Genomic DNA, 1,121,250 nt, shown 5'->3' on the forward strand with positions numbered 1-1,121,250 from the left:
CCCCATGATGTTGCCTTCAGCTTCTCCCCAACACATGAGGCAACAAAGTCATCCTTAGGTGGACCAGTGTAAAAGTGGTGTTTTCCCCCTTTAAGCAGTAGTTCTACTGTATGGTAGGTGCAATCTTAGATGGTTCACCAACCATTCTGTCAGTAGTGCTTTCAGGTGACCTATATGGGTTGAGATCAGCCCAGCACCTGTTGACCATTTGAAATTACGGCAGTGATACTCTTCCTGTGTGGTCGTCAGGACTATTCTGCTGTGGGCAGCAGAAGGGTTTGGATCTTTCAAACTGGGTTCTCCCATGGTATGTGCAAGGTCTCTGAACCAATCCCTGACCAGTGATGACAGTGGGAAGGGCTGTACTGTGAAGCAGGAGAGAAAGCGCAATGGTTCTCACTCTGCTGCTCTATGGTCCAGCCTCTGCTCAACTATGCCTATCAGCCGTTTTTCAAACAGCTTTTGAATGTGTTTATTATTCTTTTAAAAGAACACTAAACCCATATTCAAAAGCAGTCTGGACAAGAGTTGATAGGTGCAGCTGAGTTGTGCTGTGAAGTGTCATAGAGGAAGACAATCACACAAATACCAGATTTGTTAGCTGATGTTTTGGCTATCAGCTGTTTGAGCTGTTCCAGTTTTCCAAACCCAGGAACCCCTGGTGAGTAAAGACACTACTCTTTCCTTTCTTTGCTACCTCTCCCAGCCTAGATAATTGATCCCCCAGTTGGAAGAAGTGGCAGATGAAAGGGGGACAAATCCTGGCAAATGGCTGAACCTGCAGATCTAGCCATCTGCCCAAACCATTGCCAATCATAGCAGTGCTGTGAGTGGCAGACTGTTTTCCCACCAGGTGGTTAAGTTGTGAAGGTGGGGAGGTGGGAGGAAGGACACCGTCCTCCAGCTACAAACCAGAACAGAGACAATGGGGCATGGCAATGGGAACAGATGCCCATGTAGCTTTCTGTTGGCTCACAGATAGGGAGACAGCACTGTAAAGGACCCATAGGGAAGAGCCCCATGACTGGCGAGGAGTGGGAATTGCCATCCAGAAACAGAAACCCCTGGTTTCCCTTTTCTCCTGTGGGAGACAGTTGTCTCCTGTTGGACACCAGCAAGAGAAGGAACTGATTGACATGAAGAAGCAAAAGAGCCTTGGAGAACACCTCCTTCTCCAAGATGTAGACGTCTTTGTTAAAAATACAGCATCTCATAACAAAGTGCCTTTTCCTTAGCAAATCTCTACCCATCCCCTTTTCTTTTTTCCCTGGATTTTTATCCATGGCCAGAACAGCCATGGTTTTGTGGATACAGCCATTCTTAAAATAAAAGGCCTCTGTGATGTAACTGATGTGGAGAATTGTGCATGTGCTTTGTACTTTTCTGTCTTAATGTCTTCACAGTACTGGAAGGAAGAGGTTAAGATGCAATAAATGCTTCTTTGGTTGAGATCAAGTGTGAGGATGGGATGGGATGGGAATACCAGATTTCAGGGATTCACCACTGATACATTTCTTTCTCTAATCCAAGAGTTGGCCATTTTCTGAACTCCTTTAGTCTCCCAGAGGCCATCCAAATGTCTCAATTCACAGATTATGGTTATACAGTTTTCTCTGTGATAGTTTTCTTTTTTTGGCACTTGTTTGCAGCAATTTTTTAGCTGTAGGACTGCACTCAGTCTCTTCCTGTTCAAATAGGGCCCAGTGCAGATTACTGAAATTTGCAAGAGAATTTGGAGGAAAGCGTTCAGCCTGAAATCACAGATATACCTCCGCAGTCTCCCCCTTCTTCCTAAAGCCTTCTTTTTCCATGCCTGGCACTATCATGTCTTGCAAATGGCTTACACAAGGAAAGCTGCTGTTTTTTTTTAATTGTCCTCTGTTGTAATAATCTTACTTATATATTTACAGCAGTTCTTTTATTATTCCACCAGGACAGCCTTCTCAAATGCTCCAGACACATCGAACTAAGGTTCCTATGATTTCCATTCAGTTCATGCTCACTTTAAATTATGAAATTGTAAAGGTGGTGCAGAGTACTTCTCAAACACTCTGTTATTTGTAAATAAACTTATTAGAAATACCTTGTTCTGCTTCCCACACTTCTCCAAGCAATCATTGTGTCCAAGAGTGCAAGATTCTTCTGGGTTTGGTGCAGTCTTGAGGGAGGCCATGACAGGCTTACAGTACAAATATTTTATCTTTTCATCTGTCTCTCTAATCTGAATCAAAAGATATGTATGGTTGGTGATGTCATTAAGTTACTGGAGTGGGTGGGGCCAAAATTGGGGGCACACTTTGGAGGGGCAGAAAGAGGTAGCTTTTCCAAGGCTTAAGAGATCCTTTATATCTCTTCAGTAATGGCTATTAGAACCAGTCTGGTGTAGTGGTTAAGGCTCCAGGCTAGAAAACAGGAAACCATGAATTCTAGTCCCGTCTTAGGCATGAAGCCAGCTGGGTGACCTTGGGCCAGTCACCTTCTCTCAGCCCTAGGAAGGAGGCAATGGCAAACCACTTCTGGAAAAACCCGCCAAGAAAACTGCAAGGACCTGTCCAGGCAGCCTCTGAGGATTTGACACGATTGAACGGATTAAAAAAAAATAAAAAATAAAAATAATGTCTATAAATCACTATTTGGGAAATTACCATAGTCTTCCCCTGGCTTTTTAAATTCCTTGTGTTTCTGTGTATCATTGTACTTTTTTCCCTTTATTTTTAATGTTTTTACTTGTGAGCCACCCAGAGTTGTCGGGAATTGGGCAACATACAATTTTAATGAATGAATTAATAGTAATTCTATCCATAAGCAATGACATGCTCAAAGTGCTGTTGGGGCACTACCAGGGTGAAAAAACTTGGGCTATTCAGTCAGAAGAAATGAAGACTGTTTAGGTACATAAAGGGAAGCTACTGGTCTTTTTCTAGGGTTATCGGAGCTGGGCTGCAAAAATCCAGATGGCCCCTCCATGTATAGCAGCAAAGAATTACATTTTCATGTATCTGCTGCTTTCTACTAGTTGCTGGAATGACTTCAGCCCAGATCGGATATCTGTTAGTGATTTCATTGTTTCTAACATGGAGAACCAAACATGGCAGTATCTGGATAGGCAGGTGCTGCAGAAGGCTTATTTTTTTTAAAGAAAGCTTTCACAGACTGGAGTGGCAGATCATATGCTTCTGTGGGATATTGAAGCATAAATCATAGAGCTGTAGAGTTGAAAGGTATCACAAGGATCATCCAGTCCAACCCTCTGCTGTGTGCAGGAACACCAATTAGACAAGTGTTTCTCAACTTCAGCAGCTTTAAGATGTGTGGACTTCAACTCCCAGAATTCCCCAGCCAGCATGCTGGCTGGGGAATTCTGGGAGTTGAAGTCCACACATCTTAAAGCTGCTGAGGTAAAGAACTGAAGAGTTGAAGAGAACTGAAGAGTTAAGAATTGAAGAGTTGAAGTCCACACATCTTAAAGTTGCTGAGGTTAAGAAACACTGAATTAGACTTTAGCGACTGTCCAGCCTGTTTTAAAAAAACCTCCAGAGATGGAGAACCCACAGCCTTCATAGGTAGACTGTTCCACTGTGGTACCATCAAGAAGTTTTTCCTTATACTTACACAACATCTAAGTAATATATACTTGTTATTTCTGGTCCTGGTTTCTGTGGCCTTGAAAAAGACCAGTAGCTTCCCCTTATGTACCTAAACAGTCTTCATTTCTTCTGACTGAATAGCCCAAGTTTTTTCACCCTGCCATATAAAACTGAACCCAATGGCAACCCCTAATTGTGATCAAAAGCACACCCTCAATTATTTCTTAGTGGAGAACATGTAGGCATGGTGAATTCTGTCTTGGGATCCTAGTGCTCAGAAAGGAAGCCCTTAAGTCCTGCAAGAACTGAGGGCATTGTTGTGCAACCCATCTGGAAGACTGCCCTACAGTTCTTACAAGTCTGGTGGCCACCCTGGCTTCTTCAGACCCTTGCTTGATGCCTTTGATCTAACTCTGAACTAGAAAAGAATCCATGTCTTTCCAGAGACTTGATATGTCCAGGAATGCTGCTGCTGATGTCCTGGGCAGAATGTCCCCAGCTCCAAAATGCAGAATCAGCACCTCCCCGCCTACACATGTCATAGGCAACTGCATCTGGTGGCTCAGGAGGGCTAAATTTAGCAGCAATTTAATCTCAGTCTTGCAGTGTCAATCTGGGTAGCTCTACCCTCTCCTGCCCTCCCTCCTTGTATGACTTCTATTGCGTTCAGCACATCAAGAAATGCAAGGCAAAAAGAAAGCCACCTTCTTCTGGGATGGCTTATCTAGGTGGGTTCTGGAAGAAACTCAAGAAGCAACAGATGTCTGCACTACCAATTTTTGAAGCTTCCAAACTCAAGCCAAACTCAGTTGATCTCTCCCACTGCCCCCACTCACCTGCAGTCTCTCCTCTTCTGTCCTTGGGGAGAAAGGCTGCAGGGAGCATAGCATATCTGCCTGCTTAGCTCACAGAAGAATGCAGATGTTCAGCAGGCAGCAGCTTTGAATCAAAGAAGATGGTAGGAAAGCCTCAGAACGTTATGTGCTGCTAATGAGTGGAGTGTGCTATATCATGGCTTGTTTAGAAATAAAAAACTATTTGGATTCATTCATCACAAACTATAAACCATTTAATATCTGTTGAAGAGAAGTTCAGGAGTCATTATATTTCATAACTTTAATTTTCTTTCTTTTCTTGCCCCTCTTCTTTTCTCTTTCTTTTCTATCTTTTTTTTGGATTTGTCTTTTACTTTATGTAAAATCCTCAAGAAATATAAATAATAATAAAAATGAACTATAAACCATGATGTACAAACTGTTGGATTCACAGGTTGTGTGAAAATCAAATAAAACATTGGGGTGGAATTCACACAATGTACGGAGGGGCTGCATTTGCATAATATGCTTGGTCTGCTTTAACCTTGAATGATTTGTCCCTTAGTATGTAGGGCAAAGCCAGCCCATTTTGCTAGTTTAATGTATTGTATAAACTCAGAAAGTTGGTTAATTCTATAGCCAGGTTAAGCCTGGCATATAAATGTGACCACTGTGGTTAAGGGCAGAATGTTTGAAGCTGGGTACAACCGAGTTACATGAATAGGTATACACAATGGAGAGACGTGTTCACACACTATGCTAAGAAAAAATCAGGCCACCGCTCTTTGGCTGCATTCTCATGACATGCCTAATTATAGTGCAGCTTGTATAATACATGAATCTGGCCATAGTTTGACAGGTTATAAGATGCAGCTTTTATGGCATGAAGTCCTGGATGGTTTGGTGAAGCAAAGAACAAGATGTTGTCCACTCCAATTCAACTGATGGGCAGTTGAGTGCTACAGCATCCTGTGGTCCCAGCTAAATCCTCCAATATGCTGGGACCATACCCCACACCTCAGCATTTTCCACCTCTATCTAATGGTAGAGCTGACCCTGGGAATGACTGTCACACCCATAGTGGAGATCTGGGATTGTCAAATATGAAGTAGGGCATGGAGGACTTAGCCCTCTCATGTTTCCTTCCTCCTATTATCTGATACAAGCATTCTGCTGCTGCTTATGGAGTATCTATTTAGCTGTCATGGCAATTGATCAGCATCTCCTCCTCCTGCATAAATCAGCCTAATTCATTCTAGCAAACAAGCCTGAACTGGATCAGGTCTAAGCTGGCTCCATCTACCAACATGCTTCTTCTAACCATTATAATAAAGCCAGCAAGATCTGAACTTGCTGGCAAGAAGTGGGTTTGGGGCCATGCAGGTGGGAAAAAAAAATACCAATACTTCGCTGCTGCTTCAGCTCAGCCTTTTCTGAATAGGCTGACTATATTTCATTGAGACAAAAATGGGACATTGGGATGGCAAAATGGGACGGGGCTAAACTTATGTAATATTCCGTATTCATGAAAAAGACGATAAAAAACGTTATCGACAGTAAGCTGGGAAGGTGCAGGAGGGGGAGGTGCGGCAATGGTTGGGTCTGGAGAGGCTGGTGCAGGGCTGGCCTTGGGCGGAGAGGTTGCAGGAGGGCTGCCAGCTGGGACGGAGGAGAGGAAGGAGGCGGCAGGAGGCTGGAGAAGTGCAGGAGGGCTGAGGGTGGCGGCGAGTTGGGACGGGAGGACAGGAACAGAGGAGTCTAGTGACCGGTTGTCCCCGACAACCTGTTCCTCTCTGGTGCGCCCTTTTATTTTATTTTCTTCCCGCTGTTTTGGCCTGAAAGCCAATCGGCTTCTTTTCTGCTGGGCGCCCTTTTTCGACCAGCTTCCACTGCACTGATTGGCGGTGGCGACTCTTCCTCCTGCTCACCGTCAATCAGCTGTTCCTGCGGTTCCTGCTGTAGGTTTCCTGCCAGATTGAGAACTACTGCCAAGTCAGCCTCCTTTTCAATTTAAATTTCAGTTTTTTCCCTCTTTTCCCAATAACAGCTCCAACATTTTTAAAAAATGGGACAAAAAGGACATTTATATTAAAATGACGGGACAGTCAGGAAATGTTAAAAAATGGGACTGTCCCATTCAAAACGGGATGTATGGTCAGCCTATTTCTGAACCTACCTTTACTTGCTCAGATCTATCTACTGTATCATCTCTATCGATCTCTATCTCTCTATCTCTCTATCTATGATCTATCGTCATCATCTATCATCCATCCATCACCCACTTCTCTCTCTCACACACTCCTAAAAAAAAATCTCCTCTAAACAAATTCACATTCTTCCCTTGCAAGGAGACCAATCTTTAACTCTGGATCTGCCAAGGGAATTCAGATTACTGTATTCTGGCACAAAAGCCTCCTGAATATTGGATCCCACCCATTGTAATAACCTTTATGAATGACATGCAACTAGTGGAAACCTTCTGGCCACAGGCAGCCTGTGCTAACTCAAGAGCCTCCTCTAGTGCTTGCTTGCTGAAAGTCTCCAGAGCAGCCTTCCTCAACCTTTTGACCCTGGAGGAACCCTTGAAATATTTTTCAGGCCTTGGGGAACCCCTGCACACTCAGGCTCAAATATAGGCCAGAAGTTACAAAATTAGTATTTGTGTTTCATGGGTAGGCCTGTATATATGCATTAACAGTGTTCTTAAACAAAATATAAAGAATGAAACTTACCTCTTTAATGTGAAGTTGCCCAAATTTGAAATAATTTTTAAAATAAATCATGATCTCCCAGGGAACTCCTAGTGACCCCTCACAGAACCCTAGGGTTCTGTGGAACCCTGGTTGAGAAACCCTGCTCCAGAGTTTGGATTACTTCTGGCAGAATTTTAACAGGTCCAAATACCTGTAGTAATAGTGATACTACCACTAATAAACAAACAAACACAAACAGCAAGGATTCAGACATGTTTCAAACATCAACAAATGCAGCTTTTGTAAAGAAAAAGATGAAACTGTGGGTCATGAATGCCACAAAATTGCTCAAACTGACTACGTATAAACAATGTCAGGACAAAAATTGTAATTTCTGAGTTACTTGAATGTGTTGCAATCACAAAATTGAAAAAGTAATTCTCACTACTGGCCATTTGTTGCTGCAATCTAGTCCTCTTTCTTTTTTTTCCTTCTCTTCCCACCATATCAGCATAGCTCAGAAACAGTTAATAACATAATCAAAATAAACATAGTTGTAATTCGAAGCAGGAAGGTGGTTTCAAAACAACAATAATCCAATTATTAGTTCTTTCGGAAAGCCTTTGAATTCCTTTGCTAGAAAGGAAGCCAGGGACGGGGTGGGGAACGGCTGCGTTGGGAGGCTGTCAGTCAGCCTAAAAAAAACCCTGTTTGGGTGTTAGATGACGAAATGCTGCTTGGGGGAGTCAAGGATCCCCTCAGCCATGTTTTCTTAGCTTAACTCTTGGCTTAGGTGCCTAGGTTATTCAAAATACTACAAACTCCAAAGCAAGACAGGAAAAACTATCAACAGACAGACCTAACTCTGCCCCTCTGGTCATGAAGTCCTATTAAAATCAGAAAGTTAATTTTTGCAGAAAGTTGTAGGCTGGGCAAACTTGTGGAATTTGCTTTACAGGACAACAGATAAATATGGACCAAGGAGGCAAGAGGATCTCAGGCAGTTAACATTTATTCCCCAGGCTCCACTTTTCCTTCTTCAGCTGTGGCTGCCTGCCCCCAAATCAGGGCCCTCAAAACTTTCCCAGATGCCCAGCTGATTCCCAGGCAAGCCAAAACTTGCCTCTGACGTAGTCTGAGCAGGCAGACAGCCCTCCCTTCTCCCTTCTCCATATTCTCACCACACCCTGCCAACTCCTTGCGGGATCTTTTCCCTTGTTTCAGGACTCCTATCCAAGAGCAGCTGTTGGAGCCACTAGTCAGAGCTTGTGCGGCTCCCCCCAGCCCTGATCCTGAAGCCCCCCCCCCAAGTCCTTGCAGGCTGCCCTCCAAGACTGAGAAGCGGTGCATGAATCTGCAGCACCGGGCAGAGGCAAGCAGGCAGTTGTGAGCCATGCGTACCAACCAGATCATGAAATACACGCTCTTTACCTCCTGCTACCTCTTCTGGGTGAGTCAAAGGGGTGAATACTTGGCAATGCTGGAATTTGCTTTGGCTTTGACAGGGAAAGCCAATGGTTTCCAGGAAGGCTGCCTACCAGGGGTGGTATCACAAATGCCCCACAACCCATCATCTTCTCTCTTAAGTCGTGGGAATGCTGGGTCAGGCAGGCTCTTCTTCCTTAGCAAATCCGCTAGTGGTGAGGGGAGGGCTTTGGGGAAAGCCAGTTGTTGGATGCACCTCTGTGTTTCCTCTTTCAAGGTAGCCAGTGGACTCATGGTGGCTGTTGGAACTTACGCCAGGCTCTCAAAGGAAGCAGGTGAGTGGCCCAATCCTGTACAGAATCTGCTGGGATGCAGTCCCCATTGGCAAGGAAAGGAGAGATCTGGGCTCATCTTCATGGCCACGTCAACATGCTGTCCTACAGTCTTTGGCATAAATTGCACTGCCCCCACGGTTCAGCTCCATTCTGTCCCAGGAATGAGGCTGGCAAGTGGTGCTGACCTTACAAGTTTAAGAGGAACAGATGTAATGGTCTGTGAGAGTGTCCCTGAGAAGCAGGAGGAGGAGACCAGTCTAGGCGATGGTCAGATAAGAGGCAGCTGAGCCCACAGAAGGAATGGGGGCCTGGCAAACATCTAAGAAGGGACCCTCCCTAGTTTCTTGGTCTGTAAAGGCGATGGGGGAGAGATGCACTTTCAGACTTGCAAGGTTCTGTTAATGTAACCTTACAATAAAGGTAGAGTTAGTACTCATGGCTGGTGATTCTTGTCTGGTCTACCTCTAAGAGCTGACATAATTTAGGGGAAGTAATGAATGGTTTCTTCTGGCTTTGCTTCCTCTTGTACCAAATTTCATCTGTTGGTGAGAAAACCAACTATCAATTAATCTCCTTAATTGGTGTGGGGGTGGCGGCAAGTGTAGGTGGGTGCTTTGAACCATGGGTTGAGCAAGCTATCCAACTGGAGAATAGTCCGGCCACAGGTTGCAGTTCACAACAGAGTGCATGGCTCCCACTTCATCCTGCCCTCCTTCTCCACACCAGTAAGCTATTTTTGGATATGGGTTTAGCACCTTTTCAAATGAGTGCTAGGCCCATGTCAAAAAGTAGCCTGAGAGAAGATGTGGAGAAGAGTATTGGGGGACTCCCTCCCCCTTCATCCTGTGCCTGTTCTTCACAACTGTGCCTTCTCATCAAACTAACAGATGCCATGAGGGCTATGGGGCAGCTATAACAGCCCAATTCTCTTTCCCTGTTTAAATCAAACTTCTGTGTTTCACATGACCAGCACTCTCTCAGAAGAGGAAAAGAATGCTAAACCCAGGTTTAATAAACAGGCACAGCACTCTTTCAAAAGAGGATTGAACCAGGATAGAGAAGGGATTCATGTAAGACCTGACAAGTGTAATGCCAGTCCGGCATTACAAACCAGAGGCCTCTAGAGAAGTTAAGTGTCCCATCTTTCCGGCAGGCCAACCCAGAAGGGTCACAGGATATGCCCAGGACAGTAATGACAGATTTAGTTCTCACAGCAAACTAAAATAGTCAATAGGAGCTGGGCAGATGCCAGCCCCTGCCCACATCATCAAGCAAATGAAAACAATTGTGTCCACAGCAAAAATTATGTTAGAAGAAGAGGGAAAACAGTACTTTAAAGCTGGAGCAGCTACAGATGACTTTAAGCTGCCTCCCTGGTGGGCTAGTGATAAGGCAAAAGCAATTTTACGCTTTTGGACATGTCATTTAAAAACAGTCTGTGAGGCATGATCATGCGGCACTCAGAGAGACATGAGGATGAGCCCTTTGTCTGAGTGACTGAACGGCTTTCCATAGGAGAAAAGCTCAGCAGAATCTCTGGATGAGCAATAATTCTTTATATTGTAGGAGAGTTGAATAAATCCTAATCTTAGAGGCAGCTAGATTTATCCCCCCCTCCCTCTGAATATCTGGCTTTGAGAAATACAGAAAATGTAAATTTCAGATTCCATATTTTTAATTATGCAGATTTGAAGACCGGAAGCCTTTTCTTTGCATTTTTTCTTTTTAGCTGTTAACTTAACCTGAGGATGATTAACAGGGACTCAGCTGTGGAAACTGTTTGAAAATGAAAAGACAGCACAGTCTAAGCCCAGATAAAATGCTTTCCCTGGTGTATTATTTAGGAATTAATCTGAAAAGTATTGTAAATCTAACATCAAATTATCTTTGGCAGATAACCTTGACAGCAAATGATAGGAGCTATCAAGGAGCTCCGCTGTGATCTAGCAGGTCATGTTCAATAGCTTTGCAAAATGCTTTCCTTGGGCTTAGCAAGCTTAGTTCTTAACAAGGTTTATCTGGAACAAATGCTAAGAAGTCTGGAAAAGGCCAATGACAAAGATGGGAGACCAGGTTTCAAAATGGGGTAAGAACAGAAGGGAGATCAGCCTGAGAACCAGAGAACCAAGCCATCAACAAAGTCATATCTACAAACTGGAACTTCTGCTTTTATTGTCACTTCTTCCCTTGGTGCCACTCTCCAATGACTATGCTTCTCATCCTCTGCCTGGGTGATGTTGTCCTACTACCCAGGTCATTCATGGAACTTCCTAACTAGAGTCTCATCTTCTCCCAGGTGCTGTGGACTCCTTACTGGCTGATCCTTCTATAATCCTCTTGGCAGTGGGCACCCTGATTTTCTGCATCACCTTTGTGGGTTGCCTAGGAGCCTTACGGGACCTCACACTGATGCTAAAAATGGTACAGTAAAGAGGATCTCCCCTCTCCCCTCTATCAGTCAGCCTTGGTGGGCAATGAGGAATTCTTCTCCATCCTTTTGATGGTAATAGATCCTCTCCCAATGGGCACTGCTTTCCTATCATGCTCGTGAGCATCCTTTTGGTGCATCTGGCCAGCCCAGTTATAAACAGACAAAGCGTGCTAAGCTAGAACTACAAGAAGTTCCCCAAGGGATTGGCACATATTGAAAGAGGGATGGATGGCTCAATTCTCCATTAGTTTTGATTCAGGAACAGGAATCCCAGGCATCTCCTGGGAACAGGAGTGTGCTTGTTTGTCTATGTTGAAGCATATACTGTATGCATAGCCACATTGAGATGGATGGGTTTTAAGTGTATTAGGTAATATTTATTGAATGTTTTACTTGCTGAACTGTTTTGCCTAGTGTCATATTTCAGATTCTATTTGTAACTTGTTATTTGGGCCTTTTGGCCATAAATAAAATTGATTGACTGACTGACTGACTGACTGACTGACTGACTGACTGATTGATTGATTGACAGATGGGGGTCTTTTGTGGGTGTGTAAATGTGCATTCTGCAGCTGCTGACTTTTTTTTTTTTTGCTTTCTAGTTTGCCTGGATCTTGCTCGTCATTTTCATTCTGCAAGTTGTGGCTGCAGTTCTAGGCTTCCTCTTCTCTGGCATGGTAAAAACAACTTGACCCGCCAATTTGACCATCCATGGTCAAAGTGGGCAAGAGATTCCAGAGGCAATCCTCCAGGCTTTTCTTGGGGTTTCAAGTGGCCCTGGAAGGGTTCTCCTTGCTGGCCCAAGATTTGTTACTCTGAGCACTTCCCAAGATTAAAAACTTCACCTTGTTTCCCCCAGGTGATGGAAAAAGCCACGTTTTTGATGGGCCAGGCCATCTCCCGCTATCGTGACAACCTCGATTTGCAGAACCTCATTGACTATATCCAGAAGAAGGTAACAGGTTCTGAATTTGCCCTGGTTTCCAACTTCATGCAGAATGTATGTATTCTGCCCTCTATAGCTGTATGGAGGTACTGTAAAGAATCACTGATGTTCTTTTACACTTTGTAGAGCAAGAACAGAGCCAATTATTTGATCTGCAAAACTGGCATTGTGGCATACTAATTTGGAATTATTTAAAAAAAATCCAGACCCTGTTGTGACTAGACATTGCCCTCTGTCTTCTGTGTGACTCTTTTTCCCTAGTCCAGATGTGTGATTTCTTAAAATGTGAAATTAAATTGCAGCACCTGCCTGGTCAGTATGGCCTGACAAAAATAGCACTGAAGCTTTAAATGGGCTATGATCCCTTTAACTAAAGGCCTGCTCCTTGTCCACTCCTATTATTGATTCATGCTGAGCACAACACCATTAGGATTTCTTTAAAGTGCAATTAAGAGACCCTTCAAGATGGTAGTAACCTTGCTGCTGGCTGAAAAGGGTACCCTAAAAGCGCAGAACCAACAACAAGATGTTATTAATTCATTTTGTAAGGGATCTTTTTTGGAATGGGGTATTTGTGAATCACGTTTCTTGTAGGATCTTGGCCATGGTGGTAGGCATTACCAGATAATACTGTGCTATATCAAATTGCCATGTGGAACACCATTATAATTTTGCTTCCAGCTTGTTATGGAAGAGCTGTGTCACTACTAAACATGGATGCTAAATATGTGTATAACGGGAAACAAATGCTCTCTAAGATAAATTGGGGTACGTTTTGGTTCCCCTAGAGCAGATACCCCATAGACAGAAGGCAGAGCAAGCATTCCCTTTGCCCTCTATTCAGCTTGGCCCGTAGGCTTCTGAAGGAGGCTGTCCTTGAGTTAGGAATGGGAGATCTCTCTGTGATTTCATGCACAATTAATTAGTTTCCTTGGCATCTTGAATCTGTTTCCCTCTCCTTCCCAGTTCAAGTGCTGTGGGGTTCACTCATACAAGGACTGGTCCCAGAATATCTATTTTGCCTGTCGAGACTCCAATCCCAGCCTGGAGCGTTGCGCAGTGCCCTTCTCTTGCTGTCTGCAGGACAAAGAGGTAAGACATAAGGGAACCTGGAAAGTGAAATTCAAAAAAGATCAGTTCTGAGATAAGTGGGAGGATGTACTTTAAGTCACCATGGCAATAAGACTGAGGATACAGTGTAAAATTCCAAGTATTTATTAGGCCATTTATTTCTATAAAGGTAGATACCGCTATTCAGATGCCAAACAGGGATCCTGGGAGAGTTTATTAAGAAGTAAACATTTTAACAAATCAGAGTCTAGAACGCCAACCTATTAAAAGTCATAGTAGATTACAAGAATTAACTTTAAACAAAGGTTTGCAAAATTAATATGTGGCTTTTATTATTTACTTCAAAAAGAGAGCCCCCCCAGTTTTACAAAGCACCATTACAATAATTTGCTTTTATTCACCAGTCTACAATTTGAGGAAGCCTTACAGGCAGATAGAAACTTTATTCGACTCTCTCAAACCTCTAGCCCAGTGTTTTTCAACCTTGGCCACTTTAAGATGTGTGGACTTCAACTCCCAGAATTCCCCAGCCAGCCTTGCTGGCTGGGGAATTCTGGGAGTTAAGTCTACACATCTCAAAATTGCTAAGATTGAGAAACACTGCTCTAGCAGCTTAGCTAAAACTTACACTCCAGTTTTTCGCTGCTGATGCTGATGCTGCTAATGCAAATGTGTATGGATAATTTTTTCATACAGTTTTGCAAAATTGGGGGATGATAAGCACGGATGAGTTGTCCTTACCCTCTCCTAATGCTATGAAGCTGTTTTGTTCTTTGTAGCTAGTAGCTAGGACAGCTTAATGGAACCACCATATGAAGCAATTGTAGGAGAAGAGCCATGTTAGTCTATAGTGGCAAAAAAGCACTTTTTCTGGTAGTTTATTCAAAGATTCTGGAGTCAGAACTTCTGCATGTTGTTGGAAGCCAGGGCAAATTCAGAACCTTTTACCTACTTCTGGATGTAGTCAATGAAGTGTTGCAAATCAAGGTGGTCACAATAGTGGAAGATGGCCTGCAGCTTGTGAAAGCTTATGCCTTTGAATAAAATGTGTTACTCAGAAAAGATGCTAGTAGACCCCTGGTTTTTTTTTCTGCCCCCATGTGAAGGGGTATTTTACTTTTCAGTACCGGGTGCTGAAGGGCAAACAGAGAACAGCCAGTATCTCTAATAGTCCACCACTATTAGAGACTGAATGCTGGTTTAGATGGATGGGTCCTCATTTGCTTGAACCTGCACCCAAGCTTCCTTAATGTTCTCAACTTATTCTAGGTTTTGCTAAACACAATGTGTGGCTATGGGACACAGAATCTCAACGGTTGGCAAGCAGAGAACTTGGTGCACACAGAAGGCTGCCTTAAGAAGATTGCCCACTGGGGACGGAGCAACCTCTTGTTGGTGGCTGGGCTGGCATTTGGACTGCTGGTCTTGGAAGTAAGGCACTAGGGCGGGAGGAGATCATGCCAGCCTGGGATGAGACTAGGAGGATCTGGAGAGTTAAATTAGCTCAGAAGAACCCTCAAACTCATAGGTGTCCGGAGGTAGCTGCAGTGATGATGTGTTCATAGTGACATCACAGTGCAACCCCCACCCTTTTGTACTTGTGTCTCAGTGTCAAATCTAAGTGCATACAGGAAGTCCTCGTTTAATGACCATTTGTTTAGTGATGGTTCAGATTTATGAGAGTGCTGAAAAAACCAACTTACAACCGGTGCTCACACATAAAACACTTAAAATGGGCTATGATCCCTTTAATTAAAGGTCTGCTCCTTGTCCAATCCTTTTATTGATTCATGTTGAGCACAACACCATTAGAATTTCTTTGTTCCCACAGTCACATGATCTTGATTTGGGCACTTGGCAACTGGTTCATATTTATGACCATCGCAGCATCCTGTGGTCACATGATCGCCATTTTTTACCTTCCTGGCCGGCTTCTGGCAAGCAAAAACAACAGGGAACCACATGATTCGCTTAATGACTGCTGCAGAAAAGATCATAAAACCGGGTTGGATTTGCTTAATGACCATTTCGTTTAGCAACCAAAATTCCAGTCTCAATTGTGGTTGTTAAGCGAGGACTATCTGTATGTCACTTGTCTTCCTTGGCCTCCTCCCTGTGGAAGCCTACACTCAAACTAGAGGAACTCCAAAACGTGCCACCTCTATCAACAGTTAGTAAAGAAAAAAGCCCTCACAGCCCCTTCTCAGGTTATATTGCTGAATTTTCTCTGTTTCCTTCCAGCTTGTTGTCTTTGTTCTGGCAGTGATGCTCATTTACCAGATTGATTTCATCCTCCAGAAGCACAGAAGCACCAAAAGGAGGAGGAGGAGGAAGAGTTGCCCCGAGAAGTGAGAAAGAAGGCAGCAAGTGATGGAAGTTGGAACAATGGCTGCGAATCAGCTTTCCTGAACCTAATGGCCTTTGGTCAGGGCCGCAACTGGGGGGGGGGCAAGCGGGGCATGTGCCCTGGGCGCAGCACTGGGGGAGGCGCCAAAATGGGCGTGGAATCCATGTTTGCCCCGGGTGACACAGACCCTAGTTGCGGCCCTGCCTTTGGGTGCATTGACGCTGAAACTCCCAGAATTCCCATGTTGCCTGGGAATTCTGGGATTTACAGTCCTAATATACCTGGAGGCCCTCAGATTGGGAAATTCTGCTATAAATATGCAGTTTTCATGCAGTAACTCAATGCAGGAGCAGAGCTTTTTCTCATCCCCTACCTACAATGTGAGTTTGAAATATTTGTCGCTGTTATATCATGGCTGCATGTGGGTTGAAGCAACAAGCGACCTGGGAGTGTATTTCTGCCCATTAGTCCTGGGGGTTCAGTTCGCGTGACTGACTCCGAAGGAAACCACGCTCTGGGTGCTCTCAGAGTGGGCACATGGATACACATTGTCTTCCAACATCCCACAAATAGAGACTGTGAGGAAGATGCTGTGAAAAGGGGTTGGTGTCAGCCCTACTTGGTAGACCAGACTAAGAAACCAATGCCAGATAAGTCAGGACTACTTTTACTGTAACAGCTATAATAACGGAATCTTGCAGGTCTGAATGTGCTTCCCCCTCCCTCCCTTTATCTTCATGTGAACTAGGGGGGGGCTTGTCTCAGACGCTTTCTCAAGTTACTTTCTTGGCCCAGCCACAAGGCCCGCTTATTTGACTGTTGCCTTGGTAACAGCTCTTCCTCCTGCCCTTCAAGGCCATTCCCTTGGCCCTCTGCAGGTGGAGAAGAGAGAGAAAACACCCCTTGCCCCATAAAAAAAAAAAGACTGAGCCCAACACTGCAATTCTTCATGAAACACAATAAAAACATTCAAAAGCAATGGTGATAAATGGTGATCCATTTATGACGGGTGAGACGTCACTTCTTGTCCTCATCATTTTCACCAGCTCTTCCACCAGTTTCAGGGTGAGTTGCCAGCTAGTTTATGAAGACTAGCAAATGATGAAGTCCACAGGGATACAGTTACGAATTCTCTGGCAGGGGATCTATACTGGAGTTCCTTCGCACAGCAGTGGGGAGAGTATCTGGACAAGAGACCTCATGCCATCCACAACCAATTTCTGGGCATTTCACCCCTGATCCCCCTCCCTTTCCAAAGGAAAACTCTGTGTTGGAAGAGAAGGAAAGAATTAGCTACTTAATGGGGGGAAAGATTTTTTTTTAAAAAATAAAATAAAATATAAGTAGGGGGCTGAATTTTAGGGCCCTCTTGTGTGTGGGGAGCCAGTTTGGTCTAGTGGTTAAGGCACCAGGCTAGAAATTGGGAGACTGTGAGTTCATGTCCCGCCTTAGGCATGAAGTCAGCTGGGTGACCCTGGGCCAGTCACTCTATCTCAGCCCTAGGAAGCAGGCAATGGCAAACCACTGCCCAAAAACCTTGCCAAGGAAACTGCAGTGGCTTGTCCAGGCAGTTGCCAGGAGTCAACACTGACTCGAAGGCAGGAGTCCTGGACCAATGCCCAGGGGCAAGCCCTAGCTGTGCCGTTATCTGCTGCTCCTGCAGCATAAACAGTCGCACGCTTGCATCAGCCATGCAGAATAAGGGTATCTGATCCATTTTAGCTGCAGAGGCTTTCCCAGGTGAGCATCAGAGCATCACCCGATGGCGTCTCAAGGTGCACCCTGGGACTCTCACTTGGTCGCAAACCACAGTTGTTATGGCAATCTGCTCCCAGAAGAACTGATCACTCCCTCTCTGGGCCTTCTTGGCAGCTTGGTTTGGGCTTTTCTGAAGCAAGTGAAGTTTTGCCCACATTGATTGTCGGGGTCTGGAGAAAGAAGTTTGCTTCTTGAGAAGGAAGAAAGCAGCCAGTTGCCAACCCAGCAGAACTCAGCATGAGCCACCTGCCGGATCCCCTCCAAGACCTTCTCCTGGGGAAGTGGGGTTCTTTCCCATGCCGCTGGCCCCCCAACCTCCTCAGAATCTTCCTGAGTTCAGCCCCAGGTAACTAAGTTTTTAATGGGGGTAGGAAAAGGCAGGAAAACTGGGACTGACAGGAACTGGAGTGCAGGCTGGAGACAGGAGATGCTGTGAATGTCACCACCAGCACTTTAGAGATAATGAAGTAAATTTAATCTGACTGAGCACACTGTAACATTTTAAACACTAAGAATGTAAAATGCGAATCAGTTGTACATTTTAGCTGATTCACCCAATCTGCACATATTTGCAGAAGACTGCATGCATTATCTCTGAATCATGAAGCCTGTTTTCTTTTTGTTGTTTTTAAGTGGGATATATGCCTGTCAGGGCATCAGGAGAAGCATTTTGCTCTGTTGTGTGGGTGTGTAAGAGAAAGTAGGCAGTTGCAAGTATTGTACTTATAAGTACCTGCATTTTTTTATAGTTTTAATCATCTGCCCAATTCAGGAGACATATTTATTCAATGGAATGGTTTAAACTGAATTATATCAGTTATCCCCTGGGCACTGCCACCCCTTAATATCACAAAATAAGCCATGTAGATCAAGCAGCAATGACTGTCCTCATTTTTGCAACATAGGAGGAGAGATCAGCGAAGGAAAAGGGAAATCATCTTGGCTAAAGTGAGCAGGGTTGTTTATGGCAGAGATGAGATTGATTGACAAGGTGGATTTTACATTTGACCCCATACTGGTAACTTGGGGACACCCTGGGCTTCAGCTCTCCCAGCTTGCATATTGCTTAGGTGACTGGGAATTGAAACCAGAGCACATTTGGAGTGGCAGGTTGGAAAAGATTGCAACTGCCCTAGGTTCCAGCATTCCACTCTGGTTTCTTCAACCCACCCATGTGTGCTCCAATTGTACCTACAGCAAACTGATTGTACAGGTAGTCCTCGCTTAACAACCATTTGTTTAGTGACAGTTCATACTTATGATGGTGCTGAAAAAAACAATGTACGACTGGTCCTCACACTTACAACTGTCACAGTGTCCCCGCGGTCACATGATTGAGATTTGGGCACTTGGCAACCGGTTTGCATTTATGACCGCTTCGCTTAGCAACCACAATTCCGGTCCCAATTGTGGCCATTAAGCGAGGACTACCTGTACTGTCTTAATCCAGCAACATTAATTCACCCCTTTGGTTGCCTCTCTTCCTCAGCCTGTAGCACCCTCCTGCCCCCTCTCTTCCCAATTCCTATTCTTCCTCTCCACCATTTTAATTCAGATTTCCTGCTTTATCTTCCTGGGTCTTTCTTGAGATCTTCCTGGGTGCCCCTCTGTCCTTCGTAGTTAGAACAGAAGCCCCTTGTTACCATTAAGGATCACAATGTTTGGTTCCTTACTCTCATTTCCTTTCTCTTCCACGCTTTTCAAGCCTCTGTTACTTAGCATTCTTCTCTCTAGTGTTCCAAGCTATCCAGGAACACGATCTTGCTACAACCTTACAGCAGCCTGGATTAAGCTAAATTTATTATCCAATATTGCCGATGTGGCAATTGATGCAGAGGGGAGGGGACTGCAGGCTGGGGCACCAATGAACACTTGGCACGAGAAAATACTTTTTAAAAGATCAACAAAAATAAGGCACAAAAGAAGCACGTTGAGCTTCTAATAGCCTTAATGCACCTACTTGTCTGAACAATAAAGTCCAACCCCTTCAAAAACAGGCTGAAAATTTCACTCTGTCTAATGATGAAGTTGAGATCCAGTTTGATATAGTGGTTAAAGGCATCAGGCTAGAAACCGGAAGACTGTGAGTTCTAAGCCTGCCTTAGCCATGAAGCTGGGTGACTTTTGACCAGTCACTCCCTCTCCGCCTGAAAAAGCTGCCAAGAAAACTGCATGTACTTGTCTGGGAAATCACTAGGCGTCAAGACTGACTCAGCTTACACACCAAAGACAATATCGCTACATTACCACTATCCCTACTACACCCTGTATCCTTGGAAGCCTACCAAATACAAATGCCACTTCCACAGTCTGCCCCTTTGTTTAATCAACTTTATGTTTAATCTTCATTTAAGGCTTCCCTGCATTCTAATTGTTATTTTAATATATAACTTTATTAAAAATTTAAGGCAGAAGATAAAAACTTACAAGAACTAATATTTAGAATAAAGAGAGAACACGAAAGAAAGGAATAAGAAAAGAACAACAACAAAGTTCAGAAAACAAAGAAAAGGAAAAATTATAAATGACATCCGATTTTCTTTTATAGCAGTTATAAGTATTATAAGTAGTTATAAGTATTATAATGTAACCTGCTGTATTCTAATTGTCAAAACATGTGGCAGCAGCTAACCCATCTGGTTAGTTTTCAAAAAGCTAAACAGCTTTGGACCTGATTAGTACTTGGACAGGAGGCCACTAGGAGATCCAGGATCATGGACTACATTGCAGGCATTGGCAAATTATTCTTTATTGTTGCCTACAAGAAATCGCCAGGAGTCAAGTTTGATTCAAGGGATACTTTATGTTCATGGAGAAACATAATGTGGTTCCAAGAAAACCACAGATATTGTCTATAAAGTCACCAGGACTTAAGCTTGACTAAGGGGATTCTTTAGCCTTACCTTTTATATCCGAATATATCTTCCCCATCCTTCCCATTATGTCCAAAACTGTTCCTGTTTCTAGGGACTGTATAAAATGTTAATCCCAGCCCATTCATGTTTCCCAGCTCCATTATCCACCTACTCTCCCTTGAACCTGAATTGCTATGTTCTCTGAAAGATTTAAAATGTTAATGAATTAATTTGCATAACTGCTCCAGCCAACTGGCACTAGAACTTGACAATAATGTATTGAGATGATGATTCAGTGAGCAGCTGGCTTCCATGAATATAGCATGCAAAATTCCAAGTGCATAGGCCAAGATCTGAATATGGAAGCTTCCAGCTTGATAAAGGAAGGAGATTAATGGCCCCCAAAATTTGCCTTGGTTTATCCAAGCAGTTAAACTCAAAAAATTACAGAAGTAGCTGTAAAAAATGAGAATGCTACTGGGTGATTAATGTTGCAGAAATGACTGTACCTGAAAAAAAATCCAGGTTAAATCATTACCATTTTCAAGATTAGATAGTAGGGGATGAGAAAGACCTTCTGTTTGAGAAACTGGATCGCCAGTGCTAATCAGATGGGCAAGGTGGAGAAATAATCTGATGGAGTACAACTCAACTTCTTTTTCATCCCTCACGTGATATCAGTGTTGGAGTGTTAAATAAATTGCACAACCAGTTAAATAGTCCTTGTGAAAAGTTCTTCCTGTTTTCAATGTATACTTTTATCATGTAACCAAATAAAGCACCCCGTCAGAGGAATAGGTACAGCTTGGAACAAGCATCTTTTCAAAAGCATTTGTGAGGATGATACACCAGGTGAGCTGAGATCACCAAGCTCCTGAAAAAAAACCTGTTCTTCCCTGCTCAGGAGTCTTTTCTTACAGTACTAGGAATCCTTAGTAAAGGTAAAGGTTTCCCTTGACGTAAAGTCCAGTCGTGTCCGACTCTAGGGGGCGGTGCTCATCTCCGTTTCAAAGCCTTGGAGCCGGCGTTGTCCATAGGACACTTCTGGGTCATGTGGCCAGCATGACTCACGGAACGCCGTTACCTTCCCGCCGAAGCGGTACCAATTAATCTACTCACATTTGCATGTTTTCGAACTGCTTGGTGTGCAGAAGCTGGGACGAGCAACGGGAGCTCACCCCGCCGCGCGGTTTCGAACCGCCAACCTTCCGATCGACAGCTCAGCGGTTTAACCCGCAGCGCCACCGCGTCCCTAGGAATCCTTAGTGTTGATATAATATCCTGGTAGAATAGTGGTATTTATTTATTTAATCACATTTATATGGCTGCCCATAGGGACGCGGTGGCGCTGCGGGTTAAACCGCTGAGCTGTTGATCGGAAGGTCGGCGGTTCGAAACTGCGCAGCGGGGTGAGCTCCCGTTGTTAATCCCAGCTCCTGCCCACCTAGCAGTTCGAAAACATGCAAATGTGAGTAGATCAATAGGTACCGCTTCGGCGGGAAGGTAACGGCGTTCCGAGTCGTCATGCTGGCCACATGACCCGGAAGTGTCTATGACAACGCCGGCTCCAAGGCTTAGAAACGGAGATGAGCACCGCCCCCTAGAGTCGGACTCAACTGGACTTTACGTCAAGGGAAACCTTTACCTTTTATATGGCTGCCCATCTCACAGACAAGTGACTCTGGGTGGCGTACAGCAAAGCTAAAATCAATATATACGAACAAATATTAATATTGTTATTATTAAAAGCTTTAAAATTATGAAAGGCACAAAACTAAAAAAACCACACACACACACACATATATAGGGCAAAGAGCAGGTGTTAATCTCAATATTTACTGGAGCTCAATGCTGGAGTCGTCTCAATATTTCGCCAGTCCCCTGGGGTCCCAGGCCTGATGACACAACCAGGTCTTGAGGAACTTCCAGAAAGTTAAAAGGGATGAGGCCAGCCTAACTTCTGGGGGAAGAATGTTCCATAAAGCAGGGGCCACAGCAGAAAAGACCCATCACCTGGGACCCGCCAAGTGAAGCCCCCTAGCCCACAGCATGCCGTCTCTGCTGGATCTGGTGGGATGGGCAGATTTAATCAGGGAGAGGTCAAATATGCCTTCCAGACACCCCCCCCCCCAACTTACAGTCTTAGGAGACTAATGAAATGTATTGTCCTTACTCTTGCGGGACAGATTATTTTGAGGGCGCTGATTAGCTGATGAACAGCCGTTGGCATTATTTCCCACCCTCCCTGCTAAAATGCAGACATTTTCCTCAGAAATCTACCTATGACTGGGCTAGTCATATGAAAACATCTCCCTGAAAACAGTAGCAAAGAGCATGATAAAATTATGTGCTGTTTACAGCTCTCTGGCAGCTGAGGCAGGAGAAGCTAGGTGTTTTACAGTGCCTAAAGGATCACAAAGCACTGTTTAAGTCACGGATTGGGGATGGGAGAGCACCAGCATTTTGCGATCAAGAGTGAACAATGGGATTGCCAGGGGCATTCAAGAGATGATGTCCAATGCTAGTCAGCAAAGGACCCAACTCTTCCATTGCAGATATGGCAGCAGAAAGGGAAGCCTTGATGGAGATGGCATATCCAGAAGTGCAAGTCTTCTGCCAGAAGCATGGCTTGATGTTTGAGGTAAGCTGGAAGTAGCAGCTGCGGAGAACACATGCAGCTCAGGGTTGAAATGTAGGGATCTTGGTGTTCACTGGGCCTTTTTTCCCCCTGGCAAACATTTCATCACCAAACTAGGTAACATCTTTTCAAGCTTAAACACCAGCCAACCCTTGTGATCGGCACTGATGTTGCTTAGTTTGGTAATGAAACTCAAGCCGTCAACTTGGGGGGTGGCTTGCTATTAGTTGGGTTCCTGAAAGTCTCCAGAACTGGTTTTTGGTGCATTTGTGAAAATTTCCTCTTTGGTAGATAATAACTACGATGATAGTGAAAAAGATGAATCTCTCATGTTCAGACGTAGTGCTACGCCACCAAACGCAAGGGGCAAACAATAAAGAAAGGTCCCCTCGCCTTTTGAGTCCCCAGAGATTCTGTTGGGTCAGGCTAGGTCTGTTCTGATTTATCCCAGAGCAACAATGTGTATGTTTATGGACACAGCACAACAGTCAAATCAGTCAGAACGAAAGAATTAATCCGAACTATGCTTGAAAATGTCGTGGTTAATTTCACTTATATACTATTCTTCCTCTTACAAGATCTAACACATTTGTAGTTGTACCTGCCACGAAGAGACCTACTGTAATCGACACTTCACGGTACATTTTCCTTCTCTGAACAGAGAGTTGGAAGAAACAAAGAAACCTTGCAAACGTGACAGACTCAGAGTTCTGCCACCCGACCCTTTAACTGTGTAATAGTCATTTACCTGCTTTAAGGAAAATGGGGACAAATGTTTCCAGATGATGTTGTCTGCCAGCCAATTCCCATGACCCCTCCCCAAATCTACTCTAGGTAATTGATTTAAGATGGGGCACCTCTGATCACATGGGCACTGGCCATACACCTTCTCAACCCTTCTTGGAAGAAATCAAACGCTGCCAGACACTTTCAGTGGGTTCCAGTTTCATTGTAAGTACTATTTTTATTTCATTCTGTCTAGGGACAACACCTGGATCAGCAATAACACTGCTGCTATTTTACTGCTTGATGATGTTGTAGGCATGGAGGAAAGATGGTACAGGAATCTTTACCAATGAATAAATAAATAAATGGAGGCACTGGTGCTGGGACAGGAAAATGATTTTTTTTTTCTTTTGTGGTATTTTTCCTGCTTTTTAAACTGTAAACCTCCCAGAGTCATTAGCAGTCAGGTGGCCTCTAAACTGTACAAATAAATAAATGCACAAAAACGTGTGTGGATTATTTTGTTGGTGAACAACCTAGAGAAAGGACAGTGTCTCTGTTTCACCAATGGACCTGAGCAAGAATGTTTAAGAAGTGTATAAATTGCCATCTTCTTTTTACTGGAATGAAATCAAGCAAATTTTTCACCACGGTTATATTTGCGATATGTTGTGGACACCCTCACAAAATGCCTGCCTCGTGGGGTCTTGTAATGGTATAAAAGGAAAGGAGGGGAGAAAGGCTTTCAGACTTGCAAGGTTCTGTTAATGTAACCTTACAATAAAGATAATAAAGTTAGTACTCAGGGCTGTGTTTTTTGTCTGGACTACCTCAGAGGGCCAACATCAATCTTGCAAGACTAAAAATATTTTTTCCCTCCTTTCCTTTTACTCTCCAGAAACTAGGGAGGGTCCCTTCTGAAATGCCTCCTACATCCCCTCTCCTTCTGTGGGCTAAGATACCTTTACATGCTGGTTGTCCAGCCTGTGGTTCTTCCTCCTGCCTCCCAAGGTAATTCCCACATACCATTACAGACCTTGTCTGTTCATAAACAGATGACTCATTGTGAAGATAGACAGTACAATATACTTACTGATGTTTCTATTGTTTGCTATGGAAATTTTAATATGTTTTTTTAAAGATCATCTTCTTGGCCACTTCTTCTAGATGATGTTTGTTAGGTAGCAATTGGCATAAATTCTCATTCCACCTAATATATTTATTTATTTATCTATCATATTTTTATTACTGCCCATCTCCCCCACTCGGGGGACCCTGGGGGGTTCACAATAAAACTGGGCGGTTCACAATAAAACTTAATTTAGTGGCTGTATGACCAAAAAAAAGGAAGTAAGTGCTTGTTTTTATTATTCTGTAAGGCACAAATGCCCAAGATTTTTGTGATTGTTGTTGAAACATAACCCATTTGAACTGTTTTAACTGAATGCTCCAAATGGATTGTTTTGTCTTCTCTGTAATGCCTTTTGGCCCAAGTAACAAAGCCTTAGTAGCATGGTCCTTTCTGTGAGGATTCAGTTGAGATTCATAGCTTCTGGGTGGTTCTGGAGCGGGAAGAAGGGAGGAATGATGCAAAAGGAATTACAAGCATGAAAATCCAGTAGTCCAGAAGGCATTTCTTGTGCAAGTTCCCAATGGAGACCAGAAAGCTCCTTGGTCCAACTTGGATTTTCAGGTAATCCCAGCTTATATCTTCAGAAGAATTACTGAGAAAACCTTTTTGCTCCAGGCACTGCTTGGAAACGATTATGGCCGCTGCCCCACTCCTCTGACCATTGGGGAACTGGAATTTGAGGTCCTTAGAACGCAACTTCTGGAAGAGCCCAAGACCTTGCAGCTTCTGGCCCAATGGTACCTGAAGGATGAGAATGCCATCCCTCCTGTGTATGTTCTGCAGCAATCATCTCAGGCAAACCCAGATGGCCTGGAGGAAAACTTGCTCTTGGTCCTCCGTAAGGCAGCCTGCCAAGCAGAAAAGCGTGGGCTCATCAGCAAGGAGCAATTGCAGAATTACCACAAATCAGGTATGTTTCCCAGATGAGAGGTCTCTCCATGGCATGCCTTGCTGGGATCTTGGTGTACTATTTGAACCAAACAGATGGTTCTCTACATAAATCTAGATTTTATATCCCTGTGTTAAGATCCTATCTTTCAGTCCATGATGGTGTTGAATCTAAACAAGCTGTGCCATCTATAAGGAGAACAACTGTTCCCATTCATTTACAGAATTCACTGCAATAAGACAAAGCAGTGACCACTGGCTTATTTGGCTTTCAGAGAGAAGGAGGAAGAGGCCTTGTAATGATTACTAGCCAGGATGTCTACTTGCAACTTCCATGTTCAGCAGCAATCTACATCCCACCTACAGAGGCATAGTTCCCTGGGCCATCTGCTTGAAAGAAGATGCTCATCTAGATGAGCCCAACTTAGTCTGAATCAGCAGGTTTCTTCTTATTCTAAAGTGGCCCAGTGTCCACTTTGTGGGATAACCTTTCCTGTTGTGGGGTCCTTCAGAAATGTTTGATTTCAAATATCATTAGGTTGGGGAAAGGTGTTCTACAGACAGATATATAAGAAAAAGTAACCAAAGAAGAGGGCTATGGATCTCTTAAGTCACAGTGGCATTTCCCTGTTAGAATTCAGTTTTCTAGCTAGGAAGGAGAATTGCATTTCACTTATCTAGGCAGTGGCAACACCAGGCATGGATCTACAGCCCCACATCTGAAGATTCCCTAATATCAGTCCACATCTGCCTTTTTCCTCTTTTATTTTATTTTGTTATGCAGTAGATGTCCTTCCTGTTACCTCACCTCCTTCTCCTTCCTCTCTTAGAGGCCCTTTGGAGAAAATAAGAGCACTTCTACACTGCCACTGTTCCTACTTCCCTATCATTCAGGAGTGTGAAATCATCCTGCCATTATTTTCACCACTGTTGCTTTCAAAACAGAAGCAACATGCAAAGATCATTTTGAGCCAACAGGAAAGCACAGAAAATGTCATTTAGTCAGTGTCCCACTCTGAGCTATGGTTACCTCAGAGTAACAACATTCCCCTTGCTTCCTTCCTCCTCGCATGCAGAAAGGAGAAAAAATAAATAAATTGATAGGATCTCCAAAGTCCTAATTTTGAGGCATGTAGGGGAAAGCTTCTTGACTGCAAAGCCATCATCCTTCTATGAAGCCATTATTCTTGCTTTGTTAAACACCCACTTAAAGCTGCAAAAGTAGAACCATTTTGTGGAAGACATTTTGAAATCCAGGGCTTTCACACCTCTCAGTGTCTCATTCTTGAGCCTAAATTATGTATTAATACCCCCTCTCTCCTAATCAAACCGCTGCAACTGTCAAGAACGGGATGATGAACCTCCCTGATGGATTGCTGCCATTAGAGCAATGGAATGGTGGTAGCAAGGCAAGGAGAAGCCAGCTGCCATCACCACCAAAGTATACTCAGAGTGTGGGTGATCTTCACTCACATACAGCAGCCCCTCCTTCAGCCTTTCCCTGAAACTTCCCATTGGCAAGGTGGGTATGCTCTGCCCATTGCCCTGGCCATTAGATAGGCCCAGCATTGGACTTCATACATTTTACTTGCAGCACCAGCAATTTCATCTGCAGCCTTGGAGTTTGCACATTGCTTGTATGACTACCTGGAGGTGGTGCATGGATCTGTACTTGGAATGATGTGATTGCTGGCAGAGGGTAGACCATGTTGGTAGGAGTCAGAAGATTAGGGTAAGGGTCAAGTGAGATGGGAGTTTCAAACAGAAGAGGAACCTACCAAGCAGCAGCTAAACAAGCTTCAATGTGGTTCCAGATGACCCATTGCAAAGCTGGCAAAATACCAGCTCACCCCTCTAAATGAGGTGATGTTGTAAGATTGGACAGAGCTGATGTTGAAGTAGCGTGAAGTTGTTGTGTGGAGATGCCTTAAGATTCTAGGCTCAACTACACAGAGAAAGAGAGAGAGGGAGAGAGAGAAGGAAAAAAGAGCATCAGAAGGAAGAAATGTAGAGGCAAGAAACTGGAACTGGGCTCCCCAGTGGGCATCCTGTCCAGGGCTTCCTCAGTCCTAGTAGCTGCTTTGGCTCCACATTTGACCTGCATGACTCCCCTTCCAAATTCCCTATTCATCTCCTCTCAATCTTTTATAGAGATACATCAGGAAATTGAGGCTGGCCTCTTCAGATCAGGTGAATGTGATGGCCAAGGTACCACTGTATTCTTCACAGAAGTGGACATGCCCACATCAGATAGAGTGGACTCACTGTTGGGCGCAGATGAAGTTGGTGGTAAGCTGCACCCTGAAGAACCACAACAGTTAGCAGATCTGAAGGCAAACATTGTAAGCAAGTATCATGAGCTGATCAAAGTTCACAGGGTTCCACATAAGGTGGAACCCAGCACTGTCCGGCAGAAGCCCCGGCCCAAGTATTTGAAGGATCTCTGTGACCAGTTTATTGCTGCCACCAACCATCATGTGCTCAGGAGCCTGAGATTCCAAGAAAGCAATCTTGGGAAGCCACCTGAGCTGATTCAAGAGCTCACTCATCACATGGTCCTTGGTCAAGAACACAGCCAGGCTTTCTGCTGGCATCAGGACCTGCTGGATCACATTTGTCAGCATATTAAACAGAACCACCATCAAACCCACTCCCCACTTGTCATCTGTGGGCCATCAGGATGTGGCAAAACAGCCCTGTTGTGCCATCTGAGTGAGGCCATTCGAGCCACCCTGGGTCAGGAAACAGTGGTGATACTTCGTTTGCTGGGAATCTCACAGGCCAGTTCTACATTAAATAGCCTTCTCCACAGCCTCTGCCTACAAGTTTGCTTAGCCATGGGCTTCCCTTATACCAAGGCAGTTGGCAATCCAGTTCTGCTCTTCCACAGTCTGCTCTACTTAGCTTCTTGCCAGGGCACACGGCCACTTGTCCTGCTCCTTGATTCTGTGGAGCAGGTACGCATACCTAGAAATGCTCACAGAGCTTTCTGGTTGCCAAAAATCTGTCCTCCAAAGATGCACCTGATTCTTACTGTGCTGCAGAAGGAAAGTGAAGTTCTGCAGAAGATCGTGGTGGCTCCAGAGGATTGTCTTGAGATGGAGCCTCTTTCTCAAGAACAAGTGGGGGTGATTCTCTCCAAGACTTTGTTATCCACAGGGCGTACGCTAAAGCCCACCCAGCAGGAGCTGTTCCTGCAAAGCTTTGCAAAAGGTGGGCATGCTCTGCCACTTGCCCTGGCCATCAGACAGGCGCAGCATTGGACTTCATACATTCTACTTGCAGCACCAGCAATTTTGTCTACAGCCTTGGAGTCTGCGCATTGCTTGTGCGATCACCTAGAGGTGGTGCATGGATCTGTCTTAGTAGCACATGTACTTGGCTATCTTACCTGTGCCCGGTGAGTACAAATGTGTGTGTCTGCTGTTGGCAGAAGTTAAAATAGCAGGATACAATTGCTAATAAAGGGGAGTGTAACCGGTAGCTTGGTGAAACTGTCCAAGTTCTGTCGAGGGAGAAGAGAATTCCAGATACATTCTCAGGGGTGGAATGTGGTAGCTTTTAGCATTTCTTTAGTCATGAAATGGCCAAGATGTGTACATGTATGTCCTATTTGTCACTGTCCTATTTTCTTGCCAATAGTTTTCAACCTACCTTGTGTTTCATACTTCCATTAAATCCCAAGAGAAGACATATTGAGGACATTCCTCTCTACAGTCCCTGCTAAACAGCTCCTAGAATTAAGATACTAATCAAGAATTTCCCCCAGAGAACCTGAGACCAATTGTTCATCCAATTTTTCTCCACTTTAGTGGAGAACTTTGAAAGGTCACTTATGTTCACCTTCAGTTACATTTAGGATATATATTAGCTTCCTGGCAGTAAAGACTTTCAAGCAATATCAGACAAGAAGAAAACTAGAAAACAATTTTCTTCTAGCAAGCCTTTGTTCATTACCCAATCAGTCATTTGGTGTTTTATGGTGAGATCCCTCAAAGCAGGTAGTCATTATGAAGAAGGGCACTAAGAGGGAATTATTTTTAGCAGTCTGGCCATTCCCCTCCCCAATTACCTGCTAAGGAAAGAGAAGAATAACAGATGTCTGCCTGCCTGTTTCTCCCTCTCCCCTTTCCACAGATACGGGCTCTCAGAAGCAGAGCAAAAAGATATTTTGTCCCTTGATAATGAGGTTCTCACTGAGATTTATTGGCTCCATCCTCCTCCAAGCAAAGTGGTCCTCCGCTTTCCACCCCTGCGATGGGCTCAGTTATACCAGGACTTGGCCCAGTGGCTGGAGGAGCGGTGGGCAGATGGCTTTGTGCTGATGGCTTTTGCTCACAGGTCAGTTGTCGGTTGTTCCCTCCAAGGCTGCTGAGATGATAAAAAAGCCGGTGCTGGCTTTGACCAGTCTTCTTCCATGCAGGGAGTTGGCTGCGGCTGTGGAACAGCGCTACTTGTCCTTGCCAGAGGAAAGGATCAAGCATCACCTGCTCCTGGCAGATTTCTTCAGGGGGACGTGGAGCTGGGGCATGAAGAAACCCATCCAGCTGCCATCCTCCAACAAGCCTGTGAGCTTTGATAGGAAGGTGAACTTCTGGAAACTGAGGAAGAGAAGGATGAAATGGATAGAGAGATGGATGGTTGGGAGAGCCAAGACAGCAGTACTTCCTGGGAGATTCCCAGAGAAGAAGGAAGAGAAGCCCAGTAAAGGTTATAGAAATCAACATGAACCTTAGCTCTGTCTTTCTAGAAAATGGCTTGGTTTCATTGAGTCTGGTAGAAACTTTACGACTGGACCTTCTTTCCCCATTTTAATAGCCATCAGTTTGGGAGTTGTAATGCCAACAAAGATTGTAGAGAGGGATGAAATCAGATTGGGAAAGGCTGACAGTAGAGGAGATATTATAAAACAGAATCACTGAGTCATACATTTTACTCACAATTAAGCTCAAAAGGGCTCAGTGGGCCTTATTCCCAGATGTGGATAGACATGCAACCTACAAATAATGTGAGATAAATCAAGACAGGATCTATACAGAACAGAGGTGGAGAACATCTGAGGGAGGAGGGCTGCATTTGATTTCTTTTTAAGATGAATGAGGGCAGCACTGGGTGATTCAAAGCTCTGGACCCCATACAGTATATTGCACGTAAGTGGAGCTGAGTTTTTCTATGGTTTTCCTCTGGGTTTTAGGCTTGGGAAGGTGGTTCTTTACATTTTTAAATATCTGAATGTTATTTTAGGGGCCACGCTACATTTTTTATGTGTTTCCTACCTTTTACAGGGTGCTATCCATTGTCTGCAAATGTGCTTTTAAAATTTGGCAGTATAAGGGAGCTCCAAGCCACCCCAAAATAAAGAGTTTGGAGCTGGAGGTTGGAACCCTAATATAGGGCAACATAAACTCACCAAGTAGCTGGAAGAAAGTAATAAAAATGTCCTTTGCATTATGTATACCAATAACTGATGGTTGGAAAGTGTGCCTTGATTTGACTTATAGTAAATAAGAAATTATATGGATTTTAGAAAAGTAAAAGTCAAATGTTGATTCCTTTGACCTAGGTGACTCCTCAGCCTCTTTGGTTCTCCAGCACACTTGCAAACCAGAGGAAGTTGAGCGAACTGCCCTTCCATTTACTGCAGGCAGGTCTGTTTGAGGAGCTGCAGAGAGATGTTTTGGGTAAGAGATACGATTCGGTAATTCTACACTCAGCAAAGTTACCTACACATTGTATGAATGCCTGTTGCCTGGGTAGGCCCATCAAGGAGTAAATAGCAACACAACAAAAGAAGGGGTGGTAGTTGGTAAATCCATTTCCTGTTGGAAAAAAAAACACCTTTATCTATTTCCCATTACAGGTAGTCCTCACTTAACAATCATTTGTTTAGTGATGGTTTGGACTTATGATGGTGCTGAAAAAAACCAACTTATGACCAGTCCTCACACTTGCAACCATCACAGTGTCTCCCCACAGTCACGTGATCATGATTTGGGTGCTTGGCAACTGGTTCGCATTTATGACCATCACAGCATCCCGTGGTCACGTGATTGCCATTTTTGACCTTCCCGGCCAGCTTCTGGCAAGCAAAATCAATGGGGAACCACATGGTTCACTTAACGACTGTGGTGATTCGCTTAACAACTGCTGCAAAAAAGATCATAAAATTGGTCAGATTCACTTAATGACCGCTTTCCTTAGCAAACCTAAATTCTGGTCCCAAATGGGGTAGTTAAGCAAGGACTACCTGTATGTTTCTTCAGAGGCACCATATGTGCAATACAAAATGCAGTATATACCAAGAATATATTATGATGTCCCTACAGAAGTGTCAATTTAGTCTGAAATGTGTTCAACTATAGAAAATATTGCTTTTTAACAATAAGTGGATTATTTTCCCCTTGCTTTTGTTTGTTTTCCATTGCAACAACTTAGGATCTTCACTCCTGACCATGCTAGACAAGGTTTCTGGGAGTTGTTTACTTGTGTCTAGGCCATACCCCTGATTTACATACTTCCTCCTATAGGAAGGAAGTCTTCCTTGTTCTGGTTGCTTTTGTGATGTTCTCATGTGTTGGAAGTCCTGGCAAATCCAGCATGCCTCATTAGCGTATGGATGGTTGCACTAGGATGCAAACTCTCCATGCTATTGAGGAACCTGTTTGTTGCCACCCACTTCCTCTCTCTCTCTCTTCACTGGGAGCGAAGCACACAGCTGTGTGCTGCTCCATCTCTGGGTGCCATGCGGTGGGCCTGGAATTCCCATTTCTTCCATGCAGCTCTTGGCAGCTGTAGGGCTGAGAGTTTAGGGTGAATTAAGTTTAGAAAGAACAAGATACAAGGAACATCATTTTTCCACTGAAGATGAATGTAACCGAACCAACAATAAAGTCAGTAAGAATCTTTTTACTCACCTTAAACCTACTCTGTCTAAGCATGTGATTCTTTATGCTTGGGAGAGCTGAGTGTGTAAGATCAATAATCTGTGTTTCTCTGAAGTGCTCATTAAAGCCATTTTGATAACATTCTTTCTCTGTGCACAGCTCCTCTGCTGTGTTAAACTCTGCTCCATTGGGTTGTCCTAGCAGGCCACTAATGGCTTCATCATTGTCTGCATGTGCTCCCTACTTTCTTCTTTTCCCATCAGGGAACATGAACTGGATCATCTGCAGAGCTACTTCCACTGGCATAGAGAGCTTGATTGCTGACTTTGCCATGTGCCTTGCCCATATCAACTGTCCAGAGCTGCGTCTCCTGCAAGAGACTCTCCTGCTCCTGCAGCCTATTGTGGATAGCACACAGATCCATGGAGGTAGATAATCACTGCCAGCCTTGAAGTTTAGGAATGGCTCCCAAACACCTTGTCTAGTCCATGTCATCAAGGCTGCCAATGTACAGTCAGTTTATTTAAGCAGATGTGGGAAGCCTTTGTGTTGAAATTAATAGGTGCAAAGTTCCTCATGCCAGATCAATGAGCCACCATTGACCTGGTGGAGGAAAGGATCCACTGTGGCCTTCCACAGTTCTGTCCACATCTACCATTCCAGCCCACTTCAGCTGAATCTTTGTTCTTGGACCAGTGCCACCAGCATATTTTGAATCCCACTGTTGGAGTGGGCTTGGCTTTCACTAAAATCTGAATCTCTTTCTTAGCTAACACAAACAGAAGATGGTTCTACTTCTCCTGCCTTTCTCCCTCTGCAGAAGCAAGCATGATCTACATGGAGATGTTGGCACGGCTGTTTTTCCTCAGGCCATCCTACCCAGAGATCATTGGGAACGTGTGCAAGCAGTGTGAGAGCTGGTTTGGTGCTTGGCCCCATCCGGTCCTCATTCCTCGCTCTGGATTCTTCTATCCACCTGGAGGACCTCTGTACAAAACACTACCTGGATTCCCTAAAGGTAGAATATTCTGTTTGCCCAACAGGTTATAATGATTATTCCTCCCTCCCCTTTATCATTGAAAAAAGCACTGTGTAGCAACATCTTTGCATGTGGGCCATGTGGATGCCAGCTTAAATCCTCCAGATGCCTTGGTTAGAGTGGGGAGGCTTTTGAATACTGAAGTCCCATGAAGCTCACTGGATGATCTTGGATCAGTCCACTTTCAACTCAGTCTAAGAACTGTTACGGGGACAGCATGTGGAAAAAGCATGTTGTTGTAGGAGGGAGGATTTTATCACAGTGCAGGGAATTATGGGCTAAAGTGTGAGAGGTATTAGGACCCAGGGTGCCAGATTAAATCCCAGGTAGGCTGTTCACTACCTGTAAGTCACAGAAGGGACCAGACATTCCACTTGGATCATACTATCTGCCAAGATAATTCCTCAAATCCCCCTTTTTTCCCCATGCAGGAACTTCAGCGCTAGAATTCAGCCTTGACCACAAGTTGCTTCTGGCTGGTTCTCTGGATGGCTCTATGATTGTATGGGACATGGAAGATTTTACCGTGCGACATGTCCTAACAGGACACTCTGGTGAGGCTCCAAAAGACCATTTTTACAGCCAGCCTCCATCAGGGGCTCCAGTTGATCCCAGTTATGATGACACAGAAATCAGACCAGGGTAATTTATGTAAACCAACAATAAACACCTTGGAGATAACCTCAGTGGCTGGGTTCAGATAACACATTAGCCTAGGCTAAAGTGGTTAGATTGTGATTCAGCATGTTCTGGGACTCTCGTCTTATTAGCATGTGGTGTGCACCAGATCATCAAAAGGTTTCTTTGTATGGGCACAGCATGTTACATGAATACAGGAATTGCTTTAGAATTAAGCAAGTTGCATGAATTCAGTGTGTCAGATGGGTACACGCTGTTAGCTGCAGGGCAGAGTGCATTCAGCTGGCAAGACTTAGCAACTCCCTAAGGCTATCCATTGAAGAAGAGAAGAGTAAGGTTTCTGTCTTGGGCATTTGCCCAGGCTCTCACTGAATGGAAAACTGCTCTAAGTTTTTCCTCTGAGGTTCTGTAACTCACCCTTGAGAGTCTGGTGTTTGGTTTTCAAGACCCATCAGAACATTTATTTATATGAATGATTAATTCCAAGTCTGATATCCATGAGTAAATCACGCTGATGCAGATAAATAAAACTCTGTTGTCCATTGCCTTCTTCCCATCTGCTGCACAGTACCTTGGAATAGGTAATATTGCTACATATTGCTACAGTCCCATCCTTTCTTCTATCTACCTAAGCCAAAGGTTGGCAGCTTTGGGGATATGGGGGTCTGTGGGGAGGAGGGGGTCAAAAAAGTCAAGATGGCAATCACAACCACATGACTGAAGCCACAACCACATGACTGAACCATTTGGACTTTTTGACCCACCCCGTGGACACCCGTTGGGGGAAATGGATATTCTGCTGGGAGGAGATACATGAATAAACAGAGGCAGAGCCAAAAGTGCTGGTGAAGGTAAGAGTGGACAATTTTTGAGGCTTCTCCTTCACTCTTTTTTCATTTGTCAGTTTGACATCTTCCAGCCACTCTCTGTCCCTATGTAGGAGGATGCCAAGAAAGGGACAAATCCCTCTTGGCTGATGTCTGAATTGTCCATTTGCAGATAGTTTTCTGAAATTGAGCCAAGGGCCTCATGAGGTTGTTCAAGGGTTGCAGGTTGTTCACCTTGATCTGCTCCACCAGAACTACAACCAGATGTGTGAGCATGCTGGGTGACATCCTCTTTTGAGGATCTTTCTCACCCCATCCTTTCTGTCTTGCAGCTGAAGTGAAATGTGTGAAACTATTTGGAAAGGGGACCCGTGTTGCCTCGGTGGCCATGGATCGCACACTGCGCTTGTGGTGTCTGAATTCTGTCAGGGAAGAATTCTCTATCCACAATGTTCACACTAGAATGCTGAGGTGTTTCCAGCTTCACATTGATGAAAAGAACCAGATGATATACTGGGCATCAGGTTTGGAGGTATGGGACCCACCATGCATGTGGATGGGGAGATAGCTAAGCAATGCTGGGGTCCAAAACTTAGGCAGGGGTCTTCAAAGCAGTGGGCATGGAAGAAATGGGATATATATATTGTGAGGGTTCATCTGATCTTGTTGGATACTCTGGGCAAGCTGGAAGAGGAAATACTCTTTGGAGTATTAGGGCCATGAAAGGAAGCCAAATTCAGGAGCAAAGTTCTGGTTGAGACCCCAGAAAGTCACTGAAAGAGAGGAGAAGATTCTCAGAAAGAAGTCCACAATCTCTGCACTGGTATTAACAAGCCTTCAAGAGTATTATCTGGATAATGGAGGGAGTAGGGAAAGAGTGGCACTCCTGATGGAAACAGACACATCACCCATCACTCTTAACCACTGATCACTATGTTTCTGAATGATGAGAGTTGGAGTCTAAGATCTGGAAAAGCATGGGATCTTTAACTTTGCTGTGTGACCAAACTTGAATTTGGGAGCCAACAATACACGTCTATGCATCCACCTCTGCAGTTAAAGACAGAGATTAATCTTCTGCCAGATTACTAGTTAAATTAGCACGTTTCCTGGGACTGCTGCTCAGACTTCCTGGTTGATGTATCTCCTTAAGTTTAGAGAGAATAAAGCAAAGAAGAGCTCTTAGCTCCTTATTCATAGGAAAAATTTTGTGCTTTATAGAGAAGAGAGGCAAAAAAGGAGGGAGAGCGTGAATGGATTTTTCCTCTTGCTCCCAGGTCAGCGCTTGGCATCTGGAGACAGCTGTGCCCATTTTCCAGATCTCTGCTGAATCCCCAGACCAGTGGCTCTGTGGAACTGTGTTTGCACCAAGGCTGGTGGTTGTGACGGTATCCAAGAGGGGTGTCTTCTGCTTGTGGGACAGCATCAGTGGACAGCTCCATTCCAAGCAGGAACTGATAGGGCTGGGAGAAGAGACACCAACATGCAGTGTATTGCTCCACACCCTGGGCAGGATGGTGGCTGGTTTCAGCGAGGGCTCTCTCTTGATGGTGCTTGTTCTTCTGCCACGTCAGGTGGCCTTGTTGGGGAGAGGGATCATGGGTCGTCCAGGGGAGGTCTTTGGATGCAGGAACAGTGGGCTGCCACAGTGTTTTGGTTTTCTTGCAGATGCCTTGGGGATAACTTATCTCAGGGCTGATGATGCCTTTGGTGTTAGGGACCCTACAGGGTTTTATTTTGTTTTGCAGGACCAAGGGCTACAGTGGGTAGAGTAATGATGCAAAGCAGGTGAAGCTATGTGCCACGTAGCCACTTATTACAAATGCTGCTATGCTGCTTCAATTAGGCAACTCTAAGTAGCTTGCAGCATAACTTAGAATACATATAATGTACTAAAATAAAATTTAAAATTATCAAAATTATTAAATATCTCATTAACAACAACAACAATTAATACTATTGAGATAAATTCAACATCATTGTTATAATAACATCATCCTTACTCCACAGCACAGTGTTTCTCAACCTGTTTCTCATGCTGGCTGGGGAATTCTCGGAGTTGAAGTCCACCCAACTTAAACTTGCCAAGGTTGAGAAACACTGCCATAACATAACACCAAGCTGCTGGATTCTTCTCAACTCAAATACATCTCGAAGTGCAATGAGATAATTTTTTCTCATTTCCACGCCCCGCCAGCTCTGAGGGATATCTGGGGAGATTCTTTGACTGTTTCTAAGATCATACTAAGCCCATTTCAGGCCATTTACTGCAATAGATGTATTTCCAGTCCCAGTAGTAGAAAACTGTGCCACCGTTTTCTGGCAGTTATGGTCAGAGAGAATGCTGTTATTTTATGGAACTGTTTTTTGCAGTGGGTGGGGCCAGATGTCCATCTGGAGGTGATGTGAGGGGCATTACTCTTTATTGCTTGGGGATGTAATGGCTAAGCAAAGTCTGACATGCTGTTTTCATTTGTTTGTCTTGTGGGGAAAAAAACCAGCCACTTACCTTGCTTTTGCTTGGTGGTTTGCCATTGAAAAAGTAGCATGATTTATAGTGGCTTTGGGAGCTGCAGAAAAAAGAGTTACCAGGCATCAGGTTTTTCATCCATGTTCTACATGGATTAGATACAACTCCTCAGGTTTGTTAGCAACAGTTTCCAGGCCCTCCTTGATGATCCTGAGACTGGATATAGGCCTCACGGAGCATCTTATTTCCACAGTCATAACTCTTCCATGGGCTCAGAAAGTACTTAGACTTTCTCCCTCCCTATCCTTACATCCAAGACAGAGACTAAAAATGTCCAGGCTGGGAGTGGGATTCTATTCAAACCATCTCCCTCTCTTGACAGATCTCCTCTGATGGACACAGCCTGCTGGAAAAGCTCCCAGAAGGGATCTGCTTTGTAGTGCTTTCAGAAGACGAATCTCTCCTGGCAACAGGTTTGAGTGAAGTTCTTGCTCTCTCACCTTACACTGTTTAATAATGTCATTTAATAGCTGCATCATATCAGCAAAGTAGCTGGCAGAGGCTAGTGCTGATCTTTAATCTCTGTAAGCCTAGAAGATTGGCTTTAATCACATGACACTTGGCAAAAACTAGCAACCTTTTTGGCCAATGGGCACATTTGGAATTTTCACGACATGTTGTTGTAATTAATATTTAAATCTGTCTGCCACCAAATCAAACAGATCCCTTACAGCTTACAACAAGATAAAATGCAATGTTGGGACGTTCTTACAAAATGATTGCTGTAATGTATTTTATGCTGCAATCATAAAATATCCATTCACCAGAAGGTTCCCTCCATGGTCTCTAACCATCCACACCCAGATGCCTTTCATATTCTAATTAGCTTTGTCTCTGTTTTTTTAGCCCCTTAGCACCTAAAGTGTGGGTCTTTGTTGGGACTGGAAGCATTCTGATAAATCAAGATGATGCTAGATTGTGGTACTTCACCAGCTTCCCATTTAATTTTGTAAATAACAAAAAGAAAAAGAAAAAAAAGTTAGTAGGGGCAACTAGGGAGGGGATTTGGCATAGCCCTTTTATAGTCCACTTCCAAGGCATAGCTTGTCTGCCCACAAAGTCCCCTCTTAAATCCAAGAAAACCGAAATGATGATTGCTGATATCTGGTATCTATTTAAATTGTCTTGGCAGGAATGTGTGTCTAGGTGGATGCATATGCCATGGTTCAGGAGGGTTATTTGCCAGTGCAAGGAGCTTTTTGCACACAAGAGTACCAGAGCAGAACCTGGCATCTGAGTTCTTACTCAGAATAAGACCTCCATCCTCCTCTTGGTTGAGTTAAGGGATTGGAATGACAAAAAAATTTTGAGACATAGTCTGAGGTAAATTCCAAAAAAACTTACTCAGAGAGACATACATAGAGGTCAGCCCAGAAGTCCAAAGCCAAATCAATCCAAATCCTATGCAAGTTTCCAGTCAGGGTCCAGGAAGCAAAGCTCCTGGATTCAATCTCCTGGATTCGATCAAGGCCCATCGCACAACCTCACAAGCAATCAACACTGTTTCCAACAGTAAACTATTCCCAAGAAAAGTAATAGAAGGGAGTAGCTCGCCTGCCCTTCCTCAGCTGGTATTCACCTGTTTGCAAAGCCATCCATGCTAGCAGTTTCCTCTGCCTTAATTCAACTGGTCCTCATAAATCCTGAGAAGGCTGCAGAGTCATCCAGCACTTTGGACTACTGACAAGTAGACCTTCATGCCCAAAGTCCTTTCCCTTGCAAGAGGTGTTTAATCATCACTCTGCTTTGTGATGCTGTCCCTGCTTGTAGCCAAAGCTGTGGTGTTTGGGTGGGTTGGGCAAGTGCACTGAATCTCAACTGGAATCCTCCATGATGCTCACAGACTAAGGCCGGCTGATTGTGATCATGCAGTGCTAGAACCTGGCTTAGCTGGTGCAGTGAGTCTGTCCTTCTCTTCCGAAGAATCTTCCTCAAGTGAGGCCAGGACATTTTCATTGCATGAGCATCCATGTTTGGGGGGTGGGTGGGAATGATTACACATATGAGGTGACATAATCATGCAAATGCCATGACCTACATACTTGCATGCATCAGAGGCTGTGATGCAGGTATGGAACTGTGTCATTTTCATGACGACACCATCATGCCTGCATCATCATCTTAACATCATTGCATTTATTACAGATGCTGCTATCTCATTTGTGCATTATTGCAGGTTTTGGGCATTGTGTAAGAGTTTTCCTGGGCAATGTGACTGGATTCCACCAACTCCTGGCCTCAGATTTGCTGCATTCTGCTGAGGTTTGTGCAGCTGCTATTTCAGCAGACAACACCACCATCATCACAAGCTCCCAGGATGAATGCATACGGGTAAGAGGCCACAAATGGCATCGGGTAATGTTGATAACCAGGTATGTTTCACACGTGACTGAGGCAAGTGCATCCTATAATGTGGAGTCAACAAGTCAAGTTGGTGACTGTGCTATTGAAGCTACATGTGTCACACACATGATGCATGTAAAAGGGGAGAGGCTTCAATCATACAGTCACAGCTGCATGTGGGGGTTAGCTTAGATGACAACTAATGCTACAGTTTTCATGGCTCAAACTATGTTACTATGTTAAACTATGTTAATACTTGTCAGCAGTTAGAGATGGGGGAAGTTTTAGGGGCTACAAAGAAAGCTGGCTTGGGAGTTGCTTGTTCTAGAGCAGTGTTTCTCACACTTGGCACTTTAAGACATGTGGACTCAACTCCCAGAATTCCCCAGCCAGCTTGGAGTTGGCGTCCACATGTCTTAAAGTTGCCCAGTTTGAGAAACGCTGCTCTAGACGACAGGTTGCCTATCACCATTCCAGAAGTATTTTTCTTTTAACTGGGAAGAAAGAAATGCATAGGATTGTTTTGTACAAAGTACAGCTATGAAGTTTTACTACCCTTGGGTTGAAGAATCAGAGCACTTTTCTAGCATCTGAGACCCAAATTTTTATCTCTAGTTCCTGGCTCCTAATCTTGTTTTGCTGGTTGAGCCCCACCATGCTGTGAAATTGTCTCCTTCCTTAGTATACTTCTTCTTCTACTACTATCTAGGTGTGGTGTCTAGCCAAACAGGGTTTGCTGACAGATGTTTTGAGTGATACAGGGATGCCTTCTACACACCTGGCTCTCTGGGATGTCACACTGGTGTCAGCCTCTTGCCACACACCTTATCTCAGAGTCTGGGATCTCAGCTGCGATCGCAAGCATAAACTACTCCCACCATGTATGGCAAGCAAGAACTGCATTGGGCTTTCCCACGATGCCAAATATATCTATTTTCCCCAAGCCCTTTACAGCTCTAATGTTGTCATTTGGGATACAGAGGCAGGTAAGTGATACACCAGCAGAAAAGCTTAGCAGAGAAACTTTGGGCCAAATGCTTCAGAACAGAAGATGGCAAACTTTGGGGGCATGTGGGCACATTTGGAGGTTGGAGGGCATGTTGGGGGCACTCTTACAAAATGGCTGTAATAGAGAGTCTCACCCAGGGCTGCAACTGGGTGGGGGGGCAAGCGGGGCATGTGCCCCGGGCTCTGCACTGGGGCGGTGTCAAAATGAGTGCTGGGGGGGCGCCAAAATGGGAGTGGAATCCATGTTTGCCCCGGGTGGCACAGACCCTAGTTGTGGGCCTGGTCTCACCCACTCACAAAGTGACTTACCAGGAGGTAGATTGATTAGATTATATCTCCCAGGACTGTGTCTCTCTCTTTCCACCATTGCCAATATTATTGCTTAATTGATGGGACCTGGAGTACATCCACCTACCAGACCGAACCAGATGGGCAGAGACAACCGTAGATAGCCCGGTAACTGTAGATATGGTCCCTCTAATAGCCAGACCCCACTATCTTTCACAGATAGTAGCCCACCAGTTTTATTTTCTGAGAATGCTATGCAGCCTATGCAAGACTCAGAAGCATTACTGGACGTAAAACTGATAGGGGACTCTGCAACTTTTCTTTACAAGATGCCAGTGTTCAATCCATCCATCCATCCATCCCTTTCTTTAAAATTAAGGAACACCATAGGATTTGGGGGGTGGAGTGCAGCCTGGCATTCAAACAAAGGTGTGGTGGGGAGAGAATAAGAAAAGGAGGAAGGGGACATAACTGTTCCTGCTTCTGTCCCCACTGTAGCTTAAATATATTATATTATATTATATTATATTATATTATATTATATTATATTATATTATATTATATTATATTATTTGTGCAATTTATCAACTCCCTCAATCCTCATGGATTTTGTGGCGTTTATGGATTTTAAAATATCAGTAAGAATAAAACTACATTTGAAAACTTCAGTAGCAGAAATATAACAACTAATATCCTGATATTGAACAATAAGAAAAGTATGCACACATATCTATAGATACACATATGTGCTTCTCTCTCTCTTCCTCCATATTCCTGTGGAATAGTTTTGAAGCACGGGGTGTTTCCTCTCTCTGTGATTCTTTTCATGAGGACCTAAGGATTTTGCTGGGTTGGGCCACAAGGGCAAACTAATCCACCATTTTGACCAGGGACTAATAGCTGCCAATCTGGGCAACAGTACTGCCTGCCTTGTGTTTCCCAGCAAATGGTACTGAGATAATGTCTTGTCTCCAATGTAGAGACAGAAATGGCCACCAGGATTACTCAGCCATGATAGTCTTCTCCTTCATGACTTCATTAGCTCCCTTTTAAAGCCATCCAAACTGGCAGCCATTCCAAAGTGAATTTTGTAGCTTAATCGTGTGTGGGTGAAGGGATACTTCCTGCCACCATTCCCCCCTCCATCCTGCCACCATTCATCCTGAAGGAATGAATGAATGAATGAACAAACTCCATTCCCCCCTCCCCCGCTCCATCCTGAATGTCTGCTCACCTGGCTTGCTTTGTACCTGGGAGACAATGGAGCATACTTGGTTGTTGGTTACTGCTGGACGATGCAGAGGTTGGGCATCAACTCTAATGACCCAGTAACAGGAAGAATGGACAGTGCCTGCTGACATTCATCTCCCACCAGGGAAGGAGTATGATAAATTGGATGTATCGGCTCCAGTCCAATGCCTGGAAGTGGCTGAGCAGAGGAATCTTCTCTTTGTTGGACTGGCTTCTGGAACAGTGCTGGTGTTTCCCTTGGATTCCAGGCAAGATGTTGGCTGCATCCCCCCTGCGGAGAACCAAAAACCTGTCTGCAACTTGGCACTCACTCAGAATGAAGATCAGCTGGCAGCTGCCTGTGATGATCTTGTGCAGGTACTGGATCTGCATCAGGAAGAAACAGGCCTCTTGATTGACCGACCGGCTTATACCTTTTACACACAGATCCCTGGTGCAACAATTTCTACTGTGGCTCTTCTGTCTGGATACCGGGTGCTCTATGGAATGACCAATGGGGAGCTTTTTATGTACTACTGCTTGGAGGCCCATGTGTTCCCACTAGAAGCCCATGGCAACTGCATCACCTGCCTGAAGACCAGCCATGGAGAGAAATGGCTGCTGAGTGGTTCAGCAGATTCACTGCAATGTCTCTGGGATGTGCAGCTCTGCTCCTGGGAACACCAGATGTTTTTCCAGAAGGTAGGATTTTTGCTATTGCACAAAGTTTATATGTCAAGTTAAAATGTAGAATTGGTATTAGAGTAGAGATGGAAGTTGAGCCTGGGGGAATAGAGGAGCATTAACAATGGAAGTCTTTTCAGAACAGCTGCCATGATGGCGAACTCAAAGATTTCCTCAAATCTCAATCTCAGGATGTGAAGTCTCAGTAAGTGGGAGCACTTAGCTGATCTTGAAAAAGTAAATAGGATCAGAACTAGTTAGTACTTGCATGGGAGAGCACCAGGAAATGCCAGAACTAGGAATATGAAAAAACACTCCAGAAGAAGGAAATGGTCTCATCTCATCTCATTGTGCCAAGAAAACAAGAAAACATATCCATGTTGTCACAAAAAACTTAGTGAGATTGAGGGAGAGTTTACTACTATATAAATCTGAGTGTCTGCCCTCTTTATTTGGATATATCCACTTGTCCACTATTCATTACTTTCATTCTAGAGATAACTAAATTCCAGAGAAAAGGCAGGTTAACTATGGCTAGAGTTTGTTTTTGTGGTCCTTGGAGATGGCATTCCCGGAGTGGAAGGACCTGGACAGAGTCCACTTTACAGGCAGATACTACTGGGAGTAGGTGGTCCCACAGATATCCAGCTCCTGCGCAATGACGGGTTTTAGATATTACTTGAATTGTAAGCTAGTCCCAATTTGGCTGCATAGAAGGGAAATTCTAGAAAAATATAATTTCCTTCTCTATGCAATCACTCCAACAGTGGCTTTTATGTCTATCCCCAGAGACCCACCTCAGCAAGAGTATCTGTCTCCTTTACTGAGGGCAGTCCCACTGATCTGTGTCTTGCCTGTTTGTTTTCCTGTTTAAATTACTTTTCCAAAACATTGTTTGTTTGTTCCTTCCCAGCAAGATTCCTTTTCACATGGCATTTTCTGCGCATGCTTTTCAAAGGATGACCACTACCTGTTCACCAGCTCTTTGGATCAGTGTGTTACAGTGTGGGATGTCTCACGGGGTGAGCAGTTTGATATGTTTAGGAACCTGCAACTTGGGGCACGATTACCTTATATGGTAGCAATCTCAAGGGAAAGCTGGCAATAAAGTTGAGGAAACAGGCAAACATGTTTCCTTCAAATGTGTGGTGGGATGTAGGGGCAGGTGTGGGGGGAGGAGGGGTAAAGAAAATCAAGATAGTAGCTTCAACTGTGTGATCGAAGCTGCTGTCCCGACTCCTCCTGCTGACACCCTGTGGGATGGAACAGGTTGAATGTAACTTGAGTTCCTTGTTGTGACATCGGCATGTTCCCACTTTCTGCAGGGGCCCTCTTAGCGGTTCAATTTGTGCATGCAAAAATCACCAGGATGGTGTCAACAGCTGACGGCTTTGCTGCTACGACACAACTTGGCTACCTCATGCGGGAGAGATTCCGCTGCCCCCAGGCCATCAGCCCTCGCCCTGGTCTGCTCAGCAGTGTTAAAGCAACGCATAGAGTGAAATCTCGGCCAAAAGAGAGACAGGATCCAGAAGAGACTCAGGGCAATCCGGGAAGCAGCCAGAGCTGTACCAACAAGCTCTCACAAATTTGTAGGATTGTGTAAAGCACTGAGAGATGCCCAGTGACAAAGAGTGGCTGGGGTATCTAGGTGGTCACCAACAAGCGAGCCACACTCAGTTGTTTCCCACATTTCCTTAGAGTATTTCCTTATTTCTGATTCTGGAGCTCTGGGAAAGGATGGCTATCTAATGTAGGAGACAGCAACCTTTTGGGGGTTGAGGGCTGCACAACATTTGTGGGGAGCTTTCATAATGCAAAGTAAGTAGGCTATTCCTTATTATTTTTCCTGCTGGGATTTGGAAGTATTGTATGAGTTTAATGGAAGAATAAAGAAATTCCAACAGTGGAGGAATGGGCTGTGAAAATGTCAGAATTTGCAGAAATGGCAAAACTGACCTGTTTGGTCAGAGAAAAAAAGAACAAAAACTTTTTTGAAAGACTGGAAACCTTATACGGACTTTTTGCTAAAAAAAAGAAAGAGATGACATGATAATTTATAGATTTCAAGACTAAGAAAGATGTGGATTAAAAGAGGGGCTGAAGGGACTTGTATAACATCTAAAAGGGAGGAGGGGCAATAAGATTGTAATTATCTGTTGAAAAGTCATTTACATATTTCTTAACGTTAGCTTTTCATTTCTTGCACTTTTTCGTTTTGTTTCTTTTCTTCTATTTGCCTTTTATTCTGTGTAAAAAAAATCTTAATATAAATAAATAAATAAGAAAGTATGAGTTTATAGGGTTTTGTTTTTATTTAGCGAGCCTATTTGAAGTTTTCACTAAAAATATTTTGTATTCCTTACCTCAAAACAGCAGGAAACGGTTCTACTGATTTTCATCAGTGGTAGGAGGCTGCCCCGGGTGCTGCAGGAAACATTGGGGTTTGTTGGTTCTTTGTGCCTCAGACTGCCTACCCCCATCCAGGTTGGGTATTCATGACCAGCTCTGACCATTCCTTTCTTAAGGCAGGTGGCTGGATGTTTTGGATTGAAGACTCATCAGGATTGTATGTTTTCACATTTATTTCATAATTACTGGATTTTTTTTTAATGAACGATGTCTTCTAACTAAGGGAAATGGTGGACTTCAAGAGAAGTTTACACATGACAATGTCGCAGAACAGGAAATGGGTTGAACTATCTGCCACCATTTATGTTACATACTTTGTTGTTTATTCATTCAGCCGCTTCCAACTCTTTGTGACTTCATGGACCAGCCCACGCCAGAGCTTCCTGTCAGTTGTCAACACCCCCAGCTCCCCCAGGGATGAGTCCGTCACCTCTAGAATATCATCCATCCACCTTGCCCTTGGTTGGCCCCTCTTCCTTTTGCCTTCCACTCTCCCTAGCATCAGCATCTTCTCCAGGGTGTCCTGTCTTCTCATTATGTGGCCAAAGTATTTCAGTGTTGCCTTTAATATCATTCCCTCCAGTGAGCAGTCTGGCTTTATTTCCTGGAGGATGGACTGGTTTGATCTTCTTGCAGTCCAAGGCACTCTCAGAATTTTCCTCCAACACCACAGTTCCAAAGCATCTATCTTCCTTCTCTCAGCCTTCCTTATGGTCCAGCTCTTGCAGCCATATGTTACTACGGGGAACACAATTGCTTTAACTATGTTACACATATGTATTTGTAAATAAACCAAATATTACAGAATGAGTGTGTATTCCTTGCTCTTTTTGCAAAGGAACATAGACGTACTAGAATTCCTGTCTCAGATGTTTGCTCAGTTGTAAAACTGTATTATGTAGAATGTGGTTGCTCACATTACACAAGCACTTATCACTCTGTGTACAAAAAAACATAATTGTTTTGTCATTAATAATCGATTCCCAATTTCAGGATGGAAATACTGGTTCCAGTCAAATTTATGTCAAATTACTGTATTCAGTTATGTATGCATGGGAGATGTAAAACTGGCTTATCCAGTAAAAAACACTAAAATATCCTGTCCAAACCTTGATGTACCTTCCAATTTGTTCCTGTATCTGTTCCCAACGTTAGGTCAATCCTTGCAATCTAACACTCTTGGGTGGAGGTGGGAGATGCTGTGTGGGATGATGCTGGACAATCTACAGATATCTCTTCTAGACTGCATACCATATTACAAAGCTACATCCTACAACTCACAACCCCTAAAGAATTTATGCTTTAATAATATGCTTATTCTTTAAAAATGGATATGAATGCATAAATGTAAAGCAGATCCTATTTCTGCTCTTGGAACACAACCACAACCATCTAATACAGTGTTTTTCTATCCCAGCAACTTTAGGATGTGTGGATTTCAACTCGCAGAATTCCCAGCCAGCATTCCCAAACTTGGTTGCCTTCAGGATCAGCATTGAAATCACTTGTATATTTACTGAATTCAGCTTCATAATTCTCACATACACATATATGAGTATGCTGCTGACTAAACTAGACTGTACACAAACTTATAAAAGAGAGAATGCATTGTTGTGAGATAGGAAATCCATTCAGGCATAAGCCCCTTTTGTATTTTCTTTTCTTTTCTTCTAACTTTTCCAAGGCACAATACACATGGGAGCTTCTATGAGGCATCAAGGTACCAGTAGTTTTCCAAAACACAATGTCTGTGTATAATAATATAGCATGGGAGCTCATGACACTCACTTTGTAACAGACAAAGTAGGAAGTGGGTGATTTTTTTTTGTCGTTCACAACAGCACCAGTTTTAGACACCAGCTGCTGTGCTAGTTTAGTGCTTCCTTTTTTTCTTATGTTTGACATAAAAAGGTAAAGGTTTCCCTTGACGTAAAGTCCAGTCGAATCCGACTCTAGGGGGCGGTGCTCATCTCCGTTTCTAAGCCTTGGAGCCGGCGTTGTCATAGACACTTCCGGGTCATGTGGCCAGCATGACGACTCGGAACGCCGTTACCTTCCCGCCGAAGCGGTACCTATTGATCTACTCACATTTGCATGTTTTCGAACTGCTAGGTGAGCAGGAGCTGGGACGAGCAACGGGAGCTCACCCCGCCGCGCGGTTTCGAACCGCCGACCTTCCGATCGACAGCTCAGCGGTTTAACCCGCAGCGCCACCGCGTCCCACTATGTTTGACATAAGTTTAATAAAAATAATAATTTTAATTCATTAAGGTTAACTGGGAGGCACCCTGCTCTCCAGAATTTTTGCCTTATCTCTAGTAAATTTCTGTTTCATCTTAGTCAATTTCACAAATCCTTAGTTTCAAAATCTTGGCAGAAAACTCAGTGGCTGGGGTTTCCCCACTTTGCTAAGTAGCACAAACTGTCCCCTGCAACATCTCACAAACACAGGGATAAAACAACTTGAAATAAATTGTATTTATTTACTTATTTAAAAGATTTATAAGGCTGCCCATCTTGTGATACACAACTCTGGGTAGCTAACAGCAATAATAAAAAACACAATAATAAAACAATCCAACAAACAAACAAGAAAAAGCCAGTGCCCAATCACCAACATCTGTCCAACTATACAGTCCCCCAGGTTCCAACTTTGCTATCCCAGTGCCTGGGTGAAAAGCCAGCTCTTAATGGCTTTCTGGAAAGCTAAGAGGGTGTGGGCCTGCGGGATCTCAAGGGGGCAGGGGATGCTACAGAAAAGGCTCACTTCCTAGGTCCCACTAGATGGCAAAGTTTGAGGGGAGGGACCTGGAGTGTGCCCACTCTATCCAACATAGTGGGATGGGTCAATATCCTCAGGGAGAGGCAGTCCCACAGATAACCTGGCCCTCTGCCATATAGGGCTTTAAAGGTGATAACCAGCACCTTGAATTGCACCCGGAAAGAAACTGGAAGCTGGCGCAGCTCATGCAACAATGGCGTAGCATGGGTGAACCAAGAGGCGCCCAATACCGCACAAGCTGCTGTATTCTGGACCAGCTGTAATTTCCAGGCAGTCCTCGAGGGCAGCCCCAAATACAACACATTGCAACAGTCCAACTGGGAAGTGATCAAGGCGGGAGTGACTATGAGCAAAGCCTCCCGGTCCAAGAATGGATGCAATTGGCGCACAAGACGTATCTGTGCAATTTAGCAGTACAGTATGTGCAAGCTGTAAATTCCCCAAAGACCCCTAGTAAGTATAAAACAACTCATCATTATGGGAAAATAGTAAGACTGCATAGCAATCCAGATTCAAAGGCCAAAATGTGTTAAACGGTGTGCACAGGCTCATATGCACCATCTGTCAGGAACACCTTAAAGCAACTGCATCTTTTCCTTGACCTCTGCACAATTCTGTATTTCAGATGTTCCCACCAGGTGCTACATGCACAACTAGATCTGCCCTTCAAATCCACTGCACAGCCCTAGAAAGCAGCACCAGGAAGACAGCTTTGAGCATGTTCTAGGAGGAAGACTCGTCCCCCTGTAGAGGTCCACACCACAGCTCCAGATCAGAAGGAAATCTTAAGACTGCAGCTTAGTTATTTTCTATTTCTACCATGGCTGATATATTTTGCTTCCTAAGAAATGGGACATGTTATGTGGTATTTCTGTGTATGCACGTATGAATATTAAACAGCTTTACAAGGGTCATAAACGATTTAAGGAGAATTTTATTGTAAACCGCCCAGAGTCCCCCTTTTTGGGGGAGATGGGCAGTAATAGAAATGTGAAAAATAAACAAACAAACAAATAAATAAATAAATAAAGCAAGCAAGCAAGCAAGCAAGCTTTGGTCTTTGAGAGAGAGAAAATTAATTTTTTCCTCATATTTTATATCCTCCTCATGGACAATTCTAGTGCAGTGTAGGATTACAGTATTGGACAAGCACCTGGTAGATCCAGATTACAGTCCGCTTTCAGCAATAGAAACTCCCTAAGTGATGTTGGGAAAATCTCTGGATCTAAACACAGGTTAGGGATAGATTGTCATGGTGAAAATCTATGTGGTCACTGTCATGAGTAAGGATGGCGAGCAGGGGGCTCCCATCCAGACTGTCAAGCGCATGCGTAGCACTGATGAATTGTTCAGCCATTCAGAGACACAGATCGGGACCGCCTTAACCCTTGGGGGTTATATGGCTGGGTTTTCCCCACGCTTCTTCAGTTTGTTAGGATTCCTGTTAAGTACTAGCAATAAATATTAGAGACCAGTTCATTGTCTCAGTGTGTTTCCTGGTTGTTAGGACAGTCACTAGGAGCTGAAAACAACTTGATGGCACATAATCAATTAGTCAAGAGATTTTCAGCAGTCACAATCTTTCTGCTGAACCTACCTCACAGGGTTGCACTGTGGGGAAAATTTAAGGCTGCTTAAATTTCTCTCTAGCTGTTCTGAGAGTAAAGTAGTGACTGAATGGCCCAGAGACACAAGGAGACTGCATAGTACAAAGGATAGCTCTCACTCACTGGACCACACAGTTCAACCCAGAGGTGAGGCAGGATCCAGCACTTTCCTCAAAATAACAGAAGCAGCATCATGCCATGGTAAAACAAGTGCCATCCCTTTTGTACATTAAGTGCAAGGCCACAATACACTTACACATGGGGCAGAGCTTGCGGTGCAAAGCTGCTTTTAGTCATGTGACCTCCACACCCTCCCTTGAACCACTCCCACCCACCTATCAACCGTTGGCTGCTTTCAATCCACTCATGCAAAACAGTCATTCAAAGCCTGGAGCAAGTTTGGACCGGTAAACTTGCGTCCTCCCCCCTAATCTCACTTTGCCTCTCCCACACTTAGTTCCCACCAGATGGTTTTGACTAGCAAGAATAGAGGGAAACCATGCTGGGGGAATCCACCATTCCCTTGTTTTCCTTGCAAACAGTCAACAGCGGCACCGCCATTGGATGGCATCGTGCCTGTGGCAGGATAGGGATCGGCAATGGGGCAGGCAATTTTAGGCAGTGACCATTTTCTGCGGTTCCAGAATGGGTGGATAGCAGTTTAAATGACCCAGGGCGACTGATGCCAATTCTGCAATGTTAACTCTTTGCGCACTGAACTGAGGCTGAGTCCGAGGGCCTTATGTCCCAGCTTTATGCAGCTGATATACCGAGCAACTGAGATCCGTGGTCCAGGAGGTCCACTCCCCCGCTCCTCTGGGTGTGTCACTATAGCCCTTCTTCCACTTCTCTTTCTTAATCTTAACTCTTTCCAGTTTTCCCTTTCTCCTTCTCTGCACTACGTTTCCCAGGATCCAGTTCTCTGCATATCACGCTATCTTTGCCTGGTTGTTGGCTGTGATATTCTTGCTTTGGCGACTCATTTAAGGTCTATGGTGTGATAAAATATGTTGGTCGCTTGAGAAAAGCCAGTAACAGTCAATGGTCACAATCGATAGGTAATTCGCAGTTTCCGACATTATTTCCCCCCTCCTCCTCCTCCTCCTCCTCCTCCTCCTCCTCCCCCCAAAAATACCTTTCTTCAAAATAAGGACTATGAACCATTAGAGCTTATAGCAAACTACCAGCACTTCTTCTTAAGCCACCCATCTCTCTCCATTCTCTATGGTCTTCCTCTTATTCTCGACCCCTCTTTCCGTTGAGGTGTTTCCCTTTCCTTTCCGGCCGCCTCCTTGATCCGCGTCCCGAAGGTTCCGGGCGCTTCCTCCTAGAGTCTGGGGGACGTGCGCACTGACGCAAGGCGCAGGCTGCTTCGGGCGCGCCGCTGCGGCTGACGGGAGGGGGCGGAGGAGTCGCCGCCGTCGCCGCTGGCGCCGCCGCCGCGGGAGCCCCAACATGGCGGCGGGGGGAGGAGGCGGCCGGGGGAGCAGCAGCGGGGCTAAGATGGGGGGCAGGACGGGGGGGACCGGAGGAGGAGGAGGAGGAGGCGCGGTGGCGGCGCCCGCTCCCGAAAAGCTTCCAGTCCACGTAAGTCCGGAGGGGGCGGGGGAGAGAAAGGGGGCGCCTCCCCATGGATTGACCTTTAATCTCAGCCTCACCTGCCCAGATCTTGGGGTTCCCTTCCCTCTGCTCTTTTCCCGGTGCTGGTGGGATGGGCTGCTTGCAAACCTTGAGCCCCGTTGCATAAAGATAGAGGACCTTCTGTCTCGCCAGCCTCGACCCCACTTCTTTTTGCATTGTCAATGTTAAAGGCAAGATGCATTGAAACCCCGCTGCTTCCTTCCATCTCCTTCCTTTTTCTTTCTTTTAAGGAGTATTATCCTTACTTTGTGAGCTGTCAAGTAAAAAAAAAAAGTTTAAAAAAGAGTGGGCTGGCACCTTTAATTTAAAATGGCTAAGTGCCACGTGTTTTGATGGTTTTTATTTCATTTTTAATAGACGACTGTATTGGAAGGGGCAATGGGCTACCATAGTTTGAACGGGGTTGGGGTTTTGTTTTGTGCTGATGTGAACAATGTGTTATTTGTCACTGTAAACCCATACTGGAGGCTCCGTGGTGAAAAAGCTGATTTTGCACAGAATCCAAACCAAACAATAAATAAAGCGTCAGAACTGCAACTGAGTGCTCATATAAAAATGCAGATTGCAAAATTGGAGCTGCAGGAGCAAAAAATAGACTGGAAATTGTCAAATAATCTGGGTTACTTCAAAACATCCCTTGTGCAGTAAATCTCATGTGCAGATGCAGATTAATTCCTAAGAAGTATAGTTTATTATTACAATCTCATTCTGGATATATGGCACCAAAAAAAGAGAGACAAAGGTAGAATGGCAATGGCCATTTTAACATTTTGCTCCAGTGCTTTGTGGTAAATGAAGTTACCATCTAAAATAGTTCAAATTTTGGGAGTAGCAAGGCTGAATGTTGTATTCTGCCCTCCCTTTTTTTGCTACCTAAACCCAGACTGATTTGTGAGATGTGGTGAATTGCTGTGCATCCATTCTCCTTTCCAATACTTAGCTTGCCCCATCAATTCTGTTGACGTTGATGCTGTATCTTGGTGTGTCATGGAATGGGGGTACAAGAGACAAGCTCTTCACCCCCTTCCCTTTTTTCACACCATGCAGATAGAACCACATCAGCTTACATTATTTGTGAGAAGACACTTCTGGCATTTGTTATCTTTTAAAACAATTCGCTTCTTCACAATTCTGTTGGGGAAAAATGGGTGAGATTCCCCTCCCATCTCCATAGCAGTGCTAGACAGCTTGGTGCTGTTCAGATGTCTGAGACTTCAACTGCTGCCAGCTACATTTAAATTTGCTTATTGTTGTAACCATAGGTTATGACACAGGCATAATTCATAAAGCATAATTCATACAGCAAAAATACCCTACTTGATTAAATGTAAACACAATTGTTTCAATCATTGGTATCTGTCTAAAGTTACAACACTAATATAATTAAAGACAGTGCAAGTCTACCTTAAAATTACAATCTAGCCAGAAGTCTAGAAGGTTGAATAGATATGTATTTCTTTTTTAATTGTAAAAGGCAGCAGAATAAATACATCCATTTGAAAGTTAACATAATGGAATACTTCCAGTAAGGGAAAAAAGTATATATTCCACTTCAGGGCCTGTGCAATTATCAATAATCTAGTACAATATTTTTCTCATAATTACATCATAAAAGGGGCAAGGTAAGACATAATATTTGACGTACTCCGCCTGTCCCTGGCCACAATAGCAAAATGTTGTACCGCAGTGATTGTGGAATCTGCCTTTCAGATACTTCGCAGGTACTGTTTGAAAATGTAAACTGGTGAGTACCTTCCTTAATGTACACTGGAGGTACTGAACAATTGCTGTGAAAAGAATCAGCAATAGTGAGTGTCAAGGGATTGGGATAGTATCTCATGCATCTGGAGAGCACCAAATTGTATGTCTGCATTCCCAAGAGTCCTCTTTGAGCCAGTTTTGAGTTCAAGATATTTGTGGTGGGCCCATCTTCTCTGGGTGTGACTTTAGACTATGTACATGGGCACCTGTACATTTATAAATTGGCTTCCACTAGTCTCCTGTCTCTTATAAAACAAAAGTATTTGGCGGCAGAGTTGGCTCTCTTTGTGATAATAGATATTCCTTATTAGCTGGCTTTCCTGAAAAAGAGAACCTGGTGCATCTTTTCTGTGCTGGAGTCCTCAGTTTTCATTTGTGAAAATAGGTACAGTCTAAGTACTGTAGGGCTGACAGACAGTGGTTGGGGACACAGGCAGAGCAGCAGGCCATCTTGAGACATAAGAATAGTTGGAACTATATGTATTGATTGATAACCAGGGAGAATAATCTTTTGGCAGGGCCCATAAGACAAGCCAATTCCATGTGGCAGTGCATTTGGTGACCCACGCCCACTTTGTTGAGTAAAGGAAGAATTGTTCATGATGTGGTCTCTCATCCACAGAGTCCGGTGCTACAAAAAAATTGCTGTGAAAAGAAAATCAAGCAGTGTTTTTTCCAGCATACCCTGTCAGTAGCTAAATATAATCCCTCTGTCCTTTAGGACTGGCAAGGAAAATCTGGATCCTTTCAGGAATGCAAAATGGAGATTTTTCAGGCTCTGAGTTTTGGATGTGTCTAGGGCCTGAAAATTGGTGGCATCATTTTGACTTCTGCACACCCCTCAGCCTGGTTTAGGACCAGTCTGGAAAGAAAAATTACCCCCTCTTAATTACTTTTTTTCCCTTGTTGGGTATCTTTCAATATCTCTTGTGATTTCCTGCAGGTAGAAGATGCCCTCTCTTACCTGGATCAAGTGAAGATCCGTTTTGGTAGTGACCCTGCCACATATAATGGTTTCTTGGAAATCATGAAAGAGTTTAAAAGCCAGAGGTAACGTGAACCAAGGAGAATCCATCCCCTGCTTCCCTCCTTTGATTGATTTGACTAAGCACGGAACCCTAACTAAGCCTTGGGGAGATTTCAGGAAAGAGAGGGAGCAAACCATCTCTCCTACATCCATTCTCCTTTGCTTGATTTAAGCACCTACTTGTTCTTAATGTCTTGTCTTGGGTCCAGCATTGACACTCCAGGAGTCATCAGACGTGTTTCTCAGCTGTTCCATGAACACCCTGACCTCATCATTGGCTTCAACGCATTCTTGCCCTTGGGATACCGCATAGAGATTCCAAAGAATGGGAAGCTGAATGTTCAGTCACCTCTCGCTGGCCAGGTATGAAGGGCTTTATTTTGTTTTAATTATCCCTTCCTGGTATCAGCAGCTGGCATTCTAAGGCAGCTGGATCCTCTCTTGCTTAGCTCTCACAGTATTGTTTTTGTTCCTTGGACCCCTGTGGCCCTGCTACTTTGATTCAGCCTTTCCCTGGGACCACAAGAGCACCCACGGAATGAAGTCTCTCCTCTTCCCAGCAGAGCTACTCCATTGCTTAGGTCCAGGAGTCTTTGTAGGGGAGCACACCAGCAGTCCAGCTCTCCTGAGAAGTAGCATGAGAGAGCCAATAGGAAGAGCAGGCATTGGTGGTCCAAGTATGATAGTTGCTCTTTCTTTTGGGCGGTGAGGACAGTATTGGTGGCACCATGCTAAAGGATCAGTCATGTATTGCCATCCAGAGTGGGTCTATAGGTACTGGAATGGGCAGAGCATCTGTTTTGCACGCCCAGGTTGGGAGAGTTTCTATTTAAAGGGAACTTGGGAGGTGGGCCAGAGATAACCTTTCTCTTCTTGAGTTGCTGGAAAGCTCTAAAAATAACACAATTACTCACCCTAATACCAAATTAATTGTGGCCAACCTGGTGACCTTCCTAGGATTTCATCTTCCATCATCCAAAGTTGCCATGGTCACTGAAGTCCAAAATTATTGCTGAAAAGAAGGTTTCTTGCTTAGTGAATCCCAGCAATTCAAGCACTTGGTACATACCAACGACCTGTTATGGGGTTGGATCCAACTCCTATTATGAGTTGGATGCTGACAAAACAACATTTTGTCTGTGTGTTGAGGGACAGGCATACTTGTAGGCCTTGTGTCTACATTTACCAAGGGAATGACTCCTAGAATTGATTCTGATTTAATTAATTCCTCACACAGTGACTTGCATTTCCCCAGATATCCCTGGAGTCAGTTCAGAATCCTCTTTCTGGCAGCAGTCTAATGCTGCATTACTGTCAGGAGAATGCCCACAACCATGGCGACTGTCCAGAGGATTTCCGCCAGCAGCAACAGCCCTGCAAGGATGATAAGGTTCAGATGCCCCTGGAATCAGATTCTGTGGAGTTCAACAATGCCATAAGTTATGTGAATAAAATCAAGACCCGATTCCTTGATCACCCTGAAATCTATCGCTCCTTCTTGGAGATCCTTCACACATATCAGGTAAAGGAGGAATGGGTGCCCTGCTTGTCCAGGAAGCAGTAGTGGATAGTGGGCGGAGTCTGTGTATGCACAGATGCAGTCTTCCCCCAGTTTCTCTATTCTCAAACATACAAGCTGGGTTCTTATTGCACACTAGACCAGAGAAAAATGGGGTAGAGTACTTTGGTGGGAACCTAGCCATTGTCCTAAGCATATTGTAGAAACTGTTATACTGGGCACACATAATGGGAACACAGGAACTATGTTTTGTTAACCTGGGATTAGGACTGAGTGGGTTGGGTAAGCCCAGACAAGAGATGCTACCCTAGATTGATGCTGGTTTTGCTGCAAATGGGCCCAAGCAGCATAACTCTCATGACAGAGAGACAGTTTGATATAGTAGTTAATGTGCTGGGGAAAAACTAGGAGATGGTGAGTTCTAGTCCTCCCTAAGGCATGAAAGCTTCTGGGTGACCTTAAGCCAGTCATTCTCTCTCACAGGCCAACCTACCTCACAGGATCGTTGTTGGGGGGAAATAGGAGGAGTATTGTGTGTGCTGCTTTGAGACACAAAATAAAAGTGGTATATAAATCTAATAAATAAAAACGTTTTCTTAACTTGCAGAAGGAGCAGCTAAGCACAAAAGGCCGCCCCTTTCGAGGCATGTCGGAAGAGGAGGTCTTCACTGAAGTGGCAAATCTTTTCAGGGGCCAGGAAGATCTTCTATCCGAGTTTGGACAGTTCCTTCCCGAGGCAAAGAGGTCTTTGGTATGTCTTTGCTATAGCTCCTGTGTGGCCATTTTGAGGAGGCTGGTTACCAAATGTGGAGGCTAAGTGGGAGGGGTGTAAAGAAGAGCAGCTTTCTTGGTTGGGAAGAAAAGTCTGGCTTGTTTCCTGTACTGGCTGGGGGACAGCATTCATCTGGATAGCAGAGGGGTGCAGCCTCAAACCCCTGGGTGACTCAGATGGCCACCAGCTGCCCCACAGAGAAAATGCCTTTGGTTTGGCAGCTATTCCAAGAAAAAGAGCAGTCCCTTCCCTGAGTGGTGGCGAGCAATTCATGGCAGCCCTGTCCCCAATTCTGGCTTGAGATGTCCTCCAACAGCTTGCTAGAGGGAACCATCTTCCTCTCTGCCTATTTATGTATTATTATTTACTGTATTGATTTATACAGCTTCCCATCTGGCAAACATAACTCTGGGCAGCTAACAGACTTTAAAAACAATACAAGCCAAGCGATAACCAAAGACCAGTAACCAACATCCTCCTCTTTTGGTTTTAGTTCACAGGGAATGGGCCGTGTGATGCCAGCAGTATCCCCAAAATGGAGCACGAGAAACATCTAGAAAACAGTAAGAAACGGTCCAGGTCCCTGTTGCTCCGTCCTGGGCCCAGCCCGGCCAAGGTATCTGAACTGAAGGCAGAGCTAGGGGAAAGGGCGAGAGTGATTCTGAGGGCTCTGTGGTTTAGGTGGCCAATCTAGCTGTAAACAGTTTGGCTGACTGGTCCTGCCCTTGAGAAGAAGGGGAGGTATTTGCATAAAAAAATGGCTGAACTCATGACACATTCCACAGATTCAGCTGTGCTGGCCTCTTAGGCTAAAATCATCCAGCTGGAACACTGTTTAAAGATGGGCAGGTTTTTTTGTCGCAGAAGGTTTTGTGACAGGAAGTGGTTTGAAATAGGAGGAGGAGGAAGCCTCTAGTCCCCCAAATCTTTCACCCCAATAAATCTGTCCTACATTATACTTATTGTAGGATATTATCACTGTGATAGTACTGTTTATGGAGAAACCCTGTTGCATCATAAACAGTACTATCACAGTTATAATACCTTTTATTACAGACAGTAGGTTCTATATCATTTGATAAAATGTACTTTTCAGCTACATTTCTGAGATTAACAGAAAAATAATCTTATAGTAGGAAAGGCAATTACGAACTGGAAAACATGTGTCTAAATCCATGTTTCTTGACCTCAGCAACCTTAAGATGCACAGACTTCAACTCCCAGCATGCTGGGTAGGGAATTCTGGGAGTTGGAAGTCCACATATGTTAAAGTTGCAGAGGTTGAGAAATATTGATCTAAATCCATTTTTACCAGTACTATTTTTACACAGGGGTCACTGGGAGGAATAGCAGCGGCCCGTGAAGGACAGTTTTACCGTTTTGTTTTTTAGGGCATGCAAATGTTAATGTAGGCTACTGATTATTTTGTTTGGGATCTTAACGTCATGAAAAGTCAAAGAGTTAAGATCTGCTTCTAAGTCTATATAAAATGCTCCCAACAGAAAAAGATGAAACTGCGTGGGACCAAGGATCTCTCCGTTGCAACAGTGGGCAAATACGGCACTCTGCAGGAGTTTTCGTTCTTTGACAAGGTCTGTTGTCTGGCATGGAGGCACCAGTGGAAGCAGAGCTGTGGCTCGTAACAAGGACTTACCCTGGGCAGGCAAAAGAACCCCGGGTTGCTGGTGATGGGAAAGGCCCCAGAGCTCATAAGCAAACTGCACTGACTTTGGTTAAAGCAGTTTCTCAGGCTGCGCTGCCAAACGATGGCCTGGCTGAGTTAGGCAGCTCAGCTCCTGCAAGGACTCGAGGTGTTTCAGTGGGTCAGGCGTCTGTTGGCACCTGGCACACTGGAGGTGCCACTTTCCTCTCTGGATGTTTTGGTAGGTACGTCGAGTCCTCAAGAGCCAGGAAGTCTATGAGAACTTCCTCCGCTGCATTGCTCTCTTCAACCAAGAACTGGTCTCTGGCTCTGAGCTGCTCCAGCTGATCACACCCTTTTTGGGGTAAGAGAGTGTTTGTTTTGGCCTGAAATGAATATAGGTACGACCGTTCATTTAATGACAGTCCAAAGTTACGACGGCCTTCGAATGGGTCCTTTAAGGCCTGTAAAGCACTTCCAAGTGTTGCAAAATGTCGCACACCCTCCCGCAGCCACATGATCACATTTCAGGCCCTTGGTGTCTGGCTCACATTTACAACCAGTTGCAGCGTCCCACGTCACCTGATCGTATTTTGCGGCTTTTTTGCGATTTTTCAGCAAAAAAGTGCCCATTGGGGAAGCTGGATTTGCTTAATGGCTGCTGTGATTCACTTAACGACCTGTGATTTGCTTAATGACTGTCGCAAAAATGGGTCTAGTCACGTGGTGACTCGACTTAAGACCATAATGATTTACGATGGAAATTCCGGTCCCAATTGTGGTCGTAAGCCGAGGAGTACCTGTATGTTAAGTTTTGAACTTTAGGCCCAGAGCTCCTTTAGGTTGTTGAGACTCTAGTCTCACAAATTATCTTTTTTTGAAGGCGTGGAGTGTTTTGATCAAATTAAAAATATGCATGGGATGATATTCTCACACTGAGAATAGTTGCAATGAAGTCATTGAAATAAATAGTTATGGGGGTCAGTGGATCCCATGGTTTTTAAAATAATAAAGCAGTATATTGTGCCAACGTCAGCTGTATAATTACAATTGTTAAGTCCCTTTAAGAATGCAATCGTTCTACAGATTTTGCAGCCAAAGCACAGGCTACTCAGACAACCTAGGCACAGTGCCACAGTTGTGGAAAATGGTCACATGAAATATATCACGGCTGCAAGTTTCTGTTATTTCAACTGTTCCGGAAGGCATGGTCAGTCTAAGACCGTAACATCCCTCAACTCTGTTTTTCCATTACCCCTGGAAAACCCCAAGATTGCACAGCTGCAATTTGACAACCTGTCACATGTTTTCAGTGGCATTTTTTTTTTACATTTTAAGGAAGAGATAAAATCATTATGGAGAGAAACATTTCAGCCTTGCCCCTTTGCCCCCTCCAGTGATATTACAGTCCTTGAAGCATTCAAGGAAAAATTGATGATGATGATGATGATGATGACGATGGTGATGTAATAGTAGTAGTAGTAGTAAATGTAGCTCCTGGAGGCAGATGGTTGTCTGCCCTTGCCCTAGAGCAGCGTTTCTCAACCTCAGCAACTTTCAGATGTGTGGACTTCAACTCCCAGAATTCCCCAGCCAGCCATGAGAAACACTGCCCTAGAGAAATGGCATCTGCTCTTTATCTTCTTCTAGTGGTGATTAGTGCTGAAAGGCAGACTGCTACTTCTCAGTGTGCTTTTCCTCAAAGGGGCTCTTTTACCTCTGTACCTGTCAGTTTCTAGTATATGTTTGCGTGTATGTTTGTTTGTTTGTTTGAAGGAAATTCCCTGAACTCTTTGCTCAGTTCAAGTCATTCCTGGGCGTGAAGGAGCTCTCTTTTGCCTCCCCAATGAGCGACCGCTCTGGGGATGGGATGTGCCGGGAAATTGACTACGCTTCCTGCAAGCGCATCGGCTCCAGCTACAGAGCCCTCCCCAAGACTTACCAGCAGCCCAAGTGCAGCGGCAGGACAGCTGTTTGCAAGGAGGTAGGTGGTGCTTGCAGTCCCTTGTAGAGAGGAGAGGTGAGTAGAAGGCAAGGGGGGCTCATCCAGCGCTGGAGAATACGGCCCTGTAGGAAGACACTCAGAAGATCCTGCTGGTTTAGTGTGTGTTTTAAATTCTGCAGGTGCTAAATGACACCTGGGTCTCCTTTCCGTCCTGGTCTGAAGACTCAACCTTTGTCAGCTCAAAGAAAACTCCCTACGAGGAGCAGCTACATCGGTGTGAAGATGAGCGCTTCGAGGTACGTCTCCTTCACATGACAATTGTTAACTCAAGTGTGTCCTTTCAGTCAGCAACTGAACACCGGGTTTCCCCTCAAGAAGTCCCATGTCTGATCCCTCAGGAAGTCCCATGTCCGATCCCTCAGGAAGTCCCATGTCCGATCCCTCAGGAAGTCCCATGTCCGATCCCTCAGGAAGTCCCATGTCTGATCCCTCAGGAAGTCCCATGTCCGATCCCTCAAGAGGTCCCATGTCTGATCCCTCAGGAAGTCCCATGTCCGATCCCTCAAGAGGTCCCATGTCCAATCCCTCAGGAAGTCCCATGTCCGATCCCTCAAGAGGTCCCATGTCTGATCCCTCAGGAAGTCCCATGTCTGATCACCAGTGTCTACAGGTAGAAAAAGAAAAGGCCTCTCTGCCTGGGATTTTGGCATGCTGCTGCCAGTGGGAGCTGCTGCTGGCTGGGTTCATACTAAGCCATAGTTCTATTAATGGTAGTTTGTGGAATAGTCGGGTAGGCTCACTCTTTGCAGCAAGTCATAAACCAGAATTTAAAATCCACAATGGCCGGGTTCACACTTCATGCTCATTCAAGACAAAACACGTTTTGATTTAGTATGATATGTGAATTGTGCTATTTTTTTTTTTGTCTGAAAGTTAGGAATGGATGGAAGACTGATTAATGGAGGTCTTGCATCTTTGGGCAGCTCTTTTCTGAGCCAGAGGAGACGTGTTTGGTAAACGTCCTCTTCTGGGTTTTCCTGAGCACGCTCTGTGGGAGGTAGCTGTGTTTGAGAGTTTATAGGGTTGCGGTGTCCTACTTCACTGCATGAAACAGTGGCATTTCCCAGAACAGTTTTCAGAGTGAGTTGGGACACATTGCATCAGTGAGTTGATTAACACAATAGTGTAATAAAAAGCTTTTGTCCTCGTTCAGGCAACAGACCTCGCCTACTTTGTGCAGGAGTCTGTAGTTATAGTTCCTTTGTTCCAGTCTTCAGTTAAGTGACACAGTGTTTTGGAAAGTTAAAACTTCATTAATTTTTCCTAGTGTTATTTCTGATGTCATATTCACGCCTCCCCATTTTTTTGCATAATTATTCTTCTTTATAGAGGAATTCTGACAAGTGGTAAGATAGTCACATTGGAAGATGATGATGTATATGTAAGATACTATTGATGTCACATGGAAACTATGGTCCTTTGGCCATCCCTCACAAAACACTATCATGATTACTGCGATCCTTTACACCCAAATCCCATACAAAGATTGATTAAAAGCCATTAAGAATATTTTCTGTGGTTATGCACTACTAAGCATGGTTAGCCATCAATCTGTTACTTTGTGCTTATGCCAACTTCTTCATGTCTAACGTAGTTCTACATTTTCTCAGCTCTGGTTTCTAAAATTTCTTTTCTATTAGAAATACATTGATGATTTTTTGATTGTTTGGACTTGACTTCAATAACTTTATTTTCAACGTTGACCTGATCAGTCCATGCAACAGATTTACTTTTTGGAACTCTAAAATGGATATATAAGTATCATCTTGTACTGTAAACTGACTGGCTATAACACAAAGTTGCATGGTCCTTGTTCCCACCTGGGGTACACTTCAAATTGTACTATCATCAGGCAGACTTCACAAAGACTCAAAAGGATTTGTCCCGGGCATTTCTCAAATTATAGTATCTACTTAGTAAAGTGAATACATCCACAAAGTTAGTTACTCAGGAGGATACTACCACAGCACTGCCCCCCAAAGGAAGCTACTTATCATATACAGTTTCCAACTAAAACCAGTTGCATCATTAATTATCTGTAGTCTATTTGAGGCATAACAAACCTTGGATTACAAGTATATCAAATAAAATAGTTATTGACTAGCAAGAGCAGTCATGATACAGAGACCCATTCTCTGGGATCAAAGCTCTGCAGTGGTCCAAGATGCTAGTTCTGGACCCAGATCCATTCCGACAATGCTATTACAGAACCTCCATTTAATCTGCAGTGTTGAGAATTACCTGCTCATCTTCCACTGTGAAATATGCTATTCACATTTTAGGAATGTTTTAACTTCTGATACACTGACCTTGGCATGGACCTACTTGAACAATGGAACTTAACAAATCTTGTTCTGTCACCCACAGCTTGAATAGGAACAAGGGTTTTTTTGTAAATAATTCGATGTGTGTTAATTGGGCTCATCAGTACAAAATCTCGTATTATCGCCCAACACCTTTTTTTGATAACAGCCATTGTTAATAATGGTCCTTTCTCGATTTCATTTCCCTCTGACTTCCTGTTTATAATTTCTTCTTCTCTCTGAGTTATAGATAAATATGTTATTAATTTAAGATGATGCTTCATGCATCGAATGAACTAGATTGCAGTCTAGAAAAGTTTATGTGTCAATGTATTAGATTTTAGCATGGACACCTAGCTCATGGGTGCCCAGATGTTGCTAAACTATATCAGTTCATGGCCATGTTTGGTTGGGACTGCCAGAAATTGTGGTACAACAACTCTTTTGGAATGGGGCAGCTATAACAAATCTAATAAATAATTGTAGTAATAACTGGTGGGCTGGTTTGGCGATTTGGGAGTGAATAGCTTAATTGTCTGCTGTGACTGTCTCATGTGGTATGTGGGCTGGATTGTCTAGTTTCCTGCAAAGATTCTTCATGATAGAGGAGACCACTCCTGGTAGTTCTTGCGTCTTTAGTGTTTCATGGCTTACTTTTTGCAGCTGGATGTTGTCTTAGAGACCAACTTGGCCACCATCCGTGTCTTAGAAAGTGTACAGAAAAAACTGACCCGTATGTCGCAGGAGGACCAAGAGAAGTTCCGGTTGGATGACTGCCTTGGTGGCACATCAGAAGTGATCCAACGCCGGGCCATCTACCGCATCTATGGTGACAAAGCACCTGAGATAATTGAGAGCCTCAAGAAGAACCCTATCACTGCCCTTCCTGTTATCCTGAAGAGGTGACTGCTGCTCAGTCCCATAAAACCTATTCAATCTTCCCCTAGCCTGACTGCAACACCCAGAATTCCCAACCAGCATATTTTGTGGCATGGCTGGCTGAGGATTTTGGGAGCTGTGATTCCAAAACATCTAAAAGGTTCTAGCCTGGGAAGAACATCCTTTTGCCCTCCATGAAGATTATATTCTGAATATTTGCCATAATATATCAGTGTGTGTTATACTTCCTATATGTAATAAAATGTCCCTCTCTGATTGCTTGGCCTGGAAATGGCATTTCCTTGGAGCCTTTTATTTATGCTTGGTTTCCAAGTTCAGTGGTATCCCCTCCGTTTCAGGCTGAAGGCCAAAGAAGAAGAGTGGCGAGAGGCCCAGCAGGGCTTCAACAAGATCTGGCGGGAGCAGTACGAGAAGGCCTACCTGAAGTCTCTTGACCATCAGGCTGCCAATTTCAAGCAGAACGACACGAAAGCATTGCGCTCCAAGAGCCTGCTGAATGAGATTGAGAGTGTCTATGATGAGGTAAGCGTTGGGGCTCCACTTGGGTATGGGACAGACAGGGAGCCCTGGTCACCTCACCGCTCTCTCATGTGTGTATTTCCAGCACCAGGAGCAACACTCTGAGGGAAGGGGGGCCACTAACGAGCCACATCTCATCTTCGTCTACGAAGACAAACAGATCCTGGATGATGCGGCTGCCTTAATCAGCTACTACGTGAAACGGCAGCCCACTATCCAAAAGGAGGACCAGGCTACTATTCGGCAGATTGTCCATCACTTCATCCCTGACCTGTTTTTCTCCCAGCTGCCTGAGCACCCAGTTCCTGAAGAGTTACCGAGCGAGGAGAAGGGGAGCCCAAAGGCTCACCCGGTGGAGACGCGTGATCTGCGGAAAAGGCACGTGCCTGGCTCACAGACTACCCCCGTGGAGGATAAGGGATCAACCCTGGTGGAAGCCCATGAGCTGAGAAAGAGGAACCCCCCTGGCCCACCCGCAAGCCCTATGGAGGAAAAGCTATCTGCCCTGGAGGGCCATGAACTGCGCAAAAGAAACCCCCCCGCCCCTCCTGCCAGCCCTGCGAAGGACAAAGGGAGTCTGGAAAGCATCGTGCCTTCCGCTCGGTCCCACCGCACCCTGGACAACGTTTATACTCTTTTCTTTGCCAATAACAACTGGTACTTCTTCCTTCGCCTTCATCAGACTCTTTGCTCACGGCTCCTCAAGATTTACCGTCAGGCGCAGAAGCAGCTGCTGGAATATCGGACAGAGAAAGAGAGAGAGAAGCTCTTGTGCGAAGGCAGGAAGGAGCGGGCCAATGACCCCGCCATGGAGCTGAGGCTGAAGCAACCGAGTGAGTTGGCTTTGGTAGCATCTTGAGATGGTTTGGGTGGAGGGAAGAGGGGAGAACTGTGTACATTGGTTGCATAAACTCCCAAAGGATGCATGTGTGAATTAGACAGTATTAAGGTTCTCAGTTGTTTTGAAATAGAAGGTTGAGGGGTTGTAAGGCTGGCAACTTCCTCAGAACACTGTCTGGAAGCAAATTGCATCTGAGAACCTTCATTTGTAGGGAAAACGATACTGTCCTTATCAGCAGAGGAGCACATCCTACATGGATTCTTCCTCCTGTTTGCTGCGTAGACAGAATCATGCAAAACCGACTAAACTAATCCCCTCTGATGGGCAGAGGCTCCCCTGAAATTTTAGCCTTTCTGCAACTTGTTTCTTCAGAGCCTCCTCTCCATTTTCCTGGTGTAATTAGTGAATTGCTTTGGGTAGAACTGCATATATTTTTTTCTGCCTTACAATTAGGGCATATCTGAGTTACCTTGGTGGTTTTCCAGGCATTTCCAGATTTGAAATCTCTGAGGCCCAAAGGCAGCAACTATTCTCCCCTCGTCTTTCCCTAATTTATGCACAGCAACTTAATTCCAAACTCCAGATTTTTGGAAGTTTTATAAAGGAATAAGTAGAAATGTAAATTTTATTTATTTATAAATAATAATTAATTAATAAAACAAGTTTTATTTTATAAAGAAATAAGTAGAAATAGAAACTTTAAATGGAATTTAGTTCTTTGCATGCCTGGGTCAGATAAAAAGATAGGGAGTCTTTTCAGGAAGAGAAGCTAAGTCGTGGCACTCCTTTCCTTGAAAGTTTGCATGGTTTTTACCTGCAAGGCTTCCTGTTTCACCTGGCCTCTGAGTTCGATTACCTTATTTCTGGTTTTGCTTTAGTAATGTTGATGGATTGATTCTCTGTATTGTATTTATTGTAGAGAAGTTTTTATTTTGCAAATTTCTATTTAGCAGATTTCAGATGCAGTGGGCAAAATTGCCATCTGGACATCATCCCTTAGGATGTCCGTGGCATCCAAAGTAGTCTGGATGAGGCACTTAAAAAAAGATTTTAAAGAATTTTAAATAAACTTCGCAGAAATTTATGTCATTTGTGTACTTGGTGATTTAATGGGCATTTGGAAAGAATTGACACCCCCTCTCATCTCAATTGGGGTTTCACTATGTTTTATATTTCCTGTACATATTTTTAAATGTTATGACCTTGAAGTCCCCTGTTGGAGAAAAATGCTTCTGTGTTATTATTTGAAATCAGAGGAAAACATTAACAAACTACAACATTGTTGGAATGGAAGAGTTTGTTTTTCTAAAGCAGGGTGTCCTGATTACCAGGAAACACACTGAGACGAGGACTTGGTCTCTAATATTTATTAGTAGTACTTAACAAGAATCCTAACAAACTGAGGAAGCGTGGGAAAACCCAGCCATATAAACCCCAAAGGTTAAGGCGGTCCCGATCTGTGTCTCTTTGAATGGCTGAACAGTTCCTCAGTGCTACGCATGCGCTTGACAGTCTGGGTGGGAGCCCCCTGCTCGCCATCCTTACTCATGACACAGGGGTAGGCAATCCGATGACCTCCAATGTGTTGGATGTCAGCACTGTTATAGGATATTGTAGTTGTATTCCAGAATATCTGGAATGCACCAGAATGTCCATCCCTGCTCCAGGTATCCATGCCATTCTTCAACGCACCTCCAGTACATCTTTTGGCCAGTAGAGGCCACTACCTTGTTGTAATGGCTCTCTAATCAAGTTGTCTTCCAGTGGAGGAGAGCAGCTTGCCATGAGCCTTTGAGCAATTCCCCTTTGTGGTGACCATAGTTCATTCACTTATAGAATGTGGCATATCAAATCCTTGTGGTAGGCTGTCATTGAAACATTTGGTGTCCTCTTATATGGATTAAGTTACTCAAGTCTCTGGTGCACAGATAGGCATGGAAGCTGGTTTGGCATCTACCTGAGCACCCCACAGCTTCCGTCAGAGATGCCTGAGCGGTTGTCTTTTTCCATGGGGTGTCTGATTCATGTTCTCCCCCAGGTGAAGTGGAGCTGGAGGAATATTACCCAGCCTTCCTGGACTTGGTGAGGAATTTGCTGGATGGCAACATTGACCCCACCCAATATGAGGACACCTTGAGAGAGATGTTTACCATTCATGCCTATATCGGCTTTACCATGGACAAGCTTGTACAAAACATTGTCCGGCAGGTAACTGCAGCCTTGTCCAGGGAGTGGGGCAGTTGTATAGGAGACTGCTTTGGAACCTGCTTTGGGGCTGTCACAGTTTGGCCCCTACTGAGCCTCCTATGGAGAAATAACATCCCAAGCAGTCCCCTTGTTTGTGGTGCTCTCTGTTAGTTGTGTATAAGGCTGTGCCTGTTCTGAGGAATTCAAGATTTCCAGATAGGATTCCAGAACTTCACCCATGAGGAAAAAACTGGAAGTGCTTTTATATTCTGTGTTGCCATGTGCAGTTGAGGCCATCCAGAAATGCTGTTTCATTTGGCATTACAGGTAGTCCTCGAGTTACTACGGCAATTTGGGACCAGGATTGTTGTTACTAAGCAATGCAGTCGTAAAGTGCTATGTCACATGACCACATCACTTAGCAATGGCAATCCAGGCAGTCCCATTTGTCGTCAGAACCCAAAGACCCGCAGGTCGTTAAGTGGGAAGTGGAGGGAGTCCCAGGTAAGGAGCGTGGGGTTGCCATACGGAGGTGGGGGAGGCCCAATGCAGCCTAGTGCAGGCAGTGCATGAGTTGGGGATGGGGTGCTCAGTGTGGTTGAGTGGTGCAAGCTCAGAAAGGCTGGGGAAGGAAGGTGCGGGTGTGTGCAAGTGCAGGAAGGCCACAGAAAGAGGGAACTGGTGTGTGTGTGTGTGCGTGCAAGTGCAGGGAGGCTGGGGAAGGAGAGAGTTGGCGGGTGTGTGCGTGTGTGTGAGCACGGGGGCCAGGGAAGGACAGTGCCGGTGGGTGCATGTGAGCAAGCGAAGGGGAGAAGAAAGGTGTGGTTACCCAAGCGACTTGCAACCTTCGCTGCCAGCTTCCCCATTGACTTTGCTTGTGGGAAGCCGGTAGTGAAGGTCGCAGATGGTGATCACGTGACTGCAGGACACTGCAGCCAGTCGTAAGTGCAAGCTGGTGGCCAAGCAGCTGAATTTTGTTCACATGACCATGGGGGTGCTGTAATGGCCGGAACTTCGAGAACCGGTAGTACGTCTCCTCATTCGGCACCGTCATAACTTCAAACAGTCATTGAACTAATGGTCATAACTCGAGGACTACCTCTATGATGGACTGAGTCGAGCAGCAGGTTGGGTTAATGTGTCTCTGGTTAGACTGTCCTGCATAAAGTTGTTGGTGCTGGAACTTTTTGTTGCCTTTGTGTGATAGATAGATAGATAGATAGATAGATAGATAGATAGATAGATAGATAGATAGATGATAGATGATAGATAGATGATTGATAGATGATAGATGATAGATAGATGATAGATAGATAGATGTAATGTTGGTATTCTCTGTTTCTCTCTCTCCTCCTCCTGCTTGTTCTGGGCAACAGCTGCATCACCTGGTGAGTGATGATGTCTGTCTGAAAGTTGTGGAGCTGTATCTAAGTGAGCGAAAGCATGGCGCAGCTGGGGGCAACCTATCCTCACAGTGTGTGCGAGCTGCAAAGGAGACCAGCTACCAGTGGAAGGCCGAACGTTGTATGGCAGATGAGAACTGCTTCAAGGTACAGAGCCCTCTTCCCAGAACAAGCAAGCTTCCACATCTTACCTTTCTTCGGCTGAGGATATTCAGATATCTTGGACTTCAGTTGCGGACTAGCATGATCAAAACTGAAATCCAGGACATCTGAAGGATACCAAGTTGTGGAAGGTTGGTTCCAGCACCGGCAGTACCTTTTCTCCCCTGCTGAACTTTTGAAGATAACTTATTCTATCATCCCACATAACTAGAAACCTGTATGGGAATTAGCACTTTGGGGGCGTCTATCCTTCGTATCTCTGGATGCCAACAGCATTCTGGAGAACAGCTTCTCTTGGATCTGCATGTGTGAATGGCTGCCTCTTTTTCACAGGTAATGTTCCTTCAAAGGAAGGACCAAGTGATCATGACCATTGAACTGTTGGACACAGAAGAGACTCAAACTGAAGACCCTATGGAAGTCCAGGTGATTCTCAATCTCACCTCAAAGATGGACTTGGCCTCACGTTCCTTAGAGCGGTGTTTCTCAACCTTGGCAACTTCAAGATGGGTGGACTTCAACTCCCAGAATTCCCCAGCCAGCCAAGTTGGCTGGGGAATTCTGGGAGTTGAAGTCCACCCATCTTAAAGCGGTCGAAGTTGGGAAACACTGCCTTAGAGAATGCTTGGAGCAAAGCATTCCCAGGAGTGCAGAAAGGGATGTGTTTGCTTCAGACTTCCTGTATTGGAGAAGAATGTGACTGACTCTCTTATCTGTCTCCTCCAGCATTTGACTAATTATGTGGAACAGTATGTGGGAGTGGAGGGGACCCCGAGCAGTCAGAACGAAGGCTTCCTCTTAAAACCGGTTTTTCTGCAGAGGTGAGTTGCTGTTTTCCCATTGCTTTTCATCCTCTGTCATCTCTGCTATTAGTTATATGTGCTGATTAGGAATATGAAAAAGGATCCTTGGTGGAATGAAGAAGCGAAAGATGCTGTAAGTGAGAAAAGAAGTACCTAAGTGAATGATTGCTACAAAACCTTAGGATGAGTGAAATTTAAGGCACAGATAGTCCTCACTTAACAACCTCAGTTGAGACCGGCAACTCTATCGCTAAGTGACGTCATAAAGTGAAACACGTTGAAACACATGTTGGTTTAGATTAGTGTTTCTCAAACTTGGCCACTCTAAGATGTGTGGACTTCAACTCCCAGAATTCCCCAGCCAGCATGGCTGGGTGGGGAATTCTGGGAGTTGAAGTCCACACATCTTAAAGTTGCCAAGTTTGAGAAACACTGGTTTAGAGAAAGTATTATAAAGCGAATCCGCTTGAAAGTTTGATTAATAGAACTCAGATGAAGCTATGATCACATTGAATGTCACACTACTACAGGATTACAGACACCTCTAAAGAATTCACACACTTTCTCTCTGTAGTGGGTAATCTGTACTCCGATGGCAGGAGTGAATGTATGTCGAAAGAATTAGGAACAGCTGTGTATAAGGGCATGCGTCTGCCCACTTTGTTATAGGGCAGTGAGAGTTGGGGATGTCAAAAGAAACATAGACTTCAGTGGGAATGGGATTCTGAAAAGATGTAGGGTCAAGAAGATGTAGGGTCAAGAATGAAGAGGTATAGTGAATTATTTAGCTGTATTTCCTTTTCTAATCTCATGCCTTTAATTTCCTTGGTATCTTTTCTGATCTTTCGCATAACATTGCATAAAGCCGAGGAAATTAATAGAATGGTGGGTCTGGGTGAACGCGGTTTCAGACCGTAACAGGTTTTTCTCCTTTACTCCTTAAATGCACTGCTTGCATTTGGCTGAAGCTGGTCAGAATCCCCCCTGTACTCCTGCTTCAGAGAGCTTCAGGGAAGGCTGATTGGGCACTACTCTTCCCCCCCCCCGCCTCCCTTCCCCGAAGTAACCCAGGCTGACGCGTGTCCTCTTTTCTCGTTTCAGGAATCTTGACAAGTTCCGGCGATGGCAGTGCCAGCAGATCCAGGCCATGCGTGACAAAGCGAAAAGTTCCTGGAAGCAGCTGATAGGCGTGGAGAGTGCCTGCAACGTGGACTGCAAGTTCAAGTTGAACACACACAAGATGCTCTTCATCATGAACGCTGAGGATTACATGTACCGCCGGGGAGCGCTGTCTCGAGCCAAACAGGTGCACCTTTTAGAATGACCCCTTTGGGCAGCAGCCTGCTGGATAGACTCAGCTCTCGGATAACCCACCATCCTTCTCCCCATCTCTCTTGTAGGCGGCACCCCGAGTCTTGCTGCGGCATCACCAGCGCTTTGAAGAGTGGCACCAGCGCTGGCTTGCACGGCACGTCAACCGAGAAGCAGCTGAGGTGGTCCAGGACTGGCTGATGGGTGACGAGGATGAGGACCTGGTGCCCTGCAAGACGACTTGTGAGACTGTCAGTATACACGGGGTGCCTGTCAACCGCTATCGTGTGCAGTACAGCCGCCAGCCCTCCTCGCCCTGACTTCCAGTCTGTCCACCCCACCTACCCCCCCACCCCAAATTCCAGTGGCCCTCATGGACTTCTGGGAAGGCAACATATGTATCACTGGTATTTATCCAACCAGCTTTTTTTCATTTGGGGTCTTGTTCGGGGCTAAGATAGTGTTCTTCCCCACCCCACCCCACCCCACCCCCTGCAGCATGGATGTGCTTGTGCGGGAGAGGATGGACCCCACAGAATGGAGGCAGCGTGGGTTGCTGCCATTTAAACGGGGGCTTTTCAGCTCAGGCCAGGAGGAAGGTTGAACTGCAGGAGGGAGGTGGTCAGGGGGCTGGAAGAGACAGGCCGCTGCTCTTTGAGAAGTTCTAAAGGTGTTGCATATTGGGGATGGGGTCTCCAAGGATCTACAACAATGACTTACTTGTATCATTGAGCAGCAAACAAAATGTCAAGTGTGGAAACCTCAACTTTCTCATTTTCCCCCTTTATTCTAATTCTATGGGTGGCACGTCTGAGTTGCCAATATACCTGGGCACCTTCTGTTGGCAGTTCTTACTTGGGGAAGTTATCCAAGTGGGTGCTCCACTGTGGGCAACTGGGGCTCTTGTCCCTTTGAAAATGGGAGAACTCAAGATTTCTTCAAGAACCATCAGCCCATTTTTTTTCCTGCAAAGAAGGAAGAGGTTTGGATTTGCATTCTCTCTCTACCCATCTCTAAAACCTTTTCTGATCAAGTGCAAAATTTGGCCTGGGTAAAATTCAAGGTGTCTTCCCTCCCACACAGGCTTTAGTGTGTTCACTTAACAATGCCATCTTCATTCTTCGTGTGTGTGCCCCTTCGGGCAGCAAGATTTGCAGGTCCCGCCTCTGGATAAGAGGTGCGTGTCCAGAGGGGCTGGATCGTTCAGTGGGAAAGACCTGGCGTAGGTTTTGGGTTCTTGTGCTGAAGCAGCAGCAGCAGCTTTGGGCCTCCCTCCCTCCCTGCTTCCAAAAAGGCCTTGGCATCTCGGGGTTCCTTCTACTTGCAAAATAGGCGGTTGTATCTCCCCCCTTCTCTTATTCCCGGTGCTGCCGAGGAACGGGGATGCAGTTCGCCTTGTGCAGTATACAGAAGTCCCATCTCTACCGCCTTTGCCTCCAGCAGCTTCTCCTCCCAGATTCCAGTTGTATCTTCGTCTGCTGTACCTGAGCAGAGAGGTGACTGCCTGTGCCAAATTCTGTTAAGGAACTATTACTAAATGGTAGCTTGTGGCTTGATGTGTGTTCGATTGGGGGGCATCATGAAGTTTGAGAATTTTATCCCCTTCTAGGCCACCCTCCTTCCTCCCCTCTTTTTCCTCAAACTTTTTTCAAGGCCATCTTTACACATCCTTTTATACATCAATTAATTTATAACCTGAGTGGACAAAGCAAGACTCTATCCTTTGTATCCTTCTCATCGCTCAGTGTGGTGTTAGCAAGGGCTACATGAAACCAACAGAGACCTGTCAATAGCCGGAAGAGAAGACAAGAACGTTCTTCGGTTTTTCTGAAGGATCTCTTGCTTTTTTAAAAATTGGTTTTGGCTTGTATTTGCTTTGCAATTCTTTAAATGTAGTTTTTAAAAAAATATTTATTTGCACATCAAGTAAAATAAAATATTAATTTTAAAATGCAAAGATCCCCTCGTCTCTTGATTCCTAGGTGCAATAGTTGGCAAAGCACAGGAAAAGCTGGAAGTACTGTATGTGTTTGTGGCTTGGATATAACCTGTTGGATATTCAGGGAGAGGCAGCTATTCATGAAGTGACGAGACTCACAAATCTGGGACTTCGATGGGACTGTCTCAGTGAGATCACTTACTTCCTTGGGCCAGGAGATACTTGAGTTGTGGTGCTCAAGCACCAGTTTGAATCCATTTCAGTATTTATTTCTGGGATCAGGGACCCTGATGTCCAGAGAAGTGTAATCTCTCTCTGCAGAAAAGCACATTCAGGGGAGTTCTTTGACATCCAGAATTGCTTCAATGGGCTAGGTGAGGAAGAGGAAACTGCACTTCGATCCAGACAAGGTGGACGCGCTCTTGGTAGATGGGAAATGGGACAGGAAAAGGGAGGTTCAGCCTGTTTTGGACAGAACTGTTCTCTACCTGAAAGATCAGGTTTACAGTCTGGGAGTACTTCACTATCCTTGCTTCTCATGAGATTTGCAGGTAATTGGCAGTGGCAAGATGTGCCTTTGCACAATTGCACTTAGGGTGCCAACCATTTCCATTCCTGGACTAATCAGATTGGGGTTGATTATCCATGCCTTGGTTACCTCCTTTTTGACTATGGCCATGTGTTCTGAGCAGAGTTACTCTTGGAAAGTATCTGGAGATTGCAGGTGGTTCAACATGTGGCAGCTGGGTCGCTAACTGATACAGCTACGCAAATCATATGAGACCAGCTCTAAAAGATCTGCACTTGTTGGCAGTGGCTTGTCAGGCACAATATAAAGTTTAGCACTTGGATATTTTTTTTTTTTTGCCATTCAGTCATGTCCGATCCTTGGCAACTGCCTGGACTAGTCCCTGCAGTTTTCTTGGCAAGATTTCAGAAGAGGTTTGCCATTGCCTTCTTCCTAGGGCTGAGAGAGAGTGACTGGCCCAAAGTCACCCAGCCGGCTTTCGTGCCTAAGGCAGGACTAGAACTCCCCGTCTCCCGGTTTCTAGTCCATTGCCTTAACCACTAGACCAACCTGGCTCTCAGTGCTTGGAATAAACAGGCCCTAACCTGATTATTTAAAGGCCTGTTTCTCCTGCTCCAAATCTATCTAGTTTTAAGGATCTGCAGATGAGGCTCTTTTGAAGATGCCCCATTTTCAGAGACCAACCTAATGTCCCTTGAGAGGGCTTTCTTCAGTGCTCTCAAGCTATGGAATGTACTCTCTTGAGAGTTGTGCTTAGCCCGCTCCCCCCCACCCCCGTTTCTCCTGGGCTTACAAACCTGCTGATTTCTCTCTCTCATCAGGATTTTGTTAGAAACATTTACTTCCCTGTTAATTTTAACCTGTATTTTTAATTTTTTACATTCTGTTTTTGCTTTTACTTTTTTATTAGTTGTTTTGAGCTCTTGCTAGAGCAAGAAGATGGGGGTATAAATCAAATAACAGAAGGTTCTTTTAGAGGTGAAATGGTGCAGTTTCTAAATGAGAGTCTGATGAACTAGGTCCAGGTTTAAAAAATTACATTGCTAAGCAGACATAATACTAATTGGGGTGTTTATTGTCTGTTTTTCTGGTCAGGTGGGCACATTTCTAAGAAAGGATTGGGTGGCAATCTTGCCCTATTTTTATTTTCTAAGACCTCATGCGGTACCCTGAGTCATTTGCAGATGTCAAGGCGCTTCTAGATTTTGGCATTTTGCTTTACAATACCATAGCATCCCATTTGTTACATGTTTATGTACATAAATAAGCCAGATTTGCAATTATGATTCTGAGATTGAAGCAAAAGAAAGCAGTGCCATCTGATGGGACTCCGGAAGTAGCTTTCTCTGTCACAATGGCTGCCCTCTGGAACAGCTTCCTTCAAGCGTTCCTTAAAACCTGGCTTTTCCCAAGGCCTTGCACCAGGGTGGGTGGCAGGCCTCTCATGGGAATATGTATGTTCAGTTATACGTTTTATTGCTCTGTCCGAATGCCATTGTTCTTTCTTCTTTCTTCTTTCCATACTGTTTTTAGGGTTTATGCCACTAGAGTCACTATGAGTCAGGTGGTCTTATAAATTAAATAAATAAAACGAATCACGTTTCTCCGTATGTGACCAGGCTCAAATTACATTTTGAACACATTACAGTCTATGAAGAGGCAGCTTCCTTGAGGGGTCTATAGTGCTGGGAAGTCCAGAAGGGAAGAAAAAAGAGGACAACCAGCAGCAAGGTGGACGGGCACAGCAATGATGGGTACGCCATTGGAAGGCTTGCAAGGCCTGGTTGGGGACAGATTATCCTGGAGAAAAATCTGTCTATGTGGTTGCTGAGTCAACACAATCCGTCAAATCATGTATTTGAAAGCCAGTCCTGATCACATCTGCAGAGCTTTCACTTCCCTTCACGTCTCGCTTTCAAATAAGAAATATTCACCTCCCTTTGGTTATTGTATCAGCAGCAGTTGTGCAACAACTGAAGATATTTCAAATTACTTAATTTTTAAGAAGGAACATGAGAGTTTTTTGACCTACTTCATTCCACAATGGAACATCCTGATAGATTCAAGAGGATGGCGAGAATGATTTTGTTAGGGAACGAGTTGCAGAGTTTGCTGTAGCAGCTGGAAAATTGAGTGCTTAGTTTTCTGTGTCGTCTTGCAGTTGATTCTAAGTGGGATCAATGGTTTTATGGTTTGAAAACCAGTTTCTATTTTAATATAGCTAAGTAAAAATTCTAGCGATAATGTTATAAATGCTGTGTATTTGTGTACATGTATATATAGTGGTTTGCCATTGCCTTCCCCAGTGGTCACCTGGGTGCTCATTTTACCGACCTTGGAAGGATGGAAGTCTGAGTCGACCTGAGCCGGCTACCCGAGAATCCGGCTTCCACTGGGATCGAACTCGGGTCGTGGGGAGAGTTTTGGTTGCAGTACTGCCGCCCACCACCCTGCACCACACGAGGCTCTTGGTCTGCCAAGAAAACGTTGCGAAGTCATGACTCGGTGCTTGCACAGGGGACCTTTCACATCGCATATATAGCGGTGGTCTTTAACTAAAAGCAAGTAACATTTTAGTAGGAAGAAAACTGCACAAATCAGTATTAAAAGCTGTGGAGTCCTTGGCGCTCTCTGAGCTTGGCTGTTTGCTTGCAGACATTTCATTACTCAACTGGGTAACATCATCAGTGCTGGTGAGTGTGGGGTTGGCTCCCTGTTTAGGGGTTGCTGAGTGCCTTTGTACTCATCTGAATATTTGTATTCAGTCGAGAATATTTGTATTCAGACGAGTACAAGTGCACTGCAGCAATCCAGAACACCAGAGAAAGGAAACAGACCACATGTACAACATCTTCCAACAAAATAGATACCCACGCAACTTTATCAAAAAGTGCCCAACCACTCAACCCACCACAGCACAACCAACACAAGCTACGAAAAGGATAACACTGTCATACATCAAAAACATCTCAGAAACAACCAACAGACTGTTACAATCACATGGCATCGCCATAGCACACAAACCAGCTAACCCCCCCCCAAAAAAACAAGTAAACCAAAAGACCCAGCAGCCCAAGAAGAGAAAACGAGTTATTTACAAAATACAGCACAAAGACTGTAACAGCCACTACGTAGGACAGACAGGCAGAAGACTAGCAGAGCACATCCACGAACACCAACTAGCAGTCAGAAGACACAATGAAAACTCCTTAATCTTACAACACACGGACAGATTCAACTGTAGTTTCAACTGGGAAACAGAGAGCATCCTAGACCAGGCTAAATCCAAAAACGCTAGGGAATTCCCGGAAGCTTGGCATTCAGACAAATCAGCCATCAATAGACTGCGTTATGAAGGAGTTCCTGAGAAAAGACAGAGAATGAAAAGAAATCAGGTTTTGGGACACAAAAGGAATAAACATCAAGATCTTTAAAAGCAAAAAGAAGGATTATAACGTTGGCTTATTTGATCAAGGTTAACACACACACACACACACACACACACTTGTAGTTTTAATGACACACACACACACACACACACACTTTCCTAGTAGTTTTAATGGGTTGTTCTTGACCAGGACGGAATGATGGGGCTTTAAAGATTTGTTTTTAGATAAGATAGGGGAAGACCAGATATTTTTGTTGTATGTTTAGAGAAAGTGATAAGCTATGGTGTTAAAATTGAAGGAAAGTGTTAAACTTGTGAAGGAGTTTCTGAGAGGAGATGAAGAGAAAATGATTAGAAATTAATTTGTAGGACATTATTTGAAGGGATTAAAGATTTTCAATATGTTGTTTCTTAATGGATTTTTTCTTGATTAAGTTTGAATGATGGGGTATGAGATAAGACATGGGAAGAAAAGTTTTTTTGTTGTATTTTTAGAGAAAATGATAAGTTACTGTGTAAAGGAAAGGAAAGGATTATGAAATCAATTTACTTGTTTAAGATATATAGTTATTTCTGGTAACTCTTAACAACTTTTGCTGATTAAGATAGAATGATGGGGCTTTATTATTTGCTAATAAAAATGAGATATGGAATGAAGAGATTTTGGGGTGAAAGGTTAGAGAAGGTGATAAATTACTGAAATTGTATTTGTCTTGATGAAGGGGGAAGCAATTTCGTTATATATCTTTTTTCTTTATATTTCCCCTTCCCCCTTTTTACTCTGCACTTTTTACTTTTACTTTTACTTTTATACTTTTCTTAGTCTGTGTTCGTTTTTTTATCTTTGTATTTTAAAACTTCAATAAAAAATATTATTTAAAAAAAGGCACGGAGAGGTATACTGAATAATGTTGATGTAAGCTAGTTTTGCTCCCTTTCATTCTCCTCTCAGGCCTTTAATTTCTTTGGGTTAGTATTTTGTATTCCTCTTCTGTGTTCTGCATAACTCTGCTTAACTCAAAAGAGAGTAGCGTAGTTGGCATGTATGTAGTTTTCTGTAGCTCCTGAGTGCTGTGGTGCCCCTAGCTAGTGCTATTGACTACCCAAATTAAATGGCAAAAATCTCATGAGCAAATCTTACGACCTGAATGAAGTTTCATAAAATGTTGGCCATTTTAATGCAGCGGTATATTCATTATTTCTTTCTTTGGGGCACCTGTCACATCTGCAATGGTGCCTACCGCCCGGCAGTACACTGGGCCTTGTCCGCAAGAATCCCACAAGCAGAAAGTTCTATGCTCATGTCATGCTCCTCCCTCTTGGCCATGTTCTTTTAGCTGTGCTATTTGCAGAGAGATGGAGCTGAGACAGGCCCTATCTAAACACAGGAATATCCTGTGTTGCCCTCTTCCTTCTCCTTTGTCCCACCATGATGTTATTTCCTGACAGTTATCAGAAGCACAGGATGCTGCAGTGGCCATAAGAATGTTTTAATACGTCAAAGCCGTCTTAAGTGATCTTGATTCAACAGTGGGGGCGTTGTGGGAGGCAAAAGATCAGGTTGGTGGAAAACCTAATTTCGAAGGCTGAGAAGCCCATTCCCTTTTAAGTAAAGGCTCAGTTTGGAAAATTGAAAGCTATACTGGTCCTCTGTATTTATGCTGAGTTTCCACAGACCTGAAGGGCTTCCCTGAACTGCCAGTCAGGTCAGGTGGCTACTTTGTGCTTTTGTGGCTAAATGCATTAGATGCAATGGCGTGCGTGCGTGCGTGCGTGCGTGCGTGCGTGCGTGCTTGCTTGCTTGCTTGCTTGCTTGCTTGCTTGCTTGCTTGCTTCCTTCCTTCCTTCCTTCCTTCCTTCCTTCCTTCCTTCCTTCCTTCCTTCCTTCCTTAAAAAAGAATAAAAGCTGCCCATCTCACGAAAAGTGACTCTCGGCGGCATATAACAATCAGATAAAATGGCAAATATAAAAACAAATAAAAGTATAAAAACCATATTAATAAATATCATAAATAACAAATATACAAACCATAGGTGAAGGGGGAATAAAAATGGCCCCTTCAACAATGGAGCCATGTATGCAAATCTCCAGTTCCCTGGGAGCTCCAGGCCTGGTGACATAACCCAGTCTTGACTGCCTTTCAGAAGATCAAGGGGTGGAGCTAATCTGATATTGGGGGGAAGAATGTTCCACAAGGCGGGTACCACAGCAGAGGGCCCGACACCTGGGACCCACCAAATGCAGGTCCCTGGCTGATGGTACCCTCAGCATGCCTTCTCTGCGAAATCTAATGGAGCAGGCTGATATAACCGGGGAGAGGCAGTCCCTCAGATAGCCGAGTCCCATGCCATGAAGGGCTTTAAAAATTAAAACCAGCACTTTGAATTGGACCCAGAAGCATACTGGCAATCAACGCAGCTCACAGAGTAAAGGTGTAACATGCGTTATTCTTGGAGTACACATAACTGCCCACGTCGCTGCATTCTGTACCAGCTGAAGCTTCCAGATACTCTTCAAGGATGGCCCCATGTACAGTGCATTACAGTAGTCCAGTCTGGAAGTAACTAGGACATGAGTGACTGTAAGCAAAGCCTGCCGATCCAGGAACTGGCACACAAGACAAAGCTGTGCAAAGGCCCTCCTGGCCATGACTGCCATTTGCTCTTCGAGCAGGAGTTGTGAGTCTAGGAGGACCTCCAGATTGCACACTGGCTCTGTCTGGGGTAGTGCAACCCCATCCAGGACCAAAGATGGCATAGCCGTGGAACCAGTGGGCCCCAAAAACCACAGCCACTCAGTCTTGCCAGGGTTCAGCTGAAGCTTGTTGTTCCCCATCCAGACCCTCACAGCCTTCAGACATCAGGATAAGCCATTATGGAGTGGTCCATTGAGGCTTTCCAGGCTGATCCTGGTTTGGGACTTCCCCCCCCCCTCTCTTTAACTTCTATCAGGGTCAGGATTGCGTCAATGAGACATGCACTTCCTCCCAGGCATGGCTTGCTGTAAAAAAACTGGGTGGGGGAGGCAAGCCTCTCTCAGAAGAGGCGGATAGGGAGAGTGTGGTGTTTTCTGAAGTTAAGAGGCTGTCGAGGCAAGAAACAGAAAGTTGCCTGGCTCCCTCGCAGCACAGTGAACCTCTCTAGCTGACGATGCACAGAATGTCACTGGGCGCTACCAGGACAAGGGGCTATTTCTTGATACTACTGCTTGTGTGCTGCTGGAAGGGGTCGGCTGCAGTATCTGCTGATTATGATGGTAAGCAGTCCAACTTCCCTAACCCCACCTGGCTTGCAAGAGGCTGAAGGGCAGGACAGGGCTTTGGAGCAGGACCACCTGGCCTGAGGAGGCTGGGGCAGCAGGGGAGGATTTGATGCTGTTTCAGGGTTTAAAAAGTTTTTTTGAATGGAACTTTGAAAAATTCCATCAAGGTTCCATCTAAAGTTCTGTTAAAAGGTGTGCTTTGTTGTGCCACAGAGTAAGCTCTCTTTAAAATGTCTTACGTGAAACAGGGATGGCTGCACTAATTGAGTCTTTGAAGGACCAGGCATTTTTTTCCCTTAAGAAACTACATGGTTTATAGCAGGACCTGTTGAAGTCCAGAACCCTGCAGTTCCATGAGAACTTGACAGGGTTGCATGAGATGCTAAGGGCAAAAAAAAAAAAGTCACTCAAAGCCAATTTTCTATCGCTAAAGCTTTGCCTCCTCGGGATTTTTTTAAAGGATTTTTTTTTTAAACTAACAGATTCTGTGGCCTGAAAAGGTTTGGAAACCTTGATTTATAGCATAGGTGGAGAGCCTTGCAGATTCTGCAGTTCAGGAACATCTAGCAAGGCACAAGTTTCCTACCCGTTTGACAGTGAGGCAGATAGTTCCTGATTTGCAGCCACCAAAGCCCCCCAGGATCGTGATGGTATTTTTTTTTTTAATATCACCCTGAAAAAATGAGTGTGCTAAGACACCGTAAATTTATAAAATGTGAAACAGGGCCAGTATTTTGCTTGCTGTGTGGGTGTCATCACATTTTTGGATGTTCCTCCCACATCCTGTGGAGGCTGGAAAAAAAAGTAACAAGTGCATTCCTTAGAGCAGTGTTTCTCAACCTTAGCAACTTTAGGATGTGTAGACTTCAACTCCCAGAATTCCCCAGCCACCCATGGGAATTCTGGGAGTTGGTCTACATATCTAAAAGTTGCCAAGGTTGAGAAACACTGCCTTAGAGAGAAAAGAAATTATCAGAATTATGCAATGAAGAGCTAACACAATCGAAAGAGATGTTTACAAGAGGGAAGATTTGCTTTGGCTGAGTTATTTGCAAGCTTATATTGACGGCGTGAGCTTCTTCCCTAGCTCTGAAACACGAAGCACAGCTGGTTAATAAAATATACACAGCTGGTTGAACAGCCATTTCCAGTGCGCATTTATGAATCCAGTGGGTGAGATCTTGGGTAGAAACCATCAAGACACCATTGTTAGCCCTGTGGTGTTCAACGTTATGAATTCTGCAAATTACATGAAGCTGGGAAGGGGAGTGAATACTGTAGAAAAACAATCAAAGGGTGAATAATCTGCAGTCAAAATCAGCAGGATGAAAACAGATACATACGGGAAGTCTTCAGAACAAGAAGGAATAGACATACCATAAGATGGGGAAACAATACCTAGTTTCGGAAGGGCTTGTATGAAAAGAATTAAGACCCCTTAAATTGACCAAAAGCTGAATGTGAGCTAGCAGTGTGATGTGATTCTCTAAAAAAATGCAAGGCTGAGTAACTGCACTTGGAATAATTTGCAGTTACGGATTCCACATTTTAAGGACAGTCTGGAATATGACTGGCAGGACAATCAGGATGGGGAGGAATTCCTATGGAAAATAATGTTTTAAAAAGCTGTATATTTTTAGTCTGAAAAACAAATTAAAGCAATATAATAACCATCTTCAAACGTTTGAAGGGCTGCCAAAGAAGCAGATGTCAACTGAATAGTATGAGAAACATCCTAGCGGTATAAATAAGTGGACAGTAGCAGTTAGAGTGCTTCATACTGGTGGAAGCAGTTAGGCCGAAACTGGATCGCTCTCAAGAATGCTGTCATTGCAAGATCCTTCCAATTCCAACATTTCCTGATTGGAAGGGGAGGAGAGAACCAGTCTGGTGTAGTGGTTAAGGCACCAGGCTAGAACCCAGGAGACTGCCAACTCAGTGACCTTCTCTCTCAGCCCTAGGAGGAAGGCAATGGCAAACCAATTCTGAAAAACTTGCCAAGAAAATTGTGGTCCAGGCAGTCGTCAGGAGTCAAGACTGACTTGAAGGCTCACCCACACACCCAAAAAGGAGGGAGGAGAGGGAAGGTACCCCTGTAAGGGACTTGCTTTTTAAAAATAGATGTAAGCAGAAAAGGCTGGAGGTGGAGTAGGGACTCATAGCACTCACTGACTAGATTCCTTCTATTGTTAGACTATAGTTTCAATGGAACCGATGACAATCAGCCCATGGGCCAGAATGGTCTGTGCCCTCGTGCCATCCCAGCGCAGAGAGTAATTGAGAACAACAGTACTTTCCTGAGAATCTCAAAAGCTTCACATGTTCCACTTGGCAGCCCACTCACCGTGGTCCTCCTCCCATCTTTCTACACTCTTATCTTCCTCATTGGACTACCTGCCAATGCTCTGGCCCTCTGGGTGCTCACCACACGGGTGGAGAAACTGCCCTCCACCATTTTCCTGATCAATTTAGCAACCGCAGATCTCTTGTTATGCCTACTGCTCCCTCTGAAGATCTCTTACTACTTCTTGGGCAACCACTGGCCCTTTGGAGAGGCTATGTGCCGCTTTACCACTACAGCCTTCTACGGCAACATGTACTGTTCCATTCTCTTGCTCACCTGCATCAGCGTGGACCGCTATGTCGCTGTGGCCCACCCCTTCTTTGCCCGTTCCTTCCGCAGCTCGGCCTTTGCCATGGGCACCTGTGCTGCAGTCTGGGTAGTGGCTGCCCTCTTCACACTGCCTCTGACTCTTTTCCGCCAGTCCTTCCCACTCTACAGGACCAAGCAGACCATATGCCACGACGTCCTGCCGTGGGAAGAGGAAGTTAAGTACTACTACTATTACTTCATCATCCTCATAGCCTGTGGCTTCCTGACTCCTCTCCTCATCATGGTGCTCAGCTCTGGAGTTACACTCTGGGTCTTGTTGGGCAGCAGGGAAAAGTACGCTTTGGCTGCCAAGCTGACAGCCCTCATGCTTATCTCAGTCATGACCTTCTATAGCCCAAGTCATATCCTGCTGCTCCTCCATTACTCCCACTCCTGCCTCCGGCATGATGGGACGGTCTACGTGGTCTACATAGTCAGCCTGGCCTTGAGCACCTGCAACAGCTGTGTCGACCCCTTCATTTACTATTACGTCTCGGAAGAATTCAGGTCAAATGTGAAGAGGAGACTCTTTGGCCACTGGACGGATTCTGCTGTGTCTGTGAAGACCTTAAAGGAGACCCTGCCCTCAAAGAACTCCCACCGCTCCCAGTCTCTGGAGTGAGGGAGAGATGATTGTCTTCACTGCACTGTACTTGCAATTGAGCGGCAAGGAAAGGAAAGCAGAAAAGGTGCTGGCTGGGGCTTTACGTGGTCTTACCAAGAATTTGTGTGAAGGAACAGCCAATGGTCAGCTCGTTCTTGGAGTTCTTGAGGCAACATAGTTGGATAAAACCTGCCCAACCTCAGCTCTGTTCCAACTTCCAAGAAGCCTAATGATGTTCCTCATTAATTATGAAGTCTTGCGCAGCACATAGTTCTTTCCCTTTATTCCCTTTAACTGTAGGGATTTGGGAAAGTCCAAGCACATCTGTAATGCAGGTCAGAATGGACTGAAAGACACCTTCCAAAAATAAGTTGGTTGCTAATTTGGTCTCCATTAATCTCATGCTTTCCGTCCCTGGACCCACTTCAGACCCCCACTCACAAATTATCATCTCAGGAAGAAACCAAAAGGAGTCACAATTGTTTTAAAAATCCATTTTTAATAAAATATTTTCTCAATATCTAAATCAAACTTCTTCTCCCACCCCACCCAACCCCTGGATACTCCAATTCACTAAAGGACTGTGCTGAACCATAAAAGCAAACTGTACCCCGCAACGCCTACGCAGGTGGGGAACAGGCTGTTCTACTGAGCACTCGGAATAAACAAACAGCCGTCTGCCTGGATGTGCAGTGGGCAAGAACAGATAAGCCCAGTGAGCAGAAATAAAAACATGTCAAGAAAATTGGGGTCACTATGTCAACTTGGTTCCATTCAGTGATAACTTGGGATGAATAAAACTTTTGTTTTATAATAAATATTGAGTACAGCAGATATTCTGCATATGGTTCATCAAGGCTGGCACATCTGCATTGCAGAAGAATCGGAGTTGGAAGTTGGAAGTCTCAAGCTGCAATACCCTTAGAAAATATTCCCTGACCTCCATCAAATTTATAAATAGCTTATTTTGCCATCACTCAAAGATGACTTAAAACAGGAAGGGAAACTGTAGCCCCAGATGTTCCCAAACGACATATCCTAGAATTTCTCAGCACTAGCCATGTTAGCTGGGAGTGCAGAGTTTGTAATTTAGCAACCTCTGGAAAGCTACATGTTTTCCATCCATGGTTTAGAAGAAGTTTAGAGGGGAGAGAAGGTAGAACTGGACCCGCTCCAGCGCTCTGGAAAATATGAGGTGGATGCATGCATTTCCTCGCATGCAGAGGAGGAAGGATAACCTGGAGGGGGGAGATAAGGTGGGACTGGAAAGCCAACTCTTATCCCACCAACACCAGCCCTTGAACAGAGGAAACGTCTTCTGCCTACAGTGCTGGTGGCAGGCAGCCCAAGCCCTTCTTCCACCCTCCAGGCTAAAGGCAACAAAGGGGGAGGGGGTGACAGATGGGGTGCAGTGATAGGATGCGCAAAACAAATGACCTGGAGCTCTTGTCCTTTGGCTGCGATGGAGTTGCCTGGGTCAGAGAGATCAACAGTGACATCCTTTCTCCACTCGCAGCCAGGACAGAGTTGGCTGGAAGGCAAGAATCAGTTTGGATGATGCTCAGCTGGGGATGTGCAACCTCGGAGGAGAGTCCAGATTCCAGCTTGCCCTACGTAGCTTGTGCGATACAAGTGGGAGAGCGCAAGGAGGCTGCTGTGAGAGCCTTGGGAAGGGCAGGACAAAGTTCTATCTTCCTTTGGCAGCAAGGCACAGGACAATAAAAGGGCCTGGATTCCTTGTAGAGTTGGCTCTGTTAGACTGAAAGGGAAGAGCTTTCTGCAGAAAAATAGGAAACATGAGAGGAGGGAAAAGAGAAATGTCTGTGAGATGGAGGACGGAGCAGAGAACTGCCAAGGCTCATATCCCCAGGCCACACTGCACCCCCCTCACCATTCACTTCCCAGGGGTCGCAGCAGCTTCCTGGAGCCTGCTGTTATCTTGTGTCCCTGTGCCACTTGCTGTCGTCAGTTCAAAAGCATCACCTTCAGAAGTGTAGGGGTCTGCCTCATATTCATAGGAGTAGTAGGAGAAGTCCATCTGAAGGGTGGGACCTTCACCTGTGAGATCCATAAAAAGGAGGGAGAAAAATGAATAAAGTTGGTAAGTTCAGGGTAGAGGCAGTTTCTACTTAGTCAGCCCTCAGTTCCTTTGCAGCATTAAGAGACACCGCTAAGCCACAGGAAACTAAAGACAGAGAGGATCTTCTCACTTGCCCTCACTCACAGCACAATCATTCCTTGACCACAGAGATTTTCTTCCACCATGCAGTGGCAGCCTCCAGGTGTGTAAAATCTGTTCTACTTTGCCACCCCTGACACGGAGGCAGTCTGGTGACCAATTGTGGGAATGATGAGAGAAGTGCCTATTGTGGGTTTCAGAATGATGCAAACATGGCCCCTCCTATCTGCTCCCCAGACAGCTTCTTTTATCACCGTCCTGTTACTGGTTCCCTAAAGACTGGATACAACGGCAGGTATAGTGTTAAGAAAAATACTTGGCATATAATCTTGCCAGGACTTGAAGTAGCGTCACAGCCTTTATGCTTCCAAAACATAACATGGAGGAACCCACAGGTTGGCAGTTGGTGTCAATATAGAAAGAGAAACCCTGTATAATATAGGATCGATATAGAAAGAGAAATCCTAAATTAAAGGATTTTCTTGAGCTTTCCCCCAGGAATCACTGTCAATGATTTCTTCTGTTCATGATTCATAGAATCATAGAAACATAGGGTTCAAAGGGTCCTTGGAGGTCTCCTAGTCCAACCCTCTGCCCAAGGCAAGAATCCTCATACCATCTTGGACAAATGGTTGTCTAATGTTTTCTTGAAAACCTCCAGCAATGGAGCACCCACAACTCCGGGAGGCAAGCTGTTCCTTTTCTTACGTTTCTTCCAAATTGTTGGAAGAACCATCTTACTTTTCTTCCAACGTGTGTTAAGATCTTTTGCGTACATCTTCCTCTTTGGAGTTGAGGTCTCCAAAGACGGGAAGATGTACGCAGAAGATCTTTCCCCCCAGACCAGTTAACTGGTCTATCCACCACTCTTGAGCCAGCAAAAGACTATATACCTGCTGTGCCCACTGCCAAGCGATATGTTGCCACTGTTCCGGCTTGCGGTCAGAGGCGGTGTCCAGATTTTAGAGGTGCTGGGCATGATATGCAAAGCCACTGGGTGAATCTGCCGTTTCTTCTGACCTCTCCCTTTCTGAACCTCTCCAGCTGGCACAAAACCATCCACCCAACTCATCACTGTTGTGACTGGGAGAAGCTTTTGCGGGTGGCTGCTGCCCTCTGTTTAGCTATCTATCAAAACGTAGCACCTCCTCACAAGACATCTGATATGGAGGTGGGATGCACAGAAAAGCAAGAGAAACCCTTCCACTATTGGGCAGCAACTCCATTCTATCAAACAGCTGTCTGGCAGATGTTTGGGAGATTGGGAGCTGCCTGCTAAAGCAGGAGAACCTAGATCAGGGACAAGGCAGAGATGAAGAAACAAGAGGTTGCCAGGATATCTTTCTCCTGTATTAGTCCTGGTGTTGGATGTATCTGATTCCTGCAACAGTGCCAGGATTGACAGATGTTTTTTCTGCTAGCTTGTGATGTGCTGAATGGGGGGGGGGGCAACAAAGCTACAGGACTCAGCCAATCATTTTGCCCATCATACAGTATGCTGTAAACTCATCAACAATATAACACCATTCAGCTTTGACTTGGACCTGATGCAACAGAGTCAGGAGAGGGAGCAGCAATGGGGGCAGCAAATTTCATGCCAGTACAGTTTCCTGCAGATTCAAGGGTGGGCAGATAGACTTTTAACTCAATTTTGAAGTAAGGCCCAGAGAAAGGATAATCTGAAACAGCCCCTCCCCCTGGGAAGTACTTGCGAACCATATAAAATCGGGATGGGATGGGACAATTGCAAAAAAGTCAGGGATAAAGCCCCATGGCACAGAGTCATACTTGGAACCGGTCCTCACCTGTTGGTGTCTGTTGCCCCCTGTCAGGAAACTTGAGGCTGTGGAAGTACTTTTCTCTCTCTTCTGGAGAGTTCTTAGCTGCAGAAAAGAAGCAGTAAGATGGCTACAGAAATGCCTCCAGGGAGCTCCTCCAGGACCACTGTTTCTTCCACATTCTTGCCCATGTTTCTGAAGCCAGGCATGACTTACCCACCACACATTGTGCCATGAGGACCTGCTCAATCTGGGTGCTGTTTCTGCAGGCAGCCACCTCCATCTGACAGTGGTTCTGATAGATAAGACCATCTGAGCCACACACCAGCTCCCCATCATAGCCACAGTCACGTGAACACATGCACTGCTCAAAATAGCCATCCTCTAAGCAACCAAAGATGTTGTTGCAAGGCCCGGTGTGAATAAAACCTGCAGAGATAGCCAGGGGTGGTTAGAGTTGTGCTGAGGGATTGCAAAACTCTCAGCAGCTCATTGTTTCCTGTTAAAAGGGAGAAAAAGTAGCAGGCATCAGGAGCTTCCTACCCAAAGCTGCTTCACATCCTTGGGGATAGATTCCCAGACTGGCGTGGGAGGAAGCCACCCAACTCATCATGTGATGCAGAGAGGAACGAAAGAAAGAAGGCATGCGTGGAGAAGGAAAATGAATGATGTGGCAGACTTCATCTTTCTCATTAGTTTCAGGACTCACCAACCCAGTGGCTGGCCACACTCTCCACCTCATTGCACATGGGACCATCGCAGAGCTCACGGGCCAGAGGACTGGATTCACTGACATTGTAGAAACGGGTGGCTTCAAACACTGCAGAGCAGGAGGAAGGGCAGGCTGTCAGGGGCTGCCTGGCTGCCCGGGTTCAAGGGATGGCTGTGGGGGCACATACACACCTGGCTCGTAGTAGTCATACACCTTGATGGGCAAGGGAGCCGTCTTCCCCACAATGTATTCCCGGAAGGCCATAAACTTGACACAGGTCATACACTGGCTTGGAATCTGCAGATGCGATTTAACTCTGTGAGGTCTTGAGTCAAGAGGGTTGGGGAGCTTCCCCTCACCCCAACAGCAGCACCACTAAAGGACAGCTACAGAAGGGACCATTCATCCCAGGAACGTTTCTAATTCAGAAAGGGGGCTGCAGAAAAAAGGTCAAGTGCCAGGAGGTACTTTAGATTTTGTCAGCAAATGGGGTCAGGGATAAGCCATGGTTTGAGTGTTTATCATGATGTGGGCAAACTGTTCTTTAAGTTATTAATAAGCAAAGGGTCACCAGGGATTGAATCTGGTGTACCCTGGATGCCCAGTTCAGCAATTCCAGCCCTCCTTGGCTCTTGGTTTCTCATGCTGAAGCCAAGGGAAGGGACAGCAGAAGAATGGATCAAGAATCATGGCATCTCAGCTCTACCAAAAAGTACTATATCAGCCTTTCCTCCTTTCATTCATGGGTGAGGGAGAGATCCTTTAGTTCAATGCTTGCTTCAGATGAGCAGGATGGGATCAACTAAAGCACTTTTGTGAGGATTATGATAAATTGTGGTCTTACCTCATCAAAATAGAAAAGAACTTTCCTGCCATCCACCTCATATCTCTTCAGACCAATTTGTTTGTTTGTGAGTAGCTGGAAAGGAAGGACAGGACTTGGCTTAGCATTTTCATTCCCGATACTCATCTGAATCTCCCTTCTCTCTCTAAAGCATATGGAACCACAGGGGTGCCTGCAAGTGGGTCAGGAAAGTAAAAATGGTGGCTACAAGCATGGTATCAAAGCCCTGCCCTGCACCTTAAAATGGCTTCAACTGCATGGTCATGGCTGCTATTTTGAAGTTTTCTTTTTACCCCTTCCCTGCAGAGGTCCCTGATAGACACGCTCTCTTTGAGATAGACTTCACATCCTGCTATCTTCATTGGAGGTCACATTTCCTCAGGAATAATTTATTGGAAGCCATGTAATAGAAAGTAGGAAGTGGGGGCCAAGCACAATGTAGACCAGGACACATTGCTGTCTTCAAAATACCCTTTTTTGTTCTCTTTCCCTCTTCTCTTACTATCTCTCCCACCCCCAGGTAGCCTCTCCAGAAGGGACAGAGAGCTTTTAGCAAAGGTAGGAAATGGTCCCTTGAATGGAAGGTTGAAATTTGGTTGAAGGCTGCATCAAATTAATCTAAAAACCACATATTGTAAATCCCAAGAATTACAGGTGTTTTGCCCTGGCTAAATTATCTACCTTATTTGACTAAAGTAAACCATGCAGTAGGATATTGCTTTGAAGAATTTAAAACCGTAATTTTCCAATTATGTTTTTATTTTCTGTCCCATTAAAACGTAACAGTTTATGAAGTCCTCCAGTACTACACCACACAGCACTAGAACCTCAGGTTGTGCACCCCTGATATAGTTCCTCTGAAGGGAATGGGCCCCTCTGTCCTACTTCATCTGCCTCCCCATCTTGAGTTTACCACCATCCTTTCCTCCTTTGCTTTTGTACCTTATAAGCGGAACCCAAATCCTTCATGTAGAAAAATGGCATACAGAAGGCACTCAAGTCTAACTGAATCTACTTTTTGAACACCATACATACAGAACATACAACATACAGAACCCTAAAAGGGCATGACAACGTGGAACATCTACAGGCTGTAAAAGACGAAAATGGAAGATCGGTGGATGGGCCGAGAAGACTTACCTTTTCCAGGCTCTCAATGTCAGCTCGAAAACCTGAGAACAAAGGTACCTCCAGGACTGCCATGTTGGAGGAGCCAGAGTGAAGCCACCTTCTCAGGACAATAAACCAGAGGGGGGGGGAGAGAGAACAAATTAATGCATTACTGAATCAAGTCCTTCCAACTATTTGGAAGGTTGGGGGGGCACGGGTATCTCTGGGGAGGTGCTGGACCAGAGAACAAATGCTGTGACAGCAAAGATCTGCTAGATGGTATTATTTAATTGATGAGACCAGGAGGGAGCCAACTCTGCCAGAACGTACCAGGTGGGCAGAAACCATGGGAGACTGGCTGTCCCGCAAATAAGCAGCCCTATGCCCTGCAAGGTTTTAAAGGTGGCCACCAGCACCTTGAATTGCACTCAGAAACCAAGTGGTAACCAGTACAACTCGCAGAGCAGGGTGTTATGTTGGCATGGCACAGATTGCCATGACTACTCTTGCTGCTGTGTTCTGGGCCTACTGTAGCTTCTGAATGGTTTTCAAGACAGCTTCTGTAGGGTACATTGCAACAGTCCATCCACAAGGTGACAAGTCATGAGTGAATGCAGAAAGGAAAGAGTGCAACTGGTGCACAAGATGACCTGTGTGAAGGCTTTTGTGGACCCAGCTGCCACCTGCTTTTCAAGCAGGAGCTGTAAGTCCAGGAGAACCCCCAGATTGGGCACTAGACCCAAATGGGACAATGCATGATGCAAGATCTCCAGGATGAAGGGTCTCAAATACCCACAGCCAGAACTGAGGGATGAGGCCAAAAGAACCTTCTTCCCAGGTTCCTCAAAACTATTAGCAGCATTAATGGAAAAAGAGGATGGATGGTCCAGTTGACAAACATTTATACTCTTCAAAGAACAAAGGAAGCCAGCAAACATGAAGTTGATCCTCACTGGAGAGGCATCATTGAACAACAGTACCCCTGCTCTTGGGATCAGCTTAGAAAGGATGGGAGAGGTAACTTACCTTCCCTACTCCTTTCCTTGATGAAGCTTTTCTGGAGTCTATCTTCAAAGCCAACCAATTCAGACAATATGCTGGAGCAGGCCAGATCTGCTAACTGTATTCATGCTACATGCTAAGTTGGTTAGTTTACCCTTGAGTTGGTTGGTTGAGTTCTGGCCTGATGTACTGTCCAAGCCCAACCCATATGATTAGTTTATGGTTTTATGTATTGTGCAAACCCAGAAAATGGCTTAATTTACTAGCCAAGTAAAGTATGTTCTGTGAACATAGTTATTCTCTCTAGGGATTGTACCAGGGACATATAGAAACCAGGACAATAATATCCTCTTTCTGATCACCTCGGGTTTCAGCCTCTAAGGCAGCTTGAACTAAAGAAATGACTAGATGAGATTGGTGGCAGTAGGTGGTGGTGGTGGTGAGGAAAGCCAGCTGGAACCTTTCTCCTCATTTGACTTCTTTGGCTTTAAAGCGAACTGTAACAACTGTTCTGTTCCCTTGTGAGGCTAAGGCTTGGGGCCACTAGTAGAGGCTACATATAGGACTACTGATTTGGTGAGCCTCACCTCATGCACACCTCCACCATCACTTTATATTCCTGATGGTCCTGATCAGAGGCAGGATCATCATCATCACCCAGGACTCGGTCCCGACGTGGGGCCTCTGAATGATTTTCCTCTGCAGAGACAAGCTTAGGTAGGCGAGGGGCTCGTCGGTGCCTCTTCAGCTTGGGCTCTTGTAGATTCACCAGGAGCTGGAAAGCTGGCTTAGCCACGGGATCAGGGATATTGTAGGAGACATCAATCTGCCCAATATAAGAAGTAAGCACTGTGTCTGCATCTCCCATGAAAAGCAGAGTGAAAAAAGAATGTGCTGCTCACAAATGGGGCAAGCATCCAAGGTTTCTCACCTGCAGGAGGCAGCAGCCTTCCCCCTTGGCGCTCACAAATAACCCTGTGGGAATGGAGGGGATCTGTAGAGAAAACGGGGGTTAATTTGAATGTAAACAAGCATAAGCAGGGGATTCTGGGAATGAAGCAAAAAGGGTGAGGTCCTTTTACCATTGCAGTCTGCAGGAGCTTTTTGTTGGCTTTGTTTAACTCAAAGGTCTCTTGGTAGTCCAAGTTGGTAGAGGCCAGTGAAATGGTGAGGTTGACCCCGCCAATATAGGACAGGATAGCATATTCAGCCAGAGCTTGGAGGGCCACACAAGTATCCTGCCGTTCAGAAGAATGGGAGAAAGAAAAAAAGTTAAGGAGCAATCTCAAATCAATGCCACATGCAGCTGCTTTGCACTTTACTCTCTCCACCACTCCATCCTCCTGTCTGCTACAGAGGGGCAGGTGCCTATTTGGACTACAGTCCCTAGAGCAGTGCTCCTCAACCTTGGCAACTTTAAGACGTCTGGACTTCAATTCCCAGAATTCTCCAGCCAGCATGCTGGGTGGAGAATTCTGGGAGTTGAAGTCCAGGCTTCTTAAAGTTGCCAAGATGGAGGAGCACTGCCGTAGAGACACACACACCAGAAAATCATTCCCCAATGTTTTGCTCAGAAATTAAACAATGTCCTTGAAACAATAAGGAGCCTGGAATTGGTCCTTCTTTTTCAAAGGTATCACAAAATGAGTTACCCCTCTGAATGTGTTGGCCATCATGAAGGCTAACAGTCTCCTTATTGCCTAGGTTTATGTCAGGGTAGGCAATATTTTTCAGCTAGGAGGCATATTTGGCATTTTGAAAGCAGGCATGGGTGTTCTCATAAAATGGCTGCTATTTGGACAGATGGTTTATTCACCAAAGAGCTGCCAGTGGATACACATCCTATCACAAATCATTTATCAAAAGACAAGCTGGTGAGATTGTTCCATATTATACCTTAATAAATCGTCCAGAGTCATTTATTAAGATGGGTGGTAGAGAAATGCGATAGATAGATAGATAGATAGATAGATAGATAGATAGATAGATAAAACCACGTGCCCCCCTGCCCCCCAGCCAATGTTCTTGACCATCCCAGCTTATATTTGGTTTTTTTTTTTGGGCAAGTAGAAACACTTTCCAAACAAAGCACCGACTACAGCTGCCTATGATATTTATTTTCTACTTTTTGTCAGGCTCATATTGGGCCCAGAAATGTTCCTGCAAATAAAAATAATGCTAAAGGCAACACTTTACTTTCCATCATGCCAGTTTTCTACTTATGTAGAAAATAATTAAGTCATGTTGAGATAGGTGCCTGGTAGATGCCACAGATGAAGACTGTATGCACTGGTATTTATGGCTTAAGACAGAATACATTTGTTAGTCCTTAAAGTATCACAATACTCTTCACTGTTATGAGCTACAAAAGAAATAATACAGTGAAGCTCCTCTACAGAAAGCTGGCCACATCTACAGAAGAGATACTACCTTATAGTCCTTCTCAAAAAAAAAAAAAACACAGAGCAGGGAGATCTACATAGAGTTCTCCTCATCAAATACAATTTAAAATTTATGCCTGATCTTTTTAAAGATATAAAGGTAAAGGTTTCCCTTGACATTAAGTCCAGTCGTGTCCGACTCTAGGGGGCGGTGCTCATCTCCGTTTCAAAGCCGAAGAGCTGGCATTTGTCTGTGGACAGTTCTGTGATCATGTGGCCGGCATGACTACACGGAACGCCGTCAGCTGCCCGCCGAAGCGGTACCTATTAATCTACTCACATTTGCATGTTTTCGAAGTGCTAGGCTGGCAGGAGCTGGGACTAGCAACGGGAGCTCACCCCATCACGCGGATTCGAACTGCCGACCTTCCGATCAGCAAGCTCAGCAGCTCAGCGGTTTAACCCGCAGCGCCACCACGTCCCTTTTTTAAAGATATAGCAGAACAGAATTTCAAATGAAAAAGTAAAACAATAGCCTGAGTCTAAATTACACAACCTGGTGTTGTCCATATAGCTTGGACACTTAGTATTTTGAAAAGAGAGGGTTAATGTAATCAGGACTCTGAGTGTTTTAGGATTCAGTAAAATGAATAAGCATTCTGGGCTGCTAGCAATATCTCTGGAGAGATGATGGGAGGCAGTGCATCTCATAATCCCTATGTAGAGAAACACAAATAACATAAAATGCCAAGAAGTCTTCTCTAGCCTCTAAGGAAATGAAAGTAAGGTAGGTAATGAACCCTGGAATTTCTGATTTCTTCTTGGCTCACTAAAGCACTTCCATTTTCTGGTTAGAGGCAGAACTACCTGCCCTAGTGAAGACTCACCTGGGTGGATGAGAAACCACCTAGTGCATTCCTCTGCTGAGATAGCCACTTGACTACAGGCAGTGCAGATGCAACATCCCCCAGCACAGTATACGTCAGCAGGGCATAGGCTGTCATTTCAACTTCAGCAGATACGACTGAAAGAGAGAGGGGTGGCAGAATGGGGCATTTGATAGCTCAATAGAGGAAGGTCCTGCTGGCATTCCCAACTTCTGCCAGACAAAACAGCTCTCCTTTCAGATCCTCCTCTTCTGACTCAGCCACAGTCTCCTCTTAAGTTTCCCATATTGGTTTTCAATCCTGCAGCACAGCGGTAATGTAGATGGGCTCCCCCTTCTCAACAAGTAGGTCAGTCACCATCTTTGAGTTCAGTTATGGTAGGTTCCTCAGGATTCCTATAACTCTCTAGATGAACTGTTGTTTTCCCTTCTCACTCCTGTTTGCAGTTCCAAAGTTAAGCTTACTATAATGAAGAATTACCTGATTGGGAGAGGCCATCACTGAATCCCATGAATGTGTCTTCACCAGTAGCAAGAGTTCCCATTAAATTCCAGTGTGTGAAGCCATCTGAAAGAGAAAAGGAGGTACATGGCAGCAGATGCTTAAGCCAAACCGGGTTTCCTTTAAGAAGCCTATAATGGACATCTGGAAGTGGTGAGATGTTTGCAGGGAGAGGGAGAGGGAGAGGGAGAGGGAGAGGGAACAAGATAGGTAACACATGCAGAGCATTTCTTCTGGAATTCTTTCTAACCATTTTACCAAGTGGCCACGGGATTTTGCAATTTCTTCTATGTAAAGAAGTAATCTGTTGAGTCTCTCTCTCTCTCTGCCTGGTCATCCTTCATTTGCATCTGTGTGTGTGCGTGTGCATGCCCTGGAAGTACAGGGCAGGCTGCATACACTTTGCTCAGGGCTTCATATCCCAGACAGAAGAGGGAGAGGAATGGAGCAGTCACGAATATTCCAACCCACTACTCAACTGCTTCTCCCATTGGAATGCACTGGGGGAGTTTTCCAGGATTTTTTCTTCTTCTCCACAGCACCTGCCTGGATCCAGTCCACTTACTGACTTTATTTTTCTTATGCCTCCTTCTCCCTCCACACCAAATTTGGTCCCAGTGTGTTCTGCTTTGCATGGACAGGCAGGATCCTGACTGGCTTTACATCATCTCTTTCCAGTGAGCTAGGAATTCCCACTAATGGGAAAGCATCTCATCCCCCTCAGCTGCACAAAGCTCCAGCATTAGAAGCAGAAAGGTGGCTTCAGGTTATTTCTGCAGTGCTGCACTTGGTTGATTGATCAATTATGTGCCATCAAGTCATTTTTGACTCCTAGCAACCACATAGATAGGTTCTCCATGAGTTTTTTTCTGCATGAGCTGCTGTTGAGCTGGATGTAAATTGGCCCAACTGCCCAATGATGCCAATGGTATGGAATCACAGGGCTCTGTGCCAATCCAAATGCATCAACAAAGTCCCAAGTGGAAGTACCCCAAGACAGAGGTTAGAGCTGGGGCATCTTTACCTTGAGTAATGGCTATGCCATTCATCTTCCGAAGAGCTGCTGCTGCTGAAGGGCTGCGCAGGAGCGTGAGGGCATAGGTAGTCAGCACAATAGTGTACGGGTCTTCTGCTGAGTACATGTTGGATTCCAAGAAGTGCTGTGCTTTGGTAACAGCCCCTTTTTCTTCCTAAGCCAGTAGACAGGAAGAAGGAGAGTAACAGCTGCAGGTTCAACTTGCTACAGCAGCCACCTCAACCAAAGCTTTGAACGATCAGCACGAAATTTGTGTCCTCCTCCTTCAGAGAAGACACAATGGAGTTGCTATGTTGGTCTGAGAGCCTGGCCAGAAAACAGGCACCCCCCCCCCCAGAAAACTGGGGATGGGGGAGCCCAAGGTGGGAGATACAAAAGTGTGTATGGAGGTATGAAAGAAGGGAATTCCTTACACTGGAGGACCCAGAAGCACCCCAAAGACAACAGAAGGACTTTATTAATTTTCCCCAGTGACTTCATCCTCTAAGAACATGGCTTTGATCTATCCTGGAAATGCATTAATTAAGCTCAAGGCAGTTCTACTCTGCTACAGTTTTCATTCCCTAACTTGACAGATGTTCTAAATTGCCTGTAACCATCATCAAACTCATCCCAGCCAGACAAGCAGAGCATCTGTGCTTCCTCCAGTTGAACAAGAGGAGACTGCAGAATTCGGCATCCAGTTGGTGCCAAACCTACCTGCTCATCCGTGTCATTACTTCATCTTCTGCCTGTTCTATGATTTTTGAACAACTTGAGTGGTTGCTGCAAAAGGGAGCTATCAAGCTGCAACTATACTAAGTTTAAAAGACAGGCAAAAAGGAAGTGTGCTGTTTCAGTGGCTGAAAGTGTGGTGTTGCAGGGCTGGGGAGAAGAGGGATGAAGCAATAGTTCCAGTGGGAAACTGCCCACACCCCCCCAACACCAGCAGACACACTGCAAAATGTTCTTTGTAGCAATTCTATTTGCATCACAGCAGAGCCAAACAGGGAAATAAAACCTGTGATTATGCAAGCACAGAGCAGAAACCCTGCATTGGTGAAGCTCTCGGCTTCTTCTGGCTTCCTCCTGTTTTGAAATAGACCTGCTGTTTCACCTGGCTGGCAGAGAGGACACAGTCCATAGAAAGTCTCTAAAGGAAGAGGGCTAAAAGGATAGGAATAACCATCCCCTTTCTCCAGGAACAGAGAAACACTACATGGTCCAAAGGGACAACCCAAGTGGAATCTTGGGCCATTTCCTCACAAAGGTTTTATAGAGTTGGGCAGTGTTAGACTTCAGGGTTTAGTGACTGTAGGCTAGACAACAGATTTCCTGACGTTTTGCTAGCAACTGTGGCTGGCATCTTCAGATTGGAATCAATCAGGAACCAACACCACCAAAACGACCAATCAGGATTGGGCACAAACAAAGAACCAATCAGAGACCTGTCCTCACCAACCTGCACCAATCAGAAACCAGTTTGGCTAAAGACCAATCAGAAGTCAGGACACCTGACTATAAAGGCAGGAGCCCAGTCAGTCCCTGATCAGTTGCCTGTGGTCTGCATAGCAGGCCACCTACCTCTGAAGATGTCAGCCACAGTTGCCAGCAAAATGCCAGGAAATCTGTTGCCTAAACCATGGTCACTTAACTCTGAAGCCCAACAGATACCAGCCATGAAAGCCTACACCAGTAGATTTAGAGTGTCATCTGCTATTGTTATGGCAGTACAAAGCCTGACTTTATTATGGATATACTTGCAAAAGCAATGCTTGGCAATGCTATAAGTTACTATGAGGACATGGCTTTGGAAAGTAGAACACTTCATGCCCCGTTCTTATTGCCAGAAAGGGCTGGATGGGGCAGGAGCAGACATTTCCTTTGTCCAGTGGGTCCATTTGGATTTTTGAGACCATGTTACAGCCATTTGAACTGAACAGCTGCCATCAGGGCCATAGATGTGTGTCCATTCACAAAACAGCCACCACAGTAGATGTGGGCAGTCAGAAAGCATCCATTTCCCATGGAGGCCAACTGATAAGGTTGATCCCCACCATCAACCCTATCCCTCAGAATGCCACTTCCCCAGCTAACCTTTTTTTTTTTTTTCTCGGTAGGGGTCACCCTTTCAAACAAAGCATCGGACTGCACCCCCATCTCTACCTCCCACCCCACCATTTTTATTTATAAAAAATGCCTAGGCGACTTCTGATAGTCTTAGAGGCTTCCCTGAAAATAAAGATTTCCTGAACACTAAAGACTGGCTTTTTGTTTTGCAGGAAGTCAACCTCTTTTTCAAACAGTCTGTAGATTTTTTAAAAGATACTGGATCCTCCAGTCTATGAGCTCAGCCACCTGTTTGTTAGATCCAGGCCGCTCTTGGATGGTTAAGGCCGCCTGGGAGGTGATCTGCGGCTGGACCCAGGTGGTGATGTCTGCTTCTCTGTGGGAGGCAGTTGTCCCCTTAGCCTTGAAGGAGGCTGTGGTGCACCCGCTCCTTAAGAGGCCATCACTGGATCCAACCTTCCTGGACAATTTTTGTCCAGTCTCCAACCTCCATTTTCTGGGAAAGGAGGTGGAGAGAGTGGTTGGGTTTCAGCTCCAGAGGACCCTGGAGGAAGTAGATTATCTAAATCCATTTTGGTCAGATTTTAGGCTGGGGTTCAGTATGGAGACATCATTGGTCACGTCTGTCAATGACCTGTAGTGAAGCCAGGATACAGGCAGTGCATCCATCCTGGTGTTCCTTAATCTTTCAGCGGTGTTTGATACCGTTGACCATGGTATTTTTCTGGACTGACTGTGGGGGTTAGGAGTGGGGGCACTGTGTTGCAGTGCTTTGCCTTCTTTCTCAATGGTCATTTCTAGTTGGTGTTGACAAGGGGTGAGAGGTCGTGCCCCCGAGCCCTCACCTGGGGACTGCCACAGGGCTCAACTCTCCCCACTTTTGTTTGATGTCTACACAAAGCCTCTGGGTGAGGTCAACCATTGGTTTGGGGTCAGATATTATCAGTATGCTATCATCAGTATGCTGCACTGGTTGCCAGTTGGCTTTCAGGTGCAATTCAAGGTGCTGGTTATCACCTATAAAGCCCTGCATGGCAGAGGGCCTGGTTATTTGAGAGACCACCTGTCTCCACATTTTTCTACCTGTCCAGTCAGGTCAGCTTGGACGGGCATGTTCCAGCTCCCATCTATTAAGACTTAAGGCACCTAAGTGATGGTTTCTATCCTGTGGAATGATATCCCTCTGGAAATTCGTACAGCTCCCACCCTTTTGACTTTCTGCAAATTGCTTAAGACCTGGTCGAGCCTCTTTGATTGGTTATTGGCTGTTTGGCTTTTGGTTTCCAGTCAGCTGTCATACACATACATATATACATTCTCCCTTTTAATCATCCTGAGTCGCTACAGAGTGGTCTTGAAACTGAAAAAGTAAAATAATAAAATAAAATAAAGCAAAACAAAACAAAACAAAATAAACAAAACAAAACAAAGCAAAACTTTAATAAATTAAAATCAGGTGGAACAGGGAACCTGTCAGAGGCCAAGGGAGATGTCTAGGCAAACTGATGGGCAAAGCACCATGGAATGTTTATGCTGTCTTTGAACTTCATAATCTGTATTGCCTCACAAGTTTGGATGTTTAGTGGTAACATTACCTCTCTGTTCTCAGCATCACAAAAGTGGGAACCTTATGTAAGGCCACATTCCAGGCTTTCCTAACTCAGCCTGTGAAGAAACACGCATTTTCTTCTGACAATAAATAGCTAGCACTCATATAGCATAAAGCTGAGAATAAGCCTAAATGTAAATTGCCACCATAGTTAAATAGTGTATGGTAAACTTGAGAGAGGCTCTTCCATGGCCACCGTGCCAAGTTTCTGGGCAAAATGGGGAACATCTTGGACACATTTATCCTTTACCTCAGAGGTCACCCCCGTTTCCAGCAGAGCTGCCACCACGTATGCTGTCACAGAAATCTTCCCATGAATTCCACCCTGGAATAAAACACAGATAAAAGGATTAGACTAAGAAACTGTCTTAAGAATGAAAAATTTGCACCTAAACCCAATCCCCTCTTTTCACATTTTCAACATTCCTCAAGAGATTCTAAACAAAAAAAAAAATGCATGAAGAAATCAGTGGAACAAAGTTGAACACTTTGCCTCTTTGGATGGGAAATGTTTATCTTTGAAGGATGGAATCTTTACACAATGAGTATCAACTATCGTTTTCCTAGTTGGGGATAAATTATTTAATATATGGACCAAAGATTGAAGAGAAATACCATAACTTTCATCCTGAAACACTCTATTGCTGAGAACTAGAACAATAAATGGAACATATCCCTAGCCAAGATAGTAAGTGTGCATTCTTGGTTTAGCAACAGCAGCAAAAGTGTGCATTTTTTCAACCAAAATAGGTGAAACATGTAGATTTCTTTTTTATCAGTTTCCTCCTGACGGTAAAAAAATATTTTAAAGTTTTGTTTAGATATCTTCACAGTTTGAACATTAAACATGGTGGCTTGCAGAAAGCCAGCTTTACAGAGAAGACTCATCCAATTTGTTCCAGTTAGCCACATAAACTTATTTTTCAATACTGTAGGCTGATCCTTCAAACTGTAAGAGCCTGGACCAGTGTTTTTCAAATTTGGCAAACCATTGCCTTTGGTACCTGGATGTCCTTATTGAGTATCCTGCCCATGGCTGGAAATGAGCCATCCTCCTTCTGGTGCCGGATGATCCAATCCTTGGCAGCTAGAAGCTCCTTGGGGTCAATGAAAATGAATTCCCGGGATTGAGCAAAAGATTTGAGCACAAAGGCAGTTAGCCTGGAAACACAAAGGTCATAAAGTGTCTGAGGATGATTGCCACCATGCTGGCGACTCATTACTATGTGAGGTCAGTCTACCCAGCCACTGGCTTCATACCCCCAAACCTGAGGAACATTTTCATTCTGCCTCATAAGTGTCCTCCCCACTGCTGTCTTTCCAATGCTCAGTTTTCAGTATGAGTTGACCAGGACTGCTCCAGCTGACTAATGAGAGTGTTATATAATGGACCTTCAGACTGTTCTTCCCCCATCAACTGTGTCCTTGGTTCGCTGCATTTGTTTTTGCACCAAAAAACCCCAAACAAACCATGGTGAATGGTGATTTCAGAAGGGAGGGGGAGAACTACTCAATTTCAAAGAAGCACAATGAAATGAAGTGCCATGACTTGAGTGTGAAAGGAGCAGCGGAGCCAGGAGGCAAGCTTTCCTGCCAGCGATAAACCACCCACTTTGTGGTCCTAGAGTTTGTGCAATAGAACTGTTGTCTTGGTATCTTCTTCTGCACTTCAACTAAGCCATAAATGTTTTGGCTTAGCTGCAGAAGTCCAATATCAGTATTAATTGTGGGTCAGGACAAATGCCATATGTGCAGATACCCTGAATATTTGAAGGGACAATGTAATGTTATCTTCTCACGCATTGATTGGCAACATACCACATGCTCCCCAAGGAATCCCTTTCCCCAAAGGCACTGTAGGAACCATCTTGCCTCTTGTAGGTCAGTTGGCGCTGGTATCCTGGAAAGAACCCATAAGGTAGTACAAAGAACTTGAATATATAGGTCAAAGTTCATTTTCTGAACTGAAACTTTTTGCATGCTGGGGCCAGACGCAATTGCTTTCTGAATCTCTCCCTAGAAAATATCCCTGGGGCCTTTCAAGGGTCAGTACCTTGTACTAGGTAATCAGTGGCTTCACTCTCTACCTCCGGGCTAAGTTGTTTGGTCTTCTGAAGATACTTGAGAACAAAGATGTTGGGAGCAAAATGGATCATGTTCTGCTCTCCACAACCAAAGGGCAGTTGCAGGAGGTTATCCAGATTGTTCAGTGTTGGTCCCATCACATCTCCTGGTACCAAAAGAAGAACATGGTATCAGCCAGAAAAACTTGCCCTCTAAGATGGTCAGATCTGATTCTCCCAGGTGGGAGTGAGCAGACAACAGAGCACAGACCACAAGCGAACCATCAGTCTAGGGCACTTTTTCTCAAACTTGGCAACTTGAAGATGCTTGGACTTCAATTCCCAGAATCCCCCAGCCAGCATGGGAATTGAAGTCCATGCACCTTCAAGTTGCCAGGGTTGAAAAACACTGGTCTAAGGTCTTTTTTACATGGGTACATTGGAAGGAATTGCCCAACCCACACTTGGAGAGGGCCCAATGCAAACTATGGCTCAGTATTTGAAAGAATTAAATGAATCCATGCTTTTCATTCAAGGCAGTAAAACCAAGGTCATCATGTATCCTTAGGTGCTATTTCAATATTTTGGGTGATCTCACGCTTTCCAGTTTTCCAGGCCACCAAGTTCAATTGCCAAACACCACCAACAAAAATGGAATGAAAAAGTATCATTAACATAGGATGCCGAGAGAAAAAGGTATATTGGGGGCAGTTCTCAAATTAGTATTTTGTGAACATTTGTATCTAGGGATATTTGTATTCTAAATGTGCTTAATATATAATAGCTGAAACTTTGGTTTGTTTGTTTTTCTGGCTTAGTGTGTTGCATGAATCCTTCCCACTTAGCCAAGGAAAGGCCATCTGTACCAGTTACTAAATTTGAAAAGCAAAGGTACTAGAATTTGGGGACCTTTTGTAATAGGGGAAAAAAAATCAGTTGTGTCAAAATCTGCAAAGGCATTTTATCTGAATCCTTCATGTTTATCTGAAAGAAAAATAATTGCACTCAAGCAGTGCTTTTTGGAATCTGAGGGTCACAATTAATACTTTGGAGCAGGGCACAGGGAGGGTGGATGCAGAGTGAAACAGGAAGCTATTTTTAAAAATTATTAAACTTATTACAGGGCTTAGAATACTGTTCTGTGATCAGGAATTCTGCTGTCAGTACTCAGCATTCCTGGTTCCATGTGGTTGTGCAAACCATGAAAAAAAGATTTTCAAAGACTTCATATAGCTTTGAGGCCTCAATGTACCCACTCCTATACAGAATTTAATGTTTGTAGCTATTGGTTTCCCATTTAAATGCAAATCACAAAATGGGATTACACTGCCACAATAATGGTACCTACTTATGTTTAATTCTATATTATATATGAGAAATCCAGTCAATCTTGATGGAGATGCCCAAGAACCTACTGATTACTAAAATTATTGCAATGAAAGAATGTTAGTCTGATCCAACCAAGCTCCTAAGAGTCTTAAGCAAAATTAATACTGAAATAATTGAACATCAGATCTTAACAGACAACATTTTTTAAGTGTGTGCTTTTGCTTTTAAATTTAGGAAACATTGAGGTACCTTCAGGATCCCAACTTAAAAAGAAAAATCAGTCACAGATCTGATGCCAACTCAGATCTTACCCTCTGATCTAGATTCTTCTCCCTGAAATAGTTAAATGGGCAAGCCATCTGAGACTAAAGTAGTTTCCTAAAAAACTGAGATGCTAAGAAAAAACCTTTTAGACCAAAATCTTATTAACACATGCAAACAGCATCCTATGGCATGTAACCAAGTATTGCTTGCCAAAGAATCAAAGAGCCCATGCCCTGAAGGGAAGATTCTCTTCCAATGGTCAATGTAATCTTAGATTATTTTGATAAAGAGATTAGATATATTTACGCACATTAGTCATTCTAGCCAAACAGAGTCTCTGTGTCCAAGACAATGTATTTATTAAGTATCAGCTGCTCCTGCTGATTCCTCCTCACCTAGTTAGGGTGAGTAGTAGCAAACAGTCTTCTGCATTGGTATGTATTGTGGAATGAATCACAAATTCTTTCTTATGCTGCAATTATTAAAGAAAACTAACAATGAAGTATCCCAAGCCAGAGACAATGTACCTCTGAATTTAGTTCTAGAGAAATTAAAAGAAATGTAATTTGTGCTCTGCTTGAGAGATACCCATTGAGGCATTCAATAAGTCCTTCTTTGGTCCAATACAGATAGGTTCCTGTGATGCTGATACAGTATGAACTCCTACCATGAGTCTGTCACAATACAGGTAGACCTCACTTAACCATTTGTTTAGTGATGGTTCGGACTTACAACAGTGTTGGAAAAAAACACTGTTTTCACACTTATGACTGTTGCAGCATCCCCACGGTCACATGATCACAATTTGGGTGCTTGGCGACCGGTTCGCATTTATGACCGTCACAGCATCCTGTGGTCACGTGATTGCCATTTTCAACCTTCCTGGTTGGCAAGCAAAATCAATGGGGAACTGCATGATTCACTTAATGACCATGTGGTTCACTTAACATCCAGGTGATTCACTTAACAACTGCTGCAAAAAATATTATAAAATTCAGTCGGATTTGCTTAGCAACTGAAATTCTGGTCCCAATTGTGGTTGTTAAGCGAGGACTACCTGTACTGCACTCTATCCAGCTGACTTTAGCAACTCTGTTCCCAGTACTCATACCAATAATAGAGGCAGTAGCCCTCTCTGAGCCTGGAATCACATTGTGAGGAACGCCCAGTGTGAATGCTTCATTGTGATTCTCATCTGTCTCCTCTTTCCTCCAGATTTTGAATTCGCCTGCAGAACCCCAACCTGTGGAGAAGCCGATATACTTCACCTCTGGCTGCTTGGAGGTGGCCCAAGTCACAATGATGGACTTGTTGAGAGCGAAGGGGCCGTGGCCCACCTGCACAGGGGAAAATAACGCACCAAAATCCAGGCAGGAGATGCATATTATCATGAGCTGCTTGAGGAGGACTATTGAATGCATTAAGCAATTAATAAAAGGGAAATGGGAAGAAAACAAAGTCCCCCACCTGGATGACTCCATGGGCCCAGCTGATCCAAAAACTTCGGAATTCGTCCCACGAAAGGATGCCAGTAGTCTCTGTGCTGGCCACTGGCTCACCCATCTTGCTAGTAGAGATCCAAGTTTTGGAGTTCTGGTGCCCACCAATGACAATTTCAGTCATCTCCGCCATGTCATGGGGGGCAGAGGACAAAGCGATGTGGGCGTTATTGTGGGCCTTGATGGCAACATCAAAGCGCATCATGTGGGCAGGTTTCTGCACATACTGGTACTCATATTTATTAGGAGTGGAAATGTGAATTTTCTCTAGTCAAAAATAAACCAAAAACACTGTCAGTGTTCAGTCTCATTCACAGCAATGCACCTCCAAAGACACATCTTCCTGGGCCTCTTTTAAACAAATTTCCCCTTACGTGAAATAGTTTTAGCAACAATAAAGCCACAGCCAAATAGTTCAAATTCCATATGCTCAAGCCAAGATTGCTTGGGGTACTCATCCTTTAACTCATCTTTCCAAAAGCCACTCTCACCCCTCAGCAGGAGGGCAAAGATGTTTTGGTTGGAGATTAATTGTAATGAAACTTTTTAAAATGACGTTTTCCCGGAAAATACAGAAGATACAGGGGTCATCCCAACAAAGCAGCCACATTTTTTAGAATAGCATTTGCCAAGGAGCATTGGCTTCTCATGTTATGGCCCATGGAGTACACGCAACCCCAAATATTTTCGTGGTGGCCTTATGAGTTGTGCTGTCCTGATAGCCGAGCTTTAATCAGCTTCAAGAATGATGCTGGAGGGAACTGATGTGTCCTTATAGTTTTAATGTGGAGCAGTTTAAGGACAGCAACTGATTCATTTCCCTGGCTGTGTTTCCCCTCCCACCCAGCATCACGTGCAAGGGGGAAAACCAACCACTAATCACCATCTTTAGCATGTGGGGGGCAGGCTTGGGCAACTGTGAATAGGTACTTGGGACAGAGGCTTTAGCCAACTTCCATGCTGCCCAAGTGACAGCTTGCCAGTGTGAAAGCCATCCATGCCAGTGACCTGTTACTCACACTATTTCTGAACATGAGTGTAGCGCCCTTCTGGAAGAGCATAAATGTGTTCCAAAATAGCCCAGTGGAGGGGTACTAGGTCTACTTCCCCCCATGACCCTCCTCTGCTCCACTCATCTGTCAGCTAAATTATTTTTGGACATTGATTTGGCATTTTTGAAGGAGGCTTGGCTGTGTTTATAAACAGGCCAAGGTCACCTGCTGATGGGGTTGTGAAGAACATTAAGGGATCTCTTGGCCCATACTTCTCGCTTGGGGTAAAAGGACCAGCAGTACCTAGCTGGCAGAACCTGGCTCTTTTCCCAGTTTAACCCCCTTGGCTGCCACTCTCTCCACAGGTCTAGTGGTCTGTCATAAGACCACTAAACACCTGTACACAAAAAAGAAGTCTACTGAATGTTCAGAAGAGTGCTACCCCCATGACCACAAGGGCTGCATAACATACAAATGGTGCTTTGCAAAGTACTGATTAGGCATTACCTAAGCAGATGCCCATGTGGCATCAGATGTCTCATTTCTCCATCATCCCAAGCCCAAATGGCCCAAAAGGGTAATACTCAGTGACTGGAAGAGAGGGCATGCCCACAGCAACCTCCAACGGTCACCAGGAGCTGGGCAAAGCCAGTGCCTGACCACATCATTGCCAAACTTGTTAGTGAGGCATTGTAGATCATTCATACAGCAAGGCTTTTCTTGAGATAAGAGGGATAACGCAACTCTTTAGCTTGAACAGCTGAAGGCAAACAAAAAGGCTGCTTCTACAATGGGACAGGGGGGAGAAGAAGAAGGTAATGTTGTCAGGATAGGACCTTTAAATTCAGCTAGCTGTGCTTGATGATGAGCCCAGAGAGGGAAACTGCTGCTGAAATTTTGCTGAAATGCAGCTGCTGAAACTGCTGCTGAAATTCTCTTACCGTTAGGGCAGAAGAAGACACTGTAGGTATATTCCCTGGTCAGTCCCTCTGGCTGCAAAAGAATGGAAATCCCCACAACAGTCAGGGGGAGAATTTTTTTCAGAGATACCCAATCCCAAATCCATTGCCTTTATCATTAACAAAAAGTATCCCAAGAAAAACTCTTCAAATTAGTTTACTGAACACCCAACACAAAACAAAGCAAAGCAAAAATACGAACTTAGTATACCTAAGTAAAGATTCTAAGAAATCAGTCAATGTTACAGAAATGAAGGATGATTAAAGTTTGACCAAAAGCTTCATGTCTTCATGCCTAAAGAAAAGCACCGATAGCTACATATGAACCTGCCTGGAAACAGAATTCTGCAATTAGACAACCTTTGGAAATTGTTCCCCTCTCTCCAGGAGTACCAGCCTACCTCAGAAAGTAGAAATATTAGTAGAAGAATTTTTTTAAAAAGATGACTTGCCAGGCAGGCCCATGTGGGCATCAGAGGGTCTTGATTCTTAAATCCCAAATCCTACACCCTACTATCCATCTACTCAAAAAATGTGGCATCTCTTCTAGCTTCTGCATCTTGAAGCTAACGATGGTCATTTCTCCCTCTTCCCAGCTGCAACTCTCTCTCTGAGAAGGCAGTGACCTTGCTATTTGCTTACCTCAATAATGACACTCCTCCGTACATAGTCAACACCCACAGGAGTCCTCTTGTCCAGGTGGGCATCCTCAGAATGTCTGCCATTCTTCATGAGCTGAATGTTGTCTTGGCAGCAGCTGCTTCCAGCATAAGCAAAGGCTTTTGCTAAAGATGACACAAAGAAATGTAAGTTCTCGATGCCTTGGTCTCCAATGGGAACCCAGCAGAATTCAACGTGGCCACGGACATTTTTCTTGACACCTGGCACACCCTCTTCCTTCTTAATTTCATTTCTAGATTATTTTAATTCAAAATAAATACATCGGAAGCTGCAATGCCAGCTTCCAACGTGGCAGTCATTGCCAAAACATCTCTAGGTGGCACATGGACCCATAGCTTTTCTTATTGGGCAGGTAGCTACAATGCAATATGGTGATATGTTCATCTTTCAAAAAATAATGGCAAAGGGACACTGAGATGGTAGAAAACATTCTGAAGGAGCTTTGCAGGTAGTTTCCTGCATGGCAGCCATTTGTGAGGGCACCTAAAATAGTCCTCAAAATGCCAGATGTGCCCATTGGCTAACACAGGTTGTGGAATCTTGCACAAGAGGTTTCAATCTCCCACAGTATAAGCTCAGCTTAAAAAGCATTATAAATTTATTATGTTCAAGAGGAGTGTTACATTCTCTCCCTTTAGCAGATTGTGGATAAGACGCTATTCATTTTTATGAAAAATGTCTAGAGTTTTCTCTAAGCAGACATGCAAAATGCACTCAGTGGAAACAACCACATGTAAACATCCTCCAATTCTTTCAAAAGAATACCAAGGTAAGGTTGTGTCACCATTCAGATAAGCTACCTGTAATGTTGTTCTGTCCCAGTTCGCTGAAAGAGAGCACAATAGATGTGGGCTTGGCTTTGCCGGGGGCTACGCATTTTTTCCTAGTCAGGTGATGCTTCCCAGGATGTCCCACAAACTTGATGCCTTTGGCGACTGAGATCTTCACATGAACCTGTATGATTACAGTCAAAAGCGTCATTCTAAAGAATGTTGGACTAGCAATAGCAGAAGATCACACAAGCTTAGCACAAACTAAGGTTATCTTCTTAGTGCCTTAAAATGTATAGAAGAGGTCAGTGATGGCAAAGATCTAATTAATATCCCTGGTAATATTTTTTTTTGGCGCTGCGGGTTAAACCGCTGAGCTGTCGATCGGAAGGTCGGCGGTTCGAAACCGCGCGGCGGGGTGAGCTCCCGTTGTTAATCCCAGCTCCTGCACACCAAGCAGTTCGAAAACATGCAAATGTGAGTAGATTAATTGGTACCGCTTCGGCGGGAAGGTAACGGCGTTCCGTGAGTCATGCTGGCCACATGACCCGGAAGTGTCCTATGGACAACGCCGGCTCCGAGGCTTAGAAACGGAGATGAGCACCACCCCCTAGAGTCGGACTCGACTGGACTTTACGTCAAGGGAAACCTTTACCTTTACTAAATAAAATGTAAGTACTGTGTTGCTTTTAAGGTTGCCTTAATACTGGTGTATTGTACTATTACAATATGCTATTTGAAATCTCTTTCCTTTTTTTTTTTCCGGATTTGCTGCTATTTTACATGTGAGCCATCTAATGGTTACCAGGTTCTTCACTCACTGGATATTATCTGTATTCAGACTCTGACCCAAGCCACACTTCTTATTAGGACATAATTTAATTAGGGGGCAGGGGTTGCTTTGGTTTAGGATACTATGTGAACCAGTCACTGTTGTTTCTAAATCATGGATTTCTAGCTTTTTGCAGGGATTCCCCAATTCCATTTTGTAATTCCAAGAGCACCCACCACTGAACAGCATAATTGTGAGCATTTTGCTCTTAGGCACTGACCCAGAAAAAGACTTTTTCAGAATATGCCAAAAGGTTTTGTTGTTATCTTTTCAGCATCAAGATTTCCACAAAATTATTTCAGGAAGTTTTTAGTCTATTAAAGGCAGTTCAGGCAGTCCTCATTTAGTGACTGCCTTGTTTAGCAAATGACCACAGTTACAATGGTGTTGAAAAGTAATGTAGCAACCAACCCTCACCTTTATGACCTTTGCAGTTCTGTAAAGCAAAGGAAAGCTGAAGTAAGATCGTAAGCCCAGTCACGGTTTCACTTAGCAACCGCTTCACTTAACGGCCAAGTTGCCAGTCCCAATTGTGGTCAGTAAACAAGGATTGCCTGTATAAACTTTTAATTTTCCATAATTAACTTATTGAATTATTGCAATTTATCTGCTTCCTTTGGTATTAATTAATATTCTGTTAAGTGAATTATCTTCTATACTGAAGACTGTGGCAAGCACATTGCATTAAATCAGCTGAGGCTAACAACTGCTTTTGGGTTGTCCACCATACCTTGGCTTTCAGGATCTGTCAATGGGCAATGAGAGGCCTTTCAATGATGTGATGTCACCAGGAGGAGCAGGACCAAACATTTTCAGACTGCTTTTTATTTTATTTGTGGGTTATAAAAATGAGATGAATAGGGTTTTTTTAAATTTATTTTCTATCCCACCTTTATAATTTTTATAAATAACTCAAGGCAGGGAACATACTCCTTCCTCCTCCTATTTTCCCCACAACAACAACCCTGTGAGGTGGGTTGGGCTGAGAGAGAGGGACTGGCCCAAGGTCACCAGCCGGTTTTCATGCCTAAGGCGGGACTAGAACTCTCCGACTCCTGGTTTCTAGCCCGTTGCCTGAACCACTAGACCAAACTGGCTTTGCCACCCAGAGGCTTACTACTCCCACCTTTAAAACAACTCCAAAATTCAAAACCAAGAGAAAATTGTGTGGCTTAAAATTGGCTATTTTATCATTGAATTTCAATACTGCAATCTCAGGGTATTTTCAGATGGGGTGATGGGGATTGCTTACAGCCCATTGGCTATAGGTTACTTGCTTCTGAAATAAATAAAGCAAACACTAGACAGCTCCACATTTTGCGTACTGTGGCCTTTGCTGCTGGGTCAGTCACTGTCACCTGCTTTTCTCACAAAAGCCTCATTCCCCAGACAAGAAACACCGAATCAACAAGAGTACCCTTCTGGACCAGGTTTGGGGATTGGGAGCAGAGGGCACTCCTTTGCAGTGCTTCTCCTCCTTCCAATCAGTGCTGGTCACAGGGGAAGAGGTCTAACCCCAGGTCCCTCTTCTGTAGGGTGCCTCAGGGGTTGAGTCTCCCGCTGTTCCTCTTTAGCATCTACATCAAACCACTGGGCATGATTATTTGGCAGGATGGGCGCAGTGCCATCAGTATCCTGATGATACCCAGTTATACATCTCCACCCCATCTGGGCAGGTGATGCCACTCAGGTGCTGACACCAGCTGGAGGCTGTGAGGCTCTGGATGGTGAGGAACCAGCTCCAACTCAACCCTAGCAAGATGGAGCGGCTTTGAATTTTTTTCACTCTTGATGGGGTAGCATTCTCCTGGGCAGAGCTCGTGCATAATTTGGGGGTCCCTCCTGGACTCATGGCTCCTGCTGAAGAAGCAGGAGCCATGAGTGGGGGGAACCTTGGCCATTCAGACACATTCCTGGGCCAAGAGGCATTGCTCACAGTCACTCAGGGCTTGGTCATTTTCTGGTTGGTTGGTTGGTTGGTTGGTTGATTTACTATCCCACCTTTATTATTTTTATAAATAACTCAAGGCGGCAAACATACCAACTACTCCTTCCTCCTCCTAGTTTCCCCACAACAACAACCCTGTGAGGTGAGTTGGGCTGAGAGAGAGGGACTGGCCCAAGGTCACCCAGCCAGCTTTCATGCCTAAGGTGGGACTAGAACTCACAGCGTCCTGGTTTCTAGCCCATTGCCTGAACCACTAGACCAAACTGGCTCTACTATTATTGCTATGCACCCTACATGGGGATGCCCTTGAAGACCATGAGGAAATTGCCACTGGTCCAGAACGCCCCTTGGTTTGCCCGTATTGCACCACTGCTATGTGAGCTGCACTGGCTTCATTTCCTTTCAGGTGCAATTCAAGGTGCTGGCATGGAGCCAGGTTATCTGTGGGGCAGCCTCTCTTGAGGATATCTGCCCATTCTACCAGGTTTGATATAGTGGCTGTGCTCCAGGTCCCTTCTCTTAAACATTGTCATCTAGCAGGACCTAGGAAGTAGCAGCCCCTGCCCTGTGGAACACCCTTCCAAGTTCTGGCAGACCCCTACCCTTCTAGCCTTCCAGAAGCCCTTAAAAAGCTGGCTTCCCCCACAATCACTGGGATAAGGTGAGGCTGGAGCCCAGTGACTGTGATGTTTATGCGCTGGGGAGTGTTGTTTTAAGGCATTGGGAGTTGTTTTTGGGGTGCTGGTTTTTATTGTTTTTTTTACATTTTGATCACTGTTGGTGTGATCCATCCAGAGTTTTAGCATATAAGACGGGCAGCCCTGTAAGTCTTTTAAATCAATCAATCTCACCTCCAAACACATGGGTAAGTAATTGTGGACAGTCAGAGGAATCTTTGCCTGTTCCCCACGGATTATGTGGTATGGAAGGGTGAACTCAATGAAGAATGGCTTGAAGGTCCTGAGTTCAGTCTGTCTCGCCAAGCCTAGCCCTCTCTCAGAGAGTCCAACAGCCTCCATCACCCATGTGGTGATGGAATCTGGAACTTCAACACGCAGCTGGGCTTCCCCTGAAACATCACTTTAAACACATGGGAAAGGGAGGACAAAAGAAGAGTCATTGGGAACCAGTGCAGCATCCGAGGCAGAGAAAGATATACCAAAGGCTTTAAAAAGTAATGCATCAAGTATTATGAACACAAGAAGCAGCAATAAACATAGCACCTTTTCCTGCTCCTTCACAGCATGCTCCTATTGAAAGGTTGGATGGTGATAGTAAGCTCTGTGTAAATCTGGAAATTAAGCCAAATGTGCCCAAGCCCTCAGTTTAACCTTCCTGTCTATGCATCTCAAATGGGTTCAGCACAGGGGGTTATCCACACACGCAGCTTCCTGTGTTCCATGAAACAGTGAGGGAATCTGCAAGGCATGGGCAGCTTGCTGCCACATAGTCCCTTCTCTCCTTTAGCCACATTGCCACCACAAGGCTCCACTGGAAGGGTCATGGAGGGGCTACTGCACATGGGCCAGCCTGCATGTTCCTTGCAGAGACAATTGCACTGTGCAGGATATTCTCCGCAAATTCCCCATATCTGTGCATTATCCTGTACTTTGGCAGCAGCCACTCAGCCATCTATGGGAGACTTTTTGACCCTTGCACTCTTACTTTGCTCTGTTGGCCTCACCCTCCTCCCCTGTTCTGTTACTGTTCTGTCCCAAGTCCAATCCCCAAGTGGTAGCCAAGGGCCATGAAAAGCAATCCTTTCTCCTCCCTTCAAAGACAGCAATGGGAGATACAAAAATGCCCACCCAGATCCTTCTTCAGGGTTGCCTGGATGCCATGCTTTTTCCTCTTTACAACAAGCAGGCTATACCTCACATAATGCAAAGGAGAATTCCAGCACATGCAATGGTTTCCTCGTCTGGTAAGGCTCAGTGACTGCTCCAGTCAACCAATGAGTCTCTATAGTTGAACATGGTCTTGAATCAGGTTTTCTTAGCCCTTGTCCATCCATAAATACTACATCACACTCTTGCCACCATAGTTTATGAACCATGCTTTCAGGCTTCATACAATGTGTGAACCCAAACAATTGTATCTTAGCTAACAAATTGTGGCTTATCTTCCACTCTGACCCTGGCATTAACTCTTTCCATAGCATCAGAAAAAAATGAGACCCTATTAACTAGATTAAATCTGGGGTCTTGGGTATGCAAAGGTGCTCTTCTAACAAGTTAATGTCTTTCTCTATAGTAATCGATTTCCAAATCTGAAAAGTGTTTAAGAGCAGGGCAAGTGCTGAATGAAAAGCCAGCATCCATGCAGCACCAGATACTTATTTGCAAAATGACAACAGCAGTATGATTGCCAGCAGTCCTGCAAAGACAAAGGAATTTTAAAAGATAGAAGATTGAAAAAAAAAGATGCAGTGTTTGTTTCGAAGTGAAAAAATCTGCATTCGGGTATTTCCTTTTCAGTACTAACCAAATCAAGATGCTTCCAGATCATTTTTGTAAAAGGAAGTCTCTTTGCTGGCTTAAGGGAACATCAGAACATTCCCCATTTAACATTTAGGTAACGAAATGGAGGTTAAGTGTTTGTCATTGTATCTGCTATGCTGTTCCTTGTCTTGCCATGCCTTGTGTGTAAGTCAATAAATGTAAAAAAAAAGAAGCTTAAATTACAATAAAATGACCTCTATTAATCAAATTGGAGAGCCAGTTTGGTGTAGTGATTAAGGCACCAGGCTGGAAACCGGGAGACCAGGAGTTCCAGCCCTGCCTTAGGCGTGAAGCCTGCTGGGTGACCTTGGGCCAGTCACTTTCTCTCAGCCCTAGGAAGGAGGCAATGGCAAACCACTTCTGAAAAACCTTACCAAGAAAACTGCAGGGACTTATCCAGGCAGTCTCCGAGAATCAGAAACAACTGAATGGATAAAAAAATAATAATCAAATAATAACAAAAAGAAGACAGAGAGGAAGAACTTTGGCTGTAGTTTCCCACAAGGATGAATTGACTAAGGCAGATTCTTGTCAGGCAAAAGGAGCTTCCAATTGTGCTCTGAGCCATTTAATGAGACAACTGGACATAGGCACCATTTTCTCCACTGGGATTCTGACCAGCAGTGAGAATTTTTACACACCGGCGGGCCCTTGCTCTCTGCCAGAGCAGGTGCCTGAGCATAAACACACAGGGACCACTATCTGGCTCCTCTGACAAGGCCCAAGACTTTCTAAGAGATGATCTCTGATATCTGTAGAAGCCTTTTGTTTCCTCTCCCACCAAGGGCAGCTCATCATTCTGGAGAGAAAGTGCCCCACAGCCAATTCTCATTTGGAAGGATTTCCAGTTTTTCTATTGAAGCCAAAAGGGGAAAAAAACATTATTTCCTCCTCTATTCAAAATCAGAGGAATCCCCACATTCAGTAGGAAGCTTCACATGATAACATGTCTTAAGAACAACTAAATACTGTCCAATAGAAGAGAATATCTGTAGCTCAGGGTTGAACTGTGGAGTCCTTGGTGCTCTCTGAGCTTGGTTGTTTGCTTGCAGACGTTTCGCTGCCTGACTAGGCAATATCTTCAGTGCTAGAAGGGAGTGGGGTTTGCTCTCTGATATATACAGTAGCATGCCCTGATAGTAGCATGCCCTGACAGAGACTAAACAAGGAGAGAACAACACGTCCACCAACACTGTCAGAGAACAAGCAGTCAAGAAATAAGCCACAGGCTAGCATTTGGTAGAGCAGCCATGAAGGCCTTGGAAGAGATATTCAGATGCCATGAAGTATCTATACCTACAAAGATCAGAATAATGCAAGCAATGGCATTCCCTGTGACATTCTATGGAGGCAAAAGTTGGACTTTGAAGAAGCAGGATACAAAGAGTATTGACATTTTGAACTTTGGTGTTGGAAAAGACTTTTGAGAATACTGTAGACAGCCAAGAAAACAACAAATGGATCCTAGAACAAATCAAAGCAGAGTTCTCACTCGAGGCACAAATGATCAGGCTCAAATTATCTTACTTCAGACACATTACATGAAGACCTAGCTCTCTGGAGACAGCTCTAATGCTGGGAAAGATGGAAGGGAAAAAGAAGAGGACAGCTAGCAGCAAGATGGATGGACTCTGTTACAGTGGCAGTGGGTACACCTTTGGAAGATCTGAAGAACCAAGTTAGGGACAGATAGTCATGGAGAAAATCTATCTATATGGTCACTAAGAGTCAACACTAAGTTGATGGCACATAATCAAATCAATTAATAGCTGTTGACAGTCTAAACCTCTACTGATCTCTTCAACCTCTTTCAAAGCAGACCAAATTAGCAGCCGTGACTCCATCTTGCAAAAGTGAATTCCACAGCTCATAAAAACACTCTCTTTCACAAAGTTTTTGTTTGTTAATTATATTAATCATATTGATTTTAACTTCTGGTTCAATTTTTGGTCTTGATTTTGATTGCATTGATTTTATTGCTATGTTTTATAGACTGCATTTTTTAAATTGTTGTAATCAATTTGACTGTTTACATAAATGGAAAAGCAGAGTATAAAGTCAAAGCAAATTTTAAAAACTGTGTTGCATGACAGCCATATATTTACTCTGAGTCTCCTACTTGTCAGCTTCATTGGATGGTTTCACTAGATTTTAATGAGAAAAGGGTAAAGTACCATCTAAGTGCCACAATATCAATAGTTTCATTCTAAATTCCTTTTCAGTGATCCACAATACTGTATAGAATTGGCCATTTTCACAGCATCTTCACATTGGTTTCATGGTTTCAACAAGCTATTCATCACCACCCATGTTTTTCAGGTTACCAGCCATTCAGAAGTTATCTGTATATTTGTAGAATTACATTTTTTTTCTTCCTCTTCAACAAGAATCACTTTACACTTGCTTATAAAGAGGCAACTTTATATTTTTAACCCCTATTCCCCAGCTTGGAGAAGGACATTTTCCTATTTTTTTCTGATTTAACAAATCTCAGTAATTCCAGGTTCCTCAGAGGGAAAAGTAAGCTTGTGCCTCGTTCACAAGGCAGAATAGGCTCCACATTGAGGAGAAATTACCTGACATTGAAGCACTGCCAGAGCCAAGTCTCTGGGAAGAATGTTCTTCTCTTCTTGTCTGCTCTGTGGAAGGCAAGAGAATTGTGCATGCTGAGAGAACTAAGCAATATTCCCTTTCAGAAGCAGAAACTCCATGAAACCCTACTTCATGCCCCACTATGACAAGAAGTCATAACCAATACATAACCAATACAGTCATACAGCTTTGGCACTTGATCAGTTGCAGGGCCTGCCAATCAATTTACAGACCCATGCAACATGCTGCTGGTGCTGGTATTTAGATCTTTCAACAGCCTGGAGCTAGATCATCCCAAAGAATCCCTCCTCATACATGCATCTGCCTAGGAACGCTGGTCAATCTGCAAAGCCCTTTTTGAAGTATTCCTTCCAACCCAGTTGGCCAAGTGGCCATACAGAAGAGGACCTTATCAGTTATGAGGCCCAACATAGAATTGTCCTTCCCAGGGAAACCTACCTGCTGCCCATATGAATGTCTTTCTGGCACCAGGTTAAAACATTCCTTTTCTACCAGGCATCTGTGGTTTTGAATCCTAGTGCTATTTACTCTTTTTATTTTACTGCATTTATCATTGTTTTCAATAATGTAGAGACTTTGCCTAGAGGACTCTGCCAAACAAAACATGATTTATTAGAGTAAATTGAGGTGCCCCTTTGAGGGAGGCCAGCTGAGGGCAACCCTGACCTAATCGGCACCTCGCTCCTTGCTTCTCATGCCAGTCTCATGCTTCCACAACCAGCTGGCAGGAAGCAAGAAACAAACGCCCCCAGATCTCCCATGGAACACAAAGCCGGGTGATGAAACATTTCCATTCCCAGTCAAAGGGGCCAAAACACAGTTGCTTTATCAGCCACCACACATGCATTGATTCCATCGTGAGTGCCATCGGGCATCTTCTTATCAACCCTTACTGCCTGCTGAGCAAAAGAGCAGGTGTCTGCCACCATGCCCAGAACAACAATGCCACTTGGGTTACGTCGTTGGGATCGTAGCTGCCTGCCACTTCCCACTGGCAAGCCTCTTTGGCTCATCCAAGTAGCGGATAGGCCAAGCGGGTTCCTAACTCCTTATTCCAGGGAGCCAAGCAAGGCCACCTCCAGCACAACAGCCCGAGTTGGAAGGCGGCACAACAGGCTTTAAGACAAACAGATGTTTCCAACAAAGAGAACTTTTGGTCTACCTGGGCTGGGCCTTGGAAGGCGCAGAAGCCACCAGCATCCCGGTGTGAGGCTGGAAGGCAGGCACAACCTCCTCAGTGTACAGGCTGCCCTGCTGTCTATGGTTTAAGCTGACGAGATCAGTCATCACAACTAAACCGGTTTCCTAGGCAACAGGAAACAACAACAACAACAACAAAAAGGCCATGTCTGTTAAAAACTAATTCAGCCTGTCCCATTAAAGAGAAATGCCTCCCCCCCCAAATATCCATGGAAGGGAAGTTCACTGAAACACAGGGAAATTGTGTCAATCTGGCCAGCGCAAATGGCCGTTACCAGGCAAATATTTAGACATCGCAGGGATTTCCCCACCCTTCGTGGCTCCTCTCTTCCCCAGAGAGACCAGGTGCTTTCAGGAAAACTGGCTTCATAGTTTTCAGATTGCCTAAGTGGAATTTCCAGGCAATGGCAAGCAAAAATAAAATAAAGTGGACTGTGTGAGAGTCACCTCCACTCTCAGGAGACAAGTGGGAACATTTTCTTCTTCTGGAGCTACTGCAGACCTTCCTCAGCGGAGGCCGCAATCCTTGAACTGGATTGCAGATGGCATTCCAGGCTGATTTATCCTCAATTGCCAATTTAAAGATGCTGTCCCCCACCCTATCAATAACATATAATTCATGATGTAGTAATTTCCTAAAGATTAGACAAGTCTTGTTTTCATTGGGATTTTTTTCTAATTCTGTGTCTGGCAAGAAATCCCCAAACCACCCTGAGATATGATCCTGTTTTGGTTAGGAGGAGATGTCCTTCTCTAAGACTATCATATCAGGTCTGCAAAAATCCAGATAACCGCCAGATGGCAGCAGAGAGACACACCATCTAACACACTGCTTCTATCTAGATATTCTGATATTTGCAGTTCAAATATCATCCTGATATTTGCAGTTCAGATATTGCAGTTTTACCTCAGCTAATATTTTTGCCCTCTTTGAATTCACTTCCTCTGGACACTTCCTTGTGTAACAGCTGATTATTAAAAAGAAGAGAATAGAAAAACTCATCCTTACTGGTGAATCAATTTTCTCCTTCCTCCCAAAGCAGACAAGCCTGTCTTCTTTAGAAGGAATGTTCCTATGGCCCACTCAGAGGCCACCACAGTTTATTTTTGATGGTAAATTCCCCCTTTTCCCCCTCTTGTTTAAAATGATCTGACTTGTTTGCTAATAAGCTTTTCTTTTCCCCTGATCAAAATGAAATCATTTCACGCTGGGAACAGAAGAGGCTGTGTCCCTTCTGCCAAGCACGTAGGAACCAATAACATTTTCACCTATGCTATCTCAGTTGACAGCCCTTGCTGGGGAAAGAGGCCTGTTTTGAGAAGGCAGAGAACAGCATTTTACTCTGGGTGCCAAGGACTCCTTTCTCAAAAGAATCTGGGCACAAGATGTACTTAGAAACTAACCTATCACGCCACCTCCTTCCTCACTAAAGGAAAGCCTTTCCAACAGCCGCAGCAACAGCAACCAATTTAAAGTCCTCAGGGCAGGAAAAAAAGCTTCTCCATAATAAGGATATAAAGATGAGAGAGCCAGAAGGATTTTCAGAATCTATTTGGGTTCAAGTGCTGGAAGGACACAGCCTGCAGAACGGGTTCTAAGCATGAAAAGAACTGGCACTCCAGATGACAGGATGGTTGCCAGCTTCTGGGGACCCTTTCCTGCCCCTCAAAAAACAGCTGATGTACCAGGCAATATCCTCCAAAAATGGTTTCCAAACCTCTCTCAGAGGTTTGCAATGTCCTCATATGAAATCTGCTCTGGGTTCTACCGTGTCTGTACTATTCTCTCTAACTCCACTGTACTTCCTGCTACAGTTTGGAGGATCTAGAACTTCAGGAACTTTCTATCACCAAAGTTACTATATGCAGACCTGGCCCAACTGGCCCCAAACCTGCCCAAATTGCAACATAATCCAGTTACTTTAGAGTTGCAAGATTGAGTGAGTAGCAAGATGCTATTTCTATACTAGAATTCTTTAGCACTTTCAAAGAATTATTTTTCCATGATTATGAATTGAAATAGAATTCCTTATAGCACTATGACATCCAGTGATGTGCCCAAGAGCCTTATATAAAGTTTGCTCACAGTAACATTGACTAAGAAGTAGTGCTTACCTCTTGATCTAGACCAGGGTTCCGTGGCACCCTAGGGTTCTGCGAGAGGTCACTAGGGGTTCCCTGGGAGATCATGATTTATTTAAAAAAATATTTCAAATTTGGGCAACTTCACATTAAAGAGGCAAGTTTCATTCTTTATTTCTAGTTTAGGAACACTGTTAATGCATATAGACAGGCCTATCCATGAAATGAATATAATACTTTTGTAACTTCTGGCCTGTATTTGAGCCTGAATGTGCAGGGGTTCCCCGAGGCCTGAAAAATATTTCAAGGGTTCCTCCAGGGTCAAAAGGTTGAGAAAGGCTGATCTAGACTTTCTAGAGGAGTTAGAGGAGTTAACTCCTCTAGAAGTTAACTCCTGAGTTAACTGAGGAGTTAGTGCTGAATTTCCTGCTAATTTCCCTTAGAATAGTCTCTCTAAAACCACCCAGTATTAATTTCTGCTCAAGAGTAGGTGGGTGAGAAACAGCTTTAATTAGGTGTTTGATTCTTTTTATTTGCTAAATAACATTCATTATTGAAAACAGAAAAAAGAATGGGAGGAAACCAGGAATGAAAGCTCCCTTTTCTTGGAAAGAGAAAGTAATGCTGGAGCAATTTAAGATAAACTATTAAGGGGGTTGTTAATCACAAATCATACAGCTAAGATCAACAGATAAACAATAGGCACCCAAACAGTAAATATTTAACTAAAGTGATATAAGTTCTAAAATTGACATTTTGCAAATGTGTTGCTCCAGATTAATACAGACTGAGTGTGAAGAAACAGAAGATATAAAACATTCATTACGGTGCAAAAAGAGGATACGCAACCTATTATTGTTATGTAATGATACCTGGATCGCCCATAAAATGTCACTGAACAAAGAATGGCAGCTCCAGAGAAAGGGATTTGTGTGGAAGTAATCTGAGTTCCTATGGTAAAAAAAGCAACCCAAGATTAAATTTGCTCCATGCAGTGTGGTGAGATGGATTTTATCTGTTACCTGCCAAGTTGTTCTGTTTGACTATGTTCTCATTCTGCTGGCAATTTTACAACAACCTCAAAAGACATCATGCAGATGCCGCATTTATGCAAGAAGGGCAGACCTCACCGTAAATGCACAGCGGGCATCTTTGGCAATGTCCCAGTGCCAGGGGAAGATGGAGGAACGACGACGACGCTTGTGTACCATTGAGCCTGGCCACCAAAAGTGCCCATCTTCCTTCAGAGTTCCAGTAGCATCAGACACATCATAATCTGCAAGCTCCTGGAAGATCTGCACAAGGACGTAACATAACATTTGTTCATGGGTGTGTCACGGACAAACAACTGCCTTGCTGGATTACTCAGAGGCTCTGCTTTTCAGAATTGATCGACAAACTCCAATTCTGATGTGTGAGGAATAATGGCTCGGTCTTCAAATTGAAATGTAGGGTCCTCCAATGTATCTAACTAATAAGAGTTTTAAGATGGATAATAGCAAGTGTTTCTTCACACCACACACAGTTAACTTACACATTTCACTGGCATAAAATGCAGCAACAGTCGTAACTTTATAGCAATGAATATTGTTTTGTAAGGATTAACAGTGGGAAAAGGTGTCTGTCTGTGTTCTGTTTATAGATTTCTGAAAGGCACTGGCTGCTTGCATGAGAAGAAAATATTACTTTACCTTGGTCTGATCTATTAAAGGAATGGGCAATTTGAAGCCCTTTTCTGCACCCCTAGAGCCCCTTCTGACCCCAGTTTGAAACCTGAAATGGCATTGTTTCCTGCCATTTTACACTTATAAAAAGTGAAAAAACCCAAATGCCCCTAAAATACATAGAAAAAAAATCTCACCCCTGCCCAGGTGGAATGACATGACCATGCCTACTGTGGCCCGGTTCCTCCAAAAAATTAAAGTGTGGCTCCAGGCTACCCTAAGTTTGCCCACCCCTACATTTAAGCTACGTTTATGTTCTTTCTAAAATGTCATCACTTCCCTCTTTGACAGTTGTTTGATAGCACCAAAGCGTCCCCCTCTCCTACATGGATGCTGCTCACCTGGGCAGATGTCAGCTGGAACCCAGGCTTGAAGAGGTGAATGCTTTTGTCCACTGTAGCCAAACACACACAACTCCCCTTTGCAGCTTGCACTTTTACAGATACGGAGTCACCTGGCCTGGTCTCATTTGCTGAAAATGCCACTGAAACCTGGCATTGAACATTAGGAAGAGGAGGAGGAGAAGAAAGGGAAGAACCGCCATCACCCAGGATCCTTTGCCAAACAACCCAGGTATACGACTAGTCATTCTATACTGGATACCTGATTCTCAAAGAAAGGCTTGACGGCAAACTGCAGATTATCTGCAACACCTTCTCCACTCTCCCGCACATAATATGCCAGAAGACGGCCCAATGGAGCCATGTTTGGCGTGACTGCGAAACAGATGGAGGTCATGCAGGTGTTCAGTTCTGGAGCAGCAGAGCTGGTCGGGTCTAAACAACGAATAGTGTGGAAAATCCATACATGTTAATAAAGCCAGGGCTTTTCAGGAGGGGGTTTAGCTGTTTGTCCATCTCCACCCGAAGGAGCCACTGAGCTGGCCACCCCAGCCAGAAAGCCACTCCTTTCTGACCCTGCCCAAAACACACGGCCATGCCTGGGAAATTAGTGATGTAGATGTTCTTGCCAGAAGATGCAGTGGTGGTTCTTTTCCTCCCTTGCTGAGTCCTGTTTCCAGGCAGCAGTCCTGAAAGAACAATGTTCCCCCGTGATACAACTTCGTAGTGGAGTGTGAAATTACACGGGCAAGTGGACTTCACAGCAATGCATGCCTCCTCTCCCACCTGGAAAGAGAAATGGGGCAACTGCAGCCACATAAAGGTTTGCTAATACCACTTCCCCTTCCTCCCCAAGTGACTTTTCTGCAGGGAAAGCTGTGCCGCTTGGGATGATTGGTGTTGTAGTCTGACACATCTGGAGGACACCGGATTTGGGGAAGGTAGGCTTTGATTAAGATGATGGCATGGAACAAAGACTGAACTCCAGCATGACTGCTGGGGGAAATGACTTTCAAAACAAAAGACCACATCTTCTTCAGGTCTCTTGAAACCTGGCATATCTTCCAAATCCACCCCATACTCAGGGCAAAGCAAAACAGAGCACAGCTCAGGATGCGAAGATACAGAGCCGTCTCATTGTAAGAAAAGGCAGCCAAAGAATTCTGGCTGTTGAGTGTTTCCCTGGAGCAAGATCAATTCCAAAAGCCAGCCAATGTGGAACACCCAGCCAAAGCAGGCATGTTGGCTGCAGCCCAGCTTCCCCAGCAGGGATATTAGTCATTCCAAGTGTACTAGGCTGAGAACATCAGGCAAGGGTTCCGACTCAGAGCAACCCATCAGATGCATCTCGAAAACTCTGAAAACAAGATGCAGACCACTGCCTTGCATCTTACCAGAAAAGACCTGTCTGGCATCTGAAGCTGGATGTGGCACTTGCTAGGTGAATACCAGCTGCTGATCGATAGGTAGTTGGGTAGGTACTGATCTCCAACAGGCTTCCCATCAAGGGCTGTGACTTTGGTCTTGAGAAAGGGAGGAAAGTGGAAAGTCATCGTCGAATGCAGATGCTGAACTCCCAACTCATCTTGCAGATTTTGACCAGGCCTACCTATCTTCCCCCAGATTTGACCCTGCACTGTGGTTAAGAGTATAGGATGCAACCTCACGCAGATCAGGGCTATTTGGAGACTGACATCCAGTGAGAGGAACAGAAATGTTCATTTAATTCCCCAGTCTCCTCCTCTCTGCATCCTATGTCAATGTCATTTTTTTCTCCAATATTTTCTGTCCATTGAAGTTAATGGTTAGATAAGTGGGAATCTATGGAGAGATTCAAAATAATGAAATACTTCTTTGGTTTAAGTCTTAACTAATTCTTTTTTCTGTCTGGAATGAAAAGTATTGATCCATGTGATCATTTTGAGCATTTGTCCCCATTTCGCACCCACGGCAGAAAAGGGCTTATTCTAGCCTGATATTGCTTCATTTGGCAGAAGGTGGTTCCCTGGGATCTCAGCTGGAAAACGCACTGTCTCATCATTTACCACATTCTCCATTTATCTGAAGATGCCAGAAACTGAACTGGGGATACCCTGAATGCTGAGCAGGTACCCTCCTCTCACTGTGCCCTGCCCCATATTCTGTGGGTTCCTTCCCATTCCCATCAAGTATCTCCCAGAAATCACAAATCCACAAGCAAATTAAAAGGCCCCAATTAATGTTCTTAAACAAAATTGCTCCCTTGTTCTCAGTCCATGGGCCCCTCTGACAAAGTGTGCCTTTGATGAGATTAATGGCAATTCCAGCCCACTAATCCTATCAAGGGCTTTCACCCACCTCCAGCCAGACGTACTGGACAGCAGGGGGGATGAAGGGGATTTCAAATTCCACCAGACCGCCTCTGGACACTAACTCGCTTGTGTAAATGTTGTCCTTTGGAGTGAGTTCCGCTTTTACCCGGACAGTCACTCCATCAGCTGGACTCCCATCAGGGTAAGTGACTTCAACCTGAAGAATCAGGAGACAAATTAACATAAGGTATGGAAGGGTTCTCCTCAGGGTAGAGATGGGCAGAACCCCTGTTGTCCTTCCCCCTCCACACAGCATCAGTACTAGCAGGAAAACAAACCATAACACAGGATGGGCTGCTGCTAAGAAGGCAGGCGTGGGGGAAACAACTGGCTTGGGCATGTGGAAGAGGTGCAAAGCCATTGCAGTCCCCAGCAACGCTGGATCTCTCATCAGGACATTCGCAAAGCCAGGAGAAGTGGCCAAAGGGCTAGTACATTTCAGTCCAGGTTGCTCTGTGTTAAGCCCTGAGGGCTAAGCAATTTTCAGCCTGCTGCTTTAAGTCCGCTTGATGGGGGGGGATTGCAATCCCCCTTCCCCAAGAGCAAGCAAATCAAGAGGCATCCACCTTCATCCCACCCCCCAAGGACAATTCCTTACAACTCCAAAAATGAAATGTGGCGCTCTAGATTATCTTGAAAACTCAGGGGATTGGGTCAGGAGTGGGGGAGTCAGGGTAGAGCACTTGTGCACAATGAGAGGTGGGGGCTGCCAGGCAAGTCCTGTGGAGCTGGTAATTTGCTTTTCCCCAGTGGCAACATCAACCTCAGGGAAGGCCTGCATTTGGTTTCCCGAAAGGCAGTATTCCCATAACAAAAAAGAAGAGGAGGAAGCTGTGCTAATGAGGTGTCCAGTCCCTCTGGCAGCCCCTCTTCCAACTGGCCATGGAAGAGCCTGGATGGGAGGGGATGGTCCTGAGGCAGCCAACTGGAGCCCATCAACCCTCCAGTCTCTGAAGACTCCTCTTCCACATGATTTACGAAGTCTGAATAGAAGATCTTCTACTGGCATAGGATGGAAAACAACTAGTTTCATGCTGGAAAACCTTGGCCCAATTTCAGTCTGCTTCATTAGTGGGCTGCTGACAAATAGAGGCTCCAGTGTGAGGACACATCCTCAGCAAATGGATAGTGGGGCACCTCTGTGGTGTGGTAGCCAGGAAGGTTCCCTTGAGAAACCTTCCTGAGGGTAAAAGGATGCTACAATGCTGAGAAGGGTAGAAGGAAAGAGAGGAGGAGGGTGACCAGCAACAAGGGAGATGGATGTACCACTGGGAGACTGAAGGGACAATTGGGGCACAAATAATCCCCTGTCCATCTGCGTTCAGTAAAGGTCAACACCGGCTTGATGGAGCATAGTCAATCATAATCAGGAAAGGGGAATGCGCCCGGAGAGAGCAACAATTTATGTCATCTTAACATCCGAATATTCCATACTCTCAGCTAAAACCAGGGGGTTATTATGTCTCCAAACCAGGATTGCCTGTCCTCTTAACCAAAAGTCTACTCTATGAAGTCACAACTGCCCCAGTGCAATTTCCTACTCACCTTCCCTTTATATGGCAAACCGGATTTGAACTGCTTCCGAGTATCTCTGGAATATTTTATGTCAACAAGCTGCTTCTGGACAGGGGTAGAGTCATCAAAGGTGACCTGCCTGCTCCCATCGGTGCTAGTTACTGTGGCCCAAATGTTCACAGTACCTCTGAAATGCTCGGGGACGTCTGCAGGCATCATGTCTTTTACACATATGTCAAAATCCGCAGAACCTTCAATCTGCCAGAAACATCATGAAAGAAAGGTGGACAATTAAAGAGGCTCTTCGTGCCTGTGGTAGTGGCAAGGGGAATATAACTACTGTGAGTAGAAGGGACATCACTTGCCCCAAATGTCATCAGCCAAAATCAGGAAAGCCAAGGTCTTCAGTCCTCCTGCTTACTTTGGGGGACACTGAAAATGCTGCTAGGAGGCAAGAACAAATCCACACAGGATCTGGACATTTGGCTCACTTGTTCTATTCATTATCTCCAGGTAACTTATACTACATCCCAGCTGTGTACTGTGTAATGCTGGCAACAACAACAGTTTTTTTCCCTTTAAATAAGCAGGTTGACACATAAACTACCAGACGAGTTATGAATGACGGATGCTAGGAAGGGAGAAAATCAAGAGAGCACTTGTGAGCCCACAATTGAAGCTCCATCCCATTTTAAAATGGTGCATCTGCCATCCTGACTTTTTGACCCCCTTCCTGTGGCCATCCCTGGATGCCAGGTGGTGTGGAGAACCAGAAGTAGAATGGTGTTGAATAGACCGGTAGTTCTGTTATTAGAAACACATTTCTGAACTGAATATGTGCTGTTCTGTGCTCCTAACACTGCATATTTTCAGACCTTAGATACAATTGAGTATGAAGCTCCAGTTGATGGAAACTGAAGATTCAAAAATTTACATCTATGCCTATCCCTGCTCTAGACAGACTCTAGACCAGCAGTTCCCAACCTTTTTGGCACCAGGGACTGGCTTCGTGGAAGACAATTTTTCCATGGACCAGGGTGGGTGGGGGGGATGGTTTCAGGATGATTCAAGCACTTCCTCTTTTTCCCGACCTTTTATCCTTTTTTCTTCGCGCCGTTTGGAGATAGCAGCCAATGGGCATGCTTTCTCCCACAGGAGGCAGAGCTCAGGCGGTAATTTGCTCACTCGCCCACTGCTCACCTCCTGCTGTGCGGCCTGGTTCCTAACAAGCCACAGACCGGTACCGGTCTGCGGTCCGGGGGTTGGGGACCCCTGCTGTAGACCATCTATTCCTGGCATGTTACAGTCTAGGATATTGGGGACTGTATCAGATTGGAATGGGAAGTTCCCCTTAGAAGCATTCTTCTGTGCTAGAAGAGGGTGATCCATAGCTACAGAACCACATGTGACTTTGCAGCCCTTTTTCACATGTGGTTCTTCCTTGGAGCCCTCTCTGAAATTTAACACTGCAAATGCCAAAAACCAGAAGTACCATTTCCTGCCCTTTGCAGGAAAAATGGCTGTTTATATTCTAAAGTAAGCTTAACACAGTTTAAAATACATATGAACCCACTAAAAAAGAAAAGAAAAGGGGGAAAACAGTGAACCCAAGACTAATCCATGGATGTGGCCTGGCTTCACCCATTTTATATGCTCACGCCATCCACTGGAGTTGTAATTCCCCTTAAAACTGTTAAATATTATTCCCCAGTGACCAAAGCATACCCCACCCTTGTCCTTTATTCCCCCTTACTCACTTCAGTGGTTTTAAGGACAGGAGGTCCTGATTCATGTCTGTAGTACCCCACTCCATTTACTGTCATGTTGACAGCCAGCCTCCCTGTCACTGGCTTCCCAAACGTGTACCTGGAACAGGAGAAGCTCAACAATTAATTTTTTAGCTGTTGCTCTTTTATTTCCAAGTTTAACTTGCATGCATGTGAAGCTTTCTAATACCCAGCCAGACAGTTCAAGCCATTGAGTTTAGCAGATTCCTCTGACTTGCTATATTCCTTCAGAAGGTCTCCAGACTTGTTGCCAAGATACATTTTCATTAAAGATGCCCAGGAAGAAAAAGCTGGCACTCTGTATTCAGAGCAAAGCTCCCCAACCCTCCTTGCAGAAAATAAAGGAAGCCACAACTAGGAGGCATGTGCCCAGTTAGCTTAGCAGTTGAGCTTTTAGAGCAACAAACTAGGCAGTACTGTGAGAAGACCACAGAAATCAAGGATCAAAGGAAGCCCATCCAATATTGAGAAAGACACCAAGAAAAAATCCCAAAGATGAGGTTATCTTCCCCAGTTCCCACAGCCTGTTGCTTACGTCCAAAAGAGAAACAAGAATGTGTCAGAAAAGGGCTGTTGCTATTAGTTATTTCTGTCATTACTTGTATCTGTCATTTGCTTCAGCACAGCCCACATGGCCCTCAAGAGTTTACTTCTGAGGGAAAATGGCCCCTGAAGATTATCTATCCCAAGTTCAGTGACACAATTATGATCAATGATCACCCATTCCACCAATCTTTTTCAAGATATACAGTTCAGGAGAATCACAGGGATGTCCACAGAAACAGGAGGAAGCCACCCAAGTGGGCAGCAGGAACCAGGCACTGTTGCTCTTACCTGGCGTGGACTGTTCCCTTTTCACAAACCCCAAGGTCCTGGATGTAGTGTGGTGGATCGATACGCAGCTCAAACCTGGGTAAAACTAAAAGGAGGAGAAAAAGTGAGGGAGAACGATTCTGGAATCTGATTGTGATCTATAGATCAGAAGTGGGACGAGTGAGGCCCTCAGGAAGTCTTCACGTAGAGGTAAGAATGCAGTTGAACTGAGATATGGAATCCATGGCCTGAAAAGAGGGTGGAGAGATCTATAATAGCTCTATAATATACAGGTAATCCTCACTTAACTACCAGAATTGAGACCAGAATTTCGGTTGCTAAGCAAAGCAGTCATTAAGTGAATCCAATCCAATTTTATTACCTTTTCTGCAGGGGGCGTTAAGTGAATCACTGCAAGTGTTAAGCAGACCATGTGGTTGTTAAGCAAATCACACAGTCCCCCATTGATTTTGCTTGCCAGAAGCTGGTCGGGAAGGTTGAAAATGGTGATCACCTGACCACGGGACACTGCAGTTGCCAAGTGCCAAAATTGTGATCACGTGACTGTTGGGATGCTGTAACAGTTGTAAGTGTGAGGACCAGTCACAAGTCAGCTTTTCTGGCACCACTGTAAGTCCAAACCATCACTAAACGAATGGTTGTTAAGCAAGGACTACCTGTAAAGAGATCTATAATAGACCTGCTGGAAACCTCACCTAAAAAGAGGAAAAAACTAGTCAGTATCTGTATAGCAAATGTAATATATCTCTAGTGTTCAACTACAGTATCTGTTTGGGTAATCCTATTAAAAGGTTAATTTGATACCATCCCACAGCATAGCTGAAGAAAAAAAACTTTCCAAGATGATTCATTTAAAAAGAAATTCCACAGAAGGTAACAGTTCACTGAAGGAATCACTTTGTGCTCTATACACAAGTCCAGCTCTTCCATTCCTGTTTTAACATTTAGGTATTTTGCTGTTAAAGTCACATTTCACAACCAAAAGAAAGAATAGAGTGTAACATTACAATGATTCAGCTAAAGGGCAAGAAGCCTTTTTTGTGACTGCTGGTTGGGTCACTTTTTCTCAGCAGCTAATTACAATGCCTCCCCACCTGAAAAAAAAAAGGGGGTGGATCAGGGCTCACTTTTTCAGTTGACATAACCATTTTATTTCTTATTTTGGTGGGAGAAGAAACAGAAAACATCATATAATTAGGAGGCTTATTGCTGCCAAATATCAGCAGATAATTTCAAATGGTATCCTGGTTTACTTTTTAAAGTTACATTTAATACAACATTTTTTTTTAAGAGAGGCTGCAATGGTGGTGTGCTGGCTGGGGAATTCTGGGAGCTGAAGTCCACACATCTTAAAGTTGCCAAGTTTGAAAAACACTGCACTAGACCAAGGGCTTTCAAACTTTTTCAGGAACCTGAAAAAGATCAGTTAAAAATTAAGTTTAAACATTCAATTAAACATTTAGTTAAAGAAAACTTTCCCAGAACTCCTGATCAAGAGGCAAAGCTCTAATGATGGAAAATTGGCTGTGTTTAAGTGAATTTTTTTTGCCCAAAAATCCCCCCATCAAGTTCGTGGAATTCACCAAACATAATCTGAAAAAATCTTGGACTAAATAACTGGTCACTCATAAAAAAGGAGCCTTCATTCAGTAATAAACACTGTAGGAGGAGAGTCACATGAATCTACATTGGTCAAAAAATCAGGAGGAGTCTGGTAGCCACTCCAGGCAACAGAGGAAGTGAGCTGTAATTCATGAAAGCTTCTGCCTTTTAATAAAATGTGTTACTCTGAAAAGGGGCTTCCACACTCCTCCTGATTTTTAACTTCAGTAAGGAGATGAAGTGTTCCAGAGAGCCTTTCCAGCCTGCTGGAATAAATACTGTGCTGCTGCTAAGTTAGCACTCATCACATTTGGGCAAGGCTAGGACACTCCATGGGATTCCCTAGAAAACACCACAGATAGCATATTTACATGTAGATGTGACTGAAAGGCCTGGCTGCCTTCCTCCCTTCCCCTTCCCCTTCCTCCCTGTTTATATGCTGTTTCAGTTCAGCAGAGCAACTTCAAAAGGTGTGCACATGCTCTTTTACAATAAAAGAGTCCCCCTTTTGGGGGGAGATGGGCAGTGATAGAAAATAAATAAATAAATAAATAAATAAATGGATGGATGGTTTAAAATTCTCAAATCGTATACAAAATAATAACAAAAATTACTAAAAAAAAGAAATAAGGCCACTGAGACAGAACACTCAAGCACATGTTAAGGTTCTAAGTGGTCCTAAATCCCCTGTGAGGCCTTTCTTAAAAGCCAGGTTTGAATGGTTCTCCTATTGTCTGGGGGCTATTCAGATTTCAGATTTTGAATGGGTCAGCAATAGAGAGGGCTTGATTTCCTGGGTCCTGTGGATGACAGCCCTTAAAGGAAGGGATCTGGAGTGAGCCTATGTGGCTTGATATTACTGGATCAAGTAATATCTAATATCTAAGTAATATCTATCCCTGGGAATACATGGTCTTCTAGATATCCATGCCTAAGCCACTTTCCTTCTACTGAATGCTCAAGTTGAAGAGACAAGGTACATTTATCTTTCCCTTATAATGATGTTAGCTAATTTTCCCTCTTTATATTTCTGCCTTTTCCCTCTTTCACTTAAGAAATTAATGATTTTTTAAATAATGTAATGATTTACTTCCTTCAAATCAATAGGATTTTTTTCCTAATTGATAATTTGATACTTTAAGTATTTCCCATTTGTGTTTATCTGTCTTCCTTATTTATTAATTTATCAATTCCAAGTAAGGATGGTACATTTATTAATGAACTCACAGTGCAATTTCCAAATTTTTGTATTCATCCATTTATTAGGTACTGCAGTGATCTTTTTGGAAGAATGAGAAGTTGAACTTATAATAGAGAAAAGTGAAAGAAAATTTTAAATAACTAAGTAGAAACTTAAAAGAAAGCAAACTAGAAAGATGATCACAAAAAATACATCACTGAGAAGTTAAAATTAGTTTCAGAAATGGTTCTTTGAATGAAATAAGGTTGGAAAAGATATGGGAAAAATACAGAGGAAACTGGATATTATATTCTTAATTTGGAAATGATATATCAATAATTGAATGGAATTTAATAACTAGGTATTGAGACAGGTTTACATAACTAATGATCAAAAGCAATCAGATATTATTCATGGTTTATCCAAACAAGTAAATGTATTTGAAAATCTGGTAGAACTTCCTGAGGAGCTTAGTTTTAGCACATTTCCAAGTAAGACTTTTGTTTTCCAAAACAAGTCTTTCTAACATGAAAGTTTATAAAGTCCAGTCAATATTAATAAGTAAGATGATGGTCAATTGAACATTGCCATCCCAGGTCAGGGTGGTGACAGTATAGAAGCCTTGAATCTGTGCTTCTTATAAGAAGTTATAAGGGACTAGATGGGGAGAAACAAATTCAGATTAAACCTAGCAAGACAGAGATGCTGTTTGTCCATAAATATCTAGGCTATCCAGCCCAGGATAAAGATTTGGAGTAGCCATTTGACTTTTTTTGTATAATGTTTTGATGGCTTTAATTGTTCCTTATTTGTACATCATGCTGAGTCTCAATATGAATGAATATAACGTAGATGTAAATACTATTAACAGCCATAATAAGAATAATAACTTGAGCACCACCAACTCAACAAACTTATGAAGTATGTCTTTTTTAGAAACTGTTTACCTAGGGGCATCCATGGAGGGAGCTTCAATTGTGTGGATCCAGCTGCCATCTTGATATTTTTGACCTACTCCACTGACACTCCTCTGGATTCATTCAAACATGATTATGACATCTCAAAAATAGTATGTTTTCAAAAAAAAAAAGCTCTAGAGTGAGCTATTCACTCACCATATTTTTGAACTTCAAATGATTTGTTGTACGCATGCTCTTGCATTTCTACAAATATAAGCCATTCTCCAAACACAGGTTGATCAGACAAAGGGAAACTCATGTTGAGGATGCCTGCCAGAGAAAAGAAAGATCAGAGGAGATTAGCTAAACTGGTGGACCAACTTCCTTAGGGATCATAACCAGAAAACGGAAGAGCCAAAGGATTCATCCTTATTTCTTTAATCAATTTGCATCTCACCCTTTCTCTTTGAAGCTCTGGGCAGTGGGATGCTCAGTTGTGACAGTCTAAAACTCACCACAACAAATTGGCTTGAGGTTTTTCCATTCTACCATCCGAGACCCTCGAGGATCCTAGAAAAAGAGATGTATTTCTTATATTGGTCTTAGTTACTGATATCTAAATATTTTTCTTACTACAACATTTGAAAATGCAAAAACAAAACCAAAAGAAATGAGGGGAAGCTTTGTAGGTTCATACATCGCAATAAGCCACAATGTGGTTTCACTGATTTTTGGTTAAATAGATCCAGCCACTGTTATTTATAAGTCATGGCGTAGCATGTATGAACCGAGACAGTAGCTTTTTCAATGAACCATAGTTAAGCAAACCTTGGCACGCAGTGTAACATGTAAACCAGGTTTATATTTACTTGACTCTAATCTCTTATTACATATAAAGAAAAACTCATCACATGGGTGCCCATAGGCACGTTTCTTTCTTTAGCAGAATGAGATACGGCCTAGTCCAAGCAATGAAATATTCCTTGGAAATGATCGTGAAGGTAATGTGTTGAGAACAAAGTCAGTTACCTACTCGAAGGACAAAAAGAAATGAGTTAACCACCTTACAGATTGCTTCAGAAGGATTGCCACGTTTGCTATTGCAGATGGCTTTGAGGGTGGCAACAGAGGGCCTATGAATTCTCTCATTCACCAAGACGGAAGCATTTACAGGCAATCAGGAACCTCCTCCAAGCTTAGATAAGCTTATCTTCTACAAAGAAAACCTTGTGCCAAATGCTATAGAAAGTGGTTTATTTATTTATTTATATGGCTGCCCATCTCAAATACATGATTCTGGATGGCTAACGGTGTTAAAAATGGGTAAAAAACATATCCATATACAAATACAAAAAATAAAACACACAGAAGCTGGGAGAATCCACAAAGACATCAATTAACACAACTAGGAAACAGGCTCTGTCACGTGCCCAGGGCCCAGGCTTGAGATCTGTCAGTTATCAGAATATAAAGTATTTAAGAATTTCTGAAAACTGAAACATTTTTTAATTATTAATCCTTATCGATTGTGTTGTTGTTATCAAACTAGTTTCTTCAGCATTTCCTAATATGTAAATCTATCCTAAGTTTGGAAATCAAAATTGGTTTGCTTGAATTCATCTTAACCTACAGCAGTGTTTCTTAAAGTGTGGTCCGAGGACCCCGGGGGTCCCCCAAGACCCTCTCAGAGGTCCACAAAATCCAAATTATTTGCCAGATATTGAATGTATTTGCAAAAATTTAAACCAATGTCACCCTTTGCATTATTATTTTTATTTGTTAAAAAAATATAGGTTTTTTTCATGGAAAATATTTTATTTATGTTAATATCTAATTGGTTTAATATTGTTATTTTTACATGATTCAATATATAAATACTCTATGGATGTGTCAATTTTAATTTTTAATACAGTAAATATCAGTAAATATAACCCATACAAACAACAGCTCTTTTGGGGTCCTCCATAATTGTTAAAAGTGGGGAGGGGTCCTGAGAGCTAAAGGTTAAGAAACCCTGCTCTATAGGAATATTCAGTCTCTCCCAGACAGATCACGCTTTCCATCTACATTAAACCACATAATCTTAGCAAAAAACACCAGCTAGTTCGGCCATTGTATTCATTAACTTTTTAATGGGAAAAATATTCCTCAAGGAAAACCTTTACAGAACTTCAGAAGCATTACTGCATGATGGGGGAAAATCAGGGTATCCACTGAGGTCAAAAAAGTCAAGATGGCATATGTGCCATCAAAACCTCATTCCTGCTTTATGAAATGCACTAAAAATGGGGTGCTTCTGCTCCCTTGATTTAATCAATCCCTCTCTGTAGACACCTCTGGAGAGAAGACTCCCATGGTTTGACCATCGGGTCCTGCCAGATACTCACCAGCACGTAAGCTTCAATCTGAAAGAAAACAAAGAAGGGATGAAATAACTTCATTCCAGTAGGCACTGTGGCACTAAACCCAAGCTTATTTATTTATTTTGTTTTTTTAAAACCACCCAACAGCCAAAGCTCCCTGGGCAGTTCATACTAAAACACAACCCAAAAATACAATTTGATTAATTGCAAATCAATAAAAGCATATAGTGCAAAATGCAAAATAAAAACACCACATAAACCAGGCAGCTGCAAGTTGGTAATTCAAAATCTGAAATAACATGCATTAAAATACAATTAAAACCCAGATAAAAAGGCTGGGAAAATAAAGAAGTCTTCATCTGGCATGGATATGAAGCTAGTGTCTGGCACCAGTTGAGCCTTTCTGGGGAGGGAATTCCATAAATGGGGTGCCCCCACAGAAAAACCTCTCCCCTTTGTAGAGGCCCACCTCACCTCCTTTTCTTTCATTCTCCAAATTTAGAAAAATAACTTTGTTATGGGGAGGCACCAAAATGTCTTCCCTAAACAAATTGCTTTATTTTATCTGGCCTACAGGCAGTCCTCACTTAACAACCACAATTGGGACTGGCAACTCCATCACTAAGCAACCCAGTCATTAAGCGAGACATCACATGACTGTGACGTACTTACATTATCACTTCAGCTGCGGTTGTTAAGCAAATCACTGCAGGTCGTTAAGTAAGACATCATGTGACCACAACTTGCAATTTTACTGTTGGCTTGTCCATTGACTCTGCTTGTTGGAAACCAGTTGTGAAGCGTGCAAATGGTGATCACGTAACCATGGGATGCTGCAACTGTTGTAAATACCCGCCACTTGCAAAGCGCCCAAATGTTGATCACATGACTGCAGGGACACTGCGACAATCATAAATGCAAGGACTGGCCATAAAGTTACTTTTTCAGCACTGTCGTAACTTTGAATGGTTGCTAAACAGGGCAGTCGTTAAATGAGGTCTACCTGTATTCTTCTCTACTCTGAGAGCAGTGTCTCAAGTCTTTACCAAAGACCAGTTTTTCCCACTGACTGTTCCTTTTGAACTTAAATGAATCTAGCCCAGTGTTTCTCAACCTGCTAAGATATGTGAACTTCAACTCCTAGAATTCCCTAGCCAACCCAGAATTCTCCAGCCAGAATTTGCATAAAATGCAGATCCTTTAGTCTCAAGGTTAGGGAAACCCTTACCTTCTCACTGATTGGTCTCAAGTCTGGGTTAACAGTAAACAGGTTGATCAGCACTAAAAAAGAAAAGGAAAACATAATCAGGGAGAATCAAAAGGGCTCCAGCACAAAACATCATTGATTCCACCAATGCTCCCCTACAGGTCTCACCTTTCTGCTTCGGTCTGTACACTGGCTTGTCTGTCTGAATGAAGACTGAAGCTCCTTTGCTGTCAATGGTCACAGTGGTATAGTTGTGGAAGATGTAGCCCTCCTCGGCCAAGTGATGGTTGCCCCACACTTTCACCTGAGCCTGGCCACGAAGTCCTGAGGGAACCTAGGAGACAAATCCAGGGTAGAACTTGGATTTATGGATATTAGTTGCAGAACAAATCAAATCATAGGGTCTAAAAATGTTACACTGGATCTTTTCCCTGGCCTTTTTAACAGTTCAGATCAGTGCTTCTGATGTGGCTGGGGAATTCTGGGAGTTGAAGTCCACACATCTTAAAGTTACCAAGGTTGAGAAACACTGGTTTGGATCAACATTGATGGCAGACTCAAGGAGGACCAGGCAAGGTGCTTTCCGAGCCAATCCAAACCTTTTCCTTCTTAATTTCTCCACCGCTGCTTTTCCAAACATTCACTCTACCATATTCTTTTCATGTTCTTTCTATTTTCTTATCAGGCAACACATTTTGTCTTCTTCCCTTTTTCCTCATTTCTCCAAGAGGGTTTCAAAGAAGACTCACGTTCTTAAAAGGAAGAGAGGGAGAAGGTGCTAGTCACCACATAAAGAGAAGAAAAAAGAACACAGAGAGATAAATGCTGAATTTGGGGATCTTCTGGGCTCTCTATCTGTGGATACAACTCTATGGCATCATTTGTTTAGATCAGGGATAGAGAACACTTGGTTCCTCAAGAGTGATCTGTTGGTGGGTCAGTACTGGGAGAAGAGCCTACAGCAAGCAGTGAAAGAGTGACCAGAGCCCAAAGTGGACAGGACCACCCATTCTCTTCTTCTAACATCTTTCTCAGGGAAAGGGATAGTTCTTGCCACAGGTCTAACTTGATTGCTTGCAAAGGATCTTTTAAATTAACCTAAAGGCCACCTATAGCTACAGAGCTATAGGTAACTCATCTCTAGTTTGTTACTAGTTCTCAAACTATATCATAAATAAACACATGGCTTGTAAAGCTTCAGAGCAGCTTTCTCTATCCTGTTACCCTTCAACAATTTTGACTGGAGCTCCCATGAGCCTAGGAATAAGAAACATGAAAGGTATACTCCCAAGCACCTGAAAACCAATGGCTCAGGGAAGATTTTGTTGAAGACTGCAGAAATGGTTGAATTAACGGAATTATAAGAAAGAGTAATGAGCTTTTTCCATCAGCATCACATGAGTAAACGGACCACATTCTTGCAAGGAATATACACTTTATATGGGCGGATACAAATTTGTTCTTGTAAAAATGTTTAATTATACAGCAGAGAGAACAGTTAACACACACACCCATTATATTGCACATGCTCTTTCTTTCCAAATGCTAGCCTAGATAATTTTTATAAATGTCAACACAATTCTAAGGATGTAATCTATGACAGGCAGTTAAGATCTGTCAACAGCTATAAGGTACAAGTTCAGATTCCCTACCAAAGTGGCTTGCCAGCCTAACCTATTCTGCAAGATTCTGGTGAGATTCTGACTCCACCAAGCAAGGCCAAGTCTTAAATGCAGTATATAAATATGAGCCAGTGCAGGAACAGGGTTGCTAACATGTTCAGAGCCTGGCATCCAGCTCAGATTTGGCTTCTGCAGGACCCAGAAGTGGACTGCCTATTTAAGCAAAACAGAGCAGCTTAGTCCAAGTATCAGAAGCAGATCAACAGTCATTTTCAAGCTGTTCCAGCAACCACAAGCTCTGCTACAACTGCACACAGCAGCCATATTTCACTGCAGAGGCCAGGGTGAGACTGGACCAGAACGGAGATAGTCAACGATAGGTCCACCATCTGACCTCCTGGCAACGGCTGAAGGAGTTGGTATGTGCTGCTTTAAAGGAACTCACATTCAAGGATGCTGCCAAGAAATTTGTGGTCTTAGTTGCAGCCACACTGAAGAAATGCTGCAGTCACTGTTGCCAAGGTTCCAGAAAGGCTTCAGACCGAGCTCAGAGTAAACCCCATTCCCAGAGCAGCAAAAATTAATGGAGCTGGCACACACTTCACTTGTGCAAGCAGTATTAGAAGAGGGCTAAGATGAAGCACAAAAGCCTGGAACTGCAAGGCCAGAGGGTGCAGCAGGAGCGACATAGGAACAATCCCGCCACATTCCAAAAGATCTCCTGCAAAACTGACCGCTTAATTGGCATGGGAAGATGGCTTTTCAGGTGCAGTCCTGGCATATAATTTTGTCTGCTGCACCCTAAAGGCGAAAAGCAGCTGTTCAATTCCACAAGCTTCTATCAAGTGGTAAGAACCTGATAGTGCCAACCAAGTCATACAGACTCACCTTAAGCTTGATTGTTCCTTTGCCTGCCAGAGAAAGGAAAAGAGGTTAAGGATCATTATTTTTTTCTCCCACTGAAATCCCACAAAGCTACATATTTTCACTATTTTCCTATTTTAGTACGAACGGAGAGCAAACCTAGCACAGATACTCAGCAAAAATATAGATGTGTTTGTTCTGGCTATAATCTCCAGTTCAGCTGCAAGATGCCAGAGAGAAAGTCAACAAGCCTTGGCAAAAACCAAGGTCCACGGTTACCCTTGGCATGAGCATCACCCTTCAACTGAGCATCCCCCGCAGCAGAAGGGGCAGGGACTCAGCCACATGTACAAAACACCATTAGCTGCTAGAGAAAGGGTTCATGGTGATATTCCTGGGTTTGGCTCCCATCAGCAGGAATGTCAAACCCGAGCGGCCCATGCTGCAGCTTCAAACTTGGCTGTAAATGCTGGATTTGCAATAGCTGGAGCAGAAAGGGATATGCAAGCACCTTTTCTGGGACAAAACAAAAGTCAAAAGCAGCTGTCTGCAGCAAAGATGAGAACAGAAAACAGCTGCTATCAACAAAGCTTTTTGGAAGAACGAGCCACAATTAAAAGCTTCTTCAGTTCTCATGCAGTTGTGAAAAATTCTGCTGGCATATAACACTTAGATAATGGAATTACTTATAAAGTACATGATTCACTTTGGAATGGCACATTTCAGGGCTTTTTTTTTTTAATAATTGACATACAGGAAGCCAAGGAAAGATGCTCTATGGCTTTGCGGTTTTAATCTCAGAACGCTGGGCTGCATAAAAGTAGTAGATCTATTTGTGTTCTCTGCTTTTGGAGTTACTGTATTACTCTATTAAATGTTAGGGTCACAAACGTATTTAAACTTTAATGGCATCTTCTTTCCTAGAACTGGAAGACTGATTTTGGGACCACAAGCATCCTTTGTTGTTTATTTGTTTAGTCGCTTCCGACTCTTCGTGACTTCATGGACCAGCCCACGCCAGAGCCTCCTGTCAGTCGTCAACACCCCCAGCTCCCCCAGGGACAAGTCTGTCACCTCTAGAATATCATCCATCCATCTTGCCCTTGGTCGGCCCCTCTTCCTTTTGCCCTCCACTCTCCCTAGCATCGGCATCTTCTCCAGGCTGTCCTGTCTTCTCATTATGTGGCCAAAGTATTTCAGTTTTGCCTTTAATCTCATTCCCTCAAGCGAGCAGTCTGGCTTTATTTCCTGGAGGATGGACTGGTTGGATCTTCTGGCAGTCCAAGGCACTCTCAGAATTTTCCTCCAACACCACAGTTCAAAAGCATCGATCTTCCTTCTCTCAGCCTTCCTTATGGTCCAGCTCTCGCAGCCATATGTTACTGCGGGGAACACCATTGCTTTAACTATGTGGACCTTTGTTGTCAGTGTGATGTCTCTGCTCTTAACTATTTTATCGAGATTTGTCATTGCTCTTCTCCCAAGGATTAAGCGTCTTCTGATTTCCTGACTGCAGTCAGCATCTGCAGTAATCTTTGCACCTAGGAATACAAAGTCTTTCACTGCTTCTACATTTTCTCCCTCTATTTGCCAGTTATCAATCAAGCTGGTTGCCATAATCTTGGTTTTTTTGAGGTTTAGCTGCAAACCAGCTTTTGCACTTTCTTCTTTCACCTTCATCATAAGGTTCCTCAGTTCCTCTTCACTTTCAGCCATCAACAAGCATCCTTACAGAAAATAAATTACAGCACATTCTTTGAAAAATGAATTAAGCGAGGGAGGTCTTTTCAGAAGCAGTGTTTAATATTTTAGGCTGTAATCCAGTGCCCATTCTTCTGAAAGTAAGTCATGTTACAAACGGTAGGACTTATTTCTGAATAAATAAGCACAAGATTTTTGCTTTTTTTTCCCCAAAATAATTTACCCATTTTCCTCAAGGGTCAATTTAATTTTTTATCGCAGAAATGTACCCTTGACAACCACAGTTATGTGGTAAAGTCACCATAACTTATTTATTAATTGACATTGCTAATATTTGACTGGCTGAGAGTTGCCACCTAACTCTAAACTTGAATCTAAAATCCTACAAGCAGGAAAACGTATGCTTAAAAATAGGTGATACATATTTGTATCACTAAATGAAATGCTGGGCTTGTATTATTGGTGTTTTGTAACTATGTGCTGCTGTTGTTGTTGTTGTTATGGTGATGGACCTGCCATAAAAAGCAGAAGCATTCAGGCAAAGGATGAATTGGGGTATGAGCACACCTAATTGGGTATCCAGATACCCAGTAAAGTATTCCACAAAACTGCAGTTCTATGCCCTTGGAAAATCCAGCTACTTTTCCTTGATAAATCAAAACAGTTTTCCTCCACTGTCATTCAGTTATGCATACATAAATGACAGCCTACCTAAAACTGGTCCATGGGCATGTGCCACCATCTCTCCTTTGACTACGAGTTGGATCTGGACCGTTGTCTCCCTGACAGGATTAAAAATAGTCACACTGATAGACTCTTCCACGCCGGATCGGAAAACTGAAGGCACTGCAATCAAATAGCCCCTGAAAAAGGGAAGAACCAAAAGTAAGTCATCACTATGAAAAGAACGATATTCACAAGGTGTATTTCATTAAAAAAAAAAAAGCTCTTCCCGTCTGTAGGGATATACAGAGGAAAGAGATGGAAGGAAAAAAAAACCAGAAAAGAGATTTCAAGGCAAGGAGAAGTTGTACTCATTTTGGAAGCTATTGCAGAGGCTTCTGGATTATCCCACACAAGTGATCTAGAACATGAAAGACCGGCAACAACGAGGTGGCAATAACCCTCCATTATCCCAAGGATTTTGTAATGCAGATGGGAAGCGGTGTAAAACTTTCTCCTTTGTTATCAGGATAAAGGCAACAAACGATAACTCTTTGGGTGAGATGGGTGGTGACTAAATTTGAAAAATAAATAGATAGATAAATAATACCTGAATCAATGCTCCCCAAAATTGACATGACTGATTGCTTTTCTTCATCATATCTCTCCCCCTCCCTCCCTCTCAAACACACAGACACACACACAGACACAGACACAGACACACACACACACACACACACGGTCCAGGATGTACAAAAGATTTGTAAAATAACTTCCTAAAGACTACTAGCTGATAGATAGGGGCCTTGAAACATATTCTGTGAGGGAGGCTGGAATCTGAGAACAAGTACAAGGATGAAGAAAACCTGAATAGATTTCAAGAACTACTTCATCCAGGGATCTTATTTTTTTTCCCTGAGTAAAAATAATTTCTGCATTTATGGGAAGAATCTTAAAGGTCTCCTGTTGCTATTTAAGTTATCCTGGTGGATCTCCTGGGCATGGTCATACTTAGCAAGCTTTGGCCTATTGTTATAAGGGAATAGTTTCATCTTTCTGGCACAGGGCCATAAGCATTCTCTATCTTCTGTTACAAGGCTAAGATAGTGTGTATTAACCACACTCCTTAGAGCCTCACAAAAGGCTGAACAATATTCTCAGGTTCTTACAGAATTATTTATGCCCTCCTCATGACATCATGATATCCATCAGCTTCCCTCTCCCAACTCTACCGCAGCCAGCATTCCAAAGGCCCTTCATAGAAGACAGCTCTTCACGTCACACACTTTAAAACATATTTTAACCAGTTGTTTCGTTCTGGCCCAGCCCTTGGGTCTCTCTAACTGGAGATTAATAGGCACCCCAGGGGTTGAGGGTCATGCTATTTTATAGCTCCCAACCCTGTCTTTTTGCAAATTCCAAGCCTTGTGTTTCTTCCTCAGCAGGATGCATTGCCATGGAGATCCCATTACAACTCTGCAAAAGTTCAGATCTCCCGGGTGTGCATCATGTGGATTGCGTTGGGCACGCTAAGAACCGGAGAGGGTAGGATATGGCTGTAGCGTGCCTTCCTCAAATACCAGGCATATATATTGTGTGTGTGTGTGTGTACATATATATATATTCTCTAATTGTAAATCTTTGGCCACGTTTTCTGTATCACTCCGTGAGAGGGGGTGGGATGGAGAGAGAAATAGAAAATAGGTCTAGGGAAACAGCTGCAAATGGCCACATCCACTGTGGGTGCTGTTCCATATGCAGAACACATGTAGAGACACAGTTTAAAATTCTTCCAATATGCTGTCATTGTTCTGCTCCTAAAAGTCACTGCACTTATAAAGTCACCGCTAACATTTCCATAAGTTGAACAATTCTGATATTTTTTGTTAGGGCTTCGAAAGAGCCACATCAAGATCGCCCATTGCAGGCACAAACGCTAGGACAGCATCGGACGTGCTAACCATTTTGACAGATCCTAAAAGGAAATGTACTGCCTTTGGAATTTGCATACGCTAAAGCATTTAGTCACTGAGAAGGAATTGCCAAGGCATCTTGAGAACCTAACTGTGCATCGTACCAGCTTGATGCACATTTACTACACCACGAAACAAAGCAAAGTTTATCAACCTTGCTTTTGAAACTGGCTTGAGAGGTAGGCAATACCTACCAATGCCCCAGCTTGTGAAAAATAGATCTGTTGCGAGGGGGGTGTAAAGAGTGTCTCAGAATTTAAAGCTCACATACTCATCTTAGAATATAAATACAGTTTAGCTATATTTCTAGGCTTAAGCATAGTCAGACCATTTTGAACCAAGGCAGCCTGAAGAACCCAAGTGCTAGGAGAAACTTTTTAAACTTTATACAATTTACCCGCAAAGAGTGATGCGAAAATCCTTCCCTCTCCCACTCCACTTGCTTGCCTTCTGGGAAAATTGAAGCGATGCTCCCCATCAGATGGCAAGGGCAGAATCAGGCCAGGAAACTTTTCTAACTTCAGTCACTGAATTAAATCCCAGCTGGAATGTTTGGTCCCAAGTAGTAGTAAGAAAAAACATCAAACCTATCCCCGATTCTAACACTGGGAACAAATTACCCACTTATTAAACTGATAAACTGTACTGCTAAGAAAGCGAAGACAAGGTTTTGGGTAAAAGCAAACAGTGTGCATCCCTCTATGGACCACAGCTCATCTCTCACACGCCCGGGTGGCGGAGGGGCGGCGGGGGGGGGGGGGTGTCAAACCATCTGCTCGCTAAAATGTGTGTGTGTGTACGTGCGTGTATTGCAAAAATATAATCCTCCTCCTCGGATGCCACGTCCTTTGCAGCCCAGAGATTCCCACGAAGGAAGGCGGCCAAGGAGCCCACTGCGTATGCCCACGACCACCCCGCTGAGCAGAGTCCTTTTCAGGAATACTCTTCCCTGCGCGGGATGCTCGGGCTGAAGGGAGAGCAGGCGGAGAGGGAGCGAGGCGGAAGGCGCTGCCGAGCGGGGCCGTTGCTCCGTGAGCTTTGTTCAGGAATGGCATCCCGAGGGGTGCGCGTAGCTACTCACTGCCTGGGCGGGCTCGGGGCGCCGATCTCGCAGAAGCTGCACAAGGGCAGGAGCAGAAGAATCCTGCAGACGCCGCCGCCGGGCATGGCGCGCTGGGTCCGGGCGCCCTTTGTTCCCGCGGGACGGCCGGGGCAGGAGACGGAGCGGGAAGGGTGCCTAGCGCGGTAGCCAGCAGCCGCCCCGTCCGAGCAGCGCCGGGCTTTTTCCGCGCAGGAGCAGCCGCGCGAGCTCCCAGCGACTGGCTCAGCCCGGCCCAGCAGCTCCGCCGGTGCCTGGCTTCTTCCGCAGCCCCGCCTCGATCCGGGGGCCCTGCCGGACTCCTCCCCCGCCCGCCCCGTGCCCCTCGGCTTTCCTTCGCTCGGGGGCGGAGCGGGGAGGGCGGAGGCGGCCGAGGATCGCCGCCCCGGACCCCGGCCGGCGTTTGCTGTGGGCTGCGACGGAGCCGGGTTGGATGAGGCACAGGGCAGGAGGGAGGGCGCTGGCTCAGTGGTGCTCGAGGGAGGAAAGTTTGCTCCGAGGGGCTCAGTGGCATCTTCTTTCCCCCGGCGCCTGCCTTGGCTGCAGTTTCTGAAAGCGCCGAGCTCCGCTATCTACACCACACCACACTATGGGAATCCACCACTTCTCCTTTCTTGCGGAGATTTTTCGACTTTGCAATTGAGGCTACCTTCCTGGTGGTCTCCCCTCCACATACTAAGCCAATCAGATCCTGGTTTGCAAAGCAATCTCCCTTTCAGTCGCTGCAGGCTTCGCACAAGTTCCTGGCGGCCAAGTCTTCTGGGCCTCCAGTCATGGATCAGCTGTCCCAGCCGTGTCCACAGGGTATGGTCAAAAAAGTCAAGATGGCTACCGCGAGAATGTTTTTTTTTAATGGGGGAGCTTTTTAGGAAGTGGTTATCTCCTTTCATCTGCTTCGTCTCCCAAGCTGGGGATCAGCTGTCAGGAATGGGAGGAGTGACAGGAGGATGGGAGGTCGTCACTCACGGGGTCTCTAATCTGGTGGAGTCCCCCCGCTTCAGCCCCTCCTCCCACTGGACAGCCCCCCAGAATCTCATCAACAACCCCCTCCCCAAAGCAGCTGACAGACATCCTTTTTAAAAAAAAAAACAGTACTGTACAGTTGACAGCCAGGGTACAGGGCAATGGGAGTGTTCCCACATCACTGCTGCCCCCTCCCTGGGTCTGTCACATGTTAAGTCAGACCTTTAAAGACGGGTTTAGTGGTTCTGCAAAAGAGCAGTAAACCTGCCTTTAAAGTATGCTGCCCAACAGCAGAGAAGCTGGGGGACAGGCTAGGCAGCATGGTGGGACTCTGTCTCCTGTTGGGCTGCACATTCCCCCGACACCAATTATTTTTAAAGATGGGTGTATTGTTCTCCAGAAAGCAGCGTAAACAATTAGGTGACAGGTGGGGGTGGGGGCAAAAGCAGCCTGAACAATCTTAACAGGAATGGGTGAAGGTAGTGGAGTTGGCTTGATTGATTGATTGACTGATTGGATTTTTATAGGTGCCCATCTCAACAAGTGACTCTGGGCGGAGTACAGTCATAAAAACATAAAACAATTAAATGGCTTTCTCTCTCCCACTCTACCAGGCAGCTCTCCTCTTGCCACCAGCGGTTGGCTGTTGCTCAGGCTGATCCAGGTCTTCGAGCCTGCAGCGTGCATGGGGAGACCCCAGTCTGAAAGATCCAGGCTCTCCCTTTGCCCAAAGCAGAAGGCCCTGGAGGATACTGCCCAAGATCTAGAGGGGAGGGGAGGTGGTTCCACCCAGCCTAAAATGACCAGTAGGTGTCCAGCTGATTTCACCCCATATGGGTCACCCCTGACTAGCCCTGGGCTAACCATTAAGCAAAATAAGCAGGAGCATAGGGCACCAAGGGAAGGGGGGCACCGTGGAGTTTTTTCTCTAGCTATCCTGCCCTTCACTCTTCCATTGCCACACTCAACTTCAGTTTTCAGCACTTATTGAGTCTTAATGTCTTATCAGTTAAGCAATAGAAGGGCTGAGGAGCACCACGGTTGGGCTGTGCTTAGGGCAGCCTTTCTCAGCCTTTTGTCCCTGGAGGAACCCTTGAAATATTTTCCAGGCCTCAGGGAACCCCTGCACACTCAGGCTCAAATATAGGCCAGAATTACAAAATTATTATATTTGATTCGTGGGTAGACCTGTCTATATGCATTAACAGTGTTCTTAAACTGAAAATAAAGAATGAAACTTACCTCTTTAATGTGAAGTTGCCAGAATTTGAAATAATTTTTTAAATAAATTGTGATCTCCCAGGGAACCCCTAGTGACTTCTCGCGGAACCCTAGGGTGCCACGGAACCCTGCTTGAGAAACCCTGGCTTAGGGCATCAGTTGGCCTTCAGCCGGCCCTGCCACTGACAGACAGTGAACTGTGTCAGATTGTATCTACGGTAAAGATGCTGCAGGGGGAAACAGCACCTTAAATCCCAAAGATCTAAGGATGCCTTAAAAACACCTCAGGTGTAGGTTGGAGGGTCATTTGAAGGTAACACCATGAGGGCACAGCAGGAAAAAAACATTATTCATGGCATAGTTAGGTGCAAGTGGGGAAAGGATTCAACTTTTCTACACCACCTTTCCTCAATTTGGAGACGTGGAGATGAGTTGGACTGCAGCTCTCATCATCCAAGACTATGGCTGTGTCACAAGATCAATAGCTGTGTGAGCCAGATGTGATGGAGGGTTGTAGAGAAAGACTTAGGGATGAGTTGCTCATTCATTTCTACTCATCTCTGTGCTGGACAGATGTGTGCTGGCCAACAGGGAAGCAAGGGGAGCATCCCACATGGCAAGAACCTCAGGATGAGAATAGATTCCCCTATGAACGACCGTTATTGGCCTCACTAAGGTGCAGAACCTCCTGTTGGTAATTCAGGACAGCCGAAGATCTCCTGTCCATGGGAACATTCCTGGTGCGCAGCATAGAGTTCTAGGTGCTCCCGTCAGCCAGCTGGCCAGCTTAGAGACCCAGCTGTGGTGATCAAAGGGGGACACCGAAGAATGAGTAATTAGCAACAGCAGGGATGCACAGTCCGTGGAGTTGGGTGCACAGGAGGTGGTTGTGAGCAAGGGAGAAGAGTGAATGAGCAGTGTCACCTGATAAACTGCAAGTGTGTCTGCTTCATTTTCTCTCCACAGGGGTAGGGAAGTGGACAATATATAATCCCTTCCTCCGCAGGAGTCTGTAATGTGATAGTTTGTTCTCCTCCACTGAGATTGTACAAAGCAGAAATGAACACAACCTGAAAACCGTTCCCGAAATGGAGTGCCTGGCCCGCATTTGGAGAGGCTGTGATGGTTTCTAGGTATCAAATCCGGGCAGCTAACCATTCTTCCACAAACTTGGGATAAGATCTGAGCTTCAGTAGTTTGCATTATTGTGTGCATAGGTTTCCCTTGACATTAAGTCCAGTCGTGTCCAACTCTAGGGGGCGGTGCTTATCTCTGTTTCAAAGCCAAAGAGCCGGCGTTTGTCCGTAGACACTTCCGTGGTCATGTGGCTGGCATCACTACACGGAACGCTGTTACCTGCCCGCCGAAGCGGTACCTATTAATCTACTCACATTTGCATGTTTTCGAACCGCTAGGTTGGCAGGAGCTGGGACTAGCAACAGGAGCTCACCCTGTCACGTGGATTCGAACCGCCAACCTTCTGATCGGCAAGCTCAGCAGCTCAGCGGTTTAACCCGCAGTGCCACCGGCTGTATGTAAAATAATAATAATCCCGCCTATCATCGTGGAAGACATATAGAAGCATGTATGTATGTACGTTATTTCTAGGTGCAAAGATTACTGCAGATGCTGACTGCAGTCAGGAAATCAGAAGACGCTTAATCCTTGGAAGAGCAATGGCAAATCTCAATAAAATAGTCAAGAGCAGAGACATCACACTGACAACAAAGGTCCGCATCGTTAAAGCAATGTTGTTCCCCGTAGTAACATATGGCTGCGAGAGCTGGACCATAAGGAAGGCTGAGAGAAAGAAGATCGATGCTTTTGAACTGTGGTGTTGGAGGAAAATTCTGAGAGTGCCTTGGACTGCAAGAAGATCAAACCAGTCCATCCTCCAGGAAATAAAGCCAGACTGCTCACTTGAGGGAATGGTATTAAAGGCAAAACTGAAATACTTTGGCCACATAATGAGAAGACAGGACACCCTGGAGAAGATGCCGATGCTAGGGAGAGTGGAAGGCAAAAGGAAGAGGGGCCGACCAAGGGCAAGGTGGATGGATGATATTCTAGAGGTGACGGACCCGTCCCTGGGGGAGCTGGGGGTGTTGACGACCGACAGGAAGCTCTGGCGTGGGCTGGTCCATGAAGTCATGAAGAGTCGGAAGTGACTAAATGAATAAACAACAACATGTATGTATGTATGTATGGCCATCTTTCCAAAACTAGCAGAAGACTGCAGCATCCCCCTACCCATGTCTATTTTCTAAGGATGTCTGTAGGGTATCAGAGACATTCTTATAAATACTTTTTTAAAATGCTAGAAACTGGAGTTTTCTTCTGCAGCATGCCAGGCTTCTATTTAACTTCTTTTATTAAAAGAAGATAGATAGATAGATAGATAGATAGATAGATAGATAGATAGATAGATAGATAGATAGATAGATAGATAGCAGAAAGTCTGGGCATGATGGGTGTCACACTGCATACCCCTAACCTTAATCACAAAAACTAGCCAAAAAAGAAAGAATTTTAGCAGAAGCACACACACAGGACAAAGACTTTCCAACAGAAAACAAAGTTGGACAATCTACTGCTGAGCAAAAGGAAGCACAGCATCAGAGTGAATCCTGTTTCCGCTGCACAATTTGGAAGTCTTGATGCCTTTGCCCTCCAGGGTCAATCAGGTGCATTTTATCCAAATCATGAAAGAAACTTACTCACATGCAAAGCAAGAGGAAATTCCTGCTGTTCTTCCCCTCCTTTTACCATTTTTTGGTGCCTAATTAAAAGAGAGGGCGCTATCATCCTCTAGAGCTATTTTTCAACACCTTCAATGATTGCCAAGTTCTCGCCGGCGTGCTCTCTCAGCCAAAGTTTTTGCTGCTCTGAAGAGTACACTCCTTTGCTCCTCTAACTTGAATTAGGTAGGAAAAAGACAGCAAAAGCCTGCACTGAACAGCCCATTAACGGTGATAAGTAGCACTTATGGAACCGCAAGAAAGGTATGTGCTCTGTATGCCAGCACCTTTTCTCAGCCTGGCCCCCTCTAGTTATCTGGGAGATCACTGAACCATAACTTGTAGAAGGCCACAAGGTTCATCGAATCCAGTGTTTTTCAAACCAAACATGCTGGCTTGGAATTCTGGGAGTTGAAGTCCACACATCTTAAACTTGCCAGTTGAAAAACACTGATCTAATCCAACCCTCTGGAACATACAGGAAAATCATTGGAACCATCCAAGATGGACTATCCATCTTCTCAGAAAGCTCCAGAGATGAAGAACCCACAAACTTCATAGGTAAACTGTTCCATTGTTGTACAGATCTTATTGTTTCTCCTTATATTTAAATAAGATCTAGGCAGCTGAAACTTCTTATAGCAGCTACCCAGATTAAGTGGTTATTTGTAGTCTGAGTTGCTGTGGCCATGGAAAAGGGTCCATGGCCATCTTCCCTGTTGCTCCCCCTTGCGTACCTCCACAGGGCTATCATGTCTCCACCCCACATCTGGACGTTGCCTAGTTGGGGAATGGTGCTACTGTACATGCCCTTCTAATATGGTATGAAAGGAGGAATTTCTTGGGGAAGGAAAAATACTGAATGAGGACCATGAGCCACAAGCAATCATGGATCACCGCAGCAGCAATACAGGTAAATATGTTCTCAACCCTGCCCAACTCCTAGTGTTCATGTCATTTTCTTGACAATAATATGGAAGCATTTTGCTTCTGCCTTCTTCCAGATTTTTTAAAATTTTGTTTTCCAGTCTAGCCTGCAGCACCAGAATTTGCTGGTGGCCTCCCTCCAAGGACGAATTGGGCCCAGTTGGCTTCTGAGCCCCAGGTTGTAGCAACAATGGCAACTCTCTTCCAAATTGTTCTCCTGGGAGTGAGCTTACAGTGCTGAGACACCATTGATGCATAAATTGCCAGGCATGTACATTCATGTGACAATCTAAAACAGAAAATACTGTCTCAGCAACATCAACCAATGCTGGAAGCAGAGCTGTTCAAGGACTTGGTAGCTTACTCAGTGTCAGCGGGAATTAACCCCCAGCTCACATCAGTGATCACTGCGAGCCACCTCCTCCTCCTCCTCCTCCTCCTCTCCCCTTCTCCTTCCTGCTTATAAAGAAATTAGGGAAAAGAGTAGACATACCATATCTGGGCTGCAAAACCCCAGATGAACACTAGATGGCAGCAAAGATACAGAAACTTTTTCTGCCTCAACTGAGTGGTTTGTCTTTAGCTGCAGAGAATTATAGTTATAACCCTGCCCTAGTCTAAGTTGAAGCTACCCACCAGTCATCTCTTTTATCAGCATTTGCAAATGGACAGGACCTAAAAATCAGGAGGGGGACAGTCTTAGCTTTGGACTAGCCTCTAGGAAGGGTATTTGCAGATTTACCAGGCTGAAGAAAAAGAAAGGTGCCTAGATTCAAAAGCAATTGAGAAATCAGAAGTCAAAAAGAAAGAATGGGGGGAAACTAAAATCAAATCCACTAAGAATATGTGGGATGCAGGAATTACAGACAATTCCCCAAAGATAGGGAAGGCAGAATAGCTCAAGGCATAGTTGTGTGCAAAACTGGCATGACAGTAGTCCTTCCTCTGTAAACTGGGAAGACCGTGCTTTGGATTACCCTGCTAATTAAAAATGCTGCAAGTTTCAGAGTTCTAACGGTTAAATTTTCATCCAGCAAAATGGGTGCTCTAGGCAGACCGAAAGGCATTTCTTTGCACTGGAATATGAGTTGACAAGGATCTATGCAAGGAAGCCTTAAATTAATGCACTCAGAATTCCAACTACAGTTGTTGGAGTCAGCAGTCCCCACCACACCTTTAAGCTGCTCCTATTCTGTGCTGATGCTGACTGAACTCTAACGTGGCTTAAGAAAATTCTGCTCGGATTGGGAGGCTTCAACAATGGCACACCAGGTGTTCAGACAGCCAGCTGCTGTGGCATCCAATTGGACAATTCCCCAGTTGTTGAGTCCCTCCAGTTTTCCATGCCAGGAAAACAATAGCCAAATGCTTCTATGTGCCAGTCTTACAGGATTTCCCTTCTATCATGAATGCAGGTGGGAGAGGCAGAATGCTATCGTACAAAAAAGCATGATCACTGCTGCACTCCATGTGTGTCTCCTTCCAACCACCATGTCCGTTATACCAGAGGCTCCCCAGCACATCCCATTTGCCATCATAGAACTCTGCTGTCAAGGACCTCCTGTCTCTTCTGGTGTCTTCTCCATCACAAACTAACATGGGCTAATTAACCTGCTTTCCACCTGGATGTGTGCATAAGTGTACACCTGTGTACACCTGTATGCTAGCATGTCTGTGTATTGCAATTACGTATCATAATAGCATTGTTATGTGCAGAGATGCTGCTGATATCCCCAAGATTTCTATCTGGCCTTCTATAAAATTTCTAGCCTGAGCTATGTCTGCTTTGGTTTTTCTTGGTATACCAAGAGTGCCATTGTTATTCCACCCACTTTTCCCAAGGAAGGGTTCCATTAGGAATGTAGAAAAATATCCAGAAGCCCCATCCTTTGGGTAGTCCTTTCCTTGTATGATGAGCATGATGGCCCATCATATGGATGATAGCTAAACTCCCTTAGAAAGTGCTGTGATATGAACACCTGTCCCAGCTGTGTCTTTTCCTCTCCTCAAAGAAATGATAGACAATCAGGAGGTAAGGAGCCACCAGGTTAAAGCCTCTCCACCTCCTCTGCAAGACATCAAATGCACTTACTTCACCCACCCAGCATCAACAGATTCTAAGGGACTGTCACCAGCAGCTTCATCCCAATCATGGTTCTGGAGCTGAATCCCTGCTGTCATCCCTAGCTTAGTTGTAAGTGCCTCTTCAAGATAGTCTCCAAGGTGAAATGTATGAAGGTCACCTAACCCCATCCTGAGCACCCACAGCCATAGAAGATGGGCCACCATGCTCTTCTGAGTCACCGCCATCACTTCTGCCGGTCGGTACATGGGAATGCAGGTTGGAAGGAAGAAGAAACCATTGCTTCTAATCCCACCTGAGGCACCAAAGCCAGCTGACTAACTTTGGGCCAGTCACTCTTTCTCAACCCTAGGAAGAAGGTTCTGTCAAGCTACTTCTGCAAATGTTGCCAAGAAAATTGCAGGGACTTGTTCCTGTAGTCACCAGGAGTCAGGGTTGGCTTGATGGACCACAACAACAGGAATGAAAATGGAAGACGCACTAAAGAAACAATTGATAGAGAAGGAGAAGAAGACCCATTCCTGACTAGTGCAGCAAGGGAATGGCGCTTTTCCATGAAAGTAGTCCTGGGAGCAGTTGCCTGGTCACAGCGACAACTGGTTAGAGTGACAGTTGTAGTACTCGTGCTCCAGATATAATAAAAATAGTAAAATCAGTAAAAAAAATGTCCACGTGAAACCCCTTATGGGCAAAAACAATGGAAAACCATGTGCCTCACGGGCTGTATGTTAAAGATTGTTTCAGATCTCCCAATCCACTAATCACTGCAATGTGGTCCTCCTTGGAAAGCCATTTAAAGGAGTCCTTTCACTGGACCTCTTCTGGGGGATTCTAGGCAAGGACACCTCTAAGGGCTTTTTAGCATCCTTGTCCCTTCTGTTCCTCAAGGTCAGGCTATTTGTCTCAGAGCTGATATCTGGGTTAGTTGCTTCATTACAAGAGAGAGGTTTGGCCCTGGGCTGGCTTCCCAGGTCTGTTATCATTGGTCTAATGTCACTTTCATTTTTAAAAATGGCTTGGATGTAAATAGTAGAAAAACAACCCAGAAACATTATAATTTTAAAAAGCATTAGAAGAATGGCCAGACAATTAAACTTGAATAACAGTTCTGCACCTGCCTCTTCCTCTTGCCCTTTCTAAGTCTGCCCTTTCTAAGACTACTTAGGACCTTTGACAGTAAAGAAATTGGCTGAGAGGATATGCATGTTCTAAATGTTTTTCAGATCTTTCAGAACCCCATTGCCACTCAAACTAGCAGGGCAAGCTACTGTATCTAAACAGGGAGCAAACCCCACACTCACTTGCACTGATGATGTTACCTACTTGGGTAATGAAACGTCTGCAAGCAAACAACGAAGATCACAGAGCACCAGGCATTCCAAATTATCCAAAATGGATAATATTCTCTGGCCTGATTGATCCAATCTGATTTAGTATATCGTATTTGTTGCTTAATAAAAAGAGGTCATCCCAATTTACATTAATAGGCTCTTTCAACTCTAAGAAGTCTTCCATCTTCTATTGTTTGATGACTTTCCATGGGCAGTGAAGTCTGGATTTGTCTTTAATTGCTTCTTCTTTCCCATTCTCAGAAAAGGAACTGGGCAGCCACTGCAGATTCTACAAATGAGAACAACAACTCCCCACACATCTCCCAAACCCAAGTATAGTCAATCAAATTCAAAGAGCAGTTAAGAGCATTAAAGTGATTTGATTACAGAGCACAATGTCAAGCAAAATCAGGTCTAAGGCAACCTCATTGCCCTTTTGGAAAACAGGAAACCTCAAGGCAGCCTCAGCCAAGAATGTCAACACTAAATATAATTCTAAGTTAAAGCACATTAAAAATGGGAGAGCTTAAACCGTGAGGTTGTGGCTGCTATCGTTTTTTTTTTTGGCATACCCACATCCCCCCATGGACAAGCCTGGCTCTGCCACCTCAAATTCTGCTTCAAATTAGTAACATAATCTGATCTGATAGAATAATAGATGTATAAGGATAATATATGTATCAGGATGAAAGACAGGGATAGATTTAGACTAAAATGTGGCTTATCTGCTCAGTCCTTGACTCACTCAACCTTGAGCTATAACAAGTCCTTGATCATAATTTCTAAGACATCTGAGCACAAGTCCTTCTCTATACGGGGCAGGCTTGATTAGAAGACCATTTTCCAATGCTAATTATTTAACCAACATTTTAGGTCCAACACCTACAAGAAGGGTCTTCCCACGTACCAGATTCAATGCTTTGCCTTCCATCTTATTAGAAGGAAAATTTCATCGTAGATCTATGCAAAAGCATTGTCTAGCAGGGGAAATAGAGACTGATTCACACATGATCCTTCAGCCTGGCTGATCTAATAACAATCCCCCAACAATGGTTTAAAAGAGGACAACAGTTTCCTCTCTTTAGCTGATAGTAGATCTTCTTTGATCTACAGAAGGGTAGCCAAGTTTTGTTCTAGCTCCATAGCTAATCTTACTTCCATATTGTAGCTACGTTGTGAATGTCTTTAGAGAGATATCTGACGGTACTTAAACTTAGTTCTCTCTTCTATTTTTCTGTAAGTTTAATTATTTTTAGTCTTTGTAGACAAAGATTGAAATTCAGGCAGAGAAGGAGCCAAGGGTTTTTTTTGTGTGTGTATTTTTTTCCATTGCTATATATATTTTATATTTTCCTTGCACTAGCTCTGGGGTTGATGTCAAAGAAAAGTCTGAAGAGATCTAGGGCTTAGCATGTCCTTGCCATATAACACGTTTCTATACATCATATCAGCATTTCTCAACCTTGGCAACTTTAAGATGTGTGGACTTCAACTCCCAGAATTCCCCAGCTGGCAAGTTGGCTAGGGAATTCTGGCAGTTGAAGTCTACACATCTTAACGTTGTTAAGGTTGAGAAACCCTGCATTATACTGACAGAATAGCACTGGCAGAAAGATATTTTGGTATATCCCATGGTTGTGCCAGGATAACTAACTTCTGCCATGACAGTGTGACTTAGTTTCCAAATTTATCCATGTTGATTTTTCTCAGTTCCCCATTCTTGTTTTCCTCATTTTTGTGATAACACTGTTTGTCAAACTTGAGCATTTTCAAAAAGTTCAGCATCAACTTGCATATATTTTGATGCCCTGTTTTCAAACATAGGCATCTGCAACTTTGCTTGGTCCATACTATTTTTGCAATTAATTTTCCTTACTGCCCTTAGTACGTTGTTTGTATGGGTATATGAGTTTTTGTAGTCTTTCCTCAGATCCACTATGTTGTTATTGCCAGTAAATGACATGGCAAAAGTCAAAGAATTGAGAATGCACAATAACCAAATTTCAGTTCATGTATTGGTTAAAGATATGAAATTACTGTACATAAGTTTCAGGGGCATTCACAGAGGAAGGGTGCAAAAAGTCAAGATAATGGCTGCAATCATACTATTTTTTCGCACAGCGCTCATAAAAACGGGGTGGGGCCTTGTTTGCATGGTCATAGTTAACATCTTGACCTTTCTGACCTCCCCCTTCAGAAGCCCCTGATAAATCTGCATTTAAAAGCAAATTAAACCATTTCTTTTCCCAACTCTAATCCTATCCACACTCATCCAGCCTATATTGATTATAGGCGTGCCTCATAAGAATGGAAGGAAGGGAAAGATACTGGAAATGTCTCAATTTTTTGTACCAAAGAAGAAACTCACCCCTCTCCCAAATGGCAGTGGGCCAAATTCAGAAAGATCCACAGAATGTCCCCCCACTCCCCATGCAAAGGCCTGGATTCAATTTGTATGCTTTATTGGCTAATCGCTAAACCTTGTATGTGGTAGAAAGAGATGCAAGCTGCAGGGCTGATTTGCATTCTGCTTTAGTGAGGCAATCGCTCATGAGCAGCCTTCACGGACCCTGCCATTCTGAAGAGCATGACGCAAGCTGGGTTGCCTCTTTCTGCATTGAGTTCATATTTTCACAGATTCCATAAAATAAACTTTGAAAGAAAAAGGGAAAAACAAACAGATGGGCCTGTGGGGATCCCCTCCCTTTCTGAGATAATATTAGTTATTACTGGACTTGTATATGTTTAAAAGGCATTATGTTATCCCTAACAGCTCTGGGTTCTGGACTTATGGGGTGATCTCACAGGCATTGCCTGATGTTTGGTGTGTAACTTTACCCACCCAGCAATAAAAAAAGAAAGGGAAGCATATGGCTCTCATATAGAATCACAAACTACACCCCACTAAATTAGAACACCCAGAGAGAACCTGAAATATGAAAGGAAATGGCTTTCTGTTCCACCCATATTCCCTGGATGCTTGCAGCAAGCACCCCACCCTTTGCTCACGCTAAAGATTTGCTGTGGGGACCCTTCCCAGAATGCAACAGGTTTCTTGAGCATTGCAAAAGAAGTCTGCCTTGGTGGTCTTACTCTTGGCCCAGGATCTTCGCTTTCTTCCATCAAGGTCCATCAAGAAAGAAACTAACCACATCCTGTCACAGGTACAAGGACCCAAATTCAGTTGTGATACCCATTTCTAACTTTTTCTATGTGCATCTATCTAGTTAGTCAGCTAGAATATCTCTGCAATATCCTTGGGAGGGTTGTGCATTATTACTAAGGACAAGTCCAGATTGAGGGCATTTGTCCATATCGCCAGCAGTCAAGCCCAACTTGATGGTTTGCCTATGTACACATTTCTCTCTCTGGAATTTAACTTGTAATGTCTGAAGTTTTACCTTATTTCTACTCAATCCGCTAGGTTTTGGCTCCTGCCTTCCAGATACCCTTTTTCTCTTCCTTGTGAGCAGAAAATCAGGGGTGGTCTTTAGTTCATCCCTGCCAATATCCCAATGCAGGTAAGGCCACTTTGGGCAGATCCACACTTCCTGCTTGGCCAGTACAGTACCAGCCACTCACCACTCCCTGAGTGGTGACATCATCCTCTTCCCCCTTCCAATCCATTGCAAATGCGCCCTATCCCCACATTTACCCCTTGAGTTCAAAACTGTTGTTTCCAACCTGAGCCATCGTAAATCTTCAGAATGGATGGCCCAATCATGCCTGGCATGCCCCCTCTCTTCCAGCATCTGCTGGACAGTTTTCTTCCCTGCTGGCTGGCAGTTGCTATTTTTTAAATGATCTTCATCCAACGATGGCCTATTAGGTCAAAGAATTTTCCTCCATTCAACTTTTAAATCTCCCTTTCAATTTCTGCCCAGGCTGAGTGAAACATGGTTTCCTACCAGCTGTCCACAGCACTGTAAACTGTTGCCTGCTCTTTAAATTACAGCTGGGAATATTGCTATTGTGTTTCTATGAAGCTGAATTATCCCTTCTTCCTTGCTACACAGTCTCCCTACAGAGGAACTACTAGGAGCAAAAATGCTACCTGTTCCCCACTGCTTTGGTTATTGGAGCATCAAAGGAATAATGGAACCATAAGGGGAAAAAGGAAACAGAAAAGGCCTGTCTCCCATGTGTGTAACCACCCAGAGTCCCCCTTTTCAGGGGGAGATAGGTGATGATACAAATTGGAATAATAAATAAAAATAAATAAAATACATCTAAAAAGGGGTGGGGCTTCCAACATTCCATAGTGGCCACCATCTTAACTGTTTTCACACTGCCCCCAGACACACCTGTTGAACCCTGCTGGCAGACCTTCTGCCCCCCAAAACTCTTTTTCTTTCCTACTTTAGTGCTAACCCTATTGATGGTTTCTAACCTGGTTTCCAAAGAGTTTGTTGCCTCCAGATTTTGCTTTTCTGTTACTTGTACTTTAACTGTTCTTTAAAATTCATTAAAAGTACTTCTATGTTCCTACATAAACAGGATGGGTTCCCCTCTCCCTGCCCCAGGAACAGAATATGCATAATAAGATGCGCACAAAGATAATAAAATAATCTTTGTCCCTGAAGCAAAATGCTTGTTTAAAAAATCACCCTTGCTAAATGACCCAGCACACAAAATGGGGCAATAAAATTCAGCTCTGCAATGCCATCCACTTAAAAGTTTTCAAAAGGGGAGGCTGATTAAACTGTTTTAGCAAAATCACAGAGTTTCTGGCACCTTAAAAACAAATATACTGCATTTGTTACTGCTATAATACACATGCAAGTTTCTTAAGGCATCACAATGACCTCTTTCATACTTTGGAGTGGTGATCTCAATGTATTCTACAGCTCATCCTAGCTACATCTGAGTCAACCTTGCTCGGAGCAGCTACCTGGGATCCCCCCTTCCCATCTGGATGTTTGTGTTTTTAATACCTGTCTGCTTCTCCTGCAGTACTCCAGGACCTGCAATCCTTTTCCTGTGAGTCTTCAAACCAGAAAAGCTGCCTGTTGCTCTCTGGGCCCAGAGAAGCCAAAAACACAACAGAATACACTTAACAGGGCAGGACAGCTCAGCTGCTGAGGCAGGGTACAGTATCAATTTTTCCATGGCCTTTCACAGGGGATGATATTTGTCCCCTATGGAAATTGCAGCTGGAAAAATTGTATCTTAAAGAGGCAAAGGAGGTGTTTTTCAGGATTAAGGTGTTTAACTGAGTCCCTCCTTCTTGTATAAAATTGCAAGCACTTGTCCCTGAATATTGCAAACTCTCTTTTATGGGGGAAAAGAAGGGAAAAAATGTAAATCAGGCAATGGAGAACATTATCTGGGAATCCCACCTTGTTTGTGGAAAAAGAACAAACATAAAAAATGTCAGAAGGGTGAGTAATATAAAAACCTGTTAAATAATAAAATATGCGCATGTGTGTGGGTTTTAATATCCATCCTGTCGATGGTATATGTAACTGTGAGATGTGAATCTAATCTTTTACAGGCCTCCTGGTCTTCTGTGCTAAACAACCAGGTTAGTATGCAGCGTAAGATAGCTGTACATGCAATAAAATGCCACCTCCAAAACAGAAGAGACAGGAACAGATGAATCCTATGAACCCACCAGAGTATACGGCATTCCTGAAAATAACTGCACTGAAAGTACGCTGTCTGCCAATTTGTTTCCAAGAGAAATACAGAATGCTTTTGCCCTTAAAACCATTTGCTGCTTGGGTCCAAGTTATTTGAGAGAACAGCTTCTTCTATATGATAACATCCCTCTTCCACAACTAACTGAAATAATTTGAGGATGTTATTTTCCTGTTAGTTACCATCAATTTGCCGAGCTCTCCTCTGTCCCTGAAATGTCCTCATTGAGGAGCTGGACCTGTTTCTCAACTTTTTGAAAAGACTGAAAGCACTCCTTTTAACTGTTGATGATTAATTACAGCAGCTTTGGTTTTAACTTTGGTTTTATATTTTTATTGTAAACCACCAAAGGACTTCAGTATTCCATGGTACAAGAAATTTCAAACTTGCTTGAAGTTCTACACAAATAAATGGCCTTTTAATCAAGGGCCAGAAAAACATTCAAGTGGCCACCATGAGAGCCTTTCCAAGGAAAGTTTTCCAAATATGAGATGGTTCCAGTGAAAAAGCTTGTCACTGTTTCAGATTCTGAGGAAGGCAGAATCCAGAACAGGCTCCAACAATGAATAAAATGTTATCTTGTGTTGGTAGATTCCACAACTTTCTTACGCATTGAATGAAATATGTCTTTGTGCCTGACTTTGCTGACAACAGACATCAGACTCCCTGATCAGACAAAACCACACTTCTTCTGCTTAATGAAATAGAAATAATTTATTTGAAAGGGTGGGAGAGGCAGAACTCATTGTCTTTCCCTTGCCCCCAAGAATTCTGACTATGCTGATTTCTCATCTCTTTCTTCTCCTCTACATATCTGCACTCACTGTTGTCAATGTTGTCTCCTTTTTAATGTGGCTAAGAGTTTTTTTTAAGGATAATTAATTTCTAATTCTGTAGGTAGATCATCCAGGGGAACATGGACTTCCATGATGGATCCTGACCAATTTCCCCCAGTCAAAACATGGCTATCCATTTCTGAGAAAGGCTGCCCTCCAGGACATCCACAATCAAATGCATACTTGAGTCTTTTTTAATTTAAAAAAACCCCTCCCTTTGCCTTTTGGCTTTCTAGTGAAAATGAACATCAGAGGGTGGGAAATGGTCCACCTATCCACCAGAAGGTGTGAATTTAATGCAGAGGATGGGAGCTTTTGGCCCTCTCTCTGATTTCCAAAGCCCTCTACAAGTAGGCAATTCAAACCGCAGAGAACACAAGGCAGTGGCCCTTTCCCCACTCATACTCAGTTACAAGACAAACATGCCCTAATGTGATTGATTAAGTATGTGCCATCAAGGTTGTTGACTCTTAGCAACCACATAGATAGATTTTTTCCATGACAAACTGTCCCTAACCTGGTCTTTCATGTCTTCCAATGATAACATGCTCTGACATTTGGGGGGAAGGGGGGATGTCCCCATAAGGTTACCTTCACCTCATCCCCAGTTTATGAGTGAAATAGACTTAACCCATCCTTAGCTGTATTGATGTTAAAAGAGTCTTTATGTAGTCTCTTGAATTCCAATGTCATCCAAGGGCATGTTCAGTTTTGTCACCCATTCCCTTAAAGCTAGATGAATGCAATGACTTGAAAACAAGGCAGGAGATAGATCAGCTACAGGATAGCAAATGTCACATCATTATAATGTTCTGCCAACTCAAGGACAGGGAGAGCACTTCAACTGGGAGGTGGGGAAAGACAGAGAAAGAGGGAGAGAGAGGGAGAGGGAGAGAGAAATGAGTGACATCAGAAAGACAGAGGAAAAAGGTATCGGATTAAATAGAGTGAATTGGTTGCCGTATCTACTTTTAGAACATTTCTTACTTGAGTCCACAAATCTTTGCCAGTATGTTCCCCACATCCACGTTAGTCTATAATGACTATAGCCCTTAACTCAGTAAAACAAATAAATATTTGTTCATTCAATTTAACTGTATGTATACATAGAGAAATAGTGAACATCTTTCTCTCAATATGATATCAAGAGACTCTTTTTTACTCACCCCTACCCCACAAGCATTTTAGGAATAATTTTCATTCCTTTAGAACTTTCACTGTTTTATGTTGCTTCTGGGGTTATATGATTTTTTTGTGCTATATTGTTGCTATTCTTTTTGTTGGTTTATTATTTCTAGTTTTAAAGGCATGTATACTTTTGCAAAATGTTTTTTACTTTATATATTTTATTTTTACGATGCTCAGTTACTATTATATTTTTATATTTTACAAAGTATTTATAAAAAATAAACCAGAGACCTAGGAACTTGTAAATTACCATAGCTAGCTCTAGGTCTCCTGCAATTTTCTTCCTTATTTCTTTCATTTTTAATCTACTTGTTATTTTACTTTTATTTTAATGAGTAATTATGAAGTATTCTTTCGTGCACCAATAGGATTCAGTGCCTTGCTGTTCTCCCTAGTGTTTTCTCTCTTTTTTAGCTTTCTCTTTTATTTTTCAATTTTCTTTGCACTCATAATCTTCATATGAAGAGGCTGAATTGGCCTTTTTTTTGTTTAGTGGTTTCTTGATGACACAGAAGAAAAGTGGGCTCAAAAGAACATTTTATTGTGTCAATATGTGGATTTCCCTCTTTTGATCTTGCAATTATTTTCTCGGTTAGCCCTTTTCTGCACATCGGCTGCTGGTACAGCCGAAAAGCATGAATTGTCAGAGAAGTGCCTTGGGTTAGGCTACTGGTTTTGCAGCGATCTGGCCTTATTCTCACACCTGGCTCCACGTTCAGATGGTTCTCGCCTGCTTTTCGTCCACTAGTTCCTAAGAGCAGTTGGCACTGCTGAAATGAAACAAGGAACTTGGATCCACGGTAATTCCTGCAACATTAAACGTGCTGGTCTTTAAGGCAGTATGAAATGTTTTGTGTTTGCAGATCAAGAATGTATGTGCAATGCTTGTAAAAAAGATGGGGAGCTTCAGTTGAATGGCTGTGGCCACCATCATGAATTATACCACTCCTGTCCCCCTGGATGCCTCTGGGCCTGGCCCTTGTGGGTGATCACATATTTTCTCCACAGGAGCTAGATTTTTATGCCTTCGAGTCAGTGTTGATTCTTGGCAATTGCCTGGACATGTCCTGCAATTTTCTTGGCAAGGTTTTTTGGAAGTGGTTTGCAATTGCCTTCTTCCTAGGGCTGAGAGAGAGTGACTGGCCCAAGGTCACCCAGCAGGCTTCATCCCTAAGGCGGGATGAGAACTCACGGTCTCCCGGTTTCTAGCCTGGTGCTTTCACCACTACACCAAACTGGCTCTAGATACACCAAACAGGAGCTAGATACAAGTCTCATAAATATATGGAGGCTCTTTCACAGGATCTCACAACCAGCAGGGAAAATGCACTCTTCCAGAAAATGTTCTTGCTTTAAAATCAAAAGCGGCAAGGCAGTGGAATAGTTACTCTATTCAGGATGTTGGTTTTGAGCAGCCAAAGCTGATTAATTCAGCTAGTTGGGCTACAAAGGAATGGAAACACTTAATTAGCAGCTAGTAAATGCAGCTGTGGAAGGTGGAGCTGGGGGCTGGAAGGCTGACCTGGGACCTTGAAGGAAATTGGGTAGAATGTGCCTCATCACACCGAATTTGTACAGTTTGCAGACTTCACAGATCTGACAGTTGCCAAATTCCCCTGAGCCTGGGGGTGGGTTAAATCTTACAAATATCCTAATGAGACAAGGCTGCTATAGAACTGCACCATTTTCTCTCCTTTTGACCAGAGCTGTGCTAAGTTACTTGTATCCAGTTTAACACAGATTTCTTGCAGAAGATCAATTATTGTCACATGCACAAAAAGTCTCTGCCATCTTGGAAACAATTTTTTAAAAAGCAAATAGTCTAGCTGGAAAAGGCTTATGCTTCTTCTGCACTTAAAGGAGATTGTTTAAGAAACCTTCCCACACCCCAAGAATTTATTATATAAGTATAGACCAGTGTTTCTCAACCGTGGCAACTTGAAGGCGTGCGGACTTCAACTCCCAGAATCCCCCAGCCAGCCATGCTAGCTGGGGAATTCTGGGAGTTGAAGTCCACACATCTTCAAGTTGCCACGGTTGAGAAACACTGGTATAGACCAATCTCCAATATAAGATTTCTGACCAAAGAGACAATAGAGCTGGTGGTCTTACAATTCCAAATATTTCTGGAGGAGATTAATTGATGGGACCTAATTCAGCTGAACTTTCAACCACAGTGATGACAGAGAAATGATCTCCACCAGGTACTAGGTTAAAGAAATGCAGCCTATCAATTGCTCTGGACTTCTTGTTGGTTTCTTCACTAGAAGTCATGATATTTCAGCTGCCCGGCAGGGTTGGATCTGGAGAGCTTTGTTCTGCAATTGTTCTGCTCCTTCCTGTTGGGTCACATTGAGAAGATCGGAGGCAGGTGGGACTACTGTTCTGTACCTCAGCTAGGTGCTGAAGAAGCACTTCTACCCTTCTTTTCTTTTTAATTGTTAATTGTCTAATGTATTTATCTATTTCAAAATATTAAAAGAATAAAGTACACAACTACATAAAAGAAGAAAAGAAGGAAAGACATAGTGGCTGGAAAACAAAAAATGTAAATAAATGGAGAATCTACCACTGTCATTAAATTTAGAATTAATTATTTCATTGATTAAATAATTGAATAAATAAACCTAAAATCACTGTATCGTCTTGAGAAATAATGGTAAATCGCTACAAAACTCTACATAGTAATAATCATATTGATGTCACCATAGTTTATCATTATCTAAAATAAATGCATATGATCTTATCAAAATAAAAGAAATACTAAAAGCAATCAGTAACAACAATATTAAGTTCTAAATTCTTTTAAATTGTTTTCCTTTGAAAGTTGTAAGCTGGAGTCATTTGGGAGTCAGGCAGCCTTCTAAATTTAATTTATTTAAATAAATTAGCAAATACTGCATCTGATTAAAATGGTGAGATGGAATTTTGTGTAATTACTCCATTGATGGCACTGGAATCTAAATTGCTGAATGACTCATTCAGCAGTTTCATATACAAGTTAAATACCCTGATAGCACAAATGCCATGGATTTGAGATTAACTGTCCTCATCACCATCTTCTAGAACAGTGTTTCTCAACCTCAGCAACCTGAAATGTGTGAACTTCAACTCCCCAGCATGCTAACTGGGGGATTCTGGGAGTTGAAGTCCACACATTTTCAAGGTGATATGGTTGAGAAACACTGTTCTAGAAGGAACCAATTAACCATGATCAAGAAGGAACCACCCTTGATCTAGAAGGAGCAAACTAACCATGATCAAGAATGGTTCAATCCATGTCCAGCTCAAAAAGGTTCTCCAGAAGGGCTTTATGGTTAATGGTATTAAAAGCCATTGAGAGGACCAGAAGAATCCTTTTTGATTCTTCGACTGAATCCCTATTTTCTTGATCTTTCAGCTGTCCAGAATTCTTCTGTTTTATCTGGATTTATTTTCAATTTGCTAAATTAGCATTGGTAGAAATCTTGCCTCATCTGGGGAAAGATTTATTCATTTTATGGCAACAGATAATACATTTGTTAATCCTTCCCTGCTTGACTATGATCTCAGTGAAGATCTTGTTTCCTTTAATTAAGTTTCTTTGTTGTTGTTCCCATTGATCCCAATGGGAGTTCAAACACACATATGTAATTGCAGTGAATGGGAAGTAGTAGAATTGACTTGGGAAACTGAAGCCCTTAATCAGACTTTGTAGCTGACCCTTCCCCAACCACAGAACAATTTAAAAAGTAACCCCAAATTTATTTTAGGTCTCTGAAATACCTGGGAAGAGCCAAACCCCAAGTCTCAGATGAGAATGAAACAATATTAGGAAATGACTTTAAGAAAAACAAAATTAGACAGCAACATAAATGCAACATGTTCACATATACTGTATGCTATTGTTTGTTTCTAGCATAGTGAGAGATCCATACCCACCCTAAAGGGTTGAAAAAAGGTGAAAGGTCCCCTGTGTAAGGTAATCATACAAACCATAATGATTTGCATAGTATTTCTCAGTGCTGTGCTAGCCCATTACTTTAAAAACAGTATTGTTTGGACTGTTCACTTCTAAAGGTTCCATATCTAAGATTAATAAACCTGGTCAAACATGACTCGGTGCTTGCACAGGGGACCTTTCACCTTTTTCACAGATGAGGCAATATTTCTACCAATACTCGTTCTCTTTAATTAGATTGTTTTTGTTCCCTTTGACAAAGGAATGTTAATTAATAAAGCAAATTAGACAACGGTCTGACCTTACCCAATCACTTTTTTAAGGGGATGAACTTTATCTACAGATTCTTATATTGAGGTTAATTAGAAGAGTTCCTGTAAAATCAAGTAGAAACTTCTACTTTCATCTATACAGTACTGAAACGCTTATTGTGTTTGTCTGTTTGTCTGTTTGTACCCTCAAGTTAGCCCAAATGGTGCATTATACCGCAACAATTTTTGAACCAAGGTACCTAAAATCTGCTAACTTAAAGAATGCATAAAAAATCCGGGACCCATTACTCCTGTAGAATTGAAATTTCCACAATGTTCACACCAGTTTTATTCACAAAGTTGTGGCTGTTGCAGCATCTCGCAGTCACGTGATTGTGATTTCTGATGCTCCCTACCAGCTTCCCACAAGCAAAGTCAACGGGGAAGCCGGCAGGAAGTCAGAAGTCGCTCCCGCACCCACTGCCTTTTTGCCTGCCCATGGTCATTCTGTTTCTCTGTTTAGGTAAGTAAATATTGACTTATTATTGAAGTTCATTTGCCATACAATCGTTTACACAATTATTTTTCTATTTATGATATATATTCTTCTTAGATGATCACAGGACCATTCAGCATTGGGGTAAAAAAAAATATGGTCAGCCTAAACTTTAATGTTCATTCTGGTCACATCAGACTGCACAACCTTTCTCTCAAAGGATGACCCAACAGATCACAGAGTTGTCTAGTTGCTCCCTAAAAAATCAGGCTCTGCAAAAGCAGGAATCTGTTAGTAAGATGCCTTGAGCATTAATTTTGAAAAGGAAATGCTGAAACAGTAAGCCAAGCATAATTCTGCAATAGTTTTACAACTCCTCTATTCTGCATTTTAAGTATCTGATTAACAAGAAGAGGTGGGTGGTGAGGGGGAGAATATATTTACATGTGGCGGAATAAACAACCTGAAAATTATTTATGTGAATGGAGCAGAAATGCTCACATAATGACTAGAAATGCCTTTAATTGGTTCACTGCACTAACGCTCACCAGGGCCATTCGATCTTTTGCCGCTGAGCTGGCCCATTAATGGGCTGACGCAAGTTTCCAGCTCTCTAAAAAAGTGGCATTTACTCTTAGGAAGGAAGGAGGGCGAGATAATCCAATAAGCTCCCGTTAGCTTAAAAATGCAGAAATGGGGGTTAGGGTGATGGGCAACCATTTCTGGGGCTTTAGCTGAGAAAAAGTCCACAGACATGCAATAAAGGATGTGTTCTTAGTACTATTACTTGGCAATAGGACAGCAGAAGGACAGAAAGCAGCAGCCCCAATCCAGTTTTCATGAGGCTGGGGATGCTACGTACTCCCATCATGTCCAGTTGGGTGGACAATAACTCTAAATGTGTGTGTGTGTGTGTGTGTCAATTTTTAGAGTCAATTTTTGACTCCTGGCAACTGCCTGAACTAGTTCCTGCAGTTTTCTTGGCAAGATTTCAGAAGCGGGTTGCCATTGCCTCCTTCCCAGGGCTGAGAGAGAGTGACTGGCCCAAGGCCATCCAGCTGGTTTTCAGCATTAGAACTCACGGTGTCCCGGTTTCTAGCCTGATGCCTTCACCACTACACCAACCTGGCTCTCAGTAACTCTAAGACCATAGGGTATAAACTAATGAACATCCAAGATCGCCAGTGACCAGCTGTTCCATTCTGATACAATGGGTGGAACATTTACAGAGAGAAATCCAAACTCAAAATAAGGGGGAATTCCCTGACTGTGAGAGCTATTAAGCAGTGAAACAGCTGGCCTCCTGGAGTCATGGGTGTTCTACCATTGGAAGTTTGTCCAGAATGGTATGAGGATTCCTGCACTGGGCAGGGGGTTGGACTAGAACAGGGTTCCTCAACCTTGGCAACTCTAAGCTGCGCAGACTTCAACTCCCAGAATTCTGGGGGTTGAAGTCTGCGCAGCTTGGAGTTGCCAAGGTTGAGGAACCCTGGACTGGAAGACCTCCACGTTCCCTACAATTCTATGATCTGACTTTTTTGACATTCCCCACCCCCTGCAGACACTGTTGCTTCTGGATTGCGTGTTGGTGAGCATGATTAGCAATTTGAGTTTTTCAAACAAATCTATTCAAGACTGAGTTAGTCTGTGGTTAGATTCTCCAAACAAGCAGCTTATGGTTGGCTTTGGGATTTAGTTCATATTAGATCACTCTACTTCTTGCTGTTCAAGGCAGATTACAGAATAAAAGCAAAATGTTATAATACGCAATAAAATAAGACATCAAGCTACACATTCTATTCCAAAGCCCTTTGGAACAGAATGATTTCCAGCGCTTTGCAGAATGCAAGGAAGATGGGGACTCTCTTCCCTTCCCTCCTGCAGGAATCCTTGGTGCTTCAGAAAGCAAGTTTCATTTGTGAGAGTTTATTTATTCTTTATTTATTTATTAAATTTATATCACCGCCCATCCCCCCCAATGGGGGACTCTGGGCGGTTTACAATAAAATAACACTAAAAACATAACCATCTAAAAATTACCATTAAAATATACATAAAAACAACTGTCCCTTGACTGCCCCTTTCTGGCAGGCCAAAGGAACTGCGTAAGGCAAATGGAAAAGTGAGTTTTTCTGCCCTGCAGACTTAAACTGCTTGTCTCCCCTCTGTAACCCTGTTGAAAATGAAACTGGCTCTTTCCAAATTTTAGCCCTTCCTCCACATTGATCATGGATTTGTCCAGACCCCTGACTGGTAGATTCCCCTTGTTACCTCTGGAGCGGTAAAAACAAAAAAGAAACCACCACCCTTTTAGCACTTTTTCCTGTCATTTGTCTTAGAAAGGGAACATGGCAGAACTCTTTGTCAATTTCACTGGTTTCGAAATGAAAAATCCAGGTTGATGTCCTTGCTGGACTGGCAGTATTCATAATCCTTTCAGGATACAGAATACGGCCTCCGCACATCAAAGCATTTACCAAATCCAGAGCAGTTAGTTGTGGTCATTTTTTGTGGCAGGTTTAGTGTGACAAGAACTTCTCTAGCACCCCACAAATCTCCCTATCAGTCAGGCCAGAAATATGCTCCACTCGTCCACAAGAAACTACAGGGCGGATACAGGTGGTCCTTGCTTAACAACCATTCGTTTAGTGACAGTTTGAACTTACAATGGTGCTGAAAAAACGACTTTATGAACGGTGCTCACACTTATGACCATAGCAGCATCCCCACAATAACGGGGATCATGATTTGGGCACTTGGCAACCAGTTCACATTTATGACCATCACAGCATCCCATGGCCACGTAATCACCATTTTTGACCTTCCCAGCTGGCTTCCGGCAAGCAAAATCAATGGGGAACCATGTGATTCACTTAATGATCACACGGTTCACTAAACACCCAGTGATTCACTTAATGACCATCGCAAAAAAGGTCGTAAAATTAGGTTGGATTTCCTTAATGACCGCTTCACTTAGCAAATGAAATTCTTGTCCCAGTTGTGGTTGTTAAGTGAGGACTACCTGTAGAAGGCTTGTAATATGTTGAATGTTCTCTCACAGGATTTTTCAGCGAAGACATAGCAGAGGCATCTGCAGGGAGGGTCAAAAAGTCAGGACGGAAATCATAACTGCACAATCAAAGCTCCGCTGTTTTCTTATGTGCAATGCAAGTAAAAAAGGGGCAAGACATCAATTACATTCTTTTGATCCTCCTATATCTCCTTTTCCCAAACCCTGCCTTTTTGGTGACCAGGCATCCCTACAGCACCTCTCCCTACCAAAAACGGAAGGAAGGAAGGAAGGAAGGAAGGAAGGAAGGAAGGGGCTAGAAATGGGCAATGGGCTAGAAACCAGGAGACTGAGAGTTCTAGTCCCGCCTTAGGCATGAAAGCCGGCTGGGTGACCTTGGGCCAGTCCCTCTCTCTCAGCCCAACTCACCTCACAGGGTTGTTGTTGTGGGGAAAATAGGAGGAAGGAGTATTAGGTATGTTCGCCGCCTTGAGTTACTTATGAAAAATAATAAAGGCAGGATAGATAGAAAATAAATAAATAAAATTTGGAAACCACCAGAAAGCACTTCAGATTTAGCAGTTTCAAAACCATTCAGACGCAGTATCAAGGAATGAATGAATGAATGAATGAATGAATGTGAGAAAATGACATTCCCGGCACCGCCTCCATGCATGACACTCCCCACCTGCTTGGACTGATTGGCACACCCACTGTAGCCTACATCCCCCCACCAAATGTCACGTGCAGCTTTGCCACCAAAACACCGACTATCTCTGCTCTATTTCATGGATCACATTCATAAGGAGTAGAAATGGTCTTTGCTTTGGAATACAACATGCCCCTTCCCTGTTATCTTTTCAGATAGCAGTCAAGATTACGTTTTCCAGCAGACTTTTGGGGTGGAGGGGGAAGTATTATAGAAGCCACTGCAGCCAGGAAGCATTATTCTATTTAGTTTGGAGGCCACGTGATCTCCTTTACTTTTTTGAATGTGTTGCAACCTTTTAATACGTGATGCTATCTGTTTCCTGTTTTACAGTGAGCCACCTAGAATCGTAGGTGATGGCATAGAAGTATATGTAAATAAACATTATGGCTTAATGTGGAGGCCTGATTCACCCCACATGCTTAGTGAATGAATGAATCTCCCCAGTACCTTAAGCCACCCAGGGGCATCCGCAGGATGTTGCTGTTTTCAGCAGAATGACAAAAGCAGCGTTGCAGTATTACATGCAAGGTCTGTCCCATGGGGGGGGGGGGGGTGCAACAGCAAAAGGCAAGTAGAAAAGAGGTGAATCTTATGCCACAACACTGTGACACTGTCTTTTTAACGCCCCCACCCCCAGATACTATTGAAAGATCCACATAATGAAGATAAAGCCTCTTTCAATTCAAATGATTTCATAGACATTTCCAGGTAATGTTCCTTGCAATGGTCAAGTGGTCTGCACCTCCCTACTTCCCTGGAGTATGAGGAGGTGCATCACAGAGTTGCAAGATTCTGTTATTCTAACCAATCTCAGTAAAAGTAGTTTTAGCCTCTTTGTAGTTGATTTCATGGTCTGGTTAGCAGGGCTAACAGACCTCTTCTAACTGTGATTGATACACTTGCTGTTGCCACTTTAGTGCCAGTTAAAGTTTAGAGACAAGCTCCTTCTGAGTCTCAGGCATAAGAACGAGGAAGGTTGTTCTTTGGGGGCTATTTGATGGCTTATTGGAGCACGAGGCTGGTCATGGGGGCTCTATTTGATGCCCTTCCCGGGTACCTTTCTCATGTGATTATTGCATGGACACATCACAGCAACTGTTTAAATCCAAGGATCCCATGGCATTGCCTCCCTCTTGTTCCTAGCTCATTTGTGAAGCTGGTTTAAGGCATCCTTAGCTACACTGATATTAAAACAGTGTTTTTCCTCTTATTCCCACAGTCCACAAGCAGTCTCAGGGAGTAAAACATCTGTTTGGCTTTGCCACCCATTACTAGGAAGGAAAGCAGGTGACTGGCAATAGAGGCAGAAGAGGAATCAGTAGATAGGACCTCAACTTTCATGTCCATATAGTTCTCTGTCAGCTCAAGGAACTGGGCATAGAGCTTCATTTCAGCCATGGGAAAAGGCCCCAAGTCTGAGGGTACATCCCTGTATCTCCCTAACATCACCTTGAAGATGTCTTGCTGAACCATCCTTGAAGGATGAGTTCTCACGATGGAGCCTTTCTCTCATCCCCACCCTCTAGCTGAGGCCACCTAATACCCTGTGTATCTGGTTCAGCATTAAAGTGATGTTTTCCAACTTCTCCAAAAGCAAGCCTTGCCATATGCATGATGTGTGGTGCTTTGGTGGTGACTGTGGGGATGATGAGGCTTGGCTGCTGAAGGTTCACCACATCCCTTCCAGTTGCTGGTGACTTTCTTCCATGGGCATTCTGGTCTGGGCAGCAGGACTGATTAGGCACCAGGCATCTGACCATTGAGCCAAGCAGTATGTAGTTGCTTTATTTATGAGTCTAGGGGTCTCATGCAAGACCACTAGACAGGTGTAAAAAATAAATTTGTCCCAATAGGTAACTCGTAAAGGGGATCATGTAACAACACCCCCACTGACACTCTCAGGGAGAGCAAACCCCACTCCCTTCTAGCACTGAAGGTGTTGCCCAGTTGGGCAACAAAACGCCTGCAAGTAAACAACCAAGCTCAGAGAGCACCAAGGACTCCACAATCTGAAAATTATCCACAAAGTGAGTGAGAGCTTTCAACAAAGCAGGAAGCCCTCCGCCCACTTTGCAGATCAGGTTCCAACAGATGGCTATACCTGTCATTCTGGCCGTTTGTTGAAATTCACCTCCTCCCCCAGCCACGGCTTGCTTCACAGTATCCAAAGGATGTTTTTCCCATGACTAGGAGATCGTCAACCACTGCCCCTGAACTTGCTCTGTCAGAAGAACAGCATTCTCCAGCCACATTACAAAGGCAGGGATAGAGACCAGCTATCAGATTATGCTGACATGTTTTTGTGCTGCCTCACGGAAGGAAAGCCCCCTTAAATTGGATGTCTGGCTGTGCCCTTATTCAGCAAACAGACTCTTCAGGAGTATTAACAGAGCTGATGCCCAGCAGGTGACATATGCTGGTCCTTAGGAAAAAGTTTCTCCACCCACCCAAGTGATCTCTGATGCAGCTTCCCATATCCCAGATCACCAAAAGGATTAGATGGTCATTTGGCAAGAAGAGATCAACTTTGTCTTTCTGAAACTCTTTCTTTCTGAAGACAACATTTCCATTTTGGGGGGTACAATCAATGGGAGGTAGGAATGAAGTTAAAATCAGCAACGTTTGTGAGGTTAAAATATGTAACTCCTGCCAGAGAATGACAAGAGGTACTTTTCCATAGGTTTACGCTTGTAGCACCGAGAAAATCAAGACACTCTTTTCCCCAAAACATCTGGCCCTGATTTTTCTTCTGCTGCCTCCTTGAAAGAGAGGCAGCTGTTCCTTGACTTTACTGCATTCCAGACCTGAACTCCACCTTGCAGCAGGAAGTTTGAACAGATAATGACATGTAGGTTTAAAATATCAAAAGATTTCCTTTGCTTTTCCTTGGGCAGACTGACAAGTCGTCATCTCTCCCTCCAGAAGCTGGGACAAGTTGGGGTGTGGAATTACTTCTTCGAAAAAGTGTAATTTAAGGGAAGCGGAAGACGAGAAAGTTCCTTTGGTCCTGTGCAGGCAGGTGGCAAAGCACCCTGCAATCACAAAAGTAGGCAAAAATCAGAGCTATACAGAGCAAGCAGGATTATCTAAACCAAATAATGCGGACTTGGCAAATCACAGCTCTTAGTTATTGGGTATGTGTGTGTTTAACAAAGATTTTTATGCCACCTGATTTACAGCTCATCTTTGACTAATTTCTGCTCTAATTTTTCAAAGTTCTGGAAGCCAAAAGAAGTTAGATTTCACAAGGGGGATCTACCACAAAAAGGTTGCAGTGCTTCACCTCAGGATCCTAGCAGGTTGTGAATGACTTCAAAGTGTAGCAAGAAGTTTTCTACTCCATTTGCACAACATGCTAAACTAGGCTAAATTAAAGATGGGCAGCTGGTGACCGCTGGGGAAGGAAATGGCAAACCACCCCGCTCTATAGTCTGCCAAGAAAACGTCGTGAAAGCAGCGTCCCCCCAAAGGGTCAGACATGACTCGGTGCTTGCACAGGGGACCTTTCACCTTTCACTTTCAAAGAATATTTTAGTCTAACGTTTTTAGCTGTTTTTATGTTTTCCCTAATTTTGTACATCACCAAGAATCCACTGGAGTTGGGTGGCCAATAAATATAAACAAACGAACACACAATACGGTGCTGATAGCAACTAGGTGCCATATAAGCAAAGCCAGAATGATCCACGGATTGATTTTTCCCCAACCTCCTTCTATCCATTCAGGAGAAGTGGAGAGACAACCAGGAGTGGATCCTGGAAGGAGAGATACTTGCCTTATACAACTTGCAAACCAAATTGAACAGGGACTGTTGTGCTTGACTTTGAAGTTCTTCAGTGTGGACCTGAGAAAAATAAACAAAACAGAGGGAGAAATTTTCACCATGGCAGTAGCCGAGTGAGTCTGGTTGCTCTGCAAGCAGATTTCACAGAGACTGGAATACCAGCACTGTGCAAAATATTTACAGGATTGTTTAAGAGCTGAGTTCAAATGCTCAAAGCGGCCATTCGTAACACGGCCCAAGCTCAAAGGGGTCCTATTTTTGAGCACAAGAGGCGTTTTCAGCCTCACAGCACTTCAGAAATGATCAAAGCAGCATCAGAACGGTTCCAAAACTGTCGCATCAACCTTTTTCGAGCTTGACACACTTTGAACTTGGGGTTTAGAGTGGAGGTTTAGAGCTTTGAATGTTATTCACTTAGTGCAGCAAAGAAAAAAAGAAATGGATCCTTTCTGTTTTAATATTAATCTAGTATTTTCACCTATGTAACCCAAATAACAAGCAAGGAATGCAGAATGCTTTCTGACGCTACAACTAAACACAGTTGACCCTGAGGTAAAAAAATGAGTAAGAAGATAGGAGGCTAAATCTGCTAAGCAAGGGTCACTGGGAATCAGGGCCCTCTTATCACAACCAGCTGAATGTTCAGGCAGGAGCAAACAGAAGACCCAGCTCCCCAGCTCAAAGGGGCAGATTAAAGAAACAGAAAAACCAAACAACAGCCTCAAAGTTTGGATCCAGGTAGGGGGTTATACAGGTAGTCCTCACTTAACGACCACAATTAGGACTGGAATTTCAGTTGCTAAGCAAAGTGGTCATTAAGTGAATCTGGCCCAATTTTACGACCTTTTAATGGCGGTCATTAAGAAAATCAACATGGGCATTAAGTGAACCACGTGGTTGTTAAGTGAATCATGTGGTCCCCATTGATTTTGCTTGCCAGAAGCCAGCTGGGAAGGTTGAAAATGGTGATCACGTGATCATGGGACACTGATGTTCATAAATGTGAACTGGTTGCCAAGCACCCAAATTGTGATCACATGACCATGGGGACACTGTGACAGTCGTAAGTTTGAGGACCAGTCGTAAGTCAGTTTTTCCAGCACCATTATAAGTCCAAACCATCACTAAACAAATGGTTGTTAAGGGAGGACTACCTGTACAATGTACTTAGGTAAAGGTAAAGGTTTCCCTTGACGTAAAGTCCAGTCGTGTCCGACTCTAGGGGGCGGTGCTCATCTCCGTTTCAAAGCCTTGGAGCCGGCGTTGTCCATAGGACACTTCCGGGTCATGTGGCCAGCATGACTCACGGAACGCCGTTACCTTCCCGCCGAAGCGGTACCAATTAATCTACTCACATTTGCATGTTTTCGAACTGCTTGGTGTGCAGGAGCTGGGACGAGCAACGGGAGCTCACCCCGCCGCACGGTTTCGAACCGCCGACCTTCCGATCGGCAGCTCAGCGGTTTAACCCGCAGCGCCACCGTGTCCCTACAATGTACTTAATTATGCATTATTGATCAGTACATTTTCTTTCTGTTTCTATATAATGTTCACTGACCTAAGCTCAGGGCTCCCAGTTTGCTTCAGCTGGAGCCCAGTGATCACTGCTGCATCTCAATAAAAAAATATCAAACTCGGACCTCTACTGCTCTGGTTCTCTTTTTAGTGGAGTAGCTTTTTCCCCACAACAGAAGCCTTTTGCACATCATTCTTTAATAGACCCCACCCCCTGCTAGTCTGATGCACATGGAGAAAGAAACTTAGTATTTTTGGAACTAAGTAGAAAGTAGTTCCTACATTCCCAAATTCCTGTAAGTGGCCCCAGAAAGCAGAAGCCCCAGAAAGCACACTGGTGCAGGTCCAAGTTCCTGATCTATACCAGTATATTGGCAACAAAAGAACCAGGGCTGGAGGGGCAGACCAGAACATTCCCCAGTCCCCTTTTTGGGTCCTCTGAAGTCCTCCAAGACAGAATGACTGTTCAGCAGTAAATCATGGAAACACAGCAGTATAATTTTCTGCTTAAAACAAAAGCTCCCCATTCCCTCTAACAATTCAGCTCTTGCTCCCTCATCTTGGCCATGGCCTTGCTGTCTTCCATGGTTGGGTGGGGAAAACACCAAACAAAAACAGACCCCCTCCCCAGTTAACAAAGCACTGCCTGGCCTGATTATAGGAATGTGCTCCTCCCTGGTTTAAGAGCATCATGACTGGATTCCCCAGATGGTCCCCCATCTAAGCACTAAGCAGGTCCAACCCTGCTTAGCTTTCTAGGCCAGCCAAACTTTAATTTCTTCCAGAACAGCAAGAGGAAACTGCTGACGCTGAATCAGCACTTGAGGGTGGGGAGGGAGGGAATTAGTTCTCTAACCTTTGAGCCCAGTGTTACCTACCCACTTGTGTTTATCTGTTGCTGGTGGGGATGAAGGGGAATTTGTACTGGAGAATATACATTTGGCCTTTTACATTAAGGGCAAGAGTTCTGCAGGAGCAAACCAAGGGTCATCTAGCTCAATGGTATTTCATGCACTGGCACACGGAGCCCCCCAGTCTCTTTCTGTGCCCTTCTGAGTCCCAGATATGGGATTCATTTCCCCCATTTTTCAGGAACAAAAAAAATATCCAAAATGCCTGAAATTTGCCCATCCTTGCTTTCCATTATGGCTAACCAGGTTTCTCTGGGAGCCTGCAAGCAGAGTCAGATAGCAAACACGATTTCCTATTATTTTCTCCCTGGTATTTTTCTGTAGCATATTGTCCCTAAAAATGAACATTCTCTATAGGCATCATTCATTACAAGTTCTGAATTAAGAGAAGGCAGAGGGCACAACATCACACAACACAGATTAATTAAACTTTAAACAGACAAAAGGATATTAGTTTTGTTATGTACTTTTAACTGCATGGAATATCAAAATTCCTTAAAAGAATTAGACATGTTTTGACATTAAGTCCAGTCGTGTCCGACTCTAGGGGGCGGTGCTCATCTCCGTTTCAAAGCCGAAGAGCCGGCGTTTGTCCGTAGACACTTCCATGGTCATGTGGCCAGCATGACTGAACGGAATGCCGTTACCTGCCCACTGAAGCGGTACCTATTGATCTACTCACATTTGCATGTTTTCGAACTGCTAGGCTGGCAGGAGCTGGGACTAGCAACGAGAGCTCACCCCGCCACGCGGATTTGAACCGCCGACCTTCCGATCGGCAGCTCAGCGGTTTAACCCGCAGCGCCACCGCGCCCCACGTTTTAGACATGTTTTAGACATGTTTAATTTATGCAGAAAAACGAGGAGCCATTATTTGTCAAAACTTGAAATTCTAACAATAATTGAGGGGAGGGGGAAGAGCGAGAGATGGTGTAGAGATGCAATCCTATGTCACTTTGGCAGCAATCCTACAGCCTTTGGAGTCCTTGGTGCACCAAGGACTTTGCCTCGACTGGTACCTACGGCCTTTATTTATTTATTTAAAATATTTCTACATCATCATCCCCCCTGCCTCCTTCACAGAATATGGCAGGGAGCCTAAGGGAGCCATCAACCTCTCAACTGCTGTCTTCCTGGTCCCCTCCAACATTTCTACCATCATTTCTTCCTACTTCAGACAATCTATTATGGAAAGGAATTCAGTACAGTTGCACAGTGACTTTTGATCAAGGCCACCGTTAAGTCCTCTGTCTGGAGGGGACTGTTCCATCCAAAACTGTTTGCTCCCATTTTTACTTGCCAAGCGTTGGAAGAGGATGTAGATCTCTCCACGTACATCGAGGTTCAACTGCAACTTCTTTACAAAGCTTGATAATCTGTGGTTTGTAGAAGACTAATACAGGAAGATGTGAGGGGGGGGGACATTACCTCCTGCCCATATTAACACTTACCCCATTGATGAGAATCCATGGCACGTACTCATGAGCGGGCTTCAGAGCCCTGGTGAGTTCAGCATTCTCATGCATTAGCTTGTTACCCAGGTCTCCATTCACACATGCAGTGATATTAGCTAGCGAGATGTCAGGAGCATACAGCTTCAGGCACTGCAAGAGCAGAGGGGGCAATCCTTATGACTTTATCATAGGAACGAGCATTCTTACTGAACCCATTTCTGTGATCCCCAGAGCCTCCACTCACAACCGCTAAAAACTGAAGGCGGACTTGACTGCCCTCGTAAGTCCTTCTGTCAGAACTCGGTGGATTACTTTGGGCTCTCTCAGACCCATCCAGCTTAGAGAAATGGGGGGGTGGGGGTGGAATTAGAGCGGAAGTGTTTTGTGATCTCCTGGAAGAAAGGCAGGATAAAAATCTAACAAATACATTATGTATTATTGGCACATTTCTGCAACGTAGAGTTTATCTTTCAATCCACTGGGCACTTATGGCAGCTAACACCCTACAGGTAGTCCTTGGTTAATGACCACTCGTTCAGCGACTGTTTGAACTTATGATGGTGCTGAACGAGTAGACCTTATGGCTGGTTCTCAAAGTTCCAGCCATCGCGGCATCCCACTGTCACATAATCATGATTTGCGACATTCCCTGCCAGCTTCCCACAGGCAAAGTCAATGGGGAAGCCGGCAGGAAGTCAGACGCTGTGGTCACATGAGGTACTCACTTAACAACCCACAGTGATTCACTTAACAATGGTAACCAGGGACTGCAGGAACTTCCATCACTAAGTGGCACAATCATGAAACATCATGTTTTATGACCACATCGCTTAGCGATGGAAATTCCGGTCCCAATTACCGTTGTTAAGCAAGGACTACCCTGTAAATGAAAATGAAAATGATTATTAGTAGGACTCGAACACCCAGACAAAAGGAAAAGCTTTCTTGAAAGTGGAGTTGGGGATGTAATATAGCTTCCATAACCTGGGAGCTTCGATTGCACCATTGTAGCTGCCATCTTAATTTTTTTGACCATACTGCAGAAAGTAAGGAAGATGATCTTGACAGAAATAAGCAAGGCAATTTGTGTATTTCCTAGGATAAAGGAGATGAAACATTCTTTAAGTCCTGAGAAATGAGATGATACTTGGAAGAGGCTCAGGCAGGCACCTTCCTGATTCTCTGGAGTATAAGAAGGTGGAGGTGGGGTCAGGGAAGCACAACGCAGTGAGATTTGCAAGATTACATTATTATAGACAAGCTCATTAAAAATAGTTCTGGTCTTCCGGTGGAATTGATTTTCTGGCCTGGTCTCCCTAGTGGGGCTCACACATACACTGTGGACACCTTGCTTGCTGGGTGGGGGGGAGTTCAGCTTTTTCAGTTGTATTCAGCTCTTACTTATTTTTATTTCTTTAATTCGATTTATTCTTTATTTATTCTCTTTACAGAATCCAGCACGCACGGCTTCGGTGCTTTTAAACAGGTGATGGGCCTCCTCATGGTTAAAACAAATACCCTGGCAAGTTACAGTCCCCTTGCCAAGTTAAAAAAAAAAAAAAGAGTGCTCAGCCTTAGTTCTACAGTCCCTCCCTCAAGTGTCTCCCCATTATCATTCATCAGATCAGGATTGCAGGAAGAACAGTAACATACCAGTGGCAAGCTGTGGACGACATCTACACTCAGCTCCATGCAGAAGATGAGCAGAAAATCCAGGCCCGGATGCAGGTGGATGAGACAAGTCTGGGAAAGGCAAAACACAAGTGTTAGGGCAGAGTCGTCCATAAGGTATGGTCAAAAGGTCAAGCTGACAGCTGCAACGCACATACAAATTTATGCCTGTCCGTGCAAGAGGCAAAGAAAAGGGGTAGAGCTTCCATTGCACTACCATGGTTGCCATCTTGACCTTTTTGACCACACCTTCAAATACCCCTGCAGTAGGGGCTCAAGACACAGAGAAAGTAGTGCAGATGTGGGAGAGGGATGAGAATGGAGAAAAACCATGCAGAGGAGAATGCCTGTGCCACAGGTTTAGGCTGTTCTAAATCTTATTGTCAAAATTTTAACTAATGTGAATGGATGGAACCAGCATTTAATCAAGCCAACAATTCTGAAGAGGTAGGCACAAGAATCTTCCTTTCTTTCACTTTTTTTGCAGTGTACTTTTTATTTCCTTCCTCTAGTGCCGTGTTTCTCAACCTTGACAATTTTAAGATGTGTGGACTTCAACTCCCAGAATTATGGTGGTTAGGGAATTCTGGGAGTTGGAAGTCCACACATCTGAAAGTTGTCAAGGTGGAGAAACACTGCTTGAGCAAACCAAGTGTAGTCTTAGGGCAAAAATATAGGCCCTTTCCTACATGGTGGGAGTTTTTATAGGTAGAGGTTTAAGATGCAAAACGGGCGCTGAAGCCTGGCAGATACTTAAGGCATCCATTTCACCCTGAAACCTTCTTCTCAAATGACCCTTCTCCTCCCCTACTGTGGGAAGGAGGCCCTTGACACGCCATACACAGCTTCACAGGGCTTGGAGCTAACAAAAGTTGCAAGTTTCTGTTCTAAAGCATGCTGCTGTGTAGCTACAGGAAACTGTTTCCAAGTTGTGACCCACGCAAGGATGATCTGCTTCAAGAGGACATTCCCATACACACCCCCTTCTCATTCTTTCAGTATCCCAGAAGCACAGACCTCTAGCATGTTCCCCATGCATTCCTCTTCACCATGCTGGCATGTAAAGTGCCATTTTGTGGGCTCTTGAGTCTCCTGCAAGATGATAAATGGAGTTGATGAGAAAGCTGGACAAAGAAATCCTCTCCATAACCTTCAGTCACTCTGCTGGGTCCAGGAATATGCTCCTACCTCTGTATTCCCATAGGGGACCAAAGTGACATTCATGATGCTATGCAGCAACAGCCAAGTGGGAAAGAGCACCTCCACCAGAAACTCACGGCAGCCAGGACAGAGGGATTCATAGTAGAGGCTCACAGAGACAGGGTTGGCCTGTGGGGAGCTGGGGATCAACTTGGCACAATGCTTCTCCGCCTGCAAGAAAGCAAAGTCTGCATCAAGACGGAGTCATCATTGTTCGACTATGGTATCTGATATGCCAGCAAGTCAAAAAGCCAGTTGTCTTCCTTGGATAGGGAGGAAGGAAACCCTGCTGTTTCCTTGTGATACATGTTCTACTGGCTCATTTGGAAGAACTCCGAATGGTTGGAGGAAAAAAATCAGCAGCTGGACAACTCAGTCATACTACAGAAAAACTCCCTGCGGTGGCATCCATCAATAATAGTGTTACCTATGGGAAAAACAAATGGTCCATCTGCTTATCCTCTGCAGCCATGGGAATCCAAGAGATGACCTAGCTTTCAAAATGCAAGCAGGTTTGTAAGGGAGAAGGGAATCCAAGCACTTGGGGGGGATCTCTTCACTAGAAGAGTAGGCAAGCTATTTGCTGAGAGCTGCAATTAAGCTGTGGATCTGTCATCATCCCCCTGGAGGTCAGATGGGCCCAAATACTACTGGCCTTCTTTGCAAAGCCTTAAAGATGTGGCTGTGCCACTGGGCATGGGGATCTGGAGGTGCAGCAGAGCCCATACAGTGATTATGCTGAGTGTACTGGATTTTTTTTATACCCTGGCTGTAGATTTTGTTAATTTAATTGTATTGATTTTATACATCTTTTTAAAATATGGTTTGATTGTCACTTTCTAATCGCTTTCAGAAATTGCCTATTAACTATCTTAAAGCTATCAGAGGCCTTCAGAACGACAAGTTTGAAAAGTCATTGGGTGAGTTTTATCTTCAACTCCGAACAAAAGAAAAATTAATTCTAATCTTAAGAACTTAAGGAATTTAAAATAAACAGAAAAAAGCTAAATAAGATTTTGATCTGAGAAAGTTATAAATGGGGTAAGGGTCCAGATAAATTTGGAATATTGATTTTTACTATAAGATTTTGGAATTAACTATAAAAATTAAATAGCTTATTGTGGGAAACAGATTTATTTTGGCTATCCTGGCTACTGTAAGCCATAACAAAGATAAATTATTTTATGATTTTAGAAATTGGACACCAGAGGGGATGAAAGATTCTAAGCAGAAAAAAAAAACAAGCCTGTTCTTGATGTCAGTTAATACTGGGACTTACAAATGACACAAAACATTATAATATCAGAAACATTAAAAAGATGTTTGAAGAATGGAGCCAGAAATTAGTAACTACAATATTAACACGGTCAGCAATGTTGTCTGCTTCTATGGATAGACTATGTCCAAAAGATGTTAAAAAAGGAATGACAGATGTGGAACAAATTTTATCTGACAAAACAAAATAAGTACCAAAAGTGGAACTTCAAATGACAGGCAAAGAGAATTTGGAAAAGTACACTTTACTGGATATACAAAAGAAACTGGCTAAAGTTTTAAAAATTAACAAATGATAAACCAAGAGAATGATCTGAAAAATGTTTTCTTATTGGATCTACAAAAGAGGCTTGTTAAAGCCTTAAAGAAATCTATACAGAATTGAAGAGAAATCAAATCCTATGACAATATTTGATTGAATTAAAGATTAAGACTGTTAAAAGTAAAAGGAATATAAAGATGGTTTATCTGATCAAGGTTAAAATAAAACTTCTTTTTCTGCAAACTTCTGGCAACCCTTTATGGACTTTTTGCTGACACCAGGATTGAAAAGTTGATGTTTTATGGAATTGCTTATAGATAAGGGCTGGGATATGGGATGAAGAGATATCTGCTTGCAATCTTATAGGGGGTAAAGAGTTACTAAACTTGTTTATACTTGTGACAAAGGTTGGATGTCATTTCTTTATATATTTCCTTTTCTTTATTATATTCTTTTTCTTTTCTTTTTCTTTTTTCCTGCCCTTTTTATTTTTTCTATTCTCTTTTCTTTCTCTAAGTTTAGTTTGTATTAGTTTTTACTACTGCAACCAAAATTCTTAATAAAATACAGTTTGATTATTTTTTGTAGTTTTTAAATTGTTGTAAGCTGCCCAGGGTCATGCAGCTGAGATGGGCGGCTACATAAATCGGACTAATAAACAAACGAACAAAGGTTCTGAGACATTTCTTAAGATATGAATTGATGGACAGTGGAATTGTCCTGAAAGTGGTTGGATGTCCTATGCTGTAGAAATGCTATATCTCAGGAGTCCAGCATAGGATGTTTCAGCAAGGGGCTGAACATGGGGATCTTCCAGATTCCTTCCACCTCTAAATTTTTCTATTTTTCACTGACTTCCTAAAGGGAACTAAAAAAAGAGAGAGAGGGAAATAAGTTTTCCAAGCCTTTAAAGCAGGGTTTCTCAACCAGGGTTCTGTGGCACCCCAGGGTTCCATGAGAGGTCACTATGAGTTCCCTGGGAGATCATGATTTATTTAAAAAATTATTTCAAATTTGGGCAACTTCACATTAAAGAGGCAAGTTTCATTCTTTAGTTTTAGTTCAGGAACACTGTTGATGCATATAGACAGGCCTACACATGAAACGAATATAGTAATTTTCTAACTTCTGGCCTCTATTTGAGCCTGAATGTGCAGGGGTTTCCCGAGGCCTGGAAAATATTTCAAGGGTTCCTCCAGGGTCAAAAGGTTGAGAAAGGCTGCCTTAAAGACTGATGAATTTATGATGTCGTCATGCAGCTGATGAAGCAGAACCTGGTCTACAGAAGTTTATGCTGCCCTAAATAGGCTGACTTTAAAACGGCTCAAGATTCTTTCCCCACTACTGGGTAAAAATGCTACCCACCCATCCTTTCATCTCCCTACAATAATACCGTATAAAATTTGTTGCCCTCACTGCCAATCTTGCCTCTATTGCAACGCTGCCAAAAGGGATTGTGATTGGTGAGTATGCCACTTGTTTTAGGCGACTGGATTTCTTCTGTCTTTTGTGGTTCTTCCCTTTCAGCCTGTCACCAATCAGCACGGAGCACGTCCATCACTGAGGCCATTGCAGCACCAATGGGGAAGGTCTGACTTCAGGATCCTGTCTTGTCTTCTGAGCTGGTGTCTCTGCTCCTCTGCTCACACCCTTTTGGGTCATCCCTCCCCCCCAAAATGTAAAACCATGTGAAATTAAGAAACAAGCAGGAAGATATCCAGGCAGAAAGAACCCTCCCAAAGGAGGGAGGCAGATTGTGCTTGGCTGTGCTACCAGCCAGGGCCTGTAGCAGGAGAACTGAAGCTGAATAGCAACAGGAGAACCACCTCACTCCCTTCAGAGGGAAGGGGAGAAGTGATTGAAACTGACAAATGCAGGGACGCTGGCAAACCTGCTGGCAAAAAAATCATTGAGGTCTGCTTTCCTCTTTGCAGGGTATGGTCAAAAAAGTCAAGATAGTGACTGATGAAAGCACCACCCATTTTAAATGGGTGTTGCACAAAAAAGGCAGGCGGAGCTTCAATCCCATCTTGACTTTTTTGACCATACCCTGCGGATACCTTCGCCTTGCCTTTAACTCGGAAGCCTGGAGAGAAGCTGGAGACAAAAAACCAAGGAAGTATGTAGGCGTGTGTGTTAGTGTGTGCTGACAGACATTAAAGGAACTCAGGAAACAGTGCTGATGATAAAGCCAGAACCCACCAATTCTTCTGAAACTTCCTCAAAAGTTGCTTGAGCACCCACTTCCCTTCATCGTTGCACCTACTGCAGCCCCCTATACCTGCCCAAAATATTTGGGGGGCTCTTGACTGAGAAATGGCTGCATCTCAGGAACGGGCAATCTACAGTATCTGCAATCTACCCTTCCAATTCTTTCTCCGGCACTTGCAATGGTTTGTCAGTGATTTCCGTTTCCATCCATGGTTGTAGATTTGGCCTGGTGATGTGACTGGGGTGATGCCAAAAAATTCTGGCCATTTGGGGAACTTGTTGGCTGGGGCTTTAATGGTGCAAACAACATCTCGCACAAGCTAACACATCCACTGTGCAGTGCTGGGGATGGGGGATAAAAAATGTGAAAACTCATACTGCTCCAAATCAGTGGCTTTGATAATGAGGATTGATGGCATAATCTGAGGATGCACTTCCTGGGACCCCAGAAAGGCCAGATGCATCCCACAGGCTACTTCCCTGTTTTAAGCCTTGGAAAGTTTCTTTCAAGAAAAATCCCTTTCCCAACCAGTATGAACTATTACACACACAGCCCAAAATCAGTGTTTCTCAACCGTAGCAACTTGAAGATGTGTGGACTTCAACTCCCAGAATTTCCCAGCCAGCCATGCTTCCTTTACAAAGGAAGGTGGCAATAAAAATAAAAAAGCTCAAGCAGCTCTGATTCACACCCCTCCCCAAGAATCATGCCGGCTTCCTCTTCTTGCATGAGAGAAGTGAAAGCGTGGGGTTCTTCCAGCTGATTCATTTTCCCCCACAGTGGGGCTTTCCATCTGAACTTTTCTCCTCAGAGAATGTCCTGGCTCAAGGGAGGCTGCTCAAAGTCCCTTTTATGCCAGCTGAGCTGCAAAGGTTTTGTTTGCAAGAGGGCTTTTGAACGGGGAGCACAGACTCCCAACCTTCCAACTACAGTAGAAAATATGTTGACAGTAGAGCAGCCTTTCGCAACCTTTCAACCCTGGAGGAACCCTTGAAATATTTTCCAGGCCCCGGGGAACCCCTGCACACTCAGGCTCAAATAGAGGCCAGAAGTTACAAAATTATTATATTCGTTTCATGTGTAGGCCTGTCTATATGCATTAACAGTGTTCTTAATCTAAAAATAAAGGATGAAACTTACCTCTTTAATGTGAAGTTGCCTGAATTTGAAATAATTTTTTAAATAAATTGTGATCTCCCAGGGAACCCCGAGTGACCTCTTGCAGAACCTTGGGGTTCTAAGGAACCCTGGTTGAGAAACCCTGCAGTAGAGGAACAGATAGGGAGAGGGACCCCCATAGACTGTTAACATCCTTAGGCCCAGAATTGGTAAGCATCCTAGCTCAGTTTTAAAACAAAATTTTAAATTTTTTATTGTAAACCTCCCAGAGTCCCCCTTTGGGGGAGATGGGCGGTAGCAAAATTTGAATAATAAATAAATAAATTCCTTTCAATGATTACTTGAAAAGCTATTCCATTACAAAAAAAATGCCATTAGTTCGAATTTAAAAATAAATTTGGAGGAAGGGGGAAGATCCTTGTGTGCTTAGCCAAATTGTGCTCAGCCATAGTTTGTTCAGCCATTAGTTGAGTCTGTGCGGAACACTTAAACCCTAAATCTTGATTTACAAACCAAATGGAAGGATGTGCACAGCACAAGAAGCCATCATTTGTACCTGCCCTTTTTTAACTGCAGATGTCCATTGGGGGGGGCACTTTGTGGCATGATCACAGGCATAGATAGTATACCTGGAAAATATTAAAATAAAGATGTGGTTTGTTTATGGAATAGCTGTAGAACTTATTTTAATGTGCATTAAGACCGCATCTATGTTTGACAATTGGTAGAATGCCATTACTGTTCCCTATTCAAAGAAAAAGGTAGCAAAAATAAATGCCAAATGGTAGCAGGATTATTTTGTTAAGAATTCCTATGAAAATGCTTTACAGAATTTTGACTGAAAGCTTATGAGAAATGAAAATTTGGGAAGTGCAGCAAATTTGTACCATGCAGGGGTTGTGCAGGTCAGTTTTTCACTCTTCAGCAAGTCACTGAGAAATTTATATGAGAAAGAAAACTTATTATATGGTTGTTGATTTAGAGAAAAGGTACGATAACGTGAATAAGCTTGAATTAAATCACTTCTGAAATCTTGCCAAAAAATTTGCAGGGACTACCTTGAAAGCACAGACACACATGGAATGTTCTGCATGGCAAATATGGAGCTGAAGGTTGGTTGCTGAATGCAATAACAGCAGTTTATGACGGAAGTAAAGTGTATGTATTAGTATATGGACATGGTGGAAGGAAGGATAATTTTTAAGGATGGAATTGAATGGAGCAGTAAACAATTGATGTACGTCAGATTTAGCAGTATTTTCTTCCCTTTTTTTAAATGCCTTTGACTTACTATTGCTCACTCCTTTCCTGCACTTTGCATCAGAATATAATTTCAATCACAGGCAGTCAACAGGGCCACACATCTGGAGGATAAGTTCTTGACAGCTATCTTACCCCAATTGTAGGAGTTGGCCATAATTTTTTTTAAAAAATTCTTCCTGTCAGACAAGGTAAAATCTTTGACTAAGTTTCTTAAGCCCTTGCTGGAGTAAGTATCACTCATTATCCAAAGAGAAGGGCAGATCCACAGTTGAACAATAAGCTGCAAGTCATTCTTTTCTTCTTGCTGCTCCTCCATTAATATCAGGGAACCTGAATTTCTAATTTTGGCCAGCTAAGCACTGGAGACAGCCAGTTTGGTGTAGTGGTTAAGGAATCAGGCTATAAACCAGGAGACCGTGAGTTCTGGTCCCTCCTTAGCCACGAAGCCAGCTGGGCGACTTTGGGCCAGTCACTCTCTCTCAGCACTGGGAAGGAGGCAATGGCAAACCACTTCGGAAAAACCTTGCCAGGAAAACTGCAGGGACTTGTCCAGGCAGGCTCCAAGAATTGGACACGACTGAAAATCGGGGAGGGAGGGGAGGGAGTAGGCAAAAATTCCTGAAACCTGTGCATGAGGAAAATGGAGTGGAAACTGGAGTGCAGACCAGGAAATAAAAGGCAGTATACAGTACATATTGAAGAAGGCCTCCCAGAATCCAACCTGAGTAGCCTGGAAGCCAGCATCCTCTCTAAGCTTCTTTCATTCCCTTTTAAAGCCACTGACCACCATCACACACTAGTCAAATATATACCAAGTGAGGTTTATTCATAGGCCTAGTAACACAAAAATCAGTCCTGGATCATGGCCTTATCCTCCCTTTTTCAGGGGTCTGGACTTCAGACCTCTCATTGTGAAAGTCCCATCACTTCTTCCATCTGATCCACCTCTGCAGGAAACTCGAGAGCGAAGGAAAAACACAGTAACTGCCTGGTGATTCTTCACGGAAGGCGTGAGTAGTTCTCTGGAAACACTGAGGCAAAGGAGTCCTTTGCTTAGACTTGCAGCATGCATGCATGCATGCATTTATGACATTTCCAAAGATAAAAAGATTATAAGCACACCTTGCAAACAGACCAACCTTTAGGGTACCTGGGTCTCCCTGCAACTTTTCTCCTGGAACATAAAACGTCCCACGTCTTCCGTGGGGAACCTTCTCTGCCTTCTTGACCGTTTGAGCTGCTTGTCTTCTTTCCGTTCTTTCTCAACCTTGGCCACTTTCAGATGTGTGGACTTCAACTCCCAGAATTCCGCAGCCAGCTTTGCTCTGAGCTTACGTTTAGAATGGACTTTGAATTGACTTGTACTATCTGACCATGTAGAGAGCCGGCGCGGCGAAACGGTTAAGGTGCTGGCCTAGGCGGGGGAGATCTGGGTTCTAGTCCTCCCTTGGACACCCAAATGCCAGCTGGGTGACCTGGGGCCACGCGCTTCCTCTCACCCCCAAAATCAGCGTCAAGCCGGCTGAAAAACAAAGCCCTAACCCGGTGCCTCTCAACCTTGGCAACTTTTAAGACTTAATTCTGGGAGTTGCAGTCCACGCGTCTTCAAGTTGCTAAGGCTGAGCAACACTGCCCTAACCCTCATCCTGTTGAGAGCTTTCGCTTGCGGTGAACTAAGCGTACGAAGTGCAAAAACAAGCGGGCCCTGCAACGAAGCGGCACAGGAGCCAAGAGGAACAAACTCTCAGTGCGAGGCGGAGTCAAGCTCTCCGGACCAAGCGGCAGGGCATCCCATACATTCCGTCTCTTCCGAGATCGTGCAGGGCCGTGAGGCCGGGAGAGAAAAAGCAACGCTCAGCCAAGCAGGCTGCGCCACGGACTTCTGCAACATGAGGTTGCAAAGCACCCAGTTTAGACGGCCCCATGCCTCCTGAAATGGGTTGTTGGCATGTAGCCCAGCCGCCCTCTCGCTTACCTGGCAAGCTTGGGCGATCTCTCTGGAGGTGCACCAAAGTGGCGGCGGGTACCCGCACGTCGGGCTGCTGCCTTCCCCACAGCTCGCCCAGAGGCTGCCCGCGACGAGCAGTAGAAGGAAAGCACCCATGGCGAAGCGCTGCCAAAGCTTGGGCGCCAAGCGCGGCTCGGCGGGCCTTTAAACTTCCTCCGCCCCCCGCCCGCCCGTTCTTGGTGACTCAGCTGGCCTTGGCCGGCGCCTGGGCGGATACGGCTCCTGCGCGCCTTTCCTACTCGGTTTGAATTCTTCCTGGTTTCTTGCAAGGTTGGGAGTTGGTGCTGCACGGACTTCAGGCGCATGATAGCATTTGAGCAACACGGAAAAAATGCAGATATGACCAGCAATTGATTACAGACAAGCAACACGTTGCAGATTAGCAAAGGCGCTGAAATAGCGCCAATATCTGTTTCTTTTAATCTCCAGAGTAGGTCTGGTGAGATGACCGTTGCTCCTTTCCCTACATTAAATCCGCGTGGGCAAAATCCAATTCTGGACTACCAAGAGACTGGATGTTAAGGGAAGAGAGCTGGTATGTCTCCTGCTTCCTAGTCGGCACCAAAAGCTGGAGGATGACTTGAGTTTTGTTTTGTAACCCCAGTTGAGTATATCAAAAGTCTTGAATAAGTGTATTTTTGGAAGCTTCTTTTGTCTTTTCTAGTAAACGGGATTTCCAGATTTTAAAAACGAAAAGCTGTATTTTTGGTAATGAGTAGGAGACTTCCTTTCATTTCTCTCTGGCCCCATCCTTCTGCAGATTTAAAAATGCGCCTTGTTCATGCATCCAACGCAGTCTTTCATTTTCTGGGCCTTTAGAACAGCCATTTGTAATGCTCACGGGGCTCCCGGCCAGGGTTTAGCCTTGCTGCTTCCAAATCCAGGGCAGTTGTCTTTGGACTCCGAATGTGGGTTTGAGGAAGGAGCTGGAGTATAGAGCAATCATGTAAGGGGGCATCTTGCATGCCTGCAGACTGAATTCTCTTGAGTGATTTAGTAAACATAATTTGGTTTAATTCATTTAGCGAACAATCCTCTGATTGTTGCTGGAGCCAAAACAACACTGGCAACAAGGAGGCTGAAGGACTGAGTTTTTGGCAGGGGCTAAACTGCATTTTCAAGTGTGTGTGCATGTGTCTATATCTATCTATTATCTTTCAATCAATCAATCATCTGTCTCAAACATCTCTATATCTATCGATAGTTGGAAGGTTTCAAACAAACACACCCCCCTTCTATATTTTTCCTTGGCAAACTGCCATTTTCTCCCCCCAGAACTCTGTCTTCCTGCAATATTGCCTTCCCCTTGAGCAAGGTAAAAGGTTAAAAGTCACAAAATAGACTGGGTTCCAAAAGGGGATGCCAGAGATTAAAATGTACAGTAAAAGGAAGCCCAACTATTTAAACAAAGGATTCCCTTCCTATTTAACCAGAAATCCTGGAAAACAAAAGACCACTCATTCACAGAATTTAGCAGAGCCCATTCAGGTGAACAGCCAAACAGATCTCCGTAATCCAATCACAAAAGATTCCTTCCAAGGTGAACAGTCCAGGCTAGTAGACAAAGCCACAGCCCCGCAGGGAACCTGGACTGTCAGAACAGGAAACACCAACAGCAGGGGGGCCTGGCCACAGGGCGCCTCCTCTCTGAACTCTGGCAAACTGCACTTTTCTCCAATTCCTGGGGGGACACCTTGGCATAGCAACAGCCGAGCTCTCCTATATAAAGAGCTTGTGGGGGAAATACCAGTGTGGCCACCTTCCAACCAGCATACTCGGTACATGCTCTTGGACAATAAACCTATAACCTCTGTTCCAGCAATTGCCTATGCCTCTTCATTCCTGGCTTGGAAACGGACCCTGGTAAGATTTCCTTCCAACACTATTATCTATCATCTATCTATCATCTATCTCTATCTACTTATCTGTCTATCATCTCCCTGAAGAGAAAGGTCTGCACACCCCCTCACTGCTTAGCTTAAAGGTCCTGTTCTGACTGCAGTGTGCAGGTATTATATATAACATGTCTACTTTTCCTGAATTTGCAATTCAAAACTTGTTTTCTACTGCTGGAGCATGTTAGGAAGGATGGGTAGAAAAGCTAGAAAATATAGGGTAGAAAAGATGGAGAAGACAAATCTACAAAGAAACAAATCATGTTTCTTCCTTTTGCAGAAGAGAAGGGGCATTATGTCATCAACTTTGCCCAGTCCAGAAGACAGCCTTGATGCCAACCAAGCAACAACAGCTCTGATCAATATTTCCAGTGGTTTTAGGACATTGAGTTTGAGCAACACGTGTTTTCTCAGCAGAGCAAGGAGAACATGAATGCATTTTGTTTCTGGTGGTTTAGTACCATTTGGCGTCCTCGTGCAAGTTTTCCAACACAGAGCAGGAAGTAAGGAGAAAGATCATTCAAGGTTGCCTATTTGCCAAATTAAGAAGGCACCTTTTCAGGAATGTGCTTTAGTCACAATCCAAGATGTTGCAAGAACAGATGTGGCAGATATGCAAGCTCAGGTGAGGAACCAATGGATCGCTGTGCAAGTTCCTCAACAATTTGCACTCCATCTTTTCCTCATGTCAGTGCCAGGGATGCTTCCCATTAGCATTATCATTTTCAGAGAGTAGGCCATTCCTCTAGGTTTAGACCATATGAACACCCCAAATCATCAAGCCCAAGCAGCCCCAGAAGGATTGTGACTGGTTTTGATAACACTTACTTATCTTATTTATCAAATTTTGTCACTGCCCATCTCCCCCAAAGGAGGGATGCTTTCGTAGTATTTTCTATGCAATGTTTAGCCATGCCAGAAGGCCACGGGGTCATGTGGTATAATTGATATGGGAGCAACTCTAACTATTAATGACTCAACAAACATGACACTGTGCTTCACAAGTCAGCATGAGTATGGATAAGACAAAGATAGTTGTGTTTCAACTCCTTCCCAAGTTGTGTTGTGTTCCCCCCACTCCTGTGTCTCCGGAGCTCCTGGATTGTCCCAATTTCCTCTGCCTACAATAACTGATGATCAACTGACATTGTAACCATTTACTGATCTCACAGCAAGGGTTGTACATTCTTGTTGGATGAGCATCTGTATGATCCAGTGGATTTTCAGAGAGACTGCAGCTTTTTTGGTAGGTGGTTTGGCTGTTGCACGTTTAGAGTATCACAAATGTCTGGCTGGTATTCACAGTTCTTCTCTCCATCCCTTTGTCCTACTCTGGAGCAGTACCATTTGAGGTGTCCTGGACCTGCCACCCTATTCCCTGGCTCCCTCTTCATGCCAGGGCTGGTGCTTGTGTTTAGAGACTTCTGGTCATTCCTCCCACCCCAAAGGACCTGTACTTTGCCTCTGCAATTTCCCTACATTCTCCTGGGCAGGGTCCTCTTTGTGCTCACCATCTCCTGCTGTGAAACTAGGCTGAAGCTGCCATAACCTAAAGATTAAGCAGAGAGGACAGAAAGTCAGGAATCTTGTCTAAAAGATCCCTTCAGGGAGGTAGATAATGATGGAGTTTTAAAAGGTTAATAAAAGAACTCCAAGCAGCTAACAGCAATCTTGCAGAGTAGAAATGGCCAAAAAAAAAGGAACTTGCACATTAAGCTTAATTATGCTCAGAAATAAATTCAGTCTTAACACTGTAGTTAGATGAAGAAAAAAATAGAAATAGCTTACTTTTATTCAGTAGATCTGGATACAGGTATGTTCATAGTAGAAAGTATTTAACCATCACTGGTTCTTGGTAGCAGAGGATGGTTGGGGGAGGGCTGCATTCCTGCAACACCTCCTGCTTGCATGTCTGCCCACGAGGTAATGGGGACTGTTAATCCCCAAGCCCAAGAAGAACGAGGAAGTGGAAATCAGGTGAGCCATGTGACATCCCACAGGCACAGTAGAGATGCGTTTGCTAGAGAGACTCCCTTATGCTTATGAGACAATGCTGAGTTGACCCCTGATAATTCCAACAGGTAAGAAGGAAGCAAGTTGATAAGGAAACAAAGGAAAAATGTCACCTGAACCAGACAAAGGAAGTTGGGCCTGAGCACATGGAAACACCCTCCCCAATCCCATCAACAGCTATCAGACTTGTAAATTAACAAGGCCAGAGTAGCTGCCTGTCTTGTGAATCAACAAAGCAAGGACGTTTTGGGATAAAGGGGGTCCCAAAGCCCGCCCACCCCTTGAGCCGTCTTTGGATCCAGACTTGGCAGCTTCTGTCCCTCTAGCTAGTGCCTGGCAGACTAGTTGAGAAGGACATGGGTAAGTGTGGATGAGTGTGTGTGAGCTTGTGAGAAAGAGCAAATGTACCTTGCAACCAGTAAAGTTTTGCTGTTACTTTAAATTCACTGGGTCTCTGTATATTCCAAAGAACCTGTTGTGCCTCAGTGTTCAGTTGGAAGTGATTTGTGTGTGTGTCCCTAATTATATCCCAGCTGTTGACCAGGGCTATGTGTCTTAATAACCAAAGTGGTTGTTATTAATTACTTTTATTTATTTATAATTATGTGCCATCAAGTTGGTGTCAGCTGTTAATGACCACATAGATAGATTTTCTCCATGAATTATACATTATAATAAATCCAATGAATCTAAGAACATAAACTGATGCTGCATCGTCAAACATGTGAATGTGAACAGTTTTCCCAGTTTGCTAAGTACACTGATTACTCCATTCTGCCTGAGGTTAATGGGGAAGTTGAGAAATTCATGCGCATGTTCAAGAAAACTGCTGATAGCCAAAGCTACCAGATCCAGCATTCAGCAAAAGTTCTATAGGTTTCTGTGCAACTAAACAGCTACAGCCCATATATCTCTACTGAAATTGCCCCAGCTACCATTTTCTTTAGTCAAATTTTGCGAATGAAAATTCCTCATGTTGAAGGGTAGTGGTGGTGGTGGTGATGCCCTGACCTGTTGTCTCAATCTGATGCACAACATGCAGCTGCCGAAAACATAAGGCAGTGCAGACTGAGCGTGGCATATCACAGTGCCAAACCTCAACATTGGGGATGATGTAAAAAAAATAGTAAAGAAAACACATGTTATCGTAGCATGTTATCAACCCCATACAACACTGCCCTGTATAAGATCACCAGCATCAAAGACACCAGTCACAGCAAAATGGGACAACCATTTTCTCTCCAAATGGAACAATTCCTTGGATTTTTACCTAGAAAGGCACATCCATGCATCCCATCAGTTACTTGTGGATACCTAGAGATCTCCCACACATGGAAGAAACAGAAGACATTCCTATGAGTGTGTTTCACTACACCTCCTTAAAGCCAGGTTCACCACAATTCTACTTGTACCTAAGGCCAGATCCTACCATGTGACCAGTATACCTACTACTGAGGTTGAAAGTGCAAATCCAGAAATTACTGCAATTCCAGGACTATGTATTGTCGCTTTATTCCTGCAACATTTACTGTTTATTGTTAATGGTATATGATGTTTGATAGTTAATAGTTCTTGTCTGTGGAAAACAAAGGAGGGATGTTAGGTTCTGGACTCTCAGGATCTAGATCAGGTTTTAATTCTTGCCAGTTCCAAGGCGGTTGTGTTTGGACTCCAGAAGGACAAGCTACAGCCTCTTGCAGAGTGTCTTAATAAACATGGTAGGGTTTATTATTGGCATTGGCTAACCAAACCTCTGATCATTGCTGAAGTGAAAATACCACACCAACCCTGAAATCTGGAACTGAATATAGACTCTGAATCACTCAACCACCCACAGATTTTTTTTAAAAAAAGGCACACTGCTCCCAACCATTCTGTCATGAAGTTGGACATTTGACAATAAGAAAAATGTGAACTTCAACATATAACCAGAACAATGGCAATGTATTTTTAAAAATTAATTCCACATTAAGTTCACCCATAAGTTGTTACCTACCCCAAACTTAGTGTAATATGGAAACTAGCTTAGCAAAGGAAAAAATATATATTCTAGCTGTGTAAGGTAAGGTAAGAAAGGGAGGTTTCCTCGTGGATTCCATACTGTTTTCATGGAAACATACCCACCTAAGCGATTTGCCACTGATTTCTTCCCAGTCTAGTCTACAGTGGTTCAACTATGGCAGCCTTTCACAACCTTTTGACCCTGGAGGAGCCCTTGAAAATTTTTTCAGGCCTCAGGGAACCCCTGCACATTCAGGCTCAAATGTAGGCCGCAAGTTACAAAATTACGATATTTGTTTCACGGGTAGGCCTGTATATAGGCATTAACCGTGTTCTTAAACTAAAAGAATGAAACTTACCTCTTTAATGTGAAGATGCCCGGATTTGAAATAATTTTTAAAATAAATTGTGATCTCCCAGGGAACCCCTAGTGACCTCTCGTGGAACCCCAGGGTGCCATAGAACCCTGGTTGAGAAACCCTGAACTAGGGTATAAAGAACCCATGCATAGAGAAGGGAGCAGATGGACCAGATTATTCCCCTCTTCCTCCTTTAGCCTGCATTGCACTGTTGCGTGTTCCCAGGATCTCCCACTCTCACTTTTTTTTATGATTCCAAGATGGCACCACTGACAAAATATCAAAATTCAGCAATCCGAGAGGAGTTGACAGAAGCACCGTGCGAAAGAGTCGTTTTACAGTACATCTGAGCTAGGCTTGATGCCCCAGTTTTATTGGTTTAAAATGAATGGCAAAGCTATTCCCTAATCCCCTCCAGTGAAGCACCACCTCTTTCAAACCCCCTCCCCAACCCAGTGTAGCCCCAGCTAGAGATGCACTAGGGCAGATCTGAAAGGTATAAGGTTAAGCAGGGATGTATTAAAGGCACAGCAACAGAGAGCGTCTGTAGGGCCCGCTTCCTCTTGATCTTGCTGCTTCTGCCAAGCCAAGCCATGCCACTTTGGGGGTTTATCTGGTGGAGAGACGGCTGTTCTATTGGAGAAGCCTGGGCTGGGCCTCAGGAAGAAATGCCAGCATTACCTGTCACCATATGAGCATCATCAGGATCCATGCAGTCCTTCTTAGGCAAGGCTTCTCCAAGGCTGTGCTTCAAAGCAAAAGAGATCAACGTCCTCTTCCACTTTCCATTTTGGAGTAAAATGCCTTCCAGACAGACTGACATTCAGAAAACTGGGACCTAGGACTACAGAATCATAGTGTTGGAAATGAACATTAAGGTGAGCCAGACCGGTGCTGGCTGGGGAGTTCTGGGAGTTGAAGTCCACACATCTTAAAGTTGCCGAGGTTAAGAAACACTGATCTAGGGGGTGTTTTGGGGCCCACAGAAATCTGGCGTTTGGACTGCCTAACACCAGCATGATTGTCACCAAATAGCAGAAGCAGGATGAAACAGAGGCCTAGCAAGAACACTGCAAAAACTGCAACCACAGCTACACAGGGAATGGCCGAAAAGATATGAAAATAAGAAGTAAATCAGTAGCTAAACTTACGACTGTGTGGTAGTGAGAGGAATTATTTTGAAGGGAGGGCTCCAGAAGCAAATAATTAGAGCCAAAGAGTGCTATGAGGTCAGTGGCCAAAGAACAGGACAAAAGGGCAAATTCCCCAAATGGCAGGTTTCGGGGCAAAGCCAAATTGCTACCTACGCATGAACTGTCTCTCCCCTCCCCGCAGCCCTGTTCAGGGTACATTGATGGAAGTTAAGAAACTCAGAGCATAACCACCTCTACAGGAAGGTTTCACAACTCACCAGAGCTGAGATCAGGAGCCTCAAGCTTGTAACCTACATGTACCCTTCCAAGTAATTTTCTGCAGATGGTAGGATGTTGCCCAGCAAGGCTGGCCGAGCACCACAGAGATGCCCAGTTTGGGCCACAGAAGCATTCCAGGAAGAGGAACAGCTTGGAAATAGCAGCCTAGCAGCTTGCTTCAGGCCAACCTAACAGGGCTCCTGGCAATAACAGAGACTGATTGGCTGACCCATGCCACCACCCTCCAGGAACCTGTGTCTCTGGAGGCCAGTGGCGGGCACTGTTTCTCAGGTGGCACTGGGATCTTCAGGCAGTGAGAGTGGGGAGCCAAGGCAAAGCAAGACTTGGCCAGGAAAAAGGGGCCAGGAAGCCAGGGCTGCGCAAGCAAAGGGGGAACAAGATGGCCAAGGGAGGAGGGGTCTGGGTGCCTGGCAAGAGGGGCCCCTCTGCCAGCCTAGGAGGTGGGAGAACTTTCTGTTAGGCAGATGGACTGTGCCAGGCATGGAAAAAGAAAAAGAAGATCAGGGTTCAGGTAGGTCTTGGTATATAAGATGGGCTTCTTAAATTATATCATCCTATAAATTGTCTTGACAAAATAATACATACCAACCCAGAAAGAAAGCCAAATACTGATGTTGCGGTTAATGAAAAAACTGCCAGATAAGTGGTCGAAATGAAGCATTTAACCACCCAGGGTCGCTTCGTGCAGTGATGAAATTTGAAATTTAAACGAACAAAGGAATAAAATTATGTTTAGTAACATCATGTGATACACTTCCTCATTTTTAACTTTTGTATCAATGTATGAAGACACCAGTGTTGCAGTCCTCAGGGGTTGGCAGTTGTTACGCTTTTGAGATCCCTGACTTATATGCAGAGAAATCATTTTTCATTTCTCCTTTTCTACAAAAAACACCAGGCCACCCACTTCCTCCTCAGGAAGAAAAGTTTCTTAAAAGTTATTACTGCTCAGTCTTGGTCTTGGTTCAGAGGCCATGAAGCCCAGCCCTAAAGCCCCCCACAAATTAAAAAAAGAAAGAAGTTGAATTATTTTTTCCATTTTAAGAATCAAACAGGGCAGAGAGAAAAAGAGAAGTGCACACAATTTTGCATTAACACATTTCATTTTATTTTTATTTTTAATGCTGAAGTACCGTACAAAACTTTTAATTTTCTCTTTATCTTACAGTAACAAATTCTGACGCAAATACTGGAGCTTACAATGATTTAATAAACATTTGTTTCCTTTTTTAAAGTGAAGGAGCCTGGAAAGTATGGCTGGAATGATGTGAGGAAGGGGAATAAGAGAGGCGTTTGGTATTATTGCATATATCTAGAATAAGAACGCAAAAGAACATTTTTGCTGCTGGAATCCATTCACTTGAGCTTGCTCTGTTCTGCATGGGAGGATCATGCAGATCCAGGGGGGTGGGATGTGGCCATGAATGAGCCCTCCTCCTCGCTAAATGAGAAGAACAACGAGAATTTAAAAAATGACTCCCTCCTTTGCTGGAGGCCAGCAATGGTGTCAGAAAGGGGTTTTGTTAGGAAGACAAAGGATAGAGTGCTTATTGATGCAAGCTCAGACCAGAGAGCATTGCATGTGCACACATGAGACAGAAATCACAAGGGGTGTGTGTGTGTGTGTGTGAGTGAGTGAGTGAGTGATATGGGTTGTACTGATCAAATGGCTTTAGACCAGCTCCTGGAAATGGAAGCAGCCAGCACTACAGAAAGCAGGCCAGGATATTACAGGTGGAGGAAGCCTACTAGGGAGAAACACTGGCAGCTCCCTCCCTCCCCTTCCTTTTGGGCATAAATGAGTTTATGGCTTTATGCCAGCATGCATGCAGTTGAGCCACCTATCTCCAGGTTCATCCAGAAATATGGACAGGGACAGCCCTGAGCAGCAGGACTGGCTGGGATGCTGAAGTGGAGCCCTATCAGAAGGATGCTACACCTTGTCTCACCTTGCACCCAGCCACTAAGGATCTCCAGCCGAGGATCTCCAACATCCCTTGCTAGCCTCAGCATCGGCCTTCAAAGAATCCAAGAGGCAGGGTCTGCATCCTGGTTAAATAGAACCATGGGGGGAGGCTGAAGTGCGAGGGCATTTGAACTTGCTGGATTCCCCCCACTGCCCATTCGGCAGCAGGTAAAGTGCTTGGAAAGCAAGGCAGATTGAAGCAGGGGGGATATAGAGGGACATCACACAGAGCTTCCAAAGACCACTATAATGGAGTTTTCTTCTCTGCTCTCCATTTTTGCATATTTAAGAACAGAAGCAGCTGCATAGGAAGCTAAAACTGATTATTGTCACATCATCGTGTGCTGGGGAAGGAAGGGAAAGCCAACACTGGGGAGAGAGTCACTCCAAAGCAGACTGAGCTGTGACATGTGGATGCCAACACAGATGCAAGGCCAGAGGAGCTCTCAACCATCTCATCCCGTCCTTCTCAGGCAAATCCAGGAGGGAGAAAAAGGAGAAAGGGAATAATGGCCTCTCCCTGAGTTCTTAGGGATTGCCAGCCTGTCAAAGCACCTTTTTTCAAGAACAGCTTCCTGCTGAGATCGTGCCCAGGGGTGTAAGTTAAGATCCCTAGCACCAAAACAAGCCACTAGGAGAATGTGAAGAAAGGATCTAAAGAGCTTCTTCAAAATGCACCAGCAAATGTAAAAAAATGTTGGCCAGTGTATTTCCACCTTGGCAACTTTAAGATGCATGGACTTCAACTCCCAGAATTCCCCAGCCAGCATACCGGCTGAGGAATTCTGGGAGTTGAAGTCCACATGTCTTAAAGTTGTCAAGATTGAGAAACACTGGCCTAAAGGAAGGAGGGCAGGCAGGAAAACGAACTGGAAGATGAGAGCCACTGACAGAAAGCAATGGGCATAGTTAAGGGTGAACACAGGAAGGAAATCTGAAGGGCTTTTGATCCCACAGGGCAGTCAAGGAAAGGCAGGCCATTGATCAGATTCTGGAAGTGAATCTGTTGATTCTCTGGTGAGAAATGGGAAGTGGTAGGGAAGGGAATGCAAGCACTCATCTAGGCGGAGGCTGGGAGAGGACAGGATGTGCCAGCGTGACATTGAGCGAGTCATTGTGCTGCACGAGGGAGGTGTGCTTGTAGTGCAAAACCAACTCCTTCAGCGAAGCGTAGAGGTTGTAAGGTTCTGCAAAGCCGTAGCCTGTCGCCGTCTTGTAAATCACACAGTGTTTGGTGTCTCCATCCACCCTACAAGAACAAGAAACGATCATTACACGTTGCTCAAGAAAGAAAAAGAATGACATAAAGGCACTGAGTGACAACTGGGGGGGTGGCGGGGCAAAAGAGAGAAGATGGATATTATCCAAGATGCAGTATTTCCAGCAGTAATATTGAAAATGTCTTGGCAATACAGGTAGTCCTCAATTAATAACCATAACCGGGACCGGGAACTCTGTCGCTAAGTGACGGGGGCGTAAAGCGAAAAATCATGTGACCATACCAACTTACGATGGCAGTTCCAGTCATTAAGGAATCATGCACGATTATTAAGTGCAACGTCACATGACCGCGACTTGCAACTTCCTGCTGGCTTCCCCATTGACTCTACTTGTTGGAAGCTGGCAAGGAAGGTTGCAGACGGCAGTCATGTGATCCCAGGAGGCTGCAATTGTTGTAATTGCATGCTGGCTGCCAAGTGCCTGAATTGCAATCATCTGACCACGGGGACACCGCGATGGCCATAACTTCAAGGACTGGCCATAAGTCTCCTTGTTCACCCCTGTTGTAATTTCGAACGGTCACTGAATGAGTGGTTGTTAAGTGAGGACTACTTGTATTTGTTAAATATTAAAGTAAACAAAAAAGACAAATACAGCATCTAAAGAAAAAGCAGGTCATAACTGCCATTTTTGAAGAGGCATTTTGGACTGGATGCTAAGGAACAGGTAGTGCCTCTTCTAAGGTGCCTTCTAACTGGTGCTTTTTACTGTTCTTTTTATGGTTTTTATACGCATGTTTCGTTTTTATCCTTGTTTATTGTTGGAATTATTTGATTAAGATGGGTGGCCATACAGTTTTGTAAGAGGAATAAGTAAATAAATACATTAAAGATGGTGCATTCCACTGGCAATTTCTGAAAGTTGTTGCCCTGAAAAATAATGAATACTTTTAGGTGTTACAAGGAAGAGCATTTTGGAAGAGGCATCCCTTCCTGTGTGAGATAGGACACCTTTTAGAGAATATTGGCTACATCATATCAGAAAATGAAGGAAGGCTGCATCTGAGTTTCACCACAAAATAGGCACATACTAATTCAAGTCAGCTGATCAATCAATTCAGCCAACTAAAACTAAGGAAGTTTGGTTTCTAAATGAATGAAAAAATCCTTAAGACAACTCACACCACGGAGCAGGCGTAGCACCCTCGCTGGCTGCTCTCCCGAATAAGAAAGGTCCCATCGCGCTTGCCCGCCAGCATTTCTTCTGCCTGGGTGCGGTTGATCTTGTCTACGTACCATGTCCGCTCATCGTGGTGGGGCAACTCTTCTTCGTCCTCCATCATGGAGTATTGGCTGCAAGGCAGAACTAATGATGAGAACATGATAGGGAAGCCTGGCCAGTTTCCATGAAAGCAGCTCTGGGGAAGAGGACTGCCCTTCCAATTCTGCCCCTCCTCATGCCATCGCCAACAGAGAATGCCACAGCCTTCTTGCCAGAGTCCTGAACACATTGGCATAATCTTGCACCTTGATTTGTATCAAGATACCTCCTATTGCCCCCAAAACACTAGGATTTTTTTCTTCCTAGCATTTTCTTGCAGGTGCAGGGTCTGCTTTTCAGGTCAACCCAACGTTGATCTGTTGGTGGCAACAGGAATTGACTGACCGGCTTGTCGCCCAAGCCTGATGTCGTGGGCTGAGAGCACGCGACTGGCCCAAGGTCATCCAGTTGGCTTTCATGCCTAAGGTGAGGCTAGAACTCTCGGTCTCCTGGTTTTCTAGCCTGGAACCTTAACCACTAGACCAAACTGGCTCTCCCCCAAAACACCAGTTGCTACCACCTATACTCTACTTCCTAAATGATGAGATATTACTAGAGAACATCCTGCCCTCTAACAAAGTAGCAATCTCCTTCCCTAAGAGCACAACAGACATGGTGGACTTCCAAGGGCACATAAAACAGAAAGGAGATCTAGAGCACAGGCATCAATCCCAAGATCTTATGTTGAGCCCTTTGCAATTTATTGTAGGGTTGCTCAAAACCTTGGAAAGCTGGTATTACTCTAACGTGGTGGGACAATGTGACAGGCCATGGCTGATTGTAGAGTCCATGCCCTATTTGATCCTTTTATTTATTATTAATTTGTGACAATATTTTATACTCCCACATTCCAAAGAACTCATGGTGATGTCAGTAATAACCAAAACCGGAAAGAAAGAAAAAGCAATACCTAAATAATGAATTCATTAAAACCAACACATCATTTAACTATTCATTTTCACATTAAGATGTTAGGTGGTCTGACAGCTAGATCATAAATAAAGGCTCTTTTGAACAGCTTTGTTTTAATGGCTTTTCTGAAGGTTGCAGGCAATGGTGCCATTCAGATCTTCTGGTGGAAGCCTACTTCTAAATGCAGGTGCCAGCACAGCAAAACAGAAGTTTCTTGTTCCACCCATACCCCAAATCTCTCACAGGAGAGGAACCAGCAGCTTTCCAAAGGGTAAATCCTACTTCAAAGAGTAGGATCCACGATCTAGTTGAAGGAGACTGTCTTGCAGATATCCAGGGGCTAAGCCAGATTGTTGGGAAACTCCTCAAGTATCTGTGTGAATTCAAGGCCCCTGAGAAGGGCCAATCTAATGGTTTTCACTGCCCAACAGGTGTTTGAGGCAGAAATGAGCTTCAGAGGAGGCACACCAAAAGGTTAACAGCGACCTCCTCTACCAGATCACCAAGCAACTCCAACCCCCATCCCAAGGCATGGAAATTGAAATCCCCCAGCAGTAGCAGCCAGGAAGATTCCAACCCAAACCCAGCAATGAGGTCTTGTGGAAGGGATCCTGCCATGCAGCATGCAAGACGGTACCCAAGCAACAGTACAAGCTTGTCCCTGCAGTACAATGCAAATAGGCGCTCACAGCCCAGCTCCTTGAGCACAGCACCCTTGGTCACCATTAGACTGTCCCTCAAGAGGACTGCCACTCCTCTCCCCATTCCTTGGTGTTGCGGTTGATGCTGGACCCAAAACCTGAGATGGCAGAACACAAAGAGGGCATCCCTACTATCTGCACCCAGCTAGGTCTTGGTAAATGTTCCTTTTACCTGGGGATGTCAGGATTTGAACTGCTGCAAACAAAATAAGCCCTCTGTTATTAAACTGGGTTGGGTTTCAATCTGGAACTTTCTGAATGCAAAACAGTTCCCTGTCCACAGGCTTTGAGATGATGAGCCCTCTCGAAGTGGAATAAGAATGAAGCCACTTACTCCTCAGTTTCACTCTTGATGCCAAGCCATTCATTGATCTTCTTCTGGCGAGTCCCCTTCTGGGTCAACCATCTGGAGGTGCAAAAAAAGGAAAGAAAACTGCTCACTCTTAAACACCATTTAAGGGACACAGACAAAGCTGTTCTTCCAGGCTGCAGCCAAACCTAGTAAATTAGAATGAAAATGTTGACCACATCAAGAAGGCATTAGTGCGTAATTATAAAAAGGTAATTATTTGTATTATCCAAGTGGATTGGAAAAATTCTAACTGTTAAAAGAACTGTTTTTAATTATTACTTTTGTTGTAATCTTAGCTGTCACTAGATCATGTTAATCTGATGTTCTGTAAGCTAACCTGGAAAACAACCTTTTATGGACAGGCCATGCATCCTTCAAATAAATGAAGCACACATTGGTCAGTTTTCATCAGCACCTTTCTCGAGCTTTTAACTATTACACACAGCAGTAATCAAGTTGAAAGCCTCACAAGTCTAGGCTTGCTTAACACTGAATTATGACAGCACTTGCATTTTACAGAGAGGCCACTGGGGGGCAGGATTATGCTATCAGAACGGCAGCTGGAAATTACGGAAGTCCAACCCATTTGGAAAGCCACAGGTTGCGGAAGGCAGATTTTAAAACACACGCATGCTTGTATTTCTAGGATGGGCATGAAGAGCACATACACTAGGTACTGGTCACGGAGTTTGCGCAGCTGCAACAAGTCAGGTTTAAGACTGTTCATGCGCTTGTCGATCTCCCGGTTCTCAGAGGCCTGCTGCTTGAGGTCCTGCTCCAGCTTCATCTTGCTGTCGTGAATTTCGGTAATGCGAGACTTCAGCTTTTCTGAATTCATCAGGATCCTGGGAAAAAACATAGGGACAGGCTGTTGAGACAAGCAAGAAAGGCTCAGAAGTTGCCTTAACAGCTCTGCTAGGGTGGGAATGCAGGAAAAAGGAGAAACTCCCCCACAAGGTGAGATACAATCACATTGCCTTCTTGACAACAGGACAGAAGTGGTTTGTCACTGCCTTTTTCTGGATTATTTTTATTTTCCAGTCTAACCTACAATCCTGGGTTTCCTGGTGCTTTCCCATCCAAATACCAGGTCTAATCTTGCTGAGATGTTTCCAAAACAGCCACATTCGGTTAGCTGCTGTAAGAGGACTGAAGAAGCAGGATAGAAATTTAGCAAAGCAGCAGACAAGTGAATGTGGGTGGCGCTGAAACCTGTAAGGTGCAGATGACCTTATTGACCACTGCCTAGCCCACAGGTGCAAGACTTGAGACTTGTGGGTCACCTGGGCCCCACATTAAAAGCATTTGGAAAGGCCACAGAGCACCAAGAATTGCCAGCAAATTCTAAGTTTTAATTTGACAGCTGCGGAAAATCAAACACACAGGGATTAACCATATTAGCTGTACTTTGTTCATTTTAATTAACTGGATTTTTGTCTGGACCCCACCCACTTCTTTGTTTGTGGAGTTCAGCCCATTGGGCTAGGAAAAAAAAAGATGAGCGTGCCTATCTAGCCCTATTTTGAAAGGGTCTCACCGCTGCAACTCCTTCTCGTTCCCTTCCCGCCGGAAGCGCTCCACGTAGTCCCGGCTGCATTTCTCCTGTGTCTGGCACTGCTCTTCAAAGATCTTGATGGTTTCATTGAAGGCCTCGATGGCCGTCCGTTTCATTTGCAATTCCTGGGCAGGAAGGAGAAGAACAGTGATGAAGTTGAGAGGAAGCACTGTGTTTGCACTGGAGAGGGAACAGGCGGACCCACAATAAATAGGCAACCGGAGTGCGCTCGGGCAGGCTTTAGGTACCTGCGAGGTGCGTGTGTATTCTTCGTAGAGGAGGTCGTACTCGCGGCTCTTGTCCTGGTACTGCTGGTGATAGACTTTCAGCTGCTCCCCAACAGCCTCCACGCTGTCCTCCTTCACCACCTGGTCCTGCCAAAACAGAACAAGGATGAAGGGAATGACCATTACCATCCCTGGAAATGACATGGGAGAAGTTCATCAGGGAGCTTCCTGCCCCAGAGCAAGATGCTCCAAAATACCTTGCCAAGTTTCTCTTTAAAGAAAGAAGGCCCCCTTAAGGCAGCTAGCTTAATTGCTCTGGGAAAAGCACCGCTGGCAACTTGCTGTAATTTCACCTTCCTGGGTTTTAAGATTCTTGGCTCCTCTTTAGTTTGGGGAAAGCCACTTTTCCCTTCTTTGTTCCAGCAGTGAATTGCTCGCATATTCCTCCCTTTCTCATGTTCTTTTCAGAAAATTAATGAGGCCGGCAGACCAGTTATTCAACGGGGAATTAGCGTCTGATCACCCAAGACAGCCTTTTCAAATCTGCTGCCCTCCAAATTTAGGAATAATGGAAACAGTGGCACATCATACCTCCAGGTTGCCAGGGTAGCGAGCATCTAAGACTGCCACGGTTAATTGCTACTGAGTGCCACTCCCTGATATATTAATCTAAATCCATTTTTTACATTTAACAGCTCTAGCAGATCTGGGAGCTAGCTCAGCATTCTCTTTCCAAAGGGAGAAGGCAGTGGGGGCAGTAAAGAAACAGCACAGGGAAGGACACAAACCTAGGAAACATCTCTTCTCCCTCCATATTGCTTCTTCTGCACAATTAACATACGAAGACAGACTGCTGCTAGATATGGAGGCTTTGTTTAGCTACCTCAACTTGTGATCAGAGATAAATTGCCCTTCTCCCCTATGAATCTGCCTAACCTTTGGATCGTAAATCCAGCCCAGAGTCCCATTTGAACCACAGGCCACCTGTGTGCTCCAATGGGGCACACACCAAGCAGAAGATGAAGATACAGGTAGTCCTCGACTTACAACCACAATTGGGACTGGAACCTCCACTGCTAAGTGAGGCAGTTGTAAAGTGAGTTGTGCCCGATTTTACGACCCTTTTTGTGGTGGCCATTAAGCAAATCACTGCAGTCATTAAGCAAATCACCACAGTCAATAAGCAAATCCAGTTTCCCCCATTGACTTTGCTTGTCGGAAGCTGGCTGGAAAAGTTGCAAATGGTGATCGCGTGACCCTGGGAAGCTGCAACTGTTGTAAGTGTGAGGATCGGTCACAAGTCACTTTTCCCAGTGACGTCGTAACTTCAAACAGTAACTAAACAAATGGTCGTAAGTCAAGGACTACCTGTAGTTATCGTCCCCTTCAGTCCTTGAAATCCAGAGTCAGACTGCCTCTTAAGGAAGATGTTTCATGTAGCAACCCAACCCTGATCAGCATCTCTACCCACTTCAGGTCAGTCAAGTCCCTTCCACTCAGGAAGTGCTGAGGTCATCCAGCATCCCATTTCTGATGGAGGCCGGCTCCGTTGGTGCACAATGGGTGACGGCCACATCTCACCTGCTGGTACTTGGAGATTGGGTACAGCAACCGAGTGTCCAGCTTGGCATTGTACTGGGCCAGGGACTCATGCCGGTAGTGGTTGATGAGCTCCACCACAGAGCCGAAGGTCAGTGGCTCTGAGAAGCCATATTTGCCCTCCCGGTGGAAAATTTTGATCAATTTGTTGTTTCCCCCTTTCCTGTAAAGAGAGAAAGGATGTGACACTCAGCCCATCGAAGCCTGGAAGCCACACTCCACCCCACAGCCCCTTCTCCCCCAGCATGCATCCTGGCCCTCGTCCCCTTTCAAGCAGCTCTCCATCAATGTTAAACTGGGGCTCACCGGAGGGTCAGTGTATATTCACCCTGGATCTTGCTAGAAGCGTCCCTCACCAGGAAGGTACCATCAGGAGTGTCTCGGAGTTTTTCATTCACTTCCTCCCTGAAAAAGTGGCGGGAAGATTTGGATCATTTCAATACCGTCTCCACACACGCAAACATATACGGACATGGTGGCAACGTTGTCGAGAGGGGTGCCTGTAAGCTCCAGGCCTCTTCTAGAAAGCTGACCTCTCAACCAGAGTTATTTGCTTAACATGGGTGGCCATATACATTGGTTAAATGTTTGTCTGTTTATACAATTTAAAGGCCACCCAACTCCAAATGATTCTGCATGACTCACACTTTAAAAAGCAAGAAACAAGCCAACAACCAACCAACCAGCCCTTTTGTACCCTCTCTACCCTGTCAGTGTGCTCAATTTTTTCCCCTGATACCCTATCTGTGAGAAGGGAAGGGAAGGAGATGGGTGCAGGGGACTAGCCATGGGCCAAGAGAAATGGAGAGTGACATGGCCCTCTTTTGAAGGTGCCAAGAATTGTGGGAAAGGCCCACATAGGGTTGGGAGAGAGGGAAGGAAAGTTCAAATTCCCTCCCTACACAGGGGAGGAAAATGGAGGTATTGTGTCTCAGGAGGAATACAAAGAATAAGCCTCAAAAGAAATTGTGTGTGTGTGTGTGTTTGCATGCACACATGCAGGGAAGCCACCATTTAGTTGCTGCTTGATGCCCCACCTCCCTAACTTTCTCCTCTAAAAGAGCCACACACACCCTCTGATTTTATTTTATCCTCACAACAACCCCACAAGGTAGGCTGGGTGGAGAGATGGTGTGGAGGGTGGAGAGACAGCTCAAGGTCCCTCAACAAGCTTTGTAGTACATTGAGAACTTGACCCAGGTTTTGCAATACTGTTCTTCAAATGCTTTCGAGGGATGAGATCCTCTCTACCCAATTCTTCTACAGCCCCAAAGAAATGGCAGGCAAGACAGAGAACCAGGCACCTTAGTTGCCAGGGAGGGCCTGACTTTCGAGATCCACAAGGAGGCATTACCTTCTGCAAGGCTCCAAATCTACCCCTTTAAACAGTTTCCTTTAAAAAAAAAAACCTGGAGGTGCCCCTTTGGTAGAAGAGAGACTGGCAAACTCATTTACAATTGAATTAACTACTGAACTGTTTATCAAAAGAGCAACAAAAGTCCTAACAAACTCCCAGAGGGTCCCACTCTGAGCCATCTGTTCCTTCCACCCAGACCCCAGGCTGGATTCGAGCTCCCTTGGGTCCCCTTTACCTGGAGATGTCTCCCCAGTACCACTCTGCATCCTGCAGGGTCGTGCCGTTCCCGTTGGCCAGGGAGGCTGCTGCAGGCTTCGGTTTGGGTGGCTTCGGAGGCAGAGCTGGAAAAGAGAGGGCCTGGTTGGCTGAAAGGGAGCCGCTGTTCAACCCTGCCCCGGAGGACCACCATGCTCTATTTGAAAAGGAGCATGGGGACCCAACGGTATCTGAGCAGTGAAGTCCCCCCACTATTCCCCATGCCCATCGCAAAAGAGAAAGCTCTCTCTGGTATATGCAGGGGGGCCAACCTCCTTGAAGGGGATTGATGAACTAGGGGCCTGGGCAGTCATCTTTTCGCCCCCCACTTCTAGCCTTCCTCAACCTGCTGCTCTCCAGATGTGTTGACCTTCATCTTCCTAGCCAGCAGGGCTGTTCAGTACACCTGGAGGAATGGCTGGGGAAGGCTGCTGCTCTGTTCCAACTACCTCCTCCTTGGACAAGCACCCCTGCTCACCATTCCTTCTCCTGCATTATACTCAAGGACTCAAGGGTTCCCTACCTGGAGGGGGAAGGTCTGGCTCAGTGTCCTTGGTCTGCAGAAGGGTCTCCAGGAAGAGAGTGGGAAAATCAGGTATTGTCTCAGAGCTGCGGGAGGAACAGGGCAAATGTTATGCATCAGGATAGCAGCTTAGTGCCTCAGCCACTGAAAGGAATTCGGGGCACGAGCTCCTCCCCCTGGGAAAATCATTTCTGAACACAAAGGCTATTCCTGTTCATGCCAGAAGCTGCCATCTGTCTGCTCCACCCCTACCCCATGCAAACCCCTTTCTGTCTGGTTGTTGGATCCAAACTCACAGATGCAACACGGCAGCCTCCTTTCTCGTAGAATTGGAAGGGACCACAAGGATCATCTAGTTCCACCCTTGGCAATGTGCCCAAAGCCAATTAAACCATGCCCAGGAGCAGGGCTGCCCAGCCTCTTCTTAAAAGCTTCCAGTGAGGGAGAACCCACAACCTCCCTCGGGAGTCTGTTCCACTGTTGTAGGGATCTTGCTTGCTTCCTTCTAATCTCAAAAACCTCCCACATCCCATCCTCTCTCTGGCTCCGTTTTAAACAAGGATTGGCCACATCTGGCCCGACAACATTCCAGATGTATTTTCAAACCCCCTGCTGAACTTTCAAGAGTGCTTATAAAGAGAAGCATCCCTCCCCCGAGGTGGTGGGGGATTGGGGACTGCCCACCTGGCAGCTGGAGGCGGCTGAAGAAGCAGGACCCCAAAGATCTCACTCAGGGTCCGAGGTGACAATCCATTGCTTTCGGCTTGTTCGGTGGCCTTGGAAAAGTGCCGCAGCAGGAACTGGAAGGTGAGGAGGTGCGGCAGAGGCATGGCCGGGGGCTCCAGCACTGAAAGCAGCTGCTTTTGGCAAAGCTCTGGTTGGGCAACATCTACGGAGGAGCAGGGGTCAGTTTCCAAAAGGAGAACACAGGGAAGCTTGAGAATCTGTGAATCTCTGCACCAAAATGCTGGGCATACTGAAACATGCCTACGGCTGCTAGGAAGACTCAGGAAACTGGCACTCCTTACATACCTAGAACCCCACCAAGCGTTCAAATTAAATCCTGGGAGAAGAAGCCATGGAGGGAGTCCAGAAGGTAACAGGGCAAATTACTGTAGCGTGTTTGAGAAAACAGAGGCTGAAGCAAAGGCAGAGAATCAGGATATGACGTTGGTCCTGCTGACTGACCAGCTCTTTGGCTTCTCCTGTCTCTGAGATGTTTCTATTATGTAACTTTGAGAACTGGTGCCTGGGTTGCTTGCTTTCTTCTTCCCTTCTCATCCATTTTTCTTTTATGCTGTGTCTTTTACACTGTAAGCCTGCATGCCGGGACGAATATCTTTCTTACTGATTTTACATAAGCTGTCCTAGGAGCCTTTTCTGAGACAATGCTGGGCAAAAACGATTTAAGTAAGCGTTTATTTTTTTAAAAGGATCCCTTCTACCAATCCCACGCTTCCTGATCTTTGTCCCAGCTTGCAGCTATTTGTGCCTCTCTCCTCCCAAACTTCCACCCTGAAGCTCCCCTTTCCCTAAAAAGCTCTTCTCACCTTGGAGCACTTGTAGGATTTCACCCTGCACGCAAGGAGGCACCACCGGGGTTGGCAGATCTTGCAGATATCCCTTGAGAGCCTCGCCAAGGGAATGCACATCCAAGACCTCCAAATCACCAGTCACAGCCCAGTCTGCAGGGACAGAAACAGTGAGGGAGAAAAGGAATTTGAGCCAGGAAGTGACTCAAAGCTGACCCTGGTTCATTCTGACCCAGATCCCTCTCCCAGCTTGCAGCACGGACTCTCCAGATTACTTTGACGACAGGAAATGCAGGCAGGACTCTAGCAAGTGCTCTGCCATCACTTTCTGGCACCTTGACTGTAGAGGTCTTAAATATGGCATGTTGGACTACCCTGGCTCATCACTTCATCCAGTCTTGCCAACAGCAGACACTGCTCAGAGACATTTTTTATGACTTTCTTAGGCTTTTTGACTTTCAAATGTCCTTAAAGTTCTTTTTAATACAAGCTCTTCCCAGGTTACACAAACTAACTTGCCTGAGCTCAAGTCAATGGAAGGAATTCAAAAAGTGGCAGCTGACAATTCACAGATGGACCAACATGGCTACTGGTGGTTTTGGCATCCACAAACGTGGCAGCCAATCTAGGCAAAAGTTGACTTACACAAGGGATCCAGGAACAAAGCACCATCAAGCATCAGCTAGTTTAAAAAATGAACCAAAGGTTAGAAAATAAAAATGGGGGTGGGAATGTGTCCCAACAGCCTAGGACCATCATTTCCTGACAAAGGTAAGCTAAGATGACGAGGAACTTTGTAGGGATTGTAGGGATGGTGACAGAAAGCAAGCTTATCTATTTTTCTTCTGGTTAGTGGTTGTTTGGTGACTGATTATCCCTACCATGACAGCCATGTTGTGGTTGCAACCCACTCCACCATAATATGCTCCCCCAATTCTAAATGTGTCCATTGACCTAAACATTGGAGAGTCCCCTAGTTTATTTTCTCTTCCTTTGCATACAGAAAATCCAACCCATGAATTTCTAAGTAGAGTAAGATCTTAAACAAGAGTGGCTTTCTGCCAGTCAAAATAGTCCATTTAGGGTGAGGGGGCCAATCTGGCAATGTCCTGAGATCTTCCGTCTGCCAAACATATGCCACACCAACCAACAGAAAAATATCCAGAACACTCTGCAGACGGGTGGCATAACCATCCAGCCTCTCTCTGCTTTTGAATTTGGAGAGTGAGAGTTAAACTAAATGGGCTCACAAGGTCACAGGATGCCTTCCAGCCTTCTGGACCAAAAGAAGCGCCCTGGCCCTCTCTACCTGCGCACCCCTTTGCTTCTCCTCTCCCTGCCTGGGACAGCTGCTGAGAAGCTCTGAACGCAGATGCCGTGGCTGCTGCTGCAGCCTCTAATCTCTTCCATCTGATCAGCCTCGCTTGCTCCCCGCAGAACTGGTTCTTACCGGTTCTCAGTGCTTGCCTTAGTTCGGAGCCAGATGTTCTGTAGAGCATCTTGCTGTCCAACCCTGTGAAAGCAACACACAGCAGATTGGATTAGCTCCACAAAGGAGATTTTTTTCTTCCTGGGGGCAGGGAGCTAGGGACGCTGCACTTTGGGGCCTGAGAAATAGAAATTAAGGAGTAGGGCAAGCATTTAGGGAAAATAACATTTTTTTTCCTGTTTGCCCACCCGTGCATCTTCATATTTATGTTTCATTATCCCATCTTTCCTTCAAGCGCTCAAGGCACCGATTCCATTCCCACCCCAACAACCCTGTAAGAGTAGGCAGAAAGGGAGTGATTGAGCCAAAGTCACCCAATGAGCTTCCACAGCTCAAGGCAGTTTTGAATCTGGTCTCCCCAATCCTCCAATCAATATTTTATTATTCAAATTTTGTTACCACCCATCTCCCCCAAAAGAGGGACTCTGGGCAGTTATTCATGGAGGTCTATCTACTTTGGCCACGGAAAGGAAACCTTGGTAGCGCCAGCATCCCAGAGGATAAGCCCTTCCAAAGAGGGAGGGAAGATGGCTTTTCCATGCACCCTCCCTCTTAAGAGAATTAACAACAGGAAGTGCCCTGCCAACGTATTCCTCTGTTCAACTCCACTCCCGCCTGCCGATCCTGCCTGTGCACCCAACACGCTAGCTGTTAACCAGGGTTTTGAGAAGATGGGCTATGTCATCCCTTTGTTTACTGATTTTGGCTGCAAGCCCCTTTTGAACAAGCAGCCCCATGGTCCAGCGCACAGTTTTTCAACCTTGGCCGCTTTAAGATGTGTGGACCAACTCCCGGAATTCCCCAGCCAGCCATGCTGGCTGGGGAATTCTGTGAATTGAAGTCCACACATCTTGAAGTGGCCAAGGTTGAAAACACTGGTCTAGCGGGTCTCCAAGCCACCAGCTCTAGAGTATGATTCCCCCCACCGAGCCTTTGCTACCTAGAAAACAAGGACTAATACACAAGTTTGATATTTTTTTAAAAAATGGCTACAATAGGGCTATTTATACTCCATTTGATATTACCAAGCCATTCATCTGTTTGCTTGCTTTTACTTGTTATATTTATATCTTGCCTTTTTGTTCAGGAATTCAAGCAGGCATACATAGTGGTCTGCTCCCCCCTCCATTTTTTCCCCTACAACAACCCTGTGAGGTAAGTTGGACTGAGAGAGTGGCCTAAAGTTACCTCATGAGCTTCTGTGGTTGAAGGTGGGCAAAAATCTAGATCTCCCTGATGCCAGTCCAACCCCTTAACCAAGAGGTCACACCGATTCCTTACTCTCCATTGTGTAACACAGACCCCATATGAAGCACTATCCCCAGGTGGTCTTCCATCCAGACTGTCTTAACTTCAGTCAAGAAGCTTCAGGAGGACCCCTCAATGCCATTCTCCTATACCAGCATCTCCTATCTAGCTTGCAACCTCTGCCTCTGGACAAAATCTGAAGACTCCTCATGCCACCTGACTCTCTCCTTGGCTCACCTTTCTTCTCAATTGCATCCACCAGCCTACACAGCAGAGGTGGGGCAACTTCCGGTGGGGCAAACTGCTCGGAAAGTTCTGGAAGTGTCACCCCTGGAACATGGGGAGAGAGACAGATCAGCAAAAGGCCTGAGATATTTGGGGAAAGAGAAAAGTGGATCTCAAAATGGAAGAACTTAGCAGCACAACCCTTTTCCCCCCACGGCACAGAGAAGGGAACGGGGGCCCTATAATACACAAAGCAGTTGCTCTGCACTCAAAGTTAGGGAGCAATAACAGGAGGCCACAGTTCTTGCCAATTAAGTTTCTAGATGGGTTGCCTTGATTGGCTTACACAAAATTCCTAAAGCCAAAATTTTGATAAAAAAGAAGAAGCTACTACATTACTGACTTTGAGGGTTAGAGTCGTTCTGGAGTCAGGCAGCACCAAAATCCAGTTAAACAAACTTAATAACACTTTCAACAACAACATGAAACTCTCTCCCACAGATTTTTTTTTTTTTAGTTTCTCCTTGGTTTTAAGTAAGCAATGTATTCATGAGAATCATTTTTGGGGATGATCTGTACCTGATTAGAAATTGTATTTGACAACTGCATACATATTAAAGTACAGCTTCGGTACATTTTGACTATCTCACCAGTTGTACCGCGCAAATTATGTTAGCAACATCAAATATTTTTAAAAGAGAAAAGTGGATATGTTTGTTTATAATGGTTGTTTATACTTGTTTTTAACTGTTGGTTTTATTGTACGCCGCCCAGAGTCGTGTTTGTGAGATGGGCGGCTATATAAATTTGATAGATAAACAAATAAATAATAAAAGTGTCCATTGATGACCTATTATTATTAATACAGCTACTGCAGCATCACAATGAAGAGAATGAACTATAAACCAAAAACACCAACAACCCAAAACCTGTTTGGGGGCCCAATGGCTGAGTTCATACAACATATGACATTGGGTTAAAATGGGGTGGTAGTTGATTCAGCATGATATGTGACATCCACTGATTGTCTTAATGTGCTGTGTGACAAGACCATCATGATAAGCAAAACAGATAACCTGGGGGAGTTATGTGACCCCAAACAACTGTGGGATGCTGCTACCCCAAATTTAGGGTACAAGTGCATTGTGTAGGTTCCCTTGACGTAAAGTCCAGTCGTGTCCAACTCTAGGGGGCGGTGCTCATCTCCGTTTCTAAGCCGTTAGAGCCAGCGTTGTCCGTAGACCCGTCCGTGGTCATGTGGCCGGCATGACGACACGGAACGCCGTTACCTTCCCGCCGAAGCGGTACCCATTGATCTACTCATATTTGCATGTTTTCGAACTGCTAGGTGGGCAGGAGCTGGGACTAGCAACGGGAGCTCACCCCGTCACGCAGATTCGAACCGCCGACCTTCCGATCGGCAAGCTCAGCAGTGCAGCGGTTTAACCCGCAGCGCCACCGCGTCCCGTGCATTGTGTAAACCTAGCCAATTTGTGGCTATGGGGTTAGGATCTTTCTGACTGCAGTTTGGGGTAATAACACTAGCATATTTTGAATGATTGTTGCAAGAAATATCAAGTGGCATAGCTGAAGGGTTCTAAGGATTCAAAAGGGGTATATACATTTTTAATGTGCTCAAGTTAAAAAAAAAAGGCTGGATGATTAAGATGACAAGGTGGCACCCAGCTTTCCCAGATGGAAACACCAGATGCTGCAGGCCAAGTTTTTTAAATAGCTGTAATCTCCGAGTACCACAAAAGTGGCAGGAAGCTCCCACAATGATTTGCCAATTCTCCTGATTTTATTTAAATAAGGCCTGGTCTTCCCAGACTCTACTGGGCACCTGGTAGTCAGCTGGATTCCCTTGTAAAACAGCTGCCATTTCCTTCTGGTCAGGAGCGCACTCTGCAGCCGCTGCGGGCTGTACTTTGCACCCTGCAGGAAAAGAGGTTTTAAACCCATTCCTACCTCTTTCAATCTGTCAGTCATCCTGCTCCAAAAATGCCAGAAACACTCCTGGATTGCTTCCTTGCAAGCTGGCCCTAGGCCAGCGCTGGCCCCCAAGCCCCATAGCTACAAATCCTCTGGCTCAGCCAGAGAATGTCAGGTCAGCACATTCCTGCTTGTGAAACAGTGTGTGCATGCACGTTTATCCGTGGCTGTACGTGTGTGTGTGTGTGTGTGTGTGTGTGTAAAGAACAGAAAAAAATGCATACACCAAGCTGCCCACTTCCCCCTCCAGCATTGGGCCCCCCTCCTTCAATGAAAATTAGCTGATAAAAAGGACACAGGAAGGAAACCTGATTTTGGTGGTTTGTAAAGAATTCTGTTCTCAGGTACCTTGATAAGATTTTTTTTTTTAAAAGAGAAGTTGGGAGAAAAGTGGGCCAAGAGAAATTTTGCTTCTGTTGCTGCTATTGTTATTGTTATTATTCATTTCTTTTTCTCCAGCAAGCACTCAAACCATTTCCCACCCGCCATTGCCCAAAGATGGATGTAAAAAGTTTTTCAAATTATTTTTAATCTCCCAAATGTGGGGATTCCAAACCACATTTGGGAGGTTACAACCACAAACTCAAAAATCTCTCATCTGCCCTGCTAAGGAGAAGCAGCAAAACTTCTTCCTGGAAATAGACCCCTTAATTGCCAGCACTGCACCAAGATTATTGTATTTTCTCGCAATCTGCCCAGCCTTTTGGGGGCCAGCCAAGAAGTTACAAAAGTCATCATTACAGGGCACGGATGGGGTTCAGAGGGTGCTCAGCCTGTAATTGACCAAGGATTATATTAATAGTAGGTCAGAAGGCACGCAAATTAAAAAAGGAAAGCTGAGTCATTCATTCATTCTGAAAAGCAGCAAGCGCCACGAAGGTTTTACAGTATCAGGAAGGTGTCATCATCTGCTAAAGATGTGGATTTTCAGGTAATGGGAGAGGAGGAAAACATTTACTGACAGAGAAAATCTGACAGCTGTTTAACAAAAACTTCTCTTTAGTTAGGATTTAGACCAGCCTTCTCTAACCAGACATCCTCAATTCTGTCAGGGACCGTACTTTTTAGCAACATGGTCAAAAAAGTCAAGATGGCGGCTGAAATGGTGCAATCAGAGCTCTGCTTGCTTTTTATGTGCATTGCAGCCTCCATCTTCACTTTTTGGCCACACCCCAGCTTAGCCAGCTGGGTAATCCAGCCCTCACCTTTTTGGAAAGTGCCAAATTGGGCTGGCTATATCGGTCAACTGAGGTGCGTACGTCCATGCTTCTGGCATTATTTATAAGCATTTTTACAAAAATAAATCCATTCTTCTTTTTAACATTTGCAGCTCCCAGTTGGAGCACCTGGTCAGTCCATTAAAAAAACACATAAATAGGTTTTACAATTTAACACTACGACAACACATCCAGCAGGACTTCCTCTTCTGCACTGGTTAAAAGCTGGGAAGCCTAATGAGAAAAATTGACTCCCTTGGCCAGCTTATGGCTTCTTTTCAGAAATGCCTCTCTGAATGTTGATGTGTTGTTGCTGCACATGACCCCAGGGCCCATGATCTGAGGCCAAACTGCTTCCTGGCTTTGAGTCAAGCCAAGGCACCCACACATCATCTCCCTGCAGGTGCCCCCTATTATGGGCAGGGCATCTCAAGCGTCAGGGCTGTTCCTGCTAAGGAGACCAAGAACAGCTGGGCCTACCTACTCTCCCTGTGGAGGCAGATGGCAACAGGAACCAAGAAACTGGTTGGTGCAGAGCAATGAACGATGGTGCGTTCTTGCTGCTGATAACCTTCCCTGGACTGGACATATCTGGAACAGCATTTTCTAAAAGCCTGACCCAAAGCCGCACCGATTCTCTTTCTCCCTCCCTCTTGCAAGCCCTTGGTCTCACTTCGCACCCTGACGGCACTCACCTTGTTCCTCTGGAGTGTGGGCTGCCCCTGTTCCAGGAGTGGCGGGCAGGGGCCTGGTGACCCTGGGACGATGGGATGGCAGGGAGATTTTCACTGGCCCCACATACTCCACATAGGTGCCTGGGAAATCACCCTTTTGTTTGGTGCGCTCGTTGACCCCCAGAATCCAGCCAATCTGGTTTGGCATCTGCTCATCTCCATCCTTAAAGCCCAGTGCCTGCAAGGCCCCCTTGCTCACCACCAAGGTGTCCCCGGGTAACAGATCGATGTCCTCGTTGCGTTCCTTGCGGTACGGGTAGAGGGCCCGATACTGGAAGCCCTCGGTGCTCCCCATGGTCCCCTGGAAAAGGCCAAGCCAATGAACCAGCAAGGGAAAAAGCGAGAGAGAGGGGTGGGATAGGGTGGCTGTCCCACTACCCTCTCAAGAGCTCTGCATGAAGGTGAAACAACCGCTCTCCTGGGTCCACGGGCATGAACAGCTGGGGCCTAAGTACAGCCCCGTTCCCGTAACTTGAAGCCACGATTCAACCAGATGATGAAGCAAAGGGAGAACGTGACAAGCATAATCCAGCACTTGCAGGTGGGCTGGGGAGGAGAGGAAGGCGGCTGCTCAGGATCTCAAAGGTCTTGCGCAGGACGTTGTGGTGTGCAGGACTCTGGAAAAGGAGGAGGAAGAGAGACTGTCACTCAGGCAGGTTCAACAACATGCTTCCTTAACAATAACACTAATGCTTATATCTGACTTTACGAGGTATTCCAAGCAGCTTGCAGAAACAGAGCTCAGCACTACAGCAAAACCAAGAGAGAGAAATACCAAGAACAGGGCAAACAGCAGGAAAAAAACACAATCAAGACAGCAGAAAGGAAGCAATGGGGGGAGGGGTTGTCCCAATAAAACACAGATCTAGAAGTTCCTAAAAATACAGTTGTGCAAAACTGGAGGGGCAGAGGGGTCCAAGTACAGCTGCCTGATGAACCAGAAACTGCTCTCCAGGTAAATTAAACAGCCAGGAAAACCTCCAGAGAAAGACCTCAATGGGAAACACTGTTCTTAGGTAAGCATGAGATACTTTGATCCCAAACCACTGGTCTCAGAGCAAGCAGCCCCCGTTGTTAGGCCAGGAGGGGAGCAGCCCTTCATTTCACAAAGCACATTAACAAGAGTCCAGAACACTGGGAGTGAAAGCAGCCAGATGTGCATGATCGTCGTTGGAGAGCTGAGATTTTGTTCCCAGTTGAATCCCTGAAAACAGGGATAAGATTCCTCAGTTACAACATGGAGCAGCCCCAATTCCCAGGCCGTAGGTTATGAACAAGCCAAGTTTTAACTCCCTTCTCCCTCTTAAGCTTGATATCTCAGTTTTCCTGCTTCCAATTCTCAGTATTTTTGCAGGCCAGAAAACATGTGACAATGGATTTATTTAGGGCATAAGAAATGGTTGGAGAGGCTTGGAGCAAGCCACAGCGAAGGGCATTAGAAGTTCACACTGTACTGGGAACAGAAGCCTGGAATTCATCTCTCTTTCACTATCTCCCCCTTTCAGCCTCTCTCGCACGCTCTCTCTCTCTCTCACACACACACACACACATGCACATTTGCAAAATTTGAACCAAGTCCAGTGAGGAGATTGAAGAAGGCCACAGGAGGAACTTCTGCCCTATTGTGCCTCTAAAATCTCTATCCCAGGAAACACTATCTCCCATCAGCCCTTCCCCCAAACCAACCCATACAATTTCTGGTACTGCGTATGTTAAGCAGGCTGATTAGCGTGTGTGTGTGTGTCTTGTTAACTCCTGTCCAAATACAACAATCTGATACTCTCCCTAGAAAAGTGCTCTATGGGTAGAGAATGGGCTGAAAATGAAATTGAATTAGATCAGAAAACAGCAATGGCAATAGTCAGGCTGATTAAATTAAACTTCCAGCTCTTGTGTCAGTGTATCTGTGAGACTCTCTTACATAAAAGGGCAGACAGTGTTGCTTCCTTGTGGGCTTTTGAGCTTCTCAGGGACTGTTCTATTTGGCCACTGTCTAAAGTCTCAGTGTTATCTAACATAGTGGAGTAGATTTGTACTTGGATGGGAGACCACTAGGAAATCCCAGGGTTGTATGCTAGTATAGGAAGTAAAACAAAAAATTACAGAGAAAACAGTGGCAAATGAATGCCATACTGCTACCAAGAAAACAACACGGAAATGTTCCTGTAGTCACCAAAAGTCAATCTTGATTTGAGGGAGGCTTTACTTTTTCACTCTGTCTAGACCAGGCTCCTGAGACAAAGAGGCCTTTTAATCGGATTTGGCGAGACCCTTCCCATGTTCTTAATATATGTTGCTTTAAATTGATTGGCTTTGGTTAATAAGAGGGGCCTCCCACCAAAAATGTAGCACTTGGTGATTTAATTGATTACACTCAATATATTTCCTTTCTTTCCTAATTCAACCTTCACCCACCGGAGTATCTCCCATACTGACTTCAATCCCCAGCATTCCTGAGAATTCTGCAAGTCAAGGTTAAATACCAAACATCTGGACAGTTCACACCTTTGGTTTCACAGAATTTAACATAAAACCATGGGCACTCTCAAGAGCAGTGATTCTCAACCTCAGCAACTTTAAGATGCGTGGACTTCAATTCCCAGAATTCTCCAGCCAGCAAGGCTGGCTGAGGAATTCTGGGAGTTGAAGTCCACGCATCTTAAAGTTGCTGAGGTTGTGAAACACTGCTCAAGAGGCTCTTAAAATGATAGAAAGTCCTTCCAAAGACATCCATTAACTTTCCCAGGTCACCCACTTGGAAGGAGCAACTGTATGAGTGTGAGAATCCTACTCAGGAGCTATTTTAACCTTGCTTTCAGGGTCCATTTTATACTGTAGTCTAGAACACCAAAGGCAGATTCTCTGGATGTGCCTCCTCTCTGTCATCAACCTTCCTGAAAATGGTGCCTGGTTACTTACCGCTCCTTTCCTGTCTGCTGAGCTGAGAGAGCCAACCAGCAACATCTGGGCCCTCACATTTTCTTCGCTACCTTCTCCATCTCTATTTAACAACATTAATGGGTTGAGAGTGCACTCTAAGATACACAAGCCAGCAACCATACAAATACCAGGAGGGTAACTACAGTTGGCAGAACAGAAAAGGTAGGCTTATTTTGCAGGAAAGAGAGAAAAAAGCAAGCCCACCTTTTACAAGCTTGCAAGCTTTGTTCTCATTTCCCTCTCAAAAGATCCCAGTTGCTCATATCCATTGCTCATTCATCTCTGGATGATCATTCCCATCCTCGTGATTCTGGATACGAATCCACGATCCTTGGACAACTTGCACCCTCTTGAACTAAGCCCCTTCTCCACTTATCCCTTTGAAATAGTTTATTTTCACCATCTCAGTCAGGAAGGGCTGTTTCTGTAGATCTCACAAGTCTCCAGGGGCCTTTTTTAAATTTTAATATCCCCAAATCAAAGAGTCTGAAGGCACCTTTTCAGATGAACACATTTGATTAAAAGGCATAGGTTTTTGTGAGCTGTAGGTCACTTCATCAGATTCACCTTTCAGTTTATGCCTTTTAATCAAGCCTGCTAGCCCGAAAAGATGCTACAGATTCCTTCTGATTTTTTGATACCACAGATGAACATGGCTCCTCTCCTACAATATCTTCGAATATCCAAGAACTTCTATGGCTTTTACAGTATCCTCCTCTGACCCCTCCACAGCTCACGAAGTGGGCCTCACTCGCCTCAGCATATTTAATAATTGTACTTTAATTAAGTCCATATGGGATGCATCTGAAATTGGCTCTTTGTTCACAGTTCCTCATTTAGTGCAGAATAATCACCAAAACCTGACATCCCTCACTCCCTAAAATAAATTTGGGGCCACTCCAAATCTTATGCTCCCATCAGATTGTCTAACTTGCAGAAGGGCAACCTAGGGCCCTCCAGATTCTGTTTCTCCAACGCCCACACGCTCTTGCTTTGGCCATGTTGGCAGGGACTGAAGAATGGTGAAGCCCAACGCAGCTCACAGCACCAGGTTTCCTGATCTAGCATCCCGGCTGCTTCATCTGCTCACCATCCTCTCCAACAACGTCCTAAGGGTCCCTTATTTTAACTTCCCAGGGATGGAATAGATAACCTTTAGGGCCACCCTAACTTGGGAGAGAAGAGAGTGGCATTTCTCCCTCAAGACCTGGCTATGTCATCTGGCCTGGGGGTCTCAGGGGACCGGTGAAATCTTGAGGCGGCTCCCTTGCTGATCTAATCTCTTGTGTGTTTTATGCTTTTTTAAAAAAAATACTTTTTAATTTGACTGCTTTTGACATGTTTATTGCTTTTTTATTTTTGGCAGTACGCCGCCCAGAGTCACTTCTTGTGAGACAGGCAGCCATATAAATTTGATAAATAAATAAATAAAAATCTAGGCTCCTCCTGAAACAGTAGATGAGGAACACGGTTCAGGCGCCCATCTTCGTGGGATGCAAAAGGGAGAGAGACAACTGAAGCTTGTGGTGGTGGGGGGGGAGCCTGCTTGAGCAAGCGACATTTTGGCTGCGCCAGATGCAGCCTGGAATGTGGGCAGCTGCTGCAGTTCAGAATGAGTCTGTTTGGGGACCAACTTTATGACAGATGTGGCAGCCCGCCCCGGATTTCTGCTGAAGAAAGCACCAGGTGCGGTGCGAGACACAAAAGGGGTACAGTCTCTTGCCCTAGAGGGCTTAATTTTACCAGAGTCGGATGAAAGTTGGATGGGTACAGGCTGGAACAGGGGTGGGGAACAGGAAAAGTGGCCCTAGGAGCTTCGGGGAAGGATCCTGAGGAAAATGAAGCTGCCTGAGGAGAGCTTTGATGGCAGGTGAGCTCATGACAACACAGGGCGCAGGAAGAGGCAGAAGCAGCAGGAAGAGGAGGAGCCCTAACCAGGAATAAAGAGGAATAAACATTTAAAACTGAGGACTAGATTCTTGATGTGGACGCTACATGAACACTAGACAGGGGAGCCCCACTGCAGCTCCAGAGGGGTGGAAGAAAAAGGTTAGACAGACTTTAAAATTCAGGTTGAAATGGTAAATGCAATAGGACAGCCTTTCTCAACCTTTTGGCCCTGGAGGAACCCTTGAAATATTTTCCAGGCCTCAGGGAACCCCTGCACATTCAGGCTCAAATAGAGGCCAGAAGTTACAAAATTATTATATTCGTTTCGTGTGTAGGCCTATCTATATACATTAACAGTGTTCCTAAACTAAAAAGAAAGAACGAAACGTATCTCTTTAATGTGCAGTTGCCCGAATTTGAAATAATTTTTTAAATAAATTGTGATCTCCCAGGGAACCCCAAGTGACCCCTGGCTGAGAAACCCTGCAATAGGATAACCTTCCTGACCCTGGTATCTCTCATGCAAATGCTGACAACTGCAATCCCAGCACATGCGAAGAGCATGGACTTTAAGGAGGCTGGTCCAAAAGAGGTGGCAAACCAATTCAGGGGCAAAGGTTGTGACAGTGAACACCAGCACAGCAGAAAGAGCAGAAATCAACTTGGAAAAAGCCATGCAGCGCGACACCGCCATTTCTATAAGGCAAGCCGCCTGCTAGGCCCCAAAACATTTGGCAGCCAGGAGCACCCAAAATATTTGGCTTGTGCCTGCAAAGCCTGGAATATTTGTCTATCCCTTTTTCTTGAACCACGGAAGACCATCAAAAAGGAAACTCAAAAGACAAAGTGCAGCAGGCCTTTGGAGTGCCTCTTTCAAATCCCAGAGAGAATGATCTTGGGAAAAGAAGTTCTGATTTAAAAAAAACAACAACCTCACTATTCACTGTGGTGGGATACAACAACCCGCTTCCTCTTTTTTTCACTTTGAAATCAAGGGAGGGTGAAGGCAGCTGCTCCCGCCCCAGCAGCGTTGGGTTCAAGGACTAGATTCAAACCGTAGATCATCAGGCCCTACTTAGCTGTTTCCTCCTCTGCCCACCACAAGCCACAGCACTCTGGAGGGGGATGCAATGCAAGGTCCTTCTCAACTTCACTTCAACTGACAGATTTCCCTCCCCCGCAAGCGATTTTCTTCTGCAAAATTCTTCAAAAATTATTTTATTGTATCTTCTGGTCTGGAGAGGGCATTACAGTACCAGCGCAAAGCTCAAGTAGATTAGGAGGGACAGGAATGCACAAGTCCCCCCTCCTTTTTTTCCACATATGGGGAGCGGGAAGGAAGTAGCACAGAAAAAAATAATATAAGCAGAAATTCTCCCCCCACCCCTTACCGCACAGTCCCCCTTCCTAGCTCCTATTTCCCAAAGGTAGACCTTATTTTAATTTTGTTTCCAAAGCGTGGGGAGAGACTTGATCCCCCCGTGCATACACACAAAGGAGTCGACGGCTGCAATACAGAGAATAGCCCCTTCTTTTTTCGAACCCCCCCACCCCACCCCCGGCAACGACTAGGAATGGTGGATTTGCATGGCACAAATTTCGCGCACACCCCCGGGAAGGATTTCGCAATGCACGGATGATCTGGAAAAGGTTGGTCGCCTCGTCTCCGTCCAGAAAGAGGGGAGCCTATGTGGAATGACCAAGTTAACTCCCCAACCCCGCACCCCTAAACTTGCCTTTTGCCCACGAAGCGCTCCCGTTCTTCGGTCTCCCCCCTCCAGCCAGCTTCAGGCGCTGGGATCGCAGCAGCAACCCAGGGAAAGAGGGAAAACCGGGAAGGGCCGAGAGTAGACGAACAAAACCGAGAAAAACCGAAGTCTCTCCTTCGGGGAAAAAAAACGACCCGAACGCTGTTGTCGGAAAGAAACGAGCCTCTGCCCGAGCGCGCCCGAAAAGAGTCGAAAACACCAAGCACCAAGGAGGATTCGTCCTTTTGTCTGCAAAAGTTGGATTGTACGCTTCCTTTCCCCGCAGTAAATAAATAAATAACACTTGCAGAGATACCAGGTCTTGCTATCTTCTACTGGGGGCGGAGCAGGGAGTGTAAATCTATCTAGATTTGTTCTTTTAATTAATCATCTGGCGAGCATTTCCTGCCTTAGCAAGAACGGTTTAACTGGGGTGCTCCCAGGCAAGGCTTTTTATTATGCAATCGTGGGAATAAGGTTTTCCTTAGCCAGGACTTCGCTGGGCACATCGCTGGGGTTTGAAGCAGCTGACACTTTCACATGTTTTACTCGCCCCTGAGCGATGCTGCTCAGAGAAAAGCTCATATTCTACCGGAAATCAAAGAGTGCCTTGATTCTTAGCAATTTTTTCTACCTCTACAGTGAAAGCTAAACAGTAGTCCGTAATATAGGGCCGAAGCGTAGGTTCCAGAAAAATTTGAAACATCCGAGTCAAAAGTGCTCGCGTTCACCGAAACAGACACGAATATTAGCGACAGGACACGGAAATGGCCGAAACCTCAACTATGGAGACGCGGAACTGGTCGGCTGCTTGCTTTTACGTCATTCTAAAGTCAGTAAAATGCTCTGATGGCGCGGGTGGGTGTCAGGGTAGAGAGAATACACTAACTTCCGGAAGCGGCTTTTAATCTTTGCTTATCCATGATCTGCTAAATGTCAGCAAGCGTTCCTTAATACTGATGCATAATAAACCAGGACTACCGCGATCTCGGTAGTGAAAATCTGGTCGACCGCCAGATGGCAGCAAAGAGAGGCCTTTTGTAGCTCTGCCCAAATAAATTTTAGACTAGAATGTTTATTGTTTTACACTTTATTGTTTTACACTTCTTCAACTGAGATGACTTAAAAAAGTGTTTTTCAAACTTGGCAACTTTTAAGATGTGTGGACTTCAACTCCCAGAATTCCCCAGCCAACATGCTGACTTAAATGTTTTTATTAGAAGACGAGGATGGGTATTTCAACTAACGAACGTTTGAAACATGCAAGGTTGACTGGATATACTTTGTGCTCCATAGGCAGGAGAGATGAGGGTCCTCCACACGAGCCAGTTTCCAGTACCTTTGGAGTAATTGCACTAAGAGTGGCTCTGTGACACATGCCAAATGTTTTTGCCTCAGCCCTGAGTCATAAAAGGATTAGTTCCCTCCGGGTTAAACTGGAAAATTGAGCAAGTAAAGCTGAATTTTTGTGGTTATCTTCAGGGCTGTTGAACTTACATTTCGATGCTGTATATTAAAAATAGATACGTTCATGTAGTATTCTTGGCAACAGCGTGGAAGTGTTTGACGTCACTGCCGTCTGAGATGGTTTTTCAACTTCCTGAGGTAGCCTACAGCCCTGCGAGATTTCCAGCAGGGATCCCTTCTTCGTATTAACCATGGCTGCACCTGCCTATTGTCCAAGCTCAGCCAAGGTTAGCATTTGCTTTAAAAAGCCTGTATGTCCTTTCTGAGCCAGTTCAAGCTCATTTCCTCAACTGAAGCCCAAGGAATCTGCAGGACTTCTTGTACGGTCTGCTAAGTTCATAAGTCACTTTTGCTGGTCACACCATGGTTAAGTTTAAGATCCATAAGTGCTTCTGCCTTTTCTATGGTGCATCTTATATTATAGAACCAACTCTTGAGATTGGGACAAATATCCTCCTTATCTCCAATCTGCCTAGAGCCTTTATGATGTCTAAATTAACAAGCAAGCAAGAGAAAAAGAAAAGATCAATAAACCACTGTTCCATATGGAAGCTTGCTGGTTGCTCCTCTGCTCAACATGCCTCACAGGGTTGTTGCGGGGAAAACTGGAGGGGTCTGCTACATATGCCACCTTGTACTCCTGGAGCTAAAGTGGGATTGTGATCCCCCAAGTATGTAAAGGCAGCAGCAGGCTCATATTTCACAAGCCAGATTTTCATTTAGGATTAAAATGTAGTGTAATTTTCAAGCCAAGGAATACAGATTGCTCCTTTAAAAACAAAAAAACATTCAGATAGATAGGTTTTATGTGCAGCATGTCTCACTTTGGGGAATTTTATTGTTACTTAGTTCTGCTCTTTTAATACTTCATTTCAAACCTGTTGCTTGTGAAGGGATAGTAAGTAGATTAAGTTACACACACTGAAACCGATAAGGAAATTTGTCATGATGACTCACTTGTCCCATTCATTTCAGGTTTGATTAACTTAATCTGGATGTTATTCAGGGATTCTTGAAATAACTTGCACATATATCATTCTAAAGTCTTACCATGTGCTCTTTATTTTGGAGTTCTTCAGATGCCAATCTTAAGTAATGGTCTGCTTGCACCATCCATTGTGCAGTTGAAGTCCCAGAGTGGAAATATTACAGAGATGCAGTGATGAATAAAAAGTATGGAAACTTCTGTCAAAACTTCTCTACTTCCCCACCCCTCCCAATGAGTAGCTTCCTTGGCCAACCGCAGGGCAGAAATATTACTATTTCCAGGGCTGTGACACACAGCCCCAAATATGCCTAAACCAGCCTTTCTCAACCTTTTGACCCTAGGGGAACCCTTGAAGTATTTTTCAGGCCTTGGGGAACCCCTGCATATTCAGGCTCAAAGATAGGCCAGAAGTTACAAAATTATTATATTCGTCTCACGTGTAGGCCTGCATTAACAGTGTTCTTAAACTAAAAATAAAGAATGAAACTTAACCTCTATAATGTGAAATTGCCCGAATTTGAAATAATTTTTAAAATAAATTGTGATCTTCTAGGGAACCCCTAGTGACCTCTCATGGGACCCTAGGGTTCCACGGACCCCTGGTTGAGAAACCCTGACCTAAACTCTTCTTCCCCAACTCAGTGCCTTCCAGATGTGTTGGCACCTGAAATTCCTGGGCCAGCAGGTTGGATAGGAATTCTGGGAACTGTAGTTCCAGTCCCTCTGAAGCGCATCAGAAGGCTGGTCTAATACATAGGGTTCCTTTCACAATTCAGTCTTTACCCTGGCAGATAGGAAGAAAGAAACGGGTACATCTCTCTGGGATCTTAGGTACTTTACGGTTTGTCTTCCCCTAGCACAGCTGTTTTATCATCCTGATGTTTTTAGCTTTATTAACTTGAAGTCTTTAACGCTCTTGTAAGCAGCCCTGAGTCACTTGGCAAGTGGCAGACCTAGAAATCTATCACTTAAATAAATAAATGGAGCAATTGATACAACCAGGAATATATAGACTCTTCTCCATTCGTTTTATATTTCCAGTTTTAGTCAGGTTTCTCCTGGGAATCATGATACCATTTTGTGTAATGTAATTGTGAAAGGTGTAGGGTTTTAAAAATTTTTAGATGAAATCTGTTTCCAGGAATACCTGTTTTTTTGGATGGAGCTTGGTGAGCTTCAAGGGAAAAACAAAGGACACCAGAAGAGACCAAAATCTACTCCCCTTCCCCAGTGTAAACTTCCTCAGTGTTTTACAGGTCGGGAGAGAAGGCTGAGGAAACCAAGTCCATTTAGAAAAACAAAGTGCAGAAGGCCCACAGAAAGCAAATTTTGGGAAATTAAATTTTCCCAACTTTCCTGCAACCCCACTAGCTTCTGCAAGAAACACAGTTTATGGTTGATCTTGAGAAGCTAAGCAGGGTTGGCCCAGGTTAACCCCTGGATGATAGACCATTGGGAAGTCCCTAGTTGGACACTCAACTGAAAGTTAAAAAAAATCCCCCAAGGAAAAAAATGACAATCCACACCTGTATTGTTGCCAAGAAAACTACATGGACATGTTTGTAAAGCCAGCAGAAATTGAGTGTGACTCAAAGAAATCTTCATGCTTTGCCCTCCCTGTAGATCATGAGGAGCCACTAAGCATTCCTGGGCTAGGCACCAATGAATGTATACCTCTGGGCATAGCATCCCCAGCACAAGACTGAATTCTCCCTCTGCTGCCCAGCAAAAGGACCAATCAAATCCAGCAACTTATTCCCATGGCCTGCAGCAAAGTATTTTCAAAGAAATAAAACGGACCAACCAGCACTGTGGCTTGGCTGGAAGGGAGAGAATGAATTGGTGCCACTTCGTATCTCATTAGCCCTGAAGGGAAGTACTTTCAACCAAAGTAGGGGAAGAAGAACACCTGAGAACCGATGGTGATGGAGCAGCAGCTGCCCACCTTGGCTGAGTACGGAGTATGCTGCCCATTCTTTGCACCATCAGGAGGCAAGGCATTTTAAGCAGGAACTCTGTGGGGCCAACTCCTTTTGGCACTGGTGTAGTTGAGAGGTTACCCAGTGGTGGAATTGAGAATTCACTGTTTTCTATTTTCCAAGTATGATGAGATTCTTGTGAAACTGACTTAGGAAAAAGGATTTGGAGGTTTTTTTCCCCATCTCTCTGGGAAAGCATTTATCATGTGCAGATGACAGTTTTCTGTGGTTTTTTGCATTATAAGCAATCAAGCCTAGTTTCTCCCTTCTGTGAAAAAGAAGCCAGTTTTCCTTGGCATGCTGAAGTGTGACCCAAATAAGAGCCTAAAAACGAACAAAAAAGCAGGGGGAAAAAAAGAGCTTTCCCCAATAACGTGAATGAAACAAAACGTAACGTGTGTACTGCTGCCAGCAGTGATAAATGCACTTCGGGTAAAAGGGTTATTGAGAGGGCCACAAACTGGACATTAGAAGACACCAGAACATTACAAAGCAACAGCAGTTCAACCACCGTGACTTTATCACACATTGATCTTGGGGCTTATGATTTTGTAAAAGGATAAGGAAGCAAGAAGAACATTTGAGAAAAAGAACATTATCTGGGGGCATCATGTTAGAGCAGTGTTTCTCAACCTTGACAACTTTAAGACATGTGGACTTCAATTCCCATGCTGGCTGGGGAATTCTGGGAATTGAAGTCCACACATCTTAGAGTTGCCAAGGTTGAGAAACATTATATTAGAGGGAAAGATGGAACAGATTATTCAGTTTAAGTATTCAATGAACCTTAGAAAGAGAGAATGCAGAGCTGGCTATATGCTTTCAGAAACATCTTGCTTCTGAACTGCACCCAACTGCCCCAAACTACATTTATCTGCAGGGACCACCCTTCCATCCAGATTAAACTTTAAAATTAATGTTGGATAGCTGTCTCTGAAAAAATAGGACAGCTTGTTCTAACATGGCACTTTCTGGATGTGTTGGGACCTCAGCTTCCCAGATACTGTCAGGAACTCGGGGAGATGCATCTTGGAGAAGGGTAAAGTAGGACACGGAATGGAAAACTAGGGTTGGCTTATGGAACCTTTGGACCATCTAAGCTGAAACTGCCCATGCTGGCAAAGTCTCATAATGAGAGAAAGGTCCTTTACCGGAAATGCTACTAAGAACTGAATTTGAACGTGTATGCATTCAGCTGTGATCTCCCAAGAATGAGTGCATCATCTGTTCTTTTTTGGAAGGTGTGTTGACATGTCTGACTAATATTCAAAGTCAGGGACTCCTTCAAAACTTTTTTGATGACATCCGCCCCCCCCCCCCGAAGTTTCCATTTGCTGCAGGGAAGGTCTAAAGAGGGAGAGGTAGGTCTCCAAATCTCATAACCCCCTTTTCGGTTTTGCAGTGGATCTAGAAATGGTGCAGCATGAGGAACCCCACCTTATTCTTCCACAGTAACTATGATACAGCAAAATGGGAATCCCCACAACAATCCCAAGAAAGAAAATCTCAGGGTTGTAGATAGAAAGAATAACACAATAGAATTGAAGACTTCTTTGTTCTGAATTTCTCCAGTGAAAGGTTCTGGATATAAACTGAATAGGACCACACTGACTTTTTTTTTACCCCATTGGCTTTTCTCCTCAATTTTTGATCAAACATTGGCAAAACAAGAGCTGGCATTAGGTTAGGGTATCAACAGCATACATAGGCACTGCAATGTTTACAGATTTAATAGGGTTGGGATTCGTAGTTTTCCTACCATTGCTACAATTCCTCCTTTTATCAGTTTCAATGCAAGAGAAGGGACTCCCTAGATGAACAAATTCCGCCCCTAGATGCTTACATAGGGCAGCAAAGATATTTCATATCCTTTGCTATTTATTGCCTTTTCTCACAGTTGGCAGTAGCCAAGGGGCCAGTGGGAAAGATTATGAATTTGGGGGTATCCTCACTCCAGGAGATACCCAGTGCACAGATGGGAAAGTTTAATGCTTGGGCTTAGGGCACCAAATGGAACTTCAGTGCCAAATCTGGTAGCCCCAAATCTGACTGAAATGGAAACTTCTTTCTAATTAGTAGAAAAGCAGCATTTCCTTAATCTCCAGCCTGAATGACCACCAACCTGTGAGGAGAAACAGAGGGTGCTTCCCAGGGAGGAGGAGGAAGAAGTGGTAAATAGCTAGAAAAGACCCCACCAGCAGAATAAAGATGGAATCCCAAAGTTCTCAGTCCTTGGCATTGGCTTACTTTCTTTCAAGGTCCCCCTTTTGGTCTGCCAGGGACAAAGTGGTTTTCACAGGTCTTCCAGTCATTTCTCCAAATTCTCCTGTAATTGCCATCTTGGGGAGGGGGAGGGGGCGTTTGCTGCCTTCTCCCCATGGGTTGTCCTGTGTGTGACTCCAAGAGTGGGTGAAGACTCCCTCTGTTCCCAGTTTCCCCAGTGCTGGGAGGAGACACTCTTGTATTCAACAGCCATTGTCCCATCATCTTGTTCAGTGTAGACCCGGGCCTCCAGCTGGACAGGATATGATCCCTGGCATTCCCATGCTGCTGTGATTCCTGCTGGCTCATCACCTTGCACTGCAATGTGGGGCACGAGGGGCAGCTGGGGATCAGGGGTAGATGGGCAGCAAGACCTGTTCTCCACCCAGGAAGCTGCATGAGATCCATGCCGCCAGCCTACAGGTTTACTCTCTGCTTGGCCCTCACCACTGGAGGTAAGTTCTGGCTCATCAAAGCTCACCTCCTGAACTGCTTCCTGCTTCTTGAAAGAGTCCCGACGCTCGGACAAGTTCAGCCGCCGCATAACCACCACTTCGTGGTCTCGATCATGACGTTCCTCAGACCAGTCCCGGAGTCGAGAAATACCAGCATCTCCCAAGGTGACCATGTTGCTATCCCTGGCACCTTCACTTCCCAAGATGGGCATCTCCAGCATGAGCTTTCGGCTGCCAACCACCTTTTCAGCAAGGCAGGTAGGGATTTTCTCTGTTGACTGGACTCGTTTGAGAAGTGGGGAACGGGAGCTGTCTGCACTGCGAGGCCGGGATGCTTGACGGACAATTGTAGGTGGAGACAAGGTCTTGCCTTGGAATGTCTGGACATTTTTTGTAAACAATGGAAGTGGTGAAGGGGACCTTTGGGGAGATGGAGGCTGGGGGACAGAGGAAGGAGTGCAGGCCAAGGGGGAGGGTGGGATGCTGCTGGTTGACTTGCGGCGCCCAACCTTGTAGCGATGACTGTTGATCTTTGGTACCAAGCCGTGTAGGGAACTTGGTCGGATCTGTCCTGCTGGAGAAGTGGGGGTGCTGGAGGATGGGGAGGGACTCTGGGGTGAGACAGAATCTGACAAAAATAGGAGCAATTAGGTGGAACATGGCCAGACTCTCCACTGCATATATCAGTAGGTGGCAGAATTGACTTCCTTTTTAATAAAACTACAAACATACAAAATGTGTATTTAAAACTGTTAGTTTAGAATTAGTCTAGTCTAAGAAGTCTTTAAGCTTGATGCATTAATACATGGCTGGGGACATCATTTCCAAATCAATGTGGTATTAACCCTCAAGCTTAAAATTTCAGTAAACCAAAAACATCTTGATTAAAAAGATCCTCAAAGTAGTTACAGTATCATCCTACATGGCTTAAGGCCTGGATACCTTCAAGTCCATTTATTCTGAAATGAATCCATCTGTTCAATTGGATCAGAGAGAGAAAGCCTGTTGAGGGTCCCATCACTGAGGCAATCTCATCTACAGGACCCTCTGATTGGGCCTTCTCAGTGGTGGCACCCTTTACCTTTGCTCTGTTTTGTGTTGTTCCTCTCACATGCTTTTTGTATTTACATTGTTTTGAATGCATGATTGCTTTTCTTAAAGCCAATCTGTAGCAGAGTGGCATAGAATTTATTATGGTTATTGTTGTTGTTGTTATTATTATTTCACAACTGGGTGGAAAAGGTCTGTATGTTTATGAACCCTCTTTTGATAAATCAAAAGAGTATAATTCTCTCCTCAAGCAGCTGGGTTTTGCTTGTTAAGATTTCTCTACTTTGATAATGAAAGATAAATATGGTGATAATAGAGATTAGATCACCCTTTTGGCCAAAATGAACAGGTAACCTGAAGAGTCCATCTTTTCTTTTCAGTAATTAATTCACAGTTACAGCAGGAAACACTAATGAAGTCTGAAGCCTTACTCTTCAAGGGATAATCATTCAACGGAAGAGCAGGATGTGCTGATAGAACCTGGGCAACTATGGTGTAGTAGATTGATAAATGTAAATGGTCAATTTTTCAATAGCTGTTCCTTCTAAAAAGCTTCCCGTCAGTAGCTTGGAGACAAGTATGATTCTTTTTCATGGAAGGATACTCTGCTCAGTTTGGGTGGTAATGAAAATAAACCTGGTGGTCTGTTTAATGGAACTTACTATTTTAGTAAAAAGGAATGCCTAACATTATTCACTCACAACAGACATAGCTGATGAAGAAGTCTAGGTGGAAAAAGGACTTGGCAAGAGATTCACAAGCTCCTACCTGGCACGAAGTCCGGGGCAGGGCTGCGGCAAGAAGCAGTGGGTCCAGGGGATGGGCTGTGTGTTGGGGATCCAGGAAGGCTCTCGCTGGATGAGAGAGAATGATGGAGCCCAGAGGAAAAGCTGCGGCTGGTGTGCAGGACGGATGTTTGCTTTGAGATCTTCTTGAACAGGGATTTCCTTCTAGGAAGGGGGAGAGGGGAATGGCACTTGCTAAGCATTCCAACATCTGAAGAAGTAGGCCGAGACTTACCAGAATGAAGGCTGATTTGCGGTTGATTAATCAACTTTATCTTGATGTAGACTTTAAATAACTGCAGCTTAGCCTCAACAAATAAAAGCAGCTGGGTTTTGCCTGTTAAGGTTTCTCTACTTCAATAATGAAAGATAAATATGAAGCAAGACCACTGAATCAAGAACACGAGGGGAGGAAGAATTTCTTGTGGTGACGGGATGCATTTTTCTTCTATTTTTAAAAGAGGTGAGCTCTAAGGGGTGTGGCTGAGTCACTGCAGCGGACTCAGCACAGAATAGAGTCTCACGAGATTTTACATATTTGTTTTCAGTATTTTCAGGAGAAAAGCTGAAAATCACTCTGCAAAAATCAGCATTTTGCTGCCAAGGTTCAAGATAAATTTAGAAGGCCTTAAGGTGCTCCTAGAAGAAGTGGGACAAGGATGCTACAGGTAGCCTGTAGTTTGCCCATCCTTGTTAGAACAAGTAAAGGCCGAACAAGAGGTGGGCCAACCCAGAAACCACAAGGCATGAAAGACCTTCCTTATTTGATTAAGATGGCCCACAACATTCATTCAAAGCACCAGGCCCCACCTAACTGCAAGCTAGTCTTAATTACCTTCCTCAGATGAAACCAATTCTATTAACTTCCTTGCTTGGTCCCTGACACCCACCTGTCCTGACTGTCCCGTTTGCGACTCTTCTTACACCGACGGGCCATCCGTGTCTTGGAACTATTCTTGCGGGCAGGGCCAACTCTGATGCTAGTGTTCTCTAGGGCGGTTGTCCTCAGCGATACCTTGTTTCCACTCTGCAAGAGGTTGACAATGGAGAGCAGTCAGACTCCCAGAAAGGCAACATTTGAAAGGCTACCTCCCCACCACCCACATAAGTGCTGGAGACACTTGTGGATGTAGCATGGTCACATTACTGGACTAAGAATAAGCGTGCTTGGAAATTATTTCTGGAGCCCATTTAGTTTTGAGTTTTTCATAAATGTATTTTGAAAGGCATTCCATCAGCTGATATCTCAGTTCTTCAACATTTGTACTTCCTGTAACAGTATTCTCAAAGGCATTATTTGTCAACTTGATGGTTCTCCTGTTGCATTTATTAGCTGGCTTATAACTGCTTATTTATTGCAATATTGACTTGTGGTGTATTTCCAAATGTAGTTGTGGAAGGTACATACCTTCAGCAACAGCTCTACGACATCCATGTGAACCAACCCCAGGACTGACTCCCCATTCACATGAGTGATGAGATCTCCCGCTCGGAGTCCTGCATCATGAGCTGGGCTTCCATCCTCTACACTCTACAATAGAAATGAACAGATAGGTCATCACCCATTACTTTTGTGAATATCCACTTATGAATGTTTGAAAATATTTGCTTAATACAGGAAGGTGCAGAATTAGTATACAAGTAGCTTTCTCTTCCACAGATTTCTCCAGTCATCCCCTCTACAATTCACTTGCTCCTAATCCAGCAGAAAAGATGAGTACCCAGTAAAAACCATGTTTCAAAATTTAGTCATGCAATTTCCAACTTGGAAAAAAAGTGAATCTTGGATTCTGCCTCTGTGTACAACCTGTGCAGTTTCCACTTACTGCTTTTATTTCTTTGATTGTTCTTGTTAGTTTTGTTATTCTTTGATAAACTACTTTAGAAATTTCACTGAATGGGGAGATTTGAATTTTTTAAAAATTTAAGTCTGTTACGGGTGAGGTTATAGCTCAGTAGTAAAAGCTCTGCTTTAGATGCATGTTGTATTAAAGCCAGGTTCATAAGCACACTCAGACTTGTAGAATCTCCTTAGCTTTTACTAGAAACTTGAGTTGTACCACCAATCATCCCTGGTACAAAATACAGATCCAAGTGCAGACATTTTATACTTATTCTTCAGGGTCCTCAAAGAGAACTAACTGAGGTTCAGCAAGATTAGAAGTACCCTGGGATTGAATCTATATTGCCCTGGAAATTTGTAAGTAATTTCTCGCTGCTTTTGTATTGGGATCAAGCTGGCATCTTCCTCCTTCAACCTGTTCTTCACACCCACTTGGTGTTATGCATGCCCACATTTTAGGAAAGACTGAGCCACATTAGGAGTTAAGTAGCTGTGCCTTTTCTCTGTTATCAGTTATCCATACAATTACCTGGCTAGGAATTTATGACCTGTTAGAAAACCCTCCAAAATTCCTTCAAAAAACAACAAACAAAATCCCATTCCTGATTTTCCTCCAAAGTGTTCTTTTTCAGCAAAGTGATTTATGGAGGAAAAGATGCTTAGTTGTTATTATTAGGAGCATATAATCCTTGCCCATCTATTGCAAATCATCTGACAATCCCAATTACCTCTTTGCTTGCTGCTGAATTAAAGGATTTCGGTCCCAAAGGTAGGAAATGACCTTTTCTATCTGAATCCCTATTATCGGTTACAGTGGAGCTCCAAACTGGAAGTTGAATTATTTGGTCTACAAGCCCCCCTTTAATTCTGTGGCTCTTAACAAATCACATAAAGCTAGGTTCTTTTGATATTAATAAACCAGAATGGCTGGGTTCATGCATTACTCTAAGCCAAAGAGCTATATTTGCCCACCATTCTAAGCCACAAGCACAACACTTTATGGCTTATCTTATGGCTGATTTCTCCCATATTATTAACCCATGATTTCTGCAACTTTGATGATTAAGCAAATCTTAGGGACCTGGTCCATATATAAAGCTAAGCTAGAGTGGGTGGGTTTGCATATCATACTAAGTCTCAATGACCACACTGCGTCTTAGTGTCATCTGTAAACCATGCCTATGATTTTAAACAGCCCTGAACTAGGTGAATAGATAGTCCTGCCTGGCTTTCCTATGTTCCAAAATTCATCCTCCACCACCTTCAATCAGCCTTCCTGCCTGCCTATTTTCTCTGCTCCTTTCTGCCTCTCCGTGTGGTCTTGGCTCACCCAAACCATGTGGTGCACAGCGTAAACATCACTGTCGCCCATGTAGACACGGATGGCCCTCAGTGTGAAGCCATACTTCTTCCCTGAGCTGTGGATGACGATGGGAGGTCGCAGACTGGTGCCCCCAAGCATGGAGTCCCGACTTGGGGAGGAATCACGAGATGAAGGATTGGAAGAGAGGGAGCGGGGTGAGATGGGGCTCCTGAGAACAGCCCCATTAAAGTCATCTGTAAAAAAAAACCAAGACGAAGAGGGAGACAATGAGAATAGTGTGATAACTGAATTACTACAAATCTCCAGTGAAAAAGAATCTAAGGACGCAAATAATGGAAAACTTTCTCTGTTTCTCTTTTTCTTTCTCACGGCACTTCTATATCACCAATATTTCCAAAATGTCAAAAAAAAAAAGTCTGAAAGCAATCCATTATTGTCTTCACTTTGGCCAACTTCAAAATGCAAAGAACACAGAAAGTCCTAGGAGCCAAACAGTTGCCACCAGCTTTTCTTTCAGCTGACCCACAGAAGAAAACAGTGCATGCTCTGTCTCCTAAGATCCCACCAGCTGTAATCCACTCAGCCCCACCCCACAGAAAAAGAAATACAATAAATTGTTAGCATCCCTCCCCATCCATGTGTTCTTTCTAGTGGTATACCAAAAAAAATTCTGACAATTTTTAATAATAGGAAGCTATGCACAAGGCTCTCCAGCCACTCTTTCACCATTCCTTGGCTGCATCTGCAAGCCCCCATTGGGTGTTAAGGTGCAATTACAGCATGGTGGCAATTCTGCCACCAGGTGCTGTCCCTAGTCACTGTCATCATCATTGCAAGTTGGCTCAATTGGGACAAGGGCGGATAAATTCTAAGCAGTTCCCCGAAACAAAATGGGCTCAGCTCTCCAAAACAAATAATATTGTGTGATTCATTAGGTCTAGAGCCAATCACTATACAAAGCACTTGTATAGAGGTACCATCTCTGTGGCTGGAGAGCTGCATTAAATGAGGCGTGAACAAATGTTAAGCCTAAGGGCTGCACTTTGAACAACAAAAAAAGATGTTTTGGCCTTTGGGGATCACTGACAACACTGGCTGGGCAGAGCAAAAGATTTTTAGCCTGTGGGGGAGGCTGGAGTTTAATTTGGGAAGAAGGGTGAAAATTGTCCACATGGTTATCAAAAGTTGGCAATTTAATCTGGGGGTCTTTAGGGAGGCAGAGTAGGAGGTTGAAGGCTGCATGCTTTCTGTGGGTTTCTTTTTCATCATTAGATGAATCTACATGTTCAAAGCAGGTTCATATATTCTTTTGCTTAGGGGAGAATTTACAGCAGACTAGCAGAAGACCTGTTTCCTCTCTAGGGTCAATCTTCATTTAAAGGCTGAGAAAGAGAAGGAAAAACTAAACATAAACACTAAGTCCTATTCCATTTTACCTAGGACTACGTTTACTGAGCGTAGCGGCTTTTCCTTTAAGCAGATGTATCCAGCACAGTACTATAAATCCGCAGTTCAAGATTATATAAACCCACCACTGAGGGATCTTAGCTTTTCAACTGCCTTTGGCTAGAAACTTCTCTGCTCCCTTCCCCGACTTGTCTTATATTGGGGAGGGGGCAAAAGGTTCCCTCCCCAGCAGTCCTGTTCCCACAACACGTTCAACTGGGACGAGTGAGTGGAAAAGTTAACGTATTTTGGAAACACCTAAAGAAGTCCATTAATGCACTCGACTAACCCCAGCGAATTAGATGTAGCCCAAACAGACTTGGACTTAAGTTTTGCCTAAGGTTAAATCAATAACACCTGTTAGCCATTCTGGGGAAACCCCCAAAGCTGGTCAATGGCTCCATTTTGGCTGCCCTGCTCCAAGAAAAAGAAGAGAGCTGGAGAAAAGCATGCATTGCAGAACTCCTTCCCAAGGCCTGGCATCACAGAACACACCTGCCAAGCACTGATTGGTTGCTGAAGGTAAGCCACACCCACTGCCAGTGGGGAAGGGCCTGGTAATGTAATTAAGCCTTGCCAGCTTGTGCATGGCAGAAGGGTTCATAAAATATCTGGAATTGCAATGGTGTGTTTGGTCCCGTTGGTCTGCTTCTGCACTTGTGCTGGGAACACACCAGGAATTAGCTATCCTGAGGGCTGCTTCATCCCACTGACCTGAGTTGATGATAAGTGACAGTGCAGAAACTGAAGCTGACTTTGGCACTCTGCTACTGGAAGACACTGGCTGCTTCCCTGGAGCATCCTTGTGGGGCCCCCCTCGATAACTGCTCTCGCGGTCCAAACCTCGTGAGGTAGAGCTCTTAGTACCTGTGCTGTTGCTCCTGAGACGGACACGGTTCAAGCTGGCCAAGTCAGCTAGAAGGGAAGAGAAGGCATCCTATAACTCTGGGATAGGGCACTTGTTTGGATTCAGAAGATCCCAAGTTCCATCCCCCTCATTTCCATGTAGTGTTATAGTTCCATGTAGTGTTATAAACCCTGGAGAGCCACTATCAGTCACCGTAGATCAGCATTTCTCAATCTTGGCAACTTTAAGATGTGTGGACTACAACTCCCAGAATTCCCCAGCCAGTATGGGTTGAAGTCCACACATTTTGAAGTTCCCAAGGTTGAGAAACACTGCTGTAGACAATTGCAAGTTTGATGGACCAAAGATCAGAGTTAGTATCTGGGTTAACATAACATGCTAAATCCTAAACCCAGATTAACCCAACACAATTCCTGTATTCACATAACATATGTCCTCAGACTAATAATAATATGTGCATAATGGCCTGATTCTCCCAAAATGCCAGTCTAGTATACAATGGAGTTGGGTTGTTTGTGATTCAGCATGTTGTCATCCCATCAGGGCATCATGTTAAGCCATCAGGATGGCAGGGCTGCAGTTTATTTGTTTGGGTATAGAATGTTATGTGAAAATGGAAATTATGTTTGGTTAATCCAGATTAGTATGTTGAGTGAACCCTGTCAGTATAAGTCAGAATCCTGCATTTTCCCACATTTATCCTGGCCCTCTTCTTCCTCTCTTATCTCCATTGTATCTGACCTTCGGGGCACCAAAAAGTCCTCTCAGTCTTGCCACCTACTTGTTGATTAAATAAATTCAGGAACTAAATTCAGGAACCAAATAGAAACCCCATGTTCAGAAGCAGTCTATCCACACATACAAGTTGTGGAAGATAAATGACAGGCCTGCTTGTGATGTTATTGGCTGCCATCGAATGCAGGAGGATGGGCTAAACTTGGCAAATGTAGGCTTAACCCAGGATGCCGCCCAGAGACCTCTTGCACTCACCCGCCAGTGCTGAGCCCTTGCTGGGTGCTCTGGGTGTGGCCACCTCAGGATCCCCAACAATAAACACTGGGCGCTCCTTTTTGGCAGCCCCCCGGCAGGGACTCTCATCTTCGGAGGAGAAGGCAAACCTGGGCATGGCCTCAAGGCTACAGGTGCTGCTCAGGATGGCAGGGCTGCGGCTGAATTCTTGACGGAAGGAGTGGACGGTGGAGCCACAGGAAGTCCAGGCACGAAGCCTGTAGGAGAGACAGCTGTTATCTGCAAGGAGGACAATGCAGGACCTTTCCTGGCAAAGCAAACAATTCAGCTACAGGGACAGTCCACTACTTTCTTTTCCAGTTCAGAGCCTGGTGGAGTTTAGGAACAAGGCAAATTCCAAGTCCTTTTTTAATCTCACAGAAGGGATTAACCAATGCATAACACTATTCAGTGTGAAATGGCATAAATTGGAAATGAATAGGAGATAGGAATGAATAAAGAACAGTGAGTTTCCCATCTCATTACAGGCATTCATTAATTCAACAATGCCAGGGTGATTTTTGCAGTCACAAATTGCTACTGGGGGAATGCTCGTTGTACTCATGTATAAACATTTGAAATTTAGTCTTGTTGTCTTTCTATTCCATAACTCTTTCACACCTTTTTTCAATCATTCTCCTCCTCCAAATTTAGGAATCTTTCTACCTGCCACATAAGATGAGTAAGACTTGTTTTTAATTACACGGGCCAGAGGCATTTGCAGTTTGGGGGGGGGGTTGAAAAACTGGAGGTGGTGGCTTCAACTGCATGATTGCAGCCATCATCTTGACTTTTTTGTTGTTCCCCTCCCGCCCCCCAGCAGACATTAGTCCCCTGGAAATTAACTGTTAGTTAATTTATTGTAGTTCTGTTCCAACGCTCTTCTATACAGGTAGTCCTCACTTAATGACCATTCATTTAGTGATGGTTCAGACTTACAACAGTGCTGAAAAAACTGACACAACCAATGCTCACACTCCCTGTGGTCATGTGATCACGATTTGGGTGCTTGGTAATCGGTTCACATTTATGACTGTCACAGCATCCCGTGGCCACATGATCACCGTTTTCGACCTTCCCAGCCAGCTTCTGCCAAGCAAAATCAATGGGGAACCACGTGACTCGCTTAATGACCATGTGGTTCATTTAATGACCACAGTGATTCACTTAACGGCTGTTGCAAAGAAGGTCGTGAAATCAGATCGGATTCGCTTAATGACCACTTCGCTTAGCAACTGAAATTCCGGTCTCAGTTGTGGTCATTAAGCAAGGACTACCCGTATTAGGATCTCAGAGAAGTTTATCTATTAGTCCCTCTCCTATCCGAGATATCAACTCATTCAAAATAATTCTGTGAACTTCAAAGCTGAGTAAAGCCTTGGATATGTCTCTTCCCAGTCCTGCAATCTAGCTACTACAGCGCACAGAATACTTAGCAGCCTACAAACACTGCAAGATGAACCATGACCAGGGTGACAAGGTCTGAACACACTTCCCCCTTTGCCTCTTCCAGTGCCAAAACCAACCCTTTGGGAAGCTAAAGGAAGCAAAGGAACTCAGGAGGTTCCCCAAGATGTCCAACCTCTTTACGCCACCCCATTTTTGAAAAGGCCAGCCACGCCCCGTCCTGCTCACCTGGTCTCAGTCTTAGTTAGCCGGCTCTTCTCCTCATCTCCCGAGCTGTGACCTCCCCGCTCTGCCCTGTCTTCACCATGGCCCTGCTCAGATGATGTGCAGTTGAGGGCGGAGGGGGTGGCCAGATATTCACAGCTGCTGTAAACCTGGGAGATGGGGCACAGAAGAGGGGGGGGAAATCAGCTGGATGGAGGGCATGTTTATTCTTAGATGCACAGCCAGCAAGAATAGTTTTGCAGCAAACCAGGATATCAACCCAAGCTTCCTCCTCCTCTGTGCAGTAGAAGCGCCCCCCTGTTCACCAGCAGCGTAGCCGGAAATTCTCTCGCAAACGTCCCCTGAAGAAGCAGCCCCTTCCCAACCTTGCTGAAACGATGGGAACAGGAAGAAAACTGGCGAATCTCCACACACAAGTCCTCGTCGTTGGTCTTCTCATCATCGGAGCCCAAGTGCCGGTAGCGCTCTGAGCGAGCTGGGAGGAAAGACAAGGTTGGGGAAAAGGAATTCAGACCTCTGCCAAAGCTGCCCTGTTTAGGAGCTGCTGTGGCTGTACGACGGCCTTCTTCAACTCCGTAGTCAGTAAATCAGTGTTTCTCAACCTTGGCCACTTGAAAATGTGTGGACTGACTTCAACTCCCAGAATTCCCCAGCCAGCATGGTTGAGTTGAAGTCAGTCCACACATCTTCAAGTGGCCAAGGTTGAGAAACAATGTTTTAGATGCATTGGGGTTCTAATACCCAGAATCCCCTAGCCAGCCGGCCAGCCAGCCAACCTCCAGTTACACTAATTGGAAAATATGGGAATGTCAATCTAGAGAGCGCCAACTTGCAGAAGACTGCTGCAAGCAAGTCCAATCTGCAGTCCCTGTCCCCATCTTTCAGGGTGCTTTTGGGGGGACCCACTGAGATCCTCTGCTCCCAAGATTCAGGGCTGCCACTCTGCCGTCCAACCAGTACAGCCCTCTCCATCCTTTCCCTCGTCATCCGGGATGCCTTACTGTCAAAGTAACTGGTGTCATCTTCGGCCTCCAGCTGGGGGATGAACTCAGCTTTCTGCCGCAACAGCCCATTCCAATCCAGGTGGCGGAAGAAGGCATGGTGCTTCACCTCGTGAGCGCCTCCTAGAGGTTGAGATGGGAAAGGAAAGGTCCTGGCACTGAGAGCTGGCCACTGGGGCTGGGGAGCCGCCACATCTCTACCTGCATCCCCCCGCCCCCCGGTAGCTTCAAGGACTGATGGTGCTGAGATACCTGTGCCCAGCCGCTCCAGAGGGCAGTGACGCAGGAGCTGCGTGATCAAATCTTGGGCGTCAGTAGGAAGAGCTTCATCCCCTTCAGGCCAAATGATTTCATCTGAAATGAAGTAAAACCAAAGCAGTTTTGGAGGGGGCCCTTTGCTGCCATTTTGCCCCCACCCCAAAACTCTTCAAAAACTTTGAGGGAACAAGGAGATGGGAGAGCAGTATCAGAGAAATTCAAGGAGGAAGAAGACAAGCATCTCAAAAGTTGTATCATGTGGCCTGAGTGGAACCTCCATGTATCGAGGCAGAAAGATCAATATCACAAAAGGGAAACTCCCATTTGGACAACCTTTCCTTCCTTGATGTTTCCCTTCTCAAAATTTAGTCTGTCTCCAGGGGGGGGGGGCACTCTCTTTTTTGGTAGATGTAATGTTGGAAGAGCATCAGCATGTATGTACTTTAACTCACAGGCACATAAAGTTCCCCTCTCAATGCTTAGTCTACCATAAAATATGAGTATCCCTAGCAAAGGCTGTCTTAGGAATAAGGAAACACAGAGTAAACTTCATTCTTACTTTTCCTTGAGATCAACCATGCTAGCCAGGAATTCAGGAGATCCCAAATCCTGTATAAATCTCCTTAAGATTCACCTCTGACAATGTCAGACACGAGATTTTACTTTTTAGGGTGTTAAAGGAATCGTTCTGGATTTTAACATGACATGGTGATATACAACCAGCCCAGAGGAACAGCAGCAGGCATACAGGTGGATCAAGGGAAGAGTCTAAAAACCTTTTCCTCCTTAATGGACCTCCTTTGCTTATAACATTTTTCAAGGGTCCTTATAAGCCACATAAGTCCACTGACAACTTTGGGTACTCCAGCAGTTGGTGGTGGCAGCTACGCTCTACCTGGAAATCTGATTTGCTGTTGGAGCACCAGTAGTGAGACAGCAGGATACCCATGTTGCAAGCCCTCCACATAGCAAATAAAAGAACATCAAGTTGATCTGCATTTTGCTCACTGTGATGTAATATAACACAAATATGTGTTAATTTCTCAATCAAATCTAATCTAATGACATCAGATCAAACTGTCTCTGCTATTAGAGTTGGCATGCAGAGTCATTTCCAGCCAAGATGCAGCTGGAGCCCAACAGTGATCTCTGCTCTTGCTGGGATCTACTTCAGCCCTTTGAGGTAGACTAGATTTGAACACCAGAGTCATGAACACTAAAACTACTTTTATGATAGGGTTACAATAACACAGTTTTGCAACTCTGAACGTGCCTCCCTCCCTGCCTTTATCCTAAAGAGAACTAGGGAGGGTCTAGTCTGAGACATTTTCTCAAATTACGATGCTGCTTTGGACTCAGATTTCTCTTACTTGATTGTTGCCTTGGCTGCAGCTCTTCCTCCTGTTCCTCCAGGTTATTCTCACAGCCCATTACCTCTTCTCAAACAAGAAAACAGCAGACTATGGGCCCTTCCTCCCTTTCAGCTAACCACAGCACAAAAATGCCTTGATGTCTTTTTTCCACCATGTCCCCTGTGCTGCTGCCTTCACATTGTCTCCAGCCCATGAAGGAGACAGGCTTTAGTTATCCTTAGCTGTACCACTCTTAAGGCAGATTTTCCCCTTTAAGCTGACAGCATCCAGTGACAGTTTTAAGTGTGAAAAATCTGTGCTGCCCATTCCATCAGGAGCAGTTTGGCACATAAAACCCATCTCAAATTAGGGGTGGGGTGGGGACTCTTTTCTTCCTTTTGCAAACTGGCAGGGTCTTCCTTCTGTGTGATTCTGCAGTTTTGACTATGGGAGGGGTGCAGAAGGGGCAGCAACACAAGTTTGCACTTCTGTGGAAGCATCTGCTGCTTGTGAAAGACTGGCACAGGGATGCTATTTGCATAGTTGCGTAAGAGCACTAGAGTTCTGCCTTCCTGCGCTCTTGGTATGTTTGGGGAAATACTGTGAGAGAAAGACAACCCCTTTGTCACCCTGTTCACTTCCCAGGGTTTCAACTTTATCAATGGAAATGGTGGAGAAGCTCACAGTTATCAGCCCCTCCCCTATTTCCTCATCGTTACTGTGATTGGTGGAAATCTTCCCTCTGGCTGGTGATGCTCAGAGTCACTTTTGCTTAATGTATTCTGAAGACACGCAACCAGGGCATTGCTATTCAGCAGTGTGTCAGGACAGGTGCCAGAGAGCCAGAAGGGGGATCAGCAAAGCGGCAGATTTAACGCTGGCATAAGTTTCTTTCCATTCAAGGACAGGCGGGCAGCGCTTCAACCCAGCCCTGAGGAAAGGGCTGAGGGCAACACCCACTCTGCCATCTCCAGGAACACATCACAGCCTGAGCGAAGGTCACTTTTGTGGCCAGTTCACTGAGTTTATCTAGCAGATTTCTCAAAGGTTCTTTTGTTCAGACACCGCTCTCTGCCAGGCAACTGGGAATGGCACTGGCTTGACTTCTGCAATAAATGGGGCCCTTATTGCTTCTGGATTGAGCCAAAGCTCAGAATTTCTCTGGCCCTGTAATTCTCCTCCCTTCATTAAGGGAAAGCAAACTTACCACTGATCACCTGCCCAAAGAGTTCCTCTGGGGTGTCACCAAAGAATGGGACGCAGCCTACCAGGAACTCGTAGAGAATGATGCCCATGGCCCACCAGTCCACTGGCTTGCCATAGCCTTGGATCAGGATTACTTCTGGAGCAATATACTCAGGCGTACCACAGACCTGCAAAGAGACAGAAAACAGCATTCCACCTGTTTCTGTGAACTAGGAGGTCTCTCCTTAGGAATGGATGGGGGTCACTGTCTCCCCTTTAAATCCAGAAAGGGCAGAATCAAGAGCATGAGGACTCCTCCAGATGGCAGTAGTGGCTCCTGAGGTGGGGGGGGGGGCTTTCCTTTGTACATAGCAAAACAATCTAGATTTCATTAGAAGATGTCATGCTCTTTGCCATAAACACCACACCTGCTTATCTACAAACTCTCGTGTGTCCTTCTCAATGTGGCCCTCATAGAGGTTTGTGGTCATGTTCATCAAGCCAATCTTGGACAGGCCAAAGTCGGTCAGCTTGATGTGGCCCATGGATGTGATGAGCAAGCTGCCAAGAAAAAGAAAGGGAGGGGGCTTGAACCATGAAAGGAACCAGCCAGATAGCCCAAAACCTGTAACCTATTTAGCCAATTTGGACACTAGCCTCTAATTCTGACAGTTCAATACAATGTAAGTCTACTTAGTTGTTTGTCATCAAGAGGTGCTCAGGCTCAGGCAACCCATACAGCCAGATCAGCACTCCAGACTATGGCAGACAAACTTGTTGGAAGAAACAAGTAACTAACAAAAATTGTTGGAGTAAATGCATCCCCCCGCCCCACCACCTCCCTGCATCTCACAATCTAACTCATACCCCACCCTCACTTGTCTGGTTTGAGATCCCGGTGAACAATGCCGTAGTTGTGGAGGTACTCAAGGGCCAGGACTGTCTCAGCGAAATACATCCGGGCCATGTCCACAGGCAGAGGACCCATGTTCTTCAGCAGAGTGGCACAGTCCCCACCTAGAGGAGACAGAATGTCAGAGAGTCCACTTCATGTAAAACACCAGGGATGAGCTACCACATCCGACAAGCCCAGCTTTGATTATTTGACATCTTTTTCAACTTGCCAAGCTGACTGACTATCTTTTAGGTATCAAGTAAATGTATTGTATGTGGTTTTGCCTTTTATCTTGTTTTTTCATCTCTTCACCAAACTGCATGTTTTAATGGCATTGCTATTTATTGTCCAGATAGCGATCACTTAATATTCTTAAATAGATTTCAGTGCTTTTTTAAAGATCTTAAAATGGAAAACATTTCACAAGATACTTTTTAAAAGTGTATCTTGCAGAAATCAAAGAGAAAGTCTTTCACCCTCCTCCCCCGACTTAGAAAAACCAAAAGCACTTCCCATCATGCCAATTAAACATATTTGGCAACACCTCATTCTTTTATTTATTTTATTTAGGTTTCCAGAAGGAGGTCTTAAAAAGTCTCTGGCAGAGATTTCTTTGGCAGAGATCACTAGGAAAACTTTAAGATCAAGAAGGAGATTTTAGGCAAACTGATGAGGGTTTGGGGAAGGGGGACAAAAAAAGTCAAGCACATCAAAATCCCATTCCACAACCATGAGAAGATCCAGCGCAAAGTCTATCACGCCAATGATGCTTTTGAGACTTTGGCAGGCATCATACAACGTATTTTGCAGACTTCCTTTGGCAGCTGTTTGGCAGGGATAGAAATGTTGCTTTTCAAAGTTCACCAGTCTCTGGATTCCAAACACTGTAGCATTTTAGGAATTTAGCGCATGCAATATGAAACCGCAGAACTGTGGAATGCTCACTGCTCTTCTGAAAATGGATGTTAAATTCAAGTCAAAGCCAGATTTTGACAGGCTGAAATTCTTTCTCTTTGGGGCAAAGAACCCTGGAAACTGCCTGGTACAAGTCAAACCACTGATATATCTAGCCCACGATTGCCTCCATCAGCAAACCATCAACAGAAAAAAAAAACCTTCCAGCTTTTGCCACCCATGATCCCTTGACTAGAGATGCTGCCTCAGACAGACATGGAGTCTTTTCCATGCATAGCAGCTGTTCGTTCAATGACCTGGAGTCCTTCATTGCCAGGTTTCTGGCACATCTCCACCCACCCCCACCAGACATGTCCTTCCTGCAGCCTCACCTTCCACATACTCCATGACCATGCAGAGGTGGCATCTGGTTTCGAAGGAGCAGAACATGCTGACCACAAAAGGGTTCTCAGCAAAAGTCAGGATATCGCGCTCCACAAAGACCTGTTGGATCTGGTTCCGCAGCACTAGGTTCTGCTTGTTAATCTTTTTGATGGCAAACCGTTGGCGGGTCTCCTTGTGCCGTACCAGATACACAGCCCTAAAGGAACACGAGAGCTATTGGGGAGCTGGGGAGGAATGGAACACCTGATATTTTCCCCCCATTGTTTAATCCTCTTGGCAACTCATTGATGTAGATGAGGCTGATAGACAGTGATTGTCCTAGTTCATCAGATCCATAATGAGGCCTCTGCATTAATTTGGGTACATCTTTTTTGCACTAGATACCGTTGCAGCCAAACCTGTAAAGGGGAAAGTCACCTAATCCTCTCACTAGTACGATCCTTTGCCATCTTTTTTGCACAAACAGTGCCTTTCTAACAGTTTTGGTCTTGCAACGAAAGGGGAAGACGACAACTCGCTGAGCCCCCTCACCCGTAAGCACCATTGCTGATCAACTTGATAGTTTCAAAATCACTTTCACAAGGCTTCCTCCGAGAAATGGGGGCAGAGGACTGGTTCTGCAAGAGAGAGGGAAAGAGGAGGGGAATACATGTTACTTGCAGTCCGTGGAAAGAATGGCATCTATTGACTTGTTAACAAGATTTGTTGTTTGCTTTTCTGAAATAAGTCACATACAAGATACTAGAAGCCATAGGGAAAAAACTCATCTAGCATGATACAGTGGAAGGACAAAAGAGTTAACTGGGAGACTAAAAAAATATCAAAGAGAAGGCAGCTCAAAAACTTATCTCATAGGGGGGATTAGAACCAGTCCGGGGACCAAATCCAGCTCCCCACCAGCCCTAGGAGGCAGAATAATCTGAGAGACGATCTTACTATTAATAATATTTCAATGAATGATTATTGAAAGATTTTAAATGATGGTGAAGAATATTTTAGAAATGGCTGTCGGGCTTCACCTGGCAAGCTGGACTGGATACTGATAAACAGGCATTCAAGGATACCTGAATGATAAGTACACTTATTGTAGAAAAGCGAATGGAGCATTATGAAAGCATTCCAGTGATTACTGCATATCGAACATAAGCCTATTTATACTGAAATCGAAGTTCAAACTCCTGTGCCTCTTTTTCCCCACCCGCATGATGTAATGGACTAGAAGTCACTTTCTCAGGTGGAGTGATTGTTTCCATATCTCTTGTTTTGGTAACAGACTGCTCTGGTATCAGGCCTCTTGTTTTGGTAACAGACATGTGAGATGTGAGTCCTTAATGTTAACTAAACAGTTTTTTTTTCATGAGTAAATTAACAGTAAATGGAATAAAATATCAACCTTGAATACATCTGGCCCTTCAAGTGTTTCAGTCCAGAGGAGTGCTTCTCAACCGTGGCAACTTTTCAGCTCCCAGGGAATTCTGGGAGTTGATGTCTATATATCTTAAAGCGGCCAAGGTTGAGAAACACAGCTCTAGAGGAATGCCTTGCAACGGGTTAGAAAGGGAAGGAGAACATAGTTTTACCTCAGGAAGGTCATCTTGCTGCTCTGATCCTGCAGGGGAAGGGCAGTCAACTTGATCAAACTGAACAATTTCTGAGGAAGGAAGAGAAGCACAACTGAAATCAATGACAAATAAGCGAGTTGATCTGTTTCCCATCTGCATTCCCCGATTAGTGGTCTTCCTTATCCTGGCCGCAAAAATCTTGCCTTCTCTGATTGGCAGAGGCCTTTCCATTATCTGTGATTTAGATCAAGTAAAACTAGACATGCTGCCTGCAACAGAGCCCAAGTGATGCATGCAAAGCAGATATTTTATCACTGGGCTATTTATTTAATCCAATGTTTATATACTGCTCTGTTCCAAAAAATAACTCCAAGTGATTTACATATACTGTAAATACAGTATAGCCCTGTTCAAACTAGGAAACCTTTTTTCCTCACCCTCCAGAGGGTCTTTGGCAAGTCCCAGCTGACTGATGATGTAACGTGGAATGTCTGTTTTGATTCCTTGTCCCACCTTTGCGTGACCTTCAGCGGCCTCCAGGAGGTGATAGAACTCCTCAGGGTCAAACTCCTGCAAGTGGGAGAGGAGAGAAGAGGTGGAGGAAATATAAAAAGTGAGCTTCTGAGATTCGCCAGCTAAATCTTCATAATGATAAGGTTTAGCAATTCTGTTAAAAATAAATGAAATTAAACAAAAGTCTTCCTCAACCACAAACCGAAGGCTATGGAGACGACCAGGCCTAAAGAAAAATCTTGACAGCTCTCCTTTTCTGCCTGGACTTCTCACATTTAGGGACTGTAACAATTCAGGATGACTCCTTTTCATAAAGCCCAATTTACTCTGAAATCTAGTCTGTAACAATGTCATGCACTCTGAGAAGACCAAATAATTTTTTTCTCTCACACTCAGTTCTGGGATGCAGAGTCAAGGAGGAACAATGTCACGGCACAGGAAGCAACAGCTTCCTTGGCTCAGGAATCAGAAGACAAAAGCTTATCTATAAATACCAAAGATTAAAGTTTCTCTGTCCCTGGTGCATAAGCCCTGCCCAGAACTATCACTCATCTCAAATTCTGAGCTATCTAGGAAACTCAAGCTATCATCTCCTGGTGCCATCACAAGAAATGGAGGTATTTTCAGCTCCAAGAAAGCTTCCATTCCCATATTTCAGCCTATATGTTTGTAATTATGCACTGGCCCCAATGAATTCTCACCAAGGATCCATCTTGCACACATTGTCTTCCAAACATTCCCAGCAGCAACAAGCATCCAAAAGTAGGCATGAAGGCTTCATTAGCTAATTATTGTTAATAGCCAGTGATAGCCCCTCCAACTCAGTGTGTATGTTTAATCCTTTTTACTATGAAAGTAAAATAAAACAAAACTAAGAAAAGCCTAGGCTGGATCAAGCTAAGAAGATGATGCATCTAAATTCAGCCCTCTGTTTTTAAGAACGATTGATTCAGGAAGGATAAGGGGTGCCCAAAATTTAAATTTTAGAAAAATGGCTGAAACCACACATGGTTTTGGGGATCTCATGGAGGATTGCTGAGATTTTGCAATATTTTTTGTAATACTAGTATCCTGTGAGATTTGGTAACCTTGCAATTTTTGTTTTATGTTTTAATTTTAGCTGAATTTCAGAGGACTCCAGAAACTGTTTTAGGGTGCAAGGGACATGCTGGCAACAGAGGAGGGTTGTGTCCCCAAACCCGGGAATAGATCTATCAAGTCACCATGAAGTCTATGTGGCTCTTCCAGCTTCACAGTAGTGAATCATGGTTGAAGCAAGACAAGGAGAGGAAGGTTGTTGCCTTTCTGACCTGCTTGTAACCTTCTAGGGCAGTGTTTCTCAACCTCAGCAACTTTAAGATGTATGGACTTCAACTCCCAGAATTCCCCACCCAGCCATGCTAGCTGGGGAATTCTGGGAGTCGAAGTCCACACATCTTAAAGTCACCGAGGTTGAGAAACACTGTTCTAGGGGGATCTGGTTGGCCATTGTAGAATGATGGATTACACAGATCTCTGATCGGATCCAAAAGGACCAAGACAAAGTTTCAATTTACATTCACCCTCTGCCTTACCATTTGGCTTACATGTAGCCACATCTACTGTTACACAGAGAGCTCCTTGGGGGCTTCAGAGGAAAAGTTATCTCTCAAGATTGTTCTTGCTGCAGATGATGATGGCAATCCTGTAACCCTTTGTCCCTTTCCAGCCAGCTTAGTCTGGGCATAGCAGGCAAGTCAGCCCCATCCTTACCAAGCACTCCAGCAGCCGAGCTGGCCGGGAAATGATGATCAGTAATTTGCGGACCAGCTGTTCAATGAAGTGCAGCTCCTCACTCTCAGAGCGCTCCTGAGCCTGGCAGAGAGTGTGATGAAGAACTCATGAGCATTACTGAGAAAGGCTCACTAGAGAAGTCTGGGTGGGTAGGGAAACAAAACAGATACTCACGTCTCTTAGCATTTTCTCCAGCTTCTCCTGCAGTTCAATGAAATAGCGGGAGGTAATGAGAGCCCCTTGGGACTTGTTGAGACAGTCACGGGCCAGTTCAATGATCTGGTGGTGGATGAATCCCAGAACACCATCAGCCAAAGGCAGAATGCTGCTGGGTGAGAAAGTGGCAATGGTCTCTGCCAGGCGCTCTTCCATCTGGGCAGTGGCCTTTGAAGGAAGGGAAAGGGGGAGAAAAGCAGTCGGTGACCATGGGATCCAGAAGCTTCAGCTGGGATCCACACTCAATTTTCAGTGTTAAGATGACTCGGTCTCAGTAGAACGAAAAGGCTCATGATTATAAAATCTCTGCTCTATCTTTAGTTTCTCCTGCATTCTTCCAACATTCGTGTAAGCTACTTGTAGGAATAAACATGAACTGCAAGAGAAGGGAATGAAGCTCCAAGCTGTTCCTCCTGAAATTTGTTGCCAGTGGCACCAAGACAGCAAAATGTCTTTCCTCATTCACCTCTCTCTCACTAAAACATGCTTTGTTTCTTATGGTTCTTAAATTTCTACAAAAAGGTAAAACTCCAACACAGGAAAAGAGATGAAAGCCACAGAAGCAAAGCACTATGATTATTGTACCCAGTGCTTTTTAAATATGATTTATTCCCCTTCATTGTCATAGGATGTGGAGCCAAAGACAGTGTTGGATCTAGAGTTTAGCTACGTTTACAGATTATACTAAGCTAATCTTATGAGTCTATGAATTATTAATTCTAAGAGATAAAAGATAATTCCCTTGCTCAATTCTTAATAGCTTCTTACCTTTGGGAATCTTTCCTTGTATACATGATTCATCATTACAACCTCATTGTCAAAGGTCCCACTTGTCCGCCCAGGGCTGTGAGAAGAAAAAGAGGCAACTGCTGAGGACATGTGCTAGGAACTCAAGCAAGCCAGGAACCAGGAAGTGGAAGGGAGCTTTGACAATGCTCAAGATTTCACCTTTCCCAAATTTTTCTTGCTCTAACCATGGTTCTCATCCCTCCAGAATGTGTCAGGGCTGCAGACTGACAATAAACCAGCTAATAAGTGTGGAGTCCTTGGTGCTCTCTGAGCTTTGTTGTTTGCTTGCAGACATTTCATTACCTAGCTAGGTTAACATCATCAGTGTTAGTGAGTGTGGGGTTTTCTCCCTGGTTATATGAAGTAGCTTGCCCTGCCAGTGTTGGTGGACAATAAAATCGTCTCAAAGAGACAATAAAAAAGCTAAGAAAGAAACAAAAAAGACCAGAACACATCCTCTCCAGCAGCCAACACCTAGATAAGCAGGGATTAACACCAGAAAACAATCAATCAGAAAACAATACCCTAATCAAGGAGCTACCAAGGAGAAAACCACACCCCCACCAACACTGGCAAGGCAAGCTGCTGTATATAAACAGGGAGCAAACCCCAGACTCATTCACACTGATGAAGTTACCTAGTTGGGTAATGAAACACCTACAAGCAAACAACCAAACTCAGAGAGCACCAAGGACTCCACAGTTCAACCTGAGCTACAGATATTCTCTTCTATTAGCTAATAAGTGGAAGAACTTTTATGTAATGAGTCATCTGCCACTCAGGGCTTAAACTATTCTTAACCCATTGAAACCAGGAGGAAGAGCAAACAGTGTTACCTGATTTGCTTCCTCCCTCCCTAAATTGTATTCCAATGGCTCAGCATTGGACTCTGGCCAAGCCGTGACTAAAATCATACAAAAAGGGACCCAAGGATGATTCTTCCAAATAGATGTGACTTATGGTTGTTCAAACAGCAGAGTTGCTGTTAATTAGAGAAGACAGTTCTGGATTATAAGAAGCACAAGGCAGCTACTGGCGCATTTGTTCTGCATGACAAACGTTCCTGGTTCAATCTCTGGTAAAATGAGGCAGGCAAGGTGAGAACCAGCAGTTCCCAGGCCACAGACGCCCATCATATAAATATAAAGCTACCACTCAGCTTCAAGGCTACCAAGCACTATGCCATTACATAAGAATTCTATCAGCTGCTGGGTATCAAATGGAAGCTGTATCTATATTGAAATCCAGGTTCAAATGCTTGCATCTCCTCTTTTTTGGACAAGAACAACAGTTTCCACCTGTCTCCTGTTTTGAGAGGAAGACAGGAAGAGCCTCAAGTTTAAACACTGGAGACTATGTCTTCTACATCTTTGCACTGAGAGCCAGTTTGGTCTAGTGGCTAAGGTTCTGGGCTAGAAACCAGGAGTCTGTGAGTTCTAGTCCCGCCTTAGGCCTGAAAGCCGGCTGGGTGACCTTGGGCCAGTCACTCCCTCTCAACCCAACTCTGTGCAATGTAGACTAGCCTCCTCGTGGTGCACCCCGGGCAACGTGACTTGTCATGGCTAAATAGTCCACACATCTGGCTGCTGGACCTCACAGGGATTTCCCAGCAAGAAAAAAAGCAGCATGAATATCGAACTGCTATACCATACGATTAAAAAAAAAATCTTTGTACTAGCAGTGGGCAATCCACTACGGGTAAGGCTTTATTCTTGTCTAAGACATTCATCTAGCCCAGCTGTGCCTGAGAGTTTTCAGCCAAGTCAAACGGAGGAGTCAAGTTATGCCATGAATTGCCAGATCTGTGACTTATTAATCAGTCTAGGTGAGGAAGTCCCACAATGTCTCCAATTTAAAAAATTCTTAGGCAGCAAGTGATGAAGAAGGGATTGTTCTCTTTCTGATACACTGGGGCAGGAGAGAAAAAAGTGCCCTCCAGGGTAGGTCCCAAAATGTACCCCCCCTTTTTAAAAAAAATTCAGAGTTGGGGGATTAAGATGCAAAATGGGTGAAGAACATTTTAGATGTTTGGTAAGAATGGATATGTACTCCTGCATAAATTCCTTCATGTGCAAACCACTTAATAAAACTTGCCCTACTTTCACCGGATGCATCAGGTTTTGCCATCTAAAGAAGAGACACCCATCCAAAGCCAACAATACCTCAAGCTGCGGGACCGAGGACGAAAATATGGTGAGTGGCGCCCATCTTCTCCTGGAACGCTCTCAGTGCTCCGGAAGTGCTTTGAAAGGAAGTGCAGTTCATCAGGCGTAGGTTGGTAGGGCAGTTGGTGGAGACGCTCCTGAGAGGAGGAAGATGATGACTGGACAAGAGAAAGAGAAAAAGATGGTAGCCCGCCATGAGAAGGAAAGTGAGTAACCCTTGTTCTGACATACCATCATGGAATATTCTAAGATCTGCTGAGGAACCAGTTGCCCCAGAATAAACTGACAGCTAGACAGACTGAGTGGGGCTGTTGAATTTAAGAAATAAAGTGGAAAAAGCCACTTTCCCAGTTTAGCTCTTCCTATGTTATGTTAACTCTGGGCAACTATAAAATTCACACACTTCCAAGTCTTGGTTTCTACAGGGCCTCTTTATCTCGACCACCAGCACTTCTAGAAGCAACTCCTACAACTCTCCCAATATCCTCTTAGCCTGACTGTGTTTTTTAAAAAAGCCATTGAGAGGTTGAGTTTCAAGACTGAGCCCCTATTAAATTTCCCAACAGTGACCAATGGCTGTTCTTCATCTCCCAAGCTGCAGAACCAGGTTTTCCTTGATGTTACCTGTTGAGCCATATTTGATGCTGATAAGTCAATACATTTCTATTGCCCACCTTTCCATCAAAGTAAATACTTGAGACAGCTTGTGAAACCAGAGATGAGAACAATCCAAGAGCATCCTTGTCTATAAAAAAATTATACCAAACTAAACTAGTTAATTCCCACCGTAGGAAAGTAGGTGTGAAATGAATATTTCCCGGAGGAACCAGATGGAAAACAGCTTCTCGTTAGGTGCCATTCACCCCATCTCCAAAGAAGGGTCCATCTTAATGGACTTCATGTAGCTTACCCTTTCCCAGTCTGGTGCTTTCTAAAAGAGCCGTGACTATAATTCTTAGAATTCCTAGGCATCTAGGCATCAGACCAAGAGATGCCAATCTGGCTCACTTTGGCACAGAATCTGCCTATAACAAGACACCGGATTTGCTCCACACTATTTACCGAAACAGTAGAGCTGGGGGTGTTAGTCCCATAGCCGGATGAGGGCAATGAAGCCAGTGACCACCTTCGGCCATCAGCCCTGCAAAAACAGAGGTAAATATCAAGGCTCAAAGATGGACAAACCCTTGGAGGACTGAGGACTACTGTACAAATTCAATAAATGCACTGTCAAGGTGATGGAAACAGTGGGGAAAGACTAAAATGATTGCTAGAATAAGCTACAATACTGGGAGAGGGAGGGGAGGGAAGGGAAAACACCTTTCTCCCTATAGAGCAGCAAGGCCCCACTCTTTCCCCATATCTCCTCTCCTTGAAATGCTGACAAAATGCATCTTATATTCCAGACCAAGCAGTGATTCTTTGGGTGACTTTTCCAAAACCCAACTCTTTGTGTGTGTGTATTTCTAACTACAGGCTCTCCTCTTCTCCCCAAACTGCTAAACTAGCAATGCTGGGGTAAGAGGAATCATCTTCCATCTCCCCACTTCCCCTACAGCTCCCCATTTTGCCTTCTTGGTAGCTTCTGTAAAGATTTATAAAAACAAGACAACAGGTCTTCCATCACATTTCATGCTGCTTGGCCCTACATACCAGGCAGACCTCTCCGAGGGAACTGAAGATGGTTGCTAGGATGGCTGGAACAATTTTCCAACTCCCATCCCATAATGTTGAGACTGCCTCTCTGGTTCTTTGATTGGCAGGGCTACAGAATTATGAGGATTCTCCCCTTCAACCAAGCCTAAACACTGGCCTCCTTTTCGGGGTTTCAGTCAGAAATGTCCAGTTCTGAAGGGCAAGTCCTTTATTTGATAATCACAAAATGTCTGTTCTCTACAGAACTGCCAACAGTAGAATAGTAGCAACATATTCTAAGCAGGAGGACCGAAATTACAGATTTATTTTGCTCAGCAATTAGGGAAGCCAATGAAGTTTCATTTTCCTTTTTAATTTACTTCTGGCCCAGCAGCCAAAGCTTTGTGGTCTGCCACTTCCAAGCATGAAAATTGTTTTTCTCTTAACTTGGGGCAATGGATCATATTTAAATATAAACACCATCTTTTCTTCCAAAAAATCAAGGCAGGCGCTGTTAATAGAGAGCCAGTCTGTCTGGTTTTCCTGTGGGTCATGACTCAGTGTGAAGTCTTTGCCCCACAAAAAAAGCAGTGGTCATTTTTTATTTTTCATTATCAAGTGTATTTACAAGGCCACTCTACAACAAAGTACTTAGTAGAGTTCCTGACAGAATAGAACAACCCAATAGATTTAAGACTCCTACATGATTCCTTCCCATTGCTAAAGTTACCTGTCAGTTCGAGGAACATGGCTTTTCCCAAGGCATCATTGGTCAAACAGGAGAAGTAGAAAAGCAAAAGGAAACAGGGAAAGAGAAAGGGGGGTGGGGGATGGATGATAAAGAATTAGGAACCACAGGAAAATGCCTTCCCCCAGGCCTGGGGGTATTCTTCAAACCTTCCCAAACTGAAGTTAGAAATAGTTATACAGCATGTACTTTACTTAATTTGATTTTTAAAAAATCTCAAAATTTCTTGTCAAGCAAAAGAATGAAAGAAGTAAGAAAGGAGGCTGAAAAAGAGCAGAATAGTGCTGCTATCTGTGTAGGAGTCAACCAAGATAACTCCTACACAAAGAAATGCACTCTGCATATGATCAGAGATATTTTCATTGTGATATGTGTGATCCAAACCCTGTCATTAGAAATAAGTCTTTTCCTCCCAACACTTACAAGGTGGTGATGCTTGGCAAAGCTGAAGACCTGCGGTTGACAAACCAAAAAGGGCTGCCAGTTTGTCCTCTCTGGGCTTCTTTACTCATTTTGTTATTACGTTTTGCTTTGATTAAAAAAAAATCTTTATGACCTGGGAACCACCTTCGAAACACACTTTTTCTTAAAATACATGATATGGCTTGAAGGAACAAAAACTTGCTGACACCTAGCAAGGCTGGTTCTAAATCTGGAGAGGAGATCCCCCTGCACAAATAGCTGCTTTGAGTTCCACCATGGAAAAAGAAAGGAGAGATATAAAATTCCACCTCTAGGCAAAAATGGATGATGACCAAAGCTTTTATGTAATAATAACATAAAAACCAGAAGTGGGTAAGTAAATGACTCATTTTTCCCAACTGAGAGGATGTAACACCTTATTTATTCTGCTTTCTCCCCACTGCCAAACCTTGCAGTGGAACCTTCTTTCAGCCCAGATCCACTTCCATCCATCCTTCTCTCCATCTGGTCCCAAGCAGCCTTTGTGGTCTCTTACAGCAGATTCCCTTGATTTCTTCTGCCTTGCTAAGGTCAGCCACAGGTGTGACCACCTAAGAAGCTGTACCTCTTACCTGCGAGCAAATGGAAAGCTGGCAGAGGCACCAGTGGAGAAGTTGCGAGGACTATCAACTGGACTGCTACTGGCTGCAGAGAGACAGGAGGGGGTTGGATAGGGGCAGGACAGAAGGAAAAAAACAACATGGACTTTCATTAAAGATTCAAAGAGCACAGAAGAAACCAAGAGGCCTTGAACACCACCCAAAAGCTTGAACTTGGGTAGGAATGGGTAGAAGTAGCCTGGGTAGAAATGGGTGCTTCAAGATCTATCCATCTAATACCTCTACTCTAGGAATTGCACTGCCTGCTGGTCAGCTTCTGTGAGCAATTCAAGGTGCCGATTACCACTGTAAAGTCCTACATGGCTCAGGGCCTGATTATCTCCAAGACTGCATACTCCAGTGTGAATCTGCCATCCAGGCAGATCTTGGAGAGAGGTCAGATGAAGTTCCCATCCCTATGAGAGTTCCATCTACAGGGAGCCTGTAGCAGGGCCTCCTCACTGGTGGCATCCCTCTTGTGGAACAGCTTGCCCTGATATAGAAGGACACTTTTTTATGGACACTCCCTAATGAGTGCCCATAAAAAAGTAAAAACACGGCTCCAAGAAAGACCATATGGGGGATGTTAGTGTTGGTATCTACCCATGCTGCTCAGTGCCATTATAATGCATACTTTTGAATATTCTTTTGTTATTTTCAGTCTTCTGAGGTTATTGTGCTATATATTCCACTATGAACCATTGGGAGTTGAATGGCATAGAACTGCTAGTAAGTAAATGAATAGATAAATATTCTCTTTTTTTAAAAGTGGTCAGTCTCTGATTCTATCTGATTCTATCACGCACATTTACTTTCTCTCTCAGCAAAATGCCCATTCTTCAAGTCATCTCAACAAGGGAGAGAATGAAGCAGAGGAGTCAAGGAACTCATGGAAAATCCATTCAAAATGACGCAAGAGAATCCTTCACTAGGACTCTCTTCCCACAACTTAGAATGCTCTGCTAAGATATTCTTCACAACTTCAGAGGCATACGTCCAGCCCGCCACTTTCCATGTCTTGTTAAAGATGTCCTTCCTCACTTACTCCAACACAAAAGCTTTTGTGACTTGGTATATCCTTACCTGTTGGCACGGAGAGGGGGGACAAAGGACGAGAAAGGGTAGGTGAAGGAGTCCCAACCACTAGGCTCTTCCTGTTGCTGCTTCGACAGCTGCAAAAGCAGAGAAACAGATGAGATTATGCCAAGGACAAGTTTTCATGGGCAGCAAACATCACCCAGAACTCTGGGCACCTGGGGTGGGGGGAAATCCAGAATGTTATGGATTTCAATGATACATTCATAACTCCCAAGGCTAATGGAAAATGGAACGAAAGTCTAAAGCAGTGTTTCTCAACCTTGGCAACTTTAAGATGCATGGACTTCAACTGCCAGAATTCTCCAGCCAGCATGCTAACTGGAGAATTCTGGGAGTTGAAGTCCTCGCATCTTAAAGTTGCCAAGGTTGAGAAACACTGATCTGAAGGCTGTGGTCATCAGTTTATGTATTTCATCTGTTTGTCCAAGCAAACTGATGAAATACATAAATGCAACAGCTGCTTTTTCGGTCAGTTCAGTAAAAATTAAGAGATAAGTTCCTGGCACCAGTGTGGAAGCAAGTCTCTGTTCAATTCGTTGAAAGAAAACTAAATGGGAAGTCTGCAGATGCAGGCCATTGCTTGGAACCAGAGGCAAATAGAACAAAGGGCACTGTACCAAGGACTCACTGGCCCAGATCATCAAACACGGGAAGCCTTAAACTTCAATCAACAAAGACAATTGCCGTATTCTTATAATATGCTATACCCAACCACACTGTGGCTTAAGATGATAGCGTGATTCTCACAATAAGCTACAGTGACATTTAGATTCCCACAACATATTGAACCACATCCTACCTAACCCAACTTTAGCTTAGCTTCGCGCAGTAGACAAATCCTACCACAAAAACTGCCACGTGGCCTGCTCTGGTTTTTCAACACAGGCAGCCTGAAAGTGGTAGCATCTCCTTTGCTTAAAAGATGATTTCAAAAATACTTTCTTTGTAAGCTATCCTTTGGAGGGGGGATCAATACCTGCCACTTCCTATTTAGGTGCTTATCTTTTCTGGCCTTAGCAGCTCTCTTGTTGTCTTGGATTCATATCCCCCATAACCAGTCTCTCTCTATAAATGGACAGGCCTTCTGAGACCTCAACAGATAGGCCAGAGTTTCTTAACCTCAGCAACGTTAAGATGTGTGGACTTCACGCTGGCTGGGGACCTCTGGGAGTTGAAGTCCACACATCTTAACATTGCTGAGGTTGAGAAACACTGGGAAAGCACACACTAACAGCCACAATTCTCAAATGTGTCCTCCTGGAACATGTACACGCACATGCACTTCCAGGACTTAAATGTCAGCTAAAGCTATTCCCCCAGGAATGCAGTGGAAAGTCACAGTCAGAAGCATCAGCCACTGAACTTGAGAGAGGAAGTGATTCATTGCTGCCCCAAGCACAATTCACAATGACCTGGGATCCCTTTTCATGGCTGCTTGGCAAGATCAGGGAAGGAGGAAGGTAGGAGCGCCCAGCCAGGGGGAAACAGATAACAGGACAGGTCAGAGCAGATCTGCTGACCTGGATCACAAGCTGGGCCTTTGCTGGCCATTAGGAGAGAGGCAAGAGAGGCTGTCACAGCTGGGCAAGCAACTTATCACCCCTCCGGCAGCAAATGCAATGGCCAGAAGGAAAAAAGGAAACCGAGGCATCATGGGGGAGTAAAAAAAAAGTTAAGATGGTGCGATCAAACCATGTGCAAGTAAAAACGGGGAGGTCTTTAACTGTGCAGTTGCAGCCGCCATCTTGACTTTTTTTTACCCCAAGGACACACCTGAAAGCAGGACGCAACGTCTTGGATCCCTTCTTGTAAGATTGGGAGCTCCTAGCAGAGGGAACCAATACTGTTTTGAATCGTTAAGGCCAAGGACAGGATTTCAACTTCTGAAGCTAGCATAGCAAAATTTCAGGTGGCAATCTCAGGCTCGTAGATGTGAGAACAAGCCCACAGAATGCAATGGGGCAGGTTTCCGAGAACACTTGTTTAAGGTCTATGTTCCCATTAGTTGCAGCCTTCCTCCAGAGATGGGAAGGCTTTCTTTCAACAATGAAAATAGGGAAAAAGGAAGACTCTCTTAAAGGAGGGGCCCAAATGCAGCCCTTCTAGCCCAGGGAAATGTGAAATGGGTGATTATGTCTCATTTTTATGTCTCATTTTCCCACTGTAGCACAACAGCTGATGCATCATGATCATAGCGTCTCACTCCCTAGTCACCTCATGACTGGACTTTTGCAATGTGCTCTACATGGGACTGCCCCTGAAGAGCACTAGGAAGCTGCAGTTGATCCAGAATGCAGTGGCGTGGGCAATTTTGGGTGTTTCTCATTCTGCATGCCCGTGAAATGCGCTGTGCTGGCTTCCAGTAGGTTTCCAGGTGCAATTTGAGGTGCTGGTTGTCATCTATAAAGCCATCCATGGCATAGGGCCAGGCTACTTGTGGGACTGCCTTTCTCCTATTGTTTCTGCCTACCCCACCAGATCTAGTAGAGAGGGCACATTCTGGGTCCCTTCTATTAAACAATGTCATCTTCTTGGATGTCAGAGTTGGTAACAGTGTCCCCCCAGACATTCGGATCGCCCCAACCCTGCTAGCCTTTTGCAGAACACTGGAGATCTGGCTGTTTCCCCAGGCATTTGGGTCAGGGGGTAGATGAGCTCTGCTACTACTGCTAGTGAATGAGGTCAACAGGGGAGCAGGGGTTATGTTTGGTGGGTTTGTCTGCTTAAATCTTGTAAATTGCCCAGAGTCACCTGCAGGCAGCTATCTACATCAAACAAACAAACAAACAAACAAACGTCTTTGAATTAATTAATTAAAAATTGCAATTAAGAATTATTAATAATAAAATGTGTAATAATAAAAAGTAAAGAGATAAGGAGGGTTATAGGTCCCACGGGTGATGGGTGCACGCAGAGGTTAAGTTATAAAGTTACACGTATTATGTTTTGGCTGTTTGATTGAATTATTTTATGTTTTTGTTATTATTGGTTGTGTGTTTTGTCATTTGTATTTTAAATAATAAAATTATTTTAAAAAATTGCAATGGGAACCACGAGCCAACTCTAACAAACAGCAGTCCAGTCTGTCATGGTCCAGTGTGGTTTTGCAGCATCAGTCTTTTAGTTCCACACTGCTCAAGTTCTGTCCTTGCCCCAGTGTCTAAACTGGGAAGCTTTGGTTAGCCTCCCAAATAGAATCTGGAGCTGACTTCAGATCATGATTTGGAGGAAACCTCCAAATTTGTAGTAATCAGGTTCCTGGAAAGGAACCATAAACCAGAAGGAAAACAGTGGTTGAGCCTGGAAAGGAACCATAAACCAGAAGGAAAATAGTGGTTGAGAATGCACATGGAAGGGGAATCCCAAACATGTTCCTCAGCCAAATCCAGATAACAGTGACATAGCCTAGAAAAGGAAGAAGTAATAGTTGCATTTTTCAAAATGTACCTAGACTTCAACAAAGCATTTGATAGTCGCCCATATTCAACAGGGAGAAATGCAAAGGCTACACATTTGGGCAGGAACAGTCAAGGCAAGAGTATAGGATGGGAGAGACCATACTAGATAATGGTACATCCAAAAACGTCTGGGTGTCTTGGTGGATCACAAACAAAACTTAAGTATGATGCAGCTGCAAAAAAAAAAAAAGCAAATTTGCCATAGTGTCAAAACCTGCATCAGATCAAATCAAATCAATCAGTCAAGATCAAATCATTATTCCTCTATCTTCTGCTTGTCAAACCACACCTAAAATATTGCATCAGTTCTAGGCACCACATTTTAGGAAGAATACTGATCAACTGGAAAGTGTCCAGAGGATAGCAACCCAGATAATTTGGGGTCTGGAAAGAAACTTATGAAGAAGGGTTGGAGGTGTGGGATAGGTTTAGCGTGCAGGAGAGAAGACTACAGAAAAACATGATAGCTATCTTCAAGTGTCTGGAACAGTGTTTCTCAACCTTGGCCACTTGAAGATGTATGGATTTCAACTCCCAGAATTCCGGGAGTTGAAGTCCACACATCTTCAAGTGGCCAAGATTGAGAAGCACTGGTCTGGAAGGTTATCATGGGGCAGAGTTGTTCAGTGTTGTTCCAGAAGATGGGACAAGAAACAATGCATTTAGATTAACAAGGAAATAGATTTTGGTAAGAGTTCAGAAATGGAACTGGCTGCCTTGAGAGGCAGTGTACACTCTTTTGCTGGCAATATTTACACAAAGGGTAGATGGCCATCTGTCTCAGTTACTGCAGAAGTAGATTCCTGCGCTGGGCATGGGGTTGGAATAGACTATCTCCATGATCACTTCCAAACTTTACAATTTCTACACCTATGAAAAAATTTCTCCCTGTGGTTGTCTTGCTTTCCAAGCTAAAATATAATGCTACATGTTTTGTTGGGACACATGTAGATGGGATACCTGGGACAAATGTAGATGTTACCTATTGATCTCCAAAATAATTTTTTTTTAATGTTGCCCCAATCTCACAAAACACCCACATTTGAGAAAACCTCTATGTATTCAGATTAGCTCTTGTGACAGTTTAGCTCAGTGTTTCTCAACCTTGGCAACTTTAAGATGTGTGGACCTCAACTCCCAGAATTCCCCAGCAGCATGGCTGGCTGGGGAATTCTGAGAGTTGAAGTCCACACATCTTAAAGTTGCCGAGGTTGAGAAACACTGAGCTAAGTCTTTGGAAGAACTTTAAGTCCGGTAAGGGTTGATTGACAGGAGAAATTGATAAGAGAAAAAAACATGGGGAGCAATCATATTAATAGTTATAATTCATTTAATTGCACAGGGGGCAATCACATCACTGTCAGTTAATCGAATGACTCTTAAATGATGTCTAATTTGTTTCTGGCCTGCCGTGGCCCATTTCTTTAGCCCAGGACCAACGTTTTTGCAGTGCTGCCCCAAGTATGTCATTTAGCCACATTTAGGCCTTTAGCACACACATACCCGCCCCTTCATGCCTGCTCATGCCTGCTCATCAGTCTGTGAGCTTGTGAAATTAGTTTGCAATTTTTGATTCACGATTACCATAAAAGAGAAGATAGATTTCCAGGGCCAGAAGCAGGTAAGAGCTAGTCACAAGAGGAAAATGTCTCCCTATCCGACTAAATGGGGGATAATGGGAGTTGTAACTGAAAATACAGACTTGCTAGAATATGACCCGGGGCTTAAAAGCTCTGGATTTAATTCTCATCATTTTCCATTTTAAAAGCACCAGCCAGCCTGGTTGGTACAAGCATCTTTCTGCTTGAATGTGTCAGAGCTGTTGCTAATCAGACCAGATCATACTGGTCTACACACACTGAGGCAGCTTCCGGCCTCCCTGCACTCTGCGCTGCATCTCCAATCCCTATACCAATTTGCTAGCAGTGGCCTTTTTCTGCACATAGCCCTTTCATGAAATGTTACCAGCCTATGGCCTCCCAGGCAACTCGGCTCAGTTCTAGAAAACGGAAGAGTTCCCTTAGAGAGCCTTCACCCTGCTGTGACCACAAGATTAAAAAAAGAAAAATTCCAGCTCTCTTGGGGGTGAGATTAAATACGGAGGTCAATAAACAGCAGCATTCCACACACTGCAAAACAATTTTAGGGAGTAAAAGGCCATCAGTCCGTGTCACATGCTGACCTGGACTCACTAGCAGTGGCCTTTTTCAGCACGTATTCCAGAGCAGAGCACTCACCAAACTCTGGAGGAACCACTCAACAACCCTGGATGCTTCCAAAGCAAACAGGAAATAGGAGGAAGGAACATCAGGTATGTTCACCGCCTTGAGTTATTTATAAAAATAATAAAGGCGGGATAAAAATTAAATAAATAAATAAGTAGCATTGCAAAATTAACAGTGGGCACTGGAAAGTGCCCACATTCAAACTCTGCCCCTGTGAAATGAGAGACTTCTAAGCCAGTTACGTAACAGCAACCAGCAGATCTCGGAAAGAGAAGATTACAAATATGAAGATTGTAGATAAGAAGATTACAGATGATGCTGCAGGTGGGAAGAAGGTTCTCAGATACCGGGGTGAGGCTAAGAGGGAGCAGAACTGAGATTATTTTGTAAAAGGTTACTTAGCTGCCTCCCCTCCCTAGAACTGAAGTTTTCTGCCCAAAACACATTTCGATAACAGGAAGTGGTGACTTTTCCTCTTGCACGTTGCAACCTCCTTAATCACAAAGACATAATTCCAAGCATGTTGGTTATAAAAGATGCAACAGGCAAAAAGGGATTCAGCCAATCCCTCTTCCATGGAGTTGTGGGGGGCAGCACAAGAAAAGAATGCTATTCCATTGAAAAGGGTATGAACAAAGGGGGTGCAGAAATAAAATGTGGATTGCTGAAGCAGCGAGATAAAGGTACAAACAGACTTCGTGACTGTTTTAGGGCCTGAGATGGAAAGGTGTAGAAAAGGTGTAGAAAAGGTGTAGATTCACTGCCAACAAGCAGCACAATTCACTGCCGCACAATGCAGGGGCACCATGGATAGCTCTGAAAGGGAAGGTTGAATCACAGAACTTCCATATCCCTGAGTCTCAGTAACTAGGATGCTACTGTAGGAGACAACTGCTTCCTTTTTGTCTGTCTTTTGGGTTCCTAAAAGGCAGCAGAGAGTGCACTGAGAAGAACAGAACCTTTTAAAGCTTGAATCCTTTCAGGTCTTAAAGTTCTTCCAAAGACTTAGACCAGTATTTCTCGACCTAGATGTGTGGACTTCAACTCCCAAGATGCTGGCTGGGGAATTCTGGGAGTCGAAGTCCACACAGCTTAAAGTGGCCAAGGTTGAGAAACACCGACTTAGATAATGGTATTAACAGCAAATTTGGTCCTGAAAGCTAAGAATGAACCAGGTTCAGAGGAACTATAGTACTAAAATGAATGCTCAGAGTAGGCCTGGCTATAATGCTTCTCTTGGAGGCACCCAGGAAGGACCTGGCAGGTTGACTATTGGAAATAGTCATGTCTTGCACACCTGCCCCACCTCACTACTTGGATGTATTTACTTATTTAATAAACTTACATAGTTGTCCCTCTTCAGAAGCACAACTCTGGGCTGCTCACAACAGCAATAAAGCAAAAACCTGGCACCTCACCTGTCCTTCTCTGATGTTTCCAACAAAACCATCCCCAGGCTCTCATCTCACTCTGCAATGCCTGGGAAGAGCCAGCTCTCTATGGCCTTCCAGAAGGTTAGAAGGGTGGGGGCCTGCTGAATCCTGGAGGGAAAGGTACTCCACAGGGCAGGGGCTGCGATGCAAGAGGCAGGCTTCCTAGGTCCTGCTAGATGGCAACATTTAAGAGAAAAAATCTGGAACGCACCCACAATGTCCAACCTGGTGCGACAGGCAGATAAGCGCAGGGAGAGGCAGTTCCACAGATTATCTGGCCCCGTGCCATGTCGGGCTTTAAAGGTGATAACCGGCACCTTGAATTGCACCCAGAAAGAGGCTGGGAGTCAATGCAGTTCGCATAGCAGTGGCGTAATATGGGCAAACCAAGAGATGCCCAGCACTGCATGCAATGCCTCATTCTGGACCAGCTACAACTTCCAGGTGGTCTTCAAGGGCAGCCCCATGTAGAGCATGTTGTAGTAGTCCAACCAGAAAGTGACCAAGGCATGGGTGACCATGAACAAGGCCTCCTGGTCCAGGAATGAGTGCAACTGGCGTGCAAGATGGATCTGTGCAAAGGTCCCCCCAGCCACGGCTGCCACCTGCTCCTTGAGCAGAAGCTGCAAGTCCAGGAAAACCCCCAAATTGTGCATTAGCTCTGCCTAGGATAGTGCTTGACCATCACAAGTCAGAGATAACACATCCCTAAACCCAGGGGAGCTAACAACCCAAAGCCACTCTGTCTTGCTAGGGTTGATTCGGAGCTGGTTCCTCCCCATCCAGATCCTCACAGCCTCCAGGCACCGGGTCAGCACCAACAGCATCATCTGCTAGGTCAAGGTTGGAGATAAGCACCCCTCTGTTGGTGAACGACCTCACCCAGCAGTTTCATGTAGATGTTAAAGAGCAGCAGCAAGAGATCGGAGCCCTGGGGCACCCCACACTGCAGAGGCCTAGGGCTAGACCTCTCCCCCGCCACCCCACAACAAAATAGACTGGAATGGGCCATGGAGGAAGGAGAACCACTGCAAGACAGTGCCTCCCACTCACTGAAGCCAGTCCAGAAGGATACCACGGTGGACGGCATAGAAAGCTGCTAAGAGATCCTGGAGGGGCAGGACCCTCAAGGTTCAGACAGGACTGGGAACAAGACAGATTGGCAGATTTTCATCCTAAATCTCTCGCGTCTTTCAGCACCTGATATCCAAATGAGATCAACTGACCTCAAATGGCCCAGGCTGGGACCAGCCATTCACACTGAGGCTCGCCTGCATCACAGCGGCTGAATATGGTGTGCAGATCATGTCCTAATCTGGACATACCCAGCAGCTGCAACAAAAGATGCGGGGCGGGGGAGAGGAGAAAGAGAAGTTCCTACCCTGGCCGGTTCTCCGGCGAAAGAGAAAAGTAGCGCGGGCGCAAGAAGGGCGACCTGGAAACTCTCAAAAGAGCGGCGCGGATCGAGAGACCCCGCAGCCCTCACAAAACTACCGAGGCTCAGCCGGGTCGCAAGCAGCTCCCAACTCCCGAAAACAAACTCCCCGCTCCGCACGACGTCCCGTCCTCCAAAGCCCGGCTACTTCCCTCCCTGAGCCAGCCCCGCTCGATGCGTAATTGCGCACGGAAAGCAAAAGCTTTACTGGAGGGGGACCAATGCCATTGTTGCGCGCGCTTCCCTCCTTCCCTTCATCTCCCTACCTCTCGGCGCGCCGGAAGAGGGTGCCCGCCAGAGTTTCCCAGCAGCTCAGATCGGACATCGCCGCCCGGCCAGCTCCCTCCCAGTCAACGGGGAACGACCGGCCAGCTGCCCACCGGTCTCTCTTCGCCGCCGCCTCCTCCAAGGTCCGCCCGTCTCCCAGCCGAAGGGACTCTGCAGCGCCCCCTTTCGACCTTTGCAAAGCCGAACCTCCACCCTTTCCTCCGTGTGCCCCGTCTGTCCCCGCGGAGGGGAGAATGAGCAGCGGCGCCTTCCAAAACGGCCAGTTGGAAAGAAGGGTCAACTTGGACTTGCATCCATGGAAAGGCTTAAAAGCACGGGCCTCCTTGGGGGAAACAGATCTGGCCACTGCATGGTTTCCTTTTGGTATGAGAGAGTTTCCTTCTCATTCATGAGAGCTAGAAACTTGTAGCTTGCATTGTCCATTTAATGATGTCTTATTAGATCATGCCTTTATTTGCCCTTAACCCAGGAACTCGCCCCGCCCCCCTTTTTATGTCAGCATAATCTTGGAATGTGAATGGCCTGAAATCCTGTGGCATGCTTCACAGCTAAACTAGGTTTTAAATTCAAGGATCCCTGGGCACTGGAACATACAAAGTGCCCTGTCTGATCAGGCTTGGGCCTCTAATCCAGCCTTTGGGGTCACCTAAAGGCCAACCAGATGCAACTGCCCTCTCCCACTGTTGCTCCCTAGCAGCTGGTATTCAAAGAATGCTGCTTTGCAGCTATCAAAACTACTTGCCATACAGATCACCCTGCTGGATTAATTTGTCTAGTCCCCTTTCAAAATCATCTAACTCAGTGTTTCTCAACCTCCACAACTTTAAGCCAGGTGGACTTCAACTCCCAGAATTCCCCCAGCCAGATCACCGATCTTGCAGAAGTAGACATGGTTAAGAAAGTGGTGGTGGTGGTACCAGGGTTATCTATCAGGTATTTTTTTACAGCTGGCTGAAAATATTTGGGAAATGCCCTTGGTTCTAAATTCCATACCAAACTTACTATCTTGCAACACACAGGCTATTGACACAGACATGGACTGATTTATGGAATAGGAAAGAATAACAACATGCTCTTCCTTACAATGTTGCTGTAACATAGATCCATTAGATGTACTAGTCCAACATCCTTCTTATTGCACTGGCTAGTCAGAGGCCTTTAAAAAGCCCAGAAGCCCTCCTTCATTATTTGTCACAGACATACTCTGAACTAGGATATTCCAGTCATTCATCCTTGCTAACAATCACAAATAGGTATCTCCTTTCTTGTTTATTGATCCAATTCCTTTTGAAGCTATTTAAGCCAATGCCAGGATCCCATCATGTACCTGTAATTGTAAATTGTCTGCAGTTACATTGTGTCTGACCTCTTTCCACTGTCAATCCAATTCAAGAGTAAAATTGACTAATAAAAACACTGAAGAAAAATGCAATCCAAATAATGGACAATAAACTTGGTTATTCTCCTTGCAAAGAAACTACATCAGGGTGAACAGAGGACAAACCCATCGTCATACAGTTTTGTCAAGATGGGAAAGCTTGAGAGAGAAATCGGGGGCCTTGAAAAGAGAACATATAAGTTGACAATGTACTTCAATGTGCCAGTGGCATCTGCCGAAATTTAAGAGACTAATGTCCTCCAGGAACTCACACCGCAGAATTGGGAAATGAGATTTCAGCCTGGAGTTCCAATGGATCCTCTCAGAATCCAGGCCAGCTCCCTTTCCCAAATATTCTGTCGGCCTCTCTGTGTGCAGCAGCCACCAAATAGGCAAACTCTGTCAGCTTGGGGGTCAGCAGACAAGGGCAGCACACACAGTGGCAGCGGGCCAAAGAGATAGCAAACAGCCAGCCAGCAGTGAGCGAAGGCTGTCTCTCCACAGCACCGGCTGGCTGGCTGGGCTGGGGGTGACAGTGCGCACACACTGAGATCCTCCATGCAGGAAACCATGTGTCATCCAGTGGACTTCCTCTTACTCTGTCTCCTGCTCATGGCAATGGTGTTGCCTTCAGAACACCAGCACTACACCAACATGAGGCTGCAGCCCAGGTGGTTGCTATTCTCTTTTTAGCTGCTACATAGCAGACCAGATCCGTTTGAGAAAAACAATGCACTTACAAACTGGTGTTGCATCCTCACTTTAGTAAAATCTCAGCCTTCATTTCCTGGCCAAGGCTGATGAAATCTCATTAGCAGTCCCACGAGTGTTGTTAGCAAGCTCCTTCCACCTGGATTTCTTTCTTTAGCTCAGGATTTCTCAACCCTGGCAACTTTGAGATGTGTGGACTTCAACTCCCAGAATTCCCCAAGCTGGTTGGGGAATTCTGAGAGTTGAAGTCCACACATCCTAAAGTTGCTAAGGCTGAGAAACCCTGCCTTGGCTACTAGCTGCTGGATTTGGTAGCCAAGAACAAGCTGATTTTTTTAAAAAAATGTTTAAAAATGTCAACATGCCACACTAAGATAAGCCAAAGAAGAAACAAAAGAAAGTGGGAATCCATAATCTCCTGAACTACTAATATAAATCATTGGTTTTCCTTTGCATAACTGGTCCTCCTTTTCAAATTTAATGGCAAAGAGGTGATCTGGGCATGACTTGAACCTTAAGTCAGTTTCTTTCCTGTTCATTTCCTACCATTGTCATTCCATGCTCCCCATGCCTTAAGTCTCAATTTTTGTGACGATCACAAACATGGTTTAGTTTTCCTTCTTTTTGGGCATGGGAATGAAAGTTGACAGACTACACATTATGCTAAGCCAGTGTTTCTCAACCTTGGCCACTTTAAGATGGGTGGACTTCAACACTCAGTCATGTATTGTGTAGACCACTGTTTCTCAACCTTGGCTACTTTCAGATGTGTTGGACTTCAACTCCCAGAATTCCCCAGCCAGCAAAGCTGGCTGGGGGATTCTGGGAGTTGAAGTCCACACATCTGAAAGTAGCCAAGGTTGAGAAACACTGTGCTAAGCCATGGTTTTCTTACTGAACTACAAATGACTAAGTTCACTGAACATGCCAAGGGGCAGGCAATCTTCTGGGGGCCAATGACTCCTCTTAATACTTTATTTGAATGTGAGGACTATAAAGGCTGAGTAATGAAGCCAAGTAGATAGGATAGAAACTTCCACACAGGGATGGGGCCAATTTTCTAGAGGTTTTTTTTCCCTCTGGAGGGGTCAGGATTTTTTTCATTGCTGTTTTAAGTATGTTAAACCAACTGCAGGGTTACAGTGCAATTTTTATATATTTTCCAACCTGAAAATGGCTGGGAAACCATGCTGCTGTTTTTTGGCAACTGTAGTCAACAGAGTACAAATAAGGAGTTAGAAAAGAGGGTCTGAGGCATTTGTAAACCACAACAGCTGGGTTCACACAATGCATTAAGCCAAAAGCAAATAAACCAAATTATGACTTGGGAGGATGATATGTGAGCCCAGTTGGAATGTACTGCATTTGCTGTCATTTCCTTCTTGTGGTTTGAATTTGGATACAATGTGATTTGGCTTTCTTTGAAAAGTTTGGCACCACCAGTATTTCAAGGAAGACAAACATACACAAGTGGGAACTGTCTGCTCTGATTTCCTGATTAAAAACAGCAAGATAGTTGTCTCGGGCCTTTTGATGTCTTGAGAGCAGCCTGTGTGCCAGCAGTCAACCATGCCTCTTCTTACAAAAAGATTTAGCAATCAATCTTCTCTCCGGAAGTGCTGCATATTAGGGTTATACAGTGCTCCAGATTCAATTTCAAAAAGGCACTTTGGAGCACAAGCATAATGCCTGTCTGGGATTGTAAAGCAGCCATTTCTTTTCCTGGCAGCACATGGCAGTTCCAGAGGACAGTCAAGCAATTCTAGGAAAAGATGCAGCTGCTTTAAAGAGTTACAGACAGAGGCTGAATTTGCACTCCACACACTCCCAAGTACCTTTTCAGAATTATTTCTGAAGCACTGCACAGTCCTACGGGATGAGGCACAGCAGGGCGGCCTGTTTGCATTGCCACAAGAAACTGTTTCTTGTGAAATATTTGGCTACTGCCTAATAGCCTTAGCTGGGAGGTTGGGAAGAGGTAAAGATTCCTCTCCTGCTAGTCTTTGCACTGACTTCACAGTTTGGTAAGATGATTTACAGGAGTATCAACATAATTCTCTCTTCTTCGCAGCTATACTGAAAAAAATCTCAGGCTTCTGCAAAGCACACACTATTTTCCATCTCTGAGAAATAACAGGCAAGATGGGCTCATTCACCTAAGAGACGCTCAGAGAAACTTTGTTGCTTATCTGGATGTACACACTACTAGGATGTGGCACCACACTGCAGCTGATCTTAGGGCCTCCCATTTCATGGCATTTTATTGGCACTCTTTAAAATAACTTAGCTCTTTGTGGAGCTGGCCAAAGGGTAGAGGCAATGGAAAGCTTTGATGTTCCATCACTTTCCACTTAATATTAAAAAAATAGAAAGTTTGCTAAGAGGAAAAAGAGGCACTACTGGATTAGATCAAGGTGGATACAGTCCATCTAACACCCTGTTTCCTGCGGTGGACAGCCAAGGCTTTCATGATACCCTGAAGCAGGGCACCAATAATGCACGGATGCCCTACAGTTTGTCTCCAGCTTCAGATATTCAGAGACGATGCGCCTCTCCACAAAGAGGACAAAACAAGGAGGAACAGAACAACCAGATCAGATTCTACAGACCTCTGTAGCACAGCATTCAGTTCCCTAGTAGGTACTTCCAAGCAGGCAACAAGTAGGTTTAGAGGGCTTCTTGTCATCCACTGGTATTGGGAGTGGACTGCCTCTGAACATGCAGGTTACTCTGAGCCCCTTAGCCTAAACCAGGGTTTCTCAACCAGGGTTCCGTGGCACCCTAGGGTTCCACGAGAGGTCACTAGGGGTTCCCTGGGAGATCACAATTTATTTAAAAGATTATTTCAAATTCAGGCAACTTCACATTACAGAGGTAAGTTTCATTCTTTATTTTGAGTTTAAGAACACTGTTAATGCATATATACAGGCCTACCCATGAAACGAATACCATAATTTTGGAACTTCTGGCTTATATCTGACCCTGAACATGCAGGGGTTCCCCAAGGCCTGGAAAATATTTCAAGGGTTCCTCCAGGGTCAAAAGGTCGAGAAAGGCTGGCCTAGAATGTGTCTATGGACTTCTCCTCACAGGAATATTGCAGGCTGCCTTATAACAAGTAAGGTCCATGGTCCACTGAAATATAGTGCTATTGTCACCACTGTTCAGGATTTCAGGCAAGCAATTTTCCCATCCCTGGAAATGCTGGGACCAAAAACTCAAAAGCTGTGTTCAACTCAGTGGTTGACAATCCTGCCTTTACAAATTGTTTAATGGTTTGGTCTGGTGGTCAAAGCATCGGGCTAGAAACTGGGAGGCTGTGTGTTCTAGTCCCACCTTAGGCACAAAGCCAGCTGGGTGACCATGAGCCAGTCACTCTCTCTCAGCCCTAGGAAGCAGGCAATGGTAAATCACTTCTGAAATCTTGCCAAGAAAATGGCAGGGACTTGTCCAGGCAGTCACCAGGAGTCAATACAGACTCGAAGGCACCAAAAAAAAAAAAGGTATGTTACAGCAACTCATTCCAAAATTATTTCTGCAATTGCTGGCAAACAACAGTACAAATGAGATCTGTTGCATTCCTGTTGAACATGTGAACATCCCATAGATTCCACACCTGCAATCTTCCATGCTTATGGCCTCCTTACGGGAAACAGGATGCTGGAATAAAAATTGCTTTGATCCATGGGGATCTTCTTACGTTGATACAATGAAGCCATCTTCTCAGTGAGTTCCTCATTAGAGGTAAGGTGGGTAACTGATCAGAGAGAAGGCATTTTCAGCACTGCCACCTTCCTCCCCCTTTTTTCTCCAGCTAGAAGACTTCCTAATTTTCCTAGGCATTCCCTCTGACATCACCACCACCACCACTTACTTTTTAGAAATGCAAATATTCTCCTTCATCCCTTCTCTACAGACGTTGGACTGCCACAATAAAACATAAAGAAAAGCATAAAATAACAGTAAACATTCCAATATTATAGGCATGCTTTTTATTCTTTTAATGCATTACAGTATATACTGGATTCTGAATGGCTACTTTGTATTTATTGTGTGTTCTGGATTTTTACTACTCCTTTTACGTGTTTATGGACAGTGTCTCATTAAAATAAAGGTAAAAAAAATTACCTAGCATTAACACCTAGTGACCACATAGGCATATAGCTTTATGGCTTCCTTAGCAACAACAGAGCTGTGGTCTGTGATTTTCTTCTTTCAGAACATCTTTTCAATTTCCTAATCTAGCCAACAGCTCTGGGATTTCCTTGTGATCTCTCATCCAATTACTAATCAGGCTAGATCATGTTTAGTTTTGCTGAAATCAGCGAAGATTAAATAGGTCCTGCTACCTTCTGCGGCATAACATTATAAGGCACTGTCTGAAATTAAGTTATGGAGGATCTTTTATAAGCAAATCCATGATGATGTCAGAAGTGCTAGTCAATTGGCGCAGCTAGTCAGCTGTTTGATACATGGAAGGAGGGTGTAAACTGTGGTTTCCAGCAATTACACTAAAACACTGCCTATGTAAGAGATGTTTGCACTCTGCATAGTGATGAGCAAGAGCTATGTTACATTTAATGGCATCTAGAAAAAATGATCAAGAAAAGACTTTGCAACCTGCACCCTCCAGAAGTATTATACATAATTTCTATTAATGCCTAGATAGCATACTGCCTGAATATTATAGAAAAGGTAGTCAAACACATATGGGAATTGGGGTTGACATAGTCAAACACAGCCACGTAGAGGCAGGCAGATCTGAAAAGATGGATCTCTTTCTGTTTGTATGTGTTGCTGCTTGTCATCTGTTTTCTGCCCTCATATTCATGCAAATATTTTGTTTTCATTTCATCCCATTCTAGCAAGGTGCCCGTGTGACAGCCTTCCTAAACCTGAACTTCTAGGGTACAGGATCTAACATTTGATGGAAACATGCTATTATGAAAAACCACTAGCTCATGCTGGCTGGGGAATTCTGGGGGTTGAAGTCCATGCATCTTAAAATTGTCAAGGCTGAGAAACACTGCACTAGGTGATTCCTGCCTACTGTTGATTCAGTCTCTGCTTTCTTTCTGAATACATGGAAGCATATCCCATTGGACAATTCCTACCAGAGTCCACAAATTACCCACCCGGTATTTTTCTATTTGCTCAATTCAAGGAGTGGAAATTTGGGGGAACTTTTATCAGAGACTAGTTCCCTTGCTGCAGAATGGTAGAGCTCCCCCTGCAATTACCTTTCTGCTATAGATGAGAGGGCACTTTCCATAGCCACCAACATCGCCCAGTTTGACACCATCACGTTCGTGTCCCCAATGCTGTGCTCATGGACCCAGCCTGTGTTGCTTCCATGACCCTGACTCATCCCATTCCTCATATCAAAATTCTGTGTTCGTGTAATTCTGCATCAGCTGAATTCCACAACCAGTATAAAATACTTTTTGAAGAACCACTTGCATGAGCAAACAGAGGGGGAGGTAAGCAGAAGTTGCCCTCCCAAATTAATTGATAATTCCCCAATTCCTAGCTTTCATTTTTCAAAAGCAAACAATAAATCATAATCCCTTATAAGTTATAAGATAGGAGGGAAATGACAGGTACTCTTTCGTCCAATTAATTGGTGAGAAAACCATCTGCTCCCATCTTTCAGTGTCGTTTCGTCAATGAATAAAGTCACAGCAATGATTGACAAGCCTGTTATTTAGAGCTTCCAAATGCATTTAAGCCTTTTTTTCCCCCACTTTTCCCCCAGATTGCTATGCCATAGAAAGTAATCCCAAAATCTAGGATTTTAGTGAACCTATAATTGTATTCTGCTATATCTAACTAAAATGTAATGTCACAGGAAAAAAAAAAAACAGATTTCCACCCTCCTGTTGGCAAACATTTCATTATTCCCCAGTGCATGCCTCCATCATTATTCATAATATTACAGAGATCATGGATTATGTTAACTTGACCAAATAACCCACAATTTTTACGACCAATGTGTTGAGAGAAAACAAAAGAAAGTTTACCCTCCCAACCTTATATTCCAATCTCGCTTGCCTTACAACCTAGACCAGGGTTTCTCAACCTGGGCCACTTGATTGCTGGCTGGGGAATTCTAGGAGTTGCAGTCCACACATCTTAAAATGGCCCTGGTTGAGAAACCCTGACCTAGACCATTGAAAGGAAAGAGACGCAGATTTCTGCATATGGAAAGGACAATAAAATTTAGCTAGCATTTTTTTTTAGTTCAGTAAACTAAGAGCATTTGGGGAGACTGTTTGCCTCTCTGGAAATCTAATGTGGGGTAGTGTATTTTAGCTGTACACACCTGCCTATGCTTAACCTATATATTTCTAAATATATGCAAATATTACAAAATGCTCTGCTGCCTTCTTCCCAAAGAAAACCAACTCTGCACTCAGAAAAATAAGACAGGCTTAAATACTCTTGTCAGAGCACAACAGATGGGCTGCCCACAGCAGATTCAGAAGAACCCCCTGCTTTTTTTTAATAGAAAACTTCCAATAGCAGAAAATAGATCTAGCTCTGGGTTAAACTGTTGGGTTCTTCATATTCTCTGAGCTTGGTTGTTTTCCTGCAGATGTTTCATTCCTGGGCTAGGTAATGTCTGCAGAGAACACCAAAAGCACAATAGTTCACTTTCTTTTTAATTCAGTCTGTCAAACAGAAACCTCATTTCCTGCTACTCATCATACAAAACATAACCCTATTGCTTAATTAGAGTGAGATGGGGAAGATCTATTTCTTAGGCAGGAAATAAGGAACAAATCCAATCTAGAATACATTTTCGGTTCATAAGGAAAGATGAAAACAGCTGAATGCACAGAATCAGGCCAGGACATAATTCACACAACAAGCCTAGTCCAATTGCTCATTAAACAATGCTTTTCCTTCCCCTCCCACTGTTGTTGCCTGTTCACCTTTTCCTGCTGTTTCTGGTGCTTGCCAACAGCCCCCCTCCCCAAACGTCAGAGATAATGCTACGCAGCAATGTTATTCATTAATCTTTTTAGCAATGCATCCAGAGGAGAACTTGGCCATGAACGGGAGAAGGGCAGCAGAACCTGCCTCTCTGGCTTGCCAGATGTAAAGGCAGATGGCGTTGGAGGCAATGGTGGGTTGGTTCCACCATTTACACCTTTGAATGGAAGTCCCCTCTCAGCATCCAAAGGGACAGAAGACAGTGCCCCTCCCCACCTCCACAAGTACGCTCTTTCTTACCTCCAGGGATGCAGGGTCAAAGGACTACAGGGACTGCAGGGGCTGAGAAGGGTCGGGCTCTGGCTACCAGGTGACAAACTGCAAAGGAAGAGAGGCAACCAAAGGAAGGGTGGGTGAATAATGTGAAGAGGTGTCCCTCTGACAGGGACGGGACCCTTTCAGTCCCCCAAATTCCTTCTCAAGCTCTAAGCATCAAGGCCTACCCCAAACACGTTGCTATTGAGCATAGAGCAAGGTGGTGCCCTCTCCCACTTCCATAGGTCAATTCAAGTGTCTGTTCCATCGTCCTTCAATGCTGAAGTCCTGAGAGCCTTTCCACCACTTTTGAAGACAACTTGTGTGTTGGGAGCACAGGGAAGAGGACCTAGCAGATCAACTTCCCCTTCCAGGGACTGCTGTCACCACTCAGAATCTGTACTTGCCTCATTTCTCCTATGGGTAAGACCAGCTCAAAAGCCAGAAAAGGACGGGGGAAGAGAAGGCTCAGAGCTAAAGCTGATCATCGTCATCCAGCACTGGAATGCCTCCTGATTCCCACTTCCCACAACACTCCCTAGTTATGCCACAGAGAAGAAATCAGAAAACAGATTCCATGAAGCCATTTGAGTCTGGAGTAATGGACAGCAAAGAAAGCTGAGTGGGCTAATGTTTGCCTGGAGTAAATGAGAGAGTTAGCCAAAGGCCTTCTATCAAACAGAGACTGATAGCAGGCACTTTGAACATGATTCTACAATCAAATCTCAGTTCTACCTTAGGGCAAAGCCTACAATTTAGTGGTGGAATATAAGCTCATAACTCCTCATCTTCAAATAGGCAAGAAGAGGCCTTTCTCTGACCTGCTCAGACTCCAGAGAATTGTTCCTGCCAGTCAGAATATACAGTCCTTGATTAGAGGTAGATACAGTTTGAGTGGCTGATTTCACTAGTCATACTTAACCCTAATCTGGGTTAACAAGGCAGTATTGCTGTTTTTAGAGAACATGCTATGGGCCAAATAAGTAAATTATAATACAGCTTAACATGATGTCCTGGTTTGCATAACATGCCAAGACAAATGCTGGGTTCCACAACATGCCAAACCACAAATTACCCACACCTGATGTAGTCTAGGCTAGTGCTATGCAAATTCAGCCATATATTCTTTTGCAGTGAACTGCCTTGAAAGATGCTAGTACATTCCCAACTCGTACGGAAATTGGATTACCCTTTGCCAAGCTTGAGAATTTGAACCCAAAACTCCATTCTCAGTTTTATTTATCTAACCTGGAATGGTGCTGGTATCTGTAAGCATGTGTAGGGTTCCTTCACTCCTCTTATTAAATTCCATCACAGAAAAACTTGAGGCTAAACATACCTAATCCCTTAATCCTATGGAAGTTAAAGGGATTGGGTAAATTTAACCTAAAGAAGAAAAGGCTAAGGGGAGACATGAAATACTTGAAGGGCTGTCAAGGGAAGAAGATGTCCATAGCTCCTGAGGGCAGGATAAGAACCTATGGTGGAAGCTTTACAGAAGTACAGTGGATCCAAACTTGAAATAAGTAGGAATGAGGCTATTAGGGCAGTGGAACAGCCTGCCTCCTGGAGTCGTAGGGGCTCCATCACTGGAGGTTTTCAAGTGACGGTTGGACAGCCATTTGTCTGGGGTGGTGTGAGGATTCCTGCCCTGGGTGGGGGTTGGACTAGAAGATCTCTAAGGTCCCTTTCAGCTCTATGATTCTAAGACCAGAGCTGTGTGATTCTGAAACTATGGAAATCCAAGGAGTGCCTTTGCTTGGCATCTGTTTTACAGAATTAAAGACAGGGGACTGTTTTATTTTTCTTCTTTAAATTTGTATTGTTTTTACTCTGTAAAAAATGTCCTTAATAAAAATTAATACTGTACACAACAGCAAGAAGCCAATGGTTCTTTGCTATCAACTAACCTGGAGTAAAACTTGTGTGGGAGGCATCACAACAGAAGGAGTCCCAAGGGGACATGGGGAGATGGGCTTCACAGGTGTCGGTGGTCTAGGCTGCTGAGAAAATCCAGATGCCTGACACACAGCTACCCTTGCTGGTTAAACTAGGAAAGCCTAACCAAGTCCTCACCTCACAGGGTTCAATATTTCCCTCCCCCTTCCTCCTCCATTTCCTCTTTCAGCTCCACAGCTGGGCAGCTGGACATTTCAGTAGGTAGAGGAGCAAGTGGAAATCCAACAGGTGAGGCTTTCCTTTCTACTCCAGGATGGAGATGTGAGGGAGAGGAGTCTGGCAGGTCTGCAGCTGCTTAATTTCTACTGTCATGCAGCTAAAACTATTGTATGCCCCCCCCCAAGAAACAGGGTGGGTGAGTAGGGGGCCATGGGAAGAACTGAGGCTGGCTGCATCTCAGTTTTAACCCGCTGCTGCTGCGGAGGAAGCGAAGATGGAAACGATGGAGAAGGTGAACCTCTTCTTCCCTTCTCTTTAGGAACAACCCGCCCCCTTCCTTCCAACCTGGTTCCCTGGCAACCGAAACATGCGTCACTGGAGACCCCTGGATCGAAGGAGGGAGAGCGAGGGGAAGAAAGGAATCCCTAGAAGAAAGGGGGAGCGGGGGACACCCCCAGCCCAGCGCAGCTTCGTCTGCCTGCACCTGTTCCGGGCACTCCACCGAGGGCGCCTCGACCCCTCCGGCCCCCTCAAAACGAGCGCTGCCGTCGCTTCAGACCCCGCTCCCTCCCCTCATGGCGACCGGCAACCGACCCCCTCCAGCTTGGCCGTCCCTCCTCACTTACTCCACCAAGGTCAGCGACGGAATCTTCAGTTTGGCCCGGCGCGCCTGCATGTTGCTGCCGCCCCGACGGTGCGGGGCGCCCCTCTCGCCTCTCCGCCCGCCAGCCCAGTCCGACCGCGAGTGAGACGGAGCCAGCCGCAGGAAAGGAGGCGAGGCTGCTCGCCGGCTTCCCCCATGCCCGCCCACCTGCCGCTCCTCCTCCCCCGCGGCCCCCGGAGGGGAAGGGGGGACGGCGGAGACCGGCGCGCGCGCACACGCACCCGTACCCACACCCACACCCACACCCTCGCCCGCAGCGGCCCGCGAGAGGCGAGTCTGCCGCCGGGGTCGCTGTCCGAGCAGCCCCCTGCCACAGCCCCCCCCCCGACTTTAAAAGGGGGTTAAACAGATTCACGGGGGGAAAGGTCACCAGCATACGCTCCCATATTCCTTCTAGTAGCCAACTGCCACGCTGGTGGTCACTTCTAGCTGACCAGAACGCCGACCATTTCTGGGAGAAGGCTAAGAGGGCAGTGAGCCTGTATCTCCTTCTGCACCAGCGCGGCTCTGTCGTTCGTGCTTTTCCAGGGTTCAAAACAGACTAAGGTCCTGTAGAGTGCAAATCTCGGCTGCCTTGAACACTTTTTAGGTAGGAAAGTAGGCTATACCTCAAATAAATGATGATGATAACCAGCAGTGGGGCTTAAAGCCATTTAATCAAATCAGATCAATCTTTATTACATCAGAGACCAGCATGTCATGCCATTTAGAAATGCCCCAAAATATAATTTTTAAAAAGCACTTCCTGCATAGGTACAGAATCCTGTTCCATTTCACACACACATTTTCTGATCCCGAGGATGGTTTCCAGACAAGTCAGGTTGGTTGGTTTACTGAAGTCACTACGAAAGGAAATAAAGAAATATGCACAGAGATACTTCATAAGCTATGTCCTTTTCTCCAGATTATGGATGTGCCTACAGGCTGGGAATTAATGTTCAAGAAAGCACTCTGTACATGCATAGAGGAACTCTTCTCTTGGGTATGCATCTAGAACAAGATGTCCAGGAAACATATTCAGTGGTTTCGACACCTAAGACTGAAATGGTTGATTGGTCGGTATTTTATGAGATCACACGGTCATCCATGCCTCCCACCCCACAGTGGTGTGTCAAAAGCCAGTTTACAAAGGAAATAGCAGTTCTGCATAATAAAAGAACAGGGGGGTGGGAAGTCAAGACTCTGATTTAATAAGAATGCAATGCTCAGCATGACTGGTATTCAGTCCAATAACCTTCAGAGTACGAAATGCATTTAAACAAAGAATGACAATTCTTAGTACATTATTTACAAAATACAAAACATTCTAACAATAGATAGAAGGAAAACTAGGATGCTATTAAATTGTTTGTGAAATCAACCCACCGTTGCCTTCATCTTTCTATGGACTTGACCAATTTTCCTACTAAAAGTAAACTGGGCAGACAACAGACCCAACTGCTTCAGAAAACGATTATAATCCACAGCCACCAAATGTGGTGCAAACTATTCATTAACGAAAAGGACAACCTCTGTCAGTGGTGGGGGGCCATGTTAGCAAAAGGACCTTCAGTTTTTAGAGGTCATCCGTGTCTAGTATCAGATCCTGCAATGAGCCAGAGGTGAGACTGGTTGCCTTCATGGCCTCTTTATGGGCTACCCAGAAGCATTTGACTAGCCAGTGTCAGAATGAACATTGCTGAATGAATTTTTGCCCTGGCCCAATCAAGCAGGATTTCTCCTCTATTCTTATAATGCAGCCAGTGGAGAAAAAATACAGGTAGTCCTCAGTTAACAATGGTAATTGGGATCAGAATTCCCGTTGCTAAGCGACGCAGTCATAAAGCGTGATGTCATGTGACCACACCACTTAGCAACAGCACTTCCAGTTGCTGTCATCAAGCAAATCCTGTGCCGTCGTTAAGCGCAACACCACGTGGTCGCCATTTGTGACCCTGCCAGCTTTTCCACTGACTTTGCTTGTCAGAAGCCAGCAGTGAAGGTTGCAAATGGTGATCATGTGCCCACAGGATGCTGTAATGTCCTAATTGAGAGCTGGTCGCTAAGTGCTCGGATTGCGATCATGTGACTGCAGGGATGCTGCGACATCTGGAACTTTGAGGACTGGTTGTCAGTACCACTCGTTCAGTGCCATCGTAACTTTGAACAGTCGCTGAACAAATGGCCAGTAAGGGAGAACCACCTGTAGTAGCAGGATAACAGGGGTGTCCACATAGGGAGGGGTTGAAAAAGTCAAGAGGGCAGCCACAGCCATGCAATCACCTCTTTTTTACATGGTTTTGCCCTTGTGGCTGTGGCCAGCATCGGGCCTTTTTACCCCTCTGCAGCAGAAGATCCCAATGCGGCTTATATGAGAGATTCAGCCACCAACATGGAAAATGGATGAAGCCTCCAAAGGGGAGGATGGAAAGGAGGCCTGTGAAGGAAAAGATGGGCTGGTAGCCCTTTACTCACATCTTCCCTCGGCGTGGCAGGCTCAGCTCCTTCTGGATGAAGAAAGAGAAAGAAAAGAGAATTCCCATGTGTCCATTGCTTCCTGTTTTCTTGTCTTTGCTCAGCCCCCCCAAATCTTAGCCCCTGCTCTTTTAGCTCCCTGCAGGCCTGAGTGGATGAATGGGAAAAGTGGTGGTGTTCTCTTCACTCAACAAATGAGCGTTATCTGAAGGGCTGGAACATCTGCACCTTCCCTCTCTGGAACCCTCAGTCCAGATTCTGGAGCAAGGCTCTTAGTACTTGTTAGGAAAGGAAAAAACACTCTGCTTATGTTCCAGGGCATTCCGTCTGTGTAATCTTTGTTCAGATCCTCACTCAACCATCATACCTACTGGGTGACTTTGAGCCATTCTCTCGCATTCAACCCAGCCTACCTCACTGAGTTATTGTTGGATAAAATGAGAGATGGCATGTACACTACTCTTCCAGTGGAACATAAATGTAACAACAAAAGGAAATAACGTCTTACTATAGAAGGAATAAATTTACTACCAAGCTGGCTAGTACAGGAAAATGCAGAGGCTGGACAGATGCATCCAGTAAACCCTAGACCTGACTTAACATGATTTACACAACATGCTAAACCACTGCATCTCAACCTTGGCAACTTTAAGCTGTGTGGACTTCAACTCCCAGAATTACCCAGCCAGCCATGCTGGCTAGGGAATTCTGGGAGTTGAAGTCCACACAGCTTAAAGTTGCCAAGGTTGAGAAACACTGTGCTAAACAATGTCTGGATTCCCAAAGGCACTGAAATCTCAACTATGCAATTCCAATTTAGCCTAATATAGCAAGTTGTGAAAATCCAGACCAGCAGGGGGAACCTCCATTGTGCATCTGTAGTAGGTGATGGCTAGCATGCCAAGGTACCCTTTTCCATGAGAAGTGAGTTAAGTGGGTCCTTCCCAAGAGTCCTAAACTGTAGGAGAGGGAAGTACTACCTTTTTTTGGGGGGTGGGGGGACACCAAGGGATGCATCAAGTCTAGCTTTGCCCACTGAATGCTATGCTGTATTTATTTATTTATTTATTTATTCGTTCATTCATTCAATTTCTAAAGCTGCCCTTCTCAGCAAGTGACTCAGAGCAGCTTACAACAATAAAAACTATAAAACCATTAAAACAATTTCAATTAAAACAATTAAATTATAGGATAAATATACATGGCCATCAACTAAGCAGTGCATGGATGTTAATATAAGCCAGGGGACCATTCACACATTCGGGGCCCCAGACCCGAGCACATAACCAGGTCTTCACAGCCTTATGAAAGGCCAACAGGGTGGGGGACATCCTAATTTCTGGAGGGAGGATGTTCCAGAGGGCAGGCGCTACAGAGGAGAAGGCACACCTTCTAGTCCCCGCCAATGGACATTCCTTGGCTGATGGGACCTGCAGCATACCCAACCTACTAGATCAAATTGGACGGGCAGAAACAACTGGGAGAGGTAGGTAAAGGTAAAGGTTTCCCTTGACGTAAAGTCCAGTCGAGTCCGACTCTAGGGGGCGGTGCTCATCTCCGTTTCAAAGCCTTGGAGCCGGCGTTGTCCATAGGACGCTTCCGGGTCATGTGGCCAGCATGACTCACGGAACGCCGTTACCTTCCCGCCGAAGCGGTACCAATTAATCTACTCACATTTGCATGTTTTCGAACTGCTTGGTGTGCAGGAGCTGGGACGAGCAACGGGAGCTCACCCCGCCGCGCGGTTTCGAACCGCCGACCTTCCGATCGACAGCTCAGCAGTTGGGCAGGGCCAAGACAAAATCTAAATGTAATTTCATTTCAATGTATTCTTCCCTACTTTCCCTCTTCTTTCATATTAAAATTGCAGCCAAATTACACAGGAAGCCATGTTAAAAGATTTGGGGGACAACTAGGTGTGAACTCTTAACTCTCAATTAGCAAAGATAAGGACTAAAGCAGAAACTGTGCAAGTTAAGTGCTAACCAGCCTTTACAATCCCTCCCCCACTCTCTGGCTGTATTCACACAACAAATATCACCTGATTATTGAATCAGCCCTTTTTCTGGGCTCACACAATACACTGGATGGTAAATTAAGCAATAGGCTGGGTTTGCACAACTGCCAAGCCACGAAGAAGCTCGCCAAGATAACTAATCAAGGTTTGGAAGCCGTGTCACTTCACTTGACCTGAAAACGTATGTTGTGCTAGAACAGCCTTTGATCAATGATTCTGAGTCCCAAAGACAATTTTCTGCCTCCCACACATCTAGCATGCCTGGAGCCGCAAGAAATGCTATCCAGGGAAGAACATAATTCATCCACTCTCAGGAAGGGTTCTCTTCACAGGAAAGGAGGACTACCTTTCAGAAATTTGTAATAGAATTCACTGAACCTGGAAACAGGAATGGGCATTTCCAAAATATGGTAGGGCAAGAACAGACAGACATTCTTTTCACATCTGCTAAATGGGTAGAAAACTTCCCCCTTAAGCAAAAGATAGTCAGAAAGAGAATCAAATTAATCAGGAAGGTCCTGTCTTAACACATTCACTGATAAATGGTGGCTAAAATACACATACCAGTTTCCAATGTTCCAGTACCCCTTTTCCTTGCAATAAACCTAAGAAATGAGACTGTGAAAATCTAACTTTCTTGTTTGCGAGTTGGTGTTAGGGTTTTGACAGACACTTCAAAAAGTCCTTCTTTTAAAGCCTCCACGTACTGTCAGGGTGAAATAAACATTCATTTCTAATTCCTAAACACCAAAGAAATAACTGGGAATTTGCAGCAGATCTGAAAAGACCAGGTTGGGGAAGATTAGATTAATCCTTTATCACAAACCAAACTGGAAGCTATTTGATGTAAGGGTGGAATATAAATGTTTTGAAACTGAACAGCATTTGATGACACTGAAAACATCTGCAACAATAAATGAATCAGTCCAAGGTATCACAGGACTGTGCATTGCTTTTGTTAAAATGGGCTAATATTACAATCCCTTTGGAACATGATTCCTCCCTGTGTTTCCTTCTCCTCTTAAATATATTGTCAGCATTACTGCTGTAGGTGCTATAGAGAAAAGGGGAAATGGTTGCATCCTCCAACAAAATCATGGGATCCTTGTCAAAAACAAAGCCCAACTTCAAAGGAAGTTGTAAATGGGAAGAAGAAATATAAAGAAAATGTTGGCTCGGTTCACGTACTGTGGTAAGCCAAATGTGGTATGTTTGGTTTAAGGCCATTTTGAGCCCAAGAGACAGACCTGGCCTTTGGGCTTCACACTGGGGACTGTGTTCCAAAAAGTAGTAGGTGAAACCAGGATAAGAGTGAAATAGTATTGGTTTGGCTTTGGCTTTGTATTTAATTAAAATTAAACACAGTTAATATGAATACCTTCCAGCCACATATCTAATAATTTTCCCTTCACATTAACATTTCCACTTTGGTTAAGACTTCTGGAAGTCCCTTTATGGGCTGTGTGTAGCTCCAGCGCCCCAGGTTGGCTTAGGGTGTTGTGTGAAGCCAACCACCATGTGAGGCATGAACCTACCCATTGTTATTACAAAGGGCATTCACTCAGAAAAGTGCACATGCCTCTGTGGTGTCTCACGTACACCTTATATATCCAATGCTTAAATACTCGACTTTCATGGAAGAACTCTTAAAGCTACCCTTTCGCTGCTCATTTTTTTCTCCAAAGCATCCCCTTCCAATGCTTTCTTGCTTTCATCCATTCTGGAATGGCAAGAAACTGCAGGAAGCGTTTGCCATGGCAACCAGTGATGTCACACTCCGCTTGCCGTTAGCTGTGGAACTCTTGCACAGCCTGACTTAAGAAAGAGGTGGGCGTATCCCAAGCAAGCCTCATCTCAGATTCCCCGCAGGGCCTGTCTACTCCAGAATGGCCTGCAGTTCCAAACCGAGAAGTAGATGGTGCAATTTTGGGAATAACCAACTATTGTACCTCGGCCTTCTTGCACCATCTCTGTTCAAGGCTACTCACTGTGATTTCTAACAGGAGCCTCCCTATTCAGTGCCAGTTGAGAGGATTTAGGGTCAAACGGGGACAGCAGTTCCTTTCTGCTGTCTGGGGGCTTCTGAGAGGCAGCAAGTTGGCTGTTGTGCAGAAGAGCAGGTTCCTGGATTGGAAGAATCTGCCTTCAGAGAAAGCAGGGCTCTTGTAATGACTTTGAGGGGGCCTATCAACATCTATTAGACATGAAAACCAGCCTCTGAATATCAGTTCCTCTGGGAGAAACAACAGGGTATCTCCCTGCTTGGTCTGTGCATCTGCGCAACCAGTGTGGGAAGCAAGATGCTCAATTAGAGGGAGATTTCAGGTTAAGCACAGAGAAAGAAGAAAGACTATAACTGGGGCAAATCTTTTCCTAGTTTTGGTAACTCTTAAATGCCCCACTTGACTGAGGACATCTTCCCCTCCAACCTCCACCCAGGTTTGAAAAAAAAGGGGGCAAAGGACCCTGGTCTTCTCCCACGCTGCTCTCAGGCCCACGTTCCTGCCTTGCAGCTGGGAGACACAACCAGCCTCCCGACAGGCCAAATGTCACTGAAGCCCCCAGAGCTTTGATCTCTGTGGCACCGGCCCCCCAAGCCCCTATCTCAGGACTCTCGGCCCCGCAGCAGAGCCTGCGAAGGGCCAAGAGAAATTTCTGTTGCTCCTCCATGAGTTAAATCAGGCAGGAGGGTGCAGAGGCGAACTGCCTGCATTGTGCTCCTAGGAGCTGCCAAGACCAATAACAGCAGGACTCTGCCCTTAAGGTAACTCAGGGGAAGCTGCCTGCTTAACCCTTGCGGAGCACTTTCTCGGAGACCAGAGTGTCAGAACTGCCTTGCTCAGTGACGAGAGCAAAGGTCCCAGTCTTCCCCAGAGCAAGCAGGAAGGAGATGATTTGCTGCTAGTTCCTTTGGGGAGAAGATACAAAGTGCTGCTTATTCCCTTTACCCTGAGTAAGCACAGCGCATTTAACAAGGACAGTTAAAGTTCCACTAGCGGCAGTGCTACAACACACCAAGTTTAGTTCGGTTTAAGCTAGGTTAGCAGGTTTAACCTCAACCTAGAAGAGTATAGCTCACTTATTAGGCTGTTATGAAATGTACAGTATTCTGTTAACCCAGAACAATGAGTTACAGGTAACCTTTGCTAAACAACAATGGTGTGGGCTTACAACGGTGCTGAAAAACTGACTTGTGACCGGTCCTCACACTTACGACAGCCACAGCATCCCTGCAGTCACATGATCACAATTTGGGTGATTGGCAATTGGTTCATATTTCTGACCTTCATAGCGTCCCGTGGTCATGTGATCTCCATTTTTGACCTTCCCAGTCGGCTTCTGGCAAGCAAAATCAATGGGGAACCATGTGATTTGTTTAACAACCAAGTGGTTTGCTTAACAACCACCACAAAAAGGTTGTAAAATTGGGGTTGGATTTGCTTAATAACCACTTCACTTAGCAACTGAAATTCTGGTCCCAATTGTGGTTGTTAAGCGAGGACTACCTGTAATTCAGTAACCAGGATAATGTGTTGTGTGAATGCTGCTTTAAAGCCCTGATTTGGGTCACCTAACAGAACACGGTCTATGTAATCCCTCCCTTTGTTCACTGAAATCATCAAGGAAGATTTGCTTATATACACTTGCAAAAAAAGAACTGAACCTTTTTTGTAGCTGCCCTTGATATCTGGAAGGCTCTCTCTGTTGAACTGAGGAGACCGACCTCTTTGCTGATTTCTAAAAGGGCTTTAGAAATGCACCGACTAGGTTCACACAACATGTTTAAGTGGATCATCATGCAAACACAAAACCCAGTCAACCCTGGATCAGAAGCAGGTTAGAGCAGTGTTTCTCAGCCTTGGCAACTTTAAGATGTGTGGACTTCAACTCCCAGAATTCCCCAGCCAGCCTCGGCTGGGGAATTCTGGGAGTTGAAGTTCATACATCTTAAAGTTGCCAGGGTTTAGAAACACTGGGTTATAGTTTTAGGCTAAACTACTCAGGTCTGACCAAGAATTCACCTTTTTTGACTTCAGACAGAAGTGTCTGGAGCGATTTCACAAAACTTGAGTTTCTCTAGGCATTCCCTCTAGGTTATTTCCAGTCTTCCTGTGGCTGCACAAGGAGGGTACCAGGGACAGACATGGGGTGAGGGATGGAGAAAGACAGCTGCTCTCAGGGAAGCATTGCATTTTACTGATCCTCTGCCACTCCATCGTGGGATAGATTATATGATATGGACCACCCAGCTACCTTTTGGAACAGCCTATTGATTGCTGATGGTTTTGATTTTAATTGAAAACTTTTATTCATTCATCAGTGGCTTGAAAACATAACTAACTAACAAACTAATAACTAAATGGGGACAAACGCCTTCCTCTTCTGTGGTGCTGGAACCCAGCATTAGTTACGCAGACATACAAGGAGACTCTAAGCAGGAACATAGCAAATAGCTATCAGGGTCATCTTCATTTATTTATTACATGCCCAGTTTACATGGCTTCCTCCCTCTTTCATCTTTCAAGCTGCCTTCTACCAGATCAAAAGAACCTGTCCACTTAGCATAAACTTGTTTATTCAGGATTGGACAGCTTGCAGCCCTGGCTTAAATTCAAAAGTGCTCTGCTGATGATCAGTTCAGACTTCTGGGGAGAGTGATCTGTAATTTCTTTAGCGGCTTACTGGTGGGGAGCGCAAGAGAGAGAGGACAAGAGAAAGAGAAGAGGGTGGGTGGGCGGGAGAAAGAAGACAAGGGGGAAGAAAGAAAATGTGAGAATCTCACCCACGTTCATCACTAACTTCACCCAACACTATAGAGTCTTTAACAGATAAATCATAATCTACTACATGGTATTTGGGCTGAATATATCTAGGTGGGCACTTTTTTTTTTAATCCATTCAATCATGTCCAATTCTCAAAAACTGGACTAGTCCCTGCAGTTTTCATGGCAAGGTTTTTCAGAAGTGGTTTGCCATTCCTCCTTCCTAGGGCTGAGAGAGTCACCCAGGTGACTTTGTGCCTAAACCGGGACTAGAACTCCCAGTGTCCCAGTTTCTAGTCCGGTGCCTTAACCACTACACCAGACTGGCTGAGATGGGCACTAGATGGCAGCAAAGAGTTGTAATTATCTGCATCTCTCTTGTGTAGATATGGTTGGCAGGATCTCTGCTGTCCAGATACAGTAGCCGTAAATAAACACCCCTTTCCAAGGAGTGAGGCCTTTGAAGGAAAAAAAAAAGTTCCCAACCTGGTATACTCTGGCAGCAGCAGATTCCTATCACTTCAGGAGAAAGAAGTTTTTGAACTTGGGCATTCAGCTACAATCTGTCTCTCAGCTTTGTCACAAACCTGCAAAATAGGTTAGCCAACCTTCCCCAAACTGGTGCTTTCCAGATATACAGACAACAGCTTCTAGAAATCGCAGCCAGCTATCTGTCCAGCATGTGAACAAAGCACATCTGAAAGTTTTTATTGGGATTTGAAGCCAAGATTCTTCAGTCATTGTCAAACATTTTAGTCATGCTCAGTATACAAGCCCACTGGTCCTGTGAATCTCCCAACTATCTATTCTTTTTTCAATTAAGCAGGAGTAGCTATCCCACTACTCAGGCAGCGGATCTGAATATACATGAACTATGTCTACACCAGTGTTTCCTGGTTAGGGAATTCTGGGAGTTGAAGTCCACACGTCTTAAGTTGTCAAGGTTGAGAAACACTGGTCTACACATAACATGACAGCGTATCCATTCGTGGCTTAGTCCAATGTGGTGGAGGGCAATTTTCCAAGGGTTACCTGGCTTGATAATGGTACTTGTGAAAAAAGATTTTGGAATAATAGTTGATTGCAAACTGAATAGGAGCCTGTAGTGTGATATGACTGCAAAGAAGACAAAGGCAGTTTGGGGTTGCAAAATTCCATATCACCAGAGGTTATTGTTCCTGTCTATTCTGCTCTGGTCAGATCCCATCTTGAGTACTGTAACTATATCCAGTTCTGGACACTAGGACATTTTAAGAAGGATTTTGAAAAAGTGGAACAGATTCAGAGAAAGGCAACAAAGAGCAGAAATAAGCCATAGGAAGAAAGATTGATGGAGCTTTAGCCTTGAGAAGCTACATCTGAGAAGGGATATGATGGCACTACTCAAGTATCTGAAAGGATGTGTCACAGAAGGTGCTGGGGAATTCTGGGAATTGAAGTCCACACATCTAAAACTTGCCAGGTTTGAGAAATTCCAGCAGAATGTTAGGAAAAACTTCCTAACAGTAATAGCACCTTGACAATGGGACTCATAATCTGAGGAACTGGTGAGCTCTCCTCTGTTGGACGTGTCCAGGTGAAGGCTGGATAGTCTGGAATGCTTAAGATGAATTCCTGCGCTGAGCAGGTTGAACTTGATGAACTACATGGCCAACTCTGTTATTCAGTTACCACTTATTCAAATCATGCATTGCTGTATATATGAAATGCAGAACAGGGACATCGACAGAACTGACACAGAACGTTTTCTCATGCTGAGCAGCCCATCCAAGCTGAGGTATGAAGGAAACAGATGGAAGCTGCACCCTCCCTTTCTGCCCCTCCCTCCAGATTTTTCACTTCTGTGCAACTGCTCAACTGCAAAATGATGAAGGTGGACCTGGCTTATGGTGAACATTTTTACCATAAAATGTATTTGCAAAGTTATTTGCATTTAAAATTATTGCTGTATATGCAGTTTCAGCCCCCCAGGCTGCATTTTTTTTTTGCTTTAAATGGACAAACAGCAAATGTTTGAAAAGGATGTACTCCCGGTGAATATCTATATAGCAAATACCTTGATGACTTAGGACACATAGTCTCGAAACAGTGGATTTCAGAGCAATATTGGAGTTGGCTCAGCCACCCGCCCACCTTAAGAGTAGTGGCCAAATCTCCTCTCTTTAGCTGCTGCCCCATAAACACTGGATTGCACCAAATTCTCAAAGCCACGAAGAGACCAGGAATTTGCTTCCCGTTCCTTCAGAATCCCAGCATCCTTCCCTTCCTGGGGCGGAACTGGCCACAACATTCCCTGCCTTTAAAACTTCGCCAACTTCAAGGGGTGTCGCTCATAATGGCGCAGCCCTGATGGGGAGCCCCAAAGAAAGCAGAGACAGCAGAAAGCCATCAATGCACTGGAAGCGCTTAGGTACAGCTGGACGCACCCGATCCCGCCGCCCACCCCAGAAGCCAAGCAAGGATCAGGCGGAAAGAAAGGGAGAGCGGCTTGTTTCACTGCAGCTCTCCAGTGCCCCCTGCCGCCAGCCGCTGGGAACGTCCAGCCTGCACGAACCGCACACCCCGCCTTTGCCATCTTTGAGCCACCGTTGCTCTCCCAGCTCGCTCCCGGCGAAAAGATGCACACGCGAGCGGGCACACTCGCCCACCCGCCCAGTGCCTTCCTTGCACACTCCTCGCCCCACCTCCTGCGGCTCCCATCCAACTCTCCCCTCCCTCAAGCCCACCCTGGGAAGCGCAGCAGGTCGGTTTGCAGAAAGGAGCCAAGGCGGCGACTGGCGCGCTCGGAGGCTGCTGGTCTTCATCTGGGAACCGAGGGGCGTCCTTCCCTCCCCGGCGTGTCTGCAAAGGGCTCCGGGTTGCTCGGCTTCTGCCACCTCGGTACCGGCCCGCGCCGGATCTCCACACCCGCCCTTCTCACCTGCAGCCCTCGGCGCCTCAAGATGCTGGATTCGTCCATGCTGCCTCCTCTTCCTGCTCCTCCTCCTCCTCTCCTCCTCCTCCATGCCGCTCCGAGCTCGCCCGCAGGGTGGAAAGCGGTCCCAGCCCTCGGAGGGGAGGCCGAGCCGGACGGGAGACGGAAATCCCCTGGCCTGCATTGGCTGGCGGGGAATCAGCTGATCTTCCCCGCGTCGAGCAAATGAGACTCGGAGCTCCCGGACTCTTAGTCGATCCCCGCAATTGCTAAGGGGGAGAGGCAGAGGCGCGCGCAAGACTGAGAGCGGGCATTTCCGAGGATCACAAGAGAGGCTGCCGGCAATATTTCAGATCGGGGCGATTCCTTTATGCCTCGCACTTTCGCGCATACATTCTTATGCTGAGAGGGGGGGATTTCTCCAAATAAGAGCGAGTGAGGTGGGGTCCCGTGGCTTGGCAATCTCGGGAACCTCTCGGCTGAAAAGTCCGTCCTGCCTCCTGCCTCTTTTGCAAGACGGAGGCGAGAATAATGCTTGCCTACCTGGCAGAGCTGGTGTAAAGATTAAGCGGTCCACGAAGCGCCCTTTGCATTTAAAGTACACGGGATAAAGCTGCCGCCTCCTCCTCCTTTTACTGGTGTAAGATTTACTGGGATGAATGGAGATCCGCAAAGTGTGCAGCAGAAATGTGTTTATATCGTGGGCTGAAAGGGCCAACCCAAGGCATTTTGTGGTCTGAGTTTAAAGTATGAAAGAGTGCCCTCTCTGCTCCATTTCACCAAAGTTAATCGGATTTCAGTTGACTGTTTCTTCAACACCTCCAGGGGAAAACATTTTCTACCACATCCAAGCAACAGCTGGGTTTACAGGGTGCGGCAGAGCATCTCTAGAATAGCGAGTAAGCATCTTTTTGCAACTGGAAAGATTGCCTTACTCGACAATAGAGCCAGGCCTGAGTCCTGAACATTCACTGTGCACAATACAGATGCCAACCATTAGTATTAAAGTCTTCCTGTTTTGCATTGTAACCTATTCTTCCTTCTATCCCCCCACCCCTTTTATTTATCCGTCCATTCGTGTCTGATCTTGGAGGCTGCCTGGACAATCCCTGGCAAGGTTTTTCAGAAGTGGTTTGCCATTGCCTCCTTCCCAGGGCTGAGAGAGAGTGACTGGCCTGCAGCCACACGGCTGACTTTATGCCTAAGGTGGGACTAGAACTCACGGGCGCCCAGTTTCTAGCCTGGTGCCTTAACCACTACACCAAACTGGCTCTCTTTATTTCCTTACTTTGTCATGTTCACTGTTTCAATGTGTAGTATACATCGTAACATTTCACATGCCATGGCGCTGACGCGCGTTTCTGTTTGGGAGGGAGCTGCTGTGAAACCTTGTACCAAGCTCTGTGTTCATTACAATGGATGTATTTGGGTTATGTTATCTGTTCAAGGACTTTTCCTGCAGACCATCAGAAACCGTTACGAGCACCTGGGATTGTGAACTTGGGAAGATTCTATGGGGGGAGGGATCTCATTTACACCAAGGGTTTTTAGTTTGCATTTGGCGCGCTTTTATCATTCTCAGCTTTCTCTGTGATCCTGTATACTATTCTTTAATAAATCAGATATCTTTGAATTCCTGCTCATGAGTCTGATAGTGTTTTAGAATAGGCAACCATTACATACTTGTACAGTAAATGGTGAATCAGAAACTTTATATTTTATATTTTAAATATAAAATTTTTATATTTTATTTTCCATTTTGAAAGAGAGACAGAAAGAGTTTGGCCTAGTGATTAAAGAAGTTGCATTAGGAGCAAGTAAACCTGAGTTTTAGTCCTGCTTTAGGCACAAAAGCCAGTGGAGTGTTTTGGAGCTACAGGTAGTCGTCACTTAACCATTCATTTAGTGATGGTTTGGACTTATGATGGTACTGAAAAACCAATTTATGACTGGTCCACTTAGGACCGTCACAGCATCCCCGCAGTCATGTGATCATAATTTGGGCACTTGGCAACCAGTTCACATTTATGACTGTTGTGTTGGCAGAGTGCTAGAAAGCCTTTGGCCCAGGAGAGATAAGAAAAGCCACACACCAGGCATTTCCATAAAAATAATTTTTATTTACAGAAAGCAAACATATTTAAAAGCTTCTGCATTCTTACAGGCTCTCAGTGAGAGCTGCTTAACTCTACATACCTACACAGAAGGGAAACTGAAACTAAATCAAGTCCAGGCAAGTTCTTCTCCCTTAGGCAATGCAACCATTAACACGTGAAAAGGGGATAATTAAATTCAACCTCTTCACCAGGCCAAAATGATTAGTTACCATAGTAACCTTAATCTGCAGTAGCAAACATATTAACACTCCCCTTTTTATACTACAGAATAAGATGCAAACCAATTTTCTTTGACAACTCTGTATGTCTTTCGATTCACATTATTTTAACATTATCTCCCCTTTGGTTTAACAGAAAGCTACCATCCTTCTTCCTGTGTATTTCCAAACCTAGGTTATTTGTTATAGTTCCAAGGCTTTTTAATGTGAAATGGTTTTTCATGCAGGCTTCAAAATCAAGCCTTTGTTTTTCTGTTGATGTGAACAGCAGCAAATCATCAACATAAATGCACAGATACATACAGCCTTGTTTGTCTTTCTTCCTATATACACATGGATCTGCTTTTCCTTTTTCAAAACCAAAATTCTGCAGTTTTTCATCTAATTTTTGGTTCCAGGATCTAGCTGCTTGTTTTAACCCATAGATTGACTTCTGCAGTTCACAGACTAGATTCTCCCCTTTTTCATAGCCAGGGGGTTGCTGCATGTATAATTTGTGGTCTAAATCATCATAGAGAAATGCAGTTTGAATGTCATAGTGGTGAACTGACATTCCTTTGAGTGCAGCAATTTTTAACAGTAATCTAATTGATTCACCTTTAATAACTGGTGCAAAAGTCTTGTCAAAGTCTAAATCTTTCCTTTGAGTGAACCCTTTTGCAACTAACCTTGCTTTATATTTTTGGATTTTGCCATCAGCATCCCTTTTCAGTTTGAAAACCCACCTACAACCTAGACAGGGTTCGTTGGGAGGTAGATTTACCAGTTTCCATGTTTTATTTTCTTTCAAGAATGCTAACTCCTGTTGCATGGCAGAATGCCAATTTTGTGCAATCTCAGGTGGTAAAGCAGTCACTTGTTCTAAAGACTCAGGTTCTGTGAATATGTGAAAAGCCTTTACTGTTTCAGCCTGAAAATGTGATGGAGGAACACCTTTATTACTTCTCTGTATTGTGAGGTAATACAGGGCTTAAATTTTGACTTCTATCACTTTCCTGAGAAGCATCTGTCTCATCAGACAGATCTTCAGTTTGCTTTTCTGGTTTAATGTCCTCATCAGGCAAAAGATCACCATCAGCAAGTCCTTGCTGTTCTCTTGTGGTGGTCAGATCAACTGGAGAGCTAGAATTTAATCTCCCCCAGTTTTGTTCCACAAAAGAAGCGCTTTTGCTAATTATTAATTTCTCTCCCATTATGAACCTGTAGCTCCTCTGGCTTTGTTCATAGCCAACAAAAATGGCTTTCTTTGTTGTGGGGCCTCCTTTCCTTCTCTGTTGTTTTGGAATATGAACCCAAGCAGTGCTACCAAACACTCTAAGATGGTTTACCTTTGGTTTCACACCATAAAACAAATGGAATGGAGTGTCCTGAATCACAGAGTTATACAATCTGTTTTGTACATAACAGGCAGTAGATATTGATTCTGCCCAATACTTAAAAGATAAATGTGAATCTTTAAGCATGCATTCCATTGCATTTTGCAAGGTTCTGCCCTTTCTTTCAGCAACACCATTTTGCTGAGGGGTGTAAGGGTTAGAAAGAATTTGTTCCATCCCCTTTTCCACTAGGAACCTTCTGAATTTGTGAGAAAGATACTCTCCTCCTCTATCACACTGGAGTGCAGATACAGGCCTAGGGAATTTTCCATTTGCTCATGTCACAAAACTTTTAAATTTCCCAAATGCCTCATCTTTATGTTTTAAGATGTAGATAAATGTGTATCTTGAGAAATCATCAATGATGGTCATTGCATACCTTGCTTGTCCAAGACTTGGAGCAAAAGGACCAATAATGTCAGAGTGTACAATTTCCAAAGGTCTAGTTGTAACTCTGTCACTGTGCTTACTCACAGGAGCTTTTAGTGTTTTGCATTCTTTGCAAACTACACAATCTAAGTATTTGTCACAGGGTTTTATCTTTAGGTCAGCACACAGCTGTGGCATTTGTGCTATATACTTGAAATTAGCATGACCAAATCTCCTGTGCATCAGGTGTACACATTGGTCATGATATGGCATGTTGCCAACTGCAGCCTTGCAGCTTGGCTTCCTTGCATTTTGCACCATGTACAAGGAGTCTTTTAATATACCAGTAGCACACAATTTCCCATTTTTACGTATCTCACAACCATTTTTCTTAAATGTTATGATATACCCTGTTGCAGCCAATTGTGCCACAGATAAAAGGTTTGACTGTAAATTTGGCACATACAACACACCTTTTACAGTTTCTCCTAAGCAGGATAAATACAAGTCACCTTGTCCCATAATTTTGGTCACAGACCCATCAGCCAAAGATACACTTTGTCTTTCAGTTTTAGACAGTGACACAAAAGAGCTTTTACAATTACATAAATTACAACTGGCCCCAGAATCTAACACCCATACATCAGAATTACCCTTCTCAGCAACCTGTGCAATTTGGCTTGTCTGAAGAGCCTTCTTCTGTGTTGCCCCATGTGTTCTTCTTCTCTGTCTTTCTACTCTTGGGTCTCAAGACACAGTCTTTCTGCAAATGTCCAGCTGAACCACAAGTGAAGCATCGCTGGCTGGCTAGCGCTGTGGCCTCAGCTTCTTTTCCCTTCTTTTCCCTTGTTTTCTGGTACTGCAGCTTTCCAGAAGAGATGGGGGGGGGGATCTTTCCTCGCTCTTCTCCCATTCAGCGAGTAAGTGCTGTGTAACATACGATGTTATACTCCATTGATGCTGTCTATTGACATAATAGAATTAAAAAAAAAATATTAAACAGCCAACTGGCTTTTGCACTTTACCTTCAGTGAGAGATTCCTCAAGTCTTCCTCGCTTGCAGCCGTTGAAGTGGTATCATCAGCATTTCTGAGGTTGCTGATGTGTCTCCTGGCAGTTTTAGGTTCAATTTCTTCTAGTCCAGCCTTTTTCATGATATGTCCTGCATTTGTTAAATAAGTAAGTGGGTAGTATACAAACTTGCTACACTCCTTTCCAAGTTTAAAATTTTTAATTGCTCTGTATTCCATGGTAGGAGGAGAGCGATATTAGTCTCCAGTGGCAAAAAATCAGGGGGGGTCTGGCAACACCTTTCCTGACTAATACATTTTGTTAAAAGGCATCAGTTTTCATGAGCTGCAATTCACTTGATCAGTTGCATTGAGTGGTTAGCCCAGTGTTTCTCAACCTTGGCAACTTCAAGCTGTGTGGACCAACTCCCAGCATAGCTGGCTGGGGGATTCTGGGAGTTGAAGTCCACACAGCTGGAAGTTGCCAAGGTTGAGAAACACTAGGCTAGACTGTAGCTGATGCTTCCTGCTCGTCATGCACATTCTTTGGTAAACTGATGAGATGGCCCAGACACCCATGTTTGTTGTGGTCTACGCAGTCAAGAGACTTTGTAGAATCAGTAAGGCAAAAACAGAGATTTTCTGAGAACTTCTTTGCCTTTTCTGTTACTGACTGGATGTTGACAATGTGATCTCAGGTGCCCCGACTCTTCTGAATCCAGCTTGTAAGTCTAGCAGTCCTCATTCCATATACTGCATTTTTAAAGTCTGGATTGCACTCTTGAGCATTTTCTTATTAATTGTGAAATAAGCACATTTGGTAGTTTGAGCATTCTTTAGTACTGCTTTTCTCGGATACTGAAATATCAACTGATCCTTTCCGTCCCTTGGCCACTGCTGGGTTTTCAATACCTGCCAACAGACTGTAAATGGCACTTCATCTGCACTCCTTGTAAGAACACCTGCAACTTTGTTCTTAACTATATTTCCTAGGCCCCATTTAACTTCAGTTTCCAGGATGTCCATCTCTAATTCCAGGGGTGTCCACAGAGCATGGTTAAAAAAGTCAAGATGTATGATGCATGTAAAAAACAGGTGGAGCTTCAGTTGCACCACTGTTGCTGCCATCTTGACCATTTTTAACCATACCTGGGGACACCTTGTCTAGTTCAGTGATCAAACCTTCATATGTATTATCAACTGAGATCTTTTGTGCTGTTCCATTCATTCCAATTATCTGTTCCTTGTATCTCCAGTAGCTCTTTTCTTTGACTTGTTTGCCTTTTATATGCTCATCTCTCCATAAAGTTTCCCTTGATTTCTCTATTTTTCCTAAATAAATCTCTTGTCCTTCCTATTCAGCTCTTGGCCTCAATTGCTTTGCCTCGCTTATGTAGATGTAACTCTCTGAATCTTCTTGTTCTCTGGAGTTCAGTGTTCGACTGGGCAAATTGTCCTCTGTCTCGGATGCCTTTTCTTTCTATCGTGTTGCAGATATTTTCAATGTGTCAACAGCTGTTCTGCCTTCTTTTGCTTTTTTGCATTTCAGGATCTTTCAGTTTCCTCCATTTGGACGATGTCATGAATTTCACCCCGGGGTTCTTCAGGCATTTTATTTATCAAATCCAGTCCATTAAATCTATTTTTAATCTTCACCATATTTTTTATTTTTCTTTAGTTTAACTTGTAATTTTGCCAAAGACAGATCATGATCTGAGCTGGAATCAGCACAAGTCTTGTTTTTGCTGACAAAAGAGAACTTTTCCATCTCTGCTCACAGAGTATGTAGCCAGTTCGGTTTCGTTCCTGTCCAGCTGATGATGTCTGTCTATATCTTTTAGGTTGTTGGAAGAAGGTACTTGCCTTAAGTTTGAATTTTCTTGTCAGAAATCTAACAATGGGTCTCCAGATTTGCTTCATACTCTGAAGTCAAATTTCCCAGTTATACCAGATGCTTTTATTTACAGCTTGGAATGTGGATCTCGTCTTTCCTCACCCTGTTGAGCCGGAGTGGGGGTGCCTTTGCTGGGCCCTGTTTCCTGGCACCATTTGCTCTGTTCATGTTTGTTTCAGTGCCTGGCAATGTCACTAAGGCTGCTGTGTGACTCACCCATCTGGGTGTGTGGTTGTGCACAGCTTGTCTGGGGATGAAACAGCTGATCATCACTGAGAGGCTTTGTTTCTGCTGTGCACCTGCAGAGATCAAAGAATCTTTCGAGCACCCTCGGGCTTGACACCATCCCAAAGCACAGGTCTCTCTGCCCATCTCAACCTGCAGCTCCAGTCTTGCTGGAACATTGCCCCTTCCTTCATGGTTGAGAGGCTGGTCTCAGTTGTGTCAACTAGGAAGCTGCCTGGCACTAGATCAGTATTGTTTATCTCTGGGTTGGAGAAAGAAAGAGACAGAAGTGTGACAGTCCTGTTCCTTGAGACTCTTTGAACATTTTAAATCGTACTTTTGATTGGATTTTTTCTTTTTGGTAAATGTATTTCTAATTGTGTTTTTTAAAATAAATCTCTAAACCAGTGTTTCTCAACCTTGGCAACTTTAAGATATGGGGACTTCACCTCCCAGAATTTCCCCACCCATTTCCCCATGCTGGCTGAGGAACTCTGGGACTTGAAGTCCCCATATCTTAAAGTTGCCAAGGTTGAGAAACACTGCTGTAAACATACATCAGTATACAAATATTGTATTTAAGAACAGCTCACATAATTTGCCACAGACATAAATAATAAATTATATCTTCTATTAGCAACATTTGCATGTAATAAGAGCAAAAGATGGAAGGCTCCAAAGTAATTTGTCTTACATACAATTTTTAAAATTAATTACCATAAGTGAAAAGCAACAGGGAAAACAAAACAAACAAAAAAGGGGAGAGGAATAGAATATATACATATAATTACATACATACATAGCAGTGTCATCGTTAACTCATCTATGCTATTATTGATCTTTTAAAAAAATTAATATTACTACTGATGTTGCATAAGCTTTACACTGAGGTGGGCTGAAGTGAGAATTTAAAAAATGAAGTTTAATATAATATTAAAATAAATTATTAAAAAAGGAAAAAGAGAAAGGGAAAAAAAGCTCCCATTTTATTCTTTCTTCTTCTTTCTTTTTTTTTCCTTGACCACTAAGTGCTACTTAAGTATTTTTATACTCAGCTTTAAACTTCTATGATTATTACTCATTTCTATTTAGATTGTTTTAATTATTTTTAAACAGTTTCCCTTTTTCTTTAAAAACCATATTCTATGTGTCTTAACTTGCCTTGCTGGGTGATATATTAGATATAAGGGAGCCATTCCTGCTTGAATTTGGTTAGACTTCTGTTACAAATACTTCCATTGCCCCATATTCGCCAGTTTCGGCCTTCCAATCTTGTATCGCCAGAAAGGTTTCTCTTTTCCAATGCTGTGCCAGATTGATTCTTGCCATTCTCAGAGTTTATGTATGACTGTAATAGCCCACAACTGTGTTTAAACTGGATGACTGGCAAATGTAATTTAATCTAGTAATTCAATTCAATTCACACTTACACTTTGGTAAGCATAGAGTAATATTTGATTATGTGCCATCAAATGATGACAACTCTTAGTGACCACATAGATAGATTTTCTCCGTGGTGATCTATCCCTAACATGGCCCTTCAAGTCTTCCAATGGTTCCCCCATCGCCAGTGTAACTGAGTCCATCCACCTTGCTGCTGGTTGTCCTCTTCTTCTCTTTACTTCCACCTTCCCCAGCATTAGAGCCTATTCCAGAGAGCAAGGTCTTCGCATAATGTATCCGAAGTAGGATAATTTGAGCCTGGTCATCCGTGCCTCTTATCAGACCTCTGGGAATGAGATATACTCTAAAACCTCTAACTTCATATATACTAACAGGGTTTGAACTGTCTGCAACTATTCAGGGAAAAGATCTTGGGGGTCATAGTGAATAACCTGATGAAGTTGTCGACACAATGTGCAGCAGCTGCAAAAAAGGCATATTCCATGCTCGGGATAATTAGGGGTATGTCTGTTTGTGTGTGCACGTGTGTGCCTTCCAGTCAGTGTCAGCTCCCGGCGACTGCCTGGACAAGTCCCTGCAGTTTTCTTGGCAAGATTTCGGAAGTGGTTTGCCATTGCCTCCTTCCTAGGGCTGAGAGAGAGCGACTGGCCCATGGTCACCCAACTGGCTTCATGACTAAGACAGGACTAGAACTCATGGTCTCCTGGTTTCCAGCCTGATGCCTTAACCACTACACTTGGGAACAATAATAAACATACAAACTTATGGGATGTCTACATCTGGAATACTGTATACAGTTATAGTTTTTCCATTTGAAAAAAGGATATAATAGAGCTGGGAATGGGCAAAAGAGGGCAGTTGACATTATCAGGGGGAGCAAATGCCTTCTAAAACATTTGGGACTATTTCATTGAAAAAATATTAGCTGAAGGGTCTATATAATCATGCATGGCATGGAGGAAATGGACTGGGAGAGATTTTTCTTCTCTCAGAACACTAGGAATAGGGATCATCCTGTTGAAGGATGAATGAAGTTGATTGGAAGGAGACCGAAAACAGACAACGGAAAGAACTCCTTTTCACAGTCCAGAACTAAACTCCAGTATTCATTACAAGAGGCAGTGACAGATGGCTGCTAACCTAGATGATTTTAAAAGACGATTGGGTAAATTCATGAAGGACTGCCCTATCAAGGGCTATTTGTTTTGAGGTGTGAATGCTGCTTCTGGGTTGGGGGCAGCAAGCCTCCCAAAACCATTGGCAAGGGGCAACAGTGAGAGAGGGGGACATGTCTCCATCTCTTGCCCTCAAGCATCCCAGAGGTAACTGGTTGGCCAATCCAGGAAACAAAATGATAGACCAATGTTTCTGAACCTTACCAACTTTAAGTTATGTGGAGGGAATTCTGGGAGTTGAAGTCCACATATCTTAAAGTTGCCAAAATTGTGAAACATTGTGCTGGACTAAGATGTGCCATTTGCTGGCCTAGTCTTCTCCTGTTCCAGTTGGCCAGTATACCCTCCCCAAAAAGAATACAAATGAATAAAACTGTTTGTTCCCTGAGCTTTAATTGGGACAGGAAAGTGTGGGTAAAAACTGACTCACCAAACTTAAGCTACCCACCACAATTCTGACCCAGTAAAGCTAGTTCTTTTTCTTCAGAAACTAACTTATTCAAGGATGTGGCTTTCTCCCCAGCACAAGGCGGGGCTCCCCCCCGTTCTTGAAAATGCTAGTATAGAATGAGAAGATGTATCTTGTTTTTTATCAGAGGAAGACATTGATTATTACAGGAATCTTCCTTCTGCTTCCATAAAAGATGATATAGAGAACACGTAATTTATTATGTCCCAATTCTTCACAGAGTACACTCTGTTTTATCCACCAGACAGTTCAAGAATATCCTGATATAAAAGCAGGGTTGGGGAAGAGAAGGTTATAAAATATGAGTACAGTTGAATACGTACAACATGTTTAAATCATGACAATTAGATTATTAATCTTGTCCTTTCACAAAATGGTTGTTGTTAACATCATTGCAGGCATGTAATGATTGCCTGTCCTGATATACTCAGACTCACAAGCAGGGACTTAATGATATCTGATTTATTAAAAGAATAGTATGCAAATACAGAGAAAGCTGAGAATGAGCAAAAGCGCACCAAATACAAACTAAAAACCCTCGGCTCAAACGTAACCCCTCCCCTCACCCGGCCATAGCAACCACCCCCTCCCAGGTGCTGTTAGCCGTTGTTCACACATCCTGGGAAAGCAACCTTGAACACATGAGATAACCCAAGCACATTCCAACCCAGCAGCCAACAGATAACAACTCCCCAAAGAGGAATCCTCCTCCCTCCCGAGATCAAACACGTATCAGGGAAATGACATGCGAAACGTTACGATCTACCAGGAACATTGGAACAGTGAACATGACAATGCATCTGCTAAAACGGGTTGTAATTCAAAGCCTGCACGCAAATCTGACTCCAGAGGAGTGGTTTGCTAATCTCTTGCAATATTAAATTTGTTAGCTTTTAAGATGCCATAAAAATCCTTAGTTTTGAAAATATCCATGGACCATAGATATGCAGGCTAAGTTGAGGTTTATGAATTATATGTTTACTATGCAAAACCTTGCAGCTCAGAGGTTTTTTTTTTTAATCCGTTCAATCATGTTCAATTCTCAGAGACTGCCTGGACAAGTCCCTGCAGTTTTCTTGGCAAGGTTTTTCAGAAGTGGTCTGCCATTGCCTCCTTCTTGGGGCTGAGAGAGAGTGACTGGCCCAAGGTTGCCCAGCTTGCCTTGTGCCCAAGGCAGGTCTAGAACTCCCAGTCTCCTGGTTTCTAGCCTGATGCCTTATCCACTGCACCAAACTGGCTCTCCAGAGGTGTTATTAATTATTATTTATTACATCATATTTATAAAGCCACCCATCTCACAGAGAGTGACTCTGGGCAGCGTACAACACTCAGTTAAAAAGAAAACCAATAAATATCTGTAAAACAATAATCATTACAAATGATAAAACTTCTAAGAGTCAACCCGGAGAGAATGAGGGTTGCCCTGGATCTCACACATGTAGGCTTGTTCCCGTGAGAAAGAGGAAGCAGATCCACTCCTGCAAATCAGCTCGTACGCACAAACTTGCCATCCTACATAAAAGGTATGCACATGTGTGTGTGTCCTGCTGAGTCAATATGTCCTGTGGTAAGCAGGTGGAAAGAAAGTGAAAGAGAAAAAAAGAATAACGTGCACACTTTTCTTGAAAGTGCTCCGAGTAGAGAGGCCATCGAGTTTGAGCAGTCAGGGAGCCCCTCCGTAGTGCAGAGAACTTCTTTGTCAGATCAAGTATAGCTGCCTGCTGTCAGGAGAAAGGGGCAGACTGTCTGCAAGGGATGATAGACCATGCGATAACCAGCATGCGTAGCAGGAGAAAGGCAGCCCTCACTCAAGCTTCAAGAAGCCTGAAGATCGTACAACTAGATGTGGTGGTGGTGGTGATGATGTGGTTGGCTGCACCAGGGCTCTCAAGGGGTAAGTTTATCTTGGTTGAGGGAAGGCCAGGAAGTGATAAAGCCAGCCATGCTTTAAAATCAAAAACTACTATTTATTTTCTATTCCGCCTTTATCATTTTTTATAAATAACTCAAGGCAACGAACATACCTAATACTCCTTCCTCCTCCTATTTTCCCCACAACAACAACCCTGTGAGGTGGGTTGGGCTGAGAGAGAGGGACTGGCCCAAGGTCACCCAGCCGGCTTTCATGCCTAAGGCAGGACTAGAACTCTCAGGCTCCTGGTTTCTAGCCTGTTGCCTTACCCACTAGACCAAACTATCTCCCTATGCTGACACGAAAACCATAGCTTCCTTCCATGCCTTCAGATATCTTTCCTTCTCTTAATCTGCAATCTGCTGTGAAATAGAAATAGAGGAGAACTGAATTAAATATAAATAACTGAATTCTTAAAATAAACTTAGAATAACTCTCTCATCTGCAAGGGAGTTTCCTTAAAAAGATGAAGGGGGAGAGGGGAAATAAGGAGAATGCAAAACTCCTCGATTTAAGTCTTACCATCTTGTTTCTTTGTTGTTTTTCTGCATATTTATGTGGCCACCCATCTTAATCAAATAAATATGAGCAGCAACAAGGCATACACCCAAAAACATAGCTGTAAAAATGGCAGAAAAAAAGTAAAAGAAGTAAAAGAACTATGAAAGATTCCAAGTCAAAAAAAATAAGCTCCTCAACCAATATGGAGAAAAACATGCAGATCCAGCATTGCTAACAATCTGGCCTCAAAGAAGAGCCAGGTTTTCAGAGCCAACAGGGTTGAAGCCATCCAAATGCTTTCATGTCCTTTTCCTTAAATTTCTAGTTTCCTCATTAGTGCTAGAAAGTGACCAGTTTAAAATCTGAGGTGGGAGAAGGCGGTTTTAGATAGGAAACTTTGGAGAACTGCTGCAAAGAATTGGGTCACCACTAGATGGCAGCAAAGAGAATTTTCTGCAACTCATGGCTACCAACTAGTGGTCACCCGGATTTTCACAGTCAAGCAGCTCTTGGCAGCTCTAAACTTGTCAAGTAGCTGTTTGAGTTGGGCAATGTTTTTCCTACTTGTCCATCAGCTAATCTTGGCTGATCTTGAAAAGCTAAGGTTGGACTTGGTTAGTATTTGGCTGGAGGCCATAAGAAATCCTCAGATTGTAGGCTTGACTGAAAAGTTGGAAAAACATCCTGTCAAACCACTTTGGTAGAGTTGCCAAGAGAACTTCATGAGTGCGTCCACGTAGTCAACAGGAGTCAAGCTTGCCACCACTCCTTCCAATTATTTAGAAACCATATTTCTTCTAAACCTGCATTTGCTTCTGGCTGGTAGAGTTCAAAAGAACCCTTAGTGAGTCAAACACCTTTTCTACCTTTCCTAAGACCCCATGTGCATAGCTGCAGTAAACTCCCTCTGTTTTTGGGGACCTTTAATCATCTTGTCTGATGATTCATCATCCGAAGGTCTTGAAACTCAAACTTTGTAACAGTTCAGTAGACTTTCCATTAATTTAGTGAAAGATTATAATCTGATGTTACAATTTCTGCTTGCCGTAGATATTATCTTTATCTTTAGCTCTCTTTAGGACTTTTGTATGTGTATAGATGATTTCTATGATGCATCTTAATGTACTTTTAGTTTGTATTTTCATGGATTTTGTTTGACAATTGGCCAATGTGAGTTGTATTCTATTGGAAAAGCAGGATAGGTGTGGCCCTAAATAAATAACACTTTACTTTGCTTCCTAATTTCAAGGTTTCCAGGAATGTCATTCTCTGTCCTGTGTTGCAGACTCTGGCAATTGTGCTCCCCAACATTTGCTTTGTTACAAGTCCTGCTGTGAAGCATTACCCCATTGTCCTTTGAACTGCACCTGGGAGGCTGCATGTCAGGAAGATGTCAACTACACCCTCAACCTTAGGTGAATGCTGGCCCAAGCATGTCGATACCTCTGCTATGTTTTGCAATTTCTTCCTCTGAATTTTGTTGAGGAAGCATGGGGGCTTCAATTTTAATTCTCCTGGGGGGTAGTTCCCCCCACCCACCCCGTCCCCATATCTCCTCTTCCACGGGTTTTTCCTGGTTCAGCCATCAATGTTAAGTTATCATTTGAACACCTATAGCTAACAGAACAAACCACAGTGGATGAGTTCACAAAACACTGTAGGTCACAAGCTCTGCTTCATAAACCACAATAGCTAGGTCCACGCTATACACTAAATCAAAATCAAACAAATTGCTTAATGGCTTAGCATGTTATCAGACACCCCATTTCCCCTGAAAACTTCCTAACCTAGTGGCCATTGCTACAGATAATGGCAGTAAATTCCCTAGTTTAATTATCTGTTATGTAAGAAAATTGCTTTTATTAGTCCTCATTCCAGGTTTTACCTGCTGATCTAGGATTCTTGGGGGGTGAGGGGATATATTTCTCTATCCATATTTTATACCTCTCTTCTCTCATCACCTTTTGCCTTTTGATGCTAAAGAGTCACAAATACTTTTAAGGCAACGGTATGTAGGGTGCATTGCAGTCATCAACCTGCATCTGATTAATGCTGGTTAACTACAGCCAGAACTTCAACTTTCATCAAAAGGAGCAGCTGGCTTGCACAGGCTGAAATAGTACAGAGGCCTCAGTTGCATTAAATAACCAGGACTAAACTGGAGGCCATATTGATGGTCACCAGTGATTTCATACAGAATCTTAAAACTCCCATATCTTTATAACTAGCCTTTTCCAAGAGCTCATCACAGCAATATGATCCTCTGGATACCCACCCTGAAAGAAATTGAATTGCTGAGACCTGAAGGTAGAGTTTTTCAGTAGCAGCCCCTTCCCTGCTCTGATGTTTCAGAAGATGACAAAAACAGTCCTCTTTAGGAGAACATTCAAACTCACTGGATGGCAGCCATGGGTTTATTTGTAGCTTTTAATAGTCTTGTTTATTATTTGTGGATTCTATGAATGGATTTTGTGTTTTTATTCATATTTTCTCTCATTTGTTGTAAACTGCCTAGGACTGGAAGAGGAGGCTGCATATACATTTTGGCCAATAGGTAAACAAGCAAGCATGATGCAGAAAGAAATTCTGACTGGGAAACTTTTTCTGCCACAATATAAGAGATTTCATTGCCAGATTGCTACTTTTCTCAGGTTGCTCTCAAAGCACTCTTTTTCTTGCTTTAGTGGCTAATCAGAATTCCTCTTCCCCTTTCTCAGGTATGGGGATCAAATTGAAGAGAAGAAAAATAAATTTGAGGCTGGAAAGGCCACCCACTTTACTTTTGACACGGAGGAGGACGTCTATGTTCTAAGCAATGTTACTATCTGGGTAGAAAGCATGCCTAGGAATGGCCTTCCTTGGGTCTCAGAGAATCTTACGCTGCTGATCAAGGAAGCCAGTAAGTTAAAAGATGCCAAAACGTGCACCTCCTACAGCACAAAGTATCTCCTACTCTCCTAATGCTCTTGATTCTGCTTTTGGCCACATTTGGGACAAACAGAAAGGGCAGATGAAGGCAATGCCTGGGTACATGTTGCTACGTCAAGAGACCTCGACCTATTGGGGCAAGTTTGGAATTTGGAATTTTGGAAATTCCACCTGGAGTTTTGAGGGGTGGTTGTGGGCATGTTGAGAAAAGAACTGCTGTGGCAAAGGGCTTGTGCACTCCTAAAACAGTTGCAAACCACACAACTCCAGCTTACCAGAAGACAAACCATTGACATGGCTCCCTATTTACCTTTCAGCTTACCATGGCCTTTTTTCTGGGCCGGGGGTAGCACAATTCCAAAGAAAGCATTGAGGTTCCCTTTCCCCTCCTTTCCTTTTCTAGGAAAGTCTAGGAGTTGAAAATGGTAGGATTCTGCTTCTTTGTTTTGGAGCCTGCCAATTTCCTGCATAATTATTTGTTAACTGAAAGAACCTGAACCAAACTGAAAAATAAAAAAAATCAGGTGAGGGAGGAAAGATGTGAGGAATTAAAAGTAATGTAGGGACACTAGGGTTGGGACCTCAGGCTTCAATGGTAGAAATCAAGAGCCAGCCCATCTATTCTAAGTGCTGTAGTTTCTCCCAGAAGCAAACCTGTGATTTTAAATTGGTTAGGAAGATGAGATTTTTTTGCCAAGAAGGCCTGAGCTAGCTATTTTCCCCTCTTTACCCACTTGCCACTCTTGGCCATCTGTTCTCTCCCTTATTTTTAATGAGAAAATTGGGCCATTGTGCCCTTTTATAATCAAAGGCACATACATTCATTGACAAAGCCTCCCCACTTTTACTCCTCATCAAGTTAGGGCAGACATCATGTTTTTGCCTCTCACAGTGCCTGTATCTACTGTAAAAACAGATGAGAAAAGATGGGAAGATGAAGGAAGGTGAGATAAATATTTTTAGGGAGAAGGTTTGGACTATCATCTTTGATCATTTTGCCAGGATCATTAGGGGACACCTAATGATTTATTTTTATTTGCTGACTAGATTTATATCCTACCTTTCATTCAGGAGCTCAGAGCAGGGTACATAGTGTTTCTCATTTTCCTTCCCAGCAGCCATCCTATGAGGTAGGTGGGGCTAAGAGAGAGTGGCTGGCCCAGAGGCATCCGGTGAGTTCTGTGGTTGAGGGTGGACTTGGACATTGATTTCCTGGCGCCAGTCCCACACCATAACCACTATAGCACACTGGATCTCTACAGCTACAGAATTACGTTTTTTTTCTCCAAAAACTTGAAACTGCCTTCTTTTGAGTCCTGCCCATTAGATGGCAGCAAAAAGATACAGAAATCTGTAACCCTTTGCTACCATCTAGTGGTCTGCAGATTATTGCACCCTATATCGATCGATGGATTCATGGATGGATGGATGGATGGATGGATGGATGGATGGATGGATTGAGTGCCATCAAGTTGTTTTCGACTCCTAGCGACCACATAGATAGATCTTCTCCATGACGATCTATCCCTAACTTGGTCTTTCAAGTTTCCCAATGGTGCACTCATCGCCGCTGTAACTGAGTCTGTTCATCTTGCCGCAGGTTGTCCTTCTCTTTCCTTCTACCTTTCCCTACATCTGGTGGCCCTTAGCTTTTCTCAGAGTGTACAAACAGGAATTGCTGTTAAATATAAAGGTAACAGCAGATATGCAATAATAGCTGAAACTAAGTTATTCTTCAAGCAATTGTAGGATTTAATACTGAATGCCTTCTACAAACTGGCAATGTTTGCATGACATCCTAAGCCAGGTTACCTATCGAATGACCTGGATCTGAAGGGTGAAGCTTCAGAAAAGGGGTACCTAATCTGGCTCCTGGGAAGTATCTTGGGAGATAATTTGATCCTCAAGTCAATAGATATTGCCCATCCTTCCTAACATTCTGGGTTAGAAAGAGTTTGGGGTTTCAATTGTTGGAGTTCTGAGGAAATCAGCATGCAACATTACCATATGGATGGTTTGCTCTAGGATGCAAACTCTCTGTGTGCGAGGAAGCTGTTTGTTGCTGCTCCCACATTCTTCTCTCACTTCTTTCTTCCTCCTTCCACCGTCTGAGGAGGCAGCATGCTTTTGCTGCTCTCCCTCCATCTTGGCCACATGTTTGGACCTTGAATAAGGATTTCTCCCCCTTATCTGCATGCAGCTCTTGGCAGCAATGAGGGCTGAGAGTTCATTAAGTTTAGGGAAAGAACAGAAGAAACAAGGAGCATCATTTTTCTACCGAAGATGGATGTAACTGAACCAGATAAAATCAGTAAGACTCTTTTTACTTACTTTTGAACCTACTTTGTCTAAGTGTGTAATTCTTTATGCTTGGGTGAGCTAAGTGTGTAAGATCTATATTTGTCTAACATGCTCATTAAAGCTATTTTAGATAATATTCTTTTTCTGTGCGTGGCTTCTCTGCTGTGTTAAGCTCTGCTCCATGCAGTGGTCCTAGCTGTCCACTAATGGCTTCATCGATGATGGGGAAGATGGGAAATCCAGAGGCAAAAGCCATCCAGCAAGAGTGACATTTGTTGCAGGAAGGCAGCACGAACAGTGAAGGAATGGGCAAGAAGCAATAGCAAAAGATGGTTAGACCACAGCATGTCTTGTTTTTTATCACAGGTAGAGAAGATCATGGGTAGTATGAATTCCAGTCTACCAACATGCACAACATTTTTGAATGCCAAGCTCAGACAGGGCACCAGTGCAATCTTAGCACATCAGTGGGATCAGAAGCTGGCTGATTTTCTCAGGATGATATTCATAAGTGGTATTCCTAAGCTCTCAGTGAAAAAGAAGGTGAAAAGGGCAGCTAAACTTAAAGGGACCATAAGAGATTGGGGGTGGGGGGGAGAAAACTAATGTACAGAAATGAGTGAAGGGGCATATCATCTTGCATTTGTAGTAGTCTTACACATCTGTTTCTGACTTAGCAGTCTCAGCTGTTGTCTTTTCATTCCAGTAAAATTTAATCCGCCATCGGCCAAGTCCATCAACGTTTCTAGATCGAAAGGTATCCTGACCTTAACGTGGCCTAGATCCAACACTTGTCACTCTTCATTCAGTATAAAAGAATTCAGGATGAGACAGTTCAAGGATGTAAAGTGGACCCTGGTGAGTTGCTGTAAACACTGGAAGCAATGGCAAAGTTTGGTGGCTTCCTCCAAGCCTTAGGGTTCTCTACCAAGGCAGGTAGATTTGCTGGGTAACAATCCTAGAATTCACTGTCCATCTTTGGTTTAAACCACCTCCTCTCAACCTGGTGCCCTTGGGATGCATTGGTAGATTCTTCCACTTGAAGGGTTTGGGAGATTATGGATGGTGAAGTCCTACATCTCTAGAAGCTTCAGATTGGGGAAGGTAAAGTCGGTTGGTTTAACCATTGAGAAGAATGAATAAAAGTGCACAGCAGTTAAACAAGGATCACTAGGGCTTTGTTGAGATCAGGGGATTGCATTTATTGAAGCAATGATCACATGAATCACTGCTTCTCTCTGCCTCAAAGGGACTATTGTTTAAAACTCACAACAGAGGAAATGAGAAAAAAAGGAGGCAAAGGAAGAATATATGTTTAATTTAATCATCTAGGCAGTTATGCAGCTTACATATATGTCTGTTGAGGTTGCTATCTATTCGTGTTTTAAAACTCTCAGCAGAAAAGATTGTCGGAGAATGAAGTTCTGCAGCAGATCATAGGGTTTTTTTTCCCATAGAAGTTTGCAGCATTTCCATACACACACCCCTCTCCAGTGTACCCTCTCCTTGTTGCCCTCAAACAGCTGTGTGAAATGTTACCCCCATGTAAAGGCTTAGGAGCAGGAAAGTGCCTGCATGAAACATCGCCCCACGGCCAGCTGCCCTCCAGCTGTCGCAAATTAAATCCCTCGAACGTCACCCCGCTCTGGGACTTCCGCTGAGATGAGATAATTCCTCCAAATATAACGGGATCAGGAGATTATGGAGAGGAAAATACTCGGTGAATAAGGATAGGAATGTTTAAAGAATGATGGTCTCAGTGCAGTTTGCAATGAAGCTACGTTTAGTGCCTTCTGGATGCAGCACGATCGCAGATCGTGCTGTTCCTAGCATCTGCAGACATTGTCACCCATATGTATGCGTGCTATTTATTAATCAATTAATTTACTCATCCCATTTGTACGGCCACCCATTGCACGAAGTGGCTCTGGGCGGCAAACAAAGTTTTAAAAAATTACAATAATACAAAACTTAATTTACCCTGTACTGCAATCAAGATCCAGTTTTCTGATACCACAAGCTGCGTATGCAGACATTCTAGGCCCAAAAATAGGCAAGTCCAGTAAGGTTGGGAAAAGTTCCTATCTGGGAAAACACTTCAGGAAGCAAGAGGGGGATTTCCATTGTCCTGTCCTGTATTGTTCTCTGCCCCCTTTAATCTTAACACCCCTTGCTGTTTTTGACTACATTTTTTGCGACTCTCTTTTTCTTTATACACTCATTATACAACAACTTTCTTTCATTCCAAATTTTTGCAGCCATCGTGTGTATGTGTGTGTGTTTTCTCACAGCATTATCCACTTCCTTGTGCCACCTGGTGTTCTTTTTCATGCTTCCCACTAGGATATCTCTTTGCACTCCTCCTTTTTTGCACAGGATTCAGATGATACCTTGTTGTAGTTCGATAGAAAGGACATTAGAGAGGGTTATCTGGGGGTGGGGGGAAAGGCAAATGACAAACTATGCTCAGCGATGTCGCAATATAAACTCAGCTCCAATCGTACTTGCATCATGATGTTGCTTTCCAGTACGTAAAGGGCGGAGCTTACATCATCATATCACAATGCATATTTTGTTATTTAGTTTCCACTGGATGCCTCTAGAGCAGTGCTTCTCAACCTGAGCAAGTTGAAGATGTGTGGACTTCAACTCCCAGAATTCCCCCAGCAGCATACTGGCTGGGGGAATTCTGGGAGCTGAAGTCCACACATCTTCAACTTGCCGAGGTTGAGAAGCACTGCTCTAGAAGGAAAGATGCCCCCAGGGCTGGCTCTAGACATTTTGGTGCCCTAGGCAAAGTCATATTCTGGTGCCCCCCATGCTTTGGCTCATCTTCCAATTCTGTTAGGAATCTCAAGAAGGCGCCCTCTTGCTTCTTTTTGAGCTTTAAACTTACAATTTTCAGCCCCGGACATTTTTTTTTCTTTTTACAGGCATTTTCACCCTATCTACACAGTAAGTAATTTTAATTACATCAGTACCCATTGCTGTCATCTGGCAACAATTTTGCAAAATTACATTTAGCCCTCAAGCAGGCACACTGGCTCACAGAGTGTGCCGTTTTCACTTTTTTATTGTGTTCTTCAGAAGTCTTTTCGATTTTGGCATCCCGTAAAATTTGGTGCCCCTAGGCTGGTGCCTACTCAGCCTTAGCTTAGAGCCAGCTCTGGGTGCCCCCACCCGCTCCTGCTCTGGCCTCGCCCACTCCTTGTTTTAGCTCCACCCACCGTGCAATGCCCAACAAATTATTGAGGGAATGCAGACCTCAGAAGAAACAAAACGCCCACCCCAATTTAAAGGCAAGTCCCTTTGGCTTCCATTGAACTAACAGTCATGTTTAGGGCTGCAACATCTCCCATGGGGAGAGGAAGGATACTTTGGTTTTTAGCCATGTTTTTATGGATTGTTGTGAGCTGCCTAGAGTCATTATATGAGATAGGTGGCCATGTAAGTCCTGCAAATAAATAAATAAATAAATAAATAAATAAATAAATAAATAAATAAATAAATAAATAAATAAATTTCTCGCCCTGCTCACGCACAAGTTAGATGATGAGTACGAACAAGGAAAGCCTGGCATGGGAAACACAAGTAGGTCTATTTATTAGCCTTAAAAACAACTCATGTTTTCCATTCTGTGTATCTGAGAAGAACACATTTCTTGCCTTGGTGGGGCAGTCACCAGGCCTTCTCCTCATTCTGAATGTTACCTGGGTTGCTTTCAGGAAAACTGTAGCTCTGGAAAGGACGATGGCGCCAGGGGGATATTAATAGGTAAGTTGATTCCGTTTCTAATTCCGACGTTTAATTTTTAAGAATCATGTTCTTTTGACAGTACCTCTGACTACCAAAGATGTTCGGGTTGTTTCTGAACTTTTACTGTTTTAAAATGAGTGGAATTTGCCATGAAAGAATGGGATGGCAGATACCAGCTCTAATGGCTTATTGCAAAAATTAAGCTCATGCTTTACTTGAAGGCTTTCTGGAGGACCTAGTTGGCCATTGTGGCAGACAGGATGTTAGACTAGTAGGACCTAAATGATCATCTCGTCCAGGAAATCACCAAATAGCAAGTGGGCCACTGCATTTTGTACCAGATACAGTTTCTTGGTAGTCTTCAAAGGCAGTCCCATGTAGACACAATTCAGTAGTCTGTCCTAGAGGAAATGAACTATGAGTTACTTCTGCTCCAGGAAGCACCACAACTGGCACAACAGCTGAAAATGTGCCAAGTCTTCCCTAGCTGCAGGCTGCACTTACTTACCAAACAGTAGCCATGAGTCCAGAACTTCCAAGTCACAAATCTGCCCCTTCCAGGGAAGTGCTACTTAAATGTGCAGAACCCATTGCTGGTCCCTGTCCTGCCGCTATTATCTTTCTTCCCAATCACTCCCAGTCACCTGACTTCATTCCAAAGCGACAAAGGCCTATACATGTTGAGGCCACTGCTGGATGCTGTCCACTTAAATCATCCACTGATGACTTAAACTTGCCTCATCCAAGGGCTGGGGATGAACTGAAGTCAACATTATAGAGACACGGAGAAAGAAGATGTTGCCAAGGTGTGTGTGAATCCTGGAATACAACAGCTAAACTGAATGACATCTCTGAATCAAATGCATGTGATAGATTGGGTTGGCTGCCACCTTCATGCTTGATTGGCTAAATTCTGGGTAGTTTACAATGGAGGACGCAGGACACAACAAAACGAAGTGGTTCTGTAGATAACCCGGCACAACAGCTGGCAAGGAGCTACGATCTTGGTCTCTGGAGACGATCGAAGACTGATCCAGATATCCTTGCCTTTGTCTAGCTACCTGTCACCTGGAAAAAAATATTCCTTATGAAGTGCAGGTTCGGTATCGAACTGCTCACTGGAGCAGTTACTGGAGCAGCTGGAGCGAAATCCTCTTTGTTCCTGCTGGTGAGATTTATGTTTGTGTGTCTCTGAGTGCTGTTTCCCCTTCTGAGGCTGTGGAAGGAAGAAGACGCAAGGCTCAAATAAAGTGGCTTGGGGAGAGATTAGGAAAGTTTCCAGAGTCTAATAGATGCATTTTGCTTCTTCCAGAAATCCTCATAAGTCCCACAGTAGATTATACTGTGGGACCCCTAGGAGAGGAGGGCCAGAGGAATATGACTCTGCAATGGGAGGTAATGGGATGCTCCATTCAGCCTTTGGATTTGTGATCCAAATGAGGGGCACCTGCTTGGAATCCATCGTTGAAACATCCTCTGAGCAAGACTGCTAATCCAATCTGCACTGGGTTGCCCGCATTTAAAATATTTAAAACATTAAAAATATTATTTCTTAAGCACTGGGAAGACAAGAAAAACATGCAGTGCAAATGTCTGAGCTCCAATCTTCAGATACGAAAGTTGTATGTTTGGGGCTGATCGGCACATTCGGTGTGTTGAGAGGTTGTTGTTGTTGTTGGAGGGCAGATTTACACATTTGCAAATGAGCTCCTGGACTTCAGTCACCCGTTATTTTAATTTGCTAAGGATGTCTATAGGGCCGATGTAGAGCCCAGGATGTTCTTGTAAATAAAGCCAGAGCCTGTGGGTTTATTTTACAATGTGACAACCTTTCTTGATTCAAGAAGCTAAAAAAGGAAAGGAGAAGTGGGTCACAAGGCCTGATGCCAAGGTCTCTGCAGATCTTTTAGGCTGTCAGGCACACATCACCCACCCTAGATGGGATTGTGCCACCCAATGGTCTGAAACCATAGAATGCCCAAGAGATATCGCCCCAGACAAGAATGTCTCTTAGACTATCTTTGGCCTCTGCTTCTACATTTAGATAGAAAGGGAAGCATTAGCTCGTGGCTTGGAAAATGCTTTCTAGTCCCCTCTTTTGTATTTTTGCAGAGACCCCCTGTGGAGCAAGGGGAGGTGAGCTATGTTCTGACTTTTGTCATGCTGGCCTGCAAGGAGTGCTTAATGAACTTTGAAAAATTCAGCGTTCCTGTCCATGGCAAAACTTCATACCAAATTGCCCTTTCTGCAGCCGAATATAACATTTTGCTGGAGGCGTTTAACAAGGTGGGACGTTCTCCACCTTATTCCATTCTGCTCCCACCAGAACGAAATGCAGGTTGGTGTACAAAGCAATCATCTTCTAGTACTCTCATATTGTATGGGAATCCCCTTCCAACACTGATCTCTCCTTTATATTTGACATGGTATAAGTTGGGTGACATGACCAACGTAGCCAGTCCCAAGATAATTTCTCTGGAGCATCTCTCCACCAGGTGGCTCTCTGATTGCCCTTGAAGTGAACAGTGGCACCAACCTCCACAGGAAGGATGGACCTATTTGAACAGTCTGCTGTAAGCATCTGTTTCATTGTAAACAGCCCAGAGTCCCTTTTTTTGGGAGATGGGTAGTGATAAATTTGACAGACAGACAGACAGACAGATCGATCTGATGGATCCAATAAATTTCCAGAGAGCTCTTGGAGAAATTCCCAAGACCCTGGTGAACCAAGGTTTTAGTTACCAGTTGGGTGACCGCAACTTGGATGGACTTGCTCCTGAATGCCCTCCCTCTGTTTACCAATCCTAGTTTATTGAGGAGCTTGAGGAAATAAAATGGCAGGAGAGAGACCCTGAATGAAACTGTCAGAAGACAAAAAGTGAATCTGACCAATCATGGGCAAGAGCTCAGGTTTGAGCATATACCATGGCAATAACAGTAGCATGTTGAAAATATATATCCACTTTTATTGCATTGGCACATTGTTGCCCCATGGCCCTTCATTTGTGAGGTTTCAGAAAAAGCAGGTCCCGCATCTGCCAGGGATGCTGCACTTGCAAGGCTCATTCATTGACCAGGGCTGGTCTAGATCCATGTTTCTCAGCCTTGGCAACTTTAAGATGTGTGGACTTCAACTCCCAGAACTCCCCAGCCAGCACTGGCCTGGCTAACCTTAATGTTCATGATTCTGTAGTCCTAGGTCCCAGTTTTCTGAACGTCAGTCTGTCTGGAAGGCATTTTACTCCGAAATGGAAAGTGGAAGAGGACGTTGATCTCTTTTGCTTTGAAGCACAGCCTCTTGGAGAAGCCTTGCCTAAGAAGGACTGCATGGATCCTGATGATGCTCATATGGTGACAGGTAATGCTGGCATTTATTCCTGAGGCCCAGCCCAGGCTTCTCCAATAGAACAGCCGTCTCTCCACCAGATAAACCCTCAAAGTGGCATGGCTTGGCTTGGCAGAAGCAGCAAGATCAAGAGAAAGCGGGCCCTACAGACGCTCTCTGTTGCTGTGCCTTTAATACATCCCTGCTTAACCTTATACCTTTCAGATCTGCCCTAGTGCATCTCTAGCTGGGGCTACACTGGGTTGGGGAGGGGGTTTGAAAGAAGTGGTGCTTCACTGGAGGGGATTAGGGAATAGCTTTGCTATTCATTTTAAACCAATAAAACTGGGGCATCAAGCCTAGCTCAGATGTACTTTAAAAAGACTCTTTCGCACGGTGCTTCTGTCAACTCCTCTCGGATTGCTGAATTTTGATATTTTGTCAGTGGTGCCATCTTGGAATCATAAAAAAAAGTGAGAGTGGGAGATCCTGGGAACACACAACAGTGCAATGCAGGCTAAAGGAGGAAGAGGGGAGTAATTTGGTCCACCTGCTCCCTTCTCTATGGGTTCTTTATATCACAGTTGGATGGACTTTAGAATTCAGGATCCTCTGAAGAAGCTGTGAAGGGACTTCAGGACAGCTTTGGTGAAGCACTTGTTTAGACAATATAGTCTTGATTTGTGGAGACTTCTGGAATGAAGATGTAGGGGTAGTCATTGGCTTAAAAAAGGAATCAGACAAATTGATGGAATGGGAAAATGGATACTATTAGCAAGAGCAAATTGAAATGGTCATTTATGGAGTCAGCCTAGTTTGATACCAGATGCTGAAGGGAAAACAATCTGGGAAGTTTATTGACAGGACCTCCTGGAAGCATCCGGCTAACTACTGTTGGAAACACAATGCTGTATAAGAGAAAGCTTTGATCTGATCCAGCAGGTCTCTCCTAAGGTTATGACCATAAAATCTGTGATTTTTGCTCCTAAATTCCAGGGATAATGGAGCCCAACAGATGTTACCGCTTTGCAGTGCACACATATACAGGGAAGTGGAAAACTTCTGGACTTATGTACCTTTTCCATAGAAATGGTGAGTATGTCACTCTGACTTTCCACCTCTGCTGGTCCCGTCACTCAGACATGTCAATAGCCAAAAATGATTACTTCATAGCTGGACAGAGTAACAAAATGTTTACCTGCCTCATTCACAGAATTTTGTAGCCTGGTTGATGTTGTCTTTCAATGATAAGCTTCTTGAGCTTCTTCGTTATTTCTTCTATCTTTGTATTTATCAGAAGAAACTCAGGTAGATAAGGGCAGAATAGTTGCACTTTTTAATAGATAACCTTAACAATTCTGCCTCAAGCACCTTGAAGTTCTTAGACTCCACTCAACTTGCAATTTATTATGGCACAATCATGTTCTGCCAAAGCCAGTCTTCCCCTTGGCCCCACAACACTGTCCTCATCTCATCCCCAACCCATGAGTGAAACCACTTCATCATTATTAAATAAACTACTTAATGTAGTATATTTTCTCTTAAGCTGACACTATCACCACAGCTTCCAGATGTTTAAAACCTGTAACACTTTGTCACCCATTAGAGGCAGTCCTTGAGTTGGTAGAATAATATGCCAGAATAATTTGTGTTACTTTGACAGCTGAGTCTAAGCTGCCTCAATAATAAGATTGCAACTTACAGCTTTACTGTGGGACAATTTAAGGACAGCTATTACTAGATTCCCCTGGCTTTGTTTTCCCTCCCACCTGATGTCACTAACTAGTTGGGGGGGAAAAAAACAGGACTAACAGCTCTGTTTAAAGTGGGGCAGGATAGTCAGGGGCAGGTGCCTGGGATGGAGGCTTGCTTTATTTATTTATTTGTTCATTCATTCACTCATTCATTTTCTATCCCGCCTTTATTATTTTTATAAATATAGTAACTCATGGTGGCGAACATACCTAATACTCCTTCCTCCTCCTATTTTCCCCACAACAACATCCCTGTGAGGTGAGTTGGGCTGACAGAGAGTGACTGGCCCAAGGTCACCCAGCTGGCTTTAGCCAGCTTTCAAGTTGCTGGAGCAACAGATCATAGGTATGGAGATGCTCTGCAACAGTAACCTGTCACCTGGACAATTTCTGAACATGGGTCTGTTGGTCCTCTGGAAGACCAGTAGACCATGTCTGAAAACAGCACAGGTGACAGATCAGTGGGGTGGAGGGAAGAGAGCAGGGTAATGCAGGAGGACATTTTCATGGTGCATTGAAAAGTTCCATCAAGCTTCATCCCAGCCTATCTTTCACCCCACTGACACAACAGCTGGACTATTTTGGGAGAGAGGTTTATCACTCTTCTAGGCTGGTCTTCTACAGAGATTTAGGAAACACCTAGTAGGTTTAGGTTTAGGAAAGACCTAGGCTCTTCTAGAGAGGTTTACCAGTCTTCCCTTCACTTCAGCTAATAGGGGGGACTCTTGTTAGTTCCACCCCAGCCCCCAAATATTCCAAATCAATAAGGGTTGCAAGGGAATGGCAGGGCCAGCAGCAAGTGGCCATAGCTGGCAGCATCCAGAACTATCCCGTGGAGTATGTAAAATGATATTAGAGTAAGCTAACTGGCACTGCCTCCATCCCCAAGTAATAAACAGTGGAAGGCTCAGCTATACCAACAGACCCCCCACCCAAGCAGAAGCAGCAGGAAACTTTTAATGCATTAATTTGGGGCAGAACCAGCAATTCATGTTTTTCCCAGTTTAACTTGCCAACTACCCCTTTTTTAACAGTTGTGTTGGTCTTTTGAAAGATCACTGAACACCTGTTTAATAACAGGTCTAGTGGACTAGAAAGTTAGATTCTGAAGAGGCAGGATAGAAAGAGTATTGACACTTTTGAAATTTGGTGTTGAAGAAGACTCTTGAGAATACCATATATATTCAGGAAAACAAACAAATGGATCATAGAACAAATCAATGCAGAGTTCTCACTTGAGGTACAAATGACCAGGCTCAAATTATCATACTTTGGACACATTATGCAAAGATCTAGCTCTCTGGAGAAGGTGCTAATGCTGAGAAAGGTGGAAAGAAAGAGAAGATGACAACCAGCAGAAAGGTGGATGGACTCAGTTACAGTGGTGATTGGTGCACTATTAGAAGACCTGAAGGACCAGATTAGGGACAGTCATCATGGAGAAAATCTATCTATGTGGTCACTAAGAGTTGATACTGACTTCATGGTCCATAATCAATCAGTGGACTAAACTAATATGCCACTATATATAAGGAACCCATGTAATGCCTGAATGGTGCTTTATTGAGCGCAGGTAGGCCCTTATACAATAGGTGCCTTTGCAAAACCCGTATGTCCAATTTCACCTGCTGCTGAAGCCAAAATGGCAAGGGAGGGCAATGTCTAGTGACCAGGCATTCCTGCAGCAGCCTCAACCAGCCAATAGAAGCTCAGCAGAGGTCAGACCTAACCATGTCATCACCAAGATAATGAATGAAGTATTGTAGATCATTCATACACTAAGTCTTGTATTTATGGAAGACAGAAAATGCTGCTTTAAAACTGAAACAACCAAATGCAAATAGGCTGCTTCCATGGAATCCTGGGGATGAGACAAAGGCTACATCATGTGCCTCTAAAAACAGTTAATGGAGCATCTCAGAGCTGTGGTTAGCAGGTCATGAGAAAAGCCCATTATCTTGAAAGTGAAGTCAGGTAACCTGTTGTAGGGGTTATCAAAGATGACTAAGTAGAGTAATGCATGAATATCTTAATAACTATTTCACTGTCTTCTTTGTATGTATCTAACAAAGAACATACTGTCTCTGTGGCAATAGAAATCTATATTTTTTCTTGTGTAGCACCCAATATAGAAACTATAAATAAATGTTTAATAAATTGACTATAATATTGGCTGTAATATCTCATGGAAGGGAAGGGAAGGCAGTAAGGAGGATTTTTCAGGAAAGAAGGAAGAACAATAGCTTCCGAGAGAGCCAATGAACAGTATTTCAGCATTCCAGGAATAAATAAAGATACCTAAACTAGTGGTTTTCAAACTGGATTCTGCAGAAGTCTAGAGAACTTGATAGGCAAACACAAAAACACACACACAAAGTTCACTTGAACTCAGCCAATTTTCTATCACCAGAGCATCAACCAGGGGCTCTGTGATTTTTTTTTTTAACTAATGGTTTCTACAACCTGAGAACATTTTGAAACCCTGATCTAAACTACCCATCTCTGGTTCCTGGTCAGCAACTGACTGCAACTCACCCTTAGCTCCAAATTTAGCTTCTCAAGGAAGTGATGGGAGAACCTGGCCACCATCCCGAAGATGGAAGTAAGTTACATTTGAATGTCAATAGCATTTATTGTCCTCAAGAGTCAATAATCTGATAACTGTCCTCTCTTGTCTGCAGCTTCTCTTGAAGAACCCACCCATATTAATGTGACTAATCAAACAGTCAATTCTGCTGTCATCCAGTGGAAGCCTCCCAGAGCCCTCTCTGATTGCCCAGGTGTACTGAAGAAATATGTCATATGTTGTCAAGAGGAGCTATATGGTACCATAAAATGTGAGTGTGGGATTCTGACCTGTGTCTTGGCTTCATACAATTTGGAAGAGAAAGACAGTATCCTGGCAAGGTTCCCACTGGAACTTGGGCCAAGGACTTGGTTGGTGCTGTGGAAAATGCCAACCAAAGGACTCTAATCAGAGTAATCATTCTTGTTCAGATTACAAAGCCAGCGTGTCAGAAACTTGGTATACAGTCCAAGACTTACGGCCCAACACTGTCTATCTTGTTGGTATCTGGGCCTCTACAGCAAACAGCAAAGTCAACTGCAAAGCCGTTTATCGATTTCTAACCAGAGCTCCAGGTATAACTTCCCTTCCCTCTGAAGTCTCCTTCAGGAGTGCCAACAGTAGCAATAGCTCCTCATTGTTTTTCTTCCTCTCTAGATCCCGGGCAGCTAACTCTGGCGCTTAGCTTTTTATCTATGGGGATTTTTGGAGGAATCCTCGCTGCTGCCACCATCTTCCACCTTGGCAAAAAGAGGTAACTATGATCAAGCCATGTGCAATAGCTATTTGAAGGGCAGTGGAGAAGTGTCTGCTTTAAGACATAGGAAGCTTAGTCTATAGACTGGCCAAATAATGATGATGAAGGGAGAGAATCCAACAGAATGTATTGTGACATTGATAATACCCTTTGCATAGTATTCCAGCTCATGTGCTACAAGGAAGGGAGCCCAGGTTCAATCAACTCTATTTTCCTTGATGTCCAGGAATATTACTTGTAAACTGAGTTAGGTGACATTGGCTCCATGAACTCACTGGTGTAAGGCAGATTTTATGCTGAAATTACCTAAAGAATTGCTGTTATGAAACAAATACTGTAAAATTAACTCCTAAGCAGCTGCTGTAAGCAACTGTTATCTCCCAGGACAGTTGATTCCAAAGTCGTCAGCTAATTAATCATCCACTATATGGCTTCAGTGAGTTGATGCAGTAAAGCAGCTGAGAACATGAGCTGGGGAATTGTCACTTGTAATCCCAGCCCTGATAGAAATTCTAGCAAAGGCACTGTCTTGCAGCACCGATAGCATTCCACACCTGTAGTACGGGGATAATGCTATTGGCCTATCTTACAGGGAGATCAGATGTACTGAAGTTGAATGACCTAGTTTGCACATAATGCCAAGACGTAACAATTGTTTGAACATGATGGTTTAGCATATGAGTGAATCAGGCTACTATATTCCTACATAGTGTAGATCTATAGGTCCTGGCTGTCAGTCCTGGCTTGACATGATTTGCAAGTGCAAAACATTTTCAAGACTGTAGGTGTGCAAAAGAGCCTTTCCTCCCACATCCATATCCTGAGCCTTTCCTGTCCTTCCAAGAACAAAGCAACTCCCCTTTCCCACTTCTGCTTCCTAAACCATTGTTCTGACATCTGTTCCAGAATCAAGAAAGCCCTGTGCCCAGCATTGCCAGACCCTGCTAATACAGAAGCCGTGAAGATCCTCACCACAGCAGAAACAGGCCAGGTGAGGCTTCCAGTGAAGATCTTCTAAATCATATTATTTTGACTTCTTTATTTATTGAATGAAGGTCACGACATGTTTTTTCAGTAGGAGATAGTAGTAGCAGGTGGTCTTGGATCACTGGAGACCTCCATGTTTGAGAGCGAGAAGCTAACAAAAAGGTGCTCCTGCAGCTGAGAGGAGAGATAAGTATGGGAGAGGGACACTTCTTTGAAGATACCAGAAGCACAACCATCAAATGGTTGATGTTACAGCACTTTCGGTCTGCAAGATGAATCTTGCTTTGGGGATCTTTTGTCCTGCAGGAGTATCTCTCTGGCCTAGACTTGTACTCTGCTTTTATACGTAGACCAAGCAAGTGGCTGAAGTTCACAAAAATAATCTTCATGTGTTCTACCTTCTACCATATATTTTTCTTCCAATTGGCTGAGTATGCAAAACACACTGAACCACAAACTAGCCAACCACACTTTAGCCTAAGGTGCTTATGTATGCACTGTATGGTTCAGAATGTCATGCAAACCCAGAAAATTGGGTCAATTTAGCAATCCATGGTTTAGTTAACCATAAGGTAAGTGTCTCATGCAATCATACCATTATGTCATTCTTTTTCCCTATGACCTCGATAAACAGAGCTTTCATGGATGTTAAAGGCGTATTGTTCCTCTTTATTTTAGTGGGATTTTGTTTTTGTTTTGTTTTATTTATTCTGGAGAGGAAGGCTGTGACTTCTGTTTCAACTGACCTCTGATGATATTCCTTGAGACTCTTCAAATATCTACCACCCCCCCCAAAGTTTTCAGCCATTAACAGACAGTTTCCAGGATGCCCAGCTATTTCTTGGCACCAGCCACTTATTGTGGTATGCAGATGTGCTTAGGCACCACTTCTTCTTCTGCCACTGTTCCTGCCCTCCTGCATAGTTTCAGGGCGATTGGCTATTATTAAATTGCCAGCAAAGAAACTGACATCATTGATTTTTGGCAACTATGCCACCAATTTTGGCAGTGTGGTCCGATGGGACTGGTGGCTGCAAAAAAGTTGTTTGGAACCCAGGTACCCACTCCTGGACTAGATATAGACCCTTAGGACAAGGTTGCTTCATATATACTTTTAACATGACTTTAGATGTTTAATTTCCCTTGAAAGTGAGAGAACTGCAGAGTTTGATGACTTTTGCAGTAGCTCTTTCTGAACTGTCCTACAAAGACTGGATGGCAACATTTTTTCCTTGAAAAAAGAAAAATGACACATCTTATATGGTTTCTTCACACACTTGGTATCATGCCCTCTCCTCATTCTCACCTCGCCTGGTGCAGCTCTTCTCCCAATTAACTTAGAAAGACTTGATTTAAACCCTGCTAGCATATCCAGGGCACAGGATCAGATGGCCAAAATAGATCAGAGTTCCTAGACAGCCATTGCCAATCAGAATACACAATACTGGATAAGATGGACAAATAATCTAATCTGGTAAAAATACAGTATCTTAAGATCTGACCATTGCTCTTTTTTTGCCTTTCCATTCAATTGTGTCTGATTCTCTGAGACTGCCTGGACAAGTCCCTGAAGTTTTCTTGGCAAGTTTTTTTCAGAAGTGGTTTACCATTGCCTCCTTCCTGAGGCTGAGAGAGAATGACTGGCCCAAGGTCACCCAGTTGGCTTTGTGCCTAGGGTCAAACTAGAACTCATGGTCTCCCAGTTTCTAGCCTGATGCCTTAACCACCACACCAAACTGGCTCTCTACCACTCATCTTAAATCAACTTAATAGAGAACTATGCAACCTGGGTTTCTACATAAGGTTAAATTATTTGTTTATTTTTGGCACATTCATTTGTGTAAACACATCTAATGTAGTTTGTAAAGCATTATTTGTCTTACCCCAATGTGTAGACCCTGCCAATTTTCATTGGTTCTATAAACTATAATTTAACAAACAATAGCTTAGGTTGAATCCAACCCCAGATAGACATGCACTGAGGCTAGTATCATACTGAATATTCTTAATGTTTTTCAAATCCAGGTAAAGTTGGGTTTTATGGAACCAGTGGAATCCAACAGCCCCATGGAACCTCTGGTTGTAGAACCTTCATCTGACAAAGAGGAGCCAGTTGCTGATAGAACAGTGGACTTGTTGAGATTTGTCAAGGGAATAGAAGAGGAACATTCTCCCAAAGAGGACCAGGTGGGCTCTGATGAAATTCTACTTTCTGAATATAAGGGGAAAAGATTTCTGAGCCCTGTGGAAGAATCTGAAGACTTTGTAGGTATCTCCCATGAAGAAAGTACTGGTGATGGTTCCCACCTCTTCCTGAACAATACTGAAGCTGGAGACCAAAATGGCATGCGTATGTCACAAGTTCCACTCTCCTTCAGACTTTTTGACAAACTGGTGGTGATTAAGAATGTAGATGAAGGCTTTCACTTTCCATGTAGTGATGGTGCTTCAACCTAGAACAGGACTGCTTTTGAACCTCTAGAAAATGTCTTGCTGACAGCAAACCGAAAAAAGGAAATGACAGATAGAGAGCTTCTACAACCACTCTCTGAGGAAAGACATTGTAACTCAGTGGCACAGCATACCTTTGCAAGAAGATAATATTCAGGTTGATTTCCTTGAAGCAGTGCTGCAGAAAGTTTTCTTTACCTGAGATCTTGGATGGTTATTGCTAGTTGGTGAGCTGGCAACAGTAGACCGCCTGGATCATGTGGTAGAGATAGCTTCTATTGACAGAGCTCATTGGACTCAATATCTAACATTAGATTCTTTTTCTAGCATTCTGGGCAGCAAGGCTGGGAAAAACTCCATCTGACAAGAGTGCACAACGAGTCCCCCTCCCTCCAATGATGCAGCCTGTGGAGTTCATTTTAAAGTTGCCACTGAATTGTAAATTTTATATGATAAAAATGGAGTAACCCATTAATTGTATTAAATGAATCAAATTTCAGTTTGATTCAACCTAATTTAAGTTTGTTTTCATCTGGTCCTAGTCCTGTCTTTTTCCCACCTAATTTCTGAAATGCAATCCTCCACAAGTGGCTTGAAAGTTGAGTGCAGCCATCAGCCTTAAAAAAATCACACATTCCTGGCTTCCTAAACCCTGCAGAGCTACTTCTGTAGGAACCTCTGGTGAAGGAACATCATGAACCCTTAACCTACAGGAGATCCCTACCTTCTATTGATCTTTACTTGTCTCTCTCCCAAGCTCTGCAATGAATGCAAAGTCTCATTTCCCCATTTAAATGCAAGGATTACAGCATTGCCATATATACCCATTCATTTTCTCCCTCACCAACAGAGCTTTCAAATCTTCAATGCAAGGTACTATTCTTGGTCAAATAGTTTTTAAGTAGCTGAATTTGAGCTAAAGTGGATATAACAGCAATACCTTTCTTAGGTCAACTCATGGACACGAAGTAGGCAAGTTTGTTAGATCTCCCAAACTCTTCATCAGCAAAGAAGTAAATGAAGGGAAAATTGATAGTTAAGGTTTAAGCTATAAAATTTGCTTTTAATTACAGTCTTTTGAATGCTGGAGTGGGCTGCAGACATAACTAAGGTAGGCCAAGAAGACCCTCTATGTGAGTTAGGAGGAGACTGCCTTGTGATGCAGGAGGAGATTTTGGTACTTCTGGTGCTCCTTCTTGTCCACTTCTTTAATGGCTACAGCACTGCCACCCACTGTCATGAGTACTGATGGTGAGCAGGAGGGGGCCCCCATCCAGGGGGGAAAATGCATGCGTAGTACTGAGGAATTAAGCAGCCATTCAAAGAGACACAGATCAGACCCGCCTTAACTTTTGGGGTTTATCTGTCTGGGTTTTTCCCACGCTTCTTCAGTTTGTTAGGATTTTCTGTCTTATGTAGCAGCAATAAACACTAGAGACCTATTCCTCGTCTCAGCGTGATTCCTGACTGTTAGGACACTCACCTTCTAAATGACTGGTGGTCCTACAGGCATCACCTTGGGAAAGCAGATTCTGCGGCCACCTCACAATGCATCATCATGAATCCTCTTAAAATAATGCCTATAGAAGGCTGGCTCAAAAGATAAGCAACATGGTTTAGAAGTTGGGGTGATGGGCTTTATTGAAGAGGATACATGATAAAATCGATGCCTTGCCATGGAACTCTCTCTAACCCAGCCCATCTTACAGTGTTTTTGTGAGAATCAAGTGGGGAATGGCCTATTATATATGCTGCCTTAAATTCTTACAAAGAAAGTGGGCTATAAAGTGGCTGCTAAGAAGCCATTTCAGAAAGAATAGTCCCAATCCACTGCTCTTTCTGGTCTGCTGCCCAAAATTACTACTTCAGTCAGCTTAATGACAGAGTTAGCCTTTCTATTACACATTTAATTTAGCCTTGAAGCTAATTTTGGGGTACGGTTAGGATTCTCCCAACAGCAATCAATGGTTGTTTCCCTCAGTTTTGGAAGTACAAAATCCAGCTTTATTCAGATAAAGTCTTCTTCTTTAGACAAAGCATACTAGTACCTTGGTGGGTGAAAAGCAGAACAAATTAGACACTTTGATATTTACAGTTTTTGAGATTGTTTTGAAGTATATTTTTAGGAGCTACAAAAGGCAAACAGTATTAAAAACAAGAACAACATGCACATATATCATTGGCGGTTATGTTTTCTCATTATAAAAGTATATGACAGAGATTATCAGGCTCATCAGCAGAATTTAAGGATAAATTTTCTTATTGCAAAATGTCTTTCTACCAGGTCCATGAGTCACTGATACTCTTCTGTTAATTATTTTTTTAATGGACGTCAATGCTGGAGCACATTTCTAGCGTGTTGTCAATTTTTTAAATTTTTTTTGCACTGTTGCCTTATTTATTTTTTAAAACTGGAGATCAGTTTAGATAGGATGCTATGAAGAATGAGAAGGAGGAGAAGAAACCAATTGGATAATTTTGTGTAGAGGATACAAGGGTTGTATCTTCAGAAAAATGCAGTCTTTGGGTGGTATAGAATTATCTTCTTCCAGGATAGGCCTCTCCTTCTTATACAGCTGAATTCAACCATTTCATTGCCTACTTTTTTTTCTTTGTGACTTTTTCCATTCTCAAGAGTTTTGTAGAATTTAAAAAGCTCACATGCTGCACTCAGAATCTTTCTTGGTCCTAATAAAGGTGTTTTATCCTCAGAATTATTTTATCGTCTTCTTTATGTTACCTCTAGAACAATTCAATGCACCCTCTTATTGTTAGCCTTCTGGTGGCCACTGAAGATAGAACAGTTCTTGAGGTCCTTTGGCAAGTGAATGGTGGTCACTGTGCCCATTCCATAATGGCAGATTTGTTTTATCTTAATTTAGATTTTTGACTACATTTTATGCTTTGGTGTAAAAACACAATGTCAATCAAAAACAACAGCTAGGTTGTACCCATTATACTAAATTGTATAACTCTATTGAATAAACAACAATTGTCTTTGCAAAAAGAATTAAGTCATAAATCAGTTTTTCTCCATGGGATGTCCCTTGAATGGGTTCAGCTCCCAAAATTCTTTACTTAGAATACCTGTTGTTTGCAGCGTTTTGGGAATTCTGAAAATGGTAATCCCAAAGCATCTAGTTGAAGTTCATTTGGGGACTTGAAGAAGATAAAACTAGACGCTCACAACAGTTCTAAGCTAAAGACAAACAAACCACAGTTTGGTGTAGTAGAGTCTGTAAACTCAGCCAATGACATCCTTACTTTGAACAGCTGTTTGTAGAATTCTGTATACAGTAGCTTCAAGCTTATTTCTCATCTGTCAGTTGAGTTTAAAACAAACAAATCCCCCCTCCCACTACATTACATATTATGTTTCACTGAAGCTGATTTAAGAATCGTAATGATTCTGAGAAATTGTACAGGGAAGAAGTAAACAAGCATTTAACAGATGTAAACATCAAGAAAACTTGGAGAGAGCATAGTCTGTAATTAACTGAGAGGTGACCAGGTGACCAATAAAACATAATTTGGGCAAAAGTTTATCCCCTTGTTCTCTCTCTCTCTCTCTCTCTCTCACACACACACACCAACCATGCTGGACTTTTACAGTTAGGCAATGGAATGTCCATCTTGATTAAAATATGGGTGCTTTTACAATATTAATGACAAGCTGCATTATGACACCAAACTTAATCTGTTGCTGATGAAATGAAGAGCTGATTGCAATGATAAACACTTTCCAAAGTGGGGTCACAAGTCTTCTTGTTGATTTAGCAAAAAAAAAATCAGAGCAGATCCTGGGCCTTACTGTAAGCCTAGTTACAGGACAGTGATAGCTACCATCAGGCCTCCTTCTAACCCAGCACAGCTTGGGACCTGCATCACTGGCTCCATCTCCTCTCCACTCCCACACAAGGCCTTTGTTTGTCTGAATCATGAGTTGTGGTGTTGTTTATTTTATTCTTAGGGGCCTGGCAGTCCTAAGCGCTTATCCTGGAAAGGAAACGCAACTGAAGAGTGATTCATGGGCCTGTCTAAGAGAGCCCTCTTGTGACCACTTGACTCTCCACTCACCAGAGGGGGTAACCTACTGTGAGAAACTTTACCAAGTTGGGGTGAGCTCTCTTTTCTGTGATGTCATAATTCATAAAGCTGTATTCCATTCTGGAATACAGAAAACAAAGGAATGTTTTATTGAATCAGGCAGCAGATGAAAGATCCAAATATTGGATGGGTAGTTCCTCATTGCCCTCTAAACCACCCACATTTCTGGAAGGACTTGAAGGATATTCTTCTTCTACACATCCCCTTTTTGAAGAGATATGTATAGCTTTTACTTACCTAAACAAAAATCCTAAAGTTATAGGTTTTCTAGATCCATGCCTCCTTGCCAAAATTAGAGATTTTTGACTCCCAGTTCTCTCTTTTCTCCTGTGCACTTTGCTAATCTTCTACTGGTTGCTACCTAACTGCAGGTTGCACAATGCCCTTCTTACCACAAATCCCAGCTCCTCTGGCCACTCAATCCTTCCTGAGGGCTTCCCATTTCAAGTTGGGCTTTGACCAGCAGCCTGAGGGTAGCACAGTATTCTCCCCTTACTGTACGGACTATCCTCCTAGATGGGGCACCTACCAGCGAGAACCCATTCAGCCTCCCAAATGCGCTGGTGTACTGAACCAAGACATGGACAATTCCTGGGACACTCGCTCAGAAACATGCCTTGCATATCCATCCTGGCCTTTGGAGTCAAGATCTGCTATTTGTCCACCTGCCTCCTGCTTCCAAATGCACGCAGATCCCCGCCACAGCATCCTCACTTCTATCACTCGAGAAAGCTATTCTTATCCTTCTAGCATACCGCACATCACCCTCAACCGTGTAGACAAGTGGGATGACAGTGTTCCCAGTGGGGACAAAGAGAAGGAACCCCTGCCAGGTTCCCTTTACCAGCAATCCTACCCAGCCTACAAAGGGATGCTACCTGCAGTCAAGGCTCCAAGCCAACACCTGGGTGTGTTTGCCAAACCTATAGCAAGTTCAAACCTTCTAACCTACCTCTCACTAAGGCAGCATATGTCCACGAAGACCTATCCCAATGGTGACTTTTGCCTAGAACCGCACCTGGACAGTCTTTGGGCATTCCTTTTAATTTCCCAAATACTCTGAGAGTCTCTAAGTCTGTGCAGTGGGCCTAGACTGAACCTTTTGACCAGGGCTAACAGCCAAGTGCCACTGATCATATGCAGAGTGCCTTCATGTTTTCATGGAAGGTAAACTGAGCAGGCCAAGTTCAGATTCAGGGCTGGAGCATCTCTCTGGCATGCAGGTGATCTCAGATTCATTTGTTAGCTTCTGCAATTAAAATATTCTCAGCCATGTTTGGAAGAGCATTGTACTGCTGCTGCCAAGCAAAATAAATAATACTGAGCTAGATGGAGCAGTGATGTGTGAAAGCAGTGGTGGAGTTCAATCTCTGTGAAGGTTGGCAGAGGCTTCCCTCTTCTAGACAGCTTGGGAAGCTATTGCTGGTTGGTTGGTTGGTTGGTTGTATGAATCAAGACAATGTGTGTCCTGGTTCACCTAGCATATGGTAGGTGGCTCAGCAGCATTTGAAGAATGCTTCCCTTGCCAAAGTGTCATTCATATCACACATACACACTCATTTATACATAGATCTGTTGCCTATATCTTTCTGATCTGGCAAAGGGGGAGTGGAATAAGAGCCTGGTTTAGATAGCCATCCTGACTGATCTACCATGATGGATTTTCTGGTCTTCCTTGACAGGAGGCAGTTCTGCCCTGAGAGGTGATGGCCATAACTATTTCAACACCTTTTACCAATCAGAGTTTACAGGGGAATGGACGCCTCCAGTCAAGGGCTGCAGTGAGGTAAGTGTGTACAAGGTCATTTGGCTTCTGACCTGTATTTCCTTGCTACCAATTTGGGCTTGGCTAAGTAAGAGGATGTGCAAAGTATTCATTCTCACATGAGAAGCAGGAGGGGAATGCAGCCGGAGTAGACAAACCAAGTAGAGAACACAGGTGTGGAGCCAACAAAACAGAGGAGGCAAAGGTGGTCTCACCATGTAGTATAGGGAAGAGGAATTAGCGTTAACAGATCCTGGGAAATATACATGAGCCAGCTGGGCCTGTGCAAAGGTGGTAGCTTCCATTAAAACAGAATGGAATGAGATTGCATTTTTAATATGAAAAAGTTAGCCAAGAAATTTTTCACCTGAGCCCTGATAGAAAATCAGCAAGAGCTGACAATGTTCTGGATTAACCATCATTATTATTATTATTATTATTATTATTATTATTATTATTAATTCAATTTATATCACCGCCCATCTGTCCCAATGGGAGCATCATCTCTGTTTTTACAGGCATAGCATCTTGTGAGACTTGGCCATCTTTAATTTATACAACCATTCCTAAACAAAGGAGGTAGAAATGTTTTTGATCTCCCAACTGGAGATATAATACAACTAGATCAGTGTTTCTCAACCTTGGCAACTCTAAGACATGTGGACTTCATGGCTGGCTGGGGAATTCTGGGAGTTGAAGTCCACACATCTTAAAGTTGCCAAGGTTGAGAAAAAACACTGAACTAGATCTTTACAGAACCTGATAGTACCCAGAATCAATCTAAGAAAGATGCAGAAAATGCCCACCCCTCAATGATAGATGAGAAAGGACTGCCACAGCTCCCATATGAGGAAAGATGGGGTAGAAAATGTGGATGGGGCAAGGTTTTCTCCCTTTCTCACAATATTAGACCATGGGCAGCAAGGAGTATTTGATTACACAGCATAAATTAAAGTACGGGATTTATTGTGGTCAGCCACTACCATGATTTTAAGAAGGAACTAGATATATTTATAAAAAAACAAGACTATCAGTGATTCCTGCTCTTGGCAGTTGCACGTGACCTTGGCTGAGTGTGCATGCTAATTCAGAACAGGAACCTTGTTTGTCCAAGAGACAACTATTTGGCAGTTGAGGAGATGCATTGAAAGGACAAATTTAATATTTCAGCTTTCCTGGCATGTAGCAGGAAAAAGCCCAGGAATTTCTCCCAGGAAAGAATGGGTCAGTAGCTACTTTAGCAGCCGCAGAATAATGACAGTCCCGCCACTCCAAAATCTTTTTGCTGGCAGTCAAGCACATCAGTTTAATCCATTGGCAATATGTATCCGAAAATTTCTGCAGCTGGCATACAAAACCAAGATGCTGCTATTCATAGGTAGACCACCTCTACATATGCAGGCGCTAGTCAGCTATTACGGCTGATAGCTATTGACAGATCCAAAAGTAAGAAAAACCCTGAGATTGACCATCTAATTGAACATTCCTCTTCTAAGAGTGACTAACTGAACATTTCTGGTGAAGCATGGAAGCAATAATCCAGCGTTAATTAGAGGCAGACTGCTTCTGAAATGGGAAATGCCACAGTTATTATAGCCATTGGAGGATTCATTCATTCATTCATTCATTCAATTGTGCCCACCATTTTAAAAGCACCTGCTGCTAATGGCAGCACAACACAAGAAGGAAAGGTGTCACTTCCAACATCGGGTCACCTCGTGTATTTTCCTATTGCAGAATGTGGTATCTATAGTCTTTGGTGACCCCCAGTACTTTCAGGCAGTGAGTGAGCAGCAGCATGCATATACTGTCCAGAAACCTGAAGGCCCACGGTAAGCAATGTACTGCTTGCTTCAGAAAGAGATAACTGGGTTGAATAAGGCTGTAGTTTCTTGTGGGTCATGTTAATATAATGCTTCTCAAACCTCCTAGAGTTACAAGCTCCTTCCACATTAAGCAATCTGCTGAGGAATGTACCTGAATGTCCTTTGGTTATCCTCATGTTTTTGTTTTAATTGCTTAATATTTTTATAGTCTACCTTTCTAATACTAGGCTTCCAAGATGCCATGCAACAAAGTTGGTCAATGTGTCACTCATGGGCATCATGACCCTTGCAATGCTACTACCTGTCCTCTCTGATTTTAAAAAAGTTCATTTTAAAAATTAGAAACTAAAATTATCTTTGACTCGAGCTTGACTACTAGGGACTTACATGGAGGTAATGAAACAGGTTTCTTAAACAATATGGAAGTGGTTTACCATTGCCTTTTTCTGCTGGGTGTGGGTGTGGATGTATGGTGTATCCTATTTTAGCTTATAGCCTTTGGCTTCCCAGATAGTCCCCAGTGAAATTACAAACCAGGGCTAACCCAGCTTAGCCTCCTAGCTTAGCCAAGGTCAGCTAGGTGCTGCCATCTAGTTGTAATTAAATCATGGTTATCACATCAGCAGCAGCATCGTCAGCATCATCTCTGTTTTCACAGGCATAGCATCTTGTGACACTTGGCCATCTTTAATTTATACAATTAAAAGATTTTGCTGCTGTTGTTGACTAAGATTATACCAGCCTTCCTCAATCCTCAGATGCATTGGGACTGAAGTATCCAAAATTCCCAGCCAGGAAAGTTAACTGGAACTGTTGTTCTTAATATGTGAAAACTTTTCTGTTTTATATTGAAACAAGGTTAAGGATTTAAGACTGGTTTTCCAAAAAGTTGCTTTTTGGGAATAATGTACTATATAGTATTTGGAGAATGCTATTGAAGTTACAGTTGAACAGCCCAATCAAAGAACTCCCAAGGAGAGAACAACACCCCTACTAACACAAGCAGGGCAAGCCACAGTATATAAACTGAGAGCGAGGCCCACTCCCTCTTTGCACTGAAGATGTTGCCTAGTCTGGCAATGAAACGTCTGCAAGAAAACAGCAAGGCTCAGAGAGCACCAAGGACTTCACAGTTCAACCCTGAGCTACAAATATTTGCTTCGATCAGTTGAATTTATTTGTACTGTATGTGAACATTTTGTAATTATACTAGCTTGGGAGAAGAAGAGATTCATCCCCTATTCCAGTGTTTCTCAACCCTGGCAACTTTAAGATGTGTGGACTTCAACTCCCTGAATTCCTCAGCCAACATCTTATAGTTGCTAAGGTTTAAGTGCTTAATAGCTATTTGTGACACTCCAACTTTGGATGAAGTTTGCCCATCTTGAGATTTGATGACTGCACTGGTTCTTATGATGATTTCCACTTTTGTGCACCATCTTGAATCTTTTTTGATTTGGAAGCCCTATAAATCTAATAAAGTATTAAGTCCATTATTAAGTCCATTATTCTTAATCACTAGTAATTCAAGTTTTTTCCCACAGCTATGACCCAGAGATTGCCTCAGCGATGGTGCACCATTCAAACATTCAGCCTGGGGACGGACAGCACAGGTTTTCTACTATCATGTCTGAATCATACTTATGGAAGCAACCGGGTATGGTGAAAGGGAGGGAACCAAGATTGCAATAGCTCAGGGAGGGTTTCCAGCTCTATTAAATATGCAATTTGGCTAACCCTACACAATGTGTATGTTAGAGATCTGAATTCAGCAGAAGCCCCTGTGAGAGGATAACTGAAATAATTCTGAGTAGCAGAAAGTACCACTACACACACACACACACAGGTCTGTGGGTGGATGGGTGGGAAGGTGGACATATGATAGATGATAGATGATTGATAGATGATAGATGATAGATGATAGATCCATCTTGGGTGCAGAGTATGGTCTTAGCCCAGCTGTTAATGAATACTAAAAGGACATTTGTAATATTTCAAGGAAAAGGTACATTAGTCCTAATTTAAATCATACATAAGTCAAGACATTCCCTGCATCTGATGAAGTGAGTGGCAGTTCATGAAAGCTTATGCCTTTTAGTAAAGCCTTTAAGTTGAAAAAGGTGCTACCAGATTCCTATGGATTCCTTATGAAATGCATGAGGATAGAAACATTTTACTTCTATATAAACTACATCTTGAAAAGAAGGAAGTACAAGGGAAAGAGGAAGGCAGGAAGTTCTCTTTCCTTCTTAAACCCAGAGAGTCATTTCACTAAGAGGAGACCAGGGACAGTGTGAGAAGAACTTTCCCCAAATTTCTCTCTCGCCATTTGTGCCAGTCATCAAAATAAGCTCATAAGGTCAACAGTGACATCTCCAACAGTCTGTTTTTTCAATGTGTAAAAAATGGCCTTAAGGGCAAAAGAGAGAAATTCCCTCTCTCCATGCTCAGAGATATTATTCTTAATTCAAATGTTCTAGAAGAGGATAGGAACTTCTAGCCCACAGTTTGAATCCACACTGGGAGGCCTCCTCCTCTTCCTTTGAACTGTTGAGGTCTTGATGAATCCCACCCCACCACAGGTTTGGATCTACCTGAAGGCAAGCTCTTAGAGGAGGGTGCTTCTGTATGAAGAAAGGTGCTGCCCCCTAAAAGACACAAAGCTTTCTGCTCCACTGCCCATCACTTGCATGGTTCTCTGTACATGGAGAAATGGATTGCTGGAGCCATGATTTCCCTGGTCAGTTTTCCTGTTTCCTGCTTCGTTTGTGGTACCTTTTTTTCCCCCCTTACCTGGGCACTCAGAGGAAATGGGCGAGAGATGGTTGTGAAGGAAATATGGCACTTTCCCTCCCTCTGTGTGTCTTACGGAATTCTATCTTCTGAGTTTTGTGGCTGGCAAGTATCTTATGGCGTAGAAGAGAGCCCAAAAAACAAGAGAAAGTTAATGTCCTGGGGCCATGGTCAACTTAACATGCTGGCAGTGCAATGCTGAACTAATAACTAATGAAAAAAAGCTTCTAGCCAGACTCCAGCCCAACACTGCTGGAATACCTGTCTGTGTATCTGGATCTACTACATTCTTCATCTGCATAAAGGCGTGTGCATGAACGGGGCCAGGGGAGTCTGCAGAGGGGTCAAAATGTCAAGATGGCAGCCGCAACTAGGTAATCAAAACCCTGCATGTAAAAAAGGGTGACATTTCAGTTGCACATTGTGTCTGCCATCTTGACTTTTTGACCCCCTCTCTATGGACACTCCTGAATGGGGCATGGGATGAGTGCATCTGAACGATGTATGTAGAAGTGGGGAGATGGGAAGTGATAACGTTTGGATCCTGGCCCTGCTCACCATTTACAGACTTTACTCCTGTTCTCAGGCACTGAAAACCCCCAGCATTGAACCGTAGTTCTGATTAACTATCCTTCTCCATCTGTTCTCTGCCCTTGTGGTTTTTCCAGGCCCTCCATCCAATTCTGGCCTCAAAAAGAATGAGTCATCTATTCTCCTAGGAGATCAAGGTGAGAGGAGAAAATGCATCAGTATGACCAACAGTCAGTTTTGCTACAAACAGGTATGAACTGTCCATGCATATCCAACCCTTCTTTCCATTGCTCAGAACGAACCTTCTGGCTCCTGGCCATTTCTTACCCTCAGCTGCTGTCAAGGAAAAAAGATGTATAACAGTTAAGAGCCTAAGAAAAGTCATGCTGGGTCAGACTTAAAAGCCCATCTAATCAGTAAATCATGTAGCAATGAATTTCACATCTTCACTACTGTATGTGCAGTGTTAAGAAATCCTTTTATGTGTCCTAAATCTCTCACCATTCAGCTTCACTGGATAATCCTGGGTTTAAAAACAAGTTAAGAAAAATATTGTTCCCTCTTCATTTTCTCTGCACTGTGAATAATGCAGAAATATCTTCTGTTCCTCATCTGACATTTTTCTGAAGTGAAAAAAAGCCAAAGATTTGATATCACAGATGCCCCTTTCCGTACCTTTTCCATTTTTACAAAGTTATTTCTGAGATGCAATGATCAAAACATTATACAAGATTTCAGACATAGATAATTTTGAGTTTCCTTCCCTAAAGCCATTTAATACATTTTCATCAACATGTAAGAATGATCCATACTGCTATCCTTCTACTGGTCCCTAAGATTTTATCCCTTGATAAAATCAGGCCATCTATTTCTGGAATGCCTGATGGGTGGGATAACAGCTGGACAGAGGCATCAGGCCAGACACAATGAGAAACAGGATACTGAATTAGATGACTCTTTGGCTAGTTCCTGTATGGCTCCAATATGATAGAATTGAAAACCTTGGAGACTTTCTGGTCCAATCTCCTGCCTGGAATATCCCAGACACATCACTGTCCAACCTATGCTTGAAAATTTCAGTGATGGAGGAACCACAACTCTGGGAGGCAGGCTGCTTAATAGCTCTCATCCTTAGAAAATTCCTCCTTATTTCAAGTTTGGATCTCTCTCTGTGAAGCTTCTACCCACTGGTTCTTGTCCTAAACCACTGCATATTCTCCGCTCCACAACAGAAATTCAGTGGAGCAAAGAACCATTTCTGCAAGGGAAAAAAAAGTGGAACTGTGATGTGGCCAGAATTATAAAGTAATCCTTCATTATATCCTAATAACAGAAACATTTTCCAGTCTTACCCACCCGTGCCCTGCTGGCTCAAGAAACATCCTGTATTTACCACAATATATATGAGCTTTGAGGAGGAGAAGTAGTATGAGTTATGACAATTACAGAAAGATCTTGAGGACATGAAATAATGTGTTGCTTCAGAATTAGGTATCATGGGACCTCAATGGGGTCTGGAGAATTGCCCTGTCCTAGAAAAGCAATGGGTTCAAGGAAGGACACTGACTTAAAAGCCAAGAGGGATTTCCTCATGGAGGATTCTAGCAAGAAAAGTTGAGGGGCTTCAAAAGAACAGGTGGAGGTTCAGCAAGCGTATGGGTTTTGCAAGAACCTGATGCCTCCTCCAAAGTGTGTAGCTCATAACAGAGCACTTGTGTGGGATGAAGAAAGTCCCAGTTCAAATCAGGTAGCATTTCAAGTGGCCAATGATGGGCTGGTGGTTGCTCTCTTTCAGAGCCCCTACAGAGCAGCTGCCAGTTGTGAGAAAGAAAGAGAGAGACATAAAGAAGCAGAAAGAGAGAGAGAGGGGGATGATAGAGAGATGATAGATGATAGATAGAAAGAGATAGATAAAGTATAAAGCAGATTCACGTCTTTTCTCTACACAGCCAAATGCTAAGGCTAAGGACCTTGTGGGCCAGCCACGGATTCGGCGACTAACAAAGCTCTGCTTGGGAGATACACACTTGTTGCCATCTTTCGATACTATCCAACATTTTGACTATCAGCCACCTCCTGAAATGCACAAATTGGATTCCAAAAACAAAACTTCGACTGATAGCAGCATTTGCTTCAATTATCAAGGTACAGTCCTATATTTTACAGGTGGGGTCATGTGCTAAGTCTTACAGGGGTTTCGTTCACATATACAGTACAAAGGAATCCTCAGCAAAGAAACTTGTTTCCACCCTTCCCTTTGAAAAAAATGAGCTGACACCACATTTAGTCCCACCCAGTTATGAGATGATAAAGTTGTAAAGTATCTCCTATATCCTAATGTCCACTTTTTCCAGTGCTCTTCTGTCCAACATCAGGAGCCCTGCCAAAAGAACATTTGTTGGATGGGATAAAACAATAATATTCATCCTCATCTCTTACAAAAGATGCCACTGGAGATGTCATATTGAAATAAAAAGATGATCCTACAAGAAATAGATGTTTTGGGGGGGAAAGGGGAAAAAATGAACAGGAAAATATATGCCCCTAATGTTTTCATTATGAAAAGGTAAAGGTGATATTTATCATGAAATCATGATAACAGCCTAGGTATCCTTATGTATGGGGGACGCGGTGGCGCTGCGGGTTAAACCACTGAGCTGCTGAGCTTGCTGATCGGAAGGTCGGCGGTTCGAATCTGCGTGACGGGGTGAGCTCCCGTTGCTAGTCCCAGCTCCTGCCAACCTAGCAGTTCGGAAACACGCAAATGTGAGTCGATTACTAGGTACCGCTTCGGCGGGCAGGTAACGGCATTCCGTTTAGTCATGCCAGCCACATGACCACGGAGGAAGTGTCTACAGACAAACGCCGGCTCTTCGGCTTTGAAACGGAGATGAGCACCGCCCCCCTAGAGTCCGACACGACTGGACTTAATGTCAAGGGAAACCTTTACCTTTACCTATCCTTATGTATAGTGGTGGTTTGGAATTATTGTAGGAGAAGAGCTTGTAGGATTCCCCCAATCAAGGGAAAATAGCGAGTGGCTGTGTTCACATAGTGCACTTAATCAGGTCAGCTACAAACCTACTGACTGCATTCATGCAACATGTTAAGTTCAGCTATTTTTAACCTATATTTTTAATGGTTTCATGTATTCCTTAGTTGATCGGGTAATGAACTGTAGCTCGGTTAATGTGTGAAAACTGCCAGTTTGTTCTTAGAGGAGATCATTTTCACCCTTTTTTTTTTGTTGCCATTCTAGATGTATCTTTGCCTAATCCTCATTTAATCTTTTTGTGGGAGGGAGAGCAATGTTTGTTTCTTAAACATTATGGTTTTTTTTTTCATTCAGATCTTGGAGTGCCCATCATCACCAGCACAACTACACAGGATATGCTTCTTCCTCACCAAGCGAAGAAGTATCAGCTGACAGAGGAAGAACTACAAAAGGTTGGGAGGGATCTTTATTTTGGGTGCCTTACAGAAGCACACGGTAACTGTCCCACAGGCTTTAGCGCTGTCAGCTGGGCCATTTAAGATCAAAAAGTGTCCCTTCTCATTGATGGTGTATTTCCCCCTGAGTATTCCTGGTGAAAAAGATAAAGTCTCCTTCAAGTCACACACTATGTTTGATGATTTCACATGCACGTCTGTGTAGTCCTTTTGGCAACAATACCAAAAGGTGTCTTGTTGTTTTGTTGTTTTACTTCCTAGTCTAACGCACTGCTCTGGAATCCCTCTAAGACCCCTGTCCAAATACTAACCAGGTTGGATGATGCCTAGCTTTTTGAGATCAACCAGAGATGATGGGGCATTATCCCTAGTTAGGTGAAGACAAATGGTTCCTTCTACACAGGATAGCAGATCTCCGGAAGACCGTCTTAAGTAGCATCCTTTTCCCCTCTCCATCTTTTCAACTTGTATTTCAGTCTCCAAATTCAAAACTAGCAAACCGCTATTTCTCTGCCTTCTCTTGCTAGCTCTGTTGGATATTTCAGACAGGAGCTCACTTCTAAGTGAAATTCCTAGTGAAGAAATATTAATTGGCTGTTAACCTAGGCCCAAGCTACCCAAAGGATGATCTCCTTTCCTATTAGCCAATCTGGTGGGGAGGTTATTTTAATTTCCCTCTCCTCAGGTGATCTGTTGGACCCTCTATCCTGTTTTATGCTACCTGTATGTCTTCTCAGTTCAGGCAGCCGTTTTACTTGCTAGGTTCTGGATTCAGATGTGCTTTGCTTTACAGTCCAGCCCATTGACACTAACTCTGCTGTGGAGCCAGAAATGGAGACTGAGCTGTAAAACATTGGGATCTGATCTTGTGAAGCTGAGGAGTCTTCCCTGGAGCTGAGCCTGCCCTCTGAAACCCACATGGCCCCAACTCTGTTGAGCTGCAAAAACTTTGTTTTTCCAGTCAGCCCTAGGATAGGGTGCAGTGAATTATCTACTAGGTAGTTTATTTTGATGGCTTAATCTTTTTTTGAGTTGGTTATCCTCCTCAGTGAGTGGTAATGTTATCTTTACTACTTTTATTATTGTTTTAACCCCAATATGTAAACTGCCTAGAGTTTCTGTCATGGGTACGGATGGTGAGCAGGAGGGGGCCCCTATCCCAGGGGGAAAACGCATGCGTAGTTTAGAGACTTTGAGCTGTCAAAGAAACCCAGAACAGATCCGACTTGACTTTTGGGGGTTTATCTGTCTGGGTTTTCCCATGCTTCTTCAGTTTGGTAGGATTTTCTGTCTACAATAGCAGTAAATAAAACACTAGAGACTTCTTCCTCGTCTCAGCGTGGTTGTTGCTTAGTCAGGAGAGTTTCCTTGGTGATTGAGGCAGTACAGTATATGGACAAGTAAATAAATAAATACGTTTGCACCTGTCTTTATCATCCTTGCATTGTTCATAATTATTGCACTAATTTTTCACAGGATCTTACGATTTCTAAATCGTCATGGCCATCCTAAGTGCTGCAAATATCACAAGAAGGGCTGGGTTCAAATAAAGGGTGATAAAAACACTTAGCACATTGTGAAAGATTTATTCTTTGACCCTTTTTCTGCCTTTCCAGATTAAATATTCCCATCTGATCCACCCATGGAAGGGGCAACGTTGGTTCAGCACTGAACAAAAGGATGCCTACGCGGAAAAGTACAGTGGGCCAATCACACTTGCAACTGCAGACTTCCAAGGGAGCAGTGTTCCCCTGGGCACTATGGTCAAGTATCAACCCAGGAAGAAGTTGGCTGTTTGAAAAATGTCTCTTTAACTGAGATGTTTGAATGAATAAATCAGATGCCTGTTGGCTTGCTGCTGAAAAATATCTACATGGTGTAGAGGCCATCAAGGTCTTCCCTTCTTCAGTCCCATCGATCTTCACAAACTTGGCTTCATGGCAGAATTAGTTTCACAGGTTGGAGATGTCCTAATGTATGTGTCCCTGTCCCACCTTTAGGTCATATCTAGCTCCCTCCCTCCTTTCTGAAGGCAAATTATTTTATTTATTTTATTAAACAAATTTATATGGCCACCCAACTCACAGATGGTGACTTCGGGCCAGGGCCGCAACTAGGGTCTGTGTCACCCGGGACAAACATGGATTCCGCGCCCATTTTGGCACCCCCCCCCAATGCTGCGCCTGGGGCACATGCCCCACTTGCCCCCCCCCCCCCCCCGTTGCAGCCCTGCTCCAGGCGGCTTACAAAATTAAAATCCATAAAAACAACCCAGACCTCATGGCGGCAGCAAACACCTTCAAATTAACCATTTGATTGGCTCTGAAGTGACCTGGGGACCCCAGGCCCGTTGACAAAACCACGTCTTCAGGACGTCTTCCAGCACAGAGCTAGACCACAGCAGAAACTTCTGAAGTCTGAAGAAAACATTGCTGGCATAATTACTCAAGGCCTTTTATATCTATATTAAAAAAAAGTTGCAATCTCCCCAGAATTTCTGACAGTTGGCAATTCTGCGCCATCACTAAAGCTCCTTCCTAGATATTGTTCCTCACTGTCCTGATCCTGTAGAGCCACATGAATGTCCCTCTTAGCCACAAAACTGGGGGCCGAGTAGAATTTTGTAACTGCCTTATATGTCATGAGCACTGATGGCGAGCAGGAGGGGGCCCCTATCCAGGGGGGGAAACGCATGCGTAGTACTGAGGAATTAAGCAGCCATTCAAAGAGACACATCAGACCCGCCTTAACTTTTGGGGTTTATCTGTCTGGGTTTTTCCCACGCTTCTTCAGTTTGTTAGGATTTTCTGTCTAATGTAGCAGTAATAAACACTAGAGACCTACTCCTCTTCTCAGCGTGGTTCCTGGCTGTTAGGACGTTATATCAGCAATCAGAACAATCACGTGATCTTTTCTCCTGACATTTTCACCTTAATATTAATACCACATCACATACTACACAAAGTAGTTCACACATTGTCATACAATTTCTCACCTTTGCTTTAAATTTGTTTTTTTTTTAATTCTACAGGACAATGTAATTCCAGAGGTTACATGCTTTGTATTATTTTGTGTCATAGTTGAGTAACTGCAGTCTGCTTTTTTGTCATAGATACTCTTGATTGTTAGACAATGCTGCCATAAAAGTACAAGCTGTCAACTTTAAAAAAAATCACCTCTAAAATCAGTCTAAGAACAAACAATTACACTAAGCCAAAGACTGGAGGTAAAAGAGCAGCAATCAAATCACAAACCATGGGGAATAGAAACTCTCTGTGGTGTCACAGATACGGGGTTCAAATTAAAACAGGTTTCTTTACAATACTTACAATAGGCAGTACTTACATTATTACATTTTTTTAGTCTGGTGGCCATACAAATGCTGTAAATAAATATATACAGACAGACAGATATATACTTTGCAGAGTTGGCAGTATATGAATCTTGCAAATGGATAAATAAATGCACTAATATATATATATATATATATATATATATATATATATATATACGTAAACACATATGAATATACATGAACACACTATGTGTATAGGTAGGCATATGCTTCCATGTTCAATTAATATTTATATTCTGCTTTACTTTTCCAAACATGACCACTAATTAAACGCTCAAAACAACTAATATAAAATTAGGTAAATTGTACATGTGTGTGTACATCTGTGTCTATGTTGATGTGTGTATATATAATTAGCAGCATTTCATATACAGTATAATGCCAGTTTTTAACAAAATTACAACAAAATAGAATTAACCCTGGAAATAATTATTAATTGGCAACCAACAGTCATCCGAAACGTGAGCGTTTGCCCATTCAAAACCATTCATCTCATCCAAAAACCTAATTAAAAAGATGCTCCCACTATCACGAAGAGTTAAATGCAAATATGCAAGTGTCAGAAATACGCAGCAGGGAAATGACTGGCTTGAACTTCCCCGCCTCCATCCTGGGTTTAGTGCTTTCTCAGTGCATAGGCTGAAAGGCATCTCTGCACGCTGTACTTTGCAGACACTCCCTTAAAGAAGGAGTGGGGGAGCGAGAGAGGGAGGTGTCTCTGCTGGTGACGCTCCTCGCCTGTTGCTGTCAGTTGTACGGTTAAGGCAAGGCTATGCACCTCATAAGTCAACAGGAAAGAGAACCAGCCAGTCAGTCCCCTTGTGTGATGGCAGGCAGTGGCTGTAGGCAAAGCCCAGGTCTTCCCTCTCCAAGCCCCAGACTTTTCGACTGAGGCCAGGAGCATCTCCACACCCTTGGATTCTGCACCTCACCTGCAAGTCTGAAGGCCTGGTCTGACACAGACCCAGTTCTGCTGTGGAGCACAGCTCAGGGCTAGGCACCGAAGCATAGTTGCACCCAAAAGACACCCTTTGAACATCGTGTTCCTGCTTTCAGAAGCGGGCTCCAACCTGTCCCGCTCTCCAGCGGCTACATTGGAGGACCCTGCAGCACAAACATGCAGCACTTCAGCAGGATACGCACTTTTATGCTGGAGCTGGATGCAGGCCGGGGTCCTGGAGTCGTGTACCGGGGAGGAGAGCTGCTCTCCGGGCGGGTGGTGTTGGATGTGGCCAAAGCACTAAAAGTGAGCGCCCTGGCAGTGTGTGCTCGGGGTTTGGCTGCTACCCACTGGCTGGAGAGCAAGAATATTGGCATGAACACGGTCTACAGTGATTACACCGCCTACGAGACCTACCTGCGAAGACGGCAGCACCTGATTAGAGGTGAGGGTCCTTTTTTCCTACCTTCCTCCAGATGTTTCCTTTCCAGCTTGCCTGGGCAAGATAGAAATACGGGTTGGTCTCTGCAGCTTCGGGAATTTGTTTGTCTCTGAGGAGTGGAACGAGGACCTGAAACGTGTTGCAAAGCATCCGTTATCTAAGCAGATGACTGTTCTGCTAACTAAAACAGAACTTAATCATTAACGGCAATTTAGCCATTTCCCCCCTGTTAAATCCCTGCCCCGCCCCAAAGAAACAAGCCTAGATTTTAACAGAAAAATTGTGTCAAACATTGTTACAGTATTTTCAAAACTGGGAAGGTTTCCGTTCTCAGCACTGTGGCCAAGAAACTGGGTGAGGCCAGAGGGCCCCGCAAATGTCCAACTTGCCAGTCCTTTTGTTTATGGCTATGCATGTTAAGCACTTTGCAAGGGAAAACAAAACGTTACTTCATAACTGGTGCATTTCAGGAAATGAATTCATTTGTGAAATGTCAACTAAACACAGATACCACGTTTCCAGGATACTGTATGCGCTTGAAAAGAGCTGGTGTTTAGATGTCTGAAATGTTCTTGTGATTTGGCTAGGGTTAGCAAATGCAGATCTTGTCAGTTTTCAGTGTGATTTATGGCCCTGCGTGGGTTGTTTTGATCGTGTTGCATTGACATTGTTGTTTTTCTTAACTGCTCCGGGTTTTTGTTGGAAAAGTAGAATGTAGAAAAGGAAGGGAGGGAGGGAGGGAGGGAGGAATGCTTTTTGGCCAAAGCTGTGCAGAGGCAAGAATTCCAATGGGAGAATTAATTATTTCTTGCCTTGAGACCAACCGGCTGCTACACTGGAGTGGAGGCAGTTCTTTGTATTTAATGAGGCCCACAAACAAGCAAAGAATTTGTAGACAGCTGGGTTCTCTAATGTGCTAGAAGTGGAATAGGCTTTGCAACACCCATATGCATGCTGGAGAGTGCCTTGGCACAACTGATTTATCCTTTGTTGCTGATCTGTACTTGAAGGATGTGGTGTTCTTTGCGCCAGAAGTGGTCAAAATAGCTACAGACTTCTATATTCTATGCTTTAAAGGTGGTTAAGCATCAAAGGGATCACCATTCTTACATTTCATTTAAAATATTTGTATCTTTGTGTCCCACCTATCCACTGAGGCAACTGGTGAAAACGTAAAACAGTTCTGCAAGATTATTCACCCAACAGCTATAAGATCCAAGGAAAGTGGAAGGAAAAATAAGAGAAATGCAAGGGAAAGGGAGGTGAAAAAGCATTATTTTGTTTTAAAATGCGGCAAATCTTTAACTTTTCCAGTGTATATCTGTTAAATCCTGATGAGAAAGGATTCTGCCTGCATTTCTATGAGAAATTCAAAGAAAAATGTGGAATGATGGAAAAGATGAGGCAGGTCGTTCCAGAGTTTTGGGGTCTCTGAGGGAAAAGATTCTGCCCTTTTTGGCACAGATCCAAGCTCTAGGCAGTGACACTATTAAGCAGCAGAAAATGGTAACTGAACCTCCATGTTCAGAGGGAGTAGGCTACATGGCACTTGTTGTTCTGGGGTAACTATGGAGCAGACTTTCTTTAGAGGCTTTTGGTAAGCCTCTGGCTGGCTGAAACACTTAGATGAATTCTCCTTTGCTGGGTTTCTCCATTAGATTCTTGTCATGGTAGACAACTGGAACTTCCATGTTCAGAAGGGTCTAAGATGAAATACTTGTCACTAGGATAATAACAGCCAAAAATGGCAATTGCCTTTCATTTTCTGTTTGTAGATTTCCTGAAGACATCTTGTGAGTCAATACTGCAAATATCTTCCTGGTCTAGATGGATCTTGATCTGGACTCAGCATGGTTCTTCTTTTCTTCTTATGTTCTTCTTATGGCACTCAAGAGCAAAAGGACCATCATACTCTTAATAAGCAGGGGAAATTATACAAGGATTGATTGCCCCAGTTTTTGTACATGAAGTATGACAGATAAAATACTAGATGAATGCAAGTTCTCTTTTGATGGACAAAGGACACACCTTACCTTTTTATGATCAGCATACAATGTGGCTTACAAAAATATGAACCATCATAGAAACAAATCACCAATCATGGTAAACTACTGGTATATATTTATGTTTATATTTATTATTCATAAGGTTGTATCACGAAGTACAACATAACTGAGTCTTAAAACAAAAGTAAGGAGACCATAAAACAATGTACATTCAAATCAACCAAATTTAAATCATATTTTACAAGAAAGGTGGAAGAAAGAAAACAAATCTTCACTTTAGCATTTAAACACTATTATCTAAAGATCCAAGGAGTGTTCCAAAGACGTCACATCATAGAAAAGGTCCTGTCTTTAGTTTGCCATCCAAATTACATACAAAATTGGGGACAATTAGAGAAGGAACCCTAATGGCAGTAGAGTGGACAAGCAAGTACTTTTGAAGCTACCGTATTAAATAATCCCACAATTTTGGAAGAGAATTTTAGGAATCTTTAGGAAGAGCAGAAAGTCAGAGAGAGAACAGTTTCTAGTTCAGCACTCCTCCATAGTCTTTGCAGGATCCCCTGGTGCATTTCTCATTTTCCTTAGTTACCATTTCCAGAAATCTTCCTGGGACCCTGGGATACCAAATCTGGAGCTGTTTGCACAAGGATGTGTAAACATCAAAAGCTTTTTTGAGATTTGACTAGGAGCAATTAACTAGCTTTGTAAATATCACCCCTCCTTAGACAACTCAGATCTTGCCTCAGTTTATGAGTCAGTGAGGCAGGAGCACCCAGGAGCTTATGATAGGCAACCTTCTCTTGCATCAAAACAACTGATTGATCCACCTACTTTATATATTGGCAATGCAGCTCAGGCAGAAACGTACCTATTCTAGTTCTGCTGCCTAAGATCCTTTCACTGGAGGTCATGTTGGGAGAATGGGGCCTGAATTTTACGTACAAAGCTATGGCTCAGTCACTATATATGGCTTCTTATGTCTTCCTAATTCAGCCAAGTGGTCCATCTAATCCACTAATGCAGGAGCAAGCAACCTTTTTGGGCCAAGGGCTCATTTGTTGTTGTTTATTCATTTAGTCGCTTCCGACTCTTCGTGACTTCATGGACCAGCCCACGCCAGAGCTTCCTGTCAGTCGTCAACACCCCCAGCTCCCCCAGGGACGAGTCCGTCACCTCTAGAATATCATCCATCCATCTTGCCCTTGGTCGGCCCCTCTTCCTTTTGCCTTCCACTCTCCCTAGCATCAGCATCTTCTCCAGGGTGTCCTGTCTTCTCATTATGTGGCCAAAGTATTTCAGTTTTGCCTTTAATATCATTCCCTCAAGTGAGCAGTCTGGCTTTATTTCCTGGAGGATGGACTGGTTGGATCTTCTTGCAGTCCAAGGCACTCTCAGAATTTTCCTCCAACACCACAGTTCAAAAGCATCGATCTTCCTTCGCTCAGCCTTCCTTATGGTCCAGCTCTCGCAGCCATATGTTACTACAGGGAACACCATTGCTTTAACTATGCGGGCCTTTGTTGTCAGTGTGATGTCTCTGCTCTTAACTATTTTATCGAGATTTGTCATTGCTCTTCTCCCAAGGATTAAGCGTCTTCTGATTTCCTGACTGCAGTCAGCATCTGCAGTAATCTTTGCACCTAGGAATACAAAGTCTTTCACTGCTTCTACATTTTCTCCCTCTATTTGCCAGTTATCGATCAAGCTGGTTGCCATAATCTTGGTTTTTTTGAGGTTTAGCTGCAAGCCAGCTTTTGCACTTTCTTCTTTCACCTTCATCATAAGGCTCCTCAGTTCCTCTTTGCTTTCAGCCATCAAAGTGGTATCATCTGCATATCTGAGATTGTTAATGTTTCTTCCAGCGATTTTAACTCCAGCCTTGGATTCCTCAAGCCCAGCTTGTCGCATGATGTGTTCTGCATACAAGTTGAATAGGTAGGGTGAGAGTATACAGCCCTGCCATACTCCTTTCCCAATCTTAAACCAGTCCGTTGTTCCGTGGTCTGTTCTTACTGTTGCTACTTGGCCGTTATACAGATTCTTCAGGAGGCATACAAGATGACTTGGTATCCCCATACCACTAAGAACTTGCCACAATTTGTTATGGTCCACACAGTCAAAGGCTTTAGAATAGTCAATAAAACAGAAATAGATGTTTTTCTGAAACTCCCTGGCTTTTTCCATTATCAAGGGCTCATTTAGAATATTGAAAACATTCCTAAGATGGCTGCTGTGGGAGATTAGCCTATTCACAAAATGGCTGCTAACGACTCACAAAACCTCCATTTGCATTGAAGCTAACTAATCCTAATGTGCCCAGTTTTGTACAAGCAGGAATTTCATGGAATCCAAGGCTATTTCTGAAAAAAATACATGATGGTAAAGACTAGTGATTTGCTTGGCAGCATACCAGCTTCCTATTAATTTGTTTTTTAGTTTAAAAAGTCTTTTTAAAATGTCAGGTGAGGCAGAGAGTTGGGCAGGTACCAAGGGATCCAGCAGAGAAGGGTCTTTCCGTGAAGGATGCAGATTCTGATTTCCAGTTAGTAGACTGGAAATTAGTTTCTAGTTAGTTTGCTGGTCTGCTAGTGATTCCAGAACATCATGTTAAGGATTATTGGTGCTTCAAAGGGCTACCCTTTGATGGCCTCTGGTTTTGCATCATTGTCACCATTGTCACCATCATCACCATCATCATATCCAGAGGAGTTTTGAAGGGCCTGAAAGATTGCCCTCTTTTATTTTCCACTATTTTAGTTGATCTTAATGAAAGGCCAGGATATTCTTTTTAGCATTTCTTACTGTTATCGGTAATAACAAACAGGTGAAGATCTGCTTGTGGCTTAGCAAAAAGCAAACCACTTAAAAAATTCAACTGGAATCCCGCATGATTTGTTCCCTGCCAGGAGTTGATTTATCATCAGTCCCTATTCCCAAAGAATTGTGTTGTTCCCATTAACTAATGTGCAGCAGGAGTTAATTTCTATCCCAACATAAACTGGCTGGAAATTTAGCTTTAATCCAATACATTTAGAGGGAATCAGGGTAAATTAGAGGATACTCCTTTCAAATATTAAATTCCAGAGTGGTAGCCATCACTGTTTTCTTCAGCCAACAAGTGGGGAACAAATGCAACTTTGCAGTTTTGTTGTGGCAAAGGTTTTCTGATTAAACAGCCTTGGACTGGTTAACTGTTCTTAACCTTTAAAGTACCATAAGGAAGTACGTTTGATTATGTGTTTAAGTGTGGGAGGAAAGGTAGGTATTATACCACATACTGACAGGGGTGCTTGTTCTCTAGAATTTGTGTTCACCTTGGATACTTTTGAGAATTTTTTTATAGGAATGTCCTCAGTTGGACCTCTTGCATTGCGAGACTTCATTTATAATATATGAAATGATTGGCTGGATGATCTGTCAACTTTGCACCTTGGTTGAAGAAGAGTGCAATGTATGAAAGCCCATGAACATAAGAAACTACAGCATCATTAATCCATTCCCAGTACTGTGTTGCTTACTTATGACTATTTATTTCTGGGCAATTAAATATAATCCAACAAAAAATAACTGCATGCAAAAATGCCCTTGTCATTCCCCATGGTCCCCGTATGATGGCAGTGTATGCCAAAAGTTGAAATAAGTTTCTCTTTCTCTGGCATCACCATGTCTTAGGAGCAAACTGGGACTGTTTTTATGCTCATCAAGTGACTGCTTTGCTAGAACGCTTGAAATTTTTCTTGGTATTCAGGAACCTCCATGTCCTAAAACTGTTTACTTCTGAATACCAGATGCCCAAGACGACAAGACCTTTTGCTTGTGATCCTCCACAGGCAATCTGTGAACCCCTCTTAGACACAGGAGATAAGCAGGCGGAAAAGTCTAGTGTTCTTACCACTCTTCTCTGTATTACAGTTCTCCACAGTGATTTTAAGTTACAGGTTTCTCCTTGGCCCAGGTGAGCCTGCCAAGAAGAATTTGAAGGAGAAGGAGAGATTGTACCATTTTGCATTTGAGCCTTTATTGGGGAGAACTGTATAGGAGCAGTAGTGCCAGCTTTCCAAAAGATAAATGATGTGGGAATACTCATTTCCCTGGAATCTACAGCTGTGTGGGTGAAAAGGCAGCCTCTTGCCCCAGATTCAGAGCTAAGTTTATTATTGTACCTTGCAAGAAAGCAAGATTTCCTTTCTAGAGTCAGGCAGCTGTTCTATTTTTTCAAGTCCTTTGATTTTCTGAGCCAGTGCTGGAAAACTCATGGCTGCACCTGGGAGCTTGGAAGGAAGGCTGCAAATCAGTGATGGGAAAAGGTGTATTCAGCCCTTTCTACAGGAGTCAGAGTCCATTCTTTCAAGTCCAACTAAGATCCTTACCAGAGAATGATAAAAGTGGTATTCGCCAGGAACTAGACTAAGTAGTTTATGGAACGGGAAAGCATGATAGAGGAGACTGGAGGAGAGGGGAGTTTCCAAAGTAATTCTTCTGGCAAGAGGATGAGGTATCCATAAAGGTATGTGTATTGTTCAGCCTCAGGGCAAGATAGTGCAACAGTAAGTTGTCACTATCAGCTGACTCAAATAGAAATTCTAGTCAGATCTTACAAATAGCCGAGAGCAATTTGACTTGGAGAATGTCCACCTTAACTATAGAAAAACAGGACAGTGTATTTAAGGGGAATATGAGCAGAAAGACCCAAAGCCAGGAGCACAGTGGCGTTTAGGTGAATACCACCTTCCCTCCAGATCCTAGGATAGAAGCACTGCAGGGTGGGAGAAGGCGGAAGGTCATAATAATAAACAACCTTATTGTTTTCTGTCATAGAGTTATTTCAATTCTCCTTGGGTTTCCTAAATCACAGGGCATTTTTAAAAAATTCTACCAGGCTAACTTTGCCCAGTGGAGGAAAGTTTATCTCTCTGGAGATTTCTTCTCCCCCGCCCCCCTTTTGCAAACTCTGCAAATTTGAGGGGTCAAACAGGCAGCCAAGCACCCCCGCCAGCCAACTTTCGAAGACGGAGCGCAAGCTTGTTGACTTGTTTTGCAAAGGTTTCTCTTGCCCCGCCTTTCCCCTCTGATTGGCCGCCTGGCTGCCGGGGGTGCGGCTGGGGGCGCAGAGCGGCGCTCCGGAGGCGCTGAAGCATTTAAAGGGGCCGTGCGCCGAGAAGAGCCAAAGCGTGAGTGGTGCGCCGCTTGATCGGGCGGCGAGCTTTCCTTCCGACCGAGCTTCTTCCTCCCAGCCATGCTCTTCGACCGGCTGAAGCGCTTCGCCATCCTGCTGGACTGTCCGGAGCTGGCCTCGCCCCCGGTCTTCAGCTCGGGCGAGAGCGTGACGGGTCGCGTGGTGCTGGAGCTGTCCGGCGAGGCGCGCTTGGGCTCCCTCCACATCCACGCTCAGGGCTGCGCCAAGGTCCACTGGACCGAATCCCGCAGCGCCGGCTCCAGCACCGCCTATACGCAGAGCTACAGCGACCAGGTGGAGTTCCTCAACCACCGGGAGACCCTCCTCGCCCCGCCAGGTAGAGCGCTTGGGGAGAAGGACGGAGCGCCACGCGCCCGAGCGGCTCTGGCCGGCGGGCGTCCCGGACTCGGGGGTCCCCTGAGCGGGGCCGGAATGCTTGTTGTGCCCCTTCGGGGGCCGGCGGAGAGTTCGGCCCCTCTCCGGACACCGGTCCGAATCCAGGCCCTCCCCGCTTCTTCAGCTCTCACGGAAGCGGCGGGGCTGCGCTTCACGCCGACCAGATTCAGGCTGCTTGCAGGAAAGGAACCAGGCAGGGCACCAGCCTCGATCTTGCTGGGTCGCGGCGGTGACGGCTCCGTCTTTCGGAAGCTCTAACTTAATCTGACGGGGAGGCGAATTTGTCTGAGGGAACTGGATTTTTTTCGGGGCTGGTTCCTCAGACCTTTGTCAGCTGCCCTCTGCAGAGTTCCGCCAGCGGGGCCGGTTGCCCTGAGCTCCGTGCCAGAGGGGAGTGGATGCAACTGGCAAATTTGGATCAGCCGGTTCTCTTCTCGGAAGCCGTCTATTATACACGCCATATATTATACACTGTGGGGACAGGGGAAGAGAAATCCTTCAGTGCCTGAGCCATTTTGCACTGCTCTCTTGAGTTGCGACTTGCTTCTGAAATCTGTAGTCTTATTAGGCAAATGCAAGAGTTTCCAAAATGGGTCCTGTAAGCAAGTAGGAACTCAGTGTAGCATCAACCTGTCCATTGACAGGTATATTAAGATACTTCCCTTGGGTGTATGATGCCCTTGTCATCAGGAGAAGTATAGGTTTATTCTGAAAAAATGTATAAACAGCCCTGTTCTGCTGTAATCTCTTTGATGACTTGCGGTCTTTTTTAAAAAAACACCTTTGTGGTTAATGTAGAAATGTAAGAGAAATCTTTGGTTGCATATCTTCAGTTTGCAATCTCTAGGGTGTGAATATGTGTTTCATTTCACTTAAGTTCTGTTGATTTGCTACGGCACAAAAGCTTGGTGGAACTTTGTCTGAAAGAAATTGAAAAGGGCTTTTGTTCTTCCTTCTGTTCCCTAACAGACAATGGAGATGTCACGGTCCTTCAGGCAGGAAGGCATGAATTTCCCTTCACTTTCCAGCTCCCAGGGTAAGTCCTTGTCTTTTCCAAAAAGAGTGGGGTTCGATTCGTAATTATGGCTATTTTAGGCTCTTTCTAGCTGGAGGGGTTAGCACCAGCCTTGTTCTTAGTCTTAATATCTCTTTTTCCCAAAACAGGACCTTGGCCACCTCCTTTGAAGGAAAGCATGGCAGTGTCCGCTACTGGGTGAAGGCCAAGTTACACCGGCCTTGGTCTTCAGTCAAAAGAGCCAAGAAGGAGTTCACAGTGATTGAACCCATCGATATCAACACACCAGCGTTACTGGTAAGCTGAGATAGGAAATGTATGTCAAAGGGAAGACAATAATTCCATATCATCCCCCGAAAGGAATTGCCAATCTGGATCATATTTGCAATTTACAATTGTTAAAAGATGATTTGTAGGAGGTAGTTGGATTCCTGGTGACTGTATGGACACATCCATGTAGTTTTGTCATGCATAAAGCAATGGTTTGTGGCTGCCTTCTTCCAAGATACTGTTAAAGTTTCCTGTCTTGCTGCAGCCATAGAATTCCTTGGAGAGTCTCAATCAGGCCTTACCTAGTTTCACAGCCCAGTCAAGATCAGTCTTAGCCTCCCCTTAAAAATTACAGCTGCTTAATGACCTTGGACTGTTTGTTGCCAGCTGTTCTAGTGTCCAAAGTACTAGGTTATAATTGTGTGTGCTGTATTACTTACATCAAAAAAATGTAGTATTGAATTCAGTAGCTTTAAATTCATGCTACTTAATTTAGATTACCTGTTATCTGCCTCTCATGATTCTCTGTAATATCCCGGTGAGATGTTGAGTACAAACATTGACAAGAACTTCATGGCTGAAGAGGATTGAAGTTAGGTCTTTCAAGATTGCTGTCATATGATAGCGACTCTTATTGCCATGCTTTTATTCAATATCATAATCCTGCTTTCCCTAACCTATCTGTCCGGAATGTGCAGCCCTAACACATTTGTTGGGTATTGGAGAGTTATAGTCTGATCTCTGGGCTGCATATTTGACTACCATGGTTTGTAGCACCTAGATAACCCAGTGATAAGCTTGTCTAATTCACACTGAAGAACAAGCAGACTCTAATCATTTGCCACACAATGGTTCATCTATTTCTATGTCTCTGAGGATCCAGAAACAGGGAAATTATCCGGCACTCAAAGAAAACCTTTTTCTAAACAAACTATTTCCTCAAGTCCTTTGTGAGAAGGAATTCACTGTTGTCTGGCAACCTTTCTCCAAGTTCATCCTCTTCCTCATTGAAATGTTTTTTGATTCAGGAAAAGAAAGGCAGCTCCAGGTTCTTCTCTTCCTTCTGCTGATGTGTTTCTTTCCTCTTTGCCTCTTCCGACAGGCTCCTCAGGCTGGTGCCAAAGAGAAGCTGGCGCGAGCATGGTACTGTAACCGTGGCCAGGTTTCGGTCTCAGCCAAAATTGATCGGAAAGGCTACACACCAGGTGATCTTCTAGGCAATTGTTTAGGAGGTGGTTGCAATATGGGATAGCTCCTCTTTTCACATCACCCCAGACGTCCCAAGCATGCAGAATCTTGGTGAATGACTCGTTTTTGTACAGTTGCAATCAGCCACATGCCAAAGTGCTGGCATAGCATTAGCCAGAATATTTTAGAAGTTCCCTCATGAAGAATTGGGCCATCAAATTTCTTGGGGGGAAGGCAGTGACGTTGCCATCAAGCTTATGCATGCCCCTTGCAAAAAATTAGAGACCAGCAAGGTTAGAGAAAGAGACTAAAAGAGCAGACAAGTAACGGGTTCAGTATCACATTGCCTCTAATCCCATACTCTCTTCCATTCCCTTGCAGGTGAGGTCATCCCCATATTTGCAGAAATTGACAACTGCACCACCCGTACTGTGGTACCAAAGGCTGCCATCATCCAGACACAGACATTCATTGCCCGAGGCACTAAAAAACAGAAGAAATTGGTGGTGGCAAGCATCGTGGGAGACTCCATTGCAGCAGGAAAGAGAGAGGTGTGGCATGGCCGTGCTCTAAAGATCCCACCAGTTGGGCCCTCCATCCTGCAGTGTCGCATCATCCATGTAGAATATGCACTGAAGGTGAGCTCAGAGGGGCATCCGTGTAAACATAAGAGAGTTTAGAGACTCAGGACTGTCTGGGATTAACTCTCTGCACCCCAGAAAATCTCATTTTTATTTGCTGTTTCATTTATCCCTCCTCTTCTCAAAACAGCTCAGGGTATCTTATAAATGAACTATTTCAAAACATCCATTTTAATCTAGTACTTAAACAGCAGCAAAAGTTGATAATAATTCACCAGAATCAGTGAGAATAACAAAAACAGAATGGTTGGAATCAGTCTGGTAAAATGTTCTTTTACAGAGATTTCCTAAACATGCCTTGAAACCAGGAGCCCACGAGTTCTAACCCTGCCTTAGGTGCAAAGCCAGCTGGGTCAGCCTTTGGGCCAGCCTTTCTCTCTCAGCCAAGGAGGAAGGCAAGGAAGGCCACTTCAAAAAATGTGGCCAAGAAAACTGCATGGACTTGTCCATGCAGTCGCCAGAAGTCAGGACTGACTTGAAGGCCCATAACCAAATATGAGATTTCTCCTATATTCTAGACTCCTTTTAGGGTGATGAAAAGAGCTTCCTTGGGGAGAATGTTCCAACCTTTGCCAGCCCCACTATCAGATGCCCTCTACTGTATGCAAAGATGCTTATGTGTGCACTGTTCTGCACTTTGGAAAGATAGAGGCTAAACATCTTCATTCAGTCGCATAGGATTTGGCTTCTACCCCCTTGTTCTTTCTCATTGCCTTTCTTTGCCCCAGTTGCAATTTGTCTGAATCCTACTTTAAGGTATGGTGCCCAGAACTGGAAACAATACTCAAGATGTTGAATGTCTTAATGTACACAAAGCATGCAAATGAAGTGCAATCTTAAGCTTTTGTGATACAGAACAAAGAGCTCTTCAGAAGCCTGAACTGCTTATTCAGTGCAGCCTGGATAAGCTGGATGAGATAGGGAAGCTTTTCTTTTCTTTTTCCCAAAAGCTAATTGTCGGTTTTTATATTGGCAGGTCTGCATTGACATCCCAGGGACTTCCAAGCTGCTCCTGGAGTTGCCACTAGTGATAGGCACAATCCCCCTGCATCCATTTGGCAGCCGCACTTCAAGCATCAGCAGCCAGTACAGCATCAATATGGATTGGCTACAAATGGGGATCTCTGAACAGCCTGAGGGTAAGCAGCTTAAGACTGAAGTGAAGAGTGAAACAAACCGGGAAATCTAGTGATTGAAACCAGGCAAAGAAAGTGCTCCTCTTGCAGGTGGTCCTGAATTTGCAACACCTCTTCTAAGAAGGCCTGCCTCAAGTGCAGTTCCAAGAATTGTGCTTTTGTAATCAGTTATGGGAATTGAAACAGCCTTCTTTGGAATGGTGTTACTGGAGTGCGTTTTGCTTACTTTTGCTTGTTCTGAAAGATTGAAGTTTGTAATGGCTTATAGGGGGAAAGGGAAATTAAAGGCAGGTGGAAGAATTTCTGGGGTGCGTGGCTGCAACATGCAATTATGACATGGAAGCTTTCCCAGCATAGCAAGTCGCAACCCTTTGTAGTCCTGAGATCTGACCAGGTACCATCTTTCTTGGGATGGCGAAAAGCAATAAAATTTCATTTACATGAATCCACTCAAGTGGGAGTTAAGGTTCTTAGTTTGGGTTCACATACTCTGCTAAGCTATAATGTGATTTGCTCAGCTTATGGTTTAGTGTATTGTGTGAAACCATCCAATTCTGATTTGTTCAGTATACCACTGCTGGCCGTCTTGCATTAGATTATAAAACTCTGTCCTTAGATAGTATTTGGGGTAATTTATGAAACACAAATGAGGTCCTGCTTGCAGGATCATCTAGACCTGAGCCTTGAAGTCATGTAAGGGGCACTCAGCTAATCAACTTTGTTTCTCCTTAGCTCCTCCAGAGTACTCTTCTATAGTGTCTGGTGAAGAAACCATTGAGAATTTGTCCCCTCCTTCTCAGGATGAGTCTCCTACTTTACTTGAAGGACGTTTCTTTGCCTACATCCAAGAATTCCGTTTCCGGCCACCTCCTCTCTACTCAGAGGTGAGCGTGGGAGAGTGCTGCACAGCTTATTGTTTTTCTGGGGAAGATCTCTTTCAGCTACTCTGTCAGCCTCTATCAGGGTATTGCTAGTAAAACAATAGTTTTATCAAACCAAGTTTCCTGGGGGGAGCTGTTCCTAACTTTTCCTCCTGTCTTGCCCTCCTTGAAATCTAGGTGGACCCCAACCCCCCATCTGACAACAGCATCCGTCCACGCTGCATGACTTGCTGAAGGAAGCACTACCTGACTTGAGATCAAGGGAAATCCTTTACAAGAGAGATTATGACGGTGGAAGCAGAATGATGGGGGTGAAGAATAGGCTTTTGCCCCAGACGAATGTGGATGCCCACTCTTAGTTGGTGCTCTACACAGAATGCCTTCACTGGACTCTCTCCGTAACAGACAGAGCTTGTCCAGGCTAGATCAGCGTTGGTGATGAAGAAAGAGAAGAGAGCTCTTCCTCAGCTCATGAGTGGTGACTGTCTAGGAACAACACAAGAGCATTTGAACTCTAGACCAATCTCTGTGCTTTCCTTGGGTACATTTAACCATGTTCTCCCTAGACCTACAGGGTGGGTTTTTACCCTGTAGACAGAAGCTGCAGAACCCATTCAGCCTGCCAATCTGAGGAGACATTCCTGCTCCATTGCCTAGGACTCCATATAAGTCTTCGAGACGGAAGTTAGCTAAAAGAGTTCCTGCCTTATGACTCAGTGTCATTATTAGCACTTCTGATGTTTTTGGATTGCCCAGTTTGGTTTCACTTTTAAGACAAGCAGATACTCATGGGAATGATCAAGGGCTGAGTGGGCAAGAATCCCCAGTCTAAAAGTTATAGATAGTTGTGTAAGAGGCAGAAGGAATATACATCTTTTTCTCCCTTACATCAGGGAGTGACTTGTTTTTGTTTATTGCAACATACAGTAATTGTAATTGTACCAGATGGGAATGGGATTGAGGTGGTTGCAATAGGTGGTTAATTTGCAATTTCAATTACGTTGGGTCTAAATTCTCCAGACTAAAATTTTGAGATAGAGGACAGAATTTAGAAAAATATGTCTTTTAGAAAGTTGTATGAATTCAACAGAAATGCAGAATCGAAATAGATTGTATGAGAAGTTTTTGGGAGTGTGATTTTCCCCATTTCAAAATGGGTCTTAATTAGACTGCCAAGTGGAGGGGGAGGGAGTGAATCACCCCTCTCTCAAATGCATTCCATATGCTTCTAAGCATGTAAACATCCTGCTTCTGCCCCATGTAGGGCTAGTGGCCTTGTTTTTGTACCTCTTTTCTGTTATCCTCTGGTTTGATACAGACATAAACCTATTTCTAGGTTCGCATTTTATAAACTGGTTGCCTTTAACTGTTTGAAAACAATGTGTGTTTCTCAGAATTCCTAGTTTTGTACAAGTGTTGCAATTAAATTAATCAAACTTTTTAATTTCCTTTTTCGTTCAAATTTAATGGCTGGAATTTTCCTTTTTTACCCATTTCATTCATTCAGTCCACTTACCTTTTACCCATGCCAAAGTGGAATGCCAGAATTTTCTAGGATGCGCTTCAGATACCTAATTGAATCTAACAAATGGGACTCCTATGTCTGATTCAGGGGATCAGCAATCTGTGGCTCATGCCCCCCTCTCCCCCAAGCACCACCGAGATTGCAAAGCCAAAATGCTACCATAAAAATGGACAATGTTGTGAGGTACTGTTGCTCTTCAGAAATAAGGGTGGGGATGGGAACAGAGAGCAACTTTCTCACCTAACTGGAAGCTTGAGAATTGAGCTCCCTTAAGTCCCACAGCCTTCAGCTGGGTCTCAGCTGTGACTAAGCACTTGCTATTTAGGGAAGGGTTATGCAGACGTAAATTACAATTTGCCATCTTTAGCTTTCCAAGCACTAAGGCCTCAGTGTCACTGTTTAGTTACTACCATCCCTCACCCTGCCTTACATTTGAGGTAGGAATATCGTGTATTCAGCAGGTCACCTGGTCAGACATCCAGACATCTGGAGCAGTGCCTGCCTCCAAATGGGAACATACATAAAAAGGACAGTGGCCCTGGAACAGGATGTCTTGCCTCTATAATCACTTACATTGTCCCACTGGTTTCCAGCCTTAGTCTGCTGCTGCACTCTTTCACCTTTCATGCGCTGCTGCGGTTTAGAAAATGGGACATTCCATGTTTTCATCAGACACTTCCACTCATGGCTGTCAAAGCCCCCCCAGATGTATGAGGCTCAAACCATATGGCTGGTTGGGAAATATGCATTCTCCCTTTTCTACATTTTTACCTTAAACTTTACAATTACAGTCATTTCACCCCTTAAAACTCTTGAAATCTCCCCAAATGAGCAATAGCCCTTCCTATTTATCAAGCTGTGCAAAGCCTAGTGTGGCCCTTGAGCCAACAGTTCTTATCACCCCACCCCCCTCAAAATCATGAGCTGTTAGACGGAGTGGCACGGTATGTTGAGCATAGGCTTCTGTGTGCTTCTGAATTGCCATTTCAAGGATTAGGACTCTATTAATGTTTGAGGGAATGTGTTTCTATCCCAAAGAATAAAAAACAATGTAACTCTGAGGTAATCTGCTCTGCAGAGTTATGGGTGGAAAACTACTAGGGAAATTGTATCTGCAGGTCTGAAAGCAAAGACCCCATTTGGGGATGTGACGTCCACTTAATCCAGCTTTGGCCCACTGGGCAGATAACTTCCTTGGCTTTGTTCCCTATCTTGTTTGCTATTTTTGTCATCACAAGGCAAGGTGGGGCCTAGCCAAGGAATATATCTGGGATTTCAGGGAAATGGTAGATTAGCAGGAAGAAATGAAACACAGGTAGAGAGGAAAGACAATATTGAGTCAATATTTCCTTTATTGATTGTAACCTAGGTAAGACAAAATTCTAGCCAGTTTCTAAGATTCCATGTCCTCAAATATGAACAACCCTCCAACTAAGCAAACATCCAGGACAGATAGAAAGAAGTCTTCCTTCTTGCAATATATAACTAACCCTGGGGTTTAGTTTAAGCCACACTGAGCATCAGTTTGAAATCAGTTAAAATTTGCTACTACCGCCAACCTGAATGGCTTTAAAAGGCAACAGACAAGTTTCATGAAGAAAATTAATTCAGTGGTTATTAATCTTGATGACTCTGTAGTAATATCAGAGGCAATATATTTTAAATACCAACTGTTGGGGCACAAGATTGGAAGGCTTCTACTGCACTTCACAGGGGCATCTGCTTGGCCTCTGTGGGAACAGAATGCTAGAAGAGATGGGCTTTTGTTAGATGCAGCAAGACAGTTCTTATGGTGAGTGCACTAAGCTTTGTGTTCAGATGGGAACGTACATTTAAGAGTTCAACGGAAGAAACAACTTTTACAAAAAAGGTGTCACTGATGTTATTTCCATAATAATTGAAACAGACATCAGGGTGCACAAGCACCTAAGTGACTTAAGACCATGTTTACTTTGCCCACTCATTTGTACATTTAACCCAATCTGACTGGCTCAACAGGGAATGGAAAGTAATTGTCTCTCAGGATTATATTAGCACAGTAAATCTTGCTTTGCTAATCCATTACTATGTAGGGATGGTCATACCTTTCTGATGTCTTATCATCTTTGATTAGTTCATATTTTATTTCCTTCTCTGAATATGAATGGGATCTTCTGCTGTACTGGGCAGTCCCACTAGTGGTCTTCAGGCAGCCCAGGTTGTACTTTTTGCACCTGATTTAGACAGTGTTCCTAAGGCTTGCTGATGTTTCTTTACTAAATGTGTTCAGCTTGTAATACCTCAACTATTTCAGCTGCTCCTGGCAGGGCAGATACAATTTAGGAATTTAAGGTTACCACAATTTTTCCAAAGTCTCCATGGCTTGCAACCTTAAGCCTAGTTTGCTTACTAGCTTTATATTCATGTAACTGTAGATACCAGATCTCCCTATCTATTGAGGGGACTAGAATTCAGAGACTTTTTCAGTTGTAACCCTCTCCCTCTGGAACAGCTTGCCCTCACAAGCCTAGGTGGGTCCCTATTTTGATGATGTTTCAGAAGATGACAAAAACAGTCCTTTTTAAGAGAACATTTGGATTCATTTTATACTTGCTATGGCTTTATTTACAGTTGTAATAGTTTTGATTAATTATTGGTTTTACAAATGGATTTTATTATTTTATTAATCTCATGTGTTGTAAGCCTCCTAGAATTGGGAGAATAGAGGGCGTATATATTTTGGCAAATAAATAAAAAAACTTGAGAGAGGGAAGCCAATACTCCATTTAGAAATATTTGAAGAGCAGCTGTTATTAATGTGGGTGTAGGCTTTGCATGCAGAAGTCCTAAGTTCAACACCTAACATTTTCAGATAAATGATCCAGATAGTTGGCTCAAGGAAGTTGGCTTGCGCCTATGGCCTTGGGGGAGCTACTGCCAGTTAAGGGATGTGTTACTGGACTAGCTACTTTAAAAGTAAATCATTTTCATTATCATATGTTCCCTTGGAGAACCTACTGCTCAGGGTCCAAACATGTGCTTTGCATATACAAGATCTCAGCTTAAGATACAAAGCTGCTGGGAAATAATTCACTTTGGCTAAGACCTTGGAAAGTTGCTGCAGAAAAGCCCTGAGCATCTCAGGTAGACCAGTACTGGAAATACACTATAAAAAAGAGTTCCTAGTTAGTAGCCTGTTATTGTCCAGGGAACTCAGATTACCTAAGTGACTTCTGGCTTTTTGGCTAGAGAGCAGTGTTTGTGGTCAGCTACCTCTAAGTAAACTTTGTCAACTCTAGGAAAAGGGAGGTGTTTGCATTTTGTAAGAGGCTTCCAGAAACATACGATAAGGCTATAGCCAAATGGGAGTCATGCTATGACCCTCTGTGCTTTTGGACACATTAACAGCCTTTGACCTGGATAGAGAGGTAACAATTTGGGGCAAGGTTCACTGATGCAGGAGCCAGGGATTCAGTCAAAAATAGTGCCTCTGAACATGTGTAAGATATAGTCAAAACTTACTCAATCTGGGAGTAAGGGTGAAGAGTTCAGGTAGATATGAAACCCAGTACATCTTATGCTCCTCTGACCTTTCCATTTTCACTTCATCCATCACAATTTCAGATTCTTTTCTTTAAGCATTTCCAATTGAAATGCTTTTCTTTAAGCCTGAACTGCTGAATTATATTATTATTATATCCAGATTATTCAGGACCCGACTAGAGACAGTGGCCTCACCGCAGACCTAGTTTTCTTGTCGGAGCAGTGGCAAGATGATCTGAGGGGAGAATTACATCTTTCCCCTTTGTCATGGTCAGATCATGCTCTGGTGGCCTTGAGATTCTCTCGTGCCGCCCCCCTCCGCAGGGAGGCAGGACCCATGCGATTGGTCTGCCCCCGGTGACTGATGGACCCGGCTGGGTTTCAGAGGGAGCTGGGGGTTATACCCGAGTCTCTCCTGCACAGTCCAGCGGAGGCCCTGGCTGCTGCCGGGAATAGGGAGGTGGCCAGAGCCTTGGACAGGATCGTGCCTGTGTGGCCTCTCTTGCCCACCCAAACCTGGCACTCCCCGTGATTTACGGAGGAGCTGAGGGTTTTGAAGAGGGTTAAGAGACGCCTAGAGTGCCGCTGGAGGAAGACAGAAACTGAACCCAACCGAACACAAGCTAGAGCCGCAATTAAGGCCTACCTTGTGGCGGTAAGAGCAGCTAAGTGCCAGTACTTCTCCACTCTTATTGCATCCGCAGAATGCCGCCCGGTGGCCCTGTTTAAGATTACCCAATCCCTTTTAGGGAAAGGGGAGTCAGAAATCCATCTACAGGGTTGTGCGGAGGAATTTTTGGGGCACCTGCAGGATAAAATTGCTCGGATCCAGACCGAGTTGGACTCTAAGCGTGAGACAGAGTTGGAAGAGATACCCAGGGAACGTGCTTACCAGGTTATCTGGGAACAGTTCGATCCTGTTGAACCCAAGGAAGTGGACAGGATCCTTTGGATTGTAAATGCTACCACATGCCACTTAGACCCATGGCCCTCCTGGCTGGTGAAAGCAGCGTGGGAGGTGACACGTGGCTGGGTCCAGGCGATGGTAAACACATCCTTGAGAGAGGGGGTGTTTCCAACAGCCTTTAAGGAAGCGCTGGTGCGCCCCCTCCTCAAGAAACCATCGCTGGACCCTGCTATACTGGACAATTTTCGCCCAGTCTCCCACCTCCCCTTTTTGGGGAAGATGGTTGAGAAAGTAGTGGCTTTGCAGCTCCAGAGGATTCTGGATGAAACGGATTATCTAGATCCCTTTCAGTCAGGTTTCAGGCCCGGTTATGGGATGGAAACGGCATTGGTCGCACTTAGGGATGACCTCTGGTGGGAGCGAGATGGAGGCAGTGCATCCATCCTTGCTCTTCTTGACCTCTCAGCGGCTTTCGATACCATCGACCATGATATCCTTCTGGACCGACTTAGGGAGTTGGGGGTGGGCGGCGTGGTTCTGCGCTGGTTCACTTCCTTCCTCTAGGGTCGTTCACAGTCGGTGTTGATAGGGAGCAAGAGATCCGGCCCGTGGCCCCTCCTTTGTGGGATGCTGCAGGGTTCGGTACTCTCCGCTCCTTTTTAACATCTACATGAAACCACTGGGCGAAATCATCCGTCACTACGGGGTGAGGTATCATCAATATGCAGATGATACCCAATTATACATCTTCATCCTGGGTGAAGTAAGTGATGCTGTGGCCACCCTTTCCAAGTGCCTGGGGGCTGTGGGGCCTGGATGGGGGACAACAGGTTGCAGCTGAACCAGGGGAAGACGGAGTGGCTGTGGATTAATGGCTCCTCGGTTTCTGGGAAATTGTCATCTTTAGTTCTGGATGGGGTTGCACTGCCCCAGACAGACCCGGTGCATAACTTGGGGGTCCTCCTGGACTCACAGCTCCTGCTCGAAGAGCAGCTGGCAGCCATGGCTAGGAGGGCCTTTGTGCAACTTCATGTTGTGTGCCAGTTACACCCCTTCCTGGAGCAAGAGGCCCTTCGAACGGTCACTCATGCCCTGGTTATCTCCCATATAGACTACTGCAATGCGCTCTACATGGGGCTACCCTTGAAGAGTATCCGGAAGCTACAGCTGGTGCAAAATGCAGCCGCGCGCACGTCACCCCTTTGCTCCATGAGCTGCATTGCCAATATGCCAATATGCTTCTGGGTCCAATTCAAGGTATTGGTTATCACCTTTAAAGCCCTACATGGCATGGGTCCAGGTTACCTAAGGGACCGTCTCATCCCCATCACATCAACCCATCCCACCTGGTCGTGCAGAGAGGGCATGCTACGGACCCCGTCTGCAAGAGAATTCCATCTGGCGGGATCCAGGAGGCGGGCCTTCTCTGCAACAGCCTCTGCCCTTTGGAATATCCTTCCCCCGGAAGTGAGATTGGCTCCCTCCCTCCTGGACTTTAGGAAACAGCTGAAGACCTGGTTCTGTAATTATGCCTGGGGCAGGAGAGAGAGTAGCCATTCCTGGGGATGGTTAGTTTCTTAGAAGGACCCAGCTCTGCCTGCAAATCATAAAGAACTTCCAGCCATCGAGGTTTTTATTATATTTATTGTATTATGTATTATAGTGTTTTACAGTTTTATATTTTTATTTATGTTTTATTGTAAACCGCCCAGAGTCCCTTTTGGGAGATGGGCGGTGATAAATTCGATAGATAGATAGATAGATAGATAGATAGATAGATAGATAGATAGATAGATAGATAGATAAATGGTTTTCTAAAGCATTGGCCCAGCATGTCAAGATCTTCTCTCCTAGAGGTGCCACCAAGAGCTGCTTCTACAAAGGCAGAATCACAAAAAGGCAAGATGGCAGATAGCCACACAGGTTTAAATGTAACAAGATCGTTTTTATGGGGGCTAATAATATTGCATTGATTTAATTAATTTAATTGAAATCCAAAAGAAATAAACTGTTTTCTCCAATTCCATCTGACTCTTGGACCCTGAGTAGCAAAAACAAAAATACTGAAAAGCCAAATGTGACTCCTGATTTGGAAAAAAAAAATCATAAACATCTGCTCTCTCTCACCAACTGCTCATCCAGTGCTGTTGGAAGACCCTGAATGAGTGGAATTCTCCCTTTTCCTTGACCACAAGATTTCTCACAGTCTTTGAAACGAAGGGATCCAGGTTCATCCACAGTTGGAAGTCACATGTTCTGGCACCTATTCTCCAGGGAAAGACTAAGATAGTAACAAACAACCCATCCTTCCAGAAGAGGCAGGCTCTTCAGGAGAAATGACAGCTACAGTGGAAAAAGATAGTTGTTTTCAAACTGGTTGTGCAGAGACAACGGACAGCATCACTGTTGGACCATAATCAGCTTCATTTATCCTGGGCATATTTCCCTTTGTTTTTCAACTATTTTCTTTGAAGGGCCTGCTTATAGAGAAAACGTCACCAAAAAATGTTATTCAGTGTTATTCAGGTCAAACTACTAACCCGTGTAACACAGCAGAGATTTTCCCAGTCCCTGACTTTGTATTATTGCAAAGCCCTTTAAAAAGTACCAGTGGTCCAGGTGATCCCCAAATGGTTTATAATCTGTAACACTACACGCAGATGCAACACAAGAAAGAGGGGAATTTTGCGGAAAAGACCCTGTGCTTATTTCACTCAATTACATGTAAGAGCAGAACAGGAAGACATACGATTTTTACATGATAATTCAGCAGTCAAAACAGAAAACTTGCTTCTGGGCTATACAGTAATGATTTTCTCTATTAGTATCTCCTCTGGACATAAAACTCTGTGCAGTTCAACCTTTTGAGTAACTTGTAATGAATATAGTCATTATGGCTTGAGAAAAAGGAGTTATGGATGGGTATCAGCCATAATCACTAAATAGGGTCTACACCAACTGTGGCACTATATATCTCTAATTTGGGGGACAAAAGAACAAATGGATGGCCATGACATTCACTTTTACAACCTGCCTGTGAACTCTGCTAAGTTAATCATTGTTGGAAACAGAATTGTGAGCTTGGAGAAACAGTCTGATCCACCAAGACAGTTCCTGCAGTAAAAGGTGCTACTTCTTCTCTCTTGCTAACTCGACAGGATAAGATTTCATATTAGATGGGAAGATAGGACAAGGTCATAATAAGATGCGGTGTTCCAAGATTTCTCTCATATCACGTATTAAGAGCCAGCTGTAGCATTGCTACTAGCTGTTCAACAAAGCCAGAAATCCTCATCCCAGGCCAAAGGACTTTATAGTTCAGGTGGACTAACAGGCCATCACAGCAGCACTCACATGATGGGTAGAAAATAAGAGACTAAGTGGGAAATTTAAAAGCCCATAACCAAATCATTTCATCCTTCCTTAAACCTTCTAAAACCAGTAAAGTGGCCAAAGTGCTTTGTAAAATGAGCACTGTGTAAATGGCAAACATTTTAGCACCCCTCATAATTTCAACCACAACATGCTCCGCGGACTGTGGCTGTGTAGACTGCATGAATAGTTCCTGAAGGAAAAAATTATTTCATGAGATACAGTAAAGGCATCCCTACTCCATGATGCTGTCACAAGAACTGAGTTGGCTGCAAGTTAGCCCATACTTGCAAACACTTTACAAATGAAAAGGTATGCTTTTGTCATAACCAAAAGCCCGTCTTCTTATTATCACATTCCCAAAGCCTGCTGTATGTGGTGTACTGTTAATTAATAATAGTCTATCCTTGGATAATATAAAAGTCATAAGCAAGTTTGTTTCTTCAAACTAAAGGGTAAAAAAGGTAGTTGTCATGCAATATGTTACAGAGGACCTTTAGGTAGAAAGGTATAAAATGGCCTTTTAGTTTTATACCTAAAACTGCCAAGAGCATGGTGCCATGGTATTCATATGCATGTACTTCCCTGCATGTGCACCCTAGAAATGCAACTATCCTCCAAACAAGAAGTCTATTTTCTGAAAAGCTGGAGGAGATCCCTAGAGTACTATATGACATTTCAAAGAATCTGCACTAACATAGTCTTTACAAGCCATTTAGGAGTGGAAATAACATGGACAACACAAGAGACAGTGTGCAGCTATGAAGCACAAAGATTGGGAGATAGGGAAATGTACTCTGTGAATTGTATGACAAGGCCTTCCTAAAGAGGATCCAACTGGATTCTCTAGGAAGACCCTTGGCACACTGCATTCACCCACTGCTTAAACTGCCTTTTCAAAAATCAGCGTCTTGATAGTACTATCAAACTCAACAAAAAAGGAAATTTTCACCATCTCAGCATCACCCACCCAGCTTCCAGCCACCAGCAAAAGGCAATCATGTGGCTGGACAGCACAATGACATCACCTCCAATCCCCATTCAACACTGCTGTCATTTTCAGTGAGAGCTACAGCAACTGTAACTCAGTCTGTGCTTATTCAGTATCGCAGGCCCAAATGAACAGGGTTCTGGCAGAAACATGTAGGGATTGGATTACATCAACAACAGGGCCCATTAGATATATTTATAGTTCCTGGGTCCTGACAAGAGAAGAATACTTTTGAACCCACCTGTTTAAAAATAAACTGTAAACACAACTCCCTGTCTCTGTTTCTTCTTTTTTGGTTGTTGTTAATTCTGTAATGTCACTTCCACTGTACTAAAACACTGGGGAAAGCTTTGGCAGACTTTGGAAAATTGATTTTTTTTTTGAAGGACAGAGCACACAAGGACTCGTGGTTGTATTGGCTATAGTTATTGGTGGATATCAGTTTCGTTTGCAAAACTGCAGGTTTCAGAGGAACAGGAGGAATGCCACATTTAGCAGAACTTCAGTCCATTGCTCTGAAAGTCTTACAAAGTGTATCTCTGCCCTAAGTGGCTTACAGTCAAAGGTGGGAAGAACACATACATTTGGTGGGATTTGCAGATGGCTATCCTAGGGCTACCAGATCTGGGTAGAGGTTGCCTGGATTTTTTTCAGCACAGATCTGGTAGCCCTAGGATATACCTTCCAACCATCATAATTCAGCACATAAATATATATCCTTTTTCAGGAAAGGCAACATTATGCAAAATACAGAAAAGGAGCCAAAGAAAACAAATGCAGGAGACAAGAGAGAAAGAAAAGGAAATATAGCTCGGGCAGAGATACGTTTATACCAACACAATTCACTTCATCCTTGCAAATCATCTTTGTTTCCATCATGTCCATACACCACTTCATATGTTGCCTTTTGTTCTTTAAACTGCCTACCTCTTTCTTTTTGAGGACCTTATCAACTCCATCCCAACACAACTTTCTTTGATATTTCCCTTTTACTCAATGCATTCACTCTTTCTTCATATATGTGTTTTGCAATTCACTTCTCATGCATTCTATTATCTCATCCCTCTCAACCATGACATGAACATGCCTAGTAACTGCCATTTAATGCCATGTCTTGATGATGTTACTTTCATCACATCCACAGTTGAGGCAGCTTAAAGCGGTCTTAACTGTTCTAGATTTAAAGTAATGTTCTCCTGGCACAATTTTTGCCATGGGTAAGATCTAGCACACTTCATTCAAAATGTGATTGCTGATACAGTCAGGAATGGAATCTGTCCAGCTTCAATTGTCTATATAATGGAATGTTTCTCCCAGATCACATTCATTCAGAATGTTGCACAATTTTCCCTTAAAACATGTATCTGGTTCTTCTGTTATTACTGTTCACTGGAGTATAACAAACTACTATCAACCCTCAGATTCTTACTTTCACATGCACCCACAACACATACTTGCTGATACACATTTGAGCCCTTTCATTCATAATTAAATCTACAGCTTCCCTTCTCTGCATGTATTCATCAACTTATATCAACAAATCAGACTACCTTCATTCAGATTTATTACATCCATCCCATCTTGTGGTTTCACACACCATTCACTCACTCACTCTACCATTTACAGCTTTTACATTCCAAGTCTGCAGTCTTCCATATGACCATAACGGGGAAACCGCCATCATAAGGAAACAGTTTTGCAGAAAGGCCTAGGATATAGATAGAAAATAGAATTGGGGAGATTAAGGGTCTGATCCCAACTACATGCCTTAAGACAGGGTGATGTGCTATGTATGGGCCCTGTCTGGGAACAGAATGTACCAGGTTGTGGAGGGGAAGACTGAACTGAGCAAGCCTATATGCTTGCTGTAGCTGTCTTGTTGATTTTCTGCTGCCCCACTGATTCCTAAAGGGTACATCTGGAGGCCCTCCAATTTTCCTGCCTGCAATAAACAAGAAGCCTGGCCAGACAGAGCAACCCAACTGGTAAACACGTAGCCAGTCGTCCTTGGGCTTGGCTTGGTTGTGTACTGTTTTTACATTAAGGTGTACAGTGTGGGAGAACTTGCCTTCATCCTAAAATGTGAAAGGCACAGTAGGCAGACTAGACAGCAGTTAAAAATAGTCTCTGTAAGAATTACTTCAGATCAAAGTTCTGCATGTCCTGTAATGAAAAAAAGTTTCATTCACTACCCTGTGTCTTTCTTGCACTTTTAGCTTTCTCTTTGATTTCTTTCTATTTCTTTTCTTTTTCTTACTGTATATTAGATGGTATTCGTTTTTATCCTTTTTAGATGTTTTAAATTCCTTTTTAGATTTTTTTAAAAAATAGAATTATATACAGCTAGATATAAAAAGAAAACGAGGAAACAGGTGGCAGGAAAAAGCTCTCTCCCATGCCCACAGCTCTGCAAAAACACTGCCAGTCAAAAGAGTCAGGACTGGGTTGGATAGATAATTAATCTGCCCTGGCGTACGACAGATGCTTATGTTTCCCAAACATTTCTTTAAAAAGTTGATGAGCTACAAAGATGGCCTGCACAGCCCTAGCAGCATTAGTAAAGGCAATTATAAAATGGCAAATGGCAGGAACTACCTTAGAAAAAGCTACCTCTTCTCTCTCAAGCCCCCCTCCCCAAATATGCATGGAGCCAAATACTTCAAGGAAGGGAACTCCATGCCCCCTGCCCTGAGAGGCACGTGCATAACCTACACTGAGTACACAGAGAGTAGCCAGGCATGCATTTGTGTTTGGAACAGTCCCTTCCTTTACATCTAACATTCAGAAGGGAACTGCCACTCCATTAGCAGGTTACCACTCTCTCTCGTGTCCAATAGCCGGCTTAATTGTAACCAGAATGACCATTACAAGTTTTATCAAGAATATATCCCCAAAATAAAACTATAGACAACAGACCACTTCTAAATAAAATCAGCAGGGTTGCTTTGAACACTATTCTCTCTCCTTGCCAGCTTTTTCCAAAGGTCCTGCTTTCTCCTCAACTGCACTGCCACCTGACTAAATAAATCACACCTGTTTTTGTAACCCTTGCATCCCACCTTCCTCAGCTGGGCAATCACAGTTATTTTCCTCAGGAAGGAGAAAGGCTCCTGTCACTTCCGGTTACCCAGGTCCCTTTTCTGGGAACGAGATGAGCAAATCAGTGTGCAACATGCGAAGCACATCCCTTGTGGCAAACAATGCTCGAGTGTTGTAAGTTGGGGGGATTCCTATGAGTTGCTTATTATAGGTCCATCATATTTATGTTTTGTTATTAGATCCCTCTGACTGAGGGTGCTTTCTTCTGCCCTTCCAGCACACCACAAGTGAACTTGGCCTGCCCGCCATTCTCCTTGGCAGCTCCATATTTTAAGTCAACCTACCTTTCCCAGTTGCTTACATTTTTGGCAGACTGTAGGAGAAAGGAGGCCTACCCTGGCAAAAGCCTGTAATGGCAATTGTGGGGAGCCCTAGTTGTACCAAAAGTCAGGCTCCAGCACCCCACCAGCAAAGCAGAAAGCAGACCCATGGTTCTCTCACGCAGCCGTGTTCTGGATTCAGCTGCTACTGTAACCTATATCTTTGAGGGAACTTAACTGGGAAGCAATGTATCTTGTCAAATATGAAAGAATGCAGTTTGAAGGCATTACATGCAGCGTATGTTCAGTTAGTGAGAAATTTAAAAGTTTGCACTGGGTGGCAAAAACATGACAGTATATAAGCAGAGAAGCAAACAGAAAATAAGGTGGGGTTGTGATGGCAACATGGAATGTCCGTATGCATAAGAAACATGCCACTGAATTCCAGATGTATTCCATATTGCAAAAGCACTGAGGCCTTTGCCAGCGGTCCTTCAAGTTCTGTCTTTGTGAAACAATGCCATCCGTTCTACAGAAGCTGCTGCTCTTTGGTACTCTGCCCAAGGGGCGAAACACCAAGCTGGAGAGGGTGCATAGGTGAAAAACAGGTAAAACAAAATCTACCCTTGACCATATCTCCCTTAACCATTTTCTTGCACATTATTAAAAAGTTGGTAGGAAAAAAAGCTGGAAACCTACTAAAGTAAAAAAACTGGCTGGACCAGAGCAGGTTGGGACCACCTATTCTAGGACTGCTTTTTCCAACAACAGTGAGTCAAAAGCTCAGTGAAATGCCCACAAGCAGGCAAGAAAGTAGCAGTCATATCTTTGAGTACTAAGAAATGTCCAGCCTCCAAACAAGCAGGTTCTGGTAACTCATGTTAAGCAGCTTTCCTCTGCCTCCCACCCATCAGAGATGTTAGGACTGCAATGCCCATGATGCTGTGCCATACTATGTGGCTAGGGGATTTGGGAGCTACCGTGCTAACACCTTGGGCAGCTGTCAGGAAAGGGAAGGCATAACGATGTCATCAGGAACAACTGTTAAGCTCTTGTCCTCTTCTAGAAATATTTCAGAGCACAAGCTCAGAGGATAGTAGTCAACAAGGTATCAAGTGGCAAGATTTTTAAGCCTCTTACTTTAACGGAGCCATCGGGTTAAGTAATTAGTGAACATTCAGACATTGGAATACAGTTTCTAGGAAAAGAATTAACAGACTAATTAAAAACAACAGATGAAACGGCTCAGACAGATATAAGCAAAAATCTCTAACGTTTAACTTTCAAAATATAGTACAAATATTTAAGTGGTGGTTAGTGGTTGGGGAAAAAAATGGCCCACAACCAAAATTTCTGCTGGCACATGAGGCATTCTGACCTCAGCCCCTGCCCCCAACCCACCCACTCCATCCTCAGATTTAAGCAGTTTGTGCTGAGCAATCTATACTGTTGCAGGGCCTGACTGCTCACTCTGGAATTAAAACCACTTAGCACCTTTATTCCTCTAGTGTGAATATTCACTCATCCTGTATTGGTAGAGTTCGACTTTACTAATGATAAAAAATTAATGCTCAGTGGCATAGGTGTGGTATGGATGGGTGGAAAATATGGGGAGGAAGAATAGTCAGAGAAAGATCTTTCTCCAACTTGATCTAAAGGATGATTGTGGCAGAGAGATTTAGAAGTCTGTGGCTCAGCTCACAGTATTTTATTTTGTAGACCACATCACTGACCCCCACCCCAAGTCCTGCTGTGTTGCCTCGTTGTGGCAGGAAGGTGCTCGTCAGAGGGACAAGTGTATGCCAAGAATATATATTCCCAGCAGGGTCACCCAAGGCATGAAGGTAATCCCAGCTCTCCAGCTAAAGCAAGCAGGCACCTATACTGGGCAGCAGCAATATAGGAAGATGCTGGAGGCGGGTCACTTCAGTAATAATGGCAAAGGCATCAATTCATACTGCATGGGAGAAGGCAGTGGTAAACCACTCCTGTATTTTTACCAAGAAAACCATATGGATAGAAAATATAAAACGGTTGACAATATAGCGCTGGATGATGGGCCCCTCAGGTCGGATGGCACTCAACATGCTACTGAGGAAGAGCTGAAGATCTTTTGGAATACTAATGCTTATGACGTGGCAAGATTAAAGTCTTTGGGACATCTAGTTGCTGATGTTACCATACAGGAAAAGAAAATCTGGAGCTGCAAAGGCAGAATTACAGTGGGAACATGGAACATAAGAAGCATCAGCATGGGAAAACTCAGCACAGTGAAAGATGAAATGAAACAACTACAAACTGACATCTTAGACATCAGCAAATTGAGATGGATTGGGATTGGACACTTTCAGTCCGAAGATCACACTGTTTATTACTCAGGACTTGAAACTGAAAGAAGGAACATTGCTTTTATAACTAGGAAGGGTATAGCAAAAACAGTATCGGCTACAATGCAATCAATGACCGAATAACATTGATTAGACTTCATGGACAACCCTTTAATATGACGATCATTCAAGTGTATGTTCCAAGCACTGATGCAGAGGAGGAGGTGGATGAGTTTTATGACCAAGTTCAATTTGCAATTGACAGAAGATGCAAGCAAGATGTGCTGCTTGTGATTGGAGACTGTCAAAGTTGGAAACATTAAAGAGGAATGTGTAGTTGGATTGTATGGCTTAGGAAACTGAAACGAAGCAGGAGACTGACTTATCTATTTCTGCCACTCAAATGAATTTTTCATAGCTAACACTGTCTTCAAACAACCAAAACAATACCTCTATACATAGACATCAGCAGATGGAGTATACAGAAATCAAATTGACTATTATTGTTAAAAGGAGGTGGAGGAGCTCAATTGTAGCATCAAAGACATGGCCAGGTGCCGACTGTGGAACAGATCACAAGCCGCTCACGTGCAAGTTCCAGGTTAAGCTAAAGAAGAAAGCCAACCAGTTTCCACAATATGATCTTGAGCCCACCACCTTCAAGAACGTCAGAAATCACATTGAAGGCCTGAACCTCATTGACAGAGAACCAGAAAAACTGTGGAATGAACTTAAAGAAGTATTAAGGATGAATGTGAAGAGATGCCAAAGATGAAGAAACAGAAGAAAGCAAACCGGATGTCAGAACAAACTGAAAGTTGCCAAGAAGAGAAGAGAAGCCAAAGCCAAGAAAGACAAAAATCTCAGGAAGGAACTTCAAGAGTTTCAGAAAGCCGCTCTGAGCCAGTTGCTGAGAAAGGTGGCTATAGAAATCGAATACATAAAATAAAATAATAAATAAAAAGAGTTTCAGAAAGCTGTTATAAGACAAGAAGCAGTATTACATCATCTGTAAAGACAAAGAAGATGGAAACAGACATGGAAAAACAAGGAAAGTCTGTCTAAAGATCTCTGAACTCAGAAGGAGCTTCCAACCTTGAACTGATATGCTAAAGGATGCCAATGGACAGAGAGTAACTGATTCAAAGGAGATCAAACAAAAATGGAAGAAGTATACTGAAATACTGTACAGCATAGATGTCAACATCCAATATACTTTAGAAGATATTTCCTAATTACAAGAACCTCTAGTCCTAAAAGATGAAGTTAGATCAGCACTCTAGTCATTACCAAGTCGGAAGGCTACAGGAACAGATGGAACACTCACAGAAACATAGCAAGCAACAGAAGAAGAATCAGTACAGGTTCTAAGATATGCCAGCAGATCTGGAGAACGACACAGTGGCCAACAGACTGGAAGAGGATCTACATTCTAATACCAAAAAATGAAGATTTAACAGAGTGTGCAAACTATCACTATATCCTTAATTTCACATGCTAGCAAAATAACTGGGATCAACCAACACAGATTAGAGCCCTACATGGAAAAAGAGATGCCAGATGTTCAAGCCAGATGTTTTAGAAAAAGCCGAGGAACATGAGACATCATTGTTGATGCACACTGGATAATTGAAACAGCCAAACAACATCAAAAGAAGTTGCTATGTGACTATAGAAGTGTCACTTCTATCATTTCATCTCCTGAAGCTAGGAGAAAGGCCTTCTATTGTGGTGATCATGTCAAGGTGTAGAAAATGCTCAGAAAAAGAGGAACCCCAGAACATCTTAGTGTCCTCATAAACCTATATACAGGTCAGGAAGCCACAGTATGGACAGAACCTGGTGAAACAGACTGGCTGCAGGTTGGCAAAGGAGTGAGACAAGGCTGTATACTTTCTCCTTATTTATTCAACTTATATACCGAATATATATCGAGGGAAGCTGGATTGGAAGAAGATGAGTGGTTTTAAAACTGGAGGAAGAAACATCAATAACCTGCACTATGCTGATGACACTACTTCTAACAGCTGAATATGCAAAGGATCTGCAAAGTCTAGTAATAAAAGTCAAGGAGCATAGTGAAAAAAATGGGACTAAAATTAAATATATGGAAGACCAAACTAATGACAACAGTCACAACAATATCAGAGTGGTAGATAGCTTCTGATTTTTAGGATCAACCATCAACAGTAAAAGAACAAGCAGTCAAGAAATATGCTGCAGACAAGCATTTGGTAGAACATCCATGAAGACCTTGGAAAAGATATTCAGATGCCATGATGTGTCTATACCTATGAAGATCAGATTCATGCAACAATGGTATTTCCCATGACATTCTATGGAAGTGAAAGTTGGACTCTGAAGAAGCAGGATAGGAAGAGTATTGACACTTTTGGAGAATACGCCTGAGAATATTGTGGACAGCCAAGAAAACAGACAAATCAACCCATTATGCAAAAACTTAGCTCTCTAGGGAAGGCTGTAATGATGGGAAAGGTGGAAGGAAGGAGAAGAAGAGGACAACCAGTGGCAAGATGGATGGACTCAGTTACAGTGCCAATGAGTTGGAAGACCTGAAAGACCACGTTAGGGACAGATTGTCATGGAGAAAACCTATGTGGTCACAAGAGTCAACACTGACTTGATGGCACATCTTCATCATCAATCAATACATCACTCGTGCTATCCAAAGCCATGCAGAAAATACCTTTTTTTTTTGGCTCAATAGGTCTGCAATTGAGAAAAGAGGTATGAGGAATTCATAGTCATAGGCTTTATGCAGCAGTGCTGTAATTTATTATATTTATGTTTGTTGTGCATTACTGGTATCAAACATTTGGCAATGTGACTTATAACCAGCTATTTCTGGCATATTTTGAACGCAAAGGCAGCATACACAAAAACTCAGTGTCATGATTGATGTAGGTCTACTAAAATGTGCATTAATGCATTACAGCATAAGCAAACCACAACAGACATACACAGTCTGAGACATGGCAATGCCTTCAAAGCAGCAAAAAAAGAAGGCAATCTGCAGCCTCCAATATGTCCTCTAACCCAGAAAGGCTGTTTATCTTTCCTGCAGAACTATCACCCAGTAACCAAAGAAGACTTGGCATTCACTAACCAAACAAACAACCCAGGCATTTATGAGCAAGGATGACCTGCTAGACTCAGTCTATCCTAAAATAATCCATCTTTGAACAACTGGGACTCTGATCTCCTCTGTCCAAATTTCCTGGCCTTCTGAACTTTAAAAAGGCTGACAAGCTTACTTCTATTGCTTCTGCTTCCTGTCTCCAGAGTCATTTCAAATCTTCAGGTATTCTCCCACCTGAAACTCTCTGGGAAGATTGTGTGAGATTAAGATGTTTTCTTTAGTGCTGAATCAGAGGGATTTTCCAAACCCAGCAGATTCTTAGGCTGTAGTACAGGGAATGCTTTGGATACAAAGCTGCATTCTTGATGCCTTTGCTCTCTAGATGGGTAAGTTTAAACAGTTTAGTCACCAGATGAATGAATTACTGTTAGTTGATTAATCACAGCATCAAGGGAACATAGATGTGTAGGGACAAATGTTAAGGGCATAGGTCTACTTCGTGTGTTATTGTAAAAGAGATGAAAATATACAAAATAAAAGCAGCAGGAGGAAGATACTGGAAGTGGGGCATGGTGCAAAATGACTGCCAATGCTGAAGCCATACACTCTGTATGGTCAAAGTTTTAAGAAAGAATAGAGGACGAATTCAAACTTAGTTGAAACGTATTTCCAGCAATAATGCTGTGATTGCTGTAATAGTTAGGGCCAGTCGCCCATATTTCAGAAGGTAAAGTGATCAGACTAAAAGAAAGAAGATCACCCAAGACGCTTAGTTTAAAGCAGGTGGATGTCTGAACTCTGAAACACAAAGCCGCTATTTTGAAAATGTTTTCCTGCTCATACACTCATTTTACAGAGACCCCTCAATGTAAAATGCCCACAAACAAATCCCAGGCAAAACACTATACCAAAAACAAAGTTGTAATATGCAGACTAACCTCCACACCAAAGGTAAACATAATGGACACACACAGCATAGGCAGAATAGATCTCTCCCCCCACATTCTCTCTAGCACCCAAGCCTTTCCCTTTCAAGCCAAAAGCTTATCTTTTTCTTTTGAGGCTGGAAGAATGCTTCAAAATTAAGCACCATTTGAATAAAGAAATAAAATTGGCATTGGAGAGTGGCATTTTGGTTTTGCATGCTACTTTGCAATTAAACCACAAAACCAGAAATAAAACAGAAAGGGCAGGGAGTCTGGCAGGTGCCAGGTTTTGTCACCACAGAGGTGCCCAGTCACTAGGATTCAAATCCCAAAATTAAGAACTACTTGGGCGTCATGCAGGTTACAAACGACACTTCAGATTATTGAGACAAATTAACATGAATTTAGAATCATCTCCAACCTTAGGAAAAACACACAGGGTCTTTTGCAGGAAAAGAGCAACATAAAAAGAAACAGAACATTTGTTATATCAGTGAAGTTAATTCTGGTTGGTGCACTATATAAAAAAGATAAAGGAAACCAAAATGATGGCATTAAACTTAGGGACTGGAGAAAGATCATTTGCCAAGATTAAAATCTTGTCTTCTTCCAGTGATAGAATCCTACTCACGAATTAGGCATTTTCCAAGTTAACCTCCACAGAACTTTATGTAGCAGAAAAGTCTTATCCACAAATTTGTGTATTGGTCCTGATTTTGAATTCTGGAATTCTTTTAATGGACTAACATGGCATACATCGTTTTATTCGCTGCCAGATTCCCTTTCAGTCTTTATTTTTAAATATTCTTGAGTTTTTGGAAATGCTTTGCTGATCCTTAGTGAACAGTAGCCCAAGCTAACTAAAAGTTGCTTGATCCCCACCAGCTGGGAAATTCAAAACCCACCTACTGAAAAATTCAGGAACATGCTTAATCGGGTACATTAGTATGCTGGATCAATATTGTACAGGATAATAAACATTTCCTCCATATCCCAAAGTTACACAAGCACAAACCGTCCTCCCCTTATTAAAAAGGACTACAAGACTAGCCCAAAGGCAAAGATTTTCTGCTTTGATTGAAAATCTTTTCATCCTACTTGAATCACGGCAAATGCTTCCTTTTCTGTCTTTGACTGAGTCAATGCAACACTTAACAACACACTCCTTCTGATGCTATTTGCTTAAAATAAACAAAAGTATCCCAGTAATCTCTTTGAAGTTAATTTCTTAACGGGGAAACCCCTTTTTATCCACTGCATATGACCGTTCCTGGTGTTGGAAGGAAATCTTACCAAGGGTCCGTTCTGAGCCGGGAAGGAAGAAACGCAGGCAGTTGCTTGAACAGAAGTGGTTGCTTTATTGTCCAAGAGTGCAAAAATACAGAGAAATCAGGCGGTTGGAGGTGGCCATGCTCGTATTCCCACCCCCCCCCAGCCCCTTATATAGGGATGCAGGTCTTTGGTTAAGAAAAAGAGTGCAAAAAGGCAATGTATGTCTAGGCAGATTGTGCTTAATCAGCTTCCCGGCAGGGCACCAAGAATTCTGAGAGTGTAATTGATCCAAGGCCCAAGGCATTCCTGGGGTCGCACCTCCTATGTCTTGCGGTTTTCTTATTCTTTGGCCGATTAGGCTCTCTGTGGGGCTGTGGCTTTTGCCTGTCAAGTTTAAATTACTGTTATTCTGAGGGGACGCTCCTTTTCCTTTACTTAGGCTAAGGTGCTGCCTCTCTGCCTTTGTTCTCTTAGTTTCTTGACCTTACGGGGAACTTGATTAGGTTATCGGGCGGTTCTGATCGGCTTATGCTCTCATTATTCTATGATCCATTTGCTTCCCTTCTATTTTAATCTTAGTCTTTTGCCCTGGGGTTTCCAGCTTCTCACCCAATTTTGGGGAAGTGTTTTTGGTGGGAAGCGTCTATGGGGAGAAGACGCGGTTTGCAAAATGGCGGTTTGCAAGAGAAGGGGGGGTTTGCTTGAATCCTTCCAACACTGGAAAAGGGGGGGCCTTTTTAGAAACTGTCAAAACAACAGATCAAAACAAAGCCCATGAAAGTAACAACCAATTGCATTATTTATACCAAGGAATTCAACTCTATAGAAACATACATTTTTTCCTGTAAAATGTTCCACTTTCTCCACAATTTGGAGCCTGAGGATTGTTAATTTAATAAATTCTGAGCTCTCCTTCTCAGGGTTCTGTTCTTCTCCCACAACAATATTAAAATTGCTTAGCTTTTTAATAGCTTAGTGAGTTGGGCAAATTCAGCCCCTCTAGCTAATTTATGATTCAATATATCGTGTGAAAGGGTTAATTCAGTAACCAAGTTAAGCATGAATACTCTGATAGTGAAATATTAGAAGGGGGAAAAGGCAAAACACTCTTGTTTATTTAGTATAAATGTTAATGTCATATCTGAGTGAGCAGCGCTATCAAAATTCAGAGACAAGTAGAAGTGTGTTCTTCCCGGAACTGCTTTTGCCCTGAAGCATCTCAGCTGCTCTCTCTCCTGAAAATGTTTTTGAACCCTTTGCCCCATTCTTTCTTCCCCAAAACCCAGATTCTTGGCTTCCTTTTGGGATTTTCCTTTCATTTTTCCCTCTTTCGGTATTCTTGAAATGTTACTTGTCATGCAGTCTTCTATGTCACTAGGTAACACCCATCCCTCAGACATGTGAGATGTCAGTCAACCACCCAAAAGGTTAACAGAGAGAGCCAGTTTTCATCAAAAGGTCTATGTGGCTTCTGGAAGGACAGGTCCTCCGTCTGGCTGGCAGGACTACAAAAGTAACTTTTGTTTCAAGGGTTTCCTATGCAGTGTGAATCCCATTCAGCCCCTGAGGCCAGTCTACCTGCAATCTCCCCTTTCCCCCAGTTGTCTCTGTATTGCTTTCTGGAAAACAAATGCCTGAATGTTTTCCTCATCTATTTCCCCATGTAACTGAAAACCATCCAAAGGACACTAACTACCATCCTGAGTAGCTGGCTCCAGGCTAGTTACCACTTCTTGTTTATTGACTATTTCCTCTGTGAATGGAATTTTTTTTTAATGCTCACAATCTTACACAATCATTTAAAAAACAAAAGGAGTGAGCAAGAGGAAGGATACCTGTGGGATTGAAAAGCAGAAGGTCTTTAGATCAACAAAAAGTGCAAATGGAAGCAACAGAATCAGTGAGAGCAGATCCAGGAACTGGCCTGGTCCAAGAATTTTGCTATCTTATTCTCTGCTCCTGGGGAGAAGTGTTTTTCTCTGAACAATGGAAGGAAAACACCTTCTTGTTAAGCCACTCTGTTTATATTGATATTCTAGATAACGTTAGCCAGACGCTTCAAGGGTAAAATGACTCAATCCCAACCTCATCATCCTGATTCACGAACCAGTAAACTGGACTAGGGATTCAAAACAGATAAATGATCAACTTTCTTTTTCCTATAGAGTCCCCTAATGGATTTTGAAAAGGGGGGAAGTAATCAATCATCAGAGTGGGGAGAACAAACTCTTTGTACTCTATGCATACGGTCCCGTCAGAGATTATACTTCTTTTTTTAAGGTTCCTCTGATTTCAGTGCACACATTAACTTTTCCCCACTGGAGGGCTAATTGTGTTATCACCAGCTGCTCAGAATACTGCAGTATGCTCTGCATGGGACTGCCGTGGAAGAGGTGCCCATGGCCCACCAGCCTGACCAGAGTGCTTCAGAGGGAGCATGCTATTCTAGTGCTGCAGGTCCTGAACAGGTTGCCAGCAGGCTTCTTGGTGCACATGTTAAAGTGCTGGTGCTAACCTCTAAAGCGCTACATGGCTTGGCACTGAGTTATGTGCAGATTGCATTCTCCCATTGGAATAGGCCTGGTTGGTTCAATCTATTGGGAGAAGCTATTAACAGTGCCCAACTTTACGGGGGTGAGGGGGATTAAGGCTCAACAGTGCTACTTTTCAGTGGCTGCGCTGGTTCTTTGGAATGGCCTCCCAGCAGACAACCAGTTGGCTTCTACTACTACTTCCTTCCGGGAGCTGCTCAAAATAGATCTGTTCTGGAGGACATGTGGGCCTTGATTCCGTCTTGGTTTGGTCGGATTTATTTTAAGTTTTCTTTAGTTTCTGGAGCTTTATTTATATATATTTTTATTTACTGTATGTTTCTTATCTATAAACTGCCGAGAGTCTTAGGGATTCAGTGGCCTGTAATAATAATATCCAACTTTATAATTATCATACAAATTATCATTTGTATCATTATCATACAAATACACTTTATCCTACAAAGTGGCTTATAACAAATGGAACTGATCAGCAATTAGAAAGTCATCCAAATGAAAAATAGCTTGGATTTTAGACATAGGTAGAGGGGGGGAAAGCTGCATCCAGAAAATAATGCTCCCATATGTGGATCAAAGAAGTTAAAGATGGCTGCCAGTAGCTAAATTCTAGCCATCAGAGCAAAATGGAAGCAGTCTGCTAGGTCTTTTGCCCTGGATGTTACAGAATTTTAACTCCAAGCAGCCGCAGCTGTCATGGCCAATGGTGAAAGATGCTGGGAATTGCAGTTCTGAAACATCTGGAGTCCTATAAGTTGCCAACTTCTTCATGAAGATGATAGTTTGATTTCCCTGTCCACATGGATTCAGAGAAATATGAATCAGGAAAACAGATCTTTTTAAAAGGCATGGTATACACGTGACAGACTGCATACTATATTAGACACAAAAAAGGGAAAAACTGAGCTCAGCAAGCAATAAAGATCATAAGTCACTGATAAGAAATTTGACAGAAGGCAATAACTATTGGTTAGTGCATCAGCCTCTAACACTAGACAGATTGTCCTGTTAATATGTATAGAGCAAATAAATACAGAGATGGGGAATTATGGATTTAGAGCAATGTCAAGTAAAAGAGAAAGGAAGTAAAAGCAAGAATATTTACTTTATTTCAGAATAAATAGAATCCAAAGGACTTTGTTCCTGGATGACTCACTTGCGTCCCATGATACGATGTTTCAGTTTTGCATAATAAAATAAATAAATAAGTATGCTGAAAGTCACAGCAGGCACCTACCATCTGGAGATGAGTTTCAGCCTTTGACCATGATGTGATATTTTCCTCTAAAGGCAGATGATGGAGAAAGGCAATGATGCACAAACTGATAATGGATGAAAAGGTTATTAAAGACCATGGAAAATGACATCCCAAATAAGATTTGCAATAGCCCTAATGGGTAAGAGTAGAACTAGATAGCAAGGACTGGGTTGTATGCCACTTAATTTCTGGAAAACTTTTAATCAAGGCTGTAGAATATGTCCAATTACTTTGTATCTGGCATTATGCTTTGCATACTTTAGAATGTTAATTCCAGTTAACTCAGGGTATAAGACAACTTTCTCCAACAGCAGGAAAAACTGTGTCCATCATGCCCTACTTAGGGGCTTCCTGTTGAAGAATATGTCCAATGTTAGATACAGGGTAATAAATTAGCTTGCTTGCAAAGAATTTGTGCAGAAGTGGAGGGCATCAGTTAAGCAAACTGAAAGTCTACATAGCACTGCTCTCCAACAAAACAAGATTGCATTTCTCAAAATGACTAAGCTTGGCTGGATATCCCCAAAGTAATGCCTGCAGCTCTCATTTCTTTCCCCTATGATGATGATATAAAATCACCATTTGGATACTTGTGAAAGCTGTAATGTGTATTCTGTCCACCCTTTGCATATTTTGTGTATTCTGTCCACCCTTCTTTTCAAACTGTTTGGGCATATTTTCCATCTCTCTCCACAGTGAGGCATTTACAGATTTGGGAGGGAAACATATCTGTTTTCTTCTTTTTGTTGAAGCTGCCCCTAGAAGCTGCCCCAAAAAGAACTCTGAAATTATTCCATTGGTGGCGTCGCTTCAACAATCTCTCAGTTGTCGTAATCTGAAAGTATCTTGAAAGGAGGGAGACAGAAGCTCCCCAAGGGGAAAAAGTGGAAGCACAGATTCTATACACCCCCTCTTTCTGTCTCTCAAATAGATACTCAGATAAATCTTTAAAAGGGCTCATTTCTGAAACTCTGATTCAGGTAGTTTAATAAACAGTGTATAAACAAGGAGATGTATTTGGGGTATAAACAAGACACATGCTACATTCCTCTTGCCTAGAAAAACAAGGGAAGTTGATCTAAAAATGTTACACTACAATGACCTTTCCCAGATCTTAGCCCAAGCAACATCACAACATCCCATCTAATTAGAGTGTTACTACCAGTTACGATATCTTGAGAGCTCAAAAACATACACAGACACACCCCCAGGGCAAAGCTGTGGCTGTTTATGAGAAATATTACACAGTAATTTGATGATAAAAATCTTTCAAACTGCTACGAAATGTTTGTTACCTGAAGGAAAACCTCTCTTTTTCTGTTGCTCAAAAAAACAAATGTCAAAAACTCCACACCATCTGACGTGAAACAATGTATGGTGTGTTGACAGAAGCAACAGAGACAAGATCCCACGGTCAAGTCGCAGCCCACAGAGGGACCAGACGGGGGCAAACATCTTGGAAGACACAGAGAAATCCCATGGCTGATGAGGACTGGGCTGAAGCAATCCTCATTACTAGATCAGCATAAACAAAATATTTGGCTGCCTTCAAACGTCTCTTTAAAATCCATGCATTCACCCAAACTGATTTTATGGGTCTGTGACCTTTAAACGGTAGAGTTAAAGCAGTTAAAGAGCCTTTTCCTCAACCAAGAAAAGCATTCTCAAACTCAACAAGCTAAACTTGCTCCAAGACCACTTTTATTTTTAATAAATCCATTAAAAAATGAACAGGGATAAAGTTCTGCAAAAAAAAAAAAGTATTCACCTTCTTTTAGATTTGATGTGAAGTTTTGCACATTTTTGCCCTCAAATGCTATCAGGGCTTCATGTGACTCCTACTAATATGTAAAGGGAATCTGGAAGGACATGTAACCCTCAAATGTGGTGCTTGTTTCATTTATTTGATAAGCAGAGTGATCCAAGATGCCACGTACCAAAGGAATCCACCCAAGGACCCAGAAATTGGTTACAGCACCTTCAGCTGTAATAACTGTAACTAACTCATTCCTGTAATTGGTATCAGTTTCTCTCACCATTGTGTTGAATTGAGCCATTCTTCATGGTAAACTGCTTTAATTCAGTCCAGTTCATCTTCAGTTCTGGAGGACTGCTCATTTCAAATCCTACCATATAATAAAGTCTGGATATTGACTTGGCAATTCCAGAATACTGAATTTGTTCTCCTTCATAGAATCGAAGAGTTGAAAGGGACCACAAGGATCATTTAGTCCTACCGTCTGCAACAGCCTTTCTCAACCTTTTGACCCTGGAGGTCCCCTTGAAATATGTTCCAGGCCTCAGGGAACATTCAGGCTCAAATATAGGCCAGAAGTTACAAAATTATTATATTCGTTTCCTCGGTAGGCCTGTATATATGCATTCACAATGTTCTTAAACTAAAAATAAAGAATGAAACTTACCTCTGTAATGTGAAGTTGCCTGAATTTGAAGTAATTTTTTAAATAAATCATGATCTCCCAGGGAACCCCTAGTGACCTCTCGTGGAACCCTAGGGTGCTACGGAACCCTGGTTGAGAAACCCTGCTGTGCAATATACAGGAAAACCATTTAATTGTTAGTTCCTTATGCAAACTTACAAAAGATTTTCAGTAGAGAATGGCCAGTCAAGAGGTCATCAAGCTCTTCAAATGCATTGCAGAAATGACAATTAGGCTGGGACATACCTGTTGGAATGCACAGCTTGACACATGGGTATATGCCTTGGGTTCATTCCACAGCTGTTACCAGATTCATCCTGTTTGGTATCTTTACAAAATGTAAAAGAGAGCTTTGTGTATTTCTTCCTCATGGCCTTCCTTGTAGTAGTTAAATATTTTTTTGACAAGGACATACTGCATCTCACATTGCTGGCTCATGCTTAATCTGTGGTCTACCAAGACATCCTGATTCTTCTCATGAGTACTACTAGTAAGCCAGGTACTGCCCATCTTGTATCTGTACATCTGTTTTTTTCCTGCTTATGTGCAGAACCTTACATTTCTCATCAGTGAACAAAATTTTGTTGTATAGGGCCTAATGCTCAAGTCTATCAAGAGGAAACAAAAAGACCAGAAGACAGCCTCTCCAGCAGCCTATACCCAGATAAGCAGGGATTCACACCAGACAAACAATCAAGCAGAAAAAATACCCCAGTCAAGGAACTACCATGGAGACAAACAATCTCCTAGTCAAGGGACTACCAAGGAGAAACCACACTCCCACCAACACTAGCAGTGCAAGCTACTATATATAAACAGGGAGCAAATCCCACACTCATCAGCACTGATGATGTTACCTAGTCAGGTAATGAAACGTCTGCAAGCAAACAACCAAGCTCAGAGAGCACCAAGGACTCCACAGTCCAACCCTGAGCTACATATATTCTTTTCTATTTCATCCCTTCTATTCCCTCATCTAAATAATGTATGAAGTTGTTGAAAAGTAGTAGGCCCAGGACTGAACCTTGAGGTACCACACTGCATATTTCCCTCCATGTGTGTATAGACCCATTAAGGACCATGCGTTGGGTTCAGTTGTTCAGCCAACTGTGAATCCATCTGGTAGTGGGATATCCATCCCACATTGTTCCAGTTTATCAAGGAGACTGTGGTCTACTTTATCAAATGCCTTACTGATTTTGAAGCTGATGAAAGAGCATTTTTTTGCAGAATTTCTTGTTTCAGAAACAAGAGGTTCTCGCTCACATATGTTAGTTCATTTTATTTGCTTACAAGGTATGTATAACTGTTCTATTTCATTGTATAGTCATCTCTCCAGTAGTCTGCAGCCTCACTGGCTTCCCATAATATGTAATGTAATATGCAGATAATAACCTACATAATACATATCCATCCTTCTGTTCCATGCCAGGGTAGGCAACATTATGCAAAGTACAGAAAGGAAATAAATAATAAACCAACAAATTTAAGGCACACATAAGGGCATACGCTGAAATCGCAATTAAATGGACCCCTGTTTAGCAGATGCAAGAGACCAAATTAATGTCCTAACATCCCCAACCTGAAAAGTCTTTCACCCAAACTAGTCTAGACAATGCAGTTCAATTTATATTACTTTTACGTCACTCATAGTAGTGTACGTCACTTATGGTAAGATCATTATGCAAATTGCTATGAATGATGTCATTTACATCATTTGTGTAGTGCAAATGACATAATTTGTGATTTAACAAACATTAGTGAACACCCCCTAACCTCAAGTGGGCAGTTAGATCAGTTCTACTATATAGCTAAACCTAATTTCTATTAACATCGTTCACCATACCTCTCCAAATCTTTCTCTTTGCAAACCATTCTTGCTTCCACCACATCTGCACACTAGTTCATATATTGCCTTTTGCTCTTTGTTGCTTCTTTCTTTTTGAAGATTTCATCAACTCCAACTACAGCTTTCTCAGTCATTTCCCTTCCTCTCAATCCATTCGTATCAACAGTGTCTGTAAGGGACAAGAGAATGTGAATGAAGACATATGCCTAGTGATGTCATAATGCAAATGATGTCACTTATATGCTTCATGACATGCATTGTTGTTATTCTGTTTTCCATGTCACACACACACATTGATCTTTTAAGACATTAATTTTCAGATCTATACTGCCAGGTTCTCAGCCATGATATGAAATTACGTGACATACAAAGATACAAGTCCCCAACCAACACACCCCTAGTATCACCACAAGCATTCCATATATATTTATCCATAAATATATTAAGCAACCAAGGGGACAAAAGACTCCCTTGTCTCACTCCCTACTCAGCGTTGAATATTCACCAGGCATTCTATTATTACTCATGCTGTATTCCCATCATATACTTTCACTTTCAGCAACCAATCTTCAATTTCACTTTCAATCTTATCTTCTATCTCTGTTTTTGCCAAGATCCACTCTTGACACTACCAAGAAATGGTTTGTTCCTCATTCAGAGCTTCTCATCACCCTTGTATCTTTCACTAATTATCTCAATCTTTCATAATAAATCAATGATGCTTTTAGTTTCAAGTATATGTATGAATAGACTTATCCATATATTTGAAACAAACAGAACTTTTTCTAAACAGATACTTATCAAGCATCAATCTCTCATTCTTGGGTCTCTGAATGGCCCAATCACCTTTTCTGTACAGTACTCTCATCCATTCAAGTCACATAACAGATCACATTCATTCAGAATGTTGTGCAATCCCCCCCACTTCGTATCTGGTTCTACCATTATCACTTTTCACTGGACCTTAACATGCATCTTCCACCAACCTATGAATTCCTATTTTTGTATGTACTCACAACCGTTACACATTATGACATACATTTAAGCCCTTTCATTGATAATTAAACCTGCATCTTCATTTCCTTGTATGTATTCAGTTCCAGTTCACAAGATCAAGCCACATTCACTCAAACCTCCTTTCTTAGCTTCACAGGCATACAACTTTCCTACCTACCTACGCGTTTTACTGCTGGATTCTGCCTTTGGGACTTAATGCCATGACAATAACCAGACCATGGGAATTTTCTTGGAGAAAATGCATACCATTCCATTTCTAAAATGAGGGAAGGTCTTTGCATTTTCTGGAATAATCTGTTGAATTGTCTGTTATGCCTATTGTCCATTGATCCTAGGCAAAGTGATTAAGTGTCTAAGAGGAGGACTAAGTATAGATCTGTCAGCCATAATCCCCAAGGTGTCTTCAGGAAGCCATTAAGGTGGCTCAGCCATCAGAGAAATATATTTTGCATAAATTTGGAAGTGAAAATACCAAATGCTAATCCTGTTCCCTGAAAAACCCTTTCTTCAGTTTGTTGTTTTTTAGCTTTCGTCAGGGCAGCTAACATATAAACCCAGAGTATTTTTGTTTGGTTTTTTCACATCCGTTATCTAACCACTGAAGCCAAACTTTACACATAACAGCCTTCAGTATGTTTTTCACCAACATTTTAAGAGACAAAACTACAGGATCAACTGTTTATATGAATTCACAAGTATTTACACATTGGCTCCTCCTTTGAGCTTATCTGCAGAAATAAGGGCATGTTTGCTGATCCACACACATTCTCCTCTGTTGATTTGGCCTAGTCTGTTTTCAGAAGTTTGCACTTTCAACATATTTTGTTCATTCAGTTAAAAGCTAACAGAACATCAGCATCCTGATTCTAGTACACAAAAAGTAGATTTCAGTAAGTGGAAACTAACACAGCCAGGTGGTTTGACAGAGCTTAATTGCTAGGAGGAGCTTTTGAGCTGATGCTTAGCTTCTCCTGCCAGCTGTTGCATCTTTCAGAATGAGCATTTCTGTAAAACCTTTTAACAGCAAGGGAGCTCTGTCTTTAACTATCCAATGTATTAATTTTTGGCATGAGTTATTATTGGGACAGAAAGAACTATTTGGGAAAATTTTTAAAGTATAAATTTTAGAGCATATACAAATGCTTCTCGTATACTAAGAAATGCATTTAATATTTTCTTGATATTAATTTGGATCACATTTTACAGCAGATGAATAGCACATTAAAATAGTTTTGGACCAATGACCACAACTGAAATGTTGAGAATATATTGTGGATGGCCACATAAAATAGCAATCACAGGAGATGAATTTGGGTGTTTCAAAACGCTTATCATCACAAAATATTCATTAGAAGACAGTTCCCTCCCAATTATTCTAGCCCCCAGGATGTTCCCTCCTCCTCACTGCATCTTACTTTTTCTAAGCTGCACATAACAGAGTTAAATTTAACCAAGAAAAATACTTTTGTATGTAAAATAATAATAATAATAATAATAACAATAATAATAATTAAAAAATTGGGTCCTAATTTAGTGCTAATACATAGGGAAAGAATCTTGGAATTATAATTGATTACAAGTTGCATATGATTCAGCCACGTTATGTGAGTGCAAAATGGGCAAAAGCAATTCAAGGAAATATCAACAGCGACACTCTATTCTGCATTGGTTAGATCCAACCTCAAGTATTGTGTCCAATTCTCAGCCTGAGACTTTAAGAAGAATTCAGACAAAGAAGTTCAGAGAAGGGCAACAGGGGTGATCATTATGTAACCAGAAATTAATGAAAAAATAAACAGACTCATGAAAAAAAATAGAGACTCTTTAGCTTTGAGAAAAAATGACTGCTCGGGAGTAGGATATGAAAGTATCAAAGAAGAGAAGGTCAAGACCTATCCTTTGTTATTCCATAGTGCAGGAAACAGAATAATAGTCGAGTTACAGGAAGGCAAATTCTAGTTGAACATTTAAAAAAATTATAACAGCAGTTCAGCAGTGGAACCAATCTGGGGTAGGTTTTTGATCTCTCCTTCTATTGGATGTGCTCAAAATCTGGATAGGCATCTGCCAGGCAGGTTTTATTAGATTTCTGTTTTAAATAAAGGGTTAGAGTCAATATTCCATTTATAATTTAGGATTCTTTGAGGTAATGGCAAGGTCTTATCTCTGTTTGTAAGCTTGAATAACAGAGATAGCAAAGTATTGGTTTTAGGCCAAGGGTCACATTTAGCCTTTCAACGTGAAGGGCCGTATGTCATGTACCAGGACAAAGAATATATATTAATACAATTCACACTGAACACTTTCAGGATCTGCAAATGGCCCTTGGGTCCCAGACTGACCTGTACCTGTTCTTTGCAGGAATCCTGCCCCAACTGCCCCCAGTAGCTTTTGCTCTACATAGTTTTGGGGGGAGATGGGCGGTGATAGAAATTTGAATAATAAATAAATATTTGCAGAGAAAACTGACGTCTCTTTGATGGAACATTATGACTAAGTGTCATGTTCCCCATTTCAATGTTCTGTTAACATCGTAACGTTTCACATGTCAAACCGTTTTCCGTGTATACCCGCCTTGCTCATGGCTGGGTTTTTCCATTCCTGTGCTCTGTTTTGTTTTGGAACTTTGGAATGTATGTTTGGGTTTGCACTCCTGTTCAAGGTTACTTTCCCAGGCGCGTGTAACGGTTCCTAGCACCTGGGAGGGGGTGCGTGCTGACGGGTGCTTGGGGCGGGACTGGATTGAAGGCAAGGCTTTTAAGTTTGTATTTGGCGCGCTTTTGCTCATTCTCAGCTTTCTCTGTATTTGCATACTATTCCTTTAATAAATCAGTTATCTTTAAGCCCGAGCTTGTGAGACTGAGTATTTGGGATTAGGCAACCATTACATAAAGCTGAGAATCGTTTATATCATTTCCGCTAGCCCCATCCAAAGTTTGGGTAAAGAGGAGCGCTAGCGATGATCGAACCTCCGCTTCGCGAGAGTGAAGGGAGCGAAGAAGAGCTGGACTCGACGAAGACTCTGATAGCTCCAACTTCGAGAGCGCAACGGGCAGCACGTCGGGAGAGGCGAGATGTCCAATTGGATGATCTATTGTTAGCAGTGCAGGGTGCCACAGGGGGTGTACTCCAGCCCCAACCCGAGGTGGAAGCAGCACTGGGGAGGGGATCTCCACAGCCATCCTGGGAACCCGAAATCCTCTTATCGCCGAGGGTGGTGGTAACCAATAGACCCTTAGAAGAGCCGGTCATCCCTGCCCGCATGAAAGCAATAGAGGACAAAATGGATATGATAGTAACCCTCCTAAAGGATGTCACCAGAGGCCCAGGGTCCCTACAGGAAGACTGGGAAGAGGACCCCTCTCAGCTGGTTTTCCCAAGACGGAGTTCCCTGTCATTCAGGGGAAGAAGTAAGACTCGAGCTCCCCGGCAGTTGGGAGGAAGGGAGTCAAGGGCGTCCAGAGATCGGCCACCACTGGCGGCTTGATGCACGTTGTTGTTTGCAGAGCCACCACAGCCGGTGGAGCCGGTAAGGACCTTCCCACCCTTTGGGGTGAAGTTTGATGGGGACCCTACCATGCTCTCCTTCTTCATTACAAATGCTAGACATTATATGGAGGATTGGGGTCGAAGTTTTCGCTCTGAACAAGGCAAGATTAATTTTATTGCCAACAAGCTGAAGGGGAGGGCAGCTGATTGGTACGTACAGCTGTGCCAAGCTGAGGCCACGGAGTTAGAGGACTTTGATGAGTTTCTGTGGGCGCTAAAACAGCACTTTGAAGACCCATTGGCCCAAGAGAGAGCGAAGAACTCCCTGAGAAAACTTTACCAAGGAACCCTCTCTGTCGCAGACTACGCTTTGGAATTTAAAGCCCTGGCGGGGAAGGTGGAGGACTGGTCCCAGTCGACTTTGGTAGAGATGTTCAAGCAAGGACTGGAGACGGAAATCTTCCATTGGGCTTTGTGTAGGGACGATCCTAACGTTATACGGCTGGATTCAGTTGGCAGGCAGTGCGGAAAGCGCTCTACAAATGTATGCCCATAGCAAGGAACTGAGACAAACCCGAGCCGCTAAGGGGGCTCGTGCTGCTGAATATTCGAGTCGCCCTAAACCAAAAACCTGGGAGGAAGAAAGGGAACGACGATTTGCGAAAGGGCAGTGCTTAAGATGCGGGAAAGATGGGCATCGTGCTACTTCGTGCCCAAGACGCTGACCAGAGGAACGGCCCGGGAAAGCGCCGGGAAAATCGCCATCCCTGCCGCGCAAGAGGAAGGCTGCCTGTGCCGAACCCGACCCTCCAGAACTCCCATTCGGGGAAGAGGAAGAGGAATTACAATTTGACCAGCCGGCGGGAAACGCCTTCCACCTGCCCTGAAGGGCGCCGTTGGGCAGGTGGAAGAAACTGGGCACGACCACGATTCGGTGAGTGGGAACTTCCCTACAATGACTGTCAAAGTAAAATTGGGCTCTAGAACCAAAACTGTCGAAGTCTGGGCCATGCTGGACTCAGGTTGTTCTCGTTCGCTGATGCATCCTGATGTCGTAGCTGCCCTAGAACTGCCCACGTTCCCTTTGCCACGGCCCATGATCTTCACGCAATTGGATGGGACCATGGCGGGAGGGAAAGCAGTCACTCACTCTACAGGACTGGTGGCTTTACAGATGGGCACCCATTGGGAGAAATTGCCTTTTGCCATAGCTCCAGTGGGGGGCCCTTTGGTGATTTTGGGAATGCCTTGGTTTGTGCAACAAAACCCTTTCATCAATTGGCTGCATAGAACTGTAACGTTTGCTGATGGATTTTATAAAGTACCTGAAAAGGACTTGTTAGAGGACATGGAGGGAGGACGGGTGGCTAACACTACAGTACAAACCCTTCCGCCGCTAGAAGGGCTGCCTAGCCAATACCAGGATCTGGCTGATGTGTTTGGGGAGAAGGAAGCAGATCGCTTGCCACCTCACTGGAAAACAGACTGTGCCATTGAATTTTTACCTAATGTAAAGTTACCTCACCCAAAAATCTATCCCATGTCTCCCAAAGAGCTAACTACGCTGAGGGAATTCATTGACAAAAACCTGGCTAGGGGTTTCATTGAGCCTGCAAACTCCCCGGTGGGGGCCCCTGTTCTCTTTAGACCAAAAAAGGATGGCTCATTGAGGCTCTGTACCGATTTCCGCGGGCTCAATGCAGTCTCAATATTAAATAAATATCCTTTGCCCCTTATCAAAGATATGTTATCACATCTGGCCAGAGGCAAAATCTTCTCAAAATTGGATCTGAGAGAAGCCTATTTTCGCATTCGCATAAGGGAAGGGGATGAGTGGAAAACAGCGTTTAACTGTCCTCTTGGGGCTTTCCAATACAAAGTCCTGCCCTTTGGTTTATCGGGGGCACCTGGGGTTTTTATGCAACTTATCAATGAGGTCTTGCACGACCACCTGTTTAAGGGAGTACTGGTGTATTTGGATGATGTATTGATTTATACTGAAACCATGTCAGAACATATTCACTTGGTGCGTCAAGTGCTTACTAAATTGAGAAAAGCTGAGTTGTATGCTAAACTGTCCAAGTGTGCCTTCCATCAATCACAAATCGATTATCTAGGATATAGAATTTCCGCTAAGGGCATTGAAATGGACCCTGCCAAGGTTGAAACGACTGTGGCATGGGAGCCTCCACGTACCAGGAGGCAATTACAAAGTTTCCTTGGATTCGCCAATTTCTACAGGGCATTTGCCTAAAATTTTGCAGAAATCGCCCTCCCCCTTACTGAACTGTTAAAAACTAAAGCGCAGGGGGATACGCGACGCTCTAAAAACCCAGGAGCGCTCCTTAAATGGACTCCAACTTGCCAACAGGCATTCGAGGCGCTCAAACAAATCTTCACTACCGAACCCATTTTGCAGCATCCAGACCCCACCAAGCCTTTCGTAGTACAGGTGGATGCCTCCAATTTCTCCGTCGGGGCACTACTGCTCCAGTCAGACCAGTCTGACACCTCAAAACCCTGTGCTTACCTCTCTCGCAAGTTCACCGAAACAGAGAGACGGTGGCATGTTTGGGAAAAGGAGGCTTTTGCTGTAAAAACCGCTTTAGAAACTTGGCGCCACTAATTAGAAGGGGCTTCAAACCCTTTTGAAGTCTGGACTGACCATAAGAACCTGGAAGCATTAAGCACCAGTCGAAAACTCAGCCCCAAACAACTTCGCTGGGCTGAATTTTTCAGTCGTTTTGATTTTACCCTCAAATTCATACCAGGCAAGAAAAACTTTTTAGCTGATGCGCTGTCACGCAGACCCCAAGATGCTGGCCCAGGGCCAACGGTGCAGGGTACTGTGTGGACGGAAAAGCAACTGAGTCTGGCAGCGGTCACACGCAGCCAAGCGCGAGCGCAACAAACTCAACCTCAAGCCGCTCCGCCTCCCTCCCGGTCACCGCGCTTGCCAATTCCATCAGACTTGCAACAACAGTTGCTATTCCACCTTAAAAATGATACTTGGTTGCAAGCCAACCTACACACTGTAACTTTCACTGACAATTTTGCCTGGCGCAATGATTGTCTCTATGTGCCTGATGCTTTGCGGAAAACGATCCTCCAGCGTTGCCACGACGACAAGTTGGCTGGACATTTTGGATATCTTAAAACACTTCACCTAGTTCGGCGTCAATTCTGGTGGCCAACTTTGCTAAAGGACCTTAAGGCATATGTCACTGCATGCCCTGTCTGCGCGGCTACAAAGCGCAAGACAGGCAAGCCTCAAGGTCTCCTCCAACCGGTTGCCACCCCGTCCTTCCCATGGCAGGACATATCCATGGACTTTATTGTCGACCTACCGCCCAGTCAACGAAAAACTGTCATTGGGTGGTAAAAGATTTTTTTTCTAAACAAGCGCATTTCATCCCATGCGCCTCTATCCCCACCGCGCAACAGCTGGCACGCCTCTTCCTCGTTCACGTGTACCGCCTTCACGGAATCCCCGCCCGTTTGGTGAGTGACAGAGGCACACAATTTACGTCACAGTTTTGGCGGGCATTTTAAAACTGCTTGGCACCAAACAAGCCCTATCCACCGCTTGGCATCCAGAAACGGATGGATCTACTGAAGCAGTTAATTCTACTCTTGAGTAATACCTTCGAGCTTTTGTCAATTACCAACAGGACAACTGGGTGGACTTGCTCCCATTTGCTGAAGTCGCTTATAACAACGCCATGCATCAAAGCACTGGTCAAGTTCCCTTTAAAGCTGTCTTCGGGCGGGAGTTCGTCCCGATCCCTGAACTCCCGCACCCGCAGCCGCTCCCAGCCTCTCTCACTGACTGGGCTGACACTCTCAAAGACTCGTGGCTAAACATTCAACAAGCTCTGAACCATGCCCAAACCACCTACAAACGCCATGCCGATGCTAAACGCTCCCGCAAACCTACTTTTGCTGTGGGGGATAAAGTCTACTTATCCACAAAATTCATCAAATCACCACAACCCTCCAAGAAACTTGGCCCTAAATTTGTGGGTCCTTTTCCCATTGTTGCACAAATTAACCCGGTTACTTTTAAACTAGATTTACCCCATAACCTCAAGCGTTTACATCCTGTTTTCCATTGCAGCTTGCTCAAGCCCTATCTACAGTCGGACCATCCCCATCTGGCTCCACCACCTCCGATCATGATTGATGACCAACAGCACTTCGAGGTCACTGAAATCCTTGACTCCCGCCGCCAGCGTTCCACTTTGCAGTACCTCGTTTGCTGGAAGCATTTCCCTCATCCTGAATGGGTTTCTGCCCCCGATGTTCGCTCACCCCGCCTGGTTGCTCGTTTTCACTCTACCTACCCCGACAAACCGGCTCCTTAGCACTGTTCTGGGGGGGGCGATATGTCATGTTCCCCATTTCAATGTTCTGTTAACATCGTAACGTTTCACATGTCAAACCGTTTTCCGTGTATACCCGCCTTGCTCATGGCTGGGTTTTTCCATTCCTGTGCTCTGTTTTGTTTTGGAACTTTGGAATGTATGTTTGGGTTTGCACTCCTGTTCAAGGTTACTTTCCCAGGCGCGTGTAACGGTTCCTAGCACCTGGGAGGGGGTGCGTGCTGACGGGTGCTTGGGGCGGGACTGGATTGAAGGCAAGGCTTTTAAGTTTGTATTTGGCGCGCTTTTGCTCATTCTCAGCTTTCTCTGTATTTGCATACTATTCCTTTAATAAATCAGTTATCTTTAAGCCCGAGCTTGTGAGACTGAGTATTTGGGATTAGGCAACCATTACACTAAGTAGTTCAGGTTGGTTCCAGCTTATTCCCTCAGTCCAAAAAAGATGGTATCAGAACTGCCACTAATTATGGCAACTTCTGCCTAGTCTCTCTCAGGAGCCACCATGTTGGTTCTGGAGCGCTTTCACATCTATAATGAATAAGATGGTCCATAGCATACTGGTAGAACACTTGTTTTCTCTGCAGATTGTCCTTGGTGCAATCCTGGGAAATAGTTTCTTGTTAAAAAGATCTCATATACACCAGGAAAGGAACCTCCATCTCTGTCTGTGGGCCTGAAAACCAGACATAGTGGACAATATTTATCTGACTTTGAAGCAGTCTCATATGTTCAGAAATATCAGCTGTCACACTCAGGAAACTGTGCTGTGCACCTTTTGGATTAGTGCCCTTAAAAATATTGGTGAACACTTTGTTTGCTTGGTCACCACCTATCTCCACCCTGCCTTGGGCTTAGCTACAGTATTAGTGATCACATTTCCCTGCTCATTATTGTCCCTGGGCATTTACTATGGAGTATATATTTTGTGAATGCTGCTGAGACACAGATTATCTGAGAGTGCTATTCTCAAATTGCATATGTGTTAGCTACCCAGTAACAGCACATTAATACCTTTTATTAGAACCAACTAAAAGGTCACAGAGAAGTAAGCAGACGTTGAGGTGTTCAAGGAACGTTACTTAGGTTGGATGTTAAATAACAGGAAGAATTAAGAGAGAAACGTGGATGTTAAAAATATTTAATGCTGGATTCACAGAAATCACTTCTTTCCAAACCAAGTTTGCAAAATATAATTGTTGAATTCATATAATATGCAATACCCAAACAAACGTAACGGCTTTGTTCACAAATATTCTAAAACACTGGCTGGGTTTCCTCTAACATACTGATGTGAACCCAGCCAATGGCTTTTCCCTTATGCTCAACTTTTTCTCGCTTTCCTCAGCTTCTTCCTGCACTATCTGAAAGGATTTCTTTTTTTAGAATTTTATTAAGCTTCAAGCAAAGATAAAAGCTACAGAAAAACAAAAAACTACGAAGAAAAAAAAGGCAAAAACTAAAAAGGTGTGGAAACAAGAATTTTTTTTTTAAATTACCAAAATAGGTGACTTCCGACTTTTAACAGCAATGATATACAACAATTTTCCGTAATCAATCCCTTACTCTATATTAAACCAAAATCACATTATTTCTATAAATCATTCCACTGGCACATTATAAAGATCACTACATACAGTTGCTCCCTCCCCTTATATTAAAATAATGTGTGTATACACAAACATAACCTTCTGATCAACTCCCCCCCATGATAACATTTATTTAATTATTTCCTTCCTACTACTATTCTGTACATTCCTGTCTACTATAATAAAGATCAAACTAAAAAACATATAAATTGTCTGCCATTATACTTGATAATACAGCCTCATGTGGCGCAGAGTGGTGAGCAGCAGTACTGCAACCGAAAACTCTCCTCGCGACCCGAGTTCGATTCCAGAAGAAGCTGGATTCTCGGGTAGCCGGCTCAGGTTGACTCAGCCTGCCATCCTTCCAAGGTCAGCAAAATGAGTACCCAGCTTGCTGGGGAAGGTGACGACTGGGGAAGGCAATGGCAAACCACCCCGCTATAGTCTGCAAGAAAATATCACGAAAGCAGCATCCCCCCAAAGGGTCAGACATGACTTGGTGCTTGCACAGGGGACCTTTCACCTTTCACCATTTTTTTCATATTTGATAATACAACAATTTTAATAATCTTAATCATATTAAACCCAAAACCAGACATTTATTATTTTTTTTATTATACCTTAATCTTAATCCAAATTGTTAAAGATAAATGAAGTCAGCCAAACCCTAAAAGCAATCCAAATAAATATTCTTAAATCCTTATCCCATTTCAAAATAGACCAGAGCATTTACATATTCCCACAATTCACAAAGCTTTTTTCTTAAAAAATCGAACAGCCCAACTGCCCCCCTCAAAAACTCCTCTTCGGGAGACTTCCCATACATAATGACCCCTTCTTTTCCATGACTTTCCATTAGAAGATTAGTTTCACTTATGGCTTGCAACTTGACTATATTAACGATATGTAATTTTATAATGCATTTTATAGATTTATTGTTTTACTGAGCATTCTGTTGTAAACCACCCAGAGTCCCTCCAGTGAGCGGAGATGGGCGGTGACAAATTTGATAAATAAATAAAATAAATAAATCCAATCTTCATCCAGCATTTCAACAGAAGTCAAAGAGACATTTCTGTAGCTGTTAAATTCCTCAATTTCATCCATGACATCTCCAACCAGATGACACATTTTCCACAATGTCCTGAATGCCTTGCATAAAAACTTGGTAGGAATCAGAAATAATCTGTTTAAAATTTTGGTGGAAGTCAGAAAAAGTGTTTAAAATCCATGTCTCAAGCAGTAGATTATGGTGCCCCCTAGGAGCTTAACTAGCGAAAGTCAAAGATATGAAACAATTTTGGAATGTGTTTACACAAGCGAAAGTGAGATATGCAGACAGTTCCCCAGGGAATGTAGAAGCAGAAAACTGAAAGTTCAAAACAGCCAATTCAACATGTAAGAAAATGCTAATATCTTCAAATTTAGTACAAAAATAATAACAGGGAAACAATTATTTACTCTCAATCCTCCTTAATATTTGGATGGAAAACAAACTAAAACTTAAAAAGAACTTCTTTAAAAAAGTTAATCCCAAAAATAACGATAAGCACCAAGAGAACCCGCTTCTCCTTGCTGTAGAAAGTCTCTCTTAGGGTACATGTACTTAAAAGAAATATAAATTGGGTGATTTAGAAATGGAGTGGCCGGTCTTAGTGTCCCTTTAAGGCTATAGCGTGGCTGGAAAATGGTGACGTCCCAGCCTCCTGGCTGCTCTTACCAGTCGAGTGCAAACACTGTTTTCAATCTTCTGGCTGCAAGCAGCTTCCGGCGGGGACATGGCAGACTGAACAGCTGTGCCCACAGGCTTAGTGGCCAGAACTGACAATGTGGCAGTTTTTTCGGGCCCAGGCAGGTTTTTCCTGAAGCCCAGGAGTGTTTTTCCAGAAAAAGGAAAACACCTGAAATCACCCTATCTGTCCTCCATTTAATGCCTATCCCACCTTTGACACAGTGGCGCTGCGGGTTAAACTGCTGAGCTTGCCGATCGGAAGGTTGGCGGTTCAAATCTGCGTGACGGGGTGAGCTCCTGTTGCTAGTCCCAGCTCCTGCCAACCTAGCAGTTTGAAAACATGCCAATGTGAGTAGATTAATAGGTACCGCTTCGGGGGGAAGGTAACAGCGTTCCGAGTAGTCATGCCGGCCACATGACCACGGAAGTGTCTACGGACAAACGCCGGTTCTTCGGCTTTGAAACGGAGATGAGCACCGCCCCCTAGAGTCGGACATGACTGGACTTCATGTCAAAGGAAACCTTTATTTTTACTATCCCACCTTCATTATTTTTTTTATAAATAACTCAAGGCGGTGAACATACCTACTGTAATACTTCTTTCTCCCCCTATTTTCCCCACAACAACAATCCTGTGAGGTGAGTTGGGCTGAGACGGAGTGACTGGCCCAAGGTCACCAGCCAGCTTTCATGCCTCAGGCGGGACAAGAACTCTTGGTCTCCTGCTTTCTGGCCTGTTGCCTTAATCACTAGACCATTAAAACTAACTCTAAGCTAACTAGCAGCTGGCTTTGCACAATAAACTAATGCAGTCAGTTCAGTATGTCATATGAACACAGCCACTAACTTTCCCTCTAATTTATTATTTTTGCTGGTCTTACTAAAAAGGATTATTTAACGTTTATTCCTGAATTCTCCCACCCCACTGGGAATTCAGTGTTTTTCAACCAATGGCATGCATACTAGTGACATGCAAAAGCTGGGAATCTTGTTGTGATACTCAAACATGGGAAATAAGGACAATTCTTAAAATTCTTCTACCAATTGTGTTTTCTGATCCAAATGACAAGGTACTCTGTTCTTTCAGGTAAGGGAGGAGCCACTAGATTAGCCCCCTGCTGCCCATCTATCTAGCCCACATTGCTCATGCTGCCACCCTGCCATCCATCTCCTTCTGGACTTCTCTGTGTGCTGTTCCCAGAACTGGGGATGGTAAACAAGGTCTTCCTTAGTGAGCCAGAAACAGTCCTCATCCATGCAAGGTCAATCAGCGAAGCTCTGGGGCAGTGCCCAGTGGATGAGAAAAGAGGAGGAGATTGATGGCATCCAGAGTTAGCTCACTTTTCCAATCTAATGGTTCCTCTTCATATATTAGACACTAGCCAAATTCCATTTCAAGCCTGCTCAGAAAGAAACCAGTAAAATTCTGTGGAACATGCACATGTTTACATGCCTGACGCCCTCTGCGTTTTCATCTTTCTCATTAAAAGTAGTCCTGTGCAAGATCCTGTGCTTTGGTTCACTTCAGAAACAAGCTTTGGACTACAAATGTGAAGAGAGGCTTAATGAACTGAAGAGGCAACAAGTCAATGAGGCACTTCATGGTGTGTCGCTTCAATCCAGCTCTTCCAATACCCAATAAAATTATGCACATGGGTTGCATAAATGCAGAATTTCCCCCCCCCCCCACGTTTCCCAAAGCCTCTTTCAGCTATCACAACTGACAGTCAAAGTAAGCTAAATTTTATTTATTTATTTATTTATTTAATACATCGCCCATCTCACTATAAAAGTGACTCTGGGTGGCTTACAAATAAAAATTATAAAACCATTATAAAACTAGAAAGTACAAAAAATAGAAGATAAAAGAGGGAAACTAAAAGGCAGAGAGAGCATCTTAAACCACCCGGCACCCCCAGGGCTGCCTATCACTCTTGGACCCCCAAGCTAGTTGGCAGAGCCAAGTCTTGACGCTCTTCCTGAAGGCCAGAAGAGTGGGGGCCACCTCACCTCGGGGGCAAGATGTTCCACAGGGCAGGGGCAACGGCAGAAAAGGCTCTCCTCCTCGACCCTGCCAGTCGGAATTCTTTAGCCAAGGGGGTCCGCAGCATGACGCTTTTTAAATTTTTCTATTAGTAATAGGAGGGCCACTTTGCTTAATTATGCAGCTCTGTCAGGGTCCTTGCTTGAGCCTTTGTTGAGCTGCACAGCCCTAATTACAGGAAAGGGTGAATACAGTAACAGATACCTATAAACATGCAAATCCTCTTCTTGAAAAAGTGGGCTTTTTGCTTCTATTGTGGTGGGACGCATGGACATCCATGATTTATTTTTCTTATTATTTGATTTATTTTTCTTATTGAAGTTTTAAACATACTGTATATATTTTTATTATTGCTATTTTAACATCTGTATACCACCTAGTGCCCATGAGAATTGAGATGATAGATAAGTAGGCATAAACAAATAAAGCAACTGGAGCAGAAGGTTGGAAACTGGTGCCCTAATGGATTAAGAGGGTGCCTGGCGGATTTGTGTGTGTGTGTGTCTGTGTGTATTCCTGTTATTCCCCTCACCACACATATATGAACCTTATTTGAATTACAAATGCTGGGAACTTTGTAGAATTTGTAGAGTAAAGGTTGCTTCTGTTCATTTCCTATTTGCCTCTCCATGTTCTGCTCTCGGGGTATATTGATGGCTAATCCATCTTCAAAACCAGTTCCTTTTATCTAGTTGATTGAGGGACTTGAAAAGATAGACATATGCAAAACTGGTTTCAGCTGAGTGCATCTCTCTGATCAAAGGGTTTGGCCAGATTTCCCAAGGTGGAGAAGCAAAGGCTGCAGCATGAAATACACATGCAGATACGAACATATACCCATGAGCCCCCCAGTGGGTGGCTGTATAGATAAACTGGTCGCATCTAGCTGCTATTTAGGCTTTCATGTGATGAAATCGTAAGTGCCCAAAGGACTTTTGTGAAGCTTTCAAAGGAGCAGTATGTGTTGCAAAATGCATCACATCCACAACTCTGGACAGGGAAAAGGAATGAGAAGCCTATATTTTTGGAACCACTAATGAACTTAATGTAGGAGCTACTTCTTTTAGGTTGGCAGGCATGCATTCCAGATAAGAATTTAAGCTTATTAGATACTACTTTAGAGTAGGTTTCTCAACCGGGGTTCTGTGAGAGGACACTAGACGTTCCCTGGGAGATCATGATTTACTTTAAAAAAGCAGAGACAAAAACCGAACAAACCCCCCCCCAACCTCCAACACTGGGTTGGCCCGCTGGAGCTTGTGCGTACCCCAGGTGGGGGCAGGGATTGTGCACACGCATGCAAGTGGGGAGGTGAGCAAAGCGCAAGCCGAGGAGTGAGGAGTGAGCCAAGAGGAGGGAGGAGCAGCAGGTGGTGGGAGAGGGAGAATGGCCACTGGGCTCTCCTTGCCAGCACACGCAAGGAGCCACCCACAAAGGCAGGGGCAAGGAAAAAGTGGTGGTGGTGGTGAAGCCTTTGGCATCAGGTGCTGAGATTTCAGGAGAGGTTGAGGGGTCCAAATATTAAGGGGAGGGGTGTTGGAGGTTGCAAGGCGTCAGCTCCCCTCTAATTTTGCAAAGGGGAGAGGAAGTGGAAAGGGGAGGGTGAGAAAGGAGAAGCTGGATTTGGGGAATGAGGTGCTGGTAGTGCAGGGAGAAGGGAGGAGGCCGGCCGACCAGACTCTGTGCCAGCGTCATCTGTGTCCCTGCAATGCATTTTGCAGTTATCATTCATGACAGTTTGGTATATCGTTCAAAAAACTGTACATGCCCTTAAAAGTAGTCCAGAATAGCCCCCAAAAATGCAACTTGCAAATGCCAGTTTCCCACAACTGATTTCCAAAAGTAGCCCAGTTGGGCACGAAAACCACCCAACTGGTAATATAGGACTCTGTTTATTTGGTTCAATCCATTCTTACTTTTTAACGTGAGATAGGGGAGACCATTGATAACAGGTGAATGCTATATTGCAGGAAGGGAGGAATATATTGAAGGAAGGGGAGGGAGATGTGCATTTTTCAAGAAATTAATGGACGCGTCCAACCTAGTCTGTGACATTCGTCTCTCCCTCCCGCGTCTTTTCCCTGCGGTTTCCCTGTCGTTATATTATCCTGCTATTTTAAATAAACTTCATACATATTTTTTAAGTCATGTCTGAGGATCCATTGTGGCGATTTTTGAAGAGGAGGTGTGAGAGAGGAGGATTCTAGAATGGGCAATACCAATAAGTTTAATGATGATAATGATAATGAAGAATTTAAATTGTCTCAGGCAAGTTATTTAGTAGCTGAACAAGTCTCTGCAAGGCACTGGAGAAAATGGTTTGACTTCAAATGACAAGGTTCTTGGATTTAAAAGAAAACTGAATGTTTGGAAAAATCATGTTGCAAAAGGAAATATTGAAATGTTTCCACTGCTGCTTGGGCTTGAGAGTGAGGAAGGATACCAGAAAGTTTCAATCTACTTGAAAACCACCTGGGAGTACTGCAGAACAAAACTGACCAGTGTTTCCCTCCCTTTCAACACAAATGTGTGACTGGGTGAGGGGTCCTTTCTCTGCATCTTCTGCTCAGCCGGAGAACTTCACTTTGAAGGAAGAGGAAGAACTTTGTGAGTTGCAGTCGGATTGTACACTCAAGATGAGATTCACTGATCTACCCACGGACAAGTTTGGGATTTCTGTGAAAGAAGAGTATCCTGCCATTCATAGGAAGGCACTGAACATTTTGCTGCAGTTTTCAGCTTCCTACATGTGTGAGCAAGCTTTGTCTTATTTAACAAGCATCAAAAGCAAAGACAGAACTTACCTTATTTCAATTGAAGATGAAATCTGTGTGTGCTTATCTCAAGTTTGCCCCAGGACTGAGCATTTGTGCAGCAAAAAAAAAAACAAAACCCCACAGGTTTTGCATTAAAGAAGTAAGTTTTTAGTTTAAGATCACTGTTAATGCATATATACAGGCCTATACATGAAACAAATATAATAATTTTGTAACTTCTGGCCTATATTTGAGCCTCAATGTGCAGGGATTCCCCGAAGCCTGAAAAATATTTCAAGGGTTCCTCAAGGGTCAAAAAGTTAAGAAAGGCTGCTTTAGAGAGTCATTCTTGTAGGCCATTTTCTAGAGTCATATAATGTAAAACCATTAAAGAGAGGGGGAGGGAAGGAGGGAAGGATTTATTTAATATTATTATTCTCATTGCAGTTTATTTGAAATCACTGGGAGAAAGTTATAAATTGAATATTCACAGGAAAGGGCTATATATTTCTAAATAGCTACAAAGAAGTTCAAATTTTTAGTCCCCCATCCCAACCTCCCAAAAATGGGGGACAGCTGACTACTTTTTCCAACAAGGTTGAAATGGTCAGCCCAGCTCCAATGGAGAAATATGATCCTGTGTATAACCCGGTGCCAAGCCATAAAGATCTTTATAGGTTAAAACCAGCCACTTAAATTGCACTCAGAAGCTAATAGGAAGTCAATGCAGGCCCGCAAATTGGTGTAACATGTGCCCAATGGTCAGCACAATGAGCACCTGAGTAACTGCATTTTGCACCAATTGAAGCTTCTGGGTAGTCTTTAAAGGCAGCCCCATGTGAAACATTTTACCGTAGTCTAAACAAGTGGTGATAACGGTATGGGACATGGTTGTTAGGTCCTTCCGCCTCAAGTAAGTTCATAATTGGTGCACAGCCAAAGTTTGAGAAATCCTACCTGGCAGTGGCTTCTACTTGCTGATCCAACAGGAGCTGTGAGTCCAGGAGGATCCCCAAGTTGTAGACCTGTCTGTCAGAGACAGTGCAACCCTGTCCAGAGATAACACAAGGAGTACAAACATTAGCTATGTCTTATTAAGGTTCAGTCTTAGCCTGTTCTCTCTCATCCAGAACCTAACAGCATCCAGGCAGCAGGACAAGACTTTGACAGCATCTCTAGCACAGCCCAGGATTGTAAGATATAACTGGATATTATCCACATACTGATGATTCCAGGCCCTGAACTGCCAACTGACCTCCCCCAGAGCCTTCATGTAGATGCTAAATAACAGGCAGGAGAGAACTGACCCTTGGGGCACTTTGCAAGAGAGCAGCTACTGTGCCAATCTCTCATCCCCAATCACCACCAGGTGGACATGGCTGCTGGAGAAGGAGCAGAAGCACTGTAAAGCAATGCCTCCCATCCCCAACCCTGCAGCCGTTCTAGAAGGATACCATGGTCCATGGTATTGAAGGACGATGAGGCCTAAGAGGACTATGACAGGTGTTCCACCCCCATCCAAGTACTGACATGGAGCGACCAATGCTATCTCTATCTCATGCCCAGGCCTGAACCCTGACTAATATGAGTCCGGATAAACAAGCACATCTGAGCTTCTTGAAATGCATTTGATTGGCCAGTTTGAAGAAAAATGCCAGTTGAGAAGGCTTTTAGCCAGGCAATTTGTTTGCATTCTTCCTTAATTAGGCTTCCTGAGGCAAAATTCTGAGGCAGCTACAACACCTATGATTTTAGTATCTGATAAGAGTACCAGCTAGTACCTGACAAGAGTAGGCAGCAGCGGCAGATTTGTGGAAAGAATCTTGTATCATTCAGTGTGCTTGGACAATTTTGTCATTTGTGGTCAAAAATGCTACTGTAAAACACGGAGGAAGCCTTTACAGGTAGTCCTTGCTTAACAACCACAATTGGGACCGGAATTTCAGTTGCTAAGCAAAGCGATTATTGAGCAAATTGTTGGCAGATTGCTAGGAAAGCCTTTGGCCCAGGAGAGATCAGAAAAGTCACACACCAGGCATTTCTATAAAAATAATTTTATTTACAGAAAACAAACATATTTAAAGGCTGTTTGCTGAGAGGAGAGATTTCTCTCAGCTGCATATTCTCTGCAAGCCTACACAGAAGAGAAACTGAAACGAAAACAAGTCCAGGCAAGTTCTCCTCCCTTAGGCAATGCAACCATTAACACGTGAAAAGGGGACAATTAAATTCAACTAAATGATTAGTTACCATAGTAACCTTAATCTGTAGTAGAAAACATATTAACACAAATCTGGCCCAATTTTAAGACCTTTTTTGTGGTGGTCGTTAAGCAAATCACTGTGGGTGTTAAGTAAACCATGTGGTCATTAAGCAAATCATGCAGTTCCCCATTGATTTTGCTTGCCAGAAGCCAGCTGGGAAGGTTGAAAATTTATTTATTTATGTATTTATTTATTTTTCAAATTTAATTACTGCCCATCTCCCCCAAAAGAGGGACTCTGGGCGGTTTACGATAAAATCAAATTACAGTCATAAATGTTAAAATCTCATAAAAATCAAACACATTACAATTATAAAATGCAATAAATAAATATAAAATCCAAGAGGCTATAAAATTCCAAGCTGGTAGGAGGGACTCTAGGGTGTGAGCCACTCCCAAGAATGGTTACCCACTTTCCCACCCCAGGCGAGACAGCGGAACCAAGTCTTCAGTGCCTTCTGGAAGGGGCCTGCCTCACCTCCAGGGGCAAGATGTTCCAAAGGGTGGAGGCCACTGCAGAGAAGGTCCATTTCCTGGACCCCGCCAGATGAAATTCTCTTACAGACGGGGTCCGTAACATGCCCTCTCTGGATGATCGGGTGGGGCAGGCCAATGTGATGGGGATGAGATGGTCCCTCAGGTAACCTGGCCCCATGCCACGTAGGGCTTTAAAGGTGATAACCAACACCTTGAATTGGACCCGGAAGCAAACTGGCACCCAGTGCAGCTCGCGCAGCAAAGGTGTTATATGTGCCGACCTAGGAGCACCAAAAATGGCACACGCAGCTGCATTCTGGACCAGCTGAAGTTTCTGGATACTCTTCAAGGGTAGCCCCATGTAGAGCGCATTGCAGTAGCCTATATGGGAGATGACCAGGGCATGAGTGACTGTTTGGAGGGCTTCTCATTTCAGGAACAGGCATAACTGATGCACAACCTGAAGTTGAGCAAAGGCCTTCCTGGCCACAATTGCCACCTGCTCTTCAAGCAGGAGTTGTGAGTCCAGGAGAACCCCAGATTATGCACTGAGTCTGTCTGGGGCAGTGCAACCCCATCCAGAACTAAAGATGACAATTTCCTGGAAGCTGAGGAGCCATCAATCCACAGCCACTCCATCTTACCAGGGTTCAGTTGAAGCCTGTTGTTCCCCATCCATACCCCCGCACTCCCAGGCACCAAGAAAGGGCAGCCACAGCATCACTTACCTTACCCTGGATGGAGATGTATAATTGGGTATCATCAGCATACTGATGATATCTCATCCCGTGGTGACGGATGATCTCACCCAGTGGTTTCATGTAGATGTTAAATAGAGGAGAGAGAACCGAACCCTGTGGCAACCCACAATAGAGGGGTCAAGGGTCAGATCTCTTACTCTCTATCACCACCGATTGGGATCGGCCCTGGAGGAAGGAGATGAACCAGCGCAGAACTACGCCGCCCACCACCAACTCTCTGAGCCGTCCCAAAAGGATACCATGGTCGATGGTATCGAAAGCCGCTGAGAGGTCAAGGAGAGCAAGGATGGATACGCTGCCTCCATCCCGCTCCCACCAGAGATCATCCATAAGTGCGACCAATGCAGTTTCTGTCCCATTTCCTGGCCTGAAACCTGACTGGAAGGGGTCCAGATAATCCATTTCATCCAGAATCCTCTGGAGTTGCAACGCCACCATCTTCTCTACCACCTTTCCCAAAAAGGGGAGGTGGGAGACTGGATGAAAATTGTCCAGCACAGTTGGGTCCAGCAATGGCTTTTTGAGGAGGGGGTGCACCAGTGCCCCCTTAAAGGCAGCCGGGAACACCTGGAACCCAGCTGGGCACATTTCCAAAAGGGCTACCCCCCCTTCTGGGCCCAGCCAGGTCTCGGTGATACATGCCAGGTCTGCCCCCTCCTCTGCGATCAGGTCGCATATGAGGGGGTCGTTGTTAACTGACCTGGCGTTAAGGAGCAGCAGCCGGAGACCAGGACCCTCAAGGATCTGCTGTCCAGGGCCTGGGTCTGAGCCCGGAGGGCCGGAACACACCACCGGTAACAAACACAGGGGGCATCTTCCCCGAAGATGGCCCACCCTCCAGTTCCCATCATAACATCCCCTACCCATCACCACCTCAATGATACACCCTGCCCTATAGCCCCCAGAATTTTCAGGCCCAGTTGCCTCCACTCCCAGACCTCGGGAAACCCTGGATGGAAATAAGAGTCTCCTCCTCCACTCACACATCTCCAAAACTCAATCAACCACCAGGCAGTGGCCGGCCCACAGCACACCAGCTCACACTCTCAGCGCTGCAGGAGCCTAGCCAATGCTCCCCACACTCTCCCTGTGCCCCCCCCCAGCCTCTTTCACTGGTCGATGGGGAGGCACCCATCCATTCCTACCCCGTCTCTCACACAGGGGGTAAGCACTCTCACACACAACCACACAACTCTGGACTCCCCCCCCCCCGAGTCTCTCACACTCGGAGGGGAGTACCGCACACACACTGGAGGGACCCTGCCGTCTCTGGGCAGGTTGGGGGATGACCCACACCCACACTCTGGTCTACTTCCCACATGTCACCGCTGGGGCCTACACCCCAATGCCCATCATGCTTGTTAAACCACCTCGGGCGCTGGAAACCGCTGACCAAGCCCCCATCAATCCATGTTCACCGTCTAAGGGGCTTCGGTAAAGGGCCTGGGACCGTAAAGGCTCACCGCCTCCACACCAAGATCTTTGTCCAGGGAGGCTCTGGCACTGGGGTGTAATGTCCAAGAAACTCATCGCCCCCTGTCGATGAGTTTCTTGTATGTTAGACCAAAATGGCAATCAGGTTACCATGGGATGCTGCACTGGTCATAAGTGTGAGAACCAGTCATAAGTCATTTCCCCCCCAACACGGTTGTAAGTCTGAACCATCACTAAACAAATAGTTGTTAAGTGCGGACCACCTGTACCATGCAAGGAAGCTTTAATATTTTCTTAATGCAGTTAGTTTTTCATATGAGAAGGATTTTGAACTGTGGTTGATCTTCCTTTTTTGCCATGAGACTTGGTGAATCCATTTTTTGAAATGATCCCAGTGGGGGCAACGCCCTTCCCACTTTGTTCCTTCTGCAAGTGTAGCAAAGTTAAGAGCCTCCCAATATTTGTCTCTTCCTTGCTTCTGGTACTGAGCTCTGCTGCCTCTATAAATAGAAGTTATCATTAGCTATCCCAACTGTGGCAGCAAATTCTATGACTATGACTATGATACAGATGTGATTCTGTTCATATTAAACCTCACAATGTGACTTGCAAATAGAGGACAGAAAAGCTACTCCTCACCCCTTTCAGTGCATGCATATCACACATACACATCTTTTCAACTTTTGGCCTAGTTTAACAGCTTCTTGTTTTTCCTTTGAAATGGTTTTCCACCAGGGAGCACTTGCAGACAACAGAAAGCTAAAGCAATGAGAGTGTTGTCTCCCAATCAAGGGAAGTTATAAATCAAACTTGATCAAGACTGCTCCTTTAAGAGGGCCAGAAGGATCTTAACTGTGAAGATGAAACTAAATTTTGAAGAGGAAAGCAGAAACTGTTTTGTGCATATGCAAAGACAAAGCAAAGATTTCTCTAAAATCTGGTCTGTTCTATCTAGAGGCAAGCCTTAAATCCTATTTACTTCAGTTCCAGCTTATATTGTGACATTTTAAAATGCATATATATTTTTGTACTTGTATACATGCTGTCCAGTGGTGGTTAGTGTCCACTGAAATTGATGGGACAGAGGTCACCAAAAGGATCATCATAAGCATGTCCAACTAAATCCAAGGGGAGCAGAAATGAGAGGACAGTGCCCCACTTACCTATATAGTTCAGTCACACCTTAGGTGCTTAGTGGCCTCCTGTCCATAATTGTTTAATTTCAGCAATCTGCAACTTCAGCTATCTTTAAAACAGCCCCTCTAAATCTAGAAGGCATGCCCCAATTGTTTTCCCTCTAATTAACATTGTAATTAAAGTTCATTGCTCTTGGCTTATCCCTTTGCCAAGTATCTCCTTCCTCAATTACTCAATGGTTTATCTACGTAACTTGTCACAGGGTACTGAGGATAGTAGAGCCTAAGATAAATCCCATATTCTTTGCAATTTTGCTCATTAAAGTGGCTCCTTATGAGTTTTTCAGAGGCAGCTCTAGGGTATAAAATACTAGATTGAATGGACCTTTGGTCTGATCTAGCCAAGGACCTCTTGATATCTTGATATCTCTTGTTTCCCAGAGATATAGGAAACAAAGGGACCTATACAATTTCTTTTGTATATGAGTCTACCAGCTGGGACCAGTTTTGGTCTTGTTTACTTAATTAAACTTCTCAGCACCATCAACATCTTCCTTGTTTTATTTACAATCCCACAGAAGGCATTGCTGTTTATTCCTGGCTTCTGTAGGTCAGTTAAAATCCTGCAGAACTTGGGTTATGTCATTGCAACCTGATGTTAGCTGCCCTTAGCCAAGGTATGGGGTGGGAAGTTTTTGGATCATCACATGACTAAACATACCAGAAGCCTCTCTTATTTTCATGTGTCTGCTTTCATTCCAAGAATGGAATTAATTATAGCATCTGATATTTCTGTTAGCTAGGAGGCTGGAACCGTGGAGAGTTCCAGATTAACAAATTTGTAAAGGAAAGAGTAGGTTCTGTTCTATCTTGGGAAATGTTCTGAATGTTCAGCAGATTTGTACATCAGCTACTGTATGTCACTCACATGCACCAAGGCCTTGAGTGACTCACAGCGATAGTTCATGCTGCTCTGAAAGAGAAGGAAATCAGATAGGTCATCATTATCCTCATGTATAGGATAATTGGTTTATCATATCAAGAGTTTGCCATTTGATACTAAGTACATAGGGTCGCCATGAGTTGTAAACGACTCGACGGCAACTAACAAGAACTGAGCTCACAGCAAAAAGAATTGTGGTTGTAGGGAGAAATTATAGACCTAACAGTGCCTTTGAAGACTCCCCCCACTATGTGTATCCAAGGAAGTGATCATCAAACTCCTTATCTCCAAAAAAGTTTGAGTCCCAAAGCGTAGGTTCCATTCCTATCATTTCACCAGGCAGTTGATCAATCTCAGGGCTCTCAATTTCCTTCCACTTGCTTGTTAAAACACAACAAGAATTGCACAGGCTTGGAAATATAAGAAAGGTCTGAACATTGCAGCACCTTCTCTTTGCTTTTTTGCAAAGCCCTCCTTCCCAAACCCTCTTATCTCCATGACCTTTTTCACCTATTCTTTCTTCTCTTAACCAAAGTTTAGTTTTTTTAACAGCAGCTAGTTGGATGAGCAGAAAACTGCTTCATTCATGAGTTTGTTGGATTCATTTATCTGATGACATGCATTCTAGTCTGGAAACGTGTGTTACAATGCAGTATATTGTTTTGTCTTAGGGCAGGCTGCCTCAATTTTTCCCTTCTTGTGACTCTCTTGATTTTCTGTGACATTAGAAGAGCTTTTCATGGAGCAAATCTGTAAGGAACCAGCAAGGCATCCTCTTGGCTTGAAACTCAGAAATTTCCAACCAAGAGGACATTCTGCTTTTTAAAAAGTTATGTTGTGTAGAAACTCAACTATCCTCTGAAATCAATGCTCTGAAAAGCAGACTCTGGGTCATTATCTTCCCTAATCCTGGCTTTGATGATGGGTAAGGTTTTCTATTTGTCTGGCAGAGAAAAGATCTGTCTCTGGGAAAGAGTGACCTATAATGAAAATATTAAAGGTAAGAATTGCTTGGTAGTTGATATTTGACATCCCTAACAGTGCCATCCTCTGGAAAATTCCAAAATAGGACAAATATCTAGGTGTGCTTCCCAGTATCACAGGTGAACTGCCTTCAAATACGGAAATTCTATAGTATTCCCATATTTAAAGCAAATGTTTTGTCCAGTTTTATTTAAAGCATGGAATCAGGTGGATTAAAATGTAAATCAAGTTTTATAAGCTAATGGCTATTTGCCACATCTTGTAATAGTGAAGACAGAAGTTTTTATCGAAGCTCAACCAGCCAGTGTTGTCACAAAATTACTGCGGTTTTTCAAAGTTTTATTGTGAAAATATGGCTGAATTTCAGCTGTGCAATTTTCAGGCAAGGAAAAAAAAAATTCCCACTCTTGAACCTCCAAATCATGAAAACTGTCCCCAGATTTTCACCCTGATAATATCCTGCTGCAGTCTGATTGCCAATTTAGAATGTTTTTTTGTCTTTATATTTTTTTCTTGTATTATTATAAAAAACACGTTTATTATTATTATAAAACACAATTGTATTATTTGGGCACAGTGGTTTTTATACAGTGTAGACTGGAGATAATTAACTTAAACCTTTAAAGATAAAGAAAAAAGAAGTTTATATCAAGGTTAACTATGAATTCTAAAATGTTAATGGTGATAAGCATAAGGTTGTTTAAATTTTACATCTAAAGCCAAATGTGGCATTAATAAACAATTACAAAATACATTAAATTGTTTGTTACATAATAAAGTTTTCTATCTTAAGCTTAATAATTAATAGTCTCCACTATATTATTGTTTGTGTATATTAAAAAAACAAAACAAGCAACAAATTGAGAAAAGCTTTTTGGTTTCTAACTTTCCCCTTTTTGTGCCTCTACAAATTTGCAGTGCTTATAAGCATTTAGGCCCCCTTAGAAACCATACTGTAAGTGTTTATATTTGCCATGCTGTGTAATATATTGTATATATGGCAGTTATTCTTGCTTGAATTTGGTTAAACTTTTGTTCTGAATATATGACATTAATTTTGCCATTGCTACATATTCTCCAAATTTAAGTTCCCAATCAGATACTGTTGGAATTGTATCTTTCTTTCCAATGTTGGGCAGTTTATTTTCCCTCACTGCTGTGAGCATGTATCTCAATAAATTATATTTCTTCTTGATATATCTAGGATTATACCTAGTAAAAAAAATTGTGATTTCGTTTCAAATTTAATTTCCGAAATTTTCGGCACTGAAGTATGTATATCTTTCCAGTACTTCTGAGTTTTTTTACATGTCCATCACATGTGGTTAAATGTTCCTTCTGTTTCATGGCATTTCCAACATTTATTACTGTATGATTTATCTATCTTGGAGATTATTGATGGAGTTGTGTACCATCTGTAAAACATTTTGTACCAATTTTCTTTTAGATTGTAGCTTGAAGTAAATGTTATAGATTTGGTCCATAATTCTTCCCATTGTTGTGTTGTGACTGTTTCTTTAAAAATCTGCATCCATTTTATCATGGATTTAGAAAGGTTAACCTGCTCCTGTGGCAGATTTTTTAACTCTAGAGAAGTATTTCTTTATCAATTAGTTTAATTCAGTTACTGAAGTAACTCTAGGCAGCTTACATGTCCTAACAGTCAGAAATCACGCTGAGACGAGGAGTAGGTCTCTAGTGTTTATTACTGCTACATTAGACAGAAAATCCTAACAAACTGAAGAAGCATGGGAAAACCCAGACAGATAAACCCCAAAAGTTAAGGCGGGTCTGATCTATGTCTCTTTGAATGGCTGCTTAATTCCTCAGTACTACGCATGCGTTTTCCCCCCTGGATAGAGGCCCCCTCCTGCTCACCATCAGTACTCATGACATCACATGTTGGTTGCCCTGCCTTGCTTGTTACCTCTCAAAAATGCATTAACAGTGGAAATAGAAAAGAGGTGAGCTCTCTTCAGTCTGCATGTATGTGAATTAACAAATGTAATTGACATTCCTGCAAAGAATGCAAAAGCAGGCAGGTGGATTCTGCAGCTACATTTTTATTCTCCACTTCAAAACTTCCTTAACCTGATGTCTTCCAAATGTTTTGGGAAAGCAGCTCCCAGAATTCCCAACCAGTAAGAAGGCCATGCTCTTATACCTGAGGAGGAAGTTGGTGGTGATGACTGTTTCTACAGGGCAAGAACAAAGTCTTGTTGAGAATGACTGTGTGTTTATATGATAACATATTCAGGAAACTATTTCAAAACAACTTGTTTTTTTATCTGCTGTGGCTCTATAAATATTGTAGCACTGTTTTTAATGTAGTTATGTCTTCATGTGATCAATTAACTGTATTTCTCTTAATATTTAACTGTGTGTATGTGTACTGTATATATACACACATATAGATGGAGCCCCTTGTTGGATGAGTTTTTGCCTGTTTTTGTAGAGATCCCATCTTGTTTTGTTTTGTATTTTATGGTTCATTATATTTTGAGCTGCGTTTAGAGTTGGATGGCACCTAAATTGAATTTGTTTCTTTGTGTGTGTGTGTGTGTGTGTGTGTATCAATTGTCTTTGTCCCATTAGTACTTTTGATCATGGACTTTTTAAAATTTTTATTATTTAAAAGAATATATTTATATTTATATAAATTCATGTTTATATTTAAATAAATTTATATTTAAAAGAATGCAAAAAAGAATACTAATCAACTGAGAAATAAGGTACAAATAGTGAAATATAGGTGACTATGGGTAGATTACAAATATTCATATTTTGTAATATGAATTCTCTGTGTAAAAAAAAAAACAAATTTTGAATGTGGGAGGATTCCATGTATAAAATTGTAATCCCAAATGGTTTCCAGTTAGAATTAAATTCTTTGTTGTTGTTGTTTATTCGTTTAGTCGCTTCCGACTCTTCGTGACTTCATGGACCAGCCCACGCCAGAGCTTCCTGTCGGTCGTCAACACCCCCAGCTCCCCCAGGGACGAGTCCGTCACCTCTAGAATATCATCCATCCACCTTGCCCTTGGTCGGCCCCTCTTCCTTTTGCCTTCCACTCTCCCTAGCATCAGCATCTTCTCCAGGGTGTCCTGTCTTCTCATTATGTGGCCAAAGTGTTTCAGTTAGAATTAAATTCTACATCAGATTTATTTTTTAAATATGAAGTAATTCAGGACATTGAGGCATATCCCACAATTTAGTTAGCCATTCTTCTGAGGAAAGGATGAGAGATCTTTCACAGAAATCAGTAAAAAAAAAAGGCATATAAAAACCTTGCAGTCATTAACATATACAAAGCCCCTGTACCGTTTCAAGAACACTTCAGTTTAAGTCCCAGCTGTCATCCTTGACTGATGAACACTTGTAAGTTTATAGCGCTTTTATCACTATGGTCAAAGCAGCAGTGATGACTATCTTGAGCTGCTACTGTTCTGTGCAATGTATGGCAGGGAAACCCCCAAACCCAAAAAGTAGTACACAAGGTTTCAGGTTTATCAGCACCCCACCAGCTAAATGGTCTGTGGATGTGGGTGTGTTGGGGAAAGGGGGTGGGATTTCTTTTAGTCCTGATGGAAAAATCCAGAACCTGCAGTTAACAACTCAGATGAGATTTTTTTGATTTTTTTTATCCCGCCTTTATTATTTTTATAAATAACTCAAGGCAGCGAACATACCTAATAATCCTTCCTCCTCCTCTTTTCCTCACAACACCAACCCTGTGAGGTGAGTTGGGCTGAGAGCGCGCGACTGGCCCAAGGTCACCCAGCCAGCTTTCATGCCTAAGGTGGGGCTGGAACTCTTGGTCTTCTGGATTCTAGCCTGGTGCCTTCACCACTAGACCAAACTGGCTGTTTAGTTAAAAGGTATAAGGAGAGAAAATATTTAGGTTTTTTTATTGGTAATTGCATTTATATTCTTCCTTTTCTCAAGAGACACTGTGACTACTCTCATTCTATCCCCAAAACAACAACCCTGGGAAGTAGGTTGGGGTAAGAGTGAGTGACTGGTCCAAAGTCATCCAGTGAACCCCATAGCCAAGTGGGGATTTAAATCTGGGTCTTCCTGGTCCAAATCTAATACTTTAGCCCCTGCACCACAATGGCTATATTACTAGGATTTAACAACTACATCTCTTTTTGTTAGTACAAAAAGACAAAGATGATTCAGAATTATCTCAGAAATTTTGTCCTTGTCCCAAATGTCATATTTCACTGTATCATATTGTAATAAAATGTTTAGATCCAGAGCCACAGTGAAACCTGGCCCTGAACACAATCTGGTTTCTACAGTCTCAAGTCTACAGTTTTTAGTCTCAAGCATTAGCTCACTCTTTGGACTTCTCCCAGCAATTTCCCAGAGCTGTTTAAAAGTAAACATACCCCGATACTGTGGAGGAAGTATTAGATTTTTGGGCCCAGGCTGCTGGTCTTATCTCTGTCGCCGTCTTTACTTTTTCACTTCGGGTGGCTATTATGGGAAACAAGGGGGGGAAAAGTTACAAAGGGAGCAGAATTTGGCTGTTCTTTTCAACATCAGACAGCATGTAGGCCAGGCTGAGGAGAGAGTCATGTTTTAGGCTTCTTAACACAGTTTTGTGACCAAAGGTATGTCAAGATACCAAATGAAAAAGCTCAAGGTAACACGATTTTTGAATCGTGAATTGGAGATTTGGAGTAGAGGATAGAAATACGTAATACATTTATGACAATGCTTCATGTGAGCAGATAGAAAAGAATACTAGGAATATTCCTTTTATTTATGTATTTTTATTTAATTTCTATCCTGCCTTTATTCCTTTATAAATAGCTCAAAGAGGTGAACATACCTAATAACTAATAACCTCATAATAACAGAAAAGAATACTTGGAATGTTCCTTTTATCTGGAGATCCTCTACAGGCAATGCAGGCGCTGCATCGTGAATTGGTCTATTGGTCTATTTTGATCTACAGTAGTTTTTTCAAATCTCAAGCAGAGATCCTGGCACCTGAGATTTCTTTATTAGAGCAGCTGAAGATTGAGTATGGGATCTTCTGCATACAAAGCATGTATTTTACCACTGAATTGTGGGTTCAGTATAGGGTTGGATTAGGAATGAGCACCTGCTTTCTTTTTCTTGTTTTAGAAAACTTTATTAAAGCATTTTCAAAATATACATTAAAAACTAAAAAGACTGAAACAACCCTACAAAGAAAAAGAAACAGAACTAAAAAGGTGTGAAAAAACACAAAGCCAACTACTACAAAGTGACTTCCGACTTTCTATAACAAAGAAATATATTGATTTATGTATATCAATATCAATCTCTTATTCCAATTCATATTTTTATTTATTTATTTATTTTCTATCCCGCCTTTATTATTTTTATAAATAACTCAAGGCGGCGAACATATATAATACTCCTTCCTCCTATTTTCCCCACAACAACCCTGTGAGGCGGGTTGGGCTGAGAGGGAGGGACTGGCCCAAGGTCACCCAGCCGGCTTTCATGCCTAAGGTGGGACTAGAACTCACAGCCTCCTGGTTTCTAGCCCATTGTCTTAACCATAGACGAAACATTTCTATAAGCATTTAAATTCTCATTATTACATTCCCTTCTAAAACAAAATTACCTTCCCAATTAAAAACATATAAAACCCTTCAAACATAATTTGGAACCTAATATAGTAACAAACACTACCCTTCTTCACTATAATTTGCTCCTGTCTGTCAACTAAACTAACATTAACCAAAAATATAAAAATTATACAATCAGCATAAACATTTATCTAAACCCTTAAAAAAACATCCTGATAACCACATTTAAACAATAACCTAGGCATTTACCAAAAATGTAAGAATTTTCAAAGCAGCATAACCATTTATCCAAACCTTTAAGAAACCATCCTGATAAACACATTTAGACAATTATCCCACTTCAAAGTAAACCAAGGCATTTACATATCTCAGTATTATGTACAGAGCTTTCTTCTTGTCAATTTCAAATTCTACAACCTGCTTTAAAAAGCCCAAATATTTGTCCCAAATCTTCCAGCCTCTAGAGTTTAATTATCTTTCTTGATCATGGTGTGGTGGCAACACTGTCTTATCTTCAACTTTCAACAACTCAGTTTCCTTTGACTTCCTTTAAACATAAGTCACCAATTCTCATCTTTTTCTTTGGGGAAATCACTTTACTCTTAAGGTAGTTTTCAGCCTTATCAGTTTCTCTCAATTCTTGTGACAATTTGGAGTTCAGAAATTCTGAGAAATGCTCCAAGACTTGAATAACAGCATTGTAGAGATCCTTAAATATCAAATTAATTTCCTCCATATTTCTTAACAGTAAGATAGATTATGGCGCCCTCTAGTGCCTCAGGAAGGTAAAGTCATTAACACTGTAATTGAACACTCTCCAGCCTTTTTATCGCAGGTGTGGCCAATCAGGAAAATAAAAAGTAATGATAAACAGCATTCCCATGGGAAAGTGAAAGCAAATAGATCAGAACTCCAATCCACAGATTCAACGAAGAAGAGTTTTATATTCCTCAAAAATCACTTCAATAAAAAAAAGCAATAAAAACAAAAATCTTTAAATCTCAGTTTAACAAATTTAACAAACTAACCGCTGAGCTGCCGATCGGAAGGTCGGCGGTTCGAAACCGCGCGGCGGGGTGAGCTCCCGTTGCTCGTCCCAGCTCCTGCTCACCTAGCAGTTCGAAAACATGCAAATGTGAGTAGATCAATAGGTACCGCTTCGGCGGGAAGGTAACGGCGTTCCGAGTCGTCATGCTGGCCACATGACCCGGAAGTGTCTATGACAACGCCGGCTCTAAGGCTTAGAAACGGAGATGAGCACCGCCCCCTAGAGTCGGACACGACTGGACTTTACGTCAAGGGAAACCTTTACCTTTTTATATATAAAAAGCCAAATTACCAAGTTAATAATTTTCAGAAATAATGAGATTCTGCATTTCTTTGATGTAGAAAACCTCTCTTTGGTAAAATTCAAACAAACAAAAAACTTAGTGCTGTAGAAATGGGGTAGGCAGCTTTAAGTTCATTATGGCTTCAGAGCTGCTTGGGAAGAAGATGACAGCCCTGCCTCCCAGCTGATCACTTACCAGTCGATCATGAAACACCATTTTGCTGTCTTCTGGCTGTGACCAGCCATCTGAAGAACACATGGGTTGATTCCTGGGAATCTCCTTAATCCGAAGAACACTTCTGGGCTCCAAGGAAGCCTGCCTGAGCCCAAGAAAAAAAGCCACTCTGACAGGTCAGTCCGCAGACAGCAGAAAAAACTAGCTCAAGCCGCCATTGTCCCCACCCAAAGTCCAGGAATGAGCACCTGCTTTCCATGCAGAAAAAACTCTGGTCTCTATTGATTCGTTTGAACGAGAAGAACTAGTGATCTGACATAATGTGCAACAACATTCTGATAGCAAGGACTATTCATTTTGTTTCATTCTGTGCAGCGATTGCACTTACATGCATTGTAAATGGTTTTAAACAAATTAATTGAGATAGCAAGTTCAGTTCAGAGGATATTAAATAATGAGAATGTGGAGCCTCAACAATCTAAAATAGGTACCTCTGGAGTACGGAATAAATCCATTATATTGCTTATTCTTATTTAGTAAATCTGAACAAATGGAGAAATCCTACACATCTAAAAATAGCCCATAGAAATGACTAAAGTTTCTGGATGGTTAACTCAATCATGGTAGTTTTAGGCAAGTAAGCCTGTATAAACTTGCATTTCATTCAAACAGTTGTTTTAAAGAGGGAAAAGCATATTTTGGTTTTGGATGATGTGCATGAGTTTCTAGGGAAGCTGGACTGGAAAGTAAAACAAAAAACAAAAAACAAAAAAGCAGAATTCTGTAACCCTGCCAAAAAAATTTCATGGATGCAATCACCAGAAGTCAAGCTCAACTTGAAGGCATCTTTGTCTTTTTATGAACGGAGGCATTCAATATTTTGCCATATAAAAGCATGAAAAAGAAAAGGAAATGCCTTCCATTTTGTCAAAATCATTCCAAGAGCACAGCATAAAATCATCCACAAGGTCACAAAGAATCCCAGAACAACCCTAATTTCAGTGTTAATGGCTCCACCATAAGAAAAGCACTGAATAATAATGGGTTTCATAAAAAAATAAATGGAACGCTATGTGCCTAATTGCATGCAGGGCTTAAATACTACTCCAGTCAAAACTGACTGGACCTCAGCAAAACTGGCTGGACCTTTGACAGAGTTGCTCATATTCTCCATAATTGTTGTTGGATGGATTGATGATTATTAAATGAACTCGTCCAAACTGTGCTAATAGCTCCTTTTCAGCCTGGAAAGAAAAATCAAGTGAAGAGCCACAAATTTCAGTCCTGGGCTCTGTGCTATTTAACATTTTTATCAGTGACTTGGATGAGGGAGATGAGAGACTCTTATCAAGTCTGCAGATGACTTAAAGCTGGGAGAGATAGCTAATACTTGATAGAAGGTTCAAAAAACTAAAACTAGAAAAACTAGGTATATAAGGTTGTAGCTGCCAAGATTTCACTGAAATATAATAAAAACTTCCTAAGATCTGTACAACAGTAGAATAGCCTACATATGTAAGTTGTGGGTTTTCCTTCTCTGGAGGTTTTTAAGAAGAGGTAGACAGCCGTCTCTCATGGATGGTTTAAATCAGGGGTGTCCAACCTTTTGGCTTCCCTGGGCCACACTGAGTGAAGAGGAATTGTCTTGGGCCACACATAAATATATATAATATAGTTAATGTATATAAGTAATAAAACTTCATTTATTTTTTTATATTTTTTATTATAAAAAGTTTTAAAAGTGGGCAACATAAAACTAGGTGGGATATTTGACTTTGTTTTTGTGAAACTAATGCATCAATGTCTGGTTCGATGAAAGTGGTTGCAATTCTCAGTGAGTTCTCAAGGTGCTCATCAGAAATTTTAATTCTAATTTTACTCTTCGTGTGCTTCATCCTTGAAAATAGTTGCTCACAAATGTACATGCTGCCAGAAAGCTATGTCATGAATAAGGCGTGATTGTGAAGCGAGGGATATTTTTCTCTGGGAAGATCGGTCTTATAAAAGTCCAGTAGAAAGACATGATGAAATTTTTCTTTGAGTTGAATGTCTGATTGCAACTCTATGCATTCCATTTGAAAATTCAGAGGTAATGTAGTTATGTCAACTAAAAATGGAGTCGAAAATATACCAAAATATTGATGATTTTTCCGGAAATCTTGAAACCTGTTCTCAAATTCCTGTATCAAACCAAAAAGCAAGGCTGCATATTTCTTGCAGTTCTCAGGACTGTGTTTAGCCAATGTATTAAAATGTATAAAATTATTTTCCATAACTTGAGCTTGCCATACTTTAAGTTTCATTTCAAACACTGTTATGGCTTGAAACATTGGAGTGATAAGTTGGTTTTTACCTTGAAGATGCATGTTTAACTCATTTAAATGAGCCGTCACATCCACCAAAAATGCTAAATCTGTGAGCCATTTTTCATCTTCAAGTTCTGGCACAAATTTTCTTTTTGATTCCATAAACGACTTGATTTCATTTTGCAAATCATAAAATCTTTTCAGCATTTTACCCTGACCTAAAACCAAGATTATGGCAACCAGCTTGATTGATAACTGGCAAATAGAGGGAGAAAACGTAGAGGCAGTGAAAGACTTTGTATTTCTAGGTGCGAAGATTACTGCAGATGCTGACTGCAGTCAGGAAATCAGAAGACGCTTAATCCTTGGGAGAAGAACAATGACAAATCTCGATAAAATAGTTAAGAACAGAGACATCACACTGACAACAAAGGTCCGCATAGTTAAAGCACTGGTATTCCCCGTAGTAACATATGGCTGCGAGAGCTGGGCCATAAGGAAGGCTGAGAGAAGGAAGATTGATGCTTTGGAACTGTGGTGTTGGAGGAAAATTCTGAGAGTGCCTTGGACTGCAAGAAGATCAAACCAGTCCATCCTCCAGGAAATAAAGCCAGACTGCTCACTTGAGGGAACGATATTAAAGGCAAAACTGAAATACTTTGGCCACATAATGAGAAGATAGGACACCCTGGAGAAGATGCCGATGCTAGGGAGAGTGTAAGGCAAGAGGAAGAGGGGCCGACCAAGGGCAAGGTGGATGGATGATATTCTAGAGGTGACGGACTTGTCCCTGGGGGAGCTGGGGGTGTTGACGACCGACAGGAAGCTCTGGTGTGAGCTGGTCCATGAAGTCACGAAGAGTCGGAAGCGACTGAACGAATGAACAAAAACCCCAACTTAGCCACCGTACTTCGAAAAGTAAAAGATGTCCCCATAATCAGCATCCATACTTTTAAGGAACTCCTGGAATTAGCAATGATTCAATCCTTTGGCCCTTATGAAATTCACTGCTTTGATGACAATTTGCATGACATTATCCATTTTTAAAGCTTTCGCCCATAAATTTTCTTGATGTAGAATGCAATGATACTTCATCAAACATGAGTTGCTGGTGGCACTTGCATCGTCTTCTATCAATTTTGTAAGTCCCTCACTTTTACCAACCATTGCCAGGGCGCCATCAGTAGATATACCAGACATGTTGACAATGGTTAAAGAAAATCACTTTAATGTCATTTTTACTGCTTTGTACAAATCAAGAGATTTAGTTGTGTCTTTTAATGGCACCAAAGAAGCCATTTCTTCAGTGACATTATATTCGTTATCAACACCTCTAATAAAAATGGCAAGTTGAGCTGTATCTGTAGCATCAGTACTTTCATCCATCACCAAAGCGTAAAATTTGAAATTAGCAGCTTTACTCTTCAAACCTCTTTCAATAGATTTTCCTGTTTCTTCAATTCGCCTTGCTATAGTCTGGTGAGACAAACTGATTTTAGAAAAATTGCTTTTTTTATCAGGACAGATTATATCTGCCATGCTTTCTATACATTGCTTAATAAACTCACCATCGGTAAATGGTTTTGAATTTTTTGCAGTTAGATTTGCTACCAAATAACTAGCTTTTACAATAGAGTCTTTTTGAGTTGTGACTTTTTAAAAAAAACATTGTTGAAATGAAAGACTTTTTTTCCCATTCCGCTAATTTATCTTTACGACAAATTCTTTGATACGCGTCAAATTTGGCACCATGTTTTTCTGTATAATGCCGTTTCAAATTGTAGTCTTTGAAAACTCACACAATTTTCCCTACAAATTAAGCATAGTGCCTTAGTATTTGTCTCGACAAAAAAGTACTCATCTGTCCATTTTTCATTGAATACTCTTCCTTCATCCGCGATTTTTCTTTTTTTCTTTTCTTTTTTGGGTTCTGTTTTCTGTTGAAACGACGTTGAAGCCATGCTGGAATAAATTGGGGCAGCCCTGGAAAGGAGGGCCGATACCTTTCTAGCCAAAAGGGATTGGCCCTAAATTCCTTCTTCCACCCTCCCCAGAGACCTCCAGCGCCACGTCTCCCAAACCCCTGCTTTGGGAGGAGAGGGCTGGGCAGGCAGCCCCCCACCCTGGCTTCCCACTGCAGAGATTTATAGGCTAAGCCTTGCCAGCCCCGCCAGGAAAAGGAAGCAGCCCACCTTGTGCTTCTTGCCCGTTGCTGCAAACGCCTGATGGCACACTCGACCCAGCGGCAATCCAAGGCTGGCCAATTGGCAACTCGCTTCTCCACCTTGTGCTCCCACCGCCCTTCCCGGGCCTCCTCTTTCTTCAACATCCAAATCTGCCCTCTACCACACATGCCCTATGCCGCACCTTCTCTTGGCTGCTGTCACCTGCCGGGCCGATCACAAGGTATGAGTTGCAAAAAAAATCGCGAAATAATGCTTTCGGGTTGTATTACTAGCTCTTCAGGGTGACGGGTTGGACACCCCTGATTTAAGTCATCTTTTGCGTATCTCTGCAGATGCCAGAGTGGAGAACAGCTGCATCAGCCTGATGCAGCAAAAAAGACTTATGGCATCCGTGGGGATGCTATGATGACCGCAGCTTCAAGGATCAGCCATAAGTCTCCTCGTTCAGCACCACTGTAACTTCGAACGGTCGCTGAACAAATGGTCATTAACTGAGGACTGCCTGTATATATAGTAATACTTTTTTAAAGTACCTGTTTCCTGTATACATGGATAAGCCCACCTGTGCATAAGCAGACCCTCAAATTTTTAACCAAAATACCATGAAAAATGTGGGTCAGCTTATCCATAGGTGTCACATTTTTCATGGTATTCTGATTAAAAATTTAAGGGTCAGCTTATCTGCAGATAGATTTATCCACGAGTATATACAGTATTTGAGTCTCAATCATTGTTCCATATTTTAGCTTTTATATTAGGATGTGCTGTGCATTTTCTTTGCAGTATTCCTCCAGAACTCCTGTTCTCAGAGGAAGATAGCACATTGGAGAGTCTATTCTAAAAGTATGTCATTATTTGGTTGAAATATCAAACCCAGGATTTTAGGTCACATGAACATAAGGGTGTATTTAAGTGCAATTATAACAAAGTATGCTTACAAATTTCCCCATGCCTCAACATTCATTTTTTTATTAAATGTACAAAGAATAGTTAGCCTAGGTTTGTAGCTGAAATGGATCACTTAACAATTTAGTCAGGATTTTTCCTCCTAGATGTTAGTATATGGGGGCTTCTGTCAAGATTTTTAGTCTACTTTGCTCATGGTCAGATGTTTCATTATCCCCCCATCCCTTTTCCTGCTTCAAGTCGAAGCAGATATGCAACAACTGCCTCCTCCTGAAGCATGGCTTGGGTTAGTTTAATGGCTGTCTCCCCAGGAAACAGTATGAGGAATGGGAGTGGGTAGGAGGGGACTGGTAGCAAAATGTAGTGGAACCAAGCTGGGGTGACCAAAAGAGCTAGTGGCATAATGATGAATTGTCCTAACTCTCTTGGCTATGTGTTTTGCTGATGAGTCACTCTGTCTTTCACCTATACATGTGTGGTTTTGAGTATGGAAAACAGAAGCATAAATCAGTGTAGGGTAAGGGTATTAGTATAATGGGGAGTGGGATAAATTTGGAGTTTCCAGTGTTATTGCAAATAACTGAGGAAACTCTGGGAATTCCCAAGAGACAAATGCTAGCATTTTAAACAGAGAACAGTCCCCAGGAATCTAGCTGATGTGAAACATGCTGTGAAAACATAAAATATAAAAAGGCATCTCTTTTACCTGTTGGTTTTGCTTTTAACCAAACTTTTTGCCAGTGACCAGGAAAAAGAGACTTGTATCTTTGCCTACATCCCTTAACTGAAAGTCAGGATGTGATTGTTATTGTTCCCCTCTAGATTGCTCCCAAGGGGACCAGAAGCACAATTCCGACCTCCCTGCTCAGGAAAAGAAACTTTTTTTTTACCATCCACCATTTCATGCCTTTCCCCATCCAGACACAAATGTTTTCTTATCTCTTTTGCTATGACAGGCTGCAGTTTAGCCTTTGAGGATTTGCAGACCTTTGTAATAAACTTGTCAGCATGAAGATGGGCTGGGCTGTATTTACATAGCTTGGGCAGGAGTCCCAGCCATAAGCCAAGTCCCCAACGAAAAGTCTGGTGTTGCTCCAGTGATAAGACAGGGACCATCAATTGGTGACCCTATCAGTGAGCTCAGAAAAGCTTTCAGCATGTTCACCTGCATTCTTCTCCTTTGCAAAATGTACAGCTTCCTCTCTATACCAAGGGGGGAAAGCATGTTATACAAAGGTCATTGTATGTCATAGGGAACACCACATGCAAATCAGGTCTTAGCTCAATTCCCACAAGCTTCAAATGAAGAAAACTCCAACTTGAGATTTGAATCACAGCATGCAAGATGGGCCAAAAGTAATAGGCAATTATTTATATTTTAATAGAATAAGGCATTCTTGTCTAACACAAAGGAATAATGTATCCTTCTCTGACCCACAGTCATCATTACAGACATTGACCATGCTGGCTGAGATGCAAGGTCATCAGGTTAGGCACAGCTGGAGTAAGACTCATATGAGGAAACCTCATTATCTTTAGCAACAGAAGGATAGGCTATCCCCAAGTAGTATTTTCCTCTGCTTCTGTTGCATTTCCTTTTACCCCAATAACCACAGCCATGTTGAAAATTTGGGTGGAAAATGCAGCATTTGAAATTCAGCATCACTTGTAACTCACAACTTCTAAAAATCAAAGGGCCTTCTACAGGATTTGGAGACAGTTCCTGTGATTATCATTGACTGAACCAATTAGCCCTGAAAAGAATGACTGCTCCCTTGAGGTGATTATCAGCAAGCAGAAACTGACATAGTTTGGCCATGTGATGCAAAAGGATAATGGATTAGAAAAAACAGATGTGTTTGGCAAGGTTGAGCGAAATAGAAGGGAGGATAATGGATAAACAAATCACATTTGTTGTACGCAGCCCAGAGTCACTTTCTTGTGAGATGGGCAGCTCTACAAATATGATCAATCAATCAATAAAAATAAATACAGTAAACAGGTAGGATGAAGATCACTGAAACATTCTTGGCAAGGTTGTGGATTATGCTGATGAGAGATAAAGATGCCAGTCACTAGGTCTATTTGATAGCACCTAAAACGGATCATTGTGCAAAAACATCTTATACAGAAATATTGTTTTTCCACATTATGTGGCTTCCTGGTGAAAAATTATAAGCAAGAACACAATGGCTGAATGAGAATTACTTCACACTAAGCCACAGTTTGCTGAACTATGATTTGCTGAATAAAGCAAAATTACGGAGTTCACCTTCAGCAAAGGATCGTTACCTTGTCGTGGTGCTGGAGCTTGAGCACCTCAATGATGCCATGAGCTAAACCGTGAAGGGCCACCCAAGACGGGAAGGTCATGACAGAGAGGTCAGACTAAATGCGATCCCTGGGGAAGGTAATGGCAACCCACCTCAGTATTCTTGCCGTGAAAACTAAATGGATCAGTACAACCAGAGATATGTCGGTATACCATCGGAAGATGAGACCCCCAGGTCGGAAGATGGTCAAAATGCTACTGGGGAGGAACAGAGGATGAGCTCAACTAGCCCCAGACGTGATGACGCAGCTAGCTCAAAGCCGAAAGGACGGCTAGCGGCCGACGGTGCTGGTGGTGAACGGCGAATCCGATGTTCTAAGGATCAACACACCATCGGAACCTGGAATGTAAGATCTATGAGCCAGGGCAAATTGGATGTGGTTATTGGTGAGATGTCAAGATTAAAGATAGACATTTTGGGCGTCAGTGAACTGAAATGGACTGGAATGGGCCACTTCACATCAAATGACCACCAGATCTACTACTGCGGACAAGAGGACCACAGAAGAAATGGAGTAGCCTTCATAATTAATAGTAAAGTGGCTAAAGCAGTGCTTGGATACAACCCAAAAAACGACAGAATGATCTCAATTCGAATTCAGGGCAAGCCATCTAACATCACAGTGATCCAAATATACGCCCCAACCACAAATGCTGAAGAAGCTGAAGTAGAGCAGTTCTATGAGGATCTGCAGCACCTACTGGACAACACGCCTAAAAGAGATGTTATTTTCATCACAGGAGACTGGAATGCTAAGGTGGGCAGTCAAATGACACCTCGAATTACAGGTAAGTATGGCCTGGGAGAACAAAACGAAGCAGGACACAGGCTGATAGAATTTTGCCAAGACAATTCACTCTGCATAACAAACACTCTCTTCCAACAACCTAAGAGACGGCTTTATACATGGACTTCACCAGATGGACAACACCGAAATCAGATTGATTACATCCTTTGCAGCCAAAGGTGGCGGACATCTGTACAGTCGGTAAAAACAAGGCCTGGAGCTGACTGTAGTTCAGATCACGAACTTCTTCTTGCACAATTTAGGATCAGACTAAAGAGATTAGGGAAGACCCACAGATCAGCTAGATATGAGCTCACTAATATTCCTAAGGAATATGCAGTGGAGGTGAAGAATAGATTTAAGGGACTGGACTTAGTAGATAGGGTCCCAGAAGAACTCTGGACAGAAGTTGGCAGCATTGTTCAGGAGGCGGCAACAAAATACATCCCAAAGAAAGAGAAAACCAAGAAGGCAAAATGGCTGTCTGCTGAGACACTAGAAGTAGCCCAAGAAAGAAGGAAAGCAAAAGGCAACAGTGATAGGGGGAGATATGCCCAATTAAATGCAAAATTCCAGAGGTTAGCCAGAAGAGATAAGGAATTATTTTTAAACAAGCAATGCGCGGAAGTGGAAGAAGACAATAGAATAGGAAGGACAAGAGACCTCTTCCAGAAAATTAGAAACATTGGAGGTAAATTCCAGGCCAAAATGGGTATGATCAAAAACAAAGATGGCAAGGACCTAACAGAAGAAGAAGAGATCAAGAAAAGGTGGCAAGAATATACAGAAAACCTGTATAGGAAGGATAACAATATCGGGGATAGCTTTGACAGTGTGGTCGGTGAGCTAGAGCCAGACATCCTGAAGAGTGAGGTTGAGTGGGCCTTAAGAAGCATTGCTAATAACAAGGCAACAGGAGACGACGGCATCCCAGCTGAACTGTTCAAAATCTTGCAAGATGATGCTGTCAAGGTAATGCATGCTATATGCCAGCAAATTTGGAAAACACAAGAATGGCCATCAGACTGGAAAAAATCAACTTATATCCCCATACCAAAAAAGGGAAACACTAAAGAATGTTCAAACTATCGAACAGTGGCACTCATTTCACATGCCAGTAAGGTAATGCTCAAGATCCTGCAAGGTAGACTTCAGCAGTTCATGGAGCGAGAATTGCCAGATGTACAAGCTGGGTTTAGAAAAGGCAGAGGAACTAGAGACCAAATTGCCAATATCCGCTGGATAATGGAAAAAGCCAGGGAGTTTCAGAAAAACATCTATTTCTGTTTTATTGACTATTCTAAAGCCTTTGACTGTGTGGACCATAACAAATTGTGGCAAGTTCTTAGTGGTATGGGGATACCAAGTCATCTTGTATGCCTCCTGAAGAATCTGTATAACGACCAAGTAGCAACAGTAAGAACAGACCACGGAACAACGGACTGGTTTAAGATTGGGAAAGGAGTACGGCAGGGCTGTATACTCTCACCCTACCTATTCAACTTGTATGCAGAACACATCATGCGACAAGCTGGCCTTGAGGAATCCAAGGCTGGAGTTAAAATCGCTGGAAGAAACATTAACAATCTCAGATATGCAGATGATACCACTTTGATGGCTGAAAGTGAAGAGGAACTGAGGAGCCTTATGATGAAGGTGAAAGAAGAAAGTGCAAAAGCTGGTTTGCAGCTAAACCTCAAAAAAACCAAGATTATGGCAACCAGCTTGATTGATAACTGGCACATAGAGGGAGAAAATGTAGAAGCAGTGAAAGACTTTGTATTCCTAGGCGCAAAGATTACTGCAGATGCTGACTGCAGTCAGGAAATCAGAAGACGCTTAATCCTTGGAAGAAGAGCAATGACAAATCTCGATAAAATAGTTAAGAGCAGAGACATCACACTGACAACAAAGGCCCGCATAGTTAAAGCAATGGTGTTCCCTGTAGTAACATATGGCTGTGAGAGCTGGACCATAAGGAAGGCTGAGCGAAGGAAGATCGATGCTTTTGAACTGTGGTGTTGGAGGAAAATTCTGAGAGTGCCTTGGACTGCAAGAAGATCCAACCAGTCCATCCTCCAGGAAATAAAGCCAGACTGCTCACTTGAGGGAATGATATTAAAGGCAAAACTGAAATACTTTGGCCACATAATGAGAAGACAGGACACCCTGGAGAAGATGCTGATGCTAGGGAGAGTGGAAGGCAAAAGGAAGAGGGGCCGACCAAGGGCAAGATGGATGGATGATATTCTAGAGGTGACGGACTCATCCCTGGGGGAGCTGGGGGTGTTGACGACCGACAGGAAGCTCTGGCGTGGGCTGGTCCATGAAGTCACGAAGAGTCGGAAGCGACTGAACGAATAAACAACAACAACAACAACGGAGTTCACATACTATGCTAAACTTTATTATAGCTTGTATAAACTCAGCCAATGTTTGCGAACCAGGCAAATTTGTGAAAATGGAATAATACTTGAGTATAATATAAGACGCGGTGGCGCTGCGGGTTAAACCACTGAGCTGCTGAGCTTGCCGATCGGAAGGTCAGTGGTTCGAATCCGCGTGACGGGGTGAGCTCCCTTTGCTAGTCCCAGCTCTTGCCAACCTAGCAGTTCGAAAACATGCAAATGTGAGTAGATTAATAGGTACCGCTTCGGCAGGCAGGTAATGGCATTCTGTTTAGTCATGCCGGCCACATGACCACGGAAGTGTCTACGGACAAATGCTGGCTCTTCGGCTTTGAAATGAGCACTGCCCCCTAGAGTCAGACACGACTGGACTTAATGTCAAGGGGAACCTTTAGCTTTACCTATAATATAAGAGCTTTCAGGTCTAAGGAAAGGTCTCAAATGGAACTCAGATAACAGAAGTGTTCTTAATAAGTTGTTGATGTAGAGATAAGAATGGTTTGATTTATCTAACCAAAGTATAATTGAGCACAATATTAAGAGTATAGTGACATAATCCAAGAATATTGTTTGCTGAACCCTTGTCCAGTCTTGAACCTAAGCAGAAATGGATTGAAATATCAACTACAAGGGGGAATTGTTCCATTTGATCTTAGCACTCAGAAGCAATGAAGGGACTCTGATCTTCTCCAAGATAGTCTGAAAATTACGTAAGGGAAGAAGAGACATCAAAGTTGTTGAATATACAAATAATGGTATACACATTGATGGTGTATGTCCTTGTACTGATTGTCAATCCTTAATGAAAGCAACATTTCAATATGCTTAGGAACAGGGAAAAAAAACTTTGTTAAAGCAAAACAATCTTCAAAAGAGACTTCCTGGTATACTTAGAACTATTCATGATAGTTCAGATAATTAGGTATTTATTTGTTTAAATTTTGATGTTGCCTGACTTCTTCATGATTCTGGGTGGCTTACAAATTAAAAAGAAAAAATTACATATAAAAAGAACATGGCCAACCAGAACAAACACCCAATCTTAAATTAAACAAAACTAAACTAAGTAGAAGGGGCTACACCAGGGTTTCTCAACCAGGGTTCTGCAGAACCCTAGGGTTCCACAAAAGGTCACTAGAGATTCCTTGGGAGATCACAGTTTAAAAAATTATTTCAAATTTGGGCAACTTCACATTAAAGTGGTAAGTTTCGTTCTTTATTTTTAGTTTAGGAACACTGTGAATGCATATATACAGGCCTACACACGAAACGAATGTAATAATTTTGTAACTTCCAGCCTATATCTGAGCCTGAATGTGCAGGAGTTCCCTGAGGCCTGGAAAATATTTCAAGGGTTCCTCTAGGGTCAAAACACTGAGAAAGGCTGAGCTACACAATATACTTAACACAATGCTTGGGAGAACGAGCAGATTTTGAGTAATTTACAGAACATGATCATGGTGGGAGCCACATGAATCTCTAGGGCGGTATCATTCCAGAGTGCAGGCACTGTGCCTCTTGGGCCCTGCAAGAATACATCGTTTAATAGATAGGACCCAGAGGGCACCCATCCTGCATGATCACACTGGACCAGCGGAGATAAGTGCAGATAAGTGGTCCCTTAGGTATGGAGGCAGTATGCTAGTTACTGGCTTTTGGAGGGAGGGCACCTTCACGGCCTCATTAGACGCTCCAAAAGCCATCTGGCTGTTCACTGTGGGAAGCAGTATAAGGGAACAGACATGGCTTTGGTCTGATTAGGTATGGCTTTCCTTTGGTTTCTTTTCTCCCATACTGAACATGTATGAAGACAGGAGACATCCATGACCTGGATATTTTGAATAGTATGGCTCTACATGTCAAAATGCACCAAAGAACCTCTTAAGAGCACTAAATATTCCATGTGTAACAATATTCTGAAGGGACCTTCCCCAATCTGATTCCATGATCAAGAAGTCATCTAGTTTTGTCTGAGGAAAGCTCTGGCTTCCTTCCTTCCTTCCTTTATTCCAATTTCTATCACTGCCCATCTCCCCCTGAAAAGGGGGACTCTGGGCGGTTTACAAGGAAGCGGTTTATGCAGAGCAACAAATCAAGCTGTAACTGTAAACACCAGAAATCATAGCTTCTATATGCAAAACACACACTCAACCACTGAGCTGATTTCTGCTTTATTATAAGGTCACTTTTGTAAATAACTTGAGACACTGAAGCGACAAAAATATTAAAATAACAGGAAAGAAAACAAATAAGCAGATATCACCTCCCCATCTTTTCCCAGCGACAGTTGTAGCTGCAGCAATTCAAAAAGGCAAGACAACCCTCTGGCCAAGGGAATTTCTGTCCACTCTTGGCTCAGCATATTGCTGAAACTGGTCTAGGCTGGTGCAGACAAGCTGCTGCGCGGTCCCAGATATGCAAAGCCATCTCCCAAAGTACAGCCAAACTCTCAGAATGAGCAAACAAAACCGCTTGTTTCTTCCCCCAGCTGGATTTTTAAAAAAATGCAAGACTGGCTATTTTACCCCTTCCTTTCCTCTCTCTTCCAAAGTTCGTCACCAATACAGTTCTGTGTATCAAGGAATATGTTTGACCTTCTCATCCCTAGAAGGACAGGGTTGATTTTTTAAAAAATTATGTTTGGCACTTTTGAAGTCTTGGCTGTAGCTGGTTTTAAAAGGCAGCACACACTCGTACTCCAGCAGCCTCACCTCCCTAGGCACCCTTTAATATCCTTCAAAGTGGCAGCTAAACTCCGAACAAGCTCCTGCCAGAAATTTCTGGTTCCCACTGTGCAAGCTTCCCAGCAAGACTTAAGAAGGCAGTGGAATCTGCTCAACTATTTTGATTATGTCTCCAATCTAGCATTACCTGCCTGGTTCAATTCTACATGCCTTTACACAGGAGTCCCACAAATCAGTGAGATTGCTTCCAGGGAAAAATTCATGGGACTGTGGCCACATTTTTTTTTTAAAGTGATGCTCTGGAACTGGAGAGTGTCCCTTGGTTCACGCAGCTGTTTTTTTCTGGTTTATTACCTCTATTATCTTAAACATCATTTGAAGTGCATTTGCTTTCATTATATTCATTTACTTTTTCTTTTTTTTCCTTTTGGCAATAGCAACCTGTCTCTCAGTAAGACGTACTGTTACATTTCACTTGTAGTACTTTTCAAAATGCCATTTTTCCTTCTGGTTGTAGATGGCAATATAAACAATTAGTTCTTCCTTCTTTTGATCCTGACAGCAGCCATGAAAGATAGGGTAGGCAAAAGAGGGAAAGCCTGGCTGAATTCACATACCATGCCAAGCATGATTTGTTTAACATTCACAATTCACATACCAAGCTAGGCCAAGCAGAGCAAAGTCTGGCATCAGAGCTTCAGCGGTCTTCATTTTGCAGCCCTTGGTGTCCCCTCAGATCACATTTGCTGAAAACTGGGCCTACATTCCCATCACTTTCAGATTAGAAATGTATGAAAGCTGTACACCTAGAAAAAGGACTCTCACATTTAAGAAGTAGAACCCCTCCACTAAACTCCCCCAGTTCAAGTCCACTCACATTCATGATCTGGCTCCATCCGCTTTGTGATCCTTAGTCCCTCAAAAATTTGGCCATTTGACACCAAAATGTTATCCACACCTAAACTAAATCGTAGTTTGCAAATCACAATAGCTGGATTAAGGCAATAACCCAAATCTGAACAAACCACACTATGGCTTAGCAGAATGTTTGAACCCAATCACTGACTCCTCGCCAGCCCGAAAGTTTCATGGCTGAATGGCTAGTCCTAGGCCCAGAACATTTTAAATATACATTCTGAGTCCAAATAGCTAAATCACAAATTGGAAGACTAGTACAAATCATTAAAAATCTCTTATGAACTGTAAGCTTAATCACTTCTTTGAACTGAAACTATCATCAAGCCTCATGCTGCTTCTTCTGAATATTCCCTATATATGACTTCCTCTTTAAAAAAACGAGCAAAACAATAAAAAGCAAAACCCCATCTTGACAGAAACTTGGGCTTTTTAAAGGGCACAGAGAATTATCCACAAATTCAGAGTTATCTAATTTCATGTTCATTAATATTTTCTCATTCCCAACTTTGCTTGCTTTCTTTATCCAGTTTAGTCTTGAAAGGGCCGTGAAGTGAGATAATGCAGGCTATGTCCTAATTTTGTTCCCAAGATAGTAGCAATCGATCAGTCAAACTAGTTTCCTAATGTCCAAGCTGCATTCTGGTTTGCCCAAAAAAGGGAAAAGAGAGAGACAAGTGAATGACTAGCTGCTCCTGGCAGTGATCTTGTTATGTAAGAGACAGGAACACAGGACAGCCCTGGGATTCTTGAAAGAGTAGAGTAAAACCTCTGTTTTAGAAGTTTCTGCAAGAAGCAGAGGACACTAATACAAAGACCCAACTTACCTGATAAAGTAGATCTGGTAAGTACTAAGTACTGAGTCCCCCATCCTTAAGTTTTCAGCATGTGCATATTTTGTCTCCAATGATCTCGTGTATTGACTTCTAAGGACTATTTAATCTCTCAATGTACAGTAGGCATTCTATTAGAACAGATATAGTTCAGTAGTAGCAACAGTGTCAATTTTTTAGTCAATGCATATGCTGCTTCCCATCACAGAAACAAATATATTCTCATAGGTCAGCCTATAAACAGTATCAATTAAAATACCATTGTGCTTGCTTCATGACAATGTAAATATTTAATTCTTGGTTGTTCTAGCCCAGCAAAGCATAGTGCACTGTACTAATAGTCTCTGAGTAACAGCTGTTTCTAAAGACACTCCAGAAGCAGCAACAGCAAACTGCTTTTGTATCATTGCCACAAAAAGCACATACAAATCCATGGAATTGTCTTGATTCAAGCAACAATTTATTTTGACTATTTTTCTTGGGTTTTGATTATAAAACTGTTCGTTGACTCCAAGGCTGTTTTATGGCATTTTCCCATTCTTATTTGCATGTACAATGTACAATTGCTAGAGTACAATTTGCCGTGTTTTAATCTATTCTTTTCAAAGAAAAAAACAAGGTTGTTTGCATCTCTAGCAATTCTATCAAAGGAGGACTGAGCGATATGCAGGCATTTTCTGTCCTTCATATGCATGTAGGGGAGAGGCTTTAAGCCAGTGGTGAGGTATCTATTAGGTCTGAGGAAAAAAGTCAAGTTCAGTTTCCTCTGTTTACCAGAAAGCCTTGTAAGCTGGTGCTAGGCCATACTAAGTCAGCTAGCCCAATGATATCATTAAGAGACAACTTCACGTCTTTAGTTACTTATATGTGCATGAGAATCAAGAGACATGCAAACTCAGTGTGATATTTAGAACTGTGTGTGACTGCATGAGCAACTAAACTGTGAAAAACTGAAGGGCACGTGTACACGTTCACATCTTTAAAAGGAAAGGGTCTTCCTTCTCCCAAGAAGGCAGAATATACATAGTGTATTCACCAAGACAACAGGTATCAGATTTATGGACTTCCACTGTTAGAAAGAAAAGGCTGGAGTGTATAAATCGTCAAGAAGAGATTCAAGAACCAAGCATTATACTACACAGCCAGGACTTTGGAACAGAGTCTCTTCTCACTGAAGAAGTACACCCTAGATGAAAAAAAATCTTAAATAGGATGCTAAGAACTGATCAAAATGTCTGCCCCAGAGTTGCATTGACATGCTTTATCACCATAAACAGGTTTTTTGCCCTTTTGCTTCAACCTTTGAGTTTTATGAGACTGATACTACTGTACACTTGGGATGTGCACTTATTACATGGCAAGGAAATTATAAAATAAATGCAGCACAAAAAACAACTCTAGAAGTGCCAAAAAAAGCGCCTTGTTCTCCATGGTAAAATCTGTTTGGCTGGGATGAATAAAGCACCTACCATACCATAATAAAGCACAAGGTTTGTGATGAAAAGAACAACTAGTTGCTGCTCATTGCTCTTTCCGCACTCCAATTTTCCAAGTTTATTGCTTTATGGAGGAAGCATTTTTTTTTACAACCACAGACTTGCTCATTCTTTAAAAATAATACCTAAATAAGTATTGCTACATTCTTATCATAGGAAAAAACTGGTGGCATGTCTTTCTACTGCCCTCAGCTGGTACTTTAGGAGCATTTTCATTGCTTTCTGCTCATTTTGTTCACAAAACACAGAACAGAATTAGCCATCTGGTTGACTACTGTGAGACACAGAATGCTAGTTTAAGTAGGGTTTTGGCCTGGTCCAGCAGAGTTCTTACGATTTATACTTTTGGATCTTTTTTTTGCAACAACTTTTGGTCCTTCGTATGCTTACTGCTGGGAGCTGGGCAGCATTTAATAGATATTGTTGTTATCTGTTCTGTGCTAACCATATGGGTACCTAGCATTGTTGACTGTAAGGAGAGCCACTTCTCCTTCCTTATTGCCATGAAGTAGGCTTAGACAGGAACACTACTCCATACTCAGTAAGGTTCACATTTCATCTTCCTCCACCGGCTTCTTCATCCCCCAAAGCTGCTTGGCAGACGAAGGTTCGTCTGGGATGGCTGTACAGAAAGATGCCACTCAGAAGCCATCATGTTCAGAGCCCAAGTCACCCCGTGTTACCTGAGGTCAACCTGGCTTCAATGGAGTTACCAGTACAACTGGTGGGAAACTTAAATGCCCAATGGAGTTTGGATAGATCTATCACGCGTTTGGGGTAAGCCATTTTAATATGCAAACATATCTATACGCATATGTACAACTATGTTAGATACAGATTTATTGGTGGAGAAATCTCCAAATTTGTTTCAGCGGCAGCTTTCCCTACTCATTCCTTCACCTTTTCTTCCACAAATATTTTTTTATCCCCCCCTTCATAGTTTTTTTCCTTCTTTAATACATATTTTTCCCTTTTTCATTCCTGTCAGAATCAGGAATTCTCTCCCTCTTTTATACATCTGTCCTTTTCTTCTTCCTTAATATTTATTGCATCCCTTTTAACATTTTCTTCCTTCCAAACATTTTTTTCTGGTGCACTCATTCTTCCTCCCCTTTCTGAATCTTCCTGCAATGCAGATATATTCACAAACTCATTCCTTCCATCTTTTATTTTTCCATTTCCCACAAGATGTAATTTCCCTCTTCTTCCTTCATTTCCTTTTTTTATGCTGGAAACACATTTACAGAGCTGCTTCACCTTCCCATCATTTTTTCCTAAAGGAGAAATTAGTCTTTTGCACTATTTATTTTATTTTTATCCCGCCTTTATTATTTTTATAAATAACTCAAGGCGGCAAACATACCAACTACTCCTTCCTCCTCCTATTTTCCCCACAACAACCCTGTGAGGTGAGTTGGGCTGAGAGAGAGGGACTGGCCCAAGGTCTCCCAGCCGGCTTTCATGCCTAAGGCGGAACTAGAACTCACAGAGACCTTGTTTCTAGTACATTGCCTTAACCACTACACCAAACTGGCTCTTTTTCTTTCTTTGTATAAAGTGTATTGACCACCTTAATCCCAAATGTACAACCATGTAGTCTAAAGCAGCGGTCCCCAACCTTTCTGGCACCAGGGACTGGTTTCGTGGAAGACAATTTGTCCACAGAGCAGGGGGGTGGGGCGGGCGATGGTTTCAGGATGATTCAAGCACATTACATTTATTGTGCACTTTATTTCTATTATTATTACATTGTAATACATAATGAAATAATTATACAACTCACCATAATGCAGAATCAGAGGGAGCCCTGAGCTTATTTTCCTGCAACTAGACAATCCCATCTGGGGGTGATGGGAGACAGTGACAACCGAAGGGTGTTGCTTATGTCCAGTCTACTGCGTAATCTCGTTTTGGTTGCTGTCACTGCAGAAAACCCTGCTTCACAAAGATAGGATGTTGGAAATGGAAGCAGGCTTTTCAGTGCTTTTGTGGCAATCTCAGGACATTCCGCCTTGACTTTAAGCCAGAACGTATGGAGATTTGAAGTTGTCTCAAACATACTTTTAAGGCCACTGTCATTTGAAATCTCAAGCAGTTGATCCTCTTCTAGCACGGATAAAGTTGATTCACTTGGCTTATTCACAAATGGGTCACAGATGCATTCCTTCCCAGTTCGGGGGTCTTTTCTGATTGGGAAGTAATGCTCAAACTCTTTTGAAAGCTGAGATTAGGTGATCGTGCACCAGCTGGGAGAAAGAAGGCCCTGGCTCAGTCTCCTTCAAAATCTCTGCTAATGTTTGAAACATGTCAGAAATCCCAATGTTCACTCATCGCCCCCATAATTCCAGTTTGGCTTTGAATGCAGCCACTTTATCTGCCATCTTGAACACAGTTGTTGTTCTCCCCTGAAGTGACAGATTGAGTTCATTGAGCAGGTTGAATATGTCACACAAGTAAGCAAGTTTTGCCGCCCATTCTGTGTCATTGAAATGTGCTGCCAGTGGTGACTTTTTCTAAAAGAAATCTCTGGAGCGGCTCTCATAACTCAAAAACTCTGGCCAGTGATCTACCTTTAGAAAGCCATCTCACTTCTGTGTATAAGAGAAGACGTGTGTGCTCTGCGTCCATCTCCTCACAGAGCTGCGTGAACAGGCGTGAGTTAAGGGCATGTACTTTAATGTGGTTGATAATTTTAATCACATCCTGCAAAATGTTAAGTTCAGGTGATATTTTTTGGCTAGCCAGCATTTCTCTATGGATGACACAGTGCATAGACTCACATTCAGAAGCGACCTCCTTGACCCGAATAGTGAAACCAGAAAGCCGTCCAGTCATGGCAGCCGTTCCGTCCGTGCGTATACCGACACAAAATGACCAGTTCAGTTTTCCTGATACGTAATCATTCAAAGCTTCAGCAAAGGATCGTTACCTTGTCATGGTGCTGGAGCTTGAGCACCTCAGTGATGCCATGAGCTAAACCATGAAGGGCCACCCAAGACGGGAAGGTCATGACAGAGAGGTCAGACTAAATGCGATCCCTGGGGAAGGTAATGGCAACCCACCCCAGTATTCTTGCCGTGAAAACTAAATGGACCAGTACAACCAGAGATATGTCGGTATACCATCGGAAGATGAGACCCCCAGGTCGGAAGATGGTCAAAATGCTACTGGGGAGGAACAGAGGATGAGTTCAACTAGCCCCAGACGTGATGACGCAGCTAGCTCAAAGCCAAAAGGACGGCTAGCGGCCAACGGTGCTGGTGGTGAACGGCGAATCCGATGTTCTAAGGATCAACACACCATTGGAACCTGGAACGTAAGATCTATGAGCCAGGGCAAATTGGATGGGGTTATTGGTGAGATGTCAAGATTAAAGATAGACATTTTGGGCATCAGTGAACTGAAATGGACTGGAATGGGCCACTTCACATCAAATGACCACCAGATCTACTACTGTGGACAAGAGGACCACAGAAGAAATGGAGTAGCCTTCATAATTAATAGTCAAGTGGCTAAAGCAGTGCTTGGATACAATCCAAAAAACGATAGAATGATCTCAATTCGAATTCAGGGCAAGCCATCTAACATCACAGTGATCCAAATATACGCCCCAACCACAGATGCTGAAGAAGCTGAAGTAGAGCAGTTATGAGGATCTGCAGCACCTACTGGACAACACACCTAAAAGAGATGTTATTTTCATCACAGGAGACTGGAATGCTATGGTGGGCAGTCAAATGACACCTGGAATTACAGGTAAGCATGGCCTGGGAGAACAAAACGAAGCAGGACATAGGCTGATAGAATTTTGCCAAGACAACTCACTCTGCATAACAAACACTCTCTTCCAACAACCTAAGAGACGGCTTTATACATGGACTTCCCCAGATGGACAACACCGAAATCAGATTGACTACATCCTTTGCAGCCAAAGGTGGCGGACATCTGTACAGTCGGTAAAAACAAGGCCTGGAGCTGACTGTAGTTCAGATCACGAACTTCTTATTGCACAATTGAGGATCAGACTAAAGAGATTAGGGAAGACCCACAGGTCAGCTAGATATGAGATCACTAATATTCCTAAGGAATATGCAGTGGAGGTGAAGAATAGATTTAAGGGACTGGACTTAGTAGATAGAGTCCCGGAAGTGTCGCGTCGCGCGACCAGTCCTTCGCCCTTCGGTCTATGGGATTCCCTGGGGGGGAATGAGCCAACGATTCCCTCGCAAGGGTGAGGTCGAAAAAACAACGGTAGGTACAGGATTCTTTTGTGGTGAGAGACGCTACATCTCAGGAGGATGCTGGTGCTGCCTCTCGCGTGCCACGCCCCCACCTCCTTTTATTCAGCAGTTCTATCAGGGCGGGGGAGTGAGTACAAAGAGAATAGGGAAATACAAGTCATGCCCTTATAAGGGAATATACAGCATTCTGAGGCTACGTGAGAGACGTGCAATCTAGCTGTGCAGTAATGGAGTCAGGTTCGTCACATTTCTACCTTTTTTATTTAATTTTGTCCTCCCCCCAGAGGGTCTGAGTCGGGGAGCCAGGGACTCTTCAGTCCAAGGAGACCCATCCCAGCTTCCTCTTCCGGGGGGTAGTGTGACTGGGGGTCCTTGTCCATTTCCGATTCACTATCAGAGGACCATCCCAAGAGTGGTGTTTTCTCCATACCTACAGCAGTGACCAGGTGTTGAACAGCAATCTTTGTCTCGGATACCTCTGAGTCCAATGTATGAAGTCTCTGCTTTAAGAAGCGGAGAACGCGACCCAGCACACAGGGGCCTATGGTGCATACGAGAATCAGTAAAAGGAGGGGCCCCAACAGAGTGGACAGCAGTGTGGTTAGCCACGGAGAAATGCTAAACATATTTTGATACCATGACATGGATTGTTGGCGCTCCGATTCCCTTGTTTTTAAACGGGAATCTAGCTCTTTCATAGAGTCCAATACTACTCCTGAGTTGTCGGCATAAAAACAGCAGTCTTCCTTTAGAGCAACACACAGTCCCCCTTGTTTGAGGAACAGAAGGTCGAGACCCCTACGATTTTGCAAAACCACTTCGGATAGAGAGGTAAGGGAATCTTGTAGCGCCACAATAGATTGTTCGATGGCGCGAAGGTCAGTGTCAATGATAACGCTAAGGTGACGCAGGTTCTGATCATTGACAACAAGGGCTGACAAACCGGTGGCGGCTCCGGCCGCACCTAAGCCCAGTAGGACTGATAAAGTTACAGCAGTCACTACTTCGCGCTTAGCCTTGAGGGGGTAATGAGGGGGCTCTAGGATGGAGATAAGTTCGTCAGGGGAATAGATGGAGATTTTGGGGAGTAGGAGCACCTGAATACAAAAGGCGTTAGTTCGTAACAAGGTATCGCCATATACACATGCGGTGAGGCCAGAAGAACATGCCCAAACAGAGTTGTTCCCAGGGATGAAATATTGCCCTGTCAATCGGGCAGAAATATTACCAGAGGCAGTGTAGAGTACACCGTAGCCACCATGGCCGGTGTAACCGTTGATGTTCAAGCGATTTTTTGGAAGATAGAGGGCACAGTGATCATGAGAAGAATTAAGGCAATATTGAGTATAGTTAGCAGGAACACGGCCAAGGCAGCAGCCCTGCCCTATTATAGAGGTGATAGTCAGCGTGGTGTTTTGCCAGCGGCAGGAGGAGGCTGAGGTAGAATTTCGGATAGGGTCAGGAGAACCGACTGCTTCATAGAATGGTGGAGAGGAAGACAAGCAAAGCCAACATCGAGATGTGTTAGAAGCGGTGTGAACGAGGGAAAAGGAGGAGTTAAGAAGGGAGACAAGGGGGTTTATTTGTTTGTTGAGGGGTTTAAGAAAGGTGGAGTGAATGTCGTCGGCATTGGGCCCAACAGGTGGGGACTGAGGGAGAGTGACCTGTCGTTGAATGTAGAATATGTTGCCGTAATGAAACCCGGGCCATGTGCCATACATACGACCTCCCCATTTTACACCTGAGTCCCAGGCATTCCCCTGAGCTTTCCCTGCAGCAGTGAATTGTACAATAACCGGATTACATCTATTCCAACCCCCCTGTCCTGCCGCACCCTTTCTGGTCGCGGTGCACCTAATGTCCTCTCTCAACCGAGTGAGAGTGATGTAATCAGTCTTATATGGAGGGGTCCAGTCGATGTGGCCGGTGGAAACGCAGGACCAAGACTTGCAAAAATAATCTGCTAAGCCTCCGCAGTCGTGCACGTGATCAGGGCGGGTGTCATGTCCTGGGCACACGTACAGGGGATACCTTTTAACGATGGAGTGGCTGGGCTCTGGGGTGCCGTCCAGCCTCCTGTAGGCTGTCACTCCTAGAAGCATTTCTGCAAAGTCAAAATACAGGTTAGGGAAACAAGATGCAATTGGGCTATAACAGGAGGAGGTATTCAGGACCTGACCCAAGGCATCGCGGATTGTCCAGGTGATACTGTAAGGGCGATGCGATTCCTGGGCGTCGGATGCCAGCAGGCGTCGTCCCTGCCAACGGGCGGGCTCAGGAAGGGAGAGTTGAAACAAGGTGAGCGTAAGGCGAGATGAGGTGGCGAACCCCTTAATTAACTTTGTTATTTCACAGTGGTATTGTCCTAGATCGGTCAACTGTACGTTGGTGACAGCAAGGGTAGTTTGGCGGAAGTGATAAGTGATGGAGTAGGAATCGCCATCTTGGAGAAGGGTGTTGTTGCGGAACCAGCGCCAGAAGGTGCCTTTTCTTTTGATGGGAGAGCGTTGAAGACATTCCATGGCGTTGGATGCTGAGCTGCGGCCAATGGTGGCAGGGTAGCGTAAACGATGGGTTCGAATGAGAGAGGTTGTTTTAGGGTTCGTTGTGAGGGGAGCAGAGATGGAAGAGAGATAACAGAGAAGGAGGATCAAGGAGGTGCTTGTCAGGAGGCTGCCCATGATATGGCCGGATACAGCGAGCAGGAACCCAGAGCACTCGATCAGGAAGTTGCACAGCAGCGTAGCCTTTTCCCCAGGTGACGAGTTGCGCAGGGCCTTTCCACTCAGGGCTGGGCAGTTGCCTAAAATAAACAAGGGGACGGGAAGAGGGAACTACTGGCTTAGAGAAGTGTCGAGATGCGGCCGTAGCAGAGGGGGTACCGGTAAGATTAAGGAAATTTAAGGTAAACAAGGTGAGATTAAGGAGATTTTGTAACATCGGGAGGTTCGGGGGGCCTAAGGCCTTTTTCCCCGTTTGCCGATCAAGGGCATTCTTTAGAGTCTGGTTAGCCCTTTCCACAATAGCCTGACCTTGGCTGTTGAATGGTATACCGAATCTGTGGGTAATGGACCACTTACGGCAAAACTCAGCAAAGGGAGTGCTGACGTAAGCAGGGCCATTGTCAGTTTTCAAAGTTTTGGGACATCCCGATGTGACGAAAGTGCGAATACAATGATTGATTACGTTTTTCGTGGCTTCTCCTCTTTGCAAAGTTGCCAGGATGAATCCCGAATAAGTATCCACAGATACATGGATGTACTTCCAAGGTGCAAAGGAGGGATAATGAGTGACATCCATCTGCCATGTGTCACAAGCTTGGACACCCCTGGGATTAACACCCTCAGGGATGCACTTTGCCTGCAAACTGCAGGTTGGACATTGTTGAAGAATGGCGGTAGCTTCTTGATATGTAATGCCAAATTGGCGCACCAAGGCCTTTCTATTTTGGTGGAAATAAGCATGGCTGTCCCCTGCTAAAAGCTGCGGAGGAAGAGGGGAAGAGGCCATAATTTTGCAAGCCTCATCTGCCATGTGGTTGCCTTCGGACAGGAAACCGGGTAGCTGTTGGTGGCTTCTAATATGCGCTACAAACAAAGGGGATGTTCTGTCCTTCAGGAAAGTTTGAAGCTGCAAAAAAAGCGTCATGAGAGAGGGGGGGGTAACAGGGGAAATATATGCATCAAACATGGCCACAGCCATTTGAGTGACATACATACTATCTAATATAACATTCAAAGGCTGTTCTGGGAAAAGAGACAAGGCTAACAGAAAAGCGGCTAACTCAGCCTGTTGGGCGGATGCTTGTGGGGCTGTTAGGCGTTTTTGCCATTTGCGATTATTTTGCCATATGCAAGCCCCTATGGTTTTGGAGCCGTCTGTAAAAACAGTGAGGGCTTCCTTGAGTGGCTGCTGAACGAACGGCGAGGTTAGTGTGAAGGGTACTGTTCGCAACAGTTGCAATCGAGGATCAGGGGGAAGATGGCATGACACCTGGCCACACCAGTCCTCCAAGGCATCCTGCAATGCAGTGGAGTTTTGTAGGAGGGGTTCCCATTGAGTAACCTTAAGGGGAATGTACAGGGTGGAAACATCCAGTCCCATTAGGGCTCTAATCCTCTTCCGGCCTTTCTCAACAAGAGAGGCCATTTGTGCTGCTCTGGTGATGATGGATGTCTTAGGTGTGTGTGGCAAGTGTAGCCATTCTAAAATATGTAGATGTTTTTTATCAGACGTTTGGACAATGATGGCAGTCAGTAATTGATGTGTTGAAAGAATGGCAAGAGAGGGTGGTTTGTCAGTGAGCGCACGGTCCACCCATTGGGTCGTAAGGGCGGCATTAACCTGTTGTAGGGCATGCAATTGTTGTTCTGTAAGGTACACCTTGTCAGCTGGATTTGTCAAACCCACTAACGCTTGGAATAAAGGTGATAACATGGGTGTAGTTAAAGCGAGGTATGCGCGGGCCCAGTTAATGACCCCCAGACATTGTTGTAATTGGACCAAAGTGGTCGGCTGGGGAAGCGTGAGCATAGGTAGAAGTGGGGCAGCCGTGGAGGCTAAAACTTTGTGGCCTAGATATTGCATTGGGTAACGAGACTGGACCTTTTCTGGTGCAACGTGTAACCCTGCCGTTGCTAGGGTGGCTAAAAGAGTAGGAAAAGTTTTTTGAACTGTCCCTTTCGGGCCCTCAGCAGCGACTAAAATGTCATCCATATAATGATACACAAGAAAATGCGGAAATTGGGATCTATAGGGTTGCAATGCTTTATCAACAAAAAATTGGCACATTGTGGGTGAGTTCAACATGCCTTGTGGGAGGACCTTCCACTGGTACCGAGCAGTAGGCTTTGAATTGTTGAGCTCCGGTACCGTAAATGCAAAAATAATTCTGTCCTTTTGTGCCAAAGGTATGGAAAAAAAACAATCCTTGAGGTCTATTACAATGAGGTCGTGCCCTTCCGGAATCAAGTTGGGGTTGGGAAGTCCACACTGCAGAGGTCCCATGGGCTGAAGGATGGTGTTGATAGCCCTAAGATCCTGTAGGAGGCACCATTTGCCAGACTTCTTTTTGATGACAAATACCGGAGTATTGTATGGGCTGGTGGAGGTTTCGATATGGCCTTCAATTAACTGCTGCTGGACCAGGATATGTAAGGCGTCCAGTTTCTCTTTGGTGAGTGGCCATTGATCAACCCATACCGGCACAGAGGTTTTGAGAGAGAGAGAGAGAGACCCTAAAGGGTCCTGCAAAGCCATTAGGGAAGTTGAATAAAAGCGTGGAACTGTGAAAGCAAGTCACGGCCCCATAGGTTGCAGTGCAAAGGCAGGATATAAGGCTTTAGATAAGCTGTGATATTAGAATGAGCAGTCGCAGCAGAAAGCCAATGAGAGCTGACCTTAGCGGCCTGTGCTCCGCCTACTCCTTGCACTGAGGAGGCTTCGGCGAGAGGCCAGGAGGAGGGCCATTCAGCGGAACGAATGACAGAGACGTCGGCGCCGGTGTCAATCAAGCCTTCGAAAGAGCGACCATTTAGCGTGACAAGGAGGGTGGGTTTAGAGGTTTGGACTGGTTGCTGCAAGGCAAACAATGATGGCGTATCAGGAGAAGGGAGAAGTATGAGCGTGGCGACAACTGTTCCTTTATCTAAGGAAAAGCACCTATCTCCCACTCCTGCCAGAGCAATTCGTGTCAGATCTGACGAGTCATACAAGTAGGGAGCAGCAACCATTCCCTCAAGCGTGAGCGAGGAGTTGGGAATGAGCAAAGCAGGGGTAAGAGGAGGAAGGGGTTTATTCAGCGTGACAACGAGAGGAAGGGAAAGGACAGCCCCCGGATCGTCATACAAAAGATCCTCTGCCAACTCCACAGGGAAGCTGGTGATGGGTAATTCAGCCTTTGGGGCGGGGTTAGCTGACAACCCCCGATCTAGTTTCCCGAAGGCTGGTGAAGGGAGGAGTTGTTGCGACATTGCGAGGCCCAATGGTAGCCTTTGCAGCACCTGGGACAAGGAGTTTTAGGTTTGGAAGGGGGGGGCGGCCCCCTTTGAGTGGAAGGGGGCACACCACCTCCCCCGGGTGCACGGCATTGATTCTTAAAGTGGCCCGGCTTCCCACAATTGAAGCAATTTCCATGACGAGTGACTGCGAGGGCTTCCGGGGAATGGAGCTGAGGGGAGGGGTTAGTAGAAGGCAGCGAGGTGGTAATGGCGGCAGCGAGAGCGCTCACTTTGTGAGAGGTGGTACCAACGATTCTGCAAAGTTGCAGGAAGTCTGCAAGTTTTACACCCGGTTGATTGACTGCGGGTTGCAGAATGGTCTGGCAGTCATGATTAGCGTTAGAGAAAGCAAGTTTCATTAGCAGCTCTTGTTTAGCCGTGGCATTATCAATTTGTCGGTCTAAAGCAATCTGAAGGCGACTTATGAAGGAAGCGTATGGTTCATTTGGTTCTTGCATAATTTTCAGAAACGTTTGGGTGGATTGAGAGTCGGAATCATCCACTCTTTTAAGAGCATTCATGGCGCACATGTGAATGATAGCAAAACTACGACGGGGGGAGTTCTGTTGCTGGACTAAGGTTGCGAATTGTCCCTTTCCTAATAATTGATCTGCGGTCACCCCTGCGGGAAGACCTCTTCTAATTTCTACTTCCACCCCTTTGTCGTATTCAGATTGCCACACAACGTATTGCGCCGGGGTCATAAGCATAGAAAAAAGCATTTTCCAATCATACAATAACATAACAGTGTTAGCAGTAACTAAAGAGTCTAAAACTCCCCTAGTAAAAGGAGAGTGCAAGCCGTAGGTGGTTACAGCATCTTTGATTTGTTTCAAAACCTTAAGTTCAATATTGTTATACAAATTTCCTCCCGCCGCCCCTAGGCCGATGGTCATGGGAAAGGCAGAGGGACTCTCCATTTCCAATGAGAGGGGGGAGGAGAGGAGTTCAGTGATGGCGCCTCCGAGGGGGTGGTGTTGAGGGGAGTCGGGCGTTGGAGCTGAAGGGGGAGAAGGAACGGCTGGGTATGGAGGGGGTGGTGGTGAGACAGCATCGAGATGGGCGGCAAGAGGGGGTGGGAGTTTTGGGTCGGGAGGAGAAGGGCAAGTCTCCGGGGAAGACGGGGGAGGGTAAAGAGTGTTGATGGCCGCCATGACAGCCTTCCAGGCAGTCAGAATAGGCACGGGTGCTCGTGGGGTATCATGAAAATATTTTCCTATCCTTTCCCAAGTGGATGCTTTGAGCGACCCCTCTGAAGGATAGACAGGGCAGTGTCTCTCCATGTACAGTAGGAGTTGAGTCACCGATTTTTTTGAAATGGGAAAGATGGTCGTACCGTTAGCCTTTTGACAAGAGTTAGCCTTCTTCACTAAATCATAAAGTTCGTCCCTATGAACTGACGAAACTTTGGAGAGTGGGGAGCCCATTACTTACGATTGCAGAGCCTTTTCCAGGTGCGTAGTAACGAGAGTGAAGGCAGTGCACCTCTAGACAGAGATCACACCGTGAGACCGAAGGGATCCCGGACGAGCCCCCAGTTGTCGCGTCGCGCGACCAGTCCTTCGCCCTTCGGTCTATGGGATTCCCTGGGGGGGAATGAGCCAACGATTCCCTCGCAAGGGTGAGGTCGAAAAAACAACGGTAGGTACAGGATTCTTTTGTGGTGAGAGACGCTACATCTCAGGAGGATGCTGGTGCTGCCTCTCGCGTGCCACGCCCCCACCTCCTTTTATTCAGCAGTTCTATCAGGGCGGGGGAGTGAGTACAAAGAGAATAGGGAAATACAAGTCATGCCCTTATAAGGGAATATACAGCATTCTGAGGCTACGTGAGAGACGTGCAATCTAGCTGTGCAGTAATGGAGTCAGGTTCGTCACACGGAAGAACTCTGGACAGAAGTTTGCAACATTGTTCAGGAGGCGGCAACAAAATACATCCCAAAGAAAGAGAAAACCAAGAAGGCAAAATGGCTGTCTGCTGAGACACTAGAAGTAAGAACAGACCACGGAACAACGGACTGGTTTAAGATTGGGAAAGGAGTACGGCAGGGCTGTATACTCTCACCCTACCTGTTCAACTTGTACGCAGAACACATCATGCGACATGCTGGGCTTGAGGAATCCAAGGCTGGAGTTAAAATCGCTGGAAGAAACATTAACAATCTCAGATATGCAGATGATACCACTTTGATGGCTGAAAGCGAAGAGGAACTGAGGAGCCTTATGATGAAGGTGAAAGAAGAAAGTGCAAAAGCTGGCTTGCAGCTAAATCTCAAAACAACCAAGATTATGGCAACCAGCTTGATTGATAACTGGCAAATAGAGGGAGAAAATGTAGAAGCAGTCAAAGACTTTGTATTTCTAGGTGCGAAGATTACTGCAGATGCTGACTGCAGTCAGGAAATCAGAAGACGCTTAATCCTTGGGAGAAGAGCAATGACAAATCTCGATAAAATAGTTAAGAGCAGAGACATCACACTGACAACAAAGGTCCGCATAGTTAAAGCAATGGTGTTCCCTGTAGTAACATATGGCTGTGAGAGCTGGACCATAAGGAAGGCTGAGAGAAGGAAGATAGATGCTTTGGAGTTGTGGTGTTGGAGGAAAATTCTGAGAGTGCCTTGGACTGCAAGAAGATCAAACCAGTCCATCCTCCAGGAAATAAAGCCAGACTGCTCACTTGAGGGAATGATATTAAAGACAAAACTGAAATACTTTGGCCACATAACGAGAAGACAGGACACCCTGGAGAAGATGCTGATGCTAGGGAGAGTGGAGGGCAAAAGGAAGAGGGGCCGACCAAGGGCAAGGTGGATGGATGATATTCTAGAGGTGATGGACCCGTTCCTGGGGGAGCTGGGGGTGTTGACGACCGACAGGAAGCTCTGGCGTGGGCTGGTCCATGAAGTCACGAAGAGTCAGAAGCGACTAAACGAATAAACTACAACAAATCATTCAAAGACTTGAATAGTTCTGCAGCTGTGGTGTTGGTTGGCAACAAAAGTGCATGTAACATATCCTCATGTACATCCTCCTGAAAAATATATCGCACAAAAACAAGCATTGTTGCCTTGTTGTCAACATCGGTAGACTCGTCAACCTGGATTGCATACCATGGTGACTCATTAATCCTCTCTAACCATTGTGCCTCAATATCCTCTGCTATTTGATCAATTCATCTAGTTATGGTGCTAGACGAAAGAGGAACACGTGCCACCTTTTGAACTGCAGCCTCTCCTAAAAGTTCAGAGCAAATGTCTTTAGCAGCAGGCAGGATCAACTGTTCACCAATAGTAAAAGGCTTCTTAGCTTCAGCAATGCGGTTAGCCACTAAGAATGATGCTCTCAGTGCAGACACATTTGATGAAGTGATGGCCTTCAATAATTGCTTCTATTGTTCATGTTCACGTTTTTTTCTTTCGAAAAACTCCAAAGGCTTGTCTTTTAATGCAGGGTGCTTGGTGTCCATGTGGCAAAGTTATTAATACCGTGTGATACAAGTTCAGTGGTTAGTTGCTGGTTGGCACATGGCAGGCTTGGCACGAAACTCAGGATGGTGGTAAGCAGGCTAATGGCTTGGCAAGGTTGCGCTGGCGAAGGCAAGGCTTGGTAGATTTTGCACTGGATCCAAGCAAGGCTTGGCAAGATTCACTCTGGCAAAAACAAGACTTGGCAGGATTCGCGCTGGGTACAACAAGGCTTGGCAAGATTCACTTGGGCAACCACAAGACTTGGCAAGATTCGCACTGGGTACAACAAGGCTTGACACAGAGTACTTGTGTGCTTGCCAGCAGGGTTAAAGAGCAGAGTCCTTTCCAGAAAGCCAGCAAAGTCAAAGCAGACCCAGCCACAGAATTCCTTGGATTCACAAGGCACACGTCAGGCACTAGGAATGGCAGGGAAACCAGCAGGTTCAGGCAGGGAGCTCCAGCCTGGTAACCCTTGGAGTCTTCGGCAGCAGCACGGCAGCAATGGAGGCAGCGGTGGAGAGTGGAGGAGGCGTAGGAAGGTAGGACTTGGTGGAGGATGGGTCAGCAGGGCAGGGCTTGAAGCGGCTGAGGGCAGCGAAGGCGCAGGAAGGCAGGCTTGTCTGGTGGTCCAGCTGTGCAAGGCTTGGAAGGTCTTCCCAGTTCTGGATCCCAAGAGGCGAGGTCTGGAAGCTGAGCCTGAAGAACGGTTGTCCCCGACAACACCTTCCTCTTTTTCCCAACCGTTTATTCTTTTTTCTTCGCGCCGTTTGGAGATAGCAGCCCATGGGCTTGCTTTCTTTTTGGGCTCTTTCTGTCAAGCTGGGCTCTGTTGCAACTTTTCTGCCCTTGCTGCAGAGCTCAGCACTTTCAGACTCTAATGCTGCCGCTGACAGGAGGCGAAGCTCAGGCGGTAATGCCCTGATGGGGAGTGGCTGTAAATACAGATGAAGCTTCGCTCACCTCCTGCTGCGCGGCCGGGTTCCTAACAGGCCACAGACCGGTACCGGTCCGCAGCCTGGGGGTTGGGGACCCCTGGTCTAAAGCACGTAATACTCTTATTATCCCTTCCCTCTTCCTATTTTCATTTACTTTGTATGCAGGGAATTTTGTCTTCCTCCTTAATTTGCTCTTCACCTTCCTTTTTGTCCCATTGACCATAGCTTGCTTTTTCTGTACTTTTCCCTTTTTATTTCAGTTATGCATACACACACACCACACATAAGAGAGCCACTTTGGTGTTAGGCACTGGCTAGGGAAACTGGGAGACCGTGCGTTCCAGTCCCGCCTTAGGCATAAAGGCACCTTGGGCCGGTCACCCCGTCTCAGCCCTGAGGAGGAGGTAATGGGAAACCGCTTCTGAAAAATGTGGCCGAGAAAACGGCAAGGACTTGTCCCAGCAGACACCAGGAGTCAAGACTGACTCGAAGGTACAAAAATACACTCAGCCTTTTTCTTTTTATAACTACCTTCGTTCCTTTCCCAACCACATAACGCAACTTACCTCCGCTCCCTTCTGAAAATACCCCTTCTCCCGCACCTTCCTCAGTCTCAACAACAGCAAATCTCCCGCCAACGGCTCGCGCGCTGCTTCCTGGGACTTGTAGTTCTCCCTCTCCCGACTCGCCTCCAGATGACGCCATCGGACGACAGAGGCCAACCCGGAAGTGTTGCTATGGCGGTGGTGCCTCCCTTCAGTGACCTAGTCTCCGTGTTGGAAACCTACCGGGGCAGAGACCGAGTGGTGAGAGGAGGATGGAGGAGCGGGTGCTCAGCTCGGCGCGGGTGGGGCGGGAGAGGATTTGACTGAACAGGGTGCTGGGTCCCTTCTGTTCGTTCGGACTCCCCTCGGAGTGCCCAGGGACTTATGCAGAGCAAACCAGAGGATGCCTTAGCCATGGGAAGCAAAAGGAGCGCGGTTGCCCCAGGGATGTTCCCAAATCCATAACAGGGTACTACGCTTAATTTTGCCCTCCCCGCATGTGGGACTTCAGTTCTCAGCATCCACCGCCGGTGTGGCCATGGGATTTGTAATCCAACACAACTAGGAAGCGCAGGTTGGAACTAATCAAAACTCCACCGAACAGTAGAGCTGAGTTTGGGCATCTACCAGCTCCTCTGTGTTCCCTTACCCCATCCATCCTTCCTCAAGCTGGTGCTCTCCCTGTGTGTTGAATTGTAAATCCCATAATCTTCGACCAGCAGGGCCATATGGATTATGGGCCACCGGATCTGATGGACACCAGATAGAGAAAGGCTGAATTGTGACTCCAGGATCTTGAAGAACTGGAAAGCCTACACGTTGTTTTATAATTTTGGTTGCTCCGAGAGAGAGAGAGATACTCAGAAGGAAGAAGGGAGGACAGCATGTTTCAGATGACAGTCTTAGTGGTTGCTGCAGTGTATGCTTATCTCTAAAGAAAAGATCCAATTTTAAAAAATAAAGAAAGCTATAAATAATATATGTTTCTCATGACATGACATTTAAAATTTGTATGTGCAGGTAAAATGGACATTCAGAAAAAATGTAGCACACAAAACAAGTATAAAGCATGCAATTTGAGAATAAATTAAAAGGCACTAACAACTAATTACATATCTAGCAATTTTATTTTTTATTTACTAAGGTTTATACAGTATGCTGCCTAGTCTTCCAATTCTAATTTATATAGATACCTAAGAGATCCCTCCCCACTACTGATGGTAATTTTGAGGCTATAAGGATATCATATTGGAGAGCCCCCCAAAGGATCTTTCCCAGAGCCCCTCAAATCTAGCATAATCCCCTGTTCTCCAAGTTATAATTAAATCCTCCACATACATAAAATAATAGATTTTACTTTTACCGTATCATTACCGAATTTTTACTAAAATTTAGTATGCTAAAAACTGAAATACACTTGGGGTATTTTTTTCTATTATTTATGACACTTAAATAAAACAATGAATTTAAAAAAAAATAAATTGGAGTGGGGAGGGAAAAGCTAGCTTATCTTTGAAATGTATCAGCCTTCTCAGTTTAAAGACATTTGTGAAGTATTTGCCAATAGTAAAAGGATATGAAAAAATGCAGGCTACAGTTCATCTTCTGACTTCGTCTTGCTCTCCAAACTTATCAGAACTTTGATTTTGTGGGGCTACATGACTTTTTAAGAAAAATATAATTCGCAAATGGTACTAATGTTTTTATACAATAAATCTTCCCATAAGATGCGCACCATCTCTTATGGCTGCCAGCTGGCTGGAGGGATTTTGGTGACCAGAAGACAACCTGGGGAGGCATCGCTTGGCCAAAGCCTTCTGGCTGTCTCAGCACAACTGAGCCACTGCCGAACAGTTCTACGCCTTTTTGATGACCTAGCCATGCTTTCCTATAGCTGCCAGTATGGACTGGGGAACAAGGTAAAAACATCCCAGAAAGTGGACACTGTTCCACAAAGTTGAAAGCTTTGAATGTTAATGGCTATCTGCAAAAAAGTCAAATCTTACCCTAGGCCAGGGTCTCCTAGTGCAGGCAAGATACTAGAATAAAAATACAAGCAACAAATAAGCAAAAACCATGCCTGGATCTACATCTATGAATGGCTAAAAAGGTTTAAAGAAATGTGCCTCTGAATATATCGTTGAAGAACTGAAAACAAAAATCTAGCAGATGTAACTTTCCCTATCACAGTACTTGAACCTGTGTTTGTTGTAGCATTTTCTGCCTGATGTGCAGATGTTCAAAATATCAGACCCATCCAGAGTACATATAGGTCTTATAAAATATGCAAATTTAAGTTTTGAAGCTTGTAGTTTGTGAACTGTTGTCTTCCTAAAATAGAGCTGTGTTGTCTAGATGAAATCACATATCCACTCAGGACAAAGGATGCTCATTACGGGCCTTCCCCACTGACTCTCCTGTTGCCTGCAGCTGTTGTTATCCATCCACCATTTCATGGAAGTACAGGGATATGTGAGACCTGCAAAGCATTTCCATTGCAAGGACCTTGCTACAAGCTGAAAGGAACAGTGGAGAACAGCATAACTTAATCCAAGTGAATCCAACCACCTCTCAATTTAGTAACACATCTAGCAGTCTTCTATTTCATATTCTAGGCTGTAGAGTTTCCTGTGTTCATGATTTAGGCTTTGTATGAAATACTGAATGAAATAGGCTACTTGAGATGATTAAAAACCTTGGGGGTGAAGGGAAAATTTTTCGGGTAGAAAAAAGGTGCAGTTTGAAGTCAATGCTCTACTTAAATGTTCAGACAATGTTATCAAAAACAGAACTTCATTTAATCCCCTATGATCTGGTGGACAACAGGCAATTTCTATCTTGAAGAAGCAGGAATTTTCTGACAGGAATAAAAACAGCCCTATTTTTAGCCCAACACACTGAGCACCAATAAACCAAGAGGATAGTTACCTCTAAGGCAACAGGATTACTTATTTACATGAAAGGGGAAGGAGAATGAGAGCACTGATTAGTAATAATACTTCGACTTTGCATGAGGGATTAGTATGGGGAACAAACTTTGTCCCGGGGCCACAGCCAGCATTTGCCTGCAACAAAATGGGAAGCTGGCTCTTAATTAGCCTATTTATTTCCTCTGACTGGCAGCTGCAGTGGCCTCTTCTGCTACCTGGCATTTTAATTGACAATGTCAAAGACTGGAGATCTTCTGCACATAAAGCGTTTCATAACCATGTTTATAGGCCATTCTCAAAGTACAGTCCTTTTGCCCAGAAGCTCCATCTTACAATATTTTGCATTTATTGTAATACCTAACACTGATCAAATCTCAGGTCTGATACGGCTCCTTCGGGATGCTCGTGTACCACTGATCTCTCATTTAAATGCCAAAGGGCAATGGATGAGTCTTCAGATCAGAGGAAGATGAAAGGAGAGGATGGAGCTGAGAAATCAACACTTAAAAGCTTGCCTGATATCCTGTTGCAGGAGGAGGATGGGGCAGTGCGCTGGCTTTCCATCTTCAGCAATGTAGCTGACCAGCTTTATTACCCCTGTGAGCATATGGCCTGGGCTGCTGATGCTGAAATTATTCATGCCCACTCAAATAGGTGGTGGACACTCAGTACAACTCTATGGGGCTTTTCTCTGCTGCTGGGAACTGCACGGTAAGGAGCAAAGGGGGAGGGAGGGAGGGAGAAGGGAAAGACAGCCTGGATTCTAGATCTAGAAGTACTTGGATTAATTGGGACTCAGTTTAGCCTTTCCCCAAGTTTGATTCTGACTGAGAAAGTTTCTTAAGGCATTCCTCTTTCCACATAATTGCTGTATCAAGAATGTTCTCTATTATCACAGGATTCAAGCAATATTAGGGAGAGGGAACTCTTCTTGCTCAAGAAATGTGGACTGCGGCTAAAATTTTGTCTTTACGTCCCCGTTCCAGATCTCTCAGAATTTTATTACTCTTAAGAAGAAAGCAGCATACAGAATCCAGGTATGACTCCTTGCATTACAAGCATTTGTTCTCCCCAGCTAACAGGGATAAGCACTATTTGGCATGTGGGCACACATCTGAGCATTTTCCAGAAATGTTGAAGTTAATCCAGAAGGCTAAGGCAAATTGTTGCCTTGTTCTTTGCCAATTTCCTTTTCTTTTGTACTGGCTCCCCAAAACTTAATAAATAAAGTAAACCATATTTTGGGATTACATAGGTGTCCTTTTATAATAGCAAATCAATAGTCCAGTTAGGCCATATTTATTATGCTGTTTGGGACAAAAGTAGAATTTTAGCTCCTGGGGGTTCCAGTAGGAAGCACTATCCCCACATGAGGATGTCTTCTTGACCGCGTCAGCTGTCGCCAAGAGTAAAAACAGTGGCCTAATTTCAGGACAAAAATAAACAATTAAATTTCTTCCTCCAATGTTGATAGCAATAAATAAGCTCAGTAAACATATTTTCTCCTCCATGTCTTGTTTGCCTCAGCAGGGACTTCTTTCAGAAAGCAAAGGCTGAAATGCACATGGAAGCCTTGACCATCATCAGAAACCTGGCTGACCTGGCCAATGCCATCCATTGGTTGCCCTCAGGAGTTCTGTGGGCTGGAAAATTTTCTCCATGGTTTGTGGGCCTCATGGGAAGCATTTCTTCCTTCATTGGGATCTATCTACACTATGAAAGGGGCAGGTGTGCAACGGTTTGAACAGCAACTTCACAGCATCATATGGGGAAAAGGGCTACCACAGAAATTCATAAATTGTTATATAATCTCTCTTGAAATGGGCAGAGTAACTCCTATTATGGTGGAGGCTGGATCAGTTTTAGGTGCTTCTATTTAAAAAATGGTGCTGTTTTTATATAAATCATAGGCACTTTCTTGGAGGATCCATTTGTGAGAGTTTACAGAGTTTAGTTGACCTGCTTCACTCTGTAATTCCTCAAGGAGCAGGTAGCTGCCGTGCCTAGTTAAATAATTTGGCTACCTTTTTTTTATGTGAAAAAGAATAGTCTGGCTGTGTGTACAGCATTCTAATGTGAAACAATCAGAGTTGATAATAAAAGATACAATTCTACAATTTTCCTTAGCTGATTGGCTCTGATGATATAGCCTTGAACAGTTGTCTTTTCACTTAATGTTTATTTGGAGAATGAAATCCTATTTACTCACAGCTACATTAAGCTTCAGAGACCCATTTTGGTGTAGCGGTTAAGGCATCAGACTAGAAACCAGGAGACTGTGAGTTCTAGTCCCACCTTAAGGCACGAAGCCAGCTGGGTGACCTTGGGCCAGTCACTCTTTCTCAGCCCTAGGAAGGAGGCAATGGCAAACCAGTTCTGAAAAACCTTGCCAAGAAAACTGCAGGGACTAGTCCAGGCAGTTGCCAGAAGTCAACACTGACTCGAAGGCACCAAACCAACCAACCAACCCACATTCAGCTTCAGAGAAATCTCAGGACATTAAAGATAGCAGCAGCAGCAGCTGCCCAATTCACAATACAGCCGAAGCACTGCCACTGCTGGACACAATTATGTTTCCACGCCAAAGAACATCCTTCATGCTTCACTCCTTTTGTGCCAGTTTCTTTTGCTTTCACCCACATCCCTGAATGTCAGGGCCAACACATTTTATCCCCAATATGTGAGAGATTAGCTTGCTTGCCATTAGGAAGTCCTGAAACTCTCAGATAAGAGCTCTACAGGACAGATTCAGCAAAGACCTATTTATCTCCAATAGAAGAGAATATCTGTAGCTTGGTTGTTTGCTTGCAGACATTTCATTACCTGGCAAGGTAACATCATCAGTGCTAATGTGGTGGAGTTTGCTCCCTGTTTATGTACAGTAGCTTGTCCTGCCAGTGTTGGTGGGGGTGTGGCCAAACAACCAAGCTCAGAGAGCACCAAGAATTCCACCTATGTATCTATCAGAATTATAATTCATTAAGTATCTGAAGTTGAATGTGATAATGAAGGAGACCATAGTTTGTTTTCTTTTGGCAACAACCACAAGTAATCATGTCAAATGTAATTGATAATTTCAAACAAAAATAACACTTCAAAAGTTGGACATACGTTAAGGTTCATTTTATGATTTATGATTTTATGGATTAATTGACTCAAACAGGTTCAGGTTTCGGTTGCATCTGAGATTCCAGAGTTATCCTACAGTAGAGGAACAGTTGCAATCATTGATTTAAAAATAGCCATCATTTGGTGTGCCAGGATCCCATTTGGTCATTACAGTAGTGCACAAATTTGACAAAAAATATTAAAACACTGAAAACCATCAACTTTACAAATAAAATTAAAAAGGAGAGTTACAAAGAATGACTGCTATGTAATAACTACTAAGGGGGGGTCTATTTACAAAGTTGCTAGGATTTTGTCTAAAGAGATAGCTGCTGCGACTCCAACTTAAAATCTGTTGAAGAAGCTTCAGGCTGACATAGTCACACAGAGAAGTAAAGCACAAAATGAGCTTTTTAGACGTAAGCCACTAGAGGCAGAGGACTTCTCAATAAAGTTATAGCCACTTCTTACTACAGAGAAACTTTTTTGTTCATCAATAAGACAGAAGGGAAATAAAAATAAAAATGCCATCCATATTCTAAAGTGCTTGGGTTGTTCTTGTACCATCCATATATACCATCCCCAAGAAACTATAAGAATGTTACTATGAAAGCTTGCCTTGGAACCCAAAGAAAGCCAGAGTAATGTTCTAGTCCAAGGAGCAACATAAGCAAAGCCAAGATTGTAACATGAAGCCCCAAAATGATATCCTCAATTTGAACCATTTTTCAGGGAAAATCTTGTAGCTCTGCCCTCAGATTATGCAGTTGGGCCAAGGCAGAGCTTTCTGACACCCGTTTGAGCAAAGAAGCAGGCCTTCTTGGTGCTGATCAGAAAAAAATAACATCTTCTTTGTTAGCGTCATCCAGGGCGGGTGAAAGGGCATGAGTGCTGTTGGGTTTTATGGGACCAACAGAGGTAGATGGTGCTTCAGGATGGCTGCTCTCAGCAGCACTAGCCAGTTCTGTTGGAAAAGAAAAGAAAAGAAAAGAAAAGAAAAGGTTGTTATGCAGCATAGTAATAGATTGGCTACCCCAGATAAGCTTGTCAGTGTATTTTACCTGGCAGAAAGGCAACATTCTGGCTATGCAGAAAGACAGGGCTTATAGAATGTCTGTTTCGAGACTGAGATTCTTCCTTGGTAACCATCTTGGAAGCTGGGAGCGGCCTCACATCACCCAATACTAGAAACAAAAATGAAAGACAAAAATTCAGCTGGTCTGTGAGAGCAGAGGAGCCATTGGACATTAAACCATAGATCAATCAACTAAATAAGGCTTCTTCATCAGTGATAACTAATTCTAATAAATACATGTTGAGAGAGATCCATAAAATGTGTTAAGGCAGAGTCTGATTAGTTTGGTTTGGGGTACTGGGTCATGATCTGAACCAGCCACTATTATTTGTATATCATACTTTTGATTATTGTATTGGGAGCTCTATAACTAACATTCAATGAACTGGTCAAGGTAAACCATGGTTTATTGCAGAGAGAGACAACAGTTTTGCAGCCATGGACTGAATTGTTTTAAACAAGTTTTTCAACTTTCAGCAGTCTTAAGGAACATGGTAGCATAGTATCTAATTTGTGTGAAAGAACTCTGGTCCCTTCCCCATTTTTTCTGGTATTGAATGGGTTTCATAAAATTGGCATATTGTGCCTCAATGCATCTGTTCTTCTGGGTTTTTTTTATTACAATCATACTGCCATTATCCTGCTGTTTGCCCTCAAATGCAATCCCCACAGGCTTCTGGGCAGCAACAAAAATGGGACTGGGGGATGTGCAAGGCCTGTTCCCCCCTGCTTTAATATAACATGAATCCTGCAATTCTATTACTTAAATAAAGTGAGTTTGTATGTGTGAGACCAAGATTGAGATCTGTTATTTTTCCACATTTCCCAGTCACCTCAGAATCACCCATGAAATTGGCACAAAAGCACACATGCAAAAGGGGAACATATTTTTGCCCCAAAGAACTGTATCTACATGTAACATATAATACATTTTGCACTTCTCAGAATAACAAAGACAGAAACATTTTAATGAGGTAGTAAACTAGACTTTCCTCATCTGACAACTCCCAGACAGGATGGAACTGCCAATTCTCAGAATTCTCCTCCCTGCATATCCATTAGAATACTGGGAATTGAAGTTCAAACACAGTGTTTCTCAACCGTGGCAAGTTCTCTCTTGGGGGGAGATGGGTGGTGAAGGAAGGAAGGACGGAAGGACGGAAGGACGGAAGGAAGGAAAGGAAGGAAGGAAGGAAGGAAGGAAGGAAGGAAGGAAGGAAGGAAGGAAGGAAGGACTTCAACTCCCAGAATTCCCTAGCCAGCCTTTTTTTTAAGGAGTTGAAGTCCCCCCATCTTAAACTTGCCAGGATTGAGAAACACTGTGCTAGCACATCAGGAGGATAAATGGCTGAGGAAGGCCGTAGCAGATATTGAGGAAATTCCACAAAATCGAACACTGCTATTCAGGACTTCCATCTAGACCTCAGTACCATCAGTAGTTCCTGTCAAGGCTCCTAGCATGTCCCTATCCAAGAGCTCTCTGCAACTCTGCAACTTACCTGAACTGTCAATCCTGTGGGAGGCCACCTTGACAGCCTTTCCACCTTTCTCCTTGCTGCCCTTGGTCAAAATGGCCAGCTTAGTGGGGATTTGCTGCTGCACAGCTGCCTGTTTCTGGATCTGGTTGGTGGCACTCAGCAAGTGGATGGGCACCTCGTTCTTGAGAGCCAGAATGGGGCGGCCTCCCTCCAGTGCAGCACTATCCTTTCGGACCAATTCTCCTCGCTCCAGGTAGTCCATCCCAGAGACACTGGCTCGTCCAGATGACTTTGTAAGCAGCACAGTTCCTTCCATACCTTCTCCATTAAAGCTGGCAGAGTGGCTCAGGGCAAGTGCCTGGGAAAAGAGGAAGATATTGGCCATTCACCTCTAGAGGAAACAGACTTTTAAGATCATGTTCTTGAAGGTATGGTGGGAAGGTATGGGAGTGGCAGCAGACTACCAATGCTCAGGCTTACTTTTCAAAACCCCTAGTCTACACCAGTACCCAATAACAGCAAAATACAGCATGTACATCAGGTTTTCCAACAGATTCTGTAATTATTAAGTTATTACTAGAGGCAATAAACGGAGCTTCCTTATGTCTTTCCAATAGGCTGTCCGGCACTCACTTGGCCTGTCTCAGGAGAGAAGACACCCGAGACTACATGCTGCTGCTTCAGCTTGCGCAACTGTTCCAGACGTTCACGCTCCTTCTCCACTGCTCGCTGGGATTCCCGCAGCCTCTCCAAGTCATGCTGGTAGGCCTCTCGTTGCTGTTCCAGCTCCTCCCGTTCTTGGTTCAGACGGTCCATCAGCTGCCGTGCCTCCTCCTCTCGCTCCTGTAACTGGTTCTTGTCTGTCTCCATCTGGCGCCGCTGGCGGTCACACTCTCGTTCCCAGCGCTGCTGCTCAGTCTTCAGCTGGCTCTGCAATTTCTGCACGTTGGCCAGTTCTTCCCGCTGCTTCTCGAAATTGCGCTGTCTCTCCTGCTCCAGCAGCAAATTCCCTCGCGTGGATTGCAGCCGGAACTGCTTCTGCAACTCAATGTAGCTGTCCTGCTGGGCTGTCACTGCCTGGGAAGGGGGAAGATGAAGCACCACTGAGCTTTCTCCTTCAAAAAGCTGGGAGAAGGGAAGAACCCCCAGGTTGGGGGCCAAGGGTTGCAGTTCTGTGGAAATGCTCCAAGGAAGATGGCCTCAACTGTGTTCCCTTATTTGCAACACGCACAGTCCTCTAGCAGAAAATTTAGCCCCTCCCAGTTATTTATTTATCATAATTCTCCCTCCCAAACAATCCTCCCAAAGTGACTTACAAGTAACAAACATTTGTAAGTAAATATATAATTACTATTCTTATTCAAAACAAAAGGGCAGCTCATGATAATAGCCCTAGGGAGGAGGCAGAGGAATGAAGAGCTGAGGAGTAAACCAAGAACTTCTTAAGCCTCTCCCTTGCCTTTCAGAGTTGTGGAGAAAAACTTTTAAACACGATCATGTCACACAACACACTAAGTAGATTTGAAGAGTTTCTAATGAAACCTGGACTGGGAAAGGCATCTTCTCCCCTCCTCTAAGACTTCTCCGCTCAGGCCACTACCCATCTTGTCATTTTGCTAGTCCTTCATAAATCATAAAAGCCAAATAAATTGAGGAAGGGGTTGGGAAAGGACAGAGGTGGCGCTTTACCTGGAGACTATGCAGCAACTGCAACAGTGTCTGTATCCTTTGAACAAGCTGAGGGAAAACACAAAAGGGAGGCGTTACCTAACATCAGTCTTCATGAACCCTGCCATTTAGGCACCCAAATGTCAGGATCCAAAAACTCATTTCTACCATACCAGGATGGCATAAATAAGCCCAGTTAGGTTTTATTTCTTCCACCAGAATACCAGTCTCTCTTCGCTTACCCCCGTCCCCTCTTCTCAAAATCCTCTTTGGGCAGAATGTAAGTGCTCTGCAAATGTAACTATGCTGTCAAATCGATGGCCAAAAACAAATGCATAGCACCCTTTGTTGAGTACATGCTTTTTAAAATCTACATCAGAAACACACACACCCCAGATCCTACAACTCCTCCAGAAATTGCAAATGAATTGTAATTTCCAATGTATCAGAAAGGAATGTTTATTAAATAGATGGAAAGTGATCCTATTAACTGTATTTAATTTAATAAACTGTATTTAATAGTAGCTGCCCAGAGTCTTTTGGAGTGGGCAGCCTGATGCTGATGATGCAACTAAATTAAATCAAATTCAGTTTTTGGCCTGGCTTTGCCCACTTTCTGGGATAAGGCAGCTGGCATAGCATTGAAAGGCCTAAGGCAGCCCTCAGACTGAAAAAGCAGCTGCTCTCCTGCTTTCCACCATCATGGAGAAAATAACGGGCCAATACCTGTGATTCAGTCCTCAGCAGTGGCTGCAAGCTGTTATGATGCTCCGTTCTTGTGTTATTGACCTGAAGAGAAGCAAAAGAACACAGGGGCTGGGTTCACATGATAACCAGACTAAGCTAAAATAGGGTTGACTAGTCTGTGGTTCAGCCCACTGTGGGAACCCAGGCATTGTCTTAGCATGCTGTGGGAACAGGACCATTGCATTAAGCCATTTTATTTATTTATTTATTTATAAATATAAATATAATTTTAATTGTTCAAGCACATTATGTGTCCACATAATGTGCCTGAATTGGGTTTGGATTCAGTGCATTGTGCAAACTCAGCCAAATACTTAAGACCAAAAAGTTTACAAAGGAGGGCTTATATCATTCCCCACTAGCAGCCTCTACAGTCCCTTCACATATATCAGTTTTCTTCCAAAGACCCTAGATGTCTATGGGTCTTCCCACCATATTTGCTCTTTCATAATTCTGTAAAATAGCAAATACTGTAAGATACTGACTGTCCAAAGTCATCGTAATGAGTTTCACAGTTGATTGGGGATATGAATGAAGCCTATGAATGAACACTAGGGATGTATGTCCCCTGGAGGGTTAAGAAACAACACAGTATGTCCTTCTGGAGGCCACAGATGGTCATATAACACCAGAAAGGGCATGGCCAAAATGTCAGTTTTCTTCTTTTTTTGTAAATGCAAGTTGGTAGCCATCACAGAAGCTAAGTTAAGTTTAGGCATGTCTGCTGAAATCTCACCATATATAATTTTTATTAAAGCTTTTAAAGAAGAAGATAAAAACTAACACAAAGTAATATAAAGTAAGACAATATAATATAAAGAAAGACAGAAAAAGGAAAAAGAAAGAAATTAAAGAAAAGCACAACCAACACAAGTTATGAGAGGGATTAACACTACCATACATTAAAAACATCTCAGAAACAACCAACAGACTGTTACAAGCACACGGCATCGCCGTAGCACACAAAGCCTCCAAAATATCTTAAGCAAACCAAAAGACCCAGTAGCCCAAGAAGAAAAAACAGGAGTAGTCATCTACAACATACAGTGTAAGGACTGCAACAGCCACTGTGTAGGACAGGCAGACAGAAGACCTGAACACCAACTAGAAGTCAGAAGACACGATGAAAACTCCTTTATCTCACAACACATGGACAGACTCAACCATAGTTTCAAGTGGGAAACTGAGAGCATCCTAGACCAAGCTAAATCCAAAAATGCCAGGGAATTCCTGGAAGCTTGGCATTCAGACAAGTCAGCCATCAATAGACACACAGAGATAAACCACATTTACACAACACTGAAAAGAGGGAATAAAAAAGTTAAGAAGGAAACAAAAACACCAGAACACATCCTCTCCAGAACCCAACATCCAGTTAAGCAGGGATTAACACCAGACAAACGATCAAGCAGAAAACAATCCCCTAATCAAGGAACTACCAAGGAGAAAACCACACCCCCACCGGCAGGAAAAGCTACTGCATATAAACAGGGAGCCAACCCCGCACTTACTAGCACTGATGATGTTACCTAGTCAGGTAATGAAACGTCTGCAAGCAAACAACCAAACTCAGAGAGCACCAATAAGGATAAAAGTCTGCAATGTGCACAAGAGTTATATAAATGTATTCATTTTATCCCAACATATACATGTTTCAGATTTTCAACTGCTGAAGGGGAGGAAGGAAAAGCCTGATGTTTTTCAAATTGAGCCAAAACCTGCCTGGGAAAAAGAAGACCACAGCCATCACCGTTCCCAGCACTGTCCCAGGAAGGTTAGGAAATAACTACAGAGATTCGTGGGAGAGCAAATTCCACCTACCAAGCACAGCCCTTCCTCTCCAGCAGAAGGGAGCTCTTGGAGCAGCTGCTCTGAGTGGGCCAGGAGGCCTCGCTGATCTGGCACCCACTGCTCTACACCACAGGCTTTCTTCTTGAAGCTACCAGCTGAAAAATAAAAGGCAACCATTGGCATACAGGGCAGATCATCCAAACTCCCTTGGAAACAGCTGTCACTACCCCTAACTTACAGGTGTGTTTGGACTGCAACTCTCAACATTCCCAACTGGTCCACTTCAAAACTCTCTTCTTTTGTCTCTGTTTTTAATCTATCTGCCCTCAGTTACTTACATAAATCAAAGACCCATAGAAATTAAACTCCCCGCTATTTGAAAAAAAACACCATAGAAGAGGCCATTGTAAGACTGCACTGAAAGGGAAGTCTAGCAGCCATTGCCCAAGATTATTCTCCTAAGAACAGAGAGAGAGAGAGAATATGCAACGACTTTGCTGAGAGCAGGATCAAAACACATGGGCACACTTTGAAAAACAATCTGCTGAACCTGAGGGGTTCATTTCCCCCTAGGATGGAACTCCTGCAGCGACTGAAACTGTACAAACTGGGCTAACCCAGGAGGCAGGATTTAAAACATTTCTGTACAATGGCATCCTGTCTGCAGTAGGGGGAGTAATCATGGGTCACCCATCCCTGTATTAGGTGTCATGCTCCTTCCTCTGTTCCAGCTTACTTTTGGACAGACCTGTCATGGCGCTGTCATATCCCCCAAAAGTCTCAGCTCGCCTCAACAGCCCAGACCCACTGGAATCTTCAGGACGAGAGCTTGCACTGCCCAGCTGGGAGAGGATCAGGTTCTGAAGGCTCTCCACTAGAAGACAGCAGCCAGTTTCAGCAGGCAGGCAGGAAGGTGAATAGGGAAAGAGGAGAAGAGGATATTTGTGTTAACAACAGGTGAATTATGCTCTCCACTGTAAATGCTGAAGGTCCTACCATATAATGTCTTTCCTGTTCTTTTGTCTCCAGTGCACCCACCTTCTATCACTGCTTGCTTGAGGATGGACTCTCCCTGCAGGTTCTCCGGGGAATCCACTCTGTTGATTAACCGGAAGCGGGAGCCAGCAGCCAGGTCCTCAAAACCATTCATATCTGCCATCTTCTGGTAGATCTGCTGCTTCTCATTTAGACTTTGCACAATCAGATCATCTTTCATGTTCAGACGCTCTAGATGATGGAGGACGGGAAGGGGAAGCGGGGAGGGAAGAGACAGCTGAATGTCACCGTACTTGGAGGGCTGCTACTGCATCAAGAGCAAGCCGGCAACCCATTCTTGAGGCATTGCTTGCAAAATGACAAAAAGAAAGGCTAGTGCTTTTACAGATCAGTTCATGACTGAAAGGGGTCTGATAGTAACTTCCCTTATCCTCCTTTTCCTCTAAGAGACTGCATATTTTACCAGGAAAGGAAGAACAAGTCCCCAAAATTAGGCAAGTCCATCCTGATGCGTAGCCCTTATAATCCACAGTTTTGCAAGACAAAACTGCCTTTACCTTGAAATTCCTTCAGCTTTGCAATTCTCACTTCAGCCTGCTTTTTCTCCTCTTCTGGATCAGCAAGGACACTATCTTCTTCATCAGGACAACTGCAAAGAAATATAAACCATTCAAGTCCTGGTCAAAAAGGATCCTAATGTCACAGCGAGCTGAAAGAAGATTCATTTCATAAACCCAGTTTTACACCACTCTTCTCACTTAAGTTGGGAAAATAAAATTGGGGTGAGCAAAGAAACACGGATTAATCCAAACAGGACTGTACAAGCAGTCCTTGCTTACCGACCATTGGTTCAGTGACTGTTCAAGGTTACAACGGTGCTGAAAAAGAGACCTATGACCCGTCCTCAAAGTTCTGGCCATCACAGTGTCCCCAAAGTCATGTGATCTCAATTCAGGCACTTGGCAACCAGACCGCACGCACGACGGTCGCAGTCATCCCACAGCCACTTGCAACCTTCCCTGCCAGCTTCCCGCAAGCAAAGTCAACAGGGAAGCCGGCAGGGAGGGTTGCCAAGTCGCGCTGTAAAGTTGCTTGCGCTCTCCCCTGCCTGGCAGCAGCCACCCCCGGCCTTGCGCTGTGCCTCACAGGCCATCACTTTAGTGATGGAAATTCCGGTCCCAATTACCACTGTTAATCAAGGACTACCTGTATTTCCTTAAGGTAAAGATAAAGGTTTCCCTTGACGTAAAGTCCAGTCGTGTCCGACTCTAGGGGGCGGTGCTCATCTCCGTTTCAAAGCCGAAGAGCCGGCGTTTGTCCATAGACACTTCCGTGGTCATGTGGCCAGCATGACTACACGGAACGCTGTTACCTTCCCGCCGAAGCGGTACCTATGGATCTACTCACATTTGCATGTTTTCGAACTGCTAGGCTGGCAGGAGCTGGGACTAGCAACGGGAGCTCACTCCGCCACGCGGTTTTGAGCCGCCGACCTTCCGATCGGCAGCTCAGCCGTATTTCCTTACGATGACAAAATAACAGGCTTGGAGAGAGTCATTTGGTCTGACCCCAGCTCAATACAGGAGGGAAACAGAACAGAGTATTTTATATACTCACCTCTCTACTGCCCTGCGGATTTGTGTCATCCAGAAATTCCTGTCCTCCTTGGAGTTGGTGTGAATCTCATACATCTCTGGTCCTTTCATGGAAGCACTGATTAAGAACATGGCTCGCTCCTCGTTGGCCACTTCTCGGACTATCAGCTTTTGCAAGGAAATCACTGGTGGCTTTGAATCCTGTGAACCAAGACACATCACCATCACCATCCCCATCCCCATCATCCTCAGTCCATCTATGGCAATCCTAAAAAGCAACAGCCATAATATTTCTTCCTTATGTAACACTTCATACTTGTAAATCAGATCCATCTGGAAGGAGCAGAAGATACTAGGAAAAGTGCCAAAGGCATCATCAGTTTCAAAGATACACACACAAACAGATATTGGGAAAAACCCAGTGTGCTAATTTGGCTCCTTTGGGGAAATACAGAACATATAAATGCAATATTGATTTAACAGATGGGGGGAGGGGGATAGCTGTTAATTTCAAATGTATAGCACATTTGTCAATTAACATCATTTGTGTAATTACATAACTGATACTAGTAAATAAATAAAAAATATACTAAATAGATAAATAGAACTGCAGCATAATGGAGACTGGAGGCATCATAATTTTTATAATTTTAATTATAACCGCCCAGAGTCCCTTCTTTGGGGGGAGATGGGCGGTAATAGAAATTTGGATGATAAATACATAAAAATAAATAAATAATAAGAACTCAGTGATGGTAAGCAAATTCAACTGCCACTTTTAAAAAAGCATTATTAAAATATTCATTTAGACTGATAATAAAGAGCGTGCCATTTCACCGATCAACTCTCAAACTCTTGAACTTTTTTGTAGTAATGGGCCTACATAAAATATCTAACAGAAATTTACAAAAGCAGAAGCCAGTAGTTAGGGGACTGAGACTACAAATCATTGATTTCCTAGAATTTTCTTTGCAGAGACAGAATCAAACTAACATTTTTCACCGCAGCTCAGATTTATCTGTTATTACAGAAACCACAGGGAGTCTCAAGTTTTCTACAATACCCTGCCTATCCTTCACAGAGATAAATACATACCATAGATGCAAACATGTATTTCTGGTCTTTCTCTTGCAGCAGCAAAAGCACATCTGTCAGCAGAACCGCCAGAATATCTGCCAAAGTTATTGGACAAAGGAAAGAATTATTTTCCTTTCAACTTCCAAGTGGAACAAGCAAGGATTTTTTTATTCTAACGGCTAGCAGGGCACTAATTCAGGACCACTTGCTGCTGAATTTCTTCTTCTGGGGGATTAGTCAGAATAGATTCCAGTGCTAATGCATTTACTCACACACCACCACATATCCTTTCTAGTGTACAGTTTTATACTCTGATTATGGATGCTCCAGATATTTTGTTATCCCAAAATACCAAACCAGATGTCCATTTTCAGAGGACTCCCATCGCCTACAGCCTGAGCACTAACTTTTTCTATATAAGAATATCTGTCCACCTAACTTCGTGTCAACTTTTCTGAGCAAATATTTATTTCACTATTTGCCGCTCCAACCGTCCACTGAAAACTATACCTAGGATCAGTTGAATGCAAAGGATATGCTCTATCACCAAGTTATAAAAAGGAAAAAAATGTAACAAGAAAACTGAATCTTTTATACTAACAGAGAACTCATTTTCAGAGTCCCTTCTCTTACGATGCCAAAGCATCATTACTCAGATACAGGATTAACCAGTCAGGTACAGATGGACTCAGATTTGCAGAAAACCAAGCAAAGAGAAAAGCATCCCTGGAGGAGGGAAGGACAAGTAGCTCAATGAGAATTTTAAACAAAGATTCAGCTTCACATGATGAGTCACATCAGAGCAGAAGGCCAATAAGAAGAATATGGGCAAGAAGTTCCTTGCTTAAGATCAGAAAGTTACTAGCTTGTCAAGTTTAATGCTCCGAAGAGCAGAAAATGCACCTATATCATGAGGTTAACATGACACAGCTTTGAAGTGTGAAACAGCTGGAAGTCAGTTACTGACACAAATGAAGCAAATGTTTTGCCTTCCCCTTGGGGGCCTGAGACACTGACTCAATAACTCATCATCTCTATCCACACCTCCCTCTGAACTGGGCAGGCTCTTTGGGGACAGAAGCTGATTACTAAATGCTATTTTGCAAACGTTTAATTGGGCACCCCGAGCATGAGACAAATCTCTTTCCTCCAAAGAAGTCACCGAGACACTCCTGTATACCCAACCAATGAGCAGTGCAGCAAACACCGGTAAAGGAGAACAGGCAACCCACAGAACTCACCTTTCAGGCGCCCAGAAGCAGCTTTCCAGTACAGCATCCCATCCAGTAGGATGCGCCGCTGAAGCATATCCTCCTTCCGGAAAATAAGGCCATTCTTAAACTTCCCAGAGGACTTGAGTTCCATCTTGGTCACAATTTCCCGGAGGCGCTGCCCTTTCTCATACTCATTCACCTTGGTGTCAACAGCTGTGATGGCATCCTTGATGAGTGACAATGCCTTGGTCAGGTCTTCATACTCCTTTGTGCTGGCTGCAAAAATGAAGTGAAACAGCATGTTTAGGAAAGGAAATATAGATTAGTCCATGTAGCAAAAACAATGACACCAGCATTTTGTAGCACCTTAAAAATTGCTGAATTGATTGCAGGAGAAAACATTTAGGGACCAGAGATAAAAAACCATCAAATAAAGTCATTACAAGTCTGTCAACTGTGACCCTTCACTGACCCTTTTAAGTTACTAGCAGCATAGGTTTTAGATTATGCATATGTACATGTACGTACATATATACACACACTACATTAATATACAACACAGTGCAATCAGGAGCAAAGCAAAATCTGAAAGTCCAGCAAAATGAACACTAAAAGGTTTTCAATTCTGGATGAAAAATATTCAGCAAAGGGGCATGACAGATTCTCAAAGTAGGGGAGCACTGCCAAACAATTAAGAGGAATCGCACCATGGCCAATCCAGATGCCCAGGCAAGCTTCTATAGCAGTAAAGACTCCTTGATGTGACCTTGTTTCTGGTGACTATATGGCCAGATCCATGTAGTTTTCCTGGCTGCAAGACTAAGGTGCTTTCCCATTACTTTTTTCTGATCTAATAAGAGTTGTTGAGAGTCTGGTGACATACAAGTAAGTTAGTTTATTTGTTTATTTATTAATCACTATGTTTGGCCCTGCTTAAGGGTTTGTTTGTTTGTTTGTTGGAGATTAGCCACTCAAAAGATGCTTTTGTTCTACCAAAAGAAAAAAAAATCGCTTCACCTAATAAATGGATATGCAGCTTGGCCAATGGGAAGAGTCTGTGGGAGTTATAGTCTAAAGCAGCGTTTCTCAACCTTGGCAACTCTAAGATGTGTGGACTTTAACTCCCCGAATTCCCCAGCCAGCATGGGGGATTCTGGGGGATTCTGGGAGCTTAAGTCCACACATGTTAAAGTTGCCAAGGGTGAGAAACAATGATCTAAAGCATCTGGGAAGGAATATTGTCCAGACTCCAGGAATCAGAAAATACTGAAGAGAAAAGTCAAATTCTGCATCGGTGCACCAGTTGTGCCCTGTTCCCTGTGTGGCCTGGGGTGAACTGTGCTCATTCTGGCTGCTTCTGATAAAGGACAGAAGCAGCCAGAAGTGGCTGAGTGGGTGCCCCCAATAAGCAAAGTTCTTCACCTTCTGTGTTCTGAATGATGCGCTCCACCAGGACAGGATACTTCATGATGCGCTGGGTGACTAAAAGGTTGCACTCCTGGATACCAAGCCGTCTCACAATGGAAGCATTGCTGATTTTCTGAAAGGCATCACATGCACCAAATATACTTACTAATAGCACTGGGGTGACACACCACCCCTTTTGTCTCTTCAAAAGGTAGAAGAAATGAAGGGAAGTTACCTGTCCTCTCTTATTCTCCTCTGGTATGTGAAAACATGCACTCAAGTTTTAACTTTTCTTAGACTTGTCCCCTTCCTATCACCAACTTTGTTTTAGTTGCCACAACATGCAAAAAGGATTCTATCTCACCAGTAAATGAGTCTGCAGAGTTTTCTGTGCAAGTAATTACAAAGATACATGATTATTCTTTCCATTTGTTCCAAGTTCTATCCTCTTGGTTCCCAGAGAAAGTCCTGCTGCATCCCATCTCAAAAGCCTATCTAGCCCAGCACTCTGACTGGTGTGTGCAGCAACAAGCTCAGTGAAGCACTGAGAAAATGAGCACAGGAATCAACGCTTTCCTGAACTACACTTTTGTCGGCACATGTAACAGTAAAGACTCCCTTGAGTCCAGGCTGATCCCTAATGTTGCCCCCACGTACTTTTCTTGGTCACAATACAGAAGGGGGTTATCATTAATCTATCATTCGGCCAGTTTTTAAAAAAATTTCCAGTTGGACATTTTGCCACAAGAAATATCAGTGGCACATGACATTGGGTCTTCCTTTATGTAGGAAGGAACAATGAACTGTCTAAAGGCCTCTCTTCCTCCACCTCTGCTCATTTTGCCTAACATTTTTGAAAGTCCCCAGAATTACCAAGAACAGAGTTAAGGATTCCTTGTGCTACTGATAGATCAGATTTCAGCAGAACCAAAAGCAGCCCGGTATTACAGAATGAGATCAGTTCCCATCTGTGATCATCTCTGTATTTTACCTTAATCAAGTTTTGGAACTTCTTGCTTTGCTGCATCAGCTCTTTATAGTAGCTCACAGCATCGCTGTGGCTGCCACAGAAAACGCCGTATTTCTCCTTCAATTTATCTCCTGTTTTTCCTGAAAACTAAGCAAGGAAAACACACTCAGGCACAGCTACCATTTGGGAGAAAAACAAGCTGCACGCAGCACACTCTGGCTTATCTGGAGAAGAGATGTCACAGTTTTTGTGCATATCACGGATCTCAACCAAAAAGGGGGAAAAAAATGAGAACGGGGTTAGGGTTTTTGTAATTTCTGAACTGGTGCATGACACATCCCTGAAGGGGAGAAGGCAGGTGAGGGTGTAAACAGAGTAATGAAACAGCCATTCCTCACCGCAGGGAGGCTATATCTTAAGAGACGCAGAGATAGTGCATCTAACACAGGCTTATCTCCACTGACAGGAATCAACAGCAGAAAATAGCCTTTTCCCAGACTCGCCACTTGGAATACATTTAACTGCAGTTGCTGAGGCCGATTCTGAGAAACTGTGACATGCACAGCTAGTGGCTCTAACATTCACCTAGGAGCTGTAGTTTTTTTGCTCAGAAATATCATGACAGCCCACTGGCCTATTTTCCAGGTGAAAAACTGCTGTAAAAAGGCAAAAATTCTCCTCTGAGCCAAGGAAGTGTTTCACATCGCAGGATGGACCCCTGCCTGCCCCACCCCATTCCATATGCAAAAGCTACATAAACACTCACCTGCTGCACCAGGACATCCCCAATGTTCTGGATGATGTAGTTGTGCTCACTACCTTCTTCTAGACCCTCCTTCCGGCGCTCCTTCAGCTGGAAGAGGAAGGCTCTGTGGAGCTCCAGTAATTCATCCACACATGGGAAAAGACGGTGGATGTCAGAATTGCTGTACTGTAGCTCCTCTCGCATGGCCTGCGAGTAGACCTTCAACATGATCTTCAGTGTCCTGACGTGGTGCATCTCTGTCCTCATCAACTCTGCAGGGATAAGGCGGCGACATCAAGCCTCTCAGACTGGCCAGAGATAGACTCTGATTTTCCAAACCCAGAAAGCTATCCACTCAACTCAGATTTCTTTACCATCTCATTGAGTACACAAAAAAGGAAAGCACGTAAGACCCAAAATCAGTGGCGTATGTCCAATTTCAAAAGAAGCACTGCCCTCAAGCCAAGATTTGCACACACATGAATGAAGACAGCAGCAGCACTTAGAGAAAGCAAAGGAAATACTGTAAATTAAGTCTCACGGAGAAAAGGCAGAACAGCTTACCATATATGACATCTTGCCTTTTAATAACATCCCGGTCCTGCTTCTTCACATATGACTGCTCTACTGCCAGACTCCAAGACTGAGCCGCAAACTCCCGAGCATCTGTCTCCAGTTCATTCCGCAAGGAGGCGAACTGGACATCTGGAAGGGGAAGAGTCACAGTTCAGATGAGAATGTATATACAGGTATGCAGGGAAGCATTCAAGATGCCATTATCAGGACAACAACGGTAGATCAGTATTATTATTGCCCCAGGGGAAATCTAAAGGACTGCATTATAATTCTTAATTTCTGAAGGGCCAAATGCTTATAAATGCTTTATGAAATGTATACTGCACAATGCAATACCCAGGACATATTATGAATAAATGGTAATTATAGCTCTGATAGATGCAGGTAGTGAGAGATGAAGAGAAGATGCAGAAAATGCCATATTAGGCAAGAACTAAAAGGAACCTCTGAGGTCAGAGAAAACAACCTTGTTGCTGTAAAAACTTTCAACTGAAGTCACCCTAACTACTAAAAAACCTTCACACAGTGCAAAACACATGACTGAATTTATCACCTCACACTGGAGGTAGGGCAGTCATAAGCTTACGAAAGAGCTCTATCAAAGGGAAGAGAAAGAAAACTGTATCAAAGGCTAGGGATCTGTGATAGTTAGTTGGAGCATCTGACTTCAGAGATGGTCTATCTGCAAGATTCTAGCAGGCAAAAAGCAAGGTTGCTCTGCTGTCTTCCAGTTCCTGTCTGGGTGCTTTGCAGAGACATCTGAATGGCCACCATAGGACACAAAAATGCTGAGTTAGATGGACACACTTTGGTATGATTCAGTAGCCATCATGCTCTTCACTCTAAGAACTCTTGGACAAGAAAGATAGTGAAGGAATAGAATAGACAGTGGACTTAACAGAATGACCCTGGCAAGCTGGATTCAAATTCTAGTGTGGTTTTGCAGATCTGAGTACATCAACTTCTTGCAGTTTCTTTTCTCTGCTACAAGTGTGGAAAATGAAAGGTTCTGACCCAGAAACAGGCCATTCCAAGGATTCCAAAAGAGTCCCCCTTTTTGGGGGGAGATGGGTAGTGATAGAAATTTGAATAAATAAATAAAAATTCTAACTCTGAAACAGGCCTATTCTGAGGTCAGATCACTTCTGGAACAACTAGAACAGCCCAGTCTGTTGCACAAACTTATTCCTTGTCAATTCTGACAGCAAACTGCTCTGAGAGACGTGCTAAAGAACAGCTCAGCCCAGCCAAGCTGGCTGAGGGGGTTCTGCCACCTTGCTTCTCCTCCCACAACGGCCAGTGGAAACAGCTGCTGATATTTGAGCCAAATAATCACTCTTTGCCAATGCAGCTATATGTGCCTGGATATGTGTTTGCATTTTCTGTGTTTCTGCTGCTCACCCTTTTTCTCTCTTCATTTCCCAGCTCCATGTCATTAAATTAGTAAATAGGGACATTCTATTCAAAAGAAATGCCTCTCCAACTTTTCAAAGCATCTGCTTCCTCTCTACACAAGCTAAACAGGTTTATCTTAAATTAATCTTTAGGTGTGTTTACTTCTCTCAGCAGAGAAGCCCCTTACCTTCCACAAAAACTGATTCCGTGGTTGATGGTGCCAGGGAGACAACATCTTCAGAGGCTGTTTTGAATTTCATGAAGCCAGAATCCCCTTCATCCATCTCTCCCCCAGTGAGTCTGAATAGTCAAAGGAAAACATGGAACCAGATCAGCTCTTGCCCCAGGACTGAGTCACTGCAAATCATATAGCCAGAAACTGGCCAGAAGCTATTTTCTCATTAGGATGTTTCTTATTCTGATGAGTGCAGACAAACACAACAGGCTGGGCCAAATACCTTCCAGTGAACAACTTAAGAAGAGCAGCAGTCCTGAAGTATACTTGTGCTTGCTTTGGAAAGGCATCTTGAGATTGTTGAGGAAGAACAGTCAGGGATACTGTCAATGTAGAGTGCTATAGTGGCATGAGAAAAAGGTGGCAGCACTCAGAGATATCAAGGAATGAACTGAAAAAGTCAAAACTCCATGGAATGGCCATACTTAGGAAGCAGAAGCTGCCAATAAATGTCTGATAAACACAGAAGAGGTAGAAAAGGGGCAGCAAAGCCATGGATGATCTTCTATCACTGATGGCTAAAATAGTTTCCTTCCTCATGCAGAAAATCTTATGCAGTTGAAGCTCTCCACATTTATAGGGTTAAAAACCCATAGGACATAAGGATTTACAAAACAATAGTGCAGAACTTCTATGGGAAAATGAATCCATTCAAAACACACATAACAAACTTGAGATGTGTTTACACTAAGAACTGATTTTATGGATACTGTTTGCCGGTAAGTTTAGGATTCCCTATTGATTTCCAACCCAACAGGTTGCTATTCTGAACAAGCAGCTACCCTATAAGGTTGATTATTTGATAATCCAAATTTCTTTCACTGAATGCCACAATGATTGGGAACCATTATTTATTATTTCTTGACTGGCTATAGCAAAACTCTGTAAACTGAAACAGCATTTTCCCTTCAGCAAACTGAACAAAGTACATATGCCCAATTGCAGAAATGAAAAAAAAACTGTATTACTGCCCCAGATGCCATGGGAATAGATGCCCATTCATTCATGGATTTGCATATATGCTGCAAAATTACAACATGAAATTGCACCACAGTATAATCTAATTCTCCCCCACTCCATAAACCCAGAGCTTCCATTAAAATCACAGCAAACACATCAAGCCTGAGTTTGAGTTTGGACAGAAATGTAGTTGGAGTCCATCAGTGAGACCCATGCTTTGTTTTCTCCAGAAGAAAAAGAGAGGGGGGGAAAAAAAAAGCAAAAGTGGAGCACTGTTAAGGATCAGCAGTTACTTCTTCCCAGGCAGGATAATCCCTGATTCCAGACAGAGTTCCTTAAGCAGCCATTTGTATCCAGCAAAGTGCCTACTCACCCAAGCTTACCAACAGCCCCAGCAGAGGTGGTGCTTAGCTGAGACGGCAAACTTCCCCTCTGGGCAATTGTCATGCCGAGGTTCTGGGGCAAGCCAGGGGTGTTGCCATCTGGGCCCAGGAGGGCCCTGCAGGAGTGCTCCTTGAGAGAGGTGGCTACAGAAGAAAAGACAGAGTTGGTACTCAGGAATCGGGGAGCAAATTGTAGGTTGCCTCCTTGCATTCCTCGGCTCTCTGAGTGAGGGTGGAGAACTGACAGGATCTTGGAGGTCAGACGCTCATTTTCCAGAAAGACCGTCTCATTCCACTTGTTGGAAAATGAGCCACAGAAGAGCAGTTCTGAGCGAGTTGAGAGGACTGACTCGCTGCTGTCACTGCTCTTGGAGTTAGTATTTCCCATGTTTGCAAAGTGGCTGCCCACAGCAGAATTGCCTGAGCATGCTCCACCTTTATACCACCCTGTGCTCCTTCTAGAAATGTCTAGAGATGTAAAAGCTGTCACTCCACAATGCTGTATTGGCTAAGAAGCAGCAGGTCAGAAAGGGAGAAAATCAGTCCCTACTGTGTCCTCAATCTAATGTGGAAATTGCAAAGTATCTTTTGTAGCAAAAAGAGAGAAAGCACACCAATCAGAATTTATAGAACTTAATTATTCTCACTTTTCAACAGAAGGGAGAAAACGACTTGTGTTGAGGCAAGAATTATCTGAGAGAGAAAAAGTGGCAGAAGAAAGCTCACAGCTGTTGCATCCCACCTACATGCTGATGGCTAAAGTGCCACAATTTATAACACTATGCACTTGGGGTCACTTGCAAAACCAAGACAGAAGCTGACAGACTGGAAAATGGGGAACACATTAATCAGACCTAATTACCAAGGCATACATTCTCCAAGCAGATTAGTTTTAGAGAATAGTTTTTAAAAAGCAATGTAAACATTATTTATTAGTAACAATTTAATTGTATGGGTTGATTCTTAACATTGATTAATATTCCCACCACTTTACATCAAAAAAGGGTGCTGTCACAAAAGTTCCACCCTCTTTTTTAACTGTATATAAGAACACAGTCACCAAAGCTTGTAGAACCAAGGCAGACATTTGGCCTTCCACAGAAGCAGGTGCTCCCTGCCAAGATGTTGTTGCTGCTGTTGTTGCAAAACCAAGGCAGAAGCAGACAGGCTGGAAGATGAGGACAGATCCATCGGCTTCCAGGAATTATGTGGTGGCAGGGAAACTTCCTCATCTGACCATCCTCCTATCTACCCACACTGAGGCCTACCGATGCAAACATGCCTTGAAGACCTACAAGGCACTCACCAAAATGTCAACAGAAATATTCCATGACAAGTTTGGCATGTAAAAACCAGTTGATGCCTTTCTCCTGCCTGCTCTGCAAAGCCACACATTGGAACACATTTATATCCCACCCTTCTACAAAAAAAAAATAGACAAGGGAACAAAAACATCCCACAACTAGCACTAACAAAGCTTATCAAAATTATGTTGCCTGTTTGTTTGTTTGTTTAAATTTACCCACTGCCCATCTCCCCCCAAAGTGGGCACTCTGGGCAGTTTACAACAAAGATACAAACGTTAAAATACTCGAATATAAATACAAATATGACATGAACATAAATACAATATAAAATCCAGATGACGGTAGCAGTTGGAATATCATTCACGTGTATCTAACATGTATCTATCAAGATAATAAAAACAGGACAGGGGATTTGCACTGTAGGAAGCTTTACCATTCCCACACCTGCCTTCTCTCCTCCAAACTCTTCTCTCCTCCAGTCCCTTGGTCATCTTCCTCTTAGGTAGACTAAACTCCTGATTTCAAAATCTACCACGGAAAAACATTAGAGGACAAAGAATTTGAACATCAGGAAGAATTGCCAGAGAAGATGAAACATTCCTAGAATTCTCCCAGCAAGTGTTGCAGAAGGCATAAAAGATTATATAAAAAGGTATGAAAGATTTGGAACTCCATCGTTTCCTCAAAACAAACCAGCGCATACTACAAAGGTTCACTCGTTTTCTTCTTTTGGCATCACTTTGGGGGGGGGTGTGTGGAGAAGAATGGAAAGACATTTGACTGCCTCTCTGCATCTTGCATCAGCCCAAGAAGCCAGATTCAGGTAATGCAGCTTGGTATTTCAAGCTACCTAAGCCATATGGGGTTGGGGAAAATGGAACACGTACACACACACACACACACACACGCTTCAGTTGCTTTGTGAGAAGCCAAATTCAGCCTCTGCCTAATGAAACCTCTATAGGTTAGGCAGGTGAGGTGCTTGGCAGGTGAGGTGCTCTATGCTGCTACTAATGAAACCTCTATACTGTTTAGGAAAGGGAGGTGCTTGGATTATTGCAGAACATAATTCCTAGCTTCAGTTTTCCCATTCAGTTTTCCCATTGCTCCAGGAAGGGCATTAGGAGAGGCTGGAATCATCTGCATACAAATGCCCATAAACATTCTCACTCTTGCAACCTGCCCTTATGCAGCTGATCTCCCTTCAATCCCACCCTTCCTCATCTTGAAGTACAGTACCCACTTCTAGCTCATTGGACTGAGCTGGGAGCTGCTTTGCAGATCAAATTTATGTCTCAGAGATGGAATCACAACAAACATGCTAATTCAAATATAAATAATTTCTAAAAAGCATGTTGCTTTACTTCAAGCCTTCCAAGGAGCAGAGACATTTTCCTTTTCCCCAACTCCCCAGCTCTTCACTTCTCTCACTCTTTGAATGCCCTGAAAATGGACTGGTGAATACGAGAAATTGTACTCTAAGTTCAATTAGCACAGTCTGCACACTGCTGTGAACTACTATTGATCACTGTTCCCCTCTTCCCACAGAATAGATCACTGTGATATTCAACCACAGGGCTGAAGGAAACATCCCCCCACCCTTTCCTTCCCCCCTTGCTTCTCTTTTTAGACTTCCAAAGCTCAACAAGACTGAGACTGGGGGCTGTAAAAGATCACTCCTTGTTTTGTCTCAGCAGGAGAAACAAATGAAGTATCAGACACCCACCCCAAAATCGTATCTGACCTGTAAAATAAAGAAGTTTCTTCTGGTAGCAGACACAACCCTCAATTATCCCTCCTCCATTATCTCCAGAACACTATTTCTGAACAAGCCTATTTTTTTTAATCTGTGCAAGTATGGCAACCCCTCTCATAGCAATTCAGTTGCCAAAAGCTCTCAGGCTGGACACTAACTCTCTCGGGTCAAAGACAATAATTAGGTCATGCCCTTGTGGGTTCATATAGGACAGCAGCTCAGAAGAATTAGTTTGTACCCTTAACTAAAAAATGTATTATATTTTAGACAAGTATTATTAGTCCAAAATCAAAAGCACAACCATGCTAACAGTTATGCAGGGAAGAAAGACCACAAGAGATTCTAGGCAGAAAATAAGAAAATTATCAAAATCATCAGAGAGTAAGAAGGGAAGACATTTCTATATTATTATTATTTAAAATGAAACATCACAAATAGTTAGAAGAATACATACACAGAGAAATAATAACAGTATGTACTATAGCATAACTGGAAAATACCTAAAGTACTTTTACTAAAATATTACACAAATGGCAATGACAGAGAAAACTTTAGCAATGCTTCCAGAGACTGTAGAAGATCTGGGTGCAGCAAGACTGCATCTCTCCATGACTTCTTGCTGGATGGAGGCACAGATCTGGCTACTCCCAATATTTATTTATTTTTATTTATTATTCAAATTTTGTTACTGCCCATCTCCCCCAAGAGAGAGAAGATGTAGCAATTATTGTCTGTGAAACCAAGTGCTGCCCCATGGGTAGCTGAGTAGAAATCCCTGTATATTACATTGGGCTTTACAGACAGGATGGGATTGCTGCTGGTAATGGAGAAAACGATCACCAGTCCTAAGCACCCCACTATTCAGCAATGGCCTCCCTGAGCTCCTGGATATCACTAAAGATCTGGTCAAGGTAGAGACGCCCAAGCTTTTATTGCTGGGAGCCTTTAACATCCATTCCCTGGGGGCAATCCAGATTGGCTCAAGAGTTTATGGCCTCCATGGGCCTATCCCTCTCCTGTAGATCTCAGCCCCTGCAAAAACAAGCTGTCACACACTCAATCTGCTATTTACTTTGGAGCAGATGTGACATAACTAGGTAATGGAGAAAACGATCACCAGTCCTTTGCTGTGGTCAGAGCACTTCTGGGTTTGCATGTACATCGTCAGCATGCTGAACCTCTGCAAGGATGATGGACTAATTAAGAACATCTACCACAGAGGCCTGGTGGACCACTTGGGATTTCCTAGGGCATGTGGAGAGTTCCCCAATAATCTTGTGGGAGTTCCACTATGCACCTCACTGACTTCTGGAACTTGGATGCTGCTAGGGCACTGGATGACATTGCTCCCAAGCAGTGTCTTGTTCTCTGCAGATCCTTTACCAAGTTACCAAGGAGCATCAGGAATTGTAGTAAATGAAGAGATGCCTAGACCACCAAAAATGAGGAGTGCAGCCATGCTTACTTCTCCTCTCTTATCTGCAGACTCATGTCCAGGAACTCTGTTAAAGGTTATCTTTTGCAGAAAAGAGTGAAATTGCTCCTGACATGTTTGTGAGAGGTTTTCTTGCATCTAAAACTGCTCACATTTGCTCAGAGCTGACCTCCACTTGGGCAGAGTCAGAGGCGATCCTTTCAAATTTGGGGAAATTGAGGAAGTGGACAGAGCCCTCTATGCAAGGAATTTTGTCACCTGCAAGATAGGCTCATGTCCTGCCACATAATACCAGTCACTGCGCAGGTTACCAATTTTTTTCTGGGTCTAATTCAAAGTGCTTGTTATCACCCTGAAATCCCGATCTGACCTGGCTCCCAAATACCTACAGGGCCATCTCTCCCATCAAGATCCAGCCTACCCTGTACGTTCTTCTAAGGAGGAGTTACTGAGAATCCCCACCCTACACACAGTCAAGAGAGTGTAGGCCCAACAACATGCTTTCTGGGGAGCTGCCCCTACGCTCTGGAAAACCTTGCTTCCCAGGATATGGAGCATCCCAGACCTCCTTGCCTTTCGCAGATCACGTAAAACCTGGCTGTTCTGCTGAACATTTAATGGTGTGCAGGCTGCTTTTTAGATAGAAAGTTGTTGTCTGCTGTCTTTACTGTATGTGTTCCTTGATTCTGTAAACTGAATTGCTGATTCATTCAATAATTGAGTCCTATGGAAAGGGGTGATATATAAAACTATGCAATAAACAAAATCAGAAAGTTCTTAAATAGATAATGGTGGTGGTAATAATAATAATAATAATAATAATAAATAAAATTAATGTGCTGCCTGATTCCCAGTAACTCTCAAAGGCTGCTCAAAGATGGTACTACATCCTGGCAGCAAAAACTAGTTTCAGTAGGATGCATATATTTAAAATTAATACAGAAATAAAATCTAAGACAAAGAAAATAATCTGTCCAATTTGCCCCACTTACTCATGGGATGTTTCTTTGCTTTTCTCTTAGCTTCTTTTGTCGGTTGAATTTTGGACAATATTTAAGATAATGGCCCAAATATATAATACACTCTGTCCACAGGCACAATTTAATAAAAGCAGACCATCCAAATATATTTTTCAGTTTCACAGCTACAGAATAACCAATCAATGAAAAACCAGCTTATTGATTCTCTCATTGCTCTGTGGTGGTTGTTCCCCTCCCACCCTGTTGTTTTTTTTAACTTTCACAGCACTATGAAGTGAAGCTGAATAAAAATTTTAAGATACACAAGGACAGAAGACTGGCTCAAGAACATTCTAGACTATTCACCAAACAGGACAGAGTAACTGCTCTACTCTTTATGGCAGCTTTCTGCAAACTGTACCATGCAATGCTCAAACTGCATCAGATTTAATAATGTATTTTTCAGAGACACAGTACAAAGCCTTCTGTATTCAAAGCCAGAACAAGAAAAATTATATTTTATACAAACCTGGACAGGCACTCTGGAGTAAACTAGGGAGGGAGCCTGGGGGCCGGAGTTGCAAATCCCTTTGCTATAACAGAAAGAGAAAAGAGAGAAAGAATCACACATACTTCAGCTCCATGCCAAAACTGGTATTAGTTTCCACAGAGCAACAGCTCAGAAGCAAGCCCCAATTCCCTGAATTCAAAGCTTTCAGCTCCCTGATCAGAACTCAAAACACACTGATATAGTAGGACAGCCTTATTACCTAAGACCCAACCATACTCTTAACTGAGGATCACTGAGGATTGAATGGCAGCTTCAAATACCCACAGGAACTTTGGCGTTTATATCTCAGATCCTCAACTATCCAATGGAAGCTATTACTGTAGAGAGCAAGGAAGATGACTTGGATGGAAATATGCAAGAACTGTCAAAGAGGCTGAAATATTTGTTTAAGTGCAGAGCAACATCTGGAAGAGGCCTCCCTGATTTACTGGTACAGGTAGACTTCACTCAATGACTGCCCTGTTCAGCAACCATTCAAAGTTACAACAGTGCTGAAAATGTAACTTTATGACCAGTCCTTGCACTTATGACTATCGCAGCATCCTCGTGGTCATGTGATCGAAATTTGGGCACTTCACAACCAGTTTATGACTGTCACAGCGTTCTGCAGTCATGTAATTGCCATTTGCGCGCTTCACAGCCAGCTTCTGACAAGTTGAGTCAATGGAGAAGCCGGCAGTAAAATCGCAAGTTGCAGTCATACAATGTCTTGCTTAACAACTGTGTAGCTTAGCAACGGAGTTGCTGGTCCCAGTTGTGATTGTCAAGCAAGAACTTCCTGTTTAAGAATAGGGAGGAAGTATAGTACATATATCAGACTTGCAAGATTCTGTTTATCTTAATAAATAAAAGTAGTTCTACTCTTTCTGTGGAGTTGATTTCCTGATCTGGTCTACCTAGTGGAGCTGACAATTATAAAAAAAATACCAGTCTTTAAGTAAATGTTTGGTGTTTGTTCGTTGTAATTGTTTTATCTTCATTAATTGTTTGTTTTATCTTCATTACAAATAAAAGCGCTACATTTCTGGAATTTGTGTTCTTCACAGGTGCATTTAAAATCCATCAATTCCTTCTGGGGTCTTGCACACCATGACAGCTTCCACTAAGTTCCACTAGTAAAACAATTATGTATAATTATGAAGTTGCTACAGTAATCTGATGCCATAAACACTAGCCCACCATCAACCCCAGCTAGCAGGATCAATGTTCAGGGACAGAATTATCTGGAGGGCCACAAGTTCCTCAATCCTGCTTCAAGGTTTAAATGGCTGTTTACAGCAACATATTAACAGGAACAACCAACAGTCTCACTCCCTCCAGTTTTAACTAAATGGAAAAGAAATATTCTCTAGTACAGGGCAATTTTAAAAGATTTAAATAAATATTCTAGTTTTGTTTTGTGTATCAATCGGTCAACCAATAATATTCTCCAACATTTTCTTCAGGGAGTATTGGCAGTACATATTTGGGAAGGAGCACTAATAATTTGGTAGCAAGTGATGGAAAAGGAACCTCTCTGCTTGAGCCACTTAAAAGATATTACTAGTCAATTGATCATATCAAAGCATAGGCATCAGGCACAGTAAAATACAATAAAACGAAATAAAGTAAGATACAATAAAATGAGAAGACATAGGCTACGGTGAGATAAAGTAAATAAAATATAGTAAGATAAGATAAAGTAAGGATAAAAAGTAAGATAAAATAGTATAAGATAAAATAGAGTGCAGAGATGTATAGTAAGATGAATATTAAACTCAAAGACAGTCTACCAGTACTGGGCAAGACAAACTATTAGCCTATTTTGATCCTGTTAATTAAAGCTTCTTTTAGAAAGATTCAGGAAGTACTCATAAAATCAACTCATTTCCATTAATTCTATCTCCACCCCACTATTAATGGAATATAATTATTGTCTGTCTTTACCTAAAATAAACCAACTGGCTCATTTCTTCAAGACACCTACTGCTATTTACAGACATTTCAACTCCAACAACTGTAGGACAAATAATGCCGTACTCTAGCTTTGAAGATAAACAATTATGTCTTTTCATACAAACTGTTCTAGCCCAGAACAGCTGTATCAGAACCTTTTTGTATCAGAACCATAAAAAGCAGCCCTCACATTATGAAACACTTTGATGTGCATGACAGATCTGGGCTGCTTGTTTAAATTTTATCTGTATTGTAACCCACCTTGAGCTATAAGAAATTAAGAGGGCTGCAGAAATGATTAAATAAATAAATTAAAAAGTTTGTGCACATAACATTGTGTGGCCTACCTTGGATCTGCTGCTGCTGCATTCAGGCAGAAGATTCTTGCAGTTTTTGTGAACATTTACTGCACAATCTGATAAGGAAAGAAAGAGAAAATTGAGATCATTTCTCATATATGCACACTGGCACTCATGTGTGGTTACCCTCAGGTTAGCAGTATCTTTGAAAGACTACAGAACGACAGTCCTGCATAAACTACACCAACATGGCACACGCAAACCAATATGGTTCTAAAAAGATCACCATGGACTACCCTTCTGAATACGCATGTTGCGTTTGTTAGCAACTCCTCAGACATCTTTTCCCACAATCATGTTTCAGCTGTCGGGTAACCATGCAATCCCAAGGGAAGATGCAGCTGCTTTAGGGAGCTGCAGAGAGGTGTCACATGAACACCCTGTGTGCCCCAAATGATCTTTTTGCCTTTGCACAGCCCTATTCAGGAATAACTTGTTAGAAAAGCTGACCTCCCTTTAACCAATTAGCCCAAACCCTCCTTCAACAGCAAGGATACTACACTGTAGAGGTGTTCCACAGGATTCTTTTAACACACATACACATTCTTATCTATCAAAGCCCTCTTCTAAGCACATGAAACTGTCCTAGACTGAATTCAAACCATTGGTCCTTTCAGCTATAAATGTATTCAAACTAGTTGCAACTCTCCAAAATCTAGGACAAGTAAGTGTGATCCTTTTCACTGGAGGCAGATGGGAGGTAATAAAGTTTGATGAATAAATAAATATCAGAGCCTAAAACTAGGATCTTCTCCATGCAAAGTTGGTGCTTTACCCCTAAGCTGCACATAGTAACAAAGCACATTAAAAGAAAGACAGTGGGCCTAGCTACCCAGAACAGCATCTGTTTTAGAAGCAGAAGGTGCCAAGTTCAGTCTCCAGGCAGATTAAGGAAAAGACTGCTTACCTTGGCAGCTGCCACTCAGTGTAATGCAGGGGTCAGCAATAGGGAGGGTACAGGCATCAGTGCACTTGCACCCCTCCCTCAGCACCCACTGAGGTACTCAAACCACCTCTTTTTAATTCTCTACAAGCAGCTGGAATTACCACAAAGCAAAGTTCTATCCCCTGAAAATTTTGTAGGCTGTTAAGAGTATGATGTAAAGTGGGCTCTCCTCTCCTAGTTTTCATGTTGATCAAGGATCAGCAGGGAGGAACAGCAGCAGAGCTGGAAGGTGCTAAGGCTGAAAAGGGCCCCCTTGAATTGGTGTATGCATTGTCTGAACAATATCACACCCCGATACTAACCCTGCTGTCTGCTGTAACTGGCAACAGATACCCAGTCTCCTGAGCAGCTAGAGGCCTTTTCCAGACCACAGACTGAGAAGTTTCTAACTAAACCTCAGCACCTTAAATGAGCATAACCTCTGTGTTCAAGACAGATCCGTACGGAAAGAGAATGATCCAGGTATACGGCTTGTTAGTAACCACTGCCTTTAACACGGTCAAAGTTGGGTTTTGCTTTGCTAGTTTCTGCTCAGAGCTGCCAAACACTGGCTGAATACCGCCCTCTCCTGCAATAGACGTCAAATTCAGAGGCTACAGTTTCCAAGGCAAACTGAACTAGATTACATAATTCACACAAGATATAGCCCAACAAATGGAGACCTTTCACACTCCAACAACCGCACACCATGTCCTTGCAACGAACAGGCTGAACTGGCCAAGAAGTTAACAACCTAAGACTCAGCTCTGAGTTAGCAGAAATGTTTGCTTATGTTGCTGCAGCAGCACAAGGAAGCAAACTTTTCTGCTAACTCAGAGCCTCCCCAATTCTGGAGCCATATTTGAACAAATGGAAAGCATAAAGGACCTGCTGAAAAACCGTATCATGCAGGATTGGCTGTGGTCACCATTTCTGTGGCAGCACAAGAAAAAAAGAAAAGCTGCTTTTTGTGACTTCTGCTTGGAGGAAAGTTTTCCTTGCCACAGAATACATTAAGCAAAGAGACATTTACAAACATGGGCACAATGTAAATGACAACACCTGGTTATAGCCATGAAAACTCTTCATGTCCTCCCCCCATGAAATACCAGTATGTAAAGCTGCTACTCCACCCCTTATTTCAATAACGATTGCAATTAGTAGGTGACATCCCAAATCCTGCAGGAGGGACAGAGGTTTTATTTGCCTGGAACAGCCTCTGTGACACCACCTTTCTTACTTCCTTCAAATCTCTTCACAAAAGTAGCCATTTTGCTTTGTCTTCTCCTTGGCTGAAATCCAGCTTTATCATATACCACTTACCCACGGCATAGTCTTCCCTGCCATCTGCCCTTTGTTAAATTATTGACTTTAAGCCCTTTGAGATATGTATCTGACCTTTCTCTTCTACTGTGGACAGCGCTGAGCACACTGACGATGTCCCGTAAAGAGCTGTAGCAGCGACAGAAAGACCCAATGGCAGCTGAACCACAAGGTCTCAAGGGCTGCCAGGCACCTAAATCTTCAAATGTCTCCCAGAGTAAAAGTTCTTGTACTTTTCTTTCCAATACCTTCACCTTCAACTCCCACTTCTTCTGACCCAAACAGCCACTAGAATGACTTGAAAGAAGTACAGAATGAGACACAGGAACAAAAATAACTAGAATGATCTCACCCTGAAAGGTATTTGAAGTATCTAGGAAGTGGAAATGCTGAAAAGCAGAAACCAACCAGTCTTGCCTCAAACCTCTGTTTTGTCTGTTTTCTGAATTAGTTTCAAATGCAAATTTGCACAGCAGCCACTGGGATTCTGAAACCAGCCTTCCACTGAAGTCCCAACATCTGAGGTAATTTCACAGATCCTGAAGAGCTGAAGGCAGAGTAGATATCAGTGTTTCTCAACCTTGGCAACTTTAAGACGTGTGGACTTCAACTTCCAGAATTCCCCACCCAGGGTATTCTGAGAGTTGAAGTCCACACGTCTTAAAGTTGCCAAGGTTGAGAAACACTGGTCTATATCATACATGTCCAAACTGCTAGGAAAAAAAAAAAGACAAACATGCCTGAAACTGGTCCAGGTTTATTCTAGTACATGGGAAAAGCACCTGAAAGCCCATTACTAGACTCTACCACTTCAGACATGGTGTACTGGACTGAATACGCTCATGTTGGAAACGTTTCCCTGTAAGAAAACCAACTCAAGACAAAAAAACAGACCACTGGGACCAGCATATTACTCCAAATATATTTCAGGATATCTCCCTTTATCAACAGAAACTGGAAAAAAACGATATTAGATTTCTAAAGGGACACATGTTTACATCTCTTAAAAAGAACCCCATAACTATACAACATTTTAAAAACACTTATCGTACTACATCCAACCAAACTTCCTTAACCAAGGATTAAGGAAATAAGCACATACACATTTGTTGTTTGTTTAGCATTATGTTCAAATTAGGATACTTGGTTTGTTCTTCTCTTAATATACCAGAATTATAAGTGAGGATTTGTTTTTGGCTCATGATTCTGGCTTAGTAGAAGAAACCAAGAGTCCCAGTTCAGAAGCAATGCTTTTTTTAAAAAAAAGGACAGAAAATTCTTGTTTTCTTTGGCCACTCCTGCTAGCAGAAAAAAGCCAAAAGTGAACCAGCAACAAGCACTAGCCTACTTCCTCAAACTTCTTATCTTTATGTACAAGCTGGACCTGTACACTAACACAAAATATGCTGTATTAGAAATGTTACAACATTGCAACATATCACAATCTCTGTCTTACATGTTAAAGGTTAAAAATATTAAATTCAACTTCTGGTGGTACATGATACATTTGTGCAGTTTTCTTGGCAAGAGTACAAAAATGATTTGATATTTATTTATCAAATTTATTCCCAGCCCATCTTACTCAGAGAGCAACTCTGGGCGGTATTGTCTTCCTCTGGGATGTTTTTTTCATGTTTCTAATCTAATCTAATCTAATGTCCAGTATTCTCTGGTATTCTCCTATCTAAGTACTGACCCTGCATAGCATCCGAGCCCAGATACATGTGGGCCAGATACTGCTGAGATTTAAATATTAAATACATTTAATTAAGAACAAGCAAACAAGACAATTCTTCCCTTAATTCTAAAGCTTTATAAAGCACCTCAGGAGTACAGCACTTCATTTCTGGCACATCCAGGATTGAAATATACCACTTTAAATACTTGAAAAATACAATCATAACCTTTCCTTAATTATTTTTCCTCAAGGCAAAACTTGCACAGTTCTCTCAGTCTCTCTTCCTAAGACTTAAGTTTCCAGTTCCCTGATTTTCCTCATTGCCCTTCTCTCTCTTTTTGTTTCATTAAATCTTTCTTAAAAGGTGCTACCCTGAACAGTACTGGAAGTAGGATCTGAGCAATATGGAAGGAATGATCCATGTCTATCATCTATCTTTAAGCAAATAAAGTTGTGAAGTCAGGATTTGTTGGGCTGTAAAAGCAAGCTTCTGTTTATTATTTTAATTCTACAGAACATGGGATTCTGAAATTTGGGGGTGAAGAAACCAGAAAGAAAACACATATGCATTCTCTCCCATCCCTTACCTAGAAATTGAGGAATCCCAAAGTTACACCTGCATGACAAACATTAAAATCTGCCTGCACTTGGAAAATATACAGGTGCAAGGTTGACATTTCTGAATGTGTGCGGTGCAGATGCCAGTACATTTTTCTCCCTCTGGCATGACCATCTTTTATTTGTGCATTTAATGTACTAGAGTATTGTTTTTCTCTTTTTAATCCTTGTAAGCCACCCAGAATCGTTGACAAGTGGGCCTAGAAATTTAGATTACAGACAGTCCTCTACTTACGAACAGGTTACGTACCAAGAAGTTGTTCGTAAGTCCATTCTGTTCACAGGTCCAACCAAGTAAAAAAACAATATGCAACTGTGCTGCCAAGCATATATATGAGATGCACCGTAAATGAACCCTTTCCTGCCTTCTGGGACCTTCTAGGTTGGAGTTGCAGACAGGTTTGTTCATATCAGCAAAAGTTCATAACTCAAAAGTTCATAAGTAAAGAACTGTCCGTATAAATTATAAATAGATCCAGTTCTCAAAGTTCAACCTGGCTACTAGGTGCACTCCATTAACTATTTTTTTCTTCAGCTGCCAGTCATTTCATCTCTAAACACAACTTACTTTCTAGAGAGAAGACAACGCAGGACAAAAATTCTTTAAGAAGCTTTCAGTTTGAGAAACACCAGGCACCAGAGACATCAAACAGACTTTTAGGAATCTCTTTCCTATTCCACCTGGCATACACTAATCCTGTTTTTTTAAGTGGGAGGAAAGTGAGGTAAGAAATGGATTCTTCTAATTGGACTACTTCATGCTTGCATAGCCTTTCTAACTCAACCTTCTTAAAGAGCAGCCTTGGGCTCATTACACAAGCATGGGTTTCTCAGAGAGCTTTTCTACATAGGCTTTCCCTGGTATCTATCTAATTCCTGCTGTACAAACAATGGGAGGGCATGTTTATAAAGTGAGATTAACAGGCACGAAAACTTCTCTGCCTGAAAGGCAAGCTGGAAAAGACAGGGTGTGCCAGGGCAAATGGCTCCACTTCCAGGTGAACCAAAAGTCAAAGCCCAAAGGCTGGTCTAGTTGTGGCACAGCTTCCTACGCAACATTTGTGGCTGAATGAGTCAGTCACAAGCAACTGGATTTGAATGTTCTGACCCAGTGCACAACTCCTCATCTACTCCTACGGGAAGCCTGAGAGCAGAGGAGGAAAATTCAATTATTTGTTCATTACATTTATATCTGAAAGCTCCAAGCAGCTTACACTAGGATCTCTTTTCACTCTAATGCCACAACAGCAAACCTATGACATATGATGGTTGAAAGAGTGGCCCAAAGTCACCAAGAGTTTCAACAGCTGAAGATGGATGTGAACCCAGATCTCCCCAGTCCTAACCCAGTACTGTGACCACCATACCACATTCACTTGGAAGATGAGCTTGCTTCGGGGCACCCCTCCGTAGCAAACTCTAAACCTATCTTACCACATACTGCCCAGTGACAATTTTCAAAATATCTCCCTTCACACCAATTCAACATTCCTGTTTTAACACCTTGATTATTATTGCCTTCACAGGAAAAGTTTCCCAGACTTCTTACAAAACCCATCTTTAAGATGCCCAGTATGACTCATCTTGCAAAATAAATCCACAACAAATTACAGCTCCACAAGAAAAATGTATACCTGCTTACTCACCTGATTTGTCTAAATCAAATCTGATGGCCTAATGCTAAAATAGCACGCACACTCTCTCTAGTTGGAATTGATTCGTGTTCAAGGCAACCAGCCAACTGATTAATTACACGCTAATAATCATTTCACTGTTTCTCTTTTGCTGGGACTTTTCAGCAATTTGACCTTTGTACTAAGCACCTTAGCTAGGTTAGGACCTTACCTAATTAAGGATACAGTACTACAGTTTAATTCCAGAAGCTGACGGGCAACAAATATAATGGAAGCCCACAGCCGTCAACAGTGATCCTGATTCAAGGAATGCCTTATCATAATAAAAACTGAAGGAAGGAAAAATTAGAGACAGCCATAATCAAGAGAGAGCATACTGTGTAACACAGCTCAGGATCCGAAGACAGAGTGCAATCACCACCATAATTTAAACCTTGTGCAAGAAGACCATAGTTCAAATGACAATGTACTCAGCATGGGATTCTCTCTCCCCCCCCGCCCTCTCTCTGGAAGAAGATAGCAAGGTGCAAAAAAGAACATTGTCCACTAGAAAATTCAAGAGATGCAATTTGGCATGGAAGCTACAGACAACTATTAAAGATGCAGTCTCCCTTTATTGACTCCTGAAGCCTTTTCATCCGCATTTAGAACTCACACATAGAAATTTTAATGATGGAAAACAAGAGAAAGGTACAACATCCACAAAATAGGACCACTTTATGAAAAACCAAATGCTTTCCACAACATACTTGCGTACATTACTAAGATGCTGCTGCCTAGAACTGAAAATAGCTTGCCTTTTCACCCAAGATGAAATTGGGGAAACCAGGAAACAGCAACCCCAAACAAGAGGGGAGGGAAACATTTGCTGTACAATGGAATTGCTAGGATCAATTCCATGTTTTCCTACAGCTTGTGAGAATATCATGCCTGTCTGAATGATGCAGCTACACAACTCTTTTCCCCCAGCAGTACAGGAGAAGCATTCATTCTTCACCCAGGCATGCTCTCTAGTATTGGTAAAAGGCAGTTCATATGCTCTAAACACTGCCCCTGCTAACGAGATACTATTTTGCAGAACTATAATTCAGATACACTGAGCAGTTACCAACTACTGCACAACGCAATTCCAGTGGAAGAAATGCCTTAATAATTAACCTAGTCCGTGGTGCCAAAACCTGCAGAAAATCTTCATGAAACCAGCATATAGAGGCAGAAGTCTTCTTTCATTTCACTCTCTCTTCTTTCTCACTTTCACAAACATTTACTATGCATCTAAGTTTAGGAATTGTAAACTATCGCTACTGATGACTTCACATTTCTCTCTCTCTCTCTCCTGTTCTCCACAGGCTGTTTTCCTGCAGGTTTTGGACTATTCCACACCCAATATCATGCAAGCTCCAAAGGTCTATCCCCATAAAAGGAGCAATCAAGATAATCCTAGCTAGTACTCCATGAAACTGACAACCAGACAAGCCAATCACACAATAAATGAAGGTGTTCTTACCAGAGAGCTCCTGCTATGAGAGACATTGTACCTGCATGTCTGCTGGATCATAGTCCAGAAAATCCCACAGATCTTTTATTTTAACAATCCACACATTTCTGTTTAATACTGGCCTTGACTTTGCTGAATGAGTTCTTTTTTGGAAGTAAGGATAGGGATACATTTCTGTAATTTGTGCAGGCAGACTGCTGAAAATCTGGCTGATCTCAAAAGAGCTGAATGGAGTTTGAGCTTCCACACCATTGCTATAGAGCAGTATTTCTCAACCTTGGTGACTTTAAGATGTGTGGTCTTCAATCCCCAGAATTCCCCAGCCAGCATGGCTGGCTGGGGAATTCTGGGAGTTGAAGTCCACACATCTTAAAGTCACCAAGGTTGAGAAACACTGCTATAGAGGGTAAGAGGGCAGACCGAAAGGGAGGGTTGTTGTTAGTTGCCATCGAGTCGTTTATAACTCATGGTGACCCTATGTATGACTTCTGTTGTGAGAGAAGTAGATTGGGGGATAAAAGGGAAAACATGGCAGCAATATTTATTTACTTTTAATGTAATATATTTCTTATCTTTTATCCCCGTCTAATTCAAACCTGAATTAAAATAACAGGGTTGTTTTTCCCACAGTAATTGCAGCAGCTCCTGCTAATTGGCATAGCTGAGTCTTCATATACTGCCATGCCCTCTCCCCTGACTTGTACATCAGTTGATCTCAAGGTTTACAAACGATATGCGAGTCCCATCTGTTCTTATGGCAGAGGGCTCAGGAAATTGCTCTGTGATGTTTGCTGTATATGTTTAAGTTCCAAGAGCTTCCACTCTTTCCCCTTAAATGGAGGGAAATGAGTAGGGAAAAGGGAGAGGCTAGGCAAACAAAAAGTTAGTATCTTTTCTGCACTTCTGCCAGGTGGGACTCAAACTTAGAACTTGCAGCAGAAAAGCCTTTCCCTCCCTTAATAGAACCCAAAAGAACTACAAGCAGGCCATCTGTTCAGGGGTTTATAAGGGTTTGGAGTGCTTCTTCCTTCTTTCCCCCTCTACATGGTCTTCCAAATATTATGATTAGCATAAAAAAAAACCAGAAAGCCTGTTTTCAAGGTTGGCAGATGATTGGCAGATATCCTGGGGTATTCAGGTGTCACTGAGACTATCAAAACCATGCAAAAAGTATGAACCCAATTGCCACTAGCTTCGTATATGCATAGAATATAATAGGACAGCTTCAAAGTGAAGGTCTCGGGCAGAAGATCTATGAATGTTCAGGCCATAGATGTTTCTGCACCTTTTGAAGATTTTCTCAGTGGGTTATTTCTGTCTCCTCCCAGGCTGAGAATTTATGCAATCTGTTCAACTTTGCACTGCTCTAACAGCCACATATCCACTCACACCCACCATTCTATTTAACAGCAGGACAGAATTGCTGGTTTATCTACTAATGTCTACTAATAACAACACAACTTTTCTTTTTCAGTTCTTTATAATTGTGACCATTTTAATACTGCCCTTCTGCCAAAACCATCATGGCAATGTATGAGCAATCAAAATTGAACACTTATAAAAATTATAATAAAACATTTAAAAAGCCACTAAAGCCAATGTAAGAGGTCGTTAAAAATGGTAGTCAACAAATCCTTGAAAGGGAGAGCATTTAATCTTGGCCCAAAACAGCTACCTTTCTCTAAAATCCCACATCTATAGTGATTTCTTTTCCATAGCATCCAGCCATCTATTAGAATGAAGAAGCATTTTAACAGACTTTTAAGAATTAGCTCATGCTGTGATCTTTTCATTGACAGTAATAATAAGGGGGAAAATGTTCTGCTAATGCTCTTGGATTTTCTTTTAAGAGGCTGATACAACAACCTGTAATTTTCATCTATTATAAAACACTACTGCCCAATCCTTTTTGTTGTTTAACTGGAGATGCAGGGTGACTGAATGTGACTGTTCTCTTAAATACATGAATCTTCCCTATGCTGAATCAGACTGTTGGTCCATCAGTCCCACTGTGCATTCTGACTACATTAGCTCTCCGGGAAGATTTTTATTTTTATTCAATTTACATTGCCGCCCATCTCAAACTAGTGACTCTGGGTGGCTAACAATAAAAACAGTCATGATATAAAACAGTGAAAATACAGCCGAGTGATCTAAAAGCCATGGTGTTAACATAACCATGAAACAGGGCCCTTCCCATAAAGATAAAGTGCCATCTGCGTTATTTGGTTATAGAAGCCAGAGAGTGAATTTAACAGCCTTAAATTGTTAGCATGGGATCAGTATCTTGCCAGTAACCCTCAGAGCCATCACAAATCATATTTGTATGTATCTCTCTCTCTGTGTGTGTATAAATCATTTCATTTAAATTTTTTTACCCCAAAATCTTTTAAGGTAAATGCTGGTGTCATATCTTGGATATTCTGAATGAAAAAGAAGTACCCCATCACTTAACAATGGCTGCCTGTAAGGAATATATAAAGGCACTTTATATCAGATCAGACTGCTGATCCATTGGACCCATTTCTCTCTAATGCTGCAACAGGAAGGGATTCTCCTGAATTCTTTATTAATTCTAATACCTGAGATTCTTTAAAGTGGAGATGCCAGTCTACCTGTAGAAACTACATGCAGTCTACCTGCAGAAAATACAACCTCTTGGTGTAGTCTATCCTTCATAGCTCAAGAAATTGTTTTCAAAAAGGAGGTCCAGCAACCATTGCTGGCCATGCAGAAATTCTTCTGTATGACAACCTGCTTATCAATCTACCACACCATGTATGCACGCAACAACTCCATTATTTTCATAAAGAAAAAACGGAAAGCAACGCGAGTTCTCGTGGTATTAGATCCACGAAGATTAGAAACTTGAAAGGAAAGCGAAAATCATATACATGGCCAGATACGCAGAAGCGTCAGGTCCCCAAGGTCTCGGGGAGAAACCTCCCTCCACCCGGACAAATGGTTGGGATCAGTGTGGCTAATACTGACCTCTGACGTCATCAAATGACGCCTCGCGCTTCTCTCTGGACCAGCCTACCCTGCAAGACTGTTGTTCTCAGCGACAGATGTGCAAGTCTTTCTCCTGTCCCCAAAGAGGCCCACCCCGACCTCGCCTCCTCACTGAGACTCTTCCTCTTTGGCCCCGCCCCATCAGCCAAGCATATCGCGAGACCTGCTAAAGCCCACGGGATTCCAATTCTCAGCTCAAGCGTAGCGCCCTCAAACCCCGGCCTTCGAGGGGCAAGTGAGGGCAAGGAGGGAGTACTGGAAAGGGAGAACAAGGACAGTCTTAGGGACGTCCCAGGCGGGGTGGGAACGCGAATACCCGCGATGTAGTTACCTGCTGGCTCCGCCTCAGCATAAACATTCTCGCGAGATCTCAAGCGAGGCTTCCTAAAACGATCTGAGCCTTTTTAAACTCCCCGCCTTCTGGCTTAATTCCCAGCCTACCCCCTCAGGCGAACCTCACAGCAAGCTTTACAGCTTCAAGGCCTCGCGAGATATTGATTCTCTCCCTGTCTCGCCTAAAAGCTAGTTGCCCTGGTAACCGCGTCTGCCTGGTCTTGTGGTTTTTCCCTATTGAGGCTGAAATTGTAATACCAAATATAATTTATCATTAAATGACTAAACATTTATTGTCACAATAGGATTTTAATGTTCCACCTGACATTAGTGTCTTAAGTTGGGTACTTTTAGGAGCAAAGGATCATTACCTTGTGCTGGAGCTTGAGCACCTCAATGATGCCATGAGCTAAACCGTGAAGGGCCACCCAAGACGGGAAGGTCATGACAGAGAGGTCAGACTAAATGCGATCCCTGGGGAAGGTAATGGCAACCCACCCCAGTATTCTTGCCGTGAAAACTAAATGGATCAGTACAACCAGAGATATGTCGGTATACCATCGGAAGATGAGACCCCCAGGTCGGAAGATGGTCAAAATGCTACTGGGGAGAAACAGAGGATGAGTTCAACTAGCCCCAGACGTGATGACGCAGCTAGCTCAAAGCCAAAAGGACGGCTAGCGGCCAACGGTGCTGGTGGTGAACGGCGAATCCGATGTTCTAAGGATCAACACACCATTGGAACCTGGAACATAAGATCTATGAGCCAGGGCAAATTGGATGGGGTTATTGGTGAGATGTCAAGATTAAAGATAGACATTTTGGGCATCAGTGACCTGAATTGGACTGGAATGGGCCACTTCACATCAAATGACCACCAGATCTACTACTGTGGACAAGAGGACCACAGAAGAAATGGAGTAGCCTTCATAATTAATAGTCAAGTGGCTAAAGCAGTACTTGGATACAATCCAAAAAGCGATAGAATGATCTCAATTGGAATTCAGGGCAAGCCATCTAACATCACAGTGATCCAAATATACGCCCCAACCACAGATGCTGAAGAAGCTGAAGTAGAGCAGTTCTATGAGGATCTGCAGCACCTACTGGACAACACGCCTAAAAGAGATGTTATTTTCATCATGGGAGACTGGAATGCTAAGGTGGGCAGTCAAATGACACCTGGAATTACAGGTAAGCATGGCCTGGGAGAACAAAACCAAGCAGGACATAGGCTGATTAGAATTTTGCCAAGACAACTCACTCTGCATAACAAACACTCTCTTCCAACAACCTAAGAGACGGCTTTATACATGGACTTCACCAGATGGACAACACTGAAATCAGATTAACTACATCCTTTGCAGCCAAAGGTGGCGGACATCTATACAGTCGGTAAAAACAAGACCTGGAGCTGACTGTAGTTCCGATCACGAACTTCTTATTGCACAATTGAGGATCAGACTAAAGAGATTAGGGAAGACCCACAGATCAGCTAGATATGAGCTCACTAATATTCCTAAGGAATATGCAGTGGAGGTGAAGAATTGATTTAAGGGACTGGACTTAGTAGATAGGGTCCCAGAAGAACTCTGGACAGAAGTTCGCAACATTGTTCAGGAGGCGGCAACAAAATACATCCCAAAGAAAGAGAAAACCAAGAAGGCAAAGTGGCTGTCTGCTGAGACACTAGAAGTAGCCCAAGAAAGAAGGAAAGCAAAAGGCAACAGTGATAGGGGGAGATATGCCCAATTAAATGCAAAATTCCAGAGGTTAGCCAGAAGAGATAAGGAATTATTTTTAAACAAGCAATGCGCGGAAGTGGAAGAAGACAATAGAATAGGAAGGACAAGAGACCTCTTCCAGAAAATTAGAAACATCAGAGGTAAATTCCAGGCAAAAATGGGTATGATCAAAAACAAAGATGGCAAGGACCTAACAGAAGAAGAAGAGATCAAGAAAAGGTGGCAAGAATATACAGAAGACCTGTATAGGAAGGATAACAATATCGGGGATAGCTTTGACGGTGTGGTCAGTGAGCTAGAGCCAGACATCCTGAAGAATGAGGTTGAATGGGCCTTAAGAAGCATTGCTAATAACAAGGCAGCAGGAGACGACGGCATCCCAGCTGAACTGTTCAAAACCTTGCAAGATGATGCTGTCAAGGTAATCCATGCTATATGCCAGCAAATTTGAAAAACAAGAATGGCCATCAGACTGGAAAAAATCAACTTATATCCCCATACCAAAAAAGGGAAACACTAAAGAATGTTCAAACTATCAAACAGTGGCACTCATTTCACATGCCAGTAAGGTAATGCTCAAGATCTTGCAAGGTAGACTTCAGCAGTTCATGGAGCGAGAATTGCCAGATGTACAAGCTGGGTTTAGAAAAGCAGAGGAACCAGGGACCAAATTGCCAATATCTGCTGGATAATGGAAAAAGCCAGGGAGTTTCAGAAAAACATCTATTTCTGTTTTATTGACTATTCTAAAGCCTTTGACTGTGTGGACCATAACAAATTGTGGCAAGTTCTTAGTGGTATGGGGATACCAAGTCATCTTGTATGCCTCCTGAAGAATCTGTATAACGACCAAGTAGCAACAGTAAGAACAGACCACGGAACAAGGGACTGGTTTAAGATTGGGAAAGGAGTACGGCAGGGCTGTATACTCTCACCCTACCTATTCAACTTGTACGCAGAACACATCATGCGACATGCTGGGCTTGAGGAATCCAAGGCTGGAGTTAAAATCGCTGGAAGAAACATTAACAATCTCAGATATGCAGATGATACCACTTTGATGGCTGAAAGCGAAGAGGAACTGAGGAGCCTTATGATGAAGGTGAAAGAAGAAAGTGCAAAAGCTGGCTTGCAGCTAAACCTCAAAAAAACCAAGATTATGGCAACCAGCTTGATTGATAACTGGCAAATAGAGGGAGAAAATGTAGAAGCAGTGAAAGACTTTGTATTTCTAGGTGCGAAGATTACTGCAGATGCCGACTGCAATCAGGAAATCAGAAGACGCTTAATCCTTGGGAGAAGAGCAATGACAAATCTCGATAAAATAGTTAAGAGCAGAGACATCACACTGACAACAAAGGTCCGCATAGTTAAAGCAATGGTGTTCCCCGTAGTAACATATGGCTCCGAGAGCTGGACCATAAGGAAGGCTGAGAGAAGGAAGATCGATGCTTTGGAGCTGTGGTGTTGGAGGAAACTTCTGAGAGTGCCTTGGACTGCAAGAAGATCAAACCAGTCCATCCTCCAGGAAATAAAGCCAGACTGCTCACTTGAGGGAACGATATTAAAGGCAAAACTGAAGTACTTTGGCCACATAATGAGAAGACAGGACACCCTGGAGAAGATGCTGATGCTAGGGAGAGTGGAGGGCAAAAGGAAGAGGGGCCGACTAAGGGCAAGGTGGATGGATGATATTCTAGAGGTGACGGACTCGTCCCTGGGGGAGCTGGGGGTGTTGACGACCGACAGGAAGCTCTGGCGTGGGCTGGTCCATGAAGTCACGAAGAGTCGGAAGCGACTGAATGAATATACAACAACAACTTTTAGGAGAGAAAAGCTATTTTATTCTTTTATTTATTTTTATTTCTATTTATAGTATTTTTATTGTATTTTATTATTCTGAGGGTTTTAATCATTTGTTGTAAACCGCCCAGAGGCCTCCAACGGGAGGAGATGGGCGGGGATAAATTAGATAAATAAATAAATAAATAAATAAATTTTGCGGTGGGGTTTTATCTGTAGTGAAGACATAACGAAATAAATGTACATATGGCTTAATTTCCCCTTTTATATTTTTTGCTCTCCAGTTGATATCACATCAGATTTTCAGGGAGCACAGCATGACATACAACTGGCCCAAGAGGGCAGGCAAAGGGCTTAATGGCTCTATGGGGTCTGACAGCCAAGGCCTGAAAGGAAGAAACTTGAAGTAATATAAGGAGTAGTACTTTAAAAAGTAAAACAAGTAATGTGTAAATAAACAGGAGACAGAGACTAGTTGCTAATAGGGGAAGCCAGTAATTAGCCCCTCCTTATTCTCTCAAAATCCCTTCATATCTTAAAATTAGATTAGTAGGACTGTTATCTGCAAATTGGTTGTTACTTTACTGCCCCTTGTTTAAATTATAAAGATCAAATTGTGTTTTTTGTACTGCATGTCCAACTGACCTCATTATTTACTTACCTTGCCTAACTGAAGATGACAGTATGCTTGTCTAATAATAGGAACACAATTTCCATCAAAATTTGATAATCTTTAAGATGACTCTTCGTTGTTTCTGTTGCTTCATGTAATTGGGGCAATTATACCATTGTTGTAACTATTGTAATTCACTAAGAGAATTGAAATGGAGTATTCTAATCACCTATGTGGTATACTGCCTCACGGTTACCATATTAATGTTTTATTATTTTTATTAATCATGGGTAATGATATTGCAAAGTCTGATTTTCATGCAGACAGTATTTTTCAAGATCGGATTTGCATTCAATTTCGCATGTAATTATTATCTTTTAATTCTCTTGCATGCATGCTTTGGTAATTATTTGTAGTCTAAACAAAAAACAGCAAAATTAAAAGGAAATATATTATTGTAGCTGACTAGCATATTATTTAAAATAAATTCAGAAAGTTTTACTAGTTGTTACTGTTTTGCCTGCAGGGTAGAAAAATTGTATTTAAACAATCAGTGATTACAGGATGAGTATCAGATCAGCCATTCTGGAAGTGTTCAGTGATATGGATAGAAAAGGCATTTAGCACAGTATACCAAAACTGAGTCAATAGGCTAAAATTTAGTGGGTACCGTACAAGTTTTCCTACAGGTGAACAAAGTATATGCATGCACATAAGCAAAAACTGCATACTAAAAGCAGTTTCAGTACAGAGCAATCTTGGCAGAATAGAAGGTGGCCACCCTAAGTACAGAGATGGGATGGCACCTGAGGCAGTGGAGTGGAGGAGGAAGAAAGCAGAACCCATACATTCTGTTAGTAGGGGATGTAAAACCAAGCTAGCCAGGAGATAGGCAAAGATGGATGACCCTCACATTGTGACCCAGGAGTTAGCTACTCACTCAAGCATTGTAGCCCTGTTTTGTTCAGCAGGATTTTGCCACAGAGAGAGCAACAGGTGCCATTAGAGAAGACGCCTAGTGCTAGTTCATGCCCATGCAATGCCTGTGTTCGTTCCTTTGCCTCCAGAGCTTCCTTCTCCCGATCTTTATTCTTACCCTAAAAGAATAGAAAATGCCATAATGTCAAGATCTTGTACAACAATCTACCATCAGAAGTCCATTCACATATTCCTTTTTCAGTTTGGTTCTTGAAAAGCTATTTTACTTGTTTTAGAATATTTGTATTTTTCCCTTTGATCTCTCTAGGGTGTCAGCAGAGAGAAGATTTTCCTGTGACTTTTACTTGCTTGTTCTAATGCAAATTAGGGATTGAATCTGAGACATTCTGTAAGTAAAATGTGTGCTCTACCATTGAGGCATAATTCCTGTTAATTCTTCTTTCTCATGACACCTTGTTTATAAACCTCTGATATAAAACCGTATGTTTGATTCAGTCAAGTGATTTATACGCAACCCTCTCACCTTCTCCTTTTGCCATGAGCCAGTGACACGGTTGCGCAGATTGCTCAGCCGGCGTTTCACCTTAGTGCCCTTCTCAGTTTTGTCATTCCTTGGACTCTCTTCACTCCTGTTGTAGGTAAGTAGGGAAGGAAGGGAAGGGAAGGGAAGGGAAGGAAGGAGTTTAAGTAGAGGAAATTTATTTTAGCTGATTTAATTTCCATGCCCTCAGTTCAAACAGCTTCCAAAACTGTTAACAGAATATAAATACACTATATTTCAACCAATAGAAATGACAGGCAGATAAAAGCAAATTAGTAAATAAGAGAGAGCTAAATCCACCCAGTCTAAAATTAAAACATCTAAAAAAGGCCTTGGAAAATAAGGTCTTTACTTGGTGCCAAAACCATAATGTGGGCAACCGGCAGAGCTCCATTGGAATGGTTTTCTAAAGGTAAGATGTCACAAATAAAAGGACTCCGAGGTTAATTGAATACAATTTGTATGTATGTATGTATGTATGTATGTATTTTATTAGATTTGGCACCATCTGACTCCAGAGCAACTCTGGTGGCTCACAGTCCTATATATACTGTGTGGGTGTGGATGTGTGTAAAACAAAACCATGCAAAAGAAGAGCCAGACTAGAAAAGAATGAAAAGAACAGGATGGCAAATCTGGCAGACTACACAGAACATAAACTACCCATTGGGGGAGCTCCAGCTACCTTAGCCCAAGGCCTGGGAGGACAGTCTTTAAGGCCCTCTGGAGCACAACCAGAGTGGGAGCCTTAGGCTAGAGGGCAGGTGGTGCAGCAAAGAAGGTGCACTTCCTGGGTTCTGATGGATGACACTGCTTAATCAAAAGAACCCAGAGCACACCAACCCTGTCAGCTTGTATCAGCCAAGCAGATAGCACTAGAGATAGGGGGTCCCTCAGATACCAGGCCCCATGCCATGTAGAGCTTTATAGGTGATAACCTGTAATGGGCAGAAGGAATAACCTTGAGGAACAGGAGGAAGAGCTGCAACCAAGACAATGGTCAGATAAAAGAAATCTGAATCTGAGCAGAAATGTAAATAAAAGTAGTATTAGCTTGCGTGTCTTTGGTTTTCAAGTTTCGTCTACCTTGGAGGGCTGACATAACCAGCACCTTGAATCACACCTGGGAGATAAGTGGCAACCAGTGCAGCTGTTGGTGCAGAAGTGTCACATGGGCATGCCAAGGCATACTTGTAACTGCACATTCTGTTGCATTCTGGACAAGTCAAGCCATGAGGGGACTAGGCATGAGTGACATGCAGTACATCATCAACTTCCAGAAGCTGTGACGGAAACTTTGGCTAGCGTCACATTTATCAGTCACATCCTGACCACAGCATTATGAGAAGCACAGTATAGTTTTCTCTAAATAACTAGCCGCAGTATCTCCAGGAAAGCTTTAGCATGTTTATTAAGAGTTTATTAAAACTCCCCCCCTTTTGGGAGAGATGGGCGGTAATAGAAATTTGAAAAACAAACAAACAAATAAAGAGGTCCCACTAGGAGTAGGCAATTCCTTTACCTAGAGATTTAATTCAGCTGGATGCTGGATTAGGATGCTTACTAAGAAACCGTAATCTTTTTTTTTCTTCCTTTTAATTGGTTTTATTGTAATGTCTTTGCTTTGATTGTTGTGAGCCGCCCAGAGTCGTTGGGAGTCAGGCGGCATACAAGTTTAATAATTAATAGATAAATCCTGTGAGCAGAGTTGGGCTGAGAGAAAAACCGACCCAAAGTCACCCAGCCAGCTTTCATGCCTGTGGAAGAACTAGAACAGTCTCCTGGTTTCTAGTTCAGCACTTCAACCACTAAACTAAACTGGCTCCAAAGCTCCTTAACCATCACACCAAAGAAACGCAAAGGTACAGAACTGATCCCATATCTCCATGAGCACTGTCATCGTATGTTCAGTACTACTCCTCATTCCTGTTGTATCATAGCAGAGTTGGAAACAAAAATCTAATATTATGTACATAAATACAGAGGTCACTTACTCATTAGACAGGAATTCAAACCAGGTCAGGTTTTGCTGGGCTTCACTTTTACCTTCAGGTGTGCACAGCACCTGCTTAGCACTGGCAAGGAGACACAGTAAGAAGAAAGGCATTAAAGGCAGCCCCAAAAGTTAAGGACAATATAAACTACACGATGCAGCAAACTGCTGATCTAAATAGTAAGGATATCCAATAGCATAGGAACCACTACCACTTTTCTACTACTGTATTACTTAATGCCATGATACAATGACACTTGGGTGATATGAATACTTCTAAATCATTTTTAAAAGGAAGAACAGGTAAAATGCTATAGTGTATTGCCTTGCATCTGTAAACTTTTAAATACCAGTCCTCCAGCCTAAGGTTTGGAAATAAGAAGGATACATAGCCAAATATGGTGTTGCTAAAAAGATCTTTCCAGAATAGCCTATTTTTGCTGAACCCTCTCTATTAAGATTTCTTGAATGTTTTTCCAGCAGAATACCATCACCTACAGGAACCACTGGACAAACCAGGCAATAGTTATCTAGAGAAAGGGATAATAGATGCCACTTTGGCATGACGATGGCCAACACGTACCCATGATACTGTGCCAGCTCCTTCAGCACCTCCTGAACCATTAGCCTGTTAGAAAATATAATTAAATCAGATACGCTTGTAAGAGGAATTCCCTGCCTCTCTGCTAAAGGGTTAATTCAAGCAGGAATTAATGCTACTAAAGTATTCCCACTTCCCAGATGGCATCTTCCTCCAAGTGCTCCAAAATTTGAACGAACAGCCAAGAATATTTTTTCATTTATTTTTTAGATTTCTACCCAAAATGCTTTGCTCCCAAAGCAATACATGTAAAAATACTCGGGATTCATCTGAGTAGAAAATGTTTCTTAAATTATCAGTTAAATACAATATCCCTGAACTGGATAAATGCTAGAACAATGAGCAGGATTTCTATAGATCACAGACAGAAGAGATTTAGGTTCTCAAGGGCAAGAAGGATGCTGTTTCTATCCAGGCACTTACACTTGTTCTGGGGCTACATGGTCCTTTTGAATCATGTCCAACACAGGTGGCACAATCCCTAAAATGCAATTTTAAAAAGATTGGGATATGAAAGAAAACCATATTAACATTCTTCAGTTCTCTAGATGAGTTCCCACATAGTTTGAAACCAGGAGTTCTTAAGCATTATTTTTTGAATAAACCATAATATTCTGGTTCATGCATAACATTAAACTATAATGTGTGGGTTCAGATATCACACTAAGCTAAAGCCAAACCCCACTACAACTTCATATTATGGTTAACTAGTCTCCTTAACTAGTCTCCAAGGGAAGCTGGAAACAAAAAAAAATGGCACATTCGCCCCATTGCCAAAGACAAAAGACTTCTTCTCTTGGTTGCAGTCCCCTCAATTGTAGAATAAAACTATTTTTTGAACAAGTTAGAAATGAAATGTAGGTGACTGCTATCATACCTATTTGTAGGGATATTTATGTTCTGAGTTTATTCTTTAAAATACATTATTTCTAATATTTTTGTGTGATGATAGCAGTGAGATATGAACTCTTACCAGTGGACAGACATTAAATTATACTTAATATCTCAGCAACTTATTTACTGTCCTTTTTTAGAAAATAGAACAACTTTGAATTTAAAACTTGTTCTTACTTTGTAGCTAAAGAGTTCACGTAGCTAAGAGTTCAGCTAAAGATGAACAAGAGTTCATCTTGTACAAAGCATGCAAAGTATTCAATGTTTAATTTGTTTCTTCCCTCCAATTATTTCTGGTGGCTTAATCATTTCTAGAAGTTCACTGTGCCTCAGATTGACAGCTCCAGGTCAAGAGATGTCCCTATACTGAGAGGTATTTCATCAAGAGCCATGTTCCCATCATATGTCTGCATCTGATAGAATCTATCTTTTCCAGAAAACTTGTGAACTAGCAATTGAATAGGGCTACCAACCCACTGAGATTGGAAGTGAGACCTCCAGGTTTTGGGATATATGTTGAGAGGGGACGCTGCCACAGGAACATGGGACAGAAGTGGACCTCAGCTGCTTCCCACTGTTGTCAATATCCTAAAAAAGAGATAGCAACCCATTAGCACTGCTCCCTTTGGCCTTGAACATATTTCCATTAAGAGCATAGTAACAGTACTGCTGAACCTGTTTCGCCCATCACCCTGTTCCCACCATGGAACTAACTGTCCAAATGGGAAGCCCACAAGCAGAACATACAATCTTCTTGTTCATGTTCCCCTGCAACTGGTTTTGGAAGCCTACTGTCTCTTATATGGGAATGGATATCTCTCTGTCATGCCTGGTAGACACTGACTAATAACCATCCAAGTTGCTACTTATTAACCATTACCATAATCAATATAGTCAGAAAAGCAGCCATATCTCACCATACTCCAAGAAATGCATCATTGCCAGCTCCACAAAAGCACTCTGGAATATCAAAAGCCTGTCTCCCCCTCCCATTTAAGTTTGTACTTCACAGAAGTTCAGTTTTATCATCCTAGGCAAAAATATTATTCGGTCCACTTCCTCAACTTTATTTACTTAACTAAACACAAAATGAAAAACAGCATACAGCCATAAAGTGTAAATAGTTGTTTATGTCTTTCTGGATTGATTGATTGATTGATTGTATTTTTATACTGCCCATCAAAGCGACTCTGGGCAGTTTACAAAAGATTGGAGCTGGTTTATCTGAAAGAGCATCTCTTCCCATGTATACTAGGTAGTGCAGTGCTTTAGATTCAGTTCTGAAAAAATGCCTTAGAGCGCACAGATGTGCAAGCATAATACTTAATTAGGACTCACTAAAGCATTTATGTCCTGGAAAGAGACATGACTGCTTCTAGAAGTCACTGAAGTTCTTGCACACTCTGAAGTATTTTTTGGAATTGAACATGAAGCATTGCACTGTACAACTGTAAGATATGCCCGAAGTCATTTTCTAAGGCCATGCTTGGTCATCTCCAACAAATGAGTAAGAGATTAGAGAAGCTTTTTCAGTAGTTTCATAGAATGAACTCCCACAAAAAGCTAGCTTGATACCTTCATTGTTCTAGTTCTTTCAGTTTTTTAAAAAATATAAATTATTCTTTTCTGATTTTGGTTTTATGCTGTGGCAGTTTTAATTTGCTTTAGATTTTATCAAATGTCTATATTTTATTATTTAATCTTTATTTGTGAACTAGCCAAAACATTGGCTATAGGGTGCTAGAGAATTATACTAATTAAATTAAGATATTGATTGACTGATACATTGAATATGTGCCATCAAGTCAGTTAAGATTCTTAGCAACCACATAGATAGATTTGCTCTGTCTCCAGCCTGGTCTTCCAACAGTGTACTCATTGCTGCTGTAATTTAGTCCATCAACCTTGCTCTTGGTCATCCTGTTCTTCTCTTTCCTTCCATCTACCTAGCATTATAGACTTCTCCAGAGAGTTGGATCTTCACACAATGTGGCCAAAGTTGGGTAATTTGAGCCTAGTTATTTGTGCCTTGAGTGAGAACTCTGGACTGATTTGTTCAATGATCCATTTGTTTGTTTTCTTGGCTATCCATGATATTCTCAGTAGTCTTCTCCAACATGAAAGTTCCAAAGCATCAATACTTTTTCTATCCTCCTTTTTCAAAGTCCAACTTTTGCAGGGAAATCACAGGGAAAATCACTGCCCACACAGTTCTAATCTTTGTAGATGTACAGTAGACCCATCCCAGCATCTGAATATCTTGTCCAAGGCCACCATTGCTGCTCTATCAAGTGCTAGCCTGCACTTATATCTTGACTGCTAGTTCCTTACTACTGATACTTGATCCTAAAAGGCAGAAGCTATCCACCACTTCAGTTTCTTCATTATCAGTTCTAAGGCTGGTTGCTGTACCTGATGTCATTGGTTCATCTTCTTTCACTATGCTCCTTGATTTTCATTACTAGAGCTTTGAGATCATTTGCATTTTAGCTCTCAGGATAGTGTCATCAGCATAATGCAGGTGATTGATGTTTCTTCCTCCAATTTTAAAACTGCACTCATCTTCTTCCTATCCAGCTTCCCTCAATGAATATTTAGTATATACAGTAGGTTGAATAAATAAAGGAAGAGTATACAGCCTTGTCTCAGTCCTTTGCCAAACTAGAGCCAGTCTGTTTCACCATAGTACCTCTGGATGTGGCTTCCTGACCTGTGTATAGATTTTGCATGAGGAGAATGAGAAGTTCTGGGATTCCCGTTTTGCTAAGCACATTCCACAGCTTGACATGATCAACACAAAGGCCTTTCTATAATCAGTGAAGCATATTTTGATTTCTCTTTTGATTTCTTTTTTGTATTCTTTGATTTTTCTCAATTATCCAGGTGCATCAACAATAAAGTCTCAACCTTTCCTAAATCCAGCTTGGACATGTGCAATCTCCATTTCCATGTAGGGTTCTAATCTGCACTGGATGATCCTAAGCATTATTTTGCTAGCAAGTAAAATTGTATGATAGTTTGCACACTCTGTTAAGTCTCCTTTCTTTGGTATTGATATGTAGACTGACTGCTTCCAATCTCTTGGCCATTGTGTCATTCTCCAAATTTGCTGGCATAGTTTAGTTAGAACCTTTACAGATTCATCTTCTATTTCTTGCCATATTTCTGCAGCTATTCCACAATTCCTGTAGCCTTCCAACTTGGTAATGACTAGAGTGCTGATCTAACTTCATCATCTAATACTAGAGGTTCTTGTAAGTAGGAATATTTTCTAAGATATCTTGAACATTGACATCTCTACTGTACAGAATTTCAGTATACTTCTTCCACTTTGTTTTATCTTCTTGGAATTAGTTACTATCTGTCCATTGGTGTCCTTTAGCATACCAATTTGAGGTTGGAACCTCCTTCTGAGTTCAGAGATCTTTGGAAGACTTTCCTTGTTTTTCAGTGTCCATTTCCATCTTCAGTATTTTACAGATGTTATAATACTGTTTTTTGTGTCTTCTAACAGCTGTCTTAAGATTTTTTGTCAAGATTCTTCCTGAGATCTTTGTCTTTCTTGGCTCTGGCTTCAGTTCTCTTCTTAGCAATTTTCATCATCTGTTCTAACAACCAGTTTGGTTCTTCTTTTGTTTGGTCTTCTCATAGCAACTTCCTTAACTTAATTCCGCAATCCCTCTGTTCTCTATCAATGAGTTTCAGGACTTCAAAGTGATTTGTGATGGGTCAAGATACAGTCAAGATCATATTGTGGAAACTGGCTGGCTTTCTTCTTTCACTTTAGCTTAACTTGGAAGTTGAACACGAGTAGTTCAGGATCTGTTCCACAGTCAGCCCCTGGCCCCATCTTTGCTTAAGATGATGTAATGCTAACATATTTATTAATCCCAGGGACACTCTGCTCATTTTATCCTTTTAGCACAGGAGTAGGCAGCCCCCATTTTGCAGCTACTAGAACACCCCTCAGATTTAGCAGCAAACCATCAATTTTTGGCAGCATGATTTCCAGTTTGTTGCCTAAAAAGATGAAAAATAGGTTGTTAAACCTCTGCAAAGTTTAACACACCTATTTTACATTTAAACCACCCAACCCTTTCTCCCAAAGTGTCTTCTGGGCTGCCAGATTGCCCCAGTTACCTCCATCTGCAGCCTTTGAAGACCAGCTGATCTTGCACCCATTTATTGATTCTATGCTTAAGGTTGCAAGTATTCACTTGATGTATTTTTATAGCATCCAGGGGATTCTGAAGGAGGAGATGGCAGTGTTACTGGTACATGCTTTGGTTGTCTTACAAATAATTATTGTATTTGAGGGGGATGCATTTATTTATTTACAACCTAAATTATTGTAATTGTGATGGAATGTCACCCTGAAGAGGGGGGTGATGTAATGGAGCTCGGAGCTGAGGGGGGAGAAAGAGCATTCCAGGCTGATAAACATTCTCACAGCTTGCACAGCTTGGAGAATGGGGGGTTGGGGGGAGGAAGAAAGTCAGACTAGCACCACCCTAGATTTCCCAAGAGTATTTTTCCCTTTAGCTCAGTTAAGAGCTTTAGTCTGGCAAGATTCTGTATATGGTAGAAAACAATAAAGGAACTAGAGTTGCAGTCTGGCTCAGCATGGTTTTCTTCGCCAATTACCTTGACAATAATAGCCTCCTGGCAGGGATTCCCGATTCATCTCTTCATCTCCTGATCTTAGTCCAGAATAGTGCCCTTCTGGTAACCAATGCAGCTCAAAGAGCAGAGGTATAACTTGTGTCCTTCTAGGGGCATAACTGCCCATGATGCTGCATTTTGCACCAGCTGAAGCTTCCAGATACTCTTCAAGGGCAGCCCCATGTACACTGTGTTACAATAATCCATTCGGGATGTGACCAGGGCATGAGTAACTGTGAGCAGAGCCTCACAATCCAGGAACAGGCTAAACTGGCACACAATACAAAGTTGTACAAAGACCCTCCTGGCCACAACTGCTACCTGCTCCTTAAGCAGGAGTTGTGAGTCCAGAAGCACCTCCAATTGTGCACTGGCTGTTTGGGGCAGTGCCACCCCATCCAGTACCAAAGATGGTTAAAGTCCCAGATTCAGATGGCAAAGCCATTCAGTCTTGCCAGGATTCAGTTGAAACCTGTTTTTCCCCATCCAGGCCCCCCACAGCCTCCAGGCACTAGACAGGACATCCTGTCTTTGGCTTTGGTTTCCAGGTTCCAGGCCTTGAGGGATCTGATCCCATAACTCTGAAATCAGCTGTTTGTTGCTGTGAAAATTTGATGACTTTTAAAAGAAGTTTGCATACCTTTTTACTTAAGAGAGGGTTGATTGTTCCACCCTACCTATATGTAGCTGGTGCTTCCAGATTAACAACTGTTTTAAATTATATACACTCAGTACTATTTCAGGGCATTGTTTTAAATGTATCACTGTTGGTTGGTTGCTTTCATGTTAAAATTAGGTTACTGGGGTCTGATTGGATTGATTTATAATATTGTGTTGTTGGGGTTTTTTATTTGTTCTGTTTTGTTTAGTACCACCCTGCAACTTTATGATGCTGGGAAAAAAATGAGGTCCCCAATCAAAAATAAATTGGTGCTCTCTGTTTCACATAACAGATTAGGTTGGTTCATTGATGTATCTAGCCCTGTATTGTCTTCTCCACTGACAGTACTTTTACTTATCAGTCAGGCAAAGGCCCTTTGTTACTTGCTAACTAATCCTTATCTGGAGATGCAGAAGATTAAACCTGGGACTTTCTGCACTAAGCTTTAGTATCTTCCTTTAAAGTTTATGTTCCCAGTTCTGAGTTCCTCATATACATAAATATACTGTGGTAGGGCCTCAGGCCATAGTGTGTAACTAGTTGCTTGTTTTTAGAGGACATGGAGGCACTTGCAGCAGTTGACTAAAGCAACAGCTGGTCTGGCCATGCTCTCATCACCATGTTAGGTGGATGCCACATCCAGTCCATTCCACAGGACAGCAAACCAAACAGCCAAGACTCACCACATTCCCAGGCTTTTCCACAAGGTCCAGGTTTTGGCGCAAAGGCTCAGCCTCCACTTTGATCACATTGCCACCACTCCAGGTTTCTAGCCCTGCCCAGGACAGAGGTGGGGAGAAATTAGGAAGGCTCTTCTCCTTTTCTTCCTCCCTTTCTGTGTCACTCCCTAGCTCTGATGCATCCAGGCTGAACCTGATGGGGAATAAAATTGGATCACAGCAGAAGAAACATTTCAAGGATGCAACAGTCTTAACTCTACCAGATATAAAACACTTTTAAGGGTTTTTGGGGGGGTACTGTTGCTTTAAAATGCAATCCAACAATGCTACAGCAGAGGGTTAAACTTATTCAAAAACTAGAAAATGCAAATATCATATATGAGGTTGTGGTTGGCAATCTTAAACCTCTGGTGTGTAAATCATGGCAGGGGAAAAAGACTGAACCCAGAATTTCATGGTTTAACCACGAATGTAAATATGAAAGAAAGGAACTGACTAGATTAGTCAGACAAATTAAGAAGGATAAATCATTTGACAGGGTAGAGGCAGTGAGGGATAAATGCTGAAAATATCAAGCACTGATAGGGAGGAGTAAAGAAGATTACTATAAAAACCAGTGGCAAGAATTAAGACTGGCATGTTTACAAAAAAATGCAGAACTATGTATTTATTTATTTGTCATATTTTTATCACCACCCATCTTCCCCACAAGCAGGGACCCTGGGTGGTTCACAATAAAAAATTAAGTATTCCAGGAACCCCATTTAAAGCAAGCGGGGGAAATAGATTCTATGTTGATGTGTTTTGATTAAGTGCAATTTATTTTTTAATGCTTTATTTCTTAGATTATTATAATTAATATTATTATTGTAATAATATCCTGAACAACTTTGAAAATTCATTAATTACAAAAAGGAAAGAGAAGAAACATTTTAGTCCTCAAGGATACTGTCTGAGAATCCTGGTGGGTGGGAAAGTTAAGCTAAGCAGGTATATTGTCCTAACAGTCAGAAATCACGCTGAGACGAGGAGTAGGTCTCTAGTGTTTATTAATGCTACATTAGACAGAAAATCCTAACAAACTGAAGAAGCGTGGGAAAAACCCAGACAGATAAAGCCCGAAAGTTAGGGCGGGCCTGATCTGTGTCTCTTTGAATGGCTGCTTAATTCCTCAGTACTACGCATGCGTTTTCCCCCCTGGATAGAGGCCCCCTCCTGCTCACCATCAGTACTCATGACATATATTATGGATTAAGCTAATGTTTAGTTTATTATATTTTTGTTTACATAACATTTCAATCTTGACATTTAATGTATCTGCTTCACCCAGTATGGCTTCACACACCTATTAATGTATTCATCCTTAGCTGCTCCCTCCTGTTTGCAAATAAAGCTCTTAAAGTTTGAAGCAAAATTATTGCACGCACACTTCGTATGTAACTATAAGCTTCTTCTTTTGCATTGCTTAAGTTGAGTAAAGATGCAAAGTTCCCTGCCTGCACTATTTTGCACTGCCTTTATAGCACATTCACATGAGTAATTAGGGGGCTGTTGGGACACCAAATGAGAATTAATGTTTTTAGCATGTTCTTCTTGCAAGTAGTGTAAGAGCATGTTATTTATATTTTTTTCTTAAAGAGCATCTTTTGTGAGTTGATGGAGGAGTTCAAGAGAAAGGGAGTCCCAAAACAGAAGCTGCTCTTAAAAACTGGTCTCAGCGTTAATGGGAGAAAACAACTAGATAAGGCAATGTTTCTCAACCTTGAGGCAGCATTTCTCAACCTTGGCCACTTTAAGATGTGTGGACTTCAACTCCCAGAATTCCCCAGCCAGCTGGGAGTTGAAGTCCACACATCTTAAAGTGGCCAAGGTTGAGAAACACTGAGATAGGGTAACGAAACAGTGTGTTGCTTCTGCTAGCCTGGATGCACAGATGTGATCTCTGCTGATGCTTTGTGAGATTAGTGGGGAGGAACAACTCCAAAACTTGATTAGCAAATTTTTCCTGTTTTCTATACTTGGCAAAAGTCTGCATAGCCACAGGAGAAGTCCAGTGCCTGTTCAGTTATGACAGAAAGCTTTGCCAAGATCCCAAGAGGAGATAATTCCCCAGGCACCTTATAAGGAGGAGAGAGTTAAAAATAGCCCCCCTTCTGGCAGTGCTGTAAAATCAATATTGCTTGTTCAGAGTTGGCAGTGATATAGGGAGACATCTACCTCATGAGATCTGTACAGCTGCGTCCTTAAAAAGGAATGCCCAGCATTAGTTGCACACCCCATCCAACAAATATTATTCTCATTCATCACCTGACAGCTTTTCCTCTTTATAGCAGTGACAGCAATTCTGAATTTTAAGATGGCCCCTTTTCCTTTTGAAAGCCATATTCCAAATATCTGTCCCTTGAGTTAGTTCTCAGCCTTGGCCCTTTTAAGACGTGTGGACTTCAGCTCCCAGCATTCCCCAGCCAGCATGGGGTGCTGGCTGGGGAATTCTGGGAGCTGAAGTCCACACATCTTAAATTGGCTAAGGTTGAGAAACACCAGGATAGGTGAATCAAAGGGAAGTCTTTCAAAATATGAGTTCTCAGGTTAAAGGGAGAACTGTCTGCAAATTCTGCAAGTTTATTAATATAAACTCTGCAAACCCACTAGGTTCATTTCCTCACTAACAACTTATAGCGTAGTATCATCCAGCCGTTGTGGAAGTGATATAAAGCCTGTCCACATTACTGTTATTTTGGCACAGCAATAGTTGGATAACTTTAGAAGATGCTGTAAATCCCTCAGGCAGAAATTAACTTGGATTATAATTGCAGAACACATTTGTATCCTTTGTTACATTTATTCTTTTTATTTTTTAGATTTTTTTATCCCACCTTTATTATTGTTTTGTAAATAACTCAAGGTGGCAAACATACCTAATACCTCCTCCTATTTATATGCTAGGATTAAATCAACACAAGGAACGGAGTGACTGGCACAATATCACCCAATGCGCTACATGACTAAGGGAGTTTTAAACCCAGGTCTCCATGGTTCTTATATCCGATACCAGTAACGGACAGTTATTCTCTCCAAACCATCAGAGAACTAGATTCAGTTCTCTGCTCAGTGATGAAGTATGAGTGATGTAAGAACATGTCATTCAAGCAATGTAACACATATCACACTTGGCATAATCCAGCATCTCCCAGCATGAACATGATCATGAATGGTACATTTGGAAAGCACCAAGCTGCAGAAGCCTGCCACCCATTAAAATGGGTCTTGTGATGACTTAAGAACAAAAAGACTATGGGTGCCACAAGATCTTTTTGGGGATTTGTTGTAATAGATATAAAGTGAGACTCAGGTACTGGGAAACTGAAAGAGAATAGTTGGTGTGTATGGGTTTTTAATTAATTAATTAATTAATTAATTAGTTTCTATCCCACCTTTATTATTTTTATAAATAACAAGGTGGGGATCATACCTAATACTCCTTCCTCCTCCTATTTTCACCACAACACCACCCCTGTGAGGTGGGTTGGGCTGAGAGAGAGGGGCTGGGCCAAGGTCACCCAGCCAGCTTTCATGCCTAAGGCGGGACTAGAACTCTCAGGCTCTGGTTTCTAGCCTGTTGCCTTAACCACTAGACCAAACTGGCTGTCTCTATGTGTTCTCTTCTCTGTTTTCTGTATGTGTTAGAGAAACACAAAGGGGTGATGTTTATATGTCTAAATGCTCATTACTGTGTGCATGTGATCAAGTGCCAATGGAGTTGTATAGAGTCTTTTGAAATAATCATAAGAATAAGATAATTTCAGAAAATGTCTTGCTTTATCATTCTATGCCCTCAAAAACAGTATTTGGAATATGAAAGGCCTTATTCCAGTCTGAAAAAGAGGTTGGAAATATGACTGGCAGGGGTACATATATATATATATATATATATATGTGTGTGTGTGTGTGTTTTATTGAAAGTATTTTTCTTTAATCCATGGATCCCACATTGGCTACTTGACACTCTATTTTGCCTGAGAAGTAGCAGCATCTTAGTAGCAGCTCAGAAGAAAAATAAACACAGCTTCCCACACTCCAGAAAATCTTGCACAATAGGGCAAAGCTGAGACATCAGTATGAAAACCTTCTAAACATATGTAAAACATATTCCTCATACCTGAATAATTGCCCAAATTGCAGACAAGCTAGTATTTGCGGCTGTTACCTCTTCAAAGTATTTCATACACATTCTTAATGGTTGCTTAAGTTAGGTAACTGTAATCTCATTATTGCATATGAAAAAGCAGAGAGAAGTCCAAAGAAGAGACAAAATCTGAATGGGGGGATGTTTAGCTTTACTCGGGTTCCTCCAACATCGATCTTTTCAACCTTCCCATTCCCAAGACAGACTTACCTACGCTGGGCATCTGTTGGAGACTGAGGAGTTTCCCAGCTATGCCGCCGTGAGGTAGACATAGACCTGACCAAGACTGGAAAGGCTTCCTCACCATGCAGTAGCTGTTCCTGCTCTCCTTCAACAGAGCATCCCTGGTTCCCAGAACTGCACGAACAAGCACAGACCTCATCCAGATAGTGATGTGCCATCTCAAAACTGGGAGCTGCATCCGGACTCCGAATACAGGTGAGTGTCTCCTCACAGCCCCTGGAGTTCTTTGCTGATGAGCAAAAACCAGGCGTTTCTTGTGATGTCCAGTCAAGTTGCAATGCTATGTGACTCCCCGTCTCTGTAGGTCCAGCAAATTCCAGATCCTTATAATACTCTGATCCCTGGAGAGCAGGGTCTATGGAGAGGAGATCTTCTGTGCTGCTGTTGACAGTACATGGATGTGTGTCCTGTTCTGGAGAAGAGGCATCTTCCTGCCAAGGGAGGGAGGGAGGGCATAAACAAACGAACAAATATTATGCCAAGGGAGGTAAGCATGGATAGAGACACACACACACACAGAGTTTAGTGTAGCTATTAAGCTGTTGGGCTAGAAACGGGAAGGTGTGAGTTCTAGTCCTCCTTTAGGCATGAAAGCCGGCTGGGTGGCTTTGGGCCAGTCACTCACTCTCGGCTCAGCCCTACTTGCTGGCTGTGGTTGTGGGGAAAATGGGAGGTAGGAGCACTACCTTGAATTGTACAAAATAAAAGTGGGATATAAATATAATAATAATAAATAAGCAACCGTTGTATTAAACAGAGGAGGCAATTCTTTCTTCTGAGGGCATTTTTTTCTATTATGCAACATCATAGGAAGCCTATCTGAATACAATTTAGTGCACCACAGATTGAATTTGGACATCACGCTAACCCATAAAGTGACCTGTGTATATTTGGCTTAGTATATGGTAAGAAACCAGACACTATGGTTTGATTCATAGATCGTGGTTTATAGTCCAGCATGGGTGAATCCAGCTATTTGTGGCTTAATCAACAAATCATGGTTAGCAAACCATGGCTTAGAGCAATATGCTGCATGCAGCCAGAAAGCCGAAGATAAGATTTAAAACAAACAAAAATGGTAAATGTGGCTTTTTCTTGTTTGGACTTGGAGGATTTCAGATGGTACTCTTGCCTCACTTGTGAAAATGTTTCCAAATGGAGCTTCTCCAGACCCATTTAGGAAGGTATTTGGATAGACTGAAAACTGGGTAATTGGGATAAAATTACATAAGATACAAAAGAGTGCAAGGATGGTTATGCACACCAGTCAGTTTCCTTAAAGAAAGCACACATACACAAACCTCTGACAAGTTCTTAGTCTGTATCTTTTAAATCACAGCCCTGCTATCTGGGATTAATGCTTGAATCTTCTGCATACTAAAAAAAAAAACCCTCTCTGGGTTAACATCTTTTTAAACTGCCTTTTGTTGTGTCTTATCCACAGTCCATTTGCCTTCTCAGTATTAGCTAGTCTGATTCTCCAGGTCAGCACATCTAGAGCAGAGAAAGATCTTTTCACACTATTGCGTCCAACTCCCTGTCTTACTAGAGATGCCGGGGAATTAGTTAGTGACTTTCTGCACACCGGATTCATACTCTGCCACTGAATTCTGGAGCTTTTCTCAGGACAACGTGCACAGCAGCCAGAGACATTTTCAAATCAAGAGGTTCACAAACAAAATTTCCAGTGCTGAAAATGCTCCAGCATTTTCCGGCATGCTTCAGATGCACATAAGAGCAGGTGCTCCACAAAACTGTTCCACCCCATGGGAAATCACTCACAGATCAGGAAGGAGAAAATTCATGGCTCATGGAAGTTGACTGAAGTTCTGACTGAGGTGGGAACTTCAGGGCTTTTTGGGATTACCATCTTGAGGGGGATGTTCCTCTAATGCAATGTAGTTGCATAGAAAAATGGTTCCCCAAACAAATACATACCAGTAGAAGGATCCAAAGCTTGAATCGCTTTCCTAAGCACCTGGTTTTATCTGGGCAGGGAGTAGTGCAGACCTAGGTTACTCTCTTCCTCCAAGCACAAAATTCGGTTTTCCTCTCAGTTAGCAGGCAGCAGTTGTAGCAGATCCAGTTCAGAGTTACTCACCCTCTCCTCTGTCATGCTGCCAAAGAAGACCTCATCCTCGGCAATCAAGGACGGAGACAAAGTGTTTGGGCTGTTATACCCTGAGGTGGGGTCAGTGCGACTGCTGGGGAAACCTCGTGTGGTTTGCTTGCCCTCTGACCCTGAGTGAAAGGAGCAGAAAGAGCCAGTTACAAGGCAGAAAGGTGCTGAGCTGGAGGAGGAAGCAGCCACGTACGTCTCCACCAGCTGAAGGATACAGAACAGCCACAACAGCGTAGGACAGTGTTTCTCAACCTTGGCCACTTTAAGCTGTGTGGACTTCAACTCCCAGAATTCCCTAGCCAGCATGGCTGGCTGGGGAATTCTGGGAGTTGAAGTCCACACAGCTTAAAGTGGCCAAGGTTGAGAAATACTGACTTAGATAATGGTATTAACAGCAATTTTGGTCCTGAAAGCTAAGAATGAACCAGGTTCAGAGGAACTATAGTACTAAAATGAATGCTCAGAGTAGGCCTGGCTATAATGCTTCTCTTGGAGGCACCCAGGAAGGACCTGGCAGGTTGACTATTGGAAATAGTCATGTCTTGCACACCTACCCCTGGTGTAGGAGAAGCACAACGTTTGCCTTTACTCTTCCTACAGGATCCATCTGATTCCACATTTCATTGTAGGTCTTTTGCTTAGCATGCTGTACTAAAATCTAGATTCTGTTTCTGAAGTGCCAATTCATTCTTTAGAAGTGTAGTTGAAACGTAGCTGCTAAATTTTCTTTTTGAATTAACTCCCTTACCACAGCAAATCTTATTCCAAGACTGCTGTGTTGCTTTGTCACAGTGTACTTTGGGAACAGTGTACAGATAACCTGATCATCATTACTGATCCTATTGATGGAACACGGCACCCCCTTCCAAAGAAGTTTTTAATGTCCAGCATTCATTCTGGTGAAAATCTTGAATGTATGCTAAAAATAGTTATATTAGTCTTTATGTTATATATTTAATTCTTTAGAAGTTCTACCCCATGTATTTTCTGCTTTTTTAAAATTAACCTGCAAGGCAACTTAATTTGAAAGAGTCACTTTTAATCTTTAGGTCAGGGTTTCTTAACCATGGTTCTGTGAGAGGTCACTAGGGGTTCCCTGGGAGATCACAATTTATTTAAAAAATTATTTCAAATTCAGGCAACTTCACACTAGAGAGGTAAGTTTTGTTCTTTATTTTTAGTTTAGTGGTTAAGGTGCTGGGCTAGAAACCAGGAGACTGAGAGTTCTAGTCCCACCTTAGGCATGAAAGCCGGCTGGGTGACCTTGGGCCAGTCGCTCCGTCTCAGCCCAACTCACCTCACAGGGTTGCTGTTGTGGGGAAAAGAGGAGGAGGAGGGAGTAGTTGGTATGTTCGTCGCCTTGAATTATTTATAAAAATAATAAAGGTGGGATAGAAAATTAAATAAATAAATAAATAAATAAAATAATGCATATATACAGGCCTACCCATGAAACGAATATAATAATTTTGTAAATTCTGGCCTATATCGGAGCCTGAATGTGCGGGGGTTCCCCGAGGCCTGAAAAATATTTCAAGGGTTCCTCCAGGGTCAAAAGGATGAGAAAGGCTGCTTTAAGTCTTGCAAAGCTTCACTGTTCTGCCAGTGCATTTCCTTGTAACAGCTGCTGTCTAAAATACAGCGGACAGTTTTCTTGCCTCGTTCAAAACTTTGCACAGGCCTCCTTCCTTCCTCTTAAATCTGGAGAAATGAGTGAACACCCCACCCCCACACACATTGTAGAAGTCAGGCGGGAACAGCTTAAATTAGATTCAGATCTGGGCTGCTGCTACTCAGGGTTTCCTCACTTCCTTGTAAAAGACAAAACCAGCTAACCGTTTCTTGTCATCACTACTCATGTTTGAGGTGCCACTCCAGCCTGGGAACACAGCCAGTAGTGTTGTTGCCCAGAGTGTCCAAGGCCCACCCAGACTTCTCCACATTTATCCTCAAACCTGACCTCCTTCCCTCAAACAATCCAGCCTCAACACACGATAAATCAGCCCCCGAAAACTCTGGAACATGCTGTGCACAGAAGAGGTGGCTCTGTGAGGGGAGAGGCAGAGTGCCGAGGCTGTAGGGAGACCATTTTAGGCAATATGCAGGCCTCTAGCAATGGGAATGCCAACCCCTTTCTCCCACCATGCTCCCCTTCGTCTGTCTGGTCTTACTTGAGAGTGTTAAGTGATTTCCAGGTGGTACCATGGAGAGAGACAAACTGCAAAAACACTGAATGAGGAGACAGGAGAGGCCAGGCATCCTCAGGCGTTATTTAATGTGATGAGAAGACAGGAGAGTGCGCTCAAAGACAGGAAAGTAGAATGGAGACTTTTGTCATGCTCTGAAGATAGCAGAGCTATTGTGTACTTGTAGAAAACAATGCAGTTGTCTAATAAGGTTTTTTTTTAAGTGAAGAAGGTATTTTAAAAAAATTACCCTAGTCAGATGCTTTCCCAAGGCAATTGACGTGTTGATGGCTGTTTAATCCAAGATTCATCCCTGACAAATTAGGTTATCTCATACATGTTTAGTGTATTCTGGGATCTCCGTGTGGTAGTCTTAGATATTTGTTTAGATACCTGCAAAAGCTCACAGATTCACTGATGCAAGTGGGACAAGTTATATGTTTTGGTTTTCTCTAAATATATGTTACATTCATTCAACACACTTCACCTGGTTGAACTGACCCATTTTCTGGCTATGCGGAATTCATTGACCCTAACCAAATGGCCGCATTTACACAACACATTAAGCTGCCAAAGAGCCTGGACCTCAAGTTTGCCATGCAGATTGTTTTCAGTCTGCCAGAGCAGACTAGGGTCAAAGAATCCATATTCAAAGCCTCCCTCAGTCATAAATCGCACTGGAAAACTTAGGAGAGCCACTTTTTTTTCAACTGAGCAAGATTACAAGGAAAAAAAGAATAGGAAAAAATGCACAGTGTCTTGAAAGTTAGAAGTGTTCCCATACCATGCTAAACTACATCTGGAACTAATCATAGATATCTTAACCTTCACTCCAGCAATGACACAGCAAACTAAGTCTAGCTGACAGCCATTTTGACTAGTATCAAAGCCATCTTTACAACAACAGGACAACACTTTAAAAGTTTTATTCATTGTGATTGGGGTGGAAACCCAATGTATCCCCATTTCAGTGGGTGGGGAGGGGTGGAAGTAAGAAGAGCAGGGTGTGTGTGACTAGAGTGACCTATTATGTGGATATCCTAGCCTTCCATCTCTATGTCCAGAGAATGAGAGACTTAACCTCAGAGCAACTCTGTCATCTGGGTTTGAATGACCCCAGTCAGAATTGACCACTCAGCTTCTAAAACCCTGAAGGGTAACTTTCTTCAACAGAGAATGTGTATCATGGGAAATCAGGCAGGAATACTATCCCTTGACCCACAGTAGATCATGCTCAATAATACAAGACCCAGTCGGTGGCTTCTTTGCTCATTGATCTATGTACAGTTTGACATAGGAAAAACACTATCCTAAAGATTCCAAATGATTCTCTATCTCAAGAGAATACTGTTTGATCTAAGAGACATTAAACATATTCTGCAGCTGCCTATCATACATCCTGGTAGGAACCATAAAAGGTTATGGCTGTTGTACTAAGCAAAATGACAGCCTTGTGCATAGCTCTCATGCATGGAGAAGAAGCTCCAATGGTGGTGGGGGGGGGAGCAATTAGAAAGTGGGGCCAGATGTGTAAAGAATTATTTCCTATGTTTGGGACCCACATACAGTAGCTGAAAGATTCAAATGTCAGCGATACACAAGGCATGCCTGTTCTCAGAGAAAAATACAGGAAAAAAAAACAAGTGAACGAAAACATGGGTATATACCTGAAGGAGGAATTACTCCCTCCCAGCCACCCAAAAGAGCAGCTGTTCCTCTTTGGAAAGTTCAACTGGCACTCCCAAATTTTGGTTCTGTCATTAACATACTTATGATCTGTTTATTAGCCGGGCTCTGTTGGAAGTCCACAATCCCCTTCCATGATGAAAGTGTGAATCAACTCAGAACAGAGCTTCCCCCTTTATACCTACAGATACATGCACACACATGCACATACAGAGGCAAAAGTCGGGACAGCCATGGTTGAACCACATATACAGCAAGTGTAAATCACTTGGGAGGAAGAGCACAGCAAAATATTTACACTCAGCCCACTTTCCCCTCATGGCAACCGCCTCTCGGTGGCTGTGGGATCCATATGCAGCTCGGCCTGTTCTGCCTCGATGTCCCTTGGTGACAGCTGCCCCCAAACATGGGCCCTTGCCACATTACCTCGCTTGAAGGACCATCTCTTCATCCACCGCCTAGAGAAGGATGGCCAAGAATGGTTGAGGAGAGAGTCGGCCATGGGGGAGCTGGTCTCCGTCTGGACTGCCCGGGAAAAGTGGAGGACAGACAAAAGCAACTCCTCTGGAGCTCCGACCCAGCGGGAGTGGAGGAGGCAGCAAGCAAGGGCTTTGTCAAAGTCATCAGCAGAGAGAAGGAAGCGGGAGCCAGGGAGAGAATGAGCCAGACCTGCTCCAGCACAGGACCAATTGACAGCAGCAACAGCTGCCTGCTTTCTGTCCAAGCCAAGCAGTACATTTGACGAGGGGGACTGACATACAAGTGATATCTGCTTTATTTGCAGGTTGTTGTTGCTGCTGCTGCTGCTGCTGCTGCTGTATTTAAAAGATAACCATTTTACTAAATCATGCATCTTCAGATATTTTGGAATACATCAGACGTAAGAAGCGGTAATCTTTTGTGAGCCAGTACTTAACTACAGTTCTGTTCACATGACATTCGGTATCATAAGCCAGACCACCACATTTTAGGCCGGGGCATCATTCAAATCCAGTCCCGGTAGTTAATTTATGGTTTAGGGTGTCACATGGACAAAAAGAGGAGAGCTTCATGGTTAATCGCAGATAGTGTGTTAAAATGAATCCCTGGGAGACTTTTCTAGGTATGCATATGCGAGTGTCATTCCGTGTTGACTTTGTCTTTCAAAGTAGAATTTCTAAAACAATACCTGAATGATGACAATGTGAACTTCGTGAGAAAGAGATGTAAATCAGTCATAGAGTACCTGATTTCCAAGTTAAAAACCTCAGGGTCAGTCCCTGCCATTTCCAGACACACACACACACACACACACACACACACGCAAAAGGAAAATGTTTTTGAAATTAGAATCAGGGGACTAATTAATGTAAACTAACAGGGGTTGGTTGAAGAAGTGAAAGTGACCAGTACCTTGGGGAAAAGTTATGTGATATTTGAATTTGTGACATCTAGAGGAGTCAGAACTGGGAAGACTCCGACCTACCTACGGGATTTCAGAAGAGCAGATTTTGATGATCTCAGAGAGAAGGTCGGTTGGATCCAATGGCTTCAGATGCTTAAGGAGAAGTGTCCAGGTAGGATAGGAAATTCTACAGAGTGAAGAAGGTCGGTTGGATCCAATGGCTTCAGATGCTTAAGGAGAAGTGTCCAGGTAGGATAGGAAATTCTACAGAGTGAAGAAGGTCGGTTGGATCCAATGGCTTCAGATGCTTAAGGAGAAGTGTCCAGGTAGGATAGGAAATTCTACAGAGTGAAGAAGGTCGGTTGGATCCAATGGCTTCAGATGCTTAAGGAGAAGTGTCCAGGTAGGATAGTAAATTCTACAGAGTGAAGAAGGTCGGTTGGATCCAATAGCTTCAGATGCTTAAGGAGAAGTGTCCAGGTAGGATAGGAAATTCTACAGAGTGAAGAAGGTCGGTTGGATCCAATGGCTTCAGATGCTTAAGGAGAAGTGTCCAGGTAGGATAGGAAATTCTACAGAGTGAAGAAGGTCGGTTGGATCCAATGGCTTCAGATGCTTAAGGAGAAGTGTCCAGGTAGGATAGGAAATTCTACAGGGTGAAGAAGGTCGGTTGGATCCAATGGCTTCAGATGCTTAAGGAGAAGTGTCCAGGTAGGATAGGAAATTCTACAGAGTGAAGAAGGTCGGTTGGATCCAATGGCTTCAGATGCTTAAGGAGAAGTGTCCAGGTAGGATAGGAAATTCTACAGAGTGAAATATTGAGGGCTTGATTGTAAACAATTCCCACAAGTGGGGAAAATGGGAGAAATTTAAGGAGGCTGCCATGGATACACACCGCTAAAATGCTGAAGAAGAAAAAAGACATGTACAGGAAAAAGAACATAGCCAAATAAAAATACACAATAGTCTCTAGAAACTGTAGCAAATATAAAAGGAAAACCAAAAAGGGTGTAGGTCCATTGTGAGGAGAAGGTGGTGAATGTGTAAAGAATGACAGTGAGAAGACAGAAATTAACTCTTATTTTGCACCTGTCTTCTCTCAGAAGGGAAAAGGAACTCTAGCTGCTGATGATTACGCCACGGGGGCAGGGGAGGAGGGATCTGCCTCTCAGAGTAAATTAGGGTAAGAGATAGTTTAGCTAAGTTAAACAAATTCACAATCTGGGACCAGGTGGATTACATCGCAGGGTACTAAAAGAAATAGCAGAGGTGATTGCAGAACCATTCTTGATAATCTTTGAGAACTGGAGGACTGTGAGATCTCAGATAACTGGAGAGGGGGAGGGCAAATGTCTTCCCCATTTTCAGAAAGGGGAAGGAGGAGGACTTGGGAAACTACAGACCTGTCAGCCTGACGTTTATACTGGGCAAAGTCTTCAAACGGACAATCAAACACGTTTATGAGCACTTGAATAAGCAGGCTATGATTAACAGGAGCTAGATGGGTTTGTCAGAAAGACATCATGCTAGACTGACCTCATCTTCTGTAATAGAGTTACTAGTTTAGTTGATCAGGAAAATGCCAGTGATGAATGTTTGTTGAAAATGTTCTCTTGGTGAAGGAACTTTTTATCATCTTTGGTGGACTTGTGAGAAGGCCAAAAAAAGATTGGGATCAAATATGTGTAAATTTTCAAAAGATCCTTAAAGTGGACTTCCAGAAAAAAATCAGAACTGTTTCTCTTGGGATTGATGGAGAAGCAGCTCGAGAAACAACATGGGACTTTGCTCTTATAAACAATTAGAGCAGCGAGACTTTTATATGCACAAAGCTGGAAAGAACCACAAATCCCTACAGTGGAGGAATGGATGATTAAACTGATGGAACTGGCCCAAATGGCCAAGTTAACAGCATTGATAAGAGAAAATACCGTGTCTGGATTTATTTCTACTTGGCACCCACTTTTAGACTATTTGCTTGTGTCAGAAAAAAATGAAGTTTTGATTTTAGGTTTGTATGATTAAATGGTCTGATTTTACAGAAATAATGTTACTAAGGTTTAACTAATGGTAAGAGATTATATTTGTAAATGCATTCATATCTGTATTGGAGAACGTCGGAAGTCACTTTCTGTTTCTGTTTTTGGTCTGTTTTGCACTTTTATAGTTTTTCTTTTTTCTTTAGTCTTGTACTCTCTATTTTCTATATTTCTATATTCTATTTTCTTCTATTTTCTATATAGAGATAACTCTAGCGGATCCTGCATTGAACAAGGGGGTTGAGTAGAAGATCTCAAAGATATTTTAACTATACTCTGAAAATTAATAAAGTTCTTTTTTTTTTAAAAAAAAAAAAGGAAAATGCCAGCAACATTGTGTACCTGGGCCTCAGAAAAGCTTTGACAAATTGCCTCATAATATTCCCCTTTATAGAAATGGTACAGTAAGGGCAAGATGCTACTGTTGTTAGACTCACAGTTGGCTGAACGACTGCACCCAAAGAGTGTTCATTAAATGGCTCTGTGTGAGCTTAGGGGAAAGTACTGTACTGTATTAAATGGAGTGCCACAGACTTCTGTTCTGGCCCCTGCGCTGTTCAACATTTTTATCAGTCATTTCAAAGAGGGGTTTAGGGGACACTTTCAAATTTGAAGGGGCACAAAGTGTGGCTAATACTGTATGTGAAGGAGGATTTAAAAATATCTAGAGGTTTGAGCAGCGGACAAAAATGAATAGGATCGAATTTAGCACGGAGAAACGTAAAGTTCTGCATGTAGGTAGGAAAAAATTAAAGGCACAAGTAAAGGGGGGGGGGGCGGCGGAGACCTGTTTTAGCAGTAGTGAAAGGGATTAGGTGCCTTGTCAATCCAAAGTTAAACATGAGCAACTGTTAAAAAGACAGATGATTAGGATGCATTAACAGGAGCATAAGACCAAATCATAGGAAGTACTTTTTCCATTCTACTCTGTCTTGATCTGGAGTACTGTGTCCAGTTCCAGGGACCACAGTTCAAAAAAGACAGTGACAAACTCAAACAAATTCAGAACACAGCTACCAAGACGATGAAGGGCCTGGAAGTCAAGCCTTGTGAGGAACAGTTAAAGGATCTGGGTACGTTTAGCCTACAGAAAAGTGGACTGATATATCACTCTTCAAATATCTGAGCGGATGACGTCCAGAAGAGCAGGGGTGGTCAAAAGTCAAGAAGGCAGCCACAACCATGCAACTGTGTTCAATCACACCATCGCAGCCACCATCTTGACTTTTTCAACCACTTTAGAGTAGTCATTGTCATTTTGATTGTATAAGCAATGGAAGGGGTTGCCACATGAAGTGATGAGCTCTCCTTCCTTAGAGGTCTCCAAACAGAGGCTGCATGGTCATCTGTCAGAGATAACTCTAGCGGATCCTGCATTGAACATGGGGGTTGAGTTGATCTCTAAGATGCTTCTAACTCTATGATTCTATGAACAGTCGAGACGTAACAAGGCACCGAAAGAGACCATCTGCAGCAGTGTTTCTCAACTTTAAGATGTATGGACTTCAACTCCCAGAATTCCCCAGCCACCATTGGCTGCCTGGGGAATTCTGGGAGTTGAAGTCCACACATCTTAAAGTTTCCAAGGTTGAGAAACACTGGTCTATAGCTTCTATTCCTTCAGTTCAACTTTCCATTCAGGCAACAAAAGGTGCTTTTCCTATTTTGTAAGGCAAGAGGTATCAATACCTAACGCCAGACCTTTTCATTTTATGCTGGTCTGGGACTGTAATAAAGACTGATTTGATTTGATTTGAACTTAACATTTGGCCAGGAAGGCAGAGTCAAAGATTTTGCTGCTGAAGAAACTGACCAGTGCTTCCTCACAACCTTCCAATGCTATCACATCAATAATTCTGGGGCATAGAGAAGCTGTTACCTAAATCTGCGACTAAATCATGGTACCGTACTTTAATTAATTTGATTTTGGCACAATTCAACTCTGAACGACTCTGAACAGCTCACAATATAGAATATGGTCTCTCCAGTTTGCAAACTGGCATTTTCAGTTGACTTGTTCCTGGAGAAGCGGCTAATGCTCTAATGGACCAAGCCATAGGAATTCCCTCCCTCTTCCCTTTTAGTTCTGTTTGATTTTGGATCTCTCCTGCCACCCAATGGACAGTCTCTCTCTCTCTCTCAACTTACCCCACACATCCATACACAAATGCCATATTTGAAAAACACACTTGTTGTAATGCTTGTCACTGGGGTTTCTCTTGAAGGAACCAGATCTCCAAACTCTGTCTTCAGTTTTCAGCTCTCACTAAATTTCTCTAATCCTTTTTCTTGTATGAGGAGGCTGTGTTAGTCTACAGTGGCAAAAGAATCAGGAGTCTGGTAGCACCTTTTTTGACTAATACTTTAAAAAAAATCAACATTGATGCCTTCTAATGTCTTTTAAAATTCATCACGTCTTTTAATAAAATGTGTTAGTTGAAAAGATGCTACAAACTTCTCCATTTTCCACAAGAAAAATACCCAGATAGGATTGTGCTCAAATTGCTTGTTAAAATAACAGGAAAGCATGTTGTGGGATATTAGCAGGTTTATAGTATGCATTTATTTCTTAGATTTGTATTGTGCCTTTCCTCCAGGAGTTCAAAGTGGTGTTCATCCTCCAGTTTCTCTTTACAACAACAAATTTGTGAAGTAGCTTGAGCTGAGAAAGAGCGCGACATGTCCAAAGCCTTCCAGCAGATGGGGCGGATTTGAATCTGGGCCTCTCTGGTCCTAGTCCAACACCTTAATCGCTATACCACATTGGCCAACTTAACAGGTCTTTGCTGCAACAGACCAAGTTAATTAACTTCCATAGGAGAGCAATTAAGTAATTTTGAGCAGAGACTCTTTTTATGTTCTGGCTGTTATGTAACCATTGCAACCTCAAATGCAATGTTTTTGGTTAGCAGCTTGCATTACAACTATCACACACACAAAGCAAAGAACAAGCAAGACGAATGGCCTCAGGATCTCCTCTTCCTGGAAGTATACCGGTGAAACAGCTCTTTACCAGCCAGGATATATAATTAGTGTAATTTAAATTTTTAAAATGCAGATATGGTGCCAGTTCATTAAAAATGTAACCAGAACTGCCAGTAATATAATACCTTCATTAGAATTTAGTGCAGTGAAGCAAAGCAGCTTTCGAATTTCCAGAATTATTTAAGCAGAAGAAAAAAAAAACACCTGAAGGTTGCAATTGCAGAAAAGCCCTAGATTCAAGTTAAGTGTTGAGAATGGTCATTGCTTTTATGTTTTGCACCAGCCACAAAATACCTCCATCTCGTCTATGACCCAAAACATGTTTTTCTCTCCCAGTTCCCCTTTTCTTTTGCTTAATTTTCATTTAAGAACAGTTCTGGACTTCAGTGTTTGTTTTCCAACATGTGAGTTACGGAAAATAGTTAAAAGCCACATTTGTGTAGCACTTACCCAGAATATCTGCCCCGTGGCCTCTCCTCCCTGGAAGTGTCCCTGCACCACTTATTTCTCCTCAGGCACTCAAAATAAACTTAATAGCAAAAGACAGTTCACACACTCACTGCAGAACAGCAGCTGTAAACAAAACACTTCCTTTTTTTCTTGAGCAACATCTGCCCTCTTACCTTCCTCTCAAGGTTGTTTAATTCACTTCTCACAAGTCATCTTTTGCACTCATTTTGTTGCTGGACCCCATGATGTGTGTGGACACTTGCCATCAGTGTAAATGCATCGTTGCCATCTTTGTCTTATGCAATACTACTCCAAGGGCAATGAAAGAGCTTAACTACAAAGGAGCTGGTATGACACTGAAATGAAAAGCACGGTGTTTTATTTGTCTAACTCCACACTCCCCAGATCAGATTTCAAAAGTGAAACAATTGCCAAGGGATCCCCTTTAGCTAAGCAAACTGAAGCAGCCACAGGTCCAGCTCCAGCCAAGAAAACCACAAAGATGTTGGGAAGCCAAAGACTCCACTTGTGGTAACACCCCCTCCAAAAAAGAAAAGAAAAAGAAAATCCAAAAACAAACCAAAAACAAATCTAGCCAGCTACAACTTTGCCTACACCATCTTCAGAGAAACACCAAGGCAGGGGAGTGGGTGGGTGGGGGAAAAGGCTCAGAATCCTGGGCAGGTTTCAAATGACTGATCCTGAGCACGTATCCAGATGAAGAGGAGGTTCTGTGAGAATGGCTTCATGGTTCAGGCCCTTTGCATCCCCAGCTACATGCTTCCACACGCTTTTTCTACTCCTAAATAATGAACGCAAGTGAACAAAAAGAACAAAAGCAGTCATCTGTTAGATATACCCTTGGATAATTTATTCAGAATTTATTTTGAATATAAACAGTTAATTGTTTAATATTTTACACACAGCAAATTTTCACTTTATATTCAAAGATACTCTCTGTACATATCACTGCTTGGCTCTTATATGAAAGCACTGAAAAAATAAATCAAGTGAGTATATTCTCTATTTTTTTTTTCAAAACCATGGCACGTTGATCCTTTATTTTAAAACAAGAGGCTTTTTTAATATAAAAACCCAACAATCAAAAACTGTGTTCTGTGATCACATACACACATAAACTGGGAAGAAGTTGACTGGCTCCTAAGGCAACACTTTTGCTATGCCTCCGACGAGAGCAGAAATCCTCTTGGGACGGCCACATCTGCTCGTTCTCTTTCCTCAAAGACACAACACACCGGCAGGCTCGGGTTCTCAGAAACAGGGATGCTAGTTCAAACTTCTCCATGTAAGTACATCCAGTTGGGTGGCATAAAATTTTCTAGAAATGCTTGTTTTAAGATTTTAAGACAACTCATCAGTTTTAATTTCCCATCCCCCCAATCAATAAAGCAATTATATTGGTGAGATGATTACTCTCAAATGTCAGGTGAACGTTGCTTTGCTTCCAAAAATCTAGAAGCACTTCAGGATGAAATAGGGAAGGGAAAAAGAGAAAATCCCTGGAGACCACCCTTGTTCTTTCATGCCAAACATAACTAATTGGGGAAACGGATGAACTAAAATAAGAAGAGCTACACCTTCTCTGCTAGCCTGCAAGGCTTGGGTGAAAAACACTGACAAGTTCAAGAGTTTAAGTTTTAATCTAGATTGAAACCCAAACCCCTAAAATCTGCTTTTTCATAATGATAATACGATCCTTGTTTTTTTCATAAAAATTCACATTATATGGGGGGGGAAATTAAAAGCTTATGTAAAACGCAGGAAAACTGAGATAAAGCTTCTGGTGAGGTCCTATTTCAGCAGATGAACGGATTCATCTTGCACTGAAGAGCACTTGAAATGTGAAGTTGGAACTTGAGATATAAATGATTAAAACAGAACCCACGTACTTAGGGGGACAGACTGGGGGAAGGCATGGGCAGGCGACAAAAAGGTTAAAGTGCACTGGAGGCTGGGGAGACATTATCAGAAAACTGAACTCAGAAGCTACTTCTGATCTCCAGAACCGAGAAAGAAGTACTTACCAACACATAATCTATACTGATGGGGACTGAAATACATAATCAACGCTGGTGGAGGGTACAAAAACAAAGGTGGCAATGCCACACATGTAGAAAGATTACATTGCTGTTTCTAACTGGTAAACTTTAAAGATATGCCATCCCTCTCTGCTTCCCTTTTCAGAATTCATCTTCTAACAGTCTTTGGGCCTAAGGGATTTTAGAAGTGGACAAGATAAATTTTCACTGGGCTACAGTACAGGCCCTCAAAGCCCCGTATCCTCCAGAAGTAATTGTTGAACATCAGTTGTTTGGGGACCAACAAGCCTGCCCTTCCTTGGGGGTTACCAACTTGGGCACTGGTTGGCCACTGTTGGAACAACAAGACGCTGGACTGGATAAACCTCCAGACAGTTCTTCCACAGAAGCTTGACTGCAGATGGGAGGGTGCCTGCATTGCTTCTGTTCAATCTACTGAAAGGTGTGCAAGAAACCTCAGTGAACTGTGGATGGACAGTGTGCCCCTGGACATTTACTCTCTGGCCCCATCTTATGCTGTGCTTACTAAGCAGAAATGGCAGGAGAAAGCCAAGGGGAAAAATACAACCATTGACTCAAAAGACTGTGCATGGAGGCTCCAGAGCCCAACTTACACGATAACTTTGCTCCATGTAAGCAGAAAGAGCTGGTTTTTATTCTTTTTTCTCCCTTAGTTAGAACACTTTCTAGCTGAGAGATTAAGTAGCTCTTCTCTGGTCTAAGCACATACTAAAAAGACCTCCACAAATTGGGAAGGAGAAGAGTCACAGAGACCAATAAAATGTAGGCAGTCTCCATGGAACTTTCTGAGCTCAGAGACCTCCGTCAGAGCTGCTAAGGCTTAAGATTTCACCACTGGTGACCAACTGTTTCAGAATTTGCATAACGGTGGGTTTGTACAATCTATTGAAAAATTAATATGCACACGCCACTCTATTATTTGAATATTAAAGTACAGGTTTGTGCACTATACCTCCTAGCACTTAACTTGCCAGAATCAGCTTAAGGCCCCTTAAAGACCAAACAAGCGAGTTCCACCTCTTTTCCCCTTGAAAGGGCAAAAGCTAAACCAAAACAAAAAAACAAAACAGGTCAAGGAAGGTGTCAATAATTTATACGGTGGTTCACTGTCTATGATTTAAATATGTCACAACAAACATATACACTTAATGCTAACCAGACAGAGCTCTAGACTCATGAGGCAGGTCGGTAAGAAGGAGGGGAGAGAATTTGGCTTGCTTTGCCTTGTTTAGTCTTGTAATGTCTCACAAAATCCTAAACAGAATATTGGCTACCACTTTGGCTACCTCGTTTTACTGAATGGCAAAGGAGATCCAATCCCCCGAGAGTTCTTCAGTATAAAAATAATGTATTCAAAATTCATTCATGTCAGAGGAATTAGGGCCAGGCAGGAAGGACAGTGACACTCTCTCGCCTCTGTGGTTAGATAAAACTATTATGTACAATAGGACTTACCCATTTTCACATATATCTCCATACACTCACATACACATTCAGGGCACACATACTAGTTAATCCATTAAGAAGAAAAGCAGCAGCTGTTGGTCAAATCAAAGGAAAAAGACAGACCATATTCCACACATCCTGAAGATCCTTCAGCCTTCAAAAAATGCTAAAATCACAAAAGAGCCTCCCCAAAGAGGCTGGCAGAAGAGAAGAGCTTCAGGTTCTGCTTGGGAACGATCCAGTCTGAGGCTCCCTTCCCTGCAGTAGTAAAGAGAACCCCCAGTTCCTCTGCTCAGAACAAGGGCAGGTGGAAGTTCTTCTTTCAAATGTCGTTGTGTGAAATCACTTCCCACCTCAAAATCAGAGTTGCATGGGGAGATCAGCAGCCACAGAACTGTCCATTTGTTTCACAGATAAAGTCCACTGACAGCAAGTGAATTGTTGCACCAAAAAAGAAGAAGAGAACAGAAACACACAGGACACCCTCCCCTATCTCAAATGGTCATTATATTTTGATGATTAAAAATCTGAATAGAAAGTGAGTCTGTGTGTCTCAAATGCTGTGTCAGCAATACTGCAAGTCCTGAGATTTGTATAATGTGGAAAAGCCAAAGGAACTATGAGGATGGGCTTGAGTGAGGCATGGAGAGGATACGGCCATTCTTCTTGCCCCCATTCATGTGAGTGTAAGGGATGTGCTCCTCATAGTTCCCTTTGAACCCTAGAGAGGGCCCGTTGTCCCGCCCTAGGATCTCATCCCGCTGCGAGTAAGAGGCTGGGTCCAGGGGGATGCTCTCCATGTTTTCAAAGTCCAGCTCATACTCTTCTGTCTCTGGGGGCTTATTCTCCTCACTGTAGAAAAAGGAGACTTCTCGGAAAGTCAGGTGAAGATCATCCTTCAGCATTTCGATGATCTCGATGAAGGAGGGGCGCATCTTGGGATTGTACTGCCAACACATCTGCATGAGGTTGTGGCTGGAATTGCAAACAAACTAGTCAGCCTTTGTCCAGCTGGGTAGCAAACAAAAAGAAGGCTCTTGCTTCCAGCCCAAATTAAAAGATAAAGGCTTCATCCCTTGAGCAGAGGTCTCTCTCTCTCTCTCTCTCTCTCTCTCTCTTGAACTGTCATGTTGCAAGGGAGGAATTTACACACTTGCTCACTTGCTCTACTGAAACCACCAAGAAACCTGATGCAAACTCCTTCCCACATTGGAATGGAAAAATAACCCTAGAGCCCATTAAGAGCAGATGCTTTGTTGTTGGCCAGCCTGTCAGCCTTGCGAGGTAGACCAGACAGGAAACATGGCCAAATGAGCTAATTCTACTTTATTGTAAGGTTACATTAACAGACTCTTGCAAGTCTGAAAGTACATTTCTCCCCCCGTCCCCTTAACATCTGAAGAAACTAGGGAGGGTCTCTTCTGAACCATTTGCCCCACTCACATTCCCGCTGCGGGCTAAGTTGCCTTTTATCTGACTGTTCCCTTGGCTGCGTCTCCTCGCCCTGCCTCCCAAGGTCTTTCCCACATACCACAACACAGCCCCTGAATCTATCTGCAGCTACACACTAGACTTGCATTCCCTTAAGACAGGCTGAATACTGTCCATCTGCCCTAGCCCATATACTTATGCAAAAACAGACTTTGACTCCTGATACTTACAGTCTCTCTGCACAGTTTTCTGGCCATTCGAGGCAACCCCCATCCATGACAAACTTGAGGACCTGCTCATTGGAGAGTCCTTGGTAAGGCTGCTCTGCTAAACTGCTGATCTCCCAAAGGACAACGCCAAAAGACCTGCAGAGAATAGGAAGGAAGGAATGCCAGATACTGAACAGATTCTTCCTGCCACCCACAGAACACTTGAAAGGAGTGCAAGCAGCTGAACCAAACAAGAAGAATGTAGCCCTATTGTGCCAAGTTGGTCCCAGGCAAGAATCAATGGATATTTCCTCTTTTCTACTCTAGTTAAATTCAAGCGTCTAGCCAAAAGAGAGAGGATAACAACAGGATTAGGACTGGCTGACTGACTTGAAGCAACAGGTATCTGCTTACCACACATCTGAATAGGCTGTGAAGACACCATCCTTCAATGACTCTGGAGCCATCCAGCGCACGGGCAGCAGACCCTTTCCTCCTTTGCGATAGTAGTCTGTCTCGTAGATATCTCTGGTCATGCCAAAGTCTGAAGAAAAGGAATATTGCAATAGGATATTAATTTGGAAATTAATATCTACTTAATATCAGCTACAGCCTCAAGCAGTAACATGGGAAAGAGGCTGAATTCCCATCAATCATTTTCACAGTTCTTAGCTGTTAGCTGCAAGTTGCCCTGGAAGCTGTTTATTAATTCACTGATTCAGTGATCCTACCTAATCCAATCAAAAGCCAACAAAAAGCCATCTGTTGTTTCTATAAGAGCCTGTGCATTCTGGAAGGTGACCCATACCTCCTATTTTGACTGTGAAATCTTCAGCCACCATACAGTTTCGTGCTGCCAAATCTCTGTGGACAAATTTCTTCGCATTCAAATAAGCCATGCCATCAGCGATCTCAGCAGCCATCTGAATCATCTCTTGGAGAGTTGGAGGTGGGCGGCCAGGGTTATTCTGAGAACCAAGCCAAAGCTGTTATTAGCCACTGAGATACAACCCAATCTCCTTTTCATCATTCCCATCCCCTCTCTTCCATACACAAATACCGTCATGCCAAGCTCTTACCTCTGCATCTGGCCGCAAAGACCTCAGATAGCTTTTCAGGTCTCCATGCGCCATCAGCTCCATAACTACTAGTGTTGGTTGCCCTTTTGATACTACTCCTAAGAGACGAACCTAATGAAAGAAGTGGGAGAAGAAAGAGAAGCCAGTTTTAAGACACAGTAAAAAACAAATTCAATCCCCTCCCAGTAATTCCAACAGTAATTTAGAAGTACAATCACAGGCTAGAAAACCATCTCTGGACGCAACAGTAGTGGAAACTTGCATCCTGCCTCTGAGCTTTCCTTTTGGGAGAAAGCTGTTGAGAAGGTGGTTGGGCTTCAACTTTAGAGGGCGCTGGATGAAGTGGACCCTTTTCAGTCAGGGTTCAGACTTGGTTATAGTATTGAAATAGCACTGATTGCACCTATAAGGATCTCTGAAAGGACCAAGATGGTAGTAGTGCATCCATCCTGGCCCTCCTTAATTTCTCAGCAACTTTCAGTACCATCAATCATACTGCAATATCCTTCCAGACTGACTCAGGAGTTAGGAGTGGAAGGCAAGATGCTGCAAGTTCTCCTCCTTCCTCTGGGGCCAGCTGCAATGGGGTTGGTAGGGGAAGACTAGTCTAACCATCTCTGCTTTGTGGGGTTCCTTGGGGTTTTACTGTATCCCCACTCCTATTTAACATTTATATGAGGTTGCCGGCAAGGTCACCCAATGGCATGATGTCATGATCGCCGTTGCGATGTTTGCGACATCGCAACGGCTCGCATGACAATACAGGGATATGGGTCCTGAGCTGATAAGGCAAGGGCAATAGAAAAACACAAAAAGAAGTAAGGGGTTTAAGGAAACTATGTAACGACCGAGTCCGGCAGCCCAGGAAGCAACAATAAAAGGAAACTGACATGAAATTGAATTAACAACCGAACAGGCGAGGTTCGGAAGGGCGCGCCCGGGCTTTCGAGGAATTAGAAGCCTGATCGCCTGGCAATGGATCATCACCGCACAGGAAGGCGATCGAGGCGATGCCCGGGGCGCAGGGGGCTGGACGACCTCTCACCTGGCAAGGATGAACTGTTGGGACTCGTGGGGCGCACCTGGGGTAAGGTGGGGCGGAGCGCTGACCGGCGTGGGCTATTTAAATCCCGTTCCGGTGCGCTCCCCTCACTCTCAGCTTTCTAAGGGCATGCATTCTATTCCCAAATAAAACCAGAACCTAAGTCTACTCTAGCGTCTGTGTTTTTATTGGGTCTCAGGCAGAGCCTGACATAAAGCTGAGAGTCCTTTAAAACAAACCTCGCCGGTCTCCACCGGAAAAAAAATTTTCCGCGGGAGAGAACACCGGCGATGACGGAACCGGGGACGGCCATGGAGTCGGCGCTTCAGACCGGAGGCGCGAAAGACGCAACGCACGTGGGAGAGACGACCAGACAGCTTCTGGAGTCGGCGCGCCCGAGAGGGGACACAGGCTCCCTCCCTGCCCACACCGCACCCCAGTTCCAAACCTGGAGCTCCAGCCCGGAGTGGAGAGCCCCGATGGAAGAGGAAATCGGGAGCCAACAACTCTTCACTTGGGACGGTGTAACGGGACCCCGGCCGGGGGCATCCTACACCACCTGGAGACTCCACTACCCCCAAACACCCGAGAGGGAAGTCACAGGACTGCCGATCAGGCAGCAACCAGCAGCACCGAGGATGGACGACCCTGTCGCACCCGACAGGTTCAGAGCCCTGGAGTCCAAGGTACAAGCCCTGGAACACATGCTCCAGTCCATGGCATTGGTGATGAGCGAGCTCACAAAGACTGCTACTGCACAGGGGGCAGGGGGGATCGTGGCACCCCACCCACCCTATCGACAACCCCGAGAGGAAGGGGCCAAGCACGGGACTCTTTCTCAGGGCCCCGTGGTCCCATCCCGGTGGGGGTCATCCCTAGCCACCCACAGGTGGGGGTCTCGCAACTTGGGGGGTTCGCCAAGGACTTCCCCGTGAAATTTGACGGAGACCCCACGAACCTATCGTTCTTTGTGACAAACGCCACGAACTACATGATGCAATATGGACATTGCTTTGCAACGGAAGGGGCCAAAATCTTGGCGGTGGCCACAAAACTCAAGGGCAGGGCTGCGGACTGGTACATCCAGATGTCAGAGTCCGGAGCCCCAGCCCTGGCTACCTTCCATACCTTCCTAGCCGCTCTAAAGCGGTACTTCGAAGACCCCCTGGCAAAGGGCCAAGAATACCCTTAAAGGACTTCGCCAAGGACAAAAGGCGGTGGCAGACTACGCCCTTGAATTTAAGGTCCTAGCGGGGAAAATCCCGGAATGGTCCGAGGCCACCTTGATCAACATGGATGGCCTCAACCGTGAGGTGTTGCAATGGGCACTATACAGAGATGATCCAGACTCCCTGCACGAGTGGATCTGTCTTGCCGGGAAGGCTGAGCACGCCCAGCGCACCTTCATGCTAGCGACCGAGAAAGACAGACCCCTTCCCAGCGGGAAAGGGCCAGTCCCACAGTCGGGCTCAACATGGGACGCGGAGCGACAACGTCAGTTTGCCCACGGGCAAAGTGTCAGGTGTGGGAAGACGGGCCACCGGGCAGCTGAATGCCTCAAGGCCAGAACGACAGATCGCCCGCCCAGACCAACGCAGAAGGCGCCACACAAGCCACCCAACCCTCCCAGACGGCTGACAGGAGCGCTAGTGACCCCAGACGAGGAAGAGGACGCCTACCTCGCAGGGGACGTGTTGGACGCCCAGGAGCAGCGGGCGGGAAACGCCTTCCACCTGCCCTAAGCAGCACCGCTGGGCAGGTGGTGAAGAATGGGCGCGACACCCCCAGGGTGAGTGGGGATTGTCCCATCCTGGCAGGGGAAATCGAACTGACCTACGGCCCCAAAGCCATCGCGATCGGAGCTTTGGTGGACTCCGGGTGCTCCAGAAACCTGATCCACCCGGACATTGCCGCCACATTAAACCTACCCTGCTTCCCCCTCCCAAAGCCGCTGATCTTTCAGCAACTCGATGGCTCCACGGCGGGGGAGGGACCGGCCACCCAGGGTACAAGGAAGGTCACCCTGAAAATGGGCACCCACAAGGAGACCATAGACTTTGTGGTCACCCCGGTAGGCAAGCCCATAGTGGTGTTGGGGATCCCCTGGCTGACCCGCCACAACCCCTACATTAATTGGAGGACCCGTTCGATAACATTCGAGGACGGGTTCTACCAGGCACCAGCAAGGGAGAAATCCTCCACTTTGACTGTGGGGAGGGCTGAGATCGTCGACCACCAAGCCCACGCTCCCCCCCCCGGAAGAACTGCCAGAGCAATACTCGGACTTCGCCGATGTCTTCGGGGAGGAGGAGACGGACCAATTACCCCATCGCAAGACGGACTGTGCAATTGAACTGCTCCCGAATGTCCCACTACCCAAGCCCAAGATTTACCCCATGACTCAGAGGGAAATGGCGGCGCTGTGAGACTTTTTAGACAAAAACCTCGCTAGGGGCTTCATCAAACCGGCAAACTCACCGGTTGGAGCGCCCGTCCTATTCCGGGAGAAGAAGGACGGCACCCTAAGACTATGCACAGATTACCGCGGGTCAAATTCCACCTCCCTGTCAAACAAATACCCCCTCCCCCTCGTAAAAGATATGCTGGCACACTTGTCAAAGGGAAGGGTGTTTTCCAAACTCGACCTCCGCGAGGCGTACTACCAAATTCACATCAGGGAGGGGGACGAGTGGAAAACAGCGTTTAACTGTCCCTTGGGCTCCTTCCAGTACAAGGTACTGCCTTTCGGTCTTGCAGGGGCCCCGGGGATCTTCATGCAACTAATCAATGAGGTGCTGCATGAACATCTGTTCAAAGGAGTCTTAGTTTACCTAGACGATGTCCTAATCTACTCTAAGGCTCAGAGGGAACACGAGAGATTAGTGAGACAAGTTCTCACTAAGTGTCATGAGTAAGGATGGCGAGCAGGGGGCTCCCATCCAGACTGTCAAGCGCATGCGTAGTACTGATGAATTGTTCAGCCATTCAAAGAGACACAGATTGGGACCGCCTTAACCCTTGGGGGTTATATGTCTGGGTTTTCCCACGCTTCTTCAGTTTGTTAGGATTCCTGTTAAGTACTAGCAATAAATATTAGAGACCAGTTCCATGTCTCAGTGTGTTTCCTGGTTGTTAGGACATCAATCCTAACAAACTCCTACTCCTATTGAAAGAGGGAGGAACAAGTAATTAAGGAGATACGTTTAGAAATGTCTTCAGAAAACCAAGAAATGCGGCTCGCCATCCTTACTCATGACACTAAGCTCCCGAAAGCCAAACTCTACGCTAAGCTCTCCAAGTGCGAATTTCACAAGTCGCGCTTGGATTACTTAGGGTACAGAATCTCAGACAAGGGCATAGAAATGGACCCTGCAAAGGTTCAGGCTGTTTTGAGCTGGGAGCACCCACGCACCCAGCGCCAGCTTCAAAGTTTCCTTGGGTTCGCAAATTTCTATAGGTCCTTCGCAAAAGGGTTCGCTGAAATTGCCCTGCCCTTGACCGATTTATTGAAGACCAAAGGCGTCGGGGAGACGCGCAGGACACCCTATTATACAACTGCATCCCGGGCCAAAACATTTATGCTATCAAGGTTATTTTACAGCATCTGGAGGCTGAGGGGACTTGGATGGGAAGAAACAAGCTCAAAATAAACCCTAGCAAGACCAAGTGACTGTGGGTTGGGGACCACCCAGATCTGGGGATCTACCATCTCTGCACAGACAGACTTGATGTGCAATTTGGAGGTCTTCCTAGATACCTCTCTTGCTTCAGGAGCAGGCAGCAGCCATGGCTGAGAGAGCCTTTGTACCATCTTTTATGCCAATTATGCCTGTCCCTATACTGGGAGGCCCTATACATTGTCACTCATGCTTTGGTCACTTCTCTTTTGGATTACTGCAATTAGCTCTACATGGGGTTGCCCTTGAAGATCACTGAGAAGTTATACCTAGTCTAGAATGTAGTGGCATGAGTAGTTATGGGTGTGCCTAAAGATTTCCAGGTAACACCCCTACTTAGCGAGCTGCACTAGATACCAGTGGGCTTCTAGGTACAAGTCAAGGCACTGGTTATTATCTGAAAAGACTTTCATGGCACAGGTTATTTGTGGTACTGCCTATTTCCATTATTATTCCTACTTGTGCCACATGGTCTGACAGGGTAGGCACACACTTTGTTTCCTATATTAAACAATGTCATCTAAAGGGACCCAGGAAGCATGTCTTCTCTGTCATGATGCCTGCTCTATGAAACAGCATATCCCCAGAAATTCAGATGGCCCTGAATGGCCACTGATGGCCTTTTGCAAGGTGCTAAAGATCTGGTTCTTTACCTGGGTGCTGGGCTGGGCTGTTGAGTAAGCCCATCTTGGTGCGGTGGTTGTATCTTTTTTTTTAGTCACCCCAGGCATGATATGCTGTTTTTAAATTATCTTTATTATTTTTAATTGATTGTTAGCTGCCCAGAGTCATGTGGGTGGGAAGAAGAAGGAGAAGGAGAAATAAGAATGTTCCAAGAGGAAGAAAATCTTAGAATGTTTTTCAAATCAAAGAGGGCTTTTGTTATTTTCTAAGGGAAAAAAAAACCATAGGTCTCTTCTAAGTTAGTATTGCTGTGGTTCTCCAAAATTCCAAGCACTCAGGAGCCTTTCTCTTCCTTGCTATGATTTTAAATAATTTAACCAGGAACCTTCTCAACACAAAGCATATATGTCATCCTAGAACTACAGCAGCTCCAGAATTCAGAGAAATTTCTTATTCTAACCAAAACCTCATTGTACTACCTATGTCCTCATAGTTCATAGTGAAAAAAAGGAAAAAAATTGACTTGGCAAGTTATGATAAAGATGCAGAGATGTCTTCTCAACGCAAGCTGAATAGAAAGACCTCTCTCCTTCCAACCACAAACACATGTGCCACCAAGTAGCAGCCAGCAGCCTTCCCCTCTTACCACATGGTGGCAGCTGAAACCTTTCATCACCGAAGCCTCATTGAGGAACTCGATACGCTCCCGCAGGCTGGCAGACTCGTTCACCGTCTTTACTGCTACTCGGGTCTCTGCCTCGCCTTTCACAACGTCTCTGGCAATTCCCTCATACACCATGCCGAAGGAGCCTTGTCCCAACTCCTGCAGGAGTGCAATTTTCTCACGTGGGACCTCCCATTCATCAGGGATATAAACTGCAAATTATGGAGAGAGGGAGAAGTAGAGAAAGAATCAATACACAAGCAGGCTGATCTCAAACCCAGAGAAGAAGGTAGATCGGAATCCCACAGGTCAATCCCCCAAACCTATTCCGAATAAGTTTTCCCTCAAGACAAGAATTTACCATGTTAATTTATAATTATTTTTTCTCACATTGCTGTGTCCTGCAGAAAGTCGAACAATGGGAAACAGAACTGTTATCCTCCTGTAAAAGTGTCTTCATTACAACTAAGACTTCCAGGCAGGCAAATTTTATAGAAACCGAATGCTACCTATTTTCCTTCCTCCCCTATCAAGAGAGACCAAATCCTGCCTTACTTTCTCTTTCAGGACGAAGAAAAGGGAAAGAGAATTTTGTGTTCCCTTTACTCAGCAACCTTTATTTGACATTCATGTTACCTTATACTCAGACAACTGTATGTGCCTCCTGGTGAGATTTCCTTCTGCAATGTGTTTACAAACCCTCAGATCTTGAGTACATATCAGGAAACCCACCCCTTTCTCCTTTCACTATGAAGACTTCATTCTTTCTCAGTCTACTCTCTGCACTGCTTTTCTTGCTTCTTGACCTCCCCCCCTTTTCTATCTTTGCTTCCTTCTCTGACCTTCTAATCATTCATTCACAAGGCAGAATCACAGCTGGAAATGACTGGTAGGCTATCAAGTCCAATCCCCTTCACATGGACTATTACCAAGCCAAGAATCCCCCATCCTGTACTTGAGTATTGGATTTCTGTTTTCTAGGTAAAAAACGTTGCATTTGTCCCACTTAATTTTTATTGTTATTTTCAGTCCGTTTCTTCAACCTATCCACCCTTTGAAATCTGTTGCTGTCTTTTGGTGTAAAAGCTATCCCAAAAGTTTTATTCCATACAGGTAGTCCTCGACTTACGACAACAATTGGGACTGGAATTTCCATCACTAAGCGATACAGTCATAAAGCACAACTGCATTGCCTAGTGACAACAATCCCTGCAGTCCTGGTTTCCGTCGTTAGGTGAGGCAACTTCCTGCCAGCTTCCCACAACCAAAGTCAGTGGGGAAGCAGCATGGGTTGGAAAAGGTGCGCAGGAGTGTGTGAGAGGTGCTGCATGCGTCAGGAAGGGTGCACGGGGATGCGCAAGTGGCTGGCATGGTGCAAGCGCAGAAGGGCTGGGGAGGGAGTGCGGGTGGGGGAAGACTTACCCCAGCAACTTGTGACCTTCCCTGATGGCTTTCCCATTAACTTTCTGAGGATGCTGGCAGGGAAGGTTGCAAACGGCGACCTCGTGACCACAGGGTGCTTGGCAACTGATGGTAAGTGTGAATGGGTTGCCCAGCACCCAGATTGTGATCACATGACTGTGGGGCGCTGCAATGGCCATAACTTCAGGGATTAGTCCTAAGTCCCTTTGTTCGGGTCTGTCGTAATTTCGAATGGTCGCTAAACAAATGGTCCTAAGTTGAGGGCTACCTGTATGCAAATTTGATAAGAAGTTTCTCCAGCTCTTCATCCAAATCATTAATGAAATGTTGGAAACTACCAGCCTTAGGACCAAACCTGTGGCGTTCCACCTGACACCTCACTTCCTATTCTTTAAAGTAAGTGGCAAAGAACAACAAATGCGGTCACAAATTTGTTTTGTGACAAAGAGGCTTTGGTCCACCCCCTCCTCAAGAAGCCATCACTTGTCATCACCATAATGGACAACCTTCGTCCAGTATCTCACCTCCCTTTCTTGGGGAAGGTGGTTGTGTAACAGCTTCAGAGGGCCTTGGAGGAAGCGGATTATCTGGATCCTTTTCAGCCGGGATTCAGACCCAGGTATGGGACGGTAACGGCATCGGTCACGCTTTTGGATGAGCTCTGGTGTGGGTGGGGTGGGGGCCGTGCTTCCATCCTTGCCCTATTTAACCTCTTGGTGGCTTTTGATACCATCAACTATGGCACCCTTCTGAATCGGCTCAGAGGACTGGGGTGGGTGGCCCAGTGTTGTGCTGGTTCGCCTCCTTCCTCAGGGCCGATTCCAGTCTGTGTTGGTTGGGGAGGAGAGGTCCCATCCTCAGCCCCTACTGTGTAGGGTGCCACAGGACTCGGTGCTTTCTCATCTCCTTTTTAACATCTACGTGAGGCCGCTGGGTGAGCTCACCTGTCACCATGGGGTGAGGTATCATCAGTATGCTAATGATACCCAGTTATGTATCTCTACCCCTGGCGAATTAAGCAATGTCTTGAATGTCTTGTCCCAGTGCCTGGAGGCTGTGAGATCTGGATGGGGAACAACAGGCTTCAGTTGAACCCTGGCAAGACTGAGTGGCTGTGGTTTTTGGGCCCACTGATTCCAGGATATGCCATCTTTGGTGCTGGATGGGGTGGTACTACCCCAGACAGACCGGGTGTGCAATCTGGGGGTCCTTCTAGACTCACAACTCCTGCTTGAAGAGCAGGTGGCAGTGGCTAGGAGTGCCTTTGCACAGCTTTGTCTTGTGCGGCAGTTGTGCCCGTTCCTGGACCAGCAGGCCCTGCTTACAGTCACTCATGCCCTAGTTACCTCCAGACTGGATTACTGTAATGTGCTCTACATGGGGCTGCCCTTGAAGAGCATCCAGAAGCTTCAGCTGGTACTGAATGAAGCGGCACAGGCAGTTATGTGCACTCCTAGAAAAGTGCATGTTACACCTCTGTTCTGTGAGCTGCACTGGTTGCGAGTTTGCTTCTGGGTCCAAGGTGCTGGTTTTAACCTTTAAAGCCCTTCATGGCATGGGACTGGACTATCTGAGGGACCACCTCTCCCCGGTTACATCAGCCTGCCCCATCAGATCTTGCAGAGAAGGCATGCTGAGGGTACCATCAGCTAGGGATGTACATCAGGCCTTCTCCGCTGTGGCGCCTGCCTTGTGGAACATTCTCCCCTGCCCCCCAATATCCGATTAGCTCCATCCCTTTTGACCTTCCAGAAGTCCCTCAAGACCTGGCTATGTCATCAGGCCTGGGGCTCCCAGGGAACCAGACATGCTTAGATGGCTCCATTGCTGAGTTAGCTATCCTTATTCTCTCTTGCCTCAGGTGTGTGCATTTTTAAAAAAAATCATATTTATCTTTTAATATTGGTTTTTATACTGATAGTTTATGTATGTGTTGCTTTTACTGGATTGTTGTAAGCCGCCCAGAGTCGCTTCTTTGCGAGATGGGCAGCCATACGAGATAGATAGATAGATAGATAGATAGATAGATAGATAGATAGATAGATAGATAGATAGATAATATTAGGCCCCCGTTTATGGGGAACAACAATTTTTTAAAAATGCTGAGACACTTGGTCACAACCTCTGAAAAAAATGAAAGCCAACAGTAGAAAGCAAGCTGCCTCTCACCATCACTGGCACTGAGATACTCTGGATTGGAAGATGCATAGAGTGGTCCTGTTGGTCCTTCTGTTTGCCTGAAAAGAGGAGGGAAGGGAAGAACAAGCACCATTTGTCATGAAACTGTTGCTATTGGCAAAGAAGCCATTCAAAGTAATATAGAAATTAGAAAAAAAAACAGTAATAGTTATATTTAAGACAGAAGGTTGCCATGCCAGTCATAAGAAAAATTCCAAAATCCATAGGCTAATAACCTTTTCAGTCCAAACAAAATTTGATGGTTTGGGATCATAGACCTGGGATAGCAGCCCAACACTGGAAGGGAAGTAGAGTTTTCTACATAGTACAGAAGAAGGTATAAACCATATGTTCAAAAAACAAGAAAGAAAACATACCAGCAAGTCTATTACTGATGAGAGGGAAAATGCTATTCACACTTTTTTTTTTTGGTACGAGTCACATAAAATGAACTCGTTTTTCCCCAACTTCTGTATATTTTCCTGTGGGCAGTAACTAAGTAAAAGTTAAATTTAACTAAGCCAGTTACGGGTAGTTAATTTATTGTATCTCAATGCATTATTAAAGGGCAATATTCTGAAAGATAGGTGAGACACACTTACCTTTTCTTGACAAAGATATAAGCTCCTCCAATAACCACAATTAAAAAGACAGCAAAAATGATTGGAACAATGATGCCTACAAGATTGGTGGGGGCATTCACTAGAGTCAAAGAAAGGAGAGAAAAAAAGTATGCAGTACAATGTAAGACAGGATCTTGGACCCTCCTCCTATTCCACGTTTCTTAATATCCAGTAGAACTGTTCCTGAAGATTAGCTTGATATCAGAGCTAATCTTTCATGGTGTCCATGCTCTCTTACAGGATAGGTGTCATGATCACCGTTGCGATGCTTGTGACAGCGCAACGACTCACATGACAATGCAGGGAAATGGGTGCCGGGAGATTAAGGGAAAAGGCAACTGGTTAACAAAAGAGAGCAACCGGTGCTGGCAACAAAGTAACGACTCTAGAGGGAGATGCGGGAAGGAAGAGATACAATGTTGCAAAGAAGGTAATTGACAACACCCGACCACGAGGCACGCCCGAGCTGTCAAAAAGAATCACGAAACTAATCGCCCGGCAATGACCCATCACCGGCCGGGGAAACCGATCAAGAAACCACCCGAGGCACAGGAGGGGGCTCCACAACCCCTCACCCACCGGCAACGGGTCAACCGGGGCTCGGGGCACACCCGGAATAAGGAGGGGTGGAGTGCTGACCGGCGCGGGCTATTTCCGGCGCGCTCCACTCACTCTCAGCTTTTCCTAAGGCATGCATTCTATACTCGATTAAAGCCAGATCCTAAAGCCTACATTAGCGTCTGCGTTTTATTGGGTAGCAGGCAGAGCCTGACAATAGGAGATTTGATAGGAGAGCCAGTTTAGTCTAGTGGTTAAGGCAGCAGGCTAGACACTGTTGAGTTCTAGTCCCACCTTAGGCATGAAAGCCGGCTGGGTGACTTTGGGCCAGTCACTGTCTCTCAGCCCAACCCACCTCACAGGGTTGTTGTTGTGGGGAAAATAGGAGGAGGAAGGAGTATTAGGTATGTTTGCCACCTTGAGTAATTTATAAAAAAATAATAAAGGTGGGATGGAAAATAAAATAAATAAATAAATAAATAAGAGATGAGACCACCCAAAGCATTGGAGGTGGGGATGAGACCCCAACAACTTTTTCATGCTCCTGCTATCTCCCCTACCCCACAAGTAATTAGAAACTCATAGTGCCAAGGAACATTTATCTTACAATAATCAGAAATGTAAAAGTAGATGGGCTCTGTCCATGACCCATTTCCTGATAATGAAGTAGCTCGGATGCGCACACTGTAGTTGCCAGGTTGCAGCCCTCGCAGCTTGCAGCCCTGGTCACTGGAGAACTGTCGACGAGAGACACAGTAACGTTGCTCCTAAAGGGTAGATGAGAGATAATTGGGTGTTCTGTTGCTCAGGAGAGATGCCACGTCAACTAAGTAAGAGCTACATGTGTGAAATGTGTTCTGTGCACCCCAAGAAAGAAACTGTGGACGGTCATGTAATCCAGGATGGATAAGTACTGATGTGCAGTACAACCCACCCCAGAACAGAGTTCTAATTTCTCAGGGCTGGGGTCTGGTACAGTCAGAACTAAGAGTGGAGTGTGCATGTTCTCTCTCTCTCTCTCTCTCTCTCTCTCTCTCTCTCTCACACACACACTCTCACTCGCTCAAAGAGAGCTGTTTCACTAGGAAAAGACTATTAGACTCCCATCGCTCTTTTTCCTGAGATGTTATATAAAAGCATGAAAAGAAAAAGCAGGCAGCACCTCAGGGAAAAAGTGTAAAGGACTGAAGGTTCACCTCTGTGTCTCCAAGGCGTCCATAGTTCACTTCATAGAGGATGATCAGCCCATTTGGCTCCTTCGGCGCCTGCCACTTTAAATGGACTGTACTTTTGTCTATTAACACCTGAGTCACAGGGCCAACAATATCATCAGCTTTTCCTAATAGGCAAAGAGCAGAGGAAAAAAAGCCAATCAGTGCAAATTAGCAAGTCTGCTTCATGCTTTGACTTGAGAATGTGCTGGCTAGGTAGGACCCAGCTGGAAAATGCTTTCTCACCTTCTGGCATGGTCCGGGCACTGACATAGGCTGCAACACTGCATACTGTTGAGGCTTCACGGTTACAGGCTTGGATCTCAATACGGTACCCGGTGAAGTGTCGCAAGTTGGATATGACTACCGACTCCTTGAAAACCATCGTCTGAAAAGGCTTCGGCTCCTCTGGGATCTCTGGGGCAGTCGTGGAAGCATTCAGCAAGCCCAGGGTGGTTGGAGACACCATGGTGCTGTTAGCAAGTCTCCCGAGATCCCGCCGCCTTCTTGATCCTTCTGCAGGCCTACAGAATGTACCACATGTGAAGAGTTAAGGGAAGGAACAGTTTGATGATACAGGGCAGGACTTTTGTGCAGAGGATCCCAGGTTTAAATCCCTCTATCTCCAGTTAAAAAGCTAACTTAGCTGAGAGAGGCCTTTCTCTCTCTGAGTCTTTGGAGAGCCACTACCAACAGGAGTAGATGGGAGATAGTGACCTGGACAATGGGGTGGTTCAGTTCAGTAGAAGACAGCTAAATGGTGGAGGCAGGCTCAGTGACTGAATGCATCTTTTACCAAAATAACACACTTGCATCTTGGAATCACAAGACTGGGAAAGCCCCCTTTTGCCAGAGCAGCTGAATCTTGTCTTCACATAAATTAGTTTCATGATACTTCTGTGTGTTCTTGGAGCAGCAACAGAGAGTGGGGATGGAAGGGTGGAAGGAAATACTGTATGACTTCAGGCAACTTCTCTGGCTATTATTTTTTACAAAAAGTTACATTCAATTCTCTACATCAGGGTTTCTCAACCAGGGTTCCGCAAGAGGTCACTAAGGGCTCCCTGAGAGATCACTTTATTTAAAAAATTATTTCAAATTCAGGCAACTTCACATTAAAGAGGCAAGTTTCGTTCTTTCTTTTTAGTTTAGGAACACTGTTGATGCATATAGACAGGCCTACCCATGAAACGAATATACTAATTTCGTAACTTCTGGCCTCTATCTGAGCCTGAATGCGCAGAGGTTCCCCGAGGCCTGAAAAACATTTCAAGGGTTCCTCCAGGGTCAAAAAGTTGAGAAAGGCTGCTCTACATACATATTAGAAATAGTTAGAAATAGTAGCTAAAGGAACCAAAAGCATAAGAAAACATATAGCTACTGTAAATCTAGTTTCTATTAACATCATTCACTATCTCTCGCCATACTATTCTGTCCTTGGAAATTATCCTTGCTTCTACCATGGTCATACATACGCGGCCTTTTATTCTTTACACTTCTCAGTTCTGTGTTTCAGAGGACCTTATCAATTCTGCCTAACCATGGCTTTCTCAGGGTTTCTTTTCTTTCCCACTCATTAACTCTTTCTTTATATATTTGTTTTGCAATTTAATGCCCATTCATGACCAAACCAGCTCAAGGTACTTCAGTGGTCTTGGCCCCTCACTTTTGTACTCAATCCACATTCATTCAGCGCTCATTCCTTCCCGGCCCTACCTCCTTGTTTCACCATGCACACTCCTTAAAGATTCCCATTCCTACTACACTGAAGTTGTTTTGATGTTTTTCTGATAAAACTCTCACTTCCATATAACAAATAAACGGAAAGCCATTCTCTTAGACACAGCTATTTTTGCTTCCTTCAACATTCATTTTTCACAATAGACCATATATTATCCATTACTTTTCTACCAGTATTCGCACGTCTTCACAGTTTTTTATCCAATTCCCCATCTTTTACCAAGCAGTACCAAGGCATACAAATTGATCTGTTTGCTCCAGTTTGGGGCCATTTATGTATAATGTGCAATCATCTGATGCACATTCCCTGCCAAACACAACTACCTTGATCTTTGATGCAGAGCTTTTCAGATCCGTGCTCCTCACCGTGTCATACAATCTGTCTAATATTCACTGTAAAGCATTTGAGCTAAGCCAACTACACAGCATCACCTGCATACGAAGTACACTTACGTATATGCCACTACCATCACCACATGCATTCCTTATACCATCATTCCTTATTATATTAAAGAGCCCTCATCTTATTCCCTGCTTAAAGTTGAACCGTGCATTAAGCATTCTATTTGTTCCCATGCATGCTGTATTTCCAACATACGTTACTCTTACCCTTCAGCAACCAACCTTCATATTGCACAAAATATTTCATAATTCAACCCTATGTATTTTATCATACACTTCTCTAAAGCAACAAACATACAGTACATTTCTTTATTGTGTGTTAAACATTTGTGCATTTCTGAATGATCTACAAGGAGCAAAACTCTGGGCTATACTCCTCCTGCCTGGCATAAAGCAACGTGTTGTTCATCACCTTTCATTCCCGCTCTCAAATGCCTTTCCATACAACAGACTAACCTCCCTTGCAGTTATCGTAGTCACTCTTGCTACCTTCTCATTTGTAGGGGAGCAGTATCAACTTTCTTCCAACTGACATAAACGGAGCTTTCACATACGCATTAAACAAATGAATAGCCACTGCATAAGCAAATCAAATTAAGATTTTAACATTTTTCAATTACCACTACAGTATATACTCACAGATAAGCCAAGAATTTAAGACGCCAAAAGGCACCCCAAAAAATTGGGTTCAGCTTATCCATGGATGGGCTTATCTGCAAGTATATACGGTAATACTTTTTTAAAGCACCTGTATTTCCCATATATAGTCATGTATAAGCCCATCTGTGGATAAGCAGACCCTCACATTTTTAACTCTTAACTCTTCTAGAAATCCCTTCAACACCCTATTTAATTCTCATCTGTCTCTATCATTAAATCCAAAAATCATCGTTTCACTTTTCTTCTTTTAGCAAAAAGTCGATAAAAGGTTTCCAGTCTTTAGAAAAAGTACTTGTTGTTTCCCCCCTGACCAAACAGGTCAGTTTTGCCATTTCCACTAGTTCTGACATTTTTACGATCCATTCCTCCACTGTGAGAATTTCAGTACTCTTCCATCTTTGTGCATATAATAATCATGCTGCCATTACCATACAGAAAACTAATCTTCCACGAGTCTTTTCTAATTCAGTATCCTTAAGTCCCAATAAACAAAAGGCCTGAGTTTTGGGGGGTTTCCCCCCCCAGTATTAATCTTTAAAATTCTTTATATTGTTGTATGTATTTGTATCCAAAATTTCTTGGCTTTTTCACAAGTCCACCAGGCATGGTAAAATGTCCCTTCATGTTTTTCACATTTCCAACACGACTTGAGGTACCTTTATACATTTTTGATAATTCCTCTGGTGTTATGTACCAGCGATAGGTCATTTTATAAAAATTTTCTCTTATAACACAACGGCCATTCAGGTTGTTCCATGTTTTTCACGCATGTCAGTACAATGCAGAGCTCTTCACTGGCTCCCTAACTGCGCCAGAGCCCAGAGCTTTCCAATTACAAACTCCCCAATATCTGTCTGCCCTTGTTTCTTCCTACAATCCTGTTCATTTTTTATGACCCCTTGAGCAGAGTCTTTTTTCATGTCCTTGTTCCAGGCTGCAGCCTCCAGGTTCCAGACCTTCAAGGACTTGGCTCGACAATTCAAGAATCTACTCCTTTCCTCCCTTTGTCTATGTGGAAATCTGACAGCCTTTAGAAAGGAGTTATAAACCTTTTACTTAATTAGTGGGTTAGTGAAGGGTCTGGTTGTTCCGTTCTCATTTAGTTGATACTTCCAGGCAAACACCTATTTTAAATTATTACAGATGTATATACATTCAGTACTATCTCAGAACACTGCTTTAAATATATTGTTGGGTTGATAATATTTGTTTACTAGGCTCTGAGCTAACTTCATTGGATTGATTTGTAATTATGGTGGAAGTTTTTTGATACCATCCCTTGGTAAATGTGTAATAACAACAATAACAACAACAACTGAACCTTATCCATAAAAGTGAGCTATCCAGAAGTAAATGAGTCCTCTTTCTAAAACTATTCCACCAAAATCTGACACTAAATATTCCGTGATACAATGAATTTCTAGTTCTAGTCCCGCCTTAGGCATGACAGCTGGCTGGGTAACCTTGGGCCAGTCATTCTCTCTTAACCCAACTCACCTCACAGGGTTGCTGATGTGGGGGAAATAGGAGGAGGAAGGAGTATTAAGTATGCTGGCCGCCTTGAGTTATTTATATAAAAAAAATAAAAAAAATAAATGCGGGATAATAAATAAATAAATAAATAAAATTTTAAAGCGATTGCTGCCCTAAAATAACTATTTCATTTCTGTTGCATTTAAATTTAGATCTGTGTTGTCCTTTAAGGCAGAAAAATAAATGAGAAATGTCCTTGTTAGTTCAGTGGGTTTTGACACCAGCTGGTGCTCCTATGAACTGTAGATTTATTCCACAGCTTTTGGTTAATAGATTATTGTTGGGCTTCATCTTCTCCTTTATGCCATTTAACAAGAGTTGTGGGGATCCTGAAATATTGTGGGTGTGGTGATGAATCAGACATTGGCTAATAGGTCCAGGATTAATCTGGACGTGTCAAATGTACTTTTGGTCTGTGGGAGAGCTAATTTGGGTCTGATGTTACATACCTGTTCTACAGAGGGCTGCACAATCCAAGAGAACCATTCGAAGTGAATATTTGTAGCTCAGGGTTGAAGTGTGGAGTCCTTGGTGCTCTCTGAGCCTTGTTGTTTTCTTGCAAACATTTCATTGCCAGACTAGGCAACATCAGTGCACTGAAGGTGTTGCCTAGACTGGCAATGAAACGTCTGCAAGAAAACAACAAGGCTCAGAGAGCACCAAGGACTCCAAGAGGAGTCTCCTAGCAGTCTGGAAGTATTCCTTGAACTAACCTGGCATAGTTCCTTGCAGGCCCAGTTGGAAGCTATGGCCATCACTCTGTTTTGGCTTGTGTGGCTTCTATACATTTTCTTGAATCATTCCAAGTTGATCACTATTACTCATGCCTACTTGCATTTTGATTGGATGACTTCAGCGTGCTCTATGTGAGCATCCCTCTGAAAGTTATTCAGAGATTCTAATTTATACAGTAGGCAATCATCTGTACTTGCTTTCTGTTCATTTCCAGGTGCAAATCAGAAAACTGCTGTCAGCCCTTTGAGGTAGACAAAATCAGGAAACAAACTCCACAGGAAGGCTAGAACTATACTTTATTGAGATAGGCCACAGTAACAGAATCTTGCCAGCCTGAATATGCTTTACCTCGCCTCCCTCTGATATCCCAGTGAATCAGGGAGTAGACTGCCTGAGTCCTTTCCAGATATTACCTTGTTTCCCAGGACTTCAGGAATGTTTCAGCCCTCTTTGCTTATATAATGGTTCTTGCCTATTTCTCTCCCTGCCTCCCTAGAACTGATTAGCTAAAAAGACCAGTCTTTTCCAACCTGGTGCCTTCCAGATACATTGAGACTACAACAAACGCTACCTAAGAATTCTGAAAACTGCAGCCCAAATACAACTGGGGGGAGGCATAACATCAGAGAAGACTGTACTACATTAGGGCTTATCTGAAGGACTACATCCTTTTCATTTGAATCTGCTTACCCCTTGTGTTTATGGTCTTGCTCTGAAATTGATCCTCTTCTAGAGATATTGTTTGCTTCCTGATTGACTCCTGCACTTTGGAATTCCGGGAAAAGCTTGTTTATTTCAATTTGGCTCTAATTTGCCCAGAACTGTTAAACCTATTGTGACATGACTATGATATTTTGAAGTGATACAATCTTTTGCTGTTTAAATGGTTTTATGCATTTCATTTCTGCTATATTGACTGTGGTTGTTTATAAATATGCGGTTTTACAATACATTAAAAAAAACATTTTGCAAGGAAGATTCATGGAACAAAAAGTAGAATTGTTATTGTTCTCCTGTTCCGCTTTCCAAATGGTGTTTTATAATTGACATTTCAGACTTGTATCCATTTATTCTTTTCCATAGATATTGGGTAGTTTGTTCAGTGCTAACAAAGGGCGCTATGCACAGTAACTCTCTGGACAAAGAGCAAGCATATCTCCCTGATGTTGTGGGTGATGTTCTCAATTCTGCAGAAGTGATGCAATGATAAATACAGCAACAACATTCCTACATTTGATTCCTGTGTCTATCTTTGTAGCATGGTTTGCTGTTGCTATTGACCTTAGCTGCTTCAAGTTCAGGCCACTCTGGATCCTCCAGCGTGGTATATGCCATCAATTGTGCAACGTTCCACTACACTTTACATCAGATAACCTGGTTGATCTCTATGCAAAACAATAAATGGCCATGCTCAATTCCATTTCAATTCTTCATTGCACTAGTCTCTGATGAGAAAAGGGCAATCCTTACAAAACTACAACAACTATCCAGTTTAAAAATAACAGATTTAGATTTACCACTGTTTCTCATGGATAAAACGAAGACCAGATTTTGGTATCATATTACATTAATTAATTTGCTATTTAATGCCGGAATATCTGCCACACCCAATTACTGCTATGCTTATGGTCATCACTCAACTTCTTTCACTATTCCTTCCTGCCACCTTCTCAATGACAGTTGTCATGTTTGTAATATTTCATTCTCAGAACTTTCCTTTATACATTTGAAGTGGACTGTGATCCATGAACAGTTATATTAAATTTCTTAATCCTTAAGGTGCCACAAAGCTCAAATTCCTTAAAACAATACATACCATGCAATCTTTCCCCCCACCTCAATACACATACAGATCATTTCCACCTGCATATCAGTTCTATAAAAATAGGGTGTAGTGATCCCTTTGAGGTTTGTTAATACAGTAAAAAGCGGGGTGGGGGTGGGACTCTAGTCCTGTTTAAGAGAAAATAATTTCTACATCTGCTACAAGAAGCAGACTGAGGTACTGCGTACTTGCCAGAAGTGGTTAGTTCAGATTTTAATTTGCTGAAAAACACAAAAATGTAACTCAATTGAAAGTAGGTATTTGTAAAAGGTCCACTCAGTAAGATTTCACATTTAGTCTCAAGCATAAAAACAGTTCTTGCTTTTTCTGGAAAGAAGAGGCTCTACGCTCTGGTTCCATTTTCATCCAATTTACTTATTAACCATGTAGAAGCAGTTATCTTGAGTACATGTATTGTCCTGAGCTGTGGCCTCATGATAGGCCAGAGTTCACAGATATACTATACTAGAGAGCAAGCATTCATAAACATCTGTAATATAAGAGCTAATGATATTAAAAATAAGATCTATTTTGTTGGCATAGCTAACAAAGAATGTTTCAAGAAGCAAATGAGATGGGCGGCTATATAAATTAAATTAAATTAAATTAAATTAAATTAAATTAAATTAAATTAAATTAAATTAAATTAAATTAAATTAAATTAAATTAAATTAAATTAAAAGATAGATAGATAGATAGATAGATAGATAGATAGATAGATAGATAGATAGATAGATTCCTCAAACTAGAAGATGTCCTGATCTAAGTTATCTGCCCCTAGTCATTGTCCATTGCTCAGCTTTAATTCTAACCTTTGCTGGACCACCAACAAACTGAAAAGCCAATGAAATATCCCAGTCTCAGGAAAAGGAAAGAACTACTTTCCTGTAGACTTTTCAGAGGAAATTAGGTTAATGAAAGTTTTTACTATTGCACCTAGACTGATCATTGTCTCAGCCTGTTATTCCTCCTTATTTGAGGTCTTTACCACTGTATATTCATCAAACAAAGGCTATCTTCTTTCAAGGTGGTCAAATACGCAGAAATCCATTTTTCCCTTAAATTCAGCTACTGTCCAAGAAATCTCAACAAGCAAGTAATGCCAGAACTCCCATAAACTTCATTATCTTTTGTAAGAGTCACTAAGGCTCCAGCTTAGTCGAATCATTACCCTTTGAGATTCCTCATTTAGCTTGCTAGAATGCTTGGACCAAAATTCCCCTCTCTTATAAAAGACCAGCAGCTATGTCAGACAAAGCCTCACAGACAGCTGGAACAGCATGGCCAAAGGTGCACCCAATTATCCGAGACACATTAGGATGGTAAAAAAATATCCTTGTACAAGGAACCAATGACACTATTGTGCTAATATCAGAAGCTCTAAAACATAAAACGGCCTCGTGTGGTGCAGAGTGGTAGGTGGCAGTACTGCAACTGAAAACTCTCCCCATGACCTGAGTTCGATCCCAACGGAAGCTGGATTCTTGGGTAGCCGGCTCAGGTTGACTCAGCCTCCCATCCTTCCAAGGTTGGTAAAAGGAGTACCCAGCTTTCTGGGGAAGGTGATGACTGGGGAAGGCAAACCACCCCGCTCTATAGTCTGCCAAGAAAACGTCACAAAAGTGGCGTCCCCCCAAAGGGTCAGACATGACTCGGTGCTTGCACAGGGGACCTTTCACCTTTCATTTTTTTTATCAGAAGCTCACTAAGTTTCCAGGGCATTCTAGCCAGGATAGGGCATAACAACTGTTTATTATGGCATTACCTGCTGATGTGGGAGGATGAAAAAAACACTTAAAAAGTAGCACCTGCATTACCCCCATGAGGCAGCACACATATAAGGCATTCTGTAGGATTTTACCACAAAAGTAAAGAATAATTTCAGAAACTGCTGTTTGCCTGGCCAAGAAAGGAAAATACTTACACAAAACCAGTTACAGTAAGTTGAGTATTTGTAAAGCCTCTCAATGAATTAGTTGCTTTTTCCAACAGAAGTAGCTTTATTATTGTTCAGTACTATAAACTAAGTACTCTGATAGTTATACCTCCATCTGTCTCCTGCTAGAGAGCAGAGAAAGGAAGTCTGAATGTCCTCACTTAAGCCAGAAGAAAGGCAGCTGCACTCAGGAGCTTACCTCTGAACGAATACTTCATTGTGGAGGTAATTCTCAAAAGTCTTCCGGAAGGCAGATTCCTCCAACTCCTTCTGGATCTGAGAGTCTGTTTTTGGACAGGAACAACACTCCTCACTCGGTTTTTCACCCACAGTTTCATTGGGCTTGGGTTGGTCTATTGACGGGGGAGACCATGTCCGAGAGGGTAGCTTCAAGCCTGCAGGACAGATGGACAGTAAAGCTCCTATGTCTCATGATCCTAAAATATTTATTTATTTATTTATATTTATCTAATTTATCCCCGCCCATCTCCTCCCGTCGGAGGCCTCTGGGCGGTTTAGAACAAATGATTAAAACCATCAGAATAATAAAATACTATAAAAATACTATAAATAGAAATAAAAATAAAGAATAAAAATCCAAGCGATGAAAGATCTAAAACAGTCCAAGTGTGGGAGGAGTGGTCTATAACAACCATCCCCATGTAACTCTATTCCCCTCTCCACCCCAAGCGAGGCGGCAGAACCAGGTCTTCAGACTCCTCCGAAAGGCCAGGAGCGATGGGGCCAATCTCACCTCCGGGGGCAGCATGTTCCACAGAGCAGGAGCTACTGCAGAGAAGGCCCGCTTCCTGGACCCCGCCAGATGAAATTCTTTTACAGACGGGGTCCATAGCATGCCCTCTCTGCACGATCGGGTGGGACGGGTTGATGTAATGGGGAAGAGGCGGTCCCTCAGGTAACCTGGTCCCATGCCATGTAGGGCTTTAAAGGTAATAACCAACACCTTGAATTGGACCCGGATGCAAACTGGCACCCAATGCAGCTCGCGCAGCAGTGGTGTTACATGTGCCCTTTTGGGGGCACCAAAAACAGCTCACGCAGCTGCATTCTAGACCAGCTGAAGCTTCTGGATACTTTTCAAGGGTAGCCCCACACAGAGCGCATTGAAATAGTCTATCTGAGAGATAACAAGGGCATGAGTGACTGTTCAAAGGGCCTCCAGGTCCAGGAAGGGGCGTAACTGGTGTACGGCACGTAGCTGCACAAAGGTGCTCCTGGCCACGGCTGCCACCTGCTCTTCGAGCAGGAGCCGTGAGTCCAGGAGGACCCCCAAGTTACGTACCGGGTCTGTCTGGGGCAGTGCAACCCCATCCAGAACCAGAGATGTTAATGTCCCGGATACAGAAGAATCATTAACCCACAGCCACTTGGTCTTATCAGGGTTCAGTTGAAGCCTGTTGTTCCCCATCCAGGCCCCCACAGCCCCCAGACACTCAGAGAGGGTGGTCACGGCATCACTTATTTCACCCAGGATGAAGATATACAATTGAGTATCATCAGCATACTGATGATACCTCATCCCATGGTGACGGATGATCTCACCCAGCGGTTTCATGTAGATGTTAAAAACGCCGGTCGCTGCGTCAGGTGGGAGACACTTTATATTAATAGCTTTTTAGCGTCTGATCGCCCACCCACCCCCACCCCGCTCTGGTCCCCCTGCACCCACCTTGGACGGACTGGGGGGTGTAGAACCCCCGGAGTGGAATGGATGGGAGCGGTAGCAGTGGACCGGGCAGTGAGGTGTGGCGAGCTCGGTTGGGCCCTAACAAAAGGGCGGGCCCCAAAGGACTGCGCCGGTGGTGCGGCGGCAGACCAAGCCGGCACTGTGATGGGCAGGGCAGCAGCGGACCGGGCCGGCGGCGCAGCAGCGGACCGGGCAGCGTGGCAGCGGACCGGGCCGGCAGCGCAGCAGAAGACTGGGCTGGCACTGAAATACTGCAACACTGCAGCGGCGGACCGGGCCGGCAGTGCAGTGGCAGACTGGGTCAGCGACACAGTGGCGGACCGGGCTGGCAGCGAACTGGGCCAACGGTGCAGTAGTGGACTCTGGGCTGCACCGGAGAAGAAGTGACCGGTTGTTGGCCTTGAGGTAAAAGATTAATGGTCAATAAGGGGACTACAGCCTTAAAGAAGATACCATGCTTCTGAATGAGTGGTGCTGATTCCTACTGGAAAGAAGCTTCAATTCAAGCAAGGTTCTCTCTAATTGAATGTTGCTATCCTGTCTGGGACAAGATGTTTGGCTGTTTTGGCAAATTCTGTTATCTACTCCTTTGCTACACTCCTTTCAAATAGTGCATATGCTAAATTGAGCTTGTTAAATTATCATATATGGCCTGTATGGTTTGTTGATTAAGCCATAATTGCTGGAGTAACAAAACACATGGCTTACTAACTACAATGTAGTTACTACAATGGTTACATTAATTTAATACACTAAACCAAACCAACTGTCCTAACAGTCAGAAATCATGCTGAGACGAGGAGAAGGTCTCTAGTGTTTATTACTGCTACATAAAACAGAATCCTAACAAATTGAAGAAGTGTGGGAAAAACCCAGACATATAAACCCCAAAAGCTACAGCGGGCCTGATCTGTGTCTCTTTGAATGGCTGCTTAATTCCTCAGTACTACGCATGCGTTTTCCACCCTGGATCGAGGCCCCCTCCTGCTCGCCATCAGTACTCATGACACCAACTACCTTATGGCTTAGCACAATGTGTGAACCCAGCTATTGTTTTCAGAAGTTCCTGAAGACATCTAGTATTCAGACATATCGTACTTCTTCCTTGTGATTTCACAAAGCCATCATCTATCTCAGACCTGGGTTTTCCATATACAACTATGTCCATGAACACACAATCAACTATCAATAGCCACTTTGGCTGTGCAGCACTGTGGATTTAAAGGTAACAAGATGCTTGGGGGTTGAATGTAGTACCTGACTGCAACTTCTTAAAGCAGCCACTCCTCTTCCCAGGATCGTGTGGGTGCCCTCAAAAATTGTTGTATAATCCCAGAAAAAGATATGCTTGGTTTAAGGAATTGCGGATAGGTTGTTTGTTTCTGCATGCTCAGTGACGCTTTTCTTCCTTCAAATCCAAAGCATTACACAGCCTGTTACCCAGCCTATTGACCATGCTGGCTGGGAGATTATGGGAACACTGATCCAGCACATACAGAAGACACCAGTTGTTATAATAAGACATTTTAGCTAATTGCAGTAAGTTAGCGTAGGGTTGCTCAAATCACCTCCTTCCAGATTAATTAAGGAAGCAGTTAGCCAGAGTTAGTTTATCTATTATATTTTTACCCCACTGCAACCCAACAAGCTCTTGGTGCTTATAGATACAATTAACCAAAAATACAAGCATGACTAACATGCTTGACCCCACAAAACATATAATACCAACGAAGAGGTGTTATAACCTAAATGCCTTTTGGTACAGCTCAGTCGTCAACATCTCCTGAAAGGTGGCCAAGCGAGATCTAATCTCAAGCAGGAGGCCATCCCAAAGGGCTGGCACCACCAAAAAGGAAGAGTTTTTCCAAGCATCACCTTCCTGACTTCTCGAAAATGGGGAACAATCTGCTGCTATTCCTGGCACAATCATAAGGTTGGACAGACTTCTGTAGGAAGATGTGGCCTTGTAGGTAGCCTAGTGCTAAGCCATAATGACGTTTATACGTTAACACCAATACTTCAAATCGTACCTGGAGGTTCACAAGCAACCAACGCAGGGACACAATACAGGTGTCACATGCTCCCAGTGATAACTGCTGGTGAACATCTGGGCTGTTGCATTCTCTACCAACTAAAATTTCTGGAGGTTTTTTAAAGACAGCCCCACATGGAGCACAGAATTGCATAGGACTGAACAAGCAAACCAACCAACTTGCTGTGAAATTCTCAAAAATTTAAGGAGGAAAGTAGGGGGACACAGCTAGCCTGTCTTACCCTTCAGACAGTAATCTAGTTCATAGAGTTCACTGTCTTCACTTTGCTGTTCCCAGGATACCATATAATGTGTAATATTCCCATTGGGATCAGAAGGTGGTTTCCACTTCAGAATGATCTGTGATGAAGAGTTGGAAACCGAAATTGGATCCTGGGGGACAGTTGGCACTGGAGAGAAGAAAGAAAATAACCATCACAAAAATAGGAAGAGGGTGAACAAAAACCTTATCAAGTCAAGCAACGTGAGCCTGCTTAGCCTAACCTCATTTCTAAAAAGTAAGAAAGCAGCTATATGCCCCCATTAATGCTGAAGGCATAACAGTTAGGACATAACCATTCTCTGGGGCTTGTATTAAGTAATTAATATTCTGAGGCAGAACATTCCTGAAGTTGAAGGTTCCACTATGCCTAATAGCTACTAACAGGCCTATCCTTTTCATGAAATTCCCATTATATAGACATCATCCAAAGTAATTATTCTATTTTATTCCGGGCTGGTTTGACTGCACTTGGAATACTATGTCCACTTCTGGATAATTAACTTTAAATGGTACATAGAGAAGCTGGAGCAGATTCAGAGGAGAACTAACCAAGATGATAAGGGGCCTGGAAACTAAGTCCTATGAGAAGCAGTTAAAGATGTTGGGTATGTTTGGCTTGCAAGAGAAAACTTAGGGGAGATATGATAATGGTCTATAAATATCTAAAAGGCTGTCACATGCAATAGTGGACCTATTTTGCTGAAACTGAAAGTAGGGCAAGGGCCAATGGAATTGAATTAAAAAGGAAGGAGATTCGGTTAAATATTATGAGGAATTTCCTGGTGGTTAATGCAGGTGGACTCTCCCTCGCTAAAAAGATTTTCAAATGGGAGCTGGGGCCACCTAAAGGGATGGTTTACTGGATACCTGCTATAAAAGGGGTCACACTAGATGACCACAAGTTTTTTCCAACCAATGCTAATTCTAAGTTAGTGACTTTATCCTGCAGCAATATGTTAGAATAATTATAGCTGTAGTGAATAATTCTTTAGCTAGGGAATCAATTATAACAGTCCCCCCTCAAGAATTTTTTCAACTGGCAGTTCCTGAACACTGCAAGACGGCAGTACTGCTCACCAGAAGCATTAGTCTGAATGTATATGATCTCGCTCTTCGCCCCATAGATCTTCTGCTCATCTGAATGGGTAACCAGTGTCTTCACAAAAATGGCATACTGAGTCCAGGCTTTCAGGTTCCGCATCAGAAACCCAGGATGGAATGGTGTCCTGCCATCAGTCGGCCGGGGAGGAGGTTCAATATCCACCACCGTCCAGCTGTTGGAGCCACAAACATCCTGGCCATCAAATTCCGTCACGTTCCGGAAGGGACTGGCCCAAAAAGTAAGGGAAAGGACACCAGCTGCTATTCCAGAAAAGCAATACATACACATAGGCACAAATGTGCTATTCATTTTAAAGGGGGGCCATGGATACAATGAAGCCATTTACAAGTCCAGAGTTATGGAAATGAGAAAGAACCTTTCTCTCCAACTGGACTGGCCAATGATAGTGAGTGCTAGGTGGTGTAGAGAGTTATGCCGGTCTAATATGGTCAAATATCCCAATGAACAAGGAATGCCAATTTTTGTGTAGTACAATGGTAAAGCCACAGCACTCGGGGGCAAATGCATCAACACTGTGAAGGTATTCCCACTAGCAAACTGCTATCACTGCAAGCCTCCCTGGGTTAGGAACACAAGCAGAGGCCATAATGTTTTCTGCCTACTGAACATAACTGATGTTTTGATAGAGCTGCTGTTATTTATTTCTGTTTCAATTTTCTTTTAATGTGAAGCATTTTTAACAGTAACTACAGTAATTTAAAAATGGTTAATGTCAATAGTTAAAATGTGTTCAGAGTAACTACAAAGCTAATTTCATCTTTTCCCCACAGTCAATCAATTTATTTTATGATTAATATAGGATCAAATCTATTGATTATCGCTTCATTTTTGTAGGTCTAATATTTACAAAACCTCTCAGCTGCAGGTTATTTGGTTCTTGTCCAACTATGAAGACTACTGCTTCCTTCTACCCTCGGTCTACATGAACGTTAAACGAAAGAACTAAGCCTGTCAGCTGGAGGCAACTCTGGTACTTTCTAGCCCTCTGTCTGTATGACCATTAGCCTTTCTCAGCCCTACTCTTCTGGGGCTGCACGATCTAGGCTTTGGTAGCCAGGAACTTGGCTTTTACAGGGATTGTTTACTCACGCTTCCTTATAGAACAGCATGAAGCCCAAAAGGTCGCGGAAGTCCAGTGGCCAGTATGGCTCCCATTTCAGTACAATTTTGTCACTGGATGTTTTTATTAAAGAAAACTTCAGCACTTCATTCTCACCTGCAGAGGATGACATCGCATTTGCATTACCAAGCATTCATGCATACAAAAAACAATGGTACAACCATACCAAGTTGAGCATTTCATATGTATCCATACTCTGCAAGATCCACAGAAGTGATGTTAGTCCAACAGGAAAGCAATGGTAAATCGGAAGAGAGAGTCAAGAGCATGAACCTTCCCCCCATGGGCTAGTGCCAAATGAAACTGAAGTACCATGGAAATGCCAGGACTCTACATGAAGGCAGAAACCAAAGTAGGTGTTAATGAAGAAGTCATGATGGGAAATAGTTATCTAGAATCAGAGGAAAATTAAAAAATGTTGGAGTTCCAGAAATAATGGACTGATTTTCTAATCTGAAAGTGGAGGGAAGCAGAGAGAGAGAAAGAAGGGGAAGTTATGGTATGGTATTTATTACCCCCACCAATCCTCCCATGAATTAATACAATGCAGGCAGCTGTGGCCATAGAAAACAGGCCCCTCTGATCTGCAGAGAGTGGGTAGAGAGCCTCTCGCACACATATGTGCTATTGCTAAGGGAGGCTGTGGGGACAAGTTGTCCTGTGCTCTGCCAGCCTGGCAGAAATTCATAAAAGAGGGCTGGATTTGCTTTGCAACTGACTCTGAAAATATATAGTATACATAAACAGGATGTTACCAATTTGGAAGCTAGATCTTTGAGTGCAGAAACATTCCCAGAAGGAAACAAAGCCAAAACACAACAAATGTATGGTTCTGGACCAATGCCCACTTTCCTCTCCTCTTTGCTTTGAGATTAAAAAAAAAAAGCAACAACCACACAAGTGAACAGTTGGGCAGTTACTGATCCCAAAGCAGAGTGAGAGTTGCAGGATGATTCCTAATGTTGCTGAGAGAAAAAGGTCTTGCCTCTGCCTGACCCCACAGTCTTAATGCAAAGTAATAATTTCCTAATTACCAGCAAAAACTAGAGGCTGTGAAGTAATAATCAATAAACATTACTTAAGATGAACAACTCCACAAAACAGAGCATCTATGTGCATCCTAACCTACTAAGATAATGTTCAGCCCCCACTCATCCAGAATTAAGAAAACAAACATTGTATCTATTTATATTTATCCATGTCCCTTGGACAGCAGCAACTCATCCTTACAAGAAGCCTGGTCGCCATTGGTCTTGAGAGCAATATCATTCTTCTCCTGGCGCCCTTTTGTTCCGGAGATCTCTTCCAACTTATGGATTTCTGATAGACACAACTTGGGGTTGTAATGGAAGAACAGCTTCCCCCGGGCAATAGTGAGATTGTGCTTGCTCCAGTCCCAAAGCTGGCGGAGATTCTGGTTGTCCAGGGCATAGAACGAATAATTCCTGGGTGAAGAAGAGAAGGAGATGAAGAAAACAAATGCAGAAGAAAGAAAGGGGGGACTGTCAAGTGGCCTCCCCTGCAATCAGCTCTCATTTCTAATCCCCCCCCCAAAAGTAAGTTAAACCCTCTTGAGAGCAGGGACCAAAGACCAAAAGATCAAAACCTACCCCTTTTCCTACTTCCTCGGTCTTAACAGCAGACTGACTTGCTTGTGACATGTTACAATGATACAGAAGTGGGGAAAGATACCATTATTCTCAATAGTATTTTCAGGGGTTCAAGATACCCCTGAAGAACTGAACTCACCCTGCTTCCAAAGTCTGTCCTCTGATCAGGTGGAGCTTGCGGAAAAAAGAGAGAGAGACCAGGGCATAGGAGCGACTGATTTTCAAGTAACCTGAGATTTCTTCAATCAAACCAAGGTTGGCTTCCAATTCAGCAGCAATGTTAGCTAAAGGAGAGTGAAATATCAGCCATTCAAGCCACAAAATTATGAACGAAGAGCAGCTTCTTATCCATATTGGGTCCTAACCCATGTGAAGAAGTACCCAAAGTCACTATTACAATCACTAAAAAATGATCCCATCAGCAACAAGTTCCTTCCATGGTCCCAAAACAGAGACACCTGATATGTCCAAAGGCAGCCCTCTATACCAAGTATTGCTCCTTTGTCCTTTACTAGTGTGTTTGCTTATCTTATTAGGCCTGGGTTGGACTACCCATTACCTATGACAGGAGTGCAGAACTTCCACTGGCTCAAGGGCCGACCAAGCTTTTGAGAGCTGCCTTCTGAAAGCAAGTAGGATCGGCACCAGTTTAGGGGGGAGGTGCGTTGGAAATGTTAAGGGGTGAAATAGATTCCTTAAGTTTTTGCAAGATTTAAATCTGCCAGTTTTCTTAACTTCCCCCCAAAAAAGAAATGTCGGCAGGCCACATTTGGTCCTTAGGCCACACTTTTACACCCCTGATCTTTTTAGATTTGCACTATTGAAATACATGGGCAAAATTGTGTGACTTCCTGGTAGACCAAAATTTTAGCATTTCCTTCAGTAAGCCTAATATTTTGAGATACTCCATCATCCCTCTTCCAAATTTTAAAAAAAAATGGGTGCAAATGTCAGTCCTCATTCTGGCAACATGATGCATTGCTGCCATGCATCAGAGGTGGTATGGTGGATAGGGTATGGTCACTGGACAAAAAAAATGTTCACACCTTCTCTAGATGGCCCAAAGTAAAGGACATGGACACTCACTTCCTCCACGAATGCTGATAATCAAGCTTCCGTTCACAATGGTGCAGCCTCGGAGCCCCTGTGCAGCAGTAACTGAATCAATTACCTTTTCTTCACCCAAGTCACAAACTTTTGGACAAAGCCCTGCACAGGGTGTGCAGAGCAAGCTGGAAAAGAAATACCGAGGGGATCATTCAGGCTGTTAAATGCTTAATATAATGGATAATGGTGCAATAAAACACCAACTTCTCCAATCTAGGAAATGATTCTAGAGTTCATAGTCACTATTATGAGAACCCCACAATCTGTACAACAGGTGATACCTTAATATTTAGCTAATCTCTTCAGGACAGTCTTTTTCCAGCCTCAACAGGATGAAGGAGTTGACAATGCAGCTACCACCCAGTTCCCATGGCCATGTTGGATTGAGATCTTCCTGGTTTCTTAATAATTCAAATTTCAAGCATGACTTTAGCACAGGATTCAATCATCTGACAGAACTTTTTAAAAAATCTGTCATGGTGGAACTGGCAGGCAGGCAGGCAGATAGGTGTAAGTGGTATGTTGCCAGTATAATGCTACCCTACTAGGAAGAATCTATGTTCAGAAAAGCAAAGAAAACTGCTTCCAGGCTTAAAACTCTGTATTAGTTCCAAGCCCCTGAAATGAAATGAACTGAAAAATATTACAATTAATAATAATATTCAGAAAAATATTTGATTCACTTCCATATGACTCTGGGCAGCTTAAAACTAAGAACCAGAATAGAAATAAAATAGAAACAAGTTATCCTGTGATAAACAACTGAATTGCCAATTATCTATTCTTTACTGAGAATGCTCCAAACTGTCCATTTCCTCTCCCCTGTGGACACGTTGCTCTTCTTTACTATTTTCCCTCTTTACAACATAAGAAGAACTAATAAGGAATCAGAAAACCCAGTTGTCTCATTACAAAATTTATGATGAGTTCAAAGAAGGCAAGTTCCAAGTAATGAAAACCAAGAAATGTTTTCCATGCGTTTGGAAGACAGCACAAATATGTGTGCATATACATTTATCATCTCATCCAACTTTATAACTAAACTGCAGAAGTACTAAATTGCTTTTAAATAATATATGCATACATTGATTAAGCATATTTCCACTCAGTATTTTCTAATTTAATATGACAAGCATTGTCTGAAGACTGTACCTGAGTTATACTTAGACAGTAACTTTATTCATGATTAAGCTCTACTTGTGACTTTAATGTTATGGGGAGAAAAAGAACATAGGTGCCTCATGAGATTTCTGCTCTTACTGAGAGCTAAGACAGTACCACAAATCTGAAAGATTTCCAATATTTTGGACTGCATGTTTCTTTGTTGTTGATTGGCACAAAATGCTATTCCTTATTTCTTGTTTATTTCTAATTTCTTTGCTACTAATCCTGATATACCTTTCAAAACTCAACTATCTCTACCCCAACCAATAAGAAGAGAAGATAGAAAGGAAGAACTCACTTGGTGGAGTTCAAGGTGTAACCTGAAGGGCAATCAGAGATGCATGCGCCATTGTGGATAACATAGCATTCAGACTCACGGGCCATCTTGCATTTATTGTGCAGCTCCTGACAGAAGTCAAAAGTCACACACCGCCAGCCTTTGAAGCGATAGTAATTAGGTGGACATGTCTCTACACACTTGCCATCCAAGAAGAAATTCCGGCACGCCACACACTTCTCTGGATTGTTGGGCCCAATGCAGTTGCCAAGGCACTCTGTGTGGCAGCACTTGCCAGTTGGGGTACAGCCCTGAGACTTGCATGTGGCAGGACACACTGGAAAAGAGAAATGAGGAGAGATAATTACTAGTCACGTTTAGGAGGAGATGCCCCTTACCTCAAGGAAAACTACTTTTATTGCTTCATCAACATATAAATGCATGCTAGAGTTCCCCATTGATATTCTAGAGGTGACGGGCTCGTCCCTGGGGGAGCTGGGGGTGTTGACGACCGACAGGAAGCTCTGGCGTGGGCTGGTCCATGAAGTCACGAAGAGTCGGAAGCGACTGAACGAATAAACAACAGAGTTCCCCATAAATCAGTACTCTATGACTATTTACTAGAATGTTAATGACCACTCCTGTGCCCCCAATCCTGCAGGTTGATTTCTATTACTTCTGCTTATCTTTGCCCCTTTCCTAAACAGTAGAGTGCATTTCCAACCAATGCAGTGGGCTGCATCACTTATCAATTTTGTTTTTTAAGAAAGCTTAGGAATCCTAGCTGAAGCCAAGAGGCATTCTTAAAACAATAATGATACAAAAGGCTGGTTCTTTACAGCAAGGTAGCTTCCTATTTTTAAAACTATAAAAAAGTCAAGTGGAGCATGATACATGACAAGAAGCAAGGTAGGTGCCCTTGGGCACATTGATGCCACAGGTACCATGTGGTAGATCCCAAGATCCCAAGTCTAAATATCTAGTTTTATTTTTGTTAAAGTTTTGCAGTGTAGCATCTCATCTTCACAAGACCAACTTCCATACATTTACATGTATCATTCAGCCCAAAAACAAAATGAACTTTTAATTTTTGACCCCAAACTATTTATCCATTCTTAACTTATAATAGCCTATATTTTGTTTCACCAAAGAATTTACCTTCATATTTCCCATAAACTCTAAGACTAAACTCTCCCTCTTTGTGATACTTGTGATACTTTTATTCTGAGACCAGCAAAACCCTTATGTATCTCCCAAGACAATAATATCGATTTTGGAATATGCATCTTAATATCTAGACTGGCAAAAAAATAATTATGTTTACTCAACTTTAGTCCTTTCAGCACAGGAAAGCTGGTGATGCAGGGATGGGGGGATGACAATGTACATAGTTTGATGTACCTTTAGCTATTTCTTGAAGAAATAGTATGCCTCCCTTCTATTTACCCATTTTTTATAATCAATACACTACCAAGCAGGTCATAGTTAAAAAGCAAGCGTAAACGTAGACTTCAGAGGAAGGTCAGAATCGCTTCACAGAAAAACTGGACCCTGCCTATTTGCTAAATGGCTATGCAGTACCCTCCCCACCATGCTAGAAAGAAATCACATGCTATCCTAATGCCATTCACCACTTCAGCTGCTCTATGCCAGTTCAAAGTCAAAAGGCTCTACTGCACAGCAAGCAAGTGCTGCCAGTCAAATTACTAACAATCCCTAGCCAGTAGCAATTACTATGGGCAAGGCTGGGGTAAGGTATATAGACAATACCAGTAACTGAAACAGCAAGGTAACACCTAGTTCTGAAATGTTCATACTTGAGCAGATTGACAATCAGGAAGAAAGCTTTTTCTAAAGTTGGTGGGGGCTAACCACTAGAAAATATCAAAACTACCCCTTCCACCTTATAGTTGCTGCTCTCCAGAATTGAAGCAGCAGCATACAGTATGCTCAGGGCCACAAGAAAGACCTGTTTCAGAGCAAAAGCTACTAGGTATCTTAAGCCACTAGGCAGATTTTGATCAAAATTATGTATCTCAAAGCCACAGGCTTCTTGATCCACAGCCTCAGATGGCTTAAAAATAGATCTTTTGAAACCATGATGGGGCTTTTTAAGAGACAGCAAAGCTTTTGAGAACTGGAAGGGTGTTCCCACCTCTTCTTCCATGATATTGCCAATTATAATGGCAGAAGCAAATTAACATATGTATATCCTGTCAAAATGTTTGTGTTTTAGCACCTTCTGTTATCTTTTGCATTAGTTTTCACTTTATTCCTGATAAGGTCATATAGCCTGAAATACACAGTGTATGTGGTACTTCAAACCACTAGTAGAGTTAGCTAATGAAAAGTGGAACAGTTTTCATTCCAATATTCTGTTCCTACAGTCTCAAGAAAGACTGCAAAAAGTCAGAGCAGATATGACTGCAAAATGATTCAGACTGGAAAGTGACAGTAGTCTATAAACAACAAGAGCTTAATTGATTTATTTTCCATGCCTGTGAGAGTAACAGGCAATTTCCTTGTACAACCTTATTATGTTTGTTGCAACGGTTGGTTCTGGAAGTAGAAGGGAGTGAGAGAGAAACTACATATAAGAATATTTCCAGAGAAGGCAAAACACCATCTCGGAGGTTTCAAGAAGCACAGCAATAGCATTCTTCTCTGGATATTCAAATAGAACTACGACGCTCAATTGGTTAGAAGGTGCTAACAGATACCCATATTCAGCAAAGGCACCCCATACATTTCCAAAATCTAGGCTGATGCTCCATACTTAGAAAGGCAGAACTTCCATATACAGAAGCAGTCTATCCCTGATTATTCACGGAGCCAGAAAGGAGATAGCTGTTTCCTGCATGCTTTGCTTGTGGGCTTCTCAGAGGATTATGGCTGACTTTTAGTAAAAAAACACAAGTTAACTGAACGTATCTGATCCAGCAGAACCACCTTCATGTTCTTTACTCAGGAGCAAAGACTCAAAACAAAAACTAAACAGCAACAACCATTTTTCAACAGGAATTGCTTTGTTTTAAAATGGCCTTTCCTCAGCTCTGTACCCTCAAGATGTATTGTGCCCTTCCCAGAACTTCCAGCCAGCACAATTCCATTTTAGCCCTCTTGGCTGGGAATTACAATCCCAGCAAATCCAAAGAAGGCCTGGCTGGGGAAAAAATTATTTAAAGTAATATTGATTCTTGGGAAGTAGGCAGTATATAACATTTTGAATGAATGGATGAATAAATAAATAAATAGACAGACAGACAGTAAGAGTTTGTGTCAATACCTGGGAAAGCATACTGAATATTTTTTAGCCACCCCTTTGTGCCCCACCGAACAAAATAATTCAGTTTTAATTTTAGCTCAGCTGCTGAGCTTGCCGATCGGAAGGTCAGCAGTTTGAATCCACGTGACGGGGTGAGCTCCCGTTGCTAGTCCCAGCTCCTGCCAGCCTAGCAGTTCGAAAACATGCAAACGTGAGTAGATTAATAGGTACCGCTTCGGCGGGCAGCTAACGGCGTTCCGTTCAGTCATGCCAGCCACATGACCACGGAAGTGTCTACGGACAAACGCCAGCTCTTCGGCTTTGAAACGGAGATGAGCACCACCCCCTAGAATCGGACACGACTGGACTTAATGTCAAGGGAAACCTTTACCTTTACTAGAGATGGCTTTAAAATGGAAGATGCAGAGATTGCACAGTGCAGCAGAAGTAGTCAAACTTCTCTGGTGAAGATTTAAGATGGCAAGACAGCAGCTACCCAACGTCCCACAAGTATGTAAAGACATTTACAGCAGAGCCTTGGAAATCAAGTCTTAAAACAGATATGCCACAAAACCAAGAAGACTTAAACACTAGAAAGCCTTCTGTTTTACTTGTGCAACATGGAACATTTAATGCAGCATGGTTTGCTATCTCCTCCACCTTATGTGAAGAACAGAGGAATGGCAGTGCTAGACAAGCCCAAATTTCTTGGTATTCTAGAACAGGAACAATGCAGACGTATTCATGGAATTATAAAGAGGTACAGTGCATCTGAAGGCTGTTCACAGAAACAATATAGTTCCAGTGGCCAGAACTGTAACTATTCATCGTTAGCTTTGATGTCCATTTTACAAAGAGATCCCATCCCCAAGTAAGAACAGTTCTTCTGCAGTCTGCCTGGGAAATCAGAACAGAGTAAGACTGGAATAGCCAGCTGAACAGGATTTCTATGCCTTTCAGTTAATGTGGAGATGTCTTCCAGCTATACTAAAAAATATCTGAATGATACTTGGAGAATACTCTATGGAAGCAAAAGTTGGAGTTTAAAGAAGCAGGATAGGAACAGCATTGATGCTTTTGAACTTTGGTACCGGAGAAGACTCCTGAGAAATTTGTGGACAGCCAAGAAAACAATGGATCCTAGAACAAATCAAAGCAGAGTTCTCACTTGCACAAATGACCAGGCTCAAATTATCCTACTTCAGACACATTATGCAAAGACCTTGCTCTCTGGAGAAGGCTCTAATGCTGGGAAGGGTGGAAGGAAAGAGAAGAAGAGGACGACCAGCAGCAAGATAACTGGACTCAGTTACAGTGGCAATGGGTGCACCACTAGAAGATCTGAAAGACCAGGTTAGGGACTGATAGTCACAGAGAAAATCTATCTATGTGGTCACTAAGAGTCAACAACAACTTGAGGCACATAATCACTTGGAGAACACAGAACTGCCAAAAAGTTCACAAATAATCAGTATATGAAAGCAACTCCAAGTATTTGACAATACTACCATATTTGGATGTGGGGAGAAGATGGGCTCATTTTCTTAGAAGACAGTATGATATATTCCATCAGACCCACACTGTAAGTCAGTGGGTAAAGTGTGGCTTGGGGAAACTTACTCCAAGGTTCAAAATTCCAGATACCTAGAACCAATGTCCTTTGCAAATATGCTGTGCAATCCTACTTCAGAGTCTGGATTTGCACAGCCACAAATCTCTCCTATGTTGAAGTGCACAGAAATCACAAAGATGACCAGAGCTCTATCAGCAAAACAGCTAAGTATTCCTCCATCCACAACAGACTGCTATACGACCTATATGTCATGTCTTCCACATATGTTTGGAAAGATCATGCCTCCTATATCGAATGAAGGAGAACTGAAGCTTTAACGATAAATCTAGGGTTGCTCACGTGGCCACATCTTCCTCAAATGAGAGATAAATATGGGTCAGATAGATAAAGTTTAAATAGGCATATGAAGGGTTCCTAAATTGCAAAGTATTCCTACACTTCAGAACTTTATACTGCACGTTTTCCCTGGTTCCTCCCCATACTACTACAGAACATCTGACTGGAATGAAGATGAAGTAAGAGAGCTCAGAAGCAGTGTCTGATACAGTGCAAAGTGTTACAGTAAGAACAATAACTTTAGAAAATACCTGTGAGCACATAGGAGCATTTAGCCAAGATAATTCAGCCCCCGACTCTTTTACTTTCAGCAGTATTAGTTTTTGGTAACTCATAAACTGGGATTATTTTGGCCACACTGGTGGAATTTTATTTATTTAACTATTCAAGCTTTAGGCCACTTGGTCAAAAGGGGCCCTGCTCAGGAAAAAAAAAGTCCTTGTACAATTTTTTAACAATCAAATCAATCAATTTAAGGCTATTCCACCTGGAATACCATTATTTCAGGTAAGGAAAGAGACAATGACAAAGGCAGAGAAGCAGATAAACCACGACCAGCCGAGGCTAGTTGACAAGGGAGCAACCAGAGTATCTGGACTGCGAACAAGAAGAGAACATTTTAAAGCTCCAGATCCTTAGAAATCCAGGTCAGGAAATGCTTCTGACAAAGAACCGCCCTCACCCTTAGCCAATACATTGGCTGCTTGGGGTAGGAAGCCATTCAACACATTTTTCTATCTTTGCACAAAGCAAACAGATACTTAACTCCTTCCACACAAAAGAGAAGGGAAAAGCAGGCCTCTCCACAAGCTTTCCACTAATACAATACTAAAAAAGAGATTCCTACTTTAAAATCTGAATGCGTGTGTGTATGTGGGGAGGGTGAGAAATGTTAGTTAAAGCCACGTTGCATTGTGACAATAATACATAAGGTCTGACAGGGGTGGTAAAGCTTAATGGCAAAAAAAATGATCGCTTGAAAGTTTTCAATTTGTTTGGAACAGCTTGCTTTGGCCAAGATCCACAGGTAGAATGAAGAATCTGTACATACTGTTCTAATCAAGCATTGCTGTGGCAGGAACACCCAGATGACTGTATCTCTATAAGGGGGAAATTCCCCTTGTCTTTTTCTCTTGCTTTATTGTATATGGAAACAATGCCTGGACCATCCATTCCCTGCCCCCATATTTCAAAGTTACAGCTGCTGTGAAAACTGCTTCCTATATTATCCAAGTTGTGGATAGAATTTCTTGGCCTTAAATGCAACTGCTGCATGTGACAAGTCTTCTCACCACCAGCATCACCCTAAAGGTTTTAACCCCATTCCAGCTCAGTCACCAAGAGCGCCTTCCAAGTACAATCCCAGGTTCTGCATTTTAAGGATGCTCAGTCAATACAACTAGTACTGGAGAGCCTCAGAGACAAGAGACTCTTCTACAGCTGCTTTTCTTAAGCCAGTGGGATAGTGCTTTATGCACTTTAATGAATTCCTAGCTTTGAATTGGACATGTGTTGGACATTTAAAAAGCGGGGTTCCCAGTCAAGTGTTTTAAGATTTATCACGCTGAGAAACAAAGGTATTCTTAGCCTCCACTCAATTATTCATTTATAAAGACAAAAATCAAGATAGCTTGTTTGTTTGCTTGTTTTTGTTTAAGAGGCAAAACAGATTAGCAGACAAGAGACATTTGCCTGGGATTCCAGGAAAGCAAGTAACCCAACACAAAAACATGTGTGGAGAGGAAGAAACAGGATTGGTGTAATAGCTCCCAGCAAAGCATTCAGCTTAAGGAGAGAACTAATGCAGCTGCTTGTGTAACACTGATTGAAATATGGGTGGGGCAGTTCCATATTATGCCAAACCTCTGACATACTGAATCCTGCTATTGGAAAGTAGGTTTAAGAACTGCACTTATGTCTTCCGTAGAAGTTATTGATGACTCTTAGACCTCTTTTTGAGCAACGTGACTCCCAAATTCTGTTTTTTGTGCTCAATACTTGATGCCCCTACCACAACTAGAAGATTTTCATATTTTCACGAAGGCCAAGACACATTTCCTGAATTCATGAATTCTTCTGAAAAAATTGTTGCAGAAGATGGATCAGGGATCCTTTCTAAATCTAATATATATACCAGCGTTCCAATTCAATAAGCTGGCAGGGAAGCTGAGCATATTTCCACAGGAGAGCTCTCAGTACCAGTCCCACAGGCCATAAAATTGGAGTAACTGTGAATAAAAGAAATTTCTTTCAATATTAAATATCCTTCCCAAACAAGGAAGATTTATTTGTTATTACATACACAAGAGAGCAGCCTGTGATATCTTAAAAGACTGACCAATGTGTTGTATCAATTAATCTGTTGGACTGGCAGTGGAGACACAAGATTCAAGTCCACAACTATGGAATTTCAATGGATAGCTTTGATAACAATCTCCCTCAGCCCAACCTATCTCACATGATTGTCATGGTGGGGAAAAATGGGAGGAGGGAGCACCTTGACATACTGAACAAAGGTTGGGATATAAATCTAATCTAATCTAATCTAATCTAATCTAATCATCTAATATAAATAAATATTATTGCAACAGAAAGTTATAGAATCAGAGTCCCCATTTCTCACAGACACAAAGTATTTACTCAGTTTGAAATTCACACACACACAAAAATGTAGTGCATGAAATTTATTTATTTATTTATTGTTTTTAATATAAATAACTCAAGGCGGCGAACATACCTAATACTCCTTCCTCGTCCTATTTTCCCCACAACAACCCTGTGAGGTGAGTTGGGCTGAGAGAGCGCGACTGGCCCAAGGTCATCCAGCTGGCTTTCATGCCTAAGGTGGGACTAGAACTCAGAGACTCCTGGTTTCAATCATAGTAAATCTGCCCCTCTTCAAAATGTGCCATAGGGTTTCTCTTGGTTATTAAAGACTGTTTTGGGGTTTATATGTTGCCATATTATTGGAAGGATGTGATCTCACTGCTCTACGGCACAAAATTATTGTACCACCATCACCCTGAACTTCAGGACTAAGGGGCTTTAATTTTCTGTTTTAAAAACACCTTTTAAAAAAACAGGTGAATTGTCCTCAATATTTCTTAAGTGGGAACAACACTGGAGTGAATTGCCACATGTTTACTGTACACAGTGCTCTGAAGACATGAAATAGACCAAGATCTGGATTAGGTTGCACGTAGAGCAGGAAGATGCAATTCCTCTTGCATGCCAGTTTACAAAACTGCTGTTTGAGTTTGCTGTGTAACAATTTTCTGAGGGTAGCTATATTGTTTAATCTAAATTAAACTACCTAACATTTCCTTGCTCCAGCTTCAGACTGTTAAAAGTGGCAGATTCTGGGGTTTCAACATCAAAGGGAAACTTTACTTATCCACTTCTTTGGTCCTTTTTATTGGCTCCAATAAAAATATTACCATACTGTGGTTATAACATTAATTTTCCTGTTCTGAAATGTTTGCAGCAACAGCAGGTGGCCAGAGGAAATGCATGCTTTGCCATGTTTGCCTCCAACAGACATAGCCTGGAGACAAGCAGCCCTCATTCCTATCCTGGCTAGCAAATGACACCATCACAATGTTTTTAAAGGTTAATTGCTGCCTTGGAATATCAAAAAATATTTGGCTCTGGGTCAGAAAAAGCAGCATTTATATCCATTTATGTGTCCTGAAAAAATAGCACCAACTCAACAAACACAACTCTTTCCCACCACCCCATAAACCATTTGCTCTAGTATATTACTGTAACTTCTCCCACACCGCATCCCTACCTTGTTTCAACAATGCAAAATATTATCCACAAGTCTACACATATACATAGACCCGCATGGACTCATACAAAAAACCCCACAAGGCAGTGATGTGGGACTATAAGAAACATTCCAAGTTTCTCAAGCAAGTATTATTATTGCCCATTACCAGATAATAATAATGAGCAAACCTTTGAATTCTCCAGCACTATTTGTCAGGCTGAATGTGTGAGATATGATGCTGTAACCACAAAGTTTACTTTAGTCAGTTCTAAGATTAACACAAAGTCTCTCCTCATAATAGTTTGTAGGAGAATGACAAATACACATATACAAAAAGTTCAAAGACAAAAGCTTTTTGTTGTCATCAGCATTTTTACATAGAACAAAAGTGTAAGAAGTAACTCTAAAAGTAACTCTCCATAAATCCCAGAGATTTCACTGCATAAGAAATATCTTCAAACAAAACACTGATGTAGAGAAGAAAAAATGTGATTTACAAAATACAGTGGGAGTTTCTTTTATGAATCCCTCATTTGTTAGAAAGACAGAAGAGCACGTGAAAAGTTCAACTTTGACTATTACAGGAGTATCTGACTGGAGAGTTTTTTTGGCCTCCTCCTCTTCTCCCTACCTCAAAGCTCCAGTCCCATCATACCAAAAGGCATTTCTAGAGGATGGCTTTCCCCAATGGCTACAGCACTTGTGCTTGTAACCCAGAAAAAAACAACAGTCATGCTGGATGCCATTCTGACCACCACTGGTCTGAAAAGTATTAGCAGGACAGAAAAGAGAGAGAAAACCAGAATTTCTGATGACAGCTGATAGTTTCACTTTTGAGTTTTTGGCCACAGCTGTTTCATCCCCACCTTGTTACAAATCACTAAAAAGAAAAAAGAAAAAAAGAAAAAGAAAATCACTCCCTGTTCCTGCAAAATCTTTTGCATCCTGGATATCCCCACTTCAGGTTATGTAAATTTATATCTAGGTCTCTCTTACAGAAAAGCACAAAATACTATGAAGCTGAAAACTAGTAGCTGAATAAAAATACAACTCCCCCTCTCCACCACCACTTCCTCCTACTCTAAGCGCATTCCTGCTGTATCTTTTTCTTAGTAGAAATTTGTCAAGATACGTACAGAATTTATTTTTGCACACATTTCTGCTTTCAAAATCTTGAATGGGCTTTCAAAACAAAATCAACAGAGAACACTGTGTTTGTGTATGTGGGTTAGGTCTGGAATTACTGGGAGCTGTAAGGAGTAAGAAGCAACCTAAAATGTCAGGGAAGTTTGATAAACTGCCCAGAGTCACTTCATGTGAGATGGGCGGAGGCGAACTTTGAAATATAAAGAAATAAAGAAATTTCAGAGAAATTTCAAATAAGTATCACAAGAAACCACCATATACAATTGAGGCACTCTAGATGGGGGAAAGTGAGTTTGAAGGAAACCTAGATGGTTGCTATGAAGGATGGCAGTTGTGCTGTTGGAACCACAACATGCTTCAGCTAGGCCAAAATTGGATCTACACTGACATTATGAAAACAAACAAACCTAGGCACTTATGAAGGAGCATGGCAAAATGGTGAGAAGGAAAAGAGGGGTATTATGTGATTCAGGGATTCAGCTGTAAAACTAGAGAACCATCCAGTAAAACACATGTTTCTTAAGGAAAAAACAAAGAATGGGACCCAGATTCATTAACCACAGCTTTCTATCACATTTGAAAGTTCACCTAAAGATCACAACTGATTAAAAGGACTTTGAAACCAGCGTAATGCAGAACTAGCTCAAACAAGCAGATCTCTGGGTTTGTTATGGTCAAGTTCACACGCATTCACCATTCCTTAATGAAGCTGCATCCTCCCTCTGCCCAGTTCCAGCTTTCCTGCCTACATGCTTACTTCAAAACTTTCTGCACATTTTCCAAAATGCTCTACACAGACTTTAGAACAACAAAAACACCCCTCAGTAACCCTTTTTATTCTCAGCTGGTATTTTTTATTTATAAATGTTAAGGACATAACACCATGACCCTTTTGAATTGTGTGTAAAAAACATTTCATGTTTACTCAGGAAACAACAAGTTCAACGCAGCAGGTGCCTCTTTCCCAGAGTTGACCACTTACAAGGAAAATAAACACCACCCGTCCTGTCTGAGAGCAGAGCTATGATCTTCAACTTCAATTGAAAGAGTTATGCTGCTTACAATTCTCAAAGTGCTATTGCTTACATAGACAAAATGGCACCACCTATTCACAAGCAGTCTTGGGAATTGCTAGCACCCCCGTGCCCCCCCAAAAAACCTTGAGGAAAAGAATGTAAAAAAAAGGACCTCAAAAACATGCTTCAGAAAACTAGGTAAACTTTTGGTCAACTGGCTGTTGGCAGGAAATCCAAAAAAGTGGGAAAGCAAATGAAATCGTGTGTTATGAAGAAAGCCACAGCTGAATCAAGAGCCACCACCTGATGCACTGTAAAAGTTTTTGGGAGGTACCCCCTACTTATTCTCAATTGTTTTCAATCCAGCATCCCTACTGGATTGGACTGAGGTTTTTTTAACAACATCAAGGTCCTGTTTCCAGTGTGTCCTATCATACTGAAGTGGAAAAATATTTCTGCCAATGATTCCACCTCCAGAGTCCTGCATTGTAGCATTCTGAGTAGAGGAATACAATTCACTAAATCTGCTTTCTTTAAAGTTCAGGTCATTATGCCACACTTCCTGCCGCTATTCTTTCCTTCAGTTTCTCTGGTCAGTTCTTATGACTGTGTGGAACAGCAATATAACCCCCATTGCTAGATCAAATTTTTCCCTGGTAACTACTGAAGATGTCAACATTAAAAGAAAAGCATCATAGTAATGAACTACACTTCCAAACTTGATTTCCCAGTATTCTGATCTTCACTTAGAATCTTCCTTGAGGAAACAAGCAGGCAATCACCAACCACAAGAAAGAGACTCAAGAATATAGAACACAAAAATGATTAAAATAGGAAGAGACAGCCTGCTGTCTTAATTAGCCCAGTGTTGCATCTGCACTTCTTGCAAATTCTTGGCCTTTCCCCACTGCTGAGTTGCCATGCTTTCCACCTATCCTTGAGTCAGCAAAAAAATGCACTATACCAGCATAACATTTTCTATCTCCATAGCCAATCTGAATTCTGACTGTATTGCCTTCCATTCACTGGGCTTACTTGATTTCCCTCCAAAGCGACACCAGTACAGGACAATTTACGGACAACTTAAACCTGACTCATTCATGGGCTGGGGACAAGCCAAAGACAGTATCATGGGAACATGTAGAAAAAAATATGTTGCAGGGGCACATTTGTACCATGGTTAGGTGCAAATGAAAAAATGTCATTCTATCCTATACAAGATACTATGTGTTCCAATTACTGTACACAGCTGTTTTTCCATCATGCCTGCTCTCCTGACTCCTAAACTGTGGGAGTGCTAAAATTGCTAAGTTTAAGAGACAACTAGATCCAGCCATTGCAGGGTGATTGGAAAAGGGAGAAACTGAATAATGAAAGATTGTGAAACGGCAAATGCTAACACACACTACTTACTGCCCCCAAAGAACAGATATTTTCTGATAGGCACTAAATACAGTAGCACATGGTGGCTTCTTTGCATTCGTGGAGCAGCCTATTGTATTCAGCCATCTACTGCCTGGCTGCTGCTGTATTTGTTGCAGTTGAGTCATCTTTTCGTCTCTCCCCCTGCCCCATGCTATTTTGATCTCAACCCTTTTATTCCATTTACCACTGGAGTGTCCTCAGCATCTTGGTAAAGGGAAAACAACTCTACTTCCATGGAAACAACAGTTAAGAGATTCAGTTGTGGGAGCTTTCCCATCCTCCTTTCTCCATGTAGTCATCCTGGAAGTTACACAAAGCGCTTTGCATCATTGTGCAGTAAGTTGTTATCTCCCTAAAAGCAGGCAACACATACAAAATTGTCAAGAGGTGGTGGAATTCGAAGATACTTAAGCAGCATCTTACAAGGAAGGCATTTCTCTCATGAAAGACACCACAACTGTGTGGGCAAGAGAGTAGGCAGATTAACCATACTGGTCTCCTGGTTTAAGGTCAGAGGGGAAACATAGTGCCACATCTTATGCCAGACCTGGGAGATAATACAGGAGGGACTATATGGAAGTCTAGTTGTTCTTTTTTTAATCTGAATGTATTCTTTTAAATCACAATTACTTATTGAGGGTTTGTATGCTGCTCAGAATCAGCAGTTTTTAATAGTGTACAAGCCCTGCAAACAATCAAACAAAATATTACTTTTCTTTCTCCCTCATCATTCAGCCAGTGATGTTTTAAAGTTCACACAACAGCAAAAGTATCTGCTAGTTCTTGGACCAATTGACAGTTGGAAAGATACTGGCTCCGGAAGATCTAAGCAGGTGTGGGGAACTCATGGCTTTCCGGATGTTGCTCAACTGCAACTCCCAGCAGCTTCAGCAAAGCAGTGTCAATTGCAAAGAATATTGTAATTATCCTTTAGCAGTTTCTAAGGGCTATGAATGATAAGCTTGTTACCCCAATTCACATGCTGAGTTTGGGGAAAAAGAGAAATCTAGGCAGTCTTTCTTGGCTTACTGAAAACAAGTCAAAGACTGTGGTGTTATTTAAACTGCCCAGGTTTATTTTCCTCATCCCTTACCTTCAGCTGAAATTTTAATAGACATGGCTCTAAAATGCATCACATTTTTACTTCCCCACACTTTTTCTTCAAATCTATTTGCCTGATGCCAGTTGTGACCATAGAATAAATTTGGTTAATATTGACCAGAAAATAAAATTTCATGGGATATTTCAATTGCTATCAGAAAATTTCCTCTACCACACTTCTTCTCTATGGCAATGAGGAAGAAAGACAATCCAGAGTCAGGTAACAATCCCAAATATATGCCAAACATGTTTATGCAACATGATTTCTCAGAGCTTAAAATAACTTCTAAACAAAGCAGCAGCTAGCAATCATTCAAATATAATTACTTGGACCAAAGTCCTTTGGTACTGGCTGATCCAGGAATTTCCCAAATCCACTATTATTCAGTCTGCTGTCTAGAGTTCCATACTAGCTTGTAGAGAGATGGTGCTGATCTATATCCTATGAGCTGCTTAAAAGTTCTACAAGGGGCAGACTCACATGGAGAGTGGGGGTGGAACAAGGGGGCTGGGGGATCAGGCAAGATCATCCCAAGGTGATGGGCAGAGGGAAATATAGTGAGAACCCAAAGGCGGGCTGCTCTCAGGAACACTACTGCTTGAAAGTGGATTTGCAAGCACTTAGAAAGAAACAAGGTAATTACCAGAAGCCAGCATGGGTTTGTTAAAACTAGGTCATGCCAGACTAATCTTAATGCTTTTTTTTTACATAGTGATTAGATTAGTACACCAAGGGAGTGCTGTGGATGTAGTGTACCTAGAGTTTAATATGGCATTTGATAAAGTTAATCATAGACTCCTCGATAATGGAACCTTGTGGGATGGATGGTCCTGCTACCAGATGGATTTGCAGTTGATTGAACCCAACATGTGGTCCTTAATACAACTATGTCTACATGAAGAGAGGTATGCAGGGCCTCAGAGTTTGGTCCTGGGCCCAACGCTCTTCAATATGTTTATAAATGATTTAGTTGTTGATATCTCTACCATATAGAATTTCAGTACACTCCTTCCACCTTTGTTTGATCTTCTTTGTATCGGTATCCACTGGCATCCTTTATTCAAGGTTGGCATCTCCTTCTAAGTTCAGAGATCCGTTGGAAGACTTGCCTTGTTTTTCTGTGTCTGTTTCCTTCTTCAGTATCTTCACAGATGTCTCTGGTGATGTCCACGTATATAGGCATTGTTTTAGTTGCTTGAAGAATGTGATAGCAATGAAGAAATCAATGGATCTGCAGAAACGGAGAAGTCATTCTTCTGCTTTGTTCTGGTTTCCTAATCCATTTAGTCCAACTATACTTTCTTTCTTACAATTTCCAACTTTAGCATTCCAACCATAAGCAGCATATCTTGCTTGTATGTTCCGTCAATTTCAAATGGAATTTGACCATAAAACTCATGAATTGTTTATTCTATATCACTGGCTGTAGCAAAAACTTGGATAATATTATATTAAACGGCTGTCTGCAAAGTCTAATTGATATTATTCAGTCATTGACTGTATTGTATTCAAATACTACCTTTATTACATCCTTCCTGACTATGAAAGCAATGCCATTCCTTATTTTTCATGTCCAGAGTAGTAAACAGTATATTCTTCTCACTGAAAGTGTCCAATTCCAGTCCATTTTAATTTGCTGATGCCTCAGATGTCCATATGTAGTTGATTCATTTCATCTTTCACCATATTAAGGTTTTCCATGTTCATGCTTCTTGCATTCCATGTTCCTACTGTAATTCTGCCTTTGCAGTTTCAGATTTTCTTTTCCTGCACGGTAACATCAGCAATGAGACGTCCTAAAGGCCTTAAACTAGCTACATCATAAAAATTATTTGAAAACATGAATGGTATAGAAGTCGGCAAAGTTTGTAAATATCAAAGTGTGCACATCCAGACACTAGAAACATCATCATATTTCCAGTTTGTCCTGAAATACACAGAAGAGTAAGGAGAAAATTCTGAACACAGAAATATTTCAGGTCAAGCAATCAATGCCAACAAGAAGACACTCTGATGCAAGTGCCAACACCCGCTGCAATCCTCTAGTAGCAGCAAAATTCTAGTCCAGGTCTCTACTGTGCACTGGAGAGCAACATAGGATGCTATAATTTTTCCATGGATTGAGAAAGACAGAAAAAGAAGATAGTCTGAAGCTTAAAAAAATGGAGAGAAGAAACAGCAAAAGTGAATATCATGCACTAAACCACAGCAGAATCAATTTTAGGAACCACAGCTTTTAAACCAAGCTATACCACAGTGTGTTAAATTGCCCTTATTCTAACTGAGGTTTCTTTACCGTCCTTCACGACTACGGAGCTAGGAAAGAGAGCTAACAGTTGCCTACGTCATTCTGATGTTGAGAAAACAAAATATTAGAAATTGTAAAGATCAAACATCTTTTTTTTTTAAATGAGTGTAATTTCAGTTTTATTCCTAATGTACCCAGCTCCCCTTTGGTATGCAGCACCCTTTCTGTTTTTTACCCCACTTCTGTTCTTATCAACCTAATAAATAATTTGCAAACGTACTGCAAACTCTATAGATTCATACAAGGTGGGAGAAAATGTGCATGTCTGTTTTCTCTTGTCTCTTCTCTTTCTATTGTCTTGCTAAATGTAAACGATGTTATTCCCTCAAGGCAATTGCACAAAGGGAGCACACACACCTTGCAGTACACAACAAAAAGGGATTGCAAAAACATGTTACTGAGGAAGAGCTGGTGAAGAACTGAATAAAAATGTTAAATTGACAAGATTTAAAAAAAAAAAAACAGTGGAGGAAAGCCCAGTAGTTTTCTTCTCACACATGTTCATCACCAAGCCAACAGGAGAAGAGGTTGATGTTAATGGAGCCTCTTCACAAGAATTCAATCTTGTATCAGGCAAAAGGAAAAAACATCTGCCTAATCTTCTGTCACGACCTAATTAAGTAATGTTTGAAGCTTGGCTTCTTTAGAGTTCACGTGCTAAAAATAAAGGCAAGAAAAAGCCAGCACCCTGGAACTGATATTCAAAACAAACTGACCCACAGTAGCCAAGATGGCCTTTGAACCTACTTGGCATCACTGTCCTCAACACATCTGACAGCCAAAGAAAATCCAAAACTAGGGTGTAACATTTATTTCTCAAGTGAAGAATATGAGAATCAGCTGGTGGAGAATAGGATGACAGGATCTATAGATATGATACCCAATCTCACCATGTCAGACATGAAACTGAGAACAAAAAGAATCATATGGCTACTTGGCAGCATCTCCCCTGTAATCGGTTTTATAGGCAGTGGTTCCTTGCGCCCACCTGCTATTCATCTCCCAGTAAACATTTCTTACAATCAGCCAAGAAATCAGGATGGGCTGAAGGATAAACTCCAACTTAGCAACTAGCACTACAAAGAAGTCAGAGGGCATCCTTAGAATTGAAAGAGGTTAAGGTAGTGAACTGAGCTTTGCTAAGGCTATCCACAAACCTCTTTGAACAGTTCACAGAATCACTTATTCAACTCATAAGACAGTTCACTGTGGTGCACAAAGCCTGCAGATATGGCATCCCTGACAAATCGCCTTCAGGCAAATTGCTTAAAAGTGTTCAGTGAAGTAGAGGATACCAGTGAAGTAGAGGATCACAAAGCAGGCTGTTACATTGTTCAATGGTCATACTGTCAATAAGGTCTTCATAATGTTATGTCAAAATTCCCTTTCTTCTAGTTGGAAGGCCACTGATTCAAAACCTACCATATGAAGTAACAAAAATAAATTTGCTCCATCATTTAAGCTATCACATCATTTCTTAATAGATTCTTCTCCAGGACCCTGCAGCTACCTTGACCTTTCCTCACTGAACTTTATTTCCAGAGCCTGATTTCTTATACCCTGAAATATGTTTAGCAACTCCCTCCATGCACATTCCAGTTCACTGATAGCCTTCTTAAACTGTGGTGACCAGATGTGGACACATTACAGTAGGTGAACTTGTCTTAAAACCAGGCTTCACATTTGCTATTAAGGTCCTTTCTATCAGCACATTCCTGATAGATGCAAACTGAACTGTTTGCAAAAGACAGGAAAGTGTTACAGTATTTTTTAAAATATAATTTAATTCATCATGACTGAAAGTGTTTTACCGAATGAATTAATGAATTAACCTGTATGCTATGATTCATTGTGAATTTTAGCTGACAATTCTCACTGGGCAATTCAAAACTTCTATTTATTATACAACCATTAGATTGTAAATTCATTGGAGAAGATATTAGACTTCTTATCCTTTGAAAAGCACCATGCAGTACTGTCTATAAATGCCTCTGTGTAACACTCATTTTCCAGTTGCTCCTTTTTCCTTCTTAACTTTCTAATTAATGACTATGTCCTCTCCTTATTTATGTATTTATTCATATCCCACCTTTACTATTTTTATAAATAACTCAAGGCGGCGAACATACTTAATACTCCTTCCTCCTCCTATTTTCCCCACAACAACATCCCTGTGAGGTGAGTTGGGCTGAGAGAGAGGGACTGGCCCAATATTCTATAAGGCATCATCGTATAGCCTTGGTGCTCGATAAGTGCTAAGCAGCAAAAGTTTCTACTAAGAGCAAGGAAAAAGATATAATGAATTGTAGGAACAAATTAGTAATTTAGCAACAGATAAACTTCTGGAGATGGCAGCAAATCAATAATGTTCCCATACACAAGATACCTAGAAAGTAATCTCTCCATCTATATCTGGTCAGGATATTTATAACCTATGTTAGAAAGACATATCTTGAATCTTAGAGAGGATTTCCAATTGATAAGCGGGTAATGCCTAAATCAATTCAGAGGACTTCAAGAAAGGCTTTTTTCATAAAGAAACAGGAAAATTCTTACCACTTCAGAGTAACAATTACAGGAAGATAAATAAATAAAATCCCAGTAAGTACATAAACAAAGACAGGTGTAGCAGTAACAGTTTAAAAGTTCCTTAAAATTAAAAGGAGGTATTAAAAATGAACAGGTTTGAGCAACTTTAGAACTATAAAGCGACCAATATAATGTGTAGGAGATTTGAATGGTACTTTGTTCTGAGCCCCTTTCCAATTAAAAAATGTAGCACTTTAAATTACTCTTCCATACTGCTTTGAAACCTCTCAAGATATACTGTAATCAAATGGTATAGTAATTAAGATGTTAGATTAGGACTAGGAAGCCCCAGGTTGAAGTCCACCCTTAGTTAGGGAAGATCATTGACTGATTTAAGGCCTCTTCATTAGCCTAATACAATTGTTGTTCTGGGAAAAACTGGAGATAAGAATATTATATGTACCAATTTGGGTTCTTAAAGGAAAGGTAGAATATAACCCTATAACATTATATAATAATATAACATAATGTGGACACTCTATGCTTAGCAGTATCTTGATGCTCAATAAGCATATTGTTATTTCATTTTCTCAGCAAAGCTTCCCCACTTTTCAGGTGTAGGATGCATAACTGACAATTCAAGCTTCTATTAAAAGAGGTAATTCAGAATTAAACCCCTAGTTGTGCTGAACAGGAAGCAATAAAATGGCTTGAATACTTAAAACAAATGTTTGTTTAAAACACACACAGTTCTTAAAGAGATTCAGCAGAATTTTGCCAGTCTGCACTGGACACTAACATAATAATTACATTTTAAGACTGAATTTTGCCACAGGTCGAAGCTGAAAAACACCCAGGAAGACAACACAGAGCACAGTGTAATAATTTAGCAATAATATCTTCTTGATTGCTCAACAAACTAAGGACAGCAAAGCAGAATAAACCAGGCACAATTTTAAAAAAAAGTAAATTCCTTGGATAAAGAAAAAATCTCATTTTGGGAGAGGAAACAAGCAACGGTAGAATAGATGAACTTGTCTTGGCTGTATGAGCTAAAGGAGTAAAACAAGGATTTGCCAAAGTCTCACTCAGTTTCTATGCAACACATGGCTGCTTTAAGTGGTTTGATTATTAAAGGGCAAAATAATCTGCAACTCCCTGCCAGGAACTTTCCCAAACCTTTCATTATATCTCAAAAAGAGATGCCAATTCTTTAGACATAGTAGTTCCCCAAACTAAGCCATTTATTCCATACAGGTGCCTTTGCTCCAGGACTGTGTATGCTTAATTGCTATGGAGAACCCTTAAAACACTGTTTCAAAACACAAAATTAAAAGGCTTTCTTTTATTTATGGATTAATATTAAGGACTAAGGTGAGCTGCATATTGACCATTTACTGCAGTCTTCCTCAATCTGATACCTTCCAGATTCTTTAGAACTACAACTCTCTTAGCCAGCAAAGCTTGATATGAATTTTGACACTTAGAGTCCCAATAACTAGAGGGCACCAGGTTGGGGAAGACTTGCATACTATGATCAACAATTACATATTCCTACCATTCACTCTTACACGTCTCTGACACAAAATGTGAGTCTTGCTTTGTATACTGCATTAAATGAACAACCTGCTTAGACAGTATCCATGGAAAATACTAACAATTTACAAAGAAAGTGACTTTTCTTATGCAATACAGTGCAATTGCAAAACCACAGCAAGTGAAAAACTTTGTAATCATGGGTGTTAGAACAGTTAAAATATCAACAGTTCTTTCACTGCGTTTAATTTAGCTTTTTTGAGAGCGACAATTCCATATGTTCCTCATATGGTTCTGTAAAAAGTGCAATTTCTATCCTTTATGAAAGTGAGATGGGGAAATCTCCTAATTATATTCTTCCAGTTTGCATAAACTCTTCCTCAACTCATTCTGAAAAATCCATTAAGCAAACTTTGCTCTTAAAAAGCTGCATTCATACTTTGGATCTGACTGAGTTTAGAGAGAATTCCAGAAAAACATCTGGTGTGTTCTGCTTGAACTGGACTTGGGGAGTACATGTTGGAATAGGTCCTGCTGCCAAAAGAATCAATTGCTCATAGCAAGGAAGCAGCAGAAAGCCACAAGAACCAGAAGCCAAAGATACTTCAGCATCCCGCTCAAGGATTTTATTAATGCAGCTGAACAACTGACCTAAGGCCAAGCAGTCAAGGAACATTTTTTCTAAAATTGGAGGCATTTTAGAACTTCCTGGCAATCTTAGTGCTTCAGCTGAGAAGATCCACGTCGCAAGCAAAGATGCATCAAGGAATGGTAAGCATTAACAATTACTTTTATTAATCTCCACCAATAATCCACCTCACACCTTATAACTAATAAAAAATCCCTCTGGATCTACTAAATGCTAACCATACTTCTCTTCCATGATATCTGAAGGATTATTTGGCTACATGCAAATGCTCAGGAGTCTAATCCAAGAACAGCTCCTTCAGTAAGAAGGCCTCAGTGGCAGAATCCATGTTTTGCCTGCACAGAGTCTTGAGTTCAATACCCAATATTTCCAGTTAAGGCAAGCTGATTGCAGGTAATGAAAAAGGCCTATCTGTGCCTGAAATCTTGAGAAGTGCTAGTACCAGTAGTTTAACATTAAAGACACAGAGAGAGCTTACCTTGAAATCAAAAGGACTGGTTCTTGGCAGTTAGTATAAGATAGAAAGCAAAGTGATTTATGAGTGGATTTTACAGGCAGAAATGCCATCTCAGACTGATCCTACCTTGATTTAAAAAAAAACTGCTTGTTATGTGGCTAAGGGGGTTGACTTGTCTGTAATGCATGGAACAATCCAGAGTCTCTCCTTGAGTATTATAGCTGTGTATAAGACAAGAACTGTTCCAGTTCATTTGCTTAAAATAACACTTCTCCCACTGAGAGCTGCCTACTCCCCCAACCAACCAATGGGGTTGGCTACAATTGCATGAATTATATTTATAACTTACATTCCAAGCCTTGGTATTGGAGGAAACTTTTAGGGCTCAGTTCAGGCTCTTAAATCAAACTTGTCTCATTTGTTCTGGCTATATGTTAAGGAACTGGGTGCCAAATAACTTCAGAACTCCCACTTCACAGGTTTAAGAAGGAAAACCCATAGTTTTTTCTCATAGCTGACAATTACAGAGCCTCACATTATGGCTGAGTAATTCCAGCATGACCACATAACCAAAATTCCACAAGAATTACAGAATAACAGGCTGTAATACAAGCAAGAGCAATTTAAAGTGATAAAATATATATTCTGGTAACTAGAAAAGTATGTGATGGGCACTATTCTGCAGAGGCTGCAAAGAAAACCAGAATAAAGAATGCCCCAAATGTCTCCTACAGCAGAGAGTCACACATCATTCTTATTATTAATATCTCTCTATTGTTATTTTGTACCACTGTGCCAGATACAGTACAAAATACAGAATGAGGGGGGAAAGCAGCCGAAAGGCCTTACATATACGACTTCTTTCTGAGAGATTACTTGGCTTCAGAGCCCAGTTTTTCAGGAGCTGATGCTATAGCTCATGTGATGGAGGTAAATCATTAATTAAATGGAAAAAAATGGTCCTTCAAATTGATTAATTAAATGGAAAAAGTAGTCCTTCAAGCCTTGGGTGGTTACCCCAGACAAGAACCAAGTGCTCTGCCATAAATAAAAAAAAGTATTTTGCACTTGAAGGCTGCATACAATTCGGCATGATACATTTACTAACCCCGTTACAGAATCTTCCCCTCCAGTGGGAATATACTCGTCACATAGATATCGCTTGCCAAATATATTCCTCTCCAATATTTTCAAAGAAGTTCATAATAAGTATGTTAAAAAATCAGCAGACAATATTACAAGTAGTGACAACGCATCACAGTTCAACAGACAATCCAAATAAAGATACAACACACAAACAAGAATTCCTCTTCTACAAAAAGGATGGTGAGCAATAATCTGATCCAAAAAGGATCACACCAATTTGAACTTCGAAAATTAGGCACATGGACACAAAAATGATTGATCAACCTTGATACTGTCTGGTGGAAGAAGGGTGCTCATGCAGAAAGATACACTGTACCTCTAGATCCTGTAAGGTAAAGGTTTCCCTTGACGTAAAGTCCAGTCGTGTCCGACTCTAGGGGGCGGTGCTCATCTCCGTTTCTAAGCCTTAGAGCCGGCGTTGTCCATAGGACACTTCCGGGTCATGTGGCCAGCATGACGACTCGGAACGCCGTTACCTTCCCACTGAAGCGGTACCTATGGATCTACTCACATTTGCATGTTTTCGAACTGCTAGGTGAGCAGGAGCTGGGGCTAGCAACGGGAGCTCACCCCGCCGCGCGGTTTCAAACCGCCGACCTTCCGATCGGCAGCTCAGCGGTTTAACCCGCAGCGCCACCGCGTCCCTGTGATCCTGACTGGATGGCAATTTATTAAAGGCCAATCTCTCAAGATCTGCTCAGGAGTTCATGACTACCGTAACTACCCTGTCCTGTCACAATTGGCTTCTGCCCCATTCATCAAGCAGGGCACATCTTCTCCAGAGGTGAAGAAGCTAGAAGTGAATCCTTTGTCATGGACAGATCACCATTTTAGTCACAGTATGTCTAACGGCTGTATCCTACCCTTGTGCAGGGGGTGATTTTGAGGTTCTACTTACCACAGAATTTGCTGGTGAATCTGTTCCCTGCAGCACCAAATGTTTTGGCGGAGGCCTTGGTGGCAGATTTAAATCTCTAGCTCTCCCAAACACCAGACCATTTGGCTCCTAAGCAAATTCTGCCTTCCCACCAAGCCTGTAAATCATCTTTGTTTACTAAGGAGCTTTGGACTACTATATGAAGCAGGCACAGAGCAAAAGTGGTGGAAATTCAGAAGTAACTATGACCAAGCACAGCTTTACATCCTGGCACTGGAAGTGAAAGAAGAGCTTTTTCTCCTCTGTCATTGCATCTGCAGAAAATCACCAGAGGAAGCTGTTCTGGGTGGTTTGGATGCTGGCAGAGCCTGTAAGAACTGTAGAGATCCTTCTTGAGTCCTTGGGGGGGGGGGGTGAACTGTGAAGGTTCTGTGAAATATTTTGCAGATAAAGTCAGTCTTATCAACAGTCACACTGAAGACATTAATTATGATGACAATAGGGAGGTAGCCAGTGTACTTGCCTGTCCTATTTTATGGTCAATTTGTTTCACTTAAGTATTTGGAAAAGATGCTTGGACAAGCTTGGGCTGCTACCTGGTAATTGGACCAAACTCAGTCTTGGGTAATACAGGGTAGGAGGGATCCATTGAGGGAAGTGGTATATTCTCTTATTAACACCTCCTCTCAGGGGTGATGCCACCTTCATTAAAGGCAGCAGCACAGTACCTCTACTGAAAAAATGTTTAGATGTTGCTCTATTTGTCAGCTATAGAGCAAGTGGTCACTAAGCAACTCTAGGTACTCCTAAATGAAACTGATTATCTAGAGCTCTTTCAATCTGGTTTTAGGCCAGGGTATGGCATGGAGATAATTTTGGTCGCCCTGATGGTCAGTATGTTGAAGACGTATGTGTTTACTCATGTTCCTCAACCCTGTGGCCTTTGTTACCACTTATCACAGGTATTGTCTAAATTGCCTAAAGGAATTGAGAATCAGAGGCATGGCTCTGTTGTGATTCCACTCCTACCATGAAGGGAGGTAGGTGCAAATTGTAACTTTGGCTACTCCTCCCTGCAGCCCATCAGTTGCAAGATTCCCCAGGGTTCTATTCACTTATTCGTACTCTTCAATATTTATATGAAGCCACTGGGAACAATCATCAGGGAATATGGAGCTGGGTGGCATTTTTATGCAGATAAGACCAAGATCTCCTTTTTCTTTTCATCATCCTCTAGCGTGCCAGTCTTCATAATAAGGCTCCTGCTTAGACTGTATAGCGGTCTGGTGAGAGGCAATAAACCAAAGCAATATTCATACAAGTTCTAAAGCATTTAATATACTAACTACCAGACCTTTGTGAAGAGTTCTGATCTGCCCTCTGCAAGTCACGCTTTGGTTATCTCTCAAAGAGATTGCTGTAATGCACTTTATGTGGGGATACTTTTGAAGGAAACCCTGCCTGCCTGCCTGCCTGCCTGCCTGCCTTCTTCCGCAGAACCAGAATCCAAGAACACCTGGAGGTTTCCACAATAATAATAATAATAATAATAAAATAAAACAGGATGTAGTGGCCAGGTTTCTGTCAGATGTTTCTTAGTTGGAACATGTGATACCAGTTCTGACTTACCTGTACTGGCTTTCTATTATTTTCCAAATCAACTGCTAGTTTTGACTTATAATCCTCTTATACAGCTTTGATCCTGACTCCCTATCGGAATGGCTTTCCCAATGTTTCAAGAGCTAGGAGTTCCATTCAGCAACTAAGATCTGCTTCCGGTGCTTCACAGAAAGGAGGCCCAGTTAAGCATAATGAGAGCCATTTTTATAAACTGTTGTTCCTTTTTTGATTGGCACTTTATATTTATGAGTTTGGTAAACACGTGGTTTTATTGTTATTCATTGTATTGCTTCTATGTTATGTTTTATTAACTGTTTATTGATCACTGTATTGTATACTACTTTGGGCTGGCTTGCTGGGAGTGTGCAGAAAGAAATATGACAATTAAAAAAAGATTAAAAGTAATGCTTAGAGCTGAGGCTGAAAATAGACTGGTACAGTAACTAATTAGTTTTAGAATGGATAGAATATGCCTCAAGAAAAACTGCCATTAACAACCATATTCTTTCTGGTATCCTTAAGCTGCCTTTCAGGCCAGTCACAGCAAAGTATATTAAAATAGTATAACCGCAATGGAACACCACTTTTCACTGATATATTGTTCACTTGTCTCCCTATGCTGCCATGGAAGAAAGCAGAAGCGTTAAAATGATTCATCTATGTGCCATCCAAGGAATGAACGAACAGAAGAAGCTGACCTTATTCTGATGTCCGTTATGAACATCATAACTTGTACTTCTGCCATCTCTGCAAAACAGACTGAAAACTTCACAGAGGGGAAAATTTTGTCTGTTTTCTCCAAACCTGAGAAATACTATATATGTTAGAATTACAGCCAGAATTCTTTGCTTCTAAGGAATATTAACATTAGGGCATGTATAAAATTCTTGTTGGGAACTCCTTAAAGCAGCTGCATCTTTTTTCAGGATCACACAGCTGTCCTCTGCAACTGCAGCACAATTTCAGGAAGAGGTGTGTTTGGCTTAAGGAGCTTCAAGTGGGTGCTACATGCATATCCACATGTACTCTGAAGCACTGGTTTCCTTTGAATCCAATGTACTGCATGGATTCTAATTAACATCAGGTTCTCTTTATTCTAATGTGATTAATTGCTCTGAAATGTTGAAGAGTCAGTTGTACATTGACTGATTATGTGACATCAAGCCATTTTCGACTGTTAGTGACCAGATAGATATTCTCCATGACGATCTGTCCCTAGCCTGGTGTTTCGGGTCTTCCAATGTGCACTCATTGCCACTGTACCTGAGTCCATCTACCTTGCTTCTAGTCATCCTCTTCTCTTTCCTTCCACCTTTCCCAGCTGGGTCTTCGCATAATGGAGTAGTTGCTCTTGGGGATGGCTGAAACCTTAGAGTATTCCCCACATATGTACGAACTGAATTAGATCTTTTATCGCCATCAGGATTTTATTTTTATCTTTTATATTTGTATTTATATTTTATATACTATTTATGGTTATTGTTCTTAATTTGTTAGCTTATTGTAAGCCACCCAGAGTCCCTCTTCTGGGGGGAAATGGGTGGTGGCAAAATTCGAAAAATAAATAAATAAATATGTCCGAAGTAGGATAATTTGAGCCTGACCATTTGTGCTTCAAGTGAGAACTCTGGGTTGATTTGTCTGATTTGTTTGTTTGCTTGTTTGTTTGGCCGTCTGTGGTATTCTCAGGAGTCTTCTCCAGCACAGTAATGGTGGGTGGAAATGACCTTGGGAGACAGGAGGAAGAGCCGCAGCCTGGACAATGGTCTGATAAATGAAATCTGAGTCCGAATGAGGGGTGGGGGTGGAAGATGTATCTCAGAAGGGACCCTCCCTAGCTTTTGGGTGAGTAAAAGTAAGGAAGGGGAGAGGTACTTCCAGACTTGCAAGATTCAGCTACTGTAACCTTACAATAAAGGTAGTGTTAGTACTCATGGCTGATATTTCTTGTGTAGACTACCTTGAAGGACTGACAAACACCAAAGTTCAAAAGCATCAACACTCTTCCTATCCTGCTTCTTCAAAGCCAACTTTCACTTCCATAGAATGTCACAGGGAATATCATGGCTTGATTTATTTTGATCTTTTAAAATAAATAATACAGGAAACAATGGGCAGCCTTGCCAAAAAAAAAGTGACTTGTATCTACAGTTATCCTCGCATCATGACAGGCTCAGGGGTACTATGTCATGAGTACAGTGAGTTCTCAAGCTATGACAGCAGTTGGCACTGGATTTTCCATCGCTAAGTGATGCAGTCATAAAGCGCAATGTCACGTGACCGCATCACTTAGCGACAGCAATCCCTATTGCTGTCGTTAAGCGAGGATCATGGGTCATTAAGCAAGCACCTCCTCGCAACTTCCTGCCAGCTTCCAACAACCAAAGTCAGTGGGGAAGCTGTCAGGAAGTTGCAAGTCCCAGGCGCCTCACAAGCAGGCTGGCAGGCAGATAAGTGGCTGCTGCCAGGTGGGAGAGGGAGCAAGGTGGTGTGCAGGTGGCCAGGGAGGCACGACACAACCACAGCGGGGCCTGGGGTGGCTGCTGCTGGATGGAGGAGGGTGCCCAAGTGGTCAGGAGGATGTGAGAGTGGCCGGGGAGGTGTGGTGCGAGTGCAGCAAGGCTTGGGGAGGGTGCGCAAGTGGCTGCGGAGGCATGGGGTGAGAGCAGTGAGGCTCACAGATGGTGCATGAGGGTATGCAGGTGGTGGGGAGGCACAGCACAAGGGTGTGCAAGCAGCTAGGGAGGCACAGTGCGAGAGCAGGGCAGGGAGGCTCAGGGAGGGTGCACGAGGGTGTGCAGGTGGCTGGAAGGTGTGGCACAAGTGTAGAAGGGCTGAGGGAGGGTGCATGGGTGGGGAAGATTTACCCAAGCAACTTGCAACCTTCCCTGCTGGCTTCCCATTGACTTTGCTTGTGAGAAGCCAGCAGGGAAGGTCGCATATCACGATGACGTGACTGCTGGATGCTGCAACCATTGTAAGTGTGAGTCAATAGTCAGGTGCCCAGATCATGATCATGTGACCTTAGAGGTGCTGGGACAGCCATAACTTCAAACACTTGCTGAACAAGTGGTAGTTAACTGAGGTCTACCTGTAGCTGAATAAGAGACCACAAGACTCTCCCAGAATAGATGTGGGTTTTGGAAAGGATGTTAGTGCAATCTGGCAGGATAGCAGGACTGAAAAAAGGGATCAAAATACAGGCTTGTCATGCCAGTATATATACAATCACCAGAAGCTGACAAAACACTTCCAATTTATTTTCTTTCAGTTTTTTTGAGGTGGGGACAGATTCCCCCCCCCTCACGAAATTGAGGGTGAAGTGTAACGCACTCACATACTAGCCAATACTTAAATATTGACTAGTTGAGATATATCTGCTCATCTATTGGTCAGGAAAAGCATTCTCTAATTAGCTGCTGGTTCTCAGCAAACACTGCATTCTCACAGCATAGTACTTCCTGTAGCATCTTAATAATAAAATACTGACAACAGCCTACTCAAGCACTACTTCATTTCAATTCTGAACAGCTGGTATCTGGAAGTGTTCTGAGAGGGAACAAAAAAGAAGTCAGACACTTAAATGCTGAGGTGGGAAACACCTTTAGGGGGGCCTTTCTACAGTGATTTATAGAAACAATAGTTTTAGGTTTTACTCCAAGGGAGGAAAAAGGCATTAAAATGCACTCTGTGTGTATACATATACACACACACAGTCACGATACATACATACATACATACAGAGAAAGAGTGTGTGTAAAATTGATCAATTTTGTGCTGCTCCATTCTTTTCCAGTTTTGTTAGATTTTCTTATGTTCACCTCTCCTCAAGCAAGCTTTCTTCTGTTTAACTGATCTGGAACACCCCTCCACTCTATTAAATACCAACCACCAGAAGAATTCAAAATAGTTTTTAAGATGATCAGCTTCCTCTTTCATATACAGACTGGTAAACCGCTCTCTTACATTCTACAATATTTTTATAAAATCAAGTATTTTTAAAGTTTCAAATGAAACATTAACTTCCATAATGCTAATTCTTTCATTGTCTTCATTTCTCTTTATCATAAACAAAGTTACTATGGATGAATTCAAATATTAATGCTAAGCCAAGATCTGGGATTACAGTACATGCATGAGCCAAATGGAATTCAAGTTCACGTTTCCACATTCCCCATTTTCCAGCATCCATAACCAGCAAAATTATAAACTGCTCATAGAATAGTTGACCTACATGCAAGAATAACATTCACCCAAGGATGTATTCTGACATTCTCCAAGGCTATGTTTTCTATTATGCAAAGTCATAATTTGAAATCCACTTTTAGAGTAATTTTCAAACTGCAGCTTGCTGAATTGTTATGATAAACTGCAATTTGACAAATCAGAAATGCTGTATTGTATTCAGTAAAGAAGTCTTTCCAAAGATGTCATTCTTCAGATAAAGACTACATATCTTCAGAATTCTCATCCAGCAGTAGAATAGGATTGCCATGATTAGTAATGTGTCGGAGATGGTAGTGGCTTTTCAGCAGAAATGGGGAGCTTTTTAGCTCAAAAATATATCCAAATGTAGTAACATGAGTGCACAGAGACATGAGCTACCTCCCACTTCTCTATACAAAGAGGTGAATATAGAAGTACTGGTCCTGGAAAAAGGAACTGAGTCTTCCTCATCATCAAATCAATGTTTTCTTGAGAATTCCCCTCTTAGAAAGTACTTCTAGTAGAGTCAGCTTCCCACTCTCCTATTTTGATTATTCAAACAAATGTATGCTGAAGATAAGATTGGAGAAGTTCAATCACAACAAAGCGTACCACTTTCTAATCTGCAAGTCATATATGCAATAAGCAAAAGTCCATTTCCACCTAACTTTCATGGTGAAAATAAACATGCTTTTTCCTCCTCTGATACCAGTAACAGGACATATGTTTGTATGCTTCAAAAGGATTAATAAATACCACATCCTTGAGAATGGGTCAAATAATCTAGTGCTATCTTTAGGACTAGTTTCTCATATTGTGAGTGGACGAGGCTGGGTGGGAGAAGGAAGTAGTATATGCAATAAACTTGGCCTATGATTACAGAAATTCCCAGGACATTTAAAAAAGAACAAGAAGTCACTGGAAACAGTTGCTAAGTAATATTTCTACCTAAGTAAACAATGCAAAGCACTGTTTCCCACACATACACCTCTTTGAACTTTGTCATTTTCTAAAAGACAAGTCAGTAGAAATAGCAGGAATTTTTCCAGAATTATAAACCTACCAAAGAAGGTTTTTCAAGAGTTATGAACCCACCAAAGGCCCATCTAAGGTTATACAGGCTAGAAGCTCTTCTTGTGCTAGAAGGCTAAAAGCTTTTCAACAAACCTAGACTTCAAATATCAATTCTTATTCTTAATTCTATTCTTATTCACTCTATTCTTCCAGGGTTTTTGTAGATCATTTCTTCTTCCTGTTCCATGAATTCAGCATATGGCTGTCATTACACCAGAGAAATTGAAAAAAAATATATAGGATAGTACCTCAAAAACATAGGGTAAGCAAATAAGGCTGAATGTCCATTCTTTTAGAACAGAAATTGTTTTCTCCAGTGGAAAGATAGATATATGCAGGGCTAAAACTGGGAAAGGATACGGTGGTAAGTGTCATGAGTAAGGATGGTGAGCAGGGGGCTCCTTTCCAGACTGTTAAGCGCATGTGTAGCACTGAGGAATTGGTGAGCCATTCCAAGAGGCACAGATTGGGACCGCCTTAACCTGCGGGGTTTATATGGCTGGGTTTTTCCCACGCTTGTTCAGTTTGTTAGGATTACTGTTATGTATTAGCAATAAACATTAGAGAACAGTTCCCTGTCTCAGAGTGTTTCCTGGGAGTCAGGACAGTAAGGCAACAAAAATGAAAAATACAAATTTGGGAAAAAACACTTTCCTTGGTAAAATTCAGTATCAAAGCAAGCAACAGAACTTTGTTTTCTCTACTGAATTAGACAAAGGAGACTTGAATGGAGTGTGGTGAATGATGCACAGGGTCTTTGGGGTATTAGAAGCAGAGTGCTTGGACATTCTATAAAAACATATCATCAGATGCAACTGTACCCTGAAAAAAAAAATTACTTAGCATGTCACATACTAAGCTTCAGGCACATAGGTGCATACTGAGACAGAAGAGGAAACAAGTAAGATAGCTTTTCCAATAGGCCTCTGCCACATGTCCAGAGGTCAACCTGTCAGAAGGGAACCACAACTACAACCACAACATCCGGCCAATCATTTTGAACAAAAATAGTTCTGTTTTGAAATACTGTGGGACAATACACTGTCTGCAGCAAATGCCTTTAAAAGTTGGCAAATATACACAGAAAAGGTTCAGCAAGTCATGATGGTTTGTCAGGTTTTGTCAGGTTAAAGTTTTTCTAAGTTGTTTATCCACATGTACTACTACTCAAAATGTTTTGGCCTTGTAAAATTAATGGAAAAATGGAAAGCAGAACCTAGAAGAACGCTTGAGAATATAAATAAACTCAAGAATGAGTTTAGCACATCAGTCAAATCCAGTCTTCATTTCTTCTCTTCTAGCAAGCCCAAACACTGACAAGCAATTTCAAATAGGCATGATAAAGTTTTCAAGACAACCAACAAACACAAAGATGCAACCAATTAGTATGGTAAGCAGTTTCCACACTAAAAAAAATGCAAACAAGGAATCTGGTTTGCTTAAGAAATTCAAATACACCAAAGTTTTAAAAAATCATCTAGCTATAAATTAAGGTGCCTCTGGAGTCAACACTGACTCAAGGCGCGCGCACACATACGCATATGCAGTTGTGAAGGGCAGGTATTCAACCAAAGCAATCCATTCACATGCGCATGGGAGGAACTGTCCTAAGAGCCTGCAAAAGAGGAAGTTCCAGTTTTATTTTGCACTTAGGAATATTAAAAAAGCCTTATGCCCAGTCATAATATTTGTTCATCTACCCAAGCATTTAATGTATTTAATTTATTACAACTCTCCAGCATCTCAGATGAAGGTGTTTTCCAGGGTTTGCTAGTTGATCCTTCTAGCTAAATACAGAAAACTATAGAATTAAGAGTATTTATCCAGTATTGTCAATGCAGGATACAATTATTTCTTCTTCAAAGCCAAGTGAAGAACATCCATATGCTATAGGATGGGAGGGGTTCAGAGATTTTCAGACCATTAGCATGCAACCTACAGCATTCCAGATATTGTTGGAACTATAACTTGCACCAGCCTCCAGCCAGCATGGCCCATGATAAGGGAGCTGCAGATCAGCAATATCTGGTAACAGCCACTTTGTTAAACTAGAATTGTGGCAAAGACAGGTGGATGGGGGGACCAATAAGAGAGCAACAGTTATTAGGCCACACATTTTACAAAACAAAGTTGTTTTCAGGACAAGGAAAAGAAATGGCATATAGCAGCAGCCTGTATTTTGTGATTCAGAAACTTACCTCTCTGGCAATGGTCATGACTCCAACAACGCTCAATGAAATCTCCATTGACCACAGTTTGAGGGCAGTTGCTTTTCCCTTGCATTATTCCTGGGCATACATCTCCACACTCTTTCTTATCATCTTTGTTAGCAACAATATAATTATCTTCCACAGAGTCCAAAATCCGAGACCAGTCAATGGTTGACAAAAAGCAGAGCTCATCATTCTTCTCAATCCGCACAGCCCCTCGTGTGATGTTCATCAGGTTATAAAGGCCAATTTCTTTCAAGTGAACCATCTCAAAGATGACCAAAGCATAGTTGAAAAAGAGATGAGTCCCACGGATCACAGTAAGGTTGGGAAAAAGCTTCTTGAGGCTCTCCATACCGTAGACCCGGAATAGCAAGACGTATTCGGTTACCATTGTCAGCATAGGGAAGCTGAGATCTCGAAAGTCCTCAGCCTTAGTTCTGAACAAAAGCAAGATCTGCAAATGTCCCTCAATCACAGTGCAGTTCTCAAGCATGCTGAAAAGTGTCATGTTATTCCGGATGTCTATACTCGGACAAACTAGAAGAGAGAAAACCAAAATATTATTTTCAAATTGACATACATTCCACTGATTTGCTTGCTTCAAATGTTATAGTCATCTTCACACCTATCACACCTATTTATTTAAAGGTTTCTTTGTAAGACGAAGTACTTCAAACACAGTTTTTCTTGTCAAATCAGGTAATAACACTAAGATGATGATAAATTCACTACACCCTGTTAACTCTGTGACAGCCAACAGAGCAAACAAGTAATACAACAGCCAACATCTCAGGGATTTACTGCCTGTTTCAATACAGTAACGTGCCAATGCCCAATAAATAAAACCACCTAACTATAATCATGCAAAGATACATAATTCTTGATTTGTTTTCTTCATTTTCAGAAGATGTACTATATGCCATATACTGTTAAAAAAAAAAATGAACATATTTGGCTTCATTCTCATTGCAGAAGCAAACCTGTGACAGGCTGTACTTTCAAATTTTAAAATGGTGACTACACATGAGGGAAAGTTCCCCTATGGGAGTGGGGGTCCCTACACAACCTTCTGAGGAAGACACCCTAGCACCATTTCCCAGTTTACCACATCCTCAGTTTCAAACCATTTGGGTGCTCTCCTTTATAACAAATCCAAGGTACAGGATCCAGATCACACTGATCCAGGATAGTGACTGTTTCAAATTTAAATGACATGAAATTTCTATCTATGCTTGCTAACTTGGGTTTCTTCCTTAGAACCTGTATGAACATGGCCATAGAGTACTAACTTTTCAAAAGAGGAGGATATACTGGAACCCTTTTCCTGACAAAAATAACTCAAACCGGTATATTTTGGTGCAATTCTGAGTCTTTATCAATTTCCAAATATAAAAAACCACATTCAAATTTACAAAGGCATTTCATCTCCAACCTCTTTACAAAGCACCAGCAACTTAATTCAATAAATTAACACACATGTTTCTGCTTCTCCTCAAATGCCTCAGACAATGTGGAATGAAAGACCATAGTGCATCAGTTTGTTCTAACGTACTGCCCAAATAATGGAAGCTTCTTATCTATGCACTGAAATGGCCCACTACATCCAGCTCATTTGCACTAACATGAAACATTTATTACCTTACATATTTTAAAAGGCAATGTTATTAATATTTATTACTGGATGTGTATGTGGCAATCTGAAATTTTTAAAAAATCCATTTTCCCTGGTTTGAAAAAACAGATACAAACATTATACCAAGGTATAATTTGATTTGTTTGCTTTGGGCTTAGCGTATAGTGTAGCTCTAACATTGTGGTTTACAAACCATTCCTATGGCTTAGTTTCTTGTAGGGAACTGGCCAATTGTAGTTTTCAATAAACCATGTTTAAGTAAATTCTGATATAGCCCTATACATGAACTCAGCCAATATATTAGACCAGAAGTATAATTTTAAGGCACTTGAAGCCTATGAAATAATTTGCACACACAATACAGCCTACAAAGAAACCCCCCAAACCTGACTATTAGCATATGACATACAATATCTAGCTATTGGGAATCATGGGCCTTTAGAGAAAGGCCATAAGCCTAGGTGTACTTGTAACCTGTTCATGCTTCACAGGGCTGTCCAGATGGGAAGTTTTCAAAGTCTCATAAAATAGGTAAGAAACAGTTCTTATTATCCATTTGTGGTACTATTCTAAGTATTGCTAGTTGTAAATTTAAGATTGAACAGATACCTGAAGACTTTTTTTTTAAAAAAAAGCCTACTTTTCAATCTAGACAGAGCACTTTATTACCTCCTTGTTTTAACTTCTACAAACACAGGATGCATTTGAGATTTATCTCTATAGCCTTATCCATTTTTCAAAGCTTTATAATGTACTTTTAAAAATCAGATTTGTAGGGATCTACTTTTTAGGTTTACATATTTTGGTGCTTCCAAATGAACATTTCACAAATTCCATTTTTAAGAACACAAGCATCACACATATTCCATATATATGCATGCATACACACACAGCAACACCATAATAAGCAACTCCAGGATACCTGGTATCTACACAAAAGCTACAGATAGTTTTCTGAGATCAGAGAGTCTCCACCTCTGTATATTCATTCAAAGTAACAGCCTTCCCCAACCTGGCACTCTCTAGATACATAGCAAAACAACTACTGTGGTCCCTAGCCTTAGCAAGGATAACTGGAAAAAACAGGGATTATAGGAATCCTGCTGGCAAAAGCCACCAAAGAATCACTTGTACCAGCAGAACATACTGGTACAACCAGGGAACATTTAGATTTCCAGCATACTTCATTTGCTGCCTTTTAGACAGTGTTTCTGTCTGAACAGAGAAGACTGACTACCATACAGGTCTTGATTTCAAATAATATTCTACACAAACAGATCAGATTTGGGAAATGCAATTTGAAAAGCAGCATGTAAATAATTAAAATACTGTTTATGGTTAGGGTAAAGGTTATTCAATGATTTACAGAGAAATGGCATAATTAATAACTCATTGGTGTTAGAAAAATTGGGAGAATCTACATGTACAAGAGATTTTAATAGTGTTTAACTTTTTGTGGCATTATTTCAATAAAGTAATGAATTTGTTGCTTTAATATATATTCCTTTATCGCTTGGGTTTTTTTTCACTGTGGTAATAAAATAAATAAATAAAAAAGAAAAGGGCCAGGTTTTACATGTTCTCTCAGTATCTGAGTCCAAAGGACAAATCATGGAATGCAAAAACAATCTGACTGCTTTGAGCTTCTCCCTTCCTCTTCACTTACCGGGGCAGGGAGTGGAAATCACCAGTTATGTGGCTGTCCCCCATTCTTGTGATAATTAAGATGCCAAACATCAGCCCAAAGTACAAAGGTTTTGGGAAGCTCTTGTCTTTCTTAGAAATGCGTGAGTTTTTGGTAACGATCAGGGTGAACAACTAATTCCCCCACTTGTTAAGATGCCAAATAACCCTAACAAAAATATTGTCATATTTTATGGTGTGTGGCTTACTTCACTCACTTGCAGACACCCATGGAAACTTCTGGCCCAATGCACTGTGTTTGCTTTTCTATGTGGCACATTATAATTCAATTTAGGCATGTTCATCTGTAGGAGATAGTGGCATTTTTAATCAGACACTCAAATTATGATGTCTTCCAGGCCTATGGCAAATACGGCAAGTATACTTGTTTAATCTCATGCAGAGCTTTTTTTATTTCTTAAGATCTAAGAGAGAACTCCAACTCTCTGCTTCTACAATATTTCTGTCTAGAGGGTGATAGAAGAATGTGGTTATCTGTGCTGTAAAAGCCAGCTCAATTAGTGACATTTTGGCACACACACACATCCTTTATTTGCCTCCTCATAAGCATGATGCATTTATAAACTATGATTTTACAACTCTGGGCTTACTCAGACCATTATGTTCACTGTCAAAATAATCACCACTATTACAATTACTTGGGATGTGTATGTATTCATTGTAGAAGTATATAGGTCAAACCATAATTTTGCGGTGTTGCTTGAGGTTATAATCTTTCAGTAAGAAAACCACAGACTTTTGTAGTGTACGATTCATGAAGCAGCAAGATCCTACGCTAAGCAAACAGCACAGTTCAGGTTTGATGTGAATTTTATTTCATCACATACAATCGAACCTTTAAAGGTAAACAGATGGGAGGGATTAGTATTTCCACAACATCCATTTTAACTACTAACAGAGCAATGTCCATAATTGTTCTTCTGTAAATTAATGTCTTAGTTAACAACCCTGTATGCAGCTAAAATATAACTAGCACTATGACCCATCCAAATGAACTCAAAGAGCCTCAAGGCATTAAGAATGCAGTTTGAGCTCACTTTTTCACGTGTGTGTATCTGTAACATGTCAGCAAATCAAAGGCAGCCATGCAACAATCGTTCAGTCACTGGTGCTATCCATTCTACCTCTGAAGGAACAAAGTGCCCTGCAGCCATTTGACTGAAATGGGAGGAGGTGGTAGGGCATTTCTTAAGCAGCAAAAGGAGGATCTGTCACTTTAGGAAACACAGAACACTGCAGTTGCTTGCCTAAGAGCAAGCAGGAGCAACAGAACATCCATTCCAGTGACTGAAAAAGAGAACTTTCTTAATTAGTTTCAAAGCTAGAATTACATGTACACTGAAAGAATGTCAAATTACATCTGTAACACTCTGGATCTCGTTTTAACACATATCTATTTTGGCACTGATACAAAACTCATAGCAGGGACTAGCAAAACATAGAATATTAAGACTCAGACCACATGCTCTTTTAGTTAGGAGTGAACCTACTTAACAGAACACACTATTGATAAAATGCACATAAGACCAATGTGCATAAACTCTGCCTCCCACACCAACCTAGTGCTACAGAAGTTACTAGAAGGGGAACTAGAGGCAACCAACAACCTAACAGCCATAAAGGCCATTTATAGTTAGCCCTGACAAATGCCATCACTGGGGCCAATGCCAGCCGGATACAACAGGCTGAGCTACCGTCCTACGAGCCCTTTTCACAAGTAGAAAATAACAGAAGCCATATAAGAAAACACTTTCCTCGCAGAAATTGGCTCATAAGCTCAATCACTGCAAAACATTTAGCAAACTTGTTTTTTCAGTGCTGAGTCTGCAACTTGGGCCAGATTTAAACCTCGTTCCACCACAGGAGCCCTACTGGAACAACTTGGAATGTACAACCTTCTTGTCAATACTCTTAAGTATGTGGTTCTGAAGACTGCAAAGCTAGCTTCATAGATGCCTTCTAGTGTAATTGAATTACAAATGCCACTGAGTAATCATTTAAGACCCATTAATTAAAAAAAATATTAACCTGGCAGTGTTACTGTGAAATCTGGAACAATATGGTTGCTCAACAGGATTCTTCTGGCATTATAGCTAAGTTGTCTCATAAATCATCAGTGGAATTTTTTACTCTGTTTTAAAGCAACACAGCATACTTCTGGTGCCTTAAAAGGCAATACAGAAAGGGTCTCTGGACAATTAACTATCTCTGCTTAAACTTTTTTGAAGACCAGCATAAACAAGACAAATAGTAATTATGTTATGGATTTCTTCTACTGCAAATGATTAAGATAAAAACAGTAAGATCCCTGGCTGATCAAAACAAAACTGGATTTAAATAATATAACATTTTAATTCTTAACGTGGTCAAATTCTAAAGCCACCAAACAACTCTGAGTGGCTTACAGGAGATCAAAAATAGTAAAAGAATAAAAAATACAAAACACCAGTAGCAAGCAATTGCACTGGAGAAGAAATAACCTCCTTACCACCACAGTTACAATACAGTTAACAGGATCACATTCCATCATCAATCCAAGCCTGTGAGAAAGAGCCCTCCTCTCATTAAAGAGCCTTCAATGCCCTTTAAAAGATCAGCATTTTATTGCCTTTTGGCCAATTAGATGCCTCTGAAATCCACAAGTAGCCACTGCAGCTGCCATTCGGAGGTATCATGGCACTGGACATTTAATATAATGAAACACTTACCCGTTTTTCCAAAGCCCGTTTTAAAGAAAACCACAAGGAAAATATTTTAATAAACATATAAAATTACTTGTCAGCTTCATCCATACTGCTCACTAAAGTTCCTAAAAGCAAGACTAGATATTTCCCCCTAAATAATTTATTTATAAAATAGGAAAGTCAACATAGAGTTGCTAATAGGCAATGGAGACATGTAGTTTTCTTGTCTAATATCCTTTGGGGGGAGCACCTAAGATTTATGGTTCTCTCTAAACAGAGGCTGGGACAACCAAGATTGTAGCTGATCACTTTCACTAGTTCAGAATATTCACAAGGACTGAATGTATGGATTATACTAAGGATTACACTGGAGATAAAAGAAAGGAAAAAATTCCCTGATGAACCACTGTAAGTGATACAACCTACATAAATTCAGAAAAGACAGATGCATTAAAGCTTTGCATAATATGACTTGGGGAAATTAAATATGTCATTCAGCAAGTGAGCAGTCCACTTGGCATGACAAGAAAAGAGGGCATCCAAACATGTGATACATTGTAAGCTTGGCTGCCCTCATCTTCCAGAAAGCTTTTCTTATAAGCAAGAAGATGGTAAAGAATTAGGACTTCAGAACAGCCAAACTTTCAGCTGCAGGAATTGTTACTAATCAGGGAGAGACTTTGTTAGCATATATTCTATTAGCCAGGAGTGTGTGTTCTTCAAGGATTTGTTCATCAGGACATATCTGCTCGGCTTTCAAGGTTAATAAGTAAGTTTAATGTTTTATTTTCCCTTTTAAATTTGTTAAGGCAACTAGTAGAAGGCCATAAACAAGTTTCACACTGGATTAGGAAGCATGAAAGAAAAAAAATCATGATTTCCAAGTAAGTGATGACTGCTAACCAAGAAATAAGAACAGACAATTCTATCAAAAAAAAATTTTTTTTAAAAAAAGAACAGACAATTCTGACATTTCAACTTGAGGTTATGCCTTGATGTAAAGTGTGGCAGGCTACTATCCTTCTCATTCTTCTTTCTTTGAGTCTCTCCATACACATACCCCAAAAGTCATGAGCTGCTTGGTCCTCTTTCGGGTATCAGGTCCAACTCAGCACAACTCATTTTATGTGCTTACAGAAGCACAACTGAAAGCTAAATTAGATAGAAAAGAGTGTTTGAGTAAATGCTATATGACAAGCTTACCTTTACCAAAGCACCCTGTTCTATTAAATAAAGTGCTCCTGAGTCTACAGTATCTTATATATTCATACTAGAATCCTGAAAACGTGACTCTAAATGCCCTCACCTGATGGGATATGGCAGATCTAAATAGATCATGGTTTTTGTCTTTATAATGTTTTAACTTTAATTTACATAACTTTCTACCTATCACTGTGATACCTTTTTAGATTCCGTTGTAATTGTTATTTTTTTTTGACATACATAGACTTTGCTTTGTATAGTCCCCTTATACATCTTAGAAATGCATACATGATCAGTAAATGATAGACAGTACTCAACAAGTGGATCAATGGTCTATAAAGCCTTTACACTGCATATACAGCTACAAAATTAAATTAGTCCCATAATAAAGAAACTAAAAAATAGACTGTGGGACTTTTTCCAACCCTTCCAGGAAAATCTAAAGTCTCAAAGAGGAACAACTATTTCCTTGCAAAGTTACCCCTATCTTCTTCACAAGAGATCCTCTAATTTGAAAGAGGCTTCCTCACATTCTCTTCATTGCCTGTGACTAACACTAATGCTAATGTGAATACTATTAGTATTTTAAGCTAATTTTTTTTAAAGGAAATGAAGATATTTCTAGAATTTCACTTGGCAACACAGATCATTTTACTGTCTCTGATCAATCCCAACACTTGCTTGTTTAAAAAAACACAAGAAAATCAGCAAATAAAGTTATTTGGATTGGGTGCTTTATATCAAAACCATTCTATGCACCTGCTGTTCTGCAGAGTTCAAAATGAGGTTAACTTACACCTCCCATCTGAAAAAAATGATGCATGAAAGTCACTGTATCTGTAAAGTATGCACTGCTTGTGAAATTAATTATTGAATTTATACCTAATCTATTTGTGTAAATTTTTTGAAGTAGGCATACAGACCAATTGCATACATCTTCCAGATTTACAAAAGCATAAAAGAGCAAAAATTTAATACAAAAATTGAAGGAATCAATGGCCATCAAGCCTGGCTTTCTGTCCTGCAAGGAACAAGATATCCACAACACAAAATCCCAACCATTCCAAAATGCCAACCCAATTCAAATAGCAGGTATAACAATGTGTTTGCAAAGCAGCTCCAGTTGACTTGTCTAATGCAAAGCTCAGCTCAGTTTCTAAAGCTTGGTAAAACCCATATAATTACTTTATATGCTTCTCTCTGTATTCTGTTTTTGTACAGAAATGTTGAACTGTTAGAACTAATTCAAGCAGAATCAGCAACGCAACATCTCTGCAGCAAAGACAACACCACTTATCAGAATGCCAGTCTTGGGTCTGAAACTAACCCAGTTCAAAACCTGCCAATACAACCCAACTATAGAAGCAATAGCCTTTGTAAAGTCCCAGAAATGCATGAAATGAAACCAGGAAGGGTGGAGGGGCAGGATTTATTATATAAGCTAATTTGATAGTATACACTTCAGCTATCAAAGAGTAAAGTCAAAATAGCACTTTGCTGGGGCAATTCTGGAATGCAAGAGTATGTTTACAGTAAATACTCCGGGTAAGAAATGACTCACATGAAGGTTTTTGTTTGGGGAACACTGGAGAACACAAGAGAAGACCTCAGGCCACGAACAGAAGAAAGGAGTTAATATGGAGAACATAAAGTTGCAGTATGTCCCAAAGGGTAACTTTTATTTGTATTTAAAATATTCTGGGAGAAAGGTATCTATATAACAACATCCTTCAATTAATTCAAGTAAAATCAGGGCAAGTTCACTGGCGATCCAAAATGCAGACACAACCTAAATCAACAAGTATTAAGTATTTAAGAAAGCAAGTTGTCTGCCTGATCTTTTTTACTTTCTTTCTGTAATATCAATCACCTTCTTACTAAACTACACTAAAGCTGCAGACAACTACACTAGCCATTAAAACCTTTGGGGAAGCATATTGCCTGACTGTTTTCATTTTTCTCCATTAATGTGTTTCAAAGTCAAAATAGTTAAACCCCTAATGTAATTGGATGAAGGCTGAGCTTAATTTCAAGCCTAGATCCATCAAAACTTTTCTCCATATACAAGGTTTCCAAAGTCTTTTTTAAAAGTAAGAAAACATTTTACTGAATCATACCTATGTTTCTGTTTAAAGAATCACATTTATAGTATTATTGTAGAAATTGGGGGAATGTATGGCTGTTGACTAGTTTTGGCTTTGGGGTTTAGAAAGAAACTGTTAATATTTGCTTGTGAAAAAACACCAAACTCCTACACAGAACAGATAAATCTGAATTAGTTAATAAACTGCCATCACAAGCTACAGTACTACTACTATTATTTTGTTTGGGTTTCCTTCATATACTTTATTTTGCTTAAATGTAGATAGTTATACTTGCCAATACCTACCCACAAACATTTTTTTGTTTATTTAAGGTTAATACTTACTACATTAAAAAGAGGTTACTTTGTACTAGCTAGCAATTGCTGTAAAATATATTTTTGTTTTTGTGTATGTGTTCAGAGAGAGATTGACAAAGAGAACCCTCAAGATGGAACTGCGCATTTTCTTGGCACAGCTCAAAAACCCAGAATGCCAACCAGCCCTTTGCATAAAAGAATGCTAACATAACCCCCCTGGCAAAGTGTCATTTTGACTCCCTATTTTATATATAGCCAGCTCTGAATATATAGACAGGGATTGTACAATTATACCTCTGCATGTTCCCAATGCCACATTTGAGAGAAACTGTTTTAGAACCTGATGCAGAAGGCAAATTAAAAACATTGGGAAGGAGAAACTAGGACCCATTTCAAAATATTTGTGGCAAAACATTAAAAGTGGTAGAATCCAAAAAGTCTAGTTAAGCATAGAAATTATTGTAGTTAACCTTAAGTGAAATGTTTCAACAACCAATGCAAAATTTAATCTGGATACACACACACACACACACAGATTTTGATTTAATATTTTGCTTACATTGGGGACAAAGTAGTTCCCTCGCTGAAATACTCCAAAGTGCCAAAAGAACTACAGCCATATCATATTCAAATGCCTGTTGGACCTTGAACTTTCCCCCCATAACTCTCAAAGATTTTTCTTTAAAAAACCTTTTATCTTGAAATAGTAGGCCTCTCCACATAAAAGGCCATGTTTTTTTTTTACCCAATGCAATTCACAGCATGTGAAAATTTTCTAAGTTAAATTCATAGAAGAAATGGCCTAAGTCCCATCTGACATTGCCAAATACATTTCTCATATTAATTGGCTCATTCATCTATGAGCCTCTATGAGCCTAAACACAACACAAATAGGCAAACCAAGAAAGCCAGAAAAGGGATACACCTTTTACCGGTAGAAAAATAAAAGTACTACAACAATGGTTTCAATTTACAGTAGTTGATACTATAAGCCCTTCTAATTGATTCAGTTCTTAAAAGATTCTTATAACTTGCATATCTAAATCAACACTTCTTTGGGTGTTAAGATGTTGGCCTAAAATATAGATTAGACACTGAAAAGATTATCGTTAGAAGGCCATAAGCAAAAGTGGGAAAATGAGATACTCTGCCCAGAACATTGTATTCACCACAAATTATGGATACAACAGACTATTACAACAAAGAACCAAATAAACAGTATTATGAGTACTAGATTAAACAGGCACTTTTCTTCATTTGGGGGGCACAATTTGCTGCCACACTCTGACAGGTATAAATAAATCTGTCTTTTCCTTCCTCAGAATAGAAAACTTACCATCCTTCTAAAAGACAGGAAAGCTAATTGAGACAGAAAGAAAGAGAGGTTACAGTCACTTAAAAGAACAAGCTCTCAATGGAAAATAATTTGGGGGTCATGTGAGAGGAAACTGCCCCTTTCTGATGAAATTTACTTTTAACAAGTATTTCATGGAAAGACTGAATGTAGAGAAATGTGACCAAAGGATTGGCAAATTTTCTATTAAAATAGGAAAGAAAAGTAGGGATGAAACCAAATTCAAACTATAGTATTTTTTAAAATGTTACTTACATATGGAATGACAGCTGTTTAAAAAAAAATCTGGAGATGATCTTTGAAGTAATCATTTCAATACAAATAAAAATCTACTCATACTTCTTCATTCTGCATTTCTGAATTTCTTGGGTAGAAATATGATTTAACTAAAGTCAAAGAGTTTCCTTTCCATAGCTTTATGGAAATGGCTTTGTAATCCAGTTCAATGCTATTTACTTTTACTAATATGAAAAACATCCTCATATTTACTCACCAGATCCTTGAAATATCTATTGGGAGAATGGGTGGGAAATGAAGAGTCAATAAAATTGCAAAAAGCTTTTATACTATTCACAGGCACAGCACATGTACACACATCACAGCAAACACGGCTATTAAAATAAATTGAATTAATAATTCCACTACTGCAATATGCAGAGAACATTAACTCCTAACCCAGTAACTCCACAGAAATGCAATTTTCTATTTCTGAGCCACCTATATGTCCAATCTGCAAAATGGGGACCTGAGTTTTTGTTTAATATATATCTGTGCATACACACAAACACAATGTAACTAGATATACGGTAGATGTATTTTATATTCTTGCTTCTTTCTCCCTGATGACCAAAGGCAAAGAACATAGGAGAAGAAAAGCAAGATGTGATTACGCTGCTGCTATAATCTAATTTAACTCTGGGTTATGCTCACCAGTGGACAATCAATGATGTTCTTCAGGAGTGGCAAAGCCAAAGAGATGCATGCCTCAACCTGTGGGCCAATTTTACCCAGAAAATGCAAGATCCTCAGTATAGGGAATGCTGCATTACCATAAAATGTCATAAATACTAATGTCACCAAGTCACTATTAATATTAAAAATAGCATAAAGAGGTAATTAACATCCCTGAATGAGAAATCTATTGCCAACCCCAAATGAACTGCTCTGGACTTTAACATAGGGTTTTTAAATTATTATTCCATGTAGGCCAGGATAGGGACGCGGTGGCGCTGCGGGTTAAACCGCTGAGCTGCCGATCGGAAGGTCGGCGGTTCGAAACCGCACGGCGGGGTGAGCTCCCGTTGCTAGTCCCAGCTCCTGCTCACCTAGCAGTTCGAAAACATGCAAATGTGAGTAGATCAATAGGTACCGCTTCGGTGGGAAGGTAACGGCGTTCCGTGTCGTCATGCTGGCCACATGACCCGGAAGTGTCTACGGACAACGCCGACTCTAAGGCTTAGAAACGGAGATGAGCACCACCCCCTAGAGTCAGACACGACTGGACTTTACATCAAGGGAAACCTTTACCTTTACTAGGCCAGGATATTAATTTCTTGAAAAAGCAGCTGGTGCTTGAACTAGACACCACTGGAAGGCCCAAATATGAACACCTAAGAAAAATACCTATGAGTACAAATGTCATTAAATAAAATTAATATTAATAGTGCTATGTGAAATACACAATAGTATACATCATATAGCATATACAATTGGCAAAAATATTCAGAATAAAATTTTACATGCAATTTTATTTATTTGGTCTAACTGAGGATTTATTCTTCTCCTTCTGAATTATCCTTTATATGTTTAAGACCAATGTTTACAATGGTTAATGCTTAATGGTTAGCACCAACAGTCTATGGGGGATAAGCAGAATATAAACATTTTAAAATAAATAAGTATACTTACACATCCAGGGTGTTAAACACTTTTAAAGTTTTGCTTATAGTATTTTAGCGTGGTAAAAGATACACAGGCCAAAAGTAATTCTTCTACTGCAATCAGTCACAATTTATATTATGTTTTTCTTTGATGGTGACAATATATATTTTTTCTATCTTGAAAAAGCTTGGAGAGGATACACACTGAATAATTCTTATTAAAAGATGCTGAAATGTAAAATTTAAGTGTAAATAAATATTAGATATTTTTATTAAGCCAGTATCAGGTTAACAGACTTCTTGAGTTGCTTTAAAACTTCTACAAACAGCATGGAATAGAAGTGCCATAAAGTACAATAAATTAGTTGTCAAACTGTCAGAAGATTTTTGCCACCATCAAAACTCACAAGCTGAGAATATGATATCCATATTACTATCTTATTCTACTTTTCAGGAAGCAAAAAAGAGACTCACACAGGTCTCATCCAGCCACTTTGGCAAGTACTATTAGTAATGTTAAATTGCCAATACAATTATTAATAATGATCAAAATAATAACAATGTAAGACACTCAGAAGCCTCAGAGCAGATAGTTGTGGGAAAAAAATGGACTAGAAAACCCAGCATTAAATGGTCTCCATTCAATAGGTTTCTTCCCCCTCCCCGCCGCCCTTTGTAACTGTTTGTGCCATTGCACTGAAAAAACATTGCATTGGAAAACTTTCAAAGCACACTCCCATGAAGGAAATTGTCTACTATACGCACACACGTGCCTAACGCCTATAGTTTTACTTAAATCCGACTGTGAGAAAGACTCAGAGGGATCCCTCAGGCACCTCTCCTTGCACCGACAAACAAGTTATTTACCAAGAGACATACCTCTGGCAGCCCTAGGTAAGCGCTTCCAATAACCTCGCCCCAAGTAAGTGATACGAAGGCTGCATTACAGCAACACAACCAGCATGACACATAGGCATAACATCGTCTCCGCTCTACCGCCCTTTCTGCCGTTAATACTATTCAAAATAAGGCTTCAAAAATGCCGCCCCGAATCACCATGACCCCTTCTTCCTTGGCACTCACCCTTGGCCAGACTCCAGGTGCCCATCCCAGCCAGAGCCACGGCCAAGGCCAAAGTCAGGGCCGGCCCCGACCACCACCGCCCGGGACGCATGGCGCGGCGGCGGCTGTGGGCTGAGCTGTCAGGAGCAGTCGAGGCTCCGGGGCCGGCTCTGCGTCAGGATCTGCAGGGTCGCCGTTTGTGCTGCTGCCGTTTGGCGGGGCCTTCTCATACCCGCCAACGAGGGCAAGAAGGAGCCCGCCTCCTACCCGCGCCAGCCACCGACTGACAGGAGCGCCGTGCGGCTTTGGCTGGGTCGGTCGGTCGGCGGTGAACAAAACACCCCCGCCGCGCCTCCTCCCGCCGCCAGGCGCGCCCAGCCGCGCGCGGCCTTTCCTCCGCCTTTCTTCCCTCACGGGTCGCAGTGAATAAAAACAGCGAAGCCGCCCGCTATAGCCAAGGCCACCCCCGCTAAACAAGCAGCAGCCGCCGCGGCGGAGCGGAGGGCGGAGAAGCAAAGAGCAACGAGGCGTGGCGAAGGGCCGGGCCTGATGGGTCCCGGTCCACCTCCTCCTCCCCCTCTCTACTAGAGCCGGGCAGCGCTGGAGACGGAAGGGAAAAAGCGGCTCCCGGAGCCCGGACGGGAAGGCAGGCGACGGCGACAGTCGCGGGCAGGGAGAACAGCCGCGCGCTCCTCGAGGGGCTTCAGCCCCGGGCGGTCTAACGAGGGAGCGGGGTTCATATATATATATATATATGTATGCATGTATGCAATGCGTCTTTCTCCTTTTTCTCTTTTGGCTGGACGGGGGGTGGTGGGCAGTCACGGATCATTAACTGACGTAAGGACTAATTGACACAGGCAGCGCTGCGCCGCCTCCTCTTTTTATGGGGGTAGGGGGCGGTTTGGAGGAACTCGAGGGGTTGTTTATTAACTGGTTAATCACCTCATCGATGAATAAATGCGGGCTCTTCCGTTCTGAGACGAGCCACTGATTGCTGAGGGGGAGGCTGAGCCGAGGGGCCAGCGCCCATGGAACAGGAATGGAGCATTAATATGTACCTTATTGCTGATGGGAAATGAACGACTAATTAAATAGGTATTCCTGTGAATTGCTGCCCTGACGAATAGCAGGGGCTAATGTTGAATAGTAATTCGTTATTAGCATAAGGAGAATAACAAATGTAATCATAGAGAGGCAGGTTAATTAGAGATGTTTTTAGAGACCAGTGAACACATTGATCGAAGAGTAATTAATGAGCAGGAGTAGGGGTTAAATTGATAATTACAGATAGTGAGTATCAAAGGGTGTTAAAACATATATTAATGGGACTGGGAGGATGGCCAAAAGGGTGGTTAAACCAGAACAGATTAAAACAAATATTAGAGATTATTAATTAAAAGGGGAAGTGGAAGATTATTTCTAGTAAGAATAGCATGATTAATATGAACTAATTTGCAAGGGAAAGTTATATCTCTGAATTCCAAGAATATAATGGAAGATGCTATCAATTTCTTTGGGGATGTTCATGTTACTAATTATACACCCCGTTAGGAAGGAAAGCTAGAATAGGGGATTTTTTTCTTTAGCTTTATGTTTTGTCTGTATTTGAAACTAGCCCCTACAGGACCACCACAACCTCTCCATTAATTTAATGCTACATTTTATAAACTCAAATGGAGTGGAAATAATAGGAAGTTCCTCCCCAAACATGTTGCCAACTTGTCTCTTCAAACTCTCCTGACGCTTATCTTTTGCATTCCTAGTTGAGATTAAATTCCCACTATGTTGCTGAAGTGCTATTTTATTTTGTTCACTTTGCCGTAATAATCAGTTTGTTGAGGAATTTTCCTCATGGCTCTTGACTCTGTTAAAGCAAGACATCCTAGTACTGTTGTTTGGAGATGTCAGGACCCCAATATTTCCTCTAATTTTAGTAAGGATATTCACCAAACTTTGACTTAAAGTTGTTAGAAATTCTCCCACACACTTTCCCATAGTGACATTTTCAACTTGAACTAAGGATTTATAGCTGAAATTTCATGATTTATTCAAAGAAACCCAGTCTTACCATTTTGCTGTAAGTATTTCTGCTTACAGCATGCCCCTCCAACTCATCGACCATTTTGACCGTATCGATCCACTTCTCTCTATGTTCATTTTATATTATAGCATTGGCTCTTCTTTCCTCTCAATTGGCTTCATCCGAAGTTGAATCTCCTGAGGGGTTGACAGGGGCTTTTAATTTTGCCATTTGAGCTGCACTTGATCTTTTGATTCCAGCCTTTGAAAAGTCAGCCTGAAAAAAACCAATTCTCATCCATGGCTGACACCAAACTTATAGAACTTTTGAATTCATGTTCATAAACTAGAACAGAGAAATAGAAAGCACTTATCTGCTGACAATAGTGATTCCTTTCGTAAAGCTCTTACTACATATTTTGCAGTACTAGAACAAGCCAAAATTTCATTTCTGTTCAAGCCAAGTCCCTTAGACATCTTGTTTGCTATGTCTTGGCCTCTTCTCTTTGCTACAGACTGCTATTTAAAGTTCCTCTTCACTTAATACAACGATTTCAGAAGAAATGAAACATGCCAGGCTTCCATCCCTATGCAAGACTTATTTGTGGTTTCTTTTACCCAAGGTTTTTCTAGTTTTTTTGTTTTTTCCAGTTACTGAAGAAATGGTAACCCAAATAATTTCAGGAGTTATTTGGATCTTTTTCCTTCTTTTCCCTGCATATCTCTTTTCCCTCCTCTTCTGGCATTCTTAACTAGACTAATTAATTGTTCTCTTATGACAGATATTTTTCTAGATTCTCTGAAACACCTATCTTCACCCTCTTTTAAAATGTCCCTCGTGTGATGTTTCTATTTGTTCTAATTCTTGTCTAGTATCTTCTGTTTTATTTTTGTCCTAGATTATTGGATGAATTGTCCTTTCTCAGTTCTTGCCTACCTGTCAGCAAAGAATCTCACTGACCCATTTTAAGCAGGGTTTTGTGCAGGTCATACTACTGTGTTGGCACTGGCTCAGGTTGTCAAATAATTAGTGGTGACTATGAAAATAAAAACAGTACTTAAAAATATTGACTAAATTGAAAGCAAATTTAATTTTTTTAAGAAACAGAAAAACAAATAAATAACAGGCAATCATGAAAGTAGTCTAGTCCTAGAGTCTTGGTTATCCACTTACTTGTTAAGTATCTGGTGGACAAGCACATTCTCACTTGTTTTCCAAAAGTGGACAGCTGCACTTCTCTTTGGAGAGACTTGGATAATTAGGAAGATGTTACTAAGAAGGTCTTATTGCTGACCTCCACACTGTGATGGGACTATGAGCATGGCCTCCCCAGCCGTCTCAGTGCACACACTGGATAGTATTCAGGAAGGCCTTCTGTTAAATATTTGGGTCTTAAGCCTCTTAGGGCTTTATAGACTAATATCAACATCTTAAATTGGGCCTGGTAGCTCACAGGCAACTAGTGTAATACTCTCAGAATTAGTGTTAAAAACACAATAGGGGTGTTAAACTCCAGTAGTCTTAGTGAACCTATTTTAGGTTTTTAAAAACTATCCAAAAGTGTTTTAAAAAGGGCTGAATATTTCAACTACCATACCCTTTAGTCAAGATGTCTCCTGCAATCCTTGAAGGTCAGTTTTTTTTTTAAAGGGGGGAGAGAATATCCACCTTCCAGCCAGAAAATGTTGAATACTTCTGTACTGATCTATAAGCCAAGATTTGCAAACTACAGTGGCAACAGTGGCAATATTCACTTGACACACTAAACCAAAAACAAATCAGCTGCATTATGGTTTAAAGCAATTTGCGAAACTAACTATTGACAGGCAGCAGCTATCCAAAATTTCAGATGGGAACCGTTTCTTGCCCTATCCAGAGATACTGGGAATTAAATTTTGCACCTTTTAAATACAAACAATTTATACAAAGAATTGTCCTCAATTAATACCAAACCAACCAAACAAAATGTATACTCTGATCCTGAAAGGGGCACTGTATGTGTACAAACAGGCTTCTACAGAGCGGTACTTTTTTCTGCTCCACCATCAGAAATAACTCTGACTTGATTCAAGGAGTTCTTTTAAAAACAACTTTGAAAAGCAATTGATTGGGAACAACGTGAGCGGATAAGTCTAAGTAAGTCCTGCCCGTACTGTCCACAAAATTTCTTTTTCTTTTTGGTGACTTCGAGTCAGTGCTGACTCCTGGCGACTGCCTGGACTAGTCCCTGCAGTTTTCTTGGCAAGGTTTTTCAGAAGTGGTTTGACATTGCTTCCTTCCTAGGGCTGAGAGAGAGTGACTGGCCCAGGGTCACTCAGTTGGCTTTGTGCCTAAGGTGGGACTAGAACTCATGGTCTCTCGGTTTCTAGACTGATGCCTTAATCAGTACACCAAACTGGATTTCAACGTCTCATTAGCTAGATTTTAACTTCATGAAAAGGTTTCATGCATGTAGCCACGTACACTTCATAGGTCATATTTAAACTGTAGTGGTAACATATAAATCTTTTCTTTGTTAGTATCAACTTCTTCTGCATAAGAAGAATTCTACTTCATTCACCACATTGGCTCTCAGCCCTTGGTTATTTACAGTACCTCCTCCATGAATCCAGTATGTAGCCTTGACTCCCTGCATGAATCATCCCCAATTTTCAGATCTAACCCTGGTCTAGAAAAAACATCTATAAAAGAAGCAATTTTCCTTCATGTTTTATTTGATTAATGCTATCACATCCTTTCAGTGGGTTATTCAGCACCTGCAGAAGGGCTATAGTAAATTTGTTTGTATTTGTTCATCCTCTTATTTTAACTTCAGTGGAATCCTCATGAGAAGATAATTTCTACATTGTTTAGTGTCAAGCTAGATAGAAAATTTGTATAGAAGAGAATATCTGTAGCTCAGGGTCGAACTGTGGAGTCCTTGGTGCTCTCTGAGCTTGGTTGTTTGCTCGCAGACGTTTCATTACCCAGCTAGCACTGATGATGTTACCTAGTCAGGTAATGAATCATCTGCAAGCAAACAACCAAGCTCAGAGAGCACCAAGGACTCCACAATTTGTTTAGAATGGAGTCTTTCCTACCCACCAATAAAGGATAATCAGGAGAAGGTGTTAAATTCTTAAGGCAAATGTATTTATAGGTGAGGAAAGCAAAATACTATTTATATTCTCTATTATTAATAGTTGACAGACAACCTATTTGAAGATACCTCATGTAAAACACCCTGCTGATACTTCCACCTTTTTCATTTTTATTTACATGTAGATGCAGAGCAGCTGGAGCCCACAGCTTTGTAATCCATTAGCATTTCAAGAAGAGATTTGGGGATGACAGGAGGGGAAAGTCAATAGAGGATTGAAAGTGACTTTTGGAATGTGCCAGTTTCCAGCATATAACCACCATTTTTAAGGAGAACATCAGGAATCACTTTGAAGTCCTGAACCTCACTGATAGGGAACCAGGGGAACTATGGAATTAAATGAACGACGTTGTTAAGGATGAATGTGAAAACAGACTGCCAAACATCAAAAAATGTAAGAAAGCAAACTGGTTGTTGGAACAAATTATGGAAATTGTTAAGAAAAGCCAAAGCCAAGAAAGACAACAATCTCAGGAAGGAACCCAACAAAGAATTTCAGAGAATTGTTAGAAGAGACAAGAAGCAATATTACAAAGTTATCTGTGGAAATATGGAAAAACAAGGAAAATCTTCCAAAAGATTTCCAAACTCAGGAGATTCCAACTTCAAAGTGGTATGCTGAAGGATGCCACTAGACAAATATTGCATAGAATATTTGAGAGATTCAGTGGAGAGCCAGTTTGGTGCAGTGGTTTAAGGCATCAGGCTAGAAACTGGAAGAGCATTAAGACCTGGCTCTGTCAACTAGCACAGGGATCCAATAGTGGTATGCAGCCCTGGGGATGGTTAGTGGTTTGAGGACACTCCATCTTTTTAACTTTGTATCTTTTTTGTATGGATTTTTTAATGGTGGTCTTACTTATGGCACAGTGAGATGCGCAGCATATAAATTTGATCAATCAACTCCCAAGATTTAGCTGATTCATGTGGCAATGAAGAACATAAGAAAGAACAGCTAAAACTATCACCATGGCCTTTAGTGACCTAGGCAGGAAGACCCTGGAGAATCAGGTGGCATTCTCATCCACCTTTCCAGTCACTGGAACAAGAAATAATACTGCAAATTGCTGACTGACTGTATAAATGGTATCAGTGGGAGATAGTTGGTTTCTGGAGTTATGGTCTGAGTTATCTGGATGCTGGACTACTGGCATGAAATCAGTTGCACTTCACAAAAAGTAGTAAATTGTGTTTGGCTGAAATATGACAAGCTTTAATAAACTGAATCCTTCAAACTGAATCCTAAAGTCTGATATAAAGACCTCAAAGGCTTGTGCATTTTAGAGGAAAGCAAGAATGGTGCTGTATTGTGACCTAATAAAGTACTTATTGAAAAATCAGAAAGATCATTGGCAGAGCTTATAACTTTTATTTGACTATACAGTAATGCTCAGAGTATGGAAAATAAAATGAATTTAAGCGCTTAGTGTACAAAGGCAAAATAATTTAATAAATGTAGCAGAAGCCAGCAATTGAAGTATACAAGTTGTTCATAATAAAAAGAATGAGAAAAAGAGGTGCTTAGTGTTGCCTGTCCAATCAAGGAGAACATGTGAATGAACTTTCTGTGAGTAAATGGCAGAGCTTTCGAAGTATGATAGGGAATTTTCTTTATGCTTATATCTGTTGGGAGACGAACTCTGCCTAACATACTCCATTGAGGAAATCCATAATTTGTTCTGATAATTTTCTTTCAGAGGGTGAAAAAAAGCAGAAAAAGATCAATTATCCTTGATTTTTTCGTATTCCATATGGAAGACTTAGTCAAAATAGCAAAAACATAATGGATTTTAAGGGAAACTAAAGCTGAATATAGTGGAATGTGCACCTTGGACTTAAAGTTTTAATAAACTCAGAGCAGTGATTGTAGGATTCCAAGATAGGAGACCTGTCCCATGATTCCAGAGCTGGTACATATAATATTCCAGTTAGATTCTGAATGAATCTTAGAAAAAGAGCAGCTCAATAATATAGACCAGTGTTTCTCAACCTTAGCAACTTTAAGCTGTGTGGACTCTAACTCCCAGAATTCCCCAGCTAGCCATGCTGGCTGGGGAATTCTGGGAGTTGGTCCACACAGCTTAAAGTTGCTAAGGTTGAGAAACACTGATGCAGACAATTACCCAAAGAAGTGGTGGGCTTCCCTTCACTGACTCTGTTCAAGGAAAGGCTAGAAAGCCATCTGTCAGGGACGCTTCAATTTTGATTCTTGTATGGGACAGGGTAGTTGGATTCAATGGCCAAAATGGCCCTTTTCATAGAATCAAAGACTTGGACAGGGTCATTTAGGCAATCAAGCCCCCCCCCTTAGTACAGGAAACCAAATTAAAGTATTCCCAACAAATCACTATTTAATCTCTGTCTGAACGTATCCAGTGAAAGAGGGCCTATTATTTCTTTATGTAATTAGTTACACTGAACAGCTTTTATTTACACTCCTGACTCTACGACAAAGAATATCCTTTAGATGGGTTAAATTTTTGCTTCTTAGAGTATGATTTGAGGCTAGCTTTATTAGTGAGCTGCCAGCCACCCCAATCCCCTAGAAACCGTAGCACATGAGAAAGGACATCTCCTTGTCACTTAGGGTCCAGGAATCAGCCTAAGTACCAAAGTAGCGCAGCACCCGAGTTTCCACCATAGGATTTCCTGCCTGCTTTTCTAAAACAGCCTGTGATATTCATCAAGCTGACCACCACCCTGGGACTTGACATTGTGAGGCGTTCCCACTGTGACTGAGCACAAAACAACTATTGCACAAATTGTTTTCAAGATAACACACTATCCAATTGTTTGGAGTAAGGAACAATTGAATTTATACATGAAATGGATTCATTTCTTTGCCAGTAAGCCCCATGAGGTGAGATGTAATGGGCAGTCTTGGCAACAAAGGAGGAAGAAGGCAATTCCCATGCCAGGCGCACCCTCATCTAATAGTACCTAAATTTTTCCCTTGGTTAGGGTGATTTCATTTTTTTAGTAGAACAACTATATTGTACAAGCAACAACATGCTTTTGAGATTTCCCTCTTTTCTTTTTCTTCTGATTTATTGCCATTTTCCCAATCAACTAAGGTTTTGTTTCTTACTGAATGCCTGACTTCACCCACAGTCACATTTAATCAGGAATCTCATATATGGAAAACTTTAACTGCTCTTTAGGTTTGCTGCAGGGTTCAAGAGTCAATAAGCACCACTTTTACAACCATGGGGCAAAATCACATTAAATTTGGAGAGACCAGTGGGATTCCTTGAAATAATCTCATTCAAGATGATACACGATGCATAAACTTTACAAAGACTTTTAAGATTTTCTTACAGGATTGGGGCAAAGATACTTCCCGAAAGATGCAGTAGCACTGATGTTGCCATTTTGGTATCATATCTGACATCCTCCTCCCAAATCCAACTTCCTAAGCCAGAGGATATCCTTGTCTGTCACCAGTTCTATAACCGAAAGCTTGGGAACATGCTTCCCTGCTCCGCAAGACACCTGGCAAGAACTGAGCCTGGAAACACGTACATGTCTGCATCATCTTCCATCTTTGCCCTTCCTAGCTACTGATGGGAAGCAGCAGGAAGGATGGAGATCCTGTCCTATTATACAAGGAAAATCTTTCCAAAATCTTTTTTAGTTACAACAGGAAATATCAGATCCTCTATTGTGGCAGTAATAGCAAGTATGGAAATGGCAGAACCAGGTTGCCAAAGCAAACATCATCCTGGAGAATCACCACACAGCAGCACAGCATGGCCGCATGTAGGTTTGATGATGAATCCCTGATAGGTTATGGTGCAGGTCCTTTCCTGCAGGCCCTAGAGAATTACCAGCCAGAGACACACAGACTTCATTTATTTATTTAACTTCATTGGCACCCAACCCCAGTGGACTAGGTGGACCAAGATTTGATCTGACATGAGACAGGTTCTTTTATCTTAGCAAAGACCAAAAATTATATTCTGATCCAGCAGCTTGACATTTCCACGATTCTGCCGTACGTTCATGACACTAGGAAAGTACCAATGCTCTCTTCTCGGCTCAGCCTTCACCTCAGAGAGCCTCTTGCAGGCAACTTGCATGAGAGTGAATCAGTTACAATTAATAGTGTGCAAGTTGTGACATGGAAGTTGACAATACAACAAACGTATAGGCCATTCCTGTTAACTGCCAGCCATAAGCAGCTTAATGAGTCGATTCCAAGTCAGCACTTTTTAACTGGGGAGGTAGGGGGTAGGAATTGGGGGAAGAGGCTCAGTATTGTAGCACAGTAGCTTCTGCAAGCAGAAAAGGCAGTGACACTCCTCTCCCTGAAGGGATTGCACTTTTTTGTGCCCATCCCTTCTGCTGTGTAAATGCCAGGTTAAAATGCTGAGGCCTAATTGGGGGAGTGCTGTTTCCTACAGATTATTAACCACACTGCTGGTGCTGTTCTTTCAGGATTGCTGTTAATGAGAAAGTGCCCATAACACACCTCCACCCACCCACTTCCTTATTCTCTCTGCCATGGCTTTGGAATGTGGAGGGGAATAACGTCCATAGCCCAGCCGGCAACGAATTCATACACAAGCTCACACCTATGTTTGCATGAGGCCCAATCTACTGTCTAATGGCGAATCTACATTCTTCCCTTACAATCTGTTTTGGAACATATCAAATGAAAAAGGGGTATGCCATCCTCAGCCTTATACAGCTGCAACCCCCACATTTGTGCTGGCCAGAAAACACATGGAAGGAACATACGACAGTCCGCAGGGAAGCCTAGCTTCCATGAAGCAGCATTGACTCCCCACCCATCCAACCTCAGTAGGTCAAGTCACATCCCATTTTCACGGGATTTCAAATCGCCTACTGTGCTCCCCACCAGCAGCAGGGAGAGTCTTTGTTGGCTTATAGATCAGGAATGGCAAACTTTTGGTAACAAGGGGATTTGTTACTATTTTGCCCCCACAGTGGATCACCAAATTCTTTGGGGGATTATTTTCTTCTAAATAGGTATATTAAGTCCCAAAGCACCACTTTTATTGTTCTTTTCCCTTTTGTTTTTGTTGTTTCAAATAAAATACTGGGCCGTCTCTTGGGGGTTTGGACCACAAAAAGAGGAACTTCCTGGGCTGTTGCATATGGCCCATAGGTTGCTTAATACTGCTATAAGGATGCAGAAGGAGCTTTCCTATTCAGTTTTTCAAGCAGGAGGAGAATGTTTCCCAAAATGAAGGTGGTTTGGGTTAGATTCCATGAACCTGTTGGAATGGAACTTTCTCTCGATGAGCATTTTCACCAAGTTACAGAAGCATGGCAAGGTTTCGTGGATTAAATGAAGAGGACAAGATAAGCTAAGGTGCCAGGCTGCTGCTGACACCAGCCCAGAAATCATCTTAGTTTTGGGAAGATTCTAATGAACAGGATCATGCTGATGAAAATGAAGCAGACAATGATCAACATTAGCCAAAGGAGCCAGTTGACAGATTTCTTGGCATGCTGCTCCAGGCGGTCAGACTCAGCCTTCAGCTTCTCAAAGTTCTGGTCAGCCAGCTTGAGCGACTGGGTCAAGGTCTGAAACAAACAATCAAGTGTCAATGCTTTGGAAAGCAGCAAAATGCAGGCAGCTGCAGGAGAAGGCACAGAATGTTGCTTCATTCCACCTTACATCCTTGGACAAACTCACACATGAGGAATCAACAACAACAAAAAGCTTTTCCAGGAAAGGGGGCAACCCATAGTGCTGAGTGCCATGCCAACAAGTGCCCTTCCACTGTGCTGTTCCTCCGCCCGCAGCACTCTGACAAGGACATGCACTTTCTCAGAATCAGTCACAATTACAAAATAGCTTTTCACAGTGCACAGTTGTGGGGCGGGGATCTGGCCTTACCTGGTTATCTTGCTTAATCACATTCTGTGCTACAAGAGTGTTGCTCTTGAGATTGCGTGCCAGCTGCAACATCTCTTCCGCTAGCTTCTCCTGGATGCTGTGATGATGCTGCAGGACTGCATCCAGCTCGGCAGCTGACTGCTTCTCATCAGGAAGTGGAGTCCTGTGGGGAGAGAGATCTCCTCATTGGTACATGTTAGAAAGATGACCTATATACCATTGGCTTTTGGTGCCAATTGCATACATTCAGATGTTTCATAAAAGGCCCAGAACACAATCTTCTTAGAAGGTACTAAATGCCCACGTTAGGTCAAGAGAAAAGCTACACCATGTGGCAGTGTCTGGGTGGGGCTGTTCAATGAAGCTGCATTCCTATTTGCATGCTGAAGCGGGATACTCCAGTATTTCATCTAATGGATTGTCTATAATCTCTACATCTACAGAGTGGCAGGGGGGTCTACAGAGAAGCATTGATCTCTATATTCCACCACGCAAGATGTAAACCTGGATGTGAAGCAAGCAGACAATCACATACCCAACCGCAGACAGAGTCCATCCCAAGCTGGAGATGGAAAAATAGGTATGGATTTTTGAGGAACAGGACTTTCTGAACTTTTCCATCTCCCAACAGAAATAAGACAAAACTGTGCCTGGCTTTCTCATGAAATCATGGAACTAAGCTGCTGTACATAGACAGGGCAAAATTATTGTCAGTTTTACCCTCCTTTTTCCCTTACCAATCGCCATTTTCATGAAACTTCCAAGTTATTTATATAGTTTGAATTCTGGACTGAACAAAATGATTGCCACTCTTAAGCTCCTTCTCCCTCCCCAATCCCCTGCCCTTGAAACTTCCAAATACTCACATGCGTTTCCTTAAATTTTTATCTTCCAAATCTGTGGAGGAAAGAACAGAATTTGTATCTGTATCTGTATCTATCTGTAAGCAATGAACAAATGCGCCTGTCCTGGAAATCAGCTTATCTAGCAAACCTTAAAGATATAAATCAAAATGCAAAGATACAACAGAAACTACACCACACTTTTAAGCATAAGGGGGAGGCCAGCAGTAAGGGAGGGAAAGGCAAGCTAGCACAGACTCAGGGGTGAGAAGGGGCACATTTCTTAAAATGTCATTTTCCAGTATTTGCTGATGGGCCATGAATATGGCAGCAGCAGGTATATTGGGCTTCCTGGTTACGGGCAGGAATTTTCAAGACAAGGAGATGGCAATTGGGCATAGTGATCAGTCTGGGAATTCCCAGTGCTACAGCCCCAGATGGGAAATCAGTGGGATATCTATTGAAGAGTAGGATATAAATAATAATTACAATACATAATGCTGGAGAGTTAAATATTTTGTCCTGCAACCTCCAGAGTCCTTGCATATATGGAATGACCACTAAACACTTACCATTGATATAGGAATGGTCCTGGGTAGGCAGAAAGAGAGGAGAAATAAAAAGAGTTAAGTAATAGATGGCTGGAGAAAGGTCTTTGTGATCTTGAATCTCTTGACCTCTGCCAAATAATGTCAGGTCCTCTAGGCCCATAAAAGAGAGAGCAACATACCACTTTACCCCATAGATAAAGAGCTGGCTCCCTTCACCTAGACTGAGAAACCAAGTTCCTTCAGTTAACTTATTTGACCTACAAGTAACAGACACAACCGTAAAAGCAAACAGGGAAAAAGAAAAAGAAGGCAGAGAGAGTTGGGATGAAGGAAGCAGTACTATAGGGGCTTGGACAAATTGAATGCCTAGAGGCAAAAATTAAGAGGGATTGTTTTACAAAACGTGATTGGTGTTGGCCAAGAAGACATACTGTACCAAGCAGCTCATTCCTCATCTCGCCCATAAAGCGGGCCTTGGTCTGTAGATGCACGGTTTTCGTTGCTGGGGTCCGCTCCCTGGCAGTGGTAGGAGTCCTCCCCGGAGCCAGAAACTGATTTGCCAGTGCCTTCTCAGAGGATGATGACTGGGGAAAAAGCGAGTGAAAGGTACCTAAGAAACCTAATGATTGACCCTCTTCCAACGGAGAGTCATCATAGCAGAGGATCTTGAAAAAGGTTAAAAAAAGAAAAAAGAGGACCTTACCAATTTCTCTGCTTCTAGCAAGCCCTTTAAGAAATCCACCTTACGAGAATATTCATTCAGTACTTCAGGAGCTGGTTTGCTGAAACAGAACAACAAACTCAAGGTAAGAACCATGGAGAAAAATGCTCCTCATTCATCTCACTCTCTTCTCCCATCCTCATGAAGTGGAGAAAGCCACCAAGATTAGCTGGGAGAGTCTAGTATGGTTCAACTGAGCAGCAACTTTAGCATTAAAAAAAAAAAGACAGCGCATAAAGCTGGTATTCTATATATTTATGGGTTCCAACTCCATCTCCTTACGCAGCATGGCCAGTGGGCAGGGATGATGGGAATTTAAGCTGTACATTTCCCATCTATAACACAGTGATTCAGAGTTTTCTTTAGGGGCAATGGAAGAATTGCTACCAATTCCTCTTCTGTACTGTCACTTTCTGGCTCATTTCCTGTACCAGGTTCATTTCCAAGAATCTTTTGCAGTGTATGGCACATGGAAACTAGAAGCAAGAAGTGAAATCTGATTACTACGTATGTGCTTGCCAAAATAACCCGATTAAAATGGAATTGATTACGACACTCTGCTGAATATTCCCTGCAAATACAGAATCTTAAGAGGCCTAACAGGTTGGCATTAAACTCTGAACAAAAACCTCTCAAATTCCAGTTTATGTCACTACTATCTATCTATGCTATCTCACCTTCTTAGAACTACAAATTGGATTGGATCTGCTTTGATCAGTGCCCAAAGCGGACCCTTGAAGATCCCAGAAAAAGTCACTCACCTGGAGTGTTTCTTCAATGTGAGTAACATCTCCTCCAGAGCAGCTACATACTAAGATGAAAACAAAAGGGCACGTTTTGAGTAACTGTAGCACTAATCAGCCAAATGTGGCCTTCTGAGATCTAGCATCCAGTAATACATTAAAGGATGAAGCTCAAAGGTAGCCTTGGCTGTGTTGCTGTAGCATTACCTCAGATGGTTGTTTACAGTGAGGACAGAACAAAATGCAGCCTTAAGGGGGCAACAAACCAACGGACTGAAAGGACCCTTCTTAGGTGAGAAGCTTGGGGAGGCTCAATCTCTTGCTCCTAAAGGACTGAGGAAAAGCCAACCCTAACCAGTTTTCCAGAGCTTGATATGCCGGAAGTTGGCAGACAGATAAGGGGAAAAAAGATCAATGAAGCATATATTTCCAACTGTAACAGCAACCCCACCTTTTCCTCCAGCCTTCCACCCTCCCCCTTAGCAGAGAACAGGAATCCACATGTCTCCCCAAAAAGAAAGAGAAATAAAAAAGTCTTGGGCATCAAGCCAAATGCCACACTGGAGCCAATGATGCTGCTCTGGGAAGTGGAGAGAAAAAGATAATGCCTGTAAAACAGAGGTGAGCTGTTCATAGCTAGATCCCTATTTGGAAGCCTCTTTGCAAAACTGGACATCCGCTTCCTTCCAAGGAGCATATCAGAACAAAGAAGCATCCCTTTGCCAGTTCTGGCAGAGCCAGTGTGCTGCTCTCTGGCACTGGTAAATCATGATGCTGAGCCTCCAGGAAAGAGAAGAGAATCCCTTCATATTGGAACTAGGCCTATTTTAAGGCTTCATTGAGAGGCTAATGGTATATAATAGACTTGTGCAATCTTTTCAGTCTGGGGACCGTACCCCAATCTCCAAACAGTTCAGAGGGCTGCAGGAGGTCTTCTGATAACACTCACGTTTTGAGTGTTCTATGGATAGAAATAGGTGTTTCTTGCCTCACAGAAGCCTTGCCACCAAATTCCAGTGGTGGGATCTCAGTGCGCTTTAGGGACTGCACCATAGATTGCCCAGCCCTGGTGATATGAATCAAAGCCGCAGAAGCCATCTTAACTGAGCTCCAAACTGCACTGACAAGAGAAACAGCAGCGCCATTCATAGTAGCTACTTCCTGATGAATCAGACCAAGGTTGTCCATGAACTCTAGCCTTCTTTTTCTAGCTATAAGATAGCTACTTCCCTTTAATTTCAGTTTGTGAAATTCAGAAGGTGCCTCTGAACAGAACATTCTGTCAGTGCTAACAGTAATCAATAAGAATTATCTGCTAAGAATCTACAATTTACATCACCTTTGTTTTAAAAGCCATCTGAGCTCCTGGCTACATTCTGCAAGTTAGAAAAACTAAGGCTGCAATGCCAACCTACTGTATATACCAACCCCCAATGCATTCAGCAGAACTCATTTCTGAGTAAACATACATGGGATTTCTAGAGATGCAGTTGTGTTAGCATGCCACAGTAAAAAACAACAACAACTAGGTCTTGTGTCACCTTAGATATAAATGTATTGACTAACAAATCTATTAGATACACTATTTCATCAGATGTAGTCAGACGAAGTTTACTGTATTATGGTTCATAAAAGCTTACACCATAATGCATGTGTTTATTTTTAAAGTGCTGTAAGACTCTCAGTTCAAGAATATCAATCTGCAGAAGAGAGGGAAAGGTTTTTTTTTAAATGTAGCTATTTAGAAACTACATCCCAAAGCAGGCATGATTCAAAATTATTCCCAGTGTACTAAGCATAGTTTGCTAATAACCCAAATGCCTCAGTCCTACATTTCACATCAATTCCCTTCTCTGCCTGCATGTGTAGTGATGCAATAGTAAAACTGGATTCTCTTTTTGTCTCAGAACATGATGGTACTATGTTTTCACTGCTACCATCTGATCTGGCTCTCAGTTAACCAATGACCTCATAATCATGTTTAGTTTCTCAGCGGGCTGCACAACAGGCAGTTATCTTGACCAATACATCTCTAAATCATGACTCCTCAGTCTGTGTCAATGACATGTGAACTAAGTTAACAGGCAGTGAAATACACAAGTACATCATGTGCTTTAGGACTCCCCCCCCCCTTTCATGCTATGTTCTGAAATAATAAAAATGGATATCTGAAAGGATCTGGGATTAAATTATTGACTAAATAATAGAATATGATGGCTCCGAATGCTCAAGAACCAAAGTAAAACTGAACCAAAAAAAGTTTCAATACTTATTAAGGGAACTTCTTCCTTTACTTTTAGGGAAACAAGTGATAGTCTGCTGATCACTCCTTTCCAGCCAGTCAGTATTAAAATTAGGCATTGACAACTTGATGCCTGTATTGGGTTGTTTTCCTCTTTCTTTTTTTCAGCCTGTCTTTAGATTGTGGGGCAGAATTGTATGTTTTTCATCAATCTTACATAAGCCATGCTCAGAGCCTTTTCCAGCTAAGAAGTGTTAAAAGACTTTCAAAAATGATAGCAATACATCAGCACTTTTACACCTACATTTTCCAAGATGGATTTAATTAAGAGAAAGTATCTTGGCAGTAGAAGTTTCACAGCAAGGATCTGAATGGGGGTTGCGACATTCAAGGCCAAGATCTGCACCACCCTGACTCTCTGTGGACTCCATGACGTGGCAACCTGATATTGGAAAAGGCATTTCCTCCCACCTCTTTCACCACAGGATAACAGAACAGAACAGTTACCAGCTGTATGTTGGACCAAGGGAGACACCCGGTGGAGACTGGCAGCCTAACCATCATATACTTTGCAGAATCTACATCACTTGATAGATACTAACTCATTAACCTTCTCAGATCAGAAAGCAAAGGAGAGAAACACTACCAAAGGAAGCTAATTCTTATAATGAAAATAAACTGCCTAGTTATTCTACTGAATCTTCTGGGAAAATTAATTGCCCAGCCTGCCCTTTACTGAGCATTAACATGTTACCTTAAACACTATGTTTCTTGAAAGGATACACAAATCTTCTGTAATTTGCTATCCTTTCTTTTTTCTTTGGGGAAGATTCCTGTTGTACTAAAGAGATCTGAGGACTCAAATAAAACAGAACACCAAACAGAACAGCAGCAGCAGCACAAGTACAGCATGCTAGTATTAAGGGGGCAGCAGCCTTTCAGAACATTGGCAACATAATACGTGCAGCCCTGTTGTGTCATGTACATAAACACTCATTATATGATACCCATTATTTTTAATTATTTGTTAAATGCCCATCGTACTTCCCACTGAACCATGTGCACCTACAATGGCTTGTCATGATAAATGTCTTAAATATTGACCTGATTCACATAACGTACTGTGCTTCCTTGGCTCAGCATTTTGTGTGAATCAAGTTCATCCAATAAACTATAGTTACACCAGAGCTTAGCATACATGCACAGGCTTCTGTCTGCACTTATAATCCTCCACAGACCTTTACCTGGCTCTGTTTCTTTCAGATGAAACTGGGTTCATATAGTCATCAAGAGCAGTGGTGTCCTCGTGACATATGTATGCATGAGGACACCACTGCTTTTTATGACTATATGAATACTTAAAAATCCCCAATTGAGGTTTTTGCCAGCATAACAACATAGATAAATCTGGGGGGAAAAAACTACCTCTAAATCACCAGTCTTATGGCTGTTAAAAATACAAATCCTTGTATTTTAACCCCATTAATATACAGTCCACACAGACAGAATCATTACCTCATATTGTAAGGCAGAATAGTTCTGGCAAAGGATTACTTACAATTTCTAAGCTGCCCAGAACTTGGTTTAAGATGGGTGGCTATACATATGCTTTAAATAAACTCTATAACATGGCTTTCACTGACCTACTTCACACACTGTATTAAGCCAAAACAGCATTTGTTTGATCTTAGGGTGCTATGCAAACAAGCCACTGGGGTTTGTAAATCATGATTTATGGTATGATATATTATGTGAACCAGATCAAATTGTAGTTTATTCAATAAGCTGAGCTAAGCAAACAATGCATTACAGCAATATGCAAGTGCAGCTGCTGATACAGCAGGTTGGGCTAAAACTAAGTAGTTTCCATCATAACAGCAGACAGCAGCACCTAGTTAAGCTAAGCTGATTTTAAAAAGCTAAGCAAGATCAGACCTAGTAAAAATTTGGATGGGAGGCTAGGATATTCCACAGCTGCAAATTAGACTGGGAAGTTTAAAAAAAAAAAAAAGGAAGAAGGCGGTGGCAAACTGCTTCCATATTATTGCCAGACCTTAACATGGGGTGTCCACATAGTCACTAGGAGTCACGCTTGACTTGACTTTAGGTTCCAAAAGCCCAGCCAGAGACTACTGAACGTTGCAAAATGCAAGCGTTCTGCCAGAAAAGAATATAAAGGCACAGAACGATCACTTGCTTAACAAGTAATCCATTTATTTACTTAATAGGACAGGTCGCGATTCTGCTAACAGTGCAGGCAGGTCACTCAGAGCTACCACACAGAGAGAAAAGTACACCCCCTCTCAAATTTCTGCCTGCAATTATGAAAAAACGCGCCGCATGTGCCTCCCATTCCTACAGGAGACCTCTGGGACCTCCCACGCGCCCTTCCGGACCTTCTCCAACCGCCAGTCGTCCGGATTTCGCTTATCGGCCGCCATCGCCTCACAACGGCTCAACAGTCGGACCAGCTTCAGTTCTGCACGGGGTACCAACATCGACCCCGGCCCAGCCTCCATAGTCACCGTCTTCATCGCTCTCGCCTGTCCCGGATTGAGAGAGCGACCGCCGCTCCACTATTTCCTGTTGAACCCAGTAGACCTTCTGGCCTCCTCTATGGTCCTGGATGACTGTAGCGGAAGGGGGGTCTGTTGCGCGCGCAACTTTGCCTTCCTTCTTCCGGCGCGGTCTTCGCTGTAGATCTCTCGAAGGTGGGTTCTTTCGTTGGGGATGGAGGCTTGTGGCTGATCGGTGTCCATCCGTCCTCGGGGACCAGACCAGGGGGCCTGGAAATGGCAGGTGGGCTGGGGGAAGGAGGGCTGTCGAGGCCTGAGCTGGCTGGGACAAAAGACGTGCCATAAGGGCGCCTTCGCAATGGCTGTCCGGGTCCTTACAATAAACGTCTAGGCCGGCGTTTCTCAACTTTGGCAGCTTTCAGTTGATGGACTACAACCCAAAATTCCCTAGCCAGCACGTGGCAATCTACATAAGAATAGCTGTATTGGATCAGATCAGTGTTTCTTAACCTTGGCAACGCTAAGATGTGTGGATTTCAACTCCCAGAATTCCCCAGCCAGGGCCATCTGGTCCAGCATTTTGCTCCTATGTTGACCTGCCAGATGTCTGTAGGGATCCTACAAGCAGGGCATGAATGCAAAGCATCCTCTCATTTCTGTTTCCCAATAACTGGCATTGAGGGGTATGTTTCTTGGTCTTGGGTGCTTTTTAATAATTGGCTTTGTTTCCCACACTGCCTTGAGTTTGTGGAAAGGTAGCTAACTGCCCAGTGCAGTTTTTCATCAGTGGCTATTAATTAATGCTTTGTTTAATATTGATTCCAGGAAAAAAGTTTTCTGTTCTCTCAAGTCAAGCATTATTTTGTAATTCTCAGCGTATTAAATTATGAGGTTAGAAGTTAAATTTGTCCTTTTTTACAGAACAGCTTTATTGGGGTGTTGTGCTGTAGAAATAGAATTGTGGCTCTTTCCAAAAACTTGTTGGAAAACTAATAAATGGGAGAACATAAATCCATCAGTATAAATGTATCAGTCCATCAGTATAAACAATAGTTAGGAAGAAGGAATGTGCGAGGCTTTGGCGGCAAAAAAGGTCCTTCAGAGAACATGAGACCGTGAACGTAGCATGTCTCTGCAACTAAGGAGCTGCAGTCATACTTTTTCTTGCGATTGTACTGCTGCCCTCCTCTGCTGTAGCGTGATCCCAGAAAAAGACATGTTGGTTTATGGAGCTGCAGACAGTTTGCACTCCAGAGCACCTTCTTGCCTTCAAGTCTGAAATGCTGCCCAGCCCTATTAGGAAGCTGAATTGGGAGCAAAGAGGGACAGGCTGAAATTTCAGTCGCAGAGCCCAGGAGATGCTACTGGATCAGTCATTTGGCATGAGCGGAAGACCACACTGACTCTCATCTCTTTGCAGGAACGGTGGAACAAAAGAGTACACAACTAATCTTAATTGCTACCTGTTCTTTCTTTCCTAGCCTAGCCATGGTGATCCGATACCCAATGGCCGTTGGCCTGAACAAAGGCCACAAAGTGACCAAGAATGTGTCAAAACCACGCCACTGTCGGCGTCGTGGGGTAAGTTTGGACTTTGGAACAGGTGGGAGAAGAGTTGTCAAGCAGCAGACTCTACAAGCCCAATGTGTTCCTGATTGTAAATCGCCTTAGAATAATTGGAACAGTTCTTTGTGCTTGTCCTTATTTGAAGGTTGCCTTGAACATGTGAAAAACTGGCCAACGGGATTGTAATAGGAAAGGGCTATGGCTCTGCACTTAGGTGTCATAGTCAGTCCTCAACATCTCCAGCAAAAAGGGGCCTCAGCAACGGACGTAGGAAGGGTGGTTTCACTTGTTCAAGAACTGAACTGTTGGCAATCAGAGGAGACAGCACTGGACGAAATGGACAGTCTGATCTGTTTCCAGGCAATTTCCAAATGAAGATGGGAGTAGTTCTTCTAAAAGGAGGTATGGATTTCAGGGTCACAAATTCAAATACTGTGAAAGAAGTGCCCTTTTAAAATCAGTACAGGTAGTCCTTGCTTAGCAACCACTCATTCAGCAACTGTTCAAAGTTATGACGGCACTGAACAAAGGGGACTTACGACTGGTCCTTGAAGTTGTGGCCATTGCAGCATCCCCACAGTCAGGTTATCACGATTCGGGCGCTTGGCAACTGGTTCACATGACGGTTACAGCGTCCCGCAGTCATATGATCACCATTTGCAACCTTCCCTGCTGGCTTCCCACAAGCAAAGTCAGTGGGGAAGCTGGCAGGGAAGATTGCAAGTCGCTCTAATGACTTGCTCCCACTCCTGCTGCTTTTTCTCCCAAGGAGCCCGCAGGTGCATGCCTGCACTCATGCCCCATGGCAGCGCCCATCTGCACACCTTGTGGCAGCATCCAGCCCTCTGCCTGTGCACTGCAGCACTCACCCGCCCACTGGCCTGCTTGCAAGCTGCCTAAGAAAAGGCTTGTTGTGACCGGGACTTGCGACTTCCTGGCAGCTTCCCCATTGACTTTGCTTGTTGAAAGCTGGCAGGAAGTTGCAAGTCCCAGTCATGTGAGATCCTCGCTTAATGACCTGCGATCCTCACTTAACAGCAGTGGGGACTGCCAGGATTGCAGTCATGTGATGTCATGCTTTATGAGCTGATTGGTTAGTGATGGAACTTCTGGTCCCAGTTACAGTCGTTAAGCGAGGGCTACCTGCACTCTTGTTTAAGGAGGCTAGAAGAGCGAGCCAGCAAAGAAACGGCTTTTCTTGTATTAAGCAGTGGGAGATTACCTGAATGAGATGCTTGTTCAGTGGATCAGACTAGGGTTCTCCAACCTTTTTCATCCAGTGGGCATGAAATGCACTAGGCGTTGGTGACCCACCGGGTGTGGAATCCGAAACAGCAGTTTCATGGAGTGATGGGCTGCTGGGGCTAAAAACCAAGGGAGTTGTTCAAGAAGCTGAATACAAGACAGTCATGGGGAATGAGCTCTAAAATCCAAAACCCACTCCTTGACCTTCCCCAAGAGATAACTTTTCCATGAACTTGAATACAGAGCAAAGAAGAGACTTCATGCCCCAAAACGTAAAACAAGTGTTCTGCCTGAAGAGAGACTCGTGTCACAGAAAGGCAGTGCGGTGCTGCTAAGAGGCGCGTGCCTTGTCTGAGAAGCTGAATACAAGGCAGAGGTGGAGCAGGACCCTGAGAACACAGATCTCTCTCTTTAAACTCACAATTCTGGCATGAAGGATCACCCTACAACTTCTCATTCCACACACCCCATACGTTCAGTCTTTCTGTCCTGCAGGATCAGCTCCTTAATACACACTTCCGCTCACCTGACACACTCACCTTTCCCTGTTTTGTCATCAGTCATCGTGCAGCGCTGGCCGCCAAGCAGCTGCTGCTTGAAGAAAAGGTGTGGGATGCCTCCATTTGCATGCAGCCACAGGCATTCAAGGGGATCAAGATGGCAAGGGGTGAAAAACAAGTCCTTACCTTCAGTTCCTCCCAACTCTCTTTATTAAGAATATCCATTCTTAATAAGATCATAGTTACCAGCTGGGCACTGTGCTGGGCAGTCACGTGATCCCTATAGGGACCTCATTACCTAGTGCAGAGCGATGCTCGTAAATCCCTCGGGATTTGTTCCTCCAGTCTTCTGATCGCAGCATGTAAGGTGGTGACAGTTTGGAGCAGTCTGTGTCGCAATGCATCTGGATGGAGAGAGCCTGCCCTTGTAGGACAGCAGGCCTTTGACTTACCTCCTCAGTTCTTACGTTCTCACTGTTGTAGATCATAAGCTCCTGGAGAGCAGGGACTTCTCTGTGTTGCCTAAGGTGGTCTTCCTGCTCTGACGCTGCCTTGGAATTCTGAGAGTTGTACGGCAGAGTGGCACCACCTTAGGGAAGGCTTTAAGCACCTGCCTCCCTGTTTGCGTACACTAAATGTAGAAGGCCCCTAAGCAGGGACTTTTCTTTCTAATAACTGCTGCCTCCTTACGATGGAAATTTGTTGCATTATTGTTTTTTCCTCCCCCTCCCTGCAGCGGCTGACCAAACACACCAAATTTGTTCGGGACATGATCCGAGAAGTGTGCGGTTTTGCGCCATATGAGAGACGAGCAATGGAGCTGCTCAAAGTCTCCAAGGACAAGAGAGCTCTGAAGTTCATAAAGAAAAGGGTGAGTGCTACAGCAGGGCAGACGGTGGGTCACTGCGGGTCTGTAAAGTGTATTATAGAGAGGGAGGGTTTTGTTACATAGGGCACTGCGTTCCTGCCCTCCTCCTCCCATTGCCCCAGTGAGTAGACCACCTGGAAGGAGAGGTCACATCACGCAGCACAGCCAGATCAGTGGTAGCTCCAGTGCGTCCTTTGCATCCTAAAAATCCACATAGGTCCGGGTGAGGGGGGGGCCCATTTGCCCCCTTTGTACCCAAGATTAGCCTGGCAAGTCTCACCAGTGCTCTGAACTGAAGCAGTGTCGAGCCTGGTTAGCCTTGGATGGCAGACCTCTAGGAAACTGCCAGGGCTATTGGAAAAAGAATCCCAGAACTAGACGACGCCAAACCCTGTTTGTATTGCTGCCGAGCAAACTGTATGGATATGTCCGTCTAGTCATGGGGAGTTGAGCTTGATTCAAGAGCCTCTTTCCTTGATTCAAAAATAACTAAGAACTGACAGCTGTTGTAAAGGTGGCTGGGAAGCAGTCGAAAACAGCCTGGATAATTACGTTGTCTGGCATTGGATAACTCTGTAAGTGACCCTCCTGTGTTTCAAGCAATCATGCCTTGCATCTCTAAGGCCTGGCCTCTTCTTTTTCCAGAATTTTATGCTCCTCCTGGAAGGTTTAGGGATAGGTGTCTGGGTCCGTGACATAACGGCCCAGAGTGATTTGCCAGGACATTTTTTTCTTCTAACCATATTCTCCACACAGCTTCCATCACACAAGTCCATCCTCTGAAATACTTTCTGCCAAGTTTCTGGCTCTAGATGCCAACCATGTTTTGGTTCTCATCCTCACAGGTAGGGACTCACATTCGTGCCAAGAGGAAGCGTGAAGAACTCAGCAACGTCCTGGCAGCCATGAGGAAAGCAGCAGCCAAGAAGGACTGAATTCTGCATCCTTGCTCCCAATAAAGCTCATTTCAGAAGCCCAGAGTGCTGGATGTTTTTTGGCTAAGGGGGTTATGAGTTCAGATTGAAAAGCTCACCTTGGGGTTTAGGTGATAATCACCTCCCTGAAATTTACAGGGTGATAGAAGGGCTGTTTGCACAACATGAAACCATGCTTTACAGATCAGCAAACTATGACATGTACCATGTGTTAAATGGATAAATATATGTAGGCATAGCGAAGTTTTGTTTGTTTGGGCTTTAGTATGTCATATGAGTGCAAAAGCATATGAGCTTTTTACTTGCTCTGTAATTTAGCATATTGCGCAAAAACTCACTGGTGGGCGACATGTTGAGATTGGAGCAAATGGGAACTTTTAATTCCTAATTCAGGTGAAATTATCTTCCAGATGGGCAGCCTTACCAGGTTGCATGTTGTGTGTGTGTGAAGGGGGTGTCTTGCTTATGATTGGTAGACTCTGTTTTTGTGCCGTGGAGAATAATCAAATTTGTTACATTCAGATACCTGTGTGCGTGAAACCAGCTTTCCCCAACGTTCTCCCTGATCGTTGGTTGTATTGTCCAGAGGTGATCTAAATATTTAATAAATATTATTCCACTTTTAGTTTATAGAATGCTAGTAGAAAGTACCAGGAGACAACTGAATCTGGATTTTATAAGTTCTAATAAAATACATTTGAGAAGGACAAGTACACTTCCTCACAGATCTTTTGCCTGAAGTCTTGTAGCCCCGTTATCACTGGAAACATTTTAATTGGTTCATAATTCAAATTGGTTTGAGTAGAATATATTTCAGAGGGACTAAAGGAGTAGGAAACCAAGCCATAATTATGAGCAGCAGTCAAATCCACCCTCTGTTGAGCCAACGCATCTTGCTTCCAGAGTGGAGTGAGGGGGAAGGTGAGATGGACCCCCAGCAGCAGTTCACCTTCCTGGAGAATCAAACTTGGGGAAAACTATGTCAAAGATTTCCTTATAATGTTCAACAAAATGTACTTCAAGTCCTTCTGTGATGAATTCAGCAAGGTCACAGTAATCCTTTTTGTTTTCTGACGGAAGAATGATACAGGAGACGCCAGCTCTCTTGGCCTAGGAATAAAGGGAAAATATTCAGTGCATGCTGAGGACCAAGCTCTTCTGATCTCCCCGTGCTTCCCAGTCAGGTCCTGGGCTGCAGCTCTTCATCCTATTTCTCAGGGTTGATGGATCAGATGATAAAATAGCTTCTTAAGGAGAAGGCTCTGGCTATGAAAGTTGCCTGGAAACAGCAAAGGCTTCTTTATTGTAATCTGCAATTCTTTAATTTGTCTTGATAGCACAACTGTCATACTTAAACAAATGGAATTGTACACAACTGTTCATGATAAAAGGGGATTGCCTGGGGGAAAGAAAAAGTACAAGCTTGCAGCCACCTTCAGATGGACCAGAGATGGTAAAGAATTTATTGTTTCCTAGCCTCTGTATGCCCCAGTCTCCAGTGCTCTATCCTGCTCTGTGGCCTTTGTAGGGCATGATGCTCATAAAAACTAAGCATTTTTACAAACTAAAATCCAAGGGCTTCCACTCAGTCCCTATAAATCAACTTTGAAAAGTATATTCAAGAACTCTTAAGCAACACACCAACTGGTATTAAATGATTCTGAGTTAATCTTTTAAAGTGAACGGCAAACACCCTTGCTGGATCAGATAAGGACTATGACAGCCCTGCCCGCCAGCAGATACCAAGGGACCCAGCAGAAATCCAGTACCCCCTAAGCAAGGATTGAAATAGCCTTGCTCAGATCCAAATCTCTGGCAAGAGAAGACAACCTTCTCTTTGTGCAGTTTTATCATTTGTTCCTTCCCCATTTTATGGGTTTACTGTTGCTTGAAAATCTGAATGCCATATAACCCACTTGGATAAAGTGCAGAAATGGATAAGCTTTGGATGAAGTTTAAAACAGGGAAGTCATCAGTTTTCTTGAACCAATTGCTAGCAGCTAAGAGAGAGCATGCTGTTTTCACTTACGGCAATGGTCTTCTCCTTGATTCCTCCCACAGGGAGAATCTTCCCAGTCAACGACACTTCCCCTGTCATGGCTACATTCTGCCTCACGGGCTGGTCCAGTGCCAAAGACAATAAGGCAGTTACAATTGTGCAGCCAGCGCTGGGCCCGTCTTTTGGGGTAGCACCCTATGGATGGAAAAAAAAACAGACAACTTGTTTATTGGCTGAAGACAACAATCAACTTTCTAACAGACACACAGATCCCAAAAGCAAACCACAAGGGCACACAGTTGCCCCATGAAAATGGGGAGCCAGTCTCTAGCCATAAAGGTTGCAGGGGGCCAAACCATCAAAAGAGCTGGATGTGAACTTTTTTATTTGTTAGGGTAGGGCACTCATTCCCAATCAGCACAGCATTACCTGGGGTTCTGGAAATTAAAGTCTAACACACAGGAGGGTACCAAGGAAGGCTTTGCTGAGGGGCACTTGGAAAGCTAAATTGGTTTATCTTTCATTTCATTGCAGCTGCTTTTGGCGTGGTTTTATACCTAAGCAAAGGCAGCACAAACACCAGGAACTTCCTCTCTCAACCGGTGTAAAGATTCTAACCTTTATAAACTTTCTTTCTCACCCTAAACCTAAGTGATTATCTTAATAGACTAATGAACCAATTCAGTTAAAAGATCTACAGACAGCATGCATTACAGAAACCCAATCAAATAAAGCAAATGACAAAGAATGGCTTGTCTGAAAGCTTCTGTTCTAACTTCAACGTCTGTTTAGCAAACTTCTGTGCTATGCTTAGACCCTTCAGTCTATCCTCCCCGGCTCTCCACTTTTACACCATAAATCCCGATTCACTAATTTTTCTTTCTCAGTTGTAAGGCCATCCTGAGTTGTTCCTCCAACTTTGCTAACTTGCCCTCTCTGCTATTTATATCCTATTGTTCTTTCTATGTGTACTTTTCCTCAACCTGAATGTGTTTTTAACCTGATTATCAGATTATATTGTGTTCAAAAGTGAACTATTAATTTGGAACACAAAGGTTTTTATCTTCTAGATTAATATTTATTAACAACATGTTTTTAAAGGTCTTTTGACAGAAATGCAGATGCACGTTTTTTTTAGTCATATTCACAAAGAACTGATCCACAGACCAAATTAGAAACTGCCACAAGCGACTGCTTCATTTCCCTTGCAACAGCACACCACCACTTTTTATTATTTTATTTATTACCCAATTTTCTATTCTGCTTTCCATAGGGATCTCAAGACTAGTTCTCTCAAAGGTATTTGCTCTTCATTGGGGGGGAGGGGGCCCAATCTGGCAGGAATAGATTTGATTAAAGACAGTGAATAAAACAACTGTCACATTTGTTCAGAATACACTTACGCATTGCGTGATCAAATCAAAACTTGAAGGGAGAGCAGCAAAGTTTCTTAACACTACTAAGTATTTTTTGAACAGAAATCTGAAATCCAAAGAGTTCTGTAGAGGAAATGCCATCATGCTCCGGTGCTTTATCTATAACACTGACACTCCTTCCCCTTTTCGCAGAGCCCGCTTGAAAGCACAAGAAACTTCAAATGAAACCCCTGAGACCTCTACTGGTAGGCAGCTGATTAACAGCTATGCAAAGGATCATGGGGGAAATGGGAGGGCTTATGTAGATTTCAAACCAATAGCTGTCAGAACAATCAGATAGGCAGTCAAGAAATCCATAAGGCAGAAGAATTTCAAAAGTTTGGTATTAAATTTTATAAGAGAGGGCTACTTCCTCAGATAATGAAAATGGGAATATTCACGGAATATATCTGATAAGATTACAAACAATATCTACTGTAAGACCATATGGAATGCTCTGCAGCATGAATTTGCTCTCAGTTACGAGAAGGTTGCTTGGAAAAGGTGGGGCTTTGCCCTGGCCAAACTTGATTTATCGCTTCTCGGCCTTTTGGCTAAGATCAAGTGTAGTATCTGTTCTTATCAGTTTAATATCTGATATGTTCTCTATTTGAGAACTAAATATTAAATGGATTTTTAGAAACAGGAGATGGAATAAGGGCTTGCTCTGTCCACTCCAAGCATCAGCCTGGTATTGCAGTACCTCCAGGAATGGTGTACCTCCCTTTGGGGGGGAAATATTGTTGTTCAAAAATCAGAAAGAATATGTGTGGTTTTGTATGTACTGGAAATGGCTTGTATGCAGTTGTTTACTACAAGTATTGTGATGTACTATATGAAACCATCCTGTGTTTAGTTCTCAGCAGTTCCTAATATACCACATAAAAAGGATTTATAGAATGTGAACTGCAAAAATGTGCTGTTGTTGTCTTGATAGGACTCTAAACCTCAACGTTTTCCAGGCATATTCTTTCAAAAGCCTCCTTCTCCCCAGTCCTCAATATAGCTTGGGCATCACAGCAACAGCAAATTTGGAAAACACAAGAATGGCCATCAGATTGGAAAAAAATCAACTTATATCCCCATACCAAAAAAGGGGAACACTAAAGAATGTTCAAACTATCGAACAGTGGCACTCATTTCACATGCCAGTAAGGTAATGCTCAAGATCCTGCAAGGGAGACTTCAGCAATTCATGGAGCGAGAATTGCCAGATGTACAAGCTGGGTTTAGAAAAGACAGAGGAACCAGGGACCAAATTGCCAATATCCGCTGGATAATGGAAAAAGCCAGGGAGTTTCAGAAAAACATCTATTTCTGTTTTATTGACTATTCTAAAGCCTTTGACTGTGTGGACCAGAACAAATTGTGGCAAGTTCTTAGTGGTATGGGGATACCAAGTCATCTTGTCTGCCTCCTGAAGAATCTGTATAACGACCAAGTAGCAACAGTAAGAACAGACCACGGAACAACGGACTGGTTTAAGATTGGGAAAGGAGTACGGCAGGGCTGTATCCTCTCACCCTACCTATTCAACTTGTACGCAGAACACATCATGCGACATGCTGGACTTGAGGAATCCAAGGCTGGAGTTAAAATTGCTGGAAGAAACATTAACAATCTCAGATATGCAGATGATACCACTTTGATGGCTGAAAGCGAAGAGGAACTGAGGAGCCTTATGATGAAGGTGAAAGAAGAAAGTGCAAAAGCTGGCTTGCAGCTAAACCTCAAAAAAACCAAGATTATGGCAACCAGCTTGATCGATAACTGGCAAATAGAGGGAGAAAATGTAGAGGCAGTGAAAGACTGTATTTCTAGGTGCGAAGATTACTGCAGATGCTGACTGCAGTCAGGAAATCAGAAGATGCTTAATCCTTGGGAGAAGAGCAATGACCAATCTTGATAAAACAGTTAAGAGCAGAGACATCACACTGACAACAAAGGTCCACATAGTTAAAGCAATGGTGTTCCCTGTAGTAACATATGGCTGCGAGAGCTGGACCATAAGGAAGGCTGAGAGAAGGAAGACAGATACTTTGGAGCTGTGGTGCTGGAGGCAAATTCTGAGAGTGCCTTGGACTGCAAGAAGATCAAACCAGTCCATCCTCCAGGAAATAAAGCCAGACTGCTCACTTGAGGGGATGATATTAAAGGCAAAACTGAAATACTTTGGCCACATAATGAGAAGACAGGACACCCTGGAGAAGATACTGATGCTAGGGAGAGTGGAGGGCAAAAGGAAGAGGGGCCGACCAAGGGCAAGGTGGATGGATGATATTCTAGAGGTGACGGACCCGTCCCTGGGGGAGCTGGGGGTGTTGACGACCGACAGGAAGCTCTGGCGTGGGCTGGTCCATGAAGTCACAAAGAGTTGGAAGCGACTGAACAAATAAACAGCAACAACATCACAGGAACAGCCTGCAGAAGAACTGAGACTTCACTGGGTTATGCAATTTTTTAAAATCTTTTCAATCATGTCAGATTCTTGGAGACTGCCTGGACCAGTCCTTGCAGTTTTCTTGGCAGATTTTTCAGAACTGGTTTGCCATTGCCTCCTTCCTAGGGCTAAGAGAGAGTGACTGGTTCTAGGTCACCCAGCTGGCTTTGTGCCTAAGGAAGGACTAGAACTCACAGTCTCCCAGTGTAAAGATGGTGTAAAAGCTCTTGGAGTCACCCCAAATATGATCAGCGAATATCTTGCAAACTCTTTTGTGTCCTCTACAGATATTCTCAAGGCAGATCTCTCTCCTAGCAAAGTTTTAAGCGCAGTACTTCACCTGGGAGGATTTCTGTCGTCCAAATGTAACATACGCCTTGCCAGGAGCTGTGAAAAATCTATCCCTTCATAAGGTATAGGGGCAAACTGATGGTTTGGAGCAAGTCTAGTTCCCTGTGTTCCAACACGATACTAAGAAAGTGGCAATAACAATTTCTCAAGTTCCAAACAGGGAAGGAAGTTCAGTGGAAACTGTTTTTAGGATCTGACTGCACATACGCAGAATGTATTAACTTAATCACAACTTTCCATCCAGAACCAAATGCTAGGACCTGAAGGAAAATTCAAGCTCCTTGCCTGTTTTAAGAGAAACTTATTGCTATGAAACTTCAGAATCTATTCAGGTGACAGAGGTGTAGCCCAAGATCGCAAGAGAAAATCTAGAAATTCATTTGGCCTTGTTTCTTTTGCAATACAGGAGCAACTGTGATGCAGGGGTGATGGTGTTGGAATGGCAAGGGGGAGACTTCCAAGGAGTCACCCAAGAATGAGGAAAAGTTGCAAAGCCTGGTAGATCCACCCAGGAACATAAAGTCCTTAATATGAAATCCTCTGAACGTTTGTAAATAGGAAAATACCTCTGTGTATGTATATAATTTCACAAGTATGACCAATTAAAACAAACTCATTCTTTGAGTGCTTATATGAAGCCAAAACAGCTCTTATGAAATGAGGGGGCATTAGCATAGTTAAAGGAGAGCCAGTCTGGTTTCAGGCTGAGAACCTGAAGAAAATGAATTCTAGTCCTATGGCCAAGAAAACTGCAGGGACTTATCCAGATAGTCACCGGGAGTCAAAACTGACTTAAAGGCACAAAAAAAAGTGTGTGTGGGGGGGGTGTTTCTAGAAGTGTATAATCCTTAAGGGAAAAAATCTACCTGCTCTGTGTGGGGGACAGGGGGAACAAACAACTTGCTCAGTGTCAACAAACACTGATTGTTGTGCAGCTGGGAATGGAGTTGAGCACTATCAGGGTCAACCATAAATTCCATTTCACTATGAAATGCATGTTATGCTAAGTACAGAACAGAAAGACTGTGGTGTGCTGAGTACCTCTGGCACATGTACGTGGATGTGGGAGGTCATCAAGAAGTCATTGGTGGGTGCCTTCTCCATCAGAAAAGCCCGGGCGAATGTGTAGGCAATTTTGGCACTCTCCTTCATCACATCTCCCAGCTGACCTGTCATTTCAAGAGTCCCATCTTTGTTTTCCTTGTTTTTGGGACGCCGGAGAGAGGTCTCAATGAACAAGGTTGAGCCACCTTAGGAGAAAAGCCAACAAAAGTGTGAAATTCATTCTGGACCTCAGCTCCACCACTTAGTAAGAAGGCTGTTCTTGGGTATAATCCAATTCACCAGCTTTATCTTCTGTCTTGTAACCAAAGCAAATGAAAACTTGATTTATAATGTGCCCCCACCAAGGCATGGTACAACCAGTCAAAATTTAAAAATTGGAAGGAAGCAACTGAAGGGTAAGGGGAAAGCGGGGTGACCATCTGCAAGGAAGTTCTTCAGACAGGCCCCAATGCAGCCTTATTCTAGCTTCATGACTTAGGAGACAGGTCATGGGATAAATTCACTGTATTAAAGCGCCATGAATCTATACACTCCAGAATCCCATCTCCCACCAGAGGGACATGAGAGACTAAATATCTACTAAGGTACCACTCTGTTTTCCATAAACCTGAGCTTCCTCAAAAGATATCCCAACTAGGGCTGTCCATAGTTTGTGTGCATAATTATACACTGTTTTATTTCTTTCTCCTCTTGTCTGCCCTCCAGCATATCAATTTCGCTGGATGATCCGGAGTGCTAGCACTGTGAAAAGAACACACCTCCTCCTTTCTCCATTCTCTTGCTTCATATAGGTCTATCACACCTTATCCTAGCCTGGCTGCCCTTCCTAGTCAGCACTGTCCATCTTAAAATCATAAAGAGAACCAATCACTATGCAATCATTCAATAAAGACATCATGTGGCCCTGCTGAGATTTGAACCACCCCATGGCTGCCTCACCCATTGCCGTCCAGGCGAGGCCCATCACCACACCAGGAGGGGTCACATCATACATCCGATCAACCGTGAAGATAGGCTTCCCAACAAAATCCTGGAGGTTTTCGGGTGTTACGTCAACTTTCTCCATTTCTCCGCTGACAATCTTGTATGCAGATTTCCGAAGTACCTGAGCACGCGTGGGGGAAGGAGGGGGGATTAAGCCTGTGAAGACACGCACATGTAGCCTCAGTGCCTCTCCCTCAGAGGATATGATGGTCCCACCTTCTCTATTTGTTTCTGGAGGTTCCTCACACCGCTTTCCCTGCAGTACTGCTTAATGAGGACTGTCAGCACATCGTGCATAATGCTGGCCTTGCTTTCATCCAATCCACAGAGTACACGAGCTTGAGGAACCAAATACCTCTGTCAGGAAAGAAGAAGAAAGACCCAAGATACTAAATCCAAGCTTCAGAGGCAGGGCAGGGAGGGCATTTGGGGTCAGGAAGAGGCTGACAGTCCTCCTTCTCTGTGTGCAGGTTTCCACCCTTGCGTATAAATATCTCCATCCTTCACCTAATGATGTTTGGGTGTCCTCCCAGGCCTTGGGTCAGGGTGCCTGGGTCCCTTGTCAGACACATTTAGGAGCATGGGTGCTACTAGCACCTGTTCTCATGTTTTATTCCCTTTCTTATTTCTCTGTTATTATATTGTATTTTCTATTTTGCTGGGTTCTATTGTACACTGCCCAGAGTCAGTTTGGAGTCAGGGGTTACCTAAATTAAATTAAGTAATGCTAAATGGGATAATAGAGCCAGTTTGGCATAGGGGTTAAAGCACCGGGCTAGAAACTGGGAGGCCGTGAGTTCTAGTCCCACCTTGGGCTCAAAGCCAGCTGGTGGCCTTGGGCCAGTCACTCTGTCTCAGCCCCAGGAAGGAGGCAATGGCAAACCACTTCCGAAAAACCTTGCCAAGAAAACTGCGGGGACTCGTCCAGGCAGTCTCCGAGAATCAGACATGATTGAATGGAATAAAAAAAAATGGGATAAACAATAACCTTTAAAATTTTTCCGTTCTGAATGTCAAAAGGTTTTATGGTCACTTAGACATTCTGATGTAGTAAAAAGAACTTCTGAAACACCAACATCTCTTGTTGAGACACCCTCTCATCCTTTCTGGGTTGTTCTCAATGCTTGAAAGGGTGGGAACAGATTTTTTCCCCTCTCAAGGTTAAAAATTGTGCAGAGGAGCAATTCTGACCCAGCTCCCCTGACCATTCTCTGTATCTAATCTCCTCCTCTTCCTGTTCCTCCAATCTTTTAGAAAATCCCAGGTTGGGATCTGGAGAACCTGGCTGAGAGACTGGCTGAACGAAACTGATCTGAGAATTACTCATTACTGCCAAAGTCCAGTAATGAGTGTTCAAAATAAACAGTTTTCAGCACTAACTCCCACTGCTCATTTAGAGAATCGAAACCTCATTTCTGCCCAGTACTGTTGGGTTCTTGGTGTTCTCTGAGCCTGCTTCTCTTCCTGCAGACATTTTATGACCAGGCTAGGTAACATCATCAGTGCACAGGGAAGTGAAGTCAGCTGGCTGTTTATGAATATGGTGACTCATCCTACTAGCCTTGATTGTGGTATTGTTTCTTCCTTGACTGTTTCTGCTTATCTGGCTGTTAGTGAATAGGCATAAACCAATAAACCGTTCAAAACAAAAGGAAGCAACCCTAAAGGAAGGAGGCAAACAGCCCTAAACACATCCTTCCTCATCACGCACTATTAACCAACAGCCAGATAAGCAGGAACCAGCACTAGAGAAACAGGAATAATCAAGGAAGAAACATCTGCAGGAAGGGAAGCAGGCTCAGAGAATACCAAGGACCCAACAGGTCAACTCTGAGCAACATATATTCTCCACTATTGCATCTGGCAAGCCTCTGCCAGGTTCCCACTGCCTTGGTAGAAGCCAGGGCACTGGCAAGTTTAAACTCACCCATGCCAAATTTAAACTGAACAGAAAGAGGTGCAGCAGATAAAAATTAGTCTAAAACCAAGTTGGTTATTACCTCTGCTATTGCCAATTTCTCTTGGGCGACATATCCAGAAACATTGATCATCTCCATCCTGTCCCGCAGGGGCTCCGGGATCGTTTCTGTCACATTGGCTGTGCAAATGAAAAGCACCTGGGTGGGGGTGAAAGAAGAGAAGGGGAAGCCATTAGACGTGTGCCTGGGGGAGGACACTTCCAGTTCAGGCCAAAGGTCTGCCTGGCCCAGGGTTTTAGGCAAGACGGCTCTGCACATGAGAATTGGAAGATGACTCTTATTGACTTATTTGTTCATGGAATTTCACTACTGCCTTCTCATCTTATTACTCTCCAAGTAATATACCTAAAAATTATAAAAACTAAAGCAAGGAGTTAGGTACATAAAATCAACATAGACAGGTCCTTCCTGAAACTTTTAAATCCAAAACAATCTTGCAAATAATTTTTGAAAACCTAGAAAGCACCTTCTAGGACAGGGGTCCCCAACCCCCGGGCCACGGACCGGTACCAGTCCGGGCCACACAGCAGGAGGTGAGCGTTGGGTGAGCGAGCAAATTTACAGCCTGAGCATTTACAGACGCTCCCCATCACTCGCATTACCACCTGAGCTCCGCCTCCTGTCAGAGAAAACAAGCCCATTGGCTGCTATCTCCAAATGGTGCGAAGAAAAAAGAATAAAAGGTCGAGAAAAAGAGGAAGCGCTTGAATCATCCCGAAACCATCCCCCCACCCCAGTCCGTGGAAAAATTATCTTCCACGAAACTGGTCCCTGGTGCCAAAAAGGTTGGGAACCGCTGTTCTAGGAGAACAAAACTAGTCTCCATTAATTGCTGAAAAGAAAACAAGCTGGACCCCGAGCAAGATTCTAGGCCCCGAAAAGCCTGCTCCAACTGGCTGGGAAGGATCATTGCTGTTCCTGGCCTGAAGCTTTTAAATGGAGAAGCCAGGCAAACCGCAGCCCCTGCTGCTGAGCTTGGGCCCAGCATTAAGTCTCTTTCCCAGTTCTTTGGTGGAACTACAGTGGCTGGGAAATCCAGTGGGAAAGCCATACCTTGGAGAGATCCACGGGCACATCCAGGTAGTGGTCCAGGAAGTTGGCATTCTGCTCTGGGTCCAGCAGCTCAAGGAGGGCTGAAGAAGGGTCCCCTTGATAGCCTCGCCCTATTTTATCCACCTGCATCACAGAAGCCACAGTCCACTGCAGTCACCCACCAGAATAAACAAAATGACAAAGGGAGCCCCCTAATTGCAGGGCTGCATTTTAAAACTCCCCGAGAGGAAGCTCATCCACCCTCACCTCATCAATCAGGATCAAAGGGTTTTCTGTCTTTGTCTTTTTCAGGCACTGAATGATTTTCCCTGGCATGGCTCCCACATACGTCCGCCTGTGTGGCAAGAGACCAGAACTGCGGTCAAATGACCAAAACAGGCACGCAGACTGAGTACAAGAAATACTTAATTGTTTTTAACAGTGCCCTCTTGACAGTCCCTGGGAAAGTATTAGATCCCCAACTGTGAAATATACTGGTAGGACAGAACATACGGCAACAGCTAGACTTTACTTCTTGGAAACATTTGGCATCATTTTGAGAAAGACCAAAGGTTCTGATCTTTGTTTGCTTGGAAAAAGATTGTTAAGAACTATATGGACAGTCAAAAGTCTCAATTTACACTATCAGATACATGTAAGATCATATATGTATATATTGCATATTATAATATGGATAATTCCAATGATTTGCAAGTAAGGATTTTCTCTAGAAATTAAAGAAAATCAGCTACACTGCTTGAAATGAAGTTCCTGAAAATTAGTTGTGATTAGGGACGAGGTCTTGTTCAACTTTTCGTTGTAAACTGCCCAGAGTCCCCCTTTTTGGGGGAGAAGGGCAGTGATAGAAATTCGAAAAATAAATAAATAAATTCAGTAACTTATGCAAAGCTTTCTCCATCTCAATCAGAGAATCAATTTTTCCTTGCTAAGCCATTCAGATTGCTATGAGTATTTATCTGTTCGCTCCCGGCCTTCCGGAAGGGTTTGAAGACCTGGTTCTGCCGCCTCGCCTGGGATGGGAAGGGCAATAGCTGTTCCTGGGGGTGGCTAGCGCCATAGAGTCCTCCCTACCGAATGTAATCTTTGCCACTTGGGTTGGTTAGTTAGTTAGTTAGTTAGTTAGTTAGTTAATTTATATTAGGTCGGTTGTCTGCCTTGTAATTTATGCGCTGGTGGTTTTTAATGGTTAATTTTATTGTAAAACGCCCAGAGTCCCCCTGTTTGGGGGAGACGGGTGGTGATAGAAATTCGATAGACAGACAGACAGACAGACAGATAGATAGATAAGATAGATAAATGTCCTTGTACAGAACAGAGACACCATGTGGAGTCCTTGGTGCTCTCTGAGTTTGGTTGTTTGCTTGCAGACGTTCCATTGCCCAGCTAGGCAACATCTTCGGTGCTAGAAGGGAGTGGGGTTGGCTCCCTGTTGATATCCAGTAGCTCGCCCTGACAGTGTTGGTGGGGGTGTTGTTCTCTCCTTGGCAGTTCCTTGATGAGGCTGTTGCTTGCTGCTTGATTGTCTGCAAGCAAACCACCAAGCTCAGAGAGCACCAAGGACTCCACAGTTCAACCCTGAGCTGCAGATAATCTCTCCCATAGAGACACCATTCCAGCTGGAGAGAGGAGGAGCTACACCAGTAGGAGAGCCCACAGGGTATAGTCAAAGAAGTCAACGGAGCATCCATGACTGTGATCAGAGCTCTGCCTGTTTTTTATGTGCACTGTAGAGCCTCAATCGCTACATCACAAATGCCCCCTTGGCTTCTTTGCCCATGCCCTGCAGACACCCTGCACGCCAGGAAGCTGAGCTTCTACGACCAGGAAGAGATGGAACTGCTGGTCACTCTCTCCCCCGGCATTACAGCTATAGTTCTTCGGACAAGTCCTGCAAAGGAAAACCAAGACGCACACACCTGTGCCCCTTGATCTCTGCCACATCGGTCATCCCACCAACGCTGAAGCGGAAGTATTCCCTGTTCAGGGCACGAGCGATAGATCGGGCAATGCTGGTCTTCCCAACCCCGGGGGGGCCATAGAAGCAAAGGATCTTTCCTTGCGTAGATCTCCGCAGTTGGCTGACGGCAATGAATTCCTGGGCCAGAACAGCAAAAGCGTACCATGACTTTGTGACTTGGGCACCCAAACAAATCATTTAGACAAATAAATGAATAAACAAACAAACAAACAAACTAGAAGCCGATTCTAACAGAGCTTCTCATTGATTTCCTTCCTGATATCTCTGCACACCTATTCTCATCATTACAATACTTGTAATTTGAAAAACACGCTGGAAAAAAGCAGCGTATTAAGTCATTCAAAAATGGAGTGGAGGGGAGAGAAACATTTCTTCCAGTTTAGTTTATTTTGACTGTTATGATGCAATTTTTTTTAATCGTACTATCACTGTCACATTCCCTTTTCCTGTGTGGTATATCTCACCTATAACATTATTAAAAAAAAATTAAAAACAAAGTGAGGGAAGCTAGAGTGCAAGAAGTGAAGACAAGGCCTGGGGTGGTCCTTGCCTGGAATAGCCTGAGGATTCCTGCCTTGGACAGAGGGGTGGACTAGAAGACCTCACAGTTCCTTTTAATTCTGTGATTTTATGCCTGGGGTGCAAGGAATGGAAATTTCAAACTCCTACCCACCAAAGGCTCATTTGTCAGGAGCTGTTACTGACAGATTCACACAACAACTAGGCTAAGCTACAATGGGACTGGATAGTGGTTCAGCATATTTTGGGAACCCAGCCATTACCTTACCGTATTGTCTGAACCAGGCTCTTACAATATGCCGAACTATGGCTTAGCTGTTTGGACACAGAATGTTTTGTGAACACAGCAACTGTGGCTTTCTTAATGCAAGTTTAGGGTTTCTACCTACTTTATGAGTATCTTATACATAAAGGGTAAAGGTTTCCCTTGACATTAAGTCCAGTCATGTCTGACTCTAGGGGGCGGTGCTCATCTCCGTTTCAAAGCCGAAGAGCCGGCATTTGTCCATAGACACTTCCGTGGTCATGTGGCCGGCATGACTGAACGGAACGCCGTTACCTGCCCGCCAAAGCGGTACCTATTAATCTACTCACATTGGCATGTTTTCGAACTGCTAGGTTGGCAGGAGGTGAGTATCTTATACTTCCTCAAAAATGTATCAAATACAATTTTATTTATTTATTTTGATTCTGCTTTCTGTTAAAAGAAATACCTAATTTCCCAAGCTTGTTTTAGACCCACCCGAGCCAAGCAGAAAACCGTTTACAGAACGAGAGAGCTTAGAGGCCCTCATCCAAACCTATGTGTGGCTACCACTTTGATGCACAAAAATGATTATGCACAAAGTGTGCACTTTGTCCCAGGGGCTGCTGCCTTATTTACTTTATTTACAAGATCAAACTCTCACCGTCTTTGACCAGGATAGGAAATTTGTCCTTGATGTCATCTGCCCTCCCAGATACTTTTCAGCTGGGGAACTAAGGAATCTAATTTGGGACTTTTCTGGGGCAAATCAGGTGTTCCAGCTATGAGCTACAGCTCTCTAGGATCACTGACCACCTCAGGTCATTTGCAACCTAAACTGCTTCCCTAAGAAATACTGCTTGGGAGCAATATACAAACCAGTAGGACAGATCCAAAGCCATTACCAGCACTCTTTTTTTCACATCCTCCATGCCATAGTGATCCTCCTCCAAGACTGCTTGGGCTCTGGCCAGTTCCAGATTCTCCTCACTGCATTTGCCCCATGGGATAGACGTCAGCCAGTCCAAGTAGTTGCGGGTAACACTTGCAGGAACCAAAAAAGCATCCGCATCAAAAGAAGAAAAACTTGCCCAAGACTTATGCTTTCTTCATAGCATCCCTCAACTCCCATTAAAATTATGCTTACTTATACAGATAGTCCTCACTTAATGACCACAATTGGGGCTGGAATTTCATTTGCTAAACAAAGCAGCCATTAAACAAATCTGACCCAATTTTACAACCTTTTTTGCAGCAGCTATTAAGCAAATCACACCGGGCATTAAGCGAACCATGTGGTTCCCCATCGATTTTGCTTGCCAGAAGCCAGCTGGGAAGGTCGAAAATGGCGATCACATGACCAGGGGATGCTGCAATGGTCATAAATGCAAACCAGTTGCCAAGTGCCCAAATAGTGATCATGTGACCATGGGGAAATACAGTGACGGTCATAAGTGTGAGGACTGGTCACAAGTTGGTTTTCTCAGCACTGTCATAAGTCCGAACCATCACTAAATGAATGATCATTAAGTGAGGACGTCCTGTATGGAACTAAATTTAATATGGATTCTTCCCCAATACCATTTTTCCTCCCATTCTTCTGTGGCTTAGATTCATCTCAAAGATTTTAAGTCCTCAAGGCAGGAACCATCTCTTTGGAGAATACCCACAGAAGTGACCGGGCCTTCTCAGCAGTGGCACCAAGAGTATGGAAGCCTGGATCTGCCAGATCCCCTTTTTATTTGCCTTAAGACAGTAAAGATTAATTAAAATGGCACTCCATTTACAATATATTTTCTAAACTGAAGACATTTTCAGTTTTATACTGCTGTTTAACTGCTGCAAATATATTCTTACATAATAATACCACATTCTTATATAATGTTATATTTAACTCTACTTTCTGGCAGTTGGGCTGTGATTTTTTTAAGAAAAAAGCTCTGTGCGCATTGTGGGGATATGTAAATACTCTGGTTTATTTTGAAGTGGGATAAGGGTTTAAGAATATTTATCTGGATTGCTTTTACGGTTTGGCTGATTTCATCTATCTTTAATGATTTGGATTAAGATGATTAAGGCATAATAAAAAAATAATAAATGTCTATTTGGATGGTTTTTGGTTTAATATGATTAAGATGATTAAAACTGTTGTATTATCAAATACAATGGCAGACAATTTATACGTTTTTTAGTTTGATCTTTATTATAGTAGACAGAAATGTATAGAATAGTAGTAGGAAGGAAATAATTAAATAAATGTTATCATTGGGGGGGGAGTTGATTAGGAGGTTTATATTTTTTCTTTTCTTTTAATATAAGGGAAAGGAGTAACTGTATTTAGTGATTTTTACAATGTGCCAATGGAATGATTTATAGAAATACTGTGATTTTGGTTTAATATAGAGTAAGGGATCGATTATGGAAATTTTTGTATATCCTTGCTGTTAAAAGTCGGAAGTCACCTCTTTTTGTAACTTTGAAAATTTTTTCTCTTCTGTTCCTACACTTTCTTAGCTTTTTCTCTTTTTTCTTTGTAGTTTTTATCTCTGCTTGAAACTTAATAAAGTTCTTATTAAGAAAATTTTAAAAAACCCTCTACTTTCTATTTTATTTTTTTTCCAGTTGTCATTCTTCATTTTAAGCAAAACTGGAATGTAAAGGCTGACAATTTACAAGCATCTATTCTCTAAAGCACCACCTACAAAATGAACACCATCACCCAACTTGAAGGGCTTTCTTTCTGTAGACAACTGTTATCGATTAGGGAGGCCTCATACGGATACTTAAAAGTTTGGGGAGAGTCCCAGAGCACCAGTTACGTTATCACAAAAGAGAAGTTCGACTCCTTCTGTTACACTTGAAATGGCTCATTCTGGGACTGGATCACCCAGGATGCAGCGCTTATGCACCTCTAGGGATACAAGGGACGCTGGACCTATTTACCTTGGTGGGCGGGGTTTGAAGGTGGTGATCTTCTGTGCTTAAGAGATAAGCACAAGTATAACTGTAACTATACACAAGTACAACTCCTCACAGCGCCCCATCATACGGTGCCTACATTCCAAAGCATACAGCACTCTATGCACTGTATACGCTGCCTGCGTTGTCACTACAACACAACAGGATTAGCAGAAAGTCCACACTGATGTCGACCACACCTCTTGCCTTACCCCTGGGAAGGGGCAAGGACACCACACCCAAAAGCAAAAATCTCCGCTTACTTGAATTCCGAGGAATGATTATCTAAAAGGCCCAGCTTATTCAGCTCCTCGTCAATCACATCCATGACGTGTTTTGGAACCACCAGCTCCTTCAGGCGTTCTCTGAACTTCTCCCCAATCGCATCCTTGTCTTCCTTTTCCAGGCCCAGCTCTTTTTTGATGATCTTGAGCTGCTCTTGCAGGAGGTATTTGCGATGAGTTTGCTTGATCTTTTCCTCTACCTGGAAACGGATCAGCATGAAAGCTGTTGGTCGTAGCTTTAGCCCTTCTCCAGGGCCAGCGTCTCTGCGTCATCAGCACAGTCTCAAAGCCGTCATCAATTCTCAACCTGTGCCACTCCCCCCAAACGGTGAGAGAGCTGGGAAAGGGCAACTAAAATATTCAGGAATGGGACCAACTCGCATAGAGAGACATTTTTTTCTCATTTTCTCGCAGGATTATAAAATAGTCTTTATCTACCAAGGAAAAGAAAATCATAGAATTTGTGACAAATCTGTAAGAAAATGTGATTACATATGTGCCACTGGCTTAATCTGAAACCAGGCATAAGATTTGCAGTCCAGTCCAGCTGGTTAACTGAAGAAAATAATTTGCATTGCGGAGAGAGGACTGAGATTGTGGCCAAGGGGAAAAGAGATTTTAGCTTTTGTCTCTCCTCTGGGAATTGCTGACCCCACGCACCAGGAAGGGATACTTCTGAGTATGTAAAAATTTTACTTGCAAGTGAAAATCCTGAGACTACAGTGGCAACAGCCAGATTTTTAACTATGGTTATAAAAACAAGGTTTTTAGTAACAAATCAGTGAGTTGGGATTTTAAGTCTATCGTGTAATATTTATCAAATATTTTATCTGTTCAACTGCTTTATCTAATGTGAGGTCTGGATTATATTTGTAACTTGTTTTCGGGCCTTTTGGCTGTAAAATAACATTTGATTTGATTTGACCCCATGCCTAACATCTACAACTGGAGGAAAGCCCATGGAAAATGTTCTCTCATTGTGAGTCTCAGAAGAGTGCAACTTCTCTTCCCTGGAATTCACATACCGCTTGTCATGAATAAGTCATTTCTGGATATAAATGAAGAGGTCATTTTTAGATATGCTCAGGAACAGGAAGAAGGACACCCCAGTTTGACTCAACGACAGCCAATAAATATGTCTCTATATATTGACCATATGAGTAAAGGGCAGACATCCATTTTGCTGATAGGTATACATCTGGTACTAGGCTAATCCAGAGGCAAATTCCTACAGGGATTCAGAAGAACTCATGTTCTTCTAATCCCAATGTTAAAGAGCCACTGTAATATAGGCTGAGGAGGTCCAGGTTCAAGTCCCCTTTTAACAGAATTGTTTGGGTGCCTTTGGACCAGTCATTCTCTTCCAGCTCAACATACCTCACAGGGCTGTTGTGGAGATAAAAAGAGAGGCTATCATGTATGCTGCCATGAGTTCTCTCTCTCAAAAAAAGGGGGAAATAAACACAAGAAATGAATACATTCCCATTTTTGAACATTTTCATTTTGATGCCTACTGCAGTGCCATCTCAAAATCTTATAAAACTTATCAAAGAGCAGATAAGCTAATATAAATTCAATCTTCTCAACTCAACTGATACTATATTCCTCTACAGTCCGTAAGAACGGCTAGCCTTTTGCTGTTCATAAAGTCTTGCTGTTACTATATATCCTATAATTCAGTCTTTGCTACTGAAATCCTTTAGGACAGTGTTTCTCAACCTTGGCAACTTCAAGCTGTGTGGACTTCAACTCCCAGAATTCCCCAGCCAGGGGAAGGAGCAAGTTGCACCTATTTTTAAGCAAGCAAAACAAATTCATCCTTGTCCCAAACTTCCCTTGTTGAATGCTCCCCAATTTCCATCTCACTACAGGAAAGACAGCAAGTTCTTGAAGAAGACAAGGGGAACCTCCATTTTCCCTTGTAGGCCTTACCTCGCGCCCGAGTCGCTGCTGAAGCTTGCTTAGTTCATACTCTTTCTTAAGGAGAGACAGTGCTTTGTAGAGGCGTTTTGGAATCTAGAGAAAAGGAAGCACAAAACATGTTCACATTTGGGCCCACCAGTGTGCTCTGGGCAGCTGTCCCACTAAGGCCTGTCACTGTTTAAGGGATGGTCAGTTACTCCCAGGCAGTTCATCAATCTCAGACTGTTGTGGCATTGCAGTATCTTTTCCCTTACATTTGTTTCTTCTAGGACGTCCTGAAGCTCATGCGATTCAGCTCCCGTCAAAGCTGCACCCATGTCACTCAAATAGATTGGGTTGTCAACCACCCTTTGCCCTGCCTGCATCATCTGAAGCACAGATTCTCTGCAAGAACCCAATTAAAACATATGTCAGAGCAAGGATGCATCCAGCAAAACAACATTACAATGCCTTCCCGTACATATTCTGAAAGGACCCTATGCAACAGATCAGAACCCTCTCACAATCAACCTTCCTTGTTTATCTCCACATTCCTCTGAAACCACACTTAGTATGTCTGGATTTCATTCGGTGGTTGAACAAAACGCACATATCTCCCCTCTCACTGTTTTCAAAGTACAGAATAGACATTTCTTGGGATGAAAACCACACTGTCACCATTTAAAGAGCCCTGTATACATTATTATTAGCCTGTAGGCAATGGCTATTTATAAGCAAGGGGTAAAATGCCTCCACATGGGGAAATAGAGAAGGTTTTCCAGTTAGATGAGGCAGGGTTCTACTTCAACTCAAATTGCTGATAAATCCCACATTGGGCATGCAGGACATGGTACTGTGGTTCCTAATTTGTGCTTTGCTAGGCTATTTATATTTTGCCATATTCACAAACCCACATAATCCCAAACTACTAAGAACAAACATGCCTATCATCCACCATCCACCAAGCTACACAGGAAAAACGATGGCTTTATAAACTGAGCTTTATCCTACTAAGCTTAGTGTGGGGAAAGAAGTGAGGGACACAACAGAAGTCCACACATCTGCTTGGGGTTAGGGATGGGAGAAAGCATACCTGTAAAGTGGATTCAAGGCAATGATGTCCCGGATTGTCTTAACGATTTCTGCCGTCAGAGCCTGCAAACAAATGGTACAACCAGATGAATAGTCGAAGGACTTGAAGGGAATCTCCATGCATAAACCTGTATTTGCATGTCTCGCAGGGCTCCGTAGGTCAGCTGGTGTCTCTCCGTTCAGAGAGAATCGTGCGTGGCCTGCTTGGCTAAGACAGGATTAATACATGCAGAGGAGCATCCTTGCATTCCCAGGTACAGGTTCAGGTGGCTTCCTTCCAGAAACTAGTTCTGCTAGGTCCCCTCACTCACTTTGACCTCTTCAGTGACCTGGAAATCTTCATGGACCACATTGTCCACTTCCACCATGAGCACCTCGCCTGGAGAGGCCTGGAGAGGTTCCAGCACCACCTCAGCACTCTGGTGCTTTGTCTCTGGTCGCTCATCCACCTCCTGTTTCAAATGCTTCTGCTTCTGGCGGGGTTTCTTCTTGGTCTCTGCCTCCTCCAATTCCACTTCCAACCGTTTGTTGATGCGAATTCTGAAGCCCAAAAGAAGGAAAATGCTGATGCAAATGGCTTTGGTAAGAATAGGGAACCCACTGAAAAATATTCTCCCTTCTCTTCTAGGTTCAGTACAAAGTGCGGTGCTTCTCTTCAAGATATTAACATAGTTTAAGGATTAGGTATGTACTAAACCTTCTACAGATGCCCTCACCCATCCAAAGACAGATTCAAGTGACCGTTCAAAAAAAAGAACGCTTGCCCCCACCAGAAGAGATACAACGATCTTCTTCATCGATACAACATCATTACAATTCTCTACTGTCCTGTGGCACTATTCTAGAGCTCCATCCACCAGCTGTAGTAACTACACATAAACCAACAAGAAAGAAGATCCAAGAATTGTGGAGTGTATTTACCTCCGGTGTCCCATGACAATCATCCGTAATCTGTCACCCAGATCCTGCATTTCATGGATTTGGACAAAAGTCCCCAGCTGATAGATTTCATTTAGGTTTTCCACCACATCTGATTCATTGCTGACAAGAAAATCAAAGTAAATTGCTCAGAGACATTTGTGAAGAAAGAAGAGAAACTAAATTTCAGAATCAACAGTCTGTTTTTATTTTGGAGCAAAAGAATTTGATGACAAACTTTTCTTTAACGTCTTATGTTGACACATAAAACTTTAAAACCACAGAAAACAATTCCCAGTTTTAGACAGCATTCTCCAGTTCACCAGTGAAGCTTTGAAAAATAATTGCATAATTACAGGAAATGGAAACTCTGAAAATCGTCATCTTATTGTGATATCTAAAGGTGACATCCATAATCACCACATAGCCATAGGACAAGGATCTTACTGTCCTGCTACAAAATAATCCCAGCCAGGATGACAACGGTATTCTGTATCAAACAATGTATTTTGATAATCCTAAATATTCACTGCCTAATAAGAAGGGGAGTCAAGAAGCTTCCATATATCGGTACAACTACCCACTAGATAAATATGCCACTGGAAAAAAAAGTTGACAGAAGCAGTAAAGACAGAATATTCAGTCGAGCCAGCGAATCACACAGAACATATCCGTAGACACCGATGTACTCCTTAATCCGATGACTGACTTATTGAAGTCTCTTGTAAAAAGCATGAAGATCCATGTTTTTATAATTAGCTAATGGTGCTGGGAGGGGTTGAGAGTAGAACCTTATATAAGAAGTTAGACAAATTCAAAATCATAAACGTTTTATTTGTAGTTGGCCATGTCCCCAATACTGAGTACTAACACTTTTGAATGTTGGTGTTGGAGAAGACTTCTGAGAACACTGTGAACAGCCAAGGAAACAAACAAATGGATCATCGAACAAATCAACCCAGAGTTCTTCCTTGGCACAAAAATGAACAGGCTCAAATTATTCTTCTTTGGACATATTATGCTGGGAAAGGTGGAAGGAAAGAGGAGAAAAGGATGACCAGCAGCAAGCTGGATGGACCCAGTTACAGTGGTGATGAGTGCACCGTTGGGAGAGCTGAAGGAGCAGGTTAGGGACAGATCATCATATGGTTGCTAATGTCGACAATGACTTGATGGCACATAATCAATCAAGTCCCCAATGGATACCCCCCCATGACAGCTATTTTGTGGTCATACAATTTCACAAGTGCTCATTGCCTCCAAACTTAGGGATACTAGAACTGCATTATTTTATATTATATTGCATAACTTGGCATTCATGTTTGCAAAACTTGAGATCTTTGAATTCCAGTATCTAAACAACGGCAGAAGCTATTATTTTAAAACAAAATAATTTACATTTATTGTGTTTTAATACACAAATATTACATTACAGAAATATTTCTGTAATGGAACAAGTTGTCTTTTTATTTCTAAAATGAAACATAGAACATGTCCTTTTAAATTGGGCTTCAGAGCACGATAAACTGATCTTCAGAGTAAACATGAAAGCTGGCTGGGTGACCTTGGGCCAGTCACAGGGTTGTTGTTGTGGGGAAAATAGGAGGAGGAAGGAATATTAGGTATGTTTGCCACCTTGAGTTATTTATAAAAATAATAAAGGCAGGATAAAAATTAAATAAACAAACAAACAAACATGATGCAAGCATTACGTTAAAAAATTACAACTTACCTGTCATCCTTCTTGAGAAATACACCTGCATATGGCTGGGCAAGACTTACTTTTCTCCTCAACAGATCAATCAGTTTTTTGTTTTTTACCTATGAATTAAGATAGACTTATAAGACACTCATTAACAGAAGACATGCCTTGATGCTGAGCTCCAACAATATTTTATGGTAACGGGAAACACCAGCCTTCAACAAAACCCTTCAAAAATGAATAATAAATTATATTTCTCCATATTGTTATGCCCAACCTGGGACTCAGGATATACAACACGCCCTTTCTTTCCTTTCCGTGGGTCTGTTCCAAACTGGGATCTGTCCATTAATCAGGAATACCAATCTGGGTTTCAAATATTTGGCAATTTTACATGTTTTAAAAAGTATTAGAAAAGTGGTGGTTGTCATGTTCATCGTTTCAATGTTCTGTATACATCGTAACGCATCGCATGTCACTTTTCTAACCCATGTTTGCGGGTTGGAAATTTCCAGCCGTGCCAGGCTGTAATCTTCTTACTGCAACTGTGGAATGTATGTTTGGGTTAGTGACTCTGTTCAAGGTTACTTTCTCAGGCCGATGTGAGTAACAGTTGCTAACACCTGGGAGCGGGTGGTTGCTAGGAGGGAGGAAGGGCGGGACTGGTTTGAAAGCAAGGGTTTTTAGTTTGTATTTCGCGCGTTTTTGCTCATTCTCAGCTTTCTTTGTATTTGCATACTATTCTTTCAATAAATCAGTTTTCATAAAGAAACCCCTTGTGAGACTGAGTATGTCAGAATAGGCAATCATTACATAAAGCTGAGAATCGTAATTCAATTTTCCGCTAGCCCCATCCAAGTCTTTGGCGAAGGGGAGCGCTAGCGATGTCAGAACCCAGGCTGCAAGAGAGCGAAGGGGGCAAAGAACCAGACACCACAAGGGCGCTTGTGGTCCCGAGCTCCCGAGCTCAGAGGGCGGCCCGCCCGCCGGGATAAGCGGGGTACCCAGACGGAAGACCGGGGTTTACCGTCTGAGGTGAGCGGCGCTACAGGGGATGACTATCGAACCGGGGAGGAAGGAGACTCCGAGGTCGAATCGCCGCAAGCGTCCTGGGAACCGGAGATCCCGTTGTCGCCTACGGTGGTGGTGACCATGGGGCCGTTGGAAGAACCTGTTACCCCCGCACGCATAAAAGCACTAAAGGAAAAAATCGAATCTCTAGTTGCCCTACTAAAAGAAAACCCCGGAGGGTCGGGGTCCCTGCGAGAGGGTCCGGAGGAAATTCCAACCCGACAGCCCAAGCCGGTGGTGAGGTCCCCATCGCCCCGGGGAAGAAGTAGGACTCGGGTTTTCCGGCAATTGAAGGGAAAAGAGCCGGGAGTGACCAGGGAAGGGTCGCAGGCGGTGGGCAGGCGTGCGTTGGCATTCGCGGAACCACTTGAGCCGAAAGAGTCGACAAGAACCCCTCCGCCTTTCATGGTAAAGTTTGATGGCGATCCCACAAAGTTGTCCTTCTTTATTACCAATGCCAGGAACTATATGGAGGACTGGGGGCGAAGCTTTCGCTCAGAACATGGCAAAATTAATGCCATCGCCAACGAACTAAAGGGGAGGGCCGCGGATTGGTATGTACAGTTATGCCAAGCCGAAGCCACGGAATTAGAAGAATTTGAGGAGTTCCTGTGGGCGTTAAAACAACACTTCGAAGACCCCTTAGCCCAGGAACGAGCAAAACGGGCGCTGAGGAAACTTGCCCAGGGATCTCTCTCCATCGCGGATTACGCCTTGGAGTTTAAAGCCCTGGCTGGAAAGGTGGAGGATTGGTCCCAGTCAACTCTAGTAGAAATGTTCAAACAGGGACTGGAGACAGAGGTCCTCCGATGGGCTTTGGGATGTGACTGTCATGAGTAAGGATGGAGAGCAGGGGGCTCCCACCCAGACTGTCAAGCGCATGCGTAGCACTGAGGAACTGTTCAGCCATTCAAAGAGACACAGATCGGGACCGCCTTAACCTTTGGGGTTTATATGGCGGGGTTTTCCCACGCTTCCTCAGTTTGTTAGGATTCTTGTTAAGTACTACTAATAAATATTAGAGACCAAGTCATTGTCTCAGTGTATTTCCTGGTAATCAGGACAGTGACGATCCGAAAATGTTGTATGGGTGGATTCAGCTGGCAGGCAGTGCTGAAAACGCCCTAGAGACTTTTACGCATAACAAGGAACTGAAGCAAGGGAAGTCAAGTAAAAATGTCCGTGCCCCGGGATTCCCAAGCCGCCCCAAACCGAAAAGTTGGGAGGAAGAGAGAGAACGGCGTTTTGCGAAAGGGCAGTGCCTGAGATGCGGGAAGGAAGGACATCGCGCAGCCGCGTGCCCAAGAAAGAGATCCGAGGAGCGGCCAGGAAAGTCGTCCGGCAAGTCTCCGTCAGTACCGAGAAAGGTGAGGGCTGCCCATGTGGAGGTCGATCCTGACGACAGCCAATTCGGGGGAGAGGAGGAGGAACTGGATTTCGAACAGCCGGCGGGAAAAGGCAACCACCTGCTCTGAAGGGCGCCGTAGGGCAGGTGGAAGGAGATGGGCGCGACCATGATTCGGTGAGTGGGAATTTTCCTACCCTGACGGTCAAGGTGAAATTGGGATCCAGTACCCGAACTGTGGAGGTGTGGGCTATGCTTGACTCAGGCTGCTCGCGTTCATTAATGCACCCCGATCTCGTAGCCGCCTTAGACCTCCCTAGGTTCCCTTTGAAGCGGCCAATGATCTTTACGCAATTGGACGGGACTATGGCTGGGGGGAAACCGGTCACCCACTCCACAGGACTGGTGGCACTACAAATGGGTAGTCATTGGGAGAAATTACCCTTTGTCGTAGCGCCAGTGGGGGGCCCATTGGTCATTTTGGGGATGCCCTGGTTTGTCAAGCAAAATCCTCTTATCAACTGGCTGCATAGGACTGTGACATTTGCTGATGGATTTTATAAAGTGCCAGAAAAGGATTTACTGGGAGACAATGAGGGTGGACGGGCAGCCACAACGACTGTACAAACGCTTGAACCGCTAGAAGGGCTGCCGGAGCAATACCAAGACTTCGCAGATGTGTTTGGAGAAAAGGAGGCGGATCGCTTGCCGCCTCACCGAAAGACGGACTGCGCTATTGAATTTCTGCCCAATGTAAAATTGCCTAACCCAAAAATCTATGCTATGTCCCTGAAAGAGTTGGCCACATTGAGGGAGTTCATTGACAAGAACCTGGCCAGGGGTTTTATTGAGCCAGCTAACTCTCCGGTGGGGGCACCTGTCCTTTTTAGACCGAAAAAAGATGGTTCTTTGAGGCTATGTACAGATTTCCGCGGGCTCAATGCAGTTTCAATTTTAAACAAATATCCTTTGCCCCTCATCAAAGATATGTTATCACATCTGGCCAGAGGTAAAATTTTCTCAAAACTAGACTTAAGGGAAGCCTATTTTCGTATTCGCATAAGGGAAGGGGATGAGTGGAAAACAGCGTTTAACTGTCCTCTGGGGGCTTTCCAATACAAGGTGTTACCTTTTGGTTTATCGGGGGCTCCTGGGGTCTTTATGTAGCTCATCAATGAGGTCTTGCATGACCACCTGTTCAAAGGGGTGTTGGTATATTTGGATGATGTATTGATTTATACTGAAACAATGACAGAACACATTCACTTGGTGCGTCAAGTGCTCGCTAAACTGAGAAAGGCTGAGTTGTATGCTAAACTGTCAAAATGTGCTTTTCATCAGTCGGAAATTGATTATCTGGGCTACAGGATTTCAGAAGGGGGCATTGAAATGGACCCTGCAAAAATCGAAGCCATTGTCGCATGGGAACCCCCCCGCACGTGACGCCAATTACAAAGTTTCCTTGGCTTCGCCAATTTCTATCGGGCATTTGCCCAAAATTTCGCAGAAATTGCCCTCCCCCTCACTGACCTACTAAAAACTAAAGCTCAGGGGGATACGCGGCGTTCAAAAAATCCAGGTGCGCTACTTAAGTGGACCCCAGCCTGCCAACAGGCGTTTGACGTGCTCAAACAGCTATTTACAACTGAACCCATCCTAAAGCATCCCGACCCGACTAAACCGTTTGTGGTGCAGGTCGATGCCTCTGACTTCTCTATCGGAGCCCTTCTGCTCCAAGCCGACCACTCGGGCAGTTTGAAACCCTGTGCATATTTATCTCGCAAGTTCACGGAAACAGAGAGAAGGTGGCATGTTTGGGAAAAAGAGGCGTTTGCTGTAAAAGCAGCATTGGAAACCTGGAGGCACTTATTAGAGGGGGCTTCTCATCCTTTTGAAGTTTGGACGGACCATAAAAACCTTGAGGCATTAAGCACTAGTCGAAAACTCAGCCCTAAACAACTTAGATGGGCTGAATTTTTTAGCCACTTTGATTTCTCTCTTAAATTCATTCCGGGGAGGCAAAACTTTCTGGCAGATGCTTTATCCCGCAGACCCCAAGATGCTGGCCCTGTGCCAATCGTTCAGGGTACTGTGTGGACTGAAAAGCAATTGGGCTTTGCGGCGGTGACGCGCAGTCAGACGCGCACCCAACCAGCCCAACGGCCAGCCACTCCTCCTCCTCCCAGTCCAGGATGTTTGCCAATTCCGTCAGATTTGCAACAGCAGTTTCTTCTCCACCTGAAATCTGATACTTGGTTGCAGGCAAACTTAAACACTGTTACTTTTGATGGGGATTTTGCCTGGAAAAATGATCGTCTTTATGTGCCTGAGGCTTTACGAAAGACGATCCTGGTGCGCTGTCATGATGATAAACTGGCTGGCCATTTCGGGTACCTTAAGACCCTCCATCTCATCAGACGTCAGTTTTGGTGGCCAGCTCTCCTGAGGGATATTAAAGCTTATGTAGCTGCTTGTCCTATTTGTGCGGCGACTAAGTGCAAGGCTGGAAAACCCCAAGGCTTTCTGCAGCCTGTGGCTAACCCTTCCTATCCTTGGCAAGAAATCTCCATGGACTTTATAGTTGACCTGCCCCCCAGTCAACGTAAAACGGTGATTTGGGTAGTCAAAGACTTCTCCAAACAAGCGCATTTCATCCCCTGCGCTTCCATTCCCACTGCGCAACAGCTGGCCCGCCTATTTCTCGTACACGTGTACTGCCTTCACAGGAGCCCCTCCCGTTTGGTGAGTGACAGGGGCTCACAATTTACGTCACGATTTTGGCGGGCATTTATGAAACTGGTTGGAACCAAACAAGCCCTCTCTACGGCGTGGCATCCTGAGACAGATGGATCTACTGAGGCTGTTAATTCCACATTGGAACAATATCTACGTGCGTTTGTTAATTATCAACAAGACAACTGGGTGGATCTTCTTCCCTTTGCTGAAGTTGCTTATAACAATGCCGTACATCAAAGCACCGGCCAAGTTCCTTTTAAAACTGTGTTCGGCCGTGATTTCGTCCCGATACCGGAACTCCTGCACCCGCAATCTCTGCCTTCATCTCTAACCAATTGGGCACAGACTCTGACAGACTCTTGGCAAAAAATCCAACAAGCACTGCAACATGCCCAATCCTCTTATAAAAAACATGCAGATGCAAAGCGCTCCCCGCAACCTACATTTAAAGTGGGGGATAAAGTCTACCTTTCCACAAAGTTCATCAAATCACCACAACCGTCCAAGAAACTTGGTCCTAAATTTGTGGGTCCTTTTCCTATTGTTGCACAAATAAACCCTGTGACCTTTAAATTGGATCTGCCACATAATCTTAAACATTTGCATCCTGTTTTTCATTGCAGCTTACTCAAGCCGTTTCTCCTGTCCGACCGAAGGCATCCCCAACCATCGCCTCCCCCACCGATCATGATTGATAGCCAACAGCACTTTGAGGTCAAGGAGGTACTTGATTCTCGTTGCCAGCGATCTACCTTACAATATCTCATTCGTTGGAAACATTTTCCACATCCTGAGTGGGTTGCTATGCACGATGTCCGCTCTCCGGACCTCGTTGCTAGATTTCATGCTGCCTATCCGGCCAAGCCGGCTCCTTAGCATTTTTGGGGGGGGGGGGGCAATATGTCATGTTCATCGTTTCAATGTTCTGTATACATTGTAACGCTTCGCATGTCACTTTTCTAACCCGTGTTTGCGGGTTGGAAATTTCCAGCCGTGCCAGGCTGTAATCTTCTTACTGCAACTGTGGAATGTATGTTTGGGTTAGTGACTCTGTTCAAGGTTACTTTCTCAGGCCGGTGTGAGTAACAGTTGCTAACACCTGGGAGCGGGTGGTTGCTAGGAGGGAGGAAGGGCGGGACTGGTTTGAAAGCAAGGGTTTTTAGTTTGTATTTCGCGCGCTTTTGCTCATTCTCAGCTTTCTTTGTATTTGCATACTATTCTTTCAATAAATCAGTTTTCATAAAGAAACCCCTTGTGAGACTGAGTATGTCAGAATAGGCAATCATTACAGCGGTGGAGAAAAGATCTCAGTGAATATTAACCACACTGTAATTTCCAGTTCAAAGTCTGTAGACTTCTAATGACCATGTTAAGAACAACTGAGCACTGAAAGGCCATTGCTTTCTTGCAGTGTTTGCAGAATTCCAGAAAACTTTAGTAAACTACTGGTCTGATACAGAAAATGTATAATTCTTGAATCACCAGCTTTCCAGGGAGTTGGGCTACAGTCCTAAATGTGCTCAAAGACTTAGCCATAGTGAATGCACTGAGATTTAATTCTAAGTAAACATACAAAGGGTTCTATTAACCATGCAAGAACTTTTAGAAGCATCCAAAAATTAGAATACCAGTTCACCAAATTTTGCTTGTGTGAAAATCAAATAAATGATAACCACAGGATGATTTTATAGGATATCTTGCAAGTTCTCTCTTCTTTTTGACTTTTCTCACCACTGTACACAAGACATTAGATAATGTATCTATAATAATCCAAGGAAATAGAAGAACTTCTCAGCCGGCTAAGAATGAAGCTTCGGCTAACATATCTCTTTCTCATGTTTTTTCTATGAAAGATAACTTTGAGATGACTGCACATTAAGGAAAACTCAGGGCCTTTCAAGGAAATCTGGAAAACTGTCTAAAAACAGACATTTACCAAGTTGTTGGTAAGGCCAAGGAAAAGCCACCAATGCTGGTGATAAATTCTAGTTTTTAAAATGAATGGCATCACTCAAATAAGATGATGAAATATTATGATATATGCTAAAATCTGAAGCAAATGGCTAGCTTGTGAGTCATATCCTTCAGCCCAGAAATGACTAGAAATCATGAAAGTGTATTTTGATTCTAACATTAAAAGCCTATGTATACTGCAAGTAGAATCTACAGTATTTTCAAATCTAAGTAAGCCTACTGTTGCTCTACAATTGAAAAACATACAGTAGAGATAAACAAACATACTGAATAGAATTCCTTGAATGTGGGATAGCCCCCTTTCTAACAGAACATTTTCACATCTTACTGTTAGTCAAAGCATTCCTGATGAGAGAAAGCTAAGAACAGTTGCCAACTGTGGTATAACCCTGAAAAAACTTGAAAACAGAGATCTGAAGCATTGCCAAGGCCACAGATGTAGCTAGATTTGCAAAGAAAGAAAACAAAACCAAGATTTACAACCTGGTTCAAGGACTGAACTGCCAAAAGAAATTTAGTACTGCTACATAACTGTAATTTCTGAAGTATCTCAAGCTAAGAAATGGCTAAATTGACTGAGAGGAAATTAGATCCTACTTAGATTTTTCCATGTACAAAGCCCTACAACAAATTTAAAATGCAGCACAGTCAAACATATGGAATACTCAAAACGGTGCAATGTAGACCAGCCTCCTCGTGGTGCACCCTGGCAACATGACTTATCATGGCTAAATAGTCTACACATCTGGCTGCGGGACCTCACAAGGCTTTCCCAGCAAGGAAAAGCAGCATGAACACTGAACTGCTATGCCATATGATTTAAAAAAAAGAAAGCTCGAAACAAATTATCCTAAAAATTCCACCAAAACAAATCCATCAAAACATAATCCATCGAAATTATGGAATGGCTTTCAAAATCTTTCAGCATCAAGAAACTGAGTCAGAAATCTGACAGAACAGAATCTAGAAGTAAGGCTCATGCTTTCAAACAGAATGAAATCTTTTTAAAAAGAAGGAATTAGCAACTCACTCAATGAAAACTGAATATATAGTACTACCAATTTACAAGGAACTGAATGGACAACACAGTGGGAAGAGTTCTGATTTGAATAATGTACCATCATTCAAAAATTAGTTCTCCTGCTTAAAAATTACCTTTATATGAGCGTGCCTTTTCCGAACCAAATATCAGGTCAATCTAGCTCAGAATCTGAAGAATTAAAAATTTCACACCTCCTGTGACATTTTAGGTAGTCCTAGTGAAAGATATTGCTCAACCAAGAATTTTTATCTTTTCCCTCACATGGATTGACATGGCTACCCTTGTTTTTCATTTTACATCTGTCAGAATTCCTTTAAAACTGCAGTAGAAATAAAGCTTGCCCAACAACAGTACATACATTGAGAATGGCATCTGGGTCTTTCATATTGTAATACCTGTGGACTCTAGGTAATCTTTTTGTGACCCTTAGAACTCCCTCTGACCATGATTACTGGTCAGAGTAAACCTATAGCAGTTTTCTGCCACCTTGAGTGGGAAGCATAAAAAAAAAAAACAGCCTAAGATGTACAATAGGCATACTGCAGTTTTTAAGAAACCTCCCAAACCTACCCCACCCATTTTGTAACCCTCAGCCACTAAAATCTTGTCCACTTCTAATGTAAAACCTGTGCTAGATTACTGAGTTATAAACTGTTCTGTACTTAAATTACTGTTTCATGCTAAACCAGGCCATTAACTAAAACAAGCTGAAATGGACTGGCCATGGCAGCAGCTTCTCCAAACTCTACAATGAATCTTTGCTCCTAGAGAATGAATTAGGAATATTCATATTCAAACCTTGTGGTTTACTAGAAAGCAACGAATCCTCACAAGAGAACCTCCTTTCTCACCACCACCACCTATTATGCCTTTGAGTCAGTGTCAATTCCTGGCAACTGCCTGGACAACTCCCTTCAGTTTTCTTGGCAAGGTTTTTCAGAAGTGGTTTGCCAGTGCCTCCTTCCTAGGGCTGAGAGAGAGAGACTGGCTGAAGGTCACCCAGCCAGCTTCGTGCCTATGGCAGGACTAGAACTCTCAGTCTCCCTGTTTCTAGCCTGATGATTTTAAATCACTACACCAAACTGGGTCTCTTCCCACTACTAGATCCTTCTATAATTTCAGATATGTAAAGCTAAATCTGAAATCTCTATATACAGAACCGTTGCTTCACCATCATTACTATTACCTTCGTGATTATTTCAACAGATAAGCCATCTAATTACCAAAGCAACTCAAGGCAACAAAACTCATTGCTAAGCTATGACTCTCATTTTAACTTGCCTTATCGTGAGTCTGATCACCCGTCCATTTAGCTCCGCTGGAAGACAGGAGCCCGTTAGAGGGTCCTTCCCAGACTGTTTTATCTGGAGATACCAGAGAGTGAACTGGGATCTTTGTACAAAGCAAAGCAGAGCCTCACCGCCCGTCTCCCCGCAAGCAATGCGGCTCTCCCAGGGGAAAACGATTTCTTCCCCTTCGCCCCATTTCCCTTTATTATCTGCAAATATTGACGTGTATCACCTCGATTATTTTGATGAAGCGCGGGAAGACAGGGTTCCTGGAGACAGGAATAAGGGGCACGTGGGGGACGTGCTCAGGGACCATGAGCGGGGCCAGTGCTGTCACTATCGTTGACCCGCCAGAGTCTGAGCCCGAGCCCTCGCCAGAGCCAGGAAGGCTTCCGTCGCCCTCAGAGCCCTCCAGGTTGTCTTCGCCGTTGCTGCTGCTACTGCTATAACCGCTGGAAGAGCCTCCGAGCAAGAGAAAGAGCCGCGGCTTCTCTGGTTGCGGGACTCCTGAAGGCGCCCATGCCACCCAAGGTCCCGCCACAGAAGAAGAAGGGGAAGGGAAAGGCCGCCTCAGCCCCGGCGAAGAGTAAACGCGACCCCGACATCGCCAAGTCCGGCCGGAGAGTCGCCAAAGCAGCAGCGAGCGCGCCGCCGAAGCCGCCATCCTGCTGCCGCGCACCGATGACGCCATCATCATGAGACCGTTCTGTCTCCAGCACCACAAGGGTTTCTTTTGCACATGGCATGACAGGAGATGGGCGGAAATAGTAGTCTTTGAAGACTTCCTCTTCCGATAAAGGATTGGCGGGGGGAAGACGTAGGACGTTTTCCTCCATTCATTTTTAAACCTGGTTTTTAAGTGCTTAAGTTTATATGTTGTAAATATTTATCTGTGTATGGTATTACTATTTATTTTCCTTCGTAAATTAGCTGCTAAAAGTACATATTTTTATTAATGACACAAAGACTGACTTAATAACTAACATAATGTTTAGTGTGTTACTAGCGAACAGTCATAAATATGTAACTTTTGGCAAATTATATTTCAAAATATCCAGATATGTACTTAAATCGTTATTATAATAATGGTAAGCTTCCTGATTTTTCCTCCTTTCTCAGAGGTTAAAGGTAGCAGTTGATTTTTAGAGGCAATTAATGGGAAAAATGAAGATTATCTATGATTGACAGTAGCCTTACTCATCATTTCCCAGCTAGGAGGTAGCACCTTGTTGATTTTTTACTTTCAAATCTGCTCCAAACCAAGGAGAAGCAAAGGCAGAGAAAACACAGACCATCTTGTAGAGAAAGGACTTGTTGTTTATTCGTTTAGTCGCTTCCGACTCTTCGTGACTTCATGGACCAGCCCACGCCAGAGCTTCCTGTCGGTCGTCAACACCCCCAGCTCCCCCAGGGACGAGTCCGTCACCTCTAGAATATCATCCATCCACCTTGCCCTTGGTCGGCCCCTCTTCCTTTTGCCTTCCACTCTCCCCAGCATCAGCACCTTCTTCAGGGTGTCCTGTTTTCTCATTATGTGGCCAAAGTATTTCAGTTTGGCCTTTAATATCATTCCCTCAAGCGAGCAGTCTGGCTTTATTTCCTGGAGGATGGACTGGTTTGATCTTCTTGCAGTCCAAGGCACTCAGAATTTTCCTCCCACACCACAGTTCAAAAGCATTGATCTTCCTTCGCTCAGTCTTCCTTATGGTCCAGCTCTCGCAGCTATATGTTACTACAGGGAACACCATTGCTTTAACTATGCGGACCTTTGTTGTCAGTGTGATGTCTCTGCTCTTAACTATTTTACCGAGATTTGTCATTGCTCTTCTCCCAAGGATTAAGCGTCTTCTGATTTCCTGACTGCAGTCAGCATCTGCAGAGAGAAAGGACTAACACACACAAAAAAAGCTAGTAGGAAAATAGCAAACTTCCATGCCCCAAAAGAACATTCATAGGCATGAGGGGAAAAGATAAGGGATGATCACTGGACATCTAGCAGACAATTTGGGGTGGAGGGAAGGAAAGGAACTGGCTCAGGAAAATGGACCTTGAAGATCCTTTACCCAAAATAAGCAATTGCTCAGCTTCCACCACCAGTGGTGGTCAGCAAACTTCTGTGCTTTGGGGTGTGGTGGCTGCCACTGCTCTGGACAAAGCATGATAATCATGAGCTACAAGACCAATCTTGCTTTGCTGTCCCTGCCAAGCTGCCATCTCACCTCACTTACGAGTGATGAACAATAACCTCTGCTTGCTCTTAACAGCTGAAGCAACAGGTTATAAGAGGTAGCCCATCAGCACTGTAACATTCCTGGTGCCTGTTGTCCTGGAAGTGGAATGTTGTCATCGGTCAATAAGGCTGGGAGCATTTACCCACTGTGCCCAAGTATCGTCAGTTTGGATTTTGCCTTAATGTGCATGAACCTAGCCAAACCTGGCCTAGCCCTCACCATGAGTAAGCAGACCGTTGCTCAGGATACTGGCCCCCATCTGTGCCAAAGAACCACAAAGTGCCCCCTTTATAAGAGTCACAATACACATCTTCTTTCATAATGCTGTATCCTAGGATAAGGGTTTAAAATACGCAGTCCAACGGCTGCATGTTGTCTTCCAAGTCATTTTCTGCAGCCCACAATATTTGGTAAGCATAGCGTCGATGTATGGACTGGCCACGAGAAGCGTTCCAGAAAGAGCCAGCCTGGCAACTTGACTCAGCCCAACCCAACAGGTCTCCTGGCAACAGTTAGCTTCCCTGTCAGCATCTTGTGCCAAATAGCACTACTCTCAAGAAATCCCCTCCCGCTCTTGTGCCTCATGGCAGGCAGTGTTTCTAAAGAAGCCCCAGGCTACCAGGATGGGCGCAGCAAGGAGGAAAGGCTTGGCCAGAGATGATGGGGTGGGAGGCTGGGACGGGGGCTGTCCAGGAGAGGAAAGGAGGAGGGCAAAGAGAGCTGGGTCTGGCCACTGCACTTCAAAGGCAACAACAATTGAGCAAACAAACAAGCAAACCAAAACTCTCTGCTAGGACAGGGAAAGAAGGACATTGCCATGCAAGGAAAAAGGGGAAGCAACCAGGAACAGATCAAAGGAAAGAAGTTCTTCCTGCACAGCAAAGAAACAAAACAAGAGCTGAACTTGGGCAGCTCAGAGGCGGATGGATTCGCTAGATGTCCTGGATCTGATCTTGACAAAACACTTCGTATCAACCCGTAATAAAACCAAATGCTGTTCTCCTGATTAATGAAAAATGCTGCCAGCTAAGTTGCCAAAGCAAAAAATTGTGTATTGATGGTGAACCATGACACATTCCACTGTCTTTGACTCATTAGAGATTTTTGAATCCTTGTGTGAACAGGCATCAGCGTGGTGGCCCAGGAGGGACTGAACTGGTCCCGATGCCACACTGTGAAGATCAGTGTCTCAGTCATCCAAGTCCCAAGGTGTCATGTTACCCATTTCAGTGTTCTGTTAACATTGTAACGTTTCACATGTCATCTTCTGTTCCGTGTTACTTCGCCCATGCAGGCTTTTTCCATTCCTCCGCCCTCCGTTGTTTTGAAGGTTTGGAATGTATGTTTGGGTTTGCGCTCCTGCTCAAGGTTACTTTCCCAGGCGTGTCTAACGCTTCCTAGCACCTGGGAGGGGGGTAGGCACTGACAAGGGATGGGGGCGGAACTTGCTCACAGGCAATGCTTTTAAGTTTGTATTTGGCGCGCTTTTGCTCATTCTCAGCTTTCTCTGTATTTGCATACTATTCCTTTAATAAATCAGTTATCTTTAAGCCCGAGCTTGTGAGACTGAGTATTTGGGATTAGGCAACCATTACACAAGGTTCATGTAAGAGGCAACAGGACCGTATCTTCAGTGGCTTTCAAAGGATATGAGACAACTGGGAGAGCAGAGGTCTAGGTCTATCAAAAGCAACGAAACGGACACATTTGAAGGCTGTGTGCCTGGATGCTGTGAGCACCTACAGGAGAGAGGTTGCCTTGCTTATTTGTCTCTGAACATAACTGGCCAATGTAAAAAACAGATGCTGAGCTGGATGCATCTTTGGTTGGCTCCAACACAGCCATTGCATTCTGAACAATTAACCAATAAGGAAACAAAAGCAAGTAAGTATTACCATTATGATACTATAGTACAGGTAGTCCTTGTTTAGTGACCACAATTGGGACCAGTGACTTGGTCATTAAGCAAAACAGTTGCTAAGTGAAACCACAACTGTGCTTATGATCTTACTTCAGCTTTGCTTTACAGACCTGCAAAGATATAAATGCAAGGATTGGTCACGAAGTTATGTTTTCATCATCACTGTTAACTGCAAAGAGTTGCTAACCGAGGCAGTCGCTAAACAGGCTGCACATAACATTTTTCAAAACATAGGCTGTACATAATTCTTCACTTTAATGATCTTCATAAATAAACATTTTTCCATACCAATAAAGCATCACATATATATTCTTATTTGGCTGCATTTCTTTTTCTTTCAAGTGCTAAAAAAAATGTTCAAAAATTAGCACAATCAGTAAAATAGTAGCACAAGACTTAAATAAGTTGGTCTTTATGGCACAGCACGACATGTTCAAAGTTTATTTTCTTGGCAAGGAAATGTGGAGTTGACTTGGTGCAGGATGCTACCAGCTGTGGTTAAGAGGCAGGAGAGGTGAGGTCACTCCCTCTTCCATTAGTGCCAAACCATCTTTGTGAGAGCACAGTCACTATTATAAAAAGTGTCCTTATTTTCTGGTGACGTAAACAGGGAAAATGGAGATGCTTAGAGTTTGTGGAAGGGCTGTGGTTGGCTCTTGCTTCTCAAAGCATTTCACAGTTGTGAGATTTTACAGGTCCGATCCACGTAGCACTCCCCTCCTCCAAATCACATTGATGTCTCACTGCTGAGGTGCTTGTGGGTGTCGTTCTCCTGGTAAATTAGATGATAGGGTTTTTCATTCTCCTCGAGGACCGTGTTGCTGAGCTCAGCATCCTGCATCTCCAACTCATGGCGAGACAAGTGCTCTACAACACCAGCGCCCAGGGAATCCCCCAGCACATTGATGGTGGTTCTGAGACGGTCTCTGAAAGCAGGAGAGAATAAGCAGTGATTGTCAAGCCAAGAATTGCCTCGAAGAGTGCTGCTGTTTTCAGTGCCAACAGAAATGTTCAATCTCACACGGACGTTCCTTGCAAAGGACAGTTCTGCTAAGTTAGAGCAGTCGATGGATCTAGTCTGCCCTCCTGTTTCCTACAATGGTCCTCTACTTAAAGTCCCTGAAAGAGCTGGTCTTTAGCTACCATGCTTAATATATAACTGGGACTCTTCACTTTCAATGAACTTCGTTGCCCTTTGAATTAGCACCCACCCCCTAACTTCTGTCTCTCTTTCTTTCAATCTCTTTTTAAAATAAGCACCCAAAGCTGCTACAGCTGGTCCTCTTTTAGCGACTGCCTAAAGACTGCTGAAGTAAGATCGTAAGCAGAGTCGCAGTTTCACTTACCAACTGCTTCACTTACAACCAAGTTGCTGGTCTCAACTATGCTTGCTAAACGAGGACTACCTGTACTCAATACCACCAATATGGAATGGGAGCAGCTCCCCAGGGTTTCTCACTGCCCTATCTGAAGATGCCAGAGACTGGATATCTTCTACAGGCAGGACAGGTGCTCCATCACCCAATGTGGGCGTTTTCCTTTCTCAATGACAGTTGGGCAGGAGAAATTCTGCCATCTCCATTAAGGTAACATGGAGGTGGGGGGGGGGGGGAGAAAAGAAGTCTATTTACAATGGGCAGCACCTGTTTAAAGTGGATGTAAGCACAAGCACCATCCTCAGTCCCAACCATTTCTCCCTCAGAGGGACTTACAGGAACCAGTCCACAGCCATGATCAAAGTGATGTCCTCCGTTGGCAATCCCACAGACGTCAACACGATTACCATGGTCACTAGGCCCGCCTGCGGGATGCCAGCAGCTCCGATACTGGCTGCCGTGGCAGTAATGCTGTGGTGAAGAGGGCACTGGTTAGATTGGAGGAGCATCAGTAAGGTGGTGCCTCCCTACTGGACACCTTCAAATAAAATCAAAATCTGGCCTCACAATGTTCATAGCCTTCTCCAAATTAGTGTTCTCCAGATGGTTCTGGACTAGTAGAAGTATACTTTATTGATTAGTCAATTCACCATATCAAAGCACAGACATCAGCCACAATAAAATACAGTAAAATGAAATAAATTAAGATACATTAAAATGAGATAAAATAGGCTATGGTGAGATAGGTAAAGGTAAAATATAGTAAGGTAAGATAAAGTAAGGATAAAAAGTAAGGTAAAATAGTGTAAGATAAAATACAGTGCAGAGATGTTAATAAAATGAATATTAAACTCGAACACAGTGTGTGTTTAGGTGAATTCACCACCTTTGCATGCAACCACAATGTGTTCTATAAAATGCAACCTTGCAACCTTGACTATAAACTTAACAGTTCTAGTGACTACATATATATTTGTGCCGTGAAAGAAATAAGATAATCCTTCGTTGGAGTCCCAATTTTTGGTTCTGTCAAGTAGTGTCTGCAAGTACTGAGCCCTTGCTGAGGCACATAATTGACAATTAAATGGGACATACGCAATGTCTTCTATTTCTGATGGTTCTGGACTATGACTCTCGCATGGCCAAAGGACTGTGGAAATTAAAGGCCAAAGAATTGTGGGAGTTGTAGTCCAGAATATCTAGAGGGTATCAGGCTGGAGAAGTCTGCATTAAACACTGCAGGGTGCAAGCTGGAAAATAATTCTGCAGAATGATTTAACTTGGCGCTGCTGGTTTTGCCCAAGGATGGGGCAACAAACCGAAAAGATCCTTGACTCCTGACACAAGATGCTGCAAGCTTTAAAAATTGTATTTGAAGAGATCTAAGGAAGTAAAACAAATGCAGAAGGATGCTATCCACACATCCTAAACCTTTTGAGGCAAATATGCGCTGAATGCCACAGCACGCCCAGCAAAGCAAACTAGCATGGGTAGTCTATCACCAACATGCACGTGTACCCACCTAATTGTAATGATCTGACCAAAGTCAAGCTCGTAGTTGTTGACCTGTGCAATGAAGATGGCTGCCAGAGCTTCATAAAGTGCAGTGCCATCCATGTTGATAGTTGCTCCCACTGGCAGAACAAACCTGGTAACTCGTTTATCCACTCTGTTGTTTTCTTCCAGGCAACGGAACGTGACAGGGAGTGTGGCTGAGCTGGAAGCAAAATGTCTCATAACTTGCGAACCGGGCCAAGGGTGACCAAAAATGGCTCCTTCCAGCCTAATTCAGACACAACGCTTAAAATTGATGAAACAGTTCACGATGAAGCCTTTGGTTTGGTATCTAAACATCTGCTCCTACATGGACTTGCCTGTTTTTTCAGCTCTCTGCGACTCTGTTCAAGTGAATGCAAGCTGGGCTTTTTTGGTGCTGGCACCCAACACTCAACTGGTGCCCACTAGGGCCCTTCCCCCTTGCAGCTAACTATGGCACAAACAGTTGCTGGCAGCCTCTTTTTTCAGCCTTGCCCCCATGACACTGCCTTCAATTCACCCCTAGCCCAGGAATGAAACAGGCATGACCTGTACTGGTGTTCAACTAGTTTTTCCCTGTTCTTCTGACAGTGTCCAAGAGTGGCTTCAAGATATTTAAGATCAGTTCTGCCCGTCCAATCCGGTCCAGCAGGATGAGCATGCTCCAGGTCCCGTCAGCCAAGGAATGTTGGCTGGCAGAGACCAGGAAGCGAGCCTTTTCTGCTGTGGTACCTGCCCTCTGGAAAATCCTCCCTCCTGATATTAGGATGGCCCCGACCCTGTTGGCTTTCCAGAAGGCCTTGAAGACCTGACTTTGTGCCCGGGCCTGGGGCCCCGAGTGTGGGAAGGGCCCTGCTTCACAGTTATGTTAACACCATGGCTTTTAAGATTGCTCAGCCAACATCCTTAACTTCTGCTCCTCCCCATTTTGTTAAGAGCAGCTAGTTCCAACTGTGAACAACAAAGGGCCTGGCAACTAATCTGATCCACAACACATACATTGCTTTAAGTGATTTAAGAACCCTGAAGTGCTGCCTTGGTTCAGGAGCTGCATCTTCCAACAGTGAGTTCCAAACAGGCTTGGAAATCTCTCTCTCTCTCTCTCACACACACACACACACACAGAGTCCTGTGACTGGTACCCAGATGGTTTGCCTGCCTGTCATATTCCTTTGCAAAAGACGGTCACCTGGAAGAAGTTCCCAAGGCTGTAACGAGAGCCTGCAGGAGGCCAGCCACGAAGATCCAGGGGTTTTTGCGTGTGACAATGAAGTAGATGAGTGGAAGGACACAGAGGCCATGGATCAGGAGCCCCACAATAACTGTAAGTGTGTACAGGCCCAATTGGCCTCCCATCACTGCCATGTCCTCCATCTCCAAAATCTTGCCAGCGATCAGAAAGAGGATCCCAATAGGGGCATACCTGTTATGAAACATGCCAGAATAGTGCTCAACTCCCAAAATCAGCTCTGAGCCAAAATGGAAAACAGACAGTGCTTTGCACTTGCAGGGAAGATTGTTGAGAGTTTACTAGCTTTGTTTGCTGAAGGAACCCCAAATTCAAACCCCAGAATCCCCCACTGAAACAAGACCTAATGGAACAGAGCTAAGGAGGACTAATGGCTGCCTCCAGAGATCAAGAGGTCCACTACCAGTCACAGCCAATTGTAATCTCCTGGGTGACCAGCAAATGCTGATTCAGCTAAGGCAATTTCAATGCTGAATCAGGGTTCCTGCCAGGAAAAGTTTCAGACTTGCTTAATTGCAAGGTTGTCACACAATCTTATTTGGGCATCAAGCAATTCTGGTAAAACAGATAACTTTACAGTAATCAGCATACTTTAAAAAAAATAACTAGCTATCAGTCATTATCAGCCAGCCTTCCCAATCTGGTGCCTTCCAGTTGTATTGATTCTACAGTTCCCATAAGGCTTGGTCAACTAGCCTAATGGCTAGACATCTTGGGAGTTGTAATTTCAAGACATCTGGAAGACACTAGGTTGGGGAAGGTCCTTCATTATCTATGAAGAATTCAGTCGTTCCTATGCATCATACTGAGGCTCATCTACTCTAGTAGTGCCTTCCAGATACATTAGTGGGAAGCCCCTAAGTAAGGCATGAAGGTAATAGCTCTCCTTTTTTTCCTTCAGCAAATTGTATTCTGAGAAAGGCTATCTTCCAGCATGGAGGCTTTATTTACCAACTGCCAGTTGCTACTCTATGAAAACATCTGCTACATCAAAACTATCTGGTCCAGTGTTTTGTTTCCACAGTGGCCAAACAGATGACAACCTTCTCCTTGCTCCTACCCTCCCAGCAAATGCTATTCAGAGACATAGTACCATTGGATTTGGAAGCTCCACTTACTTAGAGCTAATAGCTTTTGATCAACCCGCCCAACAATTAAGCAAGCCCTGTGTACCAAATAAAAATTTGAAGTAACTTTAGAATCTGCCTAGAGCAGTGTTTCTCAAACTTGGCAGCTTGAAGATATGTGGACTTCAACTCCCAGAATTCCCCAGCCAGCATGGCTGGCTGGGGAATTCTGGGAGCTGAAGTCCATGCCACTTCAAGCTGCCAAGGTTGAGAAACTCTGGCCTACAGAAATCTGGTTATTGGTAGGATTAAAAGTGCAATAAATACATTACATGTAGCACACTTGGAAAAGATTAGTGACCTAACCTGATCCTGTTCCTGCCTAGGTTCAACCACATCTTTCCAGAATTAGCACAGAGTAGCTCCACTGCCTGCCCCCTGCTCAGCCTAGGAAGGACCCTGTCCTCACCATATGATAACTGCCACCATCCGCAAGATGGCTTCATTGAGGCAGTCGAAAAATTCCCGCAGAGCTTGTCCCTTTTGCTTCATGTTGCCGATCACCAGGCCAAAGCAGATGGAGAAGACAACTAGGCCAAGGGCATTCACCCCGTTGACTGAGCCTGGGCCGGGGATGACCTCCTCAAAGTTTAGCACTTCCGGGAGGCTCCCCAGAGCGTGAGTGACATTATGCCAGACTCCCAAAGCATTTTCAAGTGGCAGGAGAGGCAAACTGGCAATGGAGGCACTGTAGTTGAACCCACTGCTGTTGGTATCCTGATTGGGGTGCTGTGGCAACATGGTGGCAGGAGAAGTGTTGCTTGCAACCGTTCTGTTGACAACCCGGACACTGTACTGAGTCTTATACTGGAAGGGAAGCAGAAGGAAGGATCAGCTCTGGCTCTTCTGAAGAGAAACAACATCCAAATGGGCGACTCTCACAAACTCTGCAGATGAGAAAGGTCTCAAGTGGTATACAGATCAGTTAGCAAATCACCCGAACAGAACAGGGAATGCTTGAGCTACAACTTCCATCACTTTCACCACTGACTATCTGGGCTGGGAGTTGTAGTGCAGCCATTTCTGAAGGGTCACATGTTTCCTGCCCCTTCAGCTGAATGGTTTAGGAGGGGAAGTAATCTGAACTGCTAAGACGAAAAAGTTAATACACTCATAGTGTGTTATGCTGTCCAAGCACCACAGAGGCACGTAGTATGTGTTCCTAGGTAAGTGTAATGGCATGTGGGAAAGACCTTGGGAGAGATGCTGCCTAGGGAATGATCGGATAAGAGAGGACATCGTCCAAAGTTGCATAATGGGCAGAGAAAAAGACTCAGAAGGGACCCTCCCTAATTCCTCAGGCTGTAAAAAGTGATGGTGGGAGATTCGTACTTTCAGACTTGCAAGATTCTGTTAATGTAGCCTTACAATAAAGTAGTATTAGCTCATATGGCCGTGTTTCCCGTCTGGTCTGCCTGGGAAGGCTGACAGTGAGTCTGCACTGGATCACAACTTTAATTGGTAAAAAAAAAAGCAGGAGATGGAAGTAAACTAATGTGATACCAGAGTTAAAGAATTTTCTTCCAACCTTGCACCCTCCCATCACCTCAACAACCATCAAGATGATGGTTGAGGAAGGCTGACTTAGATATCAGCCTTGGCCTGACCCAGACTGAAGTCTCCATTCAGCCATGTTGCTTGGTAGATGACACTGAGCCAGTTGCTGACTGGGTTCACATGCTGGGTCAGCCCATGATTTGTTTCACCTGGTTTATTGATCAAACAACAGTTGGTTGGGTTTGCACAAAAGCCTAAGCCATAAACTGGTTTAGAAAACATGAAAACTGAGTTCCCACTGCACATTAAGCTAAAACAAAACCACCAGATTTATGTTTATGCATATGAATGCATGTTTGCTTAGTCCATTAGGCATATCAGGCAACAATAATTCTACCTTCCTTTTGTAGGGTTATGAAGAAACATGTAACTGACCAGCTCCTTGGTGGAAAGGTAGAATATCCATGCAATACATCAGCGAAAATAAATGACTTCCAGAATTGGAAAATGTATAGTAAAACCTATGGAATTCCCTATGTGGGGCAGAGAAGGAATACCTCTGCCTGAGGACAGTTACAGATGAAATACCAAGTGGGGACAGGAGTGAATCAGGCCAGAATAAGAGGGAAAAAATTATTTTTCCTTTGCAACTAGGGGAGCCCCAATCTTTTCAGATTTTAGGGAAGCCATTAAGACAAAACTGTTCCAAAAAGTCTTTGGAGATTGTTTATATGAGAGACAGTTTTGGTGATATGTTAAGATGTTGATTAATATTGTTACTGTGTTTGGTTTCAACTTCAGTTACAAAAGTGGAGTATTACTCAGAGCTGGTCACAAATAAATGGCCAAGCGAGAAAACTCCCAAGTTTTGGGAGCTGAATTAGGACCTTCAACTCTTCTTACCTGTCTAAAGCAGGCTTCTACAAGATTGGGGGGAAACATATTCCTACGAGAGATAAAAGCACAAGGAAATTAATCTCCCTTCGGCATCAGCTTGAGGATTTTAGGCTGCTGGGTTGAGACTAATCACACATACAAACACCCCAGAACTGGAAGTGGCAAACCTCTCCTGGCTGATTTAGTCATTCACTAACAGGGATCATAGAGACAAGTTGGACAAATCTAGCAAAAGAAAGCACCGCTCATTTCTTGCTGGAGGACGTTAGCTGACAAAGCACTAGAAAATTACTTCCAGGGTCACCTTGCTATTTCCCTGGCACTGCAACATTAACCAATGAGTGACAGCTTCCCCTTCCAACCATTTTATACCTTCCATAACCCGCCCAGCATCCGAAGACCCTGCCCTGACTTAAAATTGCTCTTTTTCTCACCGGATGAGGTCCATGAAAGCATCAGTTGCATGGACCTGCTCAACCTTGCCCTCCTGTTGGAGGCCTTTCTTGCTCCCTTTCCCTGGGTGGATGATGAGGACCATAAAGATTCCAATGAAGACCGCGATGATGGTTGTCATCATATAGTAAATCACAGCACGCACTCCCATCTTGCCAGAGGCACTGCTGTCCAAGGATGCCATGCCTGAGAAGGGAGGAAAGGTCATAATTCAGCAATGGAAGATCACAGGAGAGTTATCCCCAACTTAGCCACCTCCAGAATTTGCCTCGGAAATTGGATGATTAATCACATGGACTCCTTGATCCGACCCAGCAGGGCTGCATTTTTATACGTATGAAGTCCTAAAATGTTCTGTTCTGTAGAAAGATGGAAACCAGAGAAGGTACCTTAGCTAGGTTTGTATCCTGAACACACCCAAAGAAAAGAAAATGATGGTTCCTAACCCAAAAAAGATAAAATTACAACCACTGTAGAAAGAGAGAACATATCTAGGTTTTCTTGAAAGACTTGGATCAGAATAGTAGTACTATTACTATGACTATTACTATTAGTAGTAAAATAGTAGTAGAATAGTAGTTCAACAGTCAATGAGTACTGCCCTTCTAGAAGCACACAAGGTGCCCCTGGGAAGCATCCATCCCTGTGGCTTCTCCTTGAAATCAAGCAACTGCATTTAGGTAGTGTGCCTCTGAAAAAGGTGGGTTTTTTAAACCCTGCTCTAGCACCAGACTGTTAGAAGCTGGACACAACTTTGCTGATCTGACCTTATGACAATGACTCTCAGGTGACCTGCTCATTCACCTGTGATAAGGCTAGAGACAATTAGTGGAAGAACCAACATCTGCAGCATCCGCATCAACAGCTCTCCAGGAAAGGAGAAGTATTTGATCTGGCGATAGGTCATCCGATATGGCCGCAGGGCGAGGGCCAGAGTAATCCCTGTGAGACATGAGGCCAAGAAGGAAAAATGTTAGAGGGCTGTTCTTACATCAGTTGTTTTCAATTTAGTTACCTGCACTGATATCCCATCTTTCCTCCAGGTGTTCAGTCTGTGGACCCAGTCTGGTCCCCTGGGCCTAGAGACCCAGCTTGTGGTGGGTTGCCTTAGAGGCTGCCTTCCCAAGCAAGGTTGCTTTCCCACTGCCATCATCTATCTAGAGTTGTATTTACAGACATTTGAGATGGAGGCCCCACCAGCATCATTCTATGGCCATCCCAACCTTCTTCTTGGGGGAAGATGCAGAGCAGCCAAATTTGGGCAGAACTATACTTTCCCCCACCTGGTTGGTTTAGCTGTGTGATCAAAGCCCCACCCCTCTTTTTACATCTATGGCCACCTTGACTTTTTTGACCACCACCACCCTTCCCTGTATATACACTTCTAAATGGAAGGTATGGAGAATATAAAGCTACTTGTTTTGACCTACCCAGACTGATAGCTATATCATCATAATGGCCGCAAAACCCAACAGTGAAATACCAGATCTCGGCATGGACTGAACCTTGTTAGAAAGCCTTTGACTGGACTGGTCAATCCACTCCACAGAAAACCATGTATAGAGAGGGCCACTGTAACCATAGAATCATAGCATTGGGAGGGATCTGGGAGGTCTTCTAGCCAATCCCCCTGTCCAGGACAGGACTGGAAGAATCTTGACCAAAGCAATGCAAGATTTAGTAGTTAATAAAATATATTAACTTTTCTCCAGTTCCTCACAAAGGCTGCAAAGTAGCATCACAATGAAAGTTGCTTCTATGTAAAGCAAGCCATGCACTAAACCCTGGTTTATAAAACTGTGGGACTCTACAAAATCCCACTGACCCACTCCAAGCCAAACTATACAGGTAATTATTCTGCCAGTGCCTTTTTTTCAGATAGATCAAAAATTGCTCTGACTCATTAAAATGGGGAAGTTTTCAGTTGAAAACGTTCGCTCATATCCTCTTCTCAATCGTATTTAATCCTGTCTCCAAGTCTCCTACATTGTGCCTCAGAGAACATATTTGCTTGAAACCTGGATTGTATTATTTCCACAGCAGAAAAAAAACCCTTCCTGGTATCTGATGGATTTAACTTGCTTTACTAAATTATTGCCAAAAAGCCACTTCAACATTCTTAGCCTCTTAACAAATTCCACAGTTGTCTTTTTTTTAATGGTAATTTATTGGGAATCACTCTTCTGTACAGAAAGAGGTAATAAATAAAACCCTTCATTTATTTTCTCCTCCCATGCCAGTGGGAGCAGAAGCTTAAATAATCACTGTATCATCTGCATGTAACAGTAGTAAAATATGCTCATTGGCAAGCGAAGATCAGAACAGAAAAAAAAGCTTTTTATCACCCCATCAGTAAATAAATGGAACAGAAGGTCGGCAAATATATTTCCCTGTTCATCCCCTTTGGATGCAGGAATTGGTCGTGACAAATATGAAACATAACTCAGTCGTATTATGATGGGTCCTTTTATGGACTCTCCAAATGTGTAGGAGAAGCGTCTCTATCATGAAAAGTCCCAGTTTTCCCCCAAATATATTTTCAGAGGTTGTGTCAAAAGCTGACTTCAGATTAATAAAAGCAGCGTATAGCATGTCCCTGTATTCAGCAATTTGTTTAACCATATGTGCTGAATAAATCAGAAGTGGCTGGATTTGCACCATTAATTAAACCCAATATATGACCCAGGCCATGACTTCGTGATTCCAGCAGTCTTATTTGCAAGCAATCCATAACACACCTGTAAACTGGGTTTTCCCACCCCTTTGGAGAAATGCTTTCACTTCCCAAATATGCCATGTTCGGAAGTCCCTCAAGACCTGCTTATGTCACTAGGCTTGGGGGTCCCTGGGAACCGGTAACATTCTAAGAAGGCTCCACTATCGTGGCTAATATATTCACTCTCTCCATGCCTTGTGGTTTGTATATTTTAATTTTCAGTATTTTAATTTTTAATAATGATTGTTTTATATTTTTATAATGATTGTTTCATATGTTTGTTGTTTTATTTAATTGTTGTTCACTGCCCAGAGTCATTTTCTGTGAGGTGGGCAGCCATACAGATTTGATAACTAACTAAATAAAAATAAATAAAATGGGACTGCAAATTCCCAGGGTATCTGGAAAGCATGAAATTTGGAATGCCTGAACTACATTCTTGTCCGCATTTCACTGTTCAACTGATTCCACTTCCTCTCCTTCTCCAACCCTACTGTACATGACAAACTGCGTTTAATAAAAGTGGAGAAAGGCTATGAAGTGTAACTGTAACAACAGTCTTTAAATTACATTTATTTATTCAAGAAGAAAGAAAGAAAGAAAATCTGTTCACTTCCAGCTGCTTTTGCTTTAAGATCTTTTCTTCTTTTTTTTTCTTTTAAACTGGAAATCTGAAAGAGCAGAATTGTTGGCCTGCTTTCAATCAACATTCCATCCATGTCAAACTGAACTGACTCATGACTATTTAATTTACTTAATCTCCTGGGGTTCTTTCCTTTCTTTTTTTTATTTGGAAAACAGATGGCTTTTCCCCAACGTGCGCTGTTAATCAACTTCCAAACCTCCCCAGGATTGTGTTGCTACATGTCAAGACTGTGACAGATCTAATTTTCACAGGAAAGAAGGAAGTTGGACCGCCTAAGGGTTAATCCCCAGTTCTGCTCCTCCTAGTGCCTCAGCTGCAATACAACTGGCTACAACTCAATGCAAGCTGGAAACAAACCCAGCGCACAACCATCTTGCGGCCAGATCCTATTATAGGAGACAATCACTCATCTAAACTGTCAGATGCCAGCCCAGCAAACCACCACGTCTACAAGGCAAGGATCTGTCCAGCTATTGGGAAAATGGTGAGAACAACTCTAGTGGAGTGCTTACCTTTTAATGAATTCTCATTAACATCCCAATTACAGGAGACAATCACTCATGTAAGCTGTCAGATGCCAGCCCAGCAAAGGAAGGGACCAGAGATGGTGAAAATGGTAACAACAGCTCCAGAGAAGAGCTTCCCTTTGAATGAACGTTCATTAGCAGGACAACCACATTTTTCAAGAGCAAGAGATGGTAAATCTTTTAATTTCAGCCCTCAAACCAGCAAAGCATGCCAACGACTCAGCCCAGAACATATCAAATAGCAACAAAAAATAAAGGTGCCCCAGATCATGCCAAAAATGCACTTAGCATTGAGCACAACCAGCTACTCCTACTTCCAGATTAATAAGGAGGTGGCTCCGAGCCACAGAATGTAATGCCACTGGACATTTGACCCTCCAAGCTATTCTCTACAGCAGAATTCTGGGAGTTGAAGTCCACACATCTTCAAATTGCCAAGGTTGAGAAACACTGCTCTACAGAGCCCGATCAGCATCTCAGCAACTCAAGGAATGTCCCCTCTGTTTTGCCATATTCCACTGAATGGAAGGTCCCTTGAGAAAGAAACTCTGCCCAAAGACTCCTGCTCAGGTTTCTATGCCACAAGCAACCTTTTCTCTTCTGAGATTTCGAAAAAGAACTCTGAAGAATGTGATGGAAAATGACAAAGGTGTTTTCCATGAGGGTCAAATGGCTTTTGATTAGTTACAAATGTTTCACCAGAAGCAGAGAAATAACTACAGCTAGTCTTTGCTTAACAACCACATTTGGGACTGGAATTTTGGTTGCTAAGCAAAGCGGTCATTAAGCAAATCCAACCTGATTTTACAACCTTATTTTGTGGTGGTTGTTAAGCGAATCACTGTGGGTGTTAAGCGAACCATGTGCTTTGCTGGTTTGGGGGCTGAAATTAAGTGAATCACGAGGTTCCCCATTGATTTTGCTTGCCAGAAGCCGGCCGGAAAGGTCGAAAATGACGATCGCATGACCGCAGGATGCTGTGTCAGTCATAAATGTGAACCGGTTGCCAAGCGCCCAAATCGTGATCACATGATTGTGGTGATGCTGCGACAGTCTTAAGTGTGAGTTCCGGTCATAAGTCAGTTTTTTCAGCACCACTTAAGTCCAAACCACCACTAAACAAATGTTTGTTAAGCAAGGGCTACCTAGATTGAGTGGATCAGGGGGTTGTGATGGGACCTGGACCCAAAACTGAGAGGGAGAAGGAACAAAAGTCAGAAAAGATGGGCTCTCACAGGAGAGGGTCCAGCTGGCAATAAAAAAACTTCCTGTTCCTCCTAACTAGTACCAACACACTCTAACAGAATCCCCTCTGTTTTAAGCAGCTGCTAATCTTTCCCCGGTCTTTCGCTACACTAGGAAATGCACCAGTTCAGAAAGGATGGCTAACTTTGCAATATCCAGCGTAGTGCATTCGCTGCTTTTTAACTGTTTTTTCTAAAACAGTGTTCAAAGTGGCTCACCAACAAAAAAACCAAATCAATGAAGACATATTGAAAGCAGGATGTTCGCCTTTCCCAATTAAAGGTGGGATGAGTTACACTTTCACCTGGACCTCTACGCAGGCACAGAGGTGCACAGCTCAATGACTGCAAGATCCTGCCATGCCCTGCCTGGCCCTCCCATGCCTTGAGCTCCCAAAGGCCCTTCCTCTCCATACCCAGCAGGACTGCCAAGACAGTGAGTAACACAAAAGCGTTCCTCTGGAAGAAGCCCTTGACGCTCTCACGGGTGATGTTGTACATTTCTTTCCTGGCACGGGCTGCCCGCTTCTCCAGGGCATGGCGGAAGCGGTGCACCCGGCTCCCCGAGCCAAGCTGCTTAGATGTCTCCTCATTCAGGAAGAGGCTGTTGATGTGGGTCTGATGCTCGCCCATAATGGGGCTCAGCATCCAGAGGGTCAGGTGCCCCAAGAAGCTGTACGGGGAAAAGCAGAAAGAGGAGTAAGATGCTGGGAATTGTGGCTCTTTCCTCACACAGAAGCCAAAATCCTTAGTGCCAAGTATTGTCCCGCTTACTCTTGGCAAAAAGCTGTCAACAAATTAAAAAACACACATGGACTTCCATGTGCACGCACATGCACACATACACATATATGAATAAAATATGGAATCGTAGAGTAGGAAGGGGTTGGTCAGGCCATCAAGCACAAGCCCCTGCTCAATGTAGATTCCCAAACTGAAGCATCCTCAGGAGATGTCATCCACCCTCTGCTCAAACACATGCAGTGAAGGGATGCTCACCACCTTTTCAAACTGCAAGGAATGTTTTCCTAACTTTCAACCAGAATCTGCTCTTCTGCAACTTCAGAGCATCACTCTGTGCCCTGCAGAACAATAAAGGACAGGTCTTGGTTTTCTTCTGGTATTTGAAAAATGCTACCTTTTCTCCATTCAGTGGTCTTGTCCCAAAGCTAACCAAACCCAGTTTCCTCACTCTCTCTTCATCACACTTCTATCCAAAGTCTCATATCCAGTTTTGCCCTTCTCTGAACCCATTCCAGTTGCCCTGAATTCTTCAAATATGATGCCCAGATGCAGCTCACGAGGTGAATTTAGTTCACCCAGCCCACTGTGATTGCTTCCCATTGGCAATAGTTTTCTTTTTCTAGCTCATGAATCTGAGAATATTTCAGCCAGGAAATATACTACTGCCTCAGTAGTGACCACACATTCCCCACTGCCCTCCAGGGGTCTGCAGCCAAGAGGTTGTATGTTTGGACAAAAGGACACCTATGGGACTTCTCACCAGGAGTACTGATCCTGGCTGGACTAAAGGCTCTCCTTGAGTGCAGGAAGTTTGAACATGACCATGACCAAGGGCACCACTGACCAGCAAGGGGTTAGCCTGTATGACTTCCCACACCCTAGACATATTGTTTCATCACACAGAAGGATTGTAGGAATCCTCTTGAATAAGGCATCTTGGTCGTTTCATGTCAATGCATCTGCCTTCTCTCTTGGTCCACATGACCTCAATACTATGTACTCTGACTTCCCCAAGTGCCCCAAAGACCCTTCCCATTACTGTTTAACTGGAGTTGCTAGGATTCATCTGCAAAAAAAAGCAGAGCAACGGGCCTCTTCCAATTTAGCAAGGATCTGGAATATTCTCAAACCGCAATTATTGCCCATCTTCCCCCCCAGGTGGTACCAAACACCTCTTGGCAACAACTGAGCATCAAAAGGCAGGCAAGGACTGGAATGCCAACCATCTGGCTTTTTTCCACTGCTGGCTACTCCCTGCCAAGCCCTTGAGCATCTGGCTAATTATCCAAGGAGCTCCCCACCTCTGCCTGAAACACCAAAGAACAATAATCAGGACACCATGGGAGATGTCAGTGAGAGGCACCCCATGTTTTGGAGGTTACTACACCAGAGAAAAGAGACCTTCAGGATCTAGATACAATCCTCTCCTGCCTAAAGTCCCAGGTGACCCCTAGACTCCTCACTGTTTTCCAGCTGTTGCCACGTGCACACACACTGCTCTCATCCCCATGTTGCTGTCTGAGCTTGATGGCTTCATCCCAAGCCATCAACAACGCATTGGCTACCAACCAACCAACCAACCAACAAAAAGGGCTCTGATTGGTCACCACCTGCTTTCTTTTCAAACTATTGCATACTGGTTAGGTTCCAGACCACACTGAGCAATAGTATATTCAACCTTGATTTAATGAATAAATCAAATTACTTGGATTTATACAACAGGCTAAACTTTCAAGCATGGTTTATAAGTACAGTGACCATGCATCCTTTATTATAAAGGACAGTCCTTTATTTCAGAAAGCTGTCCTTTAGATTTATTTATTTTTCAAAAACTCACGTTAGTCCTTTATTTTGTGGTCATTTAACTCTTACCGTACAAATGGTACCATTCATGTGAAAAATATTGAAACTGAATTGTCTTTTTAAAATAAATTTACATATATTGTACATATATTGTTTGATTGTAGGTATTTTTATTAGAATATCTTTTTATAAAGATTTTCTTGGTTCTGCTCTTCAATTTTCCTTTATAAAGCAAAATTATAAACAATTACAATTTTTTATCCTTATGAACCTCTTTCAGATTTGCCCCTTTTTCAGGCTTGTCCTTTATTTTTTCCAAGAAAACATGGTCAGCATCTTTATAAACCACCACAAAGGGGTCACCCAATATACCAAGGCGGCATAAGCAACCAAGTCACATAATAGCTTAAATGCCTCATGTATGTACAAAGTCAACTTATACTTTTGCCTGTTTTCTCTATCTACATTTTTGTTTATATCATTAGCAACTATATGTCCTGTGCAATCCTAATAGATCCTGAAAAACACAGTTTAAAAAAAATCAGTAGTCAAATTCATAAAAGACACACAAATCTAAGAGGCTTGAGCAAGACGGGATGTTTCGAATCCTCTCTTAAATTATAACAAGGGGACCTGCCTCAATTCTAACAGCAATTTGTTCCATAAAATAGACCACAACAAGGAAAAAGCAGAATTGCTGTTGGTAAAGCACACCAAAGGCAGAAAAGATGCTTGGTTAATAACCCAAGGGTTTATGGCAGACCGCTGCCTTCCTTTCTGCACCACTGAGGCTGCAGCTTCCAACATTTCCTAGCCAGCACAGCCTGAGAATTTTGTGGCAGTGCACACAGTGTGTGGTGCCTGTCTGAGGAAGGGCACTCTATTGCAGTTAGGCCCAAGGAACATGTAAGGGAGGGGAAAAAAGCACATCCTTCTGTATGGTCCTGTCTCTACAGTCCTTCCCATTCTCCTGCTGACATCTTTGTCAAACTATGGATTACTATAGACCTATCCCCTTATACTCACTAAGGACTCTCTGCAGCAGCTACCTTTATTCAAATACCCCATCTGTAAACAAATACAGGCAGTTCAAATCCCCTCTCTCCAAATGAAACTTTGTTACTTTTGATTCCTTTTCTCTGACTCCCAGCATTATTGTTTTATCCAAGTTCAGAAAGGTGGGTCCCCCAAAGAAAAGTTAATGACTCATCTCTTGGTCAACACCCCCTTTTGTAAAGTAGGAGCCAATGGCCCATTTTACAGAAGGGGAGAAAGAGGCACAGGGACAGGAAAAGAGCAGAGAAGTGGAGGGCACTCAAGGATCCCCCCAAAAGGCCAGCTTCAGCTAGCAGGGAGAGATGTCAACAGCCTGGGTATTAAAACAGCAGCCTGGAAACAGTTACATTTGCCAACAGGCAAAACAGCTCCATTCCCCAGGATCACCCCCGTCCCCGCCCTGGAAAAGTAAAAAAGAAATCCACCTCCAGAAATGGGTGAATTCATTCTCCCCCAGGGAGATCAGCAAACCCCCTTGCGAGCCACCAGAGCTTTCCCTTCCAGCTCCAGCTCCCCTTCCCACCTGGAGCAGCACGAGAAGCTGGCTGGCTTCCCCCTGTGAGCCAATCTCTCTGTGCTGGCAGTCAGTCGTCCACCGTGTTCTCTCTTCCCTGTCTGGAAATCTTCTGGCAAAAGAGAAAAAAAAATGAAGTCAGAGTATTCTGTTTGAAGGTGCAAAGGAGGAGAAGGAGGTGGAAAAGGAGGAGGAGACTTTAGAGCCGTGTTTCTCAACCTTGGCAACTTTAAGATGGGTGGACTTCAACCCCCAGAATTCCCTAGCTTTGCTGGCTAGGGAATTCTGGGAGTTGAAGTCCACCCATCTTAAAGTTGCCAAGGTTGAGAAACACTGCTTTAGTCATCTGGGATTCCAATCACCCGCTCTCTTTCCGAAGGCTGCTTATCAACCCTAGCACTGTATTAAGCGAGTGCAGCAGGAGGGGGAAGGCACATCACTGCGCAATGTTCATTGATTCAGACCGAAAAGGCGATCCATGTATCAGAAGAGCTCCAGGATCAGACCAAAGGCGTAGTTCACCCAGCATCTGGGGGCCAACCCATGCCTACTGGTCTCCAGGATCTAGTAATCAATGGTAGACAGACCCTGTCCAGGCAGGACCCAATAGGAATTATAGCTAGTATCTACTGATGATGCTTTTCTCTTAAGAATTCATATGGAGAAGAGGGGCTCGTTTGAATCAGACCCTTGGTAAAGATACTTGGACCCCACCCTCGGTTTCCAAAGCAGCCAGGCAACTGCCTCTAAAAGCAAGCAAGGTACACACACAGTATCTCCCACCCCACCACCTGGTTTTTAGAGATACACTGTATCTGTATAAGGAGGCTCCATTTAAAAGAACATAAAGAAAAATGCCACACCGTCTTGACATTTTCCTTCCAACAAACAGGCAAATAGCCCAGGGAAACTCACAAGCAGGGAGGAGCCGTTGCTGGTTGGCTGTCCCCAGCATTAAGTGAATGCAGATAGACTGATCGTGTATATGGAAGTTCTATTTAACTCTCAGGGCATCTTGAGAGTCCCATCCCCCCCGTTTTCTTCAGACCCAAATGCCAAAGACTTTTAACAATTCCCTCCTGTCACTCCCTGCTGCCACAATGCTGATTCAAGCCTCACTCCTTGTACCAAGTACACTTCCACCCGCCAATTTCTGTCCCCATGGAAATGGGAAACCTTTCAGTGTGATGATACAGGAGCTGAAGAGGACCAGATGCTACCACCCACCCACCACACATCCCCTACGCCACCATCGTTCCAGTGCGCTGCAGACAGCATGGCGCTCAGAGAACAGGAAAGAACAAAACCCAAAGCAAACAAAAGAGATTGCCTCCCTAAACTCCTGGAGACTGGATAATAGGACAAAGCAATCACAAGAACTCAGCTTGATTAAAACCTCCATTTAAACCAGCAACCTCTTTTCGACTTGGGCCAACCAGATGCCCCAGGGCTGGAAGATTTTCTGCCATTTTGTGAAAGGAATGCAGAACCTCCATGTGCAGATGCAGCCTACATCAAGAGGGCAATCCCTAGGATTTTATATCTGGGGCAGACTGCTTTAGGATTTCTTAACAGCTACTAATGGATCTAGACTTCACCTAATCCTGATTTAGTGAACTATCCTAACCAGGATTTTGGAGATAACATAAACACAAATGATATAAAACATGTTGTGCTTTACCGGAATCTAAAAGTCTATCTCATCCATTACCTTGTTTCTCATAACTAGTAGCTATACACTTTCTTGGGCATCACTGAAGCAAGCTATGAAAAAGCTCTGTGAATGTATGGAACCCCATCTTAAACCCTGTAATGGCCAGGTACTCCCCCTTATCCAGTGCAAATGAGACCCCTAAATCAATGATGCATTGCATGAAGAAGTCTCCTTTTTAAACTTGTCCTTATCCATGGTTTATTAGGAATTTTTACTGTCAATCTCTTTCCATATGACTGAACTCTCTAGTTCTCTAATCATCCTCAATCTGCTTCTCTGTGAACTTGTTTATTTCGGTCTTCCTAAAATCCTGTACCCAGAAAAAAATAATGTGCACTGACACAAAATAATAATTCTACCCACAACTGGGAAATGACACCTTTGTTGATGCAGCCTTAAACTTCTTTTTTGCAGCAACATTACACTGCTGTTTCATATTCAGTCTGTAATCAACTACTATTCCAATATCTTTTCACAAATACTCTTATTATGCCAGGTAACCCCCATCCTATATCTATGTATTTGTTTTCCATTCACCAAATGAAGAATTTATGTTAAATGTCATTGTGATTTTCAGCCAATTACTCTAACCTATCGAGATTGTTTTGAATTTTAATCCTATTTTCTAGGATATTTCTTATCTAACCCAATTTTGGGTCATTGTTCCCTTCAATTATTCATCCAAGTCACTAACATAAATGTTGAAGAATAGCAAACCAAAGATTAAATTTGTGGCATCCTACTCAAGACCACTTTCCAGTTTGATGGGAAACCAATGATGAGTATTATTTTATGATTTTCACATCATGTCATCTAACTTACACTTAACTTGTTTGCTAGTCAGAATGCCATACAGTATTTCGTTAAATGTTTTCGCTGAAATCAAGATATGTGAAGCATACAGCATTCCTATGATCTACTAAAAGTTATCAGATCAAAAAACAGAACTTGACTAATTGACATGACTTGTTTCTTGAAAAGACCATGTTGACTTCTGGTAATTGCTTCATATGTCGCTCATGTTCAAGGTGCAAGCAGCAAAATCTGTTCATGATCTAATCTATAAATATAATTTTACTGTCAGACTTGTCTGTAGTTTCCCAAATCCCCTTTCCCCCATTTTATGAAGATATGCACATTTGCCCCCTGCTCAGCTATCCCTTGCTTATCCATGATGTATTGATGTATCCACAGCACCCTGAATTACAAAGTAGCCAACTACATTTTAGCATCGTATAGTGGGGTGACTTTACAGTTCCTGTATCAGGCTATTCTAGAAAACTGAACCGGGCCCTCCATGAACTTGTTTCAATCCTCCATAGTACCACTTTGTCCCATCCCATTTAAAGCATCAAAAGGTCCCCAACTTTCTTTGTAAAAAATGTCTAATATGGGACTAGCCCTCATTCCACTGGCTATAATGGAATGTGAGGATGACCTTGGAAGATGGGGGTGGAGGGGAGAGATGCTGCCTGGGGAACAGTCAGATAAAAGGGGGAGGAGCCCACAACTGAGTAACAGACATAGGAAGAAACTTAAAAAGGATCCGCCCTAATTGATTAGGCGGTAAAAAGGGACGGCGGGAGATTTGTACTTTCAGACTTGCAAGATTCTGTTAATGTAGTCTAACAATAAAGTAGAAGTAGCTCATCTGGTTGTTTTTCCTGTCTGGTTTACCTGGGAGGGCTGAGATCAATCTTGCAAGTCTCAAAGTACAAATCTCCCGCCATCCCTTTTTACTGCCTAATCGGTTAGGGCGGATCCTTTCTAAGTTCCCTGGGCAGCATCTCCTCCCCGTCCCCACCCCCCCACCCCCGTCTTCCAAGGTCATTCTACATTCCATTACACTGGCTGACAAACAGGTCTAAAAGTGCTATACCAGGTTTCATATTCGTCCTTGTGCCAGAAAAGGCTTTAAGGAGCATAGCTGGTGGAAAAAAAGTAGAACTACCAAGCTGAAACAAGGGTACCCCACTGAGTTCCATGTCATTATTCCTCCACACTCGATTGCTTAGCAACACTCCACTGTGCTACAGCTGTGTCTCCAAGCTCCATCCACCCACAGCTGTCTGGCAGAGAATTCATCCACACACTTTCAGAAGCCGTTCCCAAACAGAAGCCTCATGGAGGTTTACAGGATTTGTTGCCTGAAAACTCAGGCATACCTGACACTCTCTGGATTCCCTACAAGGCTTTGCCAGCCATACTCACACGTCTTCAGCTCAGCCTGCAGCCTGAAGAACGAATCCGCCCATGCTGCATCCCCAGCCTCCAGAGCTTCTGCTAACAAAGCAGCCAAGATCTCAAAAACAGAATGGTTCACATGTGCACACGAGAAAAGCAGGGAGATACATTCAGCCTGCTCAAGCAGCATGCAGGAATCAACAAACAATAAGTGGTTTAGGGGAGAGAGAAAGTATTCTGCTCCACATGGATCTTTTCAGAGAAAGTATTCTGCTCCACATGGATCTTTTCAGCCAATTACTTTAACCTATCGAGATTGTTTGAATTTTAATCCTATTTTCTAGGATATTTCTTATCCAACCCAATGTTGGGTCGTTGTTCCCTTCAGTTATTCATTCACGCAGAGGGTAACCCAATGGCCTCGTTCATATCACATTGTGCTGTGTCACAAACAAACAAACCATATTACAGTTTAACATGACAGTCTGGTTTTCACAAGACAACAACTGGGTTCCCACCACACAATGAACTATGAACAACACAATCTACCATGTATAAATCTAGTGTTTTGGTGACACTGTCTTTATCAGGTGCCCCAGGAAACTATTTTATTTATAAAGAAGTATACTTAGAAAAGGCTTTGGGAGGCTTACAGAGATATAATAAAAGCATGATGAGTTTTAAACACTAAGAACAGTAAAACATTAAAAGGTCTGGGATGGATAAGAATGTTTGAGCTGCTTCCTGAACTATAATAAAGTGGGGGCTTGCTTCAACTCCACTGGCAGTATGTTCCCTAATATGGGACTCGACCCAGATCACACAGAATTAGCTGTTGATGTTAAATTTATTTACTGCAATACCCACAAAAGGTGCCCCACTGTTGAAGAGTGAGGGCCAGACTGAAGGGTGATCCTGTGACTAGCTTAGGCCTAACCCACCTAAGACTTTCTATACCGCTGTCAGCACTTTCACCTGGACAACGCTTTGGATTCCAGGATCTTGGGAAATGCATAGCTGCTTTAATGAGATGGAAACCAGGCTGCAGTCATGCGCCTTGTTGCCTCAAGGGCACCCCTTCTGAACTGAAATCAAATCACTCTACTGCTCATATTTATATGTTTCCCTCCCACTCCTTTTGTTTCTTGGATTGCCAGAAAGTGAAAAGATGCATCTGTGGTACTGTATTGCAAGGAAGGTCTGTCAGAAGGGAACAACCTGCGCTCCCAAGGCTGAAAGTAGAACCACAGAGATGGCCTCGGGGAAGGAGTGTGACAGTTAGCAAAACATGATTTAATCCTAGAAAAGGAACATTAAAAAGAAACTTAATTTGACTCTACCTTAACTCTTTTGTGTAGAAGAGGGAGGGAGGGAGGGAAAATGCTGTTAGGCTTTCCAGACTGATGCGGCCCTTCAAGGTAGGACAAGTCAGGAAACATTCCACAAAAAATACTGGAACTCTATTTTATTGAGACAGGATATAGTAACAGAATCTTGAAAGCCTGCCAGCATTTTCTCTCTCTCTCTCTCCTACCCAAAAGAGTTAAGGCAGTTTAATTTTTTTTCCTAACATTTTTTCTTCCCCTGGCTTAAATCATGTCTTACAAACTGTCACACTTCTTCTCCAAGGTCATCTTTGCAGTCTTCTACCTCCCTCTGTCAAAACCTTCTCATTGTGACCCAAGGAGTTTTCTCCAACTGTATAGAATTTCTGTTGCCTGTCATTTTGAGGCAAGAAACTGGTTTCTTTTCCTCATGCTGGCTGGGGAATTCTGGGAAAGTCCACCCATCTTAAAGTTGCCAAGGTTGAGAAACATGATCTAGATCCACTCAAATCCCACCCTTGCCCTTGCATGAGTGTGTATAATGCAGTCCCATCCATTTTGCTATCATCCCATCCACCTTTGACCCCCAAAATACACTGTAAGTGCAGTCTTAGCTTTCAATAGTTGCCCAAGACTGCAAGAGATGCTTAATACCTTGTACTAATTGTCTTTTTGTGATTCTGGAAGATGTTCCTTAAATCTTCAAAGAGCCACAACGTTCTACCCACAGGACAGAAACAACTCCATTTTGTGTGGTTCTGTGGTTCAGGCTATAGAAACTAGCTCCATTGGCAATATATCCTTCATTCCTCGCTTTCCTGAAAATTGAATCCCAATTAGTTTTTTAAAAATACTGAGATAATAAACCAGTTTGGAGCTCCAGTCATGTCCCATCCTGAACACTATCAAGTGCTATTTATTTTTTGGCGTTTCAAACTAAATGCAGTGCCTAGTTCTGATTTTTTTTCCCACCTCTACAGTAACCCTGAGAGGTAGGATATGTATGTTCCCATTAGAGGCTGGGGTTGAAGGATAGCTATTGTCAGAAAATAAGGGAAGTAAAATAGGCAGGCAGGTAGGCAGGCAGTCAATGAAATCCATTCTCCGGCACCGAAGAATGATGTACAAAGGGCACTTCTGAGCATGTGAACAGGATACACACACACACACACGCAGAGCCCCAGGATCTAAAATTACAGGATTAAGATGCTCAGAGTTGCCAGAGCTTGCCAGTTCTTTTTGCAGAAATTAATGACTAGCAGAGCACTTGCCAAAGGCAGCCTTTAACAGACTTGAAATGTAACACCCACACCCACTTGGTTCAGGGCCCACCCCGGCCCGATATTTCCACTCTGAAAATAAATAAACAAACAAACAAAGAAGCAGGCATTTACTCCTGCTCTGCCAAACCAGGCCAACTCACTCTGCCTGTCTGGATACAACCCCCTGCATCAATTTCTGTCCCTCCTGGTCAGACAGAAACAGCCCAAACAGGAACTCTGGGCAGAGAGCGGGAGACTATCTTTGGGTACTGAAACGACTCAGACCTTGTGTCAGTCTGCAGAGCACAGCCAAATCTATTATTACCGGAAAACATAACTCGATGGCTGTGCACGTGTCTTTTGCCTCTGTGCAGCTGTAGCTCAAAGGGATTTGGACCATGGGACTGAGGGAAGACCCTTCTTCACTGGGGAGATGGGAAAAGAGCTGATGCTCAGGGCAAGCAACGTGGAGGCAGATGGTTTTAGAGACTCATTTTAAAGCCCTTTCCTGAGCCTTTCTTGCTTCTGTAAGTTCGTAATTACTATATATCCTGTATTTTCTCTAGAACAGAAGTGGGCAGTCTGTCATCCCTTGCAGTTTTCCACGATACTGGTGACAAAGCTCCAAAGAATGCCAGCATGTGTGCCAAGTGTTTTGGGTAGGTTTAATGTACATGTTATAAAAGGAGAAAATAAAACCCCACTTCCCCAAAAAGTAAGGTGGAAAAAGACAGACTTCTCTTTAGAGAAATCATTATATCACTGCTCAGTCTCCTGCAACCCTTGACAATTTTTAAAAAAACAGGGAAAAAATGTTCTGGCTTCTAAAAGGCTGCTTGTCCCTGTTCAGGTGCCTATACAGTTCTTGTTCAGTGATGGAAAGCCTGCTTTGCTTGCAGAAAGTGTCACCATCAGTCCCAAATTAGACCTTCTGTTGGACCAAAAGAGCTTTACAGCCTACCAGTAGAAGTCCTGTTTTGCTTGCAGTTTTGGGTTCAGCTTCAGGATCACCCACTTAAGGAGCAACAGTTCCTACTGCTGAAAATGCCTTGGACTTCTCCCATTTGGTGCCCTCCTGCCGGGAGTTATATGGCGGTATCTCCATAAGGCAGTGGTGAGGAGGGGAAATGTCAATGGAGCCCTGACTGGCTGGATGCTCCATTGTTGGGCTGGGAATGAGCTTGGTGAGCCATCAGCAATGTGTGTAGACCAAATTTCCACAATCTGGCTGGGAATCATGGGAGTTGCAATCTTACACACCTGGAGAAGACCAGGTTGGGGAAGTTTGGAGTAGAAATACGGGGTTGGCTGGACTAAAGCTCTGAATTAATAGAAGGCAGAGAGAAGAGAGGGAATTAATGGCTGTTAGCCTTGATGGCAGGGGACTGCCTCGGAAGGCCATCTGCTGGGAAACTGGTGGGCTTGTGCAGTTGGGTTGGCCACTGTGAGAACGGATGGGCCAGGGGTCCGATCCAGCATGGCGCTGATTACGTTCGTAATGTACAGTATCCAACAAGGGTTGGGAAAGGGTGGACATAGGGGGAATGGAGAACAAGGACCTGTACTCACTGACCCTCATAAGCCACAGAAACAGAAACACATACATAGCACGCACCCTTTAAAGAGTGCAAACACCTTAGGCAGGAAACATGACCAGCCGTGGAGGCCAAGCCATCCAGGCTCACCGGCGTCAGATGCAGAGGAAGCCCCACGGGGGAAATACACACATATATAAAAACCCAGTTGTGAGCAAAGGGCAGGCTGACCTAAATCTAAGGAGAGAGGAAGGGTGAAATTCCTCCGCGCTCTAAGGAAGCGTGTGCAAAATCCAGTCTCACTTTCTCTAGGGAAAGGAATTTTATCATATGGGGGGAAGGTGTCTGGTTTCGCCTGCTCTCGCCATTCTGGGGCTTCCTGGAAGACAGTTCGCATCGCTTGAGGGAGAAAGGCAGGCAAGCGCACCCAGACCCCTATCTGAGCCCTTTTTTCTAGCCCAGTGCCACCCTCACCAATTCCATATGGAGTCTCAGGCTGGCTTCACACATCCAACACAATCGCTCTTGGACCATCCAGTTACATGCGCTGCGCGCAACGCCCGCTCCCAATACCCGGACGAGACACGGGTCCCTCCCCGCCACCCCGGATTTGCCACTTGCCTTAGCAAACGCGTGAAGGGCCCTGGGGGTTCCGCACGGCAGCAACGGGACTGGGAAAAGGGGCGCAGGGTGGCCTCCCCTCACCTTTTCTACAGTGGGAAGGGGGCGCCCCACACAGATCTAGCGGGTTGCGTGTTTGGGGGGGCGCTGATCACGCTCTGCCGCTGGCCTGGTTGCTACGGGTTTCGCGGGTCCGGGCGGCGCGCCTTCCTGCTAAGCTTTCAGTCGCGCACTGCGCTCCGCGGTTTCCACGTGGACCAGCCGACGCCTCTACGGCTCTCCAGATCAATCTGCTGGATCGCGGCGGCTGCCGTACCGTCAATTGCCGACCTCCTGCCTCTGCTGCTTTTCCCCTTGCTTGGCGACCGGGATCCAGACTTGGCGAGCGCGGGGAAAATGATCCGATATTCCGGCCCGTCATTGGCCACGCACGGCGGGCGGGAACACGAGGGCGGCGATCGCGGGCGATCTCTCAGCGCAGCGGGTATGGCCCCAAGGCGCCTCCGCCTCCGCCTGGCGCAACCGGGAGGCTTGCAGGGCTCGAGCGGAGCTGGAGCGCTAGGACACAGGAGGGGATGGCGAGGGGCATCTGAGTATAAGCAGAGCGCCCTTGTCCCGAAGCCAATGGACCCTCCGATCAGATCCTTTTAGAAAACGGGAGGAGCCCAGCCCGACGCCAATAGGTTCAGGGAAAAAAGCGCGGCCTCAGTTTCTGTACATCCGGGTTTCTTTTCAAAATGCTGAGACCCTCTAAGAGCAGCCGCGAGCATGTGCAAAAAACCAAGCCAGAGCCACTGGCGAGTATCAGGATTTGGGGGAAAATGCGGCGGCGGTGGCGAGGCTGTTCCACGGCCCTGTGAAATCCCTCTGTCGGTCCAGGTGATGAAGCATCCTCTGTTTTGTCTACGAAGATTAACAAGTTCACATAAAAAAGGGATTGTGGTTAGTGGAGCTGCAGGAAAGTTTGAAGAATTCCTGCAAGTCAGGAAATACTGGGATGGGACTAGTGGTTTGCTTGGGTGCAAGGCTAAGCTGAGTGTTTATAAGGGGACATGGTTTTCTGCATAGCACTTGGCTAGGTGCATCACAGCACAATAAGGGATTAAAGCAAAGCATTGATTACGAACCATATTTGGTGGATTCATACACTAAAAACACCAAGAAGCAAGACACACCTTTGCTTGCCATGCTGTGTGAACTCAGCCATGGTGGTTTATTCAATAAACCACAATTCAACCAGCCATGACTTGACACTATGTATGAGCCAAGTCAACAAGTAATTCCTTTGAAATCCTTTATTGGTAGCTTGAGCATTTTGCTAAGTTTCCTCCTAGAATTTGAAAGAGACCACAGAGTAGAGAGGACCAGAATGTGCAAACATGTTCAAACAAAACGGACTTGCTTGCTTCCTCTGAGAAGTTCATCTTGGAAAGACTCCAGGCACCAGAGAAAGTTTTCTGATCCTCTTTACCCTGCCACCCAGCCACCTGCCAAAGGGGGTGTCAGCTGGCATCACTGAAAGCAGGAACAGTTGCACCAAACACAGGAGGGTTGCTTATCGCCTACAATATGTGAGGGTTGCTTATCACCACACACCCAAGGTTCTTGCCCAATTCAGTCTTGCAGCAGACCTCCCTCTCTCCAAGACAAATACAGCTGATGCAACTTCCTCCTCCTTAACAACTGCCCAGAGAATCAGCCAGGGACAGAACTGAGCGCACACACGCGCGCACACACACACACACACACACTCCTGTAGTTGTGAGGGTATGTTGGAACCACAGTGAAGTCTTATGTGTTAAATAGACTAATATTGTAGAAGAGAGTCTCTGTAGCTCAGGGTTGAAGTGTGGAGTCCTTGGTGCTCTCTGAGCTTGGTGGTTTGTTTGCAGACGTTTCATTGCCAGACTAGGCAACATCTTCAGTGAGACTCTACCCAGTTCTGAAGAGAGGCAGGTTAGGAAGTATAGTTCCATGTTTAATTACTTATTTAATCACCCCCTTTTCAGGGGGCATATGAGTAGAACACACTTTTTCATGTATCATCGACTAGAAGGTACTATCTTAGATGAGGCATTCTCTGTGTCAAGAAAGGGAAATTCCTACTGTTAGAAGTTGCTAAATGATGGGATTGATTAAGCATGGTTTGTTGATCAAGCCAATCAGTCCAACAGATAAGTAGTTGCTGTTTGCTCAATTCCAGATATGTCTGTCCTCCTTTTTTTAGCTGCTCTGGCCTTGCATTTCTGAATTCGCTGGAAGTTTCAGTAGGGTACAAAGCCACAAACAAACCTTAGCACACCATGCTAAGCCACACTTCCAGTCAACAAACCAGGAACTAATTATGGTTTTAAACTATGGTTTATTACCCCAAAACAAACTCAACTTTCCTGACCTTGTTTCTACATTATGCTGAGCCCAAACCAAAGGCATTATACAGTTTGTGCAGTGTGTGACTCTAGAGAAGGGAAACCACTTTTGGTAAGTGGTTGCAGTTTCAAAATCAATTATTACTAGATAACCCGTGACCTGCTGGGTCATTGTTTCAGAGATACCTCCTTACCAGATTCCTCAATGCCTCCAACAATGGCAGAGCTTCTAATGTACTGCCTTCACTGGAAAAGTTCTTAAACATTTAAGGATATATTCAGAGATGTATCTGCTGTGAAAATAGCCCATGTCATTCATATTGAACTGTATAGCCCACTCAAACATCAGGAGTTGACCACAGGAAGTATTTTATGACATTTTGTATTATGTCATAAAATGTTTTCTGATCATGTTTATATTATAAATTGTTTTATAAAATTTGCCAAATTTCAATTCCACGAGAGTCGTAGGTCCTGCATTTTGGACACATTCTGTAAGTTAGCCCATTTGAGTTACCTTGGTTCAAAAATTGCCGCCTTATGCTGCACCATTTCACCCACTTGACAGTTACAAACAAACAGACATGAGAGTTTTAGTAGTATATAGATGCTCATCAAGCACACTCAGCTATGTCTGGTATTAACCATGGGTAGGTCCGAACCCTGGTAAGACGGAGTGGCTGTGGGTTAAGGGTTCCTCGGTATCCGGGACTTTGTCATCTTTGGTTCTGGATGGGGTTGCACTGCCCCAGACAGACCCGGTGCGTAACCTGGGGGTCCTCATGGACTCACGGCTCCTGCTGGAAGAGCAGGTGGCAGCCGTGGCCGGAAGGGCCTTTGCACAGCTTCGTGTTGTGCACCAGTTGCACCCTTTCCTGGATTGGGAAGCCCTTTGGACGGTCACTCATGCCCTTGTTATCTCCCATATAGACTACTGCAATGCACTCTACATGGGGCTACCCTTGAAGAGTATCGGGAAGCTTCAGCTGGTCCAGAATGCGGCCATGCGGACTATTTTTGGCGCCCCTAGAAGGGCGCACATAACACCTTTGCTACGTGAGCTGCATTGGATACCGGTTTGCTTCCAGGTCCAATTCAAGGTGTTGGTTATCACCTTTAAAGCCTTACATGGCATGGGACCAGGTTACCTGAGGAACCGCCTCTTCCCCGTATTATCAGCCCGTCCCACCCGCTCATGCAGAGAGGGCATGCTGCAGACCCCGTCAATAAGAGAATTCCATCTGGCGGGGTCCAGGAGACGGGCCTTCTCGGCAGTAGTGCCCGCCCTTTAGAACATCTTGCCCCCAGAGGTAAGATTAGCCCCATCGCTTTTAGCCTTCCAGAGGAAGTTGAAGACCTGGCTCTGCCACCGGGCTTGGGGCAGGGAGGAGAATTGACATACTTGGGGTTGGCTGGTGCCTTGAAGTACCCCTCCTCCATGATGGCTGAAGAGATCATAGCCATCTGGATTTTATGAGCTGGGATAGTTAAGCAATTGTTTTGTTTTTAATGGGATTTTATTGGAATTTCACCGTGTATTTATTGGAATTTTTATTGTATATTTATTCTGTGTTGTAAACCTCCCAGAGTCCCTCCGGTCGGAGGAGATGGGCGGTGACAAATTTGATAAATAAATAAATAAACCATGGGTAAGTCACCCATAAAGCCAGACCAGATGGCAGAGCAAACAGAGCTAACCCTTCTTTTTTATTTACAGCTATTTTGGTCGGTATCCCAATCATGTTTGCAGTGGCTGGCTGAGTTGGCACTTCCTCGGTTTTGCATGTGCATGAGACAAGGAGTGTGCGTGTGTTTGTAATCTGGGTAAAAAAGTCAAGTAACTATAACAGTCCAGTTGGAGTCATAGCCACAGTAGATGTGCCAGGGGAAGATTAATCCCCTTCCCTTCTGCTTCTCTCACATGTTTACCTGCCAGGATGTGTGAAGAAAAAATGGCAGAAGAGATGCAGTACCTGAAATGACACAGTTTTGCAATCACTGCAAACCACTCCTGTCTCCCTGTCTGGAAGCCAAGGTGGAAGATCATCCTCAGTTTAACCTGGCCCACATCATACAATGAGCCTGTTTGGATAAGTGAACCTTTTACAAAATTTTGTTTCAAACTGCGATTAAGGGACTTGCCCCTCAGCCTATAATCCAAGTGCATATGATGCAAGCTGACCATTTTGGTTTAACTTGCAGTGCATGAAAGCTTCTGACTTTTAGTAACATTTGTTAGTCAAGAAAGGTACTGCTAGACCCCTTCCAGTTACAAGTTTTTAGGTAATCAATGTATCAGTTACAGAAAAGGAGGAAAATGCAAAGCAGACTCCAAATTTCAGGGAGAAGGGATATAATGTTGGTGTCAGCAACCCATTAGAGGCATATAATTCAAAGTCACAATGACTTCTAGGTTATATCCCACTGGAGATTCCAACCTCCACATGTCATACATCTCGAATAAATGAGGCCCTAAAATAGATGCCAATATGCCACATGAGAGATGGCGTGTGGATGGCATGCTTCTGAGTGGTGTCACTAATTGCCAGAAGTCCGGGAGGAAAAGGGCGGCCTCTGTACATTTCTAGCCTTCTGTGTTCCAGCTCAGGGAGAAGGCAGTGCTATTTCCACACTCAGCTATTTTTTATTTGCTCAGAAGCAAACTTGGTAGTCACTTTGAATGGGTTTACTATTAAAAGAAGCCCAAGACAAAGACCCATCATGCTAAGCTGTGGTTTAACCATGTTTCGTTGAATAAACCATTTAGAGCCCTATCGGATTGAAGCAGCATATAAATATAAGTAAAGCATGCTAGATTTGCATACCATGCTAAGCCATAAACCATGGTTTATAAACCAGAATGGCTAGGATCATACCACTGGCTAAATCACAAACAAGCCAGCCACATTTTGGATTAACATGATAGGTACCCAATTTATATAAAGCAGTATACTCCACTCAGGAAAGCTAACATTTAAGACCAGTACACAATTTAAATACTTTAAAAGAAAAAAGTTACACAAAGATTATCCAATAAAAGCAAGTGGTAGCAAGTAAGCTTTTAAGTAAAATTTACACTGCCTGTGGGGTGAATGCTATCCTAAATAGGAAGGTCTTAACCTAAATAGGAAGGTCTTAAAGTACTGCCAGAGTGGTATCCATCTTGGCCTTCCAACATAGGGGAGACAAAAATCAAGCTCTGATTGATCCCAGCATCACCTACTAAAACCAACATCCAAGCAAGGTCTGGAGCCATTGGAAAATACTACCTTTTAAGTCCATGTCTGCCAGGCAGTCTAAAACGGTACCATGAATGCATCAAATGTTTGTGAGAGATGCAGCAGAACCAAAAAGGACATCTTCCTTCTCTACTTTCCAGTCCAGATTGTCTGACTGGATTATTCTAGTCCCAAAACCAGACCTGAGGTAAGATTGTAGTGGGTTTAGATAACATGTTTAATCAAAGAAACCTTGAAATTGAAGATATCAGATATTTACACATCTTGCTTAAGAAGAGCAAACTGAAGACCAGTTAGATCCAGTTGGACCCAGGGAGGACTTTTGCATTAAAGGTTTTACAACACCCGGTGGAACCCTTGAAATATTTTTCAGGCCTCGGGGAACCCCTGAGCATTCAGACTCAAATAGGCCCAGAAGTTACAAAATTACTCTATTTGTTTCACGTGTAGGCCTGTATATATGCATTAACAGTGTTCTTAAACTAAAAATAATGAAACTTACCTAATGTGAAGTTGCCCAAATTTGAAATAATTTTTAAAATAAATAGTGATCTCCTTGGGAACCCCTAGTGACCTCTCATGGAACCCTAGGGTTCCAGGGAACCCTGGGTGAGAAACCCTGGGTTAGAGGGAATGATTCCTTTCTCCAGTGATGCACTGGTCACTCTGTACCAATTCAGACTTCCCTTGGCCACTTTAGTCAATCAAGGACAAGGGTTGAGCATGTGATCAGTGTCATGCTGTCAAGATTCCTGTCCACATTCCTGGGCTGTATAAACTGAAGCCTATTGATAATACATGGACAAGCAAACACCTGAGGAGTCTAACAAAGGTATCCAGAGCAGAACAAATGTAATTTTATCTGCACAAAGTCAGCACAAGTGTAACAGTGGGCAACGAAGTTTTCTTATCAGCCCTTTTACAACTTGGATCAGATCTGCTGGACAAGTTGCTGTGGATGTAACGGTGGAAACAAAGTACACCGTCTTTGCTGCCCTTACCACAGCATAGGCCTTGATATGGGGTCTCTCCTGTTCCTGGTCAGATTCATCCCATCTTCCTCTACTTTTGCTATACCCATCAGGCCTGCTGTTATATGGTCCAGAGTTCTTTGGAAACCAGGAGCCTGATTGGCTCCACCGGGTGGGAGAAGGCATTCATGTCTCAAGTATCTAAATTATTTCCCTATGCCAGATATGGACAATGTCAACCGAAATGGAGGTGATATTTAACAAAATGTACATGCAAAGCCTTATCTTCCAAAATAATTTTGTCATGCCAGGGTATTTGAGGGACCACCTCTTCCTGATTACATCTACTTGTCCCATCAGGTCAGGCAGGAAGGACCCATTACAAGTTCCCTCTGCTAAGGAGTTCCATCTGATGGGACCCAGGAGGAGAGCTTTTTCTGCTGTAGCCCCCACCCTTTGGAACATCATCTCCCCACCCCCAAGGTGAGACTAGCCCGGACCTATTGGCCTTCCGGAACTCTCTCAAGACGTGGTTTTTCCAGCAGGCTTGGAGATCCCTTGGAAAAGGGAGCCCCCGAGATGGCTTTATCGTAAATGAGTTTTTAAACATTCTCCCATAGCTTCATTATATGCATGTTTACCTGTTTTTAATGGTTATTTAAGGTGTGTTTTCATTGTTTTGTTTTTATTGTACATCACTCAGAGTCACATACATGAGATGGACAGCTACATAAATGAGAGAGAGACAGAGAGAGAGAGATGCTTGAAACCACTGGTGAGAGCATTGTACTTAAGGACACTAGAAAACAATTTGCCTGAAACACCCAGCCTTCAGAGGAGTTATAACCACAGTATTTTTTTGATATGGCTGCTCTGCACTCTTGCTTCTAGAACTTATTGCAGATTGTACAGATACGTATTCTGCCTCTTGGCTACTGAGCCTCTATGGCTAAGGACCATGTTCCTCAACCTGGAATTTTCTAGTTATGTTAGGACTATAAATCCTATATTTTCTAATCAGGATTGCCTTCTAAAGTTCTAGTTCTAGCCTGTCTGGGAGGAACCAAGTTCAGAAAATATGGCTATATGAAATGTCTATCTGCAGAGGCAGCCCAGCTCTGAATACTGAGAAGAGCAAGTGAAAGAAAAGGCTTCCTGCCTTATTGTGAGCTTCCTGGAAACACCTGAGTAGCAGCTGTTGGAAGCAAACACTAAATCAACTGTCCAATCCAGTAGAGTCCCTTTCATGCTCAGTGTTTCCAAAATTATCATCCAGCTCAGTCCTAAGGAAGCCATTTTTAGGGGGAAAAGCTAAGCATAGAAATGGACAACAAACTACCCAATCAATTCTTTATTTGCAAATAAGTTCCTCTCAGAACAGACAATTCAGTGAAACCACCACTCCATCATATTGTACATATTGGGTCGACATCCTTCAATTATTACTAAATACAGATGCAGTTTGGAAGCACCACGAGCTTCAACCAGTGACTAGGGACTGCACATGTAGCAATGTTTTTATATATGATAAATGAAGACAGAGAGGGACGTCTGCCTTTAGGATTAGAAAGTCCAAGTTATTGTTGAGGAGGTTGCAACAATTTCCAGCCTTGCTTCCTGCCAACCTTGACAAGAGCTCCCAATGCACCAAGACCAACGCAAGCCGAACTGCCAATAAGAAAACTGTTACCTGAAGATTAGAGTTGGAGAAAACAAGGACTGGTTAGGTCATAGACTATAGATTATATGCTATAATTATTAAGCTCAAAAGCCAAAATATTCATTGAATTTTTTTTTTTTTAAAGGCTTAAGTTGACCAATACTAACTTCTGGCTCCTAACATTGCACCCGATGCACATCCTCCAATGAAGTAGTTCATGGGGTCTTCTGGAGCATCTCGTAGCTCAGCACTGATGCAAGTCGTTGCCGCGAAAACTGCCCCTAAGGTGGCTGTGGAGAAAAAAAAGCAGAAGAGAAAAGCCATGTACAGGGAAACACGGAAAGCAGAAAACACAAGGGTATTTCTGGCCTACTGACCACAATCAATGTTAACTGGCTGGAGCAGTCAATTGCAAATAGTAACGGAGCTTCTGCTGGCCCTGCTAGATCAGAACAAAGAGGGTCAAACATCCTATTTTCCACAATAGCAGGTCAGATGCCTACAAAAAATTCACAAGCTGGAATATGGGAAAATCACCCGTTTGTTCATTTTCTGGCAAACAATTATTTCAGGATAGAATGCTACTGAACACCATTACAATTAATTAATGTAAAAAATAACTGTTAGTTCATCCTATCTGAATTTCTCTAATCCTTTCAAAGACATCTAAGTCAGTAGCTAACAAAATGTGCTATGGTATTAAACTCAGCTACTTAAGAAGCAGCTTTCTTTACTGTGAATTTACCAACAATTACCAATTAAGCTGATAATATACCAGTATTTTTAACCCTATTCTCCAAACGAGAGAAGCTGAGTTCCCACTTGATGCTAAGCCCCCATTTTTAAATCAGTTTGCTGACTAAGTCATAATTAGTTGGATTCACATAACATACAGTAATTAGCCTATTCCAACTATATTATGACTTAGTACAATGTGTAGATTGAGTTGCAGCCCTCCCACTCATGCATTAAATTCTTCCTCTTTGCTGCTTTAAACAATTTATATTGATTAAGTGAGAGCCAGTTTGGTGTAGTGGTTAAGGTACCAGGCTAGAAACCAGGAGACCGTGAGTTCTAGTCCTGCCTTAGGCACAAAGTCAGCTGGGTGACCTTGGGCCAGTCGCGTGCTCTCAGCCCTAGGAAGAAGGCAATGGCAAACCACTTTCGAAAATCTCGCCAAGAAAACTACAGGGACCTGTCCAGGCAGCCTCCAAGAATCGGACATGATTGAATGGATAATTTTTTTACTACTTTATATAAAACAAGGGTTGTCAGACTGTGTTTATGACTACTAAAATGATAAATTAATTTGTGTGCCTTGAATATCATTCCCTCAAGTGAGCAGTCTGGCTTTATTTCCTGGAGTATGGACCGGCTTGATCTTCTTGCAGTCCAAGGCACTCTCAGAATTTTCCTCCAACACCACAGTTCCAAGCATCGATCTTCCTTCTCTCAGCCTTCCTTATGGTCCAGCTCTCGCAGCCATATGTTACTACAGGGAACACCACTGCTTTAACTATGCGGGCCTTTGTTGTCAGTGTGATGTCTCTGCTCTTAACTATTTTATTGCTCTTCTCCCAAGGATTAAATGTCTTCTGATTTCCTGGCTGCAGTCAGCATCTGCAGTAATCTTTGCAACCTTCGCACATCTTTCAGAGTACTAATAGTATTTATGGCGCGGCTAGATTAAAGCCTTTGGGACCTCTAGTTGCTGATGTTGCCATGTAGGGAAAGGGAATCTGAAGCTGCAGTAATAGAATTACAGTGGGAATTTGGAATATAAGAAGCATCAGCATGGGAAATCTCAACACAGTGAAAGGTGAAATGAAAGGTGAAATTGATGTCCTAGGCATCAGCAAATTGAAATAAACTGCCAGTCGGAGGACTGCACTGTTTACTAGTCAGGAGATAAAAAACAAAAAAGGAATGGTGTTGCTTTCACGTCAGAAAGGATACAGGAAGAACAGTACTTGGGTGCAATAATATCAGACTTTGCAGACAACCCTTTAATAAGTCAGTTATCCAAATTTATGCTCCAGCCACTGATGCATAAGAAGAGGTTGACATGTCTTATGGCCAAGTTCAATCTGAAATTGACAGAACATGCAAGTAATATCTGCTGCTGGCAGTTGGAAATTGGAATGCCAAGGTTGGAAATATTGCGGGAGAAAACCTATTTGCACTGTGTAGCCTAGGAAACCAAAATGAAGCAGGAAAATGACTTGTCAATTTCTGCCAGCCAATGATTTCTTCATTGCTAACATCGTCTTCCAATAACCAAAACAGCGCCTCTATGCATGGACATCACTAGATGGAGAACAAATAAATCAAATTGATTATAGTATTGGTACAAGGGGGTGGAAGAGCTGTTATAACAGCAAAAAGGGGCTGATTGTGGAACAGTCCATAAAACGTTTCATGTGGCTAGCCAAAAAATAACGAACAAATGGATCCAAGCCAATGCATTGTTCTCAGTCCAGGCATAAATGACCAGGCTCAAATGCTCATATTTTAGACATCTTATGCAAACACCTAGCTCTCTGGAGAAGTCTACAATGCTGGGAAAGCTAGAAGGAAGGAAAGAGGAAAAGAGGGCCACCAACAGCAAGATGAACGGACTCAATTACGATGGTAATGAGTGGAGCAATGGAAGACCTGAAGGACCAGGTTAGGTGCAGATGGTTCTGGAGAAAATCCATCTATGTATTTGCTGAGGGACACTACCTTGATGGCACATAATCAATCCATCACTCAGTCATTAATATTACAGTTCAATCACTGGGGATTTCTTCTGGGATGGGAATAATACAAACACAGGATACTTCCTTACACTAAAGTAGGCCATTTGTTCTAACTGCTTAGCACAAAACCAACTGGCAGCGCCTTTCTAAAGTTTCACCTAATGATGTGCTAAACATTTTATTTGAAACAATTTGAGTGCAAATGTCCCGTTTCTAGTGCAAACATTTTTCTGAGCATAGAACAGGCTGTTTTGAGTATTTTGGAGGTGTTTTGAGGTCAAAACAGAGCTTGAGTTGCCTCCAAGATGCTCAAAACAGAACATTCCACAACATTCGGTTTTGAAACATTTTGAAACAAAACACCACAATTTGTCCCCCACTGTTTTCACCTAAGAACTGTTCTCAGTCCAAAAGTCACTATAGAAAAGCCAGTGTTCCTCCACTGAGCTATGATCTATCCCCAGTATTTCTGGGGCAAGGGCATTGTGGGAAAGCACACAAGACCTTCAAAGAGCTACTTCAGAAGGAGAAGTATGTTCCCCTCCTCAATTTTAGTATCTCTTGAACAGAACAGATTAAAATGCATTCATGATTTGTTAAACACCCCCATAAGCTTATAAATACAGCATAAGTTACCACCTGAACAGGAACTTAAGAGTTTTTAAACTTCTAGGTTTGGTTTTATTACAGGATCTCTGCTTTAATTATACATTGATTATAAAATAAATAAAATATATGTAAATTAAAAATTATACACTGATTTTAAAAACTGAGATATAATTAAAAATGAAACACTGCCTAAAAGAAATGAAATATAAATAAAAATTAAACCTTGATTACTTCACATACTGTTTTTAAGCAATGGTTTCCAACTGGCTGGGTTCATGTAGGAGAATTAGCAATAAACATGATTTACAACCACAATGCTTTATTCACATAGCAATGCAATAAACTAGTGCTTCTCAACCTTGGCAACTTTAAGATGTGTGGATATGGCTGGCCGGGGAATTCTGGAAGTTGAAGTCCACACATCTTAAAGTTGCCACGGTTGAGAAGCACGGCAATAAGCCATACTGATTTGCATCTGAGTGCTACTAACCAAATAAGCAGGCCTTACCCATAGTGACAGTGGATGAAGCTACTCTTGTAAGTCCTTCTAGGGTTGTTTCGGGTGTGTACAGCACTATATGGTAAACTGAACCAATGAGACCTATAGGAAAATTGTTTTTTTTTTTAAAAAAGGGAGACAGGAAGGTTAGTAGTTCCAGCAACAACAAAACCCTTTATTTTTTTAAAATAAGGAATGTAAACAGGTTATAATTAACTATTTTTTCTTTATTGACAATTCCATAAACATAACATGTATCCAAAGGAATATTCCACTATCCACTATACCAAAATCTAATAATTAGGATAAAAACATGTTACTTTACTATATTGATCATAGATAAAAACAGGTCAGCATCACAGAGCCTGCAATTGACAGTTTTTCCTCAGAGGGGCCTCGGCTTTTTACAGCAGCCTTCTCAACGTGATGTTCTCTTGAACTGTGTTTCTTGAATTTGAGGACCAAGGAAAATCTATCTATCTATGCTGTGAAGAGTATCTAAGAATTCATCTTTAAAAAGGTCAAGATATTAAAGTAACATTGAAACCAAACATACCTGAAACCAAATGTAAAGGAAAACAAATCATATTTATTTTCATATACATATACATACATAGTGCACTGATTATAAATCTTATTGGGATGTATAAGCTTGCATATAACATATTTAATCAACATATGGAATTAGATTTGTTAAAGGAACTCAGAGGCATCATAATACTTACCCTATTTTGAAATTAGGTTGTGTTTATAGTGAATATTAACAATCTACTTTCATATACCAGTTGTGAAAAAGATAGGGCCTTCACTGCCTTTTCACTTAAAAGCTCCTATTTTCAGTAAACTTTCATCGAACTCTGTAGTGACTTCTTAAAAAATGTTTCAATATGATAAGATTTGCCAATGAACCTTCTTCATTCATGGACAGGGTACTTGCTAAGCTAGTGAAATGTCACAGATCTAAAACCTAATTAAAATCTTATCTTGAATCCTGGGACCAGCTCACAAACATCCTCAAGTTCTTTGGGGAGCTCTGGTATTTCATGGAACAGAGTTTGAGAAACATTGTTCTGGATGTGCTGGATTTCAGTTCTGAAATCTTCCAGCCAATCTGGCCAAAGTGTGCTGGACATCAGTGAAACTGAAATCAGCTTAGGGTTTGCACAGTCAACATCCCTGCCTAACGATGACTCTGAATCAGAATTATGACTTGGAATCAGAATCATAAAGCTAGAAGGGGCCATTTAGGCCATCAAGTATAATCTCACATTTTGTGTAGGAATTTATAGTAAAACATCCATGAGAGATGATTGTCCAGCCTCTATCTGAACACATCCTTAGAAGGGGGCTTACCAATTTTGCTATGGAATGTCTTCTGCCATCAAATTCCTCTTATACTTTGAAAGTTTTTTCTAACATTAAACCAAAACCTGTCTTCTGTAAATTAAACTGTTACTTTGTGTTCTGCGTTTTGAGATGATTGGCCCTCTTTTCTGTGCCATACCTTCAGATCTTAAGGCTGAGTTCTTGGTTATTGCACTGATCCAAAAGGGCTAGAATCACACACGCCAAACAATAAAAATGTGTTGAGTGACTTTACCTGACCCAATTAACCACATGCGCAACATGCAATCAAACAGTGCTGTCATATCAGCCTGTATGAGGGGCGAAAACAGAGACAAGCTGCTGGCATTCCCACCTGGCTGAAATCAAGGTTGCCACCAAAGTGAACGTGAATGTTTTAATGCACGCACACTTCCAAAATCATGTTTGCCCATAACGCAGTGTGGCTCTTCTACTCTGCTGATACCCCAAGTCCTGTAATGGGAAGAGGCAGCAACAGTAGGCTACCCTGCAAGGTATGATTGGGGGCCACATCTCCTGCAGTCAGCATGTCTATGAAGGAGGAGTTTACCAGTGAAAACACTGACCTTGCAGAATACCTGCATTTGCCCTTCCATGGATCATCCCCGCACCAAACCAGATATTCAAAAAGGACACCGATCAGCAAGGGAACGATCCAGTAACTGGGCCAGCCGCTCTACAAGGATTACTGAGCCCAGCAAATGGATGGGAGGGGCAGTCCTGCAAACAGGCCAATTGGAGCCTAGCAGGCCCGGGACAACTCCTCCCTCCACGCCACACAGAGCTCGGCATGGAAACATTTCTTCCATCTTTTCAGGGAAAGCGCTCTTTTCCCGTCGGAATGCTTACAACCGGCTGCAGCCCGCCTCTGCGGTGGACTGACAACGAGATGGAGGCTAAGCAGTGAGGACACGTCCTCAATGAACATTACGCAGGGCGTCTTCCAGCCGGGGCAAGGAGGCTCTGTGGACCAGCCCACAGAAAGCTCGACGTGACGGCAAAACGACGGCAGTGGACGCTCAAGGACGGGGATCTTTTTTGTCACGATTCCCGGGTGGACGCAGCTAATTCGGGGTAACTTCCGAGTCAACCACGGAAGAGGAGCCCTACAATAACAGCCCCTCTCAGTTGGGTTCTCACCGGTAATGGCCCCGAAGCGCCCCGCAAGCCAGGTCTTACGGACACAGTTCGTGCCCTCCGGAATGTCCCAGTACCCGCTCATGTTGACACCAACAGCGGCGACTGGCGTAAGTATCGCGAGGCCTCACCAAGGACACTAGGAGCTGGGTCTCGCGAGAGCGTGACCCTGAGTTACACGAGGGCCAATTACAACTCGAGGCTCCTAAGGACCGGGCGGGATTAGGGGAAGGTAGGCGTGGCCTCACTGACCATCGGGGCGGGGCTTCTTCCGTCGGAGAAGAGTTGATTGGCTTGTGGGTATGGCTTAGCGTGCTTTCCATTGGTAGATGCTTGGGCGGTAAAGCGGCATAATGCCGCGCGTGCTTTCTTTCTCCTCCTCTCGCCTGCTTACTTGGACCGGTTGGTGCAGGACGTTGTAAAGGCCGCGCTTTACCGGCCCAATTTGGCTGTCACGCGTGGAACCTCAAACCTGACACAGCTTTCCGTCAGGCGGCTCTAACCGGAGGTGTAGCCCAACTTGTCATTCTCTCAGGACCCATTAGTGTGGCCTCGCTTCTGATTGGTCAACCCGAGTGAAGGGCGCGGCAAGGTTCCCTTTGTGGTGGGTGTGATCTGCGTTCCCATTGGCTACGATGCGCGGGCAGTGGGCGGGGCGTCCCCGGGCGTCGTCGTCGTCCATGATGTCTTCATCTTCGCCGCCGACGCCGGTCCAGATTCGCGAGGCTAACGCGCACCTGGCAGCGCTGCACGGACGGGTTGCAGAATTGGAGCGACGGTTGGCAGCTGCGGAGCGCACGGTGCACGGCCAGGCTGAGAGTCTCATCCGGAAGGATGCCGAGATGCGCCAGGCGGTGCTCGGGCTTCGGGAGGGCAAAGACAGGTACAGACCTCGAGCAGGACTAGCACCTTCATTAGAGTGGCTTTGCAGTTAGTGAAAGAATTAGAAGCGGAATTTGGATCAAGAGGACTGAAATTTAAGTTTTCTTTTAAATATAAAACCAAAAACCGTATTGTTTGGCTGTCCGATTTTTCTTAGTTTTTTAAAGTGCTGAGATTTTTAGAGAACTCGTTGGTGCTATAGGTCCGCTGTGCTTACTCTGACTGGCATTTACTTTTTTTGGACGTGGGGCTATCTTTATATGAAGTTGGGCCTCTGTATACTGCTAAGCTTTGGCCCTCGTGGAGGCTGCAAACTATACTTTTTGGGCTTTTCCCCTCACTCACTCTTGCTAAACAATTTGTCATTATTTCTCAGCATTAGGAAATAAAACTTATTGGACAGCTAAAGCAAATATCAGTTTACTAAATTTCATGGTGGGACATAGCTATCCCACATGGAACTTCAGGAACAGATTAACAGGAAAAGATGGCAGATTGAGGCTGGGAGCAGCTATGGTTATGAAAGGGCTATCAGTAGCTTTTCCTGTTGAATAAGCGGTTGCGTAATTGTTCCAGTATGCTTCAGGCAGGCTGGAAAATTTACCAGCAGGTAGAAATCCTTTGAAACATGTTATCACAGGAGGCCCCAAGGGCAGCTCTGCTTGCAAGCCTGTCTAATTGCATCTTGCAACTTTCATACAATCATCCCATTCCAAATGAATACTTTCACCTCTAACTTATTAGCATGGCTCAGTCTTAGGAAACAGAATTTACTGGTCCTTTCCACCATCATCCATTTTTTTTTCCTTCCAAAGGGAAATTGCCATATTGGAGGAGAAGCTGCAGTCTTCTGAACAGCATGCCCAAAAACTGTTAAATGTGATCCAGGAAAAAGACAGTTTGATAATGCAACTGAGGCACAGGAGCCGCTTGCTGACCAAGATCTGCCGTAGCCGTCCAGTCCTGGACAATCTCCTGGCATACATGGCTGAAGGGGAGCAGCTGAGTCCTGTCCTTGGTGCACAAAGTGACAGCAACTCACCAGATCACAGCCTGTCATTGGAGACAAACTGTATTCCAGATCTTGATTTGGACACTAAAGACTTTTCACTTGGGGATGATGAACAGGATTCAGACAAGACTTTGTTTGGGACAACAGTGTAAATGGACAAGATTCTTGGGTCCCATATCTGACGCCTGTTTTAGATAATTTCTCTTTTGAGTAGGGTAATACCACTTTTTTTTTACCCTGACCTGCTTAAGCTGGGTTGACAGTTAAAATGACTGTTTTTAAACCAGCACTTCAATAATAATTTCGTGTATCAGCAGACTTTTTTTTATGTGTGGCTTAGGAATTATGCCTTTTTTTTCTGCACCCCCTTAATTGGATGTAGGGTAGCTGAATCTCTAGGACAAATTATGACAGTCCCAGCATCTTCCAATGTTGGTTATGTTTCCAGTTTTGGGAGTTGTAGTTTGGCAACAACTGGAGCACCCCAGGTTGCCTAGTCCCGCTCTAAGAGAAGCAGGTGTCTAAAGGGAAGTTGCTAACTTAATTAACATTACTCTAAATAATGTTGCCATCACTGCTCTCTCTCTCTCAATATTTTTACTGCTATGTCCAGCCAAAGCCAGCAGCAGTCTCTTTGGGAGTAGAACAGGACCAGAATGGGTTCACACTGCAAGGAAGGAATTCAAATTAGGGTTAGACATCAGGAGGAATTTTCTGTTATGAGCTGTCAGCTAGTGGAACAAATTGTAATATAACTTGGTAAGTTCTCCTTCGCTAAAGGAGATGCTCTAGTGAATCCTGCACTGAGCAGGGGTTGTACTAGATGACCTCTCTGGTTCCTTCTAATTCTGTGATTGTATAATTTGGGCTTTGCGTGTGCCAGATGGGCTTTTAGTTTAGAATATAAAATGCATGGGGGTCGCAAATCATGCCTTTGTTGATAAACTTGGAAAGAAGTTTCCCATACTTAGAATGATGGAAAGAAGAATGTTCCTTAGATACTAGTATCTATTTTTTTTTTAAGAGCCATGGTTAAAACTTGAATCCTGGAGTCCAGTCCTGCAAGTATTCTTCATTTGTACTGAAATGTACATATAAAACTTTACTTCCTTTCATTGGGGAGCTTCATCTCCCTTCAAGACTTAGCCCTTAACAATCTTACTGGAGTATAAACTGGGGAGTGCATCTAATGAACCTTCAGCTCTGAGGTGTGATTTATGTCCATCTTTAAGCTGGATAGGCATTTTTTTTTAGGAGGGGCAAAATCACAGAGAAATAGGAAACTTCCTTTTTGGCCTGTTTGGCTAACCCATGAGAATGAGCAGAGAATTTCAGCTTCTGGTACCACCTCTGTTTGCTTGAGCAGGAAAAGGAATACAGCCATCTTTTATTTATGGTGTTAGGGGTTGTTAGCTCTTCTCCATGGTTGTCTCTTAAAAAAAAAGGAAGCAGTGAGTGTGAGAGCTATTAAACAGTGGACCAGGTTGCCTCCTGGAATCATGGGGGCTCCATCACTGGAGATTTTCAGACAAAGGTTGGACAGCCATTTGTCTGGGATGGTCTGAGGATTCCTGGCCTGGGAAGGGGGTTAGATCAGAAGATCCCAAGCTTCCTTCCAATCCTATGAGTCAGTCAGGAGAGATCAAACCCTATGATTAGCTTCTCAGTGGTGGAAAAAGACTGGTTGTTTTTTTTTAACACTAGCAATTTTGTGTCAAAAAATACTATCATAAGTGTGCTAAAAATGCTGAGAAGTTCTGTTGAATTAACTTGGATCCGTTTCCTAGCAAAAATCTGGAAGTTGCTTCAGTGCAGTTGTTTTCCTTGCCTGCCTTCTTGGCCAAGCCTATTGGTATTGTTCAAAATATAGGATGCGTGCAACCAATAGGCTTTTTTTCAGAACTGACTGAACAAGCATGCAGGGCTGCTACAAAAGCTGTGAATAGACAGGCAGGGTGGCCATGATTATTACTGGCCTGGGGGTGGGGAAATGGGGAGATTGTCGTTTGTTTTGATTCTATTCTAATAGGCAGTAGACAATGTTGCATGGAGGCTCAGTTCACATGACAAACAGAACTATCAGCCTTTGTTAAACTTTGGAAGTATTTTACCCCTGTCGTGCGGGGCTCTTGAACCCCCCCGTTTCAGGATTACCTGGGCATTCAGACCTGAAACATACGCCATCGTAGATCATTGAAAATGGTGGCTGTTTTGGGTTGGAGCACCATGGTAAGTCTGAAACCTTCATTAACCAGCTCCAGAAGGCAGGGGTACAATGGCTAGCTGGCTGAGTTTTATAATTCAGTGTCTCATGTGAATCCAGCCAAACCTTGGGGTACTTAATCCACTTTAAAATTATATTCAGTAAAATGCTGTGCAATTGGCAGGCAACAAAACGTTACATTAGAGAGATTCCTGTATACAGCTCCAGTCAGCTATGACCTCTTCTACAATACAGTAGCCCATTTTTATACATATTTCTAAACCCGTCAAGTGTGCTGATACCTCTCTCATGTCTGGGAGCTGCTGTCTGTGCTACAGAGGCAGTAGCAGCCACTTCCAAATGTTAGAAGTAGAAGGGCTCCGTAAGATGTTGAACCTTTCAATACGCCAACTCCTTTTCAGCCGGAGATCACTTAATAATTTCAATGTTTTAAGGCGGTGTTTCTCAACCTTGGCGACTTTAAGATGTGTGGATTTCAACTCCCAGCTGGGTGGGGAATTCTGGGAGTCGAAGCCCACACAACTTAAAGTTGCCAAGGTTGAGAAACACGGTGTTAAGGGACCTTGAGCTATAGAGGAAAGTAACGGAGAAGCAAAATCCGATGGTTTAGGCCATAGGGAGGTGGGCGGGGGTTCTGTTCCAGAGGAAAGTAGAAATGTGCCAAGGGAGCCATTCTGGTGGAGTTCACAGAATTCCACCAACCTAAACAGCCATGAAACTGCCTTGGTGTCCTCTTGATCCCATCTTAGCCATGTAACTTTTGAAATGGCAGATGTTGTGATAACAGCAGCGTGATTTCCAAAGATCCTGCTTTTTGTTTCATCTTAATTCCAGTCTTCCCCAATCTTGTCTGCCCAGATGGGTTGAGTGAACTCTTGTGATCTCCACCTTGGGGAAGCTGCAGATTTTCCACTGGCATTTTGGCAACCCTTTGCTCTGTAACTTACTGTATTTCTGTGCAACAAATAATTAGTCTCTTGAATGAGTGATCGCAGTCCGAAGCACTCTTACAGGGAACCAGTGAAACTAATTTCTGAATATACATGTATAGGATTGGTTTGTTTTATTTAATGCCTGTTACCTTCATTCTGAGTCATGGTAGTTCTCTACTGACAACTGAAGCACCAGTTAAGTGCCTATGGGGATTTTGTTACACTAGGTCCTCAATCTATTTTTTCTTGTTGGAAGCAAAATAATATTAAAAAAATATTTTGGTATACTTGATCTGTACTGTATTCTGGTGTTTTTCTCACTGCTTTTTAAATGTTTGCTTGTTTTACGTGAGTTTTCACTAAGATATAAGACTAGACTGATTCCTAGCAGGAATACCAGAACTTTTCAAAACTGCCTGATTTTATGACCATTCTTACATTGTTCTAAACTATGATTTGCTTATGGTTTATGGAATTACACTAACATTGGCTGGGTTTGCACAACAGTAAATCAGCTTGGCAACCCATAATATTTGGGTATATGCAATATTATAAGTCAAATTACTGCCTTGGCATGATGTCTGAAGTCTTTGAGAGCCACTTTGGTTTAGTGGTGAAGGCACCAGGCTAGAAACTCATGGAAAGCCCATGAGTCCTAGTTCCACCTTAGGCATGAAGCCAGATGGATGACCTTGGGCCAGCCTCTCTCTCAGCCCTAGGAAGAAGGCAATGGCAAACCACTTCTGAAAAACCTTGCCAAGAAGAAGTCTTTAAAACAATTCCCAAGTTTGGGGTAAAAGCCTTATCTCTCTAAGCCAAAATTGCTTCTCCTAGACATTTCTATTGTAGACATTTTGGGGAGAGCATGAAGTGCTGCTTATAAAAAAGTGAGTGATGTAGTAGTTACTTCAGTATGGGACCAGGAGACAGAGATTTAAGTTCATACTCAACTAGGGAGACTCATTCTGTGACTTTGCTCCCACACATGCTTGTCATGAGAATAATGTAGACTGATGGAGTTTAAACTATGGGCTATACTATCTTTGATAGTTTTCAAAGAGCGTTAAACAAATTCAAAGATGAGACAAAGTTTATTGCTCATGACTAAATTTAAACCCCACCTACAGGAACAGTCTAACCCCTAAATATAAGTTGAGAAGGAAAAATAGAGGAAATATTAGTTGAATATCATGACTCTTTTTAAAAAAGCTGTTTGATCAGTTGCTATGATGTGAACCTCTTTCCCAAGAAAGAAATTTCTCAGAATTCTGAGAGCTCGGAGTCATTGATTTAACACAGAGTTAAATAAATAGTTTTTAACTGTTGTTAGCCACTCAGAATCATGACTTTGAGATGGGCAGCCATATAAATTGAAATAACTTTCAGAATGTTGAAGAGCCCTGGGGCATAATGGTGAAGGAGCTGAACTAAGAGCAGGAGATTCATTTCAGATCCACATCTATGTTGATCCTGCTTGTTCTCATGGCATTTGCTAGTATTGAACACAGATCCTCCTGGACTGTCTTTGTGAGTTGTGGATTGGAGGCCCGTTTCTATGGTGCTTCCAGTACTACCTGTAGGGAAAATCTTAAAGCGTAAAACAGGGTGAGACTTTATGGACTGTGGCAGCGGGGCTGCTAGGTCATGGCTGTCGTTGGAGGCTGCATTGACTTGCTTGACCAGCTGGCTGGGTTTCCAACCTCACACTTAGGTTCAGGGAATGCACTCCCTCCGGTTTCCCCTGTGCTTGGTCTGGAGCCACAGCTAGTGCAGGATGCAATGATCGGATTGCTTGGCTGTGTACATGATACAACCCTGCTGGAGCCACTGCTCTGGGTGCCAGATGCCTACCAAATCAGGTGTTGCTTATGACACATTAGGCTCTAGTTGACTTGATCTTACGCATTATCTTGCCTAATTAAGTTTGTTCTCGCCTTCCTTTCTGGGATTAATCCCGTCTTTATTTCTCCAGTATTTTGCTCATTGTGGAGCAAAACACTTGGAAACATCAGATTCATGACCTCCCAGTCCCAAAGAACTCTCTATTCCTTTCTTTGCTATAAATTGTAAATTTGTTAAATATTTATTTAGTTATCAATCAAATTTTGTCACTGCCCATCTCCCCCCACAAGAGGGTCTCTGGGCGGTTACAGATGACATTATCTTTGTCTATATAACATTAACCTGGATTGTTCATTTTTGCTTTATACTGTTGTAATGAGTTTTTCTAAATATTCATTCCTTTGGGCTCCCAAAACGGCACTATCTTTTTTTTTCAAATGGTTGTATTTTATCCTCAACTTTTGGCACCACCTGCCGTTTCTTACAGTCCTACTTTTCTTACAATCTATTCATTGTAGAAGTTAAACTTTGCAAATGTTTCTGAACTACAATTCCCAGAATCCTTTGTTATTTGCCATCCTGGTGAGGCTGGGACTGCTGGGAGTTGTGGTTGGTTCAGCAACATCCGTACAGGCGCATATTATTTGAGTCTGACGAAGTGCTATGTAGGTCAAAATATAGTATAGGCAATGGTAGAATAACATTAGAAATAATGAGGCAGCTTTCTCCAACTTTCTAATTCCTAGATGTGTTGGGATCAGAACTCCCAGAAGTCCCATTTTTAGAGAATTCTGGGAGTTCTTGTTGCAAAACACCAGGGTGGGAAAGGTTGCTCCAGAAAACAGGATCTGCTGGACTGTCAATGAAAAACAGCAACCGAAAACAGTCCTGCCTCTGCGCATGGTGAAATTAAAATATCTGGGCACAAAAGTAGTCATTTTGGCCAACAATTGCTAATTTATGTAGGTGACAGTCCTCACAATTAGACAACAAAGGAAGATCTTGAGATGCTTCCAGCCAAACCTTTCCTTCTAATGCAGGGCTGTGTTATGTCTTTTTTCAGCAGCTCCAGGCTAAGACCAGACATTGCATTGCAGCCTGCTGGCCCCTCCTGCCACCTTCCTAATCTGCCTGTCTCACTTCCGTTGAGAGCTTTCCAGCCACACAGAGCTTTCCCTTGGCGAGGCCCTCCTGACAACGGAGCAGACGATTGCTATAGAGACAGGGAACAGCTCAAGCCAAGCCAACACAACAGTCAAACTAGGATCCCAGGTTGGTGAGAAAAAGCAAACAAGCAAGCCGCATTTACAGGTAGGAATTGAACACTGCTGAAAAAACACAGCAGAGTCTGCTTTGAGGGGTAGAGGGTAGATTATATAGCAGGAAGGAGGGACTGAAAACTTTTTTTTTCCATGTCTGTTCACTGGAATGGACAGGAGTGGAATGAACAAAAGTTTTGTGGCATCTTACATTTAGACTTCAAGCTGTCTCAGGACTTTTTCACTTTAATAAACTAAAAGGACCTACTCATTGGAAACTAAAGGAAGTATAAATGCAGGTAATATCTTGAGCAGGATTAGAAGAGTCTTCCCAACCCAGCAGGCAAAGCTAGAGTACAGAGCTAGAAATAAATCCTTCCTTCTCGCTTTGATATAAACATACCCATTTGCTCACCATTTATGTTCAAGAATTAGAAGGCACCATTCAGGCACCAAGTCCAGCCTGCCCCTCAATTATAGATTGCCTCATGTGATATATTTTGAGTTGCAAGTTGTTTATCCCTGATCTGAGATAAAATGGAGAGTATTATAATAATATACATTCTAGGTTAATCATTTGGCGTTGCAAACACATCACCAGCTCACTTTGGTTTCAAGGAAGCGTTGACCAAACTGAAAGAGGACATTTTGCTGGAGTACCTGCTTTGATTGGTTTTGAACCAAAATTGGGGCTGAATTAATTTGTGATTGTAATAGTATTATGTCAGATGGGAGCTTTTGAGGGCTGAACAAGAGGGAAAAAATCAGGCAACCTGACCATTCTTTTTGCTTCATCCTACAGATCCTTTTTCCACCATAACTAAGATCTGCAGCATGGAGGGAGCAGGCACGGGAACCATCGCCAAACTCAGAGCAAAGTGCTTGGAAAGAGGAGCTTCGGGGATTAAGGGACTCGCCAGGTAGAAGCTGTGTGAGGGTATCCATGTTTTCTGGAAATCGTTTCATCCAGATTATTCAAGCGATTCCTCCTCCCCCGCCCTCCCCTCTTCTTCCTTGTTTGAGGTTTTCTTTTTAATGGTTCTGCTTCATTTACTCCGCTTCTTATTCACCTTCTAAAGAGGCAGATAACTGCAGATAACTCCAATACCGTACATCCAATTTCCCAATGGGAAATAGTAGTCTTGCTTCTAAATTCAGGATTATTTTATTAATCATAAAGTATCTAACTTTTGTTGTTTATATGAAAGAAATAAGTCATTTGGGGAAGTGAATTCTGTTAAGCAAAAGTATAGGCTGAGCTTCTCCATGAATTTCTCCTTTCTCTCACAGACACTCACACACCTATACTTCATTTCATTCCTTGCAGATTTTTCCGCATCATGGATGATAATGGCAGCAAAACTTTGGATCTGGAGGAATTTATGAAGGGTCTCCAGGATGCTGGGGTCCCTCTGGAAAGGGGTGAAGCGGAGGAGGTTTTCAGCCTCTGCGATAAAAATAAGAGTGGTACCCTGGACTTCACTGAGTTCCTGCAGGCCCTGCGGGTGAGTAGAGTAACTATCCACCAGTACATCTGAATTAGCAGGCCGAGCTGGCACAGAAGGTCTGAGGACATGTGAGGGAGTCAGGTGGCCACGAGAAGCCACAGCTTCTCTTGTTATTTGTTCTCCTCCTGCTGCTCCCTCAGCAACTGGCATTCAGGGGTAGATTGCCCTGTAAGAACATAGGAAAAGCCCTGTTAAATGCGACCAAGGACCCAACTAATGTAGCTTCCAGTTTGTAACTGACAGTCCACTGCACCAATGGGAAATTCAGAATCTCAAAGATCAGAACTAATTCAGTGTTCTTAATCTGTGATACATTCCCCCAATATGTGAAGGTTCTCTTTTCAACCAACAGCTGCCAATGTACTGGTCTCATTCTTTCAAGAGAGATGTGGAATTCTTTTGGCCTAATCCTGCCCACCAGACTAGGTGCAGGGCTGTGATTGAAGCCCATATCCCTCCCCCACCCTTTCTATTTCCTTTCAGAAATGTGAATTGCGAGGTGCTTCTTTGGTCTGAAACAACATCTCCCTCCATCAGGAAGGATCGTGGTAGTTCAGACTATGCTTCATCCAATTTTTCAGTATGTTTCCTGCACTACCACAGAAAAGCTGCTAAACAAGGCACAAAGGCAAAGGCCTCCTTCCAGCAGTAAAGATCCGGACATTCTGTTTAGTTATTGTTGCCGAGGACCATTGAGAAATAGGTCCGCCGTTAATCTGACTAAAACATAAGGGAACTCCAAAGTGCTTGACTTCTCCCTGCTTCTCTCTTTAGCCTCCCATGTCCAACACCAGAAAAGACATAATTGCAAAAGCATTCCAGAAGCTGGACAGGACTGGTGATGGGTTGGTGACGGTGGAGGATCTTCGTGGGGTCTACAACAGCCAGTCCCACCCCAAGTTCAAGAGTGGAGAGTGGACAGAAGATCAGGTTTTCAGTACCTTTCTGGAGAGCTTTGACTCCCCTGATGACAAAGATGGGAAGGTGAGTGGCCAGAATGATCTCTTGGTGTGGCTTTCTGACAGTTGTGGTTCCAGCCTATTTAGGGAAGGTTGTTCTGAGATGTACAATAAAACCTTGAATTAATGGACCTTTGGGATGGCTGGGGTATACAGTATGTTACTTCCAAATGTCCATTACATTTGAATTTTGTGTCAATTCATATTGTTTGCAAATGACATGAGTTGATGCAAATGACATAAATTGGACCATCTCAGTACATATGTCAGTATGCAAATGATATAAATTGATAGAAGTATTTCAAATTTAAGTGAATTCGTTTGAACCATTTTTGATAAATTGGACTTAGTCCTCCCCATGTGGGGGAGATGGGCAGTGATAAAAATATGATTGATTGATTGATAGATAGATAGATAGATAGATAAATAAGTAATAGAGAAGAGAATGTTTGTGAATACTGCTTTTCTTCTCACTGCATCCTTTGCCATGTCTATTATTGGCAACCCCAAAGATTGAATTCTTGGGGTTATATTTTAACTAACAGTTTTACTGTCTTGAAGTAAAAGTATCGCTTTGTCTAAGCATTTCAAATACTGAACCATAGTGCCCCCCAAATAAAAAATGAGGTTCTGTCATTAGGGGCAAACATTAAAATCAACCCCATGTTTCTCTGTAGATCACATCTGAGGAATTCCTGAACTACTACAGTGGAGTAAGTGCCTCTATTGACAGTGATGAATATTTTGTCGACATGATGAAAGCGGCATGGAAGCTGTAGAGGGATCGGGTATCTGCATTCCCTCCTGAAGCATAGGCAACTTTGCATAACACGTTCTGTACTAAATTGGAATGTCCTGGGACATTCTAGTGCAAAGTAGGGTTAGGACCTTGGCTAACAAAAATCCAGTTTGTACTTGCAGCAGACAGATGATTAAAGAAATAAGTCCCTCTAAATTGTCCTCTATTAAGATGCTGTAATAGAAAGCTAACTATAGCAGAGGGGAATCTGGTTCTCCTCTGACTTCTATCCTTTTTCCTGAGTTTTCTACTTAAGGGAACCTTGGGCTCTTTAGAAATCACTAAACTATAACTCCCAACTAATGCTGGTCAAAGGCCATAATAAAAGAGTTCAACTTCCAAGATCCCTATTGGCCATAACGGCTAGGATTTGCTGGGAGCTGCTTTGTCAGCTATATGGGGAGAGACACACATTGCCAGTCCCTGAGGACTTAACAATCTTCACACAGAAGAACATTAACATTTTCTAACTTAGCTGCTATGGGTTTGTCTATCAGTGTAGGACTCTACAACTTCATTCTTGTTATGCATAGACCATAATAATGGGTTAGGCTTTTATACACTTTTCTGGAAATGGTTATACTTGTTCCTGAATAAAAGATTCATCAACTCCAACTTGGTTGCTTGTTATATCCAGAAGGGCATAACAAGTGGTATATGGTAAGGGTGGGGAATTGGCATTACCATCAGCTTAGGAAGTACACCTAGTGGTCTGGAATGAATGGGAATTATAGTCCCACAAATTCAGAGCCAAAGTTATCCATCCTAGACTTCGAGCACCGGTGAAAAACATCTGGCCTTATACAGATTTCTAAAAGATGCCTTCTGACTTCTCTCACTATTGATTATACTGCCAACTCAGGATCATTCCTCCCCCTGCCCCATAAGGCAGCACAGCAGGACTTGTGTGTGTCCAAATATACCCCTGCTTTACATTTTACAACTGACTGCAGAGAGTTCTTTAATTAATAGCTTAATTAGCAGTCATCATGAAAAAGGCAACATCTCCAAGTCAACTCTTGGTGACTTAATGGATACATCTATATAGGTTTTCTTGGCAACAATTTGAAAGTAGTTTGCTGTTCCCCCTGCTAGTTTTTTTTAAAAATTTCCATTTTCCAGTCTAACCAAACCTCTGGCCTTCCCTGAAAGTCTCCTATCAAGTACAGACACAGGCCAAATCCCTTTTAGCTTCCCATCCAGCCAAGACTGGCCAGGTGCTACCACATGCTAACGTAATTGGGAAGAAGACTCACCTAATTGTATAGCAGTAATCATATGGACATTTCTCCTATGACTAGCAAAACTGGTAACAGTTAAATGAAGTTAGGCAGTGAAACAGTGTCAAACTTGAATCCTTTACAGTGGTGGCAGCATTTGGTTAGCCTGGGAAGTTAATTGTTTTTTTTGTAAAGCAGAGGGGCAAGCTAACTTCACTTCCTGGTGCTTCCCCCCCAGGCTGATTTCCCTGAAATGAGTGATTCAGATGTTATCTTTGTGAATGCATCTGGCATGTTAATGCTCAATTCCAAGGATAACATGCACAGATCCAAAACTCAAAAAGCTGATCTTGGTCAAGGGATGAGAACAGAAACCTTTGGTTGGGCTATCCCCAGGTCAGCCCAAGCTGACATGTAGGGCTGTGGAGGAGCAGCAAGAAGTAAATATTGGATTAATACATCATATTACACCATACTTCAACTATAGTTTATTGAATCATCCATCACTGGATTAGTTTGTGTGCTAAGTCAAACCCAAACAAATCTCATTATAGCTTAGCATGATCTATAACAGATTTTAGCCTGGATCCAACAAGGATGAGTTTCATTTCACAAAAAATACTCAAGTAGTCCAGTAAAGAATACTGTTTTCATACGTCATATTAAACCAAGGTTTAGTTACTGTAATTATAATTCACCGGCTTAACACATTTAGCTTAAAATTACATTACAGCTTAGCATGGTAAGTGAAGCCAACTAACTTGAAATGAAACCAGTTCTAGAATCTCTCCTTCTATGGACATTTCCCCAATAGATGAGCTCCAAGTCCCAACTAGCCCAGTGTTTTGTTCCACAGTAGCTCACTGATGCCTATGCCAATAAGACTCAAATGCTTTAACACCTCCCTTACCAGGTAATTTTTAATTAAGTTTCTAAACAGCCACTAATATTAAACTGAATGTGCTTCTCAATCTTAGAAAGCCTCCTTTAAAAATTTAATAGGAGTACCTCAGTAAGTAAGTCTGGTTTCTTGTCTGAAACAATATAACCAGACCTGAACCCAGCATATTTACAGATCCAGCTTCCTGTTTGCAAGTGAATAGCTAGGTGTTTCAAGGGAGAAACTCCAGGATGCAGAAGTGGCTTGCACAGGCCAGGAGGTTGGACTCAGTGGTCTAGATAGCCCCTTCAACTTTATTCTTAAGTGACCCCTTGTTTTAAATAATTTTAATTGCTGTTGTTAATAACCGTACTAGTTCAGACCAAGGCAGAAGCAGCGACCAGTTCCCCAAAACAGCCTAAGAGATACTTCCAAGAAACACGCCCACCCCCCCAACCATAGCTAGTAATGAATTATCTGTGATGGAATGTCAGTTTTAATCTCAGAAGGGGAAGTGAATGCCAAGCCATTAAAGAAAAGGTATTTGAATCCTGGTGAATTACAAAGTATGAGAAAGGAACCAATAACTCTGATTTGATCGTGTTAGGTACAAGTTGCAGTAAAGGGCCTTTGATGGGCTTTCAAGATTGTTACAATACCCAAAATGCATTGAAGTACATTTCAAGATTCCTAGCAACTCGTTTCCTGACCTTGCCTATCTCAAAGGGCTGACATCAGTCTTGAAAGCCTGACAAAGCTTCAACTTATATCTAGCACAGAGTTAGATATGGAGTTATTCTGAATTCTTTTCACATATTCGACTCTCCCAAACTCAAATATCTTTTCTGTAACATCTTGGTATTCTCTTTCCTTCCATGTGTCAAACCGACATTCAATCACACATCTCTTCGTCTCTGAATTTGGTGTTCTCTTTTTAGAGGTACTTTCGTTAATGGCCAGAAGATAGCAGAGTTCCTCAGTTAGTTTTCCCATACAACCACGTATTTCCACAAGAAATGAAACTATGCTCCTCCTCTCCTCATGTCATGTGAAGAAAAAAGGTGAAAGGTCCCCTGTGCATGCCATGTCTGACCCTTTGGGGGGATGCCACTTTCACAACATTTTCTTGGCAGGCTATAAAGTGGGGTGGTTTGCCATTGCCTTCCCCAGTCATCACCTTCCCCAGCAAGCCGGGTGCTCATTTTACCGACCTCGGAAGGATGGAAGGCCGAGTCAACCTGAGCCGGCTACCCGAGACTCCAGCTTCTGCTGGGATCGAACTCGGATCGCGAGGAGAATTTTCAGTTGCAGTACTGCTGCCCACCACTCTGTGCCACACGAGGCTCTGTCACATGTCATAGAATTACACAAAGCAGAACTTTTGTTACAAGTTTTTAATGTAATTTCCAAATACATCTGATATGACAATTGTACAGAAATCTTCCAAAACACATGGGTGTTGTCTGTTTTTTTGTTTTGTTTTACTTATCACTAATTGGCTAACGGCTTGAAGAAGAAAAGAAATTTATAAAGTCTGTGTCTGGCCCAGCCAACTTTCCATCTCAGGAAGCGCCCAAAACGCATTTCCAGACAGTTACTGTGCAAGGGACAGAGCCTGTGGCTGGTCTAGAATGAAACGTAGAATCTCCTTCTCCTTGCCACAGGCGAGTCATTCAAATCCAAACCACTGTGTCCATAAATAGCTGCCAGATTATTTTTTTTTAAATGAACTCTGTGGGTAACTGTTTAAACATTCCATTGAATATTAACATTTCTAGAGAAACCAGCCCGGCTCTTACCCTAGATGACTTCAGGTGCCTCCTTCAAATGTCATACACGCAAACATACACACCCCTCTTTCACACAATCACATGCATACCAATGGAGGATCCTCTTAGCTCCAGATGTTCCACAAAAGCGAACAAAATAACACCCTATTCCCGTTCCACTCATCACATACCTGTTATGCCAAAGTAACTTTTTAAAAACCAGATGTGCATCCACTTTTATAATTAACTGTCTTAAAAGGGGGGTGTCTGGTTAACACAAGTGGAAAATCATTCTCCCTAAAAGCAGCACAACTGCCTGAGGATTACAATCGTATCAGTATTCAGTGTTATTCGGTAGGTGGTTTGTATGTACATATCTGGTGCATTTCTCCTGATATAAGAACTGAAACATAAGAGGAGAGGGAGAAAGGTTAAGCAAAAAAATTTGGAGAGGGCTGCACACATGCACGGCCATCCGCTTTCTCTCCCAGGCAGGGGGAGGGAGAAGAAAAGAACCTTTTGTTAGCCTGACCCTCTTCCAAAGGTGGCAAAGACAGAAGAAACGACCCAAAGACAGACTCCAGAGGCCTGATGAGAATTTTCATCCATTACACAGTGGAGGCAGTTAGGATATAAAACCTGCCTATGTTCCCCAGTTGTTCCTGTGACTCAGCAACTCAGGATTTCGTATTACAATGTCCTCCTTGTCTTCTTCAGGACAGAGTTCGAGAAACAGGTCTCCACCCTCTTCTTAGTTTCAGGGCTCCCTCCGACAAGATGAAGAGAGGCCGCCTTTGCACTTCTCAACCACCTCAGGCAGAATCAGACGGTGCCTTTTCCCAACTGTGTCGTATTATCATCTTCATTGCAAATGGCTCAAATTTGGGAGTTCAACCAAGCAGTGGTCCTGTCAAGACCAAGGGGAAAAGAGAAGGCCACAAATGCTTCTACAGAGCCTCCTGATGGATGTGCCACTCTGCAGAGTCACCAAAGCAATTCGAGTCTCCATGGCCTTTCTGCCCAAAGATGCTGCTGCCCAACTTATTTGTCATAATCCAGCTAAAGCCAGAAACAGCTTTTTCAGCCAAACTTATTAGAAGAGGTTTCCCAATTCAACAGAGCGCTCTGGACACATCTCAATCAAGCAAACCCACAGAGCCGGTGGCAGCCAATGTTGATGCTTATGTAGTTTGTATTTAGGCACAAACTGAAGTTGCTTGCTGGACAAGAGAAAGCGCTCAACGCAATACCTATTTTTCAGTAGTTGGCCAAGATTGGAAGAGCAGCCCTCCTGTTCTCAGGACAATGAGGCAGCTGTTTCCTAATCAGCTGTTAAGCACCTTGGCAAGGCAAGAAGGAAATAAAAAGGTTATTTGAAAGAGGATTAAAAACAACCTGGTATATGAACACCTGCTATATATGTACACATGTGTGCCTGTGTAGGTATGTCTATATACACAGTGGCTTCACTCTCCTTTAAATAGTAACAGAAAGAGAACAGTACAAAAACAGAAGGGGCCCACTTGGTCAACACACAAGAGTATCTTATTAAAATCTAAAAAAAAGTTATCGCCACATCTGAAGTCCCAAAACGACAACAATAATGATAACCAGAGAAAGGAAGGAGTTGTTAGCAAAAACAATAATAATAAAAAAGAACAAAAAACACTCCCTTTCCCACTCCAGAGCTTAAAGTCTTTTCCCTCCCTCCAAACTCAGCAAAAGTCTTATTTTCAAGAGCCAAAGTGTTGTTTTTAACTTCCAGGAGAAACCGAAACGTAAACCGCCCCCCAAGAGGTGCCCCTCAGACAAGCAACACTGTTGTCTGCAAAGTTTCCAATGGGGCAAAAGTTTTGTTTTGTTTTTAAGGAAAAGGTCTTCCAGCTGAAATCCGGCTTTTCTTCAGAAATGGTGGGAGAGGCAGAAACCAGGGTGGGTGGAAGGGTGGGTGGGGTTTTTAGGAAAAAAGACGGCAAGAAGAGACTGCTGGAAGGGTCCATGGCAGAGGTCAATAAGCTACTGGAGTTGGGGGACAGAGGAAGAGTGTGTGTGGCAAGACAAGGAAGTCCCGTGGGCAAGCTATGGCAAGTCTCAATGTGCCTCCCCTCCCACAATGAATCACAAGTTGGGGGGGGGGAGAGAAATGGTACTTTTTTTCTCCCTGCTCATCAATATGATGAGCAATTAAATGTCCCAAAATCACATTCAGCCAGTTTTGTCCAAAGTCTGCTGTGTTTTGTTTTGTTTTTTTGTTTAATATGGAATCAACTGATCCAGCCCCCCTGAAAAAAATCCAACACACACACACAGAGAAAAAAAAAAACCCAGAACAGGGATGCAGAGTTCTTAAATCTCAGCCTCCGTTGCTGTCCAGAGCAAGAGATGGCCTGGGGCAGGAGTCTCACAAAGGGCCCTGCGAAAGGGGGTTTCTGGCAGCAGCTCTTGCAAGTGGTCTGGACCGTGGCCGCTATGTGCTGCTGGTTGTCTGCCCATCCACTTCATCGGTGGGACCTGCAATAGGAAACAAGGAGGACCATGTTCAGAGAAGGATTGTAGAACTACTGCTTGACCACCATGGGAAGCAATTTCCTCCCACAAATCAACAAAACACAATATATGACAGGTTGTTTTTTTTAAAGGCCATACTAATTTAAGCAAGTCAGAATAGATTAACTAGTCAGGTACACTGATCTGCAAGGAGTTCAAGAACAAACTCCAAACCACTCACTTTCCAAATTGCTGTTTCCATGCCCAGTACATATCGGACATTCTACTCCCAGATATATTGGAAAGATATCAGCAAAAATATTGTGCAAGGCTGCAATGCATTTAAACCAACACCTAAGGTTATTTTAAAATTCCTTTACATTTTGTTCTTTGATGTAAAGAAATGAATTTAAATAACCTCTGAATAAACCCCATCCTTACAATAACTAATAATGTGGAATTGGAATAAAAAACAACTTCTTCCCATGATTTCCATTCCCTCTTCTTGGGTCAAAATCCAGTCTGCAGGCTCCTCAGGGCAGAGACCTACTACGGTGACAACATCCTGCAAATTGTTATTCACGTCTGAGACATGCTTTGGACACTCCACCAGGAAAACACCAGAATGATCCCAAGATGGGAGATATCCCCATCGATCGTTTTGAACAGAACATCCCAGGAAACTGCTCACCACTTCCAGGTGATCCTGAAGGGGCAAGAACATCGTCATCACTGTCTTCCTCGTTGGACTGTGTCACTTCGGGCACCGGTGCTGCACTTTTGGCTTCTTGCTCTTGCTCCACACGACTCCGCAAGGCCAGGATCCGATGGTGCAAAGCCGCATACAGCTGTCCTGTGTCTTTAGAACTTGCCTAAAGTTCAGAGGGGATCAATAAAGCACTCTCATTAAAAAGGTGGCAAATTGACAAGTCAGTTGTCCAAGTACATTCAGCCAAAAATGATCTGTTGAGGAACTCAATGCTGACATTGATGAATCTGAAAGGCTTTCACAACGAGATTGGCCAAATCAATGCAGAAGCAGGAAGAGGAAGCATGGAAGCAGCTACTAACAATGACAGAGAGGAATGGGATCTCTATGCAGTATTCAAAAGCACTACTTCATGACAGCCATTCTTGGAAAACCAGATGGGGGCTCTTCGTATATGATGCACAGAATTAGGTCACAATGTTTCTATTAACCCAGAGCGCAGAACACAAAATAATGGATTTAAGTGACAAAATGCCTTGTTGCATGTCAGAAAACTTTCTAACAAGTAAGAGCAGTTCAACCAATTATCTAAGGAGTTGTAGAGCTTGACAGCTATATGCTGGAAATGCTGTAATTTGGATCCCGCACTGAGCAGTGGCTGTACTTGCTTGCTCTCTCTCTCTCTCTCTCTCATTTAATTTATATGGCTGCCCTTCCTCCCTCCCTCCCTCCCTCCCTCCCTTCTAATTTATATACCTGCCCATCTCCAAAATGTGACTCTAGTGTACTTGAAAGCCTTCTAACTGGAATCTATGGTGCTCTTGATGGTTATTCTTTATTTTTATTCTTATTTGTTTATACTGAAAAGGAGGAGGTTAGACAAATGTATAAAAATGCAGTTGAAAGTCTATGGCATATTAACCAAAACTGCTAGGCAGAGCCTCTATTTTCAAAAAAAGTCTGCTTCTAAACGCCAGATGCTGAATGGAGAGGGCAATGCTCTTCTTGCCTTGTTTATAGGGCTTCCGGAAGCATTTGGTTGGCTAACTTTTGAAACAAGTACCATAGACAGACCCAACGCCTGGGTTTACACAAGATGGCATATTGCAAACTATTTTAACCAGTTATTGAACAAGCTGTAGTGGCCTGGTTTACAGTGTGTGACCTGTAGCTAATAAGCCACAACGTCTGGGCTTACTCTTTCTGGTGCTTTACACTGGAGCTCCTGATGTGTGTGTATACACCTCCCTTGGTGCCTGCTGTGTTCTTTGCCTGCTGAATTTTGTGCATTTATAAAAGCCTTTTTTTTTAAAATGAGAAGCTGGCATGCTATAAAGATTAGGTTCATCCTCAAGCATAATCTTACAAGAATGGCTCTTGACTTCACATAGGCCCCTGCAAACTTTTTAAGAAAATCAAGAGAGCCAGTTTGGTTTAGTGGTTAAGCTGCTGGGCTAGACACTGGGAGGCTCTGAGTTCTAATCCTCCCTTAGGCATGAAAGATGGCTGGGTGACTTTGGCCAATTCCCTCTTTTTCAGCCCAATCAACCTCACAGAGTGGTTGTTGTGGGAAAAATAGGATGCAGGAGCATTAGGTATATTTGCCATCTTGAGCTGACCAAAAATAAAGGTGGGATTAAAATCTAATCAATGAATAAAATAAATAAAATAAAATGATGAATGGTTGCAGATCAGTGTTTAGTTTGGAAATGTACCCATCTGCTAAGAAACAGGGATGTTAGGGACTGCCCTGGAGAAGGATGTACCAGACAGCATTCTGGTAAACGGGCACTTATGACAGATCATGTCTTTCGGTAGCAACTATTATGCAAGACTGCTCTCATAGATGCCCACCGACTACAAAAATTTGGGGATCCATGGCCTTACCAATATAAGGAACACTTTGACTCCTTGGTCTTCGGTGTCCATGGCTGTGATCCGGATGCTTTTCTCACTGGCTTTATCAATCTGCATCTGAGCCCACAGTTTGGTGTTCAGGATTAATCGCAGGCTGCCTTGTGTTCTCATGACTAATTAAAAGTGCGGGGGGTGGGTGAAGGAGACATGGTCAACTATTTTATTTGGAATGTCTGTATTTAAAAACAGTAACTACAGTGTTCATATAAACATTCCCCAAAATCCAGATCCACAAATACAGATACCTTTGTATTACAACCCCCTGAATTAGCAAGCAGGTCTTATAGCAGGGAGACGTACCCCCACAACCCCAGGGAAGCAAGGAAGCTTGGGAGATGGTTCTAGACATACTGCTAAACTGGATGGGTTCCCTCTTCTTGGCTTCAATTAAGTAAAGCTTCATTCCTCATAAAGGAGGATTATGTGCATTCAAAAGCAGATGGTGCTGTGTCTCTACCAAGGTTGACCCAATGAGATCACAAGTACTTCACTCTCCTAGTCATCAGGAGTAGCCAAAGGTCACACTTCACAAAATTTTGTGGAGGGCTGCAGTTGGTTGAGTAATAATGCAGAATGGGCAGGCCATGGTAATAGGGTCAGAATTACCCATTTTTCAAAACTTCTGAAGAAGTGATTCTTTTAAGTGTGCTATATTTATCTTAGGATTTATACTATATAGCTTTCTTGGCATAGCAGGAAGCCATCCTGATGCTGTTCAACAATCACAGTCAGAGGATAAACCAGTTTCACATATTCTTACCTAACTTATGTTGTGGACAGCTGATTCTCCCCTGCCCCCCCTTTATTCCTTTTATGACACTGGTATCTTAAAATGCTTGACAATTAGAATGTGGGCAATGTAGGTAGTCAAACACAATGTCTACCGACAAGTCTTAATTACAAGGGCACCTGATGCCACAGGCTACGCCTGCAGGAACCAATTTATTTTTGGTATGCCCATCCACAGCAACTGGGTGGCATGGAAATGGATCCAGGACTCTATTGGACCCAACTGCAATCCTGGTTCCTGCAGTGAGTGGGTGGCTGGTTGGGCTTCTGGAGCCTTTCCCTCTTACCCAGGCGTGACTGCAATGTCCCATCGTCCGTAGACGCCATGTCATTCAGCCTCAGAAGCCCTCGGCCTCTTTCTACCCAGGACTGGGAGGTCTTATCAAAGACAAACAACTTGCATTGAATCTGTAACAGAAACATTTACTGGAGAACTTCAACAAAGGCAGCAAATGAGGAGATCACAAACCACAAAACCTCCAATGCATTTGAAAAATGGGTTTTCATGCTCCCCCCAAACTCAGAAGTATTATTTCTCCATAATTAGAAATATGGAAACTATTTGCATAACCCTTCCCATCTATGTATCAGATAAAGTAGCTTCTAAAACAGGCAAAATGCAAGAGATAAATCAAAGTAACAGTAAATGTAAAAAGAATGCGACTTCAGCATTCTAAGGCAGTTTACTACCAAATACTAGATATACTAACAAGAGGAATTTTTTGGAAGCAACTGGCAAGTCATAGAACAAGATTCTGAATTATGTAAGCCTTTGGTCTGATCCAGCAAGATTAATTCTTGATATTGTTTAGATGGGTCTGTCAACCCTCCCTGAACATAATATCTAAATGGAACCTCTGTACGGTTAACTTACACAATCTGCTAAGTCATAATTTGCTTACCCGTGGTTTATGGATAAACCACAAACAAGCACCACACATTACAGCTTAGAGTGAGGTATGAACTTCAGACATAAACAAGAAGAGGAACACAACTTCACACCCCACTTGAGAGTACTCCAGAGATACCTGGCTAATCACAACGGCAAACAAAATGCTAGAATAGGTAGTCCTTGGTCTGATTCAACACAGATGTACTGGGATGGGTCTCCTGAGCTTTCCCAAAGCATCTAACCAACCACTGTTGCAAGCAGGACAATGCAGTAAAGCAGGGGTTCCTAAACTTTTTGCCATCACACCTCCCTTTAGTGTAATCTTAATGTGCACACCTCCCCTAAAAATCCAAACACCAGAATGAACACAAACGAACAATGAAAACAATACAATGAAACTTCGGGAATGGTGGATTTATGGTAACAATGTACAACTGAAAGGTTCTTCAGACCTGCCCTGGACTCTGTCTGCACCTCCCTGAGGCAGCTACACCTCACAGTTTGGGAAACCCTGCAATAAAGGGACCATGGCTGTGAGGCTGCAAAATGGTTCTTAAGTTCTCTGAGTAGTTAAGAGGGAACTCTTAAGTAGCAGATGGACGGACAGTAGAAAAGAAAGGCTATTTGTGTTCTATCCTGGCAAAGCACAGAGCATGAAGGTTCCTGTTCCCCCCCAAAAAAGCACAGGCTAGAACATGTTGGGGATGAACCTGGTGAAGGGGGAACCGACACTGCACAGATAGCTCTACGGCGCAGATGTATCAACATCAAGGGCGGTAAAAGCATTACCCTTTTTCTGTTGGCCTGAAGGGCGAGAGGAAAAGACTTGGCATTTAAATCATGGGGCTGTATTCTGTACCAGAGAGATTTTTTACATACAGAAGGTTTGAAAGAAAAAAGCCTAACAATATTAAGTCCTTGAAGCTTCTGCCAGGGTTGTTTCCGGAAAAATAGAGATTTACTGTTGACTGGCAGAACGTGCTGAAGAGAAGATGCTCCGGGCTTGTACTTACACACCTCCCAAGTGTGTGCGCACAGGCTTTCCCCACAGCATCCACCCACCCTCCTGGCAACCAACACCAAGTGAAACAAACATCCTGGAAGCTGCACAAGCTGCCTTCTGCAGCTCCGGCTCACCTGCAGCACGTTACTCTCCGCTTCCTCTCCTGTGATTACTTCTACCTTCTCCAGGAGACATTTCCTGGCGGTGGCCTTTGTGTAGGCGGCGGCAGACTCAGCCAGCGATTCTGAAATATTATTGGCTGTAAAGAAATGGAAGCAGCTTATTGTGTGGGAAGCCCCGACTTCCAAACTCGCTTGTGTGTTTCCACATATTGCAAGTTTTTGTTTTAGAGGGTGAAAAGAAACATACAGCGTGATCAATCATGAGGGAGAAAAACAAAGCTCAGTTGTATTATGGCAGTGGGCAGTTCTTTCATATCCTTTCACTCATAGCTTGGATGTACAGAAAATACAAAACCCCCCACAAAGTAGCTTTTCTCCGTCAAACCAACCGAAGTTACTAAAATTGTTATTACTACAGAAATATACATTCTGCCTAAAATAAATTAAATGCAGCAAAAAGAACCGTGACAGCAACAATTACCCCACTGAGCCAACCCAACTCCACCCTGCCCCCCCGCAACAGAAACAGCTTCAAGAAAACGGCTATAAGAGCAGCAAAACGAATGAGGAGTCTAATGCTAGGATGGTGAACCTCTAGGACATATTCTAGCCCAGAAATCCCACAACCACGCCTTCCTGGTGTGTTGGACTTCAACTTGTGTTTTAAAAAAAACTTGTCTTTTTAAACTGCTTTTAATTATAAATTTGGATATTGTAAGCTGCCTGGAGTCTTCTGGAGTGGGCAGCCGTAATACACTTAATAAAACAATAATCAAGTGATACCTTCTGTCATTTCCAGCACCAAAATGAAGACTCTGCTGAGTGCAAGTTACTCATACTTTGAATCTTGGGCACCGCCAAAATGTCCTTTTAGGACGGGGTGGGCCACCTTTGGGCAGCAAGGACATTCTGGGAGAACTTTAAAGACCCGACTTTTCTCCCAGGTCCTGCCTGGGTTACAGTGGTTGTGACCCCATATGTCTGTGTGTGTTTTAGTGTCGTTGGCCAGACTCACCATCTTGTTCCCTATTATTTTTTATTGTATTTTTATTCTATCATGTTTATGTTGCAAGCCACCCAGAGTTGATCTAGAGTTGGGCAGTGCCTAAACTGAGTAGAGTAAAATCTTCATTTTTAGTGGCTTCAAAGTGGGTGGAACGGCATTGCATGAGAGTAGAGCTAGCTTGGGGAGTTCTTGGAATTTCCTTTGCATTTTTTTAACCGTGACAGGCTTACTTTAAACAGTTTTCATGGGTTTCCCACTCCAAAATGATGGTCCTTTGTTATAGGCTCTTTGGTCACTTAAGACTCAGGGGCTTCTGAAGGCTGCAGTAATGGAACTCAAGGGCCATACGTGGTTGTGAGACAGAAGTTGCTCTAGCAGGTCAGGCTGAGAAGGACAGAGAGGTTCTTGGTTTGTTTTACCTTTTTCTGGAGTGGCTTCCTGGGATGAAGATTCAGAGCCAGAATCACCAGCGGTGTTTTCCTTGTTACTGTCTGTGCTGACCTCACTCGATTTGGGTGGACTCTGCAGAACAGGAAAAGAACAGGACATAAGACCATTACCAACCTTTCAGGCTTAAGGCAGCGTCTTAGTTAATTATTTGTCTGCAACATACAGGCAGTTCTTGGTTAACAACAGCAATTGGGACTGGAATTTCCATCACTAAGCAGTGTGGTCATAAAGCATGACGTCATGTGACCGCACCACTTAGTGGTGGCAGTCCCCACTGCCGTCCTTAAGCAAGGATCACGGGTTGTTAAGCAAGGACCTCCTTGCAATTTCTTGCTAGCTTCCTACAACCAACATCAGTGGGGAAGCTGGCAGGAAGTTGCAAGTCCCAGGCAGCTCACAACCAGGCCGGTAGGCAGGTAAGTGGCTGCTGCCAGGTGGGGGAGACTTACCAGAGCGACTTGTGACCTTCCCTGCCAGCTTCTCCATTGACTTTGCTTGTGGGAAGCTGGCAGGGGAGGTCACAAAGGGCAATCATGTGACTGCGGGACGCGGCAACCATTGTGTGAGCCAGTTGCCAAGCGCTTAGATTGCGATCACGTGGCTGTGGGGGTGCTGGGATGGCCAGAACTTTGAGGACCAGTTGTAAGTACCACTTGTTCAGTGCCGTTGAGCAGCTGCTGAACGAGTGGTTGTTAATGAAGGACTACCTGTATGTCGGTCTGGATGCATTTAGCAAATTAACCAATAAATCATCAGTATCTATTTTGGTGTAGCTCAGGTTTAGCTGGTACCTTTCCCAACTTCACTCCCTCACACCAAGTGAGAGTTGATTTTGGTGGGCTCAGAGATGATGTGGAGTTATTTGTGAAGCCGGAACATCTGTCACCTAAACTCCTGACACAAAGATGAAGCAAGGCTAAGAGTGAGGAACAGCTGTTCATTGATTTACAGGATGGTTTTTGCCTCAGTATTTATCCTACTATCCTCCCCCAAACATCCATCCAAGAGGTGAGTGAACATCCACAGGCTGCTACCGCCGTATGTGCACCTATGGGCCAGAGTGCTAATTCTACCCTGCCATTAGATTGCAGCCTGCCCCCAGGTCTATACACAGAGGAAGTATCTTAAGAAAGCAGTATCTCATCCGGGGATCTTTGCAATCGGATGGCAGAAAGCAGCCACACCCAGAACTCTATCACAAAGAACCAGCAGTTACTGCTGAAAAGAAAAAAAAAAGACTGGCTCAGATCCCTACTCCACTGGAAAATGATCTTGGGCCTGTCACCCTCATTCTGAAAATATGGGTTTGGAAAAGATAATGGGCAGGAGAAGAATTATGTATGTTGCTGTAGCTCCCCAGCATCATTGCAGGTTTACCAAAAAAATTATTTTAAAATTTATTTTTATTTTTACCCCGCCTTTTTTATTTTTATAAATAACTCAAGGTGGGGAACATACCTATTACCCCTTCCTCCTCCTATTTTCCCCACAACTGTGGGGTGGGCTGAGAGAGAGGGACTGGCCCAAGGTCACCTAGCTGGCTTTCATGCCTGAGGCGGGACTAGAACTCTCCTACTACACCTGATTGGCTCTTGGGCTGAGAGAGAGGGACTGGCCCAAGGTCACCCAGCTGGCTTTCATGCCTGAGGCGGGACTAGAACTCTCCTACTACACCTGATTGGCTCTTGGGCTGAGAGAGAGGGACTGGCCCAAGGTCACCCAGCTGGCTTTCATGCCTGAGGCGGGACTAGAACTCACAGACTCCTGGTTTATAGCCCAGCACCTTAACCACTAGGAGTGAATAAACTGTGGCCCACAGACTCAGTGCAGCTTAAATGACTAGAGCAACAAAACAAATACCCAAACCCACAAAAGAGCCCAAGGCTGGACAGCACTTACCAGCACTCTCTCGCTCATATTCTGCCCAAACACGAACTTGTTGCTGGAGGCATCGGCATTGTGTGTAGAGTTTTCTATGCTGGAGGGAGAAGAATGCGCTTTTCAGCTTGGTAGAAAGAAACAGGCCCTCCAACTGCAGCGAACCGTGCCTTTTGTCACCCACAGCCCCTCTGCTACCTTGCTTAAGGAAAGGAGCAGTGAAAGTGAGGAAGTTGCTGACATTCTCCCCCACCTGGAGCTGATATACTGCAGGAAGTAGTTTGTAGCAGAAGGCATCTCAGAGCTTGGGAGCCAGGTGTTTTGCACATCAGCTGATTCGTCCCCTTCATCTCCTAGCTGGGATAAGATGGGCGGCACTGAGATTGGATCAGGTCCCGAGAGCAACACAGAGCACAAATGTATATAAAATACAGGAAATTGCCTTGGACTGAGTTAGCTAATTGGCCCATCTTAGAGCAGTGTTGGATCCGCTGACTGGCAGCTGCTCTGAAGGGGCTCCCAACAGCCTTGGATAGGAGATTCTAGAGCTCTAGGGTTGGAAATTCTGCATAAGCTCCACCACTGAGCTCAGCTCTCTTCAGGTATGCAGAGAGAGAGGTTTACTCCTCCGCTCTCCCCTCCCCTCCCCACCTTCCACTGTCTCTCTCTCACACACACTGATCTATTAAATGGCTGGAATGAAGGAAGATTGTTTTAGAATGTAGCTCCTGAACAGAAAAAGGACACTTCAGTTAATGTTGGTGTTCAAAATCAAGGGCAGATATGGAGGCTGAAGTTCTGTAGAAAGAAGGGAAGCCATGCAAGGGATACAGTATATAATTCCCCATTCTAAGAATGATGCTTCTGATTCATTTCTACCACTCAGGCATGCAGAAATGCTTCAAGAGTGGTCCCACACTTGTATCGTGCAGGAGGCAATATCAGAGATTCCCAAAGTTCATTAAGTTCCACTTCTCCTTACTGAGGTAGGGTGACAACTGGTGTCCTGACCTAAGCTAGTAGCAGTTGTCTCATGCCATGGAGGACACTTGAGCATCTAATAACAAATAAGGACCTCTGACGAGCATTCTTCAATTTCTGATTGGCAGGAATTTACAGAATGAGGATAGTTCATTGACTGCAAATTTATAGAATAAGAATAGTTTGTGCACAATTTTTCCAGTTGTTGCTGCCCTCTCCAGGAATGGCCACACGTGATTACCATGCCTCCTGTTGATCTGAGAGGCCAACTGGAAGAAATCAAACAGAACTGCACATCCCTGGTCTAGCGCATTACTTGGCTACAACTGGCAACAGCTCTCTGGAGTCTGAACCAGAGAGAGATTCCTTTCCCCTCGCTATCCACCCAAGAATATGTAACTCAGGTGCCAGGAGTTGAACCTTCTGCCTGCAACATGTGCACTGCCACTGAGCTACTGGCCCCTTAACTTAAGATTATAGCTCACACTGGAAAAATACCTTCACTCTGTCTCTTAGGTTTTGCCCAAACACAAAGGATTGCTGTGTGTTCTGCTCTTTTTCACATTTTTCAGTATGTGAAGCATTGTTGGGTTTATTTTTCTGACATGGGTTCTCCTAAACAAGAGAGAAAGGGGGAAGGGAAGGAGAACATAACCACAAGAAAAGGAAACCAGTGAAGAAGACTAGAAATTTGTTTTTTCCCCCCTTCCCCTTCAATCCATTAAAACAATTCAAGCTAAGCTGGGTGTACGTGACTGGTCCATGGTCACGCTAAGAGTCTCATGGCTCAGCATGGACTCGAAGCCAGACTTCACAGGTTCTGGTCAAACACTCAAGCCACTGTGTTTCACTGGTTTATCTGGAATCCACTGTGCCAGAAGACCAAAGGAATCTGGGGTATGGGATAATCAGTGCAGAGAAAATGCCATTTTCATATTTCAATGGAAGTAACAACACAAATGTCCATGAAGCCATTGGAAGTCCAGCTCACCTTGAAAAAGACTTTGCCAGACAGCCCTGAACAGCACAACCCCTTGTGCTGAAGCGAAAGAGCAAGTGACCCACCAACCTCCTTCCCAGCTTCCATCTACTTCCCAAATGCCATCAACAGACTCACCATTTCTTCTGAATCAGGACTTTTCGGTATGGTATTAGTTGTGGGTTCAAATGTAGCAGCCAGAGGATCGGGAGGGATACTTACACCATTGGTTCCGCTGCTTGGAACTGTGACAAGAAGCAACGAGCAAGATGTAAAGGCTACAGCAACTTTATTTTTTGACCCTGCAGTAAACCTAACACTACTTTGTACTTGTGGAAGAGACAGAAGGCCAAAGGAGCTGGATAAGTCTGTAGTTTTATCTTAAAGTACATGATCTTGTGAAATGTAATAAGCGAGCAGAGCTCAGTAAGATGAGTTTGCAGTGGATCTATCCAATCCAGCATTCTTTCCCTTGCTGGGTCAGTCAGACGAGTACAAAAAACCTACAAACAGGACATGCCAAAATTATCTGAAAAGCTTTTGCAAAGGGATTCGCTCTCCAATAGAAGAGAAGGGATTCGCCCTCCACTGATTTTTCAAAGGGGTGAAGCCCAATGACATTCCCAGCCCTAAAGAAGTCACCTCTTTCTCATTCCTCAAAACCCAGTTCTGTTCCTGAGCTCCAGCTCCTGTTACATACTCCAGCATGTACCCTCTAACAGGCTGAACACTTATCCTTTTCAAAAAGAGAAATACAGAATGGCACATCCAATATTTCCTCAGTACCAGATAACATGGTTTTAGCGGCCTTGCAAATAATTCCTTAAGCCACCCTTGTTTGTCTACCTTTATCAATCAGCTGTGGCTTGACACACACCCCACACACCCACAGGCACATACACACATCTTTAGACAAACTCCCCACATTCCACTTGGAGGCAATTTACACTTGGATATTTAGAAACTGGGATTTATTGTAGTTTTGTGAGCCACTTTGCAGGCTGTTTCCCAGACTGAAAAGCACGAGAGAATCACACACACACACACGTGTGCGCGCATGTCCATATAAAATAATCCTGAAGCTGTTCTATACAGAGTCAAATTATAAGTTCACCTAGATAAATAACTACTTTTACTACAAGTGCTATTTTTAGAGGTCTTTCCTATTACCTGCTTCCAAGAGACTAGTCTGCCTTCTAGTCTCAGTATCCTGTGAGTTGACAGGCTTATTATCATTTATAAAACAAATATAATCTCTCTAGATTCTATAGAACGATGGTTCACCATCTTGTTTCTTCAACTTATGAACTTTATCTGATACTTTTTCAAATAGAGCTACTGACCAAATTTTACCATATTGTTTTTCAACTGATAAATTATACAAATATTTCCAATGCTGAGTAAGTAACAACTTAGCAACCAAAAGAAAAAATGTAGTGAGTTTCATCTTGCTTAACCCCATTATTTTTTTCCATTAAATCTATGTGATTTAATTCTTTGTTTAGTTACGATGTTCAATTTTCAAAAACATTTTTCTAAAAATTTGATACTTTTCACACAGAACGTTCCCCCTTTTTTTACAGCCCCTCCAACATTTACCATATTTGTGCCATTCTTATGGGAGTTAAATGCTATCAATGCAAAATCTTCAAATATAATTCCTGCACAGAAACTGACAGAAATCCCCCAGATCATCACAATGTTCATCATATATTTTCATCCAGCTGTTTTTCCAGATCAATCTCCCAAGTTTCTTTCAAACCTAAGGAAGAGTTTCCTAAATAATAATAATAAACAACTTGCATGTCACCCAACTCTCAACAACTCTGAGCAGCTTTATATATTTATTGGAAATACTTATTTCCAATAATAATAATAATATATACATTTAAATAATACCTTTAGGTTGTAAAGGGTAATTTTGTGTTAATTTTTCAAAACTGCTTAATAGGTGATTTGTAAGTTCTGTTATTCTTGTAGTACATAAGAATGAGCGTATCTGAAACTCTAAGAACCACTGTATTTCCTATCACAACTGCTGGTTTATCTCTTCTTTATTATAAAGTAAATGATTTTTTAAATAAAAATCTGTACATTATTCTGTATTATCCCTTATCCTTTCACGTTCCCACTTGGTCAATTCTAAGCTGATCATAAAAGCTCAGATATACCACCATGGGTGTTAAAGGGGATATACTGTATGCTGTGCTGCATAGCTCATCTTCCATATCTGGGTCACAACTTGTGTAAATGCATTTTTACCTTCTAAAATTGTATTATCTGGCTGCAATGCTAGGACATACCATCCCATTCCTTTTGGAAGATCAACCAAAACAGTGGATAGAAATTGAAAATATCCTAGACTCCCATAAATACTTAAGACATTGATTTATTCAAAAGGCCTTGTCAGCTCGGTATTTATCATACTGGATGAAGAGATTACAGAGACTAACTTGCCTGTTTGTGAAAAAGCTTTTGGCTGGGGAGCTTGCAATACTGCTGGGCGCAAAACACTTCGCTGCTGTTCCTTCGGTTTCTGACTTGGGACTCCTGAAAATGAAAGCAAGCATTTCTTTCTCTGATCCTCAGCACTGCTGACGTTGCTGATGAGAAGAATTCTCTGCCAACAAGAACATCTTTCTCCAGAACTCGTGCAAGGGAAAGGGGAAAAGAGGTGAGTTGTCTACAGTACTGATCTGATCTGTATTTGGAAGTATGTCCCACTCTGTCCCTTTTGCCTTTCTCTCTAGTGATGGTTAGGACTCTGGAAAAATTTCAGTCCTCTTTTAAAACTGACCTGGCCCTCTGAGGGAGTCTCTAGCCCAGTGTTTCTCAACCTCAGCAACTTTAAGATGTGTGGACTTCAACTCCCAGAATTCCCCAGCCAGCCAGCCTTGAATATTCCAGTGAAGGGAAAGACACAACTTCATAAAGCAACTTATTTCACTGGCTGACAGCTCTAACAGTCAGGAAATTCCCCCTAATATTTAATCTGAATCTGCTTTCCTGTAGTTTCAAAATATTAATTCTGCTCCTGCTCTCCACTCACACTCCCTCCTCTATAACGACGGCCTTTTAACTATCGATTACACTTCAAATCCCTTTACTATATTCCTGTATTACACCTCAGTTGACTATTCAATATGTATTGGGCTGAAGAGGTGAGGTGAGATGGTCATAACGTTTACTTCCATACATCACGTCTATATGGCAACCAATCAAAGAAGGTGCTGAAGCAGTGGGGAAAACGGCAGATCCTCCTTCCACCTCCAGTGAAGGGTCTTCCTGGCCATTCCAAAATATCTCCAAAAGATTCAGGAAAAAACAATCCAAGAATCCAAGGAGGAGATTAGAACTCTGTCGCTCACCGTTTCATGAACAACAGTTCCTGAAATTCTACATCACGGTAGCTAAAATCTGCAAGGTAGGGCAGCCCACACAATTCTGCTGAGAGGTTCCAACCCCCTCATAAAACATTCTCAGCACTCTCTCAAAAATGCAATGCCTGAAGAAGAGTTAAACCAATTTCAAAATACTTCTTAGCTATGGCAAAGACAAGGCTTAAAAGGCATTTGCTTCGGTTGGTAGGCATAATACAGCCAGTAGAGTAGTATCAATGAGAAATTAAGGGGATTATTTTAAGATACTATTAAGAGTATGTGCTTATTCATTTTATATTTTATATGTTTAGATTTAAAAAAAACCCTCTAGTATCTTGTGCCTTTGTTTTCCCTGTATTTCACACAAAGCCATCACTTACCTGCACTTGGTGCCTGGCCGTGGATAAGAGTGGGTGGCTTCAGTCTGAATCCAGTGCTCTTTTCCTCTAGAGTTCAATATAAAAAATAAGGTAATTGCACAAGCTGTGCAGCGGGAGAGGGAGTGGCCAAGATTCATAGTATTCTGCCCAATGTTATTACTTTTGCAGAAGGAAAAAAGAAAACCAGAAATCCAAAGCTAACAAACCAAACGTAATGATAATGTAAAAAGACCCTGAGCCAAAACTAACCAGAACCAGCCAATATGATCAGAATGATGTCAAGCATCCTGATGATTTTATACAGCACTTCTCCAAGTAGCATGTCTAAGTAAAGACCTTCTGTAAAAGGCCACTGACTTAACCCACTCTTCTAATTCAGCGTTACGTAGTTATTAAGTGAAATCTAAGCGTACAACATGCCTGAGTGCCACTATCACCTCTAATCTTCCTCAAGACACTGTTTAAACATGTTTCCTTTTCTCAGCAGAAGCTGGATAACAGGAATGGGAAAAAAGAGAGGAAGATCTAGGAATGGCTTTTCCTTTACCTGGCTGTGAAGGCGGGAACTGTGTTAATGAGGAAGTTCTTTCCCGTTTTACAGGAGGACAGTAACTCCCATCTTCTCGGTCAGATTCTATAGGGAAAGACAGCAAAGAGAAGTGAAAATGTAGCCACAGGCACAAGTCAAGTAATTCTCACCCACTCAGAGGGAACCTGGTCAAATCGGCCTGCAATGGATAATCCTCATTGACTGATCATGTCTTCAAAGGCAAGACCATTTCACAGCTATCTGTGCACAGAGGAATACTGTCTTTAACCCACTTCAAATGGTAGCATTGCTACTGAATCCCTTCTTTACACCAGTGCATAATTAACTTACAGTAATTGCCACTAATTAGTTTTACTGAAGGCAACTATCCATGAAGTCTAAATGGAACTTCTCTATTCAGAGGCATTCTTTCTCTGAATACTCCATGACCAGCCAAAAACAGAGAATGCTATTGCTATCAAAGCTATTTGCTTCTAGGCTAACCAATGCTGGAAGAGTCCTGCTGGTCTTTGCTCACAGTTTAGCTGTGCTTTTTAAATGTATGGTACTTTGCATTAGATCATGTGGTCTGTTGAGTTTGACAGGCGAGGTCAAAACTCTTAAAACATGGAGACCAGCTGCTGGAATTCCTCTGCAAAATAAATGCATTTACACCCATAAACAGCCTGGCAGGGGAAAGCGTATCAACTTGTATTCAGGGATTTTCTAGATTCTTTAGGCAACAGGCGCAAGCTCCCTCACCTTCCCCATCTTCCGGACTTGACTCATCTGCTGATCTCTGCAACAAATACATATGTATTAAAAATCAGACTGTATCACAAAAAGCAATGCTGATAATTTTCTAGATACTTTACATCTTAATGTGGTGCACTGTTAAATATTAAGTCTGTGCTTGCTTCAAAAATAATTCAGAAAAAGTACTTTGGATGCCAAACATTAAGAATTACATTATCTTTACTGAGTCAAATCCTTAGAGCAGCTGCAACTTTTTCCCCAGCTTGTTGGGAAGCTTGAAAAACACCTAAACAGCAATAAAGTGTTCAACTCATATTTAAGGGGCACTGAAAGAACTTTTTCTGAATAATCTGTGAACTGTGCAGAGTCCTAATAAATGTATCTTAGGTGCAAAATAGTCCTTGCTTTCAGTTTAAAGGGCTATAACAATAAATCAAAAATTGGGAGTAAGAAAAGTGTTTGGGGAACACATCATTTCTTAACTGTTGACAGCAAAATGATAGAGAAGGAACCCAGGAGGAAAAGCCAAAGAAAAGGGGTTTACTTTCCATACCTTTTTGACTATGTTGAGAAAACTAGTTAATCAATTAAAACTGTATTAATCAACCCAAAAGGTATCTCCAACACCTGAGTAACTGAAACTCTGTTTATATTTTTAGCAGCTCTTGGATCACAGACAAATTGTAAAAGCCACACATCATCTTAGAACACATACCCCCTCCTGTGGAAAGAAGAACAGAGTGCTTCTTTTTTTAATAATAATTTTATTAAAGTTTCCAGTTACAAAGATAAAAGACTAATACAAAGTAAAAAAGTAAAAAAAGAAGGAAAAAAGAAGGAAAGTGCAGAAAAAAATATAAAGAAAAATAGAAAAGGAGGAAAAAATAAGAATATAGTAAAAAAAGAATATATAATGACTGTCTTTCCCCTTCATCACAAGTACAAACAATTTCAGTAACTTATCATCTTCTCTGAGAATACAGCAAAAGATCTCTTCTTCCCATATCTCACCTCTTTATCTATGAACAAATCCTTAAAGCCTCGTCATTCAGTCTCAGTCAGCAAAAGTCCATTAAAGTTACCAGGAAACACCATATATTTTAACCTTAATCAAATAAACCAGCTTTATATTCCTTTCCTTTCCTTTAACATAGTAACTTATCACTTTCTCTAAAAATACAACAAAAAATCTTCTTCCAAATCTTTAACACCTCATCATTCAGTCCTGGTCACAAAAACCCATTAAGGGTTGCCAGAAACAACAAGGTATATATTTTAACCTTGATAAAATAAACCAACTTTATATTCCTTCCCTTTGATTTTAACAATCTTGATCTTTAATCCCTTTAAATAATGTCCCAGAACTTGATTTCTTTTCATTTTCTCTTTGTCTCTTCTCAGAAAATCCATTGAAACATTAACAAGTCTTTTTTGTAAATCCAAAATAAGAAAGCCATCCAAGTCACTTTTCTGATTTGTTATTTGTATATCCCTTTTAATTATTAAGACATCAGCAGGTTTACTTTGTATATCCAGTGTAACATCTGTTTCCATATCATTCTTATAACTTGCCATTTTTAAATCCATATTCAAATCAGCCTCAGTCTCAGTCTTGTCCAGTAATGTTTGTTCCTCTTCTATAACCTCTTTTAAATCCAGTTTGTCCATGATAGCAGATAATCTTAAGATTAACTTCTGAATCCATTGCTCCCAAATACTCTTGAATTCATCCAGAGTTAAAGTATTTTGCTCCATTCTGTATTAGTGAGTTGAATTTAGATGTTCTTCTCCTTTAAGAACAGAGTGCTTCTTTGAAGATTGTGCCTGGTGCCTGCAGTTTTTACAAGCATATGTGACAAAGAGTAATTTACATTTTTACATAGTGCATATAAATGCTGCTGCAGACATGTTCAAAACGTAGTATTTCTTGTGAGAGAGAATAAGGTCTCCATCACTTAAAACATGTTGTTGCAATACATTTCTGCATCAATGCTTCTCTCCATCAAGAACTATGCTTCCTTTCTGTCATGCAGATTTGATCAATTAAGTAAGAGCAATGATCAATTCTTCAAACAAGCTGTTTGTCTATTTTAGTGGGAAACTACCCGGCCCTTTTTAAAGAGAGAAAGAACATGAGAGGAAGATAAATTGTTCCTAATAAAAGGAGCTGGAAATGAACATGAATAAGAGACTTCACAAACAGGATGCACTGGGAGATGAATATAGTAAAAGAGAGGATAATGATCTGTTGGCCAAGAGGAAACACTGTACTAAATCCATTGAAAAAGCACCAGAATGATATGTCTCCTAACAAGCAGTTTTACTAACTTTATATAAAAACAGTTTAGTAACATCTGCTCAGAGTATAAAAATATTAGCTTACCATAATGTATATTCTTCTCACATACACTTGTCAGCCAGGTTCACACATAACAACTTTAGGGTTACTATGATGTAAAAACCATTAATGGCTTAGTATTAAGTGCAAATCAGGCCACTATAGTATTTCAACAAACTGCTGTTACTAGACTAACAAATTATGTGTGAATCCAACTATTAGCTGTTTTCACAAACAATGATAAAGTAGGACTCACTGTTACAGGCAAAATCTGTAGAACCAGGTTTAAGTGCTCTCCCTTCCTTCCATGCAGATGTGAGGAATAAACCACGATCCCATTTTCTTTCAGCATTTCCTGTTTTATTTCTACGTACAATCCAAGAACTGTAGTTGAAAATAAACTCCAGCTTTTTAAAACTACTTAGGTAAATTATGCTATATTTGTATTTGGCTTCATTAGCTGTTCATTAAAAATTATTTCTTAGCTTACTCTTAATCACAAATCACATTTTTCCTTCTTCCAGTTGCCCAGAAAAAGAAAGAAAAGGGGCAGCATGTCCCAGCACTAAACTTTGCTTGGGGCCATTTGTGCACATAACGCTAAACTGTGGATTAACCTTGTATACAAAATTCTCCACTGAATGTTATACACAGAAAAGTCCAACTCAAACTTGTTTGAAATATTTAGAACACAAGCACCACTGCACATGAAATGTTCCTGTTCACAGCCGAGAAGAGGATGAGACAGCAATTCAGTGGCCTTTCCTTACATCAGTTTTACTGAAGGGGAGCGATCAGTACACACACATGAGCATTTCTGGACCACAAGGAGCCTCCACTGGAACCTGGAAAGGACCAGCTTGATCTCTAATGTCAACAGCAACTCCTGCCTGTGGTGAGAATTTATTCTCTTGAGGCAACCATGCATAGAAGACATACCCCCACCTCAAATACCGGGACCAGTTTTTAGCGAACACTTTAAGGATTCAGAGAAACTGGAACCATTTCAGAGAAGGGTAATGCAGATTATCAAGGGATTAGAAACTAAGTCCTGCGAAGAGAGAGTGAAGGAATTGGGAAGGTTTAGTCTTCTCAAAAGATGGTCAAGATAATGTAAATGCTCAAGACCTATTTCCTATCACTCCAAAGCGTAGGATATGGAACAACGATTTCACGTAACAGGAAATAAATTCCATGGTGGGCTTCCTTTCACTGGCTGTATTCAAACAGTGGCGGCTGGAGGGTCTTCTTCTCTGGATGTTTTGACTCTCTGAACTGTGAAGGGGGTTGCACTTAATGGCCTAAATGGCCTTTCCAATTGTAGGACTCTGTAACACATGGAAGTGGTCTCTTTTCTTCTTCTAGGCCTTACATGATGGGCAATCAGTTAGTGTAGATAGGCAGCACAGCAGCTGGCCTAGATAATATTTAGGAATAGAGAATAGCATAATTCCAGTCAAGAACTGCTCCTGCCTATCCTGCCTCCCTCCCTTGGATCTGAAGTGAGCCAACAGACACAGCATACACAATTTTTTTGCACTTTTAATCCCATTATAGGCCTTTGGAGAGGATGACTGATGCCCCTTTCTTCCTTTCTGTTCCCTTCTGGGTTTATTTTCTTTGCCATGTTCTTCTGTCTTGTGCTGTGTGTGTGTGTTCTTTTCCTATTGTTCTTTGTTTTTAAATGTTTTAATGATTGTAAGATGCCCAGAGTCACTGGGAGTTGGGCAGCATATAAATCTGATGATGATTATTTTTACTATTACTGTTTTAATCACATATCTGACTCTCAAAGCCCCCCCCCCCCATTTCATTCCTTTTTCCTCTCTTTCATACAACTCTGACTGAGTTTCATCTCTCCTCCAAAGTCATGATTCCTCATGAAGCTTCCTGGCACAATTCTCCTTAACTTACAGAATGCCTAACTATCATAATCGATATGCACAGTGCATATCAGTTTTTTTTATTAAGGGCAATACATGATACATTTGAAAACCCAACAAAATAAAAATAATATGAACAAAAAACAGAGCATAATCTCTGATATATAGGGGACATTCCTAGTCGCCACCAGATCTTTAGCAGCAGCTACCCCTGAAACTTTAGTGAATGAGGAAGAGACCCGAAATTTTATGCTGCTATAACCAAGTAAATTTGAACTACTGTATAGATTCTCCATAGAAGTTCCAAAGCATCCCATTTTACCATCAACGTTGTGTGCTATGTAAGGTGAATGAATATCCCATGTACCCCACTTTTGGACACTGAAATATAAACCTACAAGAGAGGTTTTGTCTCACACACACTCATCCACCCACGCCTCAGATGGCTTCCTTCTTACTATTATAATGGTTCAAACCCATTTTTTCCCTCAAAGTCTAAACTTAAAATAGGCCCTTGTCTAGTTGTGTATCATGTGCCCACCCACCCCGCACACAGTGAGAAAGACAGGAAGCCTTGCCTTTTGCAAAGCATGAGGAGCCAAAGAGAATGAGAGAAAGCCGCAGCTTTCCCTTACAAAGCTCAAAGCTTCTTTCCAAGATAGCACGCTGGTTGACATACTTTCGGCTTTCTCTGCCCCCTCCATCCACTGCCAGAGCTTTTTTGCTTGCTCAATGGCTCTTCTTTTCAAGCAACGTTTTCCTGCTTTGGTTAGACCACAATACGTTTAATAAAGAAATACAGTGCACTGGTACTCCGAAGTCAATCCCGCTGCATTCAGCAAGACTTACTTCTGGGAAAGTGCGTTTGGGACAATTAAGAAGACAGGAAAAAGAAGAGTTCCAGCTGGATCACCTGCCTTCATATGCACATGAGTCTGAGATGCTCATCACATGCCCTTTTCCAATCATCATACACCTCCTCATCAGAAGGGTAACTACTTAGGGGCTTTACAAGGCTCCCCACAGAAGGCTCACCTGTTCCATTTTTGAATGTGGAAGACTGTTTTAGGCCAATTTCTCTTCCTCTCTACTGCTGCCTCCTGTTATTTCCTATGGGCTAAGAAATTCAGAGACTATCTTTTGTAAAATATTCCCTGGATAAAGGCGGTAGCTCAGTAATATGGCATACATGGAGAAGATCACAGGCTCAATCTCTGACATCTCTAAGTAGGATTGGGAAAATCTCTCCCAAAACTTGAGGTGCTGCTGCCAATCAGTGCGTAGACAGTACTGAACTAAACCGACTATTTGGCTTACACAGCTTCTTTTTCTAAAAGAAGGTGTGTTCTGTCAGCTACAAAGAAAATACCTCCCCTTATTTTAGAAGGAAGAAATCAAGCAGGTGGGAAGCAATTACAAGTGTTAAGTCTCACAGCTGACAAGTTAAACTACTGTATAGGCATTTTAGAGAGGAGGAAAGGAATACTAAAAAAGAAAATAAAAAACAGAGTTTCACCAGAAGTCCTTGGTAGGTTCTGACTTACCCTGCCAATACAGGAAGCAGCTCGGATACAAGCAACTGAGGGGGCAGGAGCCTCAAGGTTGCACCCCTTGTTGATTTGGGGTGACCCATAGCCCGGTGAGGAGATTCTGCTTCTCCCTGAGGGTCCTCGCCTGAATCCGACAGCCCTTTTTGCTCTGCAAGGGACTGGGAGCAAAGAAGAACAACAGCCCTTCAGTGCCAGGCAGCAAAAGGACAGAGCAGGATCCACTAAGGGCTTTTCTCCCTAGACTGGGTCAATAGTGATTCTGTCACTATCATAAACTGATGGGTGTTACAGCAGCAGCTGCTGGGATTCAAGCAAATATACCCCGGTGGTAAGCAGCCTCTGTGCAGTCTTTCCACCTCTTCTATCCCCATAAATCTTTGGCTTTATATGATCAGAAGCAACACTAACAGTATTTGTCAAATTTTAAGAATACTTCCTACTATTCACTCACAGATAGACAAGCTCCAAAGACTCCAGCCAGACTGGCAAAGACTTCCAGATGTCACCAGCTAGGTTCCTTGACACTCTCCTACAAAATTGCATGATTCCTGGAGGTAGCTACCAAGGTCTCAAGGTCCCTTAAAATAGGATTTAAACTTAGGGACCGGGTTTTTCAAAAATGAAAAACTAGTGCCCAATTAAATAAATAATCAGAAAATGAAGTCAAGTGGTGTGCCTCTTTGAAATGTGATAATTTCTGCAGAGATCTCTTGTTCAGGAAGGAAGGAAGGAAGGAAGGGGGCAATTAAAAGACAATCTCAAACTATGGATGTTTGGTGAATACTATGTTAATTCTGCCATCTTTTCCTCAATTCTTGCATATATCAACTAAAGGATCTATGAAAATAAATTCACATAATTTACCAGCCTATTCAAGGCACACCGAGGTTAAGTCATATATGCTGTATCAGACTGTTAGGCAAAAGTCAAAACCACATCCCATCAAACTTCCCATTGACTTATTTGGAAAACAGACAGCAACTCAAGAGATATAATCATGGAACAGGCAATGCAAGACAAAGATATTTGCAAACTATTTTTATTAGATTTGCTCTCTCTTTTAATCCAGCTTGGGCAACATGATAGATGGGGTATAAATATTTTAGACAAAGTAAACATGAAAAAGGACAGGCTGCATTATATTTTTCTGTACTCCTATATTTTGTCTGATTGAAGAAGCAAACAGCAGAAAAACTTCTGCAGGAGGAAAGACACTGCATGCAACCTTCTCTGTGTTGACCCCATACATATAATTACTAACCCAACCAGATTCTGTATGCCCCAAATTACAAGAATCATCAGCACACTGTTTGACAAAATACAGAAATGGGTTTTCTTTATTTTGACAAGTATACTGGCATTATATCACCAACCTTCCCAAACATCAAGATAAAGACAAGCTTCTGACTTCTCCCAGGGTTAGCAAGGTCAATCAAATTTTCCTTCTCCTACTAAAGTGGGACTTAAACCTGCATTTCATTTCCCAAAGAGAAGAAGTATCAGAGGAAGTTTTCCACAACAGTTGGAAAACTGTTCTACACTTAGAAATGCAGCTACAGTATGTTCATTACTGTTTATACTTGTGGATAAGTCCATCTGCAGATAAGCTGACCATCACATTTTTAATCAAAATATCATGAAAAATGTGCCATCTGCAGATAAGCCAACCCTTGAAATTTTTGTATGTTTTTTCAATATATTCTGAAGGACTTTATTTGTTTTAATATTTTGTATCAATAAATGTTTTCCAGAACAGATTCTGTTTTAAATTTTCACAATTGGATTATCTGCGGGTGGCGCATTTTTCATGGCATTTTGGTTAAAAATGTGAGGGTTGGCTTATCCACGAGTATATATGGGTACTTTTAAAAAATATTACCATATATACTCATGGATAAGCCCATCTGCGGATAATTTTTGGGGTGTATTTTGGAACCTAAAATTCTTGGCTTATCTGTGAGTATATACAGTCCATAGAGAACTGATTGCTACAAAGATGAATGAAGATGACAAATATAGCTCCTTGCACAGGCGCGGAAGTAAAATCTTCCCACAAGGTATACCATTGCTCTTATTAGAGCAGCCAGCAATCTCACAGAAATAGCTTGAGGAAGAGGGAAAAAACAAAAGTATATTAGAATTAACCTAAGAGCAGCACAAAAAAGCCATATAATACTAAATTCAGACATCATATTTTCCTGGGCCTCTCAACTGCAGTACTCCTATCAATATGGTGGTAATGCAAAGACATAAAGCCTATAAAATATTAGAATCACCACCCAATTAAAAACATTCATTGGTCACACAAGTAACTTTATAACTTGATTTGTCAAATTCAATCTGCATAAAAATAACTATTTCTGAAACAAGAAGTATGCTAATTTCCTGTTTTGTCATATACCAACTTAGAAGAGGCTTTCTTATCATTTAAGAAGAATGCAATTTAAATATATTTACCCTGTGCAATAATTTAAGAGAAAATTTTTATAAAATGATCAATAGATAGCATTTGACACCTGTGAAACTATCAAAAATGTCTAAGAACATTTCAAGTAAATGGAAATGTGGAAAAGAGGATTGAACCTATTATCATATGTGGTGGATTTGGGAACTGGCAAAAAAATTTTGGTTGGTGATCCACAGGATATTGGTGAAGATAATAGGAATCCCTCTTCAGATGAAACCAGAACTGTACTAATTAGGGTTTATGGAAGAAGAACATGGTTTCTTATTGCTGTTTATGATCACTGCAGGAAGACTATTATATGTGGAGAAATGGATAAATGAAGAAGCTTCAAATGTTGAAGACTGGATATTTAAAGTTATTGACTTGGTGGAGATGGCAAAACTGACATGTCTAATGAGAGAGAAATCTACAGAGGCTTTTATTAAAGACTGGAATCCGTTTATGGATTATATTATAAAAGTAGAGAAAAATAGCTTGATGGTAAAGGGTTTTATAGATTAAATAAGGGGAGATAACAGAAAATTTAATTAGTGATTACAATAGTATAAAAGAATAAGAAATGGTTAATGGATCTGTGAGGAAAGTGAAGGGTGGAAGTGGACTACGTGTTTTTTAAGTTAGATGTTTAGTTTTGTATTTGCAGGTTTATGTTTCTATATCTGTTTATGTATTCTATTTTTTATGTTTATTTTTATGTGTAGAATTTTAATAGTTTATATAAGAAGGAAGAATGCCTTTAATAAGATGCTGATTGCCAACTGAACGTTATTTAAGAGAGAAAAAAAAAATATCAAACATATGACTTGAAAATGTGCCTCACAATAGATGGAGTACTCTTTTAGTTAGATGAGAAACCGTGGCAACTTCAGAACAAACTGCAAAAATCCCCGAGAATTACTATTGGACAGTGTAGAATCTACTCTGGATAAAACTGCCAAATTAAGTAGAAGACAGTTTCTTATAGGATTTTTTTTAAAAATCAAATAATCTGATTAATTGGCAAAAGCACTTGAGTCAAGCCAGTCATTTTTTTTTGGTCATTAATACTATTTTCTCTTACAAAATCCATTTACAAACCACCCTTATTCAAGGGCAGATGTACATTTATTAGTAAGGACATAAATGTCTCATCTATCCTGATTGTTTTTAACCACAGAAGGGTTTTGGAGATTTCTCAGGGATTCCCCTGTCACCCACGCACCCACTTTCCCTTCTGATGCACATATATGGGATGCTGGGGTTCAGGAAACCATATCTAGACTGCAAAAATGGCAGCAGCAAAGAGAGTTTTTGGTATCTCTCTGCTGCTTTCTAGTGGTCGTCTGATTTATCCAGCCCACATATGATAACTCTATATGTAGTATAAGTTCAGCCACTGCGGAAGAGGCCTAAGAATATAATACATGAACTAAGTACACATTCTGCAACTTGACCCAGTTTCCTCGGAAATACAAAAGGAAAGCCTCAGTAGATGAATCAACATCATGTTACTCCCATTAGGAACAGTGCTTGAAAAATGTTCTTGGTCTATCCCACTTAAGCCTGAAAAAATCACCATTCTCCTGTCTCAACTTCTAAACAAGAATAATCCGTTAGCCTTCCTTACCTTCTGTGCTTTATCTTTCTGAAATACAAAGACAGGAGGTGCAATGGCTGGCTTTTCTGTGAAGAGACAAATAAAAGGGATCTTATATTACCTAACATTGAGACATGCCACATGCTGTTTTCTCTCTAACATATGAGTGCTATTTAGTCAACAACCATACTTCTTTCTTTCCCACCAATATTGAGGTGTGGATAAAAATATTCTTAAAGACAGGTCAGCTAAGTTGACAAGCAAGGTGCTAACTTCACTGTCATTAAACTCTTACAGCTTCCTTAGACATTTCAGTAACAGCAATAAAGAATCCCTTAAAATCTTTTCAACCAATACATTTTCTTAACTGAACCATGCAATGTAAAGCAACTGCCCTCCTATGTTCTTCCATTGTGTCTATTTTATACTTTTATATCCTGCCTAATTTCTTTCATTTTATGTATTCTGCTTCCTAAGGATTTTGTCCTAAAAATGTCTTAGGAATATTTGGAACAAATAAATAAAAGTATTTATTCTTACTTCTTTACTTTACTTACTCTCTAAAGGCTTTGAACCTGAGTCATTACAGAATTGTGACTTAATTTTAAAATAATGATGCCTAATGTTTCAGGTTGGACAGACAACATTCAAAATGTGACCACTGGTTTGCAGACAAGGCCAGGAGCCAATGCACTTAGTTCTGTTGGCTCACAAATGTTTGAAGGTCCTCAGAATCACAGGCTGTGCATTTCCAGACTCTTTTAGCAGTATTACAGAATACAAGAGCTATAATCAAGCTGTTAGGAATCTAATGAAATTTTTTAAAAAAGAAGTTTCTGTGCAGGTCCCAAATATTTCAGAAGGAACAATAATTTATTAGTTCAACTGACAATGGCTCTAAAAAGAGACAAGATAAATTAATCAAACAGTAAAATTTTATTAGTGTCAGTTACAATACAATTGTATATGAAACAACAATATTTAGAGGCACTCTACCTCGGAATATCAGTTACTTGGGAGCAATTATTTTCTTGCTCTACTAGTAGGCTTTGTAGAGGCATTGGGTTAACTGTTATGTGAAGCAGATGTGGGACTGGCAGTGCTTTTCTTATGTCCTAATATGCACAAATTTTCTATGACAAGTAAATGCAAATAATAACAAAAAGACTTAGACAAACTAATGGATTTACTGCATCAGTGCTATGATAGCCAATTATAGAACCTCCAATTTTAGATACAACCTACCTTTCAATATTACATGTTGAAAACAAACAACAGAGGAAAGTGTTTCCTAAATGTAATTTGCTGGTCACTGACAGAAACAAGATGCTAGGTCAGATAAATTTTGGGGACTGATCAGACAGAACTCTTATATCTGATTTCTTGAAGCACATTTTCCTATGCTTAGCAGTTTAAACCACCTACATTTCAACTGCCAGGTAAGCTTTGATTATCCCAAGATTATACAGCATTATACAGATATAGCACCCATCAGTGGGTAGAAGTCACAAAGGGCAAAAGAAGCTGACGATAGAAATTGCTGCTTGTGAATGTGCTGCAGCTTTAATAAACAAAAACAAAAAAAAATTAAAACATGATGTTGTCAGCACCTGCACGTTCTTTGATTGAAATCCAGAACACAATCTTCCTGATTGAGCAACTTCTGCCCTCTCTATCTACATTATGGCACTTCTATTTTATTACTATTTCACATAGTCTTAGCCATTCTAGGTTATTATTTCATCTAGGAGTTTATGGGAATGGCTCTCTCCATCCACCATCAACTCTTTGATTCTGATTGGTCTAGGTCTACATCAATCCCCTTGTCCAAGATGCAAAATAATAAGCAATTTGCATACATTCCAAGGCATTCATCTACACGTTTCATGATAGGCTGTGGTGCTAGGCACTTATTCCTATACAGCTCAAACAGTTATTCTTGAGTTTGTCCTAGAAACTAGCGGAGGAAGATAAAAGTCTAGTGGCAGCCTGGGAACACTGTTCACTCACATGAGATGTGGGGAAAGAAGCACCACATTCCATATACAATTTGAGGCCCTCTCATGGTAATAATGACTATATACATTTCAGGGCACATGAACAATTTTTTATCACTGTCTTTTCAAGAATCTTGCAAAAGACAGGAAGAGTAGATCACTGCTAAGACAAAAGCTTGACAGCTGGTACTCTTCTCTTGTCAGAGTGCTGGGAAGTGCATATTTTTCCTGTCTGGTAACTAGTGGGATACAGACCGTTCTGCTGTTCTATGTTTGTAAGAGAAATAATCATTCTCCCTATGCTCAGAGGCACTCATATTTTATTATTAATTCAGATAGTCTAAAATATGTGAAGCAATAAAAAGCAGCAGACAGAAAAACAGGTATGTTCATTACTGAAGCAAGCCACAGTTGAGATGCCTCACTATGCTAATTCTGAGATATTTTCATATTTTTAAATACATATATCTTCATTGGATAAAACAATTTTTAAATGTCATATACCACCTGGAGATGCATATGATAACAAGCATAATGGAAAATACTGCCTGCACATAAACCCACACACATATATAAATTTGTTACACTATGTCTCTCTCTTCTTGCTGCCTAAGTATCAATAGTATGATAAGGCCAGTTGATCCTTAGGTATCTTTTTAATTCACTGACTCCTGTTGATTTTCACAGATGGAGCTACTATGGGTAAGTTGCCTAGAAGGGGCTACTTTACCTCAGTTACGCATTCAATGAATGAAGAGTGCTCTTACCATAGTTTATTTCTAGCAGCCAGTAATGTTGCCTACCAATCTATGTGCCAGTCTCCACATACATTCAGATAAATTATTTTATTCAAACTACTGAAAGCAGCCTAAAAATTCAGCTCTGATAATATGCAGCTGGCCAGAAAAGCCAGAATTAAGTCCCCTCTCAGTAGGTCCCTGTCAATGGACACACTCTGCTCCTTCAGCCTTAGTGATGGATTGCCTGAAATCTCCCTGGCTGATGTGACTCCTGAAGAACTCTCATATCTGACTTCTTTCAGAAAAACTTAAGGAATATCAGTGTCAGATAAACATAATGGAGAGAGCTGGGAAATTTTAAAAGCTGACTCTGATCAACCCAAGTTCAGAGGCAATTCTTTCAAATTTACTTCACAGAAACATGACAGAAGGTTAATGAATTCTTTCAGGCAGATGCAGTCGCTTCTGCCATATCTCCGTGCACGTTCAAAAGAACTTTTATGTCAATAATATAAAGAAAGGAGGAAAAGCCAATCTAGAGTTGAACTCTGTCTGGGTGATGCGAATCTCCCCATTCTTAACACAGCACTCCACAAATGCTCAGAGGCACTCTCGCCCTACGGAAAGAGTGTCAAGGATGGAGAGGAGAACAGCTTGAGACTGAACTTTTGAGAAAGCCCTCTGCCTATGCTCAGAGACATCCTCATCTTCGCCACCTAGGGGACCGGGAGGCCGCTCCCTTTGTCCGGCCTGGCCGTAGCCCGCACGCCAGTTCTGATGAGCTGGGCGGTCACCAGACGGACACTGAAGATCTGGCAAGCATCCAGCCAGGAACATCTCATTTCCTCTCACTCGACTCAGCCAGCTCTTTTCCATTACTGTTACCACCGCAATCCCCCACCCCGGTCCTGGCCACCTACCTTCGTTGGCCAGGTCCGCCATTTTACTTCCTTAATCACTCCCACAATACACTGCGCCAACGACGGGCAAAGCCGCTCTGCCCGGTCTATGCGCGCTCGCGTAGAAGCAACGAGGAACGCCAAGAAGCATGCGCAAAACGAGGGGCAAGGAGTCCGCCCGTGAAAGACAAAAAGGGAATAGGATAAAATGGAGGAGGAGCTACAGTAATACCCGTTGCGCATGTGCGTCCACTGAACATTAAAATCTTATTAAAAAGGCTCCACCCACGGACGGTCTGCGGCTCAGTAGAGGATCTATGCATGGGCATACAGTAGTCGGGCGAAGGGCGGGGGAGAGCGGTGGCGGCTCATATGCAGTACGCATGCGCACTGCTTGCTTTCAGACCAGTATCGGACCTCTTTGCCATTAAACTCGAACGCCCGCTGGGAAGAGCCGGGCGCATGCGCACGGCAGAACGTGCCGTCACAGAAGGGGCGCGATCCAATGGGCAAAAGGCGCTACTGTTGTGTCGCTCTTTATTTAAATAGAGCACATGGTCAGGTCATGCCAGCCGCTGCATTGCCATTTATTATTAGTTATTAACAACGACATGTATTTATATTATGTTATTTTATTTATATATGCGGGTAAAATATAATAACTATAAAATATAAGCATTTTATTAATATCATTTCTGTGATTATTATTATTAGTATTATTCAAATTTATTCAAATTTTGTTACTGCCCATCTCCCCCAAAAGAGGGACGCTGGGCGGTTTACAATAAAATTAATGCTATAACAATAAACGTTAAAATCCAATAAAAATAAAAGCAAGTTACAAATATAAAATACAATATAAATAAATATAGAATCCAAGTGGCTATAAAAATTCCAATCCAGTGGGAGGGGCTCTAAGGCATGAGCCACCCCCAAGAATAGCTACCCACCTTCCCTCCCCAAGCGAGATAGCAGAATCAATCTTCAGGGCCTTCCGGAAGGTGAGGAGTGAAGGGGCCTGCCTCATCTCCGGGGGCAAGGTGTTCCAAAGGGTGGGGGCCACTGCAGAGAAGGCCCACTTCCTGGACCCCGCCAGATGAAATTCTTACAGAGGGGTCTGTAACATGCCCTCACTGCATGATTGGGTGGGGCAGGTCGATGTGATGGGGATGAGACGGTACCTCAGGTAACCTGGCCCCATGCCATGTAGGGCTTTAAAGGTAATAACCAACACCTTGAATTGGACCCAGAAGCAAACTGGCACCCAGTGCAGCTCGCGCAGCAAAGGTGTTATATGTGCCGATCTAGGGGCACCAAGAATAGCCTGCGCGGCTGCATTCTGGACCAGCTGAAGCTTCTGGATAATCTTCAAGGGTAGCCCCATGTAGAGCGCATTGCAATAGTCTATAAGGGAGATGACCAGGGCATGAGTGACTGTTCGGTGGGCTTCTCGCTCCAGGAACAGGCATAACTGGCGCACAACCTGAAGTTGAGCAAAGGCCCTCCTGGCCACAACTGCCACCTGCTCTTCAAGCAGCAGTCATGAGTCCAGAAGAACCCCCAGATTATGCACCAGGTCTGTCTGGGGCAGTGCAACCTCATCCAGAACTAAAGATGACAATTTCCTGGAAACAGGAGCTGTCAACCCATAGCCACTCTGTCTTACCAGGGTTCAGCTGAAGCCTGTTGTTCCCCATCCAGAACCCATAGCCCCCAGGCACTGAGAGAGGGCAGTTACACCATCACTTACCTTCCCCCGGATGGAGATGTATAATTGGGTATCATCAGCATACTGATGATACCTCATTCCATGGTGATGGATGATCTCACCCAGTGGTTTCATGTAGATGTTGAATAAGAGAGGAGAGAGAACCGAACCCTGTGGCACCCCACAAAGGAGGGGTTGAGGGTCAGATCTCTCGCTCCCTATCACCGCCAATTGGGACAGGCCCTGGAGGAAGGAGATGAACCAGTGCAAAACCATGCCGCCCACCCCTAACTCCCTGAGCCGCCCCAAAAGGATACCATGGTTGATGGTATCAAAAGCCACTGAGAGGTCCAGAAGAGCAAGGATGGATGCACTGCCTCCATCCTGCTCCCACCAGAGATCATCCATAAGTGTGACCAATGCCATTTCTGTCCCATATCCTGGCCTGAAATCTGACTGAAGGGTCCAGATAATCCGTTTCATCCAGAATCCTCTGGAGTTGCAACGCCACTGCCTTCTCAACCACCTTTGCCAAAAAGGGGAGGTGGGAGACTGGACAAAAATTGTCCAGCATAGTTGGGTCCAGCGATGGCTTCTTGAGGAAGGGGTGCACCAGAACCTCCTTAAAGACACCCCCTCACTCAAGGATGAATTCACCATTGCCTGGACCCAACCACATGTCACCTCCCAAGCTGCCTTCACCAGCCAGGAGGGGCATGGATCTAAATGACAGGTGGTGGCATTCACAGTCTGGAGGATCCTGTCCACTTCCTTGGGTCCGACAGGATCAAACTATTCCCAGATAACAGGGCAAGAATGTTCCCTCAGCATCTCCACAGACCCTGCTTCACGCTTGGAGTCCAACTTGGAATGGATCCGAGCGATTTTATCCTGCAGATGATTACCTGTAATAATTTATTTTACTACTACTACTTAATATTAATAGAAATATAACAAAGGGATTATGGCATATGTTTTCATTAGCAATATTTTATCCCTGATGTGGTAGCAAATTTTAATAATACTATTAATAAGCCTACAATGGTAAATACAATGATAGTATCTATTATTATTATATTATTCATAGGTCATACACAACAGAAAAGTTTGAAATCCACCCTCAGAAATTTTTTTTGAAGGAAAGCATAATATGTCTGAAGGAAATAAATAAAGCCTTACACAAATAGTAATAAAATCACAAGCAGTTAACAGCAACAATTAAATACGAGCTAATGTAAGATGTATTTTTGCCTGTGTTTTCATTAGTATACTCACATGATATTGGAATTATTTATTAAACTGATAAATATTATTAGAGCAACATAGTTGATACTACCATTTTCATTCTAGTAACCTTTTATTTATTAACTAAATATACTTCTCTCCTTTTCAGTTCAGGAACTCGAGGAGACATATAGAGTATAGTACTCCCTCCTATTTTTCCCAACTGCAATTTGTGAAGTTGGGTCAAGAGAGGGATTGGTCTTAAATCACGCAGTGAGCTTCCATGTCTGAAATTGGATTGGTCTCCCCTTTGCCAATCCAACACCTTAACTGCTATAGCACGCTACTGTCACATTTTTATTACTTAGGTTTTAATTTTTGCGCTTTCATTCTGTAGTGCACTCACATGGAGCATGAGAGAGAATATAATGAAGAAGACACAAATATCTATTCAGTTAATTTCTGCCTTGCCTCTCTGTCAGAAAATGACAGGCCACTGGCAGCAGCCTTCCAAAGCTGCAGGACGATTTTGCTATCCTTAGGACATGGCCAGACTGCAAAAGGCAGCCTACTCACTGCGTCCCAGAATATCCATGTTATCCTCTCCACCACCATAAACCTGCTTATCCTGCTCCTGGCTATCTGAGCTGGGGAAGCTGCCCACATTTTTCCCCTCTATGATGGCAACGGTGACCTTTTGCCTTCACAAAGGAGGGGAGTTTGAAGGAAGTGGGGGTGGGATTGATGACACCATGCCTTCTTCTGAGTGAGTGCACACTCTCACAGGCTCAGTGTTGTTTTGACAAAGCATGGAGAATCTTGTCTTCTCTTCCCAAAGGGCACAAAACATGAAGGAGCCTTATCACATCAGCCTTGTTGGTTTGGTCCCAACACAATGAGCTAAAGCAAGCGTCTCAAACTTGGGGTTTTCCAGATGTAACCTTCCAAAATGCCTTGCCAGTATGTTTGGCTGGGAGTTCTGAATTATAGGCCCAATAGATCTGGAGGGCATCAGGCTTGAAGTACAATGTTCTTTGTACAGTAAAGTTTCTGAGGTAGGGTAAGGCATAGTGATTTACCCTCTGATGACTGTGCTGGGAGTAGGTCTGTATTAGTTATCTCCCTGAAACACAGCAACTATATTATTGGCTATGTTTGTCATTTTTATGTTTTGTTAGCTGTATTATATAAACTGACTAGAGTTACTCAAGTGATTGAGGCAGCATGCAAATTGATAAAGAACATAATAACTTGTTTGGTGTAGTGGGTAAATGTGCTGGACTAGAAGCTGGGAGGCCATGAGTTCTAGTCCTCCCTTGGGCATGGAAGCTGCTTGGGTGACTTTAGGCTGTTTTTCCTCTCTCAGCCCTAGATTGGGAAGTTGAAAAAAAAATTACCAACTTACAATGGACCAACCTAGTAGATTACCTTCCATAACCTTCAGTGAAGAGGGCTTCATCCTGCAGTGGATTGATTCAGGGTAATAATAATATCTTCAGCAAAGGATCGTTACCTTGTCGTGGTGCTGGAGCTTGAGCACCTCAATGATGCCATGAGCTAAACCGTGAAGGGCCACCCAAGACGGGAAGGTCATGACAGAGAGGTCAGACTAAATGCGATCCCTGGGGAAGGTAATGGCAACCCACCCCAGTATTCTTGCCATGAAAACTAAATGGATCAGTACAACCAGAGATATGTTGGTATACCATCGGAAGATGAGACCCCCAGGTCGGAAGATGGTCAAAATGCTACTGGGGAGGAACAGAGGATGAGCTCAACTAGCCCCAGACGTGATGACGCAGCTAGCTCAAAGCCGAAAGGACGGCTAGCGGCCGACGGTGCTGGTGGTGAATGGCGAATCCGATGTTCTAAGGATCAACACACCATTGGAACCTGGAATGTAAGATCTATGAGCCAGGGCAAATTGGATGTGGTTATTGGTGAGATGTCAAGATTAAAGATAGACATTCTGGGCGTCAGTGAACTGAAATGGACTGGAATGGGCCACTTCACATCAAATGACCACCAGATCTACTACTGTGGACAAGAGGACCACAGAAGAAATGGAGTAGCCTTCATAATTAATAGTAAAGTGGCTAAAGCAGTGCTTGGATACAACCCAAAAAACGACAGAATGATCTCAATTCGAATTCAGGGCAAGCCATCTAACATCACAGTGATCCAAATATACGCCCCAACCACAAATGCTGAAGAAGCTGAAGTAGAGCAGTTCTATGAGGATCTGCAGCACCTACTGGACAACACGCCTAAAAGAGATGTTATTTTCATCACAGGAGACTGGAATGCTAAGGTGGGCAGTCAAATGACACCTCGAATTACAGGTAAGTATGGCCTGGGAGAACAAAATGAAGCAGGACATAGGCTGATAGAATTTTGCCAAGACAATTCACTCTGCATAACAAACACTCTCTTCCAACAACCTAAGAGACGGCTTTATACATGGACTTCACCAGATGGACAACACCGAAATCAGATTGATTACATCCTTTGCAGCCAAAGGTGGCGGACATCTGTACAGTCGGTAAAAACAAGGCCTGGAGCTGACTGTAGTTCAGATCATGAACTTCTTCTTGCACAATTTAGGATCAGACTAAAGAGATTAGGGAAGACCCACAGATCAGCTAGATATGAGCTCACTAATATTCCTAAGGAATATGCAGTGGAGGTGAAGAATAGATTTAAGGGACTGGACTTAGTAGATAGGGTCCCGGAAGAACTCTGGACAGAAGTTGGCAGCATTGTTCAGGAGGCAGCAACAAAATACATCCCAAAGAAAGAGAAAACCAAGAAGGCAAAATGGCTGTCTGCTGAGACACTAGAAGTAGCCCAAGAAAGAAGGAAAGCAAAAGGCAACAGTGATAGGGGGAGATATGCCCAATTAAATGCAAAATTCCAGAGGTTAGCCAGAAGAGATAAGGAATTATTTTTAAACAAGCAATGCGCGGAAGTGGAAGAAGACAATAGAATAGGAAGGACAAGAGACCTCTTCCAGAAAATTAGAAACATTGGAGGTAAATTCCAAGCAAAAATGGGTATGATCAAAAACAAAGATGGCAAGGACCTAACAGAAGAAGAAGAGATCAAGAAAAGGTGGCAAGAATATACAGAAGACCTGTATAGGAAGGATAACAATATCGGGGATAGCTTTGACGGTGTGGTCAGTGAGCTAGAGCCAGACATCCTGAAGAGTGAGGTTGAGTGGGCCTTAAGAAGCATTGCTAATAACAAGGCAACAGGAGACGACGGCATCCCAGCTGAACTGTTCAAAAGCTTGCAAGATGATGCTGTCAATGTAATGCATGCTATATGCCAGCAAATTTGGAAAACACAAGAATGGCCATCAGACTGGAAAAAATCAACTTATATCCCCATACCAAAAAAGGGAAACACTAAAGAATGTTCAAACTATCGAACAGTGGCACTCATTTCACATGCCAGTAAGGTAATGCTCAAGATCCTGCAAGGTAGACTTCAGCAGTTCATGGAGCGAGAATTGCCAGATGTACAAGCTGGGTTTAGAAAAGGCAGAGGAACTAGAGACCAAATTGCCAATATCCGCTGGATAATGGAAAAAGCCAGGGAGTTTCAAAAAAACATCTATTTCTGTTTTATTGACTATTCTAAAGCCTTTGACTGTGTGGACCATAACAAATTGTGGCAAGTTCTTAGTGGTATGGGGATACCAAGTCATCTTATCTGCCTCCTGAAGAATCTGTATAACGACCAAGTAGCAACAGTAAGAACAGATCACGGAACAACAGACTGGTTTACGATTGGGAAAGGAGTACGGCAGGGCTGTATACTCTCACCCTACCTATTCAACTTGTATGCAGAACACATCATGCGACAAGCTGGCCTTGAGGAATCCAAGGCTGGAGTTAAAATCTCTGGAAGAAACATTAACAATCTCAGATATGCAGATGATACCACTTTGATGGCTGAAAGCAAAGAGGAACTGAGGAGCCTTATGATGAAGGTGAAAGAAGAAAGTGCAAAAGCTGGTTTGCAGCTAAACCTCAAAAAAACCAAGATTATGGCAACCAGCTTGATTGATAACTGGCAAATAGAGGGAGAAAATGTAGAAGCAGTGAAAGACTTTGTATTCCTAGGTGCGAAGATTACTGCAGATGCTGACTGCAGTCAGGAAATCAGAAGACGCTTAATCCTTGGAAGAAGAGCAATGACAAATCTCGATAAAATAGTTAAGAGCAGAGACATCACACTGACAACAAAGGCCCGCATAGTTAAAGCAATGGTGTTCCCCGTAGTAACATATGGCTGCGAGAGCTGGACCATAAGGAAGGCTGAGCGAAGGAAGATCGATGCTTTTGAACTGTGGTGTTGGAGGAAAATTCTGAGAGTGCCTTGGACTGCACGAAGATCAAACCAGTCCATCCTCCAGGAAATAAAGCCAGACTGCTCACTTGAGGGAATGATATTAAAGGCAAAACTGAAATACTTTGGCCACATAATGAGAAGACAGGACACCCTGGAGAAGGTGCTGATGCTAGGGAGAGTGGAGGGCAAAAGGAAGAGGGGCCGACCAAGGGCAAGGTGGATGGATGATATTCTAGAGGTGACGGACTCGTCCCTGAGGGAGCTGGGGGTGTTGACGACCGACAGGAAGCTCTGGCGTGGGCTGGTCCATGAAGTCACGAAGAGTCGGAAGCGACTAAACGAATAAACAACAACAACAACAATAATATAATGTCATTATAAAAAACCATATGTTTGCTCTGACTTTTTGCAAGGAGACCTATACTGGTGGATGATACTCTACTTCCTCTTGTTATTTATAATAAATTTTCCTTAGGGCAACCAGTTTATGTTTGCCACAACCTTGGCTATATGCTATATGTTGTAGCAAATGTAAACTGAAAAAAAGTTATTGGGCTGAGGCCACTAAGGAGAACATGGTGGGGAGAAAGGAGGATATGAATCCAGATCAGACCTTTTATGCTGTGGGAGTGGAGGAAAAAGCGACATCTCTGCATGTAGAAAATAATATTTTAATTGGAGCAACCTTCCCCAAACTGCAGTTCACCACCTATAGTTCTAAATTGAATGCTCCAATGTGTAAGAGAAAAGAAAAGAAAAGTTATGTCATTGCATGTAGGAAATTAACATTTTAATTACTGTAACCTTCCCATTTGGTGCTTCTGAAATAGATTGGATGGCAACTGTCATCATGCTGAAGGAAACGATAATGGGAATTGTAGTGCATTTTTATTGGAAATTATGGGAGTTGTGGGTCTCCACAGCTGGAGGGTACCACACTGCAGGGGTCTGCTTTGGAAGTATTGGGGGGGGGCGAACTAATTTGGGTCTAGAAGTATTGACAGGACAGAGAGAGAGCGCAAAAAACTCTGTTTTCTATGTATTTGAATAATGATGTCTCGCCATCTCCATAACGTAGCCATATTATTTTCCTTTCGAATCCCTCTTTTTCTAGAAGTTTTGGAAATTTTAGATATATATAGATGATTAAGTATTCTGGAAACCTACCCAAAGAAATGCCATAGGATAGAGCAGTGTTTCTCAACCTCAGTAACTTTAATCTGTGCGGACTTCAACTCACAACACGCTGACTGGATAATTCTGGGAGTCAGAATTTGCTGAGGTTGAGAAACACGAAGGTAGAGTATCAACGGTACCGCTCTAGCCATTCTCTATGGCCCTGGGAGAAAGCATCGTCAGTTTCCACGGTAACCCTGAATCGAGCCTGGAAGTGATATTGATTACTTCCGGAGGGGAAACCACACAACTCTGGCATTGAAATTGGCGGGATCTCGCTCGATTCAGAGACCGTCTTCGGCTGAGATGCCTGGGCGCCGGTGTAAGGTGTCCGCGGTCCCCCAAGCCGCGGGGAGGACTGGCTGTTTTTTCGTTCGCCCAAGAGATGCCGTTGCGAGCCGCCGACGGGGGCCAAGCAGGAGGGCTCAGGAACCCAGACGGGATGACCGCTGTATGGTGGGGATTGAGACGGCTGCGGTTAGGGAGCCGCTGCTGCCACCACCTCTTTCTCAAGCCGGGAGCGGCGGAACAGAGGCGGAGTTTGTGTCCCGCCGCGAAACTGTTGAACTCATCCTCCGCTATTGAAAGCAGGTGGGGGAATGCGAGGGCAGACAGTGGGAAAGGGAGAGGCTCCGGGGCGCGACGAACCTCAAGGACGGGATAATTCGAAGTCGATGGGGCAGCCCTAAGAGGAAGACCAGGCAGGAGAGCCTTCTGAACTGGAAAGAGTCTGCTAGAACAGGGTTTACAGTGAATTTTAGGAAAAGCATGTGGAATAGCCGTATGAGGAAGGGAGGGAGGAACCCCAGCAGCCATCCAACCGAAGGCAAATTGGTCAGAACAGCCCTAAGGCGAGGTAGCAACAAGACTCCCACAGCAATCACATGGCCTGGTACAACCTCAAGAACGGCCTAAGAAAACTGCCTAAGAAGCCAGAGCTATGCTGAAATGGAGCATGGATTCTTCTGAAGCTGGTAGCAGGTGGAGTCTTTTGGGGACCAAAAGGAGCATCAGTCCAGCCAGAGGGGGAAAGGGTGGGAGCAGCCCTAGAGGAAAGGATAATCTCACTAGAAATCAGAATGCTTGGAGCAACCCAAGGCAGAAGGAGGAGTGGGAACATCTTAGGGACTTCAGTATGCAAAACCAATGAGAACAAAGCCATGATGGAAATATGAGAGAGTGTAGAACAGAGGCAAAGTGAACATCAGAACCTGACCAGACATGAAAGCAAAGAGAGCAATTCAGCAGTGGAGTTCTAATGAAGGTCCACAAAACTGGAGCAATCCAGCATGTCATGAGACAATGATTGGAGGTGGATCAGATATGGGTAGATATAAAAATGGAAGAACAGGAGGCTATAAGGGCATTGGCTCCATACAGAAGTGGGTTCAAATAGTACTGGAGCTATACTGAAGATGTGGCTATCCCATGAGCAGGTGGCGTATCACCGAATGCAGTGTTGGAACATCTTGAAGAACAAGAGACAGCAGGAACTGCTGTTAAGTTTGTTCCCACTACTCGGAATGACAAAAAAGTCCAAGACTGTTGAGATGAATACTGACATTATTAGCTAAACCCAAAATAACTACAGGAGCTCATGATGATAACACATTAATTGTGTGGGCTCCAGGATGAAGTTGGTAGAAGCAGCCATGGAAAAGTAAGAAACTTTGGGCCCGTGGAGCTGCCAAAATGGGCCCACCACCTACAGTGGTAGCATGAATTGGAGGATAATCATGCTGCATCATTTGCAGATCCTAGGTTCCAGCAATTGGTCGCTTAAGTCTGTAGTATTCAGCCAGACTGGCCAAAGTACCAATGAAATGCTCTTTGCAGAAAACAAGGTGCTTGGAAGAGATCATGAAGAGATTCTTGCAGTTGATAGAAGCTAAAAGGAAACCGTTTCCCTGAAAGCCACACCCTTTTCCCAGGCATATTCACCACTACTACCTACAAGCTGATATGGAGAAAATTCTCTTGCGGTCTGGTTCTCGACCCCAAGGTATTGGTGCCCAAGGGCAAAACACAGGTAAGGCCTTCTCTAGTGCCAAAGGCTTGTTTCCACAGAATCTTGAGGTATGGCAGGCATCTCAGAATTTCTCTATCTTAACTGCTCAAGTGAACTGTTTCTCACTGAGTTACACTTTGAGAACAGTATACTTTTAAAAAGGGTAGGAATGGAGAATCATTTTGCATTGCAATATGAATTTGCTATCCCCAGCATCACCACCACTTTAAATAGCTTTATTTAAATAGAAAGCATTTGATTCTAAAAAGCCAGGGTGAGTGAAGTTTCAAGATCTGTTTTCCCCTTTTAACAAGCAGTAGTCCTGGCAAAATTTGCCTGCCTCAGGCAATCTGTTCCTCCGAATGCTGATTGTCACAACAGACAATGTGTCTTTATAGTGATATCATTCTAGTTAGCATCTGCGTGCAACTTTTGATAACTCTTTGCAGATATGAGAACTAGAACTTCAATTCTCTGTTACAATAAGTGAAGAAGAGCCTACACACTACATGGAAACAGCTGAAGAGCTTCATATAGCTCTTCCTCAGTGAAAAGTGTAAACTCCATTGAAGTTTTAGCTAATAATCCTAAGGCCCAGTTCTCTATGGACTAAATATGACTTGGTTTAAACCTGAGAATTGTATAGTTGAATTAAATCCCATCAACTTTTGTAAACACTAGGGGTTATTTCCTGTTATTTTAGTTCAGCCGGTTGTATACTGGCCAGGACCTCTCTGTTTTGCGGAAGACTAGAACAGCTAATTTTTCTTGCTTTGGTAGAGGCAGAGATTGTGTGCCCTTCTCCTTAATACGGATAAATTGAAACATCACCAATAGAGTCACCTTTTACTAAGAACAAGCCAGTTTGGTGTAATGGTTAAGGCCTTAGGCTAGAAATCAGGAGACTGTGATTTCTAGTTTTGCCTTAGGTACAAAGCCAGCTGAATGACTTTGGCCTGTCATTCTCACTCAGCCCTAGGAAGAAGGAACTGGCAAGCCACTTCTGAAGATGTTGCCAAGAAAACTGCAGGGACTTGTCTAGAAGCAATCCCCAGGAGTCAAAACTGACTTACACACACATTTCTTTTTCTTTTTTACTAAAAACAATATGCCATTGAGTTGCAAGAAACTCACAGTATTTTTCTACTGGCATGGTTGAAGAACTTCCAGTTTCTTTTTGCAGCTTATAGGAAAGAAACCAGAAATAAAACTGTGGGTTGAAATGGAAAAGCAACTGAGACGAACATCTTTTGATCAGGAGTACTGTCAGGTTCATTTTTTCCTTTCCCACCTCCCCCCGCCCTTTCCTCTGACTCAAGTCTGCCAGTGCAGAGCCTTCACAGAACATTTTAATGAATAATGATCTGATTTATGATGGATCTTTAGGCATAGCCTCTTCCCCCTATTAGTTCCTTTTCTCATATGTTTAGAGGAATGGGTGGATGCTGAATGCAGTTTTGTTCCTAAATAATATTTGGCGACTCAGAGCAGGATGTCTGTAAGGGATCAACATCTTCTGCAATAGGTGTGAAACTGAGCCAGTTCCTATTGTTAATAAGCCTTTGAGTGAGATTCTGTAAGTGGAAATGCACAGTAAAAGTGCATTTCCCTCCACTTGCCCTTCTTTTGTGCTGTTCCTTTGTTACTTTTCTGCAGCCGAATAAATCTTGGTTTGATTTTAAAAGCTATGTCTGGATGAATCCTTGACTGGTCAGTGGCAAAGTAATACTATTACTCATCTTTAGCTCTGTTTCTGATGTTTAGAGTGCTATCTCAGTCATCACAGTCTTCTGTTAAGGCTTTTTAAAAATTTCTGTCCTGGGAGAGAATGTGGCTTGGCAAGTTCGTTCATTCATTCATCCACTTGGCAAGGATGAGATTTCAATGCGGGATCAGAGAGGAAGCCTCACATACGTCGCTTTAATGTTTGTTAAACAAAATGGCATAACAACTGCAATGAAATTGTCATCTGCTTAGTGAATGTTCAGGTGTTCAGTTAATGATTTACTTTTACTGTAGTGCTGTGTTTTGACCTATCAAATTTCAAGGCTGCTTCTACAGTATTCTTTTGTCCGCCAAATAAAGGGATGGGATTTTTCAGCAAGTTCATTTAGTCACAGTGTACTTCATGAACAATTTTAATTATGTTTGCATTTTATGTTCAGATATTAAAAGAGACGTAAGAGAGAAATGAACATTTCTGTCTATTAAGGTAAAAGTCACTCAAACTGAGCTCAACTCCTGTTACTACATGGAGACATCCAATGTTTTTTGGCAACAATATTGAATAGTTTTTTCAACTTTCCAGTCTATCCTAGAGCTTGGGAATTTCCTGGTGGTCAGAGATCAGCCAGAGCCAGCAAGGTGCTTCTACTTGTTGTGACATTTTGTATATTAAATTGTATCACTCATTGGAAGAGAAGCTTAATTTATATACTCAATTATGTATCTAGTACCATAGTACCCTAAATCTCAGAGAATCTTGTATCTTATTCTCTAAAACTGGTTGTAGATTTCGTGAAAGCTCATGCAAAAAAATTTTAAGGGAATTTGAACTGCGTGCTTATTCTGGCTTATATAAGTTGCAGTGAATTCAATGCACATTCATGGGTCTGTCTGCTTAGCTTGCAGGCCTCATTGTTTGGGAGGTTGGTGGGTGACTTGTCCACCTACAGAATTTGGGAGTAGTTGACAACTACTGTAACAGGGGCCTTAAAGAGTGCTGTTGGGGCTTACATCATGCATCTGCTGGTAGAAAAGTTCTTTGTAAAGCAGCAAAGGCCCTCTTAACATGAGGCATAGTTGTCTAAAGTGCAGGAAAGAGTGTGGTGGGGTAGAATGTTAGGCTGGGAGCTGCAAGACCTGACTTCATGTCCCCACTTAAATCATGGAGTTTGTTGGGTGCCAGTCACACACCCTCAAGCCCAATTTACCTTTTAGGGTAGCTGCTGTGGGTATAAAATAAGGGGAAATTGCACATACCATCTTGACTTCTCAGAAAAGGCATGCAATAAATAATCTACATATGCCAAAAGCATATTGACTTTTTAAAAACTTAGTTATCTTCTTGAAGGAAAAGAAAAGGAATTGAAGCATGACCTGGGGTCGGGTTGGCATTGCTAGTGGAATATTCTATTTGTCCTCAAAAGTCCTAGTTATAACTCAGTTTGTTTCTGTGGTGGAGCAGATCTTTTATTTGTGGGCTTGGGGACCATTCACAAATAATTCAGCACTGAAACCAATTTATTAAACTCGCAAAGAAATAGTTTGGGCTGTGCCATAACTATCCCCTCCAAGAAAAAGCTTTTGAGAGCCTCTGCAAACTATGACTGGGTTCACACAATGTTCAAGCCACGGTGCGGTTTGTTTGGTCAGGCTTGTGAACTCAGCCACTGTGAAGAACAAGTCATAGTTTACAATTTAGTGTGTAGGGTAAACCTAGCTGTGGTTTATTTAATGTGCTATGAACCAAACCAAATGTAGCTTATCCAGCAGGCCTCAGGGAAGCAGACATGACATAAAGCAACATATATTTGCTGGGAAAGGTCCTTTCACCTGCATCCTTGAGCTGCAGGGGAGCTTTTCTATAATCCACAGCTGGTGTGAAAAATGAATTGGCTAATGCCAAAGGAGAGAGAAAGTGCCATTCCCTGCTCCTCATTTCGGCTGTCATGGCATATATCAAGCCATGGCCATTCATGGTCTTTGTCTCAGGGGATTTCCTTTTGTTCTTCATGGTATTAGAGGAGCTGAAATGATAGGAGGAGGAGGAGGAGGAGGGGTGAGATCTGGTATATGCAGTCCTTTGTTATGGCTGATTCAGCAAGTTCAGAATCTAATTTTTAGAAAGAGAAAGATTTCAGTTTGTGGAATATATATTATCAAAGCAGAGCTGAAAAACACAGCTACAAAATCTGTTACTCGAAGCTCCTTTGTTCAAACCCTAAACATATTTCTATATTTTGCTTCCACTGCAAAATAAATAAATTGATGAAGCAGCAGTTTTTATATCTGCAGCCGCTACGATATGGCCATAGGCTTTTGTGTGTCTGTGTGTGGTTTAATGCATTAGTAGTATTCTAATTCAAACAGAAAAGGTCTTTATTCTTTATATAGGTATGTAATAAACATGTGGATACATGGCTGTATTAAAATCAGGTTTGAAGGTGGTTACCTATCTGCAAATCACCCCTATATTGTTGCAGTGTGGATGGTTCTGATTCAGATCTCAGTTTAAACAGCTGTGCCCTGACAGGCTGTCATTCTGTCCATTGTGGATTCCATTTTCCTGGTTTTCCAATGCCCTTTCACACACCCTAATATTTGACAGCCTTTGAGCCTGCTGGGAGGAAGGGCAGTGCTGGGTGTGTATGCTTTCCAATTTTTTTTTTTGGTCCTTCCATTGACTACAGGGGACCCTGCTGCTATCTGCCTGCTTGTTTGCCTTTGGGTGTTTTTGAATAGCCCTCCTGATGTTTACTAGCAGAACGAATGATAAATACATATACATCCATAGCTGCTATCCTAGGCCCCTTAAAAAAATAAATAAATCGAAGTCTTAGCCCAGTAGTCAGAGATGGGACCAAACTGCATTAAAAAAAAATACTGTAGCCTTTCTTCATAGTATACATGGACCATAGGTATACACCCACAGTTAGAACAAAAAGACTTTGAAACTTCTTTAAGTCCCTCCTTAGGGGCGAGATGGGGGGTAATAAAAATTTGAGAAATAAATGGTTAAACTTTGTAATATCAATCAATCAATAAATGGTTAAACTTTGTAATATTTATATTCCCGCTGTAGTAGTTCATGGATACATTGAATATAAGCATTCATTCTTACGTGCCTTTCTTGTGCGTATACTTTTGAGATGATGTGCGCGCGTTCATATGCCGTGATTTTACATACTTTGCCAAGTTGGAGTAAAGTGTGTTCGGAACACGCCGAGCGACGCCGCAAGTCGCTTCAGGCTTAAAAACTCGGATTCTCGCGATCAGGCCCCTCGCCCCCCCGGGTCGGGCGTTTCTCCTCCTCTCGCACCGCTGGGGGGAGCCTCTAACGCGGGCTCCCTCCCCGTTCAAAACCCCAACCCCTCCCTTCCTCTCTCCCCTGCACTTCCGATCTCGCGACAGCTGCTACCGCGTTAAAATGGCTACAATGTAACATCTTTTCTGCCTTTGACGCTTTCTGAGCCGCGGCTGATCCGCAAGGATTTTTTGTAATAATAAAAAAAAATATATATGTAATTATTCTTTTGGAAAAGCAGCAACGTCTACGCGAAACGCCGCGAGGTCTTCCGACAGAGAAATGGTACGTGGCCGATTGCGAACCTGAAGGGGTGTGTGTTTTGAGGTTCTTTTAAAAACATTGTTATATTTGTGTTTTAGGGTCTTTTTTCTCTTGAGGTCCCTCCTCTGTCTATCATATCTCCAATTTGCTTGCCTTTCTTTTTTTTTTAACGCGAGCACCGCTTTCCGCGTTCGCCGCGATCCGAGGACGGGTTTGTTGTTGACGACTGGGGCGCTTTGCGTGGGGAAATTGCCCAAGGCCCGGAAGGGGAGAGGTCACGGCGGTTTCTTCAGAAGGTTGGCCTGTTTCTCGCCGTCTGACTGCATGCACATTATCACGCTAGGAAACTCGTTAAAGGCTTTGCCGTCCCGTCGGTGCAGAAGAGAATAGAGATTTTCCCTAAATTCGGACGCAACAGTTTGAGGATGGGATCTACATTTGTGCGGATATCACAGATGAGAGACTAAATTCAATAGCAACTGTCCTTTATCTAACACGGGTTGTGTCTGAATGCGCCCTCGTATCTTACCAGGTTGTCAGCGTTCCTAAAAAATAAGACAGTGTTTCACCCACTGGAGAAAAATAATATGTATTTGTTACTGAATGTTCTTATGTAAGAAGTTGTCTGATGTGACAGTAGGCTTACACATCACAGAATTAACTTTGCAAAGCTTTGTCTATGCTTGATTATATATATGGTCTAACAGGAAGATAAATATTAAAAGAGTTTTTTCTCCCTTTTCCGAGTGGAATAATTTCAAGGAAACTGCTTGGAGACAGCTCTGTGCCTAGCACTGATTTGACTTGCCAAAATAAGTTGCTAGCAAAAGTGTTTCTTCCATTCCTTTGTCTAGATGAGTTGACCTGGCTTGTACTGTAGTACTGCTCCTTTGAATGGAAAAGCAGAGGTTAATGGAAGTTAAACAATTTTTTTTAATCCCGCCTTTATGATTTTTATAAATAACTCAAGACGGCGAGCATACCTAATACTCCTTTCTCCCCCTATTTTCCCCACAACAACAACCCTGTGAGGCGAGTTGGGCTGAGAGAGAGGGACCCGCCCAAGGTCACCCAGCCGGCTTGCATGCCCAAGGCGGGACTAGAACTCTCATACCACGCCTGATTGGCTCTTGGGCTGAGGGAGAGGGACCGGCCCAAGGTCACCCAGCCGGCTTTCGTGCCTAAGGCGGGACTAGAACTCTCGGTCTCCTGGATTCTAGCCCAGCATCTTAACCACTAGACCAAACTTTTGCTAATTGTAAAGTTCTGGTCATCTTTTGCCTGGCCATTTTCCCCATCATTAATGTTTTATTTTGTAATTATGTAATTCCCTTGGAAGATCACTGTGGATAAATATGTGTAAGGCTGTATTCTAAGTTTACAGAGTATATAATCTTATCCAATTTGGTGGCTTCCAGATGTGTTGAGTAATCCCATTATACTCAGCATCACTGGCCATACTGTTTGGAGATAATGGGAGTTGAACTCCAATGTATTTGGATGGCATCAGGTTGATGAAGGCTGACCTACTTAACTTAGAGCTTAATTGGGGAATTCAGGCAACTTGGGAGGGAAATCTATTTTTAGTTCCTATATTCATACATACATAGAGGTGTGATATATATCCATACACACACACTCATGCTTACCAACTGTACTGCTCCAAATGTAGAGCTGTGTGATATAACTATGCAAGCCTAATACCAAAACAGCTATATTCAGATACCAATAAGAGAACATCTTCAGTTGCTCTGTTGCTGACCTGGAAAATGCCATTGCCTGCTGGAGGAATTTCAGAGCAAGATGCCAGCATGAAATAGCTGATTTTATTCTATTAATTTGGAACTAAATAGAGATCATGCTTTGGGGGGTGAGGGGTGGCTTCAAATATCAACCTACTTCACCAGATTAAGGTTACTGTGTTAATAGTTCTTTCAGCAGTAAATGGCCATTTTGCTTATGTGTCTATATTTAATATCAAACTGGACTATCACTCTGTGGATATTTTCTATACTCATACATGTGTATGTAAGAACAGGGAAATAGATACTGGTCTGCAAAAAAGATACTGGTCTGCAATTGATACTGATCTACTATACTATTGACAACAGAAGTGGTGATCTATACACATAATTCTTCTTTTAAAGATGTCTTTTTCAGTGTCTGCCAAGAAAAGGAGAACCATTATAAATAGTGAGTTTTAAAAGGATGGGAAGGAGAGGAAGGACATGTCCTGAAGTTTTGATTTGTTCATTTTAAAGTACTTCAAGATTAGGAGAAATTTCCAGCTAGTATCAGATTTGTGTTTTAATTTCCTAGCTACCAAAACTTCCTATTCTGTGAGAAGCCCTTACCTGTTTGTAGCATGCTAGTTGAAACTACAGAATCACTTTGGTGTAGTGGTTAAGACATCAGGCTAGTCACTGGGAGTTGGTGGGTTCTAATCCTGCCTTAGGCATAAAGCCAGCTGCAGAACCTAGGCCAGTCACTCTCTCTTAGCCCTAGGAAGGAGGCAATGGCAAACCACTTCTGAAAAAGCTTGCCAAGAAAACTGCAAGGACTAGTCCAGGCAGTCACCAGGCATCAATGCTAACTTGAAGACACACACACACACACACACACAAATAATAAATTGAAACTATTTTAGGAAAACAAGAAGATCAGAAGGGTTGCCATGTTGCTGTGCTGCAGGAAATAAGCAAGAAATAAAATCTTGTCTTTGCAGGGGGGTTTCTGCTGCCATAGCCTTGCTAAATACACTGCCATAGCCTGTGACACAGTGTAACGCACTGTATATAATACAGTATAATATACTGACAGTGAGAATTATTAAGCAGTGGAACAGCTGGCCTCCCAGAGTTGTGGGTGCTCCATCGCTGGAGGTTTTCAAGAAAAGATTGGACAACCATTTGTCTGAGATGGCATGAGGACTCCTGCCTTGGGCAGGGGGTTGGACTAGGAGACCTCCAAAGTCCCTTCCAGCCCTATGATTCTATGATTCTAATACTGCCTTTCCTTAATCTCACCATCCATCTTGACTACAAGGTTAAGGGCTGGAGTTATTTTAGTCCTGGTTTTGTTAAAGATATGGGGTGGGGGGATGCACTGTTTTTACTGTTGGACTTTGCTTTGTTTGCATGGCTTCCTAGAAGAAGGAGCGGAGGGAGAGATGTAGGGGGGTAACCCAGGCACAGCATGTGAAAGAATCCTGTGTTAGTATTTTCTTGTCTGTCCCCCCATTAGATGAATTATTTGTTTTCTTATTAATTGTTAACAGCATTTGTAACCCACCCTAGTCCCAAAGGATTCTGGGCAATGTGCAACATTTTAAAACTAAATTATAAACTCAACCAAAGACAAATTCCAAATAAAGTAATAAATGATGGATGGAATTAGCATTTGTCTTTTCCTTCAGGGTCCTTCATTACTTGTTACCATGCCTTCAGAAGTTGAATTGATGTTGTGGTTAGGGTTTGTTAAAAACTAGTTTGTTCTCCCTCTCTTCTTTTCCCCTATAGCTGACATAGAATAGCTCGTTTTTTAGGTTTCTTGAATTGATTGATTGATTGATTGATTGGTTGGTGCCTTCTAGTCAGTCTTGACCCCTGCCGACTGTCTGGACGAGGCCCTGCAGTTTTCTTGGCAAGGTTTCGGAGGTGGTTTGTTATTGCCTCCGTCCTAGGGCTGAGAGAGAGTGACTGGCCTAAAGTCACCCAGCCTGCTTTGTGGCTAAGGTGGTATTAGAACCCACAGTCTCTCGGTTTCTAGTCTGATGCCTTAACCTAGTGTTTCTCAGCCTTAGCAACTTTAAGGCGTGTGGACTTCAACTCCCATGGCTGGCTGGGGAATTCTGGGAATTAAGGTCCACATGCCTTACAGTTGCTAAGGTTGAGAAACCCTGCCTTAACCACTTCACAGAACTGGCTCTCTTTCTTGAAATTAAATTTTCTAATTTTGATTGCTGTATTCAAGATCTTATAGGCCACTAGCATATTTGCAATCTGCAGAACACCCCCTTTTTCTGAGGAACAGGACAGGATATAGACAAAAGGCAAGGAAGGAAGGGAACTCCATGGGCTTTTGGAAAGCAAGTAGAAGAGAGCTTCACCTCAGGAGACAAATCTTTGTATTGTTTTGGATAAAGATTTTGAGTAGCAGAGCAGGGCAGGGGCGCTCCTTGCCTTGATGACAGGTACCGCCAGTGAGAGATATGTTTCAGTAGTTGGTCTCAGTTCATGGTGTTCCTCAGAGCTTGATGGCTTGGCTTTCCTCGGTCCCTGCATAGGAATGGTGGCCATCACCCCCAAACAGGTTATGAGTCAAGGGGATGGAATGTAAATCTGGAAGAAATCAGTCCCAAGGAACATACTCCATACGCAGCGAGAAAAGGCCTTAACCCAGTAATATCCGATACCGGAAGATCTTGAGTATGTGTGCAGAGGCACAATCCAGTCAGGAAAATACAATACAGAACATTGGTGAATTCTCTTGAATTAGAGAAGCCTTATTAGAGAACTGCTTCCTCCATCAGTGAATTCAGAAAATCTGTGTCACCTCTTTTTCACCTCTCTGCTTATAATCATGTGTTTCTCCGAAGGAGAGAATAGAAATGGTTCCTAAATGAATGGCTCATTGCCTCTCCCTCCCCTTCCTTGCAGCCAGCCATCCAGTCAATTGATGGATACTCTACTCTGCTTCTGTGAGCTTTTTAATTTATACCCCACCCCCCACCCCGGTATCCAGCCATCTGCCTCCTTTCCTGTAGATTAGACTTGGCTCTGAGATTTGTGATATGATAGAATTCCTATCAATGAATAGAAGTTAGGCCAAAACAAGAGCACTCTGCCACAATATTATTTTATGATTAGAATGATTTAAAACATTTTTTTCTGTAGCCAAAAAGTCTTCCAGAAGATCTTGCAAAGTTCCTCCTTCAGTCTTATGCTTTCAAAGACATAGCCCACAAATAAAAGATTATGGGGTGAGAGGAGGGGAAAAATATTTGGGTACCTGTTTTTAAAGTTACCGTTTTTATATCAGCTAGCCTGGAGAAGCAATTTAGGTATAGATAGTCCTCAACTTACGACCACAATTGGGACTGGAACTTCCATTGCTAGGTGAGGTGGTCGTTAAATGAGTCATGCCAGATTTTACAACCTTTTTTGATGCAGTTGTTAAGCGAATCACCGTAATTGTTAAGTGAATAATATGGTTGTTAAGCGAATCCTGCTTCCCCCATTGACTTTGCTTGTTGGAAGCTGTCTGGGAAGGTCACAAATGGTGATCATGTGACCCAGGGATGCTGCAACTGTTGTAAATATGTGCTGGTGGCCAAATGTCTGGATTTTGATCACGTGATCACAGGGGCGTTGTGATAGTCATAAGTGCGAGGACCGGTTGCAAGTCACTGTTTTCAGCACTGTCATAACTTTGAACGGTTGCTAAACAAATGGTTAGAAGTTGAGGACTACCTGTATTCTTGTGAAATGACTCCCAAGAGGTTAGATTTGGGGGTGATGCAGGAGCAGCTAATCTCTTAGCAGAGGCAGTTGAACAGCATATTGGAATGGCTGTCTAGATGCCAATACAGCAGGCAATAAGCACCTCCTTGTTCACAGAAAGCCTGTCTCAGAATATCAAATTCTGGGTAAAGAAGAGGACTCTTCTAGTCTGCTTGTAAGGTTCCCAGCAGCTTTTTTGGGCCACCTTTGGAAACCAGTTGCTGAACTAGATGGGTCTTTGGCTGGCCTGGCTTTCCTAGATGTGATTAATTTCCGAGTTCAGAAGCTGTGTATGTCCGAGTGTGGGTTGCTGGGAAGCAGCAGCAGAGGAAGACTTTTTCTTATTTAAAACAGAGATATATTTTCAAAAAATATATTGTCTATAGATGGACAAATAGTTATTACAGTTGTACAATTAATGTCCAATATAACCTTAACAAAAGATACCAATCAAAGTACATTGAGCTGTTTTTATAATATTAAGAAGGAAAAAAGAAATATGAATTTTTGAGCTTAGTAACAAAGTCTCCACCACTTACTGTTTATAAATATTAAAAATAAAAGGAAAAAAGAGAAAAAATCCCTAAAAACAATATAGATAAATATTAGATTTTTGACTTCCCTCTTCATTGTTCTCCAACCAATTTGCGGTATCAGTTGGTGTAAACTTTAGAAACCACACTCTAAATATTTGGATTTGCCTTGCTGGGTGCTATATAATATATATGGAAGCCATTCTTGCCCGAAGCCTTTTCTTTTTCTTCTGTTTTGGAGCTTCAGACAAGCATCTGGCTGAACAATGCTGGAAATGGGACATAGGTCTAGAGAGGGGATTGTGGATCCAGTATTGTACCCACATCCTTCTTAAGTGTGTGTGTGTGTGTGCACATGTATTTTATAGCCTTAGCTCTGAAATGTATTCAGTAACTTTGAAGTAACAGTTATATCAGTCCCAAAGGGTCTTGTGGCACCTTTCAGGTTATTTGTGTAGGTATTATAATTAACATTTGTAAATATATGTATATAATATACATGGCATAAATCTGTGTTGATTATTATCCAAGTGCTTTTCTTGAGGACCTTACCATCTAACACTTGACCTGGAGGATCAACAGAGGAAGGAAAGCTGAAAAAGAATGATAAATAGGGAAACAGCATGCAGTTGTTTCATTGCACGTGTCAAGATTTAGCTGTCAGCTGAGTTTTTATTGGAGTGCAGGGGCCAAAAGCCTTGAAGAAAACCTGGTTTTGGTTATACAGCTTATAAATATCTTTTTGCTCTTTCCTGCCCATTTTCTTTCTTGTGCACTCAAACAGCTATTAAATTAACATAACAAAATAAAAATAATAAAAGGTAAAAGAGAGCCAGTTTGGTTTAGTGATTAAAGCGCTAGGCTAGAAACCAGGAGTCTGTGAGTTCTAGTTCCGCCTTAGGCAGGAAAGCCGGCTGGGTGACCTTGGGCCAGTCCCTCCCTCAGCCCAATCTGCCTCACAGGGTGGTTGTTGTGGGGAAGATAGGCGGAGGAAAGAGTATTAGGTCTGTTCCCCACCTTGAGTTATATATAAAAATAATAAAGGCAGGATAAAAAAATCTAAAAAAAAATTGAAGGAGTGATCTGACAAGAGAGAGTCAGCATCACAGACGTATTCTAGGAGATAACTGCAAATATTCTAGGACGCAGCAAGAGGATAATGACAGACATCTCTGGAAATAGACTGATTGTGGACAGTCCAGGTGGAGCAGTCAGAGGAACGAAGGGCATAGGGCAGGGCTGTCTCAGAAGGGAAGGACTGGAGAGAGAAGAGGAGAACCTGAGAAGGCTTAAAAAGGATGGGGAAGCTATGCTGAATCTGGGAAGAAAAAGGGAGGCAGATGAGAGGAGGAGCCTCAAAGAGAAATGGAAATCAGAATGGAAAGGTGGAGGAGGTGAGACCCCAGAAGGAAGTTACAGTTGAGGTGAGAGATCAGTGCACAAACCAAGGATTTGGCCAAGCAGGTCAGAACCATGTTCTTCAGCAGCATATTCTTAATTTCTCTATTTTTCAGGTGGAGAAACTGAGGCTGAAAGGCGAGAGCTTTTCTGTTATAGTTTTTACTGACCTGTTTTCATTTGCTTCTCTCTTGCCAGGAGAAGACACCCTCAATGCTGCCTGCCCTTACTGCTGTTCCCCTGCCAAACCATGAGCTCAGAGCTTCACCCACCCACATCCAAAGCACAGCCGAGAAGGAGGAAGTGCCGTTGATGACGTCTCCCGTATCTTCATTGCATGGTAAATGCGATTTGAGAGGGAAGGAAAGTGACATGGATGGCTGGGCTGAACTGGGCTGTTACTGTAAAATAATATGGTGGGTTCAAAGCTTAGCTGGCGATTGCGGTTGGAAAACCTGGCTAGTTTTAGGATGCCACAACCCCTCACTTAAAACGCTGTCCTCTTACTTCACTTTGCTTTTCTTGTTTCCCAGGATCTAACAATCCAGGGCTTTTGGGCAGCCAGACACAACCAGCATGGAGTGGGAGTAGCAGTTCTCGAAACCAGGATCTGCAGCTCCCAAAGCGCAGACCTACTGCAGGTAAATTTGGGGCCATCCTTCTGTTACCACCCATCTGTCATTTTTACTGTCTCTCATTTCGATAGAGAAACATTAAAAGGGCGAGATGGGTTCATGGCTCCCAATGGCGTGGATGTCAGCCTCCAGATAGGCTGTGTGCCTGTTTCCTCGTGAAATAATTTCTTTATAAACATTATTTCTTCTCCTGCATGTATACAATGCACTCAGGAAGTTCTTTGGAAGTGATATCCTCTTGTGTCCTGCAACCCTGCTGTGGAATTTTGGTACACCATTATCTGGCAGTCTTGCTTACGCATAAACCATGTTCATCTTTAGAGCAATCTGATATTTTCAAATGCTGGGTTGGTAGATTAAGAAGTCCAGGCAAGTAATTAATTTGCAAAGCATTTCATGATCTTTAGCCTGAAGGGAGAGGCCACTTTTGTTCATACAGGTAGTCCTCACTTAATGACTGGTTGCTTAATGACCGTTCAAAATTATGACAACCTTGGAAAGGGTGCTTTATGGCCCGTAAAGCACTTCCAGCCATTGTGAAATGTCACAACCCACTCGGTCACATGACTGCATTTTGGGTGCTTAGAAACTGGCTCACATTTACAACTGGTTGCCAAGCACCCCACGATCATGTGATCACCATTTGCAATCTTCTCTGCTGGCTTCCCCAGAAAGTCAATGGGGAAGCCGGCAGGGAAGGTTGTAAGTGGAGGGGACAGAGGGGAGGGGAAACCCTTCAGCAGGCTGAAGGAACGGAGCTCAAATCCTGGAGATTTCTGCTTTGTTCCATCAGCCCCATGAAGGATTTCCCCACCGTGTATGGAGGGGAGGAGAAACCTTTGGCAGGCAGCTCTTTCGCTCCATCCACTTAACGACCCAGGAGATTGCTTAACCATCACAACCGGGAGTGTTGGGATTGTGGTCGTTGAACGAAGCAGTCACATGGGCATCTCGCTTAATGACCAATTCACTCAGCAACCGAGATTCCGGTCCCAATTGTGGTCATTAAGCAAGGACTACCTGTATTTTAAAGAGGGGTAAAAGTGAGGCTGGGAAAACCGCTGTCTGCGGTTTCACAAACAGTTTGCATCAGTGATAGAAACTTGAGCTCAACTCCAAGTCCACCCGTGGCTCCCTTAATCTGCAGGCATCACAAAGAGGCCTGCATGGTTCATTTGCAAAGAAAGCACTCCTGCTTCTATTCTTTCTCGCCATTCCAGGGAAGCGTTATCAGTGCTCAGGGGATGGCTGCCGGCTGGTCTGCCGCAGCATGAAGGAACTTCTCGACCACATGCAGGTCCACTATCGGCCCACGGAGTCCCTTGAGGGTAAGGCTGGCTTTTCAAGCTTGTCCATGGGGTGGGGGGATAGTACAGATCAGGAGAAGGGTACAGAGTCCCATGAAAGATTGTGCTGCATTGTTTCTTCTTTCTTGCATTTTCCAGCACAGGAGCATAGGGAGTTGCCTTTAATTCTTTTATATTAGTCTATTCGTGTATCTAAGCCAGGGGTGCAGAAGCCTACAGAGGGTCTTGCTGTGTTTTTTTTTTTTTGCCCTCCCCCTTTCTGGCATGGCCCTTGAGCGTCAGCAGAGGGTTCATCTTTTGCTGGGAAGAATGGCAGAAGAAGCACTGTGATTTTCCTCCTGTTTGTTGTGGGGAAAACGGAAGCATCCTCCCTCTCTGTTCTTCCCACCAAAGGAGGTAAAGACTGCTGCGGGGAAGGGAGGGTGTGCTCGGGGACTGTCTGCTGCATTTGTGCCCCCTAAACGTTTGATGCGGGCCTGGAGACGTTGTACACTGCTGATGTAGAATAACATTGTCTCCTTTGACCAGCAGTTTTTCCCCATCCTGTTGTGCGTTCCATAACTCTGTTAACTGTGATTCTTTTAACTGGAAATGTTGAGGACTCCGGCATCTGCATGCAGAGTCTGTGCTTTTCTGCTGAGTGAAGACGTTTATATAAACACGAGACAACCCATGACCTGCTGGGTCATCATTTCAGAGATATTTCCTTACCAGATTCCTCAATGCCCTCAACAATGACAGAGCTTCTAACATTATGGAAAAGTTCTTAAAAATTCAGGGAGAGATGTATCTGCCTTGAAAGTGGCCAATGTTGAACTGTATAGCCCAGTCAAACATCAGGAGTTGACCACAGGAAATGTTTTATGACATTTTGTATTACGTCATAAAACGTTTTCTGACAATTTTTATGACATAAAATGTTTTATAAAATTTGCCAAATTTCTATTCCATGGGATTCATGGATCCCAGATTTTGGATGCATTCTGTAAAGTTAGCCCATTTGAGGTATCTTGGTTCAAAAATTGTTGCTCTACGATGCATCATTTCACCCAGTTAAAGGTTACAAAGTATCAAACAGACACGAGAGTTTTAGTAGTATATAGATGCCCATAGAGATACCTTTACACAACTTACTAATGATAACTATAGTTTACGTGTGTGTTTTATAAAGGGCATATATTAGAAATGCAGCATCACCAGTATTCTGTTTCCAAAAGTAGCCAGCCAGATACTTCTCAGGGGTGTTTAAGAGTGCTATGAAGGCACCTGCATATCCCCCCAAATTCACAGGCTGTCACTGAATAGAATAGAGACTTGATATAATCAGCAGGATTCATAAGATGATATCTCTTCTCTGATCCTACCTGAAAGACAGTCCATCCTTTGTCTCATGATAAGGTGTTTCCATAACTCATTTATTTATAAAATCATATGAAGAATGACTTGAATGGACAAACCCATTATGTTTTTAAAAACGGTCACCCTCAACTGCAGAAATGAACACTTCTGTTGGCCACGTGTCCATGTTCTTGTTGCTCTTTTGGCAAAACTTTTTCCAGAATGTTTTTTAGACTTCCCAGTTTGGACTGCAGCTCTGAGGTTTCCTGATGGCCTTCTGTTTGAGTACTACTTACTGTTGAAAATCAGCCAATGTCAGCTAGGTGCTGCCATCTGCTGGGCCATTGTATTTATAGGCTGTCTGAAATTCTCCTGCAAACTAAAGTTTGGGCAAGAGATCAGGACTTGTAATGGTATGGGGGAATGACCTTGGGAGACAGGAGGAAGAGCCACAGCCTAGACAACGGTCTGATGAATGAAATCTGAGTCCAAAGGGGTGGTGGTGGAAGGGGAGAAAGCATCTCAGAAGGGACTCTCCCTAGTTTTCGGGAGAGTAAAAGTAAGGGAGGGGAGAGGTGCTTTCAGACTTGCCAGTTTCTGTTACTGCAACCTTACAATAAAGGTAGCGTTAGTACTTGTGGTTGGTGCTTCTTGTCTGGACTACCTCGAAGGGCTGACAGGACTGAAGCAAATCTTCATTAAAGACCTGGCTCTTCACCCAGGTCTTTGGCAAGTGTGATTGAAGCCTCCCTTTCTTCTTTTTCTTTGTTCCCCTCTGGGTTAGTTATCTTTGCCATCTTTGCCTTTTTTGTTTTATGTTGTTTTCTTGTTTTAAATGTTTTTTTAACATTTTGGAAACTGTCCAGAGTCGTCGGGAATCGGGCAGCATATACATTTAAGAAATCAGTCAATAAAGCCACAGAGCCACTGAACTGCTGGGTTTCTCTTAGGAAAGACATTCTGCTGTTCTACCCTGGGTTGCATGGAATCGTTCCCCAACATGCAAGACCTGATGGGTCACATGAAGGTGCATTACAAGCCCAACCGCTACTTCAAGTAAGACCCTGTTTGGCTGTTAGTTTATTTTTGTTAAACATGTATATTTATTTTAACAAATGCTCTGGAAAAGGAGGGAGTGTGGTGGGCTAATGAAAATCAGTTCAAATTTAAATAGGTCTCTCTCCAATTATCCCTTCCCTTTCTCATGCATTTGAATCCCCGGTGAAATATAAAGCTTGGCAAGTGAATGTGGGGCAAATCATTGTCAAGTTAATCTGCATTATAGGATGATTGTTAGGATAAACATCTATGTGGCTCTGACTGGGATCCGGAAGAGTGAGAGGAATGTAATAAACAGCAAGTCTATTTGGGAACTCCAATTAAAACAGTTTTTCTCAACCGTGGCAACTTTAAGATGTATGGACTTCAACTCCCAGAATTCTCCAGCCAGCATAGCTGGCTAGCGCATTCTGAGAGTTGAAGTCCACACACCTTAAAGCTGCCAAGGTTGAGAAACACTGAGCTAAAGGAATGCTTTTTTCCCAACAGCTAGCATAGAACAGATCACCCTTCCCAACTGGCCCCCTTCCATAAAGGTCAAGAAGGTTGGTTCCTCTCCCACCCCCCCACCCCCCCGGCCTTCTATTCTTGGATCAAAGCAAACATCCTCCCATGAATATATGCAGATTAGAGGCTCCCAAAAGTGACTGGGCAAAGAGGGAACCTGCCTTAAAGGGGATGAAGAGAAATTGGGTCAGGTGAAGTCTAAGACAGAATATAAGGTCCACACAGTCCACACAGAATATAAGGATTAGAAAGTACCTTGGAGTTCATGTAGGCTGGGGAATTCTGGGAGTTGAAGTCCACACATCTTAAAGTTGCCACGGTTGAAAAACACTGATCTAGCTCAGCTTCCTGCCCAGTGCCACTGTTGCATCCCTGTGAAATTGCCATCCTGCACCTGTTTAAACACTCCACTGACGGAGAGTCCACCACTCCCTGAGGCAGTCTGTACCATAGTTGAATTTCTTTTACTGTTAGGAAACATTTCTTGATACCTACTGAAACCTACTTCCTTGTAATTAAATCCCTTGCTTCTTGTTCTGTCTTCTGGAACAGTTGTCAACAACAGCAGCCTTTCTACAGGACAACACTTCCAAAAGCTGAAGACTGTTTCCATGTCTTCTCCTGTTCTTCTTTTCCTCAGGCTAAACATACCCAAAGCCTCTACCCATTCCTCATAAGTTTTTCCCTCCAGGCCCTTTACCGGCACGTTAGCTTTCCTCTGGATACACTCCAGTTTCTCAGTGTCCTTCCTAAAATGCAGCATCCAGAACTGATGCAATATTCTAGCCACAGTCTGACCAATACAAACAGAGAAAGACGGTGACTACTGTGCTCCTATGACTGCATTGGCTTTTTTTGCAACTGCTTCACACTATTGGCCCAGGAGATGTTTGTGGTCCAGCAAGACATTCAAACCATTTTTGCATGCACTGCTGCCCAATATGTGCCTTTACAACTTAATACCTTTGATTTTTCTTATGCAAATGTATTGGTTTGGCATGGCAGAGGGGTCACTTGGGATACATCCATCACTGCCTGGGCCACTACATTTGCACCAGCTGTAGATTCTGAGTGCTTTCCACAGGGAGCATGTAGGCCACATTGCAGTAATCCAGGCAGGAGCTATGAATCCAGGAGGACCTCCAAAGTGCAAATCACATCTGAACGAGGGAGTAGAACTCCATTCAGAGTCAAAGTTGGTATTTCCCTGAAATCATTTGGCCCATAAACCCAAAGCCCTTCCAATTTGGAGGGATTCAGTTTTAGTCTGTTCCTCCCCATCCAATCCATGGGCTAGCACTTCTGTTGCGTTGCCTGTTTGGCCTGGAGCTGAAATGCATAGCTGGATATCCTTTGTATATTGATGATACTGGACCCTGTGCTGATGGATGACTTCTCCCAAAAATTTCATATAGATATTTAAAAGAAGTGAAGATGGTAGAGAGTTGTGAGGCATTCCGCAAAGTAGAAGTGTCTGGGCAGATCTCACCACCAATTGGAATCGACTCCTCAGGAAGGTGGAGATCCACTGCAAAACAGTGCATCCCACTCTAATCCCATGGAGGCAGTCCAGATGGATACCACAGTTGATGGTTTGGAAAGCTACTGAGAGATCAAGGAGGACTAGGAAGCTTGCATTCCCCTAATCCTGATCTCTCCAAAGGTCATCTACAAATGTGATCAATCTAGTTTCCTAGGCTGAAACCTGACTGCCAAAGGTCCAAAAAACCTGCTTCTTCTAGCGTCTTTTGGAAATTCAGGGTGACCACTTTTGCTATAACCTTTCCTAAAAAGGCAAGGTTTGAGACAGGTCTAAAAGTAGCCAAAATAATGGGGTTCAGTGAAGGCTTCTTGAGCAGGAGGCACACCACAGCCTCTTTCAGAGATGATGGAAACACTCCCCACTCAAAGAAGCATTTATTACTGCTTAAAATCTAACCTGCCACCTCATGAGAGGCCATAACTAGCTATGAGGGGCAGGGATCCACCTGAAAGGTGGCAGAGGTGACACTAGAGAGTTCCCTGTCCATTTCCTCAGGACCCACAGACTTGAGATTGATTCCAGATCACTCTTCAGATTGAAGCCCCAGTCATCTCCACTGGTACTGTCAAGCTAGAGTCCAACTCTTAGAATCTGAGCAGTTTTATCTGCTAAATGCTGCAAGAGTTCTTCACAGGAGCCCTTCGGATATTTTTGGCAATTGTCTAAAATGAAGCAAGTGCTGGATAGTATTCATCAGGCACAGTAAGAGTGGCAAAGTACTCTAGGCATCTCTTCTGCCACTTCATCTCCCTGAGCTCATTAAACCGAGGGGTTGCAGGGGGTCTGTGAGAGGGAAGAGTTTACCAATGATTTCAGGTATGCTGTTGTTTGTTCCTAATAGGCCTCCAAGCAATGCAAGCAGCTTTAGTGACAATTCACAGCCTAGTAAAATCTGTCTCCTGTGAATTTGACTGGCCTTGTTTTCCAGACATCTTGTCTTCTTACAATAAGCGAACTTCCTGGGCCTCAGGGCAAAGGTGCAATGCCCATCTCTCCTGGGGAGTGAGGAATCCCGCAGCACTGACCAGCCTGTTGGGAACTCAGTGCTAAATGCTTTGCTTAACCTGTTTTGTTTTGATTCCATCCAGATGTGAGAACTGCATGTCACGTTTCCGGACACACCGCTCCCTCTTCAAGCACCTGCACAGCTGTTCTGATGCCGCCACCACTGCCGCCGCCTCTTCCCCAGCCCTGACATCGGAGAAACCCATCTTCCCACCTACCTCTAGCCTGGAAAAAGAGCCTCCAGGGAAGCTGCTGGAGGAGCTTCCAAAACTCCAGAGCGTCATACAGCACTTCAAGAAAGAAGCTCTTCTCCCTGGCACGATGGACACTGCTCTCGCCACCGACTTGCTGCCGGCTGGACTTCCTGGCCCCTTAGAATCTGTGCCGTTGCCAGCCTCTCCTACCTATCCTCTGTTGGAGCAATCCCTGTTTGGGCCCCCCTCCCTGGCAAGGTTCTCTGGGCCACCTCACCCTTCGGTTTCAGGGCCCTTCTTGCCCTATATGCACCCCACGTCCTATGCTTTACCTCAAGCTGCAGTGCAGAACCGCCTCCGACCTTTCTTGCCAGGCCAAGGCCTCCCTGTTTCCAGCGCTGTGTGGAAGAAAAGCCAAGGTGAGCAACTGTCCTCCTCCGTTTTGAGAATTTTCCAATATACTTACGATTCTGCTCTTCCTGCACTAAATTCAGCTTGCATCTTACGCAGGTGTCAACCCCTTTCAGAGTTGTGCATTAATGTCCAGCATTTTACTATGTTATTTCAGGGGGCTGTGCAGGAGATGCTACTAAGTCTTAGCTGCTTCAAACCAAATGATCATGTATATTCAAGTCATGAATTTAATCTGGAGGAATACAGGGTGTAGGACTGAACCTTGTGGCACTTCACTTGATCACTCTCTTTCTTCTGAGAAGAAACAATAGATGAACAATTTTTGGGTATGATTTTTACAAGCCAGCTGTGTATCTATTTAATTGTCATGCCATCCAGCCCACACTTAACCAGCTTAGAATAACATGGAATACTCTGTCAAATGTAGTGCTGAAATCAAGATATCTGACATCCCCAATATTCCCATTATCTACTAAAGAGAATTATTCTTTACAAATCCATGCTGGTCTAACAGTCGCTATATTGTTTTAAAGGTACTTCCAAATCAATCATTTATAATCTGCTGTAGAATCTTCACAGCTATCAGTATCAGACTGACTGGTCTGTAATTTCCTGAATTTCCTAGTTTTGAAGATAGAGATTTGTTTTCCTCTTACCCTCTTATACTTTACCAGTTCTCTACAATTTCTCAAAGATAGTGCATACAAGATTCATCTAGACCATCAGCGAGTTCCTTCAGTAATCTTTTCAACACGAGTAGTTAGAGCTGCAATTGGAAGTCAGGAAACTGACTGGATTTTCTGTTTCTGCTTTCCATTGCAGGACACTCTTCCAACAGCCGCATTGTATGGCAACACACCCGGGGCCGTTACAATTGCTTACAGTGCCCCTATTCCACAGCCTCTCGGGAGGAGATGACCCAGCATACTGAAGACCACCGCAAAAATCCCTCTCCAACCAGTCGCTTAGATGGGGAAATGGGTGAGTGCCATGTGAACCTTGGTAATTAAACTTTGGAAAGCGGAAAAAAACTCATCGGGGAGTCCTCTGTTTCTCTCTTGTTATGGAAGGACTAATTCAAGGCCCAATACAGGTGGTCCTCACTTAACAACCATTTGTTTAATGACGGTTTGGACTTACAGTAGTGCTGGAAAAACTGACTTATGACCAGTACTCACACTTACAACCGTTGCAGCATCTCCATGGTCATGTGATCATGATATGGGTACTTAGCAACCGGTTCACATTTATGACCTTCACAGTGTCCCATGGTCATATATGATTGCCATTTTTGATCTTCCTGGCTGGCTTCTGGCAAGCAAAATCAGTGGGGAAACCGCAATTTTAATGAATGATGAATGATGAAGTCTAGATGAATCTTGTAATGCATTTATCTAGACCATCAGTGAGTTCCTTCAGTAATCTTTTCAACATGAGTAGTTAGACCTGCAATTGGAAGTCAGGAAACTGACTGGATTTTCTGCTTCTGCTTTCATTGCAGGACACTCTTCCAACAGCCGCATTGTATGGGAACATACCCGTGGCCGTTATAATTGCTTACAGTGCCCCTATTCCACAGCCTCTCGGGAGGAGATGACCCAGCATGCTGAAGACCACCGCAAAAATCCCTCTCCAACCAGTCGCTTAGATGGGGAAATGGGTGGGTGCCATGTGAACCTTGGTAATTAAACTTTGGAAAGCGGAAAAAAACTCATTGGGGAGTCCTCTGTTTCTCTCTTGTTATGGAAGGACTAATTCAAGGCCCAATACAGGTGGTCCTCACTTAACAACCATTTGTTTAATGACGGTTTGGACTTACAGTGGTGCTGGAAAAACTGACTTATGACCAGTATTCACACTTACGACTGTTGCAGCATCCCTGCGGTCATGTGATCATGATTTGGGCACTTAGCAACCGGTTCACATTTATGACCTTCACAGCGTCCCATGGTCATATATGATTGCCATTTTTGATCTTCCTGGCTGGCTTCTGGCAAGCAAAATCAGTGGGGAAACCGCAATTTTAATGAATGATGAAGTCTAGATGAATCTTGTAATGCATACAAGATTCATCTAGACCATCAGCAAGTTCCTTCAGTAATCTTTTCAACATGAGTAGTTAGACCTGCAATTGGAAGTCAGGAAACTGACTGGATTTTCTGCTTCTGCTTTCCATTGCAGGACACTCTTCCAACAGCCGCATTGTATGGCAACACACCCGTGGCCGTTACAATTGCTTACAGTGCCCCTATTCCACAGCCTCTCGGGAGGAGATGACCCAGCATGCGGAAGACCACTGCAAAAATCCCTCTCCAACCAGTCGCTTAGATGGGGAAATGGGTGAGTGCCATGTGAACCTTCGTAATAAAACTTTGGAAAGCGGAAAAAAACTCATTGGGGAGTCCTCTGTTTCTTTCTTGTTATGGAAGGACTAATTCAAAGCCCAGTACAGGTGGTCCTCACTTAACAACCATTTGTTTAATGACGGCTTGGACTTACAGTGGTGCTGGAAAAACTGACTTATGACCAGTACTCACACTTACAACTGTTGCAGCATCTCCACGGTCATGTGATCATGATTTGGGCACTTGGCAACCGGTTCACATTTATAACCTTCACAGCATCCCATGGTCATATACGATTGCCATTTTTGATCTTTCTGGCTGGCTTCTGGAAAGCAAAATCAGTGGGGAGCCACGATTCCCTTAATGACCACATGGTTTGCTTAACTGCTGCAAAAAAGGTAGTAAAATCAGGGCAGATTCACTTAATGACTGCTTCGCTACTGAATTTTCCAGTCCCAATTGTGGTTAAGTGAGGAATACCTGTATATTATTTCCATAATTAATGTTAACAGTCCTTCAATTTGATCTACAGTCAGGAGTTTAAAAGTCTGCACTAATACTGGGGTACGTCCTCTGTGAACTTCCGAGGCCGAAATGTATCAAATGTTACAAATATGTATGTAATAAGTACTTTAGCTATTTCAGTGATTTACGTTCCTGATACCCTCAAAATTACTGAGATTATAGCTTTGTGAAGGGATGGGTGTGGGGGCTGTACCTGACATTTAACCAAACCTTTCTATCTTAATCCTGAAAGAAATGCACCCTTCTCTGTGACTCAGAACTTTCCCCTCCATTTTGATTCTTTGTATTTTAACTATATTCCTTTAAACGGACGTTTTTTTCCTCTTGTTTTTTTCTCTCACCCAGACTTTGGTGTTGCCCTTCCCTCATTCCACCCGAAGTTGACACCAGAAGTGGAGAACTCCCTCTTTTCCCCGCTGTGAGGTTTCCACTGGGCTGATCAAGCTGACTTTATTATTTCCCCCATGAAAAACAGCACCTGTGTGGAGAATTTTTTTTTTTTTAATGTGTGCGTTCCCCCCAGGAGGCATCTGGGGACAACCAGGTGTCAAATGTAGGCCGGAATTCATCTGCATTCTAGCTTGTCCAGAATGAGCAAGTGCACTGATGTATTCTGCATAGTCTGGTTTGTTTCTAGTTACTCCCTTTGGCAGGAAAAGCCAAACTTCTTACGCTCTCTGTTTTGTTGAGCATTGCATCTGAATCTAGTCCTTGGCTTATTCCTCAAATAACAAGCTAATAATATATGCCAATGTCCATTCTTGGCTTAAATCAGTTTTGTCAAGAGAAGAATGTCAGGGATTCTAGGCCAACGTGAACACGCAGACCAGAGAGAGTGGCCTGGCTTGTTTGCAGTCATTCCTCCGAGCAGGAGCAAGTACACGTACCAGCCTGCTTCTCCATTCTTCATAAGCCAGGTTTCGAAGACTTGGTCTTAGGATATGTGCATCAGTTCCTCTCCCACCTACTTCCTCCCCATGCCTTTTGATTCATAAAAATGTGTTGACAACTGAGTACCATTTAAAAGGGAAAGGGAGTTGAAATTGATTATTGAAACTTAATTTAATCAACTTTCCTGTGCATTGCCTTCCTTTTTTTTCTATTTAAAATTGATTTTTCTCCTGCTTTTATGGTAAAAAAAATATTCCCTAACTCTGTACAGTCACGACTAGTTATGCTCAGGTTTGTAAGTGGGCTACTGCTGCTTTTGAAAAAAAAAATAAATTGGAATTGTACAGAAAGGCACATATTATGTCTGTGGCATTTATGAGAGAATTTCTCATCTTTAATGTATAGGGAAGGCAGGAAAGTGCCTTGGTTTGTTTATCCTCCTGCTTATTTATTGCTAGGGCCCAAGAAGGGTAACAGGCCACACCAGCTGACTCTCCATTTTATGGTCACCATACAGAAAGAGGAACTGAGATTTTCAGTATTGCTCCAACCGAGCTTCCCTAAAGACCATATCAGAATAGCATGCTTGATTATACGCAGTCTAACTTAAAATCTGACAGTTCAAACTAACCACTGGTTACAGTGATAGATCTTGTGCCATCCTGCCAACTTAGGATACCAAGATAGGAGCAAGCCCTTGGTGTGTGCTGTGAAGAATAACTCCCAATGCCTTTTTTTCCCAAAAAAGTGCAGTTTTAATATAAACATTGATACATTTTTGGTCTCCATTAAATGGTTACTACAAAAATTTAAAAGTTCTTGTAAACCAATTGGAAGTTGTCGTAAACTGAGAGAGACTTAAAGCAGAAACGTAGAGTTATTGTGACCTTTGACTCTCTTTTTGGTCCCATTAAGAGCCTGTTGCAAGCAGACAGGGAGAAGCCAGACTGAGTGGACTGCTGGGCAGAGAAGGAAATTTCAAGCCTCATCTCAGAAAAAGGCGGGGATGGGTTCAGAGCTGTAACTATTTATCAATACTTGATCCCAGCAGCTCAGAAAAGCACCAGTTGTTTTCCAGACTCAATACTGTTCAAAAGCCCTGGTACAAATCATGACCATTCTTTTTTGATGAGCAGCAGAACTTTTAAATGCCGGACTTGTCCGTGTTCAGAACAGGGCAGTGTAACAGCAGCTCCTGAGGCATGACTGCTAGTGACTCCTTTTTGTCCCTTACTGAGACTGCCTCTCCTGTTTACTTTTGAGATGACTGTTCTCGGTACCGTCCTGTGAGCAGTTCATCCTTGAAAGATGCAGTTCTTGGGGCAGGGAGGGAGTCGTTCTGTCAGCTCTTCAGTCTTGGAAGACAGCTTGGGCTTGGCTATGTGCATCCCCTGGAGTTTGATGAAGAGGGTGTCCCTTGAGCAGAAGCAAAGAGGATGGCCTGCATGTTGTGGATAGGACAGGAGGAACCGGATCTACCATGGCCGAAAATAACAGCATTTTCGGTGATCCTGTCGCTTCTTTGGTGGAGGGACCGATGCACTGAGTGGCAGGCTCCCTGCTTCCTTTAAAGAGGAGAGACCTGGGTAAGAAACCTGTTGCAAACTGCAGAAGAAGGCTGCAGAAAAGACTGGTGCCAGGATGACCAGTGGCACCAAGGGAATGATGGAGAGGGAAAAAAACTCTGCACAGTACCTTAATACTGACCTTCGGGGTCACGACACCCCACGCGCTCCTCCAACAAGCTTTCTGTGCTAACCGACGTCTCGGAGTCGAGATTCTCCTCATCGGAACCCCGCTGGTCCAGCTCAGGGAGACGGTATGTTATGTCTTCCCTAAAGCAGCAAGAGAGAAAGACAAGCTACAACATTCCCTGGGAAGGCGGGAAAAATTTCAAAGAGGGGGATTGCAGTGCAAGCCTGTCAACTTCAGTGCAATGCAGAGAGCAACTTTCCTGCCTCCCCTCCTTTCAAAGTTTTTGATCCACCAAGTCCAATATTTACTATTGGAACCACAGGAAGGGGAATTATTATTGCAGTGGAATAAAAGTCTACTGATGGGCTTCGCTTGCCACTGAAAGTGGAGGAGGGGTGCAGGGCAATCTGGGAGAGGCTTTCACACAGGCCTAAAAATGGGTTTGAAAACCCTAGCCATTGTCTCCTGCTTGGCAAGGCAGGCCCCATTTTTTAAAATCCTTACCAAAGACCAATTCTGCTGAAAAATAAGGACACTAAAGCACAGCTCCCCTTTGAAAAGGAGAAATTCCCAGAGTTGGCAGACAAATTCAGAGACAGTAGCTTCTCCTGTCCTGCAGGGGATAGGCCCTTACAGGCCATCACTCACTTCTCTTCCTTTATTGACTGTATCCGTTCCATCAACAGCTCCTTCTCCCTGTTGTCTGTTTCCTCCTCTTCTGGCAAAAGTCCAAGCTTAGGTGAGGCACTGCTTGCTCCTACAGTCTGGGGGCTCTTGCTCTGCAGGGTAGAGAGGAAGCTACGTCGTCTACCTTGGCTAAGGACACAGCAAGGACACATCCTCCTTGGACAGACAGCAGCCGTTCAATCCCACAATGTCATTGTCTTGTAAGCTGCAATGGATTGTGAAGCAGCCTCTGCTCTGGGTGGACAATTTAGCTTTCCAGCCTTGAAACGAAATTAATAATTTAACAAACCAGGAAAACAATGACAAAGCGGGGCAGCCCTGAACATGGGAAGCCCAGGCACGAGAGCCCTGCAGACAGATGCTTTGGAGCAAGCTGTCCTTTCTTAGTACTGAATCCATCTTTCAGGGCTGTGATGAATATAAAACAAGAAGAATTGCTATTTTTTTTAATGTGCCAAACAATGCAGAAAAGCAGGTACCATTCCACAAACTGTCCTCACTCCTAGAGAGATCAGTTTGAGGCCTGAAATTTACATTTTCTATGCCTTGGGATATTATAAAAGGTATTAAGACTGCTTCTGAGCCCTTGTGTAGAAATGTCTTCCTTTGATACAAGACAACCAGCAGATTCTAATAACATCACACATACACATCTGGGTTAGTATGAACAAATTCAAAGGGTTAAACATCCAAGGCCAAACTTGGATGCAGGAGGAGTTGTTTTTTTTAATAGTGAAGCACCAGTTAATATCCCTCTTGCAATCCACTACTCAATCCCTGCAGTTAATTGTGAAAAAAGGAAATGTGCACAGCTGTAAAACATGCAGAGTGTTGAAATGGGGGGGAGGGTGTGAGGCATTCAGAGTGTGAAGGGGCTGTGAAAAGCCTTTCCCGGTCTTCAGCTGATACTGGGAGGGACAGGGAGAGGAAGGGAGCAACGTTCCATGCACCGGGGGCACATCAGGGCTTCCACCTACCCGTGCTCCCTCGTGGGGAGAAGAAAAGGCAAGTTTTACTGGCCACAGCTAGAGAAAAGGAGAGATGAAGGGCACATTCATAGGAGGCAAAAACATTTTCTTTGATACTCCATGGATAAAAATAAAAGATTGAAATACAAGATTGTAAGAACGTACAGTGTATATCAAAGTTAAAAACCGTAAAAATGCTATACACACTATTTAACAACACTACGATATTTTCAGAGTTTTAAGACTAATACGATATTGAACTTGTTGAATTATAAAGCTGGGATGAACTTTGAGATCGTCTGATCTGGCCTTCCACACTCCTCCACAGTCAAACAGATGAGTTGAATGGCAAGAGCAATAATCCATCCAGCACATTCTGGGTTCCTTAGGTCAGGAAATGAATGATTAGTGTAATTCTGCCACTCTGTAATTCTTTTTAATATACCCAACCCATATAAAGCCAACCACTAAATATAAAAGAAACATAAAATATAAATATCAGAATGGTATCACCATGGCTCCCAAACCATGCCGTTGTCTGACAAAGTAACATGGCCGGCGTTATTAAAAGCTGCTGAAGAGAATCAACGGGGCTGCACTCCTGCAGTTAATCCCCTTTGACATATTAAAGCTAACCAAAACTGACAAGCATGGGGACTAAAGGTGGTTGAACAACACTCTCCAAGCACTTTGCTCATCGATTTAAATCAATGCCATAAAAACCTCATCAGATGACACTCTTGAGTGTCCCAGAAGAACTTCATCAGTAATGACGGCAAGGCACAGGATCTGCAGTCAGACTGTTCCAGCCTACCTAACAGGGTCTGTCTGTTCTTCCTGAGATAGTCTGTCCCACTATCAAACAGCTTTTGCCATAAACCAGGAAGATGTTCTTACTGTTCAGCAAAAACCTGTTTCCATACATCAATTATTTCCATGGTTACCTTCTAGAACAACAGAGACACGACTGCTCCTTCTCTTACGTACGTTACATAAAGACTGCGATGTCGCCTCTTATTCTTCCCTCCTCCAAAGTTAACATACTCAGTTTTTCAACTGCCCTTGACAGGACTGTTTTCCAGACCTAACCATTTTGACTAATATGTACAGCAGAGGGTAACTTCCTCCAAAATGCCTGTGCAGAACCGGACCCAGCGCAAATGGTCTCTGCACTCCAGGTGCAGTGGGGCAATCAGAGGCTAGAACAGAACTTCTTGTGACTGGAGACATCCCAACAATTTATAATCAAATGCATTTACTGGATTACATTCTGAGTTTATGTCAGAACTGCTTTAAATACAGTCTGACTGGCTTTTTCTTCCTAACTTTCACTCACACAAAAATAAGTCCTTTGGAATTTAACAAGAGCCTGCAAATTACACATCATCAGCCTTGCTGTGTGAGATAAATGGAAAAGTCACACTGCTGTTGTGAAATCTCCATCACATCTGGTTTTGCCCCACCCAAGCTCGGTGCTTACTTTGTTCTGTCGAAGCAGTGAAAGCCGCCGTAGAGCGATGCTTTCAGCTGCTTCTAGTTGGCAAATTTCATCCATCTTCATCTTGTACTTTCTCAGCTGCTCCTTGATGATCATCTCTACACACCTATGCATATGCGGGGAAAAGAGAGAGCGAAAGGAGAAATGGAGAAAAGAATCACAGATCCTTCCTGGGCCCTTCCTTGATGGGTGGAAGAGAGGATACGGCGTGGAAGAGTGAGTGGGTCAGGCGAATGCATGCATGGATAAATGAGCCGACAGAAGAGACACCACACTCCCAACAGTACAATTATGAGAGCAGGGAAAGTCACTGGATGATCACATGCACTGATGTTGTGTATATTAACAACCGGCCAACCTCCATTTCCCATCAGATCCACCTTTCTGTCTCCCTCTTCCAACAGAGATACCATCCAAGTTCTACCATCTCACAGGATGCCATCTGAATTAGAAAAAGGAAATCAGTTCAAGGGGTGGTAAAGAAGCTTTAGAAGGAATGTGCTGTTTGGCCAGGGGATTAATGGTGATAGATGGAAAAATAATATTAAGCTGTCTATTACTTGCAGAGAAAATCAGGGTAATAATCAGATGGTAGAAGTAAAATTCACACTAAAGATCTCTGGAACATTTAATACCGTTGGGAGACTGTATTGTTGGGAGACTGTGGAGACTAGGCCTCATTAGAGATCAGCAATGCCTGTTTCACACAGAGCATTGGAGAAGTTTACCTGCCCACACAACTTCTGTTATCCAGGCCTCATTGTTCACAGGCAACCAAGGATTACTCACATGGTTGTTTTGGAGACATCCTTCATGCTAGTAAGAGGATCCGAGTTGTCAGGACAGCGCAAGAGGCAAGGGGCGAAGACAATGGCCAGGGCGTTGGGTGACATCCGATTGACTTCTTCTACCACAGCTACCCTGTTTGGGTATGAGAAGAGAATTTTGTGTACGTTTAAGCATGCTAGGTTAGAGGGGAGAAAAGATAGATTGGCCTTTACTCTTTACACTGCCAACATCTTTTGCCAACCCACTAACCCTTTGTCTGTCTTCATTAACTAAATACTGTGGCCCCCAAAAGCTGGATTTTCAGGAAGTTTTTCTCCCCCCATAATTGTTCCTTTTCCATGAAGGCTATCTTTAACTTCTTTCACCAATACAATTCAACTATTCACAAGGTGAACAAGATACATAAAACATAAAATACATAAAATCATCTCTATACTGAGTCAGACTGTTGCTGAACCCAATCCAGAATGTTCTGCTCCCAACTGGTACAAATATCATCCTGAAGATTAGAGCTGGATCTTCTGAATGCAGAGCAGATAAACTCCTGTTTATTCCAACCAGAAACCTTTCCTACACGTAATACATTATGGTCTCTTCCAAAGGTGATGTGTATGAAGTTTGTTTGTTTGAGAACAAAGTCTTATGTACTGCCTGATTTGGAAAGTCTCAAAACAAGAAGGTGCTAACATAGTAACATAAAGATAGTAACACAAAAGCAGACAACAACTAACCATCTAAAAGGCAGCTTACATACCATTAAATCCCAAATGCTCGGCAAGCAGATTTGAGGCATTCGGCATCTTGGGAGGCAAGATATTAAACAGCATGGGGGGATTTCATTAGCCTCCCACCACCTTGATTTCATACAGGTGGAGACACTCAGTAATCCCTTCTTGTAGGTATACGAACAGCAGGATAGATCTTGATGGAGCAAACCATCTTATCATCTGTGGGCCAAGCCACGTATGGTTTTATAGGTCACAACCACCACACTGAACTGGACCCAGAAGCAAATGCATAAGCAACACAGCAGCCACGTCACCGGTGTTACATGGCCAAATTGCTCTCTCTAGGTAGCAGATGAGCCATTGCTCTTTGGATCAAATGAAGATTCCAGGTCAGTTTCCAAGGCCATCCCATATAGAAATGCATGCTATAATTGTTTCATTGCGAGGTGACAAGGACATGAGTCAGTATAGTCATGGTATTCTCATCTGGTAGTCTCTCAGCTGTCTAGAGTCACTGGGAGTTGGGCAGCATATACATTTTGATAACAACAACGATAATAATAAACTGGCACACCAGTCGGAGCAGGATAACCCCCCACCCTGACCCCCAGCCATGGTTTCCACCTGTTTCAGCAGGAGCCATAATTCCAGTATGACCCCAAATTACAGATTTGCTCCTTCAAGTAGAATGCAAATCCATCAAGATCTAAACCAGAATTGGGACGGAGCCAGATCTAAAGCTGACAAACAGCAGCTCTATGTTGTGAGGATTTAATCTGAACTTGTTTTGACCCATCCAGATCCTCCAAGCCTGCAGGCATCAAGTCAGGATTTCTAGAGCATTCCTGGCAAAGTATTATTTAATATTATCAGCATACTGATGACATCTCACCCCAGACTGATGGATGACCTTTCCCAGTGGCTTCATGTACATGCTGACTGAACCTTGTAGTGGCCCACACTGGAGTAACCACAGCCTCACTCCTCCCCCAGGCACATTTACTGAAGCCATCCACTAAGGAAGGAATGGAACCACTGCAGAACAGTACCTCCAATCCCCAACCCTTGCAGGTGCTCCTGATGGATACCATGATCCATGTTGCCTTCTACTAAAATAAATAATTGCAGCATCTACCCAGTAGTCTTCTGAAAGGCATTTTTTTGGTGGTATGTAAAACTGCAAAGTCCATTCTTGGAACTTTCTGGTGCTTGCTGGAAAGTTTGTTTTCCTGCCAGAATCCACTGATCTGGCTTTTCTGAGAGTGGTTTGTGTGTTTTTGGAAGCAAATTTTCTGGAACAGGAAGTGGTTCATACCCAGACACACTCTAGTCCTGAAAACTGCATTCACACCATCATGAGCCACCTCCAGAAATTTAATTTCACAAAGCATACGAATCGTCTCTAACACAGTTGGATTGGCACATCTGGGAGAAAACAAGCATTCAAGGAAATAGTGCAGTACTTAAAGTTTCCTAGAACAGATTCTGCAGTTTTATATGCCTACATTTTCCCATCACCCAGCTTCATAAATGAAAACAACAGGGATTGAACATGGAATGTTCTGCAGGCAAAGCAGATGTTTCATCAACTGTTAGCCCTTCTTACTTCCCACATTGCAATATTAAGAAATAAGGGAATTCGTTTATTTCCGTGACGCCTTGGGAAAGGGGATTATGAGTTAAACTGATTATGCAGTTTAGTGATTATTTTTAAAAGGCCTCTTGGTTTCAAGCAGGCATTACTCTACTTACACTTTATTGACTTTGGAATCTTGAGTATGTATAAAGTAAATTTCAAACAAACTATGTACAGACATCTTTTAAATAAGTAAGCACTTAGCCAAATGTTCTCTGGCTCTTGTAAATTTTAAATTTACAACATCTCACAGGATCATGGCTATAATCCCTCCCTGATTGAAGGGGTCAAACCACAAGATGGTCCTTACTTGACAAGGTGGAAAATCAGCCGCTCCAAAGTGTCATGATTGGCTTGCGGGAGCTGTTCAAGTACACTGTAAATGGCACACAGCTGCTCTTGCTTCCCTGGGAGCTCTGTAAGGAATGAGAACTTAAGAAGAATACAGCTAGATAACATCCAGTGTCTATCTAGCCCACTACTTCTATTTCTTACAGAAGCCAACTGGATCCAGTCTCACACCATCTAGAAAAGAATTCTCTCTTTTTTCCTAAGACATTTCAATACTCACCCACAGCCCGAAGGAAGTCGTTGTACTGAGCAAAAGTCATAAGAGGATCTGGTAACTCTCTCAGCCATTGTTTGAAGATCCCAGTGATGGTATGGATGGGGTAGTTCTCTAGCCGCACTGAGTTTGGGTCTGAGAAGGAGGGAAAAAACAAAGAGGGAATGATTGAAGCTCCTTAGTCTATGGAACAGTGTTTCTCAACCGTGGCAATTTTAAGATGTGTGGACTTCAACTCCCAGAATTCTGGGAGCTGAAGTCCACACATCTTAAAGTTGCCAAGGCTGAGAAACACTGCTATGGAAGATGCATAGGAATGACACCTTGAATGCAGTAACTTGGAGATTTTGCATCAGATGGCAACATGAAGATCTTTCCCCCAATGCAGGAATTGGCAACGTGTGGCCCTTCAGCTGCTGTTGCATTCAAATTAATCAGCCCTGGCCCTGTAGCTCTTGATATGAAATACACATTACAGTCCAATAACTTCTGGAGGTCCACAAGCTCTCCACTCCTGCTCTGGTCCTTTCAAGTCTGGTAAGACTTTGATTTTATTACAGCTTAGGTTTGTCTGATTTAGCCTGGGTCCTATTCTTTAATGGTGGCCTTCTCTCTCCTTCTCCTCCATCTCCCAAGGACAGCTCACATGCAGTAATGCTACCAAGTACATTAGGGAAGCACTACTTCAATCCCTACCTGCCTGCAGGGACTGCTTCAACTCCCTCATGCGATTTGCTGATCCTGACTTCCGATAGATGCCTTCAGTGTAGAGTCCATGCATCTCCACATATTCCAGCAGCTTCTCCATGACAAGGGGGACAGAGTTCTTCTCACTAGTCAAAGCACTGACACCGACCCCAAAGTGACGTGGCTCTGGGTCTTGGTCACCCTATGACCAGAAGCAAAAGACAAGATGAACTCGTTAGTGGCATAACCTACTTTTGTCATACAAATGAGAAGTGCAGAATTTACAACTGAGGCTCCAGCTCTAATGAATAGCAGGTACAGGGGTAAATCATTTCAGGTTAACATGGCCAAATGTTCATTTCGCAGAGAAAACAAGCTGATAGGTACTTTTTTCTTCACATTAACTGTCCGTATGTAGGTGCTCTTTCCTGAATGGAGGACTACTTAGTAACATGAGGGGACTCTGCTATTTGAAGCAGGTCAGATTGACCTGCTTTGTTAAAACTGTGTTAAAGCATTTTGCTAATATAGAGAACTTAATGATACATGTAAGGAGACAGCCACTGGCTCAATGGCTTTGAAAAGGAATGGAGGAGAAACAGAATTCTATTGACTACTAAGAGTATGAAATCACCATTTTTAACAGTGCATCATCTGTAAAGACATTGGCTTCTATGGGAAAAAGGATGCTGGACCCGATAGACCTTGAGAGTCTTTATCAGCACAGCTCTTATCATTCAGGGTTAGACAAATCAATGGTGTACACATGAAGCTGCTGGGTGAGGTCATCCAAGGGTTTAGGGTGAGGTATCATCACTTTATATCTCCACCCCAGGCTGTCTGAGTGATGCTGTGGAGGTTCTGTCTCATGCCTGGAGGCTGTGGGGGCCTAATGAGGTACAACAGGCTTCAGCTCCACCCAAGCAGGACTGAATGGCTCTATGTTTTTGGACCTCCTGGTTCCTGGGACCTTCCATCTTTGGTTCTGGATGGGGTGGTACTGTCCCAGACAGACCTGGTGAGCAATCTGGAGGTCCTCTGGACTCACGGCTTCTGTGCTTCAAGTTGTGTGTCAGCTGCACTCATTCCTGGACTGGGGAGCCCTGCTCACAGTCACTTATGCCCTTGTGATCTCCAGATTGGACTACTGCAATGTGCTCTACATGGGGCTGCCTTTGAAGAGTATTCAGAACTTCAGCTGGTGCGGAATGTGGTGGCACGAGCAGTTAACAGTGCCAGTTATTTGGCACATGTGACACCACTGGTCCATGAGCTGCACTGACTCCCAGTTTGCTTCCAGGTGCAATTCAAGGTTCTGGTAGTCATCTTTAAAGCCCTTCATGGCTTGGGACTGGGTTACTGATGGGACCAGCTCTCCCCAATTATTTCTACCTGTCCTACCCAAACTGGCATGTGGGGCATGCTCTGGATACCATCAGCTAAGGAAAGTTGGCTGGTGGGGGCCAGAAGGAGTGTCTTTTCTGCCGTGGTGCCTGCCCCTTGGAGCATCATGCATGCCTCGGAGATCAGACTAGCCCCGGCCCTGCTGGCCTTCTGCAAAGCCCTGAAAACTTGGTTTTGTGCCTGAGCCTGGGGTGTGGGACAGAGCCCGTCTCCTGGCTATGTTGATGGTTGTTTTATGATGCTCGGCTGCTATTGTTTTTATTTTTTGTATTATATGTACTTTATCTATTTTTATTGTAAGCCACCTAAAGTCATGTTTGTGAGGTTGGTGGCTATATAAATCAGATCAGATAAAAAATGGTTCAGCAACTAGTGACTTTGAAAACTAAGAAATGAAAATTCGTATTTAAGAAGGAGTATAATTTTGAGAACCAGATGTAGTCAGTAAGGCGGGACTACTTCCTTCATCCCCTTACTTGGGGGCTCCCTGGATATACCTGGTTGGTCACTTTTGGAAGCAGGATCTCAGTCCAGGTGATGGCTTGGTCTGATAACCTTTACTGAAATCTAGTGGCAGGACTTTGATTCTGTTGGTGCTGAGTTCTACCAGACTCATGGTAGTCATGAATCGTAACCAAAGCCAATCTCTGCTTTCCTACAGCTGAACTGGCAGGTCAAAAGCTGGCCAGGGAGGGGCTGTCACCTACTTTTTTTGCTTGTGAGGACATGCATCCACTTTGGATTCTGGACAGGCACTTCTTATGGCAGGTCAGCTTACAGACTAGAAGAGGGAAGAGAAAACAGACAAGGAAGGCTTGTTAAAAACAGATTTTGCTCCCAAATAAAAGGCTCCTTCCACTCTCCTCTTTGTGGAGACAAAGCTTTAATCGAGTGGTGTTTGCAACATGGAAGAAAAATGCTAGCTTCTTTGAGACACCTTTTCTAGAAGGGAGAGATACAATTAAAAAAAACTGCTTCCCCACCCAAACCATGGAGAAAAAGATGATGAGGAACTTTTAAGTGAGAGAGGAACAAGCACAGAGAAAGCAAAATTGACATTTCTGCCCACATCCACAAGCTCTATGGGGTGGATCAACTTTCTGTAGCCTGGGCCTTCCAGGTGCATTGGGAATTCGAGGAGTTGCAATGCATCAGGAGGGCATCAAAACCTGGGGAACGAGGAATGCTTCCATTTTGGGAGGGAGGTAAACAAGAGTCCTCCTTCCCAGTCCAGTTCAGAAAAAGGTTTCCTATCACTATCAGTGGCAGCTTTATCTCCCTGCTCCCAGCCCACAATATTATGCCACTGTAAAAGAACAAGCTTATTATAATGAGAAATACCTAGAGCTGCTTAAGGGAGTGTCAAAGGGCTCCCAGTTCCTATAAGCTCACACTTACTGCTACAAAGACAAGCCTTCTCCATGGGCCAAATGTAGGAACAGCACTGCTCGCAAGACTGTAAGATGTTCACTTGGTAATTCACAAATACATGGCCATTGAGTTCCACAATCTGTCAAGAGTCACACAAATATTTTAATGCACACTATTTATTTATTTAAACTTGTATTTTCAGATATGGATTTTATTGAAAAAGGGAAAGTAAAAACTGATCTTGCAAACATACTGCTTAGTCATTATTCTCTACTCCAGCTGGTGAAAAATATATTCCAGACTGTCACACCTTCTAGAATGTTTTCAGGCAAGACTCTGGGCAGAGGTGTCATTTTACATGTCTTTATAGCATCCTATGCCTTCCTATCCAGTTGATTTGTTGTAAGTATTACAAAACATACCAAGCTCCTTGCAAACACATTTCCCCATAATTCTTGCATTTTCTGGTAGTTCCTCTGCAAATACACAAAACCTGCACTTTTTTGCATCTCCAAATGTTACTTCCTCTCATTATGTCAGACTCGCTTCCCCCCAAAAGTAGCTCGCTCCACACCAGAAGATACCACAACATAAAAACTTAACACGCCATAATAATTCCCATCTTCTCATTCTTCTCTTCCCCACCAGAAAGGCTTTTTTCCCCCCTTCTAAAGGGATAAGGGACAGTTCTAACAACCGGCAGCCCCCAAACCCATACCTAATTCAATGGCTTATATAATGCTGAAGATCAGGAAGGACTCACCACGTGTTCCTGTTTCCGCTTCTTTTTTTGAGCCTTGCTTTGCTGTTGGAAGAGTAAGAAGAAAAGGATTCTTTTTCACTTCCTTTCTCTTCTAGCTGAGCTTTCCATTAGAGCTGATCTCTAATGAAGAAAAGCCAGCCCTTGGCATTCAGCAGCAAAAGATTGCTTGGCTTCTGGGAAGCAAGATAATATTCCCAGTTCTCTAGCAAACTGCAGCATTTGCCCCTTTTACATTTTAGAACTCAGTGAGTGATTCAGAGGGAATATATTGAGCAGTTAGATAGTAGGGAGAACAAGGGAGTGTATGAACAGTAATTTGTATATATTGATATATTTAACATCTCTATCACAAAAACAATAGTTGAAGGGAAACATAACATACTCTCTTTTTGGCACCTGCCTAGCTTTCTGACTAGTTGTTATCTCCCTATAAAATATTCCTGTGGCTGGGGATACTAATTCCACGTGTATTTTCTACCCACTAGATCAGGAGTGCCTGTTGGAACTGGCAGGGAGGGGGAACAAGAGGCGAAACACGAGCCACGGTGTCGTGATGCAGGCCCCACAATGTACGCACTATATCAGAAACAAAGATGTAAGGGCAGAGTTTGCATCATGATGCTGTTGTGTGCATATTTCAGTCACCATAGGTAGCTCAGGAGGGTTATCATGGAGCACTTAACTGCTTCATGATCTGAATTCATGATTCTGTTCTTCACATTCTTCTAATAACAGACTCCTTGCTTTTTCCAAAGGAGGAGGCTCAGGCAAGAATGAGCAACCTTTGGGGCTCAGGGCTGGCAGTTCACCCCTCTGATCAGCCCGCAGAGGCTGGCCAGTGATGAGGTGATGTCATCAGAAAGGATGGGGCTGAGAAGTAATTTGGGGGATTAGGAGAGGATTACTTTAAGGATGGGAATGGGAGTCTTTTAATTTGCAGAGCTGTTACACTCACATTCCTCCTCCTCTTATTTTACCACATATAAGCTGAAAATTGCAGTGCCCAAATTGTCACTTTGCAGTCAGATTTCAGCTGCAAAGTTCAGCCTGTTTTCTAAAGGCTTCAGTGGGGGTTAACTGTGGGAATTGGAACATTTCACCTCACAGATACTTGTATAACAGAGAGCCAGTTTGGTCTAGTGGTTAAGGCAACGGGTTAGAAACCAGGAGACCAAGAGTTCTAGTCCTGCCTTGGGCATGAAAGCCGGCTGGGTGACTTTGGGCCAGTCGCTCTCTCTCAGCCCAACCCACCTCACAGGGTTGCTGTTGTGGGGAAAATAGGAGGAGGAAGGAGTATTAGGTATGTTTGCCGCCTTGAGTTATTTATAAAAATATTAAAGGTGGGATAGAAAACCAACCAACCAACCAAGTTTTTTAACTGGCTACTTTACCACTGAATTTCAGCAACACAGAATTTTATCTGGTGGCTGCAGATTTCCTGTAACCCATGGGCACTTACCCCTGGCTAAAGGAACCCCATTCAGCAGGCTAAAGCTTCAGAAACTGACAGGCTCAACATATCTCAGATCGAAATTAAAAGTGGACAAAAGCAAAATGAAAAAGAAAACCAGGCAATATGTTCTCTAGGAATAAGTTATAAACATGGGTGCAAAACTCTCCACTAGTGTTTTCCAACCTTGGCAGCTTCCAGGTGTGTAGACTTCGACTCCCAGGATTCTCATGCTGGCTGTGGAATTCTGGGATTTGGAGTCCACATGTCTGGATATTGCCCAGGTTGGGAAATAGTGCTCTAGATTAAAGTGAAATGAGGCAATCTAGTTTGTGCAGAAATAATAATGATGAAATAATAACGCATGCAACTCCTTTTTCAAGTGATTCAAGAAGAAAATCACCCATGTCAAAACTCTCCATGAAAAAAAAGTCTAAGATCTCAAATAAGTTCCAAGGAAATAAATGCTAGACCTTGAGTTGCTCCGGCTCCTCCTTTCTGGCATAGCTGCGGGCAAACTCATCCAGAAGAGACTGGAAAAGATTCAAGACCAGTTTCACATCCTTCTCTTCTCTCTGTCTGGCCATGTTGACCACGAGGAGTTGGTAGTTCTCCATCAGGTCTCGGTAGCCAACATGAATCTGCCCATCCTGTGGAAAGGTGGCGAACATAAGAAGGGATACTGAGCAGGGATACACCAACAGTATGGGGAACAGGATGGTTCCTCTTCTATGCTGCAAGGTGCTCAACCGTAAGCAGAGCACATGGATTCCGTATTCAGAGATGTTACGGAATCTCCAGCATCACAGCTTTTGAAACTTAGCCAAACTCAAACCTTTTCAGCAGTAAAGTCAGGCAGTAAATTCAGGACAGAAAAATACTTTATAAAATGTATAATTAATTTATGAAGCTTAGGATGACACGTAAGGAAGATCAGAGGTTAAACAGCTTTAAAGGAGGATCAAATAACTCCATGAAGGAGTAGAAGGAGGTTTATAACAGTTAAGTCTTGGATATTAAACAAAACCTCCCTGTTCAAAGGCAATCTATCTCTGATATATCTGTTTATGGGAGCAACAGGGAAGGATTGTTACCTTCATTCTCTACTTCTGGGCATTTCACTGAGATATGTAGTGGATTGTTGCATTACATTAAATTTAGATCTGATCCATCAGGGCTGCATTAATGAATTTGTGATCTAAAATGCTCGGGAGCTGTTAAAGAAGTTAGTTATAGGTTAAGCAATTTAGCAACTCAGAAAGTCAGTGTGATATAAAAGAAAAGGTGTCGTATTAGGATGAAGCTGTTGTGCTAAGATGGGGAGACCCAGGTTCATGTCTGACACTGTCACTGAAGCTCACTGGGCTACTTGAAAAGGTGCCATATACACTCACCTAAAGCTTCTGGAGGAAAAGTGGGATATAATCAAGATGAATAACTAAATAGGAAGATATTGTTGTGTTTATAACTGAAAGAATGGAATTCCAATGTAGATTTAATGTAAGTCTTGTTTTCATGAAGCAGAATTTACAAACTGAAGGCCTAGCTATTGAACACATAATCATTGTTAATACAGATTCCAGACAATGTTAAAATTTCTCCACATGCCAATGAAGTTATTCTACTGGGTATTTCCCAGCTATCAATGACTTCTGCAACCATTTAATAGAGAATTTTGTCTTAAAGTTGTTCTCCTTCATTTAACTCAGTGGTCCTCCATTTTGACATTCCCTCACAAGCTACTTACAGGAGCGGAATACATAGTTTTGATATTCCCACGGAACTTCTCAGTGGCTTCAAAAAACAAGCATTCAATGGCTGACTTCTGAGACTGAAGATCATTTATCTAAAGAAAAGCAGTAACAATGCAAGTCAGGGGAGGAATGTATTATAATCTTCCCTTTAAAAAGGCTCACACTGTGTCTTCAGCCCTCTTCCCCTCTGCACTGATAATCCTGCTATTCGGATAATTTATATGAAGGTGTGTAAGATGTTAATTTGTGCATGTTCAAATTTTGAGGCAGGAAAAAAAAGGTACTGGAAAGAAAAAAAAGTGTCATAAGTATGGATGGTGAGCAGGAGGGCGCCCCTATCCAGGAGGGAAAACGCATGCATAGTTTAGAGACTTTGAGCTGTCATTCAAAGAAACCCAGAAGAGACCTGCCTTGACTTTTGGGGTTTATCTGTCTGGGTTTTCCCACGCTTCTTCAGTTTGGTAGGATTTTCTGTCTACAATAGCAGTAACAAAACGCTAGAGACTTCTTCCTTGTCTCGGTGTGGTTCTTGCTTAGTCAGGACAAAAAGGTCCTCAATGCAACATGTTTGAGGTTGCCTTGGAGATGGCCAGAAAGCTAATCTGATACAAAATGGGGCAGCCAGAATTCTGACAGGACAACTCCATCAGGTTAAAATAAACTGATCCTCAGGTTGCTGCACTGGTTGCTAGTAGGATTCTGGGCCCAATTCAAAGTGCTGGTTATTAAAACCTTTACAGTGTAGCAGTGGGATGTGTCAGGCAACACCTTGCGTGAACTGAAGTAGATGTCCATCTAGTCTAGTCATCAAATGAGGGCTTGTTGTGGATCCCCCCTCTTCAAGAGAGACATGATCAGGCCCATTCTATGGAACACTCTCCCCTAAGAGGTAGGGAAGGTCCCTGCCGATCGGTGTTTCATAAACTAGCTAAAGCAGTATTGTTTTAGTGGGTATTTGGCTCTTAGGTAGTTTAAGCTATTGGGCACTTACGTGGTTTTTAATTAATTAATTAATTAATCAATCAATCAAATTTGTCACCGCCCATCTCCTCCGACCAGAGGGACTCTGGGCGGTTTACAATACAGAATAAATATACAATAAAATTCAAATAAATATACAATAAAATTCAAATAAAATCCCATTAAAACTAAAACTAAAACAATTTCTTAACCACCCCAGCTCATAAAATCCAGATGGCTATGATCTCTTCAATCATTACGTAGGAGGGGCACTTTAAGGCACTATCCAACCCCAAGTATGTTGATTGCTTAATGGACTTCTAAATATTTGTATGCTGTTGTTTTTTTTATTATTTATTTATGATTTTGTTGACCCTATCCAGGGTCCTTGGTAACTGTCGCACACCATAAATATCGTGAATAAACAAACAGAATGGTTGGGAATCCCTGGGCAAGACTATGTATTCCTGAGTTAGAGTACAACTTACCAAGAAAGTCAACTACACATTCTGTGTATCCTGTTTTCATTTCCTAAAAGGGTGCCCGATCTGGTTCTCAGACCCAACTCCCATCTCTCACCTTGTTCAGAAGGAATTCATCCAAATATTTCAGTTCACTAGCGTTTGCAATCTCCCTTAGAAACGGCGCCTTCCATTTCTCTGGTGCTCTTTTGGCTTTGCTGATTTTAATGGTACGGTTCCTCTTAGCTTTGCCAAGTTCTTTTGCCTGGCGTTCCTCCAACTGGGGGTGATTTGGAGGCCCAGAGGGAGCTGGAAATGGGGGGAAACAGACGCAGGCTTAAGAGCTGTCCTTCCTTTTCTTCACAGTCAACCGTTGGTCTCAGATATTATCATTCAGGCAGGTACACAGTTTCTGATTATCATCCACATTAGAGCTGGGAAGCCTTTTTAAATTTGGGGGAATCATACTTGGGGAAATCATACTTGGGGAAATATAATCCTTTTTTTTTTTCTGCTACTCCTCATCCCTCCCACCTCTCTTCCCCAAAATCCTGCTCCACTGATGTGACAAGGAGGCTTAGAAAAATGTTCAGTTTGTACAATGGAGAACTTGGGGTGTTTCTGTTTGTAATTTGTAGTAAGAGACTTGGGGGTTGTGGCTGCCTACTCCAACCCACATAAATAGTCCTTCCAGGGCAGGGTCTCTCAACCGTGGGGACTTTAAGATGCGTGGACTTCAACATGGCTGGCTGGAGAATTTTGGGAGTCGCAGTCCACGCACCTTAAAGTCCCCACGGTTGAGAGACCCTGTTCCAAGGTATTAGAGAACAAGGTGCTCTTCTGGCGATGCTGCTACAAGAACAGAAGACCGGCATCAAAGAAGACAACCTTGTTTTATTTCACTGCAGTTTATTATCATATTCAGCAGGTGTCGACACTTACCTTCTACCGCCTTCTGCTCCACAGGCAGCACACAGGAGAAGAATGGAATAGTCTCACTGCCATCCTCAAGTGCTTCAGGATACTCTTTGATGCTCTTCTTGTCCGTCCTTTTTGCCAAGAGTCTCCGCAACGGACTCTTGAAGGCAGGCCTGACAAAAATAGAAAACGGTTAGCAGGAATGGAAAGGTAGCTGAAGATTCATGAAAAAAAAAAAAGGAGGCTGGAATTTGGGCTAGGAAGAACAAATTGCTCCTTCTATTAGGCGGCTGATCAGGTGGCTCAGAACAGGTTTTGCACTAAAGCGGCCCAAGGAACAATACAAGCTGAAGTTCAGCACGTGCAGCTGAGAAGAAGGTAGCTGTGGCCTGCAAGAAGTAAGAAGCAAAGTGTGTGTCTGTCTAAGGGAGCTACTGGAATAGTGATTGGCCGAGCTATTAATTAATTAATTAATTAATTAATTAATTAATTAATTATTAGATTTATATTACTGCCCCTCTCCCCCAGTGGGAGGCTCAGGGACTCTTTATGCCCTTCCCCAGCCCCCAAACCACGTATGACTGCTTAACCTGGATACTTTTGCCATTATCACTCCTCTGACACTCCTAGTTGGCCACAGGGCACACCTACTTGGCATCCATCTGTTGGCTGGATACTGAGGTGAGGCCCGCTGCACTTAGGGTAGTAGGTGGCTCCTCAGGTTTCTTAGGTGTGGCCTTCTTCTGGGTGTTTCCGTCACGTTCTACTGTGTCCAGAGATGGCTGCAGACGTGAAGAAAAATATGAAAACCTGCCTTAGACCATGTCACTTTGCTTATTACATTCATTAAACTGAAAAGTAACAATTTCTGGAAGTGTGAGGATGCACAACTGGAAGCACAAGAACATACAAAACTGCCTTATGCCAAATTAGACCATTAATCTACCAAGCTCCCAGTCCTCTATTTGGCAGTGGTTTTCCAACTATTCATGTAAAAAGAGGCCTTTCTAAGTTCCATTATCTGCACTCCTTTGAGCTACAAATATTGAAGCCCAAACAAGGGATTTTTCTATGCATAAAACCTAAGTTTCATCCAATATATTTATAGATTCCTCACTGACCCATAGAAATCTGCTTGGGTATTACTCTAAAATCCATTGGAAAGACCTTTCAGTCAATTCTGCCAAAATGAAAGTCTCTTCTTTCAATGATATACTCCAGTTTTTCAGTTTTCCTTCAATTATCAAACCAAAAGTATTTGAATTTTAATCAAACCCATTAAGCTGATTTGTCTTTTAGTGTGATTTTCAAACTGGCTGGTGCAGTTTTACATGTTGACAATTGATGTTTTATGTAAACTGTTTTCCCATGTCCCCACCAACCATTTGGTTAGCTTTATTGTTTCAACATCTTGCTATGAATTGCTCTGAATACTATCCTAGGAAAAAATGGGATATACATTGATGCTGTCATGCAGGCTGCTCAGCCTTTTCAGCCTCTTTTGGCACAAAGCAACTCTTCAGGAGAACAGTTACTTTTTTATTTAAAACCTTTTTAATGAAGGTAAAGGTGGCGGGGTTTGAACCAGGGGTATTCTGTAGAAAAAGCCATGGGCTGTCCAACTGTATTACAGCATCTAATCACCTCCCAAATAAGGCTGGTATGAGAAGCTAACTTGTACAGTCTGATTGATCACTGCTTTGAATATCCACGATGTATGGAAAACAAAAAAAGTCTGTCCTTCTGCCCAAAAATGTGTCAAGTATGCACTTCAATCTCCCAGCTGTAGATTTTCCTCCAGACATACAAAGCTTTCTTAAAAGAATGGTTCATTTCTTCTCCTATTAGCAACACCCCATATTCCAAGAAAAAAAAAGTCTTTTCTCAGATTTAATCCATTGCATCTGTTATCTCCTGCATACAAGCATTTGACTGTAAGTTGGGACAGCAAAATTGGTGTCAGTCTCCTGTAGCAAACTAGGCATCTATTGGTTTGGTTAAGGTTCTTTTCCTGGTGCTGTTCTTTTTTGCTCAAACTACCGTGAGCTGTTCTCTCTTGCACAATGCTCCTTGTGGCCGGGCCTAGTTATAAGGCTCATAAAATGAACAGATCTAGTTGAGCAGCAGTACCTGGCTTGTGGAAGCGGAAACAGTGACATTGGGGATGTCCAAGGAAGAAGCCGTTTCTTTCTTTCTGTAAGGGGAAAAAAGACATTTCAAAATGAAACTACTGTGCTTTAGAGGGGTCTTGTTAGAGGCCAATAACACTCAAGTTGTTATTCTATTATTATTATTTTCAGAATTCATCAGAATCAAGGAAGACAGGCTACACAAAAAGCAGGGGAGAATCACATGCTTCCTCCTATGCAGCTTTAAAAGGGATCCGATCAACTCATTTCAGTTCTCCATGTCTACTACCATCAATCCTCCTCTGAATCTTTGACAGATGACAAGGGAGAACTGTTGCCTTCAAGTGCTCCTCTTGAGCTTCCTTGGAGTCAACTCATTAGCAGTGGTCGAAAACAGAATGCTGAATTTGAGGGCAGATCCAGCACATTAGTTCAACTGAAATAGTTTCAAGTTAGAACTTACTGATAAAGACAGGCGATTCAAGCTGATATAAATTGTTGTTTTCAAAGAAAGCCAAGACCCATTTGCAGTAAATATTATCTGGGTGGAAAGCAACATCCAGATCAGTGAGAATCCAAGGTACAAGCCCCCTACCAGCGTTTCTATGACCATCTGTACCACCTTTTTCTTGCTCCTAACACTTGCCCTCTGCCTCCTGGATCTCCTTATGTCACTGCATGTAAATACGGAAGTCCATAATCTAAAACAATTCAGTCAACATGAAGAAACTGCAACAGCCTCAACAATGGAAATACAGAAGCCAATTAGAATAATCAAAGAGCAGAGGATCAGTGGTGAAGAGTAAGGAGCCAGGATGCAAAAGCTTAGGCAACCTTCTCCAACTTGGCAGATCATGACTGGAGAAGGCAGTATTGCTAGTTGTGTACTGCACGACAGGTTATAAAAAGAAGGTCTAAGGCAACCAGAAGGAATAATTTGGTTCTTCCCTTGTTTTACTTGGGCAGTAAAAAGGGCTGCAGCTCTAACAAAATGGATACCCGCTCAACTTTATCAATAAGTGCCTCACCACCCAACCTACTACAACCCAACTAACAGAAGCTATGAAAAGGATAACACTGCCATACATCAGAAACATCTCAGAAACCACCAACAGACTGTTACAACCACATGGCATCACCGTAGCACATAAACAGGAGCTATTTATAACATACAATGCAAAGACTGTAATGGCCACTATGTAGGACAGACAGGCAGAAGACTAGCAGAGCACATCCACGAACACCAACTAGCAGTCAGAAGACACGATGAGAACTCCTTAATCTCACAACACATGGACAGACTCAACCATTGTTTCAACTGGGAAACAGTGAGCATCCTAAACAAATCCAAATCCAAAAACGCCAGAGAATTCCTGGAAGCCCGGCACTCAGACAAAGCAGCCGTCAAGAGACACATAGAGGTAAACAACATTTACATACCATTCAAAAGAGACAACAGAAAAGCCAAAAGACCAGTACACTCCCTTGCCAGCAATCAACACCCAGATATGCAAAAATCAACACTAGGATTAACACCAGATGAACCATCAAACAGCACAATACACCCTAATCAAGGAACTATTAACTCAGGCAATCAACCAAGCAGCAAACAACAGCCGAATCAAAGAACTCCCAAGGAGAGAACAATACCCCTCCCAACACAAGCTGGATAAACCAAGGTATATAAACTGAGAGCAAGGCCCACTCCCTCTTTGCACTGAAGATGTTGCCTAGTCTGGCAATGAAACATCTGCAAGAAAACAACAAGGCTCAGAGAGCACCAAGGACTCCCCAGGTCAACCCTGAGCTACAAATATTTGCTTCAATTGATTTCTCAGTTCCCTTGCTTTTTATCATCCTTTCTCTTTTGCTCTGCATGGCCTCATTTAGATTAAGCTTCCGGGGGCAAAGGGAGATGTTTCTTTTTGCTACTGAAGCACTACATGATGTATGTAGAGTGCTTTAGAAAACCATTAGTGATTGTATAAGAAAGCACAGCTTTGGGAAAAAGAAGTTTTGCAGGAAACCCAATTCAAACTGGCACTCAAGATCTACCTGTCCCAATTTTTCTCTCTCCTTCTTTTTCAGGCTTAAAGAGCTGATGCTGGAGTCTTACGTTAACTGGGTGGGTGAAGACTCGGCAGGGCCGCTCCTCTCCTCCAAAGGCTGGCTGAGCATGTTGCTCTGTCCGCTGACCAGCTGCCTCTTTCCTTGCCAACGCTCCCGCTTATCTCGGAGTTTGCTCGGGTCATCCTGGTACCGCTGGATTTGGAAAGAGGGGGGACTCCCTAAGTCCTTCGCGGCCTGCTTCTGGCTCTTCTCAGTGTGGCCTCGGAAGCTCCGGTTAGCCGCCAAATGGTTTGGCCGATTTAGGCCCAGCTCTGTGGGTCTCTCAGGGTACGTGAAGCTTTGGCTGGTCCGGATCTTGGGATTTTCCAGTCTTTCCTGCGCATTTGTATCCTCTTTGACCACCCTGCCTTCCAGTTTCAGTCCTGGGGTTGGACTGGGAACCAGGGCACCATCATCTGAAGGAAGGGGATAATTGTCGGTCCCTGGTGCTCCTTTCTCCTCAACATGTTTGGGGAGCCTTTCAGAAGAGGAAACTGCGTCCTCCTCTACAGGTTGCTTGGGCTTTTGAGCCTCTTCTTCCTCTTCTGTGTTGCAAGGTGGGCTCTCTTCCCCAAGAGGGACTTCAGCACCCCCCTCAAATGCTAAAGCAACTTGCTTGTTTTGCAGCTTGTTGTGCTCCAGCCCCCTTTGTCGGCGGTGCTCCCGTTTTTTACGGCTGTTCTTCTGAGGCAGAAGAGGAGACTGTTTTCCTGCTTGGTCATTTTTAGCTCCATCACCTTCTGCTGTCAGTCCAGATGTTTTATCCAGCTGTACATCCAGTTCTACCGCCATCTGGTCCGAGATGGGTTCCTTTGGCTGGAACTCGTTATCTTGTTTTATAAGTTCCTGTTTTATTTCCTCTTGTTTTTTATCTGCGATCATTTGATGAAACCTAAAGATTTAAGGGGGGGAAAAAAGAGCAATTTACTCAGGAAAGTGTGTGTGAGTGTGTGTGTGTTTGTGAGAGCCTTCAGTCAGTTTTGACTCCTGGCAAATGCCTTGGCAAGATTTTTGGAAGTGGTTTGCCATTGCCTGCTTCCTAGGGCTGAGAGAGAATGACTGGCCCAAGGTCACCCAGCTGGCTTTGTACCTAAGGTGGGACTAGAACTCACAATCTCCTGGTTTCTACACTGATCACTTCACCACTAGACCAAACTGGCTCTCTCAAGAAAGTTGCAGAGCCAAGAAAGAAAATGCCGAACTGGATACCCAGCACCCCTTTATTACCATCACTGCCCCTAACCCCAATCCTATGAGAAGGCAAAATGCAAAACATACTCTTCGGCTCTCCGAAGCACCTGTCTGGGACTTCTGAAAGCAAAATGTTGGACCTGATGGATCTCTGCTTTAATCTAGCAGGATTCTTCACATTTTATCGCTCTAGGTTCAAGAGAAATGTGTACAACCATGGATTGCTCACCTCTTGCGCTGCAGATATCCCCGTGCCAGAGCCTGAAGGAGACAAACCCTCTTCTTCTGCCGCTGGTATGCTTTCCTCTCCCGGGATCCACGCCACACTGACTGGATATAAATAGCAGCATTTTCTTTCTCCAGTGCCCTCCGGACACAATAAGAACGCCAGCATGCCTGCAACCAAGGGATGCAGAGGAGGAACAGACCTTTATGGGAGGGGAAAGGTGGCTCACAAAAATGGGGGAAGATGGCCACAGCCACCAGGGCTTGTACCTGTAAGGTGATGGTTGCTTGCCGAGTCCGGAGGAAGCGCCTCCTCTCCAGCACCATTCGCAGCCAGCTCTGGAGGACAACAATCTTCCGGATGACCTCTTTGTGTAGAGTGTCCTGGAGCACCTGTCGTGTGGCCTCCTTCATGAATACCTGGAGGGCAGGAATGACCCCGCTCATTATTGAATGTTTTGAAACCGGCCCCTCACCTTTATTGCAACCAGGTATTTAAATAAAAAAAGAAACAGGACCAGGGAATTCCAGTCACAGGGGGAGACAATGAGAAGAGTGCACAGACACTGAATTATTACTGATAAGAGGACAGATTCTTGATCCAAGGCATACTAAAATTTGATGCAGGAAAGGTATACAAAGAAAAAGCAGCAAAAAGGTATTTAGTTTAATTGTACATAATTAGTTACAGAATGGTGTAAGATCTTAAAGGGCGGTTTCATGGAAAGATACTACAAATAAAAGTAGTTTATATTTATTGCACTAATTTTATCTCGTCCTGGGAGATTTGTACCGTTATAGATGTTGTACAGCTATAGAACAGTTACATCTAACTTTTCTTTCATTACGGACCCAGAGCAACTTACACAGTGTTCTATTCCATTGCCTACTCAAGTGTTAGCAAAATCCAAAGCATATTGGCTTTCCCAACCTATCTGCACAATACATCCTCCTTAGTGTGCATTCCAAAATTTGAAAATTCAGGAGGAAGGAATGGCAATGATCCCAAAGAGAATAGGATATAAAAAGAGTGTACTGATCAATATAAACAAGGCAAATTCATGTCGGATGTTTAGATTTGGCCTCATTCAGGTGGGCTGATTGAATGTATTTTGTTTTGGGATGTTAATTCAAACATACCTTGGTCTTTCCTATTTGATAGCTGTTAGTGTCCAGATTCAGCTTGTTTAACAGAGCATTAATCTCCTCCTTGGAGGCTTTGATGTTTTTGGGCAGCAGCACTTGAAACTGATCTATAAAATCCTGGGAAGGTAATGAGTAAACAAAGCAGATTTAGCTGAGAGCTCATTATCCCGCAATGAATTTGAACTTACGTTATATTGAACTCTAGAAGTCCTGTGTTTTTATGGAAGACCCTTCAGAGTCAAGTTGAAGATTTATTTCTTGCAACAAATGATCAAACCTCCTAACATGCACTTACATTATAAAACGCGAGCACTGGGCAGTCAATCCTAAATGACTCATATGTTTTTTTCCTCCAACTTCTAGGATATTTTACTATTTCCCCTAAATGTGTTGTTGTTGTCGTCATAATGATCAGAGGCCAAAAGATAATAAAATACACTGTAATTGGACAATATGTAGTTCCAAGATTTAAAACAGTAAAAGAAAACAACTTGCTATTGAGAGTGACAGACTGACAAACCTTAAGCAGTGTCATTAGTAACTATAGCTAACTTCAAGCTCGACACTTTCTAACTGCAACATGAATTGAACAGAGTTTAACAACTTTCATAGAAATAATTAAATTAAAATTTTTAACTAACAATTAAAAAAATAATTAAAACCCCACAATCTCAACATACCCCACCCCCTGGCATTTTGTAACAGGTCAGGGGGGATATTAAATCAGACTGCCAGATAGTATACAAAGGACAGTATAGCTAAACACGAACAATTGTTTCAACTGCCTCATCTAGGCCTAGGCTTTCCAGACTCCAGCATTTCCAGGAACAGGTCTAAAGAAAGAGATCCTTCTTGCTGTCTCCCTTCCTTTTTTCCTTTTCTGAGGTAGTGAATCCTGAGTCAGGGTAGACAAAATTGGACTACAGTAGGAGGAGGAGTCTGACCTCGTTTAAGGCAGGTTCCTGACTGTCTTCTGATAAATCAGACCTCATATAACTTTTCATCCCTTAAGCTAAAAAGCTTAATGTATTTGGCTTTCCGTGCAACTATTTAAAAAATAAAGAGGGAGGGAGGAAGATTGAGAAAAGAAGATGGCCAATGATTGTTTTCATGATGCTGGCGCATTGCCAGGTGATTCCTTCCATAAGGGGAGGAGAGACTATTTCTCAAACACTGCAAGAAGATCAGCGGAATTTTGAAGAAATAGTTTTGATCAATCTGGCTGCTCTTCCAGGATAAGGAAAGAAGGCAGATCCGGAGAACAAAAGTACCTGAAAGTTGAATTTAGCACTGTAGCCTGACTGTCGGATTCTCACTGTTTCCAGCATTCCCGTGTATCTCAGCTGCTGAAGTACCAGTCGTTCATCAAAGAGCAGCTCCCTCTGGGACAGGAAAAAAAGAAAGGAAGAAAGAAAAAGCAGAAGATCAAGAGCAATCTCTATGCAGCTGGCCTTCCCTGTCATAAAAAAGACCGTCTGTTCTCAGAAGCGGAGTTTCTATTCTCTGCTGCGTTTTTTAAAGGACAAGGAGTATTCTTTATTTGGCTCTAACATTTAGCCAATAAATATTAAACCGACTGAAGAGATTTAAAATTGTTTTGATTGATTGACTGATTATTTATTTATTTGATTTCTCTATCGCCCATCTCGCATACAATGACTCTGGGCAGCTTACAAATAATAAAAATGGCAAATTGCTAAAAACAATTCAATACACCTATAAATATAAATACACATAAATACAAATACAGAATATAAAATATAAAATTCAAGATGGGAAATAAGATCTTATCCTTCACACCCTCATGGGGCCAACCACCCCCATGAATAGCTGTCCCCGCTCCCATCCCAGGCCAGGGGGTATAACCATGTCTTTACTCCCTTCCGAAAGGCCGGGAGAGTGGGGGCCTGTCTTACCCCTGGGGGTAGCTTGTTCCAGAGGGCGGGGGCCTCAGCAGAGAAGGCCCTCCCCCTGGATCCTGCCAACTGACAATCCCTCATGGACAGGGTCCGTAGCATACCCGCTCTGCCTGACCGTGTGGGGCGGGTCAATGTGATGGGGACGAGACGGTCCCTCAGGTAGCCTGGCCCCATGCCACGTAGGGCGTTAAAGGTGATAACCAACACCTTGAATTGGACCCGGAAGCAAACCAGGACCCAATGCAGCTCGTGCAGCAACAGTGTTATATGTGCCCTTCTAGGGGCTCCCAAGACTTATGAAGGTGATTCTGAATAAATGGGTGACATACCTTTAAGACACTGTTAACTAATTTTAATAAAGTTGTCATGTAAATTAGGGAGCAATGCCACATTTCTCCTATACTTCTCTCCAAGGAATGATCTTTTTAAGAAGCTGCATCCAACAGTTTTCTTTTTTCTTTTCAAAGATACTGTTAAAAATTTACTCATGCAAATTGATGGAAAGAAAGCATTAATTAAAACAATGATAAAGAGTGCTTCAATTAACTCCCAAGCAAAATTAAGTAATTTTCTTTCTCAAAATTATTATACATTTATTCTAAAATTTATTCTGAAATAATAAAAATATAAAAGTATTGATATACATTAACACTGCCCCCCTCCCGAAAACATTGATTTTGCACAGTCTTAAAGTTCTGTACAAAGTTGCAAGAATCTTCTGTATAGGAAAATACCACATAAGAATGCAAGCGTGAGCTAGTTAGCTTGGACAGTTTTTACAGTTAAGAGTACAGTGTTTATTTTTGTTTTACTTTGAAACTAAAACTAAACAAATTAATTCAAGATTGGTAAAAACTCTTCAGAGGCAACTGTTGACAGAACAAGAAGGTAGGATTCCCTACATGTTATCTGTTTGAAGACAAGACTTTTATGCAAAGAATACTACTGGCAAGACCCAGAACACAAAGTTGTCTACCTACCTTCTCAGAATTGGAGCGGATGCAGCGGATAAAGAAGGGCTCAGCTTTTCCCAAAGTTTCTAGGAGCTTGTTCAAAGAAGTCTGAAACAGTCACACAATAGGAATATATCAGCCAAACTTAGGGAAAGACCCATATAGGCCATCTAGCCTTCCAAGCTTTTTTGTGAGGGCCTTAAAGGAAAGAGGAGATACTAGAAATACTGTCATACGGCAGTATGGTTATGTTGCACTATGCACCACAAAAAATTGTATAGCATGCTTTGCTTGGCTAAGCAAGGGGTTCAATTTTCTGGACCCGTAAAAAACAGTGAATCATAAACTAACCAAATGAGCTTGGTTAACACAACATAGTAATCCACCAAAGTCACAAAATGAAATCAAATGAAATGAACATTAAAATTCACCACATTTAGCGTGCTGTGCAAATGCTGATGTTAGGCAAGTGATACAAACTCAGCCAATGCTTCAGGCAGTCACCCTTAAGAGACTACACTGGACAAAAACAGCAGAACAAATTGGCAACTGAAGATGCTAACCAATATACCAACACACTTCAGCCCAATACCTGAGGAAATAGGTATTTCCAGCTTCCTCTCCCGTGTATTAAGTTTTGCAGGAGGACAATGAGATGTTCTATGATTTCCAGTTTCCTAAGAACCTTCCATAGCTTGACATGTTGCCACAATCAACAGCCTTTCTATAGTCAACAAAAAATATTGATTTCTTGTTGGTGTTCTCTGGCTTTCTCAATTATCCAGCATGCATCAGCAATAATATCTTGTTGCTCAGTCTTTTCTAAAACCAATTTGAGTAACTGACATTTCCTTTTCATGTAGGGTACAAGTCTGCATTGGATGATCCTAAACACTATTTTGCTAGCATGTGAAATTAAAGATATTGTGTGATAGTTTACACACTTGTCTCCTTTCTTTGACATTGGTACTTAGACTGCCCTCTTCCAATCTGTTGGACACTGAGTCATTCTCCAGATTTGCTGGCATAGTTTGGTTAGAACTTTTATGGATTCTTCTGTCACTTGCAATATTTTTGTGGATATTCCACCAACAGATAATAAGATCCCAAGTCAGAAAGTTGATCTGAAAGTGATACCATGGCCAGAACAAAGCTACAAGAAGTCTGAACACTACTGATATCAGTACTGAATGTGATACTGTTGATCCCTCAACAACAGCCTCAGTGCTGATGACATTACCTAGTCAGGTAATGAAATGTCTGCAAGCAAACAACCAAGCTCAGAGAGCACCAAGGACTCCACGTATTGAAATCAGATGGACTATGAAACAGAAGATAGAGAAATGCAATTGAGTCAATCAGGACATTTCCAGGTGCAGTTGGTGGAACAAATAATTTATTATTTGTGTCGAATGTATGGATTAAATTTAGAAAATTAAAGAGAGTAGGTTGCCAACAAAATATGACCAGAAACCAAACAGACAAAATAAAGATAGTGAAAGGAACAGATTCAGTATGTTTAACTTATGGAATCTGATGAACTATAAGACTGAAGAAACATGGTGAAAACCAAAGCAGGAAAAAAAAATCCAGTATTTCAAGGTGGAAAAGATCCAAGTGGCTTTCTGAGCAAATTATGAAGCTAGCCATGGAAAGAGAGAGAATGAAAGCCTTGGGCAACAAGAAAGTTGTATGATGACTCAACATGCTGTCCAGTATTAAGCAAGAAAGGACAAAAAAAGATATCCCCAACAAAAAATAGAGGAACAAGAAAAGGAAAGTCAAAAAAAACCTTTTTGACAGGAGAAAATAATAGGAAAATTTATATTTAAGGTACAAATACTCAGCCTTAGCAGGTGACAGCAGGTTTTGTGTTGCTCCTGGTTAGTATTTGGATGGAAGACTCCCAGAGAGAACAGAAGACTATTGACCTAGACTGGACAGTTGAAAACCATCCAAAAAGGCGGCAGTGGCAAACCACTTCCATACTGTTGCTGAGGAAACTGAATGGACATGCCCATGAAATCATCAGAAGTAAACCTAGACTTGAAAAAGACTTAGTTTTTACTTAGTAATACCCAAGAGCAATGGCAGAAGAAATCTAAAGTCTTTATAAATGAATTATACAGAACAGACACATTTGCAAAGATACAATATATTCAGAAGTTGATCCCACTAGAAAATGATGTACCAGAGACAGTAAACCAGCTATCATACAGGAAAACACGTATTTGAAATACCCATAGAAATATTAAAGATGCAGAAGAGTCTGTGAGTGTCTGGATAGGGTGAAACAAGTTCAGACTAAATCCTAGCAAGAGAGAATTGCTGTTCATCAAAAAACAGCTAAGAAACCCAATACCATCAGTCCCACTAGTTAACTCTTGATAGGATCAGGCTCTTCCTGAAGATGTGGTTTGTGACTTGGGGACTTCCCTGGACTCTCAGCTTCTACTAAAATAGCAGGTGAAAGTTTTGGTCAGGAGAGCCTTTACCCAGCTTTGGCTAATTTGCCAGCTATGACTCTACTTGGACTGTCTTGGTGATAGTAACTTACACCTTGATCACCACTCAATTGGACTACTGTAACACTTGGTGTGTGTGTGTGGGGGTGCTATTGGAGTCAACCTGGAACTACAGCTGCTGCAGAATATGGCACCTAAACTATTGGCAGGAGTACCTTGCCAGTGCAGAATACCACCAATCCTTAAATTGCCACATTGCTTACCAGTATGCTTTCAGGCTCAAATCAAAGTGCTAATTACTAAAGCCCTGTATGACACAGCACTGGAATATATCAGGCTGTGCCTTGTTAGACTAGAATCTGCTTATAGGTCCTGAACATCTAGAGGGGGCCTGTTGAGAATCATCCTCCCTGTGAGGTTCTTGGGGCCACACATGTTCATGGACAGGCCTTCTCAGAGGTGGTCCCCATTCTTTGGAATATCCACCCCTAGAGATATGGACCAACAAGCGAAAGCCATTCAGTTTGAGCTTGCTTTTGCTTAAGTGTTCTGTTTTACATATCTGGTTTTGTATTGTGTATTTTATTCCACTGCTACCCACCCGGAGTCCATTAAGATTGAGGAGAACTTTAACATTGGGAAGGATATAGTTGAAAGACTTCCAAGTAAAACTAGAGCCCTGAATCCCTGAACATAACCTTCACCTCTAAAATTCTACCATCCTTTTGCTTGAAGAGGGAAAATCCTGAAAGAATCATCCTTATGATCTGAAAAACAATTGGTACTACTCTGTGGACTCCTGACCAGTGTGTTTTCATACTGCTTAATCATCACGGTAGAACAGAAGGCCACTGTTTCTCATATGAATGAGGTTCAAGAGAAGACGAAGAGATTTAGGATCAGGAATCTATTACCATTCCCAGTTCAATTGATTCATTCTCCTTACAGAAGAAAACATGACAGTTATTGCCATAAGTTTTGGCACTTGATGATATTTGCACAAAGAGAGCTTGTTTCTAGCATTGCTGGAAATGCAAAGCTAACAGAAATGAAAGAAAGTACAAGAGAAGGGAAAAGGTGACTTTAAAAGAAAATAACAGAAGAAAGGCCTAATTCGCGTTCCCTGAAAAAGCTATGCTTTTTGCTGAAACAATGAAAAATAGCTGCAACAATGAAAAGAAACTGAGAAGATATACACCATGTCCCCCTCTGCTTGTGTCATGAAGCGAGCTTCCTGCCCAAACACATATAACTCCAGATATTTTGTACTTTAACCTGCACAGATCCCAACCCTATGGGTATGATTATGGAAAACGTTTAGCATCAGGGGAGCACCTATGGTGATTCTCCACTATATGCCCTCTTACCTGGAATTGAGCACTGATGCTAGGTGGCTTCTTCTTCTTATGCAAATGCAGGAGTGATTTTGTGGTTCGGTCATGCAATGTCATGCTCATGATGAGCTTCAAAGACTTTGAGTCCAGCAAATTCTGCAGCCAAGGAATATGCCATTGTTACAATCACAATTCCATGGAGGCAGGCACAATAATTCCAGCACTGAAACTACACCATTTGGTGGGATGGGTGTGTTAAACTGCACTTCATTTATGCTCTTCCTCTGTGACCAGCCATAGAAATGGAGACACACAGGAAATTATGGAGAAGAGTCAAGCACTAAATGCTCCAACAGCTTATGGCCTTCATCAGAGCCCCTTCTTTTGGTTACACGAGTATTTTTCATCCTTCTCCTAATAGCTAGGAATTCCAATTTCACTATACAGGTGGTCCTCGCTTAATGACAATTGGGACAGGCATTTGTTGTTAAGTGAAACAGTCATGAAGTGAATCCAACCTGATTTTACGACCTTTTTTGTGGCAGTTGTTAAGTGAATCACAGCAGTCATTAAGCAAATCACATGGTTCCCCACTGATTTTGCTTGCCAGAAACCAGCCTGGAAGGTCGAAAATGGTGACCACATGACCACGGGACGCTGCGAGGGTCATAAATGCAAACCGGTTGCCAAGTGCCCAAATCGTGATCACATGGCTGAGGGGATGCTGCGATGGTCGTAAGCGGGAGGACTGGCTGCAAGTAGGTTTTTCAGCACCATCATAAGTCCGAACCATCACTAAATGAATGGTTGTTAAGTGAGGACCACCTTTATATGAAAACAGGGATTCTCATGTACCTGAGCTCTGCTCAGCAATTTATAAAATATAGATACACACAGTGCATATCTAGTTAGTGTATATTATCCTGTTGCATGTTTTTGAGCAGAATTCACACAGTGTGCACATACTTTGCAGGATATGAAATAGCTGACACAAAAATGTCCCCCCCTTCCCCCCCCAACATACTCGAATCTTAAAAGATACTGAAGCTCACCTTTGGGATGATCTGCTTTTGTTTAATACCTCTGCTCTTCCTGTTAAAATATTAGGAATTATTGAAGTGATAAAATATTATCAAATTTGCAATTCGGTTAGTTCAGCAAAGCCACATCTTGCGAATTAAACCAAGCAAAGCAGACAAGAACAAAATGATGGCTAAGCAGTTCTAAAGAGATGGTGGAATTGAGCTATGATGAGACTACTGATGAGAGACATAAAATGTTTCGGTTAAATTAATTCTACATTGCTAACCGCTGAGATTTTGTCAAGTGCTGAGGGTGGGGTGAAGGGGATGAGGTCAGCCTTAAAAAAATGCACAATGGCATGAACTAGCTTATCCTGTGACAGAACAGGACTCTGTATTCTTCCATCAGTCTAAAGGAAGAACATTTTTAAAAAGACAAACAGCTGCTCCTGCAAATAAGCTATGATCTCAGCAAAAGTTGACACTCATATTTAAAAGTAGTTAACAAAACAGGAGCAATAGAGATTCATTATCTTCTGTTTAAATGTACCTCACTACTCTCTCATATGGCTATGCTTCCAAGGATACCATTTGGATAATCTATATTTAAAAACGATTGCAAGAGGCGTTAGATAACAGTTTTCCATGCTGAAACTCCCAGGTTCAACCCCTGGCATTCTAGGTGAAAACACTCTCTCTTCCTAAAACCTGGGCAAGCTACTGACTGTCAGAGGAGGCAATACTAGACTAGTAGATGAACAGTCTGACTCAGGACAAAGCAGCTTCATATTTTCCTGTGGGCGTAAATCCAGAGGGCATTTGGTGAAAGCATCCACCACTAGGCTAAGGTGAAGCTGTGTTTTGGGAACTACAGAAAGAATAGCACGTCCAACTGCCTCTTGCCATGGGATTGAAGGACTACAGGAAATAATAGGGATGCCTTTAACAAAAGGATTAAGGCTTTCTCTGTGTGTGAGATGTTCTGTTCCTTATAACCTGCCTTGAAAATTACTTGATGAAAAGGGTTACAAAGTTTTAAAATAAAATATGCTGTGAAAGAATGACAGGAATTTACTAAGTTGTGGTAGGAAATTTCTTTCCTTCCTCAAACCACAATGCAAAGAGGCCTCCTGTTTCCAAACTCTCCTCTGTCCGTATTACAGGTAGTCCTCGCTTAGTGACTGACCCGTTTAGTGACTGTTCAGAGTTACAACAGTGCTGAAAATGTAACTTTGTGACCAGTCCTTGCATTTATGACCTCTGCAGGTCTGTAAAGAAAAGGAAAGCTGACGTAAGGTCATAAGCACAGTTGTGATTTCACTTAGCAACTGCTTCACTTAACAACTGAGTTGCCAGTCTCAAATGTGGTTGCTAAACAAGGACCACCTGTATAGGGCTCAGAAGGATAATAAGGTTTTCACTTGTGTATATCCAGAATCTGAAGCAGAACCCAGAAGAGATTTTTTTTCTTTTGCTGAAACGTGATTGAAGAATCTATCCAAGCTTCTGGGGCTTTCCATGTTGGAGATCCTTGGAAAAGGGGTGGGTGGGATTGATGGTAATAAATAACTTACTCAAATTAGCAAGTCAAGACTTGCCTGCCTCTGAATACATAGCACTTGCTGAAAGCCAAAATATGCAGCTTTATGTGTACCAACTGAGAAGTCCACCACAGCATTTCTGCATTTCCTGCACATGAAATAAACCCAAATTCTACAAGACTGAGACAAGAGAACCCTCAGTGATTTCCCCAAAATGCAAGCTTAAGATTTGCACATGTCTGCTTGTGTACGCTGCACCACATCACCCTGCAAAGCGAGAAACACTGAGCTTTCCCCCCCTCCACATCCTTTTCCCACAAACTCACAGGAAATGGCAGTGGGGCTGTTGGTACCGGCTGAGTGACTGCAGGAGCCTGCGGGGATCTTCACCCTGCCACGGCAATCCCTTTATACTCCTAACTATTTGTTCATGCAAGTCCCTAAGACACGATGGACACACACCCAACACAAGGCAGACAAGACATATGAACACACATGAGAGAGGGGTGTGAAAGAGAAGCACCAGGAATTAAACAAAGGAGTCTCTATCCCACTATTGTCTCACGTGCTCTGAAAATGTCAGAAAGGAGGTTTTCCCCTGAGCTGACCTCATCTTAAACATCTTCATCTTAGATATAAAATAGGGATGGGTACCCTTAATTTGTATATTTGGAACATATGATAGAATATCGCAGACTGCTATTTTGGAGATGTCTCTAGCTATTCACAATTTGGATTGTGGGGGAAGATTTTATCAGTTGCAAACAGCTATTCATAAGGATGTATTTTGTATCAGACACTGTGCCAAATAAGGATGGGTGTCAGATTAAAAAAAAACCAGTTTGGTGATTTACTTACTCATTGGCTATGGTATTTTCAGACATGTTTTATGACCCACTGGTTGAAAGGTGCAAGGATTCCCCACAAATAAAGAGTAAACCTCACAGACAAAAGTACACTCCCGGACTGAACTATGAATATTGAAACTAGTTTTCCAGGTAGATTGTTCTGTAGCAGAAAAAAAAAATCTTAATTCAGGTTTCTAGGTTTCTAAGGCGCGCGTTCTCTGAGGAAGATTGCACACAAATTGCAAATGAACTCCGCTCCATGTTTAGTTCCTATGGTCAGCCTGGAAAGTTCCCCAGGAAATGAGTGGTTATCATCAGCCTTCCAATCATGCAGCATGCTTGTGGACAGCCTTATTCAACACAAAAACTTACCTTTGCCACTCTCCAGAGAGGCACAAATTGAAAAGGAAGAAAGAAAACCAAGAAAGGAAGCCAAGAAAAAAAGAAAGAGAAAAAGGGTGACAGGAGAAGTATAAAAGGTCATTCCTGGGCAGAAGAACAGTCTTCATTCTTCTGAAACACACTGATGTTCAACTGGCCTTCCACTTTTTATAAGTTGCCCCATTCCTCTCTATATTTTAAATTTAAAGTACAATTGCAGTATTCCTCTTCAGCATTAAAAAGGGATACAATCCATTATATCTGCAGTATTTTGGGTTGCCTGAGAATACCCAACTGACTTCTGGGGTATTTCAGTGACTTCTGGAATGAAGTTGCAGGAGAAGACTGTGACTTTTTATCCCTGGTTTTCTGCACCTGTCAATCTCAGAAGGTCTGTCTGCCCAGGATCATGCTTCCTTGCCACCAGTGGCAAGCTCCTCCACCTTTACCCACTTACTTCTTGCTTTCATATGAAGCAATGATGTCTTCAAAAGCGTATATATCAAAATCCTCAGAGCAATCAAATGAGAAATCAAGCACTGAACAGCTGCAAAAAGGGGAACATGCAACGATGCTCAATAAACAAAGTAATAAAGCAGGCAGAAAGGCAAAGCATCGGGGTAAGTCGGTCAGACATGCCCCCCACCCAGTTTTATCTTCTGCACTTGTAAGTCTTCCCCAAGGAAAACAACAACAACAACTACAAGCAACTGTTTTGGTATGCCAGAGAACTGATGAACATCATCAGGAAACCCACAGCATGTTAAAAGGAAATAAAAGAATGAGGAAGAATCAGTTATGTTCTCTTGTGTTTTTAGTATTTGGCATCTTACTTGCTGCAAACTTGAACTGATGAATTGATTAAAAAAAAGTTAATAGGGTAAAAAGATATCCCTTAAATTGCCCATGGGTATATCTCAGCTAGCATTATCTACAACCTAAAGAGTGTTATTTATTCAAAGAACACACACGCAGACACACATCTGATTATCAATTTAAAACTGATCTCATTAATTAGATATTTTTAATGGTCATAACGCTAAGCTGCATGAAAATTCTAGTCCGCTAACAACCTATGCTAAATGTGGCTGTTATACAACACTTTGGTTGGGAAAAGCTGAGTGTATGCACTCGCGTGTTTGTACAGGCCTCCAACTCTAAACAGAATTAAGAGGGAAGCCTGTCGGTTCAAATGTGAGCTCTTTAAAACATATGGTGCCAACCTAGGAACCCAGTGCCTCTCCAAGTAGCTGAAATTATGGTACTCAAACCACAAGGATCTCCAGAGGGGTTGGAATCCATTATCTTTAGTCAACTTAGCCACAAAATTTTAGAATATTAATTAGAGTGGTGATATGAGCAGGGATGGGGGACTGTAGATTTCACTCAGACCCTACTTCTACCAAAATTCAAGCACTGGTGGGAAAGAAAACTTACGAATGTAAAAATAGCTGTGCTCCATCAAGCAACAGATATCTTGGTCTAACGTTTTGTTTCTTTCCTGCCTTGTTTGCCTGCAACTGGTATTTGGCAGCCCCAACCTGGAGGTATCATGAGTGTGTAAGACAATCAGACTTGATAGACCTATCCTCCATGAATCTGTCCAACCCTTTTAAGTCATCCAAGTCAGTACTACTATTATGTCTTATGGTAATTAATTCCACAGGTTACTAATGCATTATGTGAATAAGTACTTTCTTTTGTCTGTTCTAAATCTCTTTTAATACCCTCTAGTCCTGCCGTTCTGAGAGAAGGAAAAGCTTTTCCTTGTCCACTTTCTTCTTGCCATGCGTGATTTTATATACCGTGATCATATTCCTCCTCATCTGCCTTTTTTTGGGGAGTTAGCACTCCAACCAATCTAGCCTTTTTTCAGATTTCTGAACCCCCAATCCTTTTGATAACTCTTTACGTTGCAGTTTTTTTCATTCTTATATCCTTCTTCAAAGAAGAAGCCCCTCTTTTGGGGGAGATGGGCAGTGACGTAATTTGATTGATAAATACATACATACATACATACTGCACTAGTATTCCAGATGGAGACATCACATATTTGTAAAGGGAACTTATAATGTTGATCGAAAATAAATTTCCTAAGGAACCTAGCATGGCATTTGTCTTTTTCACAGCTATCATACATTAAGAGAAAAAAAAACACATGTGAATTCAAAGTCATTACTGTACAATAAAGTGGAATTATTTTCTCTCTTTAAACTGCAGAGGCCAACTTTGTAGGATCCAGGATTACCTAAATAAGAAGCCCTCAAAGTGGGAAAGGAAAGAAGCCAATACCCGATTAAGAAGTGCTAATAGCAAAGATGCCAAGCTAATTTTGCAAAGCACTGAGTTCCTCATCAGGCTGAGTTCCTCAGTAAGAGCTCTTCAGTCCCTTGTGAGAAGCAGAGAATCTTTATCGCTTATCATCTCCTCTTCACATGTTTTTTCCAGAGCAATTGCAAATTTATCTATAATTCTGTATAAGTTAAACAAAACAAATAAACAAACATCTAGGAGCTACTGTAGTAAAACAAAAAACAAGATCAGGAAGCAGTGTAGTACAAGGAATCTTTCTTTGTCAGAAGGAACCAGGACAAGGATAGAAATGTAACAGTAATAATAAAACCCAATTAAATGTGCTTCTTACCGATAAACTCTCTCAGTTTGTGTGTTACTCTGCTGTAGTTCCCCAAGAGGAATCCTGGGTCCATGGCGTACTACCCCTAGCGAAAAAGGGAAAAAAATCCATATTGGCATGAACAGCCAGCCTAACCTTCATAGCTTTTGCCAGTCACTAAAAATAAATTACTTTTTTATAAATGTGATTCTTTGAGTGGCCATCTTGAACTAGATCCTGCATGTGTGCAAAGTTAATTCAGAATCTTTTACAGCTTAAGAGACTGGCCCCGGTCTTACTGCATATTAAAGAACTTAATAACTCCCACTCACCCCCCAGTTCCTGATTCAGCAGACCATGAAACCAAAAACCAGCAAGATAATCTAGTAGAGAGGGAATAATGTGAATACTCAGATGATCGTTTGAACTACTATAGTTACAGGTAAGCAAGCAGATTTTTTATATATATATCTATAATGGTCTCACAATGTGGATAAGTAGTAAGAAGTAAGTCATTTTCATGGTTGGTTTGTACATTTATATGTTGCTTTTTTAAAAGGAACTCAACACAGCATACCTACTTCTCCCTCCTCCCATTTTTCCCCACAACAACCACCCAGTGGGATAAGTTGGGCTCAGGGAGAGAGTGGTGTCAGATGCATAATCATGATGCAGTGGACGATGGGAGTGTTTTGCCAAAGGCTACATCCCACCCTGCCCACAAGTCCATCTTGCAGTGCTTAGCAAAACTGGAAGTCTACACTGCAGCCCATCATAATTGCTTCAAGGGCACATGCTTCAGAAAAGAAGTTAAATTAGCCATCACCCCAACAGAATGCCATCTAATAGATGATGGCTGCTTTGTAGTTTATAAAAAAGCCTCACTGTTGCAGTGATCCATTTGGAATATTGTGGAAGGTAATTTAATTTTTTTGCACGTGCCATCAAATATAGGAAGAGACGAGGATCGTTTTAGAATGGAGCCACTTAGTGCAATAGAAGGCTGCCACCAATATTCTCTGGGAAGAAAGGAAAAGACAAGTTGCCCTGTTGGGCAAAGTAAGTGGGAAAATTCTCCTGAGGGTCTCACAGTGGACCAGTAAGATTGTCTCCTATGAAAGTAACTGGTCATGAGGTTATATAAATGAAGAGAACCCAAAGAGGGGGAAAACACCCCAATCACAAAAGTAAACAAACAAACAAACAAAACCAACAGGAGACAGGCAAGAAAATGAACAATAAAAGCATGAAAATGAATTTGAGCAAGGTCCAGAAAAATCACTCTGGAAAAAAGCACTTCAGCAAACTCCTATCACAGTGATTTAAAAGAACTGAGGGATCAGCAGGAGCCACACCCACAGATGCAGTGAAAATGGAGGGCAAGGCCTAAGCTCTGGAAGTTTCCAAATAAACTCTGCACAGTATCCATTGGTGTGAATCACAGAGACCACTAGGAAGGAACTGAGGTTTGCTTGGTTCCTCTTTGGATTATTATTCATTCAGAAAGACTCTTAAACAGTGGCAAGAGGTATGGAGGAGAACATTTATAATTACTTAAGTATTTATTTCCTTTTTAAAATCAAAATTGACCCCTAGCTGGCTTTCAATAACCAGAAATACAAATTTTAAATATAATAGACAACATCAGTACTGTTAGATAAACTATAAACTACTAGATATCGCTAGATATCACATGTGTAAAACAATTCGACGAGCAGATTGTGTGAAACTTGGGAAGCCACCTTATTCCAGGTTCAACTATTTTATATTCATCCTAGTATTGCTTCCAACTTTTCAGATAATCAGGCAACAAAGTTCTGTTATCATCTCCTAAGTTTCCTTTAACTGGAGTTGCTGGGGAATGAATCTGAAATACACTACCTGAAGACCACTAAACTACTAAGACTACTAAAATATGGACGTCGAGATTACTTCTTCTGTGCTCAGGCTTACCTGCTGTTTTCTGAGCTCTTTGGCGACCAGCTTCTGCAAAAACAGCCATGGCGTGGATTGCTGCACGGAGGATAGCCCACCGGAAAACAGCCACTGGATCCATTCCAATCAGCTCACGGACATAAGCGCTGTCACTGCTCCGCAGCAAGGCAACAATATCCGGCCGCATATAATCCATGTTCTTCTCACGGAAATCCTGCAAGGAAGGCAGGCCACAGAAGCCAAGGCATTGGATGTCCATACAGGTAGTCCTCAAGTTATGACTACAGTTGGGACCAGGATTGCCGTTGCTAAGCAATGCAGTCGTAAAGCGTGACATCATGTGACTGCATCACTTAAGTGACGGCAATCCAGGCAGTCCTGGTTGGCACTTGGGTAACCCAAGATGTGCTGTTCGTTAAGCACGTAAGGAGTGCAGGGGTGCTGCAGGGGGGTGAGGGAGGCCCTGGGAGGCCCAGCGCAGGATGCACGCAAGCCAGGGGAGTGGGTGCTTTGTGCGGCGCAAGCTCAGAAAGGCCGGGGAAAGAGGGCATAGGGTTGTGTGTGTGCAAGCACAGGGAGACCAAGGAAAGAGGGCACGGGGTATGTGCGAGCAAAGGGGGGAAGGAGGGTGGGGTGCGTGTGTGCGAAGAAAGGCTGGGGAGAGGCGGAGGGGTGAGACATACCCCAGCGACTTGCAACCTTCCTTGCCAGCTTCCCATTGACTTTGCTTGGGAGAAGCCAGCAGGGAAGGTCACAAATGGTGATCACATGACCACAGGATTCTGCAACTGGTTGTAAGTGTGAACTGGTTGCCAGGCACCCCAATTTTGTTCACGTGACTGTGAGGGCACTGCAACAATTAGAATTTCAAGTACCGGTAGTAAGTCCCTTTGTTCAGCACCACTGTAACTTTGAACGGTTGCTGAACGAATGGCCGTAACTCGAGGACTACCTGTTTTCATTTGAACAACATTCCTATTACATGAACTTTGATAGCTGGGCAATGGCAATGGATTCTCTGTGCCCTTATTGTCAAGCAACTAGTCCTTCAACTTTGGAAAGAAAAACTTAGGGCCTCAATTACTCACTGAAGACTTCATGTTCCTGCAACTTATGACTGAATTGCTTACAGACATAATGATGTATGGATGATTAAGAAAAATGGTTATATTTTATCAAAACTGTCGTAAGACTTTGCATACATATACAAAATGTGTAGGTGAATATACGTATGCTGCTGCTGCTGCTATGCTAAGCTATGTCAGTTTTAAGAAAAACTGACAAGCTCAGATATTTTTTAAAAGTAGGATGTGTTTTCGCCTCTTCCAACTAGCAAGGACCTTCTTACGACAGTTTCGGTCAGACTTTGCTGGTTAAGCCACAAGCAAATCCTTGACTCTCTGCACTTGGAATCACATTCCGTACCTTTATCTGGTATTTCACTTTGCCGGCAAAGTGTTGAATGATGAAAGCGGGTTCCAGGACAGGGGTTCCAATGAAGAACTTGCTGTCCTCGTGCTGCTGCTTGAACTTTGCAAGAAGTGTCTCGCTGGTGGCATGTGGAAAACTGCAAGCGACAAAAGAGGAAGCCGCAGGCAGAAGAAATTACCATTATCAGCAGAGCTTAAACTTGGCAAGCTGGGGAGGGGGTGATATCAGAAGTCCCCCGTTACTTCCCAGATGGAGAAAGGAGCTCTGTAGGTAAGAAGGTTGGCGGTACTCAATTCACATTTACTGATACTCTTTAATAAGCGGTTTTGACATGCATGCTGCTGCTTCTTGCTGGGAAATCCTTATAAGGTCCAGCAGCCGAAATATGACTGTGACTGTGGGAATGTCCCGCAAACTTTACATCACGTCGCGATGGGATGTCCCCTCAGAAGGTTTCCTGGCTCCCCGCAATGACCACATCATCTCGAGGGCGCTGCTGTCCAATGGCTAAATGATCTAGATATCCGGCCATAGGCTCAGTCGCTCTAGCAACTGCTCATACGTAACTTACTTTATTCATAATGTTACTCATCATTTGTACTGCGGGTTTTTAAAGTAATTTATTATCCCGATGTCTTATATTTTATACACTTTTATATATTGTTTTTGTGATTTTTGTGCAACAATGCTGCATTCTGCTATGCCATGCGAAATAAATAAATAAATAGCAAGCGGTTTTTATCACATCGCTGTTGTTACATCTTTAAAAGTATCTATCCTTTGTCCTAAGAATTTTTAAAAATTGAGAGGACTTAGTTAAAAAATAATCACAAAACTTCTTCACAGTTTCTAAGCGCTTCCCAGACTAAAAATTTAGAAGTTCTACATCCTGGCAATTCACAACCTGTCTAAAGCAGAGATTCTAAATTCTACTCAATTCATACACATTTCTTTAACGGTCACTTTACAGAAGCTTTGCATTTTTATTTGGTATGTATAATTATAGTTGTAGAACTGTAAATAGCACTGGACAGTGACTGCAATAAAGGCTCTCCCTCCCTCCCTCCCTTGTTGCATAATTGATTTCACCTCCACTATTAATGGTAAGGAGACCTTATGCCTTCCCAAACAGATAGTGATCAGACTCAGATCTGCTTAATTTCACAAATCATACACTTTAAACGTTCAATAGCAAGTCCTGGGCCTTATCTATATCCTCTTGTTCATCTTTACCAGAAGATAGTACTGTATATCTCATTAACAAAGAAAAAAAACCCGGAATAAATCCAGTATCGTTAACCACAGAATCATCAGTTTGAAACGTCGTGTAGCCCAACTCTCTTCCCAGGCTGGGGATCATCAGACCATTCCAGAAAAATGGCTCTCCAATCTTTGTTTGAAAATCCCCAGGGCACCCATGATTCCAGAAACCAGGCCATTCTACTGCTTAACAGTTATCGCAGTCAGGAAATTACTCTTTATTTCAAGTACGGCTCTCTCTCTGTATTGTTACCACCTGCTGGTTTTTGTCTTACTTTCAGGTGCAAAGGAAAATAAACCCACACCTCTTCCCTGTGATAGCCCTTCAGGTTTCAGAAGATGGCTATTGTGTTTCCCCTTCGCCTTCTCTTCTTTAAGTTAAACATACCCATACCCTTCTCTGCATTCGCTCTAGTTCCTCAGCATCTTTCTTGTATTGTGGCAACCAAAACTGGACACAGAACTCCAGGTATGGTCTGACCAGTGCAGCATAGAGAAGAACTACCTTTTCCTGTGATCTTGACATTATATCTCTGTTCATGTACCCCAAGACTGCATCGAATTTTTGGCAGCTGAAGTACATTGCTGGCTCATGCTTAATCTGTGGTCTACCAAAATACCCAGATCTTTCTCACATGTACTACTGAGCTAGGTACCACCCATCTTGTACCTATACATCTGATTTTTCCTATCTATCTGCAGGACTCTACATTTCTCACCACTGAACTTCCACGGTGGCTCAGTGGTTAAGACGCTGAGTCAGGGGACCATTAAGGTCGGCAGCTCGGCAGTTTGAAACCCGAGAGCATGAGCCGCGTGATGGAGTGAGCTCCTGTCAACTTGTCCCAGCTCCTGCTAACCTAGCAGTTCGAAAGCATGCAAATGCAAGTAGATGAATAGGTACCACTTCGGTGGGAAAATAACAGGGACATGAAAGGAGCCCCCTTGGGCATCCCCCGGGCAACAGTGATGTCACTGGAAAATCCTTTCAATACAGAAGCGCCTTGGTAGGTGCTTCTGACATGGAAAAATATAAAAATAAAAATGTCCTGAGCCCTCCACCATATGCCTCTCTTCATGTAGACATAAATCCATTATGGACCACACGTTGGCATGATTATTCAACCACCAACTATGAACCCATCTGGTAGTGGAACCATCTATCCCACATTGTTCCATTTTATCAAGGAGGTAGCTAGATTTAATTATATTAAATGCCTTACTGAAGCCTAGGTTCATTATATCCACAGTCATAAAATTCAACAGAAGAATATGACTAAAAGCAAGCTGCAAAACAGAAAGCAATCCACAAACCTGTCTTGGAGGTCTCTAGAAAAAAACACGACAGAATCTTCCAGGACTATCTTCAGCTGAAGAGACTCTCCCACAAGGTTGGGCTAGATTTACAAGTCCTTCCTTCTCTCCCTCATATGCTTAACTCATCTGTTTCTACTCCCCCTCATCTGTTTCTTCCCCCACTACCTTTATTCCCAGGACTGTTCTGTTCCAAGTGATTTAATATCTAGTTTTTGGGGAATTTATGCCTAAATGTGCCTTTCTTCCTTTTACTTTCATATACCTTATATTTTATATCAGACTTATTAAGCTGTACATTTGTGGACAGATCCTCCTCTTCCTCCTCCCCCCACATTTATTTAGGCAACTTCACAATAAATTTATACTTCTTCTTCCTCACTTTTCATTGTAGATTTTCTCCTAGTCCCACAGCCAGCTATGCTTACTTGCTTTCTTCATCTAGCAGGTAGAAGAGGCCAGTTGGTTTCTTGCCAATTAAATGGATGCAGGCCACGTTGTCTGTATAGTCAATGTTGTGCCATGTAATCCCTTCACTCTGATATTCCTCCTGCAACAAATAAATGTGGGAAGTCATGCACAGAGAGCTTTCCTTTACCTGCCATAATATGAGAAATGAGGTCATCTGACCGGCAGTTGAGGACAGAAAAATAAATTAACTCTTTGTGTACTGCGTGATTTAGGGAATCTACCATAATGTGACAATCATCTGCTTAGGTGGCTTTGTTGGAAGAGAAAGAGGTATCTATTGGCTACTGTGGATGAACAAAATCTCTAGGGTTGTTCTGATCATATTCTGGTTCTGAGTTTCCCAGCATTACCTGCTGGCCAGCCACTACAGAAAACAGAATGAGGATCAAATGGACACAGTTTGATCCACCGCAAGGCTCTTACAGTCTTAAAGCAAGAATATCATCCCTTCCCAATCAGTTCACAAGATCTTCTCTAAAAAAGAAAGTCACATGTCAGCAATACTTTCAGCCAGCAATTCTTCAGCTCCTTTCAATTATAAACTTAACAATGGCTTTCTTGTAAGTGCCCGTTTTCAGAAGTAATATGAGGGAAGCAATCATGCTATCTCCCAGAATTCATGATTGCATCTCCGGCACTCTGGGAAAAGGAGGTTTTAGTGAAGGTTGGCCTCTTGATGTACGAACCTTTGACGAGACATTGCTTTTCAGCCTAATGACCTTGAGGAATGGCTATTAAAACATTCCACGAACATATTCCAATCTATAGTGAGTCCCGGTTCCTTTATAGACTTTAGGAAGACCAGGTAGCTGCACAGTCCCAGGGAAAAAATATTTGAGACAAGGAGGCCCTGACAGCTGGGAGTATGTTTGTTGCACCCTGTCTCTGCTTTTGGAATGGCCATGCTGATACTGCTCATGACCCCCGCAAACACTATTTTCATCTTGGACCTGAATAGCTTCATATCTGTACTGTTTAATCTATTTTTCATGGTTGGATTTCCATCTTTAAAGAGAGATTGTAAAATGTTTTATGTTGGAAAGTAATTTATCAACACCATACTTGAGTAAAAATAAGAAATCGCGGAGTTTTGCAAACCGGGATCTGTCAGCAAAATCTCAAATCCCAAATCAACATTTATACGTCATTCCAAGGGTTTTATACACATTATCTTGCTGTAAAGTTAAAACCTTGCGTTTAATCGGCAAAATAAAGAGCGCAACCCCCTACGGTTTCCTCTGTTGCTTACCTGTTCAAGCTTGAAAATATGCTGATTGAAGTAATACTGCAACTGCTCGTTTGCATAGTTTATGCAGAACTGTTCAAAACTGTTTGTTTTGAAGTCTTCAAAACCAAAGATGTCGAGTACCCCAATGGACAAGCACTATGCATGGGAAGGGATGGGAACAGAATCAAGAGGCTGGCAAGCTCTGGGTAATACCCATGCGCTCAAAATTGAATGCAAATGGCCTTTACCTTTTTGAGAGAGAAAAGGTCCCTTCCCAAATCAGACCCTCCTTATCCATTTAAAAGACTAGCCTGGTGACAGGCAGTTCCACAAGAAGCAAGGACCATCTGTTTCCTGGAAACATACCGTAACAGACTCTTCCATGTCCTTCTTGTTGAGAAGAGCATGGTTAATTCGCAGAACTATCCAGTCAAAGAGGGCGCTGTACAGAGACTTAGCCATAGAGTCACGAGCTGTGATGGCCTACAAATTAAAGCACAAAGAAAGCCTCATATCGCTTTGCTTTTCTCCTTTATCGTTCTTGAGCCTTTTTGAACAACCTGAAGAAATGGCTAAGTACTGCTAGCATTTTACTCATCCATCTCCACGAAATCGTCACCCCGCTCATATAATCTGTATTCTCCTTTTCAGGCTCCCTGATCCCACTGCCTCTCATCATTGCAAGAAACCTACTGTCTTTTAGGTATAAGCCAGGAAGAAATCAAGGTTGCAGAGGGCTTACAATTGGTGGGGAGACCAATTATCTTTTTAAAAATCTGCTACTTAAGATTTAAGCAATAGCCTCTGGCAACTGGAGTTCTGCATTTTGATGATGCAGTATAGATTTACTTCCTTTCAGTGTTACTGAATTTTAATAGCTTTATTGCTTCCTGGGATATAGGCTCTCAGAATTATTTCAAGATATCCTATAACCATTATAAATGAAAAAATGAAGTTGTCCTTGCAATCTGAGCCCTCTGTAATTTCTCTTCTTTTTTTTTACTTTTAATAACCCCAACCTACCATTAGGAACTCACCTCATTGAGGCTATATGGAAGAATCAGTTTGTCATTCACTGTCACTGTTTTTCTTTTTGTCAATACTTCCACTAAGGTTTCACGTTTCACCTGGGAGAAGAAGAGCTGAAATCAACAGCTGACATGCAAATCCAGGACAGAAATGATCTGCAATTATTCCATTATCTCTGAAAACCAAAATTCCTATAGGTCCTGCTTAACTAGTCCTTAAAAAGTTACTGCAGAAAATGGGGAATCCTCCCTGCTGGTTTTAATCCCAAGGTTTGAAGCAAGGTAGTGCAGATGACAAAATATAAAGCTTTTAAAGTGCTCTGGTGGTCTAGAAAGGGAGATTCAACTGGTAACACAACAGCTTTTGTGTTACAAAACATCTCACATATTTTCACTCACTTATATTTTCACTATTTTCACTCACTTATATTTTCACTATATTCTCACAATTTTTCACTAGCACAGCACCATCTGGATCAGTTGCATGCAAATATTTACAGGCAATAATTTGCCTGTTGTTTTCCATTTATTTTCTAATAGCCTTGATTCACATGCTTGATCTGCAATCTACCCTGAAATGGGACTGGACTGGGGCATGACTACTTAAAAGACTGCCTTTTCTTGTATATTAATGTTCAGATTGCACTCAGTCCTGCTCCAAATGCATTCACAGACCCACAGATGCCATGTACCTGTTAGGATCAGGGTTCAATAATGGCAACAATTTCATGAAATATTTTCTCCAAGGAATACTATCTAGGCTCAGCCCTATGTGCCTTCAGACTCTTGCAGAAGGCAGGAAAGTTAAAAGTGATTTTTCTCTTCCTCTGATCATTAATTTATTTAGCTTGTTTTTTCTGGGGATGGTTGCTTTTTAAAACTGTTTTGCACTTGATTACGTGTCAAAACCTAAGTTGCTTGTTAATAAAAAAAACAGAACATACATTTTATCTATTCTGTATATTCCTTAGCACTTTTTCAATGTTAATTAAGAGGGATAAAGTTAAAAATATTTTCTGGACACATACACCAATGATGAGGAGTGTCTTCTTTGCACAAGACAGTACTGGCTTAGAGAGATGTGAGGTACCTTCAGAAGCTGTGAGAGAATGTCTAGCACTTCAGGGGGTCCCACTTCCAGCCCCTCATCTCGACCTGCTGCCTTCTTCTTATAAGTAACATTTCCCAGGTAGAGAATAGCAGAAAGCACTGAAAAAATTCTGCAAAAGTGAAAGATAGGATATTGTATTTTTCAGATGAAGAAAATGTTTGCTGAGTTTCACATACACTTATCCATTACAGTAGGCAAGTGTGATAAGTGTGTGCATATATGCATGAGTTAGGCATTATGTGCTTTAATATAATTTTCTGTCTTTTGATTAGTTTCATACAGCTTTGTTTGCACGTTAATGGGAAATGGAGTCCTATATGCAGTAGCCTCCTGTGCATGGTTAAAAGCTGGTAGAAGAGAGCTAAATATATATCTTACTGTTTTTTTGTTGCCGGAAGAAAACCAACCATTTCCATAGCTTGCTTTAACCGTTCAAAATCATGCTTGAGATCTTCTCCATCTTCAATTTTCAAGTTATGCTGTGAATAAATCCAAACTTACAAGTATGAGTATGAATATCTACAACATTTACTACTAATATAGTACAATTGTCGTTTGGTAATTCCTTCTTCAGCAATTCTGCTTGATTGCATCTGAAGGAGGGATTAATAGGGGAACTGATTTCCAGCTGCTGGAAGAAGACCAAATAATGGTACCATCAACAGAAAACTTGGCCCATGTCATGAAAAAGCAGAGCATATTGTCAAATATAATAGGACAGGATTGAACTCCTGCTGCATTCCCCCAATGTAAATCACCTGCCATGTCCGCTAAGAATTCTATACAATAAGCCAACTGTGGTCTTGCTATAGATTTGTAAAAGGGTATTATTATATCAACAGTTCTACTTTCAATCCCCTTCCTAATAATTTCAAGCAATTTGCCCATTTACAACAGCAAATTTTACAAAATGCTAATCAAATCTCCCTGGTCAAGCCAGATGGGCTACTAGGAGAAGCTCAGATGGTAAAAACAGGCTTGATGCAACACAATACATCTAGTACAGCACACAAAGTTAGAAAACACCAAAATCTTGGCTTACTTTTCTGTGCAAATAAATAAATTTCAGAAAGATTTAATACACTCTTCTGCTTATTAAAAATTTAACTTCCTAAAATGTGACTAAAAAGAAAAACATTTTTTTTTTTAAAAGGAGGCTTAAAATAATTAAGGGATATTCAGCTGGCTGACACAACTATGACATTTTACACAAGTCGTACAACCTCTGGTTCAAGCAAGATCTTCAGTATTTCATGGAGGAACAAAGGAGGCCTGTCTGGAGTTCCCCTCCCCTCCTGAGAGTGACAAACACAGCAGAGCCTTGCAGTTGTCAGCCAAACTCAGGACAAGAAAGCTTTTGTATACCTGGTTGAGGTAGAAATAATCTTTAGGCTGCTTGAGGTGGAATTCCTTGCGCTCTTCCTCGCTGACGCCAAGCAACAAATAGTAGAATACATGGTAGTTCCTACAGAAACAAACACACCAGCCTTCCATTAATGGCGCTTTGGTCTGATCCCCAGTCCCATTATTCTTACTTGGGCATCTCCAGTAAAATGACTAAGACCACCTAAAGTCAATATCAGAAACATTTGAAATCTATAAGGATCCTTCAACAGAAACACCTACCCAATTTTAATATCAGCCTTTGAGATCTTGCTTTCTGAAGCACCATCATGTTTGGGCAGTGACAAGGTGTGTAAGGGCCTTTTAGTTGATGGCATCAAGAGCATGGAACTCCCTCCAAGTGGAGAGCTACCTTTTATTCTATCTGATTTTTAATCTGCAGTGTTTTAATCTATAAACTCTTTTAAATTGTTGAAGTATTCAATATGCTCTTTATTAACATTCTGAACAAGAGGTAAGTAAGGGCAATGCCTTCAGACATCTTTCTTGATAAATCCATACTGTTCCTCATCTGACGTTTATTTACACATATGCATACACATATCTTCATAAAATTTTTAGTTAAAATAAAACTAAATAGGATACTTGCATTCTGTAAACTGACAGGGCTACTTAGCATTCTAAGGAAGTATATAAATGAATGCAATCCAGTGTTTTGTTTTGCAAATGTGCTCATCTGCCCAGAAATGCAAAGGTAAGCCAGACTTAGAGGGAGCATCATTTGGAGTTGGAAGCAACAGTAGGGAGCAACCTCTCCAATCTGTGTTCAGTTAAAGGGGTATTGTGTAACTCACCATGCCTAGCATATTATGAGAACAGGTAAGTTTGCCTGCATCAAACATTTTATGACAGTATCTGTAACGTGTTCTCTAAATCCGTTGGTGATGAGCTTCCAGACTAATAGGCTGTATTCTAATTATTCGGTATCCTGACGTTTCGCCAGCAACTGTGGCTGGCATCTTCAGAGGTGAAATTCCAAAGGAACTATTTTGGATGGTCTTTCTTCGAAACACGGTGCTGTTTATTATTTTTCAGGTGAGACTGCTGAAGGTTTTATATGCTGTTTGCTAATTAAGGGCTGTTTTATTTTGGTGTGATGTAAAGCTGGAAACCAGGCTTCAGACTCTCTTCTTTCTTGTTAAAGTTATTGGGATGTTTATAAATCTCAACAGCTTCTCTATGGAGTCGTGATGATGGTTTGACATGTTCGTTTTGAAACAGCAGCATGTTTCAAAGAAAGACCAATAAAAAATTAGCCTCTTGGGAATTTCTTCAAATCAGACCAACCAAATTCACCTGGATGAAGAACCAATCAGAAACTAGCTTTCCAGAATTCCAATGACATGGTCATTCGAATGTTAATATAAAACTCAATACAGTTATGAACAAAAACAACTAGTCCCCTTCTGCTTTCTTGTTTGGGATATATTGATACATTTTTTTAAATTGCAGAATGAATGTCACAGATTTATGCAGCCTGGATGAAGCAGAAATGAAGTCTCTGTTATGTATTCCACAGCCTCTTACCTTTCATTTTTTTCCTGAGACACCAAGCGAGATTTTTCAAGGAGATATTTTTCAACCACAGCCCTGGGATCCAAGAAAAGAAACAACAGGGCAAAAGCATACGTTATGAATCTATGAAAATTTCTTTCAAGCACTTTTCAAAATAGAGCACAGCACACTGCTCAGATAATTGCTAATGAATATGAATAATGCAGGAGACTATTTTTTCCTTTGAACTCGACTGCCCACCACCAGAAGTACAACTTGATAGAGCAGTGAAAACATTTATACCTCAGAGAGCACATGCACAGCACTCACCCCCGGACAATGCCATTCTCCAAATAGTTGACCTGAATGAATTTCCCAAAACGACTGGAGTTGTTATTGTGGGCTGTCTTTGCATTGCCAAAGGCCTGAAATGAAGCAAAATGACTTTTTATTTCCAGTGATTTTGATACAGTACTGGCTGTTCTGGCTGGTAACTTTCCAATGTTTAAGGCTCAACTCTTGCTGGTAAGTCTGTAGTCAGAAATCCTGTAACTGAAGATGGCGCAAGTCAGATGCTTTACCATGGGCTGTGCTTCCATACAGTAATTATAATCTGCCTTACACTTAACTAAGATATGGGTTTATCTAGCCCTGTGTTGTCTAACTGCTTATAGCTCTCTGAATTTTCTCTGAGTCCTAGCGATGCCAAGAATGAACCAAACATGTCGCAAACCCAATGCATGTGCTCTGCTACTTGAGTACAGCTTCTACCATTGGATGACTTCAATTTTTATTTTTTAGCCATTAGCCCCCACAGAATGTCACAACAGGCAGAAGCATTAGTTATTTATTGTCAAAGACCGAAAGGAAAACGATACTGCAGTATTATAATCATACAGGAAAGATAGCTGTGCTGTCTCCTTTTCCACCAATAAAGCCAATATTGATGAGTATGACCTTCACATGACACCAAGTTCTGCATATTACAGTCTCCCATAATGCATGCACTATGACAACAACTATGCAAATCTTATTTGCAATTTTATTCTGTCTTGTTCAGATTATTCAAAGAATTTTCACCCACACCCCCACAACAATCAATAATAATATATGTTCTCATGCTGGCGAGTTTAAAATACATAGCATAATATGCAAGGGGGTTGGGAAGGAAGAGAAAAAGAGGAAAAACCTCTGAAGTTAAGCATTACAAAAGGGATAATATAATTTTCATTTATTTCCTTTTGAGATGCTTACAGCACCAAGAATTAGCAAGCCATGCAAGGTAACCGGACTAAGTTCTGGCAGCTTCTCTCTCATTGAAATCATTTGCTGAGTCCAGATGGAAATGATTTTGAATTCCTAATCTTGTAGTCTAGATACCTAAGACCTACTGTATGTTCAGGTTTCACATTACCCTTACTTATACAAAATAGCATAGATATTTATTTTTAACCTTATGAGAAATATTTTGTCCAATAAAAATCAGTCCTTGCTTCTGAAAGATTCTACACATGGTTAGAGCTTTTTCCTATCCATGTTTATGCAGAACAGAGTCTCATTTCATTCAATGAGTTTGCGATCAAACAAATATAGTTCATTTGCCTAGCCTTTACTTTCTAGTAATGATCTTCCTAGTATTCTCATGTTTCCGTTTCCTGAGAATTCTATAGAATTCAACAGTGTATTCAGAGCTACATGTTAATTGACTGAGTTCTGGTCTTACTGTATACAGCAGCCTTTCTCAATCTTTTGATCCTGGAGGAACCACTGAAATATTTTCCAGGCCTCGGGAAACCCCTGCACATTCAGGCTCAAATATAAGCCAGAAGTTACAAAAATATTATATTCATTTCACATGTAGGCCTATATGTATGCATTAACAGTGTTCTTAAACTAAAGAATGAAAATTATCTCTTTAATGTGAAGTTGCCTGAATTGGAAATAATTTTTTAAATAAATTGTGATCTCCCAGGGAACCCCTAGTGGCCTCTTGTGGAATCCTAGGATTCCATGGAACCCTGGTTGAGAAACCCTGGTATACAGTATTGCATACAGAAAGAATGTGCAAATTCTATCAACTCTGAGGGTTGCATTAGGCTGCACTCTAAAAGTAGGTGGGCCCAATGTTGGGTGGGGTGTTAGAGGTTTTAAAGGGTAAACTGGGTGTCTTAAACCTTGCAGTTAGCTTTTCTTCTGCTCCAAATTTCAAAACTAAGGGAAAATCCCAAAATCCTAAGGGGGAGAGGGATGGCTCCAAGAATGAAAAAGGGGTGCTGCAAACCATACCTTTTGCACTCTTTCTGGTTGCTCACATAAACTGCCTTTGATGTGAAAACGTTAAAAGAATGAGATGACCTCATGTATTTAAACAAAGAATAAATTCTCCAAAGCTGATTTTTTTTAAAATCCAAGGTAGAGTGCTATTAGCTATCAAACTAATATGGCAAATGTTACTTGGTTATTTTTTAAGGTAATAGGAAAAAACTACAACTGTCACTGCCAGGGAGAATTTCTGTGATAAAAATGAATGTTTTGCCTAAAATGATGTTTTTGTTTCAGACAATACCTGTTTTGACAACTGATGCACCATTTAAACAGTGGCAGAAGGATATATCTAAATTTCCGTGGCAGGGGGAAAAAAGCACAAGTTAAATATAAGGTGTTACAAGATGCAATGAAAAGAGGAGAATTGGGTCTATCTGATTTGAAACTGTATTTTGCAGCTTGCTGTTTGGTTTGGATGAAGTGGGCGCTGCTGAAAAATAGAAGGCTCCTAGAGTTAGAAGGATACAACCTGAGATTTGAGTGGCATGGATATTGTGGTATGATAAAGTCAAGGTTAATGTGGATTTAAAAAATCATGTTAGATGTGCCATACTGAGAATATGGAATAGATACAAATCCAGGTTGTATCCGAAAACACCTTTCTGGCTCTCAGCACAAGAAGCATTTTGTAGATGAGAAATAACAGGCAAACACAAATGGCTAACTTATCATGAGATACTAGAATTTTGTCAAGGGGAGAGAAGATCAAGAGAACTGGTGGCAGAGGGGTACAGTTGTCAATGGTTTTCTTATTTACAATTATTAGAAAGATTTAAAGAAGACAAAAGAGTTCACGGTTTTGAACATTGTAACACTGAGTTTGAAATAGAACTGTGTACCAATCATGAACATGTAATTGCTAAAACGTATAAACTTTTACTGAAATTCGAAACAGAAGAACAAGTGAAAGAATGTACGATAAAGTGGGCTAAAATTTTTGTTATAGTATACAGATGGAACTGTAACAGGAACAGTGGGAAAATATGTAGCTGAAAGGATTGAAATGTAATTATATTATAACCATAAAGAGAATTTTAATAAAATGATGTACCATTGGTATATGTCACCAGAGAAATTGTCTAGAATGTTTAAAGGCACTTCAAATTTATGTTGGAAATGTAAACAAGAAGGGACATTTTATCCTGTTTGTAAAAAAGCTAGAAAATTCTGGATCCAAACACACCCACTGATTCAGAGGATTTTAAAGATTAATATACAATTGAGACTAGAGAGTTTTCTTTTGGGATTGATGGACAGTTGGAAAAAAATCATGGAACTTTATTTTTGTATATGATAACTTCAGTGAAATTATTGTATGCACAAAGATGGAAAGACTTGGCAATACCCACAATAAGAGGAATGGTTGGTGAAGATGATGGAACTTGCTGAGATGGCTAAATTGACTTCTTTGATCAGAGAAAAGGCAGTATCTACATTTATTGTTGACTGGAAAATTGTTGACTTTTTGTATGAAACAAAAAAAATTAACTTATGGTTTATGGTTTTGATATTAGACAGAATAGAGTATAAAAAGAAGACAGTTATGTCCTAACTACAGAGTAAGATGTAAATTTATAATTGTACTTATAACTGCTGAAAAGATTGGAATCTACTTTGTATACTTTTTCTTTCTTCTCTATTTTTTACTTTTTTTCCTTTCTTGCACTTTTAGCTTTCTGTCTGATTTCTTTCTTCTTTTCTTTTTCTCACTTTATATTTGTATTAATTTTTATCTTTTAAAAAAAATCTTTAATAAAATTATACAAAAGAAAAAGAAACTTCCCTCCCTCATGCAAAGCTAGTTGATGAAATTCTCCAAAATGCAATGGATAGTGGTAGAATAGGATAAATGCCATGAATCTCCCTATCCTTCTTTAATTCACCAAGTTTTATCTACCAGGATCTATCTATCTATCTTCCTGCCACAATCTAAACAGAGTCTCAGTGGCTTAAAACAAGGAATTGAAAATACAGTATCTAACATGCTGAAAATGCTGAAAAACCCATTAACAATAATTAGCAAGTGTCATGTCCCAAATGCCCCCTGGAAGAGCTCTGTCTTCAGTTTTTTCTGGAAAGCAGATCATGTTGGAACTAATAAAAACTCCAACAGGAGGCCATTCCAGAGGGCCAGCCCAACCATGGAAAAGCAGTGCTTCTGAGTTGTGGCCCCTTGACTTTCTTCCCAAAATGAAGAACAACCCAGTGCAGAGATGTGGTCCTGCAAATATCTTGGAGTCAGCTATAAAGGATGTCATAGGTTAAAACCGATACCGGGAAGCTAATAGGGAGCCAATGCAGACCTCACAATACATGTGTAATATGATCTCACCAAAACTACCAGTGAGCACTCAGGCCCTACATTTTGCATCAGTGGAAGCTTCCAGGTGCTATTTAAAGGCAGCCTTTAAAGACATGTTGCAGTAGTCTAAAAAGGTGGTGATGAGGGCATAAGCCATTGTAGCAAGGTTCTCACGTCCCAGGTAAGGCCACAACTGGTGCACCAGATGAGGCTGGGCAAAGGTCTCACCTGTTCACAGCTTCCACCTGCTGATCCAGCAGGAGCCATGAGTCCAGGGGGATCCTCATGTCATAGACCTGTTCCTTCAAGGGTAATGCAATCCCATTCATAGTCATCATTGGGACTGTAGAGAAACTCTGGTGTATAGAAAGCAGTTCCATCTTGCTAGGGTTTGTTTGTTTTCCCCCATCTGGACTCTCACAGCCCCCAGAACAACAATTTGATAGCATCTCAAGTACAGCCTGGGGTCATGATGTAAAACTGGGTATCATCAGCATACTGATGATAGCAGACCACAATGGTGGGAGAGAACTGACCCCTGAAATACCCCACAAGGGAGTAACCATCATGCTGATCTCTCCTCCCCTAACACCACCAACTAGAACCATCCCAGAAAAAAGTGGAACTATTGCAGAACAGTCCCCTACCCCTACAGATGGTCCAGAAGGATACTATGGCCAATGGTATTGAATGTCACTGAGAGATCCTTCCAGATCCAGGGAATTACCCTCTCTCTAGCTCCCAAATGAACCCAAAGGGGCAAGGATCCAGCCCGCAGGTAGCAAGGACATCCTAGAGATCACCCTATCCACTTACTTAGAATTTACAGGGCAAAAAGAATCCCAGGTAACACAACAAGACGATGCCCCAGTGACCACACAACTGGAGTTCAAATCTGAGCAAAATGCTTTGCTAATTGATCACTGTGGCCAGATGGTAATTCTTATTCAGAAAGGAATTAGTCCCCACAAAAGGGCAGCTGGACAACAACCTCCTGATGTAATAAGAAAGGAGCAGTAAGAACCCTCTGACTCTCTTAGTGCCATGGAGTAGGCCTGAACTTGGCATATATCCATGCAGTATTCAGTCAGGTTCACACTACATTGTTCTCTACCTGCATTTCAGACATTGCTTCTGCAGCTTCATTTCCTGGAGGTCCTCTGAAAACCAAGAAGCCACCCAGATGAGCTGCAGAGAAAAGCCATTCAGCAATTATTCATTAAGGGCCAGAGATGTTGTCTTTTACCAGGGACAATTAAGGCCCTTGACTGATTCATCCACCACAATGTCAGGGAAATCTCCAAGCACCCATTAGAAACCAATCAGATCCAAACAGTGCCAGGGAAATGGCTATAAAAATTTTTCATCTCCTTGATTCCTGGAGACAATCTTGGCAAAAAGCCTGCCCCCAGGATTGTCAAAGCCTACCCTGTATTACAACGAAAACTCCTGCTTTTGATCAGCCATGCAGAATATGGTCAGCTATCGATAGAGTGCGCACTAATCATGGCAGGTGTGCAGATTCCCTATATAAACGGGGTAAGATACCATCTCCAAGGTGTGACTGCGGGGCTGACAGGCAAACTGTTAAACACGTAATACAAGAATGTAAGACTAGAGCCTATGACAGGAACTTTGCTGATTTCCTGATGGCAATTGATGCTGCAAAAGACTATATTGTAATCTTAATGTTTGTTTTTAGTTATAATTGCCCTATGACCAATGTATATTTTCTACATGCCTTTTTATACTCCCAATTTTTTTAATATAATATATTTATAATATGCATGATATGCTGCCATATGGTAAATAAATAAATAGTGCCTGGGGCAGAATATTTGAATGGGTCTAGCCCTGTGGAGGGAACAGGTAGCAGTCAATCACATCTAGACCAAGAAGTGATCTGACTACGATAAAGGTAAGATGGAAATACCCTTCATATCCAGGTCACATAACAGCAGCTACAAGGTAAAAACAAGGTCTAATATGCAACTGAAGACCAGTACACTCCTTCTATCTGGGATGGTCGTCCTCTTCTACTGAGGGTGCAGCTTTGGGAGGGACGCCCATGGAGTGGTGAGGGAGGAAGGAGAGACCTGCCTAGCCAGCCAGATCACCTGAATTAACCCTGGCAATCAATGGGGTGACAGATTGCCCTCACATCCTGTCTAATATGTGATTGCCTATGTGTTGGAGATGAGATTACCTGGGACAAGTCTGCAGTTGCATGGAAACCATGTACCCCTGGGCTGTACTGGATCTAGTCCCTCCCACATGGAGGTTGAAATTCCCCAGTACCAACAGGTGGGTAGAGGTGTCTACCACCAGGCCAGGACCAAAGAGTCCAGAAGGGATCCCAAAGGGCATCAGGGCAGCTGATACACCAAAAGGACCCTTACTTGTCCTTACAGTGCATACTAATACATAAGCACTCATACCCTGTGTCAGACTCCACAATCAAATGATTGCTGAATCGTCTGATTGTGTTCGTCTGCCATGTTGAGTCAAGGTGTGTCAAGAAAAGGATGGGGGGGGGGGAATTGCAAGGAGTGTGAATCTCTCATGTTTGGGCTGGAAGGGGGGAGTCAAGGTCATCCTGCCAGAGACATCTGCAGCTGGTATGGCTGATGGTTAGAGGTTGGGTGAGAAAGAGATAGGAGGGGGGAGCGGGGTGCTGGAAAATTTTAATGAGTTTAGGCAGGAATCTTTCAATCGCAGCTTTCTTCTGCTCTGTACACTTGTTTTCAATAAACCTGAATTCTGCATATTCTAATTGTGTATGAGTTGGGTCCATGTCGGAACAAATTGTGTCAGTTCTTACACCCTGCCACCTCAGAATAGTGATCTTGGACACAAACAAGAACTCATAACAGATCAATATGACTCCAGCCCTAGAATCAAGGTTGGTACAGGACCTGAAACCTGACTGGGCAGATTTCTGAGAAGGCAACATTCCCTGAGTTTCATTAATTATGTCAAATCTGCCTGTGGATCCACCATCAAATCATGAATGGATATGGTCTTTATAGAGAGACCTGGTGCTAACCAGCAACAACTTGAGGCCATGTTTCCTGATAATCAGACCAAGATCCCCTCAATGGAACAGCTGGGTTGGAAGAGGAGATTGTCACCAAATTGGAGTCCTCCCTTCCCTTGAAACAGCTACCTGGCATCCCAACCTACCAGCAATATTATAGGATAGCCATGCTCCGCCTACCACCACTTCAAGCTCCATACCCTCCTAATATGGGAGATGGTTTTCATTCCCCTATCCCTCCCAAACACACCACACACCACACAGCACCATTCCATCCATCAGTGGAATCAGCAATCTGGTAAAAAAAGGCAGTATTCTCCCCCCAGAGATGAAGTCGGCCTCATTACTCCTGAGCTTTCGAATGTCCCTCAAGACCTGGTTATGCCACCAGGCCTGGGGACCCCAAGGGATGGGTGATCTAGTGAGGTGGCTCCATTATTAACATTCCTTCACCTTTAATTCTCTTTTCTGTTTTAGTTCTGTTTTTATAGCCTTTAATGTTTTTTATTATTATTATATAATGATTTTAAGTATATATTGTATATTTATTGTTTTATTGTATTGTTGTAACCTGCCCAAAATCACTCTCGTGAGATGGGTGGCCATATAAATTTGACAAACAAACAAACAAATAACCTTTCATGCCAGCTCCACTCAATGGGGACCAACTACCTAGAACACTTAACCTCTTCCTAACCTTCTCGTTGTTCCCCAAAACCCACAAAATTAATGTGGAGGCAAAAATACTACCCTGAGTCTCTCCCACTGGTCCTGGATATGGAAATTCAGCCCCCCAGCCCACACTTTCACCGCAGACCAGGCCATCCTTACACCTCTGGTCTCTCACACAGGGGCCACCCAACCCTAGGCAGGTCAAGTTCCAGCTTCCAATCCTAGCAACTCCAGATAGGAAAGAAGGACCAAGTAGATGGTATGGCACGAGGAAGCTTCCTATATTCCTAATATATATTTTAAAATTCAGCAACTGAGAATACTTGAGCCAGATTTTTATTTTTAACCATGGTATCTCAGTTCTGGGTGTGGACATCTGATAAGCTTGCCCTTAAGTTAATACATGTGCACATATTATGACCATAGATAGATCTCAACCTGCTCTCCCCAACCCCCAGCTCTCAATTATTAGTAGCATCTGGTATTCTCTAGTTAGCAGATCCAAAAGGGGCTTCTTCAGAGTAGCCTTCCTGTTTTGGGTAAGAACCACAAGTGAAGTCTTCAAAAGTCAGCAAGGTTTTGAGAATTCAACTTCTGCTTTCTGTGGAACTACTGGAATAGACAGATACATGTAGGCATTCTAAACCATTTTGCCCATTCTAAGAGCACAGAAAGCTTTCATAAATTGAAAGAGAAAAAGAAAAATATCTAACAGCTTGCTCTATTTGTAAATTGCTGAGAAGCACAGGTCTAAGAGAAGAGGGCTATAGTACTGTGAAAAAGAACTTGTGGATCAGGAAGTCTGATATGAATTCAGCCTTACCAAGAACACACAAAGACCATGACTGTGAAAGACTCTGAACAACAACTTCATTCAAGTTCACTATTTATAACCATCAGTTTTCACAATGTAGTTATAAGTGAAGTTATAACTGAAGGTTGTTACTTCAGTTTCCAGTTACAAAAGATGACAATGCTGGCATAAAGAATCTAAACTGTACTCACGTAATACACTACCCTATATTCTGATTTGAATTACTTGGTTTTTGTGCTACCTGTTATATCTTTCTCTGTGCTGGTTTTCAATATACTGTTATAGTTTTTACAGAATATTAACTGATTAAACATACAGAACTGCTGTTAGATGCGATCACAAAATACAGTGTACAAATACAATGTAAGTTATTCCTCTGGTCTATTAGCCTGAGAAAAAAGGCTGAAGATCAAGAAACACAAAAAAGCAGGGTCAAAACAGAAGCCTACAATAAAAAGAGCATGAGACATACTGACTTGCAGATGCCATTGCACTAAAGCTTCCAGCATCCTTAGCATGCACAACTAATGGCAAGAGATTCTGGGAGTTGTAGTCAGCACATCTCAAGGGCCTACCCTTGATCTACAAGGTGAGGGCTGTTATGCTCTGAGGAAAAAGTTCGCTGTATGAACTTAAGCTGTCTTTTTCCTGATTCAGTGGAACTTAGCAATGAGGCTGGGTTCAGACTTACAAGGCAATTAGCGTCCAGCCCCCAAGCCTTGCTTCTTTATCTTCAGTTGTAAAAACTAACACAGCCAAATATGACTAAATAAGGCAAGATCGTTGAAAGCCAACACAGGCATTTATAAAATTAAAAAAAAAATTGGAAGGAAAAAAATGTGAGGAGGAAGCTGTTTTGGAAAGGTTTAGGAGAGTCTTGTGCAGGAAAAAGAGCCCAGCCAGAGACGGAAGAAAAGGTTTCATTTGAAAGCTTCCTTCCACAGAGAAGTCCAAAACTTCAAAACATTGTGAAACTTTAACACACATTGAAGCCATATCTAATTATCTTAGTTAAGAAAGTATTTACAATATATCTATATGTATATATGTGTGTGTGTTCGCGCATGCTCATGTGTGTATATATACATTTTTTTTTTACCTCCAGCACTGGTCCAGCTCCCAAAATAGTTCTCTCCACTCCACTAGCATAACCCTTTTGACTCAGGGCAGTGAGGCAGTGGATCAAGAAGTTCGTGCTTTGGGTTTTTCCTGATCCGCTCTCACCAGAAATAACAATGCACTGATTCGTATGTTTCTTCAGCATAGCATGATAGGCTACATCAGCAATGGCAAAGATGTGGGGCTCCAGCTTCCCAAGCTGGTGGTTCTCATACATCTGGACGTACTTGGGGTTATAGATGGGCAGAAATTTGAAGGGATTGATGGCAATGAGGATGCTGCCCACGTAGGTATAAATCTTCTGTTTCAGGAAACGCCGCTTGAGGTTTTCCAGCAGTGTGGTCTCTGTCAAGTTGGGGAGGTTGCACATGTCATTGAAATCCTCCTGCTGCCAAGGAAGGAAGCCCCTTTCAACCAGTCGCCGGGCTTCCTCCTGGTTCTCTTCTTCACAGGTCTGCTGCATGTGGACATATTTGATAGTCCCATCAGCATTCCTCTCTTGTAAAAGGAAATAGTAACCATCTTCCTGAGGATGGTCATCCTGGGCCCGGCGGGGCCAAAGCAGGACCCTATGGACAGGAGAGTCATTCCCATCTAATACCCATTCCTCTCCCCCTGACTCCTTCACCTCCACAAGTACATAATGCTTAGATATGTCCAAACTCAAGGAGCTGATAACATCCTTAATGACCTCGGTGGCTGTGGCATCCTTAGTTGCTGTTACCCTGCAACAGGAACTGTGTTCTGTTGAGAGCTGGGGATAAATATGAAGGATATAGGTTACATTCTCTGGACAAGCTGCACTGCTGACATCTTTTACACTCATCCTGGCACATGCCCTGCCTCGGCATGCCGCCCTGGCTTGATGCACTGGGCCAGTTATCTGAAAACAAGGAAGGAGAGTATCAGAAATATATCCCAACTGAGATGCTGTCACAGCAGACACAGAACAGCAAAGGTCCTAACCATATTGCAGTAGGGTCAGGAGTTTGTGGTTGGTAGCATTAATACAAGGTAAGAATGAAAAGATAGTAAGATAAGTTCAATAAAAATAGCTGAGATTGTAAAGAGTAATGACTACAGGAAAGGTATAAGGTGAAACAAGGAAGAAAACATTGTCAGCACCTATAAATACATTTCTAAAATTATGGATTACAACACTGATTGGGTAAAAAAAATAGATGCAAATTCCACACCTCTGGATTCCTAGCTTGGGTTTCATATTTTAGCAATAATAATGGGAATGGAAGCACTCTAAAAGTGCAGTCCAATCATAGGATTCCTCTCTTCCAAGTATACAAGGAGTTTTTGCTGAAGTCCCATTTTCCTGCCATCCCCACAAAAGCAATCCCTTTGCAACAACACACATCAGCCAATCAGTAGGACAAAACAACTGTTGAGCAGTCATCTCACTTTTTATCAATACTCATCCATCCTGTTGCAAATAGCTTGACAAGTCTCTCCCATTCAATTTTAATTAGTAAGAACCTCCAGTATATTTCCCAACACAATCCCTGCCCTAATGCTAATTACAAAGCAGGTAAGAAATATTTGCTTCTTCTCTAAACCTTCTCTAACTTCTATTCAGTCTCAAGATTTACTGTTTATTCTGGCTGCTTTGAAAAAAATCCCTCATATTAGAGAAAGTTGCAGATTGGCCATTTTGTGTCATACCCCAAAATCTGACAGTGTTGGTGCAATTTTGTCCATTTCCCATTCAGACATGCCTATCTAGAATTTCCATTAATTGAGAAGGTAACTTAATGACAAAATTTAAGCCCTAAAGGGGAATAGAGTTCCCCAAAGTAAAATGGATTACAAGGAAACCTATAAAACTTTCAAAAGTAGGAAAATCAGCATTAGCTTGTCTCCTGTATTTAGAAAAACATATATGTGTATGCTTGTCTGGAAAAGATTTTATCTCATAAGAGACCAAGAGAAAAGAACTAATGTGCAAGCTCACAAGAAAACTACAGAAGTCAATCAGTAGCTCATAATAAATAAATCAATATACATCTTACTGACACAGCTCTATGTACTTGCTGAAATCTGTAATTAGCAGAATAACACTGTTCTAAATAAAAACCTATTTTAGTCATTACTGCCAAGAATCAGAAGCAACATGTCATTTCAATTGCCCAGATACCAGTGGCTAAAAGGAGTACACCAAACTAGAGTTACCCATCTGTTTCTATCCAAATCTTACTAGCTCCAGAGGGTAGAATTCATTATGGGATTTACTGCCATAGGAGGCAGTGAGAGCCCCAAGCCTAAATGGCTTTAGGAGATAATTAGATATATTTGTTAGATCTATATCCTGCCTGTCCTCCAAGAACTCCAAATGGCTTACACTGGATTTTATCCCCATAGCAGCAACTCTAGAGGTAGATTGGACTGAGAGTGTGTGCCTGAAGTCACTCACTGAGTTTCCATGGCTAAAGTTAGACTTGCGCCTGCTACTCCACAGTCCTAGACCAACACCTTCACCACTGCACTGTATCATAGACAAGGCTCCATCTATATGTGGCTATTAGCTTTGACGGATGTAATTCAAGCAACATTTTCTAAATAGCAAATACTGGGGACATATGCCTTTGGGAGGACAATTTCTTTTGGCTTTATTGGAGACATTGGGGCTCTGGCTGCTGGAAACAGGATACTAGATTTATTTCAGCCAGACTCTTCTTTTAAATATTTTAGCATCCACCTTGTATGTATGTATGTATGTCTAATGAAACCTCCTCCTGGAACCTCTATGAATTTACTGAAAGAAAGAAAAGCAGAAAGAGAACAAAGAAAGATATCAGGACTATGTAGAGCAGTCTTTACTAATTATGCTCTTCATACGTGCTGGACTATAAAACTCATTATTTTCCTGTCAAGAAACATCCTAAATCAAATCTCTTCCAGTTTAGGAAAACTTTGGATGGAGAGGATTCAAACCAAATAAAAAAGAACCAATATTAAGTCCCCTGTAGATATTGATGTCATGTTGAATAGAAAGCGACTGCCAGTTTGACAAAGGAGAAGAGAAGTGAGTGATCTAGGGGGATAATTTTCCAATATACCATAATAAAAGCATATAAAACAAAGTACATAGCTGGAATAAATATACCAATCAAAACTAAAATGTAATTGCAATTAACTTTTAAAGGTGATTATTTTTAAGTAGCACAAACTTATGTACGCAATGCTTTAAACATCATACCATTGGGGAATTTAGTAATTTTTAATCCCTTCCTTTATTCTTAAAAGTTACATAATATAAGGGAACTATATGTTAGTGGATTGCCATTAAATATATGCATGTGTTTCAGCAACAATGATGGAAAGTTTCTAAATACTATTTTGATCCTAACATTTAACCAGGGGTGGGCAGAAGTTATCCATATTTCAATTGTCTATTTCACTGGATGATTTGCAACAGGTACCAAGGACTTCTGCTTGAAAGGGACGCGGTGGCGCTGTGGGTTAAACAACTGATCTGCTGAGCTTGCCAATCGGAAGGTTGGCGGTTCAAATCCACGTGACAGGGTGAGCTCCCATTGCTAGTCCCAGTTCCTGCCAACCTAGCAGTTCGGAAACATGCCAATGTGAGTCGATTACTAGGTACCGCTTTGGTGGGCAGGTAACGGCGTTTCGTGTAGTCATGCTGGCCACATGACCACGGAAGTGTCTACGGACAAACGCCGGCTCTTCAGCTTTGAAACGGAGATGAGCACCGCCACCTAGAGTCCGACACGACTGGACTTAATGTCAAGGGAAACCTTTAGCTTTACTACCAAGGACTTCTGCTTCCAAAAAATATTGCTGAAACAATGTATCCTATAACCAGAATTGGAATTTTGAGCAGAAGAATATCCTCTCCTCTCCTATTCTGTTGATGGGTTTTAGAAAGCTAATGAAAATGGTTATTGCAGGGATGAAATTTGTCTATAGATACAGTCTCCTCTGGATGGAGCTCACTGAGAGATCCATGTAATTTTCTTGGCAACAAAACAGAAGTGATTTGTTACCAATTTCCTTGGGGATATTTTTTTATTTCTAAGTGTAGCTAGCAATCCTAGTATTTTCTGATGGTCTCCTATACAAGTATTAACCCGGTCTGACCACTTGGCTATAGATCAGTCAAGGTCAGCTAGGTGCTGCCTACTCCTGACTTAAATCGCACTGGCCTTCTTTATTTTAGAAATTGATAAGGCTGCCCAACTCTACAATGACTCTGGGAGGCGTACAGCAAAAAACAATCATATAACACAATTAAACCAAAAGAACACCCAAACATGAGAAGAAAAGCAACCATTAAAAGACAATCAAATATGCAAGACCCATTTTAATCCAAGGCTTGGAGAAAAAGCCAGGTTTTCAGCGCTCTTTGAACACAGACAGGGTGAGGACCAGACATATCTCAGGGGAAATGGTGTTCCAGAGGGCAGACATTGTAAGAGAGAAGGCACACTTCTTAGGTCCCATCAGGTGACACTGCTTAGTGGATGGGACCTGGAGCATGCCAACTCTGCCCAATTGTATAGGCTGGGCAGAAGCCAGGGAAGACAGACAATTCTTTAGCTAACCAGGCTGTATGCCACAAAGAGCTTTATAGATAATAACCAGCACCTCTTCCATGAGATATTTCCATAATTGCCTGAACCACCACATTCTAGACCAGCTGCAGATTCCAAATAATTTCCAAAGGATTTGCACAAAGGTTTTCTTAGCCACAGCTGGCACTTGATCCTCTTTGGCTATTAGAAAATATTCACAGATGTAAGCAAGCATGTATCTACTGACCAACTAAAGCTTCTATGCCACACAATTCCTGAAAGTTCTCAGTGGCTTAACCCAACAATAACATAAGATTAAAAACATAATAATCATTAGAATATAACAATAGACATCTATCAGATGTGCCCCACAACAAGATAGGTTAATCCTTATTGTCCCCAAATGCTTTCCTGAAGAGCCATGTCTTCAAAGCTCTTCAAAGCCCAATAGGGAGGGAATGGTTCAGATATCAGGGGCAGGAGATATCTGGGCATCACTGAAAAGGCTTAACTATAGTGTCTTTATAGATGGCAGACCCTCAGTGGAGGGACCCTTAATAAGCCTTCTCTCCAAACTCTTACTGGAGAGGAAGGTGCAACTCTGAGAAGGTGCTCTTGAGGCCCTGAATCACATGGAAACTAATAGTACAGCTGTGCGAGCAAAACTAGGTTCACCACAACTACTTGAACTGTCACATACTTTACTAGCTGAAGCTTCCACCTGGTCTTCAAGGACAGCCCCATTTAGAGTAAGCTGCAATAGTCTAGCCATGAATTGACAAGAGTGAGAGTGACTATGCATACCACCTTCTGTTTTAGGGATGGCTGTAACTGGTGTATAAGATGTAACTGTGCAAAAGCTCTCCTGCTATAGCCTCCAACTGCTGTTCAAGCTGAAGCTGGGAGTCCAGAAGGACTCCCAAGTTATGAGCCAACTCCACTCAGAGCTAAAAATGGGCTTGGATTTGGTAGGATTTTAAATGCACAGCTTCTCAGTCTTGCTAAAGTTCAGCCTGAGCCTGTTTTTTCCCATCCAAACTCTAACACCTCCAAGCATTAGTTAGGATCTCCACCTTAGTTTTTGTCCAGTCTGGGGTATTGATGTAGACCTGGTATCATCTGCATGTTGATATCTTACCCTGTGCCAGTGAATGTTTTCTCCTTGTGGTTTCATCTATATTAAACAGCAGGTGGGTAAAGGCTGAGCCCTGCAGCACCCCACACTGGAGCAGTTGAGTACTCAACCTTTCCCTTCTCCCTGATTGGAATTAGCCACTTATGAAGAGGAAATATTGTAACACAGTTGCTCCCATTCCCAGTCATTGCAGCTAATCCAGAAGAGTACCATGTCAATAGTTTTTAAAGTCCCTGAGAGATCCACCATGAGGAGGAGGATCATATTCCCCCAACCCAGTCCCACCAAAGGTCATAAACCAAAGCAACCAGTACAGTTTCCATCCATATCCAGGCCTAAATTTTGTCTGATAAATGTCCAGATAATCTGTTTCTCTCTGTAGTTGTAGGCCAAATGCCTTCCCAACAACTGTCCCTAGAAAAAGAAGGCTAGAAACAGGATAGTATTTGTTTGAAATAGCTGGGTCAATTAATAGCTTCTTAAGGAAGGGGAAGAGCACTTCTTTCAGGGTAGGAAGCAGGGTACTCCTTCTTCAAGAATGCATTCACCACTGCCCAAACCCAGCCTCTAATCGCCTCCCTGGCAGCTTTCACTAGACAGGTAGGGGTGGAATATAATCCGCAGATGGCTGGACTAATAGCAGAAAGAACCTTGTCCATTTTGTTAGGATTTACGGGTAAATATGGAAGACTTGTCATCTCAGTGGACTTGCTCAGTTAGTGCTCAATTCTGAATGAATGTGACCAGTTTCATCTTCCAGATACTGCATAACTTTTTGCAATGACCCAGCAAAAGATCAGCCTGGAGAGACCAAGTTAATTTAACCAAGACTGCTTTCTATATTCACAGATATAGAAAGTGTTGGAATTATCAGGGATCAACTCAGCATTGTCTCATAAGCATAAGGGGGTCACTCTAGCAAATTGCATCTCTATTGTGCTTGTGGGATGTCACATGGGTCACCTGACTTCCTCCTTCTTCTTGGGCTTGGGGATTAACAGTCTCCATTACCTCGTGGGCAGACACGCAAGCAGGGGGGCTGCAGAATACAGCTCCTTGCCCTTTCTATTCCACATAGAAAGTGTCTACAAAGAACCAGTGATGATTAAGTGCTTTCTACTATGAACCTACCTGTATCCAGATCTACTGAATAAAAGTAAGCTATCTCTATTTTTCTTCATCTAACTACTGTGTGAAGACTGAATTTATTTCTGAATGTAATTAAGCTTAATGTGCAAGTTCTCTTTTGGTTCACACTTCTACTCTGCAAAATTGCTGTTAGCTGCTTGGAGTTCTTTTATTAACCTTTAAAAACTCCATCAGAAAGAACAGAGAAGCAAGCCCACTCCACTACTCCTATTGTTATGGTGTAGGCTCAAATTTCAGCTCTTACTGTTGCTGATCACATTAGTTCTTCGTTTTAACCCAGTGTCACTCTAGGTGCCTCTTCTATTACTTCAGAGGATACTCAGGAACAATCCTATTAAGGGTCACCATCAACTGCTTGTTCCAGTGATCAACTGGGCACTCAACAGAACTGCCTGCCAGAGCTGTGGGAAATTCTCCAAGCACTCTCTTTAAACCCAGAGGATCTTTAGGCATCTGGGACAGACTAACTAAAGAAGGGTCTCCTCACTGCAGAGTTATAACACTGGAAAACTCCAAGACCAGAGAGTGTTCTGACCATGACAAAAGACTGATGGCAATGTCCTCTATCTTCCAGCCATGTCTCATCTGTTGCAAGACAAAAACCAAGTATAATATGTACATTCACATACTGCTCACTGTGAAGGAAACTATATAAAGTTTTAGTCATGTCTACTCTGCAAAGATAGGAACAAATCCAAATTAAGAGAGATTTCTGATCATCTACAACAAGAAGATAATGAATGTGACTTGTAGTGGAGATATCATACTACGTATTTGAGGTGGTACTATCACAAACTCTAGCAGTAATTAGATATGGTTGAAAAGTTAATAGAAATACATGGTAAACACCAGGCAAAGGCAAGAAAATTCTAACAAGATGGACTCAAACCTAGAATGCAGAAGCATGTGTAGCTATAGTATTCATCTGATGTATTGACAGTCTTGTTTAACAGACCCAGACTGATTTGATTTCTTTTACAAGGAACACATAAAACCCAATCAATCTACAAATACATCAAACCAACCAAACAGTTCGAGCCAATGCGGTGTAGATACAGAAAGCATGAGCTCTTGGCCAGAAAGCTCAAACAATGAAATCTCATCTTAGAAATTCACAATTGGGAAGCCACTATTTTCTTAATTGTAAACTGCAATAAGGAGACGTAAGCAATTTCCATCTATGGATCCTACTTGCTAGTTTCCTGGAGATATTTGGCTAATCACCAAGCTACAGGCAAACTCAGAGGCTAGATTAATACTGTCTCAACAGTTCTGTCTGGGCAAGACTGGGTCAAAAGTCTACAGATCCACAGTAGACTGAGTAGGACAACCCCAAAACAAAGGAGAGCAGGCTTACTATGTCTTGAAGCAAGTGAAATAATTTACATCAACATCTGAGGAGTCTTTCCTTCAGCAAGACCACTAAGCACCTAGCCTCTCTGCGTTACTTTCCTCAGACAGTAAGAGGAATTTTAGAGAGGAATTTTAGCAATGGCCAAACTTGAGGAAACTGCCTGTTATTAATATTTTCATTGAGGAACTACTATATTCTGCAGAATACAGTTTGAAAAAATAATTTTCTATCGGAAATGAAAGTTTCCTACAGGATGCAGCAGCAACTTTTTAAAATGCACTATCAAGTAACTGGCTTACAAATAAATAATACTCAAATTGTCATGGCTGCTGCACTCTATGCTCAGAACCTCTTACTTTCAGTTTATCAGGAGGGAGTACTTGCCCTAAAGGATATTCTTAGCAGAGAAGGAAATGCAGAAAAATTGATAACTAGGGCTACTATGCATGAAGACACTGGTATGCAGCAATATCTTAACCAAGGAATTAACCAAGGATTTTTAATTTTTCTCTGTTTTCTGAAGACCGGGAAAATGCAGATGACATTTTCAAATATGTGCATTTGAAAAATGAAAAAGAAATAGTAAGATAACTTGTATACCTTATACATTTTAATGGGCTCAATAAAGGTTGCAGCTTATCATTATAATATAGTTTTAATTCAGCAAGTTGAGCCCTTTTCAACTAGTTCATTTTAATTTCAACCACATGAAACAGATTCAGCTGAAAGACACAATCTTCTCACATCTCCTGTTCTCGAAGAGGAAATGACTTTGCCTACATACAAGGTGGTGGTTGTTCTTCTGAGCATGACTATGAAGCTGGATCCAAATCCAATCTGTGCTGCTAACTACACTGCAAAACAGGCTATGAAAAAACCGTAACTGAAGCTCAGAAATGTTTGGGCAGGGGAGAAAAACTAACTCTAAAAAGCCTCCCTAAATACTGGTCAGCCCCATCCAATGAGTTGAACCATCTTCTGGAGAAAACTGGTGGAGGAGGAAATGCATATAAAAAGGGAAGGCTTCCTCAAATGTACTAGCAAAGTGAGTAACATAAAAATAGCATATAAGAAAGTTGTTTATTCCGTATCTGAAAAGACTGAAAATGACTGATATAAGGACATGCTAACAGAAATGAATACTACCAATATTATAAGCAGGGTTTACAGAAAAGGATTTTCGAATATTCTTCCATCTCAAAAGCACTCTTGTGCCCTAAGCTGGGAAAAGGTTATCTAGAATTTAAATTAAACTGCTGGGAAAGGTTATCTAGAATTTTGAAGTTTGGTACTATCAGGATGCTGACAACATCGAACCACAGGTGTGCATAACAAGCCGTGATGATCTCAGAATAAAAACTCACATTTTATGTTATCATATAAATGGTGTGGTTTATGTGATTGCATAATGATATCTGACACAATTATGCAAATTACAACATTTGCATGATGATGTTGCGATGTGCATGTCATAATTTGTCCTCATCCCACCCTATCTTTACATCAGAATTTTAAATCATGGTGTGATTTGATGGATAGGATGAGAGCAAAAAAAAAAAAAAATCTAACCAAAGAAAATACAGAAAATACAGTTTTCACTGAGTTGAAAGAGAAATCAGGGAAGAGATTCAACCCCACACTGAATAGGATTATTCTTCCTTTTGAATACTCAGGTACACAGTTCAAATATATTCCTGAACTGGGATGTCCACACTTCAGTGTGACCAGAAAGGTTTCTGTATAACTAAAATCAGTATCTCAACCGTACTTTTTCTTAGATATGCCAGATGTAGCCATGGAACACATGCCTCAATTATATTCTACTGGGACTACTGTAATATATCCTGTGGGGCTGTCTGGTTCTGATCATAGAACACATCTGATTCCCTTGTTTTAAAGCTTCCTCAGCTACTTATCTCTTATCGGGCATAATTTAACATGGACATAGTTTAATATATTGCATTTTCCTTTACAAATCTGCCTAGAATTTAAGAACTTTGGAAGACACCCATTTCACTGTCTTACCATTATGAAGGCATGTTTAGTAAGAATGTAAACTAGCCTTCCAAGTGAGTACTTGGAGGCTTTGAAACTTCTTGCCAAGGTCAGATTCATTTTCTCTCCATTATCCTGGTACTGATAGACAAAAATGTTTCTAATCAGGCCAGTTAAACAGTGGCTGTAATTGGGTGTTGTATCTGTTTTACTATATTCTTAATTAGATTTTAACTGCATGTGTACACACACACACACGTTTTATATTCATTTAGCCACTTTAAGAAACAGTTTTAGCAGAAAGTCATTATAGATGAAGTATTTATATCAGTAAGAAATATTTGTAACTTAAATAGTACTCCTTTCACTTGTCAGAACATCAGGTAGTCTCTCACCATCCAACCCTCTGAGGAACTGCAGATTAAGGCTATATGAGAAGTCCAACTATAGGAAAGTATACTGACACAGTACAGAGAAGAATGCAACTATATTAAGAACCTCACTATAAATTCATTTACCAAACTGGCTACTTAAAAGAGAGATCAAAACAGAAAAGGCTTTGTGTTTCCTGGCTGTAGGCTTTGGCGGAACGAACTGGCTGCAGCACGATTGCTAAACAGATCTATTTAAGGAAAAATTAAGAATGAAGCAAGCTGTCTATGCATATCCAAGGGGAAGAGTCAGTTTTCAAGGCAGAAAAAGTCATTCCTTATTTCCTAGGGAATACATGACACATGCAGGTTTGATTATATCTCCTTTTAGTTAACCCATGCTACTACCCCAGAGGGAAGCTATGGAATTTTTCCTTTAGATGAAACCTCAAAAGGAAGCAACACTTTCAATACCAACGCCCTCTCTCAGGCTGAATGTGTATGTAGGCAAGAATAAATGTGACAATTCCAATTTGGAACAAGCAAACATTCTTCTGCCAAGGGCAAACCATACAGTCAAGGGGAGTATGAGAGAAAACTTAACAAGAAGAAGTCTATCTGTGACTTAGAGAATATTCTGCAGTATACTTTTATTGAATTCTTCACGCAAACCGATTTTTAAAGGTTAAAAACCAATGCCAGACCAGTTCTTGTGTGGGCTCATGTCCTAACCTGTTTCAGTCAGCTGATCTAAGAGTTTTAGTGTCTCCCATAGAATTTATAAAGCACAAGAGAATCCTTAAATTGTAGATCTTATGGCTACAACAAAACTTGGTAGAGCATATTCCCCCAGTCCACCCAAAGCAGTGGTTTGGTCTGCAGAAACCCATAATTTTAAATTGCATGCTTAACTAGTGAATCATGCCAATGCTAAAAGGGGAAAGCTAACATTACAACAAAGTAGTGCAGGAAGGAAGAAAAAGAAAAGAGTATGGCCATTTCAGCTGCTCAAGAATCCTTCATTTTTATATAGGCATTTTAGGATCCTAACACAGGCTAGACTCCTAGCAGAAATGAGGGACTTCTGAGAATTGTAGTTAGCATAGTAAGAGATAAAAAAAGGTAAAAGATAATAAAAACCCAAGGTGCAGAAAAAATGCAAAGAGGCTGGAATAGTTCTGAAATGGGGAAATACTGGAAGATGCAGCTTTTTATAGCATAGGGGATAAAGAAAGAGAAGACCTGATAGAAGAGTACAAAATAATTATAACATGGAGAATGTTTTCCTTATGCTCTTATAATAATAGAGCCCAAAGTCATCCAGTTAACTGAATGGTGGGAGAGTCAGGACAGGTAAAAATACTTGTTCAGAGCTATGGAATTCACTATTAAAAGATATTATGAGACACATCAAAATGGATGGTTTCAAAAGACTTTGAAAGGATATTAAAGGATAACGAAAACAATCTATTTGCCCTAGTAACAGAGGCATTCAGCCGCCCAAAACCAGTTCTGTGGAAAACAAATAGGAGTGTTCTACTGCTTTAAATGACAGGATTGTAGCCTTAATGATTGCTCCCTATTATTTGGATATTTATTTATAATACTTATAATATTTCTGTTACCTGTAAGCAATTTGGAAGGTCACCATGGGTATAAATATGTAGGCAAAATTTAGTTTGCAGTAAAGCATCAAAATATATTCAGTACACTCCCCCCCCCCATATCATAAGAAACTGTCTTTTCAAAAACAGACTTGGTTCAGTTGTGATGGAATCTATATAATTATAATACAGTATTAGATACATATATACAGTGTTAACTTACACGCATAGCAATATTTAAGAAGCTTTCCTTTAAAACACTGCATGCCATTTCTATCTAAAATCTGTAGTGTGCTACTTGTCAGAATGCTTGCATGATGATTACAAGGGTTTATTAAATCTGCCTCTATCCATGCTTCATTTCACCACCAAAGTAACATTTTAAAGTTTAGAGAACTTCACATACTTAGAAGAGAAGAGATCATGGACATGAAGGGAAGCCAAAAACAAACGAGGATCTGTTAATCCTTGTGCAAATACTTCTCCATCAATGCCAAGGACATCATGTTGTGTACACAAGGATACACAAAAGCATCCTATGTTTATTATCCTAGACACAGCATCTGCCCAGATTAAGTTTGAACATACATGTACATGTGTTATACCCTGAAAACTGCTCTTACTCAGTTTCTAGATGTTTCACTAAAAACTTCATCCTTTGACAGAACTGAACTAAGCAAGATAATCCTTTCCTCTTTTAATCTGGAACCTGAATAGATGCTTTAGGACTGGCTATTAAGTAGCTCATCCTCCTTCATAGCAGGCTAAAACTTTCTCTCTTCTTAATCCTTCCAAGGACCATATTAAAAACTCTCTTGCTTCATTTCTTCAAGTTTACCACTACAGGGAAAACTGTCAGATTGGTTGAGAGTTCAATTCTAGAGACAGTCACAAACAGATACCCAACAGTAACAGGAATGGTTTCAAAAGCTATTTGCACCCTAAAATCATTGCTTATATATTCAAGAGCTGCATTCTCTTAAATGTATGTCCAATAAAAGAGCAAACAAGCCTTTTTGTTGTTTATTCATTTAGTCACTTCCGACTCTTCGTGACTTCATGGACCAGCCCACGCCAGAGCTTCCTGTCGGTCGTCAACACCCCCAGCTCCCCCAGGGACGAGTCCGTCACCTCTAGAATATCATCCATCCATCTTGCCCTTGGTCAGCCCCTCTTCCTTTTGCCCTCCACTCTCCCTAGCATCAGCATCTTCTCCAGGGTGCCCTGTCTTCTCATTGTGTGGCCAAAGTATTTCAGTTTTGCCTTGAATATCATTCCCTCAAGTGAGCAGTCTGGCTTTATTTCCTGGAGGATGGACTGGTTGGATCTTCTTGCAGTCCAAGGCACTCTCAGAATTTTCCTCCAACACCACAGTTCAAAAGCATCGATCTTCCTTCTCTCAGCCTTCCTTATGGTCCAGCTCTCGCAGCCATATGTTACTACGGGGAACACCATTGCTTTAACTATGCGGACCTTTGTTGTCAGTGTGATGTCTCTGCTCTTAACTATTTTATCGAGATTTGTCATTGCTCTTCTCCCCAGGATTAAGCGTCTTTTGATTTCCTGACTGCAGTCAGCATCTGCAGTAATCTTTGCACCTAGGAATACAAAGACTTTCACTGCTTCTACATTTTCTCCCTCTATTTGCCAGTTATCAATCAAGCTGGTTGCCATAATCTTGGTTTTTTTGAGGTTTAGCTGCAAGCCAACTTTTGCACTTTCTTCTTTCACCTTCATCATAAGGCTCCTCAGTTCCTCTTCGCTTTCAGCCATCAAAGTGGTATCATCTGCATATCTGGGATTGTTAATGTTTCTTCCAGCGATTTTAACTCCAGCCTTGGATTCCTCAAGCCCAGCATGTCGCATGATGTGTTCTGCGTACAAGTTGAGTAGGTAGGGTGAGAGTATACAGCCCTGCCATACTCCTTTCCCAATCTTAAACCAGTCCCTTGTTCCGTGGTCTGTTCTTACTGTTGCTACTTGGTCGTTATACAGATTCTTCAGGAGGCAGACAAGATGACTTGGTATCCCCATACCACTAAGAACTTGCCACAATTTGTTATGGTCCACACAGTCCAAGGCTTTAGAATAGTCAATAAAACAGAAATAGGTGTTTTTCTGAAACTCCCTGGCTTTTTCCATTATCCAGCGGATATTGGCAATTTGGTCCCTAGTTCCTCTGCCTTTTCTAAACCCAGCTTGTCCATCTGGCAATTCTCGCTCCATGAATTGCTGAAGTCTACCTTGCAGGATCTTGAGCATTACCTTACTGGCATGTGAAATGAGTGCCACTGTTCGATAGTTTGAACATTCTTTAGTGTTTCCCTTTTTTGGTATGAGGATATAAGTTGATTTTTTCCAGTCTGATGGCCATTCTTGTGTTTTCCAAATTTGCTTGACAGCATCATCTTGCAAGAAAACAAGCCTTTACCATCTATCGGTATTCAATTATAGCTTACAATAAAAGGATGGTTACGAGATACATAAACATCCAAGTCAAAAGGTTTATTCATACGTCTGATTATTCAGTTAGTCTCATTTATGAATCACTCTTTATCAGAAAACCAAGACTACTTAAAGTTTCAGCCAACACATATGTATCTTTTTCATTTTTTATCAGGTAGCTTTTAATTCTCTTTATATTTTTCAGCTAGACTTTTTTTTTTTGGGTTCCATGGCAGGATTTGAATAAAACCTAGGAATCTGACAGCCATATCTTACAGCTCAGGAATCTAACATGGTGCAGATGTTAGTTTGGGAGCTGAGTTGCTTGACACAGAAAAAGAACTGAGTCAATCTCTGGGGGAAAAAAGATCTCTTTGTTTAGTCAGCCAGTCATCCTCGAGACTCAGTGTAAAACGCATGGTTCAGTTTGGAACAGAGAGGAAGTTATCAAGAACATCTGCAGACAAGCAATGCTGGGTGGGCAGGCAGATTGCTCTAGCTTATGGAGTAGGAAACAATAAAGGTCCCCAAATAAGAAGTTGAGGGGCCTACTTCAAGTTTAGAGGGTAGGAAGAAGGGGGACTCACATGCAAAGAGAATAGTGCTCATGATCTATCCCCTTCTATCTACAGACAAAACAGTATCTGGAATTCAAAAGCAGAAGAAAGAACTTGGTGAAACCAGGAAGGTACTTAAACAGGAGACAAGATTCAGACAAATTCCTTTTTAAAAAGTGCATATTAGATGAACACTCACTTCTGGCTGGAACAGCTTATAGCTCCTGTGTTGTCTTTTCCCCACATAAACACAAAAGCAAATGTGCACTTTTCATTGCTTAACGCATCAACATACACATGTCCTCAAACTAGTACAGATCAAATAATATTCGTTTTACTTACATGCCAACTCTGGTGTGATTAGTTAGAATACAGAAACTTCCTGGCTGTGGGGAAATGATACAAATTTAAACCCAGTTCTAACCATGTTAGTCTAATGTTCATGCTAACTGTCCTTACTGTTGTGCTGACAGGGCAGAGGGGTCTATCATGGATTTCACTGGCAGTAACTTTAATTAGCCAGGATGTTTTAAAAATGTTACCCTTTTTTAAATAATGGAAATTCAAATGCTTGGCTGGTTATTTAAGAATCCCTATAGGTTGTAGGAGTAAAAAACATTAATAATTAGCTGCAAAGATGAAAACTCAACAATTGTCCAAACCACACGGGTGTGAATGTTCCTATACTTCATGAAATGCAGAGTTGCCTTCTAATGTAAACTTGGGACATGTAACTTCACCAGAAGTTTTAGCCACAGCCTGTTTTCTAAACACAGTCAAGTGAATTTCAAACACAAAGAACAGAAACAACCAGTTCTAAAAAGGCCTGTTAATTAAAATTTTCTGTTGGAAAATCAGACATAACTACTGTAAGTTTCCTGCTACCACTATAACAAGTCTCCAGACATGTCAAACTCCCAAATGGGCCCGTCTGATTAGTAATGTGTCTGGTAAGCAAGCTGATGTAAGAAGACACAGTCTTCTTTGGAAATGCTCTTCAAAAACATGAGCATGTCAAGCATGATTTGAGGTTGGTGGGCAAAAGAGCTCAACCACTAACCCATAGTCTTAATTGCAGGGAAGCAAGCAGAAAGCTCCCTGAAGGGGTGGGGCACATTTCTTAGCTCAAGTAAGTACAGCACCAGAAAATTACAGAAAGTAGATCCCTTTGGCATTAACAGTCCTAACCAACTAACATTCACCACATGCACTGAAAAAGCATTTAACAGTGCATCAAATAATAGTCAGACTACCCACACAAACTAAAAAATATATATTTAAACTTTAAATATACAACTCTTCATTCTTCTTCTGTTTCTACTGTCTGGTCTTCCCAATAACCTATTCAGTGGAAGGACAGATAAAGATGGAGCCATCAGCTCTCAACTTCCTTTCCCCATCTAAAACAGGATCAACAAGGCTCACCTCACAGGTTCATTCTTCAAAGTACTAAGAAAATATTTTAAATGCTCCTCATTCTTGAAAAGTGTAACAATACTTAACAACTTGTAAATCTACTCTACAGTCCACAAATCAACCACCACTTCCTGACCCATATACTGTCTCACCCTAAGACTGCTAGCATATGCTCAGTATGACTTCTGTAACTTCTCTGTCAACAGTCTCTTCCATTTACATTTACTTGCAGGGCCCAGATAAATTATCTTCTGGTCCCACATGCACACACTATCAATAAATCTCTGAACCCCTCCATCCTCAATTGCATCCTTCCTCACTCCCACACAAATTCTGACTGACTACTCAGGAAAGTCAAACTTGCTCATTTAATCCACCCCGCAGAATATCTGAGATTTCACAATTCTTCAAACCTCAGATGCTTTTTCTCCTTTAATATTTCCCCCATTCCAAGGTATCCCAAGAAAAAAGTCATTATGCACAAGCCACTCCTAAGCAATCCCATCCTTCAAGAATCCTTTCATCCATACTCCCAGCCTTCACACCTATCCAATCAACTCTGCATTTCAAACATGCATCACTCTCTCAAGCTTTCTGTTCACTTACCATGAAAAAAAAAATCTCACCAACTTCAGAGGTACAAACACCCTTCTGCCTTTCGCTCAACTTTATCAATCTCCCCCAATGACACACAAATTGCCATCTTCAGAACTCAGGGAATCTCCGCCTCTGACCTGTAATGCACCTGGGATAGGGAGGAACTTTCCCTAGAAGTTACAACTTCTCTCAGGATACCTCTTTCTAATCTCAATTCTCCTCTCTAAAAATTTCCCTCTCTGCTATATGTCTCTCTCTATATATATGTCTATGCTATGCTATGTCTGTAGGACATGATGTACTGTGCCACAAACCATCCAACTACATTTTGGCCTACCATATTGTGCAAACCACAGTCTATGTGGTTAGGATATAAAGGAAACACAGGAAATTGTGTTAACTAGATAAATAATGGTTAAATTAACCCTGGGCTAAGAGGGTCCAGCAAGCACAGCCACGGTCTGCGTTCACACGCGCACAACGAACTATCGAACGCCAGCTGGCGGTTCAGGTGTCCCGTGCAAACGCTGGAACCCAGGTTACGTTAATCATGCCGTGCGATCACACGATTTCAAAGCTCTGTCACTGCAGGGAACAAGACCGGCTCCACACCACCTCCCTCGAACCCCCAGCCGTGAACTCCCATCCCCCCAAGAAGAGACTCCCCACCCCCACGCCCATTTTAGGAGAGCTCCTCTCAAGCTACCTCCCTGGCACAGCCAACATCCCTCCCGCCCAACGTCTTTCCCAACCAACCGCCCGCTGACCCCTCCCCCCCAAGTCCCCTCAGCTCACGAAAGAGAGCGCCCAGACCCATTTTCCCTTCACCCCTACCTGAGGCAGAGCGCGGCCAAGGCAGGCAGCGGCTCCCCTTGCCGACTCCCTCGCCGTCAGCCAGAACAGCCTCGGCGACGGAGCCGCCTCCGCCTCCGCCTCCTCTCCCGCTCGACCGCAAGCTGAGGCGGCGTGAGGCACTTCCGGGTTGGGGGGAAGAGAGAATATCCCCCCGGCGCACGCGCACCCAGCAGAAGTTGGGGGAGGAGGAAGCGAGCAATTGGGAGCGGAAGAGTGCAAGCGCCCTCTTGCCTAAAACGGCTCAGGGTTGAGTGTGGTTCGTGTGGCGCTGCGTGGCGTTCTCAGTCCGTCCTTGTATGTTGGGAGCCCTGGTCTCCAGCATCTCCGAAAAGGGCTCGGAAGAGGAGAAACGTGAAACCTGGAGGACCTGTGTTGATCGAGCTAGATGCATCAGTGCTTTGATTTAGGAGAACCAGTTTCAGGTCATAACGCAGACTCCTAATCTCTCAGCTCCAAGAGAGTGTATTAAACAATTAAGGTTTTTGGCTTTGGGGAACCCAGGTTCAACTGCTTCTTTAACTATGAAGATTACGGGATGACTTTGGCCAGTTATTCTGGCAGCCTAACCTATCCTAGAGTTAAAATAAGGAGAGAACCCAGATAAGCCACACTGAACTCCCAGAAGAGAGATGGAAAATAAATGCAATTAACATTAAAGTTTGAAAATATTCTACTGTCTTCCAACAAGCAAACAATTACACTTGGCATCCTTTCAATTCACTGAGCAATAGATTTGTACGATTCTAAGAATAAATCATAAAACCAATCAGCACATGGAAGTAGGCACTTCCTTTATTTATCCTTTAGATGTGATTTTTTTTCCTGCATGGCCCAAAGCGGAAAATGTAGCTCCTTTCCCCCTCTGATACTATAATTTCATATATATGTACTTACACCATTATGTATAGTCAGAATTAGGAGATAGGATATTGTGTACATTAGTTGTGTATTGGGAGGACCCTAGGCCCTTTCAAAGTCATGCTCTGCTGCCTCATTGTGATGGGAATGTTCCTGGGATGGAGGAGTAAAGAATATCGGGAGTGTATTATATATATTCCCAGCAGAGGCACCTAGGTGTGAAGGTCATCCGATGCCCAACTGAAGCGAATGGGGAGCTGTATCAGGCACTACAGGAAAATGCTGGAGGAGGATCACTTTAATGGCCAAGGTGTCAATTCATACTGCACTGGAAAAGGCAATGGTAAACTACTTCTGTATTTTACCAAGAAAACTTCATGGATAGATAATATAAAGGGATGGGCAGTACAGTGTGGGATGATAGCCTCTCAGGCTACATGACTCTCAACAAGCTACTGAGGAAGACCTGAGGATCTTTCAGAATACTAATGGTATTTATGTGGCTAGTTTAAAGCCTTTGAGGTATCAAGCTGCTGATATTGCCATGCAAGAAAAGAGAATCCAAAGTTGTAAAGCTAGAATTACACTGGGAAGATGGAATGCAAGAAGCATGAAGATGAAAAGCTCAGCACAGTGAAAGATGAAATTAATCAACTACACATTGAGAACTTAGGCATCAGTAAATTGAAATTGACTGGAATTGGAAACTTTCAGTCAGGTCATACTGTTCACTACTCAGGACATGAAAAGCAAAGAAGGGACAGTGTTGCTTTCCTAGGAAGGACATAGCAAATATACTACTCAGGTACAGTGCAGTCAATGATTGAGTAATATTAATTAATTTCACAGACAACCATTTAATGTGATTTATCCAAGTTTATGCTCCAACCACTGACACAGAAGAGGTTGATGAGTTTTATGGTCAAATTTATCCTGAAATTGACCCAACATGCAAGCAGAATGTGCTGTTTGTGGTTGAAGACTAGAATGCCAAAAATAATGAAAACATACTCTATGGCATAAGAAACTGAAATGAAGCAGAATGACATCTCCGTTTCTGCGAATCCAATGATTTCTTCACTGTTAAAACATCCTTCAACCAACCAAAATGATGCTTATATACATAGACATCACTAGATGGAGCACACAGATACCAAATTCACTGTATTATTGATACAAGGAAGTGAAAGAGTTCAGTTACGAAAGCAAAGACCTGGTCAGGGGTTGACTGTGGAACTGATCACAAATTTCTCATGTGCAATTTCCAAGTCAAGCTGAAGCAAAAAGCAAAGGCAAACAGTTTCTACAACATGATCTAGAGCATATACCCACTATTTTCAAGGAGAACATCAAGAATTGTTTTGAAATCCTGGACCTCATTGATAGGGAACCAGAGGAACTGTGGAATGAAATCAAGGAAGTTATTAAGGATGAAAGTGAAAAAGTTACCACCAAAGACCAAGAAACAGAAAAAAAAAAAAAGCTAAACTAGATGTCAGAACAGTGGAAATTGCCAAGAAGCAGAAGCCAAGAAAGACAAATATCTCAGGATGGAATTTAACAAAAGAATTTCAAAGAACTGTTAGAAGAGACAAGAGGCAGTATTACAATGTCATTACAAGGAAAGTTTTCCCATCTTCAAATTCAGGCTACCAACCTTAGATTGGTAGCTAAAGGATGCCAGTAGACAGAAAGTAACTGATTCACAGAATATCAATGATATATAGTGAAATTCTGTAGAGTAGATATATCAACATCCAATGTACTGAAGAAAATGCTTCCTACTTACAAGAACCTCTAGTGCTATAAGATGAAGTTAGATCAGCACTCTGATCAGAAAGCTACAGAAATTGATGGTGTATCTACAGAAATAGGGCATGCAACGAAAGAATCAGTCATCATACATCTTTGTTGTTGCTCAAGGCTTTCATTCTGCCTCTTTCCATGACTACCTTAATAGCTTGTTTAGAAAGCCACTTGGATCTTTTCTACCTTGAAATACTCTGCTTTGGTTTTCACAATGTTTCTTCATTCTTACAATTCCTCAGATTCCATTAAGTTAAATTCTTTCTGTCTTTCTAGACGTATTTTATTGTCAAGTTAAACCTACTTTACCTTTCTAAATTTAATGCATATATTTGACACAAATAATTATCTGTTCCAATCTGCACCTGGAAATGTCCTGGCTCCATTGCATCCCTCTGTAATCTACTTCTTAGCCCATCTGATTTCAGTGTCCATCTGCTGCTATCCATATGCAGTCTTGAAGCAAGGTGTTGGCAATAAAGAATTGTTTGGCAAAAGCACATATTTTTGTTACATCTTTTTTGAATATCATTGCCATTCCATTCTTTGATATAGATTTGCACCATATATATATATATATGTATGTATGTATGTATGTATGTATGTCATCTGAAGTAAAGCATCCCATTTCAGTTCATCCAGCTTATTCCTTAGGCATTCAGCATTACATGCTTTATTTTCACTTTCATAGCTTCAGGTTTTCCTTCATGTTTCTCACATACCAAATTCAGATTGTGTTCTTATAAAACAGGGAACTCTTCTTTCAATACTGATACCATTAGTGCTCAGACTTTGTTGTGGTTTTGTTCTGGCCACGTCATCTCTTTTCTATTCACAAAAATTTTACATCATTCTGTGCTAAGAGGACTTGGGATCTTATTATCTACTAATGGAATATCTACAGAAATATGCAAAGCAGAAGAACATCTAAAGGTTCTAATCAAACTTTGCCAGCAAATCTGGATAACAACAATGGCCAACAGAGTAGAAGAGTTCAGTCTACATAACAATACCATAGGAAGCAGACTTAACAGTGTGTGCAAACTATCACACAAAATTCTCAATTTCAGAAGCTAACATAATAATGTGTAGGATCATCTAATGTATATCAGAGCCCTACAGAGAAAGGGAGATGCCAGATTCTCAGGCTGGTTTTCAAAAAGGCTGAGGAACAAGAGATATTATTGCTAATGAAATCTGGATTTGTGAGAAAGCCTAAGAATATAAAAACATTAATATTGTTTATTGATTACAGAAAGGCTTTTGATTGTGCCAACCATGTCAAGCTGTGGAATGTGCTTAGGAAAATGAGAATCCCAGAACATCTCATTGTCCGCACATTAAACCTGTACATAGGACAGGAAGCCACAGTCCAGACAGAATATAGTGAAACAGATGGGCTCCAGACTGGCAAAAGAGCAAGGCCAGGCTGTATATTCTCCCCTTATTTATTCAACCTATATGCTTAATATATATTGAGGGCAGCTGGATTAGAAGATTAGCATATTTTTAAAATTCAACGTGAATAATTTGTGCTATTCTGATGACACTACTGTGGTAAGTAAAAATTCAAGTGATCTGTAAGTTCTAGCAGTGAAAGTCAAGGAGCACAGTGAATAAATACAATTAAGATTAAACATACAAGACCAAACAAATGACAACATATATCAGCCTTAGAATTGACAAGGAAGATAATGAAGTGGGAGATAGCTTCTACCTTTCAGGAACAACTATCAATAGTAAATAGACCAGCAGTCAAGACATACACCGCCACAGCCCCCCAAAATCAGACTATTACTCATGCTTGATCCACAATTACCCGCTTTTGTGTTTGTTTTGATTATTCTGTACACTATAGGCAAGGTATACGTTCATTTCTCAAATTATTTTGAAAATATTCCTTCAAAAGCTAACATTTGTATAATGTTACAGGGCAAGAAAGAACCCATTCCAATGAAGATTACTGTCACCAGATTTGCAATGAGAAAATTGTTTTAATACAAAAATGAAAGAATCCCAAAGTGCAAATGTGTCCTAGTTTCCATTAGCTGAAATGGCACCAAGAGGGATGAGGGGAAGAAAGTACATCTTGCACCTTCTTTTTTCTGTGCACTTTTCCGATTATATCCTGTTTTTCATGTCAGACAATCAAGTTTCTCTTTAAAATATCCTCCCCTCTCAACCAATTGTAACAAACAAGAGTAGAAAATGTTACCCCACCTGGTGTAACATATTTCAGTCCTTCTCCAATAGGAAAGTGAAAGAACAGAAGGACCAGCCTCCTGTTTCAGGGACGAACCCACCAAGAGCTATAGATTGGGTCTAACTAAAGTACAGTTGCTTCATGGTCTCCAGACCCAGGGAGTCTTCACACACTTTCTGATAATGGAGCGAGGCCTCCTTGCTCACATCAGCAGACAAGTCCACAACATGCGCAAAGGTCCTGTGGGGAGAAGAAGGGAAGGGAAAAAAAGTAGTTAAAGCAATTATATGAACAGACTTAAAATTTCTTCAAAAGAACCTGTGAAAGGAATTAAAACCTTAACAGCATAGGTTCAGGCAGCAAGTGCCTGGGGGCACCATTAAACCTCCAGATACTACAGCTGCGCCTCACAGGCTCCTTGCCCTGTCTTTAAAGGTTCTTTTTATCAATAACAAAAATTAAGTAGGAACTTGGCTTGATGCAACACAAAACATGAATTATTGTCTTCCAGTAAATGGGTGTTTTGTGACTCACCATGCCCACCCTGGGAACCATTATGAATAGGCAAATCTGCCATGTCAGCCATTTTGTGAGTACATCATCTTCTCTCAGATTTTCAAATGTATTCCCATTTCTCATTCCCATGAGAAAGCATCTCATAGCAACTATGAACTGATAAGTGCACTGGCAGGTGGCCATGGCTAAGCCGAGCAGTCTAGGAGGCCAATGGAAGGAGTGCAGGTGAAAGAGCCTGATCAGCCAATCTCTAATGACCACTAATGCTACCTTGGATTCCTACTTAAAACCCAAATGAAGACTTGAACTTGAAATTGTTTCAGTCTAAATTCTCATTTCAATCAATTGAAGGATCACTCTAACTTATCTTACGAAAAAGGCCTGTTTTAACTGAAACCATGGCAGAAAAAACATCCTAGGGAGCTAATGTAGTAAGGGGAGAAGACAATATAGAAGCTATTATTTGTCTTGTTCTTCAAACATTTCTATTCTCAATATAAAAGATGGGACTTATGAAACAAAATATGTTATCACCATGTAATCATCACGGCATGGAGATATTCTGCACTTTTTTTCAACATAGATTCTTCTACACCTTCCAAAGTACCTTGGTAGCTCTGCATCCAGCTTCAAGGATGCTTCCTCTAGCTCCTTCATGACATTCAGCACTTTGGCGTTTTCTTCAAAGTTCTGTAGCAGAGCTTCATTCAAAACCTTCTGAGTCATAGCCAAGCTCTTCCGCAAATCAGCTATCTCATAAAAGTCAAAAGATGCAGCTGTCAGCTCACACAACATAATCAAACTTGGCTGCCGTGTTTAAACGAGCTTGTAAAGGATGACTTTCCTACTCAATAAAATTTGCATCCATGTAATCCAGTGGGGAAATTTTTTTCTTTCAGGCCATTAAAATGTTTTGATTATTTGTCAAAATTCTGTAAAATATCTAAGATAACTCATAAGATAACTCATGTTATAACAACTATAGAATGAGAAAAAAAAAAAGTAATCATATTTTCACCCCAGATTTCACCCAGAGGGCCCAGAATAGTAAAACAAAAGCTTTGTTATATATCACCAAACTACAGTCTTTGCTTGCCACTCTTAATAGTGAAAGATAAATCAGAGTAATTTGTTTTGTCACGATGCGCTCCAACCCAATGCTCACTTAATCAGCACCACTGATTTCCTGACTAAAAGAAGCAGATAAAGGAAACTCCAACAGGGGCTTCTGAGGTAACGATTTTTACGATAAAACGAGCCATCACTGGAAAGGTTCTGTAACGCATACATATTTGCTACTGAGCACTTTTGCACGCAAAAGGCTCATCACCAGTGAAAAATACAAGAATTGAAGGTAAACTACTGAGAACCACTCTCTATATTCATATGCACATTAACGCATGATTTGATTAACCATGGGTATTCAAATTAACCCAACTGCCTAAGGCCATAGTACTCCCAAACCTCAACGTAACCACATTGGCTATGTTCACATAATATACTGAACCACAAGCTACCAAGCCACGTTTTAGTCCAAAGTGTTGCCAAATCTAGGAGCAAGATAAAAAATAATCTTAGTATAAAGCTGTTTCCTATGATTCATGCAGGTGGGCATGTAAGTGTGTAAAGCTATCTTGAAAGGTGCAATTTCAGTTATTTGAAAAGTCATAAGCAGTATCTACTGAGATTTCAAAAGACAGGAAACTTTGAGGGCAGGCTTACTGCCACAAAAATCTCTGTATTGACTAACGGAAACAGAATGACTTATGTGCATACATACTGTAAGACCTGATGGGTTGTATAAACTTTTATGAGAGCCGGTTTGATGTAGTGGTTAAGGCATCAGGCTAGAAACCAGGAGACTATGAGTTCTAGTCCCACCTTGGGCACAAAGCCAGCTGAGTGACCTTGGGCCAGTCACTCTCTCTCAGTCCTAGGAAGAAGGCAATGGCAAACCACTTCTGAAAAACCTTGCCAAGAAGACTGCAGGGATTTGTCCAGGCAGTCTCCGAGGATCAGACAAGATTGAAGGGATTAAAAAAAAAAAACTTTTCCAAAGTTTCATGTCCCTTTCTGCAAAATTGGATTATCAAGAGGCTCAACATTTCTGTCAGTGTGAGGTTTACTACCACCTTAGCAATAAATTCTGGTAAATCACTAATAGAATTCAAGATGCAGATGCATTCATACATGTACAGGACCCATCCAAAAACTTCCCCAATATAAAAGCATTTCTCAGCAGACCACCAGTCAGCTGCCCATCTATTTGCTAAGAGATATATCATTATGGCAATTCCGTACCTAGATATTGGCCCATGTTTTCTTCTATGTAGATATCCTTCAGGGGCAGTTCATGCCTTGTTGTGTCCAGGGCTGTGGCAAAGTGCTTATATTCCTCCCTAAACTGTGCACATTGTTCAGAAACAGGCCCAAGTATTTCAAGCTGGAAACCAAGTGTGTGGAGCAGGGAAGAAAGATAGATCATGCAAATTAGTCATAGGAGGCAAATGAAACTAGAACTAAATATAGTGCTCCACAATACATTTCAACAACAAATTTCACTACAACTGTACAGATAGTCCTCAACCTACAACTGTTCGTTCAGCGACAGTTCAAAGTTATAACGGCACTGAATGAATGGTGGTTACCACCAGTCCCCAGAGTTCTGGCTGTCCCAGCACCCCCACAGTCAGGTGATTATGACCTGGGCACTTGGCAACTGGTTTGCACTTAGGACTGGTTGCAGCACCCTGTGATCAGGTGTTCACCATTTGCAACTTTCCCCAGAAAGTCAATGGGGAAGCCAGCAGGGAAGGTCGCAAGTTGCTAGGGTAAGTCTCCCTCACCCGTGCACCCTCCCCCAGTCACTTTGTGCTCGCACTGTGGCCACTCATGCATCCTCCCTGACGCGTGCACCCTCCCCAACCCTCTTGCACACCCCCTTGCACAGCCTCCCCAACCTGCGCCTCTCATGCATCCCCTTGCATTCTTGCGCATCCTCCCCAACCGCACCTCATGCACCCCCTTGTGCACCCTTCCCAACCCATGCCTCTTGCGTACCCCCTCACACCCGACTCATAACTCTTGCAATTCCCTTGCACCCTCCCCAACCTGCATGTCTCGCCCACCCCCTTGCACCCTCCTTGACCCGTACCTCTCACGCGCCACCTCCCCAACCCCCTCACCCCCCCGTCATGCACCCTTCCAAACCTGTGCCTCTCACGCACCCTCTCACACCCTCCCCCACAACCCCTCGCTCCGTCCCCCACCTGTCAGCAGACACTTACCTGTACCACTTTGGGACGTGCAACTTCCTGCCAGCTTCCCCACTGACTTGGTTGTGGCAGGCTGGCAGGAAGCTGCCTTGCCAATGACTGTAGGATTTGGTTAACAGCAGCAACTGGGACTGCAGGAATTGCTGTCGCTAAGCGATGCAGTTGCACTTTACAACCGCAACTCTTAGCAATGAAAATTCTGGTCCCAATTGCCCTCCTCAATTGAGGACTATCTGTAATAGCAGGAAAAAATTACCTTGCCTATTGCTTCAGCAGCAAGAACATCTCCCTACTGAATGATACTAGTTTTCGTAATAGCTATGATTATGCTATGATGTGTAGTGTTTTCAGTTTACTGGAGAGAACATTTCCTGTTTAATCACTGCATTTGCTTGAATGAATCATAGAAACAGAGGTAGAACCAAGGTCATTTAGCTGAACTTACCACTGAGTGCAGGATCAGCAATGTAAAATGCTCCTTTAAGTACCCTGGCTCAACGTGCTCAGAGGCTGTTAAGTTGCTGCTCAAATACTTAGAGTAAACAGGGATTCTATCTCCCAAGTAGTAGTTCCACTGTCATGGAACATACCACTAGGGCAGCTTTCCCCAGTCTGATGCCCTCTCCAAAAGTATTAAACTTCAACTCCCATAATTCAGTTGGGATTATCTGTTATACGACAAAAAAATGGAGCTTGATTAAACCTGAGAGAGTATCTATCTATGTTTGAGCAGAAAATAACCTTTCTAAAAACACTGGGTATTTATTTACTACATGACTATGGGTCACCTTGATGAAAAAATTACACTAGAATGATCTGTTCATTTACAAACATGGCTAATGAAAGGAGTTGTGCCAGAAGAGAAAGACACTTCATTCCAAACCATCAAAGATGAGCATAGAATGGCAGGGAAGACAAAAGATCAAAATGATCAAAAGCCAAACCACTAATTCTGACGAAGGTATTATAGAATATTGTTATGTGAAGATACTGTTCTAGAATTCAAAACAAAACAAGTTGATCCAATGTCTCCCTTCCAAACAGGGAATAAAATGGTAATAATGTCTAGATAAGATTTATTAAAAATTGCTGATCAGAGTCCAGCACACTGTTTTGCCGAATAGTAAGTGTAAGGACCAAAAATGGATAATTCACTTCTTCATTCAGCTCCTTCTGCAACTTTCTCTTCAACCATATACTGTAGTCTTACTAACATCTTCTCATCAGTTTTTATCTCAACAGGTGAGAAGCATGACTGGTCAACAGTTCTTCCTACACTTGCACCTAGGAGCAAATTCCCATAGAGACTCTGCTATTTTAATCATTCTTAAGTAAGAACAATTAGAGACAAAATTCAGGATTATAAATCTAATTTTCTATTATGTGTATAACCTGTAACTGAACAAAAGCAATTACAAGTTGTGTTTTGCTGGTGTGAGATGCCTGAGTGAGAACTGGAAGACTGAACTATCCCAAAAAGGTGATTGAGCCAGAGATATGCATAAATTCTGGACATTAGGATCCAGAGATTGAGGATAATAAAATGCACCGGGGGTGGGGGTGAGACGTGGTTTGTGTCACAGCATCTACTGCACTTAGATATCAGTAGCGACTTGCATACCCGACTCTACAATTTAAACTACTTGGCAGAAGTAGTCTTGGGGCCTTCCCTCCTGTGGCAAATTGCATTCAACCAAGCACCTCAAGAGTAGGAACACTATGTGGAATAGAGGGGCACAAACGGATGGTGAGAGAGATTCAATAGTTCAGTTGCCATTCTGAGTTGACTTTCTGTGCTCAACCTTTCCTGTACTAACTTACAGTAACCTGAACAAACATCCTCTCTAGAACAAAAGGATAAGATATATTCCTAGTAGCCCCAATTAAGACATAGATACATTTTTACTCCAATGAGAAAGCAGAATAATCAGTTGTAGACATCTGAGCAGTTTGTGCTGGAACTGAGAGGTATATTAAAGGGGCAGTTATAGAATCTATAGGTCTACACAACTGTTATAGAAATGCACCCTGTTGCCTTCTGTGGTTAGTGTGGTTACTGGAGACAAAAACCTTAAACTGGCTTAGGGCAATGTCCGTGTCCCTACTGGCAGGGTAGGATGGGACCTGAAATCCAGCACATCTGGAGGTGTCCAGGATGAGAATGATTGAACTAATTTCTCTTAGTGCTTAGCCAAAAATCTGTTTTCATTCAGGTTTCATCTACTGGTTCACATGTAGCCTTCTGAAACAAAACAGAACATGACTGTTCCATCTTTTTCACGGTACCCTGCATGTCTTTCAAACCTGGGCAAAAACATTTGAAATAACATTTCTTCTTAAGCTACACATTTCTTCTTCATATCTTTCAATTGTTACTGTAAAACTGGGTTCCCTACTGATATATTTTATAACATAGTTTATTACTGTTACTTGCTGTGGTAAGGTATGTGGATTTCCATTTGTGCAAAGATGGTTTATAAATACAGTAACTGGCTGCACCTCCTTGGGTCCTATAATGGCCCATACTGCAACTCAGCTTGCTTGCAGAAGCCATGGACCGTCAGACTACAGAGTTCAGAAGAGCTAACTGTTTTTTCTCTCCTCATAAGAATACTTCAGCACAGCCCCACATTATTTAAAATCTATCCTATTCTTCAACTAAACTTACTCCAGTTTTTTCCTTCTACTCTGTCTCACAGGCCTATTTTTAGTTTTGTTCTAGATTTAGATCTCAACGACTTGTTCAGCAACCATTCGAACTTACAATGGCACTGAATGGATGGTAGTTACAACCAGTCCTCATACTTATGGCTGTTGCAGCATCCCGCAGTTATGCGATCGCAATTTGCAACCTTCGGACAAGTAAACTCAACGGGGAAGCCGGCAGGAAGTTGCAGGTTGCAGTCACAAAGGTCCCCGCTTAATGATGGCAATCAGAACTGCTGTTGCCAAGCGACATGGTCACATGGTTTTTCAACTTACGATGGTGTTGCTTAATGATGGAGTTTCTGGTCCCAATTAGTGTCATTAAGCAAGGACTACACATGTATTTATTTTGATTTACATATATCACCAAGTTAGTAAAAGCCCTCAAATAATGAAAAAACCTAAAAAACAATGAACTGACAGAAGTCGAAAACAGAAAAGAAGGGGGAGACACCTGTATTCATTATGCTTGCAGTACAATGCAAGGATGTATTATTTATCCATTTATAGAAAAGTCATTTGATTAGAAATGCTTTATATACTTCCCAAATCCAAGCTTTGCTTAGGAAGCTTTGGTAGACATTAATCTTGATGTTTTCAATCTATTCTGCATATATTATGTAAAACTAGGCAAACCTGTCTCTCTAGTGCTTCAGAGAGCTCTGTCTCTTTCTTCAGATGCTGCAGCTTATGCTTTTTTTCATGTGCGTTCCTCTGAAGTTTCCCCACTTCCTCACACAGCAGTAACAAGTTTCTTTCAGCTTTCCCCTCCAGAAGGGCAAGGTTCTTCTCCATCTGTTACAACAGAGCATCTCTAGATTCAAAACTATGTCAAGATGTTTCCAAAAAATGTGTTTATTCTTTAAAGTAGTCTTGTATTTAGGCTGTTGAACTATTACCTTTATGGAGGCATAAGTTAACAGCAGCATCTGAGAGTCCAGCATCCCAATCAGATCATCTAAATCAGAGGATACCTAATAAGGAAGCAGAGATATTCTTCGCAGTCTGTAGACAAAAAAGTGGTCACACAACAGGACTGTGACTATTTCCCAATGGCTCCAGAAAAGAAACTCAGGTTAACCCATGGTAGATATGCCATTACTGACTTTTCAGGAATAGGAAGACTATCAAAAGAGATTTCAGCCTAAGAAACCAACCTTTTCATACTGTTTCTCCTATTCTCCCTAACTGCTATATCACCTAATGTAGCACACCCTTGCTCATCTGGGTTCAATATCCCCCTTTAAAATGTGAGGATCTTGTTAGAGATATCTTGTTAGAGATACTGAATAATCATCCTTGGTTAGAATCTGGAGTTAATGTGTTCTTGGAAATATTACAATTTAATGGTGGAATGTATGCAAAACAGCCTAGATTTAATCCTTGGTATCTTTAGATAGGGCTGAAAAAATATCTCTGAAGAGCTCCTGCAAGTAAAGTATATGATGCTGAGCTGGATTAAGTACTCAGTTTATATGGCAAGAAAAAAAGGGCCGCTATGTTCCTAGCTCTCTTGGCTCAATTTTAACTCCATAGCCTGGTCTCCCTCCTTCTGCCTGTTACTCCTTGCAGGCATGCTCATCATAGAATGGTGCCTTGCAGGCACCATCACAGAGCATGGAGATGTGTCTGTTACCCAAAAATCAGTAAAATACTTTGGACATTATTGGTTGTTCTACAAAAATATATACTTCATTTGTTGTAGCAAATTTATACAGTCTTTAAGTGTATAACCTGAAATATGACATTAATTTTATTAAATCTTAGATATTTTTCCAGCAGTCAAAGCAACAATACTTAAATATTTAGAGAGATTATAAAATTCACAAAGCACAGTGAATGTAGCTTACATGTCTGTATTGATTCTTTTGATCAATATGGACATTGCAGTAATCATACTATTTAAAAAAGTAGTAAGTTTGATATAGTTCTCCTTGATAAAGATGCACCAGAGGTTTAAATATGTGGTGACCATTAAGATGGCCCTGCTGGGACACACCAAAGGCCTGTTCAGCCTAATAAGTGAATATCCCACCGCAGCTGGTTCTGGGAAGAGTACCACTATTGTTTATCAACATTATAACAAGTAGTGGCTTGTAGCCTCTATTAATTTGACACTTCCCCTTTTATTTATTAGATTCATAGGTTGCTTGACTCCATCATGATTCTGGGCAGTAAGCAATATGAAACAAGGTAAATCAGTGACATACAGAACTCAGAAAGGAAGGAACAACAACAGAAACAACAAAATCCAATAAACCAATCATCCCTTAACAGGTCTGCAATCCAAGTTTTAAGGACTCATTTGAATACGGTTGGGGTGGCGACCAAACAGCTCTCTGGGGGAATGTCATTCCAGAGGGGAGCCCGCATGACAGAGAAGGCCTGCTTCCTGTTATAGGTGATAACGAGCACTTTGACTTGCACATACTGATAACCAGTGCAGCTCACAAAACAGAGGTGTTACACAGGTATATTGTAGCATGTCCATAACTGCCCATGCTGCTACATTCTGAAGCAGTTGCAGCTTCCAAATGGTCTTCAAGACAGCACACTGCAATAGTCCAAACTCAACCAAGCATCTAGGTTAGTGGCCATCATGCACCTGCTACAGCAATATTTCTCATGAATTAGGCTGAATAAATTCCTCATGTGGCACTGAGTAACTGAAGGAGTCTCTAGAAGGAAGGCCAGTGTGAAAGATCTGCCATTATCACAAACACAGTGGAAATTAGATATAAAGGCAGTAGGCTGGCATATGAAAGCAGTGAGTCCCAAGAAAGAATTCTTCTGATTCCTGCACCAAGAGCTGCAATAGGAAGCCTCAAAATATGGTCCCCTATTGCTCAGAATTACTCACTCAAGGTTTACTTTGCAGCAAACAATTAAGTTGTTTTACTTACCGAGATCTGCTTCTTTTTGGAAGGGCCTTTAATACTGAGCTTTGAAACTGGTGTCTTATAGCGGCTTTTTTCTGAAAATAAAAAGGCAAACACAGATGGATAAAGGAATGAGGTCAATTACCTGTATAATATTTTTCAGCTACTTACTGAGAATCTATGGGTAGAAATGTTTGCTTTAAGAAGGTTGAAGACAAGGGTGGCCTATAGTAAACAGGATCTTTGGCATTTTAACAACATGGAGGGAATTCCAACAGGCACTCATATTTCATGCTGTATAGTAAGCTCTGCTTACAGAAACCTTTCTCCATACCTTGATTAAAAAGGCACAGGAACTATCAAATCTTTCAGAGAAAAGCAGGAAGTTAGAGATATATCTAAAAAGGAAGGATACTAACTGGATTCTATATTGCTAGTTGCAGTTAAAGGCAAAACTCAGACATGCAAAGTCATGTTAGTTTTACCAGCAGTCCCTCAGAGTGGCTAAGTAAGAAAAGCAAACATTAATTGATCCAAACAGCTCATTTAGATTTGATCTACGCAGCACCATTCTGCTTAAAGAATCTTGGTGCTACATCAAAACATGTCATCTTGAGTGCCTGTAATTCAATTTAAAAATAGATTTCTGCATGACTTTGGCAGTAAAATCATAAGCCTGCCTTATGTGCAACTATGCTTACATTCAAGTATACAGCTCAAGAGCACACGTACCGTTAATAGCTGAAACCTCCAGTTCGGGTCGAGAACTCTCATGGCTGTCCAGAAAAGTTGACTGTAATACACCGGGCGTAATTTCTGCAGAAAAAGGGATGAAGGATTTCCCCCCCCCCTCTGGGATTCTGATTAACTTAACTAGACCAAGGTAGGGAACCTATTTTTGACTAAAGGGTTGAACTGACTCCAAGAAAGTTGGGGGTCACCTCCCAGCAGTGGTTTGGCTATTGAGTCAAGTGGACATATGACTTTCAGTACATTTTTTCCCACATATCCCCACATTCTTTTTTTCCTCTCTCTCTCAGGCATGCATATCCATTAGTATGTTTTAATAGGGACTAGGGCAGGGTTTTTCAACCAGGGTTCCATGGAGCTCTAGGGTTCTGCGAGTGGTCCCTAGGGGTTCCCTGGGAGATCACGATTTATTTAAAAAATTATTTCCAATTCGGGCAACTTCACATTAAAGAGATAATTTTCATTCTTTATGTTTAGTTTAGGAACACTGTGAATGCATATATACAGGCCTACACATGAAACAAATATAATAAGTTTGTAACTTCTGGCCTATATTTGAGCCTGCAGGGGTTCCCCGAGCCCTTAAAAGGTTGAGAAAGGTTGGGGTTGACTATTTTAAAGCCTACTGCTGTGTGTATAAATTTCAAGGGGGGAGCTTAGCTGAGAAGGGACCATATACTCTTTCTACTAGTGCCTTCCATAAAAACATCCTGGAATTAAGCTTTAAAAGAAGCTCCACTGAAATTATGACATGGAAGGAGTAACTTTTCAAATAAGAATTGTAGAATTAGGTAGGGTCCCCACAACATTCCTCTCTAAAAACCACCATATATTGCAGTGAAGGTTTAGACTAGCTCCCACTGCCCACAATCAAAACTGCTTTAAATCCTAGCAGGTGAATACTTCCTCAGAGATAAGAGTACCCAGGGGCCTGGAAAAAGCATGAAGAGGTTCAGAAGTGCAATAGGTCCTTACTAGCTGCATGCAGGACAAAAAGAGAATCTCTGCAGGCTAAATTAAGCCTAAGGAAAGTGAGTCCAATGTCTACTGCAAATGAACAATTCTAAAGCATATTCAAAATGAATTCCAGGATTTTATATAACTCTTTACTGGGCAGACTCACTATCATGTTCATCATCCACTCTTGCCAAAATATTGCCAACAGGAGCTCCCCCCATACTTCCTTAGTCAAAAATAATAATGGCAGACAAGCTTTCCTAAAACATAGCCAACCCTGCTATAGAATTCTGAACTACTTTTGCATCTAGCACCTCCAGGGGAGTGTTGGGTATACACTCCGTATATGTAGCAATAGTTGAATTCAATCAACCCTAGTGAAATTCACAAAAAACCCTCTTAAGTCAGGGATGCATAACCTGTTGCATTAAGAGATCCCTATTTGGCCATTACACAGGTCGCCAAGCTGCAACCTCCCAGAAAGTGAGTAAGACCAGGGCCATACTAATTGATTTAGTATAATTTAAAAGTATCATTGGAAATAATCCTTTCTCATTCATCATATTGAATGTTATAATTTGACAATAACTTCTAGGAACTTACATCCAAGGCCAGAGGATAAGAGTTCTTCGGAATGCTTCTCTGAATATTCTGCAACTATCAAAACTAGAAAGCTCCCACTGTAGGCATTTGGTAAAAAAATGCAGACGACTTCTGGGCTGTATAAAGCCAAAACTTACCTACTGAAGCCTTGTATTTCTGAAATTGAACAGATGGTCTCTTTGGAGATCCAACATTTCCTAGACCTTTTGCAAGGGACAAATTGGTGTTTGAGGTACCCTGCCAGTTAAATACATACATGTTGAAACTAAACAATTCACTCTTATTTGATTGCTACTGTTTGGAGAGAAACAGTTGTTTTTACATTGCAGGTGGTTATCAAAACAAATCTGAGCCTTGTATTATAGTTATATTAATACATAAAACATACTTTGTATACATAAAACAAAACCAGCCCCTCAACTTTTTTTTTACTTTTGCATCCACCTTAACAGAGTTGTCCCTAAATTTTGCCTCTCTGAAGTAGCCATTTATTTTCTCGTATTATTTATGAATTCCCTGATATATTGTGTTGTATACAAATTAAAAAATAAACGTTTGCTCCTGCAGGCTCACAATCTAATAGACATGACAATAAAAGTCTTGCATTCATTCACTCAGATAACAATAATAAACAAAACCTGAAACCTGTTATCAGGTGATATTAGCACTGCAATAAAAAAAATAGCCCTTAAAATTTACAGGGCATTAGTTAGTAAAATGTTCCCTTAAAATAGAGAAGCAGCAACTTGAAATTCTATTTTTTTAAAAAATTAGCAGGCCAGAAACTAACATGACTCTCCTCTTATATTCCCCAAAAGCTATGGAGCAGCATTTTCATGCTGGCTGGGGAACTCTGGGAGTTGAAGCCCACACATCTTAAAGCTGCCAAGTTTGAAAAACACTGCTATAGAGCAAGGTGTTTCTAATGCAGTCCTCACCTTTCCAGTTGCTTTTTGATCATACTGCAGGTAACGGGATGGCACAATTCTTCCCCCTAACAGAGGAAAAATTGAAAGAGAAACAATGAGATGTAATTAGTATTTGTTCTATTACTAACCATGAGAGAAACAGCTTTTCCAGGGAACACTTTATGGGAGACGAAACCCAAGCCACTCTTGACTCCACAGAACGACTCCTGTGCAAAGCGATATAAATAATGTGTAAACACGTCGTGCAGCGGATCACGTGCTGGTTGTGGACCATGAAATCTACTCCCCAATGCCACTACTCACCTCTCTGTTTCGGTCGGGCACCCGTCTCCATTTCAGTCGTGCCAGGCCCCCTAGAAAGACAATGAACTTGGGTGAAAGGAAAGTCAAAACCCAAGCCTCCCCACTGCCGCCATCCATCCTTCTCTCCACTCCTCACCCGCCGACCGGAACCTTTCCCGCCATTTCCGTCGAACAAACTCACGACTTTCCCACCCATGAAACAAATAAACCCATGCGCATGCGCCCCGGCACTCGGTTGGAAGGGGCTGCCTGAGCCACCCGAAAGCCGGAAGCATCGAAGCTAGAGCGTCTCACTTTCAGGGAGTGTCTCGGGTAATTCATCTCTGTCACTTCATATCGCAGCAAGAAATTCTCACTTCCGGCTCACTCGGGTCGGCGGCAAGGCTTGGCGCATGCGCAGAACGCTGCTCTCTTTTAATTAACTTTTCCATTCGTTTTTCCAAGGTGAGGCAAGCAGCAGCGACTGGGTTAGAAGTTTTATTGCTAAACCCATTCTGTGTGTCCCTGTAGCCCTCCCACCGGGATCGAACCTACTTCCGCACGGCAGCTCGCACGCGTGACTCGCTCTTCCTTTCTAGCTCGCCGGCTGGCAGGTGGAGGTTCATGCCGGCGGATTCATTCTCCGCTTTCCTTTATTCTTTTTCATTTATTTATTTAGTTATTGAACAAATTTATATAGCCGCCCATCTCTCCAGAAGTGACTGCAAAGAAGCGCAACCCTCGACTAACCGGTGAGCAGCCACGGCAAAGGCTAAATTATTGGGAAAAGGGTTGAACCAAGCCCTCCTTGCGCTTCTCTGCCTTTGGTGAGGAGCCGTGCGGCGCCCGGGCTCAGTTTCGGGACATTTGGGCAAAGTCCACATTGGGATTAGTTCCAGAACTGTGGAGAGGGTGTCGCTGGCCACGTGCAGGTTCTTCTTCGTATGTGTATGTCTCCTCTCGCACAGTGGAAAAAGTCGTGCCTTTGGGCATGAGCAGAGTGCAGCCGGATGCTTGTGTCCCAAGACACCAAGTACGGGGCTTGTTCACAAAGGCACGACTGCCTTCCCCGTTATTGTCTATTGCAGTGTTTTTTAAACTTTTTTCTCTCAGGCCCCCTTCCCACTTTTAAAAATTACGGAGGACCCCAAAAGAGCTTTTGTTTGTACAGTATGGGTTATATTTATTGATATTTACGGTACTAAAAATTAAAATCAATGCATTTGCTGTTGCTACCACTTCTTGTGATTGTTTGATGAGATTTTAATACATTTTTCGACATAGGCAAATAATTTTGATTTTGTGGACCTCTGAAAGGCTTTTGGGGGACCCCCAGGGGTCCTAGAACCACACTTGGAGAAACACTGGTCTATTGGAATCCAAAATCTCCAGCAACAATTTAACAAGCACTTCAAAATCTGAAACAGTGTCCAGGAAGATCTATACATTTGTGATGATTGCCTTAATTCAAATAAAACGCTCAGACTCAAAATGACAATTCAGGTTCTGAGTTTATTTAGAAAAGGGTGCAAACAGGTAAAAAGCTGAGAATGAGAAAAGCGCGCCTAAACTCAAACTAAATAGCATCTTCCAAGCAGCAGCCCAGCCCCTCCCTCACATACAGTTTGCCCCACATTCCCAGGTGCTCCTAACGAGCTCTGCTGCTCAACGGGCAAAGAGACCTTGACATTTCAGAGATAGTCTAAACACATTCCTTCTGGCACAGACCAACACGTTCTCAGTACAAGGCTCGCAGCAGCACCCTCCCAGCCAGAACACGTATCAGCACCACGGCAAGCGAACCGTTACGATGCAGAAACATCGGAACAGTGAACATGACAACATTATAACAAGATTAGATTGCAACAGTTGAGCTAAACTTGAAAAGTATGATTCAAGACTGAATATCCTGGAAAGCACAGGTGAGTCCTTTCCTTGCTATACAGCAAGTGGGAGTTCAAGAGATGCTGCCCCTCCTGGCACCGCCCAGAAAAAAACTCTACGCGTTGGAATTGTGTACAGGTGTTAACAGCATACAGGTAGACCTTGTTTAGCGACCACAATCGGAATCGGCAACTCGGTCATTAAGCGAAGTGGTCGCTGAGTGAAACCACAACTGTGCTTGTGATCTTATTTTAGGTTTCCTTTGCTTTACAGACATGTGACGGTCATAAACGTGACAATTGCTTGCACGGTTACTTTTTCTTCACCGTTGTAACCGTGAGTGGTTGCTAAACAAGGATAGTAGTGCCTTTGGCATGGGAAGGAAATCAGTAGTCTTCAGGGAGCCTGCCATTAATCCTTTTACTCAGGACAGATCTATTTGGGGACTTAATTCAGGGAAAGATGCGTAGAATCATTTCAGGTGTGGAGCGAGTACGCAACAGATACAAATGTGCTTGGCCCTTAGAAACACGTTTTTCATTTTGCTTTCCTCTTGCATTCCCTCTCACCTCAGAGACTTGGCACCAGGAGAACAGCCATGCTTGCTCGTGGCAGGCAAATTTTCAGTGGCCTTTCTGTCTACTGGAAGCCTCTCTTCCAAGGCCGCCTCCTGCTGGTAACCAACACTGTCAGCTGTGGGGGGCTTCTAGCGGCAGGAGACACACTTCGTCAATCCTGGGAGATGAGGCGGGACCCTAAACAGAAATGGGATCGTGCCCGGACGGGTCAGTATATATTATGTTAACTGCTGTTTTTGACCTTTAAAGCCCTCCATGGCTCAACACTGAGATATCTCTAGGATATCTCCACTCGGTTTCAACCCGCTTGAATGAAGAGCTCCCCAGAAAATCTATTACTAGTCCCCATTTCCAGGAGTTGTAGGAGGATGGAGGCCTGAAACGTTTTTTCTGTAGTGGCAGTGCTGCTATGGAACTTACTGTCCCTTGAAATCTGCTGAGCTCCTACCTTGTTGGGTTTCGGGACATTTTTGTTTATTTATTTAATCTGTGTAGCCAGCCATCTCACGTTTGTGACTCTGGGTGGCTCGCATAGTTAAAAGCGACCGCAACAGACAATAAACAAACGAAACGAGAGCAAATAAGAACATTAAAACCAAATTAGAAACCATAAAACATAATCAGCGGGAAAGTACAAGTCATATGCCAGTCAATGCAGCCATCTAACAGGTTCCACACCACAACTGGACACGATGGCAAAAGCCTGTCCTCAGAGCCTTCTGAAAGGCAAGTAGGGTTGGGGCCAGTCTAGCCTCCAGGGGGATGATGTTCCAAAGGGTGGGTGCCACAGCAGAAAAGGCTCTCCTCCTGGGTCCTACCAGATGACATTCCTTAATATACAGGACCGTCACCTGCCTTTTCTGCTGGACCTGATGGGACGGGCAGATATAACCGGGGAGAAAACTGTTTAGGAGGGCCTTTGAGTTATAGATACCACCTTCTGCTTTTATTGCTTTTTGATTGGTGGTTTTATGATTTTATCCATGCAGAAATTACTTACGATGATGTAAAATTATTTATACCACGGATGTTTTATTGAGGCTGTAACTTGCTAAGAGTCTCTGTTTCAGCGTGTAAAAAGCAGAATAAATAAAGTGATTCTTCCAAATGTTGGAGAGGTTGTCACAAAAAAAAAAATCTTTCTTCCATTTGTGGTGGCCATGGGATAAAGCTACACCCTTTTGGTGTAAAATATTTGGGGAGATAAGTACCATTACTAAACAAAGGATTTAATTCTTATCAGAATTAGGCTGACTGCATTTATTTACAGGGCTGAATCTCAAGCTTAAAAATAAGGAACTTATTATCTATTTAATTTTAGCAGCTAAAGTTATAATTGCCCAACACTGGAAAACTCTAGATAATGTCATAATAAAGATGTGGGTTAATAACGCCTCTTCAGTTGTTACATTAGAATAAATCACAGAGTTAAAATAATTAAACATCAGAGGCAGGATCCACAATTCAAATTTGGATGGAATTTTATAGCTTATAAATTGTTTTAATTTATAGTTTTATAGTCAATAGTTCTAGTCTATAATATGGTAATATTTTAGATATGGTAAATTTGTAAATACCTGTCCCTTTACTTACTTTTTAGTAGATTTTTTTGTATTTTCTATATCTTATTTATGCATCATGGATTTTTGTTATTTAGTTACTTGATAATGTTTGTTAATTCTAATAAAATAAAATGATTTTCCTTCCTTCTGAACTATGCCTATATCCTCTTTTAACTATCCCTTTACAAGTCCACTTTGAGTTTTCATATTCAGTATGTGATAATGCTGTTGAGCACAGCCATTAAATCTTGAAAATAGAGTGGCCAGACATCTGGAGTTGTCCCAGACAGTCCAGATATTTTAAAGTTGCCCTCCAGCCAGCCCACTGTATGCCAGACTCACCTTTTGTCATTCATTTTTTGTTTGTTCTGCTTCTGTCTCCTCTCCCATAGAGCTACCATATCGAGGCTATAAAAGTGTACACAACCTCTAGATAGCAGCAACGAGTTCATTTTCTGTATCACTTGGCTGTCATCTAATGGTCTTACAGATTATTGCAACCTAAACCTCATAGTTTTATTTTGTCATGGGATGAGTTGATTGTTTTTGGTTTTTTAGCTGTATGGTGTTTTTATCTGTCATTAGAGTTGCTGTAGCAAGATGGAGAGCCATTTAAGTCTAAAATAAGAGGACACACAGGTTCTCCTCTCTTGTTTCTGTAGATATATTCCTTGTGTTTTGCTAATGGAGCAACTTTTATCCTTCAGCCCGAATGTTGACCATCGGCTGCAGCATGGGCCCAATGATGCACTACTGGTACCTGTGGCTAGACTGGGCCTTCCCTGCTGCTGGCTTCAGCGGCATCAGGACTGTCCTGAAAAAAGTTTTAATTGATCAGATTGTTGCCTCTCCAGTCTTTGGGGTTTGGTATTTCATAGGTAAGACTAAATTCCTAAAGCTACAAGGGAATTTCTATTCTACTGAGGGCAAAAATGAATTGGTCACAGATGGGAAAATATCTGGGGCTTTGCTACAGATCTTGTGTGTGGGTGGCAGAGACAGAGGGTGTGGTGTTTCTGTGGTAGCCTTCTGTGCTTGACTTCCTGTGAATAATTCACAGTTCCTTGAGTTCCCAGTAGCTAAGGCAGATGCCCCCATATTTCCACCTGCCTTTTTATTATCTGCAGGGACTGGATCTTTAGAAGGACAGACTCTGGAGCAAAGCTGGCATGAATTGGAGGACACCTTCTGGGAATTCTACAAGGTAAACATAGTTCTTGTCCCCTGCTTTCTGACCCAGAGTTTGCTGATGGAGCAGCTAACTTAGTTTTTTCTGTTTGCAGATGGACTGGTGTGTGTGGCCACCAACGCAGCTGATCAACTTCCTGTTCCTGCCACCCAAGTATCGAGTGATCTACATGGAGGTCATCACTCTAGGATGGGATACTTATCTGTCGTACCTTAAGTATCGTGTGAGTAGAGCTCACTAAAATGACTGGGGTGAGAAGTAATTCAGACTGAAACACAGGGTGGAATGTAAAGTTGTGCTGAGTAAGCACTCTTCTCTGACCTCTTTTTACCGTAGCTGCTAACAAGTGAATCTGAGCCTTTCTGTATTCAGATCCTCTGTTCTACCATTAAGCAACATCCTCAAAAGGAATAGGCATTAATGGTTATGTTGGGGCTGCCAATTAATGGAGCACAATTAGTCCTCCTCTGATAATCTCAGAAAGCAGCATTTTCCTCAGCTTCTCCACCCCTATTTTAGCAGCTGAGCTCATACATTAATGTGGTTTGTTTTAATTTTTTAATTAATTTATTTATTTACTATCCCGCCTTTATTACTTTTATAAATAACTCAAGGCGGCGAACATACCTAATACTCCTTCCTCCTATTTTCCCCACAACAACAACCCTGTGAGGTGAGTTGGGCTGAGAGAGCGCAACTGGCCCAAGGTCACCCAGCCGGCTTTCATGCCTAAGGTGGGACTAGAACTCTCATACCACGCCTGATTGGCTCTTGGGCTGAGCGCGCGCGACTGGCCCAAGGTCACCCAGCCGGCTTTCATGCCTAAGGCGGGACTAGAACTCACAGCCTCCTGGTTTCTAGCCCATTGGCTTATCATGTTGTGTGAACACAACTCTGGACATTGTTTTTAGTCAGAAACACGATTTCTAGCTTCATATGATATATACATTTTAGTCAGTAATGATTTATTCAACAAACTAACATTTAACCAAGTGGCTTGTGTGAACCCAGTCCCTGGGATTAATTCCTGCTAGACTATCTAGCAGTTTTCTCTGAAGGACTTGTTCATAGATCAAATATCAGAAGTCAAATTAAAAATGGAAAAAACTCGGTGGCTCTGATAACACTACAAGCTTGTAATTAATAAAAAGTATGCTATTTTTTCCCCCCTTCTGTTTAGAATAAAAAGCCACCACTCAGCCTGGATGAAGATTCTATTAAACCTTGCACCACTGACATCCAAACTACTGAGTGAAAAGAGTCAACAACCAAACTAGTTTGTTTTTTAAAACTCGAAGTAATCTGGCATCTTTTTTGAGAAATACTATTTGTGCTACACAGGAACTGGTGCTTGAATGAGATGCACTCTGTTTTCAAGGCTCGGAGCACTTTTCCTTTGGCAAAGTTGGTATGGCCACGGCATCCAGCAGAAGTGCTATCGCTTGTAATGTGTCGCTAAAAGTGCCAAATTATTATTTTTTCTGATTTATTTATTTATTAGCTTAATTTTGTGCCACCCCAATCTCATGGTTCTGGATGGCAGTACAAGAATCTCAACAGCAATCTTAAAAATCAGTCATGTCAATTTAAAAGTTGTGGACAAAGAAAATATGGCCATCTTCCTTCTCCACTAAGCCTCAGAGGAAGCTGGAAAGGGAAAGTTTTCCAGAGCTTCTTAAACGCCAAGAGTGAAGGTGTCAAGTGTATTTCCAAGGGTGGTATATTCCATAGAGGTGTGACCACACCTGAGAACTGTTGATTCTTACCAGATGGTTTGAATTAGCAACTGAGTTCATCCTTCGGAGGATGAATGCATCTGTTTTGGAAGGAATAACTATTTAGGTAACAGGAGAGTCAGACACACTAAGAAAGTACTGTGGTGCAAGGAAAAAAAAGGGAAATTCATCTTAGGATCTGTAAACCCAGAGCATCCTTTCTAGAACTTGCTGCCAGAGGGGATGAAGCTGGGCAGCCTATTCATTTAATAAATAAACTAAAAAATTAATGAACAAGCTTGAGAGCAACTTCACCCCGCAATTCTGTGTTGCAAGTTCAAATACGGAGAATCAGATCATGTTCTAATTGTTATTCTAATAAGCAGTGCTGCAAAAGGTAGAATAAAAAAGCTTAAAACCAAGAGAGAGGGTATGGCCTAGTGACTCTAAAGCAAAGGAATTTTTCAGTTCTCCATTTTTTTCTTCAGTGGATTAGAGGAATACATCAGGGAAATATTTGCTCAGTATATGCAGACTTCTATTGAACTTACTCATCTTCATCTTACCTGCTGCATTTGCTGTATAGATCAAACTGCCAGAGGAGATTGTTTGGAACACTGGAGTGGGTTGCAGTCGATATGCTGGTGATACCTAGTTCTCTTGTATTTTGCCACCCAACTTCAGAAAAATAGCATGGACCCTTGAAGATTGCTTAGTCCAATAGACTGGATGAGGGAGAACAAGTTGAAATTAAATGCAGACAAGGTGGATGTGCTGCTGGTCAATAGGAAATACTGGTACTGTGATTTAGACTGTGCTGGATGGTGCTGCACTCCTTCCTAAAACAGCAGGTCCACAGGTTACTTGTGATTCCCAGGAGATTCTCCAGAAAAATCAATGGCAAAAGGTGCATTTCCACACTCATGCTATGTGTGTCAATTACAATTAATTGTTGGCCAGCTGGATTTGACAACAGTTATCCACATTTTTGTTATGTCTCATCTGCTCTACTTGGAGGCCACCCTGAAAAGGCTGATAAGGATTTCAAAGATGATCTTGTAAATAGCCACCTGCAAGATCCTCTACTATCAGTGAAAAGAAAGTCTCTACCCTAATGTATTTGTGGATAAATTTATTCTAAATTGGTAATAGTTCAGTAGCTGAAATTACTGTACCTCTGTCTCTTTCCTCTCAATAAATCTTTTTAAAGAAAACTCACAATCTTACCTGTAAGAATTATTTTTAATTGAGCAACTGCCAAAGAACCTGGCACAGGGGTACTTCCAAAACCTCACTATTTTCACTCTCCAATTCCTCCAAAGCACTTTGAAACCAAACTGCAGTTTGCTTTGACAACCAGCAAAAATTGTAGGAAATATGCTGAGAAACCATAAATCAATCAGTACTTCCAACCAACCTATACTTTTGTTCCATCAATCAGTCACTTCCAGCTCTTGATGGACATCATTTTAGCAGACATTGAATATCCAACGGTATCATAAACACCAGTAATAATTGCATTTGCTCTCTGTGCTCTTCCCAAACCGCCCAGAGTCCTCTGATGGGAGGAGATGGGCGGGGATAAATTAGATAGATAGATAGATAGATAGATAGATAGATAGATAGATAGATAGATAGATAGATAGATAGATAGTTGGATACCTTCTGGGTGGTGGGGTGTCATCGTTCAGTATGTTAATTATAAATGTCCGTTTGGGGTATTTGGCAGAACAGTGGGCCTGCCATTTCTTTCTCCAGTAAATCTTTAGTGTGATCCTTCGCCAATGACCTGCCCATTGGGCAGCTTTTCTGGGAGTGTACACACTCGAAGGTGTAGTTCATGGCATCACAGGGATGTGTCAAGCCCTCTTCTACAAGGAAGTGACCCATGAAGGTTATAAGCTATAGGAGTGCAAAAATAAAATAATCCAATCAGAAACCTGTCCATGAGCAGCTGCAAATCCCAGAAAAAAAAATACAACTTTCCTTCTCCATTTAAAAGGAAAATAAAATGCTACAGTTCCTCCTCCTTCATCCCACATGTACACTGCTGGGAAGTTTTGTGAGGGGTTGTTTTCCATTCCTCTTCCATAGCTTGTGTGCAGTCACCAGGCTGTGAGAATCCCCCCTCCCCCTCAAATTGGCTTGAAATAGAATAGCTTACCGAAGGCTGGGTAGTGGGAGATGCAAAAGTATCTGCCAATGGGAAAAAAGAATACCCACAGCCTCCAACGTTGCAAAAGACTAGTTTTGCAAGACAATTCAGCTCTCAGAATGAGCCAATGCCACCTGAAGACACAGTTCCAGAGAATTCTGAGCTGGTGCAAAGTCCGTATGTAGAGTTGTCCCAAGATGCATCTCTTTTACTTAGCCCTTTACTGGTTAATAATTTTAATGATGTTAATTTTTGTATTTATTTGCTGTTAGTCACCATAAGATAGGATATTAATTAAACTGAAAATATATTTCAAGAGGATGATAAATTAGGAAAAAATAAAAGAGGAATTTTCCCTTTCCTTTAAACCTGCTGCCCTATAGTTCCCCGGTTATTGCACTCTGTTTCATTGAATTCAGGTGCAGGGGATTTGGCTTTCTAGCTTCATTGATTCTTTCAGTTTTAGTTCAAGAGTTTTCAAAATATTCTTGGCTGATACAACCCATTAATGGAATGAATGGGTCTGGAAAGTAATTTGTCAGCTGATCAAAGCAGTTCATACTGATTCAGTAAAGGAGATCTGCCTGGGGGAAAACTTTCTATGCATGTTTCACTTGTCAGATCAGACCCACATGTGGAATTTGGATATACCTTGAAATGTTGAGACTGTCTCCATGGCACACTTTGATAGGCAGTGAGTGCATAAGAACATTGTTGGATCAAGGGTCTATTCAGTTAATTATTAACAGATGCCTCTAGTAAGCTGGTGTTGGTCTCCCTATCAGCTGCCTCCGACCAAAATTAGTTTACACAGCCATTCTTAGATAACCCAGACTAACAGTAAAGAGGTTGAAACTATTAACTTGCTTCCAGCTGAGAATTAGATAAATTTCACATTGTGTGAAATACTTATCATGCATACAGGTAGTCCTCACTTAACAACCACAAATGGGACCGGCATTTTGGTTGCTAAGCAAAGCAGTCATTAAGTGAATCTGACCTGATTTTATGACCTTTTTCTGGTGGGCATTAAGCAAATCACTGGGCATTAAGCAAATCACACAGTTCACAATTGATTATGCTTGCCAGAAGCTGGCCAGGAAGGTAAAAAATGGTGATCATGTGACCATAGGATGCTGCAATGGTCATAAATGTGAACCAGTTGCCAAGTGTCCAAATCACAATCACATGACCTTGGGGATGCTGCGACGGCTGTAAGTGTGAGGACCAGCTGTATGTTGGTTTTTCAGCACCATCATAAATCCAAACCATCACTAAATGAATGGTTGTTAAGTGAGGATTACTTGTACCAATGATTTTCCACTGGGTGACTTCATTATTTTATTATCTTTTGCCTTTGAGTTATTGTTGATTCCTGGTTACTGCCTGGACTAGTGCCTGCAGTTTTCTTGGCAAGATTTTGGAAGTGCTTTGCCATTGCCTGCTTCCCAGGGCTGAGAGAGAATGACTGGCCCAAGGTCACCCATCTGACTTCATTCCTAAGGTGGAACTAGAACTCACAATCTCCCAATGCCTTAACCACTACACCAAACTATACTATACATACTATGCCTAATTTTAGAAGTCTCTGTTGTGTCCCCCTTAGAAACTTGTTCACCAATACTCTATATAATACTAGATTTGGACAAAGGAGATATAGGCTCAAATCCTCACTCAGCCACAGAGCTCATCAGATAATCTTGAGCTCCTCACTCAACCCAACATATCTACAGGATTGTTGAGAATAACCTGGGAGACTTGTCCTAGGGTACTCATCTTATCTGAAAGAGAAGATGGGAGGTAATTAAATTTGAAAAATGAATGAATGAATGAATGAATGCAATGTTGATCTATGCAAAGCTTACCATTCTAATTAAAAGAATTAAATTCTAGGAAAACCACTGGACCACAGCTACAATGGGCAGATTGATGTAGCCCAGAAAAGAAATGGAATATTCCAGAGGCTCCAGAACACTGATTCTTCAGAAAAGGTCAATTCTGCACCTCCCTAAAATGCAATCGTAAATTGTGACCAAGTCTTTCTATCTGCAAGAAAATACAGCCAACTATTTAGACAGAACTGGGCACAATTATTCCACACAAGACTCTATTTCCTTATCAGTGAATCTGAGTACGTATAAATACCTCTTTGAATGATCTTCTGAGTTAGACTGGGAAAACAGTTGTTATCCGCATCCCTGATCCCTACTGTACCATTGTTTCTGACAAAATTATACTGTATCTCCTTCACAGGAACTCTGACATCAAATGCTTTTGTGATTAACCATTTTATTTCTTCACAATATCTCCTTAGTACAGTGATTTTTGTTTGCTTGTTTTAGGAAACTGAATTTATTTATTTTGACACTTCTGACAGGTTTTTTTTTAAATACAGTACAGCATTTTTTTTTCCATTGAAGTAAACTTCACCAAAAAAAGGGAGGGAGAGACAGAGACAGAGAAAGAGAGAGGGCATATTGTGTCCGAGAATTTGTAAAACAAAACCTTACAGAGCTTCCATGAAAAATAAATTAAGGATAGCAATGGGGAAGGGGAGGAGGATTATGGGTAGGAGAAGGATGACAGTGGCTGTTGACAGAATTTAACCCCAACCTGCCCCAGTCCATGCTAAGGAAAAAGGATGCTGGACTGAGGGGGATGTATGACTTAAACCAACATCAGGTTCAACTCAAGCCCCGCAAAGCTCAGGTCTGTTTAGGAAGGGAAGGCAGTGGAGAAACCATTCCAAAATGACAAAAAAATCTTTGATTTTCTCATTTGGTTTTTAGATCAGCCAAGATGAGTTTTCCAGCTGCCTCCCGGCCTTTCTCTTTTCAAATAAATACATTATTCCATGAAAACCCATCAGGCAGGGCGACTTCTTTTAAAAATAACGTAAACTAAAAACACCAACACAAATCACAACACAGCAATGAAAGGTTTGTACGCACACACAGAACTTCACCAGCTACTTCTATTTACATGGAACTGGAGAGATTGCTCTTTTTTTCCCCCTTTATCTGTACACAGAGGAAGACGGGAAAAGGAGCACGCAAAGCAGGTGTTTATACACTCGGCAAGGTGAAAGAGGGAGAACCATCTTCTGCAGGGCAGCATGATGGCAGCAGAACAAGGAAACTCCCATCAGCTTTCACCTTCAGCATCCCCAGGCAGGTGAGGAGCTTTGCTACACATAGCCCAAAGGGCACCTCTTTGCTATAGCCAGCCAGCCAGCGAGAATTGGTTCCAATTTAGTCCTGTCTTTCTCAAGGGGAGGGGCTGGAAAATCTGGGTGTAGGCTATGCCACATCAGACTGCACGTGGTGGAGCAATTCCACCACTACAAATTCCTGGCTGGCTGAGCAAAAGGATCTAGTCTATCCCTTTTCCAAACACGGTCATTTTCTACATACAGGGAGCGTTCCTCCCCTTCTATCTGAATGGAAAAGGATCGACCCATGCAAGCCTCTTCTTGCTAAGTGACCTGGTACAACTAGACCTAGAGTGATCTAATGCCTTAGAATCCACCATGACAAGAGGTATAGTATTAAGTTGGAAATTCCTGCCATTATGTGAAGAAAGGCATTCACCTTCAAACCTATTATTTTCATTCATGGTGGGGGAAACAGCATGCAAGAAGCAGGCATAAACTGAAGCTAAAAAAATGTGGGGGGGGGTTGAGGTTAATCTCACTTAGCAGCATTACAAACAATAGCCCAATTCAGAGCTGGTAATGAGATAGTTCCCAGCTAACTCAGTCTGCCTGAATTTTTTTTTTCTCTACAGCCCATAATCAGCGGTCAGGAGGAAAGGGAGATGCTTCTGACAGATATATTTTACTTCCTGCGAAGACACTGTCAAATCCCCTTGAGTCTTGGACATCAGCTTCAACCTATTTTTGTTAATGCCGAGTGCAGGAAAGGCAGGGGGACTGTGGCCCTTAAAGAAGGTATGAAGCAGGAGGAGGGAAAAGATGTTCAAATATGTAAACAGGAACAATATAAATATATAAATAAATAAAACCCACTAAGAACAGTTAAAAGTTCCAGCTCTGCCCCTACCCCCTTTTCACACTCATCAAAAAAGACTCTCAGCTTGGACCTGGGGGGAGGGGGCATATAGGAAGGTACAGCCTCTATCCACCCAAAGGTTAAAGGGAGTAGCTTCTGAAGCATTCAAATGCCCTCACAGAAAGGTGAAAAAGCTCTGGGTTTGAGTCTTGGCCACCCACCCCAGAAGGATAAGCAATGGGATAGCTGAATGGTGTGTATGGTGGTGGTAGGGAAGACAGAGAGCACAAACTGTCAAGGATCTAGGGGCTCTGATTACTGCGAGACATGAGGCAGGCAAGGTGGGTGGGATAGGAAAAGTTGGGGTATCCACACCAAAGTCTCTTAACAGGCACAATCCTGGTGTGGGGGAGCTTGTTGATCGGTCAGCTGTGGGCCCTGCTTGGCACCGGTCACAGCTGGATCAGCTGCATCCAGTGACTCGGACATCTTTTCGCAAATGATATCCACCAAACGTTCAAAGGTTTGCTTCACGTTAATATTGTCCTTCGCGCTGGCCTCGAAGAACTCAAATCCTGGAGAAAGGCAAAAGACAAAAGACAAAAATGCATGTATAAGAGCAGGAAAGAGAAACACAGGAGTGTCAAAAGGCCTTGAGGAAAATCAAGGACCAATCACTTTGAGGGGGGTAAAAATTGAACAGATAAAGTAATCACTCAATCAGCCTCTTGCAATGTAGTGATTACCCGGTCAGCATGGATTTGTTAAGAACAAGTTTTGACAGACCAACCTTATCCCTTTTATAAACTTGGTAACTTTCTTAGTAGACTGTGAGAATGCTGTAGACGTAATGTATCTTGATTTCAGCAAAGCACTGAGAAAATACCTCATAACATTCTCACCTTAAGTATTGTAAAATATGGGCATCATATTTTAAAGAGGATTTGGGGAAACTGGAAGAGGTTCAGGGAAAGGAATGAAGATGATTAGAGGACTAGAAATTAAGTCCTGTGAAGAGAGATTGAAGGACCTGTGAATGTTTATCCTTGAGAAGAGAAGACTAAAGTGGACAGTCATGATGGCCTTCTTTAAGTACCTGAAAGGATGTCATACAGAGAAAAGCCAAGACTAACTGCTCCAGAGTGCAAGATGCAGAATAATGTATTTATGTTATATGAAGGAAGATGCTAGCTGAATGTAAGGAAAAACACCCAACATTAAGATCGGTACAACAGCAGAGTCACTTATCAGAGACGTGGTGAGCACTTCAGTGAATGTGTTCAAATAGTGCCTAGAGAGCCATCTGTCACAGATGTTCTAATTTCAATTTTTGCACAAAGTAGGGAGTTGAACTTACTGGCCTAAAACATCTCCCTTCAATTATAATTCTATGATTTTATGAAATCAAAAACACCAAGGTGGGTCGATCAAGTTCAGCATCTTATATCCAATAAGAATCCAACCACAAACAAGTCTTGAAAGCAACAGTAGCAACTAGTAGTTTAAAAACAATTTCTAGAGATTAGAGATTTATTTTAGGTGATATCCCATTTATTCACTTTACTTCCCCTGTTAATTGGTCTAATCTCCTTTTAAAGACACCTCAGCAACCAAACTTAGAAACTATTGATGGATGTTGCATCGTATGTCATATTTTCTGTCCTGAACTTGCATCTAATCCATTTAATAACAGCTTCATATCTGTGGTTCCATAAAGATTACCCACCTACATTTTTCTATACAATGTGTATATATTATGCAAATGTGTTTCTCTTATATACATCTGCTTTGCATAATTTATTTAGGCCTCACTTGCCAAACAAAGCCCTAAAACTTTGTCTTCCTAGAGGCAAATTTTTCCTTGAACCCAAAGACTTGAAATTCTATCCCTATATTATTTCTCAAACCCATCTTTATAGCTTCCACACATATCATTCCAACTGTTGTTCACTCACCCAGGTGCTCAGCAAGCTGACGTCCTCGCTCTGATGATACAACCCTCTCATCTTCCATGTCACACTTGTTACCTACCAACAGTACTTGGGCATTATCCCATGAGTAAGTTTTGATCTGAGTTGACCTGAAGTAAACATTGGAGTGAAAAGCTTAGTCATATTCAGTCAGGCATACACAAACCCAACTGTACTTCTTAACATGGAAATTGGAGGAAAAACTAGAGCTGCATTTCAGCAGTACTCATAAAAGTAATCACAGGCATGTTGGTTCCAGGGGGAAAAAGTCCATAGCCAGGCAATACTTTTATTGGGATCAAGCAAACTATCACAAAAGGGTGTGCAAGCTTTTGAGTTCTCGAGAAGTTTTAATCAGGCACAATGTCATGAGTACGGATGGTGAGCAGGAGGAGGCCCCTATCCACGGGGGAAAATGAATGCCTAGAAGGTACAGGTAGTCCTCCTTTAGCAACTGCCTCAGACAGCAGTCATTTGCAGTTATGATAGTGATGAAAAAGTAACTTTGCAACCAATGCCTGCATTTATGACCTTCGGAGCATCTCTCTCTCTCTCTCTCTCTCTTTGTTACATGTTTGCCATTACAGTCAGTTAATACACATTGTCCTGTGCCTGTTTTTTCTCTTTTTCACCCCCTCGCAGAGAGGAGAGAGTGCTTAAACAAGCTACCTCTTCCTGAGCTGCTTTTCTCTGCAGCACATTGCTCCCCTAAAAAGTACTAACCCCAAGTTAAGAAGCTCAGCTCTGTAACCTTAATTAGAACCCTGGACTGGCTCTCCCAGCTGCTGCCTGTAACTGACAAGACCCTAATCAATTTCACACTGAAGACTTTTTTTGCCTCCTAAGCAACTGGCTGCTCACAACCCCAGTGCAGTAGGCAAACAGCCGGGCAATAGTGCCTTCCTTTCAATGTGTATTCCCCATTGTGTACCAGCTTACTCTCTTGTAATCCCTTCCTCTCCAATGAATGTAAATACAAAGATTAATTCTCTTGCTAATTATCCTAGCAATGGGGCGAGCATTCCAAAGGGCAGGGAAGTGGGAAAAAGGGTTATAAGATTTGCCCGTTTACCCGGCTTCCTTGTGAGTTGAGTTCCGGAAACTTTCCCGGCTGTTTGGGATCATAACCTTCTGATGTTATAAAGCAAAGGAAAGCTGATGTAAAATCGTAAGCAGTCATGGTCACATGATTTTTCACTTAGCGACTGCTTCGCTTAACCACCAAGTTGCTGGCCCCAATTGTGGTCACTAAACAAGGACTACCTGAAATGAGCATTTAAAGCGTTTTATACTTCTCTGTTCTACCCTACCTAGACGATACAAGAACAGAGAGCAGAAGTAACGTCCTAGAAGACTTTGTTAGAAAGATGTAACTCAGAAAGAACTTTGGGGAGCTTGCATATGAAGTGACAAGTAAACATACAGATTATGTCAATTTGATCCATGCCTTGTTCAAATGCCAGCTGCATTTGCTCAAAAGAATCCAAGGAGAACAACATTTGAACATTGAAATTATTCTAAGCTTCAGAATTACTTAATTCTGGGCTAGTCATAAAAACTTTCCAGAGGGACTCACCAATCCTGGACAGCATTGAAGGACTCCTCATTGGTGATGTCATACATCAAAATGAAACCCATAGCCCCTCGATAATAGGCAGTGGTGATAGTCCGGTATCGTTCCTGCCCTGCTGTATCCTAAGAAAAACAAAGAATGGCTTTGAAGTACTTTTGGCAAGTATCCTGTGGAATTGCCATACTCTAAATGTTTTTCACTAACTGTGGTCAGATATAACATGGAGAGTATTTCTCGCAATGGTAATTAAAACCCAAGCATTTTAGGCTGTAACGCTTGCTGGCCCTTTATTTTATCTCTCTCTTCATTTCTTTCTCTGTCTCTACCTTTTCAACTCTAGATGAACTTCCATATTCCTGACAGGGATGGACAATCTTTCTCTAACTGGGGTCGGATTTTAATTCTTTAAAAAAGAGAGAGAGAGAGAGAAAACATTCAGGCTCCAAGGCTACAGGAGACATTACCCATTACCAGTGATGTCATGCAGAGTGGGAATCCCAAAATTTCCAGCCCACATTAGAAGAGTTTGGGGAGGCTTTGTTGCTTAAAGGAGAAAAACGGGTGCCTTGTAGAAGCTGAATACACTTTATTCCTTATCTATATGCTACTAAAGCTCTGTGTGTAACCTTTCACTGGACGGAACTGTGCATCATAGGCCATAAATTTTTGAACCAAGGTACCTCAAATGTGTCCAAAATCAGGGACCCCCATGACTCTGTGACTCCCATGGAATAGAAATTTGGCAAATTTTATAAAACATTTAATGATATAAAAATTATCATAAAACATTTGATGACATAATACGAAATATTTCCTGTAGTCAACTCCTAATGTTTGACTGTGCTATACAGTTCAATACGAATAACATGGGCTATTTTCAAGGCAGATACATCTCTGAATATCTCCCTGATTCTTTGACAACTTTTCCAGTACATTAGAAGCTCTGCCATTGTTGACGGCACTGAGGAATCTGGTAAGGAAATATCTCTGAAACGATGACCCAACGGGTCACGGGTTGTCTGCTTTTAGCTAAAAATAGAGGAAATTGCATTTCAGAAAATTAATGGTTATGCTGCCAAATGTTGGCACTACCAGAGGCTGGGTGCCTATATGCATCTCATGGATTGCCACAGCTGTTCTAAAAACACTTCAATAAATTAGTCATATTTTAAAAAATCAGCAACTTGTTGTAAGTTTTAAGAAATGTACTTTGGTTTCATAATAAACTGATGTTATAATAAGGAGACATGTATCAAATGTCTTTATGGCCAAAGCATGATTTTCTTTTACCAAAAAGATACTTAAAAAAAATCAATTTATTTAAATTTATTAGTCATCCAACTCCAATGGACTTCAGAGTATTTTTGTAATTACATTCAATTGCATTGAAAGGTAATCCAATATTATCTGTGAAACTTCCTTGCACAAAAACAGAGCACTAGTCCAATTATATTTGTATTGTTTAATCCGGCTAGCAAGGTTTTTGACCCCTCCGAGGTCTTTCCCAGCCATGCCAGGGATCATGCCCTGATCCCTCTGCTGGCAATATTTTCTCCCAGAGAGCAATTATTTTGGTAAACCTTGCAAGCGATCCTATACAGCAAGACAGCTTCCATCTGCCTCCTTACCCAGATCTGCAGTTTAATGCGCTTGTCATTGCGATAGATGGTTTTCACTTTGAAGTCGATGCCAACGGTGCTGACAAAAGCCGGAGTGAAGGAGTCATCAGCGTACCGGAAGAGGAAGGAGGTCTTCCCAACACTGCTATTGCCAATGATCAGGATCTTGAACATGTAGTCAAAGTTCTGGTCTGAGGACTCCTTCTGGCCATAGCGAGCGTCTGTTGCAGAAGCCATCTGGGGAGAGGTGGGGGAGGCAATGGCCTGTAGGGGAAGGATGGGGCACAAAACACAACCCAGCTTGCAACTGGGGGTGTCTGATGGTCTTTTGCTCAATGAGGTGGGAAAGAGAACTTCAGCAGAAAGCCATACCCACATGATCCTTTAAGATTAATGATAGCTCCCCAAGACTCCTTTAAGGCTACCTTCTTCTCAGTTTATCACCCAAGCTATTTTATAAAGTTGGTTGAACTGAAGCCCACCACAGACTTTTAAAAACATTTAAAAGTGAACTCACTGCTAGTTTTCTTAAAGTGGTTTTGGTAAGTATCATCCACATTCAACCAGGTTATTTATCTGTCTTGTTATTAATACATACACAAACACACAAACATGTTTAATATTGTAGTGTAGATTGAGCTAAAAATGATCTACAGTACTGCAGTGGCATGTGGGAGAAGGATCAAAATCTGCAAGATGGTGGTCAAGGCATTATGATCCAAGCTAAAGCACAGGGGGTTGGATCACGATGACTCCACCATCTGGAATATTTTGATGCTGTTGATCAAATGTATAACATTTTAAAATCATTAGGGAATTTTACAAATAGGATGAACTAACATACTGTGTGGAGAACTATCTTCACTATGAACTATTGATAAAATGGTATCATTTTTAATTTACTGAACAGTTTATTGCAATTTGATTTATTAAATAGCCTGCCTGCCTGCCTTTCAAATTTTTACATATTGCATAACATACAGCACAACTCCCTGCATGGCTACCTGGAACCAAAAGCCAAGATCCATTGAGTTCAGATAACTGGTTCATAACACACTGAAGATTTTTTGTAAATTCAGAGTTTATACTAAAAAAAAAAAAACCTACTCCCACCATCTTTCCTTGGTTCTGTCATGGTATCCAATTAAACAGTTATTACATCTACACCCTATGTTCCACCAGAGAGCCCCAGGAATTTCTCATGTAATCTCAACCTTGGCCACTTTAAAACAGACAGCATGCCTAAGTAGGCCTGGTCGAGAAACACTGTTCTAGACCAGGCCTGCTTAGTTTTGCCAAGCTGGCTATGTCATGTCATACTGTATGTACACACGCTATATTTTCTTATAATGCAACATATACAGTGTATCATGAAGGGCAAATATATACATACATATAAGCAAGTTTATATTATAAATCAACTTTCCCAAATATGAGCTACCTCCAGAAGTGTAGACTGCAATTCCTAGAAGTCATATCAATAGTAGGCTGACCATATTTTCTTGAGACAAAAATGGGACATTGGGATGGCAAAACGGGGCAGGGCTGGGCGATGGGCTGGATTGGCAGGCAGGAATTTCTCCGGTTTTCTCGGGCTGGGAATCGTCGGATTCCTTCATTTGTGAGAGGCAAGGCTGGGCTGGAAAGTCTAGTGAATGGTTGTCCCCGACAAGCCGTTCCTCCTCTGGCTGTGCTTTGACGTTCTTTTCTTCCTGCCATTTCAAGGCAGGAGCCAATCATCTCGCCCTCGCCTTTGATCACCGCCGATCAGCTGATCCTGTTTTTTTCTTTTTAGGTTTCCCGCTGGGTTGAGCTCTGCGGCTTTTTCCCCACCGCTTCTGCTGAGCTCCCCCTCCTTCCACTCAAAGTCAGACTGCATTCTGACAGGTTCGCAGGAACTTTCAAATTTTTAAGTAAGGTTTTTAAGAAAACAGGACAAAATGGACATTTATATTAAAACGACGGGACGGTCTGGAAATGTTAAAAAAACGGGACTGTCCCGTTCAAAATGGGATATATGGTCAGCCTAATCAATAGCCATGCTGCTGGGGAGTTCTGGGAGTTGGTCTACCCTTCTGAAAAGTTGTCCACATCTTTGGGATAGTCCCTAAACAAAATTTATATTAGAAGGCCCAGATTAATCTATCCCACAAGAATTAAATTGAATATATAATTGACAGCACAGGGTGGAGAAATAGCATATATGCAACTCCAGTTTCACCCTCTGAAGTAAATATATATATATGTGTGCGCCCAGGCCTGGTTGTGAGAAGTGAGTGTGTGAAGGGCCCTGTTTCCTGGTTGTTGTCATGAGTACTCATGGCGAGCAGGAGGGGGCCTCTGTCCAGGGTGGAAAACGCATGCGTAGTACTGAGGAATTAAGCAGCCATTCAAAGAGACACAGATCAGACTCGCCTTAGCTTTTGAGGTTTATATGTCTGGGTTTTTCCCATGCTTCTTCAGTTTGTTAGGATTCTGTTTATGTAGCAGTAATAAACACTAGAGACCTACTCGTCTCAACGTGATTTCTGACTGTTAGGACAGTTGTTCTGACACTGATGGATTTTAATATCTCTTGGTTGCTATTTGTATTTAATTTCTTTTATACTGTTTTAATTGTTTACCATTTTTATGACTGTTATCTGCCCAGAGCCACTGGTTTGAGACAGGTGGCTACATAAATTGAATAAATAAAATAAAATAAAATTTTAATGTGGTTCCATCACAATTTATTGCAATCAAGGAACAGAAACCAGGATGGAATTACTGAGATGAACTTGGAATTTGCATCATTTTGTTTGCTGATTTTTTTTTCTTTTCATTCTGTGTGCAAATTAGGGGCCTGAATCTTATAGGATGAAAAGATTTCATGTACTGTTTTATGAATAAATCAATATGTGACCTATACAAACACTTGCTCTGTGTGAGAACACAGACTGAAGAGGCAATTAAGCTAACTGGATGTCTCATCTCTATGGGATGAATAACTATTTTTCCCCATTTCACTTGGTTTGCCTAGTCCTTCACTCTGCACCAGGTCTCTACCTTCTCAACACCATGCTATGCCCTCAAAACACTCCCCAAAATGTAGAGAAGAATTGCGTCCACCTCTTCTTCGGACATCAATTTTACCCTTCAAAGAATAATTTTCTTTTAAAAAGGGAAAGCTATCTGGATTCTTCCGCAGCCCACCAAGGACAATTAGTTTAACACTATGAAAGGCAACTTTTCAGCAGCCAGGGTTGCAACTCAGCTCCTATTTCCATTGTCATCTCCCCCATCCATCCCCAAGTACCCCAAATGGGCAAAAATCATGGTGATGAATATTAGTGGTTAAATGGCAATGCTCTGGAGGTCTGGTTTCAGGCTGTTTGGGAGGACCACAGGGGTTAAGAGTAGAAATGTGAGTGATTTGTCTTGGAGGGACCTACTGCTGTCATTCCAACCCCAATTTTTAGGAAACCCCCCCCCAAAATTATGGCAATTAGCCATTTGAGCTGCTGAATTGTGTTGGTATTGAATCTGAGTTCAGTCCACAAGTTATTCAAACTGATTCAGCTGATCAGTTGGAACTTAATACTTACATCAGCTAAGGAGCATTGCTTTCCTCAACTGGTGCCACCACTGTTGAAGGAGAAGTAGATTCCATCTTGGAACAGTGTCTTCTGGGTAACAGCACTATCTTATGGCGCTCCTGTCTCTGAGAGGCGAACCAACCTCATAAATGGGAATTTTTTTGGTTTCAGAAGGCTTGTAGAGCAGATTATTTAAAGATGCCTTGTATGGTTTTTATTCATTATTTAAAAGCACGCTGACTGCTATTATTAAACTGAATGCATTTTGTTTCTGTCTGATCTGTACAGCTAAGACAATGGGTTGGGAATATTCTTATCACTCAGCAATTGTTCCAATCTTGTTCGCAGAAAAAGATATAAAATTGAAAACACCAACATTATGTTGTAAGCTTCTTGCCCTTGTAACCAGTACCCAACACCAAAAACAGCTGAAGGCTTGCTTTCCATGGGGACATCTGACTGGGCTGTGGTCACTGTAGCAAACAGGATGACGGATGGAATGGGTTCATTCTGATCCACCTACAAAGCTTTTCTTACATGTCTGCTGGCAGTGCTAACAATTATTTCAGAGGTCAACACTTCCCACAATTCCTTGGGGAGGAAAAAAAAGTCTTTAAACCACTTGTTCTTATATACTGTACCTTAGATTTACCCACCTTCTCTTTTCACCCTAACAGACACACTGCCCGATACAATCATTTAGCTAATTAAAGAGCCTGTGGTTTACTTGCATTATACAAAGCAAACGATGGGCTTGAAATCATTCCTAGGGACCTAAGGAGGATTTAATTGGATTTCTCTCACATCTTCTTAGAGGACAGTCTCAAATACAGGTTTTAACAGCCTCACTTTTTTGCAGCAGGAAACTGTTAAGCAGTGTTTGGTGATAGCAGTTGGAAAGCGGTCTCCATTTTGGCTCTGAGTCAGCTGTGTTTTTGCCCACTGAACTCTTTAACAGATGCTCCCAGGAGGGATGCTTCATCCTGGCTTTGAGTGTTCAGTGATGAAAAAGCCAAACCCAAAAAGATAACAAGAAAATGAGATTAAAGAAGAGATCAGGCCTTCCTATGGATCAATGCAAAATCAAATTTTAGAGGTATGCTTTTCTCTCTGTCTTCTTTCATCAAAAGGAAAAAAAAAAGTTATAGGTTTAGTTATAGCAAAGTAGCCCAAAGATTTTGCCCCGGTGACATAAAACTGAGTCTAATCATCAGGGAAGACTTTTGGAAATTAAAAGCGTGTTGATACTTCTGTCCTTTTGTCTCACTGTTAAGTTTTAATGTGGTGGTAAATTTTTCAATGCAGCTTACTCTCTCTTTTTCTATTGGTTAAATACAGTGCAATGCAGGGGTGACTCAGGGTATGATTAAAAAAAAAGAGTGACACACTTAAAAAGCAGATGGAGCTATGATCGCACCATTGTGGCCACCATCTTGACTTTTTTTAAGCATACCTGTGGACACCTCTGGTGCTATGTATGTTGATCTCTTAACACACAGGGTGTACATGCATAGCTTTTCAATAAAGTCTCATTAAATGCATTTTAAAAGGGAGCCTCAGTTTTTACTTCTGTAGAATGGGAGATAAACTGTTCCTAAATATGTGCATGGGATGATGTTCTGTTTCTGAACAGCTGGTGGCTTGAATTCAGTCCTGCATGGTCTACTTTTTATGAAACTGGAATTCTGGTATTCCACCAATGTGTGCCCAATTGGCAAGCATCTTTATGCTTTAAAGAAAATTGCAGTTCTTTCCTTATCTGGCTGGAAGTAAGTCCCAAATGAAACTGTGCTGGGGGCGGTTCCAAGAAAATAAGTACAAGATTCCACTGTAACTGATCCTCAGTCTGTATTCTGGTTTGGGAATTAAAACGTCTAGACAACAGGGAATTTTAGCAAAAGGGGAGAGCAGAACTGATAAACTCTTGAGTTATATTCTTCCAGAATGGTATGAGTGCTCTGCTGCATCAGACTAACTGTCCATCAAACCCAGTATTCTGTTTCAAAACTAGGCAGATGTTTTGGGAAGCTTACAATTACAGTATGAAGACAAGCTGTTGCTCTTTCTCTTGCATCATAGGTAGACTGCTTTAGTACATGGAGATTCTATCTAGTTCTAATGGATACTGAGTCCCAGAGACATCACCCAGCAATGGAAAAGGAAGGACCAATGAATCAAAAACCCTTTGCAAGAAGCTTGGCACATAAAAGGATGAACCATCAGTGGATTGTAGTTACCCTGGTATTCATTCCTCAACTGCTTAACTCAACGTTTTTACCAATACTCAAACAAATGCACATGAACATACAGCCACTATTTATTTCCTGTTGTTTTTAAGAACCAAGTGGGAAGAATTCATTTTAATTAGCTTATGACCACCAAGAACAGGTTCAAGAATTCATTGCATCCCCAAATTCAGTACTCCCCCCACCCATGTCCTCCCTCCCTCTCTCTTGAGAAAATCTGCAGAGGCCTCCTGCCCTCTCTCCCTAGACCATCTCTGAAGAGGAAGAAGCTGGGAACAATTGCAGCCGTGCTCTGCTTTGCGTCCAAATCTTTAAAAGTTAATAGAAATAAAGAGCAGGTGATAGGTAAAGCTGCCTGGTAAAAGATAAGGAGAGAAAAGATAAGTAAAGAAAGAATACACACTGGGGTTGAAGACAAAGGGAATATGAGGAGGGAATGGGGAAGAACTAGAAACTTCACCAAGTAGAGCCTGGGAAAACTCTGTTCCATCTGATTCAGTGACCTGGTTTGCACAACATACTAATTCGTAATTACATTTGTTGTGGTTTTAGCATATTCTATAAACATGGCCACTCTAGTTTGTAAACCAGAGTTCCTGGCTTATAATAAAACTTGGCTGTGATTTATCCAACAAGCTAACTTAATAAACCATGGCTTAGTCCAATGTGAGAACTCACCCTGCATAAGGTAGCTTTACCTAGTCCTGTTTAAACCACTCTTTCATTATAACCATAGGAGTTACATTAGAATTTCTATTTTTAGAACAGCCTTAGCTCAGTGATGCTGCACATGCTTAGGTCTGAATTCATTCTCCAGATGGAGCTGGTTAAGACTCTTTTCTGTCTGAAAATCAACAAAACTTGTGCTGCCAATCAGTAAATACTAAATTACATGGCATAGAGTCAAATTCAATGGAAAAGGCTGGGTTCATATTGGGCTAAATCATGTTTTGTGTAACATGATTGTAGAAAAAGCAACAGCCAGTTGGGTTCATGCTAAACAAACCACATAATGGCTTAGTGTAATGTGTGAGTCTAGCCACAATGTCCCATGTTTCAAAACTACCATGGTTTACAGCCTGTATTTATCTGCACACACATACATGAGTACAATCACACAGGTTCATCTGCGGGAGGAGAGGCAAGAGTCAAGATGGTGATTATGACCATGCAATCAAAGTCCCACACCTTTTTTACATGCATCATGACTGCCATCTTGACATTTTCTGTCCCCCTCCCCCATAGATGACCCTGCCCTCACCAAAAAAAACCCCTTTGCTCTTTGACATCAGCAGTCCTGTTGTTTTCTGCTTGGGGCATATAAAAAGTTGAGGAGGGTAAAAAAGAAAGACAGTACAGACCAGGGTTTCTCAACCAGGGTTCTGTGGCACCCTAGGGGTCCACGAGAGGTCACTAGGGGTTCCCTGGGAGATTACAATTTATTTTAAAAATTATTTCAAATCCAGGCAATTTCACATTAAAGAGCTAAGTTTCATTATTTTTAGTTTAAGAACACTGTAAATGCATATATACAGGCCAACACATGAAACGAACATAAAAATTTTGTAACTTCTGGCCTCTCTTTGAGCCTGAATGTGCAGGGGTTCCCTGAAGCCTGAAAAATATTTCAAGGGTTCCTCCAGGGTCAAAAGGTTGAGAAAGGCTGGTACAGAGGAAGAAATTGACTCCATTTTACCTGCCTTGCCACATACCTGCTCCAGAGCTTCCAAGCCACAAAATAAGAAACCCAGAATGCATAAACTGTGAAGGACCTTTGGTGTGGAATCAGATAGCATTGAAATGCAGATGCTGTCTGTCCATACTGCATTGTTTTCAACAGAATATGCATGTCCCTTTTCAGAATTCACTGTACATCAAGAAATGAGTCCAATTTCATTTCTAGGGTTTTGGCTTGAATCCAGGCCACCAAGAGATACCTTCAACGATGTGTGTTTCCCTGTGGTTGTGTTCATCAACATGTGTCATGAGGCCAAGTCAAGGTCTAGCAGATGCATTTGTACAACGTGCTAAGCTTGGTTAGTGTTAAGTTGGTTACATTTTTTGTGGTTTAGTATGTTATGCAAGGGCCTCAGCAGGTGACAGGACCTAGCAGACCTTAGCTGATCTAGAAAGCTAAGCAGGGTTGACTCTGGTTAATATTTGAATGGGGAATCATCTTGAACACCCAAGCCTGTAGAGCCAACCCAATTCTTTGTTTAGTTTATAGTTCAGCGTATTGTGCAAACCCAGCAAATCACTAACCAAGTAAGCATGCTGCATGAACACAGCCAGTGGGACCCTCCTTATGGTGGGTTGAGGAAGCTGGTTGGATGGAATCCTGAAGACAGGTGATAGGCCAATACAGATATGCAACTCTTGGTTCTCCCAAACAGAGAAGTGTCAAAACTTTTTGAATTTGTTTGGGTATCTGGTGCAGATCCGTCTTTGAAGATTTTTAGATGTCATCTCCATCTTAAAATGTCAAATTAACAACAAAGGCTCTAGTTCTCATGACAGTTGCAGGGTCTCCTTTGAAAGCTGATTAGTCTGCAACAGGCTCCAGTTTTCAGGACTGCTGAGCCCTGATGGATCTTTCAAGAGGCCATAAAGCATAAAAACTCAAGAGCCCTAGATCAGACCAACAGCTCATCTACTGTAATATTCTGTGCCATGCAATGCTCACAGCACAGGCAGGAAAGTGATAGAATGCCTTACATAAGGAGAGCTATCTGTGATTCAGGAAGTAGTAAACAGCTACTAATCCCCAAAATGAATTGGCTTGCATAATAGTACCTTGGTCTCATCAGCTGGGCTTTTAGAAATTGGGAGACGAGCATGGGATCATGTCTGAGCAACATTTCCAAAATGGGTTTCCTAATATATAGGAATACCTGTCTATAGCTAATATCCCCCAGCTGAACTTAATTTCTTTTCTTCCTTAAAGGCCAAGAGATCAGGATGAACCACTAACTCTTCCATCCCACTTTCATGCATGTGCCTCAAAGGAGAAAATGCCTAAGCAAGTCATGACAGTGACAACTCCTAAAGGTATTTATTACCCTAATCCAGGAATATACTTGATTCATACCGTGTAAGATACTAATTTGAGCCAAATCCCTCCAGCCCAGTATCATATCCAATACCGGCCAACCAGTTACCCCTGTGGGCAATGTTTTGCTGACTGCTTCCAAACATGGAAGTTCCATTTCACAAATACAATTATCAACAACCCTCTTCTCTCCCTTTTGTAAGTCCAATTCAGTTTTAAGGCTGTCTAAGCAAATTACCATCATCACAGCTTATGGCAATGCAAAGGAAGCTGAGCGTGCCAATGTCAAGCTTCTCAGTCTTTTCAATATCAATCACTGGTCTGCCAGGACATCCAAGTGGTATGTTATCCAACAAGACCCTTTGGCCTGGCCTTATCTGACCATACAGTGCCTGACACAATATGCTCAAATTGCAAATGCCTTCATGTTGAATCAAATGCTCCCTGGTTATTGAATATTTAAAGTGGCCTGTCTGGCTACACACAACACCTTTTTGCCCTTGGTAATGGGCAACTGTAACCATGGGCAGTGGAATGCTTAGGAAGATTTGTTAAGCCAAGAGGAATAGCTGAACACAGCCGAGCCTCTGCAAGTTGCTCTCCTACTGATGCAAAAAACATAGCAATGCACCCCTCCCCCTCCCCCACTCTTGATCTCAAAAAGCAACCCCTCATGCTGCATTGCATACAAGAGGCTGACCCCAGGAAAGCAGAGTTGGTCTGATAACGGTGGTTACCAAAAGAGATTAAAAATGGTAACCGCATTTTTACTGAATTACAATGTGCTTTTTTTCAGCTACAACGTAGATCCTTTTACCGAGACCACAGATGGCAACCGTCTTTCCCATATTCTCAAAAAAATTGGAATTAAAGTGCTCAACAGCAGGGCAATTGAAGGTGCATCTCGAAAGGAAAAGTTCACAAGTGCCCATCCCCAAAACTAGATCAGGCGTTTGGGATGGGAGAAAGTATGAAAAAGCATCCCTAGTCAACAACATTAAAAAGCTGGTATTGCCAACACATTTGCATCTCCTCCACAGCAAAACCAGAAGCGGCCTGGAAGAGCCTTTGAAAAAGCTTTTTTTTTTTCCTGGAGGAGAAGAGCTGTTGTTACAAAATGCCTCCTGTTTTTTTTTTTTCTCTCTCCCCACTCCATCTCTTGCAAGAAAGGCCCACCAGAATAAGGATCATTAGTCAAGCCGGAACTGGCTCCCTTTGCAACCTGCGATGCTGGCTCCCTCCCTCCCATCCGTTCTCTCTTCCAGAGCCTCCTGTTTACCATCTGCACCACTGAAACCTCCTTTGACGAGGCCAGGAATTAATGCCCATCTCCCGTTTCATTCTTTGCCATCTATTTTTTATGCAAAACATCTTTCCCTTTGGAAAATCAGCAACACTTCTTCCACAGCAATACATTCTTTGATTTAAGAACACTCCCCCTATAAACCAGGATTCCTCCCCATCAATTTTCTACACCCCTCCCCCACTTCTCATACATGTGTCAAATGAAGGTTAACACCCCCCCGCCGCCCTATTTCAAAGCAATGCCACCGTCGGAGCCAACCGAATGAAAAGATGCAATACGGATGGAGTGTCATCTATCTAGGTTAGAAAAAGATAAGAAACGGGGGGGGGGAATTGCACCGGGCGCGCACTCACCCCGTGAACGCGCTTCTGGTCTCCCAGCTAATGCAGCAGCAGCAGCGGCGAAAGCGGCACTGGCGCGAGGCAACAGCACCTGCCTGCAGATCCCTGCCCGACGTCACCAGCGCTCCGAAGGGGGCGGAGATATGCAGATAAAGGAGTAACGTGACTTCGCTAAGGGCCATCCCCTTTTTCCTGGTTCTCCTGCGGGCGGGCCCGAGGAGTTGTCGTCTTTCCTGGGGATTGGCGACGCGTCGATGGTTGATTAGGCTGTAATCCTTTACCTCACGAAGAGGTTTACTTCTGAGTAAGACTGCGTTGCTAAATCCTTTAAGGATTAGATTTTCTTTTTCCAATTTCTCTCTCACCGGAATATATCCCGCCATTATTTTATCTGGCTCCCTCTTTCCTTTGGAAGATGCTACCTGATTGCCCTGAGGGGAATTTATTTCCTTATATTTATTTTCTTTATTTACTTCTTTATATTTTCCCTTGTTTTAAAGGAAAAAGTAACATTTTTTAAAAATTAGCTGCCCTCAGTAAAATATGCCGTACAGGAGGGATATAAATCCTGAGCGTTGTTCCGGGAATACACGAATAAAACATGAGGAAGTTCCGGATTATTATTGCCTCAGTCTTCATGTCAAAAACATGGCCAACCCCCCAAAGCACACAAAAACTCTAGTGAGCAGCCAATTGTGTAAAGCAAGACATGAATGCTTGCTGCCGTATTTGGTGCGAGTTTGTTCTGAAAGTTTTGATCATATTAAAAATTAATTATGAGACTTCTTGAAGGGAAAAACAACAGCAACTTGTTATTAATATATATTAATTTTATATAATATAAATATTATTACAGGTTGTTCAGTAGCTTTGTCTATCAAGTGGGGAAAATAGGAGGAGAAAGGAGTATTAGGTATGGTCGCTGCCTTGAGTTATTTATAAAAAAAAATAAAAAATAAAGGGATAGAAAATAAGTAAGTAAAGTGTTATTACCAACTGAGATTTTTAAGATGAAAGATAAAAGCAAGCTTGCATATATCTCCTTATTACAACGTTTGCAAAAGGCAAAACAAAATTCAGCAACAACAGTAATTTTAGTATGGGTTGTATAAATTTCATACGTGTTAGCTGTAAGACCTTCAGCAAAGGATCGTTACCTTGTTGTGGTGCTGGGGCTTGAGCACCTCAGTGATGCCATGAGCTAAACCGCAAAGGGCCACCCAAGACGGGAAGGTCATGACAGAGAGGTCAGACTAAATGCGATCCCTGGGGAAGGTAATGGCAACCCACCCCGGTATTCTTGCCGTGAAAACTAAATGGATCAGTACAACCAGAGATATGTCGGTATACCATCAGAAGATGAGACCCCCAGGTCGGAAGATGGTCAAAATGCTACTGGGGAGGAACAGAGGATGAGTTCAACTAGCCCCAGACATGATGAAGCAGCTAGCTCAAAGCCGAAAGGACGGCTAGCAGCTGACGGTGCTGGTGGTGAAAGGCGAATCCAATGTTCTAAGGATCAACACACCATTGGAACCTGGAATGTAAGATCTATGAGTCAGGGCAAATTGGATGTGGTTATTGGTGAGATGTCAAGATTAAAGATAGACATTTTGGGCGTCAGTGAACTGAAATGGACTGGAATGGGCCACTTCACATCAAATGACCACCAGATCTACTAGTGTGGACAAGAGGACCACAGAAGAAATGGAGTAGCCTTCATAATTAATAGTAAAGTGGCTAAAGCAGTGCTTGGATACAATCCAAAAAATGATAGAATGATCTCAAGTCGAATTCAGGGCAAGCCATCTAACATCACAGTGATCCAAATATATGCCCCAACCACAGATGCTGAAGAAGCTGAAGTAGATCAGTTCTATGAGGATCTGCAGCACCTACTGGACAACACGCCTAAAAGAGATGTTATTTTCATCACAGGAGACTGGAATGCTAAGGTGGGCAGTCAAATGACACCTCGAATTACAGGTAAGCATGGCCTGGGAGAACAAAACAAAGCAGGACATAGGCTGATAGAATTTTGCCAAGACAACTCACTCTGCATAACAAACACTCTCTTCCAACAACCTAGGAGATGGTTTTGTACATGGACTTCACCAGATGGACAACACCGAAATCAGATTGACTACACCCTTTGCAGCCAAAGGTGGCAGACATCTATACAGTCAGTAAAAACAAGACCTGGAGCTGACTGTAGTTCAGATCATGAACTTCTTATTGCACAATTGAGGATCAGACTAAAGAGATTAGGGAAGACCCACAGATCAGGTAGATATGAGCTCACTAATATTCCTAAGGAATATGCAGTGGAGGTGAAGAATAGATTTAAGGGACTGGACTTAGTAGATAGGCTCCCGGAAGAACTATGGACAGAAGTTCGCAACATTGTTCAGGAGGCGGCAACAAAATACATCCCAAAGAAAGAGAAAACCAAGAAGGCAAAATGGCTGTCTGCTGAGGCACTAGAAGTAGCCCAAGAAAGAAGGAAAGCAAAAGGCAACAGTGATAGGGGGAGATATGCCCAATTAAATGCAAAATTCCAGAGGTTAGCCAGAAGACATAAGGAATTATTTTTAAACAAGCAATGTGCGGAAGTGGAAGAAGACAATAGAATAGGAAGGACAAGAGACCTCTTCCAGAAAATTAGAAACATTGGAGGTAAATTCCAGGCAAAAATGGGTATGATCAAAAACAAAGATGGCAAGGACCTAACAGAAGAAGAAGAGATCAAGAAGAGGTGGCAAGAATATACTGAAGACCTACATAGGAAGGTTAACAGTATCAGGGATAGCTTTGACAGTGTGGTCAGTGAGCTAGAGCCAGACATCCTGAAGAGTGAGGTTGAATGGGCCTTAAGAAGCATTGCTAATAACAAGGCAGCAGGAGATGACGGCATCCCAGCTGAACTGTTCAAAATCTTGAACAGTTCAAGATGATCCTGTCAAGGTAATGCATGCTATATGCCAGCAAATTTGGAAAACACAAGAATGGCCATCAGATTGGAAAAAATCAACTTATATCCCCATACCAAAAAAGGGAAACACTAAAGAATGTTCAAACTATCGAACAGTGGCACTCATTTCACATGCCAGTAAGGTAATGCTCAAGATCCTGCAAGGGAGACTTCAGCAATTCATGGAGCGAGAATTGCCAGATGGACAAGCTGGGTTTAGAAAAGGCAGAGGAACTAGGGACCAAATTGCCAATATCTGCTGGATAATGGAAAAAGCCAGGGAGTTTCAGGAAAACATCTATTTCTGTTTTATTTACTATTCTAAAGCCTTTGACTGTGTGGACCATAACAAATTGTGGCAAGTTCTTATTGGTATGGGGATACCAAGTCATCTTGTCTGCCTCCTGAAGAATCTGTATAACGACCAAGTAGCAACAGTAAGAACAGACCACGGAACAACGGACTGGTTTAAGATTGGGAAAGGAGTACGGCAGGGCTGTATCCTCTCACCCTACCTATTCAACTTGTACGCAGAACACATCATGCAACATGCTGGACTTGAGGAATCCAAGGCTGGAGTTAAAATCGCTGGAAGAAACATTAACAATCTCAGATATGCAGATGATACCACTTTGATGGCTGAAAGCGAAGAGGAACTGAGGAGCCTTATGATGAAGGTGAAAGAAGGAAGTGCAAAAGCTGGCTTGCAGCTAAACCTCAAAAAAACCAAGATTATGGCAACCAGCTTGATGGATAACTGGCAAATAGAGGGAGAAAATGTAGAAGCAGTGAAAGACTTTGTATTTCTAGGTGCGAAGATTACTGCAGATGCTGACTGCAGTCAGGAAATCAGAAGACGCTTAATCCTTGGGAGAAGAGCAATGACAAATCTCGATAAAATAGTTAAGAGCAGAGACATCACACTGACAACAAAGGTCCGCATAGTTAAAGCAATGGTGTTCCCCGTAGTAACATATGGCTGCGAGAGCTGGACCATAAGGAAGGCTGAGAGAAGGAAGATCGATGCTTTTGAACTGTGGTGTTGGAGGAAAATTCTGAGAGTGCCTTGGACTGCAAGAAGATCAAACCAGTCCATCCTCCAGGAAATAAAGCCAGACTGCTCACTTGAGGGAATGATATTCAAGGCAAAACTGAAATACTTTGGCCACACAATGAGAAGACAGGGCACCCTGGAGAAGATGCTGATGCTAGGGAGAGTGGAGGGCAAAAGGAAGAGGGGCTGACCAAGGGCAAGGTGGATGGATGATATTCTAGAGGTGACGGACTCGTCCCTGGGGGAGCTGGGGGTGTTGACGACCGACAAGAAGCTCTGGCGTGGGCTGGTCCATGAAGTCACGAAGAGTCGGAAGTGACTAAACGAATAAACAACAAAAGCTGTAAGACACGGTTGGGGCTAACCTCGGGCTGACCGTTTGTAGGGGAGGGAGGTCATAATGTAGGAGTTAGCCATTTCTATTATTATTATTACTACTACTACTACTACTACTACTACTATTATTATTACATTTTACCCCTTGGAAGGTATGATGTTTAATCTGAAGGGAAAACATCTTAGACTGTTCTCTGATACCAGATCATATATTTGCTACATTAGAAAGCTGAATATATGTCAGTACTTTTTATCAAAGGACTGCAATCAATAATGACAGCCTAGGTTCCAGAATATAATAATATCATTTTTAAATTTAATATATATTTGGCTTTTAAGACAAGATAAACATGACCAGGAGATCCTTTTGAAAATCAGTGTTGATGATTCTCTAATGGATATCAGTGATAGAATTACTGAGATTTAAGGCTACCACAGGTGGATTGCATTACAGTATCCAGATTAGCCACTAGATGGTAGCAAGGATTTTACAGTTTCCTGTATCTCTTTGCTCTCATCTACTGGTCGTCCAAATTTCTGCACTCCAGAACTGACATCCCTACTGTGGCTTATTCACTTGTGTTTTATAGAAGGGTCAAGAAAACCCCTCCAATATAATCTTCCTATGTTTTCCCAGTGCCATCTCTGTCTTTTTCTTACTATTGAAATAATAGTGAAATTACACTTAAATTAATGCGGATGGACCGCATTAATTTAATTGGACTGAGCCAAATGGAGACGGATATGCCGACAAACGGATCCTGCCATTGCGCGGGAAAAACACTAAGAAGAAAGAAGTGAAATTACACTTAAATTAAAGAGTGTTACATCACAATACCTCTATAACATTATGGGGTATTTTCTATTTACTGTCATTTTAGCAGTGTGTGTGTGTGCCTTCAAGTCAGTGTTGACTCCTGTGATTGCCTGAGCAAGTCCCTGCAGTTTCCTTGGCAAGATTTCAGAAGTGGTTTGCCATTGCTCCCATCCCAGTGCTGAGAGAAAGTGACTGGCCCAAGGTCACCCAGCTGGTTTTGTGCCTAAGACGGGACTAGGACTCACAGTCTCCTGGTTTCTAACCTGATGCCTTAACTACTACACCAGACAAAACTACACCAAACCAAACCAAACTTTAGCATTAGGACCAGGGTTATAGTGACCATAAAAGTGTTTATGAGACATTATCATTATTCGAGGCCCAAGTATAAATTAAGAAAGCCAGTTTGGTGTAGTGGTTAAGGCATCAGGCTAGAATCCAGGAGACTGAGAGTTCTAGTCCCACCTCAGGCACAAAGCCAGCTGGGTGACCCTGGGCCAGTCACTCTCTCTCAGCCCTAGGAAGTAAGTAATGGCAAACCACTTACAAAAAACCTTGCCAAGAAAACTGCAGGGACTAGTCCAGGCAGTTGCCAAGAGTCAAAAACTGACCTGACACAATGAAGACTCTGAGGTTAGGTGATTCCCAGAGATGAGATTTGATAAATTTACTTGTTCTCGATGAGTTTGTGCTGCCTTATAAAGAACAGTGCAAGTTTCAGGGAAGTTTCTAGTGTCAACATTGTGGTTGGAAGCTCCTCTTATTAAATGCTATTTTTATGCCCTTTTCTGGCCAGGTACTGTTGTCCATGCATAAGATCAGATTAAAGGAATGCATTCTGTGTGGGGTTTCCTCTGTGCATGGCCTGAAGCTGCAGTTAGTACAGAATGCAATGATTAGATTGCTGAATGGGGGCCTGGCCATGTACCTAATACACTCCAGTTGTAGCAACTGCACCAGCTGTCAACTACCTACCAAATCAAGTTCAAGGTTTTGTTCCTGATACCTGATGCCATATGCAGTTTGGGACTAGGCTATCTGATGGATCCTGCAGGTATTCACCACAGACCTGACTGATTACTATGATTCATCAGTGGGAGTTGTGTTCAGTGTTATGACTGTATTCTTGCAACACACTTAGCTAAAACAGTTAAAAAGCTAGCAGCTGCATTCCTTTAGTTAGCTTTAACCTTTGTTATATTTTTTGTGTTTCTGTATATAGCTTAGAATGTTGTGTAAACTCAGCACATTTAGCCTGTGATTGAATATATTGTGCAAAGCCAGAATAGTTTATTCAGAAAGAACATCTTTCTGTCTTGTGTGATTGTGATCAAAACATCACAGTTTCTCTGTGGTTAGATGATTGGTTTTGGATATTCTATAGCCTGAATGTGTGAGGCACCTACTAGTACATTTCTGAGGTGTTGAAGACCTATCTCTTTACTTAGCTCTTATATTTATTCATGTTGCTGTATTTACAATCATTCATATGTTGCCTATTCTAAAGACTCTGAGTCATAGGTCAGTAAAATTAATATTTATTGTTCCCACTTTTAAATTCTTTTACACTTTAATGGATAGGTTTTATGTTTAAACTTGTTATTATTTGATTTTAATAGTTTTTCTAAAACCCTTTTTGAGATGCACATGTGAAGATGGTTGGGTAGAAATATAATATACTATATACAGTAAGTACGTGTGCATTTATCATTATAAAGTAGGAACTGGGAGAAACTCATCTAGTCCGAACTTTTATACAAACTTACACCAATTGAATGTATATGCAGATTATATTAGGTTATTTGGTCTGAATGGGTGATGCAATTCACAACTCAAAAGATATGCATGTTGTTGTTTATTCGTTCAGTCGCTTCCGACTCTTCATGACTTCATGGACCAGCCCACGCCAGAGCTTCCTGTTCGTTGTCAACACCCCCAGCTCCCCCAGGGATGAGTCCATCACCTCTAGAATATCATCCATCCACCTTGCCCTTGGTCGGCCCCTCTTCCTTTTGCCCTCCACTCTCCCTAGCATCAGCATCTTCTCCAGGGTGCCCTGTCTTCTCATTGTGTGGCCAAAGTATTTCAGTTTTGCCTTGAATATCATTCCCTCAAGTGAGCAGTCTGGCTTTATTTCCTGGAGGATGGACTGGTTTGATCTTCTTGCAGTCCAAGGCACTCTCAGAATTTTCCTCCAACACCACAGTTCAAAAGCATTGATCTTCCTTCTCTCAGCCTTCCTTATGGTCCAGCTCCCGCAGCCATATGTTACTACAGGGAACACCATTGCTTTAACTATGCGGACCTTTGTTGTCAGTGTGATGTCTCTGCTCTTAACTATTTTATCGAGATTTGTCATTGCTCTTCTCCCAAGGATTAAGCGTCTTCTGATTTCCTGACTGCAGTCAGCATCTGCAGTAATCTTCGCACCTAGAAATACAAAGTCTTTCACTGCTTCTACATTTTCTCCCTCTATTTGCCAGTTATCCATCAAGCTGGTTGCCATAATCTTGGTTTTTTTGAGGTTTAGCTGCAAGCCAGCTTTTGCACTTCCTTCTTTCACCTTCATCATAAGGCTCCTCAGTTCCTCTTCGCTTTCAGCCATCAAAGTGGTATCATCTGCATATCTGAGATTGTTAATGTTTCCTCCAGCGATTTTAACTCCAGCCTTGGATTCCTCAAGCCCAGCATGTTGCATGATGTGTTCTGCATACAAGTTGAATAGGTAGGGTGAGAGGATACAGCCCTGCCGTACTCCTTTCCCAATCTTAAACCAGTCTGTTGTTCCGTGATCTGTTCTTACTGTTGCTACTTGGTCGTTATACAGATTCTTCAGGAGGCAGACAAGATGACTTGGGATCCCCATACCACTAAGAACTTGCCACAATTTGTTATGGTCCACACAGTTCATGGATATATGCATATATTACAAAAAGTGCACATTAAAACACATGTTAATGAAAAGAACATAGACAAATGTATTTTATTAGGGAGAAAAATATTTACTAACATGCTCACATTAACAAGTGTGTATAAAATGCATATAGTATGAGAAAAGTATCTGAAAATGCAAGCAGATTTTTCTGCTGTTTTGAAACTGGACCAAAAAAATCATGGCCAGGAAAGTAAGAAAAACCAAAACTGACCCATCCATATTGTATAAAGTACCTGTAGTGTTCTTTCTCCAACAAAATACTGCAACTGACAATCTTTGTGGTCATTTCCATTAATTACCTTACAAAAATGTTTTAAGCATCTAGGTACAGAAGACCAGCATTAGCATTTCCTTTCTATCATGTTTATGTTGTGTTATGAGGATATACCATTAGAAAACTTTTAAGTGTTATTATGCTAGGACTTTCATTTTGTTGCTAAAAGTGCCATTCTCTGCAAAATTCTGTAAATATGTTCTGAGCTTTAATGAGTTTAGCTCATCTGCCTGGTAAGTCGCTATCTATGAGAAAACCAAAGTAGCCCTAGCCACACTGGGATGGCTGGGCCAGAGAGAGAGGCCCATATAGGAAGTGGACAGCATCTCCTAATAGTATAGAAAGTCAACTGCTGTTGAGTACAAGTTTACTTGTAGACTTACAGTATTTACAACAGAAGACTAAGAAATCTTTGGAGTGATGTGTCTGGCTGTTGTGTGACCGTTAGGTGGCAACGTAACACCACTTTTAAACTTCTGAATGCTGACTAAAGTGAATTTTTGAGACGGTTTGCTATAACTTTAAAAAAAGAAAGAATGGGAACACGTCAAACATACTTGCTTGGGTAGCTCCCAGGCTAGTTGTGGGGCAGACGGACTGCAATGTTGGCAAAGTGCCGGAGATAAGGATGAGATCCACCTCGACCTGCAATCTCAAGTGCGTTCCAAACTGAATCATCACTAAAGTGACTTGTGAATCCATTGGTGTGACTCTCCCTATATTGACCTTTCACTTTTTTCCCTTTTCCTTCACCTACGTAATATCCACTTAAGGAAAAATACAGCAGACAGTCATGTTTTGTACAGTTTGGAATATGTCCGTGGGTCTAAATAAAGGCATATGTATGATCCCCATCTAACCCCATGGTGTGTTTGTGTACCGTGAGCTTTGCTAAATCTTATTTCCAATATCTCCCAGTTTTGATTTGAGTCTTGCTTGGCCATTGGATTATACAATGCTCCCTTATAATTCCACCATGTCATCTGTGAAAGGAACAAGCTGGAGGGAAATGTAGTTGGTGGATCACTGTCATAATAAGTCCCCAAGAAGGCAAGGGTATTTTGTGAAACTAGGCAGATGTGCATATACAATGTGTATGCATAAATCAAGAGTACTGAGGGACATACGAGAGACAAGCAAGCATAGATGAGAAAAAGGCTTTATGCTTCGGGATTAAATATTTACATTATTTGGGAGTTAGGCTTGTCAGTGATGGATTTGCTGGGAGGAAAAAAAGGACCTGGCTTGTGGGAAATAAGCAGTCATTATTGTTTTTCCAGAGCTCCACTCATTTCTGCAATGATCACCATGAAAATGTCACATGCTATCCCAGTTGATCCTCTGCCCTTTCAAAATAATGTCCTTATTATTAGAAAGTGTTGTTTGGGATGAGGAGGATATTAAGTCCTTTGCAGTTGTAATAGTTGATCCTAATTTTCCCAAATCAGCTGGGTTCATGACTTGACACTTCTCGTCTTACCTTGCTGCTTTTTATGCCTAAAATCTAATCAAGCATCACCATATATTCTCTCTCCCTTTCTCTTTGCTCTAATTTCTCCCCTATTTACCTTTCTGTTTTGGATTAATTCCCTTTACATTTCCATCCCCAATTTCCACAGTCCAAACTCCTGTATCCAGTCAGACCCTGCTTGTTGGCAGTATCTCTTCTCTCCTGTAGTCATCATTCCTACTACCAGATGCTGTGTTACTGTGATCTTGTTGGGACTGGGATTCATTTTCAAGTTCTGGAGAGTTATAGCACAATTTAAAAAGCCAAAAAGCATCATTTTAACACTGAAATACATTGTAAGGAAAAAGGTGTTGCCAGAAAATACTTAATGTTGCAAGGAAACCCAGACAATCAGATAAAAATGCCAATACGTTCTCTATGGTTATGACTTATTTCACAAAGAAATAGTACCTCAATCTGCAGGGCCAGGCCCCAGTGGCAGCTCAGCAAACTCAAAGTGCATTGTGAAATGTGTGTGTGTGTGTGTATACAAACAAACATCCAACATATACATAAATATACATTTGCACACACATAATGCAGCATTTTTGAGTGCAAATCACAGTTAAACCAATTGCTATCAATAAAATTTGCCTGAACCAACCATTTGTGAGGTTATTACACATCAAAATATTATTAAGCATAAAGCTACAAAAGTTCTTTTTTAAAAAAGAGAACAAAAAATACTTACCAAAAATAAATTAAAAGTGGTAGCCTTCCCAGTAGTAATGCATAACCCCCCTCTCATAAGAGGTATATGGAAAGGTAATGATGAGACACTATTTCATTTTGGTGCATAGAATCCTCCTCTGCACTCTCCCTGGATTTTTAATATGTAAATAGATGGAGGTACAACCCTAGCCTTATATTCTATCAGCCATTTAAGTTCCTCAGATCATAAGCTGGCCTTGCCAAAACTTTACAAACCAACCTTTAAATCTCAATCTTCTGTTCATCTCTGCTACTTGCATTGGCTAACGATTCCCGAGTTTCAACGAACTCTGTAGAACTGCCTTATTTACCCAAAGCAGTAAAAGCACAAGATGCATCACTTCAAGTCAGCAGATTAAGTCTTCTAGGGAAAAAAAAAATCAATGGCTAGAGTACTATCTGGTTACAAGTCTCCTCTGGGATAGGATAGACCCTTTAAAGCATAGGGATATAGACTAAGCGGGACCGAATAGATCTTGATTGAAATCACTGCCATGAGAAATGCCATTGTTCAGCAGCAAATTCTGTTTGTAACAAGCCTCCTTTATGAATAGTAAGATACAAGGAGATCCAGATAACCCAGACAGAACAAAATAATAATTTCTTTGAATACTGAAAACAGAAGGGAAAAGTGTAAAATATGGAAGTTTTCACAGCAGAAGCCTGATCCACATAAATTTCTTCTCTCTTGATATCAGAAAACTAGCTTGCTAAAACAGAACAACTGTATTTTTGTATTTAGAAAACAAAATTAAAATGCCTTTTTTTTAAAAAAAATGGGCCTTTTGAGGAAGAAAATGGTAATGATCAAAAAAGCCAAAATAAATAGTGTATATACCACAGAAAACTTTTATGCGTAGTCTAATATGCACATACCACTTGGGATCGCTTCTCCCATTCCTTTTAGGAGAAAGGGGCAAAGAAGCCCAGCAGAGGGGCATTGATTTCACAGGCAAAAGACAAAGTGATTACAATGTCAGAAGAGCCAAATTATCATGTTCAGGTTTTTCCCCCCAGTAATTTGAAAATGATCAAAACTTCCAATTAACCTTGTAGAGCAGTTCTGCCAATAGCCAATTTTATATTAAGAGTTTGCTGGGAAGATTAATTAAATATTTAAAAAACATTAACTGCTCATTTCTGCATCAAACTTACTTTCTTCCCTTTCTAAAAACAATGAATAATTCAATTTTTCCCACCTGCTGCTGTGAAGAAATACATGTCACAAAATAAACATAATTTAAAACAAGAGTTTTTTTCCCCCTTACTGGAGAAGTAAAACAAAATCTGTATTTCTGTTTCAAACAGGGCTTCTGAATATTGGAGAAATGTGGTTATCACTTACTATAAATATTTTCATGTGGGAGAAAAGGTATCTAGGAGATCAACGTAAAGGAGGCTATTTTCAATGCAGCTACCAGAATGAGGCAACATGCAGTCTGTTGGAAGGCCTTCTTGTCTGAGTATCAGGAATCTGGTAGCCAAATGCATCCAACAGGATGAATTTCGTATCTCGACAGCATCCCATCCCATCAGAGCTATTTGTCATTTACAGAGACTGTCTCCTAGGCTGAATACTTCGAAACTTCCCAGGATGCTGGTTTTGTTACACTTGAGAAAAGCAAACATAATACTCTTTATCTGCACAATTCCCCTTTCTGCAGAAGCATGTCATTTTAAGATTCCCTTTTTGCCGAGTCAAATCATTGGTCCATCGAGCCCACTATATTATTCTGATTTTTAACATCTACTAAGGATCGTACAGAACCTTTCCTCAAATGTAATTTGCATGCTTGGAAAATGTAGGACTACAAAAGTCTGACCATTTGTCCAACCAGTCCAGTACTGTCTGCTCTAACTTGGAAAAACTCTCCGTGATCACAGTCAGAAAAAGAAAAAAACTTTTTCCCAGCCCAGGTACCCAAAAACCTTTAAATAAGAAGACTAAAGATGTCAGAGACCGAACCTGTGTCCGTCTGCATGCAAAACATTTGTTCTTACACTGAACTAAGAGCCGTATTTCCCCCTGGGCTTTCTTAAAGCAAGATGTAGTCTAATTCCAAGTTGAAACCAAACTAGAAATTAGTGATGTTGACAAGTCCAGCAGGAAGAATTTTTCCATTTGCCAGGTACAACTCAGATGCTGAGTAGCAACACTGGAAGGAAGACATGACAGGCAGAGTCTGATCTCTGATACTTTGCCACCTGGGCAAATAACGCGGTTCAAGCTACAGATTTCTTTGGGGAAGAAGAAGTTAATAGTAGCACCCCCTTACAATGGGGAGTGAAATCGTAGGTTACTGGCAGCAAGACATTTGGGGTGGGCTATTTGTGGTCCCCTTCTGGCCCTGCCAGAATGTAATGACCATCAGGGCCTTCCCCTCACTACGTCCCAAGAGGCAAAAAGGTGATATTTCCTTCCATGTCAAGACATGACTGTGTATCAGTCAGGCGCTCTCTCCTTGCTAACTCAACTGGATCGGCTATGGAACCACTATCGGTCTGTGGAAGTGTTCTTTGGTTGTCAAAGTTCAGCGCTCCCTTTTGTTTGATCAGGGTATTTCTATGGGGGCTGCCCAATTTGTCTGTTGGAGAAGGCAATGGCTCATTTGCAGATTCTGAATCATCAGTTGTCCCCAAGGTTTTGGATTCACTATTGTCCTCTTCCAGAGGGCTCTCAGTCTCTTGTTCAATATCTGACTCTTCTCCATCCTCCTCCTCCAGAGTAAGCTGGAACTTGAATTTGTCCGGGACTCCTCCACTTTTCTCCAAGCCTGACGCATCTGGGGGGGGAGAAGGACTATGTGGAATCATGCTCTGATACCATTCTCGGTTGTCTTCTAAAGTATCCAGGATTTCCTGGGCATCAGGATGAACTAAATCAGCCCAGGTTTCCCAAAGCGGATGGGCAATATAATCAATGAATCCCACCTGGCAGAAGAAAAACAACAGAGAATGTCATACACGCCACGGCAGACTTTTTGCTGCCCTACATTTTATAAGTCTGTATCTAATTCCCCCTCCAGTCCCAATCCTGCACTTGCAAAAAACGTAGGTGCACAGGCTAAAGTTCCCTGGCTCAAAATGCCCCTGATTGTGGATACCCACGTTCACTTTTCTCCCTCTCCCTTCCATCCAAGATGTCTTTACAATTATTATTGGCTATGCCGATCCCCAAAGCCTTTACGTTCATTTGTGCTTGGCTTTGCATTTTATTTCACTTTAGCATAAAAAGTCTGAGCAGGTTTATTTTCAAAGGCCCCAGCCACATTTAAAGGGCTTTCATCCCCGTGCCACCTATAAGCCTGGAGTTTACTAGCAGAGCCACCTGAGACTTTTCGATGGAGGCATTGTGTTTGTCACACATCGGGCTGATCTCCATGCCCTTCTCCCGCTCTCGATCTCCTTGGTGGAAAAATTCTATCATGATTCGGTCTGTCCACTGGCGATAGAGCTCTAGCGGCTTTGTGGGGTTGCTGAGGTCTGCACAGTGCACAATATTCTGCAGGACCTGCGGGGGAGAACAATTAGATCACATTTACACTAGATCTCTAATCAATGTACCAAATAAGAAATGTCATTGGAGGCCTTATCTTCACAACTAATATGTCACAGTACTTCAATCCTTCTATTGTATTAAGAATATTTAATAGTTAAGTTTATTTATACATCTCATTCCTTTCTTCCTCTGCCACTCCTCTTTTCTATTGCTTTTCTTAGCCCCAAACTCAGACAAATCTGTTTTAAAAAATATCTCTTAAGTTGATTCACATCTTCCTTACACTATTTAATAACGGTCTTTGAACTTAATAACGTTAATCAGCTGAACAAGAGGACCCCAGTGCAAATATCATTGACGTTCATGGTTTTAATAACTAACAGCAAAATCTTGAACTCAAACCTAACTTGGTTTAACTGTGAATTGAGCTTTGAATTCATACCTCTGTTTGAAATGTGCTCTTCTCCATTTTATACCCACTCCTCAGTGTCTCACCTGGATGCGATCTGAGTAGTTATCCAAAAGCAGGACCCCCAAGCTGGTCACTTTCTTGGTTTCTACCATTGTCTTCAGATCAGCCAGAAGATTCATATGTTTTGACATATCTGTTGCCAGGACCTGTTTATAACCCGCCCACCCCAAAAAACAAATGATTTCTCTGTCTGTCTCTCCTTCCCTTTCAAGAACACTAGAAAGAAGAGGCAAGAGACACCTGAGAAATGAAGAACCAGTTTCCAAACAAAGTTCAGATAAAGTTACATATAATATTTTCAGGAAAAAAGGCTTTGTTAGGCCTGCAGGCATACATACCCACCTGCATCCATACATACCCACCCTAGTAAAGCAATGTTACAAACAGTAAAGAGAAGCAGTAAGAAATAGAAGCCAAAGAAATTAAAGGCATGAGATGAGAAAAAGGAGGGGAAACCTTGCTACAACTGACGCCATTGCGGCACCTCTCCATACTTTTCTGTCCTTGCAAATCTTCCTCACTTTATTAACATACTTACTTACTTAATAAATTTATAGGGCCACCCAACTCGCACGCAGTGACTCCAGAGTGCTTCATAGGCCGCACTTTGTTCTTTAAACGTTTCATGGTTCTTTTTCATGTTCCCATCAACTGCATTCAGCCGTGATTTCCTCCATTTCACTCTTCCTTGCAGCCTATTCACTCTACCTTCATATATTCATTTGGTGATTTGATCCTCATTCATTCCCTCTCTATGACCAACCCCCCTCAAAGAATTTATTCCACTATGGCCACTCATTTTCGTATTTAATCCACATTCAGTTAATATACATTAATTCTTCACCTTTTACTTCTTGTTTTTAGCACCACTTTTTAACCCTAACTCATTCCCACTGCATTCAGCTTCTATTTATATTTCTTCTGACAAACCCAACTTTCACTTCTGTATAACAGAATAGGCTGGAACACATATATGTAGCCATTTTTCCTTTTTTTTGATAAAAAAGCACAGACCACACCCTCACCATAACCACATAGTACCCATTTACCTATCTACCACCATTTGCATGCCTTATAAATTCTCCATCCATTTCCCCATATTTAATAAACATTTAATCAAGATACACAGATTCATATATATATGCTTTAATTTTTTGCCATTTATGTATAATTTACAATCATTTACTCCATATTCCCTGTCAAAAAACAACTGCCCTGTTCTTTGATACATTAATTTTCAAATCCATATTCCTTGATGCATCACACAGTCTCTCTAACATTCACTGCAAATCATTCAGGTTCTTAGCGAACAACACAGCATGATATAGAAGTACATGAATATTCACATCCACAAACAACATTGCTCTAACATCACTCATTAGCATTCTTTAAACAGTTATCAATAAGTACATTACACAATCAAGGGGACACATCCTAATCTTACTCAGTGTTGAGTCATTTGCTAAGCAGTCCATGTATTCTCATATATGCTTTACTTTCAACATACCAGTAATCCTGGGTTAACGACCACTCATTCAGAGACTGTTCGAAGTTGTGATGGCGCTGAACTAGTCGTACTTATGACCAGTCCTCAAAGTGCTTCCCACAAGCAAAGTCAATGGGGAAGCTGGCAGGTAGTCCCAAGTTGCTCCGGTAAGTTGCTTCTGCTGCTTTTTCTCCTGAGGAGCCCACCACAGAGATCCTAGGGATCTCGTACTCTGAGGCACATGCCCACCTGCCCAGCCATGCTCGCGCCACAGCACCCTGTCCCTGGCCTGGATGTGGCACTGCAGTACCCATCCCCCACCTGGCCACACTCCACAGTACTCAGCTGCCAGCATGCTTGTGAGCCGCCCAGAACTTGCAATTTCCTGCTGGCTTCCCCATTGACTTTGCTTTGTAAGCTGGCAGGAAGTTGCAGGCTGCAGCCATGTGAGGTCCTTGCTTAATGACCCGTGATCCTTGCTTAACAACAGCAACAGGGACTGCTGGAATTTCTGTTGCTAAGTGATACAGTCACATGACATCACGCTTTACAACCACATCGCTTAGTGATGGAAATTCCAGTCCCAATTACTGTCATTAAACAAGGACTACCTGTATACTCTTATTCATGCAAAAATATTATATAATTCAAGCCTAGTCTCCTTATCAAATAAACTTTATTTCTCACATTCTTTCTCAATGATCTGCTGAAGAGCAGACATCTGATTCTCTTCCCCTTCTTGAAATAAAAGCCGCACTATACTTCCCAAGTTTTGCTCATTGTTTATTTATTTATTTATTAAATTTATATTACCGCCCATCTCCCCTGATGGGGGACTCTGGGCAGTTTACAATAAAAACAATAATAAAAACATCTAAACTTCAATCACACTTTAAAAACATAAATAAGATAAAAATATAAATATAAATATAAAATCCAAGAGGAGATGGAATCCCAATCAATAGGGGGTGCTATGGCACCAACCACCCCCAGGTGGAGCTATTACCCCTCCCCCCCATCCGATGCAAGGTGGCAGAACCCGGTCTTCAGTTTCTTCCGGAAGACTGGGAGCGAGGAAACCCGTCTCAACTCCAGGGGCATGATATTCCAAAGGGTTGGCGCCGCTGCAGAGAAGGCCCGCCTCCTGGACCCCGCCAGATGTAATTCTTTTGTTGATGGGGTCCATAGCATGCCCTCCCTGCCTGACCGGGTGGGGCTGGTCGATGTCATGGGGATAGACGGTCCCTCAGGTAGCCTGGTCCCATGCCATGTAGGGCTTTAAAGGTGATAGCCAACACCTTGAATTAGACCTGGAAGATTTTACAGCACCAATAACTATCCGAGCCGCCGCATTCTGGACCAGCTGAAGCTTCCGGATACTCTTCAAGGGTAGCCCAATGTACAGTGCATTGCAATAGTCTATGTGGGAGATGACAAGGGTATGAGTGACTGTTCAGAGGGCTTCTTGATCCAGGAATGGGCAGAGCTGGCGCACCACCTGAAGGTGTGCAAAGGCCCTCCTGGCTGCAACTTCCACCTGCTCTTCAGGCAGGAGTCGCGAATCCAGGAGGACCCCCAGGTTCCGCACTGGTTCCAAATGGGGCAGTGCCACCCCATCCAGAACCAAAGATGACAACTTCCTGGGAACCCAGGGGCCATCAATTCACAGCCACTCCATCTTGCCAGGGTTCAGCTGAAGCCTGTTGTTCCCCATCCAGACCCCCACAGCCCCCAGGCACTTGGAGAGGGTGGAGACCGCATCACTTACTTCACCTGGGATGGAGATATATAACTGGGAGTCATCAGCATACTGATGATACCTCATCCCATGGTGACAGATGATCTCACCCAGTGGTTTCATGTAGATGTTGAATAAGAGAGGAGAGAGAACCGAACCCTGCGGCACCCCGCAACGGAGGGGTTGAGGGGCGGATCTCTCCTCTCCTATCACCACCGATTGGGAAAGGCCCTGGAGGAAGGAGGTGGACCAGCACAAAGCTACACTGCCCACCCCCAACCCCCTGAGCCATCCCAAAAGGATACCATGGTTGATGGTATCGAAAGCCACTGAGAGATCCAAGAGAGCCAGGATGGATGCACTCCCTCCATCCCGCTCCCGCCAGAGATCATCCATAAGTGCAACCAATGCGGTCTCTGTCCCATATCCTGGCCTGAAACCTGATTGAAAGGGGTCCAGATAATTCGTTTCATCCAGAATCCTCTGGAGCTGCAGCGCAACCACTTTCTCAACCACCTTTCCCAAAAAGGAAAGGTGGGAGACAGGGCAAAAATTGCCCAGTATAGTAGGGTCCAGGGATGGCTTCTTGAGGAGGGGGTGCACCAACACCTCCTTAAAGGCAGCCAGAAATACCCCCTCCCTCAAGGATGCATTAACCATTGCCTGGACCCAACCACAAGTCACCTCCTGGGCTGATTTTACCAGCCAGGAAGGGCATGGGTCAAGGTGGCATGTGGTTGCATTAACAGTCTGGAGGATCCTGTCCACTTCCTCAGGCCCAACAGGATCAAACTGTTCCCATATAACAGGGCAAGTACGCTCCCTTGGCATCTCCCCAGACTCCACTGCACACTTAGAGTCCAACTCAGAATGGATCTGAGCAATTTTATCTGCAGATGCTTCGAAAACTCTTCCGAACGGCCCTGTAAGTGGGTCACTGAATTTACCTGACCCAAAAGAAATCAAACGGTCTTAAACAGGGCCATCGGGTGGCATTCTGCGGATGCAATAAGAGCAGAGAAATACATTATCTTTTGTACCCTTTAAATCAGAATTCTGCCAAAAACTTTTCTAGGCAACTTAAAACACTTACTCCTTGTAATTTTGGCATTTATTCTTGCTACTTCTCCCTTGTGTAGGGAGACAATAATGGTACGCTTCCAATCCTCAAACATAGATGCAGTCTTCACACATGTTAAAAAGTTGCTTAGACATTCCTTAAGCAAACCAGATCTGCTTTTTAACACTTCTCCACTTATATCCTCTAACCTGCAATCTCACCATTTCTCCATATTCTCACTCCATATAAAACTTCCATTTCATCAATTTCTCCTCAGACACTAACAGTTACTGCATTTCTTCCAATACTACTTTTCAACGTATCACCATCATTCTCGTAAACCTCTGAAATTCCAATGTTCCCTAACTTCAGGCTCTTTCCAAATAATTTCATTACTATTATCTTTAATTCCTTTCACTCTGCTGGAGGTTCCTTGTTTAGCTCTCTTCTCCTACTTCCAAAACAACTTTTATTACCATTAAAATCACTCTGCATTTTCTCTGCCTCTTTTAATTTTAACCATTCCTTGTTCTCTTTGACTATGTTATATAAGCTATCTTTTTCTGTTTAGACACATTATGTATCTTTCGCTCAACCTCATTTTTTGCAGCAGTTATCCTCTAATATACATTTTTTCTCATTCACAACCTCTTTCACTTGATTATTTCAGTAAGCTTCTTTTTTATACTTCCAGTTAGTGTAACTGCACACACTTCTGTGGCACTTTGTAATATAATTCTTTTCACTCTGTTCCAAGCATCTTCTACATCCTCTTTCCTTACATACACTTTCCATTCTTTCTGTGTAATCTATCTTTTAATCCTATTTTATACAGTCTCTGACATTCTCTTCCTTTAGTTATTCTTTCACTCTAGTTTCATTTTTTTCTTTTTTTACATGTATATTTTTCCAAGATCCATTTTTAACCTTTCTCCAAAATGGTCTGCATCACATCCAGAACTTCTCATCATCTTGGTATCCTTTACTAATCCTTCACTTGACCTTTCCTTGTAAACAATCAAATCAATCATGCTTTTAGATTCTTATTCATTCCTTAGCCATATGAATTTATGGATAGACTTATGCTTAAACCACACATTCAAAACAAACAGGCCTCTTTCTAAGCAGATACAAATTATCACAGTTCCTATTAATTTTTGAGTCTCTAAATGGCCTGATCATGTTTTTCTGTACCTTCTCATCTTGTTCCCATCCATCCACTCACGTCAACTAATACAATAATTTTCATCTGGATTACTTTCTTTCATGTTGTTGTTTATTCGTTTAGTCGCTTCCGACTCTTCGTGACTTCATGGACCAGCCCACGCCAGAGCTTCCTGTCGGTCGTCAACATCCCCAGCTCCCCCAGGGACGAGTCCGTCACCTCTAGAATATCATCCATCCATCTTGCCCTTGGTCGGCCCCTCTTCCTTTTGCCTTCCACTCTCCCTAGCATCAGCATCTTCTCCAGGGTGTCCTGTCTTCTCATTATGTGGCCAAAGTATTTCAGTTTTGCCTTTAATATCATTCCCTCAAGTGAGCAGTCTGGCTTTATTTCCTGGAGGATGGACTGGTTGGATCTTCTTGCAGTCCAAGGCACTCTCAGAATTTTCCTCCAACACCACAGTTCAAAAGCATCGATCTTCCTTCGCTCAGCCTTCCTTATGGTCCAGCTCTCGCAGCCATATGTTACTACAGGGAACACCATTGCTTTAACTATGCGGGCCTTTGTTGTCAGTGTGATGTCTCTGCTCTTAACTATTTTATCGAGATTTGTCATTGCTCTTCTCCCAAGGATTAAGCGTCTTCTGATTTCCTGACTGCAGTCAGCATCTGCAGTAATCTTTGCACCTAGGAATACAAAGTCTTTCACTGCTTCTACATTTTCTCCCTCTATTTGCCAGTTATCAATCAAGCTGGTTGCCATAATCTTGGTTTTTTTGAGGTTTAGCTGCAAGCCAGCTTTTGCACTTTCTTCTTTCACCTTCATCATAAGGCTCCTCAGTTCCTCTTCACTTTCAGCCATCAAAGTGGTATCATCTGCATATCTGAGATTGTTAATGTTTCTTCCAGAGATTTTAACTCCAGCCTTGGATTCCTCAAGACCAGCTTGTCGCATGATGTGTTCTGCATACAAGTTGAATAGGTAGGGTGAGAGTATACAGCCCTGCCGTACTCCTTTCCCAATCTTAAACCAGTCTGTTGTTCCGTGGTCTGTTCTTACTGTTGCTACTTGGTCGTTATACAGATTCTTCAGGAGGCAGACAAGATGACTTGGTATCCCCATACCACTAAGAACTTGCCACAATTTGTTATGGTCCACACAGTCAAAGGCTTTAGAATAGTCAATAAAACAGAAATAGATGTTTTTCTGAAACTCCCTGGCTTTTTCCATTATCCAGCGGATATTGGCAATTTGGTCTCTAGTTCCTCTGCCTTTTCTAAACCCAGCCTGTACATCTGGCAATTCTCGCTCCATGAACTGCTGAAGTCTACCTTGCAGGATCTTGAGCATTACCTTACTGGCATGTGAAATGAGTGCCACTGTTCGATAGTTTGAACATTCTTTAGTGTTTCCCTTTTTTGGTATGGGGATATAAGTTGATTTTTTCCAATCTGATGGCCATTCTTGTGTTTTCCAAATTTGCTGGCATATAGCATGCATTACCTTGACAGCATCATCTTGCAAGATTTTGAACAGTTCAGCTGGGATGCCGTCTTCTCCTGCTGCCTTGTTATTAGCAATGCTTCTTAAGGCCCACTCAACCTCACTCTTCAGGATGTCTGGCTCTAGCTCACTGACCACACCGCCAAAGCTATCCCCGATATTGTTATCCTTCCTATACAGGTCTTCTGTATATTCTTGCCACCTTTTCTTGATCTCTTCTTCTTCTGTTAGGTCCTTGCCATCTTTGTTTTTGATCATACCCATTTTTGCCTGGAATTTACCTCCAATGTTTCTAATTTTCTGGAAGAGGTCTCTTGTCCTTCCTATTCTATTGTCTTCTTCCACTTCCGCGCATTGCTTGTTTAAAAATAATTCCTTATCTCTTCTGGCTAACCTCTGGAATTTTGCATTTAATTGGGCATATCTCCCCCTATTGCTGTTGCCTTTTGCTTTCCTTCTTTCTTGGGCTACTTCTAGTGTCTCAGCAGACAGCCATTTTGCCTTCTTGGTTTTCTCTTTCTTTGGGATGTATTTTGTTGCCGCCTCCTGAACAATGCTGCCAACTTCTGTCCAGAGTTCTTCCGGGACCCTATCTACTAAGTCCAGTCCCTTAAATCTATTCTTCACCTCCACTGCATATTCCTGAGGAATATTCGTGAGCTCATATCTAGCTGATCTGTGGGTCTTCCCTAATCTCTTTAGTCTGATCCTAAATTGTGCAAGAAGAAGTTCATGGTCTGAACTACAGTCAGCTCCAGGCCTAGTTTTTACCGACTGTACAGATGTCCGCCACCTTTGGCTGCAAAGGATGTAATCAATCTGATTTCGGTGTTGTCCATCTGGTGAAGTCCATGTGTAAAGCCGTCTCTTAGGTTGTTGGAAGAGAGTGTTTGTTATGCAGAGTGAATTGTCTTGGCAAAATTCTATCAGCCTATGTCCTGCTTCGTTTTGTTCTCCCAGGCCATACTTACCTGTAATTCGAGGTGTCATTTGACTGCCCACCTTAGCATTCCAGTCTCCTGTGATGAAAATAACATCTCTTTTAGGCGTGTTGTCCAGTAGGTGCTGCAGATCCTCATAGAACTGCTCTACTTCAGCTTCTTCAGCATTTGTGGTTGGGGCGTATATTTGGATCACTGTAATGTTAGATGGCTTGCCCTGAATTCGAATTGACATCATTCTGTCGTTTTTGGGGTTGTATCCAAGCACTGCTTTAGCCACTTTACTATTAATTATGAAGGCTACTCCATTTCTTCTGTGGTCCTCTTGTCCACAGTAGTAGATCTGGTGGTCATTTGATGTGAAGTGGCCCATTCCAGTCCATTTCAGTTCACTGACGCCCAGAATGTCTATCTTTAATCTTGACATCTCACCAATAACTACATCCAATTTGCCCTGGCTCATAGATCTTACATTCCAGGTTCCAATGGTGTGTTGATCCTTAGAACATCGGATTCGCCGTTCACCACCAGCACCGTCGGCCGCTAACCGTCCTTTCGGCTTTGAGCTAGCTGCGTCATCACGACTGGGGCTAGTTGAGCTCATCCTCTGTTCCTCCCCAGTAGCATTTTGACCATCTTCCGACCTGGGGGTCTCATCTTCCGATGGTATACCGACATATCTCTGGTTGTACTGATCCATTTAGTTTTCACGGCAAGAATACTGGGGTGGGTTGCCATTACCTTCCCCAGGGATCGCATTTAGTCTGACCTCTCTGTCATGACCTTCCCGTCTTGGGTGGCCCTTCACGGTTTAGCTCATGGCATCATTGAGGTGCTCAAGCTCCAGCACCACGACAAGGTAACGATCCTTTGCGGAGACTTTCTTTCATAGTGTTGCACATTTTCCTCAAAAACTGATCCCTGGTTCTGATGTTATCACAATTTGGAAGAGCGTAACATGAACTGTCACCAACACATGGATTACTACTTTTATATGTATCCACCATCACTAGATGGCATCAATTCATACTTTTTGACATACATTTTAGCCTTTTCATTCATAATCAAACATGCACATTCATTTCCCTTCATGTATTCATCAGCTCTTATTACCTTCATTCAGATCTTTTAAACCCTTCCCCTTTCTCATAGGACCCATCCAACATCCCCCTAATGGTGGCTTGAAGATGCCTCATTAACCATTCTTTAAGGAAGTACCCGCACAACATTATCTTCAGTTCGTCTCAGCCCCTAGCTGAGCCCACCTCATTGTGTATTTAGTTGATTCAGTGTTACAGGGGTGCTTATTATCTTCTCCCAACCCAAGCCTTGCTGTATACAGTTTCTAGCACTTTGCCAGGGATCATGGTACAGACACAATCAGAATCTGCTTTTGGCATGTTCCCTCCCCTCCAGTTGGTGGGCACTACCTGCTATGACGATTTGATTTATGTTGTGGTATGACATCTGGCTTCTGTGAGCTGCTGCCTATGTAATGCCAGTCTGGTGTTTATCAAAGGATACATCAGGTCTTTTGGGAGTTCCTTATTAACTTGTGAAGCATTACTAGACCTTTCTTTAAAAAAAGAAAACTCTTTAAAAATTGGGAATGGAAGAGGAGTGGGGTAGTAGTAAGATTGCTATGAAGATCAACAGTAGGGCAACTCCAGAGGTGGCCGAAAGTATTTATTTTGTTTTCAGTATGATTGTTAAAATGGTCAGATCGGCTCTGGTGGTGTGGTGGATTTCGGCGGTGCTGCTGGTTCTCAGGAAGGAGGGAGCACATTCCAAGAAGGGGAAGGAGATAAGTGGAAGTCCAGAGGGCAGTTGTGGGAGAACCAAGAGGTTCAGAATAGCCCCACCCTAGAGCTTTCCCCTGAGGTTAGGTAGAGTTGCTTTAGTCTGGCAAGATTCTGTCTATATAGCAGTAGCAAATAAAGAACTGAAGTTTGGCTGGACTGGTTCTTGGTTGTTCTTGGGCTAGGCCTGACAGGTTGAGTACCAGATCATTGATTCATAGGCTTCTGTCACTCAAACCCTGATGGAGTTGGGCGGCATCAAAATTGAATACAGGTAGTCCTCATTTAACAACCACTCATTCAGTGACTGAATGAGTGGTACTTACAACAAGTCCTCAAAGTTGTGGCTGTCACAGTGAAACGCAATCACAGTGACCACCCCTAACCCCTGTGGTCAGATGATTGCGTTTCAGGTGTTCTGGAACCAGCCCGCACTTCTGACTGTTGCAGTGTCCCATGGTCACATGATCGCAATTTGCAACCTTCCCTGCTGGCTTCCAACAAGCAAAGTCAATGGGGAAGCTAGCAGGAAGTTGCAAGTTGTGGTCACGAGATCCTCACTTAACAATGGCAACTGGGACTGCTAGAACTGCTATTGCTAAGTGACATGGTCATGTTGTTTTCTGATTTACGACCATGTAAATAAAAGTAAGAGGAAGGAATATAAAGTTGGTTTATCTGATCATGATTAAAATAGATACACTGTTATCTCTGGTAACCCTTAATGGACTTTTGCTGATCAGGACTGAATGACAAGGCCTTACGGAATTGTTTATAGATAAAAGATGGGATACAGCGAGAAGAGATCATTTGTTGTATTTTAAGAGAAGGTGATAAGTTACTAAAATTGTTTATGCTTGTTGTGATGAAAGGGGAAGTCATTTTTATATATTTCTTTTCTTTTTCTTTACTATATTCTTATTTTTTCTTTCTTTTCGATTTTTTTTCGATTTTCTTCTTTTCTGCACTTCCTATTTTTTTCTTTTCTGCACTTTCTATTTTTTCTTTTTATTCTTTTCTTTTTTTAGTTTGTATTAGTTTTTATCTTTTTAATTGTAATTTTTAATAAAGTTACTATTAAAAAAAAAGAAATGGTACAATAGAAACTGTAAACTTCCCAAGAGATAAAGGAACTTTTCTTTCAGAGCAGGTCTGCCAAGCTTTTAAAACAGTAAAATCTCATCCTACTCCCAGTAATGCTTAACTATAGGATTAATCTATTCCTAAACAACAGTCTCCTTGAAATGGCTTTCAACATCCTCAAGGGGAAAAAAATCAGTCCCAGGCATCTCAGTAAGCACTTAGTCATCTGATTTGAAATTCTGTGATCCATTCAAAACTATACCCATGACCAATGAAGCGGCTCACCATGTCAATGGCCATCTTCCGAAGCATTTGCCGTTGCTTCTTAGAGAGATTCTGGAAAATATCACAGTTTTCCTCTTGTAAGAGTTTGAATCCTACTGCCAAATGATGATTCTCCAACACGGATGCATCATTATACATCAGTGCCAGTTCTGAATCTGGAAAAAAAATTAAATAGGGAAGGAAAGAGACAATAGGAAGTCAGCCTTTGTCATGACCTCGTTGCAAGGCACAAAGAGCCTCACAACGTGGATCATGATCATTAAGGAAAAGGGGGAAGAAGATAATCCAATCAGGGATTAAAACAAGCACCCAAAGACACCCACACCCATGATCCCATCAACACCTGAAAAGAGGGACATCAGAGGGGTGAAGATAAGGAGCACATGGTGCCCCGGAGAACTCAACCGTTGCAGGAAGACAAAGAGGACACCGGGGAAAACGCCCACGCAGCCATCAAGGATCCCATCAAGAGGGATCGGGGCATTGAGGGGTGGGGAAGCCCGGGGCAATACAGGAGGGTATAAAAGGGGCACCCCCACACTACCTACCCCGTTCCCATTTTTCGATCTGTCAGCTATCATTCCAATAAACCAGAAATCCTTAATACCCATTAAGTGAGTCTGTGTCTTATTGCGAAGAGAGGCTGGCCCTGACATAAAAACGGGAACCGCAAAAAATTTTTTTCCACCTGGTACCTATCCAACACGTTTGTGAGGGACCCAGCCAGGCATGGAGAACCAGGAACCGAGGACGCGCAACCCTTCGGTGCCCGGCGACGAAGCCCCGCTCTCGCAGGGCGGGATGCAGCTGAGGTCCGGGCGATGCAACGCCCCGGTAAGTATGGGACCCAGCTGGGGGGAAGCAGCGGGGGAGGGACCCACCCCGGCGCCCCGGAGCCCGCGAGGCACCGGGGGCGAGACGAGGGGACCCTCTCCAAGCCCACAGGCAACCCCGGAGGAAGCGCGAGACGAACCGCCACCCTGGGCGCTCGAAGGCGAGGGCGCGCCTGGCACCGCGGCGGGATCGAGGGACGATCCGTCCTCTACCACGGCCAACGGCGAGGGCGAGCGGAGCGGCGAAAACCTCGGCGGGAAGCCGGGGACGGCGGAGAGGCTCGACGCGTTGGAGGAAGGGATGCAGGCGGTGCGGCAGATGCTCCAACAGCTGACGGCGGCACAGGGACTCTGCGACGGAGGCGGCGCAGAGGCACCCCCGGTCGAAAGGAGGCAGGGCGAGCGGGGCGGCGGTGACGGCGGAACCCGACCCAAGGAGCCCAACCGACGACCTGAGGCGCACCGGGAGGCGAGACGGGGCGGAGACCCAGCGGACGGCGGCGACCACGGCGGGACCCGACCCCAGGAGGCCACCCAACGAGCGGAGGCGCGCCCGGACGTGAGACGGCGGGACAACCTCGGCGGCGGCGGCGTCCGGCCCCAGGAGCCCACCCCACGACGGGAGATGCGCCAGGCTGAGAGGCGGAGGGACGACCCGGCGGGCGGCGACGGCGACGGCGGAGCCTGGATCCAGGAGCCCGACCGAGGGAGAACACCCCGCCCTCCCCCCCGAGCGATGGGACGACGACCTTGCGAGGAGCCCCAGAGAGAGGCACCAATGCCGCAAGAGAACCGGAGACACCCCGACCCGCAGCAGCTCCTGCAGAGCCCGAGGCACGACGCAGAGGGGGCCAGGAGCCAGACCAGGACACCCGCCAAAGACTTTGGCATAAAGTTCGATGGGGACCCCTCGAAACTCTCCTTCTTTTTGACTAACGCGAGGTACTACCTCGAAGAATGGGGTCCCTGCTTCAGAACTGAGCGGGGCAAAATCAATGCCCTGGCCATAAAATTAAAAGGACGGGCCGCCGATTGGTACGTCCAATTGTGCCAATCAGGCGCCCGGGCGCTGCAGGACAGCACTGAATTCCTGCAGGCACTAGAAAGGCACTTCAGGGACCCCCTGGAGCAAGAAAAGGCAAAAAGGGCGCTAGAGACACTTAAACAAAGCCCGCGCTCCGTGGCTGAGTATGCCATGGAGTTCCAAGCCCTAGCCGGAAAAGTGGACACTTGGTCTCAATCGACACTGATTGAGAAGTTCAAACATGGACTCAACTTAAATGTCCTCCGGTGGGCACTTGGCCGCGACAACCCCAGCTCCCTCACGGGGTGGATCCAGCTGGCAGCGGAAGCGGAGAACGCCCACGACACGTTCCTCCACGCAAGGAGGGAAACGCAACAGATGGAGACAGTGAGACCCCCACGCACCAACGCAAGGCAGGTGAGGGCGAGACCCCAACCTTGGAAGGAGGAACGGGACAGACGCTTCGCAAAAGGGCAATGCTTCACGTGCGGCAGGGAAGATCACAAAGCAGCCGCATGCCCCAAAACGACGCCCAGAGAGAGCCCAAGGAGGGCACAAACAGCACCAACCCCAGCGCCAAGAAAGCGACCAGCAGCAAAGGGGGAGTACCGACGCAGACACGGCCCCTACAGTTCAGAGGAGGAGGAAAGCAACCCCGATGAGGCGGCGGGAAACGACAACCACCTGGCCTAAGGGGCGCCGAAGGACAGGTGGAGGACACTGACAGGCGCTTCGACAAAGGGGTGAGTGAGGAATGCCCCACCCTCTACGTCCGTGTCACCCTCACCCATAGAAATAAAACCGAAAAGGTCTGGGCACTCATTGATTCGGGTTGCTCCAAAAGCCTCATGCACCCTGACCTGGCAGCCGCACTCGACCTCCGCTGCTATCCACTTCAGCACCACCTGGTGTTCTCGCAGCTCGATGGATCTGCAGCGGGAGGGGGCCCGGTCACCCAATACACCGGAGAAACCGCGCTACGGCTCGGCAGCCACGAGGAAAAATTGGCTTTCATCGTGGCACCGGTGGGGCAACCCCGACTCATACTGGGGATCCCATGGCTCGTGCAGCAAAACCCAGTCATCAACTGGAGAACCAGAGAGATTAAGTTTGCTGACGGGCGTTACCAAGCACCTTCAGGGAACAGGGTTCCCCGAGCAGCCATGGGGGGGGCGACGACGACTGTGGAACACAGAGAGACAGCACTGCCAGAGGGACTGCCGACCAAATACGGGGATTTCGCCGACGTTTTCGGTGAGAAAGAGGCGGACAAACTCCCCCCCCACAGAAAGACGGACTGCACCATTGAACTGGTCCCGGGGGTACCCCTACCAAAACCAAAAATATATGCTATGACCCAGCGAGAGCTAGCTGCATTAAGGGACTTCATAGACAAAAACCTGGCGAGAGGTTTTATCGAGCCAGCAAACTCTCCAGTGGGAGCGCCAGTCCTCTTTCGCGAGAAAAAGGACGGGGCATTGCGGCTCTGTACAGACTACCGCGGATTAAACGCAGCAAGCATTTCAAATAAATACCCCTTACCCTTAATAAAGGACATTTTGTCCCACTTGGTAAAGGGTAAGGTATTCTCCAAACTGGACATAAGGGAAGCCTATTACCGCATACGGATACGGGAGGGGGATGAGTGGAAGACTGCTTTCAATTGCCCATTGGGGGCGTTTCAATATAAAGTACTCCCATTCGGATTGGCAGGAGCACCGGGGGTATTCATGCAGTTAATTAATGAGGTCCTGCGTGACCACCTTTTTAAGGGGGTTTTGGTTTACCTGGATGATGTATTGATCTACACAGAAACAGAACGTGAGCACGAACGCTTGGTAAAAGACGTGCTCAAGAAACTTCGCAAGGCAGAGCTGTTTGTAAAGCTCTCCAAGTGCGAGTTTCACAAAAAACAAATTGACTACCTAGGGTATAGGATTTCTGCTAAAGGGATAGAAATGGACCCCAGCAAGGTCCAAGCCATCCTGGCGTGGGAACGCCCACGCACGAGGAGACAGCTGCAAAGCCTCCTGGGATTCACTAATTTCTACAGGGGGTTCACGCCCAGGCTGGCAGAGACTATATTGCCCCTAACTAACCTGCTAAAGACTAAGGGCTTGGGGGACACGCGCAAATCGAGGAACCCGGGGGCGCTACTGAATTGGACAGCTGACTGTCAAACGGCTTTCGAGAGACTGAAAACCCTCTTCACAGCTGAGCCAGTGTTACAACACCCCGACCCCACCAAGCCTTTTGTGGTGCAGGCAGATGCCTCCGACTTTTCCATCGGAGCCATCCTGCTCCAAAAGGACTCCGACAACCACCTAAAGCCCTGCGCCTACCTTTCCCGCAAATTCTCCGAAACGGAGCGGAGATGGCACGTATGGGAAAAGGAGGCGTTTGCAGTGAAGACAGCCTTGGAAACGTGGCGACACCTGCTGGAGGGGGCCTCCTGCCCCTTCGAGGTCTGGACGGACCACAAGAACCTGGAGGCACTCAGCACACCAAAACGACTCAGCCCGAAGCAGGTGCGATGGGCTCAGTTTTTCAGCCGGTTCAATTTCACGCTGAAATTCATACCGGGCAAGAAAAACTTCTTGGCAGACGCCCTTTCCCGACGGCCACAGGACGACACGCAAGCCTCCGACATCGTAGGAACAGTATGGACCGAGAAACAGCTCGGCTGCCCAGCTGTCACGCGGAGCCAGACAAGGAATCAGCGCACGCCAGCACGAACGGCGGGGAGCGAGCGGAGCCGACGCTCAATTTCACCGAACTGGCAACAAAGACTCACACAAGCACTACAGCAAGATACATGGTTGCAGAATAACCAACAACATGTATCTTTCAAAGACAACATCGCCTGGAAAGAGAAAGCCTTGTACGTGCCCGAATCACTGCGGGGGGAAATCTTACACAGAGCGCACGATGACAAATCTGCAGGGCATTTTGGGTTTGTAAAAACCCTCCACCTAACGAGGAGGCAATTTTGGTGGCCAAACCTCAGAAAGGACGTAAAAGACTACGTAGGCAACTGCCCCATATGTGCCACCACCAAACGTAAAGGAGGGAAACCCCACGGGCTGCTACAGGCGGTAGCCAGCCCCTCCCGGCCATGGGAAGAAATTTCCATGGATTTCATTGTGGACCTCCCACCCAGCCAAAGAAAAACTGTGATATGGGTGGTAAAAGACTATTTCTCGAAACAAGCACACTTCATCCCGTGCGCAACCATCCCCTCCGCACAGCAGCTGGCACGTTTATTCCTAACACACATATACAGGATCCACGGCGCCCCCTACAGGTTGGTGACCGACAGAGGAACACAATTCACGTCAAAGTTTTGGCGGGAATTTTTAAAACTAATCGGAACCAAGCAAGCACTGTCCACTGCGTGGCATCCAAACACAGACGGATCAACAGAGATCCTAAACTCAACACTTGAACAGTTCCTGAGGGCATTCATAAATTATCAACAGGACAACTGGGTAGACCTACTACCTTTTGCAGAGGTGGCCTATAATAACGCGGTACACCAGAGCACTGGCCACACCCCTTTTAAGGTGGTCTATGGAAGGGACTTTGTACCGATACCAGAATTGCCGCAACCTGAAACCCTGCCCTGCTCACCAGACGATTGGGCGGCACAGCTGGCAACAACCTGGCCTATCATTCAAACGGCCCTAGCAGACGCACAAACAACGTACAAAAAATATGCGGACAACCACAGGGCGGAGGCACCGAACTACAAAGTGGGAGATAGGGTCTACCTCTCCACTAAGTTCATAAAGACCTCGCAACCCTCGAAGAAATTGGCACCGAAATTCATCGGACCTTTTAAAATCATACAGGTAATCAACCCAGTTACGTTCAAATTGGAACTGCCTTACAATTTGAGACGGGTCCACCCAGTGTTTCACTGTGCACTACTGAAACCAACGAGCACATCCAAATGGCATACGGAAGAACCTCCACCCCCACCCATAATGATAGACAACCAACAACATTTTGAAGTAAAAGAAATACTGGACTCAAGAAAGCAAAGAGGAACACTCCAATACCTCGTGAGATGGAAACATTTCTCACACCCAGAGTGGGTCCAGGCACGACACGTCATGGCTAGACAACTAACAAGACAGTTCCATGAGGCATACCCAGAGAAACCAGCACCATAGAACATCTTTGGGGGGGCAGCATGTCATGACCTCGTTGCAAGGCACAAAGAGCCTCACAACGTGGATCATGATCATTAAGGAAAAGGGGGAAGAAGATAATCCAATCAGGGATTAAAACAAGCACCCAAAGACACCCACACCCATGATCCCATCAACACCTGAAAAGAGGGACGTCAGAGGGGTGAAGATAAGGAGCACATGGTGCCCCGGAGAACTCAACCGTTGCAGGAAGACAAAGAGGACACCGGGGAAAACGCCCACGCAGCCATCAAGGATCCCATCAAGAGGGATCGGGGCATTGAGGGGTGGGGAAGCCCGGGGCAATACAGGAGGGTATAAAAGGGGCACCCCCACACTACCTACCCCGTTCCCGTTTTTCGATCTGTCAGCTATCATTCCAATAAACCAGAAATCCTTAATACCCATTAAGTGAGTCTGTGTCTTATTGCGAAGAGAGGCTGGCCCTGACAGCCTTGCAGGCAGTGTTTAGAATTGTGGCAGTCACTCAGTTTGGTAAGAAATAGGGCAATGAAGTAAGGATGCTAAAAAGTTCACATATGGATTTGAAATAATCTACCAAAAACCTTTGGCTTAGATGCACCCAAGCTAAATTTCTTATTTGTTCAGTTCATTTTTATTTTATGTCATATTCTAACCTTCAGCTTAAATGTTAGGTATCGAATAAGCCCATAGGCAGCTGATGCTAGATCACTGTGGCTTATCTTATCACTGTTGATTACTAGGTATCTTCCAAAGGATGCTGAATTACATGGCCCTTTGATCTGATTTAAAAATAAAGTTAGATGGATCTTAGCCCTGATAGCTAAATGAAGCCATCTATCAGCAGCAAGACATCTTTGATGCGGGATAAGCAGCTATAGATCACCATCATTTTGATGTTCCTGTTGCAAACTCCCTTAAGTCATATGCCTAGCTTCAAAGTTGAATGCTAAGCTACTTGCTTTGTTGTGATGCAGTACCTTGCTTTTTATGTTCTTAAACAAGAATTCATACTCAGAATTAGAAACAGTCCATCTTTCATCTTGTGTGTCTTGCCTCCCACTTTCCTCAAACTTACATACTGATCTGATAACATAATCCTGAATTTGCACTCCTGCTGGTAAATTTTAGCCTTGGTTAAATCATAGAACAGCCTGAGGGAGACAGTTCCTGTATCCACACTAATTAATAGGTACTGAAAGGACTTTTTAAGCATATGAAAAGTCAGTGCTTTACTGGTGCAGTGCAATTAACCACTTGCTCAGCATTTTTTGTTTTCAAGAATCAAAAGGCTCAAGATGGCCCCTCCAAAATTTATCAGTGATATCCTACTCTCACCATAGATAAACTCTGCTTCAAGAAGAGATCTACAGTCTGGGTTTCTCCCTGAAAGTTTATTCCATACTATTGGTGCTCTCTGAGGATGGTCCTGCCATCAGAAGTAAGGAGGTAGCCGCAAGGGGAGAAGAGGTCTTCTGCCAATGCTACCTTACTGATAGATCTCAATTTCCAGAAGACCTCATGCCTACAGTGAACCATCTATCTCACCAAATGTTTTAGTTTTTTTCCTCCAAGTCTTTTTAAGTTCAGTATATGTGCACCTACCTTAACCACAATTTGACTGGTTTTTTATTATGATTTATTTTTTGTGTGGCATTTGCATTCACCCTCCATAAGTGGGCTTGGTAAGGGGATAAATCTCACAGTGCTGAAGCAGTAGAGAAAAACAGATTTTGAGCTCATCTACACAGCCTGTTTGCTGTGATATGAAGACACCCCACTAACAATTTGCTGAGGATATGTGCTCACAGCAGAGCTTCCATCTTGTAAGCAGCCCACTGGTGGCAGGCTGAAGCTAGTTCCTTTCTCTTGGATGCTTCATCTCAGTCATACTCTTTGCAAAGTCCTGAAGGGACTCAAAGTCGCAGGCTGACCAAGATTTCTGGCAGGTTGAAATTGACTACTCACCATGGCTTAACATAAAACAACCTGGACTGAAATTAACTAGTCTACCAGCTATCTCTTCTAAATGTGTTAGTGTGTGAGAAATTCTGAAGTTGTGGACAGTTTAATGGCAAGATGGTTTTGAAAGAGAAAGTCAGCAGCAATTCACCCTTCACACACTCTAACTCCACCATAGACCAGCTTCTCTTTGACCCTGAGCAATGTCCAGCTCAGTGGGGGCTGCATTCCCAAGTGGTCTGCCTTTTCACTATGATGAGCACCAAATATTGAGCCTGAGCTATTAATATTTGGTGAGGGGCTCCAGTGCAACAGTTTGGAATATTCCAGGGTATTTTTGCCATGGGAATATCAATCTCTCAGTTTTCCAAAAGATTAATACTCACAGGACAAGCTGTAAAAGAAGAAATGAATATTGGCCTTGAAACCCCCTTACATAAAATATTCCATCTGACTGATAAAGGCACAGGGAGCAACTGCAGCCCTCCAACCCTGCACTGCCATATATTCAAGGGAGCAATTAGTGAGTTCTTTTCTTGCTGGTAGATGATGCCAGGTGGGAGGTGGAAGCACAGCAGGGCTTCCATGAATTACTAGCCTAAATTTACACAATGTTACATTGGACGCAGGCAGCAAACTGACCAGCTCTGTGCTCAGTCACGGTAGATGTGGGTTGTGGGGGCAATGCTTTTCATATTGGCATACTTTCCTCCTGATTCAAGGATAGGAGGAAAACAGACATGTAGGATACAACCCTAAGATATCTGGATAAACCCTAAGATAGATTAGACCGGAGACAATATTAATATCCTGAAGAACAAATGAAACTGTGGTATTAAAGGTGGTTCACTCACTGGTATTGATCAGGAACTGGTTAGAAACACCAGGATGGTCAACATCATGGATGGCAGCTGCAAAAATGGCAGCCAAAATCTCTAGGTCAGTGAAAACAGCCTTAGGGAGAAAAAGGAGCAAAATGAGCATTGGAAAAGAAGGAGGAAGCCAATAAAAATATGAATGGAACACTAGATCCGGGATTCTACACTTTATCAGTGTATATAAGAAGATACTTCAAACAGGGGGTTGGACTTGAAGACCCCCAAGGTCCCTTTCAGTCCTATGATTCTACAATTCCATGATTCTATGAACTACTGGCTCCTTCTGTTGTAGCTTAGCAGGACAATGGAGACATTGGCCAGCCATGCCAGAAATTTATTTTTTATTAGAAGCATTACATGGCTTTTTCCTCTCAAAGATTATCTTAGTAGGGGCTTACTAGTCAATTGCACAGCTCTTTCCTTTCCTACAGAAAGCCCCCCAAGTGACTAGTAAATTGCTCCAACAATTACAGCAAAATAAGGAGGATATGGAAATCTCCATCTCTTTTCCCACCCCATTTCAAGGCTCCACAAAAAAGCCTTCTGTAGACTCACCTCCAGAGCTGGCATTGAAAGCAATACATGTGTGGACTGAGCAACATCAGCTGCATGAATGTTGTTGTGGTAGGCAACATCAGGGTGATAGTGATCTTCCAGGGTCATCATGAATGTGATGAAGGTATCCGCAGGAATGTGAAAAGATTTCAGCAAGTCTCTTTCCTACAATGTGGAGAATAAAGAAGGAAGCTGCCATGACCCCCTCAGTCAAATCTTCATAGGGGAAGAGGGAAAAGAAGGGCTGAAGGAGGAACTCATGGAACCAAAATAGGCCTTTCTCCTAAGGTTTCGGAACTAGCCAGGGACAGAATAAATCTATTAGCTCCAGCCACTGTTCCTGAAAAGCTACCCCACAACTTCCAAGTCCATCAGTATGACGTTGTTGCAAAGTAGGCATAACAACTAGAGTGACATAAATGTGCAAGGCTTCAAAGCAGTGTGGAAGTGGCTATTAGTGCCTGAAATGTTATTTGCCTATGTTGTACTTGCATTACATTACTGATCAATCAATATCCATATAGACTGACCTATCTCTTTTTGACTCCCTCCTTTTCTTCCAGGCCAGCGGCCCTGTTCAGGGATATCTGTGCAGTATTTCTCTATCATTTAGCTTCTGACATTTCAATAACAACTTTGTGAACCTGGTACTTTTTGTGAAAAAGAGTCAGCTCACCTGGAAGATGCTGTACATGATGACTGTTAGTGGGCGGTGGCCAGAGTACTCTGCAATCTTGAATACATCAAGGCCCCATTTGTTCACATCTTCTAGTTCCTAAAGGGAGTGCAAGGAAAGGGTGTTGCTGTTATCTTGGACTCTGCAAACTAGCAAAAGTAGAAGGAAACTCCCCATCTCTGAATAAGAAGGCTTTCCCAGCATAACCAAAGCCACATTTAAAAAATTACTCAAGTTTTCAATAGAAAGACGGTTAGAATAAAGAGAAGTAAGAACACCAAAAATGCAAACTGAAAAATACAAAGTTCAGCAGCCTAGTGGTGCGTTGCATCATTAAGTAGAACTGATTCACAATATATTGTGCTCAACTGAAAGGTGATAGCATTTACCGAAGAGGTATTGCGGAGACCGAAATGGGAATATATGGCTCCTAGATTTTTTTTATATACAGTATATAAATATATAAAAATAAAACCAAGTTCTTGTCTTTTTTCCATGTCTCAGTATCTTTCTGATTCCTTGTATTTCCTTGTATTTATTTTTCTTCCAAAGCATTCAATTTTTCCTCTCTAGATATGCCTCCATCTCCCACTCCCCCCCCCCACTTATTTTTCCTTTTTTCGTTCTCTGTTTTTCCATTTCATCACTCACTCAGACACAGTTCCTTCACTGCTTCTCAGTTTTTATTTGAGTTCCAACATCGCCCTCTGGATTCTTCCCTCCCTCCCTCCCTTGGTTTCCCTGAAGATTCTCGTCTTCTTTTCTCCCTCTTGGTTCCCCCTCTTAGTTTCCCCTGCCAGATGCCCTTCTTCTTTCTCCCACCAATCAAATGATCAATCAAATTATTACCAAGATGTTTTACAGCAGGTTTAAAAACACTAAGGTAAGAATGAAACACTAAGCAATTAAAACAACACAAAACTGGCAGATTTCCATGCACGTAACAAGCAGCACAATTATGTTCCACAAAGAAAAGAGTTTTTGCTTACGGCTCAACAGGAAGCAACCAAAGAGTGCCCCAGAACTGTGGAGCAACAATTAACAATATCTATTCCCTCTCACCCCCCTCTCCCTGCAGCCTCCAAACTGATCTGTAAACCTGGGGAAAAAATATACCTCACCATCCAAATAGGTCTTCAGTTAAGGCTTTTACTACAGTTAAACTGTGCAGTTTGGAATTGGAAACTTGTTTTTAAATGCTTGAAGCTGAAGGATTTCTTTATGTTGAGCATCACATTCTACACTTGGATAAAACTGCAGAATACACATATGCAGCCACAATACACAGTGAGCCATGACAGCTTCCCTGGAACAGGAAAACTGTCTTCTCTGGCGCTTGACATTCCTCACCTTAGCCAGTGGCCCCTCCTGATCCGTTTTTACTCCGAAACGAGGGATGGCAGCACAACTGAAGCTGGAGCTGTGCATCAGCTTTTTCACACCACTGATCTGTGACATTGGTCGCTTCTTTTTCTCCTTGTCTTTTTCTTTGGGAACAGAGGTTGGGATTTCCACCTCATGCTGCTTGTCTGGAGGAGACAGAAAATACAATAGCAATGGAACAGGGTCCTATTAGAAGGATCCCCAGAATTCTGCAGAAGCTTATGGGAATTCCTATTGAGCTAATGGGTGACAATAGAGAAGCTCCCCTAAAGAAATAGCTCCCTGCAATGAACGGAACAAAATATAGAGCTTAGCTGATTTGATTGTTCATGGTAAGATCCAGGACCTTTATGAACTTCCTTTATCTGTGATGAAAAAATGGGGTCATGACAGTATCTTGAAAATCTCCAAAGAATCAACGTGAAGTTACCAAATCAGATCCTTGCTCATATCAATCTGATGAGCATCGTCCCATTGTCTCATTATGTAATATGGCACCATCCATCTCCATGAAGCTTTCCAAAATCAGAATTCAACACAAGCAGTAAGAGGAGGAGAGGGAGAAGGATGAAGGAACAATATCTTGTGAAACCCTTTAAAAGCACACACTCTTTCTTCCCGGCTGGAGTTGGGGACTCAGCCTTCTCATTTCAAAGTTGTTACGAGCTAGCAAATTCCCTGCCCAGCATTAACAATTGTCCTCCTAGGAACAACATTTCTGAAACCAAAGAGTTAAGCATGCTGGAAAAGTGGAGTATGAAAAGCCCCCACCCCTGCACGAGTCTCCTGCTGTTCAGAGGGAGACCCTCCCCCAATATTGAGGCACAGAAGGATTGACGTCAGCAGAAACTAATAATATTACAGACACCATGGCAACCAGAGACAATGCGTGGTGGAATGTCGGTCCTTTCCTCAAAGTGATGTTTCTAAGACCAGCCAGGGTCTCCCCACCTCACCTGTCTTCTCTCTCTCTTGCTCACACACGTATACACTCAAAGTAGTGCAACACACGAGCAAAAAAAAAAAAAAGCCACATACGTGGGGAGAACAAACAGGGGGAAGAACTTTCCGTTAAACTATTTTGCAAAATGCAAGGCTACGTACTATGTGACTTTCCTATAACATTTTAATTTTTAAAAATTGCTAAGAGAAACCACTATTTAAAAGCGCCAGTTGTGGTACAATCAAAGCATAGTCTTCATTAACAGAAAAAAGATTTGAATAAGAACAATAGGATTAGGATTTCATTCCAAGAGAACTGCCTGGAATATTTTTTTGGTTGATCCAGCTTTTTTCTTTTTAATATCGTACAATGTTCGTACTCATTTTCAGACAAATCCCTTTATTGTAAGACTAATATTAACTGGGTTGCATACATCTGGATGATCATTAGAAGGCAGCCAAGAGATACAGACAACTCTAACTTGTTGCAGCCATCTAAGGGTTGTCCAGATGTGTTCAGCTTAGATATGGTCATCCTACTCTAATGACCATTTTTAGAAGTGTTGTATTTTAAACAGCAATATATTTTTTCAGTGTCCTTTCAGACCAGCAGAAGTTTAAGTTGTTCAGGGTCTTCTGTTATTGATCTATGCATCTACTCATTAACAGAACTTTAAAAGGAATCTCTTCTTGCAAAGCTAAGAAGAATGTACCAATTTTACCAGCACCTTTGCCACCTTATAAAACAAGGAGGAAAATTTGAACTAGAATTCATGTGTTTACTCGTAGATATTTATAGCTTAATAAAAACCAAAGTTTCCCTCCTTTTGTGAGTTTCAATTCGCACATCAAAACCAGGATAAATATATTGTCGCCTGCTACTCTTGTGCATTATAATTGTGCATTGTAAACCGCCCAAAGTCACTTGGCGAGATGGGCGGTGAGGAAATGTGAGAAATAAATAAATAAATAATCAATGCGCTTGATGTACATTTTGCTATTTTATATATTTCTATGTAGCTTCACATAAAATTGCTTCTCCAGGTGGTTTACAACAAAATTATTAAAATACAATAATAAAGACAATACCTAAATCACTATAAAAATAGATTTGTGCAAAGGATTAAAAAGAGTATATTAGCACAAGAGAAGCGTGTCTCTTTGAAGCATTAAAACAGCCACTTCCCTCACAAAGCTCATGCAGTTGCTCCAACCCTGTCCCAGTTGTCTCTGCCTGTATGTGCATGCATAGATAATACATGTGCAAAGACTGCTAGATAAGTGAAGTAGCTGGGAACGCATGTGCATACAGAGAGCGCCAGGGAAAGATTTCAAAACGGCCATGTCAGCCTTGTCAAGGACATGGTTGCCTTAATACTTGGAAGAGAGGCACTTGGAGAAATGGCTGTTTTGAATGCTATGCCCAGCCCTGATAAAAAACAAAACAGGGGAGGAAAAAGGAGAACGATCAAAAGAGAAACCATTCAATCATCCTTCACATTCAGAAGACCAGGGTGAAGAGACAGGTCTTCAACAAGATTCTAAAAGATGTAATTGGAGACATATTGTGAATTTTGAGGAGAGAGCATGCCAGAGTACAGGTGCTGCCCCCAGAGTAAAAGCCTGCTTGCCTATTTGTGTGTGAGTGCAAGATATCAATTTCTTCATTAGGGCATGCATAGAAATACTGATGACCTAACGGACTAAGACTATTTTAATAAAGTTTTTTTTATTTGTATTCCTGTATGTATCCATCTCTTGGCCTGTCTGTCTGAAAGCTGAGGATAGCATTTCATGAATCTGATAAACTACGGAGAATTAAAGTCAAGTATGTTCTTACAATTGGCTATTCTTCTTTGTATGCTTGCATTACACTGTTCAGATTTGGTAAGTGCTATTCTACTCAAGGACTGATGTACATTTGCTGCCCAGTGTACTGTAACTTTTTATATTCGTTGATGGGGTCTGGGATCCATAAAAAGGATCTTGGGCTTGCAGTGATTATCTCAAACAAGACATCACCTCAACCTGCAGTCCCTATTCAAAAGGTCAGTTCCATTTTGGGGATCTTTAGGAAAAGAACTGAAATTAAAGCTACCAGTTTCATAATCCTAGTATAATTTTAGAATTCTTATTGCACTTTTAAAAATAATTTTATAGTACTGGAAAAGGTGCAGGAAAGAATAACCAAAATAATTAAGGGGCTGAAGCAAATCTTCTGTCAGGAAAATATATAAAAATCTGGGGAATTTAGATAAGGAAAGATATACATTAGAGGAGATATGCTAGAGATGTATTTAAATAGCCAAAATACAGCAACGGTGGATAACGGATCTCTCAGGAAGAGAAATTTAGTGATGGGAGATTCGGGATTAATTAAGGGAAGCACTTTTTGGCAAACAAAAAGTTTAACTATGGTATTCACTATCACAAGTTACAACTGATGGATGCTGAGTTGGATAGTTTAAAAAAGAGATTAGACAAGAATGAGGTTGCCAGTTCTTGAGGGTATATGTCACCACCGGTATCAGATGAAGTACACTTCTGAATATCCATATGGGGAAATACAGGATAGAGTTGGAAGGGATCTTAGAACCTAGTGCAACTTCCTGCTCAGTACAGGATCCACTAGTACATCTCTGGCAGATGACCATCCAGCCTCTGTCTGAAGATCTCTAGTGAAGGAGAAATCATCATTTCATGTGGCAGCCTGTTCCACTGGTTGTCAGCTTGTACAGTCAGGAACTCAGCTTGTACATGAAGGAGATGGCATTTAGGCTTGCTTATAGGTTTCCCAGTGGTGTTTGGTTGGTCACTGTAGGAACAGAATATTGGACTAGACAGGCTTGGTAAGTCTGCAAAAGCATGGCTCTCCAAGATTTTTTTTCCTGTTGTTTTAACAAGAGACTTGCAATTTATTTATTTATTTTATTTATTCAATTTGTCCCCGCCCATCTCCTCCCATTGGGGGACTCTGGGCGGTAATAACCTCACAAGAAGGATGCCAATTGTTCAAGAAACTTGAAGTCTGAAGATACTGCCAAACCATTAGATTATTGTTTCAGTTTTATTTCTAATGTTCTTTAAGGCCTATTGCTCATGCGTGGCCTACTGGGGAATACGTCAGGATCAGAAACAGCAGTACATAGGCTGCTGAAGAACAGCATCTCTCCAACCGTTTAGATCTGCCTCCCCTTAGAAAAGCGACTGTCCCACTCTTCCATATCAATTTAACAATTTCCTCAAGAATTGCATTTGAAGACCATAAAGCTGATGACTCACCCAAGAATGTGTTGGAGATGTACTCGGATACCTGGTTTCCAGAACGGCTTGTTTCTGAGAGGTGTGTTAGTTCTCGATTGAGCATTCTTTTGAACTAGAGACAGAGAGAAGAGGAAATCAGCAACCTGTAAGGAGCCATCACCGCATTTGGATCTGGAGAATTTGAATCCCATACGCCTGGCCTTAAAGATACCATTGAACAGAAAGCCATTGTTGAAGAAAGAGATGGCAAGGAAAGATATTCCAGGCAAGATAGTTCAACAGCAGAAGAATGTCTCTGAGTATACTTTCCCTCTCATTTCTGAATTTTCTCAGCTGGCTTCTGGCTATATTCAGAGTCTGAGAAAGGATTGCCAAACTGCAAACAAAAAATCCATCCAGCTTGATTTCTAAACATTAAAATAATAGGTATTGTGGTAGTGCAGAACCTGGACATGAAAATGAGTCAAAAGAAAGCAGATTTTGAAATGTGCAGAGGAGAAGCTAAGCCATTACAAAATCTTCTGATGAGCTGCAAACATTCCTAATTCCTATCTTCTTGTTGAGTTATTCTGTAAGCATTTCAAATTATGTACATTATTGGTAGTATGTATAGCCAAGAGAGCGAGAAACATTGAAGAAAATTTAAAAATGATGACTTAGGGAATTCTGATTGCACAAAACCTTAGGTGAACCTTCCATTTTAGATTTTTAGAAGTAAAATTTTGAAAATTTTCATAAATCAAAGGTGAGCTCAGGAATCTTGCTTCATAATGAATGTAAAAATTCATTCTTATTTCTGGAAAAGAGGAGAATACACAAAACAAGAAGCTCCATAAAGGATTGGCTTAGATGGACACAAATGCAAAGATGCATTTGCATTGTATATTTTACTGTTTTTCCTCAAACATGACCTAGTTCCAAGTCAGATACGCTAGATTTCATCTATACTGACACAAGCCTTCCATTCTTTTGGAGGATTCATCTTAATCAAAAAGAATTACACTTCTGTGAGACGATGTGGAGTTATATTCCATTATAGGATTAATGCACCTTGTCCTTTCCCAGAATTTTTTAAAAATTCAGCTCGTCTGAAGAAGAGTTCTGTGTAACTCAAAACACACATGATTGCCTTGACTACATTTTTTTTTGCCCACTTTGAAATAAATTTCTTTTATAAATGTCTTTTCATCAAGTGGCATATTATTTGGGAAAGGAGACAAACCCATTCCAAAGTACCGTTTCATCTGGGTGATGGCATTACTGAAAGCCACGGTTTCTCAGGGAGTTCCTGAGAGGGTGTTTTCATCTAGGCTAAAAAAAAAAGCATTACTGATGGATCGAAAGCAGAGACCCCCGTGAGCTCCCGAGATAAGGAGGGGGTATCTGAACAATTAGAGAAAAAAAATGCATCCCCCCCCCCGCTGCAGAACAGCATGCATTTAAGGGTGTGCGTATGCATGTCTGTGCGTTTCACGGTTTGTGCCTGTGACTAAATCTTTGCAGCGGCAAAACCGCTTTCCTGCACCCCTTGCTGGAGAGATTTGCCAAGAGTTACAAGAAACATTTGCACTGGGGAGTCCCCGCTTACCTTGATGTTGCTGCCCCCGAATGCGAACAACGAAGTGCTGGCGTCAGGCATCGCAACGCCAAAAGTGCCAGCTTGTGTGTGCGAGCCCACCCTTCTCTCTGGGGCGCCCTAGTCAGACCACAGATGCTGCTCCAAAGGGGCCGGAGCCTGCCGTCCCAAGCTCTACCACAAGGAGCCTAGGACTTGTCTGCTACACTGAGAGTCAGGACAGAAGGTGAGGAGGGGGACGAAGTCCCCCCTGCATCACTGCCGAAGGAAGGTTATTCCATGGATGTACCAAGGCTGTTTCAGCATCAGGTACCTCTCCTTTCTGCCGCCATCCAATCAGAAGCCACAGCCACAGAGGCTGGAGCCAGCTCAGCTCTCTGATTGGCTGGCAGAGCCTCTGAGGAAGGCGATTTGCTTTAACCCCGATGGTGCCCAGGCACAACAGAGTAGGGAAGTTGTTTCTAAAAACTCTCTTTAGCAACAGCCAAGGCTTGCAGAGAGACTGGGGAAGAGGAACACGGGGAGATAATCCTCTCCCGCATTTCACCTTCTTCAAGAAAGCCATTGACAACTGGGGAGAATAGTCTTCCTAGGGTGAACAAAGGCTGGAGAAGCCTTTTTTTTCCCCCTTAAAGACGGCTCACAGTGATTGTGGGGGGAAGCCTGATCTTTTCCAGATTCTAAAAGTGGTAAGGGGAGAATATTTCTTTGAACTTCCCCCTGCCTTCCTGCCACACAGACAGGCTGAGCTGGCACATCTTAGGCTAAAATGGAATTGGGTAGGTTGGTGTTGTCTGGTCTATGAGCCAGGCCATTGTATTGAGCTATCATATAGTTTGTTTGGGCATTGTACATCTTATAAACACTGCCAATGTGCTTTATTACCCCACTCTCATGGTGTGGCATGTCCCCCAACACGGTCCCTCACTTTTCACTGGGTTCCAGCTCAGTGTATCTTCTTTTCTCCATTATTTTTGGTCCATTGAAGCCAGTGGGCCAGAAAGCGGGAGTGTATAAAAAGCTGAAACAACTAACTTATTTTATTGCTTTGAATGAAAAGTAGCCAGCCGCCTCAGCACTGTGGATACTGAACCATACTTTTATTCCCCCCCAACTGTCCCCTCTGACATCTTTCTGCTGAAATACATAAAAGTTATTTATAGCAGTTGCTTCTGGTCCCTTATGACTGATATCATGGTTTGTTTATTTGTTTGACTGGTCAACCAAGGCTGCCCTTCAGGAAGTTCTCTAATGTTTTTCTTCAGAGGGGAGAATAAAGTGCACTGTGGAGAGAGGCACTATGTGATGGCCCGGAGCAGCCTTTCTACGACTCTCTAGTTCAAGTGTTTCTCAACCTTGGGAACTTTAAGATGTGTGGACTTCAACTCCCAGAATTCCCCAGCCAGCCATGTTGAAGTCCACACATCTTAAACTTCCCAAGGTCGAGAAACACTGCCCTAGTTGGAACAGCACAGGTACATTCACTGGACAAACGGGGATTGCAGGCTTCTGGAATAACACAAAACTGTTTTGCGAAGGCCAAGGTGGCTTGTGGCCATGTTGTAAGCAGCAACCCCACTTCTCAGCCTTCAGCTCTTCCCCAAATTTTAATCTGCCTCAAGCCAGAACCCTGCAGCTGAGTTTCCATAATTCAACCCTGCATCATTTCCTTGGCTTCCTCTTTTCCTGCAAAACCTTACGCCATTTTAAAAAAAGAAACAAGTCCATGGCCATGACACCAACGATCTCCTCTCTGCCAGAAAGGAAACTGGTACCCAAGGCTGGCAATGGTCAAGAAAAAGGAATAGAAGGGGGCTACCTATCTTTGGAGTTGAACCCCAACCTGTGTTGAAGGTCCTACCTTGTTGGAAGCCATCTCACTGACTGAATGGCGCGTTTGCAAGGTCTCCAGCTGATCCAGGCACCAGTCTAACTCTTCCAAGGTCTCGATGGCCAACTTTTGGTAGGCATCCTCTGTGAAATGCAAAGAGCATCACTGAAAATGCCAGTCTGGAAGGCCTGTCTGTGCCACCTGAGGAATGGCACTGTTGAGTCTCCACCCCCACTGAAGATTAGATTCAAAACTGCCACAACCTGGGTAGCCCTCGGTGGAAACCACAGTGGTACCTTCTAAAAACTGGTTCTAGTTTGAAAAAACTGACCCAGTTTTTAGAAGAAAAAACACCCAACTTTTTTGTTTTTTTACTGTTCACATGTGGCATCCTCTCAGAACTACCAAGGTGGAGGCTGAGTATCATTGAGCATAAAACCTTGCAGGTAAGGTTAAATAAAATGGGATAACATTTTAGTGTTGTCAAAGATCCCAGCTGGAATGTTTGGAATCAGCTGGGAAGCAAATCAAGAATAAACAGTACAGGATCACTTGATTCCAGAATATTGCATTAGCCTTTTCAGGGAACAAGATGCTGGTCCACATGGGATTGCCAGAAAAATTATTAATGATTTATAACAGAGTTGCTGCAACATAAATAAATGCTCTTATCTCAGACCATTTTCCTTAAGGGTTGCAATGCTAATATTTTAATTTGCTTTTGAGATTTTTTTTGTTAGAATTTGCTCTTTTATCTGTAATTTTATTCTATGGTAATTTGGAACAGCACTTTGGACATAGCTTGAATGCATGTTGGAAAAGTAGCTGGCATATATTTTAAATGGCTAGAGCTGTGTTTCTCAACTTCAGCAACTTTGGCTGGGGAATTCTGGGAGATGAAGTCCATATATCTTAAAGTTGCTGAGGTTGAAAAACACGGGGCTAGAGAAATAGAACAGGCCTTTACTCTCAAGGAGCTTACAATCTACATTTCAACCTTTCCTGGGCTCATGCCTTATAGAAACCTAAGTTTCATTTGTCTTTGCCTTGATAGGATGTGCAAGCCCATCCATAGTGGCTTAGCATTATCTGTGAACCAAGGAGCTACAGTTTATTTGATATACCGTGAGGACAAAATCCTGGATTTTAAGGTAAAAACCTGGCTTTAGGCTGTCCTGGCATGATGTGAGTAATGGGTGAAAGGCCAAGGAGTCAAGGTAAGGAAGAACAGGATAAGGAGATAATAGAGGATTTCCTCCCTGCCATTCTGGGATTTTTGAATGCCACAGCCTAGGAATCGTGCTAAAGATTGCTGGGCCATAGCGTGGGAATGCAAGCTGCCTCCCCCACACATTAACCTATCTCACTGGGAGCCATCAACACCCCCTCCCCATTTGCTGCAGCATGTGCCTCTATTGCAGCCCCTGCCTTCTTCCAGACAGGCCCACAAAGGTCGATGCGTGCTTCTGATATCTTCAGCCTTGTGCAAGGAACCCATTTGCCCGATGTCAGGGTCGGCCAACGGTTTAGCAGAATGCAGGAGAGAGAGGTGGTTCAGGTTGCCCTGAGGCAGGAAAGGAAGGGCTGCCCATCTGAAGGGCCTGGTTCTTGTGGGGCTGCAGAGACCAGCTGAAAGAGAGTGTTTTGAATAATGGAACAACTGACGTCAATTGGAGACGTTCCACCCGCCGCAGAGGTGGCATGAAACAGAGCCAGAGAAGGAAGGGGCAGGGAGGGGGCAGCCCAGAGCAAACACAGACTGCAGAGGCGGAGGGGGGTGTGGCGGTTAGGGGTGGGGGTGCGAGTACCCCATAGTGGGCAAGGCGGGCCTTGAGGCTCCCGTTAGAATCACCGGCAGTGGGCCTCAGCACCACTCTCACGCATGCACGGTGCATGGAAAGGAGCCGGTATCACCAACCCTCTCCCCCTGGCTTTTCTCTTTAGGCAGAAGAAACCTTTTTTCTTTCCACAGCTTCTATAGAGTTGGCTGCTGGCTCTGCATAGACACGAGCTATGAGGAGCCCACCAAATATCTGGTTTGAACTTCTATGCCACGAATTCACTTGGAAAAGGGCAAATGATCCAAAGATATCCAGAAATGGGAAAGAGAAAAGTGTGCGGGGGGGGGCAGGAAGCAACTAAAGTGGGACGTGAGAGAGGTTGATCAAATCCTGCAGGAACACAGAGACAAGGTTGTTTTTTCCTCACATCTCACAAAAAATGGAATCCACAGCTCCTCCAATTTGACAAGTAAACCAAACCAAACCAACCAACAAAAAAAAAGCGTTTTTTTACACGAAGCTTAGCTTGTGGAAGTCTTTGCCACCGAATGTGGCAATGGCTAGCAGAAGAGGAGAATCTGACCAATTCAGCAGGGAAGGTCTGTTGATGGTAGTTAAGCCATGAAGCCTGAATGGGACTTCCCTAGTCAGAGGCAGTCTAGCTTTGAATGCCAGTTACTAGGAATAATCACAGGAAGGAGTTCTGGCCTGAGCATCTCTTTTCCAGGCTTTGTGGAAGCCTCTGACTGGCCTCTCTTGAAAGCCAGGTGCTGAATGATGCAGACCCTGGATCCAAATCAGCTGGTTTTCTTTTACAAGCGTGTGAGCTTTCCAGTTTGCAAGATGGGCCACCTCACAAGAATGGCCACAGTACTTCAAAGCGAGTATTTTGAGAAAAGCATCCCAGAGACAGCTGAGAGGGTTTACCTGACAGATTGACTTTAGATGCGGAGAGGGGATTGATGGACCCGGATGCTCTCCTGCAAAACACAGCATAAAGTTAAGCTTCTCTGAATCTCTGCTGCCCTACATGGCTGGTGCTGGAGAGAGGGGAGAAATCCCCCAACAAGCTATTACCTCATGAGCTCATCCCCCTACATCGTTACCTACATACAAATTATAATTGAACCACAAACTGTAAATTAAAGGAGGATGCACTTCTAAGCAAATTTGCTTGAATATTAGTGCTGCCAATATGCCAAGAGGTTGTACGTCAAAGAAACAGAGTTAAGATGGGAACAATAATGTGAAATGTGTCACTACTTCTCTTTCAGAAATCTGGGACAAAGGTGGCTCTCACACAGTGACGTCCCCTCCCCCTGGTCAAAACAGGCAAGATGGCAGACAGGGCATCACAATGCAAGCTTCGTCCCCTTTGCCCCTTCAATAGCATGGTTGTAGTTACCAACTTCACTTTTTTGACCCCTTCCTGCAGAATCCCCTGTTGCAGTGGGACCTTGCATCTGCCATCTCACCTGTTTTGACATCCACTGTGGACACTGCTGCTCTCACCCTAGAAATGTGCTTCCCATCTTTCTCTCTTGCCGTCTCTTGTTATGTTCCCTCTGCTTAGAGATGCACAACTCAGCGCCCTGGGACGCAGAGGACGTGGCTTCATGCTTGCATCAACCAGCATTCCTCCCACCCTTGAATCAGCAGAAAAATAGGCCAACAGGTAAGCTTCACTCTGCCTGAGCAACCAGGCTGGGGAGGGATGCTGCCCATAAAGATTTAATGCAGGGCAGCCTCAGGGCAGTGACTGGTGGAGTCCATGGCTTCTTTTCCTCTCCCATTCTGTGCCCATGGGAAAAACAATCACCAATCGCTCTCCATAACATTTGGCCTGATGGTGCAAGGTTGAAGAACTCTGGCGTATGCCTGAAATTGAGGGTTTAGCCACTTTTCAAGTTGTCTAAGTGAACACTGAGAGCCAGTGTGATGTAGTGGTTAAGGCATCAGGCTAGAAACTGGGAGGCTGTGAGTTCTAGTCCCAGCTTAGGCACGAAGCCAGCTGGGTGACCTTGGGCCAGTCACTCTCTCTCAGCCCCAGGAAGGAGGCAATGGCAAACCACTTCTGAAAAAACTTGCCAAGAAAACTGCAGAGACTTGTCCAGGCAGTCGCTGAGAATCAGACACGACTGAACGGATAAAAAAAAAAAGGGAACTTTGAGCATTGGTCTTTGGATGCCAGCAATTCCAGCTGACAGGTTGGTGGTCATAGAAGGGGGTAGAGTGGAGCAGGAGAGAGCTCACTCCCTTTCCCATCACACTGCAACCCTTGTGTGCCCCACTGACAGGATATGATTTGTTTGTTTGTTTTCTTAATATGGGAATATCAGTCTTCTGGAGAACGCTGTGTTCACGTCAAGAGTCATATTCTTCTGGTGAGGGGGAGGGAGGAAAAATATCACAGCCTTTCAGTTGGGATGAGCTCACAGCTACTGTCATGAGTACTGATGGTGAGCAGGAGGGGGCCCCTATCCAAGGGGGAAAACACATGCATAGTACTGAGGAGTTAAGCAGCCATTCGAAGAGACACAGATCAGACTCGCCTTGACTTTTGGGGTTTTTCTGCCTGGGTTTTTCCCACGCTTCTTCAGTTTGTTAGGATTTTCTGTCTAATGTAGCAGTAATAAAACACTAGAGACCTACTCCTTGTCTCAGCCTGGTTCTTGACTGTTAGGACAGCTACGTCAACAGAGCTCCCTTCTGCATCAGCCTGCATACCCGGCAGCCAGTCAACTGTTGGTGGTGTTTGTTTTTTAACTTGGGAATAGTCTTCTGGAAAATCAGTATTCCCATGGAAAAACGTGAACTTGCTCATTCCCTTTTTCACAGTGCAGTAATCATATTAAAGTTGGAGCTTGCAACTGGTAGCACCCACAGAACACACAAAATTGCATTACAGTAGCAATTAGTACATTACAGTCTTAACCAGTCAATAGAAGCTCAGCAGTCCCAAGTTCTGGACTGCACTATCATCAATAACAGCATCAAGGCAGGCAGATTGTCTGCACGGTGAGATTTTATCAGGAAAATGGAGAAAACACTACTGTAACAGTGAAACAACTGCTATTTCTTCAGCAGGCAGGGGATGTCATGAGGACAGGTCCCTTAAAAATGGTACTCAAGGCATTTTTGCATAGAGTAAGCAGTACAGAAGGATGAACTCCCAGAGATACTGTTTTCTGTGTCCACTTTTGCTTTATCAAACCATCATGCAGAACTCCAAGAACAGAAAAGGGGTTTTGCAGATTGATTGAATGCCAAAGGGGGCCACAAACGCTCCTTTAATTGCACAGCCCCACATGACGCCTTCATTCGCCACCTGAACCTCTTACTCACTTGTTGCAGACATGTTCCCGCAGGTGGGTTAAGACAGCAAAGTTGCTGCGAACCGTCCGCAGGCTGGCCAGGACCTGGAAGAAGGACATCCTTCAGAATCAACTGTATAGCAGCTCTTGGTCTCACATGACTATTCACTGGCTGGATTTGCATAATATACTTTTCAGTTATTGAATTAACCCACTTTCTGGATTTGCCTCCTACAGGGAACCATAAATGAAATAAAAGATTAAGCTTATACTAGACTAGGCCACAAAATTAGCCATGGTTAAAATTAACCAAGTTTAGCATGTTCTGTGCTCTTGGTCTTTAACTGACCCGGTTATACAATCCTAGCCAACAGGATGTAACCACACAGCAGCACCTTCCTTCATACAACTCTTCCCTATAAACATCTGAATGAAGAATGAGACCCTTTTCCTCCTGCAGAATACCGTTAGGTAAGAGCAATGAGATGTCCCAAAGGAGAGATGTGGGGTGGGGGAAAACTGTACATGTAGGCTATGTATGTTAAGGGCAGCATGAAGATCAACCTCTTTATTTAGGGAGAAAAATGATATAAAGGGGATACGGAGCAGAAACTTGAAAAACTACATATAGCATGGTGGAAGCAGAGAGATTCATTATGTTTGCACTTTTATAAACTTGGAGGTGGTGGTGGGGGGGATAAGGAAGAGTAGCAAATGCAGGACAGATGAAAAACCCATTATGCAGCATTAATTCCCAGAATATCTTGCTGTGATATGTGACCGTGGCCACCAAGTCAAATGGCTTTTAGAAAGAGTTCAAAAAATAATCAAAGGTGAGGAAGGGTCTACTGCAGGTCTACTGCAGTATGATGGCTGGGGAATTCTGGGAACTGAAGTTGACACATCTTCAAGTTGCCAAGATTGAGAAACACTGGTCCACTGACTTAGGGAGGAGCAGCATACACTGGTTACTGCTCTGCTGGACTTAGCGGCTTCCGTGGGGGACAGCCGTCCCCAATCTGATGCTTTCCAGAGATATGGGACTAAAATTCACAGTGATAGTGACTTGGAGAGCATCATGTCATGCCTGTAACACATCAGGCTGGGGAAAGCTGCATGGGGGACATTCTTGTTACGGTTCTGAAAATGTTCTTACCCAGGCGTAGAGGCACAGCCTGCCAACACTGGCAAGTGCTGACCACTTCCACCCCCAAAGAGATGCATACCTGTGCAAAAGGAGTAACAATCAAGTCTTCTCCATGCCTGCAAGGGGAGGAGAGAAGGATGTTAATGGCTACAAAGTGCAGACAGTGGGCAAATTTCTGAACAGTGCATGAAGTAGCATACTGAGTGCCCTATCAAGATTACATTCCTGTCCTCAGATAACCCGGAGTAACTGCACTGGGATATAGCTGGCCTTGGGAGTTTCTTTCCACATGATGGCCTACCCTTCAACATGTTGTTGTTGTTAGTTGCCATTGAGTTGTTTACGACTCATGGCGACCCTCTGTATAACAGAACGAAATGCTGTTCGGTCTTGCGCCATGTGCCTGACGGTTCCAGTATTTGCATCCATTGTTGCGGTAACTGTACCAATTCATCGCATTGAAGGTCTTCCCCTTTTCCGCTGGCCCTCGACTTCCGCTGACCCTTCAACATATCCCAGGTGAAAACAGCAGCCTGTTTGGACTATTGCAAGGATCAGAACCTGCAATGTACCTATTTCATAAGACTCTGTTCCACTGCCCTGTGTGGAATCCACTGAGCTTGTTCTCCAGTGTAAAAGCTGAAGAATGGGAAGCGGAGGAGGCTTGTGCTAGCTCCAAATGCATCTGAAGAAACAGAACCCTTCTGCAATATTTCTGTAATCCCAGCCAGACTGATAACTACGGCAGCCAGATTTCAAATGTCCCAAGACACAGTGTTGTGCCCAGGAGACAAGCTGATCAGTGTGGTTGGTTTTATAGCCAGGAGAGGAGCACCAAGAAGCTCCGTGTAACAGAGGATGTCAAAGGTGGAAGAGAAAGAAGTGGGCTTCTGTGCCTTGCACTTTCTGCTAGCAAGAGACAGGAAAATGTATCAGGATCGCCCATGTGCTCGATAAAACCCTTGCCCTCTATGCTTACATGTCACTGCTGACAGAAGAATTACGGGACATGGCTTTAGGTGAGAGGTCATAATCGCTATCGGATCGGTACAGGAAGGATTCCCGACGTTGGCTGTGGGGGGTTGTGCCTTGTAAAACCAGACCCAGACCCAGATTGGCCTGGGAACCAAGGGGACTTCGTCCTGGAGAGAAGCCATTCTCGACATCAAAGCTGTAGAAAGACAAAAGAGAAGGCCAGAACGTAAAACAGTTGCTTCATCTGAAGACAGCAAGCATCCAGTTGCTTTTTGGTGCTCAATCAGTCTCTTCCTACTCAGAAGTACATTTTATTTTCAAGGAATATGGCAATCATGGCTCATAAGAGACCAAGCCTTGAATACAGCTAAAAACAACTTCCATAACTGCAAACACACATGCATACCCCACTTCTGAGCAATGAGGAAGTTCAGAAATTGGCTAAGGTTCAATTCTTGGAAGGAGGTGCTTAGAGGCTGATGAGCTTTGTTTACAGACATATGCAGGCTGACCATAGGATGATGGTTTATCGTGCTACCACTTTAGCAGATATTTAGTACCTATAAGATTTTGAGAGGAACATTTAGTGCCCTAGAATTTCATGGAGAAAACCAAGTTTACTGTCTTTTCTCCAGCTTCAGCTTAGCCTGAGTGTGGCTATGTACTCAGGGGTTCCCTTGACAAATGAGGAGGAACAGAAGTTGCTGGTGCTCATTACCTACGGCAGGGATTCTCAGTGGGTCATGACCCCCTGGGAATCTGAGCAGTTTAGAGGGAAGGCTAAAACATTTCTTAAGCTAACAGGCTTGTGCAGACAAAGTAGGCAGCAAAATTCTGAGTGACTTTTAAGAAGTAGCTAAACCTGCCCATTAGTCAAAAACATGCACCAATCACAGCAGATCCATTCATTCATTTTGTATGGCCACCACTTGATGTTTGACTCAGGGCAACAAAAAGCAAGTTAGAAATAACAATAAAACTTCAACAAAACTGAAACACGTTGCCCAAATGGTAAAGATAACAGTGTTAATAAGAGAAAACACTGTTTCTGGATTTATTTCTACTTGGCAACCACTTTTAGATTACTTGCTTGTGTTAGAAAAAAATGAAGCTTTGATTTTGGGTTTTAGGGATTAAATGGTATGTTTTGATCAAAATAATGTTACTAAAGTTTAATCAATGGTAAGAGATTATATTTGTAAACTTATTCATTGGAGAAAGTCGGAAGACACTTTCTGTTTTCTATCTGCTTGCACTTTTACATATATTTTTCTTTTTCTTTAGTCCTATGCTCTAGCTTTTCTATACTCTGTATTTTGTATTTTAATTACTGTATACTTTGAAAATTAATAAAGTTCTTACATAAAAAACAAAACTGAAACACATTCTGCCTGGGGAAGCACATATATCCACAGCAATAACCCCCTAAAACCGATTACTTAGTTTTATTCAGGAGAGGGATCACACAAAATCATTTTAGAGGACGGCAGGACTACAAAGTTTGTGAACCCCCAACCAAAGGCAATCCTAGCACTGACTCAACTGCTTGCTCTGCCAAATTTTAAAAAGTCTTTGCTCAGGACATCCACTCCACTAGCTTAACCTAGATTCACATTTCCTGCTAAGCCATAATGTGTCTTGTTTGCTTTCAGTGTATGGACTACACTATTTTTTAGTATGGACTAAACTATTGTGGCTTGTAAACTATAACTGATAGCTCAGCTTTTTGAGTGAGCCTACCTATTGTGGCTTATTCAACAAATCATAATCACATCTGTTGCGATACCCCCTGGCTTTCGTAAGAACAATAGCCTGTTTCCTAAAAGAAAATACTCATTCCCCTATCAAGCAGGGTCTTCCAGAACGAGGCAAGGCTGGTGATTAGGCATGCAGGGAGATTTCCTTTTCTGCTAGGGAGAAAAACTGTCTGTCTTTTATAACAATAGAAGAAGCTAGGTATCAAGGCTAGGAAAAGAAGAAAAGTAACATCTTCCTGAACTCTGGATAAAGAAAAATCTGCAAGAGGCTGGAAAAGTCCAAGCAGTGGACTCTAGCCTCAGGAATTAGATGATCCTAAGAAATAGGTAACAAGTCTAGTTGGAATTACACATTAAGTTCAATTTCTGTTACTGTGTGTAACAGTATTAAAGTCTAATATTTTGTCTCTTGTACTGATGTTCTTTGTACAAACTCAGTAATCTGTGTGTTTTATGCAATTTGCAATCTCTTTACAGCGGAACTACCTCTAAATTAGGAGCGGATCAATGTTATGGTCTGCCCAAAGCCTTGTATTTTCCTTTATAATTTTCTATGGGAGATCCTTTCTACTTGCTGAGATTTGAACAGCTCTGTATTTTTATCTCTTTTGCCACTGAATTTTTGCATGTATATAAAAAGGGTTTCTTACATTCTCTTTTCTTTTTAATAAAATTTGATTTTATTTCTCTCTTGTGAGATTGATCTGCTTCCCAAAAGAGAGACAGAAAGATTGATTCCTCTAGCCCAGTGTTTCTCAACCTTAGCAACTTAAAAATGGGTGGACTTCAACTTCCAGAATTTACCAGGAAGCATGGCTGGCTGGGGAATTCTGGGAGTTGAAGCTCACCCATCTTAAAGTTGCCAAGGTTGAGAAACACTGCTCTAGCCACAACGCTAGAGGACCAGAATGTGGTGCTATTGACTTTATTTCATTTTGTTTTCCCTTTAATTTGCCAATAAAACAACAAACGTTGCAAGAGTCATCTTTTGCCCACATATCCTGGAATTGGGGAGAATGAAAAGTGAGGAGCCTTCCTGGAAGTTATTGTAGGTAATGACAGCAGTAACTATCGCCAAGACAGGAGGCAGAGCTAGGCTGTGTAGACTCAGCTTCTGGAACAGTAGTTTTGAGACCAGTAATTATTCACCCTATAGGCTTAGTGTGCCACTACATGGTGGTATGAGATGCATGTATTAAAAATTACAGTTAACCTGGATACCTTAAAACAGTGTTTCTCAACCTTGGCCACTTTCAGATATGTAGACTTCAACTCCACATATTGAAGTTGAAGCTGAAGTCCACACATCTTCAAGTTGCCAAGGTTGAGAAACACTGGATTAGACAATCCTTGTGGCCCCTCCCAGCTCTACAAGTCTGATTCTTTGAGTTGACAAGAGCTGAAGCCGGCAAGGGCAGAAGCAAAGAGAACAAGTCCAGATAGGTCCATTCTCAAAACATGGTGCAGATGTCATCCAGATCCAAGCCTGAGAAATGAGCAGCAAGTTCTTATATAAGGCCAAGTGAATGCAATGCAGGATTTAAACCTGAGGGTCTGGTGGCTTCATTCTGCTGTAGCTGCTCTTCTTCATTATTAGGGCCTCTTGTATCTGAAGTAAAAGCAGCCTATCTGTCCAAGGCTTGTCCTAGATTCTTTGGGGCTAGTCCCCAAGTGCAGGTTAGAGTTTGTAAACAGAGATTTATTACTAGGTCCTGGCTGAAGCTCTGGCATTGTCACTGCATTTTGTGGCAATGAGTTCCCTCCATCATTGTGTGAAGAAGCCTTTCACTGAATGATTCAGAGTGCTAGCATTACTGGGTGAGAGAGAAATGCTGCTTTCCCCCCACTTTCTCCATACTAGGCATCTCTTTAGAAATATTTTCCTGTAATTTTTACACACAGTTTAGCTTTCCTCCTTCAACCCTGCCCTCCGCCCAAAACCAGTTCTAAGTCTTTGATTCTGTCCAATGCCATAATTGCCTGGACTGGCCAGGATCACTCGTGCATCTTGGCTCTGGTCCTGTTTCCATGATGCCGTGAGAAAAAAGTGTGTGCCCCACCAGGGAGTAGGAGAAAGAAGGCGGTGGGGAGAGGCTGTGTGCCAAGAACCACAGGTGTTATAGACATCATGAATCTGAGGGAACTTCTCACTGAGGACATTTGGAGGTCATCCCATCCAGCCCTGGAATGAATTAGTTTGCCTGAAACTCAAACTTCCTAGTGGCTCAAAGTGTGGAGGGGGGCTTAGCACTGCAAAGCAGCCCACGGGCTGAGCTGTGAATCAGGACATTTGCCACCACACCTCTTGTCTGCAGCTCACCCCTGCCATGAACTCAACCAGGTAAACCCAAATCAGACCGGCTGCTAATTCCTCAGCCTCGCCTTTGCAATAAAGACAGGGTTCCTGGAGGGATCACAAGGAGCACAAGTCCGATGAGTTCTGGAGAAACTCCAAAAAGAGTTTCCTACGTGCTGAATAACCATAGCCAATTAAATAGGGAAGTAGGAAAGGAGGTCATCAAGATGCCGTGAGGTTAAAGTCCAGAGAGAGTTCCTGCAGCATCTTTGCTGACTTCACAACACTCCTCAGAACCAATCCTGGACAGGACAGCATGAGAACGTAACAGTTGTAAGTAGCATTTACAAAAACGTAAAGGATCTGTGCTGGATCAGAATTAATATAATTCATCCAGCTTCTCTCCTGGTTGGACATATTCAGTCAGGGCTAGGGTCGACAAAGAGAGCCAGTCTGGTGTAGCGGTGAAGGCATCAGGCTAGAAACTGGGAGACCGTGAATTCTAATCCCGGCTTAGGCAAAAGCCGGCTGGGTGACCTTGGGCCAGTCGCTCTCTCTCAGCCCTGGGAAGCAGGCAGTGGCAAAACTCTTCTGAAAAATCTTGCCAAGGAAACTGCAGGGACTTGCCCAGGCAGTCTTCAATCCAGACATGATTGAACGGATAAACGAAAGGTCAACAACCCGCTTATTTGCTTTCCTCCAAAAAGCTGATATGCAGAGGTAGGCTGCTTCTGAATAGGGAAGTTCTAGTCTTATCAATCATTGCTGATAACTTCAAAGAGACTGTTTTTTTGCTATCAGTTTATCTGAATCTTTTCTAGGAACACACGAATTTGCTGGACCAGACTGAAGACCATTTAATCTAGTGCTCTGCTGATCATGAAGATCAACCTGACAGCCCCAGGAAGTGCATCGGCTGGTCATAAAGGGAACAACCTCTTCAGGTAGTTTTCCTTGACAGCTGGTACTCAAAGAAGAGACTGCTCTGGATATAGAGGTTCCATATTGGCAGCATGGGCACTCACACACACACACACACACACACACGTTTTTCTCAGGCCTAAAACAGGAAAAACAACAACTGGCTAGCTGACATCTTTAGCAACAAGAGATGAAACTACTTCCCATCCTTGTCATTTCAAAAAAGTTCTATTGATTAATATTTTAGTTCAGACTAAATATTCCTCTTTAACGGTCCTCCTGATGGGTTGGACTGTATTTCCTATCATCTCTAGCCAGCAGTTATCTTTCTCCAAAGTTGCAACCTCCAGAAATGTTGGACTACAACTCCCATCACCCATCCAACACCATAACTAAGGATTATGAGTATTGCAGCCCCACATAATATCATTTAAGCCTAAGATTAAAAGGAGAGTGAAAAATTCAGAAACAACCAGAACTTAACAAAGTCACCCCTTTCATACACTTCTTGCCTTTTTGTTGCTCCTGTATCTGTTTTTAAAGCAACAAAGAGAAGTAGCTGTCCAATTACAAAGCTCCTTAGCTTTTTAACGTCTTCTGTCTACTGTTTTTAGAAGCCTCTGTGGAACATCAGTGGCTAAAAGTAGTAGAATTGCAGAGGAAGCAATGGCTAGCCTCTCTCCTCTGATAATTACAGGTAGTCCTCATTTAATGACCACAATTGGGACTAGCAACTTGGTCATTAAGTGAAGTGGTTGCTAAGTGAAAAATGATTTTACTATCTTACTTCAGCTTTCCTTGGCTTTACAGACCTGCAAAGTTTATAAATGTGAGGATTAGTCATAATGTTACTTTTTCATTACCATCGTAACTGCAAATGGTTGCTAAATGAAGCAGTTGCTAAATGAGGACTACTTGTTGAGCCCGGGGCTACTCTGCTCTTCCTCCCCAGAAAAATTAGCCCACCCAAACATCCTCATTAAGTGAGAATTGGATAATTTATTAACTTTCCTCCATTTAGGTTCAGGAGAGGAGCTAAAAGCAGTTGACCACAGCTGAAGCTTACTTGGATGGCCCCAAACACACTGTCCAGTACACTAGAGCAGTGTTTCTTAGCCTTGGCAACTTTAAGATGTGTGGACTTCAACTCCCAGAATTCTCTAGCCAGCCATGATTCCTGGGGAATTCTGGGAGTTGAAGTCCACACATCTTATAGTTGCCAAGGTTGAGAAACACCGCAATACAGGAAGGGTGCTGTGACCCTGCAGATGGTACTGACCTAGATCCCTGACCTTTCTCACTGCTAGCGAGGCTGATCTGGAGTTAACAGTTTAGCAAACTCTGAAGAGCCACAGTTTCCCTCTTTGTCATGTACTTCCTAGGACATTTTCATTTGATGACAGCTTTGAGAGTTCAATGCTTTGGCAGCACAGATGCAGTTTGCTCAGAAGCCAGAACCAGACTGCGGGGGGGGGGGGAGGGTTGGTGGGCCGAAAGACCCCTAAGAGGAGAAGATATCATTTGAACTAATCTTACCAGGAATATACCCAATGTAGGAATGCCTCTGGAGGGTGTGACAGCATCTCTTTGAAAGCCATGGATGTGCCTAATCCCCAAGGGATTCTGTACAGTATATCCAGGTCCCCATATCAACCCCCCGTAACCCCCACAGCCTCCCATTCCTATGAAATGCATTTGAGTTAGGAACAATGGGTACCCTTTCAACAGTCTGCTCAGTTCCCGTCAGTGCTGAAGCCCAGCAGGGTTAGATAATCAGCCAATTGTTTCTGGAGTACAAGCCTCAAAATGGATCGTGAAGTGCCTTCGGGCAGGATGAGGTTGGGGTCTGGGGGAACACTCTGGAGATGCCAGGATATGCTTCAGCCTGGCACCCCTACCCCCTTGAATGAGGGAGAGGTCCTCCTTCCTATCTATTCTGACAGAAGCGAGTTTCCAAAAGACTGTGGGGTTTTTGAATAGACATAATGCAAAAAAAAAAGGAGGAAAAAGAAGAAGAAGAAATAAAAATAACCACTCCATTTAAAACTGGTTGTTGTTTTGTTTCTGGTTCATTTCTCCCAGTGGCACAACACAGACAAAGCCTTCATTGTGGATCAAAATCTTCTGGATGAACAATTCATCCTGGTGACTAACCAAGAAATGGAGCTTCCTGCATCGCTCTCTCCTCACTGAAATGTCAGACCCAGTTCCTGTATGAATGAGTCCAGACAACGGCTACGCTGGGCCCTAGCTTGTGACTGCCATGAACAGAAATGTCTTTGCCCCTCCCTGCCCCTCCCTTGCTCTCCCAGTTCCAGAACAGCAGCACATGGGGATCAGCTGGCATCAAAAAAAGGCACTTTGCTCATGTTCAGGAGAATGGCTGCTTTTTCTTTGTGACTGCTTCAGATTTTGCAGAGATCCGCAGTCTTGTTGAGACCTAGTTCAATGAAAAAGGAAAGAGTAGAAAAGATAGAGGGAATCAACAAGGACTGGCTTGCTCTCAGAAATGTGGCATCGCCTGGTGGTGTGCTTTTAACTTGGCTGCTGTTCATCAGAGCAGGGTGATGGGATCAAACCTGAAGTTATGCCTAATCCAGGATCTTGTTGCTAACTCCAGCAGTATCCTGTCTCATACTGGGTCCAACCAGATGCCTCCTGGGAAGCTAACAAGCAGAAGGCAGAGGACAGTCACTAATTATATCTTAATAATTATTATCACACATAACTGTGAGAAATATGCTGAACAACAATTTCCCCTTCTCCACTTCAAAGCACCTAATACCCAAGGCCATTCGAGCACCTGAGACTGAAAAATCCCATGAATATGCTTCTTCCTATTGTGAAAAAAAAACAAAACAAGACAAGCAACACTAAAATAAATAGCTCTTTGCTGCCTGATAATGAAAGTCTGCTGAGTGACAGCAGGCAGAGGTAGACTTTTTCAGTACAGGGAGGCTCCATTCCACTAACACAAGAGTTTTCAAAGGTCCACTTGGACTGGCTCCACGGTTGGCCTAATTCAGTACTGTATTCACTTGCAAACAGTGGGTAGCCCACGGAAGGCAAAAAATCCACACACAGGGATAGAAAGAATCAGCCCTGCCCAGTGCTTATCCCTGGAGGTAGACTTCCTCTGGTCATGCAGTTTCCATTTAACCAGGTGGATACAAACCCCTTTTTCTGAAAACTGGTAGGAAAACTCCAGTTTTCAGCAGCTCAGGCGTGGGCTTGAAGCCAAAATCAAGCACAAATAAACAAACCAAATGTTACTTCATAAGCCAAGGGAACCATGAATTGTACAAAAGCAAGATGACTATTTTTGAAGTGGCTGATGGAGGGGACATTTCACTAAGAGTGAGCAGGATCACCTTGCCATCTGTCTGGCACACAGCTCTCTTTTTCTTGGTTGTCTGTGGCTCGGCGTGTTGTGGGAATCCACCTGCTGTCCCCTGTTGTATAAACTGGGCCATCACGGTAAGCTGCAATGCCCGTATTCACACCACACACTTGCTCAACTTTTTTCTGGGTTCACACAACCCCTAAAATAACCAAACCAGCTGCTAGGCTTGTACCGCATGCAAGCCTTCGAAAGGAAAGAAAAGTAGGCAAAGCTATCCTAGCCAAGCTAACTGTACTGTGAACACATGGGCTCAATTCTTAACTGAACTGATTAAGGGCACTCTGTGAACACAGCCACTGCAGTCCATTTCTTTAGGCACGGCCTGGAGTTCAGCAAGCTTGGGTGAAGCCAAGATGTCTCTGGCTTTGACAAACCCAGGTCTAAACCTGCAGAGTCGACCAGGAGAATCTTAGCACATCCTTTCCTTCTGCTTGTCCCCTGCCATTTCCACTTAAAGCCTAACACAGTAGAAGAATTGTGTCCAAATCAAGAGAAATACTATAACAGTTCCACTAAGTTCTTCACTGATCCAGTTAAGTGCTGCAAGAAGAGACTGAAGAACTGGGAACATTTAGCCTTGATAACAGCACATTTGAAATACTGCAGAAGGAGGCCAAGAAACCTGCTTTCTCTCATCCTCCCAAAGAATGGTGTGGAATAATAGCTGCAGGAAGTCAGGTTCCTGCTGAATGTTAAGAAAAACATCCCTAACAGGTTTGACAGTTGAAGTGTGGAGGCTGCAGCCCCCCCACCCCCACCCTCCCATTCACTGAACCTCTTCAGGCTGGGCAGACACTTGATGGGGATGCTTTCATCTGGATCCTCTCACCGTGCAGGGAGCTGGATCTTCTGGTCTAAATGGCACCTTCCAACACTCCAGCTCTAAAATTATGTTCTGGGAATGCGCGAAATATCATGCGATGCTTTGGGAAAGCCAAAGCAAAGGCCCAGAACAATGGCAGCAGATGTGCTGAGGTATGTTCGTGAAAGGAGAACCCATCCCTCATGAGCCCAACAGAGCAGCTTAGTTTAATCTCCATCCCACTCGCTCACAAGAGGAGAGGGAGCATTTGGCAAATGACCTGTCACTACTTCTGTTTTGTTTTGATTTGAATTCCACCCCACTTTGTTTGCTTTAATTGTTCCTGACCCCACTGGGGGAGATACTTTTGGAATCTGGAACTCTCCTATAAATAGCTGTTGGTGCGGCTGGAAGGGACTTGGCGAGAACAAGATGTGAGTGTGTGGTGTGTGCAAGATGAAGGGAGATGGCTGAATCTCACAATGGACGGAGGTTATCTGTCTCCCCCTTTGGAGACGACACTCTCCCACCCTCCAAAATGGTCAACGGCAAAACTGAATGCAGAAGAGAAAAAAGCAACACTACATTGCCAAGAACCATAAAAATGCAAGAAATTACTCTAATAGATCTAAAATATCCCTTTTTGCCCAGAATAGAGACTTAACAGATTTATTTCCTTACTCAAATGCTGATTTATTGCTTTGTTTGGGGTGCAAAAAAACCAAAACAAACCTATGGCTTTAAAAGATAAAGTGCTTGCAGGAAGCTCAGAAGAAGGAAGAAGACAGCTGCTCTTTCCATTGTATGTTCCCAGGTAGAGTGAGTCTGCACTGGGAGGCTCCATTCAATAACAAAAGAATATAAAAGACAATCTGAAAGGTCAGATCAAAGATATCTGTTTACTCTATAACTGATTTGGTCCTATGGACAAACAGAGGCCTCTAGCAGACCTTAAGCACTGGCATGCTTTACTTGTCCAGGGAGTTGTAAATGGAATTTGAAAAGAGGGACAATTCTCTCCCTTTCAGGACAAAGGACAGGATGCCTGCTCTCATCCAATGCAGAGCCAACTTGCAAACTTTTCCCCTACAGGATGCTTGAAGTTGCTTTAAAAGAGGGTGAAACATATCCACGAAGAACAGGCTTTACTGCTAAGTGGAAATTCTTTCTGGAAAATCAGCCTGTCTGTGATTGCTTAAAAACAAAGGGGAAGACTACTACTTGAAAGATTTAATTAGCTACTGCTAGAAGGAGAATGCTGAGCTAGATGTTAGTTTGTCCCCCTTCAAGCCCATTTTTATGAACCCTGGGGTCTCTGGAGCAGTCACCGAAGAAGGAGCACACTCAACGGCCCTGGAGAAGTCCTCCCACCCCCCCACCCCAAATCCTCTTACCAAAGCGCGTGGGCCACTGTGAACCGCCGCTGGAGACGAAGATTGGGGTTCATGGTCATTTTCCTGGAGAGGACAGGAGAGTTGCTGGTCTTGGAGGATGGGGAAACTCCTGGGGAATTGTGCAGCTTGGAGAAGGGGGAGAGCATTCCCTCTTACACCGAGACTGCTGTTCCACAGAGGCAGAGAACTCAGGCAAAGACCACCCTCCCGCCCCCGAGGCTCTGCAAGACGCTGAGGAGGGTTGCCGGTGGCCGAAAGGGCAAATTAGGCTCTGGAGCTGGAAATGTCCACTGCCACGTGAAAACGTGGAACCCAAAGGACACCGTCACTGCCACTGAAGGGAGCACAGCTTGGGCCCATCCTCTTTGCAATAAGCAAGCCCCCCTCTCCCTGGTTCTCGGAATCCGTCTTCCTGATGTGCTGGCGCTCGATGTCCAGAGACGCTGCTGCCTCCGCTACATCAGATATTCCAGCCCCGAAGGAGCTCACCATCCTGACGCCTGACTTTGGGGGCCATCCAAGGGGCCCCAGCCATTATTCCAGCCCAAAGCGAGACACGCACCGCACCATCCCATCGCCCTGCTCTAGGGAAATTTCTGCTGTCGCCTCACCCCCAGCCGGAAAGCTAAACAAATGGCTTGGCCTGGGTCCAGCTGACGGCAGGGCCAAGTTTCTCTCGTCGCTGTCTCCAGCAAGGGTAAGCCAAGGACGAGGGGCAAGAGGCTTGCCCCCATGACTCACTTGCAATTCCCTCTAGCCACCTCACATAAATGCTTGGGCCATCCTCGGTGGCCAGCTTGTTTCCCCAGAGAGTTGTCAACCTGAACAAGGCAACGGAGCCCTTCCAGAAGCTCAGGTGCAAAAAGGCTTGAGTTTATACAGCCACTTCCCAGAGCAGCACAAGCAGCTGGAAATGGCCACAGTCAACACCAGCAAAAGTGGCAATTCCTGCCGGGCACGGTGGGCCTGAAACCTAAACCAGTTATGTCCAAACCTGCCTAGCAGTCCTCCCGCCCTTGCAATGCCGATGCAGTGAGTCCAATTACACTGACAGCTGATCACCTCTGCCAGCCTGCCCCGTGGCCTCGGTGTTCCAAACCCGTCTGGCAAATGTAAACATTTGTTCTGACCTTTTGCTGCTGCTCCAGGCTGCTTGCAAATAGCTGGCTGATACAAGAATGGCAATGCAAAAGGGCTCCTAGTGATGAAGATGGGACAGCCTAATGTCCCTAGGGAACCTCTTCTAATTCGCTAACTTTGGCACGGCTTGTGTGGCAGGAGGGTGCGTGGGTGGGAGGTGTGCCTGTAATTTGATCTAGGCTATTAGCATATGGCCCTTCCCATCTTTTCCAGAACTAATGATTCAGATGGGCAAACAGCTTGCTGGACACTTGGTCAGAGAGAGACCCTTTCAGCTGGGAGACTGAAGCTGGGATTGACTGCCCACAAAACATGTGATGTGCCACTGAACTAAAAGTAGACGAGAACAGCTGCAGATTTGTTTCCAGTTGGAGGATGGATTGCCTCTTGGGACGTCACCCATGTGGCCACGTGGTATCATTGCCTAGATGGAAACCTCCCCTAGCAGGACTTTTCCACAAAAAGCAATGATGGAAGAGAGAGACAGTTTGGTGTGGCAGTTGAAGGCACCAGGCTAGAAACCGGGAGACTGTGAGTTTTAGTCCTGCCTTAGGCACAAAGCCAGCTTGATGTCCTTGGGCAAGTCACCCTCTCTCAGCCCTTGGAAGGAGGCAATGGCAAACCACTTCTGAAAAATGTAGTCAAAAAACCTGCAGGGACTTACCCAAGTAGTCACAAGTTGAAGGCACCTCTGCCACCAAAAAGAGACCAATCTCTTTCTTCTTCTCCAAACTGCCTCATTTCTCTGTGCACAGAGAAAACAGTGAGCTGGTGGATCTACCCCACCATGGCCAGATTGTTCTGGTTAGAAATTAAAAGAGAAAAATGAGTCTGCCTGTGAAGGAGAAACAGGCATTATCCTGGTGATGGGTTAAGCAAGTGGGTCTTCTCCATGGCCCTACTGTTGATCTCTCTGAAGGTGGATTTTGGGGAAAGGACTTCATTCAGGCCTCAGTGGGTCAGATAGGGAGATTTCACAGGACACATCTGCTGGTGGGCCCTCAAAGGCTGATGAAAATATTGAGCTATTTTAGAAAGAGTCAGACTGTGTCTGTTGGGTCTTCAAATCCAGTTCTACCCAGGAACTCTTAAAGGAAAGCTCTTTGGCTGGAATCCTATATTCTGACACATGTAGCCTTGAGTGTGAAGTTGGAAACCCTCTTGGCAAGGCTGTTTGGCTTGACGCTTTGCAAACTAGTTCCAGGAATGTGAAGCAGCAAACAAGGAAGGGATTTGCCAGGATCTGAATCAAAGGAGGGCTGAAACCCAGAGTGCCATAGACACAACTCCTTTTTCACTGCCTGATCATGTACTGCCCTCCACCAGAGGTAGCTGGCAGAGGTCCAGGCTCGGTACGGAGTGTGCAAGAGAATGGGATGCCTTGACAGTAAATTCCCACTTGCTATTGGATTCTTGCTAGGTGATTCTTGTCTTCAAATGCACCCTCTGTAGAGCTGCTGGACCACCACCTTTACCTGATATTTAGGGAACTCTGAAAATTGGGGGTGGCTAAATACAGATATGCAGTGGGCAGAAAGGGAATGTCGGATTTCCTCTGAAGGAGCTGGGTGAGATGGGGGGGAGCTGTCCCACCTCTTGCCAAGTGACTATATAAGGTTATAAAGCAGAAGGAAAAACAAAGGTCTCTGGTATGGAAAACTCACATTTGGGAGGAAGACTGGAAACTTTTTCTGATTCTGGTCTTGATGCTTGATTAGCATTTTCATTTTTTATAAAGGAACATAAGCTGAAAACATTTCACATTTAACAAAGACACCGCCCCTTCCCCACTTCTTGAGTAAAGCAATCCATATTTTCTCCTGCCCCTTTTCTGGAGGTGTAAAGACAAAGAGGTCTAGTGGATGGAAGAACCTTTTGTAGATTAAGTGGAGGGCTCTAATCCACAAAAACAGCTGCTTCCGAAATTTGCATGCTTAAAATCCCACAAGGCTGTCTCTTGTTTTTGCCAGTTTGAGAGGGATGCTAGTCCTCAGGAATTTGTACTCATGGATACACTGAAGTTTTCATTAAAAATATCACAGGCCGTATCCTGTATTTGGAGATCTGCCTTATGTGTATACTGGGGTGGGGGCGGGTTGGAGAGAGAGAGAGATATCTGCCAAATGAGGATGAAATTAATAGGAACACAGGCCAGACTATTTCCCTAGCCTCCCTAACTTGCTTATAGTACTTTGACTGGCAGCTGCCTTCAAAGAGAACCTTTTCTTACCCCCTGCTCCTTCAGCATCATTTAACCGGAGATGCCAGAAACTGAACTGCATAAAGGCAGAATTAGGAGAGCTGCACTTAATCAAGAAAATTCATGCCTGTGAAAGCTTATGCCATCATGAATCTGTCTGGTTTTCGGGAAGAATCTGGACTGTTTTTTTCTTGCAACAGCTCCACTATTTCCACTAGATGGAAGCAGTTTACCACACCAGAATTCTAAACAACAAGGAGATTTTATTGCAATGAGAACTTGATTTTCCCCGCTGCTGAGTTGGAGTGTTTTCCTCCCTTCTCTGAGTTGGCAAAGTACTTCGCTGGCATGACATTTGCTGTCCCCATTTGCTGATGCCATTCTTGCCTCGACTGCTTCTCTTCCCTGACTTCTGTCCAAGGCCTAACCCTGACAAAGCCTAACCAACCTTAGAATAAGGGGCAAAACACTGCTTTATCACCAGCGCTGCTAATAGTGACTTAAGCCTGCCTCACTTACAGACCGGGGATGAGATGAAGGCAACATTAAGGGAAAAAAACAGCAGAAAAAAGATGTGGCCGGGGCACGTTTGTACCATAGTTAGGGGCAAGTAGGAACGTGGCTCCAGTTTGCCAAAGTTACAATGTTTGATGCCATTTATTTATTTATTTATTAATACATTTATTCGCCACCCATCTCCCCCTCACGGGGGGGACTCTGGGCAGCTTACAATAAAACAGGATTAAAATTCAAAACCATTCCAAATACGATAATATAATAAAATAGAAATATAATAGAATCTCAATGGCTAAAAGATTTTTAACTTTAACTTTTAACTAAAACAGCTACAGTAATTAATATCATCAGGAATCAAAGAATGTTCAATGCAACACTATGTTAGTGTTGGACTCCCTTTCTTTTAGGATGATACCATTCGTCCACGGCATTAAGAAATTACTATCTGTTATCTTACATTCATATTTTAAAGTTACTTTAGAAGTTTGGAAAAAGTCAGACTGCTTGGCTTTCTGATTCTCTCATTCCTGAGGATAAATTCGTTCAATATAAGCTGAGACGGTAAAACATTTTTTTTAGAGAGTTAAGAGACTGAATTCTGGAGGGAGACCCTGTTGCAGCTGAGCATATATTTCAAAAAGATTGGTTACAAATTCCAATTTCGAGTGAGTCAAGTACAATAATTTTTTCATAAACTATTGAGACCTCATCAGTTAAGACCATTAACAGCATCTGAAGAAGGGTGGAAAAAGTGAGCGAATAACAAGACAGGGTTCTCTCCACCAAATGATAATGGGTGGGTGGTCTTGCCCTCAAAGCTGAAAAGAACAGAAGGAAATGCAGACAATGGAATGGACAGAAGATGCAAATGACTGTAACTACAAGCCTGAAGATTAGTCCATGCCTGGTGGATTTAACCCTTTCTCTAGGGCAGGGTTTCTCAACCAGGGGTCCGTGGCACCCTGGGGTTCCATGGGAGGTCACTAGGGGTTCCCTGGGAAATCACGATTTATTTAAAAAATTATTTCCAATTGGGGCAACTTCACATTAAAGAGATAGGTTTCATTCTTTATTTTCAGTTTAAGAACACTGTTAAAGCATATAGACAGTCCCACCCATGAAACGAATATCATGATTTTGTAACTTCTGGCCTCTATTTGAGCCTGAGTGTTCAGGGGTTCCCTGAGGCCTGAAAAATATTTCAAGGGTCAAAAGGTTGAGAAAGGCTGGTCTAGTACCTAAATGGAGCTTGTGTCTCTTTTTCTTCTCTCTGTCCAATTCCTCTTCCTCTTCTCTTCCCTGTGCTTAAATCTGTCTTAGTCTACCATGGCAAAAAATCAGGAGACTCATGAAAGCTTGTGCCTTTTAATAACATTTGTTAGTCAGAAAAGGTGCTACCAGACTCTTTGATTTTCTTCCCAGTGCAACGAACATTCTTCTCATCCCATCTCCATTCTGTTTTTTCCTCCCCCCGCCTTTTTTTTTTTTTGCTGTTTCTGCTGGAAGTATGGATGTGTGTTTTGTTTTTTTGCACAAGACAAAATTTTATTTATTTATTTTATTTATTTATCAAATTTATAACCACCCATCTCCCCCCGAGGAGGGACTGTAGGCAGTTTACAATAAAACGGAATCAAAACAGTACAATATAAAACTATACAATAAATATAGATACACAATAAAATAAATATGATAAAAACCCGATGGCTAAAAGTTCTCTATGTATCCGCAAGTAAAACAGGGTCCTTCTAGGGAGCTAGCCATCCCCAAGAGTGACTGCTTTCCTTCCTGCCAAAGGCAAGATGGCAAAACCAGGTTTTCAATTGCTTGTGGAAGTCCAGGAGCAAAGGGGCTGGCCTCACCTCCGGGGGAAGAATGTTCCAAAGGGCGGGAACCGCTGCAGAGAAGGCCCGCCTCCTGGACCCCGCCAGATGGAATTCTCTTGCAGATGGGGTCCATAGCATGCCCTCTCTGCCTGCCCGGGTGGGACGGGTTGATGTAATGGGGATGAGATGTAATTATTATTGATTTATGCCTATGGAGGATTAATTTTATAAATGAGAGATCTTATTTTATAGGAAATCCATTTTATTCAGTAATTAATTGTGTGTGTTTATGTGTGTGTGTTTTGGCCTTGTCCTATTCTGGAGCGTGTCTTCCAGTAGGCATGTATATGTGCACACAGACACATGTGATAGAGATAGAGATAGAGATATAAACACACATATACATACAACATATGTATTTTTAGCAGCAATTTATTATTAATAGTACTTTATCTCTTAAATTTTACTTCATTCTTCTTAGTATCCTATCAACTGCACTCATATTCTTCATCAGCCCACTTTATTTATATTTTATTTGCATTGTATTTGTATCTACTCATTCAACAATTTCCTCTTCCTCTTAATCCTTTTTTGCCTTTTTTAATAACTTTTGATGTGAAACTATACAAAGCAGCAAGCTGGCAGCTGAGTTGCAGTGAGTGAGAATTCCAGCCCTGAGAGTGCTAGCCTTGCATGGTGCGCAAAGTTATAAAAAATGTTTTTTTTTTCAATCACGATCTCAAAACCTGTCTCAACTGGGGTTCTGAGGTTGCTGGGAACCCCCAGCAACCTCAGAACCCCAGTTGAGACAGGTTGGGCTCAAGTGGTGCTGGTGGGAAACAAAGAGGAACAATATGACCAAAGACAGTATAAGCAGAAACCTGAGCCCAAACTAATAACAGTGGTGAAACACTATTGTTATTGTTATTGTTGATATGCCACCCAACTCCCAGTGACTGTTTTCTGCCCTTATGGCATCCACAGAATACTGTCCAGTGGCATTTTTTCAAGTGACCCAGATGTTCTTAGGAAAAGATGGATAGAAGAACTGATGGGCCACTGTGTTCTTCTTGCTGGGCCTTTGGGGGATAAAATCACCAATGTTCACCTGGAGTTGGAGGGTGACTGGGCAGAGTCTGAAGAATTGGCAGCAACTGCAGCCTTCTTTGGAATGTGTATGAGCTGATGGGTCTCAAAGGAGTGGACAGTGTCCTTGGTGAGAAGAGCTTTTGCATTAATTAATTAATTAATTAGATTTCTATGCTGCCCCTCTCGTGTATGATGACTCTGGGCGGCTGTTCCAGGGACTTGGATTGCACTTTTTTGGGGGATCCCTCACCTCCTCCTCAGAATTCAGTTTACAGCCCTCTGATCAGGTTGGCAAGGTATCTTCTGAACTCACCTTTCCCAGTTCTCATGAGGTGCAGAGTCCTTAATCTCTGACATGTAACCCATTATCAAAGAATCCAAACCATTCTCATGAGCACCATCCGCACAGCCAGTTGTCACAGTATTACTCTCTCTCAGGTCCTGGGTCCTTCAACAGGAAGGAATAAAAAAAAAATCACCTGAATCCCCAGGCCCTTCACCTTCTGCCCAGCAGTTCTTAGTCCCTCGCAGTGTCTTCAAGACTGTGTCATTTGTCTCCATGGAGATCAGAAGAAAGGGCTATTTGTCAGCGGGCTTAAGGAGTCTTGGGAATCTTCCTGTCAAGCTTCTTTTGATAGACTGCTGAGCTGAAAGTCTGATGCTTCCGCCCCTCTCAGTAGGGAGTATCCAATCACCGTCCTCCATCGGTTTCCTCCTCTTCAGGGTAAAAGAAGCAATTTCACCTTTGCAGAGCCTGTGGAGTCCTCTTCTTTAGTCCCTGGGTCTTAAGGGCAGCATTCTTCATCCAGGGGTCCAGAAACATAATCAGTGACAACACCCTGGTGCATTTTGAAGTTCCAGAAAAGAAGAGTCTTTCTTGGCAGACTAGAGGCTTTGTGTCATGTTCCTTCATCTATCTGTCCCCTCTGCCTCTATGTTCTGAGAGGCTTCTAGTCCCTCCACAAGTGCTTCCTTCATCCTATGCAAAAATTCTTCCTCTTCCTTGATAAGCGGGAGGGATTGCCTCAAGCCTCTTCTCATTCTCTTTTAGGGGGACCGTAAGCTTGCATTTACACCATGTGCAGTTTTTGTCATCTTTAGGGATGAAAATGAACATGCTACATCCCCTGCCTTCATCTCCACATTCTAATGAAAAAAACAAAAAAGCAAAAGTGCTCCCTTTACCAACCCCCATTTGCTTGCTTAGTGAGCTCACTCTCTAGGACCTGGTGTCCTTATATTTCCCCTGAAGCTGCCTCAGCTAGATCAGCAGGAAGCAATGCTCCAACCACACATAATGTGCATGGATTTCCATCAGTAACACCCAGAAAACAGCAGCAGTTTTCAGTCAATATCTCCCCCTTCTTCTTCTCTCTTCTGCCTCTTCCGTCTCCTCAGCTTCCTCAGCTGAACTTCCCTGCCAAACTGCTGTTTATTTGTTCAAAGTGCATTTTCCCCTCCTTTCTATTTAAGACTACAGAAGAGAAATTGTATCTCCAAGTAACTGAGTTTGGAAAGGAACTCTGAGCACGTTCAAATGGGATTGTGCATGGATTTCTTACACAGTATTTTAAACAACATAACCCAAAATAAAATAAATGAGTTCTTAATGTTTAAGTTCATCTGAGTATGTCACTGAACAAGCTGTTATTGTTGGCAGATTGCTAGGAAAGCCTTTGCATTTTACACACTGGTCATGATATGGCGTGTTGCCAACTGCAGCCTTGCAGCTTGGCTTCCTTGCATTTTGCAACAATGTACAAGGAGTCTTTTAATATACCAGTAGCACACAATTTCCTATTTTTACGTATCTCACAACCATTTTTCTTAAATGTTATGACATACCTGTTGCAGCCAATTGTGCCACAGATAAAAGGTTTGATTGTAAATTTGGCACATACAACACACCTTTTACAGTTTCTCCCAAGCAGGATAAATACAAGTCACCTTGTCCCATAATTTTAGTCACAGACCCATCAGCCAAAGATACACTTTGTCTTTCAGTTTTAGACAGTGACACAAAAGAGCTTTTACAATTACCTAAATGACAATTGGCCCCAGAATCTAACACCCATACATCAGAATTACCCTTCTCAGCAACCTGTGCAATTTGGCTTGTCTGAAGAGCCTTCTTCTGTGTTGCCCTTGTGTTCTTCTTCTCTGTCTTTCTACTCTTGGGTCTCAAGGCACAGTCTTTCTGCAAATGTCCAGCTGAACCACAGGTGAAGCATTGCTGGCTGGCTAGCGCTGTGGCCTCAGCTTCCTTTCCCTTCTTTTCCCTTGTTTTCTGGTATTGCAGCTTTCCAGAAGAGATGGGGGGGGGGGGATCTTTCCTCTCGCTTCTCCCATTCAGCGAGTAAGCGCTGTGTAACATACGATGGGGTGAGGTCTGCTTCAGGCATAGCCTCCAGGGTACAAATCAGCGTGTCCCACGTTTCATTTAGTGAGGACAGGAGGATATAGGATTTTGTGAGAGGTATAAACTCCATTCCTCTCTCCTGCAACTCAACAAACAGCTGCTGAATATAATGCAGGTGCTCGGGAAGGCTATCTCCTTCTGCAAGGTAGGCTCTGTACAGCTTTTTTTGTCAGAGTAACTTTACTCCCTGCTGTTGCCTTTACATATAAGTCTCTTAAAGCGTCCCAAAGTTGCTTTGCAGACTGCATACTTCGCACGTGGACTAGCTGATTGTCCTCAACTCCCAGGATAATGGTGGCTCTAGCCTGCTCATCCTGTCTCAGCCATTCAGCACTGGGATTTTGGGGGGTTTGCTCACCAATTGGCAGCTAAAGATTCTCTCTGCGAAGATACATCTCCATCTTCAGGGCCCAATTCAAATAGTTGGTCTCTGATAGGCGCTCCAGAGGCATCGCTGAGGGCTGGGAGGTAGCCATGGCTTCTTCCTTCTTTTGCAAGTCACCTCAGCTGGCTTCTTTGTCCTGTAGACCGGCAGTTGCTGGAAAATCTCCAGGTGGCTCCAAAGAAAATCTTCACAGGTCTTTGCTACCTGCCTTTAAATTGTGCATGAGGTGTGGAGCTGATCTCTCTATTGTCTCTGGGTTTTACTGGGCTTACTGGGCTGTTTACTGGGCCCATAACCTGTTGGCAGATTGCTAGGAAAGCCTTTGGCCCAGGAGAGATCAGAAAAGTCACACACCAGGCATTTCTATAAAAATAATTGTATTTATAGAAAGCAAAACATACTTAAAAGCTTCTGCATTTGTACAGTCTCTCAGTGAGAGCTGCTTAACTCTCTACATGCCTACACAGAAGGGAAACTGAAACTAAAACAAGTCCAGGCAAGTTCTTTCCCCCAGGTGCAAAAATTAACATTCAAAAAGGGGACACTTGAATTCAACCTCTTCACCTGGCCAAAATGATTAGTTACCATAGTAACCTTAATCTGTAGTAGAAAACATTAACAGTTATTACTGCTAATTTAAATTAGTTATTCATTTCATTTATCAATGTAAAATGCTTACACTCAGTCAGGGGTTGTTAGCCTTGCAAGGTAGTCAAGACAATAAGCACACCCAGAAGTTCTAGCTCTACTTTATTGTAAGGTTACATTAACAGAATTCTTGCAAGTCTGAAAGTACATTTCTCCCCCATTGCCTTTACAGGTAGTCCTCGCTTACCGACCATTCATTCAGCAACTGTTTGAAGTTATGATGGTGCTGAAAATACATTTTTACAGCCCATTTACAAACATTTATGACCTTCCCAGTGTCCCACAGTCACGTGATCACCATTACAGTCAGTGTGCATTCTCCCCCCACACTGCAGAGCAGAGAGATTGGAGAGGAAGGGATTTCAAGAGAGTACTGTAAGCTGAGTAGCGCGCCAGTGGTTCCCAGCCCTGGGCTGCCAGTGCGATCACACGGCTTTCGATGTGTACAAGACAGTAAGCAGACGCTTGAGGATTCCAAAGGACAGAGGAGTGGTTAGGAGGCAAACAAAGACTGAAGGTGTGAAACTTACTAGTCTCTTTCCAGCCGGAAAGCACACTCATGGTCACATGATTTCCTATTTAGCAACTGCTTCACTTAGCGGCAGAGTTGCTGGTCCAAATTAGCGTCATTAGGCAAGGACTACCTGTACACCCATGTGCATGTCAAGGGGGCATGCTTCATTTCCTACCCTCCTAGTCCCACCCTGGAGACTGCTGTGCATGGGCACCTGCAAAAGGGGCCGGCAAGCAAATGATGAAATTTTTGCATCAGCTGTTGGGAGACGAGTACATAAGGGCGGCATCTGCATGATAATGTCACTGCATGGGTATCATCTTTCTGGCATCCTCATGCTTTGCTCTGGACCTTTGTTGACTGACAAGTTAAGCAAAACAGACTAGCCTGGACCTTTATAGTTGGACTCATAGGTAAGAACCACAAAGCTCAGTGAGCCCAGCCCTCAGGCAAGTGGAGGAAACTGGCCTTCATGCAGCCCTCCCCACCTGCCTCTTCAAAGAGAGGGCACCACTAGGTGCCCAGTTAAGGCCGTGCAATTGAGCTGGTTCACAGGAGAACATGATCCTTCTGAGACTGTCTTTGGAGGGTTTGATTGATCAGTCATAGCACTGGACATTAGACTCAATGGAAGCAGAAGAGTCATTTTAGCACTACCATCCTTCTTCTGTCTGCTCAGAAGTCCCTGTGGCTGTGCTCAGACAATCAACCCTGCCCTAGTTTGCTTAAACATAGTTTGTTGAGTACTCCACATGTGGCTGGGTTCACACACAGTAAACTGCAAATCATGAGTTATAAACTACAATAGATGGAGTTCTTGGTGCTGTCTAAGTTTGATTATTTGCATCAGTATGAGTGAGTGTAGGGTTTGCTGCCTGTTTACGCTATATATATAGTGAGAGCCAGTTGGGTCTAGTGGTTAAGGCACTGGGCAAGAAACTGGGAGTTCTAGTCCCGCCTTAGGCACAAAGCTGGCTGGGTGACCTTGGGCCAGTCACTCTTTCTCAGCCCTAGGAAGGAGGCAATGGCAAACCACTTCCGAAAATCTTGCCAAGAAAATTGCAGGGGCTTGTCCAGGCAGTCTCTGAGAATCGGACACGATTGAACGGAGATGATAGATAGATGATAGATAGATAGATAGATAGATAGATAGATAGATAGATAGATAGATAGATAGATAGATAAGCTTGCCCTGCCAGTTTTGCTGGGGGTAGGGCTTCCTCTGTGGTGGTTCCTTGATTAGAGTATTGTTCTCTGCCTGGTCCTGCCTGGTCCTGATCCCTACAATACTTATCTGGGTGTTGGGTGCTGGAGAGGACGTGTTCTGGTCTTTTGTTTCCTTCTTAGCTTTTTTATTGTCTCTTTTGAATGGTGTGTAAATGTGGTTTATCTCTACATGTCTATTGTTGGCTGATTTGTCTGAATGCCAAGCTTCCAGGAATTCCCTAGCATTTTTGGATTTGACTTGGTCTAAGATGCTAATGAACCTCAAAAAAACCAAGATTATGGCAACCAGCTTGATTGATAACTGGCAAATAGAGGGAGAAAATGTAGAAGCAGTGAAAGACTTTGTATTTCTAGGTGCGAAGATTACTGCAGATGCTGACTGCAGTCAGGAAATCAGAAGACGCTTAATCCTTGGGAGAAGAGCAATGACAAATCTCGATAAAATAGTTAAGAGCAGAGACATCACACTGACAACAAAGGCCCGCATAGTTAAAGCAATGGTGTTCCCCGTAGTAACATATGGCTGCGAGAGCTGGACCATAAGGAAGGCTGAGAGAAGGAAGATCGATGCTTTTGAACTGTGGTGTTGGAGGAAAATTCTGAGAGTGCCTTGGACTGCAAGAGGATCAAACCAGTCCATCCTCCAGGAAATAAAGCCAGACTGCTCACTTGAGGGAATGATATTAAAGGCCAAACTGAAATACTTTGGCCACATAATGAGAAGACAGGACAGCCTGGAGAAGATGCTGATGCTGGGGAGAATGGAGGGCAAAAGGAAGAGGGGCCGACCAAGGGCAAGATGGATGGATGATATTCTAGAGGTGATGGACTCGTCCCTGTGGGAGCTGGGGGTGTTGACGACCGACAGGAAGCTCTGGCGTGGGCTTGTCCATGAAGTCATGAAGAGTTGGAAGCAACTAAATGAATAAACAACAAAAGATGCTAATGATTTCCCAGTTGAAACTGTGGTTGAGTTGGTTTATGTGTTGTGAGATTGAGTTTTTGCCATGTCTTGTGCCTGCTGGTTGGTGTTCATGGATGCACATGGACTGATGGTGTTACATGGTTGGGTAATGAAACGCCTGCAAGCAAACAACCAAGCTCAGAAAGCATGAAGGACTCCACAGTCCAACCCTGAGCTACAGAGATTCTCTTCTGTTGGAACTACAATAGATAGGTTTACACATTGTCCTTGGCTATAAGCAAGGAGATCCTATTATGGCTTGGAGTGCTGTGTAAACCAAGTTCTTGAATGTAAAAGTTTTCTTAGGCACATGGTTAACAAGAGCAGCTTCAAGCTGTTAGCTACAGCATAGATCAAAGGGGAGGTAATGAGCTTGCTAAGTGGGATTGACCCATGGGAGGCTCAGTACTGACTCATGCAGAAGACAAGGCTTCCTTGCGGTGCCATTTTTATTTTGCATGACCTGGATGCAAAAGCTCCAATTATTTATAGGATGTATCCCTGAATCCTGGTCGGTGCATCAATTCTTCTCTGCCAATGCCCTTGTAAATCGAATCAGAATTACCCTGAGGAAGAAAACTGCCCACAGTTATAAGCGGCCAACTCTGACATAATTGAGTTAGCTCCCTGCCTGCCTATTTATTCTGGACTAACAAAGGAGCCATCTTACAGCTAGTTGCCTGGCTTAATCCCCAAGGAATCCTGGGTATTCACATGACTTCCTTCTGTAAAGCAAAGAAAGTCAGGAGGTTAAGTGATATAGGTAGTCCTCACTTAATGACCATTTGTTTAGTGATGTTTTGAACTTACAACGGTGCTGAAAAACTGACTTATGACTGATCCTCGTACTTATGACTGTCACAGCTTCCCCACAGTCATGTGTTCATGATTCAGGCGCTTGGCAACCAGTTCTCATTTATGACCATCACAGCATCCCACGGTCATGTGATCACCATTTTCAGCCTTCCCAGCCAGCTTCTGGCAAGCAAAATCAATGGGGAACTGCATGATTTGCTTAACAACCACGTGGTCCACTTAACTACTGTGGTGATTTGCTTAACAACTGCCACAAAAAGATCAAAAAATTGGGTCAGATTCACTTAATGACTGCTTCACTTAGCAATTAAAATTCCGGTCCCAATTGTGGTTGTTAAGCGGGGACTACCTGTATAGGCTAGTAGCATCTGACTGACCTTCTGCAGGCTTAGAACTTAGGGGTGAATTCTCATACTGTCAGAGGAAAACAACCCCCGATATCAGATCTTTGTGTTACCAAAACAAGAGACAGGCGGAAACTGTGCCTTTCACCCAAAAGAAAAGTCTGTCCAGCCTATTGCATAGCTCAGGTAGGAGAAAGGGTGCAAGAATCTGAATACAGGTTTCACCAAAAATAGGCCTTGCATTTGATACATAGCAGTCACTGGAACTGTTCTGTAATAGCTTGTTTGCTTTTCTACAATATAAACATGTATCAGAAATTCAGAGTTTTGTGAGCCTTTTCACTTGTTCTAAGGCTAGTCTGCCATGGAGAAGCCTGACACCGAGTAGGGTCACCCATGGTCAGAACAGGCAGAGAAACCAGTGTCTGAGACCTATGACACAAAAAGGCTTTTTTGAGCCCATTTTTCTTGTGTATCAGCAATAGCCCATTAAATAAAGAAGTAAACTGCTGGGTTATAAATGTTTATTTTAATTATTTACAAAATTTTAAAAATTAAAACAAAATTAATTAGGGTAAGGGGCTCCAAGATTATAACCTATATAGTACATTCTGCAGCACCAAGTTTGCAAAATCTTGGAGAGCAAGAAAAAAGAGAATAAACCTTTGTAAAGAATTAGGGTTTCCCAGCCTCGCCAACCTTTCCCGAGCTCCCACAATTCCAGATTTTTTTTAAAAATGAGGAAAAATGGGGGCAAACTAAAAAAAAAAACCCTCTGCCTTTCCATGCACACAAACATTACCTAGCATCATACTTTGTGCTAAGTCATAGTTTGTTTAATAATGGTTAATTGAATAAACCACAGTTATGTTTAAATCTTTGCACTTAGCTAAAAACAAAGAAACCAGTATGACTAAGTTTGTATGACATTCTAAACTGCAAGCTTGAGTTAAAAAAGCACAGATGCTATGTTCCTATGCAAACACTAGGGCTGTTCATTTTTTGAAAATGATATAGAAAAAGTGCTTGGATATGCCAAGCATAACATCTCTCCACTATTCATTAATGCATCCTTTGCCAGGCTCCAATGCCAGGCTGAAAAAACGAACAGCTGTTTTAAGAAGTCGATTCTTAATACAACTTTTTTTCCTCACTTCCCACAAAGCATTGCACCCTCTCATGTTTCCACAGCTGCTGTCTAGCCCAAACCGGGGTGATAGCAGGCTGGTGGGTGGACCCTCATAAAACCAAAGGGGCAATAACAATGAAGCCTGAGCTGCTTTGGCAGCAACAAGATTAGCCAAGTTCTTGCAAAATGGAAAATGCTGTTCTACAGATCCACCACCCACTCATCTTGATTATTATTTTTATCCGTAGAAGAACAAAACATCATCTTCAGAGGTGGTAAGTGCTAAGTTGATTAAAAGAAAACGGCCAGAGGGGTTTAGCAATATTAGATTTTGCTTCAACTCTCCAGTCCAGAGGGGAGGCTGTTTGCCTCCCTGGCACACAGCAAGGGTCCGATTTGTAAATTCACTGCAGGGCCCAGCACTCTGTCTATGGAAAAACTACCATGCTCAGCATCAACGTTGGAGCGTGGAAAGCACTGTAGGAGGCAGTTTTACTCTGCAGAGGCCAGTCCCTGGGCTCAGTGCCATAGAATTCTGCACCAAGAAATGGCGGGGGTTCTGCTGCTTTTGTGGATTACGACTGTTTGGTGAACATTTTTTCATTATTTATCCCATTTCTGCTCATTCTGGAGACCACAAGAAGTTACACAAGGGACCTAAGAAGATTAAAACAAGAACCTATCTGGATCACTGTTGGCAGCTGAGGATTTTCTTCAAAGAATTGGAAAGGGTAAACTTTGAAATGCAATGGCTCAACCAGTCTTTCCTGAGGCAGCTGTCATGCTCACTGATTCACTGTAGTTTATACATCATAATGTTTCTCATGCCATGGCACTGACGCGCGTTTCTGTTTGGGAGGGAGCTGCTGTGAGACCTTGTACCAAGGTCTGTATGTGAAATCAGTACAATGGAATGTGTTTGGGTTATGTTCTCTGTTCAAGGACTTTTCCCGCAGACCATCAGAAACCGTTAGGAGCACTTGGGATTGTGGACTTGAGAAGATTCTACGGGGGGAGGGATTTCATTTGCACTGAGGGTTTTTAGTTTGCATTTGGCGTGCTTTCATCATTCCCAGCTTTCTCTGTGATCCTGCATACTATTCTTTAATAAATCAGATATCTTTGAATTCCTACTCATGAGTCTGATGGTGTTTTAGAATAGGCAGCCATTACATGAAGCTGAGAATCCCCAAAGTTGTACCGTTAGCTCCTACTAAGATCAGTCTCTTATGACGGAAAATAGTTAATGATGGCTGAGTCAAAATCCACGACCGGGGGACTTGAGGAGATGGCTAGCTTGATGCCCGAGTTGACGGTCAAAAACGGAGAACTGAATCTCACCACAGAACCTTCAGAATCCCAAGACCTGTCAAGGGATGAATCGAATTCCAATTCTGATGCAGAGGAATCTGACAATGGGGAAGAGCCAAAGCAACCGGCACCCAGCGAATTGCTCGCAGAGTTGATCACCTTGGATGAAGTGGGGGAACCCCAACCAGGGACGTCGGGGACATCCTGGAAGTATCGGTTCCTGCTAACCCCAGACAAAGAATCTACTACGGTGTCAACTGAGAGGAAACCGGGGACGCGAAGGAGAGGGGACTCTTGAACCCCTGAAAGACTAAGTAGTGGAAGCCAAAATAGAATCAATGGAGTACATGTTGAAAAACCTGTCTTTGTCACTGGAGGGGCAGGGGAGACGCGGAGGAGATCCCAGCTTCCTGCAACCATCCCCCATCCTCCCATCCAGACCACCGGTGGAGCAGGGCCGGAGATGGCTTCAGGATGGATCTCCACCCCACAGAGCCCAGCCATCAGTATCCCCACCCCGAAAAGGGAAAGCTACTGTAACCTGGGGCCAAACCACTCAAGCGCCTGCTGGTTCCACTCCAACCGGAGGTGGAGTGAGAGACTTTTCTGTCAAATTTGATGGGGATCCAACAAAGTTATCTTTCTTTTTAACTAATGCTAAAAGTTATATGAGGCAGTTTGGGGCGTGCTTCCCTTCCAAAGAGGCTAAAATAACTGCCATTGCCACCAAGTTGAAGGGTCGAGTGGCTGACTGGTACATTCAATTAAGTGATGCTGACTCCCCTGCACTTGATTATTTCGATGATTTCATGTGGGCGATAAAGCTGCATTTTGAAGATCCTCTGGCCAAGGCAAGAGCTAAGAAGGCGCTGAAGGATCTTACCCAGGGCCAAATGTCAGTAGCTGATTATGCCCTAGAGTTTAAAGCTCTGGCTGGGAAAATCACTGACTGGTCTGAGTCAACTCTAATAGAGCGTTTTAAAGAGGGACTCAACCAGGATGTCCTGCATTGGGCGTTGTGTAGAGATGACCCCGAGTCATTGTACGGCTGGATCTGTCTGGCAGGAAAGGCTGAGCATGCTCAGCATACCTTCATGCAAACTAGAAAACCTGAAAAACCACCCGCCACCATGAGAGGACCCCGAAGTGCTGCGACTGCTGCCCAGCCAAGCTATAGAGCCTGGGATGAGGAGAGAGATCGGCGCTACGCGAGGGGTCAGTGTCTCCGATGCAGAAAGGAGGGCCATCGAGCAGCTGATTGCCCAAAAGCCAAGGCTGGAGATAGAGCGGGGAAGCTGCTGGCCAAATCGCCCCTCCCCCTTGTGGTGAATGACAGCAGCCAAAGGGACAGCTGACACTGAAGAAGTAATCTACTTCTCAGGAGAGGCTGAAGACAACTCTAAGGAGCCAGCGGGAAATGCCAACTACCTGCCATGAAGGGTGCCAGCGGGCAGGTGGAAGAGGATGGGCACGAAGATGCTATGGTGAGTGCTGACTGTCCCACTTTAGCAGTAAAAGTGAAATTGGGTTCCCGCACAAAAACTAGGTATGGGCTTTTTGACTCTGGGTGTTCCGGGTGTCTAATTCACCCTGATCTGGTTGCTGCTTTGGAACTGCCTAGTTTTCCCCTCCAGCATCCTTTGATCTTCACACAGTTGGATGGTTCAACAGCGGGTGGGGGGGGGGGGCAACCCATTTCACTGGAACTGTGGCAATGCAAATGGGCAGCCACCATGAGACTTTGAAATTCGTTGTAGCACCTGTTGGCAATCCCTTGGTAATCCTGGGGATCCCCTGGCTGACCTATCGAAGCCCCTATATAAACTGGGAGCACAGAACTGTGACTTTTAAAGATGGATTTTACCAAGCTCCTACAGCGGAGATAGTTGCACGTGCGGGGGTTGGAAGGGCAGCGATCGCCACGCCGCGACCTGACTTGCCACATTTAGAAGGCTTGCCTGCTCAATACCAAAAATTTGCAGACGTATTTGGGGAGATGGAAGATCAGTTACCCCCCCACCGGAAAACTGACTGTGCAATAGAGTTGGTCCCCAATGCTCAATTGCCCAAGCCTAAAATTTATCCGATGACTCAGAAGGACCTCAAGGCATTACGGGACTTCATTGACAAAATTCTGTCAAGGGGATTTATTGAACCTGCTAATTCCCCAGTTGGGGCTCCTGTGTTATTCCGGGAAAAGAAAGATGGCACACTTCAACTCTGTATGGACTATTGAGGGTTACATTCCATCTCTATTGTCAACAAGTACCCTCTGCCTCTCATGAAGGACATGTTAGCTCATTTGTCAAAGGGGAAGATTTTCTCCAAGCTCGATCTTCGCGAAGCCTCCTTCCGCATTCGCATAAAAGCTGGGGATGAGTGGAAAACTGCTTTTAATTGCCCACTAGGATCGTTTCAGTACAAAGTCCTCCCTTTTGGGTTGGCAGGGGTGCCTGGAGTCTTCATGCAATTGATTAATGAAGTATTACATGATCATTTGTTTAAAGGGGTCCTGGTTTATTTAGATGATGTTCTCATTTACACTGAAACCGAGGAGGAACACGAATGCCTCCTCAGACAGGTGTTACGCAAACTTAGAGATACCAAACTCTATGCCAAACTTTCCAAATGTGAGTTTCACAAAACCCAACTTGACTATCTGGGCTATCGAGTGTCTGACCGGGGTATAGAAATGGACCCTGCAAAAATCAGGCGATTCTAAGTTAGGAACGTCCCCACACCCGGAGGCAATTACAAAGTTTCCTAGGGTTCAGTAATTTCTATCGGCAATTTATCCAGGGGTTTGCTGAGATTGCTCTGCCCCTCACTGATTTACTCCATACCAAGGGCTTGGGGGAGACACGCAAAGTAAAAAACCCTGGGGCAGTGCTGAATTGGACGCCTGAATGCCAGGCAGCATTTGAGAAATTAAAAACCCTTTTCACTGCTGAGCCTATTCTACAGCACCCTGATCCTGAACGCCCTTTTGTGGTCCAAGGTGATGCTTCTGACTCCTCTATTGGGGCTATTTTGTTACAAAGGGATTCAGAAAATTGCTTAAAACCCTGTGCTTATCTATCCAGGAAATTTTCTGAAACAGAACGCTGTTGACATGTTTGGGAAAAGGAGGCATTTGCTGTAAAAGCAGCTTTAGAAACCTGGTGTCATCTCCTTGAAAGCGCTAGATGCCCTTTCGAGGTTTGGACCGATCACAGGAATTTGGAAGCCCTCCGCACCCCATGACGTCTCAGCCCTAAAGAGATTCACTGGGCTCAGTTTTTCAGTCGCTTTAACTTCCAGTTAAAATTTATTCCGGGAAAGAAAAACTTTCTGGCCGATGCTTTGTCATGTTTACCTCAGGACCTTGACCAGGTGGCAGATGTGGTTGGGACTGTTCTCACTGAAGCACAACTGGGCTTGGTTGCTGTCACTCGGAGCCAGACCCGTGCGCAGGCAACCCTGCTCCCAGCCCAGCCCAGTCTGGAAAGTGGAAAGTGCAAGTTCCTTGTCAGTTACAGAAGGACTTTCTCCAGGCACTGAAATCTGACACTTGGTTGCTAGCTAATAGAGACAATGTTTCTTTTGAAAATGGTCTGGTATGGGTGGAACACGGCCTTTATGTGCCTGAAACTTTAAGAGCTGATGTTTTGCAGCGTTCCCATGATGATAAACTTGCTGGACACTTTGGTTTTGTCAAAACCTTGCATTTGGTTCACCATCAATTTTGGTGGCCAACCTTAAGACATGATGTAAAAGACTATGTTGCTTCCTGTCCTGTTTGTGCCATGTCAAAACGAAAAGGGGGGAAACCACAGGGGCTTCTATAGCCAGTGGCCAGCCTATCCTGTCCCTGGGACGAGATTTCTATGGATTTCATTGTGGACCTACCTCCCAGTCAGAAGAAAACTGTCATTTGGGTTGTAAAGGATTTTTTTCTCTAAACAAGCTCATTTCATTCCATGTGAATCCATCCCATCAGCCCCACAATTAGCATGCCTATTTCTCCACCACATCTACCGCCTCCACGGTAGCCCCTCCCATTTAATTTCTGACCGTGGCACACAGTTTACTTCCCAATTTTGGAAATCATTTTTAAAATTGATTGGCACTGAACAAGCACTGTCCACATTGTCCCATCCACAGACTGACGGTTCTACTGAGATTTTAAATGCCACTCTTGAACAGTTTCTTAGAGCATACATAAACTACCATCAGGACGATTGGGTGGATTTGTTACCTTTTGCTGAAGTTGCTTACAACAATGCTGTGCATCAAAGTACTGGACAAACCCCTTTTCACGTGGTTTCTGGTCACGACTTTGTTCCCATCCCTGAACTGCCATAGCCCCCTTCCCAGACATGTTCTGTGTCTGACTGGGCTGTTAAACTGTCTGATTCCTGGCCAGTAATTCAACAAGCTTTGGCTGATGCTCAGGCTGCTTACAAGTCTCAAGCTGATAAGCATCGTTCTTTACAACATGACTTCAAAGTTGGGGATCAGGTGTATCTATCTACTAAATTTATCAAATCACCTCAACCCTCTAAAAAACTTGCTCCCAAATTCATTGGTCCTTTTCCTGTTGTTCATCTTGTCAATCCAGTTACTGTTAAATTGGAACTGCCTCACAATTTGAAACGCTTGCACCCTGTTTTCCATTGCAGCTTGCTTAAGCCTGTGCACCACTCACTGTGTTGGCACCCTCAACCTCCTCCTCCTGCTCCAGTTATGATTGATGGCCAACAACACTTTGAAGTCAAGGACATCGGTGATTCTCACAAGCTTCGAGGCACCCTGCAGTCTCTGGTCTGATGGAAACACTTTCCTCATCCTGACTGGGTGTCTGCCCACCATGTTAACGCTCCTGATTTAATTAACCGTTTCCACCTTGCTTATCCTTTGAAGCCTGCTGCTTAATGTACACTTTATTTTGGGGGGTAGGCAATAGGCAACCATTACAGCAGCTGACTTGAAATCAAGCAATGAAAAGCCATTAAACAACTTTGCTTAAGTTGACACTTAAAAACAACAGCACACCAAACCAAAAGAACAGAATACTCAGCTTTACTAATAGGAAATCAGTACATGAGAGGAGAATTCATTTTGTTTATTTATTTCACTAATGAGCTATCACCAAGCAAAAGAGGAAAAGCAAAATCAATACAAGGCAAAAATCGTTTTATCCCCCAGACTGAAGCCTGATACATCCTAAAACAGGCTCATTAGTCTGATCCAGACAATAACCTAGGGCTTCATAGCTATAACCTGGGGCAAATTTCACCATTCTCACACCTTTCAACTGTGTTGGACTTCAACTGCCATTATTCCCAGCAGGTTGCATATGGATAATGGGAGTTGAAGTCCAGTGAGGTTATCGGGAGCCTTCTTTCTGTTTCCTACCAGCTGTGTAAAAAAGTTCCTCTTTGGGTTGAAGCTGGGGTTCTTTGTTAGGGCAGCAAATAAAACCTCTGGGAATGAGGCTCTGGGTTCAAATCTCAGTGACCCTTGCCTCATATTAGTGCTTCTGAGCAAAGAGGGACCAACTCCAGCAAGTACAGTGGAGCCAGCTCATCCGCCCCTCTCCCCGAAGGAATCTCCTTGTTATCTCAAACCACTAAAGTTCAATTATATTTTCTGAGACAGAGGTAATCCCACAAGTAGAACCACATTCTGCAGCTTGTGCTCCCCTTTGAATGGCAACACATCCTCACTCCCCACCCCAAATAAAACCATGTAAACCCACTGTGAAAGAATCATAGGGATTAGGGCAAGAATCCACATTACAGTATTCCTGGGGGTTAGCTCTCTAGCCTCTGCTTAAATGTGCCTAATGAAGGGGAGCTCCTGGCCTCTCAGGGAAGTTGATTCCAGCTGGGAAGATCAAGGAAGCAAGAAGGACACAGATTTAGAAAGGTCTCATTAATGCTAGTCTTGGGGTAAATACAGTAGGTTGTAAAATGCAAGAGGAATTTCCCACCCTGCTTTGTTAGTGAGTTTGTTAAGGAGGTGTCTTTGAAATGTTTGGAATGGCTTCTTCTGCCACCTGGCTTAAGGTGCCATTTATGAAGTAAGCTAACTGTGGGCTCCCCTCCTCTCTCTTGGTTGTCGATGTCTAACATTCCTTCCATTACTCTCTCGGTTTACAGAATGCTAACAGGGTAGATGAGAGTACACCTTGGGGGAGAGTATTCCAGAGAACAGGGACTACTGCAGAGAAGGTCTGATGCGGTGTGGAAATTCTCAGGAGACCCTCTTTAGATGATTGGACTGGACCCGAACCATGTCTAGATCAGCAATGGGCAATCAGGTCTGGTTTCTTAAGGAAGTCATGGAAGAACTGTTGTGTAGAAGAGGTGTCTAAGTCAGGAAAGGATGACCAGAAGACTGTGCTCTCCAACATAACATGTGTGAACCATTAGCACATCCTTGCTGTCCAGTTATACAGAGGTATTACTTCTACTTTCAAAACCCAGACTAAGCACATTAGAAAGGAGCAAAGAACCTCACCTATTTCTGAGGCAATGACCTGGTTCACGCTTCTCACTAGCCACAACTTGTATGTTTTTGGCTGAGCATGTTGTGCCAATCTTGGAAACCATGGCTTATAGTTTAATGTTCAGTACAAACAACTGTGATTTTTTTTAGTAGAATGTGCTTAAACAATCCATGGATTTGCACAATGTGCAAGGTTGGTAACGGATGCTTCCAGATGCTTCTATCATTAAATAATAGGTGGTACAGCTTGTGTCATCTTTTACCACAATACTTTCCCATTACTTCGTCCTTTTAAAATACGTTTTAAACAGGGGGGAAAAAAACAATTGGAACAGCTGCAGAAAGCCCTCTGATAAACAGCACTAAAAAAACATCCCCCAGAGGTCTCATAAGCGTTATCCACTGAACTTTATCTATTGGATTCACGAAAAGTGTTGGTAGCAGAAGAAGCTTATTGAACAAGGATTCTGATAATGGCTTGGCTTATTCCACTATAACAGGATGTGCACCTTAAGACTTCAGGGCTAAGTTTTGGTGCAGTTCCCAGATTCCTTCCAAAATCTGCTATATTGGGATGAAATGTTTGATATGACAGAGGAGAAATTATGAAATACTTGGGGATTAATCACATTATCTGTATTTACTTTAATTCCAGTTTAGTTAATCAAGTTTAGCTTTTGACCTAGCTCCATTTAATTCTTTATCCTGACCCTTCTTCTGGGGATTCTGCCCCCAGCCTGGCATTCAAAAGTCAGATGAAACCCTGGCTTAAAAAAATTGTGCAGTCCTGTGTGAGTTCATTTTTTGTTGACTTCATGTCTATGCAATTTTCTCAGCAGTCCCATGAAAGTGGTTGCCAGTGTTGCCTTACAGGATGTTTTCGTTTTCTCTGTCCAGCCTGCAGTTCTGATACTCCCTGATGGTCTTCCATCCAAGTAAAAGATGTCTATACATATTTGACAAATCATTTTCATTTGCCTATTACAATCGGAAAACTAGTATCTGCTAATGGAAAGTTTGTGCTTGTCTAAGAGATTTCAGTCTTCCCATACAAAGATGTGCAACTAAGTTTTCATCCTTCGTAACAGGAATCTTGACTGTAAACTCTTTTAAGTACAATTAAGTGCTAAAGAGTTAACCTTTTTATTGAGTCCTAAGGATAAGACAACCTGATGACCACTGGAAGGCTGCCATTATTAGCACTGGACAGACTTATATGCAATTGGTGGGATAGTTTTATACCTGAATTGCAACCATATGGGTTGTTTACTGCAACACTTAACCTCTAGCTTAGATCAAGCTAAGGAGACATAAGATTAAAGATATGGGATGCACTTAACTCCCAAAGACATTTAAGGTAAACTTCCAGTGGGTTACTTAAAGTCACTTATACAAATATCAGCCTCTGTCAGAGCCCATTTCAATGCCCTCCTGTTGCTATACCCCAGCTGTTCAGAGCAACACCCTTGTGAATCTGGGGAGATTGTGTCAACTGAATATGGGATTTGAGTTGCAGATTGTATACCTGGACACCTTCATCCTGGACAATTATCATCCAGTTTCCAATCTTCCCTTTGCGGGGAAGGTTGTGGAGAAGGTGGTTGGATGGCAGCTACTGAAGATCTTGGAGGAAATGGATTATCTGGAGCCACTTCAGTTGGCTCTCAGACCAGGGTATAATACAGATACAACGTTTGTCACACTTGTTCATGATCTTTCGTGGGACCAGGATGGAGGAGGTGTTGCCCCCAAACCACATTTTTGCTTTCAGATCTGAGCTCTGCACAACCCTGTGGTTCAGTTGTCTGCACTGCTGAGCTGAATTAGCATTTTTCTTCCAGGTCAGTAAAAGAAATCAGAAATTATATTGTAAACATAATTCCAGTATGTCAGTATTTTGGACTAATGGGGAAAAATGGCACAGGATACAAGAAGAAAGTATTAAATAATTTCCTGTGTTTAATGACAACCCTTTCCATTGAAAATAAGCTCTGAATTTTCTTATCAAGGAGCCATTAGCCACCTTCCATCCTGGGCTGCTGTTACAGTCTGCGTCAGAGGCAGTGGCTTCCTGTAAAATTTCCCCAAATTTCCCACTGCTTATAAAAGGAGGAAATTACCAATGCAACCAAATGTCTTGCATTTAGCTTATGTTCACTACTTAAGTGTTTTCATTTAAAATAATTGCATTTATTTATTTTTAACATCCATAGCTAAATGATTCTGGTTTCTACAATTTAATTAAGGAGAATATTTGGCTCTTCTATCAATATCACACATCAATACTCTGCTGCAGGGGAGAACTGAGAGGATGAGAGAGAGAAAGAGAAAGCACTACAGTGGGCCGAAATGGAATGACCTTCTCTCAAGAAGTTCGAGAAAAATTTAAATCTGCTGCTGCAAATCATTCAGAGAGGTAACAAAACTTTTTTTTTTAAAAAACCATTAGCTTAACCACCATGAATCCAGTTCAGAATTAAACAGAAATTTGCAGCAGAAATGTATTGGCTGTTTGAATCTTCTCGGTTACATCAATGAGCTTGTGTCAGCCCTTCGAGGTAGGCCACCTCAGGAAACAGACTCCACAAGGACTACTGTATTCTTGCAGGGTATTATAACAGAATCTGGAAAGCCAGGCAGAGATTCTCTCTCCTTTTTCTTACACCAAAGGGAATCAAGGTGGGGCAATGTTGAGTTCCTTCCTCACTCCCTCCTTCTTTCATGGCTAAGCTGGTGTTTATCTAATGGTACCCAAGTACCTTCTTCATGTCCATCTCCCACTGCTCTACAGCTTATCTCCTTTCTTTCCCTGAAGAAGCTTTGCACTAAACTACTGATAAGGATGGGTTATGCTCCAGGAGCCTCAACTGAAGGGGAGGGTGCGTTAATGCAACAATTTTCAGGAAAGATTGCTTATTTGCAGACGGCTTTAAAATAAATGAGTCAATTACTTTTTGACATCTGAATTTTCTGTCTCTTGTAAAATTCATCTTCAGCCTGATGTTTTGTCCTGCTTGATATGCAGTTGGGTTACATGCTGGATAAAAGGGACAAAATCATTCCCTAAGAAATGTGACAAGGAATTATATACAGCCTCCTTTAAATGTTCATCTCCATTAATAAAATCACAGGCTATGTCAATCCTATGACATAGAATGGACTTCATTTTATCTTCCCTTTTAGCATTACAAGGAAAAGCTGAGATCCTATTTCATAGTAATTTTATAAGATAGGATAATCATTTAATACATAAATATTAATTCTTGGTGCACATACACTATCATTCAATATTGTTAAAATGAATCACAGTAAAATAAAATACAACAAATAGGTCAGGAAAATAATTCTAGAGCAACCTTTTCCAAACTACTACATTTTAGCTGTACTAAAATGTACCCACCATTCTCTGAACACTATGGCTCTGATAGCCAGGAACGATGAGTCTTGTAATCCAAGCCATCTGGAAAACACAGGCTGAAGAAGGCTGATCCGTGGCAGCAGATGAGATATAATTAGGAGAAGATTCCTTTCTTGGGCCTTGTTTATTTTATTTAAAATAAAAATATACATCCGTCATTCTGGAGTTGTTCAAACTGGCAATCACCCAGAACTAGTGCACCTCTCCTGAAATGGGTACAGTATTTCTAATTACTACTGGCATAATCTTCAGCAGGAAGACTATTTTGAGAAAAAGTACTGGAAATTAGTTTAACGTCCAGGGACGCGGTGGCGCTGCGGGTTAAACAACTGAGCTGCTGGGCTTGCCGATTGGAAGGTCGGCGGTTCAAATCCGTGTGACGGGGTGAGCTCCTGTTGCTAGTCCCAGCTCCTGCCAACCTAGCAGTTCAAAAACATGCCAATGTGAGTAGATTAACAGGCACCGCTTCAGTGGGCAGGTAACAGTGTTCTGTTTAGTCATGCCGGTCACATGACCATGGAAGTGTCTACGGACAAACGCCGGCTCTTCGGCTTTGAAACGGAGATGAGCACCGCCCCCTAGAGTCGGACACGACTGGACTTAATGTCAAGGGAAACCTTTACCTTTACCTTTTAGGATCACATAGAACACAGGAGTGACAATTTGTAGGCTCTGTGTAGCTACCTAGCTCCCCTTAAATATATTCGCAATCAACTTTGGCAGCAAAAAAAGGCTGATTTTTAGCAAAGCAGTTTTGCTGTTAATATGTCAAGCCCCAACAAGGGCAGAAATTAAGTCTCTGAGACACAAAGCACATACATTTATAATTCCCCAACTCTCTGAAATATGCCAAAAAAATAAGTTGAAAAATTTCAGTCTCACTCATTGAGTAACTTTATAGTTATCACCAGATATTTTCCTGCTCATCATCCAGGAGAAAATATGTTGAAACACTGCCCAAACTGAAGAATATTGTCTGTATAATGTAGCCTAATTTATCTTAAATCTCTTAATAATTTATGTTAAATCTCTTAATGGTCATTGCTTAATGCAGGCCACTATTTTACATGTTTTTAAAGGAAGGATTAGACAGACTGATGGAAGAGGTGAGTAACACTGAAAATTACTTGGAACCTTCAGGTCCAGAAGCAGTCTATCTTGGAACAGCAGTTGCTAAGCAAAAAAAAGTCTCGGAAGAGGCTTTTGTTCTCTTTGCAGGCATTTTATTCCAGGATTTGGCTGGTCACAGGGGAAATAAGAGGCTGGACTAGAGAGACTTCTTCCTCCCTTCCTCATGCAGCAATTTTTCTGTTCTTACAAAAAACAGTATACTGGAGGGATTAGTCTGCTTGGGGTAGCAAGTGATTCCTAATAGGGCATGAAGAACGTTTGCAGAGAATAAGTGTTACAGAATTTCCCCAGCATTTGAAGGGAATTAGCAGACATGCCTGGCCCCCTGGCCAGTGGCTCTTTGAACCTGTCCTGTGGCTTCGGCCCCCACATCTGCTCAAAGAAGGGAAACACATCGTTTGCACATCGTAGGTTTGGGAAAGGGATGTGCCTAGAAGAGCTGTAGGTAGCAGCTGGCAAATGTAAGGCTGAGAACATGCACCTGGGGTGTCTGTGCTCCCTCCCCTGCAGCTGTGGATGCTCGGTTGAAGGGAGAGCAAAGCAGGCAACGATTTCCTGGCGGCTTCAGTTCTTCCCCAGAATATTCTCGGTGGGCAGCCCCCCCCCCCCAAGAGAAGCTACATCAAACAGTGTCAGAAGGTCCTTCCTGAGAAGCCCGAATACACTCTTTCCTTCAAAAAGAATTTCTTGGCATTTGCTTTGGCAGAAATGCAGTCAGAAAGCAAAGAGTTCCCCGATGGGAGAAGATGGGCGGGGGCAAATTAAATAAATAGATAGATAGATAGATAGATAGATAGATAGATGATAGATAGATAGATAGATAGATAGATAGATAGATAGATAGATAGATAGATAAAAGCGTTGGATTTGCATCTCGGAGGTCATCAGTGAGTAATCAGCTGGCAAGTTACTGTGCAACTGTGGCTTTGATTGGGTCCTATGTTATTAATTTCCCAGCCATTTTATCCCCTCTTGGGCTACATGTTTAAGGATAATTTCCCTTCCTTTTAAACCACACTTCTCCTTACCGTATCTATCTTCTATAGTTTCCTGCAGCGTAATGGGTTTCTTGGCTCAGAGAGGCCTCGGCTCCACCTGCCTGCCTTTGCTACAGAGCCAAAACATGGGTAAGGCAAGGGCTTGACTTGAAGGGACCTGCAAGAGATTAGAAACCCCTAAATTCAGCTGGTCCTCTTACAAGAAGAACACTTTAATGGCACAGCATGAAGAAGAATGGGCCAAAGGGCAGAGCTGAGTGACTCATGTTTGTCGCTGCTCCTCACACACAATCCTTTTCTTTTCTTTTCTTTTCTGAAGCTGCCCTCTGCGCCCTTCTCTCTTACATCCCATCATTTTCCATCCCTGATGGAAATCATTTTTTCCTGTCTGGCAGCAAAAGTATTGGTACTCATTTTTAAGTTCCTAAATGGCTTAAGGCCTGACTATGTGAAGGACCATTTCTCCTGTTATGAATCTACCCAGGCATTATGATCCAAAACCTATCCAGGCATTAATATGCACATTAAAATCAGGCAAAGCTTTGATTGCACAGTTTCACTGTCCATTTGTTTTTTTTTAAACCATACCCCTGTGGACATCCCTGGTTATAATAGATCTTGTTTCTTAGACTCTGTGAATGTCCCTTATATACCCTTTGAATACAATTACAGCCAGTTGCCATCTTCTGACAGTGAGTTCCATAAGCAAGTGTAAAAGTTGATTAGAGCAGTATTTCTCAACCTCGGCAACTTTAAGATGCATGGACTTTGACTCCCAGAATTCCGCAGCCCGCAGGAGTTGAAGTCCACACATCTTAAAGTTGCCGAGGTTGAGAAACCCTGGATTACAGTACAGTATGCACCCATGCTCTTGGCAGGAGAAGATGATTACTTTCCACCAAAGATCCAGAGAACATTATTAAATGTGCTTATCTTTCACTCACTGTGCACATTCCTCACCTATCCTTGCAGCCATGGGCAGCAAGAACAATGGAATTCAGTCCCTTCCCTTGACCATTCCCCAGTGAGACGGGGTGGGGCCAAATGATGCATATGACAGGGCATCCTTTCAGATCCCAGATTCAGCTGGAGTAACTTCAAAGTAACACACACGTTGGCTTATTAATTGTTTTCAAAACAAAATACAACTGCAGGCAGGAATATGTTGGAGATCTCTCAATCTGCTTGTTTGGGTGACAGCAAACCTAGTATGTGTGGGGAGGAACCTGTAGAAGTGCTGAGAACACTAATTGCTAATTTGATTTCATTCTTTCCAAGAAATATATATCTGAAAAAATAACTCCAGTAGGGATTAGCCATTATTCTCTTTAATTTTTTTTTAAATTGATTATGGGCCATCAAGTTGGTGTTGAGTCTTAGCAACCCCTTAGATTTTTCTCCAGGGATATCTGTCCCCAACCTGGTCCTTCAGGCACCGCGGTAACTGAGTCCATCCACCTTACAACTGGTGTCTCTTCTGTTTCCTTCCACCTTTCCCAGCATTATAGTCTTCTCAAGAGAGCTGGGTCTTTGAACAATGTGTCCAAAATGCAGTAATTTGAACCCGGTCATTTGTGCCTCAAGTGAGAACTCTGAATGGTCTTGTACTAGGGTCCACCTGTTTGTTTTCTTGGCTTTCTGTGCTATTCTCAGGAGTCTTCTCTACACCAGCATTCAAAAAATGTCAGTATTCTTCCTATCCTGCTTCTTCAAAGTCCAGCTTTCACTTACAAGAAAAAAATACAACAGTAGACAAAAAAATGAAGAGTGAAAATGGGGAGACAAAAAAATGGATGGAAACGAAAAGAATAAGCCCACATGGTTCGGGGGAGGTTTCACTCGCCTTCACCAAAGGGCCTTCAAGGCCCTTTGAAACATCAGCAGGGTGGGGACCGTCCGGATCCCATTCTAACTTTCAACACAGAACTTTTTTTTTTGTTGGATGGTTAGAGAAAAGCTAAAAATGCCCATTTTACTAGTTGTGCTGTGTAGTAAAGCTTAAGTGATCAAAATCACATATTTTGTAATATGGTATGTTTATTTCTTAGATTTACTTATTGGGGGCATTGCAGAAAGTCATTTATCAACTTAGGGGACTGTGGCATTGCAGCAATGTTTGGGAGCACTGGAGTTAACTGAAAAGTGAAGCAAAAGCTGAAGAGCAGAGGAGAAATCTCTAGTTCTAGTCAAAGACTCTGCAGACCACCTCTGGTTCGTGACCTTGTGGGTCCCCAGGCTTGTTTTAGAGGGCAGGAGGGGGGTGAGAAGTGTCCTTCCTTGATGCTTTGGTTCACTATGGCCTGAATTCCACTCTGCTAAATTCTAAATTGAAGGAATTTATAGTACTAATTCAGACTGGGCAGTGGCAAGTTTGGCCACAGCTTTTGAGCCCTTCTGTCCATCTGTAATGGGCTGGCACCATCTGATTCTGTTCTCCATCACCATAATGTGTCTGCCTGTCTCCAATGATCCAACAGAATTGGCAGGGTCATCTAGTAGGACAGAGAAAGTAAGACTTTTCTGTTGCTGTACCTGCCCTCTGGAAGAGCATTCCTTCAGGACAGCCCCTACGCTACCCATTTTTAAACAAGCCTTAAAACCTGGCTCTTCCACAGGCCTTAGTGTGTAGTCAGGACCCTTTAAGTCAGGACATGAGGTGAGGGAGTTTTTTTACTTGATCCCTCTGGGTGATTGCTGTTCTTTCTGCATATGATATTGTTTTCTTTCTTTTAATTGTGAAGCCAGCCAGAATCATTTTAGAGTTGGGCAGCTTAGAGATTTGATGGATGGATGGATGGATGAATGAATAAGTGTTTCCTATATTTGCATGTCTAGTGATTAAAAAAAATGCTTGCATGTGATGTATCATGTTTTTGTATAAAACTATTTACTTCAAGGAAGACAACCCTGAATTTATTAGACCCCCAACTCAAAGGTAGGTAGAGAAAAATATATAAACACAACAAAAATCTCTGTGTGATCTCTAGTATTCCCACCTTGTTAATCTAAAGTTAGTAACTTCAGCTGTAACCAGTATTGAAGATCTTCCCCTACCCAATAAATGTGTGTATGGATCATAAAAGAAAAGAATTGATAACTCAGAGTTAAATCAAATTGGTTGTAAAATAAGGAACTTATTTGAAAAACATAACTGATTTCACATCTAGATATATCAACCATCCTCTGTCACAGACAGCAAGTGATGCTTACCTGTCTTGTAAGCTCTGACAGAGTCAGTATGCTCCAGGTCCCACCTATAAAGCAACGTCTTCTGATGGGACCCAGATGGTGTGCTTCCTTTTGCACGGCACTTGCCCTCTGGAACAGCACCCACTCCCCTGAGATCCAAATAGTCCCAACCCTACTCTCTTTTAGACAAGCTCAGGAGTGTTCACAGGGTGTGGATAAAAAAAGTCAAGATGGTGTCTACAATAGCGCACTGCATAAAAAAAAAACAGAGCTTTGATTGCACTGTTGCAACTGCCACCTTGACTTTTTAAACCACACTTTGCAGATACCTCTGGATATGTCTTAAGGGATGGTATTTCGCTGTTATTGTGTCTGTTGTGTTCCTGGTTGACCACCTTCTCCTTCTCCTATTATTTTTATTACTGTACTGACCTTTAATGCTTTTAGTTTTAATTTTCAATCACAGAGGGAGCAAATATTCTATCAACTCCCCACTACAGTGCGATTGAAATACCCAGAATCATGGACCTCATCAACCTCTGCCTTACTACCTACTTTCAGTTTGATGGACAAATATGCCAACAAATCAGAGGAACCCCCATGGGATCACCAGTTTTGGGACTCATAGCAGAAACCACAATGCAGCATCTAGAAATTATAGCATTCCCACACATACAACCAAAAGTATGGATCCAGTATGTAGATGATATCTTTGTCATAATAAAAAAGGAACAACTAGAGAAGATACATAAAATCATCAACAACACCTTCAAAGGAATAAAATTCACAAGGGAAGGAGAAAACAACAACACACTATCCTTCCTGGTTATCCTCATCAGCAGAGGAAACGATGGCAAACTAGAAACAGAAGTCTATCAAAAAACAACACACACTAACTAAGTACTCCATTACCAAAGTAACAACCCAACCTCCCACAAGAGGAGCTGTTTAAGAACATCATTCAGACAAGTACAAATGCACTGCAGCAACCCAGAACACTAGAAATAGGAAACAGACCACCTTTGCAACATCTTCCAACAAAATGGATACCCATGCAACTTTATCAAAAACCACTCAACCCACCACAACACAACCAACACAAGCTATGAAAAGGATAACCCTGCCATACATCAAAAACATCTCAGAAACAACCAACAGACTATTACTGTCATACTCCCTGATCAAATGTTAACACAACAGTTGATTGACCTCATGTCCATCTTGAAGAAACCCAGAAACCCGTGTCAGCAGACTGTGAGTTGCCAGCAGGGAGGGGGTGCGAGATTGCTGTGTGAATTATATTGTTTGGGTTAGGTGATCTTCGCCCAAGGTCACTGGGCAGAAACCGTTCAAGCCAGCTGCTGGCACCAGGGAGGGGGCATACTTTTGCAGGGAGCTGGGGGGCAGGAACTAGAGGCTTGTGATTTTAAACTGTAGAACGCATGGGAAATTTCATTTGCAACTTTTGCTTTGTATCAGACACTTTGCTTCATTAAACAGTTTATCTAGCTAAAGGTTTGTGAGCTGTCATTGAGTAAATGCTCAAGTGGACTGAGCATTACAATTACAACCACACGGCATCACCATAGCACACAAACCAGCTAACCCCCACCCCCACAAAAAAACCATCTTAAGCAAACCAAAAGACCCAGCTGCCCAAGAAGAGAAAACAGGAGTAGGCATCTACAACATACAGTGTAAGAACTGCAACAGCCACTGCATAGGACAGGCAGGCAGAAGATTAGCAGAGAACCCCACACTCACTGGCACTGATGATGTTGCCTAGCTGGATTATGAAAAGCACACAACCAAGCTCAGAGAGCACCAAGGACTCCACTGTTTTTAATTTATATGCTGCCCAGAGTCGTTCTACATGGGCAGCCTACAAATGTGATAAATAAAGGAATAAGGGATAAACTGCATTGGGAAGGAAAAGAAAGAGAAAGGAAACAAAACTAGATAGAAGGAGGGGAGGGGACGGGATATTTGGACAAGAAAGAAGAGGAAAGAGAAGCTCTGTTTAGGCATTCTAAAAAACATTAAATTCATCAGACATACAGCCCTCCCAGGCAAGGGCTAATCTTCAAAAGCAGCTTGCTTTTTAGGAGATGTCTGCAGTCATCTGTACCGTCTGTTTTCAACAACTATTTTTCTCAGCCAATTCACAGGTAGCTAAGTGATATGGGGGAGGGGCTTTGTCCTCCCTATCTGACAAATACAATATTCCGTGTTTTAATTCTGAACCGAGGAATGTTTGCCAAATTCCCAATTAACTGGGTCTAATTCTGCCAGTTCAGATGTTGTGCTGAATTTTTCCATTTTTCCAAAGGAAAAATAAACAGTTCTTTCAGTTGATCCACATAAGATTTCATTTCCATTTTCCCTAACCTTCAAGTCGGCCTCCACCAGTTTGTTTATCTGAATGACTTCATGGGCCCATCCGTGCTGTTTTCCTGGCAACAGTCATAGAATTGTGGAGTTGGAAGGGGCCACGGGTATCATACAGTCCATCTCCTCGCAATGTGCAGGAAAACCAGTTCAACCGGCTGTTCATTCTCTCCGTTAAATGCTCCAGACACAGAGAACTCACGCCCTCCATAAGTAGACTGTTCCACTGTTGTACAGATCTTATTTAAATAAACCTTTCTTTATATTTTAACAAAATCTATGTAGTATTTTATGATTTTATACCCATTATTCCTGATCCCAGTTTCTGTGGCAATGGAAAAGGATTCCTAACCTTCTTCCCTATGGCTGTAGCACCCTTTTATGTGCCCAATGTTGATACCGTGTTTCCCTCAGTCTTCTCTCCTCCATACAAAACAGGTCTTTGAGCAGGTGCTCAAGCCCCTGTATCTTCTTTGTCGCCCTCCTCTGAATCGGTTCTAACAATTAGAGATTTAATGGACGTGCTCATGTAGTTTTCATGACAGCAATATGGAAATGGCTTGCCATGAACTTCTTCTGGGATGTCTTTTTGACTTCCCAGTCTCACCTAGAACCTTGAATTTCCTGGTGTTCTCCCACCCTGGTCCAACCCTGTTTAGCTTTTCCCAGGATGAGCCATGGTTGGCTAGGAGCTGCCGCCTGCTGTAGCCATGTCACAGAGGGAATCTCTGAAGTCTGAAATACAGTACCTTTAAATCCAGCCCTGGGCTTCTGATCTTCAGAACTAACTCTACATAGCAACTGGGCTGAGGGCGAAGGAAAAGAACACTTTCATTTGCGTGAACGATGGCACTTTTCCCCCTAAGCCTAATTGCCATGTGAGAATGAATGTGTGATTGCTAGGAAAAGAAAGCTCAATCTCCATTCCTGTCATGAGCACTGATGGCGAGCAGGAGGGGGCCCCTATCCAGGGGGGAAAACGCATGCGTAGTAGTGAGGAGTTGAGCAGCCATTCAAAGAGACACAGATCAGACCCGCCTCAACCTTTGGGGTTTATCTGTCTGGGTTTTTCCCATGCTTCTTCAGTTTGTTAGGATTTTCTGTCTAATGTAGCAGTAACAAAACACTAGAGACCTATTCCTTGTCTCAGCGTGGTTCCTGGCTGTTAGGACAATTCCACACTTATTGATCCCCCAGATCAACCTGTGAAGGAGAGTTATGCTTGGGGGAGGAAAAGTTTCCATTATGGCTTATGGAATCCTTTTTTCCTTCTAACATAATTGCTGGGGGGGTGGGGTCAAAGGGGGGCTGCAGGGGGAGAGACAAAGAAGAAGAACAGGCGGGAGTATGCATTTCTTGTAGGAAAGAGAGACAGACAGACAGCAAGAGGTCAGAAAATTAATGGAATGCAAGTTAGTATGTAAATCTGTGCGTGTGTGTGTGTGTGTGTGTAATGACTAAGAGGGAGAAGACAGCTTGAATTTTCTAGAATTAATACATAATGCAGGAACAGAGCAACACCCCTTCCTGTCCCTTAATATTGGTGCTGAGGTGGATCATATAAATTTAATTCATCATCATCATCATCATCATCATCATCAACATCATCCAGTGAAACCCTAACCCTAACCCTGACAAATAGAGAAAACTAAGGCTGTATTTAGTTAGCTTTAACCTTGGGTCTGCTTGGTTAGTTTAGGATCAAATGTATTATTGAAAAATGGATGCAAACCTACCCATTATGTAGAACACACACTTGACAACCAAGAAGAAAAATGTAATGTTCAGAAACCACTGAAGAAAATCTAACCCTCATGGGGGTATTCTACTGCTTGAACTCACAATGGCATTCCCTTGGCAAAGAGAAATTTTGAAGGGATGAAGCTGCAATTTATCAAGAAATTCAGGTCTATCACTGTAGCCAAGGAGTGGCATTGTCTGGTGTCTTTTCTACTAGGTGGACAAATGCTTTTACTCCCTCCATAATCCTGCTAGAGAGGACTAGAAGCTCTCCAGTGCACAGCTGGGACACCAAATGGGGAGCAAATTGCATTACTCAAATGGAAGTCCATAAATAATAACATTTATCATCATCCAGGCCTATTTTGTTCAGAATACCATGTCCAGAACACCACAAAGCACTTTTGATTGGGAAGCTTAACTGCCAGAAAATTACTGGACCATCCCTAGACAGCTGGGTGGTCTAGAGTTGGAATAATATATTCTGGAGTTCTCCAGAATAGTTCATTCCAAGATCATTCAGTTTTGCACATTCCCAAAATTTACCAATTTTATGGTCAGGTTCTTTGCACTCTCATTAACACTCCCTCTGTATTTACAATTTAAAGTAATTAATTTGGTGCATTTTGCACTTCTGTTCTTCTCCATCACCAAGTGTATCTCTATCTGTAAGTCAGTTGGGCCAAAGTTAAGGGCTGTCATATCTGGGCTGCAAAAATATGGAGAGGCATTTGAAGCAAAGAGATCCAGAAAACTAAATTTGCTCACATTTTTTGTTATTAATATTTTTTGGTAAGGCTATTAAAGTTACTCAACCTAAGGCATCACACAGGCCCCAAAAGTATGGCATCAAGAGAAATGTGAAAATTGATACCAAAATATAGTTTTAATGTGATAGGAAGGAAACGTTATTAACTACATGTCCGATGAGTAATCTTTTTTAACCAGATTCCCTTTTAATCACTTTCAGATGTTAATGACATGAAATGAAATTGAATTTAAGAGTTATTTTTTTTAGAAATACAAGCCACAAAAAAGGAAACAGGACACCTGTTTGCTTGTTCTCATTTAGCACTAATAAGGAGAGACTACTTGCCACTAATTTTTAGAAGGTGCCCCCTGGAATGTCTCAAAAGTCAAGAACATTTGTAAAATGCCCTTGCTTTTTACGTGGAGATGAGATGAAGTCTGGTCCATAAGATCTTATGTCCTTCCTGGGGCAATATCACACTGCTGCTAGAGATAATTCTATAATGATTGGGTTGTTTATGTGTCTGTGTGTGTGTGTGTGTGTGAGAGAGAGAGAGAGAATTTCTTCCTGATCCCATATCCAGCATCCTGCTGGGGTCATCCATTCTCACAACATCATGACAGGGGAAACTGGATCTGCCTGGGGCTTCTCTACATTGATGGAGAACCATCCAAATGCAGATTAACTCGGCAGTTACTGCATTCCAGGATCAATGGACCACAGAGGGTTCACTGTAAGTGATCAGAACATTGCTTGGATTACTCAACCCCCCACCCCGCCTTTCTCTTCTTTTCTATCCAAGGGCACTGAATGACTGAGCATTGAGTCAGAACTCATGGTAAAAACAAACTAAAGTAAAAGAAAGCTGAGAAAGGTCTGGACCATATGAAATAAACCCAATCTACAGCTTAATGCTTGCAATGTAAATTCGTAGTTTATTGCACTATGGCTTGTTCACTCTGCTGACGGTTTTTGGTCTGGTTTTGTTTTATTCTGTTTATTCAGTGCTATTCTGTTTAATCAATTATACCATCTCCATACCTTAATAGTTTCATTATCAATAGTTAAGGACAATTCTTTATAGTTAGATCTTAGTGTTATAAAATTTTACACTTTTGCATTAGTAATCCCAATAACTTTGTTATGAATCTTTTATTCTATACCTTAAATACTTACTCCTGGAATGGCTGTAATGCTACATTTTTAATATTGGTCTATGAGGGAAATAAAATCAGCGATGGTGATCTAATATTGCTGGGGAGAAAGATGGAGGAAAAAAAACATTCTTAGAAGGAAGTTACTCTTCTTGCTTTCTTATGATTATTTATTTGTATATTTATTTTTCAATTTTGCCACTGCCCATCTCCCTCCCTACAAGAGATTGATTATAGAATCAATAAAGTGGCCTGACTGGGACCAAAACACAGGCACGTAAAAAGATAGTAATAATCAGACGTGGGGGAAAACGGTATCCACAGGGTGAGGTGGGGTGTATGTCAGACTAATGTCAGCAGTGTTGTGACACAAGCCTTTGCTATGTGCATCTCATCTCTCACACACACACAAACCAAGAGTCTGTGGTATGGTATTATGGACAAAGCTGCATACAGAGATGCTGAGGATGCATCTATATTGCCACTGGTTCCATTCCCTGAGCCTCCAGATCCATTCTTGCAACAGCTTTCTGCTGTCCCAGCCCAATTACTGTGAGCACTCATCAGAGCTACCCAGCACTCTTTTGAGCTGATAAATGCGGTAGCACCAAATACAGCCTCCTGCAGGAACCCTATCTATACATCCTGTCCCCATCTTCCCTCTCAATGCTTGTTTTAATAAAGAGGAAGAAGAAAAAATGGAAAGCAGAGCGGTCTCCTGAACTCCAGCACAAGGGCACCATGCACTTGTCAGCAGGGGTGGGTGGGTGAGAAGGAGCATTGAGGAACCAAGAGCTAGGGATTGCTTAGAGTTCCAGCCAATGGGGAACCAGCCCATCCTCAAGTCCCCAAATTGGTCCAGCATCTCAGATCTCAAGCATAAGTTTTCATAATTTGAAATGTTGGGTAAAGTCAGAAGAAAATTAGCTGAGGTGCTCTGAGGGACTCTAACATGGCAACTTAGGGACACACAACGCAAAGCCCCCAGGGAAGTGCCCTCGAACTCAAAAAAGTCAAACCACAGTTTTCTTCTTCAGAGGAAGCAAAATCCAAGTACGAAAAATGGCCTGCTGGTGAATCATTCTTCCCCTTCCTCAGTTCTGTCAATAATTCAAAAGATCACTACTGGGCCTTCTTAAGATGCACATTCATTTAAGATTAATACATTTGTTGCCTAAAGGACATATGGCTAATCAGCTATCTTTAAATTGCCAGACAATAAGTTACAGAAAATACTGTAAAATATGGGTTCCTGGTGGTTGTTGCCGCCACATCTACCCATCTGTACATTTATTGAATATTCTTAATTGTATTTGTTTTATTTGTTAAAGGCATTTTATTTGTAGCCCCTCTGAGCAGTTTTGGCAGTCAGATAAGGATGATTGTGAGAACAAGAAGCCTAACCCTTTCATCACCATCACCATCATCATCATAAAAAAAATGATATCCCCCTCACTGGTAGCCAAAATCTTTCTTCTCGCCCCTCCCCTACTTCCAGTAAAGTTCAAACCTCTCAAAAGCACCCAGGGGCAAAATGAGGGCCAAATTGGCAACACTTCTGGAAATATTTGAACACCAAAATTTAACTGATTGATTGATTGATTGATTGAATTTGGAGGCTTCCCGACTCCTGGACAACTCTGGTTGGCTTTCATTTCAGGAGCAAGAAACAGTAAAATAGAGAAAAGAGCCATATACACCCGGAAAAAACACAACACACCAAAAACTCAACAAAAAAAACATCAGGGGCTCAGCAACCATGCTACCCCCCAGTCCTGGGAGCAAAGCCAGGTTTTCCAAGAGACTTCCGGAACAACTGAAGGGTGGGAGCCATACAGATTTACTGGGTGACTGTAGCAGACTATCATCCTGAGCTGGCAAAATACGCATGCAAAAAGCAAACACAAAAAGAGCAAACTCACTCTTCTGAGCCCAAGCCAGAAAAATCAGAGAATTACTCATCAGAAGATAAAGGCAGATGCCAGTTGAATTCCAACTAGATTGGTAAAGCAAAAAAGGCACGTAACAGGTTGGGCTGGGATCCTGGGGAAGGAGACCTACTTTCTCAGAAAGGATTTGGCCTTGAGGCTGGGAGGGGATATAATAGCACTTTTCCAGTACCTGAAAGAATATCACTAAGGACAGGCCACCCTTCCAATGTATGCCTTGACTTGGAGGACCACTGCCTGTCAGCAGTCAGGGTTGGAGGAGGCCTCTCTCTGCTTGGGACTTTGGACAGTTGCTGCCAACTCCAAGTGGACAGCTTGGCTCAATGGACTAAGAGTCTATCTCTCTGGCACAAAGCACCTTCATGTATTTAGCATGAATTGTTGCTTCAGTGGTGAAACATGTGCTTTATGGTGTCTGCATTCACAGGACATACTAAACATGGTTACTAAATTAACCCATTTTCTGGATTCTCCCCATACGGTGAATCATAAACTAACGTAACAGGCTGGATTTGCCTAACACACTACCCCCATCCCACCCTCCAGAAAACCAAGTATTGTGCTGTTAAAGGAGTTGGCAACATATACTTTTTCTAAATAAAATAAGTAAGTTTGGAATGCTGTATCAATGCTTCTGTTGGGTCTTCACCAGACCTGATTGTATTTTATGTTCACATATAAAATGTCCCATTTCAACCCTGTAATAGCTGAATGTTGAGCAGTGTAGATTTTCAACACGGACCGTAAACATCTGTGGTCAGTTCCTGAGCTAATTGATAGCTAGTTGATTTAATAATAGGAAATTTCAACCCAAGCTCATATTGAGCAGAAACAACACAGACTTTCAAACAAAAGTTCATGAGAGATTGTTCTTGGATTGTTCTTGCTGCATTTGCTTGAAAGAGCTCCCTGGCTTTTGAGGAACTGCCTATGGTTTGCAGGCTACAGATAGTGAACTTCTGCATTCTATCAAATTTGTAATGCAGAACTTTTTGCCCTGATTAGACTACTCAAGATCCAGTCTAAAATATATATTCCATACTTGAGAAGACTTGCATTCAATAACCAAAAAGATTTTCCTTAGATTTTGCAATCTGTAACCATTATTTTAGTGTCCCCAAATGATCACTACTGAAATTATACTTACATGTTTAAAATTCAGTCTAGTCAGCTGTAAATAGAGGTTTTTTTAAGCACCGAGGGGGAAAGAAGGAAAGGTTAGCAATAGAATGTATTTTTTATGATGCTTCAGTTACTGACTCTAAGAAAATTTTCAAAACGGTTTTACAGTTTTTGTAAAAACGGTGAAATGTAATCTGTGTATGTGAAAATAATATTTTCAACAAGCTGCAGCAAACTTTCTCTTTGCTATAAAGAAGAGAAATCCTGGAGAGAAGTTGAGACAAAAAAAAAAAGGGAAATGGAAAAATGTGACATCTTTTGGAAAAGAAAGGGAAAGGAGGAAATAAAAATAAGCTCACATTTTTGCCTTTCTTCTTGACAAAGCTATAAAGTTATCCTGCCAGACTTAGACATGAGTTGAATCAGGGCATCAGGAAAAGGGATAAGATCTGTATATCTTGACATTGTAGATGATAACAACAACAATAATTTAATTATTGTATGGAGAAGTCCATGCAGTTTCCTTGACAACATTTTCAGAAATGGTTTGCACTTGCCTTCTTCTTCCTATGGCTGAGGGAGAAGGACTGGCCCAAAGTCACCCAGTTGCCTTCCATGCTTCAGGCAGGATTAGAACTTGGAGTTTTCCACTCCGAGGCTAACAACTTCACCCAGTGTTTCTCAACCTCAGCAACTTTAAGCTGTGTGGACTTCAACTCCCAGAATTCCCCAGCCAGCTGTTGGAGTTGAAGTCCACACACACAGCTTCAAGTTGCTGAGGTTGAGAAACACTGCTTTAACCACTAGAACAAACTGGCTCTCTGTAGATATTATAAACCCATGCAAAAAATGCTCACTGTCCACTGTTTGGACTACTGCAACACACTCTGCATGGGGCTGCCCTTGAAGAGCATTCGGAAGCTTCAGCTCATACAGAATGCAGCTGCAGGGGTTGTAAATGGTGTCGGCTATTTGGCACATGTAGCACCACTGTTTTGGGGGCTGCATTGGTGGCCAGTGTGTTTCCGGGTGCAATTCAAGGTGCTGGTTGTCACCTTAAAAGCCCTTCATGGCTTAGGACTAGGTTACCTGAGGGACCATCTTCTCCCAGTTGTTTCTACCCGTCCAATTAGGTCTGGTAGGTTGGATATGCTACAGGTCCTTTCAGCCAAGGAATGTCTGTTGGTGGGGACCAGGAGACACGCCTTTTCTGCTGTAGCACTTGCCCTCTGGAACATCCCCCTCCTGAGATTAGGATGGCCCCGACCCTGCTGGCCTTTCAGAAGGCCTTGAAGGCCTGGCTTTGTGCCAGGCCTGGGGTCCTGAGTGTGTGAAGGGACCTGCTTCCTGGTTATATTAATATCTATGGATATCTATATCTCTTGGCTGCTATTAGTATTGAATTTCTTTTTGTATCATGTTTAACTGTTTTAATGATTTTTATGATTGTTCGCCACCCAGAGTCACTGGTTTGAGATGGGCGGCTATACGAATTGAATAAATAAGTAAGTAAGTAAGTAAGTAAGTAAGTAAGTAAGTAAGTAAGTAAATAAATAAATAAATAAATAAACAAACAATCCTTCTCATTCTCAACCCGTGGCAGCTTTCCCTGGCTTAGAGCTAGAGCTGAGTCATCCCAGGCAGGAACAGGCACGTTTGAGTGGATTTCTCTTTAAAAATAAAACACAGTGGTGTTACTAGTGAGTGAGTCACAGCTCTAACATATAGGGGAAAGCCACTTCAGAAGTCAGGTACAAGGAGAGAAACGAATGTAGCTCTTACTCTAAGCCCAGTACTCAAGTTTCATCCCCTCCAGCAATGAAAGGCATTGGGATGAAATGCTGCTGTTGCATTTTCGGATACAATGCCAAGCGCCAAGGGGGTGGGACGGGCGGGCAGTGAGAAATGAGCTCGCCCCTTTACAATCAGAATGGCTACATTCCTGTTGCCTTCCCCCAAGAAATAAAAAAAACAGTTCATTTTAAAGCAGCTCCTGTCTTTCTCTGAGAGAGTTACAGCCCTGATTTGTAGCTACCGTTCCGCCAGGCTGATGACTACGGCTGCGAGGCTAATCGCTCGGATCTGGAATGGGGAAGCCGGGATGCCAAACGCGAAGCAGGCTGCCTTCCCTTCTCAAGCCATCTGTTACAGAGGGGGCACAAAAGGCAAGGGTTTATGAGGACGTGCCCTTGGCCAGAAGCAAATCTTGCAAACCCTCCTCCAGCAATATTCAAGAATGATTTCTTTTGGCCTCTGCTGTAACTGGTGAAATTCAGATGCTCCTGGGATGGGCTGTACCCACCAATGGCTGTCAAACTGTATGTTTTTCGTGCTTCATGGTCAGCATCTCCAGAACCGGGAGGTAATAGGATCACAGTGCCTATGCTGAATCCTCCTCCCCACTAAATACACCCCCACCCCGTCAGAAGCTTTAGGTATAGCCCCAGGGACCTCCAGAGGTTTATTTTATTTATTTATAAATAAATCTATGTTTGTTTATTTTTATACATTTATTTTTATACATTTATATTGATTTATATCACATTGTTATCAATTTGTCATTTTTACTGCAGCGTGATAGAAAGCGATTTAGATTTGACTAGAGAGTAATCATACTAACTGCTTAACTTTAATTACATGCAAATGAAGGGAAATCAAATTCGTTTTTTATCTTGGCCCCACTCATTGTTTTTTCAACCAAAACCTCCAAAATAGCATTCACGGATCAGTTCTTACTCCTGGCTTGGAAGATGTTGCATGCCCCTGATATCCCAAAGAGCCACTGACATTGGAGATAACCCTGTTATTTCTTTCAGGCTAGCCTGTTTGTAACCTAATGCCTTCCATATGCATCAGGATTGCAATTTCCAGAATAGCCATTGCTTAAGGCCGTGGTGTCTGCAAATTCTGGGTGTTGTTGCAGTTGTAGTACATCTGGAAGGTACCAAGTTAGGGAAGCTGATTTAAGTAATCATTTCCCACCTGCTTGCTATAAAACCAGTGTGGTTCAAAGCAGCTTGCAAACTATAAAACAATAACAGCAACCTGCCACTACAATGTAATTATAAAACTGAAAGCATCATGAAAGGCAAAACAAGAGCAGCCCAGAAAGAGCTGAAACTAACAGTCAATATATTAAAATTGGAAAAAACAGAGACAATTGCTTTGTTGTGTGATTGCATCCTTTTTCTAAGGAATGAGAATGTTAAGGGATGCCAGCCCATACAAGGGCTTCCTTCTGTGGCAGGAAGTAACCAGAAACAAATGCATTTCAATGGGACAGAATTTATTAACTAATATTTAAGATATTGAGAACTTCTGAGCATTACAGTTCTAAGAAATATCTGTACTCCACTGTACTGGAGCCACTGGAGTTTTGCAGAGAGCCAAGTAGCACAGCATTCTCACCTAGGGCCTTCCACCACATGCTTAAAACTGGCTGCATCACTCCTTTTTCTGGGTTCACACAGTACACTGACTCAAAGGCTAACCAAAAAGTCTAGGCTCACACACATGCTAATAGCAACAGAACACAAACCAATTGTAGTTTGTCATACTAAGGCAGCCACTAGGTCTTTGACTGATCTGGTCAAGCAAATTGGGTAAACACCCTTGTATCCCTGCCACATACACATACTGTACCTCATTCTCTCCCTCCCCTTGAATTAGTGGGGCAAAAAAAAAGACTCCTCTCCTATTGTGCAGCTTCCGTTCGGAATATTCCTGCTCTCTTTGTTCCAGTCTTGATGGGGCAGGGGAGGTGGGGAGGAAGACCTCCCATTTATAGACGTAGAGATAGCCAGACTAAATCTGGTCAACCACTTTGGCCCATCCTAGGGATCTCTCTTCACAGCCACAAGGTCACAGGGTTGGGGTCTTCTCCAGATGCAGAGGAACATCAGAATGTGGACTAGGCCTGTCCCTACCATTCTGTGACATGAAATAGCCACTTCAAAGACTAGATTTGGAAGGAGGCAAATCAATCCCATTTGCTACTTACCTGCCATCTGGAACAACTGCTTTGTGGCACCAAAAACATGTGGCTGTCAGGCATGGCTTTCCATGCCACCAGCCACTTAGAGACTTTAAGTTGTCAGCTCTTCAAGATAGACCAAGTCAGGAAATAGATACCATAAGAAATAATAGAACACTACTCTATTGGTATAGGCTATAGTAACAGAGAAGGCTCTCTGGAGAAGGCTGTAATGCTGGGAAGGGTGGAAGGAAAGAGAAGAAGAGGATGACCAGCAGCAAGGGGGATGGACTCATTTACAGCGATGATCTGGGGCACTGTTGGGAGACCTGAAGGACCAGGTTAGGGGTGGATTGTCATGGAGAAAATCTATCTATGTGGTCACTAAGAGTAGACAACTTGATGGCACATAATCATAATAGCAGAATTTTGAAAGCCTGACAGAGTTTCTGTTTCCCTCCCTCTTATATCCAAGAGAATCAAGGCAGGATAGTCTTGAGTTTCTTCCTTGCCCCTTCCTGCCTCTCCACGAATGGCTGCCACTTATTTTCTTCAAGGCCATCTCTGTACTCCTTTCTATATGGGAGTCCTCAGAGTGACATCTTTAAGCTGACTGTTCAGCTTTAAACTGCTGGGTGAGTGGTGGTGGTGGTGGTTGTGTCCCTGCAGAAAAGGTAAACTGGAGGAAACTGGTAGAAGCCAGTGGCAACAGCAGGGGAAGCAATGGAAACGCCAGCCCTCCAAGCCACAGAGGTCCTCACATATTGGAGAAGCACCTCCATTCCATGCCAGTCCAGAGGCCCAGTTCCCAGCATCTCCACATAAAAGGATCTGGAGGCTGGCAAGTGATTGGAAAGAGTCCTTGAAGAGCTTCTAAGCTGCCAAATGGAATCAGCAGCACTGGGTCAGATTTATGGCTGTGCAAATAACTTCAGATATAGTTAATTAGTCTGGCAGGATATGGCTCTCCATAAGCCTAGTAAACTCTAAATTTGAAAACAGCTTCCTTACAATCAGGCAGTACACTGTGTGGGAGGCACGCATGGTGGGCAGGCCCACAGCACCACCCTGCCTTTTATCATCTAAGCGGGCACCGTTCACTGCAAGGTCCAACAAGGCATCTACAGGTCAGTCTTTCTTGCAGTAGAGACATCATGCTCAGTCAGGTACACAAGTTTGGGTATTCAATATTGCTCCGAAGCCAAGCTTGTCCAAGCAAGTGGCCATTCCTACTGATTTGTGGCTTGGGTTACACTGTGTTAACAGCAATCAGAGAAAATAAGATTCTGCATCTGTGGAGGGTTCATAGACAGGTCAGTGAATCCACGGGGGAATGTAAAAATTGGGCCCAGTGTTGAACAAGGCTGGATTTAATTGCTACATTTCAGCTGGAAGCTTCATGTCACCCTAGACTGCAAATTCCCTGGATGGATTTGAGTCATCCTTATCATCCTGAATGATTTTGGGGCGGGCAGGGGGCTCAGAAATGTTGAGCAACACACCTGTAGCCATGGTTTTGGCTTCTAGGTCTATTTTTCTAGTTTCAGGCTCCCTCCAGTTTACTCTGCCTGGATTGTGTTTTTAAAAAGTCTGTGTGATAATCCATGCACATGCTAACCCACATCTCTCCTAAAAAAACACAATATACTCTTCAATCATTCTGCGAGCAATTTCCCCTAATGTAAATACATATTTGGATGTTACTTGTAGACATGTTCATTTGTAGTGTACACTTTACCAAAATGCACATTTTAAAAAAATCCATTTGGATAGAGGATTGCATTTGTGACATTTGAAAAAAAACCCTGTAAAATTGTGTGTTGGGTATGTCTATTAGTGGGAATTAAACAATTTGGCATTACAGTGTTAAGCAAACTAATTTTATGACATTATGATATCCTCAAGATAAGCAGAATTTCATTTTCCTGAATGTTTCTGGCTTTAAAACAAAATCACCCCCACTTCCTTGTTCATAGAAAATGAGTGTGGCAGGGAGAAGGTAACAGTAGAGAACTTCTGATTAATTTCTACTTTCTCAGTGTGCAAGGATTTTCTCTTTCTAGGGGAGCACTCAGTCACAATCACTACTGCGCATTGTTTATACAGCACGTTCAGTATACCTAGAGCATTATGAAGTATAAAAAGAAAAATCTCTTTGCCATAGAGCCAACAGATTAAAATTCAGCTTTAGAGAGAGGATCCAGAAGGTAAATAGGGGACAAATAGGCAGTTGTTTTATTGTACGTTGAAACAATTGCACATTTGTCATACACACACAAGTGTGTGTGTGTGTGTGTTAACTATGAGTGAAGTCATGGCAGGAAAGTGAAGGTCTGTCATGGAGATGATGAGTTTTAAGGGGAGACTTCAAGTAAACAAGAGAGATGGTATCATGCATGTATTTGGTAAGGCAATTCTGGGCATAAGGAGCAGCAAAGGAGAAAGCAGGAGAAATTCACTCTTTCACTCTGGCCAACTTGACCTGATAAGTAAAGCCATCTGATTTCCAGTTTGTCACCCAAGACTTTCACCTATTCCCAGCCTGATATCTGCACTCAAATCCTCTTTATATGCAACGCAAACATCTCTTTGTTCCTCCCACGGTCTGTCATGCAGGGTAAAGAAAGAATAAAACTATGTCATTTAATAGCAGCTGTAGCAGTAATAATAATAATAATAATAATAATAATAATAATAATAATAATAATAATAATAAATATTTTACCACCAGCAAATAGCTGACCAACCAGGCTAGCCCAGCTCTGATGCTCTGAAATGATGGGAAATAGTCTGTTCAAAGAGAAAACAACTATGATCAGCTTTCCCCTTGTCTTCCCCACCTGCCCCATGCCCTGTTGCTGTCAATCATATTAGATTCTGATATTAAAAATAGATGTTTTAGATTCAGAGCCTGCTGTAAAGACCACCTGCTCTGAATTTCACAGTTCAGCAGAGTATGTGCCTGCCAGCCAATTCAACCAGGACCTGTCTCGTTGGGAGCACCCTGTACTTTAGGATCAAGAACAACCCAACTGGGCCGAGGCAGAGGGATGGTGGTGGTTCTCCGAACCTTTCTTGGAAGCCATTAGAAAAGAAGGAGAAAGAGACTCTTTCCCCTGTTGCTCTTAACTATAGAATAATCTCATCCAGAGAACACAAATATTCCTCCTTGGCCCCACAATCGGCCCATCAGTAAGTACCTTAATTCATTCTTAGTTGTACCACAGTAGTACAAAAGTTAGTGTTTCCTCCTTATTCCAACACTTCCAGGTGACAGCCTCAAGGCATATGAAATCTATTACGTTTCATCTCCCATGACCTTGGAGGTAAAGTCAAGTGACAATAGCGGGTATGTAATGACCAAAATCAGAAATCCTGAAATCAGATCCCCCCAGTTCCTGCTGCAGTACCCCGACTGGTGGATGTTTTCCCTGCTGGCTGTTGACTTGCTTAAAATGAGAATCCTGGAAAACCTATCATGACTGGCAAGCTCACAAATCAGGGCAACACCACCTGGGATGTGTTTGAAACAAGCACAAAAGAGTCGGGGTACGATAGCAAATTTGATGCTGGCATTATTTTTTACTGAGCGAGGATGGGTAGCACAGTGATTCTCTAGCAGGGAAAGATCCCGAGTATTATATGGTTACTCCATCACGAGGCCATAACAAGAGCTGGGCTAAGCCAGACCAGATGTCACGAGCACTGATGGTGAGCAGGAGGGGGCCCCTATCCAGGGGGGAAAACGCACGCGTAGTAGCAAGGAGTTGAGCAGCCATTCAAAGAGACACAGAACAGACCCGCCTGGACTTTTGGGGTTTATCTGTCTGGGTTTTTCCCACGCTTCTTCAGTTTGTTAGGATTTTCTGTCTAATGTAGCAGTAATAAAGCACTAGAGATCTACTCCTCGTCTCAGCATGGTTCCTGACTGTTAGGACATCAGAAGTGCATAAAAGCAAGCATCTTGTTCCAACAATACCCAGCCACATACTGTAATCCTCCAGAATTTGGTATTCTGAGGGAGATTACCCCTGGACACGCTTACAAATTAATAGCCACTGCAGGACCGCAACTGGGGGGGGGGGGGCAAGTAGGGCATGTGCCCTGGGTGCCGCACTGGGGGGGCGCCAAAATGAGCACTGGGGGGGTGCCAAAATGGGCGCGGAATCCATGTTTGCCCCAGGTGACAGAGACCCTAGTTGCGGGCCTGGCCACTGACTGGCCTAACCAATTCACAAACTTCACCAAACATCTCATTAATACCACATCTTTGGCGACAAATTATATGGCAAGGATAAGTGACTGCTCTCACAAAATGGGTCCCCTTGTTTTCTGCATTGGTTCAGCCCACCTTCTATACATTCTGGTGGGGGGGGGGGAATGTGTGAAAATTTCTGTGGGTTTTGTACACAGTTTTCTTTATCTATGCATTTTTGTAGAAGCTTTTCCTAATGTGATTTTTTTTAAAAAATTTCCCCTAGTATAAAGCAATACTTTGCCTTAATATAGCTATTTCTTTTTGTTGGAGGAAAATTCTGTGAGTGCCTTGGACTGCAAGAGGATCAAACCAGTCCATCCTCCAGGAAATAAAGCCAGACTGCTCACTTGAGGGAATGATATTCAAGGCAACACTGAAATACTTTGGCCACATAATGAGAAGACAGGACAGCCTGGAGAAGATGCTGATGCTAGGGAGAGTGGAAGGCAAAAGGAAGAGGAGCCGACCAAGGGCAAGGTGGATGGATGATATTCTAGAGGTGACGGACTCGTCCCTGGGGGAGCTGGGGGTGTTGACGACCGACAGGAAGCTCTGGCGTGGGCTGGTCCATGAAGTCACGAAGAGTCTGAAGCGACTGAACAAATGAACAACAACAAGCTATTTCTTTGCACTTTAATATGATTTTTATGCAAGTTTTTGGTTGCAAATATTGTAATTCTGAAAAGGTGAATTTCAGCAAGTATATTTATTATGGTTCATCTATATTTTCAAGGGCTGTGAATCAAGGACTTTATTTAAATTTAAAAATTTTGATGGAACATATTTCTCCTCCATTCCTACTTTTATATGCTCTGAACCTAATACCAGATGGGCCAAGGTCTTAATAAAAATGAGTTAGAAAGGTATTAAAAACTGAAAATGACATTTCTTACTTTCTTCTTCAATCTCCTTCCCCCTGAAATGATGTGAAATATACTGGTAATAAGCTCAGGACCTAAAAAGGAAGGATTTCTTCTCAGAGTGCATCATTAACTTATGGAACTTGCTGTCCCAACATCTGGTAATGACTCAATATAGTTTTAAAGACTTAGAAAAAATTGCAAATGGAAAGAATTCTGGTTGACAGCTAAACCGATCCTCTCTTCCAAATAGCTTCCAAAGAGCAAATACTGGGAACAGGGAAGTGCGAAGAGACCTCCCAGTTTTTCCCCCCATGATTACAATTTCCAAAGGGTTCTTGACTACTATTGGAAACAAGATATTGAGCTACAGGTAATACTCTATTGGCACTGGAAACAGGATGCAGGAGGAATGTTAAAGAAAAAAGTAGCTTTTGAAGTGTAAGGATCAGTTAAGTGGGAGGTAAGAGGCTGAAAGCAAGGTTACCAGGACTTGCAGCGACTGGGTTTCTGGAGAAAAGAGAATCATAGAAACCTGGAGATGGGAGGTAGCATTTAGGCACGCTAGTCCAACCAAATACGCAGCCAACAATTGCATTTGCCTTTTTTGCACTGCTGGCTCATATACAACTTGTAAACAACTGACTCTACAATCTTTTTCACAATCCAAGTCTTGCCTATCCTATCTCTTTGACTTTTGTTCCCTTGGTGAAAAACTTGGCATTTGTCTCTGTTGATATAACAGAGTTATATTGTTCTCTTACTTTCATTTCCTTTTTCTAACCTTCAAGTAAATGTTGAATCTTATTTCTTTCTTCTCATATTACATCCCATTTGGTGCCATCTGCAAATTGGATAAGCATTCCCTCCCTCTTTGCTCTTAAGAAAGCCTACTTAAGAACAGAGGAAGAACTCTGCTTGGCTAGTTCAAACATCTATCTAATCTTTATTCCCTTAGAAGTCAGTCTCTGAGAAGCTCACAAGCAAAACTTGAAGGTAGCAGACCTTTCACATGCTGGGCTTCAGAGAAAGATTGTCCCTGTATGAAAACATTGTAGGAAGGCAGCCATGTTAGTCTATGGTGGCAAAAAATCAAGAGCTGTTAGCACCTTTTCCAACTAACAAATTTTATTAAAGCTTTCTTGAGCTGCAGCTCATGTCATCAGATGCATAGAGTGACTAGACTGATGTAGGATTCCTAGCTAACCTATGCATCTGATGACCTGAGCTGCTGTTCACAAATGCTTATGCTTTTTTAATAAAACCTGTTAATTGGAAAGGATGCTACTGGACCTCTGTTTTTTTGTCCTGTATGAAAGGGCTCCATTCATACTATCTTAGCTGCAGCTAAGAACAAAAGAACAGCCCTATTGGATCAGAGGGATGATGGTACATTTAGTGATGCCTCTTGTTTTCTACAATGACCATTCCTCTTCCTTATGATGTCTTTTGCACCCGGGATTGACTTCTTGAAGATGTAAATAGTTGTGCTGTGGGACCAGTCCTACAGAGTTAAATCTTTGTAAGAGGCCAGTGTGTAAACTCTGAATCAGTGGCTGACAGTTTCATTACCAAATCAAGCCAGAAATTTATCATCAAATAAAGGTTAGAGCCCCGAAGTTAGACAACAAAGGCTCTCCCCCAAAGCAGAAGTTCTATGCTTGGTTTTCATCTTCCCTTTTGATGGGAAAGCACCTCAGTTCACCAAGAGGAGATGCAGACCAAGGTTAACAGATCTTGTGGATGAGGTTTTTGGCAAGCAAATATTTGCTATACAGATGGCAAATAGAGTGGGGAGGAGGACAGGAGGAAGAACACAGACAGATAAAAATAGTGACAGGGCAGATTGATCAACAACAGAGAGGCTAAATTCTGATAAAACTTTAACATTATTCTTTTTCATTACTTGCTATATGAGGATTCTGCCCTAATTGCTTGTGAAATACAGGAGCATGCGTGTCTTGGTTAAAGGGTCTTGGTATGTTTAGCTTAGTGAAAAGTAGACTGATGAGAGGTATTAAGAGCAGTCTTCCAATTTCTGAAGGGTTGTTACACAGAAATAGGATGGACTTATTCTCTACTGCCTAGAGGTCAGGATCATAACTGATCGGTTAAAACAACAAGGATACTGGTTTAGGTGAGATGTCAGGAGGAACATTTTGACTGTACAAGGTCCCAGCCAGTGGAACACACAGCCAGAGGAAGTGGTGAGTTTTGCTTTGCTAGAGGTCTTCAAACAGAGTGTGGATGGTCATCTCTCAGAGTTGCTCTACTGGATACTGTATTGAGCAGAGAGTTGGACTAGATGGCCTCTAAGGTATACTCCACCTCTATGATTCTATGAACAGATTGATACAATCATATTACCTAAGTGTTACAAAATCTGCACTGGCTTACAGTCCACAAGACCAATGAGAACTTCTGGTTTTAAACGAAGCTTAAAGCCTAAACAATTTAGTGACTAGATGGTCTGAAGGAACATCTCCTCTGAGATTTACCTGCCCAGACTCTACAAGCTTCTTATGAGCCCCTTTGCCTTCCATTTGCATTATGGTCTTCCTGACGCTAAATGAATGTAGAGTCATCGAAACATAGACTGTAAGGGTTGGAAGGAAGCTTGGAGGTCATCTAGTCTAAACTCATTCCTCATGCAGGAAGCCACCACTGCAGCATCCTCAAGAGATGGCCATCCATCCTTATTTCAACACCTCCATCACAGAAGAGTCCACCACCTCCCAAGGCAGTCAGTTCCATCCTTACAAAAAATTTCCCTGCTGCCCAACCAAAATTTACTTCCTTGTAATTTTAACCCACTGTTTCTTGTCCTGTCTTCTGGAACAACACTTTACCACCTTCTACGTCCGGCTCTTCAGATGCCTCCCTGCAGTCATCTTTTCCTTAGGCTAAATGTACCCACTACTTCTAACAGTCTGCCATGCTGCATGTTTTTCCTTGCAGACTCCCTTTCATCTTAGTTGTTCTTCTCTCAACATACTACAGTTTGTCAATGTCCTACCTAGAATGTGATGCCCATAACTGCATGCAATATTCTAGGTGTAGTCTGATCCGTGCTGACCAGAGAGAGATGATGACTTGACTCTAACACTGTACCTTTGCTGATGTAGCCTAGGACTGCATTATTTTTTGTGTCTGCATATGAAATCATCATCATCATCATCATCATCATCATCATCATCATCATCATCATCTGTATAACATTGCTGTTTTATTGTTCTACACTGTATGTTTTTAATAGACGTATGTATTGCCCAAGGAAATTGCAGTTGCTGGGTGGTTTAGAAATGTAATTAATTCATTAAAGAACATCTCCCCCTGTTACTTGTTCACAGAAGCTGGTATTCAGAGATAGGTTGCCTATGAATATGGAGCAACCACACCACCATCATGACTAATAGCCAATCGGAGACCTCCCCTCCTCCACCACACTCCCCTTTCAAAGCTAAGTTAGCTGCTGTCGTTAGCCACTGCGGTAATCACTTCTATAAGTTAATTCTACATTTTGCAAAGAAGCATTTTTCTCCCTGCCTTGAATCTCCTGCTCATCCATTTCATTTGGCAACATTCCCTCCACCCTCATCAATTTTCTCCATATCCTGTGCAGCATTGTACGCATGCAACTTCCCCCTCTTCTGGCTCTCACTCTCCAGCCCAGGTTTGAGAAATTGTATTTAATTTCATCTCTTCTTTTCCTCTCTATCCAGAGTTTTACAAATTAACTGCAATCCCAGGCAAGAAATAGCTACTTCTTGGGATGGGGGTGTCAACTCCCCCCAGCTATAGGGTTTTTGAAATTCATATTCATTGCCCATTTCTCTGTACTTTCTTGCCTGCTCACAATTCCAATCAGCAGAAGCTTTATTCTCTCCACAAAAGCTGACAGAAGAGCCTTATTATTCTCTTTTTACTTCCTTTCACACTTGAGCTGGAGCATCCAGACCCTGTCACCAGTTGACAAATTGCACTTGAAGACGCTTGCAACAATGAGCATGAAAAAGCCACCCTTTGAATGTCTCAGACTAGGTTCTGGACTCTCAGCTGATGCAGAAAGCGATGTCGCAGGTTCGTGGGGGTCAGGATGTGCAAAAAGATGTGTCTGTTTAGAAAAAGAATCACCGGTAGAGGGTCTGAGCCCCCAGAACAGGTTGGGGTTCAAAATACCATTTTTTCAAAAGAAGGTTCAGGAACAAAGGACACCAAACTTTTGTTTGTTCCTTTTAAAGATACACTCAGGACATTGCTTCTTAATTTCACACTCTGTGCAAGAGTTGGCTTCTGGCTATGAAAAAATATTCTGTTCCTGCTCAGAGGTGCTGGGTGATTCACATTTTTTTTTAATGGTAGGTTGATCACCTTGATCCTCAAAGGTTTTCCACAGCAGCAAACAAGTCACATTCGCATAACTGAACAGCACATCCAATTCTTTGGATTGGAAAGCTAAAGGAGTGTGCGCCCTGATGGATGGGTGGTATAGAACTAATAAGAAGCAATTTCTAAAACAGTTACAAACATACCATGTCCAGTATTTATCACCGACGTGAGTTTTCCAGCGTATCTGTTATTGTTAATTTAAGGAAGTCATGCCAAAGATTGGCTGCTTTTGCTACAGGCACTTATGAGAAGGAGTTGGGCCAACAGTAAGACAGATTTTGAGTTTCCTTATCTGTGCCACTGAATCAGTGTATTGGAAAACTGCTATTTTTGCAGTTGGCTAAAGTCTCCTTTCCAACCAGGCACCCTTCTTGCCCAAACCCTGCATCCCTGGAAGACTGCTCAGCTCAGCAGGACCACCTTTCCCCCACTTCTGAAGAGGCAGGCTCCAGAACCTCCAGTCCGGCCCCATTGAAGAGAGCCACGCAATGCCTCGCTCCCAGGAGGCATCTGCGCTGCTCTTCGGAAAAACATTCGCCAAAGAGGCTCCAGGGCAAGCCTCCATCACGAGATGACACCCCTACACCTCCCTTGAATTAATTCTCCCTCACACACGCTGGTTATTGTTGTAGCCCCAAGAAGATTCCCATGCATTGGAATCTCCAGTTGACAAGCTGGTGCTGTGGGGAATCTCTCCACAGTTGGGACGCACTCAGGACGTGGCTTTCTTTCAGGCCAAGCCTCGGCCAAATATGCCTCCACACAGCCCAGTCGATTTCAAAAGCCGCCCCCCCTCCCAACACTCCAGGCTCTTGGCGATCTCTCCCTGACAAATCCAAAGAGCTTCGGAGCGCACGGAGCTCCCTAAACTAGGGATTCCGGCATCTCTTGCACCCTCAGCTCCAGATCAAGGGCCCTCCGTCGAAGAACCGGCTACATTTCCCCCTCAAGTCCCACCCGTCTCGGGACAGCCCCTTCTCCTTCACCCCGCGGATGCGTCGCCGTCCTTCCCTTCCCTTCCCCTCCGGTTGCTCTCACCGGCGGTACAGCGAGAAGGGCCAGGACATCCGGGGGCTCTGGAGGGCCGGCCGGAGCGCGGCATCGCAGGATCCCGAGTGCAGGTACTTCTCGGTGTCGGAATGGAAACGCTGTTTGATGCGGATGTGGGTGCGAGGCTGGCGCCAGAGGTGCTTGGGCGGCTTGGCCGAGCCGGCTCCTTCGCGGCTCAGCTCCAAGGCGCGGCGCGCGGCGCTGTCCTCCATCGCGTGGTGCTGAAACGGCCACGTGGAGCCCGGCAAAGCGAGGAGGCAGGAGGACCGGCTGTGGAGCTGGAGCCGGAGCCGGGCAAAGTTTCTCTGGTGCTGCTGAGCTTGGCCCCCGCGAACTGGCCCGCTGCCCTTTTCCGCCTGCGCTCGACGCCTCCTCCGCTCTCCCCGGCCGGTGGTAGCTCTCAGTTATATAGCGCCGGCGATGAGAACGCGCTCCGGGCAAGATTTATTTACAGATCTCCTCCGGCTCATTAGTCCGGCGGGGAAGGCGGGGCGAGGCAATGGCTCTGACCGCCCCCCCCCCTCCAAAACAGCTGCTCTGCTCAGGCTGGCCAGCCCCAAAAGAACGAGGAAGGGCGCGTTCCCTTCTCTGCGGGCGTGGATCTGGGAGGAGAGCGAAGCCGCCCTGCACTCTCTGGCGGGAGAAGGCGCGCCAGCGGGGCGAGACAACAGGTCCCACAGCTGCCTCGGTGCAGCCGCCAGTCCTGCCTCCAAGCAGAGCCCGAAAAATCTCCCTCAAGGCACTCTTTCAGCCTTCCCCTTCTTCATTTTCCAACAAGGGGGTGGGATTCCCAGAAACCACGCAAAAGGCTGGGGCCCACTGAACCAGGGGCCATAAACCTCCTCTCCCCCCTACCAATTTCAGCACAGACTCAAGCCCTTCCATTCATATGATATTTCAGAGGGGAGAATCTGTTGACTGTTAAAAAGGAACTGTGGCATCGGGATGCATCTGAAAAATAAACTATGACAAAAGCTTTCCTGGACTTTAGCCAGCTTCATTAAATACATAGAGTGTTGCCAAGCTGGCAAAAAAAAAAAACTGAAAATAGTGGGGCTAAAGGGCCAGCCCAAGACATTTTGTTACTAGAAGGACAAGATGGTCCTTCCTCTTCAGTTCCATGTACAGAAGCTGAGTGTTTCTCCAGTCGATGGGGGTTAGCCTGATCCATCATAGCAGAGGCCATTTAAGTGGTCCAGGACAGACTGCACAGCACAAGGAGTTCTGTCTCTTGGTGGAAGGAACTCAGAAGGAACAGCTGGGGGCTGCCACTACCAGCCTTCAGCTCTAGCCACCTGAGGCTGGTCCTTCTCTCTCCCTACTGATAGGATCAGACCTAAGCAGGATTTCAAAATTAGCAGGCTAGTCAGAGTGATTGGAGAGCCAGTTTGGTGTAGTGGTTAAGGCACCAGGCTAGAAACTGGGAGACTGTGAGTTCTAGTCTCGCCTTAGGTACAGAGCCAGCTGGGTGACCTTGGGCCAGTCATTTTCTTTCAGCCCTGGGAAGGAGGCAATGGCAAACCACTTCTGAAAAATCTTGCCAAGAAAACTGCATGGACTTGTCCAGACAGTTGCCAGGAGTCAAGACTGATTCAAAGGCACCAAAAAAAAAAAAAGTCAGACTGATGGGGGAGGGGTGTTAAGGGACTGTATGCATGCCTTAAGCTTTTGCAAGGCTCAAGATACATATTTGGCTTCTTAAAATTGCCTCAGAGGCCAAAAGAAAAACCTAAGTTGGGTTTTAGGGGCTCTGCCCCCTCCCAGGATGCTCAGGGGATTTCAAAAGGTGCTGCTGGGCCATACATTTTTGCACCCTATGCCTGTGGACACTACACTTCCTGAAGGCTACAAATTCCAGTTTGCAATGCACCTACAAGCAAGTATCACAAAACAAAGAAACATGAAAATCATTGAAACTGAAATCAGCTCAGGCTTTTAACTGAAGCATGCAACAGAAAGCATTGAAGGGCGGCACTGCCAACAATTACATGCTATTTTCTCTCTTAGGAAACAGACCCATAAACTCAAGGAATCATATTCCACCTCCAAATTTTGTTCAACACTGGTCACAACAGCCTTTTCATCTTCCATGAAGGCCATAAATGAGCATGCATTGCTACAAAGACAGATGAAAGTTGCCCAGTTTCAGAATCTACTGAGAAGGATGAGGAGGAAGGGGAATTTGCTTCTACGTCTCTCAAAGGCAAGAGTTTCCATCACTGTGTGCTGCTGGATACGAATGTTGTTTGTTGTTTATTCATTCAGTTGCTTCCGATGCTTCGTGACTTCATGGACCAGCCCATGCCAGAGCTTCCTGTCAGTCGTCAACACCCCCAGCTCCCCCAGGGATGAGTCCGTCACCTCTAGAATATCATCCGTCCACCTTGCCCTTGGTCGGCCCCTCTTCCTTTTGCCCTCCACTCTCCCTAGCATCAGCATCTTCTCCAGGGTGTCCTGTCTTCTCATTATGTGGCCAAAGTATTTCAGTTTGGCCTTTAATATCATTCCCTCAAGTGAGCAGTCTGGCTTTATTTCCTGGAGGATGGACTGGTTGGATCTTCTTGCAGTCCAAGGCACTCTCAGAATTTGCCTCCAGCAACACAGTTCAAAAGCATCGATCTTCCTTCTCTCAGCCCTCCTGATGGTCCAGCTCTCGCAGCCATATGTTACTACAGGGAACACCATTGCTTTAACTATGCGGGCCTTTGTTGTCAGTGTGATGTCTCTGCTCTTAACTATTTTATCGAGATTTGTCATTGCTCTTCTCCCAAGGATTAAGCGTCTTCTGATTTCCTGACTGCAGTCAGCATCTGCAATAATCTTCGCACCTAGAAATACAAAGTCTTTCACTGCTTCTACATTTTCTCCCTCTATTTGCCAGTTATCCATCAAGCTGGTTGCCATAATCTTGGTTTTTTTGAGGTTTAGCTGCAAGCCAGCTTTTGCACTTTCTTCTTTCACCTTCATCATAAGGCTCCTCAGTTCCTCTTCACTTTCAGCCATCAAAGTGGTATCATCTGCATATCTGAGATTGTTAATGTTTCTTCCAGAGATTTTAACTCCAGCCTTGGATTCCTCAAGGCCAGCATGTCGCAAGATGTGTTCTGCGTACAAGTTGAATAGGTAGGGTGAGAGGATACAGCCCTGCCGTACTCCTTTCCCAATCTTAAACCAGTCCGTTGTTCCGTGGTCTGTTCTTACTGTTGCTACTTGGTCGTTATACAGATTCTTCAGGAGGCAGACAAGATGACTTGGTATCCCCATACCGCTAAGAACTTGCCACAATTTGTTATGGTCCATACAGTCAAAGGCTTTAGAATAGTCAATAAAACAGAAATAGATGTTTTTCTGAAACTCCCTGGCTTTTTCCACTATCCAGCAGATATTGGCAATTTGGTCCCTAGTTCCTCTGCCTTTTCTAAACCCAGCTTGTACATCTGGCAATTCTCACTCCATGAATTGCTGAAGTCTACCTTGCAGGATCTTGAGCATTACCTTACTGGCATGCGAAATGAGTGCCACTGTTCGATAGTTTGAACGTTCTTTAGTGTTTCCCTTTTTTGGTATGGGGATATAAGTTGATTTTTTCCAGTCTGATGGCCATTCTTGTGTTTTCCAAATTTGCTGGCATATAGCATGCATTACCTTGACAGCATCATCTTGCAAGCTTTTGAACAGTTCAGCTGGGATGCCGTCATCTCCTGCTGCCTTGTTATTAGCAATGCTTCTTAAGGCCCACTCAACCTCACTCTTCAGGATGTCTGGCTCTAGCTCACTGACCACACCATCAAAGCTAGCCCCGATATTGTTATCCTTCCTATACAGGTCTTCTGTATATTCTTGCCACCTTTTTTTGACTCTTCTTCTTCTGTTAGGTCCTTGCCATCTTTGCTTTTGATCATACCCATTTTTGCCTGGAATTTACCTCCAATGTTTCTAATATTCTGGAAGAGGTCTCTTGTCCTTCCTATTCTATTGTCTTCTTCCACTTCCGCGCATTGCTTGTTTAAAAATAATTCCTTATGTCTTCTGGCTAACCTCTGGAATTTTGCATTTAATTGGGCATATCTCCCCCTATCACTGTTGCCTTTTGCTTTCCTTCTTTCTTGGGCTACTTCTAGTGTCTCAGCAGACAGCCATTTTGCCTTCTTGGTTTTCTCTTTCTTTGGGATGTATTTTGTTGCCGCCTCCTGAACAATGCTGCCAACTTCTGTCCAGAGTTCTTCCGGGACCCTATCTACTAAGTCCAGTCCCTTATATCGATTCTTCACCTCCACTGCATATTCCTTAGGAATATTAGTGAGCTCATATCTAGCTGATCTGTGGGTCTTCCCTAATCTCTTTAGTCTGATCCTCAATTGTGCAAGAAGAAGTTCATGATCAGAACTACAGTCAGCTCCAGGTCCTGTTTTTACCGACTGTATAGATGTCCGCCACCTTTGGCTGCAAAGGATGTAGTCAATCTGATTTCGGTGTTGTCCATCTGGTGAAGTCCATGTATAAACTGTCTCTTAGGCTGTTGGAAGAGAGTGTTTGCTATGCAGAGTGAGTTGTCTTGGCAAAATTCTATCAGCCTATGTCCTGCTTTGTTTTGTTCTCCCAGGCCATGCTTACCTGTAATTCCATGTGTCATTTGACTGCCCACCTTAGCATTCCAGTCTCCCGTGATGAAAATAACATCTCTTTTAGGCTTGTTTTCCAGTAGCTGCTGCAGATCCTCACAGAACTGATCTACTTCAGCTTCTTCAGCATCTGTGGTTGTGGGGTATATTTGGATCACTGTGATGTTAGATGGCTTGCCCTGAATTCGAATTGAGATCATTCTATTGTTTTTTGGATTGTATCCAAGCACTCTTCAGCAAAGGATCGTTACCTTGTCGTGGTGCTGGAGCTTGAGCACCTCAACGATGCCATGAGCTAAACCGTGAAGGGCCACCCAAGACGGGAAGGTCATGACAGAGAGGTTAGACTAAATGCGATCCCTGGGGAAGGTAATGGCAACCCACCCCAGTATTCTTGCCGTGAAAACTAAATGGATCAGTACAACCAGAGATATGTCGGTATACCATCAGAAGATGAGACCCCCAGGTCGGAAGATGGTCAAAATGCTACTGGGGAGGGACAGAGGATGAATTCAACTAGCCCCAGACGAGATGACGCAGCTAGCTCAAAGCCGAAAGGACGGCTAGCGGCCGACGGTGCTGGTGGTGAATGGCGAATCCGATGTTCTAAGGATCAACACACCATTGGAACCTGGAATGTAAGATCTATGAGCCAGGGCAAATTGGATGTGGTTATTGGTGAGATGTCAAGATTAAAGATAGATATTTTGGGCGTCAGTGAACTGAAATGGACTGGAATGGGCCACTTCACATCAGATGACCACCAGATCTACTACTGTGGACAAGAGGACCACAGAAGAAATGGAGTAGCCTTCATAATTAATAGCAAAGTGGCTAAAGCAGTGCTTGGATACAATCCAAAAAATGATAGAATGATCTCAAGTCGAATTCAGGGCAAGCCATCTAACATCACAGTGATCCAAATATACGCCCCAACCACAGATGCTGAAGAAGCTGAAGTAGAGCAGTTCTATGAGGATCTGCAGCACCTACTGGAAAACAAGCCTAAAAGAGATGTTATTTTCATCACAGGAGACTGGAATGCTAAGGTGGGCAGTCAGATGACTCATGGAATTACAGGTAAGCATGGCCTGGGAGAACAAAATGAAGCAGGACATAGGCTAATAGAATTTTGCCAAGACAACTCACTCTGCATAGCAAACACTCTCTTCCAACAGCCTAAGAGATGGCTTTATACATGGACTTCACCAGATGGACAACACCGAAATCAGATTGACTACATCCTTTGCAGCCAAGGGTGGCGGACATCTATACAGTCGGTAAAAACAGGACCTGGAGCTGACTGTAGTTCCGATCACGAACTTCTTCTTGCACAATTGAGGATCAGACTAAAGAGATTAGGGAAGACCCACAGATCAGCTAGATATGAGCTCACTAATATTCCTAAGGAATATGCAGTGGAGGTGAAGAATAGATTTAAGGGACTGGACTTGGTAGATAGGGTCCCGGAAGAACTATGACCAGAAGTTTGCAACATTGTTCAGGAGGCAGCAACAAAATACATCCCAAAGAAAGAGAAAACCAAGAAGGCAAAATGGCTGTCTGCTGAGACACTAGAAGTAGCCCAAGAAAGAAAAGAATGGCCATCAGACTGGAAAAAATCAACTTATATCCCCATACCAAAAAAGTGAAACACTAAAGAATGTTCAAACTATCGAACAGTGGCACTCATTTCACATGCCAGTAAGGTAATGCTCAAGATCCTGCAAGGTAGACTTCAGCAGTTCATGGAGCGAGAATTGCCAGATGAACAAGCTGGGTTTAGAAAAGGCAGAGGAACTAGGGACCAAATTGCCAATATCCTCTGGATAATGGAAAAAGACAGGGAGTTTCAGAAAAACATCTATTTCTGTTTTATTGACTATTCTAAAGCCTTTGACTGTGTGGACCATAACAAATTGTGGCAAGTTCTTAGTGGTATGGGGATACCAAGTCATCTTGTCTGCCTCCTGAAGAATCTGTATAACAACCAATTAGCAACAGTAAGAACAGACCACGGAACAACGGACTGGTTTAAGATTGGGAAAGGAGTACGGCAGGGCTGTATACTCTCACCCTACCTACTCAACTTGTACACAGAACACATCTTGCGACATGCTGGGCTTGAGGAATCCAAGGCTGGAGTTAAAATCGCTGGAAGAAACATTAACAATCTCAGATATGCAGATGATACCACTTTGATGGCTGAAAGTGAAGAGGAACTGAGGAGCCTTATGATGAAGGTGAAAGAAGAAAGTGCAAAAGCTGGCTTGCAGCTAAACCTCAAAAAAACCAAGATTATGGCAACCAGCTTGATGGATAAGTGGCAAATAGAGGGAATAAATGTAGAAGCAGTGAAAGACTTTGTATTTCTAGGTGCGAAGATTATTGCAGATGCTGACTGCAGTCAGGAAATCAGAAGACGCTTAATCCTTGGGAGAAGAGCAATGACAAATCTCGATAAAATAGTTAAGAGCAGAGACATCACACTGACAACAAAGGTCCGCATAGTTAAAGCAATGGTGTTCCCTGTAGTAACATATGGCTGCGAGAGCTGGACCATCAGGAGGGCTGAGAGAAGGAAGATCGATGCTTTTGAACTGTGTTGCTGGAGGCAAATTCTGAGAGTGCCTTGGACTGCAAGAAGATCCAACCAGTCCATCCTCCAGGAAATAAAGCCAGACTGCTCACTTGAGGGAATGATATTCAAGGCAAAACTGAAATACTTTGGCCACATAATGAGAAGACAGGAGACCCTGGAGAAGATGCTGATGCTAGGGAGAGTGGAGGGCAAAAGGAAGAGGGGCCGACCAAGGGCAAGGTGGACAGATGATATTCTAGAGGTGACGGACTCGTCCCTGGGGGAGCTGGGGGTGTTGACGACTGACAGGAAGCTCTGGCATGGGCTGGTCCATGAAGTCATGAAGAGTCGGAAGTGACTAAATGAATAAACAACATCATCCAAGCACTGCTTTAGCCATTTTACTATTAATTATGAAGGCTACTCCATTTCGTCTGTGGTCCTCTTGTCCACAGTAGTCATCTGATGTGAAGTGGCCCATTCCAGTCCATTTCAGTTCACTGATGCCCAAAATATCTATCTTTAATCTTGACATCTCACCAATAACCACATCCAATTTGCCCTGGCTCATAGATCTTACATTCCAGGTTCCAATGGTGTGTTGATCCTTAGAACCTCGGATTCGCCGTTCACCACCAGCACCGTCGGCCACTAGCCGTCCTTTCGGCTTTGAGCTAGCTGCATCATCATGTCTGGGCCTAGTTGAACTCATCCTCTGTTCCTCCCCAGTAGCATTTTGACCATCTTCTGACCTGGGAGTCTCATCTTCCAATGGTATACCGACATATCTCTGGTTGTACTGATCCATTTAGTTTTCATGGCAAGAATACTGGGGTGGGTTGCCATTACCTTTCCCAGGGATCGCATTTAGTCTGACCTCTCTGTCATGACCCTCCCGTCTTGGGTGGCCCTACACAGTTTAGCTCATGGCATCATTGAGGTGCTCAAGCTCCAGCACCACGACAAGGTAACGATTAATCAAGAGCTTGTTATAAAATCATAACAACAACAGCAAAGATATGCTAACAGCCAGCATGCAAGCAGCTGATCAAATTGTCCTTGTATTTGTGTGCGTCCATGCATCCCTGCCCTTCCAGCCAGAAACCAATCCATCTGATCTGTCATTTTTAGGCTACTGATAATTTCTGTTCTGATCCCATAAAGAGAGCATTGAGCCTGAGGAATCTAAAGTGAAACTTTCCGTTTGGATCCCTTGCAAATTTCAGTCCACCCACCCCACCCATGTGCTGATCACTGGGCACTACTTTGCATCTCTATGTTTGTGGGTGTTTAAGGTATTCTCTTCTCCACCCAGCATTGTGAAAAGTTTTCCTGCATGCATAAGCATCCCTGAAATCCCATCAAGTCATCTTGAGTAGCAAATCCTCAGCTCTCTACCAAAGCAAATTCCTAGAAGAAGAGCACTTAGAAATCTTTTTAATTAGAAACCCCTCTTAGGGATGTAGGCAACAGTACGTTGGTTAGCAAGATAATCTTCAGATTAGAGATCTTCACTTGCATACTTCAGCAAAGGATCGTTACCTTGTCGTGGTGCTGGAGCTTGAGCACCTCAATGATGCCATGAGCTAAACCGTGAAGGGCCACCCAAGACGGGAAGGTCATGACAGAGAGGTCAGACTAAATGCGATCCCTGGGGAAGGTAATGGCAACCCACCTCAGTATTCTTGCCGTGAAAACTAAATGGATCAGTACAACCAGAGATATGTCGGTATACCATCGGAAGATGAGACCCCCAGGTCGGAAGATGGTCAAAATGCTACTGGGGAGGAACAGAGGATGAGCTCAACTAGCCCCAGACGTGATGACGCAGCTAGCTCAAAGCCGAAAGGACGGCTAGCGGCCGACGGTGCTGGTGGTGAACGGCGAATCCGATGTTCTAAGGATCAACACACCATCGGGACCTGGAATGTAAGATCTATGAGCCAGGGCAAATTGGATGTGGTTATTGGTGAGATGTCAAGATTAAAGATAGACATTTTGGGCGTCAGTGAACTGAAATGGACTGGAATGGGCCACTTCACATCAGATGACCACCAGATCTACTACTGCGGACAAGAGGACCACAGAAGAAATGGAGTAGCCTTCATAATTAATAGTAAAGTGGCTAAAGCAGTGCTTGGATACAACCCAAAAAACGACAGAATGATCTCAATTCGAATTCAGGGCAAGCCATCTAACATCACAGTGATCCAAATATACGCCCCAACCACAAATGCTGAAGAAGCTGAAGTAGAGCAGTTCTATGAGGATCTGCAGGACCTACTGGACAACACGCCTAAAAGAGATGTTATTTTCATCACAGGAGACTGGAATGCTAAGGTGGGCAGTCAAATGACACCTCGAATTACAGGTAAGTATGGCCTGGGAGAACAAAACGAAGCAGGACACAGGCTGATAGAATTTTGCCAAGACAATTCACTCTGCATAACAAACACTCTCTTCCAACAACCTAAGAGACGGCTTTATACATGGACTTCACCAGATGGACAACACCGAAATCAGATTGATTACATCCTTTGCAGCCAAAGGTGGCGGACATCTGTACAGTCGGTAAAAACAAGGCCTGGAGCTGACTGTAGTTCAGATCACGAACTTCTTCTTGCACAATTGAGGATCAGACTAAAGAGATTAGGGAAGACCCACAGATCAGCTAGATATGAGCTCACTAATATTCCTAAGGAATATGCAGTGGAGGTGAAGAATAGATTTAAGGGACTGGACTTAGTAGATAGGGTCCCGGAAGAACTCTGGACAGAAGTTGGCAGCATTGTTCAGGAGGCGGCAACAAAATACATCCCAAAGAAAGAGAAAACCAAGAAGGCAAAATGGCTGTCTGCTGAGACACTAGAAGTAGCCCAAGAAAGAAGGAAAGCAAAAGGCAACAGTGATAGGGGGAGATATGCCAAATTAAATGCAAAATTCCAGAGGTTAGCCAGAAGAGATAAGGAATTATTTTTAAACAAGCAATGCGCGGAAGTGGAAGAAGACAATAGAATAGGAAGGACAAGAGACCTCTTCCAGAAAATTAGAAACATTGGAGGTAAATTCCAGGCAAAAATGGGTATGATCAAAAACAAAGATGGCAAGGACCTAACAGAAGAAGAAGAGATCAAGAAAAGGTGGCAAGAATATACAGAAAACCTGTATAGGAAGGATAACAATATCGGGGATAGCTTTGACAGTGTGGTCGGTGAGCTAGAGCCAGACATCCTGAAGAGTGAGGTTGAGTGGGCCTTAAGAAGCATTGCTAATAACAAGGCAACAGGAGACGACGGCATCCCAGCTGAACTGTTCAAAAGCTTGCAAGATGATGCTGTCAAGGTAATGCATGCTATATGCCAGCAAATTTGGAAAACACAAGAATGGCCATCAGACTGGAAAAAAATCAACTTATATCCCCATACCAAAAAAGGGAAACACTAAAGAATGTTCAAACTATCGAACATTTCACATGCCAGTAAGGTAATGCTCAAGATCCTGCAAGGTAGACTTCAGCAGTTCATGGAGCAAGAATTGCCAGATGTACAAGCTGGGTTTAGAAAAGGCAGAAGAACTAGAGACCAAATTGCCAATATCCGCTGGATAATGGAAAAAGCCAGGGAGTTTCAGAAAAACATCTATTTCTGTTTTATTGACTATTCTAAAGCCTTTGACTGTGTGGACCATAACAAATTGTGGCAAGTTCTTAGTGGTATGGGGATACCAAGTCATCTTGTATGCCTCCTGAAGAATCTGTATAACGACCAAGTAGCAACAGTAAGAACAGACCACGGAACAACAGACTGGTTTAAGATTGGGAAAGGAGTACGGCAGGGCTGTATACTCTCACCCTACCTATTCAACTTGTATGCAGAACACATCATGCGACAAGCTGGCCTTGAGGAATCCAAGGCTGGAGTTAAAATCTCTGGAAGAAACATTAACAATCTCAGATATGCAGATGATACCACTTTGATGGCTGAAAGTGAAGAGGAACTGAGGAGCCTTATGATGAAGGTGAAAGAAGAAAGTGCAAAAGCTGGCTTGCAGCTAAACCTCAAAAAAACCAAGATTATGGCAACCAGCTTGATGGATAACTGGCAAATAGAGGGAGAAAATGTAGAAGCAGTGAAAGACTTTGTATTCCTAGGCGCAAAGATTACTGCAGATGCTGACTGCAGTCAGGAAATCAGAAGACGCTTAATCCTTGGAAGAAGAGCAATGACAAATCTCGATAAAATAGTTAAGAGCAGAGACATCACACTGACAACAAAGGCCCGCATAGTTAAAGCAATGGTGTTCCCTGTAGTAACATATGGCTGCGAGAGCTGGACCATAAGGAAGGCTGAGCGAAGGAAGATCAATGCTTTTGAACTGTGGTGTTGGAGGAAAATTCTGAGAGTGCCTTGGACTGCAAGAAGATCCAACCAGTCCATCCTCCAGGAAATAAAGCCAGACTGCTCACTTGAGGGAATGATATTAAAGGCAAAACTGAAATACTTTGGCCACATAATGAGAAGACAGGACACCCTGGAGAAGATGCTGATGCTAGGGAGAGTGGAAGGCAAAAGGAAGAGGGGCCGACCAAGGGCAAGATGGATGGATGATATTCTAGAGGTGACGGACTCGTCCCTGTGGGAGCTGGGGGTGTTGACGACCGACAGGAAGCTCTGGCGTGGGCTGGTCCATGAAGTCACGAAGAGTCGGAAGCGACTAAACGAATAAACAACAACAACAACAACTTGCATAGAATAGGGTGAGCATGCTTGGAGTAAAAGTGGACATTGGTTGTGCTGTGGCATTCCAGCCAAAATGTGACAGAATTGACCAGCAGTGTCCTTACCATTAGCAAAGACTGTTGCACGTGTCAGGGATTCAACCAAGGCTACCAACAAAGTCTATGCCATAGTCTATGCCATTACTAAAAAGCAAAATGAAAATGTCTAAAGGCAGGATAAAGGGGTTAATATCTACAGGCCTATTGGGTGATGATCATAAGACTGCATTTAAAATATAAGAGGAGTCAATGGCTATTTGTTTAATTATTTATTTATAACATTTTTATAGCGCACACTCCCAGCAAAGCATGATTCAGAACACTCACGACATGACGTGAAAGAAAGACACGCCTGTTGCGTGTCTGTGAAATCAAGAGGAAGGACCTAATAGGTTTAAATGGTGGTTTGATCTTGTGAAATGGAACTGATAAAGATATACAGGAAAGTGAAGGTGTCGGTTTAATTATAAATTGAAGAGCTAAAATATATATCAGAAAGGATAAGGTGGAGTCATCTAGACTACTATAGATGCGTGTTACGAAAGTAGGAATCCATAAGTTAGTGACATTCCAGTGTAACGTTCAAGCAAGTCACATCCCAGTGAATGGTAATAATGGTCCAAATACTATACAGGGGAAATTGTGCAACGTTCTGAATGAATGCTGTTTAGGGGGAAACTGTTCTGTTAGGTAAATGGATGAATGGGAATGAGAGGTGGAAGTCCAGTAAAGTATTTAGGTCAGTTGGAGATCCAAGAATGTATGAGAACGGTTACTGCTTGATGGGTATCTGCTTACAAAAAGGTCTGCTTTGAGTGTGTGATTTAAATGTAAGTCTATTCATACATACATATGGCTAAGGAATGAATAGAAATATAAAAGCATGATTGATTTGATTGCTCAGAATTAAATATCGAGAAAATAAGTGAAGGATATGGGGGCAAAAGAGATTCTCAAGGTGGAACAGATCATTTTTAAAAATAATAAATATCTTAAAGTGGATATTGGGGAAATATGCACATGGCCCAGAGCCTTGTGTGGCACAGAGTGGTGGGTGGCAGTATTGCAATCAAAACTCTTCCCAAGACCTGAGTTCGATTCCAGTGGAAGCTGGATTCTTGGGAGCTGGCTCAGGCCGACTCAGCCTTCCATCCTTCCGAGGTCGGTAAAATGAGCACCCGGCTTGCTGGGGAAGGTGGCGACTGGGGAAGGCAATGGCAAACCACCCTGCTATAGTCTGCCAAGAAAACGTCATGAAAGCGGCATCCCTCCAAAGGGTCAGACATGACTCGGTGCTTGCACAGGGGACCTTTCAGTTTTTTTACATGCACATGGCCCAAAAGAAAAAATGTTAAAGAAATTAGAGTGACTGTAGGAAAAGAAAGAAAAGTTCTGTATGAAAAAAAAAGTTAGAAAGTAGTATTAGAATGTAAACAGAAGGCAAGAGATATGGAAACTGCTTGAAACAGAGTGAAAAGACAGCTCTTACAGAGTGCTACAGAAGTGTGAGGAGTTATGCTACTGGCAGGGCTGCAACTGGGGGGGGGGCAACCGGGGCATGTGCCCCAGGTGCCGTGCTGGTCGGGAGCCAAAATGGGCACAGAATCCATGTTTGCCCCGGGTGACACAGACCCTAGTTGCGGCCCTGGCTACTGGAATGTATGAAAAAGCATGTTTGGTGGAATGATGAAGTGAAAAGGGCTGTGGATGAAAAAAAACTGAATATAAGTGAATGACTGTTGCAAGCAGCAAGGATGAGAGAAAGATATTGCATAGTGTATAAATAGAGAAAAGTTAATTACAAGGAATGTAGTCAAAGAGAGCAAGGCAGATTAAAAGAGGCAGAGAAAATGCAGAAAGCGATTTGATAGAACTAAAAGTGATTTTAGAAGCAAGTGAAGAGGACACAAGACGTCTCCAGAAGACTAGGCCAGATTTTTGCCCTTCAGCAAATCATTGAGCAATGTGTGAAAATGAGAAAGGCTATTGTGCCTTTATTGATTTAGAGAAAGCAAAGTATAAAGACATGTATGAAGTGAATACATTTGAATTATGGAATGGTTTGCATGACTCCAGAGTTTGAGATCAGCTGCTAAATGCAATAAGAGCTATGTATAATAGAAATAAATCTGATTGGTGTATAGCACCCAGAGTTGCTCCTGTTGAGATGGGCAGCCATAAAAATAGGATAAATAAATAAAATAAGGTTTGCATGACAATAAATAAAATGTTCAGCTACAGAGTTAGATGAAGATGTTTAATGCCCACTTAGCCATTTAATGTATTTATGGATAAATGTATAAGAAATATTTCTGGTAACATTTGAGGTGCTTTGGCTGGGATTTGAATGTATTTGTACTTTTCTATGCAGGTATTTTGTTTCTGTTGGCTGATAATCCAAACAATTTACAGCAAATATTAAAATGGATAGATTGCATGATGCAATGAGAAGTATGGTCTGAAAATTAATGTATCAAAGTCCAAGCAAATTGTGCTTGACAGGGAAAATGAACAGTTGCAAATTATACATGAATGGTGAAAGATGAAAACAAGTAGGTATTGTATACCTTGGTAGAATGTTTACAAAAATGGGGAAGTAAGGGAGAAATTTTAAGATGTGAAAATGCTGAAAGAAAGGTAGTGGATAACATACGTTGCATGGAATGTACCTCTGGGTGAAAGAAACAAAATGGCTGTATATAAGAGTGTGCTTCAGCCAGTCTTGTTATATGGAAGTTAACAAGTTAACAGGAAGAAGACCAAAACATCATAGTTGGATGGAGCTGATGAGATCCTCAAAAAGAAAGAGGTGAGAAATTTAAAGAACAAAAAGCAATGCATGAAGCAGCGTATCAACAGTGTGGGAGCAAGGATATGGAAAATTATGGAAAATAATGTCATTATCATGATATTATTTCATTTTCTTTTCTTGCTACATGCATATACTTTCATTCTCTTATTGTTACTCCCTTTTTGTGCTTTTCATAATGTTGCTTAGCCCAAAAGGGAACAGTGTGATGAGTATGCATGTATGTATGTACTTAAATATTTATGTAGAGGGCTGGAAAGGAACCTTGGGGCTTCCCGCTCAATACCTCTGTTTAGTTAGATGAGGAACTATTGACAAGCATTTTTGGAGAATGATTTATGAGCCAGCTATGTATCCAGTTAATTGTCATGCCATCCAGCCCACATTGAACTAGTGCTTTAATCATATTGTCATGGGATACTTTGTCAAATTCTTTACTGAAATCAAGATATATGATGTCTACAGCATTCCCAAAATCTATTAAAGAAGTTACTTGATTTAAAAAATTAGATAAGGCAAGCCTCTTTTTTGACAAATCCACATTGCCTTTTGATAATTACTGCATTGTTTTCATGGTTTTTGCAGATCCATACTTTTATGCTATGCTCTAGAAGATTCCCAGGTTTTGATGTCTAATTGACTGTTTCATAGTTCCCAAGATTTTCTTTTCTTTTCTCCCTTTGAAGATAGGGACAAAATGTACTCTTTTCTGGTACTTCATCAGTTTTCCAGGATTTCTCAAATATAATTCTAAAGTTATTTATTCATTCATTTATTCATTCATTCATTCAATTTATAAAACTGCCCTATTCAACATAACTCAGGGTGGCCAGACCATTAGATGAAAGCATGCAATTCATTTGACACCAGAGATTTAAATTCATTCAAAGTAAAGAGGTTCCCCTGACTATTTTTCTATCAATCCTGAACTTTAATCCTGCTGTTCACAATTTCTTGGTTAGAACAACTTTCCTGCTGGAGAAGATTGAACCAGTATGATCAATGCTGGTGTCTATTAGCATGCCCTCCAGGCACTGAGTTCCATAAATATATTAAATACCTCTGAAATCACTACAGCGTGTGGAATTTAATTCATGGCAAAGCTGGCATATTTGACTCTGAGTTAAATATTAAAGTATTCTTTGAAACTAACAATATTATAGGCTTTTCCTGGTCACTTATTTATTTATTATGTTTGTAATAATAAATATAACTGCCCTTTATCTACAAGGGACCCCAGGGCAATGTTCCTAAAATTACAAAATATAATAATGTTCAACTAGCAAACACATGATTAATCAACTAATAAAAAAACTTCCAATTCAAAATGCGTCAGCAAAAAAACCCCTTTTGCTTCGATGCCAAAAAGAAAGCAAAGTGTGGGTCTTAACTGTATCTCCCTTGTAGATTTCCTACAGTAACCCTAAGAGTAAAATGGGCCATTGTGATTAAAGAGTCCAATCCCAGGAATCCAAATTAAATAATCCCCTACAGTTGGCTGCCCAACCCAATCTGAACATGTCCGGTTAAGCTTATAGCTCAGTAGGGAGTTGGTACCATTGTTCAATTGCTCTTACTGTTAAGTTTTCCTAACGTTCAGGTGGAATCTGCCTTCCTGTAACCGAAGATCATTATTCCATGTCCTCTAATCTGGGATGATAGAGAACAGGTCTTGGAGTTTTTCTGAGTGTCTTCTCTTTGAGTACTTAAACAGCACTATACCATATCAGCTGTTTTTTTTTCTCAAAGCTAAAATACCAGTTTCCTCAGCCTCATTTGCTAGGTTCTAGACCTCTGATTACCCTGTCTTTTTTCCTTGTCTTTTTTCAGTTGTTCCAGTGTTTCTGAATCGTTTTAACAGGGCATCATGTATATTTCTCTCACCGGTGGTACTCAGAGAAAAACCTAACTGAGTTAAGAAGGTTAATGTTAAGAAGGTTTCCCCAAGTTGGTAGTCTTGAGATTTGTTTGGGAGTTGCAATCCTAGCACACTTGGAAGGCATTAGGTTAGAGAAGGTGGCCTTAAAACATGGAACTCTTGCCAAGGAGCAGGAGCAGAGCCAACAGGATGCTTGGAATTGAAACTAGGTCCAGTTGCATACAAAGTAGCTGTTCTACCATGGAGTTATGCTCCACCATGACAATTTTTCTGTCAGATCACTGGTCTAATTCAGTATTATTTACTCCAGGAATCAGCAACCAGTTGAGGCTCTTCTCAGACACTGCCAAAATCTCATTGCATGAGATTGCCAAGATCTCACATGAGACTACCAAAAGCTTATGAGATCTTGGCAAGATTTTAGCATTGTCTTTAGTGCAAGATTACTCTACCAAGAGTCTCCCTCCATTATTAGAGAACTGGGCAAGTGGAGTTATTCAAAATGTGAGGTAGTCTGAATTCTGAGGGGAAGATGGAGACCCCTTACACAGTCAGTGACCAAAGAGGCCTATTTTCTCTTCTTTGTTTAGAAACAGAACTTGTATATTCCTATCCTGGCATGAGAGATTGGCTTCTGATGGAACAACTCTGATAGAGAGTTGTTCCATCATATTCTTTATTTGGAGAATGATCACCTGACTGTACAACATTTAACTATCACATGATCATTATGCAATCAAGTGATCATTGTAAAATGAAGTTGGCAGTAACCTCTCACATCACTTTGAACATGCATGAGTCTTTTTCTTAAGGAACAGAAATAGAGCCCACTAACAAAGTAAGATGATTTTCCAAAATTCCAATTGGAACTCAATTACTCTCTTTGAAAGAAGCAAAAAATAGCCTTGCTAAAATCAGATGTGGTTTTAGTAAGATCTCACAAGGTAATAGTATTCTAAATGAGATCACTGAAATCTTGTGAGAATGCCAATATCTTGTGAGACTACATCAAATGTTATTTTTCAACGGCCTTTGGAGGGTTGAGGGGATTTCTCTGGAGTCCCGAAAACACCATGCTGCTAATTCTTGGCCTGCTTGATCAGGCAGAGGTTCTCCAAATTTTCAGGGAGAGAGATATTTCCCGGTCCGTGTTATTTATGAGCTCTTCAGCTGAAGTTTGAACTAGAATTGGCTTCATGCGTGCAAAACATCTGATCAACTCTCCTCTGCTCAGCTTTTCAGATCCATTTATGGCAAAGGGAAGCAGGAGGAAGAGCTGAATTGTGGCTCAGCTGGATAAAGGGAACCAAATTGTGATTTGCACCTGTTCTTGCTCAGCCCCAGAGTACCCCGGCTGTAGCACATCAGGGTGAGAAATGCTTTGCAGACAAAGGCTGAAATGGTAACATTTTGGCAGGAGTGCAGCTTCTGGGAAGGACTGCTATTAAGTTACCCTTACTGCCTCCCTCATCCTTTTGGAAGCCCCATCTGCCTCTGGCTTAGTCATACTTAATTGTATTGCTTGTCTATTTTCCATCCTCATTTTAAAAAAAAGAAAAAAAAGGGAAAAAAAGGAAATGCAAATGCAAATACTGAATGTTGTTGTTCCAGAAGCCATCCCCCTTCTTTGGAACATTATTTTTGTAACTATTGAGTGAAAGCAGAAAGCAATTCGAAAAACTAAAGGTAGAGAAGAAACTGCAATCAAGTTCCTTCCTTCAAGGGTGCACTTGAAAGATGAAATGCATAATATGTTGAGTTGGAAAAGAATAAATATTCCAGTCTCTGAAGCTTTCTGGTTCAGAAGGACTACATCAAACTCAGAGCCAAGTGCTCAAGACTACATTCTTCATCACTTATGGTCAATCACCATCCCAATTTTGAATTATGGTAGCCACTTCATTTTCCTGTTATAATTGTCCTGTTTAGGCACCCATGTCTAGAATTCTGTTGAAAAGTAGGCACTGACTCAGCTCACCTTGTAAGTATTAAATAGGCAGCCATGTTCTCCTACAATCTACATTTTAAACTATACATTTAGTGTAATGGGTAAGAAATTAAGCAGTGAACTATCCAGGGTCATATGAAATATAGTCTAGCCACAGGCCTTTAGTGCAAGCAGACTCACAGCTCTTCTCTGCATTGTGAGGAATAACAAGTTTTATCCTGTTATAAGACACTGCAAAGATTTCTGTAATAAGTATGAAATATTTTGAAGGCTTTTAAAATGTTTTTTATGAATGCTATCATATAGATCCTGTCTCTTCAGATGTAGAATTGTCCTTTATGTTTCTTGGGAAGGCATTGAATTTTTAAGCACTTTGTATTTGGTTTGGGACTATAAAATGATAATATTTACAGTTTAAAGCATATCTGAGTCAAGTGTTCAGGCCAAGAAGTCGACCCAGGATGTCAGGTGTTAGGGGTGGGGAGAAATGAGTTTCTGGGACGGTCCATAGCTTATTCTAGGAATCTGGCAAGTAAAAAGGCATAGAAACTCTATTCCCCTTCTGACTGGCCAGGCATATGTGAAAACACCCATGTATAGCAAAGTCCATGGAGGAGGTCAACACTGACAGAGCATCATGATGTAAGCCCCACCCCTTCTGAACATTTAGGGGAGGGGACTGAATCATGATACTTGGTCCACCCAGGGCCAAAACGGGGGTGGGTGGAGCAAGCAGGGCATGTGCCCTGGGCACCGCCCTGGGGGAGGGCACCAAAATGAACACTGGGGGGCACCAAAATGGGCACGGAATCCATGTTTGCCCCAGGTGACACAGACCCTAGTTGCAGGCCTGGGTCCACCATCTTGCCAATTTTGACACCTGCATGCATAGACGTGCAGAACACGTCTCCTCCTGACTCTCTTATCTGTTAGAACAGTCACATTTTTTAAAAGAACTTTATTAATTTTCAAAATATAGTTAAAATACAAAATAGAGCATATGGATAAGACAGAGTACAGAACTAAAAAAAAAAGAAAAACGATAAAAGTGCAGAATTAGAAAGAAAGCAGAAAAAGATGGTGACTTCTGACCTTCTCCAATATAGATATAAATGCATTTACAAATATAATCTCTTACCATTAGTTAAACCTTAGTAACATTATTTCTGTAAAATCAGACCATTTAATCATACAAACCTAAAATCAAAACTTCATTTTTTTCTGACACAAGCAAATAGTCTAAAAGTGGGTGCCAAGTAGAAATAAATCCAGACACGGTATTTTCTCTTATCAATGCTGTTAACTTGGCCATTTGGGCCAGTTCCATCAGTTTAATCATCCATTCCTCCACTGTAGGGATTTGTGGATCTTTCCATCTCTGTGCATATAAAAGTCTTGCTGCTCTAATTGTTTATAAAAGCAAAGTCCCATGTTGTTTCTCAAGCTGCTTCTCCATCAATCCCAAGAGAAACAGTTCCAATTTTTTTTTTGTAAGTCCACTTTAAGGATCTTTTGAAAATTTACACGTATTTGATCCCAGAATTTTTTAGCCTTCTCAGAAGTCCACCAAAGATGATAAAAAGTTCCTTCACCAAGAGAACGTTTCCAACAAACAGAAGAGTCTCATTTTAAGGGTCTCCTGAAAGACTAGCAGTCAGAGTTCCGGAAGACTAGCAGAACGGTTTTCCAGAAGGGCAAGCGAAAATTTTATTTTCTCTCAAAGGTATCTGCACATTCTATTCTACAGTTAGTTCTTTCTCCCTTAAAAGTATCTTCCAAATTATTATTTATGTTGTTGCATCAAGAAAACCAAAAGTTGTTTTTGGGAAATACACAGTTAAGGATAAAGGACAGACAGGAAATCCCTTGGGGGCAGTGGTCAAGATCAAAGAAGGAGGAGCTTCATTATCTCCTTTGTTCCAGAATTAGCAAAACAAAAAACAAAAACAAAAATGAAACATGAGGAAGGAGAGGATGTTGGAGGTCCTGGCAAATCCTGCATGCCTCATTAGCATGTGCATTAGCATGTAAATTGAGTTCGTGCCAGGATGCAACTCTTCATGCTTCTGAGGAAGCTGTTTGTTGCTACTCCCACTTCCTCTCTCTTCCTCCTTCTTCCACTTACCAAGGAGGCAGCAAGCATGCTGCTCTCCTCTGTCTCCATCTTGGGCCTAAAGCCATGTGCCTAGCCCTTTCTTCCAAGCAGCTCTTAGCAGCTACAGGGCTAAGAGATCACTAAATATAGTTAAAGAACAGAAGAAACAAGGAACATCATTTTTCCACCAGAGATGGATGTAACAGAACCAAGAATAAAAGACAGTAAGACTCTTTTTATGTTACTTTTAAATCCATTATGTCTAAGCATGTAAATCTTTATGCTTGGGAGGGCTGAGTGTGTAAGATCAATAACCTGTGTTTCTCTGAGGTGCTCATTAAAGCTATCTAAGATAATATTCTTTTCCTGTGCACAGCTCCTCCGCTGTGTTAAACTCTGCTTCATTCGGTGGTCCTAGCTGTCCACTAATAGGCTTCACAGGAATCATTAGTTGCTTTGGCTGTCAGAAGATTAATCTTTGGTCTGCTATTTATGGTTATATTTATTTATAGTTAGCAAAGTTGTCATACCACCCATGATACTACCATCTTCTTTGCTTAAGTCCTTGTTGCTCCATTCATTACCCTTGAAATCCCTTAGTTCTCTTCTGCCTTTTGTTCCTTTATGTCCAACCTTGTCTCAACCTTCTAGCTTTCTGGATGTCAACACAGTGCAAATTAAATTTCCACTGCCCATTTTTTTGTACTTCTTTACTCAACACATATAGTAGCATTCATGTATTTTCTTTCTTTCTTTTTTCCCAATTCCTTTCCTAATCAATCACCAACATTTATTTTGCACTGTAATAGCACACCCAGAAACATCCTTCTCCTTGGCTTTTCAAAGAGCAATGTTCCTGGGTTCACCTCTGCCAAGAATGCAACATTCAGCTCTGTTAAGATGACTATTGCTGCCCTGGGGGCTTTCCCTCAAAGTGAGATCAGCTGAGCAATTTTAAAGCTTATACCCAGCATCAGTTTCTCTGGCTGGGCTTACCTGTTGTGGAAATCACAACAGAAACTAATCCCTAAATCTTGATTAATACACTCCATTGGCTGTACTTATTTATTTATTTATTTATTTACTTACTTATTTATTATTCAAATTTAATTACCACCCATCTCCCCCAAAAGAGGGACTCTGGGCGGTTTACAATAAAATCAAACTACGATCATAAAAGTTATGTAATACACAATATCAAAACAAATAAGCCAACATGTCTGTTTTACATGCTAAGACCATGGCTGCATTTACAATGTGCTGAACCACAAACTCCAATTTAGTCAAGGCACCAGGCTAGAAACCAGGAGACCAAGAGTTCTAATCCCGCCTTAGGCACAAAGCCAGCTGGGTGACCCTGGGCCAGTCACTCTCTCTCAGCCCTAGGAAGGAGGCAATGACAAACCACTTCCCAAAATTTGGAAATTTTGCCTTTTCCTAAATACTGCCAAACAAGAATAGATCAACATTTGGGGGACATCAAATAAGCAATTGGCATCCATCCCCATTAAACCAAGACTCTAAGAAAAAAAGATTGAAAGAGGTAGGGACATGCTCACTGATAAATGAGGGTCAAGGGACAGGTAAGACAATTTCTGTGATTCTGTAACATAGCCTCTTGATCACTGTGGTAAGGCTGAACCTGCAAAAATCTTGTGAGCTCCCATAAGGGGCTTGACAGGCACAATCTCCAGATGGGAATGGAAAAAAATTAAAGCAGCAAGGTCTGAAAGCTCTACAGTATGCACCTTTTATATCTTTAAATGCTATGTAACAAACAAAAAAATAGCATTTCTATAATGGAGACAAGAGGAAAACTACATTTCTTCCTCCTACACAGTACTGAAGGATAAAGGAGCTGTATACAGGATCTGTTTAGTTCCTGTTAGGGGACTAAATTGGGCACTGCTGATTTTATTTCTGCAGTGACACCAACCCTGTGGAACACCCTTCCCCCCAAAATACAAGGAATATTTTGAATATTTAGGGATCTGAAGTAGTTGTATTGCTCCTATTAAACTTTTCTCATCGTTGAATGCATTCATGACACAATTAACTCAGTCACTGAATTAACTCGTTTTCTGGGTTCAGACAATACATTGAATCATAAACTAGCCAAAGGGCTGTACAAGATGCTAAGCTGCGGACACAAGAAAAGAAAAATTAAAACTGCCAGCATAGTATATTGTGCAAATGTAGCCACTTAACCTTAAAGCCACCTGGTTAAGTAGTTAACTGACCTGATATTATTTCCTTGGATTTTTGTTCCAGTTTACCATGGCTGAAATAGGTATGCTTGATTATTTTAAATTCTTCATTTTCTGTTCATTGTATCCAATGGCTTCAAATGATCTGAGAGGTTGTGACTGGAAGCCATCAAGGATCAGAGGAGTCAAATATCCACCTCCCAGCAGGGCTAATAATGGGGGATACTGAGAATAGAAATTCAGCAGTAGACCCTATCTGGAGTACTGTGTCCAATTCTGGGCACCAGAGTTCAGAAGGATGGTGATCAGTTGGAATGAGGTAGGGGTTGGGGTTGGGGTTGTGCCTTTGAGTCCGTGTTGACTCCTAGCAACTGCCTAGACAAGTCTCTGCAGTTTTCTCGGCAAGATTTCGGAAGTGGTTTGCCATTGTCTGCTTCCTAGGGCTGAGAGAGGGTGACTGGCCCAGGATTGCCCAGCAGGCTATGTGCCTAAGGCGGGACTAGAACTCCTGGTGTCCTAGTTTCTAGCCTGATGCCTTAACCACTACACCAAACCACTGGAGTGGGTTTAGAGGAGGGCTAATAAGATGCTGAGGGTTTGGAAACCAAGCCCTTTAAGAATGGTTAGAGAACCTGGGTATCTGTAGCTTAGAGAGGAAATGACTGAGGATTTGATAGTAACCTTCAAATATCTGAAGGGCTGTCACATTGTAGAGGGAGTGCACCTATCCTCTGTTGCCCCAGAGAGCAGTACCAGAACCAATGAGTTAACATTTCAAGGAAGGGGGTTCAGGCTGGATACAAGGAAGAACTTCCTGACCATCCTATCAGGCAGCAGAACAGGAACAGGCTACCACTGAAAACTGCTGAGTTATCCTTCACTGGAGGTGCTCAAACAGAGGCTGGATGGTCATCAGTCAGAGTGGATCCTGCACTGAGTAGGGAATTGGACTAAATGACTGCTAACATCCCTTCCAACTCCACAATTTTATGATCATCTTGGAGACTGAGACTGCCAGCATTCTTCACTATTAATTTATGCTGTCTAAGGTTGTTAGTAGCTAGTAACCTCCAACTTAGTTACTGGTTAGTAACCTCCAATGTCTGGAGGCCTACAAGTCTCCCATCCTTGGACAAACTCAACATGTGCCTCAAGCAACATAGAAAGCTCTTCAGAAAGTCTCCTTCAAGTTGAATTCAACAGCTAGTGATTACATTATTATTTTTTCTTAAAGGCAATACAGAAGAAGTTTACTACTGCTTTCTTCCAGGATATTTTTTTCGACATCTCAGTCTAGTTTGCAGCCTTGGGATCTCTGTGGGAGTCTCCCACCCACGCACTAAGGAGGGCCAGTCCTGCTTAGCTGTTGAGATGCCAAATTGTCACCAATCACAAGCTATATATGAGAGAAGGAAGAATTAAGTAGACACGAGTAATCATATTAACTATTTTCAATTTTAATTAAATGTACATGTAAATCAAGTCAGATGTATTTATTGACTTGGTTTCACCCATTATTTTGTGAACCATGGCCCACAAAATATAATCCTCAGCCTGGGGAAAAAAAATGGTACCCGTTATCGAGTTTTTGTTCCCCCCTTGGTTTGGCTGCTGTTTCCTTTTTACTGGCTTCTTTTTCCTCCATTAATTTCAGGTGCCTCAAATATTCATATATTTAAAACAAGGCACCCTCGAGGGGGAAAGTCATCCTCTTCTACAGCAAGCCTCCTGCAGCGTTATTTCTTCCTAAGCCAGACGTTTGAAAAACACCATCAACAGCCTTAATAAAAAATAATAATAAAATAAAATGGATAATTTGTCTCAGTGCCTGAAAGAGGCCAGACATCAAAACTGCACTGCAGGATAGGAAACCAGACAAGGGAAAGCATTGGTTTTTGGAACCAGCGAAAGAGAGAAAATTAATCTCTCCCTGTTTCAGAGCACAAAAGGAGGCAGCATTATAGGAGGAGGGGTTAAAAAAAACCCTGGGAAGATGCAGGAGACCAAGCCAGGCACTACAGTACTGCAAAAAGCTGAACTAAGTATAATCAATAATCTTGAAAGTTTCCTTAATTGCAAAGTCTAGGCTGTAAGTTGAAGCAGTGACTCCATCATCCTGGCAATCTCTCTGATCTCTGTAAGTACCACAGTAATAATCTTCAAAATAGTCATATTAGATTGCGCAGAGCATTAGAATGCTCAAAGTTCCTTGCATGTCTAGTTTCAACAGTCCAGGCATCTTATAGTGTCTCCCTCTGTAGAGTAGAGTTTGACTCACGATGACTTCATGGGCACATCCCTATGGGGGTGGTTTGCTAGGGTCTTCTTGCCAGTGGTTTTCATCTTCCTAGTCTAGCCTACAGCATGGGGTTTCCCTGGGTTTTCTCCCATCTCAGCACTAACCAGGCCCAATCTGGTTTAGCTCCAAGCTCAGACAAGGTTAGTCAAGTCCTTTCACCTGCTGAGACTCTGGTAATACAGATAGATCATTGTCATCGTCATCATCATCATCATCATCATCATCTTCCAAAAAGAGGGTTGAGGATGACTTAAGCCAGGGTTCCTCAACCTTGGCAACTCTATGCTGTGTGGACTTCAACTCCCAGAATTCCACAGCCAGAGGAACCCTGATTTAGGCCTCTTTTTAACATCGTAAGAAAAAAGCCCCATCTATGTAGTTCAGCACCTTGTTTCTACTATTAGCCACCCCATCTGCTCCCTTTCACAGGAAGCCTGCTAGAGGAACATGATGGTATAGTCAGGAAGTTCCTCCTGGTGTCTAGCCTCCTCACCTACCCTTTATTTTGGAGACAGAATGCCTCTGAACATGGAGGTTCTATCTGGCTATTGTAACTAAGCAAATCAATCAACCTTCCAGATGTGTGGAAATTCAACTCTGTTGGACATGCTGGTTGGCTATTGTGGGACATACAGTCCAACACACCTGGAAGGAAAACAAGTTGGGGAAAACTAATGCAAAAGCAAATCTTCTGGGAGGCCACGCAAAATGGTATAGTGCTTGCAGTTTTAATTTGGAGGAAAAACCAATGATGTTAAGAATTTGGAAAACACCACTCCATAATATGATTTTACACAGCAGCGTTGGATATCACATATTATCAAGTATTGCATTCTAACTCCTATCAAACCTAAATAGCTTGAAAAATGGTTAGAGGCTATGGCCATTTAGTTTAATGGCTAGAAAGACCCCCACTTTTGGGAAATTAGACAATGACACATTTTGTTTCCTCCTATGCAGAGAGAAGCGGGTTGGACTAGAAGACCTCCAAGATTCCTTCCAACTTTGTGATTCCATAAATTTAGAGTCACCCAATGAAATGAAAGGCTAGGAGATCCTGCTGAGAAATGAGAAGTCCTTCCTACCATACCAGACACTACATCAAAATCAGGGGAACCATATTAAGTCTTAGTATTTTGTGAGATGAAAGACAAATTGTAGATATCTAAGCAACATCTTAACATATTTAAGCACCCTCTCAGAACAGACTGTTCCATAACTATAGACATTTGGTTAATCAAACTCCTTTTCATAATATTCAGAAGATGTTCTGGACATTCTCAAGACTTGACCTGCAGACCTTACCACTCCTGTGACCACTGATTGAAATTTTCATCCCTACCTTATTAGGTTACAGTCCTTGACCTCAGCAGGAGTAGATTCCTCAATGGTAAAAACTACCCTGCAGTGCTCCAGATCTGGCCCATGGCTGAGGTCACTGATGGCTGCGTGGCGGGAGGTGAGTGGCGGGAGCAGCGGAGTCCCAGAAAACCGGCGCTTGACGGCACTGCCAGGCAATGCCCCAATGCAAGTTCCCAAGTCAAGCTGTTCTCGGGATTTCTGAGGAGAGAGAGAGAGAGCGAGAGCGAGAGAGGACTCAGAAGATTGCTACAACATAAGGATTCCTGCTGCTATCAACATATCCCGTCTCTGCAAATTATATAGGACCGCCATGGTCAGAGGTAGATTATTTCTGAACACTGCCACATACTCTAGAGCAGTGTTTCTTAACCTGAGCAGCTTTAAGTTGTGTGGACTTCAGCTCCCAGAATTCCCCAGCCAGCATGCCTGGCTGGGGAATTCTGGGAGTTGAAGTCCACACAGCTTAAAGCTGCTCAGGTTGAGAAACACTGCTCCAGAGAGTTGAGTTGTTGTCTTGGCGGATTACTTCGTTGCTGGAAGAGTGGAAACCAGGTGTTGACCCGGGTGGGCCACTGACTCCTGTTTTCTTAAATGCTCAGCACAGTGAAGAATTTTGAACATTGGTGGCATTGTTCAAATAACAGTAGCACTTTGGGATCCAGGACTCCAGCCCCAGAGGAGTTATATAGGCTGGAGCCATTGCTAATCAATAGCAAACTAACCCCCTTTTTTTCAGAATGTATTTTGGATGGGAAAGGTAAAAGGAAAAACTCCGGGTTGAGCTTTTTCATCTTAAATTTGCAAACGGTATCCAGCATTATTGGAAGGGGAAGGAAGTAGATTGGCCATCTATTAGCGCCATCTATTGACAGCATCCATTAACTGCAAGGCAGCAAAACCATTAGCAGACAGCCTGAATTTATCAATTGCTGTATCTTTCTATACTTTGTGCTTTGCTAAGCTATTATGCCATTAAAACTTTTTTTTGGCAAATGGGGATCTAAAGCAGAAAGTCATTGGCCTAAAATGATTACAATGTGCCAGAGACAAGTCCTTAATAATGCCATCCCCACAGCACTATACACTTTCCTTGCTATGTATTTGTTATAAATGTTTGGATGTTTTTCTTAGTTGCCTCCTCGATACGCATTAGTGCAACCCCACTTGATGCAGTGTCTGCACTGCAGAATGCAAGTACAGGTGAGAGGAAGAATGCTGGGAGTTGTAGTTCAACAACTTCTGGAGGGCCACAGGTTACCTATCTGCTGCTGTACTTAAATACTCCAGCAAGCGAAATTTGAACAAATCTTGGAGAAGTGTTTCCCACTGCCAAGCAGCCCTCATCTACTGAAACTTTATCCTAATTTTACCTGAACTCTGCTTCCTTAAAGCTTCCATGAATTGGCTCTATTCTTGCCATCCAGGGCAAGAGAAAATGTTATAGCTCCTAACAACATAATCCAAGCACCTTGAATCAGAGCAGCCTGCCCAAATCCTCACAAGTGCTATGGTTCTTGATGGTCCAGTACATTCCTCAGTTGCTCTGGTCCAAAGACAAATTTCATCCCATCATTTTAATGAAAGGTATTAGATATACTTCCCTTTCCATATTAGGATTTCAAGTTCATCCTGTTAGTTTCCTATACCCCATGCATTAATGTTTAACCTCTTCACCAACCTTGTGCCTTCTGGATGGCTTGAGACAGGACAGTGGAAAGAATCTCCCAGCCAGCATTGCCATCCAGAGAACATCAAGCTGGAGAAAGTTGGTATATACACACTGAAGGCCATAATATTGCACCTTGAGGAAAGGGAATTCCCTGTCCTTTTCTCTCTCTTTTATGCTTCTCTTTCTTCAACATGTAGTTCTGATAGAAGCAAGGCTTCTCTTACCTTGTGTATTTCCTAATAAATCTACTTTTTACTTTAAACAGAATGAATGTTTCTAAATATTCATCAATAGCTGGGCTAGGCCCATACTCTGCAGCCAAGACATCTATGAGTATTTGCCTTCTTTCAGTGGATTTTTTGCTACTTATTTAGTATTGTTTCAGCAATACTCGTTAGCATATCCTTTATCAAGGGCTTCTGCTAAATTCAAATCTCCAACATGTCTAATACGGTTTGTGCAAATAGAAATCACACCTCTGTCATTAAATCCTGCACACAATGCACTGAACCTATCAAAGTTTAGGAGGTTGAATAAAATGGATGTGCAAAGAGCTAATAAGCAGAGCTAACCAACATTTAAAGTTAGGCCAACAATTAGGTGCTTCCAGGCTTGGCTGCAGAATGAGAGATGGCTGCTTCATAGAATATTCTAGCTCAGGGGCCTTAATTTTGTTTGTGTGTGTGTGTGTGTGTGTGCGTGTGTGTGCATTGACCCCTTTGAGAGTCTGGTGAAGCCTACAGACCCTTTCTCAAAAAAATACATTTCAATGCATAAAAAACACAAATTGTATTATAAACAGTTCCCCAGGTAACAGCTCCACCTTGGGATGGTTGGCACGATAGGACCCCCTACTGATTGGGATTCCATCTCCTCTTGGGTTTTATATTTATGCTATTTATATTTCTAGATTGTAATTTTAGGTTTATACGTTTTTATTATCTTTTATTGTAAACCACCCAGAGTCCCCCGTTGGGGCAGATGGGCGGTGATATAAATGAAACAAACAAACAAATAAATAAGCCAATGATGCCCAAATACAGTTATCAAAATATTGGAAAACAACAAGTATGTAATACAGTAACGCATGTTCTTCTTTATTAATTAATGAAATCAATAACAAGGCAAGCTAAATTTCGGTTACTGTAGGGGGAAAGATGTGCTAGTTTAGGGTTGCAAAAAATCCAGGAAAGCTTATGCTTTTTAATTAAATGTGTAGGTTGGAAAAAGGGCTATCAGACTCTGAAATTTCAGTGAGGTGTTAGTGAAAACTAAGTTGCCTCTTTTTCTTATCCACGTTCACAGACCCCTGGAAATCATTCAAGGAACCCCTGTTCTAGCTGCAGCATCTTGGCATGACCCCACCCTACCGTTGGGTACCACAGACTCGAAACGCCAACAAGCCTTCACTTGAACTAGGAAAAGCCTTCCCTCCATCTTTTCCTCTTTTCCTGGGAATTGAATTTGTGACTTTCTGGGCCTTTGTTTTCCCTGCTGCAGAGCTAAAGTGCTCGCTCCCTAGCCTTCACTCGGCAGGAAACTGCTCAGAGCTGCTTCAGCGACTGAGGAATTGATTAACTAAATAAAATAAATAAAACTCTCCCGGCATAAAATTGGCTGCCCTCGCCGCTGCTGTCTTACCTGCCTCAACTGCCTCTGCTCCTGGACACCACAGTCCCCTGACCTCCCTCCAGGATAAAGGGTGGCAAAGCCTAACAGATTTTATGCGTGAAGCCACCTTTGGAGGGTGTCAGAATAAGGGGGAAGTAGGGTTTTATCACTGCTACGGCTAAGGGTGACTTAAGCCTGTCTCACCCAAGGGCAGAGGACAAGAAGACAGAAATGCTGTGGTGACACAGCAAAGAAAGAAGAAATTGGTGGGTGTCAGCCCTTCGAGGTAGACCAGACTAGGAAACCAAACTTACGAATGCCAACGCTACTTTTACTATAAGGTTACAGTAACAGAATCTTGCAAGTCTGAATGCGCCACCCCCCTCCCTCCCTTTATCTTCAAGAGAACCAGGGAGGGTCAAGACTGAGACGCTTTCTCAAATTACATTTCTGCCTTGGACTCAAATTTCTTTTATCTGACCGTTGTCTTGCTTGCGGCTCTTCCTCCTGTTCCTCAGGGTAATTCCTTCTTCCTTCCACTGTACATAAACAGAGACCAAGGCCCTCTCCCTGTTCGCACTGAAGATGTTGCCTAGTCAGGCAGTGAAATGTCTTCAAGAAAACAACAAGGCTCAGAGAGCACCAAGGACTCCATAATTCCTTCTTCCCATCACATGGGGACATGTTTGCTCTGTGGTTGGATGCATGCAGGGAAAGGTCCCCTGTGTGCAGAGCGGGTGCCCCATCTCTGAATGAGCCCCCCCCCTTGATCTCCCGGCTGGAGTGGGGGAAGTCAGCAGCTGCTGGGTCCAGTTCAGCTAGGAAGGTGGTGCTGGGTGTGGGGTGGGGTGGGGGCGACAAGGCTTCTGCCCAGGTTACCAGGGAGCTGTGCAAAATAATGGAGCTCATTAGACTTTGTTTACGCAGCTAATTGACCTTGTGCCAGGCCAGTAAATCATTCTGTCGCATCATGCCTCTGCCTTGGTGCGCACTCTTGCACCTTTTAATGGATTGGCTTGCAGAAGGGCTCGCGTCCAGAGCTAATGAGGATGGGGCATCAGAGGAGGGCAGTGAGGTGGAAAGAACCCATGGCTGGGAAAGGCAGAGAGGAGAGGCCTGGCTGCGTTTGGGTGGGGTGGTGGGGCTGCAGAAAAGGTGGGAAATTCACACTGATCGGGGCAAGGCAGGGGAGCAACATCATAAGAAGAGTGACATCCCCCCCCCCTGTCTAGATGACTGCTTACACTTCTGAAATGTATGCTTGTTGGGCTGGATTTTAAAATCAGGCATGAAAACCAAGTGGATCCTCCATCCTCAGGCCACTGCTAGAAGACCTCAAAAGCGGTGGTGACCTTTGTATGTCACTTGGAGATCTTCAGAGGCATTTTGCTGGCCGCTGTGGGAGCAGGAAGGATCTTTACAATCGGTTCTAGCTGCTGATAGTCCTTATTTAGTGACTGCCTTGTTTAGTGAACATTTGTAGTTACGACAGTGATGAAAAAGTAACTTTGTGACCAGTCCTGGCATTTATGACCTTTGCAGGTCTGTAAAGCAAAGGAAAGCTGAAGTAGGATCGTAAGCACTGTTGTGGTTTCACTTAGCGACCACTTTGCTTAATGACCAAGTTGCTGGTCCCAATTATGGTCACTAAATGAGGACTATCTGTATTCCCTTTTTCTGACTTTTAAAGGGAGCATTAATCAGATTCATCAAGGAAGAGGTGTGTCTATCAATAGCAGCTAGCCAGGAAAGTTAAAAGAACTGAACCTTCTTATACAAAGACAGTCTACCTCTTTCATATGAAGAAGCACAATGGGAATAGGACTCTGGGCACTTTGGAGGACTCTGGGCACTTTGGAGCTGCACTGGGATCTCTTTATACCTTTCCCCAACCTGATGCTCTCCAGATGTGTTGGACTTCACTTTCCAGAATGCCTTGGCTGGTTTAGGATTCTGGGAATTTTTTCCAGCATGTCTGCAGTGCATCAGGGTCAGGGGAGGCAGCTATACAAATCCAGCCAGTCATATGCAACCCATGGTTTATGGCTTAGTGCAATGTGCAAACCCAGACAAATGTGACTTATTCAGTAAACCAAATTTCATGAGACAAACACATTCAATAAATCCTGGTTAAATGTATTAATGTGCGAACCGAAATGTAGTCTGACTGATTCTCTGATATTTGTGTGCCCTGTTAAGTGCATTCTCACAACACACGAGGAAGCCGACAAAGCGTTTACATGGTCCGACATTCACCGAGGCAGTCACTGGAGTTTAATATTTAGTTCCATACTTAAATTTTATATTTTCCTCCTTAAAAATAAAAGTGGCTGCCCTGCTTTATATGACAGCTACAATCCCCATGTTTTGTGCTGAAATAATAAGATTCCAAACGAATTCCAGGAATCTCCTTCAAATGCTATGGCACTATATTTCCAATGAGTGAATTGTAGTGTAACTGACTTTCTGTTGTGTTTCCTATTTCATTTTGATGGTAAGCCACATTGAAGCACAGATTTTGAAAATCATCTTATAATCAGAGTACATTAAACAGTAAAAATAGCATAAATCAATGCTGACACCCCATGCCTTGTTGTGCAAACCCTTTTGCTTGCCTCTGGAACCCAAAGTCTGGAAAATACAAATGTATGCTTAGTTCCACCCCTTCTAGAAGCTAAACATGCCCCGGAGGGGGAGAGGAAGATTGATTGGCTGCTAATGAGATTTGTGTGTGCATATGTGCTGTGTGTGGGTGTCAGAGAATGAGAAAGAGAGAGAGAGAGAATGAGAACTAATCCTGTTGTGGTGCTAATTGGCACCCCAGGGCAGCCATTCCAGAGAAGTTGATGGCTCATTGGCTTGGCACAAATCATTGTAATGGTGAGGCAACTTTCTTGCCCAGATCTTGAGGTCTGTTCCTTTCCCATGGGGAACTCCCAGCCAGCTAACATCAAGGGCAAGCAGAGGGCAAACCAGCCAGCCTCTCTGCCCTGCCCACCCGATGGAGCTTTGTGGCTAGCATGGCCTGCTCCTGGCGGGGCGGGGTGGTTTGTAGCACCAACAAAGGCCAAAAGCTGGACCCGAAGATGGCTGGGAAGCTTCTCCCTGCTGTCCTTTTTGCAGTTTCTCTTGTTTTGTGGCGTAAGAATGAGCCTTGAGGCTGCTGTAGTTCCTCTGCCTCTTTTTGTTTGTTTGTATGGTGAGTGCAAGGAAAAACACACATTAGGATTCTTAATAGGAATATTATGATCTTTAGTATTGTAAGGTTGAAATTATTGATCCTGGATATTGCTAACTGGCCTGGGGTGCATCTTTTGCATAAATTGAACTGTAACTGAGTCAATGTAATTTGAGATATTTATGGCCATGGGATGTAAACAGTCTACTGATTTAATTTGGGGAACAACCTATCTGTGGAGAATGCGCTTTGTAATAAATTGGCTATGATTCTGATTAGAATTAAATGTAATTAAAGGCACTCAAAGGGACCACTATTCCTCAAATCCCTACTCAGCATGGGAATCCCATGAACAGGGTGTGAACTGAAACAAACTATAGTTTATTCAACACAAACACCTTGGTTTAGCACAATATGTGAACACAGGTAAAAGTCACTCTCAAGCAGTGGCATGGACTCCCCCATGGACTGCTTTTCACCCTCGCTCTTTCCACTTTCAGGAAAGCAATTCATCTTTTATCTCAAACAGGCCTCATCAATTATGCAAGTAATATCTTTAGTTTACTTGTTGCTTTTTAAAAAATTTTGTGTTCCATTTTAGGCTTGGTTGCCTTGAAAATGCTATAGGAGTCTAATGGATGGATGCATGGAGACAAGGAAGATTGGTTTTCTGCATTGGTGGTTTCTATTTCAACGCAAGACACCTGAGATCAAATTTGGAAAGTTTTGCATGCAAACCAGGTGCCATCAGCAACATGTTATTGCTGTGTAAGTTTGATTCATCTAGTCCTCATTTTTCTCCATGGACTGGCAGAGGTTCTCCAGGAACTGAGTCAGCAGCGGCTTTTCTCATCTCCTGCAAAATCCAAAGCCGTCTACCAGGAGAGCCTGTCACTTGCCACTCTGTTGCTGAAATCTGAACACAATCCCCCTTCCTGTGGCTCCTGAGGCCTCCATGCCATAAAACCCTGTCGCCTGGCATGTGTGAGCTGCACAAGCATGCCAAAGGAGCCATGGCCCTGGCAGGCTAGATGCTGGAACCCAAACGGAAACAACACTGCCCAGTTCAATTAGTTCTTGCTCTGCCTGTCCTTGGCTGCTGAAAAGCTGAACAAGCATGACCAGTAACCAAGAAACACAGGGGGCCCAGCTGCCGTTGACCCACTGAAACATCTTCATGCAGGCTGAGGCTTGCCTCCATCATCCTAGGGAGGAGGAGAAGGCGACAGAGGAAAAAGAGAAGGATCAGACATGCCAGGTCCAAGCTAGAAGGCAAACTAAGAGCAATTCTGCCCTGCCTCCTGTTCTTCTTCCCCCAGTCCACAAAAACATTTTGAAGCCAATCAGCAGTTGTTTTTACGGCCACCAAGCTCAAAATCCTGAAAACACCATGAACCAACTGACCAATTTCCTTCTGACTGACCAATATATTATAGAAGCATAGTATTGGAAGGGACTTTAGAGGTCTTCTAGTCCAACCCCCTGCCCAGGGCAAGAATAAAGTCTTGTTCAAGTCAAGTGTGACTCCTAGCATGTATAGATCCATACAGTTACCTTGGCAAGAGTATAAAAGTGGTTTGCCATTCCTTTCTTCCCGGATGTTTTTTTTCAATTTCCTAGTCTGGCCAGCAGCCCTAAGATTTCTTTACGGTCTCCTATCCAAGTCCTGCTTACATGGCTGGCTGGGGAATTTTGGGAATTGAAGTCCACAGAGCTTAAAGTTGCGAAGATTGAGAAACACTGGTCTAAATCAACTAAATGCTATCACCTGGCTAGGCGGTTGACCAATAGGAAAGCCAAAAAACCCCCAGCTCTGAATAAGATGTAAGATGTCAGGCTTGGAATCAAGAATCTTTTACATGCAAAGCAGGCACTTCAATGAACTATGTAGCTTTCCTCACACTTGTTCCTGGGGTACAGCCCAGGCCTTGCTGAACCTCTCTGATGGCCCACTTTTGCTGAAAGTGAATTTATCCTATCTTTCTGGAATAACAATATACTACTCTAACTCTCCTTGCAGTTTTGCCTTCTTGCTGTATTGTTCTTATTGGCACTGGTAAAATATTCTGGGAGTGCTAATTGGCTGATGAATAGCCAGGGGCGTGCATTTCCTGCCCTCCCTCCTAAGATATGCACATCCTTCCACTGCAGATTTATCAGTGATGACATGCCAAGCCTGGTCACGTGAGCACACCTGTCTCAAAAAAGGCAAGGCGAATGCAATGAAGTTTACGCACAATGGCTGCAGGATGGCTTAATTAGGAAAAAGAGGATGTTTTGCAATACATAAAGAATCCATCTGAGATTGCACGAAACATAAGCTGGAGACAAGATAAGGCCAGTGGTGTGTCAAAACAAGAAGGACCCTTGGCATTGCCCAGGTGTCTTGATTCAGATGTAGATCGCAGGAGAAGAAAGGTATAATTTGGGTGATTGATCATGGAATGTCAGTTGCTTTCCAGCATTTTATCTTATTTATTTTATTTATTTATCTACTATTATAATCATCTTTTATTGATTTCTTTATCTTCTCAAATTGAGTACCAAATAATCTTACAGATAACCCAGCAGAAGTGTCTGCAGGGGAGGGATCAAAAAAGTCAAAATTTCTGCATTTCATAATATCTTAAAGGGGGCTGCTCTAAATTAGACTTTCTGTATGCTAAATATAGAGCTCTTAATTTTTTCTTAGCTGTGGCACAGTCCGCATCAAACCAAGTGGAAGTAACACTCAATCGAGTATTTCTTTGATTAAGTGCAGTGGATGCTCCAGATACTAGAGTTTTACTGATTAGATTTATTGGAATATTTTTTTTAAAAAAAAATTTCTGTAGAACTTCCATCTTTTATTATACATGATCTAAAATCCAAAGCTTGAGTAGAGTTTACAACTGTAACTAAATAATTATTTAAATGTTCTGCCCAAGAAATCCTGCAATATAAATTGCCTTCCTGAAGAACATCTGGAGAATAATATTGGGTCAGACGAACATCTTTATCATTGATTAACAAGCTTAAAATTATTGGTTGATGATCACTATCTGATTGGAAACTGACATTAAATAACCTGACCAAGGCAAATAAACTGTGCAAGCACCGAGTCATGTCTGGCCCTTTGGGGGGATGCTGCTTTTGCAACATTTTCTTGGCAGACTATATCAGGGTGGTTTGCCATTGCCTTCCCTAGTCGGGCAAATAAACTAGTTGATGTAAAATAATAATCTATCACACTTGCTCCACACCCACAAGTAAATGTGAATTCACTGTGATGATCATGTACCATTGTACCATTTAAAATTATTAAATTTAACTTTAAGACTGGCTAAACAAGAACCTGCATTGTGGATGTTCTGATCTTTAGACTGTCCTGGCCAGGATAATATATCCACTGAACTCCTTAAACAAAATCTAGCTTGGTGGGGCCCTTTATTAGCAGCCCTATTCACTGCAATAGATAGCTCTGGTTTAATCCCCTCAGGCTGGAATAGGGCTATAATAGTTCCCCTATATAAGAAGGGACATACAGAAAACCGAGTCACTTTGCTATCAGTTCTGGGAAAACTTTTTGCAAGACATTTAAAGGGAAAATTAACTTCTTACCTTGTGGAACATTTTGTTTTAACAAATGCTCAGGCTGCTTTTAGAAAAGGCGGATCAACAATTCATCAGTGTTTTCTATTAGCCTATTTAGCAAAATATTCTATTTTCCTGAGAGGTAAACTCATTTGCTGCTTTTATAGATTTTAAAGCCTCTTGACTCTGTTAACAGAACCAAACTTTGAGTTAAAGTAGAGAATTTGGTTCCTGACGGGCATCTTACATATTTAATACAGGCACTGTATCACGATAGTATAATGCAACTTAGATGCAACAGAAAAGGCTCATTTACAGGCAGTATTACAATGAATAAGGAGTGAGACAAGGCTGCATCCTGGCCCCTACACTATTTAACCTTTTTTTGCCATTGTCCATCATTAGCCAAACAGAAAATTTGTGCTGTGTTATATGCGGATGATGCTGTCCTTCTTTCACATACTAGATTGGGTTTGAAACACCTATTTGAGGCACTAGTTAAGCATTGCCAAGAAAATAAATTACAAATTAACTATGATAAAACTAAAATTTTAGTTTTGGGGGAAAAAATCTGGAAAATTCAAGATCATGTAATAACACAAGTAGAGAATTTAAGTTATTTGGGCATTTTATTTAACCATACTCTAACCTGGCAACATCATTGCAAGGCAATACTTCTGAAAGCAAAATATACTATGATGGCCTTGTTTCAATGTTTTTACTCAAAAGGAGGATTTGTTCCTGCAGTAATACAAGTTTTTAATGCCAAAATTGTATCTCAGATTTTATATGGAGCTCCAATTTGGATCACATTTGCTAATAATAACACAGCAAAACTGCAGGCAAAATTTTTAAGATCTCTTTTAAGTGTTCCAAGCTGTGTTCCAAATTCTGTTATTCTCTTAGAAACTGGGCAATGCCCTTTGGAAAAAAAGGCTTAGTTAAGCACTATTAAGTTTTGGTTGCAAATATATGTTTTTAAAAACAAGGAAGGATTGCTTCAGGAAATCCCATATGAATCCTTTGTAGATACTGTATGTGGTTTAAACAGGTGACTCAAAAGATTAGTCTGATTGGCATTGTTCCTGATTATTTATTCTCCAGGTGTATGTCATCAGTATTTTATTATATCAGACAAAGACTATGGGATAATTCAGTACAGAAATTAATGGCTAAAGCCAACATTTTGTGTTCACCTGTAACCTTTGGAATTAACCACAGATAAACTTTTCAACTCCCTAAATATCTAGAATAGCTTATATTTAAGTAACTACAGAATAGCCTTTCCAAAAACCAGATTAAATGTGTTGCCATCCAATATGCTATATGATAGATTTCAAAAAATTCCCATCTCTCAAAGATTCTGTCCCTGGTACTGATCTTGAAACAGTGGATCACATTTTATTGTATTCTGAATTTTAAGAATCTTCGGTAGGAAGTTATCTGGCCTATTTTAAAATCCAACCCAGGAAGAGTATGTACAAATTTTACTTGCAGATGAAAATCCTAAAATTACAGTGGCAACAGCCAGATTTTTAACTATGGCTACAAAAACAAGGTTTTTAGTAACAAATCAATGAGTTGGGGTTTTAAGTATATTATGTAATATTTATTAAATATCTTATTTGTTAAAACTGATTTATCTAATGCCAAGTTCAGATTATATTTGTAGCTTACTTTGGGGTCTTTTGACTGTAAATAAAATTGATTGAAGTCAAAATAGTGCCCACAACATTGGAAAAAAGGTGGGGAGCTTTGACAGCACAGTCCCAGACAACAACTTGGCTTTTGGGAATCGTGCCTCCATGGACACCCACTTTTCCCAGGGCTTCCTGGTACCCAGTTTGACAAGGATAAGCACCACTTTCCCCCAAATCCCCAGCTAGTGCAGCCATCGCAGGCTCCATTTCTCTCTTCTCTACAGAGACACTATTGGTCCCCATCTTCCTTACCTCCATGCTCAGAAAGGACATGGTGGTTCGGCTCCGCCGCATGGTGGCAAAACTTCCAGCCACAATGATTGTTCCCTTTCCTAAAAATAAAATAAAATAAAAAGGAGATGAAAATGGGCTGGATCATGTCTGTCCAAAGATTTCTCAATTGTTGTACCCCTATTTATTTTATTTGTTTTAGTTTTATGCTGAGAGCCGGTTTGGTGTAGTGGTTAAGGCACTAGGCTAGAAACCAGGAGACCGTGAGTTCTAGTCCTGCCTTAGGCACAAAGCCAGCTGGGTGACCATGGGCCAGTCACTCTCTCTCAGCCCTAGGAAGGAGGCAATGGCAAACCACTTCTGAAAAACCTTGTCAAGAAAACTGCAGGGACTTGTCCAGGCAGTCTCTGAGAATTGGACACGATTGAACAGATTTAAAAAAGGTTTTATGCTAGACCTATATCCTGCTTTCCTCCAAGAGTTCCTGGCAACATCCTTAGCATTCCTTCTTCCAGTTTTTCCCCACTATAACAATTCTGTGGGGTAAAACAGAGAACAAATAGCAAAAATATATCAGACATCTGAGCATTGCCCCTATAAGGAAAGGTTTGATGTCTGGGGCTTCTTGGTGTAACAGGGTTGCTGGTTCTCACACCCTCCTAATGACTGTGAGATTCCCTCAACTTCCCAGAGATTCCCAGATCATCAATTTTCTATTGTCAGAAATGACAGTGTTTTTTAGCAGGTTGCTAAGAGAGGAGGACCTTCCCATTCATCTTTCCCTCCGGGCGGCAGGCCTGCATGGTGATGCCCCTGCAGGACAGGTCTTGCGTGGTGATGTCATTGCACATGCTCAGATGACACAAAAGCACATCTTTTCCCTGCTTGCTGGCAAAAAACAGACCAGCCTGCTTGTTTTCTGCCAGTAATTGTTAACTACTGGCTGAGAGCAAACCAGCTGCAGCCTGCTGATGGTCACCGATATTTTGCTGGCAATTAAAGTGTCATTTTTAAATTTATTTTTTGCTTGGATTGTTTAAAAAAAATATGGGACTCAGGTTCTGTCAAATGAGTTCACTGGCTATGGCGCAGAGGCCCACTGGAAATCAAGGCTCAGTTCCCCACCAGGTAGCCAAATGAGATATCCAGCAGCCTGACAGAAGGATGAAAGCAAATTTTAGCTTCACAGGCCAGACTGCTCGTTACCAAGGTCCATGTATGGATTGAGGGGGGTGGGGGACATTAAAAAGTCCAATTCAAATGATACGGTGGAAAAGTCCATTAGAAAATCAATGAACTGTATCTTCAGGATCTTTTCACGCAAATGCAAAATGTGTGGAATGTGTGGTTCCAAGAGGTGGCAGTGGTTACTTATTAAATGCATTAAATGAGAAGGAGGGATCTATCAATGGGTAATAATAATTAAAAACAAACAAAACAAATAAATAAAACCTCCAGGTTCTGGAAAGTCTACCTCTAAATGCTGGCAGGTGGAGCAAATATAGAATGGCTTATGGGAGGACTGTTTTTCATATCCTGCGAACTGCCTTCCATATTGGACAATCTGGCTGGCCCCTGTTGGAATCAGCATGCTGGCCTAGGTGGGCACATTTCTTTGTTGCAGCAAGGTTTACCTTATATTCTTAAAAATATACATTCATACCTCTGCTGGCTTTTCCCATAAAGTTGCAAACTTCTTCTTTTCACTGGCCCTGCTCTGGTGCTTTTCACAAACAGCCTGGTATGCATCACAATTATTCCAAAGAAGTTCTCTTGACCCTTTATCTGGGTACCAGGAAAAATCAGCACCAAACTATTTATTTGTGCGCCAGATGACTGTTATGTACAGAGGTGCTGGGCTAGAATCAGGAACTGAGTTAGATGCTTGGCACCATATTTTGCAGAACCCCAGCAAAAAAGAGCAATGTGCCATTGCCCTCTAAGGCAATCCTACCTGTACAAAAACAGAAGTACTGTAGGAGAACCCAGGTGCCCAGATCGTTTTGCTAACTTGTTAATCCAAGATGCGTACATGTAACCAAACCTTCTCCCTTCCCAGTTTCCCAAATGGACTTACGCTTTGGCAGGACAGAGAAGCCCAAGGACCCTCTCTGCTCCTGGAGTGTGGAAGTGCTGCTTACCAAATGATGCAGCTCAGCAGGAAAGCTCTACCCTGTGGAAACTCACTGGACTTCTCCCTGCGTCCTCCCTCTCTCTCTTCAAACAGCCGTGTAACCCTTCCCTGTCCAGGTGCAAGCAAAGAAGAGAAGGAAAAAGGAAAAAAGAAAAGCCCCATCCCGCTTTTGACAATGTGTTGCTGTTGTTGTTGTTGTTGTTATTTCCCACCTCTTTATGAGCTGGGGCAGAGCACCGTATCATCCCTACATAATGTTTATTCGAATCCTCTCCTCTTTCTGAAGAGTTCTGGCTAAACTCCCTGCCTTGCGAGTGAAGGTGATGGGGTGGCATTGCTGGTTCAACTAAGAGCCATTGGATTAAATGGATGCTTTCTTTTGTTGTGATTTTGCTTTGTTTCTCCTTGCTGCGTGTGTGAATGTCACACAGATGGCTTAGGTGAAGAACGAGAAAAAAGTATCAGTCCCTAGATCGCATCTGAAATCCTACCCAGCAAGTCTGGTCTCTCTTCAACAGTTGCTCAACCAGCAAAACTCCAGGAAGATGGGGGTTTCTTCAGGACTGCATCATCTCCATATTTCTGAGGAGGGCTGGTGGCGGAAGAAAATTCCACTGGCTCTATCGGGAGGCAGAGTTCTTATATCTTTATTTTAAAAGTTCGGCAGAGAATGTAGCAGTGGGGCAAGGTGTGGTACAAGGTGTGGAATGTAGCTTTTGTGCTAGGGTGTGGTGGTAGGCGAATTGTTTTCTCTTCCCTTCTGACCAGTGTGGAAAGGCTGCTGCCATGACACACCAGTCTTAGGGTTTATTTGGTTCAAAATCCACACACGAACTCGTGCCATAGAAAATTGGCAGTTTGCTTCCAAGTTGTAGCTGTATAAGATGGGTGGGTTCTGCAGGGTATGGGCAACCTATTGGGCCAAAGCTTGGCTGCTCTTGTGCTACATTCACCTCTCCTGAAGCAATTTCAAACCACAGGGCTCTTGATTGATTGATGGATTGATTGATTGACTGATGGATTGATGGATTGACTGATGGATTGATTGATTGACTGATGGATTGATTGAGTACCATCAAGTCATTGTTGACTTCTAGCCACCATGTAGATAGATTTTCTCCAGGACTATCTATAGCTAACCTGGTCCTTCAGGTCTTCCAGTGGTGCGCCCATCACCACTGTAATTGAGTTCATCCCCTTTGCTGCTGGTCATCCCCTTCTTTCCTTTCCTTTCCTTTCACTTTTCCCAGCATTATGGACTTCTCCAGAGAGCTGGGTCTTTGCATGATGTGTCCAGTGTAGGATAATTTGAGCCTGGTCATTTGTATTTGAAGTGAGGACTCCAAGTTGGTTTGTTCGATGATCCATCGGTTTGTGCTTTTGGCTGTCCACAATCTTCTCCAACTCCAGAGTTCAAAAGCATCAATACTCTTCTTATCCTGCTTCCCGGGCTGTAGTGCAGAGTCCCCCATTGAGGGAGATGGGCAGTGATATAAATTTAATAAATAATAATAATAATAATAATAATAATAATAGAGAGGCGGCTGCAGATAAGCCGAGAGTTTTAGGTGCTAAAATGCACCCCAACATTGGGGTTGGCTTATCCGCAAATGGGCTTACCCACGAGCATATATGGCAATGCTTTTTTGTTAAAGCACCTGTATATCCTGTATATACTTGCTGATAAGCCCATCTGCAGATAAGGAGACCCTCACATTTTTAACCAAAATACCATGAAAATGCAGGTTGGCTTATCTCTGGGTAACACATTTTTTGTGGGTTTTATTTAAAAAATTGAGGGTTGGCTTATCCATGAGTTTATACGGTATATACAAATACGCCGAGTAAGAAAACATTTTCATTGGGTGCCACTTTTCCCCTACAGGGAGTCACAACTAAACAGCCTGTTGACACCCCATTATTATCCCCACTAACTGTGTTGAACAAAGCAACATTTTTATAAGGTAAAGGTAAAGGTTTCCCTTGACGTAAAGTCCAGTCGTGTCCGACTCTAGGGGGCGGTGCTCATCTCCGTTTCTAAGCCTTAGAGCCGGCATTGTCATAGACACTTCCGGGTCATGTGGCCGTTACCTTCCCGCCAAAGTGGGACCTATTGATCTACTCACATTTGCATGTTTTCGAACTGCTAGGTGAGCAGGAGCTGGGATTAACAACGGGAGCTCACCCCGCCGCGCGGTTTCGAACCGCCGACCTTCCAATCGACAGCTCAGCGGTTTAACCCGCAGCGCCACCACGTCCCTAACATTTTTATAAATAAGTCATAAAACTAGTCCCTTAAAACGGTCAAGGACAGTCTTCTCGGTGCTTCATTTTGTCAGCCTTTTTTTCTTTCTTCAGTTTGTAAACTTTTTTTTTTATGTGACACTAACATGCTGCAAATTGTAGCCATCCTTCTTTTTACCCCCACGTGTGCTTTTAGCCCCAAAGGATTCCTTAAGCTCTCTTTGAAATAAAAACTACGGGCTGTGCTTTGGAAGTGCATTTCACCTTCAGAAAGGAAAGGAGTAAACTGGATTAGAAGGGGGCATCCTCGGAAGAGGAATCTAGAGGAGGTGACACAGAATATGCTGGGAAACATCTGCTTTGTAACTGGCTATGTCCCCTTAGCAGCCTTTTTGCAAAAGTGTCCAGAATGTGTCCTCAAAATCACCACCCCCAAAAGTTTGGAGCCTTGGGTCACAAGTAGGTAGCCTTTGAAGAAGAGGGTTAGGATGGAAAGACAGTCTTCGAATATTCAAAATTTTAAAAGATGACTACTTTCGTCACTCTTGTAATCAGCTCATAAACTTCTAGTCATTATGACTGGATCCCAAGGATGTTTCAGATCAAAGTTGACTACGCTATCCTTAAATCCTTACTGGGTCTTGGTGTATTAAATCAGAAACCTCACCCATCTTCTCCACACAGATTTGGCAAACTTGCAATTGGAGACACAGGTCATGGGGTGCTCTCAGGGGAAGGTTAATTTTCCAACATCAAAAATTAATCATTTATTTAGAAAGCACCTTGGAACAGACGCAGCGCTGCGTGGTGCTGTCCTGGGCAGCAGGAATGCAAACAAACTAAGGCTGGAAAGAGGAGAGCTCCCATCTTGGTGGCTGGCTGCTGCTATCCCAAGGCTATGTGATCCTTTGGTGTGGAAAGTTTGAACGAGGGGCTGCAAACTCAAGATCTGCTTCCTCTATTTTTTTACAGGGTGATACAGAGAGAGAGAGAGGGATGGGATGGGATGGGATGGTGATTTGAAGCAGGATGGAGAAGAGAAGGATCAAATCTTTCTTTCCATCCCATACCAGAAGTGTGGTGCACCAACCTCTGAAGGTAGATGGAAGTCCAGTTTCCATCCCCCAAAGAGAAGCTGTATGGATTTAGCTATTCTCAGAAAGACACCAGACCAACCCATGAGTATTTATTCAAATCTGGGTTTCATCTTCGCCCCGCGACTCAATTGACAACCCATACAGGATCTCACCTGGCACTACATTCACACAATACATTAAGCCATAGTTTGTTAACTCTGTTTATGTAATAAATGTAAGCCCCAATAGGCAGACCCTAAATAAACCAAGGAATCAACTCTACAGGAAGGCCAAAAGTACTTTTATTGAGATTGGCTGTAATATGAAAATCTTGCAAGCCTGATTATGCTGTATCGGCTCCTACTCCTACTCCAGTGAATTAGGGAGGTGTCTGTCTGAGCTGCTTCCAAATATTATCGGTCTGTTGTGGATCTTGCATATCTTCATCAAGGTCATCTTCCTTATTGTCTAAAATAAACCACAATCATGTGTATAAAACACAACATCATAATCCCTGTTTTACAAGTCATGCTGACCAAGATCACACAAAACACAATAAAACGAATTAGCACTTATGGTGTTGGACCATCTGGGGAGATCCCTGGTGCAAGTCCCATCTTGACAGTGGAGTCCAATGGGCAGTTTTAAGACAATCACCCTCTTGGCCCAACCTACCTCATAGGGACAACATTACTGTAGGGAGAAAATGAGGGGAGATCTCCATGCAAGACACCTTGATCTCTTAGTGAAACAGCAGGATGTAAATGCAAGAAATCCTTTTAAAATCAACATTGCACTTAGCCTGTTAGGGGAATCACATGCTAAACATCAACCAGGGCAGAATAAGGGGGCTCATCGAAGCTTCAGAACCACAGCCTCATTACACAGACCCTCACAAGATGGAGGATGAGTCCTTGGTTCAAGATGGATTTACTAATTTGTGGAAGAGTTGTCATCCGAGCAGTCAATCAATGGCAATGCAAGAAATTGAGGCCATATTACTTGAGCACAAACTTCTTGAGATGTTGTGTTCCTGTCATCTCTTTCTTTCTCCTGAGGCATCTTGTCAGTTGCTAGGAGAATTAGGAGGCCAGGCGAGACAGACGCATCTTAGGAAGTTTGATTAATTACTGATAGCTGCAGTTTGATTAATTGCTGATCAGCTGCACCTGGCAAAAAATGGAACCTCCATGTTTGGAAGTGAGACTAAGGCTACTTTGGAGTGCCAGTTGCTGGAGAATAAGGACCAGTGGAGGACTGTGGCTTTTCTGGCATGCTTGGGAATTTACAGACTCTGGTGGGCTGTTGTTGGAAACTCGATGCCAGATGCATCAAAGCATTTTTAAGATCTTACAAATACATATATGCATAGCCACTGCAGTTCAACAGAGCTATGTGCAGACACAGTTCATCCCTAATTACTAGTTGCTGGAGGAAAAACAGCCACTGCAATCTCAGAGAGGCATCCAAAGGCAAGGGCAAAAAAGGCTAAGATGGCAGCCATGACCATTTATTTTTGAGCATACAATGCATGTTGAAAAGGAGTGAGGTTTCAATCATACAGTCACAACCACCATCTTGGCTTTTTTTTAACACTCCCCACCCATGGACACCTCAGCTCTCCCAGTCTTACTTATGGCTTTCCCTGACACAGCTAGCCAGCTCAATTCAGCAGGGATATTTCTATGCTCTAGTAGAGAGTAGATCTTGCTGTCAATGTTACTCAAAAGGCTAAATAAAGATTCCACATGCAGGGCCTGTCTTATTACAGTGTTTTTCAACCTTGGCAACCTTAAGAGGTGTGGACTTCAACTCCCAGAATTCCCCAGCCAGCAAGAAGTCCACACCTCTTAAAGTTGCCAAGGTTGAAAAACACTGTCTTATTACAACATGGCAGGGCAAGCACATGGGAGGGGTGCTGCCCTCATAATCTGCCTATGGGTTTCCTGGCAGCCCCTGTAAGAAGCAGGATGTCACTTTAGAAAAAGGCCACATCAGTCCAATTCTGTGGCATTTGTCTTCTGCCCTCACCTGAGAGGAAAGAAACCAAAGTGATGAGGCTGGCAGGTGGGTTTTCTGCAGGCAGATGGCCCACTTCTTGGTTGCTTAAAACAGCCTCCCACCCAGGCCAAGTCAGATCCTCTGCAATTGCCAACTGGGTGCCCAGAACACCGGGGCCTGCCAGTCACCCTTTTCCCCAGCTAGAATTTTCTCTGCATGGGGAAATGCCTGTGTTTGCTGCAGGGATTTGTGCTTTTGAAAAATTGGAAAGAGAGTTCTGTCTGTCATTTCACTTCACATGTCGCCGCAAGTGGATATTCACAGCTCCCACCGCATGCCAACACCGATGCCAAGGAGAGCTGCTGCGGGCCCAACAATTAGTATGACTAATTAACTCCCTGCCCATGTTATTCATTAGCTTCACAGCTGCATTTCTAAAAAGTTAATTTGGGGAGCGTCAGACAAGATGGTCAAGGGAGGGGAAGGGAGGCAGCAATCGCTATTCCCTTGTGTAGTAGGATTTCACATTCATTTAGCACTTTTTGAGGATAAGAAATATCTCATCATTCTTTAGACAGCCTTTTGCAACCTTTTGACCCTGGAGGATCCCTAGAAATATTTTTCAGGCCTCAGGGAACCTCTGCACATTCAGGCTCAAATAGAGGCCAGAAGTTACAAAATTATTATATTCGTTTCATGTGTAGGCCTGTCTATATGCATTAACACTGTTCCTAAACTAAAAACAAAGAAGGAAACTTACCTCATTAATGTGAAGTTGCCCAAATTTGAGATAATATTTTACATAAACCGTGATCTTCCAGGGAACTCCTAGTGACCTCTCGCAGAACCCTAGAGTGCCACGGAACCCTGGTTGAGAAACCCTGATCAAGACCAATAACCCTGTAAAATACAGCATTTATGCAGAACAAAGGCGAATGGGTAGAAATAGTGCCTTCCAGTGTGCAGGCCCTGCAGAAATTAATGGCAAATTTGTTAGCTAAGAGAGGTAATTTTCCCTTTATTTTTTTAAGTAATGATGTTTCACTTGGAGAAAGAAACTCGGTGAATACTCAGGGCTTCCCTCTTTTATATATGACTTCACAGTGACTCCTGTGATTAATAATTGTTGTGCCTCTGACATATTTTACAGATAGGCCTGGTTTTGCTCTCTGTTTGATTTCATCTCAGTATCACATAGCATTTTGATCACTAACATCTCAGTGGAAGGAGAGCTAAGTTGTGCAAGAGATGCACAAAGCTTCAAGTTTAAGAAGGCATCTGCAAAATCAATATTTATCTAAATGGAGATATAAATAAATACATCCCATACACACACTCATACGAGAGCAGCTAAGTGGGACAATCAGTAATTGGCACTCATACAACAAGAACAAGTTTATTTCACACACTAAATCACAATGGGGAGCAGACATTCTTGGTGCCTGCTTAAAGTATCCATGGAGCAAGAATCCACAAGAGGAGTTGGAAAGGGTGTGCTTGGTTATTTGGGTGGGTATCGGGCAAATGGAGAATCTTCTGCAACTTTTCCCTGTTAAGAAAAACAGAGAGAGGATAAGAGCTGAAACGGTACCTTCTCAAATGCCACATTTATCCAGTTTGTCAACATTTGAAGCCAAGAACAGAGGTATGATCTTGGCAGCTGAATGCTGGCTCTGGAAGTCCAGGAACCAGCCTTTTCAACCTCCTGCTCTCCCTTTTTGTTCTACACACCTCCCTGGTCTACACACCATTGGCACTTCATCCAACTTCTTGAAGGCTGGTTTCTTCGGATGGCAGCATTTTATTAAGACCACAACTGCGCCAATTAACAGGATGGAGACGAAGATGCAGATCACAACCACCAGGCCTGGTTTTAGTGAAGACTGCAACTCAGGGCTAGGCTGACCTGTTAGAGAGAGGAGGGATGCAGCCTTGGGACTTAGTGGATTTTTAGAACCCAACCCTGGTTTTATGGGAGAACCACAGACAGAACCAAGAAGGGCTGGGTAATATGCTGTCACAATTCCAACCTCAGAAAGGTGCAGAACATGTATGCAGATTGTGTTATCAAATTCAGCTAGGAATCAGCTAGGACAGGGGTTGAGGGCGCATGGGCAAAGTTTTCAACAATCAGGAGCGCACCCTCATCCCTTGTCCTAGCTGCTTCCTGCCCACTGCAGGAAGCTAGGTCAAATTATATATTTTTTGCAATCAGAATGGGAGGGGAGAGAAAAATAGATGAAATACGCAGCAATGGTGAAAGGTGCAATATTTATATAAGGCGTAGCATACAGTTTCTGTACATGGTACCAAGCCGGGATTATAGAATTCAATTTTTGTTCTTTATCATTTGATTTACACAATGTACAGTCTTCTTGTGTGTCTGTTATTCATGGATTTATCTGTGCCAAACTCTCACCAGCATCAGGCACTTAGCAAAATGATGGGGCAAGGATTCATTGGTTTATACTGATATTCCACCTTTCTTCCAAATGACTCCAGAAAGCATGTCTAGGTCTTTCTTTGTTTTACCCTCACCACATCCTGTGAAGTAGGAGAGACTGAGAGATGCCGTCCAGCCACAGAATACAATCTGCACGTTTACCCTCCCAGTAGGACCACCCCATTGGGACCGCAAAACTCCACATCACACTAGATGGCAGTGGAGTTGGAATTTCTGTGGGTCTTTCCTGGTCCTCCCTGTGTTTGGAGACCAGGTATGATAGTCCTACCCCATCCTTACAAACAGCTTCTCTTCTTGATTTAGCACTTTGGAAAGATCCTTCTTCCTTCTCTCCTCTGTCCTTTGGATGGGAAAACTAACAAGCCTGTTGCAACAAAGGCTATTGTTAGACTGCAGTGCCACCTAATGGTTACTTCATTCAGCTTGTTCATATTACAAATTCCTGCTCTTCCCTTTGTACAGCCACAGTTGTTGTTAGTTGCCTTCGAGCCGCTCACGACTCATGGCGACCCTACGTATAACAGAACAAAATGCTGTTTGGTCTTGTGCCACATGCCTGACGGTTCCAGTATTTGCATCCATTGTTGCGGTAATTATACCAATCCATCGCATTGAAGGTCTTCCTCTTTTCCGCTGGCCCTCGACTTTACCGAACACGATGTCCTTTTCAAGCGATCGGTCTTTCCTGACGATGTGCCCAAAGTATGAGAGTCTAAGCCTGGTTATCTTCGCCTCTAGGGAACATTCTGGTTGTATTTCTTCTAAAACTGATTAGTTTGTTCTTCTGGCAGTCCATGGTATTTTCAGTAACCTTCGCCAGCACCACAATTCAAATGCATCAATTCTTCTTCTGTCTTCCTTTTTTAATGTCCAACTTTCACAGGCATATGTGGCAACTGAGAAGACCATGGCATGAGTCAGACGCACCTTTGTTTTTAAACTGACGTCTTTGCTTCTGAAAACTTTAGATAGCTCTTTGATGGCAGATTTTCCCAGCACGATACGTCGTTTGATTGCTTGATTACTACTTCCCTTGGCACTGATCGTTGATCTGAGTAGCCTGAAATTGTTGACGACTTCCATTTCTTCTCCATTTATTGTGACATTGTTTATTGGTCCATTTGTGAGTATCTTCATCTTCTTCACATTCAGGTGGAGCAGCCCAAAATTCAATAGGTCAGAACTGATCACAGAATCTCCATCCCAGGAAAAAAAGCTGTACTGGTTGAATTTCTTCAATCGTTGTTAAAGGCTACTGAATGCTTTGTGGTTCTACTAAATATTTTGTTCAGAGAGACAGAATTTTCTATAGTTACCTTTTATGCATTTTACACCATGATTTTAGCTCCTTTGAATATGCTGGTTGGAAGAGAAGACCACTTACACAATCAACCAAATGGCGGGTGACAATCTAAATGAAATTAGCACTAGCATAGCTGAGTGGCAAAAATCCAGACCGATTGCTACTTGGTAGCCCTAATGAAGTGAAACAAAATAAAAGTTTGACAGGATGGAAAATTTTGAGAAATATAAGGAGGCTAGATGGAAAGAAAGTTAGTAATTATATATAGTATGCACCACAAACATACTACAGGTAGTCCTCGCTTAATGACCACAATTGGGACTGGAATTTAGGTCACTAAGCGATGAGATTATTAAGTGAATCTGGGCCTGATTTTACAACCATTTTTGCAGTGGTCATTAAGCAAATCACATGGTTTCCTATTGATTTTGCTTATCAGAAGCCGGCTGGGAAGGTCAAAAATGGCAATCACGTGACCACAGGACACTGCAACTGTCATAACTGCGCAACAGTCACCAAGTGCCCAAATCACAATCACGTACTGCAGGGACTCTGAGAGAGTCATAAGTGTGAAGAACAGTCATAATTCGGTTTTTTCAGTGCCATCGTAACTCTGGACAGTTGCTAAACGAATGGTCGTTAAGTGAGGACTACTTGTATATAGGTGTGTTTCTGTTAATGGAAAGCAAGCATGTGTAGTGCTACTTGCTAAGATGTGCTATGGTCAAGTCTAGCACATTAATTGTGGTCTTCCCTTAAAGATAACCAGCTTCAGGGTGGGCCTTCAATAGTTGTGGCCTCCATTTTTACTTTTTTGATGCATGTAAAAAGGGGCAGGGCTTCGATCCCATGGTTGCAGCTGCCACCTTGACTCTTTTGACCCCCTCCCTACAGATACCCCTGAAACTAATCCAACTGACCCGTGATCGGGTTATCGGGGTGATAAGATCGCAAAATTCCCTCTTACCTGCCTGAGTGCTGCTGTTGACGAACTCAGCCATTTGGCTAGTGAGGGGCTCTTTGGAGCTGGTAGGAGAAATCATGGTGATCAAACTGGTGTTGGAGTCATTTGTTTTTGGGGTGTTGCTGGTAGCCTCAGTGGGTTGAGGTATAGATGAGCTGGCTGCTTTTGAGGTGACATCTGCTATGCTCTGGGTTGTGTCTGAGACTGTACCAGCTGTTATAGTGCTAGCTGTTGATGCATCCAACAAACTGGTTGTGCTTATGTTATCTGAAGCAGAAAGGTTACCTGCAGAAAGACCGAACAATCAGACAATCAAAGGGTACCAGAATCAGTTTTATTACCCATTCTTACTCATTATGGTTTAATGGAGCCCCCAGCTTCAACTGCAGTCTATCTTCAATTATTAGCTATTGAAGGAGACATCATTTATTCCACCTTTCTGACCTGCTGATGGGCTTTTTGGAACATTACCCTTGCCACTGTCAAAAACAGGGAATGGATGGGGAGATCTTTACCCTGTTTCAGGCTATGAATTTTACAGCACTTTTAAGCCACCTCAGTCAGCTCTGTGCAACTCACAGCAGTAAAACCGATCACACGCATCAAACACATCCTAAAAACGGTAACTGAAAACAGAGTCTCCAGGTACAACAAATAGTGCCATCAGAATATCAGTGTATGTTTCAAAGGTTCAGTGCCAGAAGTTAGCTTTCATCTCTTTAAATATATATTAGGTAGGCCCTTAGAAATATAAACTAATAGACTTTATCATGTGCAACTAAACAGAACAATGTTGCAACTAAATAGAACCTTCCTATGGAGAGGCAGTCTATCACCTTACTTGCAGACATGAGGACAAATAATAGTCCTCCTGTTGCTCTCCTTGGCTTGTGGGTTTCCTGGAAGCATTTACTGGTAGTCTTAGCTGCTAGCATCAGAATCCACTCAAATCCTCTTACATAACAACACAAATTATATTTGTGCCTGAAACAGCATTTTGAAGGTATCTTATTTCCTTTCCCTGCAAAATGTGCTTATTGTACTGGTTCTAAAGTGATTCTCCGGGCAAACAGTATCTTGACGCGAAAACTTCAGGCCTGTTTTGCTGCTGGAAAAGGTGTATCCAGGGGAGGTTATGGGTCTGTGAACACTGCTTCTCAGTGGGTAGCATCTTCTACATCAGGATGTCACAAAAGGAGAGTCATGTTAGTCTAGGGTAGCAAAAAATTAGGAGGTAGCACCTTTTCTGACAAAAAGTCTTATTAAAAGGCTTAAGCTTTGTGGGCTGCAGCTTATGATGCATGGAAAAAAGGGCAGGGCTTCAGTCAAATGCTGTGGCTGACATCCTGACTTTTTTGACCCTCTCCCCGCAGATACCCCTGGATTAATTCAGTGAGCCATCTTCAGTTAACCATGGATAAGCATGTCACATGAATATAGCCTACATCAGTGTTTTTCAACCTTGGCAAGTTTAAGATGTGTGGACTTCAACTCCCAGAATTCCTGGCTGGGGAATTCTGGGATTTGAAGTCCACACATCTTAAACTTGCCAAGGTTGAAAAACACTGGACAACGTGGTTTCTGTCCTGCAGGGAATCTATCCATCCAGGTGGCCTCTTGCTTTCCTAACTAGCTGTATTCCAAAAAGCTCTGGTTGGATCCACTGTAGAGAAATACATGGATTGGGAAGAGGGTGACGAAACTGCTAGCAGTCAGTCCAGTATCCAGGCATGGTTAGATGCAATGGGGCGTGAGTGAAGAATGCCTGTCATGAGCACTGATGGTGAGCAGGAGGGGGCCCCTGTCCAGGGGGGAAAACGCATGCGTAGTTCTGAGGAATTAAGCAGCCATTCAAAGAGACACAGATCAGACCCGCCTTAACTTTGGGGGTTTATCTGTCTGGGTTTTTCCCACGCTTCTTCAGTTTGTTAGGATTTTCTGTCTTATGTAGCAGTAATAAAGCACTAGAGACCTGTTCCTCATCTCAGCGTGGTTCCTGGCTGTTAGGACAATACCTGCCATAGACTTGCCACCTTGGAAGCAATCAGCATAAATCTAGATTAACATACTCAGCAGGCAGCCGCAGATTCTCTCCTCCCCAGTGTTAGTGGGGCAAGATAGAATGTCAACATCGAAGTACAAAAGTACAGAAGTTTTCAAAGTAGTCTAGGGCAATGTTTTTCAGCCTTGGCAACTTTCAGATGTATGGACTTCAATTCCCAGAATTCCTGGCTGGCTGGGGCTGGCTGGGGAATTCTGGGAGTTGAAATCCACACATCTGAAAGTTGCTACGGTTCAGGAAACTGGTCTAGGGCCTTCAACCCTGTGTTGCAAAAACTTGGGCTATTAGATGAGCTAGTTGTCTGGAAAGCCACTCAGAACTCTTCGTAATGTTGGAGCCTGCAGATTTCCTCCGGTGCCTTGCTTGCGAGCCACGCAGCGCAGTGCCACAAGCAGGGAAAATGAAAGTAAAAATGTTTACTGTGGTGGGGCAGAAAATATCTGTTTGAGCTAAAGGGTGTTTCCTTACCTGCCCTTACTGCACAAATAATACATTTACGCAGGAGCTCAAATAGCAGCGCTCCACCTTCCAGGCATGGAGAAAACACAGTTTAATTAGCTTCCCACATCTTTCTTTCTGCCAAGCTGAAAGCTTTGCCAAAACCAGGCAGATGGATATGATATGATTTGGGAACAGCCTGTTAAATAACACACTGTACAGTTGTACAAAACACCCTCAGTATAACCCAGAAAGTGCGCATGTTCCCGACAGCCCTTCCACATTATCAGCATCTCTTGGGGGAACCAGTTTCCCAGCAAATCCAGCATTTCTTTGCTCTTGGTGGCAAAGAATCAAATCAGCCAATTTGTTGGACCCATTCTGTACTTTCAAGGACTGGTCAGTGGGCTTTGACACGATAACAGGTCTTGTTAAAAAGATTATAGCATACCCTGGGAAAATAACCCAAGCCTCACACTTGTTTGTATCTTTAGAAGCGCGAAAAATTAACTTGAAATCATTAAAGCAAATACTTAATAATTTTTTCCCCATCACCCACTGGCCCAAGTGTAAGTTTATGCACAAGTGACTTTTTTTAATTGTTTGTTTGTGCAGCTTTGGGCCTATAAAACAATGCTGCTTAAAAACTCCCTAACCCCAATTATGAAATATACACCTTAGGAAAAGTCACTAATGTTGTTGTCAATTAGACCATAGCCATTTTCACTCCACGTCTTCCCTCCACTGTCAGTTCTTGGTTGTTTCGGGGTTTTTTTGTTCTTATTGGAATACTCTCATTCTGTACTGATACTGTAAACTGTCCTGGGCAATTGTTTTGAATGTTTGGAGCTAAATAAATCCTGTATATTCCAACAATGCTTCCGAGTTATTTGAAGCTGGTTTGTTTCGTTGTTATCATGACCTTTTGGAATTATTGCACGAGATATATTTATTTTATTAGTTTCATTCTTTAAACTCTGGTTTGTACTTTAAAGAAGGATTCAGCAATGCTTATTGCCATGGAAGGGCCAATGGTGGTCTTCAACTTGGCATTTTCTACAGTGCTCATCCAATACGTTTAGAGAACTGTTTATTGAAATTGTGGACTGACACTCCTGTAGGCCTACAGATTGGAGAATATATTTCATGTAAGATTGCAGTTTAAACTAAAACACGTTAAAACTTGTCGATTGGTGTTAGTTTAATAATTAACTAAAGTAATCCCATTCGAATTCTAGTTAAGAGCTGAAGCATTGAGGGAGGCGCCTTTGGAGTAGATCGAACAAAAGGTTTCATGCCTTCAGGGTATACAGTCCTAATTCTTATTACTGATCGTTGTGCATAATAGAGGGAATTGGTCAGCCAGACCTCTATTTTCCAAGTCTTCAAGAATTATTTTCTAGTTCTTCCATGATCCCCTCTCTGCCTCTCCTGTGAATAAACAGAATTTCTCACTTCCTCGTCTCTTTGAGCAACCGGAAACAAAATCTTACATCCTCTTTCTCACGGGGTGGCGGTGGGGGGGGGGGGAGCTTGATTGATCAGAAGAAGTCAGTCTATCATTAAGTTAAAACTCAGCATTGAAACAGCATCCAGGGTTTATCCCAATGCTCTGAACACCTTCACCTTCCCAGGGGTGTTTTTAAAATGGCAGATTGCACTGACTTTCTTGCAGAATGCAGGTCCTCTACAGCAGTGTTTCTCGACCTCAGCAACTTTAAGCTGTGTGGACTTCAACTCCCGGGATTCCCATGGCTGGCTTGGGGAATCTTGAGAGTTGAAGTCCACACATCTTAAAGTTGCTGAGGTCGAGAAACACTGCTCTAGATTAGCAACCCAAAATTCCAGGTCATCTCTTGCACAGCCATAAATGGGTGACCAGCTATCATGCTGAGTTTTGCTCCATGCAGCTGCCCTCCAGTTCCCCAGGAGCATCTTCCTGCCCTGGTTACCTACCTTGAGTAAATGCCACCAGTGAAAACAGCACCCAGAGGGCCATGACAGCTGGCTCCTCTTCTCCTGAGGGGGTTGAAGGAAAAGCAGATACTGGAAAAAGGCTTGTCTCAACTGCAAACAGGATGCAATCCGGCTGTGTCAACTCACAAAGAGTGTGTCATCTAGGCATAGGTCCAAGCCTGATTTGGACACTTGGCTCTTGTTAACAAAATCTGTGGCACACCACTGCCCTCTTCAGGACAGGTGAAGGGAAGCAAGAACAGAACTTACCCTATAAGAGCCACTTACAGTGGTTCTAATTGATTCATCAAATGATTGCCTTTGCCTATCAGGAAAACATGGTAATTTGAATGCCTGAAACAAACTTTGTTCTGAAGATGGACCTTGATCATAACAAATTACATCTGAGAACAGAGTCATCTACTCTACGGAGAATCTTGATCCTGAGTGTGTGTCGCTACAGTGCACATACCCCTGAATTGATGGATATGGACAATGGTATGTCAGCTTGCAAGAAGGTCTCTAGATGGGAGATCCAACTTGTATAGAATTGTGGGAGCATGTCTGGGCTAAAACTGGGCTATGGTTGTGCTTGTGGCATACTGGCCAAAATGTGCTCAAAGTCCAATGTGACAAAGCCATCAGCAGACACAAATCACATTTACACACCATTCAAAAGAAACAATGAAAAAGCTAAGAAGGAAACAAAAAGACCAGAACACATCCTCTCCAGCAGCCAACACCCAGATAAGCAGGGATTAACACCAGTCAAACAATCAGGCAGAAAACAATACCCCAAATCAAGGAACTATCAACGAGAAAACCACACCCACACCAACACTGGCAGGGCAAGTGGTTGGGAGAAGAGGGAAAACACCCCTTTAAAACTGGAACCTGAAGAGGGGAAACACTTTAAAAGTAAAAAGGCTAAAGATAACTTCACGCTGTTTCAACTGTGGACTAGGGATGTGATGAAGGCAACCTCATGACATTTTGATTGACTGATTATGTGCCATCAATTCAGTGTCGACTTTTAGCGACCACATAGATGGATTTTCTCCAGGAGGATCTGCCCCCAACCTGGTCTTTCAAATCGTCCAATGGCACACCATCGCTGATGTAGCTGCGTCCATCAACCGTGCTGCTGAATGTTCTCTTCCTTTCCACCTTTCCCAGCATTAGAACTTTCTCCAGAGAGCTGGGTCTTCACATAATGTGTCCGAAATAGAGTAATTGAGCCTGGTCGTTTATGCCTTGAGTGAGACCTTTCCATTGATTTGTTCTAGGATCCATTTGTTCATGTTAATGGCTATCCAAAATATTCTCAGGAGACTTCTCCAACATTACATATGTTGCCTAGTCTGGCAATGAAACGTCTGCAAGAAAACAACAAGGCTCAGAGAGCACCAAGGACTCCACACTTCAATACTCTTTCTACCCTGCTTCTTCAAAATCCAACTTTCGGTTCCATAGAGTGTCACAAGGAAAACCATTGCCTGCACAATGCATGATGTTCATAGGTATAGACACATTGCGCCATCTGAATACAGTATCTTTTCCAAGGCCTTAATTGCTACTCTACCAACTGCTAGTCATCCTGTATTTCTGGACTGCTGGTTTCTTTAATGTTGATAATTGATCCTAAAATGCACTTCAATATTTGCAGTTTTAAAGTTGGCTGCTGTACCTGTTGTTGGTCTTCTTTATATTTTTATTTAGTCCCAATTTTTTCACTGTGCTCCTTGTCTTTTATTACTAGAGCTTCCAGATCCTTTTCAGTTTCAGCTATTAGAGAAGTGTCGTCAGCATAGCACAGATTATTGATGTTTCTTCCTCCATGTTTAAAACCACACTCTTCCCCTTCTAATCCAGCTTCTCTCAATATATATTCAGCATACAGGGTGAATAAGTAAGGGGAGAGGATACAGCCTTGTCACACTCTGCCAACCTGGAGCCAGTCTGCTTTGCCATGTTCTGTCCAGACTGTGGCTTTCTGCCCTGTACACAGATTTGGCATGAGGATAATGAGGTTTGGTTTGGTTTGGTTTGGTTTGAATATGGAGTTGAAGGCTTGGGTAAGAATATATGGAATGTTTAGAAAATTGTTCAATGCTTATGGTGACATTAGAGGAGTGTTGCATGGGGATGTAAAGGTCCATGTACCATGGAGTCCTTGGTGCTCTCTGAGCTTGGTTGTTTTCTTGCAGATGTTCCATTGCCCGACTAGGTAACATCATCAGTGCTAGAAGGGAGTGGGGTTTGTTTTCTGTTTACATACAGTAGTTTGCCCTAACAGAGTTGGTGGGAGTGTGGTTTTCTCCCTGGTCAGGGTATTGGTTTCCTCTTGATTGTTTGTCTGCTTGATTGTTTGTCTCCGTGGTCATTCCTTGGTTGGGGTATTGTTTTCTGCTTGATTGTCCATCTGGTGCTAATCAAGGAACTGCCAAGGAGAGAACAACACCAACAACAACACTGTCAGGACAAAATACTGTATATAAACAGAGAGCAAACCCCACTCCCTTCTAGCACTGAAGATGTTGCCTAGCTGGGCAACGGAACGTCTGCAGGCAAACAACCAAGCTCAGAGAGCACCAAGGACTCCACAGTTCGACCCTGAGCTACAGATCTTCTCTTTGATTAGTCCATGTACTTTTGTATGCAGCTGATGTCATGTTGCTGAGAATTGCTAGATAGATTCTATGATGCAATGAGCAGAATGGACATCAAAATTAATGTCTCAAGGACCAAATCTGTTGTGTTTGACAGGTAAAATAGAGTGAATGATTGTTCATGTAAACCAGCTTTAACTAATTCCTTTTCTTTTTTCTTATTTCAGGAAGCTATTATTATTTCTTACTCCTTTCCTGAGCTTTGCACTGCTGGAAGGTGGGGTGTTATGAGTGTGCATGTGAGCATTCCTAGCAGCAGGAATCTGGCTTGAGCAATGATTACTGAAACAAATTTTATAACAATAGGGGAAAGGAGATTTGTTTGCAGGAAGTACATTATAGAGATAAACAAAACCTAGCATCAAGCTAACCCCATCTTACCAGGAAGAGAGTCAGACAGCATGTGGTCTGTAACAGCCTGCCTGTGAACAAAAGTAGAAGGAAGTGACATCAGATTAGCCACCTCTTGAACAAAGAACAGGGAAAGTGATGGCCAAAAATATACATGAAGTAAACTTTATATCCTACTGCCTTGGTATGGTCAATAGGTCATGAAGTGCTGGAGAGTGAGGACAATTCCAACACCAATTTCCTTGAAAGGGAATAGCATGATGGGTATGTTCTCTATGGATGCAGAATTTTGATAAGAACTTGCCTTGTTTATATAACTCTTATCCAGATAATCTGAAGCACGTTTTTAGTTGATTAAATAAATAAAAAAACAGTTAATCAATTTTCTATTGCAGCCCTAGATAGGCTGAGTTAGAGAACTGAAAATATCATCCTTCACATGTGCTAAACTAACTTGAGCCTGTAGGGGTAGGCTAAAGTTGAGAATGAAACAAGGCTGGTGAGGAATGCAAAATATAATAAGAAGGATTTTGGGGAGAAATGTCCGAAATAAATGAAAAGTCAAGAGGTTGTTGGTCTGTTGCATGGGGAAGGTGAAGTAGTACTACAGTAATGGGGAACAGAAAGAAGGCAGGGCTGTTTAATACCTTCTCTTCTCTATTTTCACTCAGAAGGAATAAGCCCAACTCCCTATGTAGGAGGAAAGAAAGGGAATGCAGCTCAGCATTTATAAAAAAAAAATAAGATAAGAATCCATCTTGCTGCCTTAAATGAATTCAAGTCTCCAGGGCCAGACAAATCACATTCCAGGATGTTGAAATTGCTGGCATAAGTTGATCTTACACTGTACCCCTTGAAAGCTCTTGGACAACTGATGAGATTCTATGAAACTGGAGATGAGCAAAGATCATTGCAATATTAAAAAATGAGAAGAGGACAGCCTAGAAAATGAAAAAAACAATTACTTTAATGTGTGAATGGGCAAGAGACAAAAACAGATTGTCATGAAGCACTTAGGAAAGAATGTTATCATTATTAGGAGCCAGTCCGGGTTGTCAAGAACAAGTCGTATCCGACTACCCTTATCTCTTTTTTAACCTTAATAGATATAGGGAACTTGGAAATCAACAAAAGCTACGGGAGCTGCATTGGTTGCCAGTGTGCTTCCAGGTGCAATTCAAGGTGCTGGTTGTCACCTTTAAAGCCCTTCATGGCTTGGGGCCGGGTTACCTAAGGGACCGCCTTCGCCCAGTTGTTTCTGCCCATCCAATTCGATCTAGTACATTGGGTATGTTGTGGGTCCCATCAGCCAGGGAGTGTCAGTTGGCGGAAACTAGAAGGCGGGCCTTCTCCTCTGTAGCGCCTGCCCTCTGGAACATCCTCCCTCCAGAAATTAGGATGTCCATGACCCTGCTGGCCTTTCGTAAGGCTGTGAAGACCTGGCTTTGTGCCCAGGCCTGGGGCCTCGAGCGTGTGGATGGTCCCGTCTCTTGGCTGTATTAACATTCATGCATTGCTCGCTTGGCAGCCATGTATATTTATTCTGTATTTATTTTATATTTTAACTGTTTTAATTGTAATTGTTTTAATTGTTTTATAGTTTTATTGTTGTAAGCCTCCCAGAGTCACTCGCTGATATGGGCGGCTATAGAAATCAAACAAACAAACAAACAAACAAATAAATAAATGTGTTTGACAACATTTCTCATCATATCCTTGTAGACCAGATGGATAAACATGGACAAGACGGCATTGTGGTCAATTGAACTTGCAACTGTTTCAATCATTGCACCCAAACAGTATGTGGGTCTACCTTTTCTGGAGGAAGACACTGCATTGGGTTCCCCAGGGCTCCAGCCTAGTGCTATTCAATATTTTTTATAAATGATCTAGAGAATGTAATAAAAAGAATGCTTAGCAAATGCACAGATGAAAGAAATTTGGATTGGCTAACACCTTAGAACAGGGCTTTTTTCAAGGTGCAGAACCCTGAATTCCCTGATCAAGAGGCAAAACTCTAGTGCATGTTTCTCAACCTTGGCCACTTTCAGATGTGTGGACTTCAACTCCCAGAATTCCCCAGCCAGCAAGGCTGGCTGGAGAATTCTGGGAGTTGAAGTCCACACATCTGAAAGTGGCCAAGGTTGAGAAACACTGCTCTGTGTACAGAAAACGAGTTGAGTTTGAGTGAAATTTGTGTTGTTGTGGTTGCCCTTAGTCTCTCACAGAACTCTATCAAGTTATCATGAAACCCTAAGGTTTTGTGGAACCTGCCTTAGAGAACAACATCACAGCTCAGAATTATTCTGCCGGCCTGAACACTGAGCCAAATCCATCTGGGACAAGTGTAAGATCCTGCATCTAGATAGGAAAAAATCAAATAGGAATAAGGAGACCACCAGCTCAACGTGAGCCAACACTGTGACGCAGTAGATAAAAAAAGCCAATTGGAATCCTGGACTGCATCAACAGAAGCACTACATCCACACCCAAGGAGAAGGTGGTTTCCCTGTACAATATTCTGCACTGGTTCAACCAGCCTTTCCCAACCTTTCAACCCTGGAGGAACCCTTGAAATATTTTTCAGGCCTTGGGGAACCCCTGCACACTCGGGCTCAAATATAGGCTGGAAGTTACTAAATCATTATATTCATTTCATGTGTAGGCCTGTATATATGCAAACAACATTCTTAAACTGAAAATAAAGAATGAAACTTGCCTCATTAATGTGAAGTTGCCCAAATTGGAAATAATTTTTTAAATAAAGTGTGATCTCCCAGGGAACCCCTAGTGACCTCTCATGGAACCCAAGGGTGCCACGGAACCCTGGTTGAGAAGCCCTGAGTTAGACTATATCATATCCAGTTCTGCACTCCATACTATAAAAGGAGCACGGAGAAGCTGGGGCAGGTTCAAAAACGAGCTATCAGAATGATAAGGAGTTTGGAAATAAACAATTATGAGGAACAGGTTGAAGGAGCCAGGCATGTTAGCATACAAAAGAGAGGATGTGGAGACATGAAGAGGGTCTATAAATATCTAAGGATTATCATGTGCGAGAAGGGCTTGCTGTCGAAACCAAGAAAAAGACTACTGTAGGACCAAAGGATGGAGATTAAAAGAAAGTAGATTCAGCCTGAATATTAGGAGGAATTTCCTGATAATCAGAACTGCCAAGCAGTGGAACCACCTAGAACAGCGATAGATTCCCCTTTGATGGCAGTTTTCAAAGGAGAGGTAAATTGTTACCTGTGAAGGTGGTTTACTGGATTCCTACACTGAACAGCAGGTTGGACTAGGTGACCTACACAGTGCCTTCATTATCATACATTCTGTGCTCCTAAATTATTCATTGGGAACCATGGGAAAAATGCTGAAAGCCTGTGAAACTCCCAGGGCCCTCCATAACTCAGAAGACTTGAAAATTACAAAATAATAGAGATACAGCTTCTTTCAAGCTGGAGGCTACAAACATTTGACCCTGCTCCAAGCCATGCTATTGAAGTTTATGCCAAATCAAGTCAATCAGTGTCTCCCAACCCTGTGTGTGGAGTACAGCTCCCAGAATTCCCCAGCCAGCATGCTGGCTAGGGAATTCTGGGAGTTGAAGTCCACACATCTTAAAGCTGCTGAGATTGGGAGACACTTCAATACATCTTTGGTCATTATGCTAGATGGGGATTATGGGTGTTAAAGTCCAATTCATCAGGAGAGCCTGAAAGGAAGCTGATTTTGATAGGGGTAAGAGGGATTTTTTTTTTGTTTCTATCCCTTTATGGCCTTCACCTTTGGTTTCTTATGCCTGTATAAAACCCATACCTCCCTTCTCAAACTAGGACATAGAAGGAAATTGCTTGAAGAGGTTTTTTTTCTTTTAATTAGATGGATGAAGGCTTGTAGACCACTATAAACATTGGCCATTGTACCTCTGTATTTTTTTTTCCCTAACATTTTTCATGTCATTCTTCAAATTTAATTTTTGAAAAAGTTACTTCCAGAAGAGAGGCTTCAAGCCAATAACTAGATCTGCACTAGGAAATCAGTAAGGTCAAAAAATAAATTGTAGCTTTGGAGCTCGCTGCTGGCAAACTAAAGGTTTTAGGGATTTTTAGTCCATTTGCATATGGAGAAATAGGAAATGAGCAATAACTCTATTTGGAATAAAGTTTACAATTGTAGAAATGGAAAACTGTCAGGCTGGCTGTGGACATCTGGGAGGGCATACAATTTGGGAACGCTGAGGCGGAACAATTCCCATACAAGGAAATTTGATGGCTTTAGTGTTCTTAAGCTCATCAGAAAGGGGAGCAAACGGAAACCCAAGAGAGGTACTTCCAAATATCTTACAAGGAAAAATGGGTCCCAGTGATGTTTTCATATCATCATATGGCCTTCTTCACCGACTGTCATGACCTCGTTGCAAAGCACAAAGAGCCTCACAACGTGGATCATGATCATTAAGGAAAAGAGGAAGGAGATAATCAAACCAGGGATTAACACAAGCACCCAAAAGCACCCACACCCATGGACCCATAAGCAGCTGAAAAGAAAGACGTCAGAGGAACGGAGATAAGACGCACCTGGTACCCCGGAGGACACAACCGTCGCAGGGAGACAAAAGAAGACACCGGGGAAAACGCCCAGGCAGCCATCAAGGGTCCCATCAAGAGGGATCAGGGCATTGAGGGGTGGGGAAGCCCGGGGCAATACAGGAGGGTATAAAAGGGGCACCCCCACACCACCTACCCCGTTCCCATTTTTCGTTCTGTCAGCCATCATTCCAATAAACCAGAAATCCTTAATACCCATTAAGTGAGTCTGTGTCTTATTGCGAAGCGAGGCTGGCCCTGACATAAAAACGGGAACCCAAAAAAATTTTTTTCACCTGGCACCTATCTAACAAGCTTGTGAGGGACCCAGCCAGGCATGGAAATCCAGGAACCGAGGCGGCGCAACCCTTCGGCGCCCGGTGACGAAGCCCCGCTCTCGCAGGGCGGGATGCAGCTGAGGTCCAGGCGATGCAACGCCCCGGTAAGTATGGGACCCAGCTGGGGGGAAGCGGCGGGGGAGGGACCCACCCCGGCGCCCTGGAGCCCGCGAGGCACCGGGGGCGAGACGAGGGGACCCTCTCCAGGCCCGCAGGCAACCCCGGAGGAAGCACGAGACGAACCGCCACCCTGGGCGCATGGAGGCGAGGGCGCGCCTGGCGCCGCGGAGGGACCAAGGGACGATCCGTCCTCCACCACGGCCAACGGCGAGGGTGAGCGGAGCGGCGAACACCTCGGTGGGAAGCCGTGGACGGCGGAGAGGCTCGACGTGCTGGAGGAAGGGATGCAGGCGATGCGGCTGATGCTCCAACAGCTGACGGCGGCGCAGGGACCCTGCAGCGAAGGCGGCGCAGAGGCACCCCCGGACGAACGGCGGCGGGGCAAGCGGGGCGACGGTGACGGCAGAACCCGGCCCAAGGAGCCCACCTGACGATCGGAGGCGCACCGGGATGAGAGACGGGGCGGATACCCAGCGGACGGCGGCGACCACGGCAGAACCCGACCCCAGGAGCCCACCCACCGAGCGGAGACGCGCCCGGACGTGAGACGGCGGGACAACCTCAGCGGCGGCGGCGCCCGGCCCCAGGAACCCACCCCACAACGGGAGACGCACCAGGATGAGAGGCGGAGGGACGACCCGGCGGGCGGCGACGGCGACGGTGGAGCCTGGATCCAGGAGCCCGACCGAGGGAGAACGCCCCGCCCTCCCCCCCAAGCGTCGGGACGACGACCTTGCGAGGAGACCCAGAGAGAGGCACCAATACCGCAAGAAAACTGGAGACAACCCGACCCGCAGCAGCTCCCGCAGAGCCCGAGGCATGACACAGAGGGTGTCAGGAGCCAGACCAGGACAGCTGCCAAGGACTTTGGCATAAAGTTTGATGGGGACCCCTCTAAACTCTCCTTTTTCTTGACTAACGCGAGGTACTACCTCGAAGAATGGGGTCTGTGCTTCAGAACCGAACGGGGCAAAGTCAATGCCCTGGCCATAAAACTTAAAGGGCAGGCTGCCGATTGGTATGTCCAATTGTGCCAATCAGGTGCCCGGGCACTGCAGGACAGCACAGAATTCCTGCAGGCGCTGGAGCGGCACTTCAGGGACCCCCTGGAGCAAGAAAAGGCGAAAAGGGCGCTAGAGACACTCAGACAAAGCCCGCGCTCCATGGCAGAATATGCCATGGAGTTCCAAGCCCTAGCCGGAAAAGTGGACACTTGGTCTCAATCGACACTGATTGAGAAGTTCAAACACAGACTCAACTTAAACGTCCTCCGGTGGGCACTCGGCCGCGACAACCCCAGCTCCCTGACGGGTTGGATCCGGCTGGCAGCGGAAGCGGAGAACGCTCACGACACGTTCCTCCATGCAAGGAGGGAAACGCAGCAGATGGAGGCAGCGAGACCCCTACGCACCAGCGCAAGGCAGGTGAGGGCGAGACCCCAACCCTGGAAGGAGGAACGGGACAGACGCTTCGCAAAAGGGCAATGCTTCACGTGTGGCAGGGAAGATCACAAAGCAGCCGCATGCCCCAAAACGACACCCAGAGAGAGCCCGAGGAGGGCACAAACCACACCAACCCCAGCGCCAAGAAAGCGACCAGCGGCGAAGGGGGAGTACCGACGCAGACACGTCCCCTACAGTTCAGAGGAGGAGGGAAGCAACCCCGACGAGCCGACAGAAAACGACAACCACCTGGCCTAAGGGGCGCTGAAGGACAGGTGGAGGACAGTGACAGGCGCTACGACAAAGGGGTGAGTGAGGAATGCCCCACCCTCTACGTCCGTGTTACCCTCACCCATCGAAATAAAACTGAAAAGGTCTGGGCACTCATTGATTTGGGTTGCTCCAAAAGCCTAATGCACCCTGACCTGGCAGCCGCACTCGACCTCCGCTGCTATCCACTTCAGCACCAACTGGTGTTCTCGCAGCTCGATGGATCTGCAGCGGGAGGGGGCCCAGTCACCCAATACACCGGAGAAACCGCGCTAAGGCTCGGCAGCCACGAGGAAAAATTGGCTTTCATCGTGGCACCGGTGGGGCAACCCCGACTCATACTGGGGATCCCATGGCTCGTGCAGCAAAACCCAGTCATCAACTGGAGAACCAGAGAGATTAAGTTTGCTGACGGGTGTTACCAAGCACCTTCAGGGAACAGGGTTCCCCGAGCAGCCATGGGGGGGGCGACAACGACTGCGGAACACAGAGAGACAGCACTGCCAGAGGGACTGCCAACCACATACGGGGATTTCACCGACGTTTTCGGCGAGAAAGAGGCGGACAAACTCCCCCCCCACAGAAAGACGGACTGCACCATTGAACTGGTCCCGGGGGTACCCCTACCCAAACCAAAAATATATGCTATGACCCAGCGAGAGCTAGCAGCATTAAGGGACTTCGTAGACAAAAACTTGGCGAGAGGTTTTATCGAGCCAGCAAACTCTCCAGTGGGAGCGCCAGTCCTCTTTCGCGAGAAAAAGGACGGGTCATTGCGGCTCTGTACAGACTACCGTGGATTAAACGCAGCAAGCATTTCAAATAAATACCCTTTACCCTTAATAAAGGACATCTTGTCCCACCTGGTAAAGAGTAAGGTATTCTCCAAACTGGACATAAGGGAAGCCTACTACCGCATACGGATACAGGAGGGGGATGAGTGGAAGACTGCTTTCAACTGCCCATTGGGGGCGTTTCAATATAAGGTACTCCCATTCGGACTGGCAGGAGCACCGGGGGTATTCATGCAGTTAATTAATGAGGTCCTGCGTGACCACCTTTTTAAGGGGGTTTTGGTTTACCTTGACGATGTATTGATCTACACAGAAACAGAACGTGAGCACGAACGCTTGGTAAAAGAAGTGCTCAAGAAACTTTGCAAGGCAGAGCTGTTCGTTAAGCTCTCCAAGTGCGAGTTTCATAAAAAACAAATTGACTACTTAGGGTATAGGATTTCAGCTAAAGGGATAGAAATGGACCCCAGCAAGGTCCAAGCCATCCTGGCATGGGAGCGCCCACGCACGAGGAGACAACTGCAAAGCCTCCTGGGATTCACTAATTTCTACAGGGGGTTCACGCCCAGGCTGGCAGAGACTATTTTGCCCCTAACTAACCTGCTAAAGACTAAGGGCTTGGGGGACACGCGCAAATCGAGAAACCCGGGGGCGCTACTGAACTGGACAGCTGACTGTCAAACGGCATTCGAGAGACTGAAAAACCTCTTCACAGCTGAGCCAGTGCTACAACACCCCGACCCCACCAAGCCTTTTGTGGTGCAGGCAGATGCCTCCGACTTTTCCATCGGAGCCATCCTGCTTCAAAAGGACTCAGACAACCACCTAAAACCCTGCACCTACCTTTCCTGCAAATTCTCCGAAACAGAGCGGAGATGGCACGTATGGGAAAAGGAGGCGTTTGCAGTAAAGACAGCCCTGGAAACATGGCGGCACCTGCTGGAAGGGGCCACCTGCCCCTTCGAGGTCTGGACGGACCACAAGAACCTGGAGGCACTCAGCATGCCAAAACGGCTCAGCCCGAAGCAGGTGCGATGGGCTCAGTTCTTCAGCCGGTTCAATTTCACGCTGAAATTCATACCGGGCAAGAAAAACTTCTTGGCAGACGCCCTTTCCCGACGGCCACAGGACGACATGCAAGCCTCCGACATCGTGGGGACAGTATGGACCGAGAAACAGCTCGGCTGCCCAGCTGTCACGCGTAGCCAGACAAGGAATCAGCGCACGCCAGCACGAACGGCGGGGAGCGATCGGAGCTGGCGCTCAATTTCACCGAACTGGCAACTAAGACTCACACAAGCACTACAGCAAGATACATGGTTGCAAAACAACCGACAACATGTATCTTTCAAAGACAACATCACCTGGAAAGAGAAAGCCTTGTACGTGCCCGAATCACTGTGGGGGGAGATCTTACATAGATCGCACGATGACAAATCTGCAGGGCATTTTGGGTTTGTAAAAACCCTCCACCTAACGAGGAGGCAATTTTGGTGGCCAAACCTCAGAAAAGACGTAAAAGACTACGTGGCCAACTGCCCCATATGTGCCACCACCAAACGGAAAGGAGGGAAACCCCATGGGCTGCTACAGCCGGTAGCCAGCCCCTCCCACCCATGGGAAGAAATTTCCATGGATTTCATTGTGGACCTCCCACCCAGCCAAAGAAAAACTGTGATATGGGTGGTAAAAGACTATTTCTCGAAACAGGCACACTTCATCCCGTGTGCAACTATCCCCTCCGCACAACAACTGGCACGTTTGTTCCTAACACACATATACAGGATCCACGGCGCCCCCTACAGGTTGGTGACCGACAGAGGCACACAATTCACGTCAAAGTTTTGGCGGGAATTTTTAAAACTAATCGGAACCAAGCAAGCACTGTCCACTGCGTGGCATCCACACACGGACGGATCCACAGAGATCCTAAACTCAACACTTGAACAGTTCCTGAGAGCATTCATAAATTATCAACAGGACAACTGGGTAGACCTACTACCTTTTGCAGAGGTGGCCTATAATAACGCGGTACACCAGAGCACTGGCCACACCCCGTTTAAGGTGGTCTACGGAAGGGACTTTGTACCGATACCAGAATTGCCGCAACCTGAAACCCTGCCCTGCTCACCAGACGATTGGGCGGCACAGCTGGCAACAACCTGGCCAATCATCCAAACGGCCCTAGCAGACGCACAAACAACGTACAAAAAATATGCGGACAACCACAGGGCGGAGGCACCGAACTACAAAGTGGGAGATAGGGTCTACCTCTCCACTAAGTTCATAAAGACCTCGCAACCCTCGAAGAAATTGGCACCGAAATTCATCGGACCCTTCAAAATCACACAGGTAATCAACCCAGTTACCTTCAAACTGGAACTGCCTCACAATTTGAGACGGGTCCACCCAGTGTTTCACTGTGCACTACTGAAGCCAACGAGCACATCCAAATGGCATACGGAAGAACCTCCGCCCCCACCCATAATGATAGACAACCAACAACATTTTGAAGTAAAAGAAATACTGGACTCAAGAAAGCAAAGAGGAACACTACAATACCTCGTGAAATGGAAACATTTTTCATACCCAGAGTGGGTCCAGGCATGACACGTCATGGCTAGACAACTAACAAGACAGTTCCATGAGGCATACCCGGAGAAACCAGCACCATAAGAACATCTTTGGGGGGGCAGCATGTCATGACCTCGTTGCAAGGCACAAAGAGCCTCACAACGTGGATCATGATCATTAAGGAAAAGAGGAAGGAGATAATCAAACCAGGGATTAACACAAGCACCCAAAAGCACCCACACCCATGGACCCATAAGCAGCTGAAAAGAAAGACGTCAGAGGAATGAAGATAAGACGCACCTGGTACCCCGGAGGACACAACCGTCGCAGGGAGACAAAAGAAGACACCGGGGAAAACGCCCAGGCAGCCATCAAGGGTCCCATCAAGAGGGATCGGGGCAAAGAGGGGTGGGGAAACCCGGGGCAATACAGGAGGGTATAAAAGGGGCACCCCCACACCACCTACCCCGTTCCCATTTTTCGTTCTGTCAGCTATCATTCCAATAAACCAGAAATCCTTAATACCCATTAAGTGAGTCTGTGTCTTATTGCGAAGCGAGGCTGGCCCTGACACCGACCATCACAGCGATGTTGCTGTGACGATCTCCCATTTGTAACCCCACTGCCATTCTCCACCATTTTTCTCCCTTATAAAGAGTTTCCGCTAAGAGGTCCCCATCTGGAAACAGCTGGTCAGTCTTTCCCATCATGAGGAGATGCTGGCAAGGTTCAAGCTCGGGGTTAAGAGTGAGGCCTTTGGCATGCAAATGGTATTCAGACAGGCTACCACTGATCATAGACGTTTCATTTAGCTGTGATGCCTAAAGATAGGTCTCTTCTCCTCCATAACTGCATTTCATGCTCTTCAAGCCTGCGGCCATCATCACATCTTGGAGGGATTAAATTCCACACATTAATTGTGCCTTGTGAGAAGAGGGACTTTCTTTTACAGAAGAAATGAATCAATGATTATCCATTTTATATTTCTCTATACCCAATTTCTCAATGCTGTAGCTAATTATATAAGCTTATGTTATTTATGACCCTTTATCACTCAATCATGATTTACTGATTAAATCACAATTGGCAGGGTCCATCTATCATACAAAACTAGGTAGCATTGTTGGAAGATCACAATGGGTTCAAACTGTACAGCAAGCCACAAACAAGCCACATTTTGGTTTGGCATGTTCCATGAATCCAAGCTACAACTTCCTTCCAATTCCCAAGTCCCAAAGCATTGGCCGCTCCTTGTATAAAATCTTTTCCAGTTCTTACCCCATTATCTTGATAATCTGGAATTTTTCTTCCCTTTTTCCGTCTCCGTAATACCAGCATGTGCCACACTTACATGTCTGTGACTTCTCTATGGGTGTTGGGTGTACTAAAATGGCCAAACATTGCCAGTCTCAACCTGCATGTGTAACCTTTCATCCAGCTTCTGAAATTACTTTTTAAGTGAAAGTTGGAATGTCCGAAAGAACATTCCAACTTGTTACATCATGTACTTCTGTGGCTGCCTGTGCAAGACCAGTGCCCATAGATACTTCTTGGGATCTATTAGGTTCCTTGTATCACCTAACTTTTTATATTTTGAAAAAATATTTTTAATTTAAAAAAAAATAGGAAGCTGCATGCTACAACAATCCATCCTTCTTTTTATCTCTAAGAATCACTCTATGAATCAATTTAAGTCCCATAAAGATTTCTTAAAGAATTTAAAAAAAAAAGATGGGCAGCTGCAACACCAGGCTTTGTTTGGAAGCCTTTTCCCTCACACAGAAAGACAAAAATCAGCCAGGGCAGGGAGGAGCCTCCTGGCACAAGCACCATTCTTGTCAGTTGGGGCTCGGTATTTGGTGACAGCCCCCTAGCAGACATTGGGGTGGGCAATCCTGCATGCCATCCTCTCCTCCTACACAGCCTGTTCTCCAAATGGGTTTACCCAGGGCTCTGATTTTCTAAGCTGTCTCGCTGATCTTTTCCCATCCAAACAGGAGATATTCTGCTCAGTGATTCAAACAACATCTCAAGCTTCTTAGCAACAAAAAAGAATTCCTTTGTTTGGCTTGCATTCCCCTCCTTCCCCCTGCCTTGCTTTTGGCCTGAATCCACAAAATCTGTTTCCTCCTTGCCCCCCTCCTCAAGAAATTGGCAGAGAGTCTTCATCTGGTTTTGTTTTAAGTCTTGGCCTGGGCAGATAAGGCCACGTCTTCTTTGTTAATACCCAGTAAAGGCAATGAACCCAATGGCGGGGTGGCATCCTCTACGCCTGGGGCAGGATTCCAGATCTTTCCCCTCCTACAGTCTCCATATATCCATTTGAAAAAGGGCACCCCTTTTCAGCCTTACAGATTTTGTCTATGGCAATATCATGATTATCCAGAAGGCAGACAAGGGAGTGAACGATTGTAAGTTACAGCTAGGTGGTAAAAAATTACATCAGGTAGATGAAGTTGTGTACCTTGACTATTTACTAAAGATGGGAAATGGATGGAGAAATTTTAAGATGTGCAAATGTAGATAGAAAGGTCCTGGGCAATGTATGGTCTGTCACTAGGAATGGCTGGGTATAAGAACATGCTGCCACCCACTTTGATATATGGAACTGAGGGATTTGGGTATGCCAGGAGAAAGTTGTATGCTATGAGAATCAGGCACTTAAGAAATGTAGGTGATAAAGCAGAAAGAGGTTGGGGCTAGAAGGAACATGGATTGAATACAAAAGTAAATCACCAGTATGAAAGAAGGAAGGTGAGGTGGTTTGGTCATAGTTAGAGAATGAACATCAAATTGCAGAATAGGTGTATGAAGGAAGAGTGAACAGCTGGATGGAATAGGGGCTGTCCTCAAAAGGAGAGAGTGACAAGTTTATAAAGAACAAAAGGCAACATATGAAGCAATTTACAGTATCTATTACTACATGGTGGAAACAAAGTTGGTTTGCAAAAATAGAAAGTTATGAAGAGATACAATAAACGGTGTTGGAGCAAGTAGATTCAGGAGATGAGTTTGTGTCTTCTCGTCTTGTGCCCCAGTTTTGTTTTGTATTGTTATTATTTGCTTCCTGCTTGTCATACTTGTTCTGTACTTTGTGTAATACTGCTTATCCTGAAAGGGAATATAGTAGTGTGATGGGCAATGTTTATGCATAGTAATAATAATTGGCTTCATCTTGCGGGGCCATGCATGTTGCACTGGCCATTTGAGTGACATCTTGACCAGTTCCTTTTCCCTTGAGACGCAAAAGTCAAATGTGACGCAGGGAGGTGAAGGATGGAAAATGCATGTGCCTATTCTAAGAAATAAATGCCGAAGTGCTGATGGCTTTAATGCTGTTGTTATTTTAAGATTTGTAAATGGCTGTGCTTATATTTTATAAGGGCAGGAAATAAATCCCATAAACAAGCCAGCATTTATTCCAGTGTAGCAGCCATTTGTCTCAATGAGCATGACCATTATCAAGTATAAGAGGTACAGTCCAAAACTTTGGAAGTACACCAGGTTGCTACCCCACCCATAAACAAGCAGGCATGCTAAACATTTAACAACACATTCAGCTTCAAAGGGAATGATGAAAAAAGCTTAGGAAGCTTAGGGAAGAGCTGAGAACGAAGCTTTGACCTCTCAGGCTTGAACCTGCTAAGATTTTGTGGCTGAAATAAAAGGTCCCTATCTCAGTCTGCTTTAAGTGGCCTTGACTCTGAACTTACAGATGGGGAAGCAATGCACTTGCTACCTGATGCTATGCCATCAGAAGTGGTTGGTTAGCCACACACCTCCAGCATTCTCCTTCCAATTCTCCTGAATGTGAAAATCTTAAAGAATTGTAAGGCAACCTCTTTAGGATAAACTGATATGGTAAAGGTAATCCTTCATGGGTTTTGTGTTCACAGCCCCAAGTCACATTTTAGCCTAGCAAGTTGTGTAAATCCATCCCATGCAGTTAGTTTGATTCAGTGTGTCGTGTGAACCCAAAACACTGGATTAATTCACTTACTGCAGAGGTACTTTAACCAACTATGCCCATTTCTGAAAGTCAGATCATTTATTTATTTAAAAGATTTTTATGGCTACCCACCTTAAGCAACTCTTGGTGGCTCACAGGCACAGATCATCATGTGCTTGAGCATGGCATTAAGTTACTCCACATCTGGAAGAAGGAAATGTGCTGTGTGATGTATCTGTCCTTGAGCAATATGCAGAAACTGGTTCAAAGTTTGCAGACAGCTTCTTTGCTCCATTTACACTATTGCTAAAATGGCCATATCGGTATTTCTCTACACTCAATTTTAGGAAAGATTGCCTATCAACTTTTTAAATGAAAATGCTGAACAATTTTTAATAGAAAACTTGTTCTGGCAAGTGACATGTGAACAACTGATTCCCCTGCTTGAATTTATTTATTTATTATTCAAATTTCTATTACCGCCCATCTCTCCCCAAAGAGGGGGACTCTAGGCAGTTTACAATAAAATTATCCCTTTAATACCTCAACATATTAAAGTCAACATCCAAAATACTAAAATAATAAATAAATATAAAATCTGAGTGGGAGAATTTACATTCAGTAGGGAGAACTCTACACCACCAGCCACCCCCAGGAAGAGCTGTTTCCCTTCCCATCCCAGGCGAGGCAGCAGAACCAGGTCTTCAAACCCTTCCAGAAGGTCGGGAGCGAAGGAGCCTGCCTCACCTCGGGGGGGCAGAATGTTCCAGAGGGCAGGTGCCACTGCAGAGAAGGCTCACCTCCTGGACTCCGCCAAGTGAAACTCCCTTGCCAACAGGGTCCATAGCATGCCCTCTCTGCATGACCGGGTGGGACGGGTCGATGTGATGGGGATGAGACGGTCCCTCAGGTAGCCTTGTCCCATGCCATGAAGGGCTTTAACGGTCATAACCAACACCTTGAATTGGACCCGGAAGAAAACTGGCACCCAGTGCAGCTTGCACAGCAATGGTGTCACATGTGCTGATCTTGGGGCACTCATCACTGCCTGCGCGGCAGCATTCCTTATTTTGATAATGCATACCTTTGTGTAAATAGTTAAGGCACCTGATGAGCTTTGGAGAACTTTTTTCTCCTAGTACATCTTAAAATACTTGCAGCTTTGTTCCCATGAACACTGCTTAACTGACCTCAGTCCCTACCCGTTCTTATTAACTCAATTTTTAAAGATTGCCTGACCCATGAGCCAGCCATATCAGATTGGTTCACCTAGCATGTACACTAAAAAGTGTCTGGATAGCTTGTGTGTTATACAAACACAACCTGGGATCTTACAAAGAATGGAAACAGTTTTTACTTTTAACTGCTGGATTGTGTAACTCCAAATAGGGGGACCCACCATTATTCTTTTCTTCTTCTTTCCAACAAGCTGGAGAGAATCTTTGGCACCAGCACTTCTGTATTTAAGCTCCCAACTGTTGACGTACAGAACAGGAATGCACCAAGTTGTTCCAGGGTCACATGGGCTCATTCCCAAAACTTCAGTGCAACAAAAGCTCCTCCAGATACTGCTATTCAACTGTAATTTTCAACTGACCAAATGTGAAATTAATTAATGCATGAGGAACAAGCATATTAATTGCATTAATTAGCTTAAATTCAATTTTTTCTACCTCCACCCACTTCTTTGGAGTTGGGGCTAGAAAGAAATTTTAAGTATGTCACTTAAAATTAAAATGAAGCCCTTGAACATCCCAAAAAAGTTTGGGTGTGCTTGTAAGCCTTCCAAACCCTCTAATCTAAAAATCAAATTTGTTCAGGCCATTCTGTACTGTCAGCCATGTTTTTTCCTCCCAACTTTTCTGATTAAGAGTTCTTGAGAATTCCTAGCGCCTGCTACGATTTTGTGTATCTTCAGTTGCTCTAATAGAGGAATTGACTTGATGAGAGCTTGGGAGTTTACTCACAGTTCAGATTAACTACATTGGGTGTTCATGCCATCAGACTGAAACAAAGTACCTTTCAAGATTTCCTTTGTGGCTCTTAAGAGATTATGGTACCAATTCTTGTCTTTATTCTTTTGCCTTTGAAATTTGCATATTGTTATTACTGAATTTAGGGTTTGTTTTTTTGTTTTGGCAAGCCACTTTGGAGAACTTGGAGTCAGAAAAACAGCCTAGAAAGATTAATTAAATTACATGAGTGTCAGGGGAAAAAAAATCCTGCCATCAACTTTACATTCTGAAAGAGAAAGTTAAGTGATGGGACAAAAACAGGAAGAGGTTGAAGATAATTCCACCACCACCACCACCCGCCACCAGAATGTCTCAAATGATTCAGATAGCAGCAGCAGATCTATAAAGCTATTATAAGCATTTAGAAAAACTGAGATCCCTTCTCTTTTTTACCATATTTTACTCCTTTACTGTTAGAGAAGAGAGAATGCCTTTTAAGTTAGAATCATGAAGTCAGAAGGGGCCACTTGGCCTCTGAGTCCAACCTGGTAATCAGCATAGTAGCCCCACACAGCCAGCTGTAGGACAACCGAATGTCAACAACAAGAGGAATAAAATTGGCATTGAAAAGATTGTTTTGGTATGAAACCACAGCAAGCTTAAGGCAATAAATAATCCAATCAAGGCACTTCTTCGATCATTGGCAGCTTTGGCTCCTCCGGCTTCCAAATGTTGGACTGCAGCTCTCTGCCAAAATAGGTTACATAATTTCTTAAGAATTTAAGACACAACATCCACCTAGTTCAACATTCTGGGCCCTCAGTTCTTACAAACCTCTTCCTGTGTTCATGCAACATGCTTGCCATGGTTTATGGAGTTAACATTAAGCAATAGCCTGAATCGCAAACCAAACACATGCGCCAAGTTTGCACAACGCGTTTAAGCTAAAATGCTGTTGGCTGGCTGTATGTAGTTCACAGTATTGAGTGCACACAGCTAGATTCTTTGCTCCCTCTAATCTCTCTCTCCCTGCTAACGTGCTACATCCTCAAAGCACACTACCCTTGTATAAAGAGCAAGCAGAGGAGAATTTTTGCAGGGGAATGGGGGGATTTCCAACATGGCAGAGTATGATTAATTTTCAAGCACTGAACAACAAAAAGGCTCTTTAAACAGTGAACAGCTGGGCAAGATTTAAGGAAGTGTCTTCCAGGCTCCTGAATTGATCAGGGTGTGTCTGTGTGTGTGTGTGTGAACGAGAACACCCTTAAAATGTTCTGGATTAGTTGCAAAATTGAAAGTTAGGCCTTTGTGTAAATGTTGTCTACAATGCACTGGGCAGGTCACGTACACGTCTGGATAGCAAACATTAAAAGGGACACAAAACTGGAGCAGGTTCAGAGAAGAGCTATCAAAAACGGAGCGTGGAAACCAAGCCCTCTGAGGTATGGTTAGAAGAGCTGGACATATTTACTTTCCAAGAGATGCCTAGCAGGAGATTTAATGGTCTATAAATATCTAGAAGGTTGTCGTGTGCCAAAAGGGGGAAGGCAGATCTGTTCTCTGCTGAAACTGAGGGCAGGATAAGGACCAATAAGTTGAAATTAAAAGGGAAGAGGTTCAGGCTGAACTTCAGGAAGAATTTCTTGAGAGGAAGAGCTGATGGACTCCCCACTCATGAAGCTGGCTTTTTTGAACAAGAGTTGGATGGTCACCTAATAGAGGTGGTGTAATAGATTCCTGGACTGATTAAGAGGCTAGTCTACATAACAATAAGGTCCCTTCAACTTTCAAAGTGTGTGCTCTTTCTTTCTCATCATCCTATGTTGACAAAAGTACCAGTAATTTGACAAACTTATCAATTCTAAAGAACAGAATACAAGTTTAAAACAGCATAGGATGCTTATGCAGTTATCTCCCTCTTCTATTGAATTAGCCCATTTTCTGGTTTTCTACCATATGCTAAACCAATATAGGCTGAGTCAAAACAACAACCTACCTTAAATGTGGCTGATTTGTAGGTCAGTGGGTTGTGTTAACACAGCTACTTAATAGCCCCAGCCTTTAAAGTCAAACCCTAATACAACCTTAAACCTTTGTTAAAAGCTGGACTTAAATTTCAAAAAAGTTCTTCAAAAATCTAAGGTTCTGCAGTTTGTAAATCTACACAGAGTAAACTTGAGTTAGCTAATCAGGAGAAATATGGTTCTTCTCAAGATCTCTGTAAAGCAAAAAGATGCCCCCCCCCTTTATGGAATACACTACAACGCTCACTTGGTAAACCACCATTCTGGCATGAGACAAACCCCTACTTGCTGATTTTGACTTTTTCCACTATTGTTTTTAAATATCTGAATCTGGACTTCAACTCCCAGAATTCCCCAGCCAGCATGCTGGCTGTGGAATTCTGGGAGTTGAAGTCCAGACATCTTCAAGCTGCCAAGGTTAAGAAACACAGGATTGTAGTTTTCCAAATACATTATGTTATTGGCACGTTGCTTAAAGGACAAGGTTGACTGGAATTAATAACTTTAAAAATGCTAGTTTGACCCAGATTGCTGGAGAAGCTTCCATAGAGACGGTTATCATCCACTTTTTATTGCAGCTTCTCATTTTGAATGGGAGTTAAGATTCAGGCAAGCCACACCTTAACAGAAGGCATCTGAAAAGTCTTCCAATGCAGAAATTCCCAGCACCAGGAGATTTGACAACCAGCAACAGATGGAGTTGTTCAGCTTAGAAAAAGATGAGGAAGTATCATTGAAGTTTATGTAATTGTATCCAGTAAATAAAGAACTAACAGGGATAGGTTTTTCTCTGTCTCCCATAATACTACAACTAGAGGCCACTCAATGAAACTGACTAGCAGAGGTTTTAAAGCCAAGACAAGGAAACATTTATTCACACAGAACACAATTAAGCTGTAGAATATGCTGCCAAAAATATGGTGTCAGACACTAATTTAGATGGCTTAAAGAGGGGACTAAACAAATTCCTAGAGGACAGGAATATCAACGGCTACTAGTAATGATGTCTAGCTGCTCCTCTAAGCACAGCAGTCCACCTCTCCATGCCAAGCGCAAGGAAGCAAGAGTGGGAAAGGCCGCCTTGATCTCTTATTTGTGGTCTTCCTAATGCATCTGATGCACCACATGAGACGGAATGCTGGCTAGATGGGCCTAAGTCTGTATCCAGCAAGGCTATTCTCAGATTCTCTCCAGATGTTTTAACTATAAATAGCTTTCAGAAATAGGAGAAAAGATTTATTGATAGCTGTTTTTCATAACAGGGCATAAAACCTCCCTTTACAGTAGCATTTCTCTGACAAGTTGATGCCGAAGACAAGAATCTTACTAGTTCTCTTCTAATGGGTACAGGAGGGCTAGAGAAACCGGAATACAACTCCTTATTGTAGATCACCTTCAGTCATATTGACTGAAGGTGATAAGGAGCTGAACTCCAGCAACATCTTGTGGCCACTAATTTCTCCACTACGCTATTCCCCCCCCCCCAAAAAAAAATCAAATTAAACAAAACCAGTATCTCTCCCATTTCATTCTGGAACACCATCTACACCTGCAGAGAATACACAAGCAGGGAAGCTGTGGCCCTCCAGATACTGCTGAATTTAAAAATTCAGCTTCCCTTACTGGCTCTGCTGGTGGGTTTCTGGGAATCATAGTTCATCATCATCATGAGAGCTGATGCTGTTTCCGTTTAAAGATACCATATCCTGCTAAAAATTCTGGGAAATCTAACTTTCCTTTGACATCATTTCAGCAGCTCACCTCCCCCAATGTTTTCAAACAATATTAGAAGCTAAAAATACTCAGAACTTAGAAGCAAGTAACTTGGGGTGATGGACATGTGCCTACAAGGCTGGAAGTGGTGAAACCCTGTGAGTGACCAACACAAAGCAGCCATGAGCCCCCCACCCACCCCCAAAATAACCCTCTGTATTCTCCAGATAGATTGGGGCTATAATCCACTAGAAATTCTTGTTGTGATATCAATACAAGCTGAAAAAACCTTATCTAAATGCAGCTCCCTGTTCCTAGGACAGGCACCAGAGGGCACTCACAACACACATTTTGAGGATCAGCTGCCTCGCCTTTAAAGCAGGGAGTAAGAGCCTAAAGTGAACCCCACCCACCCCCCAAAAAACAGTCAAGACAAATTTTTTTTCATCTCCTGCACAGGATTTTACTGCACTGTGGAATGTGATGATATATCAAGGGAGGGGGGGGGGAAAGGAAGGACCTAAGAATCCCTCTCCTCAAAACAAGAGTTGAGCAGGATTCAATATTAACATAAATATGATAGGGAGAAAAGGAAATGCTGCCAGGGGAGGAGGAAAGAGAATGAAGCCTGTCTGGGCAAAGTTCAGTCCAAAGTCTATGGCAAATCCCAACGACTGAGATCAGGGGTGAGCTGGGGAGAAGCCGGTGTGGGCTCTCTAACACCTCCACCTCTGAGATCCTGTCGCTTTAAAAAAAGTTCCGTAAAGGATGGGTATCCAGAGTTCAAAGGCACAGACTAGAGACGCCCCGCCCCCTTTGAGACCCCGATTCCCTTTGCGGCCCAGGAAGTCCTAATCGCCAAACTGCGTCCATGTGCCGCCGCACCCCGGCTTTGGAGGGCCACAGAAGGCCTTCCCGATTGCTCCTTCCCCTTCCCTCGACCGGTATCAAGTTTCTGTCCAATGCGGGGGAGCAGGGGGGACAGGCTGAGAGAGGCGCCGGGGCATCCTCCTCGAAACGGCAGTTCGCGCGTCGCACCTCGGGACGGAAGGAAAGGGCCGCGGGTGCCTCCCACGCTTCTCCTCGGCTCGCTACGCCGCCAGGCTCAGAGAGCGCGCCTGCTAGGACGGGGCCTCCCCTGGCGGGTCATCGAGGCGCGTCGGCGGGGGCTTCGGGTCCCAGAGCAGCGAGCGAGCGCGCTCTTTCCCTGCCGAGGGGCCCTTCAGTAGGCCGGGACCTGGTGGGGCTGCTGCTGCTGCTGGGGTAAGAGCTGGCAGCCGCTGTTGACGTGGCTGAGCACTTTCTGCTTGAGCTGCGCCACCTGCTCCCGGAGGAGGTTGGCCGTCGAGGCCAGTTCGGTGTTCTGGCTCTTGAGGCTCTTGACTTTCTCCTCCAGACGGGAGATACGCTCCAGCTTCCGCCGCCGGCACTTGGACGCCGCGATGCGGTTGCGCAGCCGCTTGCGCTCTGCCTTGATGCGCTCCTGCGTGTCCATGTCGATGGGCGACAGCGGCGGGCTCTCGCCGAAGCTCGCCACCTCCGGGACGATCTGAGGCTCGTCCTTGAGCGACGGGGGCGGCTGCAGCCGAGGGTGCGCCTGGTAAGCCCCCTCCGTCGAGTAGCTGGCCGCGACGGGGAACGTGCTCAGGTTGGCGTACACCGGAGGCTCAGCGGGCGGCGGCTGCTGCTGCTGGGCCAGGCTGGCCGCCGGCGGCAGCTCCCCGCCGACAGGGCCCGCGCTTCCCAGCTGGTTCTGGTTGTGCAGGTCCTCCAAGGCTTTCACAAAGCCGGCAGCAAACTCCTGCTCATCGGGGGCGCCTCCGCCGCCGCCTTTAGGAAAGTGGAATTGGGTGCCGCCGCTGGTCGGCGTCGTCGTCACCAAGCCGTTCGACTGGATGATCAGGCGCTCCAACTCCGGCGAGGCCAGCTTCAGGAGGCCCAGATCCGGGGAGGCTAGCAGCGTCTGGCTTTCCCCTGGCGGCGGCGGCTGCTGCTGCGCGGAAGGGGCATTGGCGGCGTGACCGGAGGGCGCCTTCAGGCCAGACACCACCTGATCGCTCAGCGCCAAGGCCAAGCCGTCTTTTTTCATCATGGTGCCGTCGAGAAGGGGTTGGAGGAGGCTGCCGCCGCCGCTGCTACTGCTGCTTCGGGAGGAAGGCGCTGTCGCCGACGCTGCCAGAGCAATCAATACATCGTCATGGTAGAAAGGTATTTCCATCCTCTTCCCCCCCGCAGGCCGCGGAGGGGGGGTAGCCACCTATGGTCGCCCCAGCGGAGACCTCGGGAATCTGGGACGGGGAGGGTCCCCAGTTGCGCGCCCGACGTGAAGAGGAGGAGCGTCGGGCTTCTTCCCGGGCAGCGCTTTGTTAGACACCGCGGCCGCCCCCACGAAGCCACCGAGCGCCGAACCCCTCCGCCTCTCTTCTGCGCGCGTTCAAGACGCTCGCCTTCCTCTGGGAGGTCCCTTTATACCTTCCGCCGGCCCGATGAGCTCACCGTACCCGCCTCCCATTGGCTGAAGATGACGTCTGGGGAAGCTGTTTTGCATTAGGGGCGGGGCCTATGTGAAACTACGTCCAGCCCCCCCACCCACTTTTCTTTCTCTTTTCACTCTCTCTTTCTCTCATTTTCTTTCCCTCCTGGCAGGCCCGTCTCCGAGGCGACCGGCTCCATAAACTGCATACAACAGCGCACGGCCTCTTGGGCTGATGTCATCATGAGGGCGGCCACGCACGCGGGGCTTGCTTCGAGGGGGGAAGGAGGAGGAGCTTGTGAATGCTTCTGCTTCTCCGCCCCCCCCCTCCCCGGTTGGAAAGTTAATTTTGCACGCCCGATGGAGATCGGCTTTCTTGCAGCTGCGTGAACAGGGGAAGAGAAGGGAAAGAGAAGTTCCCTGCCCCAAGGGGCTTGCAAACCGAAACTCTAACCGCAGGAAATAGAAGCCAGTAAAAGACAAAGGCAAACCGCAGGATGTTTGAACTGGCTGACAGTTATTCATATAATGGGTGCTGATTTTCCCCTTTTTTGGCGGAGCGGGGGGATGTTTTATGCCTTATATCTCCTTACCTGGTAAAACACCTGGGAAATTCTGATCTTTTTTATGTATAGTTGTTGTCAGATCAGTGTGATTCAGTCTCCTTGAATGTAGCTAAACTTTGTGATACTGCCTGTAAAATTAGGCAGCCTTTGATTGTCCACCGATGAACCCACCACCAATTGTACTATTTTATCTTCTTTTGTTTTTACTTTATTTTTAATGTGTTTCAGTTTGCAATTCTGCTCAGCGACCATAATAAAAATCCATCCTTCCTTCCTTCCTTCCTTCCTTCCTTCCTTCCTTCCTTCCTTCGTGAGTAGCCAGGAGCGTACTAGTTGGAGAAATGCAGAATATAAATTTGCGAAACAAAATAACAAGAAAGAAGGGGGGGGGATGTCTGGAGCATGATAGGGAGGATGCTACAGGTCACGGGGCACCAAGGATGGATGTGGGTTAAGGCCATAGGGCAACCTTTCCCCATCTCCTGCCTTTGTCAACTATTTATTCCGTGTGCTGGGTAGGAATTACCATAGTTAAAGCTCAACACATCTGGAGGGCACCTGGTTGTGGAAAGTTGTGGGAATGATGGGGTCTGTGCACTAATAGTGCCAACTTGTGGCATGCTGTGGAACACCAATCTTTACCCTCATGAGTTCTCATTAGATAATTAACATTTATAAGCCAGCCCAATCCATATGGATTCTGGGTGACATACAATAGTGCAATATACAATAAAACTCAGAACTATTTAAACAGTAAAAATCAGCAGGTGCATCAGTTGAGGAAGGGTCAGAAACGGTCAACATGGCATGCACAACCACCATCTTGATTTTTTTTTTTTATGTCCCTGACAATCAGCTACCGGTGATGGTCATCCAAACCAAACTAAGAGCCAAAAGTTCACAGGAATATTACTAATGAATAGTACTAATTTAAGTTGGTTCTTGAAAACTAGGATGGCTGGTGCACCCTGTGCTTCTGGGGGGTACCAGAGTATGAATGCCCCATACTTCGACATAATAAGACAAGAGTCCCCATTCTTTTAGAGTTGGTAGCATTGGGAATTTTGAGAGCATGTTGACAAAATGGCTGATGGGTTTGCTTGTTCACAAAATGGTTCCCACAGTGGCCATGGGATGCTAGAGGTACTAGATTTGAAACTACAGTAATCTGGACACCTACTAGATGGCAGCTGAAAGCACCTAGTGATTGCCCGGAGGTTTTTAATTCCTGTGTTATTCACTGCCCTTCCACATGCCAGCTTCCCTTTATCTTGTTCTGGGCAAAGAAGACCATTTCTAACAAAGCACCTGCCATACCTCTTATGGCTGGTATTTTGCTTTATGATAAGCCACTTGTTAGATTAAAAGATAAATATTCCATATTTTCAGCATATACACCTCTCTGGCTAGCTAACAATGATAAAAACTTGAGTCAGTTTAAAAGAGAGGGGGAAAGAGAGAAGGGAAGGTTGAAAAAAATCACATCAACTCTACAATGGAGGCCTCACATTGAGGATTCAGCCAATCTCCCCCACCCTGAAGGGCTCAGCCTTCCTTGCCTCCAGCAGTAGGGCCAGCAGTATAGAGGGAGGGGTTCCCCTGGGAGGGCTTGAATGATGTAGGGGGGGGGGAGAGACAGGGTTAACCCAGAGCAGATGTGAGGATTTGGCCAAGATCCCATTTTTTTTTGCAATTGGAGCCAAAGCCGTCAGCCCTTCTGCGCAATGAATTCATTAGGCAAAAGTGCAGAAAAGCAAATAGCACTGGTACAATTAGTTCCACATGATGGGGGAGCTCTCTCCTTCTCTGGGGTGCGGAAAAAGATGGCTTCTGATGAATTTTAGCCTGTGGGTAAAAGGTGGGAATTGCCCCACTTGGTCTGATGTACAAGGTGACTGCTCCCAGTTCTGCTTTGAGCAAATATATGGGGCTGGGTGGGTTAATAGAGTTGCCTTTTTGTTTTCCTAGAACTCCAGGGCTTGTGAGGAGGAGTAAAAAACACTGCAGAAAAACTTTAAAACTGTCCCCAAAGAAAGAGGCGAATCCCTCGCGCTCTGTCAGCAGAGATACAGAATTTAAAACACCATCTTCCAAAGAGCTAAGCGCACTGAACCTCATGGAAATGTGTGGGCCAACTGAGAATTGGAGTCCAACACATCTTCCCTACATTGTGGAAGACCTGTCAGTTTGTTGAGGAGGTGTTGAATGTTTCTTGAGCATGGGAACAGATCATGGTAAAAGATTTATAACATTTCATTTATTTATTTTTTATTTATTAGTCAAATTTATCACCGCCCATCTCCCAAAAGGGACTCTTTTGCATGTTTGGAGCAGCGTTTCTCAACCCTGGCAACTTTAAGATGTGTGGACTTCAACTCCCAGAATTCCCCAGCCAGCAGCCCCAAAGCTGCTCTATCTCCTACCATCTTCTTCCTTTGTCCTACTCCTATTGAAGACCAAGAAAATGAGACTTCAGCAGGCAGGAAGAAACGGTAAAGTTTCTCTTCTCTCTGTAGCAACACAATCATTGTCAAACTGCCTCAAATCCAAATTGCATTCAGGTTTAAAAGTAGGTCTTCAGAGGTTTCCTAAGCCTGCCATAAGTTAAACCATGGAATTTGCTAAGTTTCAGTCTGGCATTATGACATCTGGCCAAGGTACAACTGCCAGGTTATCAGCAGATGGTTGTTGGAAAGCAGCATAATGATGGGGGGGGGGCAGCCTTTTAGTAGTTGGACACTTCACTAAATTAAACATGGGCTGAAGAGAGGCAATGATGCCAAATGGGCATATTTTTACTGTTTTATTTTAGAATTGATTTTTTTGTTGTTTAACCTACTAATAGAGTTTACACTGTAGTTTTAACATGTTTCTCGCCTCAAAATGGCAAGAAACTGTCAGTAAAATGTAGTGGCATGGTTTAAAGGGGAACTAGGGCTGTAAAAAGGGACTTCAGAACGGGTGGTTATTCACTACTGATTCCAGCAGATCAGGTTGGTAGTTAGTTTTTTTCTTCTTCCCAGAATTGGCATTGATCTTATTCAGCTCATCAAAATCCTTCCAAAGCATTATTTGGGATTGCTTGCTAGAGCTGGTTCTTGTATTCTTGGGGACTAGAAGCTTCACTTTTAAATGGAAGCTGGAATTTTCTGTCTCTGACTATTTTAGATGGTTAAAGACAGATCTAGAAATATTTTCAAACATACAGTCCTTTATTTTAAAGGCATCCAAGTCAAATGGTTTAATGCCACTTCTTTTTTGGTGTTGAATTCCACAAACTAGGAAGACTGTTCTTTAGTCCATCTTAATTTGCCAGACTTGTCTCATAGGCAAAGACAGAAGCAGTCTTTGTAGGCCCCCTTGACGCTAACTCCACCCTCCTGGGCCATCTGCTCCTCTTGGCTCCGGGAGATGTGTGGATAGGACAAAGAAAGGCAAGAAGCACATGGAGAAGTGACATTTGGTGGATTTGGGGGGTGGGGGGTTAGACCCAGCTGCCCCATATGGAATTGATTATGAAGACATCCTGGACTGTTTGTGTTTGTCTTTGGAGACAAAGAGGAGCAGTCTCTAGCACCATGGACAGTCTTGCTGAGAACAACAGTTTTTACAGAATTGCTTATCTTTGAAGAAATTGGGGTGCACCAAGAAAGCTTCTGCTTTGGGGTGATTTGGGTGTCTTTCTGAGTACTTCTTCCAAACCAGCCTAAAGCTGGAGGTATGACATACATACATACATACATACATACATACATACACATTCCATTAATCGTGTCTGATTCTTGGAGACTGCCTGGACCAGTCCCTGCAGTTTTCTTGGCAAGGTTTTTCAGAAGTGGTTTGCCATTGCCTCCTTCCTAGGGTTGAGAGAGAGTGACTGGCCCACAGTCACCCAGCTGGCTTTGTACCTAAGGCAGGACTAGAACTCACAGTCTCCCGGTTTCTAGCCCAATGTCTTAACCCCTACACCACACTAGTTCTCTGACCAATAAAATACAGCACACTGAATATTGTCTTCTGCTCCCTCCATCCTTCTGGTCAGTTTCATTGAAAATGTTTCTGGAGGATCTGCTTAGATGTGAAGTTGTGTTTGTGTATTTGGGTGGCTTCTAGAGAACCTCTGGCTTCAGGAAATTCATTCTGCCCACCCCCCACCCCCCACCCCCACAAGATTCTGCATTTCCCCCCAACTCAGACCACATGTTGTTTTCAGTGGGGAAAATGTGATCTCTTCCCCCTACACAGGAAGAGTGGCAGTTAGGTCTGTGTGCATGCACATGTGTTGGAGTGGGTGAGGAGCGCCAACGCCCTGAGAGATGACCACTGGCTTGGCAGGCACAAGTTCCCATGCTCAAACCTCATGTAGAAGATGGGAAGTGCTGCCTGCCTGAAGGGCTAAGCAATCTCTGCCAGTCAGAACAAATAGTTCTGGACAAGATAAACTAATGGTTGGATTTGCAATAAAATAGCTTCACATGTGCACAGAGTAAGACAGTGTTGCAGGAAACTTGCTGGCTAATGCTCAACGCCAGCTTTAAAACAAAAAGCAATCAGCTTGCTTCAGACAATGTGCTAAAGTGGGGGGAGGGGCAAGGGGGCATTGTGCCTGTGACATTGTGGTTAGGACCAGACATCTGTACCATGTTTTCTGTTGGCTTAGCACATTATATGAATCAGTGCATTGTAAATCACAGTTTATGGCTCAGTGTCTTATGAAAAGCAAGCCCCTTGTGGATTTAAAACACCATGGTTAAAAAAAACAAACCTTGGGTTACTGCTGAAAGAAAGGCACGGAGCTGCTTGTGGAAGCCACTGTGTTTCTCACTATCATTCCTTGGCCACTGAATAATTCCCCCATCCGTCAGATTAAGCTGCCAAGTCACAGGCCTGCTAAAGTGCAAGACTGTGTCCCCTTTTATTGCCATTCACTCATACCCATCTGTTGATTGACTGACTGATGCCAAGTTCCAAACTTTCTCTTCACTGTATGATCTTCTGCTTTTTAACAGGCACCAAACTGAAAGCTTAGAGCCAGTTTGGTGTAGTGGTTAAGGCACCAGGCTAGAAACCAGGAGACCGGGAGTTCTAGTCCTGCCTTAGGCACAAAGCCAGCTGGGTGACCTTAGGCCAGTTGCTCTCTCTCAGCCCTAGGAAGGAGGCAATGGCAAACCACTTCTGAAAATCTTGCCAAGAAAACTGCAGGGACTCATCCAGGCAGCCTCTGAGAATCGGAAATGATTGAACGGGTAAATTAAAAAAAAGGAAAGTTAGGGTAGGCATTTGGTGCTTGACATTTTGCCTGTTCCACAGCTGTCAAAGCTGCCAGACTCCACCCAGGGACAACCAGCTCTCCAAATTACAACTTTAGTGGCTAAGAAATCATGACTTGCGCAAGGGAAAGAATGAAATGGAAAGCAAAGCCAGCCGTGGCGTAGCAGGTTTTTCACTGGCTTGGCTGGAGCTAGATTGCCAGCTCGGCTGCTTACACTGGGAGGAGTGAAAAGGCTTGTCCTGTGGGCGGAGGGCACTGCTCTTCCCTCCCTTACTGAGGTCAGGCTCCGGCAGGGGCCTCTCTGCCAAAAGGATCCTGGGCCCTGATTCTGTTTAACCCTTTGCAAGCTGAAACCCCTGCTCCAGTGCCGACAGGAGAAAATTTAAGTGCAGTACAGCTTTTGGTCAGTACAGTAATGCGGGGGGGAAAAAAGAGTGTTTGCACAACATGTTTACCCATGTTGAGCTGAAGCATGGTTTACCAAACCCACTGTGTGAGTTTGCACAACAGACGACCATATGGTAGTCTGGATGGATCACACATGATGAGTTCAGTGTGATTGGCTTATTGGCAGCTCACTGGCTGTGTTCACTAAACATGCTGAACCTCATGCTGAATCATAAATGTATCTCGTGGGCTGACTTTGCACAACACTGATTA

General features: G+C 43.1%; 30 protein-coding genes, 1 long non-coding RNA gene and 1 other non-coding gene across 52 annotated transcripts; 15 read left to right on the forward strand and 17 right to left on the reverse strand.

Moving 5' to 3' along the window:
* The first annotated feature begins 8,347 nt into the window (after window positions 1-8,347).
* Window positions 8,348-15,715, forward strand: LOC134490777 (tetraspanin-33-like). Its single transcript, XM_063294051.1, has 8 exons — window positions 8,348-8,545; window positions 8,798-8,855; window positions 11,152-11,276; window positions 11,889-11,963; window positions 12,146-12,241; window positions 13,199-13,324; window positions 14,573-14,734; window positions 15,545-15,715. Exons 1-8 carry the CDS (start codon window positions 8,489-8,491, stop codon window positions 15,653-15,655), a joined length of 810 nt encoding a protein of 269 aa, XP_063150121.1. The 5' UTR covers window positions 8,348-8,488; the 3' UTR covers window positions 15,656-15,715.
* A 7,105-nt stretch (window positions 15,716-22,820) lies between these two features.
* NWD1 (NACHT and WD repeat domain containing 1) lies at window positions 22,821-44,725 on the forward strand. Its single transcript, XM_063289117.1, has 16 exons — window positions 22,821-22,904; window positions 23,736-23,852; window positions 25,375-25,669; window positions 27,799-29,047; window positions 29,785-29,988; window positions 30,071-30,233; window positions 31,211-31,328; window positions 32,795-32,959; window positions 33,352-33,549; window positions 34,002-34,124; window positions 35,369-35,568; window positions 36,314-36,586; window positions 37,889-37,979; window positions 42,581-43,137; window positions 44,078-44,141; window positions 44,445-44,725. Exons 1-16 carry the CDS (start codon window positions 22,821-22,823, stop codon window positions 44,723-44,725), a joined length of 4,182 nt encoding a protein of 1,393 aa, XP_063145187.1.
* Window positions 44,726-51,417: 6,692 nt separating this feature from the next.
* SIN3B (SIN3 transcription regulator family member B) lies at window positions 51,418-72,673 on the forward strand. Its single transcript, XM_063290641.1, has 19 exons — window positions 51,418-51,507; window positions 54,266-54,372; window positions 54,559-54,712; window positions 55,605-55,871; window positions 56,476-56,619; window positions 57,134-57,256; window positions 58,143-58,232; window positions 58,528-58,646; window positions 60,059-60,266; window positions 60,407-60,523; window positions 63,254-63,492; window positions 63,829-64,012; window positions 64,095-64,842; window positions 66,889-67,058; window positions 68,414-68,587; window positions 68,936-69,028; window positions 69,329-69,423; window positions 70,507-70,711; window positions 70,806-72,673. Exons 1-19 carry the CDS (start codon window positions 51,424-51,426, stop codon window positions 71,034-71,036), a joined length of 3,552 nt encoding a protein of 1,183 aa, XP_063146711.1. The 5' UTR covers window positions 51,418-51,423; the 3' UTR covers window positions 71,037-72,673.
* A 6,989-nt stretch (window positions 72,674-79,662) lies between these two features.
* F2RL3 (F2R like thrombin or trypsin receptor 3) lies at window positions 79,663-83,909 on the forward strand. Its single transcript, XM_063290642.1, has 2 exons — window positions 79,663-79,828; window positions 82,028-83,909. The coding sequence occupies exons 1-2, from the start codon at window positions 79,723-79,725 to the stop codon at window positions 83,107-83,109; spliced, it is 1,188 nt and encodes a 395-aa protein (XP_063146712.1). The 5' UTR covers window positions 79,663-79,722; the 3' UTR covers window positions 83,110-83,909.
* Window positions 83,910-83,962: 53 nt separating this feature from the next.
* On the reverse strand, window positions 83,963-142,884 carry CPAMD8 (C3 and PZP like alpha-2-macroglobulin domain containing 8). The gene is made up of 43 exons (XM_063290643.1): window positions 142,620-142,884; window positions 139,614-139,765; window positions 137,226-137,248; window positions 134,884-135,049; window positions 134,737-134,789; window positions 133,533-133,550; window positions 131,661-131,715; window positions 131,362-131,475; window positions 127,465-127,549; window positions 126,601-126,709; window positions 124,874-125,101; window positions 123,315-123,485; window positions 122,372-122,500; window positions 121,577-121,763; window positions 121,240-121,412; window positions 120,978-121,127; window positions 120,043-120,207; window positions 116,793-116,935; window positions 115,594-115,656; window positions 111,368-111,596; window positions 107,767-107,920; window positions 106,928-107,070; window positions 106,268-106,319; window positions 104,303-104,601; window positions 103,947-104,172; window positions 101,233-101,409; window positions 100,998-101,079; window positions 100,184-100,340; window positions 99,430-99,504; window positions 95,510-95,675; window positions 94,465-94,551; window positions 93,985-94,121; window positions 91,799-91,954; window positions 91,648-91,710; window positions 91,304-91,542; window positions 89,745-89,832; window positions 88,605-88,679; window positions 87,952-88,057; window positions 87,758-87,868; window positions 87,265-87,477; window positions 87,076-87,153; window positions 84,983-85,149; window positions 83,963-84,868 (listed from the first exon to the last, which is right to left on the reverse strand). The coding sequence occupies exons 1-42, from the start codon at window positions 142,703-142,705 to the stop codon at window positions 84,986-84,988; spliced, it is 5,547 nt and encodes a 1,848-aa protein (XP_063146713.1). The 5' UTR covers window positions 142,706-142,884; the 3' UTR covers window positions 83,963-84,868; window positions 84,983-84,985.
* Window positions 142,885-170,499: 27,615 nt separating this feature from the next.
* On the reverse strand, window positions 170,500-186,794 carry IFI30 (IFI30 lysosomal thiol reductase). The gene is made up of 7 exons (XM_063290645.1): window positions 186,615-186,794; window positions 178,497-178,679; window positions 178,326-178,400; window positions 177,291-177,380; window positions 175,635-175,787; window positions 171,749-171,817; window positions 170,500-171,005 (listed from the first exon to the last, which is right to left on the reverse strand). The coding sequence occupies exons 1-7, from the start codon at window positions 186,741-186,743 to the stop codon at window positions 170,922-170,924; spliced, it is 783 nt and encodes a 260-aa protein (XP_063146715.1). The 5' UTR covers window positions 186,744-186,794; the 3' UTR covers window positions 170,500-170,921.
* Window positions 186,795-195,433: 8,639 nt separating this feature from the next.
* On the reverse strand, window positions 195,434-215,386 carry PIK3R2 (phosphoinositide-3-kinase regulatory subunit 2). The gene is made up of 15 exons (XM_063290644.1): window positions 214,735-215,386; window positions 210,843-210,935; window positions 209,319-209,381; window positions 207,887-208,021; window positions 207,021-207,225; window positions 206,337-206,422; window positions 205,794-205,899; window positions 204,508-204,606; window positions 204,184-204,364; window positions 202,624-202,749; window positions 202,358-202,500; window positions 201,489-201,665; window positions 200,803-200,874; window positions 198,717-198,887; window positions 195,434-197,563 (listed from the first exon to the last, which is right to left on the reverse strand). The coding sequence occupies exons 1-15, from the start codon at window positions 215,066-215,068 to the stop codon at window positions 197,371-197,373; spliced, it is 2,184 nt and encodes a 727-aa protein (XP_063146714.1). The 5' UTR covers window positions 215,069-215,386; the 3' UTR covers window positions 195,434-197,370.
* Window positions 215,387-227,499: 12,113 nt separating this feature from the next.
* MAST3 (microtubule associated serine/threonine kinase 3) lies at window positions 227,500-289,214 on the reverse strand. 5 transcript variants are annotated; one of them, XM_063290649.1, is made up of 28 exons: window positions 289,124-289,214; window positions 279,424-279,455; window positions 255,994-256,082; window positions 254,884-254,956; window positions 253,832-253,852; window positions 252,529-252,607; window positions 251,464-251,624; window positions 249,281-249,356; window positions 248,471-248,680; window positions 248,276-248,377; window positions 246,448-246,580; window positions 246,029-246,099; window positions 244,980-245,065; window positions 244,436-244,644; window positions 243,133-243,271; window positions 242,683-242,815; window positions 242,277-242,442; window positions 239,712-239,813; window positions 239,460-239,582; window positions 238,824-238,933; window positions 238,462-238,607; window positions 236,809-237,044; window positions 235,665-235,865; window positions 233,511-233,737; window positions 231,746-231,868; window positions 231,228-231,364; window positions 230,321-230,502; window positions 227,500-229,130 (listed from the first exon to the last, which is right to left on the reverse strand). In XM_063290649.1, exons 1-28 carry the CDS (start codon window positions 289,160-289,162, stop codon window positions 228,094-228,096), a joined length of 4,443 nt encoding a protein of 1,480 aa, XP_063146719.1. In that variant the 5' UTR covers window positions 289,163-289,214; the 3' UTR covers window positions 227,500-228,093. The 5 variants fall into 5 exon arrangements, with proteins under 5 accessions (XP_063146719.1, XP_063146717.1, XP_063146718.1 ...); XM_063290647.1 differs by lacking the exons at window positions 279,424-279,455; window positions 289,124-289,214 and adding exons at window positions 274,173-274,250; window positions 276,932-277,055; XM_063290648.1 differs by lacking the exons at window positions 253,832-253,852; window positions 279,424-279,455; window positions 289,124-289,214 and adding exons at window positions 274,173-274,250; window positions 276,932-277,055.
* Window positions 289,215-301,016: 11,802 nt separating this feature from the next.
* Window positions 301,017-323,111, forward strand: IL12RB1 (interleukin 12 receptor subunit beta 1). Its single transcript, XM_063289131.1, has 16 exons — window positions 301,017-301,268; window positions 303,073-303,202; window positions 304,505-304,686; window positions 307,723-307,874; window positions 310,742-310,790; window positions 311,830-311,940; window positions 312,085-312,167; window positions 312,885-313,110; window positions 313,966-314,130; window positions 315,094-315,189; window positions 318,533-318,688; window positions 318,849-318,992; window positions 319,075-319,171; window positions 319,767-319,777; window positions 319,936-320,165; window positions 322,133-323,111. Exons 1-16 carry the CDS (start codon window positions 301,130-301,132, stop codon window positions 322,616-322,618), a joined length of 2,457 nt encoding a protein of 818 aa, XP_063145201.1. The 5' UTR covers window positions 301,017-301,129; the 3' UTR covers window positions 322,619-323,111.
* Window positions 323,112-327,098: 3,987 nt separating this feature from the next.
* On the forward strand, window positions 327,099-338,883 carry SAXO5 (stabilizer of axonemal microtubules 5). Its single transcript, XM_063289143.1, has 7 exons — window positions 327,099-327,627; window positions 328,402-328,505; window positions 330,222-330,316; window positions 331,855-331,967; window positions 333,772-333,831; window positions 336,984-337,081; window positions 338,701-338,883. Exons 1-7 carry the CDS (start codon window positions 327,099-327,101, stop codon window positions 338,881-338,883), a joined length of 1,182 nt encoding a protein of 393 aa, XP_063145213.1.
* A 2,315-nt stretch (window positions 338,884-341,198) lies between these two features.
* Window positions 341,199-804,389, forward strand: ARRDC2 (arrestin domain containing 2). 3 transcript variants are annotated; one of them, XR_010066958.1, is made up of 9 exons: window positions 348,988-349,343; window positions 350,372-350,438; window positions 350,567-350,714; window positions 351,790-351,892; window positions 352,257-352,513; window positions 353,493-353,655; window positions 354,385-354,536; window positions 354,711-355,465; window positions 804,376-804,389. XR_010066958.1 is itself a non-coding variant. In XM_063290677.1 (8 exons), exons 1-8 carry the CDS (start codon window positions 341,557-341,559, stop codon window positions 354,765-354,767), a joined length of 1,215 nt encoding a protein of 404 aa, XP_063146747.1. In that variant the 5' UTR covers window positions 341,199-341,556; the 3' UTR covers window positions 354,768-355,977. The 3 variants fall into 3 exon arrangements, 2 of the variants coding, with proteins under 2 accessions (XP_063146747.1, XP_063146746.1); XM_063290677.1 differs by lacking the exons at window positions 348,988-349,343; window positions 804,376-804,389 and adding an exon at window positions 341,199-341,824 and having other exon boundaries at window positions 354,711-355,977; XM_063290676.1 differs by lacking the exon at window positions 804,376-804,389 and having other exon boundaries at window positions 354,711-355,977.
* On the forward strand, window positions 448,233-453,123 carry PEX11G (peroxisomal biogenesis factor 11 gamma). 4 transcript variants are annotated; one of them, XR_010066955.1, is made up of 5 exons: window positions 448,233-448,335; window positions 449,802-449,993; window positions 451,537-451,715; window positions 451,903-452,041; window positions 452,535-452,628. XR_010066955.1 is itself a non-coding variant. In XM_063290658.1 (5 exons), the coding sequence occupies exons 1-5, from the start codon at window positions 448,267-448,269 to the stop codon at window positions 452,746-452,748; spliced, it is 708 nt and encodes a 235-aa protein (XP_063146728.1). In that variant the 5' UTR covers window positions 448,233-448,266; the 3' UTR covers window positions 452,749-453,123. The 4 variants fall into 4 exon arrangements, 2 of the variants coding, with proteins under 2 accessions (XP_063146728.1, XP_063146729.1); XR_010066954.1 differs by having other exon boundaries at window positions 452,532-452,609; XM_063290658.1 differs by having other exon boundaries at window positions 451,991-452,041; window positions 452,532-453,123.
* On the reverse strand, window positions 454,106-524,280 carry ARHGEF18 (Rho/Rac guanine nucleotide exchange factor 18). Of its 5 annotated transcripts, none has more exons than XM_063290653.1 (31): window positions 524,181-524,280; window positions 513,430-513,569; window positions 511,296-511,759; window positions 506,903-507,092; window positions 501,370-501,484; window positions 500,426-500,483; window positions 499,985-500,029; window positions 499,403-499,483; window positions 497,391-497,496; window positions 496,869-497,025; window positions 480,735-480,802; window positions 478,411-478,474; window positions 472,415-472,568; window positions 471,034-471,146; window positions 469,440-469,580; window positions 468,897-469,147; window positions 468,152-468,277; window positions 467,176-467,293; window positions 465,781-466,029; window positions 464,558-464,634; window positions 463,485-463,663; window positions 462,425-462,516; window positions 461,910-462,098; window positions 461,608-461,745; window positions 460,902-461,026; window positions 459,060-459,122; window positions 458,355-458,402; window positions 457,299-457,742; window positions 456,687-457,023; window positions 455,174-455,296; window positions 454,106-455,076 (listed from the first exon to the last, which is right to left on the reverse strand). In XM_063290653.1, the coding sequence occupies exons 2-31, from the start codon at window positions 513,442-513,444 to the stop codon at window positions 454,943-454,945; spliced, it is 4,464 nt and encodes a 1,487-aa protein (XP_063146723.1). In that variant the 5' UTR covers window positions 513,445-513,569; window positions 524,181-524,280; the 3' UTR covers window positions 454,106-454,942. The 5 variants fall into 5 exon arrangements, with proteins under 5 accessions (XP_063146723.1, XP_063146724.1, XP_063146722.1 ...); XM_063290654.1 differs by lacking the exon at window positions 524,181-524,280 and adding an exon at window positions 517,749-517,909; XM_063290652.1 differs by lacking the exon at window positions 524,181-524,280 and adding an exon at window positions 517,749-517,895 and having other exon boundaries at window positions 461,620-461,745.
* On the reverse strand, window positions 525,030-608,397 carry INSR (insulin receptor). The gene is made up of 21 exons (XM_063290672.1): window positions 607,873-608,397; window positions 593,916-594,467; window positions 561,702-562,017; window positions 560,219-560,364; window positions 559,272-559,416; window positions 558,753-558,967; window positions 557,492-557,618; window positions 556,357-556,607; window positions 555,239-555,406; window positions 551,456-551,651; window positions 542,672-542,949; window positions 542,411-542,553; window positions 541,822-541,981; window positions 540,636-540,735; window positions 540,025-540,092; window positions 536,416-536,645; window positions 530,427-530,537; window positions 530,156-530,315; window positions 529,762-529,891; window positions 529,369-529,503; window positions 525,030-528,682 (listed from the first exon to the last, which is right to left on the reverse strand). Exons 1-21 carry the CDS (start codon window positions 607,961-607,963, stop codon window positions 528,325-528,327), a joined length of 4,080 nt encoding a protein of 1,359 aa, XP_063146742.1. The 5' UTR covers window positions 607,964-608,397; the 3' UTR covers window positions 525,030-528,324.
* USE1 (unconventional SNARE in the ER 1) lies at window positions 618,011-626,596 on the reverse strand. 2 transcript variants are annotated; one of them, XM_063290660.1, is made up of 7 exons: window positions 626,378-626,596; window positions 621,758-621,807; window positions 620,979-621,057; window positions 620,712-620,859; window positions 619,749-619,779; window positions 618,883-619,045; window positions 618,011-618,566 (listed from the first exon to the last, which is right to left on the reverse strand). In XM_063290660.1, the coding sequence occupies exons 1-7, from the start codon at window positions 626,513-626,515 to the stop codon at window positions 618,384-618,386; spliced, it is 792 nt and encodes a 263-aa protein (XP_063146730.1). In that variant the 5' UTR covers window positions 626,516-626,596; the 3' UTR covers window positions 618,011-618,383. The 2 variants fall into 2 exon arrangements, with proteins under 2 accessions (XP_063146730.1, XP_063146731.1); XM_063290661.1 differs by lacking the exon at window positions 619,749-619,779 and having other exon boundaries at window positions 618,883-619,042; window positions 620,666-620,859.
* Window positions 626,636-631,654, forward strand: RPL36 (ribosomal protein L36). Its single transcript, XM_063290662.1, has 4 exons — window positions 626,636-626,692; window positions 627,984-628,078; window positions 630,545-630,679; window positions 631,522-631,654. The coding sequence occupies exons 2-4, from the start codon at window positions 627,986-627,988 to the stop codon at window positions 631,609-631,611; spliced, it is 318 nt and encodes a 105-aa protein (XP_063146732.1). The 5' UTR covers window positions 626,636-626,692; window positions 627,984-627,985; the 3' UTR covers window positions 631,612-631,654.
* LONP1 (lon peptidase 1, mitochondrial) lies at window positions 632,260-664,677 on the reverse strand. The gene is made up of 18 exons (XM_063290663.1): window positions 664,184-664,677; window positions 654,525-654,613; window positions 652,796-652,915; window positions 652,186-652,414; window positions 651,876-651,937; window positions 651,058-651,187; window positions 650,813-650,896; window positions 648,860-649,080; window positions 646,544-646,682; window positions 644,814-644,992; window positions 643,144-643,231; window positions 642,898-643,020; window positions 641,866-641,982; window positions 640,082-640,222; window positions 639,821-639,986; window positions 638,858-639,066; window positions 633,641-633,805; window positions 632,260-632,721 (listed from the first exon to the last, which is right to left on the reverse strand). Exons 1-18 carry the CDS (start codon window positions 664,646-664,648, stop codon window positions 632,557-632,559), a joined length of 2,892 nt encoding a protein of 963 aa, XP_063146733.1. The 5' UTR covers window positions 664,649-664,677; the 3' UTR covers window positions 632,260-632,556.
* Window positions 635,560-635,750, forward strand: LOC134488728 (U2 spliceosomal RNA). The gene has a single exon (XR_010067042.1). It is a non-coding gene; the product is annotated as a U2 spliceosomal RNA (small nuclear RNA).
* Window positions 668,340-694,838, reverse strand: LOC134488302 (excitatory amino acid transporter 1-like). 3 transcript variants are annotated; one of them, XM_063290664.1, is made up of 11 exons: window positions 694,446-694,837; window positions 685,498-685,600; window positions 681,788-682,044; window positions 677,043-677,180; window positions 676,220-676,424; window positions 675,792-675,834; window positions 673,801-674,198; window positions 672,205-672,438; window positions 671,002-671,196; window positions 669,816-669,950; window positions 668,340-669,029 (listed from the first exon to the last, which is right to left on the reverse strand). In XM_063290664.1, the coding sequence occupies exons 3-11, from the start codon at window positions 682,017-682,019 to the stop codon at window positions 668,831-668,833; spliced, it is 1,779 nt and encodes a 592-aa protein (XP_063146734.1). In that variant the 5' UTR covers window positions 682,020-682,044; window positions 685,498-685,600; window positions 694,446-694,837; the 3' UTR covers window positions 668,340-668,830. The 3 variants fall into 3 exon arrangements, with proteins under 3 accessions (XP_063146734.1, XP_063146735.1, XP_063146736.1); XM_063290665.1 differs by having other exon boundaries at window positions 694,214-694,837; XM_063290666.1 differs by lacking the exon at window positions 685,498-685,600 and having other exon boundaries at window positions 694,446-694,838.
* NDUFA11 (NADH:ubiquinone oxidoreductase subunit A11) lies at window positions 702,045-708,846 on the reverse strand. Its single transcript, XM_063290667.1, has 4 exons — window positions 708,723-708,846; window positions 706,227-706,319; window positions 702,536-702,658; window positions 702,045-702,398 (listed from the first exon to the last, which is right to left on the reverse strand). The coding sequence occupies exons 1-4, from the start codon at window positions 708,802-708,804 to the stop codon at window positions 702,286-702,288; spliced, it is 411 nt and encodes a 136-aa protein (XP_063146737.1). The 5' UTR covers window positions 708,805-708,846; the 3' UTR covers window positions 702,045-702,285.
* VMAC (vimentin type intermediate filament associated coiled-coil protein) lies at window positions 709,394-710,888 on the forward strand. Its single transcript, XM_063290668.1, has 2 exons — window positions 709,394-709,602; window positions 710,417-710,888. The coding sequence occupies exons 1-2, from the start codon at window positions 709,400-709,402 to the stop codon at window positions 710,763-710,765; spliced, it is 552 nt and encodes a 183-aa protein (XP_063146738.1). The 5' UTR covers window positions 709,394-709,399; the 3' UTR covers window positions 710,766-710,888.
* Window positions 716,641-720,751, forward strand: CAPS (calcyphosine). Its single transcript, XM_063290669.1, has 5 exons — window positions 716,641-716,922; window positions 717,673-717,790; window positions 718,198-718,375; window positions 719,153-719,362; window positions 720,015-720,751. Exons 2-5 carry the CDS (start codon window positions 717,705-717,707, stop codon window positions 720,114-720,116), a joined length of 576 nt encoding a protein of 191 aa, XP_063146739.1. The 5' UTR covers window positions 716,641-716,922; window positions 717,673-717,704; the 3' UTR covers window positions 720,117-720,751.
* RANBP3 (RAN binding protein 3) lies at window positions 723,616-755,819 on the reverse strand. 2 transcript variants are annotated; one of them, XM_063290671.1, is made up of 16 exons: window positions 755,735-755,819; window positions 752,108-752,163; window positions 742,270-742,306; window positions 741,526-741,612; window positions 740,979-741,044; window positions 739,676-739,768; window positions 737,357-737,463; window positions 736,738-736,854; window positions 735,512-735,615; window positions 735,280-735,358; window positions 733,350-733,452; window positions 731,937-732,061; window positions 730,195-730,285; window positions 729,089-729,231; window positions 727,184-727,364; window positions 723,616-726,516 (listed from the first exon to the last, which is right to left on the reverse strand). In XM_063290671.1, the coding sequence occupies exons 1-16, from the start codon at window positions 755,754-755,756 to the stop codon at window positions 726,473-726,475; spliced, it is 1,455 nt and encodes a 484-aa protein (XP_063146741.1). In that variant the 5' UTR covers window positions 755,757-755,819; the 3' UTR covers window positions 723,616-726,472. The 2 variants fall into 2 exon arrangements, with proteins under 2 accessions (XP_063146741.1, XP_063146740.1); XM_063290670.1 differs by having other exon boundaries at window positions 730,195-730,315.
* ZNF414 (zinc finger protein 414) lies at window positions 771,310-791,026 on the forward strand. 3 transcript variants are annotated; one of them, XM_063290673.1, is made up of 10 exons: window positions 771,310-771,499; window positions 779,109-779,250; window positions 779,444-779,551; window positions 780,766-780,873; window positions 783,141-783,246; window positions 786,388-786,917; window positions 787,735-787,893; window positions 788,414-788,572; window positions 789,094-789,252; window positions 790,128-791,026. In XM_063290673.1, the coding sequence occupies exons 1-10, from the start codon at window positions 771,497-771,499 to the stop codon at window positions 790,202-790,204; spliced, it is 1,551 nt and encodes a 516-aa protein (XP_063146743.1). In that variant the 5' UTR covers window positions 771,310-771,496; the 3' UTR covers window positions 790,205-791,026. The 3 variants fall into 3 exon arrangements, with proteins under 3 accessions (XP_063146743.1, XP_063146744.1, XP_063146745.1); XM_063290674.1 differs by lacking the exon at window positions 787,735-787,893; XM_063290675.1 differs by lacking the exons at window positions 788,414-788,572; window positions 789,094-789,252.
* Window positions 791,405-869,959, reverse strand: MYO9B (myosin IXB). Its single transcript, XM_063290678.1, has 41 exons — window positions 869,831-869,959; window positions 851,810-852,712; window positions 841,891-841,985; window positions 841,594-841,656; window positions 840,028-840,127; window positions 839,041-839,141; window positions 838,642-838,771; window positions 837,561-837,650; window positions 836,890-837,006; window positions 836,545-836,679; window positions 835,253-835,374; window positions 832,245-832,386; window positions 830,838-831,033; window positions 828,915-828,990; window positions 826,728-826,817; window positions 823,531-823,570; window positions 822,512-822,634; window positions 818,707-818,787; window positions 817,079-817,189; window positions 815,802-815,924; window positions 814,932-815,081; window positions 814,666-814,832; window positions 813,253-814,137; window positions 811,138-811,201; window positions 809,659-809,789; window positions 809,032-809,180; window positions 808,208-808,398; window positions 806,662-806,760; window positions 805,388-805,564; window positions 803,465-803,506; window positions 802,729-802,840; window positions 802,038-802,111; window positions 799,936-800,128; window positions 799,246-799,374; window positions 798,985-799,090; window positions 796,311-796,442; window positions 795,504-795,627; window positions 794,033-794,080; window positions 793,017-793,147; window positions 792,381-792,508; window positions 791,405-792,238 (listed from the first exon to the last, which is right to left on the reverse strand). The coding sequence occupies exons 2-41, from the start codon at window positions 852,653-852,655 to the stop codon at window positions 792,024-792,026; spliced, it is 6,228 nt and encodes a 2,075-aa protein (XP_063146748.1). The 5' UTR covers window positions 852,656-852,712; window positions 869,831-869,959; the 3' UTR covers window positions 791,405-792,023.
* A 4,410-nt stretch (window positions 869,960-874,369) lies between these two features.
* Window positions 874,370-887,871, reverse strand: HAUS8 (HAUS augmin like complex subunit 8). The gene is made up of 11 exons (XM_063290680.1): window positions 887,773-887,871; window positions 887,637-887,686; window positions 887,343-887,398; window positions 886,542-886,641; window positions 884,827-884,910; window positions 884,119-884,189; window positions 882,115-882,189; window positions 881,852-882,010; window positions 877,536-877,677; window positions 875,842-875,983; window positions 874,370-874,958 (listed from the first exon to the last, which is right to left on the reverse strand). The coding sequence occupies exons 1-11, from the start codon at window positions 887,796-887,798 to the stop codon at window positions 874,838-874,840; spliced, it is 1,026 nt and encodes a 341-aa protein (XP_063146750.1). The 5' UTR covers window positions 887,799-887,871; the 3' UTR covers window positions 874,370-874,837.
* A 288-nt stretch (window positions 887,872-888,159) lies between these two features.
* On the forward strand, window positions 888,160-895,956 carry MPV17L2 (MPV17 mitochondrial inner membrane protein like 2). 2 transcript variants are annotated; one of them, XM_063290687.1, is made up of 6 exons: window positions 888,160-888,367; window positions 890,074-890,284; window positions 892,347-892,517; window positions 892,767-892,843; window positions 892,923-893,051; window positions 894,009-895,956. In XM_063290687.1, exons 2-6 carry the CDS (start codon window positions 890,098-890,100, stop codon window positions 894,081-894,083), a joined length of 639 nt encoding a protein of 212 aa, XP_063146757.1. In that variant the 5' UTR covers window positions 888,160-888,367; window positions 890,074-890,097; the 3' UTR covers window positions 894,084-895,956. The 2 variants fall into 2 exon arrangements, with proteins under 2 accessions (XP_063146757.1, XP_063146756.1); XM_063290686.1 differs by lacking the exon at window positions 888,160-888,367 and having other exon boundaries at window positions 890,042-890,284.
* Window positions 895,957-897,889: 1,933 nt separating this feature from the next.
* On the forward strand, window positions 897,890-898,967 carry LOC134488315 (uncharacterized). The gene is made up of 2 exons (XR_010066959.1): window positions 897,890-898,202; window positions 898,592-898,967. It is a non-coding gene; the product is annotated as an uncharacterized LOC134488315 (long non-coding RNA).
* Window positions 898,968-898,970: 3 nt separating this feature from the next.
* Window positions 898,971-916,514, reverse strand: RAB3A (RAB3A, member RAS oncogene family). The gene is made up of 5 exons (XM_063290681.1): window positions 916,400-916,514; window positions 905,880-906,107; window positions 904,255-904,373; window positions 902,664-902,788; window positions 898,971-901,283 (listed from the first exon to the last, which is right to left on the reverse strand). Exons 2-5 carry the CDS (start codon window positions 906,105-906,107, stop codon window positions 901,093-901,095), a joined length of 663 nt encoding a protein of 220 aa, XP_063146751.1. The 5' UTR covers window positions 916,400-916,514; the 3' UTR covers window positions 898,971-901,092.
* Window positions 916,515-927,289: 10,775 nt separating this feature from the next.
* On the reverse strand, window positions 927,290-979,217 carry PDE4C (phosphodiesterase 4C). The gene is made up of 15 exons (XM_063290684.1): window positions 978,916-979,217; window positions 968,347-968,538; window positions 967,447-967,483; window positions 966,252-966,325; window positions 963,834-963,886; window positions 961,156-961,268; window positions 957,737-957,830; window positions 953,480-953,658; window positions 952,130-952,228; window positions 951,454-951,618; window positions 950,875-950,974; window positions 942,027-942,181; window positions 930,990-931,112; window positions 930,324-930,506; window positions 927,290-929,926 (listed from the first exon to the last, which is right to left on the reverse strand). Exons 1-15 carry the CDS (start codon window positions 979,059-979,061, stop codon window positions 929,381-929,383), a joined length of 2,259 nt encoding a protein of 752 aa, XP_063146754.1. The 5' UTR covers window positions 979,062-979,217; the 3' UTR covers window positions 927,290-929,380.
* Window positions 979,218-1,081,681: 102,464 nt separating this feature from the next.
* CIST1 (colon, intestine and stomach enriched 1) lies at window positions 1,081,682-1,092,573 on the reverse strand. The gene is made up of 5 exons (XM_063294064.1): window positions 1,092,539-1,092,573; window positions 1,089,489-1,089,551; window positions 1,085,036-1,085,317; window positions 1,082,050-1,082,207; window positions 1,081,682-1,081,850 (listed from the first exon to the last, which is right to left on the reverse strand). The coding sequence occupies exons 1-5, from the start codon at window positions 1,092,558-1,092,560 to the stop codon at window positions 1,081,803-1,081,805; spliced, it is 573 nt and encodes a 190-aa protein (XP_063150134.1). The 5' UTR covers window positions 1,092,561-1,092,573; the 3' UTR covers window positions 1,081,682-1,081,802.
* Window positions 1,092,574-1,113,142: 20,569 nt separating this feature from the next.
* JUND (JunD proto-oncogene, AP-1 transcription factor subunit) lies at window positions 1,113,143-1,114,737 on the reverse strand. The gene has a single exon (XM_063290682.1). The coding sequence runs from the start codon at window positions 1,114,495-1,114,497 to the stop codon at window positions 1,113,502-1,113,504; it is 996 nt and encodes a 331-aa protein (XP_063146752.1). The 5' UTR covers window positions 1,114,498-1,114,737; the 3' UTR covers window positions 1,113,143-1,113,501.
* Between the last annotated feature and the right edge of the window lie 6,513 nt (window positions 1,114,738-1,121,250).

Source organism: Candoia aspera, chromosome 1, assembly GCF_035149785.1.
Source record: "Candoia aspera isolate rCanAsp1 chromosome 1, rCanAsp1.hap2, whole genome shotgun sequence".
Taxonomy (NCBI): Eukaryota; Metazoa; Chordata; class Lepidosauria; order Squamata; family Boidae; genus Candoia; species Candoia aspera.

Excerpts from the sequence above, each read along its gene's own strand:
- LOC134490777 (XM_063294051.1), top strand. The coding sequence starts at position 8,489 with ATGCGTACCAACCAGATCATGAAATACACGCTCTTTACCTCCTGCTAC. Across the intron at positions 8,856-11,151 it reads CAGGCTCTCAAAGGAAGCAG|GTGCTGTGGACTCCTTACTG; the intron begins GTGAGTGGCCCA and ends ATCTTCTCCCAG. Across the intron at positions 11,277-11,888 it reads TCACACTGATGCTAAAAATG|TTTGCCTGGATCTTGCTCGT; the intron begins GTACAGTAAAGA and ends TTTGCTTTCTAG.
- NWD1 (XM_063289117.1), top strand. The coding sequence starts at position 22,821 with ATGGCAGCAGAAAGGGAAGCCTTGATGGAGATGGCATATCCAGAAGTG. Across the intron at positions 22,905-23,735 it reads AGCATGGCTTGATGTTTGAG|GTAATTGATTTAAGATGGGG; the intron begins GTAAGCTGGAAG and ends AATCTACTCTAG. Across the intron at positions 35,569-36,313 it reads ACTGGGCATCAGGTTTGGAG|GTCAGCGCTTGGCATCTGGA; the intron begins GTATGGGACCCA and ends TCTTGCTCCCAG.
- SIN3B (XM_063290641.1), top strand. The coding sequence starts at position 51,424 with ATGGGGGGCAGGACGGGGGGGACCGGAGGAGGAGGAGGAGGAGGCGCG. Across the intron at positions 54,713-55,604 it reads AGTCACCTCTCGCTGGCCAG|ATATCCCTGGAGTCAGTTCA; the intron begins GTATGAAGGGCT and ends GCATTTCCCCAG. Across the intron at positions 63,493-63,828 it reads CTTCCTGTTATCCTGAAGAG|GCTGAAGGCCAAAGAAGAAG; the intron begins GTGACTGCTGCT and ends CCTCCGTTTCAG.
- F2RL3 (XM_063290642.1), top strand. The coding sequence starts at position 79,723 with ATGCACAGAATGTCACTGGGCGCTACCAGGACAAGGGGCTATTTCTTG. Across the intron at positions 79,829-82,027 it reads AGTATCTGCTGATTATGATG|ACTATAGTTTCAATGGAACC; the intron begins GTAAGCAGTCCA and ends TTCTATTGTTAG.
- CPAMD8 (XM_063290643.1), bottom strand. The coding sequence starts at position 142,705 with ATGCCCGGCGGCGGCGTCTGCAGGATTCTTCTGCTCCTGCCCTTGTGC. Across the intron at positions 87,154-87,264 it reads CATGGCACAATGTGTGGTGG|CTAAGAACTCTCCAGAAGAG; the intron begins GTAAGTCATGCC and ends TCTTTTCTGCAG. Across the intron at positions 85,150-87,075 it reads GGGGCAACAGACACCAACAG|GTGAAGGTCCCACCCTTCAG; the intron begins GTGAGGACCGGT and ends TGGATCTCACAG.
- IFI30 (XM_063290645.1), bottom strand. The coding sequence starts at position 186,743 with ATGGGTGCTTTCCTTCTACTGCTCGTCGCGGGCAGCCTCTGGGCGAGC. Across the intron at positions 178,680-186,614 it reads AGATCGCCCAAGCTTGCCAG|GCGGAGAAGCATTGTGCCAA; the intron begins GTAAGCGAGAGG and ends GCTTTCTTGCAG. Across the intron at positions 178,401-178,496 it reads TCCCCTATGGGAATACAGAG|GAGACTCAAGAGCCCACAAA; the intron begins GTAGGAGCATAT and ends ATCATCTTGCAG.
- PIK3R2 (XM_063290644.1), bottom strand. The coding sequence starts at position 215,068 with ATGGGGAGCACCGAGGGCTTCCAGTATCGGGCCCTCTACCCGTACCGC. Across the intron at positions 209,382-210,842 it reads GGATGCAATTGAGAAGAAAG|GGTTGGACAGCAAGATGCTC; the intron begins GTGAGCCAAGGA and ends TTGCTTTCACAG. Across the intron at positions 200,875-201,488 it reads CTCCGTGACCAGTACCTAGT|ATGGTTGACCCAGAAGGGGA; the intron begins GTATGTGCTCTT and ends TTGCACCTCCAG.
- MAST3 (XM_063290647.1), bottom strand. The coding sequence starts at position 276,981 with ATGCAGGCGCGCCGGGCCAAACTGAAGATTCCGTCGCTGACCTTGGTG. Across the intron at positions 248,681-249,280 it reads ACAAGGAAAGATTCCCAAAG|GCCACTGCCCAGATGGAAGA; the intron begins GTAAGAAGCTAT and ends CTTCCTTCAAAG. Across the intron at positions 229,131-230,320 it reads TGCCCCGGACTTCGTGCCAG|ATTCTGTCTCACCCCAGAGT; the intron begins GTAGGAGCTTGT and ends TATTTTTGTCAG.
- IL12RB1 (XM_063289131.1), top strand. The coding sequence starts at position 301,130 with ATGATAGACCATGCGATAACCAGCATGCGTAGCAGGAGAAAGGCAGCC. Across the intron at positions 312,168-312,884 it reads ATATGACTCTGCAATGGGAG|AGACCCCCTGTGGAGCAAGG; the intron begins GTAATGGGATGC and ends GTATTTTTGCAG. Across the intron at positions 315,190-318,532 it reads GTACCTTTTCCATAGAAATG|CTTCTCTTGAAGAACCCACC; the intron begins GTGAGTATGTCA and ends TCTTGTCTGCAG.
- SAXO5 (XM_063289143.1), top strand. The coding sequence starts at position 327,099 with ATGCCCTTCTTACCACAAATCCCAGCTCCTCTGGCCACTCAATCCTTC. Across the intron at positions 327,628-328,401 it reads GGCTCCAAGCCAACACCTGG|GAGGCAGTTCTGCCCTGAGA; the intron begins GTGTGTTTGCCA and ends CTTCCTTGACAG. Across the intron at positions 337,082-338,700 it reads CAGAGGAAGAACTACAAAAG|ATTAAATATTCCCATCTGAT; the intron begins GTTGGGAGGGAT and ends CTGCCTTTCCAG.
- ARRDC2 (XM_063290676.1), top strand. The coding sequence starts at position 349,067 with ATGCTCTTCGACCGGCTGAAGCGCTTCGCCATCCTGCTGGACTGTCCG. Across the intron at positions 349,344-350,371 it reads GACCCTCCTCGCCCCGCCAG|ACAATGGAGATGTCACGGTC; the intron begins GTAGAGCGCTTG and ends GTTCCCTAACAG. Across the intron at positions 351,893-352,256 it reads TCGGAAAGGCTACACACCAG|GTGAGGTCATCCCCATATTT; the intron begins GTGATCTTCTAG and ends ATTCCCTTGCAG.
- PEX11G (XM_063290658.1), top strand. The coding sequence starts at position 448,267 with ATGGCGGTGGTGCCTCCCTTCAGTGACCTAGTCTCCGTGTTGGAAACC. Across the intron at positions 448,336-449,801 it reads ACCGGGGCAGAGACCGAGTG|ATGCGCACCATCTCTTATGG; the intron begins GTGAGAGGAGGA and ends TCTTCCCATAAG. Across the intron at positions 452,042-452,531 it reads AAGCAGCATACAGAATCCAG|CAGGGACTTCTTTCAGAAAG; the intron begins GTATGACTCCTT and ends TGTTTGCCTCAG.
- ARHGEF18 (XM_063290654.1), bottom strand. The coding sequence starts at position 517,824 with ATGGCCGACTCTCTCCTCAACCATTCTTGGCCATCCTTCTCTAGGCGG. Across the intron at positions 478,475-480,734 it reads GCAGCAGCAGCAGATCCAAG|CAAAGGGATTTGCAACTCCG; the intron begins GTAGGCCACACA and ends TTTCTGTTATAG. Across the intron at positions 468,278-468,896 it reads GGGATGTCCTGGTGCAGCAG|TTTTCAGGAAAAACAGGAGA; the intron begins GTGAGTGTTTAT and ends TTCCTTGCTTAG.
- INSR (XM_063290672.1), bottom strand. The coding sequence starts at position 607,963 with ATGCGTCCCGGGCGGTGGTGGTCGGGGCCGGCCCTGACTTTGGCCTTG. Across the intron at positions 540,736-541,821 it reads CTTTTACATTTCTGATTATT|TGAATGCCCCCACCAATCTT; the intron begins GTAAGATAAATG and ends CTTTGACTCTAG. Across the intron at positions 528,683-529,368 it reads GAAAACTGTGCAGAGAGACT|CCACAACCTCATGCAGATGT; the intron begins GTAAGTATCAGG and ends TTGCAATTCCAG.
- USE1 (XM_063290661.1), bottom strand. The coding sequence starts at position 626,515 with ATGAAGACGGTGACTATGGAGGCTGGGCCGGGGTCGATGTTGGTACCC. Across the intron at positions 621,808-626,377 it reads ACGACTGGCGGTTGGAGAAG|TATGTAGCTGCTCTGGAGGA; the intron begins GTCCGGAAGGGC and ends TTTTCATCTTAG. Across the intron at positions 620,860-620,978 it reads TGCTAGAAGCAGAGAAATTG|TCATCATCCTCTGAGAAGGC; the intron begins GTAAGGTCCTCT and ends CTTTTTCCCCAG.
- RPL36 (XM_063290662.1), top strand. The coding sequence starts at position 627,986 with ATGGTGATCCGATACCCAATGGCCGTTGGCCTGAACAAAGGCCACAAA. Across the intron at positions 628,079-630,544 it reads GCCACTGTCGGCGTCGTGGG|CGGCTGACCAAACACACCAA; the intron begins GTAAGTTTGGAC and ends CCCTCCCTGCAG. Across the intron at positions 630,680-631,521 it reads TGAAGTTCATAAAGAAAAGG|GTAGGGACTCACATTCGTGC; the intron begins GTGAGTGCTACA and ends TCATCCTCACAG.
- LONP1 (XM_063290663.1), bottom strand. The coding sequence starts at position 664,648 with ATGATGATGGCGTCATCGGTGCGCGGCAGCAGGATGGCGGCTTCGGCG. Across the intron at positions 650,897-651,057 it reads ACGTCCTAGAAGAAACAAAT|ATTCCAAAACGCCTCTACAA; the intron begins GTAAGGGAAAAG and ends CCTTTTCTCTAG. Across the intron at positions 643,232-644,813 it reads GCAGAGATCAAGGGGCACAG|GCGGACGTATGTGGGAGCCA; the intron begins GTGTGTGCGTCT and ends CTTGCCACACAG.
- LOC134488302 (XM_063290666.1), bottom strand. The coding sequence starts at position 682,019 with ATGCTGAGCCCCATTATGGGCGAGCATCAGACCCACATCAACAGCCTC. Across the intron at positions 676,425-677,042 it reads TGTCTCTAGCCTTATCACAG|GCATGGCATCCTTGGACAGC; the intron begins GTGAATGAGCAG and ends CTCCCTTCTCAG. Across the intron at positions 675,835-676,219 it reads GCTTTCATGGACCTCATCCG|GAATATGTTTCCCCCCAATC; the intron begins GTGAGAAAAAGA and ends TATCTCTCGTAG.
- NDUFA11 (XM_063290667.1), bottom strand. The coding sequence starts at position 708,804 with ATGAGCGGGTACTGGGACATTCCGGAGGGCACGAACTGTGTCCGTAAG. Across the intron at positions 706,320-708,722 it reads GCGCTTCGGGGCCATTACCG|GTCTCATTGGTTCAGTTTAC; the intron begins GTGAGAACCCAA and ends ATTTTCCTATAG. Across the intron at positions 702,659-706,226 it reads TTCATCCACTGTCACTATGG|CCACCTTAGGGGCAGTTTTC; the intron begins GTAAGGCCTGCT and ends TTTTCTCCACAG.
- VMAC (XM_063290668.1), top strand. The coding sequence starts at position 709,400 with ATGATGTCTTCATCTTCGCCGCCGACGCCGGTCCAGATTCGCGAGGCT. Across the intron at positions 709,603-710,416 it reads CTTCGGGAGGGCAAAGACAG|GGAAATTGCCATATTGGAGG; the intron begins GTACAGACCTCG and ends TTCCTTCCAAAG.
- CAPS (XM_063290669.1), top strand. The coding sequence starts at position 717,705 with ATGGAGGGAGCAGGCACGGGAACCATCGCCAAACTCAGAGCAAAGTGC. Across the intron at positions 717,791-718,197 it reads GGGATTAAGGGACTCGCCAG|ATTTTTCCGCATCATGGATG; the intron begins GTAGAAGCTGTG and ends CATTCCTTGCAG. Across the intron at positions 719,363-720,014 it reads CTGATGACAAAGATGGGAAG|ATCACATCTGAGGAATTCCT; the intron begins GTGAGTGGCCAG and ends GTTTCTCTGTAG.
- RANBP3 (XM_063290670.1), bottom strand. The coding sequence starts at position 755,756 with ATGGCGGACCTGGCCAACGAAG. Across the intron at positions 741,613-742,269 it reads AAGTCCGGAAGATGGGGAAG|AATCTGACCGAGAAGATGGG; the intron begins GTGAGGGAGCTT and ends CTTTCCCTATAG. Across the intron at positions 737,464-739,675 it reads AAAAGCTTTTTCACAAACAG|TTCCAAGCAGCGGAACCAAT; the intron begins GCAAGTTAGTCT and ends TTCTTGTCACAG.
- ZNF414 (XM_063290673.1), top strand. Across the intron at positions 779,552-780,765 it reads AAAGCGCAGACCTACTGCAG|GGAAGCGTTATCAGTGCTCA; the intron begins GTAAATTTGGGG and ends TCGCCATTCCAG. Across the intron at positions 788,573-789,093 it reads TCGCTTAGATGGGGAAATGG|GACACTCTTCCAACAGCCGC; the intron begins GTGGGTGCCATG and ends TTTCCATTGCAG.
- MYO9B (XM_063290678.1), bottom strand. The coding sequence starts at position 852,655 with ATGAGTGTAAAAGATGTCAGCAGTGCAGCTTGTCCAGAGAATGTAACC. Across the intron at positions 823,571-826,727 it reads GCTTCATATGAAAGCAAGAA|GAAGAGCAGAGGTATTAAAC; the intron begins GTAAGTGGGTAA and ends ATATTTTAACAG. Across the intron at positions 815,925-817,078 it reads GTGCTAAATTCAACTTTCAG|GATTTTATAGATCAGTTTCA; the intron begins GTACTTTTGTTC and ends TTACCTTCCCAG.
- HAUS8 (XM_063290680.1), bottom strand. The coding sequence starts at position 887,798 with ATGGCGGGAAAGGTTCCGGTCGGCGG. Across the intron at positions 887,687-887,772 it reads GGAAAGGTTCCGGTCGGCGG|GGGGCCTGGCACGACTGAAA; the intron begins GTGAGGAGTGGA and ends TTGTCTTTCTAG. Across the intron at positions 884,911-886,541 it reads GAAATACAAGGCTTCAGTAG|AAATTACGCCCGGTGTATTA; the intron begins GTAAGTTTTGGC and ends CTTTTTCTGCAG.
- MPV17L2 (XM_063290687.1), top strand. The coding sequence starts at position 890,098 with ATGCTTGCTCGTGGCAGGCAAATTTTCAGTGGCCTTTCTGTCTACTGG. Across the intron at positions 890,285-892,346 it reads ATGGGATCGTGCCCGGACGG|CCCGAATGTTGACCATCGGC; the intron begins GTCAGTATATAT and ends TTTATCCTTCAG. Across the intron at positions 892,844-892,922 it reads CCTTCTGGGAATTCTACAAG|ATGGACTGGTGTGTGTGGCC; the intron begins GTAAACATAGTT and ends TTCTGTTTGCAG.
- RAB3A (XM_063290681.1), bottom strand. The coding sequence starts at position 906,107 with ATGGCTTCTGCAACAGACGCTCGCTATGGCCAGAAGGAGTCCTCAGAC. Across the intron at positions 902,789-904,254 it reads TTCAATGCTGTCCAGGATTG|GTCAACTCAGATCAAAACTT; the intron begins GTGAGTCCCTCT and ends TGTTTACTTCAG. Across the intron at positions 901,284-902,663 it reads TCAGCTTGCTGAGCACCTGG|GATTTGAGTTCTTCGAGGCC; the intron begins GTGAGTGAACAA and ends GCCTTTCTCCAG.
- PDE4C (XM_063290684.1), bottom strand. The coding sequence starts at position 979,061 with ATGCTCTCCCCCTTCTCCAAGCTGCACAATTCCCCAGGAGTTTCCCCA. Across the intron at positions 967,484-968,346 it reads TCTTCTGTCAGCAGTGACAT|GCATGGAGAAGACTTGATTG; the intron begins GTAAGCATAGAG and ends CTCCCCTTGCAG. Across the intron at positions 966,326-967,446 it reads TTGTTACTCCTTTTGCACAG|GTCCTGGCCAGCCTGCGGAC; the intron begins GTATGCATCTCT and ends TCCTTCTTCCAG.
- CIST1 (XM_063294064.1), bottom strand. The coding sequence starts at position 1,092,560 with ATGCTGTCTGACTCTCTTCCTG. Across the intron at positions 1,082,208-1,085,035 it reads CAACAGCAGCACTCAGGCAG|GTCAGCCTAGCCCTGAGTTG; the intron begins GTAAGAGGGAAT and ends TCTCTCTAACAG. Across the intron at positions 1,081,851-1,082,049 it reads AGTTGGATGAAGTGCCAATG|GGAAAAGTTGCAGAAGATTC; the intron begins GTGTGTAGACCA and ends TTTTCTTAACAG.
- JUND (XM_063290682.1), bottom strand. The coding sequence starts at position 1,114,497 with ATGGAAATACCTTTCTACCATGACGATGTATTGATTGCTCTGGCAGCG.